General features: G+C 38.9%; 7 protein-coding genes, 2 long non-coding RNA genes, 1 other non-coding gene and 1 pseudogene across 13 annotated transcripts; 5 read left to right on the top strand and 6 right to left on the bottom strand.

Annotated features, from left to right (window-relative positions):
• Positions 1-19,175: 19,175 nt before the first annotated feature.
• LOC132427865 (putative uncharacterized protein FLJ44553) lies at positions 19,176-31,047 on the bottom strand (annotated as a pseudogene).
• Positions 31,048-148,780: 117,733 nt separating this feature from the next.
• On the top strand, positions 148,781-287,964 carry AGPS (alkylglycerone phosphate synthase). The gene is made up of 20 exons (XM_060016531.1): positions 148,781-149,099; positions 184,730-184,819; positions 193,569-193,659; positions 195,498-195,618; positions 195,714-195,788; positions 200,161-200,232; positions 201,732-201,811; positions 203,004-203,084; positions 212,158-212,283; positions 214,801-214,909; positions 227,188-227,315; positions 236,929-236,980; positions 241,329-241,405; positions 243,495-243,607; positions 249,416-249,485; positions 250,336-250,397; positions 254,147-254,236; positions 264,281-264,380; positions 266,639-266,696; positions 282,505-287,964. Exons 1-20 carry the CDS (start codon positions 148,843-148,845, stop codon positions 282,624-282,626), a joined length of 1,974 nt encoding a protein of 657 aa, XP_059872514.1. The 5' UTR covers positions 148,781-148,842; the 3' UTR covers positions 282,627-287,964.
• Positions 287,965-289,960: 1,996 nt separating this feature from the next.
• On the bottom strand, positions 289,961-297,554 carry LOC132428103 (uncharacterized). The gene is made up of 3 exons (XR_009520070.1): positions 297,485-297,554; positions 294,443-294,485; positions 289,961-290,594 (listed from the first exon to the last, which is right to left on the bottom strand). It is a non-coding gene; the product is annotated as an uncharacterized lncRNA (long non-coding RNA).
• LOC132428102 (intraflagellar transport protein 70B) lies at positions 294,687-297,291 on the bottom strand. Its single transcript, XM_060015635.1, has one exon. It carries the CDS (start codon positions 297,289-297,291, stop codon positions 295,294-295,296), a length of 1,998 nt encoding a protein of 665 aa, XP_059871618.1. The 3' UTR covers positions 294,687-295,293.
• A 56-nt stretch (positions 297,555-297,610) lies between the features above and the next one.
• LOC132428534 (uncharacterized) lies at positions 297,611-409,071 on the top strand. The gene is made up of 4 exons (XR_009520143.1): positions 297,611-297,692; positions 299,576-299,709; positions 397,048-397,223; positions 408,818-409,071. It is a non-coding gene; the product is annotated as an uncharacterized lncRNA (long non-coding RNA).
• On the bottom strand, positions 353,948-357,729 carry LOC132428532 (intraflagellar transport protein 70A). Its single transcript, XM_060016529.1, has one exon. It carries the CDS (start codon positions 356,735-356,737, stop codon positions 354,743-354,745), a length of 1,995 nt encoding a protein of 664 aa, XP_059872512.1. The 5' UTR covers positions 356,738-357,729; the 3' UTR covers positions 353,948-354,742.
• Positions 366,081-780,294, bottom strand: PDE11A (phosphodiesterase 11A). The gene is made up of 20 exons (XM_060016528.1): positions 779,395-780,294; positions 728,123-728,281; positions 624,286-624,375; positions 618,216-618,356; positions 596,420-596,484; positions 561,771-561,903; positions 546,461-546,536; positions 544,026-544,093; positions 542,995-543,087; positions 505,641-505,691; positions 451,817-451,963; positions 451,448-451,555; positions 436,755-436,864; positions 426,406-426,496; positions 422,717-422,817; positions 409,110-409,187; positions 403,269-403,332; positions 397,120-397,194; positions 391,705-391,788; positions 366,081-366,239 (listed from the first exon to the last, which is right to left on the bottom strand). The coding sequence occupies exons 1-20, from the start codon at positions 780,292-780,294 to the stop codon at positions 366,081-366,083; spliced, it is 2,793 nt and encodes a 930-aa protein (XP_059872511.1).
• A 20,914-nt stretch (positions 780,295-801,208) lies between these two features.
• On the bottom strand, positions 801,209-823,849 carry LOC132428533 (cytochrome c 2). The gene is made up of 2 exons (XM_060016530.1): positions 823,681-823,849; positions 801,209-801,608 (listed from the first exon to the last, which is right to left on the bottom strand). The coding sequence occupies exons 1-2, from the start codon at positions 823,847-823,849 to the stop codon at positions 801,460-801,462; spliced, it is 318 nt and encodes a 105-aa protein (XP_059872513.1). The 3' UTR covers positions 801,209-801,459.
• A 6,064-nt stretch (positions 823,850-829,913) lies between these two features.
• Positions 829,914-848,329, top strand: RBM45 (RNA binding motif protein 45). 2 transcript variants are annotated; one of them, XR_009520142.1, is made up of 11 exons: positions 829,914-830,314; positions 834,154-834,276; positions 836,143-836,269; positions 838,428-838,550; positions 839,356-839,535; positions 842,546-842,675; positions 842,846-842,930; positions 843,128-843,291; positions 844,830-845,030; positions 847,517-847,595; positions 848,298-848,329. XR_009520142.1 is itself a non-coding variant. In XM_060016527.1 (10 exons), exons 1-9 carry the CDS (start codon positions 830,015-830,017, stop codon positions 845,020-845,022), a joined length of 1,425 nt encoding a protein of 474 aa, XP_059872510.1. In that variant the 5' UTR covers positions 829,914-830,014; the 3' UTR covers positions 845,023-845,030; positions 848,298-848,329. The 2 variants fall into 2 exon arrangements, 1 of the variants encoding a protein (XP_059872510.1); XM_060016527.1 differs by lacking the exon at positions 847,517-847,595.
• A 47,299-nt stretch (positions 848,330-895,628) lies between these two features.
• Positions 895,629-1,108,124, top strand: OSBPL6 (oxysterol binding protein like 6). Of its 3 annotated transcripts, XM_060016523.1 has the most exons (25): positions 986,224-986,445; positions 1,015,716-1,015,973; positions 1,040,134-1,040,220; positions 1,046,627-1,046,749; positions 1,049,274-1,049,327; positions 1,050,381-1,050,494; positions 1,050,611-1,050,781; positions 1,053,343-1,053,475; positions 1,059,894-1,059,997; positions 1,060,559-1,060,651; positions 1,065,073-1,065,147; positions 1,070,564-1,070,729; positions 1,074,475-1,074,608; positions 1,082,688-1,082,795; positions 1,084,471-1,084,608; positions 1,090,679-1,090,766; positions 1,091,575-1,091,828; positions 1,092,586-1,092,723; positions 1,093,067-1,093,130; positions 1,094,653-1,094,731; positions 1,096,452-1,096,596; positions 1,098,570-1,098,714; positions 1,100,751-1,100,877; positions 1,102,483-1,102,605; positions 1,103,973-1,108,124. In XM_060016523.1, the coding sequence occupies exons 2-25, from the start codon at positions 1,015,872-1,015,874 to the stop codon at positions 1,104,079-1,104,081; spliced, it is 2,874 nt and encodes a 957-aa protein (XP_059872506.1). In that variant the 5' UTR covers positions 986,224-986,445; positions 1,015,716-1,015,871; the 3' UTR covers positions 1,104,082-1,108,124. The 3 variants fall into 3 exon arrangements, with proteins under 3 accessions (XP_059872507.1, XP_059872509.1, XP_059872506.1); XM_060016524.1 differs by lacking the exons at positions 986,224-986,445; positions 1,065,073-1,065,147 and adding an exon at positions 895,629-895,724; XM_060016526.1 differs by lacking the exons at positions 986,224-986,445; positions 1,060,559-1,060,651; positions 1,065,073-1,065,147 and adding an exon at positions 895,629-895,724.
• LOC132428812 (small nucleolar RNA SNORA79) lies at positions 1,071,001-1,071,144 on the top strand. Its single transcript, XR_009520206.1, has one exon. It is a non-coding gene; the product is annotated as a small nucleolar RNA SNORA79 (small nucleolar RNA).
• Positions 1,108,125-1,109,244: the final 1,120 nt, after the last annotated feature.

The raw sequence follows: 1,109,244 nt of genomic DNA, 5'->3' as shown, positions 1-1,109,244 counted from the left end.
TAGTCGCCGAAGGCAAATGAAATCTCTTTTGCTCGGAGAGTGGTCGATGTTGCCCACCCGGAGCGTTCTTTTCCCGCCAGACCGTACACGCCACACCACAGATGGCGTCCTCTAACACCGTGCGATGCTACTACATGTCATAATCCTCAGAAGTTTTCTTTTCACGTACTCACAATATAATTTTTTAAATAAAAATCCAAAAGACCAAGTTATAAAACTGCAGTGTGGACCCGTCCTGTGAAAACATGTACCTAGAAAAAAAATTAAAAGTCGTTCCTCAAAATATTAATGGTTGTAGGATCATGAATGATTTTGATTTTTCTCTTTGTTACTTTAAGTATGTTTTAATTCTACGATGAGTATGTATTACGTTCCACATTAAAAACAATTATTTAAAAATTAATCATTGCCCAGAGAAAACTTCAAGTACTTGAAAACAGGAATATTGTGAAATCTTATGATTTAAAAGAGAATAGATGGTTTGATTTTGCTTTTTTCTCTTATGCAATAGCAATCTTTCTAACTCTTTAACAAGCCTGGTTTTCAGTTTCTAACTTCTTGGAATTATGCAAAACCAGGTGAAGTAGACAGTTCCTGGAACCGGTTTTACTATTTTATTCAAAAACCTGACGCCCCCCCCCCACAAAAAAAAAAAGCCTGACTACAGCCGACCAATGCCCCCAAAGCTGCACAGAACTTACTTTCTCTTGGTTGCATAATTTGACACTCCCAGGATTTATCTGTAAATTTACATGTTCGAATATTCCTAAAGGTAAGTGAAGCCCAAATTAATCGCTTGTAAATGAAGTAAGTTTCTTCAACTTGAATTAAACTCTTTCAGCTGTTATGTGAAAAGCCTACAAAATGATCTGCAGGCTAACAACAAGCTCAGGAGAAATGATTTACAATGAACTTGACATGAAACATGCGAAGACAAAATGAAATGACATTTGTGCGTCAAAGAAGGGCACAAGAGTATATTGTTAACAATTCAAGTTACTTATTAAAATTAGTACATCCGAGAAGGTAGACTGTGAGCCCAGGAGGCAGGAGGTAACAAAGTCATATACCACATGGTTGCTGCCCTCCAGGAGTTTATAAAGTGTTTGGTATTTCCTTGTTAGGCAACAAATTTCCATGGAGTTTAGACTGAATGAAATAAACTCTACTTTTGCAAAACTGCAATTACTGGGAGTATATTATTTCAGGCACCTGCAGAGTATGTATTTTCAAGGGGAGGAGGACAATATGATAAGAGTCTGAACATGTTTAAGAAAAATAAAGGAAACAGCTAAGGAAAAGCTGTTTGGCGTTGTATGGTGGTTCAGGATAAGAACAGTGAACCCCAGTCTCAGACCACCCACATCAAGGAGGTTCCTGGTCTTTGCAGAATTCTGAAGTAAGATCATATTCATGTGAGAACCTAGGCCTTGCCCTCTAAACTTATATATTGTGCTATGAGGGCACAGATACTATGGATTGAGAAGTTCCAGGAGAATGCTGACTTTTCTCTCTTATCCTGGTGCCATGGCAGTTCTTTTACTGTCTTTTACCTCTAAACTTATATATTGTGCTATGAGGGCACAGATACTATGGATTGAGAAGTTCCAGGAGAATGCTGACTTTTCTCTCTTATCCTGGTGCCATGGGAGTTCTTTTACTGTCAGGCTCTCCTTGCTATTTTATTTTTTCTCTCAACTAGTTTTACATTCTACTAACCCTTGTACATTTCCATTGCTGTCTGAGTTCTTTGCCATCTTTAGAAAGAGAACCTTCCATGTATGCTTGAGATAGGGCAGAATTGTAGTACTTTGCCCCAGAGTTTTCATGAAAAACAAGCATCATCAAGTAATCCTTCCAAGTATACAAAGTTTGGATAGTGATGCAGTGACCCATTTATTTCAGCTGCTTCTCTGTGATCTAATCTGCCAAATTTGCAAGGCCCAAGAAACTATCTACTATTTCAAAATCCTTCATCACCTTGAGGCTTCTTCCCTCTTCTTTTCACTTCCTTTTAACTGTACTCTATGTTTGAGCCAGAAAATATCCAAACTCCCTTGGAATTATCATTGAAATTCTAAATTTGTCCAGCTTACAATTTAAGCGTATTGGGTAGCTAGTTTCCACAGATGGCACCCAGTGAACCCCCCTCCTGATATTGACGTGCTTGTGTAGTCCCCCCACATTGCAGCAAGGCTGGCCCTGAGACTTGCTTTAACTTATAGAAGGAGGCTGGAAGTGACACTATGCCAAGTCTCCACCTAAGCTTTTTTTTTAATTAAAATTCTATTTTAATTACTTATTTTCTTGGCCATTTAATTATCACTTTTCTTCCACAAAAACTTTACTGTTGAACTCCAAATGTTTAACAGCTTCGAGTGAAACTAGGACCATAATTCACTACTTCTGTAGGTTTTAGAAAGTTATTTACAAATGTCAGGAATACCACAAATTTGACATCAAGAATCATCAGAAACTTTAAAAATCTTCAGTTCAAAAGTTCATGTGGACCAATTTTAGTAGGTTCATAAAGTTACATCTTGCTACCTGGGTGCCATAATATATAAAAAAAAAAAACACCGTAGAAATACACAAACAAAATTTTCCTTCATATTATAAAAATTACCTGTCTACAATCCTTAAAAAGTTGTAATGCACAAGAACCACTGAGCTCCAACTACCTTTCTTAATTTTATCACCACATCCTCTATGCAAATCATATGCCCTGGTCAAATTAGTCTTTTCATTTTTTTCCAACTATATCTATGATTTCCTACCTCTATATGTTTGTTCACATAGGTTTCCCACCCAAAAGTCCTCCTTTCACCCTTTCTCTTGCAATCTCATGCCCACTTAAAGAACTGATTCAAATAAACCATTCTCTATATAAAGATGTCCCTATCCTTCCCAACTGGAAATGATCTTCTACTATTTTTGGTGCCCTGTATCACTTACCATTGCCTGTCTATTCTATTTGTTACTTTTCCAATTAGATGTTAAGTTCTTTGGCATCTGTTGGCCACAACAGCTAGGTTGGTAAATACTTTATGCTATACTTGGCATTCTAGATGTTGAATGGGGATGAATATGATTTCACTTTCTGGGAGTAGTGGCATAAGCAGTGAAAGAGGTTGCATGGACTCGGGGGTCAACATCCAATTCCAGTTCCTCTGTGTTACTTTGAAAAGAATCACCCCCTCTGACATCAGTGTTCTTAGCTCTAAAAAGAACGGGATGCACTAAGTAAACTTCTAAGGCTCATCTTGCTCTAAGATTGCTTTGCTTGGTAATTACTTCCTCTTCCTTTTTACAAATGAAAATGCACATTGATTGCTTATCCATAACCATGTTAAATTTAAAAAATACTTTACATGCAGCATTTTACATTTGACAGGAAATTATTGTTAGCAACTGAGAACAACTACACTGAAGAGATGTATTTAAAAACAGAAGTATCAGAAGAATTGCATTTTACTGTCATCTGTTCCAAGACCTCAAAGATGCTGGTTTAGAAAGGAATCACTGAAACATTTAAAATATATATTAAATACCTCTAGCTTAGGTTTGTTGACTTTGAAATATGACTGGAGAAAGAAGTATTCATCTAGCCCACTAATTTAAAGAAACATGAAATATTCTTTTGATATTTTCTCAAAATTTGTCATATGTGTCTTCAAAAAGAAAGATTAAATTTAATTTCTGTTAGACTATTATTCACTTTTATTCCTTTTCCAATTGGAATATATTTTAATTCATGTGTTCAAAAAAATCAGGCAAGGAAATATAAAATTATGTTGATTTTTAAATAACATGTTAAGGTTTTGCCATATTTGAATTGCCTACTTCCATCCAAATTTAATTCTAAATCAGGGAAGTCATCTTAATTGCAATTAAATAGAATCTTAGGTCTTAATAAAAATAACGTTGAAGGTACGTTACCCAAATCACCTCAAATTCACAGAAATTAACATTTCAATGCATTTTGCTCTGAAATGAAATGAAACAGTTGTATATCACAAAAGCCAGTTTTAACTCGTATAGTTTCCTGCTCATAGTAGAAACCGTGCTCTACAGGAACTGCAATGCAGTGAGTAAAGAGAAAAACCCAGAAGTTTAAAAGAGTGCTTTTTAATTATGTATGTTGATACCTACGTAAAAATATATGCATAGGAAAAAAAAAGCCTGAACGTATACGCTCCAAAACGTTAACCACAATTATTCCGATTAGTTAGATTACTGATGATTTTTATTTTTCTCATTTTTGCCTGCCTATATTTTCCTAAATAAACATATATTACTTTTATAGTAATAAGCAAAAAAAAAAAAAGTGGCAGTGGGGTGTAGGGGTAAGGGAGGAACACCTGCTTTTCTCCCAAGACAGTGGGTCCATCTCATTTTCATATTGAATTTTAACCACAAGCTTTACTAATCTTTCCATTCTGCATTTACTATAGTGGAACCTGGAGAACTTGACCACATCTTTAAGAGTAGTTGATGGTAAGGGTCTAAAGACCCTTTGCTCTTTCAATCTGCTGCTATATTTGCAAAGTTTCACTCAGCAGAATAGGAACCCCCAGATAAAGATGGAATTTTATGAGTACATAGAGACTAAGAACCACAGCTTCCTAGTGATATGCAAAGTTGCTCATACAGAATGTTGCTGTATGGGGACATTAAACAGAGTACAGAAAAACACTTACACCTAGAGCTGTGTCTCTAAGACCGGTTACCAAATATTAATAATGGATGTTGAATATCAGACACTTTTCACTTTCATCTGTGTACTTTTCTGCATTGTTCAAATTTTTACAGTATGCATTTTCAGAATTAGGGGGGAAATCCACTAAACTGTTTTCATTTTGGACAAAAAAAAGCAAAATGCAATGACGGGATAGCAGAGCATCCTCATGGACAGGGCTTGCAAAGTCTTTAACATTCAGAGGCTAGAATGTGAAAAAGGGAAGTAAGATTTGCCAACATATTTCTTTCTGGCACAGACTCTCATTTTGACCTTTGAGTAATACTGGAATTAAAAGAACCTTTAGAGATCTTCTGGCCCAAAGATGGCAAGTAAGTTTTACTTTGGTTGCTAACACCGGTTGATTGGTAGTAACTGCCTACAATGATTTGCTGAGAAGAAATCAGAAGCAGCTTCCTAGTTTGGTAGAAGAGTTTCAGTGATTGATTAACAGTGTCTGCCATGGGCACAGACAGATAGGAGTGATTATAGTATCAGGTGTTTCCCCTTCCTGATCTAGTCCAACTCTCTACTTTTACATTTGAGGAAATTGAGGGGTGAAGTGGTTAAAAATGATCACAGAACGAGCTTTTGGCAGAGCCAGGTGTAGAATAACATTTCCTGACCCCTGGTATTATGTTCTTCCAGCACAACAAATTGATTTGGACTTTTGAAAGCATATCTAGCACTGGGCCAGACCTAAAGCATCAGGTATAAATTTTATTTACATGTCAGCACCTTAGTTTTGGAAGAGATTTAATAACCCAGTTTATTAATGATAATAGTTATTTCATATATTTTATAAACATCCCCTACAAATCATGGCAATGTGACTAGGCCCAATATTATAAATCAAAAGACTGCAAAACAGGGCTTCCCTGGTGGGGCAGTGGTTGAGAGTCCGCCTGCCGATGCAGGGGACACGGGTTCGTGCCCCGGTCCGGGAAGATCCCACATGCCGCGGAGCGGCTGGGCCCGTGAGCCATGGCCGCTGAGCCTGCGCGTCCGGAGCCTGCGCTCTGCAACGGGAGAGGCCACAATAGTGAGAGGCCCGCGTACTGCAAAATAAATAAATAAATAACAGTTGATGAAGTGTACCATGCTGGGCGTTAGAGGGAAGACCAAGATGAGTTAAACTTGGATCCTGCTCTCAAAGTCCTTATAGTCCTGTAATAAAACATTACAATTGACCATAGCCAAGAAGTGGTGAATGCCACAGGGCCGACAGTCAATCTGCCGAACTTAACGGCAGACGGTCACAGTTGTCTCTTCAGTTTTAAAGAAAATTGACACAATGATTTTTGTAAAACAGCTTTATTGAGGTATAATTGACATGTAAAAAATGGCATATATTTAAATATACAATTTGATAAGTTTTGATATATATGTGTGAAGCCATCAACACAATCAAGATAATGAACCCACCCATCATCCCCCCAAATTTGCTTGTGCCTCATTTAACTCCTGTTTTTCCTTGTCCGCCAACCCATCCCCAGGCAACCTCTGATCTACTTTCTGTAACTATTAATTAGTTTGCATGTTCTAGAATATTATAAATGGACTGAGACGATATGTACTCTTTTTTTAATCTGGCTTCTTTCGCTCTGCATAACTGAGATTCATATATGTTGTTGCATGTAACAATAGCTAATTCCTTTTTATTGTAGAGTAGTATTCATCGTGGGGATATACCACAGTTTGTTTATCCATTCACATGTTGATAGATATTGGGTTGTTTCCATTTTTTAAGTTACTAAGCCTTCATGTATAAGTCTTTGTATGGATATACATTTCATTTCTTCTGGGTAAATATCTAGGAGTAGAATAGCTGGGTCATATGGTAGGAGTATGATTAACTTTATAAGAATCTGCCAGGCCGTTTTCAGTCCCACCAGCATTTTATACCATTTTACAGTCCCACCAGCAAACTATTAGAGTTTCAGTTCCTCCACATCCTTTCCAAGACTACTTGGTATAGTCATTCTAATATATATATATATATATAAAATCACTGTGGTTTTATTTTTAATTCACATCTCCTAATGACTAAAGATGCTGACTATCTTTACATGGCACAGCAATTTTAATGTGTAATATAATGTTTTTTATATGTTGACTGAGAGGAAGGGATACATCCCTACAGTATGCTTCATTGTTAGTAACTTTGCTGTCAGATAAATCAAAGAGTTATGGTAAGAAAATATCATTAACTATTGATTTAAATGACATTTAAAAATCCAGAAAATATAGAATATGCATTTTAATGCAAATTTGAGTTATTAAAAAATAAGCTACAGAATACTAAGATTTTACTTTCACCTGGTGCCTGAGAATTTCTTCCACTCACCATGCATTGATGGACCCACTCGTGGTTCCTGAACTGCACTGAGAAGCAACAGGTATTATCGGTTTCTTTTTCCTCCTTGACTCCTCTCCTTTTGAAACCCTACTTGTTACCATGAACAATTTTAACCAAATTGGTTAAAATCATCTATTAACCATCCTGAAAAGGCACTGCAGTTTCATTATTTAGGGGTCCTAACACCAAATAAATAGATATTTTGTGACAATACTGATTTTTAAAATAGAGGAAGTTTTTTCTGCACACTATAGACTTCTCCTTAAAGGAACATTACAAAGACATTTTTTTACTAAAGTTTGCCTATTCTAGTCTCTTGGGGAAGTAAGACTGTATAGTCAGCAGCAAGAAATATGTCCTTTCAATTTCAATTGTCCACTCAAGGAAGAAGGACATATAATACCAACATTTAATCTCCTTATAATCAATTCAATTAAAAAATCATTGTGTGTACTGTGAGGTGCCCCATGCGAGACTTGCACTGACTGAGAACACACTATGTATGAGGCTCTACTTCCAGACACCTTATATGTGTTATTACTAATCTTTACAACAACCACTTTACAGAACTCAATCTGGTACAGTAACTTGGCTGAGCCACACAGTTCCATGATTCAGTAACTTGGCTAAGTTTCCACAGCAGAGTTCAGGTGAAATCTTAGGTTATTTTTACTTATTTATTTTGTGACCGCTCCTCGCAGCATGTGGGAACTTAGCTCCCCTACCAGAGTTCAAACCCATGTCCCCAGCATAGGAAGCACGGAGTTCTGACCACTGGACTGCCAGAGAATTCCTTGAAATCCTAGGTTTAACTCATTCCAAAACCTTTGTTCTTTTCACTGAGCCAAGCTAGTCCCAAGATACCACCCGATTCTTTGTGAATAATTAAACAGTGTAGGGACTGTGAGCTACACTATAATTTTTGCCATGGACCTCATTTAAGTGTATGACATACTTTGAAGGGTGAACCATAATTTTATGCTACTGGGATATAATAAAGCCATAATTTTCACATTGAAATTCAATTTAAGATTTCCATGTATTTGTTTTCCTTTCTTGATTTCTGCTTACCAACCCTCTATTATTGATCTAAATCTGTAAATACATAAAAAGGAAATTATAAGGGCCCCTAGAAACCTGTATTTGATTGCTAGTGGCTCATAGGTGGATATGAAGAACATCGCTCTAAGGAATATGATTCAGATTTTATGGTTTGATACCATGGCCCAAGGTCTTCAAAGCCAACTGCCAATCAGTGTCAGATTCGATCATGGGACTGTATCAAAATTCTCTCTTTTACTACAGATCACCTTCATGATTGCAATAGTCTCTATTTTGTTTTGAGTGAGTTATGCATTAGTCCAGGGGTCCCCAACCCCCAGGTCGTGGGCTGATACCGGTCCATGGCCTGTTAGGAACCGGGCTGCACAGCAGGAGGTGAGCACCAGGTAAGCGAGCAAAGTTTCATCTGTATTTACAGCTGCTCCCCATCGCTCGCATTACTGCCTGAGCTCCTCCTCCTGTCAGCATTATGGTGAGTTGTGTAATTATTTCATTATTATATTACAGTGTAATAATAATAGAAATAAAGCGCACAATAAATGTTATGAGCTTGAATCATCCTGAAACCATCCCCCCACCCTGGTCCGTGGAGAAATTGTCTTCCACGAAACCAGTCCTTGGTGCCAAAAAGGTTGGGGACTGCTGCATTAGTCACTCACTATAGAGTGAATGTCTTACTTCTCAGAAGGCTTAAGTTGAGAAGTGTAGTTATGAGGAAGAGATTGATATCAACGTCGCTAACAGAAGAAAAATCAGATACCACTTAATAAACGTAATAATAATATAAAAATATTGTAGGATCATTAAAAATATAGTAGATTTGATATGGGTATTCAAAAGATGTAGAGCAAAAAGTTCAAAAAAATGAAAGATAAGGCTATAGGAAAGTTCAAGGATAAAAGGGTAAAGGAATATAATGGGGGAAAAAGTAACTTTATTTAAACATTGATCATTTTAATGCAGAGTACTGTAATGATCGAAACTAACAATGACCCAGTGTAATTTCATGGTCTTCATGAACTGGCGTTAAGGTACCCAGAAGTACATTGTGTTTACCATTATAGAGTGCTTTTCTCTAAGAAATTCTCTGTGAAGCAGCGGAGGATTTAACAATCAAATAACAATCATGCACTCTTTTTTTAAAAAATAAATTTATTTTTATTTATTTATTTATTTTTGGCTGTATTGGGTCTTTGTTGCTGTCCGCAGGCTTTCTCTAGTTGCAGCGAGTGGGGGCTAGTCTTCGTTGCGGTGCGCGGGCTTATCGCGGTGGCTTCTTTTTTTGCGGAGCATGGGCTCTAGGCATACAGGCTTCAGTAGTTGTAGCACGTGGGCTCAGTAGTTGTGGCTCTTGGGCTCTAGAGGGCAGGCTCAGTAGTTGTGGTGCATGGCCTTAGTTGCTCCGCAGCATGTGGGATCTTCCTGGACCAGGGCTTGAACCCATGTCCCCTGCACTGGCAGGCGGATTCTTAACCACTGCGCCACCAGGGAAGTCCTACTCTTTTTTTTTTTAATTGAAGATAGTTGATGTACAATATTATATAAGTTACAGGTGTACAATATAGTGATTCACAATTTTTAAAGGTTATACTCCATAATTATAATCATTATAGTTATAAAATATTGGCTATGTTCCTCATGCTGTACAATATACCTTGTAGCTTATTTTATACATAATAGTTCGTACCCAATCCCCTATCCCTATCTAGCCCCTCCCTCTTCCCTCTCCCCACTGGCAACCACTAGTTTGTTCTCTATACCTATGAGTCTGCTTCCTCTTATTTTGCTATATTCACTAGTTTGTTATATTTTTCAGATTCTACATATAAGTGATATCATACAGTATTTGTCTTGCTCTGACTTATTTCACTTAGCATAATACCCTCCAACTCCATCCATGTTGCTGCAAATGGCAAAATTTCATTCTTTTTTGTGGCTCAGTAGTATTCCATTGTGTGTATATATATATATATATATATATATATATATATATATATATATGCCACATCTTCTTTAACAATCATATGTTCTGAAAGCATTAGTACAAATTACACTTTCTCTAGCCTATATTTTGATAAATCCTGCTGGGTACTATGACACAGAGAATATAAGCACTAGAGACAGATCTGAGTTTGCTTACTTCCTAGCTGTGTGATCCTGGGAAAGTTGATTTATTCACTGAATCCATTTCCTCATTTGTGAAATGAAGGTTGTTGTGAGGTTAACTGGCATAACGTATATAAAGTTACTTGTGAAGATGAAGCAGTTAGATCCTCTGAAATGATAACCCCAAACCAAAAAATTAGGATGTGAAAAGCATTAAAGTAATAATAGACTACTGCCAATTCATAAATATAAACTGTTTACTTCTTCTCATAAACGCTTGATATTTGGCATAATGAAAAGAACAACTAGTCTGAACTTGGAAGACCTAGAGATTCTTCAAAATGAAAATAAAGGGGTTGGCTTAGACATAAGCTCCTCAGGGCCAGAGACTTTGTTATTTTGTTTTATCCCTATTGCTTTTTATTTAACTTGATATGGGAGACTCTTGATAAATATTTGTTAAATGAATAAATGATTGCATGAATAGACTTGTTGATTTCTAAATTTTCTTCCAACATCAACACACTGCTTTTATAAGAAGATGACAGGAAAGAGACTGCATTGTATAAACACTTTTGTTGTGTTGTATTAGGGCACATGCATTAAAAATATCAACTGCTGGTTTGGCTAAGACCTTGGTATTTATATTGTAATAGGGAGGCTGTGTATGTCATTTTGTACATTTTTTGCTAATAGATACTTATTCATTTTCTACTCATCAAGGAATTTTCTGAGTCAAAGGAACATGATCTTGAGGGAGACTGTAACATGAGGTTTGCTTTATTGTGATGAGGGAATGTCAGATTCCGAATAGAAAATATTTTAAATAATTTTTAATAATGGCAGTGGAAAATAAGGAATAATTCTTAATGTTCTCTGCAACTCTTTATGTTTGTAATTTAGGAGCCACTGCTGGCTGAATTCTCTGGTACTACTGCCAAGAATTTGAAGACTGCATAAACATTTTCATTTGCTGAAATGTTAATGTCTTAATTTCAAAACCACATAATACTTAGTCCATTAGAGCTAATGACCCCTACCATTCACTTTTACATTGCTACCTAACTCAGAAATATTTTACAGTCCCAATTCTACATATGGGATTGAATGTGCTATTTAAGCCCAGTGGCTCACTGTGAGCCTGCAGAAGGAGATCAATATTGATCTCAGCTGCTTATCTTTGGTCTAAGTGGATTTGGCACTGTCACAACTGCATGATTTCAGGGACTCAGAAAATAATGCTTCCATTGCCTACTACATACTTTTTAAAAAGTTTCCTACTTGCTTCTCAATGACTAAATTGTTGGCACTGGTTTTCTCTGAGTGGTAAATTTAGGAGTAGGGGAATGTTTACTTCCTACCTTATGTATTTCTAATTGTTTGATTTTTTTTAACAAGCACTAATTATATATTAATATTTGAATAAGTAACATATGCTCATAACTCAAATATTTAAAAACTATAAAAGGTAAAAGTCTCTCTTCCTTCCCTATCTCACATTCATTAGATCTCCTCCTTTTTTCTCTTCCCAATCCACTGTTACCGGTTTCTTGGATATTATTTCAGAATAGTTTATGTATACGCAAGCAAATACTTATACATATATATTTTTCTCTTTATCACACAAAATGTAGCAGATAGATAGTGCATACTGCTATGCATCTTGCATTTTTCATTAAATCTAGCTTAGAGATTTTCCCATGTTGGTACAATATATAGCACATCCTCACTATCTTCCTTTTTTTAATTTCTATCTTTTTATGGCTGTATAATATTCCATTAGTATATATAAGTGCATCATGATTTATTTCACAGGTTTTGTATTGATGGTCATTGGATTGTTTCCAACCTTGCTATTACAAGTAATGCTTTAATGAATAACCTGTACCTAGGTCATTTTATGTGTCAAATCTATTCATAGGATATATTCAATTAGAAGGGATTGTTGGGTCAAAGGGTATGTGCATTCATAAGATTGATTGATCTTGCCAAATTAACCTCTATGGACTTATTCCAATTTACAATCATACAAAGATAATCAAACTTTTAGATTTTTGAAAATCTGATATGTGAAAAATGATATCAGCATAGCTTTAATTTGCATTTCTTATGTGAATATCTTTTCATGTATTTATGGAATTTTCCATGAGTTGTTATGATATTGAGATTTATAATAAGAAATATATATTTGGTTTTCTGGCACAGAGCTCCAAAAACCCTTGGAATTTCCTAAGTGATGAGAGCAGTAAAGGTGTCTCATGTTAACTTTTGGAAAGCACCTCAGGTTGAGGGCTGGTTGACAGGGGAGCCAACGATGTGATTAGAGGGTTGGAACTTTCAGTCCCACCACCACCTCTCCACCTCCAGAGAGGGGAGATGGGCTGGAGATTAAGTTCAATCACCAAAGGCCAATAATTTAATCAATTATGCCTGGGTAACGAAGCCTCCTTACAAACCCAAAGGAAGAGGTTCAGAGATCTTTTTAGGGTGGTGACACATGGAGATTTAGGGAGAGTAGTGAGCCCAGAGAGGGTTTGGAAGCTCCTTAACCTTTCCGCATACCTTGCCCTATGCATCTCTTCCATCTGGTCGTTCCTGAGTTATATACTTTTATAATAAACCGGTAATCCAGTAAGTAAAACATTTCTCTGAATTCTGTAAGCCGCTCTAGCAAATGAATCAAAACCAAAGAGGGGTGTGATTGGAAACTCCAATCTATAGCCCTTCTTTAGAAGTACAAGTGACAACCTGGACTTGCTACTGATCTTTGAAGTGGAGGGTGGGCATTCTTGGACTGAACCCTTAACCTGTGGGATCTAATGGTATCTCTGGGTAGATAGTGTCAGAACTGAGTTGAATCGTAGGATAGCCAGCTTGTTGGCATGGCAAAACTCCCCCCACCCCACACCAGAACTCTTTAGTTGTTTATTCATTTCCATTACCCATTTTTCTATCGAGTTGTCAAAAAAAATTTGTTTTGGTCTTATTTATTTATAATAGTGCTTTGTATCGATATATAAGGGATATTTGTACTTTGTAATATAAGTTGAAAATACTTTTTCCTGGTTTGTCATTTATCTTTTCAGTTTAATTATATCTATAGATCTATATAGATCTATATCAGATCTATATAGATATATATATCACCATGTGTGTATATATATATATATATATATATATATATCGCCACACAGATATTTTTTCATTTTTACATAACTGAATTTATCAATTTTCAAATGGCTTCTGGATTTTGAGTCACATTTATAAAGACCTTCCAAGGTTATAAAGAAATTCTTCCATAATTTTCTTCTAGTAATTTTAGTATTTTTTTACATTGAAATATACGATTTCTTTGTAATTTATTACACAGTGTGAAGTATGGATCCAGTTTTATTCCAGATGGCTATCCAGTTATACCAACACCATTTATTGAAAAGTTACTCTTTCCTCTGATGATTTGCAATGTCACCTTTTTTTTTTAATTTTATCTTTGGCTGCATTGGGTTTCATTGCTGCACGCTGGCTTTCTCTAGCTGTGGTGAGTGGGGGCTACTCTTCGTTGCGGTGTGCAGGTTTCTCATAGTGGTGGCTTTTCTTGTTGAAGAGTACAGGCTCTAGGCACATGGGCTCAGTAGCTGTGGCTCGCGGGCTCTAGAGTGCAGGCTCAGTAGTGGTGCAAGGGCTTAGTTGCTCCATGGTATGTGGGATCTTCCCGGACCAGGGCTTGAACCCATGTCCCCTGCAATGGCAGGTGGATTATTAACAACTGCACCACCAGGGAAGCCCCGCAATGTCACCTTTATCATATATTAATTCCTTTATCTACTTGGGTCTGTATCAGAACATTCTCATTGGTTCCATTCATCTGTATGTTTATTTATGGACTAGTCCCACATTGTTTTAATTACTGAAGCTCTGTAGTGTGTTTTAATATCTGGCAAGGCTAACCATACTACCTTTTCTCACACACAGATGTACGTATTTCTCTTCTTTTCAGAATTTTCCTGGCTATTCTACTCTTGTCTCCAATATAAATTGGAGGATTAGCTTGTCAACTTCAAAAGGAAAAAAATCAGTATTTTTATTGGAATTGTGTTAAAATTTTAAATTAACTTTGAGATAAGTGACATTTTAACAATTTTTAATTTTCCTATCCAGTTATGTCTTCTACCTGTTAAAATCTATTTTGGGTCTTCTTTTTTTCCTTTTAACTTTTCTACATATAGGTCTTGTGCATAGTTGTTAAATTTATTCCTAGGTATTTTCTCTTTCTCGTTGCTACTTTAAATAAGATCTTTCATCCTTCTATCTTCTAATAGGTTATTGTTTGTGTATATATGAGATCAACTAATTTTGCATCCTTCTAATTTACTGAATTCTTTTTTTTTTTTAAGTCTTTATTGAATTTCTTGTTTTATGTTCTGGTTTTTTGGGCTGTGAGGCATGTGGGATCTTAGCTCCCTGACCAGAGATCAAACCCACACCCCTGCATTGGAAGGTGAAGTCTTAACCATTGGACTGACAGGGAAGTCCCCCTCTTATTGTTTTTTTGGTTTTGTTTTGTTTTTTTGTGGTTTTTTGAATTTTATTTTTTTTTTATACAGCAGGTTCTTATTAGTTATCTATTTTATACATATTAGTGTATACATGTCAATCCCAATCTCCCAGTTCATCCCACCACCACCCACCCCCCGCCGCTTTCCCCCCTTGGTGTCCATACGTTTGTTCTCTACATTTGTGTATCTATTTCTGCCCTGCAAACACTTTCTTATTGTTTATAGTGATTTTTCTTGGGCTTATAGAGATAAAATCTTATCATCTGTACATAGTGACTATTTTTTCTTCCTTTCCCATTTTTATACTTGAAGTCTTTATCATGTCTGATTACGATTGCTAGTATCTTCAGTAAAATTTTAACTAATAATGGTGATAGCAAAGCACTCCTGTTTTATTCCTGCCTCTAGCATTTCCCTGTCAAGCAGCATGCTGGTTTGGGGGGATGATACAGATGTATTTTATCATATTAAAGAAGTATTCATCTGTTCCTATTTTGAGTGCTTTTTATCAAGTTGTTGAAACCATGAGCATTTTAATAAATGCCAACTACAACAAAGTTATCCTTCTGACCTAACTGTCTTCCAACCTCCAATCTCTTGCTGATGTCTCCCATTGGCTGGTCATAATAGAAGACAGAAACGAAGGGAGTCCTAAGTGTCAGCTTCCCAGAGTACAGAGCATGGTAGAGAAGAAGGATAGAGGGTAGATCTGGAAGAGCAGACAGGGTATATCCCATACAGAAGCCAAAAACAGATAACAAAACAAAAACAAAAGATTAATTTCACTCTCTTCATTAATTGAAAACAAAAAGATTATTATAGGTGGCTAAAGCAATTCTCTTGAAGCTAGTAGCATTATCTTTGTTTATTAAAAAAGTAAAAGAAAAGTGTTGGGTCTCAGTCTTAGGCATTTTAACACAGAAAGTTGCTGGTACTAACCTTTTCTAGGTCTAATGTTAGCAGGCCCAGGGATTGCATTTCCCAGTCAGGATTGAGCTTCTTGAATGTAGTTTCCCTCTATATCTAGTACCTTATTTTTAAAACCTTGCCACTCCTTCCCCAGATCTAAAAATAATGTTCTAGTGTGATGGATATTAGATGGGTCAGTTGTCAGCACCGGAACCAGACACTGTATCTTCTGGGAAGGACCCAGCAGAACATGCCCTTTCTACCAGCACCTTGGCCAGGCTCCAGGAGTATTCCATTCAGGCCTACCTCACATGCCCCTGCACATCAACAGGCCTGGCACTGGGGGCAGAGATTTCACCTGACTGTACCACATGATGCCCTCTCTGATGGACTTGCTTCCCTTCTGCCAGACATCTGGAAACTGTTCCAAATTCTGCAGCAATCCCGACCTCCTGCTGCAAAGGCTGCATATTCGGGAGACATTGTGGGTCAGAGGGTTGCCAGATAAAATACAAGATGCCCAGTTAAATTTGAATTTCAGATAAACAATGAATAATTTTTAGTATATCATGAATATTGCAAGGGACATCCTTATACTAAATTATAAAAAACATATTTTTTTATGTGAAATTCAGACTCAACTGGGTGCCCAATTTTTCTCCGCTAAATCTGGCAACCCTTATCACAAATAATCCTTCACTATGCTTCCCATCCCCTCCCCCAATTTCAAAATCCCTCCACTGGCATCAGGTTCACTAAAGTGTTAAGACAACCTGAGAGGGGTATTAATTACACAGGTCATAGTTAGGATTCACTTTTGAGGCCTTGGCCTCTGACTTTAACTCCCATTAACAGTGACGAGTTTTTCTGATCAGTAAATTTGTAAATGTTATTTCGGCACTAAGAGAGACATTTCAGTGGTGGTGGAGAACAAGTGTGGGGCATGAAAAAAGTAGATCTCAGCAGGTGTGTGTAGGAATAGGGACGGGGGCAGGGGTGTCCAGGCATAGCTTAAGGGAATGCCCACAGGAAAGAGAATGTTGAAGTGAACGTGTACCATCTGACAATTTTGCCTGACTGGGATCCTTGCATTATTCCTTTCTTGCTCCCCCCTCTCCTTCTCGTCTCATCCCCACACACTCATCCCCAGGTGCAGGGCATGAGCTAGAGGCTGCATCCCAGCAGAACAGAAAGCAGGAGGCCTGGTGAAGGAAACAGCTACCAAGCAACCAAGGGCTGGGGGCAAAATAGGCCAGGAGGAGAAGTAAAACCAAGAAATATTTAAAAATTAGATGCCTGACATTTAAGGAAAAAGTCCAAAGTTAGCCAAGAATAACTGCCTACTGCAGGATTCAAAACCTCTGAATGACAAAACTTCTGAAAGAGGAAGCGATGGTAGCACGGGGCACCCTGCTGACCCTTCTCCCTGCCTGACCACTTCTCCATTCCACCCTCCACGCAGCCACATGGAGCACAGACAAGACAGAGCGGCCCTCTCCTAGCAGGCTCTGTGAACTGCATGGCTGAGGCAGACCCAGTGGCCCTCTCTAGGAAGTCAATAAAGCAGACCACAGCCTTATTTTCTGAGACTGACTCAATCCACCTGGCTTTCCCAAATGCAGTTGGCCCAAGAGGCTAAGAGTTCAGTCAGCCATGAGGCAGACACAACCTTACCTCACATGGCTGCTTCCACATGGCATCCAAGTTCATGCCTGGATACTGACCGTTCAGGGGAGCGAGCCGGGGTTAAACTGTGCCGTGTAAGTTTGTGTTGCTGTCATTTCTCCACCTGGGGTTTTCGAGCTGTACCAAGCAGCCGTGGGGCCTTTGCTGTCAGGGCTTGCGCAAATCTGACTTGCCCAGAGAATCAGAAGAGTTTGGGGCTCCCAAGCAAGGAGAGTGGTCAACTCGTCCTGGTTTGTCCAGGACTTTCCCAGTTTGAGCACTGCAAGTCTCACACTCCAGGAAACCCTTCGGTCCCAGGTAAAATGTGGTCATTCCACAATCAAGACACCAAAGCTTTGGCACCTGTATATCAGTTTCTACGGCTGTAAAATGCTGGGATCGGCCAACACAGCTTCTAACGTACCTGCTGCATCTAATAGTCTATGATTCACCCTCACGCTCCTGACCTTACCCGCCAGCTCCAAACCAAATTCACTTGATCCAAGCCCCGAGCTCACATAATCTGATGATAAACTAATCATCAGTGTGTTAACAGGGGAAGTTGAGAGGAGTTTAACAATGGTTCTAGGAGGAAGGCATGTGGTCACAGGTGAGTGGTTCCAGCGGTGGGAGTTCAGCTGGGGAGATGGGGTGTATGCCTCTGTGCCATCCTGAGAGGAAGATACATTTAGGCAGGCAGGTTGGGAGGCAGCCAGCGTGACAGAGCTGGTTTGATGGGCTGGTTTCAGCTTCACAGCAAAAACAATAGCCACAGGCAGGGCAGTCTTGTCTGGCTCCAGCCAACTTTCACACTATGACGTGAATAAAGCCAGTAGTTGAAACCTCAGACTGGAGAAGAAAGGAAGTCATCTACTGATAGCACTGTTTATTTATTTATTTATTTTTTGCGGTACTTGGGCCTCTCACTGTTGTGGCCTCTCCCGTTGCGGAACACAGGCTCCGGATGCGCAGGCTCAGCGGCCATGGCTCACGGGCCCAGCCGCTCCGCGGCACGTGGGATCTTCCCGGAGCGGGGCACGAACCTGTGTCCCCTGCATCGGAAGGCAGACTCTCAACCACTGCGCCACCAGGGAAGCCCTGTTTATTTATTTTTGAATGCATTTGCTCAGAGCCCTAGCCTGCCATCTGAAATACAGATATGCAGCTACCATTTTGGGGGTAGGTAAGAGTTCAAACTCTGGAATCACAACCTACTAACTGGGCAAATATTAGGTTGAATCATACGAACTTGCTGATATTAGACTTTTCTGACCTGCAAAAACAGGAATTCCACATGGCTCAGGTTAATAACTTATCTCTTTTCCTTGGTTTCCTCATGTGTGAAATGCAGATCGGCACCAACCTGGAGGGGACGCAGACAGAAGACAGGGAGGTGCTCAGATAGCCCCTGGCTCACACCCCCTGCTCAGTGATGTCCACTCTACCGCTGCCGCCGCCTTGGCCTCTGCCGCTATTGGTGAAGAAGAACGCGGGGTCCATCAGCTGAACCCCGGGGGACCCAGACTGTTTCTGAGACATGTGACACTGACAAACCAAAGCAGATTAGTCATCTTAGCTGAATGTGGACCTTCATTCTAATCCCAGGGTTAGGAAAGAAGAATAAGGTTCATACCACAGATTTTTCAGGTCATTCTGAGAACTGAAGATTTTGCCTTTCCTCTCAGTCCAGAACAATCAGTTCCAATACCTGGCAAAGGGCTTTTATGATGGGGTTTTGCTGTAACAAAACTGGGCCCCACCTTTAGCCTTACATCTGTGTTTCTAGCTACCACACACACGCATCCATCTTATCAATTTAATTATATAGGCACACAAACACACACATTGGGAAGCACATGCAAAACAAAGGAGAGAGCCTCATCATTATCAGAGTACAAAAAAGTTACACTGGATTTCTTCTCTCGGTAACTAACAGGAAGCAATAAAGAGAGGAAACAAAACATTTTGCTGTGGTATTATAATTCAATAAAATTTATTAACTTAAGCAAATTCACTTGGCTTTTTATAGCTCCAGGAATCTAGGAAATAGCTTCCTTTACATATAATGAGGAAGTGCATCTTTAGGTCTCTTAATATGTTTCTTCCCTGTAACATTCCTGCGTTTTGTCTGTTCTCTTCGAGTTCATTCCCTTGATGCTAAAGCAATCTGTTCACACAAGAACAGGGAACACTACAATCCTTAGGTCAAAGGATAGCTGGGGGAGACTTTGGATTCCAAAGCCAGCGCTTCCCTACTCTGTAGACCCCATAGTTATGATGTCACACATCTAAAAAAGAAAACAACCTTGGGCCTGGCTTGGTTTAAATTCTCTCTCAAGCAGGCCTCCTTTAAATGTGAGAAAGTTCAACTCTCAACATGTATTAACAAAAGGTGTTTACAACAGAACACCTGGTTGTGCCTTATAATGGCTTTGCTCTGTGAATTAATTCCTTTGTCCTTCCTGGTGACAAAGGTTGAGCTTTGGAACTTCTGGGTATGGCTAGGCAGGGCATTTTTGCTTGGCGTGGCTCTCTTAAATGGGTAGAAAAGGCTTGGTTGGGCACCTGGTATTTTGTGGCCAGTAATTATACAACAATTGTTACTGTGCATTACCGAAACTTCAGTTTTTGACCAGAGGCCAGTTGCACTCTAAAACAAACATCTTTTGAAAGCCTAGTGTGTTTTGAAATGATTCTAAAATCCACTTTGCAAATAGGATTTGGTACAAGTCAGATTTTTTTTTTACATGATGCTTTGCTTTAAGGCAGCATTTCTTTGCCTGTCAGTTGGTCTGACTTCTGCAGCTCTTACAAGTGATCTTTCCACTTAAGTCGTCTTAATGCTTCCTTTTCCCATCATCACTATGGATGACATGTACAATGACATGTCCTCCTGGGAACAGATTACCTCTATGGTGCACGCTCATAACTGAGGTAGGGGAAGTGATAAACATTTAAACACACAGAGAAACAAATCCCCTTTTCCACATTTAGAAGACTAGGGAATCATCTATAGACAGGCTTTCCCAGCTGTGGGTTTTCCTCTGAGAAGACCAGGTCCTCAGTTCTTAAGTGAAAACTTGATCACCAAGATTGTCAGATCAATCCTTTGCAGGTGGAGCCATAGGGGACAAGGTGGAGGAGGGGGAAGTGTACATTTAAAGACCAATCAGGCAGAAAGGGGTCTAACCTGCTAGTTCCCAAATATAATAACTTCCATCAATGCCTCTTTCCCTCACTGTTAGTTGCAGGAAAATGACACAGAGACTTCACTCCACCAGGACCTGCTGAAGTTACATGTGATACACATGTGATTGAGAAATGGTTTGTTTCTTGGTATTCCCTGTCCCCACCTCCACGCCTTGGACAGCAGGCCCTTGTTTCATTGCCTCAAGGTAGGGGAATGATGTGACAGGATAAAAAGCAAAACAAGGACGAGAAACTTCTCTGAGTTGCGTTTTGTGTTATAAATGCCCTCAGAGGACTGGAGAGGATTTGGTGTATAGCCAAATTTATTCAGAGGAAAAAGGTTTGGGGAGAGGGGGTTTTCCCTGGAAGATGAGGAAACACTTCCTCTCACTGGGGTGGGAGGAGAGATGGATGAAAAATGAGAGAGCAAAGGCCTGAGTGCGTCCTTCCCTCCTCCCCTCCCCTCCTTCCTCGGAAAGGCACAAGCCTGGAGAGAAGAATGGCTGTGGGGTGTGGGCCTACGAAGCTTCCCGGACCCTGGAGTGGCCCCAAAGTAGCAGGGAGCTGCTGGACACACATGGGCCGTGTGGGCAGGAAGGAGGCACAGATGCATCACTATCAGCGGGGAGACTAGAAGGAACTGTAGTCATCTGGGTTGGTGCCTTCTCAAAGAGCTGACTTAAGGAGCACATGGATCCCCCAGTACCTTGGCACTAACCCCTGCACCCCCGCCATGTCCCACCCCAAACCCAGACACGCCCTCGAAGGCAGAGAGATATTAAAATGATGGGACTCATTGCTGACACCTTCCAAGAGAGAGCAGGGGCTTAAAAGATAAATTAGGTTGATTTATAGTAGAATAAAAATATATTTCTTGCACACTTGGATCTGTGCCTAATCTAGTCTGAGCTTCTGGGGTAGACAGGGTGGTGTAGTGGAGAGACTGCCAACCTAAGAGAGAGCTCTGTCACAGTAGTGTGTGACTTTGGACAAGTCATGTGACTACTCTGGGTCTCGAGGTCCTCAATCATTTCCCCTATTAAATCCATCCTGACAACTCACAGCGCTGTTGTGAGGAATGGGATGTTGCACGTGGATGTCACAGAATACAGTGCAAAGCAAGGAGGCAGCCTAAATGGTATCAAATGTAAAGCATAATTAGAAGAAAAATGCTACATAATAACTCACCTTGGAGAAACTTGCAGGAAAGATTGGCGAGACACCCATCAATTTCGTTTTCTCTTCCTGGCACACAAAAGACAACATTTCCTGGCTCCCTTGCAGTTAGGATGGGACCCTGTGATTGGGTTCTGCCAGTGGGATGTGGCAGAAGTAGTAGACATAGCCACAGACTTTAACGTACTCCTCTCTCCCTTGGTGGCAACTGTTGAGGCCAAATGTTGAAGCATTTTTTGTTTGTTCGTTTTGTTTGTTTTTTAGGCCGCACCATGAGGCATGCGGGATCTTAGTTCTCCAACAAGGGATCAAACCCATGCTCCCTGCATTGGGAGCACGGAGTCTCAACCACAGGACCACCAGGGAATTCCCAAGCTGATGGCATTTTAAGATGAAAGGAGCCTGAATCCCAAAGTCACCACGAAGGAGTCACCCAGGAGAGCCCCCTACCTACACTGAATTGTGGTGTAAGATGTAAACTTTTATCATGTTAAGTCAATAATATTTGGGGGTTATGTGTTAATGCAGCCTATCTAGCCTCTCCTGACTGGCATAGTAATAGAATAATAGGATAATAATATAATGATTATTATATATATACACATATCATGTATAACATATATTATGAGATGTCTCAAGGCATGAAGAAGTGGCAAGTCTATATCTTTCCTTCCATATTATAAAGAACATAAAATTCAGGGCTTTCCTGGTGGCGCAGTGGTTGAGAGTCCACCTGCCGATGCAGGGGACACGGGTTCGTGCCCCGGTCCAGGAAGATCCTACATGCCGCGGAGCGGCTGGGCCCGTGAGCCATGGCCGCTGAGCCTGCACGTCCGGAGCCTGCGCTCCGCAACGGGAGAGGCCACAACAGTGAGAGGCCCGCGTACCGCAAAAAAAAAAAAAAAAAAAAAAAAGAACATAAAATTCAATCTGTGCTGTTCTTGGGCAAAGATGTCACAAGCACAAGTTACAATGACATTCCTGTCTATGGCTTGCTCAGAGGGAGCACATTCACCAATAGACCTGGGGGAAATCTCTCACCTGGAGTTGACAGACCCCAGGCCCTCTGCACCGCCTCACCACAGCTGCTGAGATTTTACCTGCATGACTGCTGCCTGGTCTTAGCTGAGAGACAGCACCCCCTCCCTCCTCGGCTCATATTCTCCATGGACACTCAGCATTCGAACAGGGAGGACCCAGAAGATGCTCTTGGATCCAGGCAATGAGGAAACCCATTCTGTAGGGAGCACAGCTGTTACAAAACATCTCAAAGCAGTAGGTTTTGTTTGTTTGCTTATTGTCATCTCCATTCCCCAAACAGTTCCAACATACACACATTTGTTGCTTAACTCCTGCTCAAGTCACCAAAGCAGGTGGTACTATTCACTGTACTCAGAGACCAAAATTTCCCTGCAGCCCGGGAGGCTGTCCAACTGCAGACAGCAGGACAGTCATGCTTTCTCCAGAAACCACACTCTCTTTGTCCAGGACTGGCAAGAGAGCCCAGTTATCCTGGAAGGTCCTGGGCTTCAAATTTCCTCTGCCTCAGGTCTGGTCACCACACCCTCTCTGGATAAGGTTTTATTCTAATGCCTTTGACCAGTGGGAATGATCTTTAGGGAGGGTTGGTTCCTTCATTCCTTAACAAAGACTACCCTCCTTTGGACCAGTTAGCTGTCTTTGATCCATAGCAGAGAATCCTGCCCAGTGGGCATGCATACTTGGGCCATTGGTCACACAGGGTGAATGAGGAACCATGAATACAATGGGAAATTTGTCAGCATAATAGAATGAAATCTCAATGCTGCTATCCTACTGAAGCCAGGTAAGTGCAACTGTACCATCATCTTTGAATAAATGGTACTGACCTTCAGAAAAAGAAAGCATTAATATACTTTCTCTAGGTATTATTATTATTGTTATTATTACTGATGTGCTGAGAATTGGTAACCTGAAGGGTAAAAATACTTTAGCTGTTTTTCATTGTTGCTTTCTAAAATAAACGCTTTAAAAAAACTAATATGCGCTTGTTGTGGTAAATTTTCTAAATACAGAAAGGTACACAAAATGTTTTAATAATGTCTATGAGCTTGTCTTGTGATACAGGGAGCTATGTACATGTCTATCTCCCTTCTACATTATATAGTTCTTGAGGGAAGAAATCATAGATAGCATTTCTTCATCTTTGTGTAGCCCAGGACACCTGTTTGTGGAATGAGTGTCATTCAATGAATTTGGGAAAGTTGGTGTTCTCACCTACCTTTGTGGACCAGAGTCTCAATAGTTGAAAACAAAATTTAAAAAGATACCTGTAATAAAGACTACCTACACCCAGGTGGAGTGTTGCATGACTGTGGTCTCTGAAGTCAGACAGACATGGCCTGGAACCCATCTTCAATCTTAGCAGTGTGTCCCCCGGCAAGTTATTTCAATGCTCTGAGTCTTGTCTGATGAATTGCCCTCATTCCTGGACCCAAGCTTATGGAATGATCACTACTTGAAACATTAATCCCTGGAGGTGGCCCAATTTTAGCGCTTTAAATCCCACACCTTGGAAAATTCCTTAATCTCAGGCAACCAGGAAGGTTGGTCACCCTACGGAGAGGTAGGACAAATCACACACTGGCTCTTAAAGCTTTTGTGTAGAAGCAAAACACAACACTTCTACTTATTTCAGTGACCCAAGCAAGTCACACGGCCACAGAGAACTCCAAGGGGGTGGGGAAGTGCCATCCTACTATATTCCAGGGAGGAAACCTGGAAATATTTGATTGCCACCTGCTTCACCCTTCTCACTCCCATCGGGGTTTATAGTCCCCTTAGGGTGACATTCAGCTCTAGCACCTGATTTTAGCACACTTATTGTCAATGGATTTTTATTCCCCACACTCCACTCCAAGAACGGCATTGGTAGTAAGTTGGGCCGTGGATGCCAAAGACAGAATCAGCTTCTCCTTCAGTGACATCCATTCATTCATTTATTGATTAGTGGATTCACTGACTAGACAAAACGCTGATTGAACCCCTCTTTTGTTGGAGATGTGATATGATGTGATCTTCAGTACAAAATATTTAAGTACAAGAAATGGTGAGCTGGTAAAATTAGGTTTTTACTGTGCCATTTACAGATCTCATTTCCCCCATTAAATTATTTTGTGGCTAATTTGATATTTTCTCTCCTGCCTCTTCTCAGTGTTCACTAAAGACTGAATTTGTAGGCTTAAAGTAAGTAACACTCGGGCTTCCCTGGTGGCGCAGTGGTTGAGAGTCCGCCTGCCAATGCAGGGAACACGGGTTCGTGCCCCGGTCCGGGAAGATCCCACATGCCGTGGAGCGGCTGGGCCTGTGAGCCATGGCCACTGAGTCTGTGCGTCCAGAGCCTGTGCTCCGCAGCGGAAGAGGCCACAACAGTGAGAGGCCCGCGTACCAAAAAAAAAAAAGTAAGTAACACTACTAAAGGGCTCAAAGTAATAAGTTCATACCTGCTCAGCCAAAGAGCATTGCCCACCCATGGCTCTGCCTCCTGCGTTAGGTGCAGGGTTTGGGGAAGGGGGCAGGACTTAAAATTGGGAAGTTGTGATGCTCCTACATACTTATTAGTCTCTGCAGCTTGATTTTATGCTCTAACTGTGCCATTAGCCATTCCCAGATGCAGGGGACTGCTTCCAAAGGTCTAGGTCACAATGGTTTCAATCACCTGGGGAGCATTGAAAAACTCATGCCCAGGCTACATCCCAAACCAATTAGATCAGAATCTCTGGGGTGAGGTAAGACTCAGGCATTGGTATTTTTAATGTTTCCCAGGTGAGTCCATTGGCCTAGGACTGTGGTTCTAAATATGAAACATATATCGGAATCAGCTGGAGGGCTTGTTAAACCATATCCACTGGGTCACGCCCACAGAATTTGTGATTCAGTAGGCCTGGGGTGTAGCCTGAGAATTTGCATTTCTAACAAGTTCCCAGATGATAATTATGCTGCCATTTGGAGACCACATTTTGAGAACCACTGTTCTAAGAGACCTTCAGCATCCTTAACAACTGAATGGAATGGGCATGGGCTAGTGGCAGGGAGGCCTATTCTAGATGTTCATTACCTCTGGAGAATCCGCTCAGGTTGCACTCCCAACTCAGGTCTGCTTGCGAGCAATCTCTATAAGAAAGAGGTGAAATAAAATGGCCTTGTAGATAGTTGTGAGGTTTAAGTGAGATAAGGCATACCAAGCCCTTAGTGCAAAAGTGGCCACAAAGTAAGCACTCAAACGATGCTAGCATGCAATGCTAAACCATTTTTCCCCAGAAACCCAGGAGTGAACAGGCACATCGGAGAAGGGGCTGAAACCTCCATACCTCCCACGAGTCTTTCTTCTTTTCTTGCCCGTTCTCTTTTAAAATAATTTTTGAAAAGGAAATAAACATTTATGATTTAAAATACATAATCGTACAAAAGGATGAGAAGTAATTTTGCCTCCCCCAGAAGATCTCTAATCCTCCAATTCTGCCCACAGAGATAAGCACTAGTTCCAGTTTCTTACATATGCCTCCGGACGCCAGGCTCAGCGGCCGTGGCTCACGGACCCAGCCGCTCCGCAGCATGTGGGATCTTCCCAGACCGGGGCACGAACCCGTGTTCCCCGCATCAGCAGGCGGACTCTCAACCACTGCGCCACCAGGGAAGCCCTAGGGGCATTTTTTTTTTAGCTAAAACTACAAGTAAGTATGTGTGTGTGTCCACCTCTTTTTTAAAAGTATTAATGATAGAGGGCCTCCCTGGTGGCACAATGGTTAAGAATCTGCCTGCCAATACAGGGTACACAGGTTCGAGCCCTGGGCTGGAAAGATCCCACATGCCGCGGAGCAACTAAGTCCGTGCGCCACAACTACTGCACCTGCGCTCTAGAGCCAGTGAGCCACAACTACTGAAGCCCACATGCCACAACTACTGAAGCCCATGCGCCTAGAGCCCATGCTTCGCAACAAGAGAAGCCACTGCAATGAGAAGCCCGTGCACTGCAACGAAGAGTAGCCCCCACTCGCCACAACTAGAGAAAGCCCACGTGCCGCAACGAAGACCCAACGCAGACAAAAATAAATAAATAAAATTATTAAAAAAAGTATTAATGATAGCGTGTTATATACATTCCTTTTGCAATTCTTTTTTGTGTGTGTGTGTGGTACGCGGGCCTCTCACTGTTGTGGCCTCTCCCGTTGCGGAGCACAGGCTCCGGACGTGCAGGCTCAGCGGCCATGGCTCACGGACCCAGCCGTTCCGCGGTATGTGGGATCCTCCCGGACCGGGGCACGAACCCGTGTCCCCTGCATCGGCAGGCGGACTCTCAACCACTGCGCCACCAGGGAAGCCCTGCAATTTTTAAAAATATTTATTTGGCTGCATTGGGTCTTCGTTGCACCATGTGGGATCTTGGTTGCAGCACGGTGGCTCTCTAGTTGTGGCGCAGGGCTCTAGAGTGCACGGGCTTAGTTGCCCCACAGCATGTGGGATCTTAGTTCCGACCAGGGATTGAACCCACATCCCCTGCATTGGAAGGCAGATTCTTAACCACTGGACCACCAGGGAAGTCTCTGCAATCTTTTTTTAATGTACATACTTGTGCAAGCTTTTTTTTTTCACTTAGGACTACATCTTGGGGATAGTTTCATATTAATGCATATAAATCTACATTATTCTTTTTCATGAGTCTGCATCATCCCACTGCAACTATGTAGCGTAAATGACTTAAACAGTCTTCTATAAATGGATGTTTAGCTGTTTTCCTGTTTGTTTGTTTTTGCCATTATAAGCATTCAAACAGCCAGTCAAACAGACCTATCAGGTAAATTCATTAAGGTGAAATTGTCGCATCAAGATTACGTCCAATTTCCCTTTGGATCCAAACTGCCAAACTCCCTGGGAACTTCCAAGGGGTGGTATAGTAGCAAAGGTTCTGCTGCCAGGCTGCAAGCGTTCAGCCACTGGTTCAGCCACTTACTAGTTGTATAACCTGGGGCAAATGACTCTGCATCCCTGTGCCTCAGTTTCCTCATTCACAAAGTGATGAGAGTAACAGTTCTTTCCTCACAGGGCTGTTATGAGGACTAAATGAGAGAAGAGCTGTGAAACAGTACAACAACTGACAAAGCAAGTCCTTGGTAACTCCGACTCCAAACAGAAAAGGTCAGAACAAGATGAGTAGAATCCATGAGACAACGGTGGGTAACCCAGATTATCCCATCTTGGGTGGGCCTCTGCTTCCATGAGGCACCAATAGTTCCCAATGACCCCATATCTGGGGTTCAAGTAGGCTACACTGATAGGGCTTGTGTTAGAGGGCGTGACATGCTTAAGGGGTCAGGCAATTTCACAAGGACCATTGTGACTTCCCTGAGGATCAGGCCCCTGCCTTTGCTTTGGGTCCTGTCACAGCAACTAATACAACTAAGTGCGGGGTTCCAGCACTACAGCTTCCAAGGGAGTGATGTGCCAAGAGTGAGATTTAATGCTGACGACAGGTGTAGGAGGCTTACTTGGGGAAACCAATACTGCAAGAAGTGAAGCGACTTGCCCAAGATTACACAAAAGGAATGATGAAGGTGGAATTAGCAATTAGCATAGTAGAAAGCATTGTCTTTCAATGGTGCAAAACAGTCTCCAGCTCTCTCTCTCTCTCTCTCATTTAAGGCATGGTGTTGGCCATGTAAAGAAATGATGGTGGTGATAACGATGATGCCTATGACAACAGCAGTTAACTAACGTGGATTGAACACTATGGGCCAGGTGCTGTGCTAAGCATTTTATATGGATTATTTTACTTAATTCACTCAACCCTCCGGTTGAGTGTTCACTAGGTGCCAGGTGCTCTTCTAAGCACTTTATACGTTCAGATTCATTTCATTGTCACAACAATCTCATGAGGTAGGTACTAATACTATCTCATTTTACAGATGATGAGCTGTAGAAAGGTTAGCTAACTTCCAAAACGCTAGTGAACAGTGGATTTGCAGTTCTGACCCAGATATTCTGGCTGTTTTTTGTTTGTTTTTTAAAACTTCTGACGCAGGAGGTTGTATTAATCACACTCCTTAGTCTGTAGTACCCTCTCCTTATCAGTCTCTGCAATGCCCCCCTCTTGTTTTATCAATCAGTCATCTCACTTTATTTGGGTCTCCCCCCACCCTCCTCCTTTGGCCTACAAGCAACCATTCTACTGTACTTAATGTGTACCTTGCTGTTTGTGTGAGTTGCAAAATCTGTGTTGTAACACAGGTCGTGTTATGTTGTGTGCAGTTTCTTATTCACTGTTCCAAGGGCAGCAAAAGCCTGTGTCATCATTATGTAAGACCGCTGCTGCTAAAGGCTGCCCCCAAATGCTTGAACTACCATACTAGAAAAGTTAACTCACACACTGCCCTCTCTGCTGATGAGCATGAGCCAGAAAGTGAGTCTGAGAGCATGGAAATCATGTCGTCTTGGTTCCATTTTCAACTAACACATTAGGGTTACTACAGTTACAATACATCTGGAAAGGTCAGCACGATGAAAGGATAAACTAGAGATCAGTGAACGTCCAAAGGTTGGTTGGGAGTCTGGCCCCTCTTACTTCCAACAGCTCCCCTAACCCCAGGTCACCCCAAATAACAACAAACCATATAAATATGATGGGCTTGCCATAAAACATGGCTTAGGGCAAATCCCCTAGCCTCCCACTTGCAAACAGATAATCACCCCAAGTCTCTGCAGAGGGCTGGGTCCATCTATGCTGGAGCTTTAGGAAAGCACCCAACTCACATATCCAAGTCAATTCCTGATGGAAAAAAAATATTCTAAACCTAGAGGTGTAATTAAATGTGTATAAACCAATACAGTCACCTCAAACTCAGACTCATTTGCGGCGAAAAGCACTTCCACTGTTCTCTAGTGTTCAAAAATTCCACCTGCATCTCTACCACACTGACCAGCCCCCATTTCTCTCCTCCTCCCCCTACCTACACTACTTTCTTTCTTGCTATCAGGACTTTTATTGGTTGAATTGTATCCTCCCCAAAAGGAATGTGGAAGTCCTAACCCTTAGTACCTCAGAATGTGTCCTTATCCATAAATAGGGTCATTGCAGATGTAATCAGTTAAGATAAGGTCATTAATCCAACATGACTGGTGTCCTTATAAGAAGAAGGCCATGTGAAGGCACAGAGATACATGGAGAATGCAATGTGACAATGGAGACAGAGACTGGAGAGATGCATCTACAAGCCAGGGAACACCTAGGAATGCCAGTCATCACCAGAAGCTTGGAAAGAGGCATGAAACAGATTCTTCTACACAGTCCTCAGAAGGAACCAACCTTGCAAACACCCTGATTTTGGACTTCTAACCTCCAGAACTGGAGGAGTATAAATTTCTTTTGTTTTAAACCACCCAGTTTGTGGTACTTTGTTAATGGAACCCCTATAAAACCAAGACTGGACAGCCCTTTCTAAGCCTGAGATCCATAGGGAGACATTCTAGCAAGGCTTTGACCAGCACCCCTGGTTCCATCACCCCTGCCCTCCCTAGGCAGCCAATACTGCTGATCCCTACTCTGGATAGGACATACTGTCTAATTTCTCTGCTCCTGTCCACAGGCTATCAGGTGATAGTGAAATCTGATGAATTGGTTATGATGCAGAGTCATTGTCACCCTTTCCCCAATATGAGTGTACCCCAAGGACTCACCCTTGGTCATCTTTTGCCACTCTTTCTACTCTCCCTTGGTAATTTAATCCAGGCTTCTGTTTCTCCATCTACTGGTATAACTTTGCAGGTCATCTGAAAATCTTTCCAGTCCTGAGCTTTTCTCCCAAGGTCCACATTTCTAGCTGCCTCCTGGACATCACTGCCCAATTGTCTCACTACATTAAATTCCCTGCGTCAACAAATGAACACACTGAGTTTCTCCCCCCAAACTTGCTAGGCCCTTACTTTTATCTGCCTACTCACCCAAGCCAGAGAGCCCCTCCTTGCCTTCCATATGCAACACCCACCAAATTCAGTAAACTCTAACCACCCCAATATCTCATATCTGTTCTTTCTCAGTTCTCACCACCACCTTTACCTTGTTACTCTCACCATACAAGTGGACTAATACATTAGCACTCAGGAAACGGCAGCTGTCACAATCACATTCATCTCTCTTCTAATACATGTCACACCTGGTTGCTGAGTTCTGAAAGCATGGTCGTGAGCACACCACTTTCCTGCTCAAAAACCTCCAATGGCTTCCTATTGCCCAAATTATAAAGGCTGAACTCCATTGCCTGATACAGTTATACCTTGTTTTATTGCTCTTTGCTTTATCATGCTTTGCAGATATTGCCTTTTTTTATTTTTACAAATTGAAGGTTTGTGGCAATCCTGCATCAAGGAAGTCTAACAGAGCCATTTTTCCAACAGCATTATTTTTTAATTAAGGTATGTACATTGTTGTTTTTTCCCCTTTTTTAGAAATAATGCTATTGCACACTTAACAGACTACAGTATAGCATATATATAACTTTTATATGCACTGGGAAACCAAATATTCGTGTGATTTGCTTTATTTCGATATTCGCTTTACTGTGGTGTTCTGAAACCAAGTATGCAATATCTTCAAGTATGCCTGTGTATGCCCTGTACATAAGTCCAACCTATTGTTACAGCTACATTTTCACCATCATTTTCTCTTCACATGTCCTTCATACCAGCTAAACTGAACTACTAACTACTTCTGCTACAAACAAACACTCCACACCTTCTGACCTCCTTTCCCATCACCTTTGTTCATAGTTCATCTTCCTGGGGCACTCTCCATTCCCCCATCTCTGCATTTCCAAATCCTACTTATTCTTCAAAGCTCAGTTACAATACCGCCTTCATAAAGCCATTATTAAAAAACAAAATTCAACTGAGTAAATTCCAAAGATCTTATTGTCTTTATTCAATGATTCATGAGTTGGGCAGTGTCCCATCTAGCAGATAGAAAGGAGCTCCAAGGAGCTGTACAAAATGGAAGACTTTTATAGGCAGAAGTGGGCAGGACAAGGAAAGAGCAAACTACCTCACATTTCTTTGGTGGATGGAAGGGGTCTATCAGGTGGATTACCTCACTAGTGCTGACCAGGAAATTCCAGACTGACTGGTTAAGATCACATTCCTGGGCGAAGTTGTAACTGCAATTACGTTAGGTACTAAGTCTTGGTTTTTTGACATGGGCTTAGCACAGGTGACTCCATTTGGGGCCTGTTTTCTCTTTTTTAACAATTCCCATCCTTTGGGCAGCTTAACTGAGAGGTATGACAAGAAAAATTTAAGGTGTTAGTGCTATTCTCGGCTACTGCTCTGTAGTTCTCACAGCTTTTAGTGATCCTCTGTGTGGTATTCACAGGTCATGACTTCAGGCTCACAATTTTTTAGTTGGTCATTGTCTTCATTCATTTTCTGGCATTCCAGTCTTAGGGAGGTCATTTGCTTAGTGGTTAATGGCTGCAAACATGCATTTAAGGCTTTTGAGAGAATACAACATGCCAGGGAGACTACCATGACTATCATTAGTAGGATAATTCCCAATGTCTGGAGTGTACCTCAGAGCCACGGTCCCCAAGACTCGAACCAATGAAAATCAAATAAGTCAAAGAAAGAACTAGACGAAGGAGTCACCCTTTTAAGCCAGTGGCTTGATTAGTGATCGTATGTAACTGAGTTTCAAGTTCTGCAGAAGTGTTAATTCAGGTGCAGCAGGTGGTATTAGCTACAGAACAGGTATCTCCTTGTGCAGCTAAAAGATAATCAAGGGCTATCTTATTATCAAGAACCAACTTTGGCCAGAAAGTCCAAGGACTGTTGTTGGGCAGCTATTTTCTTAGCAGTAGATTCCACAATACTTTCAGAGTTAAGGAGACGTTCCTGATCATAGCCTCATTCCCATTTACTCCTAACCAGGGAAGTGGGGACCTGCCAAAGGAAGAGAATTCTGAATCATGAAAAATGCCTGGTAGGTCCTTTCTAACCCGATGATGCAAAATTCAGGGGTGTTGGCCAGTGAGGTTTCTCAGTTTGATTGTGGACTATTTAGGGACATGGTTAGATAACTTAAGAGGTGTGTTCCCAGTTATACACTAGCCATTTAGGCATCCATAGGCCAAAGGGGAATGATAACCACCACATACAAAGATAAATCTTGTTGGGGCACAAACCGCTTCCACTGAAGTGGCACTGTTAATGGCTTCATTTGCAGAAATTGTTGAATTTGCCCATTCAAGCCAGGGGTCAGTTAGGCTTTCAGTGCATTCAGGAAGTAAATCTCCTAGCCTGAAATAAAAAGTTTTTCCAGACTCTAGATACCCTCCTTAGCAATGGCTTGGGAGATGTGGACAATAGTGTTATCTTTCTAGGTCAATGCCAGAGTAAAGAGAAGAAGGAGAAGAAAGGGTTTCACGAAGTCTTGATCCAGCGCCTTGAGAGGAAGCAGTCTACCTCTAAGTCGGCTACCTCTCTTCCTAGTCCATTTGACTTGAATACAGCTGTGAGATGTATACCTAAGGTTCAAATCCCTGAAGTTTCGCTGCCATCTAGGTAGTTAGGAGGATCTGATATAGTTCAAGGGCATTCTATGTTCTTAGTGATTCCAAATCAGAAAAGGGGGAGAAAATTGGAAATGTAGCAAGATATTTGAGGAAACTATAAGACTTTGGAATCCAGACCAGTTTATAGGTATATAGCAAAACCTTAAAGACAATTAACAGAACTAGAATATAATAGCTACAAAGGTGCAAACATAATTTTTCTCTCTACAGTTTCCCCCATTAAAAAAAAGATAAAGTTAAACCAATTTGTCTGCATTAAACTTACAGTGACTGACCATATAAACTTTGGTCATATCTGAGTCCATGTATATCTCTCTCAAATATGACATTCCAGTCAAAGCCTTGGTAATATAGCCCATGTTTCCAATTGTGTCCTGTTACAAGGAGAACTGATTCATACTGAACTTACGCAAATAGCTAACTCTATTGCTGTGGAAGAATACTCAAGAATTTTCTAATTATAGAGGGATGAGGTAGGGAGAAAAAGTAAATGTTTCATCTGTGTTTACAAAGGTATACTTTACCAAATTGCTACATGTCATGTATAAATTAAGAGAAAAGGTTTCCTTAAATCTGGGGAAAAAAACCATTAAGGAACCAGCAATGTTTCAAACAAAAAGTCATAAAAAATTATAGTCATCCTCCTCAGTTCGTTCAGTCCCATGTAATTAACACTTATTTTGCTTGAATCCAGTTTTTCCATTAGTTCTGGAAGTTCTTACCCAGTTCAGTTTTATGATCTTATAGTTACTAGAAACCTGTACTTCAAAGTCCTTTCCATGAATCTCCTTAAAGGTGAAGCACTTTTGCAAGAACACTTTTGCAAAAGCATCAGAGTAAAACAATTACTCTGTAAGTGATAAAAGACATAAAAAATGGACATGGTTAAAGATCTAAAAAAGAAAAAAGAAGAAAAGAAAAAAAAAGATCTGATGAGAGTTTTTTACAACTTAATTGACAAGGAAATTTGGTTATTTCTGTGACATACACATTTTAAGATAATAATTGTGACTGGTTACATTAGACCAGAACATATCAGATTTCCAAGAATTTCTCTCAATTTCTGGAACACTTATAACATATACCTATACAAATACAACATAAAGAAGGCTTAATATTACTTCTTATTTGACAACGCTTCTCATGTAATTTAACATATCAAATAAGCCTAATTAGTTTAACCTCTCCCTTTCTATAAGGAGAAAGAACAAATCTTTTGTGATTTTCCAGGGACCCTCTGGGAAATCCTAAAGTTAGTTATAAATCAAAAAGAATTTATTTAGAATTTGATTTTGGGAAGTCTGTAAACAAATATCAAAAGATTTTAAAACAATTGGTCATATAGGATCATAGGTCACTGTGAAACAATACTTAGCCATTTAACCATAGTGACAAAGACTTTGAATGCAAATACAGAAGGTTACATAGTTCTGAGCAAAACTTAGCTCTTTTAATAGCAAGAAGACTAGGTTTACTCAAGTAATCAAAGACCTGATAAAAACAACAAACACAGGAAATTATTTTGATAAGACACAGAATCTTTGCTCTCTAGACAGATCACTTAAAAGGTAAAAAAAACCTTTGTTTACAACGTCATATTAAGAGCAGACCAAAATCCAAAAAAATCCTGTCCTTTCAACAGTGAGAAAACCAAATTTTAATATTGTACCAGCTTACTTTTGATATTAAAACTCATTCACTTAAATAAATTCATTTTAATCTTAGCCAGCTTGACTACATGTAAAATTCTATCCCCAAGATTCCTTTTCCACAAACCTTTACAAGTTTGTCTTGTTTTTCCTCTTTCTCGTTCTGAAATAACCAGTCTCACTTTAGGACAAAATTACTTTCTTTTTCCTCAACAAAAATGCATCTCTATTCCTTATACCTTCTTTTACTGAAAACATACATCCTACTTTCCTTGCAGATGGAGATGTTTCCCTTATTATTTCTAGTAGCTTTAATTATATATATATGTAAACATATATAAATATATGTATATATATGTGTAAACAATTGTGAACTGTCTGTTATATTAGCATTCTAATGACAAATTTATAAATACTTTTTATAATTTCTAGAAACATATGCTTTCTCATAGTAAAGTTTTCAGTGTGGCATGAAACATGTTTACTAATAAATCCAAGTATCTTTAGTCCTCTGGGAAAGGAAGCAAATGTAGAAAAGCCTGTGCTCAGCAACTAATGTTTTAGCATTTTATCTCACTTGGAAATGATCTAGATATATAATAACTATCCATCATTTAATTTAACTTAGCAAAACCTTAAGGTTTCAGTTTACCAAAAAGATTTGGGGAAACTATTTTAAAAGTTCACCTAAAAACTTCTATCCTGTTTATATCTATTAAATTCACTTACTCGGGATAATTATGTTTAGACTACCTGCAGAAATTTCATGAGACATTAGACAAAGTCAGCTGTCATCCCAAGCTATTTTTCTTGCTGACAAATTGTGTAACAAAGATTACATGAACTTGTTTGACCAAGAAACCTAAGTAGAATAAGTATGCCTCCATTATTTTAATGCTGATAATTCTGAAGACATACTTCTTTTAATTAATCCAACAACCTTAAACTAGCTTTTATTTACCAAAAATTATTTCAAATCATGTGAACTTGAAAAAACAAGTAGAGTTCTTTTACAAATTAATTTTGGTACTACCATCCAAAGGTAGAAAATACTACACATCTATTACACACACACACGCAAACATATAGACAGATGAAAACAGAGATATTATAGCTTCTGTTTTAAAATTACTGCCATGGATCAGGTATAATAATACAAAACTTACTAGTTATAAAAGAAGTTGGATCAATGTTTTCTGGTAGATGAAATAAGTTAAGGTTACCTGCTCAGATGGCTAGAGCTTTTTACTAATATTTGTGGAGAAGAATATAAGAGATTTTTCATTTGCTTAAGTTTAAAATGACCTCCCCTTCCACTTTTTTGTTCTAATGAGAATTACCTCCCTGAAGTTTATATTTTAAAGAGATGACTTAGATAAGAGTTCTTGGAGCATTTCTGGTTTTGTAAAGGTTCATAAGAAAAGAACAGTTGTTTTTAATTCTTCAAGGAATTGGGTTGCAAGTTAAATGACATCATAGGCTGTTCCACCCATCTTTAGAAGGTTTTTCTTTTTCTTTGTGTACATAGTTTTGTTTTAGCTTAGTGGAGGAGGCCTAAAAAAATTCCTATCAGGGTCTGAATATCAGCTTTTAGACTGGCCAATTTCTGACCACAAAGCTGCTTAAAAATCCTTCTAAATATCTTGTCCATTTTCAGCCAGGACAAACAGTAGATATTTCTGGAAGTGCTAAACAACTCCTTTGTTGTCCCCAAAGAAGGTGCAAAAGATATTTTATTTTTCTCTCTCTATTGGGTGCTGTAGACAAAGATCTGGGAGAGCGCGCTCTGGTAAGTATTCTCACCCTTAGCAGGCTTGGCTTCTGCCAGTTTTTCCAGGACCACATCTGCAGGCTCTGAGTGGGGTTTAAAGTAGAGAGTGTAGCTCCAGTATTTACCAGAATTGGGCAAGGTTTTCCACTGATTTTAATTCTAGTTTCCCTTGGCTATTTAAGGGAATAACGTAACAGTTTACCAGAAAATCCCTCAGAGTCTCATCAACTCTGGGAGGGGCCCATACAGGGGCCCTCCTTTGAGGGTCGATATGAGGGCGCTCATACCTACAAGTCTGTTGAAAATTATTCATAGGCTGTTTGAGGACATTATCTTTTCCAGAGTCCCAAGTGACTATACAACTGAGACATCAACCCCTGAGTCAGCATTTAACGATAGACCCCCTCCTAGGAGACTGTGATGTAGTGGACCCAAGCATCCAAGCTGGCCTTGGAGCCGTTATAACTTTAAAGTCAATAGCTTTGGTGGATTTTTGTTTACAATCTTGTTCCAAAGTCCTTTCAAAGTGTTCAGCTACGGTCACAAGTTCAGTCAAACAGGTAGCCAGCCTCCCATCCCATTTTTTTGTCTTTTTATTAATCCACTCACCTCAGGACATAATCCATCTACAAATAGGGTAGCTATAGCAGGTTGGGTGACCTCACGTATTGTATGAAACGCAGAAAGCTGTAGGAAGAGCGCTTCCAGATGAGCTTTAAAGTCTGTCACAGATTCATCTTTCTTTTGTTTGCATGTCTGAATAACAGACCAAAGAAGACTCTAGGAACGACTCTTAAAAGATCAGTTTCTAATTTGAGAGCATTTTATGGTCCATAGGGGACCATGCTGAAGATTGAGGATCTCAAATTATCATCCTCAGCGTTTTGCATTTTGCTTCCTTCATTTTTGTGCTTCACCAGATTCTACCAGCATGTGCACGAGCTGATAAAGATCTGACAGACCAGGGTCATAGGCCCGATAATGACTCTAAATTCTTCAAAAAACTTTTGAAGTGCTTGTTTTTTAATCCTCTCTGGGTTTAGCAAATTCTTTAAGTGTGGCCCTTAGTTCAGTCTTTGACCAAGGAGTGAAAGATACCTGAGGAGAACTGCCTGCAACCTTGGGTGGTTTTATTTTAAACTGCTTAATAGCCTCTTCAGAATGGAAAAGCAGTTCAGACAGAGAATTAGTGGAACGTGAATACTCAGGTAAATGAGGATAGAGAGGAACAGTAGGAGCCATGCCAGTCTTACAGTCTTTTATTTTAGGTACCTCTTGTGTCTTGAATTTTTTAAATACTTTTTATAATTTCTAGAAACATATGCTTTCTCATAGTAAAGTTTTCAGTGTGGCATGAAACATGTTTACTAATAAATCCAAGTATCTTTAGTCCTCTGGGAAAGGAAGCAAATGTAGAAAAGCCTGTGCTCAGCAACTAATGTTTTAGCATTTTATCTCACTTGGAAATGATCTAGATATATAATAACTATCCATCATTTAATTTAACTTAGCAAAACCTAACTTAGCCTTTGCAATGAATCTTTCAATGAAGTTATTTTGGAATCATGAAGGCTTTTGGAGCCTTCTGCATACCCATTAAGATATGTATGTCATTCTGTTTAATTTGGGAACGCTTGCTTTCAAGTTCACTTCATTAGATCTTGTCTAACTGGAACATTCCCCATAATGGCCACTGTAATCCTAGCTTGTTTTTAGTAAGATTTTGCCATTTTTGTAAAAATCTACAGCTTCCAGGTCAATTTACTTAGACATAAAATAAGCAGGTGTGCTGGAAGGTGGTGTGCTTAACTCTTTAGAATTTAAGAGGTATTAATTAATTTTAAATTTTATTATTTTTTAATTATTTATTTATGTATTTATTTAGCTAAGCTTTTGGAGTCAAACTAATACTAAAAAGGAAATGTGCTGCTTGGTTGGGAATTGTGTGGTGTTTTACAGTGTACTTCATTGCCTGCAAATTTTCTTGAGGTTGGCTGGTGACCTAGTGTCCACCTACCCATTCTATGGCCAACTCATCCTAACACAGGAGTGTTAGAGTTTGGTGGCAAGTACTCTAATAGCTTTTAAGTGTTCAATCCATGCCCACCAAATTTTGTGGCTTTTAGGCTTCTAAGATCCTTGTCAATAATAGCCTTTCATACAAAACAAAACAAACATGTGAACCTTAATATACCACGCAGTAACCAAAGAAACGTTACTGCAGACTGGCCAACAGAAGGCACTGTGCACACTGCCAGCCATTCCCAATGTGGAACGGGGGTTGGGGAGAGAATTGAAACAAGAGACCCCAAAGAATGGGGACTGCAAGCTGATTCCAAACAAATGGGAAACTGCAGACTAAATTGCCAACAGTTACCAGTGTGGAATCTGGTCACAGAACAAAGGGCTAAGATTTCCAATCAAATGGGGAACTGAAAACTGAACCAAGGGCTAGGGGTTAGTTCTGGGTGGAACTGTCTGCTAGCTTAAACTGACCTGCCCTGGGCTGGAAAGCCAATTAAATCAGGAGCTCAATCCAAAGAGAGTGAAACTCAGAACCAAGAGGAACTTACCCATGGCCTTCGGAAATGGCAGGAAGACAGAGAACTCAGTGGGTTTGTGGAATACCATGCCTGTGTTTCTTGTTGTCTTGAAGCCATCAGAAGTTCACTTCAGATCCCACTGCTGCCACCAAATCTGTTAAAAAAAATATTCAACTGAGTAAATTTTATAGATTTTATTGGCTTTGTTCAGTGATTCATGAATTGGGTAGCATCCCATGTAGCGGACAGAAAGGAGATGTACAAAATGGAAGGCTTTTATAAGCAGAAGGGGGCAGGACAAGGAAAGAGCAGATTACCTCATCTTTCTCTGGAGGATGGAAGGGGTCTAACAAGTGGATTACCTCATTAGTGCTGACCAGGAAATTCCAGACTGACCAGTTAAGATTATATTCCTGGGGGAGGTTGAAACCTCAATTAAGTTAGGTATTAAGTCTTGATTGGTCACATGGCTTAACACAAGTGACTCCATTTGGGGTCTGTTGTCTCTTTTTTTTAAACACTAACAATGAATGCTTTGCTCTGCCCTGCCCTCCTAAGAAGTTCCTGCTCTAGCTCCTGAGTTTTCATAGGTCTTTATATATACCTCTCTTATGACACTGAACATTTACTTTGTGTATTAAAGTTATTGGTATTAATAATAATAAACATTCTTTATTAAAAATGTAATGCATTATTTCATTTTATCTTCTTAATGACTCTATCCCCATTTTGCAAGTTAGGAAACTGAAGCATGAAAAGGTTAAATAACTTATCCAGGAATGTGTAAGTGGTGGAGTCCAAGTTCAAATGAATAGAGCCTAGAGCCCATACTTCTAACCACTACTACACAAGACACTACTGTGGTTACTAGATTAGGAGCTCCTGGATGGCAAAAATCCTTGTATGCTCCATCTTTGCATCTCCCAAAGTACCTAATCCCACTCATTGCCCTTTAACGTTGCTCAGTAAAAAGAAGCACATATTTGGTCAAATGTCCCTTTTCTTTCATCAGTAGGTGGATAAATTAGTGGCTGTTACATGGTGTTTAATGCAAATACTGCAGTTTCATTTCCCCACCGCTCCACCTCCCCCTTTCTCTGTTTTTTCTCCTTCTCTTCCCCCAGCCTGTGGAGAAGGTAATATTCTTGGGAAGAGCAGAAGGGGCTTCTTTCTACTCTAAGGAGAGCTTGGAGGAGCTCTCCTAGGGACTAGACACTTCCTGAGTAATATTCAGGCAGCAGACCTTTTTAGCTGGCAAATGCTCTACAGTTTGCAACCTCAGGTCATTCCAGAGAATGAACCTTTTGAAATAAACACAGAGGAATGGGACCTTTTATTATCTCCAGATGGGACTGTGCAGCCTTGGAAGCTGTAGAAGTAGTTCTGGTATGCCTGGATCGCACTTTTCTTATCTTCCAAAAGGAAAGAAAGTTCCTTTCACTGAGAAATGGTAAATAGTGTTAATTAAAAGCCAACTTGGATTAAATTCTGCAGATTGACCCCACCCTACTCAATCCATATTTTTCTAGTTTACGTTTTATTTAACTTAGCATCCCTCTCATCTTTTAAAAATATGATACTAGGTTGAGTTGAAAACACACACACACACTCACACACACACACACACGTAAAACTGTCGTTTTTGAGTTATCCAGGTTTAGATGTTATTTTATAGAACAAGGATGAAATCTGAAAGTGGAATGTCCTTTAGGGTATACTAGAAAAGGAAGTAGGTTAAAGCATATCTGTAGTAGTATTATTTTTCATTCTGTTAGTGGTGGCCAGCTGGGCAGCTTCCACATAGAAGATGCCCAATAAACATTTATTCAATGAACTCCATACTTAAAAATTTTGGGCTATAACATTATAAAATATAATTTCAAAATGAATGATGCCACCTATTGGTGAAGATAAAATGTAAAACGATCGCTAACATAACAAATTACTTTATGTTTCCCGATCATTTGTTACTTACTCCCATAGAGATTATAAGAATAATTGAGGAGCTGGAAGGAATAAATTGCTTGGTCCATACAGACATGAAGCACTAATGTTTTCAATTTGGTTGCTCTCTACTGGGTGCCTATTAAGTGCACAATACTTAGGAAGATTCTAGAGAAGTGAAGACATAGCACCTGACTTCAAGGAGCATCTTATCTAGTTGGAAAGAAAAGACCTATCTCCTGAGAATAGTCAGCAAATAAAAAAAAAACAATAAATAACCTGGGGCTTCCCTGGTGGCGCAGTGGTTGAGAGTCCGCCTGCCGATGCAGGGGACACAGGTTTGTGCCCCGGTCCGGGAAGATCCCACATGCCGTGGAGCGGCTGGGCCCGTGAGCCATGGCCGCTGAGCCCGCGCGTCCGGAGCCTGTGCTCCGCAACGGGAGAGGCCGCATCAGTGAGAGGCCCGTGTACCGCAAAAATAAATAAATAAATAAAAATAAAAAATAACCTGACATTAAAATGCATGATGTTCATTCCATGTATATGGTTATATTTTATTTATTATATGCTAAACGTACTTTTGAGACTCACAGGGAAGAAATAAGTCTGTTTTGCTTACCACTTACCCCAGGACTAGCACATCACTTAGAAGACAATTGATAAACACTATTGAATAATTGAATAATTTAGGTCTCATGGTTAAATACACGTAGTTTAGAGAATATTTTAAATCCTGACTGGCAAAATAGATCAGAAAATACATATGAACACAGGAAGTCATATGGAGGAAGTGGGGTTTGAGTTCTGGAAAATCCCTCAAGGGATTTATAACCAAATACAGATGAAGCCATCAATGTAGGGAGATCTCTTGTAATCTTGGATTTGTGTTTGAACTGGAGATTTTTTGTGGTTTGCTGTGTCAACCCACGCTTTTTCCTCAGTCGATGACTGAGTTTTTGCTCAATCCTGGTGAAGTCCAAAAGCAAAGGAAATAGTGGGTAGTTGCAAGGCTGTAAACATACATTTTACTCATGAAGTCTTACGGGCATTTGGCCTAGAAAGGTTTTTTCTTTCTCTCTTCCTCCAGCCCAGCTATGTGCTTCAAAGTATTCCTATAATATTTGGTAATATATATCAAGAGTCTTAAAATGGTCGAACCTTTTGATCTAGTATTTCTCCTTCTAAGAAAGTATGCTAAGGATATAATCAGGAATGTGAACAAATGCTTTCTGGAACAAAGGGAAAAATCTATAGTCAATATGGAAGCAGTTAAGTTTTGCTACAGATTTAAGTTCTCGCACGATATTAAAAAATATGGCGCATGTAGGTTATCCCTGAATGCAAGGATTACAGGTTGTTTTGATTTTACTCTAGTGTTAAGAAAGTCCTTGAAATTTAGTGGATGAAATTTAGCTCATCCATTCTGGTTATTTCTGCTTTCATTGTCTTTGACTAGACTACTTTACAACTCAGTAGAGAAAGAGGGTTAACATTTAGAAAATTGATAGTAGTGCAAATGTTTTCTGTCCATAGCTATGTAAACGATTTCTATTAATGTAATGCAAATGAATTTTGCCTGGTAGATAATATAAATCTCTGTATATCAAATCATTTGAACTGCCTATAACATCTTACTGGTTTCCTCAGTAATTGAGTTAAATAAAATCTTTAATATGTGTTAATTTGATATTTACATGAGTCATGATTTTACCTTTTACCTAGCTTTTCAAAAGCTATCCTTAACACTATATATTTCCTAGATTTTCTACAATAAACATGTGTTGCCAATTTTTAAAAAATATTTATTTATTTATTAATTATTTTTGGCTGTGTCGGTCTTCGTTGCGGCATGTAGACTTCTCTCTAGTTGTGGCGGGCGGGCTACAAAGCACATGGGCTCTGTAGTTGCAGCAAGCAGGCTTAGTTACCCCGCGGCATGTGGGAGCTTAGTTCCCTGACCAGAGATTGAACCCCTGTCACCTGCATTGGAAGGCGGATTCTTAACCACTGGACCACCAGGGAAGTCCCTGTGTTGCCAACTTTTAATTTAAGTACATTATACATGCATATCAAATTAAAACATGCATGTTTTAACGAAGTATGTATGCATGCATACATAAGTTTATAGCTCAACAAATTTTCACAAAATTAATACACGTATGTAACCAGTTTTCAGATCAAGGAACAGAACATTATTACCACTCCAGAAGTTGCCCTTGTGCCTCCCTCCTAGTCATCACTACTTCCCCACCAAAACAGACCTGACTTCTAACATCAGAGATTCATTTCCCCAAACAGGAATCGAACCTGGGGCCCCGGCAGTGAGAATGCAGAGTCCTAACCACTGGACCACCAGGGAATTCCCCGTTTAACTTTATATCCGGCAGTGAGAATGCAGAGTCCTAACCACTGGACTGCCAGGGAATTCCATGTTTAACTTTATATAAATGGAATCACATGGTGTATACTCATTTGTGCCTGGCTTCCTTTACTCACCACTATGTTCATGAGATTCATCCATGTTGTTGCATAAAGTTTTAGTTCCTTCATTCTCTCTGCTGTGTAGTGCTCCATTATGTGAACAGATTAAAATTTATCTATGGGCATTCAGATTGTTTCTGGTTTGGGGCTATTACAAACAGTGTTGCCATGAATATTTGTGTACATATTTTTTGGTGAAAATATGAATACATTTCTGCCAACTATCACATGTATTACTTTAAAAGTTGAAAAAATAAACCTAAACTACAAAAAAAATCAGTTTCCTTTTTTTCTCTACAGGTCATTCCATCTAGATAAAATTCTTTTGATTAACAAATTCTTTTAACATGTAAATGTATTCCAGAAGAATTAATCCTCATTTATGCCTTACTGTGAATTTCTATAATCCGATATTGAGATCAACAGCTAGTTGAGAAGTTTCCACTGGTGCTGAAGGGTGTAAGGAAATCTGGGGTGAGGAAGAGGGAGAGGGAGATTTGGGTCTTACAGAAGGCAGTGAGTGTTGGGCCAGGTGGGAAGATGCAGTGACTTCCATTCACTCGAGGTCTTGGCTGTTTCCCTTTGAAAAGAATTGCTACAATAATTGTTAATGTGGTTTATTTTTTTTTAATAGTTTACAGCTGACAAAGTGCTTTTATATTCATTACGTTGTTTGATCTTGCTCTCACAAAAAGGTTGGTATTTTCATAACTGTTCTTGTTTTAGATGCTTAAATCTTAAAATTGGATATCATGGTTGGAGTGGTAGGTTAGGGTACATTTCTTCCCCACTGAGGCCAGGCTCCATAATCTAAGCACATCTAGTTCATGCTCTCCAGGTCAATTTGGTACTCTCCATTCAGTCCCCATCTCAGAAGTAAGGAAAGAAGGAGGAATTAAAAAGAAGGAAGAGCCGAAAATATGTCTTCACCATCCGTAAAGCACAGCAGCAATCCTGCTGGTCAGATGACAGAGGAGGAGGCTATGGTGCAGGCCTCTGGTGCACGGAGGCGGAATGGGATTCACCTGAAAACTCCTGACAGATACTCTCCAGTGCCTCTTGCTTCAGTGCCCTGAGAAAGGATTAAGGCTGATCCATGCCAACCCCGTCAGTGGGCTCATCTAACTTGGCAAGCATATTGTTGTTGACAGCTTCCAGGTGTGTGTTTTCTTAGACATGGATTCCATGCAAGAAAAATGCAATTTTTTTTAACATCTTTATTGGAGTATAATTGCTTTACAATGGTGTGTTAGTTTCTGCTTTATAACAAAGTGAATCAGTTATACATATACATATGTTCCCATATCTCTTCCCTCTTGCGTCTCCCTCCCTCCCACCCTCCCTATCCCACCCCTCTAGGTGGTCACAAACCACCGAGCTGATCTCCCTGTGCTATGCGGCTGCTTCTCACTAGCTATCTATTTTACGTTTGGTAGTGTATATATGTCCATGCCACTCTCTCGCTTTGTCACAGCTTACCCTTCCCCCTCCCCATATCCTCAAGTCCATTCTCTAGTAGGTCTGTGTCTTTATGCCTGTCTTACCCCTAGATTCTTCATGACATTTTTTTTTCTTACATTCCATATATATGTGTTAGCATACGGTATTTGTCTTTCTCTTTCTGACTTACTTCACTCTGTATGACAGACTCTAGGTCCATCCACCTCATTACAAATAGCTCAATTTCGTTTCTTTTTATGGCTGAGTAATATTCCATTGTATATATGTGCCACATCTTCTTTATCCATTCATCCGATGATGGATACTTAGGTTGTTTCCATCTCCGGGCTATTGTAAATAGAGCTGCAATGAACATTTTGGTACATGACTCTTTTTGAATTATGGTTTTTTCAGGATATATGCCCAGTAGTGGGATTGCTGGGTCATATGGTAGTTCTATTTGTAGTTTTTTAAGGAACCTCCATACTGTTCTCCATAGTGGCTGTACCAATTCACGTTCCCACCAGCAGTGCAAGAGTGTTCCCTTTTCTCCACACCCTCTCCAGCATTTATTGTTTCTAGAGAAAAATGCAATTCTTGTTGCCAAGGTATTTAACAAGTAAACAAGCTGCAAAATGCTAAAGGGGAACATAAAGATGTCTCCAGGCTTCCCATTGGCCTCATCAGGAACTGCTTGTCTGCCACTTCCCACACTTCCCAAAAATTCTGCTGTAGATAGGGTGTGTTTTATCTTTTTTTCTTAATAAGTGTTTGAAAATTTATTCTTTTTAAAATTTTATTTATTTATTTATTTATTTATTTATTTTTGTTTGTGTTGGGTCTTCGTTTCTGTGCGAGGGCTTTCTCTAGTTGTGGCAAGAGGGGGCCACTCTTCATCGCGGTGTGCAGGCCTCTCACTGTCGTGGCCTCTCTTGTTGCGGAGCACAGGCTCCAGACGCGCAGGCTCAGTAGTTGTGGCTCACGGGCCTAGTTGCTCCGCGGCATGTGGGACCTTCCCGGACCAGGGCTCGAACCCGTGTCCCCTGCATTGGCAGGCAGATTCTCAACCACTGCGCCACCAGGGAAGCCCTGAAAATTTATTCTTATACGTTAGGAGCCAGCACTGTATACCCAAAAGGCGCCTCTCATTTAATTTGTGGATTAAACAAATAGTATGATTCCCATTTTAAATCTATAAAAATAAAGGAGTCCAGGAGATTAAATAAATTATTCTGCATCATTTAATAAGTTATTAAAACTGTATTCCTAACTTGTAATTAGGTATCTATTCAAGTACCTATCCTCCACAGAGAACCCGTGGTCTTGAAGTCTCACTTTCTACAGATCAGAACCATTAACTGCAACCTGGTCAGGCTACCAGTTTTGGACACATTTCCACAGTGCTAGCCCTGCCTCAAGAGCAGGCAGCCCTCAGCTGCTTCTTATTCTCTACCTTTTAAGTATCCAAAGGATTTGGTTATTCCATAGGCCTCTGAGATAAATGCTTGATTATCCTTTCAGGATTTCAAAATTGTTCTTCGGGGACAGCCTAACCCTGATTGCTCAATTTTGCAGACAGAAACACAGATTAATCATCACTATGTGAGTTCCTTTTTACGCTATCTGAAGTTTCTTGGATGGCTTTTCAACTTATGTAATAAAGGGGTAGACTATTTAATGTTTCTTCTGCAAATGGCATTTTCTAAGTGTATTTCAAATTCTAAAAAAATTTTTTTTTTTTACTGATGAATATAAATTTGAGTTTCTTAAAATTTAATGAAGCACTTTACACAAAGAAAAAGAAAAAAAGTTTAAGGGCTAGTTATGAACAGCATCTGACACAGACTGGGACTGAGCGTTTTGTAAGGTAAAAAATTATGACGCTATGGTATCTTATCACTAAAAAGTGCTCCATGTGGGGCAGCAGGAGGGAATGAGATGCTTCTAAGAATAGAGTCATGAAATCTGCTTGCCTCTGTGAAAGACTAGGAGTTACTGGGTGCACCAGCCAGGTGAAGGTGGAATGAGAGTTACACATTCTGTTAAAAACATTTTTTTAAAATATAGTTGTCTTATTACAAAAGGAACACTTCCTCGTACTTCAAATAGAAAACATGACTAAGGAGAGAGGGGAAGAGAATAAAAAACATCTTAATACCACCACTGATTACTAATTTCTGCACTGGCTTTCCATAGTTTTGGGAATTAACTTCTAAATCAAGGGGGGAATGAGAATTACCCTTGAAAATACCTTACATTGCTCAGTGTCAGAGAATGTTGCTTCCTCAGTTGAGCCCTTATGAAATAGTTGTGTTAATAAGCCATGTTATTTAAGTCTAAATAAACAAATAAAAATAAAAGAATCTGTTAATACTAGAATCACGTTCATCATGACCAGATACTACAAATATGAACAGTGCACGGGACCAGAAATGGATCAAATTTACATCACCTTTTTCGGATTAACTTCGGGTTAAGTTCAAGCTAACTGAAAGGCAAGTCAGGCAGAAGTCATCACACCATTTAAAACATTCTCTCTTGTTCTCCTCCTCCTCCTCTCTTTCTTCCCTTTCCCTCTTTCCTTTATTCTTTCTCTTTTGCCTTCTACCTTTACCAAATTTAGGTGAATCCTCATGAAGCTGAATGCAAAATGGTGTGGTGCTGCTGTATTAATACATTTGTATCTACCCTTCAATAACTTTTAAAGTTACAAATATACGTACATACTAATTAAAAAATTCAACTAGTACAGAAAGTATAAAATAAAAAGTAAAAATCTTCTCTTTCTATTCTCGTGTCTCATTCCTTAGCTTTCTTTCCACTTGAAGAGATGTAGGCAAGACCCAGAGTTGGGTTGGGGGTGAAATCAGGGGGTGTTCCTTTTTGCACTTTTATAAACTGTGTCGTTTGTGAGTGGGTCTGACCTAAAATCATTTTAGTGGGATTTGGAGAGCAAGAGGAGATTAAATGCATGGGCTCATTCTACCATTTTGAGTTAGGAGCCCTTTAAGGGCTTTTAAAACCACACTTACATTCACACATTTATTTATTTCACAAAATTGGAATCAATTGGTTGATTGGCCAACTGTGTTTGTCCTTAATAAATTTTAAAATCTTATCATATGAATAAATATTTATCTATTACAATATTTTAAATATAAATAGTACACATTATATGGATGTACTTATTTAACTAAACTTTTATTGTTGGCTGCTTAGGTTGCTTTTACTATTTCTGTATGATGAACAGAGCTTGGATGATCTACCCAGTAGCTCAGTCTTTGCATTTATGCTTGATTACTCCCTAAGGATAGAGTTCTAAAATTGAAATTCCTCACCAGAAGATACATACATTTTTTCAGGCTTTTGAGTGTATGGGGGCACCTGCTGTTCTTCCATTTTAACTGTGTAGTCTAGAAGTTAACAATGAATTTAGCTTGTTTTGTAGGGTGGGCCACTACTTCAAACTGCTTTCATGTCAAGATCTGCCTCATCTTTCTACGTGGGAGTTCCTACCATCAGGCTTATGGAGGTGGAAACATAATCCTCTCCTCCTATAAACTGGAGTGAGTCACTATCAGCTTTCCTTCCTCCACCCTTACTGAGTCCATACATATCCGTGTTTTTTTTTTTTTTTTTTTTTTGAGGTGGAATTCAGCCTAAGGGATCCATTGGAGTGGAATTGGAAAAAAGCATCTGTTCTAGGTCATTCTTGCTTCCAGGATGGAATTTACCTCATCTCTTAAACAAAGTCATCTTAAGATAAGCTATTACCTTAAGAGCTAACTTTAAAAATCTTAACCAATATAACAAAGTAAAAAACATCTACACAAGTCTTTGAAACTATTAGCAGTAAAAATGGTTATTATTTTTTTAAAAGTAATGACATGAACTTGGGATGGACAGTTATTTTGTCAGTTAGATCAATGTGGACTCTCTGACACCTGGGTAGATTCCCTACCTGATTTGTGTTCCTTCCCATTTGCACACTGGATGACTTTTACAGAACTTTTCGGAACATAAAGAAAACCCAGCACATGGGCATGCACACACCTACACCCACCACCTACCCACACTCCGCTTTCTGTTTGTCTTGCTATCGCTACTATCACACCACCAGCACCAAAGTCTAGCAATGGTTTTAAAATGTGTAATGTGGTCATTATGGCTGGTCACGGCACCTACTAGGTTAAAAAGCAAAGGAAAAAAAAAAAGCAAAGGCAATATAAAAATGAATTTTCAAAATCCATAGTGGCATATACTGCTTTAAACATAAAGCACTTTCACACATCCGGTGCAATCTTATAATTCTCCTATTAAATAGTTATTAAGACCCCATTTCACAAATAACAAAATTGAGATGGATGGAGGTTTAAAAATTCCTCAAGACAAAGCTTGGAGTTATCTTCCATTTCAGTCCTCTCTCCTTCCTGCAGGTGCTGTGCCCAGGGATCTCATCCTACCGAAATTGCTCTTAATCTAAGGAGGAAGCGACAAGATAAACTGATCACTCTCTAGGGTTAGGGATTTTATGTTTCTTCTTACAAAGCCACGACATTCTGCCTTCCATCAGGACCATGGACTGTTTGATCAGGCTCCTACATTTCGTGATTACTACGTAACGAAATGGAGAAAGTGGTGCCGATTTACTTTTCTCTAGGACTAAACTCGTGGTCACAGAAATCTAGGATGAAATGTTCCAGTAAAACTAGTTCCCACAGTAGGTCATCTTACATTCAGCTAATTAGGGATTAATTTTCAGGAGATTCCAGATAAACAGGGAAATTAGAACTTTGTAAAACACTGCTGTAATGTCTTAAATGATCCCTACCAGAGATCTGTTTTCTCTGAAGTGGCTAGAGGCACTAATTTGCTCAAGTTGAGAACTGGTATCAGGACAGAGACATCTACCTCATTCTGAAAGAGTAAAGAATAGAGAAAACACCAGACATTCCACTTAAAACGGTCAGGTTTACAAGTTAAGGTACCCAAGAAATGCAAAGAATGTAACATGGTTCATAATCAAGGACTGCAGTCAGATTAGTTTACAAAATTGTCTTTTGGGGAACATGTAGATATTTTTCCATAAAAACCTTATATTTAGTGACTAGGTACCAGGTTCATCCATAAAATCTGTCAAGACTATATTGAGTCTACGGGACTTCCCTGGCGGTCCAGTGGTTGGGACTTCACCTTCCAGGGAGGTAAGATCCCACATGCCTCATGTCCAAAAGGCCAAAACATGAAACAGAAGCAATGTTGTAAAAAACTCAATAAAGACTTTAAAAATGGTCCACATCCGCAGTGGTTGAGAGTCCGCCTGCCGATGCAGGGGACACGGGTTCGTGCCCCGGTCCGGGAAGATCCCACATGCCGCGGAGCGGCTAGGCCCGTGAGCCATAGCCGCTGACCCTGCGCGTCGGGAGCCTGTGCTCCGCAACGGGAGAGACCACAACAGTGAGAGGCCCGCGTACCGCAAAACAAAAAAAAAAGTGGTCCACATCAGAAAAATCTTTTAAAAAATAAACTATGTTGAGTCTAACATGGCACTTTCAGTTTCCCAAAGATTCCATCCTTATCCTAATCCCTGTGGAAGCGTGAGTGAACGCTGGGAAATTGACACTTGAGACCCACTGAACCCTGAGGGGGACTGTGGGTGGAGGTGGGCCCCTCGGAAGGATCAGTAGTTCTCAGATGAGCATAAGAGGAAACATATGCTACTTCTGGGAAATGACCCAGATGAAAGGGCCATCAAAAACAATAGCTGTTCATATATCTGAGTTCCAAGTGTCAAATCAATGGTTAGTGATTGAAGCACTTAGGTTTCTTTCTAATTAAGTTAAATTCCGTTTGTGTTTCCTATGAAAGGGACTCTTGTATTTCTTTCCTCCCTATCCCATTCAGTCATCAGAACTTGTGTTGGACACATAGCTGGTGCCTACAAATACTCGCTTCATAAATTGAATAAGAAGATTAACTAAGATGACTGGCAAACCTTGGTGTGATGGATCTTTGCAAAGAAAAATTCTGGAGGCAAGTGGAGATGATAATAAGAGGTTTGTCTAAGATCTGAGAGGCAAAGCAAGGGTGGGCAAATGGATTATTAATGAGCATTCACACGAAAGAGTAAAGGGAATCAATCCACAGCAAAAGCTTCACCACTAACGAGAAGCGAGGGCTTTAGGCATGTTATCTAACCTCAATGTCCTCATTTATAAAATATAGATAATAACAGCAATTACCATACAGGGTTATTATGGAAATTAAGTAGGACAATACATACAGAATAATTAGAAGAGTGCCTGGCAAATAAGAATTGGGAGAACCGAGGGGCAATTGCTGCCAGGTGCATCTATGCAGATGGTCAGATCTCTAAGGAACCCAGAAACAACAGAAGACTCCTAGACATAAAGGGGCCAGGGGACCCCTACAATGTATATCAGTCTTGGCCTTATCACTGTGAACTAATTAAGGAACAGCTAAGACACTCACCCTGTTCCAGAAGCCTTGGCACTATGTAAGATCCTGAAATTGTATAGCATGGCTTGGAAATGACCATTTCAGTATGACCTGAAATGACCAGTGTTATTTTCCTAAGGACCCAGACATATAGGGACATGAAATAAAAATTGAGCTGAATAATAAAAAAGTCACTTTCACAACCCACTTCAGCTATTATTATTAGGGAACCAAAGGATACATCGAAATGTCAAAGGAAAGAGCAGGGATTCAGGCGCAAGGCAGTTGAGAAGAATTTTGCTCTAGATGCATGTTTTTGTTCCAGGGGCCACCCCGTAATTTCTAAAGGAGGATCCTATACAGAGAAATCTGGTTGTAGGGAGTTTGTTTCAAAACCTCCTTTGTATAATACCTTACATCAGATTGAGGCATCAGTTGTTCTATATGAAAAAAATTGCCTGAAGTGGTTGTGCCTCTAAGTGGGGAGAGGTAGGGTGATGGAGCTTGTTTAACCCACCTAGGAGAACTCGCTTTTTCCTCAAGCCTTTTATTTACTTTTTCCAGTTTTATTGAGATATAATGACATATATCTGTACAAGTTTAAGGTGTACTGCATGATGGTTTGACTTACATATATTGTGAAATGATTACCACAACACGTTTAGTCAGCATGCATCATCTCATGTAGATACAATCAAGGGAAAAAGCAGAAAAAAACTTATTTTCCTTGTGACACAAACTCTTAACTATTTTCCTATATATTATACAGCAGGGTTAACTATAGTCATCATATTGTACATTACATCCCTCATACTTATTTATCTTATAACTGAAAGTTTGTACCTTTTGACCACCTTCCTTAAATTTCTCCTCCCCCGGCTCAACCCGTTCTGGTAACCACAAGTCTGATCTCTTTTTCTAAGAGTTTTTTGTTTTTTTTTTTTAAGATTCCACATACAAGTGAGATCATACAGTTTTGTCTCTCTCTGACATATTTTACTTACCACAAAGCCTTCAAGGTCCATATTATTGTACATGGCAGGATTTCCTCTTTCTTATGGCTGAATAATATTCTGCTGTATACATATATATATATATATATATATATATATATACACACACACACACACACACACACACACACAAACACACACATATATATAATATATCTCACAACTTCTTTATCCATTCATCCACTGATGGACGCTGAGGTTGTTTCCACATCCTCAAGCCTTTTAGAACAATATTCCATACCTGACCCCAGTTCCTTAGATTGGATAATAAAACTACAAATCTTTAAAAGTATTCTAACATTCACATTTACTCACCAAGTCTAACCTTGGGCTTCTTTTCATTTATTTGAAAGCAGATCAATTCTTGCTATAAGTTTTGAAAAAGAACACAGTGCTCTTGCAAAAATGATGACATTCCAAGAGGTAGGGTAAGGAAGAAGAGGCGAAGCAAGTGCTTGAAGTGGACTGTTGCCATTAGGGAGGTGTGGAATCTGGAAAATCGCTATCACAGGAAGTCATATTGAAAAGAGGTTCAGTAAAATTCATGGTTTGTAGCTCCATGTTTTACGGTATAAAAACTCGCCTAGGTTAACTGTGTTAGATATACCCTCTTGGCACTCAGCTTCATTTTCACCAACTTCTATAGATACCCCATTGCACAGCATTATAGGAGTTGGAAGGCTCAAAACTATATTTCCTACTTTTCATCATATACAGACATCAGTATCAGATGAATTATAAATCTAAATGTCAACCGTAAAACAAGCTTTTACAAGAAAACATAGGAGAATACCTTTACGACCGTGGAGTCAGCAGTCTTAAACTGGACACTCACAAAATAGACCATAAAGGAGAACCTCTGATGAACTGAACTACATCAAAATTATGAACATCTTCATCAAAAGACACTACTAAAGGAGTGAAAAAACAAGCTGCAGAGAGGCAAAAGGTGCTTCCGATGCATATACCCAACAAAAGACTTATATTCAGAATAAAGAACCAAAAAGAACAAGAAAAAGTCAGACAAGCCAACAGAAAATTGGGTGAAAGACTTGGACAGGCACTTCATGGAAGAGGATATCCAAATGGCCAATAAATATAAGAAAAGGTGCTTCACTTGTTAGACATCAGGTAAATAAAAACTAAAACCACAATATGATTTCCATACATCACATTAGCCTTTCAACAGAATGGCTAAAATGTAAAAGATGGAAAATATAAATTTTGGTAAGGATGTGGCACATCCATTACTTTGGAAAACGGTTTGGCAATATATACTTGAGCTAAGTGTATGTATCTCCTATAACCCAGAAATTCCATTCTTATATATCTAACTGAAATGTATACATATGTTATTTTCATAGAATCACTATTTGTAATAACCAAACTGGAAACAATCCAAATGTCCATCTGCAGTAGAATACATAAATGTTGTTATATTCATCCAATGGAACACAATACAGCAACGAAAATGAAGGTACAATTGCTACACGCAACATGGATAAATCTCACAAAAATAATGCTGAGTGAAAAAAGTCAGTTATAAAAGAGTACATATCATATTATTCCACTTTGTATAAGGTTCAAAAATAGGCAAAACTGCTCTATGATGTTAGAAGCCAAGATTGCAGTTAACTTCAGGGAGGATAATGCTTAGAAAAGAGCATAAGGGGTGCTTCTGGGTGCTAGGAATTTCCATCTCCTCATCTGGGTGCTGGTTACATGGGTATGTTCACTTTAGGAAAGTTCATCAAGCTGACTAATTGTGATTTGTGCATTTTTCTGTGTGTATGTTATACTTCAATAAATATTGACTTATAGCTAAAAAACTATGACTATATAAACTAGATTTTGCCAGTCAGATATAATGAAGTGAGATGTAGAATGTAAAAGGAAGATGGGTGCTATTTTCCCTGCCTGTTAGTTTTCCCTGTTAGTTGCTGATGTGTATGCTGTATTAGAAATAATTTTCAGTGGCTAGACTTTCTCTGCCTCCATGTTGTCACCACCTCCATTGGTAAGAACTGGCTGTGGTATTGGCAGTGGTCTCCATAGCTTTCTTTTTTTTTTTTAATTTAACCTATTTTATTTTATTTATTTTATCTTTGGCTGCGTTGGGTCTTCCTTGCGGTGCGCGGGCTTTTCTCTGGTTGCGGTGAGCAGGGGATAATCTTTGTTGCGGTGCACAGGCTTCTCATTGCGGTGGCTTCTCTTGTTGAGGAGCAAGGGCTCTAGGCACGTGGGCTTCAGTAGTTGTGGCACAGGGGCTCAGTAGTTGTGGCTTGTGGGCTCTAAAGCACAGGCTCAGTAGCTCAGTAGTTGTGGCACATGGACTTAGTTGCTCCGTGGCATGTGGGGTCCTCCTGGACCAGGGCTCAAACCTGTGTCGCCTGCATTGGCAGGTGGACTTTTAACCACTGTGCCACCAGGGAAGCCCTAGCTGTCCCTTTCTTTTGGTTATACTCCCAGGTTCACACTGGCTTATCTATCCAAAGCCCTGCACTGCTGACTCAAGTTTAGCTTATGGTCCGAGGCCAGTATCATGTTATTATTAGCCAAAATTTTCCATGGATTGAGGTAGACTTGTAGAAGATTGAAAAATAAAACTTTTCAGCCATAAGTAAGAGTTTTTACCTGGCCCTCCAATACACAATACCTAATACAACAGCTTAAACAGCATAAACAATGAGAATCAGCAGCCTAAAGAAAAATGAGCTAATAAGTGAAGAGAGATTATTGAATTGTGGAATTGTACAGTTAGAAGGGACTTAGAAATTGTCTATATATACGAGGAAGCTGAAGCTCAGATATGTACCCAGGTTTCTAGTCAGGGCTTATTCTGAATACTCTTGCTGCTCAAGGTATGGCCCTCAGACCAGCAGCATCAGCCCCAGCTGGGAACCTGTTAGAAACGCAGAATCTCAGGCCTCAAGACACGCGAAATCAGAATCTGCATTTTAACAAGACCCCCAGGTAATTGGTGTGCATGTTAAAATTTGAGGAGATACAGGCAAAAGCACCACGGGCTCTTGTTCTATTATTTAAAATCTTGCCTAAATTATATTGCATAGAAAAACCTGATCTCTTTTGGGCAAGACCTGTATTATTACAGGTCTTAGTCTAATAGATTATTTTGAATAGCTGGATTAAAGAAAAAGACAAGCTCTCTCTAATGATTTCTGCAAGAACAGGGCATCTATTTGAGCTGGGTTAGTTTTTAATGTTCCCATGCAGATTTTAATCCACTAGAAAAATTAATAGCCTATTTGGTAGTAGCATGTCCTGCAAAAATAAGTGCAATGAAATGAAAGTATTTAAATGGATATTTAAACTATGCAGTCAACAGTGATTTAGTTTTCAATTACACAAAGGTAATTACACTAGAATCTACCTCATTCACCCTTCCGTGAGAAAATGCTGGAGTGTTGTAATAAGCTGATGCTTTCAGACAATGAGTGATCTCCACTCCTTGTTGGCTAGGACCTGAATTCATTTACTGTAAGCAGTTTAGGGTGTAAGCAAGAATATAAATGATGGAAACATCCTTTGTGACCCTTCTGACAAAGGAAGTCTCATCACTATTAAGGGTGCATGTGAGGCCACAGGCTCTCAGATTGGGGAGGGCTCACACGGCACGCAGATTTGGCTCGTGAGAAAGGAGCAGGACTGCGGCAAAGGGGAGTTCCCCAGCTGGGCTCTTCCTATGACACTGGTTCTCAAAGTTCGAGTGCAGAGGGCTTCTGGGGTTCTGGTCATGTTTTATTTCTTGATCTGGGTGTTGGTTTCATGAGTGTCTTCAGTTTATGAAAATTCACTGAGCTGTTCACTTATAATAAATACACTTTGCTATGTGTATGTTATACTGCAATAAAAAATTCAAAAGTGCAGAAAGTTACAGTTACATAAGAGCAGATTTCTCTCCTCTCTCCCTCCTATTCAGATGCAGGTGATCTATGTTCCTTTGAGAAACACTGCATAGAGAAATCCAGGGGCTACAATCAGGGAAAACTGATGACCAAGTTTCATTTACCCAACATATTCATAGAGGTGGATAAGTAAAACCAAACAAGTTATAATGCCTAGTGCAGGGTGTAGTATTAATACATTCTTCTGGTCTTCATAACATCCTTGGGAGGACAATATTATCTCCACTGTACAGATGAGGCAAATGGCACCCATAGAGGAGGCTGAGCCAAGAGGCCATGTCAAGTCTCTAAGACCAAAGCCTATCTTATTCTCACCAGAACCACTGCTGGGCAGCTTGAAAGAGTAAATAAGTCACAAGGACAGCCTGAGGGAGTGAGAGTGACAGAGAAAGAACACTGAATTCTTCGCCAAGGTAGTGGATAGTCATTAAGGGCAGACTGCAAACAGGAACCTCTGGTCTTTTTAGAATCTTCTGGTAAGTAGATGGCAGTTTCTCAGAGGCAATGCCCTAAAGCCACACTCATGGGATCTCTAATTACATGGAGAGGGTCCTGGACCACGTCCCAAACTTGGCTGAATATCAGAATCACCTTGGGAAGATTTGAAACATACAGATTCATCAGCTCTACCCTAGAGATCCAGATTCAGTACATTTGGGATGAGGCCTAAAAAGCTCTTTAAATACCACCCCAGATAGTCTGATGATCAGCTGGGCTTGGGAACCACTATTGTAGTCATGACTGACCACATACAGAGTTAGACCTGAACTGACCTTGGTAGTAGTTCATCACAAGCCCACCAGGGGAAAGCAAAGGGCCCATTATGGTTGCCCTCAAGCTGAATAAATGTAACCAAATGTCAGGCCAAGAAGCAAAGCAGAATAAAAGGAACCTTGCTTCCATCTCCGGGCTATTGTAAATAGTGCTGCAATGAACATTTTGGTACATGACTCTTTTTGAATTATGGTTTTCTCAGGGTATATGCCCAGTAGTGGGATTGCTGGGTCATATGGTAGCTCTATTTGTAGTTTTTTAAGGAACCTCCATACTGTTCTCCATAGTGGCTGTACCAATTCACATTCCCACCAGCAGTGCAAGAGTGTTCCCTTTTCTCCACACCCTCTAAAGAAGATGTGGCACACATATACAATGGAATATTACTCAGCCATAAAAAGAAACAAAATTGAGCTATTTGTAATGAGGTGGATAGACCTAGAGTCTGTCATACAGAGTGAAGTAAGTCAGAAAGAGAAAGACAAATACCACATGCTAACACATATATATGGAATTTAAGAAAAAAAAATGTCATGAAGAACCTAGCGGTAAGACAGGAATAAAGACACAGACCTACTAGAGAATGGACTTGAGGATATGGGGAGGGGGAAGGGTAAGCTGTGACAAAGTGAGAGAGAGGCATGGACATGTATACACTACCAAACGTAAAATAGATAGCTAGTGGGAAGCAGCCGCATAGCACAGGGAGATCAGCTCGGTGCTTTGTGACCGCCTGGAGGGGTGGGATAGGGAGGGTGGGAGGGAGGGAGACGCAAGAGGGAAGAGATATGGGAACATATGTATATGTATAACTGATTCACTTTGTTATAAAGCAGAAGCTAACACACCATTGTGAAGCAATTATACTCCAATAAAGATGTTAAAAAAAAAAAAAAAGGAACCTTGCTATCATGAGATGGAAAAATGTGGCTAGTTCAGGTTTGCAAATAAAAGGCCTGCACCTGTTGTGTCCCAGGTATTACACTTATCTAGAATTCTTCCCCCTAGCCTGTTCACAAGGAGAGCATCTAAAGGTTTAAAAATTTTTTTTTAATTTTACCTTTTTAAAAAGTTGAGATATAACTGACATATATTAGTTTTTTTATATTATATTAGTTTTTAAAAGTATTATACAAAGGGAGTCAAAAGGTACAAACCTCCACTTATAAAATAAATTAGTCATGAGTATGTAATGTACAGCATGGTGACTATAGTTAATAATATTGCAAATAAAAGTAAAGCAATTTAATATCTGACCTCAATATGAAATACTCGGTCTAGGTTTTTACTTTAGAAATTTGAAAATTGTCAACAGAGTAAAAACAGACTTTGCAAAATTTCAGGAGACAGTATTGCAAAGGTGACAAGATCCAAGGGCACCTTCCCCCACCCCAGCAATCTGAACTGGTTTATTCTATATTTAAATTATGACCTTGAACAACCTAGACTTCCATTTGACCCCAGTGCTTACTGGTGAAAGTACAGAGGTGATTATGTGCAGTCAATAACTTCCCTATCTCGTCTGTCAACCAGAATAAATAGCTAAAACTGATAAGTTGATAAAGTGCTTTTTTTTTATTGGAGAGTTAATAACTTACTCTAAAGTAGACTTTAATTACTGGACCTTGCTAACAACTGACATATGAATTAATTACTTTAAATCACTGCCAAGTTTAATCCCCATACAAGTTTAGAGGAGAACTTCACAGCACTCAAACCTAGGGGAAATATTAATGATATAAATGATAGAGCACAATTAAATCTATTATTGATTACTATAAATGGGAACAAAATACAGTGAACAATAAAATAAGCCTACAATCAGAGCTAATCAGATTTATGAAAACCATCTCAATTCAAAACATGTTCTCATCCTAAATCCTTGTCTCATTTGAGGAAACAACCCTTGTTACTCATTTATGAGATTAGAGTCCCATGTTTTATTTCTTTCCACATGTGGAAGTGGGGTAGAGATCTTTTAGGCAAGAAATATATTCTGGGCCTGAACACTAGATAACTGATTGATTGCTATGAATTTTATTAAAAAGTTAATATTACTCTTCTGGATAAAAGAAAAAAAAAGAGGGCAAAAAGGGGGAAATTAGAACACGTACCCAAGAGATTAAGGAAATCCTTTGTGTGACCTCAGTTTCTCAGTTTATCTAGTTTTCTGTTTTCTATCTGGGTGAAATACCTCTAATGGGAAAGAATGTTTTAGCTGCAAGTAGAATTTTCTAAATGGCTCTAGGGGAACAAAACAATTGTTAAAATGCTTCTATTCTGAACTTTTTGATTTAAAAGTGTCATAGTAACCAGAGATGTGACCTATTACTTATCCTTTTAGAAAAGAAATTATAGATATTAGGAAAAAATGTATTTTAAAAACTCTTACACACACTTATGGTCAGTTGTTTTTTTTTAATTTTTATTTTTTATGGTCAGTTGGTTTTTTGACAAGGGTTCCAAGATAATCCAATGAGGAAAGAATAGTCTTTTCAACAAAAGGTTTGGGACAACTGGATATCACATGCAAAAGGATATAATTAGACCTTTACCTCGCACCAAATACAAAAATTAACCCCCCAAAAGCAAAGACTGAAATGTAAAAGCTAAACCTATAAAAGTTTAGAAGGAAACCCAGGCATAAATCTGTAACTTTAGTCAACGGCTCATTAGATATAACACCAAAAGTACAAGCAAAAAAAGAACACAGATAAATTTGACTTCATCAAAATTGAAAACTTTTGTGTTTCAAAGGACACCAGCAAGAAACCTATAGAAGACAAGAAAAGATTTGCAAATCATATATCTGATATGAGATTTGTATCTAGAATACATAAAAAAAATTTAAACGCAACAATAAAAAGACAACCCAATTTAAGAACGGGCAAAAGATCTGAATATACATTTCTCCAAAGAAGATATACAAATGGCCAATAAGCACATGAAAAGATGCACAATATCATTAGCCTTCAGGAAAATGGCAATCACAATCACAGTGATTTCCCTCACACCCACTAGGATGGCTATAATAAAAAAGACAGATAATAACAAGTGTTGGTGAGGGACTGGAGAAATTCGAACCTTCCTGCATTGCTAGTGGAAATGTAAAATGTAGCCAATTAGGAAAACAGTCTGGCTTTCTCAAAAGGCTAAACATAGAGTTACCCTGTGATCCAACAATTCCCTTTTTAGGTACATAACCCAAGGTAAATGAAATCAAATGTCCACACAAAAACTTGTACACAAATGTTCATAATAGCACTATTCATAACATCTAAAAAGTAGAAACAGCTCAAGTTCCATCAACAGATAAATGGATAAATAAAATATGTTATATTCATACAATGGAATATTATTCAGCAATAAAAAGGAAGTGCTGATACATACTGAAATATGAATGAACCTTGAAAACATTAAGCTAAGGGACTTCCCTGGTGGCGCAGTGGTTAAGAACCCTCCTGCCAATGCAGGGGACATGGGTTCAAGCCCTGGTCTGGGAAGATCCCACATGGCACAGAGCAACTAAGCCCATGAGCCACAACTACTGAGCCCGTGTACCACAACTACTGAAGCCTGCGTGCCTAGAGCCTGTGCTCTGCAACAAGAGAAGCCACCGCAATGAGAAGCCCATGCACCACAACGAACAGTAGCCCCTGCTCACCTCAACTAGAGAAAGCCCAGGTGCAGCAATGAAGACCCAATGCAGCCAAAAATAAATAAATGTTAATTAATTTTAAAAAAAGAAAAATTAGAGAAAGGGCTGAGGCTACCAAAACTTTTTAGAAATCCTGACAGGATTTTAAATGGATTTTTATTTTGCACCATCCTGGGATATGATTTGGACCTAACTAGATGTCAAATAAACTTAGAATAGTAATTTTGAAGAGCTGTTCTTCACAATGGGCAAATAATACATTGTTGGAGCCAGGACTACCCCTGACATTTGTGAAACCAAGGGAAAGTACAAATGGAGGTCTGCATCCCATGTCTAACTACGTAAAATTATAAATAAAATATGTTCTATTTTCCTAATTTGATAACTCTATCTTCCTAATGATCTGAAGACCAAGTCTGAATGTATAATTCTTGAACTCCTTGGAGTCCTGCAATAGGACATGGAGGCACGGGGTGAGCTGGGTCCCAGGCTGAAGCTGCCCCTCTTCTCTTCCCACCCCTGGCTCTGATGGAGAAGGGCCCCTCCTGCAGAAGTGTATATGCCCCGGCCCAAACATCCACACTGTCCACATCCCCTGGTGACCTTCAGGCTGAGGAGTGTACTAGTGGCATGGTCTGTCCTTGAGAGGATGGGACCAGGAAGGAAGTGTAGGCAGGCCTTGAAAGTGAGCTTGGGGCATTTGGGCAAGGAATTCTGAAATGGTCCAAGGTGCCCAGAGTGTGGTCTAGAGGGAATCAATGTGGGTTCTGAGAGGGGTACAGCCAGGGAGGGTTAGAGCAGGGCCCTCTAAAAGCTGAAAAGCTATATCAGCAGGAGTCCAGACCATTCTGGAATGTGATAATTAGCCTAAAACACAGAATCCTGGCACATACCTCAGGCCTGCTTTAGCAGGAGGAGGGAGGCCAGATCAAGCTTGTTCAGACAGGGAAGATGGATCATGCCTCACTTGCCCTGGAGGGTTCACAGAAGCTTATTGATTCCTGGCAAAGCAGAACAGCCCAACCTGGGAGAGTCTGCCCAGATTTGAATGCTGGTTTAGTTAATGATTTAAAGGGGCATTCACCTTTTTATTTTATGGGGAAAATGTCTGGAAGATTCTGGTGTTATTTTTATCAGGGCCACTGAACTCTCTGTTTGTCCTTGTAGTGAGAGCCCTGCTACCTCACCACCGCTGTTCTCATAGCACCAAGGACCCATCAGCCCTGCTTGTCTTCCTCTCAGCTTGTTACCTGTGCTGATGATTTCAGCAATAATCCTGATAAGTGCCCTTATCCCCTTGGTCCTTCAGCCACTCCTATCTTTGTACTCTCCATGCCAAATGAAATCCACCACGTGCTTTCTGTTTCTGCTGTAAAGCAGATGTTGCTGCGGACAATTCAGAAATCTGGTCCAAGCCAGTGTCAGCTGACTGTTCCAGCTGAGCCCTCACTACCAACAGGCAATAGTCTGATTTTTTCAATCAGGACAGGTGTTTCCCCACCACATTTTCTTGATCTTTCCTGCAGTCCCACCTCCTGCAATATCACTCCCATCTTGCTTGACAGAAGAGATCAAGATTCTACAATGTCAGCTTCCTCTTTCTGATTTTTCTCTGCTAAGAAATATTTAAACAAGATATTTCCTTTTCTCCTTCCCTCTCATTTCAGAGGAAGAAGGGAGCCCTTTCCTTTCTACGTTTGTTTTCTTCTTGGGTCCTGGAGTCTGTGGATCCCTACTCCCTGCAAACATACATGGTCCCTTCTCTGTTCTATATCCTTTGTTTCTTAGCATGCTGGTTTTCTTACTTACTCTTCATTACATCAAAACATACAATTCCTTGGGCCCTCTTCTACTCCTCCCCGCCCCCCGCAGTCTTATCAGTGCCTTCCTGGCTCACTTCTATCACTATTGAGCCTAGGTGCCATTGCCCGTCACTTTGAACGTTTTTTCATGGCATCATCAATCCCCTTGCCCCCTGGTCCTTCTGCCCCATCAGATCTTCCCAGCAAATTCCAAGTCTTGGATCAATCTACCACCAATTTTCTCAGCTCTTACCATTAATAACCCAAGTTATTAAAGAAAATCATGCAATTATGTGGACTAGTGCCAACAGCAATTTTGGTCTGTTACTTCAGTTATACTCTCAAGAGGTAATAATTCTTATAGTTGTCCTTCCTTGCTTAATTCCCTCTCTTACTTCTCTTGGTAATAAATCTAATCCTATGGCATTCTCAATTCTACACTTTCACTCACTGTCTTCCAATCATTTCTTTCCTTCCCTTCCCTACCTCCCTTCTTCCCCTCCTTCCTCTCACTTTCTCTTTCTTTCACATACACCAATACCTGGGATGTACCTTATATTCTTCTTTCTTTTCTCTTCTACCCCAATCTAATCAGTAACCACATCCTGTTTATCTTCCCTCCAAAACATTTCCTAAACTCACCCTCTCCTCTTTATTTTGTCATTTTCTTAGTTCAGGCCTTCACCATCTCTGCCTGGTCTTTTTCAATTGTCTCCTAAATGGCATTCACTTGATACTAGCCTCATCTCTCTCCAATTCATACCGAATAGTCTTCTCAGAGGGATAGTTTCTTAGGGAAGGGAAGGGTGAGTTGTGGCTGGGGAGGAAGGAAGAGTCAAAGGAGAGCGAGACCCAAAATTTGGAAGCCAAAGAAGGACACTGAGGGGAGAATAGAAATGCTTCCATTCAAACCCTCTCCTCTGTCTCTTCATAAAAATTTCAGTCAAATCTACATTGCTTACCTCTTCTTTGTGGAGCTGACTTGCCTTTATCTGGCTTGTGTTCAATTATTCTTCATTCATTCACTTATTTCTTATTTAACAATTATTTACTGAGCTCCTACCATATGCTAGGTGCTGGAGGGTGAACAGTGATCCAGACAGACACAGTCTTGCCTTGAAAGCATTTATAGTCTAGTGGGAGAGCAGACAAATAAAACAAACTAAAATGCGATAAGTGCTATGACATGAGAAGGTTATGGGAGTGCCTGGAAGGGACACATCAAAGTCAGGGGTAGGAGGGAGGTCAAATAGGATTTCCCTAGGGAGGTGGCATTTAACTGGAGACCACAGGAATGTGGAGGAATTAGCCAGGTGTAGGGAAAAGATGGAGAAAATCTTCTAGGAATGTGAGAAAGTCCAGAGGCAAAAGAGGGGATGGTGAGCCCAAGGAACTGAAAGAAGAGGGGAAATTGTGGGAAATAAGGTGGGAGAGGTAAACTGGGGACAGAGCTTAACTTTAAGTCAAGTTTAAAAGTTTACACTTTATTCTAAAAGCAATGGGAAACTACAGACGGTCTTTTAGCAGGTGAATGACCTGATAAGATTTATGATTTTGAAAGAATATGTGACAGGATGATATGTGAAGTATTAATGGAATGTACTCTCTCTGCTCATCTCTCTCCTTGGGCTCTGAGTTACCAGCCTGCACCTGTCACCTCACCAACACACACTCACCAGACTCTTTTGTTAGTAGAGTGAAAAGCACATTTGAGGAGGCAGTCTGCTGCTGAGAGAGACCAGACTCCACACTACAATACTCAAATACAAAAGGTTCTGCACTTTAATTCAGAGATTAAACTAATGAGATTAAACAATTCACACAAATGCATAAATGTGAATTTATTTTTTTCCCTCCGTGCTGGGAGGGGAGAAGAAATGACCTGTCTTGGAAAGGGGATGTGTTGGACAAAAGGAAGAAACGTTCCTGGATTGCCTGCTGGGGTTGCCGGAAAGTGGCTGACCCTTTGAGAGGTGAAGCTACATGGGACCTGCATGCGTACCCAGCCAACCCATCACCACCCATCAGAGCCAGCAGGGTCCAAAACCTAGAGGGCACAGGGGGCCCTGCTCATGTGGAGAGGCTAGAAAACAGCAGCGTTAGCAGCTGGCGCCAGCATGAGGACCACCCCAGATGAGACTAAATGGGTAGTTCCCACTCCATCGCCATATGCAGCCAATCAGACATGAACCACCATCCCCTTCTCCACTTCCCTTGGGTAGTCAACCCAAGGAGACCCAAGAGTAAGAGACAGGAAGAGGGGAAAGAAGGTCTGAAATTGAATTCTAAACTGAAATACTTATATAATCTCAGTTTCTGCCAAATCACTGAATTTACTTGAGAGAATCTAGATTAAGTTGCCAGGAAGAAGGCTGGAGGTTCAGATTCAGACATTAAATTGACTCTAGGAAAAAATGTTTCATTTTTGCATACCTGAGTGTTTGGAGATTCTTGTATCTGTGAAATTCCTTGCTTGTTACAATCACATGGCTACTGTGTGGGGAATGGTTTGAGAGGAGGAATAAAAACAGAGACAACAGGGTTAGGTGAGGCGTGATGGTGGCAGAGAGGAAGGAGATAAGAGAAAGCATAAGGGAAATAGAATCAAGAGTTCATGGTGACACAGTTGGACATGAGAGATGATAGAAAGAAAGTAGTCAGGATGATACACAAATTTCTGGCTGCATAAATGAGTCCGAGGTAGTGCTTTCCACTCAGGGGAAATTTAGGAGGAGATACGGGTTTGAAGAGGAAATTAGTTAAGTTTAAGATGCCCATGGAACTTATAGGTGGGGCTGACTAAAAGGTAGCTATCTGGGTCTGAAGCTCAAGAGAAAGGTCTGGTGTAGATAATCATATCTAGGAGCATGTAGATAGTGCCATAGATGCCCAGGAAAGAGAAAGTATCCAGAAGGAGGACATGCCAGAGGCCGCTTAAGGTCAAATAAAGAGAGAACTGAAAAGTGTCCCTTGAATTTAGATGCATGGAGATCACTGCTTATCTTGGAGAAAGTGATTTTTATAAAGTGAGTAGAGACAACTTCTACAAGAAGTTTAGCTGGCAAGGGGAAGAGAGGGCTGTGGATGGAGGGGAATGCGGCTTTTTTTAACCTGAGAAGGAAGGAGCCAATATGGAGGAAGAGGTTGACTATAAAGATAAGAGTGAGAAGGAATAACTGAGAGTGAGGTCAATGAGAAGTCAGGAGAAGATGGGATCCAGGGCACAGGTCAAGAGATCGGCCTTAGATGGGGAGGAGAACCTTTTTTATAATAAGAAGCAGGATGGGTAAAGATGCAAGTAAGTTTATAGGTTGCCATGGAAAACTGAGGCTGCTCACATCTGATAACTTTTATTTCCCCTCACCTTGAGAAGTGGGAAATAAAATCACAAACAGAGAATGTAGAGAGGGCAGCCATGGAGGTTTGGAGAGAGGAGAATTCTTGACATAGCCCCTCTGGGGACTCAGAAAGAAAGAGTAAGCAGGTCAGGGGAATGTGATAGGATCACAGGCCACACCAAAGTCCCACCTGATGTTGCCGAATATGAATTTAGGGCGTCTATGTGAGTATGTGGCTTTCTCCAGCAGTGTCCAGCAGCCCAAAGGAATGGTCAAAGCAGACAACTGGATTCAAGGTATATGTTCTAAGTCTTGTCAGGCAGATGAAACAGAAGAGTAATGGAGCAACAGAGTTGAGGACACTGGTCAAAGGCTAACGGTATGAAGCATGGTCCTTCCTGGGTAGAGAAGGAAAAGTAGACAGCTAGTGGATGATAAATAAGGAGATAGAAAAAAACCAGAAGGATTCTACTTTTGGAAAACTGATAGAGTGACAATAACCAAGTGAGAAGAATTGGAGGAATAGAAAGTCATAGGTTCAGAGGTGTTGTGGTTTCTTTCTTTTTCTTTTGCTGCACTGGACGGCTTGCAGGGATCTTAGTTCCCTGACCAGGGATCGAACCCCGGCCATGGCAGTGAAAGCACCAAGTCGTAACCACTGGACCACCAGGGAATTCCCGGTGCTGTGGTTTCTCGATGACAAAGTCTGGGAATGACCATGGGATTGAGTGATTGAAACAGAATGGAAAACGTAATTGGAGATGGAATCAAGGAACTGAGAGGTCAAGAATGCCTCATGGGGCTTCCCTGGTGGCGCAGTGGTTGGGAGTCCGCCTGCCGATGCAGGGGACGCGGGTTTGTGCCCCGGTCCGGGAGGATCCCGCATGCCGCGGAGCGGCTGGGCCCGTGAGCCGTGGCCAGTGGGCCTACGCGTCCGGAGCCTGTGCTCCGCAGCGGGAGAGGCCGTGGCAGTGAGAGGCCCGTGTACCACAAAAAAAAAAAAAAAGTCTCATGGACATACCAAATGGGCCAGATTATTGGCAGAATTTGGAATGCAAAGGAATACTGTGGGCCAATTGCCAATGACTTCAATAAATAAAGGGTATGACCAGCCAGTCAGAAGATGACAGCTGGAGTAGAGAGTGTGGCATAATGGCTATGTTGCCTGGGTCTCAGAGGATAGAGAACTGAGACCCATGGAAATGGGTGTGTATGACAGAAAGGACCTAACCCGGCAGCCTCCACTTGTGAGAGCTGCAGAGGAAGTACTGTGCCTGGGGTAAAGCCAGCTTTCTAAGGGCAGAGGATGGGGGGTATCTGGGGCTTTGTTGATGATGCAATCGGATTCCAGGAATCACAGAGGAAAAATGAAGGAGAAAAGGGAGGAGTGGAACAGAGTCAGGTATAAGGATGAGCGTTCCTAAGAGGATAACTCATTGAAAGGGGCTCTCTCTTGGGCACACATCAGGGATATCAGGGGTCTGAGGGATGGTGGTTTGGCAGCTGCATTGATGCAGGAGAATTAATAGGTCAGACCTCTCGGGATTCAGCTTTGTCCTGGGTGTGTCACACCTCCAAGATTCATGGGTTTCTGGAAGGAATGAGTTGGGTCTTGACTCCAGGAAAAGGCTAGAGTTGAGGGCTGCTGGTTGGCAGTTCTGGATGGTTTGGGATGGTATGACCCTTGTGACCTATGTAAGCCGGTGGCTGGGTGATACTCAACATCCCAGCTTTCTTCACTCCCTCATATTCTGCACTGTCTCAGTGCCTGTATGCCTGTTCATTTTAGGGCTTGGTTTTGTTTCTAAACTTAGAGCCCAAGGAAAAGCATTCAGTAACCTTAGAGCACCTGGAGATGTTTTGGGAAAAGCAGATAGCCTGACTCATCATAGCACTAACTAATTTCAACCCAAGGAGTATCAAAGAGTACTCCTTCAAGGAAAGATACGGTGTTTAGAGTAATTTCCTAGAATGGTTGCTTTCATTAAAGAAAAAAAAAAAAAAGATTTGTTCAAGTTGGTGGAGTAGAAGGATGTGCACTCACTCCCTCTTGCGAGAACACCAGAATCACAACTGCTGAACAATAATCGACAGGAAGACACTGGAACTCACCAAAAAAGATACCCCACATCCAAACACAAAGGAGAAGCCACAATGAGAAGGTAGGAGGGGCGCAATCACAATAAAATCAAATCTCATAATTGCTGGGTGGGTGACTCACAAACTGGAGAACACTTATACCAGAGAAGTCCACCCACTGGAGTGAAGGTTCTGAGCCCCACGTCAAGCTTCTCAACCTGAGGGTCCAGCAATGGGAGGAGGGATTCCTAGAGAATCAGACTATGAAACCTAACGGGATTTAATTGCAGGACTTCGACAGGACGGGGGTGGGACACACACACACACACACACACACACACACACACACACACACACACAGAGACTTCACTCTTGGAGGGCACACACAAAGTAGTGTGTGCATCGGGACCCAGGGGAAGGAGCAGTGACCCCAAAGGAGACTGAACCAGACCTACCTGCTAGTGTTGGAGGGTCTTCTGCAGAGGAGGGGGGTGGCTGTGGCTCACCATGAGGACAAGGACACTGGCAGCAGAAGTTCTGGGAAGTACTCCTTGGCGTGAGCCCTCCCAGAGTCTGCCATTAGCCCCACCAAAGAGCCTGCAGGCTCCAGTGTTGGGTTGCCTCAGGCCAAACAACCAACAGGGAGGGAACCCAGCCCCACCCATCAGCAGACAAGCGGATTAAAGTTTTACTGAGCTCTGTACACCAGAGCAACAGCCAGCTCTACCCACCACCAGTCCCTCCCATCAGGAAACTTGCACAAGCCTCTTAGATAGCCTCACCCACCAGAGGGCAGACAGCAGAAGCAGGAAGAACTACAGTCCTGCAGTCTGTGGAAGAAAAATCACATTCACAGAAAGATAGACAAGATGTAAAGGCAGAGCTCTATGTACCAGATGAAGGAACAAGATAAAACCCCAGAAAAACAACTAAATGAAGTGGAGATAAGAAACCTTCCAGAGGGCTTCCCTGGTGGCGCAGTGGTTGAGAGTCCGCCTGCCAATGCAGGGGACACGGGTTTGTGCCCTGGTCCGGGAAGATCCCACATGCTGCGGAGCGTCTGGGCCAGTGAGCCATGGCCACTGAGCCTGCACGTCCAGAGCCTGTGCTCTGCAATGGGAGGGGCTGCAGCAGTGAGAGGCCTGCATACCGCAAAAAAAAAAAAGAAAAAAAAAAGAAACCTTCCAGAAAGAGAATTCAGAATAATGATAGTGAAGATGATGATAGTGATAATGACAGATGATAGATAGATGATAGATGATAGATAATAATGATAGTGAAGATAGTGAAGATGATCAAGGACTTCGGAAAAAGAATGGAGGCAAAGATTGAGAAGCTGCAAGAAATGTTTAACAAAGACCTAGAAGAATTAAAGAACAAACACCTAGAAGAATTAAAGAACAAACAAACAGAGATGAACAATACAATAACTGAAATGAAAACTACACTAGAAGGAATCAATAGCAGAATAACATAGGCAGAAGAACGGATAAGTGACCTTGAAGACAGAATGGTGGAATTCACAGCTGCGGAACACAATAGAGAAAAAAGAATGTAAAGCAATGAAGACAGCCTAAGAGACCTCTGGGACAACATTTGCATTATAGGGGTCCCAGAAGGAGAAGAGAGAGAGAGAAAGGACCTGAGAAAATATTTGAAGACATTATAGTCAAAAACTTCCCTAACATGGGAAAGGAAATAGCCACCCAAGTCCAGGAAGCGCAGAGAGTCCCAGGCAGCATAAACCCAAGGAGAAACATGGCGAGACACATAGTAATCAAACAGACAAAAATTAAAGACAAAGAAAAATTATTGAAAGCAACAAGGGAAAAACAACAAATAACATACAAAGGAACTCCCATAAGGTTAAAGAAGGGAGTGGCATGATATATGTAAAGCGATGAAAGGGAAAAACCTACAACCAATATTACTCTACCCAGCAAGGATCTCATTCAGATTTGATGGAGAAATTAAAACCTTTACAGACAAGAAAAAACTAAGAGAATTCAGCACCACCAAACCAGCTCTACAACAAATGCTAAAGGAACTTCTCTAAGTGGGAAACACAAGAGAAGAAAAGGACCTACAAAAACAAACCCATAACAATTAAGAAAACGGTAATAGGAACATACATATCGATAATTACCTTAAATGTGAATGGATTAAATGCTCCAACCAAAAGACACAGGCTTGCTGAATGGATACAGAAACAAGACCCATATATATGCTGTCTACAAGAGACCCACTTCAGACCTAGGGACACATACAGACTGAAAGTGAGGGGATGGAAAAAGATATTCCATGCAAATGGAATTCAAAAGAAAGCTGAAGTAGCAATATTCATATCAGATAAAATAGACTTTAAAATAAAGAATGCTACAAGGGACAAGGAAGGACATTACATAATGATCAAGGGATCAATCCAATAAGAAGATATAACAATTATAAATATATATGCACCCAACATAGGAGCACCTCAATACATAAGGCAACTGCTAATAGCTATAAAAGAGGAAATCGAAAGTAACACAATAATAGTGGGGGACTTTAACACCTCACTTACACCAACGGACAGATCATCCAAAAGAAAATTAATAAGGAAACACAAGCTTTAAATGACACAATAGACCAGATAGATTTAATTGATATTTATAGGACATTCCATCCAAAAACAGCAGATTACACTTTCTTCTCAAGTGCACATGGAACATTCTCCAGGATAGATCACATCTTGGGTCACAGATAAAGCCTCAGTAAATTTAAGAAAATTGAAATCGTATCAAGCATCTTTTCTGACCACAATGCTATGAGATTAGAAATCAATTACAAGGAAAAAATGTAAAAAACACAAACACATGGAGGCTAAACAAGATGTTACTAAGTAGCCAAGAGATCACTGAAGAAATCAAAGAGGAAAACAAAAAATACCTAGAGACAAATTACAATGAAAACACGACGATCCAAAACCTGTAGGATGCAGCAAAAGCAGTTCTAAGAGGGAAGTTTATAGCAATACAAGCCTACTTCAAGAAACAAGAAAAATCTCAAATAAGCAACAAATAGCAACAAATAAACAACAAATTCCTTTACACCTAAAGGAACTAGAGAAAGAAGAACAAACAAAACCCAACGTTAGTAGAAGGAAAGAAATCATAAAGATCAGAGAAGAAATAAATGAAATAGAAACAAAGAAGACAATAGCAAAGATCAATTAAACTAAAAGCTGGTTCTTTGAGAAGATAAACAATATTGATCAACAATTAGCCAGACTCATCAAGAAAGAGAGGACTCAAATCAATAAAATTAGAAATGAAAAAGGAGAAGTTACCACAGACACTGCAGAAATACAAAGCATCCTAAGAGACTACTACAAACAACTCTATGCCAATAAAATGGACAACCTGGAAGAAATGGACAAATTCTTAGAAAGGTGTAACCTTCCAAGACTGAACCAGGAAGAAATAGAAAATATGAACACACCAATCACAAGTAATGAAATTGAAACTCTGATTAAAAATCTTCCAACAAACAATAGTCCAGGACCAGATATGGCTACACAGGTGAATTCTATCAAACATTTAGAGAAGAGCTAACACCCATCTTTCTCAAACTCTTCCAAAAAACTGCAGCGGAAGGAACACTCCCAAACTCATTCTATGAGGCCACCATCACCCTGATACCAAAACCACCCTAATACCTGATACTACAAAAAACAGAAAATTACAGACCAATATCACTGATGAATATAGATGCAAAAATCCTCAACAAAATACTAGCAAACAGAATCCAACAACACACTGAAAGGATCATACACAATGATCAAGTGGGATTTATCCCAGGGATGCAAGGATTCTTCAATATACGCAAATCAATCAATGTGATACACCATATTAACAAATTGAAGAATAGAAACCATATGATCATCTCAATAGATGCAGGAAGAGCTTTTGACAAAATTCAACACCCATTTATGATAAAAACTCTCCAGAAAGTGGGCATAGAGGGAACCTACCTCAACATAATAGAGGCCATATACGATAGACCCACAGCAAACATCATTTTCAATGGTGAAAAACTGAAAGCATTTCCTCTAAGATCAGGAACAAGACAAGGATGTCCACTCTCACCACTATTATTCAGCATAGTTTTGGAAGTCCTAGTCACGGCAATCAGAGAAGAAAAAGAAATAAAAGGAATACAAATTGGAAAAGAAGAAGTAACACTGTCACTCTTTGCAGATGACATGACACTATACATCAAAAATCCTAAAGATGCCACCAGAAAACTACTAGAGTTAATCAATGAATTTGGTAAAGTTGCAGGACACAAAATTAATGCACAGAAATCTCTTGCGTTCCTATACACTAACAACGAAAGATTGAAAAGAGAAATTAAGGAAACAATTCCATTTACCATCGCAACAAAAAGAATAAAATACCTAGGAATAAACCTACTTAAGAAAGCAAAAGACCTGTACTCAATAAACTATAAAACACTGATGAAAGAAATCAAAGATGACACAAACAGATGGAGAAATATACCATGTTCCTGGATTGGAAGAATCCATATTGTGAAAATGACTATATTACCCAAAGCATTCTACAGATACAATGCAATCCCTATCAAATTACCAATGGCATTCTTCACAGAATTAGAACAAAAAATTTTACAATTTTATGGAAACACAAAAGACCCCGAATGGCCAAAGCAACCTTGAGAAAGAAAAACGGAGCTGGAGGAATCAGGCTCCCAGACTCCAGACTATATTACAAAACTACAGTAATCAATATAGTATGGTACTGGCACAAAAACAGAAATATAGATCAATAGTACAGAACAGAAAGCCCAGAGATAAACCCATGCACCTATGGTCACCTAATATATGACAAAGGTGGCAAGAATATACAGTAGAGGAAAGACAGCCTTTTCAATAAATGGTGCAGGGAAAACTGGACAGCTACATGTAAAAGAATGAAATTAGAACACTCCCTAACACCGTACACAAAAATAAACTCAAAATGGATTAAAGACCGGACACTATAAAACTCTTAGAGGAAAACATAGGAAGAACATTCTTTGACATAAATCACAGCAAGGTCTTTTTTGATCCACCTCCTAGAGTAATGGAAATAAAAACAAAAATAAACAAATGGGACCTAATGAAACTTAAAAGTTTTTGCAAAGCAAAGGAAAGTTCAAACAAGATGAAAAGACAACCTGCAGAATGGGAGAAAATATTTGCAAATGAATCAACAAAGGATTAATCTCCAAAGTATATAAACAGCTCATGCAGCTCAATATTAAAAAAATAAACAACCCAATCAAAAAATGGGCAGAAGACCTAAACAGACATTTCTCCAAAGAAGACATACAGATGGCCAGGAAGCACATGAAAAGCTGCTCAACATCACTAATTATTAGAGAAATGCAAATCAAAAGGACAATGAGGGGGCTTCCCTGGTGGCGCGGTGGTTGAGAGTCTGCCGCTGATGCAGGGGACACGGGTTCATGCCCCAGTCCGGGAAGATCCCACATGCCACTGAGTGGCTGGGCCCGTGAGCCATGGCCAGTGAGCCTGTGCGTCCGGAGACTGTGCTCTGCAACAAGAGAGGCCACAACAGCGAGAGGCCCGTGTACCACAAAAAAAAAAAAAAAAGTACAATGAGGTATTACCTCACACCAGTTAGAACAGGCAGCATCAGAAAATCTGCAAACAACAAATGCTGGAGAGGGTGTGGAGAAAAGGGAACCCTCTTGCACTGCTGGTGGGAAAGTAAATTGATGCAGCCACTATGGAGAACAGTATGGAGGTTCCTTAAAAAACTAAAAATAGAATTACCATATGGCCCAGCAATCCCACTACTGGGCATATACCCTGAGAAAACCATAATTCAAAAAGACACATTCACCCCAATATTCATTGCAGCACTATTTACAATAGCCAGGTCATGGAAGCAACCTAAATGCCCATTGACAGATGAATGGATAAAGAAGAAGCGGTACATATATACAATGGAATATTACTCAGCCATAAAAAGGAACAATACTGGGTCATTTGTAGAGATGTGGATGGATCTAGAGACTATCATGCAGATTGAAGTAAGTCAGAAAGAGAAAAACAAATATTGTATATTAACGCATATATGTGGAACCTAGAAAAGACATAAATACAGTAATATATATAAAATGGATAACTAATAAGAACCTGCTGTATAAAAAATAAATTAAATAAATATCAATAATTCCAAAAAAACAATGTAATTGTTGATATTGAATAATAAAATATGTCAATATTTGGGAAAAAGAAAAGGAGAAAGAAAAAATTTATAAAGGAGTCTGATCACTGCAAATCGATTTTTTCTTAAATATGAACCACAATGCACTCTTGGCCTCAGGTTGGTTTATTTACACACTATATTTATTTTCACTCTCCATGGTGAGTTTTTTTGTTTGTTTAAAAGGCACAGGTTGCATTTTAGTGTCTGTCCAGTTCACTACACATGAACAATTTAGTGTTCTTTGGAGTACTCCTGAACCCTTGAAATGCCACAAGTTGAGGTCTTCATCTTCCTTACATTCTCTCTGTCAGCAGATTTTTTAGTGAACATCTTGCTGGTAGACCCCATTTTATTGTTTAATAAAGAGATTCAATGACCCCAGGAAAAGGGTGGTTTTAAGAAAATCCCAGTGGGGCTTTGATATAAAGATCTTCTAAGTCCATTCCACTCCTTTTTTTCTTGCCTTATTGAAGTAACTGTAACTTTCACCTTTTAATGCACTGTTCCCTTCATGCTAACTTCCTAAGCTCTAAGCTTGTGCAGCATCTGGTGACATGGCAATCACTTTACAGCACATTCAAAGCATTGGTTGACAAAAGAATCAGTAAAATAGCATTATGTATCTTAAATGAATCCAATACTTATAGCAAACCAAGTGGCTTGGAGTTTGGCTGTTTCACATGCCCAGTGTAATGATGCTTATATGCTTATATGGCAGGATGCATGACCTGCACATTGATGATATTAACTTTAAGATACAGAAAACACAACTAGCATGGGAGAGACGCTGCTAAGTAGTCAGTTTCCTCACTCACTGATATCACTTTGTCATTAATTCTTTCCATCCTCATATACCTGATTAAATCTATTTGAAAAAATTAAATGTCAACCATCATACCTCAGGTTCTGTGTTTATTTTTTTATGAAAAGGAAGGGTGAGCTGGGGGCAGGCTGTTGAGAGCTGTTTGCTGTGGTTGAGGCCAGTCTGCTCTGAGGTTTTCTGGCATTTTTTCATCTGTGCTGCCATCTAGAGAAGAGAATGAGAAACACTCATAAACTGGAAAAATAAACTGGAAGTCCCAGGACGGAGTTATGGGAAAATGGACACTGTATACTGATTTGTAGAAAACTGTAAGAAACATCAGGGAGATTTGGTAGTGATAATTTTGTGTTTTTCCCCCTCTCTCTCCGTCTCTCCCAGATACAAAACAGAATTTGGATATCTGTTACCGGTGTTTATGACAGGCATTCCTGCGGAGCCATTTCCTGTATTCAAATTGAACTCTTCTTACATAAATAAAGTTAAATTGTGTTAACTATCTGGGACCTCCAAAGTGGTGTAATTTCTCCATAGTTAAGATGTTGCTGGAAATGCTCATATTCTCAGTCTTGCAAGATTTGGAGATGAAATGGCAGGCGTGTGTGTGTGTGTGTGTGTGTGTGTGTGTGTGTGTGTGTGTGTGTGTGTGTGTGTGTGTGTGTGTGTGTTAACAAGATAAAGAGGTCCTTTGAAGACTCAGGGGCAGTTTCCTGAAGTCAGTGTGTTCCACAGAAGCTCTTAGTTCTGCAGAATGTTTATAGGTGAAACACTGGTCAAATAAATTTAGGGAATGCTAGGTAAAACCATTTTAAACAGTTTTCCTTATTACAGCCAGGACTTCTAATAGTCTTTAGTTTACCAATGTGCACTGTGAACTTGCAAGAGAGGAAAGTGCTGGGCAAAGTTTCCCAAACTTATTGGATCTTGAAATCCTGGGCTTTTCATAGGACCGGTGCTGTGTGGAGCAAGCTTTAGGAAATATTACAACAGGGAAAGGAAGTTGGCCTGCTGCATGCATGCCATGTGCAAACATACCAGTCCTCCATTCCTCTAGAAGGAATGTTATAGGAATGGAATTTGTTTGATAATTGCTACTTGCAGGTATGACAAAGTAAGTGTACCTATAACGTAGGCCAGATTTTCTCTCTCAGCTTACTTATCAAATAGCAAATAATAAGATATAGTCTTTTTACTTAGCACACATTTAGCATGCTCTAAATCTATGCAAGGTAGCATTGGGCAGGGAGGATAGTGAAAGTAAAACATGATTCTTGCCTTTGACAAACCATTAAATAGGTGGAGTGGTAAGTCAAGATACAATATACTAAAAAATCCTTTAAACAATGGTCATACCAGGTTTATTCATCATAACTGAGATAACAGGCTTTGTTTCTGTGGAGCAAGGCCATGTTCACCCATGGAAGAAAATAACTTTTAGAAATGCTTTTGCAGGGGCTTTCCTGGTGGCACAGTGGTTAAGAATCTGCCTGCCAAGGCAGGGAACACGGGTTCGAGCCCAGGTCCCAGAGGATCCCACATGCCACGGAGCAACTAAGCCAGTGCACCGCAACTACTGAGTCTACGCTCTAGAGCTCGAGAGCCACAACTACTGAAGCCTGTGCACCTAGGGCCCGTGTTCCGCAACAAGAGAAGCCACCGCAATGAGAGGCCCGCGTGTCTGCCACGGCTAGGGAAAACCTGTGCACAGCAATAAAGACCCAATGCAGCCAAAAATAAATAAAACAAAATAAATAAATTTTTAAAAATTAAGAAATGCTTTTGTAATAGCAGCCATTGTTAGAGGATTTTACCTTTTTTTTTTTTTAATTAAAATGTCAATGGCCATGAATATTTTCCTGTATTAATCCTGGAAAATGACATTCTTTGTGAAACTGAGTGAACAATATTAATGCTTCTCTTTTGATAATTTATCTGAACTTTAGGAAAAAGAATATATAATTCATGCTTTTGACTCAAGAAGTAATGTCTCTGTTTAGGAATTAATAAGGATAATGATAAAACATCATCTCTCCCAAAGGATAAATATTATTTTCATTTTATAGAAGCAACTAGGGCTTAGAGAAGTGAATCGGTTTGTCTAATAGCTTGTAAATGGTGGGACTGGGATTCAATTCCAGTCCTATCTGTTCCTAAATCTTTATTATTTATTTCCCTTATGGTGGAGGCAGAGTAATTTTAGAAAATGTTTGCATACTACCTGATTTCCATAATATCAAAATAAGACTTCCCAAAGTGAAATGGGGAAAACAGTTTTCCTGGGATTTAGAGAATTACACACACACACACACACACACACACACACACACACACACACACAGGAGACTGTAAGCTTTATGACAGCAGAAACCATAGGACCATATCTGTTTTCTTTACCATACTAAACCTGGTGTTTAGTACATGCCTTGCACATAGGTCCTCAATAAGTATTTGCTCAGTGGAATGCACTCAAATGATAATGTTTGGGATTAGGTGCTGGGCACACATAAAACCTTCAATATTCTATTGCCATTTTTTGCAATAGAATTCAGTTATAAATCTGTAAAGTCTTCTCTCTTCATGAAATGGTCTGAACCTGGTCAAGGGCACATTCCACATTTGCAAATGTGTTTTCCAGTCTAGTCTCAATAGTTAATCACATTGTGAGTCAATTTGTGGATGATTGAGAACCTTCGCCTACATGGTTGTTTGGTCATTCTCTGTAAATTCATTCTCTGAAACGTGTTAAAAGAAGTAGGCTTGAAAGAAAACTAGACTTGAAGGCAAAGACTAAATATTTTTTATATTTGCATTCTTCAAATGCAAATATAAAAAATATGTGTGTGTCTGCTTCATAATAGGTGCATGGTACATGTTGAAAAAAGAAGGAAGAAAGAAAGGGGAGGGGAAAGGAAGAAAAGTGAGAGTTAAGAATCTTGGACTTTAGCCTTGGGTTGGCTATGTAAACTTGGGCCAATCATTTCTTTTTTGTTCCTCAGTTTCCTTTTCTGGAGCTAGGGATGTTGACCTACTTGATCACTAAGGCCCCTCCAGATTTTAAATGCCTGTGGAAGAGACTGGGGTCATTCTTGGCATAAACAAGACCATGTTTCTTTGTGTCCACTAGGGGGTACTGTAGTACTAGTACAGTGGCCACTGTCTTCCAATTTATCCAATTCTGATTTTTTTTTCTGAATTTACTCCCCTGAAAGACATTCCTTTTTGTTTTTTTTTTTGAAGTATATGTTTTTTAAAAAAAATTTTATTGTAGTATAGTTGATTTACAATGTTGTGTTAATTTCTGCAGTACAGCAAAGTGATTCAGTTATACATATACCTATATCCACACTTTTTTAGATTCTTTTCCCATATCCGTCATTACAGAGTACTGAGTAGAGTTCCTAATGTCTCAGTTACCAAGAATGAATTGGCAGCAGGAGTTCCTCAGTGACTGGGTGATGCTGAAGGTCATCTCTGACCAGTCCTCAGAAGGCTTCAAAGATCTTCCAAATGTTTTCTTAACTCTCTCCAGTGACTCCTTAAGTCATGGCTAAGGCCTGGGTTGTATTAGATTGAGCAGGGACTGGATAAGAAATCCTGCACCAGGCACACAGTTAATGTAATTTCTTTTACTCAGAATTTTGCTATCTGTCCAATCTGGTCGTTCATTCTGTTTTATCAGATTTGGCATCCATAGTGGAAAGAACATGTTAGGATGTCCCTCTTTTATGAGTGATTCACACCATGTTTACCAAAGAGAGCAATTGGTTTTTCCATTTCCTTTGACAATCTTCTGAATATTTTGACAATAGAACACCAAAATTATGTGAATAAATGGACATTCCTTACTTTTAACTTTCAAACTCAAATTTATACTACAAAGTATAAGATTTAATTCTATAATGGAAACTGGATAAACCTAGGAAGAATTTAGCTCAATGATGATTAATATAGCTTAGTAATCTTAGAACTATTTGCTTAGTAAGGTTATGAGATGTTAAGATTTTGCTTGGGCCAAAAAGAGGGCCTTGACACTCTTTTAACGGAAAACAAAATGGAGCAAATTCCATTTACCCTAACAACAAAAACATAAGTTTAAGAAATGTGCCAAATCTACATGAAGACAACTATATAACTAACCAAGAGTTTAAAAGAAGGCTTAAATAGAGAGCTATACCATGTTCTTGGATAAGAAGGTTCAACACTGTAAAAATTATAAATTATTCCCTCAAAGTATTCATAAATATAATAAAATTCCAATCAAAATTCTAATTAGATATTCTTGGAATCTTGATAAAAGAGTTCTGAAATTCATTGAGAAAAATGAAGCTAAGAAGAGCAAAGAAAAAAAATTTTAAACTTATGAGAGGGAAGGGGATTTGAATGATCAGATTTTAAAAGAAATTATAAAATGGCTGAAATTGAAACAATATCATAGTGGCAACAAAATAAACAGCCAATAAAATAGAATAGGAAGTCCAGAAATAAATCCAAGTATGATGGCCTGGGGGGGTGTGTGTGTGTGTGTGTGTGTGTGTGTGTTTTGGTTACCTAGCATATGAATGTTTTTCCCAGTATGGAAACTGAAGAAGGGAAGATCTTCCTTCTAAATAGGAAGGGCATCAGCATATAACTGAGGTTTACCCAGTGAGATTCTGACATTGAATCCAGGAGTGATGCAAAGGTACAGGGACTGGCAAGTTATTTACAGAGAGAGTGGTGATGTCAATAACCCAGGAGGAGAATGCCTGGTGGTAGCAGTGTCACTGGAAGCATTCTGCCTAGACTCTTCCTTTAACAGGTCTTGGCCAAGTTCTGCAAGCATTCTAACCAGACTGTTCCAACAGAGGTCCTTGGCTGAGTTATCTGTTTCCAGCCTCTTTTGGCTTCTGTTTCTTGAGTTTGGTTTTTAACTTTCCCATAGATTTTGTGAGCTATTTGGCATCCTTCCAACAAATTCCATTCTGTTTAAGCTACCTAGAGTTGGTAGCTTGCAGTTATGACTCCTGAAGTGTACAGAGACTTGTATGAGGAGCTGATTACAGACAACAGACTCTTAGGGAAATGAGGAGACTCTAGTTATGCAGACTCATTATGTTTGAAGATAGATGGGATGCTGGAAGCCCATGGCCTGTTACAGTGAAACAGCTAAAGAAATTAGTGTCTGTGGGGACTTCCCTGGTGGTCTAGAGGTTAAGATTCCATGCTCCCCATTCAGGGGGCCCAGGTTCAATCCCTGGTCAGGGAACTAGATCTCGCAGGCTGCAACTAAGAGCCCGCATGCTGCAACTAAAAGATCCTGCATGCCACAACTAAAGATCCCACATGCCACAACTAAAAAGATCCTGCATGCCACAATGAAGACCTTGCATGCCGCAACGAGGATCCCACGTGCCATAACTAAGATCCGGCATAGCCAAATAAATAAATATTTTTAAAAAAGAAATGAATGCCTGTGAATATTAGGACTAAGGTGGGCATTGAAGACAAGACCATGGAGGTCTTGTCCATGTTAGGTTAGGTCTTGTCCTAACTGTTGTTGCCATAGAACAATATGAGGGGTATGAGGAATTCAAGAGCTGTGTGCTGAAGTTAGCTGCTTCAGTTGATACGATCAACAAGTGGAAATCTCTAGATTCTCATTTTAAAATATGAACTGAAACCCAAACTGTGAATTATTAAAAGAAATTCTTATAGCCCTAGGATTGAGATAGCTATAAAACCAGCATTTGTTCTTGTTGATTGCTGACTTGCAAATCAGTTGAATTCACCTCTTTAACTGGGGTCTTATATGAACATATGTTAAGGTGCTAATCCAGACAGAGTTACAGCTTTGGAGGAGATCAAGGTGGTGGAGTAGAGGGATGCGGAACTCACCTCCTTGCTACGAACACATCAAAAATACATCTACATGTGGAGTAATTCTCACTGACAACTAACTGGAGACTGGCAGAAAAGACTCTTATATCACCAAGGTTATAAAGAAAGGTCCACACGGAGTCAGGTAAGAAGGGAAGAGAAGAGATCGGGTCGGGATCTGCATCCCTAGGAGGGGACACAGAAGAGGAGAGGGATATCATGGGCTGAGAGATCCTCCTAGAAGAGTGAGTAGTTTGAACTACATATTGAGTACCCTACCTCTGGGGTCTGACACTGGGAAGATGAACCCCCTTAGCTGGTTTGGAAACCAGGGGGACTAACAGGAGGGCTGTAAGAAACCTAGACTCCACTAGTAAAGAGCTGCACAAACTTGCTTACTCCCAGAAACAAGGTGGAGGAAACAGATTGAAACTTCCCGGTATTCTGGCTGGATTCCTGTGACTGCCCCAGAATGTGTCCCAGCCCATGCAAAGCACCTGCTCTGGGTCCTCTAGCTCCAGTGCAGCTCCCCACTAGGACAAAGGTTGTAGCTGCCAAGGAGAGTGTGCAGTTGTGGGGTACGGAGCCAGCTCAGACCTGACACTGCATCTGAATGAGATGGTGGCTGCCATTACTGGCATTCAAAAAGGCAGCAGATTGGGAGCTGTCTGAAACTCTTGATTCGTGTGTCAAGACCACCCCAGTTCACATTCTGGCCCACACTGAACACCCACACTGTCCTCTCTTGTTCTGCGGCAGCTCCACACTAGGGTGAAGTTTGCCATTGCCAAGGAGAGTGTGCGCTTCATGGGGACACAGTCAACTTGGACCTGGTACTGCATCTGAACAGGGTGGGGAAAGCCATTGCTGGCACTCACAGAGGCAGCATTTTGGGAGCAGTCTGGAACTCTGACTGGTGTATTGGGCTCACACCAGTGAGCACCCCAGCCCACACAGGGCACCAGTTCCAGCCCCTCTTGCTTCAGCACTGCTCCCCACTGGGGCAAAGGTGACCATGTTGGGAGAGGTGAGAACTCACATTTAGAGGGAACAGAACCAGCTCAGACCTCAATCTCAGGGCTTCTGCTCTAGCACCTTGGGACCTGTCCCTGCCCCCATGGGGCAGTTATGGTCACTGAGCATAGGAGAAGCGCACACCTGGCACTGACTCTAGCCCTTCCATCTCCAGCCCCACCTGCCACCAAGGTGATAACTGCCAGCACACCCTGGGGGAAGATGTGGCCTATGCTCACATCAGATTCAGCTCTCCCACCAAAGCCACTGGGCACACACAGACTGCATAGGAAAGCTCTCACACAAGGACACCCGTTCAAGACCACAATAGGTAACTGTTTCACCTACTTTCGTAGAGACAGAGAAAGTTCAGCAAAATGAGAAGAGAGAGGAATTTGTTTCAAGTGAAAGAACAAGAAAAAGAACCCTGAAAAAACAAAAATGAACCTGAGATAAATAATTATCAGATAAAGAGTTCAGAGCATTAGTAATAAGAATGCTAACTGAATTAGGGAAAAGAATAGATGAACACAGTGAGCATTTTAACAAGGAACTAGAAAATAATAGAAAGAACCAGTCAGAGCTAAAGAATACAATAACTGAAATGAAAAACACACTAGGAGGAATTAACAACAGACTAGGTGATACAGAAGAACACATAAGTAGTCTGGAAGATAGAATAATGGAAATCACCCAATCAGAACAGCAAAAAGAAAAATAAATTTAAGAATGAGAATAGTTTAAGGGACCTCTAGGACAACAGCAACTGTACTAATATTCGGATTATAGAGGTCCCAGAAAGAGAAGACAGAAAGAAAAAGGATTAAAAATGTATTTGTTGAAGTTATGGCTGAAAACTTCCTGAACTTGAAGACAGAAACAGATATCCACGTACAGGAAGCACAGAGAGTCCAAAACAGATGCACCCAAAGAGACCACACCAAGACATAATTAAAATGGCAAAAGTTAAAGAGAGAATTTTAAAAGCAGCAAGAAAAAAAAAAAGAGTCACATACAGGGGAACCCCCATAAGTCTGTCAGCTGATTTTTCTGCAGAAACTTTGCAGGCCAGAAGGGAATGGTATGATATATGTAAAGTGTTGAAAGGAAAAATATCCTGCAACCTAGGATACTCTATCCTGCAAGGTTATCTTTCAGAATTAAAGGAGATAGAAAGAACTTCTCAGACAAGCAAAAAAGTAAAGAGTTAATCAATACTAAACCAACCCTAAAAGAAATGTTAAAGGTTTTTTTCTAAGTGGAAAAGAAAAGGCTACACAAAGTAGGAATTTTTAGGAAAGGAAAAATCCCACTAGTAAAAGCAAATATATAGTAAAGTCTGTTGATCAACCACTTAAATAAGCTAGTTAAATGATTAAAAGACAAAAATTGTAATATCAACTAAAACTACACTAAACAGTTAAGGGATAAGAATGAAGATGTAAAATATGACATCAAAAACACAAAATGTTGGGGGAGAGGAGTAAAAGATATAGATCTTTTGAATGTGTTTCAACATAAATGACTATCCGTTTATAACAAGCAGATGTAGTTTTAGGTCAACATATATGAACCCCATAGTAACTACAAATCAAAAACCTACAATAGATTCACAAAAACTAGAGAGAAAGAAACATAAGCATACCACTAAAGAAAATTATCAAACCAAAAGGGAAGAAACTAAAAGGAGAAGAGGAGAACACAGAAGAACTACAAAACCAACCAGGAAACAAATGACAAAATGGCAATAAGTACATATACAACAATAATCACTTTAAATGTATGCCAATGGATTAAATGCTTCAATCAAAAGCCATAGGATGGCAGACTGGATTAAAAAAAAAAAGAAGACCCATATATATGCTGCTTAAAAGAGACTCACTTTAGAGCTAAAGACACACACAGACAGAAAGTGAGGGGTTGGAAAAAGATATTTCATGCAAATGGAAATGACAAGAAAGCTGGGGTAGCAATATTCATATAAGACAAAATAGACTTTACAACAAAAGACAATAACAAAAGACAAAGTAAGGCATTAAGTAATGATAAAAGGATCAGCAGAAGAAGATATAACATTTGTTAACATATACATACCTATTATAGAAGCACCTAAATATATAAAGTAAATATAAATAGACATAAAGGGAGAAACTGACACCCCCTTTACATCAATTACAAATCATCCAGACAGAAAATCAACAAGGAAATAGTGGTCTTACATGACACATTAGACCAGTTGAACTTAATAGATAAATTGAAGACATTCCATCCCAAAACAGCAGAATACACATTCTTTTCAAGTACACATGGAACATTCTCTAGGATAGACCTACAAAACAAGACAGAGCTGCAGAATAGCCTATAAAACAAGTCTCAACACATTTAAAAGAATAGAAATTATATCAAGCATTTTTCCCAACCACAATGGTATGAAACTAGAAATCATTTATAGGAAGGAAAATGGGGAAAACACAAACACTTGGAGAATAAATAACATGCCAGTAAAAAGCCAATGGGTCAATGAAAAAATCAAAGAGGAAATCAGAAAATACCTCGAGACATATGAAAATAAAAACACAACTTTCCAAAAATCTATGAGATGAAGCAAAAGTAGTTCCAACTGGGAAATTTATTGCAATACAGGTCTACCTCAAGAAACAGGAAAATTCTCAAACAAACAATCTAACCTAACATCTAAAGGAATTAGAAAAAGAAGAACAAACAAACCCCACAGTCAACAGGACAGAAATAATAAAGATCAGAGAGGAAACAGATAAAATTGAAACAAAAAAAAATACAAAAGATCAAAGAGGACTTCCCTGGTGGCGCAGTGGTTAAGAATCTGCCTGCCAATCAGGGGATACAGGTTCGATCCCTGGTCTGGGGAAGATCCCACATGCCGCAGAGCTACTAAGCCTGTGTGCCACAACTACTGAGCCTGCGCCCTATAGCCCACGAGCCACAACTACTGAGCCCACGTGCCACAACTACTGAAGCTCGCATGCCTAGAGCCCGTGCTCCACAACAAGAGGGGCCACTGCAATGAGAAGCCTGCACACCACAACGAAGAGTAGCCCCTGCTCGCCGCAACTAGAGAAAGCCCGTGCACAGCAAAGAAGACCCAACACAGCCATAAATAAATAAATTAATTAATTAATTAATTTTTTTAAAAAATCAAAGAAACCAAGAGCTTTTTTTTTTGAAAAGATAAACAAAGTTGATAAGCCTTTACTAGGATCACCATGGAAAAAAGAGACAGGACACAAACTAAATAAGAAATGAAAGAGGAGAAATTACAACTGATATCACAGACACAAAAAATCATAAGAGAATATTATGAACAGCTATATGCCAACAGATTGGACAACCTAGAAGAAATGGATAGATTTCTAGAAAAATATAATCTTCAAAGACAGAATCAGGAAGAAATAGATAATCTGAACAGGCCAATCACTAGTAGTGAAATTGAATCAGTAACCAAAAAATTCCATCGAACAAAAGTCCAAGACTGGATGGCTTCACAGGAGAATTCTACCAAATATATAAAGAAGACACAATACCTATCCTTCTCAAACTGTTCCAAAAAATTGAAGAGGAGGGAACACTCCTAAATTCATTCTACAAGGCCACCATTACCCTCATACCAAAACCAGACAAAAACACAGCAAAAAAAGAAAATTACAGGCCAATATCTTCGATGAATATAGATGCAAAATCCTCAACAAATCTTAGCAAACCAGATTCAACGATATATAAAAAGGAAAAAATATATAAACAGCTCACGCAGCTCAATATTAAAAAAACAAAAACCCAATCAAAAAATGGGCAGAAGACCTAAATAGACATTTCTCCAAAGAAGACATACAGATGGCCAGGAAGCACATGAAAAGCTGCTCAACATCACTAATTACTAGAGAAATGCAAATCAAAACTACAAGGAGGTATCACCTCACACCAGTTAGAATGGGCATCATCAGAAAATCTATAATAATCTATAAACAACAAATGCTGAAGAGGGTGTGGAGAAAAGGGAACCCTCCTGCACTGTTGGTGGGAATGTAAATTGATACAGCCACTATGGAGGTTCCTTAAAAAACTAAAAAGAGAATTACCATATGATCCAGCAATCCCACTACTGGGCATCTACCCAGAGAAAACCGTAATTCAAAAAGACTCATGCAACCCAATGTTCATTGCAGCACTATTTACAATAGCCAGGTCGTGGAAGCAACCTAAATGACCATCAACAGACGAATGGATAAAGAAGAAGTGGTACATATATACAATGGAATATTACTCAGCCATAAAAAGGAACGAAATTGAGTCATTTGTTGAGATGCGGATGGATCTAGAGACTGTCATACAAAGTGAAGTAAGTCAGAAAGAGAAAAACAAATATCGTATATTAACGCATATATGTGGAACCTAGAAAAATGGTACAGATGAACCGGTTTGCAGGGCAGAAGTTGAGGGACAGATGTAGAGAACAAACGTATGGACACCAAGGGGGGAAAGCCGCGGGGGTGGGGGGTGGGGATGGTGGTGTGATGAATTGGTGATTGGGATTGACATGTATACACTGATGTGTATAAAACTGATGACTAATAAGAACCAGCTGTATAAAAAAATAAGTAAAATTAAATTTAAAAATTAAAAAAAACAAAAAAAAACCCAAATTCAACAATATATAAAGAGGACCATATACTATGATCAAGCAGGACTTATTCCAGGGATGCAAGGATGCTTCAGTATCTGCAAATCAGTGTGATACACCACATTAACAAAAGGAAGGATACAAATTACATGATCATTTCAATATACACAGAAAAAGCATTTGACAAAATTCAGCATCCATTTATTATAAAAACTCTCATCAAAGTTGGTATAGAGGGAACGTATCTCAACATAATTAAGACCATATAAGACAAACCCATAGTAAATATCATACTCAATGGTGAAAAGCTGAAAGCTTTTCCTCTAAAATCAGGAACAGGACAAGAATGCCTACTCTCACCACTTCCGTTTAACATAGTATTAGTAGGACTAACCACAGGAATCAGACAAGAAAAAGAAATAAAAGGCATCCAAATTGGAAAGAGAGAAGTAAAACTCACTATTTGCAGATGACATGATACTATATATAGAAAACCTTAACATCTCCACCAAAAAACTATTGGAACTAGTAAATGAATTCAGTAAATTTGCAGGATACAAGATTAATATACAGAAATCTATGGCTCTTCTATACACTGATAATGAACTATCAGAAAGAAAAAGCAATCCCATTCAAAATCACACCAGAAAGAATAAAATACCTAAGAATAAACTTAACCAAGGAAATGAAAGACCTATAAGCTGAAAACTATTAAACACTGATGAAGGAAATTGAAGATGATACCAAGAAATGGAACGATATCCCATGTTTGTGAATTGGAAGAATTAATATTGTTAAAATGTTCATACTACCCAAAGCAATCTACAGATTTAGTGCAATCCCTATTAAAATACCCATGACATTTTTCACAGAACTAGAAGAAATAGTCCTAAAATTTATATGGAACCACAAAAGACCCTAATAGCCAAAACAATCTTGAGGAAAAAGAATAAAGCTGGAGGTATCATGCTCCCTGACTTTAGACTATGCTACAAAGCTACAGTAATTAAAACAGTATGGCACTGGCACAAAAACAGACACATAGATCAATGGAACAGAGACCAGAAATAAATGCATGCCCTTATGGTCAATAATCTGTGACAAAGGAAAGAATATATGTTGGGAAAAGATAGTCTCTTCAATAAGTGGTGCTGGGAAAAACTGGGCAACATGTAAAATGATAAAATTAGAAGACTTTCTCACATCATATACAAAAATAAACTCAAAATGGATTACAGACCTAACTATAAGAGTAGAAAGTATAAAACTCCCAGAAGGAGCTTTCCTGGTGGTGCAGTGGTTGAGAGTCTGCCTGCCGATGCAGAGGATGCGGGTTCGTGTCCCGGTCCGGGAAGATCCCACATGCCGCGGAGCAGCTGGGCCCGTGAGCCATGGCTGCTGAGCCTGCACATCCGGGGCCTGTGCTACACAACGGGAGAGGCCACAAGAGTGAGAGCCCGCGTACCGCAAAAAACAAACAAACGAACAAACTCCCAGAAGAAAATGTAGGCAAAACATTCTCTGACACAAATCATAGCAATATTTTTTTGGATCAGTCTCCAAAGGCAAAGGAAACAAAAGAAAAAATAAAGAAATGGGACTTAGCTAAACTTAAGGGCTTTTGCACAGCAAAGGAAACCACTGACAAAATGAAAAAACAACATACTGAATGAAAGAAAATATTTGCAAATGATAAGACAAATAAGAGGTTAATATCCAAAATATATAAAGCATTCATGCAACTCAATATCAAAAAAACTAACAAATTGATCAAAAAATGGGCAGAAGAACTGAATAGACATTTGTCCAAAGAAAACACACACATGGCCAACAGGCACATGAAAGGCTGCTCAACATTGCTAATCATCAGGGAAATGTAAATCAAAACCATGAGATATCACCTCACACCTGTCAGAAATGCTGGCGAGGATGTAGAGAAAAGGGAAGCCTAGTACATTGTTGGTAGGAAAGTAAATTGGTTCAGCCACTATAGAAAACAATATGGAGATTTCTCAAAACTAAAAGCAGAACTACCATATGCTCTAGCAATTCTACTCCTGGTATATATCTGAAGAAAGTGAAAACACTAATTCAAAAAGACATGCACCTAGTGTTCATAGCAGCATTATTTACTATAGCCAAGATATGGAAGCAACCTAAGTGTCCATCAATAGATGAATGGATAAAGAAAATATGGTATATATATTTATATACACACACACACACACACACACACACACACACACACACACACACAATAGAATATTACTCAGTGATAAAAAAGAATGAAATTTAGCAATTTGCAACCACATAGATGGACCTGGAAGGTATTATGCTTAGTGAAATAAGTCAGACAGAGAAAGAAAAATACTGTATACTATCACTTATATGTGGAATCTAAAAAATAAATGAATGAATAAAACAGAAACAGACTCACATAGAGAATAAACTAGTGGTGAAGGTAAGGGAAGAGGGGCAAGATAGAGGAAGGGGATTAAGAGGTACTATGTATGAAATAAATAAGCTACAAGAATATATTGTGCAGCACTGGAAATCTCACCAATATTTTATAATAACTTTAAATGGAGCATAATCTATAAAAATTTTGAATCACTATGTTGTACACCTAAAATTAACATAATATTGTAAGTCAACTATACTTCAATAAAAATAAATAAAATGCAAATCCTATCGCATCAATTAAAAAAAAATTACAGCTTTAAGATTGAAATGCTATATAGGAGAGAATTTGGAGAAGTTAGAGGACTCCCACCCCCAAACTCCACTAAGTCTCCTTTGCCAGCTGAAGCAGTATCTCCTTTTGCTTACAAGAGTGTTTCTCCTTTGTCTGAAGATACCAAAGGGAGTTACCTTATAAGAGGAGGCCAGTTCTCTTATGCCCTTTTCTCACCCTGCACTATGTTCAGATCTTTAATCAGAGTCAAATTGTAATATGCTTCAAGGGACCAATTACAAAGTGAAATTCAGGAATAGATGGCTTCAGCACCAAAGGAATTAAGAACTTTGCTGATTAATCATGGAATGTCGGTTAGAATAGACTTTACAAATGTTGGATGAAAAAGAGAAGGACACAATTTTAGAGTGGGCTGATTTTACAGATTTCACAAGAGATTCTGGATTAACTGTTAGCTTGAGAAACTGGGCATAATTCTGTTTGTTCTGCTCACAGTTGATTTAAATCTGGACACAATGGTGACTCATGCAAAATGAAGTTGAGAGGCAAATCTCTTTGGTAAAATGTAAAAGAAAAAATTAAAAAATTTCAGGAGATAGGAATGCAGGAGTGGATTTATAATTTCTGACCCAACGATTCACCTCAACTGTATCTTTCCAAGGGGTCCAGAAGATACTCTTCACAAAGGCTTTGAGAAACAAATCTACAAAGAGAAGTGCAGCACATTTTAAAGTGCTTTGGAGAATGTTCTCTTTAGACCAGGGATGATGATGAGAGAAGCTGGAGTTGAATTTGGCTTACAGAGTTACAAGAGAATCCCAGAGAGGCATGATCCGAGTAGCAGCATGTAACATTCATATGTGGCTAACTTGAAAGGTAGTAGGGTCAGTCTGAAAACCCAAATGGTCTGACCCATAGGTTCTTCAAGGTGACTAGCTGGTCATGGAGTCCCTAGGACTGAAATAGCAGTGCAGCCCACTAAGGTCCTACTTGCTTTATTTATCAAAGAATCAAACAAACAAAAAACCTTCAGGGCTAGAAAAGAGAAACATTATCTAGTCTCCAGATACAAATCAGTTCTTAGACACAGTTTAAGGAAATCTGAGTACCTTCGAGGCAGTGCCTACTCGAATCTTCCTTTCATCATGCAAAGGGACATGTGGCCATTTATTAGGATAATTGTTAATGACGAAGCAGAAATAGTTTGCTTTCATCTGGTATGAACAATAGCACACACAATTTCACCTTCTTGCCACAGGAGTATATCACCTTTCAGGCTCTGGGCCACAATCAAGCAGAAAACTTGCTATTTTCCTCATTATAGGACATCACATTGGCTCATTAGACTGTTAACACTACATAGATCGGGACAAAAGAGTAGAAAGTATATATACCTTTGAAACTTTGAAAAATGTTCAAGGGTTCAGTGGTGTAGAGAATATGTTTGGTCGTGATTCTAAAGTAAGGGTTAAACATTGTACTTGAGCCCTTTCCCATGAAGAAGAGACACTATTTTGGTGGACCTCTTTGAATTTTAGCGGTTTACTACTGGGTCCAAGCGGAGCATCTAACCCTGGAACACCAAATAACTGCAATCCCACTTGCTCATCGTGATCCAGGTGTTATCTGAGACTCCTACCTCAAGTTGAAAAGGTAAATATAGAACCAGGCCTGGACAGGTCCTGAAAGCAAGTAAGTTTAATGAACAAGGTGCTCGTATTCTCCTGTTGCCTATTCCTGTGAGCCTTGCTGTTCCTCTCCAACTTACATATATTGCCTCATGGGGGCTTTCATTATGACCAATTAACTTAGGAGGAAAAAATTAAAACCTCGGTTACAGATGTGTTTTACTGGCTTGGAGTGGATTGCTTTAGGATTTATAGCTCACTTAGAGACCAGATGGACGAGGGAAAAAGACAGTCCTTACAATGGGCAGATTTTGAACAATTATATCTCATTGTTCAATCTTCCTGGAATCAATAGTGGCTAATGATTTGGTAACTTGATGAGCAACTTGGAAGGGGTAAGATTAGTGACAAGGAAGTTTGAGAAAAAGGTATGTGAAAGGACCTTTAGGTATGGGCCAGAAGATGAGAATATCATATTGTATATTGTTGAAAAGTGGAGATGATTACATTTCCTGGTAACAGTATTTAAAATTTTAATTAGTTTTGGGGTTTACACTGAAGATTAATTTATAAAACAAATAAACTTGATCCTGCAGTGGCCGATTCTGGTGGAATGTGTGTGTGTGTGACAAAAATCCTACTTATTTCTTTCTCACTCTTCCCTTATAAACCCGTAGGCTACTCAGTATGAGTAAAGCTACTAATATAGTCCATCCTCATTTTAGAGATGAGAAAATGTTCAAAGAATTGACTTGACCTGTTGCGTGTCGTACTGTTAGTGGCATAGCCAGAATGAAAACTCAAGTCTGCCTCGTAAGCTAGTGCCCTCACCAGAATAGCATATTACTTCTGTAACTGGGAATAAATGCTATTTAATGGTAACTCCACCCTTCCTTGCTATCTAATCCATAACTCATGATGACAGAAAAGTAGCACAATTTTCTATTCTTCGAAATGTGGAAAAGAGAGTTGCAGGTATAGACACTAGAATAAAAAACATTAAATATTTGAATGTATATTTATAATCTGCATCATACATTTTCCCCTCAGACTTGGAATGGCCTTCGAGCTACAAGTGGTAAACATCGTGCTCAGAGTGTTGTACTCATCGTGTAATTTAAGGGGAAGGCAGCATAAATATCTGAAAGATGTGGCTGTCTCCAGCTGTGACTTTTATTTAAGGTTGCACTGTCCACATGAGGCGTTTGAGCACTTGAAATTTGGCTAATCTGAATTGAGATGTGCTGTATAAAATATACACCAGACTTTGAAGACTTAGTACAAAAAAATAATGTAACATATTTCATTAGAAATTTTAAAATACTGACTGTATGTTAAAGTGATAACATTCTGGAAATTTTTGGTTAAATAAAACATATTATTAAAATTAATTTTACATGTTGTTTTACCTCAACGTGGCTATTAGAAAGTGTAAAATGACATTTGTACTTTGCTTTCTATTTCCCTTAATCAGTGTTGATGAGAGAAAACCAAATCAAATTGAATGGAATTTGGACAAAGTTTCCTGTAGTTCATTAGAGCTGTCAAAATATTAAAGATGTCAGTTATTTCACCAGTCTTTGAGCTGCTGAGTTTTTACTTTTGACAAAATCACCATCCGCAAATTGGAATTTTTCATTTTTCAGAAAATATTGGAATGGCAGTAAGTCGGAACTGTGTCTAATTCTGCTTTTAACACAGAACAAGTTACATTGATGGTATTTGATAATTTTGCTTTAGAAATCAGGTGGACAAAAGCAATTTAGCTCCCCAGGGAAAGTATAGTGAAAAAGGGCTTACTGGTTAGTTGCTTTGAACATAGGAATATTTACTTTTAAAATCTGAGGCTTATAAGGGGAGGTTGCTACTTTTGAAAAGCTGCTACACTTAAAAGCTGTTAAAATGAAATTACTTCCCTTAAAGAATGAAAAAATAAATAAATAAATAAAAAGAAAATCTGAGGCTTATATCACTTTATCATATTATTTCCAATTTTATTTCACTATAAAATTTTAATTCCTCTATAATGAGATGATATTCTTTTTGATATATAAAATTTTAGGTTGGCTATAATCATTCTTTTACAATATTCATTAAATCAAACCCATAAATAAATAAAATATATCATTATATATATTACATATCTAATATATAAAACATATTATATTAGACTAATACACAACAGCATGACAAAACCACAACTAATGTCTTCCAAGTAGGAATGCTAACTTTCCAGAACTTAATGATTTCCTTGGTTTCCTACATTGCGGAGGCGTTCCAATAAAGTTCAAACAACCTTCCAAGATAGAATCATACTATGGCTGTCTTTGAAATGACAGAGGCTGTGAGTACTACATGGAGGCACAGCACCATACCTGCTAAAATGGACCATAAATGTCAGTGGTGATGCTCAGATTAGTGTCTTCTTCTCAAATCTGTTCCTCCTCCTTCTCCTGTGTTGATGGTATCACCATCTATTCACAGTCCTTCTATATTTCCTCACTTTCATTCCGTGTGTCCAAGTGGTCATTAAATAGTGTCAAGTCTACCTTTGAAATATCTCTTGAATTCTTCCCCTCTCAACCATTTTCAGGATAACTTTCCTAGGTAAGCCTCTCATCAATTTGGCCTCTGATACCTGGAATAGCCTTCAAATGATTAAGTTTCCAAAATGAGGACCTGTCTTCAACTTTTTCCCACTTTAACTGAAGGTCCATATTGCCACCACAATGACCTATCCAAATATCCTAAAGATATTTCCGACTGGATCCTTGCCACCTACAGGATAAAGTCCAAACTCCTTAACATAACCTTAAGGCTCTATATGTTCTAATCTCAATTTACTTTTCTAGACTTACGTCCTGCCTCTCCCACTACATCCTTGACTATGAAACCTATGTTTTAAAAAAAAAAATCACATAATCAAAAATCCTTTAACATTCTGGATTTTTTATTGTTAATATTGGGGGAACTGAGGGGATTTATGTATTGTATAATAAAACAGACATTACTCAAATATAAATCTATTACTTATAGAAAATTTATTCTGTGTATTTCCCTTTGTCAATGAAGTGGGAATTCTTTTGATAGCAAGAGACAGAAATCAAATTTGAATTAGCTTTAGCAAAATTAGAAATTATTGGCTTATGGATTCCAAGGAAGCATTAAGAAAAACCAACCTAAGAGATGGGCAGGGCTGCAGTTGGGCCTCAGGAATGACTGCAGGAACTCCACTGCCATCAAAATTCCTTTTGACAGTTGGCTCAGCTCCTCTCTGCATGTTGCCTACATCTGCTCTCACTGCAGACAGGATGTCCCCACAAAGTGGAAAACAAGGATAACAACAGTTCTTTGGGTCAGTGTTCTTTAATAACCACGTGGCTGCCTCTCTTTCTTGATTCCAACTTGAAAAATTCAGAGGAAAGCCTCTGACTGTACTGTCTTAGGCCAGGTGCCTATCCCTGGACCCAGTAAGTGTTACCAGGGGAGTGGGGTCATGTAAGCAAGAAAAGTTCTGCCTACAACCATGTGGATAGTAGAGAGGGAGAGGGATACCACTTCTTAGGAAAGAGAGCTTTTAGGGAAGGCAGTATCACAGACAATCACTCAAGTAATTTTTTTTTTTTTTTTTTGCGGCACACGGGCCTCCCACTGCCGTGGCCCCTCCCGCTGCGGAGCACAGGCTCCAGACACGCAGGCCCAGCGGCCATGGCTCACTGGTCCAGCCGCTCCGCGGCATGTGGGATCCCGCCGGACTGGGGCACGAACCCGCGTCCCCTGCATCGGCAGGCAGACTCTCAACCACTGAGCCATCAGGGAAGCCCCCACTCAAGTAATTCTTAAATAATTTTAGTGATATTAGATAAAAACAGCTGCAAATTGTGTAATTTTTAATTATATTTAACTTCAATTTTACTAATTGATCCAGGCCTGCTAACACTATAGCTGGCACCACTATAAGAGATTTTTAGGCCTGCTTGGCCTACAAATTTGTGCTCATAATTTGCTTTTTCTACTTAAGATTTTCTTGTTTGTTTTGTTTTAGGTTTCTAATGATATTGGTTCCAAATACTGTTAATTTAAGTTCCTAATAGTCATAACACATATTTCTGTATTTGCTTATTTTATTGGCCAGAACTTCAAGAATCATGTAAAATAATCATTTGTATCATTGTAAAATTTTTAGATAAGTGTATAAATAAAGGCTAGTAGGGTACGGAAGCAGGAAAAGGGTACCTCATCTGAGTGACTGTATAGGTTCCTGTTGGAGCTAGAAGGGAACTCAATGACAGCAAGACTTATAACAAGTTGGGATGCAGAGTATGGCATTCCCAGTTTTTAAAATATTGGAACAATACTAAATGGGTTGGTAAGCTGGGGCTGACCTGAGGTACTACCCTTCCTCCAGCTCTCCACAGTTCAACAACTAAAAGGTTAGATCTTGGCATAGTAGGGGTTGATTAGTTCCAACTGGTTGTTTAATATTTTGAGCATCAGTGATATTAAAACATAGTAATTTATGTAATTTGATTCCTAGTGGGATACACCCTCAGGACAAAAAAAAAAAAAACTTACAAAAAAATCTTATGTCATCTTTGATCACCAAATTGTCAGTAAAAATTCTGAAAGTATTAAAGTAGTCTAAAAGAAGGGACCAAGATTTTTAGCAAAAAGAAATCCAACTACAAAACCAAAGAAGCAAAACTTTGTACTCAAGTTTGTATTGAAAATATGAGTATGAACTCATAATGCATTTTTATCCTTAAACTTCTATTTTCCTAGTTCTGTTCACTGAAAAGGTCAGAAACAGTGAACAACCTTAGAGAAATAAATACTACCACAGCCTAGACTGTGGCCTCTAGGGCTTAGAGAAACGGCTACTTTGAGATCTGGAGCAAGAGATGTATAAGATGAGCCTGGAAATATTGTCATACAAACAGTGAAGAAGCTTGATAGCTTCTTCTTTGATACGACTACTACATGTAAAAGGACTCAGGAGCTAACTTGAGAAGGTTCCCACAATTTGAGCATCAATAAAAATAACTGCAATTGATTAAACATATCAAGTATGTTAAAATCCATGAGATCATAATGGTATTTTAAAAAGAATTTCATTGGTCACCTTTGGAGGTTGCTAGTAAACCAACTCATTACTCTGAAAACTGGTAAGTATAGGGAAAGAATCAAGCATTTAGCCTGCCTTTCCCTTATGAGCTATACCTCTTGGTAGTTAAATAGTTGAAGTCAGGGAAATTATACAAATAGATATTATAGAAGTAGTATAGCTAATAAATGAAGAAGAAAAGATAGAATATTACCATTTGGCAAACTCTTAATGGAAATAATGGAACTAGGCAATTATCACTGAGGGCTGTTAACATAAAAAGAAAAACACTAGATATCACTATCTCCTGATGGAAGAGCTTATTACCACTTATGAAATGTTTTTGTTTAAAAAAAAAGTTAAAGCTTAATAAGATCAAACCTCTAGATCTAACTGGAAGTTTGTAGATGATTAAAGGGAACAGAGAAACATGTTAATTGATGCCACAGGAATGCAATCAAGTCTACATGTGGGGAAACTCTTTAGGGTGAATGACAATAGCTGACACTCAGAACCTGACAGGAATTTTTTTTAGGCTTTCTCCCCTAAGCCAAAATGAAACTATGTACCCAGAGAAAAGAAGCAAATTGGAAAAAATGTAGTCGGAAGGGTGGGTCAGTCTCTTTATCATTCAGGCTGCAACCCAGTTCTTAGGAAAACCGGAAACAACTGTCTTTGCCTTGGAAATCTCTACAGGACCAGAGGTGTGGCTCTAGAAAGTGGTTCAAAGTTCACCTGTCCTTTTGCCAATCCCCAAAACCTCGCCTATTCATCTCAAAATGCTTGTAGTTACTGGGACATTGAACTGTGCCTTTGTGATGTAGATTTTCTACCCCTATCTTCTCTAGGACCTAAGAGCCATTCTTTGAAATGCAAACTTTAGGGAGATGTTTCTCATCCAACAAAACAAAACAAAAAGAAGGGTGGAAATATTTGGAAATGGGGCAAATGAGAAATCTTAAAAATCTTATCTATAAATATTAGTAAAAAGGCTTTAGTCATCTGAACAGATGAACACAATTTTTTCCAACTGCCAAAACAAAATTTGAATCCAACTATTCTTTTATAAACTAGTGAGTTTTTAAAAATGTTTTTTAAAAATGAGAGTTATAAGTTCTCTGCATCTGCCCATATGTTTGTGTGTATCTGTATACATATGTTGTAGATGTGTGATATTTTTCTACTTTCAGATGGTATTGTAAGCAGACAGGGTATGGGATCCGTGGAGAAAGAGAACCAGGCATGGCTTTCTTGACATAAGAGAAGCCATTTTGTGGCTTAAACACTTAAACATAAGACATGACATTATAAAACTCCTAGAAGAGAACATAGGAAAAATGTTCTCTAAGGTTTTGTACCAATGCTTTCTTAGGTCAGTCTCCCAATGCAATAGAAATAAAAGCAAAAATAAACAAATGGGACCTAATCAAGCTTACAAGCTTTTGCACAGCAAAGGAAGCCATAAACAAATGAAAAGACAACCTATGGAATGGGAGAAATTTGCAAATGATGTTACCTACAAGGGCTTAATTTCCAAAATATACAAACAACTCATACAACTCAACAACAAAAAACCAAACAACCCAATTGAAAAATGGGCAGAACTAAGTAGACATTTCTCCAAAGAAGACATACAGATGGCAAACAGGCACATGAAAAGATGCTCAACATCACTAATTATTAGATAAATGTAAATCAAAACTGAAATGAGGTACCACCTCACGCCAGTCAGAATGTCCATCATTAAAGTCTACAAAATAACAAATGCTAGAGAGGGTGTGGAGAAAAGGCAACCCTCCTACACTGTTAGTGGGAATGTAAGTTGGTGCAGTCAACATGGAACACAGTACGCAGGTTCCTCAAAAACTAAAAATAGAGTTGCCATACGATCTAGCAATCCCACTCCTGGACATATATCCAGACAAAACTATAATTTAAAAAGATACCTGCACCCCTATGTCCACAGCAGCACTATTCACAATAGCCAAGACATGAAAACAACCTAAATGTCCATCAACAGATGAATGGATAAAGAAGATGTGGTACATATATACAATGGAATACTACTCAGCCATAAAAAAGAATGAAATAATGTCATTTACAACAAAATGGATGGAACTAGAGATTATCATGCTAAGTGAAGTAAGTCATAAAGAAAAGGACAAATACAACATGATATCACTTACATGTGGAATCTAAAATATGACACAAATGAACTTATCTACGAAACAGAGACAGACTCACAGACATAGGGAACAGACTTGTGGTTGCCAAGGGGGAGGGGAGGTGGGGGATGGAGGGAGTGGGAGTATGGGGTTAGTAGATGCAAACCATTATATATAGAATGGATAAACAACAAGGTCCTACTGTATAGCATAGGGATCTAGGTTCAATATCCTGTGATAAACCATAATGAAAAAGAATATAAAAAAAGAATGAATATATGTGTATAACTGAATCACTTTGCTGTACAGCATCAACTATACTTCAATTAAAAGAAAAAAAAAAAGGAAGCCATTTTGACCTAAGCCATTTTGTGATCTAAGTCTGGCCACAATGCTTGCCCTTGAATAGGTCTCAGTAATTAATGATCTTAAAGGAAGTGAGGGAATGCAGGAACAAAGGAAAAGCAGTCAAGAAACAACAGTACAGTGATAAAACAGAGTCCTAGTTCCTTCTCAAGGGATATATGTAACAATCTGATATATATCTTTGAGTTCTGCAAGAACTAAGGCCCCAACCCCGGTGGAGGATGAAATGACGATGTTGAACTTTTTTGGCCCTCGTGACTTCAATCAACTAAAACTGGGACTCTGTCAACCTTTGCCCCAATTCTATGCTGAATCGTCCTGTGTTCTAGCCCCTTCAAGAATATGCATGTACCCTTCACTTAAAACTTCCCCAGTTTTGCTGTTTGGGGAGATACTGCTTTGGGAAAGACCCCCGGTGTTCTCTTTACTTGTTGCAAGTAATAAATTCTTCCTTCTCCTGATCTTTGACTTGGTTGTGTTTTTTGACTTGACACCCACCAAGAGGCAAACCCAGTTTTCAGGTAACAGTATTGCCAAAATTAATTTTAAAACATCTCTATTTAACTGGTTTAGAATTAAATACTTATAAATTAAGTATTCCTAAAGTTCTCAGAAATATGATGAAAACTAACCCAAATGTTTTTCAAGTTTCCATGATCTGGGAAAATACTGAGTATTAAAGTTAATTTAAACTTGTTGGTTTAATAAAAATAGACATGCCTTAGAGTTATCAGCGTTAAATACAAAACTTTTATTCTACCTGGGTTTACTAATCAAATAAGCTCATTTTGAAACCCAGCAGGACCCTGTGGGGCTCCTGGGCACAGAAACCTTTCTGTACCATTTCTTGTTTGTAGGGAACAGACTCCAGCCTCCATGACCTTCCCTGAATTCCAAAGGGCAGATTCCAGCTGGTTGCAGTTGGGGAAGGGAGGGGATGGAGAGACAAGGGAGGAGCAGACAAGAAACCACCTGAGGCAAGATTAAAGGAACCAGAGAAGCTCATCAAGATTAGGAGACCACCTGAGATGAGATTAAAGGAGTGCAGGCCCTGCACACACCCCAATCTTATCAGCAAACCCACCCTTGAATCATTGCTATAAAAACTCACCAATTCCGCCTGGGTTGGGACACACAGTGTTTCAGGGCAGGAGTCTGCTGTGTCCCTCTTTGCCTGGCAAAGAAATAAAGTTATTCTTTTCTACTTCACCCAAAACTCTGTCTGTGAGATTCGATTTGGCCCTAGTGCACAGAGGTTAAGTTTTTGGCATCAAATTTACTTTTGTTACAAAATTCGCTAGCAAAAAAAAAAATGTGGTATGACAAAATTTTCATATCACAGTTGTTGAAAACTAATACATTACATAGATATAAGATAAGAGTTTTTAGGTATAATAATTCTGTTTTATTGTAGGTGTACTTAAAAATAGCTTTCAGGGCTTCCCTGGTGGCACAGTTGTTAAGAATCTGCCTGCCAACGAAGGGGACATAGATTCAAGCCTTGTTCCGAGAAGATCCCACATGCTGCAGAGCAACTAAGCCTGTGTACCACAACTACTGAGCCTGCACTCTAGAGCCTGAGAGCCACAACTACTGAAGCCTGCACATCACAACTACTGAAGCCTGTGCGCCTAGAGCCCATGCTCTGCAACAAGAGAAGCCCCAGCAATGAGAAGCCCATGCACTGCAACGAAGAGTAGCCCCCACTCACCACAACTAGAAAAAGCCTACATGCAGCAATGAAAACCCAACCCAGCCAAAAATAAATAAATAAATGAATTAATTAAAAAAAATAAAACCAGCTTCCAAAATCTTTTGGTAACTTGAAACTTTACAGTTTTGCTAAGTTAAATTATATGATGTAAATTTATTAAATAGCTAGATCATTTCCAAATAAGACAAAGTATGGTACATTAATTATTGAACATAGGAACAATAGGAACATTTGGCTTCCTATTACAAAGGAATTAAAAGATAAATTTGTGTTTGTTAGTACACATGTCCTGTGCTTCGAAAAATGGTACAAGAAACATATTATGGAAATTATTAAAAAATATTAGTCTGCCAATTCACAAAAATGCTAATGTAAAAGACAGTTCATAATTGCTTACTTTCATTAAAAATTAAGGTTTCTAAGGGTTAAGAATTCGAATTAATATATGTAATTAATATTACTAAAAATAATAAGGGAAACAATTATGTATGCAAGGAAAATAAAATGAATTTTTGGGTATGAAAATTATGAGGTATGGAGATGCATTTTTACTGAGGGAAAACAAAGTGATTTTGTCCTAAAATATAGCTGGTATTCCAGAATGAGAAAGAGGAAAATAAAGGACAAACTCTGGACATAGAAAGTTGTAAAAGGTTTATGAAAAAAGAAATCTTGGAAAAGAAATTTTGTGTATGATCAAGCTGGACAAGATTGAATTGATTTATTATAAGGATTTTAGAAATAAGCTTTAACATCAATAGTGTATTTATGTAAAACTAAAACCTAGTTTTTTTCTGCCAAAAAACCAAAAAATTTTTGAACTATTGGTCTGCTCCTGATAAGATGTTATGAAAATTTTTTGCCTAGAAAGCAAAGATTTTAGGTCTTACCAACTGTGCTTCACACTGTGTCCATCAGGTCTTTGTTTGCTTAAAATTGAATCTTCCTAATATTAATATTACAAGAGTTGAATTTTATTTACAATTATTTAACTCTTTGTATTTACTTACAATGTCTTTAATTGTCACCATGGTTAAATGGATATCTAAGTATTGTTTCATAGTGATCTATTTTCCTATTTGATCAAATGTTTTAAAGCCTTTTTTTTTTTTTTTAAAGCCTTTTAATATTTTTGACAAACTTCAACCAAATACTAGATGAGCTCTCTCTCTCTTTTTATCTTGAACTAACTTTAAAATTTCCCAGAGGGTCCCTGGGATTTGCTGGATTTGCTCTCTCTCTTTATAAAAGAGAGATATTAAACTAATTTGGCTTATTTGATATATTAAATTACATGAGGAGCATTGTCAAATAAGAAGTAATACTAGGCCTTCTTTATGTTGTGTGTGAATAGGCATATATTATAAATGTTCCAGAAATTATGTGAAATACCTAAAAATCTGATATGTTTTGTATAATGTCATCATAATGTCAGTTGTCATCTTAAAATGTCGTACATCACAAAAATAACTATACTTCCTTATCAAATGAACTCTAATAATGGGCATTTTAAGTCTTTTATTATTTATAGACAGTTATTGTCTTACTCAGATGTTTTTACAAAATCTGCCTGCAAATGTGTTTCATCTTCAGAAAAAATTATGGAAAGGAATCTAACAAGTACTCTAGAATACAAGAATTTACAGAACTCTAATGGAGAAACTTATGGCTTTATAAACTTCTAACATAGATGAAGAGCCACAATAATTAATCACATGGGAATGAATGAACTGATGAAGATGATTATAATTCTTTATGACCTTTTTGTTCGAAAGATTACTAATTTTTAAAAAAATGTTTGACTTTTCAGATTTAAGGAAATCTTTGTCTCTTTTCTCTTAAGCTATCAACAATTTGGTAAGATATGCCTTTGTGAATAAAGATGAAACTTTTACTTTTTCTCCCAGCCTGATTCCTCCAGAATTCAGAAACTCTCAGTAAGTATTCTTATTTTCATGGCAACTTAGCTATTTGCACAAGTTCAATAGGAATCTCTTCTCCTTGTAACAGAATACAATTGGAAACTGGTTATATTACCAAGGCTTTGACTGTAATGCATATTTGAGAGAGTCATGCATAGACTCAGATTTGATCAGATGGCTTTAAGGAAATGAGAATTGACTTTATGGAGTCAATAAAGTGCCTTAAGAAAACTACCTGCTATGTTGCTTACAGGGTTCTCAACAGCCTTAATGAGGTAATGAAGGTCACTTCCTGGCAGGTACAGGAACCTCAGGATATTTGGGGGACTTCAAGAAGAAAGAATTTCACCCAAATCTGTAGGTATTGCAGGCAAATCTGAGGATATATTCTTGGTTTGGCTTTCTAGCCTTAAGAGGACTTTAGACATTCAGTCCGAGATTCCTTACAAAAAGTTCCAACAAAGCAGATTGAAAAGAGCCTATAAGAGCAATTGCTATTCTTGCTACACTTATGTGATTATCAGGCCAAGTTTATTGAATCTAGACTTACTTTGCAAACAAATTAGTCTTCATTTGACTTTCTTTGTAAAAATGGGGGTAATCTTAAAGAGAAAAACTATGTTTCAATAATACACCTTTGTGGATATTAGATTCTAGTTCTGTTTCTTTTCTTTTTTTTTTAAATTTATTTTTTTATACAGCAGATTCTTATTAGTCATCAATTTTATACACATCAGTGTATACATGTCAATCCCAATCGCCCAATTCAGCACACCACCATCCCCCCCCCCCCCCCGCGGCTTTCCCCCCTTGGTGTCCATAAGTTTGTTCTCTACATCTGTCCCTCAACTTCTGCCCTGCAAACCGGTTCACCTGTACCATTTTTCTAGGTTCCACATACATGAGTTAATATACGATATTTGTTTTTCTCTTTCTGACTTACTTCACTCTGTATGACAGTCTCTAGATCCATCTACGTCTCAACAAATGACTCAATTTCGTTCCTTTTTATGGCTGAGTAATATTCCATTGTATATATGTTCCACATCTTCTTTACCCATTCGTCTGTCGATGGGCATTTAGGCTGCTTCCATGACCTGGCTATTGTAAATAGTGCCGCAATGAATATTGGGGTGCATGTGTCTTTTTGAATTATGGTTTTCTCTGGGTATATGCCCAGTAGTGGGACTGCTGGATCATATGGTAATTCTATTTTTAGTTTCTTGAGGAACCTCCATACTGTTCTCCATAGTGGCTCTATCAATTTACATTCCCACCAACAGTGCAAGAGGGTTCCCTTTTCTCCACACCCTCTCCAGCATTTGTTGTTTGTAGATTTTCTGATGATGCCCATTCTAACTGGTGTGAGGTGATACCTCATTGTAGTTTTGATTTGCATTTCTCTAATAATTAGAGATGTTGAGCAGCTTTTCATGTGCTTCTTGGCCATCTGTATGTCTTCCTTGGAGAAATGTCTATTTAGGTCTTCTGCCCATTTTTGGATTCTGTTGTTTGTTTCTTTAACATTGAGCTGCATGAGCTATTTATCTATTTTGGAGATTAATCCTTTGTCCGTTGAGTCGTGTGCAAATATTTTCTCCCATTCTGAGGACTGTCTTTTCGTTTTCTTTTTGGTTTCCGTTGCTGTGCAAAAGCTTTTACGTTTCATTAGGTCCCATTTGTTTATTTTTGTTTTTATTTCCATTACTCTTCCATTATTCATTAGGAGGTGGATGAAAAAAGATCTTGCTGTGATTTATGTCAAAGAGTGTTCTTCCTATGTTTTCCTCTAAGAGTTTTATAGTGTCCGGTCTTACACTTAGGTATTGAATCCATTTTGAGTTTATTTTTGTGTATGGTGTTAGGGAGTGTTCTAATTTCATTCTTTTACATGTAGCTGTGCAGTTTTCCCACTTATTGAAGATAATGTCTTCTCTCCTTTGTAAATCCTTGCCTGCTTTATCATAGATTGTTGACCATAGGTGCATGGGTTTATCTCTGGGCTTTGTATCTTGTTCCATTGATCTATGTTTCTGTTTTTGTGCCAGTACCATACTGTCTCAATTACTGTAGCTTTGTAGTATAGTCTGAAGTCAGGGAGTCTGATTCCTCCAGCTCTGTTTTTTTCCCTCAAGACTGCTTTAGCTATTCGGGGTCTTTCGTGTCTCCATACAAATTTTAAGAATTTTTGTTCTAGTTCCATAAAAAATGCCATTGGTAATTTGATAGGGATTGCATTGAATATGTAGATTGCTTTGGGTAGTACAGTCATTTTCACAATATTGATTCTTCCAATCCAAGAACATGGTATATCTCTCCATCTGTTGGTATCATCTTTAATTTCTTTCATCAGTGTCTTATAGTTTTCTGCATACAGGTCTTTTGTCTCCCTAGGTAGGTTTATTTCTAGGTATTTTATTCTTTTTGTTGCAATGGTAAATGGGAGTGTTTCCTTAATTTCTCTTTCAGATTTTTCATTATTATTGTATGGGAATGCAAGAGATTTCTGTGCATTAATTTTGTATCCTGCAACTTTACCAGATTCATTGATTAGCTCTAGTAGTTTTCTGGTGGCATTTTTAGGATTCTTGATGTATAGTATCATGTCATATGCAAACAGTGACAGTTTTACTACTTCTTTTCCAATTTGTATTCCTTTTATTTCTCTTTCTTCTCTGATTGCTGTGGCTAGGACTTCCAAAACTATGTTGAATAATAGTGGTGAGAGTGGACATCCTTGTCTTGTTCCTGAACTTAGAGGAAATGCTTTCAGGTTTTCACCATTGAGAATGATGTTTGCTGTGGGTTTGTCGTATATGGCCTCTATTATGTTGAGGTAGGTTCCCTCTATGCCCACTTTCTGGAGAGTTTTTATCATAAATGGGTGTTGAATTTTGTCAAAAGCTCTTTCTGCATCTATTGAGATGATCATATTGTTTCTATTCTTCAATTTGTTAATATGGTGTATCACATTGATTGATTTGTGTATATTGAAGAATCCTTGCAACTCTGGGATAAATCCCACTTGAACATGGTATATGATCCTTTTAATATGTTGTTGGATTCTGTTTGCTAGTATTTTGTTGAGGATTTTTGCAGCTATATTCATCAGTGATATTGGTCTGTAATGTTCTTTTTTTGTAGTATCAGGTATCAGGGTGGTTTTGGTGTCAGGGTGATGGTGGCCTCATAGAATGAGTTTTGGAGTGTTCCTTCCTCTGCAGCTTTTTGGAAGAGTTTGAGAGGATGCGTGTTAGCTCTTCTCTAAATGTTTGGTAGAATTTACCTGTGAAGCCATCTGGTCCTGGACTATTGATTGTTGGAAGATTTTTAATCACAGTTTCAATTTCATTATTTGTTATTGGTGTGTTCATATTTTCTATTTCTTCCTGGTTCAGTCTTGGAAGGTTATACCTTTCTAAGAATTTGTCCATTTCTTCCAGGTTGTCCATTTTGTTGGCATAGAGTTGCTTGTAGTAGTCTCTTAGGATGCTTTGAATTTCTGCAGTTTCTGTTGTAACTTCTCCTTTTTCATTTCTAATTTTATTGATTTGAGTCATTTCCCTCTTTTTCTTGATGAGTCTGGCTAATGGTTTCGCAGTTTTGTTTATCTTCTCAAAGAACCAGCTTTTAGTTTTATTGATCTTTGCTATTGTTTTCTTTGTTTCTATTTCATTTATATCTGCTCTGATCTTTATGATGTCTTTCCTTCTGCTAACTTTGGATTTTGTTTGTTCTTCTTTCTCTCGTTCCTTTAGGTGTAAGGTTAAATTGTTTATTTGAGATTTTTCTTGTTTCTTGAGGTAGGCTTTATGGCTATAAACTTCCCTCTTAGAACTGCTTTTGCTGCATCCTACAGGTTTTGGATCATCGTGTTTTTATTGTCATTTGTCTATAGGTATTCTTTGATTTCCTTTTTGATTTCTTCAGTGATCTCTTGGTTATTTAGTAACGTATTGTTTAGCCTTCAGGTGTTTGTGTTTTTAATGTTTTTTTCCCCTGTAGTTCATTTCTAATCTCATTGTATTGTGGTCAGAAAAGATGCTTGATATTATTTCAATATTCTTAAATTTACTGAGGCTTGATTTGTGACCCAAGGTGTGATCTATCCTGGAGAATGTTCCATGCACACTTGAGAAGAAAGTGTAATCTGCTGTTTTTGGATGGAATGTCCTATAAATATCAATTAAATCTATCTTGTTTAATGTGTCATTTAAAGCTTATGTTTCCTTATTTATTTTCATTTTGGATGATTTGTCCATTGGTGTAAGTGAGGTGTTAAAGTCCTTCACTGTTATTGTGTTACTGTCAATTTCCTCTTTCCTAGCTGTTAGCAGTTGCCTTATGTATTGAGGTGCTCCTATGTTGGGTGCATATATATTTATAATTGTTATATCTTCTTCTTGGATTGATCCCTTGATCATTATGTAGTGTTCTTCCTTGTCTCTTGTAACATTCTTTATTTTAAAATCTATTTTATCTGATATGAGTATTGCTACTTCAGCTTTCTTTTGATTTCCATTTGCATGGAATATCCTTTTCCATTCCCTCACTTTCAGTCTGTATGTGTCCCTAGGTCTGAAGTGGGTCTCTTGTAGACAGCATATATATGGGTCTTGTTTTTGTATCCATTCAGCAAGCGTGTGTCTTTTGGTTGGAGCATTTAATCCATTCACGTTTAAGGTAATTATAGATATGTATGTTCCTATGACCATTTTTTAAATTGTTTTGAGTTAGTTTCTGTAGGTCCTTTTCTTCTCTTGTGTTTCCCACTTAGAGAAGTTCCTTTAGCATTTGTTGTAGAGATGGTTTGGTGGTGCTGAATTCTCTTAGCTTTTGCTTGTCTGTAAAGCTTTTGCTTTCTCCATCGAATCTGAATGAGATCCTTGCAGGGTAGAGTAATATTGGTTGTAGGTTCTTCCCTTTCATCACCTTAAGTATATCATGCAACTCCCTTCTGGCTTGTAGAGTTTCTCCTGAGAAATCAGCTGTTAACCTTATGGGAGTTCCCTTGTATGTTATTTGTCATTTTTCCATTGCTGCTTTCAATAATTTTTCTTTGTCTTTAATTTTTGTCAATTTGATTATTATGTGTCTCGGTGTGTTTCTCCTTGGGTTTATCCTGTATGGGACTCACTGCACTTCCTGGACTTGGGTGGCTATTTCCTTTCCCATGTTAGGTAAGTTTTTGACTATAATATCTTCAAATATTTTCTCTCGCCCTTCCTTGCGCTCTTCTCCTTCTGGGACCCCTATAATGCGAATGTTGTTGCATTTAATGCTGTTCCAGAGGTCTCTTAGGCTGTCTTCATTTCTTTTCATTCTCTTTTCTTTATTCTGTTCCGTAGCAGTGAATTCCACCATTCTGTCTTCCAGGTCACTTATCCGTTCTTCTGCCTCAGTTATTCTGCTATTGATTCCTGCTAATGTATTTTTCATTTCAGTTATTGTATGGTTCATCTCTGTTTGTTTGTTCTTTAATTCTTCTAGGTCTTTGTTAAATATTTCTTGCATCTTCTCGATCTTTGCCTCCATTGTTTTTCTGAGGTCCTTGATCATCTTCACTATCATTATTCTGAATTCTTTTTCTGGAAGGTTGCCTATCTCCACTTCATTTATTTGTTTTTCTGGGGTTTTATCTTGTTCCTTCATCTGGTACATAGCCCTCTGCCTTTTCATCTTGTCTGTCTTTCTGTGAATGTTGTTTTTGTTCCACAGGCTGCAGGTTTGTAGTTCTTCTTGCTTCTGCTGTCTGCCCTCTGGTGGATGAAGTTATCTAATCTAGTGCTGTTTATTGTCTTTTAAGACTTCTTCTTTTCTCCTACGTCTAAACTGGACTGGATCCTGAATTCTTCTAGCTTCCTCCACTATCTAGCTACAACTCTCGGAACTAACATTTCTTAAATTTTCTCTCACACTCTGACTTGGAATAATAAAGGACTAAATTTGCCCTTTTTCTGAAGTCATGTAAGCTAAAATGGGACAACTTGATATAAACTTCAGAGAAATCACAATAGCTCAAGTATAGATAATCTTCATGCCTGTTACTGTATGGGCCACTCAAAAAGATCACCAGAGATATTCAAACTGAAAACTAGAAAAATCTACCAGATTGTCATTGCCTGCCCTCATTCCTTCTAAAATTACTTTGAGCTGGACATCTAAAAATCTTCTGGACTGGTTGCCTTTAGAACTCAGAAACTGGGATTATGGTCTGCTCCAATCATTAACCATTGTTTTTATTTTGTCTCCATAGAAATGCCTCTTATTAAACACCTGATTATTTACACCATAGGCTTAACTTTGAGAAGCCCACCTGCATCACTGCCTTCTGAAATGAGTTTAACTGAACTGCCTTACTGTTAAGACTAAGACACTGGTTCAGTGCGATGGAACAGTCTACCAACTCAACTTCTAGACTATGGAACTTCTTGGGGAAGTTTCAAAGGCAGGACTGTAGGGGAACAAACACTGCCACCCCAAAATATGTCTCTTTAACTTGAGGATTATTTGGGGCTGATTATTTTTAAGAAACAGAAGACTCAGGATGTCCTTCTTTTTACCTCTCCCTTAACTGCCTAAAAGAATTTAGATAAAGCCTTGGTCCAGGAAAAGTACTATCACCAGAGATGTTTACAAAGAATATGGGCTAGGTGTGGTAGGGAAAAATCCTTGGCAGGGCTTAGAAATCAAAGTCTCTGTGTCCCATTGTCTCTACATCGTATAACAAACAACTGTTTACCAAACGTTTGTTTTTCTATCTCCCTGTGAATTGTCTTCCTCCCCTTTGAAGTCCCAACCCCCTACCCACCCTCTCCTCTTTCTCTCAGATGGCATATAAGCCTCAATTGTCTATCTTGCCCTGGGGTCTCATTTTTCTCACTGGGGCCCCGTACATATGTAATTACATTTGATTTTCCCCTGTTAATCTGTCTCATTTCAATTTACTTCTTAGACCAGCCAGAAGAACCTAGAAATGGTAGAGGGAAATTTTTTCCTCCCCCAACAGAATCAACAATACAGCATGTTCGATTTATCAGCACACTATTTTTTTTTTTTGATATCAGTTTCATGTCCCTGGCGTTTTAAAATTCTTATCATCTGATTGAGAAAGAGTTGTGCAACTTTAAACATGCACTATATCCTTATGTGTATTTATTGGCATTACTTGGTTTTTATATATTTTTATAAGCTTCTTCTTTCTTCTTCTTCAGGAATTTTGGAAAACTTTCATAGGAATGAAAAAGAGAACAGGATGTTTCTATTATCTGTACTTCTTCATGGAAGTAGGAGACAATACATGATGAAATTGATAAATGGAACTGATAAGACTAAAGGACTTTTCCCTAGTCACTCTTGTACTATACCTATGGAAAAAATCAATTTAGTTTAATGAATGCTTAACACTGTGTTAGATGCTGAGATATAAAGATGATTCAGATAATATATCAGTTCAGTCCCTGTCCTCAGGGAGTTCAGTAGGTTAGGTAGATGGGTATCAAACAACTATGATAAAAAGCCAGAACATAACTGCCAAATGGGTAAAAGCAAAATGTTTTGGCAAGAGGAGAGAAACTCTGACAAGAACAGGCAGGCTGTCAGAGGGAAAGTGGCATGTGATTGGGCCCTTAAGGGATCTTACTTCAACTGACTGAGAATCAGTAGACTTGTCACCCAAAACTGTTGGTGGTTTCAGTATATAAAGGAAACGGGAAAGGATAGCATGTGTTCTGAAAACATTGGTGTGGCTGCAACTGCTAGCTACAATTCTACCTAAGAGTTCCTTTTCACCTTTTCGAAATAAAATGTAAAAGCACAGAGGACAAAAATAATCAAGCCAAATCAAAGTTAAAAGAATAATAGAACAGAGGATACAATAAGAACTGGATGGTTTCTCTATACTGCAGAACCAGTGTGTCAGGGGAAGGGGCTGTGTGCATCTCTAGAACGCAAGTGTTGCCACATAACAAATATTTAACACCCCCCCAGCCCCTGGCCCCCTCCACTTGTGCTGGACACGGTGATAGATGCTGGGGATAAAACAGTGAACAAGACAGCCACGGTCTCTGACTTCACTAAGTTTATATTCTGACTTGGGAGAGAGTCTTTAAACAACAACTAATTATACAATTGCAACTAAAATAAGCATTGTGAAAGAGAAGTGTGAGATGCTAGAGGAACTTCTGATGGGGCCCTGGCTTAGTCTGGCGTATTAGGTAAGTTGGCCATAAAGAAGTGATATTTGAGCTGAGTTCTGAAGGAAAAGTAGGGGTGCAGGGGCTGGGGTTAGGGTTGAAGGCAGAGGAAACAAGGCTGGTGGTAGCACCAGTGTGGGTGCCCCACAAAGAGTGAGAAGGCTAAGGATGGATGAGTGAAAGCCTCTTTGTGCACGGCCTTGTAGGCCTCATTGGTGATTTGAGTCTGTACCCTTGCACACAGGGAAGCAACATATTTTTTTGTTGTTGTTTTAACACCTTTATTGGAGTATAATTGCTTTACAATGTTGTGTTAGTTTCTGCTGTGTAACAAAGTGAATCGGCTATATGTATACAGATATCCCCATATCCCTTCCCTCTTGCATCTCCCTCCCAACCTCCCTATCCCACCCCTCTAGATGGTCACAAAGCACTGAGCTGATCCCCCTGTGCTATGTAGCTGCTTCCCACTAGTTATCTATTTTACATTTGGTAGTGTAGATACATCAGTGCTATTCTCTCACTTCGTCCCAGCTTACCCTTCCCACTCCCCATGTCCTCAAGTCCATTCTCTACGTCTGTGTCTTTATTCCTGCCCTGCCCTTAGGTTCATCAGAACCATTTGTTTTTAGATTCCATATATATGTGTTAGCATACGGTATTTGTTTTTCTCTTTCTGACTTACATCACTCTGTATGACAGTCTATAGGTCCATCCACATCGCTGCAAATAACCCAATTTCATTCTTTTTTATGGCTGAGTAATATTGCATTGTATATATGTACCACATCTTCTTTATCCATTCATCTGTCGATGGGCATTTAGGTTGCTTCCATGACCTGGCTGTTGTAAATAGTGCCGCAACGAACATTGGGGTGCATGTGTCTTTTTGAATTATGGTTTTCTCTGGGTATATGCCCAGTAATGGGATTGCTGGGTCGTATGGTAATTCTATTTTTAGTTTTCTAAGGAACCTCCATATTGTTCTCCATAGTGGCTGTATCAATTTACATTCCCACCAACAGTGCAGGAGGGTTCCCTTTTCTCCACACCCTCTCCAGCATTTGTTGTTTGTAGATTTTCTGATGATGTCCATTCTAACTGGTGTGAGGTGATAACTCATTGTAGTTTTGATTTGCATTTCTCTAATGATTAGTGATATTACGCAGTTTTTCACGTACCTCTTGGCCATTTGTGTGTCTTCTTTGGAGAAATGTCTGTTTAGGCCTTCTGCCCATTTTTTTTTGTTTTGTTTTTTTTGCGGTACACGGGCCTCTCACTGTTGTGGCCTCTTCCGTTGCGGAGCTCAGGCTCTGGATGAGCAGGCTCAGTGGCCATGGCTCACGGGCCCAGCTGCTCTGCAGCATGTGGGATCTTCCCAGACCGGGGCATGAACCCGTGTCCCCTGCATCGGCAGGCGGACTCTCAACCAGTGCGCCACCAGGGAAGCCCTCTGCCCATTTTTTGATTGGGTTGTTTGTTTTTTTAATTGAGCTGCATAAGCTATTTATATATTTTAGAGATTAATCCTTTGTCCATTGATTCGTTTGCAAATATTTTCTCCTGTTCTGAGGGTTGTCTTTTCATCTTGTTTGTACTTTCCTTTGCTTTGCAAAAACTTTTAAGTTTCATTAGGTCCCATTTGTTTATTTTTAATTCCATTACTCTAGGAGGTGTATCAAAAAAGAGCTTTCTGTGATTTACGTCAGAGGGTGCTCTTCCTATGTTTTCCTCTAAGAGTTTTATAGTGTCCAGTCTTACATTTAGGTCTCTAATCCATTTTGAGTTTATTTTTGTGTATCGTGTTAGGTAGTGTTCTAATTTCATTCTTTTACATGTAGCTGTCCAGTTTTCCCAGACCACTTATTGAAGAGACTGTCTTTTCTCCATTGTATATCCTTGTCTCCTTTGTCATAGATTAGTTGACCATAGGTGTGTGGGTGGGAAGCAACATATTTTTGAAGGGTCATTCTGAGGGTGGAATGGAGAAAGGATCAAAGTGAGACAAATATAGGTGTGGAAAGGCCAGTCAGCAGGTTATAGGCCTGCCTAGAGTTTGGGCAAAGAAATGAGGGTGACTTGCATTAGGGTAGAGACAGTGGGGCTGGAGAGAGTCCAGAAGAAAGGCTGGGAGAAGGAGCGCACAATCTGAAGAGAGAGCATGGGTTGACAAGATCAAATGTGTGCCTGCACACGCATGTGTGTGTGTTCCATAGGAGTGAGAGGGATCAGATTATTTCTGTAAGCAGGAACTAGACGTTATCTTAACAATTCTGCACCGTTTTTAGTTATACTCTCTTTTCCTTCTCGCCATAATCCGCACACTCCCAAGCCAGGCCCAAAGTGAGACCAGAACTTCAAGAATCATTCTTTTCCTTATCCCTATTTACAGAAACTGTACACGATTTGGCTTGTGGGGTCACACCCTTGGCTTTCTCACTCCCTTCCTAGAACCTTGTGCTCAACCTTAAACAGGGATAACAGTCAAGGATGCTAGGAAACTGTAAGGGGAAAGAGGAAACCTGTAATTAGCTAGAAAGAAAAGGAAGATGAGTAAATATGTGTTAATTGTACTGAGTCAGAAATATGCTTTGAAACAAGTCCCCCAGGCCTTCCTGTTTTGGGTGGAGATAAAGTCACTCTTTCATTTGAGGCTCTTATCTGCTGGAACAACACCTAGTACTAGGGTTTGGGCCTTGCAATCACTCAGTAAATATTTGTTGAATTGAATCATAACGAAGGGTAAGACAGGCTGCTCCAAGATCTGGAGGGCTCTATATTCTCAGCACAATTTAGAGTCTCCAACTTCTATCATTTCGTTGGAAAGGAGAAGGAAATAGGGAACAGATAGGGGCTTGGTTACTGCTGTAGAAACAGGAACAGGAACTTTGTGGCATACGAAGTAAGTTCTGGGCCAAGAGTTCTAGTAATAACTAGTTGACCCTTGACAAGTCTCTGTCTCTGTTTTCTGTTTTAAAGTAGGGGGATTATTTAACATGGGCTCCAAGTGTAATTTTTGGTCTAAGGAAAGTAAAGTCTATGGAAAGTAAAGCCCAAAATCTTATTTAGATTCAGGTGGAGAAAGAAAAGAAAGCAAGTCAATTACTGAAGGCAGTTAGGGAGGCTTCTCTACTCTGTTTCAATCTTAAACTGAGACAGGATCCAAATGTGTATTCTTCTCTCTGGGCTCCTGACTAGGAAGTGATTCCTGTCATGTTTTTATTCATACCAGCAGCTATTATTGTCTGAAACAAGTATTCTCCATTCATTAAAGTCCTCAGTTTCCCAGCAACTTTCTTCACAACATAGGAAGCCCAGCAGCCTTGCCAAGGACTTGGTTTCATCTAAGATTCTTCAACCCCAGCCTCCTAGGGTCCTTACCCAGGGTGGCTAAGCCTCAGGTCTCCTTTACAGGCCCCTTAATTTTTCATAGCTAAGGAAAAAGTTATTTTTAAAACCCTAGAAATAAATAAAATTTTATAACTTCTAATGAATTCTATTCTCTGCATGTGGCAGTGAGGGTAGGTATGGAGAGGCTAGCTGGGATCTCCATGTGTATCTGCTCTTGCAAACAGTGATCTCTGAAGCTTGTGGAGCTCACTGGGCTTTGGGCTACAAGTCACAGGTAACTGAGACCCTGGCAAGCTTAACCGTTCCAAAAGGGGTAGGGGCAATGGTTGGAATCCCTTAATGTTTTAATCATGATAGAAATTAAAGACCAGTGGTAACATCTTATCATAATCTTAAATTATTTGAAACACTGATGTGCAAGCTTTTCCTTTATCTTTTCTTTTTTAAATAGAAACTCATATCAGAGGATGGAGCAAGCATATTCTCAAAGAGGAATTTTTGACAAAGAACCTTTAGATAAAAACATAATTATCAATAGACAAAATTTCAACAAAGGGCCTTTAGACACTGTATAAGTCTCCTTCCTTATAACAGATATTCAAGCTACTTCTTCAAAGGGCCTCAAAGGTCTTGCTTATGAACAACAGACAATAGTCATAGTCTCCTAATTCCATTAGTTAAAAAAATTGTGATTTGAAGGAATCTTTGGTCATAGGAGATCTTTTCAAGGTATCCTGTAACAAGGCTTAACATAGAAACATGAAAAACTTCCAGTAGACACAAATTTAAGGAAAAAAAAAGCATTGAGTTGGCATTATTTGGATCACTCTGAGGGACAGGCTCAGTTAAACTGCAATATGCTAGCTTGTCCTATGTTTCTCCAGTAGGGTTTCCATGGCAGTTCTGTAGATTTTCTGGTTTTTCAATAACAACTGTCTTTGCCTGGGCAACTAATATAATTACAGTAGACCTGAAATTCTAAAGACATATTCACCTTACTTGGATGAAGTTCCCTTGTCAGGTTCAGAATGGGGTATCTGGCACCCAACCAGCTTCCATAAAGAATCATCTAGAGCTGTTCTGCCTAAAATGATATCTACTAGCCACATGAGGCTATTTAAATTTAAATTAATAAAAATTAAAAATTCAGTTTCTTAATCTCAAGTGCCATATTTCAAGCACTCAATAACCACATGGAGCTAGTGGCTACCTATTGGACAGTGCGATTATAGAGCATTTCCATCAACATAGAAGTTCTGTTGGAAAGCACTGATTTAGAAGAGTCATTTATTTATAAATATATCAATTACTAATTCAATTTCTAATTCATTTAAATTGAGACACCTCCCTAAATTCTTTCAGCCTCACTACAAAAAGCAGAAAAAAACCAAGCAATCTTCTTTCTATTTCTTGAAATGATTCTTTGATATTACATTTCTTTTAAGGCTTGTCGTAATTGGGGTGGTCTTTCTGTAAGTTGTTAAAAAGTTGAAACTATGTTTAAATGTAGCTCCAAGTGGGGGGTGGGGGAAGAAAAAGTCCTTATTAGTGAATTTTGGGGACTGACCATATTAAAGACATATTGTTCCTGAATTTGAAAGACTCTTGGACAAAGGCTCCCCATATCTGGTATGAATTTAGGGAACTGAAGAAAGTCCTTTTGTCTTACCTCTACATATACCTTCTCCACCTACTCATTGATATATGAAATTCCTTCAACAGGGAAAAAAACCTTTTATTAAGCAATTACATACAAAAATTTAGTACAAATATCCTTGGGAGAAACACACTAAGCTGTAAATGACTCATATTTACCACTTTCCAATAAGTTTTCATAGGAAATGGAAGAGAAAATTAAAAGTTGCCGAATTCCTAGATTAAGGTGGAACTGGTTGAGGAGAGAAGGATCAGAGGAAAAAGGTTTGGAGTAAGGGTAGATTTTTACTACCCTATTTTGTGAAAGCCTGGCCTTTGGTAATATTTAGGGAATATATAATGACAATTGAATTGACAGAATATTCACCTCTGGTTTCTGTTTGCTTTGAAAGTAGGGTTCTTCTAGACTCTCAATAAATTTACTGATTATTCTCGGTGTGAGAATGGTCAGTATTGGTTCAGGGTTGTATCTTAAAGGTGCACTTGACTTTTGGTGACACTATATTACAGAATTTTGGAGCCTGAGGAACTTTGAGTAGCATCTGGTCCATTCCACTAAACAAAGAATTAGAAAATTATCTTCCTTTAAATTTCAGGGGGCATCTCAGGGACATAACAAAATTTTACCTGAATTTCATTTCAAAGTTGCAAAACCCAGTAGATTAAATTAGAACCTTCTTGCCTGCCATCTCTGGCTTGCAGCACAGGGCAAAATACCTTATAAAGTTTGCAGAACTGCTGAGCTGCAGGCCCCTATTTTAAAGATGAAGAAAATGAAGGCTAGAGAAGGAAAATGATTTTCCCAAGGTCATGGAGTGAGGTAACAGTCAGACAGTACTAGGACAGAATCTTCTGTGCATTCTTTCCACTGCACTCTGCTGATTTCTCACAACTGCCTTCTTTCTTGGAATACTTAGCTCTGGAGGCTGGTACAGCTTCCCACAGTTCAACTGCATGCAATTATTGTTTCTCTTTTATTTTTGTGTTTTTTATTCATTTCTTGTCGACCTGTGCTGAAAGCATCAAATGACAGTATTTTTCTTGTATTAAGCAAAGACAGTCTAGCATTAAAGAAAAAAAATACTAGGAAGAAATACAAGAAAATACTCTCAGCACATCTTTCTTGGTGTGGAATTAGAAACTATTTTAAATTTTTTTCCTTATCTTTTTTGGTACATTCCAATTTTTCTACGATGAACATTAATTTAATTTTTTAATTAAATTTTTTCTCATGAATTACTTTAAAATCAGGAAAGAACATTTTATACCCTTTTCAAAAATGAACTTATTTACAAAACAGAAGTAGAGTCACAGATGTAGAAAACAAACTTACGGTTGCCAGGGCATAAGAGGGGGAGGGATAAATTGGGAGATTGGGATTGACATATATATACTACTATATATAAAATAGATAACTAACAAGAACCTGCTGTATAGCATAGGGAACTCTACTCAGTACTCTGTAATGGTCTATGTGGGAAAAGAACCTAAAAAAGGAGTATATGTATATACGTATATATATAACTGATTCACTTTGCTGTACACCTGAAACTATTCTCCAATAAAAATTAAAAAAAGAAAAGATTATATATATATATATAAAACGTTCTTCTCCCCCTGTTTCTAATGGTTGAAAGGATCCTGCCTTCATTTAAATAGAATGGAGCAGTGGGCTCCTGTGAATCAAGGTGAGGGGCACATTAATTATCCTGCAGATACTTGGGGCAATCAAGGAGGACACTCACTTGTGCCACTCCATTTTCCACATTTTCAGCTGAAAGGAAAGACTGTTATCTGAAATGACTGCTGGTCTTTCAGCTGAAACAGCTCAGTTCCCTTTTTAATTTTTGGCAGGTGTCTTAGTTCTCTGTAAAGGGTAGCCTTGCTTCATTCTCACCAATCTATTGATTTTCATATATATATAATATATGGATAGTTTTTTTTTTTAAGGAAAAAAACTCCCTCACTTACCCACATAATTCAAGCCAACAAGAAAGCGTAAACTATTCATCCTAGGGGTAGACTTTTTACTTCACTTGGCAGATAAAAGGTTATTAATTTAAATTCCTTAATATTGCACCTAAACCTTCTTTCATAACACATAAAGAGGAGGAGTATAATCCTAGGTTTCTGTACATGAGAAACAAAAATAAATTAAAAACAAGGTTCAGAAACTATTGAATATTAATGATGTGAGTGTATGTGTGTGTGTGTGTGTGTGTGTGTGAGAGAGAGAGAGAGAGAGAGAGAGAGAGAGAGAGAAGGAATGGGTCTTACTCCTCTATGAGTCAGTCTGGGTATATATGTTTTAAGGTGTTTTTCTGGATCCACCAACCACCAACCAAAAAAAAAAAAAAAAGTTGATGAAATCTCACAAAAGTTAAACTCTGAGTTTCTTCCAAACAGAGGAAACATGGGAAAATTAAATCTTTCAATACCTATTTGATGCATTTGTCTCCTTCCCCCCTTTTCCTTTTCTGAACCCCAGCCAGCCTCACCATACCAGTTCTCCCACGCGGCTAAGCAAAAGAAGAAATCCGACAATGGGATCTGCTTTGCTACTTTTCATTAGCAGTTAAAGTCCCAAGAAGCTGTGCCAATTTGCTAACTGACATTTTAAAATTTAATAGATAGGGAATATATATTGTAAAATATACATTTTCCCTAAGCGACTTAATAGAAGAAAGATATTTCATTTAGTTTGAAAAATGCAACCATAAATATTTTCCTCCAAGCTGGGTCTCACTGAAAATAGTGGCTCACCCTGAGCCCGATTATTTCCTTGCTCATTTAAATATTTTTTTTATTTTTTGCCATCAAAACTGCCCTCTTTGGTATCTCTTTCTCCAGGGGCCAGGTAGAAGACCAGAACCTATCCAAAACACAATGGATTAGTAGGTCATGATTTTGATGACCTCTTATGGAAAAATCCCTTCTGAAAACCACCTCTTAGTAACTCTGATAAAGGGGGTTTCAGGAGGCCAAAGGAAGGCCTTCCTTCTCATCCTCCCTATTTCTCTGGATTCCCTTTGCCCCTTTCTCGCCATCTGCTCTGTCACCCTTCTTCCTTCTCTCTCTTCTTCCTCCTCATCCTTTCCCTACCCCCCTCCCTTTTTCTTTTTACTACACTTTTTTTCTCCTTGTCTCTCTCCCTGCCCTTTACTGAACTTAATGATGTACCACATGGATGGGCCTTTTAATGCTCGCTAAGATCCTAGTACATAACCCTTGGGAATTATGCCATGAGACTGTGTGAAAATAATTTCCTCATATTTCCTACTGTTATTAATAATAACAATTATTACTATGACTAATAAAATTATTATAACTATAATGATACCTTATTTTTGTATCATGATAGTCACCTTATAAAATAATGTTCCCATCTAGTATCAATCTGGTTTGATTCAGTGCCACCATGTGAAGAAGGGGAGCAGGTATATTACTTCTATTTTTTACATGAAGAAATAAGGCTCCGAGAGATTGACCTGTTTATGATAGCATAGGTAGCTAACAATGAGTTTGAGACTAGAATTTAAGAGTTCTGGTGGCTGTGTTCTCTTAGATGGAGTTGAAAGTGGATTATGGTAGCTAATTTTAAGTTACAGCAAGTAGTGTCCAATAAAAAAAGTTTGTGCTCAGGGATAAGTGCAAATGTAGATAAAGTAAGTGGTGTCTAACCAGCAATTTGTTACGTACTTGGCAGATGTGATTGAGGGGGCTTTTGCCTAATCTGACTTCCAGGGGCTATTCCTAAAGAGTTCTTTTGTTGCTGCTGTGCTTTTGAATTTTAAGATTCCAGCTCAGGATTTAACCAGACAGAAACATACACAGGGTTTGGAACTTATTACAAAACAGTAAAATAATTTTCTTTTACAAATTTGTTACTTTTGGGTTTCTTTACATTTAAAATAGATTTTAGGGTCAAGAGGGATATGTGAGACGACGTGAGTGAGACTGGGAGAGCATTGTATGTGAAGTTCAATGACGATAGCAGAGGACATCATGAAAAAAGTTAGAAGACAGTATTGGTGCCTTGGGGCCTTACCCAATCATCCTGACCTAGCTATCGAACCCAGAATATTTTTGCTATAATTTCCTGTACAGCTGGATTCAGGCAAGCTTGTGAAAGAAGCTTTTGCAATTGCTCCAGGTGCCACTTCCCTCTGCATAATGTTAAATCTTTCATATACCCCTTATGCAATCTCTCATTCACTTTAAAGGGCCATATCAGTGACTCTACCCACTCCATGCCCCACAGGTTACCAAGATTTTTTTCTCCTCTTCCATCTTGGTCTCATTGCCGGAGAACTCTGCTCTGGTGCTTGGCAGTACCGTTATATTACTCTGATCATAGTCAGGTGGCCACATTATCTTTCTGCCCTTTGTGATACTTTTTCACTCTCTCTGTGAGCCAGCAACTTGGTGTGTGAAATCTTGAACTATTATCTTTAGGTGATAACTTCCAAGTCCAAACATTTCCATGTGGTGAAACTGTAGGCATTTCAAAATCAACACATCTGAAAGCTGAACTTACAGTTTTCCCCCAAGCTTGCTCTTCTTTTTATGCTATGTCAGTTCATTTCTCAGGAAATCAGGCTTGAAATTTGCTCAGTTTTATATGGCAAGACCTAGTTTAAATTTCCGCCACACCCTCAGATTTCTCCAGTTCCCTCAATCGGAGCCAATCCCTCTGTACCCTGGCAGCCCTTTGCTTATATCTATAGGAGGGAAAGCACCTTCAGTCTATGGGTGGTCACTTCTGAGGATGTGTGTGTCTCTTCTCAAAGAGCCTCCAAGTCTCAGCCTATCTTTTCCCTGTCTTCTTACCCAGGCTCCGGCATAGCAGGTGGAGGTGGGGTGGAGGTCACAAACCACAGGAACTGAAGTCTCTAATAGAGCACGCTCCTCAGCTTCAGCTACGCTCACTCACGTGCCCCTGGTTGGCTCTCTCCCATTCTTCTCCACAGCTATTCCAGTCAAGAGTGCCCCATTCCTCAGCTCCCTTACCTTGCCACCACCCTGGCTCACTCTCAGGAAACAGCCATACCGTCCACTTAATCCCGAACAGTTGAGGACACTTAAAGAAGAACTTCCTCCCTAGAAAGTATTCATTAGGCAAGAGATCTTTTTTTTTTTTCCCTGACTCTGCATCCTGAATCCACCATGTGACAAGGTACTTACTCACTCCATACTGCAATTTCTTCCTCTGCAAAATTGGGATAATATTAGTGTGATGCTAAAGGGTTACTGTAAGGATTAAATGAGACAACTTATATGTAAGCCACTTATGCCTGGCACAAAGTAGGTCCTCAATGAATATTAATGTTATTAATAACTTTCTCTCTCACCACTTACAACTTTCTCTCTCTCTCAGCCTGTTTTGTCTTTCTTTTTTTTGCCCAGCAGAAAAGGTCACGCTTTTCCTGTCAGTGGCTAATTTCACCTCACCTGTGATTCGTCCCCTCCTCCCTGTTTCTCAGCTCTCTAGCCTTAGGCTATCTAGCCTTATCTAGCCTCTATCAAGCACTTCTCACCCCAATTCCCCATATCTTAACCTTTCCTACTTGGCTCTTTTCCCTTAGCGTACAAAGCGGTTCATATCTTCTCAGTGTAAAATAACACTCCTTCAACACTCTTACTCTCTTCTTATATTAATCCCAACCCTTCACAGCCAAATTTCTCAAAAGGCTAGTCTATACTTACTGTCTCTACTTCCTCACAGCCTCAGTCCACTGCAATCCCCCTTCCTTCCAATGTTCCCTTGATAACACTCTTGCCAATGTCCCTAATAACCACTTGATTGCTAAGTCTAGGGTACACTCTAACGTCTTCATGTGGGGCTTTGACGTTTCTGGCCAACCCTTCCTTGAATTCTCCCCTCTCCCTCTGCTCCTGGTACTCCACTTTGTTTTGGGATGTTTCCACATCCCTGGCCAGTTCATCTTAATCTCCCTGTGGACTACTCCATGCTTAAATGTTGGTATTCTCCTTGACCTTGGCCCCAGCCCACTGTTCTTCTCTGTCAGTCCTTCAGTGACCTTATTCAGATGGTTTCAACCACCACTTTTCTCTTGATAACTGGGAAATCTCTATCCCACAACTGGGGTTTCCCACAGGTTTCTTTACATTAGTGTGCTAATGGGCTTTGTGATTGACGCTTTGGGAAACGAAGTCACAGTGTCCAGGGTTTCCCACATTTACTTGACCATAGACTTGTATTTTTTTTTCATGGAGAATTTTTCAGGACTAGTGCTCTGAGAAACACACTTTGGACAATAACGTTCCCTTCCTTACTACTCCCAGTCTGATTTAGTTGTGTTTCCTCTGGGTCCCCATAAGCACCCACACATACTTCGATTCTAATCCTCACCACACTGTACTTGTCTGATTCTCCCACAAGCTCCTTCAAGACAAGTCTTACATCTCTTGTATCCATTGCACTGTGATTGGCATACAGAGTTTGCTTGAAAATGTCTGATGAGTGAATTAATACAGTAAGGTATGGTAACCTACCTCTTCCAAGCACAGCACAGAATATTCTATGGCACATTTAAAGTATTAATAATTGGGGACTTCCCTGGTGATGCAGTGGTTAAGAATCCACCTGCCAATGCAGGGGACATGGGTTCGAGCCCTGGTCTGGGAAGATCCCACATGCCACGGAGCAACTAAGCCCATGCACCACAACTACTGAGCCTGCGCTCTAGAGCCCGTGAGCCACAACTACTGAGACCGTGTGCCACAACTACTGAAGCTCTTATGCCTAGAGCCCGTGCTCCACAACAAGAGAAGCCACTGCAATGAGAAGCCCGTGCATTGCAAGGAAGAGTAGTCCCTGCTGGCTGCAACTAGAGAAAGCCTGCACACAGCAACCAAGACCCAACACAGCCAAAAATAAATAAATAAAATAAAATAATTAAAAAAATAAAGTATTAATAATTGGGTAGGATTTGACCCTGAGGATTGATCTTGAATAAGTCTTATGTTAGGGCTATAGTAGCTGAAAAGAAACACAAGACACTCCTCAAGGAAGACAAAACGGATTCAAATGAAACCACCTGGGAATACTTAAGCATTAAGACGTATGGGCCTGACTATAAGTACTATGGGTAGTCTGAGGTTACCAAGGTCTGGAGTAGTCAGATTTACTACAGGGTTTTATAAATGGTACTTTACTAAGATTATTCTGGCAGGAATGTATATAAGAGTAATTCAAAAGTGGGAACCTGGAGAAGGTTAGATTGGCCAGGAGTGAGGAGATTTGGCCTGGCATAGGCTATGGTAGTGGGAATAGTGAGGAAAAGGTGATTCCTTTTCGGGTGTAACTTGGTGATGGTTGAAATAGAAGTGGAAGGTCAGGAGACAAGTCAGGGAGAGCTTTCGGGTTTCTTTAGAGACTGGGAGAACTGTGGCAACACCAGCAAATTTGAAGAAATTTGTTACTAGAGGTGCCACCAATACAAGCTCTTGGAAGTTAGAACTCTAGAATACATTGGGAAGACTGTAAAACTAATTATTATGTAAGTTATAGACTATACAGACACTTTGGTTGGAAATTTAAAGAATGTATCTAACAAGTGAGCTGACATCATTGACTTGAGGAGCCTTGTAGATAATAATGACTAAATACATTTCAGGCCAGGCTTGGTAAAAATGTTATGCCTGCCAGACCATGAAAACAGTAACGAGAAGTTCGTGATTTTGCATGAGTGAGTAGTAATTCATTTTGTGATCCACTAATCCTGCTATGCTGTAGCAAGTCCTCTTTCTCCCCAGCCAAGAGAAAGGTAATAGAGCAAAACTTGTCTTTGACTGTACATGCCTTCAAAATATTTGGTCCTTCCACAATAATTCAGCACAATGAAACTTGCTAGCACTGCAAGTCAACACTTAACAGAGCTACTTGAGTAAATTACCCTAAGGAAACAAAATCAATATGCTTTAAAACCCAGTTTAAAAGTGATGTGAGAGCTGGTTTTGCAGGAATCTCAGGCATTAAGTATCCTGAATTGGACCTTATTAACTTTCTGACTTTGTGCTCTTCATTTAAGCTTCTTTATCATTATTTGCTGAACACCCCCAGGATGCTTACACCCACCCAGAACATGCCAAAGATGCAGTCCTAGAAGGTCACTTTCTAAACAAATGGACAAATGCACAAAGATGATTCTCTTCTTTTTCTGGACAAAAAAAGCTGAAAGAGGATAATGAGGATTATTCATGGAATTTAGGGTAGGAGATAATCTCTCCATTTTATACAAACATGACACTTTATCTGAACCCCATTCTGTCTATAATACTGTTGCTAATTCAAGTGGAATATCAAAGACAGAGCTGCTAATCTCATCCCCCACCATATACAACTGTCCTATCACAGCAAACATTATCCTCTCAAATAAGAACACAGGAATACATTTGGAAGTATCACGATACTTTCTGTGTGCTTAGATATTGTTAAATCCCTTCCTTTTCTTTTTACAACATTTTTCTAAATCTGCACCTCTTCCTTCATTGTAACTAAGAAATACTAGACTCTGTTTCTTCTACACCACCATTTGTTGAATGTTTCAATATCGCTTGAATTCTTTTTCTTTCACCCAGGAAATTAGCAAACTCACAGACCTTGGTCACCCATCTTGATTATGGCTTTAATGTATAAAAACATTGAATTTATATGTGTACATGTGTTTGTGTGTGCAATAAGCTTTCTAGGTTTGTCTAAAAGGCTCAATTCTGTACAACTGGCTGAACTTAACCTTATAGCTATGAAAAAAAGTTTTCATTACATAGATTTAGTCTTAGTATCATCTTCAAATGTTAAAAATATGCTCCCATGACCATCATCCAGGATGTTAATAATTTAAATTTTGGACCGACAACTTTGGCCCACCATTCACAAAATGATTCATCAATGATCATAGTGCTTTGGGTGCTGGCTTTGGTTATTCATATCTAGAGCACTTGCTCTGTAGGACCTTGTAATTTAAGCCAACGCATCCCAAAGGGATATAAATAGGTGTTAGGGGAAAAGCATTCTGTGGCTTTCTCTGTAAAGCGCACTGTTACAAAGAATTTTCAGAACCTTTAATAAGCTAATAGGTAATGTGACTTCAAGGGGGCAGAGTTATAGTGGGAAGTGTTTTCCAAATTTATGACAGCAGAACCGCAGAAACATGCCCGGCCCCCAGAAGAACTAGCATCTTACAGAATTTACACTGGGGACTCTCAAACTAGCTAAATTTCCAAAGTGGCAGATTTCTGCAATCCATATTCTTCTTTTCTCTTCTCCCCAAGGGAAAATTGCAGAATATTCCATAGGTCTCTGGAAAGTGCCCAATTGAATTTTGGGGTTAGAGCAACTCCTGGTAGAACATCAGAACCAGATGTACAGCTACCAGACTAACGTGTGGTCACTTAATGAGTCCTAGGGTAGAACGTAAGAATCCTGATCCTTAATGTAAACAGTTCTTCCTGTTACATTACATTTGTTTTTTCGGTGTGTGTGTGTTTGTATGTGTTTGTGTACATACTTTACAATTGTACTGAAACTTCAATTTTAAAAAATATTTAATTTCACATTTATCACCCTAGATACCCCAACACTCCAGCTCAAGGTTAAAGCCAAAAGTTTTGCCTACACTGATAAGCTATTATTAGTCATAGAGTAAGAAATAGAATGTGAAACAGAGTGAAAGCTTTATTAGTTTTTCTCCAATCATATTAACTATTTGTGAGCATTTGAACTGTGGCTTGAAGCAGACTTACCTGTTATTTTTTCCTTATGTGGATGGTCTGTTATTATGTTATAAAATAAACTTACTTAGCATCATTACTCTTTAAGAAACCATATTAATTGCTATCTGAGCTGGGGATTGGTACTTTCCTAAAGAATTAATAATATTACTTTATTGATTTGTTTTAGTATTTTTATGTATATGAAAACTAAAGTAAATTGGAGTTGTCCTCTCCCTTCTTTTTAGCATTAGGTATTCTATTTAGACTTTTGCTATCTTTTAAGAGGTTTTATTTCTCTTCCAAGGTGTAAAATAGAATGACAGGGAATTCCCTGGCAGTCCAGTGGTTAGGACTCAGTGCTTCCACTGCCGGGGCCTGGGTTCAATCCCTGGTCAGGGAACTAAGATCCCACAAGCCACACAGTGTGGCCAAAAAAAAAAAAAAAAAAATTGAATGACAAATGACAACATGTATTTAGGAATACTGATATTTTTACAGGACTCAACTTTGAAAAGTACGTTTATATGCATTATTTCATTTGACCCTAACAATATCTCAATAGGCGAACCAGGAATGACACCTCTCCAAAGGTTAATAGGAATTAAGACCTCTACTCAAAAGGTAAACTAGGTGAACAAAGTTAAGGAAATGAAGAAATAGAACAAAAGTTTGCCTAAGGTCATATACTTTTTAAGCGGCACAACCAGAACTTCAATCCAGGTCTTCTGACTCATGATTTTGAGTTATTTCTATAAGAGCAGGAGGCTTTTCTCTCTCTCTCTAGTACAGTGAGGTATATCCCATTCAGGTCCTCATACTAAATATATTCAATAACTAAAAATATTTACCAGCCATTTCCATCCCTGACCCAATGTTTGGCTTTCTACTTTACTTCACCAAGACCAACTATTTTACCAAATAAATTATCTTATAAAATATGGGGATAAACAACCACAACCCAGAAACCATTAAAAAAAAGGAAAACAATTATCTTTACACGGTCAATTGTAAGCACTTTCCTTTCCTGTTTGGGAGTATGTGTAAGATTTTCCTCTTTCTTTAATATGTATAACTGAAGAATGCTTTTCTGTTAAACTTTATATCCATTTTAGATTGCAGCTCATTTCTTATTTATCTTTCTCTCATCTTTCCCTATAAAATGAAGACCATCTGTCATGTTACTCTTATGCAATTTAGCCTCAAGGAGTCTTGTCTGGATATCAGGGACAATTCCCTGAAACATGAGAGTAATTGTGAAATTTGTTTTTTTTAATGAAAAAATAAGGAAAAGAGTTTTACTGAGTAGACAGTAGTTTTGAAGTCATAGGGTGAAGGAATATTTGCATATATTCATTTTAATTTCGAAGGAAAATTTTTAAAATTCCAAATATTTGGAAGTCATTGGGAAGGTCTGGCCAGAGGCAGAACTTGGAGAGAAGGACAGATGACTAATCTTGGCTGTAGCTTTGTTCTGCCTGATCTCTCCTAACCCTGTTTCAGGTGCCTGTTTTCTTGTGGTATCTCTATTCCTGGACTATCAAAACTTGCTCTTAGGAAAGAATCTGACATTAATCATTTATTCTTTGGTGAGAAATTATCTAGAGTATTTGAGGGTTCTATTACATGTTTGCATAAAACAAGATTTATTTCCTACACTACCCTTGTTGCCCCTTACTTCACACACACAGGCAGAGCCTACAGAAGAAACGTCTATCTGTGTCTGAGGCCAAGCCAGTCTGTGGGAGTTCTTCAAAAATAAACATATGAGAAAGGAATTAGACCTGCTGCTGTGATCAACAACACTGTTTTTCCTGAGGAGAAAGTGTCTGTTAAAGCGAACCTAAAAAGAAAACCCACATAATTTGGCTGTATAAATACAATAACTCACAGAGAATGAACCAGAGAGGAGAGCCTCTTCATCCTAAACTATTTTATTCTCTGTTAAAGAATAAAATATTTTATTTTAATTTTGGTGGGGGAGGGGATGTAGTATAGATGCTTTATGCTTTAGAGTGGAACCAAAAAAAATCTCCTTTCAAGAGGTAGCAATGAATTATCTTGACAAGGAGAAAATACCTGACAACAATATAATTCGACATGTTTTGATAACATCAAGAGAGGGCTCAAAAAGCAATCTGCACCTCAGAATTGCAGGGTATTGAGAGTACTATTGGGTTGGAAGGAGATAATGATTAATAGTGACTATTAGACTCAGAATGCATGGTCATTGCATCAAACTCTTTTCATTGAAGAGAGTTAATTTATTATTCAACTAATTGTAAAAATGATTAAATCTCATTTTTACCAAAGAGTAAAATTATTATAAAGCCTATTTCTTCCATGATAGCTATTATGAAAGTGAAAAGATGTCACTCATCTTTCCCTTTCCCTTCTACTATATCTGTATAACACTCTTTAGTTTCCACAGTTTACCAAGTATAGAGCTACTTTGGAGTATGTTGTTAGTCTCTATTTTTGATGAGCAGATATCTGCTTGCCAGTAGATCACATGCCTTATTATAATCTGGTCAATATCACAGTTGAAAAAATATGATTCTCTGGATGGACTGTGGAATTTACTACTTCAATTGTTTACCCATATCAATTACTAAGTTATTGGGTCAAGTTATTTGCAATGATGATTTGCATTCTGAAAGTACAGTAGGAAACCCTGAAATTACTATTTTTTAAAACTACTGGTGCTAGAAATCAATACATAGGTGTGGATTTAGAGAGGAATACAGAGAAAGAGACTGAAGTATAACTTTTAATTTGGTATATATAAACTGAGGCCTAAGGATAGCTAGGGACTATCAGTTTATAAAGTTTCTCATGCTTTTTTCAAGGACTCTAGTTGTGGGTACAGTGATTATTTTCTTCTTTTGTTGAGATTTTAAGTTAAAGGCAAAAACCATATGCTGCGTTTTCTTTCTCTTCTAACATGATTCTTTGGTTGGGATGGTTAAGACTAAGAATCAACAAGCAGCCAGGCTAGAACACTTATGCCAAGTCAGACTGAAGTCTGTCAGGAAGGCAACCAGAAACTAGGGACTGAACTGTGGCAGAGGCATGTGCATATCCACATTTGGGAATAGTGGGGATAAAACAGACTTCAGCAGAAGTTGCCACTGCTATTCTCTTCAGCTCTGAAGGCAGATAAAATTAGCACTCCTCTAGATTGTTTGATAGGGTACTCTGCTTTTGTACATGGAGATTTACAGCCTTAAGGTATTTTGAAAGTTTTAAATAACTGGAAGTTATTGTTTGGCTCCCTCTTTACTTCAGTAATATAACCATCCCAGATGGATTGGGGCCCAACTATACTTCACTTAAAGACAACCCCTGCAAATCCATTTTTATATGTCTTATCTCTAATATTTAAGGGTTATTTCTCTTCTTCTATCTTCCATGTAGTAGCCAACCTCCAAAATGGTCCCCAGTGACTCCTGCCTCCTGGTACTCACATCCTTGTGTTTCCCCTCCCACGATGTACTAGGGTTGGTCTGTATGACCAACAGAATAAGGCAGAAATGATGGTGTGTTACTTCTAGGACTAGATTATAAAAGACTGTGGCTTCTATCTTGGGCACTCTCACTTGGTGCTCTTTTCTTTCTCTTTCTCTTTCTTACTTTCTCTGATAACTTACTCTCTGGGAAACCAGCTGCCATGTCATGAGGACTCAGGCAGCCTATGGAGAGATCCTTGTGGTGAGGAACTGAGGCTGGCTAATCTTGTGAGTAAACTTGGAAGTGGCTCTGAAGCTCTAGTTAAACCTTACGATGACTGCAGCTCTGGCCAACAACTTGGTCGAAACTTGTTACAAGATCCTAAGCTAGAGCCACCTATGTAAGCCACTCCTGGATTTTTAACCCTCAGAAAAGGTGTGAGATGATAAACATTTATTGTTTTAAGCTGCTAAATTTTGGCGTGGTTTGTTAGCCAGCAAGAGATAACCAGTATATAACTGTATTGGAATATGAAATACTGGTTTTATGTTAGGTTGAAGAAATAACCTCTCTTGCTGTTTCTGCAGGTGGCAGTGCTTTTTTCAAGGTACTTTGCAAAGCTATTGCAGACAGTAATTGACCTGATGATGTCTTGGTTCCCTGACAGAGTTCCTTCAAATCGTGGAGGATAAACACGTTACTCTAAGATATTTGTTCACTCACATTGGTTCACCAGTGGTCCTGACCTTGTAATTATCACAACTGCTGTGTGGTTAAGTAGCACAATGTATTTTACGCTGCTTTTATCATCTCTCACTTTCAGAAATGTGGGAAATATCAATTTCAGTCAATACTGGAAAAATCACAGCATTAAAGTTAAGGACTAGTTGAGGCTACTAGGATCAGTGATCAGCTTACATTTATGGAATGATATTATTATCATATTTGATTTTTGAATGTTGGGAAAGGTCATGCATGCTAAAATTTTTTTCTCCTTCTTTACACTTTACTATCCCATCTAGATGTTTTGCAATCGGCATTGTTTTTGAAAGAGTAATAAAAAAGATAAAGTTAAAAATTTTCAATATAATTCTTAAAGTTTTTATTGTGGAAAATTTGAAACATATACAAAAGCAGAGAGTATATGAATCCCTGTGTAGCCTTTAACACGTCCAATTTTATTTGATCTGTTCTCCAGACCTCTTACTGCCTCCCCTGCTTGCCACCTGCATTGGATTATTCGGATGCAAATCCAAAACATCATATTCCTCCAGAAGACAAGGTAATTTTAATAATCTTATTTCAAATCTGCGAAGCAGAAGTTTACCTGTTGCTTTCATGGATTGGTTCTAAGGAAAATGTTATTTAGCAGAAATATGTTTTTATTCTAGGCAAGTTGCATAACTGGTCATCATCCTCTAGTGCATGATTTCTTCTAAGGTAAAACTGAATTTTCACACATTTTTGTGGTGATGTTATGTATTCATATACTGAATTCTGAGTTTCTGCAATTTTTTCTTTGACATTTTAAGATCTGCTGGAGAGCTGGAAGATCTGTAGATTAGTTATAATAAACAAGCTCTCTCAGTGATGGATTCTTAGAAAATTGTAGCTAGAACTTGGGATGGTGCTTCCCATGACTGCAAATGTACTTGTAGCTAAGGCACAAAAGGGCAGGTTGGTGCATAGCCACTGAAGGCTGATTTTCTTGACCCCTAGTGCTTTATAAGTTACACCCAGAACGAACATGAAAAGTGGCTCATTCACTCAAATATCTTCCCCTCCCTTTTGTAGAACCCCTGGCTGCAGTAGGGCCTAGATCTCTTCATTATTATTGCATCTGGTGTCATGTTTTTCCAGCAGGTGCACTGCTTCCCTGTAGGAGGCTTCTTGATATTTAACCCTCTACCAGCCTCCTGCCTGCTCTATGGGGGCTCATCCTATGACCCTACGCTACACAGACAACCTCTGCTTCTAACCTGAACTGTGATTAAATGGATGGGTTTAAAAGCTGCTTATGGATCATATGGCTCATCACAAAAATAGTGTTAGAACTGACTATAATGAAAATTCCAGTTATATGAATCTCAACTCTGTCCTCCTCCTACCACATACAAGCAAATCAGAATATTATCAATACTTTTGATCCAATAGCTTTGGCATTTTTTTTTTAAGAAATAAGCAGTGAATGTGCTGATAGTACCTGATATTTGAATGCCTTCAAAACAGAAATGAAAAATTATCTAGTACTTCAAACACATTATTTTGCATACAAGCTTAAAGTAAGCTGGATCAAGAATCTATTCTGAGGTCTATATTCAGAGGGTCAGACAATGTCCTTGAAGAGCATATTTAAAAAAGGACTCCCTTTAGCAGAATTAGTCAGCTTCCTAATGACCATCTTCACACTCCTGCTTTGTGGTCTGGCTATCAGTGGCTCTATGCACGGGCTCTACTTTGAGGTGTGTTTCCTGCTTTGTCTTCTCCTAGGGGGACCTCTTGGCATTAGCCTTGGGTGTCTTCCTATGATTTTGTCATGGATCGATTTTATTGCTCATTTTACTGACCCTGAATACTTACTTTTCTCACCTTTCTCTAGTCTTGCTCTATATTGACCCAACTGGAAAAAAACAGAAGAGAGATAGGTTTAAAAGAAAGAAAAAATAGGAAGGGGAGGGGGTGTTTAAAAAAATAAGGAAAAAAAAGTAAGAAGAGCATGAAGAAGTTACCATATATCTTGATTGAAAAATAGTCATTTAAGATGTCAACATTTAAAAAAGCAGATTGCAAAAGACAAAATAATCAAGTGTATCACGTTTATCATTTCTCCAGTAAAAACAGTATTTTGCAACACTTTGATTCCATTTATCCCTCTGCCTTTTGCATTGTTGTGGTCATGTGTTTTAACTATACAAATACTGTTTAACTCAAAAAAAATAAATAAATAAGTAGATTGCAAAACCAGATATTGCTACTCTAAATGGTAGATGTAGGGCTGCAGTGGAAACAGTACATGGGTGGTTAATAGGTCATGCTAAACACCTAATTCAGGGACTTCCCTGGTGGTCCAGTGGTTAAGACTCCGTGCTTCCACTGCAGGGGATCCCGGGTTCAATCCCTGGTCTGGGAACTAAGATCCTGCATGCCGCATGGTGCAGCCAAAAAAAAAAAAACAACAAACCAAAACCCCACACCTAATTCAAAGTAGCTTATATACCTCCTCAGGCTTCAAAGAGATGTGATTGTTGGAGTAGTGGGAGGTAGCGCCATGGTTCAGTTAGACTAGAGAGAAAACTTCACTTTCTGCAAAAGCATAAGGATGGGATGACCATTAGAGGTGTGTATATACCCCAAATATACTCACAGTAGCTTCTTACACTATAACCCTCTAACCAAAATTAGTGGGGTCCCCTTTCAGAAGTCAGTTTCTTATTTCAAAGAAAATAATGGGAAATGTAGAGTAGAGATAATGCTTGAGGGCCACTTGGTAGGGTTAAGCAGGTAAATTACTTCCTTAGTAAGTTCTTCTGAATATGGAGTAGGGATTTCTAAAAGAGTCTACCGTCCTGAAGCAGATTTAGCCAGATTTAGCATTTGGTATAGGCCCCTGGAGATCCCTGACTTATGCCACAATATCCTCAAACCTGGCTCTCTCTGGTGCTCTGGAGGAGTCCTAGTACACTCAAAGATACTTCCTCTTCTTACCCACAAAGCATACTTCTGATCAGTGGGAAGAAAACAATTCTGCTGGGAGTTGTCCTGCATTAGCACAGAAGAGACTTGCCTCTGAGAATATCACTTGCTGCTAGGAGCTCCACTGCTGCTGGCCCCACACATAAAGGGACTGCCGAGTGGGGCTAAGGAACCTAGACATATGAAAAGTCCAAATGCTAGGATTTGTGAATGAATAATTTCCAAACTCCCATCTCCAAAGCAGTAAAAAAATGACCTTGGGAACAACTGGTCCAGGACATCCTTCTAACTATTTACCACTAATCTAAATGCAGTGATAAAAATAACATTGTAAGACTAACACTGAAGTGAGCCTGATTTTACAAAATAGCTTAAATCATGTTATGGCACAAAAGTCACACTACATTCAGCTACCACAGTTATAAGAATTAAGTTTCTGTTCATATATGAATTGGATTTGGAAATTTGATTTTTAAAGTTGATTTTTAAGAATCTGCCTGCCAATGCAGGGGACAGGGGTTCGAGCCCTGGTCTGGGAAGATCCCACATGCTGCGGAGCAACTAAGCCCGTGCGCCATAACTACTGAGCCTGTGCTCTGGAGCCCGCGAGCCACAACTACTGAGCCTGCGTGCCACAACTACTGAAGTCTGTGCACCTAGAACCCATGATCTGCAATAAGAGAATCCACCACAATAAGAAGCCCGTGCACCACAATGAAGAATAGCTCCCGCTAGCCACAACTAGAGAAAGCCCGCATCATGCAGCAACAAAGACCCAGCAAGGCCAAAAACAAATAAATTAATTAATTTAAAAAAGTGCAGGAATCACTTTTAAAATGTGATTGTATGAAATTTAAAAATATGTATTTCATATAGAATGTATCAAAATATGAAATTACACCTTAAATGTTTTTGACAACTTTGTTTTATCAATAGTGGCATTTCATACTACGTAGTGGCAAGAACATTAACTACTTTTAGCATTCAGTTGTCTAGAGCTTACCCAGCAAACGTTTTAGTAGACTTCTATAGAAATACTTTAGAGTAGCAGTTCTCAAGTTGTAGTATGGAAAACTTCGTTGGGTCCTCCAAACCCTTTCAGGGGGTCAGCAAGGTCAAAACTATTTTCATAATAAGACTAAGACATTATTTGTCTTTTTCATTCTGATTCTCTCATGAGTATAACACAGAGTTTTTCAGTAGTTACATGGCATGTGGTATCTCGACAGATTGAATTCAGAAGCAGATATGAGAATCCAACTGTCTTTTATTAAGACATTAAAGATTTTGCAAAAATGTACTTGAATGCTATTTTTCTTGTGTTTTCTTCTGCCCCCGCCCCGGAAAACATAGCCATTTTTAGTAAAATATTTTATTTATATAAATATGTATAGGTTTCTCATTCTTATTTTAAAATAAATTGATAAAGGAATACCTTAAATATTTTTAAATTTTAATTTCTAATATGGTATAGATAGGCAGGTAGGTACATATAAACATAAACAAAAGCTCCGGGGTGGAGTCAAGATGGCAGAGTAGAACAGGGAGTTCACATCTACTCACAACTAGGGCACTTCCAGGCACTGGTGGGGGACCTCGGACACCTAAGGGGATGGGAGGAACCCCCGAGCGACTGGGGAGGTAGCAAGGGGGGAGGAGAAGTGGAGGTGGGGCAGGACTGGTGTCTTTGAGGGGCGGCTGGGGGAGGGGAGGGGTTCCTACACTTGGGAGGGGCCCACCCACAGTGAGGGGATCAGTGGGGATGGGGAGAGGCCCGCAGAGGACTGGAGGATGAGAAGGGAACGTGTCCAGCATTTCCCCCGCCCACTTGGGTCTCGACAAGCCTACTGGGGTTCCAGGCCTAAACCTCCACACTCTGAGGCCCCCTCTGGCTGTGCTGAGCTTAAGCCCCACACCCCACAGGGCCTTTTCCAGCTACACAGGTCCTGAGCCTAGGCCCCGCCCCTGCTTAAACCCCACCCTGCCTAAGCCCTGCTCCCACCTAAGCTCTGCCACCACAGACAAGGCCTTTTATTTATTTATTTATTTTTGCTATTGTGGTTCTGTATTACCTTGCTGTTGTTTCATTTATATTTTTACTAATATATTTTTTATTTTTCTAATTTTATTTTATTTTGTATTCTTTGTTATTGTTCTGCTCTTTTTTTTTTTTTTTTTTTTTTTTGCCATGCTGTGCAGCTTGTGGGGTCTTGGTTCACAGGCTGAGGGTCAGGCCTGAGCTCCTGTGGTGGAAGCACCAAGGAAGCAACCTCAGACCACAGGGAATATTAATCGGAGTGAGGTCTCCCAGAGGTCCTCATCTCAGCGCCAAGACCTGGCTCTACCCAACTGCCTCCAAACTCCAGTGCTGGAAGCCTCAGGCCAAACAACCAGTAAGACAGGAACACAGCCCCACCCATCAAAAAAAATGAGACGACAAAAAAATATGTTACAGACAAAGGAGCAAGGTGAAAACCTACAAGACCAAATAAATGAAGAGGAAATAGGCAACCTACCTGAAAAAGAATTCAGAGTAATGATAGTAAAGATGATCCAAAATCTCAGAAATAGGATGGAGGCGTGGATCGAGAAAACACAAGAAATGTTTAACAAAGACCTAGAGGAACTAAAGAACAAACAAGCAGTGGTGAACAGCACAATAACTGAAATGAAAAATACACTAGAAGGAGTCTCTAGCAGAATAACCGAGGCAGAAGAATGAATAAGTGAGCCAGAAGATGAAATGGTGGAAATAACTGCCAAGGAGCAGAATAAAGAAAAAAAGAGTGAAAAGAATTGAGGACAGTCTCAGAGACCTCTGGGACAACATCAAACACACCAACATTCGAATTATAGGGGTCCCAGAAGAAGAAGAGAAAAAGAAAGAGTCTGAGAAAATATTTGAAGAGATTATACTCGAAAACTTCCTTAACATGGGAAAGGAAATAGCCACCCAGTCCAGGAAGTGCAGAGAGTCCCATACAGGATAAACACTAGGAGAAACACACCAAGACACATATTAATCAAACTAACAAAAATTAAATTCAAAGAAAAAATATTAAAAGCAGCAAGGGAAAAGCAACAAATAACATACAAGGGAATCCCCATAAGGTTATCAGCTGATTTTTCAGCAGAAACTCTGCAGGCCAGGAGGGAGTGGTAGGATAAACTTAAAGAGATGAAAGGGAAAATCTTACAACCAAGATTACTCTACCCAGCAAGGATCCATTCAAATTTGAAAGAGAAATCAAAAGTTTTACAGACAAGCAAGAGCTAAGAGAATTCAGCACCAACAAAAGAGCTTTACAACAAATGCTAAAGGAACTTCTCTAGGTGGGAAACACAAGAGAAGAAAAAGACCCACAAAAACAAACCCAAAACAATTAAGAACATGGTAATAGGAACATGCATATTGATAATTACCTTGAATGTAAATGGATTAAATGCTCCAACCAAAAGACACAGACTGGCTGAATGCATACAAAAACAAGACCCGTATATATGTTGTCTACAAGAGACCCACTTCAGACCTAGGGACACATACAGAATGAAAGTGAGGGGATGGAAGAAGCTATTCCACACAAATGGAAATCAAAAGAAAGCTGGAGTAGCAACACTCATATCAGACAAAATAGACTTTAAAATAAAGACTGTTATAAGAGATAAGGAAGGACCTACATAATAATCAAGGGAACAATCAAAGAAGAAGTTATAACAATTATATATATTTATACACCCAACATAGGAGCACCTCAATACATAAGGCAAATGCTAACAGCCATAAAAAGGGAAATCGACAAAAACACAATAATAGTGGGGGACCTTAACACCTCACTTACACCAATGGACAGATCATCCAGACAGAAAATAAATAAGGAAACACAAGCTTTAAATGACACAATAGACCAGATAGACTTAATTGATATTTATAGGACATTCCACCCAAAAGTGGCAGAATACACTTTCTTCTCAAGTGCACACGGAACATTCTCCAGTATAGATAACATCTTGAGTCACAAATCAAGCCTTGGAAAATTTAAGAAAATTGAAATCATATCAAGCATCTTTTCCTATCACAATGCTATGAGATTAGAAATCAATTACAGGAAAAAAAACTGTAAAAAACACAAACACATGGAGGCTAAACAGTGCACTGTTAAATAACCAAGAGATCACTGAAGAAATCAAAGAGGAAATTAAAAAAATACATAGAAACAAATGACAACGAAAACACGACAACCCAAAGCCTATGGGATGCAGCAAAAGCAGTTCTAAGATGGAAGTATACAGCAATTCAATCTCACCTCAAGAAGCAAGAAAAATCTCAAATAAACAATCTAACCTTACAGCTAAAGCAACTAGAGAGAGAAGAACAAAGAGAACTCAAAGTTACTAGAAGGAAAGAAATCATAAATATCAGAGCACAAATAAATGAAATAGAAACGAAGAAAATGATAGCAAAGATCAATAAAACTAAAAGTTGGTTCTTTGAGAAGATAAACAAAATTGATAAACCTTTAGCCAGACTCACCAAGGAAAAGAGAGGACTCAAATCAATAAAATTAGAAATGAAAAAAGGGAAATTATAACTGACAGTGCAGAAATACAAAGGATCATAAGAGACTACTACAAGCAACTTTATGCCAATAAAATGGACAACCTGGAAGAAATGGACAAATTCTTGGAAAGGTACAACTTTCCACAACTGAACCAGGAGGAATGAGAAAATATAAACAGACCAATCACAAGTAATGAAATTGAAACTGTAATTTAAAATCTTCAAAAAAACAAAAGTCCAAGACCAGATGGTTTCACAGGTGAATTCTATCAAACATTTAAAGAAGAGCTAACACCTATCCTTTTTAAGCCCTTCCAAAAAATTGCAGAGGGAGGAACACTCCCAAACTCATTCTACGAGGCCACCATCACCCTGATACCAAAATCAGACAAAGATATCACAAAAAAAGAAAATCACAGACCAATATCACTGATGAGGATAACAAAATACTAGCAAACAGAATCCAACAGCACATTAAAAGGATCATATACCGTGATCAAGTGGGATTTATCCCAGGAATGCAAGGATTCTTCCATATACACAAATCAATCAATATGATACACAATTTTAACAAATTAAAAAATAAAAACCATACGATCATCCTAACAGATGTAGAAAACGCTTCTGACAAAATTCAACACCCATTTATGATAAAAACTTTCCAGGAAGTGGGCAGAGAGGGAACCTACCTCAATATAATAAAGGCCATATACAACAAACCCACAGCAAACATCATTCTCAATGGTGAAAAACTGAAAGCATTTCCTCTAAGAACAGGAATAAGACAAAGATGTCTACTCTTGCCACTATTTATTTTTTTTTTATTTTATTTTTTTATTTTTTTTATTTTTTTGTGTGTGGTCTGAAATTGTGTTGTGGTCTGAAAAGATGCTTGATATGATTTCAATTTTCTTAAATTTAATGAAGCTTGATTTGTGACCCAGGATGTGATCTATCCTGGAGAATGTTCTTTGCGCACTTGAGAAGAAAGTGTAATCTGCTGTTTTTGGATGGAATGTCCTATAAATATCAATTAAATCTATCTGGTCTATTGTGTCATTTAAAGTTTGTGTTTCCTTAGTAATTTTCTGTTTGGATGATCTGTCCATTGGTGTAAGGGAGGTGTTAAAGTCCCCTACTGTTACTGTGTTACTGTCGATTTCCTCTGTTATAGCTGTTAGCAGTTGCCTTATGTATTGAGGTGCTCCTATGTTGGGAGCGTATATGTTTATAATTGTTATATCTTCTTCTTGGATTGATCCCTTGATTATTATGTAGTGTCCTTGGTTGTCTCTTGTAACATTCTTTATTTTAAAGTCTATTTTATCTGATATGAGTATTGCTACTCCAGCTTTCTTTTGATTTCCATTTGCATGGAATATCTTTTTCCATCCCCTCACTTTCAGTCTATATGTGTCCCTAGGTCTGAAGTGGGTCTCTTGTAGACAGCATATATATGGGTCTTGTTTTTGTATCCATTCAGTGAGCCTGTGTCTTTTGGTTGGAGCATTTAATCCATTTATGTTTAAGGTAATAATTATTGATAAGTATGTTCCTATTACCATTTTCTTAATTGTTTTGGGTTAGTTTTTGTAAGTCCTTTTCTTCTCTTGTTTTTCCATTTAGAGAAGTTCCTTTAGTATTTGTTGTAGAGCTGGTTTGGTGGTGCTGAATTCTTTTAGCTTTTGCTTGTCTGTAAAGCTTTTGATTTCTCCATCAAACCTGAATGAGATCCTTGCCGGGTAGAGTAGTCTTGGTTGTAGGTTCTTCCCTTTCATCACTTTAAATATGTCATGCCACTCCCTTCTGGCTTGTAGAGCTTCTGCTGAGAAATCAGCTGTTAACCTTATGGGAGTTCCCTTGTATGTTATTTGTCATTTTTTCCCTTGCTGCTTTCAATAATTTTTCTTTGCCTTTAATTTTTGCCAGTTTGATTACTATGTCTCGGCGTGTTTCTCCTTGGGTGTATCCTGTATGGGACTCTCTGCACTTCCTGGACTTGGGTGGTATTTCCTTTCCCATGCTAGGGAAGTTTTCTACTATAAACTCTTTGAATATTTTGTGGGGTCGTTTCTCTCTCTCTTCTCCTTCTGGTTCCCCTATCATGCGAATGTTGTTAGTTTTAATGTTGTCCCAGAGGTCTCTTAGGCTGTCTTCATTTCTTTTCATTCTTTTTTCTTTATTCTGTTCCACAGCAGTGAATTCCACCATCCTGTCTTCCAGGTCACTTATCCATTCTTCTGCCTCAGTTATTCTGCTATTGATTCCTTCTAGTGTAGTTTTCATTTCAGTTATTGTATTGTTCGTCTCTGTTTGTTTGTTCTTTAATTCTTCTAGGTCTTTGTTAAACGTTTCTTGCAGCGTCTTGATCTTTGCCTCCATTCTTTTTCCGAGGTCCTGGATCATCTTCACTATCATTATTCTGAATTCTTTTTCTGGAAGGTTGCCTATCTCCACTTCATTTAGTTTTTTTTCTGGGGTTTTATCTTGTTCCTTCATCTGGTACATAGCCCTCTGCCTTTTCATCTTGTCTATCGTTCTGGGAATGTGGTTTTTGTTCCACAGGCTGCAGGATTGTAGTTCTTCTTCTCTTGCCACTATTATTCAACATAGTTTTGGAAGTCCTAGCCATGGCAATCAGAGAAGAAAAAGAAATAAAAGGAATCCAAACTGGAAAAGAAGAAGTAAACCTGTCACTGTTTGCAGATGACATGACACTATACATCAAAAATCCTAAAGATGCCACCAGAAAACTACTAGAGCTAATCAATGAATCTGGTAAAGTTGCAGGATACAAAATTAATGCACAGAAATCTCTTGCATTCCCATACACTAACAACAAAAGATCAGAAAGAGAAATTAAGGAAACAATCCCATTTACCATCATAACAAAAAGAATAAAATACCTAGGAATAAACCTACCTAAGGAGACAAAAGACCTGTACTCAGAAAACTATAAAACACTGATGACAGAAATCAAAGATGACACAAACAGGTGGAGAAGTATACCATGTTCCTGGATTGGAAGAATCAATATTATGAAAATGATTATACTACCCAAAGTAATCTACAGATTCAATGCAATTCCTATCAAATTAGCAATGGCATTCTTCACAGAATTAGAACAAGAAATTTTACAATTTGTATGGAAGCACAAAAGACCCCGAATAGTCAAAACAATCTTGAGAAAGAAAAAACAGAGCTGGAGGAATCAGGCTCCCCAACTTCAGACTATACTTCAAAGCTACAGTAATCAAGACAGTATGGTACTGGTACAAAAACAGAAATATAGATCAATAGTACAGGATAGAAAGTACAGAGATAAACCCATGCACCTATGGTCACCTAATCTATGACAAAGGGGGCAAGAATAAACAATGGAGGAAAAATAGCCTCTTCAATAAGTAGTCCTGGCAGGGAGATCAGCTCAGTGCTTTGTGACCACCTAAAGGGGTGGGATAGGGAGAGTGGGAGGGAGTCACAAGAGCGAGGAGATATGGGGATATATGTATATGTATTGCTGATTCACTTTGTTATAAAGCAGAAATTTAACACACCATTGTAAAGCAATTATACTCCAATAAAGATGTTAAAAAAAAAAGTGGTGCTGGGAAAACTGAACAGCTACATGTAAGAGGATGAAATTAGAACACTCCCTAACACCATACACAAAAATAAACTCAAAATGGATTAAAGACCTAAATGTAAGACGATACACTATAAAACTCTTAGAGGAATACATAGGAAAAACACTCTTTGATAAACCACAGCAAGATCTTTTATTTATTTTTTTTTGTGGTACACGGGCCTCTCACCACTGTGGCCTCTCCCGTTGAGGAGCACAAGATCCGGATGCACAGGCCCAGCAGCCATGGCCCACGGGCCCAGCCACTCCGCGGCACGTGGGATACTCCAGGACCTGGGCACGAACCCGCATCCCCTGCATTGGCAGGCGGACGCCCAACCACTGCGCCACCAGGGAAGCCTGCAAGATCTTTTTTGACCCACCTCCTAGAGTAATGAAAATAAAAACAAAAATATACAAATGAGACCTAATGAACTTAAAAGTTTTTGCACAGCAAAGGAAACCATAAACAAGATAAAAAGACAACCCTCAGAATTGGAGAAAATATTTGCAAACAAAGCAATGGACAAAGGATTAATCTCCAATATATATAAACAGCTCATGGAGCTCAATATCAAAAAAAACAACCCAATCAAAAAATGGGCAGAAGACCTAAATAGACATTTCTCCAAAGAAGACATACAGATGGCCAGGAGGCACATGAAAATATGCTCAACATCACTAGTTATTAGAGAAATGCAAATCAAAACTACAATGAGGTATCACCTCACACTGGTCAGAATGGCCACCATCAAAAAATCTACAAACAGTAAATGCTGGAGAGGGTGTGGAGAAAAGGGAACCCTCTCGCACTGTTGGTGGGAATGTAAATTGATACAGTCACTATGGAGAACAGTATGGAGGTTCCTTAAAAAACTAAAAATAGAACTACCATATGACCCAGCAATCCCACTACTGGGCGTATACCCTGAGAAAACCATAATTCAAAATGACACATGTACCCCAATGTTCATTGCAGCACTATTTACAATAGCCAGGACATGGAATCAACCTAAATGTCCAACGACAGATGAATGGATAAAGAAGATGTGGTACATATATACAATGGACTATTACTCAGGCATAAAAAGGAATGAAATTGGGTCATTTATAGAGATGTGGCTGGACCTAGAGTTTGTCACACAGAGTGAAGTAAGTCAGAAAGAGAAAAATATTGTATATTAATGCATATATGTGGAATCTAGAAAAATGGTACAGATGAACCCATTTTTAGGGCAGGAATAGAGACACAGATGTAGAGAACTGACATGTGGACACGGCGGGGGTGGGGGAGTGGCGGGGAAGGGGAGGGTGGGACGAATTGGGAGATTAGGATTGACATATATACACTACCATGTGTGAAACAGATAGCTAGTGGGAACCTGTTGTATAGCACAGGGAGCTCAGCTCGGTGCTCTGTGGTGACCTACATGGCTGGGATGGGGGTGGGGGTGGAAGGGAGGTCCAAGAGGGAGGGGATATATGTATACATATAGCTGATTCCCTTCACTGTATAGCAGAAACTAACAGAACATTGTAAAGCAATTATACTCCAATTTAAAAAAAAAGATGCATGGGGGGAAAAATAAATGAAAGCTCTTTAGGAGTTCTCAGTTTTTAAGATTATAAAGAAGTCCTAGAGACGAAAGAGTTTAAGTTTGCCTAAAAGCAAAAGTTTAAAAGTTTACTGGTTTAGAGTATTAATTGATAAAGAGCAAATCTTGATTTTATATGTTCTAAAGAAAATAATTATTTTAAAGTAACTTTTGACTTTGGTTTCCAAAGTCCTTGCACATTTATCATTTTGCAGTAAATGTGAGAGGTAGGCAGGCCAGAAATTATTCTTACCTAAAGTACAAAGAAATGAAGAAACAGAGTTTTAGATCACATAGCAAGTTAGTAGCAGAGCAGCAAAAAAACATAAAGTATTTTCAACTCCAGCCCAACAATTTGGCTAATTAATGCAGTTCCTCCTTACCCTACATAGGGTGATTGTGACATCCTGAAATAGAATGGTATTGCAATAGAATGCGTTACCACCTGTAGCCACTTTCACATTAAACATCTTCATTTCTTGAGCTAACTCAGTGCTCTTTACTGGAGCAGACAGCTAAGCACAGTTCAATGCTTTCCGTTCATTCAAAAACAGTACTAACTTCTTTTGTAGGAGTTCTTTTTTTTTTCCTGGCTGCATTGGGTCTTCGTTGCTGCGTGCAGGCTTTCTCTAGTTGCGGGAGTGGGGCTACTCTTTGTTGTGGTGCGCGGGCTTCTCATTGCCGTGGCTTCTCTTGTTGTGGCCCGTGGGCCCTAGAGCAAAGGCTCAGTAGTTGTGGCGCATGGGCTTAGTTGCTCCGTGGCATATGGGATCTTCCTGGACCAGGGATCGAAACCCTGTCCCCTGCATTGGCAGGAGGATTCTTAACCACTGTGCCACCAGGGAAGTCCCTGTAAGAGTTCTTTATGTCTTCATCATTTGCTGGTAGAGCTTCTTTTTACAACTGTGGACAGCTTCTCAGGTATATCTGATAGGCTGACTTCCACTTGAGAATGAATTCCAAAGTAGTGGTCTTTCTAGGATTGTCATGATAATTCCCTGCTCAAGAACTTAACTTCCACCAGATCAAGTGTTTACTCTTCTGCTAAGTTTTCAATGCTCCCCAGATTTGGTCTCACATTTCTTGTTCAACCTTACTTCTTTTCCCTCTAGCATGCATTATCTTATGCAGGAGGGCTGTTATCCTTATACCAGCCTCATTCCCACTTCCATAAGAGCAGTTAGAATTTACTATATTTTTGCTCATTAATCCTTTAATACCCCTGGGAATTAGCTATTACTATCCTAATTTTACAGACAAGGAGCTGAGCCCAAAGATATTAATGTGACAAGCTTAAGACAACACATCTGATCAATGGTGGAGCCAACATTCAAACCCAAGTCTGTCTGGCAATGAGGCTAGTGCTCTTAGCCATTACACCAAATATATTGGTAAGTGAATTAAATTTAAATAGGCTAAATGATCCAAGATTTTGTGCTAATACTTCCTAAAAGAAAACAACTAAATGCTGTTTACAAGAGACACATCTAAAATATATGAATACAAGAAGATTAAAAGTCATAGGATAAGACCACCGCTGACCTGCACACACACATACAAGTTGGTGTAGATAAACTTTAAGACAAAAATCAGTATTAGAAAAAAGAGAGGGATATCTGATAATTATAAAATGTTCAATTAATCAGGAAAATATAATAATTTTGACATATCTGATATATAGCTTCAAAGTACAGAAAACAAAAATTAGCTGTACAAGGAAAAAGATATAAATCCATAATGATAGTGGGAGATCTTAACATACTTCAATAATTGATAAAATAATTAAATAAAATATCAGAATATAAAAGACTTAACAATACAGTCATTAGGTCAAATTTGTATTTGGGGAACACTGCACCCCTAAACAAGAGAGAATACAAATTATTCTTTTCAAATACAAAAGAAAACTATTTGGAACTGAATAATAATGAAAATAATGTTATTGAAACTTGAAGTTAATTGCTTATAGAGAAATTTATAGTCCTAAATGCATATATCAGAAAAAAAACACAACAAAAGGCTGAGAAACCAATGAGCTAAGCATTCATTTCAAAAAATTAGAAAAAAAGGGGAAGATAGGAAATGATAAGCAATATTAACAGAAATTAATAAAAAATAAAGCATACATATAATAGGATCAACGAAGTCAAAGGTTGGTCCTTTAAAAAAGTAATAAAATTGCTAAATGCCTGGCAAACTGATTTTAAGAAAAAAGAGAGAGATAGCAAAATAACCAATGTTGGGAATAAAAAAATGAGACATTACCAAAGATCCTATAGACATTAAATGATAATAGAAGATACTACGAAAAACTTTGTCAATAAATTTGAAAATGTAAATGAAGTAGACAATGTGCTAGAAAAACACTGTTAAAAACTGAAACAAGCAGAAACAGAAAATCTGAATAGCATTAAACTACTTAATCTTTTTTTTTTTTTTTTTGCAATACGCGGGTCTCTCACTGTTGTGGCCTCTCCCGTTGCGGAGCACAGGCTCTGGACGCGCAGGCTCAGTGGCCATGGCTCACGGGCCCAGCCGCTCCGCGGCATGTGGGATCTTCCCGGACCGGGGCACGAACCCGCGTCCCCTGCATGGGCAGGCGGACTCTCAACCACTGCGCCACCAGGGAAGCCCTACTTAATCTTTTAATGAAAAACTTCCCATAAAGAAAACTTTAGGTTCAGATTGTTTCTTTGGTGAATTCTAGCAAACACTTAAGGAAGAAATAATGATCAATCTTATACAAACTCTTCCTGAGCCTTGAAAACAAAGAAGTACTCACTAGCGTGTTTCATGAGGCCAGCAAAACCTGACATGTTTCTATTAGAAGAAGGAAAATAATAGACCAACCTTACTTGTAAACATAGACACAAAATATTAAACAAAATTTTAATACTACTCTATATCCAGTAATACATAAAAAGGCCAATATATCATGATCAGGTTGGGTTTATGCCAGCATTGCAAGGTTGGTTGAACAGTGGAAAACCAATCCATGTAATTTACCATACTAACAGAATAAAAGAGAAAAATCCTATGATCATCTCAACTAGTGCAGAAAAAACATCTGATAAAACTCAATATCCAATCATGATAAAAACTCTCAGCAAACTAGGATTAGAAGGGGAATTCCTTAATCTGTGAAAACGTTTGTTAAAAAACAAAACAAAACAAAAACTCAGCAACCCACTTCAAACAATGGTGAAGTGTTGAGAGATTTCCCTTTGAAATCAGGAACAACATAAAGGTGCCACTACTACTACTTCTCTTCAACACTGTACTGGAGGTCCTAGCCAATTGGCTAAAGCAAGAAAAAGAAGTACAAGGTATAAGGATGGAAAGGAAGAAATCAACTGTTACTATTCACAAATGATATAATTGTATGTAGAAGATCTAAAAGAATATACAGTAGCTAAGCCAGTGTGATACTGGCATAAGGTAGATAAATAGACCAATGGAATAGAATACAGAGCCCAGAAACAGACTAATGCTATATGGACACTTGATTTATGACAAAGGTGGCAATGTATTATAGAACAACATATTTTCAACAAGTGGTGCTGAAACAACTGGATACTCATATCGGAAAAAAAAAAAAAAGAAACCTGATCTCTCCACCATAAATAAAAATCAATTCCAGGTAAATTGTAGGTGTAAATGTGAAAGGACAAACTGTAAGGCTTCTAGAAGGTAATACAGGAGATCTATCTTTATTACACATTCACAAACGATGATATCCAAATGGCCAATAAACACACACAAAAAGGCACTTGATCTCATTAGTAACTAGGGAAACACAAATTAAAACCATAACAAGATAATAGTATATAATAGCTGAAACTAAATAGGCTGACAATAACATGTCAGAACTCTCATATGGGAACTCTCCCATGCTGCTGGAATCAATTTTATACAATCCCTTTGGAAGAGTTTGGCATTTCATTATCTATTAAATATATGCATACTTGATGACCTAGAAATTCCACTCTTAGATGGGTATGTTACAGAAATTCATCTACATGTCCACCTAGAGACATATTCAAGAATGTTTATAGCAACCTAATCCACAGTAGTCCCAAACTGGAAACAACTCCATTAATTTTAAGTAATGAAAGTAATACGATAAGTAATGAAAGTCAGTGCAATAAAGAAATTTGGTGCAGTTTCAGGAGTTAATTTCACTTTTTTTGTGAGCCTTATATTAGAAGAGATGTTGTAAATACAAATAAAGGCCACTCCATTTAAATTCCACATGTTATGGGTTCACACTTTGAATCTGTACTTATGGTCTCCTCTCCACGGGGATCTAGGTTATTAAGGGCCAAGTGTTCCAGGACTCAGAAGGAATAAGTTTGCAGAGATGGCCCTCCTGAATGTGATATCACTGAGGTTTTGCCTTTGGTGGGAATCTCAATGGACCATGCTTCATGTGAAACATTTGTTCCTCTTAGGTAGCATGAAACAAGTATCAGGGCACTCTGCTTGGGCTTTGCTCTTGTAAGGAGAGGGGTTAGGAAATCCTTCACCATGGTCACCTACATCACACTTATTCCACCTGATAGTATCACACAGTTTGTTTCCCACATATATCCTAACTCCTAACTAGCTAATTCTACCATGTAGATGAAGCATAGGCTTAAATACTTTTGCATCTCATAGCACATGAGTTAGTTACATAATAGGCTCTCAACAAGTGTTTTTACTGCCTACATGTGTTTCATTACTGTACACATATTTGAAATATATATAATCAGCAGTTTTTCCACAGCTATAATGGTTTACACCAAAACTGTAATTTTGGTTCACATCAAGTTTTCCATCACCCAGGAGAAAAGGCTTTTTGTTATTCTGTTGATATCGGCAAAATTTATAAATTTTGTCTCCTGAGAGTTGGCAAGAAGCATGTTCAACCTCAATATGGAAAAGGAAGACTGTGGAAGTCAGTTAACTACATTTACATTTAAGGCATGCAAATAGTATTAGACTGAGCTCTCTGGGAGTCAAGCAAAAATTAATAGATCTGTTTTATTCCAAAAGGATTCTGAGGAAGTTGTTGCTTATACAGCATTTTGGCTAGAAATCTATGAATTTTACATGATTGCAAGCAAATGTGCTAGCTGGTGTTTCAATGTTGTTCTAGAAACATCTAGATAGGGTGTGAGAAGCTCAAAGACTAGAGTTGCTGAACTCTCAGACTTGAGTTTTTTTCCTTAGAGCACTCAGCAATTTACTAGTGCTGCCCCCTTTTTTCACTCCTAGTCTATCTGAAATAGTCAATGGTTTGCAGCAGCAGCTAAACAGGAGTGGGGCTCAGTGATTCTGTAGTTAGACTGGACGTTTAACATTGAACTCTCTTTTAAGATCTGGAGATCAGGCATACAAACCAAGTCCTCTTCACTGTTGCCTGAATTGTCTCAGAACTATTAAATAGTTCTTTTCTATCAGTCAAATAACTCCTGGAATATCTTAACTCTCACAGAGACTGTGTTAGCAAGAAGGTGGCTCTTCAGAAAGGAGGTGACTTCACTGGGCTTAGAATGCTTATGGCAATCCTTTCTCTTGCCATTCCCAAGACTTATCTTTTACACATTATGCAAAAAGGAACTCTACTTCTGATGGCTGAGGTCTGCAAGGCGGCTTATAAAAGTGTATCTAATCAACTGGCTGAAAACGATTGTGGAGCACTGTCCTACTGATATGCCCCTAATTTCACCAGGTGCCACTCTCCAGAAATGAAGTCAATTTGTAGATAAATGAGAAGTCTTAAGAGCAGCTGTAGGGTAATTCTATCTCTAGCAACACAAAACTTTGGCACCATTAGGGAAAGGAAGGGCGCAGCACCCAGTAACCACGGAAAGAGAACCAAGGTTGCAACTTAGCATTAGCATTTACTAGCTGCACGCCCTCGGGCAACTTAGTGTCTCGGAGTCTCAGTTTTTTCATCTGTAAAATGGAGATTGCTTACTTGAGATCTAGCATTAAGCACTGTGCCAGGCACGAAGTAGGCGACGAGAAAATGATAGCTATTTGCTCTAATGGTTATAGGCACGAATCAGTTTTGAGTTAGTTTAGTGACTCCGCAGGAAGGGAGAGCAGAGGTGGAGCAGCAGGAAAGGATGGCGTTGGTTCGCTCGTCAGGTCCCCAGCACCGCCCTTGTCTCCTGCTCCGAGGCGTTTGCTCCCGCAAGCTACTCCAGAGGCTCAGGCCACACTCGAGGAGGCCACCCAGGGCACTAGGACACCTCGGGGACGCTTGCGGTTTGACTCCCGGTCTAGCCCATCCCGGGCCGAACCAACCCCGGGACTGCTCGAACTCACCTGCTTGACAGGTGTCGGAGGTCTGGGGCGTGACCGCGGAGGCGGGCGGGTGCGGTGGGCGGGAGCTGAGACTATGAAGCTCCAGGCGCATGGCACCCGCCGCCCAGTCGCCGCGGTGGCTGCCGGGATGCGCCGCAACGAATGGTCGCGCCGGGCGCAGCTTTGAGTGACCTTTCACCCGCGCCCAGCGGTCCCGGGCGGCGGCACAAGGCGGAAGCCATGGCGGAGGCGGTGGCTGCGGCTGCGGCGGGCGGGACGGGCGCGGACGCGGGCTCCGGTTCTGCAGCGGACAGGGAGCGGGACCGCGCCGGGCGGAGGCTGCGGGTTCTTTCGGGCCATCTGCTGGGCCGGCCCCAGGAGGCTTTGAGTACCAATGAGTGCAAAGCGCGGAGAGCGGCGGCGGCGGCGGCGGCCGCCACGGCGGCGCCCACTGCCACTCCCGCCGCGCAGGAGTCGGGCACCATCCCCAAGAAGCGGTGAGTAGCGGCTCTGTGGAGCGAGCTGGCGGTGAGGACCAGTCCGGGCCTGTGCTGCGGGAGGGCACCGGCGAGATGGGAAGGGAGGTGACACGGGTGGGTGGAAGGCATTCAGGTTCCAGAAAGTGCGGACCATCTCGTTTTTAAGAGAGCGTGGATGAGACCCTGGACTCTGTCAGGAAGGGGGACGGATGAAATGGTGGATTTTGGTCACTGAGAGTAGTAGACCTGAAGAACTCTTATTGGGGAAGGCTTTCAGGGGACCCTTTTTCTTGGATTCATAATGCGAGAAATTCATTCTCTGTATGGAATTAATACTTTGGAAGCCAAGGTCTTGGAATAAATAGAAGGGGTATTATTGTGATCCTCTAAAGAAATTTAGGTTTGTACCAAATGATGGATCTCTTCTAATTCGCTCAAGCTTCGGTGCGGGGAGAAGTGGTTTCTGGAAGAAGGTGCTGCTGACTGGTTTCTGTGGGGTAGATTTCTGCTTGTTTAGGGACATGGTCTTTGACTTTGAGGGAGGAAATCGAGGGGTGGCTTAGAAGCAGTAAACAGCAGACACTAGTTAGTGATTTAGGGTGTGGTGGTAGCTACTGAGCTGTGGTGTAACCAGAAGGTGAAAGATCCTTGTCTGTGGTTGAGATTGTTTGTAAGACATCTTGACTACGACTTTTTGGCGAAATGTTAAGCTCTGATGGAAGCCACAAGGAAAAGCTATTTTTTGAGATGTGGTTTTGTCAGCATGGATAAACTTTTAAAGTGGAAAAAAAAGTTGCTAATGTTTAATGTGTACTTTCAATGAGCCAGAGATTGTGCTAAATCTGTGATTTCTTTTACTCCTCTCCAAACTATGAGATAGGTGCAGTTATCTCTCATTTTACAGATGAAAAAATAAACAAGATTTAGAAGCCTGCTGCAGGATTGGCAGGTACACTGTGTGGCCGGTTAGATTTCGAAAGTGCGTCAAGTTGACTTTAGGGCCAAATTCTTGAGCAGTACTGCTTCCAATGAATTCATTCATTAATTCAACATTCATGAGTCCTTCCTTCAATACATGCTCACTGTACTAAGAATAGAGAGATTTAAAAATGCAGTATTTACTCATAAGGAACTGATAGCCTAGTAAAGTAATGTTATAACACAGTGAGATAAGAAACTTAGCTGATAACCATAGCAAATAGTCACTTAACCCAGATTTGGGTATTTATTTGTGAGGGCAAAGGCTTTCCAGAGTAAGGATTGCCTGAGTAAATCTTGAAGGTTGTATTGGAAGGAGCCTGCCAAAGGAGAAGAGCTTTTTTTTTTTTGGCGAGAGGGCTACTCATCGTTGCAGTGCGCGGTCTTTTCATTGCGGTGGCTTCCCTTGTTGCGGAGCACGGGCTCTAGGCACGCGGGCTCAGTAGTTGTGGCGCACGGGCTTAGTTGCTCCGCGATATGTGGGATCTTCCTGTACCAGGGATTGAACCTGTGTCCCCTGCATTGGCAGCCGGATTCTTAACCACTGCACCACCAGGGAAGTCCAGAGAAAAGCATTCTTGGTGAAAAAACTGTGTTCACAGGTAAAGCAGTGAGAGGTTGAATTGCTAAGAGTTACGTGTTGCAGGAGGAGGTGAGAATGACTTGGGATGAGGGTTGGAGATGTGGTCTTGTTTGCAGGATTTTATGTGGGGTAAAACATAATTACATTTACCTTTTTAGAAAGGTCACATTGAGGATTGAGTTGAAGGTTTAAACAGCTGAACATATAGTTTCTGGAAACATAGATCTGAGTTTGAATTTCTCCTTCACAATTCCAGCTGCATGACTTTGGGCAAGTCACTTAACCTCTCTCAGAGCTTTAGACCCCTCATCTTTGAAAATGAGGACAATAATTCCTGCTTTGCATTGTTGCTGTGAGAATTGGAAAATATAAAGTGATCAAGCGCTTAGTGCAATGCCTGTTTCATAACCCCTTAACAAATGGGAGATGCAGTTTTGATTGAGTCCAGAGACAGGGAGACCATTTAGAAGACTATTATCCTAGTGAGAAATGCTGTGATTCTGAACTAGGGCATAATGTTTGAAAAAGTATTAGGAGGTAAATTTTCCATAACTTGGTTACAGAGTGGTGGGGGAGGAAGGAATTAAGAATCACATCTTGGCCTCTGGCTTCATTTGAAGTTATATTAGCTGTGACTGGATTTAAAGCTTTTAATTTTTCTAATGGCTTAATGTACATTTATGTCCATTCATTTGTGTGCATCTGTGTGATTGTACATTTATATGCAGGTTCACACTCTCAGAGCTAAGTAGGTAGGACAGGTGTTCCTTAAGGCTGGATTTAGGGGCCTTTGTCTGTAGCATTTGGAGAAAAATAGTAGTGTTTGGAAGGCACATTGGGGTAATGGATGAGGCTTCTCATGGCTGAAGGTGACTGGTCTGGGAGGCCTTCTGTGGCTGTTCCACGGACTGAAGTCCCAACTGTATGTAATCTATGCTATCAGTGGCTCTGGTCTTTCATTCAGGATTAGGTGTGGCTAGTGGTAAAGTTTAATCCTGTACAACTGTTTTAAAGTTTGAATCAAAATATGAGGGAACACAAAAACTTGTGTTCGATGGAACATCAGAAGCTTCTTCACAGAGTGATCTACTGCTTAGCTGGGGCTCAGTTTGCCAGCACCAGAGCTGAGCCTAAAGGGAAGGCAAGTGATGGAGCAGGAAGGAGCCAGTGTGTATATCTAGTAAAGTGTGAGTGTGACTATATGTCATTATTTTGGAAGCATTTGGTGATGTGTATTATTCGTATAATTCCTTCTCTTTTATTACCCTGGATGATGTCATTGGTAGTAATTCTTTTATCTCATGACTGATTATCATCATGGAATTGGAGGAGTAACTTTTTGAAACTCCATGCTTTTATTCCTCTTACAGAGTAGTCATGCATGTTAATTTACTCAACATTTATAGAGTAGTTGCTTTATAACATACTGTCTTAGGTTCTTAGGTATTGGAGGTAAAGAGATGATAATAGTCCTTGGCCTCAAAGAATTCAGTATAGAAAGGGAGATGCACATGCCAGTACATTTTGAGTAGAGTCAATGTAGATACAGGTATAGATGCAGCACAAAGGAAAGAAAGAGTGATTTACTTTGTCTAGGGGGTCAGGGAAAGCTTTCTGAAGACGGTTTAAAAATATGGATGATAGTGTGGTAGGTTGATTGGAAGGTGAGGGGAGTTTGTATTCCAGACAGAAGTTATAGCATATGGCAAAGCAGGGGGCCGTGAAAGTGCATCTTGTATTTGGGTAACTAAATAATTCAGTATTGGTAGAGGTGGGAGTAAAGTGAAAAGAGGAGGGCATAAGCAGGTCATGGAGGCCTTTGGCCTGTAGGTCATCAGTCCATTCATTCTTTCACTCGTTTATGTGTGAATGTTTGCTTACTATGCAACACATAACTGAACAAAAACTGCCGTTATTGGGCTTCCTTGGTGGCGCAGTGGTTGAGAGTCCACCTGCCGATGCAGGGGACACGGGTTCGTGCCCCGGTCCGGGAAGATCCCACATGCCGCAGAGCGGCTGGGCCCGTGAGCCATGGCCACTGAGCCTGCACGTCCGGAGCCTGTGCTCCGCAACGGGAGAGGCCACAACAGTGAGAGGCCCGCGTACCGCAAAAAAACAAAACAAACAACAACAAAAAAACCCCTGCCATTATGGACTTACATTCTAATTGGAGTGGAGATAGTGAACAGACAAGTAACACAGTATGTCAGATGATGGTAAGTATGATGAATAAAAATGAAGCAATGTAGGAGGATAGATGATGGAGAGCCCTTGAAGGAATTAAGCCAGGAAGGGACATGATCAGATTGGGTTTGGGTTTGAGAGCAGTCACTTTGGCTACAGTGTTCGGAATGGATTGGAGAAGGATGAAGACGGATATAGGAAGATCCGTTCGGGGAGGCTGTTGTAGCAGAACAGGTGAGAAATAATGAAGGATTAAACCAAGATGATGGCAGTGAGAATACAGAGGAAAGGATGGATTTGCATTTTGGAAGTTAGTGCATTAGGTGATATTTAAAACCTGTTACACTTGTCACATGGTCTCCTATGAGTTGGTTCTAATTACTTCTGTCCAGGAACATATATTCTCATTATTTGAAGTTGCAGAGTAGAGTTTTGAGGATGATGGTTTACTTTTGGACCTCTGTTTTCCTTTAAGTGCATGTTACTCCATGAACAATTTCTTTTTGCTCTTGCGTCTGAATGGAGTTTTAGATTCCTAAAAATCATAATAAATGTCAACTAAATATGTGACATTTTTATGCCTTGGTTTTGGATTTTTTCAGTTTTTTTTGTTTTAAGTTACTGTAATGTTATGAAAAAGAGAAGGAAAAAAGCCCTTGTTCACATCTGTCTCTCCATACTGATAACCACTTCTCCAGTTGTAATTTTGGCTCCAACTTCTTTGTGGTTTGCGTTAGTCAAAACTGTTCTATGGCAGTTTTTACAGAGGTTATAAACTCTTATGTTTCAGATCAAAAGAATATCTGATTAAGAAAGCTATTAATTACTTAATTTACTTGCCCATACTGTTACTTATACACACCATTCTTTAAAAAATAATGTATTATTTAACACCTACCAGAAACCTTGGTAGATATTTTCCAGAAGGAAAAACCTGAGTTAACCTCTTGTAAATGTTTCCCAGGAGGACATCTGAAGCCTGTAAGAGCTGATGCATTTCTGCAACAAGGTTATTTGCACAAGTGACCTGACATATGATTTAACGTCATTTGGCAAAATTAGAGCTTATTTTAGTAGTTATGCTGAATGAAATACTTAGCCTGCATTGAGTTCCTAGCTAGGAATTCTAGTAATAGTAGTAATAGGAGTTTTAATTTGATTAAGTCCTAATATACCAGGTACTCTGCTGAGGCTTTACGTACATTATCTCATTTAATTTTCAGAGTAGCTCTGAAAAGGAGGTGACACTGTATGTATGTTATGGGTGAGGAAGTAGAGGCTTAGAGTAGTTAACTTGTCTAAAGTCATGCAGTTACGAAATAAAAGAGACAGCATTTCAACTCTGATCTGTCTTCCTCCAGAGGCTGCATTTCTTCCCCTATGCAATATTACTGCACTTGATGTTGTTCTCTAGGGGAAATTACCTACTTGGTTGTCATCAAGCTGTTTTCTTTGTCATCCAAGTTGCAAATCTTTTGTTATTGAATAGATCATGATCATATACAGTGTCATAATTAAGAGAACATTAGTTTATATTGTACTTATTATATAAATTATAAAATATATGATCCTGTCAAAATGAAATTCATAATATATACAATGGAATATTACTCAGCCATAAAAAGAAACAAAATTGAGTTATTTGTAGTGAGGTGGATGGACCTAGAGTCTGTCATACAGAGTGAAGTAAGTCAGAAAGAGAAAAACAAATACTGTATGCTAACACATATATATGGAATCTAAAAAAAAAAAATGGTTCTGAAGAACCTAGGGGCAGGACAGGAATAAAGATGCAGACATAGAGAATGGACTTGAGGACACAGGGCAGGGGAAGGGTAAGCTGGGATGAAGTGAGAGAGTGGCATGGACATATATACACTACCAAATGTAAAATAGATAGCTAGTGGGGAGCAGCTGCATAGCACAGGGAGATCAGCTCGGTGCTTTATGTCCACCTAGAGGGGTGGGATAGGGAGGGTGGGAGGGAGACGCAAGAGGGAGGAGTTATGGGGATATATGTATATGTATGGCTGATTCACTTTGTTATAAAGCAGAAACTAACACAACATTGTAAAACAATTATACTCCAATAAAGGTGTCTAAAAAAAAAAGAAAGTATAATGCATTGTTTAAAATGATAGACCAACCTGTTTCCTTTTGTGAGTGAATTTTGCCATTTGACTTGTGAGAGAAAATGGTGTCGAGAATAAAAGGGAAAGAGGAGGAGGAGGACTGTGGAAGACGCCAGATCAGAGGAGAAAGGAGGAGAGGAGAAGAAGTAATGGGGGATTTACTGCCTGGGTGTAAATTAACTATCTTTGGACTGTAAATGAATAAGAAACCCTGAAGACTTAATCTCCATATTTGGTATCATACTTCTCTTAGATTGGAAGTATCATTTAGAGATGGACCACATCTTCTGTAAATAGACTTCATTATGTCAGGAAGTTTCTACTATAGAGCCATCTACCTTCTGGTCACTTAATAAAAATATCTACTAATAAATTAAGTGATCTCTTTTTAGGATGCAGAGAAATGGAGTGCTGTTGTAGTCAGATGAGATACTTTATGGAACTGTTTAAAAGCAAGTGCTGGGGCTTCCCTGGTGGTGCAGTGGTTAAGAATTCACCTGCCAATGCAGGGGACTCAGTTTCGATCCCTGGTCCAGGAAGATCCCACATGCCGTGGAGCAACTAAGCCCGTGTGCCACAACTACTGAGCCTGTGCTCTAGAGCCTGTGTGCCACAACTATTGAAGCCTGTGCGCCTAGAGCCTGTGCTCCGCAACAAGAGAAGCCACCACAATGAGAAGCCTGCGCAGTGCAATGAAGAGTATCCCCGGCTCGCCACAACTAGAGAAAGCCTGCGTGCAGCAAGGAAGACCCAACACAGCCAGAAATAATAAATAAATAAATAAATAGCAAGTGCTAAGCAAGTATTACTCCTTTTGGTTTTATTTTCTTATTACTGAAATAAGATACTAATAATAAACTAATCTTCAACAGATTATGTTAATTTCAAATCCAAACCAAATTAAGGTATTCTAAGTAGGGTTTACTCTCTTTGTTGGGCTTTAGGGGTAATATTTAGTTATACCTCTGTCCCACATCTGAGTTCAGAATCAGTTGAGAAGTAAGAGTCAGAATATAGACAGATGGAGTAAAAATGTCAGCTTTATTACCAATAAAGCTGGTTGGAGTATATGGCTTGGATCTGGGCTACCTAATATTTACCCTGAATTAGCTATGCTCAGTCACAGGCAGTGCTGGACCACAGATTTCCTCTGCAAGGGCAGAGTCAGCTCTGGGAAACCTCATACATGGCACTGAGAGACTAGAGTATAACCTCTCCATAGCCGATAGATTGGAGAGAGAGAAAAACAGCTGACCCCAGGTGCTTAGTGCCTCCTCTCAGAAGCCACTAACCAGGTAAGTCACTCTTCCCATGAGAAAGAGTAAATGTGTGAGGGCTGGGGAGAGGCCAGGACTGTTACCTTTCTGAAGTCCCTCCACGTGGGAAACTGGAGGCTGGAGAATGGAGGTTTTGCTGGAATGTTTTTGGAGAAATTAAGGGAAAGGGCTGAAAACTTTTTGGTAAATAAACAGTCTTCCACCTTTATCATTTGCATGTATTATCCACGTTGCCTACTGAATATATTATAGTTTCCTTGGTAGGGCAGTTAGCGTCCTCCAGGAGGATCTGTCTAAATCAGCCTTTCCAAGCTGTCTCTTATTTCCTTGATACCTACTGTGTACTCTAGCTACATACCAGAATTATTGCTGTTACCAGAACATGGTCTTCCCTTCCCCTTTTCTTTTTTTGATATGTTAGTGTGTCTCAAAGTATAGTACACATAGCACTGATGGTCCTGAGGTAATTTGGGGTGGTACAAACCTTATTTGGATAGTTATAAATGTTTGTATATATACTTATTTTTGTTAACCTTTATTGAACTCTTACAAATTTATTATAAAAGTAAATGCATAAATCTGAAGTTTACAGCTTACTTTTTTTTTAAAATTTTATTTTTGGCTGCATTGGGTCTTCGTTGCTGTGCGTGGGCTTTCCCTCGTTGCGGCGAGCGGGGTCTGCTCTTTGTTGTGGTGCATGGGCTTTGCATTGCAGTGGCTTCTCTTGCTGCGGAGCATGGGCTCTAGGTGCGCGGGCTTCACTAGTTGCAGCACACGGGCTTAGTAGTTGTGGCACGCAGGCCCTAGAGCACGCAGGCTTCAGTAGTTGTGGTGTGTGGGCTCAGTAGTTGTGGTACGCGGGCCCTAGGGTGCACAGGCTTCAGTAGTTGTGGCGTGCGGGCTCAGTAGTTGTGGCTTACAGGCTCTAGAGTGTAGGCTCAGTAGTTGTGGTGCACGGGCTTAGTTGCTCCGCGGCGTGTGGAATCTTCTTGGACCAGGAATCGAACCTGTGTCTCTGGCGTTGGCAGGCAGATTCTTAACCACTGTGCCACCAGGGAAGTCCCTTTGCTTAGCTTTCTTAAAAGAAAAACATTAATGTCTGACTTTGATTCTCTTCTCTTAAGCATTCGTATATTTAATTCTAGGTCTTTCTGTAGTTAAAATATGCTTACTCATTAAGGAAGGCTGTCACCATTCTAGGTAACTGCAGTTACTTTTGACAAGGGAGTTTTGCCTCTTGAGTGAGATCATCTTAACACTCACTAAGAAAAATACTGTGTTGTAAATAATATTTGGCCTTGCCAGCATATCTCAAGTTACTAACCAGAGATTTGGGTCAGGATGCTGACCGGATTCTTGTCAGTAACTTTACTGGGACTCTCCAAACTCTATTTATAGTTGCCATGTCAGCCACCTCATAGCACCAAGTGGGGAGCGTTCATGTATTTCAGGACTTTGTAATCAAGTAATACGAGTTATTTAATTTTTATATTCACAGTTTGCAACCACAGATTATGTAGTTGGATTTTTCATTTCTTCTAAAGACGTTTGAACTTAATAGGAATCCAGCATCAGGGATATTAAAATGACACCCACTTGAATTCTATTCTGCTGTCAACTCATATTTTATAAATTACTGTCCACTAGAGCTTTCTGTGATGATGGAAATGCTCTGTGGTCTTCACTGTCCAATACGGTAGCCACTAAGCACATGTGGCCATTAAGCACTTGAAATTAAGGGGCCATTAAGCGGCTAGTGTGACTGAGGAGCTGAGTTTTAAATTTTGTATACTTTTAATTAATTTAAATTTAAGTAGGCACATATGGCTAGTGACACTATGTTAGCACAGCTATAGTTTGAAACTTAACTCATTATCTATCTTTTCTTGTTCCCAAATGAAGTTACTGTTCCGAGTTTTCTTATTTCTCTAAATATTACCACCAGTTCTGTAGTCACATCCTTCAGCCCTTACTCTTGAACGTCTTTCCATATTTTTTTTTTCCAACTTTTAAAAATTGAAGGATAATTGACTTAACAATGCTATATTAGTTTCAGGTGTACAACCTAATTATTTGATATTTTTATGCATTACAAAATGATCACCATGTTAAGTCTACTTATCATCTGTTACCATACAAAATTATCACAATATTACTGACTTATAATCCTTAATTGTACATTACATCTCCATAACTTAATTTTTTTTAATAACTGGAAGTTTGTATTTCTTAAGCTCCCTCACCTATTTCACTCATCCCCCGCAACCCCCTTCCCTCTGGCAACCACTATCAGTTTGTTCTCTGTATTAATGAGTCTCATTTTTTAAATTTTATGTTTGTCGTTTGTTTTGTTTTTTAGATTCTACATATAAGTGAAATCATGCAGTATTTGTCTTTCTCAGTCTGACTTATTTCACTTAGCATAATACCCTTTAGGTCCACCCATGTCGTCACAAATGGCAAGGTTTCATTCTTTTTTATGGCAAGTAATATTCCATTGTGTGTGTGCCATATATTTTCCTTATCTGTTCATCTATTGATAGACACTTAGGTTGCTTCCATATCTTGGCTTTTGTAAATAATGCTGCAATGAACATAGGGGTGCATATATCTTGGATCATATGGTGGTTCAATTTTTAGTTTTTTGAGGAACCTCCATACTGCTTTCCATAGTGCTGCCCAATTTACATTCCCACCAACAATGCACAATGGTTCCCTTTTCTCTGCATCCTCACCAGTGCTTGTTCATTGTCCTTTTGATAATAACCATTCTGACAGTTGTGATGTGATAACTCATTGTAGTTTTGATTTGCATTTCCCTCATGATTTGTGATATTGAGCATCTTTTTATGTGTCTGTTGGACATCTGTATGTTTTCTTTGGAAAAGTGTCTATTCAGGTTCTCTGTGAGTTTTTAAATTGGGTTGTTTGGGGCTTTTTGATGTTGAATTGTGAATTCTTTGTGTAGTTTGGATGTTGACCCTTATTGGATATATTGTTTGCAGATATTTTCTCCCGTTCAGTAGGCAGTTGTTGATAGTTCTTTCACTGTGCAAAAGCTTTTTAGTTTGATGTAGTCTCATTTGTTTATTTTTGCTTGTTTCTCTTGCCTGAGGAGACATATCCAAAAAAGTATTAAGACTGTTGTCAAAGAGTGTACTGCCTGTTTTTTTCTAGGAGTTTCATAGTTTGAGGTCTTAAATTTAAGTCTTTAACCCTTTTTGAATTTATTTTTGTATGCAGTGTGAGAATATAGTCCAGGCAGATTCTTTTGCAAGTTGCTATTCAGTTTTTCCAGCACTATTTATTGAAGGGACTGTTTTTTCTCGCCTCCTCTGTCATAGATTAATTGAACATGTAAGTGTGGGTTCATCTCTGGGCTCTCTGTTCTGTTCCATTGATCCATGTGTATGTTTTGGTACCAGTACCATACTGTTTTGATTACTGCAGTTTGAAATCAAGGAGTGTAATATCTCTGGCTGTGTTCTTTCTCAAGTAGAGAAAGGTGCTTTTGGCTATTTGGGGTCTTTTGTGTTTCCATACAAATTTTAGAATTATTTGTTTTAGTGTGAAAAATGCAATTGGTATTTTGATAGGGATTGCATTGAATCTGTATATTGCATTGGGTAGTGTGATTGTTTTAACAATATTACTTCTTTCAATCCATGAGCACAGTGTATCTTTCCATTTGTTTGAGTCATCTTCAGTTTCTTTCATCATTGTATTATAGTTTTAAAGTACAAGTCTATTACCTCTTTTGTTAGGTTTATTCCTAGGTATTTATTCTTTTTAAAAATTAATTAATTAATTAATTTATATTTATTTATTTTTTTGGCTGTGTTGGGTGTTCGTTTGTGTGCGAGGGCTTTCTTTAGTTGTTGCAGGCGGGGGCCACTCTTCATCGCGGTGCACGGGCCTCTCACTATCGCGACCTCTCTTGTTGCGGAGCACAGGCTCTAGATGCGCAGGCTCAGTAGTTGTGGCTCATGGGCCTAGTTGCTCTGCAGCATGTGGGATCTTCCCAGACCAGGGCTCGAACCCGTGTCCCCTGCATTGGCAGGCAGGTTCCCAACCACTGCGCCACAAGGGAAGCCCTATTTATTCTTTTTGACGTAGTTTTAAATGGTAATTTCTCTGATAGTTCGTTATTAGTGTATAGAAGTGCAACATATTTCTGTATATTAATTTTGTATGCTGAAACTTTTCTGAATTTATTGATGATTTCTAGTAGTTTTTTGGTGGCATCTGTAGGATTTTCTATATGTAGTATCGTGTTATCTGTAAACAGTGACAGTTTTACTTCTTCCTTTCCAATTTGGATTCTTTTTCTTGCCTGATTGCTGTGGCTAATACTTCCAATACTGTGTTGAATAAAAGTGGTGAGAGTGGGCATCCTTGTCCTGTTCCTGATCTTAGAGGAACGCTTTCAGCTTTTCATCATTGAGTATGATGTTGGCTGTGTGTTTGTCATTTGTGGCGTTTACTATGTTGAGGTATGTTCCCTCTATACCCACTTTTTGAGAATTTTTCATCATAAATGGATGTTGAATTTTATCAGTAGCTTTTTGTGAATCTATTGAGATGATTGTGTGATTGTTATTCTTCAGTTTGTTAGTGTGGTGTATGTGGAAAATCAACCATCCTTGCGTCCCTGGGATAAATCCTTCTTGATCATGCTGTGTGATCCTTTTAATGTATTAATATATTTGGTTTGCTAATATTTTGTTGAGGATTTTTGCATCTATGTTCATCAGTGATATTGGCCTGTAATTTTTGTTTGTTTGTTTGTGGTGTCTTTGTCTGTTTTTGGTGTCAGGGTGATTTTGGCCTTGTAGAATGAGTTCAGAAGTGTTCCTTCCTCTTCAATTTTTTGGAATAGCTTCAGAAGGATAGGTATTACTATTCTTTAAATTTTGGGTAGAATTCACCTGTGAAGCTGTCTGGTCTTGGACTTATTGTTTGTTGGGAGATTTTGTTTTGTTTTGTTTTAGCTACTGGTTCAATTTCATTACTAGTAACCAGTCTGTTCATATTTTCTATTTCTTCCTTAGTCAGTCCTGGGAGATTGTGTTTCTAGAAGTTTATCTGTTTCTTCTAGGTTGGTCAATTTGTTGGTGTATAGTTGTTTGTAGTAAACTCTTTTTATCCTTTGTATTTCTATGGTATTGGTTGTAACCTCTTCTTTTTCATTTCTGATTTTATTTAATTGGGCCCTCTCTCTTTTTTTTTTTTTTTCCTTGAGTCTGGCTAAAGGTTTATCAGTTTTATCTTTTCAGAGAACCGGCTCTTAGTTTTATTGTTCTTTTCTATTGCTTTTTACTCTATTTCATTTATTTCCACTCTGATCTTTATTATTTCTTTTGTTCTACTAACTTTGGGTTTTGTTCTTTTTCTGGCTCCTTTAGATGTAAGGTTAGATTGTTTATTTGAGATTTTTCCTGTTTCCTGAGGTAAGCATGTATTGCTATAAATTTCCCTCTTAGAAATGCTTTTGCTGCATTCCATAGATTTTGGATCATTGTGTTTCCATTTTCACTTATCTCCAGGTATTTTTTGATTTTCTCTTTGAGTTCTTCAGTGACTCATTGATTGTTTGGTAGCATGTTGTTTATACTCCACATGTTTGTGTTTTTTGCAGTTACTTTCTTGTAGCTGCTTTCTAGTCTCATAACATTGTGGTTGGAAAAGATGCTTCATATGATTTCAATATTCTTAAATTTATTGAGACCTGTTTTGTGGCCTGGCATGTGATCTATCCTGGAAAATGTTCTGTGTGCACTTGAAAAGAATCTGTATTCTGCTGTTTTGGATGGAATGTTCTGTATAGGTATTAATTCAGTCTGGTCTAATGTGTTGTTTAAGGCCAGTGTTTCCTTATTGATTGTCTGGATGATCTGTCCATTGATGTAAGTGAGGTGTTAAAGTCACCCACTGTTACTGTGTTGCTGTCAATTTCTCTTTTTATGTCTATTAATGTTTGTTTTATGTCTTTAGGTGCTCCTATGTTGGGTGTATATATATTTACAATTGTTATTTTTTTGGTTGGATCGATCCCTTTATCATTATGTAATATCCTTCTTTCTCTCTTTTTGTTTTAAAGTCTATTTTGTCTGTTGTAAGTATTGCTACCCTGGCTTTCTTTTCATATTCATTTGCATGGAATGCCTTTTTCATACCCTCACTTTCAGTCTGTGTGTGTCTTTAGATCTGAAGTGAGCCTCTTGTAGGCAGCATATATATGGGTCTTGGCTTTTTTTCTACTCAGCCATTCTATATCTTTTGAATGGAGTATTTAAAGTAATTATTGATAGGTATGTACTTATTGCCATTTTGTTCATTGTTTTGCAGGTGTTTTTGGTGGTTCTTTTTCTGTTTTTTTGTTTCTTCTTTTGCTCTTCTCCCTTGTGATCTGATGATTATCTTTAGTGTTATTTTGGATTCCTATCTCTTTTTTGTGTGTGTATCTATTAAAGAGTTTTGGTTTGTGGTAACCGTGAGGTTTATATATAGCAATCATATATACTTGGTTATTTTAAGTTGTTGATCCCTGAAGTTCAAATGCATTTTAACAATCCTGCGTTTTTACACCCTCCCCCATGTTCACTGTTTGTGACATCATATTTTACATTCTTTTGTGGATGCACGCTTATTGTGGATACAGATGATTTTTCCTACTTTTGTCTTTTAACCTTCCTACTAGCTTTATAAGCAGTTGATCCATTACCTTTACTGTATATTTTGCCTGTGCCAATGAGATTTTTCCTTTTGTTCTTTTCTTTTTAATAAATTTATTTATTTATTTTTGGCTGTGTTGGGTCTTCGTTGCACGCTGGCTTTCTTCTAGTTGTGGAGGGTGGGGGCTACTCTTTGTTGTGGTGCGCAGGCTTCTCATTGCAGTGGCTTCTCTTGTCGCAGAGCATGGGCACTAGGTGTGTGGGCTTCAGTAGTTGCATCACGCGGGCTCAGTAGTTGTGGCTTGTGGGCTCTAGTGCGCAGGCTTAATAGTTGTGGCACACAGGCTTAGTTGCTCCGCGGCATGTGGTATCTTCTTGGACCAGGGCTTGAACCCGTGTCCCCTGCATTGGCAGTTGGATTCTTAACCACTGTGCCACTAGGGAAGCCCCTCCTTTTGTACTTTTAGTATTTATTTTTCTTCTTTTTTTCCTTTTTTATTTCTGGCTATGCTGTGTGGCATGTAGGATCTTAGTTCCCCAACTAGGGATTGAACCCATACCCCCTGCAGTGGAAGCACAGAGTCTTAACCACTGCACCACCAGGGACGTCCCAGTACTTTTCATATTTCTAGTTGTGGCCTTTCATTTTCTGCTTAGAGAAGTCCCTTTAACATTTCTTATAAAGGGGTTTCATGGTGCTGAACTCCTTTAGCTTTTGCTTGTTTGTAAAGTTTTTAGTCTCTCCTTCAAATCTGAATGAAATCCTTCCCAGGGAGGTATTCTTGGTCTAGGTTTTTCTCTTTTATTTCTTTAAATATATCGTGCCACTTCCTTCTGGCCTGCAGAGTTTCTGCTGAAAAGTCAGCTGATAGCTTTATGGGAGTTCCCTTGTCAGTAATTTGTTGCTTTCCCCTAGCTGTTTTTAATATTCTCTCTTTATCTTTAATTTTTGCCATTTTAATTACAGTGTGTCTTGATGTAGTCCTCTTTGGGTTGATTCTGTTTGGGACTATCTGTGCTTCCTGAACCTGAATGTTTGTTTCCTTTCCCAGATTAGGGAAGGTTTCAGCTATTATGTCTTCAACTATGTTCTCTGCCCCTTTCTCTCTTCTGGGACACCTATAATGAGATGTTAGCACACTTGACGTTCTAGAGGTCTCTTAAACTATACTCATTTTTTAAAAAATTATTTTTTCTTTTTTCTATTAAGCTTAGGTGATTTCCACTGCTCTGTTTTCCAGTTTGCTGATCTGTTCCTCTGTATCATGTAGTCTGCTGTGGATTTGAGTGTATTTTAAAATCTTGGTTATTGTATTCTTCATCTCCGGTTCTTTATGTTTTCCATCTCTTTGTTAAACTTTTCACTGTGTTCATCCATTCTTCTCCTGAGTTCTTTGAGCATATATATATGATCATTACCTTGGACTCTACTGGGGAGATTGCTTATTTCCACTTTGCTTAGTTCTTCTTTTGGGGTTTTGATTTGTTCTTTTGTTTGGAACATATTCCCTGTTTCCTTTGTCTACCTCATTCCTGGTGTGTCTGGCTCTGTGGCCTGGGGAATCCTGGGGCTGGCGCTTGTCCACTGTGGGTGGGTCTGGGCCTGGTCTGGTGGTGGTAGTGGCCGGTTCCCTGGGCAGCTGACTGTGGGGCTGGGGGGGTCTTGGATGCCTGCCCACTGGTGGGCGAATAAGCCCCAAGTGCTAATATGCTAGAGGGAGGACTCCAGAATGGCACTTTCCCGTACTGTTGTTTTCATACTGTAGAATGAGCTCCCCAAAATGTCTGCACCAGTATCTGTCCCCAGGGGGAGTCCCAGTTGCCTCCTGCCTCTCCCGGGAGGCTTGCCAAGATCAGCAAGCGGGTCTGACCCAGGCTCCTTTTAAATTACTGCCTGTGTGCTGGGACTAAGAGCGTGTGAGATTTTGCACGCACCCTTTGAGAGTGGAGTCTCTGTTTCCTCCAACTCTCCCATACGCAGGCCCCACTGGCTTTCAATGCCAGCCATTCTGGGGCCTCATCTTCCCAGTGCAGGACCCCAGGCTAGGAGGTCCGGTGTGGGCCTCAAACCCCTCACTCCTTGGGGAGAACTTCTCCATGGATTCCGTTATCGTTCTGTTTGTGGGTTGCCTGTCTGAGGATGTGGGTTTTGAGTGTACCATGTCTCTGCCTCTTCTACCAATCATTTGGTTCCTTCTTTATATCTTTAGTTGTGGAAAACCTTTTCTGCATCTTCAGGTGATTCTCATAGATCGTCGCTCTGTAAATAGTTATAATCTTGGTGTGCCTGTGGGCGGAGGTGAGCCCAGGGTCTTCCTACTCTGCCATCTTGGCCATGCCCCTCTTTTCATTCTTTTAACATTGAACTCTCTTTTGAATTATTCAAATTAATTCTATGGTCCCTCTGCTGCTTTTGTACATGTTTGTCTTGTGTGATCCTCACAATTACCCATTTATAGATTAGTAACTGAAGCTCATAGACACTTGCCAGGTAATAGTCACTTGTTACCTAGTAAGAGTAGAGCTTAGATTTGAGTCCAGACCTTTTCTCTCAAGTCTAGAGCTTTTTCCTTTATACTATACTGATATAACCAAGTCGTATTCATTTTTTCTTCGCAATCTTTCTCACATTCACTTTGTGCACTAAACAGGTATTTATCAGTCATTTGTGTTCTAGGTGCTTAGGTTGTATCAGTAAACAAAATGGACAAAGATTTTGCCCTCATGGAGCTTATGTTCTAATGAGTGAAATGGGTAATTATTTATTATGTTCAGTTAAATTGTTAAGTCTCTTAGAAGGTGGTAAGTGCTGTGGAAAAAAGAAAAAGTGGAGCAGAGTAAGGAGGTAGGTTCAGATTTTAAACAGGATGTTATTGGAGAACATGGCATTTGAACAGATATTTGAAGATGACAGAATTTAGCTGTATTCATATCTAATTAAATGAGTATTCCAGGCAGAAGAATAGTCACGTGAAGTTTCAAAGGGGTGAGGAGATGGCTAAAGAGTATCCAACTGATGTAGGGTGCAGGCACCCTAAGGGGAGGCGCACATGTGTCATATTAGGAGGGTAACAATGAGACTGGTGTAGCTGGAGTGAAGTCATAACCTCCTACCCCCAACCACTGTTTAAAGTCTGTACCTTTAAAATCTCAGCTTCTAATTTACCTGTCTCTTCTGTTCTAGGCAAGGTCTCTTATTCACATCACATTTTCTAACTTCCACACCTTTTCTTGTGCCATTCTCTAAAAAACCTTTGCTTATTTGACACCAGGCTTCAGGGTTTATTGTTTTGGCGATCTTTTCTTTTTGTTTTTGAGAATTGAGGGGAGGGCAGTCTGGGTCTGTTACCTCTTCCCTGTGATTTCTCACATTATGAACAGTAACTCTTAAAAGAAAAATACTGTTAAGTATCATGCAATGTAACATCTAGGCGTAGAGCCTTACTTCATTTAAATCAGTTGGATACTCTTTAGCCATCTCCTCACCCCTTTGAAACTTCACCTACCCAAGTTTGTTGGTGATTTATTCAGTGTTTTCTGTGTGCTAAGCACTGAGGAGGATTAGAACATAGTTTTTGCCTTCTGGGACTTGCAGTTCTACTAAGGAAGAGTGATGTGTATTTTATTACTGCAAGGTGCTAAGTGCTGTAACAGATGTATGAGAGGGAAACGGTGACTGGTACAGCAGTGGAAGGGCAGCTTCATTTCAAAGAAACACAGATTCGAAGAATTGGAAGAGTATTATTCTATGTCACGATGGAAAAATTCTTATATCTGAGGGTGAAAACATTGATGAGAAGATTTGGATGATCATAGAATATATTCCCAGTTTTTCCCCATTTTAAAGAATGCTATGATAACCTTTTTACAATTAAATCCTTAAGAATTTTTTTAAGGCACATTTTTAAAAAGGGCTTAGCATTGGAACACATGATTCATTTACTTTGTTGGCAGAACCAAAAATAAAGGACAACTGCTTGTTTGGACTTAATTTTGACCAAAAATAAAGAATTGGACGTGATTGGAATCCTAGGAGAAATACTGCTGTTGTATTTGAGCTGATTTCTATTGTATAATTTAAGAAAGCAGCTTTCTAGAAATTCAGATAAAAGGAAATTATATGTTTTGGCCTGAGTTGCTAATGGGAAACCAAATAATGACCATAGGAAGCCTAGGAAACTGTTCTTTACCCTGCCTGGGCCTCTGAGGTGATGAGAAGGAGAGAGAGCTGAGGCGACTAGCTTAGATATGCCAATTTAAACTGCTTATTGTTATCAGTAAATAATGTATACTCCACACTTACTCAGTTGGCTCATACTTACCGTTTGGACACATCCCTCTATATGAGGTGATACACTTTAAAGATTATAGTCTTAGCAGTTTCCTTTTTCTCCCAACATATTATTTTGAAAAAATTTAAACATATTGCAAAATTGAAATCATAGCTTGATAGTTAAGGAGTGTTGGAGCCAGAAGACCAAGATTTAAATCCTAGGTTTATCGTATGCTGTTTATGTGACCCTGGACAGTTACTGACTCTCAACCTGTTTTCTCATGATTTAAATAGAGATAATAACATGTATATCACTGGATTGATGTGAGAAGTAAATGAGATAATGATTGGAAAATGCTTAGCTTTATTTTACAGCATTATGCAATACTGTTACTGTTGCAGTAAACTGTGTAGAAAGGAGTAATAAGAATCCTGTGCTGAAATAGTTTCTGAAGGTGGAAGCACGACAAGAAGTGGGAAGTCGTCAGTGGAAACCATGGCATTTTAATAGCAAGAACAAATTTCTAATAAATATCACCTTATGCATTAGAGAGGAAAGGAAGAACCAGAAGAGTAAAGAGCATCAGCAGTTTCGCATACTACATAGTAGGCTGTTGGTCAGTATCATGCACATGTTGGTCACCCTTACATTATTTCTCATTTTGCAACTCTTCTCAGTTGCTCTTAGGAGTCACGGCCCACTGCTGCCTCTACTTGGTATGTGGCCTTGGTGACCACATATATTGGAATGTGAATAAACATATTATTGTCCAAAAGACAAATTATTTGATAAATCGTTCTCTTAATTTTTATGCTTTGTAAATGTATTAACTAGGAAATTTCCATAACAGGTCAACTTTCCAAAATTTGGATCAGAAAATATTGTCTCCGTGTAGCTCTTGTTCCCCCCTTCCAGGATAATCCTTTGTAAAATTTGGATATAGATCTGTCCACCACCTCTGTCATGTAACCAAATCTCCATTTCCTGTTATCCCTTTCCTCTGTCTTCCACAAGGTGAGTGCCCCCACTTTGTCTTCTTGCTGCCCTGTTCTGTTACAAAACTCTACTCAGGTCAATCCTCTCCTATAGTGCAGTGAGTTTAAAGTTTTAATTTTTTTCCCCTTCCTCCATATCCAGTCCCTCTTGATTTTAATAGAGTTTGGGTGAGAGCAGCTTGATTTTAAATCATTTACATTATTGTTGACTATATTCCCCACACTGTACGTTTCATACCTGTGACTCATTTATTTTGTAACTAGAAATTTGTACCTCTTAATCTCCCTCATCTATTTCTCTCATCCCTCCACCCACCTCCCCTCTGACAACCACCTGTTTGTTCTCTGTACCTGTGACACTGTTGCTATGACTTCGTTCATTTGTTTTGTCTTTTAGATTCCTACATGTAGGTGAAATCATACAGTGTTTGTCTTTCTCTCTTACTTATTTCACTTAGTATAATACCCTCTAGGTCTGTACATGTTGTCGCAAATGACAAGATTTCATTCTTTTTTGTGGCTGGGTTATATTCGATTATACATGTGTCAGTCATGTCTTTGTAGGTTGCTTCCATATCTTGGCTATTGTAAATAATGGTGCAATCAACATAAGGGTGCATATCTCTTTTCAAATTAGTGTTTTCATTTTCTTTGGATAAATACCCAGGAGTGGAATAGCTGGAGCATATGGTAGTTCTATTTTTAATTTTTTGAGGAACTTCCACATTGTTTTGCACCAACACTGCATGAGGGTTCCCTTTTCTCCACATCAGGACTCTGCTTTTAAAGTGAGCACCCAGGGCTTCCCTGGTGGCGCATTGGTTAAGGATCCGCCTGCCAATGCAGGGGACACAGGTTTGAGCCCTGGTCCGGGAAGATCCCCCATGCCCCGGAGCAGCTAAGCCCTTGCACCACAACTACTGAGCCTGTGCTCTAGAGCCCGTGAGCCACAACTACTGAGCCTGCGTGCCACAACTACTGAAGCCCGTGCTCCGCAACAAGAGGAGCTACCGCGATGAGAAGCCTGCGCACCTCGACAAAGAGTAGACCCTGCTCGCCACAACTAGAGAAAGCCCGCCCGCAGCAATGAAGACCCAACACAACCAAAAATAAATTAAAGTGAGCACCCAAGGTGATATTTATACTCCCAAGAAGTTTGAGAACCTCTGTGGTTGTGACTGGGTCCTGATTTTAATATTTCCTTTTCTCTCCCCCCAAACTTTGTGGGGTTCATTTTTTTCTGTGAGTTTTCCAGAAGCAAAGGTAATAATCCCAACTACCTGTCATTTAAGGTAGAAGTGGCTGCTGCTTATTATTATTGTGATTATTTTAAGTAAAAAAAAACATTTGTTACAGCTAGAATGCTATGTATATCAAGCAGACGTGGACTTCAGTCTTAGCCTTTTTAGGGTCTTGTCAAGAGTATTGAGTTGTCCCCTGGAAGACAACTTGTTCCCTAAGAAAGGGAACTCAGAGGCTTGGTTTTCATGGTAAAATGACATACAGATTTTTAGAGACATTCATATTCTCTTGTTCAGTTTTATAGTTTTCACAAAAATGAAAGGCTGTATCAGAAATGGCCTTTGGTGGCTTACAGGTTGGTCAGTAGCTTGTGATAAAGTTCCTCTTCCAATTACTAGCAAACAGGAGGGAGCAATGAAAGTTAAGTAACAGTTTCACAGTTGATGGTAGAGAAATTCTGGAATTGATTACCTAAATTGCCACATTGATTAGTTTACAGGTGGACAGTGGAGAAAACAAATTATGAAATTTAAAGTATAGGTCAGGGAGCACATATGGTCAAGGGAAGTATACATTCTTGTTCTTTGTCCTTTGCTAAGATAACTACCTGATACTGATTTGGGCTGTTTTCCTCTTTACATAGACCAACACATGAGGGTGAACAATAGAATGGTTGTGCCTTTCCAGGCCTTCAGAATGGCAGATACCAAGTTTGTGTGAGTGTGTGCATGCGTACATGCCTACCCTAGCACAAAATATTTGGAATATGTATGACTATAAGTATGAATGACTAATAGTCTGTATTTCCATTTTCAAAGAGATTATTCAAACAATAATGAATTTCCAATTGGTAGAATTTGGTAGTGTGTAAGACAAATTTGGGGGTCAGGGAACGTCCCCGAGAAGCCTGCAGTGAGTAATGAGTGCCAGATTATTCTGCCAAGGGGTAAGGCTGGCCTTGCTTTATTTATCCCAGTCCTCCCTTCTTTTCCAACTCTTTGTGCCTCTGTCTATAAGGTTTTTTCCCCCATACCTGTATATTCCTTTTTCTTCCATTCATTAATTCATTGTGAGTATAATAGGAATTGGACCTTGGGGACACAACTTTTGACCCTTGAATTCAGGTTTTAAAAACTTTCTTCACAGTACCAGATTCTTGTAAACTATAAAGAGTTGACTGTAGGAAATTAAATATGTATTTGATATGCTGTATGTTTGAAGCTGACTCATTTGTAATGGAATTCTATCATTTAAAAAAAGCCCAAAACTTGTAGAGATCGCTAAGTAACCCAACAATGGGTTTTATAACGAACCATTGTGGAATTTCTGTATGTATGTGAAAGAAACAATTGTCCTTTTGGAACAGAGAGAAACTGCACTGAGACTCAAGGGCTGAGCAGCGTATTTGCTTCAGGTTCAGAGTTGTGGTAATCATAGTCCTTTAGTTCATGGCATTTGCCTATGAACAAATGTGAGGCCTCTTTTTATTTTTATTTCCTCAATCTCTGGTTTCTAATCCCATCTCCCCCCCTCCCATGGGCACCCATGAATGTTCTTAAATACATGTGTATATGTTTTATAAAATATGCAGTATTATTTAGTGTGTATATTTTTATTTGCTTAAATTGTATTATGCTGTAGATCATATTGTTTCTCCTTTTGTGTTCACTACTATTTAAAAAAATCTCTTCATGTTTCTGTATATATATCTATCTCCCTCTCTGCTTCTGATTGCTGCATAGTGTGTCAGGGAATTTACTTACCACTCATCCAATCCTTTAGTGATGCCTCCAGCTACTCTTACAAATAATGCTCCAGAGAATATATCACACATGTTTCCTTATGGAACTGTGTGTGAATTCCTCCCAAATGTATACCCAGGAGCTGTATAGTTGGGCCATAGAAATGCCATTACCTATGAAAAGTTAGCACACCATTGCTCTGTGGAGTGGTTTACCAGTAATGCTTTTCTGTTTCTCTTTTCCATGTTCTTGCTGACAACTTTCTGCATCTAAAGTCTTATATTTTATCCATTTTACACTATTACATTGGACAAAATTAGAAAATTGATTGACTTATTACATGGAAGGGCCACATTTTTATTATGGCAACTAGAGTTTTAATTTAGGGGATATTGAGGGAAGATTGAAATTCCTGTTGAAGTTCACAGAGTTGCATGATAATGTCCAGGTTTTGCAAGGAGAAGCACACTGTTGTCTTGTTGGGCACGGATGTTATCTTGTTGACCTGTCCAGAAACCTGATCTTGTTAGGGTCCTGGAATCAATCGTAGTAAAGTAGTTTGACTTGTGTTAACTACCTTCACTAGTGACCAAAGTTAGAATGCCAATAGACAAACTCATGATGAAAAAATAAAATTGTCAAGCCTCCTGGACATTTTAGTTGGCCAGTTTTTCTCTGTAGGAAATAAAGTATAGTTAGAAGAGTTAGTGAGTTTTATATCAGGGCAAGAGGAAATATTCTATGATTCAGATGTTTGATAGTGTCAAGATTTCAGAGCCTGATGACATTTATCTTTTTTCTAAGTCAAATTTTTTAACAGTCTTAGAACTGCAAGGTTTGTTGTAGCAGTGTAAATTAAGTGGTGATTATCTATCCATGTCTTCTGTTTGAGTTTTTCTATTCTTTTTTTTGTAAAGGGGCTTTCTTTTATAGTACACATAAATTATTACACTTATAACTAAGATACTTGGATTAACAACTATTTGAAAGGGGATTAGTTGCACTGTTAGATTGAGACAATAAGCATTGTAAATAGTTGTATGGGAGTTTTGCTACTTAGTTTTTAGAAATAATTTTGTAGGACCTGTAGACTAGATGTGACCATGGTTTTAAATGTATTTTAAAGCATACACATTTTAAATTAAATTTAGAATTAAACAGTATTCTGCATATTTCTCCCCTTATTAGGCCTTTATATTTCTAATGGGAACTCAGCTTCGATTTTTTTTTTTTTTTTTTTTTTTTTGGTGGTACGCGGGCCTCTCACTATTGTGGCCTCTCCCGTTGCGGAGCACAGGCTCCGGACACGCAGGCTCAGCGGCCATGGCTCACGGGCCCAGCCGCTCTGCAGCATGTGGGATCTTCCCGGACCGGGACACGAACCTGTGTCCCCTGCATCGGCAGGCAGACTCTCAACCACTGCGCCACCAGGGAAGCCCTCAGCTTCAATTTTTTTAGATAAAATAAGCTAGTGGGAAGATTGTTTCATTTATAGGTAGTTTTTGGTAGCATATCTTTTCAGGGAAATATTCATTTTATTTAGCAGATCTTGGTATCTTTCTCATCACTTTTATTTTTTACTTCACTTTCGTGATTTCCTTTGGATTATTTGGGTCTTAAAGTAATTAAACACATTATCAGATAATGAGGATTCTAATTAGCACCAAAAACTCCTGGAAAGATCAAAAAAAATTTTTTTTAAACTTCTACAGATTATAATACATATGGAATTAATTTGAATTTAACTGATACTGAGCTTTGTTAGTAGAAATCCAGCATTGGGGCTTAAGTTTCATACTTCAGTTTTTATTTTTCAAAAGCTCTGAGATCATACGATCTTTTTCACATTGTTTAAATTAGAAAATATAGATAACAGTTTGGTTTTTTATCTGAACTGAGCAGTGAAGTATCTTGTATTAGAATTTTGATTTTTGGAATTATATTGGAAAAATATATATTTTTTAGTTATCAGCTAGCTGAACTTTTTTTATTGCTAACCCCAAATAAAAGTAGCTCAAAGCATATTTTCCTTTTCTTTATTTCCCATTGAAAACTATCATGATTATAAATAGTAATGATAGTAACTATGCATTTATATCGGGATGCTTGCAACATGTAATAGTGCTTAGAAAAATATTGATGTGATGAAGAAGAGGTTCCTTTAAATCACTAGTAGAGGAATAGTAATCTGACTTAATCTAGTTTGTACAGAGACTTAAAAATGAAAATTTCCCATTTTAAGAATAAAGAAAGGAACTCTCTGGTTTTGATAAAGATAATGTTAAATCTAAAATTTCAGTTAAAAATTGTGCAAAAATCAGCACTGGGAAATGCAGAATACTGAGTATGTATAGCATGGGAGAATACTGCCACCTTGTGTACGTGTGATGCTATTTTAATGTCTCCTTTTTCTTTTGTTATGCTAGCTAATACAATGTGCTTTTTCACTATTTGATACTGTGGTCAGATGTGTAAATGTGTAAAACATGGACTTGTGTGTGTGTGTGTGTGTGTGTGTGTGTAGTAAAATCAATCCAGCTTTTCTTGTTTCTTGGAGGGGGGCGGGGGAGTCTTATATCTTGAAGACATTAAATTTGTAGTTAGCGCTAAGAATTGGAAAGTGTGAGAGATCGATCAGTTTGGTTAGTTGATTTCTGTGGATAGTTGAGAATTGACTTCTTCTGTTTGAATCTTATGGAAAGTTGGCGATTCTTTGATCATTCTTCATTGCGGTGCTTGTAGTGCTTTGGAATCATTATGCTTAATGGCAGAATTCATTATCCTATAGATAAAGGGAGTACAAAGCATTGGGTATCCTAATACAACCAGATTCCTTGATTCTTAAATGTTTTCCTTTAGGTCAAGTGCAGAAGAATGACGATAATAATAACATGTAATAGTGCTTAGAAAAATATTAATGTGATAAAGAAGAGGTTCCTTTAAATCATTTTAACTACCTGAGAGCATGACTTAGTGGGTTTCGAATATTACCTTTCTGAAGAGAAAGAATGACAAGACTGGGAGTTCACTTTCTGATGCTCACAACTAACTTAGCGCTGTAATCATGAGTATTTCTCTAGGCACACATTTTTTCATCTGAAAAATGAGCAGTTGAACTGGATGGTTTCTAAGGACCTTTTTAGTTTTAGAATTCTATGACCGTGTAAAGTTTTACTCTAATTTTTAAAATGTTAATGCTATAAAATGCCCTTCAGTGTACTCATTACATTCTTCTATATAAGAAGTTATTTTAAAGTTTAATGTAATCACATAGTTAAGTTTAACTGTCATAGAAAATATTAGTAATTTGAAGGGATACATGTATATAAAAGTTTAAAACCAGAAGCCTAGGAAATTTGCCTACGTTTTATTTAATGTGTGGGGTACTTTGAAAATAACAGAAGATTGGTTTGGGGGTAATCTAGATTTTAATTACATACTACTTAAGCAACATAACATTGTTTTTTTGAGGCACAAATGCATTACAAATGCCCGTATTTCAACTTCTGGGAAGCCTCCAAAAGTTGGTATAAATATGGTAAGGCCTATATCATAGGCAGAATTTTCTGATTGAGATGAAAAGAAAGAAAAAAGGTACCTTAGCCTACAGTTATAAACTTGGAGGTTCTTTAAGATATTACCCAACTGAAAATTTAAGTTCCAGAGTCTTGAGTATGTAAATCTCTTCATTTTTCAGTGTACAGCAGCAGATATTTCCTGCTTATTACCTTGATTCATTTTTCTCATGAAATGTTAAGAGTGAACACATGTAATCACGTTTACTATGAGGCCATCTGGGAATAATTTTTTAAAATTCTAAGCATAATTTTAAGGAAAATGATTCTCATTGTTAAGCTGTATAAACCTGCCAGATTCAGCATCTGTACTGAAATAATTTCCCATGCTTAGTGATTGTAATACCAAGGCAAAATGACTAAATTGGTATTTTTGCATTTATTTTGTATAATATGAAACTACTCTTTTATAGAGTACAGACTTCATGACAAATGTTTAAATTCACTAATAAAATTCATTGTATATACAAAAATGTATGCACATATTATAAAGTATTAAGTAAAGATGTTAAATATACATATTCTCATGTAAATTATTATGGAAACATAATAAAAATAAAATATTAAGTAAATTATATTCATAAAAGTGAAGAGAATATAATCAAGAAAAAAGCAAAGTGGACAATAACCTAATCTGTTTTTACAAAGTATAAACTTAAGAAAACAAGTGCAGGCCTCTATAAAAACCCAAAAGGACGGGGTTTGGAGAACTTCTAGGTCAGTGAACACGTGGAGATTTGGTCAGAGTTTTGGGCCTGGAGAGGGCACGGACGCTCTGTGCCCCTCCCCCATGCCTTGCCTTATTCATCTCTACCATTGGATGTTCATCTGTATCCTTTATCATAACTTGTAATAAACTGCTAAACGAAAAAGAGGACAGCAATAATAACAACAACAGAGAAACATTCTGCATGATAAGAAGCCATCTCTTGGCTGGCAACGACCCAAATATTCTACCCCTGGGAAGCCTGTTTTGCATTTGCAGCAAGGGGGCATTGAGGTAACAGTACACTACAAGCCAGAGGGAGCGGGGAGGGAAGTTTAGGAGTTGAGGAAAGAAGATTAAAGAGCATGAGGAGATCTCAGAGACCAGTGGAATAAAGGCCTTTTGCATATGAAGATCAGGTGACAAGTTAACTGGCTACCAGCCTCCAAAGCAATACGCTTTTTCATGCCTTGTGGCTCACAGGGTCTTGGTGCTCCGGCCGGGTGTCAGGCCTGAGCCTCTGCGGTGGGAGAGCCAAGTTCAGGACAGTGGTCCACCAGAGACCTCCTGGCCCCCTGTAATATCAAACAGTGAAAGCTTTCCCAGAGATCTCCATCTCAACACTAAGACCCAGCTCCACTCAAAGACCAGCAAGCTACAGTGCTGGACACCCTATGCCAAACAGTTAGCAAGACAGGAGCACAACCCTACCCATTAGCAGAAAGGCTGCCTAAAATCATAATAAGTTTAGAGACACCCTAACACACAACACCGGATGTGGTGCTGCCCACCAGAAGGACAAGATCCAGCTTCATCCACCGGAACACAGCCACCAGTCCCCTCCACCAGGAAGCCTACACAACCTACTGGACCAACCTTACCCACTCGTGGCAGACACCAAAAACAATGGGAACTGCGAACCTGCAGCCTGCGAAAAGGAGACCCCAAACACAGTAAGTTAAGCAAAATGAGAAGACAGAGAAATACACAGCAGATGAAGGAGCAAGCCCACCAGACCAAACAAATGAAGAGGAAATAAGCAGTCTACATGAAAAAGAATTCAGAGAAATGATAGTAAAGATGATCCAAAATCTTGGAAATAGAATGGAGAAAATACAAAAAATGTTTAACAAGGACCTTGAAGAACTAAAAAGGAAACAAACAATGATGAACAACACAATAAATGAAATTAAAAATTCTCTAGAAGGAATCAATAGCAGAATAACTGAGGCAGAAGAAGGGAGAAGTGACCTGGAAGATAAAATAGTGGAAATAATTACCACAAAGCAGAATAAAGAAAAAAGAATGAAAAGAATTGAGGACAGTCTCAGAGACCTCTGGGACAACATTAAATGCACCAACATTCGAATTATAGAGGTCCCAGAAGAAGAAGAGAGAAGAAAAAGGGACTGAGAAAATATTTGAAAAGATTATAGTTGAAAACTTCCCTAATATGGTAAAGGAAATAGTCAATCGAGTCCAGGAAGTGCAGAGTCCCATACAGGATAAATCCAAGGATAAACGTGCCAAGACACATATTAATCAAACTATCAAAAATTAAACACAAAGGAGGGCTTCCCTGGTGGCGCAGTGGTTGAGAGTCCGCCTGCTGATGCAGGGGACACGGGTTCGTGCCCCAGTCCGGGAAGATCCCACATGCAGCGGAGTGGCTGCGCCCATGAGCCATGGCTGCTGAGCTTGCGTGTCCGGAGGCTGTGCTCCACAACGGGAGAGGCCACAACAGTGAGAGGCCCGCGTACCGCAAAAAACAAAAAACAAAAACACAAAGGAAAAATATTAAAAGCAGCAAGGGAAAAGCAACAAATAACATACAAGGGAATCCCCAAGGTTAACAGCTGATCTTTCAGGAGAAACTCTGCAAGCCAGAAGGGAGTGGCAGGACATATTTAAAGTGATGAAAGGGAAAAACCTACAACCAAGATTACTCTACCCAGCAAGGATCTCATTCAGATTCGACGGAGAAATTAAAACCTTTACAGACAAGCAAAAGCTAAGAGAATTCAGCACCACCAAACCAGCTTTACACAAATGCTAAAGGAACTTCTCTAAGTGGGAAACACAAGAGGAGGAAAAGACCTTCAATAAGAAACTCAAAACAATTAACAAAATGGTAATAGAAACATACATATGGATAATTACCTTAAATGTAAATGGATTAAACACTCCAACCAAAAGACATAGACTGGTTGAATGGATACAAAAACAAGACCCGTATATATGCTGCCTACAAGAGACCCACTTCAGACCTAGGGACACATACAGACTGAAAGTGAGGGGATGGAAAAAGATATTCCATGCAAATGGAAATCAAAAGAAAGCTGGAGTAGCAATTCTCATATCAGACAAAATAGACTTTAAAATAAAGACTATTACAAGAGACAGAGAAGGACACTACATAATGATGAAGGGATCAATACAAGAATATATAACAATTTTAAATATGCACCCAACATAGGAGCACCTCAATACATAAGGCAAATGCTACCAGCCATAAAAGGGGAAATCGACAGTAACACAATCATAGTAGGGGATTTTAACACCCCACTTTCACCAATGGACAGATCATCCAAAATGAAAATAAGGAAACACAAGCTTTAAATGACACATTAAACAAGATGGACTTAATTGATACTTACAGGACATTGCATCCAAAAACAACAGAATACACTTTCTTCTCGAGTGCTCATGGAACATTCTCCAGGATAGATCATTTCTTGGATCACAAATCAAGCCTTGATAAATTTAAGAAAATTGAAATCGTATCAAGTATCTTTTCTGACCACAACGTTATGAGACTAGATATCAATTACAGGAAAAAATCTGTAAAAAATACAAACACATGGAGGCTAAACAGTACACTATGGGATGCAGCAAAAGCAGTTCTAAGAGGGAAGTTTATAGCAGTACAGTCCTACCTCAAGAAACAGGAAACATCTTAAATAAACAACCTAACCTTACACCTGAAGCAATTAGAGAAAGAAGAACAAAAAACCCCCAAAGTTAGCAGAAGTAAAGAAATCATAAAGATCAGAGCAGAAACAAATGAAAAAGAAATGAAGGCAATGATAGCAAAGATCAATAAAACTAAAAGCTGGTTCTTTGAGAAGATAAACAAAATTGATAAACCATTAGCCAGACTCATCAAGAAAAAAAGGGAGAAGACTCAAATCAATAGAATTAGAAATGAAAAAGGAGAAGTAACAACAGACACTGCAGAAATACAAAGGATCATGAGAGATTACTACAAGCAACTATATGCCAATAAAATGGAGAACGTGGAAGAAATGGACAAATCTTTAGAAAAGCACAACCTTCCGAGACTGAACCAGGAAAAAATAGAAAATATAAACAGACCAATCAGAAGCACTGAAATAGATACTGTGATAAAAAATCTTCCAAAAAAAAAAAGCCCCAGGACCAGATGGCTTCACAGGTGAATTCTATCAAATATTTAAAGAAGCGCTAACACCCATCCTTCTCAAACTCTTCCAAAATATAGCAGAGGGAGGAACACTCCCAAATTCATTCTACGAGGCCACCATCACCCTGATACCAAAACCAGACAAAGATGTCACAAAGAAAGAAAACTACAGGCCAATATCACTGATGAACATAGATGCAAAAATCCTCAACAAAACACTAGCAAACAGAATCCAACAGCATTTTAAAAGGATCATACATCATGATCAAGTGGGGTTTATCCCAGGAATGCAGGGATTCTTCAATATATGCAAATCAGTCAATGTGATACACCATATTAACAAATTACAGGAGAAAATCCATATGATCATCTCAATAGATGCAGAAAGAGCTTTTGACAAAATTCAACACCCATTTATGATAAAGACCCTCCAGAATGTAGGCAGAGAGGGAACTCACCTCAACATAATAAAGGCCATATATGACAAACCCACAGCCAACGTCTTTCTCAGTGGTGAAAAACTGAAAACATTTCCACTAAGATCAGGAACAAGACAAGGTTGCCCACTCTCACCACTATTATTCAACATAGTTTTGGAAGTTTTAGCCACAGCAGTCATAGGAGAAAAAGAAATAAAAGGAATCCAAATTGGAAAAGAAGAAGTAAAGTTGTCACTGTTTGCAGATGACATGACACTGTACATAGAGAATCCCAAAGACGCTACCAGAAAACTACTAGAGCTAATCAATGAATTTGGTAAAGTAGCAGGATACAAATTAAATGCACAGAAATCTCTTGCATTCCTATACACTAATGATTGAAAAATCTGAAAGAGAAATTAAGGAAACACTCCCATTTACCATTACAAGAAAAAGAATAAAATACCTAGGAATAAACCTACCTAAGGAGACAAAAGACCTGTATGCAGAAAACTATAAGACATGGATGAAAGAAATTAATGACGATATAAACAGATGGAGAGATATACCATGTTCTTGTATTGGAAGAATCAACATTGTGAAAATGACTGTACTACCCAAAGCAATCTATAGATTCAGTGCAATCCCTATCAAACTACCAGTGGCATTTTTCACAGAACTAGAAAAAAAACTTTCACAGTTTGTATGTAAACACAAAAGACCCCAAGAAAGAAACACAAAGCTAGAGGAATCAGGCTCCCTGACTTCAGACTATACTACAAAGCTACAGTAATCCAGACAGTACGGTACTGGCACAAATACAGAAATATAGATCAATGGAACAGAAGAGAAAGCCCAGAGATAAACCCACGCACATATGGTCACCTTATCTTTGATAAAGGAGGCAAGAGTATACAATGGGCACAGTGTATACTTTTTTTTTGTTTTTTTAAATTAATTGATTTATTTATGGCTGTGTTGGGTCTTTGTTGCTGTGCGTGGGCTTTTTCTAGTTGTGGCGAATGGGGGCTACTCTTTGTTGTGGTGCACGGGCTTCTCATTGTGGTGGCTTCTCTTTGTTGTGGAGCACGGGCTTGAGATGTGCGGGCTCAGTAGTTGTGGCTTGCAGGCTCTAGAGCAAGGGGTCAGTAGTTGTGGTGTAGAACTTAGTTGCTCTGCGGCATGTGGGATCTTCCTGGACCAGGGCCCGAACCCGTATCCCCTGCATTGGCAGGCGGATTCTTAACCACTGTGTCTCCAGTATACAATGGAGAAAAGACAGCCTCTTCCGTAAGTGGTGCTGGGGAAACTGGACAGCTGCATGTAAAAGAATGAAGTTAGGGCTTCCCTGGTGGCGCAGTGGTTGAGAGTCTGCCTGCCGATGCAGGGGACACAGGTTCGTGCCCCGGTCCGGGAAGATCCCACGTGCCGCGGAGCGGCTGGGCCTGTGAGCCATGGCCGCTGAGCCTGCGCGTCCGGAGCCTGTGCTCTGCAATGGGAGAGGCCACAACAGTGAGAGGCCCGCGTACAGCAAAAAAAAAAAAAAAAAAAAAAAAGAATGAAGTTAGAACACTGCCTAACACCATACACAAAAATAAACTCAAAATGGATTAAAGACCTAAATGTAAGGCCAGAGACTATAAAACTCTTAGAGGAAAACATAGGCAGAACACTCTATGACATAAATCACAGCAAGATCCTTTTTGACCCACCTCCTAGAGAAATGGAAATAAAAACAAAAATAAACAAATGGGATTTAATGAAGCTTAAAAACTTTTGCACAGCAAAGGAAATCATAAACAAGACCAAAAGAAAACCCTCAGAATGGGAGAAAATATTTGCAAATGAAGCAACTGACAAAGGATTAATCTCCAAAATATACAAGCAGCTCATGCAGCTCAATATCAATAAAACAAACAACCCAATCCAAAAATGGGCAGAAGACCTAAATAGACATTTTTCCAAAGAACATATACAGATTGCCAACAAACACATGAAAGAATGCTCAACGTCACTAATCATTATAGAAATGCAAATCAAAAGTACAATAATGTATCACCTCACACCAGTCAGAATGGCCATCATCAAAAAATCTGCAAACAGTGAATGCTGGAGAGGGTGTTGAGAAAAGGGAACCCTGTTGCACTGTTGGTGGGAATGTAAATTGATACAACCACTATGGAGAGCTGTATGGAGGTTCCTTAAAAAACTAAAAATAGAACTACCATACGACCCAGCAATCCCATTACTGGGCATATACCTTGAGAAAACCATAAAAAATCAAACCACAAAAAATCATATGCCCAGTAATGGGATTGCTGGGTCGAACTACCATACGACCCAGCAATCCCATTACTGGGCATATACCTTGAGAAAACCATAAAAAATCAAAAAGAGTCATGTACCACAATGTTCATTGCAGCTCCATTTACAATAGCCAGGACATGGATGCAACCTAAGTGTCCCATCTACAGATGAATGGATAAAGAAGATGTGGCACATATATACAATGGAGTATTACTCAGCTATAAAAAGAAACGAAATTGAGTTATTTGTAGTGAGGTGGATGGGCCTAGAGTCTGTCATACTGAGTGAAGTAAGTGAGAAAGAGAAAAACATACCATATGCTAACACATATATATGGAATCTAAAAAAAAATAAAGGTTCTAATGAACCTAGGGGCAGGACAGGATTAAAGACACAGACATAGAGAATGGACTTGAGGACACGGGGAGAGGGAAGGGTTAGCTGGGAAGAAGTGAGATAGTAGCATTGACATATATACACTACCAAATGTAAAATAGGTAGCTAGTGGGAAGCAGCCGCATAGCAAAGGGAGATCAGCTCGGTGCTTTGTGTCCAGCTAAAGGGGTGGGATAGGGAGTAGGGAGTACAGAGACACAAGAGGGAGGAGATATGGGGATATATGTATATATATAGCTGATTCACTTTGTTATACAGCAGCAAGTAACACAGCATTGTAATTCAATTATACTCCAATAAAGATGTGGAAAAAAAAAATAAAACAAGTGGATTAGTGGCATGTCATTAGTCATGAGATTTTTCTGTAGAGATTTTTTCCAAAAGCTGTCTTTCAAAACCTCCCTCTATAGTGAGGTAGAATTGTGAAATAAGAAGAAAATATTGACTGATAGCTTGTAACAGGCTCATCTACAAATCTCATCTCTGGATTTGTTACTCTTTAAGATGTTTTTGAGGGCTTCCCTGGTGGCTCAGTTGTTTAGAATCTGCCTGCCAATGCAGGGGTTACGAGTTCAATCCCTGGTCGGGGAAGATCCTACATGTGGCAGAGCAACTAAGCCCGTGTGCCACAACTACTCTGCCCGTGCGTCACAAATACTGAAGCCTGCACGCCCTAGAGCCCGTGCTGCACAAAAAGAGAAGCCACCGCAATGAGAAGCCTGTGCACTGCAACAAAGAGTAGCCCCCGCTCACCACAACTAGAGAAAGCCCACACGCAGCAACAAAGACCCAATGCGGCAATAAATAAATAAATAAATAGATCAATCGATCGATCAAGATGTATTTGAACAATATGTTTTTGTACAGGAAATATAGTTTTTATTGTTAGCAAACTCTAATTTTAAAGAGAGCATTCCTAGTTTTTTTTTAATTTTATGTATAGATGGGTATTTCATTACATAATTAATGACTGTATTTGGTTCATTTGTATCGTGTTAGTGTTCTACTTGTTTGAAAAGCCCTTGAACTGGAAGAAGATTTATGGTTGTAATAAAAAATTTGCTTGCTGGTCAGTAGTCATTTTCTTCCTTGAGAATTATGGAGAATTAGAACACTTTTTATTTTTTATTTATTCAGTTGTTTCTTTGGCTGTGTTGGGTCTTTGTTGCTGCACGTGGGCTTTCTCTGGTTGAGGCGAGCAGGGGCTACTCTTCATTGCGGTGCGTGGGCTTCTCACTGTGGTGGCTTCTCTTGCCGAACTCTGGCTCTAGGCATGAGGGCTTCAGTAGTTGTGGCACGTGGGCTCAGTAGTTGTGGCTCACAGGCTCTAGAGCACAGGCTCAGTAGTTTTGGCGCACGGACTTAGTTGCTCCGTGGCATGTGGGATCTTCCCGGACCCGGGCACGAACCCGTGTCCCCTGCATCAGCAGGCGGACTCTCAACTTCTGCGCCACCAGGGAAGCCCTGGCAGGTGGATTTTTAACCACTCTGCCACCAGGGAATCCCTGGAACACTTTTTAATAGTACATCTTTGTTTATTTTGAAATTTCATTAAAAAATTGAGGTAAAATTGACGTGTAACATTATACTAGTTTTAGGTGTACAGCTTAGTGATTCTAATTTGTGTATATTGTGAATTTTTCACCATAATAAGTCTAGTTAACATTCATCAGCACACAGTTACAGAGTTCTTCTTTATGATGTATTTTCAAGTATTTTCATCATAAACTACAGTCATTGAATTTGCAGTAAGAAGATTCACCATCAGTTTATTTCAGTGGCCCAAGTATACTAGGGCACCATGCTAAAGTATGTATTAAATGCTGACACAGTAGTTCGGTGTGGTTGCTTATTGTGTTCTGCATGCGTCCAAACCAATCTAATTCTTTTGTAATGTGTAAAATTGAATGAGTGAGTGATTGATTTTGATGAAAACGATTTTTAAAACTATGAAATACTGGCATTTTAGAAGTTAAAGATAACATTGTTTTGGAACATTGAAAACTGGTATGGTCATTAACTGTTATGTTAATGTTAATATGTAGATCAAGGTAGTTGTTGGCATTTACATGGAAGTTAAAGGATTTAGAATGTTTGTAAACCCAGTGTTCAGATTTTTAATCTACTTTATTGAAAGTGCCTGCTACTGGTAGTGTCAATGCTAGTGAACCTACTTTGTAAATTGGTCTTTTTCATTCTAGTGGAAGATTAATAATTGCGATTTTTCTAATATATGAAAAAACTTGTTTCCTGTTAAGTGAATTTTTTTTCCAGTTTTATTTATTTATTTTTTAAACATCTTTATTGGGGTATAATTGCTTTACAATGGTGTGTTAGTTTCTGCTTTACTGTTCAGTGAATTTTATTTTAGTTGCAAAATATTTTAGGCTGTCATATAATATAAACTCAATAACATGCAAAATGAAGCATGTTTGTACTCTAAGAATATTTTTCTCCTTCTTCTTCCCTTTTCCTTTGAATGCATTAAATTTAGTGGTTGTAGCCCTTTGTGAAGCAGGTGCTGCTCATCAGAGTGATTCTATATTTAGAAATATTAATGTATAGACATTTTAATATATATTCATTTTATTTAAAGCAACATAATATTAGTGGAATAAGGTCTTCTGTTAAATGATTGTGAAAGTTAATAGTCAATGATACAGTGTTCAGTTTTGAGATGTTTAGTATAGATCTCATTTATGTGTATTTTTCTGCTTATTAGGCAAGAAGTTATGAAATGGAATGGATGGGGATATAATGATTCCAGGTTCTTCTTCAATAAGAAAGGACAAGTTGAGTTGACTGGGAAAAGGTAACTGTTTTTTTCTTTGTTTTATTCCTTTTATTTCTCTTTCTCTGAAAAATCTTAAACATAAATATAATGTTAAATAATAGACATACATAAAAAATAGAATAATAGAATGACTCCCCCCTTGATTTAAAAGTTATTAACATTTTGCCATAATTGCTTTTCTTTTTCTGTTATGTATCAAATTCTGACATTGTCATGTCACTTCTAAATATTTATATATGTATCCCTTAAAAAATAAGGACCTAATATAACCAATCATATAATACTATTATCATACTCCCCCAAATAACAGAAATTTTATATCTGATTATTCACATTCACATTTCTCTGTCTAAATAATATCATTCTATAGGTAGTTTGAATAGGATCCAAAAAGGTTTGCAGCTACCCACCATCTAATCCGCATGACATTGGCTTGTTCAAAGTAACTCTTTGTTTAAGACTGGAAGTATAATTTTGGTTGGGTTATTATGGAAGGTGAACATTATGGAAGGTCCTTGTGAATATAAATAGTATTTTTAAAATTAGTTTTCTGAGGTATATTAGAGAAGAAGTGATGAAGAGAGATCAGTCATTTGTGTGGTAACTTTCACATTCTGAAATATTTTTGGTAATAATGTTGATAATGAATTCTAAAGAATATTTGTATTGTTACTGTTCCAGATGTAGACAGAATTGTAAAATGAGTTCTTAATTGATTTTAAGTAACACTGACCCTGCTGAAGCTGGTGTTTTGGGTTTGTCTATTGAATTTTGATATAACTTGGAAGGACAGTGAGTACAAATACAAAATTTTTAAATGTGGCTCTAAAAATAAATTAAAAATTGAGACTAGGTAAAAATTGGATTAGGTATATCATGAATCTGTTCCAGTATTTCACTTTGACTTCATATCTATTGGGCATTAATATACTTGTTTTTAAAACAAGTATATGGTATATCAGTATACTGAAATACCAGCAAGAAAAGTTTTCTTTGGAGAAATTCTTTTTCTTTACAACATAACCATTCCATTTTTGTTTTTAACTTAAACGTACTTTGTACCTGAAAAAAAACCTCAGGAATGGTAATTAGTAACTAATTTTAATGAAGGTGTGAAGGTGTACAATTTACATTTGCTTTTTAATAGGAAAAATAATTATCTGCATTCTCATTCCCATTCTTTAGTGTGACTGGACAGCATGTTGGTGGAGGCTTAGTTGAGAAATTGTGTAATTCAGGTAGAAGGAATTTCTAGTTAAAATTAAATTTACTAGTGTTCTAAACATTGAGTGTTTTATGTTTTAAATAGAATAATGTCTAATACAGTAGAAATTTGTCATGTAGAGATTGGCTTTACAGAATCTTCAGGGGGGAAAAAGTGAATCTTCTGAACTTAGAAAACCAACTTTCTCTCTTCTTAGATACTGTCTTCGTTTCTCTCTTTCTCTCTCTCTGGACCTTGAAGTTATAGCATCTTTGTTTTATGTGAGGGGGCAAATAGGCACTTGTGCACTGTGCCATTGAAAGCATAAGATACCTACTGTCTTCTGTAGGGTACTGTAATTTGTTTATGTTAGCAGTGTATGTGTGTGAAGTGAATGATTAGTCGTAGGAAGTGTCACAATTATTTATACCTTAGTGTATGAACCCTTATACCATGGGTTTAGAATCTGGCTCTTATTTTGGGTGTTCTGGCACTTGGCTTGCCAATTTTCCCAGAGAGGATCAGACTGTAGGTGGCTGATACATGTGTGACACTCATAAGATACTAAAAGAAAATTAGAACCCCAGTGTGTTCACTTATGATTAGATTATTTCTTTTTTAGGATGTAGAACACTTGTTAATGCCCTTCCTGATATTAAGATATGTAGAAAATAAAATTTGTAATTTATATATTGTTTGGAGAGCATAAATTCAGAGCAAAGGGAATTCAGTGGTCTTGAGAGAGATTTTTATCCAGGTTGTAGTAGAATTCGAGAATTTTTCCATTGACTTTAGACTTTGGAAGATTACTGCTGCTGCCCCTACAACCAGAATGGATTTCTTAAAGGCCTCATTTCTTTGCACTGTTGACTGCTGAGTCCAAGTCCAGTGGGGGAGAGGGGAAGAGAACAAGGGTACATCTGACTGGCAGAGCCTGCAAGGGTAACCTTTGCTTCCTACTGAATTATCCATTATCCAGAGGGTAATTCTGCAAACACAGAATTGGAATTTAAATGTTCTAGGATTAAATATGTTATACATAAACTATTTAATAACTGAAACCAAATAACTAAATAATATTCACTTCTCATTTTGGTGCTTCCAGAAGCACCATTATCTTGCCACAGACAGGATAATAAACTGGATTGAATTGGATCATAGCTTTCTCTATATCTAGTCTAGTTTCCTAGGGCTAATGATTGAATTAGTAGATTTCTCTGATTTTTTTTTATCAGAAAACATTTAGAAATATTATTTAAGATAATGATAGCTATTACTTATTGAGCTCCTACTGAGTTATCTTAAAATAACCCTAAGTGGGTAGTGATATGTTCTTAGAAATAATCAGGAGATTGAGGATGAGAGAGGTTAAGTAGCTTACTTGAGGTCAGCTGTGCAGTGGGAAATTGTGATTAAAAAACAAGTGTTTTAAGCTTCATTTTTGTGCTCGTTCTATTATACTGTGCTAATGAGGTACCATACTCATCCATTGTATTGATTTTATTCTCTTTCCAGTCTCTGGAAGCACTTTACAGGAGACTTCTACACTCTATACACCGGTACAGTAGAGTTAGTCATATTGTAAAAAGTTAACCTATGACGAAAGTTCCTATTGCTCCAGAGGAACATGAAGGGCAGAAGCGTAAGAAGGTTGTGATATTCCTAAAAGAGAAAATGGAATTTGTGACTAGAAAGGATGAGTACAAGAAAACAATATGAATTCACCATGTTGTATTAATAATATTAGATTTTAAGGCCAGTTTTTGAAATTCTTTGTAAAGACTTTCTATTCCAGCATTGTAGTGGACTGAACAAATGTAGACCCTTTGCCCTCTATAACCAGGTAGAAACCATGGATAAAATACTACAAGAAAGAAATAATAACAGAGCTGGAAAGAAAGAAAGGGAAATCCTTAGGTGCCAGAAACTAAGAGTGACTCTCAGTGAAAATTTATGGGGGGGTTCCCCTATTTTTGATCCACGGAACATTGAAAAGGTAGAAAATTTTTATGAGTAAATGTGGTTGGTTGTCTGTATATATTTTGGGGAGGGTAACTTTGGCATTTCAAACCCAACCATTAAATTAGAAGCAGTTATAAGCTATTAACAGATGTCAGGGAAAAATCATAAGTTTTTCCCTGAGCACAGTCTGTTTTCTGAACAGACTTGTAATTTGTCAGTTTATAAATCCCTAGGTTTATAATCTTGCAATTCTTATTCCTCCTAGATATAGATGAATTGAGTCCTCCTAGGTTTAAGCAGCAGAAGGCAGTACTTCAGAGCTAATGCTATATAGATTTCTATAAATTAAAAATTTTGAAAAGTGTCATTATTCTTTGACTTTAAAAGCGTTATATATTAGTTGGTGCTTTCAAGGCACAAGTTAGTGGTTAGGTAGAGAGAATTTGTTTGGGTTTGTTGTACTTTGTATTTTCAGTGGCATAATTTTTAAAGTTTTACCTCCTATAAAAAGCTATTAAATTGGTTAGCAATTGTGGAACTCACTGAGAATAGATGGTTGCGTCTACTAATATTTTGCTGCCTCTGTGCACTGCCCCAGAGTGAGAGTCACCTTGTCTTTAGTCACCTTAAATCCTGATGTGCACTTGCTTCTTGGGTATTTATGTCCACAGAGTTTTCTTTCCATTATACAGTGATTTCATTGGTTTTGAAAGTTTGCTCTGGTTCTGTATCTTCTACAATATAGTCTACTTTGATCTTAAGAAAAGGTGGTAAATTGACCTCACCTTATATTTTACAACAAAAACCATTTCTTAAAGTTCTCAAACCAGTCTTCAGTTGTGGTAAAGATCTATTCAGTGGTCACCCTGTTTCAACAGTTCGTGTGGGCATTTGGCTTTCTGGTAGAAGTTGCATGTTTCCTGCCCATATGTTCACCATACAAATTAAATGTCTTTGTAGCTTTGACTAAACGAGGTTGTAAGTTTCTTAAGAACAGGAGTCATATTGTAGTACCAATTCTGTGTGTCCTGCAATGCTTAGTACAGTCTTATGAGTGTTAAATAAATGCTTATTTATAGTTCTGGATGTAAATCCAAATTATTTTGCTGTAAGAATCAAGTGATTCCAAAGCTGTTTCTTATGTTAAATACCTCTAATTCCTTTAACTTTATGTTTCTTTTCCATTCATTTACTTTTTTGATTTCAGAGTTTTCTCCTTTACCTCATGATATTTTATGAGATTTTGGGGGCCCTTGGCAGTATGCTAGGCTTTATGATTATTAAGTCAAGCTTCTTTTACTGTTTTTCAAATCCCAGGGCATTAGGTGCAAGAAAAAGTGCAATTGAAAAGCTTTCATTCTTACGTGGAACTCTTTTTGAACTGTGTTAAGTTTTATGCGGGAATTATAGATAATGGAGCAAAGTCTTAAATCCAAGGTTCTGCCAAATAAGATATTTCTTCAGAGTCTGAAATATTGTGCATTCAGATGTAGAAGTATATTCTGGTTATCTTAATGGTAGAATGTAGGTTTTTTGCACATGACAGTAATACCAACCTTGTATCTCTTGGTTCAAGTGTCTTGAAGGGGGGTTGCCTTTTTATTTTATGGGTAATGTTACTTGTGAATTAAGGGATTCACAAAGGTCCTAATATTATCCTTCCGTGAATATTAAGAGTCTCCTATATATGACAGAGACCCAAAGTAATTGTATGGTTAAAATATAAGGGCCCAGGATTAAAACCTAATATTTCCAAATTGGCCTTTTTGTAGGACATTATAACACGTAGTAGCATATGTGTTATAACCAATTTCCCAGAATTTATACTTTTACTATCAGGTAAGATGAAGAAAATTTAATATGCTGAATGTCTTAAGTTGTTTTAGCTGTGAGTCTTATACTTTCTTTCATTCCAATTTCTTTAAATTTATGAAAAAGGTATTATTATATAATACTTTAAATATTCCATTTCAGTTTGAATGTTAGCACTTGTGATTTTATAATATAAAAAAGAGGAACTCGTTGAATAAAACATACTTGTTTATTTTTTTCATTCCACTATTATTTTTGTTTTGCTAACCTTTATGTAAAGATTTATTTGAGAATTTTAGATGGTATTTTTGTTACATAATATGAAGTCATCATAAGAGGTGACATCCTTTCAGCCAATGCCGTGTAACTGTTAAAATTACATGACAAAATGAGTGGTTTTTGTCACTTCCAATTAAAAATTCCTTTGGATAGGGCACACCACTGGCTCCTTTAATATTGAATTCTGTATTATAAACATATATTTAATTTCAGTACAGAATTTATATATTACACACTGATTCCCCCCACCCCCCCGCTTTGGCTATCTTTGTGAAGTCAAAGTAAACTTCTGAGGCTAGTTGCTAAAAGCTTTTGCAGTTATTCAAGCTCTGATGAAATGAGTGGGAAATAATCTTGAGCAAAAGTATTACACTTTGAACATTTTATTTTATTTTATTTTATTTTGGCTGTGTTGGGTCTTCGTTACTGTTCATGGACTTTCTGTAGTTGTGGCGAGTGGGGGCTACTCTTTGTTGAGGTGTGCGGGCTTCTCATTGTGGTGGCTTCTCATTGCGGAGCACGGGCTCTAGGTGCGCAGGCTTCAGTACCTGTGGCACGTGGGCTCAGTAGTTGTGGCTCACGGGCTCCAGAGCACAGGCTCAATAGTTGTGGCACACAAGCTTAGTTGCTCCGCAACATGTGGGATCTTCCCGGACCAGGGCTCGAACCTGTGTCCCCTGAATTGGCAGGCAGATTCTTAACCACTGGGCCGCCAGGGAAGTCCCTTGAACATTTTGAATAACTTGTACAACATAGATGTTAAGACCAATATATAGTCTATTCTGGTTTGTTTTCGGTATTGGTTTAATTGTTCTTTGATCTGGAATAGATAGTGACTACTAGAGTACCTCTTCTTTTCTTCATTTAAACACACACTTTTCTCCATTAAACACAAAAATAAAAATAGCATTGAGGACTTAAATGGCCATCTTGGAAAAAAATTACTTCTGACCTTACTTCATACCAAATACAGAGATCAATTCCAGATAGGTTATAGACCTAAATACATAAGCTAAAACTATAAAATTGCTAGAAGAATATACAGAATGTCTTTCTGAATTTGAGGTAGGCAAAAAGCAGAGAACTAAAAGCATTAATATAAGGAAAAAGTGAATCAGCATTAAAATATAGAACTTCTTTTCATCAAACGACTCCTTTAAGGGCTTCCCTGGTGGCGCAGTGGTTGAGAGTCAGCCTGCCAATGCAGGGGATGCGGGTTCGTGCCCCGGTTCAGGAAGATCCCACATGCCGCGGAGCGGCTGGGCCCGTGAGCCATGGCCGCTGAGCCTGCGCGTCTGGAGCCCGTGCTTCGCAACGGGAGAGGCCACAACAGTGAGAGGCCCGTGTACCGCAAAAAAAAAAAAAAAAAAAAAAGACTCCTTTAAGAGAGTGAAAAGACAAATCACAGAGTGAGAGAAAATACTTAATACATACATCCTTGATTTCAGAATATATAGAGAATTCTTATACATCAATAAAAACATAATAATAATAAATGAGTAAAAATGAACTGGCATTGAAAACAGGATATCTAAATGGACAATAGATATATGAATAGAAGTTCAATTTCTTGAGTAATCAGTGAAATTCAAATTAATATTGTCAAGAGATTACCAATAGAATGTCTCATAATGAAAATAACTACAATACCAGGTATGGAGAGGATGTGGAACAAGTAGAACTCTTTATACATTGCTGGCTGTTAACATCTTGGAAAGCTATCTGCCAGCACCTCCTAAAGCTAAACATATGCATAGACTGTGGCCTAGGAGCTCCACCCTAGTTATATAGCTATCTGAAACATGTGATATGTGATCTTCAGAAAACAAGTTCAAGAACGTCCCTGCACATACCAAAAACCGTAAACAACTCTATTTTCTGTCACCAATACAATGGATAAAGTAATTATGCTATACTCACACAGCGGAATTAAGCCATGGAAATGAATGAACTGCAACTACGTACACAAACATAGATGACTCTCACAAATATAATATTGAACAAAAGAAAGCAGACACAAAAAGTACATTTTATATGATTTCATTTATGTAAAGTCAACAAGATAGTTGTTCCTTTGGTGTGGGGAAAGGTGATAATGCCTGGAAAGGGGCAAGGAGGGGGATATTTCTGGGGTGCTGGTAATGTTCTATTTCTGGATCTGCATGCTGATTACATGGGAGGTTTACTTTGTAAAAATTCATTCAGCTATACACTTACTTTTTGTATGCATGTTATACTTCAATGTTTTGTAAATAAAATATTTATAAAATTAAACAAAGATAAAACAGCCATAATATAGTATAGTTTTATTTGGCTGTTCTGTCATCGTGGCAGGGAGAGGGAAGTAGAGAAGTTGCAAGAACATTATAGTGAAAAAAATTACCGAATATAGCTACCGTGATTTTATAAATATTCATTAATAAAGAATTTTAGAATAATGATCTCACTTGGAATGATGGTAAGGAAAGAATCAGACTAGAGGCAGCATCATATAGTATTTAAGAGCACAGACTTATTTATTACTTATTTAACCTTATTTATTTATTTATTTTTTGCGGTATGTGGGCCTCTCACTGTTGTGGCCTCTCCCGTTGCGGAGCACAGGCTCCGGATGCACAGGCTCAGTGGCCATGGCTCACGGGCCCAGCCGCTCCGCGGCATGTGGGATCCTCCCAGACTGGGGCACAAACCCGTGTCCCCTACATCAGCAGGCGGACTCTCAACCACTGTGCCACCAGTGAAGCCCCATCTTGGGGTTCTTATTGATTGCCTTTTCTCTTGATTATGGATCACACTTTCTTGTTTGTTTATGTTTGGTAATTTTGAAATGTATCTTGGACATTGTTAATGATATGTTGTAGAAACTCTGGATTCTGTTACATTCTTCTGAAGAGGCTTCTTTTTTTTTTTTTTAAACCAAGCAATTAACTTGACTCATCTCAAGTTTCCTCCTTTGGTGGTGAGCAGCTGAATAATCTGTTCCGTTCTTTTAAGCTTAGCTGGGCTGCTTAGTGTGTCTGCTCCATACATGTGTAATTCAAGATCAGCCAGACATTTGGACAGAGTTTATACATAGGTCCCTCTGACTGACTCCTGGATTTGTGTGGTTTTTCTGTACTCTTCCCAGATGCTGTGTTCACTGTGAACACTGTCCTCTTTTTCTTTCAGCCAGGAAGACTGTAGGTTTTCTGCATTCTTCTTTCTTTCTGTGGTACTAGCTGGGGCTTTCCCTCAGGCTAAAGCCTGTTTAAAAAATAAAACAAAACTGGAAACTCATATAGGGCTGTTTTCTTCTTACTCCCTTACCACCTATTTTTGCCTGGTTTGGGGCTATCTATACTGCCCTCAAATAGTTGGGTTTTGTTTGTTTTGTTTTTGTCCAGAGCTTATCATTATATGCGGGAGGGTTGGTTCGATAGGAACAACTTGACCATTACTAGAAATAGAATCTAAGATTTGAACTTAAGTGAAGATACATTACTCTAACGTTTTACATTCTTTGTACCTTAGGTACCCTCTTAGTGGCATGGTTTTGCCAACTTTTAAAGAGTGGATCCAAAATACCCTTGGAGTAAGTCTGGAGCATAAAACTACCTCTAAAGTAAGCAAATAAGAATGATTAATAATATTCTTAACTGAGTGTGTGTGTGTTTAATCCCAAATTAATTAGACTTATCTTAGTAATTTGTTATAGTTATTTAATATATTTGTTATTTTTTTTGTTAAGAAGTTTACTAGTCATATTAGCCTTGTTAGGCTTTCTAGGGGTGATTTTTTAAAAAAAATTTTTTTAGCATCACAGATATAGAGCCTAATCTCAGCATTTATCTGAGATTTATCTGGCAAATCTGTAATCCTCTCTGAGCCTCAGAGTTGTAACTGTCTGTCCTGTGTTTCACAAGTAGTAGTGAAGTTCAAATGAATGAATTCTGTGAGAGAACTTTGTTACAAAAATATAAGTTGCTGTTATTTTTAGGTTTTGTAATGAACTGACAGTAATCTAGAATTAATATAGAATAATTTAAAATAAAAATATAATGTTACATTTATTAACAAAACATTTAGAATATTTGAAGATTGAAAAAAGTGAAGTAAAAGTTTGATTAAGATATGAGTGATAGAGAATTTTAGTTTGCTCATGTGGTATCACTTTTCTGACGGGGGTGGTTAGAATCCTTTAGACTATATACGTATTAAACTAATGAAATAGTTAACATTTCTTTATATAATCTTTATTATTTATTATTATTCGCTATGGCATGGTATTCTGCGTCTTTCTAACTGAGTATAACTTGCATAAGTGCAGGGACTATGGCTTACACTATATTATCCACTATATCCAATATATTATTAAAGACTGTAGGTATTCAGTGAGTGCTTGTTTGGTTTATTTATAAATCCACAGTTACATTTTATTCTAGTATTAAATTAAGCTAAACAGCTAATTTCTATCCCTCTCAAACCAAATTCTTTTAACTTTTCTTTAAAGATCTCTTCTATTTCCTTTTTTGACTATTTGTGATTACTTTTTTGACACTGATGCAATCTATATACCATATTCAGAAATTTCACCAGTTTTACATGCACTTCTTTTTTCTGTTTTGAGCCCTTTCAGTTTTCAATAACTTGACAAAATAGTAATCTGTATGATGGTATCTGTATGATGGTGATAATCTCATTTAACAGATGAAGAAGGCAAGGCTTGCAGAACTTGGGTGACTTGCCCAATGTCACATAGCTTTAAAGTTGAAGATTTACTTTTCAAGTTACCTGTTAGTTGAAATTAAGTATCAAGTTTATGATTATGTTGTGAGTTTTAAAGCACTCCTGTAAAAATGGGTTTATTACTTATTGGGAGGCTTTTTGCTGATCATTTAAAAATAATAAAAGGCAATGATAAATTTTATCTACAGGTGAAAATGTAGTTAATGCAAAAGTTAACTATCTTTCCCCCAGTGTCCCTAGTCTAAAATCGAAGATTTGAGACTTTGCTATCTTCCTTGTTCTTAATTGTAATATTTATTTTTATTTTATTTTATTTATTTATTTTTTGACCATGCCGCACGGCATGTGGGATCTTAGTTCGCTGACCTGGGATGGAACCCTGGCCGCCTGCGGTGGAAGCAGGGATTCTTAACCACTGGACCGCCAGGGCAGTCCCCTTAATTGTAATCTTTAGAAATAATGAAAAGGAAGGCCATAGAAGCAAAAGAGAAAACATAGGCTTTTATAACTTATGTTACAGAATGTGATTAACCAGAGCATTTGTAATTGGTTACTGTCACAGAGTTGGTTTCCATATGTATTATTTGTTATTTTCCTATGCCTCTGTCCTAATTTGGATGTAAAAATTTACATTTTATAGTCACTCTCTGTAACATAGGTATTCAAATTTTATTTTCTAAAAATAAGTCAGAGAAAACCAATTTTATTTTCTAGGCATCCTTAAATCCTAGTGATACACCTCCTTCTATTGTAAATGAAGATTTTCTTCATGACCTTAAAGAAGTTAATATTTCATATTCACAAGAAGCAGATGATCGAGTATTTAGAGCTCATGGTAAGCAACTTTATATAAGTGCTATTTATTTTTCATTTGTAAATTTCCTATAATTTAAGATGTTTTTGCATTTTCTTTTTTAAATCTCAAAATAGGTCATTGTCTTCATGAGATATTTTTGCTCAGGGAAGGAATGTTTCAGCGAATTCCTGATATAGTTTTATGGCCAAGTAAGTTCTTGTTTTTCTTTGTATTATTAATTTAGTATTGTTAAATTTTAAGTAAATTTAGTATTGGAGATATGTACTTTTAAACATATGAACTATAAAAAATATAGATCACTATATTTTTAGAGTTTTCTAAAGGTCACATCATTCTTAATATGATCATCCTGAATGGTTGGTTTTAATGATTAATTTTGTTGATGATTAAATCTTCATTTAGTACGTACATATCCTTTTGCGAGGTCAGTAGAAAAATGTATTTTGGTCTAATTTGAAAGCTTAATGAAATTATTATCAATCAATTATATATTTAGATGTATAGAAACTCTTAACGTAACTGATTACTGCAACCAATAATAGTAGTTTGTTGATGTTAACTTGTGGGCTAAAAAATATGGTATTCAAATGATGAATAAGATGAATAACAATTTGATGAACAAGTTGTTTAATATGGATATTGTCTTTGATATAAATAATTAAATTTTGAGAAATTAATTTCATTTAGGGATTTGGCTTGAGATGGAGGATGGATGAGCTTTCTGTTATTGTTTTGCTCTTGCTGATGCTTAGGCACTATATTTATATATATGGTTTTTATATCCACGTCTTGTAGCAGAAACTTTAAAGCAGAATACAGGTATACTGCTCCTTACCGTCTATAATTACCTTTTAAGAAGTTCTATTGATCTTCCGATCCTTTTTTCTCTTCAGATTCCATAAAAGGATTATATAGAGTGTTTTATTTTTCAAAAAATTGCTTCATTCATGGACTCTCAGTTCTTACATGTGATCCTTTTCCTTTGCAGGGAATATCTGAGGGAAAAATCCTACTTGAATTTGGGGATAGGAAGGAGGGTGACATATATAGGGAGAAAACAATCTATCTGAATAGTGTATTGGTGCCCAAATCAAGTCTAAAATTTTGTTCTGTTGAATCTTCCAGTATAAGAACTTCTTGGAAATAGTTTGTTTCCCAACAGGTTGTCAGTTCACTGAGGCCTTTATTTAACTTTAATGTAAATTTCCTTTTGGTAATAAAGTTCAGGTTTTTCTTTGCATGAGGGTAAGTTTTGAGACAATACGGCAATTTGAGACAATGTGGTATTCCATAGAGTGGAGGTGGCTTTCTCATCTTACAGTTTAAATAGCTACACACCATATCTGTATATATACATATGTACACATACCTAGGAAGTCTATCGTTGTGGATGTCTTTAAGTCTGTCTGTAATTGGAGTCTGAATTCTACGTGTTGCTTTAATATGATGTCTAGGGCTTATCTAAGAGTAAGAACTTGTAATATATGTAACTTTCCTGATTTAGAGTCATACTTAAACCAGGAATTGTCACCATTGTGACCTGTACACAGTGTAGCTATTTCTACCTTTCATTTAGTTTGGACAAGTAGTTAGTTACTTATACATTGTATGTTGTCTGTGGTAAGTATACTTATAAAAATAAAGTCTCCTTTAGAAGTACTTCACTTATTCAATTTCTGCATTATTTTCAGCAGTCTAAATATCAAAACTTTAGGTCTGTGAAAATATGTGCTAGGTACTGTTCCAGGTATTGAAGATAAGACACTGAACAAAACACAAATCCCTATTCTTAGGTGCTATACAATTAAGTGGGGGCGGGAGGAGACGGAACAATAAACAAATATTTAATGTAGCAAAGGGTGGTAAATGTTATAAAGAAAAAACAAGGCACAGTAAAAAGATAGAGAATAAATAGGGTGAGTGGTGGGATGAGGGAGTGCTGTGTCAAATAACATTGTAAAGGAAAGCTTCCGATTTGGTGACAATCCTTGAAATAGTTTTGCCTTGTTAAAGGTTTTTAACAGACATCTTTGGGTATTTTATTAATTATTAATGAACTAGTATTCCATTTATTGAGAATTTTTACCACAGATAGTAAGCTTTATAGGCTTAATCTGAAAGCCTAAAAATGGATTTTTATTAAATTTGGAATGATGCAAATGACATATATTCCTAGCTTTAAGAAAACCTGGGAAATGATAATCATAACTTTTATAGAACAGTATTTTTACTTTCATAAATGGATATTAATTTATATATTTTCATTTGTATCCTTATTTCCCTTTCAGGTCCTAAGCAAGTGATACTCAATTTTTGCATGGTTTCCTTGCTTCAAATCTCTTTTTCCTCCATGCCATCCCATAATTTATCAGGAGATTGATCTTTCTAAAACAGTCTCTTTGCCATGTTGTTCCCCTCCTTAATTCCCTTTTGCTAGTCAAATTGAGTCTTAGCACCTCTTGCTTGGTGTTTAAAATCTTCTGCCTTCAGATTTTTTTTTTTTTTTTTGCCTTCAGATTTTTAATACTTACTTTACTTTTACACTGAAAAGTACCTTTTGGTGTGTACAGTAGAAAGGAGTTTGTATGCAATATATCATGTATAATGTTTAAAGTTTTGTTTAAAGAACAATAAAGAATCATCAATGGATGCAAAAATTAGTGGGCAAAAGTATGAAACATTTATGTAATCAAAGTATTTCCTCATGAGATATTAATTATAGTTTTTTTAAATAAATTTATTTATTTACTTGTTTTTATTTTTGGCCGTTTTGGGTCTTTGTTGCTGTGCGCAGGCTTCATCTAGTTGCGGCACGCGGGGGCTACTCTTTGTTGTGGTGCACGGGCTTCTCATTGTCGTGGCTTCTCTTGTTGCAGAGCATGGGCTCTAGGCGCGCGGGCTTCAGCAGTCGTGGCACGCGGGCTCAGTAGTTGTGGCTTGTGGTTTCTAGAGCGCAGGCTCAGTAGTTGTGGCAGGCAGGCTCAGTTGCTCTGCGGCATGTGGGATATTCCCGGACCAGGGCTCAAACCCCTGTCCCCTGCACTGGCAGGTGGATTCTTAACCACTGCGCCACCAGGGAAGCCCTATAGTGTTTTTCTATGGAGAAACCTAACAGTTGGCCCTTCTGATCCAAGGGTTCTGCATCTGTAGGTTCAACCAATGCTGTTCAAAAGTATTTGGAAAAAAAATTACATAAAGGCAACATGCCAGTAACTATATAGCATTTACATTGTATTTACAACTATTTGCATAGCATTTACATTGTATTAGGTATTATAAGTAATCTAGAGATGATTTAAAGTATACAGAAGGATGTGCTGTAGGTTATGTGCAAATACTATGTCATTTTCTTTTTTTTTTTAACATCTTTATTGGAGTATAATTGCTTACAATGGTATGTTAATTTCTGCTTTATAACAAAGTGAATCAGTTATACATATGTTCCCATATCTCTTCCCTCTTGCGTCTCTCTCCCTCCCACCCTCCCTATCCCACCCCTCTAGGTGGACACAAAGCACCGAGCTGATCTCCCTGTGCTACGCAGCTGCTTCCCACTAGCTATCTGTTTTACATTTGGTAGTGTATATATGTCCATGCCACTCTCTCACTTTGTCACAGCTTACCCTTCCCCCTCCTCATATCCTCAAGTCCATTCTCTAGTAGGTCTGTGTCTTTATTCCCATCTTGCCCCTAGGTTCTTCATGACCATTTTTTTTTCCTTAGATTCCATATATATGTGTTAGCATACGGTATTTGTTTTTCTCTTTCTGACTTACTTCACTGTGTATGTATGTCATTTTCTTTAAGGGACCTGAGCTTCCCAGATTTTGGTGTCTGTAGGGGTCCTGGAACCTATCCCCTGTGGATACTGAGGGACTACTGTACTGTATTTCTAAATGATGAGAGTTAACATTACCAGCAATGAGACTTATCTACATCATGCGCCTCCAGATACAATGCACTGAGAAAGGCACAGCATCACTTCTGTGGAATTCCTGCCAAAATGTATAAACTGAATTTAATCCTAAGGAAATAAGCAAACCCAAATTGAGGGACATTATATGAAATAACTGACCAGTGCTCTTCAAAAGTGTCAAGGTCAAAGTAGACTGAGGAACTATTTCAGAGTAAAGAAGACTAAGGAGATGTGACAACTAAAATGCAGTGTGTGATCCTGGTCCAGAAAAGAGGACATTAGTGGAACAGCTGGCAAATTTTGAATAAGGTCTCTTGATTAGTTAATAGTATTGTATCAGTGTCAATTGCTTGGTTTTTATAGTTTTTATAGTTATATAAGATGTTAGTATTTGCAGCTACTGGGTGAAGGAAATCTTTGTACCATTTTTGCAACTTTTTTGTAAGTGTAAAATTATTTAAAAATGAAAAGTTAAAAAAGATAAAAAACAGTTTTTTAAAAAATATAGTGATTTAATGTGTTAATGAGTGAATAAATGAAGGAAAAGTTTAGACACTAAAGAACTCTTTAGACCCTTGTTTTGCAGGGTTACCCAGATTTTGTTCATGTCCTTGTGATTAATTTATTTTCCCTTTTTTCAACAGCGTGTCATGATGATGTAGTTAAGATTGTGAATCTAGCGTGCAAATATAACCTTTGTATCATACCAATTGGTGGTAGGTATTGTGTGTTTTGAATTTTAATGTGATGTAAATTTGTTCTATTTTAAATATTTGTGCCATCTCACTGAAAACATTCTTATAATTATGAAATGGTTATCTTGAAAAATTGGTTTATGGTGTTTATTGGTTATGCTGGTCTATTTCTGTTCTGAGTAGATCTACCTAAACTGTTTGAGACATGATTTACCCTTAGTTCATGGCTTCTTTCCCATGTGGATCCTAATTGAAGCTGTGACTTACTGCCTAAATAAGAAAATGTTCCTGCTTTAGTAATTACTTTCTAACCTTTATCTTAATAGAGAGAATATTATTTTTCAAAGGCTAACTATACCCAACATAAATCTTTGAGAAGAAGGGATATGCAACTAGGATAGTGATAACCAAATCAGTAATATCTTTTAATACTGAAAACTAACATTATTTTACATTTTAAGATAAATTTAATCTCTCTTGATCATTCACCAACCACATCATTTTAACAGCTTACACAAGCCAAAGGAAATTGCCTTCACTGACTGAATTGGCATTGATGGAATGGAAATGGGACCTCTGCAAATCAGAAGTTCCAGATACCTTCTTCAGCTGATACTTATCGTTGAATTCATGCAAAAAAGGCATTACACTGCCACTTTTAATGAAGTATTTTTCTGATTTCAAATGACTTTGACAAGAAATAGTGGTTACTAATCACAGACATATTCTTAACATTGTTTCACCGTGTAGATCAATACCCCCTGTACTTGCATCAAGGTGACTTCCACTTATATTCTGTCCAAAAGATATGAAAGTACCAATTCAAACTTTATTCTGCTATATGATGGTACGGATCTGGTTAAGAACTGAGAACACCATATTGTTCCGTATTGTTATCAAGAAAGCATTTTTCCTTTGACAACAAATGTTAAGTAGGAGTACATTGTTTAAATTCTTCTATATATTAATTATTCTATATTAAAAATCACTTTTTCACCAAAGAACATATAAATTTGTTTTTGAATATCATATAATCTGGGCAGTTTTAACTTTATATTCTAATTTATTAAAGCCTTTTTGCATGGGAGTATAAGATAATATTTTAAATGATAAGTGAATCTCATAAATATGGCAGAAAGGAGATAATGGTGTCTCTAGTTGTATAGGATGCGTATTTTTTCTTTTACGCTATCTCTCCACAGTAATCATTAGCTTAGAACTTTTCTAATCATGTTTTTGGAGTTCCACAAAATGCTAGGGGCTTCACTTGAGTGTGCCCGGGGGATGGAGCCATATCCCATTACTTTCAGCTCCATAATATTTCTTCATTTTGGCATGCACCATAAAATTAAGGTGAGTTTGCTTATAGTGTGTTAGCATTTGCAAATTACATTTTGCAAAGTAGAAATAGGTTTTATTTCCTAGAGGACCTATCTGTATACTTTGTCTTAGGGATTTACCCTAGAAATGTAGCTAAAAGTAAAATATTTAAGCATAGTTGTTGTTTCCTATTTTGGCAGGAGGAACAAGTGTTTCATATGGCCTCATGTGTCCTGCAGATGAGACAAGAACAATAATTTCTTTGGACACTTCACAAATGGTATATGATAATTTAAGATGTATTTGAAGATAGTGTTTAAAAGTTGTCTTTATGGCTCAGTCTTAGTTATTTTTAAAAAGGTATATTGTCCATTTTGTTTAAAATTTTTTCATCATTATATTTTACCTTTGTCTTCAGACCTCCAAAAGCTAAGTTCACTCTTACTCTAAGTCATATATCTTGATGGATTCTACCAAATTGACATGTGAAATTGACAATTTGAGAAGCATGGATTGGAATAGTGATACAATAGATGACCTGATGTATTGTTAAAAAACAAATAATATTTGTTAATGTTAATTTGAATCATCAAAACTTAGTTGTTCCCCAAATTTTTACTAATGCTATTGCACTTTTGCTTTTGGAAGAATAGAAGAGCTAATTAATTTTTAAATTAACTTAAAATTAATGAAGGTGCTAATAAACTTTAGGATTATTTTGTGAAATTTTGGTTCATTATGGTCCAAGAGTTGGCCATTGTGCTATGTTAAAGTTTTTGTTTGGGTATGAACTTAATCTTTGTATAGTCAACAATATTCCTGTTTATATAATCTTTTATTATAATTAAAAATTTAATATTTATTATTATTTTATTGAAGTTTTTCAAGCATCAAAGTAGAGAGAATAGTATTTCTAGTCTCTAGATAAAATAATTATTTACATACATTGGCTTTATCTTTTTTCCTCTACTATTTTTAAAGCAAATCCTGATAGTATGCTACTTTACACCAAATATTTCTGTGTATTTCTTTTAAAAAGCACATTTTCTCACTATATTATTATCACTTCTGGCAAAATTAAAAGTAATTCCTTATATCATTTAATATCCAGTCCACATTCATTTTCCAGTTGTCTCAAAATTGTCTTTATTCTATAATTCATTTCATTGTTCAAATGGGGATTCAGACAAGGCCTGCATTAGCTTTTGGTGGTTTCTTTTAGTCTCATTTTATCTGAAACCCTCTTCCTCACTTTCTGAATGTCTGTGTTTTAAACCAACTCCTGTGCAATATACTGCCTGTGTTACTATGTCTGTCATGTTGTATAGTCAAGAACAAGTGGAGCTTTCTAGTGTGGGTAACCCTACTTGCTTAATTTCTATCTTGTCACTTGCTGCTTTCAGTTAGGAGGTTATATTTCCTGAGAAAGTGTCTGTTCCTGGAGATGAGACTTCTTTCTTCTTTTGCAACAGAATCGAATCCTCTGGGTTGATGAGAGCAATCTGACAGCTCATGTAGAGGCTGGCATAACAGGACAAGAGTTGGAAAGACAGGTATGTTATTTAAAATTTTCAAAACTGCTGTGTATCCCCTCTATGAATAAAGTACCTTTCACAATATATTCACTGAACAAGCTTGTTCGGTTTCTGATGTGGGTCAGATATTGAGCTAGATGCTATGAACACAGTAGTGAGTAAGACACCCATCCCCTACCCTATGAAAGCTTACGTTATATTATGACAGAAAGTTAGGTAAATAGACATATGACTCAGTGAGAATTTCTAGGTGAAGCCTGGCTAAATGTGGGGTGTTTAGGCTCATCAAATGGGGTTCGAAGAGAAGGAGTTGAACAAAGATGGTATCACAGAGGACTCGGCATTTAAAATGAGGATTAAATTAGGATGAGTGAGAGTGAAAAGGAAATGGGGTAGGGGAGAACAATCCAGTCAAGGGAAGCAGCATGTGTGGAAGATGTACAGGCAGCTGTTGCTTTGGAGGATCTGCAGATAGTTGAATATGGCTGAGATCTAGTCTGTGTATATGGGAGAACACATATTCTTGGTGTTTGTATTTTGGGTGAGTGTACGTATAGTAGTGGTAAAGGGTGAAGCCAGGAAAACATGAAGAGGTCAGATCATAAAGCCCCAAATGTTTGAACTTTACCTTTGTACTTAGTTTTCGTGAGCTACTCTGTGGAGGATGGATGGGCAAGTAAAGGTGGATTAAGTGGCTGCTGCAATAATTTGGACAAGAGCTGATAGTGACTTGAAACAAGGTCGTAAGCATGGAGCGAAACAGAACAAGTTGGACACAGAATTCTCAGAAATTAATGATAAATTTGATCAATTTGGGTAGATGTTGGTATTTGCTATTCATTGAAATTTTCAAAGCATAATTCTATTGAAAACTGCTCATCTCATGAATAAGTGGAACTCCTGGAGTCCTTATAGCACTTTTTTGGGATCCTAACGAATTTTAGGAAACTTGAGGTTCTCTTCATGGATTTTAAGCGGTAATTATTAAAATGTATTGGTTTCTTCAGCCCTTTCAAATATGGTCAAGATGACTGTAACTCAGCTTTTGTAAACAAAAGTTAGAAAGTCCAGTTCGCTGGTGATGAACTGACTATTTTGTTCAATTTGGGTTACAGAGACCCCTCTTTCCTACCTTTTTTTCCCCTTCTTCATCCCACCTTTTAACAACACAGAGAGAAATGTGACATGCTTGTTGATCTTTTTTTTATTATCTTTTTCCATATTTCATGGTAAAGAGTTGAATGAAGTTGGTATGCTGGTGACCAATTCTGGATGAAAGGTTTTGAAAAACATTATTAAACTTTTATTTTTTATTTAATGCGCTAAGATACAGAGAACTAGAATAAAATTGAACATATTCATTGAGACATTAAAGATCTTCAGTAAGTCAAGGTTTTATATAATTCAAGGTAATTAGGTTTGTTAATTATTAATGAACTTTGTGGGTTGAATAATAGTATTTAATTAAAAAAAACCTGTAAAAAGGCCTGTATTAGTCTTCTGTTATGCTGAGAGGCATTATCAACAGTGATTTTTTTTTATAACAAAGAATGGCCTTTCATGTCTATAATTTTATATCCTTTATTATAGCATTTGATGTAGTATTTTAACCTTTCCAAGTTTTTTTTTTTTAAAGGTTAGAATTAAAATTCAAGAAACATATTTCCTTGAAATTTAAATGACATTTTCCTAGACTAGGAACTTCTGATATTTTACCTACTAGTTTATTTCCCTAAATGCCAACATAGAACATTTCTTTTTGCCTCTAGTAGACTCTAATATAGTTTCTATAGGTGTGTTGATCCCATTTCAAGTTCTTCCTCATTATGCTTCTGTATTCTTCAGTTTCTTCTTCAGCTGAGGTAACCAACTTAAAACTTCCTGCTTTTTCATTCTAGAAGTTTTAAAATGACACAAATATATTAGTTGGGTAGCACAAATTTTCATCTTTTTAACTTGTAGATTACATTTTTTAATATGTATGAAAGGGAGGTCATTAAATGTTAACTTTGGATTTTGGGAATTTGTTTCTAGGTTTATTAAATCTTTGGCTACTTAATTTCATTAGTTAATAGTCTGGGGATATGTGACTTACGTTTTCTCCCCACTAGGGATGCATTTCTCAGTGCCTCAGTTTCTTTATCTATAAAATGGAGATAATACCTACTTCATAAAGTTTTTGTTAGGATGAAATAAGTTAATAATGTAAAGTACTTAGAACTTTTATTAATTCCACTAATTTTTATTGAGTACTATCTGCTTCATTCAGACACAGCTGACTTTAAATATTTCTTCTATATGCCAAAGACTCCTAAATTTGTATCACCTCAGACTTCTTTCTTGAACTCTAAACTTGCATATTCACTTGCGTAGTTGACGTCTCCACTTGTATATCTAATACACATTTCAAACTTAACATTTAAAAAAATTGAATTTCAATTTTCCCTCCACAATTTGCTTATTCTGCAGCCTTCTCATTCCCAGTTGGTGGAAATTCAGTTCTTTGGGCAGCTTGAGCCAAAATCCTGAGTCTTTTTTTTTCTTTTTAGTATTTCTAAAGGGTCTTTTTATTTTTAAAAATATTTATTTATGTGATTGCACTGGGTCTTAGTTGCGGCATGCGGGCTGTTTGTTGCAGTGCATGGGCTTCTCTGCAGTTGTGACGCTCCGGCTCTAGAGCACGTGGACTCAGTAGTTGCGGCATGCAAGCTCTCTAGTTGTGGCACATGGGCTTCAGAGTGCATGGGCTCAGTAATTGTGGTGTGCAGGCTCTCTAGTTGTGGTACATGGGTTCAGTAGTTGCAGCGCATGGGCTCAGTAGTTGCAGTGCAGGGGTTTAGTTGAACCGCAGCATGTGGGATCTTAGTTCCCCCACCAGGGATCAAATCCGTGTTCCCTGCATTGGAAGGCGGATTCTTAACCACTGGACCACCAGGGAAGTCCCTGCTTTTGTTTATAATAGTTTCATTGAGATATAATTGTCATACAATACTGTAAACTGCAGTCATTTAAAATGCAGAACTTGCTAAGGTTTGGTATATGAATACAACCATGAAACCATCTCCACAATCAAGATATAGAACACATGCACCAATCCCAAAAGTTTCCTCCTGGCCTCTTTATAATTCTCTCCATCCCATCTTTTCCATGTCCCTGGCAATCACTGATATGTTTTCTGTCACTGTAGATTTGTTTGAATGTCCTACAGTTTTATTAAAATGAAATCACATAGCTCTTTTTTTACAAGGGTGGGGCGAGGGTTGCCTTCTTTCACTAGGCATAATTATTTTGAGATTCATGCATATTGTTGCATGTATCATTATTTTATTCCTTTTTGTTGCTCAGTAGTATTCAGTTGTATAGATATACCACTGTTTGTTTATCCAATCACTTGTTGAATGCTTGGATTATTTCCAGTTTTGGGCTATTACAAATAAAGCTGCTTTGAACATTCATGTGTAAGTCTTTGTTTGGACATATACCTTCCTTTCTCTTGGGTAAGTATCTAGAAATGAAATGGCTAAATCATTTGGTAGATATATATTTACCTTTTTGAAAAACCAGCAAACGTTTTCCCAGAGTGATTGCATCATTTGATATTCGCGCTAGCACTGTATGAGTTTATCTACATCCTCGCCAATATTTGTTATTGTTAGTCTTTTAAAGTTTAGTTGTTCTAGTAGATTTGTTATGGTATCTTACTGTGGTTTTAATTTGCATTTCTCTAATAAGTAATGATGTTGGAGATCTTTTCAAGCACTATTTGCCATCCATATATTTTCTTTGGTGAAGTGTCTCTTCAAGTGTTTGCCCAATTTTTAAATTGGATTGTTTTCTTTTTATTGGGTTTTGAGAATTTTTTTTAACATATTCTGGACATAAGTTCTTTTCCAGATATATACTTCGCAAATATTTTCTCCCAGTCTGTGGCTTGTCTTTTCATTCTCTTAACAGAGTCTTTTGAAGAGTAGATGGTTTTTAATTTTGATGAAGTACTTAATTTTTTACTTTATATATCATGCTTCTACTGTCATATCTAGAAACTTTTGCTTCACCTGAGGTTACAAAGATTTTCTCCCATTTAAGTTTCATAGTTTTTAGTTTCTTTTCAAGTCTGATGAGTTTTGAAGATTTTGAGTTAATGTTCATGTATGGCGTGAGGGATAGGTTGAAGTTCATTTTTTTTGCATATGGATAATCAGTTGTTCCAGCACCATTTGTTGAAAAGACTATCCTTTCTTCACGGAGTTGACTTTGCACCATCATAAAACTTGTCTGTTGTCATTTTTATATAATATGTAATATATAATAATGTGCATCTAGTCTGGACTCTATTTTGTTCCGTTGATCTATTGTATATCTTTATGCCAGTACCACACTATTTGGGTTCTTGTGGCTTTATCATAAATCTTTTTCAAAGTTGTTTTGGTGATTCTGGGTTCTTTGTATTTCTATATGATATTTATAATCACCTTGTCAATTTCTATTTAAAAAAAGTAGCCTGTTGGTGTTTTGATTGGGATTGCATCAACTCTGTACATCAATTTGGGGAGAACTGACATCTTAATATTGAATCTTCTGACCCATGAACATGGTATAACTTTAGTTTTTCTAAGGTCTATTAATTTCTCTCAGCTGTGTCATGGTTTTTAGTGTACAAATATTTCATATTTTTAGTAGATTTGTCCTTAAGTATTAAAAATTTTTATAAATGGTATTTTAAAAAGTTTTCAGTTTCTGAGTATTCTTCATTAGTATATGGAAATAAAATGGATTTTTGTGTATAGCTCTTAAATCTAGCAATCTTACTAAATTCACTAATTCGTTTTAAAAGTTTTAGCTCCCATTAGATTTACTACATTTATGATCATGTCCTTTGTGAATAAAGACAATTTTACTTCTTCCTTTCCAATCAGTATGCCTTTATTTCTTTTTCTTACCTGATTGCACTGACTAGAACCTCTAATGCACTGTTGAAAAGAAGTGAAAATAGACACCCTTATCTTGTTCGTGATTTAAGAGAGATGCATTCAGTTCTTCACCATTAGGTATGATGTTAATACTTAATGTATAGGGAGTTTTTTTGTAGGTGCCCTTAATCAAGTTGAGGAAGTTCCTTCTACCTTAGTTTGTAGAGTGTTTTTATTAGGAGTGGATTTTGGATTTTGTCAAATGCTTTTTTTGTGTCTTAAGGTGGAAGATGAGGGATTTATTTGAGGCCTTTCTTCTTTTTTAATATAGGTTTTCAGTACTATAAATTTCCTGCAACTACTGCTTTTATGGTATCCTACAAATTTTGATATGTCTGCTCAATTTCATTAATTTCAAAATATTTTCTACTTCCCTTTTGATTCTTTCTTTGACCTATAGGTACTTACAAGTTGTTGTTTCATTTCCACTTATTGGGGGATTTTTCTAAACATCGTTCTGTTACTGATTTCTATGTTAATTCCATTGTGTTCAGAAAACATTCTTTATATGACTTAAATCCTATCAAATTAATTGATATTTGTTTTATGGCCTACAGTATGGTCTGTCTTGTAAATGTTCCATGTACAGTTGAAAAGAATTTGTCCTCTGCTGCTGTTGGTTCGAGTGGTCTATACATGTCTGTTAGGTCAAATTGATTTATAGTGTTGTCCACGTCTTCTGTATTTAAAAAAAATTTCTGTCTACTTGTTCTATCAGTTATTGACAGAAGGGAATTGCAGTCTCCAACTATTATAGATCTATTTTTTCTTGCAGTTCTATCAGTTTTCACTTCATATATTTAAAGCTCTGTTTTGGGGGGAATAAATACTGAGGATTGTTATTGCTTCTTGACTAATGAACAATTTTGTTACTGTGAAATGACTTTCCTTCTTCCTGATAGTATTTTTTGCTCTGAAATCTACTTCATCGGATGTTAAAACAGCCATTGCAGTTTTATTTTGACTGTTGTTAGCATGGTATATCTTTTTCCCTTTTCCATTTTTAAATTTTTTACTAATTTATATTTTTATATTTAAAGTGTTTTTCTTATAGACAGCATACAATTGGGTCTTTCCTTTTTATCTAACATGAAAGTCTCTACCTTTTAATTGGGATGGTTAGACCTTTTACCTTCAATGTGATTTATTGATATGGTTCAGTTTAAGTCTGTCATCTTGCAATTTGTTTTCTATCTTTCCTATCTGTGTTTTCTCCTTTTCCACTTTTACTGCCTTTTTTTGGATTGAATTTTTTTTTTAATGATACCATTTTATCTTTTTTCTTTCTTCATTAGCTATAAGTTTTTGTTTTGTTCTTTTAAGGGTTTCAGGTTTTATAGTGTATATCTTTAACTTAAAATAGTCTGCTTTAAGGTGATAATGTATATAACACTTAGAGTTTAGCATAAGAACCATAAAATATTATACTTCCCTTTCCCCTTGTCTCTCCTTTGTGCTGTTGTCATACATTCTACTTTTGCATATATTATAAAACCTATAATATATTGTTATAATTTTTGTTGAAATAGTAAGTTATCTTTTAAAGATATTTAAACAGTAAGAAAACATCTTTTATATTTACCCATCTAGTTACCCTTTGTGGTGCCTTTTAATTCAATCTGATGATATTTTCCTTCTGCTTGAAGGACTTGTTTTAAATATCTTTAGCGTGAGTCTGCTGCTGATGAATTTTTTTTGCTTTTGTTTGTCTGAAAATATCTTTGTTTCATAATTTTTTAGCACTTTATTTTTTAGAGCAATGTTAGGTTTAAAACAAAATTGAGAGGGAGGTACAGAGATTTCCCACATGCCCCTGCCCCCACGCATGCATAGCCTCCCCCATTATCAACATCACTGGAAGTTTGTACCCCTTGACCACTATCTCCCCATTTCCCCCACCCCCTCATCCCCTGATAACCACAAATCTATGCTTCTATGAGTTCAACTTTTTTAGATTCCACATAAAGTGATATAATGACATTGAGATTTCTTTTACCAAGGGTGAACCTACATTGGCACATCATAATTACAAAAAGTCCATAGTTTATTTTAGGGTTCAATTGTGGTGGTGTATATTCTGTGGGTTTGGACAGATGTATAAATAATCACTGAGTAGCCTTCATTATATTATCAGAGTATTTTCACTGCTCTACATTCTTTATGCTCTCCCTGTTCATTTTGTCAGCCCCCCGACCCCTGGCAACCACTGATCTTTTTATTGTTTCCATAGTTTTATCTTTTCCAGAATGTCATATAGTTGGGATCATAGAATATGTGGCCTTTTCAGATTGGCTTCTTTCATTTAGTAATATGCGTTTAAGTTTCCTCCATGTCTTTTCATGGCTTGATAGCTTATTTCTTTTCAGCACTGGATAATATTCCATTGTCTGGATGTACCACAGTTTATTTATCCATTCAACAACTGAAGGAAATCTTGGTTGCTTCCGAGTTTTGGCAGTTATGAATAAAGCTGCTTTAAACATTCATGTGCAGGTTTTTATGTCAACATAAGTTTTCAGCTCCTTTGAGTAAATACAAGGAGTATGATTACTGAATTGTATGGTAAGAGTATGTTTAGTTTTGTAAGAAATTGCCAGATAGTCTTTCAAATTACCATTTTGCATTCCCACCAGCACTGCGAGTGTCTGTTGCTCCACATCCTCTGTAGCATTTGGTGTTGTCAGTGTTCTGGATTTGGGCCATTCATATAGATGTGTAGTAATATCTCATTGTTATTTTAATTTGTGTTTCCCTGATGACATATGATGTGGAACATCTTTTCATATGATTATTTGCTATTTTCAGTGAGGTATCTGTTAAGGTCTTTGGTCCAATTTTTAATTGGGTTTTTTCTTATTGTTGAGTTTTAAGAGTTTTGTGTGTGTGTGTGTGTGTGTGTATATTACTTTCAGAAAAATCAAAAGGTAGTAGTCTTTTGAGAGTACATAATATGAATATAGATTGTTTGGGAATTAAGGAAGAAATATCATGGTCTGATAATCTTCGTTTTAGCTTTCAGTTCTGTATTTAAGTTACTTATTTGTGAGTGGTTATTAACCTCTTAAAATTAAATAAATGTATTGAATGTTTAGTGAAAAAATTCTATTATGTAATAATTGATGTCTTAAAATCTTGTTTTCCTAGCAACAAAATTAGACATAAATAATTTGCATTGCTTGTGTGCAAAAGCTAACAAATTGTATTCAACCTATAGGTTCTCAGGTTCTGGATTACAGCTTTCATACCATACTTAAATACACAGATATAAACATAGCTGACATATTCTACATCTCTGCGTGGCTTACCTGAAAAACAGAAACAGTTGCTTAATTGGATGACTATCAAAATGGTCAACACAGATTGATAGGCTTGAGTGCAGTAGACAGTGGGTATGCAGGTGGTAGTGTCTGTACCATTTGACATGGGATGGCTGAGTCTTTAAAATGTTTTTAGTGGAATGGCTTTGGTGGTGTTGCCGTAAAGGGCATCCATCCAACCTCAGGTGCTGTGCAGATGGCAAAGCCACGCTAATGTAGAAAAATGAGAAACAAGTGACTATTTAATGTACAGGAATGCATGATCTGCGTCACAAATACATGATGGTATTACATGCAGGAAACCTAGCCAGATGGCTGTACATTAAAGCACATGAGTCCTTGAGAGAATTAAGTACAGGCAATTTGCTCAGATTTTCTGCAGGCCTGCTGCAGATTATATTAGGGTAGGGAGCATAAGAGATTTAAGTGCTTTATTTATTGAAAGTGTTTAGATGAAGTTGGCAATTATTTAAGCATAATCTGATCTCCATAAGTAAATTGTCTCTTTGTGGAAAAAAAAAGGAGGGAGGGTAGTTGGCTTTAAAATAAAAGAATGTAAGGAGTAAGATTGGCTGGTGAACCTGTGGAAAATGCAGCTGTCTTTTGGCCCATATTTTTCCACTAGGCAAAAGCTTAAAAATATTTTTAGACTAGTATGATAAAAGTATTTCTTTTTCTATATAGGTTTTAATGAGTCCAAATGGCAATGACATGGAAATTTTAATGTGGAACGAGTTAATGTGTTGAGTGCTGTGTTAAACGGGGCCATTTTCACTGGTAAAATGTTACATTTTTGTTTTTCAGCTTAAAGAAAGTGGTTATTGTACAGGTCATGAACCAGATTCCCTGGAATTCAGCACTGTGGGAGGATGGGTATCTACTCGGGCATCAGGCATGAAGAAGAATATCTATGGCAATATTGAGGACTTGGTAAATTTTTTTCTATTTATTATATAATAATTAATTAGTCTATGGAGATTATTATAAAGTTGTTAAGCCTTTAAAAATTGAGTTGGAGAGTTCCCCACAAAAGTATACCCTTTTTGATTATAGTAACGTTGACTATGTGTAATACAAACAGTTAAAAGGTACAACTGTGGTCATTATTTAAGAGTGCTTCTTTTTGAGTAACTGATATTTAAGTTTTGTAGATGTCTCAGTATCTGACTTATAAATGTATCTAAATATTAGTTTGCAAGCCTTGGAGCCTTGGTCTTCAACTCTACCACTATTTTAGTCTATTTACTTAGGTGATCTTGTCATTACTACTGTTTTGCCTTATGAGATTTTATATTTATTTTTCTGAAAAAAGTTTTCTGTATAGAATTAAAGAGCCCAATTAAAAATGTTCTAGTTAATGTAATGTTTTATGTGCACATCATTTTGTTTTAGCTGATCTGGTGTCATTGCTCTTGAGAATTAGTTAGGCATCCTGGCTAGGAATTAGGTATCATTTGTTCCATATGTAACTTTTCCAGTGATTAATTGTGTGACTTTGTGCAAATTGGTTTACCTTTCTAAACTTCAATTTCCTACTATATAAAATAGAATAATGTTATTTGTTGCATAGAATTATTATAAGGAATAAAGGACATAAAATGAAAACTCTTAGCGGAATCACTGGTATGTAATAGGTACTTCATACATGTTAGTTCCCTTTATCATCAATATTTTGATAACAATTTAAAAGAATAATTTATAAGACTATTAAAGTGGTATTCCTAACATTATTCCTAGAGCTATTTAGGTTTGTTTTTCAAATCTAGCGTTTCAACATTTTCATCAATGTCTTCATTGATAGAAATATCAAATTGTTGATGAAATATATTGTTTTTTTATAGTTAACACCCAACAATTTAAGACTTTAAGTGTCTATATTATGAACACTTTTTAAATGTTTGCATTATCTTTTTTTTAATTGAAGATATTTTAGAAATCACATTTTTCTTTCTGCAATTAAGATAACATAAATTCAGTTTCAGAAAAGAGAATTTGATCCTTTTACTATTGGATTATTAAAAGCTTTATCAGAGTTAAGCATATTTGATAGATTACCACATTTAGTACTGCTAAAGCATGTAATTTATTTTAATCCTTTTGGGGGTTATTTAAGGGCCACAGATTATAAGTATACATTTTAATGTACTTATTTGCATGTTTATATCTAGTCTTTAATATAAAAAAGCATCATACTGTGTTTAATCTGCTCTTTAAACTGTTATCAATCTATTAACATGTCAATGAGCATAGGTTTGCACCATTATTTTTAAAAAATGCATATAATTCTCTTTTATTGATAATTTGTGATTTAGTAATTCCCTGTTAAAGAATATTTAAATTATTTTTATTTCAAAATTATAGAAATAGATAAAGGGAAAAATATCTTCTGTAGTAATTTTTTAGCATACTTCTTTGATCATTTTCTTTGGGTAAGTTCCTAGCTTGGATTGTTGGGTCAAGCATGTTTTTAGGTCCTTGGACCCTTACAGCCAAATTGCTCTATAAAAATTTTGTGCCAGTTGACATTCTTACTAGCACTATGAGAATCTTTATTTTACTGGACCTTTTATTTATATTTTTTTCCTAAAATTTTATATTTATTTGTTAGTGAATATAATCTTTTAAAATGTCCTCATTAGCAATTTTTATCTTTTTATTTTGCGAATTCTTTATTTATGTCCTCTGCTCATTTCCTTCAACAATAGACTATTTTTATTTATCTGTCAAAAAATTATTCTGAAAATATGTTGGGTTTTTACCTAACCATTTCTGAGTCGGATCTGAGGAATTTTTTTGATTGACCCTCTCCCTACAATGTACTTAATTTCTCACATGTGTGAGACATATCTCACAGATATCTTTCTTCTTCTTTTTAACTCAGTCACCACATCTCTCTCTTCATCCCAATTTTGATGTGATCAAAATTAATACTTCGTTCTTTTCACTCTTTTCTACTGAGTGGGCAAAGTAGATAAGTTGAAGGTGGGGATAAGGCAAGAATAATTTTTTTCTTAGAATTCTAAGCATCTAGAATAGTGCCTAACATGAATAATAGTGCTTCATAAATATTGTTAAATAAATGAAAGAATGAACCTATTAAAATGTGATCATTGCATATTTTTTCCATCCTTTAGTTCTTTACCACATGGACAGCCCTAGACTAGCTTTGGTTTAAAGAAATGTGTTTTTCAGTTTTTAAGATGATGAATATACCTAGGCCAATAACAATCTTAGAATAATTTTTCCCTGTTTTAAAGTTACATACAATTTATTTTTAGTCTAAGAACTACTAAAAGATATTAGAATTCTGAAGGGAATCACCATTTATCACTTAAACCAATATTTTAAAAATAGTGTTTTATATAAATATATATGGGTGTGTGTATCCACACACACAACATTCACTGACAGATATCTAGAATTTACATCATGCATTGTATTAAACAGGTGGTTCATATAAAAATGGTAACACCTAGAGGTATAATAGAAAAAAGCTGTCAAGGACCTCGAATGTCAACAGGCCCTGATATCCATCACTTCATCATGGGATCTGAAGGTAAATATAACTGCAAACTTATTATGAAAAAATACAGGTTAGTGATTCAGTTTTGTGAAAATCTGTGATATTGTGATATCAGATTTTTGAAAGAAAGACATGTTTTATATATTTAATTTTTTTTTAAGTTTTATGACTTCAAGTTAGTACTTCATAAAGTTTTTATTATAAGAACATCTTATTAAACTTTCTCTTGAATTTTGCTTTTTTATGTTTTTAGAGCCAGCTTAGTCCTTTTGGTGTTATTTTGTTTTTCTTTTAGAGTTTTTAATCAATTTCAGGAAGAGTAGCTGTTAGGGTTTAAAATGGTTTGCTTTTACATTTATTGGTATGGTATTTTCTAATCTCTGAATTATCAGGAGGAAAGGACTAATAAAGTATTATCTTATTGCCTTGTCTTTCTATAATTATATCTTTTGTTATTTGCTAGTTGGTTTTTGAAGAAGTGGAATTTAAAATTCTGTTGATTCACATATCTTTGAAAACTTACATTGGTCTTTTATTTTTTCACTACTTGAGTCATCTTTGCTTGGTTACTTAATGCTGGGTAGATTAGAATGTAGTTCTTCATCTTATGCAAAACATTTAATTTCTGTACCTATGAGGGGGAAAAAACCACTAACCTTCCTTCTAGTTTGCAAACTAACTATTATGTAGGCACTGTGAATTTTATGGATAAGGTGAAGGTGGGCATATTTTTCAATTCTTAGCATGGTAGAGAGGGATAGTTATCCCTTAAATTCAGAGAAATGAAAGTGTTTCCAAGTTACCAAAGGAACTCACTACTAAGTCAGAAGGTGGTACAATCTGTCAAAAGATTTTCAAAACATCTAGCTATATTCATGGATAAAAGTGCATTTATGATAAACTAGGATGTTAGGGCATAAATTCTAACTTTTGATGGTAACATCAAGGAAAAAATAAATTATGTGTCTTAGTGATGTACTAGAGGTCAACTCTTAAATTGATGACCAGTGGTATAGCTTAGATATTTTTCATAATTAGTGACAAACCTCTGTCAAGGTGTTTCACCAATTTACTCTCTTATTCCTTTTCTGATCAGTGTACTCTTCTGTGGAAAAACAGAACTATACTTTTAATGAGAAAAATAAAATATTAAATTCCTTTAAAATAATATAGTTCTCTAAAAAATATTATTTTGGAACTTCTTGTATTAATGCATCATCCAAGAGTTAACTGAAAGAATATAACTTTTTCCAGTCAAATGTCAAGTTGAATAACAAATAGGTATTAAAACTGATAATTATTAATTTTACTATTGGTATATACATAGTTGGAGTCAACTCTGTAAATTATCTTTTCAAGTAGCTACATCAAACATTTTTTTGCTTCCATCAATTAGCGTTTAAAAAATTCTGGTTGCTAGGTACTGTGGTGGCACACCCAAGGACACAGGTAATAATTGACCATTAAAATTGAATAAGATAAATTGTATGATAGAAGTAAATGAAGGAGAAATACAGACAAAAGTCATGTTGATGGGTGCTTAGGAAGACTTCCGCAGAGGGGTTGTGCCTAAAGAGGTCCTTCAAGGATGATAATGAGAAAATAATTCTAGGCAGAGTTGAGAGAATAAGGTGGGGAGGGAGTTGCCCTACACAGAGAACTAACTGCATGTGAACAGGCTTAAAAGTGAGAAAGAGCTGTGTCTGCCTCGTGAAGGTGCCAGTTTTTCAGTGTGACTGGAACTTAAGATTTAATTGTAGAGTGGAGTTGACAGCAGGTCAGGATGTGGAATAGTAAGTGTTACAGGATGGCTGGAGAGATAATTTGGTCTTTTATCCCTTTTATAATAGTTTGAACTTTATCCAAAAGACTGGACTACCTCCTTCAATAGTAAATTTTTGTACGAATTTAAGGAAGGCAAACTCATTGTTATAATAAAGTAAGCAAAGAAATACAGTTTATTAGAAACATGTACAAGGGTAAGTTACTATATTTAAATGAGATTTTATTATAAATATCCATGCAAAATGCCATACTGATTTAAGAGCATGAACCTTGAAATCTTTCAGATCTGGATTTCAATCCTGGTTTTACCACTTATATTTCTGTGACTGTGTAAATTAGGTAGTTCTCTATTGCCCTATGTCCTCAGCTGTAAAATGGGGATAATAAAAGTATCTATATTCAAAAACTTTTTGAGAGGGTCAAACGAAATTATGCTAAACAGTTTATAAGCGCGTAGTAAGTACTCAACACATGTTAAACTGTTGTGGCTGTTTATTATTTTGGCATTAGTGATCTTTATAAGTATATTTATGGTCCCTAATCCCCATTTCTGTATGTATGTGGATATAGAGTAATCTTAATATAGTCCAGGAGACAGCATGACTGAGAGAGTAAATTGATGTGAAATCATATTCTTTTATAATATGTATTTCCTCTGCTGTTTTGAACTATCTAAATAATAACCTCCTGCCTTAAATATGAATCATAAACTTTTCCTTGAGCTTTAGAAAATACTTTCTTTTGCTATAGTTAAATCATTTGACGACAACCTTGAAAGCATCACCATTATAAAAAAACCTATTTTCCCCCATCCTGCTAAGTTCCACATGTGGTTAGCCAAGTTAAGTTTAATGTTTTTATCTTGTTTTGTGTTATGAATTTTTCATAATGATTATTTTGACAAGCAGGTTCCTCCCGTTTTAGATGTTATAGTATCATGATGAATTAATGAAAACCGTAATAAATAAAGCATTTGAAATGTTTTATATTCTTTTCCTATATGTGGAATTTACTAGTAACTTATAATGATTTGCTCTTTTATTTGAAAAATGGCTAAAAGTATGTTTTTTTTTTTAACTCGTTACCCACCCTTGTTTTAGCCTTTGCTCTAAAATGAAATAGATGAAAAGCTTACTATCAGTCCTTCTGTGTAGCTTTACTTCATCTTTTGGTTAAATAAAGCTCATCCTTTAGTAGATTCCTCAGGAAAGGCATATTCGTATATCCCATGAGTTCTGGAATGTTCTAAACTACTTTTCTATGACCTTGATACCTGCAGGACAGCTTGAGTGGCTTTAATATTCATGGGTCACACTTTTTTCCCTTGTTTTTTGAAAATACTGTTCCACTGTTGCTTTGGTTTTATATGTTGTTTTAAAGAAATCTAATGCCAATTCTCTTGACTTTTTGCCTGGAGGCAGTGAGGATTTTTTTTCTTTATCATTAAAGTTTACTTTTACAACTGAGAGTTGATTGTTGTGGGTCATTTTGCTCTGGTCAGTGGACCCTTTCTCTGTGTATATGCTGGTCTTCTTTTATTTCTGTAAAGTTTTTCTTTGGATTATAGAGTTAAATATTAGGGTTTGGGATTCCATTCCCCCTGCTGTTTTGATTTTTCTTCTTCAGGGACACGAGTTATACATTTGTCTGACTTTCTTTGCTTATTTTCCATTTCATCCATGATTTCTCTTTTTTTCTCAACTTCTGTATTTTATTTTAATTCTCTTGGTTATTTTCTGGCTTTTCTTCAATGCCCTGTATTAAGTTTTCATTTGAATCTATTCTCTCTTCTCCTTTGGATACCTTGTAACCCAGCCTTCATTTTTTTAATGTTTTGTTGTTCTATTTCTTCCCTGAGTTTGGTCATCGTTTATTTCATTTTCTCTTGTTTTTTGTCCATTTATGTTTTTAGTGTTTATGTTTCTAATTCAGCTATTTTTTCGTATCCCCAAATGCTTGTTTGACAGTGTTTAATTGAGTTTGAAATGCTGTGTTTACAGTTTTCTTCAGGATCATGGTTGGTTTTGTGGGGGATACTTTTCATCAGCAGAAAAGCTATTATTTCCATTTTCTGATGTTTTGCAGTAGTTTTGAATGGATTTGGTCTGCTTTTTTCTGTTCCTGTTATTACTTGGAAAGGGTTCCTAGTTTGAGAGTGTTCTGTTCTGTCACTTCTACCCTCTTTTGTGCTATTTGCTTTATAGATGGTGGTGTTTTTGGTGGGAGAAGCCATGACATGTCCTGTTTCTCTTTCATTTCTATCAGATCTTTAATTTTCCTCCTAATTTTATTCTTTCCCTCCACTGCCTTGTCTCCAAGGAGTACCACACTCCTCTAATTTGATGCTTCTTTGAAGATACTTCCCTTACTTCTCCAAGGGTGTCATTTCTGGTTACTTCCATTTTCAAACCCCTCCTCATAGCCAGGGTTATGGATTACCAAGTCTTATACAGTATTTGGAGTTTATTGTTGCAGTTTTGCTTTCTGGGGTTGATTTTGTCTCTGCTTACTTTAAGTCCTCTGCTACCCTCTACTCTTTCTTAGGGAGTCTTCTAACCACCCCCCCCTTACTCACTTTCTGCCCTTATAAGCTTGTAGCAGCTGGAAGGCTGTAGAAGGTCTGTTGGAGTTTTTTCTTTTTATCTCTACTTATGGGTAATTAGAAAGTCATAGTGTTTTCTTGTCTCCTTTTAATACTAAAGTGTATGTCCTGTGTGGTTTTATTTGTTTTCCTTGTTGATTTTCATGTTTGGGGGGAGGAGGGTAGAGGGAGAGAGAAGATTCAGAATCAAATGATTACCTTTCTTCTCAGTCCTGAGGTCACCTGAACGTATATTTTCAAATTATGAAAGATTTTATTTACGTCAAGCAAATACTTGCATTTTGTATTAGCTAGTAGTTGAAGCTTTCAGTTTTCTTAAGAGCACTATATTTGAAATTATAAAACAGAAAATTCTAAAATTTACAGTAACATATTTTTATTGAAACAGAAAGTGAATGACATATGAGCCTCTATGATGTCACATTGCCATGGAGTTGTTTACAAACAATTATATAAAGTGGATATAAAATATTGGTATAATGTGCATATAATCAAGTGATAAGTAATCTAAGTAGTTTTATATCACTCCACTGACATAAAATTCTCAGAGCAAAAGAATCAATAAATATAATAAAGCCCAACAGAAGTGAGCCTTTCAATGAAGTGAATTTAGATGTAAACATTTATGATTGGATTAATTTGAGTATAAGTCTGGATGGAAGAACTGCCTAGTGCCAGACTGCATTTGGGACTTGGATGGAGTTTTCTTTTACAGTGGGGACCCCCCCCAACCCCTAACCCCTGCTGCAGAACTCATAGCTGGATAGTTGCACAGACTAGCCTTGGTCATTTCATTAACCTTGCAACAATGCAAAGCCTCATTTTACTGATTTTTATTTTTTAACCTTACTTATAGTGTTATGGTGGGTTTTACCACTTTAGAATGCATGCTATACGTATGAGGCAATATGGGTATACAGAAATTTAAGGCGTGGTCACTTCTTACTAGTACCTTAGAATTTGGGTGTAGAATTAGAATTTTAAGGAAAGTTTGCCAATGTTTTATACATATATTTTCAAATAAACTTTTTGAGTAAGTAATTACATGTACAAAGTTAAAATATGTACATACATGTACAAAATTCAAAAGGTACAAAAGATGTATAGGGAAAAATCTGCCTTCTATCCCTGTCTTTTAGGCATCTCCCTTGCCCAGAGTAAACACTTTTGCTATTTATAAGCGTATATGTATGTGTTTTTAAAAACAGAAATGGGAGTTTACTACTCTTTGATTTATACTTAATTTTATAATGCTCACTTCAAATCATCACATTTAGAACCACTTCATTCTTTTTGGCAGCTACCTGATATTCCATTGGTATGTACTCTGTTCTATTTAAGCAGACCCTCATTGATTGGCTTTTAAATGGTTTCTGATTTTTTCTTTGGATTATATTTAGGTTATATTATATGCAGTAATTTATAGAAATATTTTCAAATGGCTTTATTTCTGAGATGTAAAGAAATATTTCACAAAAAGTCAGGAACTTGGAGTTTAATTTTATTTATTTTTTATTTTTTTTTTTTTAAAGATTCTTTTTTTTTAAATTTTTTTCAAATTTTACTTATTTATTTTTGGCTGCATTGGTTCTTCCTTGCTGCGCGTGGGCTTTCTCTAGTTACGGTGAGTGGGGGCTACTCTTCGTTGTGGTGCGCGGGCTTCTCCTTGCGGTGGCTTCTCTTGTGGTAGAGCATGGGCTCTAGGCACACAGGCTTCAGTAGTTGTGGCACATGGGCTCAGTAGTTGCGGCTTGTGGGCTCTAAAGCACAGGCTCAGTATTTGGGGCGCGCGGGCTTAGTTGCTCCGTGACACGTGGGATCTTCCCGGACCAGGGCTCGAACCCTTGTCCGCTGCCTTGGCAGGCAGATTCTTAACCACTGAGCCACCAGGGAAGTCCCTGGAGTTTAATTTTAAATAGAGAAATTTTCCTGTCTAAAAGCAAGGCTTATACTAACCTTCTTTTCACAGTTTTCCTGCTTGAGTTTATTTATTTATTTACTTTTTTATTGGAGAAAAATTGCTTTACAATGTTGTATTAGTTTCTGCTGTACAATGAAGTGAATCAGCTATATGTATACATATATCCCCTTCCTCTTGGACCTCCCTCCCACTCCCAACCCCCAACTTTCTTTTCCTTAATGAATTTCAACCTGGTGACTTTTGAGTTTGAACAAGTATTTATTAAAGTTTTCTGTAGTCTGCGGAGAGATTAGAATAAATAGAAAAAATGATTCATGCCTTTAGGAGCTATGCCTGACAAATTTCAGTTTGTTTGCAGAAACAACTTTCAGCATGAGGTGTTAATTCTAAGACTACCAGGAACTTTGAAAAATGTTGAAGAGTAGAAAAAATTACAAATAAGCTTAGGGATGGCGTCAGTATAGTGGCAGAAGAATTAGCAACTTTAAAAATTAAAGTGATACTACTTGTCTTGGTAAGAAAGAATAGGTGTAATAGATAATTCTGTGTTGGTGGATGAGAAGGCAGCATAGTCTGTCAGCCTTACGCCTCTTTCTGGCAAAGGTTTAGAGTTTGTTTAGACTCTTTCTGTAGCCTAAGATACCTGTTTCTAAAAATACCCCTATTTCTAAAATGTATGGCTCATAGCTCCTTGTTTAAGAAGATAACTCTGAAGTTTCCTTTGTTTTATTGAGATATAATTTACATACCATAAAATTCACCTGTTTAAAATGTATCCCTTAGAAAGGATAGTTCCTAGGGTTATTGTTTGAGATTTTTTGTGAGCTTAGGAGGGGTCCTCCCCACTGTTCCCCCCTACACTAGTTTTATTGAGCAATAATTGACATACATCCCTGTATAAGTTTAAGGTGTACAGCATGATGGTTTGATTTACATATATTGTGAAATGATGACCACAATAGGTTTAGTTAACATCCATCATCTCATATAGATACAATAAAAAAAAATGAAAAAAAATTTCTTCTTGTGATGAGATCTCTGAGGATCTACTCTCTTAACAACTTTCTTGTATATCATACAGCAGCGTTAACAGTAGTCATCATGTTGTACATTACATCCCTGATACTTACTTATCTTATAACTGAAAGTTTGTACCTTTTGACCACCTTCCTCCCCCTACCCTCTGCCTTTGGTAACCACAAATCTGATGTCTTTTTCTGTGAGTTTGGTGTATTTTTATTGTTTGTTTATTTTTATTAGCTTCCACATAAAAGTGAAATCATATAATACTTGTCTTCCTCTATCTGACTTATTTAACTTACATAATGCCTTCAAGGTCTATCCATGTTGTCACAAATGGTGGGATTTCCTCATTTTTTTATGCCTGAATAATACTCCATTGTATATATTTACCACAACTTCTTTATCCATTCATTCATCGATGAACACTTTGGCTATTGTAAATAATGCTGCTATGAACATGGGGGGGGGTGCAAATATCTTTTTGAGTTAGTGTTTTTGTTTCTTTCAGATATATTCCCAGAAGTGGAATTGCTGGATCATATGGTAGTTGGATCATATGGTAGTTCATGTTTAATTTTTTTAAGAACCTTCATACTGTTTTCCATAGTGGCTGCACCGATTTATAATCCTACCAACAGTGCACAAGGGTTCCCTTTTCTCCATATCCATGCCAGTGTTTGTTATTTCTTATCTTTTTGATAATGGCCATTCTGGATGGTGTGAGGTGGTATCTCTTTGTGGTTTCAATTTGCTTTCCCCTAGTGATGTTGAACATCTTTCCATGTACCTGTTGGCCGTTTGTATTTCTTCTTTGGAAAAATGTCTATTCAGGTCCTTTGCCTGTTTTTTTAATTGAATTATTTGTTTTTTGCTATTGAGTTGTATGAGTTCTTTATATATTTTAGATATTAACCTTTTATCAGATACATAGTTTGCATATATTTTTTCCAATTCTGTAGGTTGTCTTTTTACTTTGTTTGTGGTTTCTTTTGCTGTGCAGAAAGAATCTTTTCAGTTTGATGTAGTCCCACTTATTTGTTTTTTATTTTGTTGCTTGTGCTTCAGGTGTGATTTCCAAAAAATCATTACCAATACATATTTCAGGGAGCTTTTCCCCTATGTTTTCTTCTGGGAGCTTCATGGTTTCAGATCTTACATACAAGCCTTTTAACATTTGAGTTAATTTTTTTGAGTGGTGTAAGATAGGGGTCAGGTTTCATTCTTTTACATGTCAATGTCCAGTTTTCCCAGCACCATTTATTAAAGAGACTGTGTTTTCTCCTTTGAGTACTATCAGCTCCTTTGTCAAATATTATATGACTGTATACGCTTGGGTTCATTTCTGGGCTCTTGATTCTGTTCCATTGATCTGTTTGTTTTTATTCCAGTACCATACTCTTTACTATAGCTTTAGAGTATAGCTTGAAATCAGTAAGTGTGATGCCTCCTGCTTTGTTCTTCTTTCTCAGAATTTCTTTGGCTACTTGGAGTCTTTTGTGGTTCCATATAAGTTTTAGGAGTGTTTTTTTGTTTGTTTGTTTTTCTGTAAAAAATGCCATTGGAATCTTGATGGGAATTGCATTGAGTCTGTAGATGTCTTTTGGTAGTACTGACATTTTAACAATACTAATTTTTTCAACCCATGAATGAACACAGGACACCTTTCCATTTACTTGTGTCTTCTTCAGTTTTTTTTTTTTTTTTTTGCGGTAGGCGGGCCTCTCACTGTTGTGGCCTCTCCCGTTGTGGAGCACAGGCTCCAGACTCGCAGGCTCAGCGGCCATGGCTCACGGGCCCAGCTGCTCCGCGGCATGTGGGATCTTCCCGGACCGGGGCACGAACCCGTGTCCCCTGCATCAGCAGGCGGACTCTCAACCACTACTCGACCAGGGAAGCCCCAATTTTTTTTTTTTTTCCCATCAGTGTCTTAGTTTTCAGAGTAGAGATCTTTTACCTCAATGGTTAAATTTATTCCTAAGTATTTTATTGCTTTTGATGCTCTTGTAAATGGGATTAATTTCTTTATCTCTCTTTCAGAAAATTCACTGTTAATGTATAGAAACGCTTCTGATTTTTGTATGTTAATTTTGTATCCTGCAACTGTACTGAATTTGCTGATCAGTTTGAATAGTTTTTTGGTTGACTCTTTAGGGTTTTCTGTACAGTTGTTCCTCAGTATCTGCAGGGGATTGCTTCCAGAAACCCCTGCAGATAACAGAAGTTGCAGATGTTTATCTCTTATATAAAATGGCATGGTATAGCCAGCCATATATAAAATCATGTCATCTACAAATAGAGACAGTTTTACTTCTTCCTTTCCAGTTTTTATGCCTTTTATGTTTTTCTCTTGCCTGGTCGCTGTACCTAGGACTTCCAGTATCCCCAGGTTTCTACCAGGCAAACAGCTGGCCTGCAATTTTGCCTATATCTCCAATAAATTTATCTATGTCTTCCCAATTACCTTTTACCACATCCTCCACTGTTTTCAAGAGTATTCTTGAAACTTCTTGAACTTCTTCATGCTCTGTTGCAAGTAATCTTTGAAAAAAAGATTGGGAGCTGTTTTATGGCTTATTTCTTCCTCTGGCAAAATCTCTGAGCTAAGGCTGTGGAGGTGGGTGTGGGGACAGTGGCATGTTTTTCTCTGAGGACACCCTTACTTTAGAAACTAAGTGCTGGGGAGAAGGAGGAAGGAAAGTAGGTCTTGGTTTGCTTCTCCTGGCAAGATACCAGCCCTTTACAAGCCAGGGCAAAGGGTTGGGACCATAGGCTTAGTGTATCACTCAAAGTAGAGTCTCTGTCCCACCAATTTAGGCTGGGTGCAAGAAGTGAGCCCCTCCTCACCTCTTAGCTGCCCTTGCCTAGAACTTAGTCTCAGGAAACGTAGCTGAGGTAGAGTGTTACATGGAATAGGGTCAAAGGTTTTTTGAAATTAAGAAAGTCTGTGTATCTATCCAAGAGAAAGGAAGACATATATCTACATACAAACTTTTACACCTATATTTGTAGCATTATTCATAGTAGCCAAAATATGGAAACCTGTGGAACTTTCAGCCTCACCCCCTGACCTCTAGGGAGGGGAGGGGAGGGGAGAGGAGAGGAGAGGAGAGGAGCAGCTGGAAGTTGAATTAGTCACCCATATCTGTGGTTTAGTCATCATGCCTGTGTAATGAAGCCTCCATAAAAATCCCTAAATTATGAGTTTCAGAGGACTACTGGGTTGGTAAACACATGGAAGTGCTGGGAGGGTGGTGTATCTGGAGAGGGCTTGGGAACTCTGCACCTTTTCCCCCATACTTTGTTCTGTGCATCTCTTCTGTTTGATTGTTCCTGAGTTGTTTCCTTTTATAACAAGCTGGTAATTGAGTTTAAAAAAAAAAAAAAGTAGAAACCCAAATGTCCATACCATACAATGGAATAATATCCAGCAATTAAAAGGAATGAAGTACTTAGTGCATGCTACAACATGGATGAACCTTGAAAACATTTAAATAAAGTAGCCAGTCACAAAAAGCCACATATTGTAAGATTCTATTTATATGAAATGCTCGGAATAGGCAAATTTCTGGAGAGAAAGTATACTGGTGTTTGTCTAGGGCTGAGGTGTGTGTGTGGAAAATGGGTATGGGATTTATTTTTTGGGGTGATGAAAATGTTGTAAACTTAGATAGTAGTGATAGTTGCGTATATCTGTAAATAGTTTAAAGCCATTGAATTTTACATTCTAAATAGGTGAATTTTATTGTCTGTGAATTATATCTCAATAAAGATGCTAAAATAAAAGAGAAAGTCTAGTCACTCTTACTGTCTTTTAAAATGTACAAGATATATCTATCTTTTTATTCAAATATTAGTCAGGCCAACTTTCCAGAGCTTTTGTGATTTTACAAATCATAATAGGGTTGTATTTGCTATCTAAGTAGGAAATCATTTGTATATCTGACAAACATATTGTGATATAATGTAGTTTACTCTTTGTGGACTCGTAGTTTTTAATCTTCTACAGTATTATATATTAACATTTTATTTTAGGTATATTATAAATTTATTGGAAGCATTGATTTTTGTGATACTTTTAACTTATTTCTAATATTGTAATTAAGTTCTATAATTTTGTATTTCCCTTTCATTCTTTTTTTCATGATTCTAAGAAAATCTACTTAATAGTATTAATAATAATTCATATCATTTGTACATTAGAAAGCACTGATTTTGAAAGCTTGGCTTCTTGAATGCAATTATTTTTAACCATGTCTCTTCAAATATTTTAGCGTAGCTATTTAGATCATGTAGTTATATTTAACTTGCATTTTTCCTCTCTGATTTGTCTTCCACTCCTCCATGTAAGAAAGAAAAGGACATTTGTTTCATTGATGGTCCTCTTCTGTTAGCTATTTATAACTATTTTGTCTCTGAAATATGTTTTTTTTTTCTTCTAAGGGCATCTTAATATTGCCTTTATCTTTTCTTCGTATGAATTCTTAGGAAAAAAGGCAAAGTGTAATAGTCTCTCTAATTTCTTCTGTCAACTTAAATTCTCATAGAAAATTAGATTCTTTTTGCCCCAATAAATTGTTGTCATAGTAAAAATAGGTTCAACTATCAAAATATACTTTTGTTTGAATGCATATGAGATATAAAAACCTGTTGTTTTTCAGATTTAAATTTTAATAAGTTGTAATACTTTAAAAACTATTTAAAATTAACCTCTTTGGAGAAAGGTTACCTTAAAAATGTTTTAAAATATTTATATATAACTAAGAAAAATGTATTCCAAAAACTTTTTTTAGAAATTATAAAATTTGCTTAGATGTTTTTCTGGAAGGACTTGAGTAGCCATTATTCCCCACATAGAATAGATTAAATAGATTTAAATACGATTAATAGAATAAATTAGTAGAATAAATAGATAAAGTAGATTTAAATATGATTTAGAAAATTGGCATGTGATATATTGGATTATTCCCCCTTCTTTTTCAGGAACTCTTGGTGTGATAACAGAAGCTACAATAAAAATCAGACCAATCCCTGAATACCAAAAGTATGGCTCAGTAGCTTTCCCTAATTTTGAACGAGGAGTAGCCTGTTTAAGAGAAATTGCAAAACAGGTAAAAACAAAAACAAAAACCCACCCATATATATTTATATTTTAAAAATTCTGCTGCATAATTGATTTTGATATGTCACATATAATTTTCATATTTAGTTGTGTTATATTTGTGATTTTTACCCAGTTCTATATGAAAAAGTAATGTTGTAAAATCATCCCTTTAAGTTCAGTTGCTATTTCTTTGAGTAATTATACACCTATTTCTTGGTTTAAAGAATGCTGTACAATTTTAAGACAAGGTAAGGTATGTACCTGAGTTGATGGCTTCAAATGTCTCTGCCTTTTATTGAATGTTTTCTTAAGTTATTTTTGGGTAAGATATTTTGTGATTAATTGCAGTAATATTGCATTTTTCTTAAGATATTTATTGAAATTAAAATAATTGGCTGAATATTAATGGCCCCAAAATACAGAAATTAAATATAAGTAATCAAACTTTATCAGTTCTTAGAATGTGCTGCTACTAGGCCTTGCTTGTTTTTAAATATTTCCTTAGCTATATCTTAAAGTAAGTAATATAATATAGTATAACATAATACAAGATATTTAGATATAAGCTAAGAAGAATTCCCACTTTCCCTTTCTTTAAAAAAAGGGATATATTGTCAAGGGTTTTAAAAAGACTAAATAATGCCAAGTAATTTTATTTCTTCGTTAGTTGTGTGTATCAGTGTGGGAGTTCTTGCGTTTCTTTAGACATTTGGTTCGTTGTTTAAACTATAATGGTTTGTGAAAAAATTCTTATTTCAACATTTCCCAGCAGGGAGGAAGTCAAGGGAATATACTCCAGCCTCTCTCTTCTTGCTTTCTCCAAACTCAGAGTTCTTTAATACTTCCCATCAGCTATACCCAATTTGAATCTTGAGTGCAAGGGAGCTTTCTGATGTGACCCATATAGGTCAGCTTCTGGGTATTCAGAGTAGGGTGGAGGGAGGATCTGATAAGGAAAAAGAGTGGTATCTAGCAAGTACTCCGTTTCATTGCGGACTTTGTAAGATAATAATATTTCATTCTCAAATGTTGCTCTTACTGAGTCTTATCTTTATACCATTCCAAGAGAACCAAACCACTATTAATGTTTTAAAAATATATAAAATGAGTAAAAAAAAATGTTATATTTACCCACATATTTACCATTTCCAGTGCTCTTTATTCCATACACTCAGTTTTGCCTTCTGAGACACTCATTCTTTCTTACAGTTTCTCACTTTTAAGAAGTCCAACTATATGATCACCTAATCTAACAGTTGAGAAGGGTAATTTTTATAATTTCCAAGTAGCTTCAGTTACTTATCATTAGATTGCTTTTTCCCCTCATCAAGATTTAGTCATAGGCTCCTTAATCTTGGTTGTCTTACTCCTAGGTAAAGGGAAGTTTTAAAAGACACGTCTAGTCATGGAATGAACATTCTTGAACTTGTGGCAGGTTACTTTGGTGGTGTTAACGCAGAAGTGATGTTGAAATCCTTAAGAGCTCCTAATTCACTTGAACTTTGAGGATATTATGTTACGGTTAAGGAGCTAGTATTATGCTATGTTTGCTAAAATAACGAGATGGCAGTAATATTTAAAAGTAGAATTATTGAGTGAAGGAGTGGAGATAAGTTTTAGATGTAAATATTTGAGCACCGAGCAGTAAAGTTCACGTGTGTTCTGATAATTTGTTGCTAAACCCTTCCTTCACTTAAAGGCCAAGGAAGTAACTTCGAATTTAAGATACCTCAGGTATTAAGAAACAAAAGAAGTACTTGAAGAGCCTTATGGTTTTGCCTGTGAATTCATTCCTAGAAGAATGGGAAACTAGGTTTTTTTTTGTTCTTTTTAAGAAAATAACCATAAATTCACCAATTAAGTATCAAAATAAAAGCAAATATTTTCCATAAATAGATATTTTCTGATTAATTTCAAATCTTCCTTAATGAGATATTTTTTATTCTAGTGTTTTCAATTTGTATTGTAGTTCATTCTTTGTGTTAACTACTTTTATTTTTATTTACTTTTCATCTTTGTCAAGCTTGACTATATCCCTCCAAGAAAAGCTTTATTATTAAAGATACAGTTTATATTGTCCCTCTTGTTCAAGTTGTGAATGGCATGTTTTTAGTTGACCATTATTGCCTCCATTTTTTTTATGGCAAAATAAACATGAATGCCAAATTAGATTTTTAAAATAATTATAGAATTTATAAAACTAGTCTGATTTGTATGTATTTTTAACAGAAGATCTTAATGAGTACACACTCCGTCTATCTTGGCCAACTCTGCCCCTTCACAATACCTCCCCTCTGTTGAACACAGATTTAGTAGACTTGTTAAAAAGTGTTGTTATATGATCTTTGGAATAGAAGTAGACATATTTTATGCTTTCCTGAGTACTCCATCTGCTTTTCTGCATTAAAAATACTCACATGTAAATCTGTCTTAGGTTTCATTAATGAGAAATGGTGTACAAATATGTCAAAATCCTTAATTTATAATTTCACTAAAATTGGAAATATTGAATTTAAACATAAATAGTTGGTGCAATTTGTTGCAGTTTTTGTTACAATTTAATATGCTCCTGATAGAAAGTAACAGATAAGAGCTACTTGTGATAATGAAAGGCAGGTGGTAACATTTTTCTTCATCTTTGCATAAATCAGTAAAAGTTTTTTTAAAAATTCTTTGTATATTTACAATATGACCATAATCTAAATTCACTACACAAAACTATATTGAATATATATATCTTGGGATAAATAAAGGTGATGATTGATAGAAAGTGCCACCCTGTGGTTAAAAACCAGGTCAAAAAGAAAGCTCCTTTCTAATCTATAGTTTTAATAATTTGGTTCACTGTAATTAGTAGTAGGTAATTTTTAGAGACAAAAATACCATGTAATTGGAAAGCTTGCCTTACTTGAAACTGATTGAAAAGTCTAGATAGATAATATTTCATTCTCAAATGTTGCTCTTATGAATGAAACACTTGCTAAGAATAGTTACTGGGATTTGGAAATATTCCACTATTTGGGGAACCTGCATTTTTTACTCTTGTTATACTGCACATATAGAGAGGCATTCCCTTTCCTGGAAATGGGTAAATGTATTATGTTTAGGGACATTTATATATTAGTTTATAGAGTATACAAATCTCATGTGTCAAGAACGGTACTGTATATGCTGCCCTGCTTTATAACAGTATTCTCAAGCAGAAAAATGGAGAAAATTATCAGGTTTTGGCACTAGTCATTGTTCAGTTTGTGATTTGGAATTTCAGTTGATTGCAAGAAAATTAAGATCCATTAAAATAGATGGTACATGGTTTACGATTGTGCCAAATTCTTGATTGAGTAATGAGTTGGCTGCTTGTAATTCCTCACTGTCATTTCATAGCACTTCCATTTTTGCACTATTTTCAGACTCAAGTTGCTTTTGGATGAGTATCTTTTGGAAAGGAGCAGACATGATTGTTCACAGATAGCTAAGTGGGCTCTGTGTATATTTTTATCTCTATTCTTACTGAAGGAAATAAATAAAGCAACTTTGTACTGGCAGCAGAAGGATTCTACTAAGGTCACTCATCTCTGATCTTTGTCCATGTGAGGAATTGTCCTCTTTCAGTACTTCACTGCCTTGTGAGGAGCTAGAAAGGAAGATTTAGTGGAAGATTAATGTGATTCTATCTCATAAGTGGCAGTCCAGTAGAATCTCCAGCTTTACTCAGTAGATGGGTAAGTGGCTTTTAAGATTTTCTCAGAGAGTAGATTTCCTACTGTAGCTTCTCAAGAGGGGGGAAAATTGTGTTTTTTAATCAGAATATCAGTGTCAGATATAATATTTTATTTTTCTCTTTTATTGTTTGTTTTAAAATGGCAAGTATGTTTTTACAAGGGTTGAAGGGAACATGGAGTGTTGAAACAAGTTCAAAGGCAATTTACAAAGTTTGGGATCTTCCCCCACCATTTGCCAATAAAGACTTAGGAGTTATGCCTTGTTGTATTGAGAGAGGACCAATTTGTTCCATTATGAGGAAACATTGACTGTCTGTATGTGGCATGGATTAGTACAAATTCCTCTGAAAACTGTATTTCTCAGTATCAGAACTAGGTTTTTTAGAATTACAGATTAAAAGGCAGCTTTTTCTTTTGACAAGGGATGGCCCTTTCTACCTACCATCACTTTTATTTTAAACAATTTTAAACTGATAGGGTATTTTTTTCTAGTGAGTTTAGACCGTAATTTCAGAAGATATACATAGCTCATGTCTGACACTTCAGACTGTTATGTCTCAATTCTGAATTGTTCTGTTTTCAACTTGATTTATCCTGTAGGGGTTCAAATAAATTGAAAAGAGTTAGGTTTAGCACTTATATTGTAAAACATTTAAAACTTACTTATATTAAGTGATAATTCTTGGAGATAATTTGTTACATATAGAAAATGGAATTGTTATTTTAAATCATTTTTTGATGTCATGTTTTTCTCCCTCTGAAGCAGAGAGAATAACCTAGCCAAATGTTTGGTTAATTGGATTCTTTACTGTGTGATCCAGCAAAACGTATCAGACTTGAGGACAGTTATGAGACATGCTCTAGTCATTACACCTTTACTAAACTGAAAATGTACAATTTTGACCAGGAGACTGTTTGGCATTAACTTTTGCCCCTTCCCTTAACATAAGTGGAGGGAAATATCTACCCTGTATTATGTATTTGTTTCATTCTTTAAAACGAAGAGATAATTCTCTTGCTAAAAAAGTTCTTGTTTACAGTGTAGATTCCTGGCTATAAGCCAGTATATCCTTTATAATAGGATTAACCAGTTTACCAGTAGCCTTAAATATTGCATGATTTCATCTGTGGTCTCAATTCCAATTTATTATTAGAGGAAGAACTAATTCTGTGTACATTTTAAGCTTTTATACCTAGAAATTTGTATTTAACAGAATTCTCTTCTTTTACATATCCTTTTTTTGAACTTTTAAAATTAATTTATTAATTAATATCATTTATTTTATTGTGTTTTTTATGTGGGAGAGTATGTTTTTAACTTTATATCCGACATAGTGCAGTTGATATTATGTAAGTTAAATAGACATGGTTTCTGTCTTCTAACAGTCACCAAAGATACTGCATATCATGATAAAATTTTCTGTGCTTAAATTTTTGTATAGCCGTATACAAGGGGTTTGGTATTGAAGCATTAGCTTCTGATACAGTATGTTAGTAGACTATCTCCAGAATAGTTTTAAGGCTCAGGAACTAGGGCCATTCCGGAGTCTATACTGAAAGTTTGATTTACTCCTTGAAAAAACGAACCTTTTCAATTCAAAGGTTATTCATTTTTTAACCAAGATACCAGAGATAGAGGACTGCCACTCAGTGCTTATATTTTATAGTTTATCCTTATGAAGTTAGAAGAAATCATGCAGATGTATGAAACATGTTAATATTGAATTTCTTTCGCCAGTAGCTAGTAAACTAAGATACCTCCTCGAACAAAGTGTCTCATCTGAAGTGCGAGTTCTGGTTTTCCCTGTGACAAGAAAGCAATATGACTTAGTTCCATAAAAACAAATTTTGCAGAAATCTTTTGATGTGTTTCTTATAAGACTAATTAGAGTGGTTGTTTTTTATTTTTCAGGTTACATATTCAAGTAAATTCCTGGTTGTAGCATCATTAAAGGGAAGAAATTGGCAGCAATTTGACTTAGTCAGTCATATACCCATGCTTTGAGGTCACTGTGGTTTATTTATTTCTTCTTTGCTCAGATAAAACAAAGATATTGATATTTATTTATTAGTCCATAATGAGTTTCTCATATGATTTTTTTTAGACTATTTACTAAAGTATAAAGTACAAGCAGGTGACCTAAGCGATTTTAGTCAGAGTGCATTTATCATAATAAAAACAAAATCAGTTATTTCATTAACTCCACTTCAAGTAAGCAATTTTTGTTTGAGTGTTCCTTAAATACCCTGAATGTATCATCAACCCACCATTAAAATTTCTAGGTAAAAATATCCCCTCTCAGGTTAGTTCTGATCACCTACCACCAGGGGTCACTTTAACTCAAGGACCCTTTTCCCCTTTCCTCATCTATGGAATACTCTAGCAGAGCATAATTGTATAGCACGGGATTGAATTTAGAGCTCAAATTCTCAGAATTTGTGATGTCTTTAACTTTTAAAGGCGTTATTTTGAATTTTTTTTACTTACCAAAGTAGTTTTATAGCATTAAAATATAACCTAATCTTAACTGTAAGTATAGTAACCTAGTTTGAATGTTTTTTAAGAATAGTAATATTGTTTTGGTTTTTTGATTATAAGGACTCCTATTTAATTAGGTGTCATGACTTCTGATTTAAAATTCTAAGAAACTTTTCCTCCTTTGTATTTTTAGAATGATGCATAGTGACTTACAGATTATTTGCTGGAGAATCTAAAGCAATCTTGATGCTGTGCTTTGCTTATGAGAATTTACTTGTGACAATAACTGAAAAACTCCATTCACTGACTTTTTTAAAAATGTGGCACTATTAAAACATGAGACTTACTAAAGCTGTTGGTTTGATTTTGATAATTTTTAAAAGTCAGTGTTGAAAGTGAATTTAATATTTATTATCTAGGTACAAAAAGCTTTCTATAGCTTTTAATTCTTTTTTCGATATATTAGTATGTAATCAACTCTGCCTCAGTATAAATAGGAACAGTGGATGACTGACTAGTTTATATAACTCAGCTGTCAAGGTAAAATCATATTCAATATAATTGAATATCAGTTGCTGTATGTAGCAAGTGCCCTGAAACAAGTTTCTCACTTATTTTTTCAACTTTTATTTGAAAATTTTAAGCATACACAAACTTTGAAAGAATAGTACAGTGGTCACCTGTATATTCATCTTGTATATGCAAAAATTACTAACTTTTTGCTGTTTGTTTTACATATTTGTGTATTTTTCCTTGACCATTTGAAATTAAGTTGCATTATGACATTTGACTTCCAAATACTTCAGTATATATCTTCTGAAAATTAAGGTGTTCTTTTTTATAGCCACAATACCATTATCATGTCTAAGAAAATCAGCAGTACTTTTTCCCTGGTTTTCTTTTTTTAAATTAATTTTCAAATTTTTGTACAATTTTTAAAGACTACTTTCCATTTATAATTACTACAAAATATTGGCTGTATTCCCTGTGTTGTACAATACATCCTTGAGCCTGTCTTACACCCAATAGATTGTACCTCCACCCCTATATCCACCCCACCACTCCAGCTGATAACCACTAGTTTGTTCTCTATGTTAGTCCAGCAGTAATTTCTTAATGCCATCTAGTATTCATTCTATAATCGATTATTCCAGTTGTCCCCAAAATGTATTTTGTGGATAGTCTTTCAAACTAAGATCTTATCAAGGCCTACATATTGTATTTTAGTTGTTTCAGAGATTGAATTCCACTAGAAATTTACTATAAATGTAATATGCTTTTTTTCCATTTTCTGTTATATGTGTGCTTATGTGGGTTGTTTTCATTAATAACACCTGCTATAGATACAGGTGAAGTAGAATCTGAGTGGCAGTAAGAGATGGAATTTACAAGTTGTTGATAGGAATTTAAAAGTTTTTTTTCTAATAATGACAGAATGGCTCTGAATTCTTTCTCATATTTTACTGGTGTGCTTAAGCCCAAACATATAAATACATATGTTATGTGATATTCTGTTTATTTTATGAAGAAAAGAAACTTGGTCTACTCAGGCTTTATTTGTTTTATTTGAAGTTGATGTGCCTGTTTTAATAAAAATGTTTCAGGAAAATTGATATTCCTTTAGTATTTTGGAAACTGGTCATATTTTTAGAAGCATTAACCCAACTACAAAGATACATTTATACCAAGGTTTGAAAGTACTCAGGTTGTAGATTTTTAATTTTATTTTATAAATGTACTTTTACTAACACTGCAAAATAGCAAGTAAGACGGTTTTCATGTAATTTTTGTTTCAAATGTGACTTGAAAGCTCTGTGTGTGTAAGTATGTGTGTGTCTTTTGTGATTTTAATTTTTTTATTTTTTTTGAGGCTGTGTGGCGTATTTGAAATATCGTTCATCTAGCTGGCAGGATATCTTGGTCCTAGTTCTGTCTTTACTGCTTTATAGTCATCTGACCTCAGGCATGTCTTTTAGTCTCTCTGGTTCTTACATCCTCATCTGTAAAATGAGGATAATACCAGTTTTGCTACCCCGACAAAGTTGTTTCTTATATTAAATAAAGACATATGAAAACGGCTTGTACACAATAGGATTCTATAAAATGTAAGGCAATAGGTTATTGTTACGTTAAGTATATAAATTACCTAATATTGTTCTTCAGATTTGGCAATGACTTTTTAAAAATATAGATTGTATTATCTCACCTTTAGTATCAAAGATGAGGAAATAAATTATACAGTGTTCAAAATAAGAATCTAACCAGTCATTTTCTTGGGTAAAATAAAGTATGTATTATGAGTGGTTTTATAAAATTAAGTATTTGTTCAATTAAAAACAGCACATAATAGCAAAAATGTTATAACACACAGTTAAGGTATATATTTATAAGTTTTGTCCTTTTGAGTGATTCTATTTTCATAAATCTCAACATTGTGTTGATAAAGATTTTATTGATAAATGTTATTCAGAAGATAAATGTTTAAAAAGTTTATGACAGTCAAAATTTTGTGGTCTGAAAGTCGCTTCTTGGTGGAAGTTTAACCATGTTAAAAAGTTGTATAGAATATAAAAATCCCATTTAGGGTAAATCTCACTTAAATTCTTTGGAAAAACTGTAGCTAACTTAAACCTTGCTAGCGTTTGTATGGTAGTGTTGTAGCATCACAAAGTTAATTTGAATATTTGCTTTCTTCATTTTTCTTTCCTTGCAGCTTTTAGTGTGTGCCTAGATAAATATAACACAGGTGCAGTTTTAGATGTTTTAGATACATAATGTTATGCTTCAAGTTTTGTTGCTGTTTTCATACAAGTAACCTTGAAAGATCTTAGAATTCTGCACATTGTCTGATAGTTTTTCTATTTAAAATGGATTATGAGAAGGAATGAAAAGAAAGAACAAGTCCTTATCTATGAAGACATCTCAGTTAAATTTTTAAAGTGTTTGGCCCACAAAAATGCCACCACCATCTTCCTCATTTTAAAAGAGTATAAGAGCGCAGTGACCCATTATAGTTCATCAGTGGCATAATGCTCTAGGCATTGATTTTAGTTTATAAGTTTTCTACTTTGTTTTAAAATAATCTACTTTGAGGCCTAATATTTCCTTTAGGTATTTCCACAGGTCTTTGCTAGGCATTAAGCAGATCTTGCTGCAGATAAATTAAAGATCTGGCAACATGTGTATGTATATATATATTATGTACATAGATTTCTCCTCTCCAAATACTTTATAGAAGCCACTGATGTTTTATTTGTTGTCATAAAACTATATAAAAAGTTAACATTTTTTTTCCTGTATGTGTCCTTAGGAACTAAGCTCTTAATCTCAAATACAGAAAGATGACATTCATTTTCTACCTCTCTAGCTTCTTTACTGTATTAAATTTGTATCACATTTTTTTAATCTTTTTAAAACAGAGATGTGCTCCTGCATCTATTCGCCTCATGGACAACCAGCAATTTCAGTTTGGTAAGTAAGAAATGGTACTTTAAAAATCTGCTCACTAAGCCACAAAAACTTATGAAACACCAGTTATGTGCCAGGAAGAGTACTGAGTACAGAGATAGAAAGATAAATGTCATAGCTCCTGTCCTTCAGGAAGTTCTCAGTCTAATGAGGACAGACAGTTGTATAAATGCATGAGTGCAGGAGTGTTAGAGGTGATGTGAAAGAAGACTGCACTGGATACCCTGGTGCAGATGAAGGAGGGGTTGATCCTACTTGATTTTGCTTGAGATTGAGGCAGAGCGTGGGGAAAGGCTTCTTGAAGGAGTGATGCTTAGACAAAAATCTTAAAAGGTGAATAGAAGTTTGCCTGAGACAGTCTCTTCTTTCCTACCAAATTTTTGTTCGCTTATCGGCAAAAAATATGAAATTGTAAAACCTTAATGGTGTGTTTGAACTTCTTCAGATAGTTCTGTGTGGCTCAAATAGACTGTAGGGTGAAAGTGGTTACAAGAGATAAAGCTGGATGGGTGGACTAGGGCTTTGCAGGATAGATTTGGGTTTTATCTTGTCAGAAGAGGGATATCTTTGTAGAGAGAATACAATAAATCAGCTTTATAGAAAGAAAGCTCATTCTGCTAGCATTATGCAGGATGGATTAGGATGGTGCAAGCATGAAGGAGGAGTTGAAATGGTTAAAAATACTGGGGGCTTTGTTCAAGGCAGCAGCAGTGGAGATAGAGAGTAAAGAATAGATATTCCAAAGAACAGTTTGTCAACTGGATGTGGAAGGTTAAATAAAGGGAAGAGTTTAGGGCAACTCCTGATGTCTGATTGATTGACTGGTGGATTGAATAACAGTCTAGAAGAAGAGATGATTTTGGGGAAAAGACATTACAAATGGGTTGTGTTTAAGTTGACCATGGAATATTCAGGTGGAGAATTCAGTAACAGTTAACCATGTTTCTTTTTCTTCCTATTTTGCTTAAAGTATTAAACTTTCTGACACGATTTATCATCTTATCAATTCTAGTTTTATTGCTTCTGAATTTTTCCATATGCTGAAATTTAGTTTGGAATTTAAGTTTATAGACATTAAGTACCCTCAAAATAGTCCCAGAATGATTGCTCAATAATAAATACTAAAGGCCAAGTTAGGCAGGCTTTTCTTTGGTGTATGAGTAGCTTAGATTTTAATTTAGGGAAGAATGATTATCATAATTATATAGAAATTGAACTAAGGAACTCAGGTTGATAACATAACATATCATAACATATCAAGGGTTCGTTTTAAAATTAGATTCTTCTAAGTCACAGCTTTTATTTCTTTAAGTAAATTACTTTCAAAATACTATACTACTGATAAAAGTTTAAGATAAATGTGTCCTATAAATGATGAAATAGTTAAATCAAATGAAAATCAAGACTCCTTTGTATTTTGGCCTGCATTCAGAGATCTAGGTTTGAAGAGAGCCATGTATCTATCTGATTAATAAGACCTGTGTTATCCATTTATATGCTATAATGATAGTAAACTATGTTGGACATAGACACCTATGTAAAACTAATTATGATATGGCCAGATTTTATTTATAACTGGGATCTATAACAATTTAAACGTAGGTTCAAAGAAAGATCCTTTTGGTTATCTGTCATCCCTGTTCCACATTCTCATTACTGTACCTAGGAACATGCTCTAATGTTGGTTCTACTCTCACTAGTCTTTAGTGTGTCTCCTCTCCTGCCCTTTACTTGGCCACCAGAGTGATCCTTTAGCAGTACAGATCTGATCATGCTTCTTGGCAGTCTGTAACCTTTTTGATTTCTCAGTATTCATTGAAGCTTTCCCACCTACATATCCTGCCATGACTTCATGATCAACCAACTAAATAACTCTTAGCACAGCAACGGGTGTCTGGGACCTTGTACCAACTGTATGGCTGATTGGTCAATGTTTGTACCGTATTGGTTGTTAACAAAGCACAAGCCTTATTATTAGTTGTTAATATTTTTATTATCACCCTTCTCCTTGACACAACTCAATATATTATATTGAAATGATACATTTTCAGTATATTGAAATGATATATATCATTGAGTACATTGAAACGATCTACATATTTTCCCTGTGAACTAATGTTTGTCAAATTTGGGAGATGTTTCTTATTCATTTTTATGTGTCCTGCACCTGTCACATAACAGACACTTACATGTTAATTGACTTAATAATCAAATTAGCAAAAGAGGGTAAACAAATCTTGAATAGCATATAGGGTAGTGCTAAGCACATTATCAGTAGCACACAACCATCCCTCAAGGTTGTATTTCCAATTTATAAACAATTCAAAGGCTAAATACTTTGGCCAAAGTCCACAAGTTATATGTGGAGCTGGGGTTGAACCCAAATCTGTCTGACCCCAAAACCCAACTTTTTCCAGTGCTTTGGAGCACTTCCTTGAAACATAAGGATTTATGGAATTCTTTAAAATTATTTAATTAACACTGTAACAATAACAAAATTCGCTAATCAAACTGTCTAGCTAGTAAATTTAGGAACTAGTTCCTTTGTTTTCTATATAAAATAAAACACAATAGCTGGAATATGTTTAGAATGTAATTAGTTCGGTAGGCAACATTAATTTAAGAATAAGTAAAAGATAATAATATCCTCTTAATTAATACTAATACCTGACCCACTTAAAAGTTAGTATCACTTTTGCAATAATTATGCTTGAAGCATATTCCATCAGGGTATCACGTCACTCAGTATTAGGGATATATGTGACTAACTCACAATAGTGTTAATAGAAGTTGTGCATTTAAATTTCAGTGTGATAAGATGAACATACACCCTTAAGGATTATTCCATATTGGAGTAGTAATATTTGGAATCTTCATACATTGTGTAAAAATATGTGGACCAGAAGTCTTTTATGAGGATCAGATACACACACTCACACATTTATGTTTATATATTTGTTTCCAGTTGCTGTTAAAGTAGGCTGAATTCCATTTGGGACAGCGAGTGAATATTTTGATGATGTGTTACCTTTAACTTTATACATGCTAGAAATGGTAACTTTTAAAAACACTGGTTATGCTAGAGAACATTTCTGACAGGTTACCATGAAAGAAAAAAAAAATCCCAAACAAACCTCTTGTGATCCAGGATCTCAAAAAGATTGCTAGGTTCATGTCTATGTCATCTGCTCTTTATTTTTTGTTTGTTTGTTTTTTGCTTTGTTTGGTTATAGCATGGTTACCTAACTTAGCTTCTGGTTAAGATTTATTTGGTTACTTGGTCTTTTATGTAATATAGTTTCTTATTATAATCTGTAAGAATGTAATAAATATTACAGATTCAGATTCTCACTTTAAAAAAACAGATGAATGGAAAAAAAGACTGCAAGTGATTTTTCCTCCAGAAATCTCTCTCTCAACCCCCTCTTTTTTCCTTCTAAAAAGCTAGTTTGCACCTATTTTAAAAGAAGGGATCTACACTTTAAAAATAAACAAAATCCCAAAACCTTAAAGCCTTTTTTAAAAATAAATGTTTTATTTGGAGATAATTTTAGATTTACTAGAGGCTTTAAAAGTCTTTATAAAAATTCTATATAAATGGTGTGCCAAATTTTTCTGAATTGGGCTCACAGTACTAGGCCAGATGCTTGACTCTTAAATGTTATAGTCATGGGAGTTAAGAAGTTGCTACTCTGAAAACAATGAGAAAACAGTAAAAGACTTTTACTCAATTAAGCTTAATCCGCAGGCAACGATGTTAATTTAACAGACTCTGAGACACCATTTATGTTTTTTTGGCAATTTTAACTCTCTGGGTATAATTAAGGAAGCAATTACTAGTTTTATGCCAACAATTCTGGATGAATTAAGAATTAATTAAGAAACAATCTTAAACTTGGCATTGACTCCATATTTGGTTATAGTTCTGAATGGTTTCTGCATAATTAAAAAAAATAAAAGTAGAACTAGCCACCATTGGGTGTTCCTAATGAAATAAAAATTAATGAAGTAAAAAAAAAAAAAAATTAATGAAGTGATTTTACTATGTATAAACTGTACCATTGAAAGATAACCTAAACTGTGTGTAGTAGTAATTACATATAGTAATTTGAGTTTAAAAAAAAACCCAAGAAGGAGTTTGGTAAACAAAAAGTTGTTTGTGACTTTTTAAAAGATGTAGATCTTAATACCAAAATGTTATATGTGTAACATAGGAGATTTTAAAAACTAAAGTCATGGAAATGTTCACTTTCTTTTAGGATACTAAATTAAAGTAGCCTCTTGCTCTTATGAAAAACATAGATAAATTAGTTTGCTATTAACTTAAAATATGAACTTTTTTTCTTCTTAGGTCATGCTCTCAAACCTCAGGTTTCCTCTATTTTTACATCATTTTTGGATGGATTAAAAAAGTTTTATATTACAAAGGTAAGAATTTTTTTTATTGCTTAGGATATTAATTTTGTTTTCTGACTTCTCTTCCTCACACACACCTATGTTCTTCCACGTTGCTGTGTACATTTAATAATTGTTTTTTTTTTATGTTGGAGTAAATATTTAATCAAGTAAATCAATTATGCATTCAATTTCAGAAAATATAAAAGCTTTCCCAGATTTGAAGTTCCTAAAAATAACACTTCATTGAACAGTTTTAGCATATAACATTTTTTATAGTTTGAATTTTTTCCTTCATAGTAGATATCTAGAAGTGGAATAAAAGTATTCGTTTTTTTAAAACTTTTGACACATGACAATGCATATGTGCCATTTTTGGATTGCATCCTTGCTATTACATATGGGATTTTTTGTTTTGTTTTAAATTTAGTAAATCCAGGGGGGAAATAGTATTTTATTTTAGTTGAAATTTCTTGAAACTCTAATGAGACTGACCATTTCCCTGTATTTCCTAGATGTGATTTTTTGTGAATTAGTTGAATGTGGTTATTTTGCTAGGGGTAGCAACGTCAAACAACTTCTGTTTGTTCTTTTTGGGGGGTGCGGGGGGAATGGTTTAATGCCTTGCTGTGTGCCTTTTGAAAAATGAAATTATTAGATGCCTTTTTCATAAATGTTGTAAATAATTTTTCCAGTCAGTTGACTCCTTTTTAATAAGGTTTCTTTCTTTTCTTTCTTTTTCTTTCGGTGTAAAAGTTTCTGATTTTTATATCTTTCCTTTGATTATTTAATTACTTTTAAGCTTAGAAAAGCCTATCTTCCTCCAGAACTATGATTAGGACCATTTTCTTCTCTCTCTCACTTATTTGTTAAAAAGGAATTTTAAAACTTTTTGTCTTTATTACTGTTTGACTTTATTTCAATTTTATGATGTGAGATAAAAAACTAAGTTAATCTTCACCTCTTGCTCTACTGATTGCTAACTAGTTGTGACAGCACCTTTAACTAACCTGTCCTTGCTTTTCATTTTTGTTTTTTGTTTTTTGTTTCTTTTTGCTGTACGTGGGCCTCTCACTGTTGTGGCCTCTCCCGTTGCGGAGCACAGGCTCCAGATGCGCAGGCTCAGCGGCCACGGCTCACGGGCCCAGCTGCTCCGCAGCATGTGGGATCTTCCCAGATTCCCAGACTGGGGCACGAACCCAGGTCCCCTGCATCGGCAGGCGGACTCTCAACCACTGCGCCAACAGGGAAGCCCCTTGCTTTTCTTATATTGATTTGCCATGTCTAAGACATCTTCTCATATACTTATATAAGAAAAAGACATTTTTATGTAATAGCTTTTGTTCTTGAAAAGAGCTTTTGTTCTTGAAAAATTAAATGGATTTAATTGCTGTAGATCTAGTTCTCCCTCTTATTTTTTCAGAATTTTCCTTGTTATCACCATTATCTACCTGTTCAGTATCCTGGAAAATTTTTAGAAACTCATCATTTTAGGAAGCTCATTGAGGTTTTTATTAAAATTGGAATAAACTATCATATTAATTTGGGCAAAAGTCGACCGATTTATAATACTTAGTTTATGCATTTGGGAACATACGTTTCTCTCATCTTTTTTTTAGACATGTTTTCCTAATGAAGTTATGTATTTCCTTTTAAGATTATTCTTAGATGTTTTATATTGTTTTATACATAAGGTCTCCTTTGAAAATATTACTTAATAAGAAGTTATTGGTGGTATGTATGTAAGGGTGCTGCTGGTTTTCACTCCCCCCCAACATCCTGCTACTTTATTATGTTCTATCATTTTGGTAGTTTTATTTGATTCTTTGGTACAGTTATAATTCTTACAAGTTAATTTGTTGTATTTCCATACCAATATGTCACTATAATTGATACCTTGGCATACTTTAAAATGAAGTGTTTTTCCTGAGTGCTGTTCTATTGTGATGACCTAAATAGGTACATTAAGCATTCTTTTTGATTGACACATAAAGTCCCAAAGCTCAGATTTTGAAGAGCTGGTATGTTTGAGCTCAGATCAGAAGAAAAAAAGAGCAAAATGTATTTTGATTTACTATTTTGTAGACTAAGACTTATCTGTAATAATAATATTCTTTTGTAGTTTAAAGGATTTGATCCAAATCAGCTAAGTGTCGCTACATTACTGTTTGAGGGGGACCGTGAGAAGGTTCTTCAACATGAAAAACAAGTGTATGACATTGCTTCAAAATTTGGGTATGGCTTTCAGTTCATAATGCCAAGAGAAAGTTAAGCTAAAATTCTGATATCTCCAAGCAGTTGTTAATGTACACTTTTCAGTATTAAATTTATGTTAATATATGGTAGTCAACTTGAAATAATATGTTGGTTTACTTTTAAAGTTTGTAGAAGGCTAGACTGGTATGTTGCTCTTACTTGTCTAATCGTATACGTGACATAGTGAATCTTCTTATTGTATTTTTTCATTAATGGTAATTTTATATTATTTTCTATTTGTTGTGCTAAGTGAAATAGAAAAAAATTCATAGTCATGTTGCTATTTAGTGGTAATAGTATATGTATAAAACATGCTATAAGTATGTTTTTAAAAGGAAATTGTGTTTAATCAAAAGTATTTGATAAATTATCTATACTCCACTTCCTGTCACTTACTGTTTTGTGCTGGTATAAAGAAACTGAAAACATTTCACATCTGTAACCAACTGAATAATGATTGGGTGGTTTCTGTCTGTCCACTTGATGGATTATAAGATTGATCGATGAGAACTATAGTGAAAGCGCCATTTATCAGGACTACATGTTTTTCCTTTCCTTTTTAAGTACATAATAAACAGTTTTCTGGATACCAGTCTTTTTTTTTTTTTTAATTTCAGAGCTTAAAATATATCATACACATACATTATCCTTAATCTGAGTTCTTTGTAAATATTTACTTTTATTTCTTTTTTTCCCCTTTCTTGCTGTTCTTTATGAGAACAAATGAACGCTTAATTTGGAGCCATATGTCTTAGAATGCGCCACTTTTATGTGTTTTCCTCATATATAATGTTCAGCCCTTTGTTTTTAGGATTTTCTGAACTTAGTATTAAAGTGCAGTATTCTTAGAAAAAGATAATCTTGGGCCTAATTTTTACTTTACCTTTGTACTGTTTTTGAACATTGAAAAATAATCTCTCAGTTTTATTTTTACCCTATTCTGAAATTGGCAAGTGGAATTATAATTTTTTTAGTAAAAGGTGAAATTCAGTAATCTTTCACTTTTTCTTCTCCACAGTACCTTTTTGGGAATTATTGATGTTTTAGCTAAATTAGTTAAGAGTGCTGTAAGGTTTCATTTAATGAGCAGATGGGTTGGAAATCAGGTTATCTCTGAAATTTTTTGAAATGTTCATGTACATATTTTTTAGTTTCTAAGTTATGTGGAGTACATATATAATTTGTTTTAAAAACTTTTTAAACCCATCATACTAGTGAGAAACAAACACTAAAGGAGTTTTAAATGAAAACCTTTTACATCTAAATTAAATCTTTTGTATCTACTTAGCCTTAAATATTAGAGACTGAAGCTTTTAAAGTTATTTCATTATATATTTAAATGTTTATTTGGGATTTAAAAAATTTCCAGAGTCATTTGTAGGGAAATGGATGCTATAATATTTTAATCACTGTATGTAAGGTTAAATTTGCTTAATTTCATCTCACTACTCCCCACCCCCACCTCCAATACACACACACATACACACACTCAGAGATTGCACTTTGTGGGATCTATAGTTATAGTTCCAATTCAGAGTAGCCAGCAAATCATTACTAGTTAATAAGGTGCCGCATTTCCTGTTAGACTGGGATAGGATGATGACAAAAGACCTTTTTGTCCTAACGCACACATACTTTTTATAGGGCATGATCTGTCTCTTTTGGGGCCTCACCATTGATGCCTGCTATATACTAGATGCTTGATTAAATATTTATTGAAAGGATTTATGAAACTGAATACTTTATTTTTCCCTGACATCTTTTATGCTACTTTATTTATGCCTAATTACTGTGCCACCCTTGAAACGGTATATTTTAATCTTTAGGTATTTATTGGGACCATGTTGTCAGTTTTATTTAATTTGAGCCACCAACTATCAAGAACTGGCTTTTCATGTAATGCCAGTTTTGTTTTTCTCATGTAACACCAGCCATTTACAACTTGAAATAATAGTGAATCTTTCTTAAGGTGAATCCAGATCTCTTTGGATACTGATAACGAGGCCCCAGAACTATTGATTTAATTCCAGCAATTTGCTTAAACTAAACAACAAACTTGTATCAAATTCATCCATTAAAAATAGGTTATATTAAATGAGGTATGTCAGCAAGGGTAAAGCATTAAAAACTTAGACCCTGATTGGAGTTTCATTTTTTTTGCTATTATTATTTGCTACTTCTTAGTTATGTTTATAATTAATTTCTTAATATACTTTCATCTGGCACCCTTCTTTTAGATGCAAAAATCTGTGTTGAACAACCCTAGGCTATCACCAGGCAGGTGACTTAGGGCTCTTTTGATTTTTTGATACTTGGAAGTATATCTTCGCGTGGTTTTCCAGCAGTAGTCCCGGTTTTCCCCCAGTTCTCTCTAGGCACTAGTTCTTTGTTCTAACCACTGAAAGATTCAAGGATATTTTTCATAAGATGCTACCCTGCCAACCCTCATTCCTCAATCATTTCTCCTGCATAACTAGCTGGAGGAAAGCATCACTAAGTTTCTTTCTAATAAAGTTTTCATAAGTTAGTTTAGCTCATGTATTTTATTTTGAATTAGGGCATTGTCAATCTATTCTTTATTTTCTGTTCTTTTGTTTTATCCTGTTTCCACCACCTCACTGGCTTTATTTATTTATTTTAGAATTTATTATTTATTTATTGGCTGCGTTGGGTCTTTGTTGCTGTGCATGGGCTTTCTCTAGTTGCGGCGAGCGGGGGCTACTCTTTGTTGCGGTGCGCAGCCTTCTCATTGCGGTGGCTTCTCTTGTTGTGGAGCATGGGCTCTAGGCGCAGGGGCTTCAGTAGCTGTGGCTCGCGGGCTCTAGAGCACAGACTCAGTAGTTGTGGCGCATGGGCTTAGTTGCTCCGCGGCATGTGGGATCTTCCTGGACCAGGGCTCGAACCCGTGTTCCCTGCATTGGCAGGCGATTCTTAACCGCTGCACCACCAGGGAAGCCCACCTCATTGGCTTTAAATTGATTGTTTTTAATGAAGTACTCCCAACAGTTGAGAACATTTTTGTGAGTTATCTTAGCCATTTTTCCTTTTTGCCTTCCACATGCACGCAAACACTGTTAAATACCTTTGAACACATATGATCCAATAGAATATAATAGCCAAATGTTGAATAATCATACTTTGGTTGTTTATCTGTGGTTGCTAGTAATGTACTTTAACTTCTCTAAGAGCTAAGCGGAGTAAACATTACCTGTCACCAATCATGACAGATGCATTGACATTTACCATAGAACTTAAGGTAATATGCTATTGTTATTTTTAAAGGGTTATATTTAAAGTATTAATTTTAAAGTGCTTAAATTGTTTAATGTAATTCAACATGAGTGTGATTAGGTTCACCAGATGGTTCTTTTATATAACAAGATTATCTCTCATTCCTCTTTCAGTAGTCTTCCCAGTCCTTCCTCATGTAACAGCTTTAAGTTTAAGAACCTTGTTAATTGATATTTTAAGGAAGTAGGGGATGGATGTTGCTACTTTAACATAAGGCAGTTGAATTTAAGTATAGTTTTTTGGAGTGGCTGCAAAAGTGGCAAGTTAGAAGCATTTAATTTCTAAACCCTACTATTGTTTACATATTGTATCTTAAAGTAATTTTGGCTGGAAGACTAGATAGTTCTGAAAGCTAAAAAAAGAGAGGTTCCAAGAAGCTAAATTTGCAGGGAAACCTGTGATTCAGAAAAGCGAACCCAGAATGACTTTTATTCTTTTGGAGGGTTTATGAATTTAGAATGGACATCCAGTTTCTTCGTGCTTTGAGTAAGAAAATGCATATTTCTGTGTGGTTTGTCACACTAGATTCCAAGTGGAACAGATCTTTTTTTTCCCCTTGGCCAGATATTAGAAAAGGGTCTAAAGAAAAATGGCTTGACCTGGGACTGCAGAGTCGGACTTTTTCTCATCCTGATATATCAGGATGCTATATCTTATATCAGTAGGCCTGATATAGGAGAGACAGGCCTACTAAATGTTCATACCTGTTACTTCTCACCAAGTACATACTCAGAATGCACCTGAGTATGATTCCCAGCAATGGTCTCTTGCACCCTTTCCTAGTCTTCATGCTCCTTTCCTTTCCTTCTGCCGGTAGACCTAGCATGAACTGTGTCTTTCCTAGATCAGTAGGGTTTTTTCTCTCTTGGAGTTAGTGTCTGACTCAGATTCATATCTGCCTGAGGTTTGGGTTCATCTATTTTCCTCCAAGCACCTGCCACAGCAATTTTCTGACTAGTTTACTTTTTGTTTTGGAACTTTATTTGGCTCCCTACCTCAATGTAACATCCATACACATCTAACCCAGAATTGTCTTCTGTTTCTTCTTACTTTTCAATCTTAGCAGCTTGACCTAAGTTGTTTTCTTTGCTCATTAACATTCTAGTAACAAATGCCCCCTTTCATTTCATTATACCCTTTCCCCATGTAGTTCTAGACTAGAGCTGCTCCTATCAAGTCTTTGCCACTCCTTCTGGATGACACTAATTCGTGTATATCCAACTATAATACAAAGTCAGGAAATCTGATTTAGCCCATATGTCCTAGCTGAAAATTGCCTTACAGTATTTGTGTAGAACAAGGGTACATCTACATTGTATTACTTACTTACTGCCAAATTCAGACAAAACATCGGGGAAAGAAAGGATTTAACTGTAAAGGTGTTAACTGAATTCATAAGAGAAATGAGAAGAGGCTTAAATCACAGAGGTTCAAAACCTGAGTCTTAAGCAACACCATGGTTAAGGGCTTAGCATCCTGAGACCAAGAAGGCGCAGTTAGGGTATTAAGAAGAGAGACATAAAGATTAGCCATCAATCATGACTCAAGAAAGCCACAAGAAAAGATATTTTTCCTTTTATTTGTTTTTATTGAGGGATTTTTAGTGGGTACTTTGAGAATTTGGGATAAGTTTTATTTAATTGACTAAGACTACTTAAAATTTAATTTCTGCCTGATGATGGAAAAAAGCAAAATTAAAAACTATCTACTGAAGGTAGTGGAAATCAGTAATTATTCATAGCCTTTTAAAATTAGAATGACTTTAACAAAGCAGAGTACTTGGACTGAAATATATGTTATATGGGGTTGATTCTAACTAGATCACCAAATACAGCTTCTGTACAAAGCTACTTTCCAATTGAAATGGATGTGTTCATACTGTTGCTCTTGTACTTGCCTGTCTGTTGCTTCATAAATTTTAATGTATCTGTGTAAGTATGTTTTGTCTGTCTTTTAAATCATAAATCCCATAAAGTAAACACCTTGTCTAATACTCCAAATACTATGTGCTCAAGTATTCAGAAAACTTCTTGGTGTTTGGAAGATCCTAGTCAGTCATTGCAAATCTTTATATATGAATAAGACTATAATACATGAATATACAGGTAAAAATATAATATGAGTAAAATAAGAGTATTTTAAGTATGTTGTTATGCTTGTGACGATTATTTAAGCTTGTTTCTCGTGGCTAATTCTCTGTTCTTTTGACAGTATGAGTAGAAGTAGTTGAGTTCATATCAGTCAGTTTTACTGGTTTGGTAGATACAAAATTAATTACCAAACTGAATATTAAAAATATTTTTGTTATCCAAGACTATTCTCTTGACAGCTCATTGATACATTTATGATAAATGAGATTAAAATAAAAATGAGATGTAAAGTAACATATGTTAATCTGTTAAGCAGTTATCTTGAGGTATTGTATCAGTTTGGTTAGTTTTATATATTTTTAATAGTTCATTTGAAATATACTGACAGTGTATTCTTTAATTACAGTGGATTAGCAGCTGGAGAAGATAATGGACAGAGAGGTTATTTGCTGACCTATGTCATTGCATACATTCGAGTAAGTTATCTCATTTCTTTTATCAGTTTATGTTGCAAACAATACTTTTTCTATAAGTGAATAAAATTATTTTCTTTATTTTCTTAAATTTTAACCTACAGTAATTTAGCATATCATTGTACTCATATGAGTCCAGGATTTTTCTACCTTATAAAATTTTCTTTCATACCTTTACACTTTCGTGGTGGCTTATGAATTGCTCTTTCCAGTTTTGATATTAAAACAGAATTGTACTCTGGGTAAAAAATTTAGTATTATAAGTTACTTATCATATAAGTATTATATCTTGTACGCTATAAAATATATTTTCCTAGGTGAGGTGGTTCCAGATAGTCTATCTATTTAGTCACTACAAAGACAGACACTCTATTTTCTAATTTATTTTTAAAGAAAAGTTGATTTTAAAAGATTTCTTTTCCTTTCTCTAATCCCTCCTCCCCCAACTTCCCTATCTCCCTGGTCCTTTGATCCTGATGATCACTTTTTGGTATTGGTTAATTTGCTGTTTACGCCACTAAAAATCTGTCCTGCTAGTATTCTCTGCATGTACCTAGACAGTTTCTGGATAGAGACTCCATTCATTAGAGAAATATTTGAGTTCCTGCCGTGTGTCAGACACTCTGCCTGGTGCCAAGGGCACAGAGGAAAACAAGACAAAGTTTCTGTCCTTCTGGAGATTATATCTCACACTTGGGGCCACTTTCCCATGCTCTTTTGAGGTAGATAGTAAAGAGCCCAGGAGGTTGAATTAGAAACATGAAATACTAATAATGAACATGAAATACTACTAATATTATGGACTCTTCTGCATCTGTTGTAATTTCTTAATTTTGTTTATATGTCTTAACAGGATTTGGGTTTGGAATACTATGTATTAGGGGAATCTTTTGAGACTTCTGCTCCTTGGGACAGGTAAAATGAAATACCTGATATTATTAAAATATGCTATAGAATTGCTGAAGTAATTTATTGTGTGTGAATATGTAAAATTTTAAAGTTTTGTAAGGAAACGTTGAAACAAGGTAATCACTTTTATTTAACTTAATATCTTCATCAGAATGTCACATTTGCAAGCCATTTTTAAAATTTTAGACAGACTTGTCCATGTCCCATAGAAGGAAGTTATTACCGCAGTTTACATTTTAAAGAATTTTACTGAACACTAAATGTCACTATGTGGTTTAACTTAGCTTTGATTTAAATTCTTAAATGGTTAATATGCTTAAATGTTCTCTAAAAAGTCCCCCCAAAATATAACCTTCTTTTGTAGTATTTCATTTAGCTTTTGATATTTGTATGTACACTGTTAAGCAAGATATTAACTTGAATTTAAGTGATTTCTGAAAGAAACCCAATTTAAGAAATTATGTATAATTTCTGTTTTTAAATTATACACATATATACATACAAATGTTGGTTAGGGAATTAATAATAAAAAATGATTAGGAAATGTGAAGTGGTTATATTAAAGATAGACTTGTGAGTTAACTAATAAAAAATTCTTGAGGTTGTTAGCACGTTTTTAATCTAGTATACCTTACATTTTACTTTTTCTTTATAAAATTTACTATTTTAAATCTATAATAAAGTATATAGGATATAACAAATCCCCCTGAATATACCTGTTAGATGTTACCTATCTTAACATTTTTGTTCTACCCTAACCTCTTTTTTTCCTCCCCCAGAAAACTTTTTACTTTTCTACACTGTCTTCATCTACTATGGGTTTTGACTTTTGCTGTATTGATAATAATAGTCCATCAATTTGATAGCAATCAAATTTATAGTATCAATATGTTAGTCACAGCATTCAGTTTTTGATGCTAAATTTTAATAAGGGGAATAAATCTTATAAATAAAAAGAATTATCACTTCATCAACATCTGACATGTTTGAACAGCAGATATAGTTTGGGAGCTGTTCATAGATGTCTCAGAGACCATTTTAGTCTTTAATACCTATTCTTACTGGGGAAAGTGGGTTAGTGTAGTGTTACTTCTTCAGTAGTATGAATTTCCTTGTCATCGATTACTCCTTACCTATGATTGCCATTTTGTCTTTAAATTCTTCCAACTGTGGAAGCTAGTCATGCACTATCTTTTCATTTTTCTTTATAGTTTCCTTGTATATTCTTAAATACTTTTTTGACTCACTGACTATATCTGTTTTATACAGGGTTACGTACTTGGTTTTCATTTAAAACAACGTCTTCAACTGAAGTTTTAATAAATAAAATTAAGGGAAAGCAGCTGTATTCCTGACATAAAGTTTGTTACCATTTAGTAACTTGCTTTCTCTTTCAAACCTTTAGCTAGGTAGAGACCTTGTTTAGCAGCAACCCATGGGATCAGGGTCTTCAACCCTCACACATTATTAGGTTGCTTGGCCTTTTCATGCATAAGTTTCTTAAAGGATTATTGGTCTTACTAGTTTTTATGTATTCCTCTGTGGCCCTAGCACAATGACGGCACCTATTAGGTGCTCAGTGAATATTCTGCATAGACTCCTGTGAATGAACTACGGAATAGTGTAAGAATGTAGCCTTATAAAAACAGCTGCCTAAAAGGTCCGAGTTGGAGATTTGAAGATTTTAGAGACATCAGCTTGAGATTTGTGATTAAAACCAAAGGAGATATACAAACACTTAACAGGTAAATGGACGAAGAGAAAAGAAAGAAGACCTGAGAAAGAAGTCCAAGAAACCCCAACCTTTAAGGGATTAAAAACAAAGGATTCATTTAAGTTGTACAAATAAGCGCTAGCAGAGGAGATTGGGGAATAAAATCTAGAAGATTTGGAGGAAAACCAGTGCTGTGAGAGGAGCTGAGGGAAATTGTTTTCAAGGAGGAAATGGTCAATAGTGTTAAATTTGCTAATAGGTCAGGTAAGAATTTAAAAGTATACACAGTACGGGACTTCCCTGGTGGTCCAGTGGTTAAGACTCCTTGCTTCCAGTGCAAGAGGCTTGGGTTCGAGCCCTGGTCAGGGAACTAAGATCCTGCATGCCACGCGGCCAAAAAAAAAAAAGGTATACACAGTTTTGTTTACTTCCTATGTAGTGACTGGTCCAAATGGACTGTATTGACCTTTGCATGAGTTCTGTTAGAAAATACTTTCAGAACTCCATACAAATAATTTCTAGAAAGTACCTCATTCAAGTAACACTTGAATTCTGTTTTCTAGGGTCATGATAAAGAACTTGTTACTTTTATAAATTTGTAATATTCATGAACTCCTGTAGATATTAAAGTTTAGTAGATTTTATTTATATTTAAAATTTTATTTATTTGGTTGCGCCGGGTCTCAGTTGCGGCATGTGGGCTCCTTAATTGCAGCATGCAAACCCCCAGCTGCAGCATGCATGTGGGATTCAGTTCCCCGACCAGGGATCAAACCCAGGCCCCTTGCACTGGGAGCGCAGAGTCCCATCCACTGCACCACCAGGGAAGTCCCTTTATTTATATTTAAAATATCTGTTTTGTAAGTTGGATTTTCAAATTAAAGACATTAAATTTCAATAATCTAAATTCTTTATGAAAGATTTTTAAGAAACATGGATCCTTACCATTCTATAAATAAGGCATAGGTAACATTGATAAATTGTATCTGCCTGCAGCTCTCACAGAATAAAGCAGAACTTAACTTGAGTGCTATTTTGTAAAGTCAGATTTTATAAAACTTTCAGACACTATAAAAGTAAAAATTGACATGCTAATAAAACACTAAAACCTTTTTCATATTTATATTTTAATCAGTTATTCTTTGTTCTTATTGGAAATATGGATAACTTTAATGTGTTCAGTAAAGCATAATCCATTTAAATGTTATTGTTTTTATCAAATTGGGCCAACCTTTTAAGTTTCTTTGGTATCTTTTCCTTTCTCATGATTCTAAACAGACTAAGGTTTAAAACACAGAATCGGTGTCAATATGTACCCAGGATATTTATTGGAGAATAAAATGGCTGATATATACTTTTAAGAGTTTTATTTTCCAGATGAAACAGAATATATAGTTATAACAATATGTTACAGCTCACATTAAAAAACAGATTAATATTGTTAAATATTATCAATCTTCCCTCCCCTTTAAGAACTATGTCTCACTTGTCTGTTTTCATTGTTCATATTGAACATATTAAACTGTCTAGCATAACTTTACACATAGTTCATGTCCAGTAAGTCTTTGTTGAGCTGGATTTTAGCTTAGTGCTTGAAAATAGGCTGTTGAACATTTGGTATAGCACTATGATTATTAATTAAATTATTTTTAAATTAAGGAAAACTTCTTAGATGGGATATAGATTGGTATTCCTATAACCCAGAATTGAATTTTCTTTAGAGCTTTTTAAAAAGCTTTTAGAATCTTGTAATTAAATTTATTTTGAATTTGGATTTTCCTTAGCTTAGGAAACTGCCTTCAGGAGACTTGAGTATGCTCCTCTGACTACTGTCTTTCCTGTGACAAAAAGGGAAAGGACTTTGCTCCCTTGAAGTTATGAATGGAAGGCCAGTTTGAATGATCTTGTTCATTCTTGAAGGAATGAGTATGAAAGTTTTAGTTAAGAGAATTTCTGACTTGAATGTGCTGATAAACCAGCAATAATTAGATTTTTTATAATTATGTGAAAACTTAATATTGTATTCAATTATTTTTTCTAGGGTTGTAGATCTCTGTAGAAATGTAAAGGAAAGAATAACAAGGGAATGCAAAGAGAAAGGTGTTCAGTTTGCTCCTCTTGCTACATGCAGGTGAGTTTTTGTTGTTGTTCTTATACTTTTTATTCTGAAAAAAAAAAAAAAAACAACTTTTTTTTTTTAATTAATAGAGAAGTGTAATTTGTGAGCTGAGGAAAAGCTTCAGTCTGTTCCACTTAGCAAGCTTTCCTAAACTTTACTTGCCACCTTTTTAGGATTGTGCCACTAGGATTTTTACAGTAGTCCTGAGCCCGATAGGAGTAGAACACCCTTTCCTAGGAGTGAGCCTTCTCCTGTCTGGACAGCATGATGGTAAAGAGTGAGCCTTCTACCCTGTCTGGGTAGAGTGAGCCTTCTACCATGAGTGAGCCATGAGCCTTCTACCCTGTCTGGACAGCATGATGGTAAAGAGCCAAATGTCAGAGCTGCTGGAGTAAGAGAAGGACTCCTTCATTCACTGAAACTATAAATTACATATATGGTCAAGAAACTATAAATTACACACACATTCAATGCAGCTCTTTCTTTAACAGAGAAAAGGCACTTTAACCACTTTGTCGGCTGTTGATTAAATCAGTGGGTATGGAATATAGGAATGAGTGGAGCCAGAAAATCCAAATGAAGATTAACTTGTTGCTTTCTAATAGATCTTTCTGTGATAATGGAAATGTTCTGTATCTGCCCTATCCAGAATGATAGCCACAGCCACATGTGGCTGTTGAGCTGTTGAAATGTGGCTAGTATGACTGTGGAACTGAATTTTAAATTTTATTAATTTCAAATAATTTAAATTTAAAATGCCACATGTGGCTAGTATCTTCCATATGGGACAGTTATAATCCATATTGGAGCACAGTTAACTGATGATTTTGTCGTCTCTTAGTTAAATAGCAGAAGCCCCAAAGGAGGTTTTCTTAAGAAGGGGCACTTTGTGTTCAATCTTTTGATATTAATTTTCTGTGTGAACACCAGAAGATTAAATGTATAAAGATTGAATTGAGCATTTGACTTCTCTACAAAAGTTATCGAATTAATTAGAATAGAGAATAAAGGGAAATTAGGACAGATCATGAGAAGGGGAACCTTAAAGTAAATGATACAGTACTAATCTAGCACTTTAAAATTTATTGAACATTCTGTATTATATAACTGCTTCTCTTTTTTTTTTCTGTGTGTGTGGTTTTCAGGGATATAACTCCAATATTTAGAAACAAACAAAAAACTTACAATATAAGCATGAATAAAAGTTAGGTAATTTTCGAATTAACGTAGTATCTTTATTGTTAAATGCTGGACTCTGAAACAACAGTTGTGCTTCAGCACAACAGCATTTCTGTATATTTCTATTCATAATGATTGTTCTTTTGATTAGCCTGGAACCACTTGATATCAGCCTAGGAAGGCAGATCTGGGCCTTCCTTCTACTGCATCACCATGGCAACTTCCTGCTTAGTTTTAAAATTTCTTTATTTTGTAACATTGCATGTGTCTAAAGAGTGAAAGCACTGTTCTGCTATTTATTAGGAATTTAATCTCTTGGAGCTCTAAGTTTATCATTAGTAAAGTAATGGTAATATATCTCCTTGAAGGGACTGTTGTAAGAATGAAATGAGAAAGCATATAAAGGGCTATATAAATGGCATCGTATGTATTATTGTGACGTAGTTACATGAAGGTTGAGGTAGACAATCCATACTAGTATTAGTATGGAAAATTTGGTTATTTGTTTTTCTTCCTTAATGACAAATTCTCATGAAGGCATCCAATTGTTAGGCCCTCTTGATATGTTGACAGAGCATGATAATTTCTGTATATTTGCTTTGCAAGACTAGAAATACTTATGTACTCTTTAAACTGGAATCTCTTCTGTGATTTTTTTTTCCCTTTTTTTACATTCTCCCATCTTGTACTTTCCTGTTCCCATATTATGTTTCTTAATTCTACTTGTTGCCCTATAGGGACAGATACCTTTTAAAATTTGCTAGATTGTGCTTTCTTTTTTCTTTTAATACTGAACGTTATTTTTTTTCATTTTTAAATTTTATTTGTTTTTTTATATAGCAGGTTCTTATTAGTCATCAATTTTATACACATCAGTGTATGCATGTCAATCCCAATCGCCCAGTTCATCACACCACCACCCCCCTTTGGTGTCCATATGTTTGTTCTCTACATCTGAGTCTTTCCCCCCTTGGTATCCATACGTTTGTTCTCTACATCTGTGTCTCAATTTCTGCCCTGCAAACTGGTTCATCTGTACCATTTTTCTAGGTTCCACATATATGTGTTAATATACAATATTTGTTTTTCTCTTTCTGACTTACTTCACTCTGTATGACAGTCTCTAGATCCATCCGCGTCTCAACAAATGACCCAATTTCGTTCCTTCTTATGGCTGAGTAATATTCCATTGTGTATATGTACCACATCTTCTTTATCCATTTGTCTGTTGATGGGCAATTAGGTTGCTTCCATGACCTGGCTATTGTAAATAGTACTGCAGTGAACATTGGGGTGCATGTGTCTTTTTGAATTATGGTTTTCTCTGGGTATATGCCCAGCAGTGGGATTGCTGGATCATATGGTAATTTTATTTTTAGTTTTTGAAGGAACCTCCATACTGTTCTCCGTAGTGGCTGTATCAATTTACATTCCCACCAACAGTACAAGAGGGTTCCCTTTACTCCACACCCTCTCCAGCATTTGTTGTTTGTAGATTTTCTAATGATGCCCATTCTAACTGGTGTGAGGTGATACCTCATTGTAGTTTTGATTTGCATTTCTCTAATAATTAGTGATGTTGAGCAGCTCTTCATGTGCCTCTTGGCCATCTGTATGTCTTCTTTGGAGAAATGTCTATTTAGGTCTTCTGCTCATTTTTGGACTGGGTTGTTTGTTTTTTTAATATTGAGCTGCATGAGCTGTTTATATATATATTGGAGATTAATCCTTTGTCCATTGATTCATTTGCAAATATTTTCTCCCATTCTGAGGGTTGTCTTTTCGTCTTGTTTATGGTTTCCTTTGCTGTGCAAAAGCTTATACGTTTCATTAGGTCCCATTTGTTTATTTTTGTTTTTATTTCCATTACTCTTCCATTATTCATTAGGAGGTGGATCAAAAAACATCTTGCTGTGATTTATGTCAAAGAGTCTTCTTCCTATGTTTTCCTCTAAGAGTTTTATAGTGTCTGGTCTTACATTTAGGTCTCTAATCCATTTTGAGTTTATTTTTGTGTATGGTGTTAGGGAGTGTTCTAATTGCATTCTTTTACATGTAACTGTCCAGTTTTCCCAGCCCCACTTATTGAAGAGACTGTCTTTTATCCATTGTATATCCTTGCCTCCTTTGTCATAGATTAGTTGACCATAGGTGTGTGGGTTTATCTCTGGGCTTTCTATCCTGTTCCATTGATCTATATTTCTGTTTTTGTGCCAGTACCATATTGTCTTGATTACTGTAACTTTGTAGTATAGTCTGAAGTCAGGGAGTCTGATTCCTCCAGCTCTGTTTTTTTCTCTCAAGACTGCTTTGGCTCTTCAGGGTCTTTTGTGTCTCCATACAAATTTTAAGATTTTTTGTTCTAGTTCCATAAAAAATGCTATTGGTAATTTGATAGGGATTACACTGAATCTGTAGATTGCTTTGGGTAGTATAGTCATTTTCACAATATGGCTTCTTCCAATCCAAGAACATGGTATATCTCTCCATCTGTTGGTATCATCTTTAATTTCTTTCATCAGTGTCTTATAGTTTTCTGCATACAGGTCTTTGTCTCCCTAGGTAGGTTTATTCCTAGGTATTTTATTCTTTTTGTTGCAGTGGTAAATGGGAGTGTTTCCTTAATTGCTCTTTCAGATTTTTCATCATTAGTGTATAGGAATGCAAGAGATTTCTGTGCATTAATTTTGTATCCTGCAGCTTAACCAAATTCATTGATTAGCTCCAGTAGTTTTCTGATGACATCTTTAGGATTCTCTATGTATAGTATCATGTCATCTGCAAACAGTGACAGTTTTACTTCTTCTTTTCCAATTTGTATTCCTTTTATTTCTTTTTCTTCTCTGATTGCTGTGGCTAGGACTTCAAAAACTGTGTTGAATAATAGTGGTGAGAGTGGACATCCTTGTCTTGTTCCTGATCTTAGAGGAAATGCTTTCAGTTTTTCACCATTAAGGATGATGTTTGCTGTGGGTTTGTCGTATATGGCCTTTATTATGTTGAGGTAGGTTCCCTCTGTGCCCACTTTCTAGAGAGTTTTTATCATAAATGGGTGTTGAATTTTGTCAGAAGCTTTTTCTGTGTCTATTAAGATGATCATATGGTTTTTATTCTTCAATTTGTTAATATGGTGTATCACATTGATTGATTTGCGTATATTGAAGAATCCTTGCATCCCTGCGATAAATCCCACTTGATCATGGTGTATGATCCCTTTAATGTGTTGTTGGATTCTGTTTGCTAGTATTTTGTTGAGCATTTTTGCATCTATATTCATCAGTGATATTGGTCTGTAATTGTCTTTATTTGTAGTATCTTTGTCTGGTTTTGGTATCATGGGTGACGGTGGCCTCACAGAATGACTTTGGGAGTGTTCCTTCCTCTGCAATTTTTTGGAACAGTTTGAGAAGGATGGGTGTTAGCTCTTCTCTGAATGTTTGATAGAATTCACCTGTGAAGCTATGTTTTCCTGGACTTTTGTTTGTTGGAAGATTTTTCATCACAGTTTCAATTTCATTACTTGTGATTGGTGTGTTCATATTTTCTATTTCTTCCTGGTTCAGTCTTGGAAGGTTATACCTTTCTAAGAATTTGTCCATTTCTTCCAGGTTGTCCATTTTATGTGCATAGAGTTGCTTGTAGTAGTCTCTTAGGATGCTATGTATTTCTGCGGTGTCTGTGGTAACTTCTCCTTTTTCATTTCTAATTTTATTAATTTGAGTGCTCTCCCTCTTTTTCTTGATGAGTCTGGCTAATGGTTTATCAATTTTGTTTATCTTCTCAAAGAACCAGCTTTTAGTTTTATTGATCTTTGCTATTGTCTTCTTTGTTTCTCTTTCATTTATTTCTTCTCTGATCTTTATGATTTCTTTCCTTCTCCTAACTTTGGGTTTTGTTTGTTCTTCTTTCTCTTGTTTCTTTAGGTGTAAGGTTAGATTGTTTATTTGAGATTTTTCTTGTTTCTTGAGGTAGGCTTGTGTAGCTATAAATTTCCCTCTTAGAACTGCTTTTGCTGCATCCCATAGGTTTTGGATCATCGGGTTTTCATTGTCATTTGTCTCTAGGTATTTTTTGTTTTCCTCTTTGATTTCTTCAGTGATCTCTTGGTTATTTAGTAATGTATAGTTTAACCTCCATTTGTTTTGTGTTTTTTATGGTTTTTTTCCCTGTAATTGATATCTAATCTCATAGCGTTGTTGTCAGAAAACATGCTTGATGTGATTTCGATTTTCTTAAATTTACTGAGGCTTGATTTGTGACACAAGATGTGATCTATCTTGGAGAATGTTCTGTGCGCATTTGAGAAGAAAGTGTAATCTGCAGTTTTGGTATGGAATGTCCTATAAATATCAATTAAATCTATCTGGTCTATTGTATCATTTAAAACTTCTGTTTCCTTATTTATTTTCATTTTGGATGATCTGTCCATTGGTGTAAGTGAGGTGTTAAAGTCCTCCACTATTATTGTGTTACTGTCGATTTCCTCTTTTAGAGCTGTTAGCAGTTGCCTCATGTATTGAGGTGCTCCTATGTTGGGGTGCATATATATTTATAATTGTTATATCTTCTTCTTGGATTGATCCCTTGATCATTATGTAGTGTCCTTCCTTGTCTCTTGTAACATTCCTTATTTTAAAGTCTATTTTATTTGATATGAGTATTGCTACTCCAGCTTTCTTTTGATTTCCATTTGCATGGAATATCTTTTTCCATCCCCTCACTTTCAGTCTGTATGTGTCTCTAGGTCTGAAGTGGGTGTCTCTAGGTCTGAAGTGGGTCTCTTGTAGACAGCATATAGATGGGTCTTATTTTTGTATCCTTTCAGCAAGCCTTTGTCTTTTGGTTGGAGCATTTAATCCATTTATGTTTAAGGTAATTATTGATATGTATGTTCCTGTCACCATATTCTTAATTGTTTTGGGTTTGTTTTTGTAGGTCCTTTTCTTCTCTTGTGTTTCCCGCTTAGAGAAGTTCCTTTAGCATTTGTTGTAGAGCTGGTTTGATGGTGCTGAATTCTCTTAGATTTTGCTTGTCTGTAAAGCTTTTGATTTCTCCATCAAATCTGAATGAGATCCTTGCCGGTAAAGTAATATTCGTTGTAGGTTCTTCCCTTTCATCACTTTAAGTATATCATGCTACTCCCTTCTGGCTTGTAGAGTTTCTCCTGAGAAATCATTTGTTAACCTTATGGGAGTTCCCTTGTATGTTATTTGTCGTTTTTCCCTTGCTGCTTTCAATAACTTTTCTTTGTCTTTAATTTTTGCCAATTTGATTACTATGTGTCTCGGCATGTTTCTCCTTGGTTTTATCCTGTATGGGACTCTCTGTGCTTCCTGGACCTTGGTGGCTATTTCCTTTCCCATGTTAGGGATGTTTTCGACTATAATCTCTTCACGTATTTTATCTGGTCCTTTCTCTCTTTCTTCTCCTTCTGGGACCCCTATAATGCAAATGTTGTTGTGTTTAATGTTGTCCCAGAGGTCTCTTAGGCTGTCTTCATATCTCTTCTTTCTTTTTTCTTTAGTCTGTTCCACAGCAGTGATTTCCACCATTCTGTCTTCCAGGTCACTTATCTGTTCTTCTGCCTCAGTTATTCTGCTATTGATTCCTTCTAGTGTAGTTTTCATTTCAGTTATTGTATTGCTCATCTCTGTTTGTTTGTTCTTTAATTCTTCTTCGTCTGTGTTAAACAGTTTTTGCATCTTCTCGATCTTTGTCTCCATTCTTTTTCCGAGGTCCTGGTTCATCTTCACTATTATTATTCTGAATTCTTTTTCTGGAAGGTTGCCTATCTCCACTTCATTCAGTTGTTTTTCTGGGGTTTTATCTTGTTCCTTCATCTGGTACATAGCCCTCTGCCTTTTCATCTTGTCTATCTTTCTGTGAATATTAGATTGTGCTTTTGCTGGGTATGACAACAAAATTCTTACATGAGATGTGAGGAAAGCATCTTTCTTATACCATAACTGTTCACATCAATCAGAAGAGTATCCTTGAAATAGTCTTTTATGCTTCCTTGTGGGAGAGACATGGTTTGAAGAACATTTTAGGAAGTACTAAGTCAAGTGTGTGTATTAACATCTTTTAGAACAAGTATATTTGGGGTAGAATGTAAAGGCTTAAAATGTGGATTTTAGAGATTATTGGCTGGGCATTCGATTATATCTGAAGGAGGGGAAAAAGGGGCCTTGTTCTGTTTAATAAAAAACTTATAACATGGTAACGCTACTGGTAGCTTAGTGACTGATCTTGGAGAGAAGCTTTCCAAATTAAAGGAGTAAAAATGTACCTGTTCTTTTTTTTTTTTTTTTAATTTGGACATATCTTTAAAAATGAACCTTTTATCTTAAAGTTCTTAAACCGCAAGAAAAAAAAGTGTATTTATTTATATTATCACCTAAGTTGATATTTAGTTCTTCTCTTGACAATCTGGTCTGCCTCTTATTATTATAAACTGAAAACAAACAGGCCCAATAATCCAAAAGTCATTTGTTAATAGTAAAATCTGAAACATTTAAAGTAATAGAATCTATTTCTGTGTAGTTGAGGATTTTTTATTCTTTTGCTTTGTCAAGTGATATCTTAACAGATATTATCCTGTCTCCCTTCTTCTGCCCTACCTCTCTATTCAGCATCCCTTGAGACTTCTCCCCCTTCATTATGAAAATACCATTGTGATAAACCACTACTTACTGAAAGTTATTGGGAAGTAAAATATTCTGCCTTAGGACACCTTCTGTAACAATACTTAAGTCTTGGTTCTTTAGAAGGTACTTATAAGGCCTAAGGATCTTCAGTATGTATTGTATTGCAGGTAGATAGAATTGGTATACATATTCTGAATTGATATGTCATTTATTACATAGCTGTTTTTTTAAGAAGGATTTTCTGATAAAAGCCTAATGCTCAGCTTCTGTGATCATCTTATAAAACCAAAGTTTAGAATGTGCAAAGTCTAAGTTAATTGAGTGATTTTGCTAAATAGGAGTTTTAAATATAGTTTTTATAGCATATACTTGATTAACGCTTAACTGTAGTTTGATTTGAGCTGATTAACAGTGGCTAAGGAGATTATTCTGTGTTGAGTATAAATGTTGAATGTGTGAGATGTAATTTTTAAACCAGTTTTTTTAAAAAAGCTATTCTGAAATTAATTTAAAATAGTTATAGATCTCATTGAAATCAGAGATCCCAAGGAAAAGAATTCAGCTGTAGGATGCATTTATTAAGTTCATTTATTTCATTTCTGTCTTTTAAAAGGTACTTTGTATATTGGAATAGGAATTCTAACCCTAAATTTTCTGAGGAAGTTTTGTGGGAAGGACTTCCTAGCCAGTGAGTCTAACATAAGTACAGTACTCCAAAAAGTATACAGCACAAAAATTTTTTAGAAATTAAAGAATAGTATAATGACTTTGGCAGCCACACTTTCTCTTGTCCAGATGATTTTGGAAGACATTAGTGTTTAAGTGTCTTAAATGATAGAATTGATCTATTAAAAGGTATTAGTTCTGTCACTTTCTAAAATGGCCCCAGATTAAGGTTTTCCAAAAAATGTTATTTCTACTTTGTTTGAGATACTGATCACTCAAGCTTTGTTGTAATTTTAGAAGCCTCCTTATCTACTGATAACTGAATTGTGTAATATAGCTCCTGGATTTGTTGGAAGGTGGCAATGTTCTATTAATATTTAGTTATATTTTCTATTTATTGATATTAATGATTCTCATATGAGTAATGTATATTTTACTAATTGCTGTAAACTCATTTCATTCATGTATCCTTTAAATTTATTTAAATTTGGTTATTCATAGTGATAGTGCCCTTGCAGTTAACATGGTTTTCCAATTTTTCTTAAACTTTGTAAATCTGGTAGTTAAAATGTAAACATTCAAGGGATCTTTTTTATGGGTGAATTAACACTAGAAGAAAAACATAGCTGGCAAATTGACAGTAGCATTGTTAAACAGTTCATTTCTTCTGTTCTGAGGCACCTAACATTTGGCCTAAAAGGCCGTTAAAATTTTGGATTAGATTCTGTTTGTATTGTGTAGTAAAAAAAAAAGTATTTCCTCTGTATTTGCTCTTTCTGTTAAATTAACTTCTTTGTGGGAACCTTTGTAAATTGCATTCAGAGATTTGACTGTGATTACCTTGGCTCCCTTTTAAATGCTTCACCTAATTACATTTTGAAAGCCCAGATATATATCATGTATATGATTTATTAATCTAACATTCTTGATACCTTTTGCAAATACATATACAACATGCACACATATGGGACCTAGAGTGTAAAACCTTTGGAGATACTCTCTTAAGGCCATGTCATTCAATTTGTTTTCAAAGTTGTTACTAATAATGTGAACTTGGTGAAGGTGCTGTGTTTTGCCCAGTCTGATCATTTTTGGTATTTGAACATTTTTCTTGTTTTCTAGTTTCAAGTTCTCATATGTATTTCTGTTAACTTTGAGGAAGCTTAGAAGACTTATAATGGATCACCAAGTTCCATGTAGTCTGTTTTGGGGCTGTCTATAACTGCAGTATACTTTGTTAAAAAAGAAAAAAAAATCCCTTCTGAGGAAGTGGAATTTTGTATATTTCAGGCCAGTTGGAGAAATATTTACATTATCTTAAAATTTAAAAAAAATTTTGGGGTAATAGTCCAGACTTACCAAAAAAGTTATAAAAATAGTACAAGTAGTTCTTAGATATCCTTTATCCAGCGAATCTATTTTCCATCCACGGAGTAAGAGGGTGGGTAGAGAATGAGATTATGGCTTAAGCAAATCATTCAAACAATCTTGTCTTTAAGTTTCTAGATGTTAAATCTGATTTCACTTAAAGCCTTGTGGGGGATTTTGTCTGTTTGTTTTTTAGGGTGACTCAGACTTACGATGCAGGTGCATGTATCTATTTCTACTTTGCCTTTAACTACAGGGGAATCAGTGACCCACTGACTGTGTTTGAACAAACTGAGGTAATTTTGCATACATGAATATAGCTCTTACATTCTTTTATTAATTTAAGTAAACTTTACTATCAATTTATGAATTTTAGTTTGACTGTCTTTAATAACTTGTGGTTTACCTGGTTGATAGCCCATAGAAATGAGAAGCATAATTTTTACACTGGATTGAATACTGAATTAGAAGTCTAAAATTCATATTCCCTATACATATTACAATTAATATTCTAAAATTAATGTTCTGTTGCCTGTGATTCTTTGGATATTACTTATAGTACATAATACCTGATTAAATTAAATAACAGAAGACTATATGGACCCTTGATATCACTTCAGCAGCCCAGCCAGCTCCATATGGTGACTGCTTTTGAGGTCAGCGGCTCTAAAGCTCTTGGCCTATGTTGCTGTAATTTCCTAATTCTAGGTTTATAATTTTTTTGTTTGCTTAAGTTTTATGTAGGCCTTTGAGGTTCATTTGCCAGCAGTTTCTATTACATTTCTTAAATGACCTTAAGCGTCTAATTTTTATAACGCCTTCTGTTTGATAGTCAATATTTCTGATGACAAGTATGCCTAGGGTTGAAGAAACAGACTAGACTGTGGAGGAAGCAGGAGGAGACTGGGGTTTGTTAAAAATAAAACCTCAGGTGTCCTAGTGTTAATTCTGTTGCCTGCCTGCCAAAGGTAGTACCACAAGGTGATTTTCAGTGGCACACTTTTAGACCCAAACCACAGGGTATGGTTGGCTCCCTCTTATGCCTCCTTTTTAAAAAAAAAAAACAAAAAAAAAACAGCTTTTCTGAAGTATAATTGAGATATAGTAAACTGCACATAATATGTACAGTTTCATGGGTTTTGACCTATGTATGCACCTGTGAAATTGTAACCCCAATCAAAATAATGAACATATCCATCATCCTCAAAAGTTTGAGTCCTGGGCTTCCCTGGTGGCACAGTGGTTGAGAGTCCGCCTGCCGATGCAGGGAACACGGGTTCGTGCCCCGGTCCGGGAAGATCCCACATGCCGCGGAGCGGCTGGGCCCGTTAGCCATGGCCGCTAAGCCTGTGCGTCCGGAGCCTGTGCTCTGCAATGGGAGAGGCCACAACAGTTTTGGTGTTGCCCTCTGGCTACCCAAAGGCCCCTTCCCCATAGTACTACAAAAATGAAAGTGTTCCTTCTTTCCCAAGCCAAACAGCCATTCTCTAAGTGCTGCTGGTTTCAAGTAGTTACTGCTTTACATAAAATAATTTGTTAGAAGACATAGTCTCTTAGAGTAGGGCTAGCATATGTATGATTCATTTGAAAAACCCTAAATCCTCAGTGATGAGGGTTCTTATAAATTACTTTGCAATGAGATGTGGTCCATCTGTCCCTCCTGAAGGGAGGGTCTCTTCTACTGTGGCCTAACTCTGATGGTTTATACACACCCAAGTAATTCTAGGAGGTTCAAGGCACTGTAGGGATTTTACCTCATATCTGTTACATACTCATGAATTGAATGTAATTCCAGTTTCTGTAACCCTTCTTTCACCCTGTACTTCAGTCATTCTATATATTGCTTTAAGTGTTTATCTTTCTAACCTTATTGCTCTTTAAGGAGCCTAGTTGGAGCCTAACATGTTAAGAGGATAAAACAAGGTGTTTTTTTTCACACTTAGATATCCATAAGCCTGAGAAGTAATTTGTCCCAAGGCATTGACCTAAGAAATGTTCTCCATAAGGGTTTTTACCGTTAATCCCTGATAGCTTTGTAAGTAATCTTGAGTCTTATGCCCACTGTATGATATTAGGTGAGTAATTTAACCATCTAAGCCTCATTTTCTTTATCTGTGAAATAGGAGTAATTGAAATTATTCCATAAGGCTTTAGTGAAAATAACTGAGTAATTCCAGGTAAATTGCTTAGTACTTTTCTGGACATACCATATACAGTCAATTAATGTTTGTTGGTATAGTGAGATGTTTACTTCAGAGTAGGACCGGACTCCTCACAAAACTTTTTAGTGCTGATGAATTGGTCATTTTGCCTTCTTTTTTCTTTTCTAGAATCTTGATGTAACAATTGTAGACACTGCGACTATTCACTAGAAAAAAACTTATAAAGCTAGGCTGCATATTTTAATTGCTCTTTAAATACAGTTAACCTAAGAGAAAGGAAAATTAGGCTTCTCCTTTATTATTTAACCCAGAAAGTATGTATCTCCTTTGGGAGTTGGGTCTTACTCTTTCACCTCAAAGTGATCTATTTGTTGTTTTGTTTCCAAATACAGGCAGCTGCTAGAGAAGAAATCCTCGCTAATGGAGGGAGCCTGTCGCATCACCACGGAGGTATTCTTTTTTGGGGATAGAATTTCTAATATTCCTACTGTTTAAAATATTTGGTTTGATACAGTGCTAGGGGGAGTAATAATATGAGTAATTTGAGAGCACTAGGGCTCTCTTTGAAGTTGTTATGTCTGTCACTGAGGTTGCCTGTGCTGTGGTAGTAACTGACAGAAGCTTGATTTGACAAGCCTGCCTAGATAACAGAACCTAGACAGCCTTCTGAGTTCTCAGGAACTTCATGTCACCCAAGATAGCCCAGCAAACCTGGGAGGTATTTGACCATTAGAGCAAAAATTTTTAAAGGGGGAAAAAGAACCTACCTAAATGTTTTTTGTTTTTTTAAATAAATTTATTTATTTTATTTATTTTTATTTTTGGCTGCGCTGGGTCTTCGTTGCTGTGTGCAGGCTCTCTCCAGTTGCAGTGAGCGGGGGCCACTCTTCATTGCGGTGCGCAGGCCTCCCATTGCAGTGGCCTGTCCTATTGGGGAGCACAGGCCCCAGGGGCGTGGGCTTCAGTAGTTGTGGCACGCGGGCTCCAGAGCGCAGGCTTAGCAGTTGTGGCGCACAGGCTCAGCTGCTCCGTGGCATGTGGGATCATCCCAGGCCAGGGCCCGAACCCATGTCCCCTGCACTGGCAGGCAGACTCCCAACCACTGCACCACCAGGGAAGCCCTACCTAAATGTTTTTCATCCACTATTGGAATGTAGCTAAAGTCAGTTGTACTATATATTGAATAGCTGTTTGTTCTGCCCACCCAAAATTCAGCAAATTAATCAAGGCGGGATATGAAAAAATCTTTTTTTCAAGATTTTAATGCTGTTTTTAGTATTTCTTTTTGATCATTGTAGTATTTTTATTGGAGAGTTGATCACATCAGTAATAAAAATTATGATATATCTACCTATGTTATATCTACCTAGACATATCTACCAGTGTTTTTAATATATCCCTCAATATAAATTGGTACCTAGAAAATATATGTGTAGATTTTTTTAATTAAAAAATTTTTTTAGGGAAGTTCATGAAGGTAAATGACCACTGAATTTAAAAATTTCAGCTTATACTCCTACTCTGGATACTCCATATCCCTGTTTCCCTGTTTGATTTTCCATCATAGCATTTAGCATTATCTAACATGCTATATATTTATACTTCTTGAGATTAGCTATCTCCTCCTACTGGTAAGTAGGATCCATAAGGACAGGGACTTCTGTTTCATTTCTGTGTACCAGCACCTAGAACAGTGCTTGGCCCCAGTCAGCCCTCCATACATGTTTGTAGGATGATTGAAAGAATTTTGGTAGAAAACAGAGTGGGCTGTGGAGGATCTGTGTTCATATGACATTATTGCAGGCAGGCCTGAAGAAGATTGCTAATGTGGATGAATGAAATAGACAATTCCCAGCATCATTGTATCAATTTAATCTTTTGCATTCCCTCTACTTTTTCTTAACCTCCACAAATAAATTTCTAACTTAGCTGACTGATAAGCATTAAGGTGAATGAATTTGTTCTTTTCCTCCTTTTCCTGTTTATTACCTTTTGATGGAGATTCTAATGAATGCTAGAACGACAAAAATGAAGAAGGGAAGAAACTGGATATTAGAAATGTCTCAAGTGAAATTAAAAACTTTTGATTAATCTAAAAGTCTAAACCTAATTTTGGAACTATAAACATGAGGTATTTCATAAAGGTGCTTAGAATTTTAGCACCTTCCTTTAAAATGTTCAGAAAGCTATATACTTTACTTTAAATCTTTTTTGTATATTTTATTTTAGGATGCCACTATATTGCTATGTAATTTACAAGTATACTTGTAAAATTACATAATATCATTAAGTAATATGTTCTTCATTCTAAATTGATTTCATGGAGGGAGGAAACAGAATAATTTAGCTATAATTAATTATTTGAAGAAAAAAAGAATTTTCCTTTCCATAGCCAACAATTTTGCTTTTTGGTACATGTCAGCAGCCAACAAGTGCACTTTTTCCTTTAAGGTCAGGAACTGTAGGAGCTATGTTTGTGATAGTAAATATGAGAGAGATGTGATTCTGCAAGAGGGTGAGAATAGCCAAATCTTGTACTATATAGAAAGAAACAGAGGCTTAATTGTTATTTAGATAACTGGGTTATATGAACTAATTTCCTTAATTGTGAGAGGATGTTCTTCGTTTACTTAAGCTTTACAGTGCGATAAATTCTACAGAAGTTATGGAAATGACCAAATGACCTGCAACATTGTGGAGGAAAGCCAAACCAATGCTTTTTTTCCTTGCTAATGACATTTTACTCCTTTAGGATCTATGAGGATATTCAGGTCCCACCAATAGTGTCTATATATGAGATGCTGAAAGTCTAGTATGGCAGAAGTGTTGACAATACTTATTCAGGTACACCCCAGACACTGAGAGCTTCTTAGCAGGCTCTAACATAACCTACATAAACATACTTGAAATAATGTATATGTGAAGCTGTCATTACAGGAAAAAAAAAAATACACACAAATTTAAAATAATAAAGAGTTAAGTAATTCTAGTACAAATTTATTTGAGACTTAGACTTTATTTGTGAAAGCTGTGGTTAATAATCTGTTTTATTATTCAGTAAACAAATAGAAATTAATTTAAAGAATAGTTGAAAAGATATAAACCTTAATTAACCAAAAGATCATGATTATTCAATTCTTGATTCCAAAGCAAAAAATACAAATAGCTCCTGGGATATTTTTGATACCAAGTATGCCTAATGCCTTTTTTTTTTTTTTTTTTGCGGTACGCGGGCCTCTCACTGTTGTGGCCTCTCCCATTGCGGAGCACAGGCGATGTGCAGGCTCAGCGGCCACGGCTCACGGGCACAGCCGCTCTGCGGCATGTGGGATCTTCCCGGACCGGGGCACAAACCCGCATCCCCTGCATCGGCAGGTGGACTCTCAACCACTGCGCCACCAGGGAAGCCCCCTAATGCTTTTTAATATTGTTGTATAATATGTTTTCCACATTATAAATATTACTGGTCCACTAGGCAATAGGATTTCAAAGAATGGTAGTCCTTCCCTTGAAGGATCTTACAGTCCAGTAAAGTAAAATATTATAGCATTTCAAAAGGCTGCTGATCAAAACTGGTAGGTTTATGATATCATCATATTTTAACCAAGAGTCTCCCATTTTCTTTGAAAAGCACTCAAAAGGTGACTTTAATAAACATGTAAATGCTATAGATGTTAAAACATCAAAGAGAAGGAAGATAAAATAGGGAAAGGAATTAACATATATAAAGCTGTAAATATTTGCTAGGTGCTCTGCATGACAGTCTCCTTTAATCCTGATCAAAATGCCGTGGAGTAGATATTGTTCCTGTCTTTCAGATGAAGATATATTAAGCCTCTGAGTGTACAGTAACTTCAAAGTATCAGCAATAGTTGTTAGTGCCAGAATTTGAGTTTGAACTCAGTTCATCCTGCTTCAGGGTCCTTGTCCTCTGACTTAAGAACATAATAGTGAAAATAGGCCAAAAGCTAAAAAGATTGAAATTGAAAGCCTTTGAAAAGAGGCACATGCATTTAAAAGTATATGAGAAGAAATACTAAACATTAGTCTTTCTCTTTTAAAATATAAAACCTCTGTTTCTTTAATTTTAACACTAAGTTAGTTGCTTGTCCTGCTTTAGATGTTAAAACAGAAATGAATGAACATTTTAATTTCCTCATCATAGCTATTTCATTGTTTTCTCAGTTCTTGCACATAAGTCAGTTTGACTTTCTGGTTGTTTTTATACTTCCTGATTATAGGTTTCTAACATGTCAGCAGTATCAGGTAATAAAACAAATGCAGGTCAGATCATGTTACAATAAAACTCCTTGTATAATTTATGTGCATTTTCAGGTTCTAGGCTTATAAGCCTTTTTTTGTTGAAGACTCCAAGGTTGATGAAATAATTTAATTTTAGAAATTATTAACTTGAACTTCAATGTAGCAAGGTTTGATTGCATATTAATTTATTGAGAGGTTCTGCCTCATTTAAATAGGAATCTTTTATTTCTATCACATTTCTCATATTTTTTATTTTCATGCAGTCAAAAATATGACTGTGTGTAAACAAATTCTGAACTACTTGGATTCCTCTATGGCTTTGAAAAAGAAACTAGGTAAGCCTGAACACAAAATATATTTCGTATGTGCTGGTAAAATGAAGATGCTTTCCCTTTGCTAGGTTGTCTTCTAAACCACTTTATAAACACTGGCGTGCTCCAGGGCTCAGCCCAGAGCCAGATCGTTCCTCCGTGTTTCCTCACTCCCTCAATGATTACTTCAGTCCCAGGACTTAAAACACCATCCTTATGCTGATGACTCCCAAATACCAGAAGGGATCACCACCACCACCCTAGTTCAAATCACTGTTTTTTCTTGCTGGGACAATTGCAGCCTCTTAATTGGTCTGTCCACCTTCACTCCTGTTCCCCTGCTGTCATCTCTCTTGCTGCCCAAGTAATCTTTTTAAAATTCATTATTTTCTCCTCACATTCAGAATAAAATCCGAAGTCCTTATTAGGTTCTTCAAGGATATACATTGTGTGTTTTATCTCTCTGTCTTCATCTCTTACTACTTTTTCCCTCCAGCAGTAGTGTCCTTCTTGCTATTTCTCAGGCATATCAACCCTCTTCCCCCTTCAAGGCGTTTGCTATTTATTCCGTCTCTTCCTGCTGTTCTTTCTCTTGTTCCCCCCGCCCCCGCCGCCAGATATTTATTTGCATGGCTCACTTTCCCATCATGAAGATCTCTGATCAAAATGTCACCTTCTTAGAGGCGTCTTCCCTATTCTCTTGTATAGTTTATGTGTTCCTCATTCGAATAAGTTCAATGAGGTTACTGACTGTATCTTGTCCGTCACTGTGTTCCCCAGTCCCTAGAACAGTGACTGGCTGTTCTACATAGAAGTAGATGCTCAATAAATATGTTACGTGTGTAGTTAAGTGTCCAAGCGCTCACAGAATTTGGGGCAATTTTGCAAATTCTCAGACATCTCTGAATCTTTCATGTTAGAATGGCATTAGTCTCCTTGCTAATTTAGCTTCAAACGTTTAATAATCAGGCCTTGTTTGAATATAGGGTCATGTTTAATCATGAAAAGGCTCAGTTTATTCCATAATATTTCTGAGAATGTGTATTAGCAGAGTCAGTTATTCAGTGGAAAAGTAGGGTAAAATAATGTGCCTTTCACTACAACTGCCCAACACCAGCCATTTTAGTGTTCTTCCGTAGATGTATTATATATGTAAGATTCCATTTAAGCCTTTATCTTAAAACAAATGCAAGTTTGAGAGGCTTACAAACAGAGGGGAAAAAACATAGGCTTTGGAATCAAATCTGTATTTGACTCTTGGCTCTGTACTTAACTACCTGTGTGACCTTAGGGAAATAACTTCTCTGAGCTGCAGTTTTCTCATCTGCAAAATGGGAATAGTACCTACCTCAGATTATTGTAACACTTAAGTGTGATAATGTATATAAAGCATCAGAAGTGTCCTGCATATAGTAGGTGCTTAAGAAACAGTAGTCTTCTAAAAAAATAAAAGCAGTAGACAGCACCAAGTGAAACTCTGGTTTGTATTCTTAACCCCCTACTCTAACCATTGAAGAAAGGGTTATAGTTTATTTGAAAAAGACCCATATATTCAAGGAATATAATTCAACAATTGTCTTAATATTTTCATCTATAACCTGCAGTTAGTCTCACCCTATAGGAGGTTCTGTTACAATCTGTATGAAAGAGCAGCATAATTGGCAACAAAATTTGCTATAAAAAATGTCTATTTTCATACATGCTTCTCTGCTTAAAGTTAATCATCTAATTTGTAAATTTCAAATATCCTGTGCTATTCAATATAGTTTCATAAAGCAGAAATCTTTCCATATAAATTTTAAATAGAATGGGTTTAATTATCCTTCTAAGTTAATAATAGAGCTCTCAAAAGATTGCTTTTTATATGTGTAGAAAAGATTTTCCTTAATTTGCATCCTGAACTTAAAACTCAAGGCAACCTCATAGGAGCATCTTTAGTTGCTGACCTTCAGGCAGTATCATGACATTCTCAGTACCATTTTTGAGTTCAAAAGTAGAAGGGCTGGGGGTTGGGAGAGTATTGATGCAGTTTCTCTTAGAGGGTTTGGCCTGTAATTGTGATTAATAACAGTTGCTTTCACTATCTGGAAACAGACAGGCTGGTTTGTCTGCCTACAATCATGCTGTGATAAATGGAGCTATTTTAACTCTGGTTTTGTGTATCAAAGAAAACAGATGTAGTCTGGAACTGGAGGCTATAGGAAATATAAAGCCTGCTTAACTTAATCTTCATAGTGCTTGTTTTTGTAACTGACGAGCTGGTCAGTTTAAACAGCAGCGTTTATGTCAGCCATATATTTAAATTTCAATTTACGACTTAAGTTTTTAAGTTGTTCATTTGCTAAAATTATACCTAAGGCCTTGTCAGGAAGTAAAAAACCTTGATTAAATATAACCAGTCTTAGTTTAAATATTGATGTCTTTATCTAACTAAAATTATTTCCTATTGTTCAGAGAATAATTATGGGGTAGCTGCTCTTAACAGTTTTTGTGGTCTTAACATAATCCAATAGTATGAGGAACTTTAAAAGTAAAAAGAGACTACTCGAAATAATGAGCAAAAGATCAACTTTGTTAAAAACCTATAGTGTGAAATAAAAGACATACAGATTGGAAAGGATGAATGAAACTATTGCTGTTTATAGATGACATGATTGTCTGTGTAGAAAATCTGCCCCCCACCCCAAAAAATCTACTAGAACAAGATCAGCAAGATCGCAGAATACAAGAGCACACACCAAGATCAATTGCATTTCTATATATTAACAACAAGCATATAGAAACTGAGATTTAAAATGCAAGTACCATTTACATATGCTCCAAATTAAACATTTAAATTAACAAAATATGTACATGCCTATGCATAAATCTAATAAAATATATACAGGATCTGTGTTCTGAAAATAACAGAATGCTGATGAAAAAAATCAAAGACCTAAATAAATGGAGAGATGTGTTCATGGATTGGTAGAAAACGACATGGTATAAAGATGTCAATTCTCCCTAGATTGATCTACCTATTTAATACAATTGCTTTCAAAATTTCAGAAAGATTTTTAGTAGATATAGAAAAGATTATTCTCAAATTTATATGGTAAGGCAAAGGAACTAGATGGCTAAAACAATTCTGAAAAAAGAACAGAGTCATAGGAATCAATTTACCTGATTTCAAGACTTATAATATACAGTCATCAAGACTGTGTGGTATTGGAAGAGTGACATATTGATCAATGGAACAGAATAGAGAGCTCAGAAATAGACCCACACGAATATGTCCAACCAATTTTGACAAAGGCATAAAGCAGTCCAGTGGAGGAGGTATATAGCTTTTTCACCAAATGGTGCTGGAACAATTGTACATTGATAGGTTAAAAAAAAAAAAAAAAGAACCTTGATCTGAACCTTACGCCAAAATTAACTCAACACAGATAATATGCTTAAATGTAAAACATAAAATAATAAAACTTTTAGAAAAAAAACGAGAAAATATTCAAGATCTAGAGTTGGGCAAAGAGTTCTCAGACTGTTCCCCCAGAGTACAATCCATTACAGGAAAAATTGATAAATTGGATCTCATCAAAATTAAAAATGTTTGCTCTGTGAAAGACTGTTAAGAGGATGAAAAGTTAGGCTACAGAGTAAGAGAAAATATGTGCAAACCACATATCCAATAAAAGACCTATATCTATAATATATAAAGAACTCTCAAAACTCAATAGTAAAATACAAACAATTCAATTAGAAACTGGGCAAAAGACATGAAGAATCATTTCACTGAAGAGGATATACAAATGACAAATAATTACATGAAAAGATGTTCAACATCAATAACCATTAGGGAAATGCAAATTAAAACCACAAGAGAAACCACTATCCACCTATCAGAAAGCTAAAATAAAAAAATAGTGGCAGTGTCATGCTGGCAAGGATGTAGAGAAATTAGATCAATCATACATTACTGGTTGGAACATAATGTGGTACAGTCATTCTGTAAAAACAGTTGGCAGTTTCTTATAAAATCAAACATGTAACTACCATTCAACCCAACAATTATACTATTGGGCATTTATACCAGAGAATTGAAAACATAAACCTGTATATGTATATTCAGAGCAGATTACTCATAGTAGTCCCAAACTGGAGTAAGCTCAGATGTCCTTCAACCATTAAATGGCTAAACAAACTGTGGTACGTCTATACCATGGAATACGACTCAGCGGTAAGGGGAAACGAACCATTAACGCATGCAGCAACTTGGATGAATCTCCAGGAAATTATGCTGAGTGAAAAAAAGCCAATTCTGAAAGGTTGCATTCTGTGTGATAGTATTTCTACAACATATTTGAAATGACAAAATTAGAGAAATAGAGAACAGATTGGTGGTTTCCAGGAGTTGGGTGTGGGGTGGGGATGACTATAAATAGGCAACACAAGAATCCTTGTGGGGACGGATATGTTCTGTATCTTGACTATATCAGTGTCAATATGCTGGTTGTGATTTTGGTCTTTTGATAGCTACCAGATGAGTATAGCCTTTCCAATATTGAATCTTTATCAGATTACCATAAGGTAGCAGAAAGTTTGTTTTACCCTTAACTTTTTTTCCTTCAGTTTCTTCTTTGTTATTGGCTTTTTCTCACAAAACTTAAAGTTGATTATAATATTTTTCCACTGAAGCAATGTTGTAAATAGTGAGATTCTAAGACCAGACTGTAAAAGCCAATTTAATCCATGATGTAATTGAGCATTTAACTATTTCAGCTGTGTCATAGGATGAACAGATTTGAGAGCTGACAGAAAATCTGTTGTAAGAATGTATTGTTCCCTGCTCCTTCCTACCCTTGCAATTACAGATGCCCAGTCCCAGACAAAGGGCAGGGACAACGTTGTGTTTGCCATCTCTTACCTTGTGCTATATATACCTGTAGTAACTTCCAGCTTCAGGTGTATTTTCTCAGCCACTAGGAGAGAGTAGGTGGCTTAGATAATACCACTTCTCTTTGGACCTCTAAAGAGAACTTTTTCTCCCTAGCAATTTTATGACCAAGACTCTTCTAAGTGCTAGGTGTTAGTCTCAGAATACCTCTACTACATTATTATATTGTTAGAGAATAATTAACTTTTTATAGTCAGTTTCAGGTGATTAGCAGACAGTTAATCCTAATAGATATTTTCAAGTGTAAGATCTGTTAGAAGTAACTTTAGGTAAAGTTAATTTTTAATGTTCTGTCTTTGGTGTCTAACATAGAAATCACTAGAGTACTTGTGGCTATTTAAATTTAAATTAATTAAAGTGAAATAAAAATGTATTTCCTCATTTGCAGCAGCCACCTTTCAAGTGCTTGATATCCACATGTGGCTAGGGGCTACTGTGTTAAATACTGCAGATACAGAACATTTCTATCGACACAGGAAGTTCTACCAGACAGTGCTGTGAAGCTTTATTACATATATATTTTCACACATTGGCTGGGAAAATGGCCCACAAATACGGCTTAAAAGTTTTTTTCAGTAGATATTAGATGCAAGTCTTTAGGAGTTAAGTTCTGAAATAAACTAGCATTTGTCATTAATGGTAGGTTTTCTCAGAGTATAACTTCTGTCTACCACTTTTTCCAGAACTTCTTTCAGTTTGGTCAGTAGCCTCAAATTTAGAACAAGGTCACCTTGCTATAGTAAAAGCCATTCACTGCTAATCCAGTTGGTTGTAGCAGTGAAGATATGTTGCTTTTATGGAAATTGTTCGGGCTCCTAGGAGACAGACCTTTGTAAACATATAGTCCGAGATTTCTTGGTCTTGTCACTGTTGACATTTTTGACTAGATTCTTTGTGTGGGAGCCGTCCTGTGCATTGTAGTATGTTTAGCAGCATCCCTGGCCCCTGCCCACTAGATGCTGGTAACATCGCCCCAGTTATGACAACCAAAAACTTCTCTATACATTGCTTAGTGTCCCTTAGGGTGCAGAATTGCCTCTGTTGAGAGCTATTGATATAGTCCAAAGGCTCCTAGAGATTTGAAGGAAAAGAGAGTTAGGTTCTGTGACATACCTTCTCCTATCTTAGCTAATACAGAATAGCTCTGAGTATATCCAAGAAATAATGTCAGAATATAGGGAATGCAAGGCAGATAAAACCAAAGGAAATTAAGGAAACCCAGATTGCCTTTCCCTGGATATTTGCATCCTTACATCTTATCTAAAATGGCTTACAGATAACTGTGGTTCAACATTTATTTTTTAACTAACATTTTTTGAATTCTTACTGTGTGGCATACACTATATTATGCAACAGGACTACAAAAATGAATAAAACATGGCCCTAGTCTTCAAGGAGCATATCATGTTGACTGTCCTTATCTATTTCATGTTATTTGGCCATTTACTTGCTTTCAGCTCTGTTGTATAGGCATTAATTGCCACTTGGTTTAAACTTTGAGCGTGTCAAGCCATCTTTTGGGGATGTTAGCAGAATTAGCACTTGATTGTGTTCTGAAGACAGATTGAATCCAGCTCTTGTGATCTGTTATTACCTTGATAATTCAGGCTTTTTTTTCTATTTCATCATCTCTAAAGACCTATTTAAGGATCTGTAAGATCTTAGAGCTGCTATATAAACTGCACAGATAAAACCTTAGCATAAAGAAAACTGACATATAAAAATATTTAATAAGAGAAAAATCTTATAATACCAGATTTTAATTATCTATGAATCTTTCATCTTGATGTCAGAAGTTTCATTAGTAGTAGAAAATATGTCAGATGACTTAATAAATCAAACGTGACTTTAAGTATCCACTAAGCGTTAAATTAGACTCCGTGGTATTCATAGTCCCATCTCATGTGTCTTGAAAAGCTGGGTATTCACATCCCTCAGCTGGAAACCTGTTGGCTTCAGCATGTACCTCCACCAAAGCCAAACACACACACACAGATGCCTTAGAGCACAAACCGACGGACAACTAAATCCTCTTTGCAGGTTGAATGCTCTACCCCACACACAAGTGCCTTATAGCACAAACAGATGGACAACTAAACCCTCTTTTCAGGTTGAACGTTCTACCCCACGCCACTCCCTCCCAAAGAAACATCATCATAGTCAGATCACCAGATACCAGAAAGAGTGGAAATTGTCCATTGTCCTTCTCTTTTCTCATCAGTACAGATCAAGTTGCACGGGGCCAGAAGCTCATCTGACAGGAGGTTGGTGTCCCTTTAGCGCTAGTTCCTTAGATAATCCACCAGTAGTTTAGTTGGATTAATTAAATCTTGAAATACAAAGTCAGTGCTCAGATCACTCATACAAGAAGCTAAATCTAGATTTTCTTTTTTAAATCTGACCTGTAGAATAGTGTTAAAAAGGTATCCAGGATGCCCAAAGTAGAACTTTCAAAACACTGTTATTTCAATAACGGTTAGGTGCTTTTAACTTTGGCTAAATTCTCCTTCTGAGCTTCAGCTTCAGTAATCTTCTAAATGTACAGCCCATTTCATAATTTGTTTTTAATTTTTTTATAAATTCATTTTATTTATTTTTATTTGTAGCTGAGTTGGGTCTTCGTTGTTGTGTGCGGGCTTTCTCTAGTTGCAGTGAGTGGGGGCTACTCTTCGTTGCAGTGTGCAGGCTTCTCATTGCAGTGGCTTCTCTTGTTGCAGAGCACAGGCTCTAGAGCACAGCCTTAGTAGTTGTGGTGCACAGGCTTAGCTGCTCCGTGGCATGTGGGATCTTCCCAGACCAGGGCTCAAATCCATATCCCCTGCATTGGCAGGCGGATTCTTAACCACTGTGCCACCAGGGAAGCCCATGATTTGTTTTTTAAATAAGTGTATAATAAGTCTTTTCAGCCTTGTAATCAAATTCATAATTCAGAGAGTTTTTAATTTAGCTAAAAAGAACTCTGGCTAGCAGACCCTAGATGTGTCCCTTTTAAGATGAGATTATTAGGTAGTTTCTGCTAAGTCTTCAGTCCCTTAGACCACAAAGATTAGTTCCAGATAATTTTTGGTGGCTAGGCTGGCCAACATGTTCACATTTTCCACACACAAGACTCCCATTACCCATCCCTCTTATATACATGTCTGTTCATTCTTTGCTGTTGATCTTCCCACAAAATATATTATTTCTTGGGGCTGTTAGCATCCAAAGGGGACTGTTGAGCCTGTGATTTCAAAAAGCTTCTATTTTCTCTGTTCCAAAGTATAATTTTTTTTTAAGATTTTTTTTTGATGTGGACCATTTTTTAAGTCTTTATTGAAATCGTTACACTATTGCTTCTGTTTTATGTTTTGGCTTTTTGGCCGCAAGGCATGTGGGATCTTAGTTGCCCAACCAGGGATCAAACCACACCCCCTGCGTTGGAAGGCGAAGTCTTAACCACTGGACCGCCAGGGAAGTCCCCAAAGTATAATTTTTAAATGTACTGTATATTATGGAAAAAACACAAAATACTTATTTTATTCTGTCTGTATATACAGTATAAGAAATTAAATCGTAAAAAAGTGAACTCCACTTTTAATTTAAGCAGACAAAGAATTTCCTCCATTAGTTTTCTGTATTTGGCTGGCCTATGATTTTTGTACCTTTAAAAATACATCTAAGACTCTTAAATACCTGGCTTAAGTATTTTGAGCATTGAATATGTAGAAAAAAATGAGAATTATGGAATACGGGATCTCTTTCTTATTTTCAAAAATGGTGGATTTGGCTTTTTGTAGCTCTAGTGTTGGCTCTCAAGCTAGGTTTACACTTCTAGAGGATCAGAAGTCACAGGAGTGTAGCTGAGTCAGTAGTCATGAATACCCCACATCAGGTAATCCAGGTCTGGAAAGAGGAATAAGCTTCATGTGGTATGAAGGTACACATGACTTTTCATGGATAACTGTACATACAAGGAATGTTGAAGTAGTCTTTGGCCACCTGTTATTTGCTGTTTTCATTCATCCATTCTCCCCTTTAGTATGGCATGCTTCCTTTTCTGAAAATGAGTCTACAGATATGTAAGCAGCTACTATATAGTTGTGCACACACGTGTGTTACACATGTCCAGATCAGTATAATAAGCTAATTTCTAAAATGCCTAGCAGTGCAAATAAAGATTGTACAAATGGCATTATTATTGTTGTTGTTTAACTCTAGAATAAAAGTCTTCTACTTTGAAGTATGATCCCATCTTTGGGATTAGGGCCTTCGATGTTTCATTGTTGCTTTTTTAATTTATCAATTCATCTGAGGCAGCCAGAGAAGGTTCTCTAGAATTTTATGAAGACTATTTCCAATAATCTCGTATTATAAACGCTTATTAAGCGTTTTTACTTAAACTCTCTTTTCTCTGTGTACATTTATCCTGTAATGTAGTTGACTTAAATTGTTAAGCAAATCCAAAAAGATTTCTAGTCCCTTCAATTGCATAAACTGTGATTTCTGACCTCAGTTCAAATTCTGTTATCACTAACAGAAGAAGCTTACAGACCTCTGCCATCAGGCCATCAAGGGGTTAAATTATTTTATCAGATATGTTTTTGAGGGGCCACAGCTATGCTGCCTGTACTGCCTTTTATTTTTTTAACTTTCTAGTTCACTAATCAAATGTATGTTAGATTGATTATTGTAAAAGTATAAACCATAGAAAATTTGACAAGATAGATGTGTAAATTATCCTTCTGACAGAACTAATGATGCACTTCAAGCACCTTCTGTTTTCCAGCGCTTGGTGAGCGACTTCATTAAATATGCAGTGGCTGTTGGGTGGCTTCTCAGAGGATGGTTCAGCTCCTTGTGGAATTGGATTATTACTAGAGGTGTAAAACGAGGCAGACGAGCTAGCTGTTGGGCATCCTGCTGAGGTTCTAATGTGCTCCATCTTGTCGGAGCAGTTGTTTGCAGTCTTTTCAGGACAATTACATCCATAACCACAGGACACATTCAGTGAAACTATATTACAGATAACAGTGGAGACTGGCATTGACTGCTTTTTATCCCACTCTCTTGAGTTGCCTCAGTGCTGGTAGCTTATAATAATGCCACTTCTACCATTCACAGAGTAGTTTTTTTTTTTTTTTCTTTTAATACCTTGGAGCAAATCTGGAAATAACTGATTTGTAACTTTTTCTAAGTGCAAAAATCGTAGGATATTTGGAGTGAAAAGATTCAGTAGCTTCTAATCCCTTTGCATATGAGAAAACTAAGGCTGAGGCATTGCGGTGAGTTGTCCCTTAGGGAGATCGTAGGAGGACCTGGTAGAACATCTTTTAGGTGGTAGAGATTGCATGAATAGCAGTTTGTACTGTTTGGCTTCTGGTTTTAGAGCTCTTTTAAACAGAATTTTTCTTTTGAATTTAAGATTTCTTTTTCCTGCTGTAGAGCATTTTTCCTCATCTTAATACCAGCAATGCTTCTTTATTTCTAGAAGCCAAGCAGAAATATTTTGCTTTCTGAGAATGTCATGCTATTTATTATTTTAATGACAACTGGTGGTTTCCTGGAGCACTGGACACAAAAGACGGTTTGAGTTGAGCTTAAAATGGTATTTAAGTTTTCCAAAAGGGAGATGCTGTGGTGGATCACTGAAGCTTGATGAATGAGAGTGCATTTTAGAATGACAGGCTGAATACTTTAATGAAAGAAGGCTTCCCATTTTAGTTGGCCAATTAAATCGCTGCTGATGACTTTGAATCATTAATGAACATTTGTGGAAAATGACCATTTGAATTCAATTATTACAATACATTTGAAAAGTACTAACCACAAATAATCCTACCCGTAAATAAGATTTATCCATTTTCCCATAGATAAATCAGCATCCTGCTTTGCTTTTTAATGCCAAAGCAAATTGACATTTCAGAATTCTTTTATAGATTAAGTACATATCCTTTCTTATAAAAGTTCTGCTTAGAAAAGGTTACATTTTCGTTGAATGCCTTTTAAAATATAATTTATGCTGCTAACGATTATATTCGTTATTCTCAGAATAAATTAGCAAGACTTAGAAACAAAGAAGGGGAACGTGATACAGTGTATAAAAGCAGATAATTAAATTTAAAATGGTTTAGGTGTTTGATTTATTTAGTGCCTAAAATAACTCTAATTCTGGAAAAATAATAGGAAGAAAATAACAATTATTTGAACATGCAAATTTATTTTAAAGTCATATGAAAAGAAAATGCAAATGGAAAGCTCATAACCAGATTTTTTTCTTAAGCCCAAAGTTCAGATTTTCTCAATTTTTAAAAAGCTTTTGTTCTCAAAATATTTTATGGATATCTAGCTTGTCAATTTTTGCTGTAGTATACCCAGCAAATTCATCTGGATATGTTTTCTTTAGTTAACTTTATTTTCTCTGAAACTTTGGCATGTTCTGGTAAAGACAGGAGGCGGGTTCTTTTGAAATGCATGTTTTTCTCATTTTGTTATTTGTAAAATGGGCCATAATCTCAGTGCAGGCTCCCTTCATCTCCATTTTACAGTTTACAAAGAAAGGAGACACTGTGGAGCACAGGCTCCCCTGGGAGTACACTGAGCTTAATGAGCTTGATAGTCTGGTGGGCTCAATAAATCAAATACAGCAAAACATTTCTCATTTTTGAATAAAAGCATTTATCACACAGTGTTTGTTCATTCATGGTCATAAGATTGATTGGTTCCCAGCATCATAGTGTATATTGAAGCATTTTTGATTTTGTTTTTCCAGTGGGCAAGTTACGGAAGCAGTGGCTAAAGGAAAGTATCTCTGATGTCGGCTTTGGGATGCTGAAGTCTGTCAAGGAATATGTGGACCCCAATAACATCTTTGGAAACAGAAACCTTTTATAAATCCATTACTATTGTTAAGAAAAATGTCACTTTTTTTTTAAGTCTTTTAACTATGGTTATACCAGTAATCAGATATATCATGGACTTTATTTCAGCTACCTTTGTTTGTTGGTTTAAAATAAGTTTGTTTCATTCTGTAGTTTGTTTTGTTTCTACATCTATGGATTGACAGATGGTATTCCTAAATCTCTCTCATTGTAGGTGTATCAGTTTACAGCCAACTGGTTGTCATTTCAAATTTCAGTCAGGCAGCACAAGGCTGCCAGTGGTTAATTTCAGAAGAAGATGCTGCCAGCTGTTTTGTATTGATGCTTCTTCTTAGGAACAAAGCCAGATTTTGGTGTCATCTATTGTTTCTCTAGCCTCTTTTTTAAAAGAACGTTTCTGGGAAGCAGCTATCTAGGGAAGGATTCCACTGAGGAGTGATATACATGTATGTTTTTTTAAGAGTGCATTCTAGTGTGAATAGGTCATTAAGGGGGAATACCCATGAAAGAATATAGGCAGCCTCTTATTTAGGAAGCCTTCAGTTCTGTAAGGTGCTTGGCCTACATTTTTCTTTGAAATTAGTATACAGTTTTAAAACCTTAAATCATTAGTATGCTTTATTCTGTCAGGGGACATGTTTTTGTTCTCCATGTTTCTGTTTCTACTGAGGTATGAGTTGTATTTGTATCACTGAGATAACATATTGTTATATCCTAATTCATTCATAATATGTTTTATAAGAAAAGCTGACTTATCACTCATTGTATGTGAAGAACAGGTTTACCATGAAAGGAATGTCTTTATTCAACTTAGAGTTCTAATGTTTCTCATTTCACATTCTTGTTGCTGAGATGCAGAAGAAGCTACAACAGGAGCAGAAGAGGGAAGACTTCTTACACTGAATGTCTCCAGTTCAAAGAACTGTTTTGGCTAAAGAAACACAGTCATCATTCAGCTACTGAATTTGAAAACCTCAACAGTTTCAATGACAAAAAACCTTCTTAAAAAAAATTAACCCAAACAACATGATAAATTTCCATATAAAAGTAAAGTTTCAATTTAGTTTTTAATAATGGTTTAATGCCTTTTTTGAATTACTGGTTTAACCTAAATTAAAAAATATAATGTATTACACATACCATAATCAAAAGTTTGAAATATCATATTTCTTAAACAATAGGGAGAACGTTAACCACATTTAGTGAACATTTTTACATTCAAACCTGGATATTAAAATAAATGAAATGATTACTTTGAATCACTGTCTGTCAAGGTTCATGGTTCACATTTTGAGACAGATTCTTTTCTTAATGTAGTACTTAACTTTTGATAATTTTTTTAGAATTAATATTTGATCAGCTAATATGAGTCAGAATGCAGACTATCCTTTAAAAGGACACACTGTCTGTCTATGTAGCAACAGCTCCAAAGTATTTTTGGGCAGTTTGATACCTTTTATATCTGAAGTAGCCTTAACCAGAAAATCTAAAATTGATTCACAAAATGATATTTTTAAGACTTCAAAATGATAATTTTTAACAAATAAAATTGGCCTCAAACTAATAAAATCTGTAAGCAAATCAAAATGAAATATTAGTTTAACAACAAAAACTAAATATTTATTTATTAGATGCTGCCTCTCTTCATTGGTGATTTATTTTTAATTATAAAATTTCCAGCAGATCTTTGCTTCAAGCCCTTGATATTTGAAATAGTTAGATACTTGATGAGGAAATTACACTTGCTTCTCAAATTATAAAAATCTCAGCTTTATGAAATGCATCTATTCATGAAAGTAATTTCTCTAATTGGTGATCAAAATGTAAAATTTATTACGATACTAATATCTCACTGGAGTGTATACATGTTTCTGAGTAATTTTTTAAAAATAAAACTTACAGATTCATAAGCAGATCCATTCCTTTGCACGTGATTGTTATAACGTTCTTTCCTAGGGAGTTCAGATTTCAATAACCTCAGAATTAGGAAATGTAACACCTGAAATTGTTCACTATTCTACATGAACCTTATGGAAATTAGTGATTTATGCGTTTGTTTTCTTCCATGCATGCATGACTCTCCAACCTTGATTTTGTAGTGATGACTACATTTTGTAGTTAGGATCATTTCTACAGGGATCATTTTGAAACACATAAACACTCATCAGTACTGTTTCACTCTGATTTAGTAAATCAGAAAGGCTTTCCCTGCTTCCACGCATCCACCTCTGAGAGGTGCCTCAGCTGCATAACTGCATAACACCGATTTGTCTTTCTTAAATTAGTCATATTTCTAATATTTTATTTGATGATGTCACATTTGGGTTGACATTTTAGTGGGAATGGGAACTTGCTGCTAGTGAGAAATGGCATTGAATACTAGAGTCAGTATGAACAGGCTTTATTGACCCCTAGAGAAACAGCTGCCTTAATGTTTGGTGCACTTTACAGTGTATAAGTGAGTTTATTAGTGTTATGCTAAGTAACGTGAGCTTTTTTAGTTTAGTAAGAATTGCAGAAGCCACATGTTTATTGTGCCCAGCATTTTACCACAAAGAAAGAGGATTAAATTCTTTCCTCTCTTGAGGAATTGGGAGTTTTCTTCCTAAATGCTTACATACTATAGTACTGTTACTTAAAAGCTGTTTATGAAGCTGGAAGCATTCTAGTATACTGAGCTGTGTTGATGTATTTTGGAAAACAAAAACGCAGTGAAGGATGAACTTCCATCAGTGTGTGTATTAAACCAGATACAGATGGTTGCAAGAAAACCTCTTTTTCAGAATATTCTCTTAGTAACAGCTGAGTCCTAGCTTGCAGTTTTGAAAATGACTTTTGCATGTTGGCTTCAGAGGTTTTCCATTGTCATATTCTTTTATAGCTGCAACTTCTTAACTATAGCTGATCAGACAAGCCCTGTGGTACCAAGCTGAAGTCTGTAGCCTTGGCTGTTCAAATGGGCTGAGTTTGGTCGAACATCTATTTTATGTAAATGTAGAACACAAACATTTATTATGCATTGATGCACAAACTGCACATGCTGGTGCTTGAAGCAGCCAAGGTGGAATTCTGTGGGAAGCATATCTACATTTTAAGAAGCACTGGGACAGGAGTTAAGGACAGCTTTAATAGCTTTTTGCTACCACTTAATCTTTGGCGATTTCGATTTTAATTAGGGTTTAGCTCGTGGTGGGAGAAAAGCCGAAAATAACAAGTGCCAGGATAGGATTGAAGAATCCAGAATCACCTTTGGCTTTATGAAAGCTTGCCTTTGCTCAAGGCTTCACGTTCCCAAATGAGCCACCTGTCAATATATACATTTAATCCTCATTAATTTCATATAGTACATTGATGCGGAAATCCAGAAGGTGTAAAAGATTGTTTTAAACTATTGAAATACAATGTGTAACATGAAGGATGTAAGTTACTCAGCTTTCTGCTCCCTAAAGCAAACAGTGTTTGTCTTTAGTGTGAAATTTAACTGTAAAAACTACCTGTAATGTCAACAGATTATAGAAACTTATATTATTAATAAAATGGACCTGGGTTTAAGAGATTTTTTTCTTCAGAGGGGGTGTGAAGCTGTTCATTCTTCTGTTTGCGTCTGGGTTTGTCTTTCGATTTTAGTTTTTCATCTTCATATTTCCTCTGATTTGAAAACAATTAATTTTTATAATTTTATTGATGAAGCATTATCAAGTACAACCTAAATATAACTAAATCCTTTTGGATTTATAGATGAATATATTGTTGGCTAGGTTTTATTACTCTCTAATTATTTTAAATCAATGTTATATTCCTAGGAGGTGTTTAGTCTCCTGTGAACCTGAAGCATTCCCATTTGAACCTTGGAAGATCCTCAAAGAATGAGCGCTCTTGTGCTCTCCTAACCACAAGAATTCCTTAACAAACGTGAGTAAGGACCACTGAAGCCAAAGAACCATCACAGAATTAAGTAACTTTAGTTCTGTGAACATGAAAAGGTTTCTTTTTTGGTTCCCAAAGGAGATTATTTTATACTTTTTTTTTCCACAAGGGACAAAAATAACACATTAAATATCATTAAGAGCATTTTTCAAAGACTCTGAACTTCGAAATCAGAAAGAGAGAGAGAGAGAGAGAAGGAAAAAAAATATTTTAGTGTGGATTTCTAAGCAGCATATATACATGTTTTTAAGGCATCTTATTGTTGGCAGTGTTTTTTGTAAGCACCCTATGAAACTTGTTTAACCCCTAAAGCAATCTTGTTCACATATCCAAAAAGGACATGAAATGCTTGTGCTGGTATAAAGTTTCTCTAAATAATTATTTTTTGAGCTATTTAAAGAATGTCCCCAAAAGCTCACAGTGCCTTGTTGGGATTTTTTTTTCCATGAAATAGCCATTATTTAAAATGAGTGGGAGAGGATAAATCTTTAAGGCCAGAGCTTGTGTAGCAGTTCAAGGCTATTCCTCTTCAAGAACGCGTCAGGAATGAAGTAGTTGTGTGTGGAAACACAAAAGATCCTTTCCACAGTGTTGGTTTCAATCACCTATTCTAGCATATTTAACTAATTGTGTGGTGGACCTGTACTCTCACATACACCTATTCAGTCAGTGGGATTTACATGTACTTTCTTTCTTGCATTTTCATTCCTTGTGTCCCAACTTAGTAGCCCTAAGGTGTGGGTTGGTGGATGTGGCATACTCGGTCCTGGAGACACCCCCTACATGTTTTGGGTGTTTGCTCACAGAGCTCCCTGAGGAGCAGAGCCTGGAGGAGGGGAGGGGGGTGGGTTCCTATTCCTTATGTTGGGGATCAGTCCTTTTTGTGTGTGATGGTGCCTTCAGAATAATGAATATTTCTGTTTCTGAACAATGATAAATCTTCTGAGAAATATGTGTAGGTTATATTTTTAAATTTTTGTCCTTTTTCGCTAAGCCTGTGAAATACTTTGGCTCTGATACAACTTGACTTGAATAATATCTTATCCTGAGTCTTCCTCTAAGGCAGTGCATATTCCTGCCAGTACTGTAGTCATCTTTTGGGAACTACATGTGGGTAAGCACTTGTATGTAAGCCATTATACTGCTGTAACTAATGCATACAAACAATTCTTCTCTTTACATTAATAGTCTTAAAAGTGGATATGTAGTGGGAAGGAAAATTCTTAAGGGAGTCCAGCATAGCTTTGTCAGTTCAGACTGAGCCATACTGTTTTCCAAAGGGCTCAACACATAGTCTATATACTGTGCTTTCAGTGTATGTTTGGATCTCCTTTTACTGCTTTTCCTAGAATGTACTGTTCTATAAGCAAATGCCCATGTGTGATTTTTAAGATGTGCTGGGAAAAAAATAAAACAATACCAAAACCATTCATTGTTACGGAAATTGTTGCATTTTTTCATGTTGATTCCATCTAATCTTTACAGTCTGTTCCCGTAAGTAGCCTCTCTAGTAGTGAATGACAAGTGCACAGATACTGATTTTGTCCCTGCCTGTGGCTCCCACACTGGAGGGAAGGTTGTAGTTGTCTGGGCTCTGAAATAACTGAAGATTGGACCTGTCGAACACAGTCTTACTTGACACGTTTAAATAATAACTTGCCATACTAAGAGTTTAGCTCTTATATAATAAGTTAGTTATAGTTAGTTAAAGAAAGCAGTTTTCTGCTGGGCTCATATAAGGCTCAGACTGAATGAACCTTAGAAATCATCTCATCTTTTTCCCAAACACAATTGGTATCTGACCATCCTACCCCTCAGACCACAAATAGATCACCAGTTTTTCTGAACATGTGCTGTGACCACATGGGAATTTACTGTTTTTCCAGCAAGCCTTTTCCCAGTTTCTGAAATCTTCCAGTATTAAGAGGTTTTTACTTATAAGACTGAAATCTGTTTCCCCCTTCTATCCATTAACGTAACTTCTGTCTTGTGTAGTCATGAAGAATTGCCCAGTTGCTCTGTTGAAGGGCAGCTCTGCAGGCATTTAAAGACAGCTCACATTCCCCCAGATCTTCTTCAGTCACCTCTTGCTCCTGTCAGTTCTAGACCCTTCATCATCCTAATCTCTCTCCATATGTGCCCTTTTGATGTTCTTAAAGTGAGGTGTCGAGTTCTGAATGTTCCAGAATAGGACCAATGATTCCCTTATTCCTTATTCCAATATTCTTTAGTCACTCTTGCATTTTTGGTGGACAGTGGACATTGCACTGTCATCTCACACTGAACTTGAATTTAATAGTTTGTCTTTTCTGCATGTGCCACTTTGTCCACATCTCCATGGAGGCTGATTTTTTATTTTATATTTTTATTGGAGTATAGTTGCTTTACAATGTTGTATTAGTTTCTGTTGTACAGCAAGGTGAATCAGTTATACATATACATATATCCCCTGTTTTTTAGATTTCCTTCCCATTTAGGTCACCACAAAGCATTGAGTAGAGTTCCCTGTGCTAAACAGTAGGTTCTCATTAGTTATCTATTTTATACATAGTAGGTATATATGTCAATCCCAGTCTCCCAATTCATCCCACCCCCAGCTTCCCCCCTCGCCTCAGTATTCATAAATCTGTTCTCTACATCTGTGTCTCTATTTCTGCTTTGCAAATAAGTTCATCTGTACCATTTCTCTAGATTCCACATATAAGCGATATTATACGATATTTGTTTTTCTCTTTCTTCACTCTGTATGACAGTTTCTGGGTCTATCCACGTCTCTGCAAATTGCACTGTTTTGTTCCTTTTTATGGCTGAGTAATATTCCATTGTATGTACGTACCACATCTTCTTTATCCATTCCTCTGTGGATGGACATTTAGGTTGCTTCCATGTCCTGGCTCTTGTAAATAGTCCTGCAATGAACATTGGGTTGCATGTATCTTTTTGAATTATGGTTTTCTCTGGGTATATGCCCAGGAGTGGGATTGCTGGGTCATACGGTAGTTCTGTTTTTAGTTTTTTAAGGGACCTCCATGCTGTTCTCCATAGTGGCTGTATCAATTTACATTCCCACCAACAGTGCAAGAGGGTTCCCTTTTCTCTACACCCTGTCCAGCGTTTATTGTTTGTAGATTTTTTGATGATAGCCATTCTGACCAGTGTGAGGTGATACCTCATTGTAGTTTTGATTTGCATTTCTCTGATAATTAGTGATGTTGAGCATCTTTTAATGTGTTTTTTGGCCATCTGTAGGTCTTCTTTGGAGAAATGTCTATTTAGATCTTCCCCCCCCATTTTTTGATTGGGTTATTTGTTTTTTGATATTGGGCTGCATGAGCTATTTTGTATATTTTGGAGATTAATCCCTGAGGCTGACTTTTTAAAAGCCTCATTACTTATATTTATTCTTACTAAAATGTGTATCTTACTGTATTTAGTTCCAGATTTTCAAAATTTTAGAATCTTGACTCTTACCCAGAGTATTTTTTGTCCCATCCAGATTTGGGACATCAATAGAATTGAGACATGTACTGTCTGGATTCTCAACCAAGTAATGGCAGGCATCTGCAACACACAACAAGGGCCTGCCTAATAACACATCCAGGAAAGAGCATTCAGGGTTCAGCTAGCGCACATTTCCACTTGACATGCTCTTGTGTTCACCTCATATTTTTACATTTTGTCAACAAATAGGCCTTTTTTCAATGAATCAGCGTTTATGCCAGACAAACATTAAACATACAAATGACGTCTACTTGGATTTAACATCGCCAGCTGCCAGACTGAAATCCTTTGCTAAAGCTTGCTGCTCCGATTTCCTGTGCTACCCTATCAGAAAAACAAATGAAGTCTTTAACTGCCATCACATTTACTTTTGCCTGTGTTTGCCTTCAGGGGCATGTCTCTTTCTTTTTCAATATACTCGTAAACTCATCTTGTGCTGCATTTTCTGATGTGATCTGTTGACTGGGCGTAGTATTGACTGATGGACAACCTCTAAATCCATTCTTGCATAGTTCTGTCACATCCTTTGTACTTCATTGTGTCCACATTAGATCTGGAAAGATAATTTTTTTAAATGACTGAAATTTGTCACTGTAAAGCTGTGAAATAACTTAGGAGAAGGTGGAGTTCTGAGTCTAAGAACACAGTGAAAAGGGTTCTATTCTGGAAATTTTGCAGGTGCTCCATTTTTCTCTACCAAACTACTAGTCACTTTTCCTATTTGGGCCTAATATCTTTTGTAAAATGAATAACTCTGAGCTCCCTTCTAAGTCAGTCTCAGTGATTCTGATGAGTCTCTGTATTTTTGCCAAACACTACCCTAGAATTGATTATAGCATTAATAATTTATTTTTTAATTTAACCATTATTAGCCAGACACTGCTGGGCACTTAACCCTCGACAAGAAGTTCTAAGTGTTATCACAACAACCCTGTGAAATGTATGGTATTGTCCCCTTTTTTCCGGTGAAATAACTGAGATTTAGCAACGTTGAATAACACACACTGTTAGTAGCTGGGAAGTGGCATTGCCAGGAGATGGAGCCAGGTCTGACAAAATCCAGTCTCTGTGCTGGCTGCTTCACTGCTCTAGGCTGCTTGTGCTGGGTAGTAAGTCTGATGTATACAGAATTTCTGCTTTTTAAAGTAGATTGTTAGTCATTGCCCTCCACAGAAGGGCACAAGTACAGAGGGGAAACAGCTGTCTTCATGACTACATGCCATAGAAATACCAGGAAGCCTTCTGTGCCAGATGCTGTCGTGCTCTGTAAATGTGTAATCCCTGCATTGATGCCTTTATAGATTTAATATGAAACTCATGAAAGGAAGTGCTGTGTTTGATGGACTTAATAACTTTGCATTTTTATAACTTTAATATTGTATTCCTTTGAGCTGTACTTAAAAATGTAAGAGTAACCTGTTACTATAAGTTATACATATTCCTGTAGAGAGACTAGAAACTGAAGACTATTTAAGATTAAAGAAATGTTTTATTATAATCTAAGACCAATCTAGGTTCTTTGGAAAGTCACAGTTCCTTAAAACCGCTAATTTAAGAATTAAGGTTGCTGCTGAAGGATTAGGGTACTCAAAAAGTTGCATATATTTTATAATTAGAATGAAGGTATAAGTATAGAGCTTGATGGTTACAGTCATGGTGATTATGTGGTTGGACAACCAAGAACCCAGAGTTACTGGCACATTACAAAATGTGCTTTTTAACTAATACTAAGGGTATATAGCCCAATAAGTGGAAACGAAACCCCCAAATGTCACATTAGTCCCAGTGGTAGGTCAGCAGGGGATAAGAGGCAGTTAGTGAATGGTGGATAGTGAGCTGCAAGTCACACCATTGGTAGGAAGCTGCTCAGTGTGGCAGAGAATACCCTCAGGAAAGCACAACCTCCCAGATGTTTCCAGATCACCAATAGTCATTAAAAAAAAAAAAAAAGACAAAGGAACATAAGACCAAAGATTGTATTTAAAAATGCTGATGTTCACCAGAAATGAAAGGTTTGTCTTTGGTGATGTTATCCTTTTAAAATCAGTTAGTATAGATAGCCATATTCTGCTTACCTGAACAGGCTTCCAGCACTGCTAACCCTCCGAATGCCAGTGTGGAAATGAGCCCAAGCAAGGATTATAGGGCAGAAGGGTCAGAAAGTTACTCTCTTAACACTTCCCCTCCAAGCCATTTGCCCTTTCTTTAAAAAAAAATTTTTTTTCTCATTTGCCCTTTCTTATCTCACTAGAAGCGTATTTACTTGGGCATCTACCCCATAGCCCTCAACAAACACACAAATTGTTCTAACCTCAGGCCAAACCTATCACTGACAATTCTGTTTGGATTCCACCTGAGGTGCTCCTCTGAGGTCTGAGAGGCCATACCTCTATGTTCCTCTATCACCCCTTTGGGAGGGAGTGTCATCTTCTATGATTACAGCTGTCTCATTGCTCGATGATCTCTGCCATCCCCACAGTTTTCCCAATTCCCAGTTGTCTGCTTCTCATGAATGGGTCAGAGTTAGCCACTCTACACCTGACCTTCACAGATGACATTAGTGTCAATATCCGTGCCACAGCTGAGGGCAAATTCAAAGAGGGGCTGCCATGAGAAATATGAATCCTTTTGTAGGCATGTCATGTCACTGATCAAATGAGTCTGCTTGGTGGTTCTGCACAGAATAAGTTTTTGTTTATGTCTGAGAAAATGGAAATAACTACTTGGGTACAACAAACACATGGGTATATTCTGAACATTTGTGTGGAGATGGGTTGACTAAGGTTATGGAATAATGGATTTAATATTTGATCTTTTTAAAATACACTCTGCAGATATTATGAAGAAATCTTGAAGGAGCAAAGGCTTGAGAAATATAGGGAAATCTTTTTTTGTCAAGAAAAGTGCTTTTAGCACTGAGTACATGAAGTTCTAGGAGCATAGAACAAAGCTTTTCATCAGAGCTTTAGGGATGAAAGCCTTCATTCAAATGGCAATGTGGAGTCATCATAAAGTCACTTGCCTATTAGTATCAATAAGCAGAGGTGAGTACTTTGAAGGTGAATTTAAAAGAAGTATATCCTAAAAATAAAGAACAGTAAGTGCCTGGGGAGTTAGACCCTTCCCCAGTCTCCTCCAGGGCTCTGATGGCTGGCCAGTTTTGTAGGCTTGGTTCATGAGTCTTTGCTGTTGCCAGGCAGCAATCTATAAATCCTGGTGGGTGCCTCTCTGGAGAGCCAGTGTAAGGAAGGGGACAAATGCCACCACGATTGACCTTTATTCCTTTACTCAGTGATAGGAGCAGTCAGGATTTCCTGATGCATTACTAACCAGGAAATCCCAACTGCCCAGCAGCAAGGGGTTAAAAACTGTTCTGAAAAGCTTTTTATATTCTGAAAAGCTAAATTACACATACATGCAAACCACAAACACACAGCACCTGGGTAAATAAAGTGTGGTTGAATAAAGGCTGGGCTATTGGCAAAAGGGAATCTGGAAAACATTTGCTTTTGGGTGGTTAACATTACTTACATTTTATGCTTTTTTTTTAAAGAAAAAAAGAGGAAATGTGCAAAAAACTTTTTTTTAACATGGCTGTTAAAAAATAAGATTTCAGTTCATTTACTTTCCAAATCTTAAGGGGCTATGAAGATTGAGAGTGCACAGAGCTACTGCACAAAGCAGCAGCAATACTTTTAGTACAAAAGTTGTTAAAGAACATTTCCCAGTGATGGAATTGTGCTAAGGGATGCACTGAAGAGGTCATTAAACACTGATTGTCCTCCCAGTGTGGGCTCAAACGTCAGCGGTAAATGGTATCAGCTTACATAATTAGATGAAAAGTGCTATAAATTCAAAACCATTGGACTTCATAATAAGCCACATTTTCTGATAGATCTAATAGAATTTGAGCACCCAGGAGGTCATGCTACAGAGGATTTATGCTGAGTACCTATGTGAGTCCCTGTCTGGGTACCTATGTGGCTAAGTGATTTCTCCTTGAAGGAAAGAAATCATCATCTCATCATGGCAGGGGTTCACTATCTTTCAGTAGAATGCTATTAGATTGAACCATAAAAAAATGCTAGTTTTGTAGTTCAAACACTTCCAAAATCAGCAATTTCATATAATTCAAGCTACTTTGTTTTTCTCTAAGTCAGGTCGAGTTGGGGTTGATTTATGGAGAGAAAAGGGGTGGGGAAACAAATAGTAAAGCTCTTGTATGGTTCAGAAAATAAAAATGCCTAAGCAGAATGAGTGGGGTTTTCATTGGAAGGGTTGTGGGCATGGCCTAGCGTTATGAATCTACCAGATGAGGTTTCAGAATCGACCTTTTCATCTGTGATGGAGGTGGGAGAGAAGTTTGGTGGGATCATGGGAATAGTCTAGATTTTTCCTTACCTGAGAGGCCACCACACAGGAACAACTCCAGCATTAACATATCCTAAATTGCAAACACAAAGGTAGGAATTAAGAAAACAGTTCTCACGATACCTCTGCTATTCCTCATTGTTAAATAAGAGCACAGTTATGAAAAAACAGTAAATATATCTTGTTCATGTATTCAAATTATTAACAAACGGAACCAAAGAAAACCATGTAAAATTCTTGCTTTGACAATTGTTTATTGTCTCTAAACCACAGCACCATAATTTTGTTAAGGGTATAAGATCTCCCAGTGACTCTTGAATGTTTGAAAAAAAAAAAACACCAAACATTTATAACGTATTTTGGTTACATAAAGCATTACATTTATATTGAAAAACCCTGACAAAACACCCTAAGGGCTATCTAATATGTATGCATTAAAATTAATATAATAATGAGGGTAGGCTGTGAGAATAGGACACAATCCCTGAGGTTCTTATTAAAAGCCTAGAAATCCTATACCTTAACTACTGAGTTCTGGGCCTGATAGTGCCAAGTCCCTGGATAACATAATCCTTGTGCAGGGGACTTTCAAAATGCACAAAGTACAAATGATAACAAAGGAGATGGAACATAGGTGCTAACAATTTCTAATAGAAATAGTGTCCCCATGCAGTTTTGAATTTTTCATAAGTCTTTCTAGGTGTCAAAGTTCTTATATTTCACTTTGTGAAGATTTTAAAACAAAATATTAGTTATTTTTATAATTTTAAAGTGTACGAAGTTCAACATGTAATAAATCTAAAGAGGCCAATAGCTAAATACAGATAAAAGAGTGAAAAACAGATGTAAAGCCATTATGATAAGGCCACTGTCAGACATTACTACATATTCCAACCTATAATCTCATAAATCAAAGCTTTTAGTTGTCTGGATTCATAAGTGACTGTATTCTTTCCAATATGCATTCTTTCTTCTTCCAGGGGTTGTTCAATAACAGCAGGTATGTTCCTGCCATAAAGTTCACAGTGTTCTAGAAACTGGACACATTCTTGAATAACACTGTCACGAAGCATGATGGTGTGTTTTGACATGTTTTCTAGTAATGACAGGAAGCATCTTTTGGCATAATACCAGGTATCAGTTCCCAGCTTTTTATTATAAGGTTCCAAGCTTTTGATAACCCGAGAAATACCAAAGTCATAATTTCCTTTGGCACAATAGAGCGTCCCTATCACCAAATTCACAATGCAGAGATGGTAGATTTTCTTATCTGGGTCCTCATAGGAGAGCTGCTCTTCCTCCTTTTCAATCTTCCTCATCAACTCCTCGGCTTCTTCGTTTTGACTTGTCATAATATATGAAACACACAGGTTAGCCAGCACAATAGCACTGACATTCAGGATGTTGTCATAATGCTTCTTGACTATGGGCTCATAAAAACCTATGGCTTCTGTGTATTTGTTTTCCTGCATGAACAGAACATGAGCCACATTCAGCTTCCACACATCATGATCATTACAGAATTCCACAGATTTGCGGAAGATCTTTTCCACCATTGGATAATTTTCAAGGTTCCAGTAGATTTTGGCCTGGGCCATCAGCACAGGAATATACTTCTCAAGGGTGTCATCATATTCATTCACTGCCTTTTTGACAGCTTCATCATCTCTGTTGTGTCTTGCTTCCTGCACTTGTATGGTGAGTTTCCGGAGCTGTTCAGTCAGCATCCCTGCTAGCCCATCAAGCTTAATGAAAGCCTCTTCAGGAGCTGTCTGGCAAGTGATTGTGGCATCCAAGAAGTCATAGAGATAGGGTGTGAGGAACTTGTAAGTCAAATGGGCATTCTCTGCCAGGACATCTGCTGCCAGGTCAAAATACTCATATTTACAGTAGAGCAGCAACAGGTTGCCAAAGGTCTCTGGGGGAAAGGGATTCTGTTGGAGCAAAAACTGTAGCTTCTCAAACCCTTCTGTAGGCCTGGCATCCATGTTCATTAGCGCCTGGTTGTGCAGGGTCACAGGGTCTAACTCTTCCTCTGCCCTCGGAGGCATATCCGTGAGGGCTTCCTGGGCCACCTCATAGTTTCTCAGTTGGTATTCTATGGCGGCCTTGAGGTTGAAGGCTTCCACCAGAGCGGTCTGGTGAAGGACTAAGGTGTTGCCAACACTTCGAACATCAATGCCCTCAGTGGTCATGCCCACACCCAGCTCTGGGTGCTGGCGGATGCCACGCTCAATAATGTCGGCGATATGCTTCAGCGCCGGGGCGTAGTGCCGGCTGCTGTAATAGGCCAAAGCCAGGTTGTAGGAAAGGTCAGGCCGGTAGCCCGAAGCCTGCAAGGCAGCAGAGAACTTGGAACACGCAGCTTCATAATGTCCCTCCTTGTAGAGCAAACAGCCCAGGTTGACCTGGCCATCGAGCTCGTTCTCGCCCCCGCTGTCTTCTCCTCCTTCCTCACTCAGTAGCTGCTCCACCAGGCTCCTGGCCCCGGGCAGATCGCCCTCGCTGTACTTGATCGCGGCTTGGAGACGGAGGACCCCGTGGTGGTAGGCGGGGTTGTCCAGGAGGAGGAAGGCGACGCGGGTGGCCTCTGGGTAAAGGCAGGCCTTGTATAGGGCCTGGGCCTGGTAAAGGCGGTACTGCTCCAGCTCCGGGTGCAGCTGACCCAGCTGCTCATAGCACTCGGCGGCCAGCGCGAACTCCTGCAGGCGGTAGTAGCAGTAGCCCAGCAGCGACAGGCCGGCGCGGCTTCTCGGGCTCCGCTGGAGCTCTCCGCCCAGCAGCTGCACGGCCTCGGCGTAGCGGGCATCCCGGATGAGCCGGTACACGACCGCGGTGAACTCCCCGTCGGGGATCTGCGCACCGCCCAGCCGTGCCATAACCGCTGCCGTGCTTGTGCGTGCCCGTTACCACGGCAACAAGCCAACCGGAAACGTAGGTCTGCAAAGAATGTTGAGGGTTTTGTGGGCCTTTTTTTTTTTTTTTTTTTGCGTGCTCCCAAAGTTACTTTGCAGCAGAACGACTAACCTGGGATTTAAAACAATCACGAATATGAGTGTGCCTATTACTGACCTGGCCTCTGAAGACTGCAGAGTGTGAGCGGCGTTAGAGGGGAGAGGAAACGTCTCTGGGCCGTTCAGAGACGGAAAAACTCTACTTCCCGGCATGCACCGGTCCGATGGCGCCGGCGTCAGGACGTGGCCGTGCTGCATGCTGGGAGGCGTAGTCTCTGCCGCACGAACCTTCGGGTGAGGTCGCGCCGTCGCCTTCCCTTCGTATGGTAAATAAGGATTGTTGTGTCACCTCGTTCCCTGGCGCTGGGGAGGAAGGTTTATGGTCCGAAGTCCCTTCCGTTTTTGAGCCTTATGCACTGTGCAATGCATACAAATATTGTCGTTCCACGTTATTTTAGTGAAAGAGACGGGAATGGGTAAAGAGGAATGAATGTCAGCTTCGTATTCTCCCAGAATTAGAGTAGAGCTTCTTTGAGCAGCTCCAAGGGCACACTTTCTAAGAACAAAACAGTACAGCGACCAGGAGTTCTTATTCTGTCGTTTCCAGTTGACAGCAGGAAAGAGTGCTTTGGATTTTATCTGGTATTTGGAGAGGTTTGGCTTTAGTTCCAAGCGCCTCTGCATCTCACCGTACCGCCATTTTCCAAAACTACAAATATTACTGAGTTCATATTAGCGTTTAAACTTGGCCCTACATACTGCCTTGATCCTCCAAGTTTCACTACGAGGTAGAAACATTGGAGAAATCCATGACCTCGTGTTTTCCAAGAAGGGTGGAGGGGAGGAGGAAGCACGACCCAAAGTGTTCCTTTTTCTATGTACTGTTACTCTTTTACCTCTCCAACCTACTTAGTCTCTGATGTGTGTGTGTGTGTGTGAGAGAGAGAGAGACAGACATCCAGCCTGTACTTGTCAGGCTTTAATAATGTTTTTGGATATCGTTATGCTGATAAACAGTGGCTTTTCCTTCAGTTAAAATAAAAAGAAACTTTTCCTACACTTTAATTTTTTTTCCCCTCAGATTCTTAGTTTGAAGATCTCTGTGGAAATTTGCTGACTGTACAAGAAACCATTCTGGATTTTCTTTTGTTCCTTTGTCATGTATTTGGAATAGATGCTCTAGATTCCATGGTACTACCTTGGGGGCTATTTTTGTATAAATTCTTTTGAATTTAATAGTGCCCATTATGGGGCAGTGAAAAACTAGGGACTTAATTATCCTACAAAATTATATTGGATCACTAATTAGAAAAAATACCCATTGTTTAGACTGATCTGGAGACTACAGAATTTGGGGCAAATGAATACAATTTTTCAGTCAAGAATTAGAGAAGCAGACAAGATAGCAAAAGACAAAACTGGCTTATCCCAGTGAGGTAGTAGTATGTGTGCAGTTTTCAAGATTATAAATATATGTAATATTATTACATATATAAATATTACATATATAAATATATGTAATATATGAATATTTGTCATATGCAGTTCCTCTGCTGGTGGCCTGATGTGAGGGGGTTTTCTTTCATAGTCTTCTGTGATTTCCATTGGCCTTGCTACCACCCAGGATAAACATAGTTCGACTAAAAGCATGTCTTTGCTATATAATTAAAGACTTCAATGCAAATCCATTATCTGCCTCCTTAATAGTATTGCTACCTATAAATCTTTTCTGTATATGTATTTTGGAGCCAACATCAACCATATTTATTGCACGACACTCTATTAGACTATTTACACATATTATCTCTAATCTTAATAATCAGCCCGTATTCTACATATCACAGATGGAGAAAAGAAGCAGCTAAACCATGAAATCCAAAAGCTAAGTTCATTAGGAGATAGTGACTGATGAATTAATTCAATCTATATATCACATAAGGGCCCGGCTTTGAGGGAACACTAGTGTCTTGCTTTCTTGGTTGTTATTTTCCTGTTAAAACAAATCAAGCAACTGGGTTAGGGTAGCAGAATTTGAACTTCCTTCCCTGAGTTGCAACTGTGAGCAGATGTTAGGAAGTGATAAGTGGGAGGTGGTGAAATTCCTAGTCACCTGTTAGAGCTAAAAAGAGACTTCAATAAGGCATCTGAATGCTACACTGTCAAGCGATTGACTTCATGTACTCATACATTCTTCTCCCTTGCTGCCAAGGTTGCCAAAGCTGTGTTTTTCTGAATTCTGAGACTGGACAAGGAACCTTCCACTGCATGAATACCAAGAAAGGGACAAACTGCACCCATTCCAAAGGGGTTGAGTGGGCCACCCAAGATTCCCAGAGAAAACAGGTAAGGAAGACCGCTGTAATCTGACTCCAAGGCTTCTTATTCTCTGGCTGCAGTTCTTTCTGGTCTTCAACCTAAAAGAGGTACATGGTTTGAGGGATGCACCGAGTGCTGCTGAATGATCAAGGAATAGGGTGTCTTCTCCTTTATGCTTGCCTGATTGACACTTAGCTCTAGGGGAAAAAATTATCTAAAAGGCTCAATCTTTTAAAATTCTTACGTATTTTAGGTTTTTTTATATTGAGATGTTACTTTGGGTAAGTTGTTATTAAATCAAGATAAGAAGACAGAACATGAAAACTGGAAATTGCCTTTTATATGTTTAGTCTATCAGTCTGATTTTCAGAGTTGTGTTTGCATCATGAAAGCATTCACCTTCAAATGCTTCTTGGGGATATAAGCAAAATAGAAGGACTCTGCTCTCCCCCAGATTTCTCTGATTTTGTGTGGCTGCTGAAGCGGGCAGGAGGGAGACGTTCTGTGCCTTCCTCCTTATTTCATGTGCTGCTGTTCCTGAGGCCTGGCTTGGAAAAAGCAGGACATTCGGCTTAGACAGATGGAGGGCAGGGTCATTTGCAAAATAAAATGAGTGCACAAATCACACTGTGAAATTGGCATGACCATCCCTGCTGCTGTGATAGACTGACTTTTATTTAGTCTATGGCAGGCAGTTGGGGAATAGATTAGCTTTGGGGGGGAGGGTGGGGGAGCCGTAAAAGAAGGTCCTTCAATTAATGATGATAATTCAGGAAAGTAATAAATGAGGTGGAATATTTTTAAATGTCATAAAGGATCATTTTGTTTCCAACAGAATCTTGAAAAGCTAGAGTATATATCAAAAAGTTTGTGTATTGTACCATTTCTAGCAATAAGAAAGCATTTGGTGGTTGCAGTAAAAAGACTTAGTGCCTACTGAAAGAAATTAGACTTTAGAAAAATGGTGTTGGGCTCAGGTGGATTTTGCTGCATAATGGGAGACATGTTTACCATGTAGGGAATTCCATTTGGGCAAAATGTATAGGGGCTAAAAGCATGATGTTTGGTTCTTAACATGCTTGTGTTTCTGCCTATCAAAGTGTGAGATGATCAAATCCCATGTATATTCTATTTGGCATTCTCTTTTAAAACTAATTGGAAATGATTGTTTTATGTATCTTGTAAAAATAGCCATATCTTTTTGACATTGTTTTTCTATGAGTGTTTCAACCACAGCTGTGGTTAAACATCTTCTATGATAAAGGAAGGCCTTCTGCAGAATCATTTTCCAAGTTGTTATTTCTGTCTTCTATTCATTTCGGGCCATTCTATACAGGATGGCAGATTGAGAAGCTCAGCTTCCTTGCTTCCTCTGGAGTCCAGCTTTATTTTTTGTCTCCGTGTGTCCATTGATGATGATAAAACCGACCCTTCTTCCACCACCTCTCACCTCTCATCCCCCTCCACCCTATAATCAGGGAAGAAAAGAATAAATTAGTGCCAAATGTGTAATGTAGTTTACTGACCTTTAGGAGCATCTGTTCAATCTTTTAAGACTTTTGGAAAAGACTGTATGCTGAATCAACACTTGGGAACGTTTATGCTCAGATGGTGAGAAATTTAACCTCATTGAGAGCTTAATCTTTTTTCTCTGATAGTTCCAGCTCTATTAATATTTTAGATGGTAATATATTTCCTTCTTGATTTATCTTGCTTTTGATCAAATGGGTTTCTATTTCAAGGCTTATGGTGTTATTATCCAAACTAATTTATTAGGCAGAACACAATAACATTATGATTTGTAAAAAGGAATTAGCAGAGAACACACAATTTTGGGTACTGCCATTGAAAAATTCATTCCTTGCAGTTGGAGTGTGCTGTGGAATGCACTGTTACCTAAATCAGATCATTTGAGCCTTTTTCATTGCTCTCATTTCCAAGAGGCAAGAAATGATTCGTAATATCACTTCTTTCTTCCAAGACTGGTACCTTTCATAGTCAGATATATTCTGTCTATGCTTGTTTTCATTTCTGCAGTACAGCTATGGATGGGGAAGGTCTTTGAATCTGTGGTCAGAAGATGATATTCCTAAAAGAAGAATGTCATCAGCCTCTGAACACATTTTCTGGCTTGCAAAGCCTCCAAAATGTTTTTCCAGCAGAGAGCCATCCATGATGGTGTTGATAACCAGCTATCCAATTGTCTGAAAAGTAGTGTACTAGTCTTCAAGGCTTTCTCCGTGGAGAGTTATGGAACACACACCCAGGGCCTGTGCTGGTGGACTAAGAGACCAACTCAGAAACCAAACCTGTTCTTCAAGCCTCTTGCTCCCACATTCCCCTGGTCCAAAGAATCAAGTTCTGACAATTCTGCTTCTGAAAATACCTCAACTCTCTATACTTCTCTCCAATTTCTACTACCATTGCTCTGGTTTCTGCCACCACCATCTCTCTCCTGGATCTGCAACACTTCTCCTAAATGGCTTTCCCTCATCTCTTCCTAGAACTCTTCCAAAGATTTCAAGGCATTTTATCTCCCTTCTTATTTCAGAGTTTTACTGTGGGGACCTCATTAAGCCTTTAACTTTTAGGTTTTGTCCTTCTCTGGCCTTGGCAAATGGAACCCTGCAACCTTGCCTTCTATATGTAAAGGACCTATAAAAACAAAAAACAAAGAAATAAACAAAAAATTGATCAAGACGTGAAAATGTCCCCAGGTGGCATAACATATTTGAAAGAGGCTAATTTGGTATAAAACCACCTGAAGTCAAATCACTGTTCTGCCATCACCAACAATGTAGACATGGAAAAGTTTCTTAACCTCACTGAATCATGGTTCCCTTATGGGTAAAAGAGACCAAAATAATTTCTTTGTTCAAGATAATACAAAGCATCTGGCCCATAGTAAATACTTAATATACTTTATCTATTATTATTACATAAATGGAGCTATTGAGATTCCTTGGGAATCTTTAAATTAGAGTATTTTAGGCTTAAACAAGTATGGACCAAAATTACCGAGTTAAACATCTGCCATCCAGGAGTAGACGTTCTCCTGATACTTCAGATGTTGTATTCCTGAGTGCCTGATAAACTCCGGAACGTGGAGGGCAGTTATCTGGCATAAATTAGTGTCTTCATTAAACCTGATTCTTCAAGAAATTAAAGTACCAAGTTAAATAGTGTATTTTGTTATTTCGACAAATTAATGAGTGCTTACTCTACCCAAGGCACTGTACATTGTGGAGAATTCAGAACCTTCAAGAAACATACATACAGTCCAAGGGAGATACTACAAATACATTAAAAAAAAAATCACAACCCAGGCGATATACGCAGTGCCTTAAGAGTGATATAACATGACATCGAGGGTCAGAATTTATAATAAAAGTGAACCCTCATTTGGCTAGAGCAGTGTTTTGCAACCCTATCAGGTACCTTGTTCCTCCCTTTTATAACAAATATCTTCCAAAGCCCTCTTTACTATTTTGAAATGAAGTTTATATATAATATATAACATCTATAATATATAACATCCTGCACACATAATTTGTTTTCTCTTTTGTCCTCATTTTTCTTTACTTCTTTCTTTTCATCTTTCTTTTAAACTGTAGGTGCATGAGCTGACTAATCATAATCCTTGATCGTTGACACACTCTCCATTAGTGATCTATGTATGGTCCCCTTCTAGTCTTCTATTTGTTTAGCTAGTTATTTTAAATAATGTAAGAATTACCAGTGAAACCGCCCCCCAACAGAAAAGATAGGACCTTTACCATAACCTACATCTGACTCTGGAGATGCAGATGGCTCCTGAACAATCCTTCTGTGTCCCTTGTCCTGGGTAGCCATTACCCTGAATTCCATATTGGTCATTGTCTTGCTTCCCTTTTTACATAATTTCATTGAACCTGTATGCATTTTTTGAACATATTTTTATTTTAATTGTTTTAGCCTTATGAAAAAAGTTCACGGAGCATATACTCTTTTCAGTTACTGTTGTAATTCTGAGATTAATCCATATCGTTACATGTGGCAGTGTGGTTCAGTGGTTTTAACTGCTCTACTGTATAACATTGTGTGAATATTCCATGATTTACTCACTCTTCTGTTGATGGGCATTTGGGTTGTTTCTAAATAGTTACTGTTTGAAAAGTGCTGCTATGGACATTTCTGTACATGCCTCTTGGTATACATGTCAGGAGTTTTCCTGTATATAAACCTAGAGGTGGAATAATTATTGTGTCATTAGGGTATTGGCATGTTTAACTTTAGTAGATAAAACTTTAGTAGTTTTCCACAATAGTTGCTCTGATTTAATTCCCACCAGAAGTGTATAAAAGATTCTATAAATTCATATTATCTCTAATACTTCATATTGTTAGAATTCATGTTTATTGGCCATATGTAGTTTCTCTTTTGTGAAAAGCCTGGTCTTGTCTTTTGCTCATTTTTCTACTAGGTTGTTAGTGTGTGTTTTTTAAAATTGATATTTAGGAGCTCTTTATATACTCATGATACTAATCCTTTATCAGTTACATGAATTGCAAACATCTTCTTCCAGTTTGTAATGTTTCACTTTCTTTAAGATAAAGTACTTAAGTTTAATGTAGTCAAATTTATTAATTTTTCCTTTTGCAGTCAATGCTTTTTATTTTTGTTTTAAAAACTTTTCCTTACTCCATGGCTAAATTCTATTCACATATTTTTTTAAGTTTTGTTTCTGCACTTAAATTTTCTTTTTTTTTTTTTTTTTTTTTTGCGGTACGCGGGCCTCTCACTGTTGTGGCCTCTCCTGTTGCAGAGCACAGCCTCCGGACACGCAAGCTCAGCGGCCATGGCCCACGGGCCCATCCGCTCCGCGGCATGTGGGATCTTCCCGGACCGGGGCACGAACCCGTGTCCCCTGCATCGGCAGGCGGACTCTCAACCACTGTGCCACCAGGGAAGCCCCTGCACTTAAATTTTTAATACATCTGGAGTATACATCATTTAATACATCATTTTGTATATGATGTGAGGAAGAGATGCAATTTGATTTTTTTCCAAAATGGATAACCCTTTTTTCTCAGGTCCATTTATTGAACAGTCTCTCAGTCCACCTCAATTTGACATGCCTCTTCTATAATATACAAAGTTACATATACGCATAGGCCTGTTTCTGGGCTCTCTGTTCTATTCCGTTGTCAGTTTATCAAGTTTTGGACCAACATTTTCTTAATTTCTGTAGCTCCATTAAAAATCCAAATATGGTTGGGGAAATACCCCCTCTATACTTTCCTTTTTCAGAAGTGAAGTGTCATGGCTATTCTTGGTCCCTTATCTTTCCTTACACACTTAATTTTTAAAAATCAACATAATATCCCTACTATAATACAAAGAAATAAAAGAAAAATGACTTATAGTAAAATAGTATGCAGTTTAATATGTTTAAGTGCTTGGTCAGGCCGACACCAGAAGAACATCCCCACAAATATTTGAAATGCCCCGTTAGAGTAGTGCAGCCCCATTGAGAGCTGACAGGCTAGAGAAGTGGGGTGATAATGTAGAGAAGCCTTAAAGGATGGGTAGGATTTAAGCTAGCAGATCTGAGAGAGAGAGAGAGAGAGGCAGAATTTCAGTGCAAAGGTGAAAAAAAAAGCACATGGTATGTTTGTAGAAAGTTCATCCCGTTGAAATTAGGAGTAAGTTAGAAAGGTATTTTTTTGAATGTTTTTTGTATGTTTGGGGGATGCTGGCACAGGCCAAGATTAGTTAATACCTATATTACAACCCCTTGGCTTGTATAGTCCAACACACAGCTGACCCAGCTGCTTTCCTTTGGGCAAATCATCTAGAGTCTAAATTAAGTTTTGAGCACATAAACCAATAAACCAAAGCAATAAATCCAGCTTTAATAAAAGTGAAACAGGTTCCCCACATTTCACATTAAGCTGTAACTTTATTAAGTACATTTACCTTGTATTTTATTAAGCACATTTGTAATAACCTTTCTTTTAATTGAAAAGTATTTCCTATTGTTTCACATTGCCTCTGTGGATGGCTTAGATCTTTTGTAAAACAAAATTTGGACATTTTAAGAGCGTGATTGTTATTGCCTGATAAAGCCAGGTAGTAAAGGCCTCACTTGATTATATGGTGACTCAGCTGGCCTAGTTTTGTTAGGTAAGAGTCTCCAGGCTACATTTCATTCTGTTGACCCTATAAGTAGGGAGCTGAGGGACAAGCTATTCACTTGCCTCTCTATTGATTAGTTTCTCTGTAAGTTTAAGGGTCTAAATAACAATTCCCTTTAGAGATAGAATAGCTAGTTTTTTTAGACAATTAGTAAGACAGTGGTGTTAGAACCTCCTTGAAGTTTTTATGGCTAGTGTTGATGTTGAGAAAGAATATTCACATCATGTGTTTCGTAGTCTGAAAAACCATGTAACTGATACAAGTTTGTGAAGAGCTTTGAGCCTGACTCTAAATACAGTGCCTCTGAAAATGTACAATATTATTTAACCCAGACATTCACTGTACCCAAGCCTACTCTTCTGTGACATTTAAAATGTTTTTTACGTAGTCCAGCATTCCCTTACTCTAGGTCTGCCAGCTTTTGCAGATAAAACTACAGGACATCTATAAGGAGAAATATATCTGGGACATAACTTAAAAAGTCATTTGTTTATCTGAAATTCAGATTTAACTGGGCATTCTGTATTTTATTGGGCAACTCTGCCCCACCCCAATATTTTATAGATTTTTCACTTTCCCTGAATTCTTGATTTCTCTTACGTATTACTTCTTGCTGCATATCCCTCTTTAGGTCTTATAGCTATACAAATATGGAATACACTCATTTTCCTTACTCTCTCCCAAATACCATTCCCACTAGGTACTGAGTAGGAGTAACAATTAGGAGGGGGGTGTATGTGAGAATAATTGTGTTAAAGAGAAGCTGTGAAACCCTGTCTCGTACCCTAGGTACAATGTATAGCTGTGTGTGAAAAAGAACTTCACTTTATTTGGGTGCCTATATATGTAACATATTTTGATATGTTGAACTAATTTAAATGATCTTTATTAATTAATAATGATCATTATTTTTAAACCTATAGCTTGTTTCATTGAGGGAATTTAATCGAACTCCTTTTAATATAAGACTGATGTCCATGGCAGAATAAACAACTTTATATTGAAAACATTAATAATTCCTATTCCAAAAAGTCCATTTGTCATATCCTTCACTGTGAGTTTCTCACTCACTTTCTCTTTTTCTTGAGTCATAGACTCCCCTCTCTTGCTGGGCCATCCCTTCTCATCTCTCTTAGTTTATCCCCTTTCCCAGGCCCCCTCTTCCTCCAGCACTGCTCCTGTAAACTCAAAAATTCTTCTCACTTTATGAACCTTCTTGTCTCCATCCCACCTATGTCCTAAGGACCATTTTGCTTCAACCAAAGTGGCGTATCTTGGTAAACAAAAGACAAGTCTCTACCTGGTGAGTTCTGCTACTAACTTCTAAAACAAGGTTTCCCTCCCCCTTGCTGTTATTAAAGGGGTGAGAGATGGGGATCAAACATGCCAGTTGGGCCAAGAGGATGATGAATGGAGGGACCCTCCATGGTCCTTTGGATCAATTTAAAGCCACTATGGAAAGAGGGATGAAGGTCAGAAGCTGATGGAGCTTCCCACGAGAAATTTTATTGGGCCTGGATGGAAATTCCCAAGCCAGTTGACAAGACAAGGCTCTGAGGGAACAGGAGGAGGCCCTCCTTCCTGACCTTCCTCAGCTTCCTTCTGGTGCCTGCAGTATGGGAAATCTTGCTGGCACCCAGCGACAGATAATGGTGTTCTTCCGACGAGCAGTGTCCTCTTCAGGCTGGGTTGTACAGCAGGAGGGAGAAGCACTACTGAAGAAAGATGGGGGACTGCTGTTAACGGGCTGGTTCTCAGACCCCTATGAGGCTGCCTTTTGGGTCCCTCAGGAATAGCTAGGGGACATTATGACAAGTGACAAAAGAGAGGTCAAGAGAGAAATCACACCTGATTATTGGATCTATGGAGGAGGCATTACTTAACTAGATCTTGAAGGATTTCTCAATAGACTGTCTGGCTTTGAGAAGTAGCATCTGTTATGTAAAGAGAAGTGCATCCATGTATATGATTTTTTTTTTAGTATTGTTACTAGCTAATGGATGTATGGACAATGACTTCCTGCTGAGGAAACAACTGCATTGCTTCTAGTAAATCACGATAAATCTCTCTCCCTGTGTTTTTAACAGATAGGTTAGTAATGTTGGCAGCTTATAAATGAGAACACTTGGGAGAGTGTGAGGATTGGTATAGCCCACTGAGATAGTGGCTGTGGGCCATGTTGGTTCATTCTGCCTTCATGGAATCTAGGAATACAAGTGTTTTACGACCTACAGAGAAATGTTTTTAAAAACTCACCTCCCAAAGAAGAAAAGCAAGCAAAGAAAACACCCACCAGTATAGAAGAAAAATGGCAACCAAGATGTGTCTCTGAGGGTCGTAGAAGCAGAGTCTGTCACTTCTCTCCTGGGAGCCACATTCATTACAGCTTATCAGAGTGACTCTACCCACTCTCTTAGAACCTTCTTGAGGTGTGTGGAGGAAAAGCTGCCCACTCCGGGTGGCCACATGAGAAGCAAATCCATTTGGCGGATGGACATTTTTAAAACCTGCCACATATGGTAGCCATTTTTATGGCAAGTAAATTGTTGGGGGATCTGTGAGGTGAATGTGCAATAAAACCTTTCACAATAAACCAGGTGGAAAATCATCTAATCCAACCTCTGGAGGTCAAAAGCCACAGTACCATGTTGCTTTCTTCCATGAAGAAGAATTAAGACTCTTTAGACAGCTTGCTCTTTCTTTTGTTCTTTATAGACTGGTGCTGCCTATTTGGGGTGGAAGGTAAATTGTGTGGAATGGCAGTGGTGGGCTGGAGGCGACGGGGGCGGGGGCTTCTCACCAGGTGGAACCAGGGAGTGCTTTGCCAGTAATTTTTAAAGTGGTGTTGTTTCTGTGCCACTCTTTTGCCATCCTCAGGCAGTCGACATTCTTCCCAAGGGATACAGAGCAGGGAAAGCGAAATAGGACATGGAAGTAAGACACTTAAGTCAGAACAGGATTTCACAGTGAAAGGACTTGAAGTTTGGGAGGTATAAAGAGATACTATGATTATGTTTATTGAGATATATGCATGGGAACACACAGCCTTCAGGACACTCAAGATCCTTTTCATTTTCTCTTGAGGAAATACAATGGTTGAACGGAAAATAGAAACTTATAATAAGAGTTCGAGGACACATTCTTACTGATTTGTACTTTGAGGACTAAAGCCTTAGTCATTTATCTATATGAGAGTCTGAAAAGTTATTACAGTTAAAAGAAAGTCTTGGGGCCAAAAAACATTTGAAGTTTTTCAGTAACTTTTGAAAGATGACTAGTAAGTTTGTCTCCATTTGAAGTTCATTTGAAAACTTCTATCATTGAAGTTTTTTTTAATTTCCTAAAATAGGCTTCTAATGAAGTCAGCATGCTATTGAGTCCTCTTTTATCTTTTCTACCCAGTTGTTTTAAAATTTGAGATTTAGAGCACACCTGAATAGCATGAAATGTATGGTTAGAACTGTTTAAAAAGAAAGAACAGGGTTGGTATTAACAATCAGAATACCATCAGTCATCCTCAAAAAACTAAAAATAGAACTACCATATGACCCAGCAATCCCACTCATGGGCATATACCAGGAGGAAACCATAATTCAAAAAGATACATGCACCCCAGTGTTCACTGCAGCACTGTTTACAATAGCCAGGTTATGGAAGCAGACTAAATGTCCATCAACAGAGGAATGGATAAAGAAGATATGGTACATATATACAATGGAATATTACTCAGCCATATAAAGGAAGGAAATAATGCCATTTACAGAGATGTGGATAGACCTAGAGACTGTCTTACAGAATGAAGTAAGAAAGAGAAAAAAAATAGCGTATAATACCGCCTATATGTGGAATCTAGAAAAATGGTACAGATGAACTTATTTGCAAAGCAGAAATAGAGACACAGATGTAGAGAACAAACTTACGGATACCAAGGGGAAGGGGGGTGGGATGAATTAGGAGATAGGGGTTGACATATATACTATGTATGAAAAAGACAACTAATGAGAACCTGCTGTATAGCATAAGGAACTCTACTCAGTGCTCTGTGGTGACCTAAATGGGAAGGAAATCTAAAAAAACAGGGGATATATGTATAACTGATTCACCTTGCTGTACAGCAGAAACTAGCACAACATTGTAAAGCAACTATACTCCAATAAAAATTAATTAAAAAAAAAGAATACCATCAGACGTCAAATTCCTATCTCGAATAACTGAGAAACAGTCTCACTCTCAGTCTCACTTTGTGATGGTCTAAGGTCTGCCTGAGGAATGACACAGGCATTCAGGCCACGCTCACTGACCTCAGGTGCAAACCCAGACCACATCTGGATGAATAAAGATATGTAAACAGTGTTCCATCTGCCTGATTCTAAACACCTTCACAATGTGGTTCATTTATTTGAAGGATGATTTCTGATCAACAGAGGATGTGCAGATAAAACAGCTGATTGATGGATCAAATTTTCACTTCTAAGTTGGTTGTGAAGTGTGATTCCAGGGATCTGAACTGTACCATTTTCAGAACAAGCCTCTAAGATCTTAGTTGTGGCCCCTTTTCTGGGCTGGATCTTAGGGAGCATTTGGTACAAAACTTTCATTTTACAGATGACAAAACAGGTTCAGAGAAGTATGGGGAGGGGTGACTTTTCCATTCAGCAAACTAGGGCAAGAACCAAGGTCACCTGAGTTGAAACCCCAGGTCTTCTACTAAATAGTTGTGTGATCAGGGGTCAGTCAGTTATCTACTTTGGACCTCTTGCTTTTATAAAATCAGAGTGTTTGGAGATTTAACATGGTTTCCCTCTTGGTCCCAACATTCCTGCATTCTTTCCACTGTACTCTATCTTTGATTTCATTCATTCATTCATCCTACAGTAAGGGGCAGTTGTTTGGAAGCAGCTGCCCATTAGGGATCATATTTCTCAGCCTGCTCCCCCCGCCCTCTCATCCTCTGCACCTAGCTGAGGCCAGTTCATACCAATGGGATATGATTGGAAGAGAAGCATGTCACTTCCAGGCAGAAGTGATTAGGCAGCAGGTGTATCATTTCCATCCTTTCTTTCCCATCTGCTGACTGGAATATACTCTAAAGCCCTAGGGGATGGCAGAGCCACAAGATGGAAGGAATCTGAGTCCCTGAATCACCCTGTTTAAGGCTGCCTGCTGAACAACTGCACTGGACTGTGCACTGAGAAATACACTTCTATGTCTTAAATTTTGTTTTTGTTGAAACAACTAGCATTACCCTGACTAATGCAGTAAGGCCACAGGCATTTAAGTACTTACTATATGCGTTATGTTGGGTAGTAGGGACCCATCTGTGAATAACACAGTTTCTGCTCTCAAAATGTTCAGCCCAGTAGGAGAAGACATATATACCAACAGTTGCCAAACAGTGTGGTAAGTACCATGATAAGCATGGGATATTGTGAGAGGACATAGCCTTGGACATTTTAGGAAACACTCCCAGCAGAAGTAGCATTTAAGTCAAGTCCTAAAGCAAAGCCTATTTGATGGTTATGAACCAAATGTTTGTATCCCCCCAAAATTTATAAGTTGAAGTTTTAACCTTAAATGCGATGATATTTGGAGATGGGACCTTTGGGAGGTCGAGTTGGATGAGGTCATGAGGATGGGACCCTCATGATGGGATTAGTGTCCTTATAAGAAGAGGAAGAGAGATTTCTCTCTTTTCACCTTGTGAGGACACAGCAAGAAGGCAGCCATCTGCAAGCCAAGAAGAGAGTCCTCAGCAGAATCCAACCGCGCTGGCACCCTGATCTTGGACTTCCAGCCTCCAGACAGTGAGAAATGAATTTCTGCTGTTTAAGCCACCCAGTCTATGGTGTTTTGTTATGAGTCTTACTGACTGAGACAGATGGGTTTTTCTTTCCAAGGGCCAGCCTTTATTTCTATCCCAGAAATAAGAGAGAACATGACTTAATTCAAGGAGCTTGGTGTCTCCCTATGAGGATGGAGAGGAAGGCTGAGGATGGAGCTTCAGGAGAGTCGCTCATTGCACTAAAGCCCCTGAATAAGGTTCCTGGGAAGAAGGCTTCTGTCGGGCATGCCTTGCAGTGGCACCTGAGGATACTGGGATGAGCAGAGAGGGACCTGTGGGCATGGTGTAAAGGTTAGGCAGGTAGGGGATTGGCCTAAAAATGGTACTAGTGGTAGCCATAGCTTCCTTAGCAAAGATATCCAAATACTGTCAGCTTGCAGATCAATTGGATTTGATGCAATTTAGCAGCAAAGAGAAAAGCAGCTCCAAAAAATATAGTTCACTTACTAATAACATTGTTAAGCAGACATGGGCTTCAACTCAAATTCGTGAAAACAGAATGCTATGTGGGCCTGAAGGTTGGCAGTGAAAGCAAGTGCTTCAGGACCTCAGCAGGACTTTGGGTCTAACACTAATGAATTCCTCACTCTAGAGAGAGAAGTCATTATTTGCATCATGATTTCTGACTTGGCAAGTAACCAAAGGAAGTAAATCAGAAATCTCCCACCCCATTTTCCAATGAGCATCATCTGGTGGACTTTTTAAATTGTCTTTTTTCTAGGCTTTTCCTCACCTTCAAATTTTTACAGAAGAGGGAAGAAAAACAGCAGAGGCTCCCTTCTCTCTCCCTGTCTAATCCTTTCATAATTCAAGATCACAGAGCGGCTGTAAACCCCCCCTCACTGCTGTGCTTATTCCCTGTGTGCTTGGTAGAGCAAGCAATTCCATTTACCAGCACTCCAGTGAGCGTGTGGTGATAAATAAAGCTGCCACCCTCCACTTGCCCACCATGTTTAAAATGACACATTGGACAAGTGGGTCTCTATTGCCTCCACTTTTTTCATAAAAAGGCTAAAAGTGGCCTGCAAAGGCAGTAAATCTTAATTTCTAATATAAACTCCAAACACAGAAAAAAAAATCCTAGGCCAGTTTAGACTGGAGTGATTTTGATGATCAGATGGCGAGGGTTTGAATACTAAAGAGATAAACAATCCAAAAACTAATTCCAGGAGCTGCCTGGATGTGTGGGGCTTTTCCTTCTCTCTCCTTGAAGCAAGCTTGCCTTCTCCCCATGCAACTTTATTGGAAACTAAAACCACAAAGCAGGCAGAATAAAGTCAACATGAAAAAAGCCAAGTTTCTAACTTCATAATCTCAGAATTTAAAAATGACCTCTTGTTATGATTGTTCAGCCTGAGTTAGCTTTTATTAAACACTTAACTGTGTGACAAGTCCATGCCAAGTTCTTTCATGCATATCTCACTGAACTTTTGGATCTGTGAATTTTCTTTTAAATCTTCCAGTCTAGAATCAAGGGCATTCTTTTTCCATTGCAACCATTAACAGGAGAATTGACTTTGAGTTACCTATTGAGTACTGACGCTTGGATGGATGATCTCTAAGAGGATGAACATGAAACCGTCTTGTTGATCTGTTGTACGATAATAGATCCCTTTGACTGATGATCAAAGCCCTCCTGAGTTCTGTCCAGCCCACTTTGGGAATCTGATTTCCAGCCCCTCTGCTTCATCCACTCTGTGCTCTAATCTCATTACACAGTGTTCTCTTTCCCTATGGGCACCTCATGGCTTTTCTGCCTCTGTACCTTTGCTCTCGGTAAGCTGTCTGCTTGGGCTGACTTTTTCCTCATTATCATCTCATAGTCTCTATACCTAAACATCAGGTCCAGCTCACATTTCATGTGTGCCGTGAAGCCTGCCCCAATTCTCCTCCCTAAGCTGAAAGACACCGTTTTTCTTCTGACCAGCCAGTCCTCGTTATTAAGTTCAGAAATGGTCTTTGCAGGGATGTTCACAGCAGCATGGTTATCACAGCCAAAAAAAAAAAAAGAAAAGGGAAGCAATATAAATGACCCTCAATACGGTGTCAGTTAAATAGATTATTGTATTCTTGTATATTGTGAAGAACAATACAGCTATTAACCATGGTGATAGTGAAGTGTATGCTGATTTAGAAAGATGCCCACTATAGATTGATAAGTTCAAAACCAGGTATGATCCTATCTTTAAACACAAAAGTAATTTAAATATCACTTGCTTCAATCTTCAGTGGCTCCAGTCCTCCTCCTCCCTTCTCCACCTGCTCAAGCAGGACCCCCATGCCCTGACCGTAGAAGTGGCCCAGGGTGGTTTCTGAAAGTCCCCGAAGGGTGAGGAGGGAGGTTAACATGTGCCCACAGGTGCAGTCACTGTGCCACATTTGCTCCTGTAGGTGCTCTAAGAAGTTTTATTGCTTTACCTCCTGACAGAGCCCATGGTGGGAATGATGCTGATTGGCCAAAACCCATTGGTCTGTGATCTGGCACTGAGTCCCACTGGGTGCCTCAAGTTTTCCTGCCCCTCTTCCTCCTTCATTCACTATTCATGATGAGTCTTCCACACACCAGCCCCTGAGACAAAGGAAAGCAGGACATGATCCCTGTCCTGAAAAGACTCCCAGACTGTCCAGCCTCCCATTGCAAGCCCTGCTTGGGAGTTCCTGCTTGGAAGTAGCTATAGGATCTTAGTACTCTTACAGCTACCCTAAGGCAGGCAGTGTGGACAGAAAGCTGAGCGAGAAGATCTGGGTTCCTATCCCAGCTCTGTCACTTACTAGCTCACCGTCTTGTGGAAGTCAGTTTCCCTGAGGCTTAGTTTCTTCACATAAAATGGAAGTGACACTGTTACTTCCCATACAGCTTTGTTGTGAAGGATAAAGAATATGTGAATATCAATGTTATTCATACATCATAAAAATCTAAAAGGCCATTATTAAACACATACTTAACCCTAATCCTACTTGTCTAACCCCTGATGAAATATCTTGCCAATTCATATGACTTCTGAGAATTTTTAAGCTCTAGTTATTTTTTTAATTTTTTTTTATTTTTTGATATTTTTATTCAAATTATATTAACCTTATACATTAATATGGGGAGAACTATCAACTTTATGATATTTAATTCTTAGCCAAGAATGTGGGAGGTCTTTCAGTTTGTTCAAGTCTACTTTGTGTTTCTCAGAAGTGTCTTATAGTTTTCTTTTTTATACATTTATTTATTTTTGGTTGTGTTGGGTCTTCACTGCTGCGCACGGGCTTTCTCTAGTTGCATTGAGCGTGGACTACTCTTCATTGCAGTGCGTGGGCTTCTCACTACGGTGGCTTCTCTTGTTGCGGAGCACGGCACTCGGACTTCAGTAGTTGTGGCACATGGGCTCAGTAGTTGTGGCTTACAGGCTCTAGAGTACAGGCTTAGTAGTTGTGGCACACAAGCTTAGTTGCTCCACGGCATGTGGGATCTTCCCAGACCAGGGCTCGATCCCGTGTCCCCTGCATTGGCAGGCAGATTCTTAACCACTGTACCACCAGGGAAGTCCTCTTATAGTTTTCTTTAGATAAATTTTGTACATCTATTAGGAAACCTAAATCTTAAATATTAGGAGCTACTGACTTGTGAAAATGAATTAGAAATGTAGACTAACTACCTCTGAAATTAAAATACAAATCAAAGGGGAAGAGTGGGATTGATACTGTAAAGCTTGATTTACATGATTTTCCAAAGAAAAATATTTTTAATATAAGGTGAGCATTTATAAAAATAAATGAGGTGATTAACAACTATAATAAAATGGGAGAAGAAATGTAAAACATGCCTTTGTACCCTTGAATGAGCCATTTTCCTTGTAGTTGGTCTATTTTCTACTAAAATTAGCAATTTAGGTACTGTTTTCCTACTTTTTCTACCAATTACTGAGAATGGTGTTGAAGTCTCCAAACATAATTGTGGTTTTGTTTCTTTTTCCTTTAAGTTCTATCAGTTTTTGCCTCAAATATTTTCAAGATCTGCTTTTGGTGCACAAACAATGCTGTTAAGTCTTTTTGGTGAACTGTCCCTTTTAACATTACATACTGCTCTTGTGATATCCACTGTCTGATATTAAAATAGTCATTCTGGCTTTATTTTTTTTTATTATTTTTTTAACATCTTTATTGAGGTATAATTGCTTTACAATGGTGTGTTAGTTTCTGCTTTATAACAAAGTGAATCAGTCATACATAAACATATGTTCCCATATGTCTTCCCTCTTGCGTCTCCCTCCCTCCCACCCTCCCTATCCCACCCCTCCAGGCTGTCACAAAGCACCGAGCCAATATCCCTGTGCCATGCGGCTGCTTCCCACTAGCTATCTACCTTACTACGTTTGTTAGTGTGTATATGTCCATGACTCTCTCTCGCCCTGTCACAGCTCACCCTTCCCCCTCCCCATAACCTCAAGTCCGTTCTCTAGGAGGTCTGCGTCTTTATTCCTGCCTTACCCCTAGGTTCTTCATGACCTTTTTTTTTTCTTAAATTCCATATATATGTGTTAGCATACGGTATTTGTCTTTTTCTTTCTGACTTACTTCACTCTGTATGACAGACTCTAGGTCTATCCACCTCATTACAAATAGCTCAATTTCGTTTCTTTTTATGGCTGAGTAATATTCCATTGTATATATGTGCCACATCTTCTTTATCCATTCAGAAATCTCTGGCATTCCTATACACTAATGATGAAAAATCTGAAAGTGAAATCAAGAAAACACTCCCATTTACCATTGCAACAAAAAAGAATAAAATATCTAGGAATAAACCTACCTAAGGAGACAAAAGACCTGTATGCAGAAAATTATAAGACACTGATGAAAGAAATTAAAGATGATACAAATAGATGGAGAGATATACCATGTTCTTGGATTGGAAGAATCAACATTGTGAAAATGACTCTACTACCCAAAGCAATCTACAGATTCAATGCAATCCCTATCAAACTACCACTGGCATTTTTCACAGAACTAGAACAAAAAATTTCACAATTTGTATGGAAACACAAAAGACCCCGAATAGCCAAAGCAATCTTGAGAATGAAAAACGGAGCTGGAGGAATCAGGCTCCCTGACTTCAGACTATACTACAAAGCTATAGTAATCAAGACAGTATGGTACTGGCACAAAAACAGAAAGATAGATCAATGGAACAGGATAGAAAGCCCAGAGATAAACCCACACACATATGGTCACCTTATCTTTGATAAAGGAGGCAGGAATGTACAGTGGAGAAAGGACAGCCTCTTCAATAAGTGGTTCTGGGAAAACTGGACAGGTACATGTAAAAGTATGAGATTAGATCACTCCCTAACACCATACACAAAAATAAGCTCAAAGTGGATTAAAGACCTAAATGTAAGGCCAGAAACTATCAAACTCTTAGAGGTGTTAGGTTTTGATCCCTGGCTATAGTTCAGGATTATTTAATTTCTATCTCCTCCCTCACCTCCCTACTCTCAATCTGTTAAGATTTAAACCCTCAGGCCCATAACTCTGGTTGTCTGATTTGTATCTGTTTTGGGGCTACAGACGTTACCATTCTTGCCTTTTATAGCTTTAGAGTGAGACTTTTCTTTCCATGCATGAAGAGGTTGGGCATTGATGGGGAAACCTGTCACATTCAAATACTTCATGCTCTTTTGATTCTCTTCTCCTGGGTGTGGATAAGAACTGGGCAGATCCTTACTGCTGTGGCCCAAGTAATTGACTTAAAAACAATAAAAACAACACATATGGGTTTATGTTCTCATGTGTACAGTTTTCATTTTAACACGCATACCCTAGTCCTTCAGAATCTTGCTCTGAGTCAGATGTATGAGGGGTTTCCTACTGGTTATTCTTCATCTTGACAAACCCAAACCCTCAATGGACTCTGTTGATGGACAGTCATTCTCTCTCATATTTTCTCTCTCTTGCCCTTGATTAAAAAATAATACATATCTATTGTAAAAACTTTAGAACATAGAGGTGTACAAAGCAGAACATAAAAGTCGCACATTAGCCTGTTAGCCTGAGACAACTGCTGTTAACAAGTGGTATGTCTTTCAGCTAAGATCAAACAGAATTGGTACCATCCCATTTAGGCTCTTTTGCAAAGTACTTTTTTTCACTTAATATATCACAGCCATGTTACCATGCCTGGTCAAGCATTCTCACTCTTCAATACAGTTCTTTCTGGCCACAGAGCACTGAGAGCTCCTGTCTGCACTGGCTCCTTTGAATAGACCTTGTCTGGCTCCTGGGTTGGAAGCAATGACCCAATTCCTGGGGCTGGGTACAGGCTCACTGGAATCACTATCCCACTTCTGGACATGGCTATATGCTCTCAGAAGGAATAATTTCAGCATAAAAATGTAAAATATTTCCGTGTCAAAAAGAACCCAAGAAATCCGCTGAGGGCCCTAGATGAGAAACTTACCCATCAGATCCACTCTTCAAGTTTCCACAGCTTGAAACACCTTATTTATTTATTTATTTGTTTATTTTTTGGCTGCGTTGGGTCTCCATTGCTGCACGCGGGCTTTCTCTGTAGTTGCCGTGAGCGGGGGCTACTCTTTGTTGCAGTGTGCAGGCTTCTCATTGCGGTGGCTTCTCTTGTTGCAGAGCACAGGCTCTAGGTGCGCAGGCTTCAGTAGTTGCAGCATGCGGCTCAGTAGTTGTGGCTTGCGGGCTTGGTAGTTGTGACTTGTGGGCTCTAGGGTGCATGGGCTTCAGTAGTTGTGGCACGCAGGCTCAGTAGTTGTGGCTCGCAGGCTCTAGAGCGCAGGCTCAGTAGTTGCGGCGCATGGGCTCAGTTGCTCTGCGGCATGTGGGATCTTCCTGGACCAGGGATCGAACCCGTGCCACCTGCGTCGGCAGGCAGATTCTTAACCACTGCACCACCAGGGAAGTCCCTCTTCCACGTCTTTTTATGGCTTGATAGCTCATTTCTTTTTAGCGCTGTATAACATTCTGTTGTTTGGATGTACCACAGTTTATTTTTACTTTCAAGTTTTGGCAATTATGCATAAAGCTGCCTTAAATCTGTGCGCAGGTTTTGTGTGTGTGTGTGTGTGTGTGGACATCAGTTTTCAACTCCTTTGTGTAAATACCAAGGAGCATGATTGCTGGAACATATGGTAAGAGTATGTTTATTTTTGTGAGAGATGGCCAACCTGTCTTCCAAAGTGGCTGTTCCATTTTGTATTCCTACCAGCAATGTATGAAAGTTCCTGCTGCTCCACATCCTTATCAGCACTTGGTGGTGTCAGTGTTTTGAATTTTAGCCACTCTAGTAGATAGTGATAACCCTTTTTTTCCGTTTTCTTTTTTGGTAAAGATAAAAGCCTTTCCTGGTTGGAATTGCCTGAAGATGAGTGTGTGAATCTGAATCTAAATATGTTATTTCCTCTCTGTTCTTAAGCAGATGAACATTAACTTTGGAGAGTAACATAGTTTGTCCTTTAGCCCCTGTGTTTCAGCAGCATGCTTGGCACCCTGGAGGTGTTTAGTAAATATTTGCTAGTTGCATGGCTCTCAATGACCTGTCTGTCTCTGCTTTTGAGAACCATAAGGGGTCTATTTGGAGAGATTCAGACCAGCACATGGGCCTTTTCACACACATGCACGTGTATGTGCACACACAAAGAAACAACACGTACTCTTCTGCACAGCTGGGAACCATATTGTCCAGGCTTTCGAACCCCAGACTCTAAGTACTTCCAAATGCTGGCCTTGCTCTGTAAGTGATAATAAATGAAAAATATTTTCAGTGATGTTTTATTTTGGTCAATAATCAGGTCTAGTACTATCTCTGGGTCTCAGACAATGAAAAGTCACTCTTCCTATTTCGTCCCACACCTGCACCTATGGACACTCACATCTTGAGGTGATAGGAGCAAAGGCTGATGTAGCTGTGTTCACCATTCTTCTTCTTTGGTTTTGTTTTTCTTCCATCATTGTTCTTCCAAGAGGGTTCTTGGAAGCCATGAGACCTAACATGTATTGAGTCCCCTGGAGGTAAACTTACCCCCCATTTCTTGGTGCTTCCATGGTGCTGATTCTGCACTATGTGCCTGGCATATGATAGGTGGTAATCAATGTTTATTGAATGAATAATGTACCTTTGGTCTGTTATAGAAGTCTAGAGTTTGCTAGTAAAGAACTGCTTAACATTCTAGGGCTCATTGTTTGGAACCACTGTTGCAGTTGCTTTGCAGTAGCAGAAGTCACTACAGGTTTGCCCTCAGTAGCCCAAGTCCATGGGCGAATCTGGAGCCAATACTCCCCAACCCCCTCACCTCCTGATTATTGTCAAAAACACACCACACATTGTAGCAATCATATTGCCAAACTTTACAGCATCTATAAATCGAAAACTACTGCCTTTGACAGTTATGGGCCTGTGTCAACACCAGATCATGTTGACCCTCCTGGAATGTGTTTGCAAATGCACCATGCCAGCCTTGGAAGCTGTTGACGTCAGAGGCTGTAAGTTAATTAGACGTGGCCCCAGAGCATTGTGGGTCTTGCTGTCTGGGAAGATTTTTTTTTTCTTAAATTCTTCTTTGATTTTGTCCCAGGGCAGGAGCTGTCTTGGCTGTCATGTTTGGCAGACAAGAAAGCCAGTTTAGAGGAGTCCACATTGCTGCGCAAGTGATAATGTATGTGAACCGCTTCCCTTTCTTCCCTCTTGGCAGATTGCGGTAGGAATTGCTGGAGACGCTAGGAAATGGTAGTGGCTGTGGATTCTGCTGTGAAGGAGAGACTAAACGCATCCTGTGTGGTTTGAGCAGGTTCTATCCAATCTGCCAGGGCAACCACCTGGACATGGTGCTGCTGAGACCTATGTTGTGATTTTATTCTAGCGGCAGTACCTGCTGTGAGTTCCCTGGCCTGTGAGTCTCTGTGCGTGTGTGTGCACACGTGTGTGTAATGGACTCCCTGAGAGCACTGTACATGCCTTTGTGCATGGACATACACATGTGTGTAACTGAGTTCCCGAGAGGATACCCCAGCTCTTGCTGCCTTATTTTTCCTCTCTTCTCTAACATCTTTGTCCCTCACAAAAATAACAAGAGAATCTCCACTAGCTAGAATACATCCCAGAGTATATATAACAGCTTCTATTCTGGAGAAATCAAGAAAGGAAGAAGGAACTGGCCAGTTCTATCACTCTTTAAGGAAAATGTCTGCCTTGGGACACCTTCAAGACTTGGGTCCCTCTCCCATTACCAGTGCTCTGTTGCAGGGCATCACCCTAAACTCACAGATGTCTGCAAGTGCCTCAGCTGACAAGAGCCAGGCAGAGTGACAGAAGTGGGCATCCTGGGAAGTGGGAAATGAAGCCAACGAGGTCAGAGCTATTCGCTGCCAACTCACTTCCCTGCTTCCACCAGTATTTATTGAGTTCCATATGCAGAGCACTGAGCAAGACCCAGGAGACAGATAGAAACCCATTTCTGCCTTCAGGTATACGGTTTACATTGTAGTGATAGAAAGATGCACACATGTGTATATCCACACAAAGCCATGTACGTATGTGCCCAGAAACAAGGGTAGCATAACATAAATAGTAGCAAGTGGGTGGTGACTGAGTGAGGGCCGCAGGAGTTCAGAGGAAGGCGAAAAAGATGGTTGTCCTCAGAGACAGGAGACACTGAACTGAGATTCAGATAAGTGCGGCTCCGGCAGAGAGGACGTTCTAGGCCAGGGGAGAGTGGGAGCAGAAGCCAGGAAGTGGGGAATAAGGATGTGTTTTCAGGTAGTGGGGAGTAGGTGAGAAAGACGGTGAAGCATGGTGGGGTAGACGAGGCTGCAGGGCTAGAAGGTGAGGTCCCCAAGGGCTGGGAGGTTTTTTTTGTTTTTTGTGGGTTTTTTTGCGGTACATGGACCTCTCACTGTTGTGGCCTCTCCCGTTGCGGAGCACAGGCTCCGGACGCGCAGGCTCAGCGGCCATGGCTCACGGGCCCAGCCGCTCCGCGGCATGTGGGATCTTCCCGGACCGGGGCACGAACCTGTGTCCCCTGCATCGGCAGGCAGACTCTCAACCACTGCGCCACCAGGGAAGCCCAGGCTGGGAGTTTTGTCCATTGAATTCACTGCTGTGAATAACTAGAGCTGGTGTTGCCAGTTCACTTTGTTGACTATTGTTGAGAAGTAAGTTGAGGCTAGAAACTGGAAGACCTGCAATTCCATAGACCATAGTTCCATAGTTCTCCAGATATGTGGAGGAGTGGGGTGGGATTTTGTGTGGGGTGAATGCTTCTGGCAGGTGATATGTAGAGTGATTGAAGAGGGAGGTTGCTTTTAGACCAGTGTCCTAATTAAGAAATAAGTGTGACAATGCAAGCATGAGATACTAAGGGGCTCAACTACCTTAGATAGAGCTGGAAAGGTGGGACAGTGTGAGAGGCAGTGAGCATTTAGGGAGCAGGCCCACTAATACATGTTGCAGAAATCTCAGGAGACCCTCTAACTCATCCCCCTACTTCTCTGAGAGCTGAGTGGCTGTGCCTGCTGGGACAGACCTCTCCTTGCCCTGCTGCTGCTCTTCAGCTGTGGAGATTTCACTGTCAGTCTTTGTGGAACATTTTGTGTTTTATCACCATCCCCAAGTATATCCCACTGAAATGACTCCTGTTGTAATTTGAGCTGATTTACTCATTCATTCATTTACTCATTCATTCATTCTTCAGCAATTATGGAGCATGTATTTTATGCTTGGTCCCCTGCTAGGCCCTCAGAATTTGCAGGTAAATCAGACCTTGTGCCTGCCCTCAAGGAGCTTACAATTCAGTAGGGGTCAGGCATATAAACATACGTGTGAGTAATAAGGGGCTGTATATCTGCCAAGGGCATAGTGAGTGCATGGAGGAGGGTATCAGCTCCACATTGAGGTGTGAGGCCGGGAGCATCTTAAAAGAGGAATTGACAACTGAGTTTTTGCTTTAAAGGGTTCACAAAGTGGACAAAAGACGGTCAGGGAGACGATGTTCCAGCAGAGAACAAAGGGTGCAAAAGCCTTGAGGGGGAGACAGCTGACGTGGCTTTTGAACTGGGTTCTAAACCCTCCTTACTGTGGTGAGGAGGGGTGTATTGGGCTGGGAAGACTCGAAGTCAGCAGAAAACTATGGCCTGTTCACTATGTATGTGATTTTAAACAATACATGTATATCCAAGCCAATGAGACTAGTATGAGGCAGAATGCAAGAATATCAAAACTTATTCTACAGCAAAAAACTTCAAAGGGATGTCAAGGTTTATGCAGACTATTTCACAGTATGCCCCTGTCTTAGTCAGCCTGGGCTGTTGTAACAAAATACCATAGACTGGGTGGCTTAAATAACAGAAATTTATTTCTCACAACTCTAGAGGCTAGAAGTCCCAGATCAAGGTCATCTGGCAGGGTTGATTTCTGCTTGCAGATGGCTGCCTTCTCATTGTCCTCACATGACACAGAGAGACCTCTGGTCCTTCTTCCTCATCTTTTTTTTTTTTTTTTTTTTTTGCGGTACGCGGGCCTCTCACTGTTGTGGCCTCTCCCGTTGCGGAGCACAGGCTCCGGACGCGCAGGCTCAGCGGCCATGGCTCACGGGCCCAGCCGCTTCACGGCATGTGGGATCTTCCCGGACCGGGGCACGAACCCGCGTCCCCTGCATTGGCAGGCGGACTCTCAACCACTGTGCCACCAGGGAAGCCCTTCCTCATCTTATAAGAACACCAATCCCACTGTATTAAGGTCCTACCCTTATGATCTCGCTTAAGCTTTATTACCTCCTTATAGGTCCTTTTTCCAAATACAATCGCACAGAGATTAGGGCTTCAACATATGAATTTTGAGGGACACAATCTAGTCCACAGCACCCTGTATTCAGGCAGTGGGAGAAGACAGTTCTTTTACCCACCTCTTCAATGCAGACAGTTAGCAGGCACTAACTTCATGTGAAATTTCAAGTGGTGAAAATGGTGAAGAAAGGAGAAACTTGCAAGAGATCTGGAGAAGTAAGCCAGAGAGTAAGCATAAGGGTCCTTTTGTGGTGCTAAGGCTTTCCTGAGCGCAATGGAAGCCCCTTAGAGGGAGAGACACGATCAGATGTGGGTTTCTAAGCGATCCCTCTGGCTGCAGTGGGAGAGTATTGGAGGGAGAAGCCTGAAGGCAAGGAGACTGGTTAGGAGGCTCTGGCCCTGGGCAGGTGAAAAGCTGGAGACCTGAAGGGTTGTGTAGAGATGAGAAGTGTTCAGGGGACAAAGTGAAAGAAATTGGTACCCGATCTGATTTGGGGGAAAGAGGAAAGAAAATGGAGGCATCTAGGTGTCTCCCAGGTTTCTGATTTGGATGAATGCTATTCCTCTATTCAGGTTTTCAAGGAAGTGGAAACAGCTCCAGGACTCCCCTCTCAAGGTCTATTGTCAGACAGTTGCCAACAGTAACTGGGTTCCCTCCTGTCCTTGATTCCCTTAACTTTTCCACCATTTTCCTCATAGTAAAATCTAGTTATTAGCAAGGTAGAGCAAACACAGGAGTGAAGAGCAAGGGATTCTGTGGTTTCAGGTGGTGAACACCTGTTCCTTTTGGCCACCCAGCTGTTGTCCCACTGTCTCTTGGTAGAACCCTCATTTCCCTTTGGGAACAAGCCCTCCCCTCTGCTCTGTGAAGTCTTGGTTAAGCCAATCTGATTCACCAGGAAGCTTGAACAGCTGGATACTGGGACAAAAAAATGTTTCGAAGGGATTAATGAGTGCTCATGCCTCATAACCTGGATCTCAAGACCTTCCCTTCTTCCTGCCCTTTCTAAGACTTTGTTTTGATTTTGTGATCTACCGTGTATCTTTTCAGCAAACTCTTTTTTCTTAAACTTACCATATTTGGTTTCTGTTGCTTACAACAAAGGAGCCCCAGCTAATGCCCAGAGGGTAGCAGGAAAGGCCCTATATCCCCCAACCAGCTCTGTTTGGCCTGCCCTGGGTTACAGAAGGAGACCTGAGACCACTCCTACTGCCTCATTGTGGCCACTGCTTGCTCTGCACAGTCCCCTGTGCCCATCTGCGATGGGGAGTTAGGTGTGTATGCTGCATGTCTAAACCATCTCCCCTCTACCCCAGTCTTTGCCGACAACCCATATGGGAATTGCTTCAGCTGTCTTGCCCAGCTGTCAAACTGTAGGGAGGAAAGAGTAATAAACCAGTGGACAGTGGAAGACCATCCACAGGCCTCCCCCCAACGAGGGCATGTAAAGGACAACATAGGCTCTGATCACTAAAGAGAGAGTAAAAATGGTGAGCCACAAAGGGGACAACAGATGGAGGTGGCCCCAGGTGAGCTTTGCCAATGTGACATTAGCTTTCCGCACATTTTTTTAAAGGTACTATTTCCCAGGTTCTGCTGCCAGAACTTTCTGAAATGCCAGGCCTGAGCGCCAGGGCAAGCTGCAAAACCAGCCAGCCTGGGCTGCAGGTGCCAGAAGATCACAAACACAGCCACTAATAGCTCGCCCAATATCCCAGTGCCTTTTCATTTCTGCCAAATTGCTGTGGCCATCAAGGTAATCTTCCCGGCCTCACGGCCCAGGTAGCATGCCTGGAGAGGCAGGCCCAGCCCGGAACCCTGAATCTGGCCTCTGGAAATGGTTTGAGGGCTTTAACGAATGGCCCTCCTTGTCACTTTCAGGCAGGTCTGCGGCCACCTGAGAACTGCAGCTCTCAGTGTCTCTGAAGCCAGGAGTGATCGCAGAACATCTGTCGATAGTTGGATCAGGACTCACTTCTGTCTCTCTCTCTCTACTCCTTTCTGCTTCCTTTAAACAAAGAGGCCTCCCACTTCCTTCCCCACCCCCCATTCCCCCTCCAAAAGTCAGCTGTCAAAGAGCATTTATATGCCACAACTACTGAGCCTGCACTCTAGAGCTCGTGTGCCACAACTACTGAGCCCATGTGCCACAACTACTGAAGCCCGCATGCCTAGAGCCCATGCTCCACAACAAGAGAAGCCACAGCAATGAGAAGCCCACACACTGCGACAAAGCGTAGCTCCCCACTTGCCACAACTAGAGAAAGCCCACGCGCGGCTACAAAGACCCACCGCAACCAATAAATAAATTAATTAAAATTTTTTTAAAAAGAGCATTTATACACAGATGTTTGTGTCTTATATTTCTACAAAGAAATATCAAAGACAGAAATAACAATAACCTTAGAATTGCCCTGAGCCAGCAGCCACTATCTATCCCATGTGCACATCGGGTCTCAAATATCAGGCAACTGATAGCCTTAAGTGTGAATTTACTTTATCATTTACTGAGCACCTACTATTCCAAACACTGTGCTAGGTGCCATCGGGGAAGCCCTTGAGGAACTTGGTTGTCCTAGTGGGGGACAAAGACAAGGTCATAAATAACTGACCTCAAGGTCTAAAGCTCAGCTCAGGTTCAGCTCAGAACACAGTTGTTCTGAGGGCTGATTCTAAATTCCCTATGCTCTATAGCAAGACATTCTGTACTATCAGGGTATTGCCTGTGCCACTCTTTGGCACTTATCACACACCTCCTCGGATGCTCAGCTCTCCTTGTAGATATGTGGGTATCTCTCCATTTACAAGGGAGGGCAGGGAGAGACTCACCTTTGATCTCCTGCCTCAAAAAGCAGGAGAACTTTATTTGAAAAGAAAGCCTGAACTTTATTTGAAAAGAAAAATGTTTTTAGTCTCAGTGAGAATCTATGTACTGAATTATCCTATAACTCAGGCTCATTTCAAATAAATTAGTGAGATTTTAGAGGTGGGTGCTTAGGCTGTCAAAGAAAAACCCAAACTGCTTCTCCTTTTGTTTGGGGTTCCTGGATGAGAAGGTGGGGTGGAGGTCAGTGCTCACAAATGCTCCTACTTGACTGACGAGGGGAGGGCGCCTTTCAAAAACTAGAAGGTGGGGCTGACTGGGAAATAAGAGCAGGGTCCATGGATAGTTTACAGCGAAATGATCATTTCAGGGCCATTTCAAGGCAGATAGTATATCTCATTCCTTTACTCATTCACAACTCATTTATGATTTCATTCAAAACTGTTTAATAATAAATGGTTTATATTATTTATTGCATGTTTGTGGATATACTGAAGTACAAAAGAGCATCTGTAATGTGAACTCCTTATTGGTTTTTTGAAAAAGGATATACATGTTATAGATATATTTATACAGACATGGAAACATTTCTGGAAGGATACATAAGAAACTGTCAACCATGGTTCTCTCTGGGAGGGAGTAAGACGGATGGTGGTTCAAGAAGAAGACACTTACATTTTATACATTTTACATTTTGTACCCTTTTGTACATTTACATTTTTCTCTACTCTCTGAGTTTAGTTAAATATCATTAAATCTCTAGCGCCTGGTACCTTGTCTCTTAATAAGGTTGTCATGTGTTTTCATAGTGAAATTCAGTGTAGCAATTTTTAATGGTGTTCTACAAAGAGCACAGTGAATTCTGTTTTCTCTATTAGAGGAACATGTTTGAGCATCAGTGCATTAGCTGGTCGGATGTGCTCATGATATGTGAAAAAAAACAAAATAACACAACACAGGGACATAGCAAGCATAGAATAGCAGTTTGGTTTGCCTTATCAATGACATGCAGCCTTTAAAAACCCATGCATTCTGGATTACTAGTGGTGCTAGAAACCTCCTTTCCTACCTGGACGATTGATGCCAGCTGCCTTCCTAGCTAGACAGATGTGGAGTCCCTTTCTCCCCTCTCCATTGCTGTCCTTGTCTTGAAATGATCAAGACCTCATAGGACAAGCTGGTACCTGCCAGGTTTCCTCAAGCTGAGGACAGTGTGCAATTCCTTTAGTTTTGTTTAAAGGTTTGTATCAGACATTATCCCCGAGGATTGGTCCAGAAGAAGATGGTCATTTTCAGAGGAGGTCCTATATACTCAGTCCTCCCTGTGGTCTTCACAGTAGTGCCTTACTCCCAGAAGCCCTTTCACTTCTCCCAAGAGTGAAATGTGTGTCCAACCAAAAGAAGCTCCAGATTGCACAGGAGTTTGGCAACTTGGAGACAAATGCAAAATCACAAGGACACAGCCCTCCAGGACTGTTACTAATAGCTGGGCCCTGAGGAAACAGGCAGAGGCAATGTGGACTCTGGAATAGCCCACTTGAATCCAGACTCTACCAGCTATGGGACCTTAGGTAACTTATTTTATTAACCTCTCTGAGTCTTAGTTTCTTCATCTTTAACATGGGAATTAAAATACCTGCCTTGCAAGCCTATTGTGAAGATTTGCAGTAATAAATAAATCCATAGTGATATGATTAATCTTTCATTTGTGGATAGCACATTACTTGTTTATTATGCGTCAAGCAGTGTGCTAGGCACCAAGAGAGATGTCAATAAAACACAGCCCTTGCCCTGCAGGGATTTGAGTCTAGAAGAGGAGATGAAAATTTAACAAGTACATTATATCAAGATGATAAATACAATAATAAAATATATATCAAGTTCACTGGTGTTACAAAAATAGGAGTGAAATTCAGAATTTCAGAAATCACTGTAATAGGTAATGTTTTTTTTTAAACTGGTAATGTTTTGATAAGATGATTTCTTTATAACAAATTGAGATTACACTTCGTTCATTTATTAAAAAACTTAGGGCTTCCCTGGTGGCGCAGTGGTTGACAGTCCGCCTGCCGATGCAGGGGACACGGGTTCGTGTCCCGGTCCGGGAAGATCCCACATGCCGCGGAGCGGCTGGGCCCGTGAGCCATGGCCGCTGAGCCTGCGCGTCTGGAGTCTGTGCTCCGCAACGGGAGAGGCCACAACAGTGAGAGGCCTGCGTACCGCAAAAAAAAACAAAAAAACTTAGATGCCTCATATGGGCCAGAAAATTGAGAGGGTCCCTGTCCCTTTCTTCCATTCCCACTACTTCTGCCTGGGTTCAGGTTAGCATTGCCTGTAGCTGGTGACCTGCAGCAGCGTCCTCACTGACCTTGTTACCTGCGGATTTCCCTACCACCAGTCCATCTGCTTGTTAACTGCGTGCTCATGCTAGGAAGAATCTCTCACATCTCGGCAGCATTTTACCCATTTACAAACGCTTTCCCCAAGTGTTGTCTAAATTGGTCTTTACTATAACCAAATGAGGTGTGGGGAGGACAGATGTAATTATCCTACTTTTAAAGGAAAGTGAGGGCCTTAGGGGCCAAGTGACTTGTTCAAGGTCAAACTCAAACTCAAATTCACCCCTTTTGGGTCCAAGCCCAATACTTTCCTTTCCATGTCTCTCAAGCAAGGGCACTGGACTCAAATAGTATTTTGGCTTCTTGTTCTTTAACATAGTTGACAACTTTGTTAGTTGGGAGAGCTCATGAGAAGCATCTGTTGGACTAGAGATTTTTTGACACTCCTGGTCACTCTTGCCAAACCTGAGATTGATTAGGGAGTGCAGATAAAGCCCTCTCTCACGCCAGATGCCTCTTGGGTCAAACTCCTGTTGTTGGCAGGGGGCAATTTTCAGGGCCAGAGGGAGGTTCTGGGTGAAACATCTGGCAGGCAGGGTTTTTCCTTGCTCACTCTCTGAGAGGGCAGCCTGTGAAGGGCAGGTCTAGGGTTTGGGAACTTAAGAGCATGCCAGGAACAGCTCTAGTTCAGGAGGGCTGCTGAGCAGTGTCCTGACTCCTTTTTGTCCTGGTGTTAGAGTAATTGTCTTCCAAGTAGCACTTGCTTCTGCTTCATTAATTTCATTTATGAAATATGTTCTTTCATTTATTTATCCATTCATTGAAAGCATATGAAAGCACTATATGGGCATTAGGGATGCTAGAAACAATAAAGTGTGGTTCTTGCTTCTTTCTTTCTCTCTTCAGACCTGTACTGGATGTATCAGTTCTGTGCCTGCTTCACTGACTCACCCCACCCCCATGCCCTAAGGAAATACCATGATCACAGCCCTCCTGCCAAGGTAGCCCAATGTGGTACCATGTGACCTTGCCCTGCAGCCCAGGCTGATTGGACCTGGGCTGGGCACCTCACCCAGAGCAGCCATCCAATTGACTGACCCAATGTGGCCTGGTGGTAAAATATGGGCTGTACCAATCTGATCTATGCTCCTGGAATTTTGAATTGGAAAACATGGAGAGATGCAGGCAGTCCAGAAGCATAAGCTATAAGGCCGACCTAAGGTTGAGCTGGAACCATGGCTGGCTGAAATGATGTGTAAGCTGAAATCATGGGGAAGAAGCGATTAAAGAGCAAGGGATACCGTGGTGAGCAAATAGACAAAATATCTTTCCTCATAATGTGAAAATCTTTTGGATGAGCCATCCTCAAGTGGAGACCTAGTTCACTGATCTAAGAGCCAAGTTATTTAAAAATCTCAGAGAAAGATTTTGTTTAGTCTCGGCTGGATTAGAAACAAGTGTATGAAGTACTGTGATTGGGCCAAACTGTGTTCCATGCTTCTACTCCTGTGGCCAGTGGAGTGGAACGCCTTCCAGAATACCAGGTGTGTTTTGGAAGAAGGGTACTGAGCGAAAGATATTTAAAAAAAAACAATGGTGGACCCCTATGGCTTTCCACCGCATTGGGGTAGCTGGCATAGCTGCATATCTACCACTGACCAGTGAGCCTTAGGGGCATTTTCACCTTGGAACCATTCTCCTGGTCTGGTATGTGATCCAGTTATTTCAAATCCATCCATATCAGTGAGCTTCATCTTTGCTTAGGGCAGCTCTAGAACTCCTCCTCCAAACCAGTTACCCCAGTTACATAAAGGATCTGGGATACACAGAAGTGGAATTAATGCATGCAGAAGAATAGTCAGGCACTGCATAATGGTGGGTTTCTAACAAGGATGTTTCCAATTAACCATCCTCACATCTCAGATGGGGAGAGGGCAAAGAGCCACTGAGGGCATGTCAGCACAGGCGCGCTACATGGCTTCTAGTTAATGGCAGGTGCCGTTATGTGAGCAGCTGCAACCAGATCCCACCCCCTTGTGAGGGAGCATGCAACTGAGTTAAGTGTTTCTGGGTGTAAGAGTCCAGAGGGTCATAACTGAGAACTACTATGCTCTGTGCCTCTCACTAAGGTTGCCTTCCAGGGGCCAGCGTGTCCATGGGGGAGCCTGCAGTTGGGCCTCAGTAGGGTTGTACCAGAGCACAAAGTCATGTCTAGGCAACGCCAAAACCTTAGGGGAAGAGGCTAACAATTCAGGCTGACTCCTGGATTGCCTACAATAACTATAATCCAGGCAGATGTGGAAGCAGATATGGAAACTCTGCCCTACGATCTGGCAGAGGGGCAGGGGTGGTGGTGGACAGAGGAGATGCAGCCTGCTCAGAGCTGTTAGCTGGCTCTGTGAGGCTCAAGCAAATAGGCAGGAACCTTTCAGTCCTTTCCATTGGATTTTGGAAGGGGATTCCTATGCCAGGCCACCAGCGGAGAAATGAGGTCAACAATGCCTATTATGTAACCAACAGAATGTCAGGATCAAAGACATCCTAGCTCACAGAGCTGCCCACCCCTTGGGACTGGCCCCATTACAACTGTCATGTTTCTTGCTTTTTCAAGGCGGCACTCTCCTTTCTGGGCCGCACTGCATTCACCACCAAACCGCTGAGCACCATCCTGTGGCCCTAGACGTCTTTCGTTATAGACATCACCATACTGATGAATTGTGTTTGTCAAGAAATGTCAAGCTTTCCCCCCAGTATTAACAAATGATTGTAACTTTTCTTATTCTGCAACCATATTGCCAGAAGTATTTCAGAGCACTACAGCGCTAAGTTCTAGATGGCCAGTTCTGCCAGATTCTGTCCAGGTCATTTATAAAATATCCCAAGTAAGTCATGAGACCTGGACCCTTGCTCAGTCTTCGTTATGATCAGACATCAAATTTTCTTTAGCTCCTCAAGTTTGACCAATGTCTTGTCTTTTCATTCCCTATAACTTTCCTTTTTCATTGATATCCAGACTTTTAGCTTCATATATTTGTTTAGTTGACCTGTGATAGATTGTAATATTGTTCAAAATATTTACTTATCCTTTCTGGGGCAGAATTATGCTTCTTCACCCTGTTGATGTCAGACTTGGTCATATGACTCTCTTTGGCCAATGAAATGTGACCAGAAGTGACATGTGCCACTTCTGAGCAGAAGCTTTCAGAGGCATCGTGTGGCTTCCCAATGTTCTCTCTCCTTTTTAAGGGGACCGTCAATATCCCATACAAGGGCTGTCCCATCAGTCTGGCTCCTGAAGTGGAGACAAAGTGTAGCATTGCCACAGCTGACATGAAGTGGCATGCAGCCTGAGCAAGAAATAAACCTCAGTTGTCAAAAGCTCTGAAGTTTGGGGAATTTTTTCTTCCTGCAAAAAACTTAGCCTATCCTGATTAATAATGGGCCCATATATACCAGGTAGATTTTGGAAGCATTTCATTTATTTTTGAGACACAATCCTCAACACTTTTATGTCATGTGTCTTGGGTGAAGGTTCAATAATTCTAAGACTTGTATATGAAACTATGGTAATTTGTTTCCTTGTTACTGTGGGCCACCATCCTAGTTCAGTTAGAATTTTCTGTGTCTCAGTCAATAATAACAAAAGCTATCATTTACTTGGGGAATAAATGCCACATATTGAGATCTGGGATTTATACAGTCCTCACACGTGAGCCCTGAAAGGTGTGTAAAGTCATCACAATTTTCCAGATGAGATGATTGGAATTCAAAGAGATGAAATAACTTACTCAAGGTCATGGAGGTGATAAGTGACAAACCAGATCCAGACCTAGGTCTGCCTGGATCTTTTCACCATGCCACATTGTAGGAGGAAGAGGAAATGGCTATCCAAATGGCCAAGATTAGGTATCTTGGGATAAACAAGCAATGTAATTCCTTGTTTCAGGGAATCCAAGATTCTCAATTCTCTTTCTGGGCACTGTCAGTTGAAATGGAAACTTTGGAAAGAGAAATTGATGACAGGAGAGAAATGGCTTGAAGGCACCCTGTTGGGCTCTGTGGTTTAATCATAATCATGAAGATCAGTTATGTAAGCACTATCTGTGATGTAGAAAGTCTTGGACCTGTAGTCTTGGTCCTGGGGCAAGGGGAGGAGGTCTCTCTAAAATAATCACAATTCTGAAGCAAAACACCACCATCAGAATTGGGGATGGAGTATTTATTTTGTGTAAGTAGCTTCTTGGAAGTTATTTTATTCAAAAGTGTTCGGAATTAATTTTAAAAATGTTTAAGTTCAGTGAAAGCAAACATTTACTATATTTCATATACAAAAATTTATTAACTTACTGAAAAATATCAAGTAAAAATATTAATTCATACAAATATAAATGATAAGCATATGCTGCCATTCTGATATAAACACCATCTGCTCCTGGCTTGGCAGTTTCCTTTCAGTCCCCATCCCCACTGCACCCTGCAGTTCCCTTGGAGCTGCCACCTTTGAGGTCACTGGCCCCGCAGGTCTCATCCTTCTGCCATGTTTGGCTTTCTTGAGTGGAGGTCTCAGGAACCCCATCTCTGCACCGTGCTTCAGTTGTGGCCAGTAATTTCCAGTTGTGGATGTACGATTTTCCTCCCGCTGACCAGGAGGGATGAACCCACTTAGGATTTACCCCGCCCCTTCCCTTGTGGAGAGATCTGGCTCCTGCCACCAAGTCCAGTCGAGGTGAACAGTAGAGCTTAAAATGCCCTGGTCCGGGAAGATCCCACATGCCGCGGAGCGGCTGGGCCGTGAGCCATGGCCGCTGAGCCGGAGCCTGTGCTCCGCAACGGGAGAGGCCACAACAGTGAGAGGCCCGCGTACCACACACACACACAAAAAAAATCCTGCATCGTAAGGAGGGGCTAGGAGGATGTGTGTGGTGAGGGTATCAGTGATAAGGGTGGGAGATAGGTAGGGGGCAGGTGAGGTTGGAATTGGAGACAGCCCAGTTAACTGATGACCAAAATAACATTATTATACCAATAAAAATGTCAGTATTTCTAAACATAAAATAGCATGTTATACCAAACATCAGAAAACTGAAAACAAGTATTGCAATCACTGGATAGATCCCTCATGATTATTATTTTAAAATGGCCTATACAGTATTTTATACAGAGGGGTAAGCTCTCAAGCCTAGTCCAGTCATGGTTCCCATTTTCTCCCCTTCCACTCCCCAAGGCTCCTGATCCAGACTCCAGCTAATTCTGGGAAGGGGAGGGAGAGAGGCGAGGAGGAGGCGCACAGGGAAGTGTTGGTAAAGATATGGCTCCAGAGAACCAAGCCAGGAGTGACAGCAGCTGAGCTGGCCATTACAATACGCAGGTTTTCCTAAGTGCTGTGTGTGGCAGCCTTCTTGTGCCAGCACAGAAGTAAAATCTGGTTGAAGGGGGAGCAGGGAACTTTTATGATGCCCAAAGATTTCCTCAAAACAGATGCTTTTGCTTCATGGCAGCCTATTTCTGAAGGAGACAGCAGAGAGATAGACTTGCTGTCATTTAGAATGACACTGTCCCCGTAGTGAAATTGGCCAGCCAGAACTGGTAATGTGTTGAGGTGGTCTCCTAGTTTGGTTAGCTTCCTGGAAATGAAAAGCCTTATTTCTCTGAGCAGGTTTCCCTTTAATTATTGTGCTTTCCAGGGCCCCAGGCTTCAGCTTTACCCAGCCCAAAATAATTTGGGTCCAGGCTCCAAACAGGACTCCAACAGGGAGTGTAAAGACTCCAGTTCCTGAAATGGATATGTTTCTTTTCCCATCACCTCTATTCCCACACATGCCTATGACATGAATTTGAAATGCTCTGTTCACTTGAAGACTGCATGCTGTTTCAAGCCATCGCAACAATGGGTGACACACATTTAAATCGTCCCTTTTAGTGCAAAAGATGGGGCTACGCTAAGCCATGCTGTAATTAGCTTTGTATGTTTTTTGTCACTACCAGAGTCTGCCATGCATGGAACCAAGATGAAATGCCATCTCCAGCTACTCTGACTCTGTGTGAGAATGTGTGTTTAGGCACTTATTTAAAACATAACCACAGGCCAGTGTGCCTTTATTGAAGCACATGGATATCATTACTGCATTTGCATTTGGGTTGGAAGGAAATACAACAGTTAACCACCTGAAATCTCAGTAAACAAAAGGAGAACACCATAAAGTTTTACCACTGCGAGACAAAAGATTGCAAAATGTAAGTTCCATTAAAGAAGTTAGGAAATTATGTTATGTTACATACTTGAATAGTTCTGTCACAGAGTGATTAGTAGAGCTTAGTTATTACCTGTGACTAAAAGATTCCATTTCCACAAAGAAATGGAGTTAAGAATTAGAAAAACGTCAGTTGTTACGTCTTTGATCCCAATCCCATTGTATTCAGACAATGCAAACAGAATTTCTCAAAATCTTTCAGTATGTAAAAACAATGAACTAGTATTACTATTTTGAATTTGTGTTGCCAGTTTTTTGCCTGCAGCGACAATGACCACCGTTAAGGTTTCTGTCCAACAGTTTTCCTCTTGATTAGGTGCTCCACAAGACTCATTTTCATGGAGAAAATCCCATTCAAGCCCTGAAAGATTAAAACATCTTAACCTTTAGTTATAAATTTAGTTTCTCTGGGAAGCGAGTTGAGATCCAAAAGTCTTGAATGAAACCGAATGCTTTGGGAGACAGCTTGGGTTGGCTTAAATTAAAGCCTGTCTCCTGAGGGCTGTAGACACCACAAATAAAGCTTTCTCTACTGTGTTCTGCTACTGTATTCAATGCACTGAGTAACTCTTAATGTTCCTAGGGTTTCCTAAATGGCCTAGAAATAAAGCTAACAGAAGAGAGCAATATATTTCACTTAACTAACTTTAACAGCATACCCAAAGTTATTTCTTTTCAAAAAGCTCATGAAAGGCCTTGGTCAGAATTTTGGTGGCAATAGAAATACTTGAACAAGAATCTATCAGCTGCCTTTGAAGTCTCCAGACTTTAAGTACATTAAGAATGAAACACCACTCTGGATGCTATAACCTTTATAGGTCTTTATTTCTTTTCAAGAACAACAACAACAAACCCAAAAAACACAAAGTCTCCAGTCTCACAACAACTGGAGGAAAACTCAGTAGAAACTCAACATTTTGTCAATGAGAAATACCTGATGTCATATATTTTGTTTAATAAAGACTGAGTTGGCTGTACAGTAAGCCAATTTAAGAATGTGATCTGTAACTCACAGTCTTAATTACATGGAGAAAAAAGTGAATGGGTTCATTAATGCTGTGAAAAGGAACAATGACCTATCTGCCAAGTGGCAAGGTGGAAATAATTAATCTGGTCAATTAAAAAGTAACAGATAATTTAAAATGCAAAGACTTCCAGGTGGTGCACTGGAATTGCAAATTCTTACTGCCAATGCTGGTCTTCTCAATAAATTTTCTTCATCCTTTCCTTTTCTTTTTGTTTTTTCTTTTTGCCATAGCTCAAATCTAATAGAAAAAAAATCTTTCTGAGCTATAAATCACCACTTGTTTCTTTATGTCTTATGTTCTAAAATATTTATTTATTCTAACATGTACTCCAGAAATCCTCCAGGGGTTACCAGGTCCTTACTACCAGCTCCAGAATTCCTTTTCTCTCTTTACTGGGGGTCTGTTATATCTTACTTTCCCTTCAAAATTGTTTGCCTTTTTTTCTGGAGTTTTAATAATATTTTTAAAGTGCTGGAGTCTGAGCCACACTATCTGGGTTATCTAATCCCATTTATGATTCTATAACCTTGAAGCTTGCCACGGCCTAGTTGTCAGCGCCAGGTTCTAAATACATAGGGTAGTGTATTTGCTCCACGGGACCGGAAATTAGTCAAACAGTTACTTTTCTACAAATGTTCATAATTCCTCTTGACATTTACAGGCAAGTAATAGTTCTTAGTCATAGAGTGATCTCAAAACAACCCAGGTTGCACCACGGATGCAGGATGCTGGGGGCACTCTGCTTCATCCGCGCCCCGCCTCTCCGTGCGCTGCTGAGATGCGGAAAAAGGAACCTGTTGGTAGCTTAATCCTTTCCAGCTGGTCCAGACTTACTCCCAGGACAAATATTACTATCATGTTCATTTTCACCACGGCAAAGCTTTATAAAAGCTGCATACGAGTTTAAAAAAAAAAAAAAAAATGCACCAGGGAAGGCTGTTTCTATGGTGAGTGGCTGTAAATTTCTGGTTGCTAAGGAGGAAAAAAAAAATCTCATCTGAGAAAACCAAATGCTGCCGTGGTGAAGTGCGAGTTGAGAGTCTCTGTTGCCTAGGTGTTAGACTTGGCAAGTTAGAAATAGCTGGGGAGGCGAAAGACGCTTTCACTTATGTGCTCCAACAAAGTAGTACATATTGTCGGCTCCGCGGGAGGCGCGCGGCGGCCATATGTGCGTCGCCCAGCGAAATGGAATAAACAGCTGCTGCCAGGAATCCAGTTCCTGGCAAAGAGGCAAACCCAAGTCTGCCTGTTTCCAAAATAAAAATCACCAGAGGGATTCCCCTTCCTGCAGTTCCAGCGAGTAGCTTTATAAAAGCATAAGGCATCGCTGTATTGTGGTTTATAATAATCCCTTACATTTGTAAAGCATTTTACAGTTTACAAAGCTCTTTACGTACATTATCTCATTTGAACCTCATAACAGCCCTGGAGAGGACAAAGCACAGATACTGTGATTCGCTTTTCAGTTGAAAAAAGGAAGGTTCAGAGAATGATGGTGAGCCTGTGCCTTGCCCAGCGCTGGCTACTCAGAGACCTCCTAGGGCTATGGCAGGGGGTCCCAGTGAAGGGATCAGTTTTTGGGTAGTCGAAGTCCGAGCTGCACTTTTTCCCTTTGTGCAAACATCAGCTCCCTCTGCCAAAGGTCTTCGCCTGCACTTTTTGAAGCAGGAAGGGAAGCAAGTAGGTTGGAAGGGAGCAAGGGGCAAGGAGAAAAGGTCCTCTGCACTTCTACTGGATGTGGAATCTGGTTTGCCCTCGATGGCAGTCAGAGCCGCCATTTCATTTTCAGTATATACTGCAGAGATCAGCTAAGGTCACTCTGAGCTTCAAAACTGCAGGGAAGAAAGAACTTGGATATTGTTCAATTCATCTCAGACACCGCTGCCTCTGCACAACCCTTTGCAGAAAAACAGGCCTTTCTCCGGAAACTGCCCTGCTTGTGCTCATTGCAAAAGCAGATTTACAGAAGGGATCTACCAGAGACTTTTATCCAGAAATCCCCTCTGACCTTAGGAGATGGTGAAACACTGGTACAGCAGAGCCCTGCCCCGTGGGATAGAGGACATCATGGGCAGATGCGGTGGTGGCCCATCATAGGCTGCTTTAGTTTTGAAATCGGGACTCACTTTCTGGCAGACACTTGGACACCTCACTAACATGTGCCTGGTTTCCTGGTCATGTCTCGCTGGGCCTGCTACAGTGCCTTGGGATTTCGTGGTCTTTGGTTCTAGCTGCAGAATCTGGCGATAGAATTTAGTGGTTAAAACACAGGTGCTAGGACCAAATGCCAGGGCTCTATGCTTCCCAGCGGTGTGAGCTTGAGCAAGTTTACTTCAGCTTTTTGTGGTGCCAGAGGTGTGCCGTACCCGAACAGATGAGGCTATTAATAAAATCTGCTTCATGGATTATTGTAAGAATTAAGTGATTATTACCTGTAAAGTGCTTAGGGCAGTGCCTGGTGCAAAGTGAGTGCTCCATCAGGCTTTGTCAAATCCAGTAAGGCTGTGCATCAGGCAGCAGCAGCCTAGCTCCAGCCAGCCCTTTCCTGTTCCCTGGTGGTGTCCCAGTTTTGGAGAGTAGTGACATCAACTCCTTCCTGTGTCAGCTTTGACCCAGATGTGCCTTCTCAGGATCCCCCAGGGAGATGCACAAACCAAGAGGCAACTTTGCTTCTCACAATTTGGTCCCTGATCTTTTCACTCTGCAAAGCGATCAGGGTTTACAGGAACACAATACATTTTATTTGACTGTATTTACATGGTTGGAGTCAAAGCAAACATTGCACCAGACAAAGGTAAACATACGAGGAAGACTATTCAAGGATGTTGCAATAGGGGAGCGAGGCCAGAACTCAGTCTGAAATCAACTCTGTTGAAACAAAGCATTGGGGGTGAGAGGGAGATCATGGGCCAAGGGAAAGTCACTTCTCATATCTTTACGAGGAGAGGTAGTCTTGTATCTTGGAGTGAGGTGCCCGCAGACGTTAGGCTCTTACTCTCCCACCGACCTGAAAGGTGGCGGTGCTATCTGCTTGAATGATTACTTTTAAAGAGATGGCTCCCAGGTCCTTGAGAAATATATTCCTGGGTTGTCAAACTGTCAAGAGACTTTTAAAAAGATCTACATACATATATCTCAAAGGGGCAGAAAGAGAACTTATCATCACAAGTTTTATAAAGAAAATGCACTAGAAAAAGGGAAGTCAGGGCCTAGAGTCAGGAAGAAACCTATCCAAAGTTTAGGCAAGCTGAGGGAAATGTTAAGGCCATCTTGGTCATCTGTGTTTTAGAAATTGGATGGGAATTTGATGCAAAATGTTGCTTCCACAGACGTCCCTTGGAAGGCGAACAGAAACAGTGCAGTTTCCCTCTGAGGCCATGATAAAGGCCCAGTTTCTTTTGGTTACCAGTGTCCAGTCTTAGCCCTTTCCTCTTTCAGAGGATAGCTAACTCTCACTGACTAATAAGGAGAAAGCCTCATTTTACTTTCTGTCTTGAGCCTTCTGAGACCTGGTCCACTCAGTAAGGAAATATCTCTCCCCTGGACCAGAGATGGACATTCTGTCCTTGAGTTCATCAAGGCTCTATGGTTTTGGAAAGAACTACATAGCAGAGGAAAAGTCAAGACTCTAGCCAATTTAGAATTTGCCCTGAATCTCAAAGGGGATGCACTTTAAAGATGTAGGCCTCCTCAGAGGAAGAAGACTCCTTGTGGATTCCCACTCCCAACCTGAGTCCCAACTAGCTCATCAGCCCTCAAGTGCACACCCATTTCCTTTGGGAAAACTCCACTCCCATCCATTCCTAGTCATCTGGTCTACAGAAACCATCTGGGACTGCAGCACAATGGTTAGTGATGCCTCTTGCTGTTTAAACCTCATGAAGCAGCCAGGGATGAGGGCTCCTTGTTACATGGAGATGGGTAGTAGACCTGGAGTCTGCTGGTCAGATTCATTTTTCATGATTTCTACCAGGGTAAGCTACAAGCATGCCCATTCCTTCACCCCTTATGTTCTATCAGTCTTTCCCAATGGCCATATTAATTTTCAGGGATGATACAGTCTAAGTTGATATTGAGAAGTATTTCTCAAACTTGCAAGTCCCCTTTCTCTTCTCTCCCACTTTTCCCTCTCCTCCCTCTTCCCCTGAGACAGTGAGCCCCATTTTTGTTCAGAACAGTGTTTAATTTCTTTTCTTCTCTGCCCTGGGGTGAGCTCGGGGTGGGAAGGAGAAGATGACTGGAATATTGAAGGAGCTGCATTACCCAAGGGCCATCCCTACCCTCCTTAGGGCCTTTTGTGAGCGACAATGGGGTGGGAAGGTTGCCAGTTCTTGCTGTAGCCCATGGGCTTTTGGCTGTAGGAATAATCCAGAGTTATAGTTAAATTGCTATATTTTAGCCTCTCAAAGGAACCACTTTCAGCCTTAAAGCAGACTCTGACCAGCAGAAGACAAGGGTTAAGGGTCAAGAGAGTTTTGAGTGAGACACAGTAGAACACTGGGGCCCCTTTGTTGTTTGCCACATGCAGGTCTGATTCGGGTCAGGATGGAGCCCCCAACAGCAGGAGTGCACACTAACTTTTACCCCAGGCAATGCTTTAAGAAGGACTCACTTGCTTCTCATGTCGGTTCTAAGAGGTTAGAGCATTCTTAGAGCAGCCACAGTATAAAGAGCACGGGACTCTGGACATTTGGGGCAGAGACAAAAAGCATGCTGGATGGTATGTGACCAGACACGGGCTCTGACCTGGAGCTTAGAAGGCGAGAAAGGACTCAGCTTCACAGAAGAGGCCCACAGGCTGCCGTCTGAGCTCTAGGAAGACACAGGCTCTTGACTCGCAGTAGGCCACAGCTGACTATGTTCAAAAGACTAACTAACCAGTGAGTGGCCAGGTAAGAAATGCATGCAATAATATGAATGGCCTCAAAAATGCCCAGCCCAGGGACTCCCTTGATGGCACAGTGGTTAAGAATCTGCCTGCCAGTGCAGGAGACACGGGTTCGAGCCCTGGTCCGGGAAGATCCCACATGCCATGGAACAACTAAACCCATGCGCCACAACTACTGAGCCTGCACTCTAGAGCCCATGAGCCACAACTACTGAGCCTGTGAGCCACAACTACTGAAGCCCACGTGCCTAGAGCCCATGCTCTGCAACAAGAGGAGCCACTGCAATGAGAAGACCGCGCACCGCAACGATGAGTAGCCCCTGCTCGCTGCAACTAGAGAAAGCCTGTGTGCAGCAACAAAGACTCAATGCAGCCAAAAAACAAAAACAAAAGTGCCCAGCCCAAAGCAGCGACATCATTTTCGATGCCCAGTGCAACATGAAAATGTGAAGTCCCTTGTTCATAAATTATTAAGAATTTCAAAACAGTGCAGCAGAGGATTAAGCCAAGCACAGGGGCCCTTCTGTGTGTAGAGCCTTCTGTGATTGTACAGCCGTCCATGAACTTGGCCCTGTGTCTCCAGCAGAATTAATCCAGATGTGTAGGATGCACCATCAAAACTCTTTTCTGCATTAATCTTACATAGCAGTCAGAGAAAGCACTTTGTCCTCTCCACAGAGCAGTGATATCGGAGTAGTGGTGGGGTGGGCCTCCCCAGGGTCCAGTCTGAACAAAGGTGTCTTTTCTCTGCAGTGGAGACTGACTCCCTGCCCCTCTTCCTTCCTTTCTTTTGTGTGTGTGTGGGGTCCCTATTTTAATTTATCTGCTGGTATCCGTGCCTGATCTGGAGTTGCCTTTGTTCTGTGAAAAGGCTTCCCTTACATATGATTTCTTTCCCACCTCCCTTCTTCTTAGCAAACACACAGCTCTTTAAAAGACTTTTTTTTGGCAAGTTTTGTGGGCTTTTATTAGATATACACTGTAATTCAAAACGGTGATTACATGATGTCTGGCTTTCCCTGAACTCAAATTTAATATTCTGAAAAATGGGAAGCTTTATTGCAAGGCTGAAGTACACCAGAAGTGGGGGACTTGGGGGTGAGCACTTGTGGGCCTGCTGATTGCTTTCATTCCACCTCCTAAAATCTCTACCTGGCCATGGTTTGATACTTATTAACCTCCACTTTGCCTTTTAGATTGACTTTTTCATCCTCTTGAATTATGTTCATTACACAACGGTTATAAACATTTTTTAGAAGATGAATCATTCATAATTCTACAACCTTAATACTCCAACTTTTCACCTTTCCACATTCTCTTACTGTCCTGGATTATATATTTTTTGATTGTCGCATTCATAATGGAGTTATAGCTTTTTGTCCTGGTGTAGTTGAATTTTAATCCCTTCTATACTCATAAAGGTAAAACACATGTATAAACTTAAAGGAGATGAATGAACAATAAAGCAAACAAGAAGCCTTAGAATTGCCTGCAAATAGAAGCAAAAGCAGTAATCATTTAGAGGCAGAGAGCCTAATAAAATAGAACTGAAGTGATCTTAGCAATTACTGGCTCTGTGCCTTTATTTTGCAGAAAAGGAAACTGAGGCCCAGACGTTAAATAACCTGCCACACAGCTCCTAGGGGGCAGTCAGGACTAAACAGCTGCAAATGACTTTTTAAAAATAAAAGCTGAACAGTATTATTTCCACACTAGTGTCTTTCAGTGGAGCTTAAGTTCTTTGAGTGTCTATCCCTCATTTGTGATTCGAGGGAGTTGGAACAGATGCTCTTAAAAATCCTTCTAGCTCTAAAACTTTGAATCCCACTTGAAGTGAACACAACTGGACCCCTGCCTAGTCAGTGCAGAACACACATAATGAAAAGTGTGGTAACAATTAGAACATTCACTATTTTAGCTTTTAGCAAGATGTGTTGAACCCTGGCTCACCAGGTCCTTAGGAAATCTGAAGACTGGATCTCAAACTGGATTGTGACAGCATGTCCACTGCCAGACTGATCCCTAGGCTAGTGGTCTCATTTTAAAATTAGTGACTCAGAGAAAAGTGACAGGGTGTTAAGCAGACAAACGGATGAGCTATCCTCTTTCGACTGGAGTAAACCATCCCTTCAGCCTTTCAGAATACTTTTCAAGCCGAGTGAGGCCCCCTCTACTGGTAGGATCCATCATCCACCAAAAAATCAGAACTTGTTAGGTTTGTGAGAAATGGAAAAAAAGAAAAAAAAAGTCATAGGATCAGAACAGATCAGAATGGCAAGGAAACGTGAAGAAATGGCTAGTCTAAAAATATCAGCTTTTCAGACAAGGAAATGTGGATCTAGAAAATTTAAAAGTGTTTTCTCATAAATTTGTTAGTAAGATTCTTCTGAGGAAATGTTCACAGTAGGTGGCAAAAATCTCTGTATTAAAATGTGAAGTTCGCTTTCTGAAAATAGAAGACCCTTGACAAATACTTACTGAGTCAAAAATGGGTAAAAATCCCACTTCTGCTCAGAGGAGAGTGGGTTCTCTCACCCTCACACGAAATTCTGTTCTCCATTTGCTAAACCAAAGTTTCCTAAATTGTAGTCATTCAAGTCGCATGCTTCTTGCCACAGCCAAGTACTAAGTGTCTTAGTATTTAATACTTTTCAATCAAGTAATTTTTTATTTTAACCTCATCCTATGCAATAGAATGCATGAAATTTCAGGTTTGATGTATCTTGTGTGTGTGTGTGTGAACATGCATACAGTAAAATGAGTGCATGGCTGTTAAACAATGTTCTTTTGTGTGCCAACTAAATTCATCTCATTTAATTATCTTGTGCATTTATCGTGCTTTAGAAAATACTGAGGTAAATATATCTCATGTTTAAGTCATGTAAATATAGTAGCCGTAATTTCATCTTTCCATTAAAGGCAAGTTGTTTATTGCCTTTCTTCACCTGGTCTCTCCCTCGTGCCTTACCCTCTGTCTTGAAGTCTTCCTTCATCCCCTTTCCATTCTTTCACAGTCTTTTAGTTCAGTACTCACATTTCCTTTTCCCCAGGGAGGTGAGGAAAACTTTGCCTCTCTACGGCCCACTGGGGACTGTGCCTCATTTGATATTGAACTCCAGGAAACCATATTGAAACAAACTGGTATTTGACAGAATGAATAAAAAGACCTTTGTATTCTTGTCTTTTTCTAGGAATTGGGGCTTGAGGGATATTGAAAAGTGGTGTTATTTCTATTTCATCCTTATAGTTAGCCTTCTCTGAGGAAATGGCACATAAACACAGAAAGTCCAATTTATAAAAACACATTTAATAAATGATTCCTTGAGGAATATACTGGAGAGTCTGTTTTTGTTCAGGCACTGTGAAAGCTCTAATACCTGTAGGGGAGAATGGAGATGAGATAAAGGTTGATCTTCATGAAATCTTTTCCTTTATTAAACATTCCTGTGGAATTAATTGAAGCTTTGTTTTTTCAGGAATAAAGGGGACCATTATGCATTTATTGCTGGATGAATACACTCCATTCGCAGTTAGTTATACCTTGGTACCAGTATGAACTTTCATTATTTACAGTGGATTATCTGTATTGAAGCTGATCTGAAAAAGATCAGTTTTGAAATCTCTTGTCATTATAATCTGTTTTCTCTGCTTTAACCTATTGTATCATCTCTGTTGACCCTTAATGAGAAGTGAATAAATAGCCTTTTGACACAAAATATTTATATTTTTAAGCTCAGAAGGATCTGCTCCAAATTCAAGCTGTTTTATAATAAGAAGTCCAGAACAGGAAGTTATGTAGAAAACTCTTCTCCCAAAGGAAAGAATGTCAGTGATCGGATTTTCATTTTGGTAATATTTGCATAGTAGTTTCAGAATCATATGGAAAATTTTTACAGAACAGTCCATGATAAGCCAAACATAAATTAAAACTAAAGTTACAGCAATACTTTCCTATTCTGGGAAAGCTTAAGCATCTTCAGTCCTAACAACAGTTGATTTTAAAAACACTAATGCAAGACTCTGGGACCCTTGGGGAGGAGTGGGTGCTCTGCATTTACTGTGGCTCCCCAAAGAGGTTCTTTCTGATGGCAAACAGATGGAAACCCTATAGAGAGGCAGATTTCCGCTGCAGCTATCACAGGGATATACCGTGCCTTTGAAATGACATCAGCCAGGAGGAAATCAGTGACTGGAGTTTCAGATTTCATAGAAGGATTTTGCTTTGCTTTTTGTGGGCCCAAGGATGGCAGGCGGAGGCAATAAATTCTGTCTTAGAACCTCTCCTGGTAGATGTTTAAAGAGATTGTATGAATAAATCAACTGTCCCAATCCCCGGATGTGATAGGGACTATCCGGTTTGAATTTGAATTTTTTTCATCTTTCTTATACAGAACTGGTATAAGCCAACAGCTCAGAATAAGTTGGGCCTGATGGGTGGAATGCAGAGCTGGTGGGGATTATCAAGAACTAAAGTATTTATTTTTCATGAAGTTATTCCTATAACCAGGTTTATGACTGGAAAGGGCCAAAGCTGAAATACTGCAGTACATAGATTAGCATTTCTCACCGGAGAAAAGATGAGGTTGCCTCAGTTTAACGCGTAGGTTTACTGTTCATGAATAAATACTGCTGTTGTTTCCATTTTCATCTTTATTCTTCTATTATTATTGCGCTTTTACTGAAACAGTCTTACATGAATGTGGAGGAAATTCTGAAATTGAGGAATATGTTTTCTGGATGAGTCACTATACACATTCGTGTTTATCTTATGATTTTGCCAAAAAGCAGTGAGCAGGCCTTAGACTTAAGGCAGTTCATTTGGGTGGGGCAAAACAATTCTCATATACTTGTACATAAGTGAACGTTCACCCGAGAATACGAAGGCACACCCACTTTCACGAGTAGCCACTGCAATTTCAAAAGGCTGGATGAGCAGTTAATACTGATGAAGTCGAGGTTTCAGGCAATGTCTTTACAAAGGTCAACTAACTTTGTCCTGTTCACTGGTACATAAGGAGTGGCACTGGATCTCAAGGAAGACTGGGTGACTAACAGGGATTTGCATAAAAATTCATCGCCTCCTGGACGACACTCAAAATGTATGACCTAAATATGATGAGTGTGGTCTGTGTGCTTTTAGACACAAGTAACAGAGAAATCTGGCTCAAATAAGTTTAAACAATAAGATAATTTTTTTTTTTTTCCATTTTGAAGGAGACCCAGAAGTAGGTCAGGCTCTAGGATAGCTATTACAATGGCTTAAAGATGTCATCAAAGACTCAAGTTCTTTCTTTTTCTTTGATATCTTCAAAGTCACTTTCACCCTTAGACTGGTTTCTGTCATGGTCGTAAGATGGCGGCAGCAGATTCAGATCAACAATACACAGAGAAAGAGTCCTTCTTACATCCTTTTTGTTTTTTTAGGAGATGAAGGAAACTTTCTCAGCAACCCTTCAAGAGACTTCCCATGCCTTGGAAAAGATTGGTTCACATGGTTATTTCTAAATCAATCACGAAAAGGGGAGTTGCAACAATGGCCTTAGATCAGTGGTTCTCAACCTTGGCTGCATTTTGAAAGTTGAGAAAAATACTGATATCTGGGTCCCATTCTCAGAGATCCTGGGATGCAACCTGGGGCATTGAGAGTTTTAAAAGGTGATTTCTAATGTATAGCTAAGCATTTGAGAACCATAAATTTAGACCAAACTTCTGGAGGTGGGGGTAGAATAGGGGTAGGGAATGGATATTGGATTATAAACCACCATAACCATTAAATTTTATTGTATTTGCAATGTAAATTTTAAAATGTTAATATAGAAATCCACACATGGGATTGGAGTCAAGTTTGGAGGAATTCATATTTATAGGGAGACCTGATGAATGTGGTCCATTTTAGGAGAACAAATTAGATGCATCCAAAGCTAATCAAAACCATTTATAAGAATGGTTATGATATTAAATAATCAGCAGCAATGAACGTAGTAAAAGTCGTGGCTCTGGAAAACGAAATGCTTAGCATTTTATAGGGTCAGAATAATTTGGAAAAAAAAAATCTAAGGAGTGAATGAGGTCTAGTGGAAAGAGCACAGGAGCTGAGCCAGAAGCCCTGGATTCTGATTCTGGCTTGGCTACTATTTGCTCTGGGGCAAGTCGTATTAATGTCTGTGAACCTCAGGTTTCTGATTCAAGAGGTGAGCTAGTCCAAGCCCCGGGCTCATTGTTGCAGATGCATTCCAAATGTTTATCATAATACCCAACTTGTAACTTAAAGAATCTATTTAAGTCATATTTACAAATACTGCAGAAGAATGCATTTATGGTTTTCCATTTTATAGTCCACACTATTATTTCCAGAATAATATTACAGTTTTGCCAGTCATTTCATTATAAATCTCATATACATTGTCAGAAAGTCTCCTTAGTTTCTGAAAGGGGCTAATAACTACTCTCAACATCTTGGTCAGATCATGTGTAGCTCATGACCATTCTTTGGCATTCTGTTGAAACAGTTTATATGTAATGAATCAGTACGAAAACAAAAGACCTGGAAACAAAAATGCTCTACTAACTACTTTTTCTTGTAAACGCACAAAACAATGGCATTCATTGGCATATGTAGGTATCAGGTATTTCCTCGTAACAGAATTCTTTTTAGCAATGTGTTTTTTTTTAAATTGGAGTATAGTTGATTTACAATGTTGCGTTAGTGTCAGGTGTACAGCAAAGTGATTCAGTTATACATAAACATATATTCATTCTTTTTTAGATTATTTTCCCGTATAGATTGTCACAGAATATTGAGTAGAGTTCCCTGTGCTATACAACAGGTCCTTGTTGCTTATCTATCTTATATATAGTAATGTGTGTATGTTCATCCCAAGCTCCTGATTTATAAACCACCCCCCGCCACACACACACCACATTTCCCCTTTGGTAACCATAAGTTTGTTTTCGATATCTGTAGGTCTGTTTCTGTTTTGTGAATAAGTTCATTGGTATCGTTTTAAAATTAGATTCCACGTATGAGTGATATCATATGATACTTGTCTTTCTCTGTCTGACTTACTTCACTTAGTATGATAATCTCTAGGTCCATCCATGTTGCTGCAAGTGGCATTATTTCATTCTTTTTTATGGCTGAGTAATATTCCATTGTATATATGTACCACATCATCTTTATCCAGTCCTCTGTTGATGGACATTTAGGTTGCTTCCATGTCTTGGCTATTGTAAATAATGCTACAGTGAACATTGGGATGTATGTATCTTTTTAGATTATGGTTTTCTCTGGATATATGCCCAGGAGTGGGATTGCTGGATCATATGGTAGTTCTATTTTTAGTTTTTTAAGGAACCTCCATACTGTTCTCCATAGTGGTTGTACAAATTTACATTCCCACCAACAGTGTAGGAGGGTTCCCTTTTCTCCACACCCTCTCAAGCATTTATTGTTTGTAGACTTTCTGATGATGGCCATTCTGATCGGTGTGAGTTGATACCTCATGGTAGTTTTGATTTGCATTGCTCTGATAATTAGCAAGGTTGAGCATCTTTTCATGTGCTTTTTGGCCAATCTGTATGTCTCTTTTGGAGAAATGTCTATTTAGATTTTCTGCCCATTTTTGGATTGGGTTTTCTTTTTCTTTTTCTTTTTTTTTTCAGTACGCGGGCCTCTCGCTGTTGTGGCCTCTCCCGTTGCGGAGCACAGGCTCCGGACGCGCAGGCTCAGCGGCCATGGCTCACGGGCCCAGCCGCTCCGCGGCATGTGGGATCTTCCCGGACCGGGGCACGAACCTGCGTCCCCTGCATCGGCAGGCGGACTCTCAACCACTGCACCACCAGGGAAGCCCTGGGTTTTCTTTTTTGACATAGAACTGCATGAGCTGTTCAGAGATTAATCCGTTGCTGGTCACTTTGTTTGCAAATATTTTCTCCCATTCTGTAGGTTGTCTTTTCATTTTGTTTATGGTTTCCTTTACTGTGCAGAAGCTTTTAAGTTTAATTAGGTCCCATTTGTTTATTTTTGTTTTTATTTTCGTTACTGTAAGAGGTGGATCAAAAAAGATATTGCTGCGATTTATGTAAAAGAGTGTTCTGCCTATGTTTCACTCTAAGAGTTTTATAGTGTCCAGCCTTACATTTAGGTCTATGATCCATTTTGAGTTTATTTTTATGTATGGTGTTAGAGAATGTTCTAGTTTCATTTTTTTATATGTAGCTGTCCAGTTTTCCCAGCACCACTTATTGAAGAGACTGTCTTTTCTCCATTTTATAGTCTTGCCTCCTTTGTCATAGATTAATTGACCATAGGTGTATGGGTTTATTTCTGGGCTTTTTATCCTGTTCCATTTATCTATATTTCTGGTTTTGTGCCAGTACCATACTGTTTGATTACTGTAGCTTTGTAGTATAGCCTGAAGTCAGGGAGTCTGATTCCTCCAGCTCTGTTTTTCTTTCTCAGGATTGCTTTGGCTATTCGGGATCTTTTGTGTTTCCATATAAATTAAAAAAATTTTTTGTTTTAGTTCTGTGAAAAATAATGTGTTTCTGTTATGATTTGATTCCTGAAGCTTTTGCTTTACAGTGTTAGGGTGTGACCATATCTTGAGATATATACACTGTATTTCCTGACTTAAAGAGGAACTAAATGTCTTCTAGTCTCCAAAGTATATATTCTCCTTTCCGTATATGAAGTGCATAAATTATAGGAGATGACTTTGGAAAATTTGGAATAACTGGGACCAAGAGGTTGAGTCTTCCCAGAATAGCCTCTCACCATATGCAGCAGAGACAGAAGTACTAACCAGCCAGTAATTTCCTGGTGAGTCTTGACAAGCTTTTCTAGAGTCTGTGGACGCTCTGTGGACATACTTTTTAGAGCAGTTGCCGTGAGTGCTGGTGAAACCTTAAGTCATGTGTCTTTTATCTTATGCATTTGCCTCTTGTAATAAAATAACTGGAAACAAAATAATAATTGCAATAAATGCTTGCTCACATAGCTTACTTGGGTCCTGTTAGCACAGTGCAATTTTAGCCATTTGCTCTTTTGAACTGAGGTATCCAGTCATTGACAGTGATGTGCTTACTTTCACAAATATGTGCAAATTTCACTTTTGGACAAGGACTTGGACTCAGTGTACATGTTCACCTAATAATATTCACAATCAAGTTATTGTCTGGTCCTACTTTAACAAATGCTTATTTTTCATGATAGAAATATGTATAGAACTCTATTTTCTAATATTTTTTCCCTATGAAGGCAATTCCTTTTCTATTATGTACATATTTTGTTGTAGACAAGATTTCAGTATGTGATGGATTAATCTTGGCCCAAATCCAAGGGAGGTGATTTAATTAAACAGCCAAAAGAACCTCAATTAATAGGGGGATTCAGGTATAAAATAATCTCCTCAAACTGCCCACACACAGCCTCCTACCAAGACAATATTAAAACAAGACCACATTATACATGATATAAAAAATATTCAATATAAGTATGATTATGGATGCAGAAAAGCAAGTATACACTAGAGTTCAGAGTATAATTAATTCCCAATGTCATGGAACATTTTAAATAATAAAAATATTGTACATATTTTTCAGTCACTGTTTTTCTGTTGAGGTCAAAGAGAGTTTAAAAGAAAGTATAGGGGGCTTCCCTGGTGGCGCAGTGGTTGAGAGTCTGCCTGCCGATGCAGGGGACACGGGTTCGTGCCCTGGTCCGGGAATATCCCACATGCCGCAGAGAGGCTGGGCGTCCGGAGCCTGTGCTCCGCCACCGGAGAGGCCACGACATTGAGAGGCCCGTGTACCACACACACAAAAAAAGAAAGTATAGGAATTACTGCAAGGATACAAATAAAGCTCACTGTGTTCTACAAAATATACAGATCCAGTGTTTTAGGTGATTCCTTTCAAAATTTTCTTCTGGCTTTACTAATTTGAGAGTCACTTTTTATTGATAAATGTGATTTCAATTTGCAAAGATGCAAGGTTAAATGGTTTCTAAAGTCACCTTGATAATCATAGTGCTAGCTTACCTGACACTTATCGCTAAAACGTTGGTATGCATATTTTATACCAGCTTGTGGTTTCAACCGCCAGCTATCAGAAAAGTGTCCCTGTAATTGACAAAAGGGAGAAAATAAAAGATAAAAAGAAAAAGGAAAGGCGGGGTGTGGTAAGGGAGAGAGATTTTTCATTTCTTATCTTGTGATACATTCTGTAGCAGTAAACACTACTACCTCCTAAATAGACCTTTTGAAGGCAAAAAAAGAAACAGCTCCAAAAAAAGCTTTATAAACTGGAAATTGTCCTCCTGCTCATTGTGGCTTTGTCCTTTTGGAAAGTCTGCATGACCTCCTTGTATTAAATAAAACAAGGGTGTGAGGACTGATGACTTGATTGAATGAGTTATTTACAGAAGTAGCTCTGGCATCTGTTATCCATTACTGCTGTTCTGTTAATGGCAGCAGACCTTTGATTAACTACTGAGATTTGGACATGAAGGGGATCCAAGGTGGGTTGTGAAGTAAATCACATAGCTAAAGCTCCGTTTCATCTTCACCTCAGTGTTCCTCTCTTTCCAGATTTCTGGCAAACCAGCAGTTGGAGGCCTCCAGGGGTAGGAGAGACTCTAATTATTTCAAGAATAATTGATTTTAAAAATGCATATTATAATAGCCTGTTAATAAAACTCCTGGAGTATATATCATTTATGTATCATTTTTGGTATATCATCTTGGGGAAGAATTAAAATCACATCTCCCCATCCCCAACAAATAGACATTAGTAGATAAACTAAAAGAGGGAAGTTAAGAGAATTAATTTCTAAATATTTACAAAATTCTTGATTTATGCACAACCATAGCAGAGAACGAGGACTGCCTTACAGTACATTCATAGCTAGAGCTGTAAGCAAATCTCCAAGTGAACAAAAAGACAAAAATGCAAATTTCTTAGTAGTAGTCAAAATGTTATAGCATCCAACAATAACAACAAACATCTACCTGAGGGGTTAATGTTTACTGTCATAAGTCAAAATACCATAAAACATTCATTTATAATACAAATATATATTGTGTTCCTTAGTGACTTGTTTATATATTCAGGTCGTAAAAGAAGGCAACTTTCTTCTATATGACTTATACAGAATCAGATGTTATAGCCAGAAGTAACTGTGAAGAGCATCTAGTAGTTCGAATGATTGGGATCTCAAGGGGTAAATGAATTTCTTAAGTCCTAAAACTTAATTTTGGAAAGTCTGGAACTCATACCTTAGTCTTTTCATTATCAGTTTGGTGCTCATTTTCACCTATACTGAACACATCACAAAGTGTCCACACTTGATATTTGTTAGTATTCACAAGGAGGCACAACAATTCTGGAAAATAAAAAGTGGAATATGACGGGAAATTTTGATTATAAAACTTAAAACCAACCAAGCAACCAAATTATAGAAGAAAAATGAAGTCATGGACCAAACTTCATACCTGAAAAAAACCAATTCTCATTCAATACTTCTAAAAGAGCTTAGGCCAGGGTCCGAACTCAACTTTGCTGAGACCCAGAAAGTTGAAGGACTAAAAAATGAAGTGGAGGCAAAAATTAAAGTGAGAATTGGTCTTATCGGACAGCACGGTCTGTCCTGAGATGGCGCAATGCACCTATATTTATTTGCTGCTTGAGAAATGGTCCAGCCATGGACCATTACATATTGGTCACCAGATGAATGCAAACATACCCACTTTAGCAGTTCTTTGGCTCGTGCCACACCCTTTTCTACAGCCTAAAGTAGAATAGAAACTGCTATTTACGGTTACTTGCTTATACAAAGATGTCACTCTAGCAATTGTTGCTTGGGGGCAAGACCTGGTGACTGTTACTGGCAGAGAGAATGCAAAAGTGATTTAGCTCATACTGCATGCTCCCTACTCTTCTTAAAAAAATGGAAAAGTTCATCAAATAATATTTGTTATTATAATTTTAAGTGTACAGAGTTCAAATGTAACAACTGTAAAGTTGTCAAGGATAAATACAGATTTTTTAAATGTGTGAAATGGGAGTAACGAAGCTATTTAGATAAAAGCCATTATCAGACATTACTACATATTCCAACCTATAATCTCATGAATCAAAGCTTTTAACTGTCTGGATTCAACTGTGACTGTATTCTTTCCAATATGCATTCTTTCTTCTCCCAGGGGTTGTTCAGTAACAGCAGGTGTGTTGAGTGTGCATCCCAGTTAACATGCCAACAGGAAAACCAAAACTGTAAAATATTTATTTCTTTACATGCTCCAGAAGTTAATTTGTAATAGAAGGAACCACTAGGTTTGGAAAGGAGTCCTTTACTTGAGTGAGGACACTGTATGTTTTCTATACTTCTTAAGCAAATGGAAAATTTCCTCCAATGTACAGCATATTAATTCATTTAATAATGCCTTCAGAGTTTCCTTCCAAATATGAGACCATCACCATCAACTAGATAAATGGTACCAGCTCGGATAACAGGCTAGAGGATGACATAAATTCCAGCCCATGCAGTAGAAGTCACTATGAGCCAAATTCTCACACAGATTACAATAGAATTTCAGTACCCAAAGATGTCATGCTACAGAAGAATTATTCTCAGCATGCTTTATCTGGGCACCTATCTAGCTGTTTCCTCTGTGAAAGAAAAAGAAAATTATTATAGCAGGAATTCCTACTGTTCATCAAGAGCTATTAGGTTGATCCATGGGAATTGCTATTTTTATAGGCTGAAAACTTTCAAAATCAGCAATTTCATATGATTCAACCTAATGCTTTTGACTTTTTCTAAACCAGATCAAGTGAGCATGGCAGTTACTTTTATGAAGAGCAAAGGTGTAAGGGGTTGGGGAAACAAACAGTAAATCTCTTGTAGCTTACAGAAAATTAAATGTCTATGCAGAATGAGTGGGGTTCACAGTGAGAACCCCCAAACACTATTGAGTTTTGACTATGAAACTGACATTATGAGTCTAACAGATAAGTTTTCAGAATCCATTGATACCATTCTATGGTATGAGTAGGAGAGTTTGATAGGGTCATTGGAATAGCATAGAATATTTTTCCTTTTCCAAAAAGCTACAACATAAAAACAAAGTCCAGTATTAATGTGTCTTAAGTAGAAACAAGAACTAAGAACCAAGTTCTAAGGGTACTTGTTATTAATCACTGTTAAAGATCAATTATGCAAAGAGTAAGATTATATATTCAAATTATTCACAAATGGACACAAGAAAACCATAGAAATTTGTCAATTGTTTATTGTCTCCACACCATAGCACCATAGTTTTACTATGGCACAAGATTTCCTACTGAATCTTACAGATTAAAAAAAAAATTTAGAACATAAGGAATTCTTGTTAGATAAAGCATTACAATTGTATTGGAAAATTCTGCCAAGACATACTAAAATCTATGCAAAATGTATGCATTACTAATTAGTGTTACTTAAGGGTAAATTGTTGAAGTATAATGTGAAACCCTATTACTAATGTCCAGATGTTCTATACATTAACTGAGTTCTGGATTTGATAGTGCCTGGTCTCTGGATGATATAATCTTCTCATGCAGGATTTTTTCAGGATATAGCAAAACACAAAAGATACAATGGAGAGAGAACATAGGCATTACAAATACTATTAGACACACTTCCCCATTCATTTTTGAATTTTTCATAAATCCTTCTAGGGTTCAAGTTCTTTTTATTATAATTCTTTTGTGAGGTTTCTCAAAAGATACATCAAAATTATTTTAATTATAATTTTAAAGTGTACAAATTTCAACGTATCACAAATGTGAAGATGCCAAAGGACAAACACAGATAAAAGAGTTGCAAATATGTATAGTTAACAGAGCCATTTTGATAAAAGCCATTATTAGACATTACTACATATTCCAACCTATAATCTCATAAATCAAAGCTTTTAGTTGTCTGGATTCATAAGTGACTGTATTCTTTCCGATATGCATTCTTTCTTCTTCCAGGGGTTGTTCAATAACAGCAGGTATGTTCCTGCCGTAAAGTTCACAGTGTTCTAGAAACTGGACACATTCTTGAATAACACTGTCACGAAGCACAATCATGTGTTTTGACATGTTTTCTAGTAATGACAGGAAGCATCTTTTGGCGTAATACCAGGTATCAGTTCCCAGTTTTTTATTATAAGGTTCCAAGCTTTTGATAACCCGAGAAATACCAAAGTCATAATTACCTTTGGCACAATAGAGCGTCCCTATCACCAAATTCACAATGCAGAGATGGTAGATTTTCTTATCTGGGTCCTCATAGGAGAGCTGCTCTTCCTCCTTTTCAATCTTCCTCATCAACTCCTCGGCTTCTTCGTTTTGACTTGTCATAATATATGAAACACACAGGTTAGCCAGCACAATAGCACTGACATTCAGGATGTTGTCATAATGCTTCTTGACTATGGGCTCATAAAAACCTATGGCTTCTGTGTATTTGTTTTCCTGCATGAACAGAACATGAGCCACATTCAGCTTCCACACATCATGATCATTACAGAATTCCACAGATTTGCGGAAGATCTTTTCCACCATTGGATAATTTTCAAGGTCCCAGTAGATTTTGGCCTGGGCCATCAGCACGGGAATATACTTCTCAAGGGTGTCATCATATTCATTCACTGCCTTTTTGACAGCTTCATCATCTCTGTTGTGTCTTGCTTCCTGTACTTGTTTGGTGAGTCTCCGGAGCTGTTCAGTCAGCATCCCTGCTAGCCCATCAAGCTTAACGAAAGCCTCTTCAGGAGCTGTCTGGCAAGTAATCATGGCATCCAAGAAGTCATAGAGATAGGGTGTGAGGAACTTGTAAGTCAAATGGGCATTCTCTGCCAGGACATCTGCTGCCAGGTCAAAATACTCATATTTACAGTAGAGCAGCAACAGGTTGCCAAAGGTCTCTGGGGGAAAGGGATTCTGTTGGAGCAAAAACTGTAGCTTCTCAAACCCTTCTGTAGGCCTGGCATCCATGTTCATTAGCGCCTGGTTGTGCAGGGTCACAGGGTCTAACTCTTCCTCTGCTCTCGGAGGCATATCTGTGAGGGTTTCCTGGGCCACCTCATAGTTTCTCAGTTGGTATTCTATGGCGGCCTTGAGGTTGAAGGCTTCCACCAGAGCGGTCTGGTGAAGGACTAAGGTGTTGCCAACACTTCGAACATCAATGCCCTCAGTGGTCATGCCCACACCCAGCTCTGGGTGCTGGCGGATGCCGTGCTCAATAATGTCGGCGATATGCTTCAGTGCGGATGCATACTGCCGGCTGCTGTAATAGGCCAAAGCCAGGTTGTAGGAAAGGTCAGGCCGGTAGCCCGAAGCCTGCAAGGCAGCAGAGAACTTGGAACACGCGGCTTCATATTGTCCCTCCTTGTAGAGCAAACAGCCCAGGTTGACCTGGCCATCGAGCTCGTTCTCGCCACCACTGTCTTCTCCTTCCCCACTCAGTAGCTGCTCCACCAGGCTCCTGGCCCCGGGCAGATCGCCCTCGCTGTACTTGATCGCGGCTTGGAGACGGAGGACCCGATTGTGGTAGGCGGGGTTGTCCAGGAGGAGGAAGGCGACGCGGGTGGCCTCTGGGTAAAGGCAGGCCTTGTACAGGGCCTGGGCCTGGTACAGGCGGTACTGCTCCAGCTCCGGGTGCAGCTGACCCAGCTGCTCATAGCACTCGGCGGCCAGCGCGAACTCCTGCAGGCGGTAGTAACAGTAGCCCAGCAGCGACAGGCCGGCGCGGCTTCTCGGGCTCCGCTGGAGCTCTCCGCCCAGCAGCTGCACGGCCTCGGCGTAGCGGGCATCCCGGATGAGCCGGTACACGACCGCGGTGAACTCCCCGTCGGGGATGGGCGCACCGCTCAGGCCCGCCATAACCTTGTCCTCGGCTGTGCGTCCGTTACCACGGCAACATGCCAACCGGAAACGGAAGGCTGTCCGGATATTGCTTTGCAACGGAAAAACTCTGTAAGGAATATAAAGGAATCACTGAGGTGAATCATTAAACTACTGTATTGGCCCTCGAAGACTCTGGGCTGCGAAGGTCGTGAGTCCGGCAAGAGAGATGAAAGGCCTCGTGGCAATTCAAAAACGGAAACTCTACTTCCCGGCATGCACTGGTCCGATGGCGCCGACGTCGGAACGTGGCCGCGCTGCACTCTGGGAGGCGTAGTCTCTGCGGGACGGACCCTCGGTTGCCGGGAGATGAGGTTTCACTTGCCTTTCTTTAGTGTTGAGGTTGATTGAGAGTTGCTGGCTGCCTGCTGTGTCACCTGTCTCCGGCGCGGGGAAGAAAGATTTGCGGTCTGAAATCCCTTGCTTTCTTAGCCTTATACACTTTGCAATACATACTAATGGCGTCGTTTCGCGGTTTGTTTTTGTATTTTAATTGGAAGGAAAAAGGTGGAATATCTCTTTGGCATTCTCCTGGAATTAGAGTAGCCTCTCTTTTTAAGCTGCCTTGAGGGCACACTGTCTACGACATAAATGCAGAGGGTAATAATAGTTCTTATTTTTATCGTTTCCACAAATTAACAATGGTAAATGGTTTTGTGAATATTATCTGGTATTGGGAGACGTTTAAGTTTAGATCCAGGTGTTCCCCCTTCACCCCAAACAGTTATTACTGAACAAATGTTAGCGTTTAATCTTGGCCATATCTATTGGCCTGGCCCTCCAACTTTCACTACAAATAAGAAACCAGTCTTCCTTGATCTCCCTGCATCTCCATTGGTCGTCCATGATCTGCCTTGGACTATCTAGTATCTAAGATAAACGGCGTACGAATAAAATTATGTCTTTGCTATATACTTAAAGGCTTCAATGCAAGTCCTTTTGCTGCGCATAACATCTTTTCTATGTATAAATTCCAGAGCCAACACCAACCATATGTATGGCCCTAAGACAATTTACACATTAAGATTATTTCTAATCTTAATGACCACCGTGTGATCTGTATATTACAGATATGGAATCTGTGCACTAGAAAGTTTTAAATAATTTGCTCAAGACCACACAGCTAGGTAGCAGCAGTGTCATGATATCCAGCAGATAGTTTCAGTAGGAAATAGTGACTGCTTGTAACTTATTCCATTTATTTCCTATAGATGAGTTTGTAAAGGCCCAGTGTTTGCTGCCACATTGTATTCTGGAACATTAGTGTCTTTTTTTCCTCCATTAAAACAACGAACCAACTTGGTGTGGGCAGTAGAAATTTGAACTTCCAGATCTGATTTGCAGCTGTGAGCAGGTGTTAGGAAATAACTAGTGGGGGTGGTATAGTTCCTAGTCACCCAATATAGCTGGTAGGGGACTTCTGCAGGCATGTGATTGCTTGTATCATAAAGCAACTGACTTTATATACTCATTCAGTCTTCCCTGCTGAGAAATTGACAGAGGTCTGTCTTTCTGGGTGGGACCAGACAAGGAACCTTCCACTTCATGAATACTGAGAAAGGGACAAACTGTACCCATTTCAGACGGGTTGAGTGGCATTCTGGCCCACCTAAGATCCCCAGAGAAAGCAGCTGATGGGGTCCACCATAACTCTATTCCGGGGCTTCTTTCCACCTGATCTCTGGGTGCACTCTTTTAGGGCCTTCAACTCAGGGAGGTATGTGGGTTGAGGGTTGCTTGCTGGTGCCTCTCAGTAATTGGGGAGTGGGTAGGTGGCTGGGGGAGGATCTTTACCTTTATGGCTGCCTGACTACACTTGTCTCTTGGAAACTCAGGCTCAGTATTTATTTTAAAATCCTTATGTATGACCTGATACTTTGGGTGAGGTGCTATTGTAAATCAAGGTAACATGACAGAACATGGAAATGGGAAATTGCCTTTTATATCTTTAGTCTATCAGTCTGATTTTCAGAGTTGTATTCGCACCATGAAAGCATTCACCTTCAAATGACTTCTTGGGAATGTAAGCAAAATAGAAGGAATCTCTGCTGTCCCCCAAATTTCTCCAATCCCTACAGGCATCAGTTGAGGTTCCCCTCTTTGTGCTGGTACCTGTCTGTGAGTGTGGCTGCTGAAGCGGGCAGGAGGGAGACGTTCTGTGCCTTCCTCCTTATTTCATGTGCTGCTGCTCCTGAGGCCTGGCTTGGAAAAAGCAGGACATTCGGCTTAGACAGATGGAGGGCAGGGTCATTTGCAAAATAAAATGAGTGCACAAATCACGCTGTGAAATTGGCATGACCATCCCTGCTGCTGTGATAGACTGACTTTTATTTAGTCTATGACAGGCAGTTGGGGAATAGATTAGGGTTTTTTGGGGAGGGGGATGGTGAAAGAAGGCCCTTTAATTAATGATAGAAATTCTGGAAAGCAGTAAATGGGGTGGAATATTATAAAATGTCATAAAGGATCATTTTGTTTCCAACAGAATCTTGGAAAGCTGGAGCATGTATCAAAAAAGTTAGTGTATTGTACCATTTCTAGCAATAAGAAAGAATTTTGTGGTTGCAATAAAAAGATTTAGTGCCTTATTGAAAGGAATTAGACTTTAGGAAAGCAGTGTTGGGCTCAGGGTGGATTTTGCTGCATAAAGGGAGGCATGTTTACCATGTAGAGGAATTCCATTCGGGCAAAATGTATAGGAGCTAAAAGTTCTTAACATGCTTATGTTTCTGCCTGTCAAAATGTGAGATGACCAAATTCCATATTCTATTTGTATGTGAAATCTATTTGACATTCTCTTTTAAAACTAGTTGGAAGTTATGTTTTCTTATTTATCCTCTAAATGTAATTGCTTCCTGTTGGTAAACATTGGTAATTTATGAACATCTCAACAACCACAGCTGTGGTCAATTTCCTTGTTAAAGAAAGACCTTCTGCAAAACCATTTTCCAGCTGTTATTTCTCTTCCCTTTCATTCTAGGCCATTTTCTTCAGGATGGCCAGTTTGGTGGTTCAGTCCCCTTGCTTCTTCCTTCCCACCCCCCAATCTTCTACCATAAAGAAGGCAGAAAGAATAAATTAGTGTCAAATTGATAATGTAACTGATTGACTTTTAGGATCATCTGTTTAATCTTTTAAGAGTTTTGGAAAAATTGTATACCAAATCAATATTTGGGAACATTTATGCTCAGATGGTAAGACATTTAACCTCATTATGAATTCTCCTTTCACTGGCAGTTCCAGCTTTATTAATATTTTAATTAGATTTCCTTCTTGGATATACCTTTAAAAAAATCAAGTAGTTTATATTTGGGGGCTTGTGGTGTTATTACCTAAATTAACTTGTTAGGAAGAGTACAATAACATGGTTTATAAATGGAATTACCAGAGAAGGCACAACTGTGGATATTGACATTTAAAGAAATCAATCAACCAGCCAAACAAAGAGCTACTCTAAGCCCCTGTGTTTATGCAGGACTTTCTGTACCAGGACCAGATCCTGCTTTGCCTAACTTCCCTCATTAATCCTCACGGCCCTTCTGTGAATTAGGTAATTTTAACTGTTGGCCTCACTTGAAAAGCATGGACTGAAAAGCACAAAGAAGCCTGTGGTCGCCTCAGCACGGGGGGGTTGGTGATTGCTTAAGCTGGCCAGTAGGGGCCACACTGCACCTCTTCCCTCTCCCCCTGAGCACCTCCTCTCCAGTCATTTGAATTGGCTTTGGATCATTTGCTGCAGTTCTAATAGAACAGGCACAATGGTGTAAGAATTTTAAAGTTTAAGCACCGAAGCCGTTGTGTAATTGTATGGCATCAGTGGCTGGAGGCCCTGCATCGATGCGATCCCCCTGTGTAATTGCCCACGCAAATTTGAGCAATCTGTAACAGACACAGGAACCCGTCTGCACTGGGCTGCAGACTCTTATCCCTTCAGAAAAACCTCAATAATTCAAAGACCCTTTTGTCATCTTTAAAATGCTCCGTGGACAGGGCTGTCCTACTATCCCTCTCACACAGGCAAACATCACAGATCAGGACAAGGTTAATGGGCTAAATTGACAGTCAAAATTTAAATCGTAGGTATTCGGATGCATGCTTGCCTCGTTCAGTCCTTAAATCGTCCTTCCTAAGAGAAATAAAGATTATTCCAGAGCTTTAGTTAAACTTTAAGCATTTTATTAAAAACAAAGATATTTAGGTCTCTTAAAGCAGTTTCAAAATCATGGATTAGATGCTTGTGAAATGGGCAAACAGTCTATAATGTAGTATTCTTAAAATGACACCTCAGCTTGGGAAATCTACACAAACGGAGTGACGTGAGACAATTCAGTTGAAGACATATTTCCCTTCTTTTGTGTAAAACAATAATAATTAGGAAGCAAATCAGTAGGGGATCCTTTTTAGATGATTGTACATCAAAATAAAATGGCAAAAGCATTTTTCACCAAGGGAGTGAGATTAGCCAAAACCTAAACTCCTGTTCCCATACAATGCTGTTTGTGTTTTTTAAAATTCATCTAAATATGATTTAATCTAAGTCTAAAGAAAAAAATAATCGACATTCTAAACACAGACATACACACACAGCAAATGAACACAAAGGTAAATGGTGGCCTGAAATAACACATTTTTTTATAGCAAATACTTCATTTACTTAATAAAACAAACATATTTCTGGGCCAGTGTATATATTCAGTGACATTGGTAGAGATATGCTACACAGATAAATAACTTATCTTTAGCACTGTTGAGAGATGGACTAAATATGCAAGAACATTCAAAATTAAATTAGAAAAGATGTACAACAGCAAATTACTAGTTGAGGAAAAGGTACACAAGCGATGTAAGCAGGACCTCAGGCATTGTTAAATCCAAGTACTCAACATGAAATTCCCCAGACACACCACTTTATTTCTGCCATCTACGTGTTTTATTCTATTATTGCTCACTTAAGAAACTTAAGAAATTTTGGCCTTCTTGTAGTCAGACTCAACCTTTAAATTTCCTGTGACATTTGAGTTTTGGGAGTTCTTTACAGCATGCGGCAGAACAACAGTTTCAGAGACTGTTATTCTGAAGCAGACAATGAAACTTCACTGGCATTGCCAGAGTTTTTAGGGTCCCAAATTAGGTTTTGCTCTTTTGCTTTAATGAATCCTTTATGAGTGTTTACTTCCAGCCAAAACATTTTTCTTTAGATGTAAATCTTCCCTTAATATATTTAGATTTCTGTCCTGCTTGAGAGTTTTTCACACTATTAATGGGGATGAAATTGTATTTTATCTTTGTGCAATTCATTAAGAGTCAGCAGGAAAAATGGATTTTAAAATAATTCTACCACAAAGTAAATTGAGCAGACTCTGTTTAACGACTTCAGGTAAGTGGATCAAATATGATAAATTTTGATACATGAAAAAGCAACTGAATTCTTGTAGCATTAATATTAGATAATGTTATTTCACTAACAAAATTTTAAAGATTATTTCCAACCCAACCCAATGAGTATGCAAATATAAAATACCTGGAAATGTGTAGACAGCTTAGATTTTAGAAACAGAAAGCACACATGCAATTTTAACTTCTTTTGACTCACTTTATAAATTGTAAATTAAACTACCATTTATGGGATATCTGTGAAATGAGATAATCTAAAGTTATGAAATAAAAGGGTATATTTTTGTACCTATAACCATGTACTGATGACCATGTCTTTCGTGATCACTAGAGGCAGGCTCAGACATATCTGTGATAAGGTTGTTTTTATATCTACTCCATATGTGTAACTTTTTATTTTGTCTTTAGTGAGGAGATGACCTCTTTGCTCCTATCTTTTTTGAGAAGTTTTTAAAGTTAAATACAGCTTGGTCCTTTGGTGCAGAAATGAACTGAATAAAACTCAGTGCTTTTATTTTATAAGTGGAAAACCCGAGACCTGAGAGTCCCAAGATAACAGGTCTGGCCGATGGCCAGGCTTGGGGGAGCCCCATCCACTGTGCACTGGGGTAGTGCCCTTTACAGTTTGCCAAGCCATCCCTCCTGGCTGGGATTGCCAGTTACATTGTAGGTTGTGCATGTATTCTCCACATACTGACTAATAAAATTATAAATAGCCTGCCTGAAAAAAATACACTTCGTGGAGAAAGAAAGTAGGATGAAGTCATTTCAACCATTAATGCCAAGAGACCTGAGGAAGCGCACATAATCTGGTCAGTTGTAGGTTTTATAAGAAGGCTCACATTTCAAATGCCTTCCTCCAATAGGAAGTAAACAATAATAAGGATTGGGAAAATCTCTCTATTTTGGAAAAGCAGATTATATGGGTAACCACACATACCCCCAATTCGTGGAAAGTTATACATTAGAAAAGGGATTAAAAATACCTCAAACGCCCAAGAGTTCAAGCTCTAACCCTCTGGGTTGTTGGCACCAGGGAGGCTGCTACCCTCTTTTCTACTGTTTCATGGTTGTGGAGGAACAGACTGGGGCATTAGTCAGCAGTTTCTGAATTTTGACCCCAATAGGAAAGATACCTCGAGACAGGAGAAATAATAGATGGAGGCAATTACAAACAGCTGCTTGATTGATGGTTGACATTGTCAGGGCTCCACTGTATGGCAGATTGCAATGGTGTTGAGCTGCTCTTGCTACCAGTGGGTGTTGCTATTGGCAACCATGCAGTGAAGCCAATAAAACGGCAAGAAAATGAGAGGAAAACTCAACCTTAGTGGAAGCCGTAGAGTTTGTGCTATAAATTACATTCCCCTTAGCAATATGCAGCATCAACGTTCAGGGTAGCCACAGTGCGTGTAGCTACCTGCAGTCTCCATTGGACCCTGGGTCTAGTTTTATCATAAAGCACATGCTTTCAAATTTTGCTCTAGATACAATGGCATTCGTCTGTCTGGGCTATTTATTTATTTATCGTTGGGGAGGATGACAGATGTGGGTTCATCTCTGCCTCACATGGACTGATTTTCAATTCCCACTTGTGATATAAACATGATGTGACACAATAGCTAGGAACACCTGCAGTGCTTCTGAGCTGCAGACACACGACCAGAGTCTGTCCCTACCTCCACCCCCCCTTTGTTCCTCACCTGAAGGAGGGAGACAGCCCGGCAGAAGCTGTTTTCCTTTATAGCAGAGTGATTCAGAAAACTGGCTTAATAAAATCCATAAATCTGAACAACCTCCTCTTACCTGCTCCGTGGAGGCAATTTTTCCTGCACTCATTCTCTCCTCTAGTTTCTCCAGTCTTCCCCACAGAGACAGCTGTAAAAGGTAGCTGGGAACATTAATTTTTAGGGTTCCTTCTCCTTCCTTCTCTCTTTTGTCAACCCCCTCCCTGCTCAAGTTTCTCTCTTTTCTAGGCAATTGATGATAGGATTCTGTACCCTCATTTTTTTGGGAAGACATGCCATTTTTCTTTGTTTGGATTGATGTTCACCTTCCCTTTATCAGTTCTCTTACCACCTGCCTCGGTCCCCATCTCTTCCTTGTTAGCTGTTCTCTTTTGCTTCCCCTCCTCCTCCTCTTTTTCCCTCTCCTCCTTCTCTTCCCCCCATTTGCCTGGTTTATAATTTTCTTTTCCTCTAGTTCTGCCCATATAGAATCTTCCTTTTACCCCATGGGTACCTGCTCTTCCCTTACTTCCGTTTTGGTACTTTAATCTACCCATTCTTTAAACATTTCCCAGATGTCTGCTATGCGCCAGGAAAAAAATGTCCTTGGTGGAACTTGGCCCCTGTTCCTCTGAGTAGTAAAGTTAATAACTGACACTGACGAGCAACAACAAGAACAAAACTGGTTTGTAAATTTTAGATTCTTTAGAGCTGGAATGGACTTCAAGGTTCATCTGGTCCAGAGATTTTCAAACTCCTCAGAGCCCAATTATGGGCTACTAGGTATGTAATCAAAGAAATGATTTGTAGGGGCTCTGGCTCTCCCAACCCAGCTTCAAACTGAGGACTTGGGCTTTTAGATGTTTTATGTCTTGGGGATTCTTTGTAAGATTTATTTGAACAAAAAGTTCTAAGGTTAAATCATGTTTGAAAATAATTTCCTAGTGTAATCTCATTTGACAAATGAGGAAAAAGGCTGGGAGAAGTTAAGTGACTTGTCTAAAGCCATCCAGTGAATAGTGCCAAACCTAGGGTACAAGTGTAGCTTCTGGCCCAGCGTTCTTTGGATAAGGCATACCATGTCCTCAGTCTCTCAGCTTTCTAGTCATTGCATCTATTTAATATAGCTTATTCTTATCTACTATAAACCTAGCTTTCTATAGAATATCTGTTCTCTGCCTAGACTGTTGTTTCTTAACCTTTCAAGCATTATATCTTACACTTAAGGAAAAATCCAAAATTGGGGACCTTTCCATTTGGCTTTAGGTTGGCACTGGTAGTAACCTTACATTTTATACTGAAACTCATCACTAGGAGAGCTACAGGTAGTCAGTGATCATTCTCCGTGGCTCTGCTGCGTCCTATGAAATGTCTCACTGTTGGAAATAGTTCTGAATGTTCATGTGTCATTTGCGTTAAATCCACCTATAGATTTCCTTTCACCCTTACTTTAAGTCTATTAATCCATTCCTTCTGGGAGAAGACTTGGTCTACAATGAAGGTTGAATTAAAAAACTGAAAAGGGGGACCACAATCCCAATACAACGTTATGAATCTTGTCTAAACGCCAATCAGACAAACACATTTGCTGTCTTCCTACTATCAACCTTTTTAGGGGAAAACTGGGAATGGCTGGTTTTTGTAAGGATAATATAGTTTCTCTTTTAGGTAGGCGATTCTAAAGGTTCTGATCCATCATTAAGAAGCTTTAGGATTAAAAATAAGATATCTCTACAGAATACCAATTGGGATGCTTGGGACAGTCTGGCGCAGAAGGGGGAGCTCAGGAGAGGATGCAAAAGCAGGCGTTGTTTGGCTTGTAACAAACAGAACAGCCATACACAACATGAAGCAGCGCTAATGACGCCTTCACTGTTCAACATTCCCTCAGCTCAGAGTGAGCAGGGCCAACCGTCCTCAGGTCCTGGACCCAAGTGGCCCGCTGCCCAGAACCTTCATCTCAGCCCATGTGTGTTCATCAGGGAGAGGTGAGCGTCCTGGGGCATGTGCTCCCCGCCCCACCTCCTCCTCTGTCCTTTCTGCTGGCACCACACTGCAAGGTGAAAGCCCAGGCATGCTTCCCAGCACAACCCTGAGACTTTATGTCTGTTTGAGCTTAAAGGAACAAAAAAATACTGTGGTGGGACCGAAGCTGGCTCTTGAGGACGCAGTCATTTCACAGCTGCGGCTGACCTGGAGGGTTAGTCTCTGTCATCTCCTGTCACCATGAGATTGACAGAGGGGGCAGAGGCAGCCGAACAGATGAGCAGCCTTTTCTGGTGCAACTCTTCCCACTTACTTCTGTTGGCAGCTACTGAATCCAGCATCGGCTTCAGTTTCACATTGACCTTCACCAATGCCTAAAATATAACAAAAGCAGGTGGGGGAGAGAGGAACCGGAGTCACTGCCATGATTTTCTAGGTTTCTGCTGTGAGGAGAATGACAGCTGGCTGTAAGAAATGAAAGTGATTATTTTGGTAAACGTGAGCTATTTATAAGAAGTAAATATGCACTTAGCACCACTGTGTTGTATTAATAGAGCTTATATAGAAAATGAAAAAAATAAGATAGATGTCTGTGCTCTCCTCCAGGGGGTGCCAGCCAAGTTGATTATGATCCTGTTTTAAATTCACATCAAACAAGAAACAAAATATGCAGCTCACACGGTCTACTAGTATGTGTATCTTTGCCTGCTAGGGAGGGCTCCAGATCTCAATAGATAAGGAACTGAAATTTTTACAAAAATAAACCTACCATTTGCTCCACCAGAGATGACTCTGGGTGGACTCATGTGAATGAGAAAGGCCAGGTGAAATCCTGAGATGAGAGGAGCTCATTTTTAAAGCACAGGATCTGGGGACAGATTACCATGAGAATATGCATGGAAATAGACACGAGAGAAAAGAAAAAGGGGTGTGGAAGGGAGGGACAGGTGGAGGGGTGCAGGAGAGAGAAGGGAGAGGAAATGTAGGGTGGGGCTGGAGGCCGACTGACCACAAGGCTAAGGAAGCTCAGGATTCAGGGTCCTCACTTTTAGGAGACCCTTCTAAATATTTCTTTTTTGCACTTAATTTTGTGTTATTTTTAAAAACGGGTCCCCAACTCCCAAATGGTACAAACTTTCAGCCTCACAAAATGTGGATCACTCCTCTGGGGGAACAAAGCAATGAATGAAACAGGGATCACGGGGCTGCGGGGCTTTAGCCCCTGGAAAGGAAATGGTCCCGCTTAATGCCTTGGGTCAGCGTTCTGTGGCCAGAGATTATACTCCCAGTCCCATGGAGACACCCTGCAGGTGTGTCTCATTCATCACAAGGGGAACAAAAGGTGACCGGTGACTAAACCACCGTGGTTGCAGGACACCTCCTGAAAAGCCTTCTCCAAGCCGGACCCATAGTTAGCGGATACTCCAGAGCGAAATCCTCCAACAGGAAGAATAATAGTTCTTTCTGTTGAGGATAATCCCCTAAGCATGACTGCAAACCACGTGTTAGGAGGACCTGAAGTATCCCCTCAAATAACCCTCCGCTCTGGGGAGTTTCAGGGATACAAGTGAAGTGTAACTAGATGTAAGGTAAGCGGGGGTTTGAAAGCCCAGAAATACGCAGGGATCCTGTTAAGCGGCGAGCGCTCCACCGTGGCAGTGTCCCCTCACACTCCTGTCCCTTAAACACAGCATGTTCTCGCTTTTATAAGCGATGTTTATCACACCAAGCAACAATGTCTAATTTGAAACCAGATGTATTTGTTATGCCATATGATAATAAGTCACAGCAACATAATAACTCAGGCAGTGATCAAAATCCCCTTTACATCCATGAGAAAAATGCAGGTGCCTGTGTTCTGCTTAATGCAGTGGTTTTATTTAGACAATAGTGTAAGAGGTGGGGACGAATGCCATGGTTTTTAGTATAGTTTGGCACTGGCTCCTCTTCGCTCTGATCAAGCCTTTTAATTAAACTGACTACTATAATTCCTATGGAAATTAGTGTTTATGTTATTTTCCTGCCACAAAAGCATTTCTCTAGAACTTATTTTTTTTTTAATCCCAGGAGCACAAATTGGAATTTTTTTCTGCATGAAATGTAATTAAAAACTCATTTGGTTACTATAGTTCTGGCTCTGTTTTACTTATTAAATTCCTGTAATCAGTTTTCTTTTATGAAGCTGCTGGGAAATGATCTCAAAAGCAACACATTTTTCTCTTCCTTGGCAGGTTCCCGAGCGTTTACTAAATTACGTTCATAGCACCTGCCCATGATTCGAATTACTCCACCAATTTATTCCTTAAACTATTTAAGTTTATTCGGCTTAGCCCCAAACAGATTGCTTTCCTTTATCTAGCTCTTTGTTCTCTGTCTTCCTTTCTTTGTGTTGAATAAAAAAAATTTGGGGGGGTGTACATTATTTCTCAGAATTCCTTCTTCTCTTTATTTCATATTCTCCTTAAACACAGACTTGCCACACTGGAATATCGTTTTCCTCTAGTCAGGTGCTGGTTCTAGGCAAAGGTAGCAAGAATCTCATCTTGAAGAATTATTCTTACACTATAAATTTGTTATATAAATGCAGTTAGCTGGAAGAATATGGAGCTATTAGAATATTAGGAAGGCAAGGGATTATCCACAAACCTAAATTCCAAGGTTTACGGTGATTACGTGCAATGTACCATCAGCAAGAGAATTGCTACCAGTATTTAGAAAGATATGGGTATTCCTACAAACAATCAGCGAGTGACACCCAATGAGTTCTGTGCAAATGCTACTGGTCTCTGTCTCGTTTGACTAACTCTACTCTTAGCAAAAGAGAAAGGGGACACATCACCCATCTGCCCACTCTCCCTGTACACACAGAGGGACTCTAAAGCTTATGTGTGTGGCACCATCCACCACAGGATGCTGAGTCCCTTCCTTGACATCCCCGTGGCGTGACCATTCAGTGTTTAAACACGTCTGGAGGCAGTGAACTCACTACCTCCCTGGCTGGGGGTGTCAGTTTACTCTTTGTTCTGATTTTAGAATGTTGTTCTTTATACTGAGCTGAAAACCATATCCCTGTAATCGACCTGATGGTTCTAATCCTTGGGGCGCTCTCCCTTTTTTTGGGGGGGGTGCTCTCCTTTTAAACTCAAATCTACTGAGCAGTAGGCTGATGACTCATGTGCTGCTCCAAGTGTAGGTTAGGATTGATTTATTGACCTCAAAACCCAACTTGGGCTGTGTATGGATATCACTGAGACTCCCAAGCTCACTGCAGCTCCCCAACCCTGGCCCATCACAGACAGGACCCTGGATACTTGCCTGACTTGGGGACACAGCCCTGGGCACCTAGTCATCCAGGTGGCTGAGGGGCCACTTGCTTCTTCATTCCTTTCACACTCCACTGTTGAGTCCACTTGTGACCAGCACGTACAGTTTATTCCATATTTTATTTATTTTTTAAATAAGTAACACATTCACTAGTCCAATGAATACAAAGGGTACAAAACATAGTGTTAAAATCTCCTTTCATCCCTGCCCCAGAGACTTAGTTTCCTTCCCTAGAGGCAACTGATGTTACCAGTTTCTTGGGTATCCTTCAATAAACATTTTATGCCTATGTAAGCATAAATACATAGAATATATTTATATATATATATAATGTATATATGTATAATTAGGTTGATTCCCTCATCATTTGCAGTGATTCTTTCGGAGAGGGAGTGAAAGCAGAGCCTTGTGGAACAACATTATTATGATAATGCTTGAGTGAGACTAATCACACTGTGTAGAAATTAGTATCTGGAGTATATAGAGAGGAGAGGGATCAAATTCCAATTTTCTATTGCTATGCCACTGAATTTTTCTTCTGCAGAGCTTAATCTGCTGTGAATCCTATCTAGTGTAGTTTTCCTCTTAAAAATTGTAGTTTTCATTTCTAGAAGTTTGATTTGTGTCTTTTTTTTATATCTTCCATGACTCTGTTTTTCATGCCCAATCTTTCCTCTACTCTCTTGAACATATAAAATGTAATAAATGTCTTAGTGTCCTTCTTTATCAATTCTATGATCTGTGTCATTTCTTAGTCTGTACTGTTTGATTTTTCTCATCATTATGGGTCAGATTTCTTGCTGCTTTGCATGCCTGGCAATTCTTGATTGGATATCAGACATTATGAATTTTATGTTGTTGGGTTCCTGATTTTCTTTTCTTTTTTTAAATTTCTTTAAACGTTTCTCAGTTTTATTGGAGAATGCAGTTTTGATGGTTACTTGGAAATAATAATTCGATCCTTTTGAGGCATGCCTTTAAGCGTTGCTAGGTGGGTCCAGAGCAGCTTTAGTCTAGGGCTAGTCTGGCCCCACTACCAAGACAGTAATCTTCTGAGAACTGTACCCAGAACTTCATCTATTTCAGGGTTTTTCTCTAAAATTCTGGGTGGTGGGACCACGGACTACTCCCCCGCCTGGGTGAGCTCTGAGGATTACTCTGCCTTCTCCTTTTTGCTGGTGCTCTCCAGCATCAGTGGTTTCCTCACATGCCTGGGGTGAACAGCACCGAAGACTCAAGGGGCCTCTGCAGATCTCTGGAGCCCTCTCTTCTCTGCTGCTCTTCCCTGGGGACTCTCACCTCCTTGGCCTCCCCTGGTTCCTGGCTCTGCCTCCTCGTCTCAGTGGGACCATCGAGCTCTGCCTGGGTTCCCCTCCCTGTGCTGTGGCCTGGACACCCTCCCCAGGGAGTAAGCTGGGGCACCTGGAGGGCCCATTTCATTTGTTCCCCTTTCTCAGGAATCACTGTATTGTGTTGCCTGTAGCCCAGTGTCTGAAAACTGTTGTTTTATGTATTTTTCTGTTTGTTTTTGTTTTTTGGTGGTTTTCTTTTCCCCCCTGTTACTCTGGTCCAGCAGTAGAAGTCCCTATAATTCGTTTTAAACAACTCTGTCTTGGGTACTAGCCCATGAGCTCCAAGGGAGACTGGAATCAAGGCCTGTATCTTTGGATCTCTAGCTCTGAGCTCAGTCATCTCTGGGAACAGCACCCCTCATCTACTCCACCCACAGAGCAGTGGCAGGAGGATGGGGTAAGGCCAGGACGAGTGGGGTCAGTACGTTCTGACCTGCTACAAGATCCTGCGGTAAAAGCAACCTGAGAATGAGCCCCTTGGGAAATGAATATAGTATTCTGTCTTATTACCATTATTGCTGAGAGCTTGTTTTTATCAGTTCGCTAAGCTGCTAGGAGTGTGACTCTTGCTTTCCCACTGCCATCAGTATCCACATCTGCTGTCATCTGGCCCCATGTGTGCTTATTAGTTGACCACAATCACTTCTTGGAGCTCAACTGCTGGACAGATGGAGGCAGATGTGGGACAGGGGAATAAGCAGAGAAAGCCATGCTCTTAGAAAAAGTCCCTGCACCTACAGTCTTGCAGAAGGGAGAGAGGAACACCACCAAATTACAACCAGATTTACTTGAACCCTGAAAATGTCCAACTATGTCATTAATACCTTTAAAAAACTTTGAGGAAATTATCTGAGCTGGCTAGTTATTTATTTTTTTAAAAGACAAAGAGGGAAGATGGTTTTTACTTCCTATTGTTGACTCATGTATTTCCAGAGTGTTGGCAATAAGAATTATATTTTCTGCTGTCCTCCATCCCCACCTTACCCAAAAGAAATAATCAGAAACTAAGAGATACAATGCATGGCAGAGAAGAAAGAAATTAAAATATTTTTTAAATATCAGTTTTTTGATAAAATATGAAAATCAACTTGGAGCCCCTCTCAGATATCTTGTTTGAGGCAATATCCCTGTAATGAAGATGTGATCACTTTTCTAACATGATTATTTAACTTCCTGGGTGAGAATGTCCAGAAGCTGACTTGGGCGTTGGTATTTTGAAAAGGAAAGTAATTGAAGACATGACCAGCTGGTGTCATCTCTGCTCAGACCATCAACAGAAGGGGCAAGAACGCATGCAAGTGGTGGCAGCTCCTGAAAGTCTCTTGAATTCTCGAGACTGGCCAGCCACATGTGTAAAGAGTACCTCTCTCCAAGAAACAAAGGAGGCTTCTACTTAAGCTATGTGACTTCAGAGAGAAGTGGCTAATTGTGCAGCAAACCCAAACTTTTAAATTAGTGAATTGTTGAACTGCTAATCCTTCTTGGTTCCCAAAGGTAAAGATTATTCATCATTGAGTCTGACATATTCCTGAATTTTACATGTCACGTTGCAATGCTGTAGTTGCTAAGAATCCCAATTGGCTTGTCAACCTTCTATTCTTCCATTGTGTCATAAAGGTCAGAGCCAGTGAACTGATTGTCCTGAACTGAACTCATCGCCTTCCTCCGAACCCTCCTCTGCTCTCAGGTTTACTCCCTCAGGGAACTAAGCATTACCTCTCCACCCAACTGCCCAACCCAGCAATCTATGGATCATCCATGACCTCTGCCTCTTCCACCGCATCCAAACTATCACCAAGTCCTCTCAATCCTACTTCCAGATTGTCTCCGTGTGTCAGTCCAGTGCCATTCCTACCACCCTACTTCAGGCTGCCCTCACTTCTCCACTGCCTTAACCTCCTGCAGCTCCTACCTGGGCTCCCTGCTTCCTCCCCTGGGTCCTGTCCAATCAACTCTCATTGTAGCCATCCTGGTCAATCAAAATCACACAGCCGAGCTGGCTGCTCTCTACCCTGAACCTTTGGGTGGCTCCCATATGATATGAATGTGTTGTAAGACCTACCAGAAAAGGAGAATTGTGGGATTAAAAGGGAATGAAAGCCAGAAATAACACAGAAAAGAAAAGAACCATAAAGCCCAATGGAAAATCTGAGTTATGGTACAAAAGCAGAATTTTGAAATGCTAAAATAATCCCTTTGAGTCTTCTAGAAAACCTGAAATACACATCTTTCTATGCATCTTAACATTTTTCTGAGTAAGGAAATAAGCTAAACTCCACATGGTGTGTTTGGCAGGGGAGTAGCTGAAGTGTTAGTTACTACATGTGAGAGCAGACGGAGCTGGCTGTGGGTCCAGAAGGGAGGCAGCAAGCAGATTCCCCCAAACCTCACGCCTCCCCTCCCCAGTTCAGTGGCCTTCGAAACCCAAGGTTGTGCAAAAATTAATTTGCATTAAATTACTTAAGATAATGTATTAACTACCACAGGAGGCTTCCAGCAGTTTTTAAAACTTGCTTTGGAAAACAAATAATCAAACAATAATGGTGAACACAGAAGTGAGCCAAGACTTCTTTGGATAAATGTTTTTAGACATTTACATTAAAAATACCACCTTTAAAATAAAGCTTTAGTATGTAACTTGATCAAGATGGAAAATTAGTAATAATTGTTTATATATGTCACACATGTACCTGTGCCAGGCACCATGTTCTATTGGGTTCTTCCCTGGCTAGAACACAATGGAGTTTAAAAGGTTCTAGGCTTATGACTTCTGCCCCATTGGGGATGGAGTCATTTACCCCACAAGGACTGTGGTATCTCTAACAGAGACTGCTAGTTGCCTTCCCACCTCCCTTAAGCTTAGGAATGGCCAGGGAGGTGCAAGCAGAATTCAGAAAGAAGAGCTTCTGAGAAGACTCTTAAATGGGAGTTTATTCAGTTGGGAAGTGCATCCTTTTGCCCTTGCCCCTATCTCCTTCTTGCTGCTGGAATATTAACATGATGGCTGGAGCTACAGTGACCATATTGTGACTATGAGGCAACCTTGAGTATGGCAGCCATGTCCTAAGGAAAGATAAACAGGGACTGGGTCTCTGATGGCTATGGAACTGCCACATCATAGCAACCTAGAACTGACTTCTCTGGATTATTTTTATCAGAGAGAGAAGTAAATTTCTATTTTGTTTAAGCTATTGTGATTTCAGATCTCTGTTACTAGTAGCCGTATGCAATTCCTAATTGAGAGAATTGATATCAGGTTGTAGGTCTCTATTTTATGGCTACCTGTGTAGGTGTCAAAGGATTTAGGCATCTTGATACTTGAATAAATTGATCCCCTGCATCGTGTAGTTGTGAGTTAACTTTTTTTGGCAGTGGATTATAAGTGAACTGCAGTAGACAGCAGAGACTATATAAGGTCCCTTTACCCTTCCTCAGGTAACAATTCACTCCATGTGCTCTGAGTAGGAGCATAATTCAGTCCTGACCAACACCAGTGACTGGTGTAGGGATGTGGATGTGGGTGTGGCTCAAGCTAAGGCAATCAGAGGTCTCGCAAGGTTTTCCCCAGAACTATTGGAAGTGAGGCTTTCTTTTTCTTCTTTCTTTTGGTATGATAATACCTAGAATGAACATGTGACCTTAGAGCTGCCAGGATGTGTGAGGAAAGCTTGGTTGAGAATGAAACCAAAACATAACTAGGAAGCAGAGGAAAGGGGGTATCTGTCTTATGATATCCTTTGAATCCTCTGGATGTGGCTACTTGCTGCCCAGTCAACTGCACCTCTAAGCTCCCCAGTTACTTGAGCCAACAAATTCCCATTTCTGCTCAAACTCATTTGAGGGAGTTTCTGAGCTCCAAATCATGGGCCTTTTGCTATGGTCCCTTATTGTTCTCTGTCACCCCCAGGAATTACTTGAGATTGAAACCCCCCACCAGACTTTGAACTGGTGGCTGGCATAAGGGAGTCTCAACTTGCCCAGCATAAAAGGTTGCTGCTAATACTCACCGGGCAGCCCTCTCTACCCAAGTTCATGAGAGTCAGGGACCAGCTAGCACTTATCTCTCTTCTCCTTGAACCCCCAGAGTCTGCCAAACAGACTCTTTAAAAGGTTTTAAAGGTTGCTGAGTCTGAACCGCCCATGCTATGGGGACTCAGAAGACCCTAACAGAGGATGCCAACTCCCCCTGGTGGCAAAGTCAGCTGACCTACGGGATTTCGGCTTCCAATAAGGAGGACTCAAAGGACCCGGGTGACGGCATCAATTTAGCCTGCGTTTTTCCTAAGGACCAGATGAACTCAGACAGAAAGGAAAAACAGCAACTAGCTGTTATTTTCTCCTTAGTGGAAGCTCAGTGTCACTCCACATTTATCACATCGGGTGAGAGTCTCTTTCCAGTTGAGAAAACTATTTTTCTATATGTGATATTAACTCTGCAGATCTGTTACAGCAGTAACAATTGTAGTATCTATTCAGCAGTAACAGGTTGGCTATGTCTGATTTTTGCAAATGCCAAAAAATATTGTCAGATCTTTCTGTTTTGTTAGTGATATTTGAGAGCTTAAAATCTAAATAGTGTGAGAGAGTTACCCAAATTAGCAGTAAAGATGATAAAGCCACAGAGGTAATACTTAGTATGAGGAGGGCAAGCAAGCTCATTAGAATCCAACATAAGAATGATTCAGATCTGTAATCGGAATCCTAAGGGCATAATCTAGCCAAGCTATAACACTGATGTTTGTAGCATCAATTCTAATCTCCTGAAAGCTAATTACAGTACTACTAATAACTTAGAAAGAAAGACATCATTTTCTTTCCTAGGTTTGAAGCAGATTAATAGGGACTGTAAAAGTGAAAATGCTTTATTGAAATTTTCTCTCCCTCTTTTCTTTCCCTTTCCATTTCCTTCCTAATCTCTCAAGTTTCTTGTTTCGCTTATTTTATTTACATGCTCAAGGGATTCCTTTGTGGAAAATGATATTTACAAATGAGATTAACATTAGGAATTAATGAGGCAGGAATTTTAATCTCCTTGGATTAACGGCATTGTTATTTCCATAATACAGGGCAAGAGTTTTAAATACAATGTCCACCGGGCCAGGCCAGTAAAGTTGATGAATGAAATAGGCTGCATGATACAGTTGGGAATGGTGGGGCCTTTGGCAAACTGGATATGTTACACGTTATAAACAGTGTTCAGCTGAATGAGACATGTCCGGCCGAGTCTGCTCTGAAGGCCACCCACTCGCTCTTGGTGAGACAGAGTAAAACACACCTTGCCAAAATGAACTAATAACTACTGAGTACTGAATGTGTCCAGTGTTCCGCGTGCCATCCTGGGGCATATCCAGATGGGAGCTCATTAAACCTCACAACAATGCGGAGAGATTGGTATTGTTGACCCTGTTGTGACAGATAAGGAACCTGAGATTGCGGAAATCAACTTAAAAAGGCCAACGTTTACATGGGTAAGTATACAGCAGAGCTGGAATGTCAGTTCAGGCCTGCCTGAGGACAAAGCCCCTGGTGTCTTCCCATGAGGGATCTCAGTGGGATGTTGGTGATGACACGTGTCTCACACTTGACTACAGTGTCCGGACACTGGAGCAACTTTTCGGTTCTAGTGTCCTCGGCACTGCTTCAGGACAAATTCACAGGAGGGAGGCAGCCTCACGCCAGCTTTTTTCAAGGTAGGCTCTTTTCAAGCCTACCCTGGGAAAATAAAGGTTTTAAGTGGTAAATCACGGCAGGCCTAAAGATGGCTCCTGTACACGGGAGCCAGGAGACGGCTTCTTCTGTTATAATGAGACCCTCTAGGATTCTGTCCTAGGTTATCCTGTTGGTCGGGTTTTCAGAGCACACTGGTAGCTAATCAATCATGTTCACTGTGTAGCCAACATCTGACTTGGAAGGAATAGCTGCTGACCCAGAAGCCACAGCCTTTGATGAATGGGGCTTCATGTAAGAGGTGGTTGGAACATGTAAGTAAAACACAGCCACATGGTAACAATCCACCTCTCCATACACTGTAATGTTTTCTGGTGAAACTATGCCACTTGAGATTTTATATACATATATATACACATATATATATGTATATATATAATCTATTGTTTTTGCAAAGTTCAATGTGTAAAAAGAACCATTTTAAAAATTTATTTTTTGAGGTGCAAGCATTCGTTTACTATATATATTTTTGTATACTTCTCACATGCCTTGAGCCCTAGGGTTCTCCAAGCATAATGGCTAGGATGCCTGTGTGGGAGAGGGTTTTACAAACGTGGAATCCCTTGCCCTTAGTGTGAATGGTGTTCTCAGTAAGCTACCATGGTACCTCCTAAAATGGATTCTAGAATACCCTATTATCATTTGCCCTGCTATTTTTTAGCTGATATTTGTACTAATGAACTGCTTAGGGAGTGCCATGCAAATCTGATGATGCCTGAGCATTTCTTGTGAGAGTTTAAAGGTGGTCCTCATGCCAGCACCAAACAGGGCTCAGATTTGAGACAGAGAGGGAACCATCAAAGTCTGTGCATCCCAGTGCCCCAGATCAACAGCGAACCAGACCCAAAGAATCCATGAGAGATGTTTTGTCTTTAGGTGAACATCCTTGGGGAAAAAAATCCTCTATTATTTTACTGGTCTCTCTCCATATGGTAAGATAACCTACTTTTTCTTAATTTTACAACATAATAAAGATTTTGGGGAGAAAGAATAGGAAGACAAAGAAAGGGGTATTTTACACATACCACTGGGTGTATCATTCGCTGGCCTTTTGCCCAAAGAAAGGGTCACCTTTAAGAGCTGATGGAAGGTATGTTATTGTGGCTTTATTGCATTGCTAACTCTCCCACAGACTAAGATATGGGAAAAGTTTGTATGTGTGGGGACAACAGGACCAATACTCTGAATGTTTTTTTAAATTAAATTTTTGAAGTATCGTTTAAGGAAGGGAACATTAGAATTTTATGAACAAAAACTTCCTAATAGGCGACATTTTTCTTCTTTTCAATGTTGGGAAGTTTTACGTTAATTTAACTTTCAGATATTGATCATTTAAGATTAAATAAGCATCCCAATAAGAAGACAAACTAGATTTGTGTTTGAACTAAATTCTAAAGCTTATATGGAAAAATAAACAAGAATACCTAGAAAATACTGAAAGAGTAATGGGGAAGGTGAAACTAGGCTTATCATTAAAATATAAAGCAATATTAATTAAAAGAGTGTGATTAGGCAGACAGAGTAATATAACAGAATAGAAAGAGTAAAAATAGAATTAAATTTAAGGGAATTTGGTATATGATGAAGGTGACCTTTTAAATCATAGGGAAAATGATTAGTCAAAAACATATGGGACAACTGGGTAGCTAACAAAAAACTAAAGTTGGAATCTGACCTCACACTTCACAATCAAATAAAGCAAAACCAGATGAGTCATAGGTATAAATATAAAAAAATGAAGCCATAAAATACTAAAAGAAGTTCTGAGAATTTAAAATTTTTTATAATTTTGTAATGGGAAAGTCATGATCTGTATGACATAAAATCCAGAAGCCATAAAAAAAAGATGAATTTGACTACATAAAATCAATGTATTCCTGTATAGCATAAACAAAGTGAAAAGATATATGACAATCTGGGAAAAATATTTGCCACTTTTGCTACAGATAGAGGTCTATTTCTTTAATATATAGTGAGCTCCTACAAATCAATAAGAAAAGACCACCAGCCCAATAGAAAAATGGGCAAAAATATGGAGAGTTTACAGAAAAAATACAAATGGCTCCTAAGTAAATAAATCTGTACTAAAAACATGATCAGACTCATTTATTATATGGAAAATACAAACTAAAACTACCATGAGATAGATTTTGCACCATCATATTGGCAAAATTCAAGAAGTCTGATAACACATTGTCTTGGTAAGAGTGTAGAAGGAGAGGCACCTCAGCCATTGCTGGCAGAAATATAAATTGGTTCAGACTCCACAGAGAGAAAGTTGGCAATACCCATCAAAATTTCAAATGCCCATATGCCAAATGCCCACTAATTCCACTTCCAGGTGTTTGTCCTACAAATAAAGTATGAGGATGATGCATTTACAAATATATTTATTGCACTTTGTTTATAATAGCAAATTATTAGAAACATCAGTGTTCATAACTAATTAATTATTGATTAAATAATTTATTCTACATCTTTAAGATCTAATACTCTGCAGCCATCAAAAGGACTGTGATAGCTGCTATATGGACACTGAAAAGGAGTGACCTCAAAAATATATTAAGTGTAAGAAAACAAGGTATGGAGCAGGATAGACACTGTTCATATATGTGTATATGTGCATATATACACACACATACATGTATATGTATACATCCATATATGTATTACACACCAACTATATCTCAATAAAAGAAAAAGCCAAAAACACTATTTCTGCTTTTGTATAGACTGTTTTTGGATGAAATTGCTTAATAGTGGTTGCCCTGAGGGAGAGGACCTAGGTGACCTGGGGACAGGAGTGTGAGGGAGGACCACTTTTCTCTAATACTTTTGTGCCTTTTGGACCTTTTGAATTCTGTTCACTGGGCATGTATAAACTATTTAATAATAAAATATTCTACTTAAAAGTGTAACATGAACTGATAAAGGAACTAGCAACTTTTGATCATGTGTTAGAATTACTCAATAGCAAATCATTTCATTGTTAATAAAGAAAGCTTACAAATACGAGGATAAAAAAGATAAATAATTATTTCATAAAGATCAAAATAATATAGTGCTTTGCCACCATGATTCGAAAATTATCTCAGTACCTTAATGCACGCTGTGCTAATGTTGTGTGTAAATCCTCTCCCTACATCCACGTTCCAATAAGGGCCGACTACCTCACTGATCCTAAACATTTCCTCTGAAAAGCGATCAATGTCCCCTCCCTGGACATTAAACAGATTTTGAAAAACTCTTCAATCCGTATCAGTCTCATATCCTTATTTAGTTCCTCAAATTTGCCCTCAGCTGGGAATCGTGCAGGCGACTGTGATTCTGTTGTGTTCACCACTCATTTGAAGGGCCCCATTCATCATCATTTCTAGGCCTTTTCTGATGCAATGTAGCTTGTTCTTTGTCTTTCTTAAAAACTGAATGGCTGTTAAATTATCCATTTATCTTCCTTCAGATTTTCTGTTCAGTTTCTCAGGCCCTCTCAGGGCTGTCTTTTCTACCTTGTTTGCTGACTTTTCATTCCATTTCCCCTGTTCTTAGAGGCATCTTGGTTCACCATGCTGTCCTTCAAAGCAAACTCCCTGCTTCCATCTGCTTTCTGTGTGTTTGAAATCTGCATCACTACTCAGATAGATTTCCTTTTTAAACTCTGTCCCCTCGGGATAGCTTTGAACACTTGGAGACAATATGCTTCAATATGTTCGTGGCAGAGTATCTTGGGACAGACCCTACACTGGAGGTCAAAAGTCTTGGTTTCTAAACCTAGCTTTGCCACCGTCAAGCCGGGTCACGGGTGACCTTTCAAGGTTTCACTTCCCTCATCTACAGATGATCTGCAAGCTCACTGTTAGATGAACATTCTAGTATTACAACAGCGTGTTGCTTCTGTTTCAGGGGACCTGATAAGGACCTGAGGTTTGTATAACATTAATGCCTGCTCACACATCATCTCAGGTGGCAGTAAGGTCCTATCGGTTAGAAGCCCAGATTTGAAGGCAGAAAAAAAAAAATCAAAGCTCTGTCACTTAATATCTGTGTATTCTTGGGCAAATTACAGAAACTCTGTAGCTTCAGTTTTCACATCTGAAAATGGGGATGATAGTAGTATCTAACTTGATATTGCTAAGAGAATTAAATCAGATAATGCTTGGAAAGTCAGTCTGGTGCCTGGCACATAAGAAGTGCTCAGGAAATGTTGTTATAGACGCACTACACCTTAGTGAGACCAGCAGTTTGGCTATTTACTATCCAAACTTCCAACAGAGGCTACTGAAGCTTAGAGATGATATTAATGGTGATAAAAGAATAATGGCTCACATGCATGGAGGGCTTTAGCATGTAATGTTTACTTTTCCCGAAGCATTTCCACATACTCTATCTCCCTTGTTTCAGACTCTTGGAAAGGCTGATATTAACTATCATCAATTCTACTTGCTCCAAGAAGAAAGTCACTTTGTAAGGCCAAAGGTGTTAAAAAAGCAGCAGAGTGGAGTTATTTTCATTCAAGCCTTCAAGCCAGGGGTGATCACCGTGAAAAGAAAGCTGAGCATATGGAGCTAAATCCAAAGGCTGGTCTCCTTATAAAAGAAGGCCATGTGAAGACACAGGAACACAGAGACACAGGGCAGAATGTCATGTGAAGACAGAGTTGGAGATTGGAGGGATTCAGCTACATGCCAAGGAACGCCAAGGGCTCCTGGCAACCACCAGAAACCAGGAGAGAGGCGTGGAATGGATTCTTTCGCAGAACCTCCAGAAAGAACCAGCTCTCTGACACCCTGATTTCTGACTTCTGATCTCCAGAACTGTGAGAGAATAGATTTCTGTTGTTTTAAGCCACCCAGTTTCTTGTATTTTGCTAGGCAGCTGTAGGAAATTAATAGACCCCCTCTTGGCTGAACTTGGACCCTTAAAGTCCTGAACCTGTTCCTTCTGAAAGACAGATAAGCTCTCTTCCTGTTGATGTCCCCTTCTGCAGACATCCTGGGACATAACTTCCTTTCCAGCCTCCAATATTTGAGGATATCTTATGCCCTCTCACATTCTGTTGTCCTTGAGAGTTTATATCTTTTTTTAAAGAAATGCAACGTTATTATTTCTAATCACACTTAACAGCATTAAATAATCAATAAAATATTGAACAAAGGTACTCATTCTAGAATTATGTCACTTAGCAAAAACAACAACAAAACAACCAAAAAAAGTAGGCAATGACTGAATAAATTATGACAAGTCACTGTTTGGAATACTAGGCTGCTGTTTCAAAGGACAATATGAAAACTATGTTAAGGATGTGGAAGCATGTTTTGAACTTTATCTTAAGTGGCCAAAGCAGAATACACTGGTGTACCTGGATGAAAATGTGTTTGCATGTAGACAACAGTATGAAGGGGCATCACAGGAAAAAGAGAATGTGAGTCCTTCCTTCTGCCCACAGTCTGCTCTTGACGATTTAGGTGTGCTCTGAGGCCATGTATGTTTTCTCTCCTGTACTCCTCATTTCCTTCCTGGTCCTCAATCGCACGTTGTTAATACCCTTACTTACAAACTGTTCAAGGCATTGTAGGCTTTTTCTATCATGCTCCTTAAAATTCTTCCAGCCTCTTCCCATTTCGTAAGAAAGTTTATATCTTTAAAAAATTCCTATATTATTTTATTAATGGAATTCTCAGAAGGATGTGGAATAAATTATGGAGGTCAATCCACCATCTTTTATTGGCAACATCAACTCAGTTACAGGTGAAAGTGTTTGGTCAAGGACAATTTGACATAAGGTCTTTCTGAGAAAGTATTTCTCTGGTAACCAGTTGAACAGAACCTACAGTAGCCCATTCGGTGCTCTAGCAATTACTCTCCCTGGAATCTCTACTCAGATCCCTGTATCCTCCCCTCTGAAGAATTCAGAGTTTTACTTTGTAAATGGGAGGTTTAAAGAGGTAGAGCACTGCCGGACTAATGGAATGGCCTTTCACTTCCTCAGGGCAGTGCAGTGGGGAAAAGCAGCAAAGTAAGGCTGAGAAGACTTGGCTTCGAAATTCTGGCTCTGCTGTGTATTAACTGCTTCACTCTGGTTAAGTCCATTAGCTTCTGTAGGTTTCAGTTTCCTCATTTATAAAACTTAGACTATTAGACATTATAGGATTCAGAATGAAGTATTTTCTTCCTTCACAGAGTTAGGGTAAAATTACATTGTGTATGTAAAAGCACTTTGTAAACTTTAAAATTTAAGCCCTATCCAGTGGCCACTATAGTCAGTATTCAATAAATGTCTGCTTATTGAAAAAGTATACATAAGGATACCTTTGTATTCTTATGGGCTTTAATACTGAACTTCTTTTCCAAAAACTCAGTCAGATAGAAGTCTTTAACTTCGTTTTAGACTCTGGCTACCAGACTCAACAGCTGGGCTGCCATGTTCATTGTACATGAGGTTGAGAGCCTGGCTCCCTCTGAGCACATCTGCTCGCTAAGATGGGGCAATGTGCCTTGAGTGATTTATTTAATATTTTTACGGCTGCGGCTCTGATAACGAAATATAAGAATAGTGAGAGCTGAGGATCCAGATATTGCCTCCTTGAATTCTCTTAGGAGACATTTTGAATAATACAGAGGATTCTGTTGGCAATAGCATAATGAGAATGCTTTATGTCTATCTCATGCCTCACTTCCCAGCAGCAAAAACAATGCTGACCCTTCAAATGAACTTTAAATTTCAGAGATTTTGGAGAGGCACTTAGAATGCAAAACACAGTCTTTAAAAGAGGACTTGATTCATTTCCTAGTGAAAAATGCAAGTTTTCTTCTCTTTCTCCTTCTTTCGCTCCCTCCTTCCCTCCCTTCCTCCCTTTCTCCCTCCCTTCCTCCCTCCCTCCTTCTCTCCCTCCTTCCCTCCCTTCCTTTCTTCCTTCTTTCCTTTTTCTTCTTTAGAGAGTCACAGAAGAGAGGGCCATGAAGAAGACGTAAATCCACATTTAAAATACGCTTTCTTGAGGAACTGGAAAGTAACTTAAGTAAAGACGACATTCCAAGCCTTGTATGGACTTGCAGTTAAGTGATTTTTAGCTTCGTGATTTCAAAGCATAAACACTTTTAAAAAGAGTTATTTATGTTGGTCAGCTGGATAGGGAGAAGTAGATCTTATCTTAAATTCTACCCTCAAAAGCCTTATTAGGGGACTTCCCTGGTGGCGCAGTGGTTAAGAATCTGCCTGCCAATGCAGGGGACACAGGTTCGAGCCCTGGTCCGGGAAGATCCCACATGCCGCAGAGCAACTAAGCCCATGCGCCACAACTACTGAGCCTGTGCACTAGAGCCCGTGAGCCACAACTACTGAAGCCCATGTGCTACAACTACTGAGCCTGCGTGATGCATCTACTGAAGCCTGCGTACCTAGAGCCTGTGCTCCACAACAAGAGAAGCCACCGCAAAGAGAAGCCAGCACAGCACAACGAAAGAGTAGACCCGGCTCGCCACAACTAGAGAAAGCCCGCGTGCAGCAACGAAGAACCAACGCGCCCCCCACCCCCCAAAAAAAGCCTTATTAGGGAGTATATTGTAACTTTTTTTTACCTGATTCCAGCGTTTTAATATAGATTCATGATGGCAGTTTTGAGCTCATAAAATGCATATGAATAGAAATTAAGTCCTACTGTATAAAGAACAGGTTTTTAATAGCTGCGTGAAATAAACCAAAGTCCATTTTATTTATAAGATAATGTATACAGAGCTGGTTGCTTTATCAAGTCAAAGTCATTTTTTGGAGGTGGAAAACTTTCTCCAAATCAAACAGCCTGGCATGTCAGGTATTCAGGAAGAACTCTGAGATGTAGCCAAGGGTGTGAAATGGCTTCACCAGCCACATACCATGCTTGATGCAGAAAGCGACATGAACTTTAATGTTCTTCTCTTAATGAGCCCTCTGGGCTATTCAGCACTTCACCCTATAGAGCACATTGTTATTTCGTGTTTGTATTGATAACTGTTAGGCACTAAAGGATCTGAAAAGTCTTCTAAGTCAAACAATTATATTTTAATCATGATAATTTACTGTTTTAGATAATATATAATATTTCTTGAAATCTGTGTATATGTGCTAGCTCTCCCTATCAACTTGAATACTAAAATAATGAGAAGACTGTATTTTCTGCCAATGCTGGAAAAAAGAAAATTTCATGTATTTCCTAGCTGAAAAAGTCAAAGCCCTGAAAAATTCATGGCTACAAACTGGTCTTTTTATGCTAGAATTAAGGACCAATTCAACCATGATGAGAACTAAACCACTTTCTAAGAAGACATCATAGGCCATACACTTCAGATTATGGGCAGCAATATAACAGTGCACACTCTGATGAAAGGTTTTATATATTTACAGATGATAATTTTAAATGACATTATAACCCTACTTCGTACATTCCACTGCTTATTAATTCTGCGTCCTGTGTCTCATCGTTCACTCTTCTGTTTCTTCACTCATTTATTCAACAAACAGCAGTTTGAATATACTTAGGCACCATTCTGGGTACCAAGAATATGATGGTCCCAAGAAACTAGTCTAACAGGGAAGAAAGACAGAAAAGACAGACAGAAAGATGACCACAACACAGAGTGTTGCGTGTGATTATGAAGAGACAGGTAGAGTGGAAATGCTGAGGAGGAGTAAAGGTTTTACAGAGGAGGTGACAGTTTGAGCTGTCCTCTTCCAGGCAGAAAGAAGAGGGAGGGAGGTATAAGCAAAGGCAAAATGGACAAAAGCGTTCGTGAGTCCTGTGCTTTGGGGCAAATGGTGCGTGGGTAACAGGAGATGAGGCCAAGAGGCAGGGAGCCTCAGAATGAGAGCGCTAACCCCAGGAATCTGGAAGGTATCTTATAGATTGTGGTAGTAACCTGAGGTTTTTAAGCAGGAGGATACCATGATCTGATATTTTTTTAAAAAGGAAGATCATTTTGGCAAAAGTTTGGAAGACAGGGTATAAACTACATAAAACTGACACTTTTGAATGTTTATATTTCTCTTCCATTTGTACTTGACTAATAGTACATAGAAAATTTTGAACAGGTTTTCCTATCAGCACTCAGATTTGGATATAGCATATGTAACAAGGACAATAATTTGAAAATATTAAACCAATGTATTTTCGTTCTGCTTGAATCGTGATGCCAGTGGCTTCCCACCCATTAGCTCAGTAGGCTTTCCTCCCCCAGGCAAGCGGTGGTTCCCAGCTAGAAACAGCGCACTATCGTCAACTAGCTTTCAGAGAGAATAACTCTCAATGCCAGCTTTGCGTGGTGAGAAAAGGGATTTCTAAATTCCAGAACTCTATCTCTTAGGAACCGAGCCTGGCTAGGTCAAATCATCAAGTCTGAGTACAAAGTTCTGGAGTGGGGAGCACAGAGGAGACCATATAAGGAGAGTTCCCATTAAACTAGGAAAAGGAAATTCAAAAACTTTCCACTCTGGGTGTTAGAGAAAGGGGAGGAGGAGGGAGAGAGACAGAAAGGGAGTGAGGGGGGGAGAATGGGATCAGAAGTGAGTGTCCTGGCTCTGTGTTCCCTGGGGGTCGAACCCTGGGGGTGAGGGGAAGGCTTGTCTCTTGAATCTCAGAGCCTAATTCAGGAAAATGACAGAACTTTCCTAGAAGGAGTTGGCACTACCCAGGTGGCATATTAGAAAGAACCGAGGAAGCTCTTGTGTGGATGGCAGGGTGAAGAGAAAGTAGCTGGGGGTTCATGCGTGCCACAGGCTGAGCAATGGCAGAGAACCAGCTGAGCAGGAAGCTGGTGGCGGCTTGCCATGGTCTGCATGGACCGGGGTCTGCAGCAGCCAGAGCCAGCGGTCAGGCCCTCCACGAAGTGCTCACTGCACCCACCCCACAGTCCCAGAGGCCAGCTGGGCATCACACCCAGAGCCTTGACCCCAGAGGCTGCACGTGCACTCGGTCCCTCTCCCCCCAGTCACAGAACCCTTACAAAGACAGGTGAGCTCTCCTGGCACCTGGATGTCAGCTGGGGAGAAGAAACGGTTCTGACTGGGAACAATTCACATTTTAGTCTTCCCAAGGACTTGTTTTAACCGGAAGGAACTGAGATACTTTAATTGTCAAGTTTAAGTACCAGTCCCTGAACACCGCCCGCCGCCCCCCCCCCACCGCCCATCACCAGGAAAAGGTGGAGCCAGATAAATATAAATTATAGAGAATATAGAAAGTTATTTTCTTCCCTCCCTCCCTTCCTTCCTTCCTCCCTCCCTCCCTCCCTCCCTTTCTTTATTTCTTCTTGAGTTTTTCAAGTTATATATGATGTCATTCCATATATGTCCCCCCTTTGTAGGGCAAATAAGAAATCAGCCTCAACTATTTCTTTCTCTCATTCACAGGAATACTAGAAGTCGTACAGATAACATTTACAGGAAACTGATTTGGGTGGTGTCCTGCTTTTTTTTTAAGTATGGGATGAAATTGTTTCCCTCTCTAACCACATTCCATTCCTTGTAGGTTTTTAAGAGGAGATGATGTTATATTCTAACTAGTCACTCTGTAGCTATTTTTTCTTTTTTGAAAAAAACTGAACACAAGGCACGAGCCATCTGGGAAACATTGAGTTGTTTTTGAAGTACTTTTATTGGTGTCCAGAAAAATTGTCTTGGAGTAGCACCTTACTTCCTCTTTTCCAGTTTATCAATTCTAACTCCCAGTTTCTACAACTTCAACTATATTTTAAAGATTTTTTTCCTCTCTTCTTTTCAGAGAGCATATTAAAAAAATTTTTTTTTAAGTCTTAATTGAATTTGTTCTTCTGTTTTATGTTTTGGTTTTTTGGCCACAAGGCATGTGGGATCTTAGCTCCCCGACTAGGGATCAAACCCACAACCCCTGCATTGGAAGGCGAAGTCTTAACCACTGGACCGCTGGGGAAGTCCCCAGAGAGCATACTAATAACTGCATCAGGTGGAATGCATTTTCCAAAACAACCATTACAGCTGAAGGCAGAAAAAAAGTCAAAAATCACTGTTATCATAACTTCAGAAGCCCTGCCTGTTGCAGAAACCCCATGACATTTTTATAAAGAGACAACACTCTTGCCTAACTCTTCTTTTAATGGAGAGAGAGAATTATTCCAGCTAGATCCTGTCCAAGTCAAGCCGTTTTCATTATCTGTCAAACACTCCAAAATCAAGAGCCAGTTTGAGATGAGCTGAAAATCTGATTATGTTCATAATAAAAATTAAATCTCTCAATCCTTAACAAACAGAAGATTTATAATGATTTACAGTGTATCATTGAAATTCTAGGTACACTGAGGTTTGAGTTGAGAATGAAAATAAATAAAGGGCAAAAACTTTGCCCACTATTGCAAAGAGAGGCTCAGTGTGACGCTGCCACATCAGGTATTCTGTTTATCCCTAAGGCTGGTGCAGCAGTGACTTCAAAGTTTGATAGTGCCTGTTTTTTTTTTTTTTTTTTTTTCTTTCTTTTTGTTTTTTATTCCTCCAAAAATGTTGAGCAGCAAGCTAATGGATCCCCAGCGGGGTGCAAAGACAGCAGAAAGCACAGGAATCAGATGTCAATGTATTCCTCGGAGATACCCTGCTAGGACAGAGCTAACTAACTAGGGTTTTAGTCTTCTCTTGGGGGAACACGCTTTGATGGTTCCCTGCCCACTCTTGGCTTCCTATATGTTTCCTGATTTAAATGCTGTCACAGATAAATCATGACTTCTGCGTGTCAGGACAATTTTCTATTTTTTTTTTTAAGGAAAAGTTTGGAATCATAAGCTTAAAAAGATGAGCAAGTTCTGGAGAATTTTATACTCACATATAAACATATGTATATAAGCATGTCATATCTCCCTACTATAGAATCATCCATGGGTCTGGGACTGTTCTCTGCATGTTCTTTCCCTACCCATTACTTTATTAGATATATCTATGTATTTTCTGCCAGTCACTTTCAGTCAATTGCTAGATTGCTTAGGAAACTTATTGAATAGATTTCGGGGGTTTGGGGGGTTCTCCTTGTTTTTCCTCAACACAGGCACAGATTGGAAATTGAAGTTGTCCCAGAGGTAAGAGTTTTGATTTTAAGTGTAATGGGCATCCAAAATGTACCGGTGTACTTTTTGTGGGTTTCCACCTATAAACAGCCCTTCAGGCACCAGAGAGTATTGATAATCTACCCTTTGCTTGGAGCAGAGACAAAACTCAGCAAACTGGAGTGAAAGTGGAAAGAGCTTGATCTACTTTGACCAAGCACAACCCTCTCAAAACCATGAAGTGAAACCGATTTACCCAGTGAAAGTCAAAGAAGTCAAAAAGCTGCACTAAAACCGTATCTGCATCTACTGACCGGCTGCCCCTCCGCCCTCGCCTCCACAAGCCCCGTCCTGTCCCAGTCTGCGCCCAGAAGCCTCAGGCACACAGTGCCTTTGTTTGGCCTCTGCCTTTGCTGGACCGCATCTCTCCACACTGCTCCTCCTGCAAGGGGGAGTCCTCATCGTGATGTACGTGTCATTTTGCTTCGGGCTCTACATGAGGCTTCTTGCCACCCAAACCTGCCCCACCTTGGGGTCAGCAGGGCCCTGGCCATTACAATGACATCTCTTGGTCTCATAGCTACTGTTCCGTATCCTTTTGCCCTCTGCCCAGACTGACTCAGCAAAGCCACGTTGGATTCTTCTGTTCCATAACGCAGACTATGTCGTCTCTCACAGTCTGGGATTCATGCCATCTGCATACCTTCCCGTTTGCCTCTATCCTCTCAGACTCCTTATCACTGCACTTTCACATTAAAAACCCCAAACTGACCTCTCAGCAACAACCTGAGTTCCTGCAGACATTTTGACATTTGACCAGTGTCATAGCAGGGACCTTCCTTGCTTCGTGAGTCATTTCCTCAAGATTTTTTGTCTTCGTACTCATGGTGATTCCTGCCCACTGAGGGATTCCATTACCTTTCTGGAGCATCAACAGTTAATGTGAGATTAAATAATCTCACATTAACTCTCACAGTTAAATAATAAAAAACACCCAACTGCTTGAGATGGGACAAAATGAGGACTCTCAAGGGGCATACTTAAAGTCACTCTGCAAGGTTTCAGTCTGAGGGCTTTTTGAAATGTTGGTTTCAAAATTATATATATATAATATATATATAAATTATAAAGCATTATAAAGAATTTATAAATGAAATCCATGAGATAAAAAAATAAGTGATGATAAGGAATTTTAAAAAAGAGCATGATTTTCATGCTTTGTTCACTGAGAAGATCCAGCAGCAGGTATGAATATGAACTTTTATAAACAGCTCCTTCCGCATTCCTCTTTAAATGCCATGACTTTCCCCAGTTAAATAAGAAAAGATTGTGGGACAATATCCAGCAGAGGTGAAGTGAGGCAGTAGAAAGGCCATTACATCAAAACCAAGGCCACAGATGAGTAGGACAAAGCGAATTTGGTGGCAGTGTCACTTAAGCTTTCTATATGTCAATTTCCTGTGGCTAAAAATAGCAGGTGTAGCTAATGTCACAGATAGGGAGTAAAGTAAAACAGATGTGAAAAATCAAGAATGATAATATGATGGGTTAATATTACTCCTTAAATTCTGGAAGCTGCTATTTTCATTTGAAATTCAAGTAACTTCCTTTTTAACCTGAAGATTTCAAAGTATTTAATGGGAAGTATAAAGGTAAGCCCAAATGATTGTGAACCAGTAATGAAACACTTAAATTAACATGGAAAAGCACACGAGAGTCCTTTCCAGCATTTACTGTAACTAATCACATAGGAAGGGTGTGTGGAGTTGGGTTCATTCCAAAGTAGCTTTTCAGACTAATACCAAAAATTTATCAGCCCCACAAATACATGTCTTCATCCTCCTAAGCTTTACCCACAGTAAAAGGAATTTATTAATTTCAAGAATTCATCTCATTTATGGCCTAAGTGTGCACAGCAAAATGAATAATGTTAAAAAATAATTCAACATGGGTGGTCAAGGTCAATTTAGCAAAGCAAGGTATACCTGACACAACAGTGATGTGCCTTACACATGGGGACCCAGCTTATTCAGAGACACCAGAGGAGTGAGGGTGGGAGATGCAGATGGGACAAAAGAGAGTTGAGGATCCTCTTATAATATCGTAGACATCATTCTTGATTTTTCATCCAAACTTTCATTATTAAATAAAAGAGCATTATGTTCCATGTATAACTAAAAGAATCTATTCTAGATTCTTTTAAAGCTTCACTTGTCTGATTTTATGCTGTCATGTATTTAATGGATAATATAATACAAATAAGAACTTACTTTTGTTGCTTATAGTCATTAAAAATTACATTTCCATCTTCAAGACAGTATTCTAGGTTTTTTTATTTTTTACTTTTATTTTTTTTAGAGTAATGTGACAGGGCTCAGCAGTCCCTAAAAATGCTGAAAGTGAAGTGGTAGATAAGCCTCAAACTTAATGGTTGTGAGGTCCTTAAAAAACAATACTGTGTTTTTAATGGAGTTAGACAGAGTGAGGAATGAAGCCGTTTTGCTTTCCCTGCATGTGTTTCTCACTTTGAAGTTAAAACAGCAGCTCAGTCTGATTGAGGTAGGTAGGGGGTAAAGAACTGGCCAGGTTTTACACATGAAAGCAAATACTTAGAAGCAGAATTAAAAGCCAATGCACACTAAACTGTGAGTGTTAACCCATGTCAGCCCTAATTCTACTCAAAAAGTGGAGTGTGAACATTCAAAGCTGATGACACTAGTCTCCTTGCCAGGAGCAGGGTCCCAAACTCACGCAGCAGGGCTGGAAACAGGGACTGCGCCTTGCTCAGGGTTCAGTGGTTGCCGTTTGTCATGCATCTCAGACAGAGGCGCAAGATGGAAGGGGCTTTTCAAAACCCTGTGGCCCAGACCATGGGGTCAGAGCAGAAAACCATGGAACTCTCATGTCTAACATGATATTAATAAAAGTAAAAGAAAAACGTAAAAAAACTGAATGAGATTTCTGTGGTCAAATGTTTGAGAAATTCAGAATTAATCAAGGTTAAACGTGTTTCTTTTCCAAAGGACTTCTCCGAGCCTTCAGTATTTTAATGTGCAGGAGAGGTTCCCTAATTATTGGGCCTGAGAGCTTTTTCTGAAAAGTTATGGGTGGATACTTATGTCCCATGGGGCACAGTTTGGGAAATACTGAGATAAAATATTACTGTCCTTGGTTTATAGATGAGGGAGTTGAGGCCCAGGAAGAACTCAGGTCTCTGGCCTCCGAGTACCACATCTTCCCAGGGGACCGATCAGAAATCTGAGAAAAGATAAACTGCAACCTTTTTAGGCAACACACATACCCTGGAAGGGTGTCCTAAAACTAATACTTCTGAAAGTGCGGTATACACACTCTTCTTTCCTGGCTCGGTCAGGACACACAGACCCTCCCAAGTCATGATTACCTGATACAAAGGCATACAGATGCTATCGATCCACTCCAATTGCAACCGAGGCAGCTCATCCTTCCGGTTCCGATCAAAAATAGCCTAGAATGGGGGAGGAGAACCTTGCTTTATTACACTGGAGTCTTTTACAGGCGCTTTGTCAAACACTTTGTCACAATGATCCGATTTTTACCAACTGAACACTTCACAAATGACAATCTTTACACGTACTTTCTTTTCCTTTATCTATGATGAGAAATAAAGTATTTTCACCTCTTTTTATGAGATTTGTAAATGAATTTATTTGAACTTTATAGCATGCAACTCCTTGGGGCCAAAATCTGTCTTCAGTTATAGGTAACTGCCACTAAATCAAGTCATCAGGTCACTGGGAATTGGGTACAAGTCAAAGGAAGGGGAGATTTTTTTTTTGCTACAAAAATAGTGCAGGCTTTTATTTTTATAGCGAGAGAGGGTGGGATAGATCGGAAAAGATCCTTAAGAGCAATTTCACTTTAAATAGAAATTATTTGTATTAATTTTTCAGGGTGGGGACAATTTTGTGTTTCTCAATAAGGTCCTGTCATGAATAAATTCCTAAATTTTTATCTATCACTGGATGGATGATGGGGGCAGGTACCCATTCTCTCCTCATTCCCAGCCTTTAAACGTTATGATATTATAATGTTTAGAAAACTTAGAGAAAAAGAAGTGACATATTCCGTTGGGCAGACATAAAAAGAAAGACAATCAGTTGGAATTGGATGGCTGAGATAGAGTCCTCGGACAAACACTGCCTGTTCTACGCCAGTGAGACTGTCCCTCCCTTTATTCCTAAGGAGTAAGGCCAGGGTCTAAGAAACAACCCTGCCCTGCCTATGGTCTTACAGTAGGTTTCATCTTTTTTCTAAATAAAATGTGGCATCCACATCATTTTGGCATTCACATAGGTTGTGAGGGCAGATTCACAACATCTCCTTGGTTCAGATATGTTGAGAAATCCTGCATCCTTCAGACTTAGGAACAAGGGTGGGAGTGGGTGGGGCCCAAATCACTAGCCGCTGAGGTCACAGAAGATAGAAGGGCGCCGCTGAGGAAAATACCTCCAAATTAGAGAGGAGGTCACCGTCTCCTACGGGCTCTGTTCATCCTTGATTGTAATGTGAAACGTAAATATCAGGAAGGAGGACTAGGCATTTGGAGAAGACTCTGAAATATGCTGGAGGAAGGGCTAGTTCTTGTGAACTGCATGAATCTTGGTCCAAAATGTTCCTTTAAAAAACATTACTCTGGGGCTTCCCCGGTGGCGCAGTGGTTGAGAGTCCGCCTGCCGATGCAGGGGAAACGGGTTCGTGCTCCGGTCCGGGAGGATCCCACATGCCGCAGAGCGGCTGGGCCCGTGAGCCATGGCCGCTGAGCCTCTGCGTCCGGAGTCTGTGCTCCACAACGGGAGAGGCCACAATAGTGAGAGGCCTGCGTACCGCAAAAAAAATAAATAAATAAATAAAAAATAAATAAAAATAAAAAATATTACTCTGTTTTATCCTCTCTAGCTCTCATTGTTATCTGAGATTTTTAAATTTATTTAATGACTGTTTCTGGTGCATAGTATATAGTTATTTTGTTTTTAATTCACTGGTTTTTAGTATATTCACAATTAGCTGTGCAACCATTACCACAATTTATTTTAAATAAATTTATTTATTTATTTTTATTTTTGGCTGTGTTGAGTCTTCATTGCTGCCCGCGGGCTTTCTCTAGTTGCAGCAAGTGGAGGCTGCTCTTCGTTGCAGTGCACAGGCTTCTCATTGCGGTGGCTTCTCTTGTTGTGGAGCACGGGCTCTAGGCGCGCGGGCTTCAGTAGTTGTGGCACACGGCCTCAGTAGTTGTGGCTCGCAGGCTCTAGAGCGCAGGCTCGGTACTTGTGGCGCATGGGCTTAGCTGCTCTGCGGTATGTGAGATCTTCCAGGACCAGGGCTCAAACCTGTGTCCCCTGCATTGGCAGGTGGATTCTTAACCACTGTGCCACCAGGGAAGTCCAACCACAGTCAATTTTAGAACATTTTTATCACCCCAAGGGAAAAAAAATCACATATCAATTAGTAGTCGCTCTTCATTCTTCCTCAAACCCCCCAAGCCATAGGCAGCCACTAATTCACTCTCTACCTCTATGGATTTTCCTGTTCTGCACATTTCATGTAAATAGAATCATATGATATGTGGTATTTTGTGACCAGCTTCTTTCGCCTAGCATAATGTTTTCAAGGTTCACCCCTGTAAGCATGCATCAGCACTTCAATCATTTTTATTGCCAAATGATATTCCCTTGTATCATTATTGTATACCATATTTTATTTATCCACTCATCAGTAGATGGACATTTGGGTTGTTTTTACTTTTTGGATATTATATATAATGCTACAACAAACATTCAAGTTTTTGTGTGGATGTATGTTTTCATTTCTCTTGGGGCTATACCTAGAGGTAGAATTGCTGGCCACATGGTAACTCTAATGTTTAATGTTTTGAGGAACTGCCAAACTGTTTTCCAAAGCAGCTGCATCATTTATATTCCCACCAGCAATGTACAAAAAGTTCCAATTTCTCCACATCCTTGCCAACTCTTGTTATTGTCTTTTTGATTATAGTCATCTTAGTGGGTGTGAAGTGGTATCTCAGTGTGGTTTTGATTTGTATTTCCCTGATGACTAATGATTTTGAACATTTTTTTTTCATGTGCTTATTGGCCATTTATATATGTTCTTTAGGGGAATGTTTATTCAGATCCTTTATGCATTTAAAAAATTGGGTTGTCTTTCTATTGTTGAGTTGCAATAGTTGTTATATATTCTAGATACTAGGCCCATATCAGATATATGCTTTGTAAATAATTTTTCCCATTCTGTGAGTTGTCTTTTCACTTTCTTGATAGTGTCCTTCAACACACAAAGTTTTAAGTTTTGATGACATCCAATTTCTCTATTTTATCTTTTGTTTGTTGTGCTTTTGGTATCATATCTAAGACACCATTGCCAAATCCAATCCAGAAAATTTATATCTTGCTTTCTTCTAAGAGTTTTATAGTTTTAGCTCTAAAATTTAGGTCATTTAGGCTATGGTGAGAGATAGGGTCCATCTTCATTTGCATGTGATATCCCGTTGTCCCTGTGCCATTTGGTGAAAAGATTATTTTTCCCCCATTGCATTATCTTGGCACCTTTGGCAAAAATCAGTTGACCATAACTGTAAGGGGTCATTTCTGGACTAGTCACTTATTAACAAATGTTTGATGAGTATGTGAGATACCACTTTGTCCTGTGTTTTCCCTTAACAGAATTTTGCATCTTGTAATTGATTATTGGTGATTATTTATTTAATGTCTATATTGCCCAGCAGTTGACAAGCTTCTTGAGGGCAGGGAAGATGGTGCCTTGCTCATGGCTGGATGCACTGTGTCCAGCTTCATGCCTGATACTTGAAGGTGTTCAAGCATGTGCTGTTAACTGGCTCACTGCTTCCAGTATTAATCTGGATGTTGCCCACATTAGCCTTTGTCTTCATGAAGTTACTCTGGTGACCTTTAGGACTATGACACCTGAAAGGGCTCTTGGACAATTTTATTCCTAAATATCATGGAATAATGGGCACAGCAGGTGTCCAATCTGAGTGTGTGCATTTCCAGACATTTCTGGAAAAGCACTAATGTGGGATAGCCCTGCCACAGCAGTTAGGCCTGAGGAGATAGTCATCAGCCGTGTTAAGTAGGCTTTTGTGGGGAGAGAGCAGCACTTACAGCTATGTATCCACCACAAAATTAATTTCATTTATGTCTCCAGAAAAACCCCTACCTGAGACTACAAAAATTCCTTAGTGCTGCACCACTGCACCCGCCAGCTTGCCAATGCTGTCAATTGACTCATTTTTTTTTTTTTTTTTTTTTTTTTTTTTGTGGTACACGGGCCTCTCACTGCTGTGGCCTCTCCTGTTGTGGAGCACAGGCTCCGGACGCGCAGGCCCAGCGGCCATGGCCCACGGGCCCAGCCGCTCCGCGGCATGCGGGATCCTCCCAGACCGGGTCATGAACCCGTTTCCCCTGCATTGGCAGGCGGACTCTCAACCACTGTGCCACCAGGGAAGCCCTGACTCTCATTTTTTTCATTTAATTAAATAACCTGTGGTTTTGCTGCATTGTAAACCCTTCAGAGGAGGCCTCTGAAACAGTTTTTTAAAGAGGAGAAAAGCTTTTATTTGAAAATAGATATACATGTAGTTGACAGAAATTTGAGTTGTGCTACGTTTTACACGTTAACTATGTATCCCAATCTAGTATCTGTATTTTGTAACCAAATTTGGTGACATCACCAAAGAAGAACAAAGGAATGTGTTGAAAACAGTATAAATAGATATTGCTTTGGAAACTAAAATAATTGATGGGTGTTTTAACTTATGTAGTCTTTCTGACCTTTGTAGGTAAACAACAAATAAAGAATAGTCAAAATTAGTAAGTCTGTGAGTTCTTTAAGCTAGGCGCTAGTTCTGCTGCTCTTCCTTGTCTTTAAATGTCAGCAAAGAAAGGTGTTTTAAAACTTGAAGATCTTATAAATAAAGCCAAATATTCAAAACTGAGTGGATTTGAATCCTCATAAACAGACATTCTTGACCATTAACACATTCCTTGAGCTGCAATGAATCTTCTGTGCTGTGGCAGGCTTTAGAATACCCTGGACCATTCTTTGAGTCGTTGGGTGGTTTGAAGCTACCCATTCATTAAGAATAAAGAGGCCGCCCTCTCCTTGAGGGTGGTGACTGAGGCATTTATGTCTTTGTCTCCTGATTAGTAAAAACAGAATCATCCTTAGCCTACAGTAAGCATTCTCAAATAATAATTGAATGGATGAATCCAATCTAAATAGCATTTCAATCAGCAGAACTTAGTTCCCCAGATGCAACTTTTCATTTCGCAAAAAAAGGAAAAGAAACAGAGACTTGATTTGCTTTTGGGATTTTGGAAAGTTCAAAATTGGAAAGTAAAATCCAGAATATCCATTATTTACTGCACCTGCCTGTTCTAGCCCATCAAGCCTGGACAGCTTGCTTGCCTTTAATTTTTTTCTGTATTTCTGTTTCAAAGTAGCCACTGATTACATATGAAATGCCAGCCCTAGGCTTTGTGTTATTCAAATACTACTCTGCGATCCTCCCTTGCGCCTACTTCTCCCACTGTGGGAGTACAGGAAATGCTTGTTAAGTAGATCAGCCCTGTTAATCAGAAACCTGGGAATAAGTGTTTAGCATCTAAGTTCAATTAAAGCTTTAAAGAGTGATTCCTTAAATCCATTCTCTGTCTTTCCCATTTTCAAGGTGCGATTTGAAGTTATTTTTGAAAATGTCATTTGAAAGGGTAAATACGTCATAAGAAAAAGAAGAACTTACTGAAGGAGTGAGTTTGAGTTCTGCTCTCTCCCGATCTCCTTGTTCAAAGAACTCGCTGGTTACAAGTTCAGCCACCTGAAACACAGAAATATTTAAATTGACAGGTATGTGTAATTCATCACGAGACACAAGTTATTTCTGGCTTATGTGTATGGTAGCTATCTTCAAGACAGACAATCATTTAAAAAGCTTAATCTTTTGTGTTTGAAGGTATTATAGAATTTAATCAATGAAACTGATTTCCTTTTAATCAGAAGAACTTGTGCAATGCTTTTTTATTTATTTTTGTTGAAATAGAATTGAAGTACAGTTGCAATGTATCCTTAAACACATGCCGATAGACCATCTCTGACGGTAGAGCTTATATATACACATGAGGCACAAGGTTCCCACCTTCAAAGCAGGAAATGTTCTTATCCAGAAAAATGAAGCAAATAATAATCTAATAATAACTGATGTTATTATAATATATTATACTATATTTGTAATAATAATTCAGCCAACTTTCGGTTGTTTCTGTGCAGATTCTTTACTGTCACATACCTGTATTTTAGTTTGGTTTCATCTTGCCATCACAAAAACTCCTTAACCACGTCACCCTACCAGTATTTATGTGCACTCTGGAACGGGTACACCCAGGGCCCACCCCTTACTTCCTACAGTAGCCATCAGTCAAGGGGCAGAACTAATGCTAGATTCACTGTTCATACCAGACTTTTACAGTATGTTATGATATAGTCTGAAGAATGTGATTTGGTCTTCAGGCTGTCTCAATCCATGTACTAAATAACAGTGTTTATTTATGGTGGGTTCTAGCTGGTACAGCACAATGGAATGGCTGTTCTACCCCAAACCACAGAGATTTTTTCCAAAGTAAGGACACATATTTTTCTACTTTTCATCAATTAGTGTGGATGGTCAGAAGCTACTGATCATGGTCAAGCTTACAGAGATTTTCTTCTTCTCCAAGCCTTGTGCTTCTACTGATAGTTTTATGGGAAGCAAACTGATGTAACAGATAAGTGCTGAACGGGCGTTTTCAACAACACTATGATGTACATCTAGGATATCTCTGAGGTGAACTAGCTGGATTACAAAATATTGGAAGAGCAGAAAAGAAATACCAGACAACTTGATGGCAAGAAGATCTGGATCCCCAGACTAATTTTTCTCTATTCCAGGCTCTTGTAAAGATGAGGTTTTTAGGTCTGGCAAAGGTTAGAGTGGTTTAATTTTGGTCAAGTGCAGAGAATCAAGATAATTTACCTAAAGTATATCTCTCAGGAGATTTGTCAACCATAAATGGTAACCATTGCCAAAACTTAACAACAACCTCTAACACCCACACACACATCTGAGAATAGCAAGTATGCAGTCATTTATTAAAAAATAGAATGGCCAGTTCAGATTTTAAACATTTTAAAAATTCAACAGCATAAAACCAGTTGGAACTGACTCGGTCTTTCTAGGACCTGGTTCACTTGTCTCTCTCCAGTCTCTGCCACTGCCTTTCACTTAGCGCTCCAGGCCTCTCTCATTGGTCTCTGGCCTTCCTTTTGAGAAGAAATGGTCCCCCAAGGACCTGGCCTCATTATTCAGTTCCCATAACTCTCCCTCAGAATCCTCTGAGGTGGATCTTTTGCACTAAAGAATGCAAGTGTGCATATGAGGTCACCCCGAGGTGGGAGTCCTGCAGAGGTCAGTAGCCCCTGGAAAGCAAAGAAATTAAAACAAAATCCTTTTCCTTGAGCTTTCCAAAGTGGTCTTGGGTATTTCCCCTGAGCTTCTTTCACAGATCAAATTGTACCACTGTTTCATTTGTACTTAAAATCCCAATCAGGACTATTAAGTGGCTCCTGATTGAATTTTTTATTAAAAAAGGAAATTGAGATGCTAATCAGGCCTTGGGGGCTGACTGGGGAAACCCACATGCTTAGAGTCATGTGTGTGAGGAAGGCAAAGTGAAATAGACACCAATGAAAACACATTTTGAAAGGGAATTAAAAAAAATCAACATCCAGGAAATTGGAAATATATTTCTATTCTTAAAATAAGTTTCTATTGTTTTTGTCTAACTGTTTCCTAAAATCCTATTAGAAGTCAGTAAGGTTTTGAAAATACCTAACTTATTCAATTCAGATACAAACACAAATGAGATCTACAGTTTAGAGTCGTGACAAGATTTCTGATGGAAACATTTGGAAAAAGATGGTTTTGTGTTTTATTTCCCTGACCTCATGAGTTTCTGCACTGGTCGGCAGAAGTTCAAATCCTAAAAATAAAATAATATTTATATCAGTGACCAAGAAGACCACCTACAAGTGGCCATTGGGCCTCTTCATTCTATAATCTCAATATGGAAACTTTTTTCCTTTCAAGTACTTTGGTCACTTTCTGGCTCCCACATGGGCTGCTGCTCCTTTCCTTGTGACATGCATTTCACTGGGGTTCTGAAGGCCCTGGCAGATCATCCCTCATCTACCCCCTTTCTAATCTTCTTTATTTTTCCTCCAGTTCCCCTAACTTTCTCCTACTCTCCACTACCTTCCACCCCTATCACAGGGGCCACTCTCAATACTACACTTTTCCCCACTACCTGGAAGAGCCACTTACATATTCTCTTCAGTTTATTCCCAAACTGTACTGTAAGGGAGGCCTTTCCACACTGGGGAAGGGAAGGGTGGGCAGAGATGTAGAAATAAGCAATGTAACCACACAAATCCTTCACCATAACCTGCTTTATGTAACTTCAAGCATGTCATACTAAAACGAAAACCAAGGCACTGGAAGAGAGCTATTCGTTGGAGGAGAGTCTATAGGAACACTGCACCACCTGCACTGAACTGTGATGTGAGAAAGACATAAACTTTCATTTGTGCTAAGCAACTAAAACTTGAGATTATATTTGTTACTGCAGCAAAGCCTAGCTTAGCCTTGACTAACAAAAATTGGTATGGAAGTGAGGTAGTGCTATTAAACAGAAAGGAAGGGAAGGAAGGGAGAGAGAAAGGGAAAGGAAGGAAGAAAAGAAAGAAAGACCCTAAGATATGTGGCATCGGCTTGGGGGCCAGGTATTTGTGAAACAGTGAGGTTGTTAGAAGCTATGAGGATGATGACCCATGTTACACAGTGGCAAAATATTTTGTACAGTTCTCATGGAAATAAAGCAAACAGTGTACCCAATGAATTTATAGCCTTAGGGGAAGAGACTGGAAAACAAAGTTAATAGCATGTGATGGTTGCTGTTGACTGTTTTGCTAGGTATTGTAAGAAGTGAGCTCAGAAAAGGGTTGGCAGGTCTATAACTAGGAATGAAAGGGAATAGAGAAAGTTACAAATTCAGGATCTTGTAGGGATAGAATATGAAGCTGCTTCTTAATCCCAAACTGTGAAAATAAAAATTGAGATACACTTTGAATGACAAAGGCTGATCAAGACTCAGCCTTGCAACAAGAATCAAATGGAAGATGTGGCCAGTAACACATAGTTAGCAACTATGAATGAATTAGGTGGCACACACAACATCCTTTTAGTTAGACAAAATGGCCCAGAAAAATGATTGAACTACATGGTTTCCTCACTGGGGCCAAATACTAGGCCCCCAATACTAGGAATTAACTGTTGAGAGAGGAAGAAAGATGTATGCATGCTGTATTTCCTTGTTCCTGAATATAGGGAAGCAAAGAAATACAGTAGATCTAAGAAGGTTGTATAGAATCTAACTGTGGATGTGTTATTAGCAAATGGAAGTGACTGGAATCAAAGACCTAAGAAGGTGACTAAATGTGCCAAAAACCCCCACAAGCCTTTGACTATTTAAAACTTAAAACAAGCCTTGGGTCTTCAAACTTCTTTAGGGGGGAAGCAGGCTGAGAAAGCTGCTTGGCCTTTGAATCTAGCCAAGGAGGATAATGGAAAAGGAATAATTTCCTAGGGTGGATCTAAAGGCCATGGAAAATATTGAATTGGGCAGCATCTCCCTGAGAATCAGGGCCTACCACAGAGTAGAAGGCCCTCCCAGAGAATGCCCAGTGGGATTTTGGAATTGCTGTGGACCCCTAACTGCCAAATATTGCCATCTCTTCCCTTTCTAAATGGGATTGTCATAATGAGTATTTTGTGGAGTGGGTGTTATATGCTGCATTTTGGGTGTGTGTGGGCCTTTAGTTCATCTTTAGTTTAATCTTTACAGACCTGCTGTAGAGATTAGCACATATCATCCAGAGATCCTGGACTTCCAGCTTAATATCACGACTGATGGGATATTTGGGTCAACTCCCTTGGAGGGTGGGGGGATGAGTATATTTTGCCTGGAGGAAGGAGAGTGAATCACATTTTTGGTGATTAGAAGGGCAAACAGTGGTATGTTTTCACCAACTATTTCTGGCTTTCTACTTTCTGGGCACATGGAAGGATGGGCACTTCCTGGCTGGGTGGGATCATGTGACCAAGTTCTGGCCAATGAATTGTAGGCAGGGGGACAGCATTTAACTTCCAGTGTAAGACCCACCCGGGCCTCTGCTGGAATGATCCAGACAGTAGCTGCTCCCTCAGCCCCAGTCCAGGATGAGGACAGAGGCGCCAGCCATGCCCAGAGGCACATGTCTCCAGGTGATGTGTTAGTTTAAAACACTGAGATTTTGAGCTTAGTGATAACACAGCCCATTCTGCCAACACACTTGCATCATTTAAAAATGCTGATTAGTGCCTCCTGTGTAAGAAAGCATAAAACACTAAGAATGAAGGCTTTGGAATCTCATCTGCTAGGATTTGAATTCCTCCTCCACCACCTACCAGCTATATGCCTGGCTACGTATCCTTTCTAAGCCTCATTTTTCCCATTGGTGAAATCGGAATAATCACTGTATTAGTTTCCTAGTGCTGTCATAAATTACCACAAATTTGGTGGCTTAAAGCAACAGAAATGTATTCTCTCAAAGTTCTGGAGGCCAGGAGTTCAATATCACTTCACTGGACAGAAATCAAGGTGTTGGTAGGGCCATGTTCCCTCTGGAGGCTCCAGGGGAGAATCTGTACTTTGCCTCTTTCAGTTTCTGGTGGCTGCCAGCATCCTTCTGCCTGTGGCCACATCACTCCAATCTCTGCCTTGTCTTCACACACCTTCTCCTCTTCTGAATGTGCCACCTCCCTGTGCCTCTCTCTTATAAGGACACTTGTGATTGAATTTAAGGCCTACCTGGGTAATCCAGATAATGATGATGATAATGATAAAGGTGGTCCTTAACTTAATCACATCTGCAAAGACCCTTTTTCCTTCTAAGGAAAAACCATCTACAGGTTCCAGGGATTAGGACCTGATATCTTTGGGTTGCCATTATTCAGCCCACTACAGTCACAATACCCACCTCAGGGGATTTTTGAGGATTAAATGATATAATACTTATAAAGCAGTCATTTAACATTGGTTATTTAGTCAATAAATATTAGTTTTTTATTGTTATATGAATGTATCTTATTTTCCCTTAAATGTCAAGTCTCAGGATACCAAGTTATCATTTTAGACCCCGCAGCCCATCCAGTAGGTGCCTCATAAAACCAAAAGAGCTATTAACCAAATACTATCAAGGTAATAAAGGACCTTTAGTTGGGTAGTTATGGGATTAAAAACTATTGTAGCTCTAGAACTAACACTTTTGGGCAGTGAAACCAGAGAGGTGGTAAAGGCATTAAATTTGGGATACAAATTAAATTAGATACTACACATTTTGGCCAAAGAGCCCTCTGATCTCTAAACAGACTTTAAAGAAAAAGAAAAATAGAAATTCCTTTTTATCCTTGTTTTTTTTTTTTTTTCTTCAGATGTAAAAAACTGGACCTTGTACTAAAACACGGTTACCTATTCAAGAACACTACGTATGAAACTCCTGCCTTAAGAAATGGTCAAGGTGTTATTTGGATTTAGTGCATTAAAAAAAATCTTACAGAGTCAGAAATATTATTTCTCAGTGGAAGCACGATAAAGAAAGGCTGGGCAATAAACCGTCGCCCTAAACCTCGTGCTATTTTTTACACCACGTTAATACTGATGCAAATTGACTCAGGTTTCAGTGCCTGGTAGACAGGGCTCTGGGAATACTGTCCCCCCCCAGTCCCTCCTCGGCTGAGATCTGTCATTAATCACCACTCGCCTGTCTGGAGATCTCCCACGGTTTGGTCACGGCTCCAAGGTCACAGGCTGTCATTAACATTGATCTGAAAAACAGAACCAAACAAAACAGCCTGAATAATCTTTTGTTGCATTCCTAAACAAACCCGTCCTAGATACATACATAAATAAAATGGGACCCGGCCAGCTTACATCTTCTTTTCCTCAACAAGGGCAGCACTGCTGACAGACCCATGTTTAGCACCTCCATCATGCAGCCGCACTACTTCGGAAGACAAAGCTCGCACACACTCTCGGTGGCCCTTTTGTTTTGCCTGCGGCAGATCAAGGAAAGCCAAGCACTGCTTTCTCTATACCTGAACCAAGCAAGCTCTGCTTAAAATAATTTGTAATGGACGATGCTTTTTATTTTTAACTCTCAGCAAGGGAATCAGTATATAATACTCTATACATAGGTCATAAACCTGTTTACCAATGTATCACTGATTGATAGGGACAGAAGAAAACCCACACCAAAAAGGCAAACCACATGCCCCATTAGGGGCTCCTGAATTTTCTTTCTTTCTTTTTTTAAAATTTTTATTGGAGTACAGTTGCTTTACAATGTTGTGTTAGCTTCTACTGCACAGCAAAATGAATCAGCCATACATATACGTATATCCCCTCCCACTTAGGACACCACAATGCATTAAGTAGAGTTCCCTGGGCTATACAGTATGGTCCCATCAGTTGTCTATTTTATACGTAGTATCAATAGTGTATATGTGTCTCCTGCATTTAAGATTTGCGGGGGAGAACCACACAGTTTGACTCCAGTTTACTACCTGGCTACAACCATATTTTATAAGCGTTACGAAGAAGAAACATATTCAGCTACAGCTTTCATTAATTTGAGCCCATAAGAAAGTACAGGAAATATCTGAATCAGATTTTTGAGGGGCAGATTTCTATTGGTTTAGAAATCTAGAATCCAGATTGAAACCTGGATATAAAAAACAGGGGGAACAATTCAAATTGTAGATAACTCTTGTATTTCTAATTGGATGTGGTGAGAAGGGAAAAATCAGGCACACTCTTTGTCCAAAATCTGCTTTCTTTTACTAAAACCAGCAGCGCGTGATGAAAACTAACGAAGGATCTGAGCTGGGAAACCACATCTTGGCTAACTCCTTTTGGAAGAAAGGAGTGTGTTGTCAAAGGTCAGAGGGCTGCCCTGATGTCAGGTGTTAACATTTCATACCCTGCTGGATTCTACTGCCTTGGAAACATGTCTGCTTCCCAGATGGCAGGGCATGCCTGGATGGTGGTAGGGTTTGTGTAACTTCTCCAGGAAACCCTCCAGGGAACAAGGCAGACCGGCAAATAACAATAGGTCATTCAAGGCACAACCAGGCAGCTCCAGCATGAGCAGCCCTCTAGGAATCAGGCACCGTCTAATTCCAAACACTCCTGTGCTAAGCCCTGTGCAAAGAGACACATCAGTCTATTCTTCGTGCTTCATCTTTTGTGACAAGCACTTCTACAGTGCTTACATGTGCCTGCCTCTGTACTAAGTGCTTTACCAACTACCTACTAACTAACTACTAACTAAATGACTCCTCATCACAAGATGCTGTTATTTCTATTTTACAGAGAGGTCAATGGCAGCATGGAGAGATTAAGCAACTTTCCCAAAGTGCGTAAAGGATTCAGGATTCTGTGCTTATCGCAAAGCTGCCAGAGCCCCTCTTGCTAAACTCCAGTGATTCTCATTTTAGGTTCTGCTGGTACCAGAGAGGGACATGACTGTAGGTAATGCATTAGACTTTGTAGTCTCTCTCCCGGACAGGAAATAATCTCTGTGAAGCTGCCTACTTGTACCATAGTTGGATAATTACTTAAGTTCCATCTGCTTGATAATTTGAAACTTACTTCTCAAATTCATATCAACATTAATCAGTCAATCAACAAATTTATTGAGTATCTGCTAGGTGCTCTGATGATGAGAATTCTAATAGCTACCATTTATTGAAGAGGCATTAGAGGGTGATTTACATAGTCTCTATATGAGGTAGGGATACTATTATTATCTCCATTTTACAAAGCAAATAGTGCTTTGCATTCCTGGATCAGAGAGTTCGGGTACCTTGCCTGAGGTTACACTGCTAGGAGCTATCAAAGCTAGGATTAGGATCCATATAGTCTGACAGAAGAGCCTCTACTTTCAATGAATACTCTGCAGTGGAGCAGAAAGTCTGTATAGAGAAGGAAGACTGAAAAAGACTGGGAGGGAGGACGGTGGAGTGTCTGAAACCTTTATCCAATTGGTGTGGGGAGTCAATGAAGGTTGGGGACACAGGAGGAACCTGGCCAGAGCTTCAAGGAGAGAACTTTAGGTAGTAGATGTGGAAATAGTTTAAAGAAGTAGAGAATGGAAGCAGAGAGACAGTAGGAAAGCATAAATTGATAAGGTCATAAAACAAAGGAGGGGAGAGGGGAAAGAAAGTCAAGGATAGGGTTGGGAGCTTGCACAGGAAGGATGAACAGAAGGAGGCGAATGGGCAGTTTTACCTTATTTTTTAGATCAAGCCTCTGTACTTGAAAGGCCTTCTCTAAAATATGAGAGCAGGGAGGGAGTTTATAGCAACTGTTTGAGTCCTGAGGTCTGCACAACTCTAGTGCATTTTAGAGCTAGGTGGTACAATCTGCTTAGTGTGACTGCAGGAATGAACGGTCAGGAATGTCCTCTGTGGGGCAGGAAGGGGACAGTGTGTTCCTAGTGTATCTGAGACTCGCAGCAGCTCCTTGTTATCATGCCTCTCCTCCTCTAGGAGCCAAAATTATTTGGATAACTATCTTGTGATTATTACTATTTTCTTGTTTTTCTCTACTTTTTAAAAGCATTAACAACTCAAAAGGAATACACTGTAATTTAAAAGATATATCCAAATTCAGTAAAAGATTACACGTATGAATTGAATTTTATGCTTACCATACAAAAAGATTACACCTCGCAGTCTGCATTCTGTTTCACTGTTTTAAATTTTGAACACAAATACAGACCCCAAATGGTCAACATAAAATGACAGAATGGAAGTAACTCAAGTTCTGTTTCTTTATCTTTAAAATCACCGAGCTATCATTGTTTATTCTGAATATATGGTTTAAAAGCAGAAAGGTGATGTTCTCAGAGGTTGGAGACACAAACTGCATCTGGAGTGAGTGCAGAAAGTTCCGAACCGTTAGCAACTTACTCTTGAAAATGTGTCCGGAGTCCACCTGTGCCAGGGGCTGACGGAATAACTGGACGTTCTTAGAATTAACTTACATGTATGATAGATGCACAATGAAAGGATAAGTAATACTGTGCTAATTTGAAGCGTTCATAGCAATTATTTTGATACTCAACAGTAATCTCAGCCGTTGTTTAGAATTTATTCCAACAAAAGATTTTTCTCTGGGAGGAGCGTCTCATTGTTGACATTGTTTAGATTGCAGGCACATGGTGATGATAAAAAGCAGACCAACTTTTAGTTGGTTTTATTACTATTTCAAAATTCTCTAAGACAGTGCTCCCCCTGAGCCCCGCCAGCTGCCCGCAACGTGCACATGGTCAGAGTCCAGCTGTGAAATTGCGGGGCGGGGGGGTGGGGCAGAGCTGGGGGAAGAGGAGAGTTCCTGAAGCATCTCACCTCTGTTTTATGTACTGTGCTTCTAAATAAGATTTTCTTACATATGGGGTTCCCTGCCGAAGAATTTGAAAACGTCTGTGGGAAAACACTCAGGTGGAGACATGGAACGAGTGCTGGCATTTTACGAGTTGTGCTCAGGAGGGAGGCCAGACCCAAGAAACCCGGTGGGACCATTTGTGAGGATGCTGAGGAAAAAGAGAAGAATTCCTTGAGGGACGATTACACTTAGGGGGCAGTGGGGAGGAGGAAGCACTAGAGAAGCACAAATAGGAGAAGAAAAAGTCAGAAGAAAGTGAATATACAGAAGAGCATGGGCTTTGCAGAAGCCAAGGCAGGGAAAAGTTTTAAGAAAGGAAAGGCCAACACAGTTAGGGCTGCGAAGAGATGGAGGAAGCTGAAGAGAACAAAGGCTGTAGGATCTGATCCTTAGGAGGTGACCGGTGACTTTCAAAACGCACAGAAATTACATTTCAGCAACTAAATTCCTCAGTGGAGGAATTCACTCTAAATACTAAATACTCTGTGGTAACTTCATACTTTGGAATACTATGCAACAATCAAAGATGATACTGGTATGGACATGGAAAGAATTCCAAGGCATACAGCTGAGTGAACAAGTGAGTCCAGACTGACATGTAAATATATAATTTATGTTAAAATGAACAAACAAATCTACACTAAATAGTATGTTTCCCATGGGTACACATGTATGGAAATGCTGTGACAATAGTCTGAAAAGAAACAAGGAATTGCTAACAGAGCAAAGCTATGCACAGTATGGGAATTGGGAATGATGCTCAAAGAACTGGGGGGTTATCTGTAATTTTACTTTGTTTCAGAAAAATATATTCCTGTCATTACTTGTGGGATTAAAAATGATTTAAAAAGAAATAAATTGCCTTGTAAGAGGTTAGAAGGAGTGTGAGTGAAGTGTGGAATTGAGAGAGAGAAGAAAATTACGATTGGACTTGAAGAAGGAGGAAGATTTTAGGGATTTTTTTTTTTTTTTTTTACTGAGGAGATGGAAGCATATTTTTTAGGCTTAGAGAGGTCATGCTGGGGGGAAAAAGAAGTCAGCTTTTGAAAATGCAAGCCAAAGAAGTATAATTGACACAGCAAGGTCAGGGGTCGGGGTGGGGCAGGGAGGTGGAGGGACTGGAATAGGACACGAGCAGAGATGCTAGTGTTGAAGACAGGAAGGGTCCTTCCCACCCTCACCCATCACCAGCCCCCTGCCCCTGCCACCCCACCGGAAAGGATGCAGAAAAGGTCTGTAAAGATAACAGATATTGATTTGTAAGACAAGCACAGTTGTCTTTAATTCCTCAAAAAAAAGCTAACACAGAGAAATAGTAATGCAGAGAGGGGAGAAGTAGAGCGCCCTCTGGTGAGAGAGTGAGAAGAGGGAAGCGGCAGGCAGGGCTCTGTGTTCTCAGATGGAGGCGGAGGTCTTGCACGTGCATGCGGGCCAGGGCTGGGGTAGGGATCTCACTGGGGGTGATGCCAGTGGTCGCCTGGCTGTGGAGCAGACACACTGTGCCCAGAAGCCCAGAAAGCTCACAAGCTTTCCCAGAAATGCTTAATAAATCTGGAACAGGACTAATTCACCAGAAAGTCTGGGGATGGGTGAGATGGGGACAGTGGAAGGACAGGGTATGAGAGAAAGAGGAATAGTGCCTAACCAGCTGGAGTGGCTGCAATCAGGTGGTTAAAATGTGCCACATAAAAATGATGGTTTGCTGCTGTCTTTTCTAAACAACTGGGAAGAAGTCCTGTGAAAAGTCTAGAACAGATTCCTTATTTCCAGCACCAAAATCTTTTGATTGGTTTTCTATCTACAATGTCTATTGTCTCTAAAAAAAACCCCAAACTAACTCTCACTTTCCTTTGTTCTGTGTAGCTGTTTCCGGAGATTCAAAAATCCCCCCTCTCCTGCAATTTGTATGCCTGCTGAAACGGGACCAATTCAAACATCATTTTCTAATTTTGAAGGCAAATTTATGGAGAGGAGGCAAAATAAAATAAATTAGAAAACGAAAAGACACATTCTCTAATTATTCAAGTAATTTCTGAACGTTCTGAATGTAAGCTTTGTTACTTTAAAAACTACTTGTGTGCTTTTAGCACTGTCAGAAAAGCATGGCTAAATCGTCAAATAATGAAGAAACACATAAACAAGAGCTGTTTCTTACCGAAATATATCACGATGGTTTTTGATGTTCCAATCATATTCTCCTTTACTGACAAGTTCGAAGAATTCAGTTCTCCTCCTGCATGAAATCAAATGAAAAAAGAAAAAAAACAAACCCTGGAATGAAATTTCTCAGTCTGTGCGGTGACATAAACACATTTATGGGAAAATATAAGACCACCTCAACCAAGTAACTTAATATTTGAAATCATGAGGCTAAAGTGCTATCAAAATAAGTCACTTTAAAAAAAAATGTTGAGGCTTCAAGAAAAAGCCACAATCATTTCTGAATGTATTTACAACGGAGGAGATTATCGAGCCACAAACACCTGCATTTGGGATTACTTGATGTGAAGCCCTGTGACTCTTACTGAAAGTCAGAGAAGGGAGGCAAGGACACATAAAAAGCGGGAAGAGTTCCAGAATGTTCTTTTATCATTCAACTTAGAACTGACCTGTATGATGATCCAAGATACGATAAACTCCCTGGTAGTAAATTCAGGACAAATACTTTTGTAGAGGTTAGAAGATAACTATTTCACCATTTCAGTGCTTAAACACATAGGCTATGGAGTCAGAAATAACTCTGTTTAAATAATGGTTCAGTCACTGCCTTGCTCTGCAACTTTGGAAAGTCACTTAAACCCTCTGAGCCTCAATTTCCTAAGCTCTAACTTGGGGGTCCTATTTGCTGACTCAGTTATTGTGAGGATTAAATGAGACGACATGCAACGCATTTAGCATGTGTCTACACATTTTAAGTGCTGGATACACACGCATGTGGAAACACATTTGGAGATGTGTAGATATGGAAAAGACAAGAAGGGAATCCTCTCAAATTGTGAATATAGGGTGACATTTCTATTTTCAAAATCTTCCTTTAGTCTAGTTATATGATTTTCATATTTATAGTGAGAAAGGAAAAAAAAAGACATCACCATTTTTATTCTTTAAGAATCATTTCCCAAGGTTTCACTCTCTTGGCACTTCCTAATGAGAGACCATTTAAAGGATTCTGGCACGCTGTTTCCCGAAGTGCATCCTACAAAATGCCAATCTTAGGAGGTGCTGCATGAAAAGGAGTGCTCTGGCCGAGTGGGTATGAGAAATGCTGCCTGTGATATACCTCTCTAGAGACTCACCATGACAATAGCCTTTTGAAGGCTCTGCAAAATACTGAGAAAAGCCTACTCACCCTGACTTAACCACAGAATCCCATAGCACTGATGTTTTAAGGAATACACTTTAGAAAATAGTACCATGTCATTTATGGTGGAAATCAGAGTAGGATCTTAAACACTTATGCTGACCCATTGTAATCTGGGGGGACAAAGGACAAGATGCTGAGTGCTATTGGCTTCTCTGTTTCTTGTCTGGAGTCCCCATCACCAGCTGGCCAACAGTATGGACTTCTTGCCACCTGATCAGATGGACAACTCAATTCACCTGAAAGGGGGCAGGTCAGGAAGACAAACAGGTGACTCATTTCCTTATTTGAGACACAAAGGCAGGGCCTGGATTTGCTTCTTCAAGTGGGTACAGGTCAAGGTCACACCACGGATGGAATAATCTCCCCAACAACATCACTGCACCTTTACCACCTTTTTCACTTGCCCACTCCCTTCTTTTTGACCATGGTCATGCCTTTTTCACATCACCACCACTGACTGTGATCTGCAGTAGAAAGAGATGGCGGAATGGAAAGAGCCCACGTCTGGACTCACACAGACCTGGGCTTGATGCTGACTGTCACTCACTAGCTGTATGGTCCTGGGCAAGTGGTTCCACATTGCTGAGCCTCAGTTTCCAGCTCTGCGGTGAATATTTGCAATGAGGTGCATCAAGTGTTTGGTACTGGTAGATACTCAATACCTGATAGCCATGGTTGATGTGTAAATAATATTAACGGTATTACTGCCAACAGTGATACACACTGGACTAATTGGACTTTATGGAGATTGAAGAGGTCATCTACTTCTTTTTTCTGCCTGAATGGAAATTCTTCTTCTTTTGAATAATTGTGGAGCAGAAAGTTTGGTGCAACAGATATTTATTGAACACCTACTGTGTGCCAACTCTTTACTAGGCTTTATGGACACAAGACAATTTGTAAACATCTCTGAGTTTACCAGGGGTGATCAACAAATACAGGTAATCCCCCTTCAAAGGTGATGCTAATGATAATACTAATGATACTGGGACTAGAGTGAGGTTAGAGAGAGACTCGCCTTGGGTACAAAATTCAAGTGGGTGCCCCAAACTCAGTAATCAAGACAAATAATATCTTAATGCAATGTTTTTAAAAATCAGCATAAATACAAAAAACCCCATGATGAACAAAACATCAAAATTTTAAATAAAGACAGGATCTGACGCTGCACTCTTCGTGACCCACCTCAGTTGCCTGCCGCTACTCCTCACCCTGAGGAGGCTAATATTTGTTGGGCCCTTATTATGTTCCAGGCGGACTTCCTGGGTTCTGTCACTTATTAACCACATGACTGACGTTGGGTAGGTTATTGAACTTTGCTGGGCTTCAGTTTTCTTGTCAGAGAAGAGTAACAGCAATAGGATCTATCTTGTTAGGGTTGGTGGGAGGATTCAATGAGATGATTTATGTCACACACTTAGCAGAGTGCCTGGCACACAGTAGGTGCTCAGTAAGGATTAGCTACTGTTATTAAGCTCAGAAGGGTTGAGTGAACTGGCCCCAGGTGGTGAGTGGCAGAGCTGGGATACGAACACAAGCTGTTGGAATAATGGCTGCCCCAAGCAGCTAAGATGTGCTCAGGGTGTCCTGGGAGCACAGAGGAAGGCACTTGGCTTAGATAGGAGAGTCATGGAAGATCATGGAAGGCCTTCTGAAAGAGCTTGTCAGTCATCATCTCTGTCATCATAAGCACCTGGATGTCTTTTCAATCCTATGAGTTATTCTAAGAAATCATTAGAAGGCAAGCTCTATGAGGACAATAGCCTGGCCCATTTTTGTTCACCCCTGAATCCCCAGTGCCTACAACAGTGCCTGACATGTACCAGGAGCTCAATAAATATTTGTTGAGTTGGTGAATGAATGAAGAAGATGATCTCAGAAAACTATTCATTAAAGAAAAAACTCTTTAGACACTGGTTCCACCTAGATTCCAATTGTTCTACACTCTTCACAGCTGTCATTTGGAGAGATTGAGATAAGAAAACAACCTAAAACCTATCCAAGAAAAGCCCTGTCTTGAAGACTAGATTCTAACTTGATCCAGGTGGACAACATAACAAGTTGGGGGAAATGTAAGAACACCGTTCCCAACCAATGCCTGACCCTTCCTCCATAACTATTGGAATACCTGCTGAGAGTATGTTCAATATATGAGACATAACATTTTTGATGTAAAGTGGAAGCATATTACCTAGGCGTCTAACTCAATATAGAAGTTTGTTTGTTTTAATTGCAAATGTATGACATGCCAACCAAATAGCACCAGAAGAATAAATCTCCATGATTATGAAAATTTTAACACCTAGAGCTGCTGGTGTGAAAGTCTTAAATCAACTGAACCCAAAATCAGTCATAGGCATCACATAACATTATAACAAAGCCAGGGTCTACTGCATCAGGACAAAAGGGAATATCCACTATCCCTAGGGGGTGGTAGGTAGAGGAGGGGCAGAAGGAATCTTTTCATAGAGAACAGAAAAATGTGGCATACTAATTTTATTTTTCTCCACTGACAAAAGTGTGGCTATTTCTTTTCTTTCTTTTTTTTTTTTTTTGCAGTACGCGGGCCTCTCACTGTTGTGGCCTCTCCCGTTGCGGAGCACAGGCTCCGGATGCGCAGGCTCAGCGGCCATGGCTCACGGGCCCAGCCACTCCGCGGCATAGGGGATCTTCCCGGACCGGGGCACGAACCCGTGTCCCCTGCATCGGCAGGCGGACTCCCAACCACTGTGCCACCAGGGAAGCCCAATGTGTGGCTATTTCTTGATAGGTTCTATTTATTCTGGCGTCCCAAGGTTTGGATCCCTCTTTGCCTCTCTGTCTGTCTGTCTCTATGTGTGTTTGTGTACATAAATCACACACACACACTTATATATAGGTAAAATTGCTGGGTCACAGAATGATTTCTATGTTTAATTTGAGTTTTCATTATAAATACAGATTGTTAGGGGTATACGGAACCTTTGAAAAAAAATCTGCTGTAATTCTCTCATTTATAGATGAGGAAACTCAAGGTGAAGGAAGGTGAAGTGATTTGCCCAGGGTCCCAGGGTAGTTATGGGCAGATCTAGGTAGATTCCGGGTCCCGAGCTTCCCAGTTCTGGCCCCCTGAGATAATCTTTATAAACTGTGTGTTGCATGAACGGGGGCAAAATAGGCTTGCATGCTGTGAAAATCTGGACATAGGTATAATGGCATCACAGGCTGCTGTACTAAGGAAGTACCCAGTACTGAGTACCACGGTGGGCACCAGACAGAGGTCTTTCCGTCAACAATGAGATGCTCCAAAGAGCTGCAGATGGCCCAGACCAGATTGGTAGTCTGCAGCTCTAGGTGGTGTATTTCTGACCTCCTCCTTAGAGATAATCGTGAAATTCACTGTGCTTTTGAGAAATTGGCCCACACAGATGCTCTTTTTAACATCTGTATGTGTATGTGTATATAGATCATAGAGTCAAAATCAGCATATGTGAAACTGTTAGAAATAGGAGTGCTTTTAAAAACATGGGGCTGCTAAAACGAACATTTGAAAATCCACAAAATTATATAACGCTCCCTGTATCCAGACTCCTTGTCATGAGGAAATATATCATTAACTTTTCAAGCAGATCATTGGGAACCTTGGTTTTCAAGGACAATGGCAAACACCTCAGCTAGTGGAAAGCAACTTACTGGAAAATCTCATTTATAATCATATATGTTTTTATTAGGCTTTTATTCTGCTCTCCTGACATACGTTTCACTCCGAAAAATAGCAATCTTTAAAAAAGCACCATTTGAACAGCACTGCTAAAATTACCTTCAAAAATAATTTTAAAGATTGGTTACCAGTCACCCATCACTACATTGAAAATTTTTCTGGTTTGTAATTCATCTACAAGGCACCTTTTATTTGTAAACTGAGAAATCACCAATCCTGTGTATATTTTAATCAGGAACATTTTTTGTAAATTTATATAACTATACATGTATATATGGACACATAATCTTTATCTATTTATCTAACTGTTCTGAATCTACTAAAATTCTATGAATGTTAGGAAGGTTTTACTGCTGAGGTGGAAAATCATCATTGTGACTCTCCTGCAGTTTCAACTCCAGAATTGTCAGACGTGTGGAAGGAGAGTATAGGGGACGGGGTGGAATGGGTATAGGGGAGGGGAATTTTGTTCTTTCAGCGTTCTTGCAGCTCATTCAACAGGCAGACCATACATCTGCAACTGATTGCTAAATGCAGATTCTGGAGACACTTCTGGACTTTGGGCATAAAAGCATCAGAGAGGAATAATAAATTAGTAGGCAGATGTTAATTCCAGTAATTATGACTAAAGGCAAAAAAGTCATATATTTTATTTTGAAAGTGAATTGTCTCCCTGTGTTAGACTAGCACTGATAACACATGACCAGCTAAGAACCTGAATGAAATTACCTGTTAGGTGCTGTGCTGTTGGTGACAGCACGAATAAAATTGGCAAATGCAGGAAATGGAAAGACCAGAATGACTCTCAATATTGAAAATGACAGAAAATTAGACAATACAAGGCCCTAACTGTTAGTTCAGTTGATCCATAATCTCCAGGACAAGAAGTGGTCCAAGGGGTGGCTGGATAGAGCATGCCCTAGTTGCCCCTGCATTTACTTGGCCCGTAGCACTCCCCACGATGTGGTATTACTGTTTTTCTCACTTTTACACTGGGTTCTCAGTCCCTGAAGGGAAGAATTATGTCTTCTCTGCCTGTGATCCCCAGCAACTAGCACAGTGCCTGGCATAAAGAGGGCATCAGTAAGTGCTAGTGGATAAATTTCTCATGTTTTATTCAGTTGCAATATCACGTGGATGGGGATATGAGGATAAATAGATATAAAATGCTTTGATGTGCATAGAAAAGTACCAAAATATTTCTTCCATTAACCTGTCACTGTGTCTGTTGTTTTACCGTTAGAGTAATTTCCGTGGGTTAATTCATCAGCTCTGTTAAAATATAAGAATGTTTGGGAAAGAACAATGGGTTAAGCCCTGTAAGTCATTACACCTTACTATGCATTAATTTATCCTCTTCCTTTCCAATATGGGGCTAGTTGAGTGTAGGCTACTATAGAGGTTGAAAACTCTGAACATAGTGGACTCTTAATAAACATTTGTATGAATATTCCTGTCTGCATAGCAGTAGAAACATTTGTTGAGTTCCTATTGTATTTTATAAAATAAATTATTTTGGATATTAGTTTAATTTTTAGAAGGATAGTCAAACCATAACTCCTAACAATCTAAGACAATTTAGTACATTTTGTTGTCATCATCAGATGCTTTTGAGAAATGCTACTTATTGCATCCCTTTGGAAAGACAAAGACAAAGAAACCATTAGACTGGGCATTTTCCATAATGGCTGATGAATGCTTGCAGAGCACAAAGGGAAGTGAAAAATTTTCAATTTGAAGATTAGTCTGATGAATTTAGAAAGCCAACCAGAAAAGCATTAAGCACCCAAATGGGTTTATAAAATCTGAATTCTTGGATAATTCTCGGTTTAAATAGTGATCTGAGGCAATGTGGCATGGAGACATGTCACAGACAACTTGATGACTTTGGGTAAAGTATGTGCCCTCTCTAAGCCCAGGTATCCTTATCTAGAATATGGGGATAACAATATCTACCTTGCAGGCTGATATGAGAATTCAATATCAAAGAGTTAATATTTTGAGAATTTATTATGTCAGGCAGTGTGTCAGGTTTGGGGGCTCCAAGAGTGAGCTAAAGAGGAAGATGTCTGCGTTCATGGAGCTCCCATTCTAGTGGTGATACAGGGAGATACTATGCCTAGAACAGTGCTGGGCATGGAGCAGGCACCTGGTAAATGACGGATATAGTATTCTGTGGTCACAACCTGTTGGGGATGAATGCTAAACAGTTACTGCTACCTGAGAGCAACAGCTTCCACGACTGTATTAAAGCTAAAGAACTGCCAACTTCTGATGTCCCAGGATAGCTCAACAACAAACAAGGAGCCTCTACTTGCAGTCTCAGCCCCACAGGTGAGGCTCCTGAGCAACTCTCACTTGGAGCCTCCACCCTACCCACAGCCTGCTGGTGGCATCAGCAGTTTGTTCAGTTGCCACCGGCTTGATATCTAGTGGGTCTGGAACTGGCATTACTGCTGCCCTTGGTGCCCAAGTATTTCCAGGAGTGGCCTCAGTTTCCCCTTTGGTTCTCTTAAACTAACTGCAGAGAGAATGACAGAATAGTTACAAGCATTTTGGAGTCTAAATACTTGGTTCCAATCTCAGCTTTACCATTTAACATGGTGAGCAATTTACTGAATCTCTCCAAACCTCAGTTTCCTCATGTGTATGATGGGGTCAATAATAGTACCTGCTCTGACAGAACTGCTTTAAGTATTAAATGGAATAATGTATATATAAAGCTCCCAAGTGAGCACTCAGGAAATTTTAGGTGTTGTTTTTATTACTAATTGTGGAAGATGCAAGGTCATCTTTGTTGACTTCATGCAGACAGTCTAAGGCAACTACGACATCTCTTTGAAGTTTTAACACTTGTAATTTTGGATCTCTCTCTCTGTCTGCCCCAACAAGTGCCATCTTTTATGGTCCAAATTTTATTAATTTTTCTGGCTGAATGATTCTTTTCTTTATAAGGTACTTTAAATGATCGGTGTTATCAAATTTAAATTATTTAATCTAAATTTTAATTATCTTTCATATAGGTAATCTCCTTTGGCCACCACAAGGACTCTAGGAGCTCGGTATGGGTGATGTACCTGTTCCCATGTTGCTGACAAGGAAACCAGGGCAAAGAGAGATTAAGTGAGTGACTCTCTCAAAGTTACATGGCTGTTACCAATAGGGTATATCTATTCCTGCTTGAGATGCTGAAATTACTATTTAATTATCAAAGCCATATTCACTGCGGGGACTCAGAAATAGGCACAGAAATCAATTTCAGAAAATCACTCAGCAGTAACTGGAAAATGCTTTCAATGAGTTGGAAAATCAGACTAAAGACTTAACCCCCAGACTTAGGTTGTGAAGCCTAGAAATTCACACTGAGGTTTTGTTTGATTTTCTGTTTTTTAAACTTGTGAATTCTGCTTTCACCCATCATTTGTAGTATAGAATCCTGAGCATACCCAAAGCCATTAGAAATTAAATTTACAAGGTTTTGTGGTTGTTTTTAAAGGAATTCCATATTTCCAGGAATTTTACATTTTTCCCTTTTGGCTCATGGCAGGAAATCCTGCCTCCAGGAATGAGTCATAACCTCTCTGCAAAAGGACTGGATCTTTCTCCCTGCCTGCTTTGACCCCTTCTAGAGTGACTTTCCCCTTCTTAGGGGAGGAAAGCAGTGAGCTTCCTTTTTGGTTGACCTCAACTGTGTCAAGGCTTTTGATTTAAGTAGTCAGGGCAGAAGAACCAAGGATGATCCAAACTTCTAGAAAGGGTACAAGGCTGCCCCATTGTCCACCTTTCTTCAGCCGTTGCTGCTCCAACCAGCACCATGGCTCCTGCCTCGGCTGCCCTGTGCCTTGCTTACTTTCCTCCCTGGCACTTCCCTGCGCCCATGCATGGGATGGGGAATGGCTGTAGGAATCCCCAGCCCTTGGGCATGCACGTCCTGGAAGTGCATGGAAGTTTTAACTCCCATGGAACAGCCTCACTGATAGAGGCTGGAGGCTGGTGGGTAATTCTGAGGTGCAGCTTATACAAGACTTTTCAGACAGTCCCTGTGGTATCAAGCCCGACTGACCACAGTGGTGACCAACAAGGGAATGTGTCTTTACAAGAGCTTCCCTCCTTCCCCATTTCACTGTCCCAGTCCCCCACTCCTACTCCTGATGTTACCTCCAAAACTAGACTATGTGCATGCAAACCCCTGTCTCTGGCTCTGCTTTGGGAGAGAGGATGGGAACTCATCCTTCTTTTCATAATAAACCAATTCATGTACACCTGGGAAGGTCAATGTTTCCATGTAATGCATCCCCAACTTAAATGACAACTACTTCTTAATTCTTCCATTAGAGAAGGAATACAGTATTTGTGGAAAAGCCTTGAAACAGGAAGTGTGGGTTCCAGCTTAGCCACTAATTAGTTATGTGACCAAAACTACACTATTTAACCTTTTCAAGCTTAGTACCTGATCTACAAAATAAAGGAGATGAATTGGATTACATCATTTCTAACATCCCTTCCAATTCCACAACTGTATCTCTGTGAAATAAAAGCAACTGGGAGACAGTTTGTAGTAGCTGCTTTCCCCCTCATTAACCCTAGGAATTGTTTTGCCTAAAAATATGGCAGTACTTCAATGCAACTTTAGACAGGCAAGTGAATCAGCCTCCTGAAGGTCTAGATTAGAGAATGAGCAGCTATTCAGAAACTCAAAGAAACAATAAGGCTGACAAAAAGAGAACAAGCCAGCTTTTCTGGAGTCAGCAAACATTAGCCGGGGCTGCAGCATTAAGATAAGAGCAGAGTAATGAGAAAACGAGTTGCAGCCAACTTCCTTGACTGCATCCCAGCGGTCACTCAGTGATTCGTCACATTCCTAACAGGGCTTAATGAATGCACTCCTACTGTTGACATTTTTTTCTCCCTTAGAACTTACTTGGAAACTTGGTTTGGGAAAATGCCTACTTTGAGAAAAATAACACAAAACCCTGCAAGTGTCAGACACAGGAAATAAGAATATTAAAGGGATACAGGCTTCCATAAATAACCAATTCAGGAGCATCAATTCAGAAAAAGATGGAACAGCATGACAGTTAAGTCAAAATGAGGGCCACAAAACATGCAAAATAAATAGCCTATAAAGCAAATGAGGTTGTAGATGCCACCATTTATAAGACATACAAGACATTTATAAGATATAAGACTTTCATAAGACAGATAACATAGGTACTATTATCTCCATTTTACACATGAAGAAGAGAGGCTCAGAGAGGTAAATAATTTGATGACACACAGCTATGTAGTGGCAGAGCTAGGATTTTTTACTTTTAAAATATATTTTAAAAATTAATTAAATTTATATTTATAAAAGTAATACATACAACAGTTAACAAGTCAAACAGTACTAAAAAGCATATAATGAAATAAAGCAGTGTTTTTCATATTGCTGCCTTGTTGTCCTTTGACTGTATTTCTCAATGCTTTCATTTGATTTTTATTTTGGCCATCATGTTTTTAATTTGCAAGAGCTCTTTCTTCTTCTACAGTTTGCTCCTATTATTTTTTAAAGCATTCTGTTCTTATTTCATGGGGGCAATATTTTAGCTCTCTAAGGATATTAACATCAGTTTTTGGTTTTTGTTTTCTTCCTCTCCCTGTTTTCTCTGAATTCCATTTATTTTCTGTTTGTTTTGGTCTCTGCATTTCACATGCGAGACTTTCATAAAATGTTCTGTGATCCTTGCTATCTGCATGTTAAGAGTACGGCATTAAAAGGCTAAGCAGGAGTTGTATGTGTGTGTCCCACACACACACTGCATACGACACATTTATACTAAAAATTATTCATTGTTTATCTGAAATTCAAATTTAACTGCATTTCCTGTACTTCCATTTGCTGAATCTGAGAAACCTGGATGTGTGGCTTACAGATTCTGGCCTCTGGGTGACTGGGCTGTGGGCTTGGGGTTTCAATCCAGAGACCTGTTCATCCCTTCTTCTGATTTCATCCCTTCTTCTGAGCTCTGTGTCTCATTCCCACCTTAAACTTTTCATCCCTTCTTCTGAGCTCTGTGTCTCATTCCCACCTTAAACTTTTCTCAGTCCAGAGTGCTTTCTTTCATTTCTCCAGAGAATAAACCTCTGCCCTTCTCCAGGGATAGAGGAAAGGGAGTTATCTGGTTAGGCTGGTGGAGGACTTAGTGGGCTCTGAGTGTTCTGAAAAACTGACTTTTTAGTAATTTCCTTGTCTTAAGCTGTGAGCGTCGCATTCACTTTTCACTGGTACTTTTTGTCTCTAAGCCCCAAGCAAGGCTCTGCAAGACAAACTGGCTTGCTTCTCAGAGTTGTCCTCCCACTTTCCACTCCACTCTGCCAGATCAGTTACATTCATCAGCTGGCCTTCCATTTTCCACAAACGGATTATCTCTTATCAGTTGTTTTGGGCCCTCTCTGGTTCTCTGATTTACGCCTCTTTGTTTTTGCTTTTAAATTTATTTGGTGCCATTTTAGTGGCGTTTCAGAAGGGAGAGGACATAGACACTTGGGCCCAATACACCAGGTTTAACTAGAATGCCAGAATGAGACTTAAATCCAGACCAATATAATTCCAAAGCCTTTTACTCCTTGCACTGTACTGTGTCATAACCCATTCACTAGAGACCAGCAATAAACACCTGTGGCATAGATTATCCGTTGTCTACTCAAATATCTCTCTTCCCTTTCTTTCTTAGTAATAGAACTCCTAGACTTTAGCAGGGCATATAATTAACCAAAATGAAGCCTTCCTTTCCTAACCTCCCTTCAACCTAGGGATGGCCAAGTGACTAAATTCTGACCAATGAAATGGAAGTGGAATTGTTATGTGAAGCTTCCAGAAAACTCTCTTAAAAGATAACTTGCATCACCTTTGGTCCCTTTCTTTTTTGTCCCTTCCTTCCTTCTGATAACTGGAATGTGGATATCTTGCCTGGAAAATGAGCAGCTATCTTGGACTCAGGTGGAAACCATGTGTTTGAAGGTGGCAGCACAGAATGATAAAGTAGCCTGGGTCCCTGATGACTTAATGTAGCTACTCTGCCAACTGCAGATTGCTTATCTCCAGATTTCTTTTATGCGACAAAGAAGTAAGCTCCTGTTATTTTGGGTTTCCTGTCCCTTACAATTGAATCTAATTCTAACTGATGCAGTGCCAAGTACAATAAAATTCAAAGGGAGTGACATACGCTTCCTGGAAAAGGTGGTAGAAGATAGTTCAGCCAGATGGGGAAGTGGAGGAAGAGGATTCCATGTAGGAACGGTGAGATGATTGGGGAACTAGGGCCATTGCATAAGGTGTTTTCACAGGGTAACATGCAGTTAACTAACAAAAAGGATTATTTTTTCTGAAAAACAAAAAACAAAGGGTAACATTAGACCTGTCTGGTTGGAGTACAAATCATGCTGGAGAGAAGTGGAAGATAATAATGAAAAATAGTTGGGGGCAGATTATGGAGGGAGAACCTTGAAATGCAAACCAAGTTTAGAGGTTGCTTTGAAAGCAATGAAGCCACTGAAGGCTTTTAAGATGGGCATTGGAGATGCAGGTCTAGAATGTGAGGTAGTATTAGAGTGAAGAATTTCAGGGTCTTCTCTATGCCTCTATAGAGGTAATATAGCACTGAGGCCAGGGGAGTGAATCTGAGTAGAGTAGAGAAAGAAGAACATGGGTTCAGGAACTCATACGTAGAAGCAAGGAGAAAAGAAATCTATAAGGGATCCAGAAAAGGAGAGAGGAAGGCAGATGGATGTTGCGGAAGAAAAGAGAGTAGAAATTGACAATGAGAAATCAGTAAACCTGTAGATGTCTCAAAGAAGCTAGAAAATATCAGAAATGAGTAAATGACATCGAATTTGGGGACAAGGAAGTCTCTGGTGACCTCTGAAAGTACAGCGCTGGTAGAATGTGAAGGTGGACGCTGGTCTCCAAAGTGTAAGTGGGTGTTAGGAAAATAAAGGTACTCATGTGCTCCATTTATTTTAAAAGGTGGGCAGTAAAAGAAAGGTGAATTGAAAAGCAATTAAAGACCAAGGGGTCAGGTCAAAGAATTTTTTAAGGAAGGGAAGTTGTTTGGTCTTTAAGATCAGAGCAAACTGTGCATATCAGTGAAGGAAGAGATAACCAGGCTGCCAAAAGAGGTGGTACCCAAGGGAGCAGGTCTCACAGGAAACGAGCGGGATGGAATCGCCAGCTCAGATGGAGGCCTGAGCTTTGGGAAAAGGAGGACGGCTCTTCTGAGAAAGAGAGCTAGAGGAGAGGCAAGGAATGAAGGCTGGGCTTTCTGGTCATCCTTTCAGCAACAAATCTTTTTCATTAGCATCATCATTGCCATTAGAGATCTAACCAGAAATCATAGTCTAAAATAGCAATCTTAGCCAGTCTCTAAAATAAAAATGGCCATCACTTAGTTTCAGCCAAGAGTCCCAAACAAGGCTCATAAAACAGAGGAAAGATATAAATCTCGTGATTGTAGCCCTGATTGTCTTGTTTTATAGACACCACACTAATGAAGTTCTCTTAGATGAGGGGAAAAAAACAACAACAAAAAGTTTAGGTCATTTACACATTGATATCAGTGCTAGAATAACAGGCAATCCCTAATATGGACCTGAAAATTAATTACAGCTTGAAACTTTAGATATCCATTTGTCAAATAGATCAAATGCCAATACCTACTCAAAGTACAGCGTGAGGTCTGTTGCTAGTATTGACTGCTTCAAAAGCTGCATAAGGTCACTGTATTCCTTGGAGGACAAATTAGCAAAGATGTTGTGACCCTGGAACGAGAAAGTACAAAGTCACAAAAGACAACGTTAAATCTGAGCTTGGTGACTACGTTTTTCCTTTTTTTTTTTTTTTTTTAAAAAAAAAGGTTTAGAAACATGATAAAATCATTTTCTAAAAAGCTTAATGACATTTTGTGCAACTACAAACAGATTCCCTGGCAAACACAGCAAAGCTAGGAGTACAATCATTGTTGAGGAGGAGCACCAAGGGACACTTTATTATGCTTAGTCTTGAAGACAAAATTGAAGAGTGTTTGAACTCATCTTCCTCAGGCCACGTTTGTGCCAACAACTCCATTTAACTGCCCACGTCCTGTGGAATTACAGAGCGGAAAAGCTGACAAAACTTTCAGGAATCTTTCTGACCCCGATATATCAATACACACTAGTCTCACTAGTAAAGACTTAAGTTGGCCTTTTGGAAGTATTTGCTCTGGCAACAAATGACTTCAAGGAAGAGAAGAAACATTAGACCAGTGGTACAAATGGGGGTGATCTTGGGAATGGGCACTTCTAGCAATGTCTAGAGACATTTTTCTTGTCACACTGAGGGACGGTGCTACTGGGATCTAGTGGAGAGGCCAGGGATGCTGCTAAACATCCTACAGTACACCCTACAGACCCTACAACAAAGACTTACTTGGCCCAACATGACAATTCTGTTGAAGTTGAGAAACCCTGTGTTAAGCTGTGAAGATACGTCTGGATGGAGTGTGTGAAATTCAGGACAGTGAATAATTACTGAGTAGCTAGAATGTATAAGATACTGCTCTAAAGATGCCTTTGGCCTTGAACAACCTGCAAGTACACCTGTGTCTCCATACCTTTGAAAAGCACACCTTTTTCCATCCAAATTTGTTTTAGCCACACTAGACAGTTCCACAGTATTTTTAATAAAGTGTGAAAAAATCCTTTTTTTTTTTACATCTTTATTGGAGTATAATTGCTTTACAATGGTGTGTTAGTTTCTGCTTTATAACAAAGTGAATCAGTTATACACATACATATATCCCCATATCTCCTCCCTCTTGCGTCTCCCTCCCTCCCACCCTCCCTATCCCACCCCTCTAGGTGGTCACAAACCACCGAGCTGATCTCCCTGTGCTATGCGGCTGCTTCCCGAAAAAATCCTTCTTTAAATGACTGACAATTCACTTAATTTGCTTTGAAAGTTAAGACTTCATTTGTCAGGTTTTCTTAGCTTGAGATATGAACTCATAAACAGGTGGTCTGGGAACTGGATCAGTTTTAAACCTAGCGTTGAGAGCCAAAAGATGGTGCAGAAGGAAGGCAGTGAAATGACTGCCTGAGAATATTTTCCAACGAGAGGTACATTAATTCTTCCAGGGAACCAGAATATCAATTGGTAAATTACTACCTACCAGGTACCAGATGATAGATAATCTGCTTCCTTGAGTTAATTTATCTCATTGGGGGAACCCACCACTCCTTAGAGACTAAAGTATATTGGTTCCACCTGGGACCAGGTCCAGTATTAATAATAATTTTCAAATGAACTCTTCCAGACCCTTAATTCAGCCATTAGGAAGAAGACTGATAACTAAAGGAATGCCACACCATAATTCTGCCCAGCATTCTTTGCCTCAGCCTTGCCCCATGGATCAATCACAGGCTGGTGTACTGGGGCCTGGGAAAAAGTGGTTGGGACCTCTGGAATAGTGGTCATCTGGTTCCAGCCACACATCTAGCATCTCTCAGGGAAAGAAATATAGCTATTAGGAGCCAGTTACAGTAAAACCTAATGTGGAGTCCAGGAGAAAGTTGGTCTGAATTTGAGGATCTTGATTATTTTGAGAGTGCATTTTACTACTTTTAAAGGACATAAAGTAACTTAACACAATTTATAGTTAAGAGAGTGACAAAGCCAGCCAGGTCAGCTTTAATAATAACAATAATAATAAAAGTTAATTTGCAATCAATGTATTGCTTATATGTAAATTGGCCTTCTACAGTGCCTCAAGGGTTTGGTCTCTAAAATAGATTAGTCTCCCTAAAACACTACTTCTACTCCTTGTTTAGGGAGGAATGGTATTGATGGGTAAAAAAAAATGTAGAGGAAGAAAGGACTGGAGCAACTTTCTTCAGGCTATCTAACCTCTCTGTGCCTCTGCATTATTTGGAAAGTGGGGTGGTGATGACATCTGCATTTTTGCCTTTCTGATGGGCAGGATGGGGCAGGGCGGGGGGAGCATCAGGGCAGAGCCTGAACACACCACTGCTTGGTTCCATTACTGTTATTCTGCGTTCTTCAAAGAGAACCCCTGGAGTGAAGTGCAGCTGATGTATTTTGTTTATATGAAGACGAAGTCTGAGTTAGTGGGGTTTGTTTTCCCAGAGAAACAAGCAAATGACCTTCTAAGAAAACCCTGACCTCCTGTATATAATCTGTTATTACAAAGGTGAGAATGTCTAGCCTCAGGGGTGTAAACCCATCATACTACCAGTACAGAAAAGATAGTCTGACCCCAGTTTCCTCCTGTTCCTACTTCCCTGTGCCACAGCATGCAGCTAAAACATGGCCTTCATAGGAAAATTCCAGAGCTGCAGATGCTGGGATACTGGTCTCTGTCAGAGTTACTGAAAGCCTAACCCTTGATGTTTCATTCCCAACTGCAAATACATCTCCCCCAGCGGTTTTGCCTTCTGCAGCTGCACTCAGGTTCCGGAGTGCCGACTCTCCTTTATGGGGTCGAAGAAGGCTTTCGTGATATTGCAAAAGACACTCTTTCTCAAGATAAGCTGGAGGAAAAAAACCTCCATATTTAATGATGCTATTCCAGCAAAGCAGGGCCTTAATGATGATAATAATAATAATTAATGGCACAGCTAGAGAACTGACAAATAATGGGGAACAGATGATCCCATCCTGGCCTCAAAAAAAAGTCTGTATGCCTGCAGAAAATTAAGCAGATCCTTTCTTGGCAATTTCAAACTCAGACGCCTCAGCCAGAGTCAGTTAGCAGTTTTACTTTTTTTCCATGGAGAGCTAAAAGTATAAAAGACCAACTACTTCTAACTCCTGCAATGCACATGAAGCAAAATAAGGCATATGGCTGCAGCCCTGGGTCTCAAGTTTAGTTGCAGTTCTCACTTTCAAATCGGTCCCACCAGCAATTTTAAGTTCTCTGATCTTTTATAGGTTTCTCAATTATGCGAATAAAGTGTAACTTTCTCACCCTGTTTCTGCTTCTACCATCTTTTTAAATGGGTTTCACAAAATGGAGATGTTGGGCCACTCACTACTTGGATCTGTTAGTGGGCTTCTGTATTGTTAAGAAAGGTAAGGCCATGCTCTGGTGACAAGCTGTGGCAGTCTGCTCTGCTAAGTGAATCTGAAAAGCCTCCTAACCAATAATAAAACCCAAAGGAATCAGCTCAGGACGAATTTGAACAAGGTCCTTGGTCAGGCATCTGAAAGAATTTTTAAAAAGCCACACAGAAAAGGTCCAATAGTGCCGATTCTCTGTATCTTCCTGTGGCATTGCAAAGAAAGAGAAGTAGGAAACATCATTTCATTGGTTTTCTTTCAAGGGGAGAAGCAGAATGTTAGGTCTGTACCTCGCTTTGAAGGATCATCACTGCGTGGTTGAAATGGTGATGCTCTAAGGTAGCGGAAGTTCCATAGAGCTGGGCCAGGGCAGAGCCACTCCTGAAAGAGGACAGATGTGTGAGTGACCAAGGTCCTTCACCCGTCAACAATCCCCCGACACTGGCTCTTTGGATCAACGTGTTTCTCCTGCTTCCGCAAAGGACCATGAGCAGATACATTCTCAGGTAACCACCTGTGTAGTTCACGAATGTATTAAGTAAACGTTTTGGGAATCTTCTCTGTGTTAGGCTAGATGCTGTGGATGATACGACCGTGAAAAAGACACAGCCCACGCTGCTAAGAAATTTACAGACTAGTAAGGGAGATGAGATGTGGTCCTACGGGAAAATAATGCACAGAGCACATAATATAAATACCATAGAAAATGTTCCAGGTCCAGTCAAAGTGCTTTGGATGATCTGAGGACAAGAGACATAATTCCTGGCTTTGGGGATCAGGATAGGCTTCATGAGCTAAACCTTATAAAGCTTCTGAGTGTCCAGAACGAATGTCATATACCAAATGTATTTGCGGCTCCATGGGAAAAGACCTTGTGAATATTATGTAGAACCCATTTAATCTGCTTTACATGTAAGGTTGACAAGCTTCTACATGTAAGGTTGACAAGCTTTTCCAACCTACAGTCACACTGTGATATCTCAATGTCGAACTCCAGAAAGTTCCCTGGATTTGGAGTCAGAACTCAGCTCTCGGTAATAGTTTCGGGTCATTACTTGGTTGCTTTAAGCATCAGTTTCTTTGTCTCTAAAATTATGATAATACTCTTTACCTCACTTGTTATTTAGGAGCATACAATAAAATACTTGTAAGTGCCTATCATAGTGCCTGCCATGTAGTAGATTGTAGTCTATACTAATTATTAATCAACAATGAAAACACATAGATATTTCCATTTTAAATAAATAAAATGTTAATTGATACTTGAAAGGATAATTTTGAATTATCTGTATATTTTGCTTATGTACAACAACCCATTCCTCAACAATGTCAGTTTGGCAAGTGCTCATTTAAAATGTTCCAGTGTGTTCATTTCCAATTCTCCTGAAGTAGCATTTAGAGCATCTTAAGAGTTGAGAGACATTCTGAGAATCCTATGGTTTAAAGGACAGTCGTGGGATGGCAGCCGAGGACCCATGAAGGTCCTTGTGTTCCTTCTTGCTAATTGCAGAGAGTGTGGACATTGAAAGGGCAATTTGGCCTTAACCTGGAAATGACAGACATTGCCCGATCACAGTCTGCCCTTTTAGTGAGAGGAGCAAAGACTGCATGTAATGCCACGTGAGGGATTTCACTCATAAGGTGCCCTCTAGCTCCAGCATGAGGAGGCCCAAGATCATGGCCGGTTTGGGGGTGCGGGGGACCTGTGATCTCTGGAAAGACTCAGAGCTGACCACATGTTGGAATAAAACAGCAGGGTTAGGGGTTATTAGGAATAGGGTTAGTAAGCAGGGTACTAGAGTTTAATCAGGTGGTGTTACTTCTTTAAATCTTGCCTTAATCTATATCATTTAATACGTGAAAATTTGTTAGGCTAATCTTAGCATTAAGTGATTAATATTTAACATTAGTCACTATTTTTCTAACATAGAGTTCATTTTTATGAAAATACATTTTTCAAAATGCACACTGTATTGTGTCTTAGCTGTATTTGTCTTGGCTTTTGAAATTCTAGGATGTTTTATATGCATGTCAAATCCAAATGCCTGGGATGGAGTAGGTGCATAAAAAATATTAGTTGCTTGGCTAATAAAGTTGTGGTGGTATCTCTAGAGATTATAGTTCAAACTGAAAGTTGACCATAATAAGTGTGTTAACATTTTAAAATAATGTTATTAATGATAATAGCTCTCATGAGAAGTACCTGTCATGAACTAGGCAACATATTAACACTTTAATATATTACTTCATCTAGTCTTGACAACAACCATGAAATAGGTATTATTTTCTCATTTTACAGATTAGGAAACCAAGGCTCAGAGAAGTTATGCTACTTTTCCAAGGTCACAAAGCTAATAAGTACCAGTTCTAGACTGGAAGCCAAATTGTGAAGCTTTTTCTCATTACATAATGAGAAAGATAATTATAACTTATACATTTCTGATATTCAGTTCTCCATTTTTGCCAAGCTGGTTGTCATCAATGAAAGAAGGTTTCAAAATTTAATTCAGAATTCTTCTAGTATAACTGCTAACCACAGGCTCAGATTCCTGTGATTTGTTTCTATTAACCAGCCATGCCAGATGTGCCCCAGTTACTGGTGTGAATCCTGATAAGAGAGTCATTGATGTAAAGTAGGGTCAAGATGCAAAATATCATCTCTTCCTTTATCAGGTTGGTTTAGCAGACCTCACAAAGTTAAATCAGCTACATGATAACAAGTCACTAAATATTTTCTTTTTTCAGGATGAGTAGGATGTTTCCTCCTTTAACCAGGGGACACCTTGTAACAAAAACACTGGTGCCTCCTATGCTGCCCTCTCCTCTCCACCAGATCCACATGGATTTGGAACTGCTGCATTTCATCAGAGGGCTCTCAGTGTGTTTGTGCAAATGCATCTGATGGCCCACGGTTTGAGCATCTTCATCCTCACATTCTCTTTGTTCCTTTTAGTAATTCCATCTTACATTGCCCCCACCCTCACACAATACTGATTTAATCACAAATATGTAGATTTTGCAACAGAACCAGACTAATGCTATGAAGAGACTGTGATTGATTGATTCATTCATTCATTCATTCACCTAATAAGGACTGATGACTACTGCAATGTGGGACTGTGGGCATGTGGGATACAAAGATAAAGAGGACATGGCTTTTACCCTCAGGAAGCTCACAGTCCCCTGTAACTGCGCAGGAGACTTTCTCTGTCCAGACTTGCACTCACGATGTCACCTTTCTGCAAGCAAGATGCCATCTTAGCATTCACAGGATGGAGCATGATATTAACTCTACTTTTTTTGTCTAGAATGAAATCATCTAAGCAAGAATGCTTCCAATTCCATATGGTTCCTTTATTTACATTACTAGGTTTGGTCTCTGTCAGATTTTCTAAGACTGCAAGACATCCTGGTGCTTTCTCTCTCAGTCCAAGGCTCACTGAGAATGCGCCTACACCTGCCATTACTCATGCACATGCTATGAACCTCCTAAGACCGCAAGAGTGAAGTCCATGGTCAGAAAACTTGATAAAAGTGGCAAAAATTAAAATCTATCTGTTAGGATAAACTTTATCAAAATGTATTCTACAGAATACTAGTTCTTTGGAATGTTAAATGGCATTACAGGCAGAAATAAAAATGGTCCCATGGTTAAATATGTTCGGGAAATGCTGGGTTTAAAAAGTTAAACTGTTTCTTTATTATAGGATTTCTCCGTGGCATCAATATGTGAAAATATGCACTGTGATTCTGCAGGAAGGGGACGTAATATGCAGTATTGACCAATCTTACTTGATCATAAAACCATTTTTAAAAAAGAGGACATGTCTTTCATGTAATGTACTTTATGTAAAGGCATACTGTCATTTATCATGTAAAATGTGAAAAAAATCCCTCAAATCAATCACATGTGGAAAAAAATTGACTTTAGCACCACACCTCACTTTAATTGTCTGTGGTAAGTAAATCCATCATATCAGTAGCTCCGGGGCACACGCATTGTAATTGTGAAAATATTACAGATACATGTAGGGTATGTGGAGACAGGGCGAGAGAAGGAGAGCAGAAGAGAATCCAGATCCCTTTAAGCACAGGAAGATTTATACCTGTGATCTTTCATGATGCTCATTATTGATTAGGTCATCCCAACATACTGAAGTTTTTAATTTTTGGACAGGCAGCACACCGAGGAGAAACTTATTAAAAAGAAAAGTCAGGGCTTCCCTGGTGGCGCAGTGGTTGAGAGTCCGCCTGCCGATGCAGGGGACACGGGTTCGTGCCCCAGTCTGGGAAGATCCCACATGCCGCGGAGCAGCTGGGCCCGTAAGCCATGGCCGCTGAGCCTGCGCGTCCGGAGCCTGTGCTCCGCAACGGGAGAGGCCACAACAGTGAAAGGCCCGCGTACCGCAAAAAAAAAAGAAAAGTCAACGTGAAAATTCTGTCCCCATAGGCATCCAGCACTTTGCACAGGCACCAAAAATAAGCGTGTAAAAGGAACTTGTATAGCTATGAACTATGTACCTTCATAACTTCCCTAGATATGCATATTCGTTGAAAAAGAGACAATGGAAGTGTGCTGCCATGGCTTTCAGAAAAGACAGGAAACTTTCAGAAGGAAAACTATGAAAGGTAATTAGGAAATTGAGAATTGTTGGGAGGTGGTGAGGAATGGGATTACGCTGTCACGGCAGATTAATGCGCCCCCGTATTTCACTTCTGGGACCTGGCTGAAAGCGACAAGATGGGTTTTCATTCCCAAGAAATGAGTACAAGAGATTATGCTAGAAATGAATAGAAGAAGTCTCCTAGGAGAATATACTACAAAGCTGCTCGGTACTGATATTTAATCATCAGGGGCAGCTGTAATAGGGAGGGCGCTGAGTGGGAAACGCTGTCCCCGGAGAAAACAGGAGAGCGGTGTTAACAGAGTAATTTCAAAGCACTGTGGGATCGCTGCCCTGGCTACCTATCGATCATTCACTGCACGCACTCCAATACTTTAAAATTAAGAATAAAGCATGAAAATGCAAAGGTTCACTTATCAGAAAGGCTAAGAGAATAAATCATACTGTGCTATAACTAAAATCACAACTTTTTATTGTAGAGGCATTTTGCATTTTATATAGTAATTTGTCCCTTGCTAAATGTCTCTTGTTTCTTTATAGCCTTATATAGGAAAAAAGGTAGCATATGCTTTGCCACATAATAATTGGTGCATTTAAATCCCATTTCCAAATCACTTGAAAGGTTGGAGTTAGACTGAGTACTTTAAGGAAAGGGACTATTATACTCCCCACACAATGCCTAGCACAGTGCTTCGCACTTAGAGAGCACTCAATTAATGGGGAGTAAATAAGGAAATAAGGATATAGATTTCTTTCTAGGGATTTTCCTAAACAATGGCACACTTGCTGAATAAATCTTATTCTAATCAATAAAAAGGTAGTTCCTTCATCATGATGTAAAAAGGTCTCTTTCAGCATTTATTGAAAAAAATTTTAACTGAGGTTGCATGGTGGTGGCCTTTGGTGTTCTAAGTTCAAAAGTGACTCTGTCAGTTAAGAGACAGGGCTGATGGACATCCCATGAGCTGGTAACTTGTGTACAAGATCGATCATTGTGAGGAAACACGTCAGACCATCTTGGAACAGGTAGATTTGATCATGTGGTATGAGGATGCAAAAAAAATTTTGAATTCTGGTATCAGAGACTTAATATCTATCTCATATGTGTGAAAGCTGTTCATTATAATACAAGTCACTTGAAATTTAGGGACCTCAGTTTCCAATTTCTAAAAATTAAGGCACTGAAGAATATGACTACCAAGGTCTAGTTGTGTTCTATGAATTTTTTGGCTCCACATCTTGAGTTTTTGGATGTCAAAATATATCTTAGTTTTCCAGAGTTCACATATATGGCAAGTCAGCCAATAAACTGGAAGCTCAAAGGGCTAAAATAAATATCACAAAGTCATGAAAGAGAGTAGAATAAAGTGGTTAAAGAATGGTTTTTGGAGTCAGATAGCCCAGGTCCAAACACCACTCTGCCACATGCTGGATGTATGAATTTGGGCAAGTTACTTACTTTCCTGAGGCCCAGTTCCCTCTGTAAAATGGAGACAAAAGTATGTACATACAAGGATGTTGATGAGCACTTGAGATAGTAAACAACAAATAAACTGTAGTTCTTCTTATTGTCTCAGGGACCATTCATTGCAAAGAACAGAAATGAATTAGAACCAGCTTCACTAAAAAACAAAAATAAAACAAAACAAAACAAAAACCCGTTGACTAAATGATGCCAGGAGCTCTGAGTAAGGCCCATTGTCACAAGTATGGCTGGGTCTCTTGGAAATAGGATTAAAGATATGGAAAACCAGGGATCAGGTCTGCTTTTTCTCTGTCTTTCTCTAGGATAGTATAATCTCTGCTTCTCTCTGAATGTTGGCTTTCTTCTTCTCTCCCTGCAGATTTGCTTTCTTGTTTATCCACTTGGGACGTGGTCAACACAGCTTTCCCCAAATGGCAGCCTCAGCTTCCAAGTCTATGTGCAGCTTAGACCTCAACAGCTAACTGAGTCAATATCATGGTAATCCAAGTCCAAATTCCTGGGAGATAAAATATGATTAGCTGGGTTTGGATTAGATGTGTACTCTTGGTCCAAACAGCTAAGAGGTCAACTAGCAAGGAGGGCTGGCTCTCTCAGTGTGACACAGAGGCTGTCTCCAGGCCAGGGGCTGTTATCTGGGTACATATATTGTGCACTTGACTCTTAAAAGAACCCACAAGGTGCTCACTCTTGTTTTATAGATACAATTCTTTGTGCGTAAGTGGCAGAATGGTAGGTGGCTGGAGGGAGGCTGCTCGAGGAAGACACAGTGACAGTGATGCCATTGGCCTCAGAGAGAGGTATCCTAAAATAATAATAGCAATGAAATGCAGGCACAGGGGCTCAAACCTAAAAATTCCTCAGACCCTATAATGAAAGTGTGCACAGTTTACCATTCAGTAGGCCCCAGGGACACTATTGTTTTTAGTACAACATCAAACCGATGTGTGTAAAAACTGTGTTTTAGGGCTTCCCTGGTGGCGCAGTGGTTGAGAGTCCGCCTGCCAATGCAGGGGACACGGGTTCGTGCCCCAGTCCGGGAAGATCCCACATTCCGCAGAGCAGTTGGGCCCGTGAGCCATGGCCGCTGAGCCTGCGCGTCCAGAGCCTGTGCTCCGCAACGGGAGAGGCCACAACAGTGAGAGGCCCGCGTACCACAAAAGCAAACAAACAAACAAAAAAACTGTGTTTTATAATAATCTTATGAAAGGTTGCACTTGTTGAAGAAATCAGGAAACTTTGTTGAAAGGCAATATTAAAGTAGTTAAAACGTCATCCATTCATGCATTTGTCATTCATTCATTCACTCAGCAAACATTCCTTGTGGTTTTATCACGCTGCTGGTACTTGTACACATCACGAGGACTCAAGAAGAGGGGAGGCACACTGGTAAATCAGCAACTAACATGGTGTGAGATGCACACTTTTTTTTTTTTTTTTTTTTGGTGCGCGGGCCTCTCACCGTTGTGGCCTCTCCTGTTGCGGAGCACAGGCTCCGGATGCGCAGGCTCAGCGGCCATGGCTCACGGACCCAGCCACTCCGCAGCATTTGGGACCTTCCCAGACCGGGGCACGAACCCACGTCTCCTGCATCGGCAGGTGGACTCTCAACCACTGCGCCACCAGGGAAGCCCGATGCACACTTTTGAAAAAGTATAGCCAGGGCATGATGTGGGCACAGAAAATTGACAAGGGGAAGGTACATCAGAGATAGAACCCTGGGCGGGGTGCTTTTAGAGGAGTTTGGGGGAAAGAAGGAGAGGAAGGGCATTCTGTTCAGGGGAACTGCCGACTGGGAGCAGAGAGAAGGGAACTAGCCGGACCCCACAGAGCACTTTAAGTAGCCCCTTGTGTCTGGAACCTGGATGCCTGGGTGGGGGTGGGATGACAAGGAGTGACTGCTGGGCCAGAGGAATGGGCAGGAGCCTGATTGAAAAGGGCCTTAAGGGCTAAACTAAGGAATCTGAACATTATCCTGAAAGTTACAAGAGGCCAGTGAACGTCTTTTAAGCAGGGGAGTGATCTGATCAGCTCTGTGAATTATAAAGAGCATTCTGGAGCGCCAAGGGGGAAAGACTAGAGGAGAAGAGTTAGGCTGTTGGTTGTAGCAATCCAGGAGGGATGCAAAAGAAGCAGTGGTTACTTTAAGAACGCAGAGATGTCGACTTTGGGGGGCGCTAAGGAGGGAATCTGGGTGACTTGCGGATTTCTGGTGGTGCCATTCACTGGGATAGAGAATAAGAGAAAAAGGGAGAGACTGGGATTGGGGTGACTGTGGGACTTCAAATAGGAGGTGCTCCTCAAGCAGCTGGAATAAGTGTGGGAGATAAGCAGAGAATTATGGTCCAAAGGTATGGGCTTGGGGCTGAGCACCAGGTGGGTGGAGGTCCAGCGAGAAGGATAAAACGTGGAGCAGAAGAACAGGAGAGAACACGTCCAGCGAAGCCTGGGGCAGGAGGAGAGAGGCCTTGAAGCAAACTGAGAAGAAAGCCTAGAAAGGTGGATGGAAGGTGTTCCTCTCCCAGACAAAGGAAGACAGAGAGCTCTAGGAAGGAGGAAGAGCTCTAGTGGCAAAATGTGTCTCATAGCAAGAAGGGTCAAGAAAGAAGGACAGTAAGAGTGTCCAACAGCTTTGGGACAAGGGGTTGTTCATTGGTGGCACTACTGAGGGCCGCTCCCCTGGTGGGCAGAACTGGAAGCCATGTGGGAGGGAAGTGAAGACAAGGAACAGACAACTTTCCAAGAAGATTGGCTGGAAAGGAAAGAAGAGAAATAGAGCAGAAGCTCAAGGGGGAAGCGAGATGGAGGTGGGGTTTTTCAAGATGGGGGACAACTGTTCATATTGTTAGGATGCTGACAGCCAGTAGACAGGGGAAGGAAGATACGGGGTAGAGAAAGGAAGATTGATGGAGCAAGGTCCCGGAGGAGGGAGGGAGAAGGGATCCAAAGCCGAGGTGGAAGGATTAGCCTCACATATGAGGAAGGACAGCCCTTTCACTGAGATAGGAGGGAAGGAGGAAAGGATGGGGCCAGACAGATAAGTTTGTTCGTGGCAGGGGAGGAAATTGAGGGAGTTCTCGATTGATGGCCTCAATTTTCTCAGTGAAGGAGGAAGCAAGGTGATCTGCTGAGTGGCGCGGGAGAGGGGGGTAGAACGGGAGGTGGTTTAGGAAGAGAGAACATTTGGTACCTATAACCGCTGACAACAGTGGGGGACGGAACTGGCTAGGGACCCAGAAAGATTGGTGGGGAGTACTGAGCACCTAGCCGAGTTGGGAGAATATATATTGGGTATGCCCTAAACTCACAACTGTGACACTTTCTCCCAAAGCCTTTAAAAGTCTAGACAGAAGAGCAAGAAATTAAATTGCTAGATTGAGCCAGGGCTGAGTTTTTGCAGAGTGACTGTCCCAGAAAGGTAAGAGGGTCAAGAAATTATAGGACATGGAGAAGAGCAGTTTGAAGTGATGGGCTACTGCATTCAAGGAAGATAGAGGGACACAAAATCAATATTCATCTGCGAGATCAGGAGCAAATAGAAGGGCCCAGGACCCCAAGGCCTCAGTAGGTAGGTGTTTTGGGGAACAAAACAAGTGACGAGCTGAAAGGTACCTGTTGACACACAGTGGGCTGCTGGGGTTTCAGATTATAGAGGCAGACCTGCTCCACAGGCTTGGAAATTGGTCATCTGACACCTGATCTTACCTCTTTCTTGAAGCTTTCCTTAGTCCCTCCATCCCCAAACGTTTTTCTCTAGCCCCTGAAGTCTCATATCAATTTGTTTGCAGACAGGTAGTAAAAAGCACATTAAACTGTAACCTCAATATGAGAGCCAGGAGACCTGGGTTTTGGTCTTTTCTCCAGCACCCATAAGTTCTGTAGCCTTGGCCACATTGTGAGCCACCAAGCAATGGCTATCTGGACCAGTCCTACTTGCTTAAGGACAGATTATTTTGTCCATGAGCATTACGTGCCTCACATCACCTGTATTGGTGGAATTCCTTTGTTTGTTTCCCACCGTTCTGTAGGATGAGGCCTGGCAGGACCAGGGACCCTCTGCCTTCTGTGTCACTCTATTTCACTGCGGTTTCTACATACCCAACATCAAAAGAACCTGGAAGAAATCCTATTGAGGAAGGAAGAGATCTTTTGCTTCATAAAATTTCCACTTTTATTTTAATAGTCTCAAAACCAGCTTGCAAGAGTAGCAAATCCAAGAAACTTATAATGCCATGAAGGCAGACATTCTGGGAGAAAAAAAAAATAGACCTTTTAAAATCTGAGCTTTGTTATCTGACTGAGGTCAGCAGAGACAGACCAAATCAACAAGCATGACATGAAGGGCAAATTTGCAATTAAAAGAAGAATAAGGAATTATAAAGATGGATGAGCCCTGTTGACACACGCACCCAAGCCTGCGTGGCCTTGGCCTCGGATGCCAGAAATTAATGCTTTACTCTTTAGCATTCGTCACCTTTGGCTCAGAACAGAAAGGCAAATGCATTAAAATAACAACAATTAGAACACTTACTTAGCTTGGAAGGCATTGTTGGTTCCCCTGTGGTCGAGGTCATGACACAGGCATCCCACAATCACCGCTAAAATTTCCACCTCGGTCAGAATCTCTTGAAACCCGGCGGTCTGGGAAGATGGGAAAACGGCAAGAGTCACTGCTCGGGGCAGGCAGGATGGATAAGGCTCGTCTGCTGAGCAGCCATCAGCTCTGTTTTCATACCCACGTCATTCAAGGGAATGATTAACTGCCACCCCTTGTGGGTGAGTTGGGTGGTCAGTTGCACAGCCCAGGGTCCCCAAGGTGATGAATTAGCTTCACTGGCTGGCACACCAGGACAGAGTTCAGACTATTCTGTTCCCTCTTTGAAGAAGAGGCTGTGCTGTCCAGATACAGTGGCAGTTTGGCAAAGGCCCAGAGCAAAATGTGTTTTGTGATTCGACATTTCAAAATGAGCATCTAGGGGTAGGGGGGAGAAGGGGCTGTGAATTTAGAACTGAACGCTATATCCACCAGATGCCATTCAAATGAAAGCAGGCAAAAGAAACCCCCCTTTAAAACATATATATATTAAAAGAAGCAACTTAGAAGTACTCAAACTATTACATGATGATATTTTAGCAGTTATCTTGTAAAAATCTTAATGTATATTAGCTTGGAGGACAGATTAAATTTATACGGATAGCAAGGCAGTGAGTGTCTTGAAAACTAGAATTTGGCAGGGGATTAGGCAACCTAGAATGAGGATCAGGTGCGGTATCCATTACATGGAATACTTTTTCTATTACGCTCTGGTAGCTTGCTCATGAAATGCATAGGGGTGGTGTAATATCTTTGGGGAGCAGTGTGATGTAATTATATAATCAGGAGCCAAAATGGTTCTCTGGTTCCTGCTGTCCTTTCATTAGTTTAGAAGAGAAAGTGAACGTATGGAAAAGCAGGTCTATGTGTTTTCTTGATCTAAGGCCTTTATGTCTCCCCCTTTTACTTTGTAAGTCTCCCATTTCATTACTTACTAAAATCTTTACCAGAGGGCAGGAGGAGGGGAAAGGTAGAGTTCAAATTGCTTCCCTTTGCGTGTTTTTCCTCCACATCTAACATCACTAGCTAGTATCCTAAGACACTTCTCTTAGAGCAATGAACACTTTGTTTTTTAGTTAATTATGTTTTTATTGCAGAAATAACTGAATAATAAAGTTTCTGTGTTGACAATTTTATTTTAAAAGATTGAGTTGGGTCCACTGATACACTTAGAAATATATATAATTTCATTTGCATAGCAAATGGGAATGTTAATAAATTATCTGGGGAGGATAAAGTAGCCCATATTAAAGCTGTGTGTGCCCTTCATTTTAAAATTTGGAGCTGGCTGTTGGCTTTAAGTTAATTTTATTCTATTTAAGACATTACCTGTAATAGTTTTTAAAAATTCAAGTTGTAGTAAGAGACTTAGAACCAAAAACAATGGTCCCTCATCCTTCCCCTATCCTGATTCCCAAAGGCAACCACCTTCAGTTTTCTTTTTTATCTAATTTGGTAGGTATTTTCCTCCATATTTCTGTATAATAGACACATATTATAATTATATATATATAATTATAACTTGGTTATTCATCCTTCCTGTGTGCCCAACACTGTCCTAAGAGAATTACAACCGTTTAACTTACTTAATTCTCATAAAAGACCTGTGATGTAGGAATTTTATTATCCACCAGTTCAGATGAGGTAACTGAGGCACAAAGAAACTTATGTGCCCTGGGTCTCAGACAGTGCCTACCTGATTGTCACTCTAAATATTATTCGCTGCGGAGCCAGTTAGGTATCCAATTATTGTTTCCTTTGTTATGTAAATGTTTTCATTTCCTGGAGTTAAGATTTCTTTGAACATCTAAGTCGACTCACATCCTGTACAACTCTCCAGTCACACCTTTTATTAGATCCCTTCCTGTCCCAGGGACTTGCTGCTTTGGCCTGCTGCTGTTCTTTGGTCTGGATTCTCTGTCTGCTGTCAGCTTCTCCCTCCTGGGGTTGGTCTCTTATCTCCTGCATCCCACATCTCTCTCTTTCCTTGTTTTTCTCTCTCAGTTTGCGGGAACACATCTGCCAGTGGCTTCATGAGAAAGGGTGTTAATATTTCTTTTACACCTAGGAAGTTGATTTTTTTGAGGCTTTGCATGACTGAAATGTCTTTAATCTATTCTTCTACTCAATTGTTGGCTTGCCTAACAATTCTGGGTTGCAACATTTTCAGTCAGAATTTCGAAGGACTGCTCTATTGTTTCCTAACTTCCAAAGTTGCTTTTGGGAAGTATAAATCATTCTTATTCCTAATCCTTTGAATGGTACTTGATCTTCTCTCTTTTAGAATCCTCTATGCCTGGGGTTTGCCAGTTTCACAAAAATCTGCTTTGGTTTGGGACTTTTTCCCCATCACTGCTTGATAAACGCTTTCAATCTGAAGGCTCATTGTCTTCAGTATAATGTTCTTGTAATCTTTTTTTTTTTCCTTAATAATTTCTACTTCACTATTTTTTCTGTCCTATTTTGAATGGCGCTCCAATTGGTTGGACATTGGATTTCTTGTACTGATTTCCTTATTTGCTTTTTCTTTTTTTTTTTTAAACATCTTTATTGGAGTATAATTGCTTTACAATGGTGTGTTAGTTTCTGCTTTATAACAAAGTGAATCAGTTATACATATATATATGTTCCCATATCTCTTCCCTCTTGCGTCTCCCTCCCTCCCACCCTCCCTATCCCACCCCTCTAGGTGGTCACAAAGCACCGAGCTGATCTCCCTGTGCTATGTGGCTGCTTCCCACTAGCTATCTGTTTTACATTTGGTAGTGTATATACGTCCATACCACTCTCTCACTTCGTCCCAGCTTACCTTTCCCCCTCCCTGTGTCCTCAAGTCCATTCTGTATATCTGTGTCTTTATTCCTGTCCTGCCCCTAGGTTCTTCAGAACCATTTTTTTTTTTTTTTTTTTTTAGATTCCATATATCTGTGTTAGCATACAGTATTTGTTTTTCTCTTTCAGACTTACTTCACTCTGTATGACAGACTCTAGGTCCATCCACCTCACTACAAATAACTCAATTTCGTTTCTTTTTATGGCTGAGTATTATTCCATTGCATATATGTGCCACATCTTCTTTATCCATTCATCTGTCAGTGGACACTTAGGTTGCTTCCATGTCCTGGCTACTGTAAATACAGCTGCAATGAACATTGTGGTACAATTTCCTTATGTTCTTGTCTCTTCTTTCCCATTGCCCATATTGACTTTTCTCCCCTTACTTTCCAGGAATAATAATATTTTAAATTTATAAGCATTTTCCTGTCTGCTGCTCCTTTTCTAATAGCATGCTATTCTTCTCTCATGGATACACTATGGTCTCTTCTTTTTTTTTGCGGTACGCCTCTCACTGTTGTGGCCTCTCCCGTTGCGGAGCACAGGCTCCGGACGCGCAGGCTCAGCGGCCATGGCTCATGGGCCCAGCCGCTCCGTGGCATGTGGGATCTTCCCGGACCAGGGCACGAACCCGTGTCCCCTGCATCGGCAGGTGGACTCTCAACCACTGCGCCACCAGGGAAGCCCTGGTCTCTTCTTTTGAAGATATTAATTATAATTCCTTGAAATTCTCTTCTGTCCCCTGAATTGTCTGTTTCCTCTGAACTCCTTGTCTCTGTATTTGGTGGTTTCCTCAAATGCCTGATATCCTTGGTAGTCTACTTACTCATGGAAGAGTAAAGCACTGCTACGCTCGCCACACACGCATACTTGGGGATGGTGTCTGTAGATGGCTAACCTCATCGCAGGGTAAGCACACGGCCAGCTGGTCCTGCTGCAGGTCCCCATGTGTCAGTATCTAAACTCACTTCCTCTGGACTTTCCAATCTCGTGCTTGGTAATGGCGTGAGCACGGGTGTTGGCATTCTGAGAAAAGAGTATGTAGCTTCTCACCTTTGAGGATATAGACTTTCACTTCATTCTCTTACTTTCAAAGTGCACCTCACGCTAACTTTTCTTTAACTGGTGTCCCCAAGTCTGGGGTTCAGTTTCTTTGGCAAATACACTGGCTTCCTGAATAGATGGGGGAAGAGTAGTTCTCTGACTACATGGAGAGGGGATGGAGACTTGGGGACTCAGTGTTTTCATTACCCCCTCGCTCCTGCTCGCCCCATGTTTATGGTATCTGATGCCTCTGGTTCTTGTGCTTTGACAGCTCCTGGGGGAACATTGTTTCTCAGGTGTACCCCTTCCTCCACTCTCTGCCCCTGAAGGCACTTGGGTTGGACCTTCCTTTTCTTTGTTAATCTACGAACCTACCTCCCTCCATGAAAAATGGAATTTGTGTCCATTTCTTGTTCTCCTTGTTGTTTTGGGATAATTTTTGAAAGGATGAGGGGATATAAATGTCTTTCTCTGTCATTTCTGTCACCTTGAAAAGGTAAGTCAGTTTCGTTGGGTTTGGATCTTGCTACTACTAAGTAAATTCTAAAAGTCCCTCAAGTATGAAATAATTATCCGTGATACTCTGGAAATCAGTGTTGTAAACACAATGACAATGCACTGAAATTTAGAGAGATTGTTGCCTGTGAAAATGCTACTGTTTAGAACTAGCTGATGAATTAGAACAGTAAGAATAGAGGTGGGATAATGTCAAAATAAGGTAATTCAGCTAGAAATTTAATTGGAAGATAAAATCGAATGCCATCTAATAGACTCACGTTCAGAATGCCGAATCACTGTTACGCCATTGGTTATCACGCATTGTATGATATGATGGACTATGTTTTGCTGTAAGGTTCTATGTAGCCACTCCTGCCGCCCCCACTACCCCGTCCCTTCTTGGAAACCCAGCATCTAGCTCTTAAACTATTTGTATCATCGATACTTTTGAGAGTTTAATAAAAGCCACGGACCTTCTCCTCTGAAATTACTCTATGATTTTATGGTGTTCAAAGAACATGGAGCCCACCCCTGGATCCTTGGAATAAAGGATACCTCAAGTACAGCACACACACCATCACACGAAACATATTTACCTCTCTTGACTGTGGTGCCTGAGTTACTGAAGCAGCACCTATCTCTTGACTGTGACTTAAAGCTGCCTGGTAAGTGGTTTCAGAGAATCGTCAGGCCTCAAAAGTATCCACCTGCCACTAAGTGTCCATTTGCCCCTCCCCACCTTCATCCATCTTCTTTCTAGTCCTATCCATTCTGACCTACACTTTACACACACTGAGGAGAAAAAGTCAACTGCCACTGAAGACAATATACTTTCAACAGAGAACAGAGTGGCAGTAGGAAGTATATTTTAATGTGTTTCTCCTATGCTTAATTCTATTTTATTTTCAAATAAAATGATATATTTGCTGCTCCTGATCCAATAATTATGGGTTTTATTGACCACTACTTTATTCTATCCTCTCACCTGTATTCCCCCACGGTCCATATCAGAAATATATAGGTATGTGGTAAAGCAGTGAATACCATATACCTAAGTAAAGAGATAGCCATGGCATATAGAGCTAGTTCCCATGTCACCCTCTCCAGAAAAGCCTGTGACTACCCTCTGAGCAGGTCTCCTGTGACAGTCCTTCACTGGGTTAAATGTATACTGGGATAACCTTATTCCCAGCCATTAGAGCATATAATCACTGGAATGCCAAAGGACCCAAACAATAAGATTGATTTGAAGGGTTTCACTACCCAGTAGTTTCCTATCACTTAGTCAACATAAAATTTAAACCAGTGAGGATGTGCATCAAAATATTACCAGTAGTGGGATCACAGATGACTTAAATTTTTTTCCTTTGTGCCCAAAATTTCCATAAAGAATGTTTATTCATTAGAATACATATACATTATGTGTGTGTAGGTAAATTCTTTTTTGTTTTAGAAGTAAGCCCGTGTTTCATCAAAATGTCCTACCTTGGAATAAAACAGTGACATCCTGAAAAGTGTCCATTCATTCATTTATTCATTGAGCAAATGTTGATTCAGCATTTACTCCACTGCAGGCTGGAACGGAGAGCTAAGGAAGAAAGGTGCATCTGGCCCTTGTTGCGCATATAGTCTGGTCATGCCTTGTGCCAACCAGAACAGTGCCATGGAGCACCCTTTTCTAGTGAGAAACTCTCCCAACATCGGTTGCAATTTGTCGCAGAAAGTGATGGTGAAAGTGGCTAGCTCCTGCTTTGTTTCTGGAGACGGTGCATCATGGTCTGCACGCCCGTTGTCATGTATGCAGCTACGGTGCGGGAATCTGAGAAAGTGATGCCAGAAATTCTGCCTTCACGTTTCTTTTTGAACTTGTCTATCAGAGGTACTGAATGACGAGGAATTTCCTGGATAATCCTGTTGATTCTGAGATCTGGCAGATGGCGGACTAAGAGGGAGAGAATCCGGTGATGTACTGGAAATTCCTAACGGTCCCAGAAATTCCAAACCGAAGAAGGTCCTTGGCTCCAAATGCTCCTCCGTGGATGCTGGCAGCCGGCACTGCAGTGGAGTCTTCCACGGATTGGCTGAGGTTAAGAGAGAGCATGATGGGCTTTTGTAGAGCTTTTCTTCTCCCCTTCATCTTTCTCTTTCCTTGGATTAGAAGGGCAAAGAAGACTGCTCAGACCATTCCAAGAGGTTTGGAAGAACATAGTTTCTCAAGGAAGTGCCTTCTCTAGAAGAATCTGCACACCATATCCCTAATCGTGTCATCATGTCTCAACTGATCTAAACATGACTTCATACCTTAGAAGTGATGTGAGCTTGGGGACGAAAGGTAGCATTTAGAGAAGCATCATTTAATTCCTGGTGTTTCTTAATTTCTGGTATGCAGTGTTGCAGGGGCCCTGTCTGGGGCCTTTGTTTGGTACATTATTAAAATCAAATTTACTGTAGCCAAATAATGCTCGTTGAGGGTTTCATTGTAAATGCCACATACAAAGTGTGTTGGTCTTCTAAAGAAAGTCCCAAACTACAATGCTGATGGCTGGTCCAGCTGTGCTAGACCATCCTTCACATGTGGTGTCTATCAGTGAAACTCAGATCTCCTAACAAGGACGGAAGGTTCTGTGAGAAGGGTGCCTCTGTCACCCTCCCAACTCAGCCCATATCCCAGCTGACTGGATCAGAGTGGATCAGAGTAGTAAGAGCATTAAGCCCACAAGTTTGGGCTTCACGGGCATTTACAGCAAGTCCAGCGTGCTTTATTTTGGGATCTATTTTTTTGCTTCAAGATGGAATGGCCACCTCTTAACATGTAAATCCTGGGGGCAGGCTGATGGATACCAACCTATTCAATTTGCTCCAAAGCAGTGATTTTAGGCAGAGGACTTTCTCAAGCTTTAAGATAGAAGTAGATTTCATTTGCTTACCAAGAGTGCTACGAACAAATTTATGCTTAATGCCATATCCTATCTTCCTTTTAAAAAAGATCCTGTCTTTGCCAACCAGAGATAGTGGGTAATGAAAACACAAGGGGGAGAAGAACAGATATTCACACAAGCGCAACCTTCCATTGCAGGAAAAAACCCTACTGGACAAACCATAGCATCTAGATTTAACGGTCATACTCCCTTGGTGTTTACAGATATGTTTGTCTGCCAATATTTGGGTCTGCTAGGCTGAAAACAAGGCACTTCAGTCCCATTTTCAGGTCCAGACACCAGAACCTTACCAGCTGTTAGGGGACCACCAACCACCAGCACCATGTTTACATGTCTCCTTCACAAAAGCATGCGATAACAACACAAACCAGTTGTAGTCTGTCTGATTTCCACAGGAGTCGGATACTTTTGATCAAATTTGCTTCTCTTTCTTCTCAAGATATTAGTCAATTATTGATTTGGCATTAATTAAATACTGATTTAAGTCCACAATAATCCTTTCCTCAAGCTCAGAGTTGGAAAGACCTTACAGTCTACACTTACGTACTTTCTTTTACAACCAGAAGCTCCTGAAGGCACTTATTATCAAATTGCAAAACCTAAGTCATGTTTTGGACACAACTTGTCTCTGATTCTCAAATGATATTGCGAATGCTTGTAAGTCTCAGAATGGCAAGGCAGCAAAACTGGTACAAGTATGTATGTTTGAGTAGATGATGCATGAATTATAAAAAATGAATTGATTGTAATCAATTTTATAAACCATAAAATTTTTTAACCACCTCCTTGACTTAATTTTTAACCTACTTGTTACCCTAATTTTATAAAATCATCTATTTTGTAAAGTTAAAAGCATATGAAAAATAGAATTCTGTATTGAGCCCCCATGTACTCATTACCTAACTTCAGGAGGAAGCCATGTTCCTCTGTCTTGTTTCAGCTACCTCTTCACATGCACGGTTTTGTTTGTTTGCTAGAATATTTCAAGGCAAACCTCTGGCATCTGTCAATACTCTTTATTTCATTCTCAAGAGGTCTTGATGTGGTCAAATAAAAATCGGTCAATATATCTCTGCTCTCATATTTAGATAAAATGTGTGAAAACAAATACAACCAGTAAAAGGAAAATTTCAGAGTAACTATCTTAAGACTTTAAAAATTGAGGTTTTTCCTTCAATTTAGATAATACAAAAAACAGAGCTACATGTATGTAGCATGCATACTGTATTTCAAAAAGAGACAAAAGAAAAACCACATTAGATTCTTAAGGACTCAGTTTGTAATACTAAGAATATATGCGCTTTATGATTTTTTGGATAAAGATAGCATGTTTTTTCATGTTTAGAAATATGGTTTATATTTTATGATAAATTGCGAGTGAATTGAATATAACATGTGGTGTGTGAGCACAGAAAATGAAGCACATCACCTGGTGCACATTAATTGTGCAGACAGACTGTCCTCTCCAAGTGCCACAAAAAAGCGAGGTTGATGAATTTCAAGAATATGAGGCCTCTTCAAAACTTACCCAAATTTTTATTACGCATCATTGAGCTAAAATTAAACACGAGACTAGTGAAAAAAAACTTAAAAGTTCCCAGCTTGACACCCTTAGGTGCCAAGTTTCAGCCTCAAGAAGGTGCCGCTACTAAGTCATAAACCATGAAAAATGACTGGGGCTCTACTCCTGGGTCTCCCTGACCTGGAGGATTTGGCTGGCATCATAAAATACAGAGTGACAGATTAAGCAGTTTACCAACACCGTAAAAATCTCAGGAATAAATTTACTGTAATCAAAAATCCTATATTGTAACTAGGCAGCCCCAGCCCTGAAACCACATACATTTCCTGACAAGCCTGTGTCCATGGACAAGAGCTTATATTCTCCCCGAAACAACGGCACAATTATGTTCATACACTTTTACAGTTTATGTGTCCTAAGAAAAATACTCAGCTCTGGCTGATGGTGCAGGAGAATTTATTTTCACTAGAAAGGGAATGACCCATAACTCACGAATGGCAGCGCTTAAAGTGAGTTATGGAGGGTACTCTCCTGTGTGAGGAAATGGATTGCATTATCCTTCTGCCCAATTGTTTGTTTGATTATTAGCACACCAGGTTCTTAAGTATGTGCGGCTTTGCCTTTTTCCTTTTGTAAAATAAGTGTGGAAAAAGGGAATGTCGGCTAGAAGCATGGGGTACCTCACTGGAGCTCTGAGAGGTGGCAAGAGAGAATAAAAATAGAACCCTTCTTAAATGATTAAAAGCCAGAGTCTTAAATGTAATTTAAACACAGTATTCAAATTGATTAGCTCCATAGTGCCCAGTGCTGGTATTCTGCAAAAGCATTAAAAATCACTCCTTTCCTAAATTAAAAATTTGCCTTCTTTGAAGTTACATTGGAATTCAAGATATACCTACATGATGATTAAAGAATTGGTATTTCTTACATACAGATTTTATTGTATTATTCTGATAATGCTGCTATTTATTTTAAAGTAAATATAACTAGTTACTACTTACAAGGAAATGCAATGTAAAGTGATGTTTGATGATAATAAATACGATTATTGTTTGTTACTTTGTTACTGTGAGTTACAGAACAAGACCGCAGATCTCTTTGTACCTTCCAACGTTAGGACCTACAAAGAAACTAGATTTCCGTCAAGATTAGGATCCTGGTTATTGAGCAAAAATATTTTATTTGAAAATTCAACTGGTTCTGTCCTTCTCTGGGTTGGAAGGGGAGGGAGAATTACAACTGTGCTTCTAAGATCTCCTTCCAGAAGGAATTTTCTACCTCAAAAATCAAGGATTTCAATGCAAACGGCAGACAGAGGACAGCACATTATCCTCAAGCTAGTGAACAGGAAGGATTTTTCTTCCTAAACGTCCCTTCTGCTCTGTAGTTTGAATTATCAATAAAACGACTTGGATTATCTCTGAAAATAACCTTGTTGACAACCCAAATATGGACTTAAACGCGCTACCTCCACATTTAAGATTTAAGAAGCCCCCAGTAAATGTCAGGAGGTGTCAATGTGTTTGCTGCAATACTTGGTTATTATTAGTGTTTAACTGCAATTCCCAACCAGCACCAGGCCGCCAGCACCACCATAAATTTTAATGTGATCATGTGCTCATCTCTTTTCATATCCAGTGAATTCTACAAGATCATAATATTCTATATGAACCCTAGCTGAACCTTAGTGTGATAGGAAGAAAGAACAAGATTTCTAGCAATGATAGCTGTTCATCATTTTATAGTTTTTTGAAAAACTGGACACTGAGCAGCACGGGTCCCTGAATAATATGACCCTAAACTGAATCCACTCATTCAGTGAATCTTTATTGAGCCCTACAGGATACTGGGCATGGCCCAAAGTGCTAATGAGTACATTTATGGGATAGTGAAGAATACTGACTCTTAAGGAAACCTGTTTTTCCCCCTGGAAAATCTGTCAGAGCTCATACATCATTTATAAAACCGAAAAATGCCCCTGCAACCTTGGCATCACCACATGCCTTTTTATTTGACAGAATACAAACAAAAGCGTGGTCGGTTCCTGTATCTGGTCTACATTGTGCATGTAAGAAATGTGCTTATCGTCTTTCACTATGTATGTGCTTGCTGGAATATTTATTCTACAAGCTTCTATAAATAAAGAAAATTTGTATAATTATTCTTGATCTATCTGCAGTTTTTATTCCCTGTTTTAACCACAAATAGTAACTGGCACTGCAGACTGCATTTATCCAAGGAATTAAAAATATTTAGTAAATTCTAACTACCTAAATATCTCTTTAGAAGCAAAGAATAAGACTGAAGCTTTCATTTTAATATTTGGAATTTCAGGCCAGAGGCTTGTAATAATTTAATAAGTCATTAACAGGATTCCCAGTGAACTAAATTTCCACCGTTTATACATCAAATTGCCTATCCTACAATGCAGTTTGTTCTTTTTCTTTTTAATTTCTAAAGGAACAAAACCTCTTTGTTACCTAGACATGAGGTGGAATACTTTTGCAAAACATGATTCTGAATGAATGAATTCACTCATTCATGAATAACTTTATATTCTGTGTCTGAAATTATTTTAGGGTTAAAGGTTGGGAAGCCGGTTCTTATATGTATAATTTGCTCTGTTGTACATCGTGTCATAGTTTGCTCATCAATGACACACAAATGTGCATCTTCCCATTCCCAGAGACAATGGGCTTGGAAAAATACACACCCACAGATGTTAGACACATGGAGAGTGCCATACTATTCACACTAATAGCTCTGCGGGCAAGAAGGCAGCCCTAATACAGGTCCATCTTGATAGGAGGGGCTCTTTTCGGCACACTGGCTTTGTTGGTGTCTCTTTTAAGAAAAGAGTGTGGCGTGTGTGTCTCAGTACTTCTTGTCTTAGAAGAAAAGAAGCATTTTCAGGGAATGTTGGTAAGGTTTCCGCCCCCCCACCCTTCTTTCCAGGCAACTGGCTGGGAAACTTTGCCTTGGAGTGCCATCTAGAGGAAAATTTCGTGCACATGCGCCATGCTTTCTTGGTTTTGTGACTCAGGCTGAATGAATGAATCCAGGGGTTAATGTATGATGATTTTTTACTTTCATTTTTTGGTTCTAACTCAACACATGCAAATGGAATATGGGATAACTAGAATGTAAATAAAATCACTGATGAGAACAAAACAGTGAAAGACCCTAACAGTTTTCAGGAGTACCTGAAGCATTAGTGCCCACTCATGGAGAAAAGTAGGTTATCATTTTGCCTACTTTGCCTACTGAGGTCGTATTCCAGAAGTTAGAATTGATGAGGGAATTAAGTTCACTTTTTCTTCCCTGATCAAGTAATATTTGTTATTTCTATAATTATTTTCTTAGTGAAAAAATTCTGATTGACCAGGCTGCCCATGGTCAAGTTGGAGAGGAGACTGCTTGTGTTAGGGACAAACAAAAGTTGACATTTTCAACCTACTGTAACCCTTAGTCAAGTTCAGCAACATTTAATGAGCAGAAAATAATATCTTTTCCAGATGTGGCTATTCTATTCAATGTGAGGGAGAAAAAAATAACATTCACCAATGTATTTTCCCCAAAGTCATGTTTTTATTTTGCAACCTCTGCCCACCCTACTCCCCAGCCCCACCCCCGGCCAGGAGAACTTTAATAGTGAATTCTTCTCTTTTTGAGCTAGTATTAATACGAAAACAAAACCCAGACTTTCTCAAACAGTGATACTCTTCAAGGTTGCTGAGCGGACTTGCAAAAACAACTATACCCTTGAAATATTTTGGCAGTAAGAGTACCTCCATTGTGGTTGACATAGGTTGAGAGTTCTGCTGTCTTCAATTTCTCAAAAAGAATCAAGATTGTCCATATTGTGGAAACATTTACCGAAGAAAACTGGGTGTGGATTCCATTTTCTCCTAAGTGTCCACCTGACCCCGAAGCTCTTGCCAGCTTCCCCCATCCCAACTATTTTAAGGCTTGTCGTAAAATCTATTTCTGCTTTTGACATCTCCAATCCTTTGTTGAACAAGGTTCCCACTTACTTATTTTGGGAATTCACCACAAATCCATATGTTTTCCAAAATAACAGGTTAATAATTTCTTTATTAAATGTCCTCTGTGAGCCATGTACATAAACTCTACACACAGAAAGTTATTCCTTGTCTACTGAGATCTGATATGGAAAAGCAAGACGAAAGCGTTTTTGTTTTTGTTTTTTTCATGTAATTTTGGCACTTCAGCAATTAAGGCTCACAGCTCAAAGCATCTTCCTTCCTCATTTGGCTGCTTTCATGGTGTATGTTACAGCGAGATGGGGCCAGTCCAGTTTTTCCAGGTTATTCTCCTTGCTCCTTAAGCAGTTAAGGACCCAAAAAACAAGTCCTTGAGTATAACAATGAAGACATTTTGGTCTCATCTTCTTATGCTACATGTGCATTTGAGTTCAAGTCAATCCAACACAAATTTGTTGAAAACCTACCAAGTACATGATTGAGTATAGGGTGCTGGTGATGCTCTCAACAGATAGATTAATTAAGATTATTGCAAGAACAACAAATTATCTCTTTAGCCTCAAGCTGCTTACTTTATAGGAGAATGAGAGATCTTTAACTTAAAATACACAGCAGAAAGAAAGATGTGTTGTACTAGACACAGTGCAGAGAAGTAAGTAATTACTGATGATTGCTGATGATTACTGAAATTATTGATGATTAATGGAAAGCAAAGACTTCACGGGAAAACTGGCATTAGATCAATGCCTTTTAAAGAATGAGTAAAATTTTAGTAGGTAGAGAAGTGGGCAGAACATTTCATGAGGAAGGAATGGAAGTCTTCCTTCATGTGGACCAAAGGAAAATGTCATTTGGAGTTCCTTCTTTTGGGTTTAAATTTTAATCTGGGTGCAAAGATGTAAGGTATTTGGATTTATGTTATGAGAATCCAAAATAGGTCTCCTCTTTTTTGTGAGTGTGGTAAATATGTTTACACACACACATATGGGCACATATATATGTATATATCACCAGGAGGCCAAAGAAACCAATATATTTAAGCCAGAGACCATTTTACTTGATGATAGCTTAACAGTGTAAGTGCAAATAAAACCAAAACAAGCCTTATTTTTTGCCAGCAAATGGAGGTGAATATAGGATTTTGTTTCAGTCTTTGCCACAAACATTTCCTTTTAGATTAAATTCCAATGCTTACGTCTGGCCAGCTGCCCTGGCTGTCCCCATTAAAACAGACTGGCCACCTTAACTGAGTTACGGCACCTGGAGCGAAGGTTTGAAGCCTAGTGTACCCTTAAACCCTGAGAGCATTCACTCCTACTCCTTCCTTCCCGGGGCCTCCTTGGACCTTCTCTCAGATAAGCATCTCTCAGGATTCCCGTGTCCCTGGGGGTAATGTTCACACACCCCGTCTTTGGCTTTCTACCAGCCTAGAAAGTCTTATCCAGTGGATCTCTTTGTTTAGTCATTCATCCCCATATCCTCTGCAAAAAGATTGCTTTGAAAATCCAAGCATTTCTTTTGTTAAAAAAAAACAGTTTCCCAAGATAAAACATTAAAAAGAGACTAAAGCAATCATTCCAAGACTACACCTGCTTCAAGGTGTCAGAGATCTTACAGCCTTAAAGCTCAGAGATCATTGTGAAATATATACTCCCATCACCAGGGTAGGTAACTTCCAAAATAAAATAAGTCACAGGGCAATTTGTCAGAGAAATGGGAACGTGAAGAGGAAGCCTGTAGGTCCTCACAAATGACAGATGACCTTCCATCGTCACCGAACACACTTACAGTTAACATTGCGAACATCAGCTGGCACACGTTGAAGGCATGTCTCCAGTTGTGGTATAGAACCATCCGATAATTTTTCCTTACTGTCAGAAGCCACCTACACAGTGTCTGAAATGGGAAGGGAAAGATTATGTCAGGAAGTTGTATGTATCTCCGGTGGACCATTACCAAAATGATGTCTTCTGTCTGAGTAATCCTCAACCATTGAAGTCCTGCCACAAGCATCTCACAGGATTCTCACGGTAATCCCACCAGGTGTGCAGGGAAAGTATTAACTTCCCCAATTTTATTCGGGAAACCTGAGGCTCAAAGTGGCTACCATATTGTTCCAGGTGCACTCCTGGGATCGCCCATGACAGAACATCATACCTCATAGTCGATTTTAAATTTCTGTACCATCCCCAGCTCCATGAACATCCGAAGAGCAGCCGTGATCATGGTGTCAACATCGAGAGAAAAGTCATCAAAATGTATGTCGTTGATGGCAAGTTCTGACACCAAAGGGATGTTGGCTGCCTACAAAAGCAGAAGACATAAGTCAAGCCAAGTTCACCAGCTTTCCCAAACCCTTCATCTTGCTCTCCTCTCCTACTTATCAGACGTGCCACATAAATCAGACCTGACCTGCACTTACACTCTGATACAGCTAAAGTCTGAGCTGGAAATGTCTTTTGTTTCTGAACTGCTAATGCCCCAAGCAAATGAAGGGGGTAGGGGAGAGGGAAGCTAATCTGAAGAAAAAATATACACACTGGATCTAGTCTGCAGAATTTAGAATACAAAGCAGTCTAGTTTACTGAAACTGCAGTCATACAGTATATTCTGATGCATATTACAGAGCACTAAACACAAGAAACATCTGGGCAGCCAGCAGCTGTGAATTTTAATTGCCACTATTCAGGAGAAGGACATGGGAATACACCACTTTGCCTTGTTTCTTACATCCTTATATCCTGTAGCTGTGTACTTGCTCTTTGTTACACACATGTTCTGTATATTCAGAAAGATGGAAAGGATCAGACAGCACATTTCTAGTGCAAAATGTGTTTCTTAATAGGATAGAGATGTTTGCAGCATATGTTTCATTGAAGGAATAAATTTGCAATATAGTTTAGTGACATTCTATAAAAACATCACAACATAATTATAATACTGGTCGTACATATTCAGTGTTTTCAAAACACTCACTCATGTTAAGCAGCTGTCAGTCAGTTGCCCTACACAAACTTAAAGGGCATAAAAAGTCTTGGGGAATAATTATTTTTGCTGGTTTCATTGGGCCACTCTTGATAAGGGAATCATTTCTATGTTTTCAGATTATCAGAGACCATTCTGTGTTCATATTCCTAGTCTATTCACTGGGTGTAAACTACCCAAGGAGTAATTTATGCCCTGGGACCGCTTTGGCCGAGCAATGAAATCCAACTCTGCTCGCTCTAAGCATCCCAGAAACCACTGAATCAATCCTTCTTTCTCAGCCCCATGCTCCTCCATAAGAGCAAACACCTTTAGGCTAAAATCCAAACACTGGTTATTCACCACAACATGGAAGAACAATGAACAGATACATACATTATGGGACAATTTGCCTGCTATTCTGCTGATTGTTTATTTTTGTTAAAAATTAATCAGCTTATCTTTCAGTAAATCATTTTACTATATTAACATATTTGTAGAATTCAGCTCCTTGGAATGAAAAAGGTGAGGCTTGTGAAATTCAAACACGGTGGTGGTAGAAATAGTCTTTGTGTGTAGGTGTCCTTATTTGGAGTTCCTGGCCTCATGCTAAGCACTTTAACACCTTGCTTTTTACTTTAAGAATAATTTAAAACCAGGGACTTCCCTGGTGGTCCAGTGGCTAAGACTCCACTCTCCCAATGCAGGGGGCCCGGGTTCGATCCCTAGTCAGGGAACTAGATCCCGCGTGATGCAACTAAGACCCGGCACAACCAAATAAATAAATAAATATTTTTAAATCAAAGTTATACGTGCACATAGTTTTAAGAGTTAGATCTGCAAGGTTAGTTACACACGCGTGCACGTACGTGCACACACACACACACACACACACACACACACACACACACACATACACATTAGCAGAACTCTTCCAGTACCAAAATTTTCCCTTACCTAGAGGCAACCACGTTCAAATCATCTAGATACACTTTTTTGGGTATTTGGCAAAGTAAGGTGCTTGTGATTTAATTTTTAAATTATTTTCTGATTTAAGCACTATCTACTAACTTCCCCCCATTGAAGATGAAGATGAAGCTGTCTTACACTGTACCTGTCAACTTCTGCTACCTCATACACTATCCCTTCTCACTCCCCAGTATAATAATATAATAACTTTGTTTAGAGAAATATTCAGGGTTTATACTATAATGACTCTGTAAAAGATATTCATAGCTAAGTCATGCAATTTAGTATGATTACTTTTCCTTTCCTCGACAGCATTTTGTATTCTCAGAGTTAATAACTGTCTTCCTTAATGTGCGCTTAGTTTTCTCCATCCTTATCACTAATTCAACCTCGAAACTCTCTACCAATTATCTAAATCTCGTCTGAAAATATTCAGATACTTTGGGTATTCCATCAGTTTTATTAAGAAATATCTGTTGGAACTTTCTGAACTACAATCTGGACTGGCAGTCTTCTCAGCTTGTTATATAGCTTTCATCCTAGATGTTTCCTCACCATAATTTTGGGGGTGTCTTCATCTCTCTTTTATTTCTGTATCCCACATCTTTCTCTTTTCTGTCTCTCTCCTTATTTTGGTGAGACATGTCTTCCAATAGCTTCCCAAGAAAAGGTGTGTGTGCTGGGTAAATTTATGAGAGCTTGCATGTCTGAAATGTCTTCATATTATTGTCACATTTGATTGATAGTTTGTCTAGATATCAATTTCTAGGTTGGAAATCATGCCATTAGAATTTTTAAGGCATTCTCTATTAGCTTTAGATGTTACTTTTGACAAGTCAGAAGCTATTGTGAATCCATTACCTTTGAAAATGACTCCTCCTCCCTCTCTGTTTTTGTAGGATCTTTTTGCTTCCAGAGTTCTGAAATATCATGAAAATGTGCCTAGGTGTGAGTTTATTTTTAATCATAATCCTAGGTACCTGGTGTGCCCTTTAATCTGGAAAATCATGTCCTTTAATTCTAGGAAAAATTGAAAAATGAACTCTTTGATCATTTCTTCCCTTCTTTCCTTTTCTGGAATTCCCATTATTTGACCTTTGGACTGTTTTTTTTTTTTTTCTCTGTTTCCTCCTATATTTCATTTCTTTTCTTTTTTCTCTACTTTCTAGGAAATATTCCCTCTCCTTATTCTTGATATTTTAATATCACAGTTTTCATTTCTAAGAGCTCTTCTTTTTTGTCTGGGTTTTTAAAAATTTTTTTAATAGCACCTTAATTTTGTTTCATGGATTCAATGTCTTCTCTTACCATTGTGAGGATGTTAATAATTCTATTTAACGTTTTCTTCTCCCTTCAGAGTTTACTTCACTCCCTTTTGTTTTAGTTCTCTCTTTTTTATTGTGGTTAGAAAACACATAGCATAAATGTATCCTCTTAATTTTTAGGTATTGTTAACTATATTTACATTGTTGTACAACAGATGTCTAGAACATTTTCACCTTGTGTATGAAACCCTGTACCCAATGAACAACAACTTCCCATTTCCCCCTCCCTCCTGGCAACCACCATTCTCATTTCTGTCTCTATGAATTTGACTTCTTCAGATACCTCATATAAGTGGAATCATGCAGTACTTGTCCTTTTGTGATTGGCTTATTTCACTTAGCATAATGTCTTCAGGGTTCATCCATGTTGTACCATATGACAGTATTTCCTTCTGTTTTAAGGCTGAATATTGTTCCTTTATATGTATTCACCACAATGGTAAATACATTCTTAATCCACTCGTTGATGGTTTAGCCTCTTTCTCAATCAGCTTATCCTTCCTTAATCATTTTAATATATTTGACTGCTTCAGAGGTATTAGAAGTTTTCCCTAGCTGTGTGGTGATCTTTGGTTTTCAGCCCCCATTTAAAAATGCGCCTCTGAAAGCTTCTATTAGAGCTTCTGGGGGCTTCTCTGAAGAGGGATCTGACTGACCTGTTTCCTTGGGGAAGCTACCGATATCTGTATCTTCGGGCCTTTGCTCTTTAGCTACTCAGATTCCCCGGAGAAGAACCTTCTGGGTGTTACAGGGATGGAGATTGGAGGAGCTCAGCATTGGTATATAACTTCATTCAATCCCCTTGTTTCCAGCCTGTATTCCTATCCTCAAGCTCTGCACTGCTGTCCCCCTATCCCAAAAAGCTGCTATTATACCCGCTTCAGAGGAGAAGCCTCTGTGTGTGGGATGAAGGATCTGGAGATCTAACTGCTTCTAACTGCTGTGTGTGGGATGAAGGATCTGGAGATCTAACTGCTTCTTAGATTCTCCATTTTCTTGTTTACGGCCCTACCTTCATCCCTATTTCCAAAGGTACTTAATTAGCCAATTCCTGAGCTATTTGGGGGAGAGGGGCCTGTGGCATAAATCTGTTTACCTCTCAGCTTTTCCCACTTAGCTTATTTTGGCTTTCTTGGGTTTGCTGAATTAATATTCATCCGTTTTCTAGCTTTCAAAATTTTGTCATGGTTAAATCCCTTCCCAATTTCTTTATCTTTGAGAATTTCTGCCTTTAAAAAAGTCCCTTTATTGTTGTTTTAGTGGGGCTTAAGGAAGGAGTAAAAGAAAATGAGTGTGTTTACTCTACCATCTTTATCTAGAAATCATTGAAATTAACTTTATTAAATGGTACCTTAAATGATCAGCTTGGAGAACTCAGAGGTAATCCAGCCTTTGATTTAGCCCCTTTGTTTCTGTGTGCATGGCCTGGCTGCAACCATGTAGACCTCCTTCTCTTGTTCTGTGTCCCCATGTGTTTACCTGTGTCATCCTGACCTAGCTTATTAGGCTGTAAAAATCTCAGAGGCAGGGCTTCCCTGGTGGCGCAGTGGTTGAGACTCCACCTGCCAATGCAGGGGACACGGGTTCATGCCCCGGTCTGGGAAGATCCCCCATGCCGTGGAGTGGCTGGGCCCGTGAGCCATGGCCGCTGAGGCTGCGCGTCCGGAGCCTGTGCTCCGCAACGGGAGAGGCCACAACAGTGAGAGGCCCGCGTACCGCAAAAAAAAAAAAAAAAAAAAAAAAAATCTCAGAGGCAGATGGCATGCTTTCCCTTAGGGAAGCTCCAGAATGACTCTCTACTTCCATCACATGTTTCAGGGCTTTGCATACAGAGAATGCCCGGTACTTAGAATGTTCTGTGCTTGTTGTAATTTGTTCAAATTCAAAGTCAAATACAACTGGAAAACCACTTCCCAAGAGGGTAGAAGCCTTGTCCCAGAAGACACAAGTCTTTCTGGTTTCAGGAGAGGAGTTTGGTTCTGCTTTGGCAACCCTCTTACAGCTTGTTGCCAAAGAGCAGAAATGGCGATGCAGACTGCATTGCTGCTCTCCAGGTGCCCCTGTCTTGTGGATTATTAATAGCATATTCCCTGATGCCATTATAAATCCTCTACCCTTCAAAGGCACTAAATTCACTTAATTATCTTAAAAATTAAAGAATATAGGCATTTTTTCATTATGAAATGTTAATGGAAAGGAAATAAGAACATTAGGTTGAAAAATGTAAGATGACCTCTGGTTCACCAAGACCCATCCTTATTGACCTTGTCTTTTTTCCCCTACTAGGTTGAGTGATCCACAGTTAAATAATACCAGTCTATAGATCATCCTGAGCCCTGTCGTAAACCCTTGCTGACACTTGTAGATGCAGAGAAAGTTCCAAGCCTTTCAGGAATGACCATTTTCAGCTATTTTGAGAAGTATGGATAGCTTTCATCTACATTCCTGGGTTCAAGAGCAGTTTCTGGAGAAATCTATGAAGAATAAAGAGTAGTGTGTGTCCTCTGGAGGTGCACATGGAGGTCTAGTCTGCAAAAGATTTGAGAAGAGCATCCCCAAATTTCCTTGTTATAGAGCCATATGCACCCCATCTCTTCTGATAGGTAGAGAATGGGGTCACATCTTCCAAAGCTATAACTACTCTAGCCATAAGATATTAACAAAACAAATCAAAGTCAATTTCTCCAAGTGTCAGTCTTCAACTTTTAAATATTTATAAGGTACCATATCCCTAAATCAAAGAGGAGTGCTACAATCCGAAATAACTACTGAATTAATAGCCAGGAAATAACATTTGGTTAAAAAAACCATTTACTGTATTGTAACAACAAATGAAAACACAGAATTATGAGTCCTGGAGCTAATTTGAATAATGTTCAAGAAGTGGGACTCTAGCTGTCTGGGGTTACCTGATACCCTGTGACCATTCCTCTTCTTTGTTTGGGTCTTAATAGTTAAGTGTTTATCAAAGGGAGTCATAAAACTGTCTCCTCTAAAACTGAAAAGGTAGCTTTACAAAGAGGCTATAAAATGTTAAAATACTATCCTGGACCTCTTGACACAAGAGTATTACATTTTGTGATGCTCAGAAAATGGGAAGAAACAACAAAGTGGGTGGTGGTCCAGCCCTAGAAATTCAAAGGAGAACTGTGTTGTCAATCCAACCCACTCACCCACTAAGCCCTCTGGACCAAAGGATTCTGGGATGAATGAAATAATGAAGACAGGACACTGGGCTGAGGTGATGTGGAAGGGACTGCAAAGTTGTCTGTTTTGCCAGCACTGTTATAGCACTTGCTACATACATGCCAGGCACTCTTCTAGCACTTTATGTATATTAACTCATTTGATTTCCTAAGAGGGATCCTAAGAGGTAAGGAATATTCCTAATCCCATGTTATAGATGAGCCAACTGAAACAGATGATAGAAAATTTGTTCTAATTTGCATTGTTGTGATTGGCAGAGGTGGATTTGAACCTGAGGAGTCTGGTTCTAGACCCTGGCGCCTAACCACTATATTGCCTCTAAAAGCAGACCGCTGCCAAGTCGAAGGGTTTCCCATGCCCGCATTATGCAGCTAACTTGGGTGCACTGTGAGCAGTGTTTGTGATTCCCAGATGACTAGCCTGTTGATCCATTTTTTATGATGGGCAGCCTGGATCCGTTTGGAGGGACAATGTTTTGGTCTGTACTTATTTGAATTCATTTGGGGAAGTCTCTAAACTTGCAACTGACTTTGGAATAAGCTCCAGTTGTTAGCTTTGTTTTGATTACTGTGAACACAGAATCAGCTAAATACTCCCAAGACTATCCTGCAAAAAATAACTTGTCCTCTGAGGGAGCAGAGGCAGACTTCAGGCAAACAACCTTAGCTTAGACTCATCAGCAGAGCATTGATGGGACTCTAATATCACCCTTGGCTGGACAGGATAACTTAGTAAAATAAGGGAAGCAGCAAGCAGGTGATACAGTGGGGTGAGCAGGGAGATGAGGGATCCTTCTGTCTGGATGGGATTCTGTGAAGGTTTCTCTTGTATATTTGGGACACAGCTGAGATATGCTTAAAACACACACGCACTCAGGCTTTAGAGGGACTAGCAGTACTACAAGTAACTAGTCGTTTAGATAGCACACAGGCCCCTGTCCAGTAGGGAAGGGTGAAATTTTAACTAATTTCTATTCTTCCTCAAGAAGGGAGGACACAGGTCCTGCTGAATCTCAGTACAAGTTTGCTTACCTGCACCAACTTCCGAACGGGGAAAACTAGGATACTTAGGTGGCTCACAGATTTATCCACGACATGTGAAACATGGGAAAGATAGAGAATTCCAAAAAGAGGCAGCAATAAAGCTTCAGTAGTGCACCGTCAGCTGACCAAGAATATGCTGGCCCAGCACATTCCCAGGCTCCACCAGCTCTCTCAATCTACACACAACACAGAAGCTGCAAAAGGCTGGGAAGCCACCTGGTGGCGTGTGTGGCAGTGATGTGAAGATCTGAGTCCTCCTCGTGTTCTTGGGGTCAGGCATACAACAATGCCATAATCAACCTCTGCAGTTCATGGGCTAGATTTATATACAGAAGCAGTAAAACTTGGAAGCTAAGAGTGAATATAAATGTCTAAGAACTGTGAAGAAATATTTTTAAAAAAGAATTATTAGGCCTTATTCTATCTCATATTAAAATAAATAATAAACATGGTATATGTTTTTATGTTAAAACTTAGACGTTATCCCTTTAATTCAGCCGATACCATTTTTACCATGTCACTCCCTCTTTAAATGCCTTTAAGGACTCATTGTGGCTTGCTGAATGAAGTAAAATTCCTTAGCTTGGTATCCAAGGCACTTCATAAACTGGTTCTACATTGCCCATCCTGTGTTACCATCTTCTAGTCTTCCATGGATGCATCAGGATGGGCAATTTATTATCCTTTTTCTCATCTCTCCCTCTATGGTTGCAGATTATTCTACCCCTCCACCCACAGGGTTTGACTTCTTCCTTACTCTGCCAATTGAAATTCAAGTCCCATTTTCTGTACAAGCTCATTCCCATTCATTCATCCATTCCTTCTTATTTTTTTTTAACATCTTTATTGGAGTATAACTACTTTACAATGATGTGTTAGTTTCTGCTGTATAACAAAGTGAACGAACTATACGTATACATATATCCCCATATGCCCTCCCTCTTGCGTCTTCCTCCCACCCTCCCGATCCCACCCCTCTAGGTGGACACAAAGCACCGAGCTGATCTCCCTGTGCTATGTGGCTGCTCCCCACTAGCTATCTATTTTACATTTGGTAGTGTATATATGCCCATGCCAATCTCTCACTTCGTCCCAGCTTACCCTTCCCCAACCGTGTGTTCTCAAGTCCATTCTCTACATCTGTGTCTTTATTCCTGTCCTGCCCCTAGGTTCTTCAGAACCATTTTTTTTTTAGATTCCATATATATGTATTAGTATATGGTATTTGTTTTTCTCTTTCTGACTTACTTCACTCTGTATGACAGTCTCTAGGTCCATCCACCTCACTACAACTAACTCAATTTCATTTCTTTTTATGGCTGAGTAATATTCCACTGTATATATGTGCCACATCTTCTTTATCCATTCATCTGTCGATGGACACTTAGGTTGCTTCCATGTCCTGGCTATTATAAATAGAGATGCAATAACATTGTGGTACATGACTCTTTTTGAATTATGGTTTTCTCAGGGTATATGCCCAGTAGTGGGACTGTTGAGTCATATGGTAGTTCTATTTTTAGTTTTTCAAGGAAATTCAATACTGTTCTCCACAGTGACTGTATCAATTTACATTCCCACCAACACTGCAAGAGGGTTCCCTTTTGTCCACACCCTCTCCAGCATTTATTGTTTGTAGATTTTTTGATGATGGCCATTCTGACTGGTGTGAGGTGATACCTCATTCTCATTGTAGTTTTAATTTGCATTTCTCTAATGATTGGTGATGTTGAGCATCCTTTCAGGTGTTTGTTGGCAAACTGTATATCTTCTTTGGAGAAATGTCTATTTAGATCTTCAGCCCATTTTTGGATTGGGTTGTTTGTTTCTTTGATATTGGGCTGCATGAGTACCTTGTATATTTTGGAGATTAATCCTTTGTCAGTTGCTTCATTTGCAAATATTTTCTCCCACTCTGAGGGTTGTCTTTTCGTTTTGTTTATGGTTTCCTTTGCTGTGCAAAAGCTTTTAAGTTTCATTAGGTCCCATTTGTTTATTTTTCTTTTTATTTCCATTTCTCTAGGAGGTGGGTCAAATAGGATCTTGCTGTGATTTATGGCATAGAGTGTTCTGCCTATGTTTTCCTCTAAGAGTTTGATAGCGTCTGGCCTTACATTTAGGTCATTAATCCATTTTGAGTTTATTTTTGTGTATGGTGTTAGGGAGTGTTCAAATTTCATTCTTTTCCATGTAGCTGTCCAGTTTTCTCAGCACCACTTATTGAAGAGGCTGTCTTTTCTCCACTGTATATTCTTGCCTCCTTTAACAAAGATAAGGTGACCATATGTGTGTGGGTTTACCTCTGGGCTTTCTCTGCTGTTCCATTGATCTCTATTTCTGTTATTGTGTCAGCACCATACTGTCTTGGTTACTGTAGCTTTGTAGTATAGTCTGAAGGCAGGGAGCCTGATTCCATTTTTCTTTCTCAAGGTTGCTTTGGTTGTTCAGGGTCTTTTGTGTTTCCATACAAATTGTGAAATTTTTTGTTCTAGTTCTGTGAAAAAGGCCACTGGTAGTTTGATAGGGATTGCAATGAATCTGTAGATTGCTTGGGGTAGTAGAGTCATTTTCACAATGTTGATTCTTCCCATCCAAGAACATGGTATATCTCTCCATCTGTCTGTATCATCTTTAATTTATTTTATCAGTGTCTTATAGTATTCTACATACAGGTCTTTTGTCTCCTTAGGTAGGTTTATTCCTAGGTATTTTATTCTTTTTGTTGCAGTGGTAAATGGGAGTGTTTCCTTAATTTCTCTTTCAGATTTTTCATCATTAGTGTATAGGAATGCAAGAGATTTCTGTGCATTAAATTTGTATCCTGCTACTTTACCAAATTCATTGATTAGCTCTAGTAGTTTTCTGGTAGCATCTTTAGGATTCTCTATGTATAGTATCATGTCATCTGCAAAGAGTGACAGCTTTACTTCTTCTCTTCTGATTTGGATTCCTTTAATTTCTTTTTCTTCTCTAAATGCTGTGGCTAAAATTTCCAAAACTATTTTGAATAATAGTGGTGAGAGTGGGCAACCTTGCCTTGTTCCTGATCTTAGTGGAAATGGTTCCAGTTTTTCACCATTGAGAATGATGTTGGCTGTGGGTTTGTCATATATGGCCTATATTATGTTCAGGTAAGTTCTCTCTATGCCTACTTTCTGGAGGGTTTTTATCATAAATGGGTGCTGAATTTTGTGGGAAGTTTTTTCTGCATCTATTGAGATGATCATATGGTTTTTATTCTTCAATTTGTTAATATGGTGTATCACATTGATTGATTAGCATATATTAAAGAATCTTTGCATTCCTGGGATACTGGTATATGATCCTTTTAATGGGCTGTTGGATTCTGTTTGCTAGTATTTTGTTGAGGATTTTTGCATCTATGTTCATCAATGATATTGGCCTGTAGTTTTCTTTTTTTGTGACATCTTTGTCTGGTTTGGGGATCAGGGCGATGGTGGCCTCATAGAATGAGTTTGGGAGTGTTCCTCCCTCGACTACATTTTGGAGGAGGTTGAGAAGGATAGGTGTTAGCTCTTCTGTAAATGTTTGATAGAATTCACCTGTGAAGCCATCTGGTCCCGGGCTTTTGTTTGTTGGAAGATTTTTTTTTTGCGGTACACAGGCCTCTCACTGTTGTGGCCACTCCCGTTGCGGAGCACAGGCTCTGGACACGCAGGCTCAGCTGCCATGGCTCACGGGCCTAGCCGTTCTGTGGCATGTGGGATCTTCCCGGACCGCGGCACGAACCCGTGTCCCCTGCATCGGCAGGTGGACTCTCAACCACTACGCCACCAGGGAAGCCCATGTTGGAAGATTTTTAATCACAGTTTCAATTTCAGTGCTTGTGATTGGTCTGTTTATATTTCCTATTTCTTCCTGGTTCAGTATCGGAAGTTTGTGTTTTTCTAAGAATTCGTCCATTTCTTCCAGGTTGTCCATTTTATTGGCATATAGCTGCTTGTAGTAATCTCTCATGATCCATTGTATTTCTGCAGTGTCAGTTGTTACTTTTGGGGTGTCTGTGACCTTATTATGATTTTAGGCAGCCTCTCTGTTAATGGGTGGGGTTGTGTTTCTGTCTTGCTAGTTGTTTGGCATGGGGTGTCCAGCACTGTAGCTTGCTGGTCATTGAGTGGAGCTGGTCTTAGCATTGAGATGGAGATCTCTGGGAGAACTCTCGCCGATTGTTATTATCTGGGGCCGGGAGGTCTCTGGTGGTCCAGTGTCCTGAACTCGGTTCTCCCTCCTCAGAGATTCAGGCCTGACACCCGGCCAGAGCACCAAGACCCTGTCAGCCACACAGTGTCAGTCGCCATGGTCCGGCCCCGAGATTGCAGGGCTTATTCATTCTCTCTTATCCTACAGTGACCTTTTCCTTCTCTGCAGTTGTATAGATCACTGTAATATTTATAATCACTTTATAATGTAGGGTTTTCAAATATATCCCTAGAGTAGGAATTAGGTCCCTGAATCAGCTAGGTGGATTGGCTCGAATGTGTTTATGTGTGATTTGGGGAGAGGGGTCCATAGCTTTTTTCTGACTCCTCTGTAGTTCAACACGGGTTCTTAGCTGGACACAATTCCCAGATGATTCTTATATGCACTCATGTTTGAGAAGAACTTGACTAGAGGCTGTTTGCTCCTAGGGCCTTGGTACCTATTAATACCTAAGCTTCCCATGGAATGGCAAATCTTTCCATTATAGGGCTAACCAAGTCAAAGGGCATTTTATATATTTGTCTTTTTTAAGTGCATAAACGCAAGGAAGATTAGTAGTCAATAATCTCTATATTGAAAAAGAGAGGAATGTGTAAAGAAATGCAAGCTTCTAAGTACAATATTTCCCCTCTCTTACTAAAGTTTAATTATTCTCAATTATTGCTTAATTCACTTTGGTTTTCTAGGCTTGAGTAGACCTATTACTTTGATCCCCTTAATAGGAGAATGAAAATTCTATCATCTCTTCACATGTGATTTTCAGGAATTTCACCAGAAGTTAAAAATCTTATGGCCTTCCCTTTACTTCTGCTTGAGCTATTCTGGTGAAACAATCTTATCTGTAACTGTTTCCTATTAATCTCAGAAACTGCCTTTGTTATCCTTCATGCAGCAACATAACCTTCATGAGAAAACATGATTCTCACATATTTTTCTTGTCATGGTGAGAACCAAAAGAAAAAGAAACATCATAGTGACTACCTCCTTTTGAAATAGAGAAACTTTCTCTTACGTGAACTGTCTTTTCAACCCTGGCTCTTGGATAGTTCTAATATGCTCTCATTATTTATGTTTATCAAAGAAACAGTTCTCATTAGCAGCACTGAAAATTTAAATGCTGCATTTCAACAGAAATAGGTCATTTCAAAAGAGATTTTCCTTTTTCCCGGTATATAACATTTAAAATAAAATTAGAAAACCATTTGGTACAAGTTTTTAAAAGAAAGGTATCCAGTGTTTCTTCTTTAACACATGCAGTTGATGTAATATTTGATTATATATTTCCATGTTTTCTCTAGTTTCTTTATGAAAGAAGATTATTTAAAAGAAGGATTATAAGATTAATCCACCTTGCATTGTGTACATTACAATGATCTTAAAGGCAGTGCGTAAGGTAAGTAGAACCAGCCCTGAGAGATGATGATGATGTGTTGAATCTTTAATTTAAAATGGCTGTTCATCAAGCCTATGGTTCCTAAGTGAGGTTGGCATTCTGAAGTAATTTTTCTTTGAAAAAATGTTTCTGTTATGAAAGTTTACTGCTTTCTTATTAAAGTTTACTCAACATGGTTTATCAAAGTGTTGTTTTGTTGTTGCTAGCAGTAGTGATATATACATAACCTGTTTTGTCCCAAAAAAGGTTTAATGTGGATTTCAAAGATCCAAGCAATAACAGAGAATAAAAGAAAGTAAAAATAGGCCAGAAAGACAAATCAAAGGGAAACTAAGGAGAGGAATGTAAAACATGATCAGAAGTGAAGTTACTAGACAAAATGCATGCTGCAGCATCAATGCATTTGTAAGGATAGCCAAATTTGTCTGTAAGCTTCCTAGTAACCATTACAAAGAGAATCTGATATATTAGATGATTTACAGTGTTCGTAAGATTAAAGAAAAGCAAGGGCAAAGGAAACCCACAGAGACACAGCTATGCTATCTCTGAGTCTAGAGAGAAATGTCTTTTGTGTTTTTCAGGGAAAAATTTCCCAAACCAGTGATTCCCAAAGTTGTACACCAGACCAACTACATCAGCATCATCTGGGAACTTGTTAGAAAGGCAAATTCTGAATCAGAAATTCTATTTGTGTTTAACAAGCTGGTGCCCATTAACAACTGAGAACCATTGTTCTAAACATTACCCCCACCACAAGCACTCAGAGCTGGGGTGGCTTTGGGTGGTGTGCAAATTTGGGGGATGGAAGGCAGAGTATAAGGGGTTCTCCAAGGAAGTTAAAAACCACAGACTGATGAGGGTTTTCTGTGCAATTCTTCTGAATTTTTCTGTTTGAAATTTTTCATAATAAAATATTGGGAAAAAATAATTCACTGCTAACAAGGGATGAAACATCAAACTAACAGTGCTATCCTTCCAGAGAAAGGTTTGACTCTATCAGGGATTTGTGCAGTGATGTTACTAAGACGTATGGTTTAAATTTTTCTAGTAAGTATTTTCTCTTGAAGCTGTTTATTAAATTTACCTTGTACTTGCCTAGAACACTCTTCACAACAGTTATGGTCTCTAATCCTACCTCCGGTTCCTACTTGCTAAGTGGCTGTGGGCAAGAAACTGAAGTAAGCCTTGATTGAGCGTTCTCTGTGTAGACAATAATACTACTACTTTGTATGGTTGTTGTGAGGCATAAATGAAATCACACACATAGAGTCTAGCATGGGGCTTCCCTGGTGGTGCAGTGGTTAAGAATCTGCCTGCCAATGCAGGGGACATGGGTTCAAGCCCTGGTCCGGGAAGATCCCACATGCCGCGGAGCAACTAAGCCTGTGCGTCACAACTACTGAGCCTGTGCTCTAGAGCCCGTGAGCCACAACTACTGAGGCTGCATGCCACAACTATTGAAGCCTGCGCGCCGAGAGCCCATGCTCCGCAACAAGAGAAGCCGCTGCAATGAGAAGCCCGCACACCGCAACGAAGAGCAGCCCCCGCTCACTGCAACCAGAGAAAGACCGCACACAGAAACGAAGACCCAACACAGCCAAAGATAAATAAATAAATATATAAAAATTAAAAAAAAAAAAGAGTCTAGCATGGTGCTCAGAAACAGGAAACACTAAATCATACTGACTGTTATAATAATTATGGTTGTTTTGGCATGTTGTTGTTACACTTATTATTTTTATACTGATATCAGCCTCAGAGAAGGAAAGGGTGGACATAAAAGATTTCCATGACTAGGCCATGAGGAATCAACTCTATCCACTCCCTTTGGAGACCTCTACATTTAATTCAACTTAAGTTAACACACATGTATTGCATGCCTAATTCTACAACAGGCCCTGCCCTGTGTTATAGATACATTTGTGAAATCACTGTGGTCCTTGTGTTCACAGCTAGCCGGGAGGGAGTCCGAGAAAAGTCTGGACCTGCCTAAGAGGCAAGGGACCAGGGTGCGCGAGGAGAGGGGATTCAGAGCACCGCCTAAACAAGCTTGAGACAGGTGCGAGCCGCGGCTATCAGCATGGACCCCAAAGATGGGCATGAAATGCTAAGGCTGCTGCTGCAGTCACCAAGAATCCTGTGTGCAAGCACAGGTCAATATCCACACCTCCCATTCCGGGAGACTGTGCAGCCCGCCACTGCCAGTGTCCCATGATCCAGGCACAACTTACCCGGGAGAACACACGGCGTGCCTCAGGCTGTTTCAACGTCACGTCGGCCTCTGGAGGGCACAGGCTCACCTTGCATTCCAGTTATAACTACCGTGTTCCTCCCTCCCCTCGCATGAGTGAGCCAGAGCCCCCTAATCAGCTGCTGCTTTAACCCCGTCTTGTCTGGGTGGGAACAGAAGCCTGAGGGCGGCCTACATGCAGAGATGGGGCCAAAACCAAAGCTGAACCCCAGGAGCTGTGAGAACAAAGAAGAGAAAGGGAAATCTCTCCCAGCAGCCTCAGGAGGAGCGGATTAAATCCCCCAAATCAACTTGAGGTACTCTGCATCTGTGGAATACCTGAAGAGACAATGAATCAACCCAAAATTGAGGTGGTGGACTTTGGGAGCAACTGTAGACTTGGGGTTTGCTGTCTGCAACTGACTTGTTTCTGATTTTTATGTTTATCTTAGTATAGATTTTAGCACTTGTTGTCATTGTTGGATTTCTTTATTGGTTTGGTTGATCTCTTCTTTTTCTTAAGCTACTTTTTAATTTTAATAATATTTTTAATTTTTAAATTATAATTATATTATTTTATTATTATTTTTTTAATCTTTTTTTTCTCCCTTTTCCTCTGAGCTGTGCGGCTGACAGGGTCCTGGTGCTCCAGCCTGGTATCAAGCCTGAGCCCCTGAGGTGGGAGAGCCAAGTTCAGGACACTGCACCACCAGAGACCTCCCAGCCGCATGTAATATCAGTTGGCGAGAGCTCTCCCAGAGATCTCCGTCTCAACGCTAAGACCAGCTCCACCCAATGGCCAGCAAGCTCCAGTGCTGGATGCCCATGTCAAACAACTAGCAAGACAGGAACACAACCCCACCCATTAGCAGAGAGGCTGCCTAAAATCATAATACGTTCACAGACACTCCAAAACACACCACCGGACACAGTCCTGCCCACCAGAAAGACGAGATCCAGCCTCATCCACCAGAACACAGGCACCAGTCCCCTCCACCAGGAAGCCTACACAACTCACTGAACCAACCTTACCCACTGAGAGCAGACACCAAAAAAAACTGGAACTACAAACCTGCATCCTGTGAAACGTAGACACCAAACACAGTAAGTTGACTAAAATGGGAAGACAGAGAAATATGCGGCAGATGAAGGAGCAAGGTAAAAACCCACCAGACCAAAAAAATGAAGAGGAAATAGGCAGTCTACCTGAAAAAGAATTCAGAGTAATGATAGTAAAGATGATCCAAAATCTTGGAAATAGAATGGAGAAAATACAAAAAACAATTAACAAGGACCTAGAAGAACTAAAGGGCAAACAAACAGTGATGAACAACACAATAAATGAAACTAAAAATTCTCTAGAAGGAATCAATAGCAGAATAACTGAGGCAGAAGAATGGATAAGTGACCTGGAAGATAAAATAGTAGAAATAACTACCACAGAGCAGAATAAAGAAAAAAGAATGAAAAGAATTGAGAACAGTTATAGAGACTACTGGGACAACATTATATGCACCAACATTCGAATTATAGGGGTCCCAGAAGAAGAAGAGAAAAAGAAAGGGACTGAGAAAATATTTGAAGAGATTATAGTTGAAAACTTCCCTAATATGGGAAAGGAAGTAGTCAGTCAAGTCCTGGAAGCACAGAGAGTCCCATACAGGATAAACTGAAGGAGAAACATGCCAACACATATATTAATTAAACTATCAAAAATTAAATACAAACAAAAAATATTAAAAGCAGCATGGGAAAAGCAACAAATAACATACAAGGGAATCCTCATAAGGTTAACAGCTGATCTTTCAGCAGAAACTCTGCAAGCCAGAAGAGTGTGGCAGGACATATTTAAGTGATGAAAGAGAAAAATCTACAACCAAGATTACTCTTCCCAGCAAGGATCTCATTCAGATTTGACAGAGAAATTAAAACCTTTCCAGACAAGCAAAAGCTAAGAGAATTAAGTACCACCAAACCAGCTTTACAACAAATGCTAAAGGAACTTCTCTAGGCAGGAAACACAAGCAAAGGAAAAGACCTACAAAAAACAAACCCAAAACAATTAAGAAAATGGTAATAGGAACATACATATCGATAATTACCTTCAATGTAAATGGATTAAATGCTCCAACCAAAAGACACAGACTGGCTGAATGGATAAAAAAACAAGACCCGTATATATGCTGTCTACAAGAGACCCACTTCAGACCTAGGGACACATACCGACTGAAAGTGGGGGGATGCAAAAAGATATTCCATGCAAATGGAAATCAAAATAAAGCTGAAGTAGCAATTCTCATATCAGACAAAATAGACTTTAAAATGACTATTACAAGAGACAAAGAAGGACACTACATAATGATCAAAGGATCAATCCAAGAAGAAGATATAACAGTTGTAAATATGTATGCACCCAACATAGGAGCACCTCAATATGTAAGGCAAATGCTAACAGCCATAAAAGGGGAAACCAACAGTAACACAATCATAGTAGGGGATTTTAACACCCCACTTTCACCAATGGACAGATCATCCAAAATGAAAGTAAATAAGGAAACACAAGCTTTAAATGATACATTAAACAAGATGGACTTAATTGATATTTATAGGACATTCCATCCAAAAACAACAGAATACACGTTCTTCTCAAGTGCTCATGGAACAGTCTCCAGGATAGATCATATCTTGGGTCAAAAATAAAGCCTTGGTAAATTTTAAAAAATTGCACTCTTATCAAGTATCTTTTCGACCACAACCCTATGAGACTAGATATGAATTACAGGAAAAAGTCTGTAAAAAATACAAACACATGGAGGCTAAACAATACACTACTAAATAACCAAGAGATCTCTAAAGAAATCCAAAAGGAAATAAAAAAATACCTAGAAACAAATGACAATGAAAACACGATGACCCAAAACCTATGGGATGCAGCAAAAGCAGTTCTAAGAGGGAAGTTTATAGCAATAGAATCCTACCTCAAGAAACAAGAAATATCTCAAATAAACAACCTAAACTTACACCTAAAGCAATTAGAGAAAGAAGAACCAAAAAAACCAAAGTTAGCAGAAGGAAAGAAATCATAAAGATCAGATCAGAAGTAAATGAAAAAGAAATGAAGGAAACAATAGCAAAGATCAATAAAACTAAACACTGGTTCTTTGAGAAAATAAAAAAAAATTGATAAACCACTAGCCAGACTCAGCAAGAAAAAAAGGGGGAAGACTCAAATCAAAGAATTAGAAATGAAAAAGGAGAAGTAACAACTGACACTCCAGAAAATAAAGGATAATGAGGGATTACTACAAGCAGCTATATGCCAATAAAATGGACAACCTGGAAGAAATGGACAAATTCTTAGAAAAGCACAACCTTCTGAGACCGAACCAGGAAGAAATAGGAAATATAAACAAACCAATCACAAGCACTGAAATTGAAACTGTTATTAAAAATCTTCCAAAAAACAAAAGCCTGGGACCAGATGGCTTCACAGGTGAATTCTATCAAACATTTACAGAAGAGCTAACACCTATCCTTCTCAACCTCCTCCAAAATGTAGCAGACAGAGGAATACTCCCAAACTCATTCTATGAGGCCACCATCACCCTGATCCCCAAACCAGACAAAAATGTCACAAAGAAAGAAAACTACAGGCCAATATCACTGACGAACATAGATGCAAAAATCCTCAACAAAATACTAGCAAACAGAATCCAACAGCACATTAGAAGGACCATACACCGTGATCAAGTGGGGTTTATCCAAGGAATGCAAGGATTCTTCGATATACACAAATCAATCAATGTGATAACCCATATAAACAATCTGAAGGATAAAAACCATATGATCATCTCAACAGATGCAGAAAAAGCTTCCGACAAAATTCAACCCCCATTTATCATAAAAACTCTTCAGAAAGTAGGCACAGAGGGAACTTACCTCAACATAATAAAGGCCATATATGACAAAACCACAGCCAACATCATTCTCAATGGTGAAAAACTGGAACCATTTCCACTAAGATCAGGAACAAGACAAGGTTGCCCACTCTCACCACTATTATTCAACATAGTTTTGGAAGTTTCAGCCACAGCAATTAGAGAAGAAAAAGAAATTAAAGGAATCCAAATCAGAAGAGAAGAAGTAAAGCTGTCACTCTTTGCAGATGACATGATACTATACATAGAGAATCCTAAAGATGCTACCAGAAAACTACTAGAGCTAATCAATGAATTTGGTCAAGTAGCAGGAAACAAATTTAATGCACAGAAATCTCTTGCATTCCTATACACTAATGATGAAAAATCTGAAAGAGAAATTAAGGAAACACTCCCATTTACCATTGCAACAAAAAGAATAAAGTACCTAGGAATAAACCTACCTAAGGAGACAAAAGACCTGTATGCAGAAAACTATAAGACACTGATGAAAGAAATTAAAGATGATACAGACAGATGGAGAGATATACCATGTTCTTGGATGGGAAGAATCAACATTGTGAAAATGACTCTACTACCCCAAGCAATCTACAGATTCATTCCAATCCCTATCAAACTACTAATGCATTTTTCACAGAACTAGAACAAAAAATCTCACAATTTGTATGGAAACACAAAAGACTCTGAATAACCAAAGCAACCTTGAGAAAGAAAAACGGAGGTGGAGGAATCAGGCTCCCTGACTTTAGACTATACTACAAAGCTACAGTAATCCAGACAGTATGGTGCTGGCACAAAAACAGAAATATAGATCAATGGAACAGGAGAGAAAGCCCAGAGGTAAACCCACACACATATGGTCACCTGAATTTTGATAAAAGAGGCAAGAATATACAGTGGAGAAAAGACAGCCTCTTCAATAAGTGGTGCTGAGAAAACTGGACAGCTACATGGAAAAGAATGAAATTTGAACACTCCCTAACACCATACACAAAAATAAACTCAAAATGGATTAAAGACCTAAATGTAAGGCCAGAGACTATAAAACTCTTAGAGGAAAACATAGGCAAAACACTCTATGCCATAAATCACAGCAAGATCCTATTTGACCTACCTCCTAGAGAAATGGAAATAAAAAGAAAAATAAACAAATGGGAACTAATGAAACTTAAAAGCTTTTGCAGAGCAAAGGAAACCATAAACAAAATGAAAAGACAACACTGAGAATGGACGAAAATATTTGCAAAGGAAGCAACTGACAAGGATTAATCTCCTAAACATACAAGCAGCTCATGCAGCTCAATATCACAAAAACAAACAACCCAAACTGAAAATGGGCTGAAAATCTAAATAGACATTTCTTCAAAGAAGATATACAGATTGCCAACAAATACGTGAAAGGATGCTCAACATCAATGAAAACTACAATGAGCTATCATCTCACAGTGGTCAGAATGGCCATCATCAAAAAACCTGCAAATGCTGGAGAGGGTGAGGAGAAAATGGAACCCTCTTGTACTGTTGGTGGGAATGTGAATTGTTACAGCCACTACTGAGAACAGTATGGAGGTTCCATAAAAAACTAAAAATAGAACTACCATAGGACCCATCAATCCCACTACTAGGCATATACCCTGAGAAAACCATAATTCAAAAAGAGTCATGTACCACAATGTTCATTGCCTCACTATTTCCAATATCCAGGACATGGAAGCAACCTAAGTGTCCATCGACATATGAATGGATTAAGAAGATGTGGCACCTATATACAATGGAATATTACTCAGCCATAAAAAGAAACGAAATTGAGTTTTTTGTAGTGAGGTTGATGGACCTAGAGTCTGTCATACAGAGTGAAGTAATTCAGAAAGAGAAAAACAAATATCATATGCTAACCTGTTTATATGGAATATTAAAAAAAAGTTGTTGTGATGAACCTAGGGGGCATGACAGGAAAAAAGACACAGACATAGAGAATGGGCTTGAGGACATGGGGAGGGGAAATGGTAAGCAGAGACAAAGTGAGAGAGTAGCACTGACATATATACACTACCAAATGTAAAACAGATAGATAGTGGGAAGCAGCTGCATAGCACAGGGAGGTTAGCTCAGTGGTTTATGTCCACCTAGAGGGGTGGGATAGGGAGGGTGGGAGGGAGATCCAAGAGGGAGGGGATATGGGGATAGATGCCTACATATAGCTGATTTACTTTGTTATACAGCAGAAACTAACACACCATTGTAAAGCAATTATACTCCAATAAAGATGTTAAAAAAAATAAAAAAAATATTATGAGCAAAAAAAAAAAAAAGAGTAAACAGAATGAATAGTGAAAAAATAGAAGCATGAAGGTCAGAGGCCACAAGAGGAGGGAGCATATAGGAGGCCAAGAAACAGAGTGGAGGAGTATCATCTGATGTGGGTGTTGAAGGATGAATAGAAGTTCACCAGGAGAATTAGGAAACATAGACTGTTCCAGTCAGAGAGAACAGCATGGGCAGAGTACAGTTCCAATCTCATCTGAATATAGCACAAAACCATGAGATGCAGACCTATAGGGCCCCAGAATCGATGGAAATGCTGCTTGATTCAGGACTTGCCCTAATTAGCCCTGAGAACCCATAAGGTGTCAGCTTTGCCAAGCTCCCTTTGGTGGCCTTGGGCCACAGCACTGGAGTTTGACTTTCCCTCCCAGAACCTCCCCTTCAAAGCTGTGGTCACAGTTTTTGTTGTGGCAGGTGATAGATATACAGACTCTTCCTATGGAAAGGCAATTGTCTTTGTTTCCTTTTCTCTTTCTTTGCTGCATTCAGCAGCAAACTCTTTCCCTCCTCTTCTGGGAGAAATTGAAGATCAAAAAGCCCTCTGTGTCCTCCAGGAAAAAGAACTTGTTTTTGGTTGAGTCAATGGCTCTGAGTCAATGGGCCATCAGGATCTATTTTGAAAGAACCAGAGGAGAAAGGAGTGTGCTCTTGGGGAGGTAAGAAAAGGGGAATGAACACTGTGGCCGTCTCACAGAGGTCAGGGAGTGGGGTAAGAGAGGAAGGAGAGAGCCCCTGGGAGCATGGCAGCTGTACCCAGGAAGGAGATGCACCCAGCAAAGGACCACTGTGGAGGCATTGGTTGAGCTCCCGTGAGCCACATGGTAGTTGAATCAGGACCATGGACGGTCCCACCTTTGCTCAAGTAGATACCTCCCGTTGCTTGCAGTCAGGGACCCACCAGCCACTCCTCCCATGGGAGACTGGTGAAGACTTTAGCTCCTCAGGGTCCAGCACCTCACCCACTGAGCAACCAATGGGAGGGGCACTTGTCTGGGCAATGCACTTCTGCCCAGTGCCCAAACACATGCCTAAGAACCTCAAGAAATCTAAGAAGGAAGGGCAGGATCCTGGGTACCTAGAGGAGTGCTGGTGGGGGAGCCCTGCACACATGGACTTGGGTGGGAAGCTGAAATAAACCAGCTCAAGACTCCCTGAGAGCTGGGAGCATGACATTCCTCCTCCATCAGTAATATGTTGTGTAATTATTTGTTAATGGTCTGATAGAGGAGGGTAGGAATTGGGTGTGTCTACTGTTAACTCCTAAGTGCCCAGCACAGTCTTCATGGGCAAACCTGCACATGGAAGAAGCTCGTTAAATATTTATTGGATGAGTGAATGAAAGCCTGATAGTCTCACTGAAAGTTATTTTTCTAGTTCTACCCAAGCCATGCCACAATATCCTCTGGTGAATTTTCTGCCAACCACCCCTGTGAATACTTCACACTTAGACACACACACACACACACACACACAGAGGAATCCTAGACACACACACACACACACACACACACACACACACACAGAGAGAGAGAGGAATCCAAGATTAGGTAATATGAGCCAAGTAGCCTTCTAACTTTGAGTGAACCCAATGCACTATTTGTTCACACACCACTGGGACTATTTGTAATAGGAGACACACAGAGAGGCCCTCGCCCCTGCAGCCCTAGTCTTCAGGCTCCAATCTGAGCTTGCCAGCTGTGTGACTCTGAGCAGTGAGACAGCCTGCTTCATCCCTCCAAGAAGATTGGTCCTTGCAGTGCAGATGTGTGAGTGTGACATGGCGGCCCTGTGAGGTTATCATGAACTTCTTGTGGCATTCTTCTTCCTATGTCTTAGTAACGGAAGGATAGTAGATATTTACAGGCAGCTGAAGGTGTGTTGACTGCGTTAGACTTTAAGGTTAGAGATGTGAGATAAGAATACCCTAAAGCAAGTCCTGCCTGTTCAGCATGGTCCTTCTAGCCCAGAGAATCGCCACCTGCAGTCTTGGCCCTGACAGAACCACCATCCCCTTTGGCCACTGCTTCTCTGATTCACGTACTTGGTTGGATCTTAATGGCTTCCCGCCCACCTCAACCTCAACTTGCTGTACTGTGGGTTTTGCTTGAGTCCTTGCTGCCCCTCTCAGCTGCAGCCTCACCTGAGAGATGCCTCGTCTATGCTCTATGGTGCCTGGTAGCTTACAGGGCACGTGGCAACTCTATAATTGTGCGATGAGTAAGGGTAAACTCTACGTTCACTGGTAGTTTATCTAAGTCCCTAAGTCCACCTGAAGAGTATTAAAAGAGAGATAGGAAATTAAATAACATTACAAAAGAGATTTTTGAAGATAACCGAGGTCATCATTTAGGAAGTAATACAGATTTTGTAATGAATAATATAGATTTAACCAACATTGCTTCCATTTACAAAAGGACACTTCGAATGTTAGCATCCTACAGCTTGAATACTATCTACTCCAACTAACAGCCCCTCTATATTGGTTTTAGAACAATCTAGGCATCTTAGAAAACAAACAAAAACTTCACCCAGCACCCTTAACTTTTTCTGCTATTAGCCTCGGCATGCTGTAATTTTTCTAATGGTTTGAATTTAGTGAGCAGACTCATGTTAATTTCATAAACAGAAACATATAAAGATGGTCAGAAATTCCCAACTCTTGGTGGGAATGGTGAAAAGAAAAAATGCAGTTTCATGCACAAATATGATTTCAACATGGGTTGAATGGATAACTGTTTACATGCCAGGTTGGGGGAAAAGATCTACAATTCCAGCTGAGGGCTCTCTTCTGCCTGCCTGAAATATCACCGTTAGAATTTCATCAATATACATCAGAGAATTATTCCCTATTAAAATGAAAATACCTTTGAGGCAATGGGGTGGAAGGAAAGGCTCATAAAGCGGACAGAAAATGAGAATAATTCCCTAAGAAATGCGACAACAATTCAACAACTAGACAGAAAAGGATGAAAGGAGGAAGAAGAACTTCTGCACCAGCAAGAGGTGAGGCTGTTTAGGACATCAGCCCCTGGTGATGGATCTGGGTTTGGAAATAGGGACCAGGTGAGTTGACTAACAAACAGCTGAAGACTAAGGAACATCATGCTGCTTTGTTTCTGTAGTTTAAAATTACAGGTTTATGAAAGGATTTCCACAAATAAGAATTCACAGGAACAAGCAAACTCTTAATACTGAAGCATGATGCCTAAGGCACGGGGGTCAGCAAAGGGATGGAGCCTGGAGGCCTGTGAAGTGGTAGAGAAGGACAACGTTGGGGATCAAAAGGAACCAGAAGCTCAACCTCTCCTCTTTATGGTTTTGGTAAAAGTCCACCTGATCCTGCCCTTCATGTGCTGGGACGATGGGTCCCAATGCCCTGTTACAAAGTTCCACACCCCACCAAGGGAGCAGAACCAGCGAGGGGCAAAACCTGAACATTGAGATTAGAACCAGGGCAATGGGGCGCCACCCTGGGTGTGAGGAGGAGAGTGCGGAGCCACTGACCAGGGTAAGGCTTTGCTTGGGTTTTCCATTCATGCCACTGGCCTGATCCCACGCTCTCTCTCCCCTTGTTCCATACCCGGAGCCCCATCTTTTCGGCCTGCTAGTTGGGGTTGGGAGTGCAATCTATCGCTACGGACATATGTGGCTGGCCACCCAGGCATCACTTTCCAATGAATTGGCCAGAAGAAATATTTCAATGTTCATGCATTCAATAGAAACGATGGAAGTCCTCTGCATCAAAAGTATAACAGAGCCCCTTTGTCACCTCTGAAACTAAGCATGTATTTGCTTTGCCTCAGCGTGTAGTTGGATGTCTTCTTGGAAAAAAATACTCAACTTTCCACACGTTTTTCATGGTTTCACTGTGCAGCAAGATAAATAAGACTTTATATACTTTTACTTACAGATCCAGTAAATACTTATATTGGTTTGTGCCATAAAAGCACAGGAAGCATTATAAGAAAGTTTCTGCTCTTCGGGCCAAATAAAGCAATCACCTGCAGTGAGGAAACAATCTATCAAGTAAGGCAAGGAGGGTGCAGGGCTGACTCCTCAGCCACGATTCCCTGTCCAGAATCTTATCTGGATTTATGCTCAGATGGGCGGAGGTGTGCCCCAAAACACGCTCACACATACATCCATGCACACAGTGTCACACACACACTATTTTTAATTTGCTCTTTAACTTCTATCAGATATTTTATTAGTCCTTTCTGTCTTGCCTTTCTGTCAGACTCTCCTTCCACACTGATGAACATTTTAACTTTGCCCTGACTGTGTTGTTGGTGGTGTATGTTGGTATTTGATTTAAGCTGAATGTCCAAATAGGCAAACATATTTTGGAAATGAAATTGTATTTAGAAACCCACATATGTGTCAGTGAAAATATTCACAAATTTAACAACACTAAACATTTTCATTTAAACAGTTAGGAACTCAACCATGTTTAGATGGGTTGGCTATTTTTGTTAGTACCCAGTAGGATACACATTAGAAGAATTGTTTTTTCCATCATGGTACATTTATTAAGATGTACTATGTACCAAGCATCATGCAAAGTGCTTTACAGTATCTTATTTAATCCTCCAACAACCCAAGGGGTAATGTTCCATCATTAGTCCCAATTTAGCCCCCCTAGCACAGATGAGGAAACTGATGAGGTTAAGGATTTAAGTAAGGATAAAAGCCCAAGGTCACATAACTAGAAAACTGCTGAAATCTGCCCCCTGGCCCCTGTGTTTGTAGCAACTCCCCTATGCTGCTTTCACAATCATTTGAATGCTCTCTTAGCTTAGGTTCACCATGGCGTTGCCATGGCATTATTGATTCCAGGTGGTCTGGTCCAGGCAGCACTTATTTATTTATTTACCTTTGTAAGTCTGTCTCTCATCATTTATAAGTTCCATAAGGAAAGGATTAAGGTTCTCAAATGTCAGCAATTACTATAGCCTCGTACTTCTTTCATGGTCAGTGCTTCATAAATGTGGGTTGGTGGTATGCTAAGCGCACATGTCTGGAACCAAACAGATGTGCCTTTGAATCTGAGTTTTGCCACTTGCTAGAGCTGTGGCCTTGGGCATCTATTTTCTCTTCTGAAAAAGGAACATAACAATAACTGTCTTTCATGGTCATTAAAAACATTAAGTGAGATCAAATACTTAGCACAGTGCCAGGCCCCTAGTAGGCCTCAGTATATGACAGTGTTATTAGTTTGCTAGAGTTGCCACAACAGAATACCACAGACTGGGAGGCTTAAGCAATGGAAATTTATTTTCTCGAAGTTCTGGAGGCTGGCAGTCCAAGATCAAGGTGTTGGCAAGTTTGGTTACTCCTGTTCTTCTTCCCTTAGCTCACAGATGGCTGCCGACTTACGGTGTCCTCACATGGCCTTTCCTCTGTATGTGTGGACTTCCCTGGTGCATCTTCCTCTTCTTACAAGGACACCAGTCATCTTGGATTAGGGCCCTACCCTTATGATCTCATTTCGCCTTACTTACTTCTTTAAAGGCCCTGTCTTTAAATATAGTCACATTCTAAGGTACTGGGGGTTGGGTTTCAACATATGAATTTGGGTGGGGGGGACACAATTCCATCTATAACAGACAGTTATCATTACAGCAGATGAACTGAATACTAAATTTCCAGGAATTCAAAATAATTCATGTCAGACCCATAGTGGTCCCCTTCAAAAGTATCCTGATTACAATTCTAGTCTTTTCTTTCTCTAGTTCTTTAGAGAAGCCAATCTAGAAAGGCTTCCTCTCCCCAGCAAACTGCACCATATTCACTCCTGGAAAGAAACATATTCTGCGCTGGGATATCTAAGATACACTGGAGGAAAACATGATTCATCAAGTTCAAGTTAAACATCTCAGAAGATAAGGATCAAGGGGGCTGTAAACTTGTCGAATCTGAAATCAGGCTGCCCGTTCTTCCAAGGAAGGTGATCCTCTTGTGGAGAGCTGGTAACCGAGTCCTTCTTCAGTCTAATGCCTTGTTGATCGAGCCCTTACCATCCCTGTGTTCCTATCACTGTACTTCCCTTATTTAGAAAATGACTGCATGGCTATGCTGTTGAGAATAGGCCCAGGAAAGATTTCTTATTCTCAGGGAGCCCTGGTGTGCCAGCCTCATTTGTCTCACCCCGCCAGGCTCAACAGAATGCCTCCGGCTGCAAGGCTCTGCTCTTATCTGTCTCCCCTTATGAGGCCCTCCCCGGCGCCTCTAACAACCAGCAGTCTCTCAAATCAACCCCCCCACAGTACATTTTGTCATTTTTTCCTCTATAGCATTTGCTATAGTCTGTTAAAGTCACTGTGTAGTCATTCCTTCACTCATTCATTCAACAAATACTTAGTGAGGGCTTCCTGTGTGCCAGGTACTTTGAAGCATGCTGTGTGCCCATTTATCCTACTAGACAGGGGCCCCCTGAAGGGCAGGACAGAACAGAAACTGTGTAGGCTTCATTTCTGTACCACCCAGACGGCTTTCCCTAAATGTTAGCTTAATTTGATGGACAGATGTAAAAGGATACTTTCTCTGAGAACAGTTTCCTGGGAAGGAAGAGGTGGTTAGGAAAAAAGGAGGAAGCAGTATCTGGAGGTCTGAAGAAAAGCTCCATTTCCAATGGGCAATACAAGTAACAGAGGCTTCAGTTCTCAACCTCTCTCCCCAAAGAGGGGCCCCGGGTAAGAGCAGATGTGGCACAGGCAGCGTGAGGGGAGTGCCAGGGACCGACCTCCTCATCGATCACATCAGCAATGACCAGGCAGCTCCATATCAGCTGCTCTTTCCTCCTCTGCTGCTTCTGGAATTTGTGGGTAATGTGTTTCTGAATTTGTGTCCTGCTACTACATAAACAGCAAAGTGACTTAATGATGTGAAGAGTCGTTTGACAAAGCCATTCATGCTGGTTTTTCTTCAGTTCTCTTTGGGACAAGGAGAGGGATAGATGAATCAAACTGGATACAGATGCTGATTACAGACACCAGAAGTAGAACTGAAGATTTAAATAACGGCACTTTACTGCCTTCCTTATTTTCTGTTAAACCCTCATAGTCTCTGACCATTAGCATCATGGGTTGTTAGCCCCACACATGAGTCAAATGTGCCAATGCTGCTCTCTTGGTTTCGGCCACGAAGTAGAGGAGGTAAGAACAGGATGTGTGCAGAGGGGGTGGAACTGACAAGGTGAGGGGCAGGGCAGCGAGGGAGGAGGGAGGGAAACTGGGTTATCAAGTGCTCATTGAGCACCTACTGAATGCTTTGAACTGTGCAAACATTGGATAAGAGGGTGCAATGTAGAAATGCCTCCAAAAGCAACCTCACCTGATTTAGGATGGCCAAGAAATAGTAGTTCACTCAGATCCTTTGAAGAGAAATAAAAAGAAAGGGAGCTAGCATTTCCTGAGTGGCTACCACCTGCAGCTAGTTTCTCATTGAATATCACACCCCTATGATGTTCAGAGAGGTTAACCAACTTGTTGGCAAGAAGCTTGAACAAGTTAAGAAGAAATGAGAAGTCTAAGGGGAAAGGGAGAAGGGTGGTAGAGCAAAGGCTTTGGACAGTTTTGTACTCTGACTGCCGGCACTCAGGAAGAGAGTACTAAACAGGCCCAAGCATGAAATTCAAGTTGGAAATGAGAGACTGTGTGAGCAGGGGAGCCTAAAATCCATGTCAGCCTTGGCTGGGTGAGATAGCTCGTGCTTTTTAGGTATCTGGATCATCCACCCGGCATCCAGACCACCTTGGGGCTTTCCTCCCCTCCCCTCCCCCTCTGCCCCTGCCCAGCAGTGATACCAAGCAAGAAGGGAAGAGCTGGGCAGGAGACTTTAAAATTTCTAACACCAAAGGAGGATGCCAGCTTAGAAAACAGAGGGAGGAGAGAATCTTGATGGGGTAGAAATTAAAAAAAAAAAAAAAAAAGATATTGGGGGAGGGGAAGAAAAGAGTGTGTGGGAGAGCTCCTAGGGGGAGGCAGGAGGAGGAGAAATATGCCGTGGTGACCTAGTAGGATGTCCCTGAGGTCTGCCAGTGATGCTCTGTGCTGGGGGAGAGTGCTGATGAGTTGGGCCACTCTGAATGTTCCATGCTTTTTATGACTATGTAACAACATCAGATAGATCAGCATGAATCCCAAGTATGTTCAAACCTTCTTTGAATTCCTTTTTGAACATTCACACTGTGGAAGGCAGGAGGAGAAAGAACATCTCCCCTCCTCCTGAATCACGGAGTACCTGAGATCCACCAGCCAGGACCTGCAGCTGGCCATTGGTCCAGATCACCTTATTCAGTAACTGTCTATCAGGTGATTTTCCTTATTGGGCCTCCTTATGGGAATAACTTCTAAAGGGGATGCTTTCCTGCTCAGTAAGTATAATGAATGGTATAATTATTCCTGATAATTTGCTCCCCTCCATGTGAGAAGATTCTATGTGCCCTTGTACCACCACACGACCCAGTTCCAGCTGTGGAATGGAGATACTTCCCTGCCCCTTGACTTCAGGCTTGGCATGACTTGCTTTGGTCCAAGGAATGTGAGTGGAGATGACTGTCTACCACCCCACCCCACACATACATGGAGCAAACCTGTAAGGCCCATGGTGTCATTTTGTCTTGTGCTTGAATCCTGGAATGAAGAAGATGGGTGGGGGGAGCCACAGAGCCACAGTCGACCTATAACTGACACAGAATGAGAGCTAGAACAAACCTTTGTTGTGGTTCTTTCCTCAATATAACCTAATGAAAGTAGCTCTAATGACCCTTTCCTTTGTACCCCCTCCTCATTCTATATTGCCCTGGCTTTATAGGTCCAGTGTCCGTAGTAAAGGATAACTGTTTCCATTCAGGAATACTTTTCCTTCTTATCTCAAACAATAGCAGATTTTGTATGTCACAGAAAAATCATGGGCTAAGGAGAGAGAAAAACTGGCTACTGAGAAAGAAAAAGAGACTAAGCGTATCTTAGGTCTTTGGGTGACTTAGCACCCCTGGGTGTAAAAGCACAAGGCCCAGAACTCTCAGCAGGGTATATTCAGCCCCAAGCACCTCTAGAATGGGCTCCTAGCACTCTTAGGTGGAAGCACCAGCTTCCACCTTAAATCAGTGGTTTCGATACTCAGTTCTGTTCTAGATTAACCTGAGTAGATTACAAATCCAGATTCCCAGGCCCTGTCTTGAGATTCTGATTCAATAGGTCTACGATGGGGAACCTGGAATCCTTTATTTTCTAAACATTCCCCAGGTGATGCTGGTGAGATGCTGGGTTGTGAAGTCACCACCAGCCCCCCTCCACTGGCAGGCTTGCAGGGCTTTTAGGGTGCCAGGAAAACCCAGGCTCTGCCAGGATTCTGGTCTGAAGACTAGATTGGATTCTGGCTTCTCTGGGCCAGATGAGAGTCTGGGCCCAGTGCTGAAGAGCCCCCCATATTCAAGGAATACTTAGCCCCCTGTGGTCCTTTGTGGAGGGGAGGGGCAGCAATGGCATGAATATAACTGTACTCCCAGGCCCCTCTTCACCCTCTCCCCAAGCTTATCAGGTGGGCTCAGTCCTCCTCCACTGTTGAGAGGGAGGGATGGTATCAGGCTTTGCAGCCAGTTGATGGGCCCAGGAGCCAAGAGGTCTTCTGCTGAAGTCCCCACAGAGGTTAGCCGCCTGCCTATTAGCCGTCGCTCACCTATGGGGCCTCTGCGCCTTCCCATGCTCTTTGGACTGCTGCTACTGAAGTCTCCCAGGAGTTGGACCTAAGCCCCGGTGAACAAGGCGAAAGAGCAATGCATAGGAAGGAAGTCAGGTCATAGAGAGACAAAGCTGCCGGAGGACAGAAGACAATTTGTACATCACCATCATCACCGACATTTAAGGATTATTGCCATCACATTTAAGGATTACAGCAGAAAAATTGGACTAAAAATGGAACTTTTAAAAACAAAATTCAGTAGATAAATTGGAAAAGATGGTTCCTGTGCCAAGTACTCAGTTGAAAGATCAAGTAGGAGAAATATATTGACACACAAGAAAAATGAAACTATTTGGAAATCTAGAGGAAAAAAACAAAATGCTTGGAGGATAGCTCCAGGAGGAAAATAAGCAAACACCAGGAATTCCATATTACTCAGCCATTAAAAGGAACGAACTTGGGGGCTTCCCTGGTGGCACAGTGGTTGAGAGTCCACCTGCCGATGCAGGGGACATGGGTTCATGCCCCGGTCCAGGAGGATCCCACATGCCGCGGAGCGGCTAGGCCCGTGAACCATGGCCACTGAGCCTGCGCGTCCGGAGCCTGTGCTCCACATGGGAGAGGCCACAACAGTGAGAGGCCCGCGTACCGCAAAAAAAAAAAAAAAAAAAAAAAGTAACGAACTTGGGTCACTTGTAGAGACGTGGATGGACCTAGAGACTGTCATACAGAGTGAAATAAGTCAGAAAGAGAAAAGCAAATATCGTATATTAACGCATATATGTGGAATCTAGAAAAATGGTACAGATGAACTGGTTTGCACGGCAGAAATAGAGACACAGATGTAGAGAACAAACATATGGACACCAAGGGGAGAAGGGGGGGTTGGGATGAATTGGAAGATTGGGATTGACATATATACACTAATATGTATAAAACAGATAACTAATGAGAACTTGCTGTATAGCACAGGGAACTCTACTTCACTTTTCTGTACAGTAGAAACTAACACAACATTGTAAAACAACTATACCCCAATTAAAAAAAAAAAAAACCAGGAACTGCAGAAGGGGAATAAGGAACCTACTGAGGAAAGGAAATAATGAAACAGCCAAAATAGACCATCTTCCTAAATTGAAGAAAGACCAGAGTCTGTAGAAATGATGAAAAATGGCCTACATCCAGGCATGTTCTGATAAAATTCCTGAAAACTAAGGTAGCAGGAAAAACAAATCTACAAGCTGCCAAACAGAAACAATGAGTAACTTAAAAAGGAAGAAGAATCAGACTGGTATTTATTTCTCAATGCAACGTTGAACGCAAAAGGATAGCATCTGAGCACACGTGAGATGAAAAAAAAAAAAAAATGCAACCCTAGATTCCTACGCCCAGCAAAGATGAGCTTCACCTGCCAGTGAGAGAGAAATATATTTGTTGCTAGGTAAGGATTCAGAGGCCCTAACCAAAAAGTGGGCCTGAACAGAGATTCCGAGAGTGAAAGATGAAGAGGAGAGGAAAATTGTGCTGAGCAATGAAACTTGCAATATAGAGAGCTCAATCTACCTGGGAGATAATAAAAGATTGACTGGGATTATCTAATATAAGTGTCTAATAAGGATTACTGAAATAAGATAGATATTGACTGCCTGGGGAAACCTAATAACCACCTTGACGAGAAAGTATTAAAAACTATGACAGCAAAACTTAGGGTTGGAGGGTGGATATGAGGTGGGTGGGCACAGGGGAGGAGACGAGAAGGGAGGAAAACATTTCATGATCTCAGCTGCTTAGAGTGGGGAGCAGAAATGTCCTGAAGGTTCACTGAGGTGGTGGTGGAAGATGCAGTGGGGAAACGGTTGACTTGTGGCCTCCATGTAACACCAAGTACTCTGGAGTACTCTCCACACAGGTGGAGGAGAAGGAATGGCTTGAGAAGCACCAAAGATTTTCTCAGGGACCTGCTTCACTGCTCCTGAAATACTACCTAATGGTCCCTCACCTGGGCCCTGTTTTGACAGGTTAGCTCCCAACTCTGAGTCCACCCCTGCTCTGGGAACTACCCTGATCTGCCCTGTCCTATGCTCCACTTTGCACTCATTTGCTGTGGGCCCTGTGCTCTCAGCAGCTGGTTCCAGCCCTCCTTGCACCTAAGTCACCACACTTCCCAGCTAGATGGGCTGAGGGCAGTACAGGGAGTCTGCTAGGGAGGGTCTGGGCCAAGCCCCAAATGGCTCGGGATCCCTGAACTCAGAAAAGAGTTGTCCAAGGAGAGCATTCAAAACAGCTCTCTTGGACCAGTTTAAATCCTTAGGGATGCTGGAATGATTCCTTCCACACACACACACACACACCCATGGTCCTTCTAATTCTGAACTCCATTTTGAATCTTTGGGTTCTTGGGCGACTTGCAGACTGCCTGTCATTGGATTGCCTGTAGCATTCTGGGATTTCATGAGAGCATTTGAGACCTTTGTCTCATCCTCAGCTCAGCTCATTAGAAACAAAGGAGAATAGGTGTGGGCCTCTGAATATCACTCAGAAAGTTGGAAAATGATAGAAGGCTGGTGTCTTCTAGTTTAATGCCAGAGAAGTTGAATGACTTGCCCAAGGTGAGAGCACCTGTCGGTGTCAGAGTCAGGATCAGGATCTCCTGATTCCTGGTCCAGGGCTTCCAGTTTGAGGCAAAATTTACAAACATTCAGGGCGCTCTGCTCCATCTCTGTCTTGGATCTGACCTACTTAGTAGCATTATGTAGCTTTGCCTTGACTATGAGGCATTTTAGATGATACATTTAACATCATGGTCCTATTTATACTTCTATACCAAGAAAATTCCACCACATGGAAACATATTTAATTCATCAAATAAATTATAAATAATATAGTTTATCCAAGAGAGAATATTCTTAAAAATTGTAATTACCACTAAGAAGAAATAGTTTTCCTTTATAATAATGATTTGATTACATGGAAACTTTAGACTGAGTCCATTTTATGGATCCATATAGAACTGTGCACTAACCCATCTAAGAAAGAGTAGATAGACTGTAAATTTATATTCTAAAAGTGAATCAAGTCATATTTCTCATCATGCCAGTTACTCTTACAAAGACACACCAGGTGAATAAAGCCCTTTTTCTGTCTTATCTATTCGTGTCTTATTAAATACTGAGCTCATTCAGTACCCTCGGCTTCCTAGCAACAGTATATGGGTAATTTTTCTAAGAGTCATGAACTGCAGGGTGAAGGAAAAAAGCTTCTTGCTCTTATCTAATGTGGCTGGATATAAACTACGGGCATGAGACAGCAGTTATTTTTTTATTCTTTTAAAGGTCACAAAGGATAAATGATTACAATAACACTTCACCCACTGACTCTAGATTTTTACTAGTAAATCCTGATACTGATTTTAAAAGCTGAAAATCTTTAATTCAAATATTTCTGATCGGACCATAAATCCTTAAAATTCAAATCTTTTCCTGAATGAAAGATCTATGAAAATAGATGATGGATTTCATGGGCTGTCAAAGAAAAAATGTTACATTTCATAGTTTGTCACTGAATATGACATAAAACACCTGAAGGTAGATTATTTATACTGATAAAATTATTCTTGGGCATCGGAAGCTGTTTTCTGGGGAATAAAAATAAAATATCGAAATAACTAGAAATTTTCTGCTTTCAAATTAGGTGGTGAAAATAATGTGGGAAACTGCCAAAGCTATTTCCTTTGAGTCAAATACGGGGTATGTTATTGCAAGTATAGGCCAGAGTAGACTAGTTTCCCGTGAGACACAATATATTTTAGCAACCATCTACCATTATTTTTGCTGGAGATATAGGAGTTCATCTTTTAACTGCTTTTTGTTGTTGTTATTGTTCTTTTTTACACTTCCTTCCCAGAGGTCACTGAACATTAGATTCATATTTCAGTCAGATTAAGGATGTCAAACATTATTCTCCTCTTTCTGGGTAGTGATTGTGAGATTAAGAAGCAAGTTAGCTTTGTTATTTTCTATGGCTATAGACATGTTCCTCACTCCAGCCAGCTTTCTCATCAATAAATGTGTCATGAAGGGGCTCATTAAAGAAATGTGGCCAGACAAAGCAAATCCAATATCACAGCTCCCCAAAGAACTAGGAGTTAATGTGCCACAGAGATGGGTCTAGAAAGTCATCTTCCCCTAATAAAGACATCAAAGGATGCTTACTAGACGGAATAGAAGCTGGTACATGTATGTGTATCTTTGTCTGTATAAATATATATGTATCCACGAATCTGCTCTTTGCAGCCCCATAAACCATTTTGCAAATAAGGACCACAATTATATGATGCCAAATATTCTTTTAAAAATTAAAAAATGCTAAAAAAAGAAAATTAAAAAATGCTATAAAATTATATTCAGAGATTAAAGTCTCAGTATACTGAAAGAGTTCACATATGAAGTTATAAACATATATCATTATCTCCTTTATATTAATTGCCATTTCCTTTAACTAATGGAACAAGGTATACCATACATTTAAGAGCAGGCCTTACTGCAAAGAGCATTTACAGGCAGTAGTTCCAATCCCAGCTTTGAGGCTGACTTGAGCAAGTCATTTTATCTCTCTAAAATGTAGCTTAGGCCAAGAAGGGCCAAATCACTAATCTCAGAGAATTGTTTTTATGATTAAATTACGATATGACATATAAGGTGCCTGGCACATAGTAGGTGCTCAATAAATGATAGCTATAATAATGATAATAATAATTGTTAATACTATTATTTTCATCACACATAACTTGAGTAATTTCTGAGGTCCTTGGATGCTTGTGACGGAGTATGGTCCCTATTTTACTATGACTTAGAAATTGCTAACTGTTATATACTACTGACACTACGAACAGAAAAATGATGAGGTCATTGGAAAACGGAATAGGTCAGATATTTAGAGAACGTCCTGGGCAGAAGGGAAGATGCAGACTCAGAGAGCTCCCTTCTCAGACCCTGAAAATTGGAGTTGAGGTTCTTTTTACAACAGTACATAATCTCAGCGGTACATAAGAAAGCTTGCCACCTCTGCCCAGTAAAATACAAATCACTGACTACCCATTTTTATTTTAGGCAGTTAGATAGTTAGTACGTCGTTAATTCCTGTACATACTCAGGCTCAGTATCATTGTCAATTCCATTTTATTTCCACCTCCTTTCCAAGATCCCCAGTTGGAGGTAAAGCCCTGCTCTCTGAGCATCTCTGGATATTCTAAGGCAAGATGAATCTTTAGGAGCTGCCCTCCTTTGAGGCAATTTATAACTCAAAACAGCAATACATTTTCTTTTCAGGGTAGAAATACTGACAATAAAAATGGAGCAGCTTTGAAACATACATTACTGTAATTAAAGTGACTTGCTCTTTGGAAATTCCTGAGACAAGTCTTTACTGCAACTATTATTTAATGATAAACACAATAATTAAAGGCTTATTCTCAGAACAGTATCAATGCTAGGATCTGGACGTTCCACAACTTTTCAGATTACAGAGCATGGCCACTGCCGGATGCCCCTACTCATTGTTCTCAGGACTCTCTGTGCCTTTCTTTCCTTTGATGATGTGTTGACCCAGGCCAGAGTGTGTTCAGGCTGGTGTTCCCTGACACCCTGATATAGATGCCCTTAGCTGAGAGGCTTTGACAGAGATGTGGTCCAAAAAATGGCTGGGCAAAGTCGATATGTACTCTACCAGATGAGGCACAATGCCCACGAGGGTATAAAGTCTCAAAAATGGTGCAGTAAAGTCACCTATTTAACTTTATTGAATTGAGTATTTACCAGAACACTTATTGTGGATGTGTGACACATATTAATATTCCATGGAATGGTGCTCTGGGAGACACCAGTTTTGGAAATAAGCCAGACCCGTGTTTTTCATTCTTAGCTCCATAATAGAATGAACTGAGAGTTTTAAAACATATAGCAAGCCAGCCCTCTGCCCCACTTCTTTTCAGTCAGTCTGGGGGTGATGCCCAGGTATTGGTATTGTTTTTAAAAGGTCCCATCCCTAGGTGAGTCTAATGTCCAGTCAGGATACTCACTCTGATCCAGGTCTGCCACTTAGGCCACCTCTGCATCCCAGTTATCCCCTTTCGAGTATATAAAACCACAGCGAGTAAGAGAGAAAAAAGCCCTCCAAAGCTCTGATGTGTCAGAGAAGGTTTTCTCTGGGGTGAGATCTGAATGATCAATTGATCTTGAAGTTTTAGCCCATGTGCTGACGTGCTGGTTTCACAGGCCCATGCTTCCTTCTCCTTGGTTGTTGACATTTTCAGTGGGAAGGGACAGGCTTGCCTGCTTCACACAGAATCTTTCCTGAAAACCCATACCTGCTAATATCATGGCTTTACATGAGGAATTGCTCTTCCACAAAAAATGGTGAGACCCCCTGCTGTAGGTAAACCTTCCAAGATTTTCTCCGTGACTTAGGGTAGCCTGTCTCCCACTTGAGCTAGCAGGTGACAGAGGCCTCTGAAACTCCCATCATTGGTGCAGTTTACCTGGGAAATGAAAGCCGGGGCAATAGCCTGGTTGTTGGAGCCTTGGAAAGCTTTGTTGAATGTAAATTTCTAGCTCAAATTTGCACCTTGTCTCTGAGTTTTTCTAGAGTTTTGATGGAATAGAGAATGCATTTCTTTTCCTCCTTAAATAGGAGCCAACATTTATCAATTAAATAAGATCAGAGAGAAAAATTGGATAATTCCATGGACTCCTTTTACAATCTGCTAAACAAATAAGATTCTTTATCCTTTTCATTTGAGGGTACAGGAGAAAGAGAGCTGTTCCATATGTATCAAGCATCTGCAATGTGCCAGGATAAATACAGTTCTCTCCATACTGTCAACTCATTTAATCCTTATACAACCCCTCGGGGAGGTTCCTATTATCCCACTTTTCTGACTGTGGAAAGGGAGGTTCAGAGGGGTTAAGGCATTGCCCACGGTAGAATCAGAAGTGTGAGGCAGAGCTGGGACTTGCAGCAGGTCTAGTGATGGCGGTGGCAAAACTGTATCCAGACAATCCGTTTCCCCGCCTTACAGGGCCCACCACAAGAAACAGGTTGGGACTCCAGTCTGGGCCTGATGACCTGTTTAGAGCTCAGAAAGTTCTAGGTTTTCTATCCATCCTGCATCTTGACTCTCAGTTTATTTTGTATCATCTCCAAAATGGTATCTGAAACATAAGCATTTTCTCCTCAACATTCTACTCTGTGCTTTGAAGCAGAAGGGTTAATGCTGTGGGGAAAGGCAGCATGTCCTGCTCCACGGGCTCACATACCAGTACTTAAAAAATACACAGGTGTGCAGGCAGACTCACACCATGCTAACAGCATGAGCTTTGGCTTAAACCTGCGTTCAGATCTTGTGACCTGGGGTGAGTTACTGTATCTCTTAGCCCTCGGTTTCTTTACCCATAAAATGAGGTAATAATAATATTTATCTCATAGACTTGTGACTGAACAAGATTACAACTCAGGTCTCCTGAGTTTAGTTTCCACTAGAAACATACACCCAAACAGTTAAAAGAAGATTGAAACGTTTCATAACTTTCCAAGGTTTGTCATTTGTGAAACTCACGCAGATTCATAAATTTTGCGTCACTGGCTGATACCTCAGTTCAGTCATCAATGTATTGCTTTCGTCACTCAAGAAATATTTATTGAGCACCGACTATAAGCCGGGCACTGGGTTAGGCACTGGAGATACAGCAATTTTCAAGTAGCTTAGAGTCCAGCTAAGGCAAATTTGTATTATATTTATACCCATTAGAGATACACAGAAATGGTATTCACATACTAATTTATTAATGTGCATGTACAGAATTAACATGCATGTAATCGTATTGGATCTACTGTTAATATGCTGCCCGTTGTTAATTATAATTACTATTGACTGTGGTTAATTTCCAACTGGATGAACTCTCAGGAAGAGCAGACAGCACCTTCCCTCCACTTGGCTGTCCTAAGGTGGCCAAGGGCAGTTGCTCAGGGGAGTGGGCAAGGAAGAGTTACACTGAGCGCTGAGTGAGCTCTCACAACCAACTGCCTGCTCTGCATTCCACTAACGTTCCTTAACCAGTGACAGGATATGCACATGTTCCTGGCATTGAAGCCTTTAGAGTTTAGCTGTTTTTAATTATTGAGAGCTTATGTCCTTCCATCATACAACCTGAAGTGAAGAGAGGCCAGGGCCTCAGCAAGGACTGGGTGCTGTCAGTTGAAGAACTTATTTTTCTCCTTGTCTGGTTTACGGCGAGTTCTTTTCAGAGCTTTGTTTTGCTCTTTGGTTCCCTAATGGCTTTGATTTCACATATGCATGCAGTCAATATTAATTTTCTGTCCTATAGTAACAAGAAAAGAGTAAAAACAGAAAGAGAAAACCCTGTTTTCCTGTGTGGCTTGCACGGGACCACCTGAAGGAGAAATTAGAGGAGCCTGGGGGGGCCCAATAGCGTGCTATTCAGAGCCCAGGTCACCTTGACTTGTACCTTGGCCCTCTCTTTGGTTCTTCTCTGGCGGGGCGGGGGGGTGGGGGGGTGGGTTGGGGGGTGGAGTCAGCCTGAAGAGGAGGTAGAAATTTTTAAGAGCAAGATAATTCACAAGATCAGATATTGATAAAGTAACTTAAGGGATTTACATCACATTTAGAATATCCACTATAGATGGCATCCCACCTGTGGCAGAGAGGCTAATTGTTTCCATATCAAAAAGCCCTGCCCTTATTTATTTCTCACTGAGGCTCCATATTCAGCAGCCCTTCCTTTGATCGGGCAGATAAGACTGGGGGCCAAGTTTGATCTTTTATGCGTCTTTATGACACTGCAGATGAAAACTGCCTGCCTGGTGACAGTGCTATTCTTTAACATTAGATTTTTACTGGCCAGGGGGGAGGACAAAAACATCATGCTTTAGACTTATAAAATATCACATTTGCCACTGAGAGGCTCGGATGTTCAAACATCCAGCCTCCCCACCTTTCCACTGACTCATCTTGATCTTCACAGATGAAGTCCATCCAATTGTCCTCCTTTCTAGCTGACAGGGAGAGAGCCAATGAAATGCCTTTTCCTGTTGCTGGGTGACTGCGAATATTTTGAAAACACGTCCCATAAATGCAGCAGCTTAAAAGCCTGCCATTGGCTGGTTGGGCGTTCTGTGCATGGTGACGCGTGAGGCTGGCACAAGTGACAGGTGGGAACAACTATGCAAATATATCACTGGCCTGATGTTCCACTGGAGAGGAAAACTATTTCAAGGCTGAGTGACAACTATAACATACCCTGTAGAAGAAAAATAAATCTCCCTGAGTCTACATTTAGGCATCTGAAGAACGGTTATGGGAAAAAAGCAAGAAAAAAACCTCTCAAGGTTGTCTTACCCTCAATACCCTGTTTTCATGGTCTGATTAGCAGTTCTACCTGTCCTAGAAATATATGTGTATTTCTCCATATCTTTTGCAGTTCTGTGTTGACACATTTTAAAGTCCAAACTTGTTTATTCAGGGAAATAATTTAAACACTGTCAAGGAGGCCTTTTAAATTTTTCTTTGTCTCCTTGTCTCCAGCGCCCCTTCCTTAACCTTCCTCCCCTGACCTTCAAGTCCAAATATCCCGCGGCCACAGGATGTGGTCAGTGTCAGGACCAGCACTGACTGCATTTTATCTCCCTCTGTCCACTTAAAATATTTGCATCCTGGTGGGAGGATAAGCAAAGTCTTGTCTAAACAGCTTTGGGATTCTCTTTGCAGCCAGAGAGCTGTTTGGATTCAAGTAACTGCTTTTGCTAACACTGGGTTAACTGTTCATACACAAATCTGCCAAAGAGCCTCTAGGAAAGAATGTCCTTCTACTAATTGAATTCTAATGAGGCCAGGAAGTAGATCAGGAATTGAGCTATTTTATTGTGAGTTTCAAACATCAGATATAGGGATGTTTGGCTTTGATCTGCTTAATTCTTCAGTAGGTCCTAATTAGTTCACGAAAAAATGATTATTCCAGAAGGTATCTGTGGTTTATTGGTGGATCCAGTTGAAGGGCGCTTTTCTGGTTATACATCAGAGCCTCCAATGTTCAAGCACAACAGAAAGACACTGTTATGATAGGACCAGATGAAGCAGTTGTTAATGAGGAGTTTCTGGGCCAATTTAATTGGCACATCCCCGGAAGTTATATTTATTTGCTTTATAAGGTTTGGGTGAGTTTGAGAGCCAAATCAGGATGACCATCAGTGGGATTAGCTTTGGATACAGAAATGCTTTCAGGACATAATAGAACTTTTTTTTCAATAATGTGACCTAGACAAAGTCTCTCGAGAAACCACTTCAGCAGACAGATCACTGGCGGGTATCACCCAGTGTCTACAAATTATGAGTTATGAAGGGGCTATTGTGAGTACCTCACCTGTGCCTCAGGGAATCTGAAAGATACGTGCATATACACCTCACCTGTGAGGGACAGCCGTGATATTATCTGCCTCGTACCTCTCTCCTTTCTGGGGCTCTGGTCCTTCCTCCACTCCAACCATGTTTTGTCCTGGGGGCTGACATATTCTTCAATGACTACGCCCCTGTCACAGTTGATTGGTCCAGGGATGGGCACTGGACCAAAACTGGACCAGCTGGAAAACTTCCCTAAGATTCTCCAAACTGGAACTTGGGAATAGTTCTTTCTAGATGGGGTTGCTGAAAGATTAGAAACTTAGGCCCTGACAGAGGCCATGGTGACCCCTTTGTAAGGAAAGCCAGGCTGTAGTCAGCATAGCTGGGGGCTCAAGCTGCAGTGACATAGTTCTGTCCATTTGGCTTGAGGGACCACCGGGGTGCTTGCTGCAGCCAGTTTCAGGAGTGGTCAGTTGGCTTCATAAGCACAGTCTGTGGGGCATATCTTCCTTTTGCTATGCAGTGTACTCCCGTTTGTAGCACTTCCTGGGAGAAACTTTGGGCTTACGTATAGAAGATTTATCTGGGACCTTGCACCCTAAGCAATCCTGCCTTCTCATGAGTGAATTACTGTGCAGGGAGAGAAAGAGCTCCAATGGGGAGAGATGCTGAACATAGCTCACTGCACAGAGAGACATTCCTAACAATCCGATACTTGGACCTTTGGTTTTCAAGGGGGTTATCAAAATAACCAGCCTTTGTTCTCACACATAACTTCTCAGAGAATCAGAGGAAAGCTATATTCAAGGAGATCACTGATGGTTTGAAAGATATTTCAGGCAGAAGCATAAATTTCTCCACGGTTTTAAAGGGAGAGAGAGTCCCATGATTTTTCATATTGGAGCAACGAAGTCATAGAAAGCATCTCTCCCTGTTCTCTTTCTTTTCTGAATTCTGGTAGTGGGGGGAAGAGTACAAAGTGTCCTTCCTTAAAATCTAGCTTCAGTGTTTCACGGACTTCTTTGACACATGTAAGCCCAGTGGTGAGGATGGCCACCTGTTCCTGCAGAAACCATCACAAAGCTTGGTTTTCACAGAACTCCCTTCCGCCTCCGGAAAGGCCTGAGATGAATTATAATATATGTTAGGAAAATAAACCTAGTAAAGAGAGGAATGGGGTCATTCAGCATAAGAGTTGTTTGGGATTTACCCTGGGGGGAAAATTGCTTTTAGATCCCATAAACCTACCCCTTGAAGTTAGTTTTCCAGATTGCTAAAGGCGGAGAAAGCACACTTGCTGAAACAGTTGGGCTGGATTACTTTACAAACTATGTAACCTTAAAAACAAAGAGGGGTAGGATAGGGAGGGTCGGAGGGAGGGAGACGCGAGAGGGAAGAGATATGGGGACATATGTATATGTATAGCTGATTCACTTCGTTATAAAGCAGAAACTAACACACCATTGAAAAGCAATTATACTCCAGTAAAGATGTTAAAATAAAAACCAACAACAACAACAAAAACAAAAACCAACCAACCCAAACACCCGCAGCAGAATCTCTTGAAATCTGAACTCGTCTATTAAGGAACTAAGCCATAATTACAGAAGGGCTCATAATCAGACCATAAGGATAGCACCAAGCCAGGACCAGAAAAATCTAAGATAAAAAGGGTTCCACATCATTTTGAAAGGGAATATAACAAATTCAGCATGCCTACCTATATCTCATTTTTTTCATTTGTACCCTATAAATATTTGGGCATTTCTCTGTACCTCAGTTTCATCATCTATAAAATATGAAAAATAATAGTAGGGGTTTTGTTAGGATTAAATGAGTTAATACAGGTAAAGCACCGGAAACAGACCTGGCACATGATAAAATGTTCATGAAACGTTTGTTGTTTTCCAGGTGACCGTCACACTGAGTGGACTGAACAGGTACTGGGCAGGAGAGTCCAAGGAAAGGACCTCAGCAGCAAAAAGTGAGTCCCCCAAACTGGCAGTGAGCTGTCTCCCTCAGCTGCCTGATTCATAAATAGGATGTAGCCACCGACGCCTCTTTAAAAGGCCTCTCTGTTAACATTCAATGAAATAAGAGCTACGAAAGCACTTTGGATCAGCAAGCATGCTACAGCTATAATAGCACTATTCTGAGCAAACAGCAATATTTAGACGTATATAATGATTGGTATCAGGTTATCCTACAGTAAGCCTAGAAAATGTATTTTAAAGTCCATCCACCTGGAGATGCTTAACAGCAGAATAGTATATAAGCCTTTTATCCCAGGATAGGTTGAAAACAGCCTGCCCTTTCGTAAGTTCTCACCAGCTCTTCTCACACTGTCCTTTCATGGGTGTATGGATTTGATTACAGTGAATCTAAGGAAGTACCCATAGGCGCTGCTCTGGGCCACCTTCTAGGGCCAACTAGGAGGCCAGCTGCATGGCCCCCAGCCTGGGGGCATGAGGCAAAATCTATTTTGAGCTTGGATCCCTTCTACAACATGGTCTCACAGAAAGGATTCTAGAGTTTTCTCTGTTATAGTGTGGCTGACAAATTTTCAATTTTTATTAAAATTCTTGCTTGTTCACACACTAATTCGTTTTAATCCCAACCAAATGTTTGAGGCCCTGGATGGAAACATCAGCCTGTATTACATGACAGTCTAAGAATAGTCTCTGTGGTTATTCTTGTTCATAATACTAAGTTTAATTTCTTGGTTTTATGTATATGAGTGTCTAATGCAAAGACAGCAAAATCTTGCACAGATATTGTGTCACTGACTATGGGGCTTCTGATGCCTGGTTAAGGTGATGTCTGTAAAAACTCCATGAATTGCTCCTAGGGAAACAAAAGCACCAGAAACAGAGTTACTATACCACCAACCAGCAGCATTCCTAGCAAGAAGAGCGTGGAATAGCTCCACCAGCTCTGGTGATGAAAGGGCTGCTTTTGACGGGACAGAGCAGAGCCCCTCAGATGGCTGGGTTCAAGCCCTGTTGCAGGCATGCTGCAGTGCATGTGCAACAATGAGAATAATGGAGCATCTGACCAGCTGACCTCTGGCTACTGACCACACTACCTCACCATCCACATCGCTTCGCCACCAACTCCCAGCCCCTCCAAGGGGCCTCCCCGGCTGCCCACTGGGATACAGCCAGTGGGATGGCTTTGACCAGGGTTTGTCGATAAGGCTGAACCACAGGGAGATTTTCCCAATCCTTCTGCCTCGCGCCTGGGCAAATGAATAAGCTGCCTGTGTCACTAACATATTCCAGGTCATGCACACACACAAACATTATTAGATCTTGGAATTACTTTTAAATTACTGTCTTTTAGGTTTTAACCGTTTTCCTAGAAATGCAGCTCAGCAAATCCTTGCGTGGAGCAAGGATGGCACCCAGTGGCCAAAGTGTTTCATCTCAGATCTTGTTTTCTCACAGATTTTCTGTTGCTTTTCTCTTTGGAAACAATGAATGCCGCAAGATCTTTTTCTAAAGCCAGAGTTGAAACTCCAGATCACTTGATCCCTTTGAGCTAAAGTGCACACACACACACACACACACACTCTCACACACACAAATTGGGGCAGTATACAGAGATTAATTCAGAATAACTTCTAAAAATCCTCAAAGATTTACCTTAAATGTCTTGTGTTAAAGTCATCATATTGCAGATATGCAGATTATTTCTCATGATGTCCCTAATATCATACATCACCCTAGGAAATACTATAGAAACATAAACCCAATCTCACATTCTTCACTTCCTATCTTCCCCCAAATAGTCTCTAGTTCATGAGTTCTCATGCCTTAAGCATAAGACTTTATCTCCTGACAAGTGCTTTATCATTAAACTGATATTTGCAATCTCATATCCTTGTTATCTTTGCTACAAGGTACTTGGCAGGTCTGGAGAGCACAGGATAATAAAGTGAGACTGCTCTTTTTCCTTTGAGCTTTCCAGATGTCGAGAGATTTCTATACAGCTAGATAGCCAATCAGACTGTAAGGAAGACAAGCAAGATGTCAGAATAATGGATCATGTACCCTCTTGCTAAGAATGATGCAATATCTTCATAATGTTTGCTGTTTCCAATTTCCTTAGGTTTCTAAGCAGTCTGAAACCCCAGGGCAAGAAGTCACATGGATGGCACAACCACAACACAAAAAGAAGCTTCTAATAAAATAGCTAATAATAAAATATATTGATTGCCCAAAGAATACCACAAAAAGTCTCTTTTAAAATGTCTATGTTAAGTTCAGCCCAAAATTCTGTTTTTCTCAGACATCATCACCATTCATGCTTATTTGGCCCCCAGGCTGTTGAAATGCCATGAAGGTTCCAAGATAATAGTTAGATCAAAAGAAGCGGCTTCAGGATAAAAATCCATGATATTGCTTACACTTTCCTATTCAGCCACCCGGAAAGAAGCACTGTCTTCAGAGTCAAAATAAAACACTGGAGAGAAAAATCAAAGCCAAGCATGTGCATTGTTCTTGCTGGTGCTTTGGTTCTTGTTGTCTCATATGTAAAATGGAGCTGTGATAACCCTGCCCTCACCAAGAGGTTGTGAGGCTCAAGTGAGATAAAGGTATGAAAAGGTTTTTATATACTGAAAAGTCATTATTTAAGATATTATCAGGGCTTCCCTGGTGGCCTGTGCTTGAGCGTCCGTCTGCCGATGCGGGGGACACGAGTTCGTGCCCCGGTCCGGGAAGATCCCACATGCCGCGGAGCGGCTGGGCCCGTGAGCCATGGCTGCTGAGCCTGCGCGTCCGCAGCCTGTGCTCCGCAACAGGAGAGGCCACAACAGTGAGAGGCCCGCATACCGAAAAAAAAAAAAAAGATACTATCATTCAAACATTTATAGGTAGCACTAGTGTAAGTTTTTATTCTGAAGAGATTGAGCCTCTTGTCTTACCTAAAATAATCACTTATCTTCCTCACGAGTATTATTGTACTATTTCACCCTTCAAATGTAATAGAGCAACGGTGGGCTTTGGAAATCACTTATAATATATAATTAAATCAAGTTGAGCCAAATCTTCTACCAAACACCCAAGTTTTTAAACAAAGCTTAATTTAAAGCTTAGGGTATTTAGAAATTATAAGGACCCCAAGATGTTTTGTCAACTTTATGTTGCTTTCTGTTTTATTTTCCCCTTCCCTCCTACAGATAAATTTTACAGGCTTGTAAAATTATAGCGTTTTATAGCTGGAGATGGCTTTGTTTTTCAGATGAGGAAACCTGAGGCCTAGAAATTTTAAATGAGTCAGGAGGTTTGGTGGCTGCTTTGTCTGCTTACATGTTTGCTCTTTCTTGCCTTACTGTCTGTGGCCTTACAAAGACTGCCTTAAAAGGGGCAGCTCTGGCTACTGAGACTGTAGAAAACCCTTCAATCAGACACTCTCTCCTAATTTCATATTTCAGATGGTACCTTGGAACCAACAGAATCATGATTTGTACACGCTTTTAAGATTTTGAATAGATCCATTTTCAACTGAGAGAAAACATACAGAATTACCAAAGCAGTACATAATTTCAAAAATAGGTAGAAGGGAAAGAATACAGGGTCATACAAATAAAAAGAATTAGATAGGAATCCTGAGATTCAAGAAAATAATAGTTTTAAAGAATTTAGTCAGCAGAGTACTGGTAGCAGGACACGTGACTGAAGAATCTCACTTAACATTAAAGAAATTGCTGAATCAACTAAGAATTAATTTGCCCTGCTGTAGAGCAAGGAAGGACAGATATTGTCGTTACTGAATACTCCAAAGAGAACATCTTAAACAAAGACAATGAATCCCTTTATTTTCATGTAGTTTATGCTTCATAGGAAATCCAGAAAACTAATCATCAAGAGCTTAAAACAAGGGGTTGAGGCAGGATTTGCAGACACTCTCAATGTCATAGACACTTGCTTCAAAATTCTACTCACATGTTGTAACTTCCTCTGCCATCAAAACTGCAAACAGTTCAATGAATTTGGTCACTTGGTAGAAATTTCTCCAGCACCCAGAAGCAAGGCATGGCTTTAGGTGATTGAAGGGTTACAAAAAGGAACTAGACAAGGGCTCTCACCTAAAAATGCTCCTAGTTTCACCAGATGCTTAGACAGGTGCACGAAGATTTATATCACAGGGTAGACACTGATAAGTACAATGAAAGAATGAGCAGATCACCTTGGCCTGAAGGACAGTTAGAATGACTTCATGTGGGGGGGCAACTGAGCAGGATGAGATGGCCTGTTAGGACTTTAAATATGCAGAGAGAGGAACAGGATGGGAACAAAGATAGGGAAGGGCCAAGTATGGAGAGAAAACATCACATAGAACTCGTGTGAAGGGTGGGTAAATGGGAGCATGAGAAACAGGCTGGAAAAGTGAACTGGAGCTTAAAGCTCAGAGCACTTTTAATGCGCACTGAAAGAATTTGTAATGATGGACTCCAAAGGCTTATAGCAGATGCTAAGCGCTGTGAGAAGGAAACTGGCACCAACGGAAGAGTACTGCTGATTTGGCAGCTGTGTACAGGATGAATTTGGGAGTGCAGCAGGGAGCCCAGACAGGAGAGCACTGCATAGCCACCGTCTGCGTGAGAGAGAAGGAGGACCTGAACTGTGATGGCTGTGAGGATGATGAGAGACGTTCCGAGTCCGAATGGAGGGGACACATGAGAGTGGGGGGCGTGAGGACTCAAAGATAACTGCACGATTACATCTACAGTGCACGTCTGGAGAGGAGGGTGAGGGGAGCGTAACAGGAGTTTGTAGCTTCTACCTAAACTGAAGAAAGGGCAGAGAGAAAACCAACCATTGTGATGGCTAAGTCACGCCCACATCATTGAAGTGACGGGCTATTGGTTCTTTATTTCCGGTTCCATCTCTATAGTTGCAGATGGCTCTTACTAGAGAGAACCAGAAAGAAGGGAGAGTGATCCAGGCCCAGATGCCCTAGTGTTCTGGAAGGTTCTGAGCCCTTTGGCCTTTACAGTTGCCTTCATCGTTCAGGGGTCAGGGCTCTAACTGGGCCACCCTGTCTCCCTACACTGCTGTCTTCTTCCCTGGACCTTCAGGACTGTCACTGCTCTGAAACCAAAACCGAACTGCCTTTGATTTCATTCCCTCAGGCTCAGACTCCCTGGGCCTTCAAGTGTGACACTAAGGAACGCAGGGAATCCAGCTGTGTTAATGGGTAGAGGCAAGAAAGTGGGAGGATCTCCGCCCAGGAAAAGTAGATGTTCATAGTGCCCTTTGGGAGACAGCTTTCAAATGGAAAGAAGTGACAAACTTCTTTGGCTATTTTAGGTGATCTGAGAGGAGGTCAGTGTCACCACAGGATGTATTTGGCCAGGTGGGTCCTTGAAGAGCCCTCCACTCAGAGACGCTCAGTTCAGCAGGAGGAAAGATCAGCCTGGACTCGCAGCCCTGGTTCCCCTCACATCACCCCCCCCCCACCCCACCTAGTATTTTCTACACTTGGAATGACAAAGTACAAGCATCTTTTTTCTGATGTGGCATTTGATTAAGACACAATTCATCAAGAGGACTGTGTATGAACACATGGACATTTGAACACAAGGACTCCACATATTTATGGGGTTGTCCTAAGCAGCTCAGGCCATCAGCTCAGTCTGCTGCCTTAGGAGCAGAAGATGCACATTAGGATGCTGACTCAGCTGTTTCCCCTGTAGTCAATTTCTTGCTGAAGGTTCAATAACTTTCCCTGATGATAAAAAAATCTGATATTAAACTTGGCATAAATACTATTTAAAGTCAAAACAACCCCCTCAATTCCAGAGGTGGGGGGGGGACAAGAGAGGAGACAGAATAGGTTAGGTGTAAGATGATAGCCAAATTCTGTTCATAATGCTGCAAAGTCATCTTTTAAACAACCTTAGAAATAAGCTCGAGTGAACTGGAAAGTCATTGTTGAGATTCCCAAAGGCAGCCTTTCATGAAGGCTGTGAGGGCTGAGACTAGAGAAACAAGGGAGAGTTCTTCTTCCCTCCCTGGCACCCTGAGGCCTGGGGTTACCCCTGGGCCATGAAGGCACCTCTGTGGGAACACTCAGCCTGCGGGAGAGCAGCTGGAAGATGTTCCCTACTGACAGGGGTGGGGAACACGAGCTACCCAAACCTCTGCCACACAGTGCCCTGTGCCATTTCTCCCCTCTCTATACAGTGCACTTGTCCTCTGCAAGAAGCTGCTGCAAGGATTGGGCTTTTCCACAGCTCCACAAATGGAGCTGGCAGGGCAGTGGTCAGCACACCTGCTGCCTTCCTGCAATGAGAAAAAGATGCACCCTCTGGAGGCTCCATTGCTAAAAAGCATCCCGTGCACTTGGCCGGCCAGGTGGGGATCAGTCCCAACTCCTGCCTCCCTGTGCAAGAACCCTTGTGCAGGGCCCTATGACAGACACATCCACCGGCATAGTGGCAAGGGCGGTTCTGAGGGCAGGAACTTCTTATTATAACATCTGAATATTTCATGGGTCAAACGTGTCTCCTGAAACTTAATTACTTACAAAAATAGTACATCACATCCCATTGCTCAGCCTGTCCCCTGCCATCCATCTCACAGAGGAGGCCATAAGATCCTATTTTTGATGTGGCCATTCGTATTTTGGTACGTAAAGGCCACAGGGAGCACCTATCCTCAGTACTTTATTTGCTTTACCAGGATGTTAATTTGTGGCCTAGGCAATAACACTGAAAACTTGAAATATGCAAGAGGCAGTCCAAACCCAAACACCCAACATGAGTTATTGGCGTTTAATTACTGAGGCAGTTAAATAGTGCTGTAAACGAGTTCATCTCTGATTGCAGCCATAACCCTTGCAGTTTGGAATTGAAAGAAGGGATGATAGAAGATGGCAATATAACATGAGGACGTCCATGAGTTGGTTTTAATTGGTAAACTGGCATATATAGTGATAACAGTTTGGTCTGTCCAATGCATTGGAATCCTAGGAAAGTGCATAAAATTACGGAAGCATATAATTGGTGTACTAAACTCATTTTCTTATGTTATCACAGCTGACATCTTCAGGTTATTAAAAGCCTTTAAACCAGTCATCTTCAAAGAGATCTAACTGACAATATGGTCTTTATATATTATTCCTGTTCGCACCAAGCAGAAGAGATGTAAACAGGCACTAAAATCTGCACAAATTTTCTGGGCACATCTTTCTTATTTCAAGTTCAAGGAAGATCAGTAAATGTTAATGAGGATAAAAACCATTCTTTAGATCCTGGTTTCCTCATTCAATGCACAGGGCATCAACCCATAAAGGATAAACTAATATTATAACCTGAATCAGACTTTCAAAAAGTTAACTCATTAGTTTGAGGAAGTTCTGTGATCTTTTCATGTATAGGGGACCCTACATAAAGGACTGTTTCCCAAGGTATAATGATATATTAGAATGACAAAGATGGGCTTAGGTTCTGACATTCCTGGATGAGCAATTATATGTTGTTTCACCTACTTATTCTGCTTAGACAATCTAGGCGCACTTCTGGGACGGTTTTCACTCTCTAACCACCGTTCACCCACTCACCACCACACACCTCTCAAGGAGATTTTTCCCAACAGGAGAAATAGGGTTAACCGAACAAAACAAAATGAACAGAAACACCCTCCCCCTGTCTTATGGCATTCTAGAATAGGAAAAGAAATCCCCAAATGTGGAAGAGTGTGAAAGAGGAAGAAAAGGTAAGTGGAAAGGTAATGTGGTATCATCCTAGCATGAATGATTATTGAAGATTCACTACAGGTTTATCATATAGGAAATCTGTGTTCCTTTAGGCCATACCACCTAGGAGTACAAATAGTAGTGAATTAAAGTGATTAACGGTATGTATCACACTCTCCAGTATTTTGGGATCTCCATCTCTCCTACTTGTTCCTGGGATTACTCAAGGTTCTTGTCCTTAAGATGTGACCACTCAGCTCGCAGTGAGTCCTTCCACCTCTGTTGGTCATATTGGTAGGCAGATGTCTTGCATCTGGCCATAGTGATGCTTCCTTCCATTGGGCTGCTGCTTCCTGTTGTGTGCTACTGACACTCTGGAATCCCTGTGCTCTTGGGGTAATTTAATGCACTGAAACCATACTAAAGTCCATGCCTTTTGTGTTCATTCATGTTCTTAGCTGAGAACATGAATCCATGGGAAGCTGGAGTAAGAGACAAATCCAAGAGACAAACTCCATGCTGAACCTGGAATCATCCAGACACTGAGGCCCATGGCCTCAACTCCCAAAAGGGAGTTTTTGACTCAGAAGCCCTCTTAGTCTCTCATGTAAACAGACCACATCTCACTGGTCTTCTAGACATGTCTGAATCCCAGATATGGTGAAGCTTAGGCTGCAACTGGAATCTGACCTGTGTACATATGTATTTGACCTCCAGATCCTGTTAGCACTCGATGATGAAATAATTTTCTTCCCAAAATTCTGGCTTAATCTCTGAATCACTGATCACTAGCTTGGTCCTGGCTGGGCATAATCCAACACACTGAAACTCAGCCATTCTTTAACTCATAAAATCTCATGGATAACTCTGATTCTACATTTCAAATCTCTCTTTTCTCTCCCTCTCTCTCTCTCTAAATATATATATTATACATACATACATATAGATATATAGTACTAGCTCTGTTAAAAAAGTATTGCAGTAGCCAAGGTTACAATATTTTTGAATATATGCATAGTTTATCTGTATATATTGGTCAAAACAAAGCACTTATTTACTGTGATTTAGCTACGATGTTAGGAAACTGCCATTGCACACACTCTACTGTGAAACTTCAGTAAATACTTTTCTATGCGCAGGATTATTTTAAGCCCACTGCAATTATAAGGCATCAGCTACCAATTATGATAATGTTTCATTTACTTTATATATCAAGAAAAAAAGCCATTAGGTTAAAATTATCTACTATATCTCAATTATATTGTAACAAGATATTCACTAATATCTTACAGGATAAAATCTGGAATACATCACTTTAGTTAATAATCTTGATCATTTTAAGACGAAATAACCCATTTTTTCTCAGATTTAAATACTTCATGTTTTTAGTATGTTTGTGAACTAAAAATAAAAAAAGCATGGCAAATTCCAAGACAATGGTGTTTGCCTTACTCTAAGGAAAGAATTAAGCCTGAACATAGGGCAATACTTTTAGAGAGTAGACAGCTATTGATTTTGGCTGCTCTAGCTCTAGACATGTCCCATCACATAGCTTCTGCAGTCATATTTAGTCCATTATGAGCTTTGCTGTATTCCTCCCTGCCTGCCCCTTTCATCTTTTAGCAATTAAGATGATTATAAAATGGTAAAAATATAAAACACAAAACAGTAAAAACAGTAAAATGTTTATGGAAACTTATTTCCATAAGTAGAATTGCTAGGTAACTGAACTTGATTAAAGTAAAAAAGCTTTAAATATTTTTGATGGAAATATTTATCAAATGTATATAATATAAAATATAAAAATTTATATATAACCATGTTTTGAACATTTTCTTAATGACTAATTGTTTTGAGTTACAGAACACTAATGCTTTTTGGATTGATTCAATCATTCATTCATTCAACCATTCAACAAGTATTTATTGAGTGCTACTATGTTCCAAGAACTGTGAAAGGCAGTAGAGATAGAGCAGTGAACAAAACATACAAAAAGCACTGCCCTGCTGGTGCTCATATTCTAGGTGGTATGTAGGATGTTTATCTCTACAGCAAATGGACCCTGACTGCTGTGGTTTTAGCTGTTCTGTCTCCTTCCTCTGTTGTCAGCTGTCACCTCACTGGCACCATGCTTTGTATTGTACCTGATCCATAGTAAGCACTTGGTAAATGGTAGCTACTATTATCCTAATCTCTTCACTTATTTTTACAGATGAAGATATAAGCCCTAAGATTTTTTAGTGAACAGAAAGTTAGAGGTAAGACCGAGGCCAAAAGCAGGCATCCTGATTCTCACCATGTTACACAGATCTTTTTCTGATACCCTGCATACTTAAAAAAAGAAAGAAAGAAATACTGAATCATTTAAATGATCATGAAGGGGCCGTTCAGCTCTATATAAGTCCCTCTTACCCTCTAAAACTGAAATATGCAAACATGCCTTCCCCTAATTCTATTCCCCCAACATTCAGTGGGCAGACCTCGTTCTAGAGACAAGTAACAAAGGGTCCGAAAGCCCTGGGAAGTTTAACTTTATGCACCATTAGGGCACCATTTGCTCCCTTACCTTAAACTTGTCAACTTCAGCTTTTGAACATGTTGCATGATAAGATAGCACCTGGTTCAGAAAAAAAGGAAAAGAAACTTTAATAACGAGACATGATTCAATTTTCTGAAATTCTCCTGGCTTAAAAATAAATTTTGTTCATGTATATTGCCTTGACATAACAGTGAATGCTAATGCACGATGAGATATTTCCAGTAACAGTCTGTGACACAGATTGTCATCTGTGCAACTACAGTGGAATCTATTACAATGTGGAATGGAACAACAGCCCATGTTAAAGGCTAAGTATTTTATATCAGGATGTTTTTATAAGTAGTTATTTTGTAAAAGGGACATAATGTGGCTCAAGACCACAGTTCCCAAAGATGTGAATACTTGTCCTGTGAAATGCTTTGGAACACAAATAAATTAAAAGGTGGGGTGTGTGTGTGCGTGCACGTACGTATGTGCGCAAGTGTATGTGTGTTTGTGTGTGCATATGTGTGTGTACTGTGGCAAACACTGTAGCTTGCTGACTCAATTTCCATGTCTAGTCTATGTTCACTTGCCTGCTTTTGTTGTACAGGAAAGATTACATTGTTATGCCCAATCATCTGCAATGCTTTTTGTAAGAGGATTTTATTTCCCTGTCCTACTGACAGCCTGTTATAGGTCTAGAGTGGAAAGGGAAAGAGAAATGAGGCTGGCCAGGGACTGCCCTGCCCCAGACTTCTTGTTTTGTAGAACAAATAAACTCACATTTGCTTGAGTCAGTATTGGATGTTATAAGGTATATGTACACACTTACGCACGCACAAACGTAATGTATATATTATATATACGCTATCAGTCCCAGCCTTAATCTATACATATCTCAAACAAATAAATCTGAGAAAAGCTAATTCCCTCTTCAACTACCAACCTTAGAGAATCTCAGTGCATGTTTGGCCCTGAAAAGCGAAATAACACATTTTATTTTGTTAAACTCAGCATTTCCCAAATCTAGCCACAGAACTTCCTTTTAGGTGATATATTAATCTAGGAACATTCCAACCTGATAACCTACTGACCAAGGACTTTGAGAAACGCTGACCCAAGTTATGTACCATCCGTATGATAGAAGCAGAGCCACAGTGGAGGCAGTGTCTCACAGAGGTTAGAGCACAGCCTCTAGAGCCCGACTGGCAGGGCTCCACCGCTTCCCAGCTGTGGGAGTGTGGACCAGCACCTTCATAACTGAACAGATTTTGCTCTTTTGGTTCATAGTTTACTGTGGTAAACTTTAGTTTGGCTGCCATTAAAACTTCTTACTATTTACAAGTCTCTTTCTGTAGATTCAATCTTCAAAATTTATCTTTATTTACTTTACAGAAAAATTCCCCTGAAACTCAAAATCTCTGCCACTGGGTGTTGCGCGGCCAGGCTTTTAGTATTTAAGGCATATTACCCACTCCCTTTATTTAAATCAACTTTACTTACTTCCTTTATTATTATTTTTTAAATAATAAAAGCTATTAACTTCACTACATTGAAACTATTTGAATGAGTGAAGCAGACAATTATTACAGATTAAGAATTCTGTCCACTTAACATGTTCTTTTGTTTTGTTTGTCATTATTGAAGTGTAGTTCTTTGTATATTTTAGATACAAATCCTCTGTCAGATGTATGTTTTGAAAATGTTACCTCCCAGTCTGTAGCTTGTCTATTATTTTCTTTCTTTCTTTCTTTCTTTTTTTCGTTTAATTGTGAAAGGATTCCCACCATCTAGTTAATTTATACATCTATCACCTCACATACTTATCTTTTTTTTTGTGAGAGCATTTAAGTTCTACTCTCTTAGCAAATTTCAGTTATACAGTAGTGTCATCAACTAGTCACCATGTTGTGTATCAGATCTTCAAACCTTATATGTCTTATAGCTGAAAGTTTGTACCCTTTTATCAACCAATTTTTCTTTCTTTTTTTTTAAGCAGTTTTATTTTTATTTTTTGAAAATTTTTATTGAAGTATAGTTGATTTACAATGTTGTGTTAGTTTCAGGTGTACACAAAGTGAACCAGTTATACATATATCCCAGTTTTCTTTTAATGAACAAAAGTTTTCAATTTAGATCAAGTGTGAATTGTCAGTTTTTGTGTATTGTATTGTTTTTATGTGTCCTTTCTAAGAAATTTTGCCTATCCTAAAGTTGTATATCCATACTTTTTGCTATCTTTTACAAATTGTATAGTTTTATAGTTTTGTTTAGGTCTATGATACATCTGAAATTAAATTTGTGTATGATGTGAGATTAAGACTTTAATGAAATAAATGCCTTGGTTACTTTGTTATGATTCTTAAATTTTCCGGAGCCAAAACTTGGAGCCAACACCATTTTGGAGTTCATTCTGAGATCTTAAGCCTCTCTACCTGCCAATCTATTAAGTCTAATGACAAACTGATATCATAATGGAATAATCATAGTTCAGGCATACAAAATAGAGTTGGGCAGCCATTGAGGATCTGGTCTCAGATATTTCTCTGCACCACTGAGAACTTGAACTTTCTGTGAACTATACCAAACCTAAGGACAGCAGCCATTTTAAAAACAACATCTGCTAGCTGGTCTCAAGGTTGTTCCCCTTTGTAACTATGCAACCATTTTGGACCCCAACCAATTCTTGCTTAACAAGCACCCTTACTTCTTGCCAGTTCCAATTATAATTCTTGGTAAACAACTCATGTAACTAACTGTGGCTCCGCAGTTCTTGACTTTATAAGCTTTGTCCATTTTGTAGTCCAGTGGAACACAATTCAAGTGCTTCTTGAATCTGTGTCTCCCGGGCTGCAGTCCTAACAAACCCCCAGTAAATGCCTCTTTATTTCAATCAGGTCTCCGTTTCTGGAAGTTTGGTTAACAGTTCATAGGAATTTACTTATTCTATCTAATTTGACCAAGTTAACAATAAGTTCTACCCTTTGAGTCTTTCTGCGCTGAGAGTTCTCATTTACTTTTGTAAAACTCTGAGAACCAGTAAAGGGAGCGGGAGAATGACCTCACACAAGAATCTCACAGCCACTTTCTTCCGAAAAAGTACAGTCTCTTGTGGATGAGCAGGGAGGAATCATCAGCTAATAAGAGTACCTTGTTCCTGCAGGAGCAGGCCCTTTGGTAAACCGCAGTCTGGGAGGATGCAGCATTGTCCCCTCTAAGATTCCCTAGAAAGGCAACAAGCCAGCAAAGCTTGAGATTCCTCAAGACAAGGGGATTCTTGAGTCCTGCCACAGAATACTCTGATTTTTCTCCTTCCAAGCAGTTTCTGCTGTTTGGTCCTAAAGGGTTTCCTGGGATGCAGCAGGAAGATGGAGATGTTTCATTGCTCCAGTTACCCTCTGGATTTGCTCAACACACAGAGCACAGCAATGGGAACCCAGCAATATCTGTACCCCTTTAATATAAACCATCAATGTAGCTATCACACAATCCTGACTAGATAGAAGTACACAAAAGTGATCTTGCTTAGCTCCTAGCTTCTTATGGTAGTAAAGTCTCTGATCAAATGTGATCACCTCACTGTTTTTAACAAGCATCTACAAAGGTTGTGAGGACACACAGGACTTTTCCTCATCACCTGTGGTCAGTGATCACATCCCATTCACTCCTCAAACTGCATCAGTTTTGGTTGTGCCCCCATAATTTCATTGAAACAGCTTGTATAAAGGTTTTCAGTTTCTTGCTACCAAATCCAAATCTTGCTGGACAAATCTGCAAATGTCTTTTGCAGCAATATTGAGCACAGGTGATCACTCTTGCCTTTTTTGAAGAATCTCCTCTCGGGGCTTTCTTGACACCACACTATTTTGGTTTTCATCCTACTTTTCTGTCTGTTCTTTCTGTGTTCTTTGTTGGCCTGTCTCCTCTACTTTAACTCTAAATGTAGAAGTTTGTTGGGCTCAGTCTCTCCTTCAGTGATGTCATACACACTCACGGCTTTATACATCACCTATAGGTTGACAACTTCCATATTTAGCGCTAATTTCTCCTTGAGCTTCAAACTCACATATTGTGCTGCTTACATCACTAACTTCCTACTTGGTTGACTCACTGGCATCTCAAATTTAACACATCTAAACATGCCTGTTGATTTTCCCATCTGTAGTAGGCAGAATGATGCTCCTTGCCCCTTCATGATATCCACATCCCAATCCCTAGAACATGTGCATATATTTATGTTACATGGCAAGGGGGAATTAAGGTTTCCAATGGAATTAAGGTTGCTAATCAGCTAACCCTTAGATGGGAACATTATCTTGGATTATCTAGAGGAGCGTAATGTAATCACAAGCGTCCTTATAAGTCAAAGAGGAAAGCAGGAGAGTCAGACTCATAGTGATGTGATGTGAGAAATATTGAAACTCCACTGCTAACTCTAAAGATGGAAGGGAGCCACGAGCCCACAAACGCAGGTAGCCTCTAGAAACTGGAAGCACTATGAAGGCAAGGATCAGATATGGTTTTGGTCACCAGTGGGTATCCTGTCCCTAGGAGAATGCCTGATACTTAGTTGGCACTCAGTAAATATTTAATGAATCATGCAATAGAAAATAATCTTAAAAGAAAAGAATCTTTCTATTTCTTGTATGCTTCTCTGCTTCTATTATTAGTGGCCTTAATTTATGCTTTTTCCTCAACAAAAATCATAATATGTCTTAGAGCATAGACTGAACAGTGTAGGAAGGGTTGTAAGACTTAGCAAATAAAAATACAGGACCCCCAGTTAAATCTGAATTTCAGGCAAACCATTAATATTTGCACTATTTGGGACATACTTCTACTAAAAATATTATTTGTTGTTGATCCAAAGTTCAAATTTCACTGGGTGTCTTGTGTTTTTACCTGGCAGCCCTACTTCTCCAAATTAAGAAGGCTAGAAACAAGTATGGAACACTCTGCACCATGTTCCCAAATATTCATGTTCCTCACCCAACCCCAACCCCACAGCAATTCCCAGTGACTTTTTCTTCACAGCATTTTATCTGGCAATCTTACTGAATATCTTCAGTCTAGAATATTTTCAGCAATGCCAAATAACCTCATTAATCTAAAATCTGTGACAAATCTATGGATGCCATTGAAGGAAATATAACAAAAACAAATCCTGATTACTTATAGCATAACCAATATTCCAAAGAGAATCATTACTCTCTGTGTGTGTGTGTGTGTGTGTTTGTGTGTGTGTGTGTGTGTGTGTGTGTGTGAATGACCATATGGCACAGCTAATGACTAAAGATCAGGCAAATTTCTATGGTTGAGAATAAAATGACAAATTAAAGAATTTATTTTTTTAAACTACTATTGTTGTTAAGCCCTTTTGGATAAGTTAAAGCTTCCTCCATGATTCCAGACTACATTAATTTTATAAGAATTTCCTCATAGGTTGTTGGGTTATGAGAGTTTAGCCATAACACACACATTCACAAATTTTGTCTGACAGCTAAATAAAATCTGTATAACATTTACATTCAAAAGTAAACAGCTGACCCACAGAGCACTTGACAAACATTATACTTTCACAAGAAAATGTCTATCCCAGATAGATTTATCTTTTGTGTCTGTATTAATTTAGAAAATATTTTAAAGTAAAATCTAGTGGCTCAGTTTCACTAGATTTTACTTTAAAAGATTCTATTAAGAAATCTTTATAATTCCAAAAATAAATCACTATTTGCAAAACCCTACCAACTGCAATTACCTTTTGGATTGAACTTGCTCCTAGCAAAACAAAGAAACAGAGGCAAGAAAATGTAAAATAAAGCAATAATCAGACTCATGCACAACAGAGTGAAGAAGTCATGTTTTTGTGTCGAGTCTCCACAGCAGGAAAAGACCATTAACTACATTTCAAAAGAAAAACCATGAGCAGAGCTATGAAATAGGACCACTGTAGTAAGTAAGCCTTGCCCTCCACCACGTGCGGTTCAAGACCAGAGCCAAATGCTTGCCTTGCAATCCCAGGAACTGCCCCTAAGTAGCTGAGGGCAAATCTCTCACATCAGTAGTATTGAATGTTAATTTATTGTGAATCTAGGAAGCCATTTGCTCCTGTAATGAGAAATGGACCATTACAAATGCTGGCTGCCAGGAGCATAAACATAAAGAACCACTTAACAAGGAATAGGAACACAGACCTCGCTGAGGACCCAGACTGGCTGTCTCGGGTGGCATGAATATTTACTGATAAGTTTATGGCTCAGGTGGCAAAGTGACACTTGGTGGCACTTGGAAAGTAAACTGATAACAGAGTTAAGTTAAGGTGGTCTGAAGTAAAATTCAAATAATTTATATTGATGAGCTCCAAAGAAGTAAAGAAACTTAGCGATCAGCAGCAGGCCTCCGGCCAAGGATGGTGAGGAACCACAGCAATGAAAAGTCAATTTACCTGGGATGACATGATGGAAGTGCTAACTGAGTGAAGAAGCATTCTCCAGGATTTCTTAACAAGAGGATGGTAGGCTTCAAAGACACTGCAACTGAATGAATGCAGAGAAACTGAGAAATCATCAGTTTCTGCTGTCAAATATTTAAGAAACTGCCTGCTACTTAATGGAATGAAATGTTTCAAAAAGATAACTTCAAATAAGTGCATCTGCTGTGTGATCTGTTATCACACCCTTTGGATTATATCTGTCATAAAACATATTTTTAAAATTCTAAAAGTGACAAAACCTTTCTGAATTTAAGGTAGAATAAAAGATAACAGCGGAATCTGGGGTAATAAACAAAACAGTCAATTGTCAGGATGACTTTAAGGTCAGCTGCTTTTTAAATACTACGTGCAGGAAACAAGGGCCACACTTGTAGTTCATATCAACATATATTTCTGGTGTACCTACTATGTGTAAACCATTGTGATAGATATTTTGGTCTTCTTTTTCCCATATTGGCAAATACATTTTATTGGAGGCCTCAGTTTTATTTGATTGTTGGTAGTTGTATGAAGCACTGTGCTGAAAATGATTGTTGAGGCTTAAGGCGGAGCTCAGCAGGAAAGTACGCTGTGATTGATTAGTGATGTCTTCCATAGGCTTTGGGGAGGGAAGAGTGGTGGCACGTGTGCTATGTATTTGCAATCACTGAAAACATCAGAATATAAGAAATGACTCTCTGGATCAAACTCATTCAGACTCTATTGATGAAAAGTGATGCAAAATATATTTTGAGAAAATCATGGATGTCTAAATTTAAATGATTAGGGATACACCTAAAACATAGATGTACTTTTGACTGTCAATTTCATTTTGTATTAGGTAAAATTTCTACTGGCAATAAACCTATTAGCTCTGTAGCCAGCCAGTGGCCCTCTGTGATATAAGAAAGAGTGACCGACCTTCTCAGGTAAGAGGCTAAAAGTTCTCCATTTGACCAGTAGGACAAGCTGGTAGAAGGTATAAGAAAGTACAATTACAAGAAAGTACCAAGTTCTTACTGGGTCCATCTTCTTAGGTATTTAAAATAATTGTCTTGGTTTTGAAAAAACAGGTTTCCTGTTATATGGAAACAGGAAGAAAATAAAAGCATCTATTAAATTGTGTTTAGGGGGATATGAGTAAAAGGAGTTTTCCAAAGAGCTTCTTGTACTGAAATCTATCTTGACAACAGTGTCCCCATATTAAAAAGACTCTAGGGTAATATGAGACCTGCCCATCTTGCTTGGATTCTCTTTTAATTAATCTTCTTGACAGAACAGACATGCCATTTTTACATTTCATTCAAAGATACGGAGTCAACTTCTCCAGTGGTTTGAGAGAGGCCTCAACTTAGGATGAGAGACACATTCATTATTTTTTCACCCAAAGCGAAGATTTAATTTAATCATTCTATGTCACTACCAGATTAAAATGTTAATATTTATAATCACACTCCAAATTTCAATCTAATTTTGAAAAGTAAGCCCTAAAAATACTGTCATTATTATAAACGTTACCCATTAGCTAGAATATAATGACAACACTAGAATATAATTCTTTTGGTAGCTACCCAAACTATCTTTCACTCTTTGCTCATAAGTTGTTAAACATTGGTACTTGTGCACTTTCCAGAGGATAATGTTATCTTGTATTACATAAATCCTGAAAATTAACAGGTACTCTGAAACTACATCCAAATTATTATCCATGGCAGATCAAGAAGGCCACACAGTCTTTGACACTCTTCCCATAAGAAGTGGAGTCTACGTCCTTTCCCCTTGACTCTAGGTGGGGTTCATGACTGGTTCACTAGTAACATAATATGTAATAGTGATACTGTGCCAGCTGCACTGGGCCCAGGCCTTAAGAGACTGGAGGCTTCTATATCCCAGCCCTTGAAACATTCTCCCTCGTAGCTCTGAGCTGCTGTATATAAGGCCTGTTTACCCTGTGAGAAGTTCCAGCCACATGGAGATGCCTGAAGGATGAAATACGAAACACAAGGAGAGAGAGGCCAAGGAACACCACGAAGCCACACGTGTGAGTGACTGGAGAAGTCATCTCAAAATGCACTGTCCAGTTCCAACCACCCCAGCTGACCCATGTGGATCAGAGATGAACCACCTATCCCGGCCATTTTGGAATTCCTGACCCATAAGATCAGGAGCCTTTTGTGTATCTTAAGACACTAAATTGCAGGATAGTTGGTTAAGAAGCAATAAATAAAACAACATCAAACTTCAACAGGGCTTGCCCCCCTAGGCCATCCACAGATTTCTGCAATTCAGGTGTCAACTGAAGCTCATCTTTCAAAATCTAGGTAAATTGGTTTGAACCCTTAAAACTATAAAAGGCTGTGGAAATTCAAAGCCTTTTTCAAAATATCTGCAAATTACTGGCAGGTTTATATTCTTACCTTGACCTTCAAATTCTTATGTATTCTTGTACTGTATCTGCAATATAATCACCATACAAAAATGTGAAATTCAACTCTGCTTCCATTTCCACAAAAAGATCCACTCACATCAAGCGTTCAGCAGATCTTGAAGAAGATTTTTTTTTGTTCTTTCCTCCCTTCCTTCCTTCCTCCTTCCTTCTCTCCCTCCCTCCCTTTCTATCTTTCTCTCTTTCCTCTCTTTCTTTCTTCTCTTTTTTTCTCTCTTTCTCTTTCTTTCTTACTGGAAACAAATGACGATGTTTCATGATTTCCGATAAAATGTCAGCCTTGCCATTCTCAAAACATCTCTTGGTTCTTCCACCAATGGGGCATTTCACTGACCATTGACCTTATAACTTTTAGCCTCTCTTCATTTTTCTGGCTTCTCTCCAATATAACCTTCCTTTTTACTTTTTCTCCCCTATTCCTCCATTTCAAATGTAGAATAACACAATTATCTCCCTTTCTCATATAGAATGGTTTTCCACACCCTCTGGTTTCTGGAGGTGGTCAAAATCTATTCCTTCATATCTTTACTATCCCACGAGGGCTTGTCAAGGTTCTTCCCATAGAATTCCAGTGCCTAAGTTAGATAGTATGTCGCCCACCTTCTTACACTTTGGGAGTTCTCACATGTCTCTTAAGCTGTTCATTAGCTCAGTGGTTCTCAAACTTTAGCATGCATCAGAACACAGATGGCTGGGCCCTGCCTCCAGACTTCCTGGCTTAGTGTATCTGAGGTGGGACCTGAGAATTTACATTTCTAACAAGTTCCCGGGTGAGGCTGATGCTGCTGGTCTGGGGACCACACTGTGAGAAGCACTGTTCTAATTCCCATCCATGGATTCCAGGTTAAAGATGTCTGGGTTAGAGGGGAGGTTATCAGCTGGATGTTGGTATGAGCAGAGAGGAAAGAAACAAAGTTGTTTGGGTCTTCTCCCAAATACCAGTATGATTTGAATAGCTCTTTTTAAGAGGTTTAGAACTGTTTCCTTAGTTTTATTTTGCTAGTTACAGTTTTCATAACTATCTTTTCATTTCTGAATCACGTTGAAAATAGAGATGAAAAATGCTGTGAAATTAGTTTCAGTGCATATGTTTAGAACACTTTGGTTTATGAAAGCAATTTGGTAAAGATCCTGCTTAAAATCATGTCATCATGTAAGTCAACTCTCTGACACTTCTGAGCACAGATATCAGAATTCATCCCCTGAACTGCACTGGTTTGCAGAATGACCTCATTCTCTCCTTGTCTATAGGGGTCAGTCAGTAGGAGTCCTTGATTTTGCTTACATAGATTAACTGCTTTATGGATTATCTATAGCATTCTTAAGGCAGGCCATTTCCTTCCATTTAGTACTTTTGTTTTGTTAATTTTTCACCACTTGGTACACCAACATTAGGAAGCTGTATAGCTTGTTGGTTGAGTACAGGGGCTTTGGAGTTAGACCGCTTGAGGTCATAATCCTGGTCCACTAGCCCTGTAACTTTGGCTTAATTATCTAACCTGATAATTAAGTCTCAGATTCCCCATCAATAAAAGGCAGGAAATATCTGCATTTTCCACTCACATTTCACTGGCTGGAGCAAGTCCCATGGCTCCATTTAACTTCAAGGGAGTGGAAGGTATAACCCTACCATGGACTCAGCAGGGGCAGAATCAGAAATATTTTGTGATGAACTCTAAAGATTACCACAATGGTTTAGGCAGTCAAACAGCAAGTTGTGTTAGAACTGTTTTTGAAATCAGAGCAAATTAATCCAATATATGAACTCTAGTATATGGATTTTATGGTGTTTGTTCAACTTTTGCTTCTTTCCTGATTCTCTTCTGTATTTCAAAGAGTTGTAATTTGGTAGGCAGGCTCTCCAAATAAGTGGGATTATAGTATATCCTTATTAAATTCTCTATATTTAACAGATACAGTACATGTAGTGTATGGCCATTAAATACTGTTGATTTGACTAAACACACTTTGATACCTATTGAAGAAAATTATTATAAGTGAAGGATCATTATTGGGTTATTTCTGTTCCATAACTTTTAGAGCTGCTTAGTTACTAATTTCAATCACTTCAATGTCCTTAGGGTGAAGGAAACAGCCTATTTCTTTTCAAAAAGTTGCATGTGGCAATAATTCTTCTAATTTTTAAAAAGTTTTTAGTTGTCTCTCATAAAAGATCTCAGCCATTAACACTTAAATTTAAAAGGTTTTTTTGATTAATTCTTAGTGTTATTCATTATAACTCTATACCTATGCATATTGGACTATAATTTATAACTGTTTCAAAATAAATGTTCCTTTTTCACAGTTGCATTACTCTCTACACTATATGTTAAAGTGAGGCTGTTTTTCTTAATCATGTAGGTTATTAAGTATATTAATGTTTCACAAATGCTTTTCTAATGAACTCCTTGCTTACTTGTTTTTTTTATTTGTTAATAGCAACAGAGGAAAATATAGCATTCTTTTGAACTAACTGAGCAACTTCGATTAGTTATTTCTGTTTCTAAAACAACTATAATATATGCCAATGATTTTTTCAAATCTATAATTTAAATATCTGGAACCATTAGTGATCTGATTTCACTTACTGCCATACTTCCAAGTAGCCCATTATTGAATATTTATATATATTTATTTTTTGTACCTCTCCCCTCGTGGTTTTTGTATAATCAACAAGGCTACCACGGTTGATGCCTTGGGAGAGAGATACCTTGCTTATTTGCATTGATTATGCAGGAACACCATGGAGAACTTTATGTTTGAAGCAGCGTGGTTTTGCTGGGAGCTCCCCCTGGAGTAAAAGGAATAAGAAGGGACCGGACCTTGTTTGGGCCACTGTCAAACTGACTGGGGCCACAAGGGCAACCGGTTGCCATGGAGGAAAGGGAAGTCCAAAAGTAAGACTGAAAAAGGGCAACTTTTAACCTGCCTGGGCAAGGTTGGTGGCTACAGAGATCAGATTAGATTTGAGGGAGTAAGTCAGGGCATAGCATCCATGTGGTTGAGGTGTCCAGATTATGAATCATCCATTCAATCAAGAAATATGAATTGAGGACTTGCAAAACATTATCTGACATAAATGGTACCAATGTTTTCTTAGGTAGTCTCCCAAGGCAATATAAATGAAAACAAAAATAAACAAATAGGACCTAATCAAACTTATAAGCTTTTGTACAGCAAAGGAAACCATAAACAAAATGAAAAGACAATCTACAGACTGGGAGAAAATATTTGCAAATGATGCGACTGACAAGGGCTTAATTTTCAAAATATACAAACAGCTCATATAACTCAATAACAGAAAAACAAATAACCCAATCAAAAAATGGGCAGAAGACCTAAACAGACATTTCTCCAAAGAAGACATACAGATGGCCAATAGGCACATGAAAAGATGCTCATCATTGCCAATTATTAGAGAAATGTAAATCAAAACTACAATTAGGTACCACCTCACACCAGTCAGAATGGCCATCATTAAAAAGTCTACAAATAACAAATGCTGGAGAGGGTGTGGAGGAAAGGGAACCCTCCTACACTGTTGGTGGGAATGTAAATTGGTGCAGCCTCTGCGGAAAACAGTGTGGAGGTTCCTCAAAAAAACTAAAAATAGAGTTGCTATATGATACATCAATCTCACTCCTGGGCATATATCTAGAAAAAACTAAAATTCGAAGAGATATTGATTCATGCATCCCTATGTTCATAACAGCACTATTCACAATAGCCAAGACATGGAAACAACCTAAATGTCCATCAACAGATGAGTGGATAAAGAAGATGTGGTGTATACATATATACAATGGAATATTACTCAACCATAAAAAATAATGAAATAGTGCCATTTGTAGCAACATGGATGGACCTAGAGATTTTCATACTAAGTGAAGTAAGTCAGAAAGAGAAAGACAATTATCATATGATATCACTTATATGTGGAATCTAAAATATGACAAAAATGAAACTATCTATGAAAACAGAAAAAGACTCACAGACATAGATATACAGACTTGTGGTTGCCAAGGGGGATGAGGAGGTGGGGGAGGGATGGATTGGGAGTTTGGGATTAGCAGATGCAAACTACTTTACATAGAATGGATAAACAAAAAGGTCCTACTGTACAGTACAGGGAACTATATTCAATAGCCTGCAATAAAGCATAATGGAAAAGAATATGAAAAAGAATATATATATATATATAACTGAATCACTTTGCTGTACAGCAGAAATTAACACAACATTGTAAATCAACTATACCTCAATAAAATCAATTTTAAAAAATATCTATTGAGGACTTAATTGTGCCAACCACCGTGCACATGGTCCCTGTCTTAATGGAACTTCTGTTTTAGCAGTAGAGACATACACTAAACAGGCAAACATATGCATTGAAATAATGGCTACAAAGTCAACTAGCAAAATGCTGAAAGAGACAGTGGGGGTGGGCGGAATGTGGGGAGGTGGCAGGAAAGTGGGTTAGAGACTCCCTCTCTGAGATGGTATTTAAGCCAAACCCAGAAAATATAAAGGAGCTAGCCAGGACAAGGGCCAGAGGGAAGGTATTTTGGGTGGAAGGCAAAGTTGCTTGGAGGGCAAAGTGAGTGAGGCGGGGAGACCTGAGGAGGCAGGGCTGGGCAGAGGCCAGGCCATCCAGGGCCTTCTAGCCCAATAAAGGATTTTACTGTTGTCAACGGGATGACACTGAGGGATTTGGAGCAAGAGGCTGGCTGTGACCTGGGCAGCCCCTTATGCACTCCTCCTCAGTCACACCCCACTCCAGGCGTGACCACCACTCCCACTTTCGAGGTATTCTTTTCCTTGGTATATTACGTAGTTTTGCCTGTTCCTGCACTGAGAAAAGCAGATCCCCATTACATGTAGAACATGACCCTGTGGAGGATGGACTGGAGGTGGACAAGAGTGAACGGGGAGAGAGAACGGTGGCTGGGCCAGGATAGTGGAAGTGGAGACTGAGATATGTGGAGACAATGCACCAGGATCTGGAAAAAAGAGCCCCATCCAGGGAGAAAGGACCAGAACCATGGAAGTGCTTAGCCTTTGTCTTTGTCTTTGTGATGCTTAGACAACTGTATTGCTCGAGACCCTGGCCACCCAAGTCCCAGCCTGGGCCCCACGCAGTGAAGGGTTCAGCTCTGGCCATCTTGGGCTGTGGTCCACCTCCTTGGGGAGGGAAGTCCCTGGTTCCCAGGGGGACATGTCCACCCAGACTATGTTCCAGGTACCCCAGAATTTCCCCAGGCACCCCACAGGCCCCAGTCCACTGCCAGGACCTGCATGGGCTTCTACCCGATTTGGCCTCCTCTGGGTACACGTTTATGGGGCTGTGGACAGAGTCTGGAATGTGCAGACTGGGGGGTTCACATGTATGTACAAACCCAGCACAGTGCAGGGAGGGGATGGGTTGTAGAGAGAGGCAGGCAGCAGGTAGTTCCTGGGTGTGATTTACCATCTTTTGAAAGCAGCATCCCCTTTCTGCTCCCTGTGTTATAGCACTATCAAGCTACTCAGCATCCAGATACTGAGTGAGATACTGAGTGAAGGCCAGTTTCTTACTTAGTTGATTATAAACCTGGTTTCAAAGGCCAGTGTTTCACTACAGAAGCAGGCAGGCTCAGGCAGGGCTGCTCCTCGGAGGAACACTGTTCTCTCTCACTCTGTGGAGTAATCAACCTGCGCCTACTGACCCAGGCTCAGCATTTGCTTCTGTCAGGATGGAATTAAGGACTGTGATGCTGGAGCTCAACACAGACCCAGGCTATCACTCCTAGAATCTGTGCTGTAGAAGCAAAGGCATTACAGCAGAAAGGAACAGTCTCCTAACTGATAAATAAGGTAGTAACTTTCAGTGAAGCAAAAGAGAAGGAGGACAATACATTTCCAAGGTGCTTTATTCAACTTGAGCTTTTAAATCAACTGCCTTTTCTTCATTATTTGTCCCTTAACTGCTGTCATCACTGTCTCATGAACCAGAAGAGACCCTTTACTTTGGCTCTCTTCTCACTCGCATCACAGCTGGTCAAAGGCTCCAGTGGTAAATGCAGTCCTGCAATTGATAGGACATTCCCTAAAAGACACCTGGCTGCACAATCTGCAAACGTGGCTCCTTCAAACATACAGACCGAGCTTGAACCCTTTGGCTCTGCTTCTAGCTGTGCAATGCAAGCCACAAAACCTTTCTCAGCAAGTTTCTAAGACTTCCTGAGCCCTAGTTTGCTCACTTGAAAAATGGTAATGATACTGTCTACTCCATACTGTTTTGGTGAAGGTTAAATGAAATATACATATAACTTAATACAGTGCCTGACACTTGATAAATATTTAATATTTGTAGCATTTTAAAAAGTACCAAAGAATAACATGACAAAAGGAGAAGAAAAAATAAGAATGTAAATTAATGAAAGAAAAATGTTTAAACAAATAAGACAGAACAAGTTACCATGGGGACTACTGTAACTTACTCCAAACATCCTGTGTCCGGGAACTCTTGTCCAGGATCCCAAAGCACATTCCTGAGACCACGGTAGTGGTGGCAAATCATTTGAACGTGGATTTGATTTTGGAAAACCACCAAATATCACTTAACAGGAAATAAAATGAAAACATGGCCAACTTTTTGTTAAAAAACAAAGTATGACTATGAAGTACTGAGATGAATTTTCTCTCTATAGCTGCCAGAATGATCCCTCTAAAATGTCAAACTGATCATGTTCTTCTCCTGCTGAAACTCCTCCAATGATTCTCCACGGCCTTCACAATCAAGTCCAATTCCTTCCAGTAACGCAAGCATCTTGGTGATCTGGTCGTTGCTACCTCTCCAGCCTCAGGCCCTGCCTCTGCCCCTGGTGTGCCCTTCGCTCTGGCTGTACTGAGGCAGCCTAAACAGCAACTACCTCAGCCCTCCATGCTTCTGCTACAACCCTCCTGCCTGGAGTGTGCCCACTAGTTGTCTTTCAAAATTGTAGAGCTCCCTGACACCTGTCACTCAGAAGTTACCTTCTCTACAAAGCAGCAATGACTGAACTTTCTGATTTAGATGCCCCTCCTCCATGCTTCTCAACCTGGTACCCACCTCTCTCCTGGAACTCATCACCCTGTACGGCAACCATACTGTCACTTGTCTCTATCCTCCACTACACTGAAATTACTTGAAGTATTGTACCATGGCTTATGACATTTACATATTATCTGTCATGTTGTTTTGGTGAGACATTAAAAAGTACGAGGTATGAATGTATATACCTCAGGGTTAAGTGAGTTCTTGGCACATAATAGGTAATACATTCATTACAATAACAATTATTTCTTGCAAACCTCACAGTTTCCACTAAAGCGTTTCAGAGTTAATGATGATAGGAGTTAGTTAAATGATGACAGGATTATTAGAAGAAGTGCACAGACTCCTCAGATGACTATTTTTGCAGGGAAGCACCACTTGCTCATATCCATGTGTTCTTTGTTAAAGCTTACTGGATTCTGGTATAAAATGATATAAGATAAATGGGGGGGACCTTCAAGATGGCAGAGGAGTAAGACGTGAAGATCACCTTCCTCCCAACAAACACATCAAAAATACATCTACATGTGGAACAACTCCTACAGAACACCTACTGAATGCTGGCAGAAGACCTCAGACTTCCCAAAAGAACAGAGGCCAGAGGGTGACCTACATGCAGTAGCAGGGCAAAATCCAAAGCTGAACCCCAGGAGCAGTGAGAACAAAGAAGAGAAAGGAAAATTTCTCCCAGCAGCCTCAGGAGCAGTGGATTAAAGGTCCACAATCAACTTGATGTACCCTGCATCTCTGGAATACCTGAAGAGACAACGAATCATCCTCAAATTGAGGCGGTGGACTTTGGGAGCAACTGTAGATATAGGGTTTGCTTTCTGCATCTAATTTGTTTCTGGTTTTATGTCTATCGTAGTTTAGTATTTACAGCTTGTTATCATTGGTAGATTTGTTTATTGATTTGGTTGCTTTCTTCCCTTTATATATATATATATATATATATTTATTTATTCTTTCTTTTTCTCTTTTTGTGAGTGTGTATGTGTATGCTTCTTTGTGTGAGTTTGTCTGTATAGCTTTGCTGTTACCATTTGTCCTAGGGTTCTGTCTGTCCATTTTTTTTTTTTTCACTATAGTTTTTAGTGCTTGTTACCATTACTGGATTTGTTTACTGGTTTGGTTGCCCTCTTCTGTTTTTCTTTTTTTTAATTACTTTTTTTATTTTTAATAAATTTTTTTAAAGTTTTTATTTTAATAATTTTATTTATTTATTTTTCTTTCTTTCTTTCTTTACTTTTCTCCCTTTTCTTCTGAGCCATGTGGCTGACAGCGTCTTGGTTCTCCGGCTGGGTGTCAGGCCTGAGACTCTGAGGTGGGAGAGCCAATTTCAGGACATTGGTCCACCAAATACCTCCCAGCTCCATGTAATATTAAATGGCAAGAGCTCTCCCAGAGATCTCCATCTCAACGCTAAGACCCAGCTCCACTCAACGACCAGCAAGCAACAGTGCTGGACATCCTATGCCAAACAACTGGCAACACAGGAACACAACCCCACCTATTAGCAGAGAGGCTGCCTAAAATCATAATGAGTTCACAGACATCCCAAAACACACCACTGGACACAGTCCTGCCCACTAGAAAGAGAGACCCAGCCTCATCCACAAAAACACAGGCACCAGTCCCCTCTACTAGGAAGCCTACACAACTCACTGAACCAACCTTACCCACTGGGAGCAGACACCAAAAACAACAGGAAGTATGAACCGGCAGCTTGCAAAAAGGAGACCCCGAACACAGTAAGTTAAGCAAAATGAGAAGACAGAGAAATATGCAGCACATGAAGGAGCAAGGTAAAAACCCACCAGACCAAACAAATGAAGGGGAAATAGGCAGTCTACCTGAAAAAGAATTCAGAGTAATAATAGAAAAGATGATCCAAATTCTTGGAAATAGAATGGAGAAAATACAAGAAACATTTCAGAAGGACCTAGAAGAACTAAAGAGCAAACAAACAGTGATGAACAACAAAATAAATGAAATAAAAAATTCTCTAGAAGGAATCAATAGCAGAATAACTGAGGCAGAAGAACAGATAAGTGATCTGGAAGATAAAATAGCGGAAATAACTACCACAGAGCAGAATAAAGAAAAAAGAATGAAAAGAATTGAGGACAGTCTCAGAGACCTCTGTGATAACATTAAATACACGAACATTCAAATTACAGAGGTCCCAGAAGAAGAAGAGAAAAAAAAGGGGACTGAGAAAATATTTGAAGAGATTATAGAAGAAAATTTCCTGATTATGGAAAAGGAAATAGTCAGTCAACCCCAGGAAGCACAGGGAGTCCCATACAGGATAAATCCTAGGAGAAGACACATACTAATCAAACTATCAAAAATTAAATACGAAGAAAAAATATTAAAAGCAGCAAGGGAAAAACAACAAATAACATACAAGGGAATCCCCATAAGGTTAACAGCTGATCTTTCAGCAGAAACTCTGCAAGCCAGAAGGGTGTGGCCGGACATATTTAAGTGATGAAAGGGAAAAACCTACAACCAAGATTATTCTACCCAGCAAGGATATCATTCAGATTCGACGGAGATATTAAAACCTTTCCAGACAAGCAAAAGCTAAGAGAATTCAGCACCACCAAACCAGCTTTACAACAAATGCTAAAGGAATTTCTCTAGGCAGGAAACACAAGAGAAGGAAAAGACTTACAATAACAAACCCAAAACAATTAAGAAAATGATAGGGCTTCCCTGGTGGCGAAGTGGTTGAGAGTCCGCCTGCCGATGCAGGGGACACAGGTTCATGCCCTGTTCCGGGAAGATCCCACGTGCCGCGGAGCGGCTGGGCCCATGAGCCATGGCCGCTGAGCCTGTGTGTCTGGAGCCTGTGCTCCACAACGGGAGAGGCCACAGCAGTGAGAGGCCCGTGTACCGCAAAAAAAAAAAAAAGATAATAGGAACATACATATCAATAATTACCTCAAATGTAAATAGATTAAATGCTACAACTAAAAGACATAGACTGGCTGAATGGATACAAAAACAAGACCTGTATATATGCTGTCCACAAGAGACCCACTTCAGACCTAGGGACACATACAGACTGAAAGTGAGGGGATGGAAAAAGATATTCCATGTAAATGGATATCAAAGGAAAGCTGGAGTAGCAAGTCTCATATCAGACAATATAGACTTTAAAATTAAGTACTATAACAAGAGACAAAGAAAGACACTACATAATGATCAAAGGATCAATCCAAGAGGAAGATATAACAATTATCAATATATATGCACCCAACATAGGAACACCTCAATACATAAGGCAAATGCTAACAGCCATAAAATGGGAAATCGACAGTAACACAATCATAGTAGTGGACTTTAACACCCCACTTTCACCAATGGACAGATCATCCAAAATGAAAATAAATAAGGAAACACAAGCTTTAAATGATATATTAAATAAGATGGACTTAATTGATATTTATAGGACATTCGATCCAAAAACAACAGAATACACTTTCTTCTCAAGTGCTCATGGAACATTCTCCAGGATACATCATATCTTGGGTGAGAGATACATTATATCTTGGGTGACAAATTAAGCCTTGGTAAATTTAAGAAAATTGAAATCATATCAACTGTCATTTCCAACCTCAACCCTATGAGCCGAGATATCAATTACAGGGAAAAATCTGTAAAAAATACAAATACATGAAGGCTAAACAACTACTAAAGAACCAAGAGATCACTTAAGAAATCCAAGAGGAAATCAAAAAATACCTAGAAACAAATGACAATGAAAACACAATGACCCAAAATCTATGGGATGCAGCAAAAGCAGTTCTAAGAGGGAAGTTTATAGCAATACAATCCTACTTCAAGAAACAAGAAACATCTCAAATAAACAACCTAACCTTACACCTAAAGCAGTTAGAAAAAGAACAAAAAACCCCAAAGCTAGCAGAAGGAAAGAAATCATAAAGACCAGATGAGAAATAAATGAAAAAAAAATGAAGGAAATGATAGCAAAATCAATAAAACTGGGCTTCCCTGGTGGCACAGTGGTTGAGAGTCTGCCTGCTGATGCAGGGGACACGGGTTTGTGCCCCGGTCTGGGAAGATCCCACATGCCACAGAGCGGCTGGCCCCGTCAGCCATTGCCGCTGAGCCTCTGTGTCCGGAGCCTGTGCTCCGCAACGGGAGAGGCCACAACAGTGAGAGGCCCACATACCGCAAAAAAATAAATAAATAAAAATAAAAAATAAATAAAACTAAAACCTGGCTCTTTGAGAAGATAAACAAAATTGATAAATAAAATTGACCATTAGCTAGACTCATCAAGAAAAAAAGGGAGACGATTAAATCAATAGAATTAGATATGAAAAAGGAGAAGTAACAACTGACACTGCAGAAATCCAAAGGATCATGAGAGATTACTACAAGCAACTCTATGCCAATAAAATGGACAACCTGGAAGAAATGGACAAATTCTCAGAAATGCACAACCTTCCGAGACTGAATCAGGAAGAAATAGAAAATATGAACAGACCAATCACAAGCACTGAAATTGAAACTGTGATTAAAAATCTTCCAGCAAACAGAAGCCCAGGACCAGATGGCTCCACAGGTGAAATCTATCAAACATTTAGAGAAGAGCTAACACCTATCCTTCTCAAACTCTTCCAAACTGTAGCAGAGGGAGGAACACTCCCAACTTATTTTACGAGGCCACCACCACACTGATACCAAAACCAGACAAAGATGTCACAAAGAAAGAAGACTACAGGCCAATATCACTGATGAACATAGATGAAAAAATCCTCAACAAAATACTAGCAAACAGAATCCAACAGCACATTAAAAAGATCATACACCATGATCAAGTGAGGTTTACCCCAGGAATGCAAGGATTCTTCAATATATGCAAATCAATCAATGTGATACATCATATTAACAAACTGAAGGATAAAAACCATATGATAATCTCAATAGATGCAGAAAAAGCTTTCGACAAAATTCAACCCCCATTTATGATAAAAACCCTCCAGAAAGCAGGCATAGAGGGAACTTACCTTAACATAACTTACCTTAACATAACAGCCATATATGACAAACCCACAGCCAGCATCATTATCAATGGTGAAAAACTGAAACCATTTCCACTAAGATCAGGAACATGACAAGGTTGCCTACTCTCACCACTATTATTCAACATAGTTTTGGAAGTTTTAGCCACAGCAATCAGAGAAGAAAAAGAAATTAAAGGAATCCAAATTGGAAAAGAAGAAGTAATAAAACTGTCACTGTTTGCAGATGACATGTTACTATACATAGAGAATCCTAAAGATGCTACCAGAAAACTACTAGAGCCAATCAATGAATTTAGTAAAGTAGCAGGATACAAAATTAATGCACAGAAATCTGTTGCATTCCTACACACTAATGATGAAAAATCTGAAAGAAAAATTAAGGAAACACTCCCATTTACCACTGCAACAAAAAGAATAAAATACCTAGGAATAAACCTACCTAAGGAGACAAAAGACCTATATGCAGAAAACTATAAGACGCTGGTAAAAGAAATTAAAGATGATACAAACAGATGGAGAGATATACGATGTTCTTGGATTTGAGGGATCAACATTGTGAAAATGACTATACTACCCAAAGCAATCTACAGATTCAATGCAATCCCTATCAAACCACCAATGGCATTTTTCACAGGACTAGAACAAAAAATTTCACAATATGTATGGAAACACAAAAGACCCTGAATAGCCAAAGCAATCTTAAGAAAAATGGAGCTGGAGGAATCAGGCTCCCTGACTTCAGACTTTACTACAAAGCTACAGTAACCAAGACATGGTGCTGGCACAAAAACAGAAGTATAGATCAATAGAACAGGAAAGAAAGCCTAGAGATAAACCCACGCACATATGGTCACCTTATCTTTGATAAAGGGGGTAAGACTATACAATGGAGAAAGACAGCCTCTTCAATAAGTGGTGCTTGGGAAACTGGACAGCTACATGTAAAAGAATGAAATTAGAACACTCCCTACACAAAAATGAACTCAAAATGGATTAAAGATCTAAATGTAAAGCCAGACACTAAAAACTCGTAGAGGAAAACACAGGCAGAATACTCTATGACATAAATCACAGCAAGATCCTTTTGACCCACCTCCTAGAGAAATGGAAATAAAAACAAAAATAAACAAATGGGACCTAATGAAGCTTAAAAGCTTTTGCACAGGAAAGGAAACCATAAACAAGACAAAAAGACAACCCTCAGAATAGGAGAAAGTATTTGCAAACGAAGCAACTGACAAAGGATTAATCCCCCAAATATAGAAGCAGCTCATGCAGCTCAATATCAAAAATCAAACAACCCAATCCAAAAATGGGCAGAAGACCTAAATAGACATTTCTCCAAAGAAGATATACAGACTGCCAACAAACACATGAAAGGATGCTCAACAACACCAATCATTAGAGAAATGCAAATCAAAACTACAATGAGGTATCACCTCACACCAGGCAGAATGGCCATCATCAAAAAATCTACAAACAATAAATGCTGGAGAGGGTGTGGACAAAAGGGAACCCTCTTACACTGTTGGTGGGAATGTAAATTGATACAGCCACTACGGAGAACAGTATGGAGGTTCCTTAAAAAACTAAAAACAGAACTACCATACGACCCAGCAATCCCACTACTGGGCATATGCCCTGAGAAAACCATAATTCAAAAAGAGTCATGTACCAAAATATTCATTGCAGCTCTATTTACTATAGCCAGGACATGGAAGCAACCTAAGTGTCCATCGACAGATGAATGGATAAAGAAGATGTGGCACATATATACAATGGAATATTACTCAGCCATAAAAAGAAACGAAATTGAGTTATTTGTAGTGAGGTGGATGGACCTAGAGACTGTCATACAGAGTGAAGTAAGTCAGAAAGGGAAAAATACCGTATGCTAACACATATATATGGAATCTAAAAAAAAAAAAAAGTTTCTGAAGAACCTAGGGGCAGGACAGGAATAAAGACAGATGTAGAGAATGGACTTGAGGACATGGGCAGGAGGAAGGGTAAGCTGGGACGAAGTGAGAGAGCAGCATGGACATATATACACTACCAAATGTAAAACAGATAGCTAGTAGGAAGCCGCCGCATAGCACAGAGAGATGAGTTTGGTGCTTTGTGTCCACCTAGAGGGGTGGGATATGGAGGGTGGGAGGGAAATGCAAGAGGGAGGAAATATGGGGTTATATGTATAGCTGATTCATTTTGTTATACAGCAGAAACTAACACACCATTTTGAAGCAATTATACTCCAATAAAGATGTTAAAAAAATGATATATGATAAAGTAGTAGTTTATTTATTATCCAAAGTATAAAATATATATCCTTGAGTCCATACTAAGATAAATAACTAATTGAATAAATATTCAACCAACCAGTAAGTTGGTAGAAGAGAAATACCCTGTATAAAGAATTCTAGATAATGTACGTGGCTATTTCTTTCCTCAAGGAGGTCAAGCATAACTCCCTACTCCTTAGGTGTGCTTAGGGACTTCCTTCCAAGATTTCAGTATGGAAAGGTGGGGAAGAGGAGAGTAACTCCACAGTAGGGAGACCTGAGAAACACTACCCCAGTCAGGTGATCAAGGTCAACATCAACAGTGATATGTCATGTTGAAAGTATGTGCCCTTGACATGATGTAATGAAAATGTCACCTTACCTCTGTGGTTTTCCTCCTCCAGAGCCATAACCTCAGTTTAGTCATGAGAAAAACATCAGAGAAATACCAATAGAAATTCTCACAAAATACCTGATCAGTATTCCTCAAAATTATCAAGGTCATCAAAAAAAAGAAAGCCTGAAACGCTGTTAGCCAAGAGGAGCCTGAGAAGACATGGTGACTAAATGTAACTGGGTTTTCTGGATGGGATCCTAGAACAGAAAAAGGATATTAGGTACCTAAGGAAATGTGAGGAAAATAGAGACTTTAGTTAATAATAATGTAGCAATATCAGTTCGCTAATTATAAAATGTACCATACTAATGTAAGATGTTAATAATTGGGGAAACTTGGTATAACATATATGGAAACTCTCTGTATTATCTTTCCAGTTTTTTCTGTAAATCTAAAACTGTTCTAAAAACAGAGTTTATTTTTTAAAATGTTATCTGGCTGATAATCCATGTAGGGTCTCCCACTTTGCACAAAATACCTAAATGGAAACCCAGAAATCATCACTAAAACTGATAACCCACTGCTAGATTCTGGGAAGAATTTTCCCCATTTATAAGGCAGGTGCAGCTAAACTGAGGAAAATGACAGGCAGCGTAACCATGTTTCACCCCTGAAATAAAGCATTCCCCCGGCCTGAAAGAAGATGGGATGGGAGAGCATTGCTCCTTTCTCTCCTGTCAGGGCTCTTACTCAGAGACCCAGGATCTGCACTAAGCAGAAAATTAATCAGTTGACCTATTGAATGACAGCTGTTTTTGAAGGATTAGCCTTCATCTTGGGGGACAGAGTGACTGCAAATAAAACACTGTATGATGGGGGGATATTATAAGCAACAATTATTATTGACATTTTATGAGCACTGTGTTAAAGGTTTAACTTGCATTATTTCCTTTAATCGTCTTAACAATCCCACAAGGTTGGAAAGTGAGAAAAACGAAGCACAGAGAAGTTAAGTGACTTGCCAAGAAATATACAGAAAGTGGCAGAGCTAGAATTAAAATCCTAACAGTCTAATTTTAAAGCCCACACTTTTCTTTTTTTTTTTTAAATTAATTAATTAATTAATTTTTGCTGTGTCGGGTCTTCGTTTCTGTGCGAGGGCTTTCTCTAGTTGTGGCAAGTGGGGGCCACTCCTCATCACAGTGCGCGGGTCTCTCACTATCGTGGCCTCTCTTGTTGCGGAGCACAGGCTCCAGACGCGCAGGCTCAGTAGTTGTGGCTCACGGGCCCAATTGCTCTGCGGCATGTGGGATACTCCCAGACCAGGGCTCGAACCCGTGTCCCCTGTATTAGCAGGCAGATTCTCAACCACTGCACCACCAGGGAAGCCCAAAAGCCCACACTTTTAACCCTTCTACTGTACTTCATAAAAAACCCTACCAGTAGTGTATACTGAGGGTTGAGATTCTTATTGTACTTTAATTGTGATCTTTATTTGTACTTTACTGTACTGGATTCATTCAACAAATATTTTTTGCATGTCTACTATGTGCCAGGTCCTGTGCTGGCACTGGACACACAAAGGTGAACCAGACATACAGACACATCCCTATACACAAGAGATCCAGAGTTCACTGGATTAAAGGGAGAATACACCATTTCAGCCTGGCAGAACCACACTAGATCTGTGCCTACATACTGGGTACTGACTCAACATGGAACTAAGTACATCAGCTTGCCCCCTTTTTGTGTATCTAATAAACAGGATTCTATAGTATGGAAGTGGACAGTGAGAGAGGCTCAAGGCCAATCACAAAGCCTTGCCAGTTGGTAAACACTGAAATCAAGAGAAAGCGCATCATCATGAAAACTCAGATAATCACTTCATGCAAGTGTTGTTACCTTTCAGCAATCTTATGCTTAGTGTCTTCAACAAGATACAAGAAGAAAGAGCCTCATTGAAACTACAGCAGAAAAACATATAGGTAAAATATGTTGGGACAAAATTTAAAATACAAACAAAAGAATGAGACAACAAAGCTCAGCTGTTACTTTCTCAGGGAGGGCTCTCTGGGACATACAACAGTAGCCCCCTATTTCTAGTCACTATGAAAACATCCTGCTTTGTTTTCTGTATGACACAACATCATGGATTTATCTTGCTAATCTATTTGTTTACTTATCTACTGCCTGTCTTTTCACACTAGAATAGAAGGTCAATAAGAATATGAAAATTATTTGTTTACTACTGAATCGTCAGTACCTAGAACAGCATCTATCACAAAGCAGAAGCTGAACAAATATTTATTCAGTGATTGAATACACAGGCAACAACGTGCAAATGGAGATGGGTGTAACAAATGGAAAAATTTCAAGGGAACCCAAATTATGACAGCAGAATTTAAACCCACATTGGAGTTAATAAAGATTTTTTTAAAGTGTAAGAGCTCAGGATCAACAAATGAATGGAAAAGAATGGACAGGCTAGAAGTGAACTGACACTTATAGTCATTTGTTTTTCAACAAAGGTGCCAAAGTGATTCAGGGGAGGAAGAAGAACTTTTCAATAAATGGTACAGATTTTTTAAAATGAACCTCAACTGCTACTGTCTACAAAAATTATTGAGATAAATCATATATCTAAATGTAAAAGCTAAAACCATAAAGCTTTTAGAGGAAAACAAGGAAAACATCAAAGAATATATTCTTGATTTGAGGGCAGGCAAAGATTCTCAGATCACAGAAAGTAATAACCTTAAAAGAAATTTTTAAATGATATATCAGACTTCATCAAAACTAAAGATATGTGCTCATCAAAAGACACCTTTCAGAAAATGAATAGGCAAGGTGCAGATTTGGAGAAAATATTCACAATACATATATCTGACCAAACACTGGTATCCAGAATATATAAAGAATTCCTACTACCTAAAAATAAAAAGACAAGCAGTCCAATTAAAAGTGGCAAAAAATTTGGACAGTTCACAAGAGAAGATATACAAATGGTAAATAAGTACATGAAAAAGTATATAACTTTATTAGTCATCAGTGAAATGAAAATTAAAACCACAATAAAATGCCATTATAGACTTACCAGAAAGGCTAAAATTAAAAACAATTATGGCACCAAACATTTGTGACATTGTGAAGCAACTAAAACTGTAATAGTTACTTCGTAGGAAACTAAAATGGTACAATCACACAAGAAAAGAAAATCTTATAATTTCTTGTAAAGCTAAATATACACTGACCTTTTGACCAGTAATTCTAATACTATGTATTAGCTCAAGAGAAGTAAAAGTATATGTTCACAAAAATACTTAAACAAAAATGTTCATAGCATTAATTCATAAAGCCCCAAACTGGAAACACAAGCATGTTGATCAATAGGAGAACGGATAATCCTGTGGTATAATCCCACAATGGAATACTACTCATCAATTGAAAGGAAAAACTTATATACCCAACATGAATGAATCTCAAATGCATTATGCTGGTTGAAAGAAGCCTTACACAGAAGAGTATATATTGTATAATTTAATTTATATGAAATTCTAAACAGGTAAAACTAATTCCTGGTGGAAAAATTAGAACAGTAGTTGTCTCTAGGGTTGGTGGTAGGTGTCTCTGGGAAGAGGCATGGGGGAACTTTTTGGGGTGATGATATATTAAGATATACTTCCAATTGAGAAATAACCAAATTGTCATTTTAAGCTAGTAAGTTTTGGGGTGATTTGATAGGCAAGATTAGATTACCAAACAGAATCTATGTCCAAATAAGTATTAGAAATACAGTTATAGTAATATGGAAAAATATAAGTAGTGCTGCTTGGAAAAGTAGCTGCATTTTGTAAATGTAATAATTTATTACTTATAATGTAATTAAAACCCTTTAATACATGAACAAAAACAAGCAAACTGAGGTAAGCACATACTCAATTCATTTTCTTACATAGTGGAGAGTTAAAAGATACAGTTTCAATTTTGTCTTTATTAATTAGAGATATACTGATTAAAGAATGCTTTTGTAAAAGGAGCATGATAAATAACTTTCACTTCACTGAAGTAAAACAAATCAAGCAAAATATAATACATATAGTAGAATTCAGAAAAAGCAAAACATAATAAAGTAAAAATTCAGAAAGAATAAGATAATAGACTTAAAACCAAACACCTTATTTAAAAAAAAAAAGATTCTCAGACTGGATTAAAAAATTAAATTCAGATGTATGGATTTATAGGAAATATGCCTAAAACAAAATTAACCAGAAATAATAAAAATAAAAGAATGAGTAAGGAATTATCAGTTTAAACGTATATCCTTTAGAAAAGACTTACCTAAACCCCAGTTTACATCCCCTGCTAGATGCTTTTATGACATCCTGTATTTTTTCTGCACAGAATTTATCACAACTGATTAGATTCTGATTTGCGAGACTTTTTTGTTTGTTTGTTTACTTCACATTCTAAGCTCTGTAAGGAAAGGCACCAGCTCTGTTTGGCTCACTGCTTTATCTCCAGTGCCCAGCACAGTGCTTAGAACATAAGAAATACTCATTGAATAGATGTATTCTTAAAATACAATAAATAAAAAAAATAGAAGCACAGATGACAACATTAAGTTCAAACTAAGTAGATTTCAAAGTAAAAAGCAATCAAGTAAAACAAAAGAGTAATTTTGAATCTGTCAAAGAAACAATTCTCAGTTGTGAATCTGTTTTTGCAAAAAATATGGAATCAAAAATATATAAAGCAAGAAATATTAGCAATTCAAAGAGAAGATTGATGATGACAGACTATAAAAATATTCAACTCCCTTCCTGACAAAATATGACATTACAAAGAAAAGTTAATATCTAATAGATCCATATCAGCAGTGGAAAGTAAAAGGAATTGGCCAGAGGTTTCCACTTCCTGATAGGATAAAGAAGATCTTAGAAGATTGCTACCCCCTTCATAACAATAAGAAAAAAGACAAAATAAAGCTGTCATTTTAAAGCTGTCAAAGAGTGAGTGGTGGACAGAGAGAAACCCAAATGAACTACATTCCAGTCAAGAGACAGCCTTTATAGATGAATGGAAAGCAGGGGTTACTTTCATACCTGGGACCAGCTGCTTACAGTAGGACGATGAGCGTATCATCAGTAGAGTGACTGCTGAAAGGGGGAAAACGAGCCAAATTTTTAATAACAGGGTGGGCTGGCACAGCATATAGGTATCTGCAGCCACAGATGCAAAAGTAAATTTCTCAGCTTGAAATTACTCCTCCATGGGAAGTTTCCCATGAAAGTGGTGGTGCGTGCAGAGCTGGAAAATCGAAATCTTATATTCGTGTACATTAGTTAGGTTTTAGGCCCTGATGGAGTTGAATCTAGAAGTCAACTGAAATGACCTTTAAGCTACAACTCAAATGCCTTCAACTCAAATCCTGAACAGAGCCTGAGTATTTGGGGTTGGGTTGAAGGGCAAAAGGAGATCTCCATAATCTCTTCTGAGACCAGAAATAAAGGGAAACTAACAAAAGCTCTGCCTGTTTTCAGCTAAGCACCACAGATGGTTGAATTTGAATGATCAACCCTTCATGTTAGCAGCCTGACATAAAAAAAATCACATATCCTATCTGGAAAAACAGAACACAACAAAAAATATTATTTAGCTCAAACGGTACCCACTAAAACCTTTATCTACTCTTGTTTTTCTATACAAGATGTTTTACATGCAATAAATATTTATGAAGACAGGCAAAGAAACAGAAAAATGTGATCCCTCACCAAGAAAAGAAATACTCAATAGAGGCAGAGTCATCAATGCCCCTGATGTTAGAAATAAAGATGAGTGATATAAAATAACTTGTGAAGAATTGTACGTTAAAAATTTAGAGGAAAAGTTAGACATAATAACAGTTGGGACATTTCAGCAGAGAAACCAAAGCTTATAAAAGAACTAAGTCAAAATGTCTAGAACTGAAACATATAATATTAATACAACAGAGTACAATAAAATATCAGAAATGGATGGACTTTATAGAAGACTAGAAAAAAGAAAGAATCAGCAAACTCTAAGAAAGTTCAGTAGAAACCCCCCCCCAAACTGAAGCATAAAGGAAAAAAGAATGAAAACATTACAAGTGTCAGAGATCTGGGGGCCAATATCACACGATTCAACATACATGTAACTGGGCCCAGAAAGACAGAAATAAAGAAAGATAAATATTTGAAGAGATATTAGCCAACTATTTTCCAAAATTAATGAAAGCTATCAACCCTTGGATCCAAGAAAATCAGTGAAACCCAAGAAAAAGAAATACAAAGAAAAACACACCTAGACACATCATAGTCAAATGATTGTAAAACCAAGATTAAAAAGAAAATGTTAAAAGCAGTGAGAAATAAAGACACATTACATTTACAAGAATAATGGCAGATTTTTCATTAGTAACAGTGGAATCCAGAAGACAGCATTTAAAAAGGCTGAAAGAAAAAAAGAAAGAAAAAATTGTCAACCCAAATGATAAGGTGGTAAGCTCTAAGCAGTAGGTTACCACCGATTTTGATTTCTGATTTTACATCTTCTATAACCATAATACATTGTTTAAACTTAAAAACACTTAAAAATATAAGAAAAAAATTATATCATATAGGGGTCATATTTAGTATAAAAGAATCATAAGAAAACAATCTGATTAATCTTTATCCTTATTACCAAAGACTTAAATGGTAAGCACTATGTTTTTACTAGTGTAAAATATTTGTAAAATATTTCTATCTGAAGATCAACCAACACAACAGAGATTTTATATGACAATAGCCCTTTTGTAAAGAGATTAAAGGAAAGGAACAATCACATCTCTTGGGATCACATCAGGAAACATTAAAGGAAGAGGTGAAATCTGAGGTTTGTTAAAAGGTTTTACAAGCAAATGGAGAAAAGACCCAGAGTGGGAATCTCTGGATATTTCTGAGAAACACATAATAATAGAGATTTTTTTCCTAGATGGAGGCAGTGAAAACTAAGGTAAAAAGAACACTGATGTCAATAGTGGAGGATCTTGAAAGGTCTAATTTGTAGGCAATGGGAAGGCACTGATTTTTTTTAGAGCACATTAGAGATACGGCCAATATTATACTTTAGGAAAACAAATCCGTACATTGTGAGTACCATGGGTGGGGAAAGAAGAAACTAGAGCCAGGATTATCAGCTTGAATAAGCAGCATTAATACAGGAAAGAGAAAATAAAGACCTGAACTACAGAGATGGCAGTGAAAAAGGAGATACTGCAGGAACCAGATTGACTGAACCTGGCAAATGGCTGGATGTGGAAAGCCAAGGAGAAGAGAAGTTAATGATAAACCACTGTGAATGAAAACATCATACCAATATTCTATTAATAACATATATACATATTTTTTAATGGGGATTGTAACTGTTACATATGTTAAGTCTGAACTTTTGGACGTACATAAAAGAACTAAGAGTTAGTTGGAAATGAAAGTCTGAAGCTTCAAAGAGAGAGAAAGAGTGAACTAGGAATACATATTGGAGGTCATCTCAGTTAAAGCCAAATGAGTAGCTGCAGTTGCTCAGGGAAAGTGTGTATAGAGAGAAAATAGGAGCAAATGGGTCAGATGATTCAACCTTGAAGAATATTCAGAAGAGGGCTGGAGAGAGGAGATTTAAGAATGAAAGACCAGAGAAGAACAACCTAGGTATAGGGTCATAGAAGCCAAGGGAGGATGTAGCAGAAAACATGGAAAACAGGAAAATCTCTAGAGTTATGACTGATCTGCCTCCAAACAAAAAGATTTTTAAAAATACTTTGTGACCCTAATTATCTACAGCAGATATTATTGAGACAAAAGAAACAAAAACATATCTACTGGGACTTCCCTGGCAGTCCAGTGATTAAGATTCTGCGCTCCCAATGCAAGGGGTGCATGTTCGATCCCTGGTAGGGAAACTAAGATCCCGCATGGCCAAAATAAAAAAAAAAAACCATATATACTTCCTCATTGCTACCTCAAGGAATGCCCCACAGAGCCAGTTTTGTAGAATTTGTGGAATTCATTTACAAAATTATAAACTGGAAATCACAGTTTTCATAGATATTTCAAGACTATGTCCTAAATTTGCAAAAACAGATGCTTACAGAAGCTGTTAGCAAGTCACAAAATGCTTCAGATACCATTAGGTATCAAGTTAGGTATGAAATTAGGTTCATTTATTCATAAATAAACTAATAAATTAAAAAATAATATAACTAAGCAAATATTTATTGAGTACCTACTATGTGTTGAGAACTATTCTAGGCACTGGAATAGAAACTGTTTCTCCTTTTACTAAAGAAAATGGAATATATTATAGATAGCTATAAAATTCTAGTAAATTACATGATGAGTCTTGTAATACTAAAATTGCTGCCCTGTTCCTTGTTTTTAAGGTTCATCTATCTTTGCTCTGGATCCTGGTCTCTCTTATGGCCATGAAATAAACCAGTCATTTACAGGTTAATTACTACGGTGGACTGGTTATTTTCTTTTCTGTGATCGGAGAAAATAGTCAACAGCATGAACAGATAAGAGAAGTTAAGAACTGAGAATGGGGACTGGGCATAGGTGTTCACTGATAACATTCCAGATGACTCCTCAAAGGAGAGGTGACAATGGAAGCCATCAGAAGGAGTCAAAGAGTAAACGGGTATTTAAAGCAAGGAGGAGATAGCACCCTTTAGCCTCACCTCATTTCATCTACTGTCTTCAACCTAATTCAACAAATATTTATAAAGAAAGTACTGATATCCAATACTGTGGTTGCTTTTTGTGAAAGAAAGACTTGGAGAAATTAACCCACAAATAGATCACTCTGTGCCAATGGTTCTCACCTTGCACTGTGCATCAGAATCACATGGACAACTTTTTGTAAATACATATGCTCAGTCTCTATTTCCAGAGATTTTGATTCAATCAGTTTAGAAAAGGGTGCAGGCATCAATATTTTTTAAAAGCACCCTGTTGATTCTAATGTGTGGGCTATGCTAGAATACCCCAAAAGCCCAATCAGCATGTCAACTGTGAGACTTTTCTTTGGGCAACAGAAAGCAGCAAGTGAAAAGTTGAAGCTCACACTATCGTTTAGTTGCTCTTTACTGGCTATTCAAAGAAGTTCAAGAAATTTGGCATGATTATTTTCTTAGTGCCTTTTTAAAAGCCATAATTTGATCATAAATTTATAAACCAGCTCAATTAAGAGCCTGGAATTTTCACAGAGAACAGCTTCCAGAGTTTTTTTTTCTTTCTTTCTTTCTTTCTTTTTTTAAGTAACTTACGATGTAGTAGTGGCTACAATGGGGAACTAATTACTACATAATCATTTCAAGACAGCAATTAATTTGTGTTTCCTTTTTTTCTTTTCTCCAAAAGAAGTGTTTACATAATCCAACATATTGTCAGTAAAGAAGAATTTACAAGTGGGAACAATTCCATTTCTGCTGATGTGTTACATTTGGCTTTGTAATTGAGAACCTGGATCCATTGTACCTGCAAATAAACATGGGTCTTCCCAGGCCTGACACTTATCATTCAGACAATCATTGGATCATGGTCTGACAGTAACTTGGTCTGAAAAAAATCATTTTGATAGACAAAATAGGATGTTTAAATGAGACTCTGTCTGAGTTTATAGTTGAGACCAACAGGTATCACATTCTAAAGGGAGTGCTAAGGCCATCTAGGCCTTCTATGTAGGACTTGGAAAGAAGATGCCCCTGCCTCCAAGTTAAGGTGCTGGTTTCCCAACTCTGCACTGTGTAAAAAGGGTAACAGTTCATGAGAGCCCCATATTGAGGATTTCTTAGGGTTTCTTGAGAGTTCCTTCCAGAGAACCACTTGTAGGACCTACAGTGTATTTCCCCAGAGTATAGTGTGGGAACAGAGACTGGTACCTGATTCATGCCTAAAAATTCCAAAAGTTAGTGGGCAGGAGAAGAGAGCTGCTTTGCAGAAGACTTGCATTTCAATCGAATGGTTGAAGACATGTGAGTTTTCCCATGGACCAAATGGACCTATGAAAGATACCCAGGCTTAAAAGGACTTTGGCATGGAAGCAACCCAAGTGTCTATCAGTAGATGAATGAATGAACACAAGGTGGTATATACTTACGATAGAATATTAACCAGCCTTAAAAAGAAAATTCTGACACGTGCTACAACATGGATGAGTCTTAAAGACACTATGCTAAGTGAAATAAGCCAGTCACAAAAGGACAAGTACTGTTTTATTCTGCTCATATGAAGTATCTTGAGTAGTGAAATTCATAGACATAAAGTAGAATGGTGGTTGCCATGGGCTGCATGGAAGGAAGAATGAGGAGTTGGGGGTCAATGGGCACAGAGTTTCAGTTTGGGAAGATGAAAAAGTTCCGGCGATGTATGGTGGTGATGGTTGCACAACAATGTGAATGAACTGTATGCTTAAAAATAGTAAATTTTATGTTGTGTCTGTTTTACCACAATTAAAAAAAGAAACAAAAACAGACCCTGACCAAGAGAATTTCCTGGAAGAGTGAGATGATCCCCACAGAGGAAGGGTCTGGATGGGCCCCTGGAAGCCAGGGGCTGAGAGGAGATTATAACCCGTCAGTCAGGAGAGGCAAACCCACATCAGGGATGGCTATCAGGAGATTGCTAGCCCCGAGAGTCCTCTAAGAATTTATAAAAGCAACTCATGATAAAAAGAGAATGTTGATGTCTGATATAGAGGGCCCTGAAACCAACTTAGGACAGCATCAGTCTTGTAAGGCTTTGCCCTCTCATCCAACCTCCTTGTACCTGTCTTAGGGGAGGAAGTGAAGTGAGGAAGAGTCACAAAGCCCACTATGACCCTCTCCTGACCATAGGCTTCTAATCCTGGGCAAGGGGAAAAGCTCAGAGACTATTTAACACCTGAGTATGTCAGAAGAGCTGTGGAATCTACCAGACTTCACTCGAGTAGAGAAGATTGATTCAACAGAGTAGGTTTAAAGGAAGAGGGGTGACAAAGAATCAAATGGCATTCTGCTGGCATCCTAGAAGTCTAACTTCTTTAATCACCCAGTTAGAGAGAAATCTCTCCTTGGAGCTTAGAGGATTGCTCACGGAGAATCATCCGTTTCACTTCTCTCCTTCTTCCCCACCTTCAGGAAGCCAGACTGGTCTCTTAATCATCATCTAAGAAATACCCCAGGGAACACAATATCTGGGAAGAGGTCCCACACCCAAATAAATAAATAACAATTTTCTACTCATGGCTTATAAAGGGGGAAGGGAATACAGAGGTGCTGCTATGTGGCCAGCAAGACTGTCACTAAAATGACTGCCAGTTCCTCCATCACAGCCCTAGCTTTCCCCTTCTGCAATGTTGATGTGGCAGACCAAAATAATTATTTGTGGCTGCATGCATTCATTTATTCAATACACTTTTATTGAGTACCATTATATATAAAACACCAAAAGGAATAAAAGATAGCTAAGACATGAACATATGCTTTGATGGACATATGTTCTAGTGGAGGAAAACATACAGACTCACCATTAACTGTAATATAGGTCAAAGAGAGGAACAAATAACTATGAGATTAGAAGGTTTATAGAGAGAAGGTTACATTTAAATTAAGCTTTGAATGATGGGACAATTTTGAGGGAAGATGGCATAATTGGAACAGAATAACTAAAGTGGAGAGGATGTTAGAGCGAAGATCAGAGGGCAGAGAAGCAGGTGGCTGATTTGTAGACTATGAAGTAGTTGAGTTTGTAATTTGCATAGAATACTCTGAAAAGAGAAATGAGGGCCGGGGGCAGGAAGATAGTTTGGTATGAGATTTCCAAGGGCCTCAAAGGCCAGAAGTTTGTACTTTAATAGGTAATGGGGGAGTAATTTAAGGTCTATGAGTGGGTGAATGATGCAATCTAAAATGTGTTTAGAAAGAACAAATAGAAGGCTATTACAATTGCTCAGTCAAGAGGTAATGAAGCCCTTGAGTAGGATGGTTGCCGTGGCAACTGGAAAGGAGGAAAGGGATGGGAGAGGTTTTGGGGAGGTAGAATAAATGGGGCTTGGCTCCTGATTGCATATGCCCTTTCCACACCCTCTGTTTGACCTTCATTCCTTCCCTCTTTTGATCATAAAGGTGTATAATGTGTCCCTTAATACCCTGACTTATATTTCCTGGAAAATTTCTCATCAGTGTTAGGTAAGGCTTCATTTGCAGTATCTATGAAAGACTCCCCAAAGGACAATTCTTGATGTTCAAAATGAAGAAGTAATATTCTACATCTACATTCCTGCTTTAATTTCTCTGTATTCTAGACTTACAGGTAAAGTTTTACCCCTTTTATCCTAGGATCCTTACTGTCAGGAAATGTAAGCACACATTAGTACATTTCTCATGAAGCTCCTGCTGCTCATGCAAAATGGAAATCAGGATCATAAAAGTAAAGTTATTAAAAATGATAGTAAATTCCTTTCTTTGTTCCGTTAGTCAGCTTTAGGAGCATCTCTGTTCTCTAAGAGCCTCAGAGTATTAATTTTATATATTTAGGAACAAAAGAACTTAACGATATTCGTATTCACGTACAATATTTATAAATACATAATTCTAACGTACAGATCTATTCAGAAGTTAATGTATACTATAGTATAGGTAGATCTCATTCCAGAGTTTGAATTCAGTAGCTCTCAACATATCGTTTTTTGTCTTCATAAAATTCTGAGATAAGAAATCCTTCCAGAGGAAATTCCCTGGTGGTCCAGTGTTTAGGACTCTGCGATTTCACTGCCGAGGGCCTGGGTTTGATCCTTGGCTGATCCCTGGTTGGGGAACTAGAATCCTACAAGCCGCGTGGTGTGGCCAAAAAAAGAAATCCTTCCAGATATTCTTGCATATGGATTCCTGGGCTAGGGACTGAGGTGATACCACCTGATTATTAGAGTCGAGAGTTTGGTATCTGGTGGGGCAGGGGTTGAGTGGAGGTGGGAGGGACAAAACCAAGATGGCAACACTTGAATTCTGACTGGGAACGCTACTTTTGACACTGGCACAAATAAAGCACACAGAACATACAAGGCCACACAAATAAGTCAGCTTCTGAAAAGTGAGATTGTCACAAGGCTCACAATTGGGCTGGAAATTTGGGAGTGTCAGTAATAATTTTTGTGTCTAAGGACAGAAGGTATCTGAGTTATACAAACAAGGGGGTGTACACTATGAACCCAAATGAACAATTCATGGCTGAGGAGACTGTGACTACATTAGCACAGGGAGGGGTGCATAATGACAGAATCAGTTTCCCCCATCTGAGTCACAGATCTTCATAGAGAGGTTTTTTTCTTATGGTAATAAAAGTTGTGAATTTCCAGAATATCTATACATATTCAAAATACATTCATAATACATTTTACATCCTGACAAATTCATTTTGGATCATCTCTTTTAATAATCCTAATATTTAAAATTTAACTGTACACCATACATGGCTGGGCTTCAAGGAATCTGTGAACTCCCTGAAATTATATGTAAAACTATGTGTGTATGTATATTTTTCTAGAGAGGGTCTCTAGCTTTCATCAAACTCAAACCTATAACTCTAAAATGATTAAGACCCAATGAATAGATAATTAAAAATTGAGGACCTTTTTCCCCTCATAAAATCAGGGCTTTTTAGCATAAATTCTGACATAAATATTGTACTTACATCAAGAGCCACAGATTGCTTGGCCCACGACTTCTTCACTTGATCATACATAATTGTATTGTTGATGCCAAGGCCACAAAAGATGACAAAAGCCTAGGAAAGAGAAAGCTCACTAACTGAAAATTGCAATAACTCATTGGCATAATCTAATATAAAAGCAGGCAGTCATCAGGAATGGGCCTTAAATATAATTTTATTGTATACAGAGGTAGGCCTTAGGGAAATATGTACATTAAAATTCTTAATTACTATTGTCATGTAACAACTTTATCGCTCACATTGCACATGAGAAAAATTATTAATTTAATGTCATTGTGAAGAAATTGACTTTAAATGCATTTAAAAACGTACAGTCCATTTAAATGCATTCTTTATTTAGGTTGTGAGCTGATTTTAGTAATTTCATCCCATTTAACCAATAGCCACCTCTTTCAGCAGCTAGGCTATAAAATATTTTGGTAAGGAAACCAAGTGAGTGTAAATGAGGTAAATGTTAAGGGGACAGAGGATTCAGATTTAGAACCAATTAGTAAAGAAGCCCTGATGTAGCCTCAACTGGAGAAAAAAAATCATGGGGTTTTCATGTTGGCTGCTGGTACGAAGTCTACTAGGAAGCCTGTTCAAGGCTAACCTCTCTAGCTAGAGGGCAGACTGGAGTAAACGGAAGCTTGTAAACATAAGAAAGGTGATGGCAGTATGCCTGGCAGAGCTGGCTAGAAGTCTCATGACTGAACACACACAAACAAGACAAAGGTAAGACAACACTTTGGAGAGAAGAGCAAGGCAATTCAACTCTGTAAAAACAATCAATTAGGGTAAAAACATCTAATTCATGAAAAAAGAGAATCAAATCTTACCTAAACATTGATATATTCTTTAAATCTTCCTTTAAATTTCATCACACTGTCAAAGTATAATGATTAATAAATGTCAAATAATAATTATTTATCCTTCCTAATGGGGGCAAGCTGTAACCAGGAGACTACTGATGACTCAGCTGTAACCCCTGGTTCACAAATTTATTTTCTTACCTCAAAAAGTCGTTGATCTGCGTCATCAAAAGGTTTCCCATCAAGTCTATTTAACACTTGAGCCACTCCTGTGAGAAGAGGTTGGGATATGTGGTCATTTTCGGTGCTGGACACCGTGTTCCTACAATACAGTAAGATGACTCTATCCTCCTTTAAGTGCACACACTCAGCTTAATCCCTGGTTACTCTCACACCTGCTGCCTCCGTGAGAGCAGATCTGAGGTGTACAGGGATGCAGTCTATTTTCCAGCTGTGATATCCAGACCAGGTCTCAGGGAAGCCTGGAGTTCTACCAGGCATCAATCAGATTCCCTAAAAATGGTTTTCAAGATGACTGTGCACAATAATTGATGTATCTGGCATACACATATATACACAATTACATACTTATACACATATACATACTTGAATATCTATAACTGTATGTATATATAAACACATATATACATGCAATATATTAAAAAATTAATTATAAATTAAAAATATATAAAAATATAATGTACATAATTATATAAATATAAAAATTTTTAAATATACATAACTAAATTTTTTTTTCAATTCTCTGAAGCACAGCGCTTGAGTTCAGGCAGCACGGCATAGTGATTAAGAACATAGGCTCTGGAGTTAGACAGTCTTGGTTTGAATTTTCAACTCCACCATTAGTGGTGTTACCATGAGCATGTTACCTAACATTTTTAACACTGAATTTCCTCATCAGTAAAATGAGGATTAAAATGTTAACTGTCTCAGTGGGTTATGAAGATTAAATGAGATAACATTTGATTAATGTTTGGAAAGCATATTGTTCCACATGGAGAGAACATTCAAGAAATGTTAGGAATTATGATACAGTTAACTTTCAAAACAAGGTTAGTTTTGTTGCCTGCTCGCAATGGGGTTAAACTAGTTTTAACAAATTTAACTTGTGTGTGTCTTCTTTCCAAAGTTCATTTCCAGCATTATACCAGATGTTTGGGGCACGACTATCAAAGCACACAAGTCTAACTGGAAAAATTCAACAATCTTGAAAACCATTCCCTTGTATCCCTATTTAGTATAAACAAAAATGACTGTAATTCTAAAGCATGCTTGTTTTAAAACACCTAACTTCGCATCAGGGAGGTAAGTCGTCATATGCTAGAAGACATGTATAATAAAATACAAAGCTTTTAGTGTGTAACAGGCAAACTACAGTCTTAGTTTTGAAAGAATAACAGATGTTTACTGTTAGAAATGAAATGTAGGACTGCATGTGAGATTGCCATTGGACATCTACAGATAACGTATGGTGTTTCTTATGAAATTTCTCTTCTCTTTAAACTTAAATATTATATATTTTGGGAATTCCCTGGCGGTCCAGTAGTTAGGACTCCACGCTTCCAGTGCAGGGGGCAGGGGTTCTCTGGTCGGGGAACTAAGATCCCGCATGCTGCACAGCGTGGCCAAAAAAAAAAAAACCACCTTAAATATATTTAAAATTCTACCCATGATGTAATTCAATGCTTTGTACTAGGGGCTCAAATTCTCAAATCTTAGAATATACTTTATGTTCAATAATGTACTAGTATTTTCTGCAAATTAAGCAAACTGATGAAAAAGTTCTCTTAGAATTCAAGTCTTAACAATATTTACAGAATACTGAATCCTTTGGTAAGTCCAATATCTTAGAGTTTAAGAGGCAACCTTAGGGTGAAGCAAAGAGAGGCAAATAGTTACATTAGTTACCAAATGTATTAGTTACCTTATGTCTCTTAGAAAAATAACACATTTTCATTGTGTTTAAATAACTAATGTCTCCATCCTTCTTGACTTTAACAACTGGCCCCTTCTCGCCTAGACTTCTTTCTTAGGTTTGAGATTTTCTAACTGAATTTTCAAGGAAAGGAAAGGAGCAGGGAGGGAGAGAAAAATTGGAAACTGCTTTGGTCCACAATTCCCTTATTCAGGAATTGGACCTATTTTGGAATCATCCAGGCAGAAAGACACATGTACAGTATATGCCTAACAATGCACGTCCTTTCTTCCTTTGCATTTACTCCACGTGTAAAAGCATAGATGTACTAGGAGTTAAGAAGCCCGAGTTTTACTTGGGACTCTGCTACTAACTCACTTTGTGACCTTATGCAAGTCTTTTCTCTCTCTTTGGGCCTCAGTTTCCACAGAGTAAGATAAAAGAGTTCAGTTAGCTGCTTTCTGAAATCCCCTCCAACTTCAAAACGATTGGTTCTTATTTAAAGGAATAAATATTTGTTCATTGTCCTGATTAACACTGATTCATCAGGAGTCTTCACTTACGAGATTACACAGGAGTATGAGACATAAGTTGATGAGTCCTGGACATAAAAAGGGGAACATTTAAAAAAGAGATGGATGTATTTTAAAGTAAATTGTACTTCTTTATAAAAGAAGTTTGAACTATTTAGGTAATGTCTTACCAATTATTTGGTGGTTGCTATTCCAAATAGGTACACAGAGAACCGATCTTATGTGAAAACCAGATATCTGTTCAGCCTAGGATAAAAGAAATTAACTAAAATTAAATATTATCCACCCATTTCTGACATATAGCTTACCACTCTTCATAACAGATATTTAAAAATAACTTTTAAAAAGACATATTATAATCTAATTGTAATGCATATACTCACCTGTCTCTTTTCATTTAAAACATCACAATGCACATCCCAAGGAAATCATGCCCTAACCAAATATGAATCAACCAATGAACCCTACACCCACACTACCTCTCCCAATCCCTGCACCCACATAAAGCTGAATGTAAAACTATCTTGATCACGATCACACCACCAGACAAGAATTCTGGCAACTGTTTCTGCTCTGAGTATTTAAAGCATTTTAATTAAACCAGTGGTCAATATTTCTCTTTGAGCACATCTTTTAGTAAAAAAATTGAGTCTATAATGCTGTTATATGTGTATTTACTTTTTAAAAATTTATTGAAGTATAGTTGATTTACAATGTTGTGTTAATTTCTGCTGTACAGCAAAGTGATTCAGTTATACATATGTATACCTTCTTTTTTTTAAGATTCTTTTCCATTCTGGTTTATCACAGGATACTGAATATAGTTCCCTGTGCTATACAGTAGGACCTTGTTGTTTATCCATGTATTTACTTTTAATATTCTATATTTCTAACATTACTGATTTATTACATATGTTGCAAAATCATATAAAAATAAAAGTCACGAAAGATAAGATAAGATAAGGGTTCAGCAATCTTTCTGTACCCTAACAGATTGTCAGGAGATGATATATATGAAATACAAAAGTATAATTATCAGCATCAGACAAATGTCATTCAGTAACAAGCTCCACTTAATATTAAAACCAATGATCCATATTTGAATTGCTAGATAAGAGCTACTAAAGACTGAAAGGGTGTTAGTGAATTGATATGACCTTGGTTTCTAGTGAGAAAGGTCAACCTGTCATCCCAATCCAATCAGAGAAAAAATAAAACATTGAGGTTCTAGATTATGGTTATTGGGATAAAAGATTTTTTTATTATTTTAAAACATTTACTGTAGGAGTTAAGAGCTACATATTTGTTGAAGTTGGAAGTTAATTTATACACCTAAATTTTATATTTGGATTTTTATATTTGGATTTTTTTTTTGGTTTTCCTCTGAGGAATTAATTTTTCAGATATCTCCTACTCTTGATACCAGTATATTAGTTTGTTTTTTAAAATAATTTTTTGATCTTTTCCTTGAAATCTTTCCCTGTTCCTAGCTCATGAAGATATTCTCCTATTATTTCCCTAGAATCTTTATTGTTTTAACTGTTACTTTTAGATTTACAATCCAACTGAAAATAATTTTTGAGTATAGTGTGAGCTGAAAGTCAAGATTCTTTTTTTTTTTTTTTTCTTGGTGGATATCCAACTGGACCAGAACTAATTCTGTGGGGCAGGGGAAATGCCTCTCCCCACCACTATCTGGTACCACTTTTTTCATTAATCATGTGTCCTCTCCCCACCACTATCTGGTACCACTTTTTTCATTAATCATGTGTCCATATATGTAAGGATCTGTTTCTGGACTCTGTTCTACTTCATTGATTTATGTGTCTACCCTTATACCAATACCATACTGCCATGAATAATAAAGTCTTATAATACATCTTGGTATCTGGTGGTGTAATTTCTCCAACTTCTTCCTTCTTTAAGATTGTCTTGACCATTGTTGGCCCTTAGCATTTCCATATTAATTTTAGAATCAACTTGAAGTACACACACACACACACACACACACACACACACACACACACACACACACTTACACTGCTGAGATTTTTATTAGGATTCTATTGAATTTATCAGTCAATTTGGGAGAAATTTGGCATATTTACATCATTGAGTCTCTCAATCTATAATATCCCTCTATTTAGAGTTCTTAAAAATTTCTCTAAGCCAACTTTTATAGTTTTCTATGCAGAAGTCTTACATATAATTTGTTATATTTGTACCTGGTGTTTTAAAAGTTCGTGTTATTATAAATGGTATTATTATTTTCTAATGCTTTTAATTGACATATAGAGACATAATTGATTTTTGTATATTGAACTTGGATCCATCAATCTTGCTAAATTCAATTATTAACTTTAATATCTGTAGTGCTTTAGATTTTCTAGGCATATTATCATGTCATCTTACTCTTCAATTCTATGCCTCTTAATATGTGATTTTAGATCATGTGATTTTTTTCTTTTTCCATTTGCTAAGAGCATAAATTACATCAATTGATTTTTGAGAATTCCAGAAAAAAACAAAAAAAGCCAAAAGCCTGGGCATAAATCATTCATCAATGCACTCTTTCATTATATATTTATTTACCACCTCCTATGCACCAGACACATTGCTGGGTATTAAGGATATAAAAATGAATTCAAACAGTTATTACCCTTGAGGAGCTCACAGTCTAGTCAAGACAGAAGTAGTTAAGATAAAATAAGTGTCCAAGTAAAGAACGTTCAGAATACCACAGAAAAGCCAGCAACTGACTGTGTTTAGAGAAATCTGTAGCAGTTTTAGCTCCTTAAAAAGTGGGTCTTCAAAGATGAGGGTGACAATGATGATGACAAGATAACATTTACTAGACGCTCACTTGATATCAGGCACCCTGTTCTGCACTTTCACATGCATTATTGCATATACTTACTCAAACAACCCTATGAAGTAGGTACTGTTAACATCTTCCCTTATCAGATAAGACCTAGAGAGACTGACTGCTTTGAAAGTGGAAAGACTGGTTCAAAGGAAGCCAATCACAAACACATCCATCAAAGTTATCTTCCAAAAGAACAAAGTGGTTTTCTTCCTCTCCCTAAGGAGAGAGTCTGAATAACAGCAATATCAGTGAGCACAAAGAGAAGGAAGTCAATATTAGAGAGGCCTGGGAGGTGTAATCTATAGACTTGGGCTGGCCTGAGTAGCACTAGGATGCTTGGGTGTGTTTTGTTTTGCTGAGGGTCATACACAATTGTCGGGCGGTCCCGCCCCAGCACTGAGCAGTAGGCACAATTGGCTCTGCCAGCTCTTGGGACAACTGTAGCCCCTGTCTAACCTCTCCTGGGAAATCTGAAGCAGCTGAGGGTAGAGGTCACAGTGCAAGAAGAAAGGGAACATGCACTGAGTGACAGAAACAAGGAGAGAGACAGCCTGAGAGGCTTAGTGGTGACAAAAATAAACCTCAGGCTCTTTGTCAGTGAAGTAAAAGATAATTTTGCTTACCAAAAAATTAGTGTAGTTTCCCAAAAGAATTTTTGTTGTAGGGAGGTAGGAGTATGTGTTCTCCCATCCCTACAAAAGATAATATTGAGGTTCCTGGTTTGAGGAAGGGCGGTGGAGCTCCTTGAGGTGGGAAACACAGGAAGTTTGAGGGAAATGATTCCAAATTCAAGCTGACACACATTACAATTGAGAGGGCAAGGGGAAGGGAGAGTGACGAAGGAGCCCCTCGTATTAACTGCGTGGGTAAAATCACCAAGAAAGAGCTCGTCCAATAAAAAGACAAAAAGGATGAAAAAATTGAATCTGAGGGGACACAATATTTAGGACTGGAAAAAGAAGGCAGGATGGAAAAGAACTCCAAAGCTCATATTCTTCAGCTCAGGCTTTATAGCATTCCTAATGTGTGAACACATTGCTAACAGCCTTTCTGGAAATAGATTTATTGACGTGCATCCAGAGTCTAAGAAGTACAAACACCCTTTGCCTTATCAATTTTATGTCTAGGAATTTATCCTATGGTAATTATCATAGCTATGCACAAAAGTTTACGTATAAAGGTATGAATCATAGCATTATTTATGATAATGATATATCAGAAATAACCTGAACATTCCACTGGAGGGAGTTGGTTAAGTAAATCATAGCACAGTAGAATATTATCCATCTAATTAAAATCATGCTATAGAAGAATATTTGTAAACAGGGAAAATTGTAATACATTAAGTGATAGTAGTGTGGGCATCTGTGGGTGTACAAACATATATTACATACATTGGAAAATCCTGGAAAAATTATAACCATAATAGTTGCCTTTGAATTGTTTGTCCATGGGGGTTTTTGTTTGTTTCTTTGCTTTTAAAATAAACTTTATTTTTTAAAAACAGTTTTAGGTTCATAACAAATGAGGCAAGTACAGAGAGTTCCCATATACCCTCTGCCCCAACACATGCACATCAACACCCCTCACTATCAACATCCCCCACTAGAGTGGTACATTTGTTGCAACTGATGAACCCACACTGATTCATCATTATCATTCAAAGTCCATGGTTTATATTAGGGTTCACTCTTGATGCTGTATGTTCTATGGTTTTAACAACTTTATAATGACATGTATCCACCATTACAGCATCACACAGAGTAGTTTCACTGCCCTCAAAATCTTCTGTACACCACCTATTCATCCATCCATCCCTCTGGCAACCACTGATCCTTTTTTCATCCAGCTCTATTGAGGTATAATTGACAAAACTGTAACATATTTAAAGTGTACAACATTATGATTTGATACATGTATACACTGTGAAAGAACTCTGCCTATGGGAGTTTTTTAAACTACTATTTCTATTTTCTAAATTTTAGATAATGAATTACTTGTACACAAGAGAAAAAGTTATTTTCTAAATAGAATTAGAGGGGAACAACAGTGTCAAATGTTGCACAATAGTCAAACAGGATAAGCGCTGAAAATGGGCTATTGCATTTAGTAACACAGAAGGATAACTGAAGGCAAAGATAGTCAAGGGAAGAAGGAATGGGATCAGGAACAGAAGTAAAGTGGTTAGTTCTGGAGAAGAGGAAGGCCACACTGAGAGAGCAGAGCTAGAGTCTCGCACGGGCTGAGCCCAGGAGGAGGGGAGCGGCGACTGAGGATGTTGAGGGTATTTCTAAGCCATTCCCACTGTGGCTGAGGAAGGGAAGTGGGGCCAGCACTAACTGGCTATGAGCACAGGGAAGAGGGGGTGGTGACGATTAGCAAGCTTGATGAGCCCAACAAGGTGGGAGAGGGGAAGAAGGAAGGATGGCAGAGTATGATGAGAGTGAATTTTCCAATTTTAAGATAATTGAGGCAATCCTCTAGTTGTCTATTTGTGGCAATGGCTGTTGTTTCTGGAAAGATAAAGATTAAAATTCACATTATTAGAGTCCCAAATATTAGACCATATGAGACTAAGCAGCCTTTCCAGGAGGCTACCATTAAAATAAATACATTATCTAGGGGTGCCTAGTTCTTTCCAATTAAAGATGTATATACTAAAAATTTTCCAAGTCTCTGTCCTCACTGGGTCTTTCCAGTTAATGGATATAATTTAAGATGGTTTACCTCATGGAGCCATCAAAACATACTTGTCATATTTTCCAGACTCTCTAAGGCAGTCAAAGGGAATGTTAAAAGAATTGGTGATAACGTAATACTACTCATTAATGTGCAATGTGTTTTCTTCCCCTAGAACAATATGTGCAACTTTAATAGTAATCTAAAGTAGTACTTTATCCCCCAAACACCAATCTACCAGTGAGAAATTCTGGTACTAGGACAAGTGAGGGAGGAGATGTTCTGAGTCAGTCCCCTGATTTCCCTGAAACAACAAAGAGGCATTTCTTTATGCCAACCTCATCTGCACATAGGTTTCTAGAACATTGCCTACAAATGATTCCTTAAATTCCTGACGAAAGCACTCCTAAATAATAACTGACCTTTGGACTTAGAGCCGATGCGTTGTCTTCCACTATCAATGCAGCAAAGTCTGTTTGACTCTTAGAACCATGGCCCCCTATTTGTCTTCACTACCCACAGCTTCCCCATTGTACAACTTATTCAAGTCTTAGTAATCCTCCTAACCTTCCTCACCCTCCTGGTCATCTGGAAATTTTATATCCATTGTCCAATCTTCCCTACCAAATCCCATTCTCGGGAAAGGCTCTCAGCCTGGTTTACACTAAGTATCAGCAACTGAGAGATTACCGGGAGCGAGTGCATTTCAGCCCTACCTCTTAATGGTTCCATTTTCCCACATTTCCCTTTGTAACAGAAGCATAACTGATAGACCAGAAGGCGTTACAAAGAATGGAAAAGGAGCTGTCCTGTCAGGCTAGCACTCAGCATCCCAGATTGCAGAAGTGCTTTGCTGTGAAGATCTGACAGGCGAAAGGGGCTTTAATGCTCTAGGTCAAAGGATCTCAGAGCCTGAAGTCCCATTATCCTTAAGTGCTACAGGACAAGGGTAAGAATTTTTGAGTTGTCTGTAACAGGCTTTAATAAAAAAAATTTTTTTTTTTAAATCAGAGAAAGAACGTCACAGGGAAGAATTGCATGGGATTGAAGAGTGACAGAATTAATATCATGATATCTTAGATTTAACTGTGTAACTCTGGGCATCAGCCCCCCATGGCAGAGGAGACCTGGGTGCTGATGGGTTTTCCGCCACTCCTGAATCTGTAACACATAGACCACCAAACCATCCATGAATAAGGCCTGCCCTACTTTTTAGTTATTTTCTTCCATTCCCCTTGCTGAACCTTTCCTATTTAAATGTTGGGTCCAATTGTTCATTTCTGTTGCAGGCAGAAAAGAAACCCTGCATGTAATGGCTCTGAAAATTCTTTCCATAACTATATAAAGGGAAGGAAATACTAAATTAAGCAACAGAATAGTATACCTTATATTGAGTAAATAATAGCTTGTTGTGCATTCGTATACTTGTTTTAAGGTGTTCTTTGATCTAGTATGAAAAAAAAGGGCAGAAAGCTTCACAGATGATGTGCTAGAGTGTAACTAATTATTGGGAGTTGAGTTCATAAGCACAATGCTGACTAAAAGCAAGGCCAGAATAATTGTTTCATGGTGAAGGTATTTGTAAATAGAGTATGCACTCCAAGAAGCCACCTGACCCAATGTCAGGTCATTTGCAAATGCAGTTTATGTACATGCTGTTGGGACAGTCTCAGACAAGGATATTAGTTAGAATAAAATCCAACAAACACTCCTTGCTGACGAGGGCAATAGAAAGTAATCCATCTGAATTCCCCAAAGATACAGCAAGACAAGTTAGTTTACTTAGATCTTGCATTATTTCAATTCTGGTTTTGAGTAACAGTTTATAGTTTTTAGAGGGCTCATAATAGCCTGGTAAAATATAATTTCACATAAGATATAAAAGGTCTAACATTTTAAAACTTCTTTATAATTTTGCCTAATTACAAAAACAATATATGCACTCGTGAAATTTTCAAGTTAAACCAAAATCAAAAGCTGTAATCTTGCCATCTCTAGAGATAGCAACTATTAACAGTTTGGGATAAGTTCTTCCTGATCTTTTCCTACAAATATGTAATATGTTCATACATCAATTTATAATATTCAACAATATATAATTATTCATAAATAACACAGATAATATATTCAATAATATTGAACAATATTCAATAATAATGCTTATTAGATATTGGGGATACATCAGTGAGCAAAACCAATAAAATTCTCACCTTCTTTGAGCTTACATTCCAGTGAGAAAAGGCAGATGGTAAACAATACAAAAAAATACATAAATAAACTATATGTTAGAAGGTATTAAAAATTATGGGGAAAAAATAGAGCAGGATAAAAGGGATTAGAAATACCACCTTACTAACAGGTAACATTCGAACGATGACTATAAAGAGATGAGGATATGACCCATGCAGACACTGGAGAAAGAGTATTTCAGCAGAGGAGTAGCCAGTGCAAAGGCCCTGAGGTAGGGGTATGAGTGGCATGTTCTAGGAGTAACAAGGAGACTGGTGTGGCTGGAGAAGTATGAATGAGGGCTGAGGATAGAAAATGAGGTGACATCATGTAGGGCACTGTAAACCTCTGAAAGAATGGTGAGTTTGGATTTTACTCTAGTGAAGTAAGGAGACTATGAGAACTTTGTGAGCTGACTTGTGATACAATATAACTTAAAAATTTAAAACCCCTGGTATTGTATTGAGAAAAGAGTGTGGAGGGGAAGAGTGGAAGCAGAGAAGTAGATTAAGAAGCTACGGCCATGAAATGGTCCAGAGATGATGGTGGCTTGGACCTGGGTGGTAGCAGTTGAGTGGTGAGAAATGGTCAGATTTTGGATAAATTTTGCAGGTAGAGCCAATTATACTTCCTGATGAGTTAGATGTGCAACACGAGAGAATCATGCCTATAACATTTTTGGCACAAGCATTAGGAAGAACTGAGTTGCCTTAACAGAGATAGGGAAACAGAGGAGCAAGCTTGGCAGAAAAGAGATTGTAAGTTCTGTTTTGGACATGTTAAGTTTGTTGTCTATTAGAAAAATATGTGCATATATATGTATATATACCCACATATATTATTCTATACATACTTTTAAACATTATTCTAAACATACTTCTCTATGACTTGCTTTTGTTCTTGTGGACATTTTTTCCATATCAGGACATACAGATCATCTCATGGGATATTTTGTATGGACTCAATTTTGGTCTTTATTATAGTGTTATAGGCAGAATTCTAAAGATATGGCCTCTAAGACTCACACCTGCCCACCCTTTACTTTGTACAAATCTGGTATAATCCCCTCCCCTCGGGTGTGGGCAGGACTTGTGAATGTGATAGGACTGTCACTTCTTTGATTAGGTTATGTTATAAGGCTGTGATGGGACAGCCTCTCGTGTGTCACTCCTGACATTATGTAAGCCTCTGTGAGAGCCAACTGGAGTTTCTCCCTTTGGCTTTGAAGAAGTAAGCTGCCAAGTTGTGAGAGGGTCATATGGCTAGTAGTACCTGAGGGCAGTCTCTAGGAGCTAAGAGAGACTTTTGGCCAGCAGTCAGTAAGAAAATGGGAAGCTCAGTCTGTAACTGCAAGGAACTCAGTTCTGCCGACAACCTGAATGGGTTTTGAAAAGAATGCCAGGACCAAATGAGAACGCCACGGGGCCACCTCCTTGGTTTAGGCCTTGTGAGACCCTAGGCATCATGCCAGACTTCTGACCTACAGAAGATAATAAACAGGTGTTTGCCTTAAGCTGCTGAATTTGTAGTGATTTGTTACACAGCAACAGAAAATTAATATACATGATATTCCTGTCCGTGTCTTTAGGAGCCAAGCATGAATACCCCTACCACGGAGCAAATGACTGATTAGACTACAAAACTCACTAGCATGATAACCCATGAATGTGAGTGTTTCTTGAGCCACTATGAATAAATATAATGAGTTACATTTAGTCAGTCTTTTCTGTCTTGGCTCCTTTTTGAGGACTGCAGAATCTTGTAAGAGAATTAGCATACAGTGATCTTCATAAGGCTGCAGAATGTAAGCCTCAGAAATTTGGTTCTGGCTTTGTGACTATCTTATATAACCACTCCGTCATAATTTTCCACCCATAAACCAAGGAGTTTGGCCTTAAAACTATGCATGCTATCAAGCCCAGCAGGTACCTCTCTAGGAGTCAAACAGGCAGACAGAAGGCAAGTAATCACTGTGCCTCACTGCTAAGTCGTTCTGTTCACCACAAGGAGGGGACACCATTAAATATTTAAAACAATCACAAAGAGAACACACAGCAGGTAAACAACTATGATTACTTGCCCCGTAGCCCTCACAGCAAGTGCCTGGGATGAGGTTTACATCACATTAAAGACACCCCTTTGTAGCTTCTATCAAAAGGAAGACCAAGGGTTTCACAACTGAGATTTCAAAATAAGGATCGTTCTCTTGCTGCATATCTTTGGGCAGAGTTTCTGAGGACTTACCAGAAGTTACCACAATGTAGGAAAGACACAGAAATGAGAAATGCAGTTTCCACTTTGTATAGCCAAAGCAAATGTTGATGGAATAAATTCTCTCTTATTAGGCACTGGCTTTTAGCCTTATGATTTAAGGACTGGTGGGCTGCTTGGGCCTGGGCAGTATAGCCAGCCCCTAAAATCCGATCATACCTAAATGTGCTTGGGTAACCTGGCCCCTGGATGACTGGCCAGCCACTCTCGTGAAGAGCCAGGGCAGCATATTGCTGGTCTCCGCAGGGGAGGATACGGTGAACATCTCCCCAGAGCCGCCCAAGGCCATAGGACATGCATCCAGCCTTATTCACCTTTGTAGGTAACACCTGCTATTGTTTCTCCTCTGACCAGACAGGAAAAGACCTGGCTTTCTTGAAGACCTACAAGTTATCAGATTATTGCCACCATCCCTTTTTTGCTGTCAACAGTCACCCTTTATTCCTCTCTTTGGCTAGAGACTTTCCTCTTCTTTCCTCATGTGTCTCTGGAGAAAAAGAACATTGACATTGGCTTGTCCATGATCAAGGTCTGCTGGTCTGCAGTTCTGTGTAAAGACCTCCTCATTTAGAGAAAAGGACCTGCTTCTAGCAATCCTTCAAGAACCGAAAAACTAGTCCTCAACCAGACTAAAATCTTCACCTGACATTTATATATTTATAGGACTGCACGATTTACAAAATAGTTATATAGAATTTTACTCGTTACATTATGTATGCAAGTAGTATGCCCAAGACTACCCAGCTGGTGAGTAGGGCAGCTGGGACAAAAAGATAGGTCTGCCGTACATAAATTCCTACACCAGTGTAGACAGAGGAATGACAGAGTGGTGACTGTTTTCCAGGCAGCCCCTGAGCAGCTGGTCCCCGTGAGAGGCCACTCAGGGAGAGAGAACTGAATCAGGAATCAGAAAGCCCATAGTCTGTTCTGTGCCCTGTCTTGAGGAAGCTGTGTGGCCTTAGGCAAGTCACTTCAGCTCTCTGAGCCTCTGTTTCCTCACCTGTAAATGAAAGAAATCTCTAATATTTCTATTAACTGAAAGTGATATATCTACAGTATGAAACCCCAGAATAAGGCCAATCCACTTTGGGGGGCTCTATCCCAGGTCCCTGCTGTCTAATGAATTGGTGTCCTTCTTCATGTTCAGTGAAGAGAATTCAAACTGCCAGAATTAGTCACTGAGCCATTGAGAAATTTAGGATAGATGCCAGTGCTCAGGATATAGAGTTATGTTGAGAAAATCTATATGAAAAAATAGGAAATGCTTTGAAAAGAATTCCCCATGAAACCTCCCTGCAAATTATCATTTTTGTTAACCAGCCTCAAATTATTCAGGGAACTTAGTGAATGTAGAGAACAAAAAAGCATATAGTTTTCCCAGTGGAGATACCTATTGGAGATAATCCATTAATCCTAGATTTAAAAAAAATGATTTCCTTATATTCTATCACTGATAAACAACTACTTAGTTATGATTACTGGGAGAAATTATGGACCCATATACCAGACTCAAGAAGAGAGGATGTAAACCTTTCCAAGAAGACAGCACAATTCTAAAAGGTACCCTCTGTCTCTAGGATAACTCTAGAATTACCTTTAGTGAAAGGGTGAAGCAATTCCATTTTGTCATTGTATTTTTTTATCTTGAGGGAAATACTTAGTATGTTAATGAAAGATACTATCTGAATTGATTATCTTTATCATATCATCTACACCATCTTATATCAGGCTTGTAAGGAGAAGGTTCAAGCCTCTTAACTTCTTGAGGGAGAGCTCTGTGGCTCAGTCTGGAGTCTGTTTCATTCATTAATTAACATAAGCAGTTGACACCTGTCACTGAGGCAAAATATTCTTGAAAAGGGAGGAAGCCTAAGCAGATAAATAATTTTGTTTTTCCTGGTGTGATACATAACACACACACACTCACACATACACACACACAACATACACACATTTGCAGGACAAATCTATTAACTACCTATATTTAGGCAGAATTCTCTCTCTCTCTCTCACCTCCATCTGTATTGATTAATTCTTTTCCAATTTTTTCCCTCTCAGCATGAGAAGGGGAACATAAAGTAATTTTATATTTCAGTACCACACAAAGAGAACATGTAAAAATCATGGTATATTGCATCTTCAGATTTGCATTTAAAATCTGGTATTAGTTGTGTGGAAGATTGGAAGCATTTTAGGTGGAAGGTCAAGAAATAATGATGGTCTAGGTACTAGGGAAGAAAGTGACTTCACAAAATGGTCACTGCTTAAACTACCACAGTTTACTGTCTTCAGACATCATTGCCTCTAACTACTGGATCAGGGCATGAAATTTTTATGCTCAGTCCCATAGAATTAACTGTTGCATTTTTGCTCAAGAGCCCACAACATTCTTTTTATAGATGAGCGGGCAGGCTGTCTTACTGGAATGGAGCAGTGTGTGGAGGAAGACATAAAATGGCTATATCGCTAATCAGGAAGAGATGTGGTAGGAGTCTGCCTGTAGACATAAGGATATAGGCTATTCAGGCTCACTATATTGTATCAGCAAGAAGTATTCTTGAGACATATACTGTTTTTCATAAGAAAAAAAGTAATGATTGGTCAAGAACTTTTTATTCCCTGTTAAATGTGAAGATAGCTGTAGCCTATGACCCAGCATGTCACTCTCCTAGGTACAGACACTACAAAAACTCTTGCACATGTGCACTTGGAGACATGGACAAGAATGTCTTTGGCAGTTATGCATGTAACAGCAAAACACTGAATCCAAATGTCCATCAACTCTGCAGTGGATAAAGTGACACATTCATACAATGTAATACTTAGAAGCCCTAAAAATAAATGAATGAATTACAAGTGCACATGACTCAGGAATTTATGTTGAATGAACAAGCAAGCCACAGAAGAAGATATACAGTATAATTCAATTTATATAAAGTTCAGAGACATGCGAAATGTAAAATATGTAATAATATGTAAAAAATGTAATAATATATTTGGCAGGGATTCAAACATATGTGATGAAACTATATATAAAAGCAAAGGAATGTTAAATTTAAATTAGGATCGTGTGTGGGAAATAAAGGAGACTGGATTAAGGAAGATCAGTACAAGGATTCAAAGGTAATGATTGTATTCTTTTTCTTAAACTGGGTGGTGGGTGTTTATCATGTTTTGTTACACTTTTGCATATGTCTTATGAACCAACTTTTAAAATGGTGTAAATTTGTTGACTCTTTTTGCTACCCCAGAATTTGACTTTATGGCCCAAAGCTCAGAGCAGAATAATAGCAAGCCATACCAAATTTAGCACTATAATTTGGGGTAGGAATCGACCATCATCTCTTAACCTCTAATCTAATATGTTGACTTTGTAACAATGAATTGGCAATTAATGATTTTTTTCTGCATAGCTAGCCTTTCAGTTTGTTCAGCTGTTACTGATGTTAGTAATAGAATACTGAGAACATTTCTTCATAAAAGTTTGTGTTTAGAGGTCTTTTCTTCAGTATCCTCTCTCTAAAGTCAAGAAGGAAAGAAACATAGCAGAAGGCAAAACTTCATAACATCAATCCTAACCCAATTATAATGTTAATGCATATAAATATTGACACCTATAAATCATTTCTGCTCTGTTAGTCACAGAACCAGGGATGATGGTATTCTTCCTTACAGGAGGAGAACTAAAGAAGTTCTGGACTGTGTACTTTCCCAGGGAGGGTATCTCAAAGCTCAGAAATACTGCATCAGAACTGACAAGAGCTAGAGGCTGGTGAGCATTGGGGCAGCTAAGAGAGCACACTGGAGAGACACCCAACTCAGAAAGGGAGTTCATGAAAGGATGTCCAAGATACAGGCATCTCCACTTGATGTTGAAGAATGAATAGAAAATATGTAGAGGATGTAGCCTGGGGAAAGAGAATTCCAGGCAGCCACAGAGATGTGGTAAATTTCACGAATTTAAGCTTTCCATGCAGACATCTGCAAAGATCTGAATGAAGTTATACATTTGACTTGGATTCCAGCCTCCCAACCATTGCTGTGTCCCACCCCAGACATTGGAGACAGCACAGGGCAGGATTCAGAGGCAGAGCTGTGGAGTCTGAGAGACTAGGACTGAATCCTTGTCTGTCTCCAGAGTCGTAGACCAGCTCTCATTTCTGATTAAATGTTCAGTTATTATTACTGATCTAACCTTTGTTCTGAAGCCAGTGTGATCTTTCTAAAGTATAACTCCTGCTTCTCCCCCATATGCAACTCAACTAGTGTTTCCCCATTGCCCACGATAAATACTCAAACTTCTTAACAGGGCTTTCAAAGCCTTTGGGCGATCTGCCCCCTACTTCCCTCCCCCACCTCATCAACCTGGCCCTCCAGCTACATTAACTCATCTCCATTCCCAGACTCCTCATGCTCTCTCAGCCTTGCCTGGAACACACCACTGTCCTCACTGCAACACTCCTGTTACTCTTCAGACCTTAGCTTTGTAATGTAGTAATTTAATCTTGCAATTTATTGAATACACACCACACACACATATGGGTGCACACACACCCCTAGAGACATTTTATAAATTAATGTAAATTTATCTGGATGCTACTCTATACCACCTTAAAAGTTAGGCTTCTGCCAAGTCAGAATCTATATTAATATATTCTGTACATCAGCACAATGCGCCTACATAATTAACATTAAACAGTAACAGAAGCCAACGTACTCTTTCTTGGGAGCAATCTTATAAAATATGGTAGTTGTACTAACATCTATCGGGAAATAACTATGTTATATACACATTTTTATTATTAACCATTTCATAGTTTAATATAAACTATGTTTAATATAAAATGTGCATGAGTATACTTAATGCATGGGTTTACTTATATGTTTAATACAAAATGCCCCCAATCATAAAAGAGCATCAGACTAGAGGACTAAAGAATGTCTTTAGCAGTTATGTGTGTAACAGTGAAACACTGAATCCAAATTTCCATCGATACTACAGTGGATAAAAAAAGTGACACTTATTCATACAATGGAATACTTTGCAGCAGTGAAAATAAATGAATGAATTACAAATTCATGTGACTTAGGAACATATATTGAATGGAAAAGCAAGTCACAGAAGAATACATACAGTATAATTCAGTTTATATAAAGTTCAGAGACATGTACAATATAATTGGCAGGGATTCAAACATATGCAATTAAACTATATAGCCATTTTGCCACAAATCAGTGTAGAGACAGGAAGCTTTCCTGTCAGTCAGCAGTAGGCGATGCTAAAACTCAGATCACAGGGGAAAGATTTAGAAGAATTGCCAGTAAATTCAGGGGTTGCTCTTGAGTTGTATGATGTCCCTTTTTTGCTTCAGCCAGCAAACCATCAACAGGGTAACAACCGAACCTTAAGACTGCAACCAGAGGCCTCCTCTTACCTCAGCATCAAAGCGGGGATCCTGGTAGGCGTCACTGATGTTTACTGGAAGGCCTGTAGAAGCTACCAGCTCAGCAACGCTGTTATTTATCAGCCAGTCGGAGTATGATGATTTCTCCATGCTTTCTTTGAAACTATCAGAACACCAAGGCAGGCAGTAAGAAAAGAGAAAAACATCAGTTTACCTGCAAGCAAACCCTGCAAAAGTACACTCATAGCAGGATTACCTACCCTCATTAAGAAGGGGTAATTGACCTTAATCACAGAACAATAGTGAGGTAATTATAAGCAGCTACTTTATCATGTAAAATAATCAACTCCATGGGTAGAAATGATAGACCCTCTATGATCCAGAGGATAACTCTAGGTTGTATTTAGGCCCCAAAGCAGGCAGACATAAAGCAGATAACCAGGTAATGACCAAAATTGATGATAGGATGCCAACGCCATGGCATAATCAATTCTACTGACCTTCCCAGCTTGCACCCCCTAACTAAGCAGACCAGATGCTTGATACCAGGGAGAATTAAACCTAAGGATGGAGAAAAATCCGGAAATAAATTGAGAATTTACAAAAGTTTAAGTGTAGCAAAAGAGCACATCTAGACTCAGTGTTAGTGTTTTGTAACTATTGTTGTAGTTTCAGAGTATGTTTCTTAACAAAAACACACTTCCTACTTACAAAATCTTACTGGAAAATCTGTTTTAACTCTACCCTTAACAATAATAATTTAAAATAATCCATATTTGATTTTAACAAGGAATTTTATGTTAAATGATTTTGTGAATTTTCCTTTGTGTCACTTTCACTACTTCACTACAAATGTCAAATTTACAGAAATGCCATAAGAATTAGTAAGATTCCTCACTTCATCCCTCCCTTCCATCATTTCTCCCCCCCATGCCTATTGAGCACTGCCACGAGCTGTGGAAATGCAAACTTGAGCACTGTTCAAATTAACAATATCAAGGAAAATTTTCCGGGAGGATGTTAGATTTGTGGCTTGACCAGTAATAACTGAAATTATGTAAAAGAATGCAAGTATACAGGGCAATGTTTTCCAAACTACGTTCTGTGGAACCCTGGGTTCCTGAAGATGTTAATGAGTGTACTACAGTCAGAATAATACCTCTGTTGACTTTTTAATCTAAGCTGCATTATATGTAATAAAAACACTAAATGCTGTACACAGTCGTTGTTATTATGCAATAATGTGCCTGTGTGGAATTTGTGCCATACTGAGAATGCCAGAAACTGACATGGAGAGGCCACCAGATGTGTGAACGAGAGGGAAGCACAGACATCATTTACCATCATGAATATATCTCATCTGTAATGACTGCTGGTCTGCGTCTGATAAATTCAACATATATTTGTGAGGTTATTCAGCCCTTATTGCATATTAAACGTTACTGGTACATAAACGTATTCCCTATGGATCTCTGGCTGAAGATGGAAGTGTTAATAAAAAGCAGAGTCTTGAATTTCTCAGATGATGGCTAAGTCAAAGAAGGAAAAAGACTGAGGACTTCAAAGAGAAGATGAAGCCTTTATTTTCTCAAACAAACAAAGGAACAACAAAAAAGTCCACGTTTTATTTTCTCTTTGCTGTATTCTACCTGTGAGAAGTGAAATTTTACATTGTGCTGTAATGAAAGCAAAATACAGGAAGAAACATAACAGTGCTCCTGATATGAGGTTCCAACTTAATGAAGTCACTTGTCAGCTTATAAAATCATTCAATGCTGATGATTTCTTGCAGTGATTAATCAAGCTATTGATTCATTCTGCGCTGCCTGTGTACCACAGGTTTTGTCTACATCTCTTCTGTGATGAAACAATGTGGAAAATGCTGACCTGGTGTGTGGTGGGAAGAAGAGCTGTGCAGGACCCTGGGGACGAGCCAGGGAGGGAACCTGCGAAAGAAACGCTGGGGTGGGGGAGGCTGAGGAGGGGTAACCAAGAACTAAGGAAGGAAGCAGCTTTATCAACAAGTGTCAAAAACCTTTAAGTGGGTCTCAGGATGGGCAAGAGTTCAGCAAGGAGAGATTGGAAGGGTGAGGAAGAAGGCACCCATGGAGGAGGAAAGAGCAGGAACAAAGGACATGAAGCAGCAGAGTACAAGGGTGTGTTCTTGGAACATGGATTAATCGCCTTGGAGCACGGGACGCATACTGTGGGGAATAAGACTGAACAGGAGGTCAGAGCCCAAAGGTGGAGGCTTTGACCAAGGAGCTGAGACCTATGTTATAGGCAATGGGGAGTGATGTAAGAGTATTGAGCAGGGAAGTGACAGGACTTGAGCTGTGACCTTAGGAAACTTAATCCAGGGAGAATGAGCAAGAAGAACTGGCTAAGAGAGGCTGAAGGTGGGGAGAGGTCCTGGCAGACCAGTTAAGTTGTGCAGTGGGAGGTGACGATGCTGGCCACTCAGGAGGTACTGCAGACGATTCCACAGGGCTTGGTGGACAGGCAGCAATGGCTTACATTTTGCTGCTGTATGCCTGTGGCACTATTGGCAGAAGGGAGTTGTTTAGAGGATTGGGGAGATGGAAGAAGATAACAGACATTCTGTGAGCCTGGAACACGTTATTCATTGTTGAAAATCCAGGACCAGAGCCCATATCAAGTCTTCAGGACTGAAAATACTGATACAGAGTTGGGGCTATCTTCAGGGAAGATAGGGAATGAAGATAGGGAAGATAGGGAATGGATGAGATCACTCAGGGAGAGAATATATAGGTAAATCTGTAGGGGAAGGAAGAAGAAAGGCAGTAATAAAGAGGAGAAAGAAAAAAGGGAAAACAAATTAATCATCACCCACGGTGAGCGAAGGGAAGCTGGATGCTTACCTAACTAGTTTGTTTTGTCCTCACCTAAATCCTATGAGTACAATTCTCTACATTTTACAGATCAGAAAACTGAGGCTCAGAGATGCTAAATGACTTTCCCAAGTGGAAATAGGATTTTCAGCTAAAGTGTGACTCCAAAGTGTGACTCCACTTCTGTTTACCCTGTTGCCTCTCTGGGAAGGAGTCGATGGGTAGGAATAGAGCAAGAAGGGTAGGTTTTCACTAAAAAGAAGGGAGGCCAGTCAACATTACAGAGGGTTTCAGGGAGAGGCTGCAGGTAACAAACACTTCAGCCTCAGGCTGCAGTCAAGGAAGAAGGAGGACAAAACACTGGATTTGACAATCCAGAGCTTTAGGTCCCTACTTACAGAATCCTCAAAGATGATGATGGAAACACTTACTGAGCAGGGGCTCCTGAAAGACTCCTTCTAGATCTAGAGCTGCTCAGAATCTGGCTTAGTGCCATGCACATGTACTGAAATCACTCCAAACTGTAGACAATGCTGCACATGTACTGAAATCACTCCAAACTGTAGACAATGCAAAAGCATCAGCCCTGGGCTACAGGCACTGCTGAGGTGGTTTCTAGAAAGTACAAGCTATGGTCTCTGCCCTCGGGAGCTTGCCACCTAGTCCGGGAGGTGAGAAATAAACACGCTGACATTAAACAACGCACGACTCAAATACCCAGTTCAAATTTCAAATAAAAAATTTGTCACATGGCTGTGTCGGCTAGTTGCCAAGCCAATTGTGCCAATCATGAATGAGGAAGAAGTATAGGGAGGGAGAAACAACTGCAGGTGGGGCTAAGGCTTCAGGTGAGGCTAAGGCTTCAGAGAGGAGATGAGATTTGAACTGACCTAAAGCTGCAACAGTCCAAACAGATTTTCTGAAAACCACCCCTCCATTTCCCTCAGTTTAATCTTGCCTAGGTACATAAATTAAGGCCCAGGGGGACAGGATGGTCAGAGAGACAGCAAGGTTGATTTGTCAGTCTAAGTATTTATATCACATTCTGGCCTTTGTGCCATTCAACCTTCCATGATTATGGAATGCAGAATCATGACACTGAGTTAGAGCTTTCAAAACCTTGATCCTTTTCTTTAAAAAAAAAAAAAAAGGTAATTTTGTTTTATGATTAAGACTATGGGTTTCAGAGTCAGACACACTGACTTACATGACTCTCTTGCCACTTCCAAGCAAAGTACTCTCAGACAAGTTACTTACATTTCATCTGTAAAATGGGTATAATACTACTACTTAGTTATTGTGCAGATTAAGGTAATAATTTATGAAAGTACTTATCATATTATTTAGCCCATAGCAAACATTTTTTTTAAGTATCAACTTTTTAACAACTTCTAAAGTAAATTCTGCATGTGACAGTACCCCTTTGGACATTTCAGCAATGTGGTGTTGTGGGTTTAATCACAAAGGAAAAGGCCCAAATTATTTCTACTTCTTGAGGGACACATCTAGCTTAAAGGATCAGTTCTTTCATAAAGGTCCTATAGGTCAACTCCTCCTGATTTACGAGGGCCCTTTTATTCTGTGTGGTTTACTCCCTTTGACTGACTGCTGTTGGAAGAGAACATGGTAAGATCATGGACATAGCTATGTATATTATGCAGGTTCTGCCCTGTACAGGGGTGCCCTGTCAAAGGAATGAATGGGGCTGAAATCTAGCCTAGTTGCGCACATTGGTTTAGAGCTGCATCCATCTAGAGGGAGTACCTTTTTCCTATCTCACAGAGACGCTGTAAGGGCTGAAAATGGCTCTGCTTCAATCTCTTCTTCAACACACATGACAAATGGACATCAATATCAAACTGAATGCCTTTAGTGACAGGGAACTCATTACTACAAAAATATTCCATGCCATTTTGTGGCAGCTCAATCTACTTTCCAATAATCACCATCTTTTGCTCCCAGTCCCATGGTTTCCAGCCACAGAGCATGGCTCTAATTAACTGACAGCCCTTGAAATATTCGACAATAATTAACATGTTCCCTATAATCCTCCACCTGAGATCATTCTTTTTAACTTATCTCCAATTCCTTCAGCTACTCCCTTTGTGGCATAGCTTCCTTATTCTCATCCTCCCAGTCCTAGATGCGTCCGAGATGGTTAATAGCCCTCTTGCGTATGAAAGCCAGTCCGGAACAGTCTTGGCCATGGGGTCTGAGCAGCATAGAGGTGGGATGACCACCTCCTTCATTCTGGATCCTGTTCCCACCAATGAGGCTCAGGATTAATAGTTCCTAATAGCTCTTTTTTAAAAATAGGGTTTTTTGTTTGTTTGTTTTTTGCGGTACGCGGGCCTCTCACTGCTGTGGCCTCTCCCATTGCAGAGCACCGGACGCGCAGGCTCAGTGGCCATGGCTCATGGGCCCAGCCGCTCCGCAGCACATGGGATCCTCCTGGACTAGGGCACGAACCCGCGTCCCCTGCATCGGCAGGCGGACCCCCAACCACTGCATCACCAGGGAAGCCCTTAAATAGGTTTTTGAAAGCTTAAATTAATATCCCAAATTGAATTAACCAATTTTCTAGAGCCCCCAAAATATGACCAGAGATATCAAAGGTCAATAAATTCAACACTAAGGTTTTCAATTTGAGCCATAATCAACCTAGGGAGAGTCACTGCAGTTTGGAAACACATCAATAATTTGATTACTCCACAGCCTGTGAGTGCAGATGAGATCATGTCAGCTCAGTGGATCTTAGCTGCCATGTGCATGACTGCAAAATGACCAGTTAGGTTATTTTAACTGTTTAAAAAGTAGACCTCCTTAAGATCAAGATTAGTTTAAAATAACAAGCATATTGTAAAGTAATCCTTCAGCTTGTATTTTACTAGAACCAGGTGCATATGAAGATGTGGGTTTTTAAGTGAGTTTCCTGTAAAGAGCTACAGTTTGATTCCTTTTCCTCAGTGGTATCTTGCTTCCAAGTGTGAGACTCATACTGACTTCAAAGAGAATTTCATGAGCTTAAATATATTGACTGTGGAGGGATAAAAGAGAATTGCCCTATTACAGAAAACACATAGTTCCTGAAATGTGGCTGTCCCTGAAATAAGGGCCAGTGAGATAGATATAAACCTCGGGTCGACAAGGTGCAGAGCAGCATAGGAGAGAAATCGATACAAGTAAAACAAAACTAGACAAAATAAAATACCCCGGGGAGCAGGAACTTTGCCATCTTCAATTGTCTGAAAAACCTACCTTAGCTAAAGGTTCAAACACAGAAAATTGTATGAAAATAAACTTAAGACTATTTTTTAGAATTCTCAAAACAAGTCTCTAAATTAGAAGACAAAATATCTGAAGAAAATAATATTAATCATTAGACTGTGTCTGTATTGACGGTTTTGTTCTCAACACTAGAGTTCACTCTAGTTTTCACTAGGGACTCCCAAGACTTCACTTTTTCAAGAATAACCATTGGTTGGGCCCCTACAAAATGCTGGAAAGTAGTGGGTGAATCTTGCATGAAGCAATTAAAAAGGGTCTTTTCCTTTTTGCTGAAAGGAGTTGGTCAGCTCAGCCCTGACCATCCTTATATATATGTATATACGTACAGAAAGAGGTATAGACAGGAGCAAAAGGGGCCCCACCTTCAGGGAGCTCACAAACAATGACAATGGATTGTGACGTCCTAAGGAAGGATGTACAAGACATTACGGCAATGGAGAGAAGGGCCAGTTCTGTTTGGGCTGGGAATGGTATTTGGGAACTACTTCGCAAAGGAAGTTGGTATAAGCTGATCTTTGTAGGATAAGAATGAACTCATCTGGCAGAGGAAGAAGGTAAAAACAATTCAGACAAAACCACAGCAAGAGTAAAGCTTTAGAAGTGTGAGGTTTTCTGTGTTGATATGACGAATAGTAGAGCTAAAACTTAGGCTAAATGGTAGCAGTGATGAATAAGGCTAAAATGGAAGAGGCCAACCTGTATATTGTGTGGCTCCATACACAAACACAACCACATTTATACTACTGATGATTCCTGCACGGGTGTCAGGAGCCCACTGAGTCCTGAGTTCCCTACATATGCATCCAAGCCCTTTCTGGACACTTCCTCCTGGTTACCCACAGGCACCTCAAACTTAACATTTTCAAGACTGAACTAATACACTCTCCTTGATGTGCTAACAATCATTAATAAAAACTGTGACCATTAACTAAAAATAGATCATTGGGTAAGGAACAGAAGTTTCAACATAGACACAATCTATTTTCTCATTTTCAGGGAATGATTGATTGTCAATTGACCTCGATAGTGTGAATATTATCCAAGGGGGGTAGGATTCAGAGAGGCGAAGAGTCAGGAACTCCAAGAATTCTTTAGGACAGATATTTCTTTTTCATGCTTTGTAAGCAAAAAATGATTTTTTTATCTACATGCTATGCCTGGTACTATTTTCCATCTTGCTTCATTGACTAGAGGTCAGTCTGAACTTTGGTTCACAAAGATATATTCCCCTCCTTACTTCTTCTTCTCAAGTAAGCCTGCCTATCCCTGGGTCCTTCCTGAAGCTTCAAGCTGTGCAACATTATTTGAAGTTGTCTTTCAATTAGGAGATTAAGGAACTAAGTCAATATCACTGGGACTTAAAGCTAGGACCCCAGCAGGAGAATCTCAAACATCTAAGTCTAGGACATTAATAATTTCCTACTGGCTTCAGTATATCTTTGAAGGTTACCAAATAAGTCTTTCAGACATAAAAGGTAATGGGAGAGAATGTAGTTAGCAAGTAGAACCAGCCTGTCAGTTCTTATACTGTGGTGGGAGAGGAAGATGCTCTAAGTTCCACACCTTCCTGAATTTTATCATGACCTGGACCTGTTAAATGACTTGCCTTTAAGGTCTTGCCTGAGGACACTTCATCACACGCGTATTTCTCTCATTTCAAGCATTGTGTTATCAGAAATGAAGACGTGGAAACCAAATAATACATTTTCTATACTTCATTTCCTCAAGCTGTACAATTAGAGTGATGAAATTTATCACCCCTAGGAGTTGGTGTCACTTTGGGAAGTGTCTTGTGCCTCTCAGATGGGTGTCATATGGCATTACGGTGAGTGGTTGGTGTCTACAATTTAGCACCATGTGGTGACAATTGCTTGGTTTCACAGCTGAGCAAAGCTGGGTTTTTGGGGTTTTGTTTTTGTTTTCTTTGTATCTTGGCCCAACATTTCCTTGCTGTGAAACTACAGATAAAATTTTAACTCTGCCTGTTAGTTTCCATAATAGAAAATAGGGGAAAGATAGCCCATTTTACAGGGCTGTTTTGAGGATACAATAATATAATGTTGAAGAATGCATGACACATAGAAAGTTCTCAATAAGTATCAGTTCCTTGTAGGCCACAGATTTTTCTTTTATGAAAAACACTAGGTGAGACATGTTCTGTTTAACTGCTTATCTACTGGGGCAGGAGAGATGTTACTGTTTTTGGCTGTGGCATTGTTGTCAGATTTGAAGAAAAAATGTGCTATGATAATAAAGGACAGAGGTAAAATTCTATCCTTCTAGATGGGTCAAGTAGCCCTACCCCATCTCTCTTTGGGGCTGCTGTGGGCACCTCCACCCATCTGCTCTGGATTGAGGGCATACCTTCCCACAGGTCCTGGGCATATGTCTACACAGTAAGAAATAAGAGACTCAATGTGTTAAAATATTAACTAAGGCATGTTAAATGAGAGACCTACAAAAATGAGAGAGCCAAGCATAAAAACCAATCGTTAAGAATTCTGAGTTCCCATGATTCCATTTACTGTGTGCCATCAATCTAAGGGACAGCTGACCTACAAAGCTACTTCCTTATGTTTGATCTCAGTACTTATTCATGTGCCTTGTTGTTCATGGGATATTTGTATAGCTTTAATTCTCCTCTGTGACAGTTTTACTAGAGTGACAAGCCCACTGGCCTGAAATAAATAGGGGTAATGAGAGGGTTTGTCTTTCATTTGAGTCTTCATGTTCAAAGGTAGAAAAAAGAAATTAAATGTATTTAAGAGGTGAAAGTTAGATGCTTGGGAAATATGTCTACTTGAGTTTCCTAAGATTTTGGAAGATACAAAACTTTGTTACAAATATTTCCTCTCCTTCATTGATGTTTAGTTCTTATAATTAGCATCAGGCAAACCGGGTGTAGACACATACATTACTAGTGCCATGGAGGGTATTTATAAAATAGGGTTATTTGGGGGATTGGGGGCCATATAAGCCTAAAAATATCAAAGTGATACTATCCCTGCTCAGGTCAGTGTGTAAACACTCCATTCTAATGACACTCTTTATATTTTTAGGGAAAGGGGCTAGGAAATATCTAGGTGACTATGTAACAATGGAGCTTCCTGATAAAGAAGAGGCCTTGGTACCAGAGCTTAGTCTCTGGTACCAATCTGTCTTCCATTAAACTAATTCAGACCTGCTGAAATACCTCCTTGCGAAACAACCGAAAGGGAGTTGGGCCATCTGGATCTTTCATTCTTCAATTAGCAACATTAAATACTGGCATAATAAGCTTCAGCAGCCCTGAATTTGCCACAACAGACAGTCAAAAAGAATGTCCTAAGGTTCCTGTTTAAAGGAAGTTACACAACAAAAGAAATCTTATGTTCCAAGATGACTGGTCATGGTGGTGACAGTGCTGTTTTCATGTTTAATGTTTTAAAGATTTTCTTCATTTCCTTGAAATCAGAATAAGTATCACGTTTCTATTTCTACAAAAACTCCTGTCATATGCTTCCTAGCAGAGGTACAGTCAAAGAAAGAAGATCCATGAAGAAGAAAGTAAAAGAAAGAAAATGTATTCATGACATACTGTGGGAGTATTCTGTCTTACATCAGTGTGTAAGTTTGTCTAACATTCCCTATTACTCTAGGTAATAGAGAAATTTAAAAGAAGGTAAGAAGACGACAGACCTTCCAAACTGGCACAGTAAAGCCCACTAAAAATCTGTTCCTCCATAAAAGCATGAGAATACTAGCAAAAATTGTCAAAAATCAACTTTTTGAAAACCCTGGAAATTAAAGAGAGGCTTACAAAAATCCAAGGAGTGTTTATTCAAGAAAAACAGTTCAATTTCTGTAAGGGCAGTATGTTGTGTGGCATTTTAACTTACCTTATTGTCATCTCCTCTCCCTAGCTCTGGGGTAGTGGTGAAAACCAACAGATTCATAACCATGCTAGCTGTGAAAACTAGCAGGCAAGCAGCCACTGGCAGAAGAAGAATGGGTTTGGAGCCCTCCAAAATCCTATCCCCACAGAACTGTCATTATTTGACATGTTTGGCAGTTCCACGGGAACCTCCACTCATAGAGCTTTCCTTTATTTAACCTGACTTGGAGCTTGCTCACTAAGAACAGCCTTTATCCCCAGGTATCTGTGGAAAAAAAACACAAAACAGCAGCAACTGTTTAACATCACAACTGCCTTAGGCAGGAAAACAGTTACAGCTAACAAGAAACTGACCAGAAAACTTAAAAGAAGAAGTGCAGGAATAAGATATTCCTGGGGAGGTTTGAAAAGTTCTGACATATTCCTGGAAATCTAGAGTTGTATTTATGCCCAGGAAAGACCTGAGAAGGCCCTAATCTCCCACCTCTGGTTGACCTTAAAGTTCTACGAAAGCAGAAAGTAAAAGCTAAGTAAACTTCCTGTCAGAGAATTGAAAGTATGCCCCACATGAACACAGATCCCCTCAGCAAGGCTGGAAGACTTATTGGTTCAAGTTTTTTGTTTGTTTGTTTTTAAGAAAATCTCGGTCCAGTCATTAGCTGGCAAACTACCTAACTATGCAGAGAATTCAGTTGCCACACACAACAAAGATAGTTCATGAAAGTCATGAAACAACAAACAGCAGAAACAACAACAGAAACAAATAGAAACAACCACAAACTCTGGATGGAGTGGGTAAGGAGTAGATTTTATTTCCAGAGTTTCCACATTATATTATTTAAATTATTCAGGTTTCAACCAAAACAGAGAGAGAGAGACAGAGGGAGAGAGAGAGAGACAAAGAAATAGGAAACTATACAGGAAAAAGCAGATGACTGTCTCCAAGTAAGCCCAGATGTTGGACTTACTAGACAAAGACTTTAAATGAGCCAATATAAATATGTTCAAAATACTAAAGGGAACCATACCCCGTTCCCTCCAAAAAACTAAAGGAGAATATGGTAACAATGTCTCACCAAATATAGAATATCAATAAAGTGATGGAAATTATAAAAAAGAACCAAATAGAAATTCTGGAATTAAAAAGAATAATAACTAAATGAAAAAATCACTAAGAGGGCTCAACAGCAGTTTTCAGAAGCCAGAAGCCAGAATCACTGACCTTGCAAATAGGTTAATTGAAGATAGAGACTATCTGGTCTTAGGAACAAAAAAATGAAGGAAAATAGAGTCTCAGAGATATGTGAGACATTATTAAGCATATAAACATATACATAATGGGAGTCTCAGAAAGAGAGGAGACAAAGAAAAGGAGCAGAAAGAATATTTGAAGAAATATGGTAGAAAACTTCACATATTTGATTAAAATAAACATTAATCTATACATTCAAAAAGCTCAACAAAATCCAAGTACCATAAACTCAAAGTGATCCACACCTAGACACATCATTAACAAACTGTTGAAAGACAGTGACAAGGAGAGAAGTTTGAAAACAGCAAGAGACGTGACTCATCACATACAAATGTTCCTCAGTAAGATCAATAGCTCCATGATCAGAAACCATGGAAGCCAGAAGGCAGTTGAATGACATATTCAAAGTGATCAAAGAAAAAGACTGTCAACCAAGAACTATAGATCCAGCAAAATTACACTTCAAAAATAAAGGAGAGGTTAAGACATTCTCAGATAAACAAAAACTGAGAAAATTCATTGCCAGTAGACTTGCCCTATGAGAAATACTAAAGATAGTCCTTCAGGCTGAAATAAAAGGACACTAGAGAGTAATCTGAATCCACATGAAGAAATGCAGAGCACTGATAAAGCTTACCCTATAATAAATACAGAAGACAGTATAAATGTATTTTTCGTTTGTAATCCTTTTTTCTCTCCTATCTCACTTAATGGCATAATGAAACAACTTTAAAACTTCATTAAAAGGTTATAATGTAAAAAAAATATACTTTTTAAGACAATAATAACACAAATGGAGGGAGAACTATATAGGAGCAAAGTTTTGTGTACTATAGAAATTAAATTAGTATTAATCCAAATTAGATTGTTATAAGTTAAGACGTTAATTGTAATCCCCAGGGCAATGACTAAGAAAAGCATTGAAAAAAAGATAGTAAAAGAAATGGCAAGATAATTTAAATGGCACATTGAAAAGTATCTGTTTACCAAAAAAGACGGCAGAAATGGAGAAATAGAGGGACAAAAAGACATGACATAGAGAAAACAAATAAGAAAAAAGGTAGATGTAAATCTTACTTTATGAGTAATTACTTTAAATATAAATGAATTAAACTCTGCAAACAAAAGGCAGAGATTAGGGGCTTCCCTGGTGCCACAGTGGTTGAGAGTCTGCCTGCCAATGCAGGGCACACGGGTTCGAGCCCTGGTCTGGGAAGATTCCGCATGCCCCGGAGCGGCTGGCCCCGTGAGCCACAATTACTGAGCCTGCGCGTTTGGAGTCTGTGCTCCGCAGCGGGAGAGGCCGCAATAGTGAGAGGCCCGCGCACCGTGATGAGGGATGGTCCCCACTTGCCGCAACTATGGAAAGCCATCGCACAGAAATGAAGAGCCAACACAGCCATAAAAAAAAAAAAAAAAGGCAGAGATTAGTGAAACAGATAAAACTAACATGATCCAACTATATGCTGTCTACAAGAGACACACATTAGGTTCAAAGACACAAACAGGTAAAAAGCATAAAGATAGAGGGCAGACAGCAGAAGGAAGAAGAACTACAATCCTGCAGCCTGTGGAACAAAAACCACATTCACAGAAAGACAGACAAGATGAAAAGGCAGAGGGCTATGTACCAGATGAAGGAACAAGATAAAACCCCAGAAAAACAACTAAAAGAAGTGGAAATAGGCAACCTTCAGGAAAAACAATTCAGAATGATGATAGTGAAGATGAATCAGGACCTCTGAAAAAGAATGGAGGCAAAGAAGGAGAAGATGCAAGAAATGTTTAACAAAGATCTAGAAGAATTAAAGAACAAACAAATAGAGATGAACAATACAATAACTGAAATGAAAACTACACTAGAAGGAACCAATAGCAGAATAACTGAAGCAGAAGAACAGATAAGTGACCTGGAAGACAGAATGGTGGAATTCACTGCTGTGGAACAGAAAAAAGAAAAAAGAATGAAAAGAAATGAAGACAGCCTAAGAGACCTCTGGGACAACATTACATGCAACAACATTCGCATTATAGGGGTCCCAGAAGGAGAAGAGAGAGAGAAAGGATCAGAGAAAATATCTGAAGAGACTGTAGTCGAAAACTTCCCTAACATGGGAAAGGATATAGCCACCCATTTCCAGGAAACATAGAGAATCCCATACAGGATAAACCCAAGGAGAAACACACCAAGACACATAGTAATCAAATTGGCAAAATTTAAAGACAAAGAAAAATTATTAAAAGAGCAAGGGAAAAATGATAAATAACATACAAGGGAACTCCCAGAAGGTTAACAGCTGACTTCTCAGCAGAAACTCTACAAGCCAGAAGGCAGTGGCATGATATACTTAAAGTGATGACAGGGAAGAACCTGCAACCAGATTACTCTACCCAGCAAGGATCTCATTCAGATTCAATGGAGAAATCAAAAGCTTTACAGACAAACAAAAGCTAAGAGAATTCAGCACCACCAAACCAGCTCTACAGCAAATGCTAAAGGAACTTCTCTAAGTCGGAAACACAAAAGAAGAAAAGGACCTACAAAAACAAACCCAAAAAAATTAAGAAAATAGCCATAGGAACATACATATCGATAATTACCTTAAACATGAACGGATTAAATGCTCCAACCAAAAGACACAGGATTGCTGAATGGATACAAACACAAGACCCATATATATGCTGTCTACAAGAGACCCACTTTAGACCTAGGGACACATTCAGACTGAAAGTAAGGGGATGGAAAAAGATATTCCATGCAAATGGAAATCAAAAGAAAGCTGGAGTAGGAATACTCATATCAGATAAAATAGACTTTAAAATAAAGAATGTTACAAGACACAAGGAAGGAAACTACATAATGATCAAATGATCAATCCAAGAAGAAGATATAACAATTATAAATATATATGCACCGAACATAGGAGCACCTCAATACATAAGGCAACTGCTAAAAGCTTTAAAAGAGGAATTTGACAGTAACACAATAATAGTGGGGGACTTTAACACCACACTTGCAAAAAAGGACAGATCATCCAAAATGAAAATAAATAAGGAAACAAAAGCTTTAAATGACACAATAGACCATAAAGATTTAATTCATATTTATAGGACACTCCATCCAATAACAGCAGATTACACTTTATTCTCAAGTGCACACGGAACATTCTCCAGGATAGAGCACATCTTGGGTCACAAATCAAGCCTCAGTAAATTTAAGAAAACTGAAATCATATCAAGCATCTTTTCTGACCACAATGCTATGAGATTAGAAATGAATTACAGGGGAAAACACATAAAAAACACAAACACATGCAGGCTAAAAATACATCACTAAATAACCAAGAGATCACTAAAGAAATCCAAGAGGAACTCAAATAATACCTAGAGACAAATAACAATGAAAACACGATGATCCTAAACCTATGGGATGCAGCAAAAGCAGTTCTAAGAGGGAAGTTTATAGCTATACAAGCCTACCTCAAGAAACAAGAAAAATCTCAAATAAACAATCTAAACTTACACCTAAAGGAACTAGAGAAAAAAGAACAAACAAAACCCAAAGATAGCAGAAGGAAAGAAAACATAAAGATCAGAGCAGAAACAAATGAAATAGAAACAAAGAAAACAATAGCAAAGATCAATAAAACTAAAAGCTGGTTCTTTGAGAAGATAAACAAAACATATAAACCATTAGCCAGACTCATCAAGAAAAAGAGGGAGAGGACTCAAATCAATAAAATTAGAAATGAAAAAGCAGAAGTTACAACAGACACCACAGAATTACAAAGCATCCTAAGAGACTACTACAAGCAACTCTATGCCAATAAAATGGACAGCCTGGAAGAAATGGACAAATTCTTAAAAAGGTATAACCTTCCAAGATAGAAACAGGAAGAAATAGAAAATATGAACACACCAATCACAAGTAATGAAATTGAAAATGTGATGAAAAATCTTCCAACAAACAAAAGTCCAGGACCAGATGGCTTCACAGGTGAATTCTATCAAACATTTACAGAAGAGCTAACACCCATTCTTCTCAAACTCTTCCAAAAAACTGCAGAGGAAGGAACACTCGCAAACTCATTATATGAGGCCACCATCACCCTGATACCAAAACCAGACAAAGATACTACAAAAAAAGAAAATTACAGACCAGTGTCACTGATGAATATAGATGCAAAAATCCTCAACAAAATACTAGCAAACAGAATCCAACAGCACATTAAAAGGATCATACACCATTATCAAGTGGGGTTTACCCCAGAAATGCAAGGATTCTTCCATATATGCAAATCAATCAATGTGATACACCATATTAACAAATTGAAGAATAAAAACCATATGATCATCTCAATAGATGCAGAGAAAGCTTTGGACAAAATTCAACACAATTTATGATAAAAACTCTCCAGAAAGTGGGCATAGAGGGAACCTACCTCAACATAATAAAGCCCATATATGACAAACCCACAGCAAACATCATTCTCAATGGTGAAAAACTGAAAGCATTTCCTCTAAGATCAGGAACAAGACAACGATGTCTGCTCTCACCACTATTATTCAACATAGTTTTGGAAGTCCTAGCCACGGCAATTAGAGAAGAAAAAGAAAAAAAAGGACTATAAATCGGAAAAGAAGAAGTAAAACTGTCACTCTTTGCAGATGACATGATACTATACATAGAGAATCCTAAAGATGCCACCAGAAAACTACTAGAGCTAATCAATGAATTTGGTAAAGTAGCAGAATACAAAATTAATGCACAGAAATCTCTTGCATTCCTATACACTAATGATGAAAAATCTGAAAGAGAAATTAAGGAAACACTCCCATTTACCACTGCAACAAAAAGAATAAAATACCTAGTAATAAGCCTACCTAGGGAGACAAAAGACCTGTATGCAGAAAACTATAAGACACTGATGAAAGAAATTAAAGAGGATACAAACAGATGGAGAGTTATACCATGTTCTTGGATTGGAAGAATCAATATTGTGAAAATGACTATACTACCCAAAGCAATCTATAGATTCAATGCAATCCCTATCAAATTACCAATGGCATTTTTTACAGAACTAGAACAAAAAATCTTAAAATTTGTATGGAGACACAAAAGACCCTGAATAGCCAAAGCAATCTTGAGGGAAAAAATGGAGCTGTAGGAATCAGACTCCCTGACTTCAGAATATACTATAAAGCTACAGTAATCAACACAATATGGTACTGGCACAAAAAGAGAAACATAGATCAATGGAAAAAGATAGAAAGCCCAGAGATAAACCCACGCACCTATGGTCAACTAATCTATGACAAAGGAGGCAAGGATATACAATGGAGAAAAGACTGTCTCTTCAATAAGTGGTGCTGGGAAAACTGGACAGCCACATGTAAAAGAATGAAATTAGAACACTCCCTAACACCATACACAAAAATAAACTCAAAATGGATTAAAAACCTAAATGTAAGACTGGACACTATAAAACTCTTAGAGGAAAACATAGGGAAGAACACTCTTTGACATAAACCACAGCAAGATAATTTTGATCCACCTCCAAGAGTAATGGAAATAAAAACAAAAATAAACAAATAGGACCTAATGAAACTTCAAAGCTTTTGCACAGCAAAGGAAACCATAAACAAGACTAAAAGACAACCCTCAGAATGGGAGAAAATAATTGCAAACGAATCAATGGACAAAGGATTAATCTACAAAACATATAAACAGCTCATGCAGCTCAATATTAAAGAAACAAACAACCCAATCCAAAAATGGGCAGAAGACCTAATTAGACATTTCGCCAAAGAAGACATACAGATGGCTAAGAAGCACATGAAAAGCTGCTCAACATCACTAATTATTAGAGAAATGCAAATCAAAACTACAATGAGGTATCACCTCACACCAGTTAGAATGGGCATCATCAGAAAATCTACAAACAACAAATGCTGGAGAGGGTGTGGAGAAAAGGGAACCCTCTTGCACTGTTGGTGGGAATGTAAATTGACACAGCCACTGTGGAGAACAGTATGGAGGTTCCTTAAAAAACTAAAAAGAGAATTACCATATGATCCAGCAATCCCATTACTGGGCATATACCCAGAGAAAACCATAATTCAAAAAGACACATGCACCCCAATGTTCACTGCACCACTATTTACAATAGCCAGGTCACTGAAGCAACCTAAGTGTCCATCGACAGATGAATGGATAAAGAAGATGTGGCACATATATACAATGGAATATTACTCAGACATATAAAGGAACGAAATTGGGTCATTTGTTGAGACATGGATGGATCTAGAGACTGTCATACAGAGTGAAGTAAGTCAGAAAGAGAAAAACAAATATTGTATATTAACGCATATATATGGAACCTAGAAAAATGGTACAGATGAACCAGTTTGCAGGGCAGAATTTTAGACACAGATGTAGAGAACAAACGTATGGACACCAAGCGGGGAAAGCCGCGGTGGGGTGGGAGAGTGTGTGATGAACTGGGCGATTAGGATTCACATATATACACCGATGTGTATAAAATTGATAATAAGAACTTGCTGTATAAAAATAAATAAATAAGCAAAAAGATGGAAAAAATACATACCGTGCAAACAGCAACCAAAAGAGAGTTTCAGTGGCTATATTAATATTAGACAAAATAGAGTTTAAGAAAAATAAAGTTGATAAAGACAAAGAAGGATATTTTAAATGGTAAAAGGAATGAACCATAAAAAAAAAAAATAACAGTTACAAACATATGGCACTTAACCACAGAGCCCCAAAATGTGTGAAGCAAAAACTTAGAACTGAGGGGAGAATAGATAATTCAACAATAGTGGTTGGAATCTTCAACACTGTGCTTTCAATAACAGATAGAACAACTAGGCAGAAGAATAACAAGGAAGTAAGAGACTTGAACAACACTATGAACCAACTAGACCTAAGAGACATCTATTGAGCACACTAAGCAACAGTAGCAGAATAGACATTCTTCTCAAGCACAGATGAAGCATTCTTAGAATAGACCTTAAAAGAAGCCTCAATAAATTTTAAAAGATTGATATCATAAAAAGTATTTTCCAATCACAATGAAGTGAAATTAGAAATGAATAACAAAAGAAATTTGGGAAATTCATAAATATTTAGAAATAGAACAACATACTACTAAAGAATGAATGATAAAATATCCTTATATGAAAAAAAAAGAATCAATGAGTCAAAGAAGAAATCACAGGGAAATAAGAAAATATTTTGAGATGAATGAAAACAAAATGCAGCATACCAAAACACACTGGATGCTGCTAAAGCAGTGTACAGGAGATAATTTACAGCTATAAATGTCTACATTAAAAAAAGAAAAAAGATTTCAAATCAGTAACTTCACCTTCTATCTGAGACACTAGAAAAAGAAGAACACACTAAACCTACATACGCAAGCAGATAGAAGGACATAATAAAGATTAGAGGAGGAATAAACAGACTGAGAACAGAAAAACAATAGAGAAAATCAACAAAAACAAAAGTAGGTTCTTTGAAAAGATGAATAAAGTTGATAAACCTTTGGCTAAGCTTACCAAGAAAAAAAAAGAGAGAAGACTGAAGTTACTAAGATCAGGAATGAAAGAGTGTTACTACCAACTTTACAGAAATAAGATGGTAAGGGAATACTATGAATAATTGTACAACAAATTCAATAACCTAGATGAAATGGACAAATCTCTAGGAAGACACAAAGTACTGAAATGTACTCAAGAAGAATTAGAAAATCTAATAAAACTATAACAAGTAAAGATGTTGAATTAATAAAAAATTAAAATATATAATTTCTACAAAGAAAAGCTCAGGACTAGATGGCTTCACTAGTCAATTCCACCAGTGCTTCAAGAAGAATTTTTCTGTAAGCACCAATCTTTCATTTCAACAGCATAGCAGAGAACACTTCCCAACTCATTCTATGAGGACAGTATTACCCTGATACCAAAACCAGATATCACAAGGAAACAAAATTACAGACCAACTCCCTTATGAATATATACATAGAAATTCTCAACAAAATACTAATGAACCTAATCCAGCAACATATAAAAACGATTATACACCATGACCAAGTGGGGTTTATCCCAAGAATGTAAGATTGGTTTAACATTCAAAAAATCAACCAATGCAATACACCATATTAATAGAACAAAGCACAAAAAATCATGTAGTCATCTCAATAGACACAGAAAAAGCATTTGACAAAATCCAACACTCTTTCATGACAAAAAAATCTCAACAAGCTAGGAATAGAAGGAAACCTACTCCAAAATAATTAAAGCAATATTAAAAAAGAACAAAGCTGGAATAAAAGTAAGTTGTAGCTTATTTGAAAGCTACAATAATAAAGACAGTATGATACTGGCATAAGGATAGACATATGGATCAATGAAATAGAATTGAGAGTCCAGAAATAGACTCATACATCTATAGTTAGTTGATTTCCCACATGGGTGCCAAGACAATTCAATGGGGAAAGAATAGTCTTTTCAATAAATGATGCTGAGGCAACTGGATATATACATGCAAAAGAATGAAACTGAACACCTCTCTCACATCATATACAAAAAGTAAGCTGAACATGGATCAAAGACCTACATGTAAGAGCTAAAACCATCCCACTCTTAGAAGAAAGGCAAAAATCTTTATGACTTTGGATTAAGCACTGTTTTCTTAGATATGACATCAAAAGCACAAGTGACAAGAGAAAAAATATATAAATTTGACTTCATCAAAATTAAAATCTTGTATTTGAAAGGATACTATCAAGAAAGTGAGAAGACAACTTATAGAGTGAGAAAAATATATGTAAATCATAAATGTTATAAGGGACTTATATCCAGAAAGTACAAAGGATTTTTACAACTCAACAATAAAAAGACTATTAACATAACTAAAGGATGGCAAAGGATTTAAATTCATATTTCTCAAACAAGATATACAAATGGCCAATATGGACATGAAAACATATTCAAAATTGTTAGCTATTAGGGAAGTCACAACCACAATGAGATACCACTTCATATTCACTAGAATGGCTTTAATTTTGTAAATAAATAAAGTTGATGAGGATCTGGAGAAATTGGAACCCTCATACTTTGCTGATGGGCATATAAAATTGTGTAGCCATTGTAGTAAACAGTCTGGCAGTTGCTCTAAAAATTAAACATACAGTTAACATATGACCCAGCAATTCCACTCCTAGGTCTATACCCAAAAGAACTGAAAATGTATGTCCACTCAAAAACTTGTACATGATTGTTCATAGTAGCAGTATTCTTGCTAGTCCAAAAGTGGAAACAGCATCATCAACTGATGATGAATGGATAAACAAAATGTGGTCTATTCATACAAAGGACTATTATTCAGCCATAAGAAGGAATGAAGGAATAAAGTCCATGCTACAACATGGATAAATCATGAAAATGTGCTAGGTGAAAGAAGCTAAATGCAAAAGGCCACATACTATAAGATTCTATTTATATGAAATGCCCAAACTAGGCAAACTGATAGAAATAGAAATTAGATTAGAAATTGCCAAAACCTGGAAGGAGGAGGGAGTAGGGAGTGACTACTAATGGGTACAGAGTTTCTTTTTGGGGTGATAAAAATATTCCAGAAACATACAGTGTATGGTTGTGCAATCTTGTGAATATATGAAATATACTAAAACCCACTTAATTGTACATTTTAAAAGGATGATTTTGTTGTACGTAAATTATATCTCAATCAAAAATTTAAAAAATAAGAATAATTAGGACAAAGATGATAATTAACCTGCCAAGTGAGAATTTGAAAAAGATTTTTGGATAGTTAATTAAAGCAAGTAATATGAGTGGCCACTAGTGCAGTTGCTGTGGGAGATGCCCCATTCATATTCTCCTTTAAAAGAATCTGCAACAGAGGGCACAGTGGATTGAAAGTCTCCATCTCCCGACCTTTGGATCCAGGCTTCCTCTGGGGCTGTTGTCTGCCAATGACTGAGCATGGCAAGGGTAGGAACTGAGCCATTCCTGGCGATGAGATTCTTCCCATGGGCATCTTCTGCTTAGAACTCCCCACTGGCCTGGCAGAGATGTTCTCCAAACTATGCTGCAATCTATCACTCCTCCTGTTCACTCCTTTTTTCCACTCTCCTTTCTCAGAGCAGGGTAGTAAAAGGTTCTCCCTGCCTACTCCTTGTCCCACCCTTTATCCTTCACAGCTGTTTCCCCTGAAAAATCTTTTGCTCATTTAATCTTAGCATATGCTTCTTGGAGGGCAGGAACTGACTCACTAAGGTATATATAAGAATGACTCTAGCACAAGACTTGAAGAATGTGGCTGAAAAGTCCTGGTAGGACTGAATGTGTCTGCTCTCTAGCAAAAAAGAGTGTGGGGACATCATTACTTCTTGCATCCCCAGGATTCCAAAATCAGATCTTGTAACACATTTCATTCACTTGTACTAAACAGTTGTATAAAGAACTTACACAAACAAATTCTCCCCAAGGTGTCTTATTTGAAGAACAATACGTATTTGAGTGAAGGAGTTCTGAAATGTTTGGGAAAAATCAGTTTCACACAACTACTATATTTTAAAATAACAAATATAGGCATTGATTGAGGCCACACACACTGCAAGTGTAGATCAGATGTGGCTTAAAAGTCTAAAGTTTTGTTGTGGATCACAACAAAATAGTGAATCATGAAATCAATTTTGTGGGTCAAGACAGCAAGTGGGTTTTTTTTAAGAACAGAATAAATCAGAAGATACATACATAGTAAAGGTAAGTATAGTTTCATGAAACTTGTTTTAGATATATGTGTGTGTGTGTATTTGTGTACATATTTATATACATTAACTAGGTTTGGATATAAAATGTATTTTTGTTGTAGGTTGCAATCAAAAAAGGTTGAAAGTTACAATCTAAGGGATACACAGTGAAGCTGGCAAGGTTAGGATTCATGGTAAAGATATTTAGCGGGCTTCGCTGGTGGCGCAGTGGTTGAGAGTCCGCCTGCTGATGCAGGGGACACGGGTTCGTGCCCTGGTCCGGGAAGATCCCACATGCCGCGGAGCGGCTAGGCCCGTGAGCCATGGCTGCTGAGCCTGCTCGTCCAGAGCCTGTGCTCCGCAATGGGACAGGCCACAACAGTGAGAGGCCCGCGTACAAAAAAGATATGTAGCAACATTCTCCAAGGTAGGAACAGAATTTCTAATTCCCCAGAGCCTCATCAAGGGGGTATGCTTTTGAGTGGTAATAAGGTAGGAACAGAATTTCTAATTCCCCAGAGCCTCATCAAGGGGGTATGCTTTTGAGTGGTAATGTCCAAGCAAGGGTGAGTCACATCACACTTTCTGGAAGCATGAGCCCAAAATCATATTCATAACCTGGATAAGAGCTGGAGATTACCTCGCTTGGGCCAGGTACATCTCGGAGTTATAAAATGTACAATATGACTGCAAGGTACAATCACAGTAAACATGATAAACAAAATCTCACTCATCATACTTAGTCTCTCCAGGCTAACACAGTCTATCCCAAATCTATTCCTGAAAATATCATTGCTGCTGGCCCAAGACAAAGAACATCTCTAGAAGGCTTGTTTACAGACTCTTGACCCAATGCTAGAGCTCATCCTGTAGTTTTGTCTCATTACAGTCACATCTCATGGAAGTCAGTCCCTGCCTCCACACACACCTAAAAAGGCCAGATGTGGGTCATGGAGGCTGGAAGCCTAAAGGAAAGAGTTACAGAGAAGTGAGGAATGTTGGAAAGAGTAATTTGTTTGCAAAACTAGATTCCACACAGAATTGAAAAGGAAAAGAAAAAAATCAGTAAGGCATTGAAACATGAGTTTCAGCATTCTGACCCCAAAAATGCAACAAAGAAACCTAATGTTGAGAAGAATCATGGGGCTGTTCCATCTTAAAAATAAAAGAAACCCTAAAGGTCTCCAAGATGCTTCTCAAAGTTGAGATATATGTACCCTCAGGGATAGATGTAGATGAGCTAAGGAATAGAAAATCCACAAGGAAAACGACGTGTGGAAGGGTCATATTATTTCATTGAATCTACAGTACTACAGATTGTAAGATGCACTGTTATTTTTGAACCACTGAAAGAAGAGAAAAAATGCTGCAATGAGTCAATGTGTTCTTTTCACTTAAAATATTTTAATCTTATTTTAGAGATCTTTTGGATTAGATATAAATTTTATCATATACCATTCTTGAAGGAAAATTTTAACTATACAAGTTGATTATATATAAAAGGAAAAATTATGGGCAAAATAAATTGACTAAGACATTCTAAAATTTCTTCAAATTCAGTGTCACTCTTCTGAATCACTTTTCAATATAGAGTCTTTGATGTTCACAGATATGAGCCTTTGAGTCATCAGGATGCAGCCTTTTTTAGAAGAGTGCTCTGCTATCATCTCCAGGACTCTCTTCCAAGCTGCCAACCCCTCCTGCAAGTCTTGATGCTGTCATTCTACTGAACTTAGTAAGAGGTGTCATTTGCAGGTTTTTAGACAACAACCAGACTCACATTCCTTCCTCAAGTATTCCTTAGTTCGTTTGTTGACAGAAATTTTAAGGGGCTACTGTTGTCCAGTCACACCACCAGCAATTCTTTTACTGTGCAGATACATGTCTGAAAACTGTATCAAGACCTAACATAACTTGGAAGGTTACATAGGGTTCCTGGTCATCTGTTCCACATGGCTGTACATCACTCATTCATCAGCTCAGCTGTCATCCATCTGTGGGAGTCTGTGTGTGTGTGTGTGTGTGTGTGTGTGTGTGTGTGTGTGTGTGTGTGTGTGTGTGTGTGTGTGTGTGTGTGTGCGCGCGCGCGCACACACACACAGTAACATCACTGAGTTCAATCTCATTCTCAGATGAGACTGGGTTTAAACTCATACACTAATACTGCATTCATTTCCTATTTCTGCATAACAAACTACTACAAAATTATCATCTTAAAACCACACCCTTTTATTATCACACAGTTCAGAGACCAGAAGTTTATTATGGCATTTGTCAGCTGGATTTACTGCTTAGGACCTCAAAAGACCAAAATCATGGTATTGATAGAACTGCATCCCCTTCTAGAGGTTCTGGGGAAGAATCAAGCTCATTCAGGTTGTTGGAAGAATTCAATTCATTATAGTTGTAGCACGGAAGTCCTGGTTTCCTTGACACATGGCCCTCTGAATATTTAAGCCAGCAATATGTGTTGAATCCTGTTCATGCTTCCAATCTATTTGACTTCCCCCTTCTGTTGTATCTCTCTAACTTCCTATTTGGTCCTCAACTGGGAGAAAGCTCTGTATTCAAGGACTTGTGATTACATTGGGTCCACCAAGTTAATCCCAGAATAATCTCCCTATTTTAACATCAACTGATTAACAACCTTAATTACATCTGCAAAGTCTCTTTGGCCATGTAACGAAATGCATTCACGAGTATGACAACAGAGGGTGAAGGTAATGGGGCCCCAAATTCTGTCTACCACCTTTAGTTTGACTTTGTCATTTAAAATCGAATATGGTGGCAAGTTTTAGCCATCTGATGTTATGCAAGGCCTCATGTTGAAATGCTATACTTTGTCATCTGTGCTCTTGAGGATGATCAATTTAGCACACTTGGCATTGACAGGCATGTCAGAAGACACTGGAATTTTCTCAGCATTTCTTATTTGACTAAATCCAGTTTCCTTTTTTACTCAATTGAATCCCTTGTCACTGGAATCTAAGCAGCTTCCAAAACATTGGAAGTTTTTGACAAATTAACACTCTATACTTTAATAACAGTTCTGCATCATGCATGAATTTAGTTACACTGGCCTCTTATTGTTTTGAAATTTCTTTCACTTATTGTGAGTACTTGGTCAATTTTTCCTGCCTTCGGTGGCATCACTTGGCATGTAGTAAATGATCCTTTAGTATGTATTTTAGTAACAAAATATAGCACAGTTTCGTCTCCTTGTGAGTTTCTTCCCTGGTTGTAGCTTTGCAAGAACATATAGACATGTGGCCAGTTTTCTAACAATAAACATTTTCATCACTAGTAACAAATTTATATTTTACTTCTTGCTTCCATGTTTTTCTGCAAAATGATACTTTTCATTTCAATGCTAAATCATAGTATAATCTTGTTGAAGACATTAAATAGCATCTAACTCAACTAAGGCCATGGTCTTAATAGAATGAGCATTAGATGGCTAAGAGAATTGCTTCCAGACATAAGCCTGCAGGAGCATAGGTAGTACTGCCAGAAGTGCTGCAAATGTGTGCAAGTTACTTATTACCTCTCTGAGCCTCAAGATCCTCATTTGTAAAATAAGGACAATTACATGTAACTCATTGGGCATTTGTGAGACTAAGACAGCATAAGTGTGATGGATACTAGACTTTCAGTGACAGTTAGTCTCTTTCCCTAATTAAAGTAGATATCACTATAATGCACAATAGTGGATGCACAGAATCACAGCTTCCTGGAACTTTGTTGCTGGAAGAGGCATTTAGTAGACATTATCTATTTTATCTTCCTCATATTTTTTTATTTGAATTTTATTTTATTTATTTATTTTTTATACTGCAGGTTCTTATTAGTTATCTATTTTATACATGTTAGTGTATATATGTCAATCCCAATCTCCCAGTTCATCCCACCCTCCCCCACCCCCGGCTTTCCCCACTTGGGGTCCAAACACTTGTTCTCTATATCTCTGTCTCTATTTCTGCCTTGCAAACAGGTTCATCTGTACCATTTTTCTAGATTCCACATATATCTTCCTCATTTAATAACTGAGTGTATTAGTCTCCTAGGGCTGCCATAACAAAGTGCTACAAACTTGGTGGCTTACAACAAAAATGTATTCTCTCATAATTCTAGAAGCCAGAAGACTGAAATCAAGGTGTTGGTAGGGCCATGCTCCCTCTGAAGGCTCTAGGGAGAATCTTTCATTGGCTTTTCCAGGTTCTGATGGCTCCTGGTGTTCTTGGGCTTGTACTTATCACTCCAATATCTGCCGCTGTCTTCACATGGTCTCCTCCTTTGTGTCACTGTATGTCCTCTCCTCTTCCTATGAGGACACCAGTCATTGGATTTACTGCCCGTGGGGAAAATCCAACATGTATGTCCAGCATGATTTCATCTCAAGATCTTTAACTAACTGCATCTGCAAAGACCTTATTTCCAAATAAGGTCGCAGTCTAAGGTTTCAGATAGTCACGAATTTTGAGGGGACACTATTCAACCCACTACACTGGGGAAACAAGTTTCACTGAAATAACATTTAAAATCAAACAAATTTGTAACTTTGAATATTCCTATTTGAGCGTTAAAGATCTTATATTTTCTACCTCTATATTCTCAGCAGTAGCCTATAAAAACATGCATTTTTGGTTTTACAAGATGTGAGTGGCAACTGAAGACAGTAAGCTGAATAGCAAGCAAAGGACAAGCAGATGTAATATTTTACAATAGTGCACAACATACAGTTAACACAAATCCTTTAACTGCCCCACCCCTGGGAATTTCTCACTGGCCATGTTTTCCCACAAGTTTCAGCCTCCACCCATATTGTTCAGTTCCACGGGTTCTTTGTTTGCCTCTCCTTATTCCTTCATTTTTTCCTGAATTCTCTTCTTCTTGGACTCCTTTTAAATTCAAACCCCTGTATTAGTTTTCTGTCATTGTTGTAACACATTACTACAAACTTAAGTGACTTTAAACAGCACAAACGTATTATCTTACAATTCTCTAGGGGAGAACTCCTTTCCTTGCCTTTTCCAACTTTTAGAGGTTGCCCACATTCCTTGGCTCATGTCTCCATTCCTCCACCTTCAAAGCCAGCAATGACAGGTTGAGTCTTTCTCAAACTGCATCACACTGACTTCTACTGCTTTTCTTTTTCTCTTTTATTTATTATTTTTATACAGCAGGTTCTTATTAGTTATCTATTGTATACATATCAGTGCATATATGTCAATCCCAATCTCCCAATTCATCCCACCCCCACCACCCCACCCCCACTTTCCCCCCTTGGTGTCCATACATTTGTTCTCTACATCCATGTCTCCACCCCTGCCCTGCAAACCGGTTCATCTGTACCATTTTTCTAGATTCCACGTATATGCGTTAATATATGATATTTGTTTTTCTGTTTCTGACTTACTTCACTCTGTATGACAGTCTCTAGGTACACCCATGTCTCAGCAAATGACCCAGTTTCGTTCTTTTTTATGGCTGAGTAATATTCCATTGTATATATGTACCACATCTTCTTTATCCATTTGTCTGTTGATGGGCATTTAGGTTGCTTCCATGACCTGGAGATTGTAAACAGTGCTGCAGTAAACATTGGGGTGCATGTGTCTTTTTGAATTATGGTTTTCTCTGGGTATATGCCCAGTAGTGGGATTGCTGGGTCATATGGTAGTTCTATTTTTAGTTTTTTATGGAACCTCCATACTGTTCTCCATAGTGGTTGTATCAATTCACGTTCCCACCAACAGTGAAAGAGGGTTCCCTCTTCTCCACACCCTCACCAGCATTTGTTGCTTGTAGATTTTCTGATGATGCCCATTCTAACTGGTGTGAGGTGATATCTCATTGTACTTCTGACTTGCATTTCTCTAATAATTAGTGATGTTGAGCAGTTTTTCATGTGCCTCTTGGCCATCTGTATGTCTTCTTTGGAGAAATGTCTATTTAGGTCTTCTGCCCATTTTTGGATTGGGTTGTTTGTTTTTTTAATATTGAGTTGCATGAGCTGTTTATATATTTTGGAGATTAATCCTTTGTCCGTTGATTTGTTTGCAAATATTTTCTCCCATTCTGAGGGTTGCCTTTTCATCTTGTTTATGGTTTCCCTTGCTGTGCAAAAGCTTTTAAGTTTCACTAGGTCCCATTTGTTTTTGTTTTTATTTCCATTACTCTAGGAGGTGGGTCAAAAAAGATCTTGCTGTGGTTTATGTCACAGAGTGTTCTTCCTATGTTTTCCTCTAAGAGTTTTATAGTGCCTGGTCTTACATTTAGGTCGCGAATCCATTTTCAGTTTATTTTTGTGTATGGTGTTGGGGAGCATTTTAATTTCATTCTTTTACATATGGCTGTCCAGTTTTCCTAGCACCACTTATTGAAGATTGTCTTTCCTCCACTGTATATCCTTGTCCCCTTTGTCATAGATTAGTTGACCATAGGTGCATGGGTTTATCTCTGGGCTTTCTATCCTGTACTATTGATCTATATTTCTGTTTTTGTGCCAGTACCATACTGTCTTGATTACTGTAGCTTTGTAGTATAGTCTGAAGTCAGGGAGTCTGATTCCTCCAGCTCCGTTTTTTTCCCTCAAGATTGCTTTGGCTATTCGGGGTGTTTTGTGTCTCCATACAAATTTTAAGATTTTTTTGTTCTAGTTCTGTAAAAAAAATGCCATTGGTAATTTGATAGGGATTGCATTGAATCTGTAGAATGCTTTGGGTAGTATAGTCATTTTCACAATATGGCTTCTTCCAATCCAAGAACATGGTATATCTCTCCATCTGTCTGTGTCATCTTTGATTTCTTTCATCACTGTCTTAACAGGTCTTTTGTCTCCTTAGGTAGGTTTATTGCTTGGTATTTTATGCTTTTTGTTGCAGTGGTGAATGGGATTGTTTCCTTGGATTTCTCTTTCTGATATTTCATTGTTAGTATATAGGAATGCAAGAGATTTCTGTGCACTAATTTTGTAACCTGCAACTTTACCAAATACACTGATTAGCTCTAGTAGTTTTCTCATGGCATCTTTAGGATTATCTATGTATAGTATCATGTCATCTGCAAACAGTGACAGTTTTACTTCCTCATTTCCAATTTGTATTCCTTTTATTTCTTTTTCTTCCCTGATTGCCATGGCTAGTGACCTCTGCTTCTGTCACCACATCTCCATTTATAAGGACCCTTCTGATTACATTGGACCCATCCAGATAATCCAGGATGATCTCCCCATCTCAAGATTCTTAATCAGATCTGCAAAGTCCCTTTTGTCATGGTTCCACAGATTAGGACCTGTATATCTTTGAGGGGGCATTACTCTGCTTACCATATACCCTCATCTTATGAAACAGAACATTTTAGCTCTCCACCCTCCAGGCTGACCTGCATGCTGAAAGACTCATTAAACAGAGATTCTTACCCTTTATTTACCTCCTCTGGGATTTCTAGCTTTATTTTTCTCCTCCCCTTCTAGTCATACCAAATGAAAAATATAGTAAGAAGATGGCTTTTTAAAAAAGATTGTTTCCCTCCGAAATAAGTTTTCTCCCCTCAACTCCCTTACTCCCAAAATGCTGAAATGATTACAGTGCTTGTGTTTTAAACAATATATATTTCCATTATATTCCATTAAATGATTATGTGAAAATTCCCTTTTAGTCAGTTGTTACCTTCTAGAAATTACAGACATTTGGCTTTTTAAAAAATTTTTCTTCTTTTTTTTTTTTTTTAGCCTTAAGTAGCAGTGCTGAGAAAGTGCAATTTCCAAAGCACCCATATTTATACCTAGGAGATACATCAATAGAATGTGGCCAAATATATTTTAAACTAAATAAAAATTTCTAATTCTTAAGATGTGCATAAATGTTCTTTTTCATTTCTAAGTACATATGATCATTCAGACACCCTATTCCCATTGAGAACAGAAAGAGGTTTATTAAAGCTTGAATAAGAGATTCAAGAAAGTTTATTCTGGCCGCTTCACTATATATTATTAAATTAGGCTTCACATGAAAGGTCCTAGAGTGAGATCTGAGGGACAGTCGAATGGATCAGACAAGATCTTAATTTTTTTTTAAAGTCAGTATTGACAACCCAAGAGGATTGTAAATAATAAATGCATCAACAGTATTATATTCTGCAAAAGAGAGGCACATGTCTATTTCTAAACTGTTCTGATTCTGGAAAAAACTGGAATATCATGTTCCATTCTAAGCTGGGGCACGTCCAGGGGAGAATAAAAAGGGTGGTGAAGAGTCTGGGGACCATGAAATATGAAAATAGTCTAAAAATAGCAGTTGCTGACTTGGAAAAGTTAAGGATAGTGGATCCGTGCAGTCTACCATAACTGAACCACTGCCATGTGGGTAAGGCAGTAAATTTAATCCTTGGTGGCTTTAGCTTGTCATCCTCTGGTCCTTCTCCCACACCACTGCCCAGAGGATTTTTCAAGACAAATCTTAATATTTCACTATCTGTTGCTACTCCGCCGTGAGCAAGCAGGCATGTAGCCAGTCTCCAGGCCAATTAAGAGGGTCTGAGCATCTGAGGACCAGATAGGACCCAAACCCCTATGAGATGGCATTCAGGGGAGCTGGAGGCCCTCAGAAGGAGTTAAGGGCCATCACCATCAATTATGATGACCCTTGTGACAACAGATCACAGCCCTAATTAAAGATTCTGAAACATGCCATGTTTTCTCTCCCACCTCTATGCTTCTGTTTACGATGTTTCCTCACCCTGGAAGGTAGTCGTGTCACTAACTTCCCATCATTCTACAGTACCTAAATGAATTTTTACCATGTCTGAAAGCTTTCTCTGAGGATCATCTTCCAGTTTTCCCCAGATGAGTTGGGTGCCCCTTCCTCTATATTAAAATACCACCTTGCACAAACCTTTTACAGAAAGTATTGAATTGCTTTGCCGTCACTGATGTACTTGACAGCAGGACATATGAGCCTAATCGGGGACACATCTGTATATGAGGGGGCCTTTATGTGTTATATAAGCTGATGTGCATGGAGGGGAAGGGACTGGGAGGAGGAGGTCTTGAGCATCTGAGTCTGGTGGCTAAGATGGAAGAAAGGTGGAGAAATCAAAAGAACAACTTAGCGGCTAGCTCTCAATCTGGGGACTGGTTCCTAAGCCTGGCCCCATGGACTAAATCCAAGTCCTATGGAGAAAGAAAAGCTTTAGGAACTAAAAGACTTGTAAAAAAAAATGAGGTACATGCAGGACTGATTAGGGGTCAGGCAACAAACTATAGCACACTGTAGGGAAAGTGAACCTTCTTACCTTCTGCACTGACTACCAAGCCCTGCTTGGATTTGGAAAGGCCATCAGTGCATCTGAGACAGTGCCCGGGGAGCTGTGGCACAGCGGTGGTGAGGAGTCCAGTTATGCTCATGGGAATTCTGCAGTGGGCCAGGAAGCCCATGTCCAGCAGATGCTGTTCTGCCATGTTTAGAGGAAGAGGACTTAGGAATACTTGGAAGAAATGATGGGTGAGCAATAAAAAAAATTTTTTTAATCTTGGGGATTCCCAGAGCTACTTCAAGAGTGACTTTGGCAAAGAGCTTGGGTTCTTACACTACGAGGGAGAAATGACCAAGCACCCAAGTATAGATGATCACTGTTACCGTGACTCTATTTATAGCCATGGTCTGGAGGCCTGGTGAAATCCAGGTATGGTTATATTATATTCTTAACCCACTCCTACCCCTGTTCATTGGCCTTGAGATCCTTGAGGGCAGAGACTGCTGATTAAAAAAAAAATCTCTGTAGCCCCATTACCTATCAGAGAGTAGGTACTCATCATACGGCTGTTGAATGAAGTAATAAAATTAATGAAAGGATAACTATCTCCAAAGGACAAACTTAGGACAAAGAGGTGGAAGTTACAGAAATGTGATTCAACCTAAAATGCCTTTCTAACAATCAGAACTCCCTATCAGTAGAAAAAGCCCACCGTGACATTGTGAGAATCTTATCACTAGAAGAGTCATCAAGGCTGTCCCAGAGGAGGTAAACACCGCATGAAGAAAGACAGATCAAATCATTTCCAACGCTCAAATTGCTTGGTATTAATTACATGGAGACCAAGAGGAGACTGGCCATGACAAAAGAGTTAGCCGCATAAGACAGGAGGCAGAAATGATGAGTCAGCAACAAAATTGGTTTTTAAAAAAGTCTTCAAGGACTGTCTATAAAAATCAGCAAGCTTTAAATCAAAGTTCATCAGAATTAAACTAATGCCCTGAAACATTGTTGCATGAAACCCTAGACATTATCTTCAAGAGCTATCCTATTAAAACTCTGAATGATGTCCAGAGGACTAAGGTATCCAGTGGACATTAGTTATAGAGAAGATGTTAAGTGATGAAGGTTAAAGGACAGATTTACAACATGTTGAGAGCAGGCTGTGATTTGTAGACTCATAGCCTGTTTCAATGTCTCTTCCACGGCCACTGGCAAAATAAATGCTAGAGCCACTTGTCTTTATTCCTTTAACCTGCAATAAATGACCAAAGGATCCCACATCTACATGAGGAAAATTACTAGACAATGCAGGAAAGAGCTTCTGAAATAAATGGACATTCTACATAAAGGCCACAAATAGAATGATGGAGAGTACTATCTCATAATGTCAAAGTTCAAAGGCACTTTTCAAATGTCTCTTTAAAGAAAATCTGACCTTTCTTTCTTTCTTTCTTTTTTATTATCAGAAGTTTGCCAAGAGCAGTATGGGCCCTGGGTCATTTCGTTTTGACATGGAAGTTCTCTCAGCATTAAAAATAATGAAATATTTAACTCTGCAGTGACCATGAGGACACATTCAGTAGTTAAAAAAAAAGAACAATATTAAAACATTAGGATTTCAAAGGAAGGCTTTTCCCCCTCATATATAAGAGAGAGAACCTATATGAGGCCATAACTAGCTAAAGGACTAAGTACAGACAGATATTTTTAAATGTATTTCATGTTATTTTACATGAAAATTTTAGGAGAATGGCTGAATACACCACTAGTAACTCTATGTCTAAATCTTTTTTGGGTATAGATTAGCTGACATTAAACATAGATGTGAACATACATTTTCATGAAAACAAAAACCTCTTACAAAAGACCTCTTGCTTCCCATTTTAAGGTATAATTTACAAACAGTAAAATTTATGTTTTTTAAGCGCATAGTTCTGCAAGTTTTGACAAATGCAGTTGTATAACTGCCACCACAAGCAAGACGGAGAACGGTTCCTTCACCACTCAAAATTCCCCTGTACCCCCTCACAGTAAACTCTTCTCTCTATCTCCACACCTGGCAACTACTGATCTGCTTTCTGTTGCTATAATTTTGCCTTTTCAAGAATGCTCTATAACTGGAATTAGAAATGGACTCTTTTAAATATCATACACTTGATAAAATGTGAAGCAACTAAAGTGCCCATTTTAATGTACTGATTTCTATTTTCTGAACTTAAAGGCAATAATAAGTACATAAAATCAAATTACCCTCAACTACTACATCTTGAAACAGGTATTACCCAAGGAGCCTTTTGAATATACAGATCTTTAGGACTTCACTTTCAACATATTGAATCGAAAGCACTCATGTGGGTCCTGAGAATTTAGTTTTTATTCAGTTCTCCAAGTTTGATTCTGATTGATACAGCCAGATTGGGAAACAATCCAGCAGACATTCACTATATGAGATTAATTACCAGACTGTAAATTATGTGTGGCAATGGGATCAAAATTCAGAGATTGGGAGGGTTTTATGCAGGTGATCTTGTCCTGAGATGTGGCCACCATTTACTGGCTGCAGGGCCTTGAACAAGTTACTTAAACTCACTGAACCTTGGCTTTCTCCTCTGTCACGCATGGGTAATGATGCCTACTTCATCAGGTTATCTGGGGGGATTCAATGCATATAAAGCATTTAGAATAGTACCTGGCACACTCAGCAGGTACTCAGATAAATGGAAGCTGCTTATCTAGCTGGTATTACCATCATTGATATTGTCATCATTATCATCATCATGCTTTACTTGTCCTTCTCCATATTTCTGCATTTTGGTCAATTTCACTATTTTTTTAGCCCTTTTTCTAGAGGTGACCAAAGTAAAGAGGATCTATTTTTGTAGTAGCTAAACTATTATTCAGGGTAGTGCAAACTAAAAGAAATTCACTGATTGTCCCCAACCCTAATTTTCACCCTGCTACAGCTTCAAAGATACCAATAGGGACAAAAAGTGAATTACCAGAAACTCTTAGTCTTTTCCCCAAGGGGTATTGGTCAAACACAAGCAAACAAAAGGGAAGAAGACAAACGAGGGACCAGAATAAAGCCAAAAAAAAAAAAAAAAAAAAAAAAAAGGTTATCTATGCAGTTATGGAATATCTAAAAATCTACTTTATTCATTAGCAGTTTTAGATGTATATACATGTATTTTTATGTATAGTTTTAATTTAAGCCCTGAAATATAGAAGAGTGATGATATTTGGCTACACTTGCTGATCTAAAGAAAGAAAAACTCTTATCCTCAGAAATTATGCAATGCTGCCAACACCACGGATCGAAGATGAGGATTAGAGACAAAACTGAAAGTCATAAGCCCTACCTGTTCTCAGCATCGGCACTGCACTTTGGGGACAGCAATTCAAAGGATTTGGTAAACTTCACCACCTGCCACACAGAAAGACAACAAATCCAAGTCAGTTAAAGCTTTCTCACAGTTTAAAATATTCCAGTAAACATTTTTCACCTTTATAATGACTATTACAATAATTGGAGATTAAAGAGAGATTTTAAGTGGAAAAATCCCGAGGGATATGAGAAAATTTTATCCTACATTTTGTACTTTATTTCTTACATGGCACATATTGCCCAAGTTTTAATACATTTCTAAATATGTATATATTTTTACAATAAGGTGTAAGAATCCTGTGGTGGTCAGGCAAAGGGACATCTCATTTGAAAACTTTTTTACTGCCCTTTTAACAACCCAGTCACCATCCATGGAGAACCTGGTAGAGACAAAACATCTTTCAAAAGGTTGCCCTCCATCAACCCCAGGTTCCTGAAATTACCTTCCCTGGCTTATCACTGTCCTCAGGTGAATGTTTTTCTGTCACCTGCAAAGGGTAACGAAGAGGAAGACACTTAAGATCATCCCTAGTGTGGACACTTACCTGTCCAGTGAAACTGGCACAATCAGTTCAAAATCCTGATCAAGACCTATTATGCTGAAAGGTAATTTATAGGCACAGAAAATGCAAAGACAGTTTTTCTTATCATTAGCTACTGTTGAGTTCTTACTATAAACCAGGCCCTACATCAGAAGCTTCTTTGACTATTTAATTTCCCTATTACAACTCTTTGAAGTGGGGATTTTTATCTTCAGTGTATAGATGAGGAAACCAACCCATAACTTTTAAGAAACTTACACTGTTTCGCACAACTAAATGGGGCCTCTGGGATTAAAGCAAGTCTGCATGACTCTAGAGTGTCAGTTTTTTCAACAATGCTAAAAATATTGAGTGGGAAAGGCACCGTTTCTGGTCCTCTTTAGACAAGATATAACACATGATAGAAAAAGGAGGCCCTATACTGAAAGGAGTCATCTGAATGTCACTGGATGCTTCCAAGGTTGACATTTAGATTTGCCTTAGCCAGATGCAGTCATGCTTCAAAGGTCGTTTAAATTAACCACTTATAAGGAATTGATGGGCACTTGAGAAAATGACTTGGGAACTGGGAATAGATTAAATATTAAAACAGCTCTATCAGTGAGGTAATGAACCCATACTAAAAAAAAAATGCAACATTAAGAAAAAGATAAAAGCCCATCACAAAGAAAACTGTGTGTGACTAGCAGGGCAGTGACAATAGCTCAACTAAAAGGAAATACCCTTGACAACTATAGGACATATTTCATTTCATATTCTAATGTGAAATAAGCCTCTACAAAATTACTCATTGTGGCAAATTTTATTTTCCAGAGATGGCCACAGCAATATCTCCTATCCCACATTCTTCTCTACAATATGACCCTGCCACCTTCCTACCAAGTTGTAGGGTCTATGTTTCCTCCCCTTGAATCTAGGTGGGCTCTAGAGCACTACAACAAATAGAATATATAGAAGAGAGGCTATGTGCCTTCTGAAGTTGTCATAAAAGGCAATGCAGCTTCTGCCTCATCTGACTGGAATACTTGTGCCTGGAGTCCTGAGCCACCATGTCATAAGTCCAACTACCCTGAGGACACTATGCTGAAAGGTAGCCAACCATACAGAGGAGTCACGTGTAGATGCTCTGGTCAGCAGCTCCAGTCTTTAAGCCCTCCCAGCCCAGGTGCCAGACATAAAAGCAAACAGACCTTCAGATGATTCTAGTTCCCAGCCATTAAGTCACCCCTGATCTCCAACAGTGGTTCCAGATATCCTGGAAAGAGGTAAACCATCCTGGCTATTCCCTCTTCAAATTCCTGATCCACAAGATCAGTTTAAACCAACATGGTTGGTTTAAGCCTCTCAATGTTGGGCTTATTTGTTACACAGCAAAATTAACTAGAACACTTATCTTAATTGAGGGCTTAAACAGAAACCAATCACTTAGAACACCGAAATCTTGATCTAGCTGCAATATTCTTGGGGTCTCACAAGGCCAACAAGCCACAAACAGACTATTTGCTATCACCAAATAATAAATTCCTCAAACCATACCCTAAATAACTCTTAAAGTTAAAACAATAACAGGATAATAAAAAGAAGCATTTCATTTATGCTTGCAGAATAGGAAACTGTTACAGATTTTAAAAGAGAAAGTCATATCTCTACTTTGATCTCTCATCATCTGTGATTTCTTTCCATTATTTTGTTAGATGACAGTGAATTCTTCTACTTTTTAATCATGTTTTAGGCTGTTGCTATGAACTGAATGTTTGTGTCCCCCCCAAAATTCATATGTTGAAACCCTAATCCTCAATGTGATGGTATTTGGAGATGGGGCCTTTGAGAGGTTATTAGGTTGTGAGGGTGCAGCCTCATAAGGGGATTAGTACTTTTAACAGAGACAGAGAGAGCTTGCTTCTTCTTCTCTTCTCTGCTACGTGAGGATACAACGAGAACATGGCCATCTACAAACCAGGAAGGGTGGCCACACCAAACACTGGATCTGCCAGTGTCTTGATCTTGGATTTCCCTTTCCCAGCCTCCAGAACTGGGAGAAATACATGTTTGTTATTTAAGCCACCCAGTCTATGATAATTTGCAATAGCAGCTCAAACTGACTAAGACAACCATATCCTACCATTTTACTGCAAATCTGTATGAGGCATTTTGCATACATTATGACCAATCCTTTATGTACGTATCGATGCTTACAACGTCCTAGCAAGGTAGGTATTATTATCCCCATTTTCCTGAAAGAAAATGAAAGCTTAGAGGGGTTAAGTGGTTTCCTGGAAACCATATAACCAATATGTTAACAGAATTGGGATTTGAACCATGTCGGTCTGATTCCACAGCTTCTAATTTCCCCACTACTCACTGCTTTCATAAACATGAGCAAGTAGCATTGACAGAGAAAATTATTTGGACATGACTCCTTCAGAGCCAGAATACTTAGATAAATTCTGCCTTTACTTATTAATTCTATGAATATTTATTGAGTACCTACTATATACCTGAATCTGAATAAACATAGACTAAAAGTAACTTGAAGTAAAACACTTGGCTTGATATATAGTAAATCAAGTTACCAATCAACTAATAATTGTTTTTGCATTTGGAAATCAAGAAGGATATATCTTTTAATTTCCAGACTTGATAGATGAAATTAAACTCTCCAATATTACTAAGAATACTTTATTTGGCTTAATTTTCACTGCTGATTAGAATACTTTACAACTCTGAAAGGACATATGTTAATTTCTGAAAAACTGATATCCATTGGGTGGTAAAAAGGGGAGTAAGCCCCCTTGGCGGGGTTTTTGAGGATCACTCTAACACGGCCGCAGAGATTACACTCAGAAACGCATGAGAGATTACACTCAGAAACGCATATGAAATTAAAGGGTTTATTATATTCACAGGCCCTAGAGAGGGGGGGACAGTATGCCCAAAGGACTACAGAAAGTCACCCAAAGCTCAAAGTTTGGTTACTGCAGGCAGGCAGACAGCAGAGCAAGGACCCACGGGTAAGTGCCTTTATAGAGGGTCATAGGTAGGGTAACTTGTGGCACTCAGGAAGCATTCCCCTTGGGTAATTTGAATGTGACTGGGTCTACATGGAAAGGAGACAAGGGGTAAAATGAGGAAGTCATCATGAGGCTTGTGGCTTGCGTACATTATGTTGACGATGGGTACCCAGAAGTGGGCAATAACTAAGTAGAAGTTCAAAACAAGCAGGGCAAGTGCTGTCACTCAGGAAGCCACTGGGGCAACAAAGAACAGTTTGACATTACAAAAATGATTTTTGTCCTATAGCAATGCAAATGAATTTTATCCAAGCAGAAATGCGAATGGCTTCTGTGCAGTAGAAAAGATAAGCCCATAATTACAATTTTATTGTCCTGGATGATGGTAAGCATTTTTTTTTTTTTTTTTTGCGGTACACAGGCCTCTCACTGTTGTGGCCTCTCCCGTTGCGGAGCACAGGCTCCGGACGCACAGGCTCAGTGGCCATGGCTCACGGGCCCAGCCGCTCCGCAGCATGTGGGATCTTCCCGGACCGGGGCACGAACCCGTGTCCCCTGCATCGGCAGGCGGACTCTCAACCACTGCGCCACCAGGGAAGCCCGGTAAGCATTTTTAAACGCTAACCTAGCAATCTTGTGCCTGCATTCATCTGGTGTCTGTTTCAGAACGGACTACTACCTTGCTGGCTTCTCTCATTAATGTGTTAACTACATCTCTGATACTTGCTTGTTTTAGATTTGTGCAAGGGTTAGGTTTTTAACTTTTTGAAAACTGTTGTTTGACACAACAGATATGTACTGAGTGTCTGTATGTGTCAAGTAGTGCAATAGGCACTGGGGCTACACAGTAAAAGAAAAAAAAAAACCCTGCATGCATGGAACTTACTTTATGGTAGGGAGCTTAATTTGTCCTGGCTCATCAAAATTAGTGCTCCCTGGAATAAAAAGTGAACTTCTGCTCTCCACACCTTAAGAAATAAACCTGAAAAATGTCTAGAGATTAAAAAAGAATAAAGATCTTCTAAGAATTAAAAAAAGAAACCCTCTGAGTGATAGAAGAAATGGAACAGAAAATCCTGAAATCTTAAAGCTATATAACTTACAGCTCTAGAATCACAAAGAAAACGGATAAGATCAACAAGTACCTCAGTGAAATGTCAGAATGTTTGAACCCTTGAAATGTAAGAGAGGACTTGTTAAAACTAACAAAAGGAAGAAATTCTTTTTTCTAAAATGTTTTAACTTTTTATTCTAACATAAATCACATGCTGAAAAGAAAAACAGGGTCAAATATTTTGTTTTATTTTATTTTTTGGTTTTAGTTTCTAAATTCCTTTTTAATGAGTAAAGGGAAAGTCAAGGATTATGCATCTTTCAACTTTAGCACTCCATATGGAAAGTAGTAGTTGTGTTCCCCAGTAAACCAGCCCATGGTGCCCTGATCAAAGTCAGATACTAGATTCTTGAACCACAATGTTGACCTTGTGTGTAGGAAGAAGTAAGCTCACCCAAAGAAAGGTCTGGCCTTTGCCTTTGTCTCCTGAGAGGTAACCTCTAAGCCCTTGGAATGTCCAGCCTGGGTAAAAATGTCTTTGTTTACCTGGGTGCCTTGGGCCAGCCAGATAGTAACAATGTAACTTAAAGTGGTGGCTTTGAGCCACACCAACAATGTGATTTAGGGTGGAGCCTTTGGGTCACATGGTATCAGTTGACCTCTGGAGGGCAGGGAGACTGAGGGCAGCTATGAGGGTGGCCAAATAGGTTTTAGTGATCAAGCCCCAACAAAGACCCTGGATGCCAAGGCTCAGGTGACCTTCCCTGGCTGGCAATACTTCATGCATATTGAATACTTCATGCACACACAGTGATGTGTGCATCACTGCTGGGAGAAGTTAATGCTTTCCATGACTCCATGGAGAGAGGACAATTGGAAGCACCACTTTCGGAACCTTCCTGGACTGATCTCTCCCTTGGCTTACTTTAATTTGTATCTCTTCCCATAATAAACCATGACCGTGTATATAACCGCTTTCAGTGAATTCTGTGAACCCTTCTAGCAAAATATTGAGTTTGAGAGTGGTCTTGGGAACTCTTGAACTTGTACTTGGTATCAGAAGTGAGGACAGTATTATAGACTATGTTTCCTAATTTCATACCTTGTATAATTCTTAGGTTCCCGTGTCTTTAGAAGAAAAATGAGGACAATACTAATGTTGCCTTGTCTTTGGATACATACTGATCATCCAATGTGTATTAAGTAGTGGATAGCATAGAGAGATAGAAAAGAAATAGTAAATACAGTCTCCAACTTTTAAAGAATTAATATTTTAGAGAAGAAAAATTTTTTAACTTAATGGTCAGAAAAACTTTCTTAATCTGTTGATGTGTTCCTTTTACTAAACCAAAGGAATTATAAAAGCCTATTCATTTTTTTCTTTTACCTTGGCTGTTGAGAAGCTCAGAGAAAAGCCTTAGGTTCAAAGTTGTATCATTTTTTGCACCACAATTTGGTTTTGAGTTTGTTGTTTGATTTTGTTTCACTTACAACATCTACTTTCTCTTTCTTCCTTTTAATTTGAAAGTTTGCCTTTCATTCTGCTATGTGTCTGGAATACAATAAGCACTCAGAAAATATTTGTTCACTATGAATTTTTGTATTTTTGCTGAAGGGTGCCTTAAATGCTTTCGGCGATTAATTGAGTAAAAGTGTAAACAAAAAGGGGATGAAGTACTTACATACTTGAAAAATGTATGAAGTATATAAAAATACTTTTACACATGAAATCACATAAATTTGCTTATGTACAACTAATTACAGTTGAACAAAGCTATTATGGGCCATTAATTTGTGTAAAAGAGTATTTTTCAGAGGCATGGGAAAGGAATCTGGAATGGTGGGTAAGAGAAATACAACATTTAAGGATCTACAGCTGATAGCAAACAATGTAAGAATAAAAGAGAAGCAAGCTTGAGTCCCATCAAGAGAGTGACAAAATATAAGCAGAGCAATGAAACTGTGAAGACAAACACACTGCTGACTGTAAGCCAGATAAGATCAACGAAGTGGCAAAACACTAGCCTTGGCTCCATAAGGTGCATAAAGTTAGCCTGGTTCCAAGCCATCAGACTATGAAGGGCTTCAAAAACATTCTAGAATAAATCTAAGATTGTCACAGAAATTCTAGCCTAAATCATATATTCAAGAACGCAAGGTTGCTGGTGGAATCCCCCTAAGTTCTCTGAACTTAGGGCAATCTGAGATTAGGCTCACAAGCAAATTAACCCTCAAAGTCACCAGAATATTGAGCCCTTAAGGCGACATACACATGGGCCTTGGTCCTTGAGGACAGCAAGGAACAGCAAAGAAGTATTACAGTTCTGGAGATGTAAACTATCTGCTTGCCTCCCATTCCTCCAGAGTGGGGTTGGGCAAAAAAACTCTGTAAGCTCAATTTTTCCCCCCATCTGTTTTTATAAATAAAGTTTTATTTTAACAGAGCCCACTCATTCATTTAAATATTACCTATGGCTGCTCTTCGCTATGACAGTAGAGTTGAGTAGTTGTGATAGAGACCCTATGGGCCACAAGACCTAAAATATTTACTAGGTGGCTCTTTGCAGAAAAAATTTGCTAACTTCTGGTCCAGAGAGATCTCTGAACCAAGTCAACTAGCTATTTTCTGCTAAATCGTTAATGGCTAATGATAAAGTATTCGTGTTCCCATGTAATTTATCTATAGTTCAGAAAGGAGATTCTAAAACAACACTGTAATGACAGAAATTTTAGGCACCAGGGTGAGTGATGGGGGGTATATCTGAGGACATGCATATGTCCCACTTGTCACGGGACCATCCCAGCCTAATAAAGCCTGTTGTCATGCAATAATTATTAAAAGTACCTCCTTGCACTCTCAAAAATATCTTTGTTTGAAAAGCAAAACTCTAGGCAGCCATGCCTCAAACAATTTATATTTTTAAAAGGAATTTATTAAAAATATAATGCATCCAGTGGAAAATTATTTATAGTCAGACACCTGGGTTAAAAAATGAAACAGCCAAAATTTTTTGATGCAATTTAATGGGATATATATAGTGTCACTGCGGAGATTATGACCAATAAAAAATAGATGAAAGCATAAGTAAATGAGAATAAAGTTCATGTTTTATTCTTGACTTGGACAAATTGAATGGTTCTTAGTTTCATTAATTTTTTAAAATTTATTCTCTAATTCTGATTTTTATTATAGATGCACTAAATGAACATAGATTAAATAAATAAATACACACACATACACTAAGTAAAAAGAGAATCTTATACGAGAAATATCAGAAGTGGTTTATAGGTCAATGAAACTGAACAAATGATTCCAAGCTCCTCTGGCTGTTGATCAGCCCTGGGCATTACACCCTGGGGAAGGCGGTACACACGCCACAGGGAAGTAAACAAAATATCCCCAAGCATCTCTGACTGTTCTTTGGAAAAGCTCCATGGGCAGAAGTCTTTTTGATTTGAATATTTATCAAGCACTAGCTGGTCTGGTTGCTCTCTGTTTTTTTAATTTAAATACAACTAAAAAAACAAAAACTATGCTCAAATAGATATTCCTGCTACCAAGAAGAAAATAGGAATGATCTAACAAGTAATCACCATTTTTTGGGTTTGAGTTTTCTTAATTCCTATTTTTCCATAAGAGGACTAATATATAGGGCAAAAGAATGAATTAAATGGCCATTCACTGCCATCCTTCTTGATTAATTCCTCTCTTACACCGATGAGTAATTTACTCTAGTCATTTATTCACTCAATCAACATTTTCCAAATACTTAGGGTACAAGGCACCGTGACAGGGTCTGGAAATAACAAGAGGCATAAATCACGTCCTCTCCTTGTACTCACAACACAGTATGGAGGGAGAAACTGTTCACAAAGGTATAATCTCACCACAACATATGGTCAAAATTCTACAAGCACACAGAGGAGAGTGCTGAAGAAGTTTTCATGTGAACTCTGTCCTAAAGGGGGAGCAGGCATGCTCTAGGCTGAAAAGTGGGGAAAGGTTTCCAGGTTGAGGGACTAAATCAGTTAAGGTTTTGCCAGAAAACAGAAAGAACACTCCAAAATGGTTTAACTGAAAGTAATTCAACAAAGGGACTAGGTACAGAAGCATGGGCAAGATGAAAAGAAACCAGTAAGGAATGGTGAGGTACCCAGGGAGTAGACATTTGGAAAGTCATTAACACCCCTAGGTCTGAGGGGACACAGGAGAGAGTGAGGGAGAGAAGGAGAGATGGAGGAAGGGAGGGGATAATGTTATTGGTGCCCCGGGGCCATGGAGAGGGGCCTTGGAAGAATTCAGCCACCTCTACAACTGACAGAGAAAGAACAGGGGAATAACTACTCCCAGTAGCTCTCTCCTTCAGCTCTTAAATCTTCTGCTGCTTCCTCCCATTTGTCAAACGCAACTGAAAGCCAGAGGACAAGAAAGCCCAAGTGGCGCAGTACATAGAAATCAGCCTTCAAAGGCACTTAGCTGAAGAAAGAAAAACCAGCATGAGATGGGGGAATTGGGATTTGTAAAGAATAGTCAGTACAGAGGTGACAATGTTGAACTTTACCCGAACCCTGCTCCCCCAAGAATGGTATAATGATGAAGAAATACCCCTACTGCTTTGTCTTCCAGATTTGGCTAACCTCAAAGAAACACCCTGCCCTAGAACATTCCAAAATAAGACCTTTGTCCTCATGACTCCTCTGGGATGCACAAATGATGCAGTCAACTCCTTTGTCTACATGCTTCTGTAGGACCCCAGGCACCCTTTCCTTTCTTTGAAATGTTCCTCATAAATGAATGTTCTTCCTATTGCAATAGCCCAGATGAAATCATCTCCTTAATTGCCTGGTGCCTTTTGTCTTTCACAGGAATTATATATGCAAAGATACAGAGGCAACAGATGCATAGGCTGACCATGGGGAGGAGAGGTGATAGAGGAAGAATGGGATAGAGCGAGCCTGAGGACCAGAAAGGAAAGCTAAAAGTTAAGTTGGGAGCACAGGTGATGGACCTTGAATGTTGGGCAGTTTGAATTTTACTGTGTAGGCAACAGATAATAAAATATTTTGAAGCATGAGACGGGCAGATGCATGTTTTAGAAAGATAACTAGAAGTAGTATTAAGAACTGATGAAAAGGAAGAGTGCCCTGTCTGCAAGTAAAGAAATGAGTGAAGAGGAAAATTTCCAAGCTAGAGACTAGTAAAGTCAGAGTAAAGAAAGCGGTAGAACGGGTGGGAGGGAGGGGCTAGAAATGATGTTTCAGCGTAGAGGCAACAGACCTTACAAACAATTGAATGTAAATGGTAAGAAACACTCAGAGATTACTCTGTGGTTTTTAGCTTGAGTTACCCATTAACTGAAATAGGAAACCTCAGAAGTGACAGGATGCGGTGGAGATGGACAGTGGGGACTAAAGTTCACAAGTTGGAGACATATACACATATACATACACACACATATATTCACATACCTATATACGTATATTTAACACATATAAATGATTAATGATGTGAGTTAATATACTGACATATAATTACTAATAAAGTGAGTCAATATATACAAATACATAATATGATATATTAATGATTAATGATGTGAGTACATACATATGTATATACATACATATACATAACAATGTTTGGGTAATTCTTGGAATTCTTTTAGATACCTTCTATTCTGCACTCTGGAAAAAGCACTTGGAATAAAAATCAAATAGAATTTAAGTTGGTTTCCTAACAGGGATAAGGAAAATTAAAGAAAGTAGGATGGGGAAAAGGAAGAGAAAGTGAAGTAGAAAGGAAAGCCTGAAGCAATTTTTACCATCCACTTAGGATAGTGGCTGTTTCAGAACAATCAGATGACAATTACTATCTCCATCTCTTCCTTTCAAGTGCTGGGTTCAGGAAGATCATCTAGTTCAATGGCTAAATTGTATGTGTATTCACATAAGAACCAAGAAGTTAAGGAACACATTAGAAAACAAGTGGAGCTTGTGCTTCATGGTTTAGAAAATAAACTCCAGAAACCAGTCTCATATTGATAAGCTCAGCTATAAAGTACTTCATGGAGCTCTGAACAACAAAATAGCTGCCAGCCATCAGGATAATCCATGAAAGAAGAACACGTGTAAACACCAGTGCTGAGACAGCGCCTCAGGACAGAAGATTAAAATGTCTTCATTCTCGCTTTCCTCGACTAAGTGCAAAGAGAAACAGAGATAATAGTAAGTATACGAGCTAGAAAAGAGCTAAGAGAATTGATAGGAATTGCTTAGACAGGTTCATGGAATGGAATAACATTAAGCAGGGAATATTCAGTTCAAAGGACTAAGTAGTTCCTAATGTTGACAGCAGCTAGCTATGGAACAATCTTTTTATTTTTTCAGTCTAGTGGAAAATACCATTGACAAAGTCACTTAAAATTGATTGACTGACAGAATGAGAAAAACAAATACCGTAGGCTAACACATATATATGGAATCTAAAAAAAAAAAAAAAGGTTCTGATGAACCTAGGGGCAGGACAAGAATAAAGACGCAGACATAGAGAATGGACTTGAGGACACGGGGAGGGGGAAGGGGAAGCTGAGACAAAGTGAGAGAGTAGCATTGACATATATACACTACCAAATGTAAAATAGATAGCTAGTGGGAAGCAGCTGCATAGCACAGGGAGATCAGCTCGGTGCTTTGTGACCACCTAGAGGGGTGGGATAGGGAGGGTGGGAGGGGGATGCAAGAGGGAGGGGATATGGGGATATATGTATACATAAAGTTGATTCACTTTGTTATACAGCAGAAACTAACACAACATTGTAAAGCAATTATACTCCAATAAAGGTGTTAAAAAAAACTGATTGACTGAAACACTAAAGAAAAGCAAAAGAGGGTAAAACATTAATTTTGGCAGGAGAGAGGGCTAGGAAGGCATTTCTCATTTCTATTTTTGGCATCCACGGAGTAAACTGATCAGTTTACACCTGACTGCCCAGTTTAAAGACCATGAATGCAGTCTTAACACTGAGTTAAAATCTTGGTGAATCAAAGCTTCTACAATTAGATTTAAATGCTTTTTTCTCCCTCTTTCCCTCAAATGTAGAGAGGCCATGAAATACCATACATCTGCAATAACCAGCTTTTAAAAATATACAAATCACACACACACAAAAACCAGAAGTTTTTGTTTCCAGGAATGATTCTAATAAAATAGAGAAAAGCAAAAGCTATTTTCAGAGGAAACTGAGCAGATTTTTTTCCTGAAATGATACTTTTTTCCTGAGTGTAAAAAGTAGGGTATGGAATGCCAATAAAGATGGTGCTATAAGTTCATGCTTTGATTCTTCTGCTCTCTTCCAAAAACAGAACAAAGATCGATAAACTACAGAAAGAAAAAACCAGAAAGACATATAGAGGTTTAAAGGCAGAGAAAAGATAAGGGGAGGGGAGCAGAGGGGAGAGAAAAAATAAGATCTCTAAAGGCATGAGCCTGAAGACTTAGACCTACTGTGCTCCAAGTCCAGAAACAGGCAAGGAGCAACGGTTGGGATTTCAGCTTCTACTTTCAGTTTGGGGACTAAAAGCATTCCCTTGAGACAGGTGGCCTAGCTTCACCCCCAGAAACTGAACCAAGCTGCTTCTGGTATAGTGTAATATTACCACACAGCAGGAGACCCAAGCCATCAATATAAGACCTGGTTCCTGACTAGGGACAAAGGAGTTGTGCAAACTATTAGACAGGGAGGGAAGAGTACAAGAGAGAATGAAAAAAACAATGGCACAAACAAATAAAACACCCTCCCACTAAAATGAGCTCCAATCCCAAATTCAAAAACACATAAACAATTAGGATTAATACAGACAACTAAGTCAACAACCTACAGAATTGGACAAGAAAATAGTGATAAGTCAGTTACACTGAAGATCTGAACACACGTCTATCAGAGAATGATAGATAAAGAACAAAAAAATATTGAGAATATAAATGATTTGAACATCTTGTTCTTGACCATGGGTCTGGAAGGAAAGTCAGCTAGGAAAAAACCCTTTTGAAAAAGGCTTTCCTCCCTGAGAAAAAGAAGGATATGTAAAAAGACATTTCCCTTCTTCTTCGGGGACACAGTTACAGGATGACAAGCTGCCTGGAGCTGTGCCAGCCTCTTGGACCATGAGGGTGAAAGCCAGCTGGTGAAGGCCAACCACTGAGACACGCACAGGAAAAGGACAAAGCCTGGATCATTGATTACATTATCTGCTGCTGCAACATCCCCAGAACTACCTTCTGCAGCCTTCCTGTCATGTTAAGATACAAATGTTCTTATTGTTTAAGCCATTTTCCCCTGTAGATTCTGTTACTTGCAGAAATCCCGCAAATCAATCTATCAGTTAAAGCAATTTCAATCAAAATCTACACAGAGTTTTTCATGGAATTTGATAAGCTGCTCTTAAAATTTATATGGAAGGGCAACAGGTCAAGAATAGGCAAGCCAATTTTAAAGAACAACAACATTGAGGACTTCTATCAAATATCAAAGAGGATTATAAACTTACAGAAATTGAGAAAGTGTAATACTGGTTTAGAAATAGACAGAGCAATGGGACAAAATAGTGAGCTCAGAAACAGTCCCAGGTATATATGGAGACTTGATATAATTCAGAAAGGGGGAGGGGGGGATAGTTCTGAGACAATTGGTTATACATATACAGCTTTACACTATACACAAAATAAAGTCTAGATGGATATAAAAGCCCATAAAAACCAGATGGATTAAAGAAAAGATAAGAGAATGACATTATAACATGGAGGTAGATAAAGAATTTTTAAAAACAAAAACTGTAAGTCACAAATCAAAAGGGAAGATTGATAAGTTTGACACATTAAAATTAAAATATTCCATGCAATCAAGATACCTGTTGAAAGAGGCATAGTGCTAAGTGGAAAGTCTTGGCTGTGTATGCCAAGACCGCAAGGCCCTGCTCTCTGTCTGGTTCATTTCTCAGGATTGTGTTCGCAGGGAACTTTTGAGCAATGAGGTATCATCTCTCCCCAGACAAACAGCAGGCTAGACACCACTCAATGTAAAAGGGATCTAGTCTCTAGGCACAGTGTTCTTCTATAAGCATATGCCTACTGTTTTTTTGCCTTAGCTCTATATTCAATACTCAATACTACTCTTATTTATCATGTTTTCTCCATTGCTTGCTTGGCTTGATCTCAACCTCTCATATTTTTCAGGAAGGGCTTCTTGGAGCTATGTTTCCTGCGCTCTCCTTTGCATATTTAAAATGCATAAATGTCCCATATGACATAGATATTTTTGTGTGATGAAATTCTATGTCTATCTGTGGCTTACATAATTGAATATGAATTTTGCTGGATTTTAAATTGTAGAGTCATATTTTCTTTCCCTGAGGACTTGGTAGCTATCACTATGTTGTCTCCTTGAACTGGAGAGTGCTACCAGGAAGACTAACACCAGAATGAATTTTCCTCCAATAGGTGACTCGATTTTGTCTAGACGCCCAAAGAATTTTTTAATTATCTTTGAAGCTCATTAGCACTGAATGTGTTCCAGTACTAAGCAGTGAGCATCAACTTTTCCTGAAATGATATGTTCTTTCAGTCTGTAAATTCAAGTTTGCCTTCATTTCAATAAAATGTCCTATTGTTATAATTTGACTTTGTTTCCTGTTTCATTTGTCATGTTCTCTTCAGAGATACCAATTATCCTTATTTTGGACTTCCTTTATTTTGACTCCATTTTAATCATTCTATCTTGTCTTTTTATTCTGTATTATTTTCCATTTCATTTCCAATTTTATCCTCCATGCCCCTGAAAGTATTTTAGAAGTCCTTCTCTTCTTTTTTGATGTTTTTAATGTAATATTCAGTTCTATATGGTTATATATTTTTCTTCTATTTCTTTCTAAGCTCTGCAACTCAGTTTTCTTATCTATTATACTGCTTATCATTTATTCCTTGAGTCTTGTATCTCTTCTTTGAACACTTTTTTCCCCCCTGAGAGATCACACTATCTTTAATTTCATTTCATGGAAAACTGTTAGCAATTTTTCTGGGGTGTGTTCTTCATCTGGTTTTTGTTTTCACATTCCTTTCCTTCTTTTTTCTTGTGGTATCTTTGCATTAGTCCCATGCTGGGGACTTTTTGTTCTATGCTTATCTTTAAGTGAATAATGGAGGAGGGGTGACTTCAGGGGAGTGGATTAGGGTGACTGCATTTGAATTTTGGTCTATCGTCTTTGAGTACTTTCTCACCAACACTCTCCTCTGGCAGCAATTTCAGCCCCTGCCTAGCAGAAGCCTCCCTTGCTTACTCTGAAGTCTCATATGACATAGATATTTTTGTGTGATGAAATTCTCTTCAGCTGACCAATATTAGCAGCTGCAGGGTGACTTGTCACTCACACTGTCAATTATCCTGACATACTGACAGCCGTGTTTCCAAGATGGCTTGTCTGAAAGTTTTCTTGTTCCACCCCACCTCTCCTGCCACTCTATGGCAGCAAGGAGGACTCAAGAAACATCCCTGAGCCTGGCCAGGCACTCGCCCTTACTGCTCCAAGCAGGTATGTGCGACTTGTTCTGATGAACACTGTACTCTGCCCAAGATAGCTGGATGCAGACAACCACACTCAGCTTTCTACTTCACCCCGCCCAATTTTCACTGCATTGGGCAGCTCTCCCTGCATTATGTGCGGCATGGGTGGGGTGATGATTGTAAGCATAGGGTTGTGAATGCTTCTTCTTTTGTGGATTATGGAGTTTTACTTCCTGTCCTTTTTGTTTGTTTATTTGTTTGTTTGTTTTCAGGTTGGCCCTTAACTGGTAAAAGGCAATATAAATCCATTTAGCAGATCCTCTCTCCTGACACCCGACTTTCAAGTTCACTCTCTTACCGGAAGATCCACTACCTGCCCTTTTTTCCCATGAGGTGATAAATTCCTGACTCTGCCTAACAGAGAAGATACAAGGAAACATAACTCAAAGGGAGAAAATTTAAATTCCATCAATTTAATAGTTGTGAAAATATGATCTCATTTATGTACCCATATATTGATAAAAATCACTTCCTTTTATATTTGTTTTCTCTCCTTTATTATTTGATTAAAAATATATCAAGGATATTGTTCCTATAGATATACATCATTATTTTAAAGGACATATAAAATTTCATTATATAAAACTTCTGTTGATATTTGAATTATAGTTTCACTACTGTAAATACTGCAATAAACATTCTTATATACTGATTTTACTTTCTTCTCCATCTCTTTCGTTATGCTAAATTTTAAGAGGAAGAATTGCTGCATGCAAAGGCTAGGCCCTTTTAAAATTGAAATATATTTCACCAAACTTATATCCATAAAGGTTACCCCAATTTGAATTCTCATCATCAGTAATGATAATGTCCATTTTCTCATAACCACACTCAAACTCACTGTTATAATACTTTTAAATCTTTACCAGTCTGATGGCTGCAAAATCATAGAAGTGTTTTAATGTGCTTATATTCTCTAAGGAATTGCATGAATGTTTTAGAAAGCCTTTACCCACAGAATGACTATAAAACAATATTCACCAGTATTTTTACATTCTTTTTTTTAAACATTAAGTCTTTGATCCATCTGAAATTTATACTGACTTACAGAAATAAAGCAAAAAGGGGGGCAGCTCATCTTTCAATGTCATAAGAGAGTAAAGGCCACACAAGAATTATCTAGGGCAGAGAACTGAAAACTACTGCCTGCTGCCAAATATAGCTCACCACCTACTTTTTTTTTTTTTAACATTTATTTATTTGGCTGCACCAGGTCTTAGTTGTCACACGTGGGATCTCTGTTGCCAAGTGCGATCTTTGTTGCAGCATGCGGGATCTTTTAGTTGCGGCATGAAGGTGAGATCTAGTTCCCTGACCAGGGATCAAACCCAGGCCCCCTGCATTGGGAGTACGGAGCCTTAACCACTGGACCACCAGGGAAGTCCCCCCCACACCTATTTTTATAACTAATGTTTTATTGGAACATAGCCATACTAAGACTGCTTTCATGCTACCATGAGTAGCTACGACAGAGATCATGTGACTTGCAAAGCCTAAAAAATATACTATCTGAAAACTTACAAAAAAAAATTTGCCACCCCCAATCTAAGAAATGTACTAAGTCCCATCCTTGGTTACTACTTATTAAAGACTCCAGACTTAATAAAGTTACATGTTAATTTGTAGCTTTTTCTCTGATTAAAAATTTCTATCCTACGGAAAAGATAACCTTAAAGATTACAGTTTATGGACTTGCTTTGTTTCTAAAAAGTTTTGTCTCTGAGAAATTTTATCCTAACATTGCCTATAAATACCTAACTTCTCAAATGCTCTTTGGACTTGTTTTAACATCTTATTTGTTCCCTCATAAATTAATGAATTAAAAATAATCTTTGATATGTATTTATTAAATATTTACATGAAAGTTACAATTTTGCCTTATAGAAAATTATATTTTGACAAGTATGAGGTAAGAATCCAGCTTTTTGAATTTTTTCTTCCTAAGTTGCCAGCTATTTGTTTCCAAAACATTTGTAGGACAATCCATCAATCTTCCCACCAATCTAATTTCAAAGGCTTGCTTTGTCATATTTGTGTACTGAATATAAGATGATTGACTAGAGAATACAATTTGTATACTGATTATAAATTTCAAAGGCCACAGACATAGCTGTACAAAAAGTCACTTATGTTATTTTCCTGTGGCAACTGAATCTCTTCTTGAGCCCTAGTTCTGCTTGCTGACAGAAGGCAAAAGAGACAATCCAGTTAACTCAGCCACTTCAGATTTTCTCAATCGTTTCAGAATTCAATTCATTTAATACTGAAATTTTCACCAGGATGACATGCAACTTTTTGGCTTCTTTGGAGCAAAGCATCTGATCTATAGTCACCCTCTCAGCCAGGCTGGCCTCTAAGAGGCAAGACAGCCTCACTGATCTTCAGCCTAGTCATTCCTAACAGTGGATGTGCTTAAATATCTACACCTATAGCTCCCCAGGCCCAGGTCAGATCCTCTGTGCCTCCCTCGTCCTGACAGTTAGGCTTCTTTCTTCAGGTCTCAGCCCTCCCTCTGTTACCTTTTATCAGGAAATGGGAAAACTGTATTTGCCCCTCACGCTTTCGTGGGGCTCTGGCTGTCCCATGGCTCCTCCCATATTGCCGCCTCCAGTCTTCTTCTCTGTCGCGGGGTCTGGGGGGACTTTCAATCCCCACCACCCCCCTAGCTCCACTATGAGTGGCCTTGAGGCTGGGCAGGGCTAGGAGAGCTGGAAAACCGTATTTCCTCTTCTCTCCAACTCTCCCACTTTAGTCCGGGCAACTCATGAATGGGAGAGTCGAGGGCTTCATCTATTCTCTTTCCAATCTACTGTTTTGGGTACAACGTTAAGCTCTGGTTCCTTGAAGTCTCTAAGAAAGCCTTGTTCTTGCCAATGAAAAAGTCTTGGTTTTTGAGAATAATAACTCTGTCATAACTTTTTAAAGCCCATTTTGGCACTCACAAACCCCGAATGGAGTTCTTTGTCTCTGTATTCAGTGCAATCCCTTGCCTGAAACAACGTACCAGGCTAACTGGAGGGTTGGAGAGAGGGATGGAGAGTGATAGGTTTGCTGATGATAATAAAGAAATAAAGGTCATAAGTAACAAGGGCAAGGCATGACTGAATTCTGGATTTGCTCAGTGACGTTGAGAACTTATATGTATTCCTTTATAATTACAAAAGCATCTTTATTGTTGAAATGCTTGCAGTAAAAAAACAAACCCAAAACACTGTCATTTCAAGTCTGAAACTCTCTAGTCCTCCAACACACTTTTGTTTCTCAGAAATAATTTTCTAAACTCTACAGGAAAGAGAACAGTCTTTACTAGCTTTTCACATGTATAGGGGTCTTTGGACTCTATTCTGTTCAGTTGTTTCTTATAAGGAACAAATCTCTAGTTTTATAATATATTTTAACAGCTTCACAGGCAAAACCTCATCCATTTTACATCTTTGTTGCCTTTAAAACATTTTTTCTGGCTACTTTTATATGTTATTTTTCCATATGAACTTTTCAAAATTAAAAATCATGTTGTCAAGTTCCATCTTTGTTTTCTAATATTGGGATAGGAATCTAAGTGTGCTCTTAATCAGTAAAATAAGATCATGTAGCATTTACAGGTGTTGCTTGGGTCCCTCTATAATAATCATTCAACCCCCTGATTAAATCTAGATGACAAAGGTTTTTAATATCATTCCATCCATTCAGCATTCTGAGGTGAGGAGGACGAAGTCCCAGCCAGAGAACTCTGACTCGGCATGATTTTCTGTTTGCTGTGCCAGCACCAGATTTTGGCATCTGGTGTCCTGAGTTGGCTTCTCCTCTTACACATGGAGTGACTGTATCTGATCGCCTTCCTATCATTTTTACCTGACAATCAGGGTAGTGCACAGAACAGCTATCCCTTTGAGTCTGAAGTTTCAACAAACCTTTGGTGAGAAGCGTGTTAAAGGAAAGCAGGGCATTGACGGGTTTTCTGCATGGTGATGCCACATTTATACCCCATTCCCACCCCACCTCCCCAGGCAGTAACCTCGGCAAAAAATCTTCACAGCTTCTCAAATGGAACCAAACAGATTAGTCTCCTCTTTTTGCACATAGTTCACTTTTACCTGCAGACCTTGCCCCTCTGGAGTAAAGGAGTTCCTCCTTACTGTGAGGGGGAGGGGTTGGGCAAAGAAGAAATGATAGGCTAGGCCCAGATATTCTGCCCTGACCCCAATATTACAGTCTTAGAATGTTCAGCTGTGATAGTGAAAAGGTCTTCTTAACCTTCAGTACTATACCAACATCTTTATGCATGTACCATCTAGTCATCTAGTCTAGGGAGTGATTTTTGACCCCCTCCCTACTTTATACCCTGAAGCTATTACTGTCGCTGTTATTCTCTCCAGCTCTGCCCGCACTTTCCCTATCATTGTCTGTCTTCTGTATTTTTTCATCGGACTTGCCAGAGAGCAAGACTGCAGGGTAAAAACTAGTCCATGTTAGAAGATTTACAAAAGTGACCACCCTAAGCTGGTTTAAATTAGTTCCATGTCTGTTTTAACTGAACTAGCAAACAGTGAGCTTGTCCTTGCTTAGATTCCACATGGTCCCCCAGCCACTTGCCCTCACAGGGACCTGGGAGTGGCTCAGGAACCTTGGAAGCTGAAAAGCCCCAACCACTGCCCCTTCCTGCCTTTGCTCAGGGAGAGCCCACAGCCTGCCAAAAACCACCGAGCACCCCACCTCTTCCCACTCCTTGTGGGGGTTTCAGAGTCAGGTGGTGGGGAAGACTAATAAGTCACTCGACTCTTGGAGCCTTAAGTCCTCACCTGTAAGTGAGGATGATAATAATACCTATCCCGTAAGGATGCAGTGAGTATTGAATAAACCCAGATGCTTCACAAAGCATCTGGAAGCGCTTCACAAATATGGGCTATTGGGGGGGGGGGGGGGGGGTGTGTGTGTGTTCTCCCAAGGTTCTACTGAGTTTTACACAATCGCAGGATAATTGCAAGGCTATTGTTTGCTTAAACCACACCTGCTGAGTAGAAATAACGCCAAACTCTGCTAAGATATAGGGAAACACTCCTAAACATTTTAAACATATATAGATTTTTTTTTAAATTTAATGTTGAATAGATAACCAAAAAGGACCTACTGTATAGCACAGGGAACTATACTCAATATTTTATAATAACCTATAACGGAAAAAAATCTAAAAAGGAATATATATATGTTTTCAGTTACATATATATATATGTATATATATGAATCACTTTGCTGTACACCTGAAACTAACACAACATTGTAAATCAACTTTATTTCAATAAAAAAATTTTTTTAAACTTAATGTTGTAAGTTTTACAATACTTATGATTAAATCTCCAAAATTTATCCTAAGGTTCTCATTCTTTGAGGAAAGCAAACCTAAAGGTAAAGACAATAACATTTTTTAAGTAAAGTATGGTAAAATATCATTCTCTGAGGTATTAAAACAGCACTTAATTGCTAGACAATTCCTGGTCTTTGGCGAGAGTTCATGGCAAAGATATTAAACTGCTGTTGAGGGTTAGACAGAAGCAGCCGCATAGCACAGGGAGATCAGCTTGGTGCTTTGTGACCGCCTGGAGGGGTGGGATAGGGAGGGTGGGAGGGAGGGAGACGCAAGAGCGAAGAGATATGGGAACATATGTATATGTATAACTGATTCACTTTGTTATAAAGCAGAAACTAACACACCATTGTAAAGCAATTATACTCCAATAAAGATGTAAAAAAAAAAAAAGAAGTTAGACCGAAGATGATCATTATTTTCAATATTGTTATGTATTTAACCAGCAGATTTCCCACAAAGAGCCAGAACGTCTAACAGAACCTGAGAGCCAAGGTGTGGCAGGCCTGAGGCTGAGATCTAGCTGCTCGCCCTTGGAGTAAGAGCAGCCCCTGCGTGAGGAGGAAAGGAGCCTCCGCCTCCTGACTGGAGTACACTGTGTAAGTGTCCACAGGTCTGAAGCAGCAGTGGAAGAACCTGGAAACCACCTGGGAAGCAGCAGGACAGACCTTTGCTGGAGAGCACAGCCCAGCTCAGGGTTGCTCCACTCAGCTCAAGCACAAAGGGCACTGCTTCCCCAGGGTTCGTTTGCTTCTCCTCACTCCACCCCCAGAAGAGGGCTGTGGAGCACTGTGTGGATTGCAATCCATGCCCACAAGTGCTGAGGGCCTTCCCTTGCTGGGTGGGTACGATGGGAGGCTGGCACCCAAGCTTCTCTTCTATTCAGCTGTGTGAGTTTGGGCAAACCCTTCCAACCCTTAGCTGCCTCATCTGTATATACAGGGCTAGGCTAGACATCGAAGGTCCCCCATCAGTGGAAGAGTCTATGTTTCTCAGGTGACAGCAGATCAAGACCGAAAATACATGTAAAGGAAATTAAAAATTTTACTTTTATAAAAAGTCACCTCACCTCATGGTTAGAAGAGTCACAAAAGAGTGGTTCAAGTCACGATTTCACAAACTTAATTACAACTAAACAAAACTAAACTTTACTTCATTAACGCAGATGACAGATAAAAGACGACTTACTGGTGATTCGATGTCCTCTAGGAGTAAAACAGAACAGCGTTCACATTTCAACAGTGTTTGGGCCCGATGCATTATTTTCTTGACAATTTTCTCCAGGTCAGTCTGTTCTTCAAAGAGGTCATTAACCACCTCTAGCAAAGCCTAGGAAAGATAAAGTGGATGTATTTAGGTGGCTAAGGGACTGAATTAAAATTTTTCTCTCAAAATTCCATTTAGTCTTTGCTATAAAAATATAAACATTTTTGTGTGGCTAATTTTTATAGCGTTTATGGTTGTTTTGACAAACTTCCATCATTTCATTTTATAACATAGTCTTTTTTTATATGTAAATTTATTTATTTATTTTTGGCTATGTTGGGTCTTCGTTGCTGCGTGCAGGCTTTCTCTAGTTGCAGCGAGCAGGGGCTACTCTTCATTGTGGAGCACGGGCTCTAGGCACACAGGCTTCAGCAGTTGTGGCACACGGGCTCAGTAGTTGTGGCTCAAGGGCTCTAGAGCGCAGGCTCAGTAGTTGTGGCACACGGGCTTAGCTGCTCCACGGCTTGTGGGACCTTCCCAGACCAGGGCTCGAACCCGTGTCCCTTGCATTGGCAGGCAGATTCTTAACCACTGCGCCACAAGGGAAGTCTCTATAACACAGTCTTGAATTGTAAAATGTAACTTGAGAATAGTGCCAGTCCATAAAATCCCACATAAGTTCCTCATATATCTGTATGACTATATTCCATATAGTTAATGACTACATGATCTCATATAATCATTATTGATAGGCTTTTCCCCTCCTACAGTAGTTTTTCTGCAATGTGACTAGGTATAAAACCAACATTTTATGAATAACAGATACCTGATTCTCTCTAATGCACATTTATTTCAGAAAATTACAAAGCATCTCTTCCTCACCAACCAGAAGAAATAGCTTCATGGTCAAACTCAAGACTTATTTTCACTAATACCCATCTCTCACAGAACTCTTTAAGAATCACAGTGGCGGATGCTACTTAAGTTTCAGAGCCTTCAAAAAAATATATAAAAACTCCATTAATCCCTCTACACAAGAAGTATTGCTTCATCCCAATCTGTCCAGGAGAACATTTAAATACCATTATACTTCTCAAAAAGAAATCACTATTAAAACTTCTATTAAAACAACAGAATGAAAAGCACAGAAATTAAAGAAAAAACTTAAATTCTAACTTGAAAACTGTATACTCATTTAAAAATGAAATTGTAATAACTTGTCATTCTATCCAGCTAAGTTAGCTTACAATTTATGCACTGAGATAATATTTATTTAGAATTTTTAATTACATGGATATTTCTGGAGATGGAGGAATAGTGGGCCATTTACAGGTGGCAGATATTATGCCTCTATAAGAGTGCAATCAGAAAATTACACAGCCAGTGAATTGACCAGAGCCTGCTTTATTCAATAGAATTTAATAAGATGTGCACTCTCCAGTCTGACCTGTCACAAAAGGATTTCATGAGTTTTCAAATTCACATCTATTCTGGTAGATGGTGTTGACTAATTTTCAACTTTGGTAATGAATTTGATTTGTCCTGAAGCCATTTGAAACATGTGAATATTTCTTCTCTGAGTCTATTCAGGTGGAAAAGCATTTGAATGAGTTAAGAGATCCATGAAATGAGTCTAGTTCACTGAGCATCTAAAATGGGACCCAATATCTTGGGTAGCGTTTTCTCTAAAGAGAGCTTGTGACTATGGCTAAGGGCCATGCATTGCTCTACGAACCCAAAGCAAAGAGAAACACCAGGAGGTGAAAAAGTTTTAAGTGTATTCTGTCCATTTGGCATTTGGACGGCAAATCACTGTAAGAGGTCAATGTGCGATAATTTCATGTGCAAATATAACATTAAAAATGAGGCGGGCTTCCCTGGTGGCGCAGTGGTTGAGAGTCCGCCTGCCGACGCAGAGGGCGTGGGTTCGTGCCCCGGTCCAGGAGGATCCCACGTGCCATGGAGCGGCTGGGCCCCGTGGGCTATGGCCGCTGAGCCTGCACGTCCGGAGCCTGTGCTCCGCAACGGGAGAGGCCACAACAGTGAGAGGCCCGCGTACCGTAAAACAAAAACAAAACAAAACAAAAATGAGGCAACTGTTTGCATAATTACCAACAAAATCCCCTGTTATTAAGGGAGAGGACATTATTTCCTTAATCATCCAGACTATTTCTTCAGATGGATCATATTAACTGAACAATTATTTAACTTTTCAATTTGTTGGGACTGCATGGATGGGGCCTCTGGGACCCATATACAAGAACTTTTATCTCAGAGGAAAAACTAATTGTGCCTTGAGTTTTGCACTGACAAATTACATTATAGTAATTTTATTGTTTCTAATTAAAAATTTCTGCTTTACTAACAAGTGATAAAAGTTTCACAAATAACAATGCAGACTAGCTCCAAAATAGGAGAAAAAAAGAAGAAAATCTAGGATGACATGCAATTCAACAGACATTGGAAGCCTTGCACACAGCTGAATACTCCTTGCTTCTTGATGTCACTTGCATTTCCCCACCTCCTTCTTCTTATCACCTTTTTTGCTCCTGGGATCATCCTTAGACCTCTTCCCTTTCTTACCCATATATTTTCCCCACCTGTAGCCTAGTTTTAAATACCATCTATATGCTGATGGTTCCCAAATATTAATCTCGAGTCTTCACATCTCCCCAAAACTCTAGATTCCTGTATCCAGCTGTTTACTTGCCACCTATACAAACCTAAAGTCGTTTTCACTCATTTCCAATATCAGTAAGCCTTATATATTTTACTGCTAATTTTTTTGTATAATCTCTCACTTCTCACTGACCAACCACATTATTTCTCCTCCCCCCCAGTTTTATTGAGATATAATTGACATAAAACTTTGTGTGAGTTTATGGTGTACGGTGTGATGATTTGATCCACCTATATATTGCAAAATGATTACTACACTAAGGTTAGCTAACGCACCCATCACCTTACATAATTACATTTTTTGTGTGGTAAGAACATTAAGAGTTATTCTCTCAGCAATGTTCAAGTACATAATACAGTATCATTAACTATAGTCACTATGCTGAACACCAGATCTCCAGAATTTATTCATCTTACAACTGGAAGTTTGTATACTTTGACCAACATTTCTTTTCCCTCACACCCCAATGCTTGGCAACTACCATACTACACTCTGCTTCTTTGAGTTCTGCTTTCCATAGATCCAACATATACGTGAGATAATATAGTATTTGTCTTTCTCTGTCTGACTTATTTCACTTAGCACAGTGCCCTCAAGTTTCATCCATGGTGTCACAAGTGGCAGGATTTTCTTCTGCATTATGGCTAAATAACATTCCATTGTGTGTGTGTATGTGTGTATCACAATTTTCTTTATCCACTCATCTATTAGTGGACACTTAGGTTGTTTCCATGTCTTGGCTATTGTAAATAATGTTGCAATGAACATGGGAGTGCAGATATTTTTGAGCTAGTGATTTCATTTCCTTTGGATATATACTCAGGAGTGGAGTTGCTGGATCATATGGTAATTTTATTTTTAATTTTTTGAGGAACCTCCATATTGTTTTCTGTAATGGTTATACCAATTTATATTCCCATCAACAGTGCACAGAGGGTTCCCTTTTCTCCACATCCTCACCAACACCTGTTATCTCTTATCTTTTTGATAATAGCCATTCTAATAAGTATGAGGTGATATCTCATTGTAGTTTTAATTTGCATTTCCCTAATGATGTTGAGCATCTTTTCATGTGTCTATTGGCCATTTGTATGTCTTCTTTGGAAAAATGCCTATTCAAATCCTCTGCCTATTTTTTAATTGGATTACTTTTTTTTTTTTTTTTTTTTTGCTATTGAGTTGTATGAGTTCCTGATAAATTTTGGATATTAACCCCTTACTGATATGTATGATTTGCAAATACCTTCTCCCATTCTGTAGGTTGCTTCTTCATTGTGTTGTTTCTTTCGCTGTGAAGAAGCTTTTTAGTTTGATGTAGTCCCACTTTATTTTTGCTTTTGTTGTTGGAGCTTTCATATCAGATCCAAAAAAATCATTGGAGCTTTTCCCCTACATTTTCTTCTAGGAGTTTTACAGTTTCAGGTCTCACATTTAAGTGTTTAATATTTTTCAAGGAAACTTTTGTGAGTGATGTAAGATACAGGTCTAATTTCATTCTTTTGCATGTGAATATCCAGGTTTCTCAACACCATTTATTGAAAAAAAAACTACCTTTTCCCCATTGAGTATTCTTGGCTCCCTTGTCAAAGAGATGTTAACTATATATGCATGAGTTTATTTCTGGGCTCTTGATTCTATTCCATTGGTCTATGTGTCTGTTTTTAGTGCCAGTACCATACTATTTTGATTACTGTAGCTTTGAAGTATAGTTTTAAATCAAGAAGTGTGATATCTCCAGCTTTGTTCTTCTTTCTCAGGATTGTTTTGGCTATTTGAGGTCTCTCCTCTCTGCTCTCTAGACACATGGACCAAGGTTTCTCCTACCCCAAGGCCTTTGCACTTGATAGTTCCACTGCCTGGAATGTTCTTCCCAGATCTTTGTATGGCTTTACTCCTTCATTTAATTCAGGTCTCTGCTCAAATATCATCTCTCTATAGACACTTCTTGATCACCTTCTGAAATAAACACCCTCTGAAACTATCCTTCAGCAACCAGTCTGTATTCCATTACCTCACTTCATTCTTCTTTATAGCACTTACCACTACCTGATACTATATTAATTTTTATTTGCTCGTTTGTCTCTTATCTTCAGTTCCCACTAAAATGGTAAGTTCTATGAAGGCAGGGGCTTTGGACAGACAGTGTCTGAAGAGTACCACAAAATAAATATTTGTTGAGCGTGTAAATTAATACATGAGGATGCAAAGATTCATAATTCATGAAGTGTTCCTTAAGGAATTTGAAATGTAGTTGGAGAGGAAGGCCATCAATACATATTATACAGTGTGGTAAGTGCCCACAATAAAACAGTGGTGGTATATATAAGGCAAAACAACAAGCAAAGTAAAGATTAAATGGAAGACTGAGCTGGGTCCTGAAGGAAATGCAAGGCAAAAGCAGTGGGAGGAAGAAGGTGGACAAAAGGCATTGAAGACAGAGGAAGAAATATTACTAAGGGAATGAGAAAGTGAAACAGACTGTTTTCTGGAAATTGGGGACTGTATTGCTGGGATGTCCAATGAAAGGAGGAGAATGGTAAGACATGGGGCTAAAGATGACAACAGGATCCAAGTCAGAGAAAACAGGTGGTATGCTGTGCTAAAGAAGATAACTGTAGCTGTCAATTGTCCCCTGTGAAATATTCATAAATCATAATGCTTAGCAAATGAAACTTTTAATCAATTTGATTACCAGTTAACTGAGGGTTTCTAACCTTTCTGAACATCTTCTTTTTAAATATATATCTAAATTGTGACAGTAACTTCCCTATATTTAAAAGTATAGTGAGCCTAATATAATTTAATCTGTATTTGATCATTTTGCAATTATTTGAGCACCAGTCTTTGTTTTTTACTATTTAACCCTATAATTGGTGAAGGTATATGAGATCAATCCCTCTATGTGAGTTTCTTTATAATCTATAAGATGGTGTTTGTAGCATTATTGTCCAGTTACCTTGTGATGCTCTTCCAGGTAAACTTTCAATTCAAAATTTGTGAGGTGGGGTGAAATCATTTGTAACATACCTTGCTTCTTAAGGGAACTAAATTGCAAAAAAATCACTAAATTGTGTTATTGTTTCAAAGCTATAAGTAAGCAAGAATATATCTGCTGCCTTGAAGTATAGATGTGAAATTAATTTCCTTTTTAAAAGAAGCTGTTTCCTGCAAACAACAACAGAGAATTTATATCCACTTCCATTTGGGTTTATTGCTTAAAGGGGATCTTCAACCATAGACTTGAAGGATTATACAAATAAAAAGGATTCCTGGACTATTCAAAGATCATCCGCTGTTTTTAAAAGACATAATGACTCACAGACACTTGAAAGAGAGCTTTGAGGGTTGTCAGCAATGTTTCTTTCTACTCACCCTGCTTCTTTCATATTCTTTCCTTGAGGCAGCAAATAGCTGAGCATTAGATATGGCAATTCCGCAAAATGGAAGATACATCTGCATAACCTGGGGGCAAAGAGAGTGTTATGAACATTAAAACATAAAAAGATGGAACTAAATTTCACATTTCCTTCATATGCCTGATTTCAATACTATCTTTTCAACCACAGAGACTGAGTATGGTGTTGTTGATACTAGTATCTTAACTTCAGAAGGAATATTTTTCAGAGTTAACTAGGGACAGTCAAGCTTTAACTAGGGACAGTCACATCTATGAAGATATAAAGTGAAGCAACAGACTGTGATGGCTGTGATACAGGAACTGTGTCTAAATCATCTTTGTATTCCTTCCTTGATCAATGAAATATGAGTAAATGAAGTCTGATATATTTAGAATTTAAGGCAGTGCCCATACTCACACTTGGAGGTAGGATATAAGCCAATTTCTTTGTACATATGTATCCACAGCAGGGATCTCAGCTTGACGCTAGAACTCTGTCAGCTACAGACTTAAGCACGCCTGTTAGGATGGGCCCAGTAGGAACTTAGGCGCCAGAGGGCCTAAGAGCCTCATGCAGAAGGGTTCAAATTGAACCCACTGCTCTGTTGCTGTAACTACCCAGGAAAGGCTGGGTACCCTTTAAGAGAGCACTCCTCCTATGGGAAGAAACAGCCACGTGCGATGGGCATGATCCTAACAAAGATTTTCTTATCAAAGGGGGTCTAGGTCTAGGGATTCTCAGTAATTCCTGGCACTCTCACTCAAATTCACCTCCAGAATCTCTGATTCCAGAGAGAGAGAGAGAATGTCTCAAGTAAAAACCGAAAGAATTCTTTCCATAAACTCTTCACAATGTAGGACATTGTGAAAAGAGACAACGCTCTGGGATTTTCTAAAGTAGAGGGAAACGGGCATATGGGCATGTTTTATATAACAGTCACTTTCTCTCTTTCTCTGTCTCTCTCTCTCACAGGCACCATGATGCCATGTCAAGAGGCAGCAGCAAAACCGAGCAGTTCCTGCCATGCCCAGAAGAGGGCAGTGCAGTGCTCACCGTGGGTGAGGGATGCAAACAGCAGAGGTAGATCCACCCAGGAGCAAGCATGAGACACCCCTGGGATACCCAGAACAGAATTACCTGGAGTGGGAGGTGCTTTTGTAGAGGGGCTGGAGGTGAACAAAAGATGATTGGCACTTCACAATCCCTATCATTTCTTTCCTATTAAAATCTTGCTTTGGCTACCTCGGCATACTCAACTCTGACAGAGTGTCCCTAAAAGTAATTCAGAATTTTGTAGAAGTGAATGCTGAGATCCCACTTTTTACTGAGATATAGTTGATGTAGAATATTATATGTTTCAGTTGTACAACATAGTGATTCACATTTTTAAAGGTTATGTTCCACTCATAGTTATTATAAAATTTTGGCCATATTCCCTGTGTAGTACAATATATCCTTGTAGCTTATTTTATACATAATAGTTTCTTCCTCTTAATCCCCTACCCCTATTTTGCGGTACGCGGGCCTCTCACTGTTGAGGCCTCTCCCGCGGTGGAGCACAGGCTCCGGACACGCAGGCTCAGCGGCCATGGCTCACGGGCCCAGCCCTCCGCGGCACGTGGGATCTTCCTGGACCGGGGCATGAACCCGCGTCCCCTGCATAGGCAGGCGGACTCTCAACCACTGCGCCACCAGGGAAGCCCCCCTACCCCTATTTTGTCTCTCTCCCCACTGGTAACCACTAAGTTGTTCTCCATATCTGTGAGTCTGCTTCTTTTTTGGTATATTCACTAGTTTGTTTTATTTTTTAGATTCCACATGTAAGTGATAACATACAGTATTTGTCTGTCTCTGTCTGACTTATTTCACTTAGCATAATGCCCTCCAAGTCCATCCATGTTGCTGCAAATGGCAAAATTTCATTTCTTTTTTTTATGACTGGGTAGTATTCCATTGTGTGTGTGTATGTGTGTGTGTGTGTGTATACACACACACACCCCACATCTTCTTTATCCATTCCTCTGTTGATGGACACTTAGGTTGCTTCCATATCTTGGCTATTGTAAATAATGCTGCTATGAACATTGGGATGCATGTATCTTTTCGAATTAGTGTTTTTGCTTTTTTCAGATATCAATCCAGGAGTGGGATTGCTGGGTCATATGGTAGTTCTATTTTTAGCTTTTTGAGAAACTGCCATACTGTTTTCCACAGTGGCTGCACCAATTTATGTTCCCACCAACAGTGTACAAAGGTTCCCTTTTCTCTACATTTTTGTCAACATTTGTTATTTGTGGTCTTTTTGATGACAGCCATTCTGATAGGTGTGAGGTGATAGCTGAGACCCCACTTTTAAAGAAGGGAGAATTAAGGTATTGAATAGAGGTTAAAAAAAAATCAATGAATTGATTTTTACAGATATTTTCAAGATAAATTCCTTCACTGACTCTGATTCAAAATATTTATATTTTGAATCTAATATTTAACTAATATTTAATGAGGACCTGCTATGTGTCAGACACTCTCACTTCATTTCTTCATTTGAATCTCACATCACCTCCTCATGGAGGAACATTATGTACATTTTAGAGATCAGGAAACCCAGGAAACTTGCTCAAACCTACAAAGGAACTCAGGTCATCACATTCTACAACTGGTGATCATTCCTTACAACATGTTGCCTTCTAGAACTAGATATTATTTCTGTCACCCGCTCTTCCGGCCAGTCCCCCTCATGCCTTAGGAAGTATGTTGGTAAGTCGTATAAAGCTGTTGACCTAAAGCTGCCAGATATACTGCCAGAATTTCCCTGCCTTTAGCCAGAATGGGACCACTTTCAACATCACTTACACACACACAGAGCACCTTCCTTGCAGTTTTCTGGGGTTTTTTTTCTACCGTGGAGACAGTGACTATGATGGAGGTGGAAGAGAGAAGATATGGTTAACTTTCCACTTCTTCCTTCCTTCCTCCCTCTCTCCCTCCCTCCCTCCCTCTTTTCTTTCCTTCCTCCCTCCCTTCCTTCCTCCCTTCCTTCCTTCCTTCCTTCCTTCCTGTATTTAGTTGCCTTCTGGGGCCAAGTATTATATAAGGTGGTTTATAGGTCAAGCAAGTAGGAAGAAGAGAATGACTAAAGGAACATGTGAAATATATATATATATATGTGTGTGTGTGTGTGTATATATATATATATATATATATATATATACACACATAAAACTGAAGATTACTATTGATGGAGACGATACATACCTTCATGACACACTGCAAACTGAGAGGGGGTCTTTACTTACCAAGGGAATGATCTATACTGTGTCATTCACTGGCACAACAATTCAACACTCTGGAGCCACACTCAGCTCCATTGGATAACTATATGACAATCTATATAATTTCTAAATAAATGTGCAGGAGAAGTGGTCAAATACATTTTGAAAGAAGGGAATAAGAAGAAGCTGAAGCATTATGGAAATAGGAGATAATGAAAAATAAAAATATTTTTATATCTTTTGTCCATTCCAGTGCAAAAGATGTCTTTTTTAGAAAAAGATATACTGTTCTATTCTGCTCTTTCTGAAATTCCCCTCCTCCAAGAAAAAATACTAATTTGGCCTTCACCATCTAGTTTCTGAATGCCAAAAGATCTAAAAAGCCTTAAATGACTAAGAAGCTAATGAGTCTGTACACCCTTGTGCAGCACTTTTCAGCTTGAAAGCACTTTATGAACATTGGCTAATTAATCTTTACAACATCCCACTCAAAAAAGTAGTTAAACTGAAAATCATTAAACAGTGTGAAAAAGTCACTTTAGCCCTGGAAACTCATGAAAAGTACCACTAATAAGCATAAAATCTGAGCACTGGGACTGTTGCAGACCACAGAGTAAGGCTATTCAAGCCCCATGGTCTGGTCTGGTCCAATTATATATCATTAAAGAACACTGGAGGTCTACACTGGAGGTTCACAGTGAGGGGCCTGGGGCCATCCCCTTTATGGACCCCACTCCTGAAAGCAACACAGCTGGAGGGGCCACATCACTGTCAGCCAAATTAATGGGTGAGGGGATTTCCCACCAACACCTCCTTTCTCTGTACAGATCCTGAGATTTGTGCTCTCAAGTCACTTCTGCCCTCAGGCATTAACTATAAGGCAAAGCTTCACTGATTCAAGCCACACTGATTTTGGAACTGGGGATGTTTTCATAATTGTAATTCAAAAGCTAAATAAACTCCTCAAGTAGAGTAATTTGGAAAATAAGTTATCAAAATAGGAAACAGTCACAGTACTTTCACATAATGAAACATCTACATCTTTCAGAAATAGAATATTTGAAATAGTAAAAAATTAGTTTGAAGTTTTCTAGAAACTCCAGAGGAAATTCCTGCTACCAGAGGTATAGTTTAGTTCACTGTAATTTTGTTTCTATGCAAATTCAGTAAAGACAATATGTCGGGTTTTTATTTTGAGAATCAGAATAATAAATGCATCTTGTTAGATCACACCAAAGTATATACTCTTGGCTAAAGCATGCCTTTTTCTCTCAGAGCTGTGCCCTCTTTGAAGAAAAGTCTCCAAAAAATACACAGAGGCATAAAGTACCAACTTTGTTTCAAAAAACATTGGCATGGAGTAGATGATCCAATTACATATTTTTTTTGCAACTGTCCACTTTAGGAATTAACACTCATAAAGAGAATGGGGTGGGAGGAGAATTGTATTCACAAAAGATGCAGGAGAGCAAGATGGCAAATGAGGAAGGAAAGGTTCACTGGTCCTCCACTTTCTCTTCGTAGGAGAGGGGGATGTAAGTGCTTCTGCTCCTGCCCGTAGGTATTAAAGCTGGGCCCCCAGAAGAATTGGAGTGAGCACCCTATCCTCACCTCTCTCCTTGAAGCTAGTATTGGTTAAAATATCCACAAGCTTCTGCACGGTAGACTGGTCGAGTCCAATTCCTGGCAAGTAGCTGTACAACATCAAATACTCTCTTGGACTTTTTAGAGGCTGTGGTCCGCTGAGCACCTGAATCATGCAGGTACTAATCACATCAACCAATAATCTTATCTCTATGTGACCCCATTGCCCACCCCCGAGACTTTAGAAAAATAACCCTCTCATGTCCACAGGCAGTTCTAAATTCCCACCCACTTATTCACAGATATTGAAGGGAAAACCCATTTCAGAAGCTGTGTTCTTTCTAAGATAATTTGGATTGTCATAAGATTTCAACAGAAAATAAAAGTACTCGTATTTCCACCACTCAGAGGTAACCATCATTAACATTCTGGAGACCATCATTCAAGTTTTCCTCTCTCTCTTTCTCTCTTCACATAAACTCGAATAGGTGTATTATATAATAATAATAATCCTGTATGTAATATTTTGCTATCTGCTTTTTTCACTTTTTATAACCAACTATCACTTATAATGGCCAATTTTTATGGATGCAAAAATATCCCACTGTGTAGTCTGGAAAAAGAAAATGCATGGAGAAACAAAGTAGATTAGTGGTTGCCTTGCAATTAAATCTTTGCACATCCCATTATTATTTTCTTAAAATAAAGCCCTAATATTTGAACTTATTTATTTAACACACGTTTACATGGCACTTCCTCTGAATCAGGCAGTATTCTGCATGATTTACTAATGTTAATTCATTGATGTGTGTACACTTTTAAATAACTCCTAACAATAAACACATTTTTAGTTTTCGTTTAAAAAAATCCAACAGTATAGAAGTACATACATTAAAATAACTACAGATCCCCCTTCGTTTCCTGTCCTGCTACCCACTCCTCTCCCAAGGAACAACTGCTATTAGCATTTACAGTGTATTCTTCTGGGTACTTTTTTATGAACTGCATACATATAATATCTAGTCTTAGGGTGGTGGTAAACACAATAGGGATCACACTGTAAGTTATGTTCTATGCCTTCTTTTTCACCTGGCAATATATCTTGGAAATCATTGTCAGTTACTTAATTCTTTTAATCTCTGCCTAATATTCTAGGGGGTGGATGTACCTATTAGTAGAGGTTCACATTGTTTCCAATTTTTCCTTATTACAAATAACACTGCCATAAACTTTCTTACAAATATATCTTTGTTCACCTGGACAATACTTCTGTTGGACAGAGTCCTAGAAGTGAAATTTTAAGGTTGCAGAATATGTGCATTAAAAAAAACTTAAGAGCTACTGCCAAACCAACCTCCAAAAATGCTCTACCAATTTATATCCCCACTAAAAGTAATGCCCTTCTCATGTAACATTGGGTATTATTATCCTTTTAAAATTATGTCTGTATGATCAATTAAATCAATACTCATTTTTGTATCAACTTACATTAGATTACTAGTGATACTGAACACTTTACATAATTTCTTGGTTATCTCTTTTTTTCTTAATGTGCCCTATTTATTTTTTCTTACTGGACATTCATCTATCTTTATTGCTTAGTAAGGACTCTTTATATTCTAAGAATATTAACCATCTTTCATTTTTGAAAATCATGACTCTTTCTTGATAATTAGCAATTGCCATCTATGTGATATGGTCCAATGGGTCTACAAGCTATGATTGCTTTGTCTAAGATGAATAGATACTATGGCTCAGTAAACTTGGCCTACTCCTTCTCACTGTGTGAAGAAAAATTTAGAGCAATATCTACCTATGTAACTCTGTCAAGGTTATTTTTGTAAGTAGGTTGACCTACATATCTCAGCCTGCCCAGTTGCTCCATTCGTTTTTGTAACTCAAAGTTCCTATAAGAAATCAGTTTAAGCTACATTTTGATCCAGGCATTCTTGAGTCTTAACTATTAATATTGTTATGATCTCTCCACTTACCAAGCATAGGTATAAATGCAGGAAGACACACTATATAGTAATTTAGTCATGGTATCAACACCCTGATACTAGAAAAATTCTATTATATCACAATCAATGTATGAACAGAAAAAATTCTCTTAGACTACTTTCTGATGAGAAATACATACATTTTTCTTTACATTTGAAACACAGTCACATGATTTCTTCCTATTAGCAGCACAATACTTCCTTTAGCCATATCATTTATCTAGCGCCTTGTTTTTTATAACTCATGGTTCTTAAAGTAGTGGACATTTTATATAAATGGAATCACATAATATTTGGCCTTTTGTGTCTGGCTGACTGCTTTCACATAGTATACTGTTTACAAGGTTCATCCATGTTATAACATGTATCAGTAGTTCATTCCTTTAAAATTTTCTTTTAATTAATAGACTTTATTTTTTAGAGCAGTTTTAGTTTTACCCAAAAGTTGAGTAGAAAGCACAGAGATTTCCCATATACCTTCTTCCCTCCCGCAACATACACAGTTTCCCCAATTATTAACATCTTACGTTAGTGTGGCACATTTGTTAAAATTAGTGAGCCAGTATTGATACATTACTATGAACTAAAGTTCACAGTCTACATTAGGGTTCAATCTTTGAGTTACATATTCTATGTGTTTTGACACATGTATAATGACATGTACCCACCATTACAATGTCATACAGAATAGTTTCATTGACCTAAAAATTCCTTCTGCTCTGTCAATTCTTTCCTCCCTCCCTCTCCCCAAGCCCCTGGCAACCAGTGATCTTTTTACTGACCCCACAGTTCTGCTGTTTCCAGAATGTCATATGGTTGGAATCATATAGTATGTGGCCTTTTCATATTGGCTTCTTTCACTTAGCAATATTCATTTAAGGTGTCTTCATGTTTTTTCATGGTTGGATAGCTCATTTTTTTAAATCACTGAATAATAGTCCATTATATGGATGTACTACAGTTTGTTTATCCTATTAAAGGCATCTTGGTTGCTTCCAAGTTTTGGCAATTTTGAATAAAGCCTGCTGTAAACCATTCAGGTGTGTTGTGGTATCTCCTTGTTGTTTTAATTTGCAGTTCCCTCATGACATGTGATGTTAAGCATCCTTTCATATGTTTATTTGCTATCTGTATATCTTTCTTGGTGAGGTATCTGTTCAGATCTTCTGCCCATTTTTAAATTGAGTTGCTCGCTATTGTTGTGTTTTAATTCTTTATATATTTTGGATACTAGTCCTTTATAGCTATGTGTTTTGCAAAGATTTTTTCCCAGTCTGTAGCTTATCTGTTTATCATATGTTATTTCTGTATAAAGCTTAACCAGACTTTTTGTTTGTTTCTATTCTGATTCCACAGAACTTTAGGCTTAATACAAAGTTGTAACGTATTTCCTCATCTACTCTCGACCTTATCTCAGTATCAGTCCACACAGGACGATATCTTTTTTCCTAGGCCCAAGGAAAAAGGCATGTTTTGTCTGTGGAGGCAAGTCATTTGCTGGAGTTTTTCATTCTGTCCTTTCTGAGAGACCTTAGGCCCTTCCTCTCTATCATCATCATTTCTGTCTCTTGTGTCCAACTCCTCTCCTCTCCCTTCAAAGGGGAATGTGTTCCCCTTCACCTGGTATTGCTGTTTCCATCTTCACTGTGTGACCTACATCTGCTTGTCTTCAGGTCCTCACATCCTACCTTCTAGCTTACAACCTTCAGTCTACAGGAAGATTGTCTATAACTTTCCAATCACAAGATCATAAGATCCATCAACTATTCTAAGTTCTCTCTGAAGCCTTTAACACTTGATCACCAGCTAGACATTAAAACCTTGGTTTCCATGTACTATACACTCCTATTTCTCTTTCTGTGTTTCTGATTCCCCCATTTAAGTTATAATTCCAGATTCAGTCTTTGGCCTTCTAATCCTCTTTTTTTACAATTTCCCTCTGATTGATTTATTCATACAATATAAGAATCCTACAAAATAAGGTGGGTTGGCCATGCAAGGATTAACCTTTGACCAAGAGTTAGCTAGAAAAGACAACAAACTTGGTACAGCCAGATATTTAAGGTAGCTGAGAAACTTCCTCCGGCTTACTTGCTTCTCCTACCTCACTCTTGCACTTTGGTCCATGGCTAATTCCTTTTGCCTCTGACTTCATTCTCCTATTTTCCTACCCCATTTCCTCTCAGCCCCGCTCTGCTATTTCTCAGGTTTAGGTTTCGGAGTTTCTGACCCTGATCCACCAACCTGAGTTCTGAAAACATTTGCTTCCTCTATCTTATAGTCTAATTTTAGCATTGCTGGTCCTAAATTGAACTCAACTCTGAATTCAACCTTATTAACTAAATAGGTGCCAAAGTCTCTTTCTCTTACCTGTGTCTCAATGGTAACCTGTGGGATGATTCTCAAAGTTGGCGCTTTGGTGCTGACCTTTTCTCTGTGCTGTAGCTCCACATCACCAGTTGCCTACAGGACATTTCAACTTGGAAGTCTGTTTACTGCCTTAAACTCAGCATTCCAAAACCAAGTTTGTCATTTCAATCCCCCTCTCTTCCTGAAGAAAGAGCTTCCTTCTCCAAAATGCCCCATGTGCCAAAAGAACCATTAATGATTTAATCACCCAGTTCCAAACCCTTGAAGTCCTCTTGGATTGTTGTCCATAAATAGGCATAATCACATCATAGCAATTCAGCAGTTTTTGAAGCCTCCATCTCCATACCATTGAGCTTTTCTGGCTCAGCACTACCATCCCTCACCATCTCTGAATTATTTTAACTGTAGCCAAGACGCTCTCATCCTTACAATGTGTCAAGAACTCATTAACCTCAGGTTTCCCATCCAGAAAAGTCATGAGTTTAAACACACTGACTGTTCATCCCAATGTTTCCTGTTGTCATAAGTAAAGAAGGTAAGAAACTATATAAAGGCCTTACACATATTAAAAACCAGGTTTTTTTTAAACTACTTTTGTATGAGCATTTTTATACTACACACAGTATTTTTAAAAAATCTCATTAGAAGCTCTTCAGAAAGTATCTCCAATATTTAAGACTATGGCTAAGTATTTTATAGATGCTTATGGAAGATATGTAATAATCTCAGGAAAAATAGTGAGGAAATATAAAATTGCTATTCACAGAAATGCATGAGACCCAGAGGGGATTCTTCTAGTTATCTATCTTTTTTCATTTTCCAAAAATAATTTGTCATCAAAATGCAACACCAATGACATGGATAATAAACCACACTATTTTTTAATTTCCGGCAATATTCTCCAGTGGAGAAGAAACAGAGAAGGTTATGAAAAATATGCTTAGAGCATTAATATTTAATTAATGTAATAGGACTCTAAAATGAATATTATAACTGTAAAAGCCTTGTAAGTTGTGTCTATGCAACTAAAATACAGAACTGGTACCTAGTAAATTCAGGACATTCTTAATGGACAACCTTGAACACAGACAGAGCTTAAAGCTTGGCCTAACAACAAAGAGAAATTTGGAAGGGCTAATCGTTTATTACCAGGGTGGCATATCAATCCAAAGAGGTGAGGGAGAAGCATTCCATGTGGTTCATCAGTAGTTCAGCCAAGGTCTCTCATTCTGTACCTTAGAACAGTCTAGCTGACAAGCTAGGAAGCAATCTTCAAAACCATAATGCGTTACTGCCCCATAAGCACTTCCCACTTTCAACCAGGTTCAGCCAGTCGGCAATAGTGTCTCATCGCTTCCTTTAGGTGCTGTTTCTCTTCAAAATTCAACTATTTATTTTCAGGGGTAGATTCCATATGAGTAAGCCAAAGAACAAAAATTCAAACCCAAAGAAATGGATGGAAGGAAGGAATTAATAAAAATAAAATCTGAAAATAATAAATGGGAAAACAACCAGCAAAACTGATAAATTATTCCAGAAAAGGTCCCTGTAGAGAAAATCAATAAAACATACATAAATCACTAGCTAGTTTAATCAGGGGAAAAAGGGACTTCCCTGCTGAGCCAGTGGTTAAGACTCTGCACTCCCAATGCAGGGGCACGGGTTCGATCCCTGGTGGGGGAACTAAGAACCCTCATGCTGCACGACGTGGGCAAAAAAAAAAAAAAGAATCGGGGGAAAACCCCACAAATATATTAAAACAGAAATGATAAAGAAAATATAATCACAGCCAAAGAAAAAAATAAAAGAACTATAATAGACTCTCCACACAACCCTAAGCTTATATATTCGAAAAGTTACATATTGGCAAGTTGTGAATTTTAAGGAAAATATAAATTAACAAAATTGAATCAAAAAGAATGAGAAAATTTGAGTAAAGCAGTCACCACAGAAATAAATAATAGAGAGAGTTGTAATGGAATCATTCTCAGAAAAGGTGTCAGGTGTAGATGTCTTCATAGGAAAATTCTTTCAAACCTTCAAGAACAAGGTACTTCATAAGCTATTCAAACTATTCCAGAATCCAGAAAAATACAGAAAACCCTCAAGTATTTTCTGAAGACACAAAAATTCTGACAGCATATACTAATAAAAATAGAACAGATCATTTTAGAGGATTGGTTCAAGATGGCAGAGTAAAAGGACATGCTCTCAACTAACTGCTGAACAATCACTGACAGGAAGACACTGGAACTCACCAAAAAAGATGCCCCACATGCAAAGACAAATGAGAAACCGCAATGAGATGGTAGGAGGGGCGCTATCACAATAAAATCAAATCCTATAACTGCTGAGTGGGTGACGCACAAACTGGAGAACACTTATACCACAGAAGTCAACCCCCTGGAGTGAAGGTTCTGAGCCACATGGCAGTCTTCCCAACCTGGGAGTTTGGCAACGGGAGGAGGAATTCCTAGAGAATCAGACTATGAAGGCTAGCGGGATTTGATTGCAGGACTTCGGCAGGACTGGGGGAAACAGAGACTCCACTCTTGGAAGGCACACACAAAGTAGTGTGTGCATCAGGACCCAGGGGAAGGAGCAGTGACCCCATAGGAGACTGAAGCAGACCTACCTGCTAGTGCTGGAGGGCCTTCTGCAGAGGTGGGAGGCAGCTGTGGCTCACCAAGGGACAAGGACACTGGCAACAGAAGTACTGGGAGGTACTCCTTGGCCCTCCCAGAGTCTGCCATTAGCCCCACCAAAGAGCTGGGTAGGCTTCAGTGGTGGGTTGCCTCAGGCCAAAAAACCAACAGGGAGGGAACCCAGCCCTACCCACCAGCTGACAAGTGGTTTAAAGTTTTACTGAGCTCTGCCCAACAGAGCAACAGCCAGCTCTACCCACCACCAGTCCCTCCCATCAGGAAACTTCCACAAGCCTCTTAGATAGCTTCATCCACCAGAGGGCAGACAGCAGAAGCAAGTCAATCCTGCAGCCTGTGGAACAAAAACCACATTCACAGAAAGATAGACAAGATGAAAAGGCACAGGGCTATGTACCAGGTGAAGGAACAAGATAAAAGCCCCCCAAAACAACTAAATAAAGTGGAGATAGGCAACATTCCAGAAAAATAATTCAGAATAATGATAGTGAAGATGATCCAGAACCTTGGAAAAAGAATGGAGGCAAAGATCAAGAAGATGCAAGAAATGTTTAACAAAGATCTAGAAGAATTAAAGAACAAACAAACAGAGATGAACAATACAATAACTGAAATGAAAACTAGACTACAAGGAATCAATAGCAGAATAATTGAGGCAGAAGAACGGATAAGTGACCTGGAAGACAGAATGGTGGAATTCACTGCTGTGAAACAGAATAAAGAAAAAAGAATGAAAAGAAATGAAGACACCTAAGAGACCTCTGGGACAACATTAAACGCAACAACATTCGCATTATAGGGGTCCCAGAAGGAGAAGAGAGAGAGAAAGGACCAGAGAAAATATTTCAAGAGATTATCGTCAAAAACCCTAACATGGGAAAGGAAATAGCCACCGAAGTCCAGGAAGCGCAGGGAGTCCCATACAGGATAAACCCAAGGAGAAACATGCCGAGACACATAGTAATCAAATTGGCAAAACTTAAAGACAAAGAAAAATTATTGAAGGCAGCAAGGGAAAAACGACTAATAACATACAAGGGAACTCTCATAACGTTAACAGCTGATTTCTCAGCACAAACTACAAGTCAGAAGGGAGTGGCATGATATACCTAAAGGGATGAAAGGGAAGAACCTACAACCAAGATTACTCTACCCGGCAAGGATCTCATTCAGATTCGATGGAGAAATCAAAAGTTTTACAGACAAGCAAAAGCTAAGAGAATTCAGCACCACCAAACCAGCTCTACAGCAAATGCTAAAGGAACTTCTCTAAGTGGGAAACACAAGAGAAGAAAAGGACCTACAAAAACAAACCCAAGACACTTATGAAAATGGTAACAGGCACATACATATCGATAATTACCTTAAACATGAATGCATTAAATGCTCCAACCAAAAGACACAGGCTTGCTGAATAGATACAAAAACAAGACCCATATAGATGCTGTCTACAAGAGACCCACTTCAGACTTAGCGACACATACAGACTGAAAGTGAGGGGATGGAAAAAGATATTCCCATACACATGGAAATCAAATGAAAGCTGAGTGGTAATACTCATATCAGATAAAATAGACTTTAGAATAAAGAATGTTACAAGACACAAGGAAGGACATTACATAATGATCAAGGGATCAATCCAAGAAGAAGATATAACAATTATAAATGTATATGCACCCAACATAGGAGCACCTCAACACATAAGGCAACTGCTACAGGCTCTAAAAGAGGAAATCAACAGTAACACAACAAGAGTGGGGGCCGTTAACACCTCATTTACACCAAAGGAAAGATCATCCAGACAGAAAATTAATAAGGAAACACACACTTTAAATGACACAATAGACCAGATAGATTTAATTGATATTTATAGGACATTCCATCCAAAACAGCAGATTACAATTTCTTCTCAAGTGCACATGGAACATTCTCCAGGATAGATCACATCTTGTGTCACAAATCAAGCCTCAGTAAATTTAAGAAAACTGAAATCATATCAAGCATCTTTTCTGACCAAAATGCTTTCAGATTAGAAATCAATTACAGGGAAAAAAACGTAAAAAACAAAAACATGTGGAGCCTAAACAATAAGTTACTAAATAACCAAGAGATCACTGAAGAAATCAAAGAGGAAATCAAAAAATACCTAGAGACAAATGACAAGGAAACACAACGATCAAAAACCTAGGGGATGCAGCAAAAGCAGTTCTAAAAGGGAAGTTTATAGCTATACAAGCCTATCTCAAGAAAAAAGAAAAATCTCAATCTAACATTACACCTAAAGGAACTAGAGAAAGAAGAACAAACAAAACCCAAAGATAGCAGAAGGAAAGAAATCATAAAGACCAGAGCAGAAATAAATGAAATAGAAACAAAGAAAACAATAGCAAAGATCAATAAAACTAAAAGCTGGTTCTTTGAGAAGATAAACAAAATTGATAAACCATTAGCCAGACTCATCAAGAAAAAGAGGGAGAGGACTCAAATCAATACAATTAGAAATGAAAAAGGAGAAGTTACAACACATACCGCAGAAATACAAAGCATCCTAAGAGACTACTACAAGCAACTATATGCCAATAAAATGGACAACTGGAAGACATGGACAAATTCTTAGAAAGGTATAACCTTCCAAGAATGAACCAGGAAGAAACAGAAACTATGAGCAGACCAATCACAAGTAATGAAATTGAAACTGTGATGAAAAATCTTCCAACAAACAAAAGTCCAGGACCAGATGGCTTCACAGGTGAATTCTATCAAACATTTACAGAAGAGCTAACACCCATTCTTCTCAAACTCTTCCAAAAAATTGCAGAGGAAGGAACACTCCCAAACTCCTTCTATGAGGCCACCATCACCCTGATACCAAAAGCAGACAAAGATACTACAAAAAAAGAAAATTACAGACCAATATCACTGATGAATATAGATGTAAAAATCCTCAACAAAATACTAGCAAACAGAATCCAACAACACATTAAAAGGATCATACAGCATGATCAAGTGGGATTTATTCCAGGAGTGCAAGGATTCTTCAATATAAGCAAATCAATCAATGAGATACACCATATTAACAGACTGAAGGATAAAAACCATATGATCATCTCAATAGATGCAGAAAAAGCTTTTGACAAAATTCAACAGCAATTAATGATAAAACCTCTACAGAAAGTGGCATAGAGGGAACCTACCTCAACATAATAAAGGCCATATACGACAAACCCACAGCAAACATCATTCTCAATGGTGAAAAGCTGAAAGCATTTCCTCTAAGATCAGCAACAAGACAAGGATGTCCACTCTCACCACTATTATTCAACATAGTTTTGGAAGTCCTAGCCACGGCAATCAGAGAAGAAAAAGAAAAAAAAGGAATACAAATTGGAAAAGAAGAAGTAAAACTGTCAGTGTTTGCAGATGACATGATGGTATACATAGAGAATCCTAAAGATGCCACCAGAAAACTACTAGAGTTAATCAATGAATTTGGTAAAGTTGTAGGATACAAAATTAATGTACAGAAATCTCTTGCATTTCTATACACTAATGATGAAAAATCTGAAAGAGAAATTAAGGAAACACTCCCATTTACCACTGCAACAAAAAGAATAAAACACGTAGGAATAAACCTACCTAGGGAGACAAAAGACCTGTATGCAGAAAACTATAAGACACTGATGAAAGAAATTAAAGATGATACAAACAGATGGAGAGATATACCATGTTCTTGGATTGGAAGAAGCCATATTGTGAAAATGACTCTACTACCCAAAGCATTCTACAGATTCAATGCAATCCCTATCAAATTACCAATGGCATTTTTTACAGAACTAGAACAAAAAATCTTAAAATTTGTATGGAGACACAAAGACCCGAATAGCCAAAACAGTCTTGAGGGAAAAAACGGAGCTGGAGGAATCAGACTCCCTGACTTCAGACTATACTACAAGGCTACAGTACTCAAGACAATATGGTACTGGCACAGAAACAGAAAGATAGATTAATGGAACAAGATAGAAAGCCCAGAGATAAACCCACGCACCTATGGTCAACTAATCTATGACAAAGGGGACAAGGATGTAAGTGGATGAAAGATAGTTAGTTCAATAAGTGGTGCTGGGAAAACTGGACAGCCACATGTAAAAGAATGAAATTAGAACACTCCCCAACACCATACACAAAAATAAACTCAAAATGGATTCACGACCTAAATGTAAGACTAGGCACTATAAAACTCTTAGAGGAATACATAGGAAGAACACTCTTTAACATAAATCACAGCAAGATCTTTTTTGATCCACCTCCTAGAGTAATGGAAATAAAAACAAAAATAAACAAATGGGACCTAATGTAACTTCAAAGCTTTTGCACAGCAAAGGAAACCATAAACAAGACCAAAAGACAACCCTCAGAATGGGAGAAAATATTTGCAAATGAAGCAACTGACAAAGGATTAATCTCCAAAATTTACAAGCAGCTCATGCAGCTCAATAACAAAAAAACAAACAACCCAATCCACAAGTGGGCAGAAGACCTAAATAGAATTTCTCCAAAAAAGACATACTGATGGCCAAGAAGCACATGAAAAGCTGCTCAACATCACTAATTATTAGAGAAATGCAAATCAAAACTACAATGAGGTATCACCTCACACCAGTTAGAATGGGCATCATCAGAAAATCTACAAACAACAAATGCTAGAGAGGGTATGGAGAAAAGGGAACCGTTTTGCACTGTTGGTGGGAATGTAAATTGATACAGCCACTAGGGAGAACAGTATGGAGGTCCCTTAAAGCACTAAGAATAGAATTACCATATGACCCAGCGATCTCACTACTGGGCATCTACCCAGAGAAAACCATAATTCAAAAAGACACATGCACCCCAGTGTTCACTGCAGCACTATTTACAATAGCCAGGTCATGAAAGCAACCTAAGTGCCCATCGACAGACGAATGGATAAAGAAATTGTGGTACATATGTAGAATGGAATATTACTCAGCCAGAAAAAGGAACGAAATCGGGTCATTTGTAGAGTTGTGGATGTATCTAGAGACTGTCATACAGAGTGAAGTAAGTCAGAAAGAGAAAAACAAATATCGAATATTAACGCATATATGTGGAACCTAGAAAATGGTACAGATGAACCAGTTTGCAGGGCAGAAATAGAGACACAGATGTAGAGAACAAACGTATGGATACGAAGCGGGGAAAGCGGCTGGGGGTGCGGGTGGCGGTGCAATGAATTGGGCGATTGGGATTGACATGTATACACTAATGTGTATAAAATGGATGACTAATAAGAAAGAAAAATTTTTTTAAAAATAGTACAAAAATTAAGCTTATCTAAGTCCCTTATGAAAACAAATAGGAAATATCCTAACATATTAGAAGATTAAATATATATATTCATATATTAAATACGTGTATTTACTCTACTACACCATTTTACATAAGGGACTCTAGCATCCATGGATTTTGGTATTCATAGGGGCTCCTGGAACCAATCTACATGCCTTGTCTACATGCCTTTGACCTCTAAATTTGTATTTCTAACCCAGAGTTTTCCTTTGAGACCTGGATCTATCTGCTTCCTCAATATTTTCATTTACATGTCTTATATACCTCAAAAGGACCTCAAATACCTTATCCATGATAGAACTCACCCTCAACAACTTATTTCTCTTCCAAGAGGAATGTGGTGTCTTAGTGAAGATACCACCTTTCAAACAAGGGTTGAATCCAAAAGCCTAGAAGCCATGCCCTATACCCAACACATCACCAAGTCCTTTTGATTTTACCTGTTACTTATCTCTCAACATTGTCTGCTTCTCTTCAATCATTTCTTCCCACTCCCTCACCTCCACTGCAATCCAAGCTACCTTCAGGGTTCTTCCATGGCTTCCTACTGCCTAGAGGACCTGCATTCAAAGCCCTTCACAGTCGAGCCCCAGCATATTTTTTAGACTTGTCTTCCAGCACTCTTCTCCCTCCATATTCCATCTATGCTAGCTACAGTAGGTTATTCACTCTTATGCATAATAAAGTTTTATGTCTCTTTCTTCATTATTATTCCCTCATTCCAGAATATTCTTGCTCACTTTGTCCATCTGTTCAACTCTACTTATTTTACAAGGCCCAGCTCAAATATCATCTCGATGAATTTTTCCTGAACCTTTCCTTTTGCCCTACCATTTTCTCTCTGCCACTCTTTCACTCTACCAAACAAGTAACTGGTACTCCATCATACTTTTATAGCTCTTTGTACATACCACTAATACATCACTTTTATATTATGGTACATTTTTATCAATATCTATAACCCTGGATAGATTGTGAATTGCTTGAGGGCAGAGACAATGGCTTACTCATCTTTGTGTCCTTCAGCCACTTGGCACAGGGCCTAGGCACAAGGTAGGACCTCAACAAATGTTTCCACAGCGTAGCTTTTAGACTCTTTCTGTTACAAGTGAAAAAGATCCCAACGGGATCTGGTACAAGCAGAAAAAAGAAATTTATCTGTCCACATAATAAAAAGTACAGGAGTAGATACTGGATCAGAGCTCAAATGAGTTCATAAAATGCTGTCCCTACTTACTTCTTAGCTCCCCTACATGTGGGTTTTATTTTCAAACACCACAGTAGCTCTAGATATCATTCAAGGTAAAATTTCAGCAATGTTGGTAGAGCTTCCTTTCCCTATTTGCACAAGAATGCTGGGCCTGGCCTTCACTGGCCCAAATTGGGTTACATGATCATTGCTGAACCAATCCATGAAGCCAAAGAAAAGCAATCTTCTGTTAGGCCAGAACGGAGCCATATGTCCATCACTGAGCTTGCATTGGAAACAAGGACTTAGAATGGAGGATGGGTTAGCTCTCTAGAGGAAAATCAAGGCCCAACTACCAAGATGCTGAGTGCCCAAAATAATAAGTGTACACAGGTATTTTACAATTAATGGGGAAAATTATCAGTAACTTTCCTGTCAGACAGTATTCTCAGTGTTACCTCTCTGATTTGATATTTCATAAATGTGAAATCTATCCCTGAAAATATTCTTGGGTTCTTAAGAGCATTAGGTTCATGTTTCTGAACCTCCAGTATAATACCTAGCACACAGTGGCTGCTCAAGGAATATATTTCTAATTAAATAAGAGAATGATTTAATAAATAACACAGTCTGTAAAATAATATCTAAGATAATGTATAGAAAATTTCAAACATAAATACATAAATTAACCACAACAAGAAACACAGAGATCTACTCTACCCTAAAGTGCAATTCATTATTTAACAAGTGACCAAGTAGGACACAACTTGTGTTGGCTTAAAGGATACAAATACTTGTATCAGTATTGCAAATCCTGGTGGGATGAACCTGGAACTTCCTCTGTACAAGGACAAGACTCTTGTTTCAGCTTATAATTCCTGTGAGGCAGCTTCTGTGGTTTTCTTTCTCCTTCTTTTCACATTTGTATGCTTCCTATTGTCTTGGGTTTCTTTTACACTTAAACTCAGTTAAACTTCTTCAGGAGGTTGTATGTGGGTGAATGTGGAGGTGTGGGGAGGGAGAGTAAATTTTATAGTTGAATAAATTCTGTTTAGAATTTTTTAAAGCTCCCCCTCTCCCCAAGCTCACATCAAACTCTCAGTACAGAAATCACAATGCACAGTGTTGTTTTTCTTCCAGACTGCTTCTAAGTGGGGATCTAAAGACGGCAGTGAGATCTGTAAATAAGTAACTGCTGTTTGAACAATTATCCCATTTTTGTAAAAGTTATTTACTTAATAAACCAAAGTTTCAGGATAAATATGATTACAATAAACAAAATAAAGTCCCTGAGAAGAAACAGCACTGAAACACCATTTACAACTTTGATAGAATGAGTGGGCTGTTCACTTTGTCAGCATACATGTGTGATTTGGCAGTTAATACTTCAGATTTCTCTTTGCTCAATTTGAAGCTTATTCTTTGAGGTTTAAACTGATCAATTAATTATGTACAATTCAACAGCTATCTCACAATATCATTTTATATTTGTGTAGCTTGTCATAAAATGACTAGTGTTTCTGAAGCTAATTTTTCAATTATTAAAGCTGTATTAGAGGCAAATTTACTCTTTAAACAAGTTCCTCAGTGCATGCAGTAGACAACCCATACATGCTTCTAGAGTAAAAGGCATGCATCCAAGCAGGCAGGCAAGCATGCATTAGCAGCTGCACAATGCCTACCTTGCAGGTAATCAAGAGCCATATCCAATATGTGGGTTAGTAGTCAACGAACTAAAACAAGATCAGGAAAGATAAAAAATATTGTCTTGGCATGAGTCCCAGTATTTATCCTGGGGAAGACCAGGTCAAAGGCAGAAGCAGCAATCAGTGCTGAAAGTAGAATACTGAATAACTACCAAGCTCTAGGGCCCGATCCTTACTCTACATGGAAATGTGATGCAGAGCAGAGTAAAAAGGGGAGGAAATCTCATCCCACAAGTATTCATAAGGAAGCTACTACCTAAGCATCGACTAATACAAGGCCCAGAATCACTTTGGGAACCCTGAACAAAACCCAAATGCTGGTTCCTCTGATTACAGTGACCTGAATCCTATAGAGGATCCATGAGCCAACTAGCACCTGTAAGGATCCACAGAGGACTGGATCCTTAACTGGTCTCTGAAACTTAACTGGAAAAGCTCTAGAACTTGCACATCAAGAAGAGTCCTGTACTGTGGCTTCTTAGCCAGGCCCACCTCCCCTTGGGACTTATAGTCACAGGCTAATCCACTGATTCCCATGCTTTTCACCATCAAGAACACCTTTTGTTATTTTTCCCCTTATAGGTACTATCTTGTAAAATCTTCATCTTTCTCTAAATTTGCTATTATTAATAATTTGTTTCTCATTGTTTTATTCAGCATAGACATATATAAGTGCCAATCAGGACTTCCAATAAGAATATTGATAAAATTCCCACCAAAAGACATTTAAAACTCTTGTTTTATTTGTGTAGACTTGTCGTGGTTGAGCATATTGTCTCTGTTAGTCTTTTTGAACTGTTTAAATTATTCATGGATCCCACCTCTTACCAAGCACTAACACCCCAACTCTTACAAACACAACTGCCTTCCTGGACTGCTAGGGGTGAGGAGTCCTTATGCTGGGAATCACTGAGCTAAAATAGCTACAAATTTGCTTAGTCCAGAACACCAAGAGTAGTTCAGCTGTAATGAATGTCACAGTGAGACATGATTTTACTGTGTTCATCTAGGTATGAAATTTTCAAGGCAGTGCTTTCGTTTTGATGTGAATATTGATCACCTCAAATTGGCATCTTAGCCCATGCCAGGTGCAAGGTTGCATTTGTCCAGAGGCATGACACACAGCATATTGCAGGCAATACCCAAAAGACGTCACAAACCAAACCGATTCCTTCCATGCTCAAGGCAGGGTGGTGGCGTGGGAGGGGAGGGCACTGCCTTATCCCCACCAGCCTCAGGCAGTGTCCCAGGATCCTTGGGGAAAGATCAGCCAGAGGCAGATCTGTCGGAGAGCTGCTACTCAAGGGCACGCCGACGGAATAAGCTTGAGTTCTGGAGCCAGAAGATCTGGGTTTGAGTCCTGGCCCTGACCATAACACCTACCAGAAGTGTGAAACTGAGTAAGACAACTAACATTGGCCAAAGGGAGTAATAAGAAGCTCAGCCCGACTTCCCCATCTCAAGCACATGTCAGAAAGACCAGAATACCTAATCAGCTCTCAACCTGCTCCGTTTGGTGTCTTATAAAATAACTTGTCAACATACTTTGTCTCACCTGTGTATAATTTTGCTTTATTTTCTCCTGGCACTCTTTTGGGCAATTCAGTAGATATCCATGTATTTATCTTAACATACTCTCATAGGGAACCATAGAAAGAGATGGGTAGGATGTCATTTGAGGAGTGTGAGGTATCAACAGAGAGAAAAAAGCCAAGCGCATGTTTTACTAGGCAGACTGAAGTCTGAAGAATATTAGTGAGTCTTGAGCCATAATAAACAATGCTCTTTTACTATTTTTTCCCTTGCTCTCCCAGAATACAATGTTAATGTTTTCTATGCCTGGTCTACTTTGAGTTTGGTTGTATTTCAGCATTTGTGTGACAATGTCAGAGTCACAGTCACAGCCTGTCATTTCACATTCTGCTAGTGACACTTAGATCTATTTTTCATTCGGTTTCTAGAAAAAACTGTCACTCTACTTCTGTGGTTTGAGGCCATGGACAGAAAGCCATCCCTGTGCCCTTGGTGCAATTTAAACAAAACACCTTGTAAATCACTCCTTAATCACTTCTCCACTGCTCACAGATCTCCCCTAATGTGAAAACATGCTGAGAAGGACAGGATCCTGAAGTTGCCCCATCAGAGATGCCCTGTGGACAAATGAATGTTTGAAAAGTGCCTTGGATAAGAAATTTATCTAGTTATTCCCAGGATTGTAAAAATCAAGGAATACTTTTACTCAAAGTTTTGTAATGTATTTTGAAGATCCCTATGATATTCCTGGGAGCTGCAAATTCTGAGAGTTTGGACTTCCAGGGAAATCATTAGGACTAATTACTATGTCCCTAAAACATTTGCGAGGCACCCCTTTACACATTCCTACAAAGGAAAGTTGTGAATGCCTTTACACACTCTAATTGGAGTGACTACACATCACATTTTGCTGGGAGATCTGGCTTATGCCTGTTGACCCTTTGCCTTTCACTTGCAGAAGTGTCCTGACTTGGATGATAAAGTATATAGTCACTTTATCTGGGTATGAAATTTTCAAGGCAGTGCTTTTGTTTTGATGTGAATATTGATCACCTCAAATTGGCATCTTAGCCCTTTATATAGAGGTATAGTATATACCTCTAATACACTTAGTTATACAAGTCAACCCTGAGGGAGACATGAACGACAATTGATTAACCACAGAAATTTAGTAACAGAGTGAAAGCTTTATTGGCAAGAAGGTGTGGCTTTTTTCTTGTGAAATCTACCTAGGAAGATGATCTAAAGTTGCTTTCTACCTTTTCTTTGCAAAAAGCTGCAATGGGATAAGCAGGAAGAACACTTTAACTTTGCTTTGAGCTCCAAGGTGAAGAGGAGATCCTATTTACCCAAAGAGGAAGCAGAGTCACCTCTCACCCAGTACAAAGGATGCTTCCAAGAATAGAGAGCAGGATATCGATTTTGTTTTCTTAAGAGCACCTCAACCACCCAAAGACATCAGCATAACCACTAAAGAAAGAGAAAAGTATATATATGAAGACAGGCAAAATTACTAATTGTCAGTATTCACAATCTTTTTCTTCAGCGTGGAGGAAATACGAGAGAAGGAGTTTCTAGGAGAGGTTGGAAAATTAGAGGGGAAAGGGAAAAAAATCACTATCAGGATAAAAAGGAATGGCTCCTGGAAGGGAAGAGGAGGTCTGAAGAAGAGGGGAGGAGTGAAGCATAGCGCAGCTGGGTTTGGAGTTGTTGAATGTGTGGGAAAGTTTATGGATATGCTGCTTAGGATGCCTCTGAAAGCAGCAACAGAAATCCAAGCTAAAAGTGCCTTTAAATAAAAGGGAAGATAGCATCACACATAAAAATCCCAAAGCAGGGAGGCAGGGTTGGTTAATTCAGATTCCACAGTCTCCTCCAGGACTTCGCCCCTGTGCTCTGCCATCCATGTCAATTTGAATGTTTTGTCAACAGTCGGCTCAGCCTGCTCCCTTCGTGTTTCAGCAGAAGAAGCTCCATTTCTACCCATGTGTCATCTTTTTACTCAGTGAGGAAAATCCTTCTAAGATTCCCAGCAGACTCTCACATCTCATAGGCCATATTATACCCATGCTTAAACCATTCCTGGGAAAGGAAAATAGGATCACCATATGGCTTAGATCAATCATAATTCACCCTCCTGGGGCTCAGAATGAGGCTCCCCTCCTCTGGAACCCATGGTAATGAGGCACAGGGTAGATTCTTATTAGAAAGGAGGAGGAGGAATAAGGAGTGTTTGGTTTGTGTTAGGGGATGAATTGTGTCCTCCCAAAATTTATATGTTGAAGTCCCAATACCCAGTACCTCAAAATATAACCATAGTTAATCTTTAAAGAAGTAATTAACATAAAATGAGGTCACATGGGTGGGCTCTGATCCAAAATGACTGGTGTCCTTAGAAGAAGAGATGAGGACACAGACCCATACAGAAAGAAGACCATCTAAAGATGCAGGAAGAAGATGGTCACTTACACACCAAGAAGAGCAACCAAGAAGCAACCCTGTCAACAACTTGATCTCACAATTCTAGCTTCCAGAACTGAAAAAATAAATTTCTGTTGTTTAAGCCATTTGGTCTATGGTATTTCATTATGGCAGCCTGGGCTGACTAGTACATACACAACTGGGAACATTTGCAACAAGGGAAGAACTAAGAGCTGGAAAAGCATTTTAAAGATGTTTTGATATTCTACACATTGTTTATTAACAACTGTTGACATCACAAAAAGAGATAATGGAAGTGTACAACATTATAAGTAATAAGGCAATCTTGCCCCCAAAAAAGAAAGAAAAATTGAACCTGAATTTAACCAAGACATTAGACTACCAATTTACAGATATAGAGAGAGGAATGTGTTTGCCACAGGGATGCAATCAGTCAAATCCATATTGTGGGAAACTGTAGGACAAATGTCCCTGGACTGGAGGATTTTTCCAAGATATGGGACTTTCACTGCTAATACAGGGAAAGTTATGGGCAAACCAGGACAAGTTGGTCACCCTAGCCATGTCTTCAGCAAACAAACTGCAACCGAAAAGAAGAGATGGAGAGGGACTCTATACATTAAAAATACTTAAAGACATATCATCCAATCATAATATGTGGAACTTATTCTGAACTAGTAAAAAATGTTATGAGGCGAATCAGTATTGTTAATTTTTCAGTGTGATAACAGTATTGTTGTGTTTTGTAAAAGAGTGAATCCATCTCTTTTAGAGATATATAATATTTATAGATAAAATTGAATAATGTTTGAAATTTCTTTTAGAATAAGATGGGAGGAGGAGGAAGAGTGGGGGTGGGGATGAAGCAGAATGTGAAACTGGGCGATGGGCTTATACTATTCTGTTTAATCTGTATAAGTTTGAAGTTTTCCATAGTAACAAGTTTTTGAAAGATTTTTTTCCATATATTAAGAATATACTCTCCTATTTAGTGTCTTCTTCAGAAGCAGAATAATATCTGAAGTAACTGAAATCACCTATTTGTTTCTGGGCTGTTTCTTCAAAGGCATCTGGGCCAAAAGGCAGCCCTGATTATATTGGAACTGTATTTGAAAAAGTACATGAGATGATAATTAGGACAGAATGGGGTCCTGGGAATTTATGCTATTTTATTTATAATTAGGACAGATAATGGGGTCCTGGGAATTTATGCTATTTTATTTATCCCAGGAAAGCTTAATAAAGGATGTGAGATTTCAGCAGCTGCTTGAATGAAGTATGCAAGTCCTATTTATAATCATTTGCCTTCCTATTAGCCTGTTGTGCTCCTAGCTAATACCATTATCAATTTCATTTCGAAAACAAACATTCCAATACATTAAAATTATTATTTAAATATGAGCAATTCTCTTTGCAAACAATAATCATTGAGAAATTACTCAAAATTTGTTCTGCATGATATTAATTAGGGTTCTGTCAAATAAGTCCATGAATCACTGAATTAAACAGAATGCTGGGCAGTACTTTTCATACCTTGCACAGGTGAGTATGCACTGTGAATCTCTAGGAAGAACACACAGCGTAGCCTCTATTCTGCAGATTCTAAAGGGAATGGTGTTTCATGATGCACATGGACTTATTTCCAAGTTAATGCACTTCTTAATTAATCAAAGTCAAAGCTAGCTTAAAGTGACGATATTTTGGACCAGATCAATCTGAAAGATGTATTGGAAGGGTAATGTGTAGTAAAAATTAGCACCAGCCAAGAAGTTTAGGGCACTTAATCTTCTCCACGACTCCCAGGCTCACCTCCAGGTAATGAGAGCTCCTTTCTCACCTTTCCTGCTAGCACTTGTCCAATGCCTGCTCCATGCTAGATCCTGTGGTAAGCATTTTGGATAGATTATCTCATTTAATCCTCACATCGACCCTCTGATTTGAGTATCATTAGCTCATTTTAACAGACTAGGAAACTGTGCCTTGAAGACATCAAGCAGCTTGCCCTAACCTTTCCACCTAGTAAGTGGCAAAGCTGAGATTCTACCAGATCCATCCCACACTTTCTTCTAATTCTCTTATCTGAAAATTCTCCCACCAGTTAAATTCCCAAATCCCTAAAATCCCACATTTTCTTTATGCAAGTGTTTTATAGCAGCAGGCACTTTTTCCTGGAATATTCCAGGAGTAGAAATTCAGATTTTTTTCCAAAACACTGAGTGCTCTGAATAATATTATGATTGTATATCATGATTACCATTGACCATGGTAATTTAAAAAGCACCCTAAAGCACACACATAACGTAAAATTTACCATCTTAACTGTTTTTAGGTGTACGGTTCAGTACTGTTAAGTATATTCACTTTGTTGTGAAACAGATGTCTAGAATTTTTACATCTTGCAAAACTGAAGTTCTTTTGTTTTTTAAACTGAAGTTCTTTACCCATCAAACAACTCCTCTTTTCCTCCTCCCCTAGCCACTGCAACCCCCATTCTACCTTCTGTTTCTATGAATCTGACTATTCTAGGTACCTCACGTAAGCGGAATCATATGGTGTTTGTGATTGGCTTATTTCACTTAGCATAATGTCTTCAAGGTTCATCCATATTGTAGCTTGTGATAGGATTTTCCTCCTTTTTCAGGCTAAATAATATTCCATTGTATGTATATACCACACTTTATTTTCTGTTCATCTGTTGGTGGACATTTGAACTGTTTCTACTTCTTGGCAATTGTGAATAATGCTACTATAAACACGGGTGTGCAAATATCTCTTCAAAACTCTGCTTTCAATTCTTTTGGATATATACCTAGAAGTGGAAATGCCAGATCATACAGTTAGATCATATTTTTAATTTTTTGAAGAACTGCCATAAGGTTTTCCATAACTGCTGTACCATTTACAATTCTACCAACAGTACACAAGAGCTCCAGTTTCTGCATATCCTCCCTAATACTGGTTACTGTCTGTTTTTTTTTTTAATAATAGCCAAAACTGTAGCCTCCACCAAGAAAAACAAAATTCTAATGCTAAAGCATATCAGAAACAAAAGCGATTTTATCACAAAGCCTCCTGTTGAGGTTCCTAGTGTTAAGCAATCTTATGTAAAGATTAAAAGCATAAATATAATCTACATGCATTCTCCATTCCAAGTGAAAAATCACTTTGCTTATATATATTTACCAGGAGACAACTGAGAAATCCCTTAGCTAGAAGGAGGTTAATAAAAATTAATATCATACAAGTTATGTTATATCCTTCTGAATGTTTATAGAGAACACTGAAGCATTAATACTAGGAAAATAATCAGCTCCAATTTTTTTCATTAATGTTGAGTACAAGCTGCTACTTCAAAAATATCTTCATCAGATTTGAATTATTCTATAATTCCATCCCCCATTTCCAATACCCCCAAATGATGTTGAAGCTAATTTATCATTCTCAGGCATTCACTCTCATGATCTTGAAGGAAATAGTGATTAAATGAACCCTTGGTGAATCCATCCCAGAGGTAAAAATGAGGTGAACATAAATCCCACTAATTCTCATGAAAATTCCCAAAAGAGTAAGAAGGCAAGTACTCAGATTGCCAGAAATCTCCTTTAGAAAAGGATAATACACAAATAAACTCTTAGGTTATTTTTCAGAGGACTGGCTGCAAAATCTAATAATGCTAGAAATGCTTGAGGTACAAAATGGAAAAATGTTAAGTATGTAAAATTCCACATCAATTTGTGAATGTGTCCTGGGGGCAACCTTTATAAATGGGAACTTTATCATAGAATTTCACTTCCTTTATTTGATGAAAGGCATTACTAGTGATGGTAAATTACTACCAGTCTATATGCTCTTTCCTGCTCTCTTTGAAATCCTGAATCCTACAGATTCTTATGTGTTCTTAGGCTTATAAAATGTCCGAGACTGTTCATTTTATAACTGCAGTATTAGCCAAGTACTCGTACATGGAGAAAAAAAAACCAGTTACTTACAATTATTTAGTTATAGCACAATTACTCATTTCCAACATTTCTTACAACATAGCAAGTATTCTCCACAAAGGAGCCCAAGAGAGAGGACCCTTTCAGACTTATTGTATTTGAAAAGTCACTCATAACATAAAAATCAGGGTGCTTTTCTGAGATGGACTGGTAATTAGAGCAGCAGATAAAAAATTAGAAAATACAATAGTTCTTAGAATCAGTTCCAGATTTGAACAACTTCTTTGTATACCAGCCTCCATGGACATGCATGCAGGAAGATAGCACAGCAGGGCATGTATTTAACGATATTCCAATAGAAAAAGGAACTTCATTGTCCAGAGGAAACAGAATCAGTATTCCTTAGATATGAAAGACACACAATTCCCCAAGAAAGCCATTTTGGAATTTATTGAACACATTGCTCTGTGCAAATAGTTCTCAACCTGGCTATACTTTAAAATCACCCAAGGAGAATTAAAACAAAACAAAACAAAACCCAGTAAGCCTGGTCTTCACCCCAGAGGTTCTAAGATTTTGATTCAAGTGATCTAGCATGGGATGAATCTGATATTCAGCCAAGGTTAAAGAGCTCTGTCTTAGGAAATCAAAATAGTCAAAAAGATAAAGTTAAAGGCACAAAACTCATATTATGGAGAAGTTAATCTTTTTAAATTATCCTAAAGTATGCAGGACCTATGAGAACTGAATGAGCAATTTTCTCCTAATCTAAACACATCAGGACCAGTGGGGCAAACTTCAGTTTTGGGGAACTAGGGAGCTGCTTCCAAAAATTCCTCATCTCTGTGATCAGCTCTCTGGTCAGCTTGATATTTTTAAATTAAAACAGTAGAAAAGGCTCACTGATATTTTTTCCTAAATTTTTCCCAGACAAGGGAAATAATTCTGTAATTACAACAGTTATTCTAATCCATCTTTCAAGGCAGAACATGCTTTTGCAGCCTGGAATAGGTAACCTTTTTCTTTTTTTGGCTTCACGAGAATCTAATGAAGGCTGAGTAGGCCCATGGAACATAATTTTATGTACAATTTCAGTGGTTTCACACATCACCACCTACAACTCCCTAAGAGTCCACAGACCCCAGCTTAGAACTCCTACTTTATGGACTTTGCCATTAGGGGCTGGAGAGAAGGAAAAGGAGAAGGCAGTAAAGGAAGCAATTAGGAACTGGAAATTCCCAAAGTATAGCAGGACAATGCTTCTCAATTCATGTGCATAAGAATTGCCTAAGGATCCAATATAAGTAAAATCAAAAATAAACAAACGGGACTGAATCAAACTTAGAAGCTTTTATAAGGCAAAGGAAACTATAAACAAAACAAAAAGACAACCTATAGATGGAGAAAATATTTGCAAATGATGTGACTGACAAGGGCTTAATTTCCAAAATATACAAACAGCTCATACAACTCAATAACAAAAAACCAAATAACCCAATCAAAAAATGGTCAGAAGACCTAGACAGACATTTTTTCAAAGAAGACATACAGATGGCCAACAGGCACATGAAAAGATGCTCAACATCGTTAATTATTAGAGAAATGTAAATCAAAACTACAGTCAGAATGGGCATTATTAAAAAGTCTACAAATAACAAATGCTGGAAAGGCTGTGGAGAAAAGGGAACCCCCTACACTTTTGGTGGGAATGTAAATTGGTGCAGCCACTACTAAAAACAGTATGGCAGTTCCTCAAAAACTAAAAATAGAGTTGCCATATGATCCAGCAATCCCATTCCTGGGCATACATCAAAAAAAAACTAATTCAAAAAAATACATGCACCCCTATGTTCACAGAAGCACTATTTACAATAGCTAAGACATGGAAACAACCAAAAGGTCCATTGACAGATGAATGGATAAAGAAGATGTGGTACATATATACAATGTAATATTACTCAGCCATAAAAAGAATGAAATAATGCCATTTGCAGCAACATGAATGGACCTAGAGATTATCATACTAAATGAAGTCAGAAAGATAAAGACAAATACCATATTATATCACTTATATGTGGAATCTAAAATATGACACAAATGAACTTATCTACAAAACAGAAATAGACTCACAAACATAGAAAACAAACTTGCGGTTGCCAAGTAAGAGGTGGGGGTGGAGGAGGGATGGATTGGGAGTGTGGGGTTAGCAGATGCAAACTATTATATACTGAGTGGATAAACAACAAGGTCCTACTGTATAGCACAGAGAACTATATTCAATAACCTGTGATAAACCATAATGGAAAAGAATATGAAAAAGAATATATATACACGTGTATATATATATGTGTGTGTGTGTGTGTGTGTGTGTGTATATATATCTGAATCACTTTTCTGTACAGCAGAAATTAACGCAACATTGTAAATCAACTATACGTCAATAAAATAAATTTTTAAAAATCAAAAAGAATTGCCTAAAGATCTGTTAAACTGCAGATTCTGATTCAGTAGGTGTGCGGTGGGCCTAAGAGTCTACATTTCTAATCAGCTGCTGCTCCATACATCAGATTTGGAGCAGCAAGGTATTGGAAATATGTCATCAACATTACGGGCTTTCCCTAGTACCTAAGAACATAAATGTACAAATATTTCCACCTTTCTTGAAAACCCAATATTGTATGTAACATATGCTATTTCTCTCAACAAAAAGGGATAAAGAAGATGGCAAACTTAATTCTTTATTTTCAATGGTCTCAGAACTCCAATTGTTAGAACTGTTAAATTCAATAGTGTTTCTTTTCATGGAACCAAATGTTATCAATTCAATGGAAGTAATTTTTTTTTAATCCTAAAAACAACAACAACAAAACAAAACAAAAAACCTCCCCTGGGTGACGCTGTTCAGGAAGAAACGAAATTCCATTATGTAGTACAATGTGATTTTTAAATCAGCTTTTGTCTGGAAAAGAATTATACATCAAACCAGTTGTAAACCTAAAACCAGCTTTTCTGAACCAGAAAATAACACAAGAGCCCACTGAGCTATGTGATCTTCGAGGTTATTAGACCAGCCTTGGGAGTTCAGTGATGGTCACACAGAAAGGTACCAGAGCCCTGGCAGCTCACAGCCTATCTGGGGGTTTAGTTCCAATAATTCTCTCTTTTAAAGAGTATTCTTTTTTCTGATTTTAAGAATAATAAAAATAATAAACAAAATAATACATGTTACTTCTTAAACTTACAAAGTATTAGAAGATATTTTTAAAAATCCATCATTCTAAAACTATATACTGAGGATCTATATACTGTTGTTTTCCCTTCCTCTGTTTTTTTCAATGCATTTTCAATATAATTAGAAGCCGGAAGTACATAAAGTATCGCAGCATGCTTTTTCCCCCTCAATACTTGAAAGGGCATAGCAGGGTGTGATTAAATGGCCTGCAGAGAGGAGTGGAGGTGGGCAGCAAGCACATCCCAAGATCAAGACCAAGCCATTTGCTAAACCACTATCATTCTATCTCTACTTTAAATTTTTGTGTGCAACTTACCTACTTGTTGAATAATTATATTTTATTTTGGATGTGGAGAGAGAATACCCAGACTAACAAATCTCTATCTACAAAAGAAAATAAGATAAGGTTGAGAGGGGTAAATTATTCCCTTGCAATTTTAAAGAGTTAATCATGGAACATCACTCTTGCACACATTGGGAATTATTAATTTCCCTCTTTTGGTTTCTGCCTCATGAAGGAAATGGAAAGAATGGCTATCAAAGGAGAAATACTAAAACCGCTGGTGAATTTCAAAAGAATCAAGCCATAAGGAAAAGACAAAATTCCCTAAACTGAGCAATTCTCAGAGTGGGGTTCAGAAGAAGTAGGTGCTATATTTTTCCTGTCTCTCCATATAATTTCATTCAAGAGTTAAATGGAGATTGATATAATAGTAAGGGCAGACAGAATCTGAGAGAAAGAACTAAAGGTTTCTCTCCTTAAGTTCATTAAATAAAAGAAGGGAAAAAATACTGAATCCATAAACTGGATAATGGAGCAAAATTTATTGAGCCTATCTATATTCTGTTCCAGGGACTGTGCTAATTAGTGGGAATAAGTGGTTCTCTTGAAGATAAGGTTCCTATTCTCATGTGGCTTACATTCTAGAGTAGGGGAAGTAGAGACAGACAGTAAACAAACAAACAGGAAATGAATGAGACAATTTTCTTGCTTTGTAAAGAGTGACTTGAGGATGGAGGGACTAATTTAGGAAAGGTCTCCCCATGGAGACCCTGAATGGGCATTTGAGTGACAAGAAGAAGCTGATCTGGAGACCAAGAGTTGAGGGGTGAAGAGGTTAACAGCCCTAAGACTGGAATGAGCTTGGCATGTACCAGGAACAGAAAAATCCCTGTGGCTGGAGAGTACTGAACATGGAGGGAAGCAGTAGGAGAAGAGTCTCAAAGGAAGACTAGGCCCAGATTGTGTAGGACCTTGTAACCAGGGCTGAGAATTTGGATAGAGTGAGAAGGCAGGGATAGGTTTTAACCAGAAAAGTGCCATGATCTGATATACATTTTTAAAAGATCTTTCTGGCCACCCTATGGAGAATAGATTGTTATGGAGTGTTAGTAGAATCAGGAGGACCAAGTAGAAGACTATCTCAATATTCTAGGCAAGAAATGGTGGTGGCTTGGATCATGACCAGGATGGTAGCTGTAAAGATGGAAAGGAGAGATTGGGATATATTTTTAGCCAACAGGACTTGCCTATTGGTTGCTTCCATTTGAACACTGAGAAAAAGCTTTGGGCATTGAGTAACTGAGTGGATGGTGGGCTCATTTATTGAAATAGGGAAGACTGGGGGAAAATAGGTTACAAGGAGGATCCATAATTTTGGTTTGGACCATTATTAGATTTGATATATCAATTAGATATCCAAAAGTCAAATCAACTAGATAGTTGGATTGGTAGGTAGGAGTAGATACGCAAATTTATCAAGTAGTATTAGTGAGGAGGTTAAATATATGGTTTTTTTCCTCTAAATTTCACTCTTGTTGTGATGCCTTTAAATTTTTAGATACTAGGAATAGAGGTTGATGTTTATAATTAGAATAAATCATTATAGCATACTTTTAACAGAGTAACTGAGTAAAAACACTCTCTTCTTTTTCTAAGTAGCCAAGCCTTGATCCCAGCCAAACAGTGATGGTCTTGCTTATCTATATATCTCAAAAGGTTTAGTAATATCCAAGCACCTCCTGGCAGGGGTGATGAGCAATCACTGTCATTACCGTTTTGATCTCTGGATCACTTGGGGGAGTACCCCATGGATTAGAGTTTTATCTTTTTTCATCTGTATTTTCGAGTTTCATAGTGTCTTTAGACGACAGATATAAAAAATAAATTAAAGCAGATTTGCTGTAGTTGAAGTAGAGATCAAGACCCAAAGTTTTCCTTCTCACTCACTATAGAGGACAGACAGCAATTTGAAAATAGTTCCACTTTGATATCCTTGGGTTTTCAAGAAGGATACCATTTTGGAATTCATTTGGAAAGAAGAAATTTCAACTGAATAGCAAAATTAGTAATGTTTTTCATTATTTACAAATATAAAACATTCGGGTCATCTAATGTTTATTTTTTTCAAGGCAAATTTTTATTTAACCATAAAATAAAAATAAACTTAGGGGAACACCCAGTTTGCTGAAAATGGACTCCCAGGTTGCCCCAAAGTAAAATCCCAAGAGAACTAAGGCAAATTATATTTGTAAGGGAACTTGAGACCTGCCATAGTCATGTATAATTGTCTAAAACAGAAAAGCTGCTAAGTCTAGAAGAAAAAAAGGAAACACATTATGACAAATCCAATAACACATGATTGCAACTCTTTTATGTGTACCACACTGCTCTATAGAGAAGACAGGTCAGCCTCAAGCTAAACTATTGAGAGAAAGTAATCTTGGGCTGCCCAGCATCCCATATTTTGATGCCATTCTAGCCCTGCCCTATACATCCCCTGTTTAAAGGACCCACATTCTAATGCTGCCTTCTGACTAGTTGGCCTTTCAAGCTACTAACTGCTATAGAACCACAGTCGGTGGTAAAGGAGATATTAATACCAGATAACAAATCCTTCAGTATTGACAATGGTCAGAATCTCATGTTGGGAAACGTATGTGATCCAAAAGGCTTTCCAGATTTTCCCAATCATCAATCATCCCTCCTGGAGGCTGGAAGTAGAATAAAACACTTCCTCTTATAAATAGTCCGAACAACCCAGGTTTCTCAGCATAACATTCAATGCCCTGAACAATCTTCCTCCTTCAGCCTACATTTTCAGTCTCCCTTCCCATACTCTCCTACACAGACCCCCCACTCTAAACTCTTCCTCTTCCCCTTAATATAATGTGAATTCTGGCCTCCAGGTTCTTCTACCACTGTGAGAACCACGCCCTTGACATCCTCCCTCCTCTCCATCCAGTCTTAAGTCCTTTCTTCTCCATGGAGCATGCCCGAACCTCCAGCCTGCCAGGACCTTTCCTTCCTCCAGCACATAGCATTGATGGTAATGTGCCTTGTTACCAAATCATTTCTTTCATCAGTGTCCCAAATCTCAGTATTCACATATCCCTCACTATTTTTTTCCATATCCACATATTACCTATTATGTTTTCCTCTTTAACATTTTCTTAAAACCAACTCCCATATTTTAAATTAAGTACATTTAATTTTATAGGAAATTTTAGATTATAACCATAATGGAAAACCAATAACATTTTACACAAATTGAAGGTAATTGTAAATATATATACAGCATTATATAATTATAAATATAACCATTAATGTAAAAAATGTTTCTTCATGCCTACTACCTAAAATTATCTCACATACCACAATTTGAGAGATGCTACTTTATGTTGTTGTCTCATATTGCAATTTTTCTTTTATCATGTAACTTTTTATGTGTTTATATCTGTTTCCCCTAATAGATTGAAAGTCTCTAAAGGAGATCACATATTATACTTTACATTTCCCAGTGCTTTTAGCCCAGTGCCTGGCATATGGTGGGCATTAAATAAATGTTTGGTTCAGTGAATAAATGACCACAAATATATCAATATTCCTAGTCATAATTTGTAGGTATATAATCAGTAAAATGAAGATACTGAATCCTTCAGTTAAACTTAACAAGGCCATTTAATTATATACTGAATTTATATATATATAGTGTACTATCTTGGATATAAAATACATTGTAAATAAACAAAAACTCTACATTGCTGTTAGTAGTAACGGTGCTAACCACAGGAGATTCTGGATTTTAAATTTCAAAGTGATAGTTTTAGATTTTAGGAGAGTAATAAACAGGAATAGTTCCAATGGTTAATCGATGTGCCTTGATTTAGACAAACCTAATAGATTAAAATCCAAGGATACATCAAAGATAAATTAAGGTCAAATAACTTACACTGCAAATAAATTTACAATAGAAACCATTTAAACAGCAAATCCTCACTACATTTTAAATATGATCTGATTCTTATTTTGGGAACATACTTATTACATAAATTAAGGTGTGCTTTATCATAAAGATGAACACTGATGCAGGGGAGAGAAAAAGCTAAAAAAAAATCAGAAATTTTCAGATTTGAACTGGAGATTTAGTTAATATTATATCTAAATATTTTTTAAGTTTTGAATTGTTACTTCCCAAAGGTCAAAGTTTTCATTTTCAGCAGAAAAAAGCTGCCTACAAGAAATATTAAAACAAATTAAATAGGGAAACTCTTTGAAGTGGTGGGACTTATTCCAGCTCCCTATGCTTTGTGTTGGAAAAATAAATAAAATTTAACAGTCAATGAGCTTTCTGTATCTATGTCCTGTAATTATCTCACAGAAAAAATAAGAAAGTAAACTCTTGCTTCAAAATTATCAAGTATCTTCTGCTCTATTTTCAAGCGTCGCTGCTCAATTCCATCAGTCATTCCCTGGCCACACCAGTATTCCTGTACCTCAGGATGAGCTCTACATGGATGCTTAGGGGAATCATCAAACAAGAATCATACATGAGCATGTGCTGGTGTAACCTTGTGTTCCACATACCACAAAGATGTATTCCTCTGCAGTGATCCACCCTCCTACATGGGGAATCAGGAAACGTCGGTACAGGAACAGATCTCAACAACCCTCTAGTACAACTCCTTCAAATATAAAAAATGACCCCAAAGAAAGGAAGTTTTTTTCCCGATTCTGACAGATGAGATCCAGTGAAGTGAAGTGAACAGTCCCACTCAGGCCACAGTCTAGCTACCCAAGTGTCCTTCTCTCCTTGTCCACCTAAAAGGTAAGAGAGCAGGTCCACGGACATATCCAACTCATTCTTGCTCTGTTCCCTGCTCCTCTCTCAAAATCTGTTTTCAGAGACATGGTATCTAAAATAGCTCTTACCTTAAAGCAAAAGCTTACTCCCAGTATCTGCTTCATATGATTGTTGTAAGTTTAAAGCACCTAGTACAGAGTCGGACAAATAGTAAATACTCAATAAACCTTAGCCTCTACAGCCCCAACTTACCCTGACCCCAATCTGCCCTCTCCCCAGGCCACACCCCACCCCCAGCACCTCTTTTGTATACCTGTCAAACTAGACTACTCACTGTCCTAAGCTAACTGAATGTACTAGGTGCTGGGCTTTGTGCTAAGCAGTTTACCTGCATTGTATTAGCTAATTCCCAAACAACCATTGTTGGTAGGTACTATTAATACTGCCTTACTAGAAGTAAATCCATGAGAGCCAAGATTTTTGCCTGTTGTCACATGAAAAGATGGTTAACATTGCTAATCATCAGAGAAATGCAAATCAAAACCACAATGAGATAGCAACTCACACCTGTCAGAATGGCAATCATCAAAAAGAACACAAATAACAAACGTTGACGAGGGTGTGGAGAAAAGGGAATCCTCACGCACTGTTGATGGGAATGTAAATTGGTGCTGCCACTGCGGAAAACAGTATGGCAGTTTCTCAAAAAACTAAAAATAGAACTACCATATGACCCAGCAATTCTACTCCTGGGTATATATCTGAAAAAAGCAAAAACACTAATTCAAAAAGATACATGCACCCCAGTGTTCATAACAGCATTATTTACAATAGCCAAGACACAGAAGCATCCTAAGTGTCCATTAACAGATGAATGGATAAAAAAAGATGATGTATATACAATGGAATACTACTCAGCCATAAAAAAGAATGAAATTTTGCCATTGGCAGCAATATGGATGAACTTGGAGGGTACTATGCTAAGTTAAATAAGTCGGACAGAGAAAGACAAATACCATATGTCAGCACTTATATGCAGAATCTAAAAAATACAACAAACTAGTGAATATAACAAAAAAGAAGCAGATCCACAGATACAGAGAACAAACTACTGGTTACCAGTGGGAAGAAGGAAGGGGGGGAGGGGCAATAGGGGTAGGAGAGTAAGGGGTACAAGCTTCTATGTATAAATAAATAAGCTACAAGGATATATTGTACAGCACAAGGAATATAGCCAATATTTTATAATACCTATAACTGGAGTATGACCTTTAAAAATCGTGAACCACTATATTGTACACCTGTAACTTATATAATATTGTACATCAACTATACTTCAATTTAAAAAATAAAAATATTTTTGCTTGTTGTGTTCACTGTTACTCCCCAGATTCCCGTAATAGAACTTGGCACACGGTAGTTGCTCAATAAATATTTGCTGAATAACCGAACAAATGAACGAACAACTGAATAAATGAATACCTATTTTATGGATCAGGAAATTGAAGCTGAGAGAGACCAAGCCATTTGCCCAATGTCACACTGTTACTAAGTGGTGAAGCCAGAATTCCAGACACAGTCTGATGCCAATGCCCACAGTCTTAAGCACTCTCCCACACCCTCTCAAATGGGAGAGCGGTGATTTAGTCAGACAAAGTGCTCATTTTGACTCATCCCACACAGACTTGATACCAGACTGAAAAGACAGAGGGACCATATTTATTCTAACCCTTAATTTTTTAATATCTTTATTGGAGTATAATTGCTTTACAGTGGTGTGTTAGTTTCTGCTTTATAACAAAGTGAATCAGCTATACATATACGTATATCCCCATTATCTCCTCCCTCTTGCGTCTCCCTCTCACCCTCCTTATCCCACTCCTCTAGGTGGACACAAAGCTCCGAGCTGATCTCCCTGTGCTATGTGGCTGCTTCCCACTAGCTATCTGTTTTACCCTTGGTAGTGTACATATGTCCATGCCACTCTCTCACTTCGCCCCAGCTTACCCTTCCCCCTCCCCGTGTCCTCAAGTCCATTCTCTATGTCTGCGTCATTATTCCTGTCCTGCCCGTAGGTTCTTCAGAACGATTTTTTTTTTAAGATTCCATATATATGTGTCTAACCCTTAATTGAAGATTATTTTCCTAAAAAACCAAGGCTTATCAATGTACACATTTACTTTTTTTTAAAATAAATTTATTTACTTATTTATTTTTGGCTGCATTGGGTCTTTGTTGTTGGGTCTTCGTTGCTGTGCGCAGGCTTTCTCTAGTTGCAGTGAGCAGGGACTACTCTTCGTTGTGGTGCATGGGCTTCTCATTGCGATGGCTTCTCTTGCTGCAGAGCACGGGCTCTAAGTGCGCAGGCTTCAGTAGTTGTGGCTCGCGGGCTCTAGAGCACAGGCTCAGTAGTTGTGGTGCACAGGCTTAGTTGCTCCTTGGCAAGTGGGACCTTCCCAGACCAGAGCTTGAACCCATGTCCCCTGCATTGGCAGGCGGATTCTCAACCACTGCGCCACCAGTGAAGTCCCCACATTTACTTTTATGACGACAGCAATGAATTCTCCTTGTGGTTCTCAAAATAATAAAATAATTCACTCAGGCAAACCTAGTTAAGAAGACAAATATTTCTCTGATTTGGAAGATTTTCTTTAATTTCTGATTTAATCTGTATCATAGAATTATCCTAAGGTAGAAACTGTTTTTACTATAGCAAACTAAAAATGATTTAGAATACTGGTGCTCTCCCAATCAATACGGACTGGTTCAGAAGGTAAAAAGAATTACTATATACAAGCTAAATAAACTGAAGTTTAGGAATATAGCTGTTTCAAAAAACAAACTTCCAGATGAAAATACTTTATTCATACACAGTCAAGTAAATTCCTATAGGATGAACCAACTTTTCAGCTATTAAAACTCTCCAGTGTTTGCAACAAGGCCATAATTTCATTGTTAATCATGATACATATTTAAACACCCAGTGTTTCACATTGGGAAGCTTTGCTACCAGAAAGCAGGGAACAGATATTTCACCTGTAATACTCTATGATACCAAAATCTGAGGGTCCTATATGTGCAAGATTTCATGTAGAGAAAAGCTGTAAACAAAATATTTATTACAAATATTCATTATTATCCACTGTATCCATCTGATTATCCAATCAGATCTTAGGGACTAAAAGAGTGGTTTGCAACTATTTATGTCAGTACCAATCTTGTAAATAGCTATTCTCCCCAGTGAATAACAATTCATGCTGCTTGGTAGTAAAGAATGTTTATTTCTTTAACTGGTTATTTTACTATTTTCTCCCTCTTAGGGAAAAGATGGATATTAAAAATACATATAACCATGCAGATCAGTAATTCTTTAGCTTTTGTCTCCAAGTAAATATTTCTTGAGTACCTGTTATAATCTCTGTTAATTGCTAGAAATACAAAGATGAAACGATTTGATCTCTGCTTTCATATTATGTGCAGGAGAGAGACTAATCATTATATTTCAATCCAACAAAAATTTATTGAGTAGTATTATGGGGAATTTTTAATAGAATTTAGTGATATTAACTGAATTCTGGGCAGAAGGAATTGAATAAGCAAAAATTCAGGAGTTGGGAGATGCATTTTGTGTCCTGTAAATGGCAAGAATCCCAGTGAGACTTAAGTGTGAACAATGTATGGGCAATGTGTCGAGAAATGAGAGTGAAAAAGTATTTGAGACTCAATCCTGAAATGATTCAAATGCCATTCTGAAGAGTTTGGGTTTTATGCTGGAAGCCACAGAGATCCGTGAGACTTACAGTGAGTGGCATGGTCACATCAGGACTACAAAAATAGAACTCTAGCAACAGAACTCCAGAGAAAGGCGAAGAATCAAGAATGGGGGGACACAAACCATCACTTCTAAAGATTATAGACCAAGAGTATTTTGTAAGTAAAACGGATAGAATTTGACAACCAATTAGATATTGGACATGGACATGAGATTAAAGGAAGGAGTAGAATCAAGGATGATGGCTAGGTCTCTAGCCAGGTGGTTAAAAGAAGGGTGATACTATGGAGTAACACAGAAAACTCCAGAGGAAGACTACAGTCGGGGCACCAGTGCAGGAAGGCAGTGAGTTTGGTTTGGAATTTGTAGCATTTGAGAGGGAGCAGAAGATACAAGTAGGAATGACCTGTGGAATCCTGGAGCTTCAGAAGTGAAATAAGCTTACTGACCTACATTCAGCACCAGAGTGAGAGCTGAACTCACATGCGCTTAGGCTACTCCCAAGGGACAGAGTGGAGAACAGAAGAGAAAGCAGAAGATAGCTACCACCACTTCAAGACCAGGTAAAGGAAAGGAGGCAGAGGAGGTACAACAGGGGAGGCTGAGGCAGGCGGTGAACCAGAGCAGTGCAGCAGGGAGTCAGACGGCCAGGGGAGGAATTTCAGGGAGGAGGGATCGTAGACACTGTCAGCTGCTTCAGGGAGATTAAAAGGATGACTAGTAATATTCCATAGTTAGGGGATCAGTATTTATTGAAGCAAATGTTTTTGTTGTTGTTCAGTAAAATGGTCATCTAGGGAATACCTGGTCAGGCATGAGTAATAAAGCTGCCAGAGGAATAAAAGTCACTGGATTCGATAAGATTGTGAAGCTGAACAGCAAGAAAACGCACCTGCAGCCGTGCATGCAGAATATTGGGCCGGCTATCTTATAACAATACAAAAATAGTCAGCAATCCTCTACAGTATATTTCCTTTTACTTTTTCTTTTCAAATTGTTTTGTCTTTCTTTTCTCTAACACATTGTTTATAAAGCAGAAAGGAGAAGTTAGCAGTTTTACATATTTGGAGATTAAAACTCATGAAGGTTAAATGACTTGCTCAGAGCCCCACAGCTAGTTAATGGCTATTCTGGGGAGGCTGGGAAGGCTCAAAAGTCACCTGCAATCATCCTGCCCCCTACCGATCCTTTCCATTTTAGCAGGCTTTTCACAAAGCCCTGGACTTCAATCCTGCCACGTTGCCTGGCTAAACTAAATTAAAACTGCACTAAACTAAACTAAATGACTAAAACACAGATCTGTCCTGAGTTGAAGAATGTCAGGTAGGGACACCCTCTGTTAACCAGTTATCAGCAACCCAGCACATGTACATATGTATATATTTACATATATAAGTGAAATAGTAACAATACTTACCCTCACTATGGGCAATGCTCTCTGATGTTTTATTTCATTTACAAAATACACTGCTCAAGACAAGATTTCGTAACGCAACTCGTGGGTCGTGACGCATAGTTTGGGAAACGCTGCCTGAGAGCCATCCTTGCCTGATCTGAATCATAGCACACACATCTGATGGGCTGGCAGAACCTGCCTGCTCTGCCTCACAGTTGTTCTCTTAATCTGTCCTCTCCTCTCTAGCCCTGTCTTGTCTCTAGTTTAGTGGCAGATTTTCCCATCTATCTTCCAAACTGTTAATAGGTGCACTTTCTCTCTTTACTCATTGGTGGATCCAAAGCTCTTCTTCTCTCCTTAAGGCCACCACCAAGCTCACCTTAGTCACACTCAGTTGGTAACTGGCTCCTCAGCCACACATAAAGTATTTGGCAGAAGCTCCAACCTCTAAAATCCTAACCTAGCCTCTAACCCAGAGGCGTCCTCCTTCTGTCTAGGGCCAACCCCTTCTCATCTACACCGGACCCTTTGTCCACCCACTCTTTCCAAAGCTTGTTTACTCAGCTCTCCCTTCTCCTTGGACTCAGTCCCCTTGGCTCACTTCTCCCTCTTTATAAAATATCCTTTCAATTCAACTTCCCTTGAGGGATAAACATCTCAAAAGGTGGTTTTACCCTGATGTGACCAGGTCACTCATTTCCATTTATTCTTTGCCCCAGTTTTGTTGGGCTTTCTCCCCACCATTCACCGAAAGCTTGCACTGAGATTATGACCTCCCTGCCAAATCCCAAGGCGTATTTTGAATTATCAGTCCTTCTTGATTTCAAAGCCGTAATGGGTACAACTTTGAATCTTTCTGGCTTCCTTCTCTCACTATTGTCTTCCGGTCTGGTCTCTCAGACCATCCCTTCTCTGGCTCTCCTTTTTTTCTGCAGATTCTTCATTATCAGGATTCTTTACCTAATTCTCTTCTAGTCTTGGTCTACAAGCATTTTTTTTTTTAATGAACTTTTCCATTTCCATGACATCGCCTACCACTTTTACCTTAAAATTCCTAAATCTCTCTTCATAGCTCTGTCCAGCTATTATAGAAATCTAGTTTTGATGGATTTAGCTTTTACATCCTACGGATAATATTGCTTTTATCTAAGTTAGAAAGACATGCAAAAAGTGACAAATGTTACTTGCTTTCCTATGAGAATCTCGCTGACATCTAGATGTCTCGCTGACATCTCGCTGGACTAGTTCCAGCAGTCCACAGCGGAAAGCCACCACTCCATAGTCACCTCTTATATACATGGTTTTTTCCCCCTTTCTTAAGAGGTTCCTATCTTTTAGAATTTTCTCTTTGAATTGTCTGAGTGTTACCCACCAGCTCTGAAATAAGCTGCATGACCGGTACTGTCGTCCTTTTTCTTCATTTTATTCATAGGTAGGAACAGAAATACCCTGGTGGCCTTAAGTAATGAGACATTGTAAAGTATCAGTGTCTCTCTAGCCCTCTTCCTCTCTTTTCCCTCTTCATGACCAATCAATAAAGCATGTCCCTACCTGACATTCTTCAACTCAGGACAGATCTGTGTTTTAGTCATTTAGTTTAGTTTAGTGCAGTTTTAATTTAGTTTAGCCAGGCAACGTGGCAGGATTGAAGTCCAGGGCTTTGTGAAAAGCCTGCTAAAATGGAAAGGATCGGTAGGGGGCAGGATGATTGCAGGTGACTTTTGAGCCTTCCCAGCCTCCCCAGAATAGCCATTAACTAGCTGTGGGGCTCTGAGCAAGTCATTTAACCTTCATGAGTTTTAATCTCCAAATATGTAAAACTGCTAACTTCTCCTTTCTGCTTTATAAACAATGTGTTAGAGAAAAGAAAGACAAAACAATTTGAAAAGAAAAAGTAAAAGGAAATATACTGTAGAGGGTTGCTGACTATTTTTGTATTGTTATAAGATAGCCGGCCCAACAGCATGGCTGCTGTTTTGTGAGTTGCCTGAAGCCTTGGCTAATGGATGGTTTGTCTCTACAGCGGTGTTTGTTGGAGCATGGTACACCTGCCAAGCAGGTGGGTTTTCTTGCTATTCAGCTTCACAGTCTTAACAAATTCAGTGACTTTTATTCCTCTGGCAGCTTTATTACTCATGCCTGATTCCCTAGATGACTATCTGACTGAACAACAGCAAAAACATCTGCGTCAATAAATACTGATCCCCTAAGTATGAAGTATTGTTAGTCATCCTTTTAATCTCCCTGAAGCAGCTGACAGTGCCCACCATCCCTCCTTCCTGAAACTCCTCCCCTGGCTGCCTTGACTATGGGTTGTAGACAAAAAAGTTTGAAACCTACCACTTCAATGTGGAACACTGAGCAGAAGGTGACATCTTAAATCAAGATCAAGAATACAGACAAGGAGAAGTTTCAGAGCTTAACAATCAAATATACCCTGAGATTCCTAATTCTCTCTTTGTTTCTCTAATGAGCTAACAGAAATCTAATTTGATGGCTTGAGCTTTTACATTCTATGACTAATGTATAATCAACTGTTTTGTCTAACTACTGGTCTAACTAGAATTCCTTTTTTAATTGTTTCAACCCATGGCACTTCATAAACTAATTTCTTGGGTTTTCTGGATCAGGTAGTGGAGTTAAACTGAAACACAGAGATAATTATTAATAAAAATAAGGCATTCATTCTGTGATTTAGAAAAATAATTCTGCTCTCATAATGATATTAGTTTCACTGATAGAATTTTGAGTTTTAAGTGTTAGCCCGGTTTTCAGTATCTCTGATATCTACACAGTTCAATCCCAGTTTATTTGGTCTTTTGACAAAGAGATTTTTTAAGCAAATTCTTTTGAAGCAGAAAATTGACTCTGTAGTTTTTTCACTCTGTTAACATATTAAACTTTGATTTGGGTGATGGAAAGAGGTGGAAAGAAATGGAGAGGTATGAGGGAAAAGGCCAATAAGTTTATAAATTTCAAATTACAAAGAGACAAGAGAATATTACCAATCCTTCATTGTCAGAGAAATGAAGAATCTTATTCATGCCCTTGAAAACGAAGAATGGAGTTGCCAGTGTATGCCAAGAGTCATTCTCCTCCGAAATGGAGATGAGTGGTTCTAGATGAGCCATGAGGGTGGTGTGACAGTGGCTGCAACACACACACACACACGCACACACAAACACACACACACACAGCAGAGTCTAGAGTTAAACCAGCCTGGGTTCCAATCCCAGCTCACTCACTTACTAACTATGATCTTGGGCAAATCATTTAACCCCAGTAATTTAATACCCTCATCTGATAGTATCTTGGGATGATAAAAATAGACTTCTCAAGGTTGTTATTAGGTGGGAATAGGACAATTCCTGTAAAGTGCTCACAGGGAAATGCACTAAGTACTAGTTCAATATTATGATTGCATTTTTTCCCCTAGGGATGCCATAACAAAGTACCATGAATCCGGTGGTTTAGAACAACAGAAATGTATTATCTCACAGTTCTGGAGTCAGCAGCCTTCATCAAGGTTTTTGAAGGGCCATAATCCCTCTGAAACCTGTTGGTGAAGGATCCTTCCTCTTCCAGCTTCTGGCAGCCCTGTCATCCCTTGGCTTGTGGCACCATAACTCTTATTTTCAAATGGTGCTCTCCCTGTGTCTCTCCACATAGTCTTTCCTCTGAGCATGTCGGTCTCTCTATCCAAATTTCCCCTTTTAATAAGGACATCAGTCATATGGGATTAGGGCCCACCCCAAAGACCTCATTTTTAATCAATTACCTCTGTAAAGACTCTATATCCAAATAAGGTCACATCCTGAGGTCCTGAAGGTTAAGACTGCAACCTATCTTTTTGAGAGGAACACAATTCAAGTCGAACAGTGATTCACTAAATTATCTTGCTAGAGATATTATGCAAGAGATAAGTTAGTAAAGGACTTTAAAATTGTAGAATATCCTTCTCTAGTGATTCATTTTCTGTTTCTTTTTCTTTTTAAAAGAAGGAATACTCGATCTTTTTCATGTCATGACTTGTGTAGAAATTGAGTTTCCGGCTCTTAGTTGACTCTGGAATGGCTGGGTGTGACTTCTCTGTCATCCTATAGTTTCCTGGTCTTCAGGAAAAGAAAACAGCCACAGGCCTATGCAGCCAGGCCTGCATAAGAACACGCCACAGAAAAAGAGCATATACCTCCACTCTGAACGGTTTGTTAATCACATAACAACTTCAATTGCACTCGTCACAACTGGAAGAGAATGGCTCTTCAATGGAATTTAAATGAGTATAAATTACATACTTATTAATCAAAATGAATTCTTCTCAGCCAAGTACTTTTTTGTCTTGTTAAATGTTTTTAATGAGTAATATGGACTTCTTGTTGTCCAGTTTTCTCTGCCATGACCCTGAGTCTAAACCCACTTTCATCATGCAAAATGATACCCAAACATTAAACATTCATTTCTACTTCATATGCTTTACAAAATGACATATATTTTTGCCCCAAACTGGACCATACTATGAAGGTTTGATCTCCTAACACTGCAGTCATGGGTATACCTATCAAAGGCTTTAAATTAATTAACATAAGAAATAAAAACAGGAATATCTGAGGACTGAATGCAGGTCAGTAGTGAATTCAGTACCTTTATTTTTTATTCAGTGCTGTATTGATCCACATTTACTCAAATGCATTAATAACCTCCTCTGACAGAACTCTCATTTTAATTATAGTTTGTCATTACCTCAGTTTTCTCAAGTACTAATAACCTGAAAACGCATAATTACACTCACTCCGGATACATTTCTTAAAAACTGCTATTTTCATATTTGGCCCCTGGAAAGGGACTGCAGTCATTGCTAATTGGCAGTAGTAATGATCAAAGCCACAAGGTGGCACTATAAGCAATAGGCTACTGGTGCTTATTTTATTTATTTATTTATTTTACATCTTTATTGGAGTATAATTGCTTTACAATGTTGTGTTAGCTTCTGCTTATAACAAAGTGAATCAGCTATATGTGTATATATATCCCCATATCCTCCCACACTCCCTATCCCACCCCTCAAGGTGGTCACAAAGCACCGAGCTGATCTCCCTCTGCTACGTGGCTGCTTCACAGTAGCTAGCTATTTTACATTTGGTAGTGTATATATGTCAATGCTATTCTCTCACTTCATCCCAGCTTACCTTTCCCCGTCCCCATGTCCTCAAGTCCATTCTCTGTGTCTGCGTCTTTATTCCTGTCCTGCCACTATGTTCATCAGAATCATTTATTTTTTTAGATTCCATATATATGTGATAGCATACAGTATTTTTTTTCCCGTTCTGACTTACTTCACTCTGTATGACAGACTCTAGGTCAATCCACCTCACTACAAATAACTCAATTTCGTTTCTCTTTGTGGCTGAGTAATACTGCATTGCATATATGTGCCACATCTTCTTTATCCATTCATCTGTCGATGGACACTTAGGTTGCTTCCATGTCCTGGCTATTGTAAATAGTGCCGCAATGAACACTGTGGTACATGATGCATTTTGAATTATCGTTTTCTCAGGGTATATGCCCAGTAGTGGTATTGCTGGGTCATATGGTAGTTCTATTTTTAGTTTTTTAAGGAACCTCCATACTGTTCTCCATAGTGGCTGTATCACTTTGCGTTCCCACCAACAGCGCAAGAGGGTTCCCTTTTCTCCACACCCTCTCCAGCATTTACTGTTTGTAGATTTTTTGATGATGGCCATTCTGAGCAGTGTGAGGTGATACCTCATTGTAGTTTTGACTTGCATTTCTCTAATGATTAGTGATGTTGAGCATCTTTTAATGTGTCTGTTGGCAATCTGTATATCTTCTTTACAGAAATATCTATTTCTCTAAATATCTTCTGACCATTTTTGGATTGGGTTTTTTTTTTTTCTGATACTGAGCTTCATGATCTACTTGCATATTTTGGAGATTAATCCTTTGTTAGTTGCTTCATTTGCAACTAATTTCTCCCATTCTGAGGGTGGTCTTTTCATATTGTTTATGGTTTCCTTTGCTCTGCAAAAGCTTTTAAGTTTCATTAGGTCCCATTTGTTTATTTTTCTTTTTATTTCCCTTTCTCTAGGAGGTGGGTAAAAAAAGGTCTTGCTATAATTTCTGACATAGAGTGTTCTGCCTATGTTTTCCTCTAAGAGTTTTATAGTGTCTCGCCTTACATTTAGATCTTTAATCCATTTTGAGTTTATTCTTGCATGTGGTGTTAGGGAGTGATCTAATTTCATTCTTTTCCATGTAGCTGTCCAGTTTTCCCAACACCACTTACTGAAGAGGCTGTCTTTTTGCCATTATATATCCTTGCCTCCTTTATCAAAGATTAGGTGACCATATGTGCGTGGGTTGATCTCTAGGCTGTCTATCCTGTTCCATTGACCTATATTTCTGTTTTTGTGCCAGTACCATACTGTCTTGATTATTGTAGCTTTGTAGTATAGTCTGAAGTCAGGGAGTCTGATTCCTCCAGCTCTGTTTTTCTTTCTCAGGATTGCTTTGGCTATTCGGGGTCTTTTGTGCCTCCATATAAGTTGTAAATTTTTTTGTTCTACTTCTGTGAAAATTGCCATTGGTAGTTTGATAGTGACTGCACTGAATCTGTAGATTGCTTTGGGTAGTAGAGTCATTTTCACAATGTTGATTCTTCCAATCCAAGAACACAGTATATCTCTCCATCTGTTTGGATCATCTTGAATTGTTTTCATCAGTGTCTTATACTTTTCTGCATATAGGTCTTCTGTCTCTTTAGGTAGGTTTATTTCTAGGTATTTTAATCTTTTTGTTGCAATGGTAAATGGAAGTATTTCCTTAATTTCTCTTTCAGATTTTTCATCACTAGTGTATAGGAATGCAAGAGATTTCTGCGCATTGATTTTGTAACCTGCTACTTTACTAAATTCATTGATTAGCTCTAGTAGTTTTCTGGTAGCATCTTTAGGATTCTCTATGTATAGTATCATGTCATCTGCAAACAGTGACAGTTTTACTTCTTCTCTTCTGATTTGGATTCCTTTAATTTCAAACAGTGACAATTTTACTTCTTTTTCAATTTGGATTCCTTTTATTTCTTTTTCTTCTCTGTTTGCTGTGGCTAAAACTTCCAAAACTATGTTGAATAAGAGTGGTGAGAGTGGGCAACCTTGTCTTGTTCCTGATCTTAGTGGAAATGCTTTCAGTGTTTCACCATTGATAATGATGTTGGCTGTGGGTTTGTCATATATGGCCTTTAATATGTTGAGGTAGGTTCTCACTATGCCTATTTTCTGGAGAGTTTTTATCATAAATGGGTGTTGAATTTTCTTGAAAGCTTTTTCTGCATCTACTGAGATTATCATATGGTTTTTATCCTTCAATTTGGTGTATCACATTGAATGATTTCTGTATATTGAAGAATCCTTGCATTCCTGGGATAAACCCCAATTGATCATGGTGCATGATCCTTTTAATGTGCTGTTGGATTCTGTTTGCTAGTATTTTGTTGAGCATTTTTGCATGTATGTTCATCAGTGATATTGGCCTGTAGTTTTATTGCTTTGTGACATCTTTGTCTGGTTTTGGGATCAGGGTGATGGTGGCCTCGTTGAATGATTTTGGGCATGTTCCTGCCTCTGCTATATTTTGGATGAGTTTGAGAAGGAAAGGTGTTAGCTCTTCTCTAAATGTTTGATAGAATTCGCCTGAGAAGCCATTTGGACTTGGGCTTTTGGTTGTTGGAAGACTTTTCATCACAGTTTCAATTTCAGTGCTTGTGATTGGTCTGTTTATACTTTCTATTTCTTCGTGGTTCAGTCTCGGAAGGTTGTACTTTTCTAAGAATTTGTCCATGTCTTCTAGGTTGTCCATTGTATTGGCATAGAGTTACTTGTAGTATTCCCTCATGATACTTTATATTTCTGCAGTGTCAGTTGTTACTTCTCCTTTTTCATTTCTAATTCTGTTGATTTGACTCTTCTCCCTTTTTTTTTCTTGATGAGTCTGGCTAGTGGCTTACCAATTTTGTTTATCTTCTTAAATAACCAGCTTTTAGGGCTTCCCTGGTGGCGCAGTGGTTGAGAGTCCGCCTGCTGATGCAGGGGACACGGGTTCATGCACTGGTCCAGGAAGATCCCACATGCCATGGAGCGGCTGGGCCCGTGAGCCATGGCCACTAAGCCTGTGCATTCAGAGCCTGTGCTCCGCAACGGGAGAGGCCATAACAGTGAGAGGCCCGTGTAAGGAAAAAAAAAAAAGAAAGAAACTGCTTTTAGTTTTATTGATCTTTGCTATCATTTCCCTCATTTCTTTTTCATTTATTTCTAATCTAATCTTTATGATTTCTTTCCTTCTGCTAACTGTGGAGTTTTTTTTTTTTTCTTCTTTCTCTAACTGATTTAGGAGTAAGGTTAGGTTGTTTTTCTTCCTTTTTGAAGTAGGATTGTATTGCTATAAACTTCCCTCTTAGAACTGCTTTTGCTGCACTCCACAGGTTTTGGGTCATCGTGGTATCATTGTCATTTGTTTCTAGGTATTTTTTGATTTCCTCTTGGATTTCTTCAGTGATCTTTTGGTTATTTGGTAGTGTATTGTTTAGCCTCCATGTGTTTGTATTTTTTACAGGCTTTTTCCTCTAATTGATATATAGTCTCATAGGGTTGTGGTCACAAAAGATACCTGATAAGATTTCACTATTCTTAAATTTACCAAGGCTTGATTTGTGACCCAAAATATGATCTATCCTGCAGAATGTTCCATGAGCACCTGAGAAGAAAGTGTATTCTGTGGTTTTTGGATGGAATGTCCTATAAATATTAATTAAGTCCATCTTGTTTAATGTATCATTTAATGCTTGTGTTTCCTTATTTATTTTCATTTTGGATGATCTGTCCATTGGTGAAAGTGGGGTGTTAACGTCTCCTACTATGATTGTGTTACTGTCGATTTCCCCTTTTATGGCTGGTAGCATTTGCCTTATGTATTGAGGTGCTCCTATGTTGGGTGCATAAATATTTATAATTGTTTTATCTTCTTCTTGGATTGATCCTTTGATCATTATGTAGTATCCTTCTTTGTCTCTTGTAATAGCCTTTATTTAAAGTCGATTTTGTCTGATATGAGAATTGCTACTTCAGCTTTCTTTTGATTTCCACGTTCATGGAATATCTTTTTGAATCCCCCCACTTTGTTTGTATGTGTCCCTAGGTCTGAAGTGGGTCTCTTGTAGACAGCATATATATGGGTTTTGTTTTTGTAACCATTCAGCCAGCCTGTGTCTTTTGGTGGAGCACTTAATCCATTTACATTTAAGGCAGTTATCGATATGTATGTTCTTATTGCCATTTTCATAATCGTTTTGGGTTTGTTATTGTAGGTCTTTTCCTTCCCTGTGTTTCCTGCCTAAAGAAGTTCCTTTAGCATTTGATGTAAAGCTGGTTTGGTGGTGCTGAATTCTCTTAGCTTTTGCTTCTCTGTAAAGGTTTTAATTTTTCTGTTGAATCTGAATGAGATCCTTGCTGGGTAGAGCAACCTTGGTTGTAAGTTTTTCTCTTTCATCACTTTAAATAAGTCCTGCCACTCCCTTCTTGCTTGCAGAGTTTCTGCTGAAAGATCAGCTGTCAACCTTATGGGGATTCCCTTGTATGTTATTTGTTGTTTTTCCCTTGCTGCTTTTAATATTTTTTCTTTGTATTTAATTTTTGATAGTTTGATTAATATGTGTCTGACATGTTTCTCCTTGGATTTATCCTTTATGAGACACTCTGCACTTCCTGGACTTGACTATTTGCTTTCCCATATTAGGGAAGTTTTCAAGTATAATCTCTTCAAATATTTTCTCCAAACTTTTCTTTTTCTCTTCTTCTTCTGGAACCCCTATAATTCAAATGTTGGTGTGTTTAATGTTATCCCAGAGGTCTCTGAGACTGTCCTCAATTGTTTTCATTCCTTTTTCTTCATTCTGCTCTGTGGTAGTTATTTCCACTATTTTATCTTCCAGGTCACTTATCTGTTTTTCTGCCTCAGTTATTCTGCTATTGATTCCTTCTAGAGAATTTTTAATTTCATTTATTATGTTGTTCATCATTGTTTGTTTGCTCGTTAGTTCTTCTAGGTCCTTGTGAAACGTTTCTTGTATTTTCTCCATTCTATTTCCAAGATTTTGGATCATCTTTACTCTCATTATTCTGAATTCTTTTACAGGTAGACTGCCTATTTCCTCTTCATTTGTTTGCTCTGGTGGGTTTTTACCTTGCTTCTTCATCTGCTGCATATTCCTCTGTCTTCTCATTTTGTTTAACCTACTGTGTTTAGGGTCTCCTTTTTTCAGGCTGCAGGTTTGTAATTTTCGTTGTTTTTGGTGTCTGCCCCCAGTGGGTGAGGTTGGTTCAGTGGCTAGTGCAGGTTTCCTGGTGGAGGGGACTGGTGCCTGTGTCCTGGTGGATGAGGCTGGATCCTGTCTTTTTGGTGGGCAGGGCCATGTCCGGTGGTGTGTCTTGGGGTGTCTGTGAACCTAGTATGATTTTAGACAGCCTCTCTGCTAATGGGTGTGGTTGTGTTCCTGTCTTGCTAGTTGTTTTTCATGGGGCATCCAGCACTGGAGCTTGCTGGCCATTTGGTGGAGCTGGGTCTTAGCTTTGAGACAGAGATCTCTGGGAGAGCTCATGCCAATTGACATTATGTGGGGACAGGAGGTCTCTGGTGGCCCAATGTCCTGAACTCGAATCTCCCACCTCATAGGCTCAGGCCTGACACCAGGCCAGAGCACCAAGATCCTGTCAGCCACACAGCTCAGAAGAAAAGAGAGGAGAAAAAGAAAGAAAAAAAAAATTTTTTAATAATAATAAAGAAAGAGGGCTTCCCTGGTGGCACAGTGGTTGAGAGTCCACCTGCCAATGCAGGAGACACGGGTTCGTGCCCCGGTCCGGGAAGATCCCACATGCCGCGGAGTGGCTGGGCCCGTGAGCCATGGCCGCTGAGCCTGTGCGTCCGGAGCCTGTGCTCCGCAATGGGAGAGGCCACAACAGTGAGAGGCCCGCGTACCGCAAGAAACAAAAACAAAAATAATAATAAGGAAAAAAAATTATTAAAATAAAAAAATAATAATAAAAAAAGAGAGCAACGAAACCAATAAACAAATCCACTAATGATAAGTGCTAAACAGTAAACTAAGATAAACATAAAAATCAGAAACAAATCAGCCACAGACAGCAAACCCCAAGTCTACAGTTGCTCCCAAAGTCCACCACCACAATTTTGGGATAATTTTTTGTCTATTCAGGTATTCCACAGATGCAGAGTACTTCAAGTTGATTATGGGGATTTAATCTGCTGCTCCTGAGCCTGCTGGGAGAGATTTCCCTTTCTCTTCTTTGGTTGCACAGCTCCTGGGGTTCAGCTTTGGTTTTGGTCCCACCTCTGTGTGTAGGTCACCCTCAGGCATCTGTTCCTGCCCAGACAGGATGGGGATAAAGCAGTGGTTGATTAGGGGGCTCTTGCTCATTCAGGACGGGGGGAGGGAGGGGTAAGGTAGTTACAATTAGAATGCGGGGTGAACCTGCATTGGCAGAGTCCAGCATGACATTGCAACAGCCTGGGGTGCACCATGTATTCTCCTGGGGAAGTTGTCCCTGGATCACAGGACCCTGGCAGTGGCAGGCTACAAAGGCTTCTGGGGGGAGAGGGGGTGTGGACAGTGACCTGTGCTTGCATTCAGGATTCTCGGTGGCTGCAGCAGCATTAGCGTTTCATGCCCATCTCTGGGGTCTGAGCTGATAGCCACGGTTTGTGCCCGTCTCTGAAGCTCATTTAGGCGATGCTCTGAATCCCCTCTCCTCATGCACCCTGAAAAATGGTCTTTTGCCTCTTAGGCAGGTCCAGACTTTTTCCCGGACTCCCTCCTGGCTAGCTGTGGTGCACTAGCCCCCTTCAGGCTGTGTTCACGCAGCCAATCCCAGTCCTCTCCCTGGGATCTGACCTCCGAAGCCCAAGCCTCAGTTCCCATCCCCCACCCACCCCGGCGGGTGAGCAGAGAAGCCTCTCAGGCTGGTGAGGGGTGATCGGCACCGATCCTCTGCGCGGGAATTGCTCCACTTTGTCCTCTGTACCCCTGTTGCTGCGCTCTCCTCTGTGGCTCCGAAGCTTCCCATCCCCCAGTTCCTGCCAGTGAAGGAGCTTCCTAGTGTGTGGAAACTTCCTCCTTCACAGCTCCCTCCCAGAGGTGCAGGTTCCATCCTATTCTTTTGTCTCTGTTTTTCTTTTATTTCTTTTGCCCAACCCAGGTAGGTGGGGATTTTCTTTCCTTTTGGGAAGTCTGAGGTCTTCTGCCAGCATTCAGCAGGTGTTCTGTAGGAGTTGTCCACATGTCGATGTATTTTTGATGTATTTGTGGGGAGGTAGGTGATCCCCACATCTTACTCCTCCACCATCTTGAAGGTTCCCCCTCTGGTGCTTATTTTAATTGGCACCTACTCTAAAAGCTGATCTAGTCCACATGGTTCTAAAGAAAACTGGAAAACTCTGAGACTCAAATGAAAAATGGAGAAAAGAAAAGATTACATAAATAGAAAAAAAAAGCAGCTATAATTATTGTATCAAAAACACAATCCATAAGAAGCTACTTTAAAGACTGCTCTTATTTACTGTAATGAATTAGTTACTTGAAAAATGAAACACAAATTCATGAGGGTTTTGTTACTTGATGGACTAAAGGAAACTTTTTCATATGTTATGCGTTTCTTAATTTTTTTTTATTTTGAAAGACATGGCACCAGTGAGTTTATAGTTGAACCAGAAGACAGACAGAAAACTAAGAATTAATAGTACACTAGTTATTGCCATAAGATAAATAAGTTTGGTCATCAAGTCTGTGTAATATGATTGTTTCGGTCAAGTAAGTAAGGCAACGGGCATTGACAGCTTAGAAAGAGTGACCTTCCAGATCAAGAATTCTGAAGCTAATGACGGCCCATTGTTAGGAGTACATGACAAAGTCACCCCCCAAAGTAGAACCAATTAATAAAATAAATTAGCAACATAACTTCTCTTTAATGTACTTATATTTCCTTCTGTGAAATTCTGACTTCTACTTAGCCTATCAGTTACACCAAAATGACTATCTCTTGCTGTGCAATTGTTGCAGGGCTTAGGAAAAGAAATGATTTACATAAAAATTTGAAATTTGCCTATTGCTGAAAAAGATCTACTATAATTTGAGAGTATCTTAATACTCTGCTGATTTTAAATTGGTGCTGAATGTAAGAGCTAAAAATGATGCATAGCAAAAATGCATGAAATTGCTTGCTCATCTAAGCAGTTTGTAACGACAGAGCACATGAAAAGTTAAACAGTCCATATAAAAAATCTAGAACTAAAGTTTCTCTCATGAAATCAATAGCATATTGCTGAAGGTATGTATGACTGGCATAAGTACACTTTTTAGAAATTTAGATATAGTTGACATATAACATTATATTAGCTTCACGTGTACTACAGAATGATTCAATATTTATATATATTGCATGTACACTCTTTAAAAATTTGAGATATATATCATGTACAATATTATATGAGTTACAGGTGAACAACATAGTGATTCACAATTTTTAAAGGTTCTATTCCATTTATAGTTATTATAAAAATTGGCTATATTCCATGTTGTACCATATATCCTTGTAGCTTATTTATTTTATACATGATAGTTTGTACTTCTTAATCCCTTACCCCTATCTTGCCCCTCCCTGCCTTTCCTCTCCTGGCTAGTAACCACTAGTTTGTTCTTTATATCTGTGAGTCTGTTTCCTTTTTATTATATTCACTAGTTTGTTTTATTTTTTTAGATTTCACATATAAGTGATATCATACAGTATTTGTCTTTCTCTGTCTGACTTATTTCACTAAGCATAATACCCTCCAGGTCCATCTGTGTTACTGCAAATGGCAAAATTTGCAAGGACACTTTTAATTGAGCCAAAGTAAACCCAGAAAGAAGACAAACATAGTTTATACCAGTGCTTCCTTTGAGCATTTTCAAATTATGAGGTTTAATTTCTTATGCTTTTATTCTTGATTCTGCATTAATTTGCACCTATTTATATGTTTCAGTCCCCAATTAAATCAAAAGCTTCTTGGACTCAGTAATATACCTCCTAATCTTTAAGTCCCCCACAGTCATAATAACAATAATATAATAAAGTCTACCATTTGTTAAGTTCTTATTAGATGTTAGGTATTGTGATAAGTAGGTATCATTGCACATTGACCTCACCAAAAAATCTCATGAGATTAGTCCTAACGCCCTGTCTGTTAATAAAGAGGAAACAAAGGTACAAGTTAATTTGCCAAGTTTACACAACTACTGAGTAGCAGAACCCAGTTCAGAATCCAAGAAACTTTATGCCAAATCCCCTGGCTTGCCTCGTAGAGTGGAGGTAGAGGCACGGTGGTTAATGGCACATTGCCTGAGGTCTCTCTGGCTCTCAAGCTGACTGGTTTTATGGTCTTGGTATATTACTCAGGCACTCTGTGTCTCAATTTAGTTATTATACCACCCAGCAGTTCATAAAGTAGAAGTTCAAAAACTCTTACTAAGAACCTTCCAATTCCTCTCAGGTACCTCCAAACAAATAAAAGCTTTTGTGAAACATTCTCCAGCTGCTTTAATAGGCAAGTAAATCAACTGGCATTTGATAGAACTGAAATAAGGTGGATATCTGATTTCCAGTAGTGGTCCTCAATGGCTTCTGACAGGTTACACTGTGCTGTGACTACTAGCATTTCAGGCTATTGGAGTTAAAATAGCGCTTGCTTTCTCCAACAAATCTACTACATATCTACATGTCAAGCAGGGTTGGTAACTGAAATGAAGAGTGTAGATGAATAGTAAACCTTTTTGGGAAAATGATAATTTGGAGTACTACTGAATTTGAACATTACTAAACCTGACTGAAGGATTGCCATGGTTTACCTTCAGTTTTCTTTAATTTAATCTGTGTGTGGCTTTCATTTACCAAATATCAATACCCTTCTGGGAGTACTGGGAAAACTGTGATTTGAGCTAAAATTACATAAATCAGGGAACACAGAAGCATAAGAGAGCTTCCTATAATTTTCTAGTGACTCATTTAAGCCAAAACAATAAGGAATAATGTTCTCTTCTTACTTTCAAAGGCTTTGGGGCATTCAGCCAACATATACAGAGAAATTCATTAATCCCTTAATCAGTGGCATAGGAGGCAACACATTGTAGTAGAAAGAAATCTGAACTCAATGTTAAGAAATGTTGAGTTTAAACCAAGCTCTGCTACTAATCAGTTGTGTCTCACTAGGTAAATCACTTCTCCTATCTGACTCAGTTTCCTGCTCCGTAAAGTAAGAGGATTTCTGTTCTTGAACTTTAAAGTTTTAAGAATTGGTACAGTGTAAAAACAAAAATATTTATCTAGGTGGGAACCCAGGAATTTTATAAAATGCTACATGAAGAGCCAGAGTAAGGCCCATGTGCTTATATTTGCTTCTTTAAAGTTGACACATCGAGACACTGCTTTGGGAAAGATCCCCGGTGTTCTCCTTACTTGCTGCAAGTAATAAATCCTTCCTTCTTCCACAAAAAAATAAAAAATAAAGTTGAGACATTATGTTGGAAAAAGGAGTAGTTACCCTAAAAAACATAAGCCAAAGTGATCTTAGACAAAAACCTTTTGCTCTAGTGCAAGTTTTCTCAAACAAGAGGCTGCCAAACTATTTCAACTATCAAGGAAAATATAAAAAGAGAAAAAGACACTCTGACTTTCAGTGTTCTTTTTTTTTTTTGGTCCACAACTAGAGTAAGATTAACCCCACCCTGTTGCATGCAACTACAGACATGGAAATGAATAAAAGATAATAGCACTGAACTACCATGTCCCTGGGAGTAAGAACACACCTGTTATCATCTTACATGTTGAGACATTCAGGGACGTGGGGTCCCAGCCCCTACCATCAGGCTAATACACTCTTGAATCCCTTCCCCTCTTCTCAGCTATGTCTTTCCCTCTTGCTGCAGTGTCAGCCTGGGGGAGCCATGTACCTGGACAGAGCAGAGGACAAGCAGGAGCATCTCTGGCAGTGGGATCAGAGCCTTTTCACAGCCCTGTGGGCTTGCTCTGCCCACTACAGACCCTGTTTCATGAGTGGGATGGACGCTCTGTGTTCTCTCTTAGAACCGTATGGAGAGTGTAGGGGGCTGGTTCCAATCCCAACTTACTGCTTACCAGTTGTGTGTCTAACTCTCTGGGCTTGGTTTCCTCTTTTTAAAAACGGGGATTATAATACCTCACTAAATTACTCTACCATGCGTGCTACAGCTGCAGCAACTAATGAAGAAAAAAATGGAGACCTGATATAATATGGACACTTGAGAAATGTCTGATCTGTGGGCCCATGCCTACACAATGTCTGGCAGCCTGGATTTGCCAAGAGTCCATTTACATTAGACACAGAGGAGTCTCCCTGGAAATAATTCCTCCTAAGGGAAGAGAAAGGCAGACCTACACGCTTAGCCCTGTAACAATGCCTCGATTGTCAGAGGGAAGGGAGTGACTAGTAGGATATCCTGTTTGTTGACATTCGTAACTGTGGCTGACCTGGCCTCCAGATGCTTATGTTTGATTTTTAAAAACAAAGAAAGATACGAGTAGACCCTGTAAAGAGCTGGTTACATTAAGGGGATGAAGGTAATGGTGGTTTCCAGCCATGATGGAGTGTCCAGTAGCAGACAGCCCAGCTGTCATCACCTAAGGCATGCCGCCTTCATGAGGCTTAGACCAACAGATGCCCAGAAAATAAGGAAAATTATTTTATTTTAAGGAAAATAAAAAGAGTTGTTTATGAGTACATGGGTGTCACCCTGGGACTTCCCAGGGTTTACGAGTACAAACATCACCCTGGGACTTCCCAGAAGTAGGTAGTACGGTCTGAGGAACTGAAGACACCACAGTATCAAAGGTGGTTGAAAGGTAGAAAAATATAATGTTACTACAACAGAAGCTCTCTTAATGACCTCCACTTAAGCAATCTGCAGTATAAATTGATGACCTCTGTAAAACATAGTGACATATATCGAAAGCATGCTGAAAGGTTTAGCTAGGAGACCAATACTCCTGCATACACCTGGCCCCACTAGCTGAGTGTTTTTGCTTACCAAGTGTCAACTGTATTTGCTTCCAAGCCTGTTTATGTCAGTTGTAGTTGTTCTTGTAAGTTCAGATATGGGTTTTTTTTTATAAACCAAACAACATGAAAAAAAGAAAATCTTTTTTTCCCTAGGAAAGTTAAGTGGAAATCCAGAGAGTTTGATAAAATTGTGTCATCAAAAAGAAAAAACTCTCAAGTTAGATGTAGATAAGACAATCATAAAAAGCTGAAGAAAAATCAAAAAGCCTAGAATGATTCTAGATTTCTTTACAAGTACCTTTTAACTCTAGCTCCATTTTAAGTCAAACTAAATTATCAACCACAGATAATGCATTAGGGGTGTGGTTTATGTAAGGAAAACAAAGTGATTCTCTAGTTAATGGATCCTCAATCAAAGAAAACACTTGCCTGACAAAAAAAAATTGTCTGATGGATGTACATTAATATTTTAATTAAAATAACATGTTTAAGATGTATATGTATTGCTTTGCAATAATTTGCTATTGTAATGAATTTGCAGCCTACCTAACCAATTACCAGTCCTGATCATATCAGATAAGAAGCCTTCTTCTATATTATTGTGATCTTATTTCAACCTAACTTAGTATAGTCATATCTATCAGGTTTTACAGAGTACATAATAACCCTAAAATTACGTCTATTTTACTCAAAGAACTGTATTTAGATAACTGACTCAAATCTTGGAAATTGAAATGTTAACTCTAAAGACTGCATACAGTACTTAGTGTCCAGTTTTTCTCAGCAAACATTCCTGACTACATCCTTCTGGGTATTTTTACAAACAGAGGCAGATTCACCCACTGATGTCTGCTTACATAGTAAAACTTCATAGTAAAATTTCAGGGATTCCATGAAGATCCTCTGTCCCTCAATATATCCCCACTAGCTTGCAGATGTCTACAGGGCTACAGTTGATACTGTTTTCCTTATTGCTTTCTGAGAGCAGCTTTTCCTACAGTCAGAATTGAGGGCCAGAGGACCCTCTAACACTTATAGAGGGGAAGAGGGCAAAGGGCAAAGAGCAAAGGACCCCAGAATGTCAATTATATAGTCCAAGTTTCCTAATCTTCTCTAATGCTTGATAAAATCAAGTATTTTCCCAAGCATTTGACTATCATGGAAAACTACTAATTGACACCTTACAGAATCACTATTCTGAGGGACATCATTAGTGAAATGTTTGTTTTCTGAACCACATCTTCCTCATCTCTAAGTGTAAGCAATGGTACATACCAAACTGCATAGTCATGTAAAATAAGGATGCTACAGACAAAGTTGTCTACTACAGTAAGCCACTCCACAAATGTTAGTTTCATGTCCCTACATGAGTTATCTTTTTCTCTTCAGAAATAAATAGATGCTTTATTAAACTTCTAGATGAGTAGAAAACAGGTCATTGTCTCTAAGAATGATTTTGTTTAGAGACAAATATTCCATGTGTGACTATTACATTAAAAATATGGTGGCTATAGGAAATAGATGAAGATGTGGTACATATATACAATGGAATATTACTCAGCCATAAAAAAGAACAAAATAATACCATTTGCAGCAACATGGATGGACCTAGAGATTGCCATACTGAGTGAAGTAAGTCAGACACAGAAAGACAAATTTCATATGATATCCCTTATATGCAGAATCTAAAAAAAAGGGTACAGATGAGCTTATTTACAAAACAGAAGTAGAGTCACAGATGTAGAAACAAACTTATGGTTACCAGGGAATAAGGAGAGGGAAAGATAAATGGGGAGATTGGGACTCACACATACACACTACTATATATAAAATAGATAACTAATAAGAACCTGCTGTATAGCACAGGGAGCTCTACTTAATACTCTGTAGTGGCCTATAAGGGAAAAGAATCTAAAAACAAAAAAGTGGATATATGTATATGTATAACTGATTCTCTTTGCTGTACACCTGAAACTAACACAACATTGTAAATCAACTACACTCCAATAAAATTTTTTTTAAAATTAAAAAAAAAATGGTGTCTACTCTCTTCTTAAGTAATTTTAAAAACAGAAGAAATTTCTCTGTTGTGTTTTTTGTCATTTACTGTTTTAATTTTTTGTATGGCTTAATATTTTGTGTTATAGCAAAAAGAACCAAGCAATATTCTCCTACTAGCTTTCCAATGGCTCTGAAACATTCCTCAGAATTAATGCTTTCTCCTCCATTGTCACAGTCCATCCAGTAAAAGGTGACCAACCAGCTGTGTAAAATGAAAGTCAGTGAGAAGAGTGACTGCAAACATAACTTCCAGGGAGTTAAGTGTGAGAAGTCACTGGGTGCCACCACCACTGCCGCACACCAAATCTTCTGAAGCAATGTTTTCTTGTCTCTTCTGAGTTCTGTGAGAATCTTGACTCTAAAGCTGTAACTAATGAAAGCAACCTATATCTGGGTCCATAAACAAACATTCACCATGAGCCTTCAGGAATTTGAGAATGTCACCTATACCCAGACTGAGGCTTCGGGGGTCACCTCTCGATGCTTCTATGGCTCTACCTGACCCTGTGACTGGCACAAATAAGAAACTCTCAGATCCGCCCTGTGCAGCTTCTCGAAGAAAGTGTTTGCTTCTACTGCAGAGAAGGAGTGCATGCTATCATCATCCACCTTGGAACTTCAGTGGTTTCCTTAAATTTAATATTGTGAGATGCCATAAACAAAATTCATCCATTCTTCTATTCATTTCTAAACTGCGCAGATTTAAGCAACTCCCTCTCTACCTTTATATTTCCGGACTAAAGAGCTGGACCAGCTTCCTGGGTGGGCGACCTGTACAGTCACACAGTACCCTGTGCTTCAAAGTGTCCTGAGCTTGCCTTAGTGCTCTCCTGTGACAGGCTTAAAATTCTTAATAATTTTTGAACAAGGAGCCCAGCATTTTCATTTTGCACTGGGCCCTACAAATTATGCAGCCAGCCCTGCCACAGAGTCTGAATTGTCTAGCTCTATTCTCATGTGAAAGCCCATTTTCTCTTCACTGTCTGTGCCTCTGCGATTAAGTCAAGAATTAATGTCCTTTTAAGTCAAAAGGACAATGGAACCAAGGTCCACAGACAGCAGCTGTGGAAAGCCTGTTCCCACAACTAGTGTATGGGCAGCAAGAGATATACATCGAAATTACAGCCTCTGAAACTTTCCTGGCATCTTCTGTAGCCCCCTTATTTTTTCCTTGCTCAAAACTAACCAGAATCTTCCAGGTGCACCAAGGTTACTTGTGTTATACATAAAAATGTATCGCTTCTTCTTGCAAAATTTCAGTACGATATCTCAACTAGATCGGCAAAAGAGGTCTGTCGACTAACTGCGCTCAAAGCGCCCTGCATACACGCTGAACTTTTTGGTGACTTCAGAGTCTGACTCGGTTATTTTGCACAGAGTTCTTTTAAGTGGTCCTCAAAACCCATCATACAGTCTAAAACAATTGATAGCTTTAGTGCCTCTCTTATGTCAGAAAATACATAAGAAGAACAATGTGAGCAATACACTCTGCTTTAAAAAAGATAAGCAATTCACTAGAGATGTGAAATGCTGTTTTCCTAAAGCAGTATCAATTTTTGATGTGGTTATGAGGAAAAACTATTAGTCACAGCACAGAATGGATGAAGTTCAGAGGAATACTCTACCAGGCCTAAATCTTCCTTTCACACCAGAGGCGAGTTACAAATAAGAAAGGAAATGAAGGCCCATTTCCTCTGTAAAACAGAGGCTATTTTTCTGTGAAGTTCTTTACGCACAAACTGCGGATTTATGCCATTTACACAGGGGCAAAATGGATCCACTAACTTGTCCACTGGGGCCAAAATCCTGATAGTTATACTTATGCCTTGGCAAGGTTCTTCTTTATAGTTGATGAATTTCTCCACTTTGAGAGAGCAGTTTTTCCTGGTTGGCAGGTCACAAACTGTTTATCTCCTTGAATAGTGTTATTTGTTTTGTGCATTCTCAGTGAGCCACCCCCCCCCATTCCTAAATTCCTTCCACCTGAGACTTGGGAGCATCTATCTACATACTAGGAGTCCAATGGAATCCTCCAGACTCACCCTATGCAAGAGAGATGGGATGGATCAATGACATATTCTGGTCAAGACTGAATGTAGTCAGATCACCATCACATCCTAGCAGCTAGAGATCCTTACACTTCCCAAAATCTACATTAAAAAAACAAAACAAAGAATCCTCTCAACATCTCTGCAAGAACCAAGATGGCTGAGTAGAAGGACGTGCTCTCACTCCCTCTTGTGAGAACACCAAAATCACAACTAGCTGCTGGAAATCATCGACAGGAAGACACTGGAACTCACCAAAAAAGATATGGGCATCCAAAGACAAAGGAGAAGCCACAATGAGACGGTAGGAGGGGCGCAATCACAGTAAAATCAAATCCCATAACTGCTGGGTGGGTGACTCACAGACTGGAGAACACTTATACCACAGAAGTCCACCCACTGGACTGAAGGTTCTGAGCCCCACGTCAGGCTTCCCAACCTGGGGGTTCGGCAATGGGAGGAGGAAATGCTAGAGATTCAGACTTTGAAGGCTAGTGGGATTTGATTACAGGACTTCAACAGGACTGGGGGAAACAGAGACTCCACTCTTGGAGGGCACATACAAAGCAGTGTGCACATCGGGACTCAGGGGAAGGAGCAGTGACCACGGGGGAGACTGAACCAGACCTACCTGCTGGTGTTGGAGGGTCTCCTGCAGAGGTGGGGGGTGGCTGTGGCTCACCATGGGGAAAAGGACGCTGGCAGCAGAAGTTCTGGGAAGTACTTCTTGGCATGAGCCCTCCCAGAGTCGGCCATTAGCCCTACCAAAGAGCCCAGGTAGGCTCCAGTGTTGGGTTGCCTAAGGCCAAACAACCAACAGGGAATGAACCTAGCCCCACCCATCAACAGTCAAGTGGATTAAAGTTTTACTGAGCTCTGCCCACCAGAGCAACAGTCAGCTCTACCCACCACCAGTCCCTCCCATCAGGAAACTTCCACAAGCCTCTTAGATAGCTTCATCCACCAGAGGGCAGACAGCAGAAGCAAGAAGAACTACAATCCTGCAGCCTGTGGAACAAAACCCACATTCACAGAAAGATAGACTAGATGAAAAGGCAGAGGGCTATGTACCAGATGAAGAAACAAGATAAAACCTCAGAAAAACAACTAAATGAAATGGAGATAGGCAACCTTCCAGAAAAAGAATTCAGAATAATGATAGTGAAGATGATCCAGGAACTCGGAAAAAGAATGGAGGCAAAGATCAAGAAGATGCAAGAAATGTTTAACAAACACCTAGAAGAATTAAAGAACAAACAAATAGAGATGAACAATACAATAACTAAAATGAAAACTACAATAGAAGGAAATAATAGCAGAATAACTGAGGCAGAAGAACGGATAAGTGACCTGGAAGACAGAATGGTGGAATTCACTGCTGTGGAACAGAATAAAGAAAAAAGAATGAAAAGAAATGAAGACAGCCTAAGAGACCTCTGGGAGAACATTAAATTCAACAACATTCGCATTATAGGGTTCCCAGAAGGAGAAGAGAGAGAGAAAGGACCAGAGAAAATATTTCAAGAGATTATAGTCGAAAACTTCCCTAATATGGGAAAGGAAATAACCACCGAAGTCCAGGAAGCGCAGAGAGTCCCATACAGGATAAACCCAAAGAGAAACATGCCGAGACACATAGTAATCAAATTGGCAAAACTTAAAGACAAAGAAAAATTATTGGAAGCAGCAAAGGAAAAACGACAAATAATATACAAGGGAACTCCCATAAGGTTAACAGCTGATTTCTCAGCACAAACTCTACAAGCCAGAAGGGAGTAGCACGATATACTTAAAGTGATAAAAGAGAAGAACCTACAACCAACATTACTCTACCCAGCAAGGATCTCATTCAGATTCAATGGAGAAATCAAAAGCTTTACAGACAAGCAAAAGCTATGAGAATTCAGCACAACCAAACCAGCTCTACAACAAATGCTAAACGAACTTCTCTAAGTCGGAAACACAAGAGAAGAAAAGGAACTACAAAAACAAACCCAAAACAATTAAGAAAATGGTCATAGGAACATACATATCGATAATTAGCTTAAACATGAGTGGATTAAATGCTTCAACCAAAAGACACAGGCTTGCTGAATGGATACAAAAATAAGACCCATATATATGCTGTTTACAAGAGACCCACTTCAGACCTAGGGACACATACAGACTTAAAGTGAGGAGATGGAAAAAGATATTCCATGCAAATGGAAATCAAAAGAAAGCTGGAGAAGCAATACTCATATCAGACAAAATAGACTTTAAAATAAAGAATGTTACAAGAGACAAGGAAGGACACTACATAATGATCAAAGACTCAATACGAGAAGAAGATATAACAATTATAAATATATATGCACCCATCATAGGAGCACCTCAATACATAAGGCAACTGCTAACAGCTATAAAAGAGGAAATGGACAGTAACACAATAATAGTGGGGGACTTTAACAACACACTTACACCAATGGACAGATGATCCAAAATGAAAATAAATATGGAAACAGAAGCTTTAAATGCCACAATAGACCAGATAGATTTAATTGATATTTATAGAACACTCCATCCAAAACCAGCAGATTGCACTTTCTTCTCAAATGTACATGGAATAATCTCCAGGATAGATCACATCTTGGGTCACAAATCAAGCTTCAGTAAATTTAAGAAAACTGAAATCATATCAAGCATCTTTTCTCACCATGATGTTATGAGATTTGAAATGAATTAGAGGGAAAAAAATGTAAAAAACACAAACACATGGAGGCTAAACAATACGTTACTAAATAACCAAGGGATCACTGAAGAAATCAAAGAGGAAATCAAAAAATACCTAGAGACAAATGACAATGAAACACGATGATCCTAAAACTATGGGATGCAGAAAAGCAATTCTAAGAGGGAAGTTTATAACTATACAAGCCTACCTCAAGAAACAAGAAAAATCTCAAATAAACAATCTAACCTTACACCTAAAGGAACTAGAGAAAGAAGAACAAACAAAACCCAAAGTTAGCAGAAGAAAACATAAAGATCAGAGCAGAAATAAATGAAATAGAAACAAAGAAAACAATAGCAAAGATCAATAAAACTAAAAGCTGGTTCTTTGAGAAGATAAACAAAACTGATAAACCATTAGCCAGGCTCATCAAGAAAAAGAGGGAGAGGACTCAAATCAATACAATTAGAAATGAAAAAGGAGAAGTTACAACAGACACTGCAGAAATACAAAGCATCCTAAGAGACTACTACAAGCAACTATATGCCAATAAAATGGACAACTGGAAGACATGGACAAATTCTTAGAAAGGTATAACCTTCCAAGAATGAACCAGGAAGAAACAGAAACTATGAGCAGACCCATCACAAGTAATGAAATTGAAACTGTGATGAAAAATCTTCCAACAAACAAAAGTCCAGGACCAGATGGCTTCACAGGTGAATTCTATCAAACATTTACAGAAGAGCTAACACCCATTCTTCTCAAACTCTTCCAAAAAATTGCAGAGGAAGGAACACTCCCAAACTCCTTCTATGAGGCCACCATCACCCTGATACCAAAAGCAGACAAAGATACTACAAAAAAAGAAAATTACAGACCAATATCACTGATGAATATAGATGCAACAATCGTCAACAAAACACTAGCAAACAGAATCCAACAACACATTAAAAGGATCATACACCATGATCAAGTGGGGTTTATTCCAGGAATGCAAGGATTCTTCCATATAAGCAAATCAATCAATGAGATACATCATATTAACAAACTGAAGGATAAAAACCATGTGATCATCTCAATAGATGCAGAAAAAGCTTTTGACAAAATTCAACAGCAATTTGTGATAAAAACTCTCCAGAAAGTAGGCAAAGAGGGAACCTTCCTCAACATAATAAAGGCCATATATGACAAACCCACAGCAAACATCATTCTCAATGGTGAAAAACTGAAAGCATTTCCTCTAAGATCAGCAACAAGACAAGGATGTCCACGCTCACCACTATTATTCAACATAGTTTTGAAAGTCCTAGCCACGGCAATCAGAGAAGAAAAAGAAATTAAAGGAATACAAATTGGAATAGAAGAAGTAAAACTGTCACTCTTTGCAGATGACATGATACTATACATAGAGAATCCTAAAAATGCCACCAGAATACTATTAGAGCTAATCAATGAATCTGGTAAAGTTGTAGGATACAAAATTAATGCACAGAAATCTCTTGCATTCCTATAGACTAATGATGAAAAATCTGAAAGAGAAATTAAGGAAACACTCCCATGTACCACTGCACCAAAAAAAAATAAAATACCTAGGAATAAACCTACCTAGGCAGACAAAAGACCTGTATGCAGAAAAGTATAAGACACTGATGAAAGAAATTAAAGATGATACCAACAGGTGGAGAGATATACCATGTTCTTGGATTGGAAGAAGCAATATTGTGAAAATGACTCTACTACCCAAAGCAATCTACAGATTCAATGAAATCTCTATCAAATTACCAATGGCATCTTTTACAGAACTAGATCAAAAAATCTTAAAATTGTATGGAGACAAAGAAGACCCCAAATAGCCAACGCAGTCTTCAGGGAAAAAAACGGAGCTGGAGGAATCAGACTCCCTGACTTCAGACTACACTACAAAGCTACAGTAATCAAGTCAATATGGTACTGGCACAACAACAGAAACATAGATCAATGGAATGAGATAGAAGACCAGAGATAAACCCAGGCACCTATGGTCAACTAATCTATGACAAAGGAGGCAAAGATATACAATGGAGAAAAGACAGACTCTTTAATTAGTGGTGCTGGGAAAACTGGACAGCTACATATAAAAGAATGAAATTAGAACACTCCCTAACACCATACACAAAAATAAACTCAAAATGGATTAGAGACCTAAATATAAGACTGCACACTATAAAACTCTTAGAGGAAAACATAGGAAAAACATCCTTTGACATAAATCACAGCAAGATCTTTTTTGATCCATCTCCTAGAGTAATGGAAATAAAAACAAAAATAAACAAATGGGACCTAATGAAACTTCAAAGCTTTTGCACAGCAAAGGAAACCATAAACAAGATGAAAAGACAATCCTCAGAATGGGAGAAAATATTTGCAAACGAATCAAAGGACAAAGGATTAATGTCCAAAATATATAAACAGCTCATGCAGCTCAATATTAAAGAAACAAACAACCCAATCCAAAAATGGGCAGAAGACCTAAATAGACATTTCTCCAAAGAAGACATACAGATGGCCAAGAAGCACATGAAAAGTTGCTCAACATCACTAATTATTAGAGAAATGCAAATCAAAACTACAATGAGGTATCACCTCACACCAGTTAGAATGGGTGTCATCAGAAAATCTACAAACAACAAATGCTGGAGAGGGTGTGGAGAAAAGGGAACCCTCTTGTACTGTTGGTGGGAATGTAAACTGATACAGCCACTATGGAGAATAGTACAGAAGTTCCTTATAAAAGTAAAAAGAGAATTACCATATGATCCAGCAATTCCACTACTGGGCATATACCCAGAGAAAATCATAATTCAAAAAGACACATGCACCCCAGTGTTCACTGCAGCACTATTTACAATAGCTAGGTCATGGAAGCAACTTAAATGCCCATCAACAGACGAATGGATAAAGAAGTTGTGGTACACATATACAATGGAATATTACTCAGTCATAAAAAGGAATGAAATTGAGTCATTTGTTGACACATGGATGGATCTAGAGACTGTCAGACAGAGTGAAGTAAGTCAGAAAAACAAATATCGTATATGAACACATGTATGTGAAACCTAGAAAAATGGTACAGATGAACCGGTTTGCAGGGCAGAGGTTGAGACACAGGTGCAGAGAACAAACGTATGGACACCAAGTGGGGGAAAGCCATGGGGTGTGGAGATGGTGATGTGCTGAACTGGGCGATTGGGATTGACATGTATACACTGATGTGTATAAAACTGATGACTAATAACCTGCAGTACAAGCAAACAAACAAAAAACAACAGCTAGTACTAAACTTTCTTTGGGTTATTTTTATGGAAATATGTTAATATAAATGTTTCAGACATTACATGAAATTTCTAAAAATCTTATATGTTCTGGTATAATGTTATAAGTCATAATTCTAGTTATTACTTTAAAATGTATATCTCAGAAATAACTAAATTTCCTTGTCAACTGCATTATTATGAACTTTCATCAAACCTTTAACCGTGGTCATTTTTAAGTCTTTTTTCATTTACAGACAGTTCTGGGTGTACTCTGATGCTTTTGCAAAAATGTTCCTATAAAAGGGTTTCATCTTCAAGGAATTCATGGAAAAGACTCTGACAAGTACAGGTTTCTGGTAACTGACTATACTGCTGAACTGAATGAATAAGCATTTTCAGAACTCGAATGGAAAACTGATGAATTCATAAAAGTGCTAACAAAAGATCAAGATAAAAAAAATTAATTACAGGGACTGAGTGAACTGATGAGGATGATTATAATTTTTGTGACTTTGTTTGAATAAAAAAAAAAATCCCACAAGGACTCAGAGGCAAAAAATATACAAATCAGTTTTCACTGCAAAGTAAAGGAGCTGTTACAGTGGAGGATTACTGGACTGAATGTCAATATTATGACCTAGTATGAGTGTGTTTCATGTTTGGTAATTGCAATCATTGTTGCTTTTGTTGTGGTCTTCCATTTACAATGCTTGGTGTCAGTTTATTTATCTCTTGTAAAAATAAAATACAGTGTGTGTGTGTGAAAAAAAAAAGGAATTGCCAATGGCCAAAGATGGAACAATTTGAACAATGAAGTAGTATTATTTTATAACCCATGGTGTATAATAAAATATTGAGAGACAACACTAAAAAAAATTAAAAAATTTTAAAAACCAAAAAACAAAACAATATAACACCTTAGAGAATTCCCAGCTCATCACATCATCTGACCAAGAGCCTTTTTTTTTAACTTTTTATTTTATATTAGAGTATAATTGATTAACAATGTTGTGTTAGTTTCAGGTGTACAGCAAAATGATTCAATTATACACATATATGTATCTATTCTTTTTTATTCTTTTTTATTTTTTATTTTTTTTTTTATTTATTTTTTTTTTTTTTTGCGGTACACAGGCCTCTCACTGTTGTGGACTCTCCCGTTGCGGAGCACAGGCTCCGGACACGCAGGCTCAGCGGCCATGGCTCACGGGCCCAGCATCTCCGCGGCATTTGGGACCTTCCCGGACCGGGGCATGAACCCGTGTCCCCTGCATCGGCAGGCGGACTCTCAACCACTGCGCCACCAGAGAAGCCCCCATTTAGGTTATTACACAATATTGAGCAGAGTTCCCTGTGCTATACAGGAGGTTCTTGTTGGTTATCCTGGCCATGAGACTTTTATTCATATCCCAATGTTTCCCAACATTTATCTCAAATCCTTTAAGGAACCAAATGGAGAAAGAGGGAGGGGGGGGATGGAGAGAGAGAATTAACTGTGTGATATTTTGATCCAAACTAAAACATACACTACTACAGTTTCAAGTTAAAAACATCTATATCTATATCTATATCTATATATCTCAAATAGTAAGCAAAACTGACCTTCTTTCTCTGGTGAACCTCATCCCAGCACCAACAGAAGTAGGTGGGGATGGTGTTGGAGTTAATCTAGCACAAAGTACATATGGTTAGAAATCATGCACTCATCTCAGAAGGAAACATGAATTATTCCAATCAAATACTGCTTCGTCAATGAGAATCCATTTGTATCTTGAATTTTCTGCATCTCAGATATTGCAATTCCACCTTTAATGTCACAATTGTGACACTCACTTATTCTTGTCTTTTAAATAATGTAGTTGATCAATAAAAGAACTAACTCTTTTTACTTAAAAAATTTACAGCAGTAATTTTCAGTTACAAATTCCTGAGGGGATAGTTTGAAAAAATATTTAAAATATAATGCTGGTTTATATTTGTAAATAGAAATATATGTACTGTTACCATAAAACAAACTGCAGAATATTTGGTCAGACAACATCTTCTGGGCCAGTCAAGCTAGGACTCTTGGGCTTCCCTGGTGGCGCAGTGGTTGAGAGTCCACCTGCTGATGCAGGGGACACGGGTTCGTGCCCCGGTCCGGGAAGATTCCACATGCCGCGGAGCGGCTGGGCCCGTGAGCCATGGCCGCTGAGCCTGTGCGTCCGGAGCCTGTGCTCCGCAACGGGAGAGGCCACAACAGTGAGAGGCCCGCGTACTGCAAAAAAAAAAAAAAAAAAAATAGGACTCTTGTAAATGCTTATGAAGGCACAAGTTTTTAAATGCTGCAAAACAATCTATCTAAAGGAAAAGCATTATCTTCTTCCTGTAAGTTTCCTGAGTTTCTTTTTTTTAACTTGGTATATATTAGGGGCCACTGGGTAGGGAGGACACCTGGACCATAATAAAAATCTCTCATTCTCAGCTTCAGATCACACAGAAGACCTTAATTAAATTTCTAACTCTTCTCTAAATAACACATTTACACTTATAATAAAACTCATTTATAGTAATGCCTTTGGGGTGTATCTAATAACAACTTGGAGGCTTTCCAATTATAATAGACTAAACAATATTTTACTGCTTTTTTCCTAATTCTAAAATAACATGCCTAACATAATCTTAATAAAAATAGCAGAGTTAGAAATAGTAAGAAAAAAGTTAGAGATCAGTCTCATTTATAAAGTGCTAACTGAACCCAGCAATATAACAAAACAATAATACATTACCAAACAGCAGTCATCCCAGAAATAAAAGCAAGACAAACCCAAAGTTCAAAAGTTTCCAAACAATAAATAAATTAATAAATTGGAAAGTAAAACTTTCCCAGAATTGGGAAGGGGATTAAGGTAGAACTAGGTGTCTGCTGGCTTTAATTCTGTCAAAATGCCTGCATCAAAAACACTTGAATCAAAATGTTCTGTGTAGATAGGTGATAAAGAGAAATTACTAAAATATTCCTACCATTCATACTATTTGCCTCTTCAATAAACATCCGTCTCTTACTTACTCTTAACCCATTTCTACAAAAATTTTTGTCTCCTATGGTTCTTAAGAGTACATTCCATATAGAGTTTTATTCCAATGGTTCATTTTATTCTTAAATACATTGTGTTAACTATAAAAAATCAATAATCACCAGTAGGTAAACAGTTGTAGCTCTCTTTCAAGGTCCTTAAGCCAAGCAGACTACTGATTCATGTAACAGTTTTTGAAGATTCCTCGGTCTGACATGACACAAATGACAGATACCTTGACCTATCCAAATATCAGCTTAGGAGCATCAAAACTACGCCAGCCTAGAATCACAGCCTAGAATCACACCTGATTCCAGCATGACCGAGGCTATAATAGAACATGACAATAGGTACTTTACTTCAATGTTGACTGCAGAACAGAGATTCTTTTTCAATCACTTCTTTTCATTCTCAATCCTTGTGGCTGAAATATAGAGATAATTTTCCACAAACCCTTTTTATGGTGGAAGCAGAAACATTGTAGGCTCCAACATTTGTGAGAAGACAGGCAAGGAAGCACGTGGGAGAGATATTACACCACTGACTTGCTAATTGCTGCTGGGGACACTCCTTAACCAGGATTTCCTACCCATAAAATGGGGCTACTCTATGTGGTATGGCCCACAAAGGAACCACAGAGATGAATGGGACCACCACTGTTGTCTGACCCTCTGCCCATAGGCAGCCAAACATCTGCATGGTATAGAGTAAGGTCCAGAAACACTGGAGTTTAAAGACAGATTCAACTCTCAGCTCTGTCGTTTTCAATTGTGTAACATGGAGCAAATCACTTAAAATCTCTGAACCTCTTTTTTTTAAGCTGTAAAATAAGACTGAACAAAAACAACTTCAGAGGTATCTTTACTTTCTATGATTTTCATACATTCAGAGCAGATGTTTCTTAACAATTTTCCACTGAGGTATCAGGGAAGATTCTGATGTCACCTTTATCTATTTAACAAGCTCATTGTACATTGTATGTGAAAAACTGATTTCATTGTTACGATCTTCCCTTTCCTACAGATCAGTAAACTGTACATTCTGGCATATGAAATGGCATCACTGCTACAATTAATTCAATTGTGCTCTCTGCTTGCAGCGCTCCTCTTTCTAAGTAGTGGGAATAGTCAATGCACTGTTTACAAAAAATAACAAGCCAAGCAGAAGGAGAGGAAAGAACACTGATCTCCCAATTCCACTATTAACTTCTTGCTAGACAAGATGGACTACAGTTACCTCAATAAAAAAATTTCACAGTTATCTTACCTAAGAATACTGACAGAATCATATGAGTTAATATGAGTGAAGATTAAAGTTTTTATAAGTGTAAATTTTGATGTTATTATGAAGATTGATTCTTCTAATAGCTTCTAAGATAGTAAATGTAACAAGCTGTACACCTGGCATGTATTCTACCATCTTCCAGTTGACTGTCTTTCTAAATATAGCGCTAGACCCACAGGTCTATCTGTTGGATAAGCTCTCTGACCTTAGTGCCCATAAAAAGTGCAGTACAAACACTTTACATCATTGAACTATAAAGGGCAGAGAGCATTATTCTGAAGTATTTTTCTGGGAATAATTGTGAAGGATCATCTTCCAGTTGAATGGCTGTGACCTTGTACTTCCAGCACCAATAGAACTGTGTTTTATATACTGGTCCTAGTGAAGATGTCATTTCAAGAAGGAGAATGACTTATTACTTTGTGCATGGCAGGGGGAACAATAACACTTGCTTAGCCCAATGATCTGTGCATAATCTTCCCCCTGGCAACAAATTGAAGACAAGAAAAGAAGCAGCAGTTTGGTTTCCAGTTTTCTTTTACTTAAGAAATTCATGCTACAGACCAGAAGTCTGCCATGATTTGTACAGTTTTGTTGTTCATAACTGGATGGGTCTTTAATGTGTAAAACAATGGAAACATCCATGGCAACAAGTCATAAGCATCCGGATCAAATCTTCAAACAATTGGCATTCCGGATCTAGAGCAAAATGAGTTTGTTTTCAGTCTCATAAAGATAATTTCTGTCACCCTGCCTCAGAGGTTAAGAGAATACGAATTGCAAAACTCCCATCATGTCCCATCAAGATCCTAACTATGAGGGTATCATGTCAAACTACTGAGTTTTTTTTTTTTTTTTGCAGTACGCAGGCCTCTCACTGTTGTGGCCTCTCCCGTTGCGGAGCACAGGCTCCAGACGCGCAGGCCTAGCGGCCATGGCTCACGGGCCCAGCCGCTCCGCGGCATGTGGGATCCTCCTGGACCCAGGCACGAACCCGCGTCCCCTGCATCGGCAGGCGGACTCTCAACCACTGCGCCACCAGGGAAGCCCTAAGTTGAGATTTTTAAATAAATTTAGAGTTAACAATTGAAAAGGAGCAATGGACACTTAAAGGTTCATCAAGGACTATGATTCTCTGTCTTCGTGACAAGGGAGAATAATTCAAGGCTTATTTTGAAGCCTCATCCTGTGTTTGGACAAAATACCTAGAACAAATTTCAGTTATATTAAACCAAAAATACCACTGAGAAATTATGACAAACAAAATTGATGTCAGTATTAAAGGATTCATAAAATTACTCAAAAACACTTTTTTTTTTAAGAGATGGAAAGAAAACAGATATGGATAGGTTTTTGGAAATGAGGTTTACCAGATCACCAAGCACTGAAGATGGAGTTAAGACTTCTCAGATGCTATGGGGGGTATAATTACTTAGTGCTATTAAACACTGGGTGCACCTTTAAAGAAAAGGTATTGATTTCCCAGTCTTTTATTATATGCTATAGAAAGTCTTCCAAAACACTAAACACACTTTTCAGACAGACAAAGCATGTTTTGGCCCTCCAACGGTATCAATTAATTCTAGTGAGTAATCATTTTAAATCCTCTCCAGTGAGAAAATTTCATTATTGCATTTTAGTTCATTTAAACCCCTTTTCAAGAACTGTGTCTAATAGACCTTCGGAGCATCTCTGGCAGCTCTAACTTACATAACCTCATTTTTCAAAACTGTTCATTACTTTCTCCCCCTCTTAACATGCTCTCACTCTGGCTCAGGGCCTCCCCGGGCGAAAGCTGCCTGCTTTGGTAATATAGTAGTGCCTACCTTTGAGACTTTTTCTCATTTCTAAATGGAGTGTGCACACTATAAAGGGGGTGGGGGAAATGCTCCTTAACTTTGTTGATTGGTAATGGAATCAGAATCTCCCAGTGAAAATAGCCTGTAATCCTATCTAGCCAGGATATTATCCAGGGCACAAGTGGGAGAAATAAAAGGAAATAATGGAAAATGACAAAAAGAAATGGCTTCATTTCCACCTTCAATACAGAAAAGAAGAGAAGGAAAAAAATATCCAAGTATATTTTAAAAATCAAAATACACTGTTAAAAATTACGAAGTCATCTTATATTCCATTTGAAATTCTCCAACAAAGAATATAACATAGCTTCTTTTAAACAGCATACTCCATAATTTTGCTAAACATAGGGGGAAAAAAAAACCCTCTAAGCAGGCTGCAGGGTAATTTACACTGGAACACCTCACTTCTCTGCTCATTGAAACTGAACACTACTGTATTTACAAATTCTGGCTTGAAGCACAACTTTTTAAAGCATGAGAAACTGATCCTCAGCTCCTTTTCATTCTCAGGAGAGAAAAATATACATTAAAAAACCATAAATTTAAAATGTTTTGCTATTTGTCAGTGAAAACACAAAAATTGAATAAAAGGAAAATATTAAATTATCTACCTCAGAGTTGAATGTGTTCAAAGCCATCATTTTTTAAAATTCCTAATTCTTAGCCTGTTGGTTTTCTATGTTTCTTACAGACATAAAGCTCAAACTTGGTTACAGATATTCATGAGAAGCTGAAATGCCACAGACATTTCACGTAACTTAGAAATAATGTTTTACTCAATAATATATTCTCCCCCAAATTTATTAAATATGCAGAATCTCAAATTTTATTTAACCACCTATACACATGCATCAGGCACAACATGATCTATGTGTCCATGAGTCCCTGAAGTGAAGATGACACAATAGGAAAATAATAAACATCCACCAAGAATCCCCACATGCCATGTGGATGTGGACACAAGCCAAGTGATCCTGGACACATTATTCAAATCTCTCATAATCAGTCTTCCCATCCATAAAATGACAGTAATAATAATTACTCACAGGGTTGTTGTGGATTAAATGAGATAATGAATGCAAAGCACATATCACAGAGTAGGCACTTAATAAATGGTTTCTGTCATTTTCTCATTTTCTTATTTAAGAAAAAAACCAAACACTGAGAGATACTGCACACTTTTTTGAGGTCTGTAATTTGCTTTAAGCTCTTTAGCAAAGATAATGTGAAATTATGTGTGCATGTGGAGGGGTCTAGGTTTAATATGCTATGGAGGAGAAGACAGTTCCCCTTTCAAGAATATACAATCCGATAATCAGAAAACATCTCAAATGTGATTATTACAAGTGCTCCAGAGATCTTTATCTGCCATCAATAGCATAGGGCTTTTGCCAATGTTAGAAATGGACTTTCACGGTGAAATTAGTAGCTTGTTAATCAGCACAATGGATATTAGATATGGACTCTACTGAAATAGTGGTATTCAAGATACGTATACTGGTAATAATACTCTAGAGACACCCCAACCCTTGTATTAATAAGGTGTAAAAATCTAGCAAGTTCCAAATGTGTATCCTTAGGGATAGACTCTGAGGCTGTCCAATCCTGCCATTGGCTCAAAGGATCTGGTTGCCTGATACCCACCACAAGAGCAACCAGATTCTGCTTTTGAAATATTGCCAGGGGTATTCAGATCACCTAAAACAAAGATAGTTGGACTTCATGAAACTTACTGAATACAGTGTCTGAACTATTTGACCTGGCTTATCAATAAATTTTGGTTTAGATAAATGTATTTTATGTAGCAGATAATGAGACCTGTCTGAGACCTGCTTTCATTAAAAACAAGTAGCAAAGTTGTAGGAAAGCAGTCAGCTCCTATTGACTTCAAACTTTCAGGCAGCTATTATGATGTACTTAAGAGCTGTTATGAATAAACTAGTAGTTGTATGTGACCATACTGGCTTAGGTCAGTTTGCGTCATGATAGTCTATTTTCTAGGCAAAAAATTATGTTAACTTAGACCTATGGTTAATTAATTCCTTGTGAAATGCATACACATACAGAATAAATCAAAGAAGTGGAAATAAAGTGAAATCAGAAATCAAAGGAATGCAATTTTTAAAAATTATAATATTGAAGCTAGTAAATGCTCAGTGAGTTGATACACAGTTATTGGCATTATAAAGTAATACAATTTTATGGAAAGAAAATGGGTGAAATTTATCAAGAGCCTTAAAAAAAATTTCCACCAGTAAGCACATGAAAAGATGCTCAACATCATTAGCTATCAGGATAAGGCACATCAAAACCACAATGAAATACTATTTCATTCCCACTAAAATGACTATAATCAAAAAGACAGATAATAAGTATTGGCAAGGATGTGGAGAAATTGGAATACTCACACAAAGCCGATGGAAAGAGAAAACAGTGTGTCCATTTTGAAAAAGAGTATGGTAATTCCTCAAAAGGTTAAACATTAGAGTTACCGTATGGCCCAGCAATTCTACTCCTAGGTTTGTCTCCAAGAAAAATGAAAATATATGTTCACACAAAAACTTGTATGTGAATGTACGCAGCAGCATTATTCATAAGAGTCAAGAAGCAGAAACAACACAAATGTTCGTCAACTGATGAATAGATAAATAAAATGTGGTATGTTCATACAATGGACTATTATTTGGCCACAAAAAGAAATGAAGTAGTACAGATACCTGCTACAACATGGATGAATCTCGAAATCATTATGCTAAGTGAACGAAGCCAGTCATAACGGACCACATATTGTGTGATTCAATTTATATGAATTGTCCAAAATAGGCAAATCCATAGACACAGAAAGTAGATGTCAGTTGTCGAAGACAGAGAGCCGGGAGCAAATGGAGAGTGACTGCTAATGGGCATGGGATTTCTTTTGGGGTGATGAAAATGCTCTAAAATTGAGTGTGGTTAAAAAAAAAAAAAAGAAAGAAAGAAAAAAGTAATTGAGTGTGGTGATGGTTACAGATCTCTGCAAATATACTAAAACCACTGGATTGTGCACTTTAAATGGGTGAATTGAATGGTATGTGAATTATATCTCAATAAGGTGGTTATTAAAAATTAACGTTCAAAGGAAACAAAGGCAGAAAACAAATGGGACCTAATTAAAACTTAAAAGCTATTGCACAGCAAAGACAACCATCAACAAAATGAAAAGACAACCTACTGAATGGGAGGAAATATTTGCAACTGATATGACTGATAAGGGGTTAATATCCAAAATATATAAACAGCTCACACAACTCAATATCAGAAAAACAAACAACCTGATTTAAAAATGGAGGGGGGGCTTCCCTGGTGGCGCAGTGGTTGGGAGTCCGCCTGCCGGTGCAGGGGACGCGGGTTTGTGCCCCGGTCCAGGAGGATCCCACATGCCGCGGAGCAGCTGGGCCCGTGAGCCGTGGCCGCTGGGCCTGCGTGTCCAGAGCCTGTGCTCTGCGGCGGGAGGGGCCTCCGCGGTGAGAGGCCCGTGTAGCGCAAAAAAAAAAAAAAATGGGTAGAAGACCTGAATAGACATTTTTCGAAAGAAGACATACAGATGGCCAACAGGCACATGAAAAATTGCTCAACATCAATCATCAGAGAAATGCAAACCAAAACCACAATGAGGTATTACCTCACACCTGTCAGAATGGCTATCATCAAAAAGACCACAAATAACAAATGGTGGTGAGCATGTGGAGAAAAGGGAAGCCTAGTACACTCACTTTTGGTGAAACTATAAATTGGTACACCCACTGTGGAAAACAGCATGGAGGTTTATATAGAACTACCATATGATCCAGCAATTCCACTGCTGGGTATACATCCAAAGAAAATGAAAACACTAAATCAAAGAGATACATGCAGCCCAATGTTCATAGCAGCATTATTTACAATAGACAAGATATGGAAGCAACCTAAGTGTCCATCAACAGTTAAATGGATAAAGAAGATGTGGTGTATTAGCTGTAAAAAAAGAATGAAATTCTGCCATTTGCAACTCTGTGGAGGGAATTATTCTTAGTGAAATAAGTCACAGAGAGAAATACAAATACTCTATGTTATCACTTACATGTGAAATCTAAAAAATAAAACAAATGAATGTATATAACAAAACAGAAACAGACTCACAGATATGGAGAATAAACTAGTGGTTACCAGTGGGAAGAGGAAAGGAGAAGAGGCATGATAGTGATGTGGGATTAAGAGATACAAACTACCATTACAAAATAAATGAGGAACCATTATAAAATAAACAATAAGGATATATTATATAGCACAGGGAAATATAGCCATTATTTTTGTAATAGCTTAAATAGAGTATAATCTATAAAAATATTGACTTACTATGATGTACACCTGAAACTAACATATTATAGATCAAATATGCTTCAAGTTTGAAAAAGACATAGTAAACTCAAAACAGGACAAGAAAATTTCTTGAACCAATAATCTTAAGCATCAGTTTGAACCATAGGGAATTGTAAATATTTTTGACGTACAAAAGAGAAACCATGTAGCTATTCTAAAACGAAGTCCTAGATTTACTTATAAAGAAGTTAATAATTATAATTTTATGATAAAATGATTTGGGAAAAAACCTAAATGCTGAGGGATAGAATGATTAAACAAACTATTGTATAATTACATGAGAGAATATAATGCACACGTATGAATTATGCCCTTGAAGAATTATTTTTTTGTTTTTCTATTTTTCAACATCTTTATTGGAGTATAATTACTTTACAACATTGTGTTAGGTTCTGCTGTATAACAAAGTGAATCAGCTTTACATATATATATATCCCCATATCCACTTGCACTTGCATCTCCCTCCCACCCTCCCTATCCCACCATTCTAGGTGGGCACAAAGCACCGAGCTGATCTCCCTGTGCTAAGCGGGTGCTTCCCACCAGTCATCCATTCCACATATGGTAGTGTATATATGTCCATGCCACTCTCACCTGGTCCCAGCCCAAGCGTCCCTCTCCCCATATCCTCAAGTCCATACTCTATGTCTGTGTCTTTATTCCTGTCCTGCGCCTAGGTTATTCAGAAACATTTTTTTTTTTTAGATTCCATATACATGTGTTAGCATACAGTATTTGCTTTTCTCTTTCTCACTTACTTCACTCTGTATGACAGACTCTAGGTCCATCCACCTCACTACAAAAAATCCAATTTCGTTTCTTTTTATGGATGAGTAATATTCCATTGTATATATGTGCCACACCTTTATGCATCCATCTGTCGATGGACACTCAGGTTGCTTCCATGTCCTGGTTATTGTAACCTGTGATGCAATGAACATTGTGGTACATGACTCTTTTTGAATTATGGTTTTCTCAGGATATGTGCCCAGTAGTGGGATTGCTGGGTCATATGGTAGTTCTATTTTCAGTTTTTTAAGGAAATTCCATACTGTTCTTCACAGTGGCTCTATCAATTTATGTTCCCACCAACAGTGCAAGAGTACCGTTTTCTCCATACCCTCTCCAGCATTTATTGTTTGTAGATTTTTTGATGATGGCCATTCTGACTGCTGTGAGGTGAAACCTCATTGTAGTTTTGATTTGCATTTCTCTAATGATTACTGATGTTGAGCATTCTTTAATGTGTTTGTTGGCAATCTGTATATCTTCTTTGGAGAAACATCTATTTAGCTCTTCTTTCCATTTTTGGATGGGGTTGTTTGTTTTTTTGATATTATACTGCATGAGCTACTAGTATGTTTTGGAGATTAACCCTTGGTCAGCTTCTTCGTTTGCAAATATTTTCTCTCATTCTGAGGGTTGTCTTTTCGTCTTGTTTATGGTTTCCTTTGCTGTGCAAAAGCTTTTAAGTTTCATTAGGTCTCATTAGCTCTCATTAGGTCTCATGAGACCTAAGTTTCATTAGGTCTCAAATAAAATGGTTTTTATTTCCATTTCTCTACAAGGTGGGTCACAAAGGATCTTGCTGTGATTTAAGTCATAGTGTGTTCTGCCTATGATTTCTAAGAGCTTTATAGTGTCTGGCCTTACATTTAGGTCTTTAATCCATTTTGAGTTTATTCTTGTATATGGTGTTAGGGAGTGATCTAATTTCATTCTTTTCCATGTAGCTGTCCAGTTTTCCCAGCACCACTTACTGAAGAGGCTGTCTTTTCGCCATTATATATTCTTGCCTCCTTTATCAAAGATAAGGTGACCATATGTGTCTGGGTTTATCTCTGGGCTTTCTCTCCTGTTCCATGGATATATATTTATGGTTTTTTTTGACAGTACCATACTGTCTTGATTACTGTAGCTTTGTAGCATAGTCTGGATTCAGGGAGTCAGATTCCTCCAGTTCCATGTTTCTTTCTCAAGATTGCTTTGGTGATTCACGGTCTTTTCAGTTTCATACAAATTATGAAATTTTTTTTCTCCTTCTGTGAAAACTGCCATTGGTAGCTTGATAGGGGCTGCACTGAACCTGGACATTGCTTTGGGTAGTAGAGTCATTTTCACAATGCTGATTCTTCCAATCCAAGAACATGGTATATCTCTCTATCTGTTTGGATCATCTTTAATTTCTTTCATCAGTGTCTTATAGTTTTCTACATACAGGTCTTTCTTCTCCTTAGGTAGGTTTATTTCTAGGTATTTTATTCTTTTTGTTGCAATGGTAAATGGGAGTGTTTCCTTAATTTCTCTTTCAGATTTTACATCATTAGTGTATAGGAATGCAAAAGATTTCTGTGCATTGATTTTGTATCCTGCTACTTTACCAAATTCATTGATTAGCTCTAGTAGTTTTCTGGTAGCATCTTTAGGATTCTCTATGTATAGTATCATGTCATCTGCAAACAGTGACAGTTTTTCTTCTCCTTTTCTGATTTGGATTCCTTTTATTTCTTTTTCTTCTCTGATTGCTGTGGCTAAAACTTCCAAAACTATGTTGAATAATAGTGGGGAGAGTGGGCAACCTCAACTTGTTCCTGATCTTAGAGGAAATGGTTCCAGTTTTACACCATTGAGAACGATGTTGGCTGTGGGTTTGTCATATATGGCCTTTATTATGTTGAGGTAAGTCCCTCTATGCCTACTATCTGGAGGGTTTTTATCATAAATGGGTGTTGAATTTTGTCAAAAGCTTTTTCTGCATCTATTGAGATGATCATACGGTTTTCTCCTTCAATTTGTTAATATGGTGTATCCCATTGATTGATTTGCATATATTGAAGAATCTTTGCATTCCTGGGATGACCCCACTTGATCATGGTGTATGATCCTTTTAATGTGCTGCTGGATTCTGTTTGCTAGTATTCTGTTGAGCATTTTTGCATCTATGTTCATCAGTGACACTGGCCTGTAGTTTTCTTTCTTTGTGACATCTTTCTCTAGTTTTGGTATCAAGGTGATAGTCGCCTCGTAGAATGAGTTTGGGGTATTCTTCCCTCTGCTATTTTTTGGAAGGGTTTGAGAAGGATAGGTGTTAGCTCTTCTCTAAATGTTTGATAGAATTCGCCTGTGAAGCCATGTGGTCCTAGACTTTTGTTTGTTGGAAGATTTTTAATTCGAGTCTCAATTTCAGTGCTTGTGATTGGTCTGTTTATATTTTCTATTTCTTCCTGGTTCAGTCTCGGAAGGTTGTGTCTTTCTAAGAATTTGTCCATTTCTTCCAAGTTCTCCATTTAACTGGCATATAGTTGCTTGTAGAAATCTCTCATGACCCTTTGTATTTCTGCCATGTCAGTTGTTACTTCTCCTTTTTCATTTCTAATTCTGTTGATCTGACTTTCTTCCCTTTTTTCTTGATGAGTCTGGCTAATGGCTTATCAATTTTGTTTATCTTCTCAAAGAATCAGCTGTTAGTTTTAATGATCTTTGCTATCATTTCCTGCATTTCTTTTTCATTTATTTCTGATCTCATCTTTATGATATCTTTCCTTCTGCTAACTTTGCGGGGTTTTTGTTCTTCGTTCTCTAATTGCTTTAGGTGTACTGTTTGGTTGTTTATTTGAGATTTTTCTTGCTTAAGGTAGGATTATATTGCTATAAACTTCCCTCTTAGAACTGCTTTTGCTACATCCCATAAGTTCTGGATCGTCATGTTTTCATTGTCATTTGTTTCTAGGTATTTTTTGATTTCCTCTTGGATTTCTTCAGTGAACTCTTGGTTATTTAGTAGTTATTTAGACTCCATGTGTTTGTATTTTTTACAGATTTTTTCCTGTAATTGATATCTAGTCTCATAGTGTTGTGGTCGGAAAAGATACTTGATATGATTACAAATTTTTTAAATTTACCAAGGCTTGATTTGTGACTCAAGATATGATCTATCCTGGACAATGTTCCATGAGCAGTTGAGAAGAAAGTGTATTCAGTTGTTTTTGGATGGAATGTCCTATAAATCTCAATTAAGTCCATCTTGTTTAATGTATCATTTAAAGCTTGTGTTTCCGGCTTCCTGGGTGGTGCAGTGGTTGAGAATCTGTCTGCTAATGCAGGGGACACGGGTTCGAGCCCTGGTCTGGGAGGATCCCACATGCCGCGGAGCAACTAGGCCCGTGAGCCACAACTACTGAGCCTGCGTGTCTGGAGCGTGTGCTCCGCAACAAGAGAGGCCGCGATAGTGAGAGGCCCGCGCACCGCGATGAAGAGTGGCCCCCGCTTGCCACAACTAGAGAAAGCCCTCGCACAGAAACGAAGACCCAACGCAGCAAAAATAAATAAATAAATTTTAAAAGAAAAAGAAAAAAAAAAAGATTAAAGCTTGTGTTTCCTTATTTATTTTCATTTTGGATGATCTGTCCATTGGTGAAAGTGGGGTGTTAACGTCCCCTACTATGATTGTGTTACTGTTGATTTCCCCTTTTATGGCTGTTAGCATTTGCCTTATGTATTGAGGTGCTCCTATGTTGGTTGCATAAATATTTTCAATTGTTATATCTTCTTCTTGGATTGAGCCTTTGATCATTATGTAGTATCCTTCTTTGTCTCTTGTTAAAGTCTTTATTTTAAAGTCTATTTTGTCTGATAATGAGAATTGCTACTCCAGCTTTCTTTTCATTTCCATTTGTATGGAATAGTTTTTCCATCCCCTCACTTTCATTCTGAATGTGTCCCTAGGTCTGAAGTGGGTCTCTTGTAGACAGCATATATACAGGTCTTGATTATGTATCCATTAAGCTAGTCTGTGTCTTTTGGTTGGAGCATTTAATCCACCTACATTTAAGGTAATTATCAATATGTATGTTCCTATTACCATTTTCTTAATTGTTTGGGGTTTGTTATTGTACATCTTATCCTTCTCTTGTGTCTCCTGTCTAGAGAAGTTGCTTTAGCATTTGTTGTAAACCTGGCTTAGTGGTGCTGAATTCTCTTAGCTTTTACTTGTCTGTAAAGGTTTTAATTTCTCCATCGAATCTGAATGAGATCCTTGCTGGGTAGAGCAATCTTGGTGTAGGTTTTTCCCTTTCATCACTTTCAGTATGTCCTGCCACTCCCTCTGGCTTCCAGCGTTTCTGCTGAAAGATCTGCTGTTAACCTTATGGGGATTCCCTTGTATGTTATTTGTTGCTTTTTCCTTGCTGCTTTTAATATTCTGTCTTTGTATTTAATTTTTTATACTTTGATTAATGTGTGTCTTGGTGTGTTTCTCTTTAGATTTATCCTGTATGTGACTCTCGGCGCTTCCTGGACTTGACTATTTCCTTTCCCATATTACAGAATTTTTCAACTATAATCTCTTTAAATATTTTCTCAGTCCCTTTCTTTTTCTCTTCTTCTTTGGGGACCCCTATAATTCGAATGTTGGTGTGTTTAATATTGCCCCAGAGGTCAGTCCTGAAATCTTTTCATTCATTTTTCTTTATTCTGCTCTGTAGTAGTTATTTCCACTATTTTACCTTCCAGGTCACTTATCCATTCTTCTGCCTCAGTTATTCTGCTACTGATTCCTTCTAGAGAATTTTTAATTTCATTTATTGTGTTGTTCATCATTGTTTACTTCCTCTTTAGTTCTTCTAGGTCCCTGTTAAACATTTCTTGTATTTTCTCTATTCTATTTCCAAGATTTTGGATCATCTTTACTATCCTTACTCTGAATTCTTTTCCAGGTAGACTGCCTATTTCCTCTTCATTTGTTTGCGCTGGTGGGTTTTTACCTTGTTCCTTCATCTACTGCATATTTCTGTCTTCTCATTTTGCTTAACTTACTGTCTTTGGGGTCTCCTTTTCGCAGGCTGCAGGTTCGTAGTTCCCATTGTTTTTGGTGTCTGCCCCCAGTGGGTAAGGTTGTTTCAGTGGGTTGTGTAGGATTCCTGGTGGAGGGGACTGGTGCCTGTGTTCTGGTGGGTGGGGCTGGATCTTGTCTTTCTGGTGGGCAGGACTGCATCCAGTGGTGTATTTCGTGGTGTCTGTGAGCTGATCAGTATTTTAGGCAGCCTCCCTCTCTGCTAATGATGCAGTTGTGTTCCTGTTTTGTTAGTTGTTTGGCATGGGGTGTCCAGCCCTGGATCTTGCTGATCGTTGAGTGGAGCTTGGTCCTAGCATTGAGACGGACATCTCTGGGAGCGCTCACGCCAATTGACATTATGTGGGGCCAGGAGGTCTCTGGTGGTCCAATGTCCTGAACTCGGCTTCCCACCTCAAAGGCTCAGGCCTGACATCCGGCAGGAGCACCAAGACCCTCCTGTGGGTTGTCAGTGAGCTGGGAGACAATGGTCATCTGAGTGCATCCAAACCAGAAACGAGACTTTTTTCGTCCTTTGTGCTTAGTCTAGTTTCACTTGCTCGTAGGGTACCACATTTGGAGGTGGTACCTCCACAGGTACCTGCACCAGGCACTTCAGATGAGAGTTCCTAGTGTGAAATGGCTGTGCCAGCACCTCAGCTTAGGCCGCTGCTTATGAGTCTTGGATTGTTTTTACTTTGTAAAGTGTAAGGAGCTGGTTGGATCTTCTTCCCACTGATCCTCACTCACTTCCTTGGGGTTTGACGTGTGTGTGGCTACAGGAAGGTCTGACATGCTCGGGCTCTTTGACTTTTCTGGGTTCCTCTTGGCAGCCACACTTGGATTCCACAGGTCCAGACTACTGGTTTATTATCAAGGGTACAACCCAGGAACCCAGTCAGCCAAACAGCAGAGATGCACAGGGCAAGGTATGTGAAGCTTCCATGCTCTTTCCAGGATGCAAACCTCCCAGTACCGCCAGATGTTCAACCCAGCTGCTCACCAAGACCCCCATTTATAGCGCTTTCAAGGGTGGTCTCCTTACATAGGCCCATAAACAGTTAAGCACGCTTGATTGAAAAATTGGCCACAGCTCTGCAGAATTGTTTAAAGCATGATAAAATATTACATATACTACATGATGCAAATCTGGAAATGTACCTTTGTTTATAAGTAAAAGTAAATATAAGGAAATACATCAAGAATATTAAAAATATTCTCTTTGTAAATTAGGATTATAGGTATTTTATGTTTTCCTTTTTCTACTTTAAAAATACACTTTAATAAGCTTGTATTACTTTTACAATTAGGAAATAACCTTATCACCTAAGGAAAGGAAAATAAAGAAAGACAGATATGCCGAGTTCAAAGACAGCCACTTGGAATTCTATTAAATTCCACTTTTAATCAAAGAAGAATCTGACTTAAGTTTTCAAAATTCCAATTCAAGTATTTCAGCATTCTAAGGTGAAAAGAAGCAACCTTGCTCTTTTATTCAGATGACAACACTAAACTAGTTACTCAGAGAAGACAATTATCTATCTTAATTTGAAATTTCCAGTAAACAAGAATCCACAACACCCTGTTCTAGTTCTTCAATAATCATTCTTCCTGCCAACAAGTGCTTATTGATTTCTAATCTGCGATTGCAGATCACTCTACCTTGTCCAAGCCCTGTATAAATCAGAGGTAGAGTTTATGAGACAGTTTTTTGTCATTCTGCACTTTTAGAAGTGACTTGACTACAAGACTATTTCATGTCCTGCCAACTATTAAAAGCCATGGATGTACTGGTCTCTGAAAATCAGAATGCATGGGACTCCTCTCGGCCCCACCACCTTTTCCTCCCAGATGCCCCAGCGTCTTGTCTGTCTAGCACTATATATAGGTCTGCAGCCTGGCTGTGTCAAGTTAAGATCATCAAGTCTTCTTAACTTCTCCAATTCAGGTGATGGTAAATTGAGATTTTGCTTACAGCTTGATACTCATGAGACGATGCAGCACAAAGATACTTGAGGTGAACATAATAAAAAGACAGCACCTTCTTGTAGTTCAAGTTTAGTGCTTATGGCAGCCTAGAGGGTCACACACCTTATGTGAACACCTGAAGTTTAGAGGGAAAAAGAGATTCAGTTGAAGAGTCCATCATAGTTTATCATGGTTATTTGAGAAACAGATTTGGATCAAATCTTGCTCCCTACTGAAAGATCCTATTTTACTGTGAGCCTTTTTTTTTTTTTGCGGTACGCGGGCCTCTCACTGTTGTGGCCTCTCCCGTTGCGGAGCACATGTTCCTGACGTGCAAGCTCAGCGGCCATGGCTCACGGGCCCAGCCGCTCCGCAGCACATGGGATCTTCCTGGACCGGGGCACGAACCCGCGTCCCCTGCATCAGCAGGTGGACGCTCAACCACTGCGCCACTAGGGAAGCCTTACTGTGAGCCTTTTAATATTACCTAACTTAATTAAGCACACTCATATGAATAAAAGCTGCAAAAAAAAAAGGTTGAATTATCTAAATTATAAGAATTATATTTCTAATCACTACTTGAAGTTATGTTATATACTTACATATTTACTTTCTTTATTACCTCTCTTTACCACAAGAATGTAAACTCTAAGAAGGCAGGAACTTTTATCTCTTATTGAGCAGTTTAACCCTGGTACTTGGAACAGTGCCTCAAAAATAGTAGTGTCTACTAAGTAGAACTCAATAAGTAGTGAATGAATGGATGGTTCTTCCACAGTGAAACATTATTTGGCCATTAAAAATGATATTCAGATCAATGATCACTCAAAACTCCTCCTGATTCTGCATTGTAACAGTTTCAGCCCTATAACTTTAGTTCATTTATTTGTGTCCTGCTGTTTCATGTCCCTGATAAATGCAAACTACCTTACAAGGTTCTGCAAAGGATATGGAAAGAGACAGAAAGAAGGACAAGCACTTATCATTTCCTTGGTAACTCTTAGAAACATAAAAAGAGAAGCTCAAAAAGCAGGAAATGACAAAACCCAGCATATCAGCCATCTGAAGACACTGGAATTTTTTGCAAGGAGCCTGTAAATCTGCATGCATACCAAGCATTATTTGCATCTGAAATACAAAATATACTATGTACGTATTGCCTTTCATTTTGCCAACTGTTGTATTATTGATATTTTTAGTTCCTGAATATTTGGTCATTATGTATTTTCTCAATGACTGGTTAGTCAAAATCCAACTGCAATCCCTGGGGACACCTGAAAAAAAAGTTAAACTATAAAACATTAGCAACCACTATTAAGGACAAGTAATAATCACTTTTGGAATAGTACCTACTTAAGATGACAAGATTTGACTTAAACCTTGAAAGAGGGTGAAGAAGAGGAGAATTTTGTGCAATCAGATAAGAATATGAGTAAAGGTACAGGAGTAAGGACATGACCAAATCAGGGGCAGAATGACCAGTTTTTGTTTGTTTTTTAAAAAAATTAATTAATTCATTCATTTATTCATTTTTGGCTGCTTTGAGTCTTCATTGCTGCATGAGCGCTTTCTCTCTATTTGTGGTGAGCGGGGGCTACTCTTTGTTGCAGTGTGCGGCCTTCTCATTGCAGTGGCTTCTCTTGTTGCAGAGCATGGGCTCTAAGCGAACGGGCTTCAGTAGTTGTGGCACGTGGGCTCAGTAGTTGTGACTTGCAGGCTCTAGAGCACAGGTTCAGTACTTGTGGCACACAGGCTCAGTTGCTCCATGACATATGGGATCTTCCCGGACCAGGGCTCGAACCCATGTCCCCTCCACTGGCATGCAGATTCCCAACCACTGTGCCACCAGAGAAGTCCCCAGAATGACCAGTTTTTGTTGAGCGTTAACACTTAAGCTGACCCTGGCAGGCAGACTCACACTCCTACCCCAAAATTAGACCCTGCTTAAGGAAGGGGCAGAGAATAGAGCTAAAAGTCAGAGACAGTACTTCTCCAATAGAAAATAATTCCCTGAAGTTGAACCTGAGTTCTGACAGGTACTGTGTTGATAATAGTTTTCTTGTAAATCTTGCTTCTTTCTGAAATTCTCAGTCAGATGTAGTCCAGTGAACACACAGAACATGAAATAGGTCTTGAAGCTCTTGTAGCTTCAGTGATTACACACGACCTGGGTAATAGATGTTAAAAGGCAAATAGTGCAGTGACTAGACAGTTTAAATGTAGATAAGATATTGCAATTAACAAGTTATGAAATTCAATCCAAATTTTTTCAGGACTGAAATCTTATTAATTGAATATAACTTGAAATCATAAGCCATCTGCCAGGACTTTTAAAACCTTTTGCCAAACACTGATTTTTATTCTAATTTTATTGCAACAGTTTTGAAAATCTAACTTAATTGGAATATAGACAGGAAAGGGGGGAAAAGGCCAATTTCTATAATTAGTTAACTCACTGCTCGTTTAACATTTCGGTATCCAAAAGACAATGCAGTATTAATAGGAAACACATAACAGAGTTATAGGACCACTAGCCACACGTATAATAAGATTTTTGAAAAATAACAATTTAAAAAGCACTTTTGAAAAGTACCTTCATATAGCATCTAACTCTTCATAAGATGACAGAAAAAACCTGTCCATCTCTGCTTAAGTTGATTTTATTAAATTGACTAGTAACTTGGGGATTGGCTATTACGGCAGAACTGGAGCTTGTAGGCATGTCTAAAGGCTTTCCAAAAACAAAAAAAGAAATTCAATCCTATGCCAGTCCAATACCATGCAAGTCATACATCTGTGAGCTGCATTCAATCTTCTGGGACCACCAATTTGTTACCCCTATCAGCGCGAAGTATTCAACATCCTCCTGCCCCACTAATGTGAAATTTAATAGCTTTTGCACCCATGACATCTCACCAGGATCCTAAACACTGGCCTTCACAAAATCAGGAACAGTTTAAAAATGTAAGACCAAGAGCTTATGAAATCCTTCCCTTATCTGGCTGTGAGTCTCAGGCCTGTTGCAAATAACAAAACTCCAGCTTTTGCAAGACTCATTAGCATCATTCGTGCACCATCCTCAACACCAATTGGCAGGGCAGCATCAACCATAACAGTTCTTGGAGTGTGGCCAGTCCTGTGGCAGCCAAGCTCAGCTGGCTGCATCCCAGCTCTGCAGGGTGTCTGAACATGCTAGCACGAAGGAGAATAGCAGGGTAGCTGAACACTCCAAATTATGAGCTGGAGAGAGGTGATTACAGGCTAAAGAGACCCTATACAGATTAGCCAAAGAAGAACTTCAAGCCACAACTTCTTACATGTCGGCTGTTGGCAAGTAACCGCAATAGACATAGTCTTCATGCAACAATGCAATAAGAAATAGCTCCTTTGAGTCCCAATCTAGGAAGGTCGGATAAGAGCCCATGCTTACTTCCATATCCCAGGTTTCCTCTGGTGTGCACATACAACTTGACAAAACTCAAATGTTTGCTCCTATCGAGGTCTCATTACTTTATTCTGCAAAATAACACTTCTTTTTACTCACTCAGGAAAATGAAGCAATAAATTAATTGAATGCAAGGAATCTAGTCATATGACCAAAATCAGCTACCTTATACATATCACGGAAAAATAGGAACATTTGCTGAAAACGCATGAGGTAAACCAGGAAATTCTGACCATCTCTTCTGTATGGTCTGCTTTTGGGTGCACTTGCAATGTGAACTAACAAACTAGTAACTTGTCAGTACATAGCTTAAATTATTAATACGTGCATATGGTAGACTATATTTCACACAAAACTCTAACCATAACCGATAAAATTATTGCTAATTCTGAAAAAACTTTAAAGAGCATGATGAATTTTTTAAACGTCTTTATTGGAGTATACCTGTGTCACATTGCTGTATTAGTTTCTGCTTTATAACGAAATGAATCAGCTATACATATACATATAGCCCCATATCACCTCCCTCTAGCGGCTCCCTCCCACATTCCCTATCCCACCACTCTACGTGGTCACAAAGCACCGAGCTCATCTCCGTGCTATGCAGCTGCTTCACACTAGCTATCTGTTTTATATTTGGTAGTGTATATAGGTGATGCCACTCTCTCACTTTGTCTCACATTACCCTTCGCCCTCTCCGTGTCCTCAGGTCCATTCTCTACATCTGCGTCTTTATTCCTGTCCTGCCCCTACGTTCTACACAACCATTATTTTTTTTTGATTCCATATATATGTATTAGCATACGGTATTTGTTTTTCTCTTTCCGACTTACTTCACTCTGTATGACAGACTCTAGATCCATCCACCTCACTATAAATAACTCAACTTAGTTTCTTTTGAGGGCTGAGTAACATTCCATTGTATATATGTGCCACATCTTCTTTATCCATTCATCTGTCGATGGACATTTAGGTTCCTTCCATTTCCTGGCTATTGTAAATAGTGCTGCAATGAACATTGTGGTACATGACTCTTGTTGAATTATGGTTTTCTCAGGGTATATGCCCAGTAGTGGGATTGCTGGGTCATATGGTAGTTCTATTTTTAGTTTTTTAAGGACTTCCATACTGTTCTCCATAGTGGCTGTATCAATTTACACTCACACCAACAGTGCAAGAGGGTTCCCTTTTCTCTACACCCTCTCCAACATTTATTGTTTGTAGATTTTTTGATGATGGCCATTCTGACTGGTGTGAGGTGATACCTCATTGTAGTTTTGACTTCCATTTCTCCAATGATTAGTGATGTTGAGCATTCTTTCATGTATTTGTTGGCAACCTGTATATCTTCTCTGAAGAAATGTCTATTTAGGTCTTCTGCCCATTTTTGGATTGGGTTGTTTGTTTTTTTGATCTTGAGCTGCATGAGCTACTTGTAAAATTTGGAAGTTAATCCTTTGTCAGTTGCTTCATTTGCAAATATTTTCTCCCATTCTGAGGGTTGTCTTTCATCTTGTTTATGGCTTCCTTTGCTGTGCAAAAGCTTTTAAGTTTCATTAGGTCCATTTGTCTATTTTTGTTTTTAGTTCCATTTATCTAGGAGGTGGGTAAAAAAGGATCTTGCTGTGATTTAACTCATAGAGTGTTCTGGCTATTTTTTCCTCTAAGAATTTTATAGTGTCTGGCCTTACATTTAGGACTTTAATCCATTTTGAGTTTATTTGTGTGTATGGTGTTAGGGAGTGTTCTAATTTCATTCTTTTACATGTACCTGTCCACTTTTTCCAGCACCACTTATTGAAGAGGCTGCCTTTTCTCCATTGTATATTCTTGCCTCCTTTATCAAAGATAAGGTGACCGTAAGTGTGTGGGTTTATCTCTGGGCTTTCTCTCCTGTTCCACTGATCTATATTTCTGTTTTTGTACCAGTACCATACTGTCTTGATTACCACAGCTTTGTAGTAGAGTTAGAAGGGAGACTGATTGTTCCAGCTCCGTTTTTCTTTCTCAAGATTCCTTTGGCTATTCGGGGTGTTTTGTGTTTCCATACAAATTGTGAAATTTTTTGTTCTAGTTCTGTGAAAAATGCCATTGGTAGTTTAATACAGATTGCATTGAATCTGTAGATTGGGTAGTAGAGTCATTTTCACAATGTTGATTCTTCCAATCTAAGAACATGGTATGTCTCTCCATCTGTTTGGATCATCTTTAATTTCTTTCATCAAATTCTTACAGTTTTCTGCATACAGGTCTTTTGTCTCCTTAGGTAGGCTTACCCCTAGGTGTTTTATTCTTTTTGTTGCAATGGTAAATGGCAGTGTTTCCTTAATTTCTCTTTCAGATTTTTCATAATTAGTGTATAGGAATGCAAGAGATTTCTGTTCATTAACTTTGTATTGTGCTACTTTACCCAATTCGTTGATTAGCTCTAGTAGTTTTCTGGCAGCATCTTTAGGATTCTCTATGTGTAGTATCATGTCATCTGCAAACAGTGACAGCTTTACTTCTTCTTTTCCAATTTAGATTCTTCTTTTCTGATTTGGATTACTTTTATTCTTCATTTTCGATTTAGATTCCTTTTATTTCTTTTTCTTCTCTGATTGCTGTGGGTAAAACTTCCAAAACTATGTTGAATAATAGTGGGGATAGTGGGCCACCTTGTCTTGTTCCTGATCATAGTGGAAATATTTTCAGTTTTTTCACCATTGAGAATGATGTTGGCTGTGGGTTTGTCATATATGGCCTTTATTATGTTGAGGTAAGTTCCTTCTATGCCTCCTCTGGAGGGTTTTGATCATAAATGGGTATTGAATTTTGTCAAAAGTTTTTCTGCATCTATTGAGATGATCATATGGTTTTTATCCTTCAATTTGTTAAAATGGTGTATCCTACTGGTTGATTTGCATATATTGAAGAATACTTGCATTCCTGGGATGAACCCCACTTGATCATCGTGCATGAGCCTTTTAATGTGCTGCTGGATTCTGTTTGCTGGTATTTTGTTTAGCATTTTTGCATCTATGTTCATCAGTGATACTGGCCTGTAGTTTTCTTTCTTTGTGACATCTTTCTCTGGTGTTGGGATCAGGGTGATGGTGGCCTCATAGAATGAGTTTGGGAGTGTTCCTCCCTCTGCTATATTTTGGAAGAGTTTGAGAAGGATAGGTGTTAGCTCTTCTCCAAATGTTTGATAGAATTTACCTGTGAAGCCATCTGGTCCTGGACTTCTGTTTGTTGGAAGATTTTTAATTCCAGTCTCAATTTCAGTGCTTGTGTTTGGTCTGTTTTGTTTATATTTAATATTTCTTCCTGGTTCAGTCTTGGAAGGTTATGCTTTTCAAGGAATGTGTCCATTTCTTCCAGGTTGTCCATTTTTTTGGCATATAGTTGCTTGTAGTAATCTCTCATGATCCTTTGTATTTCTGCAGTGTCACTTGTTACCTCTCCTTTTCCATTTCTAATTCTATTGATTTGAGTCTTCTCCCTTTTTTCTTGATGAGTCTGGCTAAAGGTTTATCAATTTTGTTTATCTTCTCAAAGAACCAGCTTTTAGTTTTATTGACCTCTGCTATCACTTCCTTCATTTCTTTTTCATTTATTTCTAATCTCATCTTAATGATTTCTTTCCTTTTGCTAACTTTGGGGGTTTTTGTTCTTCTTTCTCTAATTGCTTTAGGTGAAAGGTTATGTTGTTTATTTGAGATGTTTCTTCTTTCCTGAGGTAGGATTGTATTGCTATAAACTTCCCTCTTAGAACTGCTTTTGCTACATCCTATAGGTTCTGGGTCATCGTGTTTCCACCATTATATATTTCTAGGTATTTTTTGATTTCCTCTTGGATTTCTTCAGTGATCTTTTGGTTATTTGGTAGTGTATTATTTAGCCTCCATGTATTTGTATTTGTTACAGTTTTTTTCCTGTAATTGACATCTAGTCTCATAGCACTGTGGTCAGAAAAGATACTCGATACGATTTCAGTTTTCTTAAATTTACCAAGGGTTGATTTGTGGCCCAAGATATGGTCTATCCTGTAGAATGGTCCATGAGCCCTTGAGAAGAAAGTGTATTCTGTTGTTTTTGGATGGAATGTCCTGTAAATATTAATTAAGTCCATCTTGTTTAATGTATCATTTAAAGCTTGTGTTTCCTTATTTATTTTCATTTTGGATGATCTGTCCATTGGTGAAAGTGGGGTGTTAACATCCCCTACTATGATTGTGTTACTGTCGATTTCCCCTTTTATGGCTGGTAGCATTTGCCTTATGTATTGAGGTGCTCCTATGTTGGGTGCTTAAATATTTACAATTGTTATATCTTCTTCTTGGATCAATCCCTTGATCATTATGTAGTGTCCTTCTTTGTCTCTTGTAATAGTCTTTATTTTAAAGTCTATTTTGTCTGATATGAGGATTGCTACTCCAGCTTTCTTTTGGTTTCCATTTGCATGGAATATCTTTATCCATCCCCTCACTTTCAGTCTGTATGTGGCCCTAGGTCTGAAGTGGGTCTCTTGTAGACATCCTATATACAGGTCTTGTTTATGTATCCATTCAGCCAGTCTCTGTCTTTTGGTTGGAGCATTTAATCCATTTACATTTAAGGTAATTATCAATATGTATGTTCCTATTACCATTTTCTTAATTGTTTGGGGTTTGTTATTGTAGGTTTTCCTTCTCTTGTGTTTCCTACCTAGAGAAGTTCCTTTAGCATTAGTTGTAAACCTGGTTTGGTGGTGCTGAATTCTCTTAGCTTTTGCTTCTCTGTAAAGGTTTTCATTTCTCTGTCGAATCTGAATGAGATCCTTGCTGGGTAGAGCAATATTGGTTGTAGGTTTTTCCCTTTCATCACTTTCAATATGTTCTGCCACTCCCTTCTGGCTTGCAGAGTTTCTGCTGAAAGATCAGCTGTTAATCTTATGGGGATTCCCTTGTATGTTATTTGTTGTTTTTCCCTTGCTGCTTTTAATATTTTGTCTTTGTATTTAACTTTCGATAGCTTGATTTATATGCATCTTGGCATGTTTCTCCTTGGATTTATCCTGTATGGGACTCTTTGCGCTTCCTGGACTTGACTATTTCCTTTCCCGTATTAGGGAAGTTTTCAACTGTAATCTTTTCAAATATTTTCTCAGTGCCTTTCTTTTTCTCTTCTTCTTCTGGGACCCCTATAATTCGAATGTTGGTCCATTTAATGTTGTCCCAGAGTTCTCTGAGACTGTCCCAGTTCTTTTCATTCATTTTTCTTTATTCTGCTTTGTGATAGTTATTTCCACTCTTTCATCTTCCAGGTCACTTATCCGTTCTTCTGACTCAGTTATTCTGCTACTTATTCCTTCTAGAGAATTTTTAATTTCATTTATTCTGTTGTTCATCATTGTTTGTTTGCTCTTTAGTTCTTCTACGTCCTTGTGAAACGTTTTATTTTTTCCATTGCATTTCCAAGATTTTGGATCATCTCTACTATCATTATTCTGAATTCTTTTTCAGGTAGACTTCCTATTTCCTCTTCATTTGTTTGGTCTGGTGGGTTTTTACCTTTCTCCTTCAACTGCTGTGTATTTCTCTGTCTTCTCATTTTGCTTAACTTACTGTCTTTGTGGTCTCCTTTTCTCAAGCTGCACGTTCGTAGTTCTTTTTGTTTTTGGTGTCTGCCCCCAGTGGGTAAGGTTGTTTCAGTGGGTTGTGTAGGCTTCCTGGTGCAGGGGACTGGTGCCTGTGTTCTGGTGGATGAGGCTGGATCTTGTCTTTTTGGTGGGCAGGACCATGTTCGGTGGTGTGTTCTGGGGTATCTGTGAACTTATTATGGTTTTAGGCAGCCTCTCTGCTAATGGGTGGGGTTGTGTTCCTGTCTTGCTAGTTGTTTGGCATAGGGTGTCCAGCACTGTAGCTTGCTGGTCGTTGAGTGGAGCTGGGTCTTAGCGTTAGGATGGAGATCTCTGGGCAAAGTTTGGCCCTTTGATATTACACGGGGCAGAAGGCCTCTGGTGGACCAATGTCCTGAACTCAGCTCTGCCACCTCAGAGGCTCAGGCCTGACACCTGGCCAGAGCACCAAGACCTTGTCAGCCACACAGCTTAGAATAAAAGGGAGAAAAAGAAAGAAAGTAAAAAATAAAGAAAAATAAAATAAAGTTATTAAAATAAAAATATATATATTATTAAAAAATTTTTAAAGTAAAATAAAAAGATAGAAGAGAGAAACCAAACCACCAAAGAAATTCACCAACCATAACAAGCGCTAATAAAAAAAAAGAAAACAGACAGAACGCTAGGACAAATGGTAAAAGAAACCTATACAGACAAAATCACACCAAGAAGCATACAGATACACACTCACAAAAAGACAAAAAGGAAAAAAATATATATATATATTTATAAAAACAAAAAAGGAGGAGAGCAACCGAATCAATAAACAAATCTATCAATGATAATAAGCTCTAAATAGTAAGTTAAGATAAACATAAAACTAGAAACAAATTAGATGCAGAAAACAAACCCCAAGTCTATAGCTGCTCCCAAAGTCCACCACCTCAGTTTTGGGATGATTCGTTGTCTATTCAGGTATTCCACAGATGCAGGGTACATCAAGTTGATTGTGGAGATTTAATCCACTGCTCCTGAGGCTGCTGGGAGAAATTTCCCTTTGTCTTCTTTGTTCACAGAGCTCCTGGGGTTCAGCTTTGGATTTGGACCCGTCTCTTTGTGTAGGTCGCCCTCTGGAGTCTATTCTTCACCCAGACAGGGCAGGTTTAAAGGAGTGGCTGATTAGGGGGCTGTGGCTCACTCAGGCCTGGCGGGGGAGGGGTACGGAATGCGGGGACAGCCTGTGGCGGCAGAGGCTGGCATGACGTTGCAACAGCCTGAGTTGCACTGTGTGTTCTCTCGGGGATGCTGTCCCTGGATCGTGAGACCCTGGCAGTGGCGGGCTGCACAGGCTCCTGGGAGGGGAAGTGTGGACAGTGACCTGTGCTTGCACAGAGGCTTCTTGGTGCCTGCAGCAGCAGCCTTAGCATTTCACGCCCGTCTCTGGTGTCCGTGCTGGTAGCTGCGGCTTGCGCCCATCTCTGGAGCTTGTTTAGGAGGTGCTCTGAACCCCCTCTCCTCACACACCCTGAAACAATGGTCTCTTGCCTCTTAGGCAGGTCCAGACTTTTTCCCGGACTCCCTCCTGGCTAGCTGTGGTGCACTAGCCCCCTTCAGGCTGTGTTCATGCAGCCAACCCCAGTCCTCTCCCTGGGATCTGACCTCCGAAGCCCGAGCCTCAGCTCCCAGACCCCACCCACCACAGCGCGTGAGCCGATAAGCCTCTCAGGCTGGTGAGTGCGGGTCAGCACCAATCCTCTGTGCAGGAATCTCTGCCCTTTGCCTTCTGCACCCGTTGCTGTGCTCTCCTCCATGGCTCCGAAGCTTCCCCCACGGCCACCCCTCGTCTCCACCAGTAAAGGGATTTCCTAGTGTGTGGAAACTTTTCCTCCTTCACACCTCCGTCCCAGAGGTGCAGGTCCCGTCCCTATTCTTTTGTCCTTGTTTTTTCTTTTTTCTTTTGCCCTACCCAGGTATGTGGGGAGTTTCTTGCCTTTTGGGAAGTCTGAGGTCTTCTGCCAGCATTCAGTATGTGTTCTGTAGGAGTTGTTCCACATGTAGATGTATTTCTGATGTATTTGTGGGAAGGAAGGTGATTTCCATGTCTTATTCCTCCACCATCTTGAAGCCCAGCCCCGAGCATGATGATTTTAAAGTCATTGAAAGAGAAGTTTCTAGGCAGAGCCTGGATGACCATCTGTCAGGTGGATTCATGCATTGGATGAGGGCAGTGTTGGTGGGAAATGGACCTGATGACCTTTCTAGGTGCTGCCATCAACTATTACATGATACAGCACAGTCACTGAAACTTAGGTATGTATCGAATTTTCAAGAAACACAATATGATCCTATGGACAATTATGTTAGGGATGTAAATAGACTAGAAATGAATGTACCACATTTAATTTTTAATTTATCTCAGGCAAATAATTTACTGATTCTAATATTGCAAAATGTTTTGGAATTACACCAAACGTAACAGAGCTGATAGTCTCCAGAAGTTGACATTTTAAGATATCAGGACATACAAATCACATTAGGCTAAATGTGCAATAAATTTACCACTACCCATATGGACGATGACATAGGAGTTGTATGTATAAAGTAAAATAACAAATATAGTTCAAGTTATTTTCTTTTGGGTTTGAAGTAGATGGTGAGATTTCATGAAGCTCATTTATTGATAATAAGTGCTACCCTAAGCACTTTACATCTGTGCTCTATTTTACTCCTCACAACGCTAGGAGGTCCTGAGGCTAACAGGGATGGGGCAACTTGCTCAAGGTCACTGAGCTAACATGTAGGAGGCAAAGACTTGAGCCTGCCCCAAAGGCTCTCTGATCTGGTGCCCCTCACCTAACACTAAACACTGTGCTTCCATTTCCCTCCCGTGTTTCCTTATTTGCAGGCAACACTGAAACTTCTGTTGCTGGAGTTTATACTGGTAAATGCGGGAGGAGGTTCTCTGAAGCCTGCCTAGAAGACTAAGGCAAACTAATTTGAGTTTTTAAATGTGAATTGAACAAACCTGGCAGGGCTCTGTGAAGAGAGGTATATGTATGTTGCTACCGTTGTAAATGGGTTCAGTATTTCTGAAAGCTATCTGATAACTTGGAATGAGAGCTATAAAACTTTTCCTGCCCTTTGACTCAGTAATTTCCTTCTCTAGAATATACCCCAAGGAAATAACACAAAAGAAAAAGGTGACTTGTCCAAGATGTTCATTCAGGGGCTATTTGTGTTAGTGAAAAACTGGAAACAACCCGAATTTCCAGTTAATAGGACAATGACTGTGCAAGCTCAACTACATAGAAAAAGAAGAAAACTTTATAATCTCTAAAAATGGCAAATGTAGACTACATTCACATGTGGACACATATGTAAGAAATTACTCTGAAAAGTAGAATACAAATTGGTATAAGCATAATCTTGTACAATCAAGTAAAACAGTATGTGCATAAACAATCACACAAGAGAATTGTGAATTTATAAAGAAGTATATCCCTCACTTCGTTTTTAAAACTCCAACAGTGAAACTGGCATATAGACTGTATTTATTAAAGACTTAGAGGGGCTTCCCTGGTGGCGCAGTGGTTGAGAGTCTGCCTGCCGATGCAGGGGACACGGGTTTGAGCCCCGGTCCGGGAAGATCCCATATGCCACGGAGCGGCTAGGCCCGTGAGCCATGGCCGCTGAGCCTGCGTGTCCGGAGCCTGTGCTCCACAATGAGAGAGGCCACAGCAGTGAGAGGCCCACGTACCACAATAAAAAATAAAAAATAATAATTAAAAAAAAACCAAGCCAAACAAAAAAAACTTAGAGGCTTAAATTATACAAAGGTAATTTCTTAACTGAGACCTGACTGTATCTTACATGTATTAACGTTGTATCAGTAAAAGCTAATCTTTTATGAGGACTTACTAAGTGCTACGTGCTTTTCCAAGTTCTTTCCTTGTATTTTCTCATTTAACCCCCTATAGCCTTAGGAGATACGTATTATTATTATAATCTCTCTCCTAAAAGGAGGAAATGGGAGCATAGAGAAGCTAAGTAACTTGCCCAAGGTTACACAGGCTATGGCCGAGATGGAACTTCAACCCAGGTAGACTCACTATCTGGACTGTATGTACCCATTATGCCACAATGTTTTCTCTTATTTGAAGAAAAGTTTCTAGATCTTGTTCTTTCCCATTAATCATTTCTAGATTTTGTTTTCTGCTTTTCTTCTTCATCACTCCTGTTTGGTTTACAATATATAGAATTCTTGCAGGAAAGAGCCAGATACAAAATTTGAGATAAAAATATTCTCCATCCAGTGTCACCTGCAAGAACACAACCTACCTGCCCTAAGTGGTAAGGTTTTTTTTCCCAAGAAGTGAGACTAAAGCAGGGTTTTTTAATCAGGTGAGGAAATCGTAGAGCTTGGAAAATAAAATGTTACTGTGGGCACATGGGATAATTGCAGAGGAGAAAAAATATAACATTTGAGCAAGGAAATACTCAAATGAAGTTAAACCTAAGAAATAAATTGGCTTGGGATAACTGACAAATATAGAATAACATTTTGAAACTCTTTGGGAAAATGATAGTTTAAAAAAAATTTTTATGTTTACATTTGCCTAGTTTCTTATACTTTGCTAAGTATTTGTTAATGATTACTGAATTCTCATACTGTAGAACGGTAGACAGTCTAGTCGACAGAAGAGGAAACAAAGTCAGAGGTTAAGTGGCTCACCCAGAGCAGGCTGCTTGTCTCTAGCCGAGCTGGAGCTCAGTCCCAGCTCTCGTACTCAGTAGAGCTAAGCATTGATGCTGTTCAAGACAGGGACAAAGCTCTGTGCATACCTTTCCTTTAAACCGTCCACAGCTCATGAAGCCCTACATCATAAGTATAAATCCAATGAGAAAAGTCCAGAAAACAAATATAACATAAATGGAATCATAGATGAAAATTAAATATACAATGGGATCCTCTTAAATGAAGGAGACAGAGTGAAAGCAGGACTAATATCTGTGTATAAACTCAACGGTTTGGGAGATGTTGTGGGCACGTGGCTGTTATGTTTGGAAAGACAAAGCTCAAATCCTTCTATCTAAGTCCTTATAAGAGGCACATAATTATAGAACTCTGTCATCTTCGGTACAAAATGCACAAAATAAAATTTTTGTTCTATCTGTACATCCCATGGAAACATTTGCATAGTGAATGAGGTAGACTACATTTTATACGTTCCTAAACAGCCTCACCTTCTCACCTGGCTCTGTCTTAGGGAAGCCTACACTTTCTTCAGAGGTCAGATCAAAGCCTCTTCAGATTCTTCAAGTAAGACTCATCCTCCCTTTCCTAGGCCCTCACAACATGTCCTAGAACATCTTACTGCTGACCTTGCCTTCTTCCTTGTGCAGTTCCCTCATGGCATAGCATATCTGGGATTTATCTTTGTCTCTTACGGCCCCAACACAAGTGCCTTGAACACTGTAGTTGATTATTGAATTGGTAAGACCTTGCCTGAGGTCCTATCACGCTCTAAGAGTTTATAAACATTTTCTTGGATCTGGGTTGTTCAAATTTGACCACAGAAATGACCTCAATAAAGGACTCTCTTCACACTTAAAAAATCTTGTCTCCTTATAATCATATTTTATGTTGACCTTTTATACCAGAACATTTGCATTAATTTAATGCATTAGTAATCAGCACTGGCAAATAGCAACCTCATAGCCAGAAGGTTAAATTATAAAGTGTCTTTTATAATCAAGTAAGAATATGGCAGTCATCAAACTTAAACAAACTAACTTGAGATTTGCTTTTACCATAAATCTTATAAATAGTCCACCAGATTCTATTCAATATGAAGGTAAGAGATTCAAAGCCAGAACTTCCGCTCTTTGAAGGTCTCTCTTTAAAATGAGCTGGTGAATAAAATGCTGGTGAGAGAACTCAACATTTCAGAGCAAAAAGTACATCACTCTACCAAGGCCAATTGCTCTTCATGGACACAAATAATGTTCTTTTTATTAGCAATTTGGAATAACAATTTAAAACATTCATTTTATTGAGATTTTTATATAAAAACTGAGAAAACAATTCTTCACAGTAATTATGAAAATATGAGAAAGTGCTGAGCTTCTGAAACACAGTAATCTTCCTAACTCCCCTATCTTTCCCTGGGCCATGTGTGGTAGTGCTGTGATCCTCAATTAAAAAGCTTATTTAGCCTGGAGGGGTAGGATAGGGAGTGTGGGAGGGAGGGAGACGCAAGAGGGAAGAGATATGGGAACATATGTATATGTATAACTGATTCACTTTGCTATAAAGCAGAAACGAACACACCATTGTAAAGCAATTATACTCCAATAAAGATGTAAAAAAAAAAAAAGACAAGCCACAAACTAAGAAAAAAATTGGTATTCAGAATATATAAGGAACGCCTACAAATCTATTAGAAAAAGATTTTTTGTTTAAACCAAAAGCAAGTAGGTAAAAGACACAAGTAGATATTTCACAAAGGAGAAAAAACACACGGCCAATAAACATATGGAAAAAAAAAAAAAGAACAACCTCAGTAATCAGGAAAACAAATTAAGATTCCAATGATATATCCTTTTATATCCACCTGATTCCACCCCCACCCCCCAAAATAGTTGATAATACCAAGTGTTAGTAAGCTAGAACTCTTTAAGCCCTACTGGAGGGAGCATACATTGATTTAACCACTTTGGAATACTAGCACTATTTGTAAAGTTGAATATTCACATAGCCTATGACCCAGCTGTTCCACTTGTAGGTATGCCAAGATATACAAAAGAATATTTATAGTTTATATTCTCTCACCCCCCAAAAAGATTGGAAACAACCCAAATATCTGTTGAAGGAAAATGAAATGAATTTTCATTTTGAATACATAAATACATAAATAGTCACATGATGGAACATTACACAGCAGTGCAAACAAGAGCACTACAGATACATATAACAACATGGATGAATTTTAGCAACGTCATACTAAGTAAAAAAAGCAACTTGTAGAAGATTACATTATAATACCATTTGTAAAAAAACTCCAAAACAAGCAAAATTAATCACTATGTTGTTTAGGGATTGTAAATATAAATTATTTTTTCATAAAGCAAAGGAATATCAATGAAAATTTAGTTTAGTGGTTATCCTTGGGTGTGGTAGAAGGCAGGGAAATGGGTTAGAAAAAGAGCACACACATTGATGTGATGGTACTGGCAGTATTCTTGGTGTTTTTTTAAAATATCGCAAATTATTTATGTTTTAAAAAAAGGCTTATTTATAAGGAAGATAAAGACTAGGGAATAATAAGAATACTACTAGGGCTTGCAATGAAAAGCAAGCTAAGAAGATGAAGTAATTATTTTCAATTATACCACATTCTACAAAACAGCAAAAAACTCCCATTACATTTTGTGTAATATGAGAAAAAGCTCTTTGATCCATGAATGGCCTAATCCAACAGCTATTCACATAATTTCTGTCCTTTTCAGGGAGAATAGCAATCAATGATCAAGAAGGAAAGTACAAGTCACAAAAAGCATGAAATCTTACTTTTTCATCATCTTCAGTAAATGGAGCACCTTCAGGAATCTTATTTATTGCTTGGGCCACACCGATAATCTCACCATCACTGCTTCGGATAGGCATGCACAGTAATGATTTTGTCTTGTATCCAGTTAGCTTGTCAATTTCATCATTGAATCTGCGATCCTAAAAATAAGACAAAGAGGGCATCATTAACTGCATTTGCATTGTTGTCAGGGAGAAGGAGAGAGAATGTTTCTGTGTGTGATACCTTATCACTGGGAACTTCACCCCACGGATTTTTAATAACAAGAACAGATCTGATTTCATGTTGAATTCACCAAAGGAACATAAATGAAAATAAATCACCACCATAGTTTTTAACCATGGTAAACGAAGAGAGAAACTTTAAACCCCACTACAACAATATAGTAAAACTGGGGAAGGGGCAAGTGTTTTTAATAGAACTTCACACTGTGCTATTTATTAAAATATGTTATTTCGCATAGACAACTGGCTATGAAGTATCATATAAGAAATATATATTAAGCATTATGAAAAAGTATGCAGAAAAAGCAATTATGTTTCCTCAGTCAAAATGATCCTGTGAAAAAAACAGAACTTATAGGTCCATACTGATACTTTTTAAACATTCTAAAAAATGTTTTTAATGTGATGGGTAGGGAGGAGGTAAAGGCTTCTTTACACAATGTCAGCTAAAAAATGTAGAAGGACTGATAAAATTATATAATATCTATTTTGCAACTACAGATACAATCATGTATACAAGCAAGGATCATCAATAGATGGCAATACCATTGGATGAAAAATTGTTAGTAAACAGGGTATTCACTTAGTCTCAAAGTGCCTCATTAAATTCAAAGAGAAAAAGATGTCTTTATCATTATCTAGTGGACATCATATTAAACAAGTAATCAAACTTAGCATCACCATTAATGAGACAAAACAGCACCGTGTGCGCCTCCTGATGTGATGCAATAAGAAGGACACAGCGTCATCAAGAATGTGGAATGGGGCTTCCCTGGTGGCGCAGTGGTTGAGAGTCCACCTGCCGATGCAGGGGACACGGGTTCATGCCCCGGTCCGGGAAGATTCCACATGCCACGGAGTGGCTGGGCCCGTGAGCCATGGCTGCTGAGCCTGCGCGTCCGGAGTCTGTGATCCGCAACGGGAGAGGCCACAACAGTGAGAGGCCCGCGTACCGCAAAAAAAAAAAAAAAAAAAAAAAAAAAGAATGTGGAATGTTCTTGTCAAAGAGCTGAATCTGATCATTCAGGAAAAGAAAATTAAGAAAAATGCAGATTATTGCTCATTCCTTCAGAAGCCTGACCTGTACTTTTCAAAAATGTCAATATCATGAGAGATGAAATAAATTAAAAATAAAAATAAAGCCATGGGAGCTGTGCTGGTTTAAAGAAGACTGAAGAGACCTGAAACTTAAATGAAATGTGAGATCCTTCATTGAAAATTGTTATGCAATTTGGGAGGGAGACAATTAGAGAAAGTTGAACAAGGACTTTACATTAGATAATATCATTGTATCAATATAAATTTTCTTGGGTGTGATAGTGGTATTGTAATTATGTAGGAGAATGTTATTTTTAGGATATACATGCTAGAGTATGTTGAGGTGAAATGTCATACTACCTTCAACTTACTTTCAAATGGAAAGAAAAGGAAGGAAGGAAGGAAGGAAGGAAGGGAGGAAGGAAGGGAGGCAGAAAGAAAGGAAGAAAGAGAGGGACTTCCCTGGTGGTCCAGTAGTTAAGGCTCCGTGCTTCCATTGAAGGGGGCACGGTTTTGATCCCTGGTTGGGGAACTAAGATCCCACATGCTGAGTGGGCCAAAAAAAAAAAAAGAAAGAAGAAAGGAAAGGAAGGGAAGGGAACGGGAGAAAAAAGAAGGAAGAACGGAGAGTGAGAGAGGGAGAAAAGACTGGCTCCTAAAAGGGTAATAGGGATTAAAAACATTCCAAGGAAGAAGATAAACTGGATCCAGGCTCACTGCTTCAAGCCAGGGGCTGAAGTGAGGCTTTCCCAATGCTCTTGATATTTCCTTGTTAAAAGAGGCTTAAAAATCAAAAACAGAGGCTTCACTGGTGGCGCAGTGGTTGAGAGTCCGCCTGCCGATGCAGGGGACATGGGTTTGTGCCCCTGTCCGGGAGGATCCCACATGCCGCGGAGCGGCTGGGCCCGTGAGCCAAGGCCACTGGGCCTGCACGTCCGGAGCCTGTGCTCCGCAATGGGAGAGGCCACAACAGTAAGAGGCCCGTGTACCGCAAAAAAAAAAAAAAAATCAAAAACAAAGCACTGTTGTCAACCACCATAGAGAGCTATAAATTTTATCTGACTGAGGGCCTAGGAAGGCTGGCTGCAGACAAGGTGATAACTTCAAGACCAAATTGTGCTGGGCTTCTATGACCTCTGTGATATCCCCAATATCAAAAGACCTCTGTGATATCCCCAATATCAAAAGAACAGGAACCCTCTTTGTAATAAGGCCTGATTCTGGTCTGGGGCCTATGGAGGCCATTCTAAACCCTTAGTTAGGGAGAAGGGAGCCCTCAAGAGAGAGGGGAATCAAAACCCAGACAAAACCAAATCTCCTGCTCAAAATGAGCCTGCAACTAAACTTTCAGAAAAACATTAATTTGTATTACGTTTTTTTTCATTCACTGAGGAAACATTATGTGTCAGGCCGTGAGCTAGGAGATACAGCAGGAAACAGAAGAAGCATCATCCCTGCCTTCAATGAACTTGAAATTTAGTAGATGAGGCAGATGACATATAAATGTATAATCATATATTGTGCTAAGTGATACTGAGGAAAAGACAAGGTATCAGGAGAGAGGCTCAAAAGAAGGAACCTATTTTTATGGGGATCAAGGAAGTTCTCTCTGAAGACAGGACAAGTAAGCTGTGACTTGAATCACGAGTAATAATTTGCCAGTCAAATAATGGTGGGAAAAACTTTCCAGGAACCTGGAACAATGCACACGTGAAGGTCCTGAAGCAAGAAAAAGCTTAGTAATTTCCAAAAACTCAAAGGTCAAAGGCAAGGGCACAGGAAGCCACAGGGAAAATGGAAGAGGAAGGCAGGGGCCAGATGGTACCAAGTCTTACAGGACCAGACAGGAGTTATATTATTCCTAAATGCAATGGAAAATCACTGAAGATCTTGAAGCAGAAGGATGGTATGATTCATTATGCAGCACTTGGCATTCTCTGAAATCATCATCTTAGTTTATTTGTTCTCCCACCACTGGTATATAAGATCTGAGAGTGCAAAGCTTTTATTTCTCATTTACTACTTCATACTGGCTTACTAGAGGTGTTCCACAACACTTTTCCTGAGTAATAGGTGGTTTTTTTTTAAAGACTGTGTTGTAATTATGTAAAATATTAGAAAGTTGAAAAGGCCCTAAGGCCCCACATTTCACTGTGATACTATTGTACATGTACAGAAAAGAGATGCACAAATGTTTACTGCAACATCAACTATGAAAAGAAAAAAAACTGGAAATCATTTGAATATTGGTCAATAGAAAGATAAACAAATTATGATGTCTTGTTTTGATATACTATATAACAATTTAAAGGAATCAGCTAAAGCTACTTGTATTAACATGAACAAACATCAAAAACATGTTAAATGAAACAAGCTGCAAACTGATACCATCTATATAATAACACCAAAATTTAAAAACAATACTAAATGTTATGTATGGATTCATACATGTAGCAACAGTATAATGCATGCATGGGAATAATAAAGTCTGAATTGATATAAGTGGTTACCGCCAGGGAGGAAGGGAGGAAATAGCATGAGGGAGAGGTAGAGGGAGGCTTCAATTCTAACAACACAATTTTCCTTCTTTAAAAAAAAAACTGTGAAGCAAATGTAGTACAGTGCTAAAATTCTATAAACTTTGATGGTCTTTTCTTATCTAAAGGTTTGAAATATTTTATAACAAAAAGTTTAAGACCAACTTTTAAAAGTTAAGAACTTTGTGGAAGATGATATAGGGTTGGAATAGGAGAAACCAGTAAGGAAATTTCAGTGGTCCAGGTTAGGCAAGAAGATGGTCTGGGTTAAAAGAAAAGCAATGGAGCTAAGGAAAAATAGATGGATATGTTGAGTCTACAGTACTTCCTAATGAATTGGTTGGTGATGGGGGTCTAGAGAAAGAAGAATGAATCTCAGGTTTCAATTTGAGAAACTATATAGATGGAAGTGCCATCTACTGGAGTGGGGAAGTTTGAGATGAAGGTGAAAGTCTACATATAAAGAAAGTATAAAGAAAGTCAAGAAGGTTGATAAATCAGTGAGGTATATCCTGCAACCTAAAATCAGTGGTTCTCCACCCTGGCTGCATGTGAGAATTACCTGAGAAGGTTTTCAAAATACCAGTGCCTGGGCTTCACCCCATCCCAAATTGAACCAATCAATACGAAGCATTGGTTTTTAATTGGTTTTAAATGCTCATAGCTGATTCTCACATGAGAACAATTGTCCAAAATGATAAAGGGCTTAGTCACTAGTAAGATCAATAAAGTTCATTGATAAGAAAAGCCTTAAAATGGGAAGGAACAAAGAGAGTGGCATGTATTCCGGTGGTTACATATCATTGGTGTGGACCATGTGAGACGACTTGAAAATCTACTCTGGAATAGGCAAGCCTTTCTACTCTTACCTTTGTGATAGTCTGTATCTCTGGAGAAGGGCGTCATCCACCAAAAGCCAACTCTGAGTAAATCAACCACCAAGACTGTGGGGTATTCATTGCCAAAATATCCAAAGCCACATGACAACAACAGATACAGGGGTGCTTCATCATGACCAGGGGGAACAAAAATATAGTAAACCCTCCTCACCATCTCTCCAACTCTCTACACTCACCTGATAAACTTGTAACTTGAGGAGAAAAAGATAATTATGTTGATATAAGTGGTAAGTATTAATCTTCTAATTTAAAAGCTGGGAAGATAAATTTATTTCATTAAGTCATAATGGTTTTTTAAAAATAATGCATCATAAAACATACTTTGTCCATGTCTTCATTACACTATTTATGGGATTATTCTCACAAATTAACTCAAAACTTGATATAATCCATCTAATGAGAGGTCAGAAGAGCTGATACAATTGCATACTTTACAATTATATTAATCTCTAGATTAATTTTCCAATTTAAGAAAATGAAGAAAGCTGAGCCCAAAATCGAGGTATAAATTAATCATAGGAGATGAAGAACACTAAGGAAATAATTAGATAAAGGAACATATTACTCTGATGTTACAGAGAGAGGGAAAGTTTAAAAATGGAAGATAGCAAAAAATAGATTTTGCTAGCCAAGCAATGACCACAAATGAGTATAGTAGTAAAGGAAACATAGGGCATTGTGGAACACACAGTCTGAGGGAGGGGGGGCGGCGTGGGGGAATCTCCCAAGGAAAGTGAAATTTTTAAGCTGACAGCCAAAGGATTGGTTTCCCAGGAAGAGGGAATAGTATTCAAAATTCAGAGGCAATAGGAAGCTGGTGAATTTGAGGAACTGAAAAAAGTTGAAGATGGTTCTCAAGGGAAGAGTCAGAGATGGAACAAAAAAGACCAGGCGGAAGCTGAAGAAGGGGTGCTTAGCGACCAGGTTTTGAACTGTAAATTTACCATAGAGGAAGATGGAGTCACTAGAGGGTTTTAAGAAGGTAGGTGGGAGTAATATGGATGATTCTTCATTTTCGAAAGAGTTAGTATGGCTTACAGGTAAAGAATGAATGGGAAGCAAGAAGTCTAGGTGAGAGATAAACCATCTCTGGACTGGGATGGTGGCTACTGGTGGTAGGGGTGATGGGAAAGGACTGAGTTGAAAGATACTTAGGAGGCAGAATCAATAGGACTTGCTGATTAATTTGATGTAAGGTTGCTAATGCTAGAGAAGTAAAAAATAGCTGCATATAGCCAGTGCAGGTACCTGGGTGAGTGGTAGATTCCCTGAGTAAGGAACACAGGGAGGGGACAGCTTCTGAGGGGGTAATAGGAGTTCCCTTGTGGATGTTTTGAGGTTTAGTTAACTACGGGCCATCCACATGGTGGTATTGCCCCCAAAGTAGTTTGAGATATAGGTAGGTAGGTAGGTAGGTAGGTAGATATATAGATAGGTGTTTTAATTTCAGGAAAAGGAAGGCAAGGAAGAGACTAATTAGATAAGAATGAGAGATTCTGCTCAATAACTTCACTTGAGGTCTTCACCACACTCACCAGCAAAGCTTCACAGAAGGCCAGGCACAGAGGTGACAGGAGCAATGAGAAGGTAGAAACATTGGGCCTACTTACTGTTGGAGATGGAAACTTGAGTAGGAAACTAACAAACGCCTCTAGGTCTATAATGAAATATCACATTGAGAATGGTGTCCAATTTTTATTCATCTCCCTTAGGACAAAAAAATAAGAAATGATCTACAACAGGAGAGATTTCTAATAAATTAAAGGGCTTCTTTAATAAGGTTGTTAAAATCTGGAATGAGTTTCTTATGAATGTGGCAGACTCTTTTTTGCTTCGAGTATTTTTATGTCATAATATTTTTCATATCACAGATACTTTAAGTATAACGGTTCTTGAGAAGTGCAGGGATCTTCTCAGTGCTTTTGTGTAGACCTACTTTTTGCATGTGACACTCAGCTATGATTTTTAATATTTAAAAAGATAAAGTCATAAGGCCAAAAGCAATTTTGAATTTTTAGCAATGGAACTGACCTGTGCCCGCTACAGAGAGAACAGTAAGTGCATGTACTTCTGACCCAGGACCTTGCAATTGCAGCCTCCTCTGCACATTCCTGAGTTGAATATGATGCCACAGAACACACCCAGAAAGTGGATCCCACCTGCAAAGTCCACTAAGGCTGTAGAAAGAACCAACTTCTGAAGTCTGAGCTTGCAGGTCCTTGAAAAAAGAGCTATGTTCACTGCACTCGAGAATCCCAGCCAGTCTCAGGGAGACATATTTTTGAGGCACATAAGAAGCCTCAAAGCAAAAGGGAAACTATCCACTCTTCTTTTCACTTTCTCAGAGAAGCCACTCAAGGCTCCCTAAGGCAGGAGCCAGAGCTAAGAATCTTATTCAGACTCATAGCAAGGATGGGTCACATAAGATCTCTTTTACCCTCTCTGTGTTTAAGGTTTCTCTCCCCAACACTTTACAGTAAAATTATCCAGTGCTCATGATTAAGCCAAGAACTAGTCTTGACCACCATTTAACCTATAAGGGTGATTGTTTTAACCACAATTTCAACTTTACCTTGGGTCCTTCAGAGCCAAGATGATCAAACTCTTCAAGTCTGAGAACATCCACATGATGAGAATTATGTTTTTAGAACATATGGATGAGAAAACATGTAAATGCAAAAAGCTCCTCTTAACTCCATGAAATGTTTAATGAATTTGTATCTGAGTTACTGTGTCCATAAATTATAGAGGAAAAGTAATACAACATGTGTGTATATATGGTAATTCTTCAGTCTACAAACACTGTTAGGTATTCATAAGAATAGAGCAGTGGTTGGCAACTGTTCCTAACATTGGAATCACTTGAGGAGCTTTAGGTAACTACTGATGCCCTAGCCCCATTCTGACCGATTAAATCATAATCGGTGGGAGGAGGGGTTGTGCAGGGGATCTGACTTCTAACTGTTGGTCCGGGTTAAGAACCACTGAATCAAAGGTCCCTTAATAAATCCAAGGCCTCCAGAGTTCTGAGGGGTCTTGTAAACCACTGCTTTAGAGCTTTCAGAATAAGATTGTTCGTTAGCTTTTGTTTTGTTTCAGTTTGTTATGTTTTCCATCCACTTTCCTCATAGGCTTAATACACTGGGCCTGCATACCTTACACAGAACCCTCCTATCCTCCCCACAACAAAGAAAGGTTTGGAGACCAAGTTCAGTCCCGTATTTCATCTACATCTTCTTTCAAATGCCTTATGGAGCTGCAATGTAGAGAAGCTAATGGAAATATAAAATATAAAATGAATATGCCATTGAAACTCAAACCAAAGGATTGCCCACTATCTGAAGCTTAAAAGAAAATTGCTTTTATTGGTACATCACTTAGTAACACTCATTTAATTCCAATTCATAAAAGCATCTCCTTACATTTATGACTGATCATAAACACTTATTTTCCAAAAACTGCTTGGAAAGCTAAGCTCTCAAAATTTTTGATTAGTCTTTAATCATTTGAAATGTACTATTCTGCTTTTCTCCATACAAGGAAGCATAACTAATTGTTCTGAACTGATGGAAGGCTTGAGAATATACTGCACAAAAACAAAGACACAGCATATGGTAAGTAGATAGCTAACGCTTTGGGCATCCTAATTTGATACTTGTTGAGAAAAAGTGCAGTTATCATGGTTGTTCCTAATATGTATTCATAGAATGTCATTGCTCAACAGCAAACAAAAATCTTGTCTCTGAATTCTTCCACAAAGAAACGTGTATAGCTTTAAATAGTATAAAATATTACCAAAAAGTATGTATGTTTTTGAAACGTCACTCTTTTATGGACCTGAAGTGGTGTGGTAGGTGGTGGAGCAGTTTATAAATATGTACAGGTCACCTCTATTTGGTTAATGCTTAATGGGCACACTTTCAATTAAGTCTTCCAAGCTGAATTAGTGGTTAACAGACACCATAAAAGAATTTAATATGAGGTTTAGAAAGAGCCATTGTTATTACCAAGTCACTGTACTTTAGGTGCGTTTCTAAAGTAAACTTGGTTTGCTGATCTTATTTCTTTGTTCTGCCTTTCTTAGTTGGCACTTTTCTTTGGTCCTGTCTTATTGTTGTCATCATGACTATTATTATTTATCTTTCTTATGAGAAATACAAATATATCTCAAGGCATAAGACACAAGAAAATAGAAGAACTACAGCACAGGTGAAACCAAAGTTGGTGAGGTGGTATGAAAGAAAATGGTGAAATCTTAAACTTCTTTAATACATAGCACAGATATCTACTAAGGATATACTGTAAGTGTGCAAATAAATTGTATGTAGAGTTAAAATTCAACTCCATTTCTATAAGATTTATTGTGTATAATTAAAATGTCTGAGCCAAAGACCACTATCTGAAGAGATAGACATAGGAAGAGTCAGCTGGCCAGAAGCACCTTTCTTCCTGTCACAGTGGAGCCATCTAAGAACTCTGGTGAATCAGGGAGGTGAGGCTACAGGTGGAACCAAGAAGGCCATGAAGTCTATAAATATGGACAAGGGATTGTCAACATGGAGCTGTGATTCAAAGCCAAACAGTCAGGAACCAGGGAATATAGGGAAAGCCAAGGTCAAAAGAGTGATGCATGAAAAGCCAGATCTGAATCAGGGGTACAGATTAGATTAACAGAGACACACCAGAGATTTGGTCTCATTTATTTGTTAAAACCTAACAAGGATCATAGAAAAAGAGATCAGATTTGTGGTTACCAGAGGCAGGGCATGGGGGCAGGGGGAATTGGATGAAGGTAGTCAAAAGGCACAAACTTCCAGTTATCAGACAAATAAGCACTAGGGATATCATGTACAACATCATATAATGAAAACTGTGTGTGTCATATTTCAAAGTTGAGAGGAAATCTTAAGACTTCTCATCACAAGGGAAAATTTGTTTTCTACTTCTTTAGTTTTGTATCTATACAAGATGATGGATGTTCACTAAACTTACTGTGGTAATCATTTTATGATGTATTTCAGTCAAATCACTATGCTGTACACCTTAAACTTATACAGTGCTGTATGTCAATTAAATCTGGATAAAACTGAAAGGAAAATTAAATAAAAGCTCTGGATTTAAAAAAAAACCCAACAAGGACCACCTCCAACAGAAAGCCTATTTTACTCTTCCCACTGTGACCAACTGAGACAACCAGAAAAGTTGGCCCCCAAATGTAACTAATTGGTAAACAGCTGTATCAATAAGATTGTGACTTTCCCACATTTATGGCAAATACACTAATTTCTAGTATCAAAGTGTATAAGTTATATTTTAATACATATTTTATTAAGGTTTTACGATTAATATGTGGAAGTTACTGTTTTTGTTTGACAAAAGTTTAATGTTAAAAAGTAATCTTAGATTTCTCCTCGGACAATTGGTGAAAAAAGTGGCCTACACCATTCAGTCACATTGTTGTTGCTGAAATAGAAGCCCAGAGAGAGCCGTGTGGCTGAGAGGGTCTTGGTGCTCTGGCGGGGTGTCAGATCTGTGCCTCTGAGGTAGGAGAGCCAAGTTCAGGACATTGGTCCACCAAGATCTCCAGGCTCCATGTAATGTCAAATGGCGAAAGCTCTCCCAGAGATAACCATCTCAATGCTAAGACCCAGCTCCACTCAATGACCAGCAAAATACAATGCTGGACACCCTATGCCAAACAATTAGCAAGACAGGAACACATCCCCACCCATTAGCAGAGAGGCTGCTTAAAATCATAATAAGGTAACAGACGCCCCAAAACACACTACCAGAAACAATCCTGCCCACCAGAAACACAAGATCAAGCCTCATCCACCAGAACACAGGCACCAGTCCCCTCCACCAGGAAGCCTACACAACCCACTAAAAACACCGTAGCCACTGCAGGCAGACACCAAAAACGACAGGAACTATGAACCTGCAGTCTGCGAAAAGGAGACTCCAAACACAGTAAGTTAAGCAAAATGAGAAGACAGAGAAACACACAGCAGATGAAGGAGCAAGGTAAAAACCCACCAGACCAAACAAATGAGGAGGAAATGGGAAGTCTACCTGAAAAAGAATTCAGAGTAATGACAGTATCCAAAACCTTGGAACTAGAATGGAGAAAATACAAGGAACGTTTAACCCAGACGTAGAAGAACTAAAGAGCAAACAGTGATGAACAACACAATAAATGAAATTAAAATTCTCTAGAAGGAATCAAGAGCAGAAAAACTGAGGCGGAAGAACAGATAAGTGACCTGGAAGATGAAAGAGTGGAAATAACTACCACAGAGCAGAATAAAGAAAAAAGAATGAAAAGAACTGAGGACAGTCTCAGAGACCTCTGGGACAACATTAAATGCACCAACATTCGAATTATAGGGATCCCAGAAATGAAGAGAAAATGAAAGGGACTGAGAAAACATCTGAAGAGATTATAGTTGAAAACTTCCCTAATATGCGAAAGGAAAGAGTCAACCAAGACCTGGAAGCACAAAGAGTTCCATACAGGATAAATCCAAGGAGAAACATGCCAAGACACATATTAATCAAACTATCAAAAGTTAAATACAAAGACAAAATATTAAAAGCAACAAGGGAGGGCTTCCCTGGTGGCGCAGTGGTTGAGAGTCCGCCTGCCGATGCAGGGGAAACGGGTTCGTGCCCCGGTCCAGGAAGATCCCACATGCCATGGAGAGGCTAGGCCTGTGAACCATGGCCGCCGAGCCTGCGCGTCCAGAGCCTGTGCTCTGCAATGGGAGAGACTACAACAGTGTGAGGCCTGCGTACGGCAAAAAAAAAAAAAAAAAAAAAAGGCAACAAGGGAAATCCAACAAATAACATACAAGGGAATCCCCATAAAGTTAACAGCTGCTTTTTCAGCAGAAACTCTGCAAGCCAGAAGGGAGTGGCAGAACATATTGAAAGTGATGAAAGGGAAAAACTTACAACCAATATTGCTCTACCCAGCAAGGATCTCATTCAGATTCGACAGAGAAATGAAAACCTTTACAGAGAAGCAAAAGCTAAGAGAATTCAGCACCACCAAACCAGGTTTACAACAAATGCTAAAGGAACTTCTCTAGGCAGGAAACTCAAGAGAAGGAAAAGACCTACAATAACAAACCCAAAACAATTAAGAAAATAGTAATAGGAACATACATATTGATAATAACATTAAATGTAAATGGATTAAATGCTCCAACCAAAAGACACAGACTGGCTGAATGGATACAAAAACAAGACCCATATATATGCTGTTTACACGAGACCCACTTCAGACCTAGGGACACATACAGACTGAAAGTAAGGGGATGGAAAAAGATATTACATGCAAATGGAAATCAAAAGAAAGCTGGAGTAGCAATTCTCATATCAGACAATAGAGACTTTAAAATAAAGATTATTAAAAGAGACAAAGAAGGACACTACATAATGATAAACGAATCAATCCAAAAAGAGGGTATAACAATTGTAAATATTCATGCACCCAACATAGGAGCACCTCAATACATAAGGCAAATACTAACAGCCATAAAAGGGGAAACTGACAGTAACACAATCAGAGTAGGGGACTTCAACAGCCCACTTTCACAAATGGACAGTCATGCAAAATGAAAATAAATAAGGAAACACAAGCTTTAAATGACACACTAAAAAGGATGGCCTTAATTGATATGTATAGGACATTCCATCCAAAAACAACAGAATACACTTTCTTCTCAGGTGCTCATGGAACATTCTCCAGGATAGATCATATGTTGGGTCACAAATCAAGCCTTGGTAAATTTAAGAAAATTGAAATCATATCAAGTACTTTTTCTGGCTACAATGCTATGAGACTAGATATCAATTACAGGAAAAACACTAAAAAATACAAACACATGGAGCCTAAACAATATGTTACTAAATAACCAAGAGATCACTGAAGAAATCTAAGAGTAAATTAAAAAATACCTAGAAACAAATGACAATGAAAACAAGATGACCCAAAACTTATGGGATGCAGCAAAAGCAGTTCTAAGAGGGAAGTTTATAGCAATATAATCCTACCTTAAGAAACAAGAAAAATCTCAAACAAACAAACCTTACACCTAAAGCAATTAGAGGAAGGAGAACAAAAATACCCAAAGTTAGCAGAAGGAAAAAAAATCATAAACATCAGATCAGAGATAAATGAAAAAGAAATGAAGGAAACAATAGCAAAGATCAATAAAAGTAAAAGCTGGTTCTTTGCAAAGAGAAACAAAATTGAAAAACCATTAACCAGACTCATCAAGGAAAAAAGGGAGAAGACTCAAATCAATAGAATTAGAAATGAAAAAGGAGAAGTAACAACTGACACTGCAGAAACACAAAAGATCATGAGAGATTACTACAAGCAACTATATGCCAATAAAACAGACAACCTGGAAGACATGGACAAATTCTTAGAAAAGCACAACCTTCTGAGACTGAACCAGGAAGAAACAGAAAATATAAACAGACCAATCAGAAAATACAAATAGACCAAACAAGACCAGATGGCTTCACGGGCGAATTCTATCAAACATTTAGAGAAGAGCTAACACCTATCCTGCTCAAACTCTTCCAAAATATAGCAGAGGGAGTAACACCCCAAACTCATTCTACGAGGTGACCATCACCCTGATACCAAAACCAGGCAAAGATGTCACAAAGAAAGAAAACTACAGGCCAATATCACTGATGAACATAGATGCAAAAATGCTCAACAAAATACTAGCAAACAGAATCCAACAGCACTTTAAAGGATCATACACCATGACCAAGTGGGGTTTATCTCAGGAATGCAAAAATTCTTCAATATATGCAAATCTACCACTGTGATACACCATATTAACAAATTGAAGGAGAAAAACCATATGATCATCTCAATAAATGCAGAAAAAGCTTTTGACAAAATCCAACACCCATTTATGATAAAAACCCTCCAGAAAGTAGGCATAGAGGGAACTTACCCCAACATAATAAAGGCCATATATGACAAACCCACAGCCAACATCGTTCTCAATGGTGAAAAACTGAAACCAATTCCTCTAAGACAAGGAACAAGACAAGGTTGTCCACTCTCACCACTATTATGCAACATAGTTTTGGAAGTTTTAGCTACAGCAATCAAAGAAGAAAAAGAAATAAAAGGAATCCAAATTGGAAAAGAAGAAGTAATAAAATATTCACTGTTTACAGATGACATGATACTATACATAGAGAATCCTAAAGATGCTACCAGAAAACTACTAGAGCTAGTCAATGAATTTGGTAAAGTAGCAGGATACAAAGTTAATGCACGGAAGTCTCTTGCATTTCTATATCCTAATGATGAAAAATCTGAAAGAGAAATTAAGGAAACACTCCCATTTACCACTGCAACAAAAAGAATAAAATACCTAGGAATAAACCTACCTAGGGAGACAAAAGACCTGCATGCAGAAAACTATAAGACACTGATGAAAGAAATTAAAGATGATCCAAACAGATGGAGAGATATACTATGTTCTTGGATTGTAAGACTCAACATTGTGAAAATGACTCTACTACCCAAAGTAATCTACAGATTCAATGCAATACCTATCAAACTACCAATGGCATTTTTCACAGAAGTAGAACAAAAAATTTCACAGTTTGTATCGAAACCCAAAAGACCCCTAAGAGCCAAAGCAATCTTGAGAAGAAGTAACAGAGGTGGAGAAACCAGGCTCCCTGACTTCAAACTATACTATAAAGCTCCAGTAACCAAGACAGTATGGTACTGGCACAAAAACAGAAATATAGATCAATGGAACCAGAGAGAAAGCCCAGAGCTAAACCCATGCACATATGGTCACCTTATATTTGATAAAGGAGGCAAGAGTATACATTGGAGAAAAGACAGCTTCTTCAATAAGTGGTGCTGGCAAAACTGGACAGCTCCATGTGAAAGAATGATCCGTAACTCCATACACAAAAATAAACTCAAAATGGATTAAAGACCTAAATGTAAGGCCAGACACTGTAAAATTCTTAGAGGAAAAAATAGGCAGAACACTCGATGAGTAAAATCACAGCAAGATCCTTTTTGACCCACCTCGTAGAGAAATGGAAATAAAAACAAACAAATGGGACCTAATGAAACTTAAAAGCTTTTGCACAGCAAAGGAAACCATAAACAAGACCAAAAGACAACCCTCAGAATGGGAGAAAATATTTGCAAATGAAGCAACTGACAAAGGATTAATCTCCAAAATTTACAAGCAGCTCATGCAGCTCAAGATCAAAAAAACAAACAACCCAATCCAAAAATGGGCAGAAGACATAAACAGACATTTCTCCAAAGAAGATATACAGATTCCCAACAAACACATGAATGGATGCTCAACATCACTAATCACTAGAGAAATGCAAATCAAAACTACAATGAGGTATCACCTCACAGCAGTCTGAATGGCTATCATCAAAAAATCTACAAACAATAAATGCTGGAGAGGGTGTGGAGAGAAGGGAACCCTCTTGCACTGCTGGTGGGAACGTAAATTGATACAGCCACTATACAGAACAGTATGGAGGGTCCTTAAAATACTAAAAATAGAACTACCACAGGACCCAGCAATCCCACTACTGGGCATACACCCTGAGAAAACCGTAATTCAAAAAGAGTCATGTACCACAATGTTCATTGCAGCTGTATTTACAATAGCCAGGACATGGAAGTAACCTAAGTGTCCATCGACAGATGAATGGATAAAGATGTGGCACATATATACAATGGAATATTACTCAGCCATAAAAAGAAACGAAATTGAGTTATTTGTAGTGAGGTGGATGGACCTAGAGTCTGTCCTACAGAGTGAAGTAAGTCAGAAAGAGAAAAACAAATACCGTATGCTAACACATATATATGGAATCTAAAAAAAAAAAAATTGTTCTGAAGAATGTAGGGGCAGGACAGGAATAAAGATGCAGACGTAGAGAATGGACTTGAGGACATGGGGATGGGGAAGGGTAAGCTGGGACAAAGTGAGAGAGTGGCATGGACTTTATATATAGTACCAAATGTAAAACAGATAGCTAGTGGGAAGCAGCCACATAGCACAGGGAGATCAGCTCGGTGCTTTGTGTCCACCTAGAGGGGTGGGATAGGGAGGGTGAGAGGGAGACACAAGAGGGAGGAGATATGGGGATGTGTGTATATGTATAGCTGATTCACTTGGTTATAAAGCAGAAACTGACACACCATTGTTAAGCAATTATACTCCAATAAAGAAGTTTTAAAAAAAGTAGGGCTTCCCTGGTGGCGCAGTGGTTGAGAGTCCGCCTGCCGATGCAGGGGACATGGGTTTGTGCCCCGGTGCGGGAAGATCCCACATGCCACAGAGCAGCTAGGCACATGAGCCATGGCCACTGATCCTGCGCGTCTGGAGCCTGTGCTCCGCAACGGGAAAGGCCACAACCGTGAGAGGCCCACATACCACAAAAAAAAAAAAAAAAAAAAGTAATTTTAAAGTTTGCTTTAAAAGTTCTAAAAATTCTAAAACCTTTTAAAACCTATTTTCAAAGGTTTTTAAAAACATTTTGAATCATTCTTTCTTGCGAGAATATGAAGATAAAAGTACATGATTACCTAATATTAAAATATATCTTAGGGACATCCGTGGTGGCGCAGTGGTTAGGAGTCCACCTGCCAATGCAGGGGACACGGGTTCGAGACCTGGTCCAGGAGGATCCCACATGCCGTGGGGCAACTGGGCCCATTCACCACAATTACTGAGCCTGCGCTCTGTTGCCCGTGGGCCACAACTACTGAGCCCACATGCCACAACTACTGAAGCCCACGCACCTAGAGCCCATGCTCCAGAACAAGAGAAGCCACCGCAATGAGAAGCCTGTGCAACGCAACAAAGAGTAGCCCCCACTTGCCACAACTAGAGAAAGCTCGTGTGCAGCAATGGAGACCCAACACAGCCAAAAACATATAAATTTATTTAAAAAAAAAAAAATATATATATATATCTTAAAGCTACAATAACTAAAACAATGTGATACTTGTTCAAAAAATAGAAAAATTGATGAAAGTATAATGCCAAATATATACGTGCATATATACATATGTATATATGTGTGTGAATAAATGTATTTAATCATAAGAGTATCATTTCAAATCAGTCAGAGAATAATAAATTATTCAATTAGTTACATATTTGGGAAAAGTAAGATTCTTTCCTCACATTATACATCAAAATTAATTTCAAGCAGAATTTGAAGATAAATATACTCATCTCTTGATGAATTACAAAAGTGGAACAGATCACTCAAACCCTGCCAAGACACATTTCTTATTTTAACATGAAATACTACGAGAAAAATGTCTGAATATTAATTATAATAGTCAATAATATGAGAATGCATATATCCCAAATATTATCAAGTAAATCCTAAATTTGCACTCAGAAAAGTCAATGGCCTTATGTTCAAATGTTGGCCTTCTTTTCCACCAAATCTTTAACCAAAGCAGCCAATAAAAGTAAGATTAATTCCATTTCTTTCATTTGTTCATTTCAGCTAAGAGTCTTATCAGAAGTACAAATGGTTGAAAGTTTTCAGTAGAAGAATGAATAATGACATGATAAACTATAAACTAAATCATCATTTACTTTACTTGGAAATTATATTAAAACATTTTTATAATTTAAAAAGTTAAATGTCAAAAATAAAATAATAAAAGAATGGAAGGAATATAACTGGAAATTTGTCTGATCTCACTAGAGGGAAGTCTTTCAACACATAATACCAAAAGGAGGAAACATAAACACTAATATATTTGACTAATAAAAATTTTAAATTTCAGTACCTAAAAAATAATACAAAGAATTAAAAGTAAAATAAAATTGGAAAAATATTTTTAAACACATCTGGCTGACAAAGTGTTAAATCCTAAACATACAGAATTCTTACTAATTAATGAGGGAAAATGAGCACTGGGTAAGAATCAGAAATTAACAAAATAAAAAATTGATGGGAAAGAATTGTCTCATATTTCACATAAATATTTGAAAACTGTCAAATTACCACAACAGTTATAGTTTTTCTATAAAATTGGCAAAGATTTAAAATTTGAGGTGTCAAGATACCTAGATTTATTGAAAGTTTTTGTGAAAAGTTTTTGTATAAAAGTCTACTTTTATACATTGCTGGAGAGAATACAAGTTAGTGCAATATATATATGGAAGACAATGTGGCAGTAAATAACAAAAACCTTTAAAATATTCATACTTTTCAATACAATAATTTTATTTCTAGGAATTCATAAGAAAAAATTGAAAAATACCTAAATATTCAACAGGAAATTGATTATGTTATGGTATATTCACAATATCACTAAAAAAGTTTATAGGTTACTATTATACATGTTATAAATAATTTTATTCTGACATGAGAAAGTGACACAAGGAAAAGAAATTTAAAAAACAGTATTAATTAGCATAGTTACATCAAAGTGATGAGATTACCATTCAGGACAGCACTACAGCTTCAGAAGTGCCCTCCAAAAAGACAGAAGTCTTTATACTATTGAACTGCCAGTAAAATAGATAGGCAAGATATACCAAATGACAACTGTCAAGAGGGCAGTGAGTCAATCTTCATAAGTAATATAAATATGTGAAAAACAGACAGCATAGCACTCTATACTTTTAGCAGGATATAGCAGCCATCTAAATGTCCCTAGTTTTTAAAGCCATTATCATCCTGACTACAAAACTCTTTACCATAAAAATTAAGTCCAACTGAATTGCTACATGGAATGCTAAAGGAATTTGATATTTTCTGAAAATCACAGAGAGCTAAGAACAAAAAGACTGTCAAGATGCTATAGTTGGGCAATGTTCTGATATGTGAAATGGATAGATCTTTCAACTCTCTCAGCCTCTGACCCTTTCCACATTTAACTGGTAAATATCACAGCAACTTAATTTGGCATAGCGTATACAGTATCATGGTGGAAAACATCTGATTTTCCAAAAGGATGAATACTGGAAACCAAAAACTAGTAGCCTCATATTGGTTTATAAAACAAAATTCTCAACAAACTATTAAACCAATAGATGTAAGTTTGGAAGAAAATGATAAAAACAAATCTTCCAATCACAAGATTGCATTCAGCCACTGAAAACCCAGGTTAGAAAAAGCCACATCATCCACTGCAAAGAGGACTTGGAAGCAGCACGTCACTACTTCCCACTGATCTTCCAGGTGGATCCCTGGGGCTAGCTGGTTCCACGCACATTCCTTTCCCCACTGACAGCCACTGTGTCCCTGAAGCCTTTCTTTCCTGTTCCTAGGCCAGGCTCTATTCCCCTGGTGCTCACCCTAGCTTGGCTGCAAATAAGCAGCTGTGCTGAGAGTACTCAGACTCCCTCCAGAAGGTATACGGCCATGTGCTCCACAAAATAATGGGGGCATGTATCTCCAGCCCTCAGATTTGAGAGTAAGAGTGATGAATCAAACTGAAGGTATCAACACATGGTTTGTTTCCACCAGAGGATTGTTTTCATCAACAGGAGTTATTCATAAATAGTCCAGAGAGACACAGGAGTGGACTCAGCACCCAGGGTGCCTTTTCCTGGATGAAGCACCAAGATACTTTCTAAGAAATGCTTGTAAGTAGGAGCCTTCTAGACATACACACTGGAGAACTGAGTCAGCCTGATTTTTGGCAGCTTTGTCTAAGTTATTCCATCTTGGATAGAGTTGGTTAGTGCCTTCTAGAACTGGTCTCCTGCCTGCTGCCTTGTTCCAGGTATTTCCTAGGCCAGCTGGCAGAACTCTGCACTGGCTGTTTTATGAACTAGATCAAGCCCTTAGCAGAGCCAGTCAATTATACCGTTCATCATATTTTGCAGGTCTGGGTTCTGCTGGGTTAGAAAGATTGGACATATCAGCTAGCATTTACTCTCATAGAAGCAACAGGGTCAGGAACCATTTTATAAATCTTAATTTACTTCTGAGATGCTTCAATTGAATGAGCAATCAATTTAACCAACTACAATTCTTCCCTGGTTTAGGATCTGCATAGGATGGAACAACAAAAGCAGAAACCACAGCAAATCCTGGGCTGCTCAAATCTAAAAGCCCTCCACATGTTCTCTTAGACAGAGTTATAATACACTTCCAATATCTATGGAAACTCCAACTTTAAAACTTACTAGTGAGTCCCTCTATCTTTTAAGTAAGTCCCTCTGCCTTACATAAAAAGAAAGATTATCAATGGGCATCATTGCGTATTATCTCCCCCACAATAACCCACCCACCAACATGCTCATATACAAGTACATCTGATACATCTGGCTACACACTACACCCAACAAGAAGACACTTCATACAACTGGTCAAGTTGACATTGAATATTTATGAAAATTGACTAAAAGCTAGGTCATAAAGCTAGCCAATTTGAAATCATTATATGAAATAACTGGTATCACACAGAACATATCATTTCACCCTAATGTACTTTAGTTATTAAAAAATATGTAACTAAAGGAAAAAATACTTGAAAATTTAAAATACATTTCTAAACAAACTATCAACCAAAAAAAATAAATGGAAATTATAAACTATTTAGAAAATATTTAGAAAAATACCAGGATTATATAAATATTATGTACCAAAATGGTAGGACACGGTTAAAGAGGTTCTTAAAGTTTAGTCTTAAATGCTTACATTAAAAAGAAAAGCTCAACTTAATGAAGTGATCATACAACCATAAGGAATTAGAAAAAAGAACAGCAAAATAAACTCAAGATGAGAGAAAATAATAAAAATAATAGTAGAAGTTAATGAAAAAGAAAATAATCATATAATGAAGAGGATCAACAGAGGTCAGAAAAGTAATAAAATATACAAATCTCTGGAGAAAATAATCAAGGGGAAAAAAGAGGCATTTTAAAAAATTTTAATCAGGAATGAAAAGGGGCAAAGCTATAATTGCTACAGAGATTAAACAGATAAGATGTTATGAATGAGTTTGTGTCTATAAACATGAAAACTTAGATGAAATACAGATATATACAGCTTAACAGAGTCCTATAAGCTTTAAAGAAATTGAATCAGTAGTTCAAAATAGTCCCATTACACACACACACACATACACACACACACACACTGGATCCAGACAGATTTCTAGGAAATTCTACTAAATGTTTGAGCATTGGGAAATTCTAATCTTATACAAACTATTTCACACAATGGGAAAAAAATCATTTGTGATGTAACTTTGCCTTCAAAACCTGATGAGGATATTATAAGCAAAGAAAAATATAGGCCAGTCTCACTAATGAATGAATACAGATTCAAAACCTCTAAAAAATAAACATTTTTATAAAACAAATCAGACAGTGGATAAAAAGATAATTTGTTATGACCAAGTTGGTGTTTCCTAAGAAACCTAGATTGGTTTATCATGAGAAGATCAATGAAAGTAACTCACCATGTTAACATGTTAAGGTGAAAAAATATTGTATCTTAACAGAAGTAGGAAAAACTGGATAAAATTTTACATCCATCTGTGATGTAAAAAACTAAAAGCAACAACCTCCTTAGCAAACTGGGAATAGAAGGCACTTAGCCCAATAAAGGGCATTCCAAAAAACCCACAGAAACATCATATCTAACAATGAAACTCTGAGAGCATCTTCTGTAAGATCAGGTTCAATATAAGGATGCCTGTCTTCATCAATCTTATTCTACATTGTTCTGGAGGACCTTGCATAGTAAATCAAGAAAAAGAAATAAAAGCTGAAGGACTAGAAAAAAAAGAAACAAAAACCTTCATTATTTTACAGATATGATCACTTACATAGAAAGTCTCAAAAAACAAAGTTTAACACATAAGGGTTATTTAATAAATGTTTGTTGAGAAAAATAAGCAATAAAATAGTTGTGAGGATTAAGTGAGATCACCTATGTTGACTATTTGGCACATAGTAGGAACTTAGTTACTACTAATTTCCTTTCCCTTAAAGTTTACTTTTAGGTATCTATGTCACGAGGGAAAAGGATTTTTAAAAAGTAAAAATTTCAACCCGATGTTCATAGCGGCATTATTTACAATTGCCAAGATATGGAAGCAATCTAAGTATCCATCAACAGATGAATGGATAAAGAAGTGTGTGTGTGTGTGTGTGTGTGCACGCGCGCATGCAATGGAATACTACTCGGCCATAAAATAGAAGAAAATTTTGCCATTTGCAACAACATGGATGAATTTGGAGGGTATTATGCTAAGTGAAATAAGTCAGGCAGAGAAAGACAAATAATGTATGATATCACTTATATGCAGAATCTAAAAAATACAACAAACTAGTGAATATAAGAAAAAAGAAGCAGACACAGATATAGAGAATAAACTAGTGGTTACCAGTGGGGAGGGAGAAGGGTAGGAGATTAAGAGGTACAAACTATTATGTATAAAATAAACTATAAGGATATATTATACAGCACAGGGAATATAGCCAAAATTCTATAATAACTATAAATGGAGTATAACCTTTAAAAATTACAAATCACTATATTGTCCAACTATAACTTATAATATTGTACATCAACTATACTTCAATAAAAAAATGTTTAAATCTTCAATAAAGTATTAGCAAGCAAAAAATAAAAAGTAAAAATTTAAATTAGTAAGAAGGATGTTAATTAACTATACTTCAATTTTTAAAATGGTTAAAATGTTTAAAGAAAAGAAGGATGTTAGATTCAAAATCAATATACAAAAGTAAATTGCATTTCTAGAGACCCACAACAATTGGCTAAAATTGTAAAGTTTTTTAAAGATACAATTTAAAATAGCAATAAACATTTAAAAATACCTAGTTTAAAATAAGGAAGGTGTAAGTCTTCTAAAGAGAAAACTAAAAAACTTTATTAGAAGATATTAAAGAACAAATAAATAACTAGGAAGATCTATCATATTATTGGGTGGAAAGACTGAACATCATAAAGCATATCATAATTCTCTCCATGATTGATCTACAATGTCAGTGCAATTCAAGTAAAATTTCTATCAGACTGTGTATTATGTGCATGTGAAACTCAACAAGATGATTCTAAAATTTACATGAAATAAAGGGCCAACAAAAGCCAAGACACTCCTGAAGAGCAAAATGTGGGGTGGGGTTGGGAGCTCCCCCCTCCTAGATACAAAGATTTACTGTAAGTTATGGAAATTAAATCAGTGTGATACTGGTACAGGCATAGACTAATAGATCAAAAGAAGAATAGAGAGTCTAGTAACAAACCCATGCTAATATGGAAAACTACTTATATATGGAAATGACACTATGTCAATTGTTTATCCAAAAAGAAAATAAAAAGTTGTATCCCTATTCTAACACAAAAATGAACTGCATTAGATTAAATACTTCATATGGAATACCAAATTATAAAATTTTCTAAAGATGATATAGAATGCTTTCTTTTTTTTCTGATTTATTTGGTTGCACCAGGTCTTAGTTGCAGCAGGCAGGCTCCTTAGTTGTAGCTCTCGGGCTCCTTAGTTGCAGAAGGGTCTTAGTTGTGGCAGGCAGTCTCCTTAGTTGCAGAATGCATGTGGGATCTAGTTCCCTGACCAGGGATCAAACCCACATCCCCTGCATTGGAAGGCAGATTCTTAACCACCACGCCACCAGGGGAGTCCCTAGAATGCTTTTCTTTATAACCTTTTATTTCTTAAAATTAAAAAAAAGAAGCAAATAATGCAAAATTTAATGAGAAGATTGATAAATTGCATTAAAATTAAGAACTTGAGCTCATGATTAAAAATGAAATGCAAGCAATAGAGAAGAAGATGTTTGAAATATATATAACCAGTAAGGGGTGTTAGAAAGATACATGCATATATTTTAAGAACTCCTACAAATCAGTAAGAAAAAGGTATACTAAGAATGTGGAGCAACAGAAACCAACACATCACTAGAAGGAGTGTAACTGGTCAGCCCTACTTTGGGAAAGAGTTTGTCATTAACAGTAATTTTGACATGTGCATAAAATATGACTCCCCAAATTCTATTTCTATATATATGCTCCAAAGAAACCCTCACTCAAGTATATTAGTTGCCTATTGCTGCCTTAGCAAATAAACACAAATTTAGTGCCTTAAAACAGCACAAATTTATTCTCTTACAGTTCAGGAGGTCAGAGGTCCTAAAAATCAAGGTCGGTAGGGCTGCATCTCTTCTGGAGGCTCTAGGGGAGAATTCAGTCCCTTGCCTTTTCTAGCTTCTGTAGGCTGACTGCATTCCTTGGTTCATGGACCAATTCTCCATCTTCAACTGAATTTCAAAGCAGGGCAGCATCTTCCAAACTCTGGCCCTCCTGCCTCCCTATTGTAAGGACCCTTGTTACTACACTGAACCCACCCAGATAATTCAGAATAATCTCTCCATATCAATATCCTTAGCTGAATCACTTCTTCAAAGTCTCTCTTGTCTTATGAGGTAAGATATTCACAGATTCTGAAGTTTACAATGTGGACATCTTTGAGAAGCCATTACTCAACATACCACAAAAGTAAACCAGGAGACATGTACAAAATGCTTATAGCAGCATTATTTGTAACAGCAAAAACAACAGCAACAACAAACCCTAGAAATAACTCAAAAGTCTATCAACGATAAAATGGATAAATTGTGATTTTTTTTTTTTGGCGGTATGTGCGCCTCTCACTGTTGTGGCCTCTCCCATCACGGAGCACAGGCTCCGGACGCGCAGGCCCAGCGGCCATGGCTCATGGGCCCAGCCGCTCCGCGGCATGTGGGATCTTCCCGGACCAGGGCACAAACCCGTGTCCCCTGCATCGGCAGGCGGACTCCCAACCACTGCACCACCAGGGAAGCCCTAAATTGTGATATATTTATTCAAAGAGATATTATACAGCAGTGGATAGTATTACTATGCATTTCAACATGAATTAATCTCAAAAACATAATGGTGGGCAGAAAAAGCAAGAAACAGAAGATTGTACATAGAATGATTCCATTTATACAAAGTTCAAAGACAGAGAAAATAAAATTGCATATCGTATAGGAAAACATACATAGGTGGCAAAGCCATAAAAACAAAAAAAGCAAGGGAATAATTACAGGATGGTGATAACAGGGGTAGGGCTCAAGACAGAGGACAGTAAAGTTGTGAAGGGGCAGCAGACAACTTCTAGGGTAATGGCAATGTTTTATGTTTTAACCTGGAGTAATCAAAAGGATGTCCAGTTTGTAATTATTCTTTACTCTGTACGTGTATATTTTCTGCCCTTTGGATATGTAATACATTTCATAATTTTCAATAAAGGCAATGGACAATACAATGAAAACTGAAGATCCAAAGCTCTTGCCATTGCCAATATGTTCAGCACTCGTTTTGCTTTTACTTTAATTTGCAGGGGTACAAGGGGTATGCTTTAGCAACGTACATGAGCAGTTAACAACCCAGCTCTCACTGTGTTAATGGGAACTAAAACTTTACTCCATTGAGTTACTGGTACTAAAATGGAATGTTTATTCGGAGAATTACACACCTCAATTTGTTTACTTTTCTCGTTCTTTTAGTGTGTTGACATTACCATATATTACAGATAATCTACTAAACAGAACTGCTTTCCTTCTCTACAGTTCTTTCCACATTGTTCTGTCCCAATTAACTTTTATGACTTTGATACTACTGATATGTAATTTTAAGTTAATAATCTAATCAACAAATACAGATTGATAGTAATAAGCAATCAGAATTTTTTCAACCTATGTCATTTCTCCAAAGAAATATTAACCTCTAACTGGATAAAACTTACAATGAGCTATCTTCACACGCAAAAAAAATTTTTTCAAAAGTGGCACAAGCCAATATTTAAGTCCATGTGGCAATAGTTCTCCAGTTTTTCCATAATCCTTTGTATGACAGATGTCACTGTCAAGGTACCAAAGCACTTAATTCTGCTTTTGAACTACTATCTGTCCAGTTTACCTGCTCTATATCCTCTTCTCTAAGAAAAGACAAAATTTCAAGCATTATCCCCCTACATGTCACAATACAAATAGCTGTACCTGCCTGTGAATTCAAGGACTCCCTTGAACATAAGTTTCTTATAAGACCCATATTTATCATCTGACAAAAGCTTTACATGACCACACAAAAATAATTTTCCCACATAAGAAGTTTTTGCTTTCTTTTGAAAAAATTTTAAAGAAATGGTATAAATATTACTATTATTTTTTTATGTTTCTATAGGGATCAGGGTGATGAGCATGCTTTCTTTTGTGAGCAAAGGGGACAATGGGTAGAGAGGGTAGTTTTCTTCTAGAGGCTCAGCTGGCTTCACATATCACATAAATATGCAATAATTCTGAAGATACATAGAATTAAATAAAATCCACACTAGTTATATGTTTTATCTATTTTATATTATAAAAGATGTAACAGAAATTTCTACAAATGCAATTTTAAAGAGTAAGTGGCTAATCAAAATTAACTTGTATGCATATTAGAAGATATTAAAGTACAGGTAATCAGTTTTAGATGATATATCTTCCACTCTCCACAGTGGGCCTCAGTATGTGATTTTGTTAAGTAATATTCAGAATAGAAAAATGATTTTAAAATCCTAAAATTATATAAGATATTCTGCTATGAAGTCTCTAAAGTTATTATTATGTCACATAGAAGTTTTTAAAAAACAACAGTTAGAGCAAGAAGACTGTAACCAAGCAAGACATAGCTTCTTCCTGCAAAACTGCTCTATATCAACCTCATACTAAATCACTGGAGCAGGCAACTAGGGGTAAAAATATCCAAACAATTCACCAACATTGGACTCCAGAACTTCCAAGCAGTCATAACACCAATCTCTATTTTAATGTTCAGGGTACCAAGAAAATATACCCAAAACACCAATGAGAGAAGACTCTAATGCCTTTAATGGCTTTGCTCTTGTCAACTGGGAAGAATACCATCGGAGTTGCATGGTAGAGATTTTACATATACAGAAACTGAGGCAAAAAGCAGTTAAGCAATGCACCCAAGGCCACGGGCAATAAGTGACTGAGCCTGGATACTAACAAACGACTGCTTAATTTTCCAAATCCACACTGTGTACTCAGATTTTATATGGCACGTGGTCTGAATCTTAATTAGAAAAACTTGAACCAACTTTGGTCCAGATCCACAGCAGCTAGCAAAGACAGGTGGAATAAAATTTTCTCTGTTGTTTTTTGTCTTATGCTCCTAAATTTAGCCTCAATAGAGGTCTTAAGGCCCTTAATAATTCATCCTGATTGATTCCATTGTAGGACATAGAGTGACATACTGAGGAACAGAAACCTCCTTAATCTCCTTGACCTGTCATCTCCAACAATCCACCCAAGGTCGCCCTTAGCATTTGATACCATCTTTTCAGATTGGCCTCTTGCATGAAATAGGATCATGACAGCTTGTAAATTCCCTAGCCACAAATTCCTTAAATTCAACTGAGATAAAAGCAGATGAGAAATAATTCTTATAACCCATATTTTTGCAAGTAACTGGCTTAGAGGTGTACTTGCTGCAGTAATAATCTGAGACAATACCATCTCCTTAAAGCCATCATGAGAAGGAATTACCACAATTAAAATAATCTTCCATGGGTTGATCATGCAAAAATCAATACATCTTGGCCAAGGTTTCTTAATAAATTCCCAAGGAAAGGTAAGTGCTTCTGATGGGTCATGACAGGAAGCCTGAGCTCTATTCCTGTCTCCTCTAACAGTCAACTGAGGGCTCAGGACACTGGCTCCGGATCAGTATGTGGTACAGCAGAAGCCTTGGTTAGGTGCAGGGATGGGTATCATGTGCTTTTGAGAGGTCAAAAGGTGGGAAAGGGTGGCGAACAGAGGTAGCATTTGAAAAAAAGGCCAAATCAGAAAAGTGAGAGGTGCTTGTAAAAAGCAGTCAATCAGGAATTCCCTGGCAGTCCAGTGATTGGGACTCTGCGCTTTCACTGCCGAGGTCACGGGTTCGATCCCTGGTCAGGGAACTAGGATCCCACAAGCCCTGTGGAACGGCCAAATAAATAAACAAACGACAAACATTAAAAAAAAAAAAAAGCAATCAGAGGGGCAATTAAGAGAGGAACAATCTAGGTACACTGTATCAAGAAGAAGACTGGGACACTCACAGCATTTGGTGGGAGGCACAAAATGGTGGAAAGCAACTCCTGAAACAAATTCCTGTGATGAGAAACTGGGATACTGCTCCCCTTGGGCGTGGGTGGTGAGTAGCATCTTAAAGATGCTGGAAAAAAAGATTTTATAGCTTTTTTTTCTTTTACAGTATAAGGATGAATTATAAGCCTTTAGACATAGATTCTAATGTATTGTCATAGAGACAATTTCTGGTTGTGGTTCGTGCAATGTGGCCTTACACTATTACAATCATACCTGGCTGATATTAGGTACACAGTGCGCATTTGTGAAGTGGAATTTAAGGAATGGCATGCTTTTTGATAAGAACCAATACTATTTTCCTCACAGACAGTATCTGTCATGGGCAGATGATTCACATTGATGCCTTATAAATAGCATGAATTCCTTAGGAAATTTCTCCACAACCACTCCCTTCACACTAAATTCAAGATATTAGCCAAATCCTGCAGTGCTAAGTATATATATAAATCAAGTCAGGATTTTACTGACACTAAACTTGAAGAGAGAACAGTAACACAATCTGGCTTTGCAGCAGCAGGCAATCCATGACTTTGACTTTCAACCTTGGCCTTCTAAGTCATCAGACAAGCATACAGTAGACAGTGTCATACCAATTACTCCAGCACTGCATGTGCTAGGTTAGCCTTTAACAGAGGTACTAAATGAGCCTTGCGATCTGTTTAAATTGTAAAGGAATTGAGGTAATAATGGAGCTAAGCGATTCTTCAGATAATAAGAATGATGGCTATCATTTACCAAGAGCCTACCATGGACCCAGTATCTGGGCCAGGTGTTTTACATTCATATAATATTCACAACAGCCATGCAAAGTGAATATGACTGGCCCCATTATACACACAAGGAACCTGAGGCTAAAAGGTAACTAACTTACATCGTGTAAGTAATTTACCAATAACTGTGCTAAAGTGTGAATAACTCAGAGATGCTTGAGTCTAAAGCTTGGGCATTTTTTTACCATACTATGTTACTTTGAAGAGTTAGCCATTTGTGCTCCGGGCCACTGCCCATGTTGTTAAATGCAGCTCCAAAACCATAAAGAGATCTGTCAGTGGTAATAAACAATAGTTTACGTTCAATTTAATGTACTAGAACAGAGTCAGAAGTTAATACTGTTTGTCATTCTTCTTGCTGGCCAGCTCAACACCACGGTCACATTTTTTTCTAGTCTATAATTAAATATATTAGCAAAGGTTGACTTCCGTAGAAGGAAAACACAGAAGAATCAAGTAAGCCTCCCAAAAGCTTGAAGCTCTTGTTTCATGAAGAATAGGCACACCACGAATTGCAAATATCTTTCCCCAGGTGCAGCCCATTTCACAGAAAAGATGAAATGACCAAAGAAAGTGAAGCTAGAATCCCAATTTGATTTTATTTTCCAAAAACAGAAGGATGATATGCAAGTACAATGTGTGATTTCCTCATATATTCCCCTGAGTTAAACCTCTCATGATCACAGTCATATAGGAAGTTCTCGGGAAATGTGAAAAATGCTGGATGTAATGACAGAAGTCCTAAATTCCCTATCCCAGCTCTGCTACTGTTTAGCTCCAAAATTCTGGTCCATTTAATTTTTCTAAGCCTCAGTTTCTTCACTTTTTTAAATGAGGATAATGATTCCTACCTTTCACAGCAGTAAGGATGAATTGAGATAGTGTAGGTTGAAGCATTTTATAAATCAAGTTCCACACAAATATACCACCACATTCAGAATACAGAACAGGAATCAGACTAGAAGCATTAGGAACTCTCCAATTCCCAAGTTCTGTCCCCACAAGGCTTGACTTACTTCCTGTCTTGAGTTCAGTGATATTTCCCTATATGTTATTTCTGGGATGTTATCCCTCACCCCACTTATTATTTCTGATTGCTTCAGTGGGTGTCTGTCCCCAGCAATCAAACAAACCCATGACTAAAGCAACAAATGCCCCCAAAGGACTTCCCCTCTAGCCAAACAGGAAAAAGCTGATGAACCAATAAATCACTGTTATGGCTATTAACTCCAATGCCTTACTTACAGTTCACCTATAGTTTCCAAAAAGTTTCACAGCAATTTATTCTAGGATAATTGGCTTGCTTATATACTCCAGAGCTCCAGATCTTTTCTTGGAAACAAGTGTACATCTCTTACTCTACAATGGATATATGCAATTATAAGATCTTCAGAGAATAATTCTATCTCTGCCTTAAAAATTATCAATATCTCTCAAATATCACAGGAAATCTCTTAACAATTTCCTCCAGTTAAATCCTAATGATGTAAACAGATTTTCTTGGTAGGTTTAGGTACTAAGCAGTTGTGATGTTTTTCAAACCTTTCATCTTTAAAGGAACTATCCATGTTGTACACTCACAACCCAGCTTCCAGAAATATCAACTGTGTAGTCCATGTCAAAGTTGTCTCACAACTTTGGTAAAGGGCATTATGAAAAGATGTTGAATAGCTCATTACTCATTGTTTACACACCACAACAGAGGCTGCAGGTAGTGGTTCTCAAGAACACAAATTGTGGCCCCAAACATTCTGGGATCAAACCCTGGCTCTCCAACTTATTAGCAGTGTGATCGTGGGGAGGTTGCTTAACCTCTCTGTACCTCAGTTACTTCAACTGTGCAATAGATTGATAATAGACCTACCTTACAAAATTGTTGCGTGAAGTATGTAAAGTGCTTAAGACAATACCTGGCAAACAGTAAGTCTCTTATAAATGTTAGCTCTTACTACTTTTATTACTCTGCCTTCACAGGCATTAATGGGTTATACTGCATGCAGTGAAGTTTCCTGAGTCATCGTGCCCCAAACTCTCCAAACATGATACAATTCCTGCGATCTTTGCTTGTAAATAATCAACAACTCCTCACGTCAATGGATGTAAATTGCTAACACACCTTCTGAAAGGCATTCTAATAGATTTTTGAACTTCCTATTCTGTCAAGGAGCCATCTTCTTTCATGGGCAGGACTATTACAACCTTGAATACCTGAACAAGACATGAGTATAATCCTTAATATCTCCCATAGTAGTAAAAGTGTGCAGTCTTGACAAAGTTAGACAACCTGGGCTTGGATCCTGGCTCTGCCATTTACTAGCTTTGTAAACCTTGGCAACTTACTAAACCTCCCAAAATCCAGTTTCTTCACATGTAAAATGTGGAAAGTAATGATACCTATCTCACAGAGCTTTGTGAGGATTAAATGAGATAACTAAATCTTAGCATAGTGCCTAGAATATAGCATATTAATTTTTCTTTGGTTTGCTTAGTCCAGTTGAAAATGAGTTCTTTGCCTGTGTGTTAATTGAAAAATTCTATTAGCAGTTGGCACTTTAAGGACTATAAAATGTAAGGATGAAGTTTTACTAGCAGAAGTCTTTTCTTGTGCCATTATCTTGTTTACTTGTTATCTTGTTTATCAGGTTTACTCCACATGAAGAGGCATTTTTGGAAGATTTTATTATAAACCTTACAGTATAATCCTGGAGCATTTGTCTAACAAATATATAGAAATATGTTGAAAAGGTGATTGACCTCTGAAAAGAATCATCAATGCTTTCTTTCTACTTAAATTTCTTGTTTGTTTTCATAATGTAAGAATTGGGGTCAGAACTTCAGAATGATAAAGTCATAGAGTTAGAAGGTTAGAGGATGTCTAGAGGAAGGCTCTTAATTGCCCCCATTGAAGTCAGGCAGACATGACTTAAACATGGTTTGTCTTTGGCAAAGCTGAACTAGTCTGGGCGTCGTTGGTTCCTTGGTAGCTTTTCTTTACTCTTCTCAGTCCTTGAACCTATCCTGGTCCCATTATTGTTCTTACCAAGTGGTCAATTCATTTCTGTTCATGTTAACTGCTAATTAACTTGTTCACAGCTGATGGGCTCTCAGAGATGTTTGGAGATTCTCACAGCTGGAAAAACCAGAAATACTGAGGGAAATTAAGCTATGATAGTAGAATTATAGGTTGTGAAGCTGTTAGTTTGGGGGAAAGATCATTGCCTGATATTTTTTACCCACTGTTCCTCTGTCTAGGGCATATCTTGTTCCTGTGGACTCATTAATGTCCTTAGATTGGAATAATTATGCAGAAAAACTTTCTTTGATTTCTGATTTGGAGATGAAGAGACTCAGATCCTATTACATAATAGTTGGCTATCTCCTCTATTGCAGTTAATGGGAAGACCCAGAATGCAATCCTGAACCCAAATCATTTCTTTCCTAAAGATATCACCCAGTGACAATACCAAGGAATGGCTTATCTCCAGCCTTCCCAAAGATATGTAAAGATAATGTGTAGCTATACAAATAGAGCTTTATTACAAGTCCCCTAGACTATATTGCCAGCCAGGTGGCAGTCCTGAGCCCCTCCTGTAACATTCTGGAGCAGCCACTGGTAACACTACGAGTGGCTCAGACATGAGTCTTATTCAAAACTAAGCATGCCTTATTACAAAACTGTTAATTTTACAACTCATACCCAGTATTGTTTTGTTAGGTTTCTGCTCTTCGATTCCGTAATTAAGATTAAATTTTAGAGCTTGAAGACTCTCAGAAATCATTTTCCCAGCTCTCTCATGTTACATATGAAGGTTCTGAGGTGCACAGAGAGCAGGGCATCTGCCCAAGTTCCCAAGGGTGATGAGTGCAGGGCAGCTCAGATCTGTGTCCCTCTCCTGCTCATAGGTCTTCTATGGTTCTTTGCCTTCAAAGTGAAGGTAACTAGGATAACACGTCTCTCGAAAAATCTGGTCCCACTTTCCTATCCATTGCTTGGGCTCCTTGTTGCCTCATAAACATTCTCTGTGGGAAATGGCTAAGAGTGGAATTAGACCCATTATGAGGCAGATTCAATCATCTAGGAGAAAGAAAATGGGGACTTGGAGTGGAGTTGTGGCAGGAGAGATGGAGAAAAATGGATGGACTTGAGATCTGTTTTAAAGACTGAATCAAAAGGACTTTCTGATAGATTGAGTATGGTAGGTGAATAAAGGAAGGAATCAAAGATGACAGCTAGGTTTCTGGCTTGGGTAACTGAGGATAAGGAAGATAAGATAGGGACAGGAGAATGTTGCAGGTCAAGGTGGTGAAGGACAGAGTGCTCTCAGTGTTTCAGATATGACAATCTATTTGAGAGATGGCATGGCATATGTGAGAGGAGGAACAACTCTTTCCTCCTTCTTTGGATTTCATGAGGAGAGATCTCCCTTAAGCTCGCCAGCCTTTGTACCGTCTCCTTCCTCCTCCCCAAGGAGGTAGGGTGAGTTACCTTACTAGGGTACTAGGGAGACTAATTGGGCATGCATTGCCAACCCCTTCTTCCTCTTAATCTTCTGCCCACAGGAAGCATGCCTCTGCTCTGTTCCTCAATGCTGTACGTTTCAAAGGGATGGGCCTCTCTTGTGGGGAGGACTGTAGGCATCCAGCTTTTTCTATATCTGGGAGTGTAGGGCTATTTAATTTTGGAGGTATTATAAGCTCATACTCCAGCATCTGCTTAGTAAATTGTAAATGTGATATTTTGATGTCCCATTTCCTCTTTTGTCTTATTTCTCATCTACGTCAGATCAGGGTAGGAAAGAGAGATGTTGTTTACTGGGTCTTCTCAAAGCCAAGAGTAGAAGAAACAGTGATAGAGGAATAGAGAATCCTAAGTCTAACACTTATGGCCATGTGGTCTCGGGAAAAGGCCTCAGTGCTTGTTTCCTAATCTAAAAAAGGGAGAAGATAACATGCACTCCCCCCCTTCTCATCAGATTATTATGAAGATCACATGAGATAATCCTGAAAAAATACCAGGCTCAAATTAATATTCAAATATAGGAAACATTACTTTTAGTTCCAAATGCACTGACTAAGGAACTTAAAGATGGAATTTCTGCAAAGAGAACACCAAACAATGGACAAATTAATATTTCTCTTGTAATAATAATTATTATAGATATCTTATTATATATGTCTCCTTAGGCAAACAGTGGTTTATCAAAGGTGACAGGCATGGAGGAAAAGAAAGGAAAAAAAAGTAGTCTAATGCTCATTTAGTCAAATTTTCCTATTTCAAATATTGAAAAACTGCCCTATTCTTTAGCTTTGTACATTTATACAGAATTTGAGAATTGGAAACACATTCTAATGAATGGCTTCCTTTATCAAGGATGGGAAAAAAATTATCTTTCATAAAGCTGGAATGACAATTTAAAAAAGAACACTTCCACACACAAGCCAGGTATTACGTTCTGCTAGAAAGGAGGAAGCAAGATACAGATGTTAAGGTTCAATGTGGTTTTCAGTCAAGAGAAAACATCAACTCTAGGAAACAGAGTCACACAGCTTATAAAGTTTGGTGGACCTTCCCTGTGATGGATTATCACAGAAGGGCAGCAGCAAGTCCTGTGGCTAAATTTTACAAATGATTAAGCAAGTTTCAGAGTGTTAGTACATTGGGGGAGAAGCAATATAATAAGAGGTGATTAAATCCCACATGCTTCCTAGTGGATTCAGGAAGATGGAAAATATTTCTTTTCTGCCTACAAAAGGAAAAGGAACAAAAGAAAAAAAAATACCCTGAAGAGGACATTCACCAGCAGGAACTTTAGGTTAACAGAGACAAAACCTCAAATAATCAATCAGCCTGAGAACTGCTGGCATGGTAACTTCTGTGTCACTGTTGCTAAGAATTCCTGGTGGATACTAGGCTAAGAGAAATACCAAAGAAATAATATTTAGCATTGTTCTCACTTTAATAAAAGCCTGGATATTGTATACCAAGTGTTTAAATACCAATTTCCCTGTCACTTGTTCTACTTAGAATGTACAATACTTCAGGGGCAAGGTCTTTTTCACATTGCAAGGCATTCACCTATAGGAACTAAATTACAACCATGGGCCACATGGGTTAACAGTTTGAAATGTAATTAAAATTTGTGTGTTTTAAAAGAAAGACAAATATTCCATGTACCCAATTTTAAAATTTAAAAGAGAGATACTAATCACGGGCCACATGGACGTAAAAAAGAAACTCAATTGTTTTCTGAGGTAGGTCTACGAGATTTTAAACTTTGATTTGGAAATTATAACTAAAACTTATTTTCATGTTATATCTGCTTTATGTTCAAGTCAGTAATATCACAGAAGGCAAGAAGAAGACATGGAAAAGAGAAGAAAGAATAAGGAAAAAGAGAGATAGCCAATTCGAAGGATGGCTGGGGGAGAATAGGATAGGGAGGGGGAAAAGAGAGGGAAATTTGGGAGGCACAAAGGGAAGCAGTTACAAAAAAGGAAGACAGGTGCGGAATGTCAGAAAAGAGGAAATGGAAAGCATAAGACAAAGAAATGAGAGAGGAAAGGAAAAAAGAGGAAGACAGAGGAAAAGGAAAGAGGCTGGGGCAAGCCAGTGGTTCAGAAGATTCTGAACTATGTTAGGTAAATGCACTTGTTGACAGTATCATTCCATTGAACTTTGAAGTGGTAACAATTGTGATAACTGTCTGTGGGAATGTCATTTAACAGTTTAACACAATTGGTCACAGATGACTTTTGAAGAATTACATACTTCTCAAAGGACTGAATCTTTTCTAAGGTAATGATAGATAATGCAAATTAAAATATCTAGAGTCCAAAAAAGAATCTGACAATCTTGGAGGATGCTTCCTGGAAACAAGTACAGACTAGAGAAACATAAATATTAATACTTCTGGTTCTTGGGGGAGAAATGGAAATGGTGGTAGTGGTAGTGCATTGCTTTCATCAAAGGCTTGGTGCTGGGCTCTCTACATGCATGAATTTGGTTTAAATTACCACTCCAGAAATCAGAGAGCTCCCAGTCTGACCTTTTATACTCTCCCTAGCGAATCACCTGCCTTGCCTAAAAGACATCACTACTGCCATTTAAATAAACATATGACAAGTAGACAATATCCTCTTTGTTCCAACGCTGCCATTATTAACTACATAATCACTATTTTCTCAAAGCCCTGGGACTGCTGTCATAGTTGGTATCCTTTTTCTCTTTCACTTATCCTCCCAACTCTGCTAATTCCTCTTTTTTACTGATAATAGATGAAATCCTTCGTTCCTTGTGCCTTCATCTCTCTAACTTTCAGAGCCTGGACCACTAGAGCCCTGTACCTGACACTTGACCTGGGAACCCAACCCTTCCCTCTGCTTAGGACAATGAAAGGACCCTTGGCCTATAAGTAGCCTAGTTCAGCATTATTAGCTAAACCCCTGGTCTTAATCTGACCTGTAACCTGGTACTAGTACCTAGGCCACTTGCCCTTGTGACCAAATTCTCAATTACATTCCTTTTTCTCATTTATTTACGCAACAAGTATCTGTTGAGTACCCAACTACTACGAGCTAGGCATTGGGCCACACACGGGGTGCTACAAAGCTAAGAAAGTCATAGCATCTGCCCTCAAGGAGCTCACAGCTTAATGGAGAGAAAGACAGGTGAGCCAAAATTGAAATTACCAAAAATTGAATAAATAGCAAGCGTCACATGGGCAAAGTGCTACAGAAGTAGGTGGGAAAAAAACTTTCATGGGGAGTTTGCCATCCTCATTGTTTATTCTTAGTCAAAGTATAGGTGCCACCCCAAAATGGCTTTATGGATGAGCATCCAGTGTAGTCACAGTGCCCCATGTTGAGAAGCCCCCCTTCCTGTCCCGCCACTTGAAGTTTAAGTTGAATTTGTTTTGTAGGTTAAGTCAGATGGAACATGCTCCAGGGGCTCACACACCATCCAGCTACCTGATGGTTTCTCAGCCTCCCACTCCCTGCCCCAGCCCCATGACCTCTGCTTCCTCTATCCAGGGCTGCAACAGGGTCTGGTTGACGGGTGATGTGATGGGGGCGGGTGCCCACATTCTGATGTTGCTCTCCATTCCCAGTGAGGTCACGGGCATGGATACTGGGAAGGTCAAGAGCCCTGAAATGTCTCAGGGTGAAACAACGTGCTGGCTGTCCCCACCAGGCTGATAGCATCTCGGTACGCTCAGTAAGCAACTCTGCCGTGGCCTCTCACCCAACCATGATCCAGGGACAGAGAGCATGTTCTGGCACAGAGACTGCCATCTGGTGGCTGGCCTGGGGAGACTGACTTCCCTGATCTCTGCCAAGACCCCAATTTTGATTTTTCTCTGGGTCCCACAAATTACGTAGGTAGGTTTGGCCCCACTCCTTGACCTTTTAACCCTCAGACCTTCGAGCTTAGAGGCAACAACCTCCTTAGCAAACTTCCTGCCTGCAGAGTCCTATTCTTGAATCCATTCTCAACAACGTCAAATAAAACAGCAAGAATCTTCTCCCCCTTTTCCAAAGCCCAGCTGATTTTCCCTCTCAAATCTTGTTGTAGGCAATTAATCATGTACATGAATCCCAGCCTGTGAAAACCAGGAGGATCCACTAGAGGAGACGGCTCCCCACTGGAAGGTCCTGCACTTTGAGCTGCATGAATTAGTTAGATGGGATCTGAGGTTGGGAGCCACTTTGGGACAAGGCTACACATTTTCCAGCCTTCCTGCAGTTAGGTATGGCTACCTGCCTGAGTTCTAGAGTCTAGAAAATCAATGAAATGGGAGCAGAAAATGATATGTGCCATTTCCAGACCTGACCCACAAAGTCCTCCTGCTTCATTTGTCCATTTCTTTCTCCCCTCATCTGCTGAAAAGATGTTGATGCTGAGGGCAACCTTGGAAGCCCCATCTTGAAGGAGTGAAGACCTAGGAAGGAAAGAATCCCTTCTTGGAGGAGAGCTACCCATCGATCAGGAAGACTTTGCTGAGCTTAGGAAGAGTGAGAAATAAGCTTCTGTTGTGTTACCACTGTGCGCCACCGAGCTTAGGAGGTGTATCTATTAAAGCAACTACAGTTACTCTATTAATTAATACATATGTGGAAATTTCAGAAAAATAAATAGAAAACACAAAAGAGAAGAGAAAAGTAAGCCCACCACTCTGAGATCACCTCTATTAATGTTTTGGCTTATCACCTTACAGCCTTTCCGCAGGCGCTATTGCAATTACTTTTCACTGAGTCTTCAAAAGGTAACAAACAGAATGTTAAACTTTTCATATATAATTTTATTTAACTCTGAGAACAACCTTTTAAGATAGGAATCAATATTCCCACTTTAGGATTGCAGAAACTAACAACTGGAGAAGTGAAATATGATATAACTTTTAGGTGGTAGAACTGGGAATTGAATCCAGTCTGTCTGATTGTAAACTCAACCCCTTATCTCATACTTTTGTTGTTACTGTTAAGAAAACTGGGGTGCTATTGTTTTCTAAATATGCTTTGCTCACCTAATAGTTTGTGAGCAATTTCCTCTGATTAAATAGTACATTTTATATGTATCATAGTCTATTTATCCAGCCCTCTAGTTGGATGTTTGGGTTGATATGTTTACACTATTATAAATAAGACTGTGGTGAGTATTCATATAGACAAATCTTTGCACATACCCATAAAAACTTCCTTAGGGCGATCTGGAATTGCTACATCAAAAGTTGTAAATATTCCTAAGGCAGTACATGATTATTGCCAAATTGTTCTACATCAGCAGTTTCTAAAAAGGGGAGGAACTGCCCGCAGAGGACAACTGACAGTGTCTGGAGACATTATTAATTGTCAGGACTGGCAGGCATCTAGTGAGTAGAGGCCAAGGATGCTGTTAAACATCCTTCTATGCACAGATCAGCCCCCCTTTCCCCCAACGAAGAATTATCCAGTCTAAAATGTCAATAATGCCACTGTTGAGACACTCAAACTGACATAATGGTCCCATCAGTGTATGTTACTCTTGAGATGAAATAAAGGCTGTAATAAGGGCTCTTCTCTTCATTCAAATATAATTTAAAAGGAACCTACTATATGCCCTATATGCCAGATACTGTGGTAGGTGCACAGGTAGCAACCAAGGAGGAAGCTCATATCAACAGCCACGAGTAAAGAGAGGAGGTGACTTGGAAGTAAATTTTGGCTTCACTTGCTAGAGAGAAAGCACATCTATTTCATTTTATATTTTCATATCTTTCATATCATTTTCCATTAAATTATTTCCATATAATTCTGCATTAAATTATACAACCTCGCAAGGTTGCTACAAGGATCAATTAATATTGTTATATTCCTATTGATACATACATGAATGCTTGATCCTGATTATTTTGAGGCAATCTCTAAAGAATAAACTTGGTTGTTTCCATTTAGAGAAGAGCTAACACCTATCCTTCTCAAACTCTTCCAAAATATAGCAGAGGGAGGAACACTGCCAAACTCATTCCACGAGACCACCATCACTCTGACACCAAAACCAGACAAAGATGTCACAAAAAAAGAAAACTACAGGCCAATATCACTGATGAACATAGATGCAAAAATCCTCAACAAAATGCTAGCAAACAAAATCCAACACATTAAAAGATCATACACCATGATCAAGTGGGGCTTTTCCCAGGAATGCAAGGATTCTTCAATATATGCAAATCAATCAATGGGATACACCATATTAACAAACTGAAGGAGAAAAACCATAAGATCATCTCAGCAGATGCAGAAAAATCTTTTGACAAAATTCAACACCTATTTATGATAAAAACTCTCCAGAGTGTAGGCATAGAGGGAACCTACCTCAACACAATAAAGGCCCTATATGACAAACCCACAGCCAACATGGTTCTCAATGGTCAAAAACTGAAACCATTTCCTCTAAGACCAGGAACAAGACATGGTTGCCCACTCTCACTGCTATTATTCAACATAGTTTTGGAAGTTTTAGCTACAGCAATCAGAGAAGAAAAAGAAATAAAAGGAATCCAAATTGAAAAAAAAGAAGTAATAAAACTGTCATTGTTTGCAGATGACATGATACTATACATAGAGAATCCTAAAGATGCTACCAGAAAACTACTAGAGCTAATCAATGAATTTGGCAAAGTAGAAGGATATAAAATTAATGCACAGAAATCTCTTGCATTCCTATACACTAATTATGAAAAATCTGACAGAGAAATTAAGGAAACACTCCCATTTACCACTGCAACAAAAAAAATAAAATACCTAGGAATAAACCTACCTAAGGAGACAAAAGACCTGTATGCAGAAAACTATAAGACACTAATGAAAGAAATTAAAGATGATCCAAACAGATGGAGAGATATACCATATTCTTGGATTGGAAAAATCAACATTGTGAAAATGACTCTAATACCCAAAGCAATCTACAGATTCAATGCAATACCTACCAAACTACCAATGGCATTTTTCACAGAAGTAGAACAAAAAATTTCACAATTTGTATGGAAACAAAAAAGACCCTGAATCACCAAAGCAATCTTGAGAAAGAAACATGGAGCTGGAGCGATCAGGCTCCCTGACTTCCGACTATACTACAAAGCTACAGTAATCAAGACAGTATGGTACTGGCACAAAAATAGAAATATAGATCAATGCAACAGGAAAGAAAGCCCAGAGATAAACCCAGGCACGTATGGTCACCTTATCTTTGATAAAGGAGACAAGAATATACAATGGAGAAAAGACAGCCTCTTCAATAAGTGGTGCTGAGAAAACTGGAGAGCTACATGTAAAAGAATGAAATTAGAACACTCCCTAACATCATATACAAGAATAAACTAAAAATGGATTAAAGACCTAAATGTAAGGTCAGACACTATAAAGCTCTTAGAGGAAAACACAGGCAGAACACTCGATGACTTAAATCACAGCAACATCCTTTTTGACCCACCTCCTAGAGAAATGGAAATAAAAACAAAAATAAACAAATGGGACCTAATGAAACTTAAAAGCTTTTGCACAGCAAAGGAAACCATAAACAAGACGAAAAGACAACCCTCAGAATGGGAGAAAATATTTGCAAATGAAGCAACTGACAAAGGATTAATCTCCAAAATTTACAAGCAGCTCATGCAGCTCAAGATCAAAAAAAAAACAAACAACCCAATCTAAAAATGGGCCAAAGACCTAAGCAGACATTTTTCCAAAGATGATATACAGATTGCACACAAACACATGAAAGGGTGCTCAACATCCCTAATCATTAGAGAAATTCAAATCTAAACTACAATGAGGTATCACCTCACAGCAGTCTGAATGGCCATCATCAAAAAATCTACAAAATATAAATGCTCGATAGGGTGTGGAGAAAAGGAGCCCTCTTGCACTGTTGGTGGGAATGTAAATTGATACAGCCACTTTGGAGAAGAGTATTAGTTCTAAAAATAGAACTATGATATGACCCAGCAATCCCACTACTGGGCATATACCCTGAGAAAAGCATAATTCAAAAAGAGTCATGTATCACAGTGTTCACTGCAGCACTATTATAGTAGCCAGGACATGGAAGCAACCTAAGTGTCCATTGACAGATGAATGGATAAAGAAGATGTGGCACATATGTACAATGGAATATTACTCAGCCATAAAAAGAAATGAAATTGAGTTATTTGTAGTGAGGTAGATGGACATAGAGTCTGTCATACAGAATGAAGTAAGTCGGAAAGAGAAAAACAAATACCGTATGCTAACACATATAAATGGAATCTAAAAAAAAAAAAAAAGGTTCTGATAAACCTAGGGGCAGGACAGGAATAAAGATGCAGACGTAGGGAATGGACCTGAGGACACGGGGAGGGGGACGGGTAAGCTGGGACGAAATGAGAGAGCGGTCTTACATTTCTTACTTTACCCTTTTAAATATGCTTTCCAATTATCTCATTAGAATCAAATGATTAGATCCTTACAAAATATCATATGGGCTAGATGTGTCTGAACATACCCTTATGTTATAGCTGAAAAAACTAAGGCAGAATTGAGAATAGAGTCCAAGATTCCTGTTTCCAAGTCTAGAACATGTTCTCTTACACTCTGATGTCCTTTACAGTTTAACAAAGTGATTAGTGATCTAAGATTTTAATTCTCAAACAAATGGGCTTAATCAGGCATTGCAGGGAAGAGGTTCCATAAACTAGACCAATGTCATTTCTTCCCTGTAGGTGTCTTTGGCCCTCCTATAGGGTTTCTTCTGAGCAATAGGATGCCAGGAATAAACAAAACTATTTGGAGAGAATAAGACAGTCAAATACCACTACAGCATTTCTGAACTTGTTTTCGATAGATTTCAATCACTATGCTCTATAGACTGATGAAATTTAGTGTTCAGTGAAAGATATTACTACCTGACTTGGGCTTCCTATACTTACATCCCTGGTGAGTAAACTAATATCCCTGTGACTCTGGATAGTCCCCATTTGTCTCTCCAGATGCACTTGCCACCTTTCACTGCCCTGTTCTGTGCCAGAAGGCTGACTCCTATGACCTACTGCACCAGGGCTCCCTTTGCCCTCTTGGCCTCAAGCAAGGCTGGGTTCAACCAATGAGTGGCACTGGCAGGAGATAGAGGGTGTGAGGAGAGTAATGTTTCCCCGGCTCTCTCTCGTCCAGGTCATGGTTTGCCAGTGTCTGAGTTCCTCTCTCCCAGGGCCACAGCTCTGGCTCTCCCACTGCTGTAACTCTCTCTCAGAACCTCTGAGAGAGAGGCTCTGGTAGTTGCACTCTCCTCTTCAGATCTAGGAGTGGCAGTTAATTTCTACATAGCAAGACTAGCTACACTGTTTACCCTTAAATACCTTATTATTTCTTCTGGGAGGTGGGCTGAGGAGGAGGTGTAGCCAACAGCCAAATTTGATTACTATACGGATCAGAAAGGATAGAGATGCTCTCACTTGGACATGCTCAATGCATATCTAATAATTACATCTTGGAAAGAGTAGGATGTAAAGGCAACCATCTCAGAAGTTAAAATTTTTATGAGACTTTTTGGGCGTATATGAAACATAAGATATGTAATCAATAAACCTGAAAATTCAATGTTCCTGAAAGGTTGGTCAATATAATAATAGGACTTCATAAGCCCATTATAAATAAGTATACGGTTGGTCAATATAATCTCCCATATCTGAAAATATTTTCAAAGAAAAAATCCTAACATCTTCAAGGCCTAATGCTGGAAGGGGTTTTACCTTCAGTAAGTTATACTGTATGAATGAAGTAGTCATGAGAAAACTAGAAATTTCAGTTAGCTGGAACAGTCATGCTTCATCCAATACTTTTGCCTAGAAGAAGCTGGCAGTGGGCTGTTGCTAGTTACCATTTGGTCAGCAACAGCCTACTTTCTCTATAATATGGTCTCCACATGAAATGGAGTAAAAGAAAAAAACAAACAGGAAAACAATGGAAGGGATGAGGAGATGAGGGTCCAGCAATTAACATAAAGATCAATTAATGCAGGGCTTCCCTGGTGGCACAGTGGTTGAGAATCCACCTGCCAATGCAGGGTACGCGGGTTTGAGCCCTGGTCCGGGAAGATCCCACATGCCGTGGAGCAACTAAGCCCGTGCGCTACAACTACTGAAGCCTGCGCGTCTAGAGCCCGTGCTCCGCAACAAGAGAAGCCACCGCAATGAGAAGCCTGCGCACCGCAACAAAGAGTAGTCCCCGCTCACCACAACAAGAGAAAGCCAGCGTGCAGCAACAAAGACCCAACGCAGACAAAAATAAATAAATAAAATCAATAAATTTTTAAAAGAAAGATCAATTAATGCAGAAAAGCAGTTCAGATAATTCACCAGTTATCCGGGCTTTCTAAGTTCTATTTTTAAAAATTTATAAAATAACGTCCAAATAATTAAAAGATGTGTTCATGAAATGAATTTCCTGGTTTAACTGTCTATATTAGCTGAATAATATTAGCTATATTGGCTGAATAGGCTGAAATTTCTGCTTAGAGGTGGTTGAACTGACCACATAAGGAGGTATCAGTGGTAATTTTACTCAGTTGAATAGAAAACCTTGCATTAAGCCCTATGGTGCAGTGAAAAATGAGAAGTCATGACCTTGAGTTTATAGTCAAGTAGTCATTTATATACCCAAATACTTATAATATTAAGAAAATAGAAATGAGTATATTTAAAGCATTACAGAAGTTCAAAAGAGGGAGAGATTATATCCAGTTTACGTGGGATGTGGCGAGGATCACCAAGAGTTTCATGAAGATGGGCTTTAAGGGATGAGAGGATTTGTACACCCAATAGTTAATGGTCAGCAGAGGTCACAACAAGAGTGGCCGGGCATGAAGGTTCTGCAATCCGAAGACCTCAGCTTGAATCCCAGCTCCCTCACTTACCAGCTGAGTGACTTTGAGCAAATTACTTAACCTCCCAAGCCTTAGTTTCTCCTTCTGTAAAATGGGGGTGGGAATAAGCTACCTATGGGGACTGTTGAGAGGATTAAAAGAGGCAATGCTTGCTGAAGAGCTAATTCCAGGCTCGTAGTTAGTGCTCCATAAATAGAGTTATTGTTAATCAACAGTGGAGCTTCCATTTCCCTTCTATCATGTTTACATTTTTTAAAACTTGATACCCTAAAGAGGTATCTCAAAGGTTCCTCATTTTTTTCACTCAGGTGAAAAAGATCTTTTGAACTAAATTTGCAACAGCCTAAAGCTATGTTTTAGGAAAGAAAACAGAATTTATCATTAATATGTGAAACCACTGTTCAGCCGCTGAAACAACCAATTAATAAGAAACTCTTGGAATTAAAGAAAATACACATTTTTTATGCCAGGAAAACATCTTTACTATTTTAATCCTAAAAATAAACAAATAAATTTAGCCTGAATGCCTGTGAATGATCGGAAACCCAAGTTTCTCCTAAAATATTAGAAATCCAACCCACTCTTTTATGACTAAACTGTTTCTGTGATTCAAATTCCACTTTCCAAAACAATGTGGTTAAATGCAAACTACCCTTAAAATAAGTGACTAAAGTAGCAAGTAGTGGACCTCAAGGATCTTGTTGACTTTCCATAAAACAACTTAAAACTATTTCAGAGGAAAGCTTCATATGACTCTTCAACACTATACGAAACATGAAACACTAACTTCCAAATTAAGCCTGCCTTGTAAATAAATGGGTGACCCAAACCTCAGGAACCAAAATAAATTGGTCAGATTAGTAAACATTTAGATTATGGGCTGGGAAAAAATTGAGTTAACCTTAAATTACCTCCCCATGATTCTGTAGGAACTGTACTTTTCTATAATCTATCCTCATGTTCAAAGCAGCAAATGCAATTTGTCACTGTGTTTCTTATGATCATGTGTCTGTCAGGAAGAGGGGCTGAAACAGCAAATGTTTCCTGCTTCAAACACAAAATCGATTCAGGTTCTGGACTAGTGAACATGGTTGTGGGCTTGAGGGAATTTTTAAAACACTATGTGCAAAGTTGAAATGAGATTTCATGAAACTCCTTTGTAATTCTAGTGTTGGAGTGGAAGCAACATCTACCTTTTAAGCAAATCTCAGCAATTCAATCACAGGACTATAGACCCATGTCGGTCATCGCTGGCTTATCAGGGAATAAGCATATTCACCACTGAATCTTCTACATACATGAAATTAATCCCTTCTGAGACCAAACACTTTTAAATATATTTATTTCAATGGAAATCATTCTAAAATAAAATTAAAAATGAAGTTCAGTGAAAATAAGTTATTAAATATCATTACATTAATATTTTATATATAATAGCAGTATAGTACAATGCATTCTTTTTTATATATAAATTTATTTATTTTGGCTGCATTGGGTCTTCGTTGCAGTGTGTGGGCACGGGCTCCAGGCACATGGGCTCAGTAGTTGTGGCTCACGGCCTCCAGAGCACAGGCCCAGCAGTTGTGGCTCACGGGTCTTGTTGCTCTGTGGCATGTGGGATCCTCCCGGACCAGGGATCAAACCCGTGTCCCCTGCATTGGCAGGTGGATTCTTAACCACTGCACCACCAGGGAAGTCCCAGTGCAATGCATTCTTAAATATAACTCCCAGTATAATTTTTTGTTTGGTTTTTCATCTCTTCTCTTCAAAGAGAAGCAATCAGCTCTCCTTTCTTATATCATGAGAAGGCAGAGCAAGATCTGAATGAACAAAGATGGAGAAAGAGGAGTCCTGGCAGAAAGGATGAAAAACACAGAAATAGAAAAGCACTATCCAGCCATTGAAAATGGCACGGAATTTAATTAGAATGGAGCTGAGGCCATGCGAAAGCAGTAGATACTACGCTGGAATAAAATTGAACTTTTCCACCTAAGACTCAGTATGACTCAGAATCAGGGCCGGCTTCTTGGGCATGTGACCAGGGCAGTCGCACAGGCGCTCCCTGCTTGAGGTTTAATGCTGTGCTGTGTGAAATTCTCAATAATTTTATCTTTGAACTTGTGCTTTGTAAATGAAGTCCAACAGAACAATAGTGTATGAGTCCAGAGCTTGGAGCCTTGGCTCACACTCAGTCTCCCCTCCCACTGCCTGCCCAGGACTGGTTCTTGGCCATGGATTCCTGCTCCCTGGTACCCCAGGCCCCACCCAGCCTACCCCCTTGTCAGCCCTTTCCTAAGACCAGGAGCCACAAGCAGGTCAAAACTGTTGAGAGTGAGGCCCAACTGATCTGCCATTGCCCTCTGCTCCTGGCTGGGGCCTGGGTGGGAGTGGGGGGAGGGTCAGGCGCATGCCCCATGCCGTCATGAAGAGGAGCAAGGCTGTGGTCATCCCCACCCAGAGCTCGCAGCACTATGGCACATTCAGCAGGCAACTCAGCAAGGGCCTCTCACTCACACCCAATCCAGGTACTGAGAATTTCTCAGCATGGAGGTTAAAATCACTTGGGGGTCACACATCTGCTGTGGGTTGGAGGAGCAGAACCTTGGGAAGGGAAAATTGACTTTTCCACCTCCAGCCAGGCTCCTGCTTAATCATTTTTCACTGAGCTCCACAAATTATGTAGCTGGCTCTACTTAGAATCTCTACTCATCCAAAATAGGAAGAACTATTTTTAACGATGTCTTTACCCTTCTCCATATTTCTCAGGTGTAGAATCTCTGAGTCATCACTGACTTCCCTCCCTCCTTGCCCAAATTCACACCTGCAGGACAACCCCATCTGTCCTCTGCTATCTATTCCTACTGTTCGTGCTTTAGTTCAGTAGTTCATCTGGCTCCACCAGTCCATCATAATAGAGTCCTAATTATTTTCACAGCTTTGAGTCTCCCCTTGTTCAATCCATTTAGCCACTGCCACCAGGTTACCCAAAACCCCACTCTGACCATGCTAAAAGGTTTTCAAGGGCTCCCTGTGGCTTACTGTTAGTGAAGCTCGAATTCTTTAGTCAGGTACTCAAGGTTCTTTCTTCTTTTGCCCCCATCCTATTTTTGCATACCCATTCTATAGCATATGCAATACTTTGGCCAAATTAAACCACTCACTATCCCCTATACATATTTTGGGTTGCTCATTATTGTGTTTCTGCTAAAGCCATTTTGCTGTACCTGGATGCCTTCCCCTACTCCACAGCTATCTCCAACAGTGAAACCTAACTCTCTTCCCAGCTTGACTGACACCTCCTCCATGAAGTCTTCTATAATGATCCAAGTCACAATGTGACTCCATTTTCCTCTGTGACTAATGCCACTTAGTTTGTGTCATTTATTTATCAATTTATCAATAGTACAGCTTGACATTAGTTGTTTGTGAACAGTACAAAACCTTGTACTTGGAAGAACTTGGAAGTACCTAGAAGGCAAGAAGCATGTCCTCTTAGTTTTGTACACCCATAGGGCCCCTACCCGGGGCTTAGGTATAATGGGCACTCAATGTATAGTGTATGTTTGTTGGAAATGATGAATAAATGAATCTGTTGTGCAAATAGATCAGGCTTTCTGAAAGCCTGGCACACCTACATAACCCTTCTGCGTCATCCCCTTTCCTCCTCTCAGCTCACCTAACAAAACATCCTGGCTGCTTTTCAAACCAAAAGCCCATCAAACACCTGTATCATCATTATCAACGCTAACAAAAATATCATCTCACACTTTTTATTAATGTTTAAAGTTCTGTATTCTGAATGCTTAGAATAACCTCAAAGAGAACACCTGTTACTTGAGTGCTCTTATTTTCAACCTCTTGAGGGCTATTTTTTCATTACTATATTAAAGTGGGTTGTTTAATAACTTATAACAGGGAAAAAAGGTAGATTGCAGTCACTATGATACTGGATACGTAGAATAAATTTTTTTTCACTTGCAATTCTTTATTTGTCTCCTAATTTCAAGTCTGATTTTTAGGACTAATTGAGGAAAGTGATGAAAAATAATGAAATAAACTGTGAAGGTTTTTTTGCTGTCAAAACTTTTATTCGACTTTAGTAGTTCATTAGTCTACTCTTGACTTCGGGATGCCATGTTTATTATAATTTTGTAAGTGTTTTCAATGCCTTTCTCTCACCCATATTCTGAACCTCTAAGAGGATCATCAATCTTATTTATCAAATAATTAAATTTTTAAACTCCATGTGATAAGTTCTTCAAAGTTCATCTCCTGAAGAAAAAAAAGCACACTAGTTGATCCTGAGCAAGAAACACCTTAAAAATATAGTAGTTAATAAAGAATCAGGGAGGATGGTTACATTTTTACATGGAAACTTCAAGATGTTTATGTATACTCTCAGAATTACAACAATATTGTGATAAAAGAACATGCATTTGGAAGGCCGTCAATTTTCATTAAGAGAAATCTATAACAGCAGGAAATGGAGAGGAGAAGGGAAAACACTAGAACTTGGGAAGGATGAAACATTAATACAACTCTATAAAAAGTTTTATATTGCATGAGTTCTAAAAGGAACAAAATGTAGAACTTTTGATAGGATAGTATATGGTCAAGTATTATCAATCACATTTAGAGGAATCTTAAGCAGAAGGTGGAAGAGTAGCTATTTCTATATTCCTTGAATGTAAAGTTGGTTCTAAAATATTTAACTTAAGGGTGGAGTATTGCTTAGGGAAAGATAAGGCTGGTCAGGATGTGCTGAGTTCATATCTCAGCCCCAGATAAGGAGAAAAAAATGGAAAATTAGACAAAGAGAAAGAAAAAGAATACTAGCAAACTAGATATCACCATGGTCATCATAAACTGTTACCATTTCTTGAATAATTAAAGTGTGCCAGGTACTGTTTTGGGGGCTTTAATGCAATATATCTCATTTTATTTTCAAAACAATAATCTTGACCACAGAGGTGTTATTATTCCAATTTTGCATATGAGTAAATTGAGACTCAGAGATCAAGAAATTTTCCCAGGGTCACAGTAATGGTGACTGGTGTACCATAATAAAGAAAAAAAAGTAATTTTATTGAAGAAAAGTAGTGAAGTAAAAATGAAGAAAAACACACCAGGTTAAAAATACAGACATATATGGTAGAAGATAATGGAGACAGGAAAGAGAAACTTTCTAAGCAGATCAAAATGAAGACAAAGACTGAACCAAGATCTTCAACTCTATAACACACTTCCCCTCCCTGCCTTTTGCCAGTCCTCCCAACAACCTAGTCTTTACAGCCATCATTACTACCCTGGGGGGATAAAAGAAGAACTCTCCATTCCCAAAGTCAGCTCCCAAATATTAAAAGGCAACTTTCCTTTACCCTCTGTCTTCAGAGTAGAGTAGGGCCCTGAAGAAACATCAGCAGCTGAAAACCTGATTTTCTATGCCTGTGGTAACACCTCTAGCTGCAATTCTAGGAAGCAGGAAGACAAGTTAACTGCTGAGGAAGCTGAGAATTATGCTCTTGAAGAAAAGACAGTATATGAACAGTATTAAATAAAAGTTAGGAGCTGACAGAGGGGAATAAGAAACAAAAGCTATAGAAATGGAGAAAATCAGTTGGGGAAGAATAAGAAGAGTAAGGGCAATAAAGAGAAAAGAGTGCAATTCTGGGCTATAACAAGCCATTCTACTAGGAAGGGATTTTTTTTTAGCCCAAGTACACAATAAGGATGTGGAAATAATGAGAAAGAGAAGAATTTGTGATTGCTCAACTTTTTAAAGAATCTTCAACATATCAATTATTAAATGCTTTTATTTCTTCCCATGGCTTTCTAGGGTTATACAGAAATAGACACTTATTAAAGATCACTCACTGCTTGCTTGTCCTAAACCCATCAAAGTCTTTAGGAAGGATATAGTGAATAATGCATCTAATAAATAAAAAAGTAAATAAAATGGTATTTTGATAGGCATTCCTTAATATTAAAGCGTTATATTGATAGACATCTCACAGAAACATGGAACTTGGTTTCAGTACAAGCTCGTCAATTTTCTACATAATATTGCCAACTTTCAGATGAAATAGAGAAAATTTTACCTTTAGTGTCCTTCCCACCACTTTTGCTATTCTGAGCAACAGCAACAAACTCTAGAGAAACATGCAGCTTTATTAGACAACTGGAAGAAGAGCTCATCAAATGACTACAAAACTTGCATGACCAAGGATAAGAACTTTCCACTATTATGAACACGAAAGAAGTCCCATAGAAAGTGGCATCCAGTTTCATTATGCTCAGTGAATAGATACTGAAGAAATTAGAACAGACTGGCTTTCAGATTCGGGATCTAATAGCAAGTTCAAATCACTGTGAAAATTAAAGGCAGACGACAGCATGTTGGGTTTCCTTTTCCCCCTGAAACTAGCATGTTCACCCTGCTCATTGCCTTTGGAATTGCTAGAAAATTATCCATTTTTTGTTTGTTTCACAAACTAAAAACCTACTTGCTCAGTCCTGTCAAAAGATGACTGCAGATAATGCTGGATTCAAGCCTAAATAACCCCTCAATTTGTCCAGCCTCTCTCAGCTCAACAACAGAAACAGTTAAAATAGATGCTAAAAAGGCATAAATGGGTCAGAGGCCCATTCTTCCCCTGACTTTCCTCCTCTTTTCCTCGTCTTCCTTACCTTGGAACTCATGATCTCTCCCCAATCTTGAATGAGAATGAAATGCATTACGGTCCCAAAATGACATCAGAGACACCAACATGCCCATTTTCTTCAGACTAACACTGGAATTCTGGAGTAGACATCTTTTTCTAGCACCTAACAAATGCATTCTAAAACCATTCTGTGATATTCTTAAAGACAAGGTATCTTGACAGAGAAACACGAGGTATTATTGGGTACAAAACGTAGCCCCTGTGATATATGAATATTCCACAAGCCACTGTGTGTTAGGAAAAGACCATTAGATCAAAGATAGTATAGTAACATTCTAACTAGTCTAAACTCAGAAGGAATTTAAATAGCAAAATTCATATTGTAAAGAGTCTACATTAATGTGTTCCTGGATGCCAAAGGGTAACAGAAGGTTTGGTTCCCAGACCAATGGGGCTCTGGAAGGGGACAATGCAAAGTCCTACCTGGTAGGCATCAGGAATGTTGACCGTCTCTCCATGCTCCCCGACATAGCCAATGATGCCTTTGCCCCAGGGGACCTGCACCTCATTTGAGTTTTCTGTGCAGCTGCAGGGCAGCAGTGGGGTTCCTGCGTGCACGTCAAAGAATTTGGAGACCAAGCTCTTCTTGCCAGCAGCTGCCCCTTCCACCAGGAAGAGAGAGCAGCGGTCAGCGTCCACCATGAGACAGACAAAGATGAGGATCTTGTAGCTCAGACTGGTAAGGTCAAGGTCATTGGATACATCCTTGACCAGTTCCAGGAAGAACTGACGCTCATTATGCTTTTTGAGGTGGCACTTGTAGTCCATGGCGGTAGGGGGGTACTGAGGCACATTCACCCGCGATTCCAGCAGTGCACTGAGAATGTGAGCAGTGGTGGGGGGCAGGGAGCTGGCCTTCCGGAGAAGTGCCCTCCGCCGCACACTGCTCAGGGGCTCCTGGGCCCGGGAGGTCACTTGTTCATCGTAGGTCCTATTCACGTGGATGGCCTTGGAGCGGGCAAAACTCTTCCTTAGCTCTTTCTGAGAAGCTCTCCGCTGCAGGCTCCCATCGCTGCGGCTGCCACTGCCCCAGCTGGGATTCAGGGGAACCCCCCCTGAGTCCCCACCACCCGGAGTGTGCTGGCTGCTAGCAGAGACATTTGGTCCGGTGCCATCACCAACGCTGCTGCTACTACCTCTGCCACCGCCGTGAGCCACGCCGCTTGTGCCAGCCACTAAAGCCCCCTGACTTTGACTGTGTCTCTGCAGCCACTTCTCCACCATCTCCTGCTTTCCCTTCCGCATCAAGTAATCTTCAAGCAACTCTGGGTGCCTGTCCAGGAAAGTTTCCACCTCCCCAAAGTCCAGGCGGGAGGCTGTCATGGTCCCAGACACAGCTTTCTCTGCCTCTCTACACTTGGACCAAATGTTTCCCTGCCCCAGCCGTCTAGCCGGCCCTGCACATGACACCCCACCGGTATTCCCAGCTCCAGGCCGAGATTCTGCGGAGCAGTGGAATCCTAAGGGGCTGGGAAGCGCCCCTCCGTTCGGGCTCAGCGGCTGGCACGAACCCCACCCCCGGTCCTTCTACTTCTGCGCCGCACAGGTGCCCCCACAGAGCTGCTGCCGCTCGTTCTGAAAACCCCGAGCTACCGCTGCTCTTGCTCTGGCTGCCGCCGCCGCCGCTACCGCTGTCGCTGTAACAGGATGAGTGGACCACTGTGAAAGGGAGGTAGGGCAGGACACGCCCCTGAGTGAGGCACGGATCCCGGAGAGAGGAGGAGAGAGGTGGGAGGAGGGAGACGCGAGCGCCAGACCAGCCGAAGTCCGCGGCCAGGATGCCAGGCGGTTCCTGGAAGAGTCTCTGGACTGCCGGCCGGAATCGGCGCCTGGGAACACGGCCGACTCCTGATCGGAACACGATTAGAGGGGGAGACGCACTTTACTGCTTCCCCCTCCTTCCTTCCTTACCTCCCCAGCCCTCCCTATTCCCCGCCCCTTAATCCTCCAGCGTTTCACAGAGGCCCCGCGGGAGCCCAGGTACTAGGAAGTGTTTGTGTTGTGCATGGATCAGACCCAGAAGCTGACTCGGAGGAAATAATGATGCTGAGAGACAGGGGTATTATTTTTCTGGGATGTGACTGTGGATTCTTGGCTCCTAGGATTCCTGGGACTGCCTACTAATACTGCCCAGCTCCTTGTGGGCGTTCAGTAAATAGTAACAGAACTAGATTTATGAAAATTACTAAATGAAGTTCCCCATCTGAGCAATTCATGACTTGAACCAAATTCATGGTCCTGGAGTTGGGGACGGGAGGGTGGTACATGGAATGAGGGTGTAAAACACAGGTCCTTGGATTAGGGACCCTGCCTAGCAGGAGCACATAGTAAAGTGGACTTGAGGGCCTCAGGGCTTCCTTCCAAGCCAGTCCTGCATACGGGGTGGTTACTCTTCTTTTCATGAATGACTTGCCATCTCTTTCTTTCTTCACTCAGTCTGGCTTCCTTTACTTTCAATATCTTAGGGCTGTGGGTAAAGATTCTCCTCTGTGGGAGCTTTTCTTTCCCAAGCCCTAGGGATGCTCCAGACCTGGCAAGTCTCAGCTAGTTAGGCTAAGAATAACCAGGTCTCCCTTAGGCCTTTTCCAACTTAGTGGCTAAGCTTAGGTGATTTGCCAGGAAAGAGAAGCAGGCTGATCACACTTTCTTGAAGCCCAAGGGTCTCCTCTTTTGTGAGAAACAAAAGCAGATGGAGAACCATCCAGTTCCCTGGGACAGCACGACAATCTAGAAGTGCTCTTACAGAACGCCAGTGACGGGACTTCCCTGGTGGTGCAGTGGTTAAGAATCCACCTGCCAATGAAGGGGACACAGGTTCGGTTGGGGAAGATCCCACATGCCGCAGAGCAACTAAGTCCATGCGCCACAACTACTGAGGCTGCACTCTAGAGCCCGTGAGCCACAACTACTGAGCCTGTGTACCACAACTACTGAAGCCCGCGTGCCTAGAGCCCGTGCTCCGCAACAAAAGACACCACAATGAGAAGCCCGCATACCGCAACGAAGAGTAGCCCCCGCTCACCGCAACTAGAGAAAGCCCACGCACGGCAACAAAGACCCAGTGCAGCCAAAAATAAACAATAATTGATTAATTTAAATAAATAAACTGCATTTACAAAAAAAAAAAAAAGAATGCCAGTGACGAGGGTAATAGAAAAGCTGCAGAGGAGGCAGGTAGCAAGTTTTATGGGGCTTCCATGTGGCAGGACACACAGGTGACTTATGCAGTAAGTAAAGCTTACTCCAGACGATGTCCTCACCAAGATGTATTGAACACTTGCTATGTGTTGATCACTTTAAATTAACATGTTAATTTAATCCTCACAACAGATTTATGAGGTAGGGACTCTTATTATCCTGTTTTAAAGATAGGAAACTCTGAGTAACCTACCCAGCGCACACAGTGAGCTGCTGCCAGAGCTGGGATGTGGGTCCACTGAGACTGGCCCCAGAGTGAGGTGCACGCTCAGCCACATCACTGGATTGTCTCCCACCTGTGTCAGTTGAGCCCTAGCTCTACTGGGATTCGGGCCAGTAACAGAGATGCAGGGACTGGGGCATAATGTTCTCTAAACATTCCTTTGACAGCAGCAGGAGGAGCAGAGAGGGAGAAGAGAGGCACTTGTTTGAAAATTCCAAATTTCCCAGCTTAGTAGTGTGATTAAGGGCATGGTCTTGGCACTGGCAATGCAACTGTGAACAAAAGATTCTGCCTTCACGGAGCTTACAGTGTGGTGGGGAGACAGCCAGTAAACAAATAAAGTAAATACAGCTGACCCTTGAACAACAGGGGTTTGAACTGCAGGTCCCCTAATACATGGATATTTTTCAGCAGCAAATACTACAGTACGACATGATCCGGGGTTGGTTGAATCCATGAATGCAGAACCACTGATACAGAGAGCCAACTATAAGTTATAGGCGGATTTTCAACTTTGCAGGGGTCGGCACCCCTAACTCCTACTTTGTTCAAGGGTCAACTGTATACAGAATAAGAGAATGCCAGTGATAAGTGCTATGAAGAAAAACAAAACTTGGCAAAGTATTAAATAAAGTGATGAGGTGGTAGAAAGGCCTTTCTGAGGAGGGAATACCTGAGCGGAGATCTGGTAGAAATGAGGGAATGAGCTATGTTAATATCCGTGGAAAAGAGTGTAACAGTTAGAGGAAATGTGCTGAAGTTGTGAGATGTAATGTGTTTGGAGTACTTAAGAAACAGTAAGGGGACCAGCTAGGAGACACTGAACCAAGCACAGAATATTGGTAGTTTGGAGCTGCAGGCTGCTAAGGAGATGAGTTGTGATCAAGAATTAAATGAGAAAAAACAGCTTAGCACAGTGCCTGGTACACATAAAGTGCTCAATAAATGTTCCCTGTTGTATTACTTTTATTATCATTATTATTATCCTAAAGTAATAGTGTGTGGCCACATCTCTGGTAACTTGGGTGACCCATCAGTAAAGATGGTCAGAGCGGTATGCTGGAGTTGGCTTATAGGGGCTCACAAGAGCCTGTTTTAGCATCTCTTTCCAACTCCATGTTCAGTGACATCATGTAGCTTGCAATCAGCCATGATGGGGGTATTTACACCAAGGAAATCAACAAATGCTATGAAGAAGGACTTTTTTTCCCAGATTGCTAGTTGTCAAACACCTACCAGAATTCAGAGGAAACAATTCTACTGCCCACCAGTTGATGAATGGATAAATAAAATGTGATGTATCCATATAGTAGAATAAATTTAGATGTAACAAAAATGAATGAAGTACTAATACATGCTACAACTTGAATGAAGCTTGAAATCAGTGTGCAAAGTGAAAGAAGCCACTCACAAAGGACCACATACTGTACAATTTCATTTATATGAAATGTCCAGCATAGGCAAATCCATAGATTAGTGGTTGCCAGAAGATGAGGGCAAGAGGAGATGTACGAAAGTTTGGTGGGGGAGGGGTAACCACTAATGGGTATAAGGCCTGGGGGGGGGTAATTAAATGTTCTAAAATTGAATGTGGTGATGGTTGCACAATTCTGTGAATATACTAAAAACACTGAATTGTACATATTAAATGGGTGAATTGTATGGCATGTGAATTATATCTCATTAAAGCTGTTATAGAAAAAAAAACAAAAGCCATTTACAAAAGCACATGACTGGTCAGAACAGAGCAGCACTGCTGTGCAAGGAGGCAAGAAAAGCAATGAGCATCCTCAAGGAAGGGAGAGAAGCAGAGCACCCCTGGGCTGCCTGGAAACAGGGCTTAATAAATAGACATTTCCTTAATTCCATCTTCCATGTATTCATTACATAAGCAGATGTTTCACATGTATTATGTTCCAGGCTCTAGGAACAAAAATAAGACCAAGACAAAATCTCTGCCTTTGATTGAGAATCTCATAGTCTACAGTGCCAAGAAGAGCTGGAGTAGAATACTGGGAAGGGTAGGAGAAGGAATTGAGCATTTGCGGCTTGGTTTTGAATTGGCTATAGCCTTATTCCCTGCTTGGTCCATGAGGCCACTGAAGAAGCCAACTGTTGAGGAAGAAAATGAAAAGGTGACAGAGGGCACAATTAAGATGCTCCAGAGGGCTGTGATGGAGGGCTGCATGATAAGATGTGTGGCGATCTGGCACCAGCTGCCATTTCATTTCCATTCTCCATTTGTAGAATGGTATAGCTATTAGTCATGGTTCCAGCAGGAAACAGAGCACACTCAAAGTAATTCTAAGAGGGTTAATTTAAAAAGGAACTAATTACACAGGTAAACCACGGGGATAGTGAAGGAACTTGGGACTCACAGCAGCAGAGAAATCACCACCCCTAGACCTGATGAGAGCAGGAAGGGAACAGTTACCAGGACCCAGAAGAAGAGAGACTTGTGAGTGACTATTGCCTTCAGAGAAGCAGTAACAACATGTCAAAGGACATGGACAGCTCAAGCTGACCTCAAAGGGTGGGATATCAGGAATAAATACCTTGATTTCATTTTTCTCCCTCCCTCATATCCTGACCAGACCTAGCTAGAAGCTAGAGGTCAGGAGCTTGTTGATGGAATCCATATGTCATCCCTCCTGGGCAGAGAGTAGAATAGGACAAGGGATTTGTGTAAGATCTTCAGGGGCAAATGGAAAATAATTGGCCCAAAATGGAACCTTGAAGGAGTCCCCTTAGGAAATAATGGATGCTATATAACTCCAGAGAATTTTCTGTGTAATTCTGCCCTCTTCTGCTCCCTGCTAATTCCACCAATCTGTCTATAATACACCCTACAACTACATTTGCAGTCAACAAAACCCTCTATGGCACTCACCCTGAAAAGATACAATATTGTGAAGATAGTCAGCTCAAGTAAGAAACTCTGCAGACTCCCTCCCTATCTACACTTCCCCCTTTCCACCAAGTTGTAAATATTGACCAAGTAGCCTCTCATAGGAGAAGATAAAGGGGCCCTCCTATTTGTAGTTTTCAAGAATAACTAGTTTTCAAGAATAATGATCCAAGTATTCATTACTTCATCACTGCCATTATTGAGCAACATGCAAAGCACTGGGTTACTTGCAAGGTAACTTTTGTTATTCCAAAGAAGACCTATTAAATTTTAGTACTGGATGAAACCTTAGAGATAATCTAATACTCCACTTTCATTTCACATATGTGTAAATTGAGATCCAGAGCAGACATCTAACTCCTCCAAAGTTACCTGCCAAGAACGACCTCTGATCTGCTCCTGGTTCCATCCTACCCATACATCCCAGAACTCAATACCAACCTCTTGAAGCCAAAGAAATTCTGTTGCCTAAGCCTGTCTCATAATCATTCCATCTCCTGAAACAGACTTCCATTAATGTGGCCAGTAAACATCATCAGATACGCTGATCCAATTTTCAAAATGAAACATTCACTTCAAAATTAATTAAAATTGGCATAGTATTCTTTTAGGAAATAGGAGTCCACAGGATCAAACAGAAGATGGGTTATTCCCATTCCAAAAAGATGAAAACTTCCACAGAGATGTTTACCTTTATAGAAATTTCATTATCAGAATTGGTCATAGTCTATACCAAATCCAAAACCTGAGGTGCTGTGTTACTCAGGGTTCTCCAGAGGACATAGAACCAATAGGATTATATACAGAGAGAGAAAAGAGAGATAGAGACAGAGATAGGTTTATTAGGAGGAACCGGCTCACATGATTATGGAGGATGAGAAGTCCCATGACCTGCTGTCTGCAAGATGGAAATCCAGGAAAGCCAGTAGCGTAATTCAGTCTGAGTTTGAAGGCCTGAGAGCAAGAGGAGCAAATGATGTACATCCCAGTCCGAGGGCAGGAGAAGATGAGATGAGGTGTCCCAGCTCAAGCAGTTAGGCAGGGGAAAAAGGGTGAATTCCTTCTTCCTCCACCTTTTGTTCTATTCAGGCCTTCAATGGACTGGATGATGCCCACCCACAATGGGAAGAGCTGAGTCCACCAATTCAAATGTTAGTCTCATCCAGAAATATTCTCACAGACACACCCAGAAACAATGTTTAATCTGGGTACTCTATGGCCTACTCAATTTATCACATAAAATTAACCACTACAGGTACCTTACCTGCTTTTAAATTTTGTAAGCACCGTTTTTTCCCATTCTATTTGTGCAGAATCTCTACATGTGCCTGTTTAAATTGTCACTCCCTATCCCAGTAGTGATTTCACCTTAATCCAGTGAAATTTTGTAACCCATAGTAACTCACAAGAGAATGGTAAATATATAAAGTAACTGTGTGGATTAATATACACCAGGAGGGATAAATTAGATTAGCACTGTCCAGCTGGGCATTTGGGATTGAAGTCTGTTTCTTTAACTGCAGAAGAAGAAACTGTGCATGTAAATTCTGAAGCACGCATTTACACGCTACCTAGACAAGTATAGCTGTGTTACAAAGTATAACTGACTTAATTCCTAGTATCACTAATCAAATTAACAGGTTGCCCTCAATAGCTCTTATACTCTTAGCAATAGTCATGTACAACAAATTACAATGGTATACTTTTTGTTTAAAATATTTTAATGTTAAATTTTCTTTTTTACTCCATTTCAATTGTCTTTTTTCCCTCCCCTCACTATTACCATTTTTAGCTATTTCTCCCCAAATTATCTTTGAACAAAATATAGCTCTCATATTTAACTTACAAGGACCTCAGCTTCCTTAGATTTAGTGCTCCCAATACTGTGCTATCCCATATGGTATCCACTAGCCACATGTGGCTAACTAAATTTAAATGTTAATTAATTAAAATTAAATAAAATTATAAATTCAGTTCTTTGGGAAACTACTCACACTTCAAGTGCCCAATAGCCATGTGTGGCTAATGGCTACCATACTGGACTGTGTATATCTTAGAAAGTTCTATTTGGGAGTGCTGCTCTAAGATCATCTGCAGCCCTAAGATTCAGTGTTTATTCACCAGTGTCATTCAATGGCCTCCCAACTGTCAAATATAATGTCCATTTTAATCCTCATCCTAGTTTTATGATAGTGCTCTGTTCGTGAAACTTTTTCTCAACAGCACCATTTCCTGATTCTGTATTACTTGAATGGATTTTAATTACATTCTCTCAAAACAATGAGTAACCATCATTTCTCAGTTTATCTCACTAGTTTTTCTACCTCCTGTGGCCTTCCTTAATTGTTGCAATTACTCATTTAAGGTCCATTCCCATGACTGCATCTCCTGTTTTTATACTCCCCAATCCATATATCATGTTCCAAGGTGATTCCGTTTTCTACCAACAGATGCTATCTTATTTAACTGGGCTGCCATAATGAAATACCATAGACTAGGTGTCTTAAACAACAGAAATTTATTTCCCACAGTTCTGGAGGCCGAAAGTCTGAGGTCAGGTCAGGTACTAGCATGGCTGTGTTCTAGTGAGAGCTCTCTTCTTGGTTTGCAGACGGCTGCCTTCTCCCTGTGTCCTCACATGGCAGAGAGAGAGAGAAAGCTCTCTGGTGTCCCTTTTTATTAAGGCACTAATCTCTTCAAACCAGGGCCTCACCCTCAAGACCTCACCTAACCTTAACTACCGCCCAAAGGCCCCATTTCCAAGTACCATCACATCGGAGGTGAGGGCTTAAACATACGAATTTTGCAGGGACACAAACATTTAGTCCATAACACATGCATAACAAACCACCTCAAAATTTAGTTGCTTAAAACTAAGGGGTGTTTTTTGTTTGTTTGGTTTTTTGCTTATCGCAATTGTGTGGGTTGACCAGTGGTTCTTCTGTGCCACTTGGTATTAGCAGGAATCGCTTCTATGGCTGCATTTAGCTGGCCACTGGAATGCACTGGAACCTCCAAGAAGGCCTCTTACACACATCCAGGACCTCAGTGCTGGTGTTACTCATTTCTCCTCCAGGAGGGCTCTTGCCACAGAAGCCTCCAGTTTTCTCACTGTCTCATCCTCCAGTTCTTCTTCATATGGCTTCTCCCTCCAGAAGGACAACCTGTCCTTCCTTACAGTGTGGCATCTGGGTTCCAAGGGGGAGTGTTTCAAGAAGATAAGCCCAATGTGCAAGAGCTTACCAAGCTTGCATCATACTTAATATCCCACTGGCCAAAGCCAATCATATAGCCAAGCTAAATGCAGAGGAAGGACAAGGATGTGAATCCTTACAGCTGTGGTTCACTGGGAGCCACCAATTTGACAGTCAACCACACAAGCTCTCCCCTGAATCCCCAACCCACATTTACAATTGCTACGAGAAATTTGCTCCTAAATATCTCACAGACACCTCAAATTTATCATCTCCAACATCACTCTCACTCCTCCACACCTTAGGTCATTCAATTCTATATATTTTACTTTAGAAATTTCTCTTTGAAACCAGATTCTCTCCTCCAAACCCACGTGCCTTAATTCAAGCCTTCATTAACTGTCCAGTTCTCTACTGAACAGTATTGTCTTCCACATAACAAGTGTAATAATGGCACAGCCTTACTTATAAACTTTATTTTTAAATAAACTCTTTATTTATAGACGTAAGTCCTTGTCAAAGACATGTAGTGGGTTGAATGGCAGCCTTCCAAAAGACATGTCATCCCAGAACCTGTGAACGTGACCTTATTTAGAAAGAGGGTCTTTGCAGATGTAATTAAGTTAAGGATCTCACGATAAGAGCATCCTGAACTTAGGCCTAAATCCAGTGGCAGTTTTCCTTATAAGATACAGAACAGAAAACAGAGATACATAGAAGAGAAGGCAACGTGAAGACAGAAGCAGAGATTGAAGTAATACATCTACAGGCCAAGGAACATCAAGGATTGCTGGCAGCCACCACAAGCTAAAAGAGACGTGAGAGATGGATTCTCCCTCAGAGCCTCCAGAAAAATAAATAAATAAATAAACCTTTCCCAACACCTTGATTTTGGAGTTCCGGCTTTCAGCACTGTCAGAGAATAATTTCTACTGCTTTAAACCACCAAGTTTGGGGTAATTTGTTATAACAACCCTGGGAAACAAATATTAGATCCTTCATCATTGTATCTCTGTCTTCCATCTCTGTTCTCATCTTCTGCTACTCCCTACCACACAGTCTCCAAGCATGCAGATACCTTCTCTCTTCTTGGCTTCCTCCTGAAAAGCCCTTCTCCCCTGTCCTGCCTCTCTAACTTCTCTGTTCCACTTAGACCCATTTGAAATGTCACATCCTACATGAAGTTTTACCTGTTTCCATAATGAGAAGCTGTATTCTATCCTCCTGTGTGATCTGTCCTCCTGCTTCCATATATTTTGGTCAGATATCTGCTATAAATTATTTAATACTTGGTATTTATTTAACCCAATATGATGCATTTAATTCTCCATTTTAAAAAATTTTACATCAAAGCACATTTTATTATTCTATTTATCTCTTCTTTTTTCAATTAAAAAATTGAAACCACTCTGAGCAACAAGCCCACCCGCATTCATAATTGTATTAAAGAAAAATAAGTACCTAGAAGGTAAATTTAAAAATTTTAAAAGATATCTAGGTGAACAATAATGACCCATGAAGATACAGAAAAATATGTTTCCATATCATGCCATAAATGTTTTACATATTGTTTTCTTCTTCTTAAAATCAATAGAGTATTTTATCTCAGAAGAAAAATCAGCAATAATCAAAGTATCTTGCTGAAGAATGATATGCTGATAAAATTAATTCATTGGCTTTTAACAGTCTCAAAATATTTTCTCTACATTTGGAGACTCAAACTTAGTAGAATACGCACAAATTTAATATTTTAAAAATTCCTTGAATCTTTATAAAGGTAACTTTGCTAAAACTATCTTAAACAATCAAATGTTGAGTTAGATGCTGAGAATATAAAATAGTCAAAGGATTATCCCTTTCCTCAAAGAACATTATTTATAGTCTAGCTAGGGAGATATTTACATTAAACTACAGCTGACACTACAAGCTACCATTGATGGAGTAGGACAGACAAGGAAATCTATAAAAAGAAATCAGACGTATTCTTAAATGCCGTATGATATTGTTTATATCTAATAATAATCCATAATTAGTATTAATATTGAAAGTGTAGGCCCACTAATACCAGAACAAAAGGAGGAAAAAATTGGAGGAAAATTCAACTACAGATGGTTCAGTTTTCATTTAGGGAATTAACACATAAGAAGAAGGATAATAAATATTAAATACTGAGGCCTTTCTGCTTAATCGCCATGCCTTCATTCACTAAATCAAAAGTAATTAATCATTCCAGTTACTGCTTTACATGTATTATAGGAAAAACACTGTAAGAATAGAATAAGGATACCTTATCACTTAAAAGACAGTCTCCATTTGTCTCATCTGTTATTTACAGTTTGATTCAAAGATGAAATATTACTCCCAAGAGTAACTTTAACAGCAACTAATATCTAAAAGCAAACATGTCAGCTCTTAATTATTTTTTATCTTTCGAGTGATTATGATAAATGAGAACAAGGCCAATCTATAAGTTTTAAATAAACATTTTTGACAACATACCACATGCTCTCCATAAAACATTTATAATGTTTTAATGTTACAATTTACCTTCCCCCAAATAAATATATCAAAATTAAAACAATTTGAACTTGAGAAACTATGAATCTCTTGCCAAAATAATCTTCCTAATATAGGATATAATGTGAAATAGCAGCTAACATAATTAGTTACCGTTCCAGAAACTCTAATCACATCATTGTTATGTGCTGTAAGAACAGATAATGAGTGTAGCCTTGTGCATTATGCAAACAGTCAATCCAAGATAGATCCTGATGCTGGATATTTCCCCCGAAATTTAGCCTCTGAAAGATTTTCTCACTGTGTATATATTTTTTTTTTCAGCACAAAACCTGCTTCTTAATGAGACTCTTGTAAGTGTAGGAAATTTCTTTACCAGTTATTTTACCACCTAGAAATAGAACAATTTAAATGTCTTACCAGATATCAACATAATAAATATAGTAAAGAAAAAAACAAAAAATTTGGCCAAATTATTAAATTCATGCCATAATACAATAATAAGATAAAGAATGTGGTTAATTTCAATTTCTCATCCAAATACTCTTTCCAGCAAAGTAAAATTTGTCATTTTCAGCCTGGCTGCCTTTTCTTGCACTCTGTCATCCATCTGTTCGACTGGGCTTCTCCAAATTTTCCCTATTAAATGAATTTTACCCTCCAAAGATATTCTGACAATGACCTTGGAGGGAGTTTAAAGCATTTTTTGTTTGTTTGTTTGTTTGTCTGTGGTAGTGACTTCATTGTATTGCTTCTAACCCGATCTTTTTTTCTGAAATTGCAAACTTGTATCTTAAATACGTACTTTGTAGGCTGGCTTTTCTCCTTTAGCAGATTCCCTAGTGAAGTGGGAGTGTTGCTATCTATCATAATCATGGTCACAGTGAAGGCCATTGTGGGGAGCACAAGGCAATCTCTGTCACTGCCCTTAATGATTTTAGGTTGGTCAGAATTTCTATTTAACATATTTTCATTAGTTTCAAGCTAGGTATGGTAGGGCAACTTACTTAACTTCTCCATGCTTCAGGTTCTACGTCTATAAAATGTGAATCATTTCCCTAACAGGATTGTCTGGAGGATGAAATGAGTTCATACATGTATAGCACTTAGAACAGTATTTGGCAAATAGTAAGCTCTCAGTAAATGTTAGCTATTCTATTATTGTTATTGCTATCACTATTTTAACCACCAATCCATATTCCTTAAGGAAATACAATTTTAAATACACTATTTTTAAGGAACATAAATGCTGACATGAATAATTATTTTTAAAACCATAATTTCTGCTAGTTGGGGGTAACTGAAAAAAAATCACTGTAGAGAAAGATAGAATTTAACAGACCTAAATATGTGAAAGAGCACAATCGTGGCAGGAAATTGAACCAATTTGAGGAGCCAAAAAACATAAACAACAAACAAATAAAAAACACTGCTTAGAAAGACGACGCACTTGCTTTTCAAAAGAACTGGCTGTCCTGGTTTTGCACATGTTCAGGGGAGTCTTGCAGATCAACACAACCAGCCCTCTCAGGACGTGTCAGCATTACTGCTCCCTGCTACAGTAGCCACCATGCCTTCCGGCAGGCGGTACAACTAACTCCACATTCCCAAAATACATGCAAAGTAAGCTTCCCAATAACTCACTATGCATGGAAATGTTCTTCTTTCTAAATTTTCATAAAATGAGATTTACTGACACACAAAAAGAATTCACAGATTTTACTTTTACATCAGCAACAAAATTTTAGTGACTTTTGTGCTTTTTTTCTTTTTATTGACAGGATAATATATACTTGTAAAAATTTAAATATAACAAGATTATATAAAGGAAAAATAAAAGTCTTCCATCCCTGTTCCCTAGAAACACACTTATCAGTATAGTATGTATCAATAGACAAATAGATATACAGATACCTTTATATATACATATTTTTGTATGTGCACAGAAAAAAACCATATATAAATTGAACCGTTCTGTAACATTGATCAGAAATTTACTTTCTTTTTTTTTGGCAGTACGCGGGCCTCTCACTGTTGTGGCCTCTCCCATTGCAGAGCACAGGCTCCGGACACGCAGGCTCGGAGGCCATGGCTCACGGGCCCAGCCGCTCCGCGGCATGTGGGATCTTCCCGGACTGGGGCACAAACCCATGTCTCCCGCACTGGCAGGCAGACTCTCAACCACTGCGCCACCAGGGAAGCCCCAAGAAATTTACTTTCTTTACTCAACAGTGTATTAAAGACATTCGTCCACATCAGAATAAAACCTTTCAAAAGAATAAAAATCCAAAAAAGGTTTTTATCAAGTAAAATTAACTCTCCAAGAAGACCATGTTTATCCTATCCAGAATTATAAGAGAAGTGACTGTCTCTTCTAAATCAGAATTTAACTTCCAATGATAAATTATATTGAGTAGTTTACCGAAGTTCTCAGATATAATAGTAGAATAGAATCTTCTAGTCCTAGCTACCAAAGGTAGCTAATTTTTCATGCTTCAAGTAAAACTGCACAATAATTTGATCATTAGTGTATAGTTAATCTAAAGTTGGAATTTTCAAAGGCTTTGGTTTTTTTTCCTCACATATCAGAATTGGAGAAGTAGTAGGAGGGTAGGGATAGTTAGAGCAAAGCTGATGGTTTCACAATCCAGAATGCAGATATGAGCAAGTCTGAAATGAGAGTAGGCAGCTGCAAGCAAGTAGAGAATTGAGAAACAAGAATGCAGCAGTTGACAGCAAAGGAAATCATCAACAAAATGGAAACGTAATCTGCAGAATGAAAGAAAATATCTCCAAATCATCTACCTGATAAGGGGTTAATATCCAAAATATATGAAGAACTCATACAATGCAACAATTAAAAAACGGGCAGAGGAACATTCAGACATTTTTCCAAAGAAGACATACAGCTGGCCAACAGATACATGAAAAGGTGCTCATCATCACTAATCATGAAGGCAATGCAACTCAACACCATAATGAGATTATTAACTCATACCTGCTAGAATGGCTATTATCAAAAAGACAAGAAATAACAAGTGTTGGTGAGGATACAGAGAAAAGGGAACCCTGTGTACTGTTGGTGGGAATGCAATTTGGTGCAGCCACTATTGAAAACAGTACAGAGGTTCCTCAAAAAATGAAAAATAGAATTACCACATGGCATAGCAATTCCACTTCTGCATATTTATCCAAAGGAAAAAACCACTAACTCAAAAAGATATCTGTACCCATATGTTTACTGCAGCATTATTTACCACAGCCAAGATATAGAAACAACCTAAGTGTCCATCGATGAATGAATGAATAAAGAAGACGTGGTATATATACACAATGGAATATTATTCAGATGTAAAAAAGGATGAAATCTTGCCATTTGTGACAACATGGATGGAGCTTGAGGGCATTACGCTAAGTGAAATAAGTCCAACAGAGAGAGACAAATACCAAATGATCTAACTTATATGTGGGATCTAAAAACCAAAAACAGCAAGCTCAAAGATACAGAGAAAAGATTGGTGGTTGCCAGAGGTGGAGGTGGGGGATAGGCAAAATGGATGAAGGTGGTCAAAAGGTACAAACTTCCACTCATAAAATAAACACATCATGAGAATATAATATGCAGCACGGTGACTGACTATATTTAACGATACTGTATTGCATATTTGAAAGTTGTTAAGGAGTGTATGTCTTAAAAGTTCTCACCAAGGAGAAATAAAAGTTTTGTAACTATGTATGGTGATGGATGTTAACTAGACTTGCTGTGGTAATCATTTTGCAGTATATAAAAATTTGAATCATTATGTTGTACAGCTGAAATTAATATAATGCTATATGTCAACCCCCAATTTAAAAAAATAAAATTTAAAAATTAACTTTAAAAAAAGAGCAAAGTTAACACCTATATATAGCATGACTGATCAGGGTAACAGGTAAATCAAAGAGCGAAAAGGCTGGGTCCAACAGAGTAACTGTCTGAAGTGAAAATATGAGCAAAAGAAATACATACACATGTTTACGGTGGATGGTATTTTGCTTGCATTATTCACTACCCTCTTCCTTCTGAAGGGATGACCTACTACTGTTATATGGCTTGCCATTCCTCCTGCAGAGGGAGCATACCCCCTCACCTCACTGGTACTGGGCTAGGCCACTTACCCTGTTTTGGTCACTCGATGTATGCCACACCTAAACAGAAGCTTTATGAAGCATCAGGAGCTTCTTCCAGGACTCTTGATCTTTTCCTCTTCCATAAGAATGGGAAATGGGACTGTCTCATAGAGGTACTTCTCCTTTAACATGATCCAGAATGAGAAGACACTTGGAGTAGGGCCACAGTTGACTACAGGATACAAGCCATGTGAATGAGAAATAAATGTTTTATTGTTGCAAGCCCCTAAGATATTGTTACTGGAGCAAAGTTGATTAATACAGAAATTGGTACCTAGAAGTGGGGTGCTGCTATGTGGCCCTACCTTCTGCACCAGATAGCAGGTGGCAAGGAAACTATTATTCGGAGCTAGAAAAATGGTGACCCGTGTTATGCAAGGATCAAATATTTGGTGAAATTTTCACCTGCAATAACTTAAACAGCAGGTAATAACCCTAATAAATTTATGGCTTTGGGTGAAGAGAATGCAAAACAAAATGTTACTAGTGTACTCTGGTCATTCCTAGCTGTATTTAACAAGATTCTACAAAATAGGTGAGCTCATGAAAAGAACAGGCCTATCTACAAGCATGATGCAAGGGAAAATAGAGAACCCAGAAATCCTAGGAGTTGCCACCTTGAAAGCTACAACTGTTTCTCATTTCAACTTCAGATAGAATTTGAAAATACTCTGTGCAACAAAGGCCAAATAAGACAGTCTTGGGGCTGAGAAATGGCTCAGAAAAAGAATATGACTCCATGAAACCCTGATAAGCACAAAGAACCATCAACAATAAGAACAAAATTTAAAAAGATGTTTGGAGACAGTTGTATTAAAAAAGGACTGTGTTTAAAAGGAAAGTGTTTAGGGCTTCCCTGGTGGCACAGTGGTTGAGAGTCCGCCTGCCAATGCAGGGTACACGGGTTGTACCCCGGTCCGGGAAGATCCCACATGCCGTGGAGCAGCTGGGCCCGTAAGCCATAGCCACTGAGCCTGCGCGTCCGGAGCCTGTGCTCCACAACGGGAGAGGCCACAACAGTGAAAGGCCCGCGTACCACACACACAAAAAAAAGGGCAGTGTTTCAAAAGGACTGTGACTGTTAAACATAAAACAATCTTTGGGCTGCTGTCATCTGGGGGCTTGGCTGGACTAAATGGCCCAGGCTGTGTGGCCCCTTCACAGAGATGGCTGAAGTCCGGGCTCAGTGGGTCTCTGGAACAGCTGAATCAATTGATTTCTCTCTCTCACTCTCTCTGCCAGCTAAATCAATCTCTCTCTCTCTCCTTCTCTCTCTTTCTCGACAGTTTCAGGCCCTCTCACTCACCATAAGGTTTCTCCATGTGGTCTTTCCAGCAGGATTGCCAGACTTCTTACATGGTGGCTTAGATCTTCCAAAAACGCAAAAGAGGAAGCTACCAGGCTTCTTAAGGCTTAAGACCAGAATTGGCATACCATCACTTCTACCACGTTCTATTCATTAAAATGAAACAAGGTCAGCCCAGATTCAACGTTTGAAAGGACTACAAAAGGCACGAATACCTGCAAGCCAGTTTACTGACCACCATTTCTGGAGACCAGCTGCCGTGATGCACAATAAATATTTATTATATAAGCTCACTTATTAATAACCTTCTACCGTAGCAGACCATATTCTTATTGTGGTAGAGATAGGCACACAATGGTTTAAAATCATCACCCTTATTTTCATTATCAAACAGCATTTATATAGTCATGATTTTCACACACTATTCCAAAAAAGGAAAATGAACCAAAAATAAACCTCTTGGCAGGATTAACACAGAAAGATTTTATTTCAAAGATTCTGATTCCATATCATTGTTGCAGTTTTATAAAGGAAAGTTAAATGTGAAGATGTAGATTTGACAACAGTAATTAAATGAGTATGGACTTAGCCAGAATCCCACATAAAAAGTTGAAAAATCAGATATTTGGAAATCAGGACACAGGTTCTAGTCTCAGTTTTGAAGGTTAACACTGACTAAGTGTTTGATTTTGGAAAAGTCTCTGAACTTCAGTTCTCTCAACTATAAAATAAGAATATGGGAACCAACAGTTTTCAAACGTTTTCTAGCTTGTATACTTTATTCAAAAGTAGTTTTACTCATAGGAAGCAGGGAAATAAGATGTGGGGGAGTAGGGATGTGTCTGACCCTTCCCCAATCAGAGTACTTTTGTTTTAAATACTGAGTTTTCTTCGGAGGACTGCATATAAACAAATGGTTCTGTAAATAAAATGTATTTGAAAATGAGAGATCTGGCCCCAAACCCCCATTTTATAGATGAGGAATTTTATAGATTTCGCCCCTTTCTGCACCCTTCCCTCTGCCTTCTTAGTGCCTGTAATCAGCTCTCGTTCCTTCGTACAACACCTCACCCCTCCAGTGGCTCCCTACTCTCAGCTGCCCTACAACCATAGTATTCTGTGCTTAAATGAGGCCCAACTCTGTGGGGAATGAGGAATTCAAGATGAAGAACTCCATGAGATTGTGATTTCAAACTCACAAGCTGGTAACAATGATCACTGAGTGAAAAATACAGAAAAGAAAATTTGATTCTAAATTCTAATGTGATGATGAGGGAGAATAAGCCAATAAAATATTCTCAAAATCATGCTGTATTATACACAACCTCTTGTAGGACACAAGGGTTCAATTCAAAAAGTTACTCTTCTTAAGAAACAAATGGTATGTTGTTTCCCACAAGAACCCCTGACTAGAGGTTTACATCTGAGAAGTACTTCACTTACTAGTGTAAAAAATTTTAAGAACACAGGAACTAACAATGTTCCACTGCTTTCTGATGAGTTCTCTCTTTTCCTTCCAAGACACAAATAATTGCCAAGTGATCTCATGTTTTCACTCTAATTAAATGAAATAACACTTTATTCTTCCAGATCCCTATCAAGATATATATTAAAATTGCCTATGCTAAAAGTAATAAATGTAGATCTTATATAATCATCCAACTGTCTACAATACATTTCAGATATCTTTTTGTTAGTATGCAAACAGCATAACATTTCCTGGTCACTGAAGTCTCCTGGTTCCTATTAATGGTGCTATAAAACAAGGACATTTACTTTTTATTTTAGATTTCATAATAATAAGAATGTGTTCTCTTATTAACATGAATCTTTTTTCTACTGAATCTTTAATTCAAGATTAGGAGACATTGGCAGACTTCAATATCTTGACAACATTAGGTCACTGTAAAGTTAATTATTCTTTCCTTTGCTCTGTCAAGGTACACCAAATTTAGCTTGAAGAGCACTCAGAGGGTAATTCCCCTAGAGGGTCCTGTTATTCACAAGAAGGTATGTTGCACAGATATGGTGCCTGTATCAGTTAGGGTTTGACCAGGAAAGCAGGACCGCTATGAGTGATGTGAATAAGGGAATTACTACAGAGATTAGACTTTACATAATTTGGGGAGAAGCTAAGGAAATAAATAATGTCTCAGAAAGGGAGAGCTAAAGGATCAAATTTCCTAAGACCACAAAGGGGAGCTGGTGAAGATTACGGAAGGTTACTGTCTCTGCATCTGGTGATGAACCTGTAGGTCAGCAGGGCAGGGAGTCAGGAAGAAGAGCCGAGAACAAACTACAGAGAGCAAGGACAAACCTGTGAGGACAAACTGGTACCAGTGTTGTCTGTTTCTCACCATTTCACACCTTGATTATATGGATGACCTGACCTAAGCCTTCCCCCTCAAAGCAGCACATACCCTGAACCCCTGGTCTAGGACTCAGAAAAGCTGAAAAAGATCTGGTAGGAGTTGGAGGCGCTGAGTGCCCAGCTGCTGCCCCACCACCCAAAGGCTGCTGTAGTGACAAGTATGAGTTGCACCTGGGACCCTACATTGAGCTTACAAATGTAAAGGCTTCCGTTTAACTGCTGCTTTCCAAATCTCAGGTAGATTTCTCATGTGACCAGACCTAACCAGGAGCCATACAGAGAAGAGAGCTCTGGAAAACACAGTTCCAACTTAGCTAAATTGGCACAATATCAAATTACCACAGTGCCCAGAAGCTCCTTCATGGACTGTAAATTGATCCTAAGATGGATTTAAGCCTCTCAAAGTCGACATATATTCATTCAGTGATAAAGCCTATGAAAATACAGAATTTTAATTACTGTATTTATTTGCAAATTTTCCTCCAAATTTTTTTCCTATCTAATAGTAGAAACATTTCTACCAGCAAAGAGGTACTTATTTTGCTCTTACCTAGACAAACATAAAATGTAAAACAACACTCAACACCTTATCACTAGCTCAACAATTTTTTAAATGTAAAAAAATCTACTTAATGCTTCTCCATTTCCACCAACTACGTTTTATCATTTCAGCTCTTCTCACACTATCTTCTTTCTACTATTCCTAAGTCAAAAAGTATTTAAACTCCAAACAGGAGGCCTTCTTGCTCCTGTGCAGTGTGGCTTTTTCTCAGTACCACCAAGTTTATCTATCAGGACTGTATAAATCTGAACTATAATTATAAATCTGAATTGAGTTCAAGCTCTTTCTCACAGAGCTCTATGTCTCATGCAAATTAGAACACAGGGTATGTCACCCAGTTCTACATCCCTGCAAATCCAACTCAGCTCTGACACTGGCAACATCCTTAATACATGCTTGGAGTCCCTACAGATGTCTCTGCCCTCATCAAAGAACTCCTCCAGGGAGAAAGTCACAAGGACAGCTTTGCCTAAGGCCCTCTGTTGGCCCACAGGGACACACTCTCCTATTCAACACCCGCCCTGGGCTCCAGGAGGAGTTCATTCTCTCCCACTTGCCAAAGCATTAAGAGTGATACCAGGCACTTAAATGATTTAGAGGAACCTTCTGGAAATCACAGCTTTTTCAACCACATTCCCCTCACTTTGGAAACCTTCTGACAGGAATATCTTCTCAGTAGTGGCATTTGCTAGTAAGTTAACTAGCTAACATATTCCTAGGACATGTTGAAAAGTCACCAAGAATTGGAGTAGAAGATCTAAGTTTTGGTTCTGGCACCAGGTCTTTCTAAGTCTCACTGTAGAAGGTAAACTTCACCTTACAGAGGTGTTGTCGTGAAGTGGAAATGAGATAATGAATATCTTATCCTCACCCATAATGACCCTGACCAGTCCATTATCCACCTCTCCGGTAAGGAAACAGCTTGTCCTTGTATGGGGCCGTGTCGTTTGGGTGACAGAGTACTTGTAGGATTTCAAAGCCATTTCAGGGGCCATCTCAGAGCCACCGTTCCCTTCCACACGGGCCCTGTTGTGGACCTGCCCCACCATGCCTCATTCCCACTTACTGTGAAGTGGGAGGTCTTTTACATTTAGGGTGAGGGTTGTTTTTCTTTCTCCCTCTCTCTCAGGGTCCCTGCTATCCCTCCCTACAGTCCAGCCTTATATTACTCAGGATTAGAAGGGCATCATAAAAAGATTAATTCAGAAAAAGAATGTTATGTGATATAAATGCATATTAACATGGAACATGCTTTTCTCCTTCTCTCTAGGTTTTATTTTATGTCACCCATGGTCAACAATTGCCTTTTTTTCCCCAATGATATTCCTAAGATCACATATTTGCCTTCATCTTCCCTACTTTTTTTCCCTTAAAGTTACTTTAAGTATTGTTTATAATAAAAGGCAAACATATAACCAAACAGCTTAATGAAAATTAAACTTACTGTCTGCTATATTTACATTTAAATTGCAGAGAAATAAGTATGTGGAAGCTATCTCCATCATCAACAGCAGTTGCTAGGCCTATAAAATATTTGTGCATGTAGAGACTACTGAAGAGCAATGTTTCAGTTTCCTTCCCTCTCTTCCTCCATCCTGACCTTGTCCACATCCATAGCGACCAGATAAAATCAAGTTCAGACTCTGAAGGACATTTGATCAGTAGATTACACACAATCAAAAATATCAACTTTTGGGCTTCCCTGGTGGCACAGTGGTTGAGAGTCCGCCTGCCAATGCAGGGGACGCAGGTTCGTGCCCCAGTCCGGGAAGATCCCACATGCCGCGGAGCGGCTGGGCCCGTGAGCCATGGCCGCTGAGCCTGCGCATCCGGAGCCTGTGCTCCGCAACAGGAGAGGCCACAACAGTGAGAGGCCCATGTACAGCAAAAAAAAAAAAAAAAAATCAACTTTTATTTTAAAATGTTAAACTTACTACAAGCTGATCAGGAAAGGTCAAATATGACTTCTTCAAACATGCAATATTTGAAATAGGAAAAATTTGGCTTATAACTAATAATTTTTAAGTTGTAAGAGCATCTCATGAAGATGTTGCCTGTTTCAAATACTCAATAAGATCTTCTCTCTCACTCTTCTTTTTAAGACCAGCAAAGACCATTTTAGTTCCAGGGATATATTTTTTTGGGTTCTCCAAATATTCCATCAGAGTCTCCTCTCCCCAGATAACACCTATAAAGGTGAAAATAAGTTTTAAGTTTGTGAAGTTACATTTGTAAGGTTTACTTTCTGATGTGACACACATTTGTGAACAAAAGATTACTCTTGGACTCAGTAGGAAGGTTATTATAACTGAGAATACTTAGTTTCTGACCTACAAGAAAATTCCAAAATTAGTCTTCGGTGATCTACTCTTGGGCTTCTTTGTAGAAATCCAATGCTGCTTAAGATTATCTAAGGTACACCAATGACCAACCCAGACATGTTGGGCCTAAGCAGTATGCCATCCTCCTAGAATCACAGAGAATTCCTTCTATCTTAGAGATCAATTAACCAAAATCCTCATTTTGCAGATGAGTAAATGATGACCCAAAGAGAGGATAATAACTTACCCTAAGATGACAAGGCTATACAGAGTAAAGAACTGGTAACTAGTAACTTATATTTCCATGTTTTTTTGTTTCTCTTTTTCCCAATCACACCAAGCTGCCTCTGTCAGGATCTCTAACAAAAACCTATGAGTTCAGGAATCCAGTTTTACAATGAGAGAGAGAGGTTGCATCCAACGTTTTTCCTTTCTAAAGCCAGTTGAAAAGAACATGAACAAAGAGAAACAGAAATGCTAGTTCCACTTTCAATAAAATTTTTGAGTGAGTGCCTCTACCACCAAACTTGATACACTTAGAAGACTACCAAGGACATAAAACCTGGACCAGAGTGAAAGGACACTTTTCACTAATTTCTAAAGAAGAGAAAAGTTCTCCAAAATAGGTGACAAATCCTGAGGTGCAGAGTCATAACCCTCTGTTGGGCCCAAAGAGAGTAGAGTACATATTGGCTGGCTGTGAAAGTCTCCCTAAATTCAATTTGATAACATGGAGGGCCAGGGGAGCCAGGAGTAAAGAAGAAAACACATCTTTAAAAGAAAGATTCTACCTTGTAATAGGATAAAAGAGAAACTTGAGGTGTTGGATAACCCTGGAGCTGCCCGTCTTTGTCAGCTGAAGAGCCAAATAACCCTGCAGCAAACATATACACATACACATAGCTCTAACACATAACTGTGGGTGAGGAGGATCTTATAACCAACTGGAACACTCAGATCCTCACTCTTACTGTCCTTCTGCAAATAACCAATCAAGAACAAATTGTCCTAATCAAAAGATGAGTAGTAATCAGAAAGGAATCACCATGAAAGAGTACCGAAAACACACACACAACATACACACACACAGCAGAAAGTAATATAAAAAAAGTTAAATGAAATATACACAACAAAAATTATATACACCAAGCAGAAAAAATCAGGAGCACATTCCCATGGATTCAGAAAAGGTTTTTGTTATTTGTAATGAGGTAGACGGACCTAGAGTCTGTCATACAAAGTGAAGTAAGTCAGAAACAGAAAAACAAATACCGTATGCTAAAGCACATATATGGAATCTAAAAAGAGGTACTGGGACTTCCCCGGTGGCACAGTGGTTAAGAATCTGCCTGCCAATGCAGGGGACACGGGCCCTGGCCCGGGAAAATCCCACCTGCGGCAGAGCAACTAAGCCCACGCACCACAACTACTGAGCCTGTGCTCTAGAGCTCGTGAGACACAACTACTCAGCCCACATGCCACAGCTACTGAAGCCTTTGTGCCTACAGCCCATGCTCCACAACAAGAGAAGCCACTGCAACGAGAAGCCAGTGCACTGCAACAAAGAGTAGCCCCCACTCAGTGCAACTACAGAAAGCCTACGCACAGCAACAAGGACCCAATGCAGCCAATGATAAATAAATTTATTTTTTAAAAGTAAATTTATTTTTAAAAAATAAATAAATTTTTAAAAAATAAATTTACTTTTAAAAATAAATAAATATTTAAAAATAAATAAATTTATTTTTGAAAATAAATTTATTTTTTTTAAATAAATAAATATGGAGACTTTCAAGATGACGGAGGAGTAAGATGTGGCGATCACCTTCCTCCCCACAAACACATCAAAAATACACCTACAGGGCTTCCCTGGTGGCGCAGTGGTTGAGAGTCCGCCTGCCGATGCAGGGGACATGGGTTCACACCCCAGTCCGGGAAGATCCCACATGCTGTGGAGCGGCTAGGCCCGTGAGCCATGGCCGCTGAGCCTGCGCACCTGGAGCCTGTGATCCGCAACGCGAGAGGCCACAACAGTGAAAGGCCCGCGTACTACAAAAAAAAAAAAAATACACCTACATGTGGAACAGCACCTACAGAACACCTACTGAACGCTGGTAGAAGACCTCAGACTTCCCAAAAGGCAAGAAACTCCCCACATACCTGGGTAGGGCAAAAGAAAAAACAGAAAAAAAGAACAGGGACAGGACCTGCACCTCAGGGAGAGAGCTGTGAAGGAGGAAAAGTTTCCACACACTAGGAAGCCCCTTCACTGGTGGAGACGATGGGGGGGGGGTGGGGGAGAAACTTCGGAGCCATGGAGGAGAGCACAGCAACAGGGGTGCTGAGGGCAAAGCAGAGTGATTCCCGCACACAGAATCGGTGCCGACCAGCACTCACCAGCCCAAGAGGCTTGTCTGCTCACCCGCCACGGCAGGCAGCGCTGGGAGCTGAGGTCGGGCTTCGGAGGTCAGACCCCGGGGAGAGGACTGGGGTTGGCTGCAAGAACACAGCCTGAAGGAGGATAGTGCGCCACAGCTAGCTGGGAGGGAGTCCAGGAAAACCTCTGGACCTGCCTAAGAGGCAAGAGACCACTGTTTCGGGGTGCGCAAGAAGAGGGGATTCAGAGCCCCGCCTAAACAAGCTCCAGTGACTGGGCGAGCCGCGGCTATCAGCACAGACACCAGGGACGGGCATGAAATGCTAAGGCTGCTGCTGCAGCCACCAAGAAGCCTCTGTGCAAGCACAGGTCAGTATCCACACCTCCCCATCCATAAGCCTGTGCAGCCCGCCACTGCCAGGGTCCCATGACCCAGGGACCACTTCTCGAGGCGAACATACGGCGCGCCTCAGGCTGTAGCAACATCACGCCGGCCTCTGCAGCCTCAGGCTCGCCCCGCATTCCGTACCCCTCCCTCCCCCTGGCCTGAGGGAGCCAGAGCCCCTTAATCAGCTGCTACTTTAACCCCATAATGTCTGAGCAGGAACAGACACCTTCAGGCGACCTACATGCAGAGGCGGGGCCAAATGCAAAGCTGAACCCCAGGAGCTGTGCAAACAAGAAGACAAAGGGAAATTTCTCCCAGCAGCCTCAGGAGCAGCAGATTAAATCTCCACAATCACCTTGATGTACCCTGCATCTGTGGAATACCTGAATAGACAAGGAATCATCCCAAAACGGAGGCCATGGACTTTGGGAGCAACTACAGACTTGGGGGTTTGCTTTCTGCATCTAAATTGTTTCTAGTTTTATGTTTATCTTAGTTTAGTATTTAGAGCTTACTATCATTGACAGATTTGTTTATTGATTTGGTTGCTCTCTTCCTTTATTCTTTTTATAAATATATATATTTTTTTCCTTTTTCCCTTTTTGTGAGTGTGTAACTGTATTCTTCTTTGTGTGATTTTCTCTGTATAGGTTTGCTTTTACCATCTGTCCTAGGGTTCTGCCTGTCTAGTATTTTTTCTTAGTATAGTTTTTAGTGCTTGTTATGATTGGTAGATTTGTTTTCTGGTTTGGTCTCTCGCTTCTTTCTTTCTTTTATTACTTTTTTAAATTTTTAACAATATTTTTTATTTTAATAACTTTATTTTATTTCTTTTCTTCTTTTTTTCTATCTTTCTTTTTCTCCCTTTTCTTCTGAGCTGTGTGACTGACAAGGTCTTCGTGCTATGGCCAGGTGTCAGGCCTGAGCCTCTGAGGTGGGAGAGCTGAGTTCAGGACACTGCTCCACCAAAGACCTCCCAGCCCCATGTAATAGCAAACGGCCAAAGCTCACCCAGAGATCTCCATCCCAACGCTAAGACCCAGCTCCACTCAACAACAAGCAAGCTACAGTGCTGGACACACTATGCCAACCAACTAGCAAGACAGGAACACAACCCCACCCATTAGCAGAGAGGCTGCCTAAAATCATAATAAGGTCACAGACACCCCAAATCACACTACCGGACATGGTCCTGCCCACCAAAAAGACAAGATCCAGCCCCATCCACCAGAAAACAGGCACCAGTCCCCTGCACCAGGAAGCCTACACAACCCACTGAAACAACCTTACCCACTGGGGGCAGACACCAAAAACAAAAAGAACTACGAACGTGCAGCTTGAGAAAAGGAGACCCCAAAGACAGTAAGTTAAGCAAAATGAGAACACAGAGAAATACACAGCAGTTGAAGGAGCAAGGTAAAAACCCACCAGACCAAACAAATGAAGAGGAAATAGGAAGTTTACCTGAAAAAGAATTCAGAATAATGATAGTAAAGATGATCCAAAATCATTGAAAAAATACAAGAAATGCTTAACAAGGACCTAGAAGAACAAAAGAGCAAACAAACAATGATGAACAACACAATAAATGGAATTAAAAATTCTCTAGAAGGAATCAACAGCAGAATAACTGAGGCAGAAGAACAGAAAAGTGACCTGGAAGATAAAATAGTGGAAACAACTACCACAGAGAAGAAAAAAGAAAAAAGAATGAAAAGAATTGAGACAGTCTCAGAGACCTCTAGGACACAGTAAATGTAACAACATTCGAATTACAGGGGTCCCAGAAGAAGAAGAGAGAAAGAAAGGGACTGAGAAAATATTCGAAGAGATTATACTTGAAAACTTCCCAAATATGTGAAGGGAAATAATCAATCAAGACCAGGAAGCGCCGAGAGTCCCATACAGGATAAATCCAAGGAGAAACACGCCAAGACACATATTAATCAAACTATCAAAAATTAAATACAAAGAAAAAATATTAAAAGCAGCAAGGGAAAAACAACAAATAACATACAAGGGAATCCCCATACGGTTAACAGCTGAACTTTCAGCAGAAACTCTGCAAGTCAGAAGGGAGTGGAAGGACATATAGAAAGTGATGAAAGGGGAAAAGATACAACCAAGATTACTCTACCCAGCAAGGATCTCTTTCAGATTCGACAGAGAAATGAAAAACTTTACAGACAAGCAAAAGCAAAGAGAATTCAGCAACACCAAACCAGATTTACAACAAATGCTAAAGGAACTTCTCTAGACAGGAAACACAGAGAAGGAAAAGACCTACAATTACACACACAAAACAATTAACAAAATGGTAATAGGAACATACATATCAATAACTACCAAAAATGTAAATAGATTAAATGCTCCAACCAAAAGACACAGACTGGCTGAATAGATACAAAAATACCACCTGTTTAATGCTGTCTACAAGAGACCCACTTCAGCCCTAGGGACACATACAGACTGAAAGTGAGGGGATGGAAAAAGATACTCCATGCAAATGGAAATCAAAAGAAAGCTGGAACAGCAATTCTCATATCAAACAAAATAGACTTTAAAAAAGACTATTACAAGAGACAAAGAAGGACACTACATAATGATCAAGGGATTAATCCAAGAAGATATAACAATTGTAAATATTTATTCACCCAATATAGGAACACCTCAATACATAAGGCAAACGCTAACAGCCATAAAAGGGGAAACTGACATTAACACAATCATAGTAGGGGACTTTAACACCCCACTTTCACCAAAGGACAGGTCATCCAAAATGAAAATAAATAAGGAAACACAGGCTTTAAATGATACATTAAACAAGATGGACTTAATTGATATTTATAGGACATTCCATTCAAAAACAACAGAATACACTTTCTTCTCAAAGGCTCATGGAACATTCCACATAATAGATCATACCTTGGGCCACAAATCAACACTTGGTAAATTTTAGAAAACTGAAATCGTATCAAGTAACTTTTCTGACCATAATTCTGTGAGACTAGATATCAATTACAGGAAAAAAACTGTAAAAAATACAAACACATGGAGACTAAACAATACACTACTACATAAGCAAGAGATCACTGAAGAAATCCAAAAGGAAATCAAAAAATACCTAGAAAGAAATGACAACGAAAACACAACGACCCAAAACGTATGGGATGCAGCAAAAGCACTTCTAAGAGGGAGGTTTATAGCAATACCATCCTATGTTAAGAAACAAGAAACATCTCAAATGAACAACCTAACCTTACACCTAAAGCAATTAGAGAAAGAAGAACAAAAAAACCCCAATGTCAGCAGAAAGAAAGAAATCATAAAGATCAGATCAGAAATAAATGAAGGAAACAATAGCAAAGATCAATAAAACTAAAAGCTGGTTCTTTGAGAAGATAAACAAAATTGATAAACCACTAGTGAGACTCATCAAGAAAGAAAGGGAGAAGAGACAAATCAACAGAATTAGAAAATGAAAAAGGCCAAGTAAAAACAGCCACTGTAGAAATACAAATGATTATAAGAGATTACTACAAGTAACTATATGCCAAAAAATTGGAAACCCTGGAAGACATGGACAAATTCTTAGAAAAGCACAACCTTCCGAGACTGAACCAGGAAGAAATAGAAAATATAAACAGACCAATCACAAGCACTGAAATTGAAACTGTGATTAAAAATCTTCCAACAAACAAAAGCCCAGGACCAGATGGCTTCACAGGCAAATTCTATCAAACATTCAGAAGACCTAACACTTATCCTTCTCACACTCTTCCAAAATATAGCAGAGGGAGGAACACTCCCAAACTCATTCTACAGGCCCCCATCACCCTGATACCAAAACCAGACAAAGATGTCACAAAAAGAGAAACCTACAGGCCAATATCACTGATGAACATAGATGCAAAAATCCTCAACAAAATACTAGCAAACAGAATCCAACAACACATTAAAAGGATCATACACCATGATCAAGTGGGATTTATGCCAGGAACACAAGGAATCTTCAATGTATGCAAATCAATCAATGTGATAAACCATATTAACAAATTGAAGGAGAAAAACCATATGATCATCTCAATAGATGCAGAAAAAGCTTTTGACAAAATTCTACACCCATTTATGATAAAAACCCTCCAGAGAGTAGGCATAGAGGGAACTTACCTCAACATAATAAAGGCCATATATGACAAACCCACAGCCAACATCATTCTCAATGGTGAAAAACTGAAACCATTTCTAATAAGATCAGGAAAAAGACAAGGTTGCCCACTCTCACCACTATTATTCAACAAAGTTTGGAAGTTTTAGCCACAGAAATCGGAGAAGCAACAGAAATTAAAGGAATCCAAATCAGAAAAGAAAAGTAAAACTGTCACTGTTTGCAGATGACATGATCCTGTACAAGGAGAATCCTAACAATGCTACCAGAAAATTACTAGAGCTAATCAATGAATTTGGTAAAGTAGCAGGATACAAAATTAATGCACAGAAATCTCTTGCATTCCTATACACTAATTATGAAAAATCTGACAGAGAAATTAAGGAAACACTCCCATTTACCACTGCAACAAAAAAAATAAAATACCTAGGAATAAACCTACCTAAGGAGACAAAAGACCCGTATGCAGAAAACTATAAGACACTGATGAAAGAAATTAAAGATGATCCAAACAGATGGAGAGATATACCATGTTCTTGGATTGGAAGAATCAACATTGTGAAAATGACTCTACTACCCAAAGCAATCTACAGATTCAATGCAATACCTATCAAACTATCAAATGGCATTTTTCACAGAAGTAGAACAAAAAATTTCACAATTCGTATGGAAACACAAAAGATCCCGAAAAGCCAAAGCAATCTTGAGAAAGAAACATGGAGCTGGAGCAATCAGGCTCCCTGACTTCCAACTATACTACAAAGCTACAGTAATCAAGACAGTATGGTACTGGCACAAAAACAGAAGTATAGATCAATAGAACAGGAAAGAAAGCTGAGATAAACCCACACACATATGGTCACCTTATCTTTGAGAAAGGAGGCAAGACTATACAATGGAGAAAAGACAGCCTCTTCAATAAGTGGTTCTGGCAAAACTGGACAGCTCCATGTAAAAGAATGAAATTAGAACACTCCCTAACATTATATACAAGAATAAACTCAAAATGGATTAAAAACCTAAATGTAAGGCCAGACACTATGAAACTCTTAGAGGAAAACATAGGCAGAACACTCTATGACATAAATCACAGCAGGAACCCTTTTGACCCATCTCCTAGAGAAGTGGAAATAAAAATAAAACTAAACAAATAGGACCTATTGAAACGTCAAAGCTTTTGCACAGCAAAGGAAACCATAAACAGGACGAAAAAACAACCCTCAGAATGGGAGAAAATATTTGCAAATGAAGCAACTGACAAAAGATTAATCTCCAAAATATACAAGCAGCTAGTGCAGCTCAATATCAAAAAAAGAAACAACCCAATCCTAAACTGGGCAGTAGACCTAAATAGACTTTTCTCCAAAGAAGATATACAGACTCCCAACAAAAACATGAAAGGATGCTCAACATCACTAATCATTACAGAAATACAAATCAAAACTACAATGAGGTATCACCTCACACCAGTCAGAATGGCTATCATCAAAAAATCTACAAACAATAAATGCTGGAGACGGTGTGGAGAAAAGGGAACCCTCTTGCATTGTTGGTGGGAATGGAGGACAGTAAAAAACTAAAGATAGAACTACCATATGACCCAGCAATTCCACTACTGGGCATATACCCTGAGAAAACCATAATTTAGAAAGTGTCATGTAACACAATGATCATTGCAGCTCTATTTACAATAGCCAGGTCATGGAAGCAACCTAAGTGTCCATCGACAGATGAATGGATAAAGAAGATGTGGCATATATGTACAATAGAATATTACTCAGCCATAAAAAGAAAGGAAACTGAGTTATTTGTAGTGAGATGGATGGACCTAGAGTCTGTCATACAGTGTAAAGTAAGTTAGAAAGAGAAAAACAAATACCGTATGCTAACACATATATATGGAATCTAAAAAAAAGAAAATGGTTCTGAATAACCTAGGGGCCGGACAGGAATAAAGACACAGACATAGAGAATGGACTTGAGGACACAGGGAGGGGGAAGGGTAAGCTGGGATGGCGTGAGAGAGTAGCATGGACATATATACACTACCAAACATAAAACAGATAGCTTGTAGGAAGCAGTCGCATCACACAGGGAGATCAGCTTGGTTCTTTGTGACCACCTAGAGGGGTGGCACAGGGATGGTGGGAGGGAGATGCAAGAGAGAGGGGATATGGTGATATATGTATATGTATAGCTGACTCACTTTGTTATATAGCAGAAACTAACACACCATTGTAAAGCAATTATACTCCAATGAAGATGTTAAAAAATAAAATTAAATAAATAAAAGTAAATAAATTAAAAGACGGTACTGATGAACCTAGTGGCAAGGCAGAAATAAAGACATGTAGAGAACGGACTTGAGGACACACGTGAGGAAGGGGAAGCTGGGATGAAATGAAAGAGTAGCATTGTCATATATACACTACCAAATGTAAAATGGATGGCTAGTGGGAAGCTGCTGCGTAGCACAGTGAGATCAGCTCAATGTTTTGTGACGACCGAGAGGGCTGGGATAGGGAGGGTGGGAGGCTCGAGAGGGAGGGGATATGGGGATAGATGTATACATATAGCTGATTCACTTTGTTGTACAGCAGAAACTAACACAACATTGTAAATCAATTATACTCCAATAAAGACCAAAAAAAATAACTTATCAGCTAAAAAAAAAAGGTCTTTATAAATCAAGGGCTTATAGCAGAGCTACAAAGGTTCAAGGAGATGATAAAACAGAAAGACATAAATAACAGCAAAAAGAATAGATACTACTGATAGCACAATCAGGCTTGAAAATATTGATAAAAACAAAATGAAAATAAAAAGTTTAAAACAGTCATAGGAAAAATAACAGAAATAGAAGACATTTAGACAACAGATATCCCAAATATGCACAATTGATGGCCCAAGTAAGATTTAATAAAAACAAATGAAATAGTATAAAATTATTAAAACATATAATTCAAGAAAACTTTCAAAAATAAAAGTCCTTAAAAACAAACAACTCAATCCAAAAATGGGCAGAAGACCTAAATAGACATTTCTCCAAAGAAGATATACAGATTGCCAACAAACACATGAAAGAATGCTCAACATCATTAATCATTAGAGAAATGTAAATCAAAACTACAATGAGATATCATCTCACACCGGTCAGAATGGCCATCATCAAAAAATCTACAAACAATAAATGCTGGAGAGGGTGTAGGGTGTGGAGAAAAGGGAACCCTCATACACTGTTGGTGGGAATGTAAATTGATACAGCCACTATGGAGAACAGTATGGAGGTTCCTTAAAAAGCTACAAATAGAACTACCATATGACCCAGCAATCCCACTACTGGGCATATACTCTGAGAAAACCATAATTCAAAAAGAGTCATGTACCACAATGTTCATTGCAGCTCTGTTTACAATAGCCAGCACATGGAAGCAACCTAAGTGTCCATTGACAGATGAATGGATAAAGAAGATGTGGCACATATATACAATGGAATATTACTCAGCCATATAAAGAAACAAAATTGAGTTACTTGTAGTGAGGTGGATGGACCTAGAGTCTGTCATACAGTGTGAAGTAAGTCAGAAAGAGTAAAACAAATACCGTGTGCTAACACATATATATGAAATCTAAAAAAAAAAAAAAAGTGGTCATGAAGAACCTAGGGGCAAGACGGGAAGAAAGACGCAGACCTACTAGAGAATGGGCTTGAGGACACGGGGAGGGGGAAGGGTAAGCTGGGACAAAGTGAGAGAGTGGTAGTGTATACAGAACATATATACACTACCAAATGTAAAATAGATAGCCAGTGGGAAACATAGCACAGGGAGATCAGTTCGGTGCTTTGTGACCAGCTAGAAGGGTGGGATAGGTAGGGTGGGAGGGAGGGAGATGCAAGAGGGAAGAGATATGGGGATATATGTATATGTATAACTGATTCACTTTGTTATAAAGCAGAAACTAACACACCATTGTAAAGCAATTATACTCCAATAAAAATGTTAAGAAGAAAAAAAAAAAGTCCTGAATCTGCCAATGGGAAGAACACATGTCCAGGAAAATCTGAAACAGATCAATCAAGGCTTATACACAGCCTAGTAAATTACTAAATTTCAATACGAATTTTACTGAAACTTAGGGGGAAAAGAGTAAAATAAAAATAAAAACAAGTAACTTATAATGGAAAACAATCAGGCTGGCTTCAGATTTCTCCAAAGAAAAATTCAACATGAAGCATACAAAATCCTGAGGAAGTAAAAGTATCATCCAATCATTTTACGTCTAGCCAAACAATTCAAGTGTAATGGGAATCCATCGATCTTTTCAAACATCAAGAACTGGAGTAATATGGTTCCACTAATTCTTTCTTGGCATAACTACTGATAGATAGTCTTCTACCAACCAAAAAGTAAATACAGACACTGTGGTAAAAGCTGGGAATAAGCACTAATACAATCTAAATGTAGGACAAATGTTAAAGCAACTGTGGTAATTATAGTTACATAGGATATAAATTATATGTATCATGTCAAATCAGAAATAACAACATAAGTAGCTCAGTTAAGAGTATGAAAAAATTGGGGCTTCCCTGGTGGCGCAGTGGTTGGGATTCCGCCCGCCGATGCAGGGGACGCGGGTTCGTGCCCCAGTCCGGGAGGATCCCGCATGCCGCGGAGCGGCTGGGCCCATGAGCCATGGCCGCTGGGCCTGCGCGTCCGGAGCCTGTGCTCCGCAACGGGAAAGGCCACAGCAGTGAGAGGCCCGCGTACCGCAAAAAAAAAAAAAAAAAGAGTATGAAAAAATTGGAGGTTGTATAACCACTTTGATTCTCTCATCCTTCAGAGTGAAGAATAGACAGATATTGCTTAAAGTAGTTAAATAAAATAATAGAGGCATACAGTATAACTTAAAGTATGAATACAGCCACTAAAATTATAAAGAATAATATTACCATATAAAATTAGTTGGTAAAGGGAAAGGAATAGGGGAGTATAGGGAGACATGAATATACATAATTTCCTATCACTCATACTGGTAAGTATCCTTTTAAACTATCTGAATTTTCATATAATATAAATAGGTTTCAAAATATTTTTTAAATTATTAGTACATTTATGATTTTATGTGTCCTACTGCTTATTTTAACAGATCTGACATGACAAAAGGAAAAAGATAATAATAATAATGTTAGTTCAGCTAATATGTTAACCCCATGATATGATTTCATCAAAGGCTGAAGAAGATCTGAGTCTGAATCTTAGTTATATCACTTGTTAGCACACAACCCTGGGCAAATCATGAGTTAATTCAATTTGTTTCAATTATCATTGCCCCCAAAATGCAAACAGCATATAGTTATTCAATAATATGTATAAAGTACTATTCTCAAAAGAAAAATTGTATCCATTTACAGATGTTTAAAAAAAAATACAGATGCTCAACATCACTAATCTTTAGGGAAATGCAAACCAAAACCACAAGGAGATATCACTTCACACCCATTAGGAAAGCTATTATCAACAAACAAACAAACAAAAAACAAAATAACAAATGTTGTCTGAGATGTGGAGAACTCGGAATCCTTACGTATTGCTGGTGGGAACATAAAATGATAGAGCCCTTATGGAAAATGGTACAAGCTATTTCTCAAAAAATTAAACTCAAAATTTTCATATGATTCAGCAATTCCACTTCTGGGTATTACATCCAAAGGAAGTGAAAGCAGGAACATGAACAAATATTTATATCCTGTGTTCATAGCATCATTATTCATAATAGCCAAAACTGGACGTAACCAGAGTGTCCACTGATTGATAAACAAAATGTGGTATATACATACAATGGAATATCATATAGCCTTTAAATGGACGGAAATTATGACACATGGTACAACATGAATAAACCCTAAAGACATTATGCTACATGAAATCAGCTAGTCACAAGAAGACAAATACCATGTGACTACATTTATATGAGGTACCTAGAGTAGTCAAATTCAGAGACAAAACAGAATGGGGGTTTCGAGGGCCTGTTTAATGGGTACAGAGTTTCAGTTTGGAAAGATAAAAAACTTCTGGAGATGGATGGTGGCGATGGCTGCAGAACAATGTGAATGTGCTTAATGCTACAGAACTGTACACTTTAAAATGGTTAAAATGGTAAATGTTATGTTATACATATTTAGCTACAATTTTTTTAAACCACACTATATAAAATTATTGCCACAATCATGAATTTTGTAAAACTATACTCTAAGCAAGTCATATGGAACAATCGTCTTTAAAATATGAGAATTTCCTTATTCTTTTGAAAACTAAAATGGTCTAATTATTTCCAACACCATACATGGAAAATAAACTACGGCTGACAGTTTTCCACAATTTGTATTAAAACTGAACCACTGACTTCTTGGCTCTTCTTATCAAGTCTGTCTTTGATCAAGCTGTCCTAAAGTATTTTTTAAATCTTTATTTATTCTAAATAATATTATTTTAAAATCCTGTTCAATTAACCTAGTAAGCTACTTACATTATTTTTTCCAGCTTTACTGAGATATAATTGATATATAACATTCTATAAGCTTAAGGTGTACAATATGTTAATTTGATACACTTACATATTGCAAAATCATTACCACCATAGCATTAGCAGAAACCTCCACCCCATCACATGATTACCATTTCTTCTTTGTAGTGAGAACATTTAAGATATACTCTCTTAGCAACTTTCAAGTATATAATACAGTATTATTAGCTATAATCACCATGTTATACATCAGATACCCAGAACTTGTTAATCCTATAGCTGGAAGTTTGTACCCTTTGACAAATATCTCCCCATTACCCTAACTCCCCACCCCTGGTCACTACCCCTCTACTTTCAATTTTTCTAAGCTTGGCTTTTTTAGATTCCACATGTAAGTGGTATTATACAGTATTTGTCTTTCTCTGTCTGACTTATTTCACTTAGCATAATGCCCTCAAGGTTCATCCAAGTTGTTGTAAATAGCAGGATTTCTTTCTTTCTCATGGTTGAATAATATTCTATTGTGTATATACAGTACATCTTCTTTATTCATTCATCCACTGATGGACTCTTAGGATATTTCAATATCTTGGCTATTGTAAATAATCCTGTAATGAACATGGTGGTGCAGATATCTCTTCAAGATTCTGCTTTCATTTCCTTTGAATATATACCCAGAAGTGGGATTACTGGATCATATGGTAGGTCTATTTTTAACTTTTTGAGGAAACTACATATTGTTTTCCACAGTGGCTTACCAATTTGCATTCCCACCAACAGTGTAAAAGGGTTCCCTTTCCTCCACATCCTTCCCAATAATTGCTATTTCCTGTCTTTTGATAATAGCCATTCTAACAGGTGTAAGGTGATCATCTCACTTGCATTGCCGTGATTATTAGTAATGATGTGTACCTTTTCATGTATCTGTTGGCCATCTATATGTCTTCTTTGGAAAAATGTCTATTCAGTTCCTCTGTACATTTTTTAATCTGGTTGGTTTTTCCTCTATTGAGTTGTATGAGTTCTTTATATATTTTAGATATTTACCCCTTATCAGATATATGATTTGCAAATATGTTCTCCCATTCAGTAGGTTGCCTTTTAATTTTATTGACTGTTTCTTTTGATGTGCAGAAGCTTTTTAGTTTAGTTAGTCCCATTTATTTATTTTTGCTCTTGTTGTTTGTGCTTTTGGTGTGATATCCAGAAAATCACTGTCAAGACCAATGTAAAGGAACTTTTCCCTATGTTTTCTTCTAGAAGTTTTATGGTTTCTGGTCTTATGTTTAAATCTTTAATCCATTTCAAATTAATTTTTGTCAGTGGTGAACAATAAGAGTTCAATTTCATTCTGCTACTTATTATTCTTATTTCATTAGTAGAACTAACAAATAATATTATATCCCCAAATAAGTCATAAGTATTAATTAAACAATCTGACTCTGGAAAATTTTATTTCTAATTATTAAATAATGTTAAAGCCAAGCCGTATACAGCCTTTTATCTTTGATAAAAACCTATAATAAAAGATATATTTATAATAAGCTTTAATATGATTTTAAATCAATGTTAATAAGCAAAAAAGTCTTTAACATATTGGCAGCTAGAGGGACAAATGTTAGGTTATAACTGTTCTAAAAATCAGGACTTCAAAAGTTGACTGCTCTTATAATTGGATAATAAAATAATAAAATGACACTATAGAAAAATATTACTTTAAAAGTTAAAGAGCCATATAAATGCATACAATAAATGCAAGTTTAAGACTGATTTATTCAATAGTCTATCAATTGTAAATCCTACTGCAATAAATGCAATTCCATTCTCATACTAACTGCCTGGAGTTAGCACAGACGCCAAAGTCCCCAACAAGACTGCCTCACTTCAGACACCAGCTGCAAGTTCAGGGTCCCCAGCCCATCCAAACTTCTAACCAACTGACTATAAATTTAAGGGTTCCCAGGACTCCCTTAGGTTTTATAATTTGCAAGAACAACTCACAGAACTCAGGAAAGCACTACTTAAAAATTACAGTTTTACTATAAAGGATATAAATCAGTACCAGCTAAATGAAGAGACCCAGATGGTGAGGTCTGGGAAACTCACAAACACAGAGGTTCCTGGCCCTGGCCCTGTGGAATCATGACTCATTCCCCTCCAGTACATTGATGTGTTTACCAACCAGGAAGCTCAAGTAGAGCTTCAAGTTGAAAGTGGCCAGAGTTTTTATTGGGGTTTCATTACGTAGGCATGATTGACTGAATCACTAGCCATGTGCTTGAACTCAATCTCCAGCCCCTGTCCTCTATCCTTGGAGGTCAGACTGATATCACCTAGCCCAAAGCCTCAATTCTCTAATTACATGGTTGGTCTTTCCAGGTTGCCCAGCCCTCATCCTGAAACTATCAAGGAGCCTACCACAAGTCATCTCATTAGCATAAACACAGGCTGTAGTCCCAGAACCCAACCCTGAGTAACAAATGCTCCTATCACTGGAAAATTCCAAGGTTTTAGAGATCCCTCCCAGGAACCTGAGACAAAGACCAGACAATTCTTTATTATAGAGTATCTACTAACCAGCATTTCTGCATATACTAAATACAATGATATTGTATTACTAACAACTACACTGATGTTTAAGAAGGTGATAAACATGCTTGACTTGACAAAGATTAAATTTTATTTTATGTTGTTTTAATATAAGTATTTTTATAAATTATCTAAGTATTTATTTGATATATATGTGGTCCTTTACTGTGGGTGCCCCCTGAATAAAGTTATGTTGAGACCCTAACCCCTGGTACCTCAGAATGTGGCTTTATTTGGAAATAAGGTCATTGCAGGTGTGTTTAGTTAAGTTGAAAAGAGGTCACACTGAGTAAGATAGGTCTCTCAATCCAATTTTACTATTATCCTTGTAAGAAGGCCACGTAAAGACAGAGACACATTGGGACAATATGACAATGAAGGTAGAGACTAGAGTTATGCAGCTGTAGGCCCAAAACACAAAGTTTACTGGCAAACCACCAGAAGCTAGGAAGAAGCAAGGGAAGATTGCCCTCAGGTTTCAGAAAGAGTATGGCCCTGCCAACAACTTGATTTTGCACTTCTAGCCTCCAGAACTATGAAACCATAAATTTTCACTATTTTAAGCCACCTAATTTATAGTACTTGGTTACAGGAGCCCTAGGAAACTATTACCATCCTCAAATGCTAAGATGTAGTAGTAGTGCTCTAAAACAGACTTACCATATACTCCCCACACCAACCTAGTTTGCTTGGACACCCAAGTCTAGGAACAAATGGCTTTGCCAGCCCTCCATCCTACTAAACTGTATTGCTCTCAAGGCTTTGAGAAAATGCAAAGTATCTTATTTTCACATACACAAAAAAACTGACAATCTAGACATGTGTGAACTTTGTTTTAACCAAACCATTTGACTATCTATAAGGTTTCTTTCCCAAAAATTCCAGGTAACAAAAATTTCTTTACATCTTATCTATCTGTAGTGTAAGTAACCGACAATTAGCCTTTTTGATTGTAATGTAAGTGCTGGACATTAAACTTTTAATTGCTGAGGCATCCCCTTCAAATACATCCATCTTGAATAAATGCACTGCCAGCTATAAAAGTAGATAAAGAGCAAGGATGCCCACCCATGAAGTTCCCTTTTTTCAGAAAGGCAGACCCATATAACTGACCATTTGATTGACTGCCTTGCTTTTTCCCTTCCCATGCTTTAATTCCTGCTTTTATATTTTAAATTCACCAATAAAGAGTGAACCCACAAAACCCTAGGCACCCCACTCTCAGCCCCCCCACTCTCAGCCCCAATAAAAGCAAAAGCCCAAGCCCACGCTCTCTTTCTACCTGATACCACACTGGGTAGCCCCACACATGCTGTGTACCCTCCAGGACATGTGAGTAATAAACTTTGTTTTTTTTCAAAGTTTCCTGATGGCTGTTGCTAAAGTAAAGTGTGTCTTGCAATCATAATAAGAACCATATCAATTATACTCCAATAAAGATGTTAAAAAAAAAAGACTGCTGATCACAGATCATCAAAGCAAGTAAAATAATAATTTAAAAGTTTAAAATATTGTGAGAATTACCAAAATGTGACAGAGACACGAAGTGAGCAAATGCTGTTGGAAAAATAGTATTGAGAGACTTGCTTGGTGCAGGGTTGCCACAAACCTGCAACATCTGAGAAGTCTAATAAAGGTATGCCTGTACAAGTTTCACAAAAACAAGCAAACAAACAAAAACCGCAACAGGCTGAAACGAACTGCAAACACTATCTTACTAGAAACATTAACACAGGTTGAAATAAGTAGAATCCCTCTTTTGACAAAGTGTAAGCTACTATACGTGCACTCAAAAAATAATGCACAAGATGCCAACTCACCTTATGAAAGCCTTTCTCCTGCAACATGGTCTACAAAGCTCAATCAAATGAGGTACTTTAGTCTATACAAGCACTAAAAAACCAATTAAGGAATTTTTAAATACTAAATTCAAATCACTTATGAAGAGGACTTACAGCTGCCAATAATTTATATTTAAAACTTCTCCAAACACCAAACCCAGATAAAGACATCACAAGAAAATTAAAAAACCAATATCTCTAATGCAAAAATCCTCAACAAAATACTGGCAAGCTAAATCCAACTGCACTGTTAAAAGAATAACACACTATGACCAAGTGATATTTATCCCAGGAATGCAAGAATGGTTCAACATAAGAAAATCAACATAATATACCACATTAACAGAGCAAAAGGAAAAAAAAAACACATGATTATCTCAACAGATGCAGAAAAAGCATTTAACAAAATCCAACACCTATTCATGATAAAAACATCCAGCAATAGAAGGGACCTTGCTTAACATGATAAACAGGATTTATGGAAAACCCACAGCTAGCACCTTATTCAAGGTAAAAAACTGAAAGCTCTCCCCCTAAGATCAAGAACAAGACAAAGGACTTCCCTGGTGGCACAGTGGTTAAGAATCCGCCTGACAATGCAGGGGACACGGGTTTGATCCCTGGTCCGGGAAGATCCCATGTGCCGCAGAGCAACTAAGTCCATGCACCACAATTACTGAGCCTGCGCTCTACAGCCTGTAGGCCACAACTACTGAGCCCATGTGCCACAACTAATGAAGCCCACATGCCTAGAGCCCATGCTCCACAACACGAGAAGCTACTGCAACAAGAAGCCCACACACCGCAACAAAGAGTAACCCCCGCTTGCCTCAACTAGAGAAAGCCCATGCACAGCAACAAAGACTGAACGCAGCCAAAAATAAATAAATTAATTTAAAAAGAAACCAAAAAACAAACAAGACAAAACAAAGATGCTCACTCTCCCCAGAGCTATTCAGAATTCTACCGTAAGTCCTAGCCAAAGCAATTAGGGAAGAATAAGAAATAAAAGCTACTCAGATTGGAAAGGAAGAACTAAAACTATCTCTATTCACAGGTGACATAATTCTCTATATAGAAAATTGTAAAGAATCCACAGAAAATCTACTAGAGCTAATAAATGAATTTAGCAAAGTTGCACAGCACAAGATCAACATACAAAGATCAGCTGTTTCTACACACAAGCAGTGAACAATCTGAAAAGGAAATTTTAAAAACAATTCTATTAATAATAGTACCTAAAAGAATAAAATAGGTAGAAATAAATTTAATCAAGAAGGTGAAAGACTTGCACACTGCAAATTACGAAATACTGCTAAATTTAAGAAGACCTAAATAATAGGAAAGGCATCCCACGTTCACAGAATGTAACATTAATAGTGTTAAAATGGCAATACTCCCCAAAGCAATCTTCAGATACAATACAAGCTCTATCAAAATTCCATAGGCCTTTTTTGCAGAAATGGAAAAGGTGATCTTCAAACTCATGGAATTGCAAAGGGCCCTGAATAGCCAAAACAATACTGAAAAATAAAAACACAGTTGGAGGGCTCACCCTTCCCAATTTCAAAATTTACTACAAAGCTACAGTAATCAAAACAGTGTAGCACTAGTATAAGAAAAGATGTACAGACAAATGAAAGAGAATTGAAAGTCCAGAAGTAAACCCTAACATATATGGCCAACTGATTTTCAACAAGGCTGTAAAATGATTTTTAACAATTCAACCGTAAAAGAATCTCTTCAACAAATGGTGCTAGGAACACTAGATAACCACATGCAAAAGAATGAAGTTGGACCACTACCTCACTCTATATAAAAAATTAATGATAATTAATTTTGGTTAATTAAAAGTAGGTCAGTAACCTAAATATCAATATGAGATAAAACTATAAAACTATTAGAAGAAAACATAGGGTAAATCTTTATGACCTTAGATTTCATGATAGATTCTCAGATTTTACACCCAAACACAAGCAACATCAACAACAAAAATAGATAAATGGCATTCATACAAATTAAAAATCACTGTTCATCAAAAGATATTATTTTAAAAAATGAAGACAATCTACAGAATAAGAGAAAATATTTACAAGTCACTTATTGGATAAGGGTTTAGTGTCCAGAATACATAAAAAATCTTATAACTCGACAACAGAGGCAAACAACCCAAATAAAAAATGGGGAGAGAATATAAACAGACATTTTTCCAAAGAAAGTATACAAATGGCCAACAAGCACATGAAACAATGCTCAGTATTATGGATCATTAAGGAAATACAAAGCAAACTCACCAGGCACCACTTCATACCCACTAGGACGGCAATTAAAAAAGAAAAAGAAAGAAAAGAAAAGAAAAGAACAAGTGTTGGTGACTATACAGAGAAATAAGAATCCTCCTACACTGCTGATGGAAAAGTAAAATGGTACAGCCACTGTGGAAAACAATCTGACCTTTCCTCAAAAAGTTAAACGTAGTTAACTGACTCAGCAATTCCACTCCTAGGTATAGATCTAAAGTAACTGAAAACAGGGACTTAAACACTTTTTCACAAATGTTCATAGTAGCACTATTCACAACAGGTAAAAGGTGGAAACAATCCAAATGTCTATCAACTGATGAATGGATAAACAAATTGTGATATATACATACAATGGAATAGTATTCAGCCATAAAAAAAGAATGAAATATTGATACATGCTTCAACTTCAATGAATCTTGAAAATATTCTAAGCAAAAGAAGCTAGACATAAAAGATCATGTATTACATGATTCCTTTTATATGAAATATCTGGAGTAGACAAATCCATAGAGACAGCAGATAAGTGGTTACCAAAGGATGGGGGTAGGGGGATATGGAAAGTGATTAGTTAATGGGTACAGGGATACTTCTGGGATAATGAAAAAGTTTTGAAACTAAAGAGAGGTGGTGATTGTACAACACTGTGAATACAGTAAATGTTACTGAATTTTACACTTTAAAATGGCTAATTGTATGTTATGTGAATTTCATCTCAATTAGAAAAATAGAAAGAAAAATAAATAAAGTAAAATAACACAAAACAAAATAAAATAAAAACCTTTCCAAACAGTGGTGTAGTAGTGATCTGAAATTTGGGCCTGTAAGAAATGGTGAGATACCAAGAACAAATTTTTTTTAATTTTACATCTTTATTGGAGTATAATTGCTTTACAATGTTGTGCTAGTTACTGCTGTACAACAAAGTGAATCAGCTATATGTATGCATATATTCCCATATCTCCTCCCTCTTGCGTCTCCCTCCCACCCTCCCTATCCCACCCCTCTAGGTGGTCACAAAGCACCGAGCTGATCTCCCTGTGCTATGCAGCTGCTTCCCATTAGCTATCTATTTTACATTTGGTAGTGTATCTATATGTCCATGCCACTCTCTCACTTCATCCCAGCTTCCCCTTCCCCACCCACCTTGTCCTCAAGTCCATTCTGTACACCAAGAACAGCTTAAAAACTAGAGTTGTACCCTATTTTTAAGTGAATGCTAATTATATACGTAAGTATATAGAGATATAGATATCTCCAAGAGTAATAAATTGCTTTGCAAAGATATTAGTCTTTTGCAACCATTTTGAATTTCAATCCTAAAATTAACTGTCATCTACACGCTTTCTACCAACAAAGAAATGATTGAATATACTTTTTCAAACTATATAACATTCCCCACACCCTGCTAAGAATCACTACTACAAATAAAAAATTGCCATTATGCCATTAAAACATAATTTGATTTTTTTTAATTTAGCTCATGCTTTTTCAAGATATATGTATTGCATAAAATGAAGTTCCCTGTATAGGCAAAAAAACTTATGCCACAGAGGATTACTAATTTCTCTGATCATAAAGATGACCAGTTATCCAAACACAGATCTTATGACATAAATCAATATTTCCATGATATAAACATGTGGATTTCATTTTTAATTCTGCAAATTGGGAAATTATTATATCAAATCCTGTGGCTTCTTCTTTGCTACAAAGTTTCTGGTTCTCTCCAACAACTGCCTAGTTTTTACCTTTGTTTTTGTTTGCAACGGTATAAGAAAATCCTGGTGCTTGTCCTGTTTTTCTGCCAAAAACGCCCCAGAGGTTTGGACCAGTTTTGTGTTTTCCACCTTTTTCCACTGTGTGGCACTGAGCATATTTTTGAACAAAGATCTTCTTGCCTGCCTCAGCATTTGCCATTTTGTTCTGCAATGAAACATTAAACCACAAACCAAAGAAAATATCTGATTTGCAAGGCTGGATAAAAAGGAATTTCATCACTTTGACTGAAGTGAATACTAATGATATTAAACCAAAATATAATTTAAAGCAGACATGCTTTAAATTCTGAGTGCTCAAAAACACAAACATAGCATCCAATTTTATAAAGAATCATCTCACTTATCAGGTTTATTTTGAATTTCTAGCCATTGCTACTTCAGAAATTGCTGTTGGTATAAGCCTGGTTTTCCTTCAGCCTTCAAACAATTACAGTAATTTACCTAAGACAACAATATTCTATTTTTCTTTTCACTTCCAAAAAGTAGAGGTGCAAACAATGACGTGAAGCATATATGTCTAAATTGGTATTCCCTTACTTAAAAATAATCACATAACAAATTGGAAAGGTGATTAAATATGATATTTATTATGATTATTTACATGCCTGCAATAATAGACAAAACTATAAAAAACCATATAGAAATGAGGCCACAGCAAGCTACATGTAATACATAATTTCCTATTTACCTTACACTCTCAGCTGTAAACAAATCTACCAGACTAAATCAAGCACTACCTAAAAACAATCAAACATTACTGAGTTCAGTCAGCATTAGTACATGTAGTAGAAAATATACAGTTCTAAGTAAGGAGGGGTTTGTTACACAGTGATAGACATACACAATAAATTCTGCCTAAAGATATTTCGGTAAGACTGCCAAAAACTCGGGGTTTCCCTGGTGGCACAGTGGTTAAGAATCCGCCTGCCAACGCAGGGGACACAGGTTTGATTCCTGGTCCGGAAGATCCCACATGCTGCGAAGCAACTAAGTCCGTGCACCACAACTACTGAGACCGCACTCTAGAGCCTGCGAGCCACAACTACTGAGCACGCACACCACAACAACTGAAGCCTGTGTGCCCTGGAGCCTGCGTGCCTCAACTACTGAGCCCACACGCCACAACTACTGAAGCCCACGCGCCTAGAGCCCAGGATCCGCAACAAGGGAAGCCACCACAAAGAGACGCCCTAGTACCACAACGAGGAGTAGACCCCACTCGCTGCAACTGGAGAAAGCCCACGCACAGCAATGAAGACCCAATGCGGCCAAAAATAAATTTAAATAAATAAATAAATAAAATAAAGAATTCTTACAAATAATAAAAAACAATTTTAAAAAGAGACTGCCAGGGCTTCCCTGGTGGCGCAGTGGTTGAGAATCCGCCTGCTGATGCAGGAGAAACGGGTTCATGCCCCGGTCCGGGAAGATCCCGCATGCCGCGGAGCAGCTGGGCCCGTGAGCCATGTCCGCTGAGCCTGCGCGTCTGGAGCCTATGCTGCGCAACGGGAGAGGCCACAGCTGTGAGAGGCCCACGTATCGCAAAAAAAAAAAGACTGCCAAAAACTCTGTTATGTACCTAAATAAATGCCTCTTCCATCCAAAATGATACAAAAACCAAAATAATTTTAACTTATTGAAAAAAATTTAGTTTAAAATGCAGTACCTGGGTTTTGTTTTCCTGCAGTTTGTATTCTTTAAAGAATGGTTGCGGGGGAGGTGGGAATGGGAATGGATTCCACATAAGGGTTACTGTTACATAAATAACTAAAATACCTAATTCTTGACAGTACAGTTCTAAGCACATTTTTACCTTCAAAACTCAACCGAGGGGCTTCTCTGGTGGTGCAGTGGTTGGGAGTCCGCCTGCCGATGCAGGGGACACGGGCTCGTGCCCGGGCCCGGGAAGATCCCACATGCCGCGGAGCGGCTGGGCCCGTGAGCCATGGCCGCTGAGCCTGCGCGTCTGGAGCCTGTGCTCCGCAACGGGAGAGGCCACAGCTGTGAGAGGCCCGCGTATCGCAAAAAAAAAAAAAAAAGAAAGAAAGAAAGGCTGCTGCAGAGAGGTCCCTCTCTAGATACTGTCTTCTGTAGCACTTTCAGGGGTACCCAGGCCCCACCTCGCTGGGGCTAAGGCGAGCTTCTTACTAACCAAACGGTTGGATCCTCCTCTCTGAGTGAACCCAGGCCCAAATTGCATCATGGCCCATAACCAGTGCTCAGATCACATGAGGGCCCGGCCCACCCCCTCCTACCTAGTCCCATACTTACCACAGGGCCAGCTGCTCCGTCCTCCGCTTCCCCAGAGAACCTTTAACGCCAACTGTGCGGCGGCGGCTCGGCCAAAGCGTGCGCCCCAAGTTCAAGTCTGGCTGCCCGGCGGCTGCAGCGCCTGGTAAAGCCGCACTGAAACGCCGGGCCTGCATGTGCTTCTGGTGGACGCCAGCCAGTGGTAGGCGGGGCTCCATCGGCACTGCTGATTGGCTCCCAAATCCCACGGAATCGCAATTCTCGCAGGGGCCTAAAGCTTCGCGCTGCCGAGCCGTCAGTGACTGAGTGTAAACGTGACAGAGTAAGGGTCCGGCTTTGTTTGTTTCACTTTTACCTAACTGAAGAGTTAAATTATCTATGTATATTCACAATATGTACCAGCTCTTGCTTGAAGTAGGAATCCAATGTTTTATGAATGGTCCGTTAGTATTTGATTGCGGGAGTCAAATCACGTCAATAAATGAATAAGGCAACTACTTATTCTGTGGGCAAGACACGGTGCCAAGCAACTCGTAAGGACAAACACTGACCTGAAGCGCCAATTTTCTATGAGTTATAATCCAGCTGGGGCAAGATTTAAGTACATTAAAAGTTAAATCATTATAAATGAGCTACATAAAAAGTGCAATAATACAAGAACGGACAGCGAGGTTGCAAGCTGCTCGTTAATCGCCAAAAGAGCAGAATAGAGTATGAATAGAAACAGAGAGAGAATGAGCGAGGGAGGAAGATATAAAGGAGAGGACTGGGAAAGCTATAAGAAGACGAGGGTATTGAAGGCAGAAACGTAAGAAAGTCAAAGTCGTGTTTAGGAAAACGTGAGAAGGAAAAGTAGTTTACCTGTGGTTACATAATTAATTCAGTGAGATGTGAGTGGTAAGGCTGTAGCAGAGAAATAGGAATATTAAAATAATTTATTAAATTTTGTGTAATAGGTAAGTGTGAGATTTACCCATATTCTTGTTCTCTGGAGCTCTGTCCAATACAACTTTCTGCCATGATGGAAATATTCAGCGTGGACACTGTCTACTAGCCGCAAGTAACTTTGAGCCCTTGAGGTGTGACTAATGCGACTGATTTTTTTTTATTTTAATTAATTTTAATAGCCACAATTACCAGATGGTTGAATGAAACTACTCCAAGTGATACCTATGTGTTCTGTCCTGTGAGCTACATATTTAAAAGATGTATTTCATCAAATTGAATCAAAAGGGGGAAAAAAATCTGGTGTTAAATATTATTCTCAAACTCAAACAAAGCATTCAAACTCAAGAAATAAAAGGAGACTATTATTTATTGAGTAGCTACCACAAGCCAGGCTATGTGCTTGCATATATTATCAGTAGCCAGTAGCCTTACAGGATGGGAAAAAAATGGATACTCTGGACCATATTCCTACAGAACAATCTCAAAGTTACTAATTGATCACCAACAAATATCAGTGGTAAAATCTAGTAAAAATGTGCAAATCAGGCAAAACATTTTTACTTAAATATAATGTATGATGACTAATCTCAATAACCAATAAGCCTCATTGTAAATAGATCATAGTTTGGAGAAATTTTGTAAAACAATGACAAGAATTTACTATTTTATCCTTGCATTTCAAAAATAAGTTACAATATAATCTCTCATTTTTAAAAAAAAATTAGTGAGAACTTCAGAAGAAAAAATTTCAAGGGAAATCTGAATTTCATGTGAAATTCAGTGTCTATCATTCTAATGTGTTTATTATTCTAATAATTGTGCATTACAGGCTATGTGTTTTATTTAATTTAATCTGCAAAGGCCCAGCATATCTTTTCTCTAATATAAGACAAATTAATAATCATCCTTTCAAATCTCAGAATTTTCAGCTGTTTTAGTTACATGTGATTCATGTTCAAATGTGATTTTATATGATTTGAAACATGACAAATCTGTCATTATTGAGTGATGAAAATGTTCTACAATTGTGGTGATGGTTGCACAACTCTGTGAATACTAAAAACCATTTAAGTGAACACTTTAAATGGGTGAATTGTGTGATATTTGAATTATATCTCAATAAATCTGTTTAAAATAAACAGACAAGTCAAAGAAAGATATATTTACTATAATTTAGTAACATAAGTAAATTTCTTATTTTCATTGAATATGTGGTATTTCACATGATTAAATGGTAAAGAAATTTTGCTTTCTCAGCATTACCCAATATTTCTCATTCTGGTTTTGTTTTATCCAATCTTTTATCCCTTCTAAAATAAAATTAACTGCTCTAAAATTTTCAGTATACCAATCAGTAATCTTGTTCTACTAATAGAAATTTCCCAGTAAGTGCAGTTTAAGAAAATTATACATTTTCCACTAGATGGCACTGGTGGAAAATAGTGTTGCTAGAATCCACACTTTCATCACATCAATAAAATTATTACATTACCACATTGTTTTCATTCACTTTGATTGGTCTGGGTAAGATAAAGAGAAGTGGAAAGTTAAGATAAGATACTTAACTTGCTAAGCTCCAGGGTAAACAGAGCCCTCATTTTACAGATGTGGACTGTAATACAAGGAGAAATTGTCACAATTTTGTGCTAAAGCCTGAGTGGGAACCCAGAATCCCTAACTTTCGGTTGCCATCATACAACGGTACAATATCAAGAGTGGGGGAGTGGACACCATAGTGAAATGGAATAAGAAAATCTCCATCGTGCATTGTTCGCATATTATCTTATTTGATCACTAAGCTATTAGCTCCATATATATTATCTCAAATAATCCTAACTAGACAAGCCCAATCTATTAACTTCATGAGGCAAGGAGAGTGATCATTTTGTTTAAGACATATCACTTGGGTATTGCACAGTTCCCAACACATACTAGACAGTCAAAAACATTTCTGGCTTAATAGAATGGATGAATTAATTAAGCTTGACAACTATGCTATTTAGTAGGTAATATTATTTCTACTTTACAGTTGAGGAAACTGAAGCTGGAAGCATGAGGTAATTTGTCCAAGCTCACACAATTCAGTGACAAAAGCATTTAACACAATCTGATATTACTTTGCATTATATATTTTCATGTAAGAATTCCACAATAGAAAAAAAGCTCTCTTAGGGCAGGCATCATGTTCTTCCATTTCTGCATTGTATGTCTATCTCCTTGCACAGAGCCTGGCTTACGGTTGGCACCCGATGAACAGTATTTACCTATTTTCATTCATAGTAACCCTGGACTTGAACATTTAAGAAGCTCTGCTCCTGAACCATTTTCTGGTTTGTTCCTTTCAGTTCATTCCAGTGCCACTGCCTTGTTTCTGGATTTCTGCCAGTTTTATGCTGACCTCTCCTCAAGGCCCATTAACAACAAGCCTTAGAAGTCAGTAGATTTCCCACTTTGCTTGCACCTTAGGATTTCTCCTAGTTCCACAGCTGTGCGCTGCATTCTTTCTGCCCTTAAACCTCCCACGGTTGCTTCTGGGAGTTGAGTAGATCAGAAGATGGAGTTGTTTCTGGTTTGGGCTCTGTTGTTTGTTTTTCTATTACCTTTTGCTACTCCATGGGCCCCAATTCCTCATCTCAGTTTTCTCAACAATGAGGCTGGAGTTGGTTGATCAGCTCTAAGGCTGAACGTTTTAACTCAGTCCTATAGAGCTGTTCTAGTGAGCTTACGACCAAGGTGGCAAGGTTGGGGGAAGACACCATGGGCTTTGGGAGTGGGGCAGAGCCAGCGACGGGAAAGCCCGCGCACCAGAGACTTACAGCAACAGGGAACCAGGATCACACACCTGGTGCGTGGGCCTTGGCTCCGCGGGATTGGCGCCGTAGACTGCGTCAGGCTCCCCCGGGCCGCTAGGGGCGCAGCAGCTCCGCGACCCCAAAGCCGGCACCCTGCGAGGCCGGCCTGCGCCGGGCCCCAGACCCTTCCGTCTTCCGGAAGCGGACGCGAGGCTGGCTGCGACTGGGTGGGCAGCTACTGCAGTGGCGGGCACGGCGGGAGCGAGGAGGAGTAAAGGGGTGCGGGCCTGGCTCCCGCGCCGGAGTGGAGCACCATGGACGAAGCTGGGAGCTGTGCGAGCGGCGGAGGCTTCCGCCCGGGCGTGGACAGCCTGGACGAGCCGCCCAACAGCCGCATCTTCTTGGTGATCAGCAAGTACACGCCCGAGTCGGTGCTGAGGGAGCGCTTCTCGCCCTTCGGGGAGATCCAAGACATCTGGGTGGTGCGGGACAAGCACACCAAAGAGTCCAAGGGCATTGCATTCGTCAAGTTTGCCCGCAGCTCGCAGGCCTGCAGGGCCATGGAGGAGATGCACGGCCAGTGCCTCAGCCCCAGCGACACCAAGCCCATCAAGGTGCGGGGGCCGGGTCGGGGTGCCCCCGGGGGCGGTGTCAGGCTGCGGTAGGGGTGGTACATCCGCTCGCGGGGGCGGACTGGGCAGCACCTGGCATTCCGGGGTGGGGGTCGGGGAGGGGAGGACGGCGTTGCAGAGAGTGTTCTTGCGGACCCCCTGCCGGCAGGGCTGCACTGGGGTGCGGGGGGATGGGGGATGCAGAGAGAACGTCCGCTCCCGGGTCGGACCAGGCGTCTGCGGCTACTCCGGCTGCAGAGCTGCGGTGCCCGGACAGCCCCGCGCCCCCGCCGTCGCTAATCCACCGCCCAGCTCCGACCCTGACCTACTTTGAGGACTTCTCTGATCCTCCTCAGACCTCGCGGTTTACCGTGTATTAAAAACAAGTAACTTTGCTTTTCCTCAGGTAGGTAAGGTGCTTAAAGACTTGATAAAAGTACATGTAACTGTGGGCCTCCCGTTAGCCATTTTCCCAGTACCAAAGTATGCATGTATATAATTTTTTTATATATTTATTTATTTATTTATTTTTGGCTGTGTTGGGTCTTCGTTTCTGTGCGAGGGCTTTCTCTAGGTGCGGCGAGCGGGGCCACTCTTCATCGCGGTGCGCGGGCCTCTCACTGTCGCGGCCTCTCTTGTTGCGGAGCACAGGCTCCAGACGCGCAGGCTCAGTAGTTGTGGCGCACGGGCCTAGTTGCTCCGAGGCATGTGGGATCTTCCCAGATCAGAGCTCGAACCCGTGTCCCCTGCATTGGCAGGCGGATTCTCAACCACTGCACCACCAGGGAAGCCGTGCATGTATATAATTTAAAAAAAAAAAGAGGCAAATCATTGTGATGGCAGTGTAATTGTATTAATATTAAATGCCTCTTTGAATACTCTTAATTAACAATGGTGGTATTTATATTAAGTTTCCACACTTAACTTCTCTGTAAAATTAATATACTGACACAGGGCAGGAAGGGTGATTTTGAGGGTATTTGACTTAATCTTTCCTTTTAGCACAGAGCCAGTACAAGGTGAACCCTCAGTACATCTTTTTGTCCATAGTAGCAGTCTCTGTAGGCCTTTCTTGCAAAAAAGAGAGGAGCCTAGGAATACACCAACAACACATTAGACAATAGACATTCCCTCTCCTCCCATCTCCCAGACCCTCTGAGTCAGGACAGATCATCAATGAAATTAAGTGTAAGGCCACAGTATATACTAGATCAGGGGGTGGCAAGCTTTGTCTGTAAAGGGTCAGTAAATATTTTAGGCTTTGTGAGTCATGCACAGTCTGTCACACATTCTTTTTGTTTTTTAACAACCCTCTAAAAATGTAAAAGCAATTCTTAGATCATGGGCTGTAGAAAAACAGGAAGCTGAAGTTTGTTGACTCCTGCACTAGGTTGATAATTTTCATCTCCTTCCAATTATGATCTTAGCAGGGAGGATTTTTTTACTTTGAATATAGTATAACCACAGAGATCTTCTTGGAAACTCCCCAAAATGCCCCAAATTTGAAACCTATAGACCCCCCCCTTGCCTTCATTAAATTCCTACAAGAGAAGTAAAAGTTCCAGTACTAAAATGTATCCCCCCCTTTTCACCACAGAGAAATTAAATGATTCCCAAAGATAATTAAAGCTTAAGTTTTGTTTTTCACATTTTTGTCCACTCAGTTTCAGCCAGAGGGTTGTTGCACTAGTGCCTTAGCTAGACAGTCTAAATTCATTCTTCAGCAGCTTCAACTTGGGCTGTCTTCTGCTGGAATGTAGTGGGGTTTTTTGTTTTGTTTTTCAGTATTTCCAGTTAAATTAATTCACCTTCAGTGTTTCTCATGTACTTTGCTTTTGCAAAGTTCCAAAGGCCCTACAAGACAAATAAGAAAATTTTAATACCAGGCCTACAGCCAGAAAAGATTGTCCAAATGAAACTCATTCTGTGAGTGATCAGCTACATTATCTTGAGGAAAAGGGTAAACCTAGAAAACAAGAGAAAAATCTTAGTTCTTAGCTTTGCGAGAATTTAGAGCCATAGTCTGTGAACGTAAAGTCTCAGGAGAAATCATCCAGTAGGTGGTTGATTATTATACATGTTTTCTACTTAGATATTGTCATCTTTATCAGAAATTTGAAATGCTCCAATCTTCTAAAATTTAAAAATTTGTGATCTGATGGCACCTCCAATCACAAGTCTTACTTGAAACTCTTTTTTTCTCCTAGTGTCTTCCTGTACTTAAAGGTTCCCTATTTGTATTTCCCTATTGACCATCCATTACTGATACATGCACTGGACTAACTTTCTAGTGGGCCATTTCTGTGTTACTTAATACTCTACTACTAATACCTTATACAGTGCTTGGCATGTGGTATAAGTTTATCAAAGGAATAACTGGAAGTAGATGCTATCTAGGGGTGTATCTCCAGCTGTATCTTGTAAGCAAGGTTCTACACCTCTGTGACACCTGTTTTCCAAGCAAACATAATGACCCTATTTTTCAATATTTCTAAAATCCCGTGGCTCTATAAATTCTTTGTCCTTTTAGTTGCTCCCTTCTCCTCTGGAATTCCATAGGTTCACGTTTTCTCATACTGAATGGTATACCGCCCCCCTTTAAAGACAAAGAAGAAGAAGAAAGGAAAAAAATACTCAAGGGCCCTGTCTGGTGATTTACATTATTTTTATTACATTTCTACAAGTTATAAAAAATAAGAGTAGCCATTAAAATTCTTATGCTTGTAGCTCTTGAAACAAATCCAGAATCATAGTTAAAGATTTTACATTCCTCTGGAATAATATAAAACCAAAGCAATTTTATGAATTAAATTAAAGCAATACCACAAAGCAAATTAAATTCCAGGTAATAATCTAGTGTCACAGATAATATTTCAATAAAACTAAATTACTAATAGAAAAATAGAGCCTCAGTCCATTCTGTGCATTTTCTTGCTCACATAAGTCATTCAGGTGGTAACTGAGATGATCCAGAATATGGTCATGTTACCTTTTTTTAAGGATTAATATTAGAAAGCAAACAATTAAAAATATGACCATCTAGACTTAAACCCAACTGTATCAATATTAAATTAAACATAAATTGGCTAAACACTCCTATTAAAAAGCAGGGATTGTCAGGATTTTTTTTTAAAAGGCCAAACTAAATGCTGTTTGCAAGAGATGCACTTTTAAGTATAAAGATACAAAGCGGTTGAAAGTAAAAGGATAGAAAAAGCTGGTGTGATATCAGACAAAATGCTCTTCAACAGGAAGGGTATTAACAGAGAATAATTTCCTAAAAATAAAAATATCAATCAAAAAGTACATAACAATTCCAGATGTTTATGTAACCAATAATAGAGCTTCAAAATACATGAAGCATTATTAATAGAACTAAAAGGAGAGAGAAATTCATATTCAGATTTTTACACTCCTCTTAGTCTCTGACAGAAAAAATAGACAAAATCAGTAAGGATATGACATGTTAATAACACTATTAATCAACTATATAATTGACATTTATTGAACACTACCCAACAAGCGCAGAGTACACGTCCTCTTTCAGTGCACTGATTATTGCACTGACTGTTGCTCTCTTTCAGTGCACTGACTATTGCTCTTGGTAAAAAAAATACAAAGGAAAAAAGAATTCGGAAAAAAAGTGCAAAGATCAGTGTTATCTCATAAAAAGTCATTGCAATAAAGATTGCTTTAGCAAAATGTTTTTTGATAAGACGCTATTACATTGCATTTAACCTAACATGAATCCCATACTAATAATGAAGTAAGTATTCTTAAGGAGTAGGAAAACAGTTGACTGATATTTACGCATTATTCTTTGGGTTTTGTTTGTTTCTTAGGTTTTCATTGCTCAGTCCAGATCATCTGGAAGTCACCGAGATGTTGAAGATGAAGAACTTACAAGAATATTTGTTATGATACCAAAGTCCTACACAGAAGAAGATCTACGGGAAAAATTTAAGGTACTTAACATTTTCTAATCAGCTAGGGTTCTTGATAACTTACAGTCTTACATTGGTTGTACAATTACTAAATCTTGTTTTGTTTGAGTTAGATCATTAGCTTGGTGGTGGAGAATTAAATAACTATTTTTAAGTCATCTATTTCAATCTAGTTATTAAATATTAAAACTAAAATAAGTTAACTTTTTAAAAATATATAAAACCTGGAAAATATTGATGATGGTGTTTTTCCCCCCATTTAATGAAAATACAGATTCAGGAAAATGAAGTATAAAGCTCAGAGTTTTAAGTAAGGTCTCATACCTAGTAGGTGATGGAGCCAAGATTTATGCCCAGGGTGTCTGAATCCAGAGCCTGCTCTTGGTCTTGAAATTTTCAAAGCACCCTCTTAGCACTCCTCTCTATTGCCTCTCATGGAGAGGTGGGGCAGGTAAGCCTGAGTGTGTGAACTGTATTATCTCACATTTGTTACAAGTCTGTGGCATGTTGATGAACTTGTTCACAGAAAGACTTATCCTCTGTAGTTTTTGTTTTAAAATTAGACCTCTGAAGGAATTATATTTAAAGAAAAAAAAAAAAAAACTACCTACAACTCTGAACTATAGCTAGATTGTAGTCAATGAAATTTGGAGACAATTTAAAATTTCTTTTTAGCCATTGACTTTTATAAGCAGTGACACACTTTCACAAAAGCTATTAAAAAGCAATTTTTAAATTGTCTTGAGTTGTAATTTTTTATTCTTTTTCTACTAATCTTCCCAGTACTGAATCATGTGGACAACAAGCAAGAAAGAAAACAAGTAGTAAAAAGTAATTTTCAAACTTCCTCTATCCTACCCCAACCGAGGATTGAATAAAATACTTCAAAAATAACAAATACCAAATATATATATATTCCATACTTCCTCCAATAGTAAGAATAAAGTTTTTACCTTATATACTTATAAACTTTTATCTTTCTCTGAGTGAACAAATGTGGCATTTTTAAATACATATATAGTAGTTAAGTTACTAACGGTTACATGAAAATTTTTTAAATTAATAATAAACAGTAAGAATTTATATCCCGTATTTCTTCCAACATTAAAAGTAAACATTTACCACGTATTTCTCACATGGAGTATTAACTTTCTGCGTGAACCAATGTATTTTTAAAATGTACTTCAAGAGGCACTCCTTCAAAAGTATACACTATCATTTATGTTCGTGTTAGAAGGCAGATAAATAATTATAGCTAATATTTACTGAGGGCTGACTATGTCCCAGACCCTCTATATGCGCTTTAGGTGTACTTGCTCTTTTAACCCTTAAAATAACCCTATGAGGTAGGTACAGCTATTAGCCCCATTTAACAGCTAAGGAGATAGGCAACTGCCCAGTTAATAAGTGGCTGAACCAAGATTAAAATAAAGAAGGTTCAATTCCAGAGCCTCTGCTCTTAACCAACACTGAGCAAGACTTTGGAGCTTTCCAGACCATGTACAAGTTTTTGCTCTCCCTCCATGACTTTGGCAAGTTATTTGATTTCTCTAAGGCCCAGCTTCCTGGTCTGTGAAATAAGCAGTATGATATATATATATCCTTGAAGTGCTGTTATAACAATAAAGTGATATATGTAAAGCAAATGCTCAGTAAATCAAAAGTATCTTTATTTTGGTTATGTTATTATTTGGTTTTATCATCATTATGGTTATTTTTCTAGTGCCTCATTAGTTTGTGACATTTTTATTCCATTATTAAAAGTAGCTATAAATTCTGATTTCTTTTTTTGTAAGCAAGAAGAACAAGTAAATTTTAAGTTAGTTCTGAAATCTGTTCAGTTATTAATTTTGACTCCTCTAAGATCATTTCTTTTAACTCTCATAGGTGTATGGAGATATCGAGTATTGCAGCATTATTAAGAATAAAGTAACTGGAGAAAGTAAAGGCTTGGGCTATGTTCGATACTTAAAACCATCACAGGCTGCCCAAGCAATAGAAAACTGTGATCGAAGTAAGGATGTGTTCATTTATCATTGTAATAGACATTTGAAAAAATTCGAATTATTCTAATTATAATCTAATACTGGTTTGTGCTAATAGCCATACCTGCTAATTTAATCTCAGCAATGGGAGTTTAAATATATATAGTCCTAGGATGAAAATAATTTGGGGGCTGTGATTAGGCTTTCATTGAGGCACTATCTTAAAAAATATGAGCAACTGCATTAACTCAGTGAAAATGCTGTTGTCCTACTTTGGTTATTATTTCTACAGGTTTTTGGGGTTTATTAAATTATTTAGAATTTTAAGTATTAAAAAATTTACCAACCCTTTCAGGTTGGGGTTTTTTTTAATATTTATTCTTTATATTTTAAAGAAATTCAAGTATTCTGTAATATTTGTTTATATTTGACCTAAACCCTAAATAGAGTTAGGTATACTAATAAACATATAAATAATAAGGATAGGATTTTTAAGGTTTGCTAGCATTGTGAAGTAAATACACATTGGGTTAATTTCAAGGTAGAGTGACATTATTCGGATCTTCTGCTGTTGCTGGTGTACATTCTGAAGAATAAGAATTCTAAAGAGGCCAAGGAAAATATTCTTTGTTGTCATACTTCTAGTTATATTGACCCTTAGAAATGACATGTAGAATAATTCAATTAGTGGGTTTCAGGATATTATAAAAATAGATACATACTGAAAATGATTATTGTTAATCAGTAGAACTCTTAGATAACCCTAAGGTATACACCAAAATTTTCTCTCAGATCCTTCTAAATTTCTCAGTCAACCAACATTAACTGAGTACCTATGGTATACTCACCAATATAAGTAGAGGGATACAAATGGAATATATAGCAACGCTGGCATTTAAGGAATTGACAGCTATATTGGGTAGCCGAGATCTAATAGGCAAAAAATAGTTAAGGAATAATAGATTTTTTAAAGCTCTGTGTCTTATTTATCTGTTGCTGTCACCCCAAGTACCTAGTACTGCTGTTAGTAGTACTCGATATAGTAGTGTACTCAGTTGAGTAGTACTCAATTAAGATTTATTGAGATCTCTAGCAAAGATACTGCCATTTATAGTAGACTCAATAAAAATTTGCCAAATGAGCAAATGTTCAGAACTATGTGATATAGCCTATCAATGGTGAAAAACAAGTGCACCAAATGAGCATGGGAATACATCTGGAGGTAGGATTTGCAACTGGTGTAGAGTAGGCAGGGCAGAAGATGAGAGCAATGTTAGTAAAGACACAGAGCTAGAAATAAACGTCTTTGCTTAATAGCATGAAGGCAACAATCTGAATAAAGCTTGGTGTTCCTGTTGAGAAACAGGGACAGAGTAATCTAGGTACATTGGAACCGTACACGGGAGGTGATGAAGAGTTCAAGCTTAGTCCACATTAGAAAATTCCTTGTAGATTGTTTTAAAAGGAGAAAAATAACAAAAACTGTTTCAGCACAGTTGATCTAACCACAGTATCAAGAGTGGATTTACAGAGGAAGAATTCAAAGAGGCTCATTTTATCCTTTTTGGAACCACTGAATAATATGATGAAAGCTGTGAACCTTCTCCCTTGAAATATGCCCATGTGCACATATGAATAAGCATTATGTTTAAAGTTTCAGAGGGTTCATGAACCTTCCCACCTTTTGAAGCTCATCGTTGCTGGTGTACATAGTTAAAACTCTTGATCCAGAGGCAAAGCTATCAGTTGAAGGGTTGTAATTAATTGACGAGAATCTAATTTTAAAACAGAGGCAGGGAAGTTGGAGTGAAAGATAACATCTAAGTATATTTCAAAGGAAGAATCTTGATGACAGTTGGGTGTGAAGAAGCACTATTGGATTTTGATGTTGGAAAGCCTGAGAGAATGAATGATGATGTCATCTGTCGTAGAGGGAGACTGGAAAGGATAGAATAGAATTGCTGATCTTTCATGTCTACATTGACCCATAATTTGGGATTCTTGCTGTTTCTCATTTACTCCTTGCCATCTTTCAAAAAGCAAAGAAGTAGGTCTGGTGGAGGTGGTTGTTTGTGTAGATTTTGTTTTATACAATTATAAAACTAAGTCAAGCACTAGCAATCAAGTATATTTGTAGGTGTGTTAAATTTGCTATAAAGTTTGAAATTTATGGATTCTCTTTTTCAGGTTTTAGGGCAATCTTGGCTGAACCTAAAAATAAAGCATCTGAATCCTCAGAACAAGATTATTATAGTAATATGAGGCAGGAGACTTTGGGACATGAACCTAGAGTGAATATGTTTCCATTTGGTAAGTGGGCTATCTTTACTTTGATGGCATAAGTAGTGTATGCAATCTGATTTGGAGGGGTTTTTTTTAATACTCTTTTATCAGCAGTCTGAAGTTCACGTAGTGAATAAAAGAATTTATAGGTTTTTTTTTTCTTTCGAGAAGTTGGTCATGACACCTAATGTCATTATTTAATGCTTATTTTGTTTAACTTATTTCCAATTATAGTTTTTTGTGGTTAGTTATGGATTATCTAAGTGTTACACTCTGTCACTGTCAGTGGCAGTGTTACACTGCCATTTTGGGGGGGTGAGCTGCTGCTTGTAGGCAGCTGACCAAGAAATATGAAAGACATATACAGTTATCCCCTCAGTATGAATCCTAAAATTTTATCCCTAAATTACTGCTGCTTTAAAATTAGGGCTAGAGAAAGGAGAGGAATGACAAAAGTAGAAGTTAGAAAAGGGGGAAAATGAGTGATGAAAGTAAGACCTGTAAATGTTATTCGGCATAAACTTCCCTTTAGGTGAAACACTTGCCATATTTTGCAGTTTTGCATAGTAAACGTATTCCTGTGAAATTACACTACACATTTCTGCTTATATTTCTGTATCAAGGCAGGGAAATGGGGAGAGTTGTCTGTTTTCTTGTCCTTGTCTCTCCTGATAGTGCTGATGACCAAGAGCATATTACAAAAGACAGTGCCTTTGTTCAATGCAGAGGACTTAATGACACTTCATTTTATTTTCTAGTATCTAAAATGTTAAATGAATCTCTGAATGTATAGAAATTTAAAGATTTGCTTTTTTTTTATATATCGTTGGAGAACAACAATCTGAATTTTCAAGTTTTGACAAGAATGACAACAGAGGCCAGGAATCCATCTCCAAACGCCTGTCAGTTGTATCAAGAGTTCCTTTCACTGAAGAGCAGCTTTTCAGCATTTTTGATATAGTACCAGGGTTGGAATACTGTGAAGTTCAACGAGATCCGTATTCTAATTATGGTAAAAATAATGTCTGTATTATTTTTTAATATACTGTGTTTTGTTAAACTGGCTTTCCTCCAGTGGCACTTTTTCTTTTTAATTTTTATTGGAGTATAGTTGATTTACAATGTTGTGTTACTCTCTGCTGTACAGTAAAATGAATCAGTTATATATATACATATATCCACTCTTTCCTAGATTCTTTTCCCATATACGTCGTTACAGAGTATTGAGTACAGTTCCCTGTGCTATACAGTAGGTCCTTATCAGTTATCTTTTTTATAGATAGCAGTGTATATATGTCAATCCCAATCTCCCAATTTATCCCTCCCCCCACCTTTTCCCCCTGGCAACCATAAGTTTGTTTTCTACATCTGTGACTCTACTTCTGTTTTGTAAATAAGTTCGTTTGTTCCGATGGCACTTTTCATGTCAGATACTGTTTGTATGACAGTTTTTTGTTTCTTTTTTCTCTACCTTAAACTTTCAAATATAGTGATACCTCAATAAACAAATCCCTGGGAATACATCTACTTTATAGTCATGTATTTTTTTAAAACTGTTTTAACGCCCATAAAATAGAGCATTCTCTGTTTCCAGTTGTACAACAAAAATACTTTAGAATAGGGTCTCTTTCTGTACTTCTCATTAATGCTAGGCAAAGTGATAAAACCCTTAAAGTTTTCTCCTCTTCCCTAAGTCTCTTTTTCTTAAACTTTATACCTCAAAATGGAGCTCCTTCCCTTTTCAAGCATTTTTTCCATTTCAAGCATTTTAATTGCCCTACTTCTCTCTCTGCTTCTCCCCACTCTTAATAGAAGCAAGACTCTAATGTCAGCCATTTGAACTTGGTAACTGGTTCATTGATTAAACCTATTATCTAGTGTTAGGTTAATCCATCTTTGTATTCTTGTAAGCCTTTTGATTTTTTTAAGGCTTTTTTAAAATGCCCTAGTGGTGTAATGGGAAAAGGTTGGCATTCCATTTTGCAGCCAACTCAGGTGCAAATCCCAACAATGACACGTAGTTGTAAGACCTTAGCAGATTGCTTATTCTATCTAGTCTCTCTTTCCTCATCTGTAAAATGGGATTATTAGTACCTTCTATGCCAGGGTTAGATAAGAATCAGAAATAATATATATAAGATATCTACTGCAAGTCCTGGCACATAATAGGCACTCAGTTTGTTGGTTTTTAAAGAATTGGAGGTGAGGGGTGGTATAGAGAAATCATACTTGGCATCTCTTCCAGTACTATAGATATACTTGATTTAGTCATTTTAGGGTGTCTTTTTATGGATGTTGAGGGGAAATAGATGAGTCAGATTATATAGACTGACTGACCTAGAGTGTCCACACCCTTCATACAGACACTCCCACATAATCAATATTACTCTACCCAGCACTGGTCTTTTAGCAGGACCTACTAAAAAGTCATTGACCTACTTTGTACCATCTCCAACTTTAACCCAGTCTTATGCTATCAGTCTTTTTTTTTTTTTTTTTTTACTATTAATTTATTTATTTTTATTTTGCCTGCTCTGGGTCTTAGTTGTGGCATGCAGTATCTTTTTTTTTTTTGCAGTACGCAGGCCTCTCACTGTTGTGGCCTCTCCCGTTGCAGAGCACAGGCTCCGGACGCGCAGGCTCAGTGGCCATGGCTCACGGGCCCAGCCGCTCCGCAGCATGTGGAATCTTCCCAGACCGGGGCACGAACCCGTGTCCCCTGCATCGGCAGGCGGACTCTCAACCACTGCGCCACCAGGGAAGCCCCATGCAGGATCTTTGTTGCAGCATGTGGGATCTTTTTTAATTGCGGCATGCAGGATCCTTTTTAGTTGCAGCTTGTGGACTTCTTAGTTGTGGCATGCAGACTCTTAGCTGTAGCATGCATGCAGGATCTGGTTCCCAGACCAGGGATCGAACCCGGGCCCCCTGCATTGGGAGCTCAGAGCCTTACCCACTGGGCCACTAGGGAAGTCCCTGCTGTCATTCTTTTTTGTGACTCTAAGGCGCACATTTTGTGGGTTTTGGCATATCTGTTATTATATTCATATGTAATTCTATTTGTTTTGTATTTTCTTTCCTTTTTATCTGGTACTTTGAAATGTATTTGTTCCTTTACCTTCTCTATTGTTTCTCTGGTTGGATGTGTCTGATAAATATGTGTATCATTGGAACACCTTTTTATTAATAGAGGTATTATATAGTTAGAATCCTATTTGAATTAGTTTTATATGTTCATTTGCTCCTGAGTTTCAATTTCATTAAAATGTTGAGATGCTTAGATTTAGAGAGGAACATTAAATTAAAACGTTGTTTTTCCCAAAGTGAGTTATAGTACAAACGTATTGTGAAAACCTTTTGGTTGTGTTACAAGCTCCTGGGCTTGCCATGTAAGGGCTCCTGTATAAAATTTTCCCCCCCTGTAGCATCACCTTCCTGAATTGAAATCTACCCCCTCAGCTAAAAGCTCTTCAAAGAAATGTGAAATATGTGACTTTTGATCCGAAACCCTCTGTTACCCTGCTTTTTGGTTTTACTACATATATCACTTTTTCTCTGTCTACCACTTCAGCTAGCCAAGATGACTATATATTCTTTTCATATATCACTTCTCATTTCATTTCTTACTATGATAGGGAAAATTTTAGAATTTCAAAGTATATTTCAAAGAATGAAAATTTTCAGAAAAACTGGTTGGCTTTTAGCTGTTTCTCTGTCATATAAGAAAAGCCAAGATCTTAAAATTAAATTCATTGGACAGAACTTAAGCTAATGATACCATTTTTTTTTAAAATATCATGTTCATATTTTTTACCAACATCTGGTTTATACTTTGCTTTATAGGAACACAGCTATTGAACACATGTATAACAGAACTTGGTTTTCTGACACATTTGATTATATATTTACTAATTGTGTGATATTAGTGTTTTTCTCTATTGTTTCATTCTTATGGCAACACAAACTTTAGTTACTGAATCTGCTTTTTTTCTAATTCCCGTATATTCTCTGCTTTATTTTAGGTCATGGAGTGGTTCAGTATTTTAATGTAGCATCTGCTATTTATGCAAAATACAAGTTACATGGATTTCAGTATCCTCCTGGGAATCGGATAGGTGTTTCCTTCATTGATGATGGGAGTAATGCATCAGAGTAAGTACCATTCCAGGAGCTAGCCTAAAGCCAAGCTTTGGATATACGTGATATGACTTGGAGAATAAAAATAGAATTGACCTCTCAGGTGAGGAAGTCACACAAAAGAAGTTACTGTTTAGAGATTGAATATTTCTAGTTTTCTGTGTATTACCAGTTCTTATCTCCAGTCTCCTTAGAAAAATGGCAACGCAGATGGTAGCTGCACAGCTTGCATCAATGGTGTGGAATAACCCAAGTCAGCAGCAATTTCTGGTAAGTAGGTAGGAATTTAACCTTCACAGTAGTATAAAATAAATGTGGCCTTTGTTTATTACCTGTGTAAGAAAATTTTCAGAGATATAGTAAAAGACCACATAGGTGCCATGATACGCATCTCTTTAGCTCTTGACTTAAGAATCCCTAAAGTGCAGTTTTTCTTCTTTTTTGTTTTGAACCTAATTCTTCAACAGCAATTTGGAGGAAGTTCTGGATCACAGCTGCCTCAAATCCAGACAGATGTTGTACTTCCGTCATGCAAAAAAAAAGCCCCTCCTGAAACTCCGGTGAAAGAAAGACTTTTTATCGTGTTTAATCCACATCCTTTACCTTTAGATGTACTAGAGGATATATTCTGGTAAGATTTCAATTCCACAGAGTTACATTTTTAAATAATATATTTAAACCAGTCATTTAAGCAGCCTTGCACTCTTGAAGCTTCCTGTGTGTGGTACTTTTCAGGTACAGCTGATTCGTTCTGTGGTTTAAAAAAGTTCTTATTTATATCACCTTTTAAAATATATAATTATTTCCTTCTCTTCTTTGTTACTTACATGTCATAAGTCTCCACACAGAATTTCCTTTTATTTTATTTTGAAGACATAAAACATGGAGTATTGTTTTGAAAAGTTGCATACATAGAATGAACAAATCATTTGTTTCTTAATAGAAGATACATCTGTATAGACCTGTCCTCTAGAATTCAGCTGAACAGTGCTTATTAAGCATCTTCTATTTTGTCAGCACTCTATTGGACCCTTAAAGATTATATAACTACATTGAGTAAACAATTACTTGATTGTAGGGAAGAGTGTGTGTATGTGTGTGTGTGTGTGTGTGTGTACATACGTATATAAAATAAGTGTAAAAAGGGGGAAGACTCTTGTTTGTTTTTAATGTAACTTCTTTAACCTTAACTTTTTCTTTTTGGTCTTTTTCCTATTTGCCTTACAATGTTAGCGAATTTATTTAAAAGATAGAAAGCTTGTTAAAGAACTTCACAAAATATCAGTGATGTGGTTCAAGTATTTTGATTTTTATTTAACCAATTTATTTCGTTTATTTTTTTAACCTCTCCTCTGTACCAGGCAGTCACTGTGCTAAGTGCCAGAGACATTGTGTAAACAAACATTAGATTACGTAAACAAGATGTAATAGTTCTTGTCCTCTTAGAACTAATCACATGTAGGAGACAGATAAGTGAATAGGAAATTACAACCTAGAGAGGTTGTGTGGTGAAAAGGAATATTCAGTCTGTGAAATACATAGGAGGGGCACCTGCCTTAGAAACTCAGAGAAGACTTATTGAAAGAAGCAAGGTATAGTGGAGGCCTGGAGGATACAAATAATTTAACCAGGGAAGAAAGCTGGGCGTGTGGGTGGTTATACCTGCGGGAGAGAACGTGGAAGGAGGTTGTTGGAATATGGGATTTGAGAGACTGAGGGAAGATGAAGCTGCAGAGGACAAGGACCCAAGTCAAGAAAGCCCCACAAGCTATATTAGGGAGCTTGTCCTTACCCTGGACGCATGAAGAGCAGCTGAAGGGACTCTTAGGGAGGAAATGATCATATTTGTGTTTTAGAAAGATCACTCAGAAGACAGGATAGAGAATAGATTGGAGAAGGATAAACCCAGGGGGCAGGTAAACTAGTGAAGAAGGTATTAGAGTAAACTAAGAAAAAGATAATGATGGTCAGAATGAGGAAAGAGATCTGAGTGATAATGAGGAGAAATTGACTGATAGAGGAAATGTTTAAGAAGGAAGATTGACATTATTAGAGATTGGATGTGGGAAAAGGAGTGAAAAAAGGAGTCCAGAATGGACCCCAACTTTTAGACCTGAGCATCTTTACTTATCAATTTCAGTTTATCTTTTTTTTTTTACTTTGTTTCAGTCGTTTTGGTAACCTGATCGAAGTTTACCTTGTGTCAGGAAAAAATGTGGGGTATGCCAAGTATGCAGATAGAGTAAGTGCTAATGATGCCATTACTACTTTACATGGAAAGATCCTGAATGGAGTCAGACTTAAAGTTATGCTGGCAGACTCCCCAAGAGAAGAATCTAACAAACGACAAAGAACTTACTGATTCTTGAGGTATGCTCTTTTTAATCTAAATTCTGAAACACATTGGCTAAATAGTGTAACGAAAGGAATATGTATAGAGTTTCTTTTTAAGGATTTACAAGTTGTTGGTTAAAAGCACTGTGGCTTAAAAGCACTGTGCTGATAATTTTACAGTATATTTTTTAAACTTGAACTTTTTTTTTTTTTTTTGGGCATGCGGGCCTCTCACTGTTGTGGCCTCTCCCGTTGCAGAGCACAGGCTCTGGACGCGCAGGCTCAGCGGCCATGGCTCATGGGCCTAGCCGCTCCACGGCATGTGGGATCTTCCCAGACCGGGGCACGAACCCATGTCCCCTGCATTGGCAGGCAGACTCTCAACCACTGCGCCACCAGGGAAGCCCTAAACTTGAACTTTTTAAACTTAAAAAATGTTTTTGATGTTTACTGGGAGAATGTCTATCCTATAAAATAAAATCAGATTTCAGTTTAGAAAATTAAATGGTATTTGTGTGTGTGTCTGTGTGTGTGTGAATGTCTTTGCTATTAAGAATTGGACTTAAAAAAAAAAAAAAGAATTGGACTTTACTATATGGTTACATAAACTTTAAAATTGGAATACTTCTAAAGATTTTTAACTTGAACAGTTAATGTTTTGAGTTATGAATTGAGGTAATTTATGACCGTCTTTATAAAGAATGTCTTGACATTCACTAGTGAAATGCCTAAAAAGCAATACCAAATACAGTTAACCCTTGAACAGCACAAGTTTGAGCTGCATGGGTCCACTGTGGACATGTGGATGTTTTTCAGTAGTAAATACTGCAGTACCACATGATCTGAGGTTGTTTGGGTCCGAGGTTGATTGAATCTGTGGATGCAGAACCGTGGGTAAGGAGTATCTGCGTGTATGGAGGGCCCATGATAAGTGATCCTCAGATTTTCAACTGGGTGGAGGGTAGCCACCCCTAACCCCCACATTGTTCAAGGGTCAATTGTAATGCATCTTTTTGAACCTTTTGAACCTAAACGTTGGTGTTTTTCTGCACTCATATTTGTGAGTTTGTACATTTAAACTGCACGTTCAGAAAATACTCTCGTGCATATATATATTTTCAAAAATAACCTTGACAATTTCCAGAAACTCTTGTCAATTATAAATAATGCTACATACAGCCTTATGAATTCCTTTTTCTTTTAGTTTTAAGAAATCAAACCTAAATTTCTATATCTAGGACAGCTCACATCTCCACGGTTTGGAGAAACATTATTGAAAGTTAGAAATGTTTGATTCTTTCACTTTTTCATTCTGGAAATGAATCCTGAGTTTCAGGGGAAGCTGAGAGCTTCCCCGTTCCCACACACACACCAGCTTCCCAAGTCCACTGCTGGTCAAATAATAGCAGTTGGCAAGTACTTTAGAGTCAGTTTGAAGTTACTTACTTGAAAGCAATCTTCTTTTCACCAGGTTTTCTTTCTGACCAATTATGAGAACTAGGAAGTATCAAAATGAATTGTCTGAATTCTAACTGCTGATGACCTTTCCTCTGATAGAGCAAGTCAAGTGATTAGTTCCTCCTTACAGAAGGCAGTTGTCAATACGAAGTGCCTTTTGGGCCCATTATGAATAATCTCAATTTAGAAATGTTTTCAAATGTTTTATTTAATTACAAAATCCACTCCCGTTACTTCATACAATTCAGAAATATTAAATTTGCCAGTGAAAAAGAATTAGCAAGTCTTTCTTATAACAAAGCAGTTTTTTGTGTTTGCAAATAAAACGTTAAGAACTGAATTCTCTTTACACAAGCTGTCTTCTAAAATAGCATACAAAACTGCTTATTCATGTCTGTGAGTCTTTCAAAATATAGATAACAATTCTTACTCTTACTCGAAGAATCTTTGTCCTTAAAAAAGGACAATAATACTAACTTCTTAGTAAGGGGAAAATATATAAATTACTCCTGTGATTGAGCCTTTTTTAAAATAATTATTTATATAGTATAGAAAATATTAGACTTAAAATCGGAAGATCTGAGTTGGAGTTCCAGCTCTGACACTTAACTATGATTTGGCAGATCTTTTCACCTTTCTGAGGCCGAGTTTTTCCATAGGGTTATTGAGAAAAAATGAGTCAGCAAAATTCCTTATAAAATAAAATTTTAATTTGCTTTGAAAGTGTGAGCTAAACTCGTGCATTGATGACTTCAGTGAAACCTTTATGTCATCTCATCAAAACAATGAGAAACTAAGATTAATGATACAAAACTACCTTCTGGCCAGCAAGTGTGTGAGAATGAAGCTTTATAATATCACATTTAAGTGATAGGCATTCATCCAATTCCCTACATTAGAGGAAGTGCATATTCTTCAGCATGACTAGTCATGAAATATAAATCTATCCTTTTTCCCTTTATTGAGTGAGCTGTTATACATATTCAGGGCAAAGGTAAAGTAGGGTCAGATTAGTTGAAAATGGTAGGACATAATGAGCTATATTGGTTTTGAATGTCTTCTAGTTGCAGCACGGCTTTTTTTATTTTTGCTTCGAATCCCCATTTACCATGGACTTCATAATGAGATTCACCTCTTTTGTTGGTACGTTAAATAATATATTATTTTAAGGTTCAATAAGATAGTATGAAAGACTTTTCTAAGTTTTACATGATTGTAACCATTGAAGATTTTAGGGGAGATGGGGGCCACTTTTTCATTTGTTTCTTTAATTTTAAGAGAACACGAACACTACTCATGAAGGCTAGTTCCTTTTGTCTCTGAGGAGTAAGCCTAGGATTAACTGAGTCATGACTAGGAAATAGGAGAAGAAACTGGTCTAAGAATATCACTTTGAAAATAGCTGAGTTCTATTTTGAGGTGGATCTGATGTGCAAAATATGTTTCTTCTTCTATTTGAGGAAAACAAATTTTAGTATTTTAGAACATCCTGATTTGTGTGTGTGTGTGTTTTTATAGGTCCATTTCCTTCTTTTTTAATCACATAAAACGGTTTGTACAACTGTCACTTTTTTCACTTCCTATGTTTTCTATCTTGACATATTGTTTTGAGGAAATCCCTCTGAATTTTATCCTTGTCCCTCAATTATGATTGAACAATTATGGTTAGTTGAGTTTAGCTACCCAAAAGAACAAAATATTTCAGCGTACATGCTCTAGTTGGACTCATGGTTAAGAAGACAGTTACGAACACCCACTCATCAGCCTGGTGTGTAGGGATAAAACCCAAAGCTGTCATCCTCACATGCATGATTTTTGTATTAATTTACAATATTTTCCCTCCAGAAATTCAGTACCCGCTTGCATCATCCTTCTGAGTAAGTTAAGTTTTGCTTATTTGGGGGCATCTATGATTAAGTAAGCAGGTAACATTGGGTATACGAAATAAAGGAATAACTCCTAACATTTTTAGGTATACTATATACAACAGCTATTTCCTTTCAGGTGATGATTTTCATACTTGTGTTGTGTTCTTTCTACAGAACAAAGACTAATGACATAATCCTCAGCTGACTGACTGAAAATGTGACTGGACGCACTCCTTGTGGACAGTTGACGGCTTTTTTTTTTCACATACCTGATAGTCTCTGCACAGCATTGTTTTGTCTTGGGGAGCAGGGATTGTTGACATGTATTTTTAAACCACACGTTAATGCTAAAACTAATATAGTAGTTGTTTCTTAGAGCAATATGTTGTTATGTGTGGCAGAAATAAAGTTTTCTTTGCTTAACTAAATCATGCCTTATTTATGTAAAAGATCAGAAATGAAAAAACTTGGAAGTCAGTGTTTAGAATTTGACTAAATGACATATTTCATTGATTTTGAGATGCACATTTTTACACTTCTGACATTAGAAATATTTTGATATCCATTACTGTAATTGACAACCTCTTTTTTTCTTTCTTAGTGGAACATAAAGATGCTGTTTTCAATCAGTTGCATCTTAGATTCAATAAAATATAATTGCTACTCAACCTACACATATAGATTGGCTCCTTACACTTACTCTAAAGCAAGAGCCAAAAGACATATCATTAGAAATGATTTTTTTATACCAAGATACAACAGTTTGTTGGTAATCTTGTACAGATCGTTCAAGATTTTTTTTTTTTTTAAATTTTTGGCTGCTGTGGATCTTCGCTGCTGCAAGCGGGCATTCTCTAGTTGCGGCGAGCAGAGGCTATTCTTCATTGCAGTGCGCAGGCTTCTCATTGTGGTGGCTTCTCTTGTTGTGGAGCAGGGGCGCTAGGTGCGGGCTTCAGTAGTTGTGGCTCGTGGGCTCTAGAGCGCAGGCTCAGTAGTTGTGGTGCACGGGCTTAGTTGCTCCACGGCATGTAGGATCTTCCCAGACCAGGGCTCGTACCCATGTCCCCTGCATTGGCAGGCAGATTCTTAACCACTATGCCTCCAGGGAAGTCCCTTTCAAGATTTTAGAGCAGTGGTGCTAAGGGAAAAAAAATTTAAGTTATCACTGATAATATGTTTAAATAAATATCAATGGCTTTGGTAGGTGGACATTTTCCCTTTATAAGTACAGAACATAATGGCCACTCCAAAAATATGATATATAAGCAATTTTCAGAACAGACTATGATAGGAAGAATAGTCATTTCATAAAAGATTAAAAATGAGGAGCCTACTCTGCTTGTATTTTGAAAATCCAAGAAAAAAAATTTTATCTGCTCTTGAGGTGAATGATATATATCAGAAAAGGTATATCTAAGTCAAGAGTTTGGCACCTTAAAAAAAATAGACATTAAATGGCATGCAGTTGTTAAAACATCACTTAATTACCTCCGCATTATGCCTTTCACATCCTGAGTTAAATTAAAAATAGTGAAAAGATTAAATTCACTGAGCATAATAGCATATTTCATGCTTGGACATTTCTCTGCTGAAAAATTAAAATCCTTTTTTTTTTGAATCAGTAATTTTAATAAATTTAGATAAGAAAATATCCTGTCTTATCTTCCCAGGCAAGACTTACTGAACAAGGATTGAACCAAGTATCTTTCTGTGAGCCAAAGGCCATATTTTAAAAAGGAAGCAAATGGGTCTTTAGAAATGAAAAACTTAACTGAGGAGAGTTGAGGATTAATTACCAATAGATAGATTTATTCATCCCAAACTCATTTACTGCACACATAGTTCCATTTTCACAGATTGGAATTAAATTGTCCCTTGTAGGTTATCTGGCTCTAACACTCAAGTAATGCTTGAATTCCCCCGAAAATATTCCCGCCAGGTGGTTAATCTAAACATGTAAAAATGGGAAGCTCCCTACTACCTGCCTAAGTCCATTACATCTTTGGTTAATCCCCATAATTGACATAAAACCTGATTCCCTGCTATTTTACTTGTTAGTCTTAAAGTTTTTCACTGGACCCTGTTGACGTTAGCTATTTCACATGATAGCTGTCATATGCCCTCCTGCCATCCACTGATTTTCTAGTGCAGATTAAAATGACCCCAAATTTTCTATTCTGCATTTAAGTTCAGGTAGCCAGTTGCAGCAAACCGTCGTGGTTTCAGTGAAGTGCCTTGTCTATGTTTATTTCCTTGAATCCTTCATATAAATTCTGAAAAAAACATGTATACATGTATACTCTGTCTACAAAACAGTTCTTGGCTTTTACAGTGTGAGTTTCTCTTGTGTTTTCTCTCCCAATTGCATGCCTCAGTAAATAATGGTTACTTTGGCTTCAGTGTTGCACTTAATCTTAATCGTTTAGCCTTATTCCTGCTTTCCTGTCTCTTGCTTGCAGTTGATCCCTAAAACTTTAAAAGCCAGAATCTCACATTTTTCTTAAAATGAGGAAATTCTAGAACCTAAGAAATAGCATTTAATAATCTAGTGCTTATGTCTTCACCTAAATGTTTACTTCTCAAATGCACTTTTGGTATATGAATATAATGTATAGATATTTCGATACCATGCATACGTCAGTTAATAAAATTGCCAATATAGTGGGGTTTTTATTAGGTATGGGTTTTTTTTACTTAAAAGAAAATGCTAAGCAATACAGATCAATAAAATTCTCTTTCAAATAAGTGGTTCGCATAATAACTAACATTTAAAATAAAGCCCAATCAAACTTGCTTGTAAATTTATTGTCAGGTCTTTTACAGTAGATCACAGATGCTGAAAGCAGCTGTCAGATTTGCTCTTCTAGAGCACCATGTCCCAAACTATGTTCCTTGAAATAGTGTTCTCTTGAGAGAAGTCAATACATATTCTTTAGGAAAGAAATTTTCATGGTCCAGTATATTTAGGAAATGTTCAGTTATTTATTAGTTCACAGGTTTTTTGACCATGAAGCTTCCGGGGCCTTTAATATGCTAATGTACCCCATCCCTGTATCTCTAAAAGAGGACCATAGTTTGCACTGTGAAATAAGTATGTTTTTAGAGGCACTAGTGTTACAAGGAGTAGATTTTAGGAAAGATCCTTCTGAAATATAGACTGTTTTTTATTCATATGGTATGGTGCAGTTTTATTTACAAGTTGTTTTTTTTCTGTTGTGGCCTCTCCCGTTGCGGAGCACAGGCTCCGGACGTGCAGGCTCAGCAGCCATGGCTCACGGGCCCAGCCGCTCTGCGGCACGTGGGATCTTCCCGGACCGGGGCACAAACCCGTGTCCCCTGCATTGGCAGGTGGACTCTCAACCACTGCGCCACCAGGGAAGCCCTACAAGTTTAGTTTTTTTTTTAACTTTTTTATCCCTCCCTTGATAAAAAGTTAATGCAAAATACTAAGGAAATTATTACTCTAAAATTGTAGCTTTCTCAGAAATTAGTTCTCAACCTACTCAGTATTAATGGACAGAGAATAGAAATAAGAGACTTTACCACTAGGTGGTGATAAACATTGCCACTCAAAAACAAAGTGCAACATTCCAATGTTATCTAAGGCACTGAGCCTGAAATGATAGAATTTGTATTGTCTAGAGCAGTGGTTCTTAAACTTCAGTGTCTATAAGAGTCACCTCAGGTGTTTGTTTGAAATGCACTGATTCTATAGGTTTGGGGTGAGTTTTTCAACAAGCTCCCTAAGTGATTCTAATATGGTAGTCATTGGCATTGACTTTGTGGTTCACTGACCTAAAGAGATTCTGTGTGTTGGACCTTAGGTTGGACTGTTGTAAAAGTAAGACACTGAGAAGTTTCCAAGTCGTTTACCTTGAGCATTATTTAATAGAATTAAGCATCTGCTTTCCCTCAATTTAATATCAGTAGGTATTAATTACAATAAGAAATTGAAAAACACAAGCAGTCTTACAAATAGCAAAATGTCAGGCCAACTTTTTCGTGTTGGCAAATGTTTTTTGATGTTTATAAAGGATGGTAATTATTTGCTTTATGCCATTCAAAGCTCCTACCTAATTTTATTTTTTATTTACATTTATTTTGAAGTGAATTATGTTAATAAGTTTTCAGATTTTGTCTCTAAAGAAGTGCATAGGTACATGTCATTCTTTTTAAATGACAAAAGAGCATGAAGGTGATATAATTATCATCAGTGTCTAAAAAACTGAAATGGAATATTCACAAGGGTACAGAAATCTTGTATGTGTAAGTGAGTATTCTTGCAGTCCTAAAGTGACTCTTCTTATAAAATGAATGCTTTTTTGGTGCACCCAAAAATTCTGTTGATTTGTAAGTGCAGTTTACCTGTCAGTACTTGTTATGAATGAGTAAAACTAAAAATCAGTAAAGGCAAAAACAAATGAAATGTTTATGTAGCCTTTTCACCCAGCAGTACAGCCACATGCAAGTTTTATTTCTTCTGTATGTGGATGGTAAGCTCTATTAAAAATCGTGGCAGTTAATTTTTACATACGATTTCAGTAAAGAGAGAAAACATAAAGGTCATCCTTATTAGATAAGAAGTTCCATTTTAATATCTGAATTCTAATAAATGGATTGCATTATTTCCTTTTCTAGAAACAGTAACTCAAGAACAATGGATCCTGGGAACCAAAGGTATGGTATTGCTAGGGGGTCAAACAGAAATATTTAGTTAAAATATGAAATTGCAGTTCATTCATTACAATGAACATGCTTTATTTAATTAGAAGAGACTTGTCCTCAGGAGAATATGCAGTTCCCACTAAAGTTTGAGAAAGTTACCAGGCCCTGCGAAAATCCATTTGAGTGGTTATCACAGGAAAGGGAGTCCAATGACTGTCGTATATGAATTGCAGCCAGTATCTAGACGTCCAGGTCCATGTGAGCTAGCTGACCAAGACTACAACTACTGTGGCACCCTAGAGACTGCCTTTCTGACCACACTGCTGCAGAAGTGGTAGAAGGAAGGCCTCAGGAGGCTGTTTAAGCAAAGTTATTTGTATTGGAGATACAAAAATCAGGAATGTGTGAAAAGGCAAGTACTGTTTTCCACAAACATTGGGAAAATATTGAGCACAGTAGGATAATCAAAGTGCTTACTCACAGATACTCCTATGAATCTACATTCTGAGTTGTCCTACCTTTCCGTTTCTGATTTTGTAGGTAAATGGTGGTACTACTAATTTTCTTGCTCATATATTATCATTTTCCAATGTCAGTAATACACAGGTCACAGCATTCATTAGCACAGAGTTCTTAGGGATTTTGTTTCTTCTGTTATTTTTGTGGGGTTTTTTAACTCTAAAAGAAGAGATTTAAAGTCATCTAATTAAAGTTATCTACTGATTTACTGGAAGATCTGATATATAAAAGTACATAATTTTCCTTTCATCATCGACAAATCTGTCTGTTGTATTGGTTTTGGGCCCTAGCAGTTAGTTTTTGCATTCTTTTATTATTGATCCATTAGCACAAAAAACTTTCTTCCTTTTCCCCATTAGTACATTAGTAACTTAAGAAATTTAAGTGTCCGTGTGACATTGGGGGAAGGTACAGAAAGGCTCGCAGTTTGTTACTTGTAGGACTGACTTTAGGAAGAGTCTATAGTAGTTGATGAGAGCGCTGGGACGGACTGACCTGCTTCGGCAGTGTCAAAATTGGACCAACAATGGCAAAGAAAAAGTACACTTGGAGAGAGCACCCACCTTTTCTTTACCATCACAAACTCCTGTGTGGGTTCATCTCCCATTACTACCATCTTGGCTTAATCCCTTCATCAGAAACTCCTAGCAGGGCTCATTTTCTACCACTTTTACCCTAAATCTGGGAACTGTAAGCACTGTAATGTAGTCCCATCTTTCACCAGCCCAGTCTTATTTCACTGCAGTAACTCAAAGTATTTCATAAAAAAGAATGGAAGTAGATCTTCCATCATCCTGCAAGATTAGTAGTGTGCCTGCAATACCCAGCTTCTCTTTAATAGCTTTCAGTTACTTGTAATGTAGGAATGTATCACGTCTTCTAGGTCTTGTTAATATTGTTATTCTTCAGTTCTCCTAAGAGCATATTTCACATATGGTATCAACATTGCCTTTTTGGACCTGTTTTCTCATCTAGAAAGTAGAAGATAATAAAGCCTGTGTAAACAAACACTTGCAACCCCCTTCTCCCAGTTTTCTGTAAAAATACCCATGAAAACATTTAAGTAAAAAAAAAAAATTGGTATCATTCATAGAAACTTAGATAAGAATAGTCGATACTAGAAAAAATTTTTACTAAATAAAGCAGTAAGGTGTGGATTTTTTTTAAAATGGCTGACTCAAATTCCACATGGAAACAACTTGTCATGTAAAACAAGATGATACCTTAGCTTCCCCCCTTTTAACACAATTAACGTATGTATAAGAAGGCTGGACTAATAATTTGAGACAGCTGTTGAGAGTCCCATCAGAAAAGGCTTTCATTCTGCATTTCTTAACTAGTGACACTGAAACTGCACTATCTTGGAGTTGTAGTTCCAAGAGAACCACAACTGGCATTCACCGTGGGGTGGGGAGGGTCATAAAAGAGATCCCACCTATGACCACAAGAGAAATGCTGAATGACAAAGGCAGCATTAGCAACCCAAAAAGATCTTTTAGCTCCTGCCCATCGGCAGATTAAGAATACTTACAGCAGGATTGTTTTTAAGTATTCTTTCCAGCCTCTGCCCTAAGAACTTTGGTCTTATTGCCAGGAAATCCCTTACCCTCTTCCACCCTAAGGCTAGATCTGATGGACGTCCTCGGATTTCCTGGAGGAATGAAATGTGTCTGACATTTCTGACCATGTGCTTGATATTATATCAGCACTTGAGTGGACTGTAAAAGAGCTGAAAGCGATCCTCAGAGTCTGCCAATTCTGAAATCAGCCTAGCTAAATCTGTCCTCGTTGAGAAATGGGCAAGAGATTTGACCTCCTGGCACTTCACAAAAGAAGGCCAAGAAGCGATTGCAATTTCTTTTTTTTTTCCTTTCTTTTTTCTTTTTTTTCTTTTGGCAGAGGAAGAGAGGATTGGGTAAATTCCTTAGCTTTTATAAAGAAACATTAAAACATGTTTTTTACTTTGACTGTTAATGTAAGTTGAAGAATCTTTTTAAAATCTGTTAAATGCTCAATAATATTAGTCATCAAGGAAATGCACATTAAAACTACAGTAAGATACCCTTACACTGCTAAAAACAGCAAAAATTAAGATATCAACAATACCAGGTGTTGGTGAGAGTGTGGAGCAACAGGATCTCTCATAAACTGCTTTGGAAGTATTTGACAAATACCTGTTAATGTTAAAACGTGCGTCTACGCTCAGCTCAGCAGTTCCACTTCTAAGCATGTATCCAAAAGAAATAAGAAAGTATGTGTACAAAAAAAAACATACAAGCATTACTGGTAATAGCCTCAAAGTGGAAACAACCCCAGTGTCCATCAACAGAATGGATACAGTGAAGTACAGGAAATGAGCTAACTCTTGCTACATGTAACAATTTGGATGAATATCATAACTGTGTTGACAGACCAGCCAACAAAAGACAATGCTGTATGATTCCCACTTATGAAAGGGTTCAGAAACAAAACCTAGGCAGAATTGAATGGGGAAGAGTCACAAAGGGATGAAGGGGGCTTATGATGTACTGGTAATCTTGTCTTTCCTGACCAGTGTGGTGATAACTTTTTGAATTGTGCTTTCTATAGTTTATGCATTTTTTTGTATTTGTCTTATAAGTCATTTAAAGTTTTGGTTTCTTAACGCATTAAGCAGTATCAACATGAGGCTAATGGGACAGACACTCCTGCAGTGTGAGAGAAGAGCAATATCCTAAGGCATTTAAAAGGAAGGGCTTTCTGTATGCATCCAATTCATTTAAAGCAAGGAAGTATTAGAAAATATCTGCTTCAGCTCCTGCTCTGGTACAACAGGGCATGACAAGGACAAGGACATGAGAAGAGTAAGAGAGGAAAGGAAAGAGAGGAGCTAAATTAAAAGTTGTGTCAGAAACAGCAAATAGTCACAGATTAAAGAAAATCTAACCCATAATGAAGAACGATGAATATCAAACTGCTTTCAGAGCGCCATGGGCTCTCATGAACCAACAAAGAGAAGACAGAAGGGTTCCCCCAACTTGTTCATCAACCAGAATTAAAGCTACCTTCATCAGTGTTATCTACTGTGCTTAATAAGCTCTCCTTTAAGGGATTCTGCAACTTAAATAAGTTACAATGAATCAAAAGCACCCTCAGATGAATATAGTGAGAGAAAAGGTGGAGATTTAAAAGGCTGACTATGAAGGTTCATCCTTTGAATAATAGATGTTCCCAAAGAAGATGACAAGACAAATTAAACAATAAATAGCTTTAATAGAAGAAACCTTGATTTTAAAAAGTGCTCAAGTCTGAAGATCCTCTTCTGTACATTAGATGCCAGCTAGAATGGAGCAGTGTCTACAGAGTTGTGTAGTTCAGGATTTCTCTACTCATCCAGTTGTGAAGGTAACAGAAAAGGATTCTGTGATGTGCAGCGTACTACTCATTTTCCCTTTACAGAAAAAAACTACTTGAATATAATCAGTACGCTACCAGAATGAATCAAAATTCAGAGTAGAAGAATGAGGAAAGAAAGACCAGTCGGTGAGTATTGAAATCAGTGCAACTGTTAGAGTAATACAGATAATTATTGTAAATGTAATGCTTAAAGCAAGAGATTTATTAAATTATCTCAAAATCTTTAAGTGAGGTTTATTACCTCAGATTAAGTTAATGAAGGCTAAGAAGGGATGGCAATTTCTTTTTGGGGGGATGAAGTGAAAAGTAAAATTCTTATCTTTTGTAAAGAAAAATTAAAACTGTTTTTTACTTGGAAAGTTAAGTGTAAGTTTAACAATCTTGTGAAATCTGTCAAGGTGGATAACAATAAAATTAATAACAGAATGTCTCCTGTCCAAATCCTTGAAAAAGACATAAGTGAAACTGTATATGAAAGTCAAAAGAAAAAGGGAAAGCACTTAAGATTAAAACTGTTTAGCTTGTTTAAATTCTAAAAACAAAATGAAATAATTAGCCTCTTCCAAGAGACTTACCTTTAAATCAAATTCTGTCACACACTTAACACAAAAAGTATCTCAGTGCGATTTACGGGAGAAAGTATAAGGCTATATAACAGTAGCACATTCACTAATAAAATTAGGATCAGTAGTGAAGACAACAAACCTTAACGTTTATATGCAGGATAATATAGGATTAAAATTTAGAAGTACAAAGGCCTTTAAAATGGTGTAGAGATTTGTGCTGAAGGCTTTAGCGCAATGGTCTGTGAATTGTAACATGAATCAAATAGAAGGGAGAAATTACCCTTAAAAAGTGAGGCAGAGAAAAAAAGCAAAATTAATATGTATGGAAAAGAGAATCTAACTTTTTCTCAAATAGTTTACAATTCGATCAGATAGTGATATTGAATGACAAAGGCAGCAGGATTAAAAACAAAACAGGAAGAAATCCTCAAACTTGTTCTTTTCAGCCTCTTTGTCCTAAAGATAAACTGCAAGGAAATCACTTACCCTTTTCTGCCCTAAGCCTAGATCCTTTAAACTAACTTGAATTTCCTGGAGGAATGAAATGGGTCCGCATTTGGTGCCCACATGCTGGACTTTACATCAGCATGAGTGGAGTGTAAAAGCTGAAAGCAATCCTTGGAGCCTGAAAATTCCCCTGAAGTGCGTGTTAAAGAGCAGACGTTATACAGGTCTTGTTCTTTGACCACAAGATAATAAACCCAGAAAATGATAAAAGCACAATTACCTGGAAAATAATTTTTAAAAGCTATTCTAAGCAGCTTTTTTTTGGTCAAGAAAAAGCCAGTAAAATACAGTGAAAACAAAATGGCAAAAATAGAGATGATGTGTTTAAAGCAATGCTGAAAAAGGATAGCCATTGCATAGAGAGAATGAATGAATGAAACATGCAGCACTAGAAACAAAAGTAACATAAAGATAGGATTAACCTTACCCTGACACCAAAACTTAAAGACAGTTTAATATCAAAGCTGTAGATGCTGAGTTCGCCCAGGAATATGGATGCAAACCTAAAAATTTTAGAAAGTACAAATAATATGTCCAAAGAACAATTCACCATTGCCAAGTAGGGTTTATCCTTTGATGAAAAAGTAGCTCACATTAAGAAAAAACTGTTACTATAATACACATTTTAACAGGGCCATAATGAGATCTGTTTGATCAATTGGCTGCTTGTCCGTTCTTGTGATCATACAAATGCCATAGATTTTAGAGTACGCATGGTTTACTTGAAACAGTCACTGGCTGGAGGCGTGGGATTAGCCTGAATTATTTAAATAAATCTGTGCCTAACCCTCACCCCTAACTACATGATTCCTGTATAATGGGGCGGCACAGAATGGATATTGGTGAAGCAATGAAAATGTCTAAGACTGTTTCTTAGAAAAACAGCTAAATTTATTGAGCCCTTACTGTTTTCCAGGTTAATTGTTTTACACACATCTCAAAACCTGTGAAGTAGGTACTATTATTCCTGTTTTACAGAAAGGAAGCTAGAGTACATTCAAAGAGATGAAGTAACTTGCCCAAGAACACAGAGCCAGCAAGTGGGGAAGCTGGGCTTCATATACAAACAGTCATAATTGAAACCCATGCTCTTAACCTCTACACTTAAGTATCAATGGCTATAACAAAGAATTCAGAAACTACCACACACACAAATTGAATATTATGCAGCAACAGCAAATCCTTCCAAAACTATGGGAGAGCATGGGAATAATGCTTACTATTTAGTGAAAGCAGCAGGAAACAAAATTGTATATATAGTGCGGTTTAAAATTTTTTTTAGCTAGAATGAGTTTGAAAAGAACCCAACGTGTATGTTTGCTTTTCACTATTGCCCCCCTTTTTTTAATCTAAAACGTATACTGTACTGTATCCCCTATAAGATCATAAGCTTTTGTAAGCAAATCTCTATCTTTGTAACATCAAACCCAGCTATCCTCTTTAGACATAATGGGCACAAAATTTTTATCCAGCTGGAATACAACATAAAGGATTCCTGTGTATGTCTCCTACTACAGAGATTCTGTAAACAAGTCCCTATTCTCTATAAATATTCTAATCAATTGTTCAGATGCCTCTTTACAAACTGGAGTCCTACCTATTAGGCTCATTTTAAAAGGTTCTGCTAATTTTAATTTCAATTTTATGTTTTTGTTGTTTTTTACAATCCTGTTAAAGACTAAATCATAGTCTACGTACAAATCTCAGTGGTATTGAAAAATAATAGTTAGCATATATTGAACTCTACATCACTACTGTTCTAAGCACTGTAAACATTTTCACATTTAAATATCATAACAATTCTATAAAATTAATACTGTGAGGCATAGGGAGGTTAAATGACTTCTGCCAGCACACAGCAAGTAAATAATGGAGCTGGGATTCACACTCAGGAAGTACAACTCCATGGTCTCATTTAAGTTTACATACTACTTTATTCAACCACTGTTCTTTGTTTAAGAACGAAGTATAAAATTTTTATCATATAAATAGAGCATGTAATAGAGAAATTTATTCCATTGAATGACCCCTTGAGAGAGTGGGGTGGAAAAAAAAGAGAAAAGCTTAACAGACATGAAGAAAGCAAGAGAGTAAAGGATTAGAGATAGTAGGATAAAGAGAATGACTCAGTGGTTTGGGGGTCAAAGACTTTGTTCCTTTTTCACCTTGGTTGTATAAGTTTATCTTAAAATATATTGAGTAATATATACTGATGAATGTCAAGGGACACAATGGTGAGGAGAAGAAGAAAGTTTCCTTGCACTTATGTAGCTCAGTCTAATTATGATGTATTTTGAAAAAGTGATGTAACGTGGGGTCAGCTGCCATTTGGGAAAGGCAGGCTGGTTCCTTCCAAACCTACCACTTTCAAAGGATTTGCCAGAACAACAGAATGCGCCTTTTCTCTCCCCCTTAATTTGTCCACACTTAATTCTTTTTTTTTTTGTTTGTTTTACTGGATCAGTTTGTTTAGTTTTGGAGGTTAAAATTACAGTGTAGTGCACAAATCATAAATGTAAGATTCAATAAATTTTGACAAATGCATACATTCTTATAACCCACTGTTAGAGACTGTTTCCATGGGTCCCCTACAAGTTTCCATTTCTTGCAAGCAGAGATACAGTCTCTCTTTTCAGGAATGTTTATATAGTGAACAGGCTTGGAAGACAGTGTCTCCTAGAGCAGAAGGCAGGTTTGTTTACTGTCTGGTCTAGTAAAGATAATGTCTCCTTCCAGGGCAAGGGACAGGCAGACTTATTGCCCTTTATAAAAGATTTAGGTTCCCTAAGCTTGAGGTTCCTCAGTTCTGTCAGAAACTTAACTATGTGTACAGCATCCCTCTGGGCCCCTCATTGTCACCCCCTGTAAGGCTTAGGAGGCAAGAGGAACCAGTGCAGACATGGAGCTCAGACTGCTTATTGTGCTGGGGATAATTAAGTCCTTTGCCTGTAACCCAGGATCTTTGTGTTTTTGCCAACATCTGTGAGTCTGTGGCAGGTTAACTTGTTATCTTGCAGACAGGGTAAAACCTCAGACCCTTCAGAGTTCTTAACAACCACACTCCTCCAAAATACAGCTCGTTTCCATTGGAGCAGCATTTTCCCACATGCCACTTTCCAATCAGTCTCACAAGAGGTGATCCTCTTTCTGATTGTTACCACAATAGATAGTTTTGCCTTTTCTGGAGCATCACGTTCATGGAATCATAATATATCTGCTTTTGTGTTTATCTGCTTCACTCAGCATAACATCTGTGAGATTCATCCATGCTTTTGTGTATATCAGTGATTCATTCCTTTTCATGGCCAAGTAGCTTTCCATTATAAGACTAGCCCTCAATTTATCCATTCTCCTGTCAATGGGTATTTGGGTTGTTTTCAGTTTGGAGAATAAATTTGTTGTAAACATTCACATATTTAGGAACATTTTCTTGTATACAGGACATTAAGAATAAGTCATTGTAGAGACTCTGAATTCTATTATCTTCTTCTGAAGAGTGTTTGTTTTTGTTATAACAGGCACTGAATTTGTCTAGGCTCAAATTTCCAGCTCTTTTGCAGTGGACAGCAGCTGATGTTTCTGTCACAGCTTTCAGCCTTCCAGCTGTTGTTTCCCACCAGGCACGTTATGGTCTCCCCTGCACAAGCATAGCCAAAGGAGTCAGCCAAAAATTTGGGTGAGGTTTATCACGGATTTTGAGACTCTCTGTTTTGTAGCTGTTTCCTTTCTTGGGTGTCTTCCCTCACTTCAAAGTTGCTTGGTCATCCTTAAACTCTGCCCATTGATGCTTCAAGCCAGTAGGACTGCCCTTTTCTGAGTACTAGCATCCCTGCACTCAGGAGGACATGAGAGTACCCTCAGGCAAAAAGCTTTATAAACAAATCTATGGGGCTTCCCTGGTGGTGCAGTGGTTGAGAGTCCGCCTGCCAATGCAGGGGACACAGGTTCGTGCCCCGGTCCAGGAAGATCCCACATGCTGCAGAGCGGCTGGGCCCGTGAGCCATGGCCACTGGGCCTGCGTGTCCAGAGCCTGTGCTTCGCAATGGGAGAGGCCACAACAGTGAGAGGCCCACGTTCCGCAAAAAAACAAAACAAAACAAATCTATGGTTTCCTCCCTTCAAAATGTTTACTCCCCTCAGTTTCTGCCTGCTTTTGGTCATTCTCCAGTGCCTTCAAATAGTTGTTTTTTTAATATGTTGCCCAGAGTTTATAATTATTACAGGACACTTAGTCTGATAAGAGCTTCCCTACCATTTCTAGGAGAACTCTGCCTAGTCTATCTTTATCCCTCTATTTCAAAACTTCTGTGTCATTTTACTTTGGATGTGTCTCTTATAAGCAACATGTAGCTAGATTTTTTTTTTTAGGGAATCTGATTCTGTTTGCTATGCAGTATGTCAGTTTAATCCGATTACATTTATTGTGATTAATGACATTTGGACTTAATTTTTACCATTTTGCATTCTGTTTACCACTATTTCCGTAAGCGTCTTTAGTTCTGGTCTTCTGCTAGATTGAGAAGATTTTCTCTATTTCCCTACCCCTTTATGTTTTCCTTATTTGGAAGTTATATTTCTCTACCTTAGTGGCCACCCTTAAGTTTTCTACATATACATCTATAAAATTTTAACCAAAGTTTAAAGTTATTCAGTATTTCTATCTTTTTTCCAAACAGGAAACATTAGTTCATTTTATTTACCCATTAGCAGATTTTTGTCTTCACTTTTATTGTTGTCTAAGAACTTAGCATCAACTTTCTTATCCTAAATTAAAAAAAAATATATTCAAATATGCCAAAGTATTTTGTGCTCACCATTTTTTTGTAACAATTTTATTGAGCTATAATTCACATACTATAAAGTCACCATTGTTTCGTGCCTCTAACTTCTTTCCCTTGGATTTACTTTTCTTGCAACCTTTAGTGGTTATTCCATGAGATGTGATAAGGGGTTTGGTTTTGTTTTTGTCTGCAAATGTCTTTATTTTTGCTTTTACTCTTTGGATAATAGCTTTTGGTTGGGTGTAGAATTATTTTTTTCCTCTTTACTAACTACTTTTAAGATTTTTCTCTATATTTTCCCAGTTTTATTGAGAAAAAATTGGCATACATCACCATGTAAGTTTAATATGTCCTGCATGATGGTTTGATTTGCTTTATTTTTGATATCCTGAAATTTACCATGATGTGTCTAGGTAGGAATTTATATTTATCCTGCTTGGTACAGAGTGTACCTTTAATCTAAGGGGTTATTCTTCGATTTTGGAAATTGAATCTCTTCAAATATTGCTTCTTTGTAATTTCTCTATTTCCTTCTTTTGGAAGTTCCACTAGATAGTTAGAGTCTCTCAATCTGTGTCACTAATTTTCTCACTCTTTTTTTTTTTTTTTTTTTTTTTTTTTTTTGCGGTACGCGGGCCTCTCACTGTTGTGGCCTCTCCCGTTGCGGAGCACAGGCTCCAGACGCGCAGGCTCAGCGGCCATGGCTCACGGGCGCAGCCGCTCCGCGGCATGTGGGATTCTCCCGGACAGGGGCACGAACCCGTGTCCCCTGCATCGGCAGGCGGACTCCCAACCACTGCACCACCAGGGAAGCCCTCTCATTCTTATTTTTAAAAATCTCTTTCTGTTGCATTTTGGAGTAATTTTTCTGTAATGCCTTCTATTATAGTAATTCTTTCTGATAGTATACAGTCTAGAATGACCATTAAGTTTTTTATTTCAATAGGTATGTTTTTCTAATTTTTTTACTCTTTCTACCTATTATTGAACATGTCTGATTTTGTTTCATAATGTCTTATTCTTTTTAAAAAATGTATTTATTGGGACTTCCCTGGTGATCTAGTGGGTAAGACTCTGCACTCGCAATGCAGGGGGCCTGGGTTCGATACCTGATCGGGGAACTAGATCCCACATGCATGCCGCAACTAAGCGTTCACATGCCACAATGGACATCCTGCGTGCTGCAACTAAGATCTGGCACAGCCAAAATAAATAATTTTTTTAATGTATGTATTGCTTCATCTCTTTGAGGATATGAAACTTTTTTTTCTTGTCCTCTTATTTCAGTTTAATCTGGAGCAAATCATTGTTCTAATTTTTGATTATGTGACAGTGCTTCTTAATGGTAGATTTCTTCATATGGTTTGGAACTTTGATTTTTGTGTTCGTTTTGAGTGGGAAGGGGTGGTTTTGTTACCCACATCTCCCTATCTAAGGATTTTGCACTTGTCCAACAAGCTCCAAGGTTCTCCAATCTCAAACCAGATCTTACACTGACAATTTGAGATTTCTCCCCTGTTTTCATTAGTTACTACCAACATAACCTCAAAATCTCAGTTGTACACAGCAATAAGCATTTCTTTTGCTCACAAGTCTGTGGGGTAGCTCTCGTTCAAACTGCAGGTCTGTGGTCAGCTGGGGCAGTTCCAGGAGTGTTCATTGTTGAGCCCAGGCTGAGGGAGAAGCAGCCCTCTAGGGGAAGCTCATCTCATGATAAAGGCAAGAGCACGACAGGGCAAGACCCATTGTGCAAGCATTTCAAGCCCCTGCTTATATAACATCTACAAATATCTCATTGGCCAAAGCAAGTTCCATAGTTGAGCCCCAAATCAAGGAGCTGGTAAGCATACTCTGCCTTTCGTGGGAGGAAGTTCAAAGTTACAAGACAGTTTATATCTGCTGCACAGCAAAACAGACTCACCCTTATCCCAAGATCCCCAACAGCTTCATCCAATCATGGCCTCAGGATCAAAATCCAAAATCTTATGATATACATCAGATTTGAATGTGATTCTCCTTGATCTGGAAAACTATGAACTAAAGTGTGTGTGAGTGTGTGTAATCTTCCTCCCACCCCCCGCCTTACCCAACATGGAATGATGGAACAAGGGTATGTTAGCTGTATTTAACACTCCTAATCAAAAACGGGAAGATCCGAAGGCATTAGCATTCATTTCTGAAATACCCTAGGGACAATGTTGCCAGGTCCCCCTACTCTGAGAGTAAGGAATTTTCCTTGGTTAGACTGTAATTCTGCTCCCTGGTAGTCCAGTCTGTTGTTCTCCCCTGCTCTTGGTTTCACCCTCCCGGAAAGACTAGATTTCTGCCATCCTCCTTGGTCACTTCCAGAGAGCACATTGGAGAATATGCCCCTTTTCATGCTAAGAAGCTTTCTCAGCCACTTCCTGCCTGTAAAGTGTTGTTGGCTCAAAGGTCTTTTTATATCTCAGTCTCATCCCCTTTTAGTCCTAGCTGGTAGTTTGTTTGCCAATACAGCTCTCTCAAAAACATGGATTTTCCATGTATTTGATTTCAGTAAACTCTATTTGACAAAACCATACCCACAATTCTTTTGGGGACATGCCTCTCATACTATATTATGAGGAACTTCCACCCATTAGGCTTCTGAGGGACCCTACCCTTAAGCTTTCTAGAAACCCCTTTGTCCAGCTGAGAGAAACTTCCAGGCATCACCTTCTTTCAGATGTCTTAGTAAAGGAAGTTATAGCTATGCCCTTAATTACATTTTCCCCCAAGCTGAATCAGACTCTTAGTGGCTGGAAATAAAGGGTTTTATTTTCCAAATAAGCAAGTTCTGTGCTGTTTAAATCCCTCTAAATTCTTCTTGCAAGCTGGCAGTTTTTTTTCTGAATTTATCTCTCATAGCACCTTATAAAATGGAAATAAAAGTAACTGCTCATGCTTTCAACATAAGCCTAGAAACCATTCTACTATTTTCATGTTACTACAGGCAGCAGTTTTACCAAATACAGGTTGACATCTTTCCAGCTTCTGTAATGGTTTCCTTGCCATCTGCCACCTGTTCCCTAGTTAATACCATGTATTTTAGGTTCTTGTTACAGTAGCATCCCAGGATTAGATTTTCCCTACCAGCTAGCTATTGCTGCATAACAAACAACCACAAAATCTCAGTGACACATAACAATAAGCTTTTAATTCTCTCGTGGGTCTGCAGGTCAGCTAGAGCAGCTTCAGGTAGCAATGACTGAAACAGCTCTGTACCACATCACAGGTCTGTGGGCAAGTAGAGCAGTTCTGCTCCTCAAATATCCACACTGGGGCCCAGGTTGAAGGGTAGTGGCTACTCTGGGGAAAACTCTTTTCACTGAGGTGACAGAAGTACAAGTGGGTAACCCCATTAGACAAACATATCTCAAGCCCCTGCTTTCATCACATCTACTAAGGTCCCCCTGGCCAAAGCAAGCCCCATAGCTGAGCCCAGAGTCAAAGCGTGGAAAATTATGCTGCCTTTTTTTTGTAAAGAACTTCAAAGCTAGAATAGTACAAGATGTGGATACGGGGAGGGGAGAAGTATTGAGGCTGATAACTTCTCACATCCTTCATGGTAATATGTGAAATACTGGTTGCCAGGCTGCACTTCTGTCCTGCTTTGAGAAACATGCAGTTTCTCCTAAAGCTGTAGTGCCAAGCCGTACTCAACAGCAGCTTTTTTTTTTTTTTTTTTTTTTTTTTTGCGGTACGCGGGCCTCTCACTGTTGTGGCCTCTCCCGTTGCGGAGCACAGGCTCCGGACGCGCAGGCTCAGCGGCCATGGCTCACGGGCCCAGCTGCTGCACGGCATGTGGGATCTTCCCGGACCGGGGCACGAACCCGTGTTCCCTGCATCGGCAGGCGGACTCTCAACCCCTGCGCCACCAGGGAAGCCCTCAGTAGCAGCTTTTTAAAGATTTCTCTTGAGGGGGTCGGGGTAAGTGAGGGTCACCAGCCCAGCACCTAGATTTAGGCAGTGAACCTAAATCTAATCTAGTCGCTAATCTCCATTCTCATCTAGGGCACTTTTATTCTCTATTCCCCAATAGGATATGGACTCTCAACTGCTTCTACCTACTTCACCACCCAGGGGCCAGCAAGCCCATGACAATACCTCCTACTTTCTTTCTTTTCTTTTTTTTTTTTGTGGTACGCGGGCCTCTCACTGCTGTGGCCTCTCCCACTGTGGAGCACTGGCTCCGGAAACGCAGGCCCAGCGGCCATGGCTCACGGGCCCAGCCGGTCCGCGGCATGTGGGATCTTCCCGGACCGGGGCACGAACCCGTGTTCCCTGCATCAGCAGGCGGACTCTCAACCACTGCGCCACCAGGGAAGCCCCCCTCCTACTTTCTTAATTGCATTTCTTTTCTTTTCTTGGTTCACAGAAATGTTTGTCTTACTGAACAAAGTTGTGTCTTTTTCTTTTCTAAGCTTGTGTTTGTTCGTTTGTTTTTCTTTCATATGTATCATAGCCGTGGATTTAGAGCAGGGGGATATCTTGAACCTTGAACTTTAAACAACATTGCTACCCAAAGCCCTAGAATCATATATGAAGGTTCTCTTTTATTTTCTGTGGTGGTCTTTAAACGTAAAATTTGTTTTAACACCTCTTGGAACTTAAGTATGCCTAAATTTAGTACATTACAAAAAAAATAACCAGTTTCTTGAAAGATAGACATAAATATTCAAATTCAGTACATTTAAAAAAATGATCAGGCAAATTATACAAAACAAAGGTAGAAAATAGTCCTCTATTCTTGCCAATAACTCTGATTATTAAAACAAACTACTTTCAAATGTATATATTAAGTATTAATATATTTTATCACAACCTGGTAATCCCATTCTCCTCTTATCCAAACTTTCCTCTCTTGTTTTTTGACTTTTTATTATGTAGAACATTATGGAAAATTTCAAATATATAATATATACAGAATAGTATAATAATCTGTATGTACCCATAACTGAGCTTCATAATTATTAATCATGGTAAATCTTGTTTCATTTATAGCAGGGGTTGGGAAACTATGACCTACATATTAAATCCAGCTTACCAGCTATTCTTATGAGTAAAGTTTTATTAGAACACAGCCATGCTCTTTTGTGTACATGTTGTCTATGCCTGCTTTCATGCTACAATAGCAGAGATGAGTAGTTACAGCAGAGATTGTATGGCCTGCAGAGCCTAAAATATTTATTATCTAGCAATTTACAAAAAAAAAAAAAGTTTGCTGACCCCTGAACTGTACTCTCATCCACTTCCCTCAGTAAAAATATTTTTCGCATTTCATTTTAAAATATGTCAGAGCTTCCCTGGTGGCGCAGTGGTTGAGAGTCCACCTGCCAATGCAGGGGACACGGGTTCGTGCCCCGGTCTGGGAAGATCCCACGTGCCGCGGAGCGGCTGGGCCCGTGAGCCATGGCCACTGAGCCTGCGCGTCCGGAGCCTGTGCTCCACAACGGGAGAGGTCACAACAGTGAGAGGCCTGCGTACCGCAAAAAAAAAAAAAAAAAAAAAAAAAATATATATATATATATATATATATATATATGTCAGTATGTGTTATAAAAGATAAGGACTCTAACAAACAATACCACTCTTACACTAAAAAATTAGTAATTCATTAGTTTTATCTCTTCCACAAAACTCTCACTGAATAACAAGTGGTAATTCTTTAATATTTCTTTTTCTTCCTAACTCATTATTCAGGCCCACCCACAGTTTAACAAGCCATTTTCTTACCTTTGAAAGAGCTACAGACTTTAAACGTCCTATGTAAAAATATGGCATATAAAGACGATCTCACATTCTTAAAAGGCTAAGAGTGTTAGTTTTTTTGCCACACTGGTTTTTCTTTTCTTGAGACCAAGGAGTTCACTTTTAAAAGGTTTAATAATAGGTAAGTGATTATTAGCATTTACATAGAAATCTATGTAACATTTTATATTAGAATAGCTTTTTACAATTTACATGACAATTTTACAGGAGCTATCTCATTTAATATTTACAGCAACCTAGTGGGGTAGAGATTATTTTCATACTAAATGATTCCACTGAGACGCAAACCCATGTTGTCTGCTTAAAGTCTACCAACCATGCCGCTGAAGTGGCAGTCACAAATCTTACCATAGAGCAGTTTTAAATAGGTTTTATCACCTTTCACAGACCTGGATTATATAAATGCACTATGCTATGCAAAGTATTATTAACTATATTACTTCGTAGATATGCTAAAGATACATATCTGTACAGTGAAGATATTACAATAAACTCTTATGAAACCTGTACGTTTGGAGCTTAGGATTTCAAGCACAGAGCATGTATATTTCAAATTCAAAGAGCAAGAAGTAATCCATTACATAGTTTCCATAAATTCCTCTTTAGCATTTCTTGCACATGCTTGTGATGGGTCCAGAGCACTAATGGAGAGGTGGTCTTAAGTAGAGGCTCAGAAAAATGGCTGATTACAGGGTTAGGACACAGGAAATACAAAGTAAACCCGGAACATCTTTTTGTGCTTGAAAATAGGAAATGCCCTTCAAAATGATGAAGGGGACCATGTCAAAAGGACATAGAAATCAGCTTGAAGTGAATGCCGCTAGATAAATCTGGAACAATTTGAGCATCAAAATAACTAATAATTATAATAAGTTATAACTCATTGAGTGAAATATGAATCCACGAGTCCATACTGATATAAATAAATAAATGAAGAAGTTGTAAGTTCGATGAGAAGGAGATATTTACATAGCCTCAAAGCACCCACCTACAAAATACTTAAGGATTAAAAGGGAAAATTGGGTTACTTTATAATAAAGGAGCCTGGAAGACATCATTTTAATCAAATGATCAAAGTCAATACACCAGTAATTGGACAAATTGAAAATGTGGAACATCCCTTCCCCCAGTAGAAGGTAATAACACTTTATCATTTCTATGAGATTCCTGACAAAGGGGCATAACCTTCTAAGGTGACATTAGAGCTAAAATGGGAACACTCTAAAAATTAATTACCTATAATCTTCAAAAGTGTCAGTCATGAAAATCAAGGGAAGACTGAGGAACTGTTCCAGACTGAAGACTTCTAAAGGGACATGGAAGTTACCACAACACTTAATTCTCGACTAGATCCTTTCGGTATAAATGGCATTGGAACATTTGGCAAAACTTTAACAGGGTCTAAGGATTAGATGGTAGTAATGTATCAATGCTAGTTTCCTGATCTTGACTGGTTGTATTATGGTGAGATAGGAGAATGTCCTTATACATAGGAAATACACACAAAAGTATTGAGGGGTAATGGGAAGTTAGGTCACAAACTTACTCCCAAATTGTTCAAATAACAAAAGTTCTTACTACTCTCTTTGCAAGCATTCTGTATGTTTGACATTGATTCAAAATGAAAAGTTTTTTACAAAAATGCACATTAAGTTACAGCACATACTCACAGATATCTGTCACATTCTTTATTACAAAGATTTCTTGCCAAGCTTTCTACATCAGGGGTCCCCAACCCCCGGGCCATGGACCTGTATCAGCCCGCAGCCTATTAGGAACCGGGCCGCACAGCAGGAGGTGAGCAGCGGGCAAGTGAGGGAAACTCCACCTGCCGCTCCCCGTCGCTCGCATTACCGCCTGAAACGTCATATCCCCATCCCCCCATCTGTGGAAAAATTGTCTTCCACGAAACCAGTCCCTGGTGCCAAAAAGGGGACCCCTGTTCTGCATGACAAAAACTAGTTATCTGAAGGCAATTTTTTGTCTGTAAAAGCTTTGATAATGTCACATTTGTTTTTCTGTTGGGAAGGGGTGAGCAACTGAAAGACAAAACAAGAATATTCATCTATTCAACAAATGTTTGTTGAGTGACTACACATATCAAGCTCCGTGGTAGGTACTAATTTCCTCTTTGGTGGACACTGTGATACACTACCAAAATCCCCCTTCAGGACTGAAGGCCTTATTCCCCCACCTGCTAGGAGTGGTGTGGACAAGACAGCCCTCAGCTGTTAGCCCCCGTGCAGGGATTGCTTTAACTGCAGAGTTTCCTTACCTAAGGTCACATGCCCTTCCCAGGGTGCTTTGCATCCAATCACTGGCCAATGGAGTGGTATAAAGGCCTGGCCCTCTCACCCCAATTCAAGCATCTCCAAAGGGTCATCTCATCTAAAGAGGGTCCCAAAGGGCTAGGGTTTTCATTGAGAACCCATCACAGCCCAGCTTCCCCCTCTGCCAGTCCTCTTCCCTTCCCTTGCCTTCCCTTACATAGGTGATGATCCCTAGAATGCTCTTCATGAACCTCCTGCCTGCTCATCTCCTGCTCAGAGTCTGCTTCTCAGGGAAGCTAACCTGTGACATCCTCTCTCAATGATTTCTCTCTGGAGCCAAGAAGAATCATTACTTTTCAATTTTTTAACTATTAAACAAGGCTATATTTTTTAACATTAAAATCTTATGACTTGCCCTCTTGCCTTATCCACTCTCTGTTTCTTGATCAGCTGGCATAAAATGAGATACGGGGACTAAGGATGTGAACAGAAAGAACATACACAGAAGCCACAATCTGTCTTGGGAAGGCAAGATTGAGATGTAGGACAAGTTTGTTTTTGCCTCTACCTCCCTTTTCTTTGCTGTTTTCTTTCCCTTTCAACCCTGGCCTCCCAGGGATCTGTGTCCAGTATATTCCTATCACATGGCTCCTCCTTTCTCAAAACACTAACTCATTCTCACTGACGTGTTAGGACTTAATGTGTCATGCTCCTTAAAGAGTTTGAAAGAACCTATTGTTTCTTGAGGCTTACTATGGCTCAGAGCACTTCCCACAGAATGGCAGCAGGAAGGTAACTGATCTGTTGGCATTAGTAAGATGGATGTTTTTGGTACCCTACTGAATCATTCACACAGGCAATCCTCTTCTCCATTTACACATCAACTGAAGTCTTCATATAACAAGTCCTTGGGGAAATATCTTGGGAAAAATAGTTGGAGCCACTCCTATTTGAAAAATTGCTATAAATTCTTTACCACAAGCATTAGCAGATTAAACCATTTTTTGCAGAAACAGAATGAGGTTTAATTCTTAGAGACATAAATTAGCTCTATTTCATTTGTTAACATCTATTTTTAGTAGACCATGAGAAATACAAGTCAATGTTTAGGTTAAGAAAACAATCGATGTTTAGAGCTGTGAGATTTAACATTCTGCCAAATTAGGTAGTTTGAGATATCTCTAAATATTTTTTAAACCATTCAAGTTAAATAAATGTGGCATGCTATCTGTTTTACCAAATACCCTTGTTTCCATTTTTTCTTTACTAAGATAAAATATTATTTGAATGTCGCTACTTAATTCTTCAAGGTACTGTCTAAACAGAGACATTAAACTTGTTGATTTGTGATTGTCCAATTATGTCTTTTCTAATTTTTAAATTGGCCCTTTGTTGGTCATTTTTCAGTTTTTCCATTAGTGCCCTTATTTATTTTTTTATTTTTTTAATTTTTTTTTTTGCGGTACGCGGGCCTCTCACTGCTGTGGCCTCTCCCGTTGCTGAGCACAGGCTCCGGACGCGCAGGCTCAGCGGCCATGGCTCACGGGCCTAGCCGCTCCGCGGCATGTGGGATCTTCCCGGACCGGAGCACGAACCCGTGTCCCCTGCATCGGCAGGCGGACTCTCAACCACTGCGCCACCAGGGAAGCCCTCTTGTTTGTTTTTTATGGTAGCAATCCTGATGGGTGTGAGGTGATAAATTTTTTTTCTCTGTCTCCCTCTTCCTCTCTTCCTCACTCCACATCTTGAATCTGCTTCTCTTTGATCATTAGCTTTATGATTTGGGGCCTGCTATCCACATAAGACTAGAAACATGATCTCTGATGGATCCAAGCTCAGCCTCATAGCTTAACCAAACAGAAATAGTGCTTCCTTTTAACCTCAACTTGGAAAATCTCAGGGAAGGACACTGACTGGCATAGACTAAATCATACACTCATCCCTTGGACCAATCACAATGGCCAAAGGGGTGTAGTATGATTAACTCTTCTTGAGCCATATGCATAACATTTTGGGAGGTGCGGGTTACTCTGTAACTAGATGGCACCTCCCATTCAGAGCACAGAGAGGATGAACAACTTCCCCAGATGAGGGATGGCATGACTGGGGCAATTATGGCCATTTCGAGAATCATTGTGAGCTGGGTAGCCAACCCAATATGTGTCTATTACACAAAGAAGCCTTGACTACTAGAGTTTGAATTCTTCATTCCCTGCTGTCTTATGTTTCTCCTCTTTAGCAAAAGAGATATGAAAGAGAAGCAGACTACTCTGATGAATGATTTCCTTCATTCCAAGCTACCTATCTTCTTTCAGTTTCATTGTCTAAAGACAAAGCCTAGTATTTGATGAGAGGTGTATTCTATATTGAGAGTTTTTAACTAGGAATTATATATTCACCTGCAGCATTTCAAAACTCATGTTTATACTCTTGTTCATGTACTTTTCAATTCTATCATCTCTGAGAAGTTCAGCTATTACATACCATCTGTTTCTGTGAACAAAAAGTGTGTTTTCTGATGAACAGAGCTTTTTTGTAACTAAGAAAATGAAACTATGTTTTTTAAGTATCATGATATTAAACCACTATGGTAAGAAACCAAGTTATATAATTTACTGTTAAATGAAATGGAGGTTCATCTATTGCTATTGCTCTATAAAAGTTATATCTAAGTTTAACGCATTAATATATTTTACTTCCTTAAAAAATGAAACCAAATTTAATTTTATGTCAAGGAAATTTCTATTATCTTGTTAACCACTATCATAATTTATTTATTTATTTTTTTGCGGTACGCGGGCCTCTCACTGTTGTGGCCTCTCCGGTTGCGGAGCACAGGCTCCGGACGCACAGGCTCAGCGGCCATGGTTCACGGGCCTAGCCGCTCCGCGGCATGTGGGATCTTCCCAGACTGGGGCACGAACTCGTGTCCCCTGCATCGGCAGGCGGACTCTCAACCACTGTGCCACCAGGGGAGCCCCCACTATCGTAATTTAAAAAATAATTTGATGTTAATACTTTTCTATATATCAGAAATAAACTTTTTAAAATTCTTTTTTTGAAATACATAAAATTATTTAACTCCTGATTCTGAGGCCCTAGACCTTCAAAGCCATGAAACAGTGATAATGATTCATCTAAATTAACTTGTGTGAAAAGAGGTACCGGAAAAAAATCTACTCCAGTGTCTCACAGAGTACCAATAATGGAACAGGAGAATAAAGTCAGATTTTCTTGATGTCTCCATTCTGCTCTGGATCAGTTTGGTTATAGTATTGTTAGAAATTGTACTTCCTCTAAATATTAAGCAAAATTAACATGAGATTTTAAATGAGCAATATATTAAACTATAGGACAGCATAATAATATAACAATGCTTTCCCAGATAAAGGAAAGATAACTAATTTAGGATGATAAACAATCAGTATAGTAATCAACATTTATTATTTAATTATAAATACATTACGAATGATCATTGAAATAATAAATTTCGTAACTGTCATATGCTTTGCTTAAGATACTGTATTAATAACAAACCAGACCTCTGGTGAAATTGGGTTGAAATGTCTAAAATAATATGTAATAAAATAATTGATTAGTGGTAGGGCCAGCTTTGAGCATTTGTGGTTGTTGTTATTGCAACTATGTTCATTGTGTTTATGATTTATACTTCTATATTTCAAAAACAAATTTAGACTACTAAAATAAAATATTTCAGCAGCTATAACAAAGTACGTAATGAAAGTGAAAGGAGTTGAGAAATGATCAATTTACACTTTGTTTTGGAAACTCTCAGTTCCTCAAAGAACTGTGACTTTTGTATCTTATTCATCTCAGTATGGTCAGGACTTGGCTTATGAAGGCCCTCAGTAAATGTGTGTTGAATGAAGGGAAGAATGAAAATAACAATAAGAAAAAGAAAAAAGGAGTGAAAAAGATGGGAAGAGAGGACAGAAAGACAAGTGGGGAGGGAAAGGTTGGAGCGGAGAAGATTTTAAACTTTTTGTTTTCACTTTCATTGTGGGTCTAATGTCATTGATTAAAGACGAGCATCAGAGTCCCTTAAGGCAGAGGCAGGGGAAAGGGGAGTTCTAGAGGACTGGACACCAGAAAGCACCGTGATTCTGCTACTGGGACCTCCTAGTCTCTGCATCTCCACTGAAGACAACAGTGTAAGTAACTACTGACAGGACAGTCTGAGGAGTCTAAATCTGTCCACAGCTTGGTCTTTCTTTGAAATGACTCCTTCATATATTGGATTCTCACGGATCTTCAAAGCCAGAAAAGTGAGAGAATGGAGGGCACCGTTCTCAATTCCTACCCCCATCACCTCCAGATCTGATCATTCACTATTGAATTTACTTTCCAAATGCCTATCAAACCTCTTTCAATTTTTCTTTTTTTTTTTTTTTTTTTTTTGGTATGCGGGCCTCTCACTGCCGTGGCCTGTCCCGTTGCGGAGCACAGGCTCCGGACGCGCAGGCTCAGCGGCCATGGCTCACGGGCCCAGCCGCTCCGCGGCATGTGGGATCTTCCCGGACCGGGGCACGAACTCGTGTCCCCTGCATCGGCAGGCGGACTCTCAACCACTGCGCCACCAGGGAAGCCCACCTCTTTCAATTTTAATCTTGAATCTTTGATGTTAAAACAGGACATAATATTCTGAGAACTTTACTGAATCTCCAAATTTATAAGTACTCCTCGAGTAGGTAAATTCCCCTGTAACGTATAACTGAAATTTTTAAGTGCCCCATCAGAGTCTTAATAATAAATGCAGGATTAAGGTTCATTTCTAACCTCAGCATTAATTCTAGTACTCAGATAAATTGTATTCTACGTTCCATTCTATCATTATTGTGATAACACTACCATGTCCATCCTGAATCTGTGTACGTGATGGGGAATGCTGTTCTCACTAACATGCATGCAATACCTTCTCATTAGTTATCTGACTCATATCGCATCCATCCAAATAGCAAAAATCAAAAAGTTTCCTAACACATTGTGTTGTAAAGTGTTGGGGAAACAAACACTCTCATCCTTTGTAAATACAAATTGGTACAAATACTTTGGAAGACAATTTGGTAATATTTATCAAAATTTTAAAAGCATGCACCCATAGGGACTTCCCTGGTGGTCCAGTGATAAAGAATCCGCCTTCCAATGTGGGGGATGCGGGTTTGATCCCTGGTCAGAGAACAAAGATCCCACACGCCGAGGGGCAACTAAGCCCGCGCACCACAACTACTGAGTTCGCGTGCCTCAACTAGAGAGAGAAAACCCCCACGCCACAACTAGAGAGAAGCCCGTGCGCCACAACGAAAAATCCCACGTGCCTCAATGAAGACCCCTCATGCTGCAACTAAGACCTGACCCAGCCAAATAAATAAATAAATGAAATAAATTTAAAAACTATATCATGCACCCATAGACAGCAATTCCACTACGGGAATTTATTTTATAGATATACTTGCATGTCTATGAAATGATTTATATATTAGGACACATATTATATTAGCCAAGAATTATAAACAAACTAAATAGCCATCATTAAGGAACTGGGATAGTTCATTTTATATGTCAGTTTGCCTGGACCATAGTGCCCAGGTATTTGGTTAAACATTATTCTGGATGTTTCTTTGATCGTGTCTTTGGATAAGATTAACATTAAATCAGTGGACTTAGAAAAAGCAGATTGTCCTCCCTAATGTGGGTGAACCTCATCCAATCACTCAAGACCTGAATGGAACAAAAGACTGCTCTCCCTCATATAAGAAGGAATTTTACCAGTAGATGGCTTTTGGACTTGAAATGCAGCTTAGCAGCCCTAGTCTTCAGCCTGATGGCCTTTGGACTAAAACTACAGCATTAGCTCTTACCTGGGTCTCCAGCTATTTAATCTGAGTTTGAGTCATATCAGTATGTGTTATGGTATGCAAGATTTCTTATATTCTGCATTTGAAATAGTATTATAATAATTTTAATTATTAAATTGGTATGTGCATTAGCTACATTATAAATATATGATACAAATGCATTTTTCTATGAAACTTACATATTTGTAGTTTACAGTTTGAGTCATTAAAATGCAAGCAACAGTTATATGCTTTCACAAATTCTTAATGTGTTTATTTCATTTCCCTAATTATTATAAATGCAAGATTTCTTTTAGCCCTTTTATCTTTAAAAAATGCTTAATAGAACATCTAAATAGTAACTGTAGTCAACAATACTGTATCATATATTTGAAAACTACCAAGAGAGTAGATCTTAAAAGTGAGCATACACACACAAATTGTAACTGTGTGAGGTGATAGATGTGTTAACTAACCTTATTGTGGTAATCATTTACATATATATACGAAATTGTAACATCAGACACCTTAAACTTACACAATATTATATGTCCAGTATATCTCAATAAAGCTAAATTAGGGGGTGGGCAGGGGAGAACTTTAAGATTCTCATCCCAACTCTAGTAATACTTGCTAAAGACAAATGTCACAATAAAATCCATCAAAACATGCTGCCATGCTCTTCCCACACACAAACGATACCTGTCATCTTTCCACTGCCGTATTACTGTAATTCAGTCAAGTTGGTTGTGGATCATGAATGTTCTATTTTTTATCTAACTTAAACAGTTATTGAAATTTAGTCTAGTGAAGAATAATCCATTCTGAAAAAGAAATCCCCAATCATCTCTCAGATACCCAAAGTAACTTTTTTTTTAAGTCTTCTCCAAAGTATACTTCTAAAGGCAATAGTGACATTTTTATATTTAAAAGTCATGAATATATACCCAATTCAATATAATTATCGTTATTGTGCAAGCCATCTGGGATGAAAAGACAAGAGGTAGCTTAGGCATAAAAAAATTCTTTTAAACTATCCAAGGAAAATGAGAGTAATTGAAATATATGAGTATTCCGTTAATGAGTAAGGCATTTGGGACCCAATAATCTACAATAAACCAAGTGATGTATATTTAAAAACTTGTTGAACTCATACATAGATTACAGTATACAGATATCCAGCATTCTTTATATAACAGCATGTACCAGAAGCCCTTAATACACGTATGACCAGATGAATTAATGTCCCCTTCTTAGACAACTCATCTGGATAATTTTATGTGCCAAAAAAGAAAATAAAGAACAGGAGAGGGAAAGCAAGAAGATGTAAGTGGTAACACAGCATTTTATGATTTATCAAGATTTGAGACACCACTACCTCATTTTAAATATTGCTGGAGAAAATAAAATACCCAGTACTATTACCATTTTTGCTAGGTTCTCATTAAACATCTTTGTTTAGTAACCACGATATTATTTGTTATTGTCCCATCTTATGAGAGGAGATTATCAGCAGCTACTAATGTTAAGAACTAAAATATCTAATCCTTCTTTGGTTGGGTAAACATTTGTTTATTGGTTACCCAACATCCATTCCTCCTTCTCCGTTCAAACAGCATTTAGATTTTCTTTGGGGGAAAACTACTCCTTGCTGTTTGAATGTGATTTATCTCACCCCTAACCCCAGGTCTTTGGACCTGATTGGCCCATGACAATCAGTGTAACTCCATCCCTTTGCCACTCTGATTGGTGTAGGGAGAGTGATTTATATATTCATTGCTGTATACTAATTTTGTAACTAACAACTTTATTGTATTCTCTTACTGTTTTTGTAAGATTTTCTTGGAGCTTCCAAATATACAATCACATCATCTTTTCCAGTTTCCTTGGATTTTTCAAATATACAATCATCTGCAAATTATAATAATTGTACCCCGTTTTATCTCCTTTTTTTCAATGTATTAGCTAGGACCTCAAAAATAGTGTTAAATATTATGTTTAGTTTTAACTTCTAGAACATCCTTGACTTGTTCCTGACTTTAACAAGGATGTTTCTAGTATTTATCTATTCAGCATAAGGCTAGATTTTAGGGTTTAGGTAACAACATCTTATCACATCAAGGAAGTTTCCTCCTATTCCTGTTTTGTTGGGAGGTTTATTTTCTTAAACCAATAATAGATATTGAACATTATCAAATAACTTAATGGCATATATACAAATTATTTTATTATTTTCTCATTAGATCTACTGATACAATCAATTATTCTATATTAGAATTCCTAATATTGAATTATTCTTGTATTTTTAAAATAAACTTTACTTGGTCTGGTATACTGTAATCTTAGTGTGCTACTGAATTCTGCTTACAATTTTTTTTAAGGAATTTTACACCCATAGTCATAAGTGAATTTGATTTGCACATTTTTTTTAATGCTGTCATTGGGTTTCATTAAAATAATTTAAGGGGTTTTCTTCTTTAATATGCTCTGAAGCACTTTAAATAGCATTAGAATTATCTGTTCCCCTATGGATTTTCTGTGAAACCTCTGGGCCTGATGTTTTTTATCAAGAGAAGGGAAAAGGGATTAGGTTTTTCACGGCATTGTTTCTTCTGTGGCAGTAGATCTATTCAGATTTTCTGTCTCTTCTGCAGTCAATTTTGGGCAAATTATATTTACCTCCTTATAGTACATCTAAATGGTATCATAAATAAGGTATTGTTAAAACAAGGACTATAGCTATTTTCAAGTGTCCATTCATCTCTGCATCCCTGTTTCCAACTTTATTTTCATAGATATAATTATCTATGACAGAGTTAAGCAGAGTCTCATGATTCCTTTGACTTCTTTGGCATAAGTGATTATTTCTCCCTTTTTGTTTCTTATTCTGTGCATTTGTGCTTTATCTCTTTGCTGTTGTGATTACTTAAGTTTATATTATATTGTTACTGTGTTTTTCTTAAAAAGTAGTTTTTACATATATTTATTAGTTTCACTATTTTTAAATTTTCTAAATTATTCATTTCTGATTTATCTCTATTAACTCTTTTCTTCTCTTAAGAGTAATTTGTGATTTATTTTATAACTTATTAACTCACATATTTTTATTCTTTTTATTAGTAGAAGTGCTACAAGTTACCTCTGTGCAGTACTTTACCTGTATCTCATTAGTTCTGATATAGTTTTTCATTGTTCTTATTTCCTATTATAGTCTCCAATTTTAGTTGAATCTCATGCATCACCCAAGAGTTAAGAGAGTGCCTACTTTTCAAATTTCTAGGTAATAATGGTAGAAGCTTGGTGTAATCTGGTTTTGCTACTAATTTCTACTCTTACTGCATTGTGATCGGAGAATATTGCCTACCTTTTTCCTTTCTTCAATTTGTCGATATTTTCTTTATGGCTTAATCCATGGTCAATTTTTTTTTAACATCTTTATTGGGGTATAATTGTTTTACAATGGTGTGTTAGTTTCTGCTTTATAACAAAGTGAATCAGTTATACATATACATATGTTCCCATATCTCTTCCCTCTTGCGTCTCCCTCTCCATGGTCAATTTTTATAAATTTCCTTTGGACACTTGAAGATACATTCTCTGTTTTAACAATAAGGACTATCTTATTCACTATATTATTTATTATAATTTTACTTATTTTTTGTCATCATGATCTATTGTGGGCTGAAGTGATTAATCTCCCACCATTGATGTCTTTCTATTTCTTATTGCACCACCTTGTATTTTTGCTTTATGAATGTTAATGCTATTTTATTTAATAATAGATATAAATTATTCATATTTTCTAGTGACTTGTACTCTTGAATGCTATAAAGGGCCCTACTCTTTTCATTTAATAGTTTTTGGCTTGAAAATAGAATCCAACCTTGTGTGGTATAAGATTACAATCTCTGCTTTTTCTTTGCATTTGCCCAACTTACTTTGGCTCATCTTTTTATTTTTACCCCTACTGAATTACTTTGTTTTAGGTATATCTCTCGAATTCAGCACTGAATTCACTTTGTGATACAAGCAAAATATACTTTTTAAAAAATAGGAGAGTTTAGCCCCCTTCTATTCATTGATTGGACAGACATATTTGGTTTCAATTTTTTCATGTTATTTTATACTTGTTTTATATTTTATAAATGATATCACTAGTAGTTTCCTTTGATTTGCTTCCTTGTGTATTCCTTATGCTAAATAGGAAGTCTTATATTATTCTAGTTGGTCTCTTTGCAATTACAACTTTATAGAATGCCCCAATCCTCTATTTTTCAGACATTTCTATTTTCCTACCATAAGCATTGATTAAATTAATATTTTGTCTTTTACCTCCTACTTCTTTTCTACCACATACTTTTAAAATTATATTTATTCATTGACTTCTAGCTATTAAAAATAAGGAAATTAACATATTTATGTGCAATTTACTGTCTTTCCCCTTGCGCCTGGTAACCCTTGTTAGTTTTTCATTTTTGCATTGCCAAGCATATAAGATTTACATTTTGTTCTGTCACCCTGATTCCTGTAATTGTTTTATTATTAGATAAATATATTCATTGTTCCCTGCCAGTCTTCTGTAGCAGTTTCTCAGGTCATCTCTTGTTTAGCCTGTTTGTCATCTGAATGAATCATTAAGTAGGCTCAAGGGAATGATATGCATGCTCAAAACATTGTTTTATGCATTTACACTTGAGCAATAATTAGATAGCATCTTTGGTTTACATCTTTTTTTTTCTTAAAGATTTTCTAGTGTTGAATATTGCTATGGAGAAGTCTGTAGCTAGCTCTGTTTTTTCCTTATCTTTGAAATTCAGCAACTTTAGTAGGCTACATCTGGGTGACTTTCTCCTTGGTCATATTGGGCCCTTTCAAGATGTAGGTTCAAGTATTCTTCCATTTGAGGAAAAAATTCTGTAATGATATTGTTAAGTATTATTTCATTATTTTTGTGTTTTCCTCACACTTCAATGATGCATTTGGCTCTCCTTTGCTTGCCTTTTATATCTATCATTACTTTCTATCCTTTAAAATTTTTCTTCATTTCCATTTCATGTTGCTCACTTCCTCATTTCCATCCAATATGTCTCTTTTTGCATTTTCAGCAGGACCTATTGGCCCACATATTCTTCCCATTTTGCTTTCCCGGTGGTTACTTCTTTCTTCCACTCTTCCATGTGCTCTATCAGTTCACATCTTGTTTCTTCCTGTTGTGTTAACATCTGTTACATGAGCTCTTCTATCTCTGCTTTATGGTTTTTCCTCATAAAGGAGATTCATTCATTCTGTTCTTAAGATTCATGGTAAAATGTTTGATCATAATTTTCAGCAGCTCTATGGAAACATTTTTCTGGTAAGTGTGCTTTATTAATCCTTTGTTTTTTTTTTCCTTTTCTCTGTGTAGCACCTATGTATGGATACTGTGCATATTCCTTTTCGATTACTTATCTCTGAAGTAGCTGAGTTTTTCCTATACCACTATTTGCAAGAGGTTCATGTAGTGGAAAGAGTAGGGCCAGTCATAGGCTAGCTTAAATGTTTTTATAACCTCGATTTTGTGTAATTTGTTTAGCTTTTACTTCTCCTCAGCCAGTGGTCTCAGGCAGTGGATTTTCACGATGCATTTTCCTGCTGTGCCATAGAGACAGACTGCTTCCTGTAGATGTAGCTTGTCGCTATATTTCCTCGTTCAGATCCTCTTTCCCTACTACTCAGAACCAAACAGGTCCTGGTTACTCCCGTGGCCAGCATGTGTACCTTGTCCCTACTGTTATAAACAAGGGATTTCAATTTGGGAAATAAAGGTGTACCTGTCTCCTTTAAGAGATTTTCTTTTTTTTTCAAATTGACATAGAGGTTTAATGCATTTCCAATCAAAATTTTTGAAGATGCAAACAAGATTTTTCTAAAATGAATATGGAAAGGCAAAAGAAATAGAAGAGCTGATATATCTGAACAATACTGAAGTGGTTGGAATCACTCCACATGATAACAAGATTTATAATACAGTGACAGTAATCAAGACTGTATGGGATTAGTCGAGCGACAGACACACAGACCAATAGAACAGAATGAGGAAACCAGAAACAGCCCTAAAGGAATACAGTTAACCCTTGAACAACACGGGTTTAAGCTGTGTGGATTCACTTATATGTGCATGTTTTCCAAAAAACACTACCACAGTACTACGAGGTCAGAAATTGGTTGAATCCAAGCATGTAGATCCATGGATATGGAAGGCCAACGTTAAGTTATATGTGGATTTTTGACTACTCAGGAGTCAACATCCCTAACTCCCTGTACTGTTCAAGGGTCACTGTACTTCCAACAGATTTTTGATTAAGGTACCAAGGCAATTCAATGAACGAAGGATTTTCAAAAACTGGTAGTAATTAATAACATGTTCACAATGGGGGAAAAATTCCATTTAAACTTCATACCTGTACAAATGTTAGCTCAAAGTTAATCACAAGTGTAAAGGTAAAATTATAAAACTGAACAATAAGGCATTTAGTAAAAACGCTGCGGAATAAAATGTTGATACCCTGTGGTAAGAGGCGTTCTTTGCTGCCTCTAAGATTTACATCCATGAACCCTCTCTCTGCTTTCTATAAGTGCACCCCTGCATGATCTCCCATGCTTTGGGGGAACTATTCCACTTTTCTTGTGGTTTGGGATTTCAGCTGTTTCCTTAGTATAATGGAAAATATGGCTTGTGAGTTTTTTCTGGCCTTCCGTTTTTCTTCTTCTTCCTTTTCCCTTCTTTCCCCTCTCTCTCTCCCTTCTTTCTTTCTTCCTTTTTTCTTTCTTTCTTTTTCTTTCTCTTCCTTCCTTCCTCCCTCCCTCCCTTTCTTCCTTCCTTTCTTTCTTTCTTTCTTTTTTCTATCTTTCTTTTTCTTCCTTCCTTCCTTTCTTTCTTTCTTCCTTCCTTCCTTTCTTTCTTTCTTCCTTTCCTTTTCTTTCTTCTTGTTGCTTTTGTATGATTTCCAGTGAGAGAAGAGAGAAATGGCATCTTCACACTGACATCTTACATGTATTTCAAAGCTAAAACAAACAGGACTTGATGATTGATTAGATATGAGAAGTGAGGTTTCTGACTTGAGCAATTAAGTGAAATGTGGTATCATTCACCAAGATGGGAAACCCTAGAGGTTTGGTAGGACCAAAATCATTGACTTCAGTCTTATACATGTTAAGCTTGAAATGCCTGTGAACCATTAAATGGAAATGTTTAGTAGCAAGTTGGAAAACAATGTCCATAACTCAGAGCATAGGTTTGGACTGGAGGAATTACCTAGAGAAGAGAAGCATTTGAGGCCCGGATGACAGCTCCAAAAACCCCAGCATTTAGAAGTTGGTAGAAGGGGATCCATGAAGAAACTGATAGAGATGCAGCTAAAAGGTCCAGTAAGATGTGGATAGAAAGGTGTGCATTGGATTTCACCACATGGAGGTCACTAAGAACAACCTATGGTACTTAATAAGAGCAGTTTTAGTGGACTGTAGGGCTGAAGCCAGATTGAAGAGTCCTGTGGAGGGAAGAGGAAGTGAGGAGTTGGAGAAATTTTGCTAGAAAATGGAACAGAGAAATGTACAGTAGCTGGAGAGATGACGATAAGATCAAGGGAGGCGTTTTAGAATGGACAACACTAGGGCATGTTTTTATATTGTTGGAAATGATTCCAGGGAGAAGGAGTGGAGGGGCTAACTCAGGAGAGGGAGGGGATAACTCAAGGAGCAAAGTCCTTGAGGTCACTAGAGCAGCTGGGATCCAGAGCACATGTTGGGGCATTGGCTCTGATAGGAGGGGGAATCAACATTTGTAGATGGGTAATAATGGAAAGCACAGGTTCCTGTTTGATGGTGTCTATTTTCTCAGCAAAGACTCTTGCAAGATTTTCAGCTGAGAGTTTCGAAGTGGCATAAGGTAGCAGATTTGAGGATGGAGAAGAAAGCATGAAATAGTATTTTCGAGAGCTGAAAAAAGAAAGCTATTGGGAAAGTAGTGTGATGGCTGTGTTGTTGAAAGGGCACTTTTGAGGATTAAGATTCCAAAGGTAGAGTTTAAGCCAATGTGTCATATTCTCCATCAATGTTCAGCTGCTCAGATGTAGGACAAGGGAAGGTGGGGTAACTGGGTTTCTACAGGTTTGGAATTTAGCCGATCAGAGAAAGCAGTGCAGAAATGAAAGTTATTTTATTGGAGAATTATAGTGGTGGACCCTGGAATCAAAACTGGACAAAAAGGGTTATGAAGAACAGTAGAGCACTAATGGATAGTGAGAAAGTTGTGGGATGGATGGAACTGGTAGCTTGTGTTGGCTTTGTTGGCGAGGATCCTTCGCCAGCAGTTGGGCACACATTTATTTTTTTTCTTCTCTTAAACTCTGCTTATCTCCCTTTGGCAGCTAGGCCACTGTAAACTGAACTTTGTATTTTCACTTCACCATAGGCCTAAAATGATTTTGCTGAATTCTACTTATAATTGAGGGTGGAGGAGTGGAAGTCACATGAACATTCGAAATATGTTATAAAACTTGCTAAGTCGGGCTTCCCTGGTGGCGCAGTGGTTGAGAGTCCGCCTGCCGATGCAGGGGACACGGGTTTGTGCCCCGGTCCGGGAAGATCCCACATGCCACGGAGCGGCTAGGCCCGTGAGCGCGTCCAGAGCCGCGTCCCGAGCCTGTGCTCTGCAACGGGAGAGGCCACAACAGTGAGAGGGCCGCGTACCGCAAAAACAAAAAAAAAACTTGCTAAGTCATGGGGTGGGAGTAGGTGAGCCTTCAAAATTAATTGTGTTTGTGTATGTCTCTGTATAATTCGTGATTTCATTATTTAAGAAAAGAAAATATATACTCTCCTGTTTCTTACACTGAATCAAATTCTGGGTGCTTCATCAAGAGCAGTCTAGTTCTGGAGCATACTTGTACCTGTTTTGATTGGTCAAAAAAGAGAGGGTTATTACATTTTCTTCATAATATTATTGAACAGCTACAGCGATTGAGAGAATTTCCTTTTCTACTATTTTAAGCCAACACTCATTTGGGCTACATTATGGTTACGCTGATGCTTGTACATGGTTCTGTGGTCAATATATCCCCACGGGGGCTGATAATGGATGAGTTCATCGCCCTGTTATTGCGGAAGGGAGAAAGGTCTCTTCTGAGTTCTTCAGCTGTGGAGAGAGCTGAACACTGAAGTTTATCTATTTATAAATCAACAGAAGCCTCAGTTTTTCCAGAAACTTTTCTTTCCAACTGAAAACAGGGCCTCTGGGAGGGGATAAAAAGGAATCTGTGAATATGCATCTGGGTATGTGTTGCTCATCCACAGGACAGAGCCAAATGGATGATTAAATTATTCCTGGTGAGCTGGGAAGATGAGATGGTAGGCAGAACCTCCACCCACAACCCCACCCCCGCCGCTAGCCAAGAGAGAGGCAGGAAGCCCTTGGGGAAGGCTACCTGGAAAATTAGAACCCATGGTGTTAAAATGTAGTTAATTAATTCAGAACCAGATACCTCATCTTAGAAATAAAGCCATAAAGTTACTTGTATTTTTGTCTAGTTATTTACTTTGCCTTTACTGTTGAGTGAACATACTTTGGAAATGTCAGTGGGTATCAGCTCTGCTAAATGGAACCAAAGAAAAGAACTTTGTGTTTGGGCCAGAATTCCTGGGAGTCAGGTGTGGATGGGTTAGGAGAATCCAAATGAGGACACCTAAAGAAGTGTCTCAGTGAGACAGATCCAGCGCCCCCCCCATCTTGACACTTAATTCTGGACCTACCCTTTAATAAAAGCTCGGAGGGTAGGGTATATTTTTTCATTCATCTATATACATTTAGCCTTCCTCTGTCAAGGCTCACATCCCTTTAGGGACATTGGTCTCCATCTGTTTAGTTTGTGAATTAGGTTTTGAAAAAAGAAAAAAGAAATCTAGATCTTATGAATTACTTTTGGCAATTTCCTCTCTGTATATTATGTTGATGAATTTGACTACCACTGTTTATTAACATCTCCAAAGTAATTTAAAACAACAGCTTTTGTTTGTTTGTTTTGAAAGTTGAGACATATACAGTGACTTGAATATTTCTACAGTTCTGTGATTATGGAATGGAGCTTAATAATAAAGACGATTGCGAGGTTTCATATCTATGAGGCGACTGGTTTGACAGATTGTTTTCACCAGGAAATGCTGATGTTAAAAAGGTAAATATATGTAAAGATCAAAACTGTCCTTGTGTTAGATGAGGGAGCCATAGCTCTGGACCTTGTGCTTCAGAGGTCCTTTGTGGTCCTCCTCCAGCCATGCACTCTTCTTCAGGCATAGATGTGCAGGACCCAGCTGGTATGCCCACCAGAGCCTTTGCTCCTCTTCTACACCAAGGACCCTGGTGCCAAGGGGCAGCTGTTTGAGAAAAGTATGGATGGAGCTTAGATGTGGGGGCTGGATTGTCCTCCTGTGTGAGCACGAAGACCCTCCTGGGATGGGTGAGAGCTGGAAGCGGGGAGAGAAGAGATGTAGGACACAGGCGTGAGCCTGGGCGTATCTTCCTGCACTGCCAAGTCATCCGGTTAGACTACAAGGAATTTGAATATTCTGAATACATTCCAGGTCATTACAAAGAAACAATTGTCAAGGTAGACTAGAAAATATTTCATTAAACTGTTTGTTTGATTTACAACTTTTGATTATTTATACATATGGTGTGTGGGCCTCCATCTGTATACCTGCCCTGGTCTCCAGGGCAATGTACCTTGTCCAGGGAATGGGAAGGTGCTTGAGGCCGAGAACAGAGTTCTAGAGCTTCCATGAATCTATGTGACGGTGGGCAAGTCACAATCAGTGCCTCAGCTTCCTCTTATGTCAAATGAAAATCTTACCTGTGTATTTCACAAAGTGGCCACGTGATAAAATGAGAAAATGAACTTGAAATGTTATATCTAAATAATGTCATGTAATTTGTGTAGCAATACATACTGCTGCTGCTTTTGGTATTGCCCATACACCTAACACTAGTACCTAGCTCTTCTTTTCTATATTGTATATCACATTAAGACATACTTACATCTCATGAGCTAGTTTGATATTATGGTACAATCTTAAGAATCTTACCAACCTAAACCTATCCTGACACCAGCTTTGAGAGCATAAGCCAAGAGCAATAGAATGCTTATTTATTTATTTATTTATTTATAATGCTTTTGAGGACCATTTCATCTAGTGTTTCCTAGCCACTTTCAGTGTAAAGACTCATAATATTAAAAGCAAACCAACAAGTAAATAGTGGGCTAATTCATAAGAGAATTCCCTGAGAAGAAAATCATAACTAAAACCTACTATGATCTTAGTCATACTTTTAAATGAATTGTACTTTATTAATCACAAGAGCATCCATGTACATTTGCAAAAGCGTAGGTCGTATTACGTGTGAGGTGGTGATTCTGTTTAGGGCGGTACCTTCTGTGTGTACAGATTCTCAGACCATGTGTTGATGAGTCCAAGGCCTCCTAGTGGTTGTCAGCAGATTGAAGCTTATAATCAAACAGGGAACAAGGCAAGTCCAACAGGATCTAGGAAAAATACAGGAAGCAGTCTGTGGGAGTTACAGTCATATTCAAATCTGGAACAGATCAGCAAAAGTTTCATGAAAATCATGACATTCGTGTTTCATCTCCAAGGAAGATTTTTGGAAAGCAGAGGTAACCCAAGTAATATTTGTCTCGAGGCGTCTACATAGGAGACTCTTGTAACATGTTACTGTAATAATCCTTACAACAACCTTACTAGGTTTGGGAAATTAAAAAAAAAAAAAAAAAAAGAGCCTGGGGCTCAGACAGAGGTTCAGAAACACATTCAAAGTCAAACAGCTAGGAAAGGTTGAGCTTATAAGCTGTCTTTCTGACTTTTCTCTTTCCAATTTACTGGTTTTTTCTCAATTTTCAGTTGTTTTCTTACTACTTTTCTGACTTTTGGGAGGGGGATATCTATGTACCATCTACAGTATTTTTTACCTTGTATGTTTTTAAATAGACTCTCTTTTTTAAAAAATATTCTTAAATGAATGCATTTTATAAACAAATTTATACCACAAGCTAGAAACAAAATAAAACTAAGTGTAGTGAAAACCAACAAACATAGAATGTCGTTAAATTCTGGAACCATCCTACTAGGATCAAAGGCTCTGAGCCTGGGGTCTGCTTGCTCTTCGTTAAAATGGGACATTTTCAAGTGTTAAAGGGAGATATTAAAAACATATAAGCACCAAATTGAGCCTTGCTTCTTGAGGTAAATCAAAACCAAAAAAAAAAAAAAAAAAGGAAAAGAAAGAAAAATCTGAAAAGACTAACTCTGTAATTCAATGGCTTTAAAATACATGTCTGGGCACCACCTAAATCATCTCACCACACTTTTGTTACATGCCCTATTCTTTGTAGTAGAAGAAAGTCTAGAGATAAACAGAGAGAAATGACCCTTTCAGAGAATTGGAAGAAAGATATCAAGTGCCCCAGTTCAGCAGCATCCATCATTATGCTAATTATCCTTGAAGAGCTTTCAACTCCCTTAGCATCTTTGTCCATCAGGAAAGTTGAGTTTGTTCCCTCAGCCCCTCTGGAGGGAGGCCTGTACACGGAGGACTCAAGTAATAACAAGGGCACTTTAAGGATCTAGTCCTCCCAAAGGGCCTGTAGGCTGAGAAGGTATGTTCTGGGTCTGAGTTCACTTACAGGAAAGTTGTTTTTCAAATTAGGCCCTAGGCTATGAAGCACAGAGTGCATTCGGTTTTGCTGATTTTATTCAACAATTTTTGGGGGAGACTTCATTTTCAATTTTTGTGGAACTACGGGGCTGGTCGTGTCTGTGCCCAAAGAGTCTGTTTTTCCATGTGGGCTAATCCTGTGTTTGAGTGTGTGTGTTTCTGTGTGTCTTATAAAAACCCAGAGAATGGAGCACGGTTGAGTTGCTGGTCAGCAAATGGTATGAGCATGGTGACGGTCACCCTCAGGCCTTAGGATCCGAAACCCTAATGCCTGGATGTCCGGAGGCAGCAAGGCCCATGTCCCCTCCCACAACCTTAGCAGCAAGTGAGTGTACAATGGAAATAAGTCTCAATCATAACTCAAGCAAACACTTATCGCTGAGTACATCAAAAATCCAGTTGGCTCTACCTTTAAAACACAGATTAAATTCAACAGTTGCTTACCTTCTGGCCTGATCCAGCTTTATCACACACCTGAACGATGGCCCAGCCTCTTACCTGCTTCCACCCTTGACCCTCTGTAGCCTATTCTTAACACAGCAGCCAGAGTAGCTCTTTTAAAACAAGTCAGATCATTTCACTCCACTGCATAGACCTGTGATTGACGCCCATCTCACTCAGAATAAAACCAAAGTCCTCACAATGGCCTACAGACCGTACATGATTTGGGCCCCATTCCCTCTCTCTCCTCATACTCCCTTCTGAGCTCATTCTATTCCAGGCACTCTGGTCTCCTTTGCCCTTCCTGGAAGACACCAGTCATGCTCACTCCCAAGGTTTTGCAGTGACTGGTCTCTCTGACTGGGATGGGAATCTCCCATCCCCATACATCTGCTTGACTAACTTCCTCATCCCCTTCAAGTCTTTCCTCAAATGTCATCTGCTCAACGAGGCCCAGCTTGACCGCTTTATTTAATACAGTAAGTCCCCTACACACAAACAAGTTTCATTCTGAGAGCGTGTTCGTAAGCCCAATTTGTTCGTAAGTCCAACAAAGTTAGCCTAGGTACCCAAATAATACAGTTGGCTATATAGTACTGTACTGTAATAGGTTTGTAATACTTTTCACACAAATAATACATAAAAAACAAACACAAAAAATAAAGAGAACATTTTTAATCTTACAGTACAGTACCTTGAAAAGTGCAGTAGTACAGTACAACAGCTGGCATACAGGGGCTGGCATCGAGTGAACAGGCAAGAAGACCTACTGACTGGAGGAGGGAGAGGAGGTGGGAGATGGTAGAGCTGAAGGATCGTCAGCAATAGGAGACGGAGGGCAAGCTGCAATTTCACTCATGCCTGACATTGATGGAAAGCACCTTTGCATCTTGGAAAGTTCGCACTTGAAGGTTCGTATGTAGAGGACTTACTGTATTGCAGCTTGGCTACCCACTTCCATTTATCTTAATGTGCTCAACTTAATGTGCTCATATCACTTACGACTTTCTAATATACCGTGTAATTTACTTACCTGTTAGGTTTATTGTGGATTGTCTGTCTCCCCCTGCTGGAATGTAAGCTTTACGAGGGCAGACTCTATGTTTTGCTCACTCCTATTTCAATCACCCAGAATAATGCCTAACACAATAATGCCTAAGGCTCAATAAATATTTATTGAATCAAATGAACGAAGCAGGTACCCAAACCACCTCAACTTCCACAACTTATAACCTCAACAGAATCCTAATTCTCAATCCTTTTAGGCACTCTGATAAGCATTCCGAATGAAAGGTTCACTCTGAAACGGAGATAATATTCTGTGGGCTGGATCAGCAAGTCATCTGAGCAGATCATGACAATGTGGGGAATAAGCGCATGGGACTAAATGGAGTTTGGGACATGGAGGTTAGGCTTCTGAATTTGTCAGGTGTTTACACATTTTTTTTTAATTGAAGTACAGTTGATGTACAATAATACATAAGTTACAGATGTACAATAGAGTGATTCACAATTTTTAAATGTTATTGTGCATTCGTAGTTATTATAAAATATTGACTATTTTCCACACAGGAGTTCTTTTTTATTTTTTTCCCACACAGGAGTTCTTGATGGCAATATTCTTGGTAAGAAAAGATTCAAAAATATGTGTGATTTTTATGAAACATTGTAGGAATTATGGGGGGTATGTATGCACACATTCAAAAACAGCACCAAGTCTGACAGACAAACAAGCTGCAGATAAGGATAGATCAAGACCCCTCACCCTAGAAGCACTAGGTAATATTGTACCCTTCCTGCAAGGACTCATTGTTTCAAAGAGTTTGCCTTTTGATTTTCTCCCTGTGTTCCTTTGGTATTGTGAAAATGGTAAATTTGTAAAAAACAAAAACAAAGAAACAAACAAACAAAAACCCCTTACTCTACAAAAAGTAAATTACAAAGGGAATGCTCATCTTTATACTCAACTTTACAACAAAATGAGAAACGCGGATAGGATGTTTCTGTAGCTAGGGAAAGATACTAGTTATAATTTTCCAGCTGAGATTTGATTTATTGTTTTCCACGCAAGGAGCCAAAATGATGTTTCAACAAAGGTAAAATGAGCCATTGTTCATTTTGATAATATGGGAGTGATTCACTAAAGTAGGTTAATTTAGTAATAAAGTAGTGAATAATTAAGTAATAATAAAAATATTTTCAAGCCTGAAGACTCTTAATGAAAAAATACTAAGCAAATTATGAATATTTTTCTTGCTTGTATAGGACACAGCTACAGTACCTCCTCCGCTTCTCTTGGCCTCACGTTTCTCTTGGTCTCTGAGCTGCTTACCCTGCCTCAATTGCTCTACAGGTGACTGACCCAGTGCAGGCCTCCTGGAGCAGATCAACCGCAAGCTTATGCCCCTGGCCAGTGAGGTTCAGTCAGGGAAGGAGAAGCATTCTGAGTATGTTAAACAAGGAACTTATTAAAGGAATTAGACTTCCACATTTGCTGGAGGAGCTGGGGAATTGAGTCCAAAAAGTAGTTGTTGAAAGATCAGAGGCCAGTCCTGACATAAGTGAAGGAGTCCAAGCTTGCAGGGAAATCTGGAAGCTAGGCACATCCAGCTGCTGTTGTGGCACCACAAGGAGGGCTGGTGGAGATGCCTATGGAAGGTGGTGGGCTCTTTGTGACTACTACCTCTGAGACTCTGTGAAGAGTCTGTTAGCCTGACTGTGGTCACAGTTATTCAACCGGGGGAACGCAGGGCAGAGAAGAGTGAGAACAAGAACTCTCTTACATCCAGACATTTGTCTCTTGCCACATCTAACCAATGATGACCTTCAGAGTTTAATGGCTGCTGCTTCATTTTTGTTGAAATGAAACTCAAATCTCAGGTAACCTCACTTTTATCCACCCAGACAAATACAGACCTTTAAGCATATAAGAAAGGGGATTCTGGAAAACATAGTTTCCAACATAACCAAGTTGCCTATAGAACAATACCATGTCTGCAGGGTATGGGGTTTGTTTCTCTTTGCCAGAGGGATCAGATGACTGAACCTGGAAGTTGGGGGAGTTAACCACCAGTGCGGTAAATTTTGACCAGTGGGAGATACGAGATGGGAGGGAGCTTGCAGGTAAATTTCTTCTTTGGTCCTCGCTTTAATAGACTGTTGCTGGGCATGTTTTCTATAGAGCCTGTCCATAGACACGGCACATGGCCAAGCAATTGGCTGCGTCTCCTCAGGGTCATGAAGCAAAGACCAGGTTGGTAATATATTGCCATGCATTTGCTTCCCATTCTTCCCTGTTGCACGTCTTTTTTCCTCACTCTTGATGCCCTGAGACTGCATCATTCAACGAAGCATTAGCATTTCAGCCTTCCTAAGAAATCCCAGCTAAAATTGTACCCATAGAAAAATTGCAATGAAAATGAAGTGTGAGAGTTATATGAAAAGAATTGATGGTGAGAGCTATGATTCCTGTGAGGCTCAGTTTATTTCCATATGATAAAGTTATAGCATTAGTAGTAGTATTTAAGAATATCATTATCTTCCTTCACTGAAAAGGCCTATGAACAAGTATTTCTGAGACAAACTGAAGGACTGAATCAGGAAGCAGAGATACTTTTAGCCAACATATGACTTGTGACCTAAACTCTCAGCAAGAATACACTTAATGAAAACATTGCTTTCTGGCAACCTCTGAGCAATAACCCTGCCATAGCTCAAAAAGCAGTGAAAAGCCTGTTATTCATTTTACATATGTACGCCAGTCTGTTTTCAAAATATTGTGATATACAGAGTAGAAAAACTGCCTTGATGTTCCATGTCAGCTCACTTTATTCCACCCATTTCCTCAAATGGATGGGTGTAGTGCCATCACATCTTCTATGATCATTAATCAATGAGACATGTAGGAGACTTCCCCCTGATCTTTAGAACCTATTTTTAAAATAATAAAACAGGGAATTCCCTGGTAGTCTTGTGATTAGGACTCGGCGCTTTCATTGCTGAGGGCCCAGGTTCAATCCCTGGTCGGGGAACTAAGATCCCGCAAGCCATGCAGCGTGCCACACCCCGCCCCCCCCCCCCAAATTAGTTAATTAATTACAAAAATAAAATAATAAAACAGACAGAGATACTATGGAATAGAGGGAAAGCATACAAGCATTCTTAAGGTAAAGCATGAGATTTAGGTTGTGATAGTTCCTTTCCCCTCTCTACTAATTTATGGTTCTCTGCTATTAGAGGTTTAGTGAAAAATTTTGAGAAACAATTCTTTAGGTTAAAGACTCTGTGTGTGCTCTCTCATCTCCTTTCACACTCGTATTTTCTTGTATATGGGATTTGGATTTTTTTTCTTTCTTTTTGGACAGAGAGAGCAGTTTCAGTAGAGTTTCTCTCAGTGGAACCCAGATGGAAGGGGTGAAAAGATGGTGATAGTCAAGTGAAGGTCAGAGCCCCAGTCGTTCCCTTGAGGAGACTTTCTCCACAGGGAAGGAGTTAAGGTGAAACTGTGACATGTCACAGGGTTCAGCATCTATTATTTTATGACAGGACGATATGAGAACGTTGTTAGTGAGGGTGGAAGTAGCTAATCCAAAAAGTGAGACTGGAGATTCAAGAGAAATTGTGTGTGGGAATGACTATGTTTCATAGCGAAGCAGGGTTTTTACCAGTACAGAGAACAGTGAAATGCCATCACAGTTGCCTCTGTGGGTACCAATATCTTCAAATTTTGAGGGCACCTACCCCCCGACTCATCCAACCTGGACCCCTAGAGAGCCCACAAAGCACTCCAGCGCTGTTTCTCTAGTAGTTCCTGTTACTATCCGTGCTCTCTGGATTTTTTTCTCCTGAAGGTGGTGATGACAGAAATGTCTTGAGATACTTCCGACATTTCCCCAATCATCCCTTTACAGAAGAAACGTCTGTGCAAAATTACCCCGTCTTTCCCAGCAAATTTGCCTTTAGATTAATCTGCCCTTGGGTATAGGCTGGGAACGGTTTAAGGGTAGAAGAGTTTAAGAGGCTGGGAAGGGTCGTAGTGAGGTGTGTCTCTGGGCCGGGGAAGTTTTTGCTGGGGAGCGTCAGGGCCGGCGGGGAGCAGGCACACACAGTCCCGTTTGTTTATTGATCAGCCTGAGCGACGGCCTGAGACAGGGGCCGGGCGGCGCCTCCAGGGAGGTGGCCGGGCTGCTGTTCCCTTCTGAATCCGCTCTCCAACGGTGCTGGGAGCGGCTGCGCTCCAGGCCCCGAGCGCTGAGACCATCTGGGGCCACCCCGTGCGAACCAGGGCTGGCCCACCTCCGACGGCTGGAGCTAGGGCGAACTGGGTCGTTTCTACGGCGCTCAGGCCCAGGGATGTCCGGTCAGGGGCTCCACAGCTGTGATCTCTGGGCACCAGGGGTGTTCCCACGGGGGCCGGGCCGGGAGTGAGCCCAGGCAGTGAGACCCCGCGCCTCGGAGGCTCGGCGCGCCCAGTCCGTGGCTCTCCGGGCAGCGCGGCGAGGGTGTCCAGCAGGTCCCGCACGCAGCTGGAGCTCCGACCGCCGCCGTTCTACTCCAGCCCAGCCAGCCAGCCAGCCAGCGGCAGCCGGGGGCGGGGAGTCCGAAGCACCGCCCCTCCAGCGCGCCCCGCCCGTGGGAGAGGAGGGGCTGCGGCGCCGCGGACCACTGGAGGCGCAGCACCGCCGTCACCGCAGCTGTGGGCGCCGGAGACCGCGGATCCACGCAGGCGGCGCCCGCGCCTCCGCTCCCCGGCCGGCCCTCGCGCCCTCCCGACCGCCGGGGCCGTCTGCAGCCTCCCGCCGCTGCCGCCGCTGCCGCCGCAAGGTCGGCGGCGCCGCTGCTCGTCTTCCAGGTAGGTGTCCTAGCTGCGGAGGGGACCTCTGGAGCGGCGCGACGGTGCCCGCACCCCGGCCCGCGGGCATTGTGCGCGGCCGGAGGGCCGAGGACCCTGAGGGACGCACGGCCGGGCAGCCCGGCTTGGGCCTCTGAGGCATCGAGCCCTCCGGGGGTTCCCCTGGCCAGAGAGCCCGGGGCGGCGGTGCCAGTCCCTCCCCGCGGCCGAGGTGGGAGGGGGCGTCTGGGTCCCGGTCCGCGCTCGCCGCCCTCCCCTCCCCCTCGTAGTGGGGAATTCCGGCCGCCCGGCTCTAGTTCCTGCATCCCCCCCGCCCAGCCCCGCGCCCCGGCTGCTGGGATGGAAGCTGGGGCAGGGACAGGGACAGGGACTGATATAATTGTCTGCGGAGAACCCGACCGGCGCGCCCGCGCCCTCTCCAGCTAACGCCTACGCCTCACCTTTCAGGGAAGCTGGGGAGCGGAGAGGAGCGGCTGGGGAAGTTGTGCATTGGGTTTTATTGTGCGCGTGCACTGCGGACTGCCCTCTCGGGGCACCCCTGCCCACAAGCTGCTGGCGCCCCTGCAGCCTTTCCTGCAGCCTTCGTCCACACCCCCGGCCAGGGCCGAGCCTGCCTTCTCCGGTTCAGACCGGGACAGGGTTTTCATTGCAGTCAAGACGTGCTTCCCCTGCATCCAGCGGGAGCTGCCTGCAAAATGTGGGGCCGGGGATGCTGGGCGAGGAGGGGATGGGAGACCTAGGGAGGAAGCCGGGAAGAAGTAATGACACCAGCACATTTTTTAAAAAAGCCTCTGCTGTATACAGACACATGTGCATGACATCTTTAAAGCTGTTTTTGAAAGTTATGACCAGATACTGATTTTGTGGCAATCTGTTATATACCTGAAGGTAGCTTAAACAGAGACCTAAAGCTGGGGAAAGCATTACATAATGGACGTGAAGCAATTGACACGAAACTAAGTGAACCCATTGGGTTGCCAGATTATTTCTTCCTCCTGGATGCAAAGTCCTGTAGGCTTTTTCTCTATAAGAATTTCCATTTTTAAATCGCTGGATTAGTTTTAGCAAACTGTGCTTTTTTTCCCCAAATAACAAAATAATTTTTCTTGACTATCTTTTCTTAAATTTAAAAATTGCATGCTAATGGATAGTTGTATATCATAGAGCTGATTAGTATATGTGGTCTTTCTCCAGAGGTAAAAATTTTTAATATTCCTGCTCAATATCATTAACTTTGTTTTCCTCTTGGTTGTATTTTTTCTCCCTCCCTCCTCCCCTTTTTGTTTTTTGGAAGCATTTCTACAGTTTTAGGTACTGGGAGCTCACAAAGTTGATATTCCTATCCAATGCTACAGCATTGCAGATACAAAGACTAATAATAAATGAAACAGAAGACCTCACAGTAACTCAGAGTGATCAGGGTTCCCAAGGTCGAAGGGAAGCTGCAGTGTAACCGGGCTATAATCACCTACAGAGAATATGCATAGCCCTCCTTGGGTTATAAGGAAAGCCCTGATTGGTGGAATATTATTCCTATTATTATTTTACCCCTGGATTTCGTGTGTTTCCCCCTAAAACTATTTTTTTTTCTCCAAGTAGAAACACAATATTTTGAAATTAAAATCTTTGCTTTTAGAAAGCCTAAAAATCCAGGGTTTGCTCATATTTTCAGTTTTCATGTTGATAACTCCATTTTACATTCAGCGGATGGATTCCTTTTGGGGTATCTCAGTTTCAAATTATGATGGTTTATCAGATGTCTCTTGGTTATAATATAATGTGATTCTGTTAGACTTTTACAGGATCACTTAATATATTTAAGTTTTCTTGTCCTTAGCTGGCTTTAACTTTACGTTAGTTAACTTTATTCCAAGAAAAAAGGTAAAGTCCTTTCAAGAAGAAATATTTATTTTTGGAGATCTGTAGCATCACTGCAGAAGTAGAATTACGTTAATGCCTAAGGAGATAAAATTGTTTTTAAAAATTATTTTTGGCTGCGTTGGGTCTTCGTTGCTGCGCGCGGGCTTTCTGGTTGCAGCGAGCGGGGGCTACTCTTCATTGCGATGTGCGGGCTTCTCATCGCGGTGGCTTCTCTCGATGCAGAGCACGGTCTCTAGGCACGCGGGCTTCAGTAGTTGTGGCACGTGGGCTCAGCAGTTGTGGCTCGCGGGCTCTAGAGCGCAGGCTCAGTAGTTGTGGTGCATGGGCTTAGTTGCTCCGCGGCATGTGGGATCCTCCCGGACCAGGGATCCAACCCGTGTCCCCTGCATTGGCAGGCAGATGGATTCTTAACCACTATGCCACCAGGGAAGTCCTAGATAAAAGTTTTATGTGACTTTACTCATAAAACTGTTGGACTAGGGAGAAGGTATAATTTTTATTAAAATGTCTTGGTTAAGTAACATGCAGTAATCATTCAGTGGATACTTAACTTATTGAGCACCTGTCTGTTTAGGACATTGGTCTAGGCATGTGGGAGATACAAATAAGAGTGAAAAGATGCCCCTCTGTCCTCAAGAGTTTGTTGTCTTGTTTGGAAGGATAAGACATGAATTCTCAAAATAGGGACTTTTTTTTCTTTTTTTACTTCAAAGGTTAAGTAATAATTCTAATACTTTTTAAAGTTTGTTTTTAATTTTGAAAAAAAGGTCTCATACTATCTGTTGATGTCTGAGACTTTTTTTTTCCCACTCAACGTTATGTCACTAAGATTCGTCCGTATTGTATGCAGCTGTAGTTCACTGACTTACACTGCTGTACAATATTCCATCATTTGTCTGTAACACAATATGTTTCCCTGCTCTCTTACCAATGGCCTTTTTTTTTTTTCCTCATTTTTAAGAAGATTGCAAAGAGTGATGCTTTGATCATTCATGTTTCCTGGGGCACATGGGCAAGTGTTTCTCTTGGGTAAATACCAAGGTATAGAATTGTTGATTGTGTAGGATGTGTGAATATGCAACTGATAGATATTGCCAAATTATTTTCTAAAATTGTACTAATTTACACAAGCCAGGGAAACAAGCAAACATGAATAATCAAATACAAACAAGCATAAGTGTGTGCGTGTGTGCGTGTGTGTCGGATTGCCTTCCCTTGGCATAGTGATTTGGAGAACACATTGCTGGTAATTCCAAAAGCAGTTGAATGACAATGTGGCAGCATCTTTAATACAAAAAAAAAAAAAAAGACCTCCCCAGGAAAAAAGCTTGTTGCTTACCAATAAAGTCAGAATTTATCAAAAAAGCTCATAAGAAAGTAAAGGACTCTCTTTTTTATTATTATTATTAATAATAAAGCCTCTGTTATTCAAGGATGATTATCTACATCCCTTGCTTCAGCTATACATTCCTTACATCCCCTGCAGAGATGTGTGTTTATATGATTTGAAATCCAGAGTGAACTTAGTAGTTTTGATCAAGAAAATGAACTAAAATTAATTTTAGGGGTAACTGACATGATGTCCTTCTCAGTTACTGAACTTAGTAGTCTGCTTTTCTAGTGGTTCTGAGTTTCCATGAACTTTGGAGGCAGTTCTCCGTCCATCCATTCGATCACCAACCCCTTGTCCGGTCACTTCTGTGGGTCTCATGTGGCAGTGACATGGGCACATTGAGTGTCATTCTTCTTCATTCAGCCGGCGTTTATTGAACACCTGGTATGTGTCAAACACCATATTAGGTGCTGGGTCATAAACATGTCTGCCCTCAAGGATCTACCCAAAACAGACTCTACCAAAAACAAATCACTGTTGAATATGTATACGTGTGTGTGGGGTGGATCTGGCTTTGGTTTTAGAATTTGCATGAAGTATCTATTTTTTCTTTTGTTCCCTAAACTTTTTCCAGATTTATGTTTAGACCTCCTTGAGTTGGGAGTGCTTAAATATAGTTTTATTTTATTGGCTTTTTAAAAGCAGAAGCTTTAGAAGGACTTACTCATGGTAAGTCCTTTCGTCATGTTATCAAATAGGAGAAAGACAGAGGTCAGGGAAGAGATATCTGGATAGGTGAATTCAGATTTGCTGGGAATGGACCATGACTTAGTATCGAATTGATTTTTAAAGGGAAAAATAGAAAATAGACAAAGATGAATGGTTATTAAGAGATCCAACTTGGGTATTACAGGGAACTGAGTATATTGAGTCACGATGGTCTCAAGACGAATTTCCTGGTGGGTTATATGAACCCATTTTCTTGAAAGTTTGTATTCACTTACTTTGTGTATGTATGAATGTAGTTTTTATATTAAAATACATCATAATGCAAATGTTAAATATTTGTAAAAGGATTATGTTAATAGAGTGGTGAATTATGGGAAGCAGAAACGTCCAAGGACTCTTTCTTACAGTGGTTTGGCAGGTTACTTGAAAGTAAAAACTACCCCGTGTGAGGGAATTCCATCTGCTGGGGCCAGTGTCTCAGAAAATCTATATAGTAAGCTGACAAAAGGCAGAGCTTGAAAGGAGGTCACTCCAAGTAGTCTGATAGCCAGGACTGTCTAAGGGATAACTGGGTTAGAGGGAGCATTAAGTATGTAACTTCACTCTGAAAATAAGCTTAAGTAAGTAAATAAATAAATAAGCTTAAGTACATAACAATAAGTTTAAATAGGTAAAAAACATTTAAGTAAAATATTGCCAGAGTATCATTTAATATGTTTCACCAGTGTTATGAGACTGAGTACAAAGAATTCATGATTAATACACAAAAGTTACCTTCTCCTTAGAGATGATGGATTATATATTTTTCTGTTCAAGAAAAGCTAGATGTCAGTTTGTAAAATATATGAAGAAAGGACCCAGACACTGGAGATACTTATATTTGCTTGATGTGCTGATGCTTGAATGACCTTTATATTAGATTCATGAGGTGTTAGAGGTGAAAGGACTTTAAAAAATCTTTTATTCCAATTCCCACCTCTCCCATTTCCCAGGTGGAAAAACTGAGGCCCAGAGACTTGCCCAGTGAGGTGCTAGCACCATTAGCAGATAATGTGTCAAATAATTTACTTCTTCTGGTGGTAACAGGAAATAAAGCTCTTTCCTAAATTATGAGTATATGAATAAGAAGATGAACCAATAGCAACCTCTGCAGTGGATTTTAAGCTTCCTTTCTGTCATTCTCTTTGAGTGGTTGGTGTAGGAAGTGAAGTCAAGCATATCTTTTAAAATTTTCTTAGATCTTTAGAGAGAAGGCTTTGTTTTTGAGGGTATGATGAGAGGAATAAATGCTACAAATATGATTATTTAAAATTTTTTCATGTTTGCTATTTTGATACCCATAGCTTTGTCTTTTAACTCAATGGACGGGAAAGGATAGAGAAAATTAAATTATCCTGTGCTTCTTTTCCTTTGTCATTCTCTTTCCATAAGCTAATATGAGACAAAATCAAAGTGTAGAGGGAATTGAGTCAGGAATAGAACATCAACTTTTATTTTTTTATCTTGCATCTTATTGAGGCAATTCTCACTGTAGCTCTTGAGACAGACCTATCCACCTTTTGAAAAGAGTGTGGAAGTAGAAGGGAGAACACAGCAGTATATTTTCAGAATCTTTTTTTCAAAAGTCAAATCTAAAATAAACCTGGCCTCAATTTCCAGCAATAGCTTTATTTCACAGCTCCTAAACCAGTGCTTAAGTTTTACCATAAATTTGAAGAAGTTACCTTAATGTTTTTTAGACATAATACAATGTTGCTACAAGTAACATACTGTGATCAACTACTAAAGGTTAAAGAATAAAGTATCTAAAAGAACCTTACAATTAAAAAATTTTTTTGTTACATGTCATTTCTATAGATAAAGTGGAAAGTCTGATTCTATTTTAAATTAAGATAACATTTTTGCTTTCTGTTTGACTGTAGCAGCTAGACAAGCTTTTGCATATTCGCACCCCATCAGGCAACAATCTGAACAGTTTTTGTTGTATAATTTCCCTAGAATAGAAAAAGTAGCACAATTTGAATGGCATGTTGATTATGAAAAGACATCAATGAAATTCTTTTTGATCTCAGTAAACCTCCAGTTGAAGCAAGAACTATAAAAAGAGTGTGATCTCCAAGGTAGGCCAAGCGAATGTAGGATCCATGTGAAACTTCAGGAAGATAGCAAGGGAAAGGAAGAGATCAAAATCCACAGGAACTCAGAATGATGGAACAGGAAGGTCAGGGAAGGAAGTAGATGGATATATCCCAGCTTGTTTTCCAGTTTTATTTCAAAAAGGGCCAACAGAGGAAATAAAAGTGTGAATCTAAAGGCTTTTGGAGATCAGATATTATAGAAGATGTCTATTTCTACACTTAAAAAAACCTTTTAACATCTTAAAGAATACAGAAGGCATAAGATAAAAGATTGATAAATTAAACTTCATTTAAGAAAAGATAGTATGTGTAACAGACAGGAGATAAACATCACACCAGGAAGAAACTGTTTATAACACGTTGTAGACCACTGGTAACTTCTTAATATCCAAAGTACTCCTATGTATCAATGAGAAAAAATGACTGTTAATCTAACAGAAAAAGGGGCAGAGGAAATGAACAAACAGTTCACAGAAAAGGAATTACTAGTGGCACTTACAAATATGAAATTATGCTCAACTTATAAGAGAAATGCAGTTTTAAACTATTTTAACCTGTTAAATTGGCAAAGATCTTAACGTTTGTTAATTCCTTGGGGTGGCAAGGCTTTGGGGAAACTGACAGGCTCATGCATTGTTGGTGGAGCACAGCATCTATGGATAGCAATTTGGCAATATGGCCAAAATGAAAAATCCACCTGCCTTTTCATGCCAGGAAATCTAAGAAATTTTGCCACAGATATATATTTGTACATCGCAAAATGAGTTTGCATCAAGACATCCACCATGGCATTGTCTGTAATGACAAAGATTTAGAGCGAGCTAAAGATCCATCAATATGGGACTGGTTAAATAAGGAGCAGAAACGAAACTAGGCAGCTGTTAAAAAGAATGAGATCATTCTATATTTGCTGTTGTGGCATGATCTTTCAGATGTAAGAAGGGAACAGATCAAGGTGTAGAGAAGTAGGTGGCCATTGATGTTAAATATGAGTTTATAAATATGTTTATGCTTGTGACTGTGGAGACTGTCTCTTGAAGGTGACCCAATAAACTGGTAACAGTGACTGGCTCTGGGGAAGAGAGCTGGGTTTGGGATGAGAATGGGAAGGACACTTATTTAGCACACTAATCTAGTGCACCTTTTACTACTATTTGAATTCTTAAATACCTGAACATATTATGTATTCAAACCAATATAATTTTAAAATTTCTTGAGGATCACTTGTATTGATCAAGAATGTTGAGTAGTTGTAACCAGTAGCATTCCTTTGCAACTTTCGGTCCCATTCTGTGTTGATAAAAGAATGTGGTAGTTGCCATAAAGACTCACCCTCATTACTACCCTGACAGGCTAAAGTTCAAAGAGGAGGGAAGCTGGAAGCGGTTGCCCTTTGGGACAGTGTTGGCGCACATTGCTTCTCTGCAGTTGCCCTGCCTTTGCCACTGTGCCCCCAGCTAACTGGTTTTACTGGAAAGGAGACTCAAGGGAGTTGATTAGGACCAGGGTACAGATGACAGTTCAGGGAGAACAGACATCGAAGAAGGTGGTGGCAGAAGCCTGAGGCTGGGAGAGCACAGAGAGCGAGATGGTAGTAATTGCTACCCCGACTCCAACAGAGGCAGCTTACAGTGCTAAAATAGAGAGAAATGTTATTTTATGGGCCACGGTCTTGAGGTCCTCTGCTGCCCCTGAGGTTTGGTATGGTGTCTAGGAATCTGCCCGTTCTGGGAATCACACTATCTCTTTCACCCTCCTTGTTTTGTAGCTAAGATGATCTCCTTCATCCCTTGAAATATCCATTCCATGGAGTATTTTTCTAATTAGTTCTGAAACCATTTATATATTCTGCTCTTAAATGCATACACTCATAGAGTGATAGTTTCATCATGCCTTTGCCCTCCTAGAGCCCACAAAAGGATATCTAATACTAAGCTACAGAATAGTAAGAAGGAGAAAGCTGAGGAAACAACTGAATGGTTAGTGGGTCATAGCTTTGGGAAGTATGTGCTGATATGAATTTTAAAAGCAATAATATGAATAGTTATGAGTTATACTGAAGAAAAGGAAAAACTTGGTAACAATGAAAGGTATTGTACTGCAAAATAATTTTCCTAAAAAGAAATAAAAATAGTTTAATTATCATCATTAATATATATTTATGCAAAGTTAATAGACATGGCCTTCATTTGGAATTGGTCACTTTAAATCAGGAAGGACACTCACCAGTTACACAGTGGGGAAATGTTACATCAGTCTCTTTCTTTTAACCTCTAGACATGAAGTTAGGATTAAGTATGTATCCTAATAAATGAATCAAGTAAATAATATATTCCTTTTCTCTGTGGAAGCTCTGATATTATAGTAGGTATGTTCTTTTTTTTCTTGATGAAATTTTTAATTTTAATTTAAAATGATACAGAAAGTGAAATATATTATGTGGGTGCCTGATAGCCCTGTTAATTACCAGTAAAGCCATTTCTTCAAAGTGTCCTGACAAGGCATTTGCCCGATTTTCCACTGATGATTTCTCAGCATCCCAGCTTCAGGCAAGTCCGATGGGCAGTCAGTAGGTGAAAGGCACAGACCGACAAGGTGACCTGGATTTTGATTTCCGAAGATCTCCATTCTCTAAACTTAAGCATTGTCAGGATACCCACACTACCTGTAATACTAAAATGTGCCCATTTTACATATTTAGCTTTTATAAAGACGCAAACTATTCATCATAAGCCAAAATGAGTAAACTTCTCGGAAACAAAGTGCTTACATAAACATGATAAAAGTAAATAATTCTCCCATTACTTTAGGATTTTTAGGTCCCATTTGGTCAATTACCTCTTCAGGGACATCAAGCTATATGTGGTGCCCTGACAGAGTGCCTCAGCCTCACTCACAGAAGCAAGGGATCTGAGAATTGTCTTGTTCTGACTCATACTTGAGAGAGAATATAGGAGGAGTGAAACACTAGAGCAGTATTTGGCTGCCCAGGGATGGCCTGCAACCCGGTCCCTGGGGTGCTTGTGGATAAACCACAGGAGTAGCTATGTTCTTTTTAAGTTTGTTTAGAAACTAGGAGGAATAAGCAGCAGCCTCATAGTGGCATACCATGGGAAGCTTTGGGTGTGAAAGTGGGATGATTTGAAGAGCAAAGAATGATAGAGGTGGATGGGGAGAGGTCAGAGAAGCTCTTTATCACAGAAGAGGAAGCACTGGCAGGCCCTGTGGGTCATGTGTGCCAGTATCTAGGAGACCCTTTCCATAACTTTCCAGGGCTGTTGAAATTTCAGGATGCATTTGATCCTTAATCGGTGTATCTAATGTGTCTTAATTCCTAATGGAATTTTAGGGGTAGGTTTAATCTGACATGAATGAACATGTATATTTCTTTAAGAGATTCGGTAGCATATGTTAAATACATGTGAACATGGTATTGTGCTAAACTGCTTCTTCTTGCCAGGCATTAGCTTCTTTTTTTTCACTATATCCCTCTTTGAAAATAGCCTGCTATCTTGTGGTGCTTTTTATCACAATACGCACTTTGGAGAAGCAGTATGTTTTTGACAGGAAGAGCTCTGGAGCAGGTATCACGGCTACCCAGGTTCTGTTCCCAGCTTCTCCTCTCGTTACGCACCTGACCCTGGGCCAGTAACCTCCGGGAGCCTCATCTGAGGGTAAATCTGTGGTTGTTGGAGTGACCACATTTCCAATTAGCATGTGAAAACACTTAGAGAACTATTAAGTCCTATGAAAGTGCAGTTATTAATCAGTACCTTAAATTCCCATTTACCTAGAATCCAGATAACCAGAAAACCAAAATAACTACATTTTTTCTGTAGACTTGTCCAGTGACAACTGATTTAATGCTAAACTGCCCAGTGGCACTATAAACTCAGAAGTTACTTGGAAATCAAATACCAATTACAATTACATTCAGTAGTTTTGTTTGTTTTTTAAGTGGTCAGCAGTCTGGTTCTTTGAAAATTAGTTGATTATATGTGGGAAATCAAAGTAGAAAATCCCAATTTCTGACCAGTTTTGGGGAAAGCAGGCATCAGTCACGAAGGTCAGTCCACCTCTGGCTCCTTCCAAGGGTGCTGCCCTTCCCCCACTCCACCAGCAGCTTTTTGTCCCCTCGCAGCCTCAGTTCCCTTTCCACGCCCGGGGCTCTCTTTCCCCTTACGTCATGCCAGCCACCCCTTAACTCATTTTTCCTGAAACCCCTGGGCAGTCACTATTCCCTGCAGCCCTGCGGCTTCTCCATTCCCCCTGTTCCACTGTGCGACTTCCTTTGGTTGCCTCCTTGTATGTTTTGCTTTCCCAAGCAGAAGGGGGCTCCTTTTTTTTAGGACCAGGTCTCGTTACCATTCCTTTCTGTCTTTCAAGCTCCTTAGATGTCCACTCTCTGGGACATTTGGTTGCTTCCCTCTGAGCACGCTTCCCTGCTCTGCGACTCTTCATTTTTCTGACATCATCAGTAAAAGAAGTGTTTCCCAAAAGTGACACCTCCATTAAACATGAACATCCCCCTCCCCTTAATTTTAAACCTTTAAAAAAAAATAGAAGTCTCTCTAGAATGTTTTATATGCTTCAGATAAAAAAAATTGCACATAGAGAATGCAACAACAGAGCCCGTTAAAGTGACGCTAGTAACTCTAGACTAAGAGTGTCCATTTTTGTTCACGCCTGTAATACAGAGGACTTCGGTTGTGGGGCAGCACGAATTGCTCCTTTACCAAATAACCCTAGAATTCTTCTCCTTTGACTTTCAACTGACTTTTTTCTTCCCCCGGAAGATTTTTTTGCTTTCTCCTTCCATTAGCAGTCAGCCTTCTGACACCTGTGCATGCTGCCCTTCCACAAGATGACATACAGGAAGTACTGAAGTAATTCTTCTTCAGCCACATCTTTGAAGTAGTAAGTAAGGAATACTTCTTACCCCTCATTTTTCTGAAGCTGTTTTTCTTTAGCCCAGAGGTTCATTTTCCAGATACTACATGATAGTTAAGATGGTATGAAGTCTCTCTCAGTGCTAGATAGATCTGGTATTAGACTTTGTTATTAGATTATGGGAGGGTTTATAGTTTCTCTGAATATTGGCAATGAATTATCATTCTGACATTCTCTAATCCTATCATGTTCCTAACAGGATCATTAATTTATTTGACAAAATATTTGTGCTTAGAAGTCAGAAAAGGCCCCTGCTCTCCTGAAACTGACATGATAATGAAGGGAGACAGTCAGTAAAAGTACATTGCTCTTTTAAATTCTATTGAGAACTATAAGGACAATAAAAGTGACTGATGGGGCAACAGCAGTTGTTGTTGGTGGTGGGAGTATTACTTTCCTAGGGCTGCCAAAACACAGTACCATGAACTGGGTGGCTTAAAACAATAGAGACACATTCTCAGAGCGCTGGAGGCCAGAAGTCCAAAATCAAGATGGATCCTTCCTTGTCTCTTCCACCTTCTGGCAGCCCCAGGAATTTCTTCGCTTGTGTTTATACTTAAAGCTTTTAAGCCTCCTTCTTCACATGGCCTTCTTCCCTGTGTCTCTGTCTCTGTCTCTCCTTTATATAAGGACACCAGTCATAATGGATTAAGGGCCACCGCTACACCAGTATGACCTCATCTTAACTAACTACATTGCAACAACCCTATTTCCATCTAAGGTCACAGTCTTAGGTATTGGGGGTTAGGATTTCAACATATCTTTTTTGGGAACATGATTCAGCCCATTGCAGTGGGCTTCTTTGGGTGGACTGACCAGGCAAGACCTTGCTAGGTAAAGACATTTAAGCTGAGCCTGAATGATGGGAAGGGGCAGGTTGTGAAAAAAGTCTGGGAGCAGATCCTTTCCCGGCAGAGGGAACAGCAAGTTCAAGGACCTGGAGAGTGAGCCTGTTGGAGTGGAACGTATGTACCTTAGGTTTTACACTCTTAAAAGGGGCAAAAATATGTCTGGTTCAGGCAGGTTACTTTTAAGACAAAGGAATTTTACTTTTGAGCACTCTTGAACACTTTTTGCTTTTGGTCAGGCAAAGACCGAAAAAATTTTTCTTTAAAACATTAAATGCTGAGAAATCAGGCCTTCCAGCAGTAGCTAATCACATATTAAGAATTTTGTTGATTAGAAGTTCAGTTTGCATTTTAATAGTAGAATTCTCCATCACTGTATTTGGGTTTATTTACCTAAAAGCTTTAAATATAACAACAACCGAGAATTAAGCAGACTTTGTAATAGTGAAGATTATTTTCTAGTGGTAGGAAATTAATTAAGGCTAAGTATACTCTTTAAAAACCTGACGTCATATATTAAAGTGTCATTTTTCAACAAGATTGTAACTTTATTGTTGTCCTATGTGACACCTATGCAAAGTAGCATTAGTGTGATTTTTGTTACATATTTATGAAAAAATCTTAGTTTTTTTGAATTTAAAAATAGATAAGAATCTAGAAAAATCTATATGGAAATAAAAATTTCCTAAGATAGTCAAGAAGATGCCACATTAGACTGGCAATACCGTTAAGCATTCAGAAGTAGGATAAAGTAACTTAAAACATTGTAATATTTAATGCAAAGTTGACATTATGAAATATGCAGTAGTACATAGTATACGTGTACATTTAGCCAGAAGCCTGGTGTCATTAATACAGATATATTTGTTTATATTACAGAGAAAATATATTACTTACGGATAACAAGTTTCTATAAAAAGTTGTGAGTTAAAAAATGCTTATGTAAAACTAGATTTTTATGGTGAATGACTATTTAGGTAGGGTTTAGGATTACAAGACCAGACTGGAGCCAAGGCTGTCTGGGTTCAAATCCTGACTTTGCTTCCTGCAGATGTGTGACCTTGAATAAGTCATTCTGCCCTAGTTAACTCGTTTGTAAAAAGGGAAATATAAAATTAATACCTAACTCAAAGCATTGTTGGGAGGATACAGTGAGTTGATGCGTATATATTTCCTGGAAAGGGCAGATAGTAAGTGCTAGCTGTTATTATTTTTAGCATGTTAATTGAAAATTAGACATATTAATATTCATTAGTTGGAAAACTTATTATGTAAAATGTAAATATAGTCAATGTCTCTTATGCCTTCTTACAAATCAAAAGCTAATTTGAGATAAGAAACGTGTCAACAGAATTTGCAAGGCTCTGTTTTAATGTTAATAATCTGTTAAAAGTATTTTATACGCTTACTCATTTACTTATAGCAATGACTATGTTCAAGAGACTTTGTTAGGTCGTAAGGGAGAAGGAAAGATGATTAAGCTGTTGATCGTGCTTTTAAGAACCTGCCTACCCAATAGGGCAGATAAGACATAATTTAGTATAACACGAAGTGTAATGAGGTAAGTGTCATGCCAAGAAATGTGATTTCGTGGTGCAAGTATCTCTGGAGGTTGGGAAGCATCTGAGAAGGTTTTGTGGGTAAGAGGGGCATGGGTAAAAATGTAGGAACTGATGACATTTTTGAGGAATAGGAAGAATAGGAGAGATCTGAGGTAGAGAAGGAACAGTTAGATAAATAGGCAAAAGACTGAGCGTCTTGTCCCCAAGTCAAGAGAGGAAGGAATTTCTAGGAAGAGAAATGGGCTATCACAAAGACTATAGAAAATGTAAGGGGAGTAAGGATCGAAAAAAGACCATGAAAAACATTCCCTCCTCATCTTCCTTTGGGCCAGAGAGACTTTGTTGGGGATTCATTGGCTTTTCTTGACAAAATAGCATGTAGTAGCAGAATTTCTGGGACATGACATATAACTGAAAAAGCATCAGGTCAGTTAAGGTAGAGTCTGTTTATACTGATGTGATTCAAACACAGTGAAATTTCTAGGATGTTTCTGTTTGGTTTTGTTTTTAAATTCCTCACAGAGCACTTTTAAGACTACCTACCATTCGTTTAGCATTTTTTTGTTTTTGTCTGCCATACATTGTCCTAAACATTTGCGATGATCATCCTCTCACGTAAAGCCTTGCAGCTGCTTTTGCAGTAGATATTGTTACTTCCATTTTACAGATATGGAGGCCATGGTCCAGAGGGGAGGTGACCAGCTCTCAATCCTTGCATCTATAATAAGTGAACAAGCTGGAATCGAACCCAGCCTGTCTGTTAGATAATAATTGTTTAGTAACCTCAGGCATTTTAGAGGGAGAGCTGTTAAGACCAACATTTACTGATGACCAGCCACACTGGCCTCCTTGCTGTTCTTTAAATAAACCTGGATTATTCCCACTTCAGGGCCTTGGCACTTGTTCTTTTCTTTCTTTAGGACTCTTTCCCCCCAGCTTTGCCTGATGGGCTCCTCCTCAGCTTTCATGTGTCAGCTTGAATGGCAGAGGGGCTTCCCCAGCACCCCACTGAAGTCCATCCATCACAACTGGTGCATCCCAACCTGAGAACAGCTCCCTCCTTAGGTGTTTTTTTTTTTTAAACATCTTTATTGGAGTATAATTGCTTTACATTGTTGTGTTAGTTTCTGCCATATAACAAAGTGGATCAGCTATACTTATACATATATCCCCGTATCCCCTCCCTCTTGCATCTTCCTCCCCCACTCCCTACCCCACCCCTCTAGGTGGTCACAAAGCACCGAGCTGATCTCCCTGTGCTATGCTGCTGCTTCCCACTAGCTATCTATTTCACATTTGGTAGTGTATATATGTCCATGCCACTCTCTCACTTCTCCCCAGCTTACCCTTCCCCCTCCCAGTGTCCTCAGGTCCATTCTCTACGTCTGCATCTTTATTCCTGTCCTGCCCCTAGGTTCTTCAGAACCTTTTTTTTTTTTTAGATTCCATATATATGTGTTAGCATATGGTATTTGTTTTTCTCTTTCTGACTTACTTCACTCTGTGTGGCAGACTCTAGGTTCATCCACCTCATTACAAATAACTCAATTTAGTTTCTTTGTAGGGCTGAGTAATATTCCATTGTATATATATGTGCCACATCTTCTTTATCCGTTCGTGTGTCGATGGACACTTAGGTTGCTTCCATGTCCTGGCTATTGTAAATAGTGCTGCAATGAACATTGTGGTACATGACTCTTTTTGAATTATGGTTTTCTCAGGGTACATGCCCAGTAGTGGGGTTGCTGGGTCATATGGTAGTTCTATTTTTAGTTTTGTAAGCAGTCTCCATACTGTTCTCCATAGTGGCTGTATCAATTTACATTCCTACCAACAGTGCAAGAGGGTTCCCTTTTCATCACACCCTCACCTCCTTAGGTGTTTATTTGTTGTTGTTTGCCTCCCAATATTCAATGTCTAGCTTAGGTGCTGCTTTATTCCCAGGACCTAGTTCGTATTTCAGTAAATATTTGTGGAATGAATGAATGCATAATATCTCAGAGCTATTGGATTTTAAGAACTTGGTGAGATTTTTTGGTTGAAGGAAATGTTAGAAGTATCAGTTCATCTCTGATTATTTCTTTCTTATTTAACCGTACATGCCTTTTTTCAATAACTTTGAATTGAAAACTGCATGATATTTTAAAGGAAAGTCCTAAAAATTCCTTATGTATTGAAAGTGATACAAGTTCATTGTAGTAAAATTTGCAAACTGAGAGAAGTATATTTTATTTATTTATTTTTAAAATTTATTTATTTATATATGGCTGCATTGGGTCTTCGTTGCTGTGCCTGGGCTTTTCTCTAGTTGCAGTGAGCAGGGGCTACTCTTTGTTGTGGTGCGCGGGCTTCTCATTGTGGTGGCTTTTCTTGTTGCGGAGCATGGGTTCTAGGTGCGTGGGCTTCAGTGGTTGTGGCACACGGGCACAGTAGTTGTGGCGCACGGGCTTAGTTGCTCTGCGGCACGTGGGATCTTCCCGGACCAGGGCTCGAACCCGTGTCCCCTGTATTGGCAGGTGGCTTCTTAACCTCTGCGCCACCAGGGAAATCCAGAAAAGTATATTTTAAAATCAGCTATAATATTGCTTCTAGAAGCTGAATTGTAGTATTTGGGTATGTTCCTTTAATTCTTTACAAATTGCTTTCTGTTACTCAACAATGTATCATGAGTATTTCTTGTGTCATTCATTATTCTCCTAAACTTCATTTTTAAAATAGAATTTCTTTTTTAGAGCAATTTTAGCTTCACAGCAAAACTGAGCAGAAAGTACAGAGATTTCCCAAATGCCCACTTCCCCCAAACAAGCCCAGCCTCCCCTATCAATACCCCACTCCAGAGCGGTACATTTGTCACAATCGGCAAACCTACATTGCCACATCATTATTACCCAAAGTCCATAATTTACATTATGGTTTGCCCATGGTGTACATTCCATGGGTTTTGACAAATATATAATGACATGTGTCCACCATTATAGTATCATACAAAGTAGTTTCACTGCCTTAAAAATCATCTGTGCTCTGCCTGTTCATCCCTCCCTCCCCACAGCCCCTGGCAACCACTCATCTTTTTACTATCTCCATAGCTAAATTTAATTTTTAATACATGCAGAATATTGCATTTTATGCACATACCATACTTAATTCTAGTTAGGCAGTTAGGTAGCTTTTCGGCATTATAAGTAACCTGATAAATGGCCTTGTGTAAAGATCTTTGTGTACAACTCTGGTTATTCCTTAGAATGGCTAGATTAAGGATTAAGGGATGTGAACATTTTAAGGCCTTCGTTACATATCCTCTAGCAGTCTAGGCCTCCAGATTTTTTAAAAAAAACATTTTTTGCTAAGAATGTATGAGAGGGCTTAGTAAAAAAAATTGTTCAAGCATGGTGAAAACGTAGACACACTAATAATAGCTGATATATATGCAGTTTACTATGTGTCAGACATTGTTTTAAGCACTTTATTTGAATTAACTCATTTAATAGTCACAGTAATGCTATTGATTACTGCTGTTATCAGCTCCATTTTAGAGATGAGAAAACTGAGGCACAAAAGGTTAAGTAATTTGGCCAAGTAATTTCCTTAACTGTAATCATGGGATTACTATTGGGACCTAAGTCTTGAGTCGTTATGTTGTGTTGAGTGTTCTGTGCTCCTCTGGCCCATTATCACCAGTAAAAACTAACCAGTTATCACCAGTAGTGTTAGGGAATCATCACTGTTATAGAAGTGGTAGCATCAAAGACATGACAACTAAAATGACCATAGAGAATTTATTAGCTCTTAGTTTTTCAGTTAATGAATAAATATTCAAACAGAAAGTTTCCCTCAAATTCAACTTTATCTAACTCACTCAACATTTAGTACGTCATTGGTGTTTAGTGACTATTATTTAATGAGAGCTTACGAATTTTTTTCTTTTCTGAGAGGAAATTGGCTGTATCATATATGTATTGGACACTTTGTATTCTTAACTCTGGTTTTGCTGACTTCAGTGTATAAATACTATCTGGCACATAGTAAAATAGGACTAAAATTATTAATCCCAATTGGTGATTAAAAGAAATATAAACTTAAAATCCAGTTTTCTAAATTCAAATGAGAGCTTCCATGTGTCAGTATGTAAAGGCAGCATTTCAGTTTTTGACTTTACTGTGGAAATTCTGCTTTAAACAAATACAAATCAACATTCTTTTCCCTTCTCTCTGCTATTTCCCCCAAGCCCCAACCATTACCCCTTCCACACACTTAATATTTCTGTTAATTTGCTCCTGAGGATGCTTGCATATTTGCTGCTAAGTTTTTCTGGGTCTTTTTAGAGGACGGACTGATTTTACTGCCTAGGTTTGGGGCTCCATCCTATGGTTCCCTGGGTTGCAGAGCTATCGAGTCTTCAACCTTTAGCTGCCTTTGAGTGACTGTTCAGATGTCATGGGAACCTCAGTGGGACTGATAACTGTCAAGGGTTGTTTTTTATTTTCACTTGTTAAATCCCCCAAACTAATGCTATTAAAGGGCTTTCAATAGAACTAGAAGGCGCTTTCTGTTTATCTTTTTAACTCCCACGTCATAGAGCCTTATACGTAGTGGGCATTCAGTAAGTTGTTGAATATGTAATTTTTGTTAATTGATTCATATAAAATTACACTGTACATTGTTTGCTATTATAAATGCTAATTATAGGTTTGTTTAGTTTGTATTTACACTCTAATCTTCCGGAGAACTGAAGAAAAAACCTGTAGTTTTTCCTTTAAACTTTAAAAGGAAACACAACACGTATTTGGATAAAGCACTGCTGTACTTCTATTCTTAAATGTCCATTATAGGGTAGTTAACCGACAATTATTTGTTTCCCTGTAGAAGAAATATTTTTAAAAAATATCTTGAGAAGAATGCCTAATTATTCTTTATGAGCAGGTCACATAATGAAATAACGAGGTTTAGGGATTACATTTTTCAAAGCCAGGAATAAAGTAAACAAAGGCTAAAATGAATTTCTTTAAGTTGGAGATACTAGAGATTTTTAGTTGATTCTTTTTGGTTTAAAACAGACCATTTGACATTTCTCTGCAAAGCAATAACTTATGAATTAAACACAAGCAAGGTTCTGTTTCTTCAGACACTTTAACAGCTACCCACAAATCATAAGGTAACTTTCTTCATTTCTCCTCTGCTGGCATAGGTGTGATGACTGTACTTAAAACAGGAAATTAGTAATCTCTTTTTGAGGGTGATGGTAGAATGTTATCCCTGACAAATTAGCTCGTATATCTGCTCCTAGGTTTTAGTTTAAATGTGCAACTCAGATGATAATATTACATCTAAAATTGCTTTAGGTGACTTCCCTAGCAGTCCAGTGGTTAAGACTTCGCCTTCCAATGCAAGGGGTGTGGGTTTGATCCCCGGTCGGGGAGCTAGGATCCCACATGCCTTGCCCTCCAAAACCTAAGACATTAAAAACAGAAGCAAGGCACTTCCCTGGTGGCGCAGTGGTTAAGAATCCGCCTGCCAATGCAGGGGACAAGAGTTCGAGCCCTGGTCTGGGAAGATCCCACATGCCGTGGAGCAACTAAGCCTGTGCGCCACAACTACTGAGCCTGCACTCTAGAGCCCATGAGCCACAACTGCCAAGCCCACGCTCTGTAACTACTGAAGCCTGCACGCTCTAGGGCCCGCATGCTGCAACTAATTAAATAATAATTTAAAAAAATCTTATATGCCTAACCATGTATTTACCATTTATGTTCCTTTCATGCCTTTTTGTAGACCCATATTTTTATCTGGAATCAGTTGCCTTCAGCTCAAAGGACTTCCTTTAACATTTCTTGTGTCTGATGGTGATTAATTCTTTTAGCTTTTGTGTTTCTGAAAATATCTTTACTTTGCCTTCTGTTTTGAAAGTTATTTTCACTGAATATGAAAATCTGAGTAGGCAGTATTATTTTCTTTCAGTACTTTAAAGATGTTGCTTCCCACTTGAAGAGTTTCTAATGGAAAATCTGTTGTTATCCATATTTTGGTACACATGGTATCTTTTTTTCCCCTTTGGCTGTTTTAGAGATTTTCTTTATCATTAGGGTTTTGAGCAATCTGATTATGATGTGCACTGATGTGGTTTTCTTCATGTATCTTGTGCTTGGGATTCATTGAGCTTCTTAGATCTGTGGGGTTTTCATTTTCAAGAAAGTTTGAAAATTTTCTGCCATTATTCAAAAGTTTTTTTCTATTCCTTCTTCACTTTCCCTTCTTTTGAGGTACTGTATTTGCCTGTATATTAGACCATTTGAAGTTGTCTTACAGCTCACTGATACTCTGTTCAATTAAAAAATTTCTCTTTTCTTGCTATCTTACTTTGGATAGTTACTACTGCTATGTCTTCACATTTAGTAATCTTTTCTTTGGCAGTGTCTAAAACATTAATCCCATCCAGTGTATTTTTCATCTCAGATTTTGTTGTTTTCATCTCTAGAAGTGGAGATGAAATGTCTTCCGTCTCTCTATTTAACTTTTTGAGCATACAGTTATTATAGCTGTTTTAAAGTCCTTGTCTGCTAATTCTAATATTTGAATCAGCTCTGAGTTGAGGGGATTGATTGATTTCTCTCCTCATTATGAGTCATATTTTCCTGCTTCTTTGTGTACCTGGTAATTTTTTATTGGATGCCAAATATTGTGAATTTTACCTTGTTGGGTACTGGATATTTTTGAATTTCTGTAAATATTCTTGAACTTTACTCTGTAATGCAGTTAATTTACTTGGAAATAGTTTGATTCTTTTAGGTCTTGCTTTAAGGTTTTTTAGATGGGACTAAAACAGTGCTTAATTTAGGGCTAAGTATTCCACAGGACTGGACAAGACACTTGTGTTTACTCTGTCCAGTGTCCTCTGAATCATGAGGTTTTCCAGTCTGGGAGATGGGACCAGATACTGTTTTTGATTCTGCATGACTTCAGGCACTACGCTGTGACCTCTGAGCCTTTCTGCTGGTTCTTTCTCCAGCTACTTTAGTTTCCTTACAGCTGTGAGAAGGAATCAACTGCATTCTTGAGGGGGACTCTCTGCACATCTCCAGAATTCTCACCCTGTGAAGCTCTGTCCTTTCCTTCGAACTATAGCTGCCTTGGTCTTCTCAGACTCTCAACTCAGTAAGTCTGCTGATCCCTTCCTGGATTCCCTTCCCTTTGCCACAGCTGGAAACTCTCAAGGCATAGGCTGGTACAACTTGGGGACTCACCTCACTTTCCCATCTTTCAGTTCACTATTTTTGTTGTCTGATAATGTCTTGAAAACTGTTTCTTCGTGTGTTTGTCCACTTTATGGTTGTTTCAGATAGGAAGGTAAATCCTGTCCTTGTTATTTTATCTTGGCTAGGAGTGGAAGTTTTCCTGGGATCTGTTGCAAGTGAGGAGACTGACAAAGGAGTAAAATAGAGAACTTCAGGGGTTGTGGTAGAAGTTTACATGGTCAATGTGGTGAATAGGAAAGCCTAGCTGAGGTGGTAAGAGTTTCTTCAGCAGTGTTCAAAGCAACTGAGTGAGTTGGCTAGTGGTTTTATTGATTTATTATTTATTGTTCTTTTTTAGATACTGTTTGTTTGTTTGTTAAGTGCCTATTCTGTGCCAAGGTCTTGACATACATTATTTCTCACCCCTACAATAGGTCCAAAAGGTATTGTTATTGATAATCCTTCTCTACCCTAACCTCAGCCCCAGCCCTTCTCAATATTAGAAGGGGAAGTAGGATTGTCAAGTGAGTGCTGAAGTCCTGCAGCTTATAAATTGTATAATCCTATTTCAAACCCAGATCCTTGGACCTTCAGAACCAGTTGGTCCATAGTACTTTCTTCTTGCCAAGATTGAGATTTGTGCTGAGTGAGTGGGGAGTTGAGAGTGCTAGAAAGGGAGAGGTGGAAGGGACAGCTTATGATTAACTAGATCAGGAAAGGAGGGGGTCAAAGATGAAGGCTGATGTATGGGAAGAAGAAAAGTTGCAGAGGCCTTAAGGTCTCCATTGTGTTCACAATGGCTGTAATGGCCTTAAAGAAATAAGGGAGCATGTACTTAGTCCTGGATGATGACAATGACAGTGAGGTGGGAGAAGGAAGGTCCCCAGAATTTTACCTGATCTTCTAGTTAATCCTGGACCTCTAATAATAGTTCCAGATAGATTATAGACCTGAGAAAGGTAAAACAGAAATATTCTAGAAAAAGTAAGCAAAGATTTTTTAAACAAGATGTAAAGAATACTCACCATAAAGAAAACACTGTATTAAAGTTCTTTTCATCAAAAACACTGACAGAGAGCAAAAAAGCAAGCAATAGAGTAGAAGATATTTTCAGTTCATATATCCAAATCCTTTTTAGGTCAGTCACTTGGACAAATGAGAAGTTCCATTTACTCATTTATTGAAACACTAAAATGTTTTATTCTTTCTATCAGAAATTCATTAACAAACACCATGGCTTTGTATATTTCCAGAATTATTTGTCTAATCCTCTTAAGGGCATTATACTACTAAGCAGCACAGCTAAGTGTTTGACCAGTTTTAATTAGAATGATCATTTGTCACACTTTAGAAGCATTTGGCTCTTGACTATGGAAGTATCAAGGCTGGGCAGAGAAGTATTAATTCTGCCATCTTTTAAGGTTACATTTCAAACTGTTAAAACTAGTCACACCTGAGTCAGTATATAACCTTCAACTATTCAAGCCTGTTCGGTATGCTGGTTAATCAGATTATGCATCTAATTTTTCCACAATGTAATATATGAAGGCCATGTGATTAGGGTTTATCTTATTGGCTATTTTAAGAAAGTTGGCATCTATTTTTTGTCTTGTATGAAGAATTAAAGAGTTTTCCAATAGGTAGAATGAGACGAAATAGGATTCTTGGATTCTTGTTTGGGTTAAAAGGCTATTGCACATTATGTCAACACAAAGGAATGTGAGAACTCACAGATTATGTAATATTTTGTGGTCAGGGATTACCAAGTAAGACGTAGCAATGAGACTGAGTCCACAGCTGCATGTGAAAGTCAGTGTCACTGCTTAACAGTTTTACAGTAGACCAATGGGACACAAAGTCAGAACACAAAACCATGAGGCCACAGTAGTATAACCTATATACTTAGTGATATTATTATTTCTCCTCTGGTTTTCAAGGTGAGGAGAGAGTTAGAAATTTTGATTCATGTTGAATCACTCTCAGAAGGATTTAATTCAGTTATCAAAGGCTTTAGTAAACTCTTTACCAACTCTCCTTTGTAAGAATTGGGTTTTTTAAATGAGAAAGTCTTCTAACTGGTGGGTCCCTGCTTAAAAAGGTGGTGCTGAGTGAGTGCCTCTGTGTGTGTGGGTGTAGTGAGGTGGTATATTAGTTTCCCATGGCTGCTATAACAAATTACCACAAACTTGGTGGCTGAAAACAACACAAATTTATTCTCTTATAGTTCTGAAGACCAGCAGTCTGGGCTGAAATCATGCGGTCAGTAGGGCAACTGCTCCTCCAGAGGCCCCAGGGGAGAATCCATTCCTTGTCTCTTCCAGCTTCCAGTCTGCCAGCATTCTTTGGTGTTCCTTGGCTTGTGGCCTCATCTCTCCAAATCTCTATTTCATCTCTACATTGCCCTCTCTTCTCTGTCTGTCTTTTCTGTTTGTTTCAAAACTCCCTCAGCCGCTCTCTTATAAGGATACACATAATTGCATTTAGGGCCCACCTAGATAATCCAGGATAAGCACTTCTTCTTAATATCCTTAACTTAATCATCTATATTTATATATTTTTGCCATATAAGGCAATCGTTTTTCCTTGGCCATAATAAAGGTAATATTCACAAGTTCTGGGGATTAGGAAGTGAATATATCTTTGGGGGGTCATTTTTCAGCCTACCACAGTTGGTTTTTCCAGCTGTGAGTACACCTGCCATCAGGAGATGCCTGCAGAGGTACATTAGTGAACATCTGGATGCCATGAGCATGCAGGGAAAGTCACCTGTAAGAACCCCGGGTGTGTTGGGCTGGAGTTCCAGCTCCTGGGTGTGTGAGGAGGGGGAGAGATGGAGGTGGAGTGAGTATTGTGAAAGAATCTTGAGGAAAATATCAAACGTTCAGAGGCCTTTCTAAAGCTAAGTAGTAAATGGTTTGAGAAAGTCTAAGAGGTAGTGACTTTCAGCTAATATTGAGAAAATGTTTTTCCTTCTCAGCTATTTGATGATTAACAAATATTAACCAAATTGTGGAGATTGATTTTGGAGAACTTGTATACCAAAGTGATGATTAGTAAGGTTTTATTAGAAATGAAGCATTGTCCAATAGAATACTTTCACTATTATTGCTCACCATTTGGTCTTAAACCTTTTTGTTTTTACCACACTCTTTAAAAAATGTGCGGGCTTCGTTCTAAGCACTTTTTATATTATTAATTAACTTTACATGTATTGTACTTTCTTTTATTTATTTATTTACATTTAAAAATTCATAATAACTCTAGGAGATCAATAATGATCTCCTTACAGACTCATCTGTAAAGAAACTGAGGTACTGAGAAGTTAAGTAACTTGCACATGGGCACACAGTTAGTAGTGTATTACAGGATTTGAACTCAGTGTCTATACCCTTAATTGTATGTCAGGGTTTGGCAAGCTTCTTATATAAAGAGCTGGATGGTAATTACTTTAGGCTTTGCAGGCCATAATGTCTCTGTTGAAGCCACTCAACTCTGCTGTTATAGTAGTGAAGCAGCCATAGGTAACATGTAAATGAATGGATGTGGCAGTGTTCCAGAAAAACTCTGTTACAAAACAGTGGCAGTGGGTCAGGTTTGGCCTGTCTGGTAGTTAATATTATTTTCTCTTTTTAAATCCAAATTTTTCTAGGAACTTGGGCCAGTTCAGTCTGGAAAATTCAGGTCCTTAAGATCTGAAACATCTTTAGTTTTGTTGATGATTTTCTCCTCTTACTGTATTCTTTTTTCTGGAATCTTCTTATTTGAATATTAGACTTCCAGGATTCACTAGTTCTCTAATTTTCTTATCTCTTCTTGTATTTCTTCATTTTTAATCTTCTTCCCCTACTTTCTGAGAAATTTCCTTAAGCCTTATTTTCCAGCCCTTCTCTTGATTTTTTCATGTCTGAATTTCCTTTTTTTTTTAAACATTTCTTTCTTGTTTTATGGATACAGTGTCTTCTCCTACTCCTTTAAGGATATTAATGTTTTCTGTTTCCTGTATAACCTCTGTTTCCTCCATGTTGCTTCCCTTATGTTTGCTTGTTTTGGTCTGTCTTTCATGTTAGAGCTTTTCCTTAGATATCTGGTGATCCTTGATTGTTTACTTCTATTTAAGAGTGAGGCACCAGGGAGCTGATTGGGAAGCTCCCAGCACGCAAGGGGGCTTCTAAGCTGAGGACTTCACAGACAGAGCCAGTTCCATGAGGAGGTCCACCCTCATTGCCACAACAATATCTTTAGGTTTTTTTTTCCATTGGTTAGGAAAGATTTCACAGAGAACAATCTCCCAAGCGTCTCCCTGAAGGCTACAGGCCTGGCTGCCATTTTTCTTACCTACTAAGTAACTTAAAAGGCTTTTTAAGAAAATGTCTTTTCCTCTTTTGTCCATATTATTGCTATATATTCTGAAAAAAATAAGACTATATTAAACATAAAAGCTGTAGCTACATTAAAATTGTTTTTAAGTCAACAAAGACTCTAAAATTCATCTTCCTTTGCAATTAGGATAGACCAGGTACTTTACCATTAGATGATTCAACCTATTTGATGGCCATCCTTTGAATATTGTGCCTTGATGGCTTTTCAGGTTTGGATATCAATTTTGGAAGACTAATGTAGTCTTGTACACTGGACATATAAATGACCACTCTCTCCTGGGATGGAGCAGAGGCCCAGACAAGGACTGGGGTGAAGGTGGTCATCTGAAGCCAAGCTGCCAAGTCCAGATGGGGTGACTACATGGATAGCCCCCGAGATAAAGCCAGGGAGGTCCTGAGCCACCTGGAAAATCCTGGGAAGTTCAGGCAGAGAACCTGTCTGTGTACAAATAGGGGAGTAGCTGCATGGCTTTTGATGTGGTTCCAGAGACTTTGGATAATAGTATGTCCTGAAGGGCCAAGGGCTCGCAGTCTTCGACTGATATCTGACCTTGCCTCTCAGGTTGTTGCTGGCCTCAGAACCACCTTTTCCCTCAGGGCTCCTGCCAGAACATGGTTGCTTCCAGCGCTTGCTGCTTACTTCTGACCACGGCCTCTCGTCATCTTTGGTAGGGAATCCCTAACCCTTCTCTATCCCTACAGCCCTGCTAGGGCTGAGTCTTTGCTCTACCCCCCTCTGATGTGTCCCCCACATCCTTATCTTGGGGTTTGGATCTGTCACGTGGTAGCCACTGGCCCCGACTCCCAACTGCCGCCCCATCATTACCCCTCTGCCCACATTCCCAGCCTGGAGCCAGGTGAGTCCTTTTCCTGCTGCTAGTGGGAGTGGCATCTTTGGCCACTCTGGGACTGCTGACGAGGAAAGATACACCTTTGGAATACTAAGTTGTGCCCAATGTATTTAATTCACAAAAGCCTTGTTATAAATGGTGGTCAGCAGCTCTAGTTAAACTCTTACGGTTTAGCATATGGCCTGGGCTCCACCATTTATAACACAACTTTTAAGGAAAAATGGGTTTTTAAGGAAAAATGGGTAGTAGACTCGGCACAAGTTCCCATTGGTAAGATGGGGGCTGCCTTGTAACAGCATGCAAAGGAGGAAAAATGTCATCATCAAATATTCATTAAGTTCCCGCTGTGCATCCTGCTGTTGTAACTGCTGGATCTGTGGGCCTCCCCGCTGGGCCTGTTTTTCTAAGCCACAATAAGGCACCTTACAGATTGCCCTCTGAACCTCAGCACTGTAGAGCTTTCTCTGACATATCTTGTATTGTACTAATGGGGAGGATTCCTAGTCTGAGAAAGTGCAATTTTAATTTAAATGCATCCTTTCCTGGAGCCTAAGTTCTTTTAGTCACTGAGCCTGCACTAATTCGTGTGATTCTTTTGGGGGCTGGGGCACTCTTCTTAGAGCCTTATAAAATTAGTACTTCCTATTGGTTCAATGTTTTCTTTCACGTGAGGCACTCTTAGAATTATGTGGCCCATAGTGATTTTCAAAAGATTAAAGCAATGTGTTCTAATGTGAGCCTTGCAACTAATTGCCTCAACTAATTATACATAAAGGACCAAGTCGTTAGTGTTAATAAGAAGTGAGTTCGGAAAGTACAGTTTGACCCAAAGACTGAATAACTATTGCAAACAGTAATCAGTGAGGTGATATCCATTGTAGAAAACACCTTAGCTGGAAATTATTCATGTCCGTTCAAATTAGGTTTTCCCTAAGTTGTTACCATATTTTTAAAAATTTTATTTTATTATTATTTTAACATCTTTATTGGAGTATAATTGCTTTACAATGGTGTGTTAGTTTCTGCTTTATAACAAAGTGAATCAGCTATACATATACATATATCCCCATATCTCCTCCCTTGGTTACTATTTCCTCTTCAGTGAAAAATGTACACCTTTTTTTTTTGGCGGTACGCAGGCCTCTCACTGCTGTGGCTTCTCCCGTTGCGGAGCACAGGCTCCGGACGCATAGGCTCAGCGGCCATGGCTCACGGGCCCAGCCGCTCCGCGGCATGTGGGATCTTCCCGGACCGGAGCACGAACCCGTGTCCCCTGCATCGGCAGGCGGACTCTCAACCACTGCGCCACCAGCGCAGCCCAATGTACACCTTTTTGAATGTGGAGGCTGAACTAAAATGGCTCCTGGAAAAGTTTCTTGTGTAAGTGAATGTGCACTCTGTGAACGTGGGTCTTCTCGACTGCTCCTCTTCAGGATTTTCTTCCACCCACTTAAAATGTCTGTGCTCCCAGGGCCCTGTCTTAGGTCTTCTTCCCTCCCTGTACTCCTTCCCTATTTGACCTCATCAGGTTCTGCGGACTCATCGGCAGGCGGACTCTCAACCACTGCGCCACCAGGCAAGCCCTCAGGCCATTTGATCTTGTATGCTCTTATCCCTAATTCACGACAGCTCAGACTCACTGGCCATCTTTCAGGTGCTTGAAATCATCTAGGTCCTTCCCTGCACAAGGCCTTTGTACAGATAGTTCCCTGGACCTGGGATGCACTTCCTCTTATGCTCTGCCTGGCTACTGCCTACCTACCCTTCTAGTCTTAGCTGCAGTGTCATTCCTCAGCGACATTTCCAAAAGCCCTCCCCAACTGATTAGATTCCGCTACTAAATATGCCAACAGTATCCTGTACTTCCTAGCACTCATCATAATTATAATTGAATGAGCATTTGTATAATTACTGTTTTGATGCCTGATTCTCCTACTAGCCTGTAAACTCCCTGAGAGCAGGGACCATGCCTGTCTGGCTCACCATTCACTCCCCAGTGCCTCTCGTTACAAATATTTGTCAAATGAATGTATAATGAATACGGTTGGACAGAAGCTGTGGCATATGTTATGTGTATTTGCACTTAGGTTTGAATATGGGGTATCTGATGTTCTAGGACTTGAACACTTCCCACTCCATAATGAAGCAATACTGTGAAAGCCTTATTTAGATCTTGTTAACTGTTCAGCTGTTGCACTCTGTCGCCCTCTATTCTAGAAGTAGATTGTATCTGTCAGGGTTCTACCAGAGAAACAGAACCAGTAGGAGAGAAGAGATTTATTGCAGGAATCAGCCTTCTCGTGATTGAAGGGGCCAGCTAGGCAAGTGCGACATCCGTAAGGCAGGAGGTCAGGAAGGGCAGGCTGGAATTCTTGGGCATGGGGCACAGGAAGGCTGCTGTTCACAAGCAGAATTTCTTCTTCAGGGAAGCCCCAGCTCCACTCTTCAGGCCTTTCAAGTGATTGAAGCAGGACCACCCAGATTATTTAGGATATCTTCCATACTTAACGTCAGCTGATTATGGACTTCAATTACATCTACAAAATACCTTCAGAGCAACACCTAGATTAAATTGAATAACTGGAAACTGTAGCCTGTAGCCAACTTGACACATAAAGTTGACCATCAAAGAAAACTTTGATGCAAAGCACCAGTTTAAAAACATAATTAACTTAAAAAACAAAAAACCCCACCAAACTTGACACTTCTGGGATGGAGAATGGTAATTAAATATTTATTCAGTGGGCTTCTTATTTGCTATGGAAATAATGCCTATTTTAAAGAGATTTTTACCTGTTCTGCTGAAGTATTCCAAATAACCTCATTACTCTACTATCCAAAACAAATTTGTTACTACCTCAAGTGTGAATCAATAATAAAATTCTAGGAAAATTGGCTCTTTTGTGTGTAGTGTTCTAACAGGTGGACAACTGTGTCTTCTCAGGTGACTTTTTATTTATTAACACAGCCAACATTTACTGAGCACAGAGCTGGGCAGTGGAGATACAAGAAGAGGCACAATACCGCCTTATATGTTGAAGCCTTGTAGTGGATTTAAGTAGACAAATAGGTAATCAAATAATTGCAGGCCTGGAGTTCAGTGGGGTTGCAGTATGGAATGCTATGTAGATGTGGTTTGGTGCCAGTGTGTGAAGTGCCCTGAGTGCCAAGCTTGGGGATCCATCTTTATTTGGCTGGATCCTCTCTGTTGAGGAGGGGCACGTTCATATTATTTAGGTAGAGGAATCTGGTGTGGAAGTGAGGGAAGGAGAGAATGTTAAGGGCAGGAGTCTAAACTAGAAGCTAGATTCTAGCACTAGCAGTGTTTATCAACTGAGTGAGGGAGAGAGAAGATTTGAAGGTGACGTTGAGGTTTATTGCTCTAAAGATGGGGGCTATGACAAGATGAGTAATGGGGGTGGATGGTACCAGAGGAGGAATGGATATTTAGTGCTGAGGCAGGTAAAAAGATGAAAGGTAACACCTGCCACCGACTGAGCTTCTGTACTAGGTCTGGTGAGTTACACCCATTATCTCATGTCAGTTGAGATGCCAGTGTGACTTCTAGCCTGTATGAGATCACCTAAGGAGTGTCCTGAACAAAGGAAGATGTTTGAAGAAGATGCTTGGTGTCTAAGATTCTTTTTTAGGTCTTCTATCTTTTTATAGAGGATAATATAGGTACTCCATTTTGAAAGTTACCTGACAGTGGATTCTAAGAGGTCTGCTTATAATTTTTTTTTTTTTTTTGCGGTACGTGGGCTTCTCACTGTTGTGGCCTCTCCCGTTGCGGAGCACAGGCTCCAGATGCACAGGCTCAGCGGCCATGGCTCACGGGCCCAGCCGCTCCGCGGCACGTGGGATCCTCCCAGACCGGGGCACGAAGCTGTGTCCGCTGCATTGGCAGGCGGACTCTCAACCACTGCGCCACCAGGGAAACCCTATAATTAAAGATGAATGTCAGCTAGTAGATATTGGAAAAGAAAAAAAAGCTAACATTCATGAATGATTTCTGTGTTGTCTTACACCTCCCAAATCAAATTGAAAAAGCAGAGTTTTTTTGGCACTGAACATACCTCTGGGTATGTGAAATTGTATTCACTAAATCTGCTTTCCAAAAAGGCAAGTGCAAGGGGCTGTCACGGATCAAATCTGGAAAAATTGGAGCATTAAAATAAATAATGTGGTAATATATTATAAACCATGAACTGAAATAAGATTTAATGAATCTATATTGATCAGTAAACGAATGGGAATGGGGGAGGGTAAGCTCTTACTTACAGGAGAATGCCAACCAATATATGTAGATGGGTAGAAAACAGGAAAATCATCATTTGGCAAAAAACATCACAGTGATGATTGATGAAGGCAGGAATTGTCAATGGATGGGTGGAGGTTTGATGAAGAACAGATATTGGCATAGTCTCATAGTATTTTCCACAAAATACTCATTAATTACAAAGAAGGAAATGGTGAAGACTGGCAGACACATAGTTGTCCAGGTGGTCAAGGTTAACACCGTCAGTGTTGGGGTGATCCGACATCCTGTGCCTCCTGATGTGATGTACTGAAAAGAGCACAGCATCATTTCAGTGGTCTTCTTGCAAGGAATACATGGCCTGAATCCATAGTCACATTGAATCCTCACAGTGTTTTGGAGCAGGTGTTTTTAATCTCCATATTACAGAATAGGAAGTTGAAGCACAGAAGTTGAACAATTTACCTAAAATCAAAAATGGTAAGTGGCAAAGCCAAGTTTCAAAATCCAAGGTGAATTTCTAAACTTGTGGTGTTTCAGTCCTACTATAAAGCCCATGGGTGTTAGTTCCATTAACAATTAGATTCTACAGATAGTGCCTTAGGGTCCAAGGGTGACATTTAGATGAGTATCAGTAGGGAGCCACAGATAATGAGTCTCGTATTGCTTATTACACTAGTAGTGGGGGGAGGGAAAGCTGAGTTTTATGTCAGCATCTGAATGGCTGGTTCTTAGTGAGTAGTTATCTATAATGAGCACATGTTGCTGCTGAAAGCCATCCCATCGGACCCCTTTCCGCAAGATTCTCCGTTTGGAGTGGAACAGGAACTAATTATGCACTATTAAATCCAAGACCCATTTCATATTCAGAGGTTCCAGCGGTAAACCTCACATGTCACGAGCAATTAGTGACCTTGTGACATGTCATCTTCAATATGCCGAACTGTGGACAATAAATCCTAGCAGGATGGATGGATTTAAATAACTACCTCCACCATCACCCTAGTGCCATCTGAGCAATGCTATTCCAAGGCGCAAATGCAGGACATTCTCCTAACTAGTATTATGAAGATTTCAGAAATGTGGGAATATAGTTAATTCTGAAAGTTTTCAGATTTTGAGTGCCTAGGAAAGGGGACAGAGACATTGGCAGAGGATGAAGTCACGCGATATGGTCTACGAGCTGATCATGGGGACACTGCTCCCACGCAGCTCCAATAGAATGACTGCCGTGTGCCGATGAAATCTGGGTGTACACATAACCGAAAGCTTGGATGAACAGGCTTGGCCAAGACTTGGCCAAGAAACGAAGTTCTGTTGTGCTAATTGACTATCTTGGATTAATGGGAAGTATTTAAGTTGAAAAATGAGCAAACTTCTAACTGGAATTTGATACCTTTGTTTATAAAATATATTTCATATTCTTCTTCTATTTTATAGAGAAAAATGAAGAAATTAAAACATCTTTTTAGAAGTAAAATGTGATGCTGCAGAAGCATCATCAGTTGCGTTGTATACATAGCCTTACTGTCGCTTGTGGTTCTGCTTCTTTTGCTGACATTAGGATTATCTCCTGAGGTGGGATTTTCCTGTTGATTTTGGATTTTTGCATGCTGCTGAGACACTCCATGGGAAAATGCAGTTACAGGAAGTTGAGAGTGTGTGGCTGAGCAGTGAAAGCATCTGAAAAAAAAAATTGCTCTTGTGGGATAACTGGACTGTATCCATTAAGCCAGGTTCTGCCCCAGAATGCTGGCTCCCTTATGGGTTTAGATCAGCGGTAATTGACTCTTCAGCCCACGGAGGCAGCGCAAGGAATCCCTGTGGTAAAGAACCTCTTTGTCTCCCCTCCATTCTGGGGCTTGGCTATTTCAACTAGACTATTCACATTGACTGTAAATTCTAACCACCACACAACAGGCCTTTGGAAGTCCCGATTATGCACAGCTGAGAGATTGCCACTTAGCAAATGCCTAAGAAAACAAGAGAGAAAAGAAAAAGAAAAGAAGAAACATAAACCTGAATAAAAATAAAGAATTTGAGGGGCATCGGTTCAATTTGGATGGGCATGGAGTATTGTCAGCTATCTTAGTGTGGGGTAGAAGCATCACTAGGGAATACCTAATAAGCACACAGTACTATTTGAAGGAATGCATTGTAAACTGAATACATAGCCTGTTAATAAATGAGTCTGTCATTATTGAAGGATGCACCCTGCATCTACCCTGCAAGGGTAGATGAAGCTATGAGTGTGCTTTCTTGGAAATGTAAATTCTAAGATGGTTTAGTCCTAAACCTGTTTGTTGGGGGTGTGTGTGTGTGTGTGTGTGTGTGTGTGTGTGTGTGTTATAAAATTTTCACTCTCCTTTTCCAAGTAATAAACTTCTAAATAGCCCCGTAATGACATCAGTTGATCTTCAGTTTAAGGATAAAAGTTAATACTGTCTATCAGTCAAGTACAGTGTATTCTTACAGAGACGTGGGTTGAGTTTGCAAAGGTGTGGCTTTGATTAGTGAGTGATACTCATAGGATGATTGATTCAGTCAGCCAGCCATGTTTTGGGGGGGTGGAAGGGAGCTGGTCTCACAATTGATGATGCATGAAGTAGCAAACTTGAGATAATTTTACTTGGCAGAACAGGTGAAAATGAATGGTTTTGCTTTCCTGAGCCCAGATCTATACTGTCAAGTGACCCCTCATAGGCACAGCATTTAAACTGTCCCCACTAGAGTAAACCTCCACGGGGCCCTGGTTGAAAAATCCTCTGTTAGATCCCACTTGCAGATCCCACGTTCTCTGTTACAATGTTGGCTTTTTTCTGTTTTTCTGTGGTGTGCATTGGGATTGCAGGGGAAGGAAGGAAGACATTTGCTAAGAAAATCACCCTTATGGAGCCTGTAACCAGTGATGGTTTGTAGCATGTTCCCTTCTAACCCCATGAAGTTCTGATTCTGTGGTTATGTCAGGGAGCAACCCTAGGCTGCAGCTTTCTCAGGTACCATCTTGGCTTCTAGGAATTGATGCTGGTGATGTCATTTTAGTCTCTTGTCCATCCATCTACCTAAAATCCATAGATGTTTAAGGACCTTCTATATTCTAATTCGTAGAGACTCACATTTTACGAAGAGGTTTAATAATGCTGACCTAAAGCAAATTTGTTGAAAAAAATAAAACAGTCTTGGTATGCATGAAAGGTAGTTACAATTTCTTTTTAACACTTCAAACTAAATGTTATGAGAGGTAGTATTTTTCATGCCAGAAAAAAAAATTAAGATAGAACCTCCCCCAGGAAATAAAAATCACTCATAATCCCACTCTCCAGATTTGGTGTTAAATACCCAGATAACATTTGGTGTTAAATACCCATATTTTCTTCCCTAGGATTTATTTTCCTATATATCATTTACTTATTTTCTAAAAAAATGGACACATGCTACTTTATAAACCTCTCCCTTTCCTTACCCCTTGCTGCAACCAGAGAAAGTATTTGAACTACTGTTCCATATTGGTGACTATATTTACATCATCACTTAGAATGGCTGTGAAGCCTGTGCTGGTTGTGTCCTTATTTTTGCTATAATAAGCAATACTGCGATCAACATCTTTGTACACATGATTGGGCACTTGCCTGATTATACACTTAAGATAAACTCTTAAATATAGAATTTATTAGATCAAAGCAGAGCCTATGTTGAAGGCTTAGGAGACTTGTTACTAGAGTGCTTTCCCAAAAGTTTATTCTGATTCCTTATTCATCTGTTACGTGAAAGGTGGTTTCTCATTGTTTTAAATTGCATCTTTGTTTTTCAGACTGAGCATTTCTCTGTATTGTATTGGCCATTTGAATTTTGTGGTCAATTGGCTAGTTCGCTTTTCCCATTTTTCTATAGGAATATTCCTGTCTTGGCTGCTGTTTTGTGAGAGCACTTCATGTGTGAGGGACATGGATTTCTTCTCTGCATTGTAGGTATTTTCCCTACTAAATTGGAATTTTGATTGAGACTTAGTCAAGTATAACATTAATTTGGTGGGTATGAGCATGTTTTTCAATGTTGAGTCTTGCTATTTGAGAATAATGTTTTAAACACTTCTGATCTAAGGGAATTATGAAAAGTAAAAGGATACAGAGTGACTTTTTCCAGGCCCTTCCATTTATTGCCTTGCCTCGGGGTAGAACTCTTCCTGAATCATTTGAGAAACTGAGTAAAGTGTTTTCACCAGCTGAGTGATTGGATTCCATCTGGTTGGTTTGTAAAGTGTTCTTTTTCATGATTTTAGCACACTCACCTATTGTGTTCCTTCTCTAAGCTAATATCTTTGGCTCTTCGAAATAGTCTGTTTGCGTGGGTCCTTGTGGCTTTGGGAGCCTGACAGTTTTACGATTATGCAAATGTTATGAGATTATCTTGATGGATGCTCCCTGAGCCCTTGGCTGACTGCACAGAGACTGAGCCTTTAACTGTCACAGGGTTGGCTAGTGTGACCTTCATATCGGGCTGCGTAAAACATGCTTGCCAGGCATCCTAGGACAATTTGGAGCGGTTGCCTGGGTAACCTCACTTGCTTCTAATTGAACGCCCCAAGTCCCAGTGGGAATGCCACATCTGAAGGGAGGAACTCTGTCCTTAGAGTAGCAACAGAAGTACATTTGTCTGTTTTAGGACACTCTACTAACATTGAGGGCAGGTGAGGTTTATGCTATGATCTGATGATGAACTCAGGGAAGGGAGAGAATGAAGGAAAGAAAAAAGGGAATCAAGAGAACAGGGAAGAAGAGAGGCTGGAAGGAGAAGGTTGCATTGAAGTCAGTGGTAGAAATCAAATAATAAATACGAGCAAATGGTTCATGCATAAGAAAACACTATAGCCCAGAGTGAGCAGAAAGGCATTGAGAATGAAGACTGAAAAGTTATGCTTAGGAAGACGATCTGTGGTCAATAAATGAATATCTGGGGAGACAAAAAGAATAGTGGAGGGACTTCCCTGGTGGCGCCGGTGGTTAAGAATCTGCCTGCCAATGCAGGGGGCAGGGATTCGAGCCCTGGTCCAGGAAGATCCCACATGCCGTGGAGCAACTAAGCCCGTGTGCCACAACTACTGAGCCTGCACTCTAGAGCCCACGAGCCACAACTACTGGGCCTGTGTGCCACAACTACTGAAGCCCGCGCACCTAGAGCCCGTGCTCCGCAACAAGAGAAGCCACCACAATGAGAAGCCCGCACGCAGCGACAAAGAGTAGCCCCCGCTTGCCGCAACTTGAGAAAGCCTGCGTGCAGCAACGAAGACCCAATGCAGCCAAAAAAAAAATTTTTTTTAATTAAAAAAAGAATAGTGGAGACTTCTGAGAAGTATACAATAAAAATATTTTTTTCACTGAAACAGACTTGTGTATATGATGTATTTGATCAACTCTGCTTTAAGGAACTAATGTTGTTTTCTTTCCAGTACTCTCCATTGTAGCCTGAATAAATCATGAATGATTTTTCTGGAATCAGAATGACGCCACTCAAAATCATAGGACACACTTTTACTCGTTACTTTCATGAATCAAAACCATTACAGATTTGAAACTAGTGTGGTTAAAGTCCTTTTTTTTTTTTTAAACAAAACATCTACAATATTCCAGGATGGTTATTATGACAGGAAGCAGTGTTTTAGCTGCTCAAATAAGCGGAACGCAGGCTCAGGTAGAAAGGCATTGCGTGATCCTGGGAAGAAAGCCTAGCTGGGGATACCAGTGAGCTGACCATTCTCTACTCTCAGAACCCTCAGTCAGGTGCTTAATTCGTCCTATTAAAAAAAAAGTCTGTGACTCACTCCTGAGATACCCAGAACTGCTCTTAAGAGCCCCCCTTTTTCAGATCTCAAACCAGGTGCAAGAGAGATGCAAATTTTACTCCAGTTGAAACTGGCACATTTAACACTTGATAAAATGTGCTGTCCAAGGTAGTCCTTCAGTCAGTGTTGGACAGTGACAGTGTTGTCCAGATTTCAGGCCCTTGGAAAACTTAAGCTTTGCTCAGATATTTTCTAGAGATTGGATTTTGCAGTTGCAGGTAATCATGGTTTCAGTCAGAGAACTGGCGGGTAAAGGATGGCATATTCTAAAGGTTTAACTGAGGAGCATTTAGTGAAGGAATGATTGAAAGAGGTAAAGACAGGATCCAGAGAACCCCCAAGTACCCTGGAGCTAGCAACTGTGGAAACTGTTGACTGTCTCTAGGTCAGAAGGAACAAGGAAGGAAGGAAGCATTGTTCCTGGGACCTAGTGAGTGAAAGCTCTGGCCATGGAGCTGTAAGTGTAGAAACAGCTATAGCCAGGACAGAAACAGGCAGGGAGATGGGGATGAGTGTAAATACCTTGACTCTCCTCTCCTCTCCTCTCTTCTCTGATCTCCTGCTGGTGTCTTCTGTTAGCCACATCCATCTGGAAGCTAGAGGTAAGGGATCTTGGGTGATGCAGTCTGTAGAGGTCAGCTTCCTGGAGCACAGGGAAGGGCAAGAGAAGGTTGGATAATGGTTCTGGAAGTGGGTGGCAAATGGAGAAGAACTAGTATGGTGTGCAACTTTCCTCTGTTCTCTAAGGATCTCTTTTACCCTTTGAGAGCGTAAGCATTTAGAAGAGAAGTTATTTATGAAAGAATGCCATTTGTAGGAACTGGCAGTAGAACAGGAACACCAATCAGTCTTATGATTTTCCCAGTTGACTACTCCCTTGTTTGTGCTACATCCAGTCTAGTGCATATTCTACAATTGCTGTCATTTCTTTAGGCGCGTCTCTCCCCCTCTAAACTTCAGGTCCTTTGGATTATGAACTTCCTTTCATTTGTCTTGGTCTCCCTAGCATCTAGCCAGGTGTCTGGCCTGTAGTAGGGAATTATGTCTTGAGTAAATGATGGAATGACTGCTCCTAGCCTCTTTCAAGATAAATTTGACTTCTATAGTGTTTTGTTGTTGTTGTTTTTTTGTTTTTTTTGCGGTACGCGGGCCTCTCACTGTTGTGGCCTCTCCCGTTGCGGAGCACAGGCTCCGGATGCGCAGGCTCGGCGGCCATGGCTCATGGGCCCAGCTGCCCCGCGGCATGTGGGATCTTCCCAGACTGGGGCACGAACCCGTGTCCCCTGCATCGTCAGGTGGACTCCCAACCACTGCGCCACCAGGGAAGCCCTTCTATAGTGTTTTTCATAGTTAAACAGTTAATCCTCTTTCTCCAGTGCTGGGTCTTCTGCACTATTCTTTTTCCGTGAAAAGTAGGAAGAATTCAGGAATCTCAGCTCCCTACCAGCTGAAGCTCTGGCATTGTTAGTGGTCGCAGTAGAAATACTTCTGCTCTCATTGTGAACCGTAAAATAACAGTTTCATTGAGCATCTCCTGTGTGACCAACACGTTTACTGATCCTTATACTAGGTATGAGACCATTACCCATAGAACATGTATGGGGAACAATCTAAAACTCAATGAGGCTTGAGCGTGGTGGTGCCAGTCAAATGCAAAAGGTTTAAAGAGAAGAGGGATCAGTGATACTCTGTTGTAGACTAAGTTAATTCTGAGTTGGACCTTAAAAATATGTATAAGGTTAGAGGAAGGAGAATGAACTTGCCCTACCATATATCAAGACCTGTTATGAAGTTATAGAAATTTTTTTTTTTTTTTTTTTTTTTTTTTGCGGTATGCGGGCCCCCCACTGCTGTGGCCCCTCCCGTCGCGGAGCACAGGCTCCGCATGCGCAGGCTCAGCGGCCATGGCCCACGGGCCCAGCCGCTCTGCGGCACGTGGGATCCTCCTGAACCGGGGCACGAACCCCCGTCCCCTGCATCGGCAGGCGGACTCTCAACCACTGCGCCACCAGGGAAGCCCTGAAGTTATAGAAATTTAATGTGGTACTGGCACTAGGACAGGTAATTGACCGGTGGAATAAAATAAAAAGCCCAGAAACATGCTGTATTAGTCTGTTAGGGCTGCCATACAGAACACCACAGACTGAGTTGCTTAAACATTAGAAATTTATTTTCTCACAGATGTGGAGGCTGGAAGTTCAAGATCGAGGTAATGCCGGGGTTGGTTTCTGGCGAGGACTGTGTCCTTGGCTTGCAGATGACTGCCTTCATGCTGTGTCCTCACATGGCTTTTTCTCTGTGCATGTACTCCCCTGGTGTCTTTTCTTCTTCTTATAAGGACACCAGTCCTATTGGATTAGGGCCACACCCTTATGACCTCATTTAATTTTACCTCCTTAAAGGCTGTATGTCTAATTACAGTCACGTTGCGGGTTAGTGCGTCAACATATGAATTTTGAGAGAACACAGTTCAGACCATAACACATGCCTACACACAGGTTTAGAACTTTGGTATATTTCAGATCAGTAGGAAAAGGAAGGACTATTCAGTAAATAGAGCAGAGAATAAATGGTTATCCTTAGGAGAAAAGATGAAAACAGATCCTTACTTCATACCCTATACCAATAAATAAATAAATAAATAAACTCCAGAAGGATCAAAGTCTTAAATGCCAGAAAAAACCCCACAAAACATTAAGACTTTAAACTTGGTCATAGGAAGGGATTTCCTAAGGTTGTATTTTTTTTAGACTTTTAGTCTTCAAAGGAGATTTCTTCAGACACAAAAAACATTTACTATAAAAGAAAGATTGACAAATTGGACTATATTAAAATTAAGAGTTTTTAAAATCTAAACAAGCATTATTGAAATTATACGATGCCTGTTATTTGCTTCAATATAATTTGTTGGAACGGAGGGGAAATAGGGGTATAGATGAAACAAGACTGACCATGAATTGATCATTTTTGAAATTGGGTGATGGGTACATGGGGTTCATTATACTAGACACACAAAAGATGAAAGGATTAGTAGAATATACAAAGAAGTCCAACCAGTCAAGGAGAAAGGCATGAATAGCCCACTAGAAAAATGGACAAAGGATATGAATGGGTATTTTATAGATACAGACAAGGAAGTACATATGGCCAAGAAATAGTCCCAATATGTTCAATATCGTTTGTGATTTGGAGGGAAATACAACTCAGGGCCACAATGAGGTACCATTTTATACCCATTCAATTGGAAAAATTGAAAGGTGTGTTAATATCAAGTGCTAGGGTGGATGGGGATCTGGAGCATCTCATACCCTGCTAATAAATTGGTACAGCTACCTTAGAAAATGGTTCTGGCATTATCTCATAAAGTTTACCACATTTCCAACATTTTGCTTCCCAGTATATATGTAAAAGAAATTCTTGCACATATGTACAGAAATATTTATGGTAGCACTGAACACAACATCAGAAACCTGGGAAACCCCCGATGTCTGTGGGCAAGAGAGTGGATGAGTAAACTGTTGTATATTCACCCAGTGGGAGATATGCCAGTCAAAATAAAGTATAATGAAAGAGTTGCAGCATAGATGTTTTAACAATATAAAATGAAAAAATTCTAAAAATATTACATATAGTGCTCTTTTCTCGAAATTTAAAAGCAACTAAAATCATAACCATAGTTTTTAGGAATACATGTAGATGAGATGATAATGTATAGGAAGGAAAGCAGTAGAATATTGAGTGCGGGATTCAGGATGGTTGTTACCTCAAGTAGTGGGAACCAGGAGGATGAGACTGGGAGGGCTATTTGGGTAGATAAGTTATTGTCACAGTTATTGTTCATGGTTGCATATTACAATATTAGATATGAAGAATGAGTGAATGAGGGCAGCATGTGTGGCCCAGGGATGTGAATGTGTTCATATCAAAGATGGTGATTAACCCAATTCTGTGCAATTGAGGTTGAATAAAACAAGAAAAAGGATTAGGATGAGTAGAAAGGGAACAGTAGCAGAGCACATTTACCACCAGAAATTTGGAAATTGTATATTTTTCATAGGAGGATAACAGGCTTCAGGCTAAGTAACTATTACAAAGAGACTGCAAACAAAACTAACTGTTCATACAAGATAGAAGGTCTCTCTCTCACTTTCTCTCCCTCATTCACATAATAATTTAGATCATCGCCATTGAATAAAAATATAATGTGAGCCACTTATGTTACAATATTAAATTTCCTGGTAGCCACATTAAAAAAGAAAAAAGTGAAATTAATTTTAATAATATATTTTACTTAGCTCAATATAATCAAATATTCCAGCACATAATCAATATAGAAATTATTAATGAAATATTTTATATTTTCATTTTAGTAAGTCTTCAAAGTCTTATATGTATTTTATACTTATAGCACATATCAACTCAGACACTAAATTTTCATCAGAAGTACTTGATCTGAGAGTTCATAAAATATACAGTTGAAAAAGTAGTTTCACATACCCAAGATGTTCTAAACACAGTTAAAAGTTTTCCATTAACTGAATCAAGCATTGGTATTTAAGATAATTAATATTAAATAATATTAAAGATTCAGTTCCTCAGTCTCACTAGCCATCTTTCAAGGGCTCGGTAACCACATGTGGCTAGTGGCCATCCTAATGAAAGAGCAGTTCTAGTTCATTAGTTAGCAAGATGTGCTCCCCCAGCATCTCCCACCAGATTGGGAGCCTTAATATCACCTTGGACTTGATAGAAATGCAAAGTGTAAGTCAGAAATTGGAGATGGGCCCAACACTCTGGGTTTAACAAGTCATGCAGGTGATTGTAGTATACACTGAAGTTTGAAAACCACAGATATAGAGGCCATTCAGAGACAACTGTCTATTACCTTGTTGCTCTCCAATCACTTGTAGTATTGACTTCATCTACAGAGTAGAAGCTAGCTGATTAGGACCACTTTTGCATCCTACCTGTAGGAAGATTGAGAGCTGGGGAGAGAGGAGTATAGTGGGCAAGCAATTTCCTTTTTTAAAGGCTGAATTGCACACATCCTTCTGCTCAGATCCCATTGAGTAGAGAGAGCTGAGTGGCCATACCTAGCTGCAAGGGAGGCTGGGCACTGTAGACTGGCTGGCTGAACCTGTGCCAAGCTAAAATTTGTGGCGGTGGGGTGGTGGAGGAAGTTCTGTTCCTGAAAGGAAGAAGGAGAGAATGGACACTGAGGACAATTTGCAATCTCACCACAAAAGATGGGTGCAGTTTGATTTAGTTTGCAACCTATGGCTTAGGCTTGGTTTTAGTATTTCATTGGCATATTGGGTTCCTTGGAAAAGTCGAATAGATGAAATATGGAATCATATAATGCCTAAGGAAGTATTAAAGATGTTATGAAATATGTGTAAACTTGAAAGGTGCCAGAGTGAATTCGAGTTACTAAGATCAGCCCTGACCATCCTCCTTTGAAGTGAAGAAGGCTTTGTGTGGCACATTTGTGGAAGGCAGGACTTAGCCTTAGGTAAGATTGTTCAAAGAATGAGTATATAACTGTCCCAATTCCATTCTACATAGATAATTGCCATTAACACTTTGATATGTCTACTACCTAGACTATAAATATTTTTTAATGAAATTATACTTTCTTGCTCTTTTGTAGTCTGCCTTTCCTGTCTAACTTACAGCACAAATACATTTCATGTCAGTAATATAGATCTGCATTGTTAAAGACTACATAGCATCCTGTAAGTTAATCAGTTCCTGTTGTGGGGATATTTCCATTGCTTCTACTTTGTTTTATAATTAGCACCACAGTGAATATCTATGTACATTTCCACCCACAACAATTCATGAGTGGTCCTTTGCCCACATCCTCACCATCTATAACATCCTCTTAAATCCCTGCAAATCGATTAAACATATTAATAAATTTAAACAAATAAGAGGTTAATCTTTGTTCAAATTTACGTCTTTGACATCCATTTTAAGGTTTCTTGAACTGTGCTCCCACCACCTATGACTGGACACAGTTGTTCTGGGGTTCAGAGCCATAAACTGGGTAAAACAATAGTAACTTTTCTCACTTCACAGACAAAATAAATTACAGTATAGCTTTCCTCTATTTGAAGTTTTTCTTGTATGTTTTCCTTAAATGTTTACCATGTTTTGCTGTTTGCCTATTCTAAAATCTACCTAAGATAACTTGATATCACATAAAGATATCTATTACGTTTAAATTTACAAAATCAGTAATTTATGGTGCTTTCTCACGAGTGCCTTCACTTGAAAGAGGTAAGTTCGGACACCTCTAATCCAAGAGGCATAGGGCACTATGGCTAAGGGAGGGGAAGGCTCTGGATTCAAAGTGCTTGGATTTGAATTCTAGATTTGGCACTCCCAGCTGTATGATCTTGGAAGTTACTGAACCTATCAGAGCTTCAGTTTCCTCATATGTAAAATGGGATATAGTACCTATGTTATAAGGCGGTTGTCATGGTTAAGTATGAAGGTTAGTAGTACCCTTGCCTCAGCTCACTAACTAATTATTAGCCACTCTTATGATTTTCTTATAGAGGAGGAAACTGAGTTACCTAGCTCGTTACTCTCAGGGTTTGAATAGCATGTTACATCTGCCTTTTTTCTATTGTCTTAAAATCACATGAGGTATTGTTCTTTATTTCCAGAACACTGAGTTTCCATTCAGCCCAATACATTTTTCTGGATTAACAGCTCCAAACTGGTCTTGCAAAAATAGCCCCAGCAATACCCTTCCTTAGAACCTTTCCATTCAGTGTAGTGGTGGTAGGACCTCCTCCTGGGCCTCAGGTCTTCTTGTTTAACTGCTGTGAGAAACATTTCACAGTGACTCACCACATCTGATTTTTTTTTAACGATCAGATAATTTGAAATTGCTACTGACATTGGATAACAAATCATTATATAAAAAAGATTTCCTAATGGCTTGACTAGAAACTGTCCATGGTGTGCTGCCTGGAATGTATTCGTTTTCATAATATTGGGAACTGTAAATTAATATTTTTCACATCTTACAATTCTTCAAGCACTTTCAAAACAGCTGATTGAAGAAACATGTTTAATATTCTGAGTGTAAGAGTAGCAAGGTTTACTTCTTCAGTCTTTAAGTTTGGAATCAGGGCCTCGCCTTTCAGAAAAAAAAAATTGAGAAAATACTCAACGGGAATCCTTGAATCGGCTTCAGAAACAAAATACGCAGTAAAAGTGAAATTAGAAATCAGATAACAGCCACTTCGTTGATGAATTTCTAATTCCTGTTAAATGGCCTTGCTCTCCTGAAGCTTGGCCTGTCGGGTTTGCTTGGCCTTATTTTATCATGGCTGCTTCCTCTGCATAGGTCGAGGCTTCTCAGTGGGCTGCAAGCAGGACACCTTCATGTCTGGCAATTCTGTTTTCACTGTTAATCCACTCACAGTAACTGGAATTACTGTTGACATTATTATTTACTCTAGTTGGTTGTTAAAATATTTGGTGTCAAATTAAAACCTTATCAGAAGCCAGAGCCCTTAATTTCTCTGACATTTTCAGAGCAGACCTGGGGGGGGATCCCTCATCCTCTGGGAATGTAGGGTGGTGATGACGTGGTGGGGGCAGTGACGGGGATTTCAGGTGGATGTTCAGTAGTTGTAGCATGAGTTCTAACATCATGGGAGATCTGGCCATGGGCAAGCTATTTAATCTCTCTCTTTACCCATCTTTCATAACAGTACCTACCTCATGGGTTGTTGTGTGTATTAAGAAAGATGATCCACTTGTGATGAGATTAGTAGCACAGTATCTGGCACATAGTAATTCCCTTATGATTACTAGTAATTAGTTAGTATTATTATTTACAATAATAGAGACACTGAATTCTAGAGACACTGAAAATACTCTTGCTGACACAGTTTTATATATTGAGACAGTAACAGTTCTCTAGTGCCAGATTATAGTATTATAGATTATAGATTATAATACTAATCATAAAGTCTTAAAATCATAAAGTCTTAAAAACTAATGTTCACTCAGTATTACATTAATAGGAGAAAATAAGAATATTTTCATAACAGTTCTTCATGTTAATTACCACGTACATCTGAAGTCATATAATTTACTCAGTTTCTATGGTACATGTTATAACACTACTTCAGAAAGTGAAATGTTAATAATAATGACAACAGCAATAATAACTTTTGCGCTTATATCTGAATTAATAAGGAGAGAATGCCTGTGCCATTCAGGTTAACATTGTTGAAGATTTCACAGTTGTAAATTACAAGCTTTGCTGGACTACAGTTCTTTAAAATAAATAACATTTCCGGCTGTAATATAACCCACCAACTTGTTATCAGTGTGATAGATAGCTAGACAGACAGGTAGTCATTTTTTAAAAAATTTTTTGTTTTGAGTTGATTGTGGACTTACAGGACATTGCCAAAAAATGTACGGGGAGGTCCCATGTACCCTTCACTCAGTTTTCCCCAAAGGGACCATCTTACATGACTATAGTATAAGGCAAAACCAGAAAATTGACATTGGTACAATCCACAGAGTTTATTCAGACATGCAGATACTTTTTTCAGTCTATAGCTTGTCTTTTCATCCTCTTCATGGGGTCTTTCATAGAGCAAACATTTTTAATTTTGGTAAGGTCCAATGTATCAACCTTTCCTTTTTTTTTATTACTGGGTCATGTTTCTCAAAAGCTGGTCCACACAGCACCTGCTTTGGAATCATCTGAAGTGCTTGTTACAAAGCCCATTTGCTTGGGCCCCACCCCAAATATTCTGAATCAGATTCTCAGGGATGGAGTCTGGTAGACTGTTTAATTTAAGAAGCTTCTTAAAACCTGAGAACCACTGATTCACAGTTTGGCTTTGGGTTTTTTCCTTCTTGCTCTTCTTTGTCTATGGGTTGTCCCATTCATTTCTGCCCCTTGTATTATCAAATATGTGTAGATAACTTCTATACAACCTCTGATGAGCTCTGGAATAGCTGTGTTGCTGGATACTTTCTGCTACTGTACGTAGAAGGTCTTAATAAATAGATTATTGGTTAGATGTTACTTTTCTGGACCCCTATATATAAGATGTAGTAGAATAAAAACCATCCTAATTATTATTTATAGATTGTCAGAAAGCCTAGACATTGGTCCTGATGCTTGAAATTACTTAATTACATAATATTTGGGGGGAGGGTGTTTAGTTATATAAAATATATGTAAATATACATTATATAGTCTTGGGGTTATTTGTATCTTTTTTGGTCTAATACTTGTACCTCTTCTTCCCTTTATTGGAGCAGATAATTTCATGGAATCTGTATTTGGAGAATTTACAGCACTTGATGAATATCAGTTTTCCTGTGGCTTAACAATCTAATATTTAGATGTTTGATTGCTCTTTTAAAAAATTTAAAGTATTTTTAAAATAAAGAATATAAAGACATGCATAAAGAATTCCTTGCATGTCTTTAATAGCCCTCTGAAAAATGACAGTTTCATATCTGGATGTTTTATTTGATTTTGGAACGTAATCAGAATATTATTAAAATGCCGATTTTAGAATGTCTAAATTTTATATCATTTGTTTGAACTAGTTAGACTACTTTTTAAAATTTATTTATTTTTACAAATTAAATTCTCATTTTTTGTTTTCTCCTGAGTCATTTGCTCTGTTCAATCCATGTTTCTAGCTGCTGCAGTCCCTTAAAAATTAAATTGTGCCTTTAAGATGATAGGGCATGCTGGAACAGGCCTTGTGCTAAAAGATCGCAGCTAAAATTATGATGCAATAAAACTGTGTTTCTTATATCTTCACCTTGGAAGAAAATGATACATTTAGGGAATAGTGCTTAATGTTGTTTGTGTCTTCAGACAGTACAATCGGTTAGAGTCCAAAAGGCAAGAAAGGAGAGCTAATTTTGTCTTGTTTGTAAAGTTGGATCCACTCATTACCACAGTAGAGAATAGCGATAGCTGTGGGTCATGATGTCCATCCTGTAATAAGGAATATTATGTGCTATTCTATCATGATACCATCTTTCTACATGTGCAACTCTCAGGAGAGTTTGATGTCAGAGAGGTTCGAGTTCCACGTGGGCTAGCTAGCCCTGGTGACACAATCTCGACTAACTTCAGATGGCCATGTCACTGATGTGTGCTGTGGGATATACAAGATCTAGTGATAGTGTGATTGGTGTACCTAAACAGAGGCATATTGGTAAGTAAGTGATCTCTAAAGACTGATGCTGGTAGGAATATATTAAGGATGGTGCAGTCTAGGATGGAGTCCCCCCCCCCACCCCCGCAATGAATGTTAGAATTAGTCTACAGCCATGGCTTTGTCTTGGACCTCATCATAATTTGAAACAATTTATCCTCTAACATTTGAGACCCCAAAGAGTTACTGTCTTTGACCTTGGCTTCCTATCACTTTTTCTCCCCTCATTCTTCCTCCTACCCAACATAGTATCTGTCCCTCCTATGGAACGCAGCCTCCTTTGTGTCTTCTCAGTTCATCTGGTCTTGGCATCATTTCCATAGCTTAGACATCACGTAAGCTGACTCAGCAGGACTGCCTAGTTTTTCTTACCTCTTGTCCTTCACTGATCCACCTGGCCAATCCTGACCTTGAGAAAGCTCTGTCATTCTCTTATCTTTGGCTCCTAGGATAAATAACTTTTTTTGTTGTAGATATTCAGGGAACTGAGTTGATTTTTTTTTTTTCCTCCTGCTGGGCCCTCATGGATACTTGGTAAACCTTTCATTTCACCCTCTAATTGATTCCACTTCCACATGGGCTGTTCCAGGTGTTTTCTTCTCTCAAGACCCTAGTTCCATCCCCATATCTCTGCAGAATTCTTGCTGCTTACTTTTCTAAGGAGATCAACGTCATCAGATATGAGTTCCCCCAACTTTCATTTTGATCTCCAGTTCTCTGAATTTTTTGTCTTGCTTCTATTCCTCCTGTTTCAAACAACTTGAAAGGTCTTTTCCAGTTCTCAGCCACCTGCTTCTACCCTTAATCATATACCGTCCCATTCTTGTGGGACCCTATTTTGTCATTATCTCCTTCCTTTTTTGTAACTTAAATTTGGTAACTCCTCACCATATGAAAATGTTTGTATCTTTCTTGTTCTTTAGAATAGGATTTCTGAACTATAGACATATTGATACTTGGGCAGTATCAACCTTGCGTCGTAGGGTCTGTGCTGTGTATTGCAAGATGTTTAACAACAATGCTTTACTCACCAGATGCCGGTAGTACTCTGGAGTTGTGACAACCGACAATGATTCCAGAGGTTGCCAAATGCCCCTTGAGGGACAAAATTGCCCCCAGCTGAGAACCACTACCTTAGAAAGTCTTCCTCCAACCACACCATTCCATCCATTACCATTCTCCTTTTCTTTTAATTTCCATTATCACCAAGTTTCCCTTGTGGCTTACTCACACTCCTTATCTCCCTTTCCTCACCATTCAGTCAGTCGTGAATCAGGCTTCTGACACCACCCATTATGGCAAATATTCTGAGAGGACCAAAGTGCCCTTCTGGCAGCCAAATCCAGTGAGTCGCCTTTTCTCAGTTCCTTAATTTTTTGCAACTTTTGACACTGCAGCCTCATTTCTGTGGTATCTATCTTATGTATTCTTTTGTATCTACTCCTATCTCCCTGTTTCCTTTAGATCTCCTTTCTCCTATACTTTGTAAATATGGGCACTGTCCTCTGTGTAGCCCTCAGCTGTGTCCTTTTCCAGTTCTCATGCCTTCCCATTTCTCTTCTGGTCATTGCTGTATAGATGACATCTAAATATAGATTCCATCTCAGCTGAACTCTAGGCTTATGTGTCCTTTTGCCTTTTGACTATCTCTACTTGATCTTCTATATGACACATGAAACACAATATGTTTTTACATATTTAAAAACAAACTCCTTCCCTTCCCTTCTTTCATTGATTCCTGTTAATGGGCTCACAGTCCTTTATTTCAATGGTTCTCAAACGTTTTTAGTTGTATACCACAACAGTAAAAAGTTTTGTGCATGTTATATCCAAAACATGATATTTATTAATAAATATTATGTATATGGTGGTATTGTTATAAAACATAGGAAGTAGAAATTTTACAAAGATAAAGGAAAATGAAATTAGTACTTAAAATTTTAACAGTAAAATTTTTGTTCTCTCTAAAATATTATCAATAATTTAATATGCTTCATTTTTTAAAATCTGGATTTAATACCCTGTATTGAGTACAGTTTATTTTGATTCTTGATTTTAGTGTTTTAGTTGAAAAAGGTACCCTACAAACACACGTGAATTCAAATAGAAGAAGTATATTTTTAGCTATGCTTGTGAAATTGTAATTCTTAAGTAGAATGGTTGTCAGGTGCTGGGGAGGAGGGAATGGGGGTTACTATTTAAGAGGTACAGAGTTTCAGTTTTGCAACATGAAAAGAGCCTAGAGGTAGATGGTTGCACAACAGTGTAAATGTCCTGAATGCCACTGTACACTTAAAAATAGTTTAGATGGTAAATTTTATGTTATGTGTATTTTACCACAATCAAAAACAATAATTTAAAAAGTGCTCAACTGAGAACCAGTCATATAATAATCACTTAATAAAAGTTAATGTTAATAATTGCTATTATTATTTCTGTACCACTGTCCTTGCTAATTGTTTCCACAGGCCCATTCATACTTCTCAGTGTCCTAATTTTGATTCAGTAATTGATCACCTTGCCCATTGGTTCAATAATTAATCACATAGTTCCTTATAATACATAGTAGGCACTTAAGAAACAATTATTGAATAAATGATGTGACAACAATGGATTACAATCACTTCTTCCTTTTTTTTTTTTTTTAACTTGAGGGACTTAGTTCTATGACCATGGGCATGGCTTATGATTAAATGTTTATTTTGATCTGATACCTTAAATGTACTAATGGCATTCTGCACGGTTACATACTCATGGCAGAAGTTTATATTTAAGGCAGTTAAGCACATATAGCACAGATAGACTTTTTTACTCCAGAAATTATGTTGCTTCATATTGTGTATTGGTCATTTAAAAAGTTTTATTTTGTGACTTTAAAAAAGGTGTCTTATAAAGTTATGCCAAATTAACATGATTGCCTTGGACAAGGGTGGCTTTAAGATGATTTTAACATATATCTTGTGAAAGAGTGAGAAGCTATGTTTTTAAGTAGGTTAGATATGGAAATTGTGCACTCAGAAGAAGAAAAGGGAACACTTCAGTCTTAATCTTTCACAGCTAAAACTCTGTGTTTTACTTGCCTGCTTAACCAGTATTTGAGTCTTCCTATCTCATTTGACAAAGTACCTGCCTTTTCTTTCTTTCCTCACTGGCTACCGGTAACCGTTTTGAGCAGTTGTCTACCTCAGCAGCCACATTCCAGTAAAACGTAGTCACAGTTCCCACATCTCTCTCGGCTTCACTGTCTCCTCCTCCTATTTCCTCCCTCTCCGTGAATCAGCAGCTGTAGATGACATCATCTTTTCGTTTGGCAGTCGGGCCGGTGTTAATCATCGCTCTGCCAGAAGTCAAGTGTGGCAAGCGTGCTTCAGCAGTTTTTGCTCTTATTTAAATTGGTGGAAATTTTGAATGAACAGAGCATTTGAATCATGGAAATTTGGTTAAAAAACCAAAAAGCAACCCAGGGATCAGATATGGGTTAGGAGTTCCTGTAACCTGAAACCATGAATCAGTGATGGGTGCCGATCATTGATTTCATACCATCCTGTGGTGCTTTGCAAAATGCTACTAGCTGGCCAAAATGGGAGTAGGATAGTAATGCCTTAAGTTTTTATCAAAGAAATGTCCGATGAGCTCACTTAATCATCTAAGCCCTGTCTTAAACATTAAAAAACTATCATTTTGTTTTTTTTATAATACAGCTGCGAAACAATATATAAATATATGTACGCATAAAGCCTTCAAAAATGTCCTTGTATTTTCAGATATAAAATTTATTTATATAATATTATTTAAATTATATTTCATATATTTTATTAATATATTTATATAAGTATATAATTTATAAGCTATATAAAATTGTTAACCTATATAAAAATTTATAAAATCTATAACCCCATGTAGCTGGTATATTACAAAGACTACTTTCTCAGGATATAAATTGCTCTGCTTGAGACTGAGCACTGTTCACAGTTCTTCGAGAGGACCTGTGTTCCCCTCTCATTGGCCTGCTCCTTGGCAGGGAATGAACTGTATCTGGAGGTGAGTGAGAGGGTGGGAGTGACTGCTTCAAAGAAGACTGGACAACCTTTACCTGGTTGAGCTACTAATCTAGATCATAAGAGTGAAGTGGCACATGCATTACATTTCTGTTTCATTTAATCCCAGCATTTACTTAACATTTCCACATGGAGATCTCACAGGTATCTTTAACTATTTAACATTTTGGTCAAAACCAACCTTTAGATCATCCCCTACTTACCAACTAAGCCTGTGCCTCCTGTCTTTGTGTGAGATATCTCCTCATTCAGTTAGTTGCTCCAGCCAGAAACCTGGGATCTCGTTTGATGCCTCTCTTCACTCACTGCTCTCCCCCCATATTGAACAATCCTATCCAGTCATCTCCAAAATATATCCCAGACACATCCTCTTCTCTCATTTCCATTGCCATAGCTTCCTCATTTCTTGTCCTCCTCCATTCATTCTTTTAAAACTACAAGTCCCATTCTGTCTGTACCCTGTTTGAAGCCTTTCACCACCTCCCATTGCACTAGGAAACAAAAACAACAAAGCAAATTCAAATCCTTTATTTGGCGCTGAGTTATTTGGTTCTGACCTACAAGCATCACTTCATTTCACTCCTTCCTCCCCTTGCTCACTCTGCTTAAACTCCATGGGTCTCTTTTCAGGTCCATAGTATGCCCAGCTCTTCCTTGCCTCAGAACCTTTGCACATGCTGTTCCTTCTGGCTGGAGTTTCTCCTCCCACTTTGACCTTCAGTTTTTAGCTTAAATGCTGATTCCTCTGAGAAGCCTTCTCCTACTCTCAAGTTAAACTCGGTCCCTGTTATTATTTTTCCCCATAGTACCGTATCTTTCCTTCTAGCATTTAATATTTGTAATCATATGCTTAGCTGTTTAATTTTTTAATCTGTCTTTCCCATCAGACCATAAGTCCAGGAGAGCAAGGGCAGGTCTGTTTGGTGTAACACCATATCCCCAATTCCTAGCACTGTCTGCCACATAAAAGAGTCATAATATACTGCATGAGTGAACAAATGAATATCTTTTATAAAAAGAGAATAATAATAATATCACATTCCTAACATTTCCCCCGTAGTGTTAAAGGTAGTAAGTAGATGGCTGTCTTGAATTGAAGGTATTCAATAGCTGGTGCTACTACTCTCTGTGCTTTTAGAGTTTCACGTGATCCTGAATATCCTGGTGTTTCTATTCAGAGGGAGACTACCGCTTATGCTTATTTCATGGTTCCTGACGCTTGGTTAACAATTTAATTTTAAATCACTACTGAGATTTGCCTCGAATGCAAAAAAAGAATTTTATCTAGGTTGTTTAAAATGTATGAGCCTTGGGCTGCCCTGGTGGCGCAGTGGTTGAGAATCTGCCTGCTAATGCAGGAGACACGGGTTCGAGCCCTGGTCTGGGAGGATCCCACATGCCGCGGAGCAACTAGGCCCGTGAGCCACAACTACTGAGTCTGCACGTCTGGAGCCTGTGCTCCGCAACAAGAGAGGCCGCGATAGTGAGAGGCCCGCGCATCGCGATGAAGAGTGGCCCCCATTTGCCACAACTAGAGAAAACCCTCGCACAGAAACAAAGACGCAACACAGCAAAAATAAATAAATTAATTAAAATGTATGAGCCTTACTGTACTGTGTAGAACAGCAAAAGTAATTTGCTGCTTTGGTCGTGAAAAAAATGTATTTTCTCCACGTGTGTTATTTTTTCCCCCTACAAAGTGCCAAGTAACAGATCCGGTATTATCTCTGTAATAAGAAGATTTTGATTGACTAGTAGGTAAGGCTCTAGCAGCCATAATTAAAACGTACTTTTCCAGAGTATGCTTTGTTTCAGGGGTAACGGGGATGCAAATATGAAATGACATGATGGATTTGACTGCAGCAACTTCTTACTTGGTGATTCGGCAGTGTGTCTTCCGCTTCCAGTGGGTTTCTACCGCAGGAGGGCTGTGTGGGGAGTGCCTTTCTCCTTGCTCAGCTGGGATGTGGTGGTTGATTTTTCTCTAGATGCCTTTTCTAGATCCAGTGGCTGAGTATGCTTGGAGTATGATTGCTTACCGTTTTCTGCTTAATTTAAAAAAGTCACTGACTGTAATATATGGAAACCTTTTCATAATTGCACTTCTGCTAATTTGAAAATGCTGTTACAAAGCATTTTCTGTTGTTTGCTAGGAGTCTTACTAAAAACTCAGGTTGGGAACCAGGTTTAAGTATGGTGGTGTCCCTGTGTAGTGGTGTGGGACATAGAAAACAGTGCAGCCTCACGCTTTCATGAAGAGGAGGCTGGTTCTTAGTCCAAGTTGGTGCGTGGTAAACACCTGGGTACAAAATACTGTTAGACCCTGTGTGGAATGCACACGGATTGAACTGATCCTCCTCTAGTGGGAAACAAGTGTACGTGGAATAACTAGAGCCAATGATTTATGCACAGGGGTGTTCTGTCTTCAAGGTGCATCCACATATACACTGTGTTTTGGGGCCTCAAAGCAACCCTATGAAGTAGGTGGGAGCGTGTGTGACTGTTACTGTTCTACCTAATTTACTGATGACAAAACTGAGCTTCGGATGACTTACGACGTGTTCATGGGTATATAAGTGGTAAGTGGCAGAACTGGCACACAGACCTGTGTCTTAGACTTTAAGCTCCCAGCCTAAAACTCCATAGTACATGCTATAGGAATTCAAAGAAGGGGAGGATGTTCATGTGCCGTTGGGGTGGTGGCTTGGGGCACCCTACACAGCCCCTGCACTCCTTGCTGTCATGGTTTTGGAAGAGACCCTGAAAGCTGACCTCTTAGCCTCCAACCAGATGCTGGCCCCTTCCTTTCTTGCTCCATCAGTTCTATCCTCTTTTTGGTGTTTCTGCACTTCTGACCTTACCACTGGTTCTCTCCTGTCTCTCTGCTCCCAGTTTTCCCCTTGATCCAACTTCCCTTTCATGTCACCATCCTCTGTCTCCCTTCTTCCCTTCACCGCGAGAGCATTTCCTGAATCTCCTGTATGAATGCAATTCACCCCTCAACCTGAAACTTACTTATCAGTAAGATCCCCAGTGGTGTCTGAGTTCCCATCTTGGCCCTTCCTCTCCTTGGTCTCCATGCAACCTGCCTCTGTGGACCAGCCATCATTTCTTGAATGTCTCGGCTTGCGGGTTGGATTCTGGGCACCTTCTCTTTTGGCTTCATTCCTGCTGCTGCTCTGTCTTCCAGTGCTCTACCTCCACTCTACCCCTTAAGTATTGACACCTCTAGAGTTCCATGGTCTTCTGAGGCATGAGAACTGAATTATCCATGGCCATCTCTTCATGTCCAGTGGCTACCTTGTCACCAAAAGATGGCCACCAGTTCCTGTGCTCTCCCAAGGTTCTGATCTCTACATATGATATCACACTGTGCCCAAAATGGAACAGAAGTTCTTTCCATCTATTATGGAATCATTCTCCAGTTTCCCAAAATAGAAGCCTTGGTGTCATCTTCATATGGGGTCATCAGGAAACCTTGATGCTTTTCTCTTAGAATTATTTATGTTGGCCTCCTAATTAGCCTCCCTTTCAGTCTCACCCCACTCCAGAAAGTCTTCCATTCCACTTCTACAGTTACCTTCCTCTGAGTTTAGTCTCATTATATCACTCTCCTGATTAAAGGTCCCTGACTCCCATTTGTCTTCCCTAGAGGGCAAGAGCCAATTCCATTCACAGTGACTAGCAATTGGGCCCTGAATGCAGTAAACACTCAAAAATATTTGTTGAGTGAATAAATCTGGTTCCAATCTCGCGTGTCAACTTTACCTCCCTGTGACCTGCCCCCATGCTGTTGTGTACCCGACTTCTCACCATTTCCCAAACATCTCCAGTTCTTAACTGTTTCCTGCTTTTGTTGGTTTTATACTTCTGTGTCCCTTATTAAATTTCAACTCAAACCTGTTTTCTCTTGGGCACCTTATAAATTATTTTTCAGTTCTGAAGAAAGCATCCTTTGGTCTTTTTCTTCATTTCTTTGTTGAATTCAGTCAGCTTTCATTGCATCTCTTCCTTTTTTGTTCTTGTCTATTTCTGTTGTTAATTTTTGTATTTCTGATTCTAGGTGATTTTTTAAAAAAATTCTCCAAGTGCTTGTGTGAGGATATTTAATTCAGTTTGGAATGTGGTGTTAACGGTTTTCTTCTGCTTCATGGTTTTTGGTGGGGAGAATTTTCAGCAGCTGTTTGATCTTAGGCTGAAAGTTTTCTATCGCTAGGCGTTTCGTGGGTGTGTTTCCTGGTTCAGGAACTCTCATTTCTGTCAGAGGGGCAGTTTCTTTAAGGGATGATGATGGTGGTGGTGATGGACCGTGAGGGTCTGAGGTGTTGCAGTATCCTTAATTGCTCCTTCTAAGGTCCCTCACTGTGATGGCACTACTCCTTCCTTTATTTCTTTCTCATCCAGAAGCGGTACTTCTCTGAGGCCTGGGTCTCTCTCTCACATCCAAGGCCTTTCTTGACATGTAGCTGGTACTGAGAACTACCAGCTCTCAGGCCTGTGTGCGGTATGTGAGCTCTTGGTGCCGGAGCTTCTTCCCCCTTTGCGGGTAATTTTGTTTGTACTTCATCTCCGTGCCCCTGTTCTCCTTTTCGCAGAGCTTCCCCACTCTTCGTGCTCACTGGTTTCCAGCAGCATCAAAGCAGTAGCAGGAGCTGCACTGGAAATTGGTGTTTATTTCTCCACGCACAGGCAATTTGAAGTCTGTGGTATTCTCTGTCCCTGATAATGCTGAATGGCTTGGGTCTCGTGATCGTATTTGCCCTCTTGTTGATTTTGTGGTCTTTGGGGGAGGATGTGTAGAGTGATTTGGGTCCGTGCAGCTGTCATTGTCCTCCAAACCTGAAAGTTCCTGCAAGGAAAGTTATATTCTCCCCACTTTTAGATGAGAAAACGTAAGAAACGCTAAATGACTTGGCCAAGATTGCACAGATACTATGTACTGGGAGAAAAGGGGACCTTCTTCTTTCCCTTACATCAGAAAACATTTAATCTCCTGTTGTGAAGCTTATTTATGGTTTGGCAGAGGGTCATTGTAAACTTTCTTGATAAATTTTAAGAGTGCTATGGGGAAGTGAAGGTCCTCTGAAAGTGTTTAGTGTTTCTCTAAAAGAAATTTCAGGTTTGGTTGGGGGTGTGAGGGTATGTAAATGTGTACAAACTGAAAGTTTGTGTGACTTTCTCTTTTTGCAACGAAATGAAATTTTTTCTGTCATTTTCTCTCAGTGCATATTGTTGAAGATCAACAAAGAATGAGGTCCAGTTTGGGACCCTGATGTCAGTTGTGTTAGGGTTAGAAAAGGACAGCCACTGGTGGAAAACATGGTTCTACTTCGTTAAGGAAGGATCAGGAAATACTGCTGTCTGTGCCTGCAACAGCGTCTGGTTCCTTTCACTGCAAGGAGGAGGATGGAGACGTTTGTGTCATGTCTTCAGTCTCAGTGTTTCTCCTGCGCTTTGGTTTGGGGATTTGAGGACTAAGAGTGTTGGGTATTTTCGAGGAAGAGATGAGAATTCTCTGGCTTGTTTCATTTTCTCTCTATATGAGTAACATTTACTTATGCTGATATTTGAAAAATAAAGGAGTACTAAAAAAATCACCTAAAATCTTATTATCCGGAATTCACTTTTGTTAATTTTCTGGTATTGTTTGCCCTGCTGGTAGTTTTTTTGTTTTGTTTTGTTTTATTGTGTATTTTTTAAAAAAATAAAATACTATATTGTGCGTGCTAGTTTGTAGCCTACTTTTTTGATGTACCAATAAAATGTGAACATTTTTCCAATAAATCATCTATGACATGATGTTTAATAGCTATACATTTAGTCCCTTACATAGATGTGCCATACTTTACCTAATCAGTCTGCTATTGTTGATTTCGGTTGCTTTAGGTCATTTTTGCTGTTACAGCATTATAGTGAGTGTTCTTGCAAATGTATCTTTGTAAACACTTCTGATATGTAAGGAGTTACTGATTCTCCTGGTAAGATTGATTGTCCTTTTTTGGTTTGGAGAAATAGAATGAAATGTACAGAACCTTTTTACGTCTGTTTCCTTTGCTTCAACTTTTCAGTCTTTGTTTTGTGTTTGAGTTTAAGGAACCCCCTGCAGGCTCATTCCTTGACCCTCAGTTTTTCTTCCTCCGGGCTTACTCTACATCAAATTATTCTATTTTCTACAACTTCGGGTGCCATCTCTATGCTGTTGACACCCAGACACTGACCTTGTAGCCAATTTATAAGTAAATCTTCAATTGCTATTATAAAAGCTCTAACTAGATGTTTGATTCATAATCTGACAGCAGCATACTCTAACCCTGAACATGCATGATACTCCCCACTATCTCCCAGCAGGAGAGTTCTGGACTACAGAGCCGAGTTTTCTAACTGCCTGTTGGACATTTCACTAAGGTCACCGATAAGACATTTCAAACTTCAAGTGCAAAATAATAACTATAGCTGCTAATATTTTATTGAGATTATTGTGTGCCATGCTAAGTGTTTCACTTTACATGCATTAGTTTATTTTATCCCAACAGCCATATAGGTGGTACCATAATTCCCATTTTACAGATGATGAAAACAGAGGCACAGAAGCTTACATAGAAGCTAGTAAATCTTACTGTGCTCTTCACAGATAATGCTGTGTGGTTTACAAAATGGAGTTCTTGATGAACTTCACCCTGTAGTGTCTTCCCAAAGTATTTGTTATCTTGGGAAATGGTGCGCTACTTAGGAGCTCAGACTAGCAAATTGGGAGACATCCTTGGTACCTGTTTCTCCCTCCTTTGTCAGTATCCCCTGTTGATCCTACCTTCCAAATATATCTTGAATAATGCCACTGTTCTGCACACCTGCTGCAACCCCCCCAAAGCAGGCCACTGTCATCTCCTGCCTCAACAACTCCTAGCCCATGCCTCTGCTCTTACCCCCTCAGGGCTCGTCCTCACACACCGGATGGTCTTTTACAAATGCAGATCTAATCCTTCACTGCCCTGTTCATAGCCTCCCATTGTATTTAGAATGAATAAAAATCACCGCTCTGTTTTAGAAGGTGCTGCTTCTCTTCCCAGCCTCACTCACATCTCCCTTGACCAGGCCACACCTTCTCTTCCTTAGGGCTTCTGTACTTGGCTATTCCTTCTGTCTGAAATACCCCTCAGCTCCTTTCTTCACCCGAACAACTCCCGTTCCTTTTTCTGATTTCATTTTATTTATTATTTATTATTATTATTATTATTTTGCGGTACGCGGGCCTCTCACTGTTGTGGCCTCTCCCGTTGCGGAGCACAGGCTCCAGACATGCAGGCTCAGCGGCCATGACTCACAGGCCCAGCCGCTCCGCGGCATGTGGGATCTTCCCAGACCGGGGCATGAACCCGTGTCCCCTGCATCGGCAGGCGGACTCTCAACCACTGCGCCACCAGGGAAGCCCCTCTGAATTCATTTTAAATGTACTTCCACTGAGCAGAAGCCTTCTCAGGCCCCTGATATAAATGAGGATTCTCCCTTATGTTCTCAGACTTCTCCTCCTCACCCTCACGTACCGAATACGATTTATAGACTCATAATCTTAGACTTAGACTCATTTATAATATAATCTTGGACTCTGAGGAATTATTTATCTGATACCTTCCTCCCTGTGCCGCCCCACCTGTCAGTGCCCTGAGAAGGCTGGGGCTGTGTCTATTTTGTTCACCTTTTAACCTCAACCCTAAGTACAATCTCTGGCAGATAGGAGACATTCAACAAATATTTGAGTGAAAAAAGAAAGTATAAATATATTGAGCTCCTTCCAGGCTGTGCCTGGAAGGGAGATGAGCTGAGATGTCTCTTTCTCCGTACAGGGGTGAGGATGTGTATTTGATTCTCTGTTTGTCCAGGCGGAGCCCAAGGACTGAAGGCCTGGGACTCACGTTTAGGCAAACAAGGGAGTGGTGGGCTCAGGGAGTGAAAGATGGTCCATAGTGGGGGAGTAAGAATCAAAGGAGGGTAGAAAGAGCCACAGCTCTGCTTCTGTCCCAGTGGGAGAGCCCATTGTGATCCCTCATAGGGGTTGAAGGATTGAATTAGAACCGGTTCTTAAAGTTTTTATTTGGTAAGCCCTCTACTCTGTCAATATTGTAAAGCTGAACTTAGCAACAGTTACTATGGGTTTCTTTTCTTCTTCTTCCTGCTCCTCTCAACTATTGGAATATCTGTGTTTAATTTTCTGTGGCATAAAATTTCATTAACTGTGGGTGTGCCGTGTCTGCTTACAAGGGCTTGCCGTGGGAGCAGAAAGGAGGTTACAAGGGGCCTTCAGGGTTGATTAATGCGGAGGAGGGGGCGTTCAGAAACCATAGTATGTCCTTCTGGCAATCCAGTCTGTCCTACAAGGCACCTGTGTGGGGACCTTTTAAGGCTCGCAGTAGTTTCGGTTTTGAAGGCAGTTTTTTCTGATCACGCGCTCTTCCTGCCTAAAGCGGTGAAGCCACAGAAGAACTGTGTTGATTTAAATTCTAAATTTAATGACAGTCCCCTCGTAGGCACTGGCGCCACATGGAGACGATTTCTGTATTCCTGTTCTACCGCATTTCCCTCATCAGACTACAAATAATGGTGGCAGCAGCCATCCTACACATGTGGTTGTCATTGTGTAATCTCACCCTTTGAAATGCTGGACTCTGAGCAGAAAGAAATGTGCTTTCTCATATTTCCGCGCCTGCACGTTTATCCTTTGGATTCTTAAGAATATCTGAGACCAAAGAGCAGTGTTCTGTTGAAACTGCACTTAACCATATGAGCTACTAACACCAAAAATGTTCGCTGGACACTTGAGAGATTGCAAAGACTGAGTTCTTGATTGCATTGGAAATAACTCGTGCACTGGAAAGCTACCATGCATTTTTAGAAAATTGTTGCCCAAAAGGTGTAGAGCCTTGAATGTTACCACTTCATTTCTCCTTTTTAAATATGGGGTTAACGTTAGTCATCTGCAACAGGGATTGGCAAAATTTACAGCAGGGCCAGATAGTAAATATTAGGAGTTTCATGAGCCATACAGTCTGTTGCCAACCACTCAACTCTGCCTTTGTAGTGTGAAAGCAGCCATAGACACTACACAAGTAAATGGGCATGGCTGTAGGCCAATAAAACTTTTATTACAAAATAAGCAGAGGGCAAGATTTGACCCATGGACCATAGTGTGTTGACATAATTAGCATGATTGCCCAAACCAAAACAGTTAAAGCAGGGGAGATGATTTGAGTGAAACAAAAAATAGGAGACTTGCTCTCATATGGTCAGTGCCTAAACTCAGATTTTAGAGAGGAGCTCGGGAGTCTTTGTTAACTATGACCAAGTTAGATGCCATCTGCGTCACAGATAAACATTGGTTACTTGAGACCATTTGAATAGAACTTCTAATTTAGATATGCAGAGAGGCATAGTTCCTACCCCATTCCTTATGATTAGTGCTAATACTGTAGACTGTGTTTAGTCAGCATGAATTAGATGTCTACTATTCATTCCTTCCTGACCTGATGAATTCATGGCACAACTCTATCTTAGAATAATTTTTGATCTTTGCTAAAATAATATGAGCTTTTGGTAAACAGTACATCAGGGATTACCATGTGTAATCATGGCCCCTGGTGAGATCAGTATGAGGGAGCACTAGTTTCTCTGTAAGTCCTGAGCATTTCTGATATAGGGACTGTAGACAGAATCTGTAGAAGGTAGCACATATTAGAGAACATTCAAAACACCGAAAAAGAGAAGTTGTCACCACTGATGAGTTGTGCAAAAATAGGTTTCAGGAATTGCTTTTGAGGGAGAAGTAGAAATGGATGACAAATTGAGTTGGTTGGTTATTTGCTTTTGTAAAGAAACTTCTTCCAGGATTCATGAGAATTTCAGACATTGATGACAAAATTTGATATGAGTAAAGGTTTGTTAATAATTCAGTGGTTTAAAGGAATTTTAGATCTGGTCCAACTCTTTCACAGTTGGGGAAATTGAGGCTATTTGATTAATATCACCATGCTCATTTTCTTATTTTGCTGTATTATCTACATGCTATATATTCTGAAGGGATAAATTCAGAGCTAGCAAATCAGAAGTGGATATAACAGTTTGTGTTGTTTTTTTTATGTGCATGTTTATTTATTTATTTATTTATTTTTCTGTACGCGGGCCTCTCACTGTTGTGGCCTCTCCCGTTGCGGAGCACAGGCTCCGGACGCGCAGGCTCAGTGGCCATGGCTCACGGGCCCAGCCGCTCCGCGTCATGTGGGATCTTCCCGGACCGGGGCACGAACCCATGTCCTCTGCATCGGCCCGCGGACTCTCAACCACTGCGCCGCCAGGGAAGCCCATGTGCATGTTTATTTTATCCATCATTGTAGTGGAGGTGGGGCTACCAGTTGCCATATTTAGCAAATAAAAATATAGGATACCAAGTTAAATTTGAACTTCAGACAAACAAGGGATCATTTTTTAGTATAAAATTGTAGTATTAAATGCAGTATTTGAGACATACTTATACTATACGATTCCATGTTTGACATTCAGATTTAACTAGATGTCCTGTATTTTATTTGGCAACTCTACTGAGAGAACACAAGATGAAAATTGAGAAAGACTAGCCATGATGGCTATCAGAATTGGCTAGCTTGCAAATCCTAGCACCCACCTGGAGAGCTTACTAAAAATTCTAATTTCCAGGCCCATACCAGAGAGTCTGAATCAGTAGGACTGGGGTTCGGGGGTTGGGGTTCAGGTATTAGTATTTCTAAACAGTGTCCCCAGGTGATTGTGCAAAGCTTTGGGGCCTGCTGTTTTGTAATGTGCACTCGCTGGTGTTCTCTGAAACAGAAGTTTTCAAGGAGGTAACTCTCTGGTCTGGACACCATTACTTTCCACTGGCTGAGACTCTGTAATACAGAGTTTTGTTCCATCGATTGGGTAGTTAGCACTACGGAGGTTGTCTTGAGGCTTACTTACCAAATTACTCAGCCCCTCACCTTCATTTCCTTCATTCACAGTGTGAGATCTGGGCCTGGGTTTAGGGGAAAAGTGGGGACAGATTCGATAAAGTGAACTAATTTGGAGGAGGGGGATGACAGAGGAATGGTTCAGTCTGAAGTCCTGTAGAGCTTCCTTTTCAAACACCCTGTTCTCACTAAATTCCTCTGTCCTCCCACTTGTCAGTGTTTCCTCCTATATGATAGGACTTAATTGTTAAAAATGACCTTTGAAGAAGTCATCTGGTCCAAAATCCTTGGGATGAATCTATTCAAGCCTTGGTGTTCACATCATCCTGAGGTTTGACCTTGATGTCTGGTTTCTCTGCTACAAGAGGTGGCAATCAGGAATTGGGTAAGCAGTTGAGAAGCGAAGCTCCTTGACTTGGTGGACCACACGGGCAGTTACATGGTTTTATGGACATTGGGAGGCTTTTCTCTTTGGCAGAAAAGCTGTACAGCCTTGTGATGTTTTAGAGAAAAAAAAAAAAAAAGCAAAGAGCTGGTGTTTAGAGAAAGCAGCATAGCCTCTTAGAGAAAAGATCCTTTCTATGGATAGGAGATGTTAAACTGTAAGGGGAAATATAAACTTAGAACCTAACTTTAACTAGAATGTGAAGGTTTTGCTAACAGGATGATAGCTGGAGGGGGCGGGGGTTTAGCTTCAAGCCTTGGTTTTTCTTGAATCGACCAGCCCTTTAACAGAGGTGTTGTGCAATGTTCTTTACCATAACAAAGGAATAAGAAGTGGACAGTTTCAATCATGATTTTGTTAAGTAATTTCATATTCAGCAGCAGTTCAGAGGGTCTTCCTAGGGCCATCCTGAAATCCAGCGGTTGGCAGGGTTAACAGGCACTTTTTTTTTTTAAGATTTTTTTTGATGTGGACCAATTTTGAGAGTCTTTACTGAATTTGTTACAATATTGCTTCTGTTTTATGTTTTGGTTTTTGGCGGCGAGGCACTTGGGATCTTAGCTCCCCAACCAGGGATTGAACCTGCATCCCCTGCATTGGAAGGTAAAGTCTTAATTAACCACTGGACCACCAGGGAAGTCCCTAGCCATCACTTTTTAGGGAAGTCATGGAAAAAAACGGCTGTGGTGTTTGAGGCCACCTGAGGAGCTCACCAGGTCACTTCATGCAGAACTAAAGGCCATGATGGAGAGCTGAACTGAAAGGAACATGTTCCCCTAAACCAGATCTTAGAAGACAGTGGCACACTGCAAATAGGCACTTGGTACATACATCTATTATTTGAAGATAAGATTAATGCAAAAGAATTTATCTAAGTGATTTTCTTTTAAATATATTTTGAACGAGAATGTGCTTATTTAAAACATTGCTTTGACATGCTTATTTACTTTGAAACTTGGTCCTACAGCAGCACACCAGGCCAGCCTGTTTGTCTTCTCAGGGTACATCTTGGCTCTTGGAGATTAGCCTGGGATGTTAGAATAGAATCACACCAGGAAAACAAACACACTCCCTCTCTCCCCTGCCCCCTCTCTTTGAGTTCTATTTTGTACTAGTTGTAAGGTTAGCCTAATAGACAGGTTTAAAAAAATAAATAAATGAAGCCGAGATGTCCACTGGGCTTCCTTGAGTTGAATATATATGTGCCTTAACATTGGAGAGCCAGAAGTTTAACATCTAGCTTTCTAAGTATAATCAATTTGCATTAAGAATTTAATGTTTCTTATTCCTAATGCTGTGATTTTTTATATGAACTAATGAGCATTGTTCTGGATGGGCAGGCTTCAGTGGATTTCATAAGGGTTCATTCTCAATTTTGAATTTGTGAATTATCGACATCATTTAAAATCCTAAACCATCTTCTTCTGCGGTGTGGTTTTAGGCATCTTCTCTCAGCCATCAAGTTAATATGGGCACAAGACACTCAAACTTTTCCTAAAGGCCTAAATTTTTGCATTATGATGCAAAATAAATCATACAGTATATTTTGTAACCAAATATAAATAGGATTTGTGCTATGCATATTTTTGACTTATCAGTTCTATTACTGTTTTTTTCAGACAGGAATTATTGAAAAACGAGTGTCTACACCTCATGTTTCTGTTGAAAGAAATATGTTAATGTTCTCTTCAAACATTCGGGATGGAATGTGGTCTGTTAGTAATTACAAATCTTCATTATTATTAATTTTCTATATTTATTTATTACCTTACAGTTTAGAAGTTACTTTTATATCCATTGCCTTGCTTGATACTTAGCAACAACCCAGAGCTGTTTTGAGTGAGGTGTGCAGGGCTTGTTATCTCCAGCTTATAGATGTGTAAAATGAGGTTCAGAAAAGGTCCAGAGACCCAATAGCTACTAAGTAGTGGAGAGGGGATTTAAGTTCGAATTTTTTTTTAAAGACCTGTAGTCTTTAAAAAAAACATTGGAATGTTTCAAACATGTACAAAGTAAACAGAATAATAGTATGGTGAATCCCCATGTACCCATCACCCAACCTCAACAATTAGCTGTATAGTTTTGACAAATGGATATACCTGTGTAATTTACAGCCCTATTATGATAATTCCATCTCCCAGAAGGTTCCTTCATGCCCCTTCTCAGTCAACTCCCCATCCATCTTAGGTAACCACTGTTTTGATTTTTTTTTCACCTGATATTAGTTTGCTTGTTCTTGAACTCTTCATAGGAGTAGAATCTCTCAGTCTGGCTTCTTTTGTTCAGCATCATGGCTGTGAAGCTCTAGTCTCATGACCTAGAGTTCAGTGCTGTTGGTTCAGATGGGAGCTATATCTTCATCTCACAGTTATAGAAAGATGATTCCCTGAATGATAGACATGAACAATTTTTCTTTACATATGGAGGATCCATCATTCTCTTCAATGACAGCTGATTCTGTTCTGAGGGTTGGTGTTGGAGCAGGTGCTTACCATGAAATAGTTTGCTAACTTAGTCATTTGCTTCTAAGGCATGCATCCTCACCCCTCAGGTCCTCAACTAATTTCTCCTAATGTACCTGCCTATATGTTCTTGGCGCCCTCTTGATCAAACTCCCTTTGAGGCTGTGCTGAGTTTTTACAGTCAAGTACTGATAATTGTAAGATCCAGAAAGTCATTTACCTGTCTCATCATTTATAATTAGATTACTTAATGGTTCAGTTTTGCAAATTAAGTAGAAGAGAAATGATCAAAATAGTTTCAATTACTCTATCCAGATCTTGCTTTTCATTTCATTTTATTTATAAGAAATCAGTGAGGACTCAGTAGTAGAATTAGATCCAAATGTGTTTTTCTTCTGTAGGGAATTTTCTTTGAATTCTTTAACTCAGTTATCTCTGTTTTAGGTTAGAAAAGGCCAACATAGACCCAAAAAATTTTAAAAAGGCAGAATGACTCTTAGCTTTTAGGGAAGAAATGTTTAAGAATTTATATAGGGAAGGCTCATAAGTAGAGCAGTGAACTCAAGGAAGGACTAATTTACAGATGCCTCTGGCTCCTTTGACCACCAGGCTCAAAGACCACCAGGACCATATTATAAATAAATAGAAATATAGATAAATGGATGAACTTTACAAACTCAGCAATAAGAAAACAAACAACCTGATTAACAAGTGGGCCAAAGACTATAACAGCTCACCAAAGAAGATATACAGATGGCAAATAAGATACAAAAAGATGCTCCATTGGGCTTCCCTGGTGGTGCAGTGGTTGAGAGTCCGCCTGCCAATGCAGGGGACACGGGTTCGTGCCCCGGTCCGGGAAGATCCCACATACCATGGAGTGGCTGGGCCCATGAGCCATGGCCGCTGAGCCTGTGCGTCCAGAGCCTGTGCTCCGCGACGGGAGAGGCCACAACAGTGAGAGACCCGCGTACCACAAAAAAAAAAAAAAAAAAAGACGCTCCACATCATATGTCCTCAGGGGAATGCAAATTAAGACAACAATGAGATTCCTCTACACACCAATTAGAGGGACCAAAATCCAAAACACTGATAACACCAAATGCTGGTGAGGATGTAGAACAACAGGAACTCTAATTCATTGCTGGTGGGAATACAGAAATGGTATCTGCCACTTTGGAAGACAGATTGGCAGTTTCTTACAAAACTAAACATACTCTTACCATACAATCCAGCAATCACACTCCTTAGTATTTACCCAAAGGACTTGAAAACATATGTTCACACAAAAGCCTGCACAGGGATGTTTATAGCAGCTTTGTTCATAATTGCGAACGCCTGGAAGCAACCAAGATGTCCTTCAGTAGGTGAATGGATAAATAAACTGGTATATCCAGACCATGGCATGTCACTCAGCACTGAAAAAGAATGAGCTATCAAGTCATGAAAAGACGTGGAGGAACCTTAAATGCATATTATTAAGTGAAAGAAGCCAATCTGAAAAGGTTACATACTGTATGAGTCCAATCATATGACATTCTGGAGAAAGCAAAATTATGATGACAATAAAAAGAACAGTAGTTGCCAAGAGTTGGGAGGTGAAGAGGAATGAACGGGTGGACACAGAGGATTTTTAGGGCAGTGAAAATACTCTGTAAGATACTCTAATGGTGGATACGTGTCATACATTTGCCCAAACCCATAGAATGGACAGCAAGAGTGAACCATAATGTAAACTATGGACTTCGGGTGATTATGAAGTGTCAGCGTAGGTTCATGAGTTGTAACAAAGGTACCAGTCTGGGGCGGGGGGGCGGATGTTGCTAATGGGGAGGCTCTGCCTGTGCAGCTGCAGGGGGTATATAGGAAATCTCTGTATTTTTTCCTCAGTTTTGTTGCGAACCTAAAACTGCTCTAAAAAATAAAGTCTTAATTTTTAAAAGTTCGTGGAAAAAGTGGTACAAAGAAATTAGAACTTTTGAGTTTCTGTATCTCTCACTGTTTCTTGGGATTAATGAATTGGGAAAATATAAAATAGAGGTGGTGAATCAAATACAGCTGAAATTCGGAGTTGGAGAAAGTATGTCTGCATCCCATACAACACCCGATATACCCAGCACCTGGTACTTGATTATCCCTTGTTTTATCAGAAGTTCAAGATTCAGTATTTTGTAGATATAGTTCCAAACTTAAAATGGAAATGGATTTAAAAAATAATATTTATTTTTTAACCTTTTTTTTTTAAAGCTGTTATGAAATGAGAACTAGTTCTATAATGGGTTTCTCCAAAAGCAAAGTGTTAGTGTGATCCTGGACAAAAGTACACATAGAATAGTCTGTCAGAGCTGGAAGGAGCTTTGCCATCATCTGGTTGCCTCACATCCTCAGTTTATAAATAAAGAGACCAAGCCTCAGCAATGCTTCTCAATGACTTGCACAGAGTGACACACTTTGAAGCAGCAGAGCTGTGACTAGGCACCCAGACATTCAATCCCTGGTCAGTGTGTTTTGAGCTGTATTGGGATGCTTGGTGATTGCGTCTTTCTCTCTGTCTTCCACATCTTGGTTGGAAAGCTTAAGGGCTTGCAGAGATACTGAAATATATATGTGTATGCATTATTCAGAAGAGGCACCGAAAATTCTCAGTATCTTCTAAAATGATGATGATAAATTTAAACTTGGCTTCAGGATATCAGGAAGCCTCTGACAGTGTAGCCTTTTGGCAAGCGCTTTTACCTCTTTTGCTGGCCAGAGTCACACTAAGCCCATATTTAGGATAAAAAGGGGGACTGTGACATGGTAACATGATGCTCAGGGAGCTCTCCGGTACAGGTGCAGGGCCTCCTTTCCTTATGACCAACAGTTGTGTTGGGACACAATTCATGCACTCTTCTTTTTTTTTTTTTTTTTGGCCACACTGCATGGCTTGTGGGATCTTAGTTTTCCGACCACGGATTCAACCAGGCCATGGCAGTGAAAGTGCCGAGTCCTAACCACTGGACCTCCAGGGAACTACTTTTGTACTCTTCTAACTCATGAATGCCAGTTGCTTTGTTCCGTAAGATCTTCCAGTTATTCTTGAGTTTTGGTAATTATCTAACCAGGGGAAAGTAAAATCCCTAAACATGAAAAAAAGTAAATTAAGTCCTTGAAATTACTTGATCATTCTGTCATGTAAATGTCCAAACTGACCATCACATGAACTCTGTGGATTTATAGGACATCATCTCCTTTTAAGACCTTATAGCCATTCACAAATGTTGATTAGTGAGTACTGACCATATACCTCCTTGCATGCCTTGTGAATTCTGTAAGGAGATTGGAAACAGTTTTGGCTCAGAGTAATAAGGGCACATTTCACAGGTGTACTTTTTCCATCAGTGCCATGGGGAACAGGACCGACTCTACGTAATTTCTGAACTGTGTGACTTTGAACTATGTGGATGTTGAGGACTCTTTAAACACACAGAATTTCATGGCTTTCAACATGGTAATAATTGGGTTTAATGTATTCAGTCTACAGGCAATACTTGCTCATAGGTGCATTTGTGAGGCCCTCCCCGCCCCGAAATAATCTCATAATCTCCAAGGGGTCCCTGGGCCTTCGGTTGGGAATCATTGGTGTAGACCTCCAGGGAGTGTGAAGACTGTTATCAGTGGGGCACAGTGTTTTGTTTTTGTTTTATATTTTACTTTTTAGAGTTTTATACTGATTATTTGTTTCCTTTAAAAAAGTGTGTGTGTATATGTAAAATAACTAAATACAGCCCCCGAAGTTTGTACAGGACACTTTAATTTAGTTCATGCCGTTTTTCAAGTTCCAGGATTGAATAATTGTCCCACAGCTGTATTAGTGGTCATGGACTCTTTTCTGGTGGCTTTGACTTAGAACATTTAGGCCAGCTTTTGTAAGCATAGCAACATTTTAGTGGCTAGTGTGACCTAGGTCAGCATTCTTTCCCCTGCCATTGACCTAAATCTGACAGGACTGAAGCACGTATGCAGTAGACTGCATGTGTCCCCCCCGAAATCCATGTTGAAATCCTAACCTCCAAGGTGATTGGAAGGTGGGGCCTCTGGGAAATGCTTAGAGCCCTCATGAAAGGGATTAAGTTTCCTTATAAAAGGAACCCCAGAGAGCCCCTCACCCTTCGACCTTGTAAGGACACAGGGAGAAGATGGTGGTCCATGAATCAGGATGGGGGGGTTTCACCAGACACTGAATCTGCCCGCACCTTGATCGTGGCCTTTGCAGCCTTCAGAAGAACCACGAGGAATAAATGTTTTTTGTCCAAGACCCGCAGTCTGGTATTTTGTTACAGCAGCCCGACAGACGTGGACGATGCTCTGTATTCTCAAACCTTTCTCTTCCCTTTTCTTTGTCTCTTGCTCTTCTTCCCTCCTTTATTCTTTTCCTCCCCTCTCTCCCTTCTTTTTTCCCTTCCTTCCCCACTTTGTTCTGCAGATACTTCAGCACCGTGTAGTCTTGGGAAGCTTACAGATTAGTGGTTAAAACATGTGCTTCAAAAGAAATCACAGAAATCTCTAATTGCAAACTGTGATAAAGTGCTGAAGCAAAAATGTGGGTGCTGTGAGACTGTGACAGAGAGAGGCAGCCCTGCCTGCAGGATCAGAGAACACTTCCCTGGGGAGCTGACAGTTGGGCTGATTTGGGATTAACTAGATGATAAAGAAAGGGAAAGATGTGTTTTCCAGGCAGAGAAAACAGAATGTGCTTAAACAATTAAATGGAAGAGCGATAGACATGCTGTGGGATGAGGCAAGGGCAAATCACACCAAGGTTTGTAGGGCCTGCCTGTTCAGAATTCTGGTTTCAATCCTAAGAGTGGGTCTTACATGAAATGCTTTTGTATGCCCAAGCGATTCAAGGACCACATTGAGCCCAATGAACCACTGTATACATGTTCTCTGATTTTCACGGGACAGTGCTAACCCCACAGCTCTTTACTGCTTCTATTAGGCTACCAGGGCTGCCATAACAGAATACCACAGACTGGATGGCTTAAACAACAGAAATTTATGTTCTCACAGTTCTGGAGGCTACAAGTTCAAGATCAAGGTGCCATCAGGGCTGCTTTCTTGTGAGGACGCTTTCCAGCTTGTAGACAGCTACCTTCTCACTGTATCCTTACATGGCTTCTGTGTGTGCTGGGGTGGGGGTGATTGATCTCTGGTATCTCTTCTCCTTATAAGGACACTAGTCCTATCAAATTAGAGCCCACTCTTTGACCTCATTTAACCTTATTTACCATCCTAAAGGCCCTATCTCCAAATACAGTTACACTGGGGGTTAGAGCTTCAATGTATGAACTGGGGGAGAGGGGAGCAGGGGAGACACAATTCAGCACATAACACCGACCTATCACAATCTGGAGTGTGACTTGTGATGATTGTTCCCAGGACCATACCTCATGATTTACAGTGGGCAGGTGTCTTAGAAGAGGACAGACCTTAAAGCTCTGCAGCATTTGAGCTTCTCCCTTTGAATAGCAGTGAAAGAACCAAACAGAAACAGATTCTTTCAAGTCACCATGCTCCATCACAGAAGCCCCATGGAAGCCACGAAGCTGGGGGTTGATCACCTTGCTGCGTCTCTCAAGTGGGCATAGCTCTTGTTGGGGGACAGATGGTGCTCAGTCGCTGCGATGCTGCAGGTCGGCAGGAAAGTCAACATGAAACCTTAACACACAGAGAGAGGCTGAGACTTCTAGATGCAACCCTCAGTCTTGTGACTTCAGGTGATAACAGTTAGCTTCAAGAATCATGTGAGACCTGCTATATTTAACAAGACCACAGAGGAGAAAACTATGAAACTAAAGTAATCCACTGTTCTTGCCCTTTTTGTGAGAACAATGATAACTATTGTTAACTACATTCAGTTGTGGGGCTCATGCTTTTTCCTGGCTCTTTTAAATTAGTGATCCTTCGAAAAGTCACCTTTAGAAAAAGATCCTAGGGAAATGAATCAGCATGTCATTCTCAAGGGTATTTTCTGGGTACGTTGGTAGATATGGCATCGGCAGGGCCGTGAACACTCTAGAAAGGGGAAGCTAGAGAGAGGCATGGCTATTTTTGTTTTTGCCAGTGCATCGCAAGCTATCAGGGCAAGGCTTATCATTTTCTCCCCAATGACATGAGTTTATTGATTATGTCTGTACTTTTCCCACTTTACCTCTTACATATTCTTATTATAAGATCCTATAATAGGATGAAATTATATAGGATGAATTTCAATCTATTATAGGTTGAAAGGGTCAATGAAAGAAAACTTAGAATAAAAGAAGCCCTATCCTCCACTCTACTGGTAGATATAGTATATGTAAGTATAAACAGTACTCTCTTAAGTGTTTTACAGCTCTTCAGGCTTCATAGGTGGTGGAAAAAGTGAAAACCTGGAGAAAAGAACATTTGGCAGGAAACCTGAGTCAGAGAGGTTCTATGATGTGATAGGCTAATAAATTATCAAACACTTGCGCTGTATAAGACTGTGCTTGTCATTCAAGAGCATAGCAAGATTAAAAAACAACCAAGGAATTTACATACTAAGTTAGATTAGCTGTAAACCTAAGCAAAATATAAAATGTCAAGTAACTGAAGAAAAGTACAGATGAGATGTCAGAAGCTGGTATATGATTTATTGCCAAATGATTAGTACTACCAGTGAAGAGACTTTCTGCAGTAGCATCCAAACTCTGTAACAATGAGAACCATGCTTGCAGTGCTTGGCATCGTGGTAGGCGTTCATTGGAATGAACAAATGAGTGGTGTTTTTGCTTATTTGTTAAAAAGGTTCTAACTTATGTATAGCAAAGTATACAGATTCTGAAAGTAGACTCAATTAATTTTCTGTATCTATGGCTATGCGCAAAACTATCTCCAGATGAAGATATAGAACATTTTTGGCACACTGGAAGGTTCTTTCATGCCTCTCCCAGTCTGTACCACCCAACAGTAAGCACCGTACTGACTGCTGTCACTGTGCATTAATTCAGCCTGTCCTTGAACTTCATAGAGATGGAATCGTACAGTGGTTCTCTTTGGGCTGAGATTCACCCATGTTGTTGCTTTAGTAGTTGCAATAGCTTTCATCTGTAGTTGATTTTTTTTCATTTCTGTGTATTGTTCTTAATGGACACTTGGGTTTCAAGTTTGGGGCTATTATGAATAAAGCTGCTGTGAACATTCTCAGATTTGCCTTTTGATAGACATAAGCACTCACTTCTCTTGAACATATATCCGTGAGTGGAATTTCTGTGTCACAGAGTATTATTACCTTTAGCAGACATTTTTTCTGAAGTGGTCATATCAATTTACATTCCCACCGGCAATGTAAGAGAATTTAAATACAGATTCTGAACTGTTTTATAGGTTTCAGTAAAGTGTATTCAAAACGTATAAAGACTCTGGTCATTCTAACTTGAGGGAGGGAATGAGTTTTTCCCAATGTTAGTATTGCTTATATTTCCAGATTATGAACCCTCATGGCCACACAATGTAGGCATTCAGTCAGTATCTGAGTGGGTCCTGAGATATGTCCATAGCTCAGGAAAGAAGACAAATATAACAGCAGAGCATTGTGGCAACCAATTATTTAATTCTGACTTTTATAGTTATCAAGGCTCCCAGCTTTATCCCTGGTCAGTTTCATGATGCCATTCATTCCACAATCCTAATTGAGAGTCTGCTCTATGCCAAGAACTCTTGTCCTTCTGTTGCGGCTGAATAAAATTAAGAGTGTCGGGCAAGGCCCGTAATAACACAGGGGCTGGTGCCGGGATGGATTCATGACCAGAGCTTCCCTACACTCCTTCCTTAGGACAGGTTGTGGACTGCACCATGAGAGGAATCTCTGATAGGGCCCTGCAGCAAGGTCGGGGGTGGGCTCAGGTCAGGTCTGCACCAAGTAAGACAGGAATTAAGCATGAATGCTTTCCAATAAATTCCTCAGTTTGTCTCTCTTATCAAGGAAGATCCCTTGTTTTCTTTTTGTGGGGAAGGGGATGAACAAGGAAAACCACAAAGCATGACCATGAGTTAAATTTGAGTCTGGATATATATGTAGTGTGACTGTTGGACAGACCTGCTTTAATAATAAAAACTGACATCGGAAAAAACAAAACAAAACAAAAAAAACTGACATCGGGCAGCTCCTACGTACCAGCTATTCCTGTTCAGTCCTCAACCCTATGAAATGCGTACTCTTAGTCACTCCATTTCACAGATAAGGAAACCAAAAAACAGAGAAAAGACATAACTCTCCCAAGGTCACCCAGCTAGAGAGGGGCAGAGAGGAATTTGAACCTAGATGGTTCCAGAAACTGGGCTCTTAGCCACTTACTGCCTGACAGTTACCTATTAGTTGTGGTTCTTTGAACTCTTAAATTCAGTCTTTATTTCTAAGAGCCTCATAGAAGTTGGATATTTGACAAGAACATTTCAATGACTTTTGCATGTAATTTCTCACTGGGATGGCAAATTTGTAGTCTGAAGAAAGTACAGTCAGCCCTCATATCCGCAGGTTCTGCATCTGCAGATTTGACCAACCACAGATCGAAAATGTTCAAGGAAAAAATTTTTCAGAAGGTTTCAAAAGCAAAACTTGAATTTGTGGCGTGCCGGCAACTACAGGCATACCTTGGAGGTATTGAGGATTTGGTTCCAGAGCACTGCAATAAAGTGAGTCATACAAATTTTTTTGGCTTCCCAGTGCATATAGAGATTATGTTTACACTACTGTAGTCTATTAAGTGTGTAACAGCATTATGTTTTAAAAAACGATGTACATACCTTAATTTAAAAGTCCTTTATTGCTAAAGACTCATAACCATCACCTGAGCCTTCAGTGAGTCAATCTTTTTCGCAATAGTAACATCAAAGATTGCTAATCACAGATCACCGTAACAAATATTATAATAATAATGAAAATGTTTGAAATATTGCGAGAATTACCAAAATGTGACACAGAGACACGAGGTGAGCAAATGTTGTTGGAAAAATGGCACCCATAGACTTGCTTGACACAAACCTTCAATTTGCAAAAAATGCAGCATCTTCGAAGTGCAGTAAAGTGAAGAGCAGTAAAACGAGGGAAGTCTGCTTGTATTTATGTAGCATTTACATTGTGTTAGATATTATAAGGAATCTAGAGATGATTTAAACTGTATAGGAGAGTGTGCATAAGTTATATGCAAATACTACACCATTTTATATAAGGGACTTGAGCATCTTAGGATTTTGGTATTCGCAGGGAGTGGAACCAGCGCCCCACAGATATGGACGGATGACTGTATGACCTATAGAGGTATTAGAATAATCCATAGATCTCAATTTTTTTTTTTTTTTTTTTTGCGGTACATGGGCCTCTCACTGTTCTCGCCTCTCCCTTAGCGGAGCACAGGCTCCGGACGCGCAGGCTCAGCGGCCATGGCTTACGGGCCCAGCCGCTCCACGGCATGTGGGATCTTCCCGGACCGGGGCACAAACCCGTGTCCCCTGCATCGGCAGGCGGACTCTCAACCACTGTGCCACCAGGGAAGCCCCATAGATCTCAATTTTTCAAAAGAAAAATTTTAAATCTAATATCAGTAGATCTGAATCAGAAGGTATGTAAACTGGCAGCCAAATATACTACTCAATAATGTCTGTGTATTTTTATGTAAATTATGTGTGTATGTCACGAGAACTAAAGAATATCTGAAGTCTGAAAATTTATGAGTTAAAAAATCTCTACATAATTAACATTTGGACATCTCTCATAGGATACGTGCAGTACTAGATCCTGAATATATATCATCTGTAATCCCCAAAGCAACTCGACCTAGGTTTTGTTTGAGCCCAAATCCCCATTTCTCAGATGAGGAAATTGAAGATCAGATAGGCTGAATAACCTGCCCAGTTTCATAGCTAAAAAACATCATAGTTAGAACTGGCATTTAAAGTAAGCCTGTTTAACTCCAAGCCCCGTGCTCTTTCCATGATGCCACAGATTTCCACTTGAGCCCAAAGGAAGCACTCAATTTCAAAGAAAATTGCTGTTTATGTGATATCATAGTCTACCCTGCTTTCTCCATCCATTTTTTTTAATCCATCTATGACATCAAATCAAATTCCCAGAACAATTTTGAATTGTAATGGATGGCATTGTTCACTGTCTCAGCATTTTAAAATTTATTCTGCTTTTACTGCCAGTATCATCTATCTAAATACAGGAAGCTTTAGTCATAAGAATGTTAATAGGCCTGATTTAGTTGTCAAAGTTTTTTGTGGTCTGATGAGCAAACAAGTAAGTCGCTGTGGAAACCAAACAGAAATCTAGATGAATTGATATAGCAAGAGGCCTAAGAAATGGGCAGCTTGAAGTAATTCCATCAAAGTAGCATAGGAGGTAAAAGAGACTGGCTCAAAGAGAAATTAGGCCAAGGTGATTCAGTTAAGCCGTGTATGGAAAAAAATACAGATTACATATACAAAACTTACACTTGTTTAGGGTCTATTTTATCATTTCGAACCACTGTATAATTTATGGTGATGCCACTGACAATGTATACCTAATTTGTTAACAGATTTTAATATTATTTTGACCTCAGTGTGTATGTGGTGGACATATTTGTACTGTAAAAGAACATATAGTGATTTTATAGTTATTGTAAAAGTGCTTAAGTTAAAAAAGAGTCTCCTGCTACCTGCCCGAAGGATTCAATTGCCATTCCAGTAATCTGAGAGACACCAGCAATGTGATCTTGGAGACTGAATGTTCCAAACGTCATTGATATGAAAACCATCTCAGGGAGCACACTCAACAGAAAACTTCCTATTAGCATGACTCTGAATCCAGACGTCCCTATAAAAATGTTCTTCATCTGGGTTTAGGACTTAAGTCATCTGTTCTTTCAGGATTTGGGGTTTTGGAAAATTACTTATATTTAGGAGTGCATATTAAAACTCATGTATGTAACAGTTTGTGAACTGAGTCGGCAGAGAAGTGTCGTCTGTGAATATAGGACAGTGGGCAGCTGTTCAGTGGTCTGGCAAGAACATACCAAGCAGCACAGCCCTGGAGCATCACCCCAGAGTGAAGTCAGCCTCTCTTTTGTGATCCAAATAAGTGTTTCAGTTAGCACCATTCAAGTGACCTATTAGGACTAGTGAACTTCTGCCCAAGCTATATCAGACTGCCAGGGTTTAGGGGTTCTTTTGTTAATCTTTCCCTCTCTTGGCACTTGTGGGTTCTGTTATTTATCAGATTCTCTGATTTTGGTCCTTGAATATTTAGAGTTTAAGGCGCATTAGATGTGATGATTGAAATTATCACTATGTACACAGGTCTCTAGGGCTCTTTTCCAAAGCCCAGAGGCAAGTAGTGTTTTGAGTCTATAGTAGGGGAAATACAGGACCAGCTATCTTATGCTTTCTCTAACTTTGGAAGTGTATTATCACTTATATAAATGGGAGGGAAGCTTTTTAAGCACCACTGTTAGTAGTTGTTGACAAATCACCAGTTGGTAAATGTTAATGGTGGTTTCTTTGCCCTGGGAGCAACATTAAAATTCTCATCTCCCGGGGCTACCCTGGCGGTCAAATGGTTAAGACTTCGCCTTCCAGTGCAGGGGGTGCGGGTTCGATCCCTAGTTGGGGAGTCACATCCTAAGATCCCACATGGCCAAAAAACCAAAACATAAAACAGAAGCAGTATTGTAACAAAACTCAATAAAGACTGAAAAAAAAAAATTCTCATCTCAACTTGCTTCACAAGAAAACAAATCTTATTGCATATCTTTTTAACTGAAGCCTTTCTTCAGCAAAATTTGTGTGAATGCATGTTCTGTCCATCTGGTTTCAATGATCAGTCACAGTGAGCTTTAGCACACTTTAGCATACTTCTGGTATACATTAGCGAAAAGTATGGGCACACTGCCATATGCAGGTGTGCCAGGTGCAGTTGTGCTTACAGAGATGGAGCAGGTGTGGGTGTTGCCTGCAGAGGCCATCCATTCTGGGGAATGAAAGACATGTGTGTCAAAAACTCTGATCAAGATGGACTGAGGAAAGTCCAGGAGGTGCTGAGCAAGGATTATGAAAGTTGAGAACCTGGAGAATTGCTTCTAGCTGAGCCATAGGAAGTGGCTTCATGTCATCCACACAGGGTTTAAAGGAAGGATGGACTTTAGACTTTGGAAATGTAAGGAAAACTATTTTCTTTAGAGGAAACACATAGAATAGGCAAAGAGTGGGTATGTTTGGGGGAACTGCAAGGATTTGTGTTTAGTAGAAGATTTCAAGGAGCCTATCATGGAAGATGAAGTTGGAAAGTTGGTTGGAGTTAGATCATGGAGGACCTTTAATACTAGGATAAGGAAATTGGGCTTTATTCTCTCCTTCCTTAGTTTCCGATATTAACTCAAGTGTTTTATCTTAGGTCTGATTATCAAGTATGATTATTCATAAAGAGTACAATGATCCTTTCGGCAGTTTGCTGGAGAACAAAAACTACTGTTATGCAACTGCAGTATGTGTCTGGGTCAAATGGCTTTTTTTTGCTGAAAATTTTCCACAGAGGCTGTGCCAAATATGTCACATAATCCTATCACTCAGATGAAAGTCAGCTACATCGTTACAGCATGCACTTATTTTGATTCCTCCCTAGGTTCAATGATGTTAGGATTTACATTTCACACCTTTTTTTTTTTTTTTGACCAGGTGGGTGGTGCTAAAATGCCTAATACCCCATATGTCTGGCAAGTAAGCTGGTTTGTTTGAAAGCTGAGTCATTAAGCTCCTTTATCTTTCTTCTCAATTTCCTACTTAGCATTTTCCCTTCATATTGGGCACTTCATAAGCAATGAGGTGGCTCATTAGTTTGCTGCCCAGGAAACAGCAACTCTGTTTTTCTCTTTTCCTATTCAAAGGAATTATTTTAGTCTACTTGTGGTGTGCCTTGGAAATATTCTGAGCTGATAATTTTAGCTAGTGGAGGCAAAAGGAGAAACATCTGAATTTTATCGGGTAGACTTGGAACACTTCAGTTCATAAAAACATTAGTGAAAAGGGCCATTATTGTTAGTATTCTCTGGCTAATTAACTCAGTTGACTAAAGCTTGAGGCTTATGTGGCAAGGTCCATTAGTTTTGCTCTCTGATTATCTCTTAGAGCCACTGGTCCTGGCCGTTGATTTAGAAAATAATTATAACAACAACAAGCACTTACATAGTACTATACACATGGACTCATTTAATCTTCAGAATAATCCTGAAGGGTAGGTACTGTTATTCTCTCCATCATTACAGATCATGAAACTGAGGCATTGAGAAGCTATGTCACTTGCCTGGGGCCCCATTACTGGTAATTGAGCCAGGATTTTGAACCTAGGCACTTGGGTTCCAACGTCTTTACTCTTGACCTCATTAAAATCCAAGGATGTCCCTAGACTTAAGGAAACATAATGTGTGTCTAAATATTTAAGGCTATTTATTTTGTATAGTATGAAGCTTTGAATTTAAGAAATTTCAGACCAGTGTATGATATACAGACACCAGAAATCTATTTAGCATCTCGTTTGTTGTCCATGCAGTGTTGTGCACGTGAGCAAGGCTTCACAGAGGTGACATTTGAGACCTGAGCCAGGACTTAAAGGATGCTCAAGTGCTCAACAGGCAGAGAAGAGCATCACAGGTAGAGGGAATAGCACGTGCAAAAGGCTTGAGGAGGTGAAATGGCATTTGATGTGCATGTTTGAAGGAAAGTATGATGTTCACTGTATCTAAAACAGGGTGGAACATGAAGAGAGTGACTAAGATGCAATTTAAGGTTGCAGATTGTACCCTGATGAACAGTTTAAAAATTGTCCTATCAGGCAGTGACCTTTTTTTAAATCAAGGGCTCACAAATTTTTGTATTCAATTTCAAAAGGTTCCCAGGTGCTCTGAAACTCACCTGTAGGTCTGTAGAGTCCTTCCCCGCAAGCAGTAGAGAATAATACGATCCAGTATATGTTTTAAGAAAGATGACTCTGGTGCCAATGAAAGATGGCCTGGGAGGAGAGAATGATTGGAAGCAGAGAGATCGCAGGGACAGATATAAAAAATCTAGCTGAGATGACAAAAAGAGAGCGATGTCTCTGAAAGATACTTAGGAGATGGAAGTGAGAGGATCTGGGCTGAGTTAAATGGGAAAGTTGCACATAATATAGTTAAAAGTAACTGTTGTTTCTAGCTTGGTTTAGGATAGATAGTCATGTCATTAACAAAAACTAAAGGAGAGGAAAGGGGCAAGAGCAGAAAGATTATGGGCTTGATTTTTAGACCCACTGAGTTTCAGGTGCCCATGATATATTCCAATGGAAATGTCTGGTAGACAGTTGGAAATGCAGTCTGGAAAAGAAGTTAGCATTGGATAGAGAGAGATTCAGCTGTTCTCTAGCAAATGGTAGGTTGAAGCCCTCTGGGTGGGTCAGGGCCACCCAGGAGAGCCCAGGCTGAGAAGACAAGGGCAGAGGAGGAATATCCGGTAAAGCTGGCTGCGGAGACAAGACTTGGGAGCAGCAGCAGCATTATAGCGTTTGAGAGCTTCCTGTTCTGAACACCGCATACATTAACTGGCCTGATCCTCAGATACCTCTGTGAAAGGGCTACATTTTACACATGAGGACCCCGAGGCACAGAGAAGTAAAGTAATTTGCACAAGGGCACAGAGCTAGTAAGTCGCTTTCAATGGTAAATTAGTGGTAGCCTCATTAAGTTGATGTGATTGAATTAAGACAGTTTTTGTCACAACTGTTTTACAGATTTAAATATAGATTGGTAAGCTTTGATGATAGTATTTCCTTAATTTCCCCCCCTGCTCTATCAAGTAAATATAGTATGATCATCAGAATTCATGAAGAAAGTATGATCTGAGACTTTCATAAATTTCCAAATTCCTTGGCTTTTTCTCACATGAGTATTCTGTCAAGATACATGCATTTCTTAAACATAATTTTATTTAATAGGTTAAGTTTTCCCTGAAGTTTTCTCCCAATTAATAAGAATTTTTGGCATTAATTGGAGCACTTCCTGAAATGGTTTCATGAGTCATATTTTCATATTTCCACTTAGAATATACGTTGGACTCTCTTAGCAGTGATCTGAGACATTATCAAACTCTACATTCTTATTTTAATTTACCCAAAACTTCTCTTGTCTCCTTGAATTCATCCCTTCCTTAGAATATCTTCATTATATTTTCCCTTTTATCAGTACACCAGCAGTGGAGATTTTTCTTGGAGCCCATTTTCTCAGTGATTTTTTTATTACTTCATCAGAGTTATGCACACCAAGGAGGAAAGAACGATGAAGCCACACCAGGTTGACACAGCTGGACTATCTGCTAGACTGGAGTCAGCAGACTACAGTCCACGGGCCAAATGTGACCCCTCACATTTTTGTAAATAAAGTTTTATTGGAACACAGCCATGCTTAATCATTTACATATTATCTGTGGCTGCTTTCCTGCTACAAGGGCAGAGTTGAGTAGTTGCATTAAGTGGTGCAGTGCATGACCCACATAACCTAAAATGTTTACTGATTTGGACCTTCACAGAGAAAAGTGCTGACTCTTTCTCTGTAGCATACTACTTTTGGAAGATTAGGAATTGTCCAAAGCATATTTATAGTGCTTTAGAGTTAAGACAGTTCTCTTTTAAATAAAACTTTAAAGAAAATTTTACTCAGCTGAATAACAGAACCATTGAGTGGTTTCTGTAATATTTGTTCTTTGGGTCTAAAACAGATACAGTCAGGGGAATAATGAAACTGAAGACTCCTTTAAGCAATCTAGAATCAGAATTCTTAACTGTATAATCAGTCATCTGAATTTTTGTCAGTTTTAACAGAACTGTTTAATTTGGAAGAATTTCTTTTTCTTTGAATGCTCAGTAGATGCCAGGTCTTTCCTTGTGCTCAGCTTTTGGGATTTGCAGAAATATTACATTTCCCTACCCTCAGAGAAATATGTCTCAATTGGAACCAAGTTAAATACAAACCAAAAAAAATCTGGAAAAATTGACCTAGATCATAGATATGTAACAGAATGATAAAAATATGTTTTGTGTTGAGTACATTATTTTAGTTTATTAGCATGTTGACCATATCTTATGTTATACTTCAATCACATTTCTGAGAAAATGAATGGGCTTTCTTTTCTTTTTTTTAATTGAGGTGTAGTCGACATACAGTATTATGTAAGTTTCAGGTGTACAGCATAGCGCTTCACAATTTTTAAAGGTTATATTTCATTTATAGTTATAAAATATTGGCTATGTTTCCAGATGTGCTTTATTTGCCATTATTTTTGTTAAGCCAAGAAATATGTGAGGGCAAATGGGATCACATTCTGCTCTGTCAGATACAAGTTCTTCACTTGTCCCTCGTGAATGGCCACTCTCCTCAGTAGTTCTCCCCTCCCTTTTTGGCTGCTGTGGCTTCTGAGGTCCTCTCTTGCATCTGGGTTTTCTTTCCTGCAATTTGTTCTCCAGGATCTGGCTCCCTGGAGCATGATCACATGACTCCCCTGCTCTAAACTCCGCTCCTGTTCTCTGTAGCCCACCCAGCAAAATCTGGTCTTTCACCAGCATTGGAGACCTTCCACGCTGTTTCAAACCTACTCTCTGCCTTTTCTTCCCCCACTGTCCTTTTCTGTACCCTGAACTCTGAGTACTGTGACTACAGTCTGCACTTTCCCATCTCTTGATTTTCATACACATTTCCTCACTGTTTGAAATGTCCTTTAACCTCTGTGATATATGATAGGACTAATGAGATTAGATAGATTTCCAGGTTAAAAGTCTGCTCTTCAGGGCTTCCCTGGTGGCCCAGTGGTTGGGAGTCCGCCTGCCGTTGTGGGGGACAGGGGTTCGTGCCCCAGTCCGGGAAGATCCCGCGTGCCGCGGAGCGGCTGGGCCCGTGAGCCATGGCCGCTGAGCCTGCGCGTCTGGAGCCTGTGCTCCGCAACGGGAGAGGCCACGACAGTGAGAGGCCTGCGTACCGGAAAAAAAAAAAAAAAAAAAAAAAAAGAATTAATCTTCAATGTGTATTGTCACAAGGAATAATCAGACTTGAACTTTATAAGCTTAGCACCTTTGGACTTCTGCCCCGTATGCAGTTTATGTGCAAGGTAAAACAAGGTCTTTTACAGTTTCTAATTAAAACAAAGTTTAGTTGCCACTTGGTTAACTTCCTGGTTTTTGAATAAAACTTAATATATTAGTCACCTGGAAATTTGGAATTTGAATGCGACAATAGAAATCTTTCTGTCCTAGTCAAGTTTTTGAAGCTGTACTGAAATGAATACTCCTCATATTTCTGGCTTCAGTAACTATCAGGGATGATTGATTACATGTGAACCATGTATTGATAGATCGGTAATTTTTAATGCAGAGCGGTCAGCCCCCCTGAAGGTTATAGAAGGCACCAGACTTTATAATCATGGTTGTTGTCCTTCTGAAAATTTCGCAGAATGTCCATATAAACATCATTTATAGTCTTAGAACCAGCCAAAACCCTTTACAAAGTACATATAAATAGAAACCTTGTAAAATTCACTTTTTAACTCTCACACTTACGCTGTGCAAGGAACTAAGGTCTGGTCCCTGTTTCCAGAGTCAACACAGTCTGTTAGGGGAGATAAGAGGTGTAAGCAGCAAGAAAGACCAGGACAATCTCACATTAGTTAGAATTGACCCAAGTACCAGATGTGATGAGAAGCTCCTTCTTTCTAGCTGGGAAAATGGATGAAAGAGTTGGAAGTTGTGGTTTTTTTTTTTTTTTTTTTTTTTTTTGTGGTTTTATTTTTTTATTTATTTATTTATTTTTTTTAACATCTTTATTGGAGTATAATTGCTTTACAATGGTATGTTAGTTTCAGCTTCACAACAAAATGAATCAGTTATATATATACATATGTTCCCATATCTCTTCCCGCTTGCGTCTCCCTCCCTCCCACCCTCCCTATCCCACCCCTCCAGGCGGTCACAAAGCACCGAGCTGATCTCCCTGTGCTATGCGGCTGCTTCCCACTAGCTATCTACCTTACGTTTGGTAGTGTATATATGTCCATGCCTCTTTATTGCTTTGTCACCGTTTACCCTTCCCCCTCCCCATAGCCTCAAGTCCATTCTCTAGTAAGTCTGTGTCTTTATTCCTGTTTCACCCCTAGGTTTTTCATGACATTTTTTTTTCTTAGATTCCATATATATGTGTTAGCATACGGTATTTGTCTCTCAGTTTCTGACTTACTTCACTCTGTATGACAGACTCTAGGTCTATCCACCTCATTACAAATAGCTCAATTTCGTCTCTTTTTATGGCTGAGTAATATTCCATTGTATATATGTGCCACATCTTCTTTATCCATTCATCCGATGATGGACACTTAGGTTGTTTCCATCTCTGGGCTATTGTAAATAGAGCTGCAATGAACATTTTGGTACATGACTCTTTTTGAATTATGGTTTTCTCAGGGTATGCCCAGTAGTGGGATTGCTGGGTCATATGGTAGTTCTATTTGTAGCTTTTTAAGGAACCTCCATACTGTTCTCCACAGTGGCTGTATCAATTTACATTCCCACCAACAGTGTAAGAGGGTTCCCTTTTCTCCACACCCTCTCCAGCATTTATTGTTTCTAGATTTTTTGATGATGGCCATTCTGACTGGTGTGAGATGATATCTCATTGTAGTTTTGATTTGCATTTCTCTCATGATTAGTGATGTTGAGCATTCTTTCATGTGTTTGTTGGCACTCTGTATATCTTCTTTGGAGAAATGTCTATGTAGGTCTTCTGCCCACTTGTGGATTGGGTTGTTTGTTTTTTTGTTATTAAGCTGCATGAGCTGCTTATAAATTTTGGAGATCAATCCTTTGTCAGTTGCTTCATTTGCAAATATTTTCTCCCATTCTGAGGGTTGTCTTTTGGTCTTCTTTATGGTTTCCTTTGCTGCGCAAAAGCTTTTAAGTTTCATTAGGTCCCATTTGTTTACTCTTGTTTTTATTTCCATTTCTCTAGGAGGTGGGTCAAAAAGGACCTTGCTGTGATTTATGTCATAGAGTGTTCTGCCTATGTTTTCCTCTAAGAGTTTGATAGTTTCTGGCCTTACATTTAGGTCTTTAATCCATTTTGAGCTTATTTTTGTGTATGGTGTTAGGGAGTGATCTAATTTCATACTTTTACATGTAGCTGTCCAATTTTCCCAGCACCACTTATTGAATAGGCTGTCCTTTCTCCACTGTACATTTCTGCCTCCTTTGTCAAAGATAAGGTGACCATATGTGCGTGGGTTTATCTCTGGGCTTTCTATCCTGTTCCATTGATCTATCTTTCTGTTTTTGTGCCAGTACCATACCGTCTTGATAACTGTAGCTTTGTAGTATAGTCTGAAGTCTGGGAGCCTGATTCCTCCAGTTCCTTCTTTCGTTCTCAAGATTGCTTTGGCTATTCGGGGTCTTTTGTGTTTCCATACAAATTGCAAAATTTTTTGTTCTAGTTCTGTGAAAAATGCCAGTGGTAGTTTGATAGGGATTGCATTGAATCTATAGATTGCTTTCGGTAGTAGAGTCATTTTCACAATGTTGATTCTTCCAATCCAAGAACATGGTATATCTCTCCATCTATTTGTATCATCTTTAATTTCTTTCATCAGTGTCTTATAATTTTCTGCATACAGATCTTTTGTCTCCTTAGGTAGGTTTATTCCTAGATATTTTATTCTTTTTGTTGCAATGGTAAATGGGAGTGTTTTCTTGATTTCACTTTCAGATTTTTCATCATTAGTATATAGGAATGCCAGAGATTTCTGTGCATTAATTTTGTATCCTGCCACTTTACCAAATTCATTGATTAGCTCTACTAGTTTTCTGGTAGCATCTTTAGGGTTCTCTATGTATAGGATCATGTCATCTGCAAACAGTGACAGCTTTACTTCTTCTTTTCCGATTTGGATTCCTTTTATTTCCTTTTCTTCTCTGATTGCTGTGGCTAAAACTTCCAAAACTATGTTGAATAAGAGTGGTGAGAGTGGACAACCTTGTCTTGTTCCTGATCTTAGTGGAAATGCTTTCAGTTTTTCACCATTGAGGATGATGTTTGCTGTGGGCTTGTCATATACGGCCTTTATTATGTTGAGGAAAGTTCCCTCTATGCCTACTTTCTGCAGGGTTTTTATCATAAATGGGTGTTGAATTTTGTCAAAAGCTTTCTCTGCATCTATTGAGATGATCATATGGTTTTTCTCCTTCAGTTTGTTAATATGGTTTATCACATTGATAGATTTGCGTATATTGAAGAATCCTTGCATTCCTGGAATAAACCCCACTTGATCATGGTGTATGATCCTTTTAATGTGCTGTTGGATTCTGTTTGCTAGGATTTTGTTGAGGATTTTTGCATCTATGTTCATCAGTGATATTGGCCTGTAGTTTTCTTTCTTTGTGACATCCTTGTCTGGTTTTGGTATCAAGGTGATGGTGGCCTCGTAGAAGGAGTTTGGGAGTGTTCCTCCCTCTGCTATATTTTGGAAGAGTTTGAGAAGGATAGGTGTTAGCTCTTCTCTAAATGTTTGATAGAATTCGCCTGTGAAGCCATCTGGTCCTGGGCTTTTGTTTGTTGGAAGATTTTTAATCACAGTTTCAATTTCAGTGCTTGTGATTGGTCTGTTCATATTTTCTATTTCTTCCTGATTCAGTCTTGGCAGGTTGTGCATTTCTAAGAATTTGTCCATTTCTTCCAGATTGTCCATTTTATTGGCATAGAGTTGCTTGTAGTAATCTCTCATGATCTCTTTTATTTCTGCAGTGTCAGTTGTTACCTCTCCTTTTTCATTTCTAATTCTATTGATTTGAGTCTTCTCCCTTTTTTTCTTGATGAGTCTGGCTAGTGGTTTATCTATTTTGTTTATCTTCTCAAAGAACCAGCTTTTAGTTTTATTGATCTTTGCTATTGTTTCCTTCATTTCTTTTTCATTTATTTCTGATCTGATTTTTATGATTTCTTTCCTTCTGCTAGCTTTGGGGTTTTTTTGTTCTTCTTTCTCTAATTGCTTGAGGTGCAAGGTTAGGTTGTTTATTCGAGATGTTTCCTGCTTCTTAAGGTGGGCTTGTATTGCTATAAACTTCCCCCTTAGAACTGCTTTTGCTGCATCCCAGAGGTTTTGGGTCGTTGTGTCTCCATTGTCATTTGTCTCTAGGTATTTTTTGATTTCCTCTTTGATTTCTTCAGTGATCACTTCATTATTAAGTAGTGTATTGTTTAGCCTCCATGTGTTTGTATTTTTTACAGATCTTTTACTGTAATTGATATCTAGTCTCATGGCGTTGTGGTCAGAAAAGATACTTGATACAATTTCAATTTTCTTAAATTTACCAAGGCTTGATTTGTGACCCAAGATATGATCTATCCTGGAGAATGTTCCATGAGCACTTGAGAAAAATGTGTATTCTGTTGTTTTTGGATGGAATGTCCTATAAATATCAATTAACTCCATCTCGTTTAATGTATCATTTAAAGCTTGTGTTTCCTTATTTATTTTCATTTTGGATGATCTGTCCATTGGTGAAAGTGGGGTGTTAAAGTCCCCTACTATGAATGTGTTACTGTCGATTTCCCCTTTTATGGTTGTCAGTATTTGCCTTATGTATTGAGGTGCACCTATGTTGGGTGCATAAATATTTACAATTGTTATATCTTCCTCTTGGATCGATCCCTTGATCATTATGTAGTGTCCTTCTTTGTCTCTTCTAATAGTCTTTGTTTTAAAGTCTATTTTGTCTGATATGAGAATTGCTACTCCAGCTTTCTTTTGGTTTCCATTTGCATGAAATACCTTTTTCCATCCCCTTACTTTCAGTCTGTATGTGTCTCTAGGTCTGAAGTGGGTCTCTTGTAGACAGCAAATATATGGGTCTTGTTTTTGTATCCATTCAGCCAATCTGTGTCTTTTGGTGGGAGCATTTAGTCCATTTACATTTAAGGTAATTATCGATATGTGTGTTCCTATTCCCATTTTCTTAATTGTTTTGGGTTCGTTATTGTAGTTCCTTTCCTTCTTTTGTGTTTCTTGCCTAGAGAAGTTCATTTAGCAGTTGTTGTAGAGCTGGTTTGGTGGTGCTGAACTCTCTCAGCTTTTGCTTGTCTGTAAAGGTTTTAATTTCTCCATCAAATCTGAATGAGATCCTTGCTGGGTAGAGTAATCTTGGTTGCAGGTTTTTCTCCTTCAACACTTTCAATATGTCCTGCTACTCCCTTCTGGCTTGCAGAGTTTCTGCTGAAAGATCAGCTGTTAACCTTATGGGGATTCCCTTGTGTGTTATTTGTTGTTTTTCCCTTGCTGCTTTTAATATGTTTTCTTTGTATTTAATTTTTGACAGTTTGATTAATATGTGTCTTGGCGTATTTCTCCTTGGATTTATCCTGTATGGGACTCTCTGTGCTTCCTGGACTTGACTAACTATTTCCTTTCCCATATTAGGGAAGTTTTCAACTATAATCTCTTCAAATATTTTCTCAGTCCCTTTCTTTTTCTCTTCTTCTTCTGGAACCCCTATAATTCGAATGTTGGTGCGTTTAATGTTGTCCCAGAGGTCTCTGAGACTGTCCTCAGTTCTTTTCATTCTTTTTTCTTTATTCTGCTCTGCAGTAGTTATTTCCACTATTTTATCTTCCAGGTCACTTATCCGTTCTTCTGCCTCAGTTATTCTGCTATTGATCCCATCTAGAGTACTTTTAATTTCATTTATTGTGTTGTTCATCGTTGCTTGTTTCATCTTTAGTTCTTCTAGGTCCTTGTTAACTGATTCTTGCAATTTGTCCATTCTATCGTCCATTCTATCTCCAAGATTTCGGATCAACCTTACTATCATTATTCTGAATTCTTTTTCAGGTAGACTGCCTATTTCCTCTTCATTTGTTAGGTCTGGTGGGTTTTTATCTTGCTCCTTCATCTGCTGTGTGTTTTTCTGTCTTTTCATTTTGCTTATCTTACTGTGTTTGGGGTCTCCTTTTTTTTTTTTTTGCAGGCTGAAGGTTCGTAGTTCCTGTTTTTTTTTTGTGTCTGTCCCCAGTGGCTAAGGTTGGTTCAGTGGGTTGTGTAGGCTTCCTGGTGGAGGGTACTAGTGCCTGTGTTCTGGTGGATGAGGCTGGATCTTGTCTTTCTGGTGGGCAGGTCCACGTCTGGTGGTGTGTTTTGGGGTGTCTGTAGACTTATTATGATTTTGGGCAGCCTCTCTGCTAATGGGTGGGGTTGTGTTCCTGTCTTGCTAGTTGTTTGGCATAGGATGTCCAGCACTGTAGTTTGCTGGTCGTTGAGTGAAGCTGGGTGCTGGCGTTGAGATGGAGATCTCTCGGAGATTTTTGCTGTTTGATATTATGTGCAGCTGGGAGGCCTCTTGTGGACCAGTGTCCTGAAGTTGGCTCTCCCACCTCAGAGGCACAGCACTGAGTCCTGGCTGCAGCACCAAGAGCCTTTCATCCACAGGGCTCCTTAATTTGGGATGATTCGTTGTCTATTCAGGTATTCCACAGATGCAGGGTATATCAAGTTGATTGTAGAGCTTTAATCCGCTGCTTCTGAGGCTGCTGGGAGAGATTTCCCTTTCTCTTCTTTGTTCTCACAGTTCCCAGGGGCTCAGCTTTGGATTTGGCCCCGCCTGTGCGTGTAGGTCGCCGGAGGGCGTCTGTTCTTTGCTCAGACAGGACGGGGTTAAAGGAGCCGCTGATTCAGAGGCTCTGGCTCACCCAGGCCGGGGGGTAGGGAGGGTCACGGAGTGCGGGGCGGGCCTGCAGCGGCAGAGGCCGGCGTGACGCTGCAGCCTGAGGCGCGCCGTGCGCTCTCCCGGGGGAGCCGTCCCTGGATCCCGGGACCCTGGCAGTGGCGGGCTGCACAGGCTCCCCGGAAGGGCGTGTGGCTAGTGACCTGTGTTCGCACACAGGCCTCCTGGCGGCGGCAGCAGCGGCCTTAGCGTCCCATGTCCGTCTCTGGGCTCCGCACTCTTAGCCGCGGCTCGCGCCCGTCCCTGGAGCTCTCTCAAGCAGCGTTCTTAATCCCCTCTCCTCGTGCACCAGGAAACAAAGAGGGACGTAAAAGTCTCTTGCCTCTTCGGCAGGTCCAGACCCCTCCCCGGACTCTCTCCCGGCCAGCTGCAGCGCACCAACGCCCTGCAGGCTGTGTTCACGCCGCCAACCCCAGTCCTCTCCAGGCGCTCCGACAAAAGCCGGAGCCTCAGCTCCCAGTCCCACCCGCCCCGGCGGGCGAGCAGACAAGCCTCTCGGCTGGTGAGTGCCGGTCGGCCCGATCCTCTGCGCTGGAATCTGTCCACTTTGCCCTCCGCACCCCTGTTGCTGTGCTCTCCTCCGCGGCTCCCAAGCTCCCCCACTCCGCCTCCCGAAGTCTCCACCCGCGAAGGGGCTTCCTAGTGTGTGGACACTTTTCCTCCTTCACAGCTCTCTTCCGCTGGTGCAGGACCCGTCCCTATCCTTTTGTCTCTGTTTAGTTTTTTCTTTTGCCCTAACCAGGTACGTGGGGGGTTCCTTGCCTTTTGGGAGGTCTGAGGTCTTCTGCCAGCGTTCAGTAGGTGCTCCGTAGGAGTTGTTCCACGCGTAGATGTATTTCTGGTGTATCTGTGGAGAGGAAGGTGATCTCCGCGTCTTACTCTTCCGCCATCTTCCCGGAAGTCCTCTGGTTTTTCGGAAGTTGTGGTTTTGAGCTGGGCTTTGAAGGATGTATTAGGCAAAGACTGTGGGGAAAGAGATGAGTGAAGGGGAAAATGATCCCCAGGCCAAGGTCTGATTTACACAGGCTGGAGACAGGACACGCACACAGCGTGTGTCCTGTGGGAGGGGAAGGGGTCCTTAGGTGTGATTAGCAAGATTCACCCTCCCTCCTCCCTCCCCTCTGCTGCTGGATTGGAGGAAACCATTACCCCGTGGTCCTCTATTCTCCCTCACCTTCCCATTCGCTATTACAGGATGGTAAGAAGTTATGGAGAATAAGACTAGGGAAGAGGAATGGGGGTGGGAGTGTGCACAAAGAACTGCAGTAGAGCACAGGGGGCTCTTTACCATATTCTTTTTTTTCCCTCCTCTTTCAGTGTTCTTCCTTTTCCTAAGCTTGGCAGAATTCATCATAGGGAAGAGCAAAGAGAAGGTGGATAGGGCAGTTTCTGTAGCTGGCTATTCATATTCAGTCTGCCTATAATTCTATGAGATTAAAGAGCATGCATTGAGTAGTGTTTGCAGAAAATAAACATATAATGCTGAGCATACAGAAATAATCTTGGTGGACCCTAAGCCTAGTTTTCTATGTCATCATCATAATCATCAGTTTTATTTAGGAATTGTAAGATGCACAGAATTTTCTTACAACACAGTAGAGATCTTAAAAGCTTTTTTTGTAGAGGTAGAGGGGCATTTAGAACAAACTTTTTTTTTTTTTGCAGAAAAATGGCACTTAAGGAGCAATCACAGCATAAAATACCCAGTAGACATAAATCTTTTGCACTTTTATTAAGTCATAATTTTTCAGAATGTGTGTGTGCTTTTTCTTCTCTATAAGTAGAAAGAGAAAAAACGAAAACAGAATGAAGCAGTAGGCTTGAAAAATAATCAAACCTGGGGAGTAAGTTTTAAAGCTGCCTTGTGAATAAACAAGGCTGCTAAAGAAAGGTCTATGGCTTGAAGGGAAAAACTGCTGCCACATTGCAGGGTCAGATTTTTTTTTTCCTTTCTCTCTTTGTTTTTTTTTAACTTAAAGTGAACATGTTTTATCTTCCCGTAAAATATTGTTTCTTTGCCTTCTGAGAAATTATGTCAGGTTGAACACTATGCTTTGCCAGTATAGTCAGCTCTTTGTGCTAGAGGATCGTTCTAGGAGTTTGGCAGTAATTCTGCTCTGTTAAGACAAATTAGAGACTAGTAATGGGTCTTTATCTGAGTATTGGTATTGTACATTTATATGCATGTGTGATGGAACCACTTCATAGTGACTGTTTTAAAAAACTTTTTGAGGTTTATTACATTTAATTAGAGGTTTAAACATGTTTCTGAAAAATATACTTCGTCTCCTTTTAGAAAATATTTGCTTTATAAATTGAGAGTTTTCTTACTCGCAGCTCTGGGTAAGATGTAAATGATACATGCTACTGATTGCTGAGGAGCTCAGTGGTTGTCTTTGAGATTACATAGATTGAGCAAAGGAGGTAGAAAGCAGGGGGGCCATCCCTTATGAACTTTCTCCTCAGAAGATAAAGTGGAAGGAATTTTCTGTCAGCCACAGATGCTCGTGAAAGGTCTATGGAGATGTATCTATACAACTGTAATCTCTCTTTTTCAGCCTCTGTGCCTTCCTGCAAAAGATCAAGAGAAGGAACTCAAGGAGCCACTCTTATAACTTACCAGATAACCCCAGCAGGCTCAGTAGACAGACCAAGTTCCCAGGAAAAAAGCTACAGGCACTTGAGGATAAACTGCTTCCAACAGCTTTTAGCTTAAAGCTGACCTGGAAGGCTTTGACTCCCAATTACAAGGTGAGTTAGGAGAATGCAAGTTTAAAATCAAAAGCAGAGTTAGATTAGGCAATGCTTAATGATAGCAAAAGATTACTGAGATATTACCAAATCACAGGAACATGTTTCTATTTTTTATGTATATATCAGATGGAAAAATAAGACTTGGTGATTCTGGTTATGTTTAGCCATCTTAATAAAAAGTTCTGCAATATTTTTTTTAAGGATAGGAAGTAAAAAAAAAAAAAAAAAGCCGAAATATTGAACGTTTTTCTGTCTACAGTTTGGCATCATGTGAAAATAAAGTGCTCCCCTTCCCTTCTGCAATAATAAACCTGCGCCTGAAAATGGCTGAAAGGTTATCCTCGCTTTCATTATATATGCATGACACACACACTCTTAAAATGCATACAGTTTTTATAGTCTTTCATAGTAAACAGGTAGACGATTGATTGTGATATTTTTACACATGAGGCTGAAATAAATATGATAACAGCAGTGCTCACTTTGGGGTCCTTGTCATCTTTGATATTTGCAGTTATTATTTTCAGAACCACTTCAGATATGCTGTTTGACATCTTAGGCCCAGTGGGTTTGGTCTTCACCGTTTGGACACATCCCTCCCAGTTATACGAAGCTTTCTACCTTCTGAGGTCAGTGACCCCCAGAGTGGGAGGATGTGCCATCAGAGCTCTTGGGGATCTTTTGCAACGTGTGTCCTCTACTCAAACCCTTATTTTCTCTGGAGCACAAGGGCAGCAGTGGTGGTGGTGGTGGTGATAGTTCAGACATCTGTAATTTGGAAAATACTCACAGGTGTTCTGATACCACTTCGACCTTTTCCTTGCATGGACTGCTCCCTCTTGGTAGGACAGAAACCATGGCTTACTAATTTAGTGTAATCACTGTTATGTCAGAAGATTTCTGCTTATTACTGCATTATTTAAAGTTAAATTTTATTTATTTATTTATTTTTTTGGCTGCATCGGGTCTTAACTGTGGCATGCGGGATCCTCGTTGCAGCATGTGGGATCTTTCGTTGCAGCTCCTGGGCTTCTCTCTAGTTGTGGCGTGTGGGTTTTCTCTTCTCTAGTTGGGCGCATGGGCTCCAGGGTGTGTGGGCTCTGTAGTTCGTGGCACGCAGGCTCTCTCGTTGAGGCGCGTGAGCTCAGTAGTTGTGGCGCGCAGGCTTAGTTGCCCCGCAGCATGTGGGATCTTAGTTCCCCGACCAGGGATCGAACCTGCGTCCCCTGCATTAGAAGGCAAATTTCTTTACCACTGGACCACCAGGGAAGTCCCTTAAAGTTAAATTTTAAAGCACAGCTTGCAGACTGGTGGCCTACAGGCCAGATTTTAGACTATAATTTTTTTAATATGTAAAAGTTTTCTTTTTTAATATTGAGTTAATTGCCAACATCTCAAAAAGGAAACTTCACATAAAAAAAAGAAAAAAAAACCCCAGCAAAACAGATACCTGGCTTCTCTTGGAAGGTTAAAAATCTGGTCTTGTTACTATTTCAAGACCTGAAGTTTGCTAGTCGTTACCATTCCCTAAGTCTTTAACCCAACCAGCTATACAGATTTGTGTTACCTACCTGGCATCTGTAGGCTTTTGAGGCCAAGATTCATGCTTTAAGCATCAATTTTATCTCTCCTTACATGAAATCAGTCCCCTGTAGTTTACACATAACACTCTCTTAGTCTTTATTCTCTTTTGGCATTTTATTATTTTATATAAAATGTGTGCACTGTGAGAATGGTGGCTTTCTGAGGTTAAACTAACACCTGCCAGGCTTGCCTACGAAGAAGGAAAACTTTTCCAAAACCAGGTGGCCCATGGTTCTTAGTTTGGAAATCTGATTGGCGGAGTGATACGGTCTGAATCATTTTTTCCAGACCTGAGGTCGTCATCTCAGAGTTTAATATGTCACAACCTAAGGGTTCCATTGCCTGATCTGACTGTTTTGGTCCCAGGGAGGTAAAGTGATTCATTGGGTTGGCTTCTTTTTGAATGACACCTATAGGCATTTAGAGTCCATCTTTTATCCCCTTATTCATTCTGGACACCAGAGTGATTCAGTGAGCTGTGTGCTACATGCGCAGAACTTCTGACACTGAGAAATCTCACCATCAGAATCAGATATACCTTCAAGCACAGTGGGTTGTAGTTAATCACAAAACTTCTCTTTCCGGCTTCCCTGGTGGCACAGTGGTTGGGGGTCCGCCTGCCGATGCAGGGGATGTGGGTTCGTGCCCCGGTCCGGGAAGATCCCACATGCCCCAGAGCAGCTGGGCCCGTGAGCCATGGCCGCTGAGCCTGCGCGTCTGGAGCCTGTGCTCCACAACGGGAGAGGGGAGAGGCCACAACAGTGAGAGGCCCGCGTACAGCAAAAAAAACAAAAAAACCACTTCTCTTGCCCCATCTTTGATTACTATATATTGTTGGGGACTGAACTACTTGCAGTAATGTTCCTTTTAATTTGATATTGAACCAAACTTCTATATAATAATAAAGAGCCTTGGGCTTCCCTGGTGGCGCAGTGGTTGAGAGTCCGCCTGCCGATGCAGGGGACACGGGTTCGTGCCCTGGTCCGGGAAGATCCCACATGCTGCAGAGCAGCTGGGCCCGTGAGCCATGGCCGCTGAGCCTGTGCGTCCGGAGCCTGTGCTCCGCAACGGGAGAGGCCACAACAGTGAGAGGCCCGTGTACCACACACACACAAAAAAATAATAATAATAATAATAAAGAGCCTTAACCATGGAAGCATTTTAAATCATAGGGCCCTATGGGCATAGCACTTCTCTGTCTACATCAGCTAAACTCAGCCATTAATTATTTGATCATAGTTTACAAATAGGGAGAAGCTGACTTGATCCCAAAACAGTGGTTCTTATCCCAACAACCCATTTTTCAAACGGATAGTGCCTGTTACTCAAGCAGATTTTAGGCCTCAGGATATTCATTTTTAATGTTGAAGCAAACAAGAAAGAAGCCCAACAGGACTGGATGTTGACTTCTGGTAGTTTACTGTCCTCTGGCTGCATTACTTTTGCTCTGTCTCATGGGATCTCTTAGGTCAGTATTGCCTAGGATCTCTTGATACTTGACCACACGTAAAGGTGAAATATACAGGTTTTCCCTGGTGGCGCAGTGGTTGAGAGTCCGCCTTCCGATGCAGGGGACGCGGGGGTTCGTGCCCCCGTCTGGGAAGATCCCACATGCCGCGGAGCAGCTGGGCCTGTAAGCCATGGCCGCTGAGCCTGCGCGTCTGGAGCCTGTGCTCCGCAACGGGAGAGGCCACAACAGTGAGAGGCCCGCGAACCAAAAAAAAAAAAAAAGATGAAACGTACATGAGTCCCTTTGACTATCAGGTTTACGTTCATGGAAATGAAGTAACTAGAAATTTGTCTCCACACATTCGAGGAGTTGTGACTTGACTGTATGAGAAAGAAATTAAACTCTTCTGAAAAGGAAAAAGCAGGTGATTGGCACCTCATTTCCTTAAGGAAATGTGTTTATTTTCATTCCTGTTTTGTCATAGGAATTAGTGTGTATGCATGTATACTCAGAAATGCTTCCAGGAAGCCCTTTATCTCTTTTTTCCTTGGCATTCCTGTTATTGGCTCCACATTCCACTTCCCTTAACTTCCTGAGGAAAGGACACCTAGGACTGAAAAAATGAAACCAATGAGGGCCATTATTGACATATAAAACGGGTTGAAATGTGGTGAAAAAGGTAAACCCAGTAAATCAGCTAGCCAGTCAGCAAATATGACATTGGCAAAAACTGGAAGAAGAGAAAGAGTATTCAACCCTGGCATGGCATGAAAGCTGACATTTGCTCCCTTTTACCTCTTATGAAGATCATGAGACTTCTCCCTCAGTAGTAGAAACGGAGAGAATATCCAATGAGAATTGGCAGTGCTGAGACCATTTTACTTAACCTCTTTCTTCAAAAGGTGATCAAATATGTTTCTTTGTTCTTTTAGGGGGACAGTTCCTTTATTTCTTGAGGATCATTGTAAATTCATGGATTTTAAAGATCTTTATGATTTGATTAGTTGCAGTGACTTTTTTTTCTGGATGCTCAAATAAAACCTTCTTTGTTCCTTGGGAGCCCCTTGAGATTGGTTCCTGTATATACATACAGAAAAGAGAACCTATCAGAAGTGAATCACAATGAATTTTCACAAACTGAACATTCCCATATAATCAGCACCCAGATCAAGATACAGAACATCCCAGAAGCATCCATGTCCCATTAGTTTTTTTGACACTGCTTTTTAGTTCAACAGGATACTTTAAGCTCCTCTTGTTCATTTCACAGTCCAGTCTAAGAATCAGTTATTACAAGGAGCTCCGGTTCCTTTTAGTAGAAAATGGAATTTAGAAGCCACAGTCTGGGCATTAAGGGTGCTCATTCTTTTTTTTTTTTTTTTTTTTTTTTTTTGCGGTACGCGGGCTTCTCACTGCTGTGGCCCCTCCCGCCGCGGAGCACAGGCTCCAGACGCGCAGGCTCAGCGGCCATGGCTCACGGGCCCAGCCGCTCCGCAGCACGCGGAATCCTCCCGGAGGGCGGCACGAACCCGCGTCCCCTGCATCGGCAGGCGGACTCCCAACCACTGCGCCACCAGGGAAGCCCATGGGTGCTCATTCTTATCGGTCATCAGTGTTTCCAGACTTTTTCAGGGAACAAAGTTGGAAATAATTATATATTTAAAGTAAAAAATTATGAGTTCACATTGAATTTTCAAAGTTAACTTTATGGAGTTTTACTATTATTTGATTTTATATTTGTATCTCATTTCTCTTAAAATGAATAATCTCAGCATTACTACTACTAATTGTTCTATTTTTATATAGAGAAAAATGTAGAGTTTTATTTACCTTTTATTACTATCATTATTTTTGGTCTTTCAAATTTTATGTATGTGGTCAAAAATGAATTTCCCTCACCTCCATTTTTAGTATTTAGTGTTGATATATTTCTATTAAATCTTTAGTTCACCAAATAATTTGAGTTATTTGCAATTCATTACATCATAAGCAGGAGATGTTCCAGAAGTAACAGTGGGATTATTGTACTGTTTGGATGGTGGATCAGTTTGTGCTGCACTGAATGCATTTATTAGTGTCCACCCTTCATCACAGTGCAGGTCCAGAAATAGAAGAAAGATAAATGTTCTAAATGAAACACAGAGCCTGAAAGTGCCCCAACGGTTTTGTCCTTCTTGCTTCTTTTTATCTGATAAATGGATATTTTATGGATGCTTACCTTGGAATGATTTCTTTTCCCTTGGTGAGTCAAGGGATCAAGTGCTTTGATTTTTGGATATATTTTGTAATATTTGACCTTGGGAAAAATGTAAGTGTTCATAGAGAATATAGGAATAGGTACTTTTCCCTCCGTCCGTCTGTCCCTTCCTCCCTCCCTCCCTCCCTCCCTCCCTCCATTCCTTCCTTCCTTCCTTCCTTCCTTCTATCCTTCCTTTCTTTTTCCTACAACCAGGTGATTCCTTGAACTTGAAGCTGAGGGGTAGGCAGTGGGAGGGAAGAAGGAGAGCTGCATCTCCCCCGCTTTAGTCTTTTAAGCTTTTCACCTGTCTTCTCAAAATGTCTCATTTCCAAGCCTCCATAAGGTTGGAATCCAGTATTTTTGTCTTTTCCAAATGTATTTTTAAGTACAGAAAGATGATTAATTAGACTTTAATTAGTCTAACTTTAAGGGTGATTTAAATGTTTCTTTGGACTTCTCTGGTAATGCAGTGGTTAAGAATCTGCCTGCCAATGCAGGGGACACGGGTTCGAGCCCTGGTCTGGGAAGATCCCACATGCCACAGAGCAACTAAGCCCGTGCGCCACAACTACTGATCCTGTGCTCTAAAGCCTGTGAGTCACAACTACTGAGCCCACTTGCCACAACTACTGAAGCCCGTGCACCTAGAGCCTGTGCTCCACAACAAGAGAAGGTACCGCAAAGAGAAGCCCACACACCGCAACGAAGGGTAGTCCCCTGTTGCCACAACTAGAGAAAGCCCGTGTGCAGCAACGAAGACCCAGTGCAGCCAAAAATAAATAAAAATTTTATTTAAAAAAAATGTTTCTTTGTTGACTTTTCACATCAAATGAATAATGCCAGGAAGTACTGAGTGCAATAAATGAACAATACAGATCTACTTTGAAAGATTTGGCTTTCAGAGTGCAAGGGTTTATTAGGAGTAACAATTCTAGACTTTGTCTCAGTAAGAAGTGATTACAAAGATGGTAGACTAACACATAGGTTCCCCAAAACTTCAACTGTGTATGGCTGGTGTTAAATGTTTGAAATTTCAGAAACAATGACAGTTTAAATAGATGTCTTTTATCATGTGCCTTATATCACCCCTGTCATATCTAAGGTGTTTGCTCATTGATTCATCCAGCAAAGTGTATTGAATGTCTCTACTCAGTGTGTACCAGGCACTATTCTGGGTGCAGAGATTATAACAAGGAGAGCAGGAAACAGATGATGTCTCTAGGGATAGACAATAAGCCAATAAACAAATAATGTAACTATTGAGTGAAGTAAGTGCTGTGAAGGAAATGAAAAGAATATTGTGCAGAAAAGTGGCAGGGCATGTGCCTATTTTGAGGCGACAGAAGCTGAGAACTGAAGGGTGGTTTGCTGACTGAATTTTCGTGTGTAGAAAACTAAATTTGAAAGTACTGTACAGTTTATTTAAACAATTGGGTTTCCCTGGTGGCGCAGTGGTTGAGAGTCCGCCTGCCGATGCAGGGTACACGGGCTCGTGCCCCGGTCTGGGAAGATCCCACATGCTGTGGAGTGGCTAGGACCATGAGCCATGGCCGCTGAGCCTGCGCGTCCGGAGCCTGTGCTCTGCAACGGGAGAGGCCACAACAGTGAAAGGCCTGCGTACCGCAAAAAAAACCCCAAAAAACATAAACAATAAATACATGTTTGGCATTTGAATTTATTTTCAAATATCTAATTTTTTTTTCAACTGGCATTATAAATTGTTGAACTTTAAGTTTAAAATCTCTTGTTTTGTCAGCTTCTGGAAACTGAAGGAAGTTCTGGGTGAGGGGTATACGGGAACTCTCTGTAGTAGATTTGTAACTTCTCTAAAAATCTAAAATTATTCTAGAATAAAACATTTAAAAGGAAAAACTGGCAAAGAAATACCAAAATTTATACTAAATCAAATACAGTGTGGCAAAGATGAGGAATCCAGACTACGTAGGAGGGGTCTGCAGGGAGAATGGTGGGTGTTGAGAATTCGTTACTTGGATGCTCTTATATAGACTTTTGTCTCATCACTCATTTTTGGACTAAATAAATTTTGCCCCCTTTCGTGCTTCTTTTCATCTTCTTAAATTTTATAAACTTAAAAAACCTTACAATAGAGTTAGTTTACATTTTTCCTTTTGTTAAAAAAGTTTATTCATTTTCTTAAAATATTCTTGGACTACTTAGGATGTTATCCTTCAAGTGGAAATTAGCAAATCTTTTTCACATGTGGCTTTTAATAAAACTGGCATCATAAATAAAAGTTTTCTCTGATCAGAACAATCTTCTCTACCCTTTGTTTTATTAGTATTTTTCAATTCATGTATTTCTAAGCATAAAGTACCTTCTTTCACACATTAGAAGAAACAGAGAAACCTGAAGTTGGCAAGGAGCCAGTAAATTCAGAATCTCCTTTGTAAATGCTTTGCCAACTGTAGCACAGATTAACAGACCTGCCATGGGAAGCTCTTTGGTAATCTATAATCTTTGAAAGTACTCTCCAGTATCTGGTTCCAAGAATGCTTCCTAATCTTTCATTATCTAGTTTAGGAGTCAGCAAATGATAGACTACAAGCTTGCAGTCTTGCTTTGTAAATAAAGTTTTATTGGAACATAGCTATGCTTATTGTCTATGGCTCCTTTTCCACTACAGTAGTTCCCCTTTATCCGTGGGGGATACGTTCCAAGACTCTCAGTGGATGCCTGAAACTGCAGATAGGACCGAACCCACTATATGCTGTGTTTTTCCTATACATACATACCTATGATAAAGTTTAACTTATAAACTAGGCACAGTAAGAGATTAACAATAACTAATAATAAAATAGAACAGTTATAACAATATACTGTAATAAAAGTTCTGTGAATGGGGTCTTTCTCTCAAAATATCTTATTCAGACAAATTTAATGCCTTTTCCATCTTAAGTAAGCACTTATTATGCACTGTGGCCCTAACTTGCAGTTTGAGGAGTGATAGCAAAATTTCTTTTTCCTTCTTTACAATTGCACAGGTAGATTCATTCTTATTGTAGATCTTACCAACCTCAGGATATGATTTTTTCTTTCCTTATTGAGTTGAGAACTTTCACCTTTTCACTTAAAGGAAAGACTTTATGGCTTCTCTTTCACAGATCTGAATTGCCAGCATCACTACTCTTGTGTTTTGGGGCCATTATTAAGTAAAGTAAGGGTTACTTGAACACAAGCACTGTGATATTGCAGCAGATGATCTGATAACCCAGACTACTATTACGTGACTAATGGGTGAGATATGCTGGACAAAGACATGATTCACGACCTGGGCAGGACACAGCAGGATGGCAGAAAATTTCGTCCCGGTACTCAGAATGGCATGCAATTTAAGATGTATGAATTGTTTATTTCTGGAATTTTCCATTTAATATTTTTCAGACCATGGTTGATGTGGGTAACTGAAACCTTGGAAATCAAAACCACGGATAAGGGGAAACTACTATAGAACGGTAGTGTTGAGTAGCTGCAGTGAGATGGTATGGCTCACAAAGCCTAGAAAGGTTTCTGCCAGGCCCCTTATGTAAAAAGTTTGCTGACTTCTGGTCTAGACAAAAGCAGTGACTGGGTTATCTCCTTCTGTTTCTGAATTTGGGATCCAAGAAATTTTGCAATCCCAAGGATTAGTAGACAACAAAGTCCTGTTGGTTCATGGTAGAGCTTTCTGCTTTATTTTTTTTAATTCATAAATGGAGGTACTGTTTTTTTAGTAAAAGTTTTCCATGAGCTTTCTGAAGTTTTTAGAAATAATTTTGTAATATAAAGTTCATTTCTGTAAACGTTAAAAGATAAATGCTTTAGTTATCACTTGAAATTCTTCTTACTATTTTTTTAATTTCTCAGGAAAAGTCTTAAAAATCCTTTTATTTTTGAGGCTTTAGGCCTATTACTTGGGAGTGAATCTGTGTCTGATACTATATATTGTAATTATTCCCTGTGACGAGCAGGGCCCCTTTGGCAATCATCGACACCTGCTACATAGTTAACAGGCTTGTTAAAACACAGAGTGTTGGGCCTCAGAGTGTTTGATTTGCTGGTATGGATGAGCTCAAAAATTTGCATTTGGAAATTCTACTCTTAGGTATATATCTGGAAAAAAAACCCCCACTAATTCAAAGCATGCACCCCAGTGTTCATAGCAGCACTGTTTATAATAGCCAAGACATAGAAGCAACCCAGATGCCCATCAACAGAAAACTGGATTAAGAAGATGTGGTGTATTTTATATATATATATATATATATATATATATATATATATAAAATACACACACACTGGAGTAGTACTTAGCCATAAAAAAAATGAAATGTTGCCATTTGCAGCAACATGGATAGACCTAGAGAATATTATGCTTAGTGAAATGTCATACGGAAAGACAAATACTGTATGATATCACTTCTATGTGACATCTAAAAAATAATACAAATGAATGTATATACAAAACAGAAGCAGACTCACAGATATGGAAAGTAAACTTGGGTTACCAGAGGGGAGAGGGGAGAGGGAGAGGAACAAATTAGAGGTATGGGATTAACTGATACAAACTACTATATATAAAACAGATAAGCAACAAGGATTTACTGCATAGAACAGAGAATTGTATCCATTTTATTGTAATAATCTATAATGGAATACAGTCTGCAAAACTACTGAATCACTATGCCGTACACCTGAAACTAACACAGTATTGTAAATCAGCTGTACTTCAATTAAAAAAAAAATGACTTTGCATTTGGAATAAGTTTCCAGGTGACACGTTGTTCCTAATACCACCTTTCAAAACCTCTGTAGTAGACAGTGCTGGCATTTCCCAAGCTTGGAATTTGGGGGACAGTAGCTTTTTTTCATCACAATTCAATATCAAGTGACATTTTAGACCTTCCTTTATATTTCTTAAACTTCCACTCACCGTCTTTTTGACTAGATTCACTAATGACCCAGATACCATTTTTCCACTTTTATCTGTTTTCCAGTCCCCAAATTCTGTTGCTACTATCCCCTGTCCTCACCACTCTTGTGGGGTTTTACTTAAAGAAAAAATAAAGTCACTGTTGTTTTTAGTGGCATTTTGGAGTGAAATAGATCCTGTATTCAATCTGCCAGCTTTACTCCAAGATGTGTGTGTGTATTTTAAGGTAATTCTTTCTTGATTCTCATAAAATCCCATGAGGTAGGTTGGGCACAAAAGTATCTTCTCTGTGCAGAGGAAGAAAAGACCCTGAGATAAGAGATCCCATGATCTGATAAAAAAGGAATGCTCGAGGTCAGGCCTTTTGTCATCCATTTCTTTGTTAATTATAATGTAGCATGAGTTTGACATTATCTGGACCTCAAACCATCAGGACTCCTATTCCTTCACTTAAATCAGTATCTCAAGTATTTTTTTTTTAATTTTAAAATTTTATTTATTTTTTTATACAGCAGGTTCTTATTGGTCATCAATTTTATACACATCAGTATATACATGTCAATCCCAATCCTCCAATTCATCACACCCCCACCTCCACCCTGCCGCCACTTTCCCCCCTTAGTGTCCAACGTTTGTTCTCTACATCTGTGTCTGTTTATGCCCTGCAAACCAGTTCATCTGTACCATTTTTCTAGGTTCCACATATATGCGTTAATATACGATATTTGTTTTTCTCTTTCTGACTTACTTCACTCTGTAAGACAGACTCTAGATCCATCCACGTCTCTACAAATGACCCAGTTTTGTTGCTTTATATGGCTGAGTATTATTCCATTGTGTATATGTACCACATCTTCTTTATCCATTCATTCGTCTGTCGATGTGCATTTAGGTTGCTTCCATGACCTGGCTATTGTAAATAGCACTGCAATGAATATTGGGGTGCATGTGTCTTTTTGAATTATGGTTTTTCTGGGTGTATTCCCAGTAATGGGATTGCTGGGTTGTATGGTAATTCTATTTTTAGGTTTTTAAGGAACCTCCATACTGTTCTCCATAGTGACTGTATCAATTTACATTCCCACCAACAGTGCAAGAGGGTTTCCTTTTCTCCACGCCCTCTCCAGCATTTGTTGTTTGTAGATTTTCTGATGATGCCCATTCTAACTGGTGTGAGGTGATACCTCATTGTAATTTTGATTTGCATTTCTCTAATAATTAGTGATGTTGAGCAGCTTTTCATGTGCTTCTTGACCATCTGTATGTCTTCTTTGGAGAAATGTCTATTTAGGTCTTCTGCCCATTTTTGGATTGGGTTGTTTGTTTCTTTAATATTGAGCTGCATGAACCGTTTATATATTTTGGAGATTAATCCTTTGTCCGATGATTCATTTGCAAATATTCTCCCATTCTGAGGGTTATCTTTTTGTCTTGTGTGTAGTTTCCTTTGCTTTGCAAAAGCTTTTAAGTTTCATTAGGTCCCATTTGTTTGTTTTTGTTTTTATTTCCATTACTCTAGGAGGTGGATCTAAAAAGATCTTTCTGTGATTTATGTCAAAGAGTGTTCTTCCTATGTTTTCCTCTAAGAGTTTTATCGTGTCCAGTCTTACATTTAGGTCTCTAATCCATTTTGAGTTTATTTTTGTGTGTGGTGTTAAGGGAATGTTCTAATTTCATTCTTTAACATATAGCTGTCCAGTTTTCGCAGCACCACTTATGGAAGAGGCTGTCTTTTCTCTATGGTATATCCTTGCCTCCTTTGTCATAGGTTAGTTGACTATAGGTGTGTGGGTTTATCGCTGGGCTTTCTCTCCTGTTCCATTGATCTATATTTCTGTTTTTGTCCCAGTACCATATTGTCTTGAATACTGTAGCTTGGTAGTATAGTCTGAAGTCAGGGAGTCTGATTCCTCCAGCTCTGTTTTTTTTTTTTTTTTTTTTTTTGCGGTACGCGGGCCTCTCACTGTTGTAGCCTCTCCCTTAGCGGAGCACAGGCTCTGGATGCGCAGGCTCGGCGACCACGGCTCACGTGGGATCTTCCCGGACTGGGGCACGAACCCATGTCCCCTGCATCGGCAGGCAGACTCTCAACCACTGCGCCACCAGGGAAGCCCTCCAGCTCTGTTTTTTTCCCTCCGGGCTGCTTTGGCTATTTGGGGTCTTTTGTGTCTCCATATAAATTTTAAGATTTTTTGTTCTAGTTCTGTAAAAAACGCTATTGGTAATTTGATAGGGATTGCATTGAATCTGTAGATTGCTTGGGTAGTATAGTCATTTTCACAATATTGATTCTTCCAATCCAAGAACATGATATATCTCTCCATCTTTCTGTATCATCTTTAATTTCTTTCATCAGTGTCTTATAGTTTTCTGCATACAGGTCTTTTGTAGGTAGGTTTATTCCTAGGTACTTTATTCTTTTTGTTGCAATGGTAAATGGAAATTAAGTGTTTCCTTAAGTTCTCTTTCAGATTTTTCATCATTAGTATATAGGAATGACAGAGATTTCTGTGCATTAATTTTGTATCCTGCTACTTTACCAAATTCATTGATTAGCTCTAGTAGTTTTCTGGTGGCATCTTTAGGATTCTCTGTGTGTAGTATCATGTCATCTGCAAACAGTGACAGCTTTACTTCTTCTTTTCCAATTTGTGTTCCTTTTTTTTTCTTTTTCTTCTCTGATTGCCGCCACCAGGACTTCCAAAACTCTGTTGAATAGTAGTGGCGAGAGTGGACATCCTTGTCTTTTTCCTAATCTTAGAGGAAATGCTTTCAGTTTTTCACGATTGAGAATTATGTTTGCTGTGGGTTTGTCGTATACGGCCTTTATTATGTTGAAGTAGGTTCCCTCTTTGCCCACTTTTTGAAGAGTTTTTAGCATAAATTGGTGTTGAATTTTGTCAAACGCTTTTTCTGCATCTATTGAAATGATCATATGGTTTTTATTCTTCAATTTGTTAATATGGTGTATCACATTGATTGATTTGCGTATATTGAAGAATCTTTGCATCCCTGGGATAAATCCCACTTGATCATGGTGTATGATCCTCTTAATGTGTTGTTGGATTCTGTTTGCTAGTATTTTGTTGAGGATTTTTGCATCTATATTCATCAGTGATATTGGTCTGTAATTTTCTTTTTTTGTACTATCTTTGCCTTGTTTTGCTATCAGGGTGATGGTGGCCTCATAGAATGAGTTTGGGAGTGTTCCTTCCTCTGCAATTTTTTGGAAGAGTTTGAGAAGGATGGATGTTAGCTCTTCTCTAAATGTTAGATAGAATTCACCTGTGAAGCCATCTGGTTCTGGACTTTTGTTTGTTGGGAGATTTTTAATCACAGTTTCAATTTCATTACTTGTGATTGGTCTGTTCATATTTTCTATTTCTTCCTGGTTCATTCTTGGAAGGTTATACCTTTCTAAGAATTTGTCCATTTCTTCCAGGTTGTCCATTTTATTGGCATAGAGTTGCTTTTAGTAGTCTCTTAGGATGCTTTGTATTTTTGTATTCTGTTGTAACTTCTCCTTTTCATTTCTAATTCTGTTGATTTGAGTCTTCTCCCTTTTTTTCTTGATGAGTCTGGCTAATGGTTTATCAATTTTGTTTATCTTTTCAAAGAACCAGCTTTTAGTTTTATTGATCTTTGCTATTGTTTTCTTTGTTTCTATTTCATTTATTTCTGCTCTGATCTTTATGATTTCTTTCCTTCTGCTAACTCTGGGGTTTTTTTTTTGTTCTTCTTTCTCTCATTGATTTAGGTATAAGGTTAGGTTGTTTATTTGAGATTTTTCTTGTTTCTTGGGGTAGGATTATATTGCTATAAACTTCCCTCTTAGAACTGCTTTTGTTGTATCCCATAGGTTTTGAGCCATCGTGTTTTCATTGTAATTTCTTTCTAGGTATTTTTTTATTTCCTTTTGGATTTCTTCAGTGATCTATTGATTATTTAGTGGCGTATTGTTTAGCCTCCATGCGTTTGTATTTTTTACAGTGTTTTTTGTGTAATTCATGTCTAGTCTCATAGCGTTGTGGTCAGAAAAGATACTTGATATGATTTCAATTTTCTTAAATTTACCAAGGCTTGATTTGTGACCCGAGATATGATCTATCCTGGAGAATGTTCTATGAGCACTTGAGAAGAAAGTGTATTCTGTTGTTTTTGGATGGAATGTCTTATAAATATCAATTAAGTCTATCAGCAGTGTTTTGAAAGAATTACACTGCTGCCTCTATTCCTATTCCTAATGTACAACTCAGCACCTGGGAGAATAGGACCTAATAATAATGCTCCAGGCCTCTAGAGCACCATTAGCAGCCTGATGGGTCCTTTTTTAGGACAACCCGGAGGTTTTCTCTTGGGAATGTTGAGCTTTGTACAGTCTTTCTCTCTAGTTGACTACTGAACAGATAGGGAACTCCAATCTGCACATCACTTGGGTTATTTTGGATTATCTTTGTGCAAGTATAATAAAATCAAATAACTGACATGATGATGGTTATCTACAGGCAGACTGTACACACAGTCAACTGTACTTAATGTATAGAATGGAGGCCTTAAGTCTTAACTATAAAATGATAAGCCCAGTAAACAATCTGAGTGGTTTTTGTGGCCCATGACATTAGACTGTAATGTTGAATGTGACATAGTCCCCACCCTCAAAGATCATACAAGATCACTACAGATAAACTCAGTGCAGTGTATGTTCAATATGTATGCATAAGTATAGACGTAATACAGGTTGAAATGGCAATTTTCTCTAATAGGTTAGGAAAAAAATTATAAAGAAGATGAAACCTGAGCACAGAATAATATAATTAATGCCTGCATATTATGAAAGTCATTATAATTGATGACACAAGAACATTTTTTATTGTAAAATATACATAATATTTACCATTTTTAAGTGTGCATTTCAGTGGCATTAAATGCATTCGCATTGTTCTGTAGCCATCACCACCGCTATAGTCTGGATGTTTGTGTCCTCCCTAAAATTCATGTTGAAATCCTAACCCCTAAGGTGATGGTATTAGGAGGTGGGGCCTTTGAGAGTGATTAAGTCATGAAGGGAATTAGTGCCCTTATAAAAGAGACCCCACAGAGATCCCTTTCCTCCTTCTGCCATCTGAGGACACAGTGAGAAGACAGCCATCCATGAACTAGGAAGTGGGTCCTTACCAGACAGCAAATCTTCCAGTGCCATGATCCTGGACTTCCCAGCCTTCAGATCTGTGAGAAATAAATGCTTTTGTTCTTAAGCCACCCAGTATTTTGCTATAGTAGCCCAAAGGGATTTAGACAACCTTTTTCTATCTCGAGAACTTTTTCATCTTCCAAACTGAAACTCTGTACCTATTAAATACTAACTCCATTTCCCCCTTCTCATAGACCCTGGTGACCACTCTTCTACTTTCTGTCTCTCTACAAACTTGACTACCCTAACTACTTCATATAGTACTCTACCAAGTAGAATCATACAATGTTTGTCCTTTTGTGTCTGGTTTATATCACTTAGCATAATGCTTCAGGTTTCATCCATGTTGTAGCATGTGTCAGAATTTCCATCCTTTTGAAGGCTGAATAATATTTCATTCTACAGGCACACCTCATTTTATTGCACTTGGCTTTTTATTGTGCTTCACAGATACTGCGTTGTTTACAAATGGAAGGTTTGTGGCAGTCCTGCATGGAGCAAGGCTATTGGTGCCGTTTTTCCAACAGCATTTGCTCACTTCATGTCTCTGTGTCACATTTTGGTAATTCCCACAATATTTCAAACTTTTTCATTATTATTAGATTTGTTATGGTGGTCTGCGATCAGTGATCTTTAATGTTACTATTCTAATTGTTTTTTGTTTTGTATTTTTAAATTAAGGTATACACTTTTTTTTTTTTTTTTTTGCGGTACGCGGGCCTCTCACTGTTTTGGCCTCCCCTGTTGCGGAGCACAGGCTCTGGACGCGCAGGCTTAGCGGCCATGGCTCACGGGCCCAGCCGCGCCGTGGCATGTGGGATCTTCCCGGACCGGGGCACGAGCCTGTGTCCCCTGCATCGGCAGGTGGACTCTCAACCACTGCGCCACCAGGGAAGCCCCTGCACTTTTTTTTAGACATAGTGCTATTGCACACTTAATAGACTACAGTATAATGTAAACATAACTTTTATGTGCACTGGGAAACCAAAAATTCATGTGACTTACTATATCGCAATATTTGCTTTATTGCGGTGGTCTAGAACTGAACCTGCAATACCTCTGAGTTATGCCTGTATGAATATACCATATTTTGTTTATCCATTTATTGATGGATACTTGAATTGCTTTTACCTTCTAGCTATTATGAATAATTATGCTACGAATATGTGTATACATATATCTATTCAAGTTGCTGCTTTCAATTCTTTTGGTATACACCCAGAATTGGAATTGCTGAATTTCTATTTTTAATTTTCTGGGGAACCACCATACCATTTTCAAAAGCAGTTACACCGTGTTACATTCCCAGTAGCAATGCACCAGCATTAATTCATGAACATTTTTAACCTAAGCCCTTTCATCTGCCTTAGCCAACTCTTCAGCATACCTCAAGTCAGTACAGAAACTGTTGTTTTGACAGGAAATTTCGCTGGAGAATGGGACATTGTTGTTACCTCACTTGGTGCCTCAGTAAGAGTTTACACACACTCAGCATGGATTTATGAATCATTATTCAAGGTCACAAAGCAGAGGCAAAAATCTTTGATGTTTCCTGTTATTGCCAAAAAGTCCTCACTCTGCTGGCAATCAGTACCTATTAGCAGTCATGGGAACCTTATTTCCTAATGCTGTTTTTTCTGTTAAAATATAAATTATGACATTACCAAGCGTCCTTTCAAAACAGGTTAGCAAGGGCCAGAAACCAAATGATGAAGGAAAGAGTGACTGACAATTCTTAGAAAATTAGCGCTGGTAAAATTATCAAATGATGGTATCGAAATGGCCTTGTCAGGAATGTCCATGGCACGTGCTACCATCAAAATCAAATGTCCTGCGATCTCATTATATTAAATATGTTGTACAGCTTTTGTGCCCATGGGTTTTTTTTTAAACCTGTGCTAATATCAATCCTTTTAGAAATATGAACTCCCAAGAATGTACATTTTAGCCATTTGATAATCTACTGAAAGCTATTGAATATCTCCCTAGGAATATAAAATGTATGTATAGCCAACACTTTTCATATTGTTTCCGGGGTTTAAAGAATACGCTAAACCTGTCATGAACCCAAGCTAAGAACCTCTATAAGTGCGTATTGTATGCCATCAATAATACCGTAAAAAACTTGAGGGCTTCCCTAGTGGCGCAGTGGTTGAGAGTCCGCCTGCCGATGCAGGGGACACGAGTTCGTGCCCCGGTCCAGGAAGATCCCACATGCCACAAAGCAGCTAGGCCCATGAGCCATGGCCGCTGAGCCTTCGCGTCCGGAGCCTGTGCTCTGCAACAGGAGAGGCCACAACAGTGAGAGGCCCGCATACCAAAAAAAAAAACCAAAAAACTTGATTTGTTGCTTAGGTTATTCATTTTGATTTATTAGTAAGTTAAGGGTAAACAGCAATGAAAGAATTTGTTGCATGGGCTTTGATCTCACGTAGATTTGAAAACCAGCATGAGGACTCTGTTTAATAAACTTCCTAAGCCCTACTTTCCTCATCTGTGCACTATGAATATTTTTATTGGTATTTTTTCCCCCGACATTATGATAGAGCAAGCTAGGAAGGAGGTAGGTGATCTTTTTACAGGACTCCAACCTCAAATAATATTTTTGATGTGCTGTTGTTTACTCATTGATAATTTTTTGTAAGGCTGTTAACGTTTTATTAATTATAAAATTAGCAGATGTCCAACGAAAAGGATTGCTTGGGGAAAGATATAAGAGGTAGTTTAGTTCTTCAGGAGAAGGAAGTATTCCCTAATCTCTTTATGATTAGCAATTTTTGGAAGTTCTGAGAACAAGTCAATGCATAATGCCCCAAACCAACAAAACCTAAAATAGGAAAAAAGAGCTTTCCATGTTCTTAGAATATAAATTTCATACCAAGTACAAAATTAAAGCTAGATTTGGAAGAATATATAATTATTAAATCTAGGGGCATATGTCCCAATTAGAGAATACATCAACTCAAATTACATTTCTCAGATAAATACATTATTACATTATAATTTAACAGAGATTAGTGTTATATTAGAAAATGGCTAATTTAAGCTGACTTTCAGGGAAACTTCCATATGAATAGTAACAAATAAGTGGAACAATAATTCTTAAATAACTGAAGAAAATTTAGACTGGTTCAAAAAGCTAGAGGCTTTTTGTATACCTTTGGTATACAAGACTTTTACTTAGACCGGAAATATAAATGTTTAAAGTATACTGAGGAACTATTTCTCCCTCTGGAGTCAAATCATGCCTTTGGAGTCATTTTATGTAATTTGTCCAGTAAGAAGTGATTTCCCCTAGTGGGAAGCAGCCACATAGCACAGGGAGATCAGCTCAGTGCTTTGTGACCACCTATAGGGGCAGGATAGGGAGGGTGGGAGGGAGAAGCAAGAGGGAGGGGATATGGGGAAACATGTATACATATAGCTGATTCACTTTGTTACACAGCAGAAACTAACACAGCATTGTAAAGCAATTATACTCCAATAAAGATGTTAAAAATAATAATAATATAATCAATAATGTAAAAAAAAAGTGATTTCCCCACATATTTGAATTGTAGAAATACTTTAATTGCATTGCCTTTTTAATGCAATTTTAAAGGCCACAAGACTTGGACGTTACTTGATGGTTTAGAAAACCCATATCTTTCTTCCTTATGCTCTCATTTAAAAAATGTATGTATGAGAACGTGGATAGTGTTTCAGATTTCTCTTGTGTTGGTCCAGTGACTTTGTGTTCCGTTAGGTGTGTGCGTGTAATAGAGAATGTGTGTGTCTACCTTTCTTTCTCCTCTCACAATCCTCTTCTTTGATTCTCTGCTTTAAATAGACATAAAATAGAATATTTTAGCATGTTTTATTCATATTTATCCATAAAGTTTATATGCCTTTAAAAGCAGATTTAAAAGTTGAATCATACGCTTTATCTCAAAAGAAAAAAAAATTTTCAAAGTGGAAATTGCTTTATTATTTCTCCTTTAATTAATATATACCCAGTATAAAAAAAAGAATGAATATTTAGAATTTGGGGGGAAAAATCATCTCAGGTTTCATCACCTAAATTGTTGATATTTGTACCATAATTTATTTCACCAATTTTAGGGACCTTGAATTGTTTTTGTGTTTTGTTTTGGGTTTTTTTTTGTTTGTTTGTTTCTGGCTGCACTGAGGGCTTGTGGGATCTCAGTTGCCTGACCAGGGATTGAACCCTGGGCCACGGGAGTGAAAGCCTGGAATCCTAACCACTAGGCCACCAGGGAATTCCCCCTATTGGATTGTTTTTATTTTATCACAAAGATACATACATCTTTACACACCTGATTATTTCCTTAGGACACATTCTTAGAAGTAGAATTGCCTAATCAAATTAAACTCTTCCAGAAAGGTTAAACCAACCTAAACTACCATCACCAATGTATTCATTATGTTTCTTCCTTTGTGAATTGCCAATGCATGTTCTCTATCCATTTTACTGATAATGTTTTAATTTATCTCATTGATTTGCAGTAACTCTTCATATATTAAAAATATTAACACTTTGTCATAGATTTTTTTCCTAGTTTTTTTTCTTCATGGATACTGATTTTGTTGCCATGATTAGTACATTATTCTGCATACCAAGTTAATTAAATATTTACCTAAAATATTTTCTACTGCTTTTTATGGTTTTCATTTTACATTTAAAATTTAAGCCATTTAGAATATATTGTGATCTGAAGTATGACGTAAGAGATTCAACGTTTTTATTTTTCGAAGTTGTTAAATAATCCTTTTGTTAAATAATTTTCTTACTGATATAAACATATTAAGGGTTTTTTAAGTTTAAAATTTTATTTTTTTATTTGAAATTTATAAAATATATTTTAAAATTTAAAACCACTCTTCACTTTTTTTTTTTTTTTTGGCGGTGCGCGGGCCTCTCACTGTTGTGGCCTCTCCCGTTGCGGAGCACAGGCTCCGGATGCACAGGCTCAGCGGCCATGGCTCATGGGCCCAGCCGCTCCGCGGCATGTGGGATCTTCCCAGATCGGGGCACGAACTCGTGTCCCCTGCATCGGCAGGCGGACTCTCAACCACTGCGCCACCAGGGAAGCCCCACTCTTTTAAGAGCAGTTAGGTTCACAGCAAAATTGTGGAGAAAGCACAGAGAGTTCCCCCATCCCTCCTCCTCCCACCACACACACATAGCCTCCCCCATTATCAACATCCCACACCAGAGTAGTATAACTGATGGATCCACACTGACAAGTCCATAGTTTACTTTAGAAGTCACTCTTGGTGTTGTACATTCTATGCGTTTTGACAAACGTGTGACTTATGTTCACCGTTATAGCGTCATACGGAATAGTTACACTGCCCTAAAAATCCTCCATGCTCCACCTAGTGCACCCAGTCTAGCCAATCGTTTTTCTGTCTCCATAGTTTTGCCTTTTCCAAAATGTCATATAGCTGGAATTATGTAGTATGTAGCCTTTACAGATTGGCTTCTTTATCTTAAAAATGAAGATATATATATATACACGTACATACATACACATATATACTGTAACCAGGTACTGTAATGAAATCTTTTTTTTTTCCTGTTTGATTTTCATTTGAGTCTCACGTGCATTTTAGTTGGACAATGTTATTGTTCATTAGTTAGCACTCTGTGAACATAGTGTCAATAGGATGATAACCAGTGTTATTATTTTGTTGCTGACATCAATAGAAATGGTAATAATCTTTCACCATTAAGCTTGATGCTGGATTGATGGGTGTGTGTGTGTGTGTGTGTGTGTGTGTGTGTATGTACAGAACAGCACAAACATGTAAAGACAGGTGTTCCAATATTTGTTAGGAGTTCATAAATATTTGGGAATGGATATTAAATGGATGGCGTACTTTTTAAGTCAGGATGATTGTAGAATATTCTGACTTCTTATTAGCTTTAGTTGTTTATTATGGATTGCAACAATTATCTCGTAATTTAGTATCTTCTCTTCCTTGGCTATATACTTTTTTTTTTTTTTTTTTGCGGTACACGGGCCTCTCATTGTTGTGGCCTCTCCCGTTGCGGAGCACCGGCTCCGGACGCGCAGGCTCAGCGGCCATGGCTCATGGGCCCAGCCGCTCTGCGGCATGTGGTATCTTCCCAGATCGGGGCACGAACTTGTGTCCCCTGCATCGGCAGGCGGACCCTCAACCACTACGCCACCAGGGAAGCCCGGCTATATACTTTTTGTAACCTTATTTCTATATTTATGATTCCTGTTTTCTTACATATTTAAAAATGAAAATATAAGTAAATACATAAAGTAAAACAGTTAAGTTTGTAAATCCAAGAGTAATTATAGTTACTTTCCCTATATTTATCTTTACTAATTTTATAAGTTTATAAATGTTAATGCATTTGTTTTTATTCTTTCATATTTAGTAATAGAAATGATTAAGACCATGAATTTTCCTTTTATTATAGCTTTAGCTATGTTCTACATTTCTAAATGTGTAATATTTTCATTACAATATTTTGAATGTTCTTCAATTGCCTTTATCTTTAGTTTTTCACCCTTGAGTTAACTGGAGAATCCACTCTACCGCTCAGAGAGAAAGAGAGGGGAGAGAGGGAGAGGGACAGGATCGAGTGCTTTTGGCTTCTACTTTTGTCTATTTTCAAATATTCTACGATATCAGTTTTATTTTTCTTCAACCCAAGACATATTTAGGAAACTGTATTTTTCAAAAATTTTCTAGAATTAACCCCTACTCGCTTCTTCTTTTTCATTATTATTTAATTTATTGAATTGCTTCAGAGAATGTGATCTAAATTCAGCAATTTCAGTAGGATCTATCTTATTTTGATTTGCTTTTTACTAATTTTACCTGATGAAGCCTTTTTTAAATTTGCCAGATAAAGATATTTATTTTTATTGATAAAGATTTCATTTTCCAAGTTGAAGTCTTCCTTATGTTCAGGAATATTTTTTAATGTTATTTCTTTTCTTTTTGCTTATTGTTTTCAGAGTCATTAGTATCTGTAGATCCAGGCTGCATTATCTGTTAACTTTTCCCTGCCCTTCTTTCTGTTTGCAAGCTGATTTCCTCAGCTTTATCTTTCTAATCTATTTTTTGTAATTTGTTTTTTTTGGCCACACTGCAAGGCACGTGGGATCTTAGTTCCCTGATCAGGGATCGAACCCAGGCCCCCACAGTGAAAGTGCTGAGTCCTAACCACTGGACCACCAGGGAATTTCCTCTCATTTATTTATTGACTGGCTTTTTTTTCTGCAGAATCTTTCTGTCCTTCATTAATATTTTAATTACTGCATTTAAATTATGGTGTCATTATATGTTTCCTTAATTTCCTACCTTTGCCAGTTCCCATTGCATCTGAGCCTGTCTTATCTCTTATTCAGAGACTCCATTTTTCTAAAAAGATGTTGTGAAAGTGTAAAGCAGTTGTGCTCTAAAGCTACCTCTCTTTTTTTTGCTAGAATTAACATTCCAAATAAACCCTCTATCTCTTTCACATAATAATTTTCTCTATCCGGGGAATAATTTTTCATAGTGCTTTATACACATACTTTTTTTTTTATACTTTGTATAAAAGCTGCTCTTTGTCAAAAGGTTATTTGTGCCAAGTATCCTTGGCTCCCTTCATGTTTACTTGGTTAGCATTCAAATCCTCTTAAAATTCACCTTGAAGGGCTGGGTGATATAGAACATAGGTTTATCTTTAGTCATTTACTTAGTGTAAAGAGCCTTAGGAGTTGTGGGGAGGGATTAGAGTCTTGGTTGGTCACAATCAGAGAACTTGTGCCTGTATACATTTTCCTCCTTAGTTTTGCAAACGACTCCACCAGAGGCCAGCTTGGGGATTGGAGGCTGTATTTTGAGGGTGCATTGGGACATGTCCATGATGCTTGTCCAAAGGCAAGATTGAGGAAAGCAGCAAAGGGCAATCAAGGTACCTGTGGACTTGCCATGCCAGGAGAGGTGTGCCTCCATGGCCTCTGAAAGCTATTAATCTGTGGCCACCCTTTTCCCTGTGCCTCTTGCCACCTGTCTTTCCAGTTTTGAGGAAACTGGTGGAGCTTCCCAGACTTTCTTCCTATACCACTTCACTGTCTTGAGAAGGGGAGTCATATGTTGGTTTCATACATCCTGGTTTGGTCCTGAATGAAGTGATTCCTTAGACTTTATGGCATGTGGTGGCCACTGTTCCCTAGAGTAAGTACTAATGGTCTTTTTTTTTTTTTTTTTTAATCCTTTTAGTCACTGCTGTTTAGTCATTTTCTAGGAATATCCTTATCAGATGTTACCCTGCCATCTTTCCTGGCAGTCTCCAGCTTACCTTCTTGAAATCAGTCCTTAATTTTCTTTTTCTCATCTGTGGCTTAATGACTTTAGAAATAAAAAAGATTTCCTACCCTTTCTATTTAAGGAAAAAAAACTTTATTATATAATGACATTGTAATGACTATAATATATAATGACAATAGGCATTTGTTGTTCTGGTGATGATCTTGATAGAAAACCAGTTTATTCCACCTAGCAGTACAAAGACATTTGCGTTGATAAGGTCAGTTGATAGGAATGTCCTGCTCCAGGTGACTGGTGTCTAGGATTATCTAATGTGCCTCCTCCTAATTCTCTGTAAATAAGTGATGCAAATACTGGAAAAGGCAAACTATCTCTAACCCGAACACTGACGTAAAACAGAATCTAATTTCAAAACTGTGGAGGACTAGACCCCAATTCTATGATATCTCAAATTGAGGAAAGTCTAGCCAGGTCCTGACTATGACAAACCTCAGCTGCACTTGAGGAGAAGGAGACTGCTTGAAAAGGGCAAAGAAAGGCTTTGCTTTTCTTAGTCTGTCCTCGTACTTAGAGGTCTCAGTTGGCCCCAAACAGAAAAAGTCATATCAGCTCCTCGCTATTGCTCTCGAATCCTAAGCGTGATTCTGCAAAACTCCAGATTAAATCACCAAGTTGAGATGAAGGCTGAGGAGAAATTTTTGATTTTTGGGGGGGGGGGGCAGGGGGAAGGGAGGCTTATATTGCAAGTGAAGACTCGAAAGATGCCATTTTACTCTTGACTTTGTCACTTACAGACTCCAGGTTCCAGCATGATTTAGAGAGACTTAAAGGAGAACATTAATAGAACTTTAAAGGGGGAATTGTATCTTCCAAATTAATGGGAAATATAAAAGTCAGTTAAAACCATGTAAAAAGCAGTATTATAAGGAAAGGCAGATTATATAGGAAAAGCCATCACCCATTAAAGGAAACGAAGAAGAACCAAAAAAATAGAAAGTGTAAAATGGTATGACAGGAGTAAGGCCAACTATTAGTGAAACAGTAAATGGAAATGGGGAAAACTTTACTAAAATTAGATTTTTTTAAAACAACCCAACATGATCATTACTAGAGGAACACATAATACAAAAGAATAGAAATAGAAAGTTTAAATGTAAAAGCATGGACAAATTTCATTAATTACAACAGAAAGAAAGCAGGTGATATCAAATAAAGCAAAACAGTGAAATAAACAAAGCAGGTCATTTTATAATAATCAAAAGTGAATAATCATAATGAACTCTTCTGTAATAAATCTCGTTGTTTCAGAATAAACTGAATACAATCTAAATGTCCCACTAGAAGAATAGTCAAATGTATTGTGTTACGTCTGTGTGGTGGCCTTATATATAGTGATTAAGAATGGTGATACTAAAGTTTTTTTGTTCACAAGGAAGGCTGTTACCAATGTATTGTTGATTGAAGAAAGCATATTGCAGAGAGTATGGACATTTTTCTTCTACTTTGGTTAAAGTGTAACCAAAATGTTAACCAGGATTATTTCTAGGTGACGAAACTAGAGTCAATTTAAATATTTTCGTCTGTACTTTTAATCTTTTCCTGTGGTAAATGTAGTACATCATATTATTGTGCCCAAGTAATCACTACCTCTTCTTCTGGGAGGATTATACTTTCATGCCTCATGGACTTCAATTTGCCCATGTGACTTGCTTTGGCCAATAAAACGTGAGTGTAAGTGGCATGTGCCGCCTACAAGCAAAAGCTCTAAGAACTGTCGAGTGGTCCTGCCATGGCTCTTTTCCTCCTTCACATGGGGGTTTCTCCTTTGGCCTGGAAGGAAGAGGATATAGAGCAGGGCAGCAGCCGACCTCCTAAGGACATGTAAATGGGTAAGAAATAAACCTTTCTTTTAAGCCCTTGAGATTCTGGAGTTGTGTGTTACCACATCACAACTTAGCCCAGGCTAAGTAGTCCCCAGTTTCAGATGTTTTTCTGAACACACACAATGTATGATGCCTGGAAACAACAAGTTGTAGAAGTCTTTCCTGCCACTTTTTGCTTTAGTTAGGTCCCTAGGTCATAAATCTGAATTTTATGTCACTCAGTGTAAATGCAAATGTTACAGTACTTAGAAACAATTGTAGTGATCCCACTGATGTAAAGGAGGAATGAAACAAGGAAATTAGATGTTAGGCTCTCATATTGCTGTTTTCAGCCACAATACTTTTCTCATTGAGTAGAGGAATTATGTTGGTGTTGACATTAAAATGTATGGTCTAGGGCTTCCCTGGTGGCTCAGGGGACGCGGGTTCGTGTCCCGGTCTGGGAAGATCCCACATGCTGCGGAGCGGCTGGGCCCATGAGCCATGGCCGTCGAGCCTGTGCGTCCGGAGCCTGTACTCAGCAACGGGAGAGGCCACAACGGTGGGAGGCCCACGTACTGCAAAAAAAGAAAAAAAAAAATCTATGGTCTAAAATAGATTTAGAATTTTGTTTCAGCGATTTCTGAAAATGTGCTTTGACAGAGATGAAATAAGTCTTTTTTAAAATGTCACAGCAATTCTTACATTCTAGGAATAATGAATAAATAGTTGCAACCTACTAACAGAGTTTAGACTTACTTTTGTAATGCATTTTGAAATAGAGCAGTGATCAGACACTTGATTTATAATCAAATTGGAATGATCTTTAAAGGTCATTTCATTCAACCTTATATTAGGTACCTGAAACTCTTCTTGTTAAAAGAGATTTTTAAAAATAATAGAAACAAAAACAGTAACCTCAAAAACAATTCTTGGAATGAATTAAATTCTCTCACTCACCTTTTCCACATTCCTGACATTATTCAAGATATTCATAATTATAATTCAACCAAAATGCTGCCCTTTCTTCAAAGACAGATTACCCTGAAAATATCATTTTAAATTAAAACCAAGGTGTTGACATTGATGTTAATGAGGAAAGTGCAGTTGGTTGCTGTTAGGGAAAAGAAAAAGTACATCAGAAGAAATGTTGGCCCTTGATGTAGCTTGGATTAAATTTACTTCCAAATGGATGAGAGTTTGATGAGTTTGGTTGTCTCGGCCTCATCCCTTGGGGCACTTGAGCACATCACAGAACTTTTAGCTTCCGTACTTTTAGCTCAAGTATCAGCATATACTTGTAAAGCATCTTGGACCAGAAAGCAAAGTACTTCACATCAAGAATTTGAGCAGTGTTCTTGCTTTCTGTTTGCTGGCACCAGAGTTTGGCTTGAGAAACTTTACTTACGCTTATTAGGCTACCTTCATAAAACAGAAGGATTAGCTGACCACCTAGCAATTGTCAGCTTATTACTGTCTCTTGCCAGTACTAAACAAAACCTGATCGCAAGCCAAAGAAAGAGCTCCACAGCTCTTTACATTTCTATTAGCCCAAACACTAGTTTTGTTTCAAGAGAAAGTCTTCGAATTTGGCAGTAAGTAGCTTTTATTTTCCCTGTGGTGACAGGTGATGTCAAAATCTTGTGAAAGGAGCTGCACAACTTCTATTCACTAGAAAGTCCCAGGTTTTTCCGATTTATAGTCATTTGCCTTTTAATTATTGGGATTGTTCTTTTGAATATTTTCTATAACCTATTAACCATTAAAATCCTGATTATATTCAGGGTCCCATACTCCGTTAACATAATGTTGCAGATTTAAAAAATACAACTATATGCCTGTATAAAATTTAATTTGCTTGCACTTGCAGAGCTTACCTGATCTATACATAAGTCATTCGATACATTTGTACTGTTAACATAGTCTATTAAACATTTGTCTCCAGCCTAAATCCCTCAGAGCTCCAGACCTACCTTTCCATGTGTTTGTCCCCACTTGAATGCCTCCTTTGTACCTTAAAGTTAACACGTCTGAAACCATACTCATGACCTGCTGTCAGTTGTGGATTTCCTTTGGCCAGCCCTCGCTAGGAATACCAGAAACCTGGGAACCATCCTCAACACCACTTTTCCTCCTCCATGTCTACTCACAACTGACAGGACTAGGTGCTGAGTTTCCTGCCACCTCTCTAGTTCACTATCTCTTGTTTCCTGATCAGGCCTCCCTCATCTTCTTTACTTCCCCAGTTTGGTTCTCCTCATGGCTTCCAAAGTGATCTTTTAAACACACAAATCTGGTTATACCTCACCTCTGTATGGCCTCCTATGCTCATGATAAAAATCAAAATGCTGAACATGGACTACAAGTCCCTGCAGGAATTGACCTGTGCCTTTCTTTGACCATCATGGCACTGTCTCTGTGTGCTCTGATCATATTGACCAGCGTGAATTCATTGATCACACCCAGCTGGACAACCAGACACCTGGTTAACTCTTTCGTATCCTTCAGATCTCAGCTCAAGCCCACTTGCACAGTGATACCTCTGACCTCCAGACCTAGTGAGTTGCCCTCGCTGTGTGTCCTCCTAATACTCCATGCATCTTCATCCTTTTTGATTTTTTTCATTGACTGTCTCTCCCTCTGGACTGAAAAGTTTAGGTCTCACTTTTCTTTGGCCTAAAGATTGATTTCTCTTCATCACCAGCAGCTTTCTTTTCTAATTTGTGCTAAAGTACTTACCCAAGGGTTCTATGCTTCCTTCAAGGTATTATGATTAAGATTGGGCCTGGAACTTAGCCTTCCACCTTCTTAGAAGAGGACAAGTTCACTTTAGTTGTCAGTGCTTTGGGACACAGATTGTTTGTTGTGTAAGCTTTTCATCTATCATGCTTACCTTTAAAAAAACTATCATGCTTACACTATCATGCTTACCTTTAAAAAAAATTTTTTTCTAGCAACCTGTGTTGCCAATTGAACAATGCTTCTCTTGGGGACAAGTTTTTAGCTCTATTAGTTACAATGCAGACTTTCCTTATATAAATCCAAATGAAAAATGAAATGGTTCTTGGCTGTGGATAAGTGAAGCAACTCCATCATTACCCCAGTCCCGGGACATGCCTGTCAGTCTGTAGATACTTGTGAGCCTGCTGGTTGCTGCGAGTCATATGTAGGTATGCTGTGGTCTTGAAGTACAGATAACAGTACATATGTGTATTCCTTGATCCTTCCCAAATGCTGGATCATATGATGCATAAAGTACATCAGCTCTTTTGCCTTTTGTCACTGACTGCTTTTTGTCAGATTTAACCATCACATGCATGACATGACTGAACTAAACTGATGACAAACATGGATGGAGCTCTTATTATAATCCACTGAGCAGGGCAAATTAAATTTCAAGGGAAGAAACTGATATACTTTGGCATGAGGGTCCAGAACATAGTATTGTAATCTGCTTTAAAACAACAATACAAGGGAAGAATATCACTTTAACGTGTGGTTTCTTCCTGTTTTCCATGTTGACAAACTTTTGTTACATACTAATGCTTTTATCCTCTACCTTAAAATCTAGAAGAAGAAATAGTATTTTGTAATGTGTCAGAGTTCTCCCTCTCACCTTTTAGTACTGTTGCCTAGAAAAAATGATTTTTAATTTAAGGATTTTTAAATCATTCACATGAGGTTTTATTGTTTGTTCATTTTGCTTTTAGGTGTTTTGGACACCCTCAGTATTTGCCTCATCTTTTCTAGTCAAACCTGATTCATGAAATGGACTAAAGCTGAAAAATCATCTGCTTCTTTGTCTGTGAATTGGAGACACGATTGGGATGGTCTTCAGTGCATACAACTAGATTCAAACTGCAGCTATGAGTTCAGATGAGAAGGGCATATCCCCTGCTCATAGAACATCCACCCCCACCCATAGAAGTGCCTCCTCTTCGGCATCCTCTCAAAGGGACAGTAGGCAGGTAAGATAACAGTGTAAAGTGCATTTTGTTATTTTATGCAACTATAGTACCATTAGGATATGATGGGATTGCTAATTAAGTCTGAAATTTTTGCTGCGAAGATTTTTATTCCACAGGAAAACTCTCTGTTTTCTGTAGATCTACCTGATGATGTCGTGAAGATCCTGCTCTAGCTTTTCTGTGATTTAGAATCCTTTTTCAGAGTACAAACTACAGGAAGGGTAGCAAAGTGAAGCCCTGCAGTGTTCTCCTCACATCTGTACCTGGAGGCAAGAGGCAGCTTCTGGAACATGAATGTTCTGTTCTTCCTTCCTCATTCATGGAGGTGGAAAGGGATCTGAACAGTTTTCCTCCAAGTCTCTCACTGGTCTGCCAAGCCCTAACTTCTGTTTGGAGTTTCATGGAATCTGGTAACAGTCAGATTCAGGAATCAGGTTACAAATAAAATTGTAGAATCAGGGAATTAAGAGAATTAAAATCAATAGAGGAAATAAATTATTGGTGCTTAATTATCCCATTGAGCCCATTCTGTAAATTATTTTTGTTTACACAGTTACTTTATTACTACTTCAGTGCCTATTCTACAGGCAAGGTTGTATGGGGATTAGGCATGTGAATTCTCTTCATTGTCAAAACAGGTGATTGTTTTGGTCAGCACTTGTCTGAATATTATCATTTGCTATTGTAATATTGAGAAGAATTTCTTGTGTAACTGGAAATGCACAATAAGCAGAGGTTAACTTTTCATGAAAACTTTCCTTTTGGGGGACATTTAATTAGTGAACATTCTTGAAGAGTTTTCCCCCCCATTTTATTTTATTTTATTTATTTTTTAACATCTTTATTGGAGTATAATTGCTTTACAATGGTGTGTTAGTTTCTGCTGTACAACAAAGTGAGTCAGTTATATATATACATATATCCCCACATCCCCTCCCTCTTGCATCTCCCTCCCACCCTCCCTATCCCACCCCTCTAGGTGGTCACAAAGCACCGAGCTAATCTCCCTGTGCTATGCAGCTGCTTCCCACTAGCTATCTATTTTACATTTGGTAGTGTAGATATGTCCATGCTACTCTCTCACTTCATCCCAGCTTACCTTACCCTTCCCCCTCCCCATTTCCTCAACTCCATTCTCTACATCTGCATCTTTATTCCTGTCCTGCCCCTAGGTTCATCAGAACCTTTTTTTTTTTTTTTTGATTCCACATATGTGTTAGCATCCAGTATTTGTTTCTCTCTTCCTGACTTACTTCACTCTGTATGATAGACTCCAGGTCCATCCACCTCACTACAAATAACTCAATTTTGTTTCTTTTTATAGCTGAGTAATATTCCATTGTATATATGTGCCACATCTTCTTTATCCATTCATCTGTCAATGGACACTTATGTTGCTTCCATGTCCTGGCTATTGTAAATAGTGCTGCAGTGAACATTGTGGTACATGTCTCTTTTTGAATTATTGTTATCTCGGGGTATATGCCCAGTAGTGGGATTCCTGGGTCATATGGTAGTTCTATTTTTAGTTTTTTAAGGAACCTCTATACTGTTCTCCATAGTGGCTGTATCAATTTACATTCCCACCAACAGTGCAAGAGGTTTCCCTTTTCTCCACACCCTCTCCAGCATTTATTGTTTGTAGATTTTTTGATGATGGCCATTCTGACCAGTGTGAGGTGACACCTTGTACTTTTGATTTGCATTTTGCATTTCCCTAATGATTAGTAATTTTGAGCATCCTTTCATGTGTTTGCTGGCAATCTGTATATCTTCTTTGGAGAAATGTCTGTTTAGGTCTTCTGCCCATTTTTGGATTGGTTTGTTTGTTTTTTTTGATATTGAGCTGCATGAGCTGCTTTTATATTTTACAGGTTAATCCTTTGTCAGTTGCTTCATTTGCAAATATTTTCTCCCATTCTAAGGGTTGTCTTTTTGTCTTGTTTATGGTTTCCTTTCCTGTGCTAAACTTCTAAGTTTTATTAGGTCCCATTTGTTTATTTTTGGGCTTATTTCCATTTCTCTAGGAGGTGGGTCAAAAAGGATCTTGCTGTGATTTATGTAATAGACTGTTCTGCCTGTGTTTTCCTCTAAGAGTTTTATAGTGCCTGGTCTTACATTTAGGTCTTTAATCCACTTTGAGTTTGTGTGTATGGTGTTAGGGAGTGTTCTAATTTCATTCTTTTCAATGTAGCTGTCCAGTTTTCACAGCACCACTTATTGAAGAGGCTGTCTTTTCTCCATTTTATATTCTTGCCTCCTTTATCAAACATAGAGTGACCATATGTGTGTGGGTTTATCTCTGGGCTTTCTCTCCTGTTCCATTGATCTATATTTCTGTTTTTGTGCCCATACCATACTGTCTTGATTACAGTAGCTTTGTAGTATAGTTGGAAGTCAGGAAGCCTGATTCCTCCAGCTCTGTTTTTCTTTCTCAAGATGCTTTGGCTTTTTGGGGTCTTCTGTGTTTCCATACAAATTGTGAAATTTTTTGTTCTAATTCTGTGAAAAATGCCATTGGTAGTTACACACGGATTGCATTGAATCTGTAGATTGCTTTGGATAGTATAGTCATTTTCACAATGTTGATTCTTCCAATCCAAGAACATGGTATATCTCTCCATCAGTTTGTATCATCTTTAATTTCTTTCATCAGTGTCTTATAGTTTTCTGCATAGAGGTCTTTTGTCTCCTTAGGCAGGTTTATTCCTAGGTATTTTATTCTTTTTGTTGCAGTGGTAAATGGGAGTGTTTCCTTAATTTCTCTTTCACATTTTTCACCATTAGTATATAGGAATGTAAGAGATTTCTGTGCATTAAAGTTGTATCCTGCTACTTTACCAGATTCATTGATTAGCTCTAGTAGTTTTCTGCTGGTATCTTTAGGATTTTCTGTGTATAGTATCATGTCATCTGCAAACAATGACAGTTTTACTTCTTTTCTGATTTGTATTCCTTTTATTTCTTTTTCTTCTCTGATTACTGTGGCTAAAACTTCCAAAACTATGTTGAATGATAGCGGTGAGAGTGGGCAACCTTGTCTTGTTCCTGATCTTAGAGGAAATGGTTTCAGATTTTCACCATTGAAAATGATGTTGGCTGTGCGTTTGTCATATAGGGCCTTTATTATGTTGACTTAGGTTCCCTCTATGCCTACTTTCTGGAGAGTTTTTATCGTAAATGGGTGTTGAATTTTCTCAAAAGCTTTTTCTGCGTCTGTTGAGATTATCGTATGGTTTTTATCCTTCAGTTTGTTAATATGGTGTATCACATTGATTGATTTGCGTATCCTTGCATTCCTGGGATAAACCCCACTTGATCATGGTGTATGGTCCTTTTAATGTGCTGTTGGATTCTGTTTGCTGGTATTTTGTTGAGGAGTTTTGCATCTATGTTCATCAGTGATATTGGCCTGTAGTTTTCTTTCTTTGTGACATCTTTGTCTGGTTTTGGTATCAGGGTGATGGTGGCCTTGTAGAATGAATTTGGGAGTGTTCCTCCCTCTGCTATATTTTGGAAGAGTTTGAGAAGGATGGGTGTTAGCTCTTCTTTAAATATTTGATAGAATTCACCTGTGAAGCTCTCTGGTCCTGGGCTTTTGTTTGTTGGAAGATTTTTAATCACAGTTTCAATTTCAGTGCTTGTGATTGGTCTGTTTATATTTTCTATTTCTTCCTGGTTCAGTGTCAAAAGGTTGTGATCTTCTAAGAATTTGTCCATTTCTTCCAGGTTGTCCATTTTATTGGCGTAGAGTTGCTTGTAGTAATCTCTCATGATCTTTTGTTTTTCTGCAGTGTCAGTTGTAACTTCTCCTTTTTCATTTCTAATTTTATTGATTTGAGTCCTCTCCCTTGTTTTCTTGATGAGTCTGGCTAATGGTTTATCAATTTTGTTTATCTTCTCAAAGAACCAGCTTTTACTTTTATTGATCTTTGCTATTGTTTCCTTTCTTTTTCATTTATTTCTGATCTGATCTTTATGATTTCTTTCCTTCTGCTAACTCTGGGGTTTTTTTCTTCTTCTTTCTCTAATTGCCTTAGGTGTAAGGTTAGGTTGTTTATTTGAGATGTTTCTTGTTTCTTGAGGTAGGATTTTATTGCTATAAACTTCCCTCTTAGAACTGCTTTTGCTGCAGCCCATAGGTTTTGGGCCATTGTGTTTTCATTGTCATTTGTGTGTAGGTATTTTTTGATTTCCTCTTGGATTTCTTCAGTTATCTCTTGGTTATTTAGTAGCATATTGTTTAGCTTCCATGTCTTTGTATTTTTTACAGTTTTCTTCCTGTAATTGATATCTAGTTTCATAGCGTGTGATCAGAAAAGATGCTTGATACGATTTCAGTTTTCTTAAATTTACCAAGGCTTGATTTGTGACCCAAGATATGATCTATCGTGGAGAATGTTCCATAAGCACTTGAGAAGAAAGTGTTTTCTGTTGTTTTCGGATGGAATGTCCTATAAATATCAATTAAGTCCATCTTGTTTAATGTGTCATTTAAAGCTTGTGTTTCCTTCTTTTCATTTTGGATGATCTGTCCATTGGTGAAAGTGGGGTGTTAAAGTCCCCTACTATGATTGTGTTACTGTCGATTTCCCCTTTTATGGCTGTAGCATTTGCCTTATATATTGAGGTGCTCCCATGTTGGGTGCATAAGTATTTATAATTGTTATATCTTCTTCTTGGATCGATCCCTTGATCATTATGCAGTGTCCTTCTTTGTCTCTTCTAATAGTCTTTATTTTAAAGTCTATTTTGTCTGATATGAGAATTGCTACTCCAGTTTTCTTTTGATTTCCATTTGGATGGAATATCTTTTTCCATACCCTCACTTTCAGTCTGTATGTGTCCCTAGGTCTGAATTGGGTCTCTTGTAGACAGCTTATGTCCGGGTATTGTTTTTGTATCCATTCAACCAGCCTGTGTCTTTTGGTTGGAGCATTTAATCCATCTACATTTAAGGTGATTATCAATATGTATGTTCCTGTTACCATTTTCTTAATTGTTTTGGGGGTTTTTTTGTAGGTCTTTTCCTTCTCTTGAGTTTCCTGCCTAGAGAAGTTCCTTTAGCATTTGTTGTAAAGCTGGTTTGGTGGTGCTGAATTCTCTTAGTTTTTGATTGTCTGTAAAGGTTTTAATTTCTCTGTCGAATCTGAATGAGATCCTTGCTGGGTAGAGTAATCTTGGTTGTAGGTTTTTCCCTTTCATCACTTTCAATATGTCCTGCCAGTCCCTTCTGGCTTGCAGAGTTTCTGCTGAAAGATCAGCTGTTAACCTTATGGGGATTCCCTTGTATGTTATTTGTTGCTTTTCCTTTGCTGCTTTTAATATTTTGTCTTTGTATTTAACTTTTGATAGTTTGATTAGTATGTGTCTTGGCATGTTTCTCCTTGGATTTATCCTGTATGGGACTCTCTGTGCTTCCTGGACTTGATTGACTATTTCCTTTCCCATATTAGGGAAGTTTTCAACTATAATCTCTTCAAATATTTTCTCGGTCCCTTTCTGTTTCTCCTCTTCTTCTGGGACCCCTATAATTCTAATGTTGGTCCATTTAATGTTGTCCCAGAGTTCTCTGAGACTGTCCCAATTCTTTTCATTCATTTTTCTTTATTCTGCTCTGCGGTAGTTATTTCCACTATTTTATCTTCCAGGTCACTTATCCGTTCTTCTGCCTCAGTTATTCTGCTATTGATTCCTTCTAGAGAATTATTAATTTCATTTATTGTGGTGTTCTTCATAGTTTGTTTGCTCTTTAGTCCTTCTAGGTCCCTGTTAAATGTTTCTCGTATTTTCTCCATTCTATTTCCAAGGTTTTGGATCATCTTTACTATCATTACTGTGAATTCTTTGTCAGGTAGACTGCCTATTTCCTCTTCATTTGTTTGGTTCTGTTGGGTTTTTACCTTGCTCCTTCATCTGCTGCATATTTCTCATTTTGTTTAGCTTACTGTGTTTGGGGTCTTCTTTTCGCAGGCTGCAGTTTCGTAGTTCCTGTTGTTTTTGGTGTCCATCCTCAGTGGGTGAGGTTGGTTCAGTGGCTTGTGTAGGCTTCCTAGTGGAGGGGACTGGTGCCTGTGTTCTGGTGTGTGGGGCTGGATCTTGTCTTTATGGTGTGCAGGGCCACGTCCGGTGGTGTGTTTTGGGGTGTCTGTGAACTTAGTATGATTTTAGGCAGCCTCTCTGCTAATGGGTGGGGTTGTATTCCTGTCTTGCTAGTTGTTTGGCATGGGGCGTCCATTACTGGAGCTTGCTGGCCGTTGGGTGGAGCTGGGTCTTAGCGCTGAGACGGAGATCTGTGGGAGAGCTCTTGCCGATTGACATTACGTGGGGCCGGGAGGTCTCTGTTGGTCCAATATTCTGAACTCGGCTTTCCCACCTCAGAGGCTCAGGCTTGACACCAGACCGGAGCATCAAGACCCTGTCAGCCACACAGCTCAGAAGAAAAGGGAGAAAAAAAAGAAAAAGAAATAAAAATTAAAAAATTAAATTATTAAAATAAAAAAATTGAAAAATAATTTTAAAAAAGAAGAGAGCAACCAAACCAATAAACAAATCCACTAATGATAAGTGTAAAAACTATACTAAGATAAACGTAAAAGTCAGAAAAAACTCAGTCACAGATAGCAAACCCCATGTCTACAGTTGCTCCCAAAGTCCACCGCCTCAATTTTGGGATGATTTGTTCTCTGTCAGATATTCCACAAATGTAGGTACATCAAGTTGACTGTGGAGATTTAATCTGCTGCTCCTGAGGCTGCTGGGGGAGATTTCCCTTTCTCTGCTTTGTTCGCACAGCTCCTGGGGTTCAGCTTTGGATGTGGCCCCGCCTCTGCGTGTAGGTCGCCTGAGGGCGTCTGTTCCCGCTCAGACAGGACGGGGTTAAAGGAGCAGTTGATTAGGGGCTCTGACTCACTCAGGCCGGTGGAAAGGAGGGATACGGAATGCGGGGCAAGCCTGCAGCGGCAGAGGCCAGCATAATGTTGCAACAGCCTGAGCTGCGCCACGTGTTCTACTGGGGAAGTTGTCCCTGGATCACAGGGCCCTGGCAGTGGTGGGCTACACAGGCTCCCGGGAGGGGAGGTGTGGACAGTGACCTGTGCTTGCACACAGGCTTCTTGGTGGTTGTAGCAGCAGCGTTAGTGTCCCATGCCCGTCTCTGGTGTCCGAGCTGATAGCCGTAGCTTGCGCCCATCTCTGGAGCTCGTTTAGGCGGCACTCTGCCTTCTGTGGGCAAACAGGGAAGAAATCCCCTCTCCTCGTGCACCCTGAAACAATGGCCTTTTGTCTCTTAGGCAGGTCCAGAATTTTTCCCGGACTCCCTCCTGGCTAGCTGTGGTGCACTAGCCCCCTTCAGGCTGTATTCACACAGCCAACCCCAGTCCTCTCCCTGGGATCCAACCTCTGGAGCCTGAGCCTCAGATCCCAGCCCCCACCTGCCCCGGCGGGTGAGCAGACAAGCCTCTTAGGCTGATGAGTGCTGGTCGGCACCGATCCTCTGTGCGGGAATCTCTCCACTTTGCCCTCTGCACCCCTGTTGCTGTGCTCTCCTCCGTGGCTCCGAAGCTTCCCCCCACCTACCCCTGGTCTCCGCCAGTGAGGGGGCTTCCTAGCGTGCAGAAACTTCCTCCTTCTCAGCTCCCTCCCACTGGTGCAGGTCCCGTCCCTATTCTTTTGTCTCTGTTTTTTCTTTTGCCCTACCCAGGTACGTGGGGAGTTTCTTGCCTTTTGGGAAGTCTGAGGTCTCCTGCCAGCGTTCAGTAGGTGTTCTGTAGGAGTTGTTCCACATGTAGATGTATTTTTGATGTACTTGTGGGGAGGAAGGTGATCTCCACATCTTACTCCTCCACCATCTTGAAGGTCCCCCTCTCTTTCCCCCCATTTTATATGTTGAAAGTATATTGCCTAGTTTCTAGAAGTACACACATCAGTTATCTGATATTCCATAGTACAGACTTGGGTCTTGAGACAGCCAGTTCCACGTGAGAATTCATTCTTTTAGATGGTGGGAATGCATTTCTGGGGGTGTTCCTTAAGGAACCCTCAGTCTACAAACCCTTTCAGAACTCCCTCTCCTATTTCTAGCAAGAGATTGCAGGGGAATCTGTAAGAATCAGGGTTTCCTTGTGTGTATATCTTTCACAGATTCTAAAGCAGATATTTCTATCCTTGGGAATTTTTGACATTGGTGTTTTTGTTATAGAAATCAAAGAGGATATCTACATTCTGTTCATTAGAAGCAGTTACACCGTTAACTAAATCTGTGATTACACACAGCTATAATGTTTATTGCATTACATTTTTAGAGTTTAAAAAAATTAAGAGTACCATGAATGAAAACACATTTATGTTAAATTCCTACTGCATGCTGAGATGCTTTCTAAGTTTGCAGTTTTAATCTACCCTTCACTTGGCTCTCTGTCCTTTCTCGTTATGGCTTCTTCATTTTTCCCTTGCCCTGGGCATTTAAATTGAGAGACATTTTAAGCAGCATGGCCTTTCTGGCTGCTGAGGGAAGGAAGGGATGGACCCCATTCACCCTGGAGAATTATAGCAAATGGAAAAGACTGCTGACTGCTGCAGAAACATCTGTCACGCACTGTTGAGCTGCTGTTGCATCTGAGCTCTGGGGTGAGCGTGCTAAACAACAGGGAGGAACTGAGATCCTGGTCTGCCAGAGGACATGTAAAGGTGGAATGGGTGACTCCTGGCTGGCTTGTGGATGGAAAGTTTTATTATGGGAATAAAGGAGCACGTCTGCAAATTGATAATGAATTCTGGAAAAGTAAGAGACACTGTTCAAATGGTTATTATTCTTTAAGGAAAGAGTTTACTTTCATTCTTGTTTATCTCAGCAGGTGGAAACTCTCCCAAATACTTTCTCCTCTGGTTCCTTCCTGCCTCCTCTTTTGTGTCTGTTAATCCCCCTCAAGGGAGAGAAGAATAAAGAACAATTACAGTTCTTTTCTCTCCCTGTCTCATCACTTCTTAAAATCCAGTATTAACTTACGGAAATCAGAAACTCTGAGTGATCTTGGGATATAATATGATGTAGTGTATTTTAATGCATCTATTTTTGTGTGATGGCTGTTTTCGTAGAGAAGGGACATAGAGAAAGTGATGAAGTAGTCTTCATTGAATGTTACAGTTCTGATTTGACTGATATCTGTGTAGATGGTGCCAAATTGCAAAGTCCATCCCTATTTCTCTCCTAAGTTGATCATATTGGTAAAGGGTCTAGCACACAGCATATACCGTACAGTGGTACCTTACTGCACCTATCTTGCCTGTCCTTCCCACGTTCTAGTCCTAGATCACTGATTACTTGATTGGGCATCTCTCCTTAGTTGTATCATTTTCACCTTAAATCGGTATGCTTAAACCAGTTTGCTATGAGGGTCATCATTCTCTCATGGACCCAGGGTCAAAGCCATTCCTTTCTTCTTTGCCTCTCCCACACTCAATAGGTTAACAAGTCCTATTGATTATTTCCTCCTTCATAATATCGTAATTTCTTTCTAGTCCCACTGTCGGCTCCCCAGACCAGACTCTCATCACCTCAACCTGGGATCCTGCAGGGTGCTCTTGCCTCACTGGCTCCTTATGGCCTCCTGAGATCGAATTTCCTGAATCTGGCAGATTCACGCTCAAAATCCTTCAAAGAGGGCTTCCCTGGTGGCGCAGTGGTTGAGTGTCCGCCTGCCGATGCAGGGGCCACGGGTTCGTGCCCTGGTCCGGGAGGATCCTACATGCCGCGGAGCGGCTGGGCCCGTGAGCCATGGCTGCTGAGCCTGTGCGTCCGGAGCCTGTGCTCCGCAACGGGAGAGGCCACAACAGTGAGAGGCCCGCGTACCGCAAAGAAAAAAAAATCCTTGAAAGACTTTCAGTTACCTACATGATTAAGGCCAGATTTCTTTACCTAGTATCCAGAGACCACCAGGATCGGATCCAGCCTCAGTGTCCCATTTTCCTCCCAACCTGTACGGTCTTGTCTGCTTAATGGTTCCCAAAACTGCCTTATCTCCATCTCTGCCCTTGTCTTTCCTGCACTGAATTCCCACCACCCTCCTCTCAACCTGATACCTCCCTATGCTTCAAAGACCAGCTCATGTGACACTCTCAACTGGCCGCTCAAGCGGCCAGGGAAAGTTGAACTTTCCCTTCTCAAACTTTATAGAACTTCTTGACAATATTTGACATTCATTATCTTGTTATGTACTGATCTCCTCAACTGTATTGTGAGCTCTTTTAAACAGACGACGCACTCTTAATTCTTCAGAGACAAGCCTTGCCCCTTCGATATTTTAATGTATCCTAGAGGTTATTTTTAAAGACCTGCAACAATATTAGTCTTGTCTTTTTATTACAGATTTTACATTCCAGGTTTATTTGTCCTCTCCCTTCTTCCTTCCTCATAGATAAGTAAAACAAAGAACATCTGTCAAGTGCATAGTAGTAATTGGCAGCCCTTCCTGTCACTAAATTATGTAGCCCGACACGTGAAGGAGGGAGGGGAGATGGGAAATGAAGTGATTCGGTGCCCCTGTGATTTCACTGTTTTTTCACCAAGGAGAGGTCAAGGTCCCACTTAGTATTTAACAAGTTGGAAGACTTTAGTAATTGCTCCATTCACACTTTATTCAAGTCTGGTATTAGATGTTAGAATATCTAACAAAATTGGCTGTGTGTGGTGTGTGTGTGTGTGTGTGTGATCAACTATGACTCTTAAACTGCAAGGTATATACTACCTACAATTTTCAAAGAGGAAATAGGTTGATTAGACATCTAGGACTTTTGCATGAACCAGCATTTCCCAAAGTATGTGCCAAGGAACGCTTGTCCCTTGAGATGCTGCCTGAAAAGAGGGTCTGCTGTCAAGTAGATTGGAGAAATGCTGAACACAATCTTTTTTTGCAATTTTTTAAATTAATAACTTAAGGACACCGATAAATCCTGCAGTCAGAACTTGATTTAACTGAGCACTTCTTGAATTTGATAGATCATGGAACTTTTTTATTTCGCTAAGGTTTGGTTGTTGAAAATCCAGATTCTTCTTTCTATTTCAAAATGGGAAGGTAAAGGAACACGGGGCCCAGATTCCAAATGGCAACTAGACTGGGCTCAGGAGCAGCTTCCCCTTTAGATGGGGCATTTACTTTCTCATCAGCCACAGTCTCTACTTCTCCTTATTGTATTTCAATACTTCATGCTTCCTGCCTGGCCCTTGAAAGCATTTGAATTGACAAACCCTGATCCGGGGTGTCAGGAAGTCAGCCACTTAAGTGACTTAAGTGACTCTTAAACTGCAAGGTATATACTCCCATTTTCAAAGAGGAAATAGGTTGATTAGACATCTAGGACTTTTGCATAAACTAGGGGTGACTAGGGGTGATCTCCCCTTGAATGTTAAAAAGGCATCTCAAGCCTAACATATCCAGACTTCCCTGTGGTGCAGTGGTTAAGAATCCACCTGCCAGTGCAGGGGACATGGGTTCAATCCCTGGTCCAGGAAGATCCCACATGCCGCGGAGCAACTAAGCCCGTGCGCCACAACTACTGAAGCCCGCGCACTCTAGGGCCTGCGTGCCGCAACTACTGAGCTGAGCTTGCGTGCTGCAACTAGAGCACATGCGCCTAGAGCCCATGCTCCACAACAAGAGACGCCACCGCAACGAGAAGCCCGCGCACCGCGACGAAGAGTAGCCCCCCGCTCACTGCAACTAGAGAAAGCCCGTGCGCAGCAATGAAGACCCAGCATGGCCAAAAATAAAAACAAACAAACAGCAACAACAACAACAAAACTTTAACTGTCCAAAACGGAACTCTTAATCTCACTCTCAAATCTACTCCTTCCCAGTCCCCCTTATCTCAGTAAACAGCAACTCTGTCCTTTCATTTGGTAAAGGCCAAAACCCTTACCAGGAGCCATCCTCGACTCCTCTCTTTTCCTCACACCCCACTTCCAGACCCTCAGCAAATCCTGTTGGTTCTGCCTTCAGGATGTGCTTGGAATCTGACCTCTGCTTCCCTCCTCCTCGCCCTCCACCCTGGTCTGAGCCACCTTATTTCTCACCCAAACTATGGCCATAGTCTTCTAACTGCTCTCTGTGCTTCTACCTTTGACCAACGTACAGGTCATTTTTTACAAAGTAGTTAGAGTGATCCCTTAAAAACCTAAGTCAAGTCAAGCCTCTCACCTGCTCCAAGGTCTCCAGTGGTTTCCCATCTCTCCTGAAATATTTGAATTGCTGACCTTTGTCTACAATGTTATTCATAATCTGGATCTGCATATAGCTCTCTGGTCCCATCTCCTACCACGTTCCACTTCAGTTAGTTCTCCCCAGCATTTTCCTTCGATGTGCCAAGCAGGGTGCCACCTCAGGGCCTTTGCATTTTTGGCCCCCCTCAGACCAGCTCGCTTTTCTTCCAAGTATCCCCATGTGTGCTCACACATTTGAATCATTCTCCAAATGTACCCTTTTTGGATAGCCTTCTCCTGCTCTCCCCTGTGTATCCACATCACTCACTGTACACTTACCTGCTTTTATTTGTCTTCAGAGCATTAACCACCACCTGACACGTTACATATTTATCTGTTTTTATTTGTATCCTCTTCCTCTATTCCGTATCACTGCCGTGTAAACTCCCTGGAAACAAGGGTTTTCTTTTGTTAATAATGTATCCCTAGCACCTCCTACAGTTCCTGGCATATGATATGGCTCAGAATATATTTGAATGAACAAATGAATGAGGACTTGGCGTGGAGAGGAAGATTGTGGACCAGGTTCCAGAGGCCTTGGTAGCTGTGAAGGAATAATCATGCAGTCGGGAGATGATTAGTAGGACAGAAAGTAGTATAGTTGGGAATTCTGAGTCTCTCAAGAACGGTGGATTTTGAGAGTAGAAGAGGGGATGGTCCAGAGGTGGCAGAAGGTACCAGGAGAGCACAGACCCTCCTGCTTGCTGCTGACAGTGATTGTGTGGTAGAATAAATGGCTTGAGGCTTATGAAGGCAGTGATATCAAACAGAAGCAAAGTGTATTTTAATGCATCTATTTTTGTGTGATGGCTGTTTTCGTAGAGAAGGGACATAGAGAAAGTGATGAAGTAGTCTTCATTGAATGTTACAGTTCTGATTTGACTGATATCTGTGTAGATGGTGCACAGATGTTAAAAATATTGCACAGATGTTAAAAATATTGGTGGGGTGGGAGATAACTCTATTTTAAAACAAGAGTTGTTTCCAGTCTCTCATAATACTTATTTTACAGTAATGTTATGTAATTGGCTAAGTTTATGGCTGGCTGACTGGATTTTGTTTGTTTGTTTGTTTTGATAATTACCCTTATGATTACATATTTTAGAGAATTTTTACAATACACAAGACTGGGACCACCCTGTAGAGACAGTTTCAGTAGTTTGGGATCAGCCAAGGATCTACATTTTTTAAAGTAAGGCCCCTGCTTAGAACCAGTGATTATTTTTATTTGTGTCACTATCAAGTCATTTCAGAAAATCAGATACTATTCCTCTAAGAACTTGGGATTTGGAACACATAATTACCAGGTGATAGTATCCATTACTAGAGTGAATTGTTATAGCTCTACCGGGTTAGACATTGTAAATGCTCAAGTGACTCAATCTTTTTGTTTAATGAAAAATCAAAGAAAAAAAATACCAGCTATTCCTTATAATGATTTAAAGTTTACAGGAGCTCAGAGATCATAAAATAAAGAACTTTTTAAGGGAAAAAATATTATTAATCAGTCATAAGAAGCTGGTAGTTAATCTTCTTGCCAGTTGTTAATAAAATATATATTCAGTATTATGGTCAATCATTCCAACCTAATAGAAGATATCAATTACATGGGTATCTAAAAATGTTTCCTATACATAATCAACAGTAATTAACAAAACCAACCTTGGCTCATTCAGTTAATGTCCTGACTGGTAACATGTGAAGGCTGGTAACATGTGAAGGCTGTCCCAAGCGGTGATTCAGTGAGACTCATGTAACCATGGGCTGGTTTACCACCATATAACCACCCAGTTCTGATATCAGCAGCATCTGCTATTTTTGCAGTGTTCATTATTAGTGAAGAAGGTATCTAGAAAACCAGAAAGTAAAAATGTTCCTCATCAGTGACTATACTTTATGTACAGGGTTTTCATAACAAGTTTTCTTCTTGGGCAAACAGACAAACAGATATAAAAATATCCCCAGCATATGTGTGAACTGACTTGGAATATTTTTCTTCCAATTGAACCTCTGAAGCATCTTCTTCAAATAGCTTTGCTAAATGAAATAACCAAATTAACTGCTTTGAAATACAGTATCTTTATTTTCTGAATATGAAACCTATTTCCATCTTTGGGTTGTGAAAAATATAATGATCCTCAAACAAAAATTCTCTCATTTCCGGAGAGAAGAATTCAAGCATTCTTGATTTATACCTAACCTCCAAATTAAATCATCTTCAGTCTTATCAGTGAAGAGGAATATGATTTGAAATCTGCCAGTATCTAAATAGAAAAATCGTAGAATTCAGTGGATCCAGGGATTTGCCGGGTGACCCTGGGACCTAGCTCTAAGTTCAGGGAGAAATACTAACCTAACATGAAAATGTGCAGTGTCCTCACCATAGTGATGCTGGTAAATAAAGCCCGTGGTGCTAGGTATGTTTAAATTCCTGATTTGCTTCCAATTTAGGCTTTTGGGGATTCCACTCATCCCAAGGAACCTAACTTTTAGGACTGACGACCAGTGTCGATAGGAAAATAATATCCGCTTGCAGAAACTCACACTATGACCAACTTTTGTGACTTAGGTACATTTTGTAAATTGGGTGTTCTGAAAAGCCTAAATATTAGGAAAAGTTCATGAATAATAGAGCAACACCAGCAACAGCTGACATCTCATGAGTTCTCACTGTGGAAGGTTGAGCTACCATCACCTTTTTCAGAAAACTAAACTGGCATAAAGTGGTGAAATATCTTGGCCACAGCTAATGAACAGCTAAGACAGGGTTTGCTCCCTGGAAGCCTGATTCTGGACCCCTTTTCTTGACCACTTCACTATTTGCTCTGTGGTAGGGCTTGACAAGCTGGAATGTCTAGGGGAAAGGCCTTCTGTACTTGTCTAAGTGAACTTCGTAAGGCAGCATTTGTCAGTTATTTTTGAGTTACGCATTTCCTCCTCATTTTTTTTTTCACTCAGCAACAACAGTGATTTTTCACATCCTCATTGGCCTGGGAAGCAATAGACCAGAAGGTACATAGACGAAAATGTTAATAATTATTGTGAAGTACTGGTATCAAAGGTGAATTTTATGTTCTTTGTGCATTCCTGAATTTTACATTTTCTGTACTTTCACTACATGTATTGCTTTTGGAATGAGAAATTCTGATCATTTATTTGTTTACTGAAAACTGCAATTAACCTTTTCCATGAAACAAAATGAGCAGCCCCACAGATTTCTTGCTCTCCCCACCATTTGGATATTGCTGCCCCTTCTGCTTGGTGTTTACAGTATGTGTTCAGTCCATGTCAAATGTGCTGCAATTGAGACCACTGGAAGGAAATTTTCCACCTGGCACTCACGCTCATTACCCACAAGTGATTTAGAACTCAACATTATCTGAGAAAGAATCTGTTCACTGCTTGCCCTGGTATGTTTGCCAGAACACTTTGGCTCTCTTGGCCTGCCTTAGTTTCTCACTTAAGAAGGTATCTTGGGCTTCCCTGGTGGCGCAGTGGTTGAGAGTCCGCCTGCCGATGCAGGGGACACGGGTTCGTGCCCCGGTCCGGGAGGATCCCGCATGCCGCGGAGCGGCTGGGCCCGTGAGCCATGGCCGCTGAGCCTGCGCGTCCGGAGCCTGTGCTCCGCAATGGGAGAGGCCACAGCAGTGAGAGGCCCGCGTACCGCAAAAAAAAAAAAAAAAAAAAAAGAAGTTATCTTATTACCTTGAGCTGGCTGGTTTGGGTCAGCATGTTTATTAGCAGCAAGGTTGTGAACCCCAGAGGGTCTCATTCGTAGGTTGTTGACGAGGTCTGGGAATCTGTTGTTTATAGAAGCTTCCGCAGGAGACTGTTATTCACCCAGGTTTGGACATCATTGCTCTTACAGAGTACATTTTCAGGTGTTTCATTAGGACTATAAAAACATCATCCCAAAGGACCATAAGTTTACAAAACTGCTTTATTTATTTATTTATTTATTTATTTATTTGCAGTACGCGGGCCTCTCACTGTTGTGGCCTCTCCCGTTGCGGAGCACAGGCTCCAGACGCGCAGGCTCAGCGGCCATGGCTCACGGGCCCAGCCGCTCCGCGGCACGTGGTATCTTCCTGGACCAGGGCACGAACCCATGTCCCCTGCATCGGCAGGCGGACTCCCAACCACTGTGCCACCAGGGAAGCCCGAGAGTTATTATTAATGCAATTCTGCCGTCTTTCAGTGAGAGTAAGATAACTGTTACTATAGAGAAAGTAGTAGAATTACTACTTCTTCAGTCATGGCCTTCTGGCTTCGGTGATTTTAATATTTTATGCTATTCCAAAAATAATAAAAGTAATTCCTTGAAGGACATTATTAAGAAGGCAGCAGGCAAGTCCATGCACCACTTTTGCTGTAGACATTCAGAGGGATGCAGAATGTGCATTGCCATCCGCTGCTGTTGCTTTCCCACTGGCAGGTATCTAGGGCATCTGTCTCTACTCACTTTGTCAGCTTTCTCTGTAAATTCCGATGCTCTGGTCATGACGTGGTGCTAACTATGGTTGCTAGATTGACCAAGTAACATAATGGCCATGTCAGGTACGGATTCTTTGCTTTCAAAAGGGTACTCAGGTGTGGTACACCTGCAGGGTGTTTGAACACATCTTTCTGTGGAAATAAGAATGCACAGTATTCCTGAACATTTATTCTTACAGCATTTATAACTGAGCTGTTAGCTACCATTTATGGAATGCCTGCTGTGTGCCAGCATGTAGGCAGCACTGTCCATACACTGGGTGCCAACTCAGTGACTTGCAATGTTTTCCAAGCTAGACATTAACATCCCCATTTTACAGATGGAAAACATGGAGGCTGAGAAAGGTTCATGATCTGCCCAAGGCACATGGTAAATAGCAGCATGGGGGTTGGTATGCTTGTCTGTGTGACTGCAAAACTCATGTTGTTTTCTCTGCGTCAGACACTGCATTCCTGAAGTAAAAGCTAGCTGGCTTGCTCTTAGTTTTTGAAACTTGGAAACAAACCTCAAGGTTGTACCATATTTAAGAGTGCTGTAGCCTTTTTTGTTTGTTTGTTTTACTCATTTCTGCCCCTCTGTTTCCATGAAAGGTTGTGGTAGATGTGTTCAGTTAGTCTTGAGGTTAAACACTACTTGAAATTGCTGTGATTTTTTGTCGTCTAACATTAGCTTTAACTTTAGTAGAGGGCAGTATTTAAAAGCTTGGAGTCCAGAGGAGAATCTTGATTTCCATTCCAACTCCAATACTTATTGACTCTGTGTCATTAACCTTACTGTGCCTCTCTCTGTTCAGTCAGCCATAAAATAAATTTAATAGTAATTAGTTAAAGGCTTTTTATGAAGACAGAATGAAATAATCCATGGAAAGCATAGAGACAGGGATATAGGAAGCACTAAATATTAACTCTCACCACTGTCATCATCATCAACACTATAAAGGTTACTAGTATCACTGAAATAGTGTTGCTATGTCAGAATTAGGTAGAACTAGAAGAGAGACAAGCCTAACAGCCAGAAGCTTGAATAAGAAAATACTTTAGAAGTTTATAAATCATTTTGGATATTTTTCTTTGAAAACATTTTATGTAATTCATGAATAGAAAAATAGCTTAGATAAAATAATGAGACGAACAATTTCAATGGAGTTAACATTCAGAGAGTAATGGTCCAGTTCTCCTTATTACGTCTTAAATTTGTACGAAAAGTGAGACTGTACAGAGGTTGGTAGCCACAACCTAAAATATTTCCAGCAGTTCTCTTACATCTTTAAAATGAAATTAAAGTAAACGACAGGCTGGACAAACCAAGAGACTCATTCAGCAGTTCTGTGGACTTTCATTTTGAGAGTCACGTTTCTCTCTGCGGGAGTCGCAACTAAACCGTTCAGCTATTGTTAAATGCCTCATTGTCTGTTTACCCACATCTTTGACACCAGGTAAACCAGACTTTAGTCATGTTGGCAGATTTCTGCTTGCTGCCGAAGAGGTATTGAGATCAGTGGATGCTACCTGGGGAACAAACTTTTACCAAATTAAAGAGCTGCAGTGAAGTATGTGTGCTAGACTCCTGGTTTTAAGCTAAGTGTGCATCAGTTCTCTCTGAGCAGGGGGAACAAAGGATGGGTGAGTACTTCCACCTTCTCTGTGTGTTCTTAGGTCCTTAAAAAACTGATCTGGAATGAACCTAAGTTCATCAGTTGTCACAAATGGTACCACTCTGGTCGGAGGTGTTGATAATGGCGGAGAGCTATGCATGCGTGGGGGCAAAGGGTATATGGAACATCTCTGTACCTTCTCTTAGTTTTGTTGTGGAGTTAAAACTGCTCAAGGGAAAAAAAAAAGTCTTAAAGAAAAAACACTGACCTGGAAATTAAGTTGTAACTTTAGTATTTGAAAGAAAACTTGATTTTAAAAGAATAATTAACAGGTTTATGTAACCCTTTAGTTAACCTGCTTATATAATATGTATAACACCTTGAAGGTACGTGGCATGTGTTTCCAAGTCACCATGAAAGAATATGAAAATAGCCAGCTTGTGAACAAAAGTCCAAAGAAGTACAGCACAAATTTTGATATTAAAGGAAACGTTATGAAGATTTAATTTGTAACTGAAGATGTTGCCACATTATATTTTTTTGTGTTCTCCATTGACCAGTCACAGCTTCAAATCTAATAAACAAGAGCTCTGTGATTAATTCACCAGATGTTCCTATTTTAAAAGTCCTTATTTTAAAATGTTTTCAAAAGTTCTATTCTATTGGAGCTGTGATTTTGATATTTCCAAGATGAAGCTAGAAGGCAGTTTTATACCTGATCTTGTGTTAATGATTGCTGAGGGACTGTTCTCTACAAATTAATCAGAGAGCACTGAAAAATTCTAGAAATTGACTGGCTATGGTATGCAGGGCCTTGTGCTAGGGGTAAAGGGAGTGGGATACCAAGGTGAAGATGGGCTGGTTCTTACTTTCATGGAGCATCCAGTTGAACTAGAATCCAAGACTGAGTATGACAGATTTGGAAGCTGTCTTCTTCATATCTGCAATTTTAAAAAGTAGCATTCAAGTACTTGTATATTTCATTAAAAATAATGAGTGGTTGTGTATGTAATTACAAAACTTCAGGGATATACTTTTGGCTCTTATTTAAAAACCATGAGTTTGAAGCCAATTCTTAAGGTAGTGGATTAATTTTTTATTATTGGATAGATGATACGTTCGAATAATATACAAATATACAATATACTGCACAAGTTTGTGTAAGAGCTTTTGGCTTCTTATTATGAAAATTAAATGAAAAAGCTTATTTTTTGAAGCTAGTTACATTTATAATAATAGGTATCAGCTGGTAGTTTTATAAATCATGCTTTACTTTTTCAGTTATATATATATATATATATTTGTGGTAATAAAAATATTCATGTACTTACTGTATCTTAGGAAACATTTTTATAATTCTCTGTTCCTTGGAAAATCAACAAAATTTGGGGTTTGGATTGTTCATTCAGTTTACGTGTGTACTATATTATAAATGTTTGAAATGAATGAACCTCTTACTTTTCTTCCCTAATATGAACTTTTGTAAAATCAGGTGGAGAAAAGACTAATGTTGTGTTTCTTGTGACAGGTACTGCAGTAGGTATTTTACAGATGCTGTCCTGGTTTGTTTGGTCACTAACCCTTCTGACCCACAAAATCCCAGCAACATTTTAAGTATCCCCAGGTCTCTATATAGAGACAAAACTCATTTTTTATCACACTTTAAATACCCTAAATTGATTTCTGTTTCTGTGGCTTGATTTGTAAATTAGGCGATTTACTTTCTTTCACCTGGCTAAGTTCCTGAGTTAATCCTTTATTTCTTGCCTGCATAGTTGCTAAGGTCAAGTTTCTTTCCAAGTTTTGCATTTCTTACCATGTTTATTTGTTGGGGGGAGGGGGAAGCCGGAGGCAATGTTATGTGTATTTTATTGCCTAGCCATCTGCAAGTGTGAAGATAGAGAAGGATCCTTATGTTATGTACCCTCTGAAAAACTCCACTATACGTTAGTGAGAGAATGAGAGTAAAAAAGGCAGATAACATCTTGGTATTGTTATAAAAACAATTTTCACCTTGCACATGCCCTGAAAGGGCCCTGGGGACCTCCAGGGTTCATGGACAACCTTTTGAGAAGCACTGCTGCAGAAGCTAGAGGGGTGGGGAGAGTAACAGTGGGGTGGGAACTTTGACTTCTTTTATATATTTCTATGCTGTACTTGAATTTTTTATAATGAGCATATATTACTTTTGTCATTTTTAAACACAAAAAAGAAAGTGAAGGGGTGTGAGGGGAGATGATTACATCCTAGAAAGTAATACAATTTTTGCTTCAACAACAATTCTCATTTTAGTTCCTAATTATATGATCTCAGAATAAATCTAAATTTCATATTCAGCTGCTATGTTTTAAATAGGATCCCATACAGAATATTAACATGAACAAGTAAATAATGCAAGTCCCAGGTCATTTGTTCCCATTGTCTTTTTTTTTTTTATTGGAGTATAATTGCTTTACAATGTTGTGTTAGGATAGGTTCTACTGTACAGCAAAGTGAATCAGCTATACGTATACATATATCCCGTCTTTTTTGGATTTCCTTCCCATTTAGGTCACCACAGAGCACTGAGTAGAGTTCCCTGTGCTATACAGTAGATTCTTATTAGTTATGTATTTTATACATAGTATCGATAGTGTATATATGTCAATCCCAATCTCCCAATTCATCCCACCCCCTCCTTTCCCCCTTGGTATCCATACGTTTGTTCTCTATGTCTGTGTCTCTGTTTCTGCTTTGTAAATAAGATCATCTATACCAATTTTTTTAGATTCCACATAGATGTGTTAATATATGATATTTGTTTTTCTCTTTCTGACTTACTTCACTCTGTATGACAGTCTCGAGGTCCATCCCCATTTCTACAAATGACCCAATTTTGTTCCTTTTTATGGCTGAGTAATATTCCATTGTATATATGTACCACATCATTCAGAGTAATAATAGTAAAGATGATCCAAAATCTCAGAATGGAGAAAATACAAGAAACATTTAACAAGAACCTAGAAGAACTAAAGAACAAACAGTGATGAACAACACAATAACTGAAATTAAAAATACACTAGAAGGAATCAGTAGCAGAATAACTGAGGCAGAAGAACGGATAAGTGAGCTGGAAGATAGAATGGTGGAAATAACTGCCGCAGAGCAGAATAAAGAAAACAGAATGAAAAGAGTTGAGGACAGGGGACTTCCCTGGTGGTCCAGTGGTTAAGAATCCACCTTCCAGTGCAGGGGACTAGGGTTCAGTCCCTGGTCAGGGAACTAAGATCCCACATGCCACGGGGCAGCTAAGCCTGTGCGCCACAACTGCTGAGCCCAGAGCCACAATGAAGGATCCCACATGCCGCAACAAAGTTCCCGTGTGCCTCAACTAGGACCCAACAGAGCTAAATAAATACATAAAATAAATATTTTTAAAAAGAAAAGAATTGAGGACAGTCTCAGAGACCTCTGAGACAACATTAAATGCACCAACATTCAAATGATAGGGGTCCCGTTGTCTGTTAAAGATCTGAACACACACTCCCTGTTTTTCTCTCTGTAGTATGCCTTTGCTTCTGACTCTCCCACAAAAGGCGCTGGCGCTGAGTATGTCGATGCTCAGTCCCTTGTATCATTTTTCCCTGTTAATTCAAGTGAACCTGGGAATGGAAAGAGCAGAGTCCCATTTAATGCTTAAATCGTCCTTGGACACTTCAGCTGTCAGATTAGGAATTCTCGCTTTCCCTGCCCAACTTTGTATTTGGCCCCAAAATATCTGTTCTTATTTCTTCTGCTTCCTCACAAGTTGGAGAAATAGGAGCAATTCCTAAATCTTTCACTTCAGTTATCCTCTTTCTAATAAATGACTTAAAAAAGCATTCAGGTAGGATTTTAAAAATTTATGATCAGACTTCTTGTTTTCAAGGTAACAGAAATAACCAAAAGCTTGAAAACCTAAAGAAATTAGAATAATTTGGCTCAGGTCAAAGTGTAATTTTCTTTATGAAAAAAGCAAACATTAATCTGATAGTTTTCCAGTGAGATACTAAAAAGAGACCTTAATAAGTAATAAAATCCAACTTTGTCTATTGAAACAATGAAATGTTATAACTAGAGGAAAAATGTTACATTTTCAGCCTATATCTAAATATTAACTCCATTGAATTATTCCTTTAACGTCTTTCAGATTTATCCCTTCATATAAAGTGCTTAATTTTTTCCAAATATAAAGTAATGTATATTTTTTGCACTAAAAAATTAGAAAAAAAATTAAGAAAAAATTAAAAATCATCTATAATCCCACCACCTCTATACAGCTACTGTTAACATTTTGAAATATATTTTGATTATATGTTTAACATCATCATATTCTACATACTCCTTATAGCCTGATTTTTTAGTTGACAGAACATCATGGCTATTTTTTCCATACCAATAAACAGAAATTCATGTTGTCACTTTGATTCACTGCATGTTATATCCTTATAAGTCTGTACTATTCTCATATGTATTAGATTTTTTTTAAATTTTTATTTATTTATTTTTGGCTGCGTTGGGTCTTCGTTGCTGCATGCGGGCTTTCTCTAGTTGCGGCGAGCGGGGGCTACTCTTCGTTGCGGTGCGTGGGCTTCTCACTGCGGTGACTTCTCTTGTTGCAGAGCATGGGCTCTAGGCGCACGGGCTTCAGTAGTTGTGGCACGCAGGCTCACTAGTTGTGGCTCACGGACTCTAGAGTGCAGGCTCAGTAGTTGTGGCGCACGGGCTTAGTTGCTCCGTGGCCTGTGGGATCTTCTGGACCAGGGCTGGAACCCTTGTCCCCTGCCTTGGCATGCAGATTCTTAACCACTGCGCCACCAGGGAAGCCCTAGATTTTTTTTTTACTATAATAAAATAATGCTTTAGTAAGCACGTCTGTTCCTATATCTTTCCATACCAGTCTGATCATTTCCTTAGGGTAAAGACTTAGCTGTGGGATTGCTGGGTCATTGCGGCAGGTACTTTTTTTCCCAAAGACTTTTTAATACAATTGCAAAATTCCTCTTTAGAAAGACTGTACCCAGTTTATAGTCCCTTTCCCCCAACGCTGATCTATTCTTGAATGTAATGGGTTTTTAAAAAATCATTATTATTTTGGTTTTCACTTCTTTGAAAATCTTTGTGGTTGAAGTTGAACATCTTTTCAAATGTTCTGCACAAGTTGCCTGTTCATGTGCTTTGCCTCTTTTCCTGTTGGAATGTCATCTCACTGATCTGTGAATGCTCTTTATAGTCTTTGAAAGACATCTACTGCTTATTATATGTGATGTATTGTTTTCTTCTCTGTGCATTTAAGAATTGTCATATAATTATAATAATTATAATATATAATTATCCTATAAGGATTATAAGAAACTCTAGAGACTGAATGGTATTAAGGCTCTGGGCTTTTTGATGTCGACCTTTCTCTTTGTCTCCTGCCATTGGAGAGATGAGCAAATATTTCTATGTAAGGCTAATTGTCGAAGTAGTAGGTGTGCCACCATTCTCTTAGTTATAAAAATGTTGAGACATAATCCATGTTGTTTTTTTTTTAATGTATGTGTTCTCTGACTCTTTCTCTAAGACTGAAACCAGCGTTGCAGCAGAAATTCACCAGCAAGTCCATAAGGGGAGAAAACAAAATCCTTATCCTCGCATTTTTCTTACAGTTGTTGCTACCTTTGGTCCCCTCAGGAACTTGCGGTTTTTAATATAGCTCACTGTTCTTACTGTGATCTGTGTGATCTCATCCCCATGTCCATCAACATGAGAAATGGGTCCTCTAACCCTAGGCTGTATTTCCATGTATTTTCAGAGTATCCACATACTGGAGAGGACTTCTTCCTCTAGCACTGAACCTTCTGTAAGTCGGCAACTGCTGGAACCGGTCCCCCTCTCCAAGGTCAGTGACAGAATGTGTTGCTTTCTCACATGGTAGGATGCCTGGCCTGTGGCCAGTTGAACAATACCTCTTACACCTGACTCCCCTAAGGTAGCTGTGACACCCATTGTAGAGCTGCTCTTTCACTTCTTTCCATCTCCAGTATGTAGGGTTTCTTTGCCCTGCGTAAGGAGGAAAGAGATGAAAGTGTATTTGCTGGGATGTGCAGGGTTACATAGAAACGTCCAGAATTCTCTTTATTTTAAGGGAAAAGGGCAAGAGAAACTCTTTGTCATTCCCTGTTGGTAAGATGAGCTAATATTTCTATATCGAGGTTATAGAAAAAAATCACTGGGTCCAGCAGTAACAACACAACAACAGGTACAATTGTTGCCCATGCACTGCACACCAGGTGCTATACTAAGTGCTTAGATACATGATCCCATTTACTATAATCCTTATGAGCAGTTCCATGCAGTGTAGGTTTTTATTACATTTTACAAGTATGGAAACCGAGAGTTAGTAACTTGCCCAAAGTCAAAAAAGCTGCTAAGTAGCAGAGCAGGAATTCAAACTCAGACTTGTTTAAGCTCTACCCCACCTGCAGAGTAAAACAGTCCCTAGCCAGAGGGGCTGTTGTACATTCAGAGTTCCAGTCCCCTTCTCACATCTGGCCTTCCTAGCAGTGAGCTCTGAGGAGAACCCTGCGGACTACTAATGAAGACCTTTTCTGTTTCATGGAAGCCAGTGTCCCCTCCCCTTCAACTTTCTCTTCCTCGGACTAGGAGAATATCTAAACTCATTTCTGTCTAAAATGCAAAAATCACAAAGAAAAGTCAAGAAGACACCATCCTACTCACCCCCACCCCTTGCTCGATTCCCTGAGATTTTCGGTGGGTTGGCTCTCCTACTGAGAAACTCAGAAAATAGAACGCATGGGGATTTTGAATCCAAATATAAAAACAGCACTTTAATCTCCCGGAAAGATTAACTTCTAAGTATGTATAAGTGATCCATCCACATTGCTTTTCCTATATTAAACAGAATCCTTTAGGAAAAGAACGCTCTACCACACTACTATATTGTAGAATACAGACATTTGTACCTCTTTACACTTTGAAGGCATTACAAACTATAAAGTTTATTCCATCAGACAGGAGTAGACTGCTAAACTAAAAAAGGGGGAGTTATTAAACTATTTTTAAAAAACTTAGAAATGAAAAATGATCTTATTTCTATTTGAATGGCAAACAGAGAATGTCTACTTGGTAAATGTGACGACTAATCTCTTTGAAACCTCAGTCCTCTCTTATACACAGCTAAAGGACAGAGAGAATAAATATTGATTTAGGGGTGATGGAGAAAGCAGCTAACATTGACTGAGCACCCACTTTGAGCCAGGCACTGGATTAGTACATACATCCTCTCAGTCAGTCCCCAACTCGATGAAGTGAGTACCGATACCATTCTCATTTTGTTGATAAGGAGACTGAGACCTGGGGTATGTATAAGTAAGTTGTCCAGAGCCAGATAGCTGTGAAGTATGTGACATTTAGAGCAGTGGAAACAGAGAAAGGAAGACTTGTAGAATGAGACACAGAAATGGAAAGGAGAGGTGCTGGTATTAAAACAACAAGTAGGGAGCGACACATACACATGACTTGCTCTGGCCACTCCTGGCCCACCAGCTACATCTCCAGCTTCTTGGGCATTTCACTTCATACTCCAGCTGCAGCCACCTGCATGCAGTTCCCTCCGGCCATGCCTCTCTCTCTTCCACTGTTGGGCATCTGTTTCTTCCACCAGGCCTGCAGGAATGCTGTCCTGCTCCCTTCCCCTTTCTTCACTGAAATAAACTCCAACTTCTTTTAAATTAGGCCCACAGAAACCCTTTCTCAAGTGCTGGTCATTGACTCCCTCAGCCCCAGGCTGTCTTATGTAGCCCGTCTCTGTACCTACCACACTCATTACTTTATTTCACATTCTTCCTTTATGTCAGATTCCCTAGGACAACCTGAGACTGAGCTTAAGGTGCCTGTGATTTATGGAGGAAGAACCCTTAGGAGGAAATGGGTGAGCGAAGAGGTTAGGACAGGTGTCGATGCTAAGCAATAGGGGGTTCCAGCTGGAGTCCACCCTCAGCCTGATCCCATGGTGAGCTCTGGAGCATAAGTTTACCTCACAGAGTTGGACTCACCCTGAGGCAAGAAGGACTTTTCATTCCCTCAGATGTTTGTACCCTTGTGTCCTTCAGTCCTTGAGAGCCGTGGGGGAGGGTCATGCTACAGCATAATTTCCCAGGTGAAGGCCCCAGCTTGGCCAAACAGCAATTCCTGGTAGAAGAAGGAAGCTGTTAGCCTTAGCAGTTCACAGTGCTCACAGCAGCTGGGACATGGGTCCACTGGCCTGATAACAGGGATCTGGGTAGGGCACCAACAGTATCCACTTCCCATTACTCCTCCGTGCAGCTGCCCGCTTGGACCTTGCTGTACAACTAATACTCTTGTGTTTTTCTGTTAATAGATAACACATCTCTTGGGACCTGATGAAATCAGAGAATCCCATCCAATCCAGACACCATAGCATCTCACCATCTCTCAGCCCCTTTGAGAGAAGATGGGCTTCCTGGGCACTGGTTGGTGGTGGAAGAACATTGTTTGAAGTACACATACTCCTGTCTCAGGATTTTTCCAGTTTCTTTGTTTGGTGCTTTCACCTCCTAAAGCATTCCATATATCCCCTGCCCACTCACACATGCACAGAGAATATACCCTTGAGAAAGGAAGTGTCTCTGGCTTTTTCAAATGAGCAGACTGGGGCTATAATTAGGTTACTTTCTGTTTTTAGGTATTGTTATTACATCAAAGGTCTTTTTAAAGCCTCTGTAAGAACAAAAATGTTTGTATAATCTGATTCAAGTACTGATGTGATCACATTAGGGCTTTTGACTCTGTTTCTAAGTAAACCTATGAAAGTTGGTGGCTTTTAAGCAGAAAATTAATATCAATTGAAATTATGAAAAAATTATTCAATATTCAGAAAGTAATTTTAGCTTTCTCAAGATAGACCTGGTCTACTAAGTATAGAGGTGGATTGTACTAAGTCCTGGGATGGGATATTTCATTTCTTACACACCTTATCTGTAACATTATCATCAGTATTTATTTATTTATTTATTATTTTTGGCTGCGTTGGGTCTTTGTTGCTGTGCGCGGGCTTCCTCTAGTTGCAGCGAGCAGGGGCTCCTCCTCATTGTGGTGCACAGGCTTATTGCAGTGGCTTCTATTGTTGCAGAGCACAGGCTCTAGGTGCGGGCTTCAGTAGTTGTGGCACGCGGGCTCAGTAGTTGTGGCGCATGGGCTTAGTTGCTCTGCAGCATGTGGGATCTTCCTGGACCAGGGCTCGAACCCATGTCTCCTGCATTGGGAGGTGGATTCTTAAGCATTGCGCCACCAGGGAAGTCCCCAGTATTTATAATTGAAGTAGAGAGAGTTGTTTGTTCTGGCTTTATCTTTTGCCTTTTTGTCTGTTTGACAGTTTGCTTAACTCTAAGAACTATGTTAGGATTCTTCCTAATTTCTTTTGCTGGGTTTAGTAATTCTGCATCAGAGCTGCTGCATTTATGTTTAAAAAATACATTTTAACTTCTTGCTTTTCCTATCTTACTTATCTATAACCCCCCCCCCATTTTTTTTCCCTCTGTGGTTAAATTCCCAAAGAAGAAAAAAACTGCTGTGATAGAGATCAGTAGTCATAGCTCCACAGGGACAAGCTACTACTACCTTCTGATTTTAATTAGAAAAAAATTCAAAAAGCATTTGTACTTATTATTAAATGTTTCCATTTTCATTAGTACACACACACAATAAATACACATACACACACACAATAAATCAAAGATGAACACTAGCCTTCAGATAAGATAAGATCTAGCCAAAAATAAAAATGCTATTCTTCTGGAGATGGTATCTATGGATGGGGCTACTAAAAATAGAAATATCATTAAATACAGCTGATATCTCTCTAAGAACAGAGAGAGCACTAATGAATATATGTACACATGTATAGAGAGTTATTCTTTTAATTTCTTGATTATACCAAGGCTTTCTAAAAGAAATCTATAGAAATCCATCACTTTTATGAATAAAAATCCATCATTTTTATCTACTTTGCTGATGAGAGTAGAAAGCCAAAGATACTGGACTTTTTATGAGAACCTACTATTTTCTTCTATTATTCTAACATTATTTATAAGCAATGCTCACCTGAATTCAATTGCAATTCATTATTAAAAACTGAAAATTCCAAAACGCTCTGCTTTGTACTCCTGATGATAATCCCTTTTATTGTCCAAAAAACATGGTTTAGAGCCTTAAACTGTCTCATCAGAAATATATATATATATTTTTTTTTTTTTTTAGGTAAGAAGTGGATTTATTTAGAGAGATACACATTCCATAGAGAAATGTACATTTTAAAATTACTGTATCTAATTAACAGTTCACACCAATCACAGTTTCTGACAGTATTCAAGTAGAAAATCAGTTTGGGGGTTGTTTTCTTATGTTAAGGGGAAATTTACAGCTCCTTCAAAGGGTTCTTAATGTTGCCAAATGAACACTGGTAGGTGCGTTTCTGTAAGGGCTGTAGTTCCTTCACTAGGCACCCCTCAGGGATGACCAAGCAGATGGAGAAATAGCACTGATCTCACATTAGTTCTCAGGGCAGTGGTGGTTGTAGGGTTGGGCTTAGATGGGGTAGAAGCACGACGCTGGCTTTAGAGGGCTCTTCAGAAGCCAGGAGTATCTCCTAGGCTTCATGATGTTTTGCATGAAGCAATGTTCAGCCACATCTCCTGGAAACAATTTTTGCTGAAAATCCCCCTCTATTTACACATATTTGGGCTTAGATTTGACTCGGCCATAGGGCAAGCAGCTTCTGAGATGAAAGGAGAAGACAGGGGAAAGAGGCGTGGATGGCAAATACACAGCCCTCTCCCCCCCTGCTCCTGTGGCCGACATCGGAAACCGATTACGGCCCCTTCGCCCCTGGGTCCTGTCAGAGCGTCACAGTCCTGCAGCAGGTTCTGGACAGCCACCACCCAGACATTGGGCCAGCAAGTCCAGCGGCCCTGAAATGGAACCCACTGCCATTCCCGTTGAAGTCTTTGTGCTGTGGTCTAAAGATGATTTCTGATAGAACATGTCAGAAGGCAGCTTCCTGAGTCAGTTTGGGTTGGGGCGTTCTGCAGAGGGGCCTGCCCTGATCCGTAGAGCTGCATCCGTCTTTCCAGAGCTGAGGCAGCCGAGCAGGTTATGCTGAGGGAGTTTGCTTCCTTGCACTGTGGGCAGGATTGCAGCGGTCGTGCATGGGATGTGACCTCGTTGTTTCTGCCTCTACTTTGCTGGATTGTGCCCCAAGCCTGAGATCTAGAATAGGAGTGTTTGCCAGATCAGCGGTTACGTTAGAGCTGCGTGAGCCCTTAGAAATCACCTGGTCCAGGGATTTTAAAACCCAGGATGTCGCTAAGGGGCTGGTATCTAACATGGAAGCAGACCCAAGGGGGACTGTGGTAAACTGAAGACGGGCAGCCGTCCTTCAGGGCAGGCCCAGCGTTGCCAGATCTTAGGCTTTCACAAAACACTAGAAATTTGGATTTTTAAAGCCTGCAATCCTCTGATGTTTAAAATGTTGACAATTCATTTTTAAAACTTTTTTTTAACACCATAGACGAACAAAACACGTCTCATGGAAGAGGAAACCATGATTTAGTCTGTTTTTAACAGAGGAGGGTGATATGGACTCTAGAATCCCAGATTTCTGGCTCTTTCATGGGCTCCTAAGGGTATGTGTATCTCACGATGTATGTCTTCCAAGCACGGACTTCTTGGTGGGTGTTTGGCAAGCGGGGCATTTTATGCTCACTCTGAAATGCACGCAGCCTCACTGAGAGGAAACAGATGCCCACAGCGCTGCTCTTCAGCATGAGAAGTCATGAGCCACTTAAGCTGCTGCAGCCTTTTCATTTCTACAGAAAACCAGGCCCACACACGCATTGAACATGTTTCACCAAAATGATCTTATTTTAAAACTTTAAAGTGCCTCTGTGCCCAGAGATGAACTGTCTGGAAAAATGCATTTTAAACCTTGTGAATGCAGGCAATCAAAAGTCCATTCTACCCCAGACTCCGCCTCCATCCAGCTCATCTCTGATGGACCCTCATACCTCCAGGGGTACCCGGAAACTCGTTCTCACTTCAATTATAAGTGCATAGCTGGGTCTGAGGCTAGAATTTGCTCCAGAATGTTGTTCAGACTTCTGGTGGGTTGAGTATCGCTTTAAAAGCAATTTCTACTTAAGAATCTGCTTTAAGTGTGTCATCAAACACTGAGAAACATGTGATTTGTTTTTCTTCTTTTCTCTCAGGAAGCTGACAGCTGGGAGATTATAGAAGGGCTGAAAATAGGCCAAACCAATGTCCAGAGACCAGACAAACATGAAGGCTTTATGCTAAAGAAGAGAAAATGGCCTTTAAAGGGCTGGCACAAGGTAACATTTTCATCATATTATCTTCAGATCATCTTCATAAATAGAGGCTCTTATTTGGTGTCATTAGGTGGGAAACCAAGAGTACAGTTGTATGTGTAAAGCTAGTCTTCAAGGCCTTGTTTTAACTGTACAGGCTGCAACCTATCATACCTATTTAAGTCTGAGATCTGTAATGTCTGTATGCAGGGAAAAAATATTTTACACGATATTTAAAATCCAGTTTGGACATATTTTTGTTTACTCTGCTTTTTTTTTAACTTAAATTAGTATAAATATGTTCTTATTAAATACTCTTCTAAATATGAGATTTTATAAAATGCAGGCATAGCTTCCATTGGATGGATTTATACTAATTCCATTATTGAACCAGTTCCCTATTGCTGAATATGTAGCATATGTCTAATTTTTTATTGTATGAAGTTGTGATGAACATTCTTATACATGAATTTCCATTTAAGTCCTCGGGGTAGATTCCTAGAATTATTGTTACCAGTGCAAACTAAAGATGGAATGTCACTGATCTTGGAAGTTTGTTTACTGCCCTTTAACGTATATGGTTTATTCCTCTCTACCCAACTCCACATTCTTTTTCCATCTTCCAGTTTTAATTATGGAGAAAATATTTTACACTGTATTGTTGCAGTTACGTGAGTAGCAGGAATTCTGGATGCTTAGGAGAAGAAAGTTGTCCTCTATTTTCAATATAAGCCTTTTGGTAGACCACCAGTATCTTGTCTGAAATCACTGAAAAAACAGGTTCATTACCTGCCACATCTGCTGATGGATTTCATCTCAAGGCAGATAGATTTGTGGGCACAAATGGCAGGCTGGTGGCTGCCCACTGACCCAAAAGGGGAAGTTATGGATTATAACATCCTTGAGGAAATATATTTTTTGCAATTTAAGAGAAGGATTTAAAAATTAACAGTTGGGAAATGTTGCCCCAATCCCCTATCTCTGAGGGTGGAATAAAAACCGGTCAAAGAGTCTTCTTCCCTCTCACTTGTCAGAAACCTTGGCAGTCGCCCCTGCACCCATAATGTTATACCAGTGCCAGGAATCTCTCCCCACCCTTGTTCTTTCTTGGATTTTGGCCAACTGGCCACACTCCTTCCTGGAATCACCTTTGCCTTTCATCCTGACCTTACCACTTTGCAATTCCTCAAATCAGTGGCCTTGCTAATCTCTTTCCCTGTGACCATCCTATAGGTTATCCCTGCTAGAATTCTTTGATAGATAGGAATGGACAAACAGAAGAAAGGGGTCAAAGAAACACATTTTATATAAATGGCTAACTTTAATTAAACACTCTCAGTCCATGTTTCAGCAAAACTGGCTGTGGTTCAACAGCAACTCTTTCTGGACCTTCCCTTAGACATTTTGCTACATAAGCAATAGGAGGTTCTCCCTTGCATTGCCTTTTCTCTTGGTCTCTAATACCATCAGATATTTATTCAAGCATCAGCCCATTTGATTGCCCAAGTCATAGGCAGTCAAGTGTTTTTCAGCTATAGAGATCCCTTCTTCCAGTGCTTACTTCTCCCCCCGCCCCCCGCAACCCCAGAACCTATAACAAAGGGGTTACAGTGACCTTCTGTGAGTTCTGTGTAGGGTGTCTCCAGGCCTGACTGCCTGTCACCTCAGCAGCTAAGAGTTCCTGAGTCACATAAAAACTTCCCGGCAGAGTAATTTACCAGCCACAGAAAGACTCCCTGCATCTGTAGAGACTAGAGGAGGACACTGGACCCATTGTTTGATTGGGTCCTTGAATGCTGTTTTTTCTCTAGTCAATTGTCCATGGAAAGGAAGTCAACAGCAGAGAGTTCCTGAGGTTTGTGGAGCAAAAATGGCTAGATTCATTTGGACTGGACCATGAGTGTCTTGAAAGAGACAAAAACTGCCCCAAATATATATATATTTCCCCTTAATATAGTTCAGAAATAATTTTTAATCTCTTTTACTAAGAGTGAACTGCAAGTATTTTGCTAAGTGGAGATGCAAGCATATTGATAAGGCTACTTTTTAAACTTTGCAGATAATTCATTATTCATAGCTCCAGTCCACTGGATTCCTCCCTTCCCCCCCAACCCCTGACACCCCCATTAAGAAAAACCGTGGTGATGGGGGAGTTCCCTGGTGGTCTAGTGGTTAGGATTCAGGGCTTTCACTGCCGTGGCCTGGGTTCAATCCCTGGTCAGGAAACAGATTCCACAAGCTGTGCGGTACAGCCAAGAAAGAAAAGAAAGAAAGAAAAACAGAAAAGAAAAGAAAAACTGTGGTGAGAGATTTCATCCCCATTGGATTATGTATAAAAGGACCCTACTAGGTAAATAGTATGGAACTCGAGCTAAGATTTCCTTACCATTTCATGTGACTGACCGTGGCCAGGTGCACTGAATTCAAATACATGAAAATGATCAAACATACTGATTACAAAATACCAAGCAATGTTAGACCCACACTTGTGAATGTTTTATATAATTCAAAATACTGACAATAACTGGGGATTGTTTGGTTCTTGCAGCGTTTTTTTGTCCTGGATAATGGAATGTTAAAGTATTCAAAGGCACCACTTGATGTAAGTAGACACAAAGATTGGTTTAGAATTCTGCTTGAAGTGAGTAACCACCACAGTGTACAAGTATTGTGCCATAGTTACCAGCTCTGTGCATTGCTGTGCCTGCAAGATTTAACAAATGTTGCGTGGAAGGTGTGTTTTACGCTTATGCTCAAGCTAGCATAAAATCTCAAACTGGTGCATGAAGATTTGACTTAACTATTGTGATGTGTGTTGTTAAAAACAGAAGCTTAAACCTAAAAGTCACCAACTAATAAAAATCACCCTTTCTGTCTTAGAGAGAAAACCCAAGTAGGCTTTTTTCCTGCATCTCTCAATAAACTATGCTATATGTGCTTTTTTTGAGGTTTAAAGCAACATTTGTTCTTACTGAAGTCTTTTTAAGACCTATCTTATGAACTTCATTTCTGTTTCATACATTCTTTTATCTTGGCCATCCCAACTCTAAAATTATTCGAAATTATTTTTCTTTAATATAAAAAGTCATTGTTTGCATGCAAAACTGGGAAATGCTCTCCTTCTTATCATTGTATATAGGGTAAGTAACAGAGGGCTCAGATTTCAGTTCTGTCCCCAGCTCCTTCATTGAATCAGCTGTGTGTCCTTGACCAGATGAGGGCAGCCAGAAGGAAGAGCTGGCTGCTCCGTGCACCCTGTACTAGCTGCCCAGTTTTGCCCCAGCAGCAGTCTTCTAGCTGATTACTTGGGGGTCTTCTGGGTTGTAGGTCAGAGATTGACCATAGTTATTTTAGGAACCAGTAAAGGTATCTTTTTTAGGATATAAACTGTGCAATCTAGAATTATGAAGTTATGCCAAAAACAGGAATGAGATGAATAGTCTTACTTATTGAAATTGGTATGAAGTCACTGCAACTTCAGCTGTCCTCAGATTCAGGACCTTAACTTCAGAACCTTAGCCATTTCCTCTTTGTAGAGGTGGTGTGATGTTCCATCTCCTATAGATAAGTTAAAGATTACATTAAGCTCACTTCCGTACAAAAGCATGTCAAATCACATGTCCTTCCAGCCTTTTTACCAGTCTTTTGATTTCAGATTCAAAAAGGGAAGGTCCACGGAAGCATCGATGTCGGACTCTCTGTCATGTCAATTAAAAAGAAAGCTCGGAGAATAGACCTTGACACAGAAGAACACATCTATCATTTGAAGGTAAAATTGCCTTTCAACAGTTTCTCTGCCAATATCTGGGGAAATCACTTGCCTATATCAGTGGTAAACAGGAGATTGGTTTCACCATTACCTACTCCTCTTGTTTATTGTTTTAGGTGAAATCCCAGGACTGGTTTGATGCATGGGTCTCCAAACTGCGCCATCATCGATTGTATCGGCAGAATGAAATAGTGAGATCACCACGAGATGCTAGTTTTCACATATTTCCTTCAACCTCCACAGCTGAATCCTCACCAGCTGCTAATGTTTCTGTTGGGGATGGAAAGGTATGACATTGTTATATGAAAGTCAGCCCAGAAATTGCTTGGAAAATTATGCAGACATGTTAACTGTGTCTCATTTTACAAACCAGAAAGAGAAGGTGTGCTTTGTAAACTAACCCTCAGAAGACAATAGTGATATTTACCATCAAAGTTAATTACAAGTATAGATTAGGTGGAAATGTGGACCAAGAGAATTAAGTTTTCCTTTCTATGAATGGAGTACATCTAAATTATATGTGGCTTTGTGGCAATATTAAGAAGTAGAGTGAACATTTGGTTAATCAGCACCTAGAAATTGATGCCTTCCTGGGTGGTAATAGGAAGACCACAAAGCTTTTAAAGTGAAGCTTGTTTTTTGGCCTTGAGCTGTAATATATACATGACCGTGAGAGAGACCAGTGAATTTCCCCATGAGGTTAATGCAAGTGGGCTAGAGATTGTGACAGTAATATAATATATTTGAATATAATATATTTGAATGACTAGGCACTGTGTTTAAGCATTGGACATTCATTCATCTCTAGTCTTAAATATACCCAAAGCTCAGAGACAGTAAAGAATTTTTCCAGAAGTTAAATAGACATTAAACAGCTAAGCCAAGGTCAGAATCTTCATCTTTGTTTCCAAAATCAGTGCCTTTTTCATTATACCAGGTACCAGATTAAGGGAGGCTGAAGCTATTCTTTCGGCCGTATTAAGAGTTCTTTTTCTGTGTTGCTGAAAAGCTAGAGGTGTTGCCTGTTAAAAACCAAGGTTAAGACAATAGACAGGGAGACAGCTATTTCTGCCTTTGCCTCAATAATTAAGTTTTCTGAACCATAGCCACATTGCACCGCCCAGGGGTCTTCCGGTTTCTCACTTGGCACCTGAGATTGAGAATAGAGACATCTGTGAATAACTAGCTGCCACAAGGAGTGGAGTTCAAATGTGTTTCAGCGAAGATTCTGCTTTTCTCTGTTTTCCTACATAGGGATATATGGAATAACATATCCAAGTTTCCTCTGCAAAGCATTGAAAAACCTCATGGAGCAACTGCAAGACTCATCAAATCAGATTAAATGAAACACAGCTGTATTTAGTTTTTGCTATTTTGATGGAAATTACTTACCTAATTTTTGTTAAATCCCGTAAATTGTATTTCACAAGGCTCTCAAACCTTATTTCATTATGGAATATCTCTCTCCTAGGAACAGGGTATTGGGTTAACCCTAGTACTAACTGCTTCTGAAATCAAAGGAAATGAACCAGCAGGTCGGGGTTATTAGGAAGTAGGGCACTTAGTGAATGACCCAACACAAGATGTGCAAGATAGTCCCCAAGTTTCTCTGGGCCTCCTGTGTTCTCATCACAGAATAGAAGGAATCCCAGAGTTAGTCCAAATTAAACAAGAAATGTATCCCCGATGGATATTTAAAAAATATAAATGTTTGATCCTTTGGTTCTTCCAGCTTCTGCCTGTGTCTTCGGCACAGAGTGTTGATAAAAGACATATTATTTTCATCCCTTGTGTTATTTGTTAAATAACTTGGGTGACATCCGAGAATGGAGAACTGAAACCAGATCCTCCCCCCTGTTTGCCTTCGAATAAGAAAGCTCTTCAACTCTGGTTTTCATAGATCTGTTGCTCTAGCTACAAATGACATACCTCTGAGATCTAACTCAGTGAAAGATTTCTGTTACATTTATCAAAATGCAGTAAAGAGTGAAAAGAGCTTTTTATCACTTTGCTTGAATTCTAAGCATCAAATTATGAGACTCTCAAATGTTAATTGGTTTGTGGCCCTGTGAGGGTAATAAATAAGTCTGGGTTTGCTAAGTATGTGCATCCTTCTCTTCATAATGATTTAGAAGAGACACAGTCAGTTGTAACTGAATATTAAAGTCAAATATGGAGTTTTAAAGTTGTTTCAGCTTTGGGGGAAATAAGTTTCTGCTTTTTTCACAGCGTTTACTGTACTCACTTTAGTGTCTACATACTTCATACAACTTTTATTTCACATAAAATCCCTTTAATGGAAAGTCTATCAGCTATAGATACTAATAACTTGGCAAGACTGCCATTTTAGATGTTACAGTTTTCAATACGCATTCACAGCATGACAAGGTTGCTTGCTGGTGGGTAATGTATTTAAGAATCACAGGTAGCTGATGAGACCATGAGTTGATCATAAGGGTACAGAGAGCTTTTGGAAAGGAAAGGCCTTCGCTCATGAGTTGAGTACTGCAACAAGGACACTGTATCAGCTGTAACTTACTGAGTAATGCAAAACTATTGAAAATTTGAGTTGGCGTGTCCTTGCGAGTATGAGATATAACATACTTGAACGTTGTCCCCTTTGTTTTTTTGGTGGAGATGGCAGTTTAACAAGTGTCGTGTCGTTATTGCTTAGAAATTTTGGCTGTACTGAGCTCATACCACATTTAGCCAAGAGGCTTCTTCCATATTTTGAGCGTGCCTTTTGTTCCTCTTTTTTCTAATGTCGCTTTGAGTATACTTGTGTTCTTTTTAGTAACCTAAATGTACTATTTCTGCCTAACCATACGCGTTTTTTTATTCATCGTAGGCGCAGCCAAACAGCTTTCCATGGCAGTCCCCTTTACCCTGCGGTAGCAGCCTCCCTGCAACCTGCACGACCGGGCAGAGCAAAGTGGCAGCCTGGCTACAAGACTCGGAAGAAATGGACAGGTGTGCAGAAGGTTAGTTCTTGCCCATTGTGGGCTCTCAGGATGAGCCAAAGAAACAGACGCAAAAGGGGCAAATTGTGGGTGCTGTACCTTTCACCCCCCAACCCCCCTTAATGCCTCCAGCTTTTTTTTTTTTTCTTATTTTTATATCCCAGATCTCCTCTTTGCCGTGTCTCGGGCTTCTTACCTGTCCGTTCTCCTGCTCCCTCACAGCTCCTGAATCTGGTTTTTCCCTTACCCGTACTCCCACCCACTTCAACCCTCTCACTTCATTGCGTTAGCAGTTCCCTCTGGCTTCATTAGCCTCCCACACCCCGGACCCTGGGGGCGATCACCCAGCTGAGTGCTGCCTTGGGAGCACCCTCCAGCCTCGCTGCTGACAGTCTACTAGGTCACTTACACAGCTGCCTTCTCTGCTGCTCCATCTGGCCCACGGAACAGTGTATGTTTCCCAACAACCAACAATAAACAGCAAAATTATACTGATCTTAGATCCACAGTTACCTGGTAGTGGTGTTCCACTATGGATCAGTTATTAAATACTCCGAGCTAATACATGATTCTTCACTGTACCATCTCTCAGCCTCTTAATCTGCAGAAACTTTCTCCTTCCTTGAAATGAGCCTTAGCACGTTGGTCCAAACTGGATCCACAGACCATTTCCAGTCTGTGAGACAGCTTTCATTTGACCTTCAAAAATGAACAAAACAAAACAACACAAAAACAACATAACAAGTATTTAATATATCTAAATTGATTTAATTATCTTGAGATGATGTTGGGCCTAAGTTTTTTGATATTAAATTTTTTTCTTTTATGAAGTTATGGTGAAAGGAGATGTTACGTTATTTTATGTCCTCACTTAGAAAAATTGAGATTTGGCGACCTGTGTTCATGCCCCAACCAATTCTTTTTTTTTTTTTTTTTTTTTTTTGCTTTACACATGTGTGAACTCAAAGTCTGCAGCATTTTTATTAGCCCTCTCCACATTCCAAACTTAATCTTTATGTGAAAATATGGCTTTAAGGGGGATGTTATATTCATAAAGTGTGTCCAGCTAACATTCCATTAAAAGGGTTTTACTTGAGTATATTCACAAAACACACAGACATTACTTTGCCTTTATGAACTTCAGGTTGGGGAAGAAGCTGACCTCACTGTCCTAGACACTGCAGGCTTGCCTCTGCGGCGGTTCTAGACAGTCAGCCTCTCCTCTAATTTCTGCCACTTTGCACACGCTTTTGGAGTTTAACCTGGCCACCGACATTGCTGAAAAGATTGAGACTGTCTACTGGGACAAAGTCCATTCATGTGACCAAAATAAATTGACATTGACCTTGATGCCAAGAAGCCCCTGGCTGGTGGGGGGATGTCTTTGTCTCCCTGTATGCTTTAGATACTCTGTGGCCCATCCCTGTGCCCTCTCTCCAGTCTCGGGGGTGACCCTGCTTCCCCCCATCCTGATCTCTCTACCTGTGTCCTCATCCTGCCATTCTGTTCTCTTTCAGGATTTAGTGTAGTAATGATCTCCTGTCTTGAGAACAACCTCAGCCTTTCCCACTTCAGTCATTCCTACCCATAGACTTCAGCTTCTCTCCCATAATTTGACTTTGCCCTTTTTGCTCTATAGAAGAAGCATTCTTGGCAGCAGGACACCATCTGCTTTCTGCTTTGTTCTCAAGCCTCATCCTCTGGCCCGCCCTGCAAGACCTTCTTTAATGAGCCTCCTCTTTTAGGCCCCGTGAAGTTTTCCTTTTTTTCCAGCTGCTTCTTCTCTGTTTCATTGGGATTCTCCTCTGGCCAACCTTGGTTGCAGGGATGATCAAGATAAAGTATTCTGCTTTTAGCTTCAATAATAGTAACTATAGCTTGTTGAGTGCTCCTATGGGCCAGGCACTGAACTAAGCACTTTACATATGTGGTATTTTATAGATTTTCACAATAGTACCAAGCAGGACTTTTGAACCATATTTTTATAGGTAGAGAAACTACAGCTCAGAGAGATGAAGTAACTTGTCCAAGTTACACAGCAAGTACTTGACAGAGCTGAAGGGCTAACCCAGGCCAACTTGATCCTAACGACTGTGCTCTGTGCTTTGGAGATGACAGGCATGCTTCTAGTTTCAACTGCAGTCTCTGGGCTTTTTTTGTTTTTGTTTTTTTGGGGTTTTTTTTGCTGTACGCGGGCCTCTCACTGTTGTGGCCTCTCCTGTTGCAGAGCACGGGCTCCGGACGCGCAGGCTCAGTGGCCATGGCTCACGGGCCCAGCCACTCCGCAGCACGTGGGATCTTCCCGGACTGGGGCACGAACCCGCGTCCCCTGCATTGGCAGGTGGGCTCCCAACCACTGCACCACCAGGGGAGCCTTGCAGTCTCTGTTTTGATGATGGTAGTAGTAGTGGCGGCAGCTGATAGGTATGGGGTGCCACAGGCACTGTTCTAGGTGTTATAAGTGCGTCAGCTCATTTAATCCTCTCAACTCCACTTTACTCCACTAGATGAGAAAACTTAGGTACAGAGAAGTTAACTCACTTGGACCCAGTTCACACAGCTAGTAATGGTGGAGCTGGGATTCAAACTCAGGCAGTCTGACTCCAGAGCATGTGCTCTTAATCACTGCACCATATTTCTCTCAAAAGGGCTGAAAACTCTCTTTAAATTTCAGACCTCTGTATCCAGCCCGTGCTACATTCCCACCCCCTCCCTTGCTGTGGACTCTCTCTGCCTGTACACTCGGTCACGCCTTCTCCTCAGCCTGTCTAAAACCAAATTCTCTGTCTCCTCTGTGGAAATGGTCCCAGTTCCTGGGCTCCCCTGTTTTTGTCAGTGCTGCTCTCATAACCACTCCTGAAACCTCTGTCATCTCTGACTCACCCACCCTGTTCATCCAGCTGAAACTGAGTTCTGTTATTTCTTTGCAAACTTCCCCCATCTCCCCTCCCCCTCATCTACCCTTCCTCTGGAATTCCATTTCTGCTGTCCTAACTCAGGCTCACCCTTTGCCCAGTCTCTGACTGGTACCCGCACCCTCAGTCTCTTGCTCTGTGGCTCCGTCGCTCTCAGAGGCTCCTGGGAAATTACTGTGTTTGGACATGTTTGCATCCAGTGCCGGCACTTAGCAGCCGTTATCCCGTTGCCCTCAGCTATGAGACGTAGGTATTGCTACTGTCCCTGCTTCACAGATGAGGAAAGTGAAATGCACGGAGGTTAAGGAGCCTGCCCAAGATTACACAGCTGCCCCGATAGAGAGGCTGGGACTCCAGCCAACCCACATTTGACTAATCCCAAAGCCATTCTTTCTTTGTTCACTACATATAATAGTCCCTCAAGACCACTATTTCATAAAATAACTTTTTGCAAAAATCTCTTCAGGTGGTTCTCCGTGAGCTCTTGGGCTTTAGTCCAAACTACTTAGCCCAGGGTTTAACATCCAGCTTTCAGCTTTCTGGCCCTGCCTACCCTTTCAACCTTGCCTTCCATAGGCCTAATTAAACTTATTTGCTATTTCCTAAACGTGCTTGCATGTTCCTGCCTCCATGCCTTTGCACAGGCTGTCTTCCCAACCAGTGCCCTCTCTGCCCTCCTCCACCTTCCTGTTTTGCTGAAGCCTTTTTATCAATCCTCCAGACCCACAAAAGGTTTTACTGGCTCTTATAAGTCTACTCTGACGACCTCAAACCACAGTAACTGTCCCTTTCCTGAACTACCACAGCACTTTTTTTTGGGGGGGTGGTCTATTTTGATCATTTCATAGCATCGCAATATTGAGGTTGGTTGCATTTCAGAAGTTCATCAAGTAACATCTTCTTGAACCCATAACATAGCACATTTATAGTTCCAGTACTTAAAGAGGTTAGCTATTCATAGGTCTGGACTTCCGTCAGTCCAGATCTCAAGTATGTAAGGGAATTTCTTGGTGCTTGGAGAGCATTTTTTCCCATAGAAACAAAATATTAAATTAGTTTTTCTGTTTTGTTTTTTTTTTTTTGCGGTACGCGGGCTTCTCACCGCTGTGGCCTCTCCTGCTGCAGAGCACAGGCTCCGGTCGCGCAGGCTCAGGGGCCATGGCTCACAGGCCCAGCCGCTCCGCGGCATGTGGGATCCTCCCAAACCGGGGCACGAACCCGGGTCCCCTGCATCGGCAGGCAGATTCTCAACCACTGCACCACCAGGGAAGCCCCATAAATTAGTATTTTATATGCCATCCTTATGTACCAGTATATGCCATCACTAAAATGGTATGTAATAGTTCAATGTACAGATTATTTATTGTGTACATTTTCTTTAAACCAGAATGTAAATTCCATGAATCTTATTTTATTGCTATATTCCCTGTGCTTAGAACTGTGCTGGGTGCATAGTGTCTTCCAAGTCAGTGATTCCTAAATGAAATAGTAAATGGATAACTTTGGATATACCTTAATTTATTTAACTATTCTTCAATTGGATGTTTCTTTTTATTTTATTTAATTTTAAATTTTATTTTGGAATATAGTTGATTTACAATGCTGTGTCAGTTTCAGGCGTACAGTAAAATGATTCAGTTATACATATACATATATCTATTCTTTTTTCAGATTCTTTTCTCATGTAGGTTATTACAGAATATTGAGTAGAGTTCTTTTTAGAACAAGGTAGGGAAGATGAGAAAGTAAGTAAACTGCTAGATATTTAAGTTTTAAATTTTTTACTGTTATAAACTGTCTCAACAGTCCTTTCTTGGCATAATATTTCCTTTTTCCCAGATTCTAAAATTAGATCTAATTTAATGTAATTCTAGAGATTTCTTTTTAAAGGTATTTTTATTGTCTTGGGCAAGTCCTTATAATCCTTACATACAACCAGACACTTAAGCAAGGAGCAAAATTCTGCCAGGGGTTTCATTTCTTCCATGATAGAAGTGTCAAGGAATGGTGTGCTTGTTCCAAGTTAAGGCCCTAGAAGAATGATTAAACATAGTGCAGTTAATGCTCCATAAAGACCATTTCTGGTTTTCATAGAATTTTCTCACCTCCCATCTCAGTTGCTACTTTCATTAGGAAGGTAAGAGAGTAAATAGTACCGTCACCACTTGACAGGTAAGAAAACTGCAGCTGAGAAGTGTAAAGTAAATCAGTGTCTCCCGACCCTTAGTTTTGGATCCTTTTGCCTTGAATCGAATTCATTCACCAAGTTCTCTTTCCATTCTGTTAGAAAGGATTTTAAGCCTCATTTCTATATCTCTACGCTACTTACGTACACCATTTGTGTAGAATAATCACAGTTATTTAGGAGAATTAATGTAATATTTACTGGATAGAAGCTTTAATGGATAGGTAGTGTTAGATAATGTCCGTACCAGCATGGTGCTTGTGATGTCGTTTTGTTCTTTAAAAGGCAAGTTAAAATGTAGGTCTCTTGGGCTTCCCTGGTGGCACAGTGGTTGAGAGTCCGCTTGCTGATGCAGGGGACACGGGTTCGTGCCCTGTTCCGGGAAGATCCCACATGCCGCGGTGCGGCTGGGCCCGTGAGCTATGGCCGCTGAGCCTGCGTGTCCAGAGCCTGTGCTCCGCAATGGGAGAGGCCACAACAGTTAGAGGCCTGTGTACCAAAAAAAAAAATAGATCTCTTCTAGCCAACTCCTTTCTCCTCTTCCTTCTAACCCCTGCCTTCTTTCTTTGTACTAATTTTCTCCCTCATTCCTTCCCGTTTATCTTCGGTATTTCCTACCCTTCCAAGTCACTCACTTTATTTTCTTCGTGGGGCGCGTGGGAGGAGTACAATGGTGCTGCCTCCCCTGAAATGGGGAGGGGGTGGTGGAAGGGTCCTAGCCCCCTCAGTACTCTCTTCCGTCACCTGCGTTGGGTGATTTCCTTTCTTGAGGAATTTAAAGGCCACTGATGGCCAAGAGTTCCCTGGAAGAACCACAACAGCACTTGAACAGCTCACCTAGGGCTCCACCCTAGGGCAGATGCTGCTGAGAGATGGGACCTGGGTGGGACCTGGCCCCCAATGTATTGCTGCTGCCCTGCTCTCTGTAGAGTGTGCAGAGATTCTGAGTCCTATATGAAGACCTTCAGAGCAGGTAGACACATTCCTAACAACAGAACTGTACAACTGCTGAAGTTCCCTTGAGTGTGCTTCTGATGTGACAAAGCCCACCTCAGCAAGAAAATGAGCACACCCAATTTCACTGGGATTTTAATGGCTTTCTACACTAATAACTGTGCATTTGTAAGAGTGGGTTTTGAGGTCATCCAATAAATAATCAGCGGTTGTATGGTTCTAAACCAGAGACCAGTTCTGTTTTCTTTCATTTGCCAGTATCATCATTCTATAAACATAGATCTGCCTCATCATATTTGCCATAATTTGGATAGAGTGCCTTTTATTATCATCACCACCACTCCCTGCCCAGTTGTAACATATTTTAATTTCTGATTTGTATTAGACCTTGCACACTGCCAGTCAAACCTTGTGGAACTTAGCAAACTCCTGCAGAATTTGGAAATACTTCAGAGAACTCAGTCAGCGCCTAACTTTACTGACATGCAGGTAAACATTTTACTGCTGTTGGTCAAAGGACCTTAAGATATTCACTCAGAATTTTTACTGGATTGTTCTATGAATATACAAGGTAACATTTAAAGGGAAATAACTACAATAAGGATTGGTTTATATTCTGGATTTATTCTTAATACTTTTGAATCTTGGTGTCATTGTTAAGATATATGTTTTGAAATGTTTTACATTTAAATACAAACTAACTGGAAGAAGTAAATATCTGAATCATTCTTTCATTTTTGTGTTGCATTAGAAATGATAGTTATGAAGACATAACTTAGATACTCTCAGAATTATTACTGTCTTTTCATGTAGCAAAAACGCTAATCCTGTTTTCATTTGGTGTAGCAGAAAAATATGTTTTATGGTTAAGTTTTTATCTCTGCTTTTAATGCCCACTGTGCATCAGATATACCTTTATCTCCTGGCTGGTTTGCTTTAGGTGTCTAACAATGATTCTGTACTAACTTGCTGTGCTCTCTTTGTCTATACCTGTATCATCTGTGTTAACTTAATAATGCTTTGTTGCTTTTAACTATTTGTGTAATGTAGGCTAACTGTGTAGATATTTCAAAGAAAGACAAGCGGGTCACAAGACGATGGAGAACAAAAAGTGTCAGCAAAGATACAAAAATACAACTGCAGGTACAGACTTTACTTTTCCTTCATTTATACTTATATATATATTTTAAAATATTAGTCTGTATGTATCAATTCATAGAAGTTGAAAAGTTTAAAGCAGCTTTTAACTGCTTTAAAGCTAGTGCTTTTCAGACTGAGTTATATTATCTAAAGTAGTGAGAAATCTATTCTTATTCTGGCATAAGTAAAAAGAATTTAAGGCTAAAATTATGTAATATGGCTGTAAAGTGGCATTTTCATCCTCAATTATGGCCTTGGAACCATTAAAACATATTTTAACAAAAAGTCACCTTAAAAATCTAGACTGAAAATCAAATGGGTTGTAATGAAAATTCGCTTATATATACTAGATCTTAAAAGAGGCTTTTATGTGTTAACCCTGTCCAAACTTGTATCTATCAATAAATGAGATGAGGACTGCAATAGGTTAGAAAGTAACAAACCTGGGTTCTAATCTAATCACTGTGATTTCCTGGCAGTATAATCTCATGCATTTCTGTTAAAGTTTCGGGGCTTCCATTAACCCCTGGGTAAAGTGATCGAGTTTACTTGATGATCTCTGAATTCCTTTTCAACTCTAAAATGCTATGATTCTACAAAAATATTATTGGCCATCAACATTCACTTTTAAAATTTGAACTAAAGTCTTCATGGCTTGTGATAAATTTACTTGAAACTCATTGTAAATAAGTTATTTAGTTGAAATGAATAGTTTAAAATTTTTAAAGTAAGATCCTTTTATGTCATTGCATGGCAGTGATACAAAATATGGCAAATGCCTAAAATCTCTTACGTCAAAATTCATGTTACTTTCAGAGCTTTGAGCTTGAATTTCTGCTACTCCAATTCTAGCTATATATTATAAAGGACTCTTGCCCTGCACAATCAAAATTAGACTTATGATTTTGTTTTTCTTTTTATTGCACTAAAATCAATCTATATTCTAACACAGAGGTAAAAGGGACTGCCTTTTAGAATTCTTCAGTCTTTTAAATAAGTACAATAATTCTTCCTTAATTCTAGTTTTATTGATAACATTCTTTGTGTTTTAATTCTGAATGTATGAATAACAAACTCTTTGTTGCTTTGCTTGCTAATCTGATATATTTGAAAATAAATTTTCACAAGCACTAATGATCGGTGTGTTTTTTTGTTAGAATGTCCATATTCTATGAACACAATTTTCTGTGGTCTTTTGTTCAGTATGTTTCTGTGCGTTTTCCCTTCTTTTCAGAAAATTAATACTATAGAGACAAATGTGCCAAATGACTTCACAAGAAAATTGCCTAAAATTGCTTTTGAGCATATGATTGTCTAGTTTTGTGGTGGTCGTTTTTTGTTGTTGTTGTTGTTTTTTAAACATGGTATCTATGGTTATCATAGCCAGGAAAAAAGAACCTTAATTATAAATAAAATAATTGAAGAAGGCCAGCATCATAAGAACATACACATTTGTGGATAGATAGCATTTCAATCTTGTTTTTATGAGGTATCCCACTGAACAAATTCCCATTCACAGTTGTGGTCTGCAATAGGTTGGTTCTCAACGTGTATGAGTGCAATGCCACTGGCTGTCCTACTGTGGTTACGAGGCCCACCATGGTCCCCATATCACTCAGTGTTTTCTGGAGGAAACAGAGTGTAATTCTGTATAGCCCTCCTATTCACAGGCTGTGCTTTTCAATGTGTGGAGAGTTTATGGAGATTTTTTTCTGAGTCATCAAAAGAAGTTGTTCAAAAAGCAGGAGAATATTCTCCATTTCATATTCCTGTCACATTTTGGGGTGGTTTGTTCTTAAATTTTCATTTATGCTCTTTTGCCTTGTTTCTGTTTTGCCAAAGAGTAACAAAATGGCCCTTGTGATTCTAGTTTAATTATTTTGGGGGGAAATTGAAACCATCTCATCCCATACTCAAAGAAAACGTTAAACTTTCGAAAGTAGATTTAGCTCCAACTCCAGTGGAAATAAATAGACTGAGAGGTGGCGGTAAGCTATCAATCCTTCCAAGAGAAACCTCACTTCCACTTGATCTGGTAAAACAAAGGATCGTAGGGTGAATGCTGCAGAATTTGGTACCATCCCTAGACATTTTCTGCTCACCCAAACCAACGGGCCTTCCAGGATCCCTCAGGATGCTCATTCTCTATCACTGAGAAGTTACTTGGAAGTTTCTTCACCATGCACACCTGACTGGGGAATCTTAACATCAGCCAGGGATGACTATGACTAATATGACTGTCATTACTCATCAGTATTTTACCTACAGAAAGTCATAGCATTTATTTTTACTGTAGTGGATTAAACATACCCACCACTTTCTCCCACCCTAATACACAGGTTTTTCCCTCCTGTTTTAAATGTTTCTTGACCATCAGAATCCCATCTCATGATACCAGGTAGTTGTTTTGAGCCCTTAATCATCTCACTACTTGAACGACTTTCTTCATTGTTGTGGCCAACTTGAGAGATTTTTTGTAGTGAGTGGCTCATTTTTCATCCCCTCTATCATCAACTTCTAGTCCACCAGACATTTATGCAGGAACCTAGACTGCCTGGTGGTGGTGGTGGTTATTGTTCCTGCTATTGTTGTCATGGATCTTGTTTTACTGAAGTTTGTATGCAGCGTTCTGTAGTAGTTGTAATTTTTGAAATAATTATAAAATAGGTCATTTAAAAAATTGACCTTAGGAAAGTAAAAATGAAGAACATGTTATACTGGATGTTTGATTGCTTATTCTTAGGTAAGTTAGATTGTACTGTCGATGTGAATGTGAATGTTAAAATTTGGACCATATTTCTCCGTGAAGCCACTGGGAAGCTAGCTCAAGAATCCATTGTGTAATTCATTGGAGGCAATAGTTGTCCTAGACGTCTCTGTGGAATTACCTTTTAGAAAAAATACTTCCTGTGTCCCAAAGCTCAAATTTCTCATTCTCATAAAAATCTCAGTATCATCATCATGCAGTAAAACAGTTTGGTTGTGTTTTAAATGAGGTGGAGGAGGGCAAGAAGAGAATGATTTTATAAGGGTTGCTGTAGAAGAGATTGCTGTTACATTTCCTGTGTTGCTAATAGCATGCATTAAATACTAGATCCGTAGATATTGCAGAGAATCAGGAATAGTAGGAGGTATGAGGTAGCAGATAAATGATCTTATGTCATTCATGTGCAGCTATCCTAGATCTCACAGATGCTCAAATTACACTGAAGAGTAAAAATATATTCTTTCTCCTTTTTTTTTTATTACAGTAGGCATAAAGGAATTTTGTATAGGAAATGTTTTGTCTAGAGCAGATTATGTGTGTGTGTTTGTGTTTAATAAACATACATATACGTACACAGAAAATTTATGACGATTGAGAGAAATGTGAATATAATTTGCAAAATTAAAGAGAATTGGAGATATAAGAATTTAAAATATTTTTCTGTTATTCCAAAAACACTAACACAGCCATGCTGGTTTTTTTCTCAGTCTGACTGTTAGGTGACTCTGAGAACATTTCAGCTAATTAGAACTGAATTTATTGCTCACAACCTTGAAGAGTCAGGGTCTGTCAAATGCAGCAAAGCTGAGTTGATTAGAAAGCAGTGTTATTACCCTTTATCGTGTCCACCAAAAAGAGAAGAAAGAAAAGAAAGAAGGAAAGAAAGCAAGCTCTAAGATTCTTCTACTGGTTTATGCATAGTTGCACATCACTAAATGAAGCCTATACTTTCAGATTTTCATAGCCAATTTTTATAGGTGTTATCCCAGCACACTGAGGACATTGAGATTACTTTCCTATATTATGGGGACTGGCTTCCTCCTTGGAAAATTTTTCAACCCAAAAATCAATATAATTCTTAATATTGAATCCCAGAGACCTTTATAGTAGGAGAAAACATAGGGAGTTGAGGATTCCTGGTATCCTTCCCCTTACTTTTTCCTCCCAGCAAGAAACAAAAAATTCTTCCTGACCAACAGGAGGCTCTCATTACAACCTGTTTACTTTAGCCTTTGCACATTATTTATTTAGTCACTTTTCCCTGAACTCATTTTTTTTTTTTTTTTGCTTCAATCTACTGAATGCCTTTTGGCTTCGTAGAACATGACATTGCATGAATAAAACGACGTACATTTATTTTACCTTGAAATCGTAAGCTCTTCATCACTTCATAACTTTCCATCTCCTTTTGGGGTAGGGGTTATATTCAGCAAATAGATTTAAGTGTTTGGGTGTTCTACCATGAGAACAATAAACTTTTCTCACAGTATGAATGCCCCTCCAAGCTATTTTCAATGCTAAGATTTAGCAAAAGTCAACTTTCAGTTAAAAATTCTCCCTCTCCCTTGTCTGATTATCTTTCATCCTCCCATATCCTGTCTTCTCCCTCCCCCATCCCATGTTTTCTCCTCCCTCCTCTTCTCTCATTCACTGTCAGGAAGGGCCATCTTCGAAGGGCCAGTTCAGCACAACTCGGCGCCGGCAGAGGCTAGCAGCAGCAGTGGCTACAACAGTGAGTGGATTTCAATCTCAAGTGGATGTTTAATGAGAATGAGAAACTGTGTACTAGTGTCACCCTGCCCCGCGTTCTAATGGTGCCACTCGTGTGGGATGGCATCAAGCACAGCCCTCTCCTGTGTTGGCGGGGTCCTCGCATGTTCTCTGGCTGTCTTTGCACTGCCTGCCTCGCACACAGGTGTTTGGGTTTGCAATGGAAAACTATCATGGGATCCAGATCTCTACTTCTACTCTCGGTGTGAGAAACAGTTTAAATTCAAGGATGCAAAACGGAGTGTGTGGGCGATTTCCTGAAACGGTGTGGGTTTGGGGGTTTTTCTTTTTGGTTTTTTATTTGTTTTTTTTGCCATACTGATATTGGAACCGTTGCTAACTGATTTCTGTTTTTCTAAGAAAAGCCATGTTACTACAGATGTAAATTGTGCTTTTTTGGTAGCAATGTGACTGTTTGAAAAGGATGTGAGAATAAAGAAATGAGAGGGTGAGAAAAGGTGAATTTTGATATCATCTCTCAGCAGCTACCCAAACTTACACTTAGCAAAGGAAAGTTGTTTTCTGGAAAGAATATTCAGCTGGAAATCAGAAAATATAGTGTGGAAAGGAGAGAACCACAGAGTTAAATGGTGTTTAATTCACATCTAGATGTTGGTTTGGCTTTTTTTTTTTAAAGAGAAGATAGGGTGGATGTTAGGAGGATAGAGGGAATATTGAGATATATAAGGCAAATAACTTAAAATTGAAAAGAAGGTGCTTAGAATAGTGAACTGCCACGTGGAATATAAAATAGAATATGTAAACCAAGAACCTTATGCTGGATAAAAAGAAATCATAATATTTGTTTAATCATGACATCCTATCAACTTTTTATATACAGAATACTGAGTTCATGGCAAACATTAATTTTTTGGCTATTACGTAAGATTTCCTGAATTATCATAGTGTTGCTCTTGCTGCTGGTGGAATGTATTTTAAGACTAGAATTGCTGAAAAATATGAAAAGATTTTGGTTGCATTGTAGGAGAATGGATACTGGTGTATGGATTGTTGGTTTTCTACTTTATAACTCATGACTGACTCTTGATTTATATCTGGGTACTCAGCTGGTTTGTTTGAGAGACAGAAATAATTTTGATTATGAAATGAACAAGTGACATGGAATTTATTACGGACTGACTCTTTTTTTTTTGCGGTACGCAGACCTCTCACTGTTGTGGCCTCTCCCGTTGCGGAGCACAGGCTCCGGACACGCAGGCTCAGCGGCCATGGCTCACGGGCCCAGCTGCTCCGTGGCATGTGGGATCTTCCCGGACTTGGGCATGAACCCGCGTCCCCTGCATTGGCAGGCGGACTCTTAACCACTGCGCCACCAGGGAAGCCCCAGGGACTGACTCTTAAACTCACAGTTTTGTGAACACTTGAACAAACAAATTTTTGAAATTGATTTCATGGTTAATGTCTATCTTATGCATGTATTCAAATACAGATGAAAAAAGTGTCTCATACTGACATGGTAACAGATTCTGACAATAAATTCATGTAAAGTCAATTTTTAAATTCTTAAGTGTAACCTTTCATTTACAAAATTCAGAAATCCAAATGATTATTAGAGAGAGAACAATATCTCAGTCTGGAAAGGGAGGGTCAGTCATTTTATGAAAATACAAATGTTTCCTTAAATAATGTACTTCTAAGATGGCATGCAGGGAAGTGATTGTGTTTCTACTGTGTTCATTTTTTGATTGCAGATAAATATAGTGAATATAATAAAACTGAGATTAGAACCTATTTGAATAGGTTGATTTTTTTTTTTTTTTAGTTGGGAGTACAAGAGAAAAAGCTTTTGAAAGATGGAGGTATTAATGCTCACCTCCTCCAGGGTAGCTGTGACCACAGAGGTTAAGAATAACTTAGAGCATCTAATGAATGAAGCTGGCAGCATTTAGTCATGTATTCAGGAATAACTAGAGGGAGTGGTTACCCTAAACCCTCTAGGATCTATAGCTTTTAACTCCATACCAGCGCAGGACAACATCTAGCAGGACCTTCCGCTGGCTCCCTCAGCCCCCTTGCCCACATCGCAGTGACCTGTTGCTGGTGACTCAGCCCTCCTGTTTCTTTTAGTGCAGTGGTTCCCCTTAATTCCCTGCCTTTCCTCTTGCCAACAGTAAAGTTAGCCCACACATTTGGAGTCTGTCCTGTCCTGCTAGTTGCCTTTTGTCTGGAATTCTTCCAAATGACTCCAGCTACTTGTTCTCCTTGCCCACTTAGGTGTGTAGGGCAGCTGAGATTGCTCCCAAACACAAGTACACCCAGGATGTTCCAGAGATTTAGTCTTGTTGATTCTTAGCACTAGCATCCATAATGGTCCACTTGCACCATCAGGCAGGCCCAACAGAATAGGGGGTTGGAAAGGAGAAACACTGGCCCCTCCCCATGGAAAGACCCCAAGAGTCCCAGTGCAATCAGTACCCCACACTAGCATCCCTGTACGTGTGATGCAGAGTACCAGTAGCAGGTGACTTTTCATATTGGCTCCGTGAGTTGTGTATGCTCAATATCTTCCTTAGACTTGCTGTTGTGTGTTCTCTTTTTTGTTCATGTTTACCGCTGCTAAATTTCAGTGCCAGTCCACTGTTCTGTTTCTCTTTTGGCTTCTTTATAGACAGGTGATAAAAGCGTCTCCTAACAGCCCCCTTCCAAACTGCAGTTACTGGTACCAGAATATTCCAGGATCAGGCTTCCTCCCTGTCACAGGATTTCAAGGAAGCCTTGGATTTCTTTCCTAAGGAGGATGTGAAGTTGCATTTCCAGCATTGAGGTTTCTCACATACAAACATTGAGAGCTGTAGACAGCCCCACTCCAGTCATCACTGACAGAGAACCTAGTTACCGTTTAAATTTTCAAATCCCATAATACTCACATTGATGAATAAAAAACTGAGTAAATAAGCCCCCAGGCTGAAGAGATATTCAGTTAGAGTTAGATTAATACATCTCAATTTGTATTTTCAATTTCATTTCATGAATTTTTCAATTAAAATGATCCATTCCACATACTTATTTTAACCAAAAAAAAAAAAAATCAATGTAAACATTTTCAGTCAGAAGTATATAAATATTAGTTTTCAGTGTCCCAGGGAACTGTTTGACTGCAGTTTGAATAGAGCATTCCAAGTCCCTTTCCCTGTGGGTTATATGCAAAATCATTTTTACCATTTTAATTGCCAATTTAAACTTCCATTATGTTCAAAATATAAATTTGTAACATGTTTTTCTTCTCAGTGTCTGATTCCAACTTTTAATAAAGAGCCCATTATCTCAGGAACAAGTCTGGGTCCTCACTGGACTCTCTGGGCCTCCACTACACCCTGGCCTCCCATCACTACTGCTCCCCCAGCCTCCCTATCCACTCAAGGGAGGAGACCCCTCTCCTACGCCATGCCCCTCCTTGGAGCGTTGAGGGCACCTGAGTGCAGATAAAACCCTTTTGTTGATCCTCAACACATTTCATTCCCCACCACCGAACATGCACATTCCTTTTTCTCAAATGCTCTTCTAGTTCATTGCATCCTGAAACCATATCCTTAAATCTGCAAACTCCTTGGTCTATCCATTTCCTCAAGTCACAGTCTCTGCCCATGACCTTCTCATCACCAACCTTTCCATGGATTCTCTCTGTCCCTCCTAGAGGGCCTTGGGCTGACTGCCCTTTCTAGATTTAGCATCACCACAGGCAAGGACAGAAATTTTCTTTATCTGTCTTTAAATATTCTTTCACATAAACCCCATTCCCTTATGGATATTCTAAAAAACCTCAGTCATTACTGTCACAAAGTTGCCTGGATAGGATTCCAGCAAACTACTGAACCCAAGGACTCCATTTTCTCAAATGGCTTATCTGCCACTTTTGTGTCTCTTCTCTGGAATAGCCAGGAATTCAGATCCTGATGAGATAAACAAGCTGTTGACACCTCCCAGCCCAGTGTAGCCAAGGTCCCCATGGGGGATGAGGAAGAGTTACTTTGATGACTCCAGATACCAGATTCTTCACAGATCATATATTAACATGCTTAGCTTAGCAGAACTGGGGAGAAAGCTTCATGCCCACTTTCTTTCCCAGTAAGCCTTGGATATCTTTTGAGATAAATAACTCCTTGCCAAGACAAAGCTACATCCTAAGGACCCTCTCCAGTCTTAACTGCCCTCACCCAGACCCACCAACTGCAGCTCAGGCTAGATTTTTGGGGTCTCTCCATCTCCTCCATCCCTGTATCCTCCGTGCACAGGCACATGCTTGCAGGGTCCCTCCCTCCCCTCTTTTTCTATCATGAGGTTTAAAGCTAAATAAAACAATGAAAAAAGGAAGTGGTTCTGACATACATGTACATCAGACAAGATATTGGTTCCTTCCTCCTACAGCATATTTTCTCTTAGGTAGAGGGTGTGAATTATCTTTTAATTTATACAAAATTCAGCTTGTGGAGGAGTCTGAGAGTCTGATTCTTGAAGATAATTGAATGCATATCTGTGTGGTAAGAATTAGGGGAGGTTACTGGTAATCTGATTTATAAGAGGAATTGGTATTCTCATTTTCCAAGAGTGTTTGGCTGACAGCATTTGTAATGGTCAGGTAGAACCTTCTAGAAGGAGACGGAAAGGTGCTTTGCCTCCACCCATCAGAAGCCTAGCCCAGATCCAGCCTGGGCAAGGAAGTACCTCTAGCCATTTGGGAAAATCTATAGGAATATGACTTTTTTTACTTAATGCTTTTCAATATTGGCCAGTTCATAAGCCATGTTTATGTAACATACAAAGGTAAACTACAGTTACTTACATTTCATTTACAAATACATCTTGATAAATCAATTTCAAATTTAATTGTGAGTCCCTTTAAGCCATTATTATATTTAGTATTAAACTTACTTATGTTTTATCTAATGGCAATGGAGCAAGTGAATCTTTCTGTATACGCACCTCTTGAATTTTCACCTGTTCAGTAAATTCCTGCTCCAGGCTCAGAAAGAAGTAGGCATAAAAAGTGCTCTGATTTGAGTACCCAGACTTTGTGAGAGAAGGTCAGCTACGTCACAGTTCAGACTGCTTTCTGCCAGCACTGTTTCTGTGGGTTCAGAGCTGAAGCTTATCTGGGATTGTGCCTGTTCTTCCTGTCATTGTGTAATCATCTCTCCCTGTGACAGTGAAAAGCCAGTGAGTCAGTGGCAGTACTAAATCAACTATGGGAAATGAGACTCCTTCCTACCCAGCCACCTGCAAAATAAATGAGTACTGTCTCCGAGTGTGTCCTCAGAGAGGAATCTATTATTCTGGAGACTGGAAGAGATCTTTTCTATGTAAGAGAGGGTGGAACAATGTGCTGTTGCTCTCTAATAATTTGTGTCCTCCCCTTTCAGGTTCCTTTCAGTGCTACCATGTCCCCGGTTCGCTTGCATTCCTCCAACCCCAACCTTTGTGCAGATATTGAATTTCAGACTCCCCCTAGCCACCTCACAGACCCTCTGGAAAGTTCAATGGATTATACAAAGCTTCAAGAAGAATTTTGTCTAATTGCACAGAAAGGTAACAATAAATATAATGTGCCCTTGAGAGAAGCTCTCTTTCTTGATGGGAAGTTGCCATTTATTCTCTTATCCTTGTTTAGGTGGTCATGGTAGAAAGGTCAAATGGTTTATGTATTTATTGCAGTTCTATAAACAAAATGCAGTGGGATATGATGCCCGCCTCCTGGGAGAACACACATCATAGGGTTACAGTTTTGACTGAGTAAAGAAAGTAGCATTGAGGGTGAGAAAAGGCAGAAAGGCAGAAAGACAAAAAGGGTGTTAACCTTTGATGACTGTTCTTCCTATTGCCTTCAGGCCTGGCACTAGGATTGTAGGTCATCATAAATTAAAATTTGATTTTCTTCACTCAGAGAATATTAGGATAATGGGATTATCTATTTATTCTCTGAAATTTGCGGAATCAAACACTTAGGGGGAAAACAAGGCATTATCCTAGGCAGGTCAGCAGACACTACTACTCAACATCTGTTTTTCATCACTTAATACATACTTGTGAGTTAGCCTTAGTAAGGGAAAAAAAGAAAAGAAACATTCTGTTTGAAACTCTTTTTTTATTAAATGACATAATAAGTTTTACTTTACAGTTTGTGGGTAAGGAATTCAGGAAGGCTCAGCTAAGCAGTTCTTCTGTGCCACGTGGCATTGGTTGGGCTCCCTCAACAGTATTCAGCTGGAAGCTGGGCTAAATTGTTCAAGGTGTCTTCACTAGCACTTTGGTTGGACCGCTGGGAGGCTGCACACAACTCTGTCCCTCTCCTTCTCCCTCTCCATGGCAGCTCAGGGCTCCAAAAGAATGGAGTGGATTGGAATGGAAGCAGCCAGCTCTGGACCTGAAGCACTGTCCCTTCACTGCACTCTACTGGTCAGAGCTTCCCAGGCCAGTCCAGATTTGAGGGGAGCAGAAGTCCACCCCACCTTGGAGTCTCCTTTTTGATGTTAAGTTTTCAATAGGCATGTTGCAGAAGTTCAATTGCTGTCATCAGGCACAGAGAGTAAGAGTATAATAAATAAGAAGCAGGAGAGTGGAGTGTAGGTGGATTGGGCAGTCTTGTCTGTGTTTACCAAGAAGAGCCTCAGCTCCCAAATTAACTCCCTCCCCTTATTGCTGTAGTATTTAAATTTCAGCCACTGAAAGTTTGTGTGTGTGTGTGTGTGTGTGTGTGTGTGTGTGTGCGTGCGTGTGTGCGTGTGCTTTATGATAGTACCTTCTCAGTCTCTTGGAGAAAGATACACATTATGTTGTTTTCAGTCACTAACATCTTATTATGAATCAATCACATTTATTTCCTCTGGGCCCGCTGGTAATAGGTTATAAAATATTCTTGAAAATGTGTGTTAAATGGAACATCTCAAGTAACCCCCGTAATACTCAAGAGCCTAGTGACTCAGGAAAGAAGGGGCACACACTGAGGACATCTCTGGGAATGCTGAAGTCAGCAAAAATGTATAGTCTCCTTTTTTTTTTTTTTTTGGCGGGGGGTACCTCTCACTGTTGTGGCCTCTCCCGTTGCAGAGCACAGGCTCTGGACGTGCAGGCTCAGCGGCCATGGCTCACGGGCCCAGCCGCTCCGCGGCATGCAGGATCTTCCCGGACCAGGGCACGAACCCGTGTCCCCTGCATTGGCAGGCGGACTCCCAACCACTGTGCCACCAGGGAAGCCCTATAGTCTTAAACCATCAGCAAAGATATGCTAGCAGAGATTTCTTTAATTCCACAATCCTGAAGCAATTAAACTATCTCATCTCCCCCACCTTTTTTTTCTATAGATTTTTCAGTTGAGATTCTGTAAGGCCACCTCTCTTTCACCTCCTGTTTTACTCCTTTCACATTTTTATTGCATGTCTTAGCTGGATGCTAATCATGTCATTAGACTAGAGCAATGTTATTTTGTTTATGTAACAGCATAGATTTATGGCCAGGAAACCAGTAGCTTTTACTTCTAATGTGAGGTTATAGCAGCAGGTAAAATGAGACAGCAAATGTGTGAATTAACTATAGCACAGCTTCTAAAGGAAGATGGGTAAATTTGAAGGTAGCCCTGGGAAAGCTTTGTGTATTTGGTTGCAATCCAGAGGCTTTCAGGAAATCCAAGTTTCAACAGAATTTTAAAGCCTTTGTTGAAACAACATGTTTTCTTTTCAGTTGTGCTAGAAAAAAAAGGGGGGTGCTTTTCTATGACTATTGAATGAACTCTTTAGGAAGAATTATGGATTTTGAAATGAGTGAGAGTCCACTTTTAGAGCTGCCAGTTGGGTTAACATATTTCAGCTATCAAGTTATTACCTTAAAATTGATAACTAGAATGTAGCACATAAATCAATAGATTGTGAATCCCTTATGATCTCACCATTTATCCCCTTTAATTCAGGCCACTGTTTTATGCTAAATTTTTCCACTTCTTTAAAAAAATCCTTTCTCTTATAAGGAAATCCCTATTTTAGAAGACTTTGCATTTTATAGAAACTGTTATTGTAAAGATAGGAGTTGGAAATTCAACCTTTTTGTGTTTCAGAATTAAAGACTGCCTTGAATTTTTACCAATGTATGTTGTTAGGTATGCAGAAATGGTGGTGGAGGTTGTTTTTATTGTTGCTTTTATTTTGTTTTATTTTATTTCCAGCTCTATTGAGATATAATTGACATGTAATATTGTATAAGTTCAAGGTATACATGTTGATTTGATACACTTATATACTGAAAATAATTGTGATAGCTAACACCATACCATTTCTTTTTTTTTAAAATATTTCTTTGGTTGTGCTGGGTCTTTGTTGCAGCAGGCGGGTTCCTTAGTTGCAGCCCACAGGCTCCTTAGTTGTGACTCACTGGCTGCTTAGTTGCAGCACGTGGGCTCCTTAGTTATGGCTTGCTGGCTCCTTAGTTGCAGCAGGTGGGCTCCTAAGTTGCGGCATGCATGTGGGATCTAGTTCCCTGACTAGGGATTGAACTCGGGCCCCCTGCATTGGGAGTGTAGAGTCTTCACCACTGCGCCACCAGGGAAGTCCCACCATTTCTTTTTTGTGGTGAGAACATTTAAGATCTACTCTCTTAGCAACTGTCATGTAAATAATACAGTACTATTAACTATAACACTATACATTAGATCCCGAGAACTTATTCATCTTATAACTGGAAATTTGTACTCTTTAAAAACACTTCTGATATCATGATGTTCTTGGCTGAGAAAGTAATGCAAGTGCTGTTCTTAAGACCAAATCATTTCCTACCCGAAAGAGAACTAGTTAGAACTTCTAAAACAGCTGTCTTATTTATATTGGCAGGACTCATAAAATGCTCTTGTTTGGGTGCACACTTTGGGGAAATAATTTTCGATAGTTCTAAATGATTTGCATGAGGCTTCATTGTACACAGAACTGCTCAAATATTGCCTTCAAATATAGCAGAGTAAAACTTGTTCCCTTTTCTTTCTAGGAATTATAGTTTAGTTTCTAAATACTGAAATTTAAAAATTGATAATTTTTTATGCTGCTTCCAGGTCTTTGTTGGTTTATCTGGTTTGAAATGCTAAAACTTTCATCCTGATTAATTACCATTCCTATATTTGTTTTGTGTATAGATATTCTGGTAGATTCCATTTTATGGCTGACTTTCAATTAGACTGTAACATAAACTTTCCAGAAAATATCTGTGCATGAGTTAAAGTACTGAGAAGTTTATAATTTTGTATATTCTTTCTGGATCCATTTGATCTTTGTTTCTTACTTTTCTCCCCACGCAGTGCATTCTCTTTTGAAGTCAGCGTTTAATAGCATAGCTATAGAGAAGGAGAAGCTTAAGCAGATGGTTTCTGAGCAGGATCACAATACAGGCCACAGCACGCAGATGGCACGGCTCCGACAGTCACTGTCTCAGGTAAATGAGAGTGTTTGTTTCACTCTCATAATACATTCCTAACCCTATAAGCCAAAGATGGGGGTGGAGGCAATCCATCATGGGGATGGCACATCATCTGAAATTCTCCCAAGACATTGCAGTGTCAATATTATGTTTTATTACTTTTCTTCCAAACAATATCAAGGTAAGAGTGAAAATCAACCAAACTTGCTTGCAAACATAATTGCTATTTTGGTTGATTGAATACTTTTAATGCCTCTCTGTAATCATTATAAGGCAGTTCCTGGTTTAAAAAAAAAAAAATCGTGCATTTATACATGATTTACATACACATTTAAACAGTTATGTTCCAGAATATGTTTGATCCAATGTCAAATAGACAAAATCTACCAGATCTTCCACACTTACTATTTTTTCCCACTTACATTTTAATCTGTTGAAAATTACTGATAACTATTACCTATTTTTTCTATTCTGATTTGCACTCTTAGGATTTTCTTCCTAAGTTATGCTCCCTGAGGCTAGACTCTTATATATATTTCAGTATATATTTTACACTATAATAAATATTACTCAATATATATTATATTGATCTTATTAATACTAATCAAGTCCCTGTGTATTTCAAGGTTGAAATCTCTGTTAAAAATCCTTTAAAACTGCCCTTATGCTTTCTTACACTGAGCACTTCCTCTGAAATATTTTCATTTAGTCTATAAATTAACCTTTAAAACTTCCTTTGAGACTTCAATGTTGTTATTGATTTTGTGTGAGAACTCAGTGTTTATATAAAATATTGTTCACTTCCTGGTGCCTTGGATCAGAGCGAAGGAGCAAGCAAATCCTGGGTAAGTGGTTTTCCATGTGGATCAGCTCCTGCTTGAAGAGTTTGCCTCAGTTCCTGAAAATTAGACTTAAACTGGTCTCACCATGTTTTATGTACCTGACCTGTCAGCTTCTTTTCAGCGTTAAGTTTCACGTTATTGAATGCTGTTTTCTGGGCCACACGTTCTGCTGTTTGCCATCAAACACTGTCAGTTGAGGTGCATATGCTGCTTCCAGTGCAAAACTAGGGAACTCGAGAGCCTGAGCATTCAAAGCGGCAACTGTGTTCCAGTCTTCAGAGGGCTTCCTTCACATGCACACTTGAACGGTTTCCCTGTACTGATCTCATGTCATGTATCTGTTGAACACCTAGTCCATGTTAATCAATCTTCTGAATCGTGATCCTGAAAGGATCATGAATCAGAAAGATCAGAAAAAAGATCAGTAAACATCTTGTATGTCATCTTGTAAATGTGTCAAATACACTGTTGTCCCCCTACATGTTGCAGTGTTTTTCTTCAGATGTATTAAGGATTGAAGTCTTAGTGGTATGAGATAAGCTTGTACTAAGAAAAATAAGAAAATATGCTTGTTTCCCGCCTGCTTGCTTTTATTTGCTTGTTGGTAAGACAGAGAATAGTAAACACATCTAAGTTTGGGAGGTCAGGTGAGATTAGAAATGGTGATGAAGAGAAATTTTAAAGCAGTCATTCATTTGTTCATTCATTCATTGTGTTTCATTCAACTACTGTACCTCAGGTACAGTGCAAGGTATAGGACACCAAGTTAAAAGTAGCCCTGGCCATGTTCCCAGGAAGTTCATGATCTGACTACTGAGATGAGCAGTATTTACTCAGGAAACAGTTAAATGGACCATGCTGTAGTCCATTCCCAGTGGCACATGAGCGGTGCAGATTTCCAGGCCTCTGCGTGTTCAGAGAAATGAGAGATGCCTGAGCTGTGAGCAGACCCAGAGATCAGGTTCGTGGAAGAATTGGTCCTTGATGGACCTCAGGAGACAGCAGCAGCTGTTACCAACCTAATAAAAGTAAAATAAAATGAAATTACATCGACTGCGTGCTTTGGGTTAAATGTTTCCTTCTCTTGTCTAAACATTTATTTGCATCTAGGCTTAGAACCTCAATAGATTTTTGTTGGATTATTTGCAAGGGGCAGGGCGTGTTACATTTACTTCATTTTCTTGAACTCAAAAAATTTGAAAATAATTTGGGACTATAAAGATAGTTATACCCTGTCCACTAGCGAATTCAGTGCTTCCAGTTCTGTGTTATCACAGCATCTTGGCTGTGTTCACATCCTTGTGTTCTGTACATACCTTCCCATTGGGTGGGTCGTTTCCTCCTGAGCTCTAGGGCTCAGGAGAGAGGCCCTGGCAGGAAGATGTGGATACCCCCGTATATCGGTGAATTTATAGATGTTGATAAATTGTGTTTTCAGTCAGAATAAAAGAGGCCAATGGAGCTGCCATAGAGAACATGAGAATTTAAAGGACAAGCTGAAAAAACGAGGATCCTTTGATGGAAACCCAGGGTAAACAGCTGACAAATTTAGATAGCTATGATCATTGAGATCAAGGGTAAACAGTTTTGATAATTTCAAGAACGAAAAGGTTAACAGGGTCTGACTTAGCAGCAAATGATATATGGACTGAAAGTCAACCTTGAATTTGGCAGTCATCTAAGTTTGTTTGTGTCATGAAGGGAAGGAACTAGCAGATAAGGAGACATTGAAGATGGGAAACAATTAACTGAAGTAGCCATCCTGATTGGCCAATTCTATTGTTTTCATTGTGCCTCTTTAAATATAGCCCTAAGGATTGAACAAGATATGAAATAGCTTGAGTACATTGAGACAGCTGTTCTACGTATGTTTCTATGTTAATATAACTTCACATTATAGTGTGATTTTAGGTAGCCTAAAGACATCTTTGATCCTTATTCAGGTATCATCAGTTAAAACCCAGATATTTTTTTAATGAACAGTTACCAATCCAAGTCTCCCCCCAGAAAGGGAAGGAGAGAGAGAGACTGTTTAAATAACTTCTTAGATTAGTCTTACGTTTTTAAAGCTTATTTTTTATTTGACATAAGTCTGATTTGATATAGGTCTGATGATTAAAATGCAGCTTTTCAATAAAGCTTCTAAATATATCAACTTGGCAAATTCCATCATCCTTTTAGAAGGTACATAGCATAAGAAGATAAGTAAAATTAGCATTCTTCACTACATGCTCAGCATAAATTTTTACCTGCCTTGGGCATGTAATAATTTGCAAGGCTGAACAGTATAATGAATTTCTCTTCTAAAGTAGTATTTCATCCCTGATCTATACATATACAAAAATGTACATAATTCTGTTATTTTACCCCATGAAACTTTAAAAGGAAACTTTTACACCTGAAAGGCAGCATAGATGTTGGATTTACACCTGTAGGACAAGGTATTTTGTGTGGCATGTATCCCTTTGTAAATGACCTTATTTCACAGCAGCTATAATTTTAAGTACTGAACACCAAAATCAAATAGTATATAGTAAGCCTATGGTAAACTCAGCACCCTAGATTACTATAAGGAAAGATTCAACTTGCCTTGAGTCTGTCCTCAATACATTACACTCCGTCACTATTACCAGTTTGATTTCTGGCCCCGGAGTTTGTACACAGCTTTTGCTAAATGCATTGGGTATTGGGTCCATACAAATGTGAGCAGCAGAATATGACCCAGTACTCAGTCTAGAGTTACTGAATTTCATTAAATCAGTACGGCGTCCACCGTTAGATGTGCTGTCATTCTGTGCATTACTAAGAAGGAAAAAACTGTCAGTTAAACTGACCAGTGCTTCAGAGGTGTTAATGTTTGAGGAATTGTGCGTATTAGAATCGGTGAAACGTGGTATGTTTGGGAATGTAAGCAAAAACATTGGCTTAAGGCACATAGCAGCATAATTAAGATCCCAGTCATAGCGTTTACCATCCTTCCTGTCTACAACATTTTATACATCCAAAATAAGTATTCTGTGTTGGGATAAATGTTTTAAGTGGATTTGTTCCTGAATTTCAGAGTTCCCTGAGACTTGGCCAAATTTGTTGTATATGAAGATATTCTTCATAGAATCCTTTACATCTTTTTTTTAGCTATCCAGTAACTTTAAATTGATGTCATTTTGGACATAATTTGGCAATATTTATTAAAAGCCTTAAAAATATTTCACCCTTTGACCCTTTGGTCCATGGCTGATATGTATAACCTAAGGGGTTAATGCTGAATGTAGAAAGCCTATATGCACATAAACGTTCATGGCAGCATTATTTATCCTAATAACAATCAGTAACAACGTAAGTGCCCAAGAGTAGAAAATAATCACTTGTTCTGCAGTTATTAAAACCACATTTGTGAAGAGTTTGAAACATAAAATAAATATCTGTGTACAAAGAATAAGTGGCAGACACAGGATGTAGAGTATGTTCCCATTAAATAATGTGGAAAATGCATAAGAAAAAAAGCTAGAAAGAACTATACCAAGCTACCAGGCTTCCCTGGTGGCGCAGTGGTTAAGAATCCGCCTGCCAATGCAGGGGACACTGGTTCAAGCCCTGGTCCGGGAAGATCCCACATGCCGCGGAGCAACTAAGCCCGTGTGCCACAACTACTGAGCCTGTGCTCTAGAGCCCACGAGCCACAACTGCTGAACCCACATGCCACAACTACTGAAGTCCGCACGCCTAGAGCTCGTGCTTCCCAACAAGAGAAGCCACCACAATGAGAAGTGCACACACCGCAACGAAGAGTAGCCTCCGCTCACTGCAACTAGAGAGAAAGCCCACGTGCAGCAACGAAGTCCCAATGCAGCCAAAAATAAATTAATTAAATAAATAAATTTAAAAAAAGAAAGAAAGAAAGAAATATACCAAGCTACCAGAAATTGGTTGATTGGGTAGTAAGGTATGAATTTTTAAAAATATTTTTCTACTTTTTTGTGTTTTCCAAATACACTATAATAGTATTTTTTTTAATAAAAAACAAGGTGATTTTTAAGAGATACCCAGGTTCTTGATAGCTCTAGCTTTGACAGTTTCCATACTCATATTCTCACTCCTTTTCAACCAGTTTTGCTTTTATCTGAGGGGTGTAAGTCTTCTGGTGATCCCATATTGCCCTGTTTCATATCCTTCTCCAGCCTTCAGGCTTCTATGTGTCCTTCCCAGAACCCACAGTTCCATTCAGTAAAATGCATATGCTATGCCAGAGTCTCACCCAGTCTAGGGTAAATTCTCACCCATTGTCTGCCTAGGAGGGTGAATGGTAGTTAATAGCCAAGGAGGTGAGGATTTGGGCAATTAACTCTGGCTCAGAACTTCAAGATGGTAACTTCTTTTATAGGTGGGTCGGGAATTATGTGTTTCTTGGATATATTACGCTTGAGTGTGTATGAGGGACATGAGGTGTGGGAAAATGAGTATACTTTGCCGAGAGTTTGTAGTGCGGTCTGAACTCACTTATGGAAGCAAGTAGTGAGACTTCCTAAAGAATCTAGGCACAGTTCCTGAGCCCGAGGCTGCTTCCTGCCTGCTAGGCCTTGGCCCCGCCTGCCACTCCTGGAGCAATGTTATTACTCACAAGTTCCCATGGCTTTTCTTGCTCATGAGCTGGTGCAAGTGGCTGGCGACGTGCCTCCTTTTCCCTCGCTTCACCACGGTACAGACTCCTCGGGTGCATTCTGTATATTGTTTCTGCCATCAACTGGGGTCTTCTATGTTAATTATCACTAATAGTGTCATTTCACTGAAAATATCTGTATACCTCGATGTTCCCAAGGATGTTTCCATAATATCGTTGTAGAGAAAATAGGTGAGCTTCAGGGAGGGAGGTAACAAATGTGGTCCTGAGCACTCCCTAAGAGCGCTCATGGCGCTTGGTTGTAGCCAACTTCAAAACAGTCTGTGTGATTGAGGCAAAAGGAGGAGCCGTCCTGGCAAGACACACAGAAATGGGCTGTTGCATGCTCCGCATCTGCTTACACCCTCTGCCCTTGGGGTTGCCAGAGTTGGAATAGTTATTTATTTCCACGCTTTTTTGTGCCACGTAACGTTTTTCTACCACTGCATATATATTATTAATACAATATTCCTTTAATTTTCATCTCATTTCCTATTGATATTATCAGCTAGAGGCCACCTTGTGTGCCTTCACACACACCTGTAGGCAAGATTACATTTAATGAATACTGGATGAGATGAGCGCTTAAATGGGAATTTAACTTTCTTAGACATCCAGAGCAAACAATTCTCCAAGTTTCCTTATAAATGGGAAACTTGTGTGTAAAACTCCCACCCTCTGAAAAAAACATTACTTATCCTTGCCCTTGAGTTTTTGTGGGGTTTGTTTTGTTAACTCTGTTCCAGGGGCAACAGAAGGTGCAGTTACTCTGGAGGAACCCTTAGTTGAGGTTTGTGTGAAACCCTGAAGCCATGAATGTGATTCTGCAATTAAAACCATCAAACAACCTACAACAAGGCCTCCTACTTCCAAGACAACAAAATATATCTGGTTCTAATTACTTCAATAACTAAGACAGCTTTCAGTACACTTGTGGACAGAAAAATAATGAAAGAACAAATAAGCATATGTAGTCACAAAGAATATGAATGATACAGTATTTTTTTTTCAAATTTCAAGTGTTCGAGATTTTGCTCCAAGAAAAATGATCCTGAGCACTTTTGCAGAATATAAAGGTATTAGGAAGCACATGGTTTATTTACTAAAAAAGTAATCACCTTTTTTCTCACTAACACATCCCTGTTTTCTCAGAGAACTGGACACATATTTCCTCCTGTCTGCAATATGACTGTAGGATCTGTGTCCACCTTTAATCCATCAATACTTGACAGCCCACAAGACCAAGTGTGTTCTGTTTTACACATATTTTATGAACTGGTTCTAAAGACTTTAAACAAAAGCCAAAAGCTGTGAGTGAACAGTTTTCTTCTTAAAAAGCAAAAGCTGGGATGAAGGGAGAGGAGCTGTTCTGTGCTCCATGCCCAAGGATTCTGCACCACTCAATGCAAGTGTGAAGTTTAGCCACTGTGTAATTTATCCTGGGTGATTTAATAGGTACAGAGTTATAGTTATGCTGTTATATTTGTCTATGTATTGGTTTCCCGTAGTCATCGACTCTTTACAAAGAAAAGCAGAATCCTCACTCCCTGGGGCAGATGTGCTCTTCAGTAAGTCCTGACATTTATCTTTCGCTCTGAAACATTCACTTCCATCTTCTAATTGCTGGTTTTAATGGAAAGGAAAGGAGCTGTCCAGCTTTTCACTGGGCTTTGTCCTCACAAAGGTCTTTTACTTGAGACTTGGTGTAATCCAGTCAGCTACATGTGTCTTCTGTATATGGAACAGGTTCCCATGCACTAATGTGCTCCATGTGCCTCTGTCCACAGGGCCCCTGTTAGGGAGCCCATGGTTATGTAAAGCTGTTCTCTTTCTGCCCCACCCTCTAAACTGGGTTGTAGCAGATGGTGTTTTACTGATGCTGACTTAGGATGTGTTAAAAGTCATGAGATACAGGTAGCTTGGAGTTAGTTTCCTTTTTGTGATATGTTCTTTATTATACTTGTCGATGTTTACACTGTTCAAGGAAGGCATCTTTGGTCTACGCTTGAGTTAGTTCTGCGGTACTGTCATAGGTATTAATTATGTGCTCCTAGAAAGTGGAAAGACAACTATTTTCTTTCACCAGACTAAAATATAGCTCTAAAATATAGCTCTAGATATAAAATAAAGCCAGTTCATTGTTCACTACATTTCCAAATAATTTTTAAGATATCTGGTTTTGAAACAACTCCCAAATTTTAGAAACTAAAACCAAAAAAAAAAAAAAATGGAAAGAATCAATAATTTTTATCCTAGGGTGTAAAATGTGATATATATGTGGTGGTAGACTGGGCTTGGGTGTAATGGACCTGACTGTAAGGGAGAGAAAAATCCCATGAATCATTTTTATGAAATCCATGAACTCTTTCAACCCTCTAACCTACTAAGTAGTGGTCTTATATTGCAAAAAAATGAGTGCCTCAATTCTGAGCCATTTATTTCCTTCTTACCAGGGGGATCTGGCCTATGGTGGCTCCAAAAGTTTCAGCTAAGAACATCATAAGACTTTGTTGTCTGAAGTGTACCTGTGTGCTTGTTCTGCTTTATGCTTGCGTCACAACTTGAAATTACATATGCGGTTTTTGTTATTTTAAGGCACTCAACCAGAACGCTGAACTAAGGAGTCGGTTGAACAGAATACATTCAGAATCTATTATTTGTGATCAGGTTGTCAGTGTAAATATTATTCCTAGCCCTGATGAGGTAAGACTCATTTTTAATAGATGTAGAATACTTATTTTATAGCACCTAAATCTACTGCCTATTTTTATTTATTTTTTATATAGTTCTTTCACTGCTGATATGATTCCCTGCATAAATATTGTGTTGCTGACAGTTCAGTGTTCTTTGGAGTGAAGGATGTACATGAGCTTGACAGCATTGATTATTGGTGATCCGTTGTCTGTTTTTATTTATTCCTGTGTTCATCTCATGCTACTGAATATTTAGTTTGTATATACTCCAGCTTGTGAATTTTCTCTCACTCTTCATTTGAAATATTTCTTATCATCAGTGGCCCATGAAATGTTGAAAACAAACTCTTTCAGCTGAGAAGGTGCTAAATAAAAGTTTGCTTAAGGTTTGTTTTAAAAGTCCTATCTAAGAAGAGAAGTCACCTGACCTTGCTAAGATACTACTATTAGTGCTGCTACAGTTCCTACTGATGATGATGCTAATAATTAATGGTTAACGCGTGTCAAGTGAATGCTTACTATGTGCTTGGCATTGTGCTAACCCAGTTTATACATGTTATCTCATTTCACACCCCCAACAACTCTCTGAGGTAGGTGCTATTACTCCATTTTTCAGAAGAATTTTTGAAGAAATGGTTAGAGGATAGGAGAACATTCAGTATTTGGGCTAAACTTGAGTGTATAATTCTGTTTATAACCCTTTATAAAATTATTATTTTTAGCCATGAGAATTTATACTTTTCAACAGTAATACATGTAACAAGGTGAGAGTTTTAACTAACACTGAGGCCATATTTGCACCAAAAATGTACATTTTTCTAGAAATCTGTGGGTGCAAGTGTTCTGCCATCTAACTGCTTAGGAAATACCATCCCCAGACAGCTTCTCTTTGATGTAAGTTACCCACCCCGCGTCCATCCACCTCCATGGGTCCTGTGATCTCTGATGACACTTATGCCTACTCAACTGCCCAGAATCTAGAGGTATTTCTAAAATTTTGTCATTCAAAAATTAGTCAACCATCTCAGTTTGAATTTTCTTTGCAACTTGAAATGTGTACTAGAATATATATATTTTAGTTCTCTTACATATTTTTCTGATTGAAACTTAAATTGTATCCTTGAAAACAATATTATTACTTACTGAATAAAAATGCAATTTGAAATAAGGTTCAATACTCTAATCATATGTTTCATTGGATAAAATTCATGATCAAACTGGAAAATGACTTTTATATATTCCGTCTCAAAAATTAGTCTTCTAGACTGTTTTCTTAGCATATCTCTAGTGGTTTCTACAGATACTGCTTGAGGTGTAGTATACTGGTTAGAATATGGCTAGTTAATGACAAGCCTAAGCATGTGACAAGGAACTTGTCTCCACAGTCAATTCAGAGTATTGATAGGGGCTCAACCTGTTACATTCCACTTAATATTAATTGAGCATAGATTTAAAATCAACTCACCTTTCAGCTGCACCTTTTGGATTCTTTAGGCATATTGGAAGGAAACTTATGCAGTGGTCATTACTCAGTTGCAAGTGAAAATTAGCTGTGGTCACCACTTTTTTAACATATAGTATGAATTTTTCTAGAAATCTGGCTAGTACGTCATGGTCTCATTTGAACAAATAGCCATTCTTACAGGGAAGAAAAGGATTACACCATCTGCTTTTCTCTTCTGTAGGCTGGTGAGCAAATCCATGTCAGTCTCCCCCTGTCACAGCAAGTAGCCAATGAGAGCCGCCTCTCCATGTCGGAGTCTGTCTCTGAGTTCTTCGATGCCCAAGAAGTGCTCCTCTCTGCAAGCTCATCAGAGAATGAGGTAAGGTTCCTTGATGCATCAACCCTAACTGCTTCTGGCCATGAGTTTCGGTTAAAGAAAGTAAGACTGTGGAACTTTTTTTAAAAAAAATATTATAGTAAGATGTCCAAATAGTAGCAAAGCCAAAAGCATGCAAACTATATGGTTTCCATTTACTGAGCCCTTAACACTGGGCACCAACTCAATAGTCACAAATTTGATGAATGAAAAGAAAGAATCAAGATTTATTCTGACTTACCTGTACAGTTCATATTTCAGGGTAAACAAATAGTTGATAACAGACTCCTTTATAGAAGGAGACTAGCTAATAAATACATTAAGCGTGAGAAAATAAGAAAATTACCATTCATGTTTGTACAGACACACACACACATCCATACACATCTTTACCAGAGACAAGAATTTGAACTTAGAAGGATAATGTCTAGCACATATCTAGTTGGCTAATTATCATTTTTGGAGGTTACCACTGGCTACCATAAAAGCGTTATTGGATTGCTTGTCATGCTCGTGAATCTTGACAAGGTCTTGGAAACAAGAAATCTCTTCCTTGGTCAGGTTGCAGAAATTCTTTTACTGAAATTTAGTCAAGTACACTTAGAATTTTTTTTTTTTCTTTTTTGGCATGGGAGAAGCAGCCAAAACTCTTTCCCACACAGTTGTTTAAGAATTTTGCTATTTGAGATTGCAAATCTGTACTGCATTTTTACAAAAAGGAGATGAAATAGTTGCTCAGTGTTATTTCCATATGCATGGAAAATAGATTGAAAGGAAAAATCCTGACAATTAGTAGTAGTTCTTTTTGTATGTTTGGAAGTATGAGTGATTTTAGAAACAAAAATAAGTGGAAAATAGAAAGAGTGAACACATCACTTTTCTAATGGAGAAAAGCTAAAACAGAATTCTTGTATCAGGTACTGAATTTGTTACCACATCAAGCTAGGCACTTGCCTCTCAGATTCCAAGTCATACATTAAAAGATTCACAGAAACTCCCATTCACAAGACAGAGAACTAGTTTAATGCTAGTTCTACATGCTACCGGCATTTTTTTTCTCTGACGCTCCCTTTTCTGGGCTTCCATTGCTGACCCAGTTCTTTGTCCTTATTCAAGCAGACAAACTTAACTATACATTATCTGGGCTTTGACCCATCATCTGATAAGTTTATAGCATAGCCCTATGAGAGCAACCTAATTTCCCTATTTCTAGTTCTTGGGGTCACATTCAACTGGGCACCCAGTTGCCACTTGCACCAGCCACTGGCAATGCTGAAATGAGGATGTGAAGCAGGTTACATGCATGAGTCCAAGCAAGAGGGTGGTGCTACCCCCGTGAAAGAAGAGTGGACCAAGTGGCCGATAGAGGGGCAAGGTAGTAGATGACAGAGGCGTGTAGAGTTGATATACTCACTTTAAGGCATTGTGAGTTTATCAGACCTCCCAGTGGAGTTATCTGGCAACCTGTTGGATATTCAGGTCTACAGCTCAGGGAGAAAGCAGGTCTAAAGAGAGAGCAAGAGTCAGCTCAGGATCCACCCAACCACCTGCCTGTGAGACATTGCCACCTCGGTGCTCCACAGACTGTCTAATTCAGCATGTCCAAGTGAATTAATCAGCAGCCCCCTTACACACATGCACACACACACCCCCCAAGGGGAAAAACTCAAACTTAACCCATACTTCTCATATTGCTTTTCTAAGTGCTTTTCTCCCCAGTTGTTCACATCAAATACCTGAGTTGCCTCAGTATTTCCCTTCACTACCACCCATCACCCATGTTGATTTACTCATCGGGTTCTGTAACTTCTGTCACCTAAATACTCTCAGATACATATAATTTCCTAAAGCTTCACTGCTGCTACTGCAATTCAATCCTTCATCAGCTCCCCACCTAAATTACCCTGTCAGTCTCCATAACTAGTTTTCCTGCCTCCTTTATTGCCTCCTCGAATCCATTTTCCACTGGGCAGCCTGGCTAATCTTTCCAAAATGCAAATCTGATGATGTCCCTATTCCCCAGTGTCCAATATAAACTCCTTAGCTATCGTACAAAGACTCATAATCTGGTCTCTGCTCTCAGCTGCAGCTTCTTGCAGCCTCTCTTCTGGTGCCTTCCAGAGGCCAATGGAGTGCTTCCTGCAGTTGTCAATTTGCTCCAGACACCCCTTGTCTGTTGCTGAAATAAGAAAAGTGACTCTCTCCTACAACCCACACTGGAAAGAACTAAGCTATACATCTATTCTTTGTGACTGGATCTTACAGGTTTTCATAAAATGTCTGTGTTTTACTTAAATCTTTCCCCTTTATCACAACACTCAGTCTTAAGTATTTGAAGAAGCTAGACCAGGAGATAAACCCAAGTGACAGGCACCTCCATGTTCTCAAGGTTGCTCTTCCCCTTAGGCTAAGACTTTGTTCCTGAGGCAACCTCATCTGCCCAAGTTTCCAAGTTCCCTTGTGATGAGATGCCCCCAGAAGGCTCCTTGAGTCTCTGGACAACAGACTTGGCAAGCCCACCTGGTTAGTTTACTGCACATGTGAGAATCCTAGTAGCCGCTGCAGGATGGGCTCAACTGCATATTCTGCATGACAGCTGCCAAAGGCTCTTGGGCCTCTGCATTGCCGCCCACCCTGGCTGAACACTTCAGCGCCACGCGGTCAAATCGCTCACTCACTTCAGTCTACTCAAAAGTCACCTTCTGAGAAGCCTACCCTGGATGCCCTACCTACAATGTAGAGCTACCATTTCCTCCTCACCCCTGACCTTTCACATGCCTCTTCCCTTCTGATTTTTTTTCCATAATGCTCATCACTATCCAACAAAATATATATTTCGTATGTTTATTGTGTGTCTCCCCCCACTAGAGCGAGGGCAGAGATTTCACCACTCTGTTCCCAGCACTAGAACATTCTGGTGAACCAGGAACTCAGTAAATATTTGCTAACTGAATGAAGGAAAGAATGCTTATAGCTCATTACATATGATTAATCGGAGAACCATCTGGGCCTTAGCTGTCTTACATTAACATTTTCCATAACTGAGAGAAAAATCTTTATGTGCTTCACTTAATGAATGCGCAACCACTTTAAAAAAAAAGTTCTTCTCACTTCCAGAATGATCTACTTCCTTGCCTTTTAAACTTGCCTTTTAAACTTGTTTCTGCAATGCTGCATGCCTGGTCGCAGTTAGAAAAAAATATTTCCTGAACTCTCTTGAATCCCAAACCTCTTAAAGAGAAATATTTGGCTCCAAGACTTCTTGAGCATGGGAGAGAAAACTAATATATATTAACTGCTTCAGTATAATATGGCAGAGCCTTAACTGTATATACAGGACAATGTGAGTGGACCATAGCCAGACTGCCCGGCCTTAGCTACTGCTCACACATACGATAATATAGATCTTATTCAGGGCCCACTGTCATTGTAGAGCTCTTTTATATTCTACATGGAACTTTCTACATGGGCATGGATATTGGACTATTTCTATCATATATTAGTTTGGGTGAAATTAGAAATTGAAGAGGACTAGACTGTTTATAGCTTCTAAATGTTCATGTAATAAACATGCATGCAACATGAATTAGGTTCAGGCAGGCCTTTGTCTTCTCTTAACATAATTGGATGTGATTAGCTTTTTTCAGAGAAATCACATGGAAGAGTTTGATTTACCTTTTATTTCTATCAAGGTTTAGAATGTGGCTTTCATGGGCCTAAAGGCTTAGCCTTCCATTTAGTTGCAGTCAATGAGAACTGGAAGCCAGCTGCAGTGGGAAAATACAAATGAGAAAAAGACTTTATTCTCAATTTGCTATCTTTATAGCATTGCTCAGGGCGCAAAAGCAAAACTATCATTATTCATTTACGCAAAATCATTCTGAGTATAACTCTATCTCCCTAAATATATGAATTCTCCCCAACTCTATTAAAAACATCAGCAATAAATCCAGAAACCTTAAAGGCAAAGGCTGATGGTTTTTATTACATACAAATTTAAAACTTTTACATGGCCAAAAAGAGTGGCATAAACAAATTAAAAAATAAATTGCAAACTAGAAAAAAATGCAGTGTATATGACAAGCTGAAAAATGTGTGAAAGATAAGACAGCAGTTTCACTAAAGATGAAATTCAAACTAGAGATCTTTTATGTGTGTTAGGTAGATACATACTAATATAGATTGATAATGTATAGTGTTTAAGTGGGTGTGAGAGATGGATGCTCTCATATACTGATGATGAGAACGATGTAATACAGTACAGTCTTCTAGGAGAGCAATTTGGCAACATACAGCTAAAGCCTAAAAGAGACTCATTTGACCCAGCAATTTCGCTTCTGGGAATAAATCTTAATGAAATTGCCAGACAGATTCACAGAAATATGTTTACAAGGATGTTCATCCAAGTATTGTCTGTAAGTAATAAAAAATTGGAAGCCACGTGAATGCTGGTTAAGTTCCTTATGTTATATAACTGTCTAATGAAATACGTTGCCATTCCAAGTAAGGATGAAGAGCTATATTTATAAGAATGGAAGTATATTCAGAACACTATAAAATAGTATGTAAAACAATCCCCTTTTTCAGTATCTAAAGATAAACGTATCAGTGTGTTTACATAGGCATTTTGAAATTGGGGGTAGTACCTATGAAATGTTGAAAGTGATTTCTTTTAGGTCATAGAATGGATGATTTTCATATCATCTGTTTAGCTTCATGTAATTTCTAACTTTTTACGATAAGAATGTTTGTTTTTATGTTCAGAAAAATTAACAGCATATTTCCATTTTGAAGATAGTAAATAAGTATCAACAGCTTTCTTGCCTATAGTAGAAACATTGGTTTTCCCATTCCTCTGAATGGCTCTACAGTACTTCTCTGTTTTCTTATCTGCTCTGTCTCTAAATCCCCTTAGTACATATGTTGCCCCTTAATTTTATTCTTTTTTTTTTTTTTTTTTGCCTGTGCTGGGCCTTTGTTGTGGTGTGCGGGCTTCTCTAGTTGCAGCACGCAGTCTCTAGAGCACATGGGCTCGGTAGTTGCAGTGCGCGTGCTTAGTTACAGTATGTGGGATCTTAGTTCCCTGACCAGAGATCAGACCCAGGCCGCCTGCACTGGGAGCACGGAGTCTTAACCACTGGACCACCAAGGAAGTCCCTGCCCCTTAATTTTATTCTTATGTGAATTTTGGTTTCATTTTAGTTCCATGTTTCTCTCACGTAGAGAATGGCTTAGTTCTCGATTTCTCCCTGTCCCTAAATCTTTCTCCCCTGCCCCCAGATAATCTGCCAGATTTTGTCCGTATACTTCAGATGTGGTTCCCAAATGCAGTTTTACTACTTGATCCTTACTGTGGCCATCTTAGTGTTACTGGTCAGTATTTCTTACCCAGATCTATGTAGGATCCTATTGTCTGGCCTCCCTAGGGAAAGCTGCTGAGTATCTTCCTGAGAATTAAATATGACTCTGTCATTTCCTTGCATTTAATAACTCATATGATTATATTGTGAACCCTTTATGTTGACATGAAAAACCCTTCACAGTCGGACCTCATCTCGTTCACCCTGTCCTCTGTTACAGCCACTCGACTTCTTAGCACTCCTAGAATAAATGTTTCTCTCATGGTCCTTGCTGTTGCACACTATCCCTTCTTCTTGTGCTTCTCCCCCTTCTAACAACTGGGCAACTCCTGCATCCTCCAACACCCAGTTCAAATACTACTTCCTCCGGGCAGCCTGTCCTGACTCCTCTAGGGGGATCCATAGGGCCTCCTTTTTTTGCACATTCTTACTGTGTTGAATTGAAACATTTCTGGTTATGCGCTGGCCTCCCCCAGCGTCTCAGCCCAACTAAGACAGAAAGCTACTTAAAGACAGGGCTGCTTTCTGGCAATCCTACATTCTGGCTCATGGGGGACCCTCAGGTGTTCATTGCACATATGCCACATACAGTTCCCACTGTGACCTCCGCTTCTCATTTGGGCAATATCCTGTTGTTTTTCATTGTTTGATTTTTCTGAACTTTCAAGACTGAATGAGAGTTCTGATCCTTTCTACTTTCTTCCCTTCCTTAGGCTTCAGATGATGAGTCTTACATCAGTGATGTGAGTGATAATATATCTGAAGACAACACCAGTGTTGCAGACAACATTTCTCGGCAAAGTATGCATCCTTTGAGCTTCCAGGTGGTTCTATCTACATGCCAAGTTACAATGCTGATGATTCAATGAACAATCATTTTGACCCCATAGCTAATTTTTCCTTTTGCAGCTGATCAATAAATTGTTACTCATATAATCTGGTGAGGTAAATGGTTGAAAATTTTGTTAGGTAGATGGTTAAAAGAAAAAGTTTAAATATCGTATATTAACGCATATATATGGAACCTAGAAAAATGGTACAGATGAACCGGTTTGCAGGGCAGAAGTTGAGACACAGATGTAGAGAACAAACGTATGGACACCAAGGGGGGAAAGCGGCGGGGGGGTCGGGGTGGGGGTGTGATGAATTGGGAGGTTGGGATTGACATGTATACACTGATGTGTATAAAATGGATGACTAATAAGAACCTGCTGTATAAAAATATAAATAAAATAAAATTCAAAAATTAAATAATAATAATAATAAAAGACATACAGAAAAAAAGAAAAAGTTTAGTTCTTGGGCAAACCAAAATTTTATGTCCTTCGTATTAAATATATTTAATTTTTAGAAGTTTGACTTGTCTTTTATTGTGTAATACTTAAGTATATTTAACACTTTGTTTAAAAAACTGTACATTGATGTTTTGTGCATTTATCAGCAACCTTGTATTGAAATAATTCTCTTCCCTCTTGAGAGAGTATAATGAAGCCTTAAGAAATGTATCACAATCAGAATTATTTGAAAGGGTTCCTACCCTCCCAGGTTCTGGGAAATAAGAAAAGCAAGATCTCTTGCACTGTGATTCTCCTCTTTCTCCCTCTTCCAGTCTTGAACGGGGAGCTTACAGGAGGAGCCTTCCGAAACGGACGTCGAGCACGCCTGCCAGCTCCCTGTCCCGACACCAGTAACATTAACCTATGGAATATCTTGAGGAACAACATTGGTAAAGACCTGTCTAAAGTCTCCATGCCTGTGGAGCTAAACGAGCCACTCAACACTCTGCAGCATCTCTGCGAGGAAATGGAGTATAGTGAGCTTCTGGACAAGGCTTCGGAAACGGACAGTCCCTATGAGCGCATGGTAATAAATAACAGAGCAGCGCCCTTTGGAGATTTGCCAACCCTAGACCTGGGCTAAGGCAGAATTCATTATGATAGCATATTTGGTTGTTGCCTAATACTCTCACCACATAGGTAAGAGGAATCCATTGCATAAACCAGGCAGGGCCAAAAAGATCCAGATACCTCTACTGAAAGATACACACCTTGTGACTTATTCTTGGTTCTGGGTGGTTCTAAAGTTAGAATGTAAAGGTATCGCCCTCCTCACAGGTTTAAGACATGCCTAGCCTTGCTTTATCAGCTTTTCCTGAATGCCAGGGGAGCCCATTTGTTCAGGAACTTAGGTCTGAGAAAGTAACCTCCTGTTTGTTCTTTGCCCTGGCCTCTACTCCATGTGATTGTGGAAAACTTGACCTGCCCTCTGAAAAGCACCACCAGCCACAACCCTCCTGCTAAGATTGTGCAAATGGCATAACCTATACACTGGCTTTCAGAACCTTTGAACTCTGTGATACTCAGGAAGTTGGACAGACAGATAAATGAAGAATATTTGGCTTCAGTTGTCTGCTGGTTCCCATGAAGAGAGTTTAACCTCATTTTCAATTATCTTTTTTTCCCTATGAGTATATGAAGAGTGTGTGCAAAAAATAGAAAATGCAGATGCCGTCAAATGAGCACCCACTGATGGGGATGTATAAAATCTAGAGGAATAAGAGACAAGCAGACCTGGAAGTAGTCTCTCCTATATTATTTTCCTTTCTTAAATGTTTTAACAGGTTCTTATTGCTGCATTTGCAGTTTCAGGATATTGCTCCACCTATTTCAGAGCAGGAAGTAAGCCATTCAACCCTGTCCTTGGGGAGACTTATGAATGCATTAGAGAGGACAAAGGATTCCGTTTTTTCTCAGAACAGGTAAGTCCCACTGGACTCAGTGAGTTTCTGTATAGAAACTGTAGGAGTGCTGTTTGATGATGAAAATAGCTTTTTGATAAACATCTGATTGATATGGGTTATAATACTAATTAACAGAAAATTCACTTAGCCTATCTATATAACTACAACTTCTAAATGTGTTTAAGCATGAAGTTGTAAAAGTTAAAGATTCAGTAATTTACTTATACATTTTGAGAATAATTCACTAATAGAGATGGATGAGTTGAGTAGTTTTTATTTGGGGGTAGCCAATATACGTTGTAAAAAATTATCATTTATGCAAGTTTTAACACTGATGTCATTTTTTGTTTTTAATTCCCAGGTTAGCCATCATCCACCCATTTCTGCCTGTCACTGTGAATCCAAGAATTTTGTGTTTTGGCAAGGTTTGTATTTCAATTACCACTTCAAAATCCAATTGATGAGCCTATGAGAAAGTTTCTAGTTTCCAAAGTACTCAGTTTAGATTTCTACTTTTAGAACTCAGAGAATATTGGTAGTTGGTGTGGAGTTCAGTTTGAGAAATTAGATTTCTTGATGTAAAGATGGAACCATGTCATCTAGGAGATGGGATTATTTATTTAGGAAGCAAAGCCCTATGGGACAGCAGAGCTCTATGCTGACTATGCCAACTCAGGGCTATTTCCTTACCTCATTCAACTCATTGTCTGCATCTTTAGCACGGAGGTTGTATCTGCTGGCTTCTTGCTTCTTGAGGGTGTGCAAAGAGATCTTAATCCTCAAAGAAGGCTCTAGAACACGTTGTATGTGGTCACAGTCTATTTAGGTATATATACATTGCAGTGATTTCTGGTCTTTTAACTCACTGAGGCTTGGGGGTTTGGAATGAAGTCTCTACTAAATCAATACCCATTGTTCGATTAGAATGTTGCAAACTCGCCTAGAATAAAAAGTTTCAAAACCCCTCTAGAAAGAAAAATATATATATATAAATTTACCACTAAGTGTGAATAGTTCCCTCACATTCAGGGGAGGTCCAAAGGGTCCTTCACTGATCGCAGTATGACTCTTCTTACATGTACTTCCTCAACCTAAAAAGGATATAAAATGATAGAGCAGCACTGTGACTGTACTTTATTTCAGATTAAGAAAGTAAATCATTTCTTGTTCGTGAGAACAAGAGAGTCAGAAATTTTGTGGAGATAGCACTAAGCTCCCTTATTTCATCAGAATGAGACCGGGCAGTTATTACAAATACCCAGATACACCTGAGTGACCACAGGTAAAACATAAAGCCATCATGTGAGATGAAGTGCTGGGCCCTGGGTAGTATCTTAACAGCCAGCACAGGAACATGTTCATTAAGTTAATCCCACTTTCTCATAAATCTTACCTATCTGTGTTTAGAGGCATTATTTTTTTACTGTTCTCCCAAGTCATGTACTCTTTAAATACGTATATAAATCAGTCGTACTGCAATACCACAATCTGCAGTTACTTTTTCTATACATCATACACACACACATATACACATACACATATATATACATATATATGTAATATTTCCACCATTTAGTTAAAACTTGAAACAACATTTATGGAGACATTAACGCAGAGTAGAGTCTATGTATGTGTGTATGTGAATATGCACACACACACACACACACAGGTTATTCCAAGACTTTACCAGTTTTATTTGTTGAAAACACATATAGAGCATATATTATGGAAAAATATACATAGATATTTGCGGGGGGGGTTCACAATTAATCTTCTCACCTTGGGCCATCCTCAGGCACTTGTCTTATTAAAGCAACACTATAGAATCAGTTGGGATTACAAAAGTTTCCTTTGTAAAATATAAAGTGTAATACAAAAGTTCATTTTTCTAGAGCAAATGATTAGATATGGAGTGTATATTCTTGTCCTCTGCCTTATGTCGTTTAGATATCAGATGGAAAAACAAGTTCTGGGGGAAGTCGATGGAAATCCTGCCTGTGGGAACCCTGAACGCCATGCTTCCAAAGTAGGTTGCGCTCATCTTCCTTTTGGTCTCTTATCTGCTTTTTTAAATCATAAATGGGTATTTGAAACTCTAGAAGGTACCAAGGGGCCATTTTCCTGTATGGCCAATGTTTCTGTTAACTTCACCGAAGTTTTGAGACTGGGCCCCGACAAAAGCAAATGAGAACTTTAGCAAATGTGTCAAAGCTTCCTTTTTATCTCTTCACATCCTGCATTCATCAGTCAGCGCCTACCTGTCCCAGTCACCACATTAGTTTGCATTTTATATGAAAATAAAATGCAAACTAAAATGGCTCTTTTTAGCCATTTCTTTTTTATATAATCTATACTTTCACTTTTGAGTTCATCTTAGATCCAGGCACTATTTTTTTTTTTTAACATCTTTATTGGGGTATAATTGCTTTACAATGGTGTGTTAGTTTCTGCTTTATAACAAAGTGAATCAGTTATACATACACATATGTTCCCGTATCTCTTCCCTCTTGCGTCTCCCTCCCTCCCACCCTCCCTACCGTAGCACTATTTTTAATGTATAGTTAATTAAGGAAGTGATAGAATCCTTTTATGGTTGTTTTCTAGAGGATATAGCCTATACATCTTAAAATTAATTGAAGTTTTCATTGAGGCCAAAGGCTTGATTGTTTTTCTTTCTTTCTTCATTTGGTTGATTTTTGTTCTGTTTTGTTATTGTCTATTTGAATGACAGAATTTGCTGGTAGATTCAATATAGAGGACAGTGGGGAGAGGGAGGAATTCCCACGGCCACAAAATAAACTTTCAATATTTACAAACTCATGAGGAAGAGAGTTTTCCATAGTGCCTACATCATACCAATTCATAAATTTTTTAGAAACCCAGAAGCATTTCATTTTGAAACAGTGTTTTATTTGAACATATATGTAATGCGCAAATTTAAAGGTGAGTAGGAACTGTCATCGCCTTCCTTGGCAGAAACTCGGTAACTTTACTCTCCAGAATTTGTATTAGATTCATGCCATCTATGCTCATCAGTCTTTTCCCAAAGAATTATTCACATATTTGGCCTTAACTCACAGCATGAAACAATGTCCTCAGAGTAGCCTTTCTTGAATGTACACCCTACTCTCTCCTCCCTGGGACCCTACTGTGATGGCCCATTGCCTATAGAGTAAGTCCAGACTCACTGGTGGGTCATTGAGGGCTTTGTCTGCTCTGCCCTGTCCCACCTTTCCAGCCTTACCTCCCGTCACACCCACTCACCTGAAGCATGCCACACACAGGTCCCCGGATGCATTGTGCCCTTCTGGCCTCTGTGGCTTTGTCTCTGCCTTTCCCAGCCTGTAGTACCTTCCTCTCCACCCTCCAAGCTTAGACCAGACGCAGCCTCTTCTAGAAAATCTTCCTTGCCACTCGCCCCACGTTCCGGGCAGATCTAAGGACACTCCTCTGTGCTCTTATAAGCGTCCATCTATCCCTACCGTACTATTGGCTCCAGGAGAGCAGGAAACAGACCCTATTCAACTTGGTAGCTTTAGCACCTGGCCCATAGAAAGCACTGAAATGTTCCTTAAATGAATGAATCATGTCATAAATGGCCTTGACCACATAGAAACTTCCAAGAAAGAAATAAGAGAAAGATGAGGGGAAAGGAAGCTATGGCTAAAAAGTATTCTCATTGGTAGAAACAGTAATATTTATTTGTTCCCTTCACTGTTTTTAATCAGTGCTGTATTCTTCACTAGGTATGGAGATTGCTATGTGTGGAATAAGGTCACCACGTGCATACACAACATCCTGAGTGGGAGGAGATGGATAGAGCACTATGGAGAAGTAACCATTAGAAATACCAAAAGCAGTGTTTGCATTTGCAAACTCACATTTGTCAAGGTAAACAATCTTACAATAGCAAAGGACACAAAATGCTTCCTAGGGAAGAAATAAAACAATTACCTTAAGCCGCAGCAAGTGAGTTCGTTCTGTATCATTGATCCTTATGGACATTTTAGATAAAAAAGCAGGACCAGCTGGTGGAGTTGCTCCGGGCATGCAGACGTCTGACGGTGTAGAGGTCAACAAAGGCACCATCTTGAAAGAGAAAAAAAAAATTCTTGTTAAAGAATTTTCTTTTTAAGCAGCCAGTTCATTAAGTAAAATTCCAGAGAGTACTTCTTGCCTATAACAAGTCTCCTGGTTTATATTCCATTTATATTCCTGCTTGATTACAACATATTCAAGTGATCTTATTTTAGGGAACTAAATATATCGCACTTGTCATTTTCTGAAGATGCATAGAGATGATAGCTTCCAGTCCCTATAAGCTTATCCAACTCTGCCATTATTATATATAATCTTAAATAAGTTCAACAAAAAGCAGTACCTTTATTAACAAGAGAAGATGTTAGATATTTTTCTTTTTTCCTTTTTTTCTTAATAGACTGATTAAGTGGTTCAGAACTGAGGAGCCAGGATCACCATTTGCGCTGACTGGGTTGTGCGTGACAGTAACTGTGCGCACTTAGTTTTTTAGGCTAGGAGAAACTTAGATTTAGGCCTGCCCCTAATATTTGCAGAGCTCAGGGCAAGAGTACAGATGGCAGTCCCCATACCGTATGTGTAAATATTTAAAGTATGTAAATCAAGCCCACAAGCTGTCAAATAAAATATGTTCTATCCTTTCACGCTGACAAAAGTACCTTTTTTGACAAAACCTGCAAGTCCAGGTTGGACACTTGGGAACACCGAGCTGGAAACCTGGCAGCGCAGGAGAACCAGTCTGGCCCACGGCCTTCCCCACTTGCTTCCCACCCCCAGCTCTGCCCTGCGCTGCAAGGGGCCGCAAACACGTGTGTAGGCAGTCCAGTCCACACCCCCACAAACAGCCACCCTTGGCCACCCCTCAGGCCTAACGATAAATCCAAGGAAAGGCCTGTGCAGGCTGTGGAATAAGCTTAGAACCATTTGTGGGTTTTTTGGTTTTGGCTGTGTTCGGTCTTCGTTGCTGCATGCGGGCTTCCTCTAGTTGTGGCAAGAGGGGGCTACTCTTCGTTGCGGTGCATGGGCTACTCATTGCGGTGGCTTCTCTTGTTGCAGATCACAGGCTCTAGGCGCGTGGGCTTCAATAGTTGTGGCACGTGGGCTCAGTAGTTGTGGCTCACGGGCTCTAGAACGCTGGCTCAGTAGTTATGGCACACAGACTTAGTTGCTCCATGGCATGTGGGATCTTCCCGGACCAGGGCTCAAACCCATGTCCCCTGCATTGGCAGGTGGATTCTTAACCACTGCGCCACCAGGGAAGTCCCGCTTAGAGCCATTTGGACAAGGAATTCTAGGGTCTTGCGTACTTGGGGCCTGATCTAGAATAGGGGCCAAGGGATCCAGATGGGTAAATTCCTGCCGACTTCTGACCCCTTGGGGAGGAGCATGGCTGGAAGAGAGCTAGAACAAGGTGTTCCTGATTAAATTTAGTCATTTACAGCTACTATGAAAATGATTTTACAAACTATTTCTCCAGTGCTGCCAATTGAAAATCATTAAAATCCATGAGCCAAGGGTAGTTCAAGACAGGACAATGGGAGGAAGAAGTTGCTTAACCTGTAAATTAATATTCAGTTAAGATAGAAACTGAGCCTTCTCTGGGCTGTGGTCTCATGCTCTAACATGGAGTGGGGTCATCCCTTTCTTAAAAGTTAAGTCAGCTAACACTTAGATAGCCACCCTTCCATGCAAAACATTTTGAGATAGATGCCTGGAAATGGTTTGCGTGAGAAACTTCAAGGTTAAGAAAATTTTCCATGTGGAAGTTACAGGGATTGGTGTTATTAAAGAGATTGAGTGTTTTAACTGGAGTTTGGTTTCTCCAGGTGAATTATTGGAATTCTAATGTGAATGAAGTCCAGGGGGTTGTGATGGATCAGGAAGGGAAGGTGGTGCACCGGCTGTTTGGGAAGTGGCATGAAGGGCTGTACTGCGGTGTGGCCCCTTCCGCCAAGTGCATCTGGAGACCAGGTGAGACCGGCATGAGTGTCCTGCCTCAGGGGGGCGCCATGAGTGGCAGAAGGCAGGGAAGGTCAGATCATCCCATGCGGTACAGCTTATGTTTTCTTTTTCTTTTTTTTGCGGTATGCGGGCCTCTCACTGTTGTGGCCTCTCCTGTTGCAGAGCACAGGCTCTGGACGTGCAGGCTCAGCGGCCATGGCTCACGGGCCCAGCCGCTCCGCGGCATGTGGGATCTTCCTGGACCGGGGCACGAATCCGTGTCCCCTGCATCGTCAGGCAGACTCTCAACCACTGTGCCACCAGGGAAGCCCCTTATGTTTTCTTTTAATAGATTAAAAACATAGATGCTTAAGACAATAATATTTACATCTATACTCAATCCACAAGTTAAATAAATTCCAATATTTGATAGTAAGTAGTTGTAGAATTGAGACCAAATCTGACGTGTGGTCAGAGATTGGGCTTCATGTAAAATCTCTCTAAATGTAATAACTGCATTTCAAAAACTAGGTATACTTATTAAACCATTTGAATAATTGAAATATACAAACTCAAATCCCTACTCGTGTTATTTATTCTCTGTTTTAGTAAAACAAAGGAAAGCCTGCAAACATCCATAATCCACAAATTCAATAATTTAACCAGAATAAGTGATCTTTTTACTTGAGCATCAAAGAGCTGCAATATGCTGACATTTAATAAAAGACATCAAGAGAGTTCTGGTAATACACTAGCATATAATTGACTATCAAGTACAAATGGAACAAGGCTCCACATGACATTTATTTTCATTGGAATTTTGTCAGTTAATCCCTAACTTTAAAATTAGTTGTTGGTTTCCTCAATGAGTATTTAAATTCCCTGCTAGTAGAGTGGTTTGTTCATTCACTTGGCAATTATGTATTGAGCCTGACTGAGCATCAGGCTTTGTTCTAGGAGCTTGGAGCACATTAATGAGCAGAGCCTACAAAGATCCTGCTGTCGAATTTAGTTTGAAAGTGCCAGTAAACGTTAATTTAGATCTGAATCTTTTTCTTTTCTAAATGGAAGTAAATTGTAAGTGTTTTTTGGTGAAATCTTAATGCTTATAGTTAGTCACCCAAGCATTTAGTTACCCAGTTGGGTATTTGAGAGAAAAATTAACCAGTGAAGACTACTGTATGTACAAAGTTTTATTTTAAAAGCTGGATTTTATTAAATATATGAATCTATCAGTTCTGATAATCAACATAAAGTTTCCCATTTAGCAAAATAAAACCAATTTAGTTCACTTAAAAAATTTGTAGGGACTTCCCTGGAGGTCCAGTGGTTAAGACTCTACACTTTCAGTGCAGGGGGAGCAGGTTCGATCCCTGGTTGGGGAACTAAGATCCTGCATGGCACGCAGCACGGCCAAAAAAAAAAAAAAAACAACTTGATCCCAGGCCTTAAGAATTCCCACAGATGAAGATCCAAGGGACAAGAGCTCACAGTCAAAAATCGCAAAACACAAAAGGAACCCAGGCAGAGTAAGACTTACCACACTCTGAAAATAAGAGCACTTGATATTTCAAGAACTAAGAGACCTCTTTCAAAACTATGATTAAATATCAACATTTATAGAGAAAGAAAACAATATTTACCACGAACAGATCCTCACTAAATGAATTTCCAAAAGATGCACCTTTATCATCCCACATAAAAGCTCAGAGATACAAGAAGGAACAGTGAGCAACCATACTGTGTATATGTGGGTATATCTAAACAAACAATGACTGAAAAATTAACAGTAATATCTAACTCGTCAGGGAATAAGAATAGCACTTACATTAGAAAGTGGTGATCTTCAAGTTATTTGAGAGGAGGGTGAAGATACTGATTACCTACCCAGTGTCTTAAATTAAGTGTGCAAATAATCATTAATCCTTTAAAAAATTGCAATCTAATGTTTATGACTATAAATTTGATGTTAATGTAAGTATTAATTAAGCACCCGAGTTAAGTCAGCTTCTGCATGTTCTGTAAGCCTCTTTGCCTCTCACAGTGGTTCCTTGGCCTCATTCCAGGTTCCATGCCTACCAACTATGAGCTCTACTATGGCTTCACAAGGTTCGCTATTGAGCTTAATGAGTTAGATCCTGTACTAAAAGATCTCCTTCCACCAACAGATGCCCGATTCCGGCCGGATCAGAGGTGAGCAGCGCAGTGGTATTTAAAATGAACACTAGGTCATGGCATGGTGCTTACAGAAGTCATCAAGACTTTCGCCACCATCATTTATTTATTCATTGAATCATTCATTCCCTTATTCACTCAGTAATAGCTGAGTCTTCTACCTAGGTAAAGAGCATTCAGAGGATGATCATAATAGAAGATTAGCTCAACAAAAGTTCCCCGCAGAAGGTAACACAGACGTTTTTTAACAAAAAGTGCCCCCCCCACCAATTTACCAAAGGTCTGCAAATTATTGAACTCTTCACACAATCACTCCTCACCTCAGTGTTTGTATTTCTATAGTTCTATTAGTCTATAACATGGACTATCTTTTTTTAAAAATTTTTTATTGAAGTAACATTGGTGTTACATTATATAATTGTAACATTACATATATAGTAACATTATATAATTTTCACGTATGCAACATTATTTCTACTCCTGTATACCTGTGTATACCAAAAATTTTGTTTCTCTCCATCACCATACAGTTGATCCCCTTTAACCATTTCAGTGAAGAATAAGAGGATAAGATACAGGGGTACCTAGAAATACTTTGAGTCAAAGTGTGGAGTTTTCCCAACATGTTTTTGATCCCCTGGGGTGTGAGATATACTCAAAATACAGTACCTTTAATACCTTCTGATTCTTTTTTTTTAAATTATTCTTACATTGTTCTGTACTCATGTCCATTCCTACAGAATTAGTTTTACTTCTTACAAGAATTCTACATGTCATACAAATTGTATCCAAGATCATTTTCTGTTCCCAGTGTCTTTGTGGCTTTATCTGTCTTCCACCAAAATGTTCCCAGTATTGAATGTTCTACTATTTAGTTCCCTCATATTCCCCCCTCTTTCTCTAGAACATGCAGTCTCACTATTTGACATTCAAACTTATCAGTAAGCTTCCTGTACAGTGTGTATCATACTGTATACCTGTTCTTTGCTCTCATTTTAGAATTTAAATATTTGCAAATCACCATTGGGTCTGCTTTTTTCTTCTCAATTCTATTTTGGTATTCCCTTTCTGAATTTCATTTACTGTTCATTTCCTTTCTGTGGCCTTTTGTAATTTCCCCCAACTGTTACCTTATCCTTTTTCATCAGTTTTGCTCTCTCCAATAAAACAGGAAAACTCCTTCCCTCTCAATCTGTTCTAAAAGTAGCTGAAGAACACTCAGGTATTGTCCTCCATGTTGTGGCCTTTAACAAGTGCTTTGTGATAACATGGAAAAGGAGCACAGCCGGGGACTTCACGATGTCCTAACCCCAGACTCTCTAGTCAACCTGAAAATCTCAAGTTGTGGAACCCTAGACAGCACAGAAAAGTCTTCAAAGCCAACCACTTACTTTTCACTCCTCCCATTTTATTGCTGAATTCAGTTCACATACACAGAAAGTATGTTAGCTGGTGGCAGACAGAGAGAGTGTGGCCTGGGGAAGGGGCAAAGGGACATAATCAGAGCATTACTGTTCACTGTGTTATGTTCACAGCAACCAGAATTTAAGTTTATGCAAATGAGATTATTTTGTTCTCAGAGAAGAAGGTAACGTGTTAAAAGATAAACTGCTTTCTCCTTAGATTTTTGGAAGAAGGAAATTTAGAAGCTGCAGCAGCAGAGAAGCAAAGAGTAGAGGAACTCCAGAGATCTCGAAGACGATACATGGAAGAAAACAACCTTGAACATATACCAAAATTTTTTAAGTAAGTCAGTTTTCATGTTTTGCAAATGGTTGCCACAAGCAATGAAAAACCCTAGGTAAAAAGAAAATGAGGGATAGTTTTATGTCCAGGAAACTTCAAGGTGGAAAATTAAACTGATTTTCATCACTGGTTTTGCCAGTGAAAATACTGAATCAGATTTTGGTCTTGTGAAAAGTTTGTAGGGCTTCCCTGGTGACGCAGTGGTTGAGAGTCCGCCTGCAGATGCAGGGGACATGGGTTTGTGCCCTGGTCCAGGAAGATCCCACATGCCGCGGAGCAGCTAGGCCCGTGAGCCTGTGCGTCCGGAGCCTGTGCTTAGCCACGGGAGAGGCCACACAGTGAGAGGCCCGCGTACTGCAGAAAAAAAAAAAAAGTTTGTAACCATAAAAATAAATTTTCCTCGACATCTCTTTTCCTTTCATGGACAACAATAGAGAGTGAGGGTCTTGCCCAGAGGTTCTTTGTCCTCCAACTACCCCCTTTTGAATGGTAGAAACTTGTTCCCACTCCCTCACCCAGAGATAAGGTGGGACCCCACTGCCCACAAGGTCATCCTGGCTTCCTTAGTATTTAATTTTATTTCTATCACATGGAGCTTATATCCGTTCAGATTTGATCCTTCTGTGGTGTGATCGTGGGTGATTATTACAGGATTATTTGCAGGATACATCACACAGACTAAGCTGTAGTTTCCAGATCCATCTGTTGCCCTTCAGAGCCAGAACAGATCAGCTCAGAATAACCTCATACCCTTTCTAGTTGCCATCTCCTGGCTGCGCTGGAGCAGAAATGCAGTCTTGCCCTTTAGATGTTGAAAGTGCCCTCGCGTGGACCCTGTGGAGGCTCTTACAGCTAATGAGGTTGCATACTTTCCCCACAAGTGAAGCAGAGAAAATTCTTGTGGGTCTGGGGTCTGAAGTTCTAGTTACAAGGTTTGTACATGCTTTGTCTGGGCCACTTCACTTTTTTTTTTTTTTTTTGGCCATGCTGCACAGCATGTAGGATCTTTGTTTCCCCAACCAGAGATTGAACCTGCACCCTCTGCATTGGAAACATGGAGTCTTAATCACTGGACCACCAGGGAAGTCCCTGTTTGGGCCACTTCACTTTCTAGTCCTGCCTTGAGGTGATTTATTCCCACTCTTAGCCCCTCTCCTCATGACCCTACCCACTTCCATTTCAAACATTTCACAACAAAAGTGGGTTTATTTCTAGTCAAAATAGTCAGATCATCAATCAGCAGATAGGATGCTCACTGGCTTACCAAGTACTGCTTATATGTACACGTCTTATCTACAGGAGAGGGTCCAATTATCAGGTCACCTGAATGAGATTTGTGTCTAATGTTGATTTTTATACTTTCACAGAAAAGTGATTGATGCCAATCAAAGAGAAGCCTGGGTTTCTAACGACACCTACTGGGAGCTGCGAAAGGACCCTGGGTTTAGCAAAGTAGACAGCCCTGTTCTTTGGTAAACTGGGAATATAGAGCTAGCCAACATAACACGCTCTGAATGAATGAATAACTATGCACAATTATGTTTCTTAGAGCTCCGCGTGGTTTCTGGGTCGACTGAAAACTGACCATTTGCTTTTCTATTCATCTTTATAATAGACTTTCAGAAGTGCATTAGACAAGGCCCCTAACCACTTTCAGATCCTTTCTGTTTTGCTGCAACCATATTCCTTAAAAAACATCCACACCCTCCTCGAAAAGCATAAAAGGAGCAGAATATAAAATCTGAGGTCTGAAGAGTCTATAAAGAAAAACAAACTGTAACTGGTGCTTAAAGCTGATCCAGAGAGTTTAAAGCAACATGACATATGAACCACGCATTCGGTCCTTTTCTGGAAGCGCCATCCCCTCATTGCAGGAGCTCCTGGGCCACAACAGTCAGCTCAGATGTCGAGTGTGTCTGTTTGATGTGGTGTACTTGTGCTGGCCTTGTCAAAAAAGACGATGCTTTTTTGACATCGTGATGCTTCTCAGAACCCGTTCCATCTGTACGCCATTGTTCATGCCTTAAGAAATGCAAAGATGTACAATAAGTCATTTTTTAAATGTGTGCTCCTAGGTTTATGTGAAGGACAGATGTTTTGAATCATGGCATGATTCACTTTCTGGGATCAGAAGAATTATGAGACTAACTCAAATGGATTGAAAAAAGTAAACAACATGTGCTTTACTTTGATATATTGGTTACTGTATCATATGTCTGAAGGGCAAGAAGGAAAAGGTGTGCTAAGTAGATCTCTGTATTCAGTTGCTCGTCAGTTTCCTGTCCTGCGTACAGTTAATAAACCATCCCTCTTCCACCTAACCTCCCAGTGTGCCCTATTATTTGGCAATGTCCGTATTTGATTTGAACACTCGGCATCAGTGTTAAAACTTTGGAAGGAAATAACAAAAAGCATATGGAATTTGTCTGTGGGCTTAGGAGTACTGTAAACATAACTAATTTTGAGTGAAACACAGTGTAACCCACATGTGTCCTGTGCCCAACCCATCGGCACTGTTGGAACTCCACTGGGAACAGACGTGAGACCACTAGAAGCTTATTTGCAATGTTTAAATGAGTTGTATGCAAATTCATATTTCATATTCTCATCAAGTGTTTCTGTATGATACATGACCACATATTAAACATTTACCTTGCTATTGGCAGAGATATAAAACTTAAGCTAAGGAATTTATCCATCCCAACAAAAATGGGGGGAGGTGAGGGACAGAAATGTGTTTTGAGTACTTCAGGATTTGTTTTTTCCTCCACTAATATATAGAGGCTTTTGTAGTAACTTGCATTAGTATTCCTGAGTTTCTGCACATAGATAACTATTTAAATGCCTATATATTTTTTTAAAAATCTCTTTAGAGATTTTCCTAGAGAATTATAAAATCATGTATATTTTATTCTGTTACGTTTTTATTCTTAGACTCTTACCATCAGATTTTACGTGTTATTTTAATCTCTGATAACAAGGTTACTAACATCTTACATTTTGTTATGAGGTGTTGATTTTAGTGTTGTTTCTCCCACTCAAAGCATTCCTAGTAATGGCTATTCCACTATCAAACCAAGACTGCTGAGAGCATAAGGGAAAACTCTGAAGTCTCCACTAGGTGGAGCAAGTTTTAGTTATCCTGAAACTCATTCCTCCTTTTATCTTAGTCCATACGTTATATGTACAGCATGCACTGGTTTAGAATGAAATTTCATTGTCAAGCAAACTCCCTAATCCATCACTAGCTCTGAGCACGTAAGCAACACCCTCCCTCGGTGTCTCAATGTCTTTAATTCCTATTTTAAGTCTTGGGTGCCTTCTCCCATAGTAGTAAAATTTCCCTTATTATCAATTCTTTTTCTGCTCATTCATCTTGACGTTCTTTTATCTGCATCCTGAGATATATGCCTTTAATTTTAATTAGAATTTAATTAGAATTTTTTTGACTTCCTCAGAGAGGTATGTTCTCCCATGATTGGTAAAACTTTAGATACTATTTACAGTGCTTCTTGTCTGTATTTACTAGCACTTCCCTGAAGAGTCTCCATATTTTAGCCTAAAGGTAAGGAAAGAATTCTGCAAACAAAGGTACTACAAATAGGAAGATACCACAAGTAGGAAGGTGAGGCACCAGGTGACCAACGATAGTATCAATCAGGCAGCTGGAAGAGGACCCAGGAGGGAAGCAACTACTGTACCTCACAGTGAGTTTTAATTAAGAAAGAGAATAACTAGTAGAATGGACCTTTACTACCTAATAAGTTAAACAGACAAATCAGGTAGGTGAATGTTGGTCAGAGCTAACCTGAAACTCTGACTAGGATTTCAAGATGAGAATGAGAAGAATGTCAAATTAATTAAAATCACCACATTCTTTATAATGTCCCAGATTTATAATTTATTTTGAGGTTCTGATATCCCCATTAGAATTCGAGTTCAAGTGAGCAATTAAGTTTTAGGTAACGCTCCTATAATACCTGATTCACAAGTCTCCCCATCAAACATTCATACCAATGTAATGGCCCCATCCCCTATTTCTTTCTCACTTTTTATTTATTTGATGATTACAGAATTGTGACACTTACTCTGTTCGGAATTTTCATCTGCATAATTTGGGGGCTTTTGAGACTAGTTTAAACAGCAAAAGGATAGAACAGATATTAGGTCATTCTTGATAAAACATGACTTATTTCTTAGAGTTTTATATAAACCTTTTTATTTCAGGGGCACTTTTTTTTCCCCTAAAGCAATCTAGGATAGAAGTGGTCTTAATATATCTTTATACCTCCCCTGTGATTTACTGTAAGCTCCTTCATGTTTTTGAGCTGGTCATTAAGGAAAGCAGTAAGTGATGATGGTCCTATGGATGTGGCTAGGCAGAACAGATTGATGGCACACACCAGCATGCATAGAGGCCGACCTGAAACTAATTATTTTGCTACCCAGGGTGCAAATTTACTCTCAGATTTTACTGTTATTTTATTGGGTTGTTTAATTAAGTCATTATTTTTCATGGGTTACTTGAAATTCCAGGCAGTCGTAAAAATAAACCTCATTTGAGATACCTTTTAATATTGCACATCAATTATATGTGACATAAAAACTACCAAATGTATTTTGGTAAGAGAAACCAAGGAGTTTTTCATACAAGGGATGCCACGTTGTGGATTTTCTAAACCTTTTGCTGCTCTTCCTCATTCTGGCCCCAGGACTTTTAGCGATTCCACTAATCAATCATTACGTTGGGTCCTGCCCCCAAGGAGCACTGGAGGGCGGAGTTAAAGAGGAAACTGAGCCGACTGTTTTGCTTAGTTCTGATTACACCCTTGGCTGGAGAAGGGTTTATAATCATAATCGAATGTACATTTTGTTAGTACCTTGTGGATTATCCATTTTGTCTAATCTTGTTCTCTGTCATCCAGATAATGAAGTGTGGGAGCAGAGCTCCTCACACACCAGGGGTTGTAATAAATGTTTGCACTTGACTGAGTTGGTATATTATGACTGTGGCAAAGTAAATAAAGTTTGTGTACAAAATATTTATTTCTATGGGAACCATTATGTTCAGGTTATATGAAATGTATCTAATTAAACAATTATGAATCTATTTTGTGCTCTAGAAATATTCTTTTGGAGGAGAGATGGAAAAAATGTCATTGGAGCTAGGATTAAAATGTGTGGATTTTTTTTTCTTTTTTTTTCCAAAAAGCTTCCCAGTCATTTAGAAATAGTGCTTATCATACTAGGATTAGATTCTCTAAGTTTTAATTGAATTTCTTTTGTGAAATTGATACATCTAAAATATATATCACATGAATCATGCTGTTAAACCTGACTTTAATACATAATTTTAAGACTGAATTGTGACTGTGTTAAACCTTTGCTGAAGCCTTCGCTATTAGAGAAAATGGCAAATTGTTTAAGAAAGGACTAGCTTTAATTTTTCCAAAATGTATCTAAAGAAGAATGAATTTTTCAGAAATTGCTGTGCTGAGTCAGCATTCCCAACATCTTAAGCAAATGAGCCCCACGATTAAGGCAGCTTACAGGTGGCAGTATGCTGCTACCCAGGGTGCAAATTTACCCTCAGATTTTGCTGGTTTTTAATTGGCTTTTTAAAAAATTAAGTCATTATTTCTCATGGGTTACTTAAAATACCCCATAATTTCCAGCTTACATGCCTGTCAGTCATATGCATACTTCTGTTTTCCAAAACAACTATCTTGATTCATTTTCTCTTTCCCTCTGATCCTGAAATGGTGAGGGGCAGGGATACATGTGTCTGTTCTTTTGCACTATGTCACTGAGTGTTTATAAAATATGCAACATTTATGCACAGTTGCAGGGTAGTATATCAATATTAGAACCACTGCATTTAGCTCCGTGGAACACTATTAAATGTTCATGGATTAAAAATTACCCCATAATTATGTATTATTAGTTTCCTCGGTATCTCCAGATTGGTAGGAAAAAACATAAAAAAGGAATGCTTCTATTTTCTGCAAAAAAATTGTTTTTTATCATTTCTTCCTTCTAAATATAAATTAGGACAATTTTGGAAAGAGGACTATCAAGTTTTCATAAAGCAAAGTATAATCCTATTTGAGTTCTACCTGTTTCTCTTACTTTTAATTAATGGGGTAAGCACAACTTAACACTGTTAAAGACAGAATAGGGCTTCCCTGGTGGCGCAGTGGTTGAGAGTCCGCCTGCCGATGCGGGGGACACGGGTTCGTGCCCCCGTCCGGGAGGATCCCACATGCCGTGGAGCGGCTGGGCCCGTGAGCCATGGCCGCTGAGCCTGCACGTCTGGAGCCTGTGTGCCACAATGGGAGAGGCCACAACAGTGAGAGGCCCGCATACCACAAAAAAAAAAAAAAAAAAAAGCATTTAAAGACAGAATAATGCTAAAACTATCACTTCTTTTATCCTAGGTAGCAACTCCCCACCCCCTTTAATTATCTTCATTCAGTTATTTCTTTAGGAAATAATGTGGCTGCTAGAAACTTTTTTTTTCAGTCATTTCAAGCTTATTTTAAAAGTTTTATTGAGGTGTCACTGACATACAATAAACTTTACATATCTGAACTGTACAATGTGATACATTTTGACATATGCATATACTCTTGACACCAG

This window comes from Delphinus delphis, chromosome 7 (genome assembly GCF_949987515.2).
Source record: "Delphinus delphis chromosome 7, mDelDel1.2, whole genome shotgun sequence".
In the NCBI taxonomy this organism is placed as follows: domain Eukaryota; kingdom Metazoa; phylum Chordata; class Mammalia; order Artiodactyla; family Delphinidae; genus Delphinus; species Delphinus delphis.
The sequence above is the reverse complement of the archived record's forward strand: the minus strand, read 5'-3'. Positions and strand labels throughout refer to the sequence as shown.

Coding starts and splice junctions, on each gene's coding strand:
- AGPS (XM_060016531.1), top strand. CDS start 148,843: ATGGCGGAGGCGGTGGCTGCGGCTGCGGCGGGCGGGACGGGCGCGGAC. Junction 195,789..200,160: donor TGATATAGTTTTATGGCCAA/GTAAGTTCTTGT, acceptor TTTTTTCAACAG/CGTGTCATGATGATGTAGTT. Junction 236,981..241,328: donor CAACCAGCAATTTCAGTTTG/GTAAGTAAGAAA, acceptor TTTTCTTCTTAG/GTCATGCTCTCAAACCTCAG.
- LOC132428102 (XM_060015635.1), bottom strand. CDS start 297,291: ATGGCACGGCTGGGCGGTGCGCAGATCCCCGACGGGGAGTTCACCGCG.
- LOC132428532 (XM_060016529.1), bottom strand. CDS start 356,737: ATGGCGGGCCTGAGCGGTGCGCCCATCCCCGACGGGGAGTTCACCGCG.
- PDE11A (XM_060016528.1), bottom strand. CDS start 780,294: ATGACAGCCTCCCGCCTGGACTTTGGGGAGGTGGAAACTTTCCTGGAC. Junction 543,088..544,025: donor CAGATCAACGACTTTTTGAG/GTAAGAAAATAA, acceptor TCTCTTTCCTAG/GCTTTTGTCATCTTTTGTGG. Junction 391,789..397,119: donor AACTCAAACTCACTCCTTCA/GTAAGTTCTTCT, acceptor CCCCCATTCTAG/GCTATTTTTGATCGGAACCG.
- LOC132428533 (XM_060016530.1), bottom strand. CDS start 823,849: ATGGCAAATGCTGAGGCAGGCAAGAAGATCTTTGTTCAAAAATATGCT. Junction 801,609..823,680: donor CGTTGCAAACAAAAACAAAG/GTAAAAACTAGG, acceptor TCACCTTTATAG/GTGTTATCTGGGGAGAGGAG.
- RBM45 (XM_060016527.1), top strand. CDS start 830,015: ATGGACGAAGCTGGGAGCTGTGCGAGCGGCGGAGGCTTCCGCCCGGGC. Junction 838,551..839,355: donor AGTGAATATGTTTCCATTTG/GTAAGTGGGCTA, acceptor ATATCGTTGGAG/AACAACAATCTGAATTTTCA. Junction 842,676..842,845: donor GATGGGAGTAATGCATCAGA/GTAAGTACCATT, acceptor TCTTATCTCCAG/TCTCCTTAGAAAAATGGCAA.
- OSBPL6 (XM_060016523.1), top strand. CDS start 1,015,872: ATGAGTTCAGATGAGAAGGGCATATCCCCTGCTCATAGAACATCCACC. Junction 1,060,652..1,065,072: donor ATACAAAAATACAACTGCAG/GTACAGACTTTA, acceptor ATTCACTGTCAG/GAAGGGCCATCTTCGAAGGG. Junction 1,065,148..1,070,563: donor CAGCAGCAGTGGCTACAACA/GTGAGTGGATTT, acceptor CTCCCCTTTCAG/GTTCCTTTCAGTGCTACCAT.